Here is an 853564-nt window from a genome sequence, read left to right on the forward strand (position 1 = left end):
TCGTTTCCCGTGTTTCGTCGGTGAACAAAGGATACGGAAATCGCGCAAAGCGGAGCATTAGTCGAATCCCGAGAGAAGCAAGAAACGCGTGTCGAACGATACCAAAGTACAAGCGTACCTACAGCGTCTGGGAGCAGTCAGAGAAGGAAAGAAACTGGCGAAACTCGGTTCAAAGCTGTTAAGAACATTACGAAGGTGTGTCCTCGACGGGCGTAGACAAGCATAAAAGGGTATCCAAGAACGCTTATTATCGCGTTTAGAGCGAAACGCGAAAACGAGCAGCGTACCGTGGAACAAAACGAAGGCTATGGAGCCTAGGAGAAAAAGAGACCGAGAGGAAAGACAGAGCGCGTTTCGTGTCGCGACGTTTAGAGATACTCGGGTTAAATCCTTTCGGAGCGAGAGCCAAGGGACCCCGAGATGGAGCTTTACAGCGGCAGCGGAGAGGAGAGGAGAGGAGGAGAAGAAAGAAAACAGGTGAGCGAGTTAAATCGAAAGGGAAGGAGAGGAAGAGAACGAGCAGCGACCAAAGCGGTAAGAGCAAGTTGGCCCAGTGCGATGCAGCTCGGACAATAGTTGGCCGTCGTGGAGGGCTTGGTCAGGGGAAACTCGAGCAAGACAGAGAGAACAGGGAGAACCGAGTGAAAGAGAGACAAGAGTTTGCCGAGAGGGAGATCAGCATAGGGGAACCCTCTCCCAGAGGCTGAAATACTAAAGCGAGCTTAAGTGCGTTGCCATAGGGACCAGCTGAAGTCGAGGGGCGAGAGAACGCGGCGGATGGGAGTTGCGGTGTGCGCGAAAGAAGACCGCGTCAGAAGGTTCCCGTGTACGCAGCGCCGTTTCCGAAACGCGCTAAAGCCCCGTTCGCGAGCGGTCCACGTCGAGACGCATCATCTCGGTAATTTCGAAAAGTGGACGAGCATTTGGCCAGACCGCTTTGGACCGACAAGCCGAAGCGAGAGAAGACGAAACGCGCGAGATTAAATCCGTTCCGCGATACTCGCATTCCGTCTAATATTTCAAGGCTTCTGCTCTGGCCGCGTTGGCCTTCTCCTTTCGTTTAACCGAAATTCAACGCGAATTCGAAGAAACGTTCGCTGCTCGTATACTCTTGCCGGTAGACAACGCGACTGTTGCTCGACTTATTATTTGCAGCGCAGCCCGTCGCGCGTCCGTAACAATACTTCGTAAGTCCGTAATTTGCATCTCGTTGCAGACGTATTTCGTGTCGTTCGTGTATCAGCTCGCCGCACCGCGCCACGCCGCGCCGTACCGGCACGGTCGTTAAACGAGTTTCCTCTTTCCTCGTCTCTCCTTTTCTCTTCGTAGCTCGAGAACGCTGCTACAGCATTCCTTTTTCCGTTCCGCGAACGTTCCGAGAATTCCTCTCGGTAGTTGACGCTGCAGTCGCGCGAGAAAAATAAAAATTTCATTATTCCTTCCACGATTTAGTCGATCATAATTGCAAGGGACGTTTCGTTCAGCTGGAAACGGAAGAGAGAAGCGTTCGGCGCGATGCGACGCATCGAAGAAGGCAATTCGCGAGTTCGGAGAACGCGAGCTCGAGAGCGCGTACGGAACGCGTCGACGACGCATTATGGCGCTTGCATGCGCCACTCTTTTTAGAATTTCGCTCTTGAACCGTATTTATACGCTTTCAGCTCGAGAACGGCTTTCGAACAAAGATCGGCGAGTCGCTCGAACGAACGACGATATTTTTAGCCTCGCTATTTCCCGGCCAGTTTCGTCGGTTCTTTTAGGGGAGCTCTGCGGGAGCTTGAAAAGGGGTGAGGGTTAGCTTTTTTCTCTCTCGCTCCCGAGTCGATGGTTTTATTCAAGTGTGATCCCGCGTTCATTTTTATTTTTCTCTTCTTTCTTTGGCCAACGATCGTTTTCACCGTATGCAGCCCCCCCTCGCGCGCGATTCAGACGCACGCTTTTACGCTGGTCCCTTTTTCCGCAAGCCGTGTCTCGTTCCGCCCTCTAAAGAGCGGAAGTTCAGAGTACACGGAGAACAGAGAAATACCAGGCTAGAAGATTGTCGGACGGAAACTAGGCAAGCTCGGCCAGCTGCAATACCGCGATACACAAACTTATTGGTGAAACTCGCGAAACTTCCGCGAGGCTCCCGGAATTTCAAGATGGAGAATATCCGCATAGCGGATTAGCTCCGAGAATGCTGGCGCGAGATCGAAAAACCGGGACGGGCCGCGGCGCGACGAGAGATACAAAGCGAAGTACCGTGAGGGCGACGAGAGATCGGTAACACGGGAAAACGAACGGTCCAGCGAACGTTTTATGCTCGAACGCGAACGTATCGTCGATCGGATCACTCCGGCGCTATTCAAACGCTCGCGAATCGTGCCTATTCGTAATTGGCGCGACAAAATTCTCGACTCCGTTTCCCGCGCTATTCTGATTCTACGTGTAAATGGCAGCAGTTAATTAGGTCGACCATCTGACGATTCGATGCGACAAAATTTTAGCTCGGTCGCGATAATAGGTATATTAATTATAAACGTCGCACCGACGTTAATTATTCAGTCAGGAAGCGTTACGATATTATACGCGTCCTCCGAAAGTTCGCGTAAACCTGGCCATTCTCATGGAAAGAACGTATACTTTTTAACGCCATAATCTTGCCGGACCACGACGCGGACATTGCATTCTCCCACTCGCCTCTTCGGGATCAACGTATTCGCAGAGGAAAGACCGTTGAAATTTTTACCGACCTTTTCTCCTCCGATTAAATTTCCTCTCCGGACACCGGGAACACCGTAATATTCCCCTCCGTCTCTTTACCGTTCGCGCTGCGTCGATAGTTCGTTTCTGTTTTGCCGTATTGCGACACGAAACTTTTTGTCTTCTTTTCCGTCTCTCGCCCTCGGCCTATTAATCTTTTTCCATTTTCTTCCCTTCTCCCGTGTCAAGTTCAAGGTTGTACGAACTTCGTCGAACAAATACGCGCCGTGACGTTTGGCGGGAGGAACGCGCGTCGGATAGAAATGTACGTCAAAGAGGAAAAACGCTGTCGGGACAGAGCGACAACGGATCGAGCGAATCGGTAAATAAACAAGAACCGATTGATATTCAAGTCGGTTCTGATTAAATGGAAAATTCGTCGAGACGAGAAAAAGCCGTGAAATATAAGCTGAACGCGAATCGATTCCATTGCTCGTAATAGCGAATAAACGAGCGTTGTAAGCCGCGCGTTTGCTAATATAGAAAAGAACGAGAATGGGAGAAAAAAGTAATACGGAAATACGAATGTCGCGGGCGTTGTGCACGCGGCGTGGCAGCAGGCTACGGCAAAATAATGACCGCTTACAAGAGGTATTGGTTCGCGAACGCGCTGCCTCTTTTCTCTCCGGAAAGGTATCGCGCGCGTTTTACGGGTTTCGTTTCAACATTAGCCGATTCGTTCGATGAAAATTTTACACTCGAATCGCGGAGGAAGAAGAAGAAGCAGAGAAAACTTACGGCAAACGGACACAGCAGGTATCGCGTACGCTCGTTCGATGAAGCGATAAAATCCGCGCGAACACGCGAAAATTAGATACGGTTTTTTCCAGCAGCTTAGCTCGGTAGTTGCTCGAGAGAGGTCGTAAACGTTAACGAGTCGCTGGCTATCGGTCAAAGTTTTCGCTGAAAATTCGTAAAATCGAATGCGCGCTGTCCCGTTAACCGTTGTAATTAGGTTACGCGATTTGAACCGATTTTCTGGGGCGTCGTTAGGATGGCGCGTAAAAAGACGGGTAACTTTCTTTCCTTTCCTCTCCTTTCATTCGTCACACGGCATACGCGTCGAGAGATACTCGTCTACGTGCACGTTCCGCCCGATAAACCTACCTAAAGCACACTCGTATTGAAAGCGGAGCATCCGCGAGACGAGACCACGGAGAATCGGCATCGTGTGTCATATTTTCCGGAACATTTTCAAGAGACGTCGCGTTTTTCAAGGATCTCGAATTAGAAAAGCTGATTCTATCCAGCGATGAAATCATCGCCAGCTCGTATCTCGCGCTACTGCCGCTTTAGCCGAGAGCCTCGCTCGTTGCTCGTTTGGCGCAACGAGACTCGAAACGACGCCCAGACGCGCTACGAACGCGACAACGTTTTTCGTATAAACTCGTCGTTACTCTGAACGAGATAGGACCAAACGACTGACCAACGCGCGAAACGCGTATTCGGTGCGCGAAAACGGCAAAGGCGTATCTAGAGCAGCCAGGAACGTTTTCCTCGAATTTTCTTCATTTCGATTCCTCGAGATCGAGTTGAAGAAACGCAAAATCCCGAAAGAGCGGTTCGAAGGAAGAGCGACTGGGATGTGATTTTGATTTCTCGAGAATTTTCTTGACCACCCTTTATAGTCGCGACACACGGTGCAACGTGCAACTATGTAGCCGAACACCCACACAGGCGAAGATAAGCGAGGAAACGAGGAAAGCCAGAGCATGCGCTCGGCTATCGCAAATGTACGAGACTTCGGTTCTCGCTTTAGTCGAACCCCGGTTACGGCAGGGGTAGAACGCGCTCCATCGACCATCCGACAACGTGCTCGCCACAGGACAAAGGGTGTTTCGCGACCGAACAACGATCTCGACATGACTTTTCGATCCGAACGCGATGTTCTTTATTCGCGGTAGTTTACGTCGCGGACAACTCGCGACTACCCTCCTTTTTATTCGATAGTCTCGGCTCGAAGCGTCGAGTACACGGCGAAAGGGAAAAACAGACACGGTTTTCTCGTTTGTTCGCGACGTCGCTCGAAAATCGATACCCTATTCGATAATCGTGACATCGGTGCCAGCAACGGTATCGTCAGCTGGTAACAGTGGTAGTGTCGTTAGTGGTGTTAGTGGTGGTGCGGGTGGTAGTGATACAGTGTGTTAGTGGCATTGGCAACGGTAGTGGCGGCACGTGAACGCTTGGTTAACGCGTTACGACGATGCGATAAATCGTCCGCTATCCCTTCGAACCTACCGAACAACTTTTCCGTCGAGCATTCGAGACCAGGTGAGCCAAAAAAAACTATTAACCACGGTAATCCTATATTATTTTCGATTCGATTCCTAATCGGTTTTCCCGAGAAATAATTTCTCGCCCGAAAATACTTGCGGTCGATCACAGAAGTATTAGCGGAGAAACGTAATCCAGCGATACGATCGAGCGCGTACGATCGCTGCGGCTCGTTAGAGTTCGAAAACTCTTAACAACCTTTTGTTGTCTATATAAACTGGAAAATGCGAGAGGTAAATTTTCGTACAACGCCAATATCGATCGCTATTAAGACTAGGATAAGCGACTGTTTGTTAAATCCATTTAATCTGCTTAAGACGAGCAAGAAACGAGGAAACGATGCCGGTAATTAGCGACGATTAATATTGGAAGGACAAGACGTATTCGTACATTAAAATTTGCAAATGAATCCTATTTTTCACCGCGCGCCGGAAAAACAAGCGTCTGCCGCAGAGATTTCAGGCTGGCAATTAACCGGGATGCAACGATGGATATTGGTTATTTGTACGATGCTGTCAGTATTCCCCGCTCGAGGAACGGCTTAATGACTTGGTATTTTGCCGTTACATTTATGAGACCGACTTAACAAATTACAGCTCTACGTTATTTTTAGCGCGTACGTGATTTTCAGGATTATGTTCACCTTCGAATATTTATACGTAGAATCTGTATGCCAGTTTCGGCTCTCATTCGGTCATCGACGATACCGTGAACGTTCAACCGTTCGATGTTCGGTCGTTACGCGAGATAAGTAAAGGACCGATGTTAATTAGGGTTCCGTTCTCCTGTGATGTACCGATATAGTTTCGTAGTCGTAATCGTAGTCGCAGTCGCAATCGCAGTTGCAGCCGGAAGAGATACGACACGATAATTCTCTCTGCCGCCTTCGTCTTATTTATCCGTTGGATTACGAGACAATTTCCAGAACATCGAGATTATCCAAGGTTTTTTTCCCGAACCGCAAAAGCCTTTTATCGGTCAAGCCGTGACTACCGATCGAAAGGATCTCTGTCGCAGGCACGGTAATAATCGGGGCGATATTTCATTAGGGGTTCGGCTGTTTCGAAACGATTATCCGAGCGAAATTCTCTGCGAGCGACCCAGCCAAAGTTTCATCCGCGGCATAACGCATTCGCGCGCCTGATATCTACGACCTTCGAGGCCATTAATCTCGCGCATCGACGATAACCTACGCGATGATCGCGAAAGCGACAAACACGCGGATCGGTATTACGCTCGTTTCGCCGAGTGGAATTACGAGGGGACTCTTTTCGATCGCGTGTCGAAGAGTGCGAGCAGAGGAGCCGATAGGAAGCGAGGAGAGAAAGGAAATTTCATCGGTCGCGTTGGCGCGACAACGTCGGTAGCAAGAGGCCGACATTAATCTCATCGACGAGATGCCGAGGGTGGTTATGGCCGGTGGATCGACTCGGTACTCGGTGTCCCTCGGGCGCGGTGGACCACGTTGGTTCGCGCGCTCTACCACGATGAGCCATAGAGGGTAACTGGTGGAAACGTTTCGCGTTGCCGGAGGGAGAGAACGAGCGAGAGAGAGACGAGGACGATGGTCGACACGCTGCTCGCTGCTATAGCATTCTCGCGTACGAGCGCGTATGTTCGTCGCGCGAAACCGGCTTGCTCGATGCAGGAGCAGGCGACGACAAACAGTTTCAGGAATGCGTGCCGTGTGTTTCGAGCGCGCTGATATGATTTAGGAATCGCTTCCTACGCTATCCTCTCCGTACGACAACCGCTCCGCGGCGCTCGAATTCAGCCGGGCTGACCAACGCTACGCCATACTACTGCCGTTGTGGGATTTGCGTGCAACGCCGCTAAATGTTTCTCGCTCCTCCGAAACGCTGCTTCGCTGCCACCGTCCAAGATTTACCGAGCTCGCGTGACCTTTCGGCCGCGAAATTAGGCCGATTCATCATAGGCTGGCTGAATGCTTACGCAGGAATGCCGTCGACCTCTATTCATCGTTCTCTGATCGACGACAGACACACGTACACGCGTACACGCACACCATTCACGTCTCACCGCATCACGCTCCATCGTTCCACCCACCCGTTTCTCGCAAGGTCCATCGATCGATCTTTCCACCCTGTATCGATCAGTCGAGTACCGCTATTCGACGCCATACCGAACGATTCCGAGTCGGTTCGTGGCAATTTGTAAGAGGTTCGTTCGAATCTTTCTCGTCGAATATTACTTTCCAACGATTCCGTCGCCGCGGGCATGTTTAAATTATAAATATGCAAAGGTACGAAGTCGAGCCGTCTTTCGTAATTGGTCCATGCTAATTACGCAACGTATAAACTCGACTGTGCTCGTATAATTGCATGCACCAACCACCGGGATCCAGATGATTCTCCGTCGCGTTTTTCGTTTGTTTTAAAACTTTCTCCGATGGTCGTTAGCGATTTTATTAACGCGTTCCTCGCCCTCGTGGTTGGCTCGTATCCGCGAACAGGACGATGTCTCTTCTTCGAAACTTCGAAGCCGACGGTCGAGCAACGGCGCGTCGGTTCGCTAACGACAACATTTTCCGCTCGTTCTAAAACAATCGACGAGATAAAAATCAACCGAGCGTTTGTCCGTGTACAACGAGTAACTTGTTCCTTTGAGGTCCGCGAGCGCGCGCTTTGCTGCCGACTGCGGACGAGTGTCGTCGTTTGCTTTCGCTTTTCTTCTGGCAAGTGCTCCGACACCGTGAAATCTTCTTTGCCCGTGCATTTCGCGTTACCATCGCCTTCCTTTCACCCTTTTCTCCTGGATCGGAGCGTAACTCGGTTCCCTCTTCCGTTTCTTCTTTACTCTTTGCTCTTTGCTCTTCGACCTTCCTCGCTTTAACGCTCGGTGAATTTTTCAACGTGCAGTTGGCTGGTCGAGTACGAGTCGGTTGGATTCTCTCTCCGGGGATGCACGAACAACCTCGCTGCTTCTACGCTGTACGCTCCACACGCTCCCTACGGTTTGCGGAAACGTTTCCTTTGCCACCAACAGTTTCGATCGCTCTTTTCTCCCGATGCTGCGTTCGCGGCACTGTCATTTTGCCTTATGTACGAATCGACGATAATCTTTCGTGGTTATTTAACGAGGAAACTTGCTTTCCCGCGCGACGATCCTCCACCGGTCCGCGATATTATTTCCGTCACGTTCGACTCGGAGTCAACCTTCTCCGATATAGGATTCGATGTTTCGTCGGTTTCGTGAATAGACTCGGAATCGAAGTATCCCGGAAGAGCAACTCTAACACCTCGCGGTGAGACCCAATCTCTCGAACTCGCTAACGACCAGCCACGACTGTAAAATGTCCGCAAGATGCCGGTTCGCTTATTTCGTGGATTAATGTTAAACTTGCCAATAATTGATCGGAAACGTATCGTGAATCGCAAGGACCATAAGCCCTAAAGCGGATAATGGGGTAAAAGATCGTAGACGCGGTGTATATGGTTTTGATCAAGCTGCAACTGACGTTTAATTCCGGCGCTTTAGCCGGTGGAAATTCGCGCAGAATTTAGTCGGACGTAAGGAGAAATTTGCAGAAGACGATATTTACATCGTTAGGAGCAAACGTTTAAACAGCCTCTTTGAGCTCCATCGAATTTCTCGTGCTTCTCCGCGTCGATTGCTCGCGCTATCGATTATTCCTAGTCTCGATGAATCTTTTGAAACGAAACTCTGACTTAACTCTCGTCTCGTTCGAGTCGATTCGGAGCGACGCGAACATCGTGGCTCGATAAATGTAGGCGTTTGTAAACACGGGAAATCTACAAACTGGTTCGCCGTTAGGAACTCCTACGACTATCGTTACTGTCCACGAATGAATATGTAATAGCCAGAAACAGTACGTGCAGCAGTCGAGTGGCCGCTTTCGCGCCTTGTTTTCGCCCGAAGTCGTCCTGCGGAAACCTACGTCGATACGAGCACGTTTCTTGCGTCGAATATTTTTAAAAAAACACGCGACGTTGCAAGTTACCAAGAGGCGCATAAAGAACCAGTCACCGGCGTAAAGAGCTCGTGCGCTAGATCGAGCACGAATAACCGAGAATCGAGCGGGAAACGACCGGAGCAATCGGATGGACGAATAAATATGTAGGTGGTTAGATAAACGGGTAGCTAAGGGTGTATCTGGACAAGAACGATCTCGCGAGAAAGGGGACGAAGGCAGAGACGAAAGACCGACAGAAACCCTCGAGTCTCCTTTGCGGCCCTTCGCGTACGATGCGCCAGTCAGGGCAGCATTGTTTGAGTTATCACAATGGCGGAACAAAACCTCAACCGGAGGATCGAACTTCGCCAAAGCCCGACTCCCCGCCGTCGCGACGCTCTTTTCCCCTCGGTGAGCCAAACTCCGTCTTCGCACGGTCCGCGAACAACGAAACTACCCCTCGAAACGCGGCGTGCACCGCTTTGTGTCGCTTCGCGCGTCTTACAATTCTTCGTACGCTTATGCTCGCCCCAATTTCGAGAGCAAACAGGAATTCGTTAGTGGCCGATAAATTGTCGCGATATCGCTGGGAAAGAAAATAGACGGACGAGAGTACGCGGTGGTACGAAGTGTACAAGTTCGAAACTGAATTAGAATAATCAAAGTTCGCGAAACCGAACGTCGAACGATTGTCGGAGAACCACGGCTTTGCGGTATCTCCTCGTCGAATCCTGAAATCGATGCGATTCCGAGATTACGTTCCTGTATACTTCGAAAGCCACTTGGACTTGACTGATAGCGAACCGAGTTCTCGCGGTTTTAGGGCCTTGTTTCGAATCGACAATAGGCGGAAAGCTCCTTCCATTCGTTCCGCAGCGAAACTCTCAGCCGTCGGTTAATACCGTCGAATCTTGGAACAAAGTTATCGTTCGGAGAAGGATTTAAACCGAACTGTACGCCATTTATATCGCGGCTGGCGCATAATGCCTTTCTGTTTTCAACCCGTACGGTTTCGAGTACAAAAACACGGCTCGAAAACAAGGTGAATGACCGCATCGTTTGCAGGCAACGCGGAAAAAGCGTTACTGCTGGTTGGTATACGCAAAATCTGGCTGATAACGTGGGAATCGATGGTTCGTGTTCTCGCGGTACATAGACCAGGAGATACGAAAGCAGGGGATCGCGCAGAACCGTCGAACAAAAGAGGTAGAAAGACGGTAGACGAGCGGGTGATGCCGATAAAATAGAGTCGTCGGTTAGGTTTGGTCGAAAACGCGTCGGTCCCGCGTTCGAATCTCCTCGTAAATCTCTCGAGCGTCCGCCGCGGAGAAAGAATATTTTTTCACGGTTACCGCTTTCATTGGCACCAAAGAGAAACGCTTATCCAACCGTAACGAACGCTCAAACGCGGTTCGACTCACCGTCTAGGCAAGCTTCGCGGCTGAACGTTGATTAAATTAATCAACGTCGATTCTCCGAGCATTCGCGTACGTGCCCGTGATATTCGAAATTCCGCTGGAAACGTTTCTCGGACAAAACAAGAAATACAATTTGCGTCCTTTCCGAAAAATTTCAAACGCGATATCACGGCTACGAAGTACGTTCGTTAGAAAAATCATTTTCGCGCGAGAGGTAGACTCGGATAACGATGGCGGTTATTTCGATTCGCGACGCTGTATCCGGTTGGCCAAAGCGGCTTCGCAACTCATGGGTGCACCGATTCTACTTCTCGGTGATCGTACCGAATTACGCGATCCGCCGCGCCAGAAATTTAGCCCCCGTTCACCCCCGCCCACATCGTTTCCTTTGATCGGAACAAAAACTCGCACCGCGGCAGATATTAAACGTCGCGCGGACCGTGGCCCCGATGATGCAGAGATATCGCGAAAGTTTCGCGCTAGTCCCGATTAATTCGAGCGATTATACGGCGTTAAATTGCAATGCGGTGTATAATGCCGGCCGTTCTCGTCGACCGTATAATACGTTAAGTCTGGTCAACGAGTTCGACGGTGCGAACGAACACGTTTCCCACTCGTACACCAAATGTCACCGGGAACGCCACTGTTGGAATCGCGTAACATTGTACCAACGATTCTCGTTTTCGCCTCCCTCGTCCCTCCCCTAGCCGATGCTTCTTCCTTCTCCCGTCATTATTCTCTCTCCCTCTCTCCGCCACCCCCCTATCGTTCCCGGCACGAACAGTCGGCCAGAGTGCCGCGTGCACGGTTAACGCCATTTCCCGACTCTTTTCCTGTTGGCCGGCTTCGTCGGCCACGATACGAGATAGCGTTTCGAACGCGTCGCGACGCGAAAAATCGTTTTCGACCAAGAGACGAGCAAACACGAGACCGAAAGCGATAAATTGATAGCGGCGCGTCCACGATTTCGACCCGAGTTCCGAGAGCTTCGACTCGACGCGGGGGAGGCGTATCTTGGCTGAAAAAAAAAAACTGTCGGAATATTATTATACTGCATCACAGTCACCGGCAAGTAGCGAAGAAAAATGTTTTGCATCTGCGGGTGACTGGGGTGCGACGTAAGCGATGGTCGCGCAAATTTTCTTGGCGGCAACCGCTCGCTATCGCGTCTTCCAGCGCGAAGGGTGACGCGCGGTTTTCTTATCGGCCGCACGAGAAACTAGACAGTCGACCGGCACCGTTGATAGCCGCCAAGCGGAAAAACGGAATCGCTATTTCACGAATTATATTTTCGTGCCTGCCTCGCGTTGCTCTACCGCAAAAACTTTAGCGACGAGCGAAATTCTGGCGCGGAACCAAGAAAAATTAGACTCGCGCGTTCAGCCGTGCGATAACGCGATCGTAATTAGAATGGGGCGCGATAAGAGCGGTCTCCGTACGCTTTAGAAAGAAGGCTGATACAGGGAAATACGACGAAAAGTCGGTAAAATATTGCTGGTAGTTTTCGAGGGTACGGGATCGACAATGGCAGCGGCGTCGTTGAAATTCGGTCGAGCGTTATTCGAGAGCTTTGACGGACGCGCGGCAAAATAGACGCGGAATAACGCGTGCAGGCCCAGCAGGCGAGGGATTCACGGCTGTTCGTCTAGGATAAGGTCCGCTCCATTACCATCCTCTAAATCACGCCGGTAACGTTTTTGGGACGGTCGTAACTCGAGGCTCCGATGTTTTTGGCTTCATTAGTAGCCGTCTCCCGGCTTGATGTGGTACACGGAAAAGGGTCCTGAGAGCGTGAGAGAGGAACCGACGGGGCCAACGGGCAGACGAGAGAGCAAGGGCAGAAGGAGAAGAGGCCGAGAAGAGAGAAGTCGTTGGCGCGGGAGAGCAAAGTAGACGAGTAGACCAGTAGACGCGGTGGCAAAGCGTCGCCGTCGGAGCAAAGGAGAGAACACGAGGCTTGGCTGTAGCAGAGGATACCGACAGTGGCTGCGATTAATATTCCCCGGTTCTAGCAGGAGTTCCGTCGTATCTTCGTCCTGCGGCAACCTTCTCTCCCGTGCCCGTACGTTTGCACTTTGAGTCGCAGCCGCAATCCCCTAGCTTCCGAGTCACTGCTGGCTGGCCTTTTCCAGATCCGCATTACACTCGATAGCGTCTCTTGCTCTCGACTTTGAACAAAGAGAAACGACCAGCGATGCGTCCCTTGCCACTTTAAACCTACGTACGCCTGTTCCCGTTGTCGCGTTATACCCATTCCGATCGATAGGTCCCTCGAGGACGCGCGTTATCCAAACGTCGCGTGTTCCACGGTTAACCGCGTTAAAAAACCGCACCACCGGATCTCCGAATCGTCCAGCCGTTTCGACCGACGAGTCCAACGAAACGTCTTCGCCGCGCGACGCGTCCTCCTTCCCGGAACAGCTTTTGGTTCAAATTTTCTCGAGCGTGCGCCGGGAAAAGCGGTAGGTCGCAACGCTAAAGAGGACGACGAGTCGACCGAGAACGAAGAGACGTAACCGGGGACGTCGGTAGACTTTACGGTGCTACGCTCGTCAAAGAAGCAAACTGGTTGGGAATGCGACTAGCGAGATAAAAGGGAGGGAGAGAGAGAGAAAGCGAGCGGATGACGTCTGAAACGTTAAATTCCATAAAACGAAAGAAAAAATGATGTACCTTGATCGGATTTGATGTTTGCCAACGTAAAAGCGGACAAGATTGCAGAGAATTTGGGAACAGCGAAGAGAGAGAAAGAGAGAATAGAGTGTGGTGACTAAACTAAGCTAGCCTAGAGAGAGTTGTTAGTGAACGCGTATTCCCTAGATTCGAGCAGGCTGGCTCGTGTTTCCATTTTCCGATAGCTAATTACCGTGAATACGCGAGTGCAGCTATTGGTAACGCCGTACGCTATCGCGAATACGCGCGATACGCTTATCCAGGATGGTTCGATACGCGTCAGAGACGCGGAACGTTTGGTCGGCCATTCTGTGACCGAATCTCGATGATACGTCGCGCGAAATCAAAGGGGACAAAAATGAATCTTGTATCGCGGTCGAGATCGTTTTCGAGGCGCGTGCTCGACGTAATCGTTGCACGCTAGTCCGACCCGCGCACGTCGGCCATAGTTAACGACTTAATGCGGCAACTCGGTAATCTAATTTCAAAATAGCGTCTTAAGGTACGAATTAACAATTTGGCGTAACAAGGTGTACGACGCTATTTCGGAGCGAAATGCTTCGACGCACGAGCGATTACGGCGGTTACGAGCAATTAAAGTCGATTGTACGACGCGAATAGCGAGCAACTTTTCGACTTAATCGTCCGCCGCCGATCCGATACGTAATTATTGTTGATTGGACACGGTGTACGCGTAAAATATGCACGAATAATCGCGGTGAACGCGACGACAGGGTAACACGAGTGTGCAGCGAGAAAGGTCGCTGGGAAGGATAACCAGTCGATACGCGCGTCACTTTCAAAGCAGTTTTCCAAAATAATCGACGCGCGGGAAATCGCTGAAGGCATTGAAACGGCACGATTGTGAACGGCGCTTAACCTGGCGCGTTATCGACACGCTTGGGAATTGGAACTGCTAGGACAGCTGCTGCTAAAGTATGCATGAACGGGGACTGTTTTGTATCCGTATACTTGGTGTGCAACTATTCCTCGTACACGTTGTTCCTCGTTGATCGAATCGTTACATTTGTCGTATTCTACGGTTATGCCGTGCTCGATTAAGCCTGGTTGGAACCGTGCTTTCGGCGATCCTTTCTCGCGCTTTTACCTTTGTTCCCGCAGTCACGAAGAAACGATTTCGAGTCCGCAGGGAACTTTCGTCGTCGTAAAGTAACCGTTCAAGTGGCTACGTTCGTAATCGTTTCGCGATAAGTCGATGAACCGAAAAGATAACTTTCTTACGGAACTGTCGTTTCTGCGCGAAACCGCTTTAATTCGCGTCGACGGAACTCGGGTCAAAAGAGAAATTACGCGGACAAAATTTTTAACACGCTCGTTCCGACGAAACAAAGGAACTACGTACGAAGAAATCCCGCGAAGCAATTTTCCTACGACTCGGTTCTTTAAAGCGGCAAAAATTGTGAACGCTGCTGCCTAAAGAGAACGAGAGATTGTTTTATGCGGGCGAAAAAGGCGAACGTACGATTAGCTTTTCGATCGTTTTCCTCGTACAAAGAGGTCTCCTCGAGGATCGCGCGTGCGGTCGTATCGATTTCATCGCGGAGGCTTTCCGCTTTTGGCACGGCCAACTTCCGTTTCGTCGCGGCTACGAGTTTCCTGTCGCGTCGCTGTTAGAAGTCCTCGACTTCTCCCAACTGGCCGTTCCTTCCTAACCCCGTCCGGCCGTCTTTCCAGCAAGGAGCTAACCTTTAATGTACGAGTCGTGTTCGAACCGAAACCTGTTTGGCGTAGTTACGAGTCGTACGAGCAGCTTTGTCCGATACCGCTTCTCCGGAGACAGTTCGCGCGTACGCGACTGCCAGGGATCACCGACCCTACCTGTCTCGACCTCCTCCGCCAACTTCCACGATTCGATTCGATTTCGTCCGTGATACTCGCAACGCGTCGCGAACGTGTTCGATTTTATGAAGATAATTGTGTTTCGGAACATCACGGACGCGCTACCATCGTATTCGATAAAATATTCTCCGACCACCTGTTCCGAGTTTCCTTCTTCTTCCTCTTTCGTTTTACTCCGTCCTTCGTTTCCTCGGATGTTCGTTTCGCCTCGTTCAATCCGAACCGCGTTCGCGAATTTGTTACCGACGAAACGAACCTAGGCGTCGCGCTCGTTGCGATCGCACGACGCTCTTCCGTATTTCGCTGCATTTACGATGCGTCGCGCGTCGTGTCGCTGCACCGTTCGCGTAAATAATGCACGCTCAGATTTCGGACGAGTGGCTGGCCGAATTGCAGCGTCAATTTTATCGCGGAGTTGATCGGCGAGGTTCTCTCGGCGAATTCGTCGCTATTTCCGTTCGCCGGCAGCGTTAAAAAGATTTTTCCCCGGAAACAAAAGCGTTCGAACGACCGCACGGCCAATAATTGCTACAGTTTTGCAACGACGATTTATCGCGCACGTTTCGTACCGGCGGTTCCAAGGATTCAGCAAAATCTACGCGCGTTCGGTCAGATAGCGAGGAATGTACTGCCGGAAGGAAGAAAGAAAAACGAGGAAGAGTTATTACGGGCGAAACTTTATCTGTTATTCCTGTACTTTCCTGCCGAGTGAACAGACGAGCGACGATACGTCGTTGTGATAAACAGTCGGCGGTAGTTGAAGCTGCAGTTTACCGGCAGTTAGATACACGTATACCCAGAGTGAATCGTCGCAGACCCTCTCGAAGCTTAGCTCGCCGTTTTATTTTCATCCAGTGCCAATTCTGACGGCGATCGAAATCGTCGTCTCGGGGATTAAGCGCATCCGGAGAACGCGCGTCAACGTGGAAGCTAAGCATCGCTTAACAATCGCGTTCGTTTCCGGCACGCTAATCAAGCGTCAGGATTAACCCGGTTAAATCGTATCGTCGATCGCTACCTCGTCGACGATCTTTAACGATTATTAACCACTAGATATTAGTCGGTAAAGGAAAAGAGGCGAGAACACCGGCAGGGAATATTAAAACAAGGTATTAGTAAGCGTCACACCGTCCACTCCTGTATTTACCATCGACTCGAAGAAAAAACAGCTTGTAAATTGGTAGCTCTTCGGAACGGGCCGTGCATTAAAGCGAATACGTATTCGTTTGTCGCGTTCTGTCATAGGAACGGGGCGAGAGGGGAAGCCGCATTAAAATTTATGCACGCCGCAATGCATTCGTTCAGCGGGCTTTCGGCATCGGGTAGAACCAGAACGAGGTTTCGTTATTGAAAATATTCCAGTCGTGTTTTAGCGATTCTTTGGAAAAAGGGACGGTCGGTGCTCGCCGATAGCCGGCAACGGTGCCACCGATTCGTAATGCCCGTTTTAAAATATTAAAATTACTTCGGTACGTAGGCACCGTTAGCGTTTCTTCCCGTTCGTCGTAGATGTGTCGACGCATCGAATCGCGAGCTACTTCGATGCAAATCGAATTCCTTCCAACAGTTCATTCGGTTGCAACGAATCGGAAGCTGCGAATCTCGAGCGCGCCGAAAGGCTTTCAACCGAGATGGACTCTCGAGCGAACGGTCGCGCATTGTATTTTCCAAGAATATCGACGACAGAGATAAAAATTTGCACGTGTTTCGCGAAGCTGCGGTTCTCTCCTACGTTTAATCGATTTACTCGTTTCCTCCATTTATCGTCGAACGAATATAACTTTTAGCTCGGACCCGTGTACGTACGCGCACATAGCCGATGTAACGGGACAAGCTTACGACTCGGGGGATCGGGGAGAAAACCGTAAAGGCAAGCTATAGAAAAAAGGAAGAATAGAAGAGGCTAGCAAGAAACGAATCGAGTATCGAAACGAGGCGAGGGTAGGTCATTGCGCGGTCTAAGCCGGGAAACGCCAAGAGGAAAGAAGCTATGGTATTATATCGAGAATATTTCACGGCGACTCCATCGACTACCATACCCGTCTCCTTCTATTGTTACGCTCCTGCGAGTTTCCCGATACTTGGCATTATATTAAATTATTATAGCGTATACGGGTCGGCGCTTCTCCTCGTCGTAGCTGAACGACCACGTAATGCCGTCGCACGATCCACGCAAAGTCTGTGAAACGTTGCTTTCCGAAACTTGCAAATCGATAAGCGCGAATCGTTTATCCTGGTTCGTCGCGAGCGACCGTCACTCCCGCCTATTCGCGCGATTATCGAGATCGGATAAATTAACCGTTTTTCCTCGACTCTCTCGAACCGATAGTTCGCTTCGAAATTAAAGCAACTCCCCGGACAATCGAATCTCGAAACGTTAACGGCTAAGGACAACAGGCGCAAGAACGCGCCAGGACACCGGTGAAATTTAATCTTGGTTTTTGCCAGAAACGGCGAAACGCTTTAATCGACAGGAAAGATCGCGTTTACCGGCCTGGCTCGTCGGCAAGGTAAGTACGTTAATTCGGGCCGATTATCATCCCTATGGCTGGACAATAATTAAGCGAGTCCAGGTCGGTCGTTGAAGTACCGCGGTTTTGCTCGCATGCCAACCTAAATTCACGGGATGTATTTACGCCCGCATACTCGCGTGCACGTCTTTGGATCGTTTCACCGACCACCTTCCGTCGCGAATTCACTGCATGTACCTTGAAATTTTAATAACCTCGTCGACGTTGCACCGACTACTCTCGCTCCGACGAAACGTTAAAAAAGGTCATCGGAACAGAGCGGGGATTCTTCGCGATTCTAATTACGTGCTTAGTAGCTCGTTCAAGGCGGCACGAAATAAGACGATTCGGGGAAATCGCATCGTGGAACCGCTCGCGAATCGCCTGTTTCATATTCATAGGACCGATGCCTCGTTAATTGGACAGCGTACAACGGCGATCAGGTTTTTCGGTCAAAGATATCCAACAAGTTTCCCCGGCACGATTCGATTTGCCTCGTTTCTTTTCCGAGGCACTGTCCGAGCGGTAAAGTTCAAAAAGACGAGAGGGCAACGTCGACAGCGACCCCCGTCGAGTTGTAAGAAGCGCGACGGCACTAGAAAATTTTCCTCGATAATCTCGACGAACCGTGAAGCTCGTTTCCGAGCGTCGAGAATCGATAATCGGTGAGAGTATTTTCTCTTTAACGGCAACGAGTGCTACTCGAGGGAGAGACTTTACTTTTTAGCTTCGCCAACCTTCGTACTCTATCGAGAAAAGAGTGCGAAAGATGTTATTGGCTTCGTGGGAAAAGCGCTCTTCGCGGATCTCGTTGAACGAATGATAACGATCGTTTCGACGAGAGAGAAAGGCTCGTTGAGAAAAATTGCGATCCGATTAAGTCCGACGAAACAAAACAGAAACGACGAATAAATTTCGAGAAGGTTACTTCCGCCGCCGGAAATTGATCGAGATCGTCGGTGACGTCTCGTAAGGATCGATCGGAAGGAGAAAAGTAAAGGGTAAAATCGCGATCTAAACGATTACGAGGTCGAAAACGCGCCTAACCACCGAAGAAGGATATCGTAGGCCGGACTACGTTGGATCGATGACACGGTCGACGGTCGAGCAACGAAGGCGGCCGGATGATCCGGGCGATTCATCTTCGGTGCACGGTTTAGTATCGACCAGTCGTCGTTAATCCGACGGAACATCGTCGCCCCGAAGCCTGTAACCTCGATCGATCGAATTCGAAGCGACGATAGAGCGCGGTCGTGTACGCGTAGTCCGCGTACCGTATCGCGGTAAGAGGTACGGTTTGAAATTCAAACGTTAAGCCAAAGAGAAACGCGTTGGCAAAGGAAGACTCGACACGCCGTAAGAGAAGGAACGGGTAGGCGACGGTGTCGGGGGACGGTCTAATGTTACCGCATCCAGCAGCGCCGCGATTTCTCACCCTTATCTTATCTGCCAGCCGACGCTTTTCTCTCGGTTCCCTCGCTCCTTCTACCGACGCTCAGCGCCGCGTCGTTCCTCGATTCTCCGCGTCCACGCGGGGCCACCCTTCGTGCCTCGATCGCTCGTGACCAAGACGAGAAGCTTTTTATCCCCGTCAATTTTCCCCGAGGACGAGCGTTAACTCCCACTCCCGTTATTTCTCTCGACTTAAATTCGCTCGTCGAGCTTTTAATTCCACGGATTGACGTGAAATTTCGAGCGAACGGACCTATCTAGACGACTGCTTTCCCGTCTCTGTCGTTCGTCCAGTTCGGACCGAGCTCCTAAGCCGGCACCCTGTCTCTCTTTTCGCGCGACCGCCCCGAGCAAACCGAGCGAACGGACCAAACGAAGTAAACGGAGCGAACGGACCGAGCGGAGCTTGAAAATCTGCCGGATCGATCGGCACCGTTCGCGACTCGTCGGAATTATAGCTATCGATCGAACGGGACGAAAACGACCATCGCGACGATCAGGAAACTCCGTACATCCGTACTATGCTTTTCTATCTTTCCTTCCGTAGCGTCGCGTCGTGTCCGCTCTTCGACGGCGATATCCTATCTCCCTTCTTTCCTTCGACGATTTCGCGGAACGAACGACCGTCTCGTTTCCGTTGTCCATGAAACTACCCCCGTCTCGGTGTATCGCATGGCGTAAAGTCGCCTCGTACCGCGCTTTATCGCGTCGTGTCGCGCTATCGCCCACCCTCCGTCCTCTGTTTTCTTTCCCCTTCTTTTTCCCCCGATTAAAACACGCCTAATGCCGAAAATTAACGAAGGTCTCGGACAATCGTTGATTTTAATCCCAACGAACTCGGCAACACCTGTCCGTTAAAAGGGACAGATCGCGCTGAAATTCGAAACAGCGAATTAAATATTTGTCGGTACGAAACGGCGAACGTCAAATTGCAAAGAGGAGACGGAACAAACAATCGCTAGTGCGCCGAATCAATTGGCTCCGAAGCTTTTTGATTCGATCAATTCACCGAACACGTTGCCTGTTTCGAATCCTGCGTTCCCTCTTTGTAGCCACGATACCTATACTTTGGCATGCCGCTATTCAACGCGAAGCGGCGATTTATCAATTTCAACGTATCGTCGATACCCGGTTCTACGCAACCGGGTGTTTGTCGATTAAAACAAAGAAAAAACGAACAAAAGAGAGAGAGAGAAAAAAAGAAAAACACAGGCGTTAATATCGACGAATGCTCTCCGCGCGTCGCTTCTTCCCGTTGACGTTCGCGACTAGGAAACGCGACGGGGAAACACGGCAAACGTGATCGCGCAATTATACGTTCGATCGAGCAAACGGTGAGCACGATTTACGGGCGACGCGACGAATAGCTTCGGATATCTGTCCCTAGCCATTGCTCGCGCTATCGCGCTGTTTAAAATGCCCGATGCGATCTGCGCTAGACGCGGAGTTTCGTGTCGCGGAGTCGAAAACACGCGATTTCGCCGCGAGATTGCCTTTCTAATCGCAGAATTCGAGCGTGCGAGTTCTCGGTATTGCCGCGGGCAGTCCCGTTTTTAACGCGAGATTTACTGGAACGTCGTCGATCGATCGCATCGGTTCGACGTTCTCGGTTTCGCGGAAGAAGACGCGCTGTCGTAGCGTCGCGTACGCGTCGTATACTTCCTTTCTTTTTTTTCTGCTGACGACGCTCCGCGGTCGAGAGCTTGTCTCGAGCGAGTAATAGACCCGCGAGGAAACGGCTGAAGGAGAACAACGGCTGCGAGAAGTGGATTTTGTAGACATATAGAATTTATCAAATTGTCGCGTACCCGCCGCGGTGACGAACCGTCTATTTTCCCAGCAGATTTTCTGCCACCGAATTCGGGTCGTTGGCTCTCTCGTCCGTTCGCTCGTCCTTCGTTATTATTGGCCGTCGTCGAGGACGTCTTCGAGAACGAGGCGTCGTTTTGTTTCGTCGTTTCGTGTCTACGGATGCTCGCAGCGTAGCAACGCGCGTTGTTCGGACGATTCGTTTGTAGAGGGGAAGCGCATGCGAAAATCACGATCGAGGACGTACGTTTGCCTCGTTCGTTGTCGTCGTTGTCGTTTGTTCGCGTTCCCGTATATTCTCGTCCGTGATCGTACGTGAGTCAAAATACGCGCACGGAAGCTCGAGAACGGCCTCTGTTGTGTGTACACGCGTTTCCACGTTCCCACCCTCGCAACCGCCCCCGCGCCCGCCGCCTCCTTCTCCTCCTATTTACCTACCCCACTCTTATACCGTCGCCTCGTTTACCCTTTTCGTAAATCGTGACTCGTGACTGGCCAATCCTCGCTCGTCCCTCGATCAATTTTTCCTCTGTTCTTTGCTCTTTCCCTCTCGCCTCCTTCCGCCCCCCTCGCTTCTTCTTTTATCGCCGGAAGAATACTCGACTCTGGTCGAACGTCGATAGGATTAAATTCAAGAGCCGAACCTCGTCGATTCTACGTCGTATCCTGACGAATCGCGCCGATTGGAACGCGCGATATCCGCCCGTGATAAATTCGATCCGAATGAATACGCGAGCCCGTTTACTCGACGGCATTTCGTTATACGGTCGTTCATTTTTAATATCTCGTTTCGACAAACACCGTCCCGCGTAATTGACGTTGGTTAAAGAGCGAGAAACCGAAGAACCCTGCTCCCGATTCGTTTCTCGCGTCGTTGACCGCCGCTTCGTCCTTCAGTTTTTGCTTTTGCTCCTCTTATTGATTTCTTTCCGCGTCGTCCAGTCTCGCTTTCCGTTCCACCATGATCGTCCCGCGGTACTTTTTTCCACTTTTTTTATTCTTCTACTAGCACTGCCAAGAAGAAACAGCGTTCGCGGAGACGGTCTCCTCCTGGGAACCGGCTCCGACGAAACACCGGCGAAATTCGCGGAATGATTAAAACATGTTCCCGAGAAGGAGTTCCTTCCTTCCGGTTGCTCCGCTAAAACGCGTTTGCAATTACATTCGTCCGTGTCGAGAAGCCGAGTACGGAAGGAATGTGCGGGAAAAATTGGAAAGAGAAGAAGGAAACGAAGGCAAAGAGTGGAAAGAGAGTGATTTCGGCATCCGGTGCTTTCGAAATAGAGGGTAAGAGGAGCAAAGCTTAGCGCAATGGCGCGTACGTGATCTGAAAATGAAGCCTAGCACGGAGCGAACGACGTCGCGTGGAATCGGTAGTCTCGGCGCAGCAGCGTCGGAGGAACCGTTCGCGAGGATGAAAGCGACGCGAGTAGCTTCGATCCGCCGCGGAAAACGACGTCGTCGAATCTTCGCCACCTATCTCGAGGAGAAGGCATCGTTTCCGGTTTTCGACAAAAAGAGACCACCCTCGAACGATGTTTCTCCTCTCGATTTTTCCAACCGTATCTTTGGTCCTTCCTCGTTTTTTCTCGTTCCGCAGCCGCGATTCGAGGCGCATCTTTTCCGTCTCTCGACCGCTCTCTCCGCGCCCCGCTCCCGTCGAATCGCTCGAACGATCGATTTTCTCGTTGGCCGAAGAACGGATATCGCGGAATGCAAAACGAATCGCGGATCTTACGATCGTTCTTATGACACCTCGGCCGTATTTCTCGCTCGGCAACCCTTAAGGGGAAAGTCCGCCTTTCGTAGACGAGTTCCCGACCAAAGTTTTACGGGCCAAGTTAGAATCTTGACGAAGAAGAGAAGAGCCGAGAGGACAAGGAGCAGGAAACGCGCGGTTCAGAGGGAAAGATTTGGTGGGCGCGGCCCATAACTTTGCTCGTAAATTCGATATTCAAAACAGGAAGCGAACGATGCTCTTATATACTACGCCTTCGCCGCGCCGCCATCGGACCGCTCGCGTGATTATTCAGGACGGAACAACTCGGTGAAAATTTGTCGATTAACGATCCGTGCGGTCTCCGGTGGCGTGCTCCGAGCATTTTCGCCGTTTCTTCTCTTAATTTTCTCCTTGATTTTTCGACGCTCGTCGCCGCGCCTCGATTCCGTGCGCGTCGACGCGTAACGTAACGGCGGGCCACGGCACGGCAATATCGCGCGGGTGCGACACGATTTATCGTCCATAGGTGCGCGCAACGGCGACCGTACGCGTTCGTTTCGTAGTTACCGCGGAAAATTTCATTTCGTATTTCGAAGAATTAAAATTCAAACGATCGACCGATCGACTTTATTTGCATACGGCTGCTATTTATTAACCGAGTCGCGGACCCGGTCAACCTTTACGATTTTCCCTCCAGCAGATATTGTTCCGTTTTTGCACGGTTCCGTGGATTTCCGCGAGCGCAGCGTTACGGACTCGCATTATGAAAATTTAATGCCGAGGAAGCTTAATTTTTCACCGGTAGCAACATCATTTCACGAAGGGACACGGTTTTTTGTTCGACTCCGATACCCCAGAAGAATGTATTTTCGAAGCTTTATAAATGCAAAAACAATGGTCTCTCGTTTATTATTTATAACCCTGGCTTGGCACGATTCCAACGGCAGTCGCTGCGCCAATTTTTTGATCAACGAAATTGGTACACGCTCGTTTCCGTGCAAATTCGATAAAGCCTACGTTCGCGAGAAATCCGACGAGGCCCGAGACGGATAGCTTAGCTCGCTTCGTTTTATTGCCAGTCGAACGTTGCTTTACGATTCTCCGTCGGATAGACGAACGAACAACGCGCTAAGCTATCCTTTCTTTCCGACGAATATGAGAGCAGCGTCGATGAACGTCCAGGTATCGATCCTGTCGTCGAGGGGCAGCGAACGCGTACGGATGCTAAACCGTAAAACGTCGCGCGCGAAAAAAGTGACGCGATTAAGCTACGAAATTCCGGTCCGTTGCGGTTCTTGCGGTGTTTCGACGGAAACCAGTTCCACCGGCCTGATTACGTTCCCGACGATTCGTTTCTTTCGCTGCCTCGTCCGCGGGATTGGCCCGTTCGCGGCGCTAATTTCGTCCACGGTTAAACGCTGACGATAAACGAATTACTGGCTGGCGTGGCGTCGTCCCGCGAAAGACGAGCACTCTGAGAGAGAGCGAGAGAGAGAGTAGAGCGCCGCTTAAACGATCGAGAAGAAAATGAAACGAGAAGACGACCAGCGTGGAACGGAACGAAATAGTAAAGGGGAAGCGGTAGGAGCGGAAGCGAGCAAAAGAGCGCGATTGACAAGCGAAAGGGGACGGAGGAACAAGGGGTAGAGGAGTCGTTCAATTAGAGGACTCGAGCTGGCACGATCGAATGCGAGAATTCAATTTCTTCGGTCTTTCAATCATTTCGAGAGCACCGGCTCTCTTTCTCGCTCTCGCGCCGCCTCTCTTTCTTCCGTTCGTTTTTACCTCGTTCCGTATTCCCTTCTCGATCCTAGCTTATCACTCGCTTCGTTATCTTCTCGCGTTTGCTTGTTCTTCGGCACAGCTTACTCGGGACTCGGAGCAGCTTAATACGCGGAAAAATAAATTTAAAAAATAATCTCTCTCTTTCTATTCCCTTCGCGGCGGCTAGCTCGGTTTCCATTCTCGATTCACCGCGAATTCAAGGATTTTCTAAATCCTTGCTGTACGCTCGCGCGAGATTTTTACATTTTTCCCAACGCGTTACCCTTAACGGACAGGAATTAGGTAGGCGCGACGCGAGCATTTTTCCCACGGAATCTTTTTCCTCGTCGATCGCGCCTTCCACTCGAATCACTGATCGCCAGCCCGCGAACGAGCATTAAATTTTACCTTTCCCCGCGGTGCAATTTCATTTTTCTATCCGTGAAACGTATAAGATGAAGAAGAAGAAGAAGTAGAAGAAATTCTCGTTTCGCTCTCGCGAACGATGCTCTCCTCTCTCGACGGCACTTCTTTACGCCCGCTTTGGCCGAGACGCTTTGGCAAACGCATTAAAATCCTCTCGTTTCGAAACTGCTTTGATCTCGATGACGGTACAGCGTACGCTCGCGCACATCCCATCTAACCGTAAGAACATTTTCGACCGAAGGAATCAAAGAGAAACCGTCAAGATACTAACCACCGATGATGAAATTTCAAAGCGTTTTCTCCGCCTCCTTTTCCCCGGCTCCTCGTTCATATTTTTTTCCTTCGCGGTTGTTTTAAGCCGCGGCAAATACACAAGTATCATAATCAAATTACTCCGACGTTATTGCTACGGTTCGTCGGATCGATAAGTCGGGGCGATTTACGCGGTCCGGCTCGTTCTCTCTCGGCGTACGATCGAAGTTATACGCCGAGGAACGGAAACGGTTATCCTCGGCATCGCTATCGCCATCGTTGCGCGGCTGACAGTGACGAAGAGACACGGGAAAAGCGACGCGACGCCGAATGGAGAGAAAAGTACGAGGCAAACGTGCGAATAGTTTTCTGGAGAAGGTTTCGAGCGGTGGCTAGCAAATCGCGCGGCTGTAAAGAGAGGCGCGGTAAGATAAAGAGAGAGGCGAAACGAGCGAAAGGGCAGAGAAAGAGATACGGAGAAAGCGGGTGCACACTATTTCCACGTAGCTACAACCCACTCATCAATCATCAGAGTTTAGAGTCGGACACGTAATTTCCGGGACGTGGGGATTCGTTCGACGTGCGCGTCCGTTCGACCGCCGCTCCGATTGGCTGTACCTACCTAACAGGGCCATCCGATTGGCTGCTCCTCCGCGTCCATATGATTTATGTGCCCTAGCGCGTTCGTTAATATGCCCGGTGATCGTTTCGTACGAACCGACCAGTCCAACGGTCAGCTAGCCACCCAGCGAGACAGTTGAACTGCGACGTGAGTTATAATCGACGATAGCTTCCCTGTATTCCCTCGATCACCGGCTATTCTCCTTCGATCCCTGATCGTTCAATGCCGTTCCTAGATACCGTAAACTGTTGGACCTGGTTGGATCGCGAAATCTATTCCACGATCGTTAATCCCGTATACAACGCGTCGCTTCCCTTTCCGAGACGAACCTTTCGGCTCGCGATCGATTTCTAACCACGGTAATCTCGCTAAATGTCGGTTCACGGATTAGACGGACGATCGACGAATCTTTCCGCGTTTCAAGATTCCTCGCTGACCATCGTTCGTTACCGTGCAAATGCTTTCTCGAATCGACGTTCTATCGGAACTGGAAATCACGTAAACGCCGGATGAACGCGACTCGTACGAGATGGACAATTTTTGAACGACGATCGGCGAATCGATCGGTCGCTTTGTGAATTTTTCCCCGGGCATTTGGAACGTTGTGATCCATTAATGCGAAATCGAGCAACGTCGGGGAGATCTCGTGAATGCGGAGAATGCGGGAGACGAAGCGGATACTTTGATCCGAAAAGCACGCGCGGTCCGATTTCCGTTTTTGGCAAACGATTAAACTAAACGACATCGGATTCCGACGAGAAGGATTAGTCGACTACGGGGAACAGCGTTAGTCACCGTCTAATTGTTCGTAACGAAATAACGTTAACCGAACGAGCTGGATTATTTACGACCACGAGAGTAATTATGTCCTCCGTTTGGAATAAAATCACGAGTAACGAGGCTAATGACCGCGATTTACCGGGATTTCAGCTAGCGATTATCGGACACGTTGAAAGGAAAGAAGAGAAACGTTCTCGGCATACCTTCGTCTCGCGGACACTGACGAATGCCGTAAAACGTAAAAACAAAAGGGGAATTGTTAACGACGAGGCACAGTTAGCGAAGAAACAACTGTCGTTCCGAGCTAGACAAATTCGTGGAGACGTTTGTTGGCCAAAATGTAAAGAGACGAGGGTAAAAGGTAAGGTGCAGAAACGCGAATCGAGGCTCGGTTACGACTAGATCTCCCTCGTTACGGCGCAAAATGATTATTCACCCTCTTACGCTCCGTCTTGACACCGGTGCTCCGGTACGTGCCTCGTCTGACGTTGAACGAACGTTTCCACTTAAAGACGGGACCGGCTTTATCGTGCGTCCCGAGTAGAACGCTCGTCCAGCCGGGATTATCGCTCGATTCCTCAGACCCGATGCCGTCGTCTGCGCCGTTAGTAGCTCCCGAGGAAAATTAAATACTGGCCAGAACCGAAAACGATTCTCGCTCGCTAAGAACAGCGAAGCTCTTAATGCAGTGTCGGCGGGAAATATTTATGGGGCACGAGGCGCAACGCAGTAATTTCATTAAAAAGTCTCGAAAAGTTTGTTCTCGTGAAAGGCGAAGAAAAAGGGAAAGCGTCACGAAATATCCACGTACGACTCGAGTAAAGTCTCTCCGACGATACAACGGAACAAGCCAGAAACTTTACTTCGAGTCTACGCCGCACCGTAGGTAGATTCCGGGGCTCGTGGGATTTCACCTTTATTATTTATTACGTAGCCTTTCCACCGAACAAACGTCCTAGTCTTCCTCGTGTTTCCGTCCACTCCGGCATTCTCTTCTCTCTACGAGACTTTTCTACGATCTACCCACGAAATAACTCTAATTAACTCGTCGATTCCTTTATTTACGCGCGACGATTAAAGCGACCCCAGCGACGTTTCCCCGGCTGGTCGTATATTCCGTTTGATCGATGTACGCCACGATAAGCCACCTGTTAAGACATCCGGGGAAACGGTGACGTTCGCTGCAACTGGCAAGCAAGAAAGGCTCGTGTGTTCGCGACGATAATCCTGTACACGAAACAAGAGGCTGTTAGAGACGTTGCGCGAGCTATAACCCCATCGTCGAGGACTCGACGTGCTCGCTTCTCTCTGTGTCGCGTCTCCGACGAAACTACGCTGTTCGATATCCTTCCGCTTCGGCGTAATTCCACGGAAATTCGGTCGCGATACGCCATCGTAATCGGCCGAGGAAAGTATCCGAGAAAGCGATAATTGGCGTTATCGGGTCGTAGAGCAAATTGTTTTACGAGCAACGAAATCGTGTAGGTAAGGGTGAAACGACGTCCGAGTTGGAAGCTGGCTTTTTTCGCGGAAATACTATCGCGATCGACCGCCAATAAATCTAACGAACAAAGAGTGACGTACGGCGCAATAAGAAAAGTTTCAAAGGCGAGTTTAATCAAAATCTATAGTTTATCGCGGACGGGGAGTTTTGCCGATTCATGCCGGGGTAAAGGAGGCGACGGAACGAGTAGATCCAGAGCGGCTGCGAAGGATATCCTTTCCATTCGACGCTGTTTACTTTCCTAGGAAAATGGTGACGCTTAAGAAAATCCCAGTTTTCGCGATACCCGCTTTTAATGCTTTCTCAGCCACCCGCTTTTTCTAGCGTATCTCGGATGCTCAAAAATATACGGATACCGAGGCGGTTACCTCGAGAGCACCGATAAACTTTCAAAGCGCGCTACTTTATCGTTTCGTCTCATTACCGGAACAACGAAGGAGATTGCGTTTCGCTAACTAAGCTGGACGCTAGAAAGAGGAGCAAAGACAGCAGAGGAGAAAAAACGTTTTCGCCTTGGCGCCACGGAACCTGCAAAAGTTTCTCCTCCCACGTTCTCGCCCGACGACAAGACGAATAGAGGGAGCGGTAACATCGGAAAACGTATACATCGGTAAAAACTTTGCTGGCTACTTTTCCCATTTTCGGATGAATCTTTCGCGCCATTGCCATCCACGGTTTCGTCCACTTTTTTCCATATTTCTTTCCTTTCTCTCCTCCTTTTTTTTTTACCTTGAAGCAACGTTCTATTCGACGGTGGTAAAAGCGCGGCTAGTAATTGATTTTCCGACCGAACGTTTCGTTCGAAATGAATCGCGTTCGTGTAATGGCAGCTGATTTATGGGACATCGCGACGATCTATAGAAGGATAGATCACGTAGACATGCTCGTTGGAAGGTGAACGGCCTCGTGTATGGAAGACGCGGACCACGTCCAAGGAAGTCGGAACGTCGCGCCGGTATGGATTAGCGGTCACGGAAGGATCGAACCTGTTTGTCGTGGTTGGCCACCGAAAATCCCGTCAACTCGGAGGTCGACCCTCGTTTCGACGATGACACGTCCAATCTTTCGCATCTTTAACGAAAGCTTAAAGCTTTTCCGACGGAAGGGATCGGTAACGAGGTCGTACGAAGAAAATTTCCTCGGGAATTGAAAAAGAAAAAATAATATCTCGTTCTCGTCGAACGGTCGCGTTACAACGTTCCACTAATCAAAGAACAAAGCAGGCCATCATAATTTACGTTATCCACGAAACGAGATGAGCTTTAATTCGCGAAAGCGAGTTCCGAGGATTACGCCGGTGTGGCGTGCTGGTAGCAGTTAGCGTGACTTCCGGCGGAGGCGCTGAGCCCCGGAAACCAATCGTAGTCTCCGTCAGACCGAATCATCCGCGCTTCTGCGGTCAAGCGATCTCGTAGCGGTTCAGCCACCGCGCCGTTAACGTTCACCGGTAGCGGTCTGACGACGCGAAAGGGTAGGTATAACGTTTCTCGCTTGGCTTTTAACGTAGGAAGCGACGCGGTTACGCGAACGAAATCGATCGCGCCGGAAAAGAGGAAGACCGCGATTCGATTAAGTCTCGAGAGAAACTTGGCATCGATTCCAACGGAATCCAACGTATTCGCTGACGCGAGTCTTTTTAGCGAGCATTCTGTGCTCGTCCAGACACCGGGGAAACGCAGCGCAAGATTTGCATTCTTCTTCGTCGAGTAACGATAAGAACGCGAACGATATCTTTGCGGTATCCGAACTCGCGTGGAGAAACAACGGGGTATGTGTCTCGAAATCAAGAAAAACGGAGGGGACGAAGACGAGAGAACGGATTATCGGGTCTGTTTGCCCGGAAGGCCGTCATCGAGTATCGATATTTGCAATTTCACGAACCTAGGCTGCGGCTTGCTGCAAAAATCAATGAACCAATAACCGAGGTTGATGCTCGTTTAGTTACTAGCTGCATGCATGTACGCGGTGTCGCGAATGCATGTGCACGTATTTCAGTTTGTGCTTCTCGTTAATCCCGCCGCTCGAAAACCTCTTTCCGGACCAGCAACTTGGAAAGAGATAGTTACAAAGGAAAAGCCGTCATTGAAAAAATTGCATTTGTTTTCGTGGTTTTTACGATAAGCCCGGGAAACCCTGGCGAACGACTTTGTCGACCCATTTACGACTCGTCGATCGAACGATAGAGAATCGTGCGTCGTTTCGCGGAGAAATTCGCGCGATTCCGAAAACGTCTGGACGAGCGATTAATTTTAATAACGACGCGAATCAACAGCGGACCAACCGTGGAGAAAATTATGGAACGGAAGATAAAAGTGAATAGAATCGCGAATTGGATTTTTAACGTAGCTCCGTCACGAGGCGATAAGCGGTTTTCTTTTTTTTATTCAGTGACCGGAGCGCCGTTGAAAGTACGGAGATTAAAATTCAAAGGGTTCCGACGCTCGAAATCGCTTAAAATTTACAAAGTTCCACGCTGACCTGAACTTTTAAACGATGGATACTCCGAAGGAAGGTGGCGAAGTGGATTCGAGTGGCCGCGATAACGTCCGACTGGAACTCGAAGCGGTGGTTAAGCCCGAATCGCTGAAACGAGTTCGAAGGTCTGTTAAAATGAGAAAATTGAGAACTCGTCGAACGAACGCGAAATCGTTCGCGGATAAAATTTTATCAAACGCGAAACTTTGATTGGTTTTTCATGAAAATAACCAGCAGAGAGGTGCCGCGACGGTCAAGTTAAATAGATTCCACCCCCCTCTCCGGCGAGAAAAATGAAACGCGAAAAGTAGGTAAAAGCTAATACGAGACCGCTACGTTTCTAGCATTGTTCGTCTCTTCAGGTTGATGAACGTTCGCCCGGAAAAGACGGGTTGCTAAAGTTCTTCTTCGCCCACTCGAGAAAAAACTCCGTCCTCTCTCGATTTGCTTTCGGTCCGAGAAACCAATTTTCCGCGAGCCTTCGCGGCGAAAAAAGACAGCGAGGGTGCCCAAGAAAAACAACGAATCCCTAAGACGTAAAACGCGTCGAAGGTCGAATCCGCTACTTCGCGCCGAAGCTTCTTAATTCGAGATTCGTCGAACTCGATGAAAATTGCCTCGTTGTAATCTCGCTCGAAGAAGAAAAATTGGAGGGTAAACGCTGGGAATAACATCGTGTAATGCGCTCGCTGATAAAAGCTACGTGCCCGTTATTAAGTTAAGATTCAGCGAGCGAAAAGGAACATTGGAAAACGTAACAAGTTTTTTCTCGATACGAGCCAACGTATAAATTCCTCGTAACGTCGAGTCGATCGTTTCGTATCCGTTACGCGCACGGTTGCATCGTTTTATTCTTCCAGACAGAAAAAGTCTGTCAGCGGTAATCGTTTAACGAGCAGAACGCGGACGTTTCAACGTTGGCCCACAAAATCATTTTCGTGCCGAGTTTACGTATTGTCGATACGTTCGCTGGCGGATCGTGCTACCCTTTTTTCAGCGTTTCTTTCTCGTCGATGCATTCGCATTCCGTTTTCATTTCGGCATCCGATATCTGGTCGTTGCCCCGTTTTCCATGGATTTCGGGCCGCGCCCAACCTCGACGTTCTAGTCTCCTCCTTTCCGCCGCGTCGCACCGCGCCGCGGATTCACGCTATCGGTCTTTCCACGCGAACACGACCGATCGTTTTTCAGACTTTTCGCTCGAACGACGCAACAAGCGAAAAAGAGAGGACCCTCGGAAGGAGGACATCTAATCGAGGGAGCGACGATTAGTTGAGCGCGAAATTAATCGATATCGCGCAAAGATCGAAGGAGAAGTAAAAGAGTTCATTAAGGGGAAGAAAAAGAGTCGGCCGAATAAACGGCATTAACGAGCTGGCAGGTATTCGCTTCACCTACCGAAATTCCATAAAAAAAACACGAGAATTCGTAGCTACTTTTCAGCTAGAGTAACGGCGCGAGGGAAGTCTGGGAGGAGAGGGAAAAAGCAGCCGTGGCGCTGCTTGGCACCGGAATTCCGGCGGAATTCGCAAAGAAATTCGCGCTCGCGGCTTCTGCTCGCTCGTTTGTCTCGAAAGCGTGCACGCGGGCCAGCCATAAGGAGGGCCGTAATTCAGGCGACATTCCGCGTTAAAGGTGTCGCGCCGACTTTCTTCTCTTTTTCGTAGCTCGTTCCGTTCCCGGACCGTTCTCCATTCGATCGCGGATAAAAACGACAAGGAGGAGAAAACCGACAGGGAACGGAAAGGAGGATCTTCCAATAATTGGGGACACGGAATTTCCGTAGCTGCAAATTACCGGAAACTTTGTCCCAGCCAAAAGTTTAATCGCGTTCAAACGTCGAACGACTAGGCGATAGTTATCGAGATAATTTATTCTTCTAATTGGACTGTTCGTCTCGGATCGCGAGGGAGATTCGACGAAAGTACGCTAACCGAATGGCGGATCACCGCTGAAAAGGTAGCGTCCTATTGTTCCGAACGCGAGCTAACCGAGTTCGGTCATCGATGCGGTCGGTACAGGTTCGAACGTTTCAACTAATAAATTACTGTCGAGTCGCTTCTCCTCCAAGGAAAACTCGAAACAGCGTAGCCACCGCGAAGCAAAACATTCTATCGAGATATAAAACGACGCTCGTTAACGAGCCCTTTGAGCCGTTAAACCGAATATGAGCACGGTGACTAACGTTCGCTAATTACGACATGGTAACGAGACAACTTTGTAAGTTAAACTTTCGAAAACGTTGCCGACTCTTCGTGGAAAGAGTCTAAATTCGTTACCGTTTAGTCGATTTTCGATCTCCCGCGGCAAAGGGGAGAGACACAGGAAAGGGTTGGTAGGAAAAGAGGAAAGAAAAGAGGAGGGAAACGCGACTGGCATCGGTGGGTTAACGCGTTGCTGCCAGGAATTCCATTAGACGTTTCGACCGAATTCCGAACGTTAGAAAGCTCCGGGAAGAAAATAGGAAAAGATGAAACACGGAAAAAGTCTCGCAAGACACGGGATAGAGGAGAAGCAAAGTTCCGCGAGCGGTAGGTACATAACGTAAAAATTTAAGACTATTAGGTTAGCCATATCTGCTACCTTAACAATGCTGACACAGGTATTTAGCCTCGGGCTCGAACGTATCTTTTCTCTGGTACGCGAAGCTCGTCGAGAAAAAGGAACAAAGAAGACGGGGAGCGGCACGAAGAAGAAGACGGAGAGTCGCGAGCACTCGAGGATGCTGAAGCGGAAGAACTGGAAGAAACGGCGCACGGAAAAATAAGAATTTCAAATCTAATTTTCCGAGGCATATTTAATAGGGCGCTAGGCATCCTTCCACCTTTTCCGCCAGCGTCGCCCGACACGACTGCTTCTTTCACGATCCTCGGCTCGAGCTCTGTTCCAACCCCCCTATTTCATCGCTTCGTCGTCGTCGCCACCGAGAAAACGAATAATCGAAGAATGCGTTGAAATTACACCGAAAAAGTACGAATGGAAGGATTTGCGCGAGATTTATCGCGTCTTATTATACGATCGCGACGCATCTAATAACTCGTCGCAATATCGAATCGTAATATCGGACAACTCGCGTCTCTTCTCTTCCCGATGAATAATCTCGACAACGAGGAACCGGAGAGCAGATATTAACATTACAAATTGGTAAAATTACTCGGAGAGAAGAGAAGACGGTTTCCATGGCGCCGATATCCGATCGAAACGAATTCTACGTAATCGAAAAATCGTTAATCGAGCGTAAAGAGCATGCGAGCGTCGCTTTTGCCGCGCGGGAGAAAAATCCTAGCGATTTTCCTCTCGGAGATTCGTTACCCGTTCCCATTAGCCCCGATTCCCCGGCTCGAGACTTGAATCAATTTCGTGGAACAGTAGGTCACAGATGCCACCAATTACGTTCTGCCAATGGCCCGCCATCTTTTTCTATCTCTGTCCGTCGTGTTCAGGAAGCGGGCTAAATGATTTTTCTCCTTAGAGGAGTCGAAACGAGGCGAGACCGGTCGAGCGAAGGAAAGCAATTCGACGACTTTAGCCCAATAATTGTCGTGAGAGGTTTGCGAGTATATTACGACCGAGTACTCGACCGTTTCGCTCGCCTCTTTTTACTTGCTCCGCCGTTACCGCTAATAATTTATCGACCGGATAAATCCGATAGGATACAGTTCGGTGCAACGCATACTAGCGTTAACGGAAAAAAGAGTTTCGCGGTGTGTTGCCAGCGGTGCAACCGGCTTTTTTCGAGCAACGATATCGAAAGCGAACCGTGTACACCGATTCAAACGTCTCTTGCGGTTAATCGAGCGTTATTTGCCGAGACAACACACCGGTCTGGCGCATCAACGAGACCGAGACAAAAGTTTGGTCATTAGTCTTCCGAGTTGTCGCGCGACTAACGAACTTATACCCTTATTCCTTGGAGCTATTAATATCGGTAGACGTCGGATGTTGGCTCTTCTTGTCATTAATTATACTACGTTCGACTAGTCTTTCTAAATACCTGTTCTTCCCCCTATGCTGGACTCGCAACACGCACGGGCAACACCGATCGACATCGATCATCTCGAATCGATCGCCGCGAAAAAGTTACGCCGATTACACCGTCGATCGGTGTCTCTCCCGATTTCGAAGGCTCGCGGCAAACGATATATCGTGGAAACGCTTCGCGATAGTTTTCGCTGGAAGTTTTCCAAACCGGTCGTCGAGTAGGCCGAACAGGGCAACCGCGATTACCTTGAAACCCTCTTTTTCTTCTGGATCCACGGTGCGAAAAAATATAGGACGAGCGATAAATTTTCTTGGCCCAAACCGTGGTCATTAACCGGACTTGAAAAATTATTGCAGCGTCAGCAACCCGTACGGCAAAACCACCGAATTAAAATGCTGCCAAGTAAACGCTTTCCTTCATCCTTTTATCGTCTTCGTTAATCGAGTCAACCGGTGTACGCGTTCTCGCTAGATTTATACGTTTTCAATCTTCTCCGCAATTTCGAGCGTTCAAATTTTCAACCCGTAAACTCCATTTCGAATCTCTCGCTCGGAGTTTCTCAAAGTTGAACTCGTTGTTCGCAATTTCCATTATATTTGTATCGAAGTAACTTTTTCGTTGAAAGTTTTAAGCGAAAATGTTTTCACCCTCTTTTTTCGCTTTCTTCCCTTCCTGACGTGTCCCGCTCGCATACTATCGGTTCTTTCGATCCGTTCTTGTTTCCCGTCGCGACGCGCACAAGTAGATTCCCGATCGCACCGAAACGTCGAAATTTTAAGAATACTTGAAAACTCCTGAGAGCGTTTCGCGTCGCGGCTGAAAACACCACGCACAAAAGCGTCGTATAAAAATCTCTGCCGTTGTCACGGGTTACGTTCGAAATTCGAAAACGAATCGGTATTCCCTCGACGCTCCGTTTACGACAACGATAACGGTCGCGATCGCTTCTCGATGCGGCCGAATTTGTTTCTCGCGCCGCGAACGGGTAAAAGTACAGTTTTGGGAGCCGAGCGCAAAGGACGTCGCGGTTTTCCCCGAAGGAACGAGACAGTCAAAGGAACACGGAGGAATCTCGATCCTTCTACGGCAAACTCTCGAAGCGATACCTGTGAGAATTCCACGCAACAAAGCTGGCTCGAGATACAGAGGAGCGGTGCCGAGACAGGTGGATGCGCAACGGTGCACCGAAAACGCCAACGGTATCGGAGACATTACCTGCCTCTCCGAACTGCTTCCAGACACCGGCGGTTCGAACAAGGAACGGAAAAGGATTAGGTTTCTCGGAGAGTACCGAACAGTCTGATTTCGCGTACTCGGTTGGCTGCGCGAAACAGCCTGCGACGAGACTCGAATTTACGCGATAGGTTTCGTTGCGCGATTAAACGAAAAAGGAGAAAACTTATGAAACTTGAGAAATTCCAAAGGGTTCGCAATAACCGAATGTTCCCCTATTGGCGAGAAATGCAATATCTCGGGTACACGCGGCCGATAATACCGTTACAGCAGCCTCTCTGTTACGACGACGATAATTGCACGCAACGAGGGTAGGTATGTGATTATCGTTCGACGTTGCATGCGCGTGGATATATTCAGAAAGGAGCCAACTGCTAATATGAACCGCGACGAATCCTCCGATCGGTACAGATAATTGGGATGATTACGGTAACTAACGTAACGTAACGCGAAGGGAGGTCGATGGATATCGAGCAGAGTAATCTATGAAAAGCGATTTAAGAGTCGTACGAAACCGCGTACACGAAAGCATCGATATTCGTAAAAAGTCAACGCGTTTCGATTGCACGTGCAGAGATTCGTGAGCGAAATAATAAAAAGGAACGTTTGATTTATCGGGATGTATGGTAGAGAAATATTTTGCGTTTTATAATAAATCATCGGGGGAACCGCGCGTAACCCGTACACGCGATATAAACGGTAGCGTATCGTTTCACGATTTCGATGCGTAGCGGTCTTCGTTTCAGCCGATGCTCTAAACTACGATTAAACTTTTCTCCTCCGGATGGAACGGGGGAAAGAAAAATCGATCGCCCCGACACGGCGAAACTTGGAATAGAAAAGTTTGATCGAGCAAATTACGCCGGAGAAACTAATTTGTCGAATATACCAAAAGTTTCTGCGAGTCCCCGGAGGATGTGACTCGAAACTGGAGAGCAACGGGAACGCGGATATTTATCGCGATACGATAACGATTTCGTTCGGTTAACAATTACGTAGGAATTTGTTGGTGCTCGATTCGCTGAAAGTCTCGAGATCGGTTACTTCCGATGTTGTCTACCGTTCGCCGTCTCTCCAACGACTCTTAACGCGAGAGGAACACTCTGTGGCACGCCTCCGGACATACCGGAGACTTGTTCGTGCCAAGGTTGCGGAAAAGATAAAATTCACCCTCTCGTTCTTATCCGCCTCTTTCTGCTTCCGGTTTTTCCCTCTCGTTCCTAAGCTTCTTCTCGTTTCTTTGCCCCGACATCGCCTCGATGATTACTCTTGTCCTACTCGTGGCAGGATCCTCGGTTTTTGTCAATTAGATACGTCGCGGACGAATATTCGATTCGTTCGAATAATTTCCTTCGGAGAAACGTCGGGAACATTAACCCACTTTTCCGCGTTTGAAAATCGACTAGCTTGCGACCTACTGGCGGAGCTTGTTCGAGCGCGAAGACAAAATGCATTTATTGAGACCAGGAATCGAAAATCTCTCGGGAATTGGTACGGATTTCATATCTTTGCTGCCGTCCGATCTGCCGGAACATTTTCCGCAACCAATCTTCTCGTAAAGAGACCCTTCGAACCGTTTCCCTCGTAAAGAACGAACCAAGGGTGAAAAATAATAGGAACGAGTCCGATAGAGTCGTAACTGCTTTTGACTTATAGCGACGGCGTAGCGTACGTAACGTTCGACTGGCAAGGTCTCGGTCTCGGCCTTTTATATACCGGCGAACAAATTTTTGATATCTCCTCGAGTTAAAATATCGGAATTGCGTGGAGCGATTCGATTTCGTAGAAAATGGAATTATTTCGATTTTCCCTGTAGCAGCGTAGACGGCAAAAGTGGCGCCGAAATACCATCCAATTTAACGTAATCTCGGAAACTGGCTCTGGTCGTTGGGGAAAAAGATGAGCGAGCACGGAACCATCGGTAGCTGATTTATTTCCATGAGCGGACGTCGGAAGACGGCGGCAAGAAAGGGTGAAGAAAATAAAGCAAGCATCTATGAGAGACGGGCAAAAAAACAGAGTCGGGAGAGCCGGAAGAGCAAGGAAGAAAAGAGGCGAGATACTTGAAGAAATCGTGCTAGGAACACACAGAGTTCCCGTCTTGTTTCGGTGCATGGCCAGCACTCGAAGAAGCGACGACACCGGAGGAAAAATAAAAGCCATCTCCTCGGGCCAGGTCATCTTTCCTTCTTCTCAACTCCCGGCATCTCTTTCCGTTGCCTTTTACCCGACCCGTTTCGAGCCTATTTATTCTTCACGGTTCGCTGTCGCTCTTTTTGGAAATTACTCGAAAGGAAACTCGTTTTTCCTCGCCGACGGCCGACGCTAAGCGGACGATTATTAATTTCGATGGTTCGCGCGTAACGAAAAGACCGTCTGAACGTTCGAGAGACTACGTAGCTAACTGGAAAACGGCGGACGAGGAGAACGCGTAATTTCGATTACTCCGCGTCAGAGAATATCAAACGGAGTTCAACGGCGTGCAACAGAGCCGTAGAAAGTTATATCGGGTTCGACCAAAACTTTCATCGGATATTCTATATTTCAGCCAACGTTGTTCGGATATCAAAGTACGGTAACCAAGCCATTATTACCGGCAAACGAAAGTTCGGTTAAACCGTGATAAGTTAAACACGATTTACCGTAACCCCACCTCCAATTTAACGAGATCGAGCACACTCGACGGAAAGGTACAGCGAAACGTTCTTGAGAATCGTAAACGGCGGCACGGGAATTTCGGTAACAGTGTACTAGCGCGGTTTACGCCGGGAACGAACGATATCGCGCGGCGTGCACGAGGCGTTACGCTAAAACGACGCGAAAGCAAAATCGAGTAACACGACGGACGCGTATCGTTTTCGTTTGACGAATAGTTTTGATCCGGGCGTATCAATCCGCGCGATAGAAAATGTAGGGAAACGTTTTAAAAATCGACGCGAACAAAAGAGACGAACGATCGAACGAACGATACGTAACTGTTTACGAGTTAGAAGTATCGGCACACACGAAAAGATGATTCAGGTCGAGCAAAGAGAAAAAGAGAAAACGATGAAAAGAAGAAACGAGAGGCGAGCGACCAATGGGGATTCGAGTAAAAGTAGCACGGCTACGAATTGCTCTAGATAAAAGTGATCGAGACCGTAGGAGCGATTGCAATATAAAATCTTGGTGGGATTCAAACCATATGGTATTCCGAGCTTTCGTAGTACGTACGTCCATCGGTGTACGTACCCTTCCGTTTCCGTATCGACCTACCTACATTTTATCGGCTTTCTTTTACCGACAATTCTCCGCGTGAAACCGCGAAACGCCATTCTTTCCTCCTTTCTGCCGTTTCTTTTCGTAATTCTCGATAGCGTTTCAAGATGAAAAGCGTTCTGCATACTCGAGCATCGAAAGTAAACGCGCTTTTCGACCCAGTCGTTAACATTGTTCGCGATTCGTGGGATTTCCGATTGAACGCGAGCTCAAAGCATCGTCGCCTCGTTTGATTCGATGGCTGTTAATTTACCGCGAGCAACGCTCTTCTTAGTTCGTCGAGTGCGGGATATCTACAGCGGAGAGCGCAGAGAAGAGATAGGGTATATAAGCGATACACCGTAGCAAGAATAACCGAGGAGGAGGTTCAAGTAGCATCGCGAGCTAAATTCTAAAGCGGTTGCTGCGCGTGCACCGGGGCTCACCCATTATGCCGGCTTTGTTCCGTCAGACTCGAACAGAGGCTGGTATTCCCGGCGATTTCCTATGGGATCTTCGATACCCCTTCATTTTCCGCGTCTGGCTCTTCCTATATCCGAGCTAGCTCGGCCTTTGCCTAGACAAATAACCGCTCCTCTCCGCGTTCTCTTTCTTCTTTCTTCTCCGGAGAGTCAAAAAATATCCTTCTATTAAGTAAATTCTGCTAATTTATTTTTCGAGGTTATAGCGCGAAGCATCGCGTGAAACCGATCCCGATGGAACGCCAAGTTTTTCCAAGTAACAACGGGATTCCGAGAAGGAGATCGAAACGCGGTTTGACCGGTCGTTTGCCCGAACGCGAATCGAAGCGAGAGCAACGTCGATACGAGGTACTTTGTCAGACTTTCTGGTCGCTGAAGAACCGACCTTACCTATACAATACTTGCCGACGGTCAAAGGCCATACTCGCGGATTCAAAGCATTGCTTCTGCTTCTCCGACCTACCGACTTTGTGCGTCTCGCTGCAAAATCGGGAAAGTACGCGAAAGAAAAAGACTATTTTCAATAACCGAGCGCATCGCTAAGCCCGTTAAAAGAAGTTCTTCATAGAAATCTATTGTGTACCGCGGCACCGAGAGTCACGTTCGAAAAATAATTGATCGAAACGACGTTATAAACCGAGTTATATATCGATCGAGGGCGTTAAGACAAAGCGAGAAGTGTCGAGGGTGGGCCATAGATCCTCCGGGAAGAAAGACGTAAGAGGAAGGCGCAGAGAAAACGTAACGTCAAATTGCGGCGCAGCTGAGAAAATTGCGTTTCGTCGATAATATCGGGGCGAGTTGATAACGGAGCGGTAGTGCGGGGTAAACGAACCCCTCCGCGTCTACGTTCTCGTCCCGTGGTAGCGGCGGCACGACTGTCTCGCGTACACGTGTACGCTGATGTATGCGCCGACGTGCAAGCCTGCTTTGCATTTTTACGCTACACGTAGAACGAACCGGTATAAAGCGATCTCTTCGTTCCGTGCGCGTACAAGCGTACAGGCGCACAAGCGTGATGTGTAGGGTACGCGCGCGCTGTAACGCGGTTGGTCGCGTGTTTCACGAGAATCGAGGAAAATATCTACGCGAGGCCAATGGAATTTCCCTCGTAGCCAGCCAACCATGTTTTACCGTCAATACTCCGAGCACATTTATCAGTAGACGATACTTATTTTCGACGGGACACGTGACGACGGATACTCGCGTTAAACGTGCTACGTACGAACACCGAGCTGACCGAGCGTCGTCGAATAATCGATACGCACGGATTTACCCGTACACCGTTTTTCGAGATACGCGCCTTTTTACGGCCGGGTACACCGCGTCGAAACTCTCGCGATATTTCGCTCGCCTCTTAATTAACCGTTCAACGATTTCTGCGTTCGAAGCTGAACTTTTAAATTTCACCGACGACGTCGACGACGACGAATCAATGCCCGTAGTCGGAATAATGCGGTTGCGGAATTGTTAGCGAGGGAAAAACCTGAAAATTTCTAATTCGCGGTCCAGTTACGTTTTTTTACTATTTACTCTTGCAGGCTGTTCGTGTCCGCTTTTATGCGCCGATTCTGCGGCTTCTATTTTTTTTCTTCATTTTGTCATTCCCTTTTCCCAACTGCACCTTGTTGCGGTGGATATTCTGGCAAGCTCCCCTCGCATCCCTCGAACAAAACCCCAGTTCCGTTCTCGTACCGTACCGAATGCGCTAGCTCGGCGCAACACCCCGCAATTCCCTGCATCCTCGTCGCGTTTCCGGTATACCTCCGTTTCTGCTTCTACCACCGCCGCGCCTCCGACTCTGTCTCTGCCTCTAACGCATTGCCTCTGTGCGTTCGCTCTTGCCTAGACTTCCTAGGACCCTCGCGACGCTCGTGCTTTTGTTTCGAATTAACATTAGGAGGTTTCCGCGTCAGAGAATTTATACCGACCTACGAATAAGCTGTGTCGGTTTGCGGCGACGCGACCGCGACCTAACGTTTCGAAACGGCAAATTTCTGCCGACAAACTATTTCGGTTTTCGAAATCAAAAATTCAACAAAAGACGGGAAACAATGGCCAGACCATTTCGTTGAAATCTGTTTTTCCACGATCTAACCGACTCGTCGCGCATCGTTTACGTCCGCGTACGGATCCGTGAACCTTTTCACGCGTTCGTTACAACGAACATCGTGCGCGGATCGCTATTTATCAACGGAATCAAAACACACGGACGCAAGGTATTCGACGTTCGAAGCGAAAAATTCATATTACCAAAAATGTAACGCGAATGAATTTACGACTATCCATAAATCCTCGCTTATACCGAATTATACTCGGCGTCTTTCATTACCGCTCGTACGAAGATGAATCGTCCAACAAAAACAACATTGACGCGCGTTAGCGCTGACAAATAATTCGGATAATCTTTTGATATTACCCCCGTTTAATTTATCTCGATTCACCTTGGCCCGACCCAGAGAGAAAGACAAAAAGTAGATAACGTCGTGGAAAATTTTGTCATCGTACCCGACACCCTCAGAATGGCCGTCGTATCAGTGTCTTCCCCTTTTATTCTCGAGTCGCTGTAGGCTACTCGTTTCCCACTGTACTATTCTTTCGAGACACCGTAAAGCAAGCATAACCTGGCCTAAATACGCTGGCTCCTCTACCGATGTCGCGATTCGAAACTCGCCAAATTATCGCTTCTTTTTTTATCTTTATCCGTTAAGCGAAACGAATTGCCACCGTTGTAACGACCAAAGCATCGAACAAAAAAAAAGAGAAAAGAAAAGGAGATGACCGCAACGTATGGATCGTTCCCGATACTATTTTGTTACTCCCTTTGTCGCGATACGTGGCCCATAATCCAAAAGCACGAAATATCGAGGCGAATCTGGAAACGTCACTGGGATAGTCAAACGAGCTTTTCGGCGGATCGTAAAGCTATACGCGATCGCGAATGCGGTAGGATATTTGCAGAGTCCAAAGTTCGACATCTGACTCGACGCATTAATAAACGTACGGCGCGATATCCTTTAATCGAATTAAATCCGAATTAGATATTCTATAAATACACAATTAACGAATTAAGTTTTATTCTGGTTCGTCGATCAAAGCTATTCCAAACAGTCGAGCGAATCAAAGGTTGCAGCTTATCGCGATTTCATCGATATTTTCTACATTGTCGTATAATTAGAACACCGTAACAAGCCGCGAACAATATTCGACAAATTCGAGTATTTGTAACGAAATTACAGCAAAGACTTTACCTACGTTAATGGAAGCGAGGTCGGCTTCCTAAATCGACGTCCGAAATCGTTTGCACTGTTCGATTCACGCATCGTCGAACTTTAATTCGGTATTTCGAAGCGCAATTTTCCAAGCCACTCTTCGATGACGCGTTCGGAGTGTGCGAGCTTTTACTAGCGCAAGCACGGTTTGGCTGTCCTCTTGAGCGCGCGGTCGAACGAACGATAACGTTTATCCGACTAATTGCAAGGATTTACGGGAAAGTTAGCACTCGGTCGTTTTTCGAACGCGCGTGGACGCGAGAGCGAGTGGTTGTGCTTGACCGGCGATTTCTTGATCGTGAACCGATCGTCTCCTCGGAACGAGCGAGCATAAAATAGAAAATTGCGAAGGGGAAAACGGAAGAATTTTATCTCGGTTTACCGAAAGACAAGCGACCGATGCTCGAACGAGAGGAAGAGAGGAAAATGCGAAGAGGCAAGGAAGGGAGGATGGCAATATCGTCTAGGAGGATCCCGATTTTGTACGGTGACGCGGCACCGTAGGCAGGCAATCTCGAAAGCTGCTTCGCGTTGACGAGAACCTCGTCGTCCGGTTCATCGGCCACAAAGGATCGAATCTTCCTCTTGCGCGAGATCAGAGATCGTAGTCGAAGAAGGAGAGGCGAAAGAAGGGGAAACTTTCTCGCAGAACACGACCGATAACCGTTCGATACCGTAATCGTCTCGCCTCTTCGATGCATACGCGTTTGTCGGAAAGGGAACGTTAAACGGTTGACAGTCTTGGTCAGATTAAATAGGTAAGAAAAAAGCCATGGTTCCGAGATTAGACGTGGGATCCACGTAATAGCAGAACGAGAACGTTTTATACATAGTTGAAGTTTATGAATAATGAAATGCGAGAAAAGGGCGTAAAGTGTAGGAGGTGCGGTGAAACGCGGCGTGGCGAGGCGCGGTCGAGAAGGCCAACAGTCATAATCGCAGCTTAGAATGCATGGAATAATTGCGCGCGTGCATTGCACCGTAGGCGGCTTAAATGCTGCGGCAATCGTAAAATATAATTTCTTCGAGCCGGCTTATTACGCCAGGCTGTCCTCCCCGTTCCGCCGCCGCGTCTCATCCTTTTTTTAACGCTGCATTCGCCATTAGGTAGTTCGCGTGATGGCGAAACGGCCAATATCGCTCGCGAAATAGCAAAAGAGAAAAAGGGCGAGCGCTAACGTCATCGAGAAAAGTGGGTGTGGCGAGCGTTTTGCGTACCGCAAAATGCGCTGATAGACAGCTCTTCCTCTTTCGAATACTTTCAATTAAACGGAGAACGCGTATTCGGCTCGAGTCGAGAGCGTTTAAACGACGGTTCGTATTCGAGGGTACGTTACGATGGCCCTGACAATTTGCCAATTCCTCCGAGTGAGTTTGTTGACCCAGCAGAACTACCGTCTTACCGAAACGGACTAGAAAAAGGAACGTTGGCTTTACTTGGCAAATTTTATCAGTTTCGCGATTTCTTGGCATAGGTCCAGCCATGACTCCCGAAACGAGACAGTACCGCTTATTTTTCTCGGCTATCGGGACCAGAGGACGTTCATCCAGGATCTTACTTGCGTTTTTGCGATTCGATTCTTCGGAACTGGGTCTACGTATACAACGACACAACGGAAATCTACGAATACGGAAATTTCGGAACTGGACAATTTAACGTGATCAACAGTGTCAACCAAGAAACGAATGCCAAACACGGCGTCGTTGTTCCGTCCAACTTTCGTGATCGCGCGAGTAAACTCGAACTTCCGTCCGAATTTTAATAGTACACGCTGTAGCGGTGCGACCGATCGACCAAAGAATCGAGAGCTTTCGAAAAAACTGTTAGAGATTTTCGTGGAAGGCAAACGGAAAATATCCCTGACGTGGCGGACAAATTGTGAGCGAATTCGAATTCGGCAGCGCGTTCGAGGGTTGAAGGGAGATCTATTTGCGGATACTTTGGGAGAAAGAAAGAAAGAGAAACGGTGAACGGAAGCGATGGGTGGGTTAACACGGTAACAAAGTCCAAAATGTTTTTCCTCCGTTGGACCGTCGAGTGTTCAATATCTATGCTAATCCGGTCTACCGCTTCTTCGGTGCACCGTGCACGCTACCACACTTTTCAGCGTCACTCGTATTCCTTATAGTTTCCTCTTCTTGCTTTACGTTTCGCTCTTCCCCCGTGAGCCATGGCTTTTGTCTCTGCATAGTTAAGCAAACAACGAGTCGAAAAGCGATTTCCCGAGTAAGGAATCGATGGTTGAACCGAGAGGTCAAGAGGTTTGCGACTCGACGGAGTCGCGATGAAAATACTTTTACGAACGACGAATTGTCTGATCGCACGTAAGTACGCGACGATCGTTGCTGGCTCCTGTGCGGTTCGCCTTCGTTAAACATCGGCCGCTATTACGATATAATCACGCGTGGATAATTCCACCGAGAAACCCTTTCGGAAGTTTAATATCAATTTCGGCATCCTGTTAACGAAATTTCTCGAGTGTTAGCGAAAACGGCAACACGTTATACCTTAGTATTTACAGTATCGACCAGGCTTTCTTTTCTACGTAAACGTTTACTTTTCACCAACGTATGTTATTACACGGCTTGCTCAAACACTCCTATATTTATGTTATGTATCACGGAATTACGACTCGTGTATCTCCGGAAAACCGAACTCGATCAAATCTTTCGACTTAAAAGCGAGCGCTCTGCCGATCGCGGACGAACAAAGAACCGAATTTTTGTCGCGAAACTTGGACGGTCGATGATAGGATGTTCGTAAGCTAAAAAACAAACGATCGAAGTCGAACGCGATATAGATCGGTCGCGTTCGAACGTTTCAATGTTTGCGCTCACCATCGACCGGATTTCGGTATTCTCTATATCCCGGTTCCATGCCAGCTGCCTCACCTATCGGCCCCCTTATACAGAGCTGCATTAGTTCTAATCTAATCTTCGATTCAGCGTTTCCGTTATTATTGTCAGCGGTACAATGGAAGGCTGATTAAAGCCTTGCTCTTGATGTTCGCTTTCGAAATTGGTGCGAATCGCGCGCAACGCCAGACACGAATGGAATATCGCGAGAAAGGTAATGGAAAGAAACAATGGAAAGAAGCGTATCGATGATCGTGAACCAGCGATCGAACGAGTCTCGATCCTTGATTTCTATCCGACCGATTTTCCACGAGCTTCCAAAACGCGTCGAATCGCGCGCGCTTCGAATTACGTACGGATGGATATCCGTACGTAATCGCAAAGTGGAAATGCGCCCTCCGCGCGGCGTCTCTTTCTATCCTTTTGGGCAGGCCGCGAGAGAGCGCGTTGCCGATCGTTAGCGCGGATGGTCCGCAAATCATTAACGCGATTACGCGTTGTAGCACGAACGCGTGTAAAATTTAGCGCACGCTCTCGAGCGAACAGAGAAACGCCAAAACGGGGAACAAGATGGACGGAATAAACGGTAACGAGATTTTTTTTATCCGATCACGGCGGACGAGTCGATGTCGAAAACGCTGAGAGAGGCTCCGAATTGAAAAAGCAATCGCGGACTTCCTTCCGAAAGGGGGTTGATCGATAACAACGTTTCTTCCCTTTGTCCGATTTTCCTTGCGCCTTCTCAATTTCTGCCGCTACGGACGTTTAATAGAATTTGATCGATATCGTGGAAAGCTATCGAAATGGCTAATTAAATTGCAAGGTATACGATATCGTTTGTTAACGCGGGTAACGAACGGAATCGTTACTTTACAACTCTCGTACAGGCCGCTAATCAATTATCGACTGTCAGTGGCGATATAATTATCTGCTGTCACGAAGCACCGAAATCGTTGGTAAACGTAATATCGATTGCTAAAACAGGACGCAAGAGTGCATAAAGTTGCGTTAATTATCGGGAAATCGCGTACCGACGTGCGTCGCGCGTATCGTAGCCAGCTACCCGTATACATATACACGGAGAAGAATCGAGATTCTCGAGAAAATTGAACGATCCACTTTACGTATAAGCGAGAATCTCGTTTCGAAGTAATTCCGCTCGCTGGCAGTCCGATTAACGTTTTAATCCGATTTCCAAAGTTTACTCAAACTCGCGTAGGATCGTCGCGAAGAAAAGCTCGAGATTCGGTAATACGACAGAAATTTTCCGACGAGAGGTCTGGATTTCCGCCTTTCCGGCAAGTCTCGGTCTTACTGTCGCGGCTAATTAATCCGCTAAATTAGTAGGTCGGAGAACGAGCGTTCGGTGGAGCGTAGAGAGACCACGAGAGGAGGGGAGCGCCGAAAAGGCCGCGTCACCCGCCTCTGTTGCTCTCTGCGATTCGAACCGAAGCTGATACGAGCCTGACGAGGGTTGTTGTCGCGGTAGTCGTTCGCGCCGCACCCCCCTCTACAATATACCCCCTTACGAAATCGTTTGTGTTCGCGAATCTCGTCAAAACGTTTAACCAAATAAATGCGCGCTTCTCCAACCGCGTTTCGTTTTGCTTTCGGTACACGAAGCGCTGCCCTTTGCCTGGCTGACTCGAACGCAATAATACCTTGTAATGGAACAACGTTGTTGTGTCGCTTCTGCACACGGTTCCGGGGAACGCGCGACGGAAGCTGCCCGCGTCATACCAACGGAGCTAGAACGTGCACGGCTCCGGATGAAGGAGATACGCGGTGTCTCTAAGCAGTATATACCCTGAGCTTAGGCTTGTTTAACCCCGATTTCGTAGCACTGTACGTGCCGTGACGTCACCTGCGTTCAACACCCTCGCGTGGTCATCGATCTGCCACCACCACCCCTTACACCCTCGGACGATGAAGGCGTAACACGAGCCACCGAGCATTTATTCCGACCGAGCACCGGAATGGATACGCTGCACGCTCTTTCCTCTTTCTGTCCGCTTCTCGGCTTTCCTTCCGCTTTGCCCGGTCGCGATGTCGTTCGGATTTCGTTCCGATTACGCGCGATACTCTCAAGGATCGTCACCCTTTAACGCACTAACCGCACGCTATTTTATTACGTATTTTCGCCAGTAGCCTACTGCTTTATATTAACGACAACGCTTCGTCGGTGAAATTCTACTGTCGTCCCGCGATCAGACACCGATGCGTTTCGTTCGAAACAATGAATTGGTTAACGAAAGAAAAAAGAGAGAAACGTTTTTCACCGACGATCTCGGACAACATCTCGATTCCCTCGGGTACTTCGTTGAAAAGACTACTCGCAGTTTCGCGCGAAACTTTCTTCTTTCGTTTCTGTCTCGAAACTTGGCCGAACTCGTGGAACAACGTTACACAAACTGCTCGGAAAAAGTTTGACCTCTCGATCGCGCGTGGCTGCGGATAAACACACACGGACGCGTTTACTTTGAATCCGCTGGTAAGTTCGCCGACAACGCACACGTTATCGACGACTTCTTTCGAGCATACAGAAAATAAATATCGAACATCTTCGATTTCAATTACGGTTTGTATACAACATTTTCGCGTGCGTTATTTTACGCCAATATCTCCGATTTCAGCAGCAAACGAACCTGATTTGCGCGAGTGGCACGGTTCTTTCATTCGATCGCTGTATCGATCCCGAGTTACGAATTCGATTTTTTAAACTCGATTTCGACGAAGGAAGAACTCGGAAGACGACGTAAGTAGGAGCGTGTCTACGCGTCGCAAACAAATTGAAGAATACTTTAGAACGTTTGAAACAGCAACAATGCTGGAAATTAGCTCAGAAGCAATTACTTCGCGTACACGCGTAAATCCCTTCCGATATGATTACTAGAACGGAATAACGGCCATTTCAAGATGGAGTTGCCTCGAGCAGTGTTCAGATACAAATCTTCCGACAGGCAATAGGACTCGCCACACACTGTGCATACAGTGCACAGCACACAACATGCAGTATATAGCATACGTTACGGAACGTGTAACACATGGTAGCGCGTTCGAAACACACGCAGCTACTTATGATATGTCTGATACGGCTGATACGCGTGCGTTTGATAGCTCGAGAAAATGGAGCAAAATCGTTCGTAAAAGGTACGAATCGAGCAAACGAGAGGGAAAAACCAAAGGTGGAAACGAATCGAGTAAAACGGCTCTAGAAGAGTTTCAAGAACCGTTTCAGATTAAGAATCGCGACGGTAACTCGTTCGTAATCGCATCCGAGCTTCTACGATCGATTTACGTCAAACTCTCACTAACGTTCCGTGCCTTAGCCAAAGATTTATCCCGTGGGAAATCAGTTAGTTTCCTTGGTTCGAACGAAATTCGTGGCGATCGAGGAAGGCAAGACGGCCCTCCCGAACGGCACGAATAATCGGTCACCGAACCGTTAAGGTTGATAGCCGATAGTCTACCGAATTTATATGTGCGCTTTCTCTGAATCTGTACCGAACGAGCGTCTAATTAATAACGAACAAAACGCGTGTCAAAGTTGCTCAAACATTGTATAAATTTTGATCGTAAAAACTGGGTCATTAATTGCCTAGTGCGGATGACATCTACCAAGATGGCGACGGTAAATTCAAACTGCCGCCATCTTGGTAGACGCCAATCGTACTGAGCAATTAATGATCTTTCACGATCGATTAGACTTTTGGACAATTTAAGTCTGACGTGTTTCGTTCTATCGTTATAGTAGAACTATAGAATTATTTAACGTCTTACCTTGGAAACGAAGCTCATGTGTTCGGATGCTGCGTACTGGATCGACGTAGAAGTTGACAGCCAGAAAACCTCGATCAGACTGGCGGTCCATTATCGAGTTCTTATAAAGAACTAATTTTCTAACAGTTTATCAGCAAAATTTTGCTGTTGCTTCTTCTCAGTTTGGGGACCCGTATTCCCGCCAATTTTGAGACAGAAGATTGATATAACGAGTGTCGCACGAATGCGATTCTTTTTAAATATAATTCAGGTAGAACGCACCAGAAACAAACGTCTGAAAGCTTTCGCTGCACTGCCGGGTGCGGTAAAAAAGTTTGTAAAGTAATCAGAAACATGAAAAGAGACTGCTACGCTACACACACATTTATACAAGTTTGAAACTCCGCCTCTGTAACTTCGCTACCCTTCTGTTATATCGTAGTCGTCGACTGAGAACGAAAACGCATCTACGAGCTTTAAAGTTTTTGAAATTATTCTCACGGTTTCTACAAATTATTGATCTAGGTTACTTTCGAGACCAAGTAGCGCTCCCAGTTTGTCATATACTGTTCTTAATCGTTTAATGGTCCATTTCTAGCGCATAAAACTGTCGAAAATCGACGTACCAACCGCAGAGAAACATTTTCGAAGAATAAATACAGACAAGAAAAGAACCAAGGGAGCGAAGAAGGTAGCAAGGTAGCGTCTAGAAATTATTGACGCTAATTAAACAAGGTATGCGAGACTGAAATCGAAGCAGTAAGTCGCCAAAGTTCGTTCGAGAGTTCGTTAAGGAAGTTATGCGCTTTCGTATGGCAGCGGATAACCAAACTTACGTAACGACTCTTAACGCGATGGTCTTCGTATACGGGATGTAAAGTTCCAGACTTGAGAAATACATATTCCACGATGCTCACAATTTGTTGCACGAAACATCCGACATGCGTCATAAACTTAGACACGCGGCTTTCATTAAAATTTCCCGTCCTACTTTGAGTTTTCTCCACGACACGAAATGTAATATACTTTTCCGTGGAATGTTCCAACGAAACGGTTAAATGTTTATGAGAAAATTGAAAATTGTAGCGTTCCATCTGAAGAGAAGAACGTTTGATGGCTCATCTTTGGCTAAGTTACAATGACTATCCAGCCAGAAGAACATTTAGCAAGAGTATTTATTGCGATGGCACTACTTTCGTTCTACTAGTAATATTACATCATTAGTAATGAGCTGGTGAAGTGAAAATATAATATGAATTAATGATTAGGAAAAGAACCATACGTTACCTAAACATATTTAATAACGTTTAAAATTTAATTATATTCTTTCTATTATATTCGTTCCTACATTATCGTAAGAATTATTAAATTTTAGATGAATAATGCATTTTAAAGTTAAAAACGTACTAGGATATTTGTAAAAGTATACTAAAACACATCGACCACCATACTCTAAAACATGTGGAGTACGTACTAATATACGTAGAGACACATGTGGGATCACACCATAAAACAGGCTTTACATATAATACATCGAGGAACGCGTGTCCAATCACATAGGCAAACACACTGACATATACGTGTACCATGCGTCTAGTCTGATCACATGGAGAATCGTACTAGAAAATGCAATAATACACCTCCACGTGGATGCGCATTAACACACTAAATACACATACAAACATTCAAATTAGTAATTGGTACTGATACGTGATTAACGTGAATAGAAACGAATTCCTCGACTGTAGAGGAAAGATTGATTATATTTGACCAAAAACGTGTTTAAAATTGAATCATGAAAAAGCAATATCCTTAGTTAAGCATTTCTTTTTGTAATGAGCAAATGAAAATTTTTAATTCCCTATGTGTTATTTAAAATAAGGAAGGAAGTTTAATTCTTACCAGCAAGAGCGCTGTGATGCAGTGTCGGTATCAGTTGGTACAACAGGATGCGATACACGAATGATAAGAAAGCTTCAGCGTTCACTGCTAAAAATAGGTAAATAATATTTTTCCTTTAGAAAGATTTGTTAAACTGTACATTCACTATAAACGAATATAAATTTAGTATTACTTTTACATAATTATTATTAGTAGTCCCTCTTGAATTTTCACACTGCGAATCGTTCAAATCGTACAAGTGGCGCCATCATTTAGTCAGACACCTAAAACATCCAATCGAATGAATAGAAAACTCACAATAATCGATACTTTCCAAGCAGTATTTTTTATTTAAACTGATAACAATTTAGAGTCCGATATTATTGAAATTAATAATAATAGTTTTACTACTGAATAATTTGTGCTTCGTACATTAACTATTATCAACTTCAACGAAGTCGTGAACCAACTGTCGCTACCTGCAAGCTAAACTCGAAACTACTGCAACAGGGTACATTTCACAGCAGTCGGTGAAATGGTGCACTATATATGGAAATGGTTTTCCGAGTGTGTAGTGGTGTCATCTGGGAACGAAAATTTCAAGTTTCCGCTTTTACCAACTCATTGAAATTTATTGATTTCAACACTCTTCTTTATTAATTTCAATTTAATTATTTAATAAGATTATAGTACAATATTCTGAGAATCATACGAGTCAATTTTTACCTAGTTTGTTCTTTTCGCTGCTGCATATTCATAGTTATGTATAATTGAAGATTCTAAATTCAGGGTTTGTTAATTTATATTTCCTTCGTAATCAATTTACATGATATTTTTATAATCAGATATTCTTGACAGCGTTCTCTGGTAACCTATACAAAAATAAAACTTGTTAATATTTTGTGATTAATGATTCACTAGTGTAGATATGTAAGATAAATTTTCTACAATCTTATCAACTTATGATTACTTCCTATTCATTTTGTGAATAGCTACATGCGATATACTGAGTTATATATTTTTTTTAAAATACTACTGTGACTTATACAAACCTATGTTCATTTGCTGCAGAAGATTGCACTGCTTGTTACAACATAGATTGGACCAACTTGCGTTATATATACTTTCATTTTATGCAGAATTATAATATAATGAACAATTTATTCCAGAAGACACTTTGTGATCACTTATATGCTACTTGTCAATAGATTATTAATGACTTTTAATGAAAGAATTCTGTTCAATATAACGTCAAAGTAACCAAGGTACGAGTCTTGCTAAAGTCTCATTTCGTGCAACAGATGGCGCAATTTACGTGTGACGTCATCATGAATCAAACGACACGTTTCAATTGCGTTTGGCAGAAGCTTCTCAAATTTTGTTCAAGTAATTATTCAGAATTTTTGTATTTGCTTCCTGATTTACATAGATACACATATCTAATAACTTAAAAAATATAAGTGTGAAAGTATTTTGAGGTGTACTTTGTAAACAAGAGGTGTTGTATATTGCATTTTACTTCACGTTAATACTCAACTATGTTTGTAAATTGGCGCCAATTCAGAGTACGAACATTAAAACAATATGGCCGTGCTGTACCAACATCGCTATGGTAAGGTTCTTTTTAATTTTCTAATAATTGCGGTTTATTCAATATATTTTACACAAAATTTGTTGACAATGTGTACAAACGAGATTTTTATACTATACATGTTACAATATTGCGTAAAACATTTTTAAATACATAAACAGTCTTGATGTTTGTACGGTATTCATAATGTGCAGCATTCGTGCGTGAAAAATTTGTTTTTCAAACATATAATTTCATATTTTAATGTTTAGTAATGTGAATTTTGTGTCTTTTATTTCCAATATATACAATACTTTTGTTATACATTAAATACCTGGCTCCAATCGGTAACTCGTTGCGTAATTGTGAGAATTTACAACTTTGACCAGAAATTTCAACAATTCCTTAACTAATTAGGTTGAATAACATTAATTCAATAATATCTGATGTTGTAATTCTGCCAAACAGTGAATAAGATTTGAAAAAAAGGGAAATTTCATTTCACGTGTATAGCTGGTCATGTTTGTAAATTCGCGCCAGATTCCAAGCGAGGACGTTAAACCAATATGGCCGCGCAGTACCAACACCGCTATGGCGACGTTCTCGTCAGTTTCCTAATTGTTGCCTTTTTTATATATTTTACACAAGTTCTTTTAAGAGCAGTGGGTGAAAAGTAGATACAGTGTACGCTTATTTAAGATGTAACTGTAGAGATGAGGCGTTAATACTCGATTGTTCGGCGTAGCAAGGATAATTGTGGTAAGTGTTTTGCTGTTCCGTATATAATCGTTTCTCCTACCTTGTCATGGTCGTCTCCAAACAAGGGGCCAATCAATTTGTTTACATCGTGCGTCGAATTGGCTTTAAACCGAGGTTAGGACGTTGAACTTTGTAATAGGTGACTGTAATCGTACAGTAATGATATAGATTATATAAAACGTGCGAAGATAAGCATGCGTCGCATGTCAATTAAACGCGTCAGTGAATATAACCTCTCGCGTCTCATAACACTGTCGCTTACATTTCCGTAAAATTTTCTAGTTTACATTCTCTCGCTCGTTTTCAGTCAGATTTCTTTCCACTTATTTGCCGTCGTTTTCATTCGGTTTCTAATATTTATCTTTCGTTTTCGCACACTTTTTTGTTTCCTGAGTCAACTAAAAGAAAAGTATCGATTTTTTAATGCTCCTAAACAGTCGTATTATTTTTCATCGAACGCATTGAGAATCATATTGCGATATCCGATGATTGTATCACATATTTATTTGAAAAATTATTCTCTTTTTTTTACGTTCACGTTGTTTACTTTTTAACAATCATAGTCAAATCACTAATGCCGAATTAAATTATATTTTTATTTGAATTAATATTTCTATTCATTAGGCTTTTTCAATAGTATACACAATGTAAACTTCGTTCAATTCTTTCTTTATTTTTTATGTACTTTTTGTATAATCGCGATTTATTTTTCGTGTCTTGTTTTTGTTATTCAGACTAACGGGACAGATGATTATTTTGAGAAAACTAATCTTACTTTTATTTGCTTTCAGGTTGAATTCAGAAAGGATCGAATCGGGAGAAGGCAGGTGTGTACCGACAGAGCCATCCCAAGAGGGAATGCGCCAAAACATTCAAACATTTACCGCAGACGAACGTATGTTTATTTTCATTTTCCTTCATTTACTTTTACTTTCGTGTTCAGTAACATATTTTTACGAAACGCAAACATTTGAAGTACACACGATTTCGTCACAAATCTTACGAATTATTTATCCGGAAACATAAATTGTTAGTAGAATTAGAGTGATCTATATTTTGTAATATCGATCGGTGCGACGCAGCGTTAGCGATAAGAACGTCATCGGTACAGATAAAATGAAATTTATTGCATTGCATCAATTCTATATTAACTCTATGATAAAATATCAATTATTCGTTAAAGTCATTACCGACGATAAGCTCTTTTAAGTCTTGCGTTTCGTACGTGGTTACTGAATTACGTTAACGGGTTTTCACGTAAAATGTCGACAGTGCGTCTTTATAACGCAGTGCATATAAATATTTTTTTATTTTAACCGAAAGAAATTCTTCATATCTAACGTTTAACTGTTCAAAGAGGAAGGAAATTTTCCAAATCTTCTGCTTAATTGCACTTGATTTAATTCGAATACTGTCGAGATTTTACTAAAGTTATCGTATCGTTATGACCGCTTATAGGTTTATTTTATTTCACTTAATTTTACTCGTTTCACATGTTTTTGTGAGATAAACACTTTATGCGTAAAATCCACAGCTTAGTTGTTTCGCGAATCGACTTTGATCGTGCATGCGTGTCGAATTCTGAATAGATATTAGCAATCAGTGAATGCACAATATTGATATCTACTGTACGTCGATATTTTGAAAATATCCACAGTTTTTAAGCGCAACTATGTTTGTGTATTTGTTCGGAGAGCACTTCTATTGATATTCTTTTCGATACTTTTGATCTTTCGGTACCCATTGAATTTTCGTTTGCTCTTTGCACACGTCACAGCTTTTTTTCGTCCGTGATTTATCACCACCGAATAGTGCACATTTCCCCGATATTAATAACGTGAACGAATTTATGTTATCCATAGGCTGGTGGTTCTCGAACAAAGCGATTCTCGCATAAGTTTACTCGCAATTTCGTAATGTCATTATAAAGCGTTTGATATTCCGAATCGATCTTGATTGTAACGCGAAGCGTAGCTATTTGGAGAAATGTGGAAAAATATATTTGATACCATCTTTAACGACCGTTAAACCCTTTTGATTATCGCGTGACACGCGAGAGAAGGTAAGTCCGCTGGAAACACCTGCACAGGTGCGTTACCGACTTCGAGTCGCATTACCGACCGCTGCGGATAAAATCGCCTCCTTATCAACGGTAAATTCGAATCTGGTCCTAACAGAATCTTGCGAGAACGGGTTCGCGTTATACCGTCCGTTGCTCTCTTCTCCTTGAGCATCGTTGTTATCTACAGCGGAATTATCTGTAGAAAAAGAAACGCAGGGTGAGAAAGATAATTGTAATGGTCGAGAGTAGTAAACACGATGGAGGAATAACGACGTACCTGTTATTTCGTTGCTCGAACCAAATGGTAACGTGTGTGCAAAGGTTGTTTTGCGTACTCGTCCAGTAAAGCAGGGTGGAACGTTTGAAAGTAGGTATGTAATTTGCGTAACGTGTTTGAGCGTAATCAAACGAAGGGGAGTGAACGAGGTACCTGAAAACAGAAGCGAGACCATTACTCCTATCGATTAGTTGCACTTTCTACGTAGTACGTACAGAGTTTGTGTAAAGTTAACGCACGAACGGTTTCTAACGTATCGAGCAGAAGGTTACGCTTACTTTACGTGTAGGGGTAGAATAAGAGCAAGGTGGAAAAGCGGGAATCAAAGCCAAGCTTTGTGACTCGTGCTTGGTTCGTGTTAGCCTACACGCGAGCAAACTTCCGATCACGCGCACTCGTGTATTATTTTTAATCACTCGATATCTTAGCTAAACGACCGTGCGAGTTTCGAGCGAATGCACCGACGACGGTTTGGCCAGTATTCCCTTAGTTCTCTCGATCTTCGTACCGCGATAATTATATCCTTATCGTAGCAATATTCCGAACGTTCTTATCGTTGTTGGAATTGGTCCGTAATGCGATAAAGATGAAGCAACGGTAGAGAAGGAAAAACGGGACAGTAAAGTTAACTGACCGCAAAAGCGACGGTAAGCTTTTTTATTGCCCTCCCCTTTTTCGTGGGGACCCATTCGTTCATTAGTCTCGGAGCTGTCCAACGCGTTCACTGGCCTTCCCTTAGTTTCCCTCCACTCTTTCTTCGTCTATCTTTTCTTCTCCGCTACGACTGATATTCTATAAAGTACCGAGCTGTATTTTGTTTTATGAAACGACGCAGTAATTTGATTTCGCCGGGGGAAAATACTTGGCGCGTAATCAAATCGCGAAGAAGCTTCCATATTAAGGTCAAGTTATAAAGATCCACGTTATGGAACTCGAACGATACGGTTACAGGCTACAGGTAACACCGAGTTCGTTAAAAACGTCGTTACCGATGCTAAGATTTACCGTCACGAGTCATAACGAAGAGAGCTAGCGAACGAAGCGGTGGTAAAAGAAAAGTTTCAGAAAATAAATCAGTGTTTGGAGAGGGTGTGGAAATAGCGACGCGTTGAGTGTAGTGGTTTAATGACTTTAATGACCCTGCGATTACGTCGACCACAGTCACGGCGGGTTAACAGGCGATAAACAAAACCTAGATACGACTATGGCGGTTACATGCGACGCCGTGTTCTCCTCAAAGGATCGCGTATAAACCCTAATTTTTCTTCTCGTTATACCTTTATATTTTCTTTCGTACGGTATCGAGTGGAATGCCGCGCTGAGAAAAATGGTTTTCGCGTTAGAACGATTATGAGGGACAGGCCATCTTATACAGCTCGCGAATCGTTGTATCTCTCGTAGTCTAATATATGCCCCAAGGCGGCAGTTCTCACTGCTAGTTGTATGCATTTAATTACGTAATGTCAAGTACACGTAGTAGCTAAATAAACGTGCGTGGGAGGAGGTGGAAGTTGAGAGTAGCAGGAAGACGAGGCAAGGAATAAAGAGAGGGGGGTCTGTGCTCGTAGATCTTTTAGGGAAACGCCAGGAGATCCGAAGTACGTACGCTCGCGAATTGCGGTAGAGGGTGAACCGAGCTATGGTGTAACTACTGCCCGAGGCTGATGCTTCAGTGCCGGCTTCGGGTCTCGGTTTGCCAAGTAATCCCACTCACTTACCTACCTCGGCTCCATCGTTTTCATCCCCTTTTGCCCCTCACCTTGCTTTCTTTCTTCCTTTCTTTCTTTCATCTAGTATTCCTTCTTGTCTACTTTCCTTCCTTCCTTCCTTCCTTCCTGCCACCCTCCCTCTCTCTCGCCCTTTCATTCTTTTAACGGGCTTTTCAGGCTCTGATCTTTCTTGTTCCGCGTTCATTTCGTTTCCTTCCGTGGATTCAACGCGGCTCTTTCTTACGGGCTTACGTGTTAATTAATTAAGAACGCCCGCGGGTTAAAGTGATTTCGGGATGACGAGATAAAATATTCGACAAAGTTTTGCCGAGTTTCGAATCGAGTTCGTTGTGGAGGATTTTCAAGTACCGCTCTTGATATCGTCCACACCCCTTGTTCCTTTTATCTGTTTTTTGCCGTTTCCAAGTGGTAGTTCCACACGACGTGTCAACAAAGGAGCGCGCATGAAAGAAAGTAGAATCCGCTACCGACAAAACCAACTGACACCTGATTTCATTACTGTCACTTAAAGCGTAAGCCAAGCTTAAACCCTGCTCCGCGCGATCCTGCGCTTTTCCGTATTAAAGTTAAGCCAGCGAAAACCTGGCAAACCAAAGGGTATGAACAGCAGGACCGCGTATATAACCGGTTAAATATATATTTTAAAATCGGACGAAATTCTGGCAAATTCCATATTTATTTGCATTTGTATTTTTATTTTTATCCCGGCCGGGAGAGCCACTTTTTTCCATTTTTCATCGTTACAATACATCGTACAGTTAAATTTCACAAATTACTGGTGAACCCGCGAACGGTATAGGAGAATTTTTTCCAACAAAGTTTATTTGATAAATGTTTACATCAAAATTCTTCGCGTTAGGCTATAACATATTCATTGGGAAAATGCTGCGATTGCGCATGAATTATGACGAATAAAAAAGTTAGTATGAAAAGTTGTACTCGGTTCGCGCGTTCGTACACGACACGCGTGCTCTATCGTGCTTCAACGCGCGAAAATTTCGTCTGATTTACGTTGAATGCTGTTGCGCGCTAATATTCACGATACAAGGTAAATTATACGCGTACGTTACCAACCCGTTACGCGTGCTTTTGCCTCGCCCTTAAATACACCCCGGAATCCTTTTGGCAATATAATTACTCGGAATATTTAAAGTTATCGATTTTCCAAAGCGACACCGTCGTCGCTTCTTGTCCAACGGCTATTCATATTCCGTCCGCTCGATTCCGAGAGAAAGTCTGAAATATTGTCGGAATTCGAGCACCGATAGGTCCTGAAAGATTTTGAATCATGGACCGATCGATTACTCCGAACATTGCCTCCGCTGTCCAGCGAGTGAACAATGGACATTAGCTCTGATTAGGACATGCAACTGACACCGTGTACGTAACCTGCTCTGTATTCCTGGAGGGCACAGAAGGTAGTACGTTCATGGTGATCCAAGGACCTGCTTCCATAATAGTATTAGTACAACGGCAGTGCTCACGGTAGAACGCCCAGGGACCATGCAATCATTGGCACGCGAGAGTGCGCCCTGTTACTGCCGGTGATAAGGACTACAATCGAACCACCGACCGACCACCGACTGCTGGACGCTTTCCACTCTTAAATCGGTTACCTGGCGATCGACGATTGCGACCACCGCGTGGACAAGAAGAGAGCATCCTTCGAGGTTGCCACGAAAACGAATTTAGTCGAACCGATCGGAATTTTCGTATCGTGGCAAATTGACAGCGCTCGAAGGTAACGGTCGGTAAGGCGATGGCGCTGAAACACGTAGAATCGAAGTTGATACGATTTTCAGAAGTCTAGTAGTTTTATTTCCTACGTCCGCGCTCCGTTTCTCTCGAAAAACGATGGTCTTAGTTTGGTCGTGGCCGAAGCAATTTGTGTTCCGTGAAACGGGCTACGAATCAGAGAATGTTCCGTAACGTTGCTTTGGCAATTTTTCGACGTTGTCTGACGATGTTCGACGTTGCACGATCGATCGATCGGCAACCGGCGATTATCGACGGATCCCGTCGTTCCAAGTATCGTCGAGACCCGTGCGCGAACCCACATATATAGTTATTTATGGCTACGAGGACGTACGTATTCCAGGCGGGTATAAAGGCGCGCTGGTAAATTTCAAGGCTCACCTCTGAAACGTACCCAGTACACGTATGAAAGTGCAATAAAGAAAAGTGGCGTTCGTGCTTGGCTGAAACACACCGCCGTACCACCACTCCACCGCGTATACTCCTTGACAATTTATTTTCGATCAAGGTGGCCGTTGCTGATTAGCGCGACGATGCCAGCTTTGTTCGACGATTAACGACATTTTATCCAATTCCACCCATTCCGTGTACCCTTCTCGTTCCGATAATCGTACATTCGAATCCGGATAAGATTTAAAGAGCCATTCTCTTCGACGTACGAGACGGACCAGCCATACGTAACGCTTTTCATTAAACTTTAAACACCGGCTTCCTACGGAGAAGAAATCTTCCCGTTATTTACACAGGCTTTGTACTATTTTTAAACTTCATTGAACTTTTTAGCGAAATCAGTCGCCAGACTTTACGTCCTTTTCCTCCTGTGAACATTCAATTTTGCCATTCAGATTTTTTCCAATTGCCGGAGCGCGAACAAAGAATACCCCTTTGGGATAAAATCCGATTTTATTTTTACTTAATTATACCGTGGCACGGATTCGTTAACAAACGAGTTAGATATTAGTATCGTTTCATCATTTTCCCGAGATAATTCTGTATCGGATGTTTAATTCCAGCCGTACGGTTTCGGCTTTTATTTTCACGTAATTATACGGGTGGAGCGGACTTTCCGATGCTTCGTAGCACCAGGTATCGTTCGTGTTGCACTCGTTCGATAATAAAACCGCCCGTTAGGGATACTTTTTTCTCGAGAGGAAGTACATACTTTACGCTCTTTACTTCAGCACGAAAGAACGGAATTCTTCGGAGAGGTTTCTTCCTTCTACCGTTCTTAGAGAGTATCGCGGAAACCTTACTACGGACTTGGTTCATGAGATGTCCTGCATTAAAGATGGTGTCGAGTTATTTGCTCCACTTTTGGCTCTCACGTTCCCTTTTTCTTCTTTTCTTCTTTTCCACGGGCACATTTTTCCTTGTATATCGTCGCTCTCGAAAAATATTTTTCCCAATGTGACCGTACACGGTTTTCTCTCTTGCTACGAGTCGCTCGATTTTACGCGCTTATTAGTAAAGTACGCGGTAACTCGATGTAGGAAAGTTCAGTTTGTATCGATTGAACGGAGAGAAAGAACGAAAAGCATTGTCCGAGGGGCGTTGATTGGCGTCTAATCGTGAAACGGGTCGGAGAAGCTTCGAAGCTCGCGCTAAACTCGTAGGAGGTACCGGTGGCCATTAGATACTGCTGGGGCGGGAGGATTAAAGGCTCTTCTTTCAAATTTCACGCCAGTCAACCGTACGCCAGGATAATCCGGAGCGGTGTGTATTCGCGACGCGCGTATAAAATAAAGATCCGTCGCTGTCGAGCTCCTTTCTCGTTTCCCGCTTAATAACGCTTAATAAACGGCAACCGATGTCAGTCGTGCGTTTTCCCCTTTTCCGTTTCGTTCACCCTTACTTCTTGCTCCTCTACTTTTATACGGCCAATGAAACGGATTAAGCTCTTTACGCCTGTGTCCGTGATAAAGTAGACATCGAACGAGGAAAAGAAGAAAAGCACGAGAAAGTTCGGTGTTTTATTTACAAGTTCTCGCGCGATCGATATCGGATTTCCGGCATCGAACAATTAAGTCTACCCCAGGTATATGTAATTCGGATACATAAATCGCTGGTAAAAGTAAGAAATATTTTATACGGTAAATATCGCGAGGGAATTGATTTTCCCTTTCGCGTAAACCACATTACGTTAATTACTTTAATTAATTATGATCATACTGCGAGAGTAGAAATGTAACGAAATCGATTCACCCGTAACTACCTCCTGTAACTTTCGACTTCCAAACTTCTCGAACGATGGAAGTTCCTCTTTTAGTTCCGTTCGAGAAGTAGCAGCCGCCATTTGCTCCGACAGACTTTACTCGACGATTAATTAACGATTAATTAACGTCGTGAAAAGGAACTGTAGATGCTCGAACGATACCAAACAAAGATGATTCTTTAATGCAAAGATATTACCTTCTGCCACTTATCATCCGTTTCAGCATCGATTTTATCAATTTTTCCGTGCACGAGTCGCTGCTAACGGAAACGCTTCAAAATACCAAATCACCGTTCTATGTTTTCTGAGCTTCCGTTTCACTTTTCCTTTTTCTGTTATTTTAAGTCTATCCACGGATACGGTACTTTATGCGGTTCCTTCCGTTATCAGATGGTTGCTGCAACGAACGAACGGTTTATCGATTAATTGGCTCTTCTCGCACGCTATAGCGTGAAAGCGTACAATTTGCTTCCAGGACGATGTAATTACCGCTTATTTTGAGAAGCTTCGATACGCTAGGGAACCATTCCTTGTTAAATTTATTAAGCGTGTAATCTTTCCAGGAAGATATTTGACAACAAACCAAAGTACCAGGTGTTTCGTGTATGATCAAACTGCGAGCCGTCGGTACGACCAATTATACCGAACCTCTAATAATTTAACCACGCGTCGTTGCCCTGCCCAGATTTAGTCGCGATAATACTATAGCGTTCGACCTCTCTTCTATGCAACCGAGTCGGTAGTACGGAGGGTGTCCGGTTGCTACCGGTCACCGATCCCGAGGGACATTTTATGCTAACGTTATGGCTTACTAATAATAACCTACCGCCGCATTTTAGGCACGCTAATAATCATACGCGCCAGCTGACCTGCACGAAACTGCGGGACACGTAACATCTTTTTTCGACGCGTAACTCTTCGGGCTCGCCTAATGAAAAATTGTAATTATACCGATATCGCCTGCTTCGTAATCGTTTCTTTTACCGCGAATAACGTTTAGCCTCGATCGCGTTGAAAGGCCTTGTCCGGTTCGATAACGTTCGTGTTGCTCTTTAAATGCGTTTTCGGATTAATCAATTTGCCTCGATCAACGAACAGTAGGACCTGTGAATACTCCGTCGACATTGGCGAGCTTAGCGATAGTCCTTTAGTAAGCGTCCATTCGATTAATCAGTGTCTCCTTTGGTCGATAATACACAATCGAGGAGATTAAAGTGATCCTCGAAATCGGCCGGTATTCTACGAAATACGTGTTCCTATTTCGATGCAACGATCATTAATCAGCGACTTTATTAAATCGATTGCTCGTTTCGGTTGTACTCGTTTTCGACGAGCATACGTTTCACTGTATCTCCTGTAAACTCCAGTCAAATTTGTCTAGTTTCCTATGTTTTCTTTTCCCTTCTCCTCTCTTTGTTCGAACAAGTACACCTGGCTGAAGTTTGGTAGGGTTCTGTTGCGGCTTTATATTTTCCTCCGTTCAGGCGTGACGTCATCACCGAAATACGTGAACCGCTTTACAAATGATACGACAACATGTAAAACCATGGAAACCGTAGCTTCAACGAGCGTAAGGAAAACTACCCTACTAAGCCGCGCAACGAAGGGATTTCATTTCGAAAGGAAGCATCCGAGGGGAGAGATTTACCCTGTTACGAATAAATTTTTCCACTCGAAGGAAATGTACGTTTACCCTTTGCATTATTCGCTGAAAGAATCAGCGCGCTGTCGGTGAGTCGACGAAAGAAATTGTTCCACGGAGTATAATGTTCGCGATGGCAGATAACGGGATGATCGAAGTTGCAGAAGAGCTCGTCGATAGGCAAGATAGATCGCGTCTGTTCCCTGGGCCGTGGCGCGAGATCAATCGAACGAACGTGCTTAGAGCCGTGACTAGATTGTACGTTGGTTGACGAGCAGGCGAACCGGGGGGTGGAAAAAGCCAAGAAAATGGATGAGTTTTAATATCGCGAGCTTGGCGAAACTAGAAAGTCATAGTTGGACGGGAAATCGCAGACTCGCTAAGCCTTACAGATTGTGGGTTCGAGACTCGGCCGAGTAAATCATTGCATCCCGTGTCCGCCAGTTCGTACTTTGAACCATACTAGGACGCAGCTGCCACGTTACTCGGTCGGATCATCCCGAGGGATTAGCGATACTTCAATAAACTCTACTACCTTCGCCACCATCCACCTGCCGCGCGTAACCGAGGAGCAAGATCGAAGGAAACTCCTTCTCTTTCGTTCGTTCTCTACGCAAATTGTTTCTAGTATGGGACCGTGTCGTATCGATTCCAAAATAATTTCAACCGATTACGATAACGATTCGCTGCGAATACAAGAATTCTACGATTGTATCTCATCGGCGGAAAAGAAAGGAGGAGTAGTAAAAGCCGTGCGTTTTGCAAACGAGCTTAATATTCGGCATGACACGTTTGACAAGAGAATAACGAGAACAGGAGGCAGCAGGAAAAGGCGGTAGCGTACGCTAGAAAGCGGCGTTAGTTTTCTGTATTCCATGGATTTATCGCGATTCCTTATTCGATCCGCGATCTCCATTCTCCTCGTTTCCGCTCGCCAACTTTCTTAAAGTTCCATCTGTTTTATGGTTCTAAAGTAGCTTATTCGCGGTTTGTCTCCTTTCCATGATTTTCTGCGGAGCTCTCCGCAAACGAATTCATCTTCTCTATTTCGTCGCGAAAGTCGCAAGGAAAATAAAAACAGTTTCTCTTTTATCACACTTACTAGCCAACCATTTCTTGCTCGCGTTTCGAAGATTTTTGTAGGAACACGCCGCGCCGACTAACTCTTCAACGATGCCTTGATTTATACCTTCGAATAGCGGTATTATCTCCGCTTGTTCGTCTCGCGGTAAATTTTCCATCTCGTTTGGGAACTGCTGAGATTTAACGTGACCGAGCAGGGGATTTAACAAAATTAACGTGCGCTACAAATTAAATTAAAAGCGAGACAATGTTCCATCTACGAGCAAGAAATTAAATCGTTTCAGGTACATTTTGGTTAATAAATAGAAAATGAACGATATAATCGTTCTTTGGAAACGACTACGAGACGACAAAGTTCGCGCAGTGTTTTATCGATTTTTCCTGTTATCTCGCAAACGGTGGCTGAATACCAACGTACACTGCCGTTTTAACAAAGTCAAATTAGGATCCTGGGAATTTGGAAACAGAGAGCAGATACTTGCTCAAAGCCAGGTAGGTATTTGACCTACAGGCGGGTACGATCAACAGAACCCGCAGTTTACATAGGTGTGTAACATTAGCCGAGTCTGAGTAAATATGCATGCTCGCAACACACCTGATCGAGTTACTCTATGAAGTCTACGACCAGGACAGTACGCGAACGAATTGCCAAACGGTCGAAACAACGGCGTAACGAATCTTTTCGTTAACGCGATTTTTTCCAAGCTCCTCCTCGAGACTAGTCTCGGCCGAAGTTCGCGTTTCGCCTGTACAGAAACAGCGCCACTTGACGTTGAATTGTTACGTACGCTTGGTAAACACAAGGTCGTTATCAACACTAAGAACCAAGTCTCGTTAACCATTCCTAACAGGCGAATACGTAGCATCCTAGCATTGGATTTGATGCCTTGTTCGAGAATCTCTATTACCTACGTGACGTCTGGAGACATTTGCTAACCCGCGCGATACACAGTCAGATAACACGCGAACGAGAGGTACTGCTGGAAGGACTGGCGGAAGGACGTCGAAGGCAATGCCACCAAATGTTTCGCAACGTACACCGACTTACGTGTGTACGAATTTAGTGCGCGCATACACGGTTAGCAACTTCCGTCGTTCGCGATTTCTACCAGTACATCATCTACGGTTTCGCCTTTCCCCTTGTCTTTGTATCGTCGTGTCTCGTCGCATCGCGCCGAATCTCGAACGCGTCTTTTCCTCCTTCTCTTCCTTCTGCGTCACGCTGTTTATTAATTCACCTACTCGTTCTTGTCGTTAGTGCCTTGGATAATAGATATACATATGCACGAAATTAATGCAACAAAGGTTCATTAGAGACAATTATGTCAAGATGAACAATGCAATTTGATGCCGCGACAAAACGACGTTTAGTCGATTAATTGAACGTCCTTTTTTCATTAAGTTTAGTACGAGCATATCGGACAATGATATATATTTAAAGTGTCTATTTCGTGTGCCCGCTCGAACTCTTGGCCTACTTGTCAAGTATTAAATCTCATTTCTTCCAGAAATTTACTGGATATAAATGTCGCGGTAGCACTGACACTCGGGACATTATTGATTCTTGCTTCTACGATATTGTCTCTTCCAAATTGTTTTTCGGCGATGGAAGCACGTGGCGTTTAGCGAGAGTCTGGAAACGCACGCGTATAAACTAGGGCAGTTTATTAGGCGTCCTGCTGCGGCCTCTATTAGTCTTCTCTATCTAGCTCATTAACGAAGGTGTGCGCGTGTACATCGATGCACGAACTCCTGACCTAATCCATATCTAGGTATAGGTCGTGTTACGTGCAAACGTTTCTGACCAGAATTCCCCGTAATTCGTTGCGAGTTTGAGGTGTAGTCGATAGTGCGACGAAAGGTTAAGCGATAACGCGATGCTGGAAATTACGCTCGGTACGAGGGAAAATTAGGAACATCGGCTCTATAATTTTGGTTAGAGACGGCGTAGACCGTAGGGAATTCGTAAAGGCGAGTTCATCCTTAAGTCATGACGCTTTCGTCGCGTTAGATTCCCCGGCGCGTTTTCGGAGCAACTTCCGTTGTCTCGCTCGCGAGCAGGAATCGAGAGGAAGATCGAGGTCGTCACACTCGTACTCCTTCGAGGCAGCTTTTTCTTCGCGGCTCTTTCCCTACGATCTCCTGTCTGTATCGTGTTCCATAGCGGTACGTGCCGTGTCACAGGCACATATCCGATCGATGTATTTATACCCGTTTCTCGGCGGATAAGGCGAGCGCGCAAAAAGAAAGCTCTATCTTTGGAACCGGGTCAGCGCGGGTCACAGGACCGAATTACCGGACATCGTCTTGTCGTCCGTTAATTCGGAGTCGACCCAATATTTAATGTCTCTGCGACCGATATAGATTTTTCGTGCGCTCGCGTAAACGTTGGCGCGTTTCGTCGACGTGTTTTCTTTCGGCGAAGAACAAGTTAAGCGCGGAATAAAATCTTGCAGAAGCATGGCTCGGCTAATGGTTCCGTAGTAGTTTGGAGGAAAGCAATGGAAGCTGCGGAAGTATGTTTTTCTTTTATTTCCGTTACGGCGCGGTGACAGTGCAGCCGAGTACAGCGGCAAAATAGCCGCCTCCGGCAATCGTACGATAAGCACTAGTCCATTCTCCCTTCTCTTATTTCTCCCCTTTCCACTATTTTTCGCTTTCCTTCTGCCGTGTTCGTTTTGCTCGGCCGCAAACGGAAAATCGAAGAGAGCTGCTGCTTTCTTTCTGAAAGCGCAGAATAGTTCGAACAATAACGATTCGAGCATTTGTTCCGTTCTCTTCTGTTCCCGTGACAATCGTTGACTGCGGGTTTTGCCAATCGTAAACCGGTGTTGCGTCGAAATACCGTTAAGAACATCGTCGCGACGCGAGGAATCGTTTGCCGTGCTTACGATCGTCCGCGATAACGCGCACTTCCCTACACGCCGTTAGAATAGCTTCGATCAATCGTGTATTCGGTGAAACGGTACGACGTCCTTCCCGTCGAGGCAAAGATATCGACGACGTGCATAGGCGATTCCGCGAACGAGTTATCGTTTAATTTCAACCCGTGGAAAATATAGAATATAGAAGAACTCGGGGATTGCGAAGGAGCTTCGAGTGGCTTTCGTACACTTAAATTTTCTAGGTGGTAAGACTTTATGGCAACAGGCGTCATAAAATGGATACAAAGAGGGTATATTGCCTCGGGTATGAGACCCGGGAAGCCAGCACGGAGACGTGAATCTGCATATGGAACGCGCATTAAGTAGTTTCTTCGGCGTTTAATTTAATACCGTGGCCACAATAGACGAGACTGTGAGACGACGAAACGCTCGACGCCTCGCTTGTATGAACGGAGCTTTATGCGTCTTGCAGTTTCAGCATCTATTCGCGTTCGCCGAACGATCCTCGTGGCAGTGCCACGGACTATTACGATGCGCGATACTTCCCCGATAGCAGCCCAGATTCTGGTTATACGGAGACAACGTTGATTTCCAAGTTAATACGGTGCGACGCCGAAATCACCGCCGCTTACGCTTTATCGTCGATTTCGTTCGGTTGCTCGCGTCGAACGTCGTCGATCCGACCGTGAGTTTTATCGATCGAAAATTTCTTCGGCCCGGCTAATAGAAAGCACGCGAAACCCTTCGAAACGGGACGAAGAGGAATCGATGCTCGAGTTTCTTCTTGTTATTCCTTCGCCTCGATTTCTTCTTATCGTTCGGTCCCTCGCGATCGAAAGAGCTCTATTATTTTTATCTTCGTTTCAGTTACCTTTCTAACGTTTGTACGCGTAATCGGTACGTTCATCTGTTCCCAGTCTTTTTCTTTCCTTACCTTTTCCGCGTCGTTCCGAGTCGGGTCGAGCGGCAAATTCGAATCGATCGGACCGAGATTATCGTCCGTCGAGCAACCGTTCGGATACTTGCCAATTTACAGAGGTTAGCTCTCCGATTTGACCGCAACTTTTCTTGGAAAGTCAGCGCGGGGACGACGAATGCTCGTAAGATGGGGGTTAGTCGGTCGTCGAGAGAAGGAAGCGCGTGCGATTGCGAGGAGAGCGAAAAGCTGTCGACGTACGTAACCAAGGTGGCATTTGTTCGAAGACACGTCGGGAAAAGAGCGAGGGGTGTAAAAAGGAGAGGAGAAACAAAAACGAGAGAAAAAGCGAGCGTGCGAGGACGAAGGAAAAAAGAAGAAACAGTTGGCAGACAGAAGGTAGCAGAGAGCAGGCTAGCTTCATTTCTTCGTAACTCGGCGCGACAGTCGAGAGAAAAATTGGTTCTAGCCTCGGTTGGGTCAGGAAGATGCGAAGGATTCGAGCAAAAGGATGCTGTGTCTGGGATACGAAGGGTTGGCTACCACCCTCTAATATCTTATGATTTACCGTTGGATGCAACGACGAAACTTAAACGACTGCGTTATAAGACGTTACAAGCCGATATCGTTGCGAAATTAAATTTTCCTCGGTGGTTCTTCGACTCGTTTTTAGATCGTATTTTTGCCCGCTTTTACCTACTTCTCCCGTTTGCATTTCCCCGCGTTTCGTTTCGGACGTATCCGAGTCTTCGTAAATTACTAGCAACGTGCGTTTCGTTGAAAATTTGTTAGGTTGGACGTTAACTAAACGGCTAGAACGAGCCGACTGCATTGGTTCTCGTAGACCGAAGAGGAGGAGGTTTGAAAAAAAAACAGCCACGAAAAAAAGAACCGGGTGGGGCCGTTTGTCAGTTGGTGCACCTCCATTAGGGGTGAAAAATCGAGTAGCAGCTCGGTCATAAACAAACAAAATTATACGAGCTGACGGGCTTTCGACTTGCTCGGAGTTCACGCGTGTTACGCGTCTCTTTCCGTGTACTTTCGTTTTTGCATTCTACTGTACTCGCGTTAATTCCTTTACTTGATAGCCAATTGTCAGGTATTTGTGGACTATCACCGATATTTTTAAATTATAAATTTCTCAGTAATCGATAACAACCACTTATTCATGCAATTCACTTTATAATGTATGCGACAATCTCTTTACGTCTACCGTTTTAATAGTCGATTTCATCTGTCAAATATTTGAAATTTCTTTCCTTGCTGTTCAGATTGTAATTTAATATTGTTCTTTAAGAAAGGTATAAAATATTCGTTGTATCAGACAAATTGCGAGATGTATGCGATAAAGAATGGATTCTGGAGCGTAAAGTCGTGCAAGTATTAAACGAAACGGTATCGATAACGTCTCAAACGAGAAGGTTTCTAAGTTTTCGTAGCAGATTGCATCTGCGATTCGTAAACAAACGCTTGGTTTTTCGTTTACGCGCGCGCGGGAGTTTGTCGGTGCTTGAGCGGTTAAGCCAGTCCGCTAATTAACATCGCATTTCGTATAATCATGATTTGTCGTTGAACGAGTATAAAATCAGCAACTACGTAATTTATACGTTTTACCTGGTTTACGGAATCGTGGTCCGTCGATTCCGAATGGAAATACGAAACTCCATCGTAATTTGATCGAAACTACTTACGCTAATAAACCGTAGCAGGTACGTTGAATTTACTGGCCTTTCCATTTCGCTGGAAATTCTCTATCGAACACGCGTAAAAATTTCCATGCAAATAGATCGACGTTATCTACCCTCCTCCTGTAGTACTCGATGTTACATCCCAAGGCGGTCATTTGTACGTCCCATGCTGGCTCTTTGACGGACTTGGCGATCACGATACCGATGTTGGAATCGAACTTCCGAATAGACTCTCTCGCGCAGATTAACGCGTTCTAAGCAGCTTCGAGTAGATAACTTTCCGTACGAACTTGTAAAAACGTCGATTCGAAACAATCGGTGAGATGATCGAACATTTCCGAAATTCCGTGGAATCGAAAGTACGGCTCGTTTCATCGTTTACGTTTCATTTTGATTTTCTCGTTCGATCGATCAGTTTGTAGGGAAATTTATGTGGTAGTAAACGCAAACGAGAATAGATGAGGCCGCCAAGCTTGCATTTCAGTTTTCATGCGCGTGAAACGTCGGTGTATGGGTAACAGTATTATCAGGATATACCTCCAGCGACGGAATATAAACGGACGTACGTCGGGAGAATAATAAAGAAGGAAAGAGAGACAAGCGCGATTGACAAGTACCGAAAGTTATCGAAAATAATCCTGGAAGGAAATTTCAGCGGGAATCGTACGACATAAGCGGTTGGGTCCTACCGTAGGCAATCAAAAAAGGATCGTATAACCTTCGACGTTCGAGATTCCGGAGAATCACGGTCCCTTTCGTAGACTTTAACTTACGGCTTAGATAGGAAAGGTGGTCGGTGCTAGACACCGGGATTGATCGCGGCTATGAGCACGTGATTTATCTTTCTCGCTGTTTCTCTTTATCCGTTCGTTCCGCGCTTCCACTTTTCCAAAGTGCTGGAGGATTTTCAATTTTTTAAATCGGACCGATAGCTGCTCGGAGAAAGATCGACGTACTATGGAGAATCGGTTGAAAATTTTTAGCAATTACCCGAGTCTAACGCGTATAAGTTAGCTACCGTGCAACAGGCAGTCGTGACACACATAAATCCCAACTAGGCGGCAAAGTGGCACACACCTGACTTCCGGACCGACACGTCGGCTTCTCGATAGAGGCTCCGGTGAAAGAAGTTGGCCGGAAGCGGGACGGGGTGACTTTTAGGGACGCGGAGGAACGCGTAACTCGAGATACTGTCTTGATAAATCATACGTCGTCGGTGAGGATCAAGCCGCGATTACTCCGGCAAAATATTGTCCTTTGTTATCTAATGCTGTGTAGAGGCAATCAGGCGGTGGGAAAAGTAGGATGATAAGGGGGAAGAGGGATAACGTGGTCGGAGAACATTTTTGTAGATTTTTCGAGCTCCGAAAGTATTGGCCGACGATCGCGGGTAGTCTTCGTCACGAAATCGTCAAAACTTTCCATCTTGTACGTTGGCAAAGTGTTGACCGATCTGCTCTCGTTTCTCTCGTGGCCTCTTTGCTCCTCGATGGACTATACTTGGCCCGTAGCTTCCGGTTCGATGTAACTTATATTTAATTACTGTCGGTAATATATTAGATTTAAAGAGTTTTCTCGTAAAATATCGCAACATTAAGAAAACCTCGACGCTTCCACCGCGAGCAGGCGACCGAAGAAAATGATTTAGCTTTCATGAATTCTTTAAGGCTACCGGTACGAGCAGAAAGTCTCCAAGTTACAGTCACTCGTATTCCGGACCCTCCTCTCTTTTCTTCTCATTTTTCCTTTTTCCCTTTTTTTCCTCCACCTTTATCATTTCCTCGACAGAGGCTTACAGCGATGGTCTCTTAAATTCACGCGATCATTTCTACCCTCGGCGGGTACGTTTTTCTTCTGCTTTCATCGAGTAATTAATAAAGCTCGTGGAATTTATCGTAACTTTCTTTACGCGATATTTCGCGAGTCGACGAGCGCAAAGACGCGCGAAATGAATAGTTCGACGACCCGTCCGATGGTTAATTAGGTCGTTCGAAAAAAAAAAATGGAAAAATTGTCGTTTCGAGGTTGTCGCGATACGCGTACATAAATCGATGGACTCGCGTATAGGGGTACGCGATTGAAAAAATGAAACGGGTCGAAGGGTGAAGGGCCGTTCAGAGAAGCTCGCGTCGTTGCTGCGATAAATGCAGCCACGATTACTCGGATCTTATTTGTCGCGTGTACCGGTCTGGATTTCAGTGTTCCGCGAAAAAAAAAAGAAAAGTTACGGAACGAGTTCGATAAATGCACGGAAGGGAACTGTTTTCCCTCGATGCGATCGTTCAATGCTTCTTTCTTGCGTCGGTACTTCACGATTTCGTTGAATTCATTGAAACGGAGTCAATGGTCGAAATAGCGAGCTCTTTCGTTTCACGCGGGTATAGGTGGCCAGAAAAAGAAAAGTGGCCTGGTAGTTGGAAGCTTTTCACTGTAAGTGAAATTTTCATGAATGCGTTTATCGTTGCGACGCGGGTATAACCGAGTCTCGAACAGACGTCGGATGAAAAGGTTTTGAAAACGCTGTATCTTCGTCGAAAGACCGGTTGATATTTGTTGCGTCGATTGAAATCGCGAGCAATACGCGTGCTTTTTATCCTATTCCTATCCGCGGAAAATTTCCACTCGACTTTAATTCGTTTTCCACGGGAACCGTGGAGCGTGAAAATAAAACAAGGGAGGTACGCGGAACCGTAGCAGAGAGTAGAAGAGCGTGACACCTCGTACGATATCTCGGTGATGTACACGAAACGGCACTTAAATCCCGGATCACCGACCATGTGGGTTAAGCGAATCTACACAGGCGACCGTACGCTCGGATGGTCGGAACTGGGGAAAAAAAACTTAATAAAAGCCTTTGATTCGACGCAAGAAGGACGCGTGAAATATTATCCGAATCGATTATTTTGTTCGACTCGCGCTAGGAAAATTAATCGGCAGACCGTTCGGTTCGCGTAAAACCAGCCACGTTTCACGGGCGGAAAACGAGAAAGAACAGTTCCGTCGAGCGAACCGACAACTTCTGACGGAGAATGGCAGATTTCGCTCCTACCGATAACAATAGGCATGCTGACGCGTGTTTCGCTCGTGTAAGAATTTAATTGCAACGTCTTTCGTTCGTTGTTATTCTTGGTTAACGACCACGTCGATACCGCATAATGAGATCCTCCGTTATTCTTTCGCGCAACAGCGATCCCGCTTTACGTTCAACGTTATCCTAGTTTCTCCTCTGTTTTATCCCGCGTTTCTTTTTTACGCTCTTACCTATCGAGAGAAAGGTACGATCTTCCCAACGAATTGTTCCCTTCTCCGAAAGATCGTCGTTACAAGAGCGAAATCGTTTCCATCGAACGGGCGGGATCGTAAGCGAAGACTCGTTTCGCGTCGGTTTCTGGCAAATTTTGATCGAGGAATAGCTCGACGGTTGTTCGGTCGGTCAGTGTTCGATGAAAAATGCAGAATCGACGTACGTAGGATATCGTTCGATGGAACAATTCCATTAGAGTTTTCGCCTGGGATCGGCTGACACGGGATGCGGGCTGGGACGGAGATCGAACGAGAGAAATAAAACAAGGACGAAAGAGTAAACGAGAAAGGAAGGACAGAGGATAGATGGACAAGTTTGAAGAGCGCGAGAAAGAGGACGAATGGATGGAAACGGGTTAACCATTTTTTTCTCTTCGCGGATTAAAAAGCTTCGATCAGTTAAATCGCGTAATGACGTTTCAGAGGAAACGACGTTTTAAAAGCTGTATACACTTTTCCGAAGCATCCTTAACCGACGAAATTTGTTTATCCGTTAAACATGATACACCGTGGCAACGTTGTGGCATAATGGGTTAACGACCGGTTGGCGCGTACACGGGAAAGCTTATTGTTTATGCTATGAATAGTTCATTCGTTATCGTTGTTGGTTGCTGCCTGGCAACTTCCATTGGCAACCTATCTTTCGGTGAAGCGTCGCGTCAAAGCGCCGGAATAAACGTCGTTTAACGATCTATAAAAATGCATGCTCATAAGATGATTTCGTTTGGCCTTTGGAAAAAGAGAAAAAGAATACGTTATTCGATGGAACGAAAATTGTTTGATTTCCGTTAAACGAAACGCGTAACGGAGGATCATCGTTCGAAAAAGCTTTGATCGATCTTGCGGCATGCGCGAAAAGTGCACGCCGGAGAAATACATAAATAAAGCGACCTGAAAGCACGAGGTTGGATTGAAATTTTTTTACTCCAAGTAATGGAAATACATGAAAAAATAAAAATGTTTCTCGGGAACTCTGTGAAGAGGATAGAAACGTTTTACCGATAATCTCGGCTAAACGGTAACGTTCTATGATTCACGAAAAATTGATGCATCGATAGCGGGGAACATTGTTTTCCGAAGCCGAAGAGGCAGAGTCGAGTAAACCGGTGTAATTTAAAAGAATGCTCCCAAACAGAAACGTTATCCTTGTCAGGGATATACGCGGTTGATCTTCCTCGACGCAGATTCTTCCTTAATACCCGATTTTCCTTCGTAGCCTCGACATTTTTAAAATTTCCACGAGTTCCGTCGCGTTCCATCGAGTTCTCGGATAGAAGAATAGTTACGAGCGGAAACGGATTCAGACGTTGGGTCGACGTCTCGAGGCGAGCCGGAAGGAAGAAAGGATAGGAAAAGAAGCGAAGGTAAGGATAAGGTAAGGGAAAGAAGGATCGAGTGAAAGGACGAAGAAGGATGTCTGCGACGAACGAGCGTGCGTTGTAGCGAAGAGGAAACAGCCGGCAGAGTCGTTCTAGTCGTCGTTGTCTGGATTTTCGAGACCCTACTGGTGGATACGAGGGGCCTTCAAAAACTTTTAATTAATACGGATGACGAGTACACAAAGCCTCGACCGAGCAAAGAATTTCAAAACAAAGGATAGAGAAGAGTATTGTTGTCGAGTCTTGTTACGAGTGACACGTCGAGACGAGAGAACGAGCGGGCGAAGCGGGTCGGAACGGAGCGGAGCGGTGCGCGCGAGATAGGAAGAGAGGTGCGAGAAAAGAGGCGACCGGGAGGGGAGCAAAGATAAAAAGCGTAAGCAGAAAGGAAACGAGGAGTAACGCGTAAAAACGGGGAAAGAGCTTCCATTTCAGCATCATCCACTTCCCTTTACTTCCACTTGTGTGTTTCGTCCTTTTCACAACGGAAGGAAACGCGTAAACAAGAGAAATCTTCTACGCGCGCTTGCCATTTTAGCCGGCTTTCATACGCCGCGTTTCCGTACTCTTTCGCCGAGTTTTTCGCGAACGAAACGCGATCGTTGGCCATTCATCGAACGGCCGTTCGTTAAATCAACTAACTCCGGCCCGACATTGTAGCTTTATCCATCAAGTAATCGTTGATTTTACGAAAACACAGAAATTAAATACATATTCAACTCGACCGTTTGTAAACATTTTCTTGTTTCGCGTTTGGAAATTTAAAATATCGTTTCAATCGATTGACGCGATAGCAGGGACGAAAACCATAGAAACCATTAATGGATATGGAAAAGTAATATTCCAAAAATCGTCGCTACTATCAATTGTGACATTTTTTCGGTCGTTAAAAATCGTATCGAGTCGGTGATTCGATATTTTTATTTAGCACGGGTACGAGATAACGGAAGGAAAGGAGAAAGAAAAAATATGAATTAGAAATAACGGAACGCGCGGAAATAGCGTGGAAGTTTACAGCGTAGAATAAGCGAGCGTGTTTCGACCCGTATATCGTGTTTGTTTGAACTTTTGCCAAACCGGCAAACTTTTAAATCGACTATCTTTGAGACTGACGCTCTGGCTTTTAATTAGTCTTCGCCATGGTTACGGGGAACCGTCCGACCACGCTGAAATTTTCATTCCTTTGCTCTCGACTCGAAACTATAACGATCGACATAATTATGCTTAATTGAACGGACAGAAAATCGAAGGAAACGACTACCGCCCGTCCGTTATCTTATCGTTATTTCTCCCGGCGTGGCTGTAAGATCATCGCTATTATCGTCCGTATAATTGCTCCGCGAGTCATGTTCGAAAAAAGAAAAAGAAAAGTATTTAATCGAGGCCGGATGGTCGAAAAGTTTTCGTTTCCGGCGAGGAGCGCGGTGTCGAGATCGGGAGCAAAAGGTTGGCAGAGGTTCGGTACACCGCGACCGATCCGATTAATGTTGCATCGTACGATCGTTTGCGTACGCATCGATCTCCGTCTGACGGTAAACGGAAAGCCAAATGAACGAGGAAACGACGGAAGGGTTGGGAGAGCCGAGGGATTCCAGTTCGTTTGTTTGTACTCGTAGATGAAATCGTTTACGTGTGTACGTTGGTGCGTTTAATGTAACGCGCGTTGCAGTTGGTGCGGTGTTTGAAATCTCACGTAGATCCGAGTATGAACAGGGGATACACGAACGCGGAAATGAATTAAAAGCTTCAACTCCGAAATGAATTAAAAGCTTTCGTTGATGCGTTACGTTGCTGCTCTCCGGTGAAATAAGAAGGGGAACCGGAGTTGGAAATAAAAATACCTACTTTTATCGTCTATCGAGACCGACCGAATCGGGACGAACGCGACCGAAGGATACACCGTTAATTTTTAAGCGAAACGGCGACGTTCGCTACGCTGGAGATTGTCGGTGTACGACAAGATCTCCTAGCATCGAAAGAAAATCTCGAGCCAGAGGCGGATTTAATACCTCCTCGTTTCGTCGTTCCTGCAAAGTATCCATTTCCTTTCTGTCAGCGGTATGCGATGTAGTAATAAAAATTTACATACGCGGAAGTCAGGAATTTTCTCGTACGAATGCACACCGTTCTTTCTTATCCCGAGAAGCTTCAATCGCGTTTCGATCACGATGCTCCGATATCGTCGTCTCCGATTTGTTTCGAAATCCGTCAGACTGAGAAGCGTCTGAAGGAAAAGACGAGACAGATACGGTCAAGACGATCGAACTTTATCGTATCGATCGGTGTACAAGCGTTATTCGTTTATCGCGCTTTGCGAGCAACGATCTATGTACGCTTGATTCGTTCCTAACAACTCTCTCTTCCGCTATGTTTTGCCCCCCCGGCTCGTGCAAACAAATCCACAGAGAGCGAAAGCTACGGGGAAAGAAGAAGAAGCGTGTTTCCTTCGTTTGAAAAGTATGAAAAGTTCGGACTACTTCGGTTCGTTTCGATTCGCCTCGGTCTGGCTCGCGACGATGGCATGGCTCGGTCCCTTTGCCACTGACAATTGGATTCTCCGCGCTACTCTCGTCGAGTTACAGATTTTTCCTTTCCGCGAAAATTTCCTTACGGAGTCGCCTTTGACAAGAGATATCCCCTCCTTCCGCGTCTCTCGTTCCGTCTCTGTCTTTGGTTTCTCTCGGTTCGTTTTCTCACCCTACGGGTTCTCGGTGTCGAGGTGCGCGGCGTTTCTAAGTACCGACGCTGGAAGAAGGTTCGTTACCGGCCATCCTCCCGTTTTCTTGCTTTTCACCGCTCCGCGAAATCAGCTTTTCTTTGAATCACCGTCGCGCGTAGAAGCATCGCGAGCGTACCTAACGCCTTGGATCTCTCGCGACGTTTTCCTCCTTTATTTAACGTTTCCCTGGTGTCCCTTTCCCTTTGCCGTCATAGGTGACGGCCGCCGATAACCGATGCTCGACGAATCGCAATTAAGATCCTCGAACGTAATTGGCTTGGATCGGAAAGGCGATACGCGCCTCTCCGGTTACTAGTTGCCGATTCAATTAGAGGGTATTCCGCCAATTAAATCTACTTCATCGGATGATATAACGACACGCTGACTTATATAAAGAAGTCTTTCCTTTCGAAGACTCGGGGAGGAAGAAACGATTCCGTGCTCGAGCGACTCTTGATTTTTAACTGGTTCCGTGATCAAGGCCATTAAAGACGAAAGCGCGCTAGGGTCAGAAGGAGGTAAAGAACGCTGTACGAGGGAGTCGAATTTTTCCCGCTTTCATACTCGTTTCTCGCGTCTACGTGCTTGATTACTGTAAATTTACTGCGTTATAAAACGCGAACGCTCGAAACGTTATCAAGAGCAGTGCGATTTCGCCGCGCAAATAAATTCTCTTTAATCGTTGTCAGTCGGCGATTTGATCGCGCAACAATCGGCAGTCGACGAGTCCCGAAAGCTTCCACTCGAAATTCAAACGCGGATCGAGCAATTGATCCCGTTGCTTATTCCTTGTTACGTATTCGAGTTATATCGCCGTCGAGTTGCGCCCACTCGATGGGGAGTAATTCGTTGCCGAATGAAACCTTTGAACTGTATAAAAAAATGATTCGTGGCTGCGTTTTAATCGAGAGTCGAGGTTTAACGAATCGTTGAAAGGTAAAAAATATATTTAACTTTGCGTGGAATCGCGCTAATTGAAACGCGAGCGTGATTCATTGTAAAAGACTGACGCGTACCTACCTACCTACCGACTCGATGGAGCGTGCTGGGTATTTTTTTTCCGTTTTCTTCCTCTTTTTTCCATTTTTACTCGAAGCGCATGGTTCACCGCGTCGCAGGCCGAGGCATTCGAGGAACGGTCGCGCGCCGGAGATTTCGGGGCAAACGTTGTTGTATCGATTTCCGACCAAAATAATTAGCCAAATTCGTTTAATAAATCAGCACGGTAGTTACATACCCGAATAGTACGCGATACCGATTCACTTTTACCACGAGCCTAGAATACACCACGTGCCCTGTGCATTATACATCAACGTGACGATCAACTAATTATCAAACGAGAGCCAAATCGCGTCAACGTTAATCGTGGAAACGTTGTCGAGTCGATGGACTACGCAGAACGAATTCGATGTACAATTTATAAACGCAATACTACCGTTCGATCGGTCGAATAACTCTATCGCGATTCGCTCGTTTTTTTTTTTAAATTTACGCGTTTCGAACGGTCGGTCAACTCCTCGCTCGTTCGGTCTTTCTCGACGCGAGCGTGCCGACGTTTCGGTCGTCAAAAGTAAAAGGGAAAACGACCGGGGAGAGAACGAAAACGGAAAACAAAGCGACAGAAGGATAGAAACATTTCCGTGAGTTATTTTCCGCTGGGTGGCGCCAAGAAATGTTTATTCATAAGTTAGTAGAACGTGCGCGATGTACGATTGTCCCGCGACGTTTTACATGACCGTCTCTGCCGGAACCCGCGCTCCTCTCCTGTCCGGCCGTTTGCTCTTTTTAACGTTTTTTTCTCCGTTTTTCGCGTGCTTACAATTGCACGATCGCGTCGACGCTCGTACAAAAGTTTGAAGAATTTCAACGACTACGAGCGACGAAAATTTCCACGATATCGCGAGAACGCCGGACTGTTTGCATTTCCGTTGGCAATCGCGACGTAATAACGCGTTTCGAACAGTCTCCCGGTGCCGAGCCAAGGCAGGACCGAGAACTACGTTAATCCGGATTATAAATTCGTAATTCCAGTTAAGCGGATCAGAGCGTTGCGTCCCGTGGTGGAAAAAATAAACACGGAAAATCTATGGTAAACGTTATCGGATGACGCGCGTAAATATCAGTAACGCCTTTCGGTTGCGCTTCTCGCCAACGCACAGCGTTCTGTATGGGGAACAAAGCTTCGCCTCTATAAACGCGTATTTCTGTAACGGTCGCTCGTAAAACGGAACCGTGGTCAGCGGTCGAGTTTCATTACACAGGGTGGAGGCACGGTGTGACGTTACGCGGTCGCTCGGTTCGACGTTAGACCCCCGGACACTTTGTTACGATCGTTCGCCGTTCACCGTTCGTTGAGCGTTTCTTAAGCTCGCTGGCCTATTTTCTCGCTTTAATTTAATAAGTCTTCGACCGCGTCCCAAAGCACCGCCATTCTTCCCGGTTATTTTTATTCCGACTGTCGTCTTTTGTTCCCGAACAAAAAAAGGACTAGCAGATTTTAAAACGAAACAATAAAACGAAACGTCGGCTGAGATACCGAAGGATTTATTATCGGTCACGGTGTACTAGCTACGATATTAAATTAAGTTACGCACACCTTGGAATATTTTATTATCACCGGGTGCAAAGGAACTCCTTAGATACGGCGTCTCGTCTCGTTTCATCTTCTCTGCCCATCTTTTCCCGTTTCTTCGCGACGACTCCGTTGTCCCCTCGCACGAACTTGGACTGTTTATATTTTTTCTACGAGACGTCGTTCGTTTCAACCCCGGATTCGTAAAGGAAGGCAGCTTTGTCCGCGTTCGCGATAACGAATCGACGCGTTTTCCTTCGCTCGTTTCATTTCCGAACGCGGCCGGAGAATCGAGTTATCGCGTTAACGCTTCTAACCAGATCGCTAATGTACCGGTTATCGCTAAAAGTCGTAACATCGAATCGTTCGACCGAAGTAGACTACCTATCGCCGCGGGGCTCGTTAATTTAATTAGTTCGATTGTCCGTTCCCGTCGTTACGATAATTTCTTTTCCGTCCTCTCCACGGCGACGTCGCGTCGTAACCGACAGTGGAGCGAGTGGCGGTCCCGAACATACTAAAAAATTAGCGATTCCGATAATCGGGGACGAAAGTAATTTCGCCGCGCGTTATATTCGTCTTTGCTCGGAAAACGAGTTACGCGGTTCGTTTGGCACGTTCGCAAATGCGCGTTCGATATTGCAGCAGGGAATCGGTGTGTACTTCGTTAGACGAAGAAAGCGAGCGCAACGAGGGTGTCGACGGTTGGTTTTAAAGGGGTGAAATGGTATAGATGTCTGAACGGGGACGAGGTTATTCCCTCGCAAACAAAGCAGATTACTTTGACGGTAACGTCGTAAATATCGATGAATTAGCTGGAACGATCGATAGCGCGCTCTCGCCGTGGTCGTACGTACGGTTCCAATTGGATCGCGTTTACAAGAAACGAATTTGTATCGGCCGCTCGGATCGCGCGCAACGTTTCGCGAAAGTAAAAACTTTGTCGGTAGTTTTTTCGCGGGAGGTTTTAATAATAAAGGAGAAGATGTAACGGAAAGAAAAAGAAAGTATTCGAAAGTATACACGGTGGGCCACTTACCCGCTCGAGAAGAGTACCATGTTGACGGCGATACTTTCTTCGTCCGGTGGAAGCTCGCCGTACTCCCAGGGGTCTTCCACGTTCCGTAGTTGAACGACGAAGGGTCCGAGTTTCACGTCGAAGTAGGAAAAAGAAAAAAACTGGTAGCGAGCTTTAGGTCGGACGGGCCAGGAGCGCAAGCGTCGAAGATCGCGTCGCGAGACGGACGTGTAGTTTTTTTTTGTGGTCGCGAGTTGCCCGCACGCCGCGTCGCGCGTTTTCGTCCTCGACGATTAGGACGCGTACCCTTAGGATCGTCTCGTGCAACGGCATCCTCGTGATCGGCACGAGCACCGGTATCCCTGGGAGTACCACGCGGACAAACATCGAGCTAGAAACTGCGATGCGTCGCGTCGGCCAGAGCACGGCGGCGACTCACCCCGGACATCCTCGCGCGCGGCGAACGCATGCGTCGCGTTTAAACCACCGCTGAAACCACCCTCTCTGTACAGCTCCTCTCCGTTTCCCTCTTCTTTTTTTCCTATCCGTTGTTTCCCATCTTTCCCGTGTTTCCCTTTCGTTTTTAACATTCTTTTCGAACGAGCTTTCCGCCATCGGTTCTTCCTGCGAGTCGACAAAAATTAACCGTGCTTTCGCGCCCGTTTTTTAACCGTACGCGCCGGCAAAAGGGAACTTTCGACTCGACGAATTCTCTTAAACGTCGTTTCCCCTTTTCGTTCGGTCGTTTTCTTTTTTCGTTAATCGTCGGAATATTCAAAACGGTGTAAAATGTTGGCTGGCGCGAATTCGTAGGCGTTCCGTGCTCGTATCGCGATACCAGAGGGGATAACGCGCTTGCGCGTAGTATCAAGGTAGGTCGCGGGGGGTATCGTCGAGGGGTATGGGGATGAGTCAGTCAAGCCGCAGCGCGCGTTCAGAATACTACCCTTAACGCGACCTCATACTACTCTCGGTTATTTTGCAATTTAACCTTGGGTTTGCCGTAAGATTCGCACGTGTCCCTCCTCCTCGGTTCTCGTTATCCGTTTCCGTTCGACCGGCCCGAATTCTCCGAGTGTCACCCGCGTTCAAGAGGAATACGTCGAAGAGGGTGATTCGTTCGCGAAACGCGCGACTTGGCTTTTACTCGGCAAACGGAGCTGATTAAGTAACGAGTAAACAACGGACAACGCGCGATCCCCTTAGTCCAGTTCTCCCTTAGGATTCTCGAAACACGTACACGTCGTAGAGGGAGAGAGAGGGGTCAAGAATACGAGCGGAACGAACGCTCGGTGAAACAGGTGCAATCGTCTGGGTGTACGATAAGAACGAAAGCAAGAAGAACGCGCGAAACGAGAAACTTCATAATTGTTTAAAACCTATCAAAGTTTGACGCTTTAAACGTTGAAAGTTGGAAGCATTCCGTACCTCGCGAGCCGACTTTTAAAAGTCAGCGGTATCGTTTGAAATCTCTTTAGAAAATCATCCAGTGCACGTCGACGCGAATTGCTCCTTTAGCGAAAACACGCGAATACAAGGAGGAGGAGGAGGAGGAGAGAACGCGGGGAAACAGGAGAATTCTAACGATATAAGATGGAAAGGAGCGTAAGAAGCGGAGGGCCGAGGGAAAAGGAAGAACGGATATCGAAGTCGATCGGTCTGGAAATGTAACCCAAGTCCACGGAAGTCGTGTAGACGTTTCCGGATACGGGGCGAACATCTCGCGCGGTAAGCCTCGACGGAAGAGCTTCTGGAAGGTAACGGAGAAGAGAGAAAAATATGGAATGGTCGTGGAATCATCGAAAGAAAGAATCGTCGTAATCGTTCGGAGATTACCGAGCAGAGAATGTTGAAGAAATTCGGGTAAACATCGGGAGAGCGAAAAGAAGAGAGCGTTTCCCGTTTACTCGTTTACGTACTAAGAGATGCCTTATTAGCGGCGGTCGTTAAGAATCGTCGTAAAAGCGACGAGAATAGAATTCGCCGTACATCAAAGAGGTCGAGGAAAGGTGACGGAGGGCGGAAAAGAAGTGCGTCGGTCCCCGGGGAAATACGTCGAGAGGCCACTTTTTGGAAACGAGCTCGACGACGTCCTCTTTGAGATCGAACTTTTCACGATCGTAAAGGAAACAAGAAGAATGCATCGTACCAAAGGGAGGATGTGAATAGCCGAACGAACGAGCGAGCGGGCGAACGAACGATTCTGTTGTGTAGTAGTTAACGATGTTCGTGAAAAACTTGACGCCTTTTTCGTTTACCGTTCGCGAGCGTACTCGCGAGATTCGCGTTTCGACCTAGGTTAGGGAATAAGCGGGTCGGTGGTAAATGGCGTGTGTCGATATTTACCTTCAGTTTCCGCTAAATAAGCATTTCCGTTTTCGTTGTTTGTGCTTGTCCATTATCTTCCGAGGACACGTCGTTAGAGGATATTTTCTTGTGCGCTACGCGAGGATTTTCTGCTAATTGGCGAGCGTTAACGATCCGCTTGGTCGTTGCCACGATCCTCGTTAATCGCGCTGTTCGAGAACCAATCGCGTATATATTTTTATTCGTGTTTCGTTGACCGACGCGCGACTCGTAGTCGCGGTCGTCGGTCTTCGTATCGACGCAAGCTGTGGATTCGACGCATCGTCTTCGTTTGGACGAAGAAGACCGCTGTCCGCCCTGCCCAGTGAAGGTGGTATGTTATGACGAAGGTGATTTGTTTTTTCATAGGTGGAACGCTGCAACGGTGGTATTGAGTGTGCAGTGATCACGGGTGACCGAGGAAAGGCGGGAAAGAGGGTGGTCAATATGACTCCTATCTTCCTCGTTCTGTTGGTGGCTATCGACCCGATTATCGCGCAGAATAGCGGTGAGTAGTCGACCAGAGAAATCCACTCTTTTCAGAGACTTTCGCGGACATTGGTGTTGTGATTCTGAACAATCTGGTGCTTACTTTTACGATAAGACATTGGTGCTCGACACTGAACAGTAATCGGACATTTTATACGCTTACAAAGTTTCGTCGGCGAAACGCGCTTCGACGAATCGAGTCGGTTCCTTCTTTCGATCGGTATACGTAATTTTATTCGACGACTCGACTGGTCGATGCGCCGCGTTACGCGAAACGAACTGTCTCGACGCGCGAAGAAAGCGTCGAATTATACCGCGACCGTTTCGTGGAACAACGCTGGACAAAGTGAAACGCTGGTGCAACGTGCTTTTGTTCCAAGTTCGAAAGCTCGAACGTCAACGACTGTTTAGCGTGAAACGGGCAAATTTGTAAATGAACACGGCACGAATAACGAGGGTAGACGTACGCAAAGCAACGAGAGGATAGTTGCGCGACTGAAACTCCCCGGAGCTGGTTGCGTTTAAAAAGGTCCGGTGTCCCGCGAAGCAGCGAATAATAACGCGCGCTTTGAGCTCGACTACGGTCGATGAACGGGAACTCTCGCGAATGTTTTCTATGCGTTTAGTTTTAGTTTTATCGGCGCACCATTAGTCGAGTTTGCTGGCGTTAGTTACGCGTCGAATCGTTTAGACCGTCGTCGTTGGCGGTTCTCGGGAAACCGCGTGGACTGCAACGATTCGAGAGTGGAGGCTGGATCTATGGACTCTTAAGACTGCTTCGTCGACCGACGGACGAGGGAAACGCCTCGTGGGCCTAATCCGTCCGGTGAACATTTCGCTCGAGTACCGCGATCGTACCCTTCCCATCGACCACGAATCGATGACGAATCGCGCGCGACCACTGACTCGAGTTGCATGGTAATCACGATCATTACACGGTAATCCGTCGCGTCGCGTCGCTTCGATACTCGCTAATTCAGCCGAGCTTTACGCTGACTCGAAAACGACGATGACGCGTCCCCCGTATTTCGGCCAATTAATTATTGTCACGATCTCTGATCCGGGGGCTCGACTTGGCGGACGCCGGACGACCCATGGATCCCGTTTTCCGAAAGCCCCGATCATCGATAACGCCTACACGACCAATTAACGCTAATATTCCAACTAGGAACAGGGAATAGAAAATCGTCTGCTAATTTTTGCCAAATGTCGCGCCACCGCGAACGCGCTCGAACGGACAGTCCCGGCGGGAATAGAACGACTTTAGGTACGTTATACGATGCGAACTTCGAAACCAATCATTTTTCCCAACGGAATTCACCGTTTGAATTCAATGGCTCCGTTTGCCACGATTTCGACCATTCGACCCGGAGTATCGGCTTGCAGCGAGAGGGAAATTCGCGTTACCGGTCTTGCTTTTCGCTAGCTTTTTAATTTAACCGCTTTGGCTCGATCGATAACGAGCTCTCGTCCATCGAATCGGCCACTTTCGAACACCGTCGATCGCGGTCAAAGATGTCGCCGTTAAAGAGGAAAACGATCGAACGGGAAAAACTGAGAGGACGGAAACCGTCGAGGAAATCTCGAAGGGGGAACGAGCTCGAAATCCATAGTTAACGCCGTCTGTCCCGACCGCGTCTCGGAAAAGAAAAATAACCGAACTCGAAGATTTCCTCGGAGGTTCGTGCGCTGTCGCGTGTTCTCGAAAAATCATTCCAACGAGGGCGAACGAAAACTTTGCTCGTCACGAGGAGCAAACTGTTCGGTACCGATCGAGAAATCTTTGGTCATTTCCCGTTACGAGAGCGATCGTTCGCGAATCGTATTATTCCACGGGATTCGTTAAAAATCTCGGTTTTTCGGTGGGAGGAATGCTTTTAAAACGTCCACGCACGAAATTCCTTCGACCGAGCGTGCGTTTCGGCGATGCCAATCCGCTTTAGAATCATTGACCTTTTTTTCAACGTGACAGTCGACGTAGCAACGGTCTTTTCGTTTTTTGGATTCAGCGAGGTCGCGCGTTATTTATCGTCACGGCAAACGCGATAATTTACATTCCGTCCAGTCGCGTTACGTTCCTGAACCGTCAGCCGTACGATCCCGTGTTGTTTTTATCCGTAATTGACAGAACAGACGTTTCTGAAAGAGAGAGAAACGGTCAAAGCTGAACGCGCGCGACACGGTTAGAAAGTGACGCGTCACTGTTCAACAAAAAGCACACCGTAACTAACGATACGCGACAGCCATAGGCAGTACCAATTGTTGCCATTCTTTGCCACGTAATTTTTCAATTTCGTTTCGAGTTTCGTTTCGTTCGTAGTAAATTTAATTGAATCGTTAGCGAATTTCCAACCGCCTCTAATACCTCGATAATTGGAGCGTGGTCGGAGACGAGGGGAGTGGTGGATGATAAGAGGGTGGTAGGAAGGAAGCGGTTCGTTAGAAGCGTTTCAGCTTTCGATTCTCGGAGTTTTGGCAGCTTTTAGTTGGTGGATTCATGAATCGCGAAGGCGCACACCGGTATTAACGATAAGGCTAAATTTATCGAGGTTAAAAGAGGTAAACGCGTAGGGCGGCGTAACCTCGCAGTCGACGGTGTGTACGGGGTTAAACGAGGCGGTAAAAAGCGACGGAACGAGGGAATCGCGATCAGGATCGCGCGCGTATTCTCGCGACCGCGGTGCTTCTCGCGGAAAAAGCTCGGATCGACGACGCGACGCCGTGTACGTTAGGGGGTGGTATGTATAAGCGTATAGGTGCACCGGTACCTCGACGCGGTTCGCGTTCGCAGGGTCGGGGGAGATATAGTAAAAAAGTTAGTCGAGCTATTTTATGGGATCCCTCGACGGGTGGTCTCTCGCGATCCTCGGTAGGGCGGTAAGGCGGGCAGGGTAGCTTGCAACCGGCAACATCCCTCGTCTTTCAGCGCATCCTCCACCGTTTCGTTCTTGCTTGCTTCCTGTCCACCCCCTCGCGCAGGCTTTTACGGTATCGAACGAGTGTCGTCGGGATAAGCTCGAGCTTGGCCTAGACTCGCAGCAGGTATCGCGCTGAACGCTGCCAACCGATGCGATGGAGAGCCAGCCATCTAGCCAGCCAGCCAGCCAGCCCCCGGAAAGGGGGGAAGCTGGCTTAGCCGCAACATTCTCGGGTTTACACCCCCGTCGTGAACTTCCCTGCGGATCTAGGATTAGCCGTGGTAGGCGGCAAAGGTTCGTTCAGGAGTTAAACTGATTTTCTCGCGGCAACGAACGCGAGACGCGTGCACGCAGGGTTTTTGCGGCTTCGTCGAACGTCACGACTCTCGTTCGACCATCGCCGATCTTTCGCCGAGCGTATTCGTAATCGTTTTCCTTCTTTTTCGACGAATCTTACTCGGGACGGACACGAGAGAATCGTTACGCGACACCGATAACGTTCCCACCTATCAAGACGTTGATATCCTCCTGAATGTATCCGATCTTTCTCTCGCTTCCATTTTTTGTTTCCCTTTTTTCCCTGCCGTTCTACCACTTTGTTCGGAACGCAATTTATGGGGTGTCGAAGTGCAGTTCGCTGTTCCCGTCCAGGTTCAAAGTGTCATCAGACATGGCGCTCGCGCACCGCGAAACCGATGTAATTGACATATATATATATATATATTCGAGCGGGGGAAAAAGAGGTCGTTTCGAACGAACGGAGGAAATGGTTCGTGGTTTTGCTCGATCGTCGATCTCTCGTCGCTGTTCCAAGATTCCCGAACGAATTTATAAATCGGCTGAATTTAACCGTTACTCGTCCATCGTTTGCTCCGTATCTTGGTAAATAAAAACGCGACGTGTCGCTATATTTTACAAAGGAGTTGTTATCACGGGTTGTCGTAGCGTAGCGGCTATCAAATGAGCGGCTATTGAATGAATATTAAAACGTAAATGCATTACATTGCATATGCATGATCCTTCCCCTTGTTTCACCAGCACGAAACTACAATATCGTTGGACGCACTTTTCTCGCTTCGTCTTGTCGAAAACGACGTTCCAGCGTGAAACATTATTTTCGATCACCTTTACCGATCGCTAAACTCGCTCGGCGAAACGAAAGCGAAAATGTACGATACAATCGTACTCTCGAGCAAATATTTCTCGACGTCTTTCCCTGTTCGAGTTGCAAAATTAGCGCGCGACGCGTCGTCGAGGAGGCGCGCTAATCAAAGGATAATAGTATTGACGGAACAAATTTACAGTCCACTTATGCCGTTCTCTCGGTCGGAAAGCGCAAAATTCTGTCGTTGGAAATTACAACTAATCCGTAGACGGAAACTCGCGTACGTCCCTCGCGACATTTTGATTTATTAAACGTACGGCGTGATTGTTCGTTTCGTTGTTAGTTCTGGCAGAGTTATTTTATTACGCGTCTACTTAGGCGCAAGTAGGACGATTTAACGAGCGAGAAAAAGAAAAGCGGAAAAGCGACGCAAACGGTCGGGGAAAAACATTTCGGCCACGCAATTTCTCGCAGGGGAATAAATTTATCTTAAATAATTAAATTTTGTGGATGTTACGGAATATACGGTCTGCTAGCGGACACCGGTGCGGTGCGCGGTACGGTTTCGCGTGGCCGCGGCAAAGTTTCGCTTTTATACACCGGCGAAGATAAAACGCGACTTTCGTTTCTAAGCTAACTGCGCTCCCAGTATATTATCGGACGAATTTATATCGCCGCTTGGAACGGATGGCCTCCAAAGCGTGCGGAACATTCTTGAAATTTCGAATATTAAATTTATGATGGATCGCTGCCTTTCGCGAGGGTCTGCCATTTTCCGAGGGTAGAACACCGAGGGAAAAGAAGCTGATCCCGCGAGAGATGCGCGGAGGAGACGGAAGTCGGAAAATAAAGAGACCGAGGTAACGTTGTCGCCGAGCAAGATTAACGTTTCGTCGTTGCACCGTTTCTCTTTCTAAACTCTTTCGAGCGATCGGTTAGCGTTTCGAACTCGCTACCGATTAGAATTTCAGCGACGAACGACGTGTCACGTTCGTCTCGGAGGTTTGCTTCGATTTCTCGTTAACGACCGCGCGATCGGAGCAGCTTCGTATCGCGTCTTGTACTTTAAATCGGTCCATTAACTGCTCGTACGATTACGCTCGGTTACTTATCGATTACCGTTATAATGGCGTTCGCGAACGAACGGTCGAAGACGGAAACGCACGTAGCTTTCGCTACGACTCTCGCATTGGTATGGACGACGAGAGAACGCGCGTTCCCCTTCCACCAAGTAATACCGTAATTCGCGATAACTGCCATAATAACCGTACCTTCTTACTCGAATAATGTCGCGGTATTTCTCTACAAAAATCCGACCGCTTTGCTTCCGTTCACCCGTCTACGCACCGGTAACTCGAGCTCTTCGCTGTCCAAGAATTTTCAGCCTTTCCTCGAGAGAGAGAGAGAGCGATGGTGACGAGAGATTAGAAATTCGTTCAAGATTTTCCGTCTTTGCGTTTCGTTCGTCGATACGGCGAACGACGACGACGACGATAGTCCGGGGAGCGACTTAAAACGCGAAGCGAGTTTCGCGATAAGGGAATCGTTACTGCGATGAACTCGCGATCGCGAGTGCGACTCGCGTGTTCCCGTGCCTGCGAAACGTCTATGCGATTGTAACGAACGGCTCGAGATAGCTTTTGAAAAGACCACGACTTCGAACTTGGAGGATGTCGTTCGCGTTTGCATAAAATGAGAGTCTCGATCGTCTTACCGGCAGCCAGTCGCTTCCTTTTCTTACCTTCTACTACTTTCCCTCGGTTTCTCCACTCGAGAAGATGTCGGTGCAGCTACAGGGTCGATGCTTTCCTCGGCAATGGATTTCCGAAGGCCCCGGGCGTGCTCGTGCGTGTTCCACCTACATTTTCAATTTTACGTCGCGTCTATTTTTCGCGCCGCTTCTTCTTCTTCTTCGCTCGACGCATCTTTCCTCTCTACTCTTGTTCGCTGCGGGACTGGCAACTTGTTCGTATAGCTTCTTGAACGTTGTACGTCGTGGTTGCTAACGCGTAGCGATTGCTTCGAAAAGTTTACTCGCTAGGCCGATAGTCGGTCGCGGTAAACTTTACCTTTCTCGAGCTTCGGGTAGCTAACGCGGAACAGCCGGGAAATAGAATCGACGACGTCTGCGAGGGCGCTGTCTCGGAATTTTATCGGCGAGGTTTCTTCGGGCGAACGTTTCTTTTTTCTTCGCTCGGTTTTTCACCGAGAGAAACCTTCTCGCGACCGGACGGATCAATAACGCCTTTGCGTTCTTTTCCCCCGTTCGCAAGATTAATAAATCCATTTCCGGTACTCTTTCGTATCGTCCGCGCAAAAAGGCAGCCGCTTTTCTGCCGGCGAAACTCGAATTCCGATGGAAAGTTTACAACGGGCCGATTCACGATGCCAGGGGCACACGGCGTTTCCTCTCTCTGGCTTCTTCGAAGCGAAAATGTACGGCGAATCGATCGAGAGCAATCTTTGGAGAGGAATCGAAGCCGAAGGACCAACGACGAGGGTACATTAAACCGTAAGGGTAGCTAGCGATTTACACCTGATGCACCTTGACCGAGCCACCCGGCGAAGCTCGCGCGTTACTCGCTCGCCTATATTTTTACGATCGATCGTTCGAGGTAGTTCACCGCTTCCATTCCCGTACGTGGCGGCAAATGTCCTTTGCAAAATTTATACTCCGGCCCTTTCCGCTACTTGGCGGAACAATGTAGTTCCCGGAACGCGGTTAATGGCGGGTTATCGTAACTTAGAAATCGCTCGAAACATTCAGAAGCCGGTTCGAGTTTTTCAACTTTCCGCGAAGTTCAAGTTTCGGCCGAAAGAACCGTTGTTCCTTTACCACGGATTAATTCCACAAAAGACAATAAAGTTTCATTTAAATTACACGCCGCAGCGTGGTTCGCGTGCTCGAGACTCGCCGACGAATGAAATTTAAGCGCGATATACGAAAAAGAGAGCAGAATCGTGTTTCGCCTTCAAATCTATTCGTTTCAGTCGCAACCACGCTGCCGTTTTTAAAAGATTTTCCTCGTGTGCTTTATGAAAAAAATAACGTGAAAAATGGAAGACCAAAACGGGCTAGAGAAAAAATTGCAAGCCATAAAGAATCGACGGAGGAAAGCGCGCTGAATACCCTTAGCGAACCCTTGCCTGACGAGGTAACGAGACCGAATCTGCTCTTTTTCTTTTTCTCTTTTTGTTTCTTTAAGTATCTCTTTACCTAACCGTACAAATATTGCTAGAATCCGTTTTTAAATGCTCCGACCGTACGCTCCGAGAGCCCCCTTATTCCCGACGCATCGACGTTACGATTTCATTTGAAACCTAGTTTCCTTCGTCTTCGTTCGAGAGCGGCTCGTTTCGGAAACCGCCACGGAATCCGTACTTTTTGTGTTTTCAAATTCTTGCGGAAGTTACTCGTAAAATCGTCTTATCCGCGAGTTGTTCGCGAAGAAACTTACCAAAGGAAAATTACGTCCCTGCTTGCACGCGGTTGACCCCTAAGGTTCGCTCCCCCTTTCCGTTTCCCTCCACCCTTAACACCGCTTTCGTTCGAGGAATCTTCGCGTTCTTATCTTAACAGCCCATCTACGTTGTCTCGGGTACGTTTTGCGCTTTTCTCCTTTCTTGTTTCCGGCCTGGATTTCGCTCGCTCTTTCCCTCGGCCACCGGGGCAACTTTATCGTGGACTTTAACCGCGGGCTCTCCTCCCGACTGCGAGAACTGCAAATCGTAGGGTGCTATTTCTACTTGCTCGACGATAAAAGAACTTCCCCTTCTGTGTTTATCCCGCTATTTCCTCCGTGTCTACCTCTGTCATTGATTCGAACCACTTAATCGGCCATCGAAGCCGTTAGCCCCGAGCCGTTTGCGCGGACGCGATCGTTATCGTATTCCGGAGGGGTCATCGAAGCTTCGTTTCGATAATTGGAAAGGAAATTTTGATCGCCCTTTTTTCTTCCCTTCCTCGAACATCCATCCGAATCGTAACGAGTTCTCCGCGTACAGAAGACTTCTCCGTAGAAAACTTCTTCATATTTTTCTTTTGCGTTTCGATTCGAGTCGCCTCGATCTTTCCCGCTTTTCGAAAGTCGCGTTTTCGGCGACGCAGTCGAGAATTTCGTCAAGTGGAAACTCGACGAATTAAATGCCAAGTTGGCTCCCTAGCGCGACACTCGGTCCAACGTTTTCGCGTACGCCGGGGATCCGGAACGTCAACGGAAACGTCGCCGACGAGTCACGTACCCAAACTAATTGCAGTTTTGTAAAGGAGAGCGAAATTTCCTCGTAATCCGTACCGCTCGCTTACGACCAAAATCGAATTGCCCGTTTCCAAGATTGCGAGCAAACTTTTGCTTCGTCGAGCGAATCTATAGAATGAAAAATTGCACGCGAATCGATCGAATGTCGCGTCGGTTGACGTTCTTCCTTCGGAAGTCTTGGAGGTTACGGTTCGTTTGCGCCGAGCAAACGAATTCAAACTTGTTCGATCTTGTAAACTCGTTTTTAAAGATCGAAACTCGAATCCATCGATCCAGGCGAAATTTACACGTCGACGATCTTGGAAATCACCGTGTTTAGAAAATTCACGCAAGACAGAAATATTAACCCTTTGCACTCGAAGATAATTTGACTGTTTGCAAACAGCAATATTAAAACTTAATTAAAAAGTTAAATCTTGAGGTTTACTAATAATTTCCAGTATTGTTTGTTTCACTATGCTATACATCACACGTGTCATGTTATAGAATCAGTTAAAAAATGCCTATTTAAAATTATTGTATTGAATATAATGGTGACTGCGAGTCACCTCTCGAGCGCAAAGGGTTAAATACATTGGGAAGACATTTTTTATTTTATTAAAATAGAACCGTGATAAGGTTCATTTTATTAAAATAGAAGCATGATAAGGGAATTTTAGTAATGTCATTTGTGTTAAAAGTCTATTATATGTCCGGTCGTACGCGAGACCGGTCGTTAATCGGAAAAGAGATGATCGACGTTTAAGCGCGTGTATACCACCCTTCGTGGGCAATCTTGTCCCGAGGAGAATCTTTGCAACTTTAATTACTTCGTTTAACGCAAACGATATCCAATTTTACGACAAGATTCAGAAATTACGCGAAAAGACCCGTCGAACCGTTCGAGTTTCGTAGGTAATCCGATTTGATCGCGAAGTGGGTAATTGGAAAGATCAGTCCGCCAACAACGAGATTCGTGGCCATTATCCGTGATACTCTGGTCAAGCGATAATTGTAATGGCATGCAAACCGAGCCGCTGCCTTTGGCTTAAGTTGGTAAATTGCGGTTTCTGTTTCCTTACCCTTTACAACTCCGTCGACCGACTTTACCGCAAGTACAAGTACACGCGCGGAGCACATAATTGGTCTTCCAAGGAGCGGTTAACGCGCGTTTTAGCGAGACAGAGTAGCTCGCAGAGGCTATTGAGCGAATCGTCGAACATCTTAGCGATCGAGTTCGTTAATTTGTCAAAGAACGAAACGTTGGGTAGCCATCGGAGAGTTGCGTCGCGACGCTCTCCCGAACAAAAGACGTAAAACCCCGGCGTTTAATTGGAGAAACGTGACGGAGGATAACGACCAACCGGTCGACGGGAAGAAAAAATCCTTCTTCGACTCGTTCGACGATTGCGCTCGAACGAAAGTTCCCGTAAATGATCGTCGCCGAGATTTCTCGTGGCCCGGAATATCCGATTGTACCGGAACGGCTGCCGTTTACGCCATAATACCGGTCGATTAGTCAACGAAGATTGGAAAGCGACTTTTCGCGGAGAGAAAAGAAGATCCCGTAGATTTCATCGGGAACGATGTTGGAACAGGTTACGAAACGGAAGGAGGAGAGAACCGGGGAAAAGGTTGGGGGATGGAAGGGACCGAGAGAAGGGAGGAAAGGGTAGCTTTTACGCGTTTTATCCCTCGTGGCGTGCGTTGCGAAACCCTCCGCTCATGATAAACGATCAACCGGAATCCGGCCAGTCTCTCGCTTCTCTTCCCTCGCGGACCAATCTCGCGGAGGGATTCTCTTGACGAGGGATGCTCGCGAGGCGCAGATTAAAATATAGATTTTATTGTTTTCCGGGTGTGTCGCACGCGGTCACCTACGATTTATACGGCCGTTACTCACGCGAGCCGTTCCCCCGAATCACATATGTATAATAATTCATCCTCGATGCGCGTTTTATGAGATTTTCTATTAGATGCGACGGCTCGACGTCGATAGCAAATTGCTGGCGGATGGTCGATCCGATCCAGTTCGATCCGATTCAATTCGATTCTATTCGATTCCACTCGTCTCTGTGCGGTGTCGAGCCTGCAGCGTTAGATTCGCACAGCAGTAATGACAGAGGTACCGTAAATTCCGGGGATAACGCGTTTCTAAAAACGAGGACGATAGATATTTGTCCATCCAGGTTTATACGAACCGTAACGAGCGAATGCTTGTTCGAAACGCTTTATCGTCGAAAAGTTGATCGACGCCGGCTTTTCTTTCCCAGGATGTCTGCTTTTAAGCACGACCGGCTAAACGGTACGATACGGTGTGGCATGCGACGGGTTATTTCGCTTAGCGGATGCCTCTATTCTCGTTGCTTGATTCTCTAGTTTTCTTTCGTTTAGCCGTCGTTGCGCGCTACCAGGTCCCGTCGTCTCTTTACCCGTTTAGTCGTTGTTTCTTGCTTGCTCCGTCGACTAGCTCCCGGTGCAGGCAATCCAACCGACGCTTTATGAGAAAACGTTGAAGAGCTCCTTCGCTGGCGGACGTGCCTCCTGGCTGTTATTACAACGGAAACCGCAGCAGCCATAGCCTCCGTCGCGATTAGAAAGGATGGTAAGCCGCTCGGAAGCGGCATGAGAAATTACGCCAATTTATGCGCCGGTATCCCTTCTCGTCTACTTTTCTCGAAGAAAAGTCGAGCACCGATTCGACGGTATCCACCGATGCTCCGCTTGCCAGCTATTACTCGCTTCGGCAATCTTCCAAAGACGTCTTTTATACATTTTACTTTCGTCCTTGTTCGTGTCGATACCGCTTTCTAATCTCGTTTCAAGTTCTGGCGGGATATCGCGTTCCTCGTCGCAGGCACAACGACGGGGAAGCAAACGATCGGGATACTGTTCGGTCTTCCGTTCGAACAGCAAAGTGGATTAGTCGCGCAGCACGAAGAAGTCGAAACGATCGCGACGCGCGATTTCCTCCGGCGAGGTTGGGAAAAACTTTTTGACCGCTCGCCACGGCGAAAGCTTCGACCGTGCACCGTAACGAGGATCGAGAAACTACGACGGATCGGTCTTCCTGGCAATTACCCTAAGAGGATTACGCGTCTATTACCGCTACAGAGGTCTACGTACGTACGAGCGTAGGCGCGTTTCGTGCACGCAACCGTAATTTCGGAACACGGAGAAAGTACGAGGTGGCATTGCCATCTCGTCGTTACCGACTAGAGTCGCTTTTTAAGCGGATTTTCCTTCGTTTCGCCGGCTCCGTTTTTCGTTTGTCCACGGTACGTCTTCTTTCCACAGCGAACCTCTCGCGTTCGATCGCTCGTCGTTAATAAACTTGTTACTTCTTTGTGGATTTTATCGTCTTCGTCCCCTTTATCGACCGAGAATTATTAACCCCGACGTCAAAATTTCCAAACCGGTATTGTCTGCGACGAAAAGCGGTGTAGATTCTAAATCCAGCCGGCGAACCCGCAACGACCTCGAAAACCTAACAACTCTCTTAACCACCGAGAGAACTGTTATTAATTATTGTCTACTTTAGGGGATTGGAGGTTGCCTCGGTTTCCCCGCGGCGTCTGATAAATGTCGGAACAGACGGATACGGCTTCCCGGTTTCTCGCTCAAAGAGTGTTAGCTGCGCGCAGTTGCCAACCAATAAACGACTTGAACCGTCTAGTCTTCGCGAAAGAACGCTTCCCTGCCGAAAGATTCTTGAGTTCGAATCGACTAATTTTTCCGGATTTGTTTTGTCGGGAAAGCAGCAACCAAAACGGTAAAACTTCGAATTTCTTCCGGCACGCCGTAACGATAACGGGTGCGAATCGGTAATTTTTGCTCGTTGAACGAAGCACTAATTGCTCGCTATTTAGAGACAATTCTCGTGCTTCGGAACGGTTCGGAAAGTCTGACCGTGTAGCGGTTTCGTGGATGTAAATGGTCAGAATATTTCGGAAGGGAAGGTTGCAGCAGGGATTGGCAGAGACGAGGGTGAATCGCCGTTGTTGCTAGTAGTATTTGTAAACTAGCTTTTGATAGCGTTACGAAACGGCGTGGCGGAGCGGTTGAAAGTTCTCCGTAGCCTTCTTCCTGCTCCTCTTGCTTTTTCGTTTCTTGCCTCTTCTCCGCTTCCTAGTTCTTTTACTTTTACTCTCGTCTCGCTCGTTTTTTGTTCCAAGTCGGCTTTACCTTCGCGCACGAATTCAAGGAAATTCGCCCTCGAGTCTGACCAACGAGAAAATAACTGACGCTTCGTAAGTCTGTTGCGAAATATCCAACGCCGTCGTTCTTGCCTCCTTTGGCTACCTCTAGCTCTTTTCTCGCCACGATTGCACCTTTCCTTTTTTTCTCTCCGCCTTTCTTTTCCTCTCATTCTTTTCATTTTTCTCGTTTTTTCGTTAAAAGCAACACTACCGTTTCTTTATTTCCGTTACAGTCGAACGATAAAAGTTTGCTCGTTCGCGTTTACGGATGAACCACTTTCGTCGGTACGCGAAATCACCGTAATCGCGGCGAAACTCGTGTGCGAACTCTCGGAACACGTCGCGAACGGACGAAAATCTCGCGACGTTTCTACTCGAACCGGTTTGATTCTTTCTCTAACGATCGCGAGACTTTCTTCTCTGCGAACGAGGTATGCGGGTCGAGCCAACAGTTGGCATTAAAGCTCGCGTGTCACGCGCAAACGGATAGCTGGAAAATGTTCTGGAATCTGGCAAGCTCTTCCCATATGTAAATCCATAGCTGTCTCTAGATTTCGAGCTACCCTTTTCCTCTTTTAACCTTTACGTTCGCCTCCCGCTGCTGCTCGTTGTTCCGGCGTCTCTGTCCCTCGTCGGACGAGGGGAGGTACGTGCGCCCTGTTCACCCGGTTTCTCTTTATCCAACGAAACGAGCAAGCGGCGACCACGCGCACGCTATTTGGCGATCGTCCAATCGGATAAAACCCCGGTAACCGTGTGCGAGTTGAACGGCCATACGTGTGTCGCGTCCACGGGCGTGAAACGCTTATTAGCGTCACGAGACTGACGATACCGAAAATCGTGGCGTGCAGTAGTCGTGACGGTATTCTCGGTATTTGCTTTGGTCTTTCGAGACGGCTCAATTATGCGAGTCGATCGGTGCTCGTACGGCCTCGACCGGGCTATTTAAAGTTGCACGACGTAACGTAACGCGAGATAAATCGTCGTAGGTGCCGCGCGCGTTTGCTCGCGATTCGGTTACTCGGTTGGGTTGCCGCCGAGTCGCCGTTGGCTCGCCGTTAGCTTCTCTGGAAAAGCGCTTAGCTCCATGGTAGAAGTTGTTTGCCGAAATCCGGATACGCGAGATTCGCAGCGACGTCGAAGTCGCAAGAGGGTCTTGCGCTCTGTTTGCAAAGGCAAAGGTTGATGCACGGGAGTGGTTGGAATTTACTGGAGGTTCCAGAGCGAGCGGATGTTGCCGCTTCGTAACCACGGCTGACACTCGAGAATGCCTTGAAATACTAGTCTTCCAGTTCCTTGTCACTCTCTTCGTAGCATCTTTCTCCGCTCCCTTCTGTTCCTCCTGTCGTCCCCTTCGGTTTCAAGGGATTTCCACGTTTCCATGCTTTCCCACAGACGTATCAATTTTAAACGAACGTGTCCAATTTTACCAACGGACCGAGCTCACCTACGACCTGCGCGAAGAATTTGATCGGCGAGCAATTTTAGTCGCTAGAACCGATCGAAATCGGGACGAAACGGTTTCCAATTTTACCGCGATCGATTCCGCTAACCTAAATCTCGGGACGGCAGCGGACCGTATTAAGAGGCTATTTCGGAACCGAAGAAAGTTCCGAGCCGGGGGTATATAAAAGAGTAACAGGAAAATGGTACGCCGGCAAGTACGCTAATATCCGGTTGCTTTATTCACCGACTAGCCTTCGCCGTTAGAAGATACGTCGGGCGAATGGGGTGAGAGACGCGAGATCGAGTCGAACGATGTAATGGAGTTCCAACGCATCCTTTCAACGGACTGCTTGTATCGGAACGGAGACGCGTGCATCGAACGGAGGAAAAAAGCGAGACGTGTTCTATAAATCGCGAGGAACGGCGACGCGAAAGAGGAATAAAGAGGCGAGGAAGGAGACGAGTTCGCGTCGTTTTTCCTTAACTCGGTCTTCTTCATCGACGCGTTCCTCGATCGAACGTTGACTATAAAATCGCTCGTAAACACGCGCGTTACGGCGATCCTCGCGAAATAGGATGAGGCGGATAACGCGTACGGCCTCGACGCCGACGTCGCGAGGGTATACGTATTCGTCGCTAGACAGCCAACGAGAGAAACGTTCGGTTAAGTCGGTATCGCTCCGCCTCCGAGAGCCAACAGATTGCTTTTTCCTCTCGAAACTTGCCGGCAGTTCCAACTATTCTTGCCGAAGTAACTCCGGGATAATCTCGAAACCGCGACGCGGTCTTGGAAACTCGTATAATCGGATAAAAACGAAAACCCGAATTAATCCGGTAGCTCCGAGGCCGTAGCCGTACATCTACGTGCACGACCGGTTCGTGGCCGAGTTCAACTTGCGAGCGGAAGTGGCGTCACATATCCGGCTTCTACGAACCAAGTTCGCCTTCCATCTACCGTGCAGCTCGTTACGTTCGCCCGTCCCTTTTCGACCCTTCCATCTTCCGTCTACGCGGTGCTTTGACCCTCGTTCGTCCATCCAGCCGCGTCGCGTTCACCGTTGCGCTCCAATCTCCTCAACGCGGTTGTTAACCGCGGAATTCGGATTTCGATATGCTTCGCGTTCACGCTAAACGACCAAGTACTCCTTCGCGAAAGATTCGAGGTAGATCAGGAGGTAGTTTCACTGTTGATTGGGCGTGTTCTGAGATTCGCGATGGGGTCGAAAGTCGAGGTAAATTGCGCAGCACCTGTCCAAACAGAGTTCGCTCGAGCGACTCGACTCGTGGGACAACGAACGCTTCGGCCAGCAGTGGTGAAACCGTAGATTGGTTCGACGATGCGAACTCTGGCCAAACCGCATCGAAATAATGCATCTCGTTTCACCGTAACAATTATATGCGTACCGATCTCGCAGCCAGAGCTGTTACAGGCGCGTACCGTCGAAAATCAGCGAAGCATTTCGCGCCGTAATTAGCGCAAGCCGGGTGAAAATTGAACGGAATCGAAAATTCGGACCAGGCTATCGGTAACGGAAACGTTTCCCGACCTGTATCCAGTAGGAAGCGATTAGCCGGGAGAAGAGAAGGGTCGGAACAAGACGGCAGGCGTACAATCGAACGACCCTGCTAAACGGTGAACGCGTGCACGCGCTTACCCGCCACCGAAGAGGGAAGCCAACTGCTTTTGTGGCATAGAATATTAGTCCATTAATGCCGGGCATTATGTTCGCCGACCGAGTTGCGGCCGACAATACGTCAACGCTTTGACTCCGCTACAATACGGCAATAATCGAGCTTCCTCCTACTCTCCGTCTTTGCGAGCACTCTCGGCTCTGCCGCATGAGCGAAGGTACGCGCGCACGCACCGCTTACCAAGAACGAGCGATAGAAGCCGCAAATAGCGACGTTCGTTCGCCGTTTGCTAGCGGTTCGTCGGGAACGATTCGCGACAAATATATTCGCGCGCCACCGACTCGAGTTTCGATTCCTATCCTCATCCGGTCCGTACGCCCCGGTGCGCTCCGTTATCGGATCCCTCTAATCCGCTTAATATTTCGCTCTCGAATTAATTCCTCGCGAGTTCCTTTGGTCTCGCTCAGTTTTTCCGGCCGATCCCGCGAAGACGAAGGCGAAGACACCGGTAATGGCGGCTAAGGTGGGAGTCGATAGGCGAGATGGTTGGCAGCGGCGATGGTGGCGACGACGATGGGCGAAGACGAGGGTGCGAGCAACCGAGAGAACCACCCTCATAAATATTCACGATGAAATCTACCCCTCGATAATAACGGACTCCGAAATATACGTGCGAACCTCGGTATCTGATAGGAGAAGCAAAGGCGAGACCGAATCGACGCCCGAAACCTTGAGGGTGTGCTAAGTACCGCTGGCTAGAAACTTTTCGTCTTTCGATTCGATTCGATCGTCCGTCAAGACGCAAGATTTCCAAGCGTCTGATCGTTGGATAAGGAACAAGGTATCTCGCTCTTGACAGTATTTTCCGAGGTCTGTTCGATTAAGCGGCTCGAGTATCGAGTTTGCGTGGTCCCCGCACGCCCTGTCTCTTTCCTCCGGCTCTCTCCGAGATATTTGCGTTTCACCTTCTCGTCGATACTTGCCTCTCGGTTACTTCCGCTCGGATTTCTTCCTTTATTTCATCCCGGTTTCTCTTTTTCTGTTTTCCTTCTTTTCTCCTTTTCTCGAGGAACGACGCTACTCTCCGACGTTTGGCAGCGGCTGGAACAGAGGAAAATTCTCGACGTATCCAGCCGGCAAATCGGAGGCTGGCTTTCGTCAAAGTTAAGTCTACGGGAGAAAATCGAGGTTGCACTTATAAATAACGTAAGAACAGAGGACGACCGAGGAAGCCTCGATCCCTTCCAGGGGGTTCGCTTTCATGCTGTCGCCTTTGTGCTCGTCATCCTGATTCGATTCCTTGGTTCTCTCGTAGGAAACGGACCGCGGATAAAAATCGCCTTTGAAGGGATATCGGAGAAAACGTTACCGTTGCTTGGGCTACGCCGACGTTGAGCCGATCCTTCACGGTACTCGAACGTACATTCGGGATTACGTTTTACGATGAAATTCCTCGAGGTAAGGTTCTCGTGCATCGACGGTTGCGGCTGTTCGGCAACCGTAAAGAAGAAACGGAACGAGAATAGGGAACCTTTTAAATTAGATACTTATATTCGATCGCGACGCGCTTTCTTTGTTTAACACCGGCGGAGTCTTTTCAACCACGCCTCGTCCGTTTCGAGATTCAACTTTGCTCGCCCCACTTCTGTCTGGTCACCGCGTCCAAATGAGATTTTCCACTTTTCGAGCCAGCCGTTCTCCTCTCCTCTGGAACGGCTCGGAGAAATCTCGTCGGAACGCGGTCGAGCGTCCGTCCAAAAATGACTCTCGAAACTGTTCGATATTCTATAAATTTTTACTCGCGCTACGATCCCGTCCAGATGTTCCGTGGAGACGTTTTAGCTAGCGCAACGTTCTCCGTAAAGGAGCTTGGTTATTGGATACACCGGCCAAAACCTATCGCGTATATTGGAAGGAAATTTCGCGAGACGAACGCGAGCAAATCCGTCGTCGCGATACGTTGCGCATCCGATGATGCGAGAAACTAGGTAGAAACGGAAAACGGACAAAAGAAAGCAGGAGCGTGGCAAAGGTAAAAAGAGCCAGGGTCACGAATGGAGAACGAGCGGAATGAAAACGAACGAGGTACGCGCGAGACACGAAACCCGAGCACAACGAACCGGATGATTATATAGAAAATGTTGCCTGGTTTCGAGGTGTTTCAGCCCTCGGGCTTTTCTCGTTCCGTTCCGTCCCGTTCCGTTTGTTTCGCCTCGACGTACGTTGCGACTCGACTACCGAAGTTTCTCGACTTTGTCGATTGTTTACTACTTTTTCAACGACTTTTACCAACCTCGAGATGGTTTTTTAACGACGACTCATCGACTATGTCGGTTTAGCCAACTGTCGACGGAAAAAAAAAACCCAAACCTCGATTGCGGACCACTCGCACGGTTACTTTGCTAAACTTTCAGATTTACACGATTCCGAACTGCTGTTCAGACTGAAGTGCGCGACGGAAAAAACGATCCGGAATCTGTCGATCGAGAAAATATTTTGAGAGCTAAGAACCCTCGAGTGAATTTCACCGCTTCGACGAGACGCGATATCGAGCCGATTCGTTCGTGATTTCCATGTAATCTGGAATTCGAGCAAAAACGGGTCGATTCGAGAAGAGAATGACTGCCGAGCAGCCACGAGGCGTCTTCGCGGTTCGCGTACATGCATGTGCCCCGGTTCGAGCGAAAAACGGTATTCCCGTGGTTGGGTTCGACAAAACGCGAAACAGACGACGTTTCGCGGTGGTTCTTGCAGTCCCACCTTTCCAAAGTTGGTCGCATTACCGGTTTCCGACGAAACCGCCGACCATCGCGTACTTGCGGTACGCTTCTTCGCGGGACGTGCTCTCGATATCTCGAGAATCAGTAGTTCCAGTCAGTATTTCTTCCCACCGAACCGGATAAATTTACCTTTATCGTCGACTCGCAGCTCGAGTCCGTCGCGTTGTTCGAGAACTGGGCGAGAGAAGACGAGTGGATCGAAGAACGGCAAATAAGATACGTCCTCGCGTTATTTAACGGAAATTATTCGAACGTTAAACGCGTTCCATCCGGCAAAGGGGGCGAAACTTGAACCGTTTGCGTTTCATTTTTGTTATTTTTTTTTCGCTCGTCGATCGATCTCCGTAACCGCGGAACCGTAAACACCGTCTGCGACGGAAACTTTAAACGGCTGATTAATTTAACGGTGGAACTGGAACGAAAAATCGAACGTCAGTGTTCTAGGTGATTTTAACGCGCGACTTTGTTCGCGATTCGTCGTCGTTGTCGAACGAGCGGACACGAAGGGGATAATTCGCTGGCGGAATGGTTGCGTTTGATCGGTTCGCGACACCCATCTTCCCGGTCCAGATATCGCGTTTAGGTGTCCGTCTCGAATGAATGGCGCGCTCCACGTTTTCTCGCGGAGATAGGTACAGAGTCGTTCGTTGCTCAAGGGATGTTACACACGAATAGGGGTACGAATGTACGGGGACCGATGTTCATTTCATGGGCCGTCAGCTCGTATCAGTCCAATGGCGCAGAGTGTGATTTTTCCCAGGGAATTTCGGTCTGTTTAATAGAGATCCTATATCCGATACAGCTCGGTAGTTTCGTTGCTTCGCCTCCGTCTCTTTCTTTCGGCTTCGTCGTTACTCTGCTCGTTTATCCTTCGACTTTCCTTTCCGTTCTCTCTTTCTCTTTAACCGATCGATTACGAGCAACGGCAAATCAGAAACACTGACCGAAGCTAATAGGTATCGATGGACGCGTATCGCCCATCACCGACAGAGAGTTATTAGGTATAGTCATTATGGCGGAAAATAGTGTGGTTTTTCGCGCGTTCGCTTCGGTCAACGCTAGAGGAGCGTTTTCATCCGTGATTCCAACGACGATAACAGGCTTCGAACCGTGACGAGTTAAACGATCGATCGTGCAGTCTGCGAAGTCAAGGTGTTCGATGAACTTGACTGACCAAACCCTCGCCTCGTTCCTCCGGGACTGCGCCTCAATTATTTCGTGTCCGGCGTTTCGCGGATATTCGAGGCCATTGTCGCGAAACGCCTGATGGTAGCGCAGAGCTATTGTTTTCGCGACAGACCCGTGATATCGCCATAATTAACTGGTTCCCCGTCCATCGAACAACGCACGTTGCGCGTCGAGTGCGCTCGGTGTGTCGCGATTTACCTACTTACCATGGTTACTGTTCCAACGAGATATCGTTGGACAAAACCTCGATCATGAATCGCCCGAAAAAAACTATTTACAAAGGACCAGCAAAAATTCGCAAAGTTTCATCGACGTCTGTTCTCGTAATAAACTCGTCGTCACGGAAATAGATCTTTTTATGATACAGAGGTTGCGCGAAATAAACTTCGAGAGAAAGAGGAAAGAATCGAACGACGGAAATGACGTGGCTGAAATTAGCGTGCGAAATTAGCTTTCGCGAGATCACGGTGTACAATTGGAAGAGTTATCGAGTATTAAAACTCGTTAAATGTTACATCGGCGGCTTTTCGATCTCGGCGACAATCTTCTTCGCACTCCTTTGTTCGTTTCTGTTCAATGTCTCGGCCCCCCTAACGACGGCAAACCGACTCGCGTTTTACTCGTATTGCGCGATCAAATTGACGAGTTGTTCTCCGCAATCACGATCCCGCGATTCTCGGGAACGGTGTGCTTTAGCCGCACGCTATTTCTTACCGTGACGTTCGCTATTCAAACAGAATGTAGCGCGTTTTTTCGTGCTCGCTTCGTTTCGCGGACGTTACCCGCTTCGATTTCCGTCGGACTCGTTTTCCCTGGATAAAGCTTAACCGCTCGTGTTCGACGTCGAACCGAGAAAGATCGAGCGTCGAGAGCGACGTATAGAAGCAAGCAAGTTTTTCAGGCTACGGAGACAAACTTTTCGTTTCTCGAATAAAAGCCGGTGGAAATCTTTGAGCCGCTTGAGAGAAATAAAAGTAAGCGAGCGCGTAAAAACAGCGAAACGAGCCGTAAAACGACTTATACTCCACGGACGACTGTACACTCGTCCCCTGCACCGTGTTGTTTGCGCTTTAGTAGCGACGTTTTACGTCGGGTCAGCACACGCGTATCAACGCGCGTATCTTCTCTTTGTGAGCCCGAGATACACGACACGACGTCGAGTTCCTCTGTTTTCGCAGATAAAACCACGACTATACGTTCGATCGGTTTCCGCTCGTCTATCGAGACTCTCGGACGTTCCGCTCGCGCTCGGAAACCACGAACGACACGGGGTCAAAGGAGAGGCACGGGAAAGCGGTCGAGGGTGAGAGAGAGAACGCAAGAACAGAAGGAGGAAGTTTTCATAGCCGCGAGGTAGTCGGTGTCACCTAACAGAGTCGCATTACAATAATTGAATTGCATAGGAGGCGCGCGCGGGTCTTCTCGGCTTCAAAGAACGTTAGAAAATAGGTAGAGAAGGAAGCGAACGAGGAGAGTCAGGTTGCGGGGAAGCGGAGGAGATGGCTTCCGGAAAAGGGGCGGGTCTCCGTCACGCGGTTCGGTCGGCTGCGGGTGGTTAAAAGAGGCGAAAGGGGGAGGAAAGGGTGCAGCAGAAGGTTTGAAACAGAGGGCTGTTCAAGAAGGGGTGTCTGAGAAAATCAATAGACACGTTCGTACGTCGCGTGCAGTTAAGTGACTAAGAAATTAATATCTCGATGAGGTCGAGCCGGGGCTGCTCGACGACCCGAGCGTAGCTCGCTCGAAAAAAGCGGGCTAAAACGCGGCTGTAACGACCGGCGTCGCTCGAAGAAGACGCGTCCCACCGTCAGCCACCTTTTTATCCGCTTCAAGGTTAATAGATGCGTCCCTGCGCGAATCGGCTCCGACGTTACTTCGAGAGAAGTTCCGCGGGAAAAGGAGCGCGGCGAATTCGTGGCAAGCCGAGGGGACGCGAAAGGATCTCCCGGCTCTCTTGGATCTCTAGGCTCTCGTGGAATTCGAGTCTCGAGCGAAACGCGTCGCAGCGGCAATTCACTGGCAATCAACCGCGCGTGTTTTGTGGTCGTCGAGGGACAGCTTCCAAACACGGCCGTTACGCTCGACGTTGTCATAGAAGAATTATAAGTCCTGTGGCGCGGTACGTCGCGTCGTTCGTAGCGCGAAAACGCGCGGCGAAAGACGAATGCGCGGTTTACGCTCGCGGAACGATTTTAAAAAATCCGCGTCGCTAGCGGACAATTTATCGGCGATTTAAAGGGCGACCCGCGTAAACTCGATAGTCTCGTATGAAAATGATTAAAAGAGAAGTTGCGCGGCGATCGTGTCGCGTACCTCCCTCGTTCGAAACCGATTCCTCCCCTGGCCAGGGGTTGGACAATTTAATTAACGCGCATCGTTGATTTTCAGTCGAAACTCGATCGTTGCGTAGCTGTCGCGAGGCTGCGATGCGACCACTGTACTCCGCATCGTCCGATACACGGGATAATCGAGCAAGTATCCGTTGATCTGTGACGGCCGACCGGTAAACGATAAACGCGAAGCCAGACGCGCGCCCCCGAGCTATTCAAAGCAAGATGATCGTCGATAATTGCGTGGTCGAGCACAGCCGCGCGATCAATTATATCGCGTAAAAATGAACGACCGACAAAAGGAAACCGATGCTGTTGGTTAGATGGTCGCGTTTCAATTAATAACGTTTCACGCGCGGGACAGCAACGAGCTTTTTATACCCGGCGTTCGAATCGAGCGAGAATTTCCGTGGAAAGCTAATACGGGCCGTTTGTCTATGTACCGGACGATCGAGAAGAAAGCAGCCAGAGGCCGCGCGACGCTTCGACGTTGACGCGAAGAATGAAGACAGCGTACGAGGCGGAGCGAATGAAACGGATCCGTGAGATGTGACTGGCACATTGTCGAAGAACTTTTAATATCTTTCGTTACGTTTCCGATACGGTACGTCCGTCGAGGACAACCGACTCGCAGCTTCCGCGCTACTTCTTTTCTCCTCTCCGGCTTTTCTTCCATTTTCTCGGTTTCCCGTGCCCCGGACGTCGCAGCCTCGCCCAGGGGACACGAGCATCTCGTAGTTCCGTTCGTCTGGTAGATTCGATTTTTCAAACTGCCTCCGTCGCGTCGCATCGAGTCGCATCGAGTCGAGCCAGGACGAAACACGCCGCGATAGATCCTTTCCGGTCGAGACAGCAACGATGGTAGGAGAATTATTCGCGGTCTGGAAGCGACGCTACCTACTCGACCGCTGAACGTGTTTCGCGTTCGTCGATCGAACGGTACGGCTAATTAATTGATTCATCGATATACCTGCCGGGAGAGTTTCTGCCTCCGAGTGATTAATTGGACTGCTTCGTTGCACGAATTTCGTTGCGCGACGGAGATCGACTTCGCTCGATGATTAATCGTTCGAGATCCGCGACAGATATACGAACGGAATGTCGTTTGTCGCTCGAGCGAGTATACGCGAACCGAGGAAACCAAATTTCTTCCGGAACGCATCTTCGTTGTATTCCTTTTCGATCTTTCTGGATCGTTTTCGACGCGGATTGAGAGACGTCAAAGGACTAGCTGTTCATGGAGGTTAGGAGGAATACGACGAAGAGGGTCGCAATCGCCGGTTCTCGCAGCTTTATTCACGAAGCGTAGCTTGCGAGCTACCGTATAAATGACAGCATTATGCCCCTATCCGACGCGTTCCTCGCAGCTATTGGTGACCGCAAAGGGGACGAGTCGGTAGTTGCGCTTCAGCTTTCAATATTTCAAACACTTATCGCGAACCGGTCCACGCCGTACCAGCGTTTCGGCGGGGAAACGGAAGAGGTTGTCGGCGAAGGTTCCGCGGCAAACTCGCAGATGCTAACGGGGAATCGACCGTGTCCCCTCTCCGCTCTCGCTCGGTATAATAGTCGCATTTATATCATCTCCGCCCGCCACGGTTTTGACTTTATAATTTAACGTGGAAACCCTCGACCGCGCCCGTGCTTCGCCCACCCTCTCCGCCGGCGAAAGGGTTGCTCGTACCAGCAGCCACCTGCACGGTCCCCACGCGTTAGCGATGAATTATGCCGAAAGCATTCGATTTTTGTTTCTTCGGGAACCTGTGTGGCTCGAATCGATCCCTCCTAATCGACGCAACGGTCCCGCGTACGTGCGTCGCTTACTCGCGGCCGGATTTCTCCCGATAAGACGATAGCGTCTTTCGCTTTCTATCGAGTTCTTAACTTTCCGTTCGATTCTCGTTTCGTGTTCCAAATAGTAGCGTAATATCAGCGGCGATAAATCGGAAAAGGTAAAGCAGTCGTATAAATTGGAGAAGCGTGGTATCGCGTTTTAAACCGTGGATTACGCCACCGGGGAAACCGGTGAAATCTTTCGACTCGTGGCTTTTCGTCGAGAAAGCGGTATTCGAATTAACCGTACGGCAATTTTCGTGTAACGTCCTTCCCGTCGCTGGTTTCGCTTCGACGACAGCTACGACCAACGAAAGAAAACGTAGGTAGTAAGCGTAGGAGGTAGCGGGAGCGACGTAACGCGAGACGGCTCGTCATGCGAACGCCACTCGCTCGTCTTACGTCAGTGCCAGTTTTCAAAACGTCGAGTCGACGCGACGCGAGCGAAGAAGCGGCCGGAGTTTATGACGAAGAATTCCTTCGTGACTGGATCGTTCCGCGAAGGAATGCGATCGAGATTCACGGAGGATCCGAGTAAATTTCCCATTTTCGCGCGTATTTTCTTCTCCGATGATCAACGATCACGCGCTCCTCCCTTCTGTTCTCGGGTGCACGGATTTTCCTCCTCCTCCTCGTAGGTCGCGTACGTATTTACATATTGAGACGCGCGTACAAACTCGTCAGAGAGACGCGCGATAGACTGCATGAAATCTTTGCATCCATTATAGGAAGCGGAGCAGAGGAGGACGCGCGTGGATCCATTTCGCGTAGAGCAAAGCCACGTACGTGGCAACGTGCATCCGTAGATAAGGTACACCGTTAGAATAGATCGGGACCTTGCCGGTCCCAACAGACCGCATCACAGTGCATTACAGACCAGGATGCGAGTCTGATAGTTTGCTTTGCGTGTACTGCACCGCGACGCTATCCTCTTCTCGATACTCGACAACGTTGCCAAGCGCCGCCGGCATCGGCATCCATCTTCCAACGACGAATGTTCTTGCCACGAGACACCGTCGTCTTTGCGCTGGCTACGATCGTCGGGCAATCGAGTACACCGAGTACGGTCGAGACGAGAGCGAATCTCCCCGAAAGCATCTGTATCGTTTAGAGGTAGCTGGAAGTCTCGGTATTTTCGAACGGCTGGAAAGGAAACGTGCGTCGTTCGCTCGGCATCTCGTGGGGCAAATCTCGGTCGTTCCCTGTGCGCCAACCCCGCTCAGCTAAAGGGTTAATTCACATTTATATCCGTTGGACTGACCCGGGGATATTATTGGGGAGGGAAGGCGATATTTTCTCGGTACCTCTTAAATCCTACGGTGAATCCCTCGTCCATTAGCTCTTGCGTTTTCGTCGCGAGACGCCTGGAGACCGGGGAAACGTATAGCCCGAGTTTAATTCGAACCCCGGCTCGTACGTTCTCGCGCGGATCTTTACGACGCGGGTCGAAGATCACCGTACCGTAACGTACCGTGGCGTGCCATGCTATGCCGTGCCGTTCGGCCCTTTCTTTTCAGCCGCTTTTCGTAAAAACGACTCGATGGAAATTCGCGGCCAAGAAACCCGATTCGCGATCTCGCGTTACGGAACGCCGAAGGTCTGCCATCGAGAGAGTAGCCATCTTCTCCTCGTCTCTCCTTTACCGTTGCTCGCTACCATTCCCTGGGCGAGTTTGGCTCGTGGCCAAAGTCGCCGCACCCTCGAGGACTGTTCCAGATACCTTCCTCTTCTTCTCTTCGCAGCTCGATCTTCGTTCCGCGACCGGGAGTAAAATCGTAACATCGACCGCGATATTTACGGTCATTTTTACGAGAGCCTCGCGTCGCTGATTATGATTGCCGCGGTTTCGGTTGTCTCCGACAGATTCCGTCTTGGCGCGAAATTGCGACGCGAGTTTGGCATACTTGCTGGCTTTATGGCGGATCGAACCGTAGGTAGGAAATTCTTTTCGCTGGTCGTACGGAATCTTGAGCTATTTCGCAGCCACGAAACACCTACAGAGTCCGACCGTGCCTTTTACCCCCGTGAATGCACCGACCGAGGAGGTCAATAGAGACTACCTCCTACCATCGGCTGTTTCCACCTCCATGCTCGCGTTGGCATGCAACTGGAATTCATGGAAACATTCGCACCGCTCCGCGAGAAACTGGCCTCGTTTCTTTCTTCGCGATAAGCGTATCGTACGCGTCGAGTCGAGTCGGGTCGACTTTCGGTCCGCGACCCGGCTGCGCGTCGCCCTCCTTCGATCGCGTCCAACCGCCGTTCCAAAGAAAAATTCTCCTCGTTCTTAACGTCGAACTTACCTTACCGCCGGAGATTCTTTCTCCGTCTTTCTCTTTCCGTTCGCACCCGGGTCGCAAGTTTACGTGGCAGCGAACGGAACAAAGCGGTCCGTGGTTCGGTCGACAACGCCGACCGGACCTTGCTCGCAAAACGCTTAGTCGTTCGATGTTATCGTTAAGCCGGACTTTTTGCCGCACCAATTCGTCCCGGGGTGGTCCTGTTTTCTAAGCAATTTCATTAAGCGCGATCGAACGGCTAGCTCTATTATATAATGTAGCCCCATCGGAAGGGGTAGCAATCTTACTAATGGCTGCTGGTCCCGCGCGCAGGTGAACGCAAACACGCGCGCGTACGCGTGCACGTAAACGCGATACGTAACCGTAAGGGTGTGGTGAGCAAGGAACACAGAAGGCTGTCATTCGACGCGTTTCCGGGCAACACTCGCGTGTGGTGTAATCCCTCGCAAACGAAACTATCAAAACGAACTGTTCGTTAAGTAGCGCCGACGCGGAACAACGTCGATAAACGTTCCTTTTACGAGATAAGGGCACGAAACGAGGAGCAGGTGTCGGAGAATCGTACCGTGGGGCGCGTAATTGGTCCGGCGAAGTCGTCGCGAGGAAAATACGTGGGAAACTCTGGAAGAAAACGTTCGAGCTCCGACTATTTTACGCAGTTTCTCGATTCCGCTAACCGGTTCGATCTACGCGGCGTCTCCCGACTTTCGGCCGTGTGTAAACTTGCCGGTGAATAGAACCGAGAAGAGAGTAGGAAACGTTAATATGGAATTTAATAATTTTCGTCTCGAGGCTGGAACGCAGGGAGTAGCTGGTTCGCGGGGAGAACGGAGGGCAACGGAGGTGAAAGGTGGCCGCCCGTTCGGTACGCCAAAGGTAGAAACAATCGTCGTATTGTAAGCGTCGCAATCCAGAGTTTCTCGGGACAATGGCGTACCCTAACACGTATCTAGTGTTGCTCGACTACCCCATTCCTCGTCTAGCTTCCTGCTCGGATGAACAATGAGAAGAGCGCGCGTACTCGCTCGCATACCGTGTCTCGCGCGAGTTGGACTTTGTAAACGACTTCCCTCGTGTCCCCGCCAAGTTTTTCCGCGTTTCTCCATTCCGAAAGTCAAACGTCGACGATCGATCTCGTTTGCTCTTTGGCGGCGAGGTGTTTAAACGCCGGGGGAAAAAATGGACCAAAAAGAGAGCGAGAAGAAACGATCTCCGTTGCTCGATACCCCGACGAAACGCCGGGGATCAAACTTTTTTCCGACAACGGAGTTGAAATCGCTGCCGGATGAGAAAATAGCGCGAGAGAATGGTCAGAGAGGGGTTGGGAAGAGGCAACGAAAGAGCGTCGGTGGGTTAGGACGCGATCGAGTCGATATCCAATATCGGAACGATGCGCGGCGAAACGATTTTTCAAAAAGTTTTCGCCGAACGACGCCGTGTTTCGAGTTGGAAGTTGCAGTCGATGGAAACGAAGGTCGACGGGCGCAGCGCGTCCCGACTCCGAAGAAACTCGTCGAGGAAGGAGGAGGTAGGCCGAATCGAGCCAATACGGTAGGGTATAAATCTCGGACGTCGATTCGATTAGACGGACATAATTTACGCGCGGTCGACTAAAGCGTGCGTCCCGTGAGTCGTGTGTTGTGCGCTCGCACGATCTGTCGTCTCGAAGCTGGCCAAACGAGTCGTTTCGTTCTTTTCGTCCAATCTACCGCGCGTTCCGAGAAAACAATTGCCTATCGAGTATAAATCTGTACCGACTGTTCGTCTTTGCGCCCTCTCGCTCGTACATCGGCGCAGCCCCTGCAACCCTTAAATCCTTGGATCGCGATACCAGCGAGGAACTCTTTATTTCGTTGATCACGTGCCAATCCGGCGTCTCGTACTTTTTATTTTCCTTGGCTCGTTTATCGATTCTTGATTCGTTTCACGAAATTCTCGTTCCTCTCGGAAGGCAAAAAATCTGCAAGATTTTGAAGCTCGAACAGAGTGGTGGAAGAGCAAATGGGGGAAGGTTCGGAGATGGGACTTCGGAGAAAGGTAGCTGCGAATCCGCTAGCGAAAATTCGAGTGGAAAGTTTGTCGCGGTGTGACAGTGGCTGGCGACGCCCGACACAATAGCTTGTTACGGGACAATGGTCGAAGTGGGGTAAATTCGGCCGAATTTAATTATGAGACGCCTTGGGGTGGCACCGGCCGACTCGTACTCGGAACACCGTGTCGACTAAAGTCTGGGGTGCCGTGGAAAGGGACGGTTGGCTGGCTAGCTAGCTAGCTGGTACGCGTACCCTCGGGAGAAATTGAATACGAGCTAATTTTGTTCGCGATACAGCCACCGATTCTCTCTTTTTTCTACCGTTTCTCTTCCTCCCTCCCGCACCCTTTCGTTCTCGTCCGTACAAACGAATCTCTTTCTTTTACCTTTTCCGTTAATCTGCGCTTCGAAAAACCGCCCGACAATTATATTCCGCCGTGTGCCTCCCTGGTCGCCCGACCCCCAGTCCACTCGCTTCTCTTTCCGTCGCGTTCCTTTTGCTCCTATCGGACCGCTTTCATAAATATTCGATGTTCGACACAGTCCTCGACAACCGGTAAACTTTCGCCCTCGTATCGAGGATTTCACGCCCCTTAAAGCCGGCTAAGGCCGGCCTCGATATCTTCTTCGCGACGAGTCGCGTGGGTAACTCGCGCCTCGAAAAGGTTATCCAGCGAGTTGCTTTTCACCGTTCACCGGTTTAACCGCACCGCTGGAAAACGATAAACTGCGAGCGCGGCGAAGACACGAACTAGAAGTAAGTAAACAAATAAGCAAGAAAGGAAGGAAGGAAGGAAGGAGGTAAGGAAGAGAGGAGGAAGGAAGGAAGGATGGATGGATGGGGCGTAGGTTTTGTAGCGGCAACGGCAGATGCCGAGACGAACCGGAGCTTCGCAAACTCGACTTCGAGTCGCTCTATTATAGTTGCCAAGTCTGCAGTAATCATGTTGGATATTTTAATAAGAGGGAACAGCAAGGAGAAACTGGATCCCTCGTCCTGCGTCTTCTTCTCCGCGTCCCTTTCGTTGTCCTTTTCCCTCTCTACCTAGAACCTACACGCTGGCGATCCTTCTCGCCCAGCTTCCGTCTTCCATTTACATTTATATCGCGACGTCGACGCTGATCCTGTTACGGTGTCTACGCGTGTATCTCGCGACGCTGAAGATCTTACAACTGGAAATGGAAATTCGTATTCTTTCGAAATCCTGTTTACTCGACGACGACGACAACGAGGACGAATCCCTCTTCTTCGTTCGTGTTCTTAACCGCCGATTAAGCTCTTTCCCTTTGTTCCGCGAAATCCGACGACGATGGCAGCGAGGGCGAACGCGACACCCCCCCGTAATTTCTCGTAATTCGCTCGGGTCGAGGATTTTTCCGGCAAAAGACGCAGTCGGTTTTTCTGAGGAACGCGCACAGGGATCTCGACGGATCGCGAGACGATCGTCGGAGAGAAAGCTCTTTTCCTGTCGAAGGAAACTCTCGGTCGGCCGGGGGGGTCGGCCAAGTGAAGAGGAGGGGAAGGAAAGGGAAAAGAATCGTTCGTCCCGCATCCCGGCCGGGATTAAAGACGCGCGAGCAGTTTTCCATTTGTAAGAAAGTACTCTTCCGGAATTCCCAGCGGAGACGAGCAGCGTCGTCGTTCTTCTCCGGTTCCTCCTCATTGTCTGGAAAAACGAGGACGCGCGCGGGTGTTAAAGCGCGTTCGATGCTAACGCGAATTTATCATCGTGAATTATGACGTCGATGTTGAGAATACAGAATGAGTAACGTTAATGCCGTACCGTTTCGCTTCCGCTCGTAAATTAAAGTGGATCGTGGAAAAAGAAAAAGGAGGACCGTCCGGACGAGGGGAAAGAGATTTTAATAATTCCAATATTCACGGGCTACGATAACGAAGTCGATTTTTTAGATTCTTCTTACTCCACCAATTTCCATTTTACCCTCGTCGAAATTTCACCGGCACCGCAACCGGCTAATTCTTGTCAAGATTTTTTCCGCGTAATTATCCGCGTTAGCCCCGTTACGATTTACGGTTCGGGAGTTTAAGATTCGCGGACACGCCGGTTCGATGAATTCCCGAGCAAACTTTTGCCCGCAGTTATCGTTTGATTAGCGGCTATCGATTTTTCAGCGTCGTCCGGTAATCGAAAGTTACGACACGGTCTTTCTTTCGGAGCGCGATCCTTCTTTACCGCTTTCTCCGAAACCCGGTTAGATCGAGAGCTCGGAAATCGAACTGGAACACGGATTAACGTAATCTACGTTCGAGGACGTTCAACCGGACACGCTGTATCGATGCACCGTCTACTCTATTTCAAAGGATTAGCCAATGATACTTGTCGTGTCCCGTATTTCTGACAGGCGTAATTTAAAGTCGACGTCCCGTTTCGTCTCGTTTCGTCGCGTCGTATTTCGCGATACTTGCCGTAATGGACAAACACAGCGGCGCCTACGTACACGATAACGAGAAGCGCCGCTGGTAATCACCGGTCAAAGCGCGTACGAACACGAAGAGATTAAATATGAAGAGAGGGCTCGCGCCTTCGCGAGTCACGCTACCGTGTTACGATAGCCGGAAGGGAATCTATTCGGTTGACAGCCGCCGGCTAATATCGAGCACGGATACCCACGATCCCAGTACCGTGTCCGTTCGGACGCGGAAGGCGGAAGGAAAGGAAAATTTCCGACTGTCCTTCGTAGCGCCTTCCAGTCATCTGGCCGGAGCATTTGGATCGACGTCGCCGGATCCGGCGATTTACGAGTTAATTAATGGTTGCTCGATTACCGATCCCAGTTTTCGGCCGCATCCTCCTCCCGGCTCGCGTGATTAACGAGAGTCAACGATTCCGGCGTCGTCCGCAGAAGTCGCCTCGGCGAGATTCGCTTTTCTTTCGACGTCGACCGACGCTCGGCCAAAGAACCGGTCGATACTCTCTGGCTTCTGGCGTTCTCGGACCTGCGTCGGAAACACGGGGCTTCCCCGTGCTTTGCCGGCCCTACGAATCGGTGCCGATCGGTATACGCCAACGTGTGGATTAATTGCTTTTCTCGCGCCCGCGATCTTAACGAGAAGCCGAAGCGGCCGCTTCACGCCGCGGTATATCGGCAACGTGGGTGCAAAGGGCCGCGATACCGGAACGGTAAAAACCTTATCTCTCGGTGGCGCAACTTGCCGTTGGCTGGACGGTGATTAATAGCTTTCCTCGATCGCGAATCGTACGAAGAAGAGGCGGTATCGCGGGAGGCCAGCGGGCGAAAGGGGATGTAAAAGCTGCTCGTCGAAGCTGCCCTTAGAGGAGAAGTCCCCTGCCGGAAAATTAGTACGTACACGGGACAAAGTTGGCCGACGTTCGCGAGATATTAATCGAGAATTCGTGTGGTCGTTAAGCGGAACCGTGTGCCGGGCGCGTCTTCTATCGACGCGCGATTCTAGCAGCGGTGGATCGGTTACGTTCTCCGTTCCGAGAATGGAACGCGAGGAGCGGACGAGCTCCGGTGGGGCGGCCGCTCGCGAAACCGATTCTCTCTCCGTATCCCCTCGGGACATTGGCTGATTTCCGCCGGTAATTCTGGACCCGTGGATTCGCATCCGCGTTGCCGTTTCGTTAGGCAAAGGAGGAAAACCGAAATCGAGCCGAATCGATAGAGCGAGCGGAACGGGAGAAACCTGGGAGGATAGAAAATCGTCTGGGACGGCTAAGAGAGAAGAAGGGACGATGCCGGGAACAGCGAGAGCCCGGCGTGCAATTGGAAGGATAACTAATGGACGTTTTACGACGTCAATTATACACCGTCGTAAAATATGAATAATTGCCCGAGATTATGGGCGCGTAGAAAATTCCTGCGAGTTTCGGCGCGCGAATCGTAAAAAAGGCGAAATCTCCGACCGCGTAACGGAAGTCTTTTCGCGAATTTTGCACCGGGCACGCCACGATCGCGCGGATAACGCGACGGTTGCCATCGGACATTCTACGGATGCGTGAAACGCCAAGAAATTATGCCGGTTCGGCAACGATCGAATCCCGTCCCCGACCCGAACGCGTCCGCGAATATTTCGGATTCTGGAGTACTCGCGAGGATGCCGCCGCCCTGTATCGATGGACCGCGCCCTTGCGTTTACGTGGCCAAGCTTCGAGAGCTTCGTAAGAGAAAATTCGTCCGAGGATTTGCCTCTGAAACAACCCCGCAGCTGACACTCTCGACGAATGACCCGGAAGGAACGATACGATACTTCCCGCGGGTTCTCGTTTAACTTTACCAACGGTACTTGCACGCACGCGTTGATTTTAACAACCGGCTGCTCCTGATTTCCCGCAATTTCCATTCACCGAGCGCACGAGGGCGGACGCTTCGACCGCCATATGCGCAACTCGAGCACGGTCTGTCTCGATTCCGTCCGTCTCGCTTCGGCTTCTCCGTTGTCCATCGTCGTCCTCCCACGTTCGTGACCATTTTGCCCAACCGAGGGCAATTCTCGACCGTTCGAACTTCCTCTAGTAACGTCTCACAAACGGAGCGAGTGACCAGAAATGCGTCGTAAAATCCTTCTTTCTGAAAACGAACTGATTTTCGCGCGATATCGAACGTTGTCTCGATATACGAGTTCGAGTTCTATCAGCGAGTTACGAGGGAAGCCCACCCGGTCAGCGGGCATCGTCGATTTACGGTATCGTTGGTTGGATTCGGTCGGTCCGCGGATTCCACGAGGGAGAAATAAGTCGGACCGTAAATTTATCGGGTAATTAGCGACGACGTTCGATGCTGCGCAGAAACCCAGGCAAGCGTTTCTCGAGCGAGACAGGACGTCGTCGCGGAAGAGTCGACGCGTAATTTAATCGCGCTATACGGTTCCGTGTCCTGTGTTTGCTACGGCGAAGCGTGCTCGATGTCATTAATATCGACCTCCGGCTTTTCCGCTCCGGTTACGTTCTTGCTGCCGCCGAACGTCGCTCGTTACGCGATGGAATCGTAAATCGACGCGTTACGAGCATCGGTTGCTCGTTCGACGTTCATTTCCATCGAACCTTCTCTCGAAACAGCGTCTTTCAATAATGTCACTTTTCGCGCACCGAAAAACGCCTGCTCGAGAGAGAGAGAGAGAGAGAGAGACAGAGAGTCTCGAGAAGAGAGAGAGAACGATACGAGGTTGGAAAATCAAGTTTCAAAGCGGACGCTGAAATTGACTCGGGTCGAAATTTGGTGCAAAACCGGCCGGCCCGGAATGTCTAATTTCGGGCGTTAAATTAAGGGATTTCCAGGGCATCGTGTGCTCGGAAGGGGTAACGGACCTAACACACCCACGGCTCGTTCGTTTCTCTGTCGTGTATCGAACTTGCGCGCTTTGCATTTCGCCGCAAGAAACACTACCCATTCTCTCGGATGCTAACAAAACGTCTGGACCCAGCTGCGTCGCTCGGTGTATTTTAATCGTGGCAAGTTTAGCCGATGCGTGGGATCGCATAATCGAATTTCGAGTACGTCTAATCCGTGGATTCGTATGCCAGGCTGTGTCAGGGTAGTAGGGTGACTAGCGCGTCGGAAGCGACGAAAGAACGAGCGCGATCTTTCTGGAGCTTTTTATTCGACCGTTGTATCGCGCTAGTTCTTTGCACCCGCTTCTGTCTCGGCCGCGGGGTTTTATGATCTTTTAATGGAGACCGGATTTAACGGCGACCGTAATCACCAGCCTCGAGTAAGATCGTTGCTCGGCTTTCGCGCGTTCCACGCGGAAGCCCCTTAAACGAGTTCCCTTTTCAGATTGTTCCGTTTTTCGCCGCGTTTTCCTCGATCCCGACCGCGCTCGTGCGGTCGTCGTGCTCTCGATCTTGGTCGCTCGTTTTCTTCGGCCGTTGGACGACGGGGCGGTAATTACCGACGGCAGAGAGGGGAAACGGTCCGTTCGCGATGTTCGCTTCGCAATAACGTTTTCAATGTTCGTTGCGAGAGGAAACGGCGAACGACGGTAACGACGAAAACCGGATCAATCGTGCAGCGGCTCGACAAACCGTGGTTTTATTTTAACGAGCGACCGCAGCCCGCAACAGAGCGATCGGCGGTTTCGACGTTATACGGTGCTCCGTTGGCGCGTCATTGAAGCGGGATTACGTCAATCTGCGCTCACAAAGTTCGTCAGGGAGGGTGGATGGAGGCGAAAGCGATCGTTCGTGGTGCTGGCAGCTCGTACAAATTGGGGATTAAACGACGACGGTGAGGCGCGAAAAGCAAATTTTCGATACCAACGAGTTTTGGTTTTCGTCGGCATCGACCGAACAAATAATCGATCGAGCATCGTTCCGGCCGAACGAGCCCCACGGTCGAGGACACGGTTCTTCTTCGCGTTTCGCGCCAGACACCGACGGGCCAACGTTATCGCTTCCTTCCTTCCGATTCGTATCTCGGTGAACACGAGCGTTCCGGCGTGAACGACGAACAGACTGGAACAGGCGTCTCGAGAAGACGAACGCGAGAACGAGGACGAGACGGAAAACATTTTGGTTTCTCGGCAGGGTGGTTATTTACCGCGACAATTTATCCGACAAATTGCATCGGACCGGGTTGCGACTCGACGGATTCGTGACCCGTATCTGGAATTCCAGAGGTCTTCGAATCGTCTCGTTCGTGGCTCGTCCTGGTGGTTCGATTCGATTAGAGTCGATCTCGCGGTGTAAACACGCCGATAGGGTAGGGTACACAGAGACGTATTTGCTATTAAATTCGATCACGATTCCGGTAGCTGGCCGGGGTGGCAGACGAGGAGGCGCGGCGCCGCGCGCCGGTACGCTCGATTAATGATCCGGAAAAACGATAATTCGTCTTGAAGGCATCGGAGAGGCCGTTCCAAAGGATCGTCTCCTCGTTCGTTCCATCGACGGTGTCGAGAGAGTCTGAGAGAAGCTTACACGGATGGTCGCGTAAATCTCTTTCTCCGAATTTCGATGCGGAACGTGAAACTTGAGATTAATTTACCAACGAGAGCGTGAGCAGCGGGACGGGAGCAGTAAACGCAGCCATAAAATTTAGGAGTTGGACAAACGAACGCGCGGAGGGCTCTGCTAAACTCTACGACTTCATTGGTTACTCTTCCTACACCGGAGGGTAAACGTTCCTTTCGCTTCGTCGATTCGACCGAGACCTGCCACCGGGATTAGGATATTTTCTCTTTTCTGTTTTTTTACAAACATTAACTATGCGTTAGCCATCGAGCTTTTTTCCTTCTTCGTTTCCGATCCTTCGGTCGTGACCGTCCCTGGAATTTTCCCCTTTGACGTAGGTTGAAACCGGATCGAAAGTCAGCTTTGCACGAGAGATATCGTCGCGACGAGAGTTCGCGCGCTCGATAACTCGGCGAATGGCGGACGTTAGGTAGCTGGGTGTAACTCGATGATAGCGTGGAATTACACTCGGTTACGTTTACGTGACTCGGTTGCGGTCCCGCGACACGCATACGCCCTCCGAAGTATTCCCCGCGACGATTATCGTTCGCCCGTAATTGATCGTAACGCGTGGATAAATGCCGGAACGGCTCGATTCCCGGATCGAGAGACTCGCCTATCCGACAAGGGTTCAATTAATCCGGGGCTTTTTCGCGTAAGAACGTGGAGCAGGAAGGGGACCGAGAGGAGCGGAACGGAAGAGGATAGGAGGTCGTATCTAAATCCGGGCAAGGCCGCAAGGGATGCAGGTTGGACGAAAGGGGTCGAGACGCGTGATACGCGCTCTTGTATAGGGGCGACGTACGAGTAGGTCGGTTCGAATGGGAAGAGCTGCAGGTACAGTGGGCGGCGAGTGGGATGCTGGAGCATATGGTTAAACCGTAATGGTGGAGGTGATATATTTAAACCCGGCAAAGTTTGGTGCTTGGCCGTGCGAGGGGGTCGGTGGCGAGGTGTCGGGCGTGCCTCGCATAAGTTTACATTATCTTACCATCAGATAGAAACTATAACGGCTCAAGCTCTCGCGGACCGAGCCAAGAGCTCGAGAGAATTCCTCGTTCGAGGAGAGCCATCCCTGTTTCTCGCGTTTGCCCCTTTCGCCCCTGTGCTCCGAAATTCGGCATCTAGTTATCGGCGACACGAGACGATCGTTCGTCGCGCGATCGATCGAGCGGGCAGCTTTCGTGACGCGACGCGTAACTTTCAATTACGCGTGTAACCGAGTAAAGTAAAAGCTTTCCGGTTAACGAAACGTCCGTTAATTTCCTCGTAAAGATTATTAGCCGTTGAAACGAGGTGTATCGCGTGAAAAGCGAACGTCGAGAGGGACGAAAGAAGCGCGTTTATTCGCGTAGAAAAAGGTACGCGTTATCTGCGATGGGATCGTAACTTTCTCGAGGAACGAAGGTGACTTTTTTTTGTTCGACCAGCGACGCACGCACGCGAGCCATCACGCGTCCATAACGTAATTAGCGTGTCGCGTACGATCCGACGAAGCGCGGCTCGATCTCGTTACCGTTCGCCTTCGTCGAACAGCGACCGCTCGTTACCGGGTAGAACCGTCTGACCGCGTTATCGTGCTTCCTTCGAGGCCGCGGTAAAAATTTAAGAACGCTCGAGACTCACTCGAAGCCTGGTTCGATTAAACCGAGAAGAGATTACCCCGAGTCGAGAATCGAATCGAGAGACCCCTCAGCCAACAATCGTCTCGAAAGTTGGTGGTAAGCCAAACAGTTTCTCGTTCTTTCGTTCCTCTGTTCTTCCCCTCTCTCCCGTTTTCCGCGCTTTCTTTGTTCTCCCGATCATCGCGTTCCTTCCGTTCGCGTTCCGCACACTGTCTCTTGTTCTCTCGTTATAAAATACTCGATTAATTCGAACTCCATAAGAGGATCAGTGGATAATTAATACAATAAAAATAGACGTTGCTATAACAATAGAGCGAACTTGGACGAAATATGGTAAGAAGCTTAGCGGAACCGTTGTTCCGTTTCTCTCCTTCTCGTCTTTCGGCGCGTACAATTTCGTTTCTGTTCCATCGCGGCTAAACTCGGCCCTTCGTTTCGCCCGCTCGTCGAGTCACGATCGCGTTCGTCGGCCACCGGAATCAACGTCGACCGGAGAAGCTGTCACGTAAGGAACGAACGCGACCGAACGACCGTGTTCAAGGGTATATTTTCCTAACACGCAATTGCGTAATTACGTGCTTCGCCTCGTTAGGTGTATTACTCCGACCGTACTAAACCCTTAATCAGATCCAAACGAACGTCGTAGTTGTTTACCGACCAGATCCCTACCTTTGGATTCCCCCGATAAGAGCTTTGTCGGGCCGACGATCTCGTCGTTTAGGAACTCCGAGAAATTTCAAACTGTCCTTCGTGGAAAGCGTGTAAACTCGCGTCTCGTCGCGTCGGTCGCGCGCGTTCTCGTGACGCGTCGAACAAAGGGCTCAGAAATTGCCGGTTTCGCGAAACGTGACAGGAAGTTGCCCCGAGAGATTTCCAAGGTTCGCGACGTCGGAAACGAGAAAGAATCGTGTCGGAGGTGCGGAAAGTGTAAAGTATACTCTCTCTCCGGTGCGAGTGCAAAGTCCGGCGAGACGGCGCGATAGGTCGGAATCCCCTAAATCGTCTACACGACCTACCGAGATATTACCGTGGTACACGCTGGAAGAGGTTGCTCGGTATAAATTGCATCGTGTGGTCGACGAAGCGCGGTCGAAATTGGGGAAATTAAGTTCACCGAGTATAGAGCGAGCCAGGCTATACTGCCGCCACCGATGCACACAAAGAGAGACCGCACTGGCATGTGGTTCGGTGTAACCTCGATGTCGATACACTCGGGTCAGAGCGTCGAGAAAGCAACGGCGTCGGTCGAGAGATTCGAACGCGCGTTCGCGCTCGACGCTACGGAAAACGCTACTCTTCGCCGACAGATTTTCTTCGCGAGTAACGCGTCGCGCTTCGATCACCCGATACGAGAATACGCGCGGCGAATTGGACGGGGAACAATGGATAGTCTCGAAACGCGATCGTTCGCTGGCTGCTGGTACCTTGCCAATTTTTCGCAGGCGCTTTTTTATCTCGCGGACGCGAAACCGACACCGTAGATATTAGAACGAAGCAACGTCGTCGTTACCGGCGATATTATTTGTTTCTTTTTTCTCCTTGCTTTTTCGACGCTTCTCCGGTCTGGACGCTATCCAGTTTGCGGAGCACGATCGTGACTTGGTTCCGGAAGAAAGCTAACGTCCCCTGAACCGGTTCCAATCGACCAATGAATGGTATTCTAACTAGCAAATCGTTAACGGCACGCGCGCTCGTGGCAACGCGTTATGAATCGTTTAATTTCGTTCTATTCTTGGCGCAAACGTTCGACGATCTCGATTTTCATACGAATTCGCGTCGACCGAGGGGTGTTCGAAGCACCCTTCCGTATGGTCCAGGATCCCGTCATTCCAAATTCCTCGCGGCTAGTCGCGTTAAATTTTGCGTCGTCTACGTGTGGCGGTGCTCCCCGAAAAACCCTCGTCGAATTTTTTGCGGGGACCCTGGCTGTTCGAGATGCGAAAGAACCCGAAGCCGGGCAAATTATCCCGCGTGACACCGGCAAAATTCCATTTCAACCTCCTTCCTCCTCGCGACAGATGTCTATCCGAGTACCCGATGTGTTTATTCAAATTATTCCGAGAAAAAGGACGATCTCGTGGTAGGCGAGCGACGGGATAACGAAACAAAGAAGAGAATTCTCTTTTTGCGAACGGTTTGTTCCGCGAGCGAATCGCGGGTCAGTAGGTGGGTTAGCTGACGCGGGGAAAGCCAGAGAAAAGCCGGAGGTAAGATCGCGTAGCTCGAGGCCTCCTCGATAAAAAACAGCTCGACGATAAGAGATCCGACTAAACGGCTCGGAAGACGGAGACGAGAGCGAGAGAGAGAGAGGAGTAACGCAACGGGTGGAGAATCGGTGCATCTCTCGACGTCGAGGACGCCAACGCGACCTGACAGGAATGGAAACGACAACGGCGCCGTTGGGCACGGCTAGTCGGAAGAATCGGGCATAATTTCTCGGTGACAGGTTGGCGTCGGCTTTTCAACCTTTATAATATCTTCAACGCCCTGGTCGCAGTTTCTGCCGTTCCTCCTTCCGTCGTCGCTTGCCTCTCTTACCCTGTCCTTCGAGGTTGCTCCCCTTCTCGAGGTTAGTCTCCTCCCTCTTTCGCCGGCTTCTCTATCCGTCTCCTCGTCTCTCGGTTTCACCCTCGGAGCGCCTTTGCTCCCGGGAATACATTTCCATGCATTTTCCTGGGTGGCTTCTCCTGGTCTTCCGCTCGCCCTTGTCTCGGTTTCGACCCCCCGTCGGCGTGGCTCGGCAATCCCTTTCTCTCGTCCTTTCTCGCGCTTTAATTACCAACTTTTCCGTGTTTCCCAGGAATTCGCGCTCGCTTCCTCGCCTCCTTCGCGTCGATGCTTTCTTTCGTACGTTCCCCGCAACGCCTTCTCTCTGTTTACGCTCGCGAACAAATTTTCCGCGATCGCGCGACCAACAATCCCTTCGAAACGAAACGCTTTGTCACCTTTCGGAATCCATTCAGGATTCTCGTTCGATTCGAGATAACTTTTTGGCGGCGGATAGCCGAAATAATACGGTTCGAGTCTTTCTAGCGCATCTCGAAGGAATTCCAGAATTTACCTTCGACGCAAACACGTTGGGAACGGTCGACTCGTCGTTGAGGCGATTAAAAGTTTTCCCCGGTTTAACAATCCGCCCGCTGGAATCTGGAAACCGCTCGGTACCGATCTTTTTTTTCTCTCCACTTTCTAACCCTTTATCCGTTTCGGTGTCGTTGCTCTCGTTATTTCCTTCTTCGAACTGTTTCCACGGTCGCTGTCTCCTCTCGGGCATCGGTGGTAACGGGCGGTACGTGAGTCCCACAGACGCGTTCTCCGCACGGAGTATCTGGCCTTATCGGAAATCTAGGAACGCGTGGAGAAAGCGATAACATCGTCTATGCTCGTTCGAGTCGAAGCGGAAGGAAAATGTGTGGGAAGTCGGTGGATTCGTAAAACGTAGAGTTTCGCGGAGAAACTCCGTTTCCAGACGTATCTCGCGCTCGTTTATTCGAGCGTGGACGCACGATATTCCTCGAGTAGTCTCTGGCTAATTCCCAACGAGATTATCGAAGACGCATCACCGCGATTCCGCGTCCGGATACAAATTGGTCCCCTGTAACCGAGGCGGCGGTGTGTGGCGTGGTGTGGCGTGGCATGGCGTGGCGCGGCTCGAATGGAAGCTGGAGGAACGCGCATGCATACAGCGCCGGTACGTATAGCGAGGACGGTACAGGTGCGACGGGTCGGGGCGGTGAGGAAATTGCAGGCTTCCCGGTCCCCCAGGTGCTCTTCGTCATCATAAAGCCTACACCACCGGCATTGTACTTGTATTAAAGCCAGCCTCGAACACGACCCTGCGACTCGCCCCTCCCGACCTGTCGCACCGATCTCGCGTTCCTCGTGCCGCCGCCTCCTCCTCCTCGCTCCTCTTCCTCCTGTTTCTCCTGTTCCTGGTTTTCCTGGTGTTCCCGGTGTTCCTGGTGTTTCTCGTGTTCCGCTCGGTCTGCTCGCTCGTCCACCCTTGCTGCCAGCCGGCTATGTATCGTCGACCGGTCGACCATTTCTCGAGACCGCAGCCAGCCCTGCATGCGCCGCGTTCCCTGGCCACCGCCGCGACCAGTCACCACATTTAATAATCGGTATTTATGGGAAAAACTTGCCAGACTCTCTCTCTCTCTCCCTCTCTCTCTCTCTCTCTCCGCGCCACCGTGTCCACGATGTTACTACCGTTGTCGCATCCAAATCTACGACCTTACCCGCTTTATCTACTTTCTGCCGAGCCCCGGAACAATAACTTCAAATCCGCCTGTTTTCCGATTCGTTCGTGCATTTGTCCGTACGTTCGTACGTACGTTCGAGCCCTTGCAACAAACGGAAATTCGACCGCGTTGTCGGAATATTAAGTTCATAAATTTTTCCAGTGAACGATCCTCGATACTGCGGGCCGTGCCGTGCCGCGTCGTCGTTGTTTGCACGTCTCGAGCACGCTCGCGTTTTTATTTCGTGACGCGTTTACCCGTGTGCTGACACGAGCCGGTCGAGAACAGGCGGTTCGATCTTGAAAAGATTCTTGACTCGAAGCGGGGGCAAAGCACTCTCGAGGCAAATCGATACGCGCGAAATACGCCGCGACCGTCGTTTGTCAAGGCGGACGCGAGCGGTAACCGGTCAGGCACGCGAACCGCATCGACTTCCAAGATACTTGGCCTCCGTCAACCCGTTAATAACAATTACGCGGCGAATCGCTCGAACGATTCGCTCGGGGAACCATCGATTCTCTCGGCGACCGTTACCGAGATTTTCTCAAAGTAATTATTTTCAAAGGATTAGTCGCTAATGCGGCGAAACACTTGGGCCGAGATAAGCTTCGTCGAGTTCCCAAAGAAAATAAAGGCTGATCCTGCCGCACGGTGGCTTACTTTCCGCAAAAACAACGTCGCCATCGTCCCGTCGGAATGCCAAGGATCGCGGCCCTCTCGAAATAACTTTTCTACCGTTTTCGGAAGAAACCGCCGCTCGACGGCAATTAACGATGGGCCTCTTCTTCGAGGATTATCGCGTCCGAATGAAATTCCTTGAAGGGATTCGCGGTCGAAAATTCTTTTTCCGACGTTGGTCGATAAGAGGTGTTGACGCGGGCAACGAGCACCGGGCACGAAACGGAAACGCGAAACATAATAATAGAGTCGGCGCATCTCCCGCTAGTCTACCAATATAAACTTCTCGTTCCTGTCCGTCCGTTCAGACTGAATTACCTGTCCCTGTCCCGGAGGAGTCTACGCCCTGGCATCCAACAACAAAGTTTGCACGGCCAAGTGAAGCTTAATTAAAAGCTACGATGACACTCGAGGGCCACTCGGTTCCGAGGGACCAACGATTCGTTTCTCTGGGTATCGAGAACGCGAGGGAAGTACCTAATCGTTTACCGTTTACCTTCGCGCGAGGATAAAGCTGCACGCTCGACCGCTCTCTTCTATCCCTTCCATTTCGAGATCTTTGCCGCGTCCGATCCGCCACGTACCAATCTACGCGGAGGCAGTTTCCTCGTGCCCCGCTAACGAACGAATTCTCTTTCGACTTAACCGAGTGCTTTTATCGAGAACGTGTCCGGCTTATCCGTCGAGGGTGGTTTTTTTCGGGCTGTTTGAAAAATGCGAGCGTCGCGTGGCTCGTGCGTGTTCGCGAAACACGCCTACTTCCCTTAATAATTTCAACCCCTCTCGAAATTACCGCGGAGTTCTCGACGAGACGGAATATCGAGAGAGCTGCAGCGAACCCGATCCTCTCGAAAAACGAGCGCGAAAATATTTACCGTAAAAGGTATTTTTCGACTCGTCGAGAAGATTCGTATCTGGTCGGTCGGGTTGTTTGCACGAGTTCCAGTGTCGCTTTATCTCGACCGGGAGATAGCGGTGGCTCCGAAGCCATTCTCTTCCGGCGCGCTCTAATATTTCGGTTTCCGCGTTCTTCTTTGCCAGAGCGGAATCTTTGCGATCTGGCGAAAAGCGTGTCGGTTAGCGATCGAGAACGGAGGCTGGTTGGACGTCGTTGACGGCTCGTGAATCACGGAGATCGCATCGCGTAGCCTCGCGAGTTCGAAGTAAATTGTTCGGAAAGCTGAGTCGCGTTTGAATTTCCAACGAAAGCTTTACGACTATTTCTCCGTTGGGGCTCATTCGTACCGAATTGAGCGTATAACTGACGGCGACCGTTCTTGAAGCGTAATATATATATATATGTGTGTATGTGTATGTGTAGATATATAAAAATAGGAGGTCGAAGAACGCAGAGGACGTGGGGGGAATTGGTTGGTCGGTGCCAGCTGCAAAACTGCGAAACTGCGTATTTGCGTTCTGGAAAAATACATCCTGTCGACGGTTATTCGAACGTTTACCCTGAATCTCGTTGATATCGACTTGGAAATCTCGTTGTTTATTATCGGTAATTTTCGAACGATCCCGTACATCGCGCACGATCCGCTTCGAGAAGCGTTTTTTCGATTCGCGACTCCGATTTATTTGGCCTTCCGTCGATTTCGCGCTTCGTCTCCGAAGCTTTCCGGGCAGAACTTTCGACGATGATTTCCCGGGGCTACGAGAGAGGACGAAGGGAAAGAGGAGCGAAAGCGGGTAGAAGAGGCGTCGTACTTGACAGGGAGTACCAATTATTTCGTTTGACCTAGGTGGTCAGCCGGACCAATACTCCGGGACAAATTGTCAATTTATGCTTTCTCGTTATTACGCTGTCCTGATCATAGCGCGCGGCTCACCGCGAAACCGATCGAAACGCACACGCGTCCTCGTCAAACGCGTTTTCCGAGATGCACGGAGAAGCGTGCGGTCCCGGCGTTTGCGTGGTTTTTCTCTCTCTCTGGCTCTCGACAATAATGTTAATATCGTGTTCCTTTGGACGTCGAAAATCATGGAGTTTTGGCGAAAAATCGCGAGGAGCTAAGCGACGCGTACGCTCGTAAAAATAAAGCGTAAGATCAACCGCTGACTCTATCGCGAAAGTAGGAAGGAGAGAATATTGCCGAGTGGGCGATTTAAATCATAAAATTCGAGTAAAAATCCGAAAGAGTTTTTGCAGCTGCAGTCGAAGTTGCAACGGCAGTCGCGAGGGGATGCCTAACAGCGACTACCGACTCCTGCCCGCGTCTCGCTTACCCCTACCTTTCTCGCGGATTTCTTTTTCCCCGATTCAGCTCGTTTGGTCCTCTTTCCGTACCGCTTATGTTTCTCTTTCACCGTGCACTCGGAACATTACCCGGCCGTAGAATGGGCCGAGAAAATCGTAAAAGGGAATTACTCGAACGATTCAACCTATTCCAGCTCGTGCCGCTCCGCTTCTCGTATCCGTATACTCGGCCGTACGCGCGATATTTCCTTCGAACCGTTTTACGTCGACTCGTCCTCGCGATTTTCCGATAATCTCTACCACCGGCAAACTTTTTACCGAGTCTTCCTATCCGACCGGTTCTTCCGATTTTTCCTCCAACGAGAATCTCTCCGAAGGTATCTCGCGGGCTCTCTCGAACCGTGGCTCGTTTATCAATTATTTTCCTTCCTTATCTTGGCAGCCGGTGGGTAAACCGGGTGGCTCGCTTTGATTCCTTTTAATCGCGGAATCATCGTTCGATGTTTCCTGGACGCGAATCGCCGACGGACGAATTCTCGCTGAAATTTCCCATTAATTTTCAACCGTTTCGAAGCGAGACGAATTCGAGTCGATCGGTCTGGAGCGGTTCGAGTATTCTCGTAGACGAGAACGAAAGGTTATTCACGGCGAGATCGCGCGACGGAACCGGGAGCGATAATATTTCATTCGCGGGACTAGAATATCATTTTTCAATAGCGCAGCTTAGTCAAGAGTTATATCGAGCGGGGCTATATCTTCTGAACGTTGCCCTTCGTTTTTCCTCCATTTCTCATTCCGTCTGCTCTTTTCCCTTTCTTTTTTCCCCCTGTTCCTTTTGTTGCCGAGTTTGACCGGGTAGAACGCGCTCGCGCGCACACGCCATCAGTCGCGTTCGCGTGTGACCGCGTGTACACGAAAACGGTCCAAAACCGAGGGAAGGGTGCGTCGCGCGCACTAAATTTCCCATGTAAATTAGATGGCGGGATACGCACAAAATATAAATTCGAAAAACCCCGACGAATATTTATGTCCATAACCCGAAGACCCTTTAAAATCCTTTTGCCTATCTCGTCTCGTTCCCGTTTGTCTTCGTTCCTCACCATCCGAAACGTACATTGTAGGAATAGCTTTCGGACCTTATCGTACGTTTCGGGAATCGTTCGAGGCACCGATAACGGTTCAAGAGGAAAATCCTGCGATTCGTATTAGGTAACGATTCCCTTTCGCGAAGAAAGCGATTGTTTCGTCGACGGGTCCGAACAAAGTTGCTCGTACGTCAACATCGAGCCACGCAGCGCGTCATAGAAACGGAGCTCTAATTATTGCGGTATAACCGTTGCGGCGTAGTCGCTTTAATCGCATGCTTCCTATCATCCGAAACGAGTTTCTCGGAGCTATCACGCGAAGTCTCGAGGTCTTTAACGCGTCGCGAGCGTTAACTGACTGACCGAAGCCAGTTTGCCAGCCAGACTAAAATTACTGCCTCGTATTTCTGCTATCCGCATCGTACTCTGTCGCCTCTAGGCAAAATCTTTTTTCGTCGACGAAAAGGTACCGCGCGATGCGTATCTTATCTCGTTACGATAAACGGTCGGTCGAAAGAATTCGTACACCGGTCGTTTTATCGCGACAGTTCGCTGCCTGCGGGCACTTTTCGCCATGACGGAAATTGCGATCGAACCGGCTCGCATAAAGGTACGTTAATTAACGAGGACTCGTCGGGTCGTGAAACACGATCGATGACGTGGCATTGGCAGTTCGACTACCATCCGAGAGTATTAAAAGGCTTAACGAACGTGCCATTTGCCAAAGATGTTCTAACCACGCGAGAAGACGAGTCGATCAGCCCCCTAGCAGTTAGCCACCGATTTTCTCTTTATCGCGCCACGTAGCAGTCGTGTTCTATGCGAGTGGTCGCGCGGGGGACTCGGTGCGAAGGAGTGGTTTCCACCGACCCCATCCGCTCTTCTTCCTTCTCCTGGCCCTCGACAGCTCGAACGAGCTTTGGCCAAGAGCCAGCGCATTCATTCCAGAAACTAGCCCCCGATCTAAGGGGCCAATTATTTAATCAATTCCACCCTCTTAGCGGTCCGGTAATAGACCACATAGGCTATTCGGTCTACGGAACTGCCGACGACGACAGTGCCGGCGTCGACAATTGAAACCTCGCTTCTTCCTCTTCTCGTCCGACGGACTTTGTTTCCGCGACGACTCGATTCCGATCGTTTCGTGTGCCATTACACGATCTCTTCTCGGACATGCCGTGATTTTTATTTAGTCGACGACGAAGAATCGTACGAAACGTATAAAAATGTCGGTACGGGGGGAGTTAGGAATTCGTGGTCGCTCGGTGTCTCGGTCGGCCACTACGCCAATATCGTAGATCACCGACCCAATGAGAAAGCCATCCTCCCGACCGCGTCCACCCACGAGCGAACAACCGAACGTCCAAACGCTCGAACGTTAAACGTGATTTCGTACTCGCACCCGTGATTCCACGAAATTAATTCGGTTCGAAGCCAACCGTCGATTCGTCTCCTTTCCCGCTGTCCCGTCGCGTCCTTTATTTTCCCCGTTCAACTTTAATCGCGTTTGTTTCGCGACTCCCCGCGAACCAGAGTCTCGATACGCGGAAGATTTTTCTCGTTTTTCCTCGGACGTTTACGCTTAGCTTCCCGATTAATTTACTCCGGATATCTAGGAGGAAGGAGGCACGGTTTAACGCGTTGACGTTTCGACGAAGAAAAGGGAGGGCACCGCCGCCAAACGACCAGTAATAAAAGCTACCCGCTGCGCTCTTCTTTTTTCCACCGAGTTCGCGCCGATCGATCCCTCGCGTTTTCCGTACTTTTATTTACGCTTTACTCTGGAGCGTCGTTAATTATTGGCTCGAATACCCCGACGGATCATAACGTATCCGCGTTCGCGTAGCCATTTTCTCGTGAATTATTCCGTATCGTTGAAAACGACCATGCTCTCGACCCGCGTCGAGGCGCGTCCAAGCGAATCCTTTTTCACCGCCCTGATCGCAAACACGTATCGCGTTTATTTCGAGTAGATCCGCATCGATTTTCGCCTCGATGCTCGACTTGATCGCGCGCGGTCTTTAGCCGACCGGTGGTCGATCGAGTGCGAGCGTATCGAAGAAAAAATGACGGGCAAAGGGAAAAATGGCCGATGACCGACGGTTCGTCGGTGTCAAATTCGATATCGATACGAGCGTGCATCGGTGGCTCGCGATGAAATATAAATAGGGGTGAGCGTACGAGTGTCGACAAACGAAACGGAACGGAACGAAACGAAACGAATCGGTGTTCGCGCGGTATAGTCGTCGCGCGGGGTCATTTGCTCTCGTGAAAGTAGCCCTCGTCCACGATCGCGATACAAATCTCTCCCTCTCGCTCGCCCTCTCCGCTTGTACGGCGTGCTCCTCGTATTATAGCCGACGGTATATGGGTCAGTTATACGCGGATGGCCAGTTACGATACCAACGTGCTCGCTAGGTAATGACGTTGATACACGACGGTCCTATTTAAATATCCGCGAGCGATCGCTTCGGCGTTTATTTCGACGTTTCTCTACGACGACGACGACGTACTTGGAACGATCGACGGACACCGATCGAAATACCTGTTCGCGATGGCTAAAATATGAACCTTTTATTGCTGTTCTCCATGGCGTTTCCACAACTTGTTACAGTGATGGAACTTTCTTTAAGGAAAGATATATTGGATACTAGAAAGAGGTGCTTTTTTGCCCTGTTAGAAAGTTAAGAACGTCAAGTTGCGGAGACGTTCATGTGGCGTTTTTGGGTTTGACAGAATAGCCATAAATGTCGAACTAATTATATTCCGAGGAACAATACCGTGACACAAAATCGGCAAATAACCCCCGCGGTCCGTCGAGCTCTAGAAATTTTTCAAACGCGCGGAGACTGGTTGCTCGCGAAGAATAATGTCGACGGTGCACGGCTCCGATCCGAGAGTTATCGAGGAGCTGCCGTATCTCGAGCGAAGAAAAAAAAATCGGTGAAACGGTTAACTAATAGGTCGACGTCAGGAGAGAAAGATCGGAACGGTTAAGGGTGTTCCGCGTACGCCACGAAAACACTGGTAGCTGCTCGGAGATAGAGCATGAACCCCGCCTAGCGTCCATTATGCGGCGAGTTATCGACGCGGACGATTCTTTCCCGCGGTCACTTTACGACTTACCGGATCGCGTCGAGCCGCGTTTCCGCATTCGAGATCGCGCAATTAGCGATTCGTACGTTTCAACGCGGTAAAAGACAGAAAACGAAGGAGAGAAGCTTAAAGAATACAAAGAGTCGCGCACAAAGAGACGAATAATACATATTTAATGCGAAAACATCGCGTGCTCGAGGCGACCGCCGCGGCAGTCCTAGTCTTTCCAGCGTTTGGACAGGGGGAGCGCGTGCTAGAGGTAAACGCGTACGCAATTTCCTCGCTGTTTCGCGCTCTTTCGAAAGCTTTCGCGATCCTTGACTGGGTCATCGCCTCGGGAACGGCTCTCCTCTTTCCACCCATCTTTCCGCGCGTTTACCTCGTAGCTTTAAGCAAGCGTTTCTACCTTTTGCGACCACATCGAAGCGCGAATTATCATCGACTTTTGATCGCGGTACTCGAGACTTTGTCGCGGACTTTTCTGGGCCCACGGAGCGTTTCCGTGACCGTACGAGACCCGACTCAACGAGCTTCTTTCAGGAAACATCAGCGACTCCCAGTACATCACATACATGACAAGTAAGTACGACCGCGCATGCTGTCCGAGTGTAGATCGAAGGCTCGAAGAGGAGAAAAAAAGAGGGCAGAGCGGATTCCAAGATGGAAAAGAGAAAAAGGAAAGAAAGGGAAAGGAAGAAGTTAAAAAAAAAAGTGGAAAGGAAAAGACGTCTGGAACGTGACTCGAGAAGAGTTTCTTTCGCGTGCCTAGTTTCGAGGGCCTCGTTAGGGTCGCGGAAAACCGCCGTAAATCGGTCTGTTTTCGAGGGTAGGTACTCAATTTCGCTTGGATGACCGTAACCGATCTAAATTTCAAATCCACTAATGTGTATTTTTGCAGCGAGCCCGGGGCTCTTATCGGGAGTTCTCCGCACGCTTTGAATTTCAAATTCCGCGCGCGCAACCCGTGTCGAGCGTAGCACGGACCAACTTTCGAATGTTTCTGCTCGCTTATACGCTGTCATTTGTTTCTCCCTCTTTCGCGTGGCGGCCACCGATCTACGATATCTAGCGCATTTTATTTATGGCGGCACCGACTACGTATCGGAATTGATTCCATGATTTATTCGCGAACCGTCCTTCGAGCGACCAGTCGATATCGTCGCCGAACCGAGGTTGCATCGCGAAATCGAATTTCGAGCTGGCCAGCTTTTTTTCTTTCGAATCGCGTTTCCAGCTACGTACAGCCTCCCCCGCGGTGGCCTTTTAACGAGAAATAGGCGATAAATTTTGGCCTATCGACTTGGCTACCGAGTTATTCTTGGGGCGAGGCGGGCGAGACGTAACGGACGAAGGTAACGCATTAAGGTCACGAAAACTGTCTCCTCGCGTAATTTGTACGACGAGAAGATACTCGCCCGGGCTGGATGGGGAGCGAACAAGGGTCCACCGCGACCCTCGAGTCCGTCACTCTCTAACGACGGTATAACTTGGACTTTATCTTTGCGTAATTTTCCTCGGTACATCTTGGCGCGGTTTTTACGGGACTTCTTAACGCGCGAGAGGACTCGGGCGTCGGCTAATTGCGCGCGCGACCGTACGACCGACGATTGCGAAAGTTCCTCGGAACGAGAGCAAGAAAGTCGCGCCGCCGCGAGCGGCTCTAATTGAAGGACAATTAACCGCGTTAAAACGCCGAGAGCTGATTAGCCTGATGGCGGCGCGTCACCTGCCGTCGCCTTTCTAATCTATGTTACCGCCTCCCGTTCGTTTCGTACCGCGATTGCGACGAATAGACCTCCGGGACAAGAGGACTCGATGCGGTAAAAGTAAATTCGACGAATTTAATTTTCCGAGAATCGCGAGCGGAGTAAAAAGATCGCAAAGCACCGAACGTACTAAAGTTTCGCGTTCTTCTCCGTTTCGTAAAAGCTCTTTAAATGGGTCTGAAAGCACTATTAGCGTTAAAAGCCAGTTACGAGCAGCTGCGCCGGCTGACTCGCATTCGAGCAGACTTGGCCGGGCCGGCTAAAAACGAGATACGAAACCGTTCTCCGGATATATGCCGCTCGCCGCGGATACGCGTTACGGTGGCCTCGTCGGCGGTCCGTATCTCGAAATTAAAATTTCAAAACCGCGCGAATCAACGGGGGGATGAGTCTCTTGGTTGGCGGAGAATTCGCCGGATCGGCGGTGGTCGGCGTCGTTTCGGTTTCTTTTCGTAACGGATACCGCAACGCGTCGTTCCGCAGTCGTCGAAGCGAAACGCTCGCACGAACGGTCGTCGGTTAGTCGGTTGGTTAGTCGGTCGAATTTACACAGCCGGGATAGAAGTTGGCGATACCGAGCCAGGGAGGGCGCAACGTGCACGGAGTCAGGGGTGAAGCTACTTATTTAGAATATTGCCGGCATGCATTTGCATAAATTTAGTGCAGGTCCTGCGGGCGTGCTCGGTCGCGTCGCGCACCGTCTCGACGCCCGGCGTTATATACACCCGTGGAGACCCTGTTAGGAGCGGGAGATAGACGCCAACCCCGTGACTCCGCCCGTGACCCCGACGGGCTATCGTATCGCTCGCGTACGAACGCTCGCTTTCGTGTCGCGACTTATCGCGAAATCGACGGAGATCGGGTCGCGTTTGCGGATTTGCGAGCCAGAGCCCGGGCTATGCATCCATATTCAAATTGAATTATCCGCGCTACCAGACGCGTTGATTCGAAATCGTTCGACGGCTCGATTTCGCCGAAACAGTCAGCCGCTATACTCGCTGCGGTGTTCGTCGAAGGTAGCGCGCGTTCTCGCCCATTGTCCCCGAAGCCGCGCAGACTTTCTCGACTAATGGAAATTCTCGCCGAGAAGTTGGTTAAACGCGATCGCTTTGCATACGTATCGAAGCCGTGCTATTCCGTGGGATGCATCCGTGTACACGTCCACGCCCTCTTCCTTTTGCCCGCTCGCGTAAGCGCATACAAATGCTCGTATAGGCTCGTGTTCGCTCGCGACCACAGCCCGGTTTCGACGCAGCTGCGACGCATCCCCTCGTGATATACTTTGAACGCGTCGCGAACAGGAATTCCAAAGTTGCGAATCGGTATTCCGGCCATCTCCCTGGCCGTTGAAACGAACTCGTCGTCGATTAGAGGTACGGCGGATCGATTGGCCAAACACGATTATGGCTGAAACGTTGTCGCGGCGAATCGCGTCGCCCGGCAATTTTCGCGATCGACGAAGCAAAGTGGAAGGAAACGCGAAACGGCTCGATATCGAATAGAAAAGGAACGATTGGCCGCCTTTTTGCTCTTCCCGTCTTGTCGTCGAGGGAATCATTTTTTTCCTTCCTTTGTCAGCGAAGATCGTCGGTTTTGCGTTACTTATCTCGTCAAAGAAACGCGAGGTGCGGATAATCCGCGTCCAACAAATCGCGACTGTCCCGGGAGACGTCGGTCGTTCTTTTTAGAACCGTAACTTTATCGCGGAAAAAGGAACCGTCGCATCGCGTCTCGGAAGGGAAAAAGTAGCGACTACTTCGAGAGCGAGCGAGAGAGCGCGAGCGAAGGGGGTTGGTGTTTGCGCCCGGTAGAGCTCCCGTAGAAATAGTAGAATAAAGCCATCGGGGTCAGACGCGTCGAGCGACGAGGACAAAGTTACCGAGCAACGAACGCTTTAATTCCAAAGAAATAAATTGCAATTTTTCCAGCTGCGCGAAATCGTCGTGGTCGCGCGAGCCCGCCTATCTCGCGTTCGCGTTAAAAATCCCGGAATTCAATTAAACGCGGTCACGAACAACAGATCCGAATTGAAATCTTGAAATCTCATATTCGACCGTATCCGGCGCCGGCCATCGAGGCTGATCTCTGCCGACTATTCGTTTCCGGGAATTTCGCGAGTTTTTACCATCGCGGGAAACCGTCTTCCCGAATTTTTCGCGCGCATTCGACCACCGTTTCGTTTTTTTTTCCGGAGCCGCGAGACATCGATCGAAAATTCGTTGACCCGCGCGAAAAGGAGCAGGTCATCTATTTCCAGCCGAATCCGGTCATGCTAAAAATCGTGATCCCCGTCGGTCCGATATTTATATCCCTCAATTATACGGCATATTCTGTCTTATTTCGCGACAACTTTTCGTCTCGGAAAATCACGAATCGAGAGAGGCGAACGATCGCGACCGGGTGGCGAGCTATAACACTCAAACGCCAATGACGGTTCTTCGGTATATAAATTCAATTTCACGGTTCACCGAAGGACGGCGGAAAATTTTCATTATTTAATCCGCGCGAACGGGGGATTCTATTTCCCATTGTTGGCGCATTGTGCCCGTACAAACGAGTAGAAAACGCGGCGAATCTTTCGGAACGCGAGCCGGCTGCTTCCTCGTCGATACGCGAATGTCACGGTGGGAGAACTAAAACCCATTTAAATTAATATTTGCCCTGTTCCTCGATCGTGGAGTCTCTCGATCCGACCGATCGACCTCCGATCTCGATACACGCTAAAACGATCCGCGCAATTATTTACCATAATCCTCACGGTTTCTCCTTTTCCCCGCGAGTCGATTGAAATTTATCGCGCGTAGGCCGAAGCAACGCGTTCGCGATCGATGTCCGACCAAAATGGCATCCGCGCCGCGCCCGATTCGCGATTTCCACCTGCACACGCTTTGATCGGTGGAAAGTTTGCCGAACGAGTCCCGCAATCTCGAAAATGTTGACCGTGCGATTCGGCCCTTCTCGATTTCAACCTTCGACCGGCATTTCACCGTCGAAAAGTTTGCGGCGTATCGGCAGTTTGCGGACAGTTTTTGCCGCGCGCTTTACGATCCGAACAAAAGTTTGGAATTAAATAGCAGACCGGATCGATTCGAGCGAAAAATCTGTACGGCACCGCGTTCTCCTCGCAGGGCAAGTAGAACGTCGCGAAGACCGATGCAGCCCGATCGATTCCGTAATACGTTCGGCAGTAGGTAACGCGTAATTTTATTCAAATCTCATGCAGATTGCTCCGTTATCGGCTACTTTTTCAATTACGTCGCGGCAGGCTATAAAGCGTAATAGAGGCGAGCTCGCCGCGGGCGAAACTTTTTCTCCGGTTTTGCCCGCTCGACTTCGCTTCGCCTCCGCTCACCGAGTCTACGCCAAACCGGTATAAAGTTTAAGTATGAGATACGACCTGGTCCGTTTTTATACGGACCACGATCGCCGATCCTTCGTTATTACGAACTTTCGGGGAAAATAACCGTCCGATCTTTATCCTAATTTTGCATGCGCTCGATTCGCGTAACGAGCGACCCGCGAGCATCCGAGAAGGATCTTCGAAAACGGTCCGCCATTCGTTTCTCGGTGAAGCCGAGTCCCGACGTGCCTCGAGTATCGCGATCTAATTTTCTCCGGCGTTTATTCTTTGCGTACGTTCGTTGACGCGGTTGCTCTTTCGTTTCCCGTTCTTGGTAAGCGGAGAACGCGTTGGCACGCGCCCGAAATTTTTTCTTTTCTAAACGTTCGCCGCGAGATATTAATGCCATTAACGAGGTCGCGGTAAAACCCTCGCGCAATTTCTTCCACGTAGCTCCGAGAATTACCGAAACGCTTTACCTTCCTCGAATTAAGTCGACCTAATCTTGCAAACTCCCTCCCGTGGTTTTTCTTTTTTTCTGATCGCGTTTCAAACTGTGCGCTGTCCGATTGCGCGAGATCGGATGAAAAGCGAGCGGATAACGCAGCGTAGCGTGACTGTAATTCGCGAATCGCGCGTTTCCGAACTTCGAATTGATCCGTCGATATCGGTCTTGGTCAAAAGGAAGAACAAAAAGGCAGAAGCCGGGCGGCCGTTGATCGGAGACACCCTTTCAACGCTGAAATCGGGTATTTCAATCGGATGAGCGTGACACAGCAGGTGCTTTCGATGTAGTTCACTCTAAATAAACGTACACGCGAAAAGTGTTTTGAAGCGACGCGAAAGAATTTCATGAAATTCGTTTCACTCTCGATGACGGGTCGTTATCCCGTTTCAATCAGCATCCGTTTCGTTTGAAATATTTAAAAATCCATCCATCGTCGCGTGTGCCGCGAGCAGCTCCGATTAATGCACCAGTTACGAACTATTTCGGTATGATAATCGTCGCGCGTCCAGCCACAATGCGACCCCACCGGATAGCAATAATCTCGAACGAGCGATTCGATCAAAAATTATCGACGGTTCGCCGATGGAATAATATTTACCTTAAATTGCGTTCCACCGTTCCCGTGCTTCGCAGTTTTCGTGCACGGCCGATAGATTAGCGGGTTCGTCCCCGTTCGAATTTTCGACCGTTCTCTCTTCGCTCTCCCTCCGCTCGTTCGGGTATTCGCTTTGCGGGTTAATCTTCCGTTTTGCGATCGAGCGACGATTATTTTTTTTTACCCCGCGGCGGAGGACCGTGAAGATAAATTGATTCGCGCCGAAAGTCTTCCTTTCCCCGATTCCACGACGATGGAATTTGTTTTCGACTGGAAATTCGGCACCGCTTTAAGAAGCGAAAGAGCAGAATGGTTTCCGGCGGGATCGCCGGTCCATGGAAGAGTGGCCATAAACGATCCGTGCGATCTCAAACTTTCGAGACCAATTTAATACTTGGCCGGTAGTCTCGCTCCAAATAGCACGACTCTTGGTCCGGTCCTTTTGTTTCCGGTAGAACGGTGTTGCTATAGCTGGGATGGACCAGAAGAAACTACCTCGACAAAGGATCGCGCTGCCTCTATCCATCTTGGAACCACTATCTCTGCCAGCGGGTAAAAGCGCCAGCTCGGAATCTTCGCGTTAACTAGTCCGTCGTGTCTATTTTTTTCGATTCCAACTAAATCCGAGCTGGTACGAACCAGTTTCGCGATCTGAAACGACGTCCACGTGTTCGATTGACCACTGTCTCTAATACACTTAGAGCAACTTTCCAATATTTACGACGGTGGTTATCGGAAAAGGTGAACGCGAGTCTAATCCAAGGTTTGCTTCCATTTTGTGTTCGCAGGTCCACCGACGATCCTGGTGAGGCCACAATCGCAGCAGGTGAAGGCTGGCGGAATAGCGAGTTTCTACTGCACGGCAGAGGGAGCACCACCGCCTCAGATTCACTGGAGGAAGAACGGAAAGAGAGTTTCCCGTAAGTTTTTGCTCCTCGCCTTTTCATTTTACCGTACCCTCGGTTTCGAAACTTTTCACCGGCCATCTTTGCCTGCGCGCATCCCTCTTTCGTGCAACGCGAACGACGGAGATGGAAATCGTACCGAAATTACCGCTACTTTTCGACTTTCCTCTCGTTTTAGTCTTCGTTTCCGGTTCTACTTACTCGATTACGCCGCGTTTTCGTTCCCTCCCGTTTCGTTCGGTTTCCTTTCGTCCCGGTCGCTTTTTCACCCGCTCCTTTCTTCGCAACTAAATTTCTCGTTGCTCCGAGCCGGAAGTGCCGGCTGTTGCCGCTAGCACCGGGGACTCGGTCCGGTTTCGAGAGTTACCGAAACTAGCTAGATTGCCAACACTCCGGGCTTGTTCGCGATACTTGCCAAAGTAGTCGTAGCAATTCTCTTTGCCTCTCTCTCCGTTTCTCCTCTTGTATTCCGAGAAGATTCAGTGATCGTTGCTGATTCTCGTCGAGTTCGCGTGTTGGTTGGGTATCCGATTTTTGAGAAGTCCTATCGCGTGAATTTCGGCGTTAATCGAGTCGATGGGCGAGCTCGAATCACGGCCGGCCGCGAGTTCGTCCACTCGGAATCGAAATCTATTCGGAGGGAGAGCGTACGACGCGGTGGCCCGATTAACCGTTCGAAGGTTTCAGCGCGGCGAAAAATCGCGCCGGTTAACGCCGAGCGGTCGCGCGTTGTCCTCGTTGCGATTGTCTCCGATTTGGAGCCGGTTCGCAACGCCGGAACTCGTTAATCCAGCGAAACGGCGATAACGACGCGACAAAGTTCGCGAGAGCCGCGATACCGAAGTTTGGCCAGTATAGATTCCTTTTTATCGGATTCCCTCGACACCCGAAGCTCGTAGTTCTCTCGAGTCGTGGAATACGGGAACACCCGTCGATCGTTCTTTCCGACGTCTATCTTCTGGCCCTCTCTCGCGATTTTATTTTTCCACCTGCCCCTCAATCTTTCGTGTTATGCCGCAGAGACGCAGTCACGGTACCTGGTGCATAACTATGAAAACGGAGCTTTACTACGGATCGAACCTGTCAAGTCGATTCGCGACAACACCCTGTACGAGTGTGTGGCCGAGAATGGAGTCGGCGACGCCGTGTCGGCCGAGGCGCAGCTGAAAGTCTACGAAGGTATGTACCAAACGTTTCAAGAATTTATCTCGATCTCGACGTTATCGTCCGATAGCTATTAGCGCTATCGAGCGAAACGGCATAGACGAAATTTAATATTTAACGATAGTAAGTAGCTGCCGCGACAGCTGCTACCTCGCGTAACGAACGTCGTAGATCGGCCGAAAGCGGGCGGAGTTTGCGCCGCGGATAACCGATTCGAGAGACGACAGGGAAAAACGGCTCCTGTCGCCGCCTCGGAGTCAAAGGAAAAAAGAAACGATCGAAAAATCCGCGAACGACGCGGCAGGATAACGAGCTAAATTTTGTTGAAATTAAACGAAGCCTTTCTTCTTTCGCGCTCCGATCCGGCAGAGCGATCTCTTTTTCTCTTTCTATTTATACGGAAGAGCGAACAGCTTAATGGCGCCCAGTTCGGCGACCAGGCGGAAGGCGACGTAATAGAAGAAAGGAAAGAAAAAAAAATGAAGAAGAAACGACCGCCCGTGCACTCGGAAAGCTTACCCTTTTCCGGGAAGAATCTCTTAAACTTCCGCGAAACGCCTTAATTGGCTTGGCCAGCTTTTTAATTCGATTCCAACTTTGCCTCACGGATATTTTTGCTCGCAATTTCTCGTATTCTTCCTCCACAAAAAGAGAAAGAACCTTCCATTTTGAAGCTTCTCGTTCGCCTCTTCTCTCTCTCCGGCTTTTCCTCTTCGTGTTCCTCGTTCGCTCGGCATCGCAACCGCTCCTGTTTGCATCGTTGCAGTTCGACGCACGAAATTCATCGGGATTTCCTTCTTTTACCTCCCGGTTGTTCGTTCTTTTTCCCCCCCGAGCCCCGATTGCCGACTATCTCGTGTCAGTGGCGTTGCCATCCGGCGCCATCCAGTTCCTCGTAAATCACGGATATTCGCTCTCGAATCTCTGAAATTCGCCCGTGATTTCAATTTATTTGTTATAATGTTGATTCAGTCAGGTGATCGGTTTCCCACAGGTGCAATAATACGCGTTTCCCAGCCGTCGGGCAAATTTCTTCGTCCTCTTCTCCTACCCTCGTTCGTTCGCCACTTTCCCTCCTCGTAGACGGACGATTTCGTTTCTTTCTCGTCTCCCAGGATCGCGCGATCTCCTGAAAATAATTAACGCCTCGAGACTCGTGATTCGCGTATCGATTTTTCATCGACCAATAATCCTCGGAACGGCAGGATTTTTCCGCTTACGCGTCGTTTCCGAGGAAAATTCTACTTGGAGCGGTGGGAGACGATCTTGTCGAGTGGACAAAAGTTCCTTAATTAAACGCGGGTCCAACTTTTCGACGTATGGGTCTGCTCGCTCCGATATAAATCCAAGTTTCGCTAACGAAGGGTATCCACAAAAGCCGGTACGGTTATCCCGAAAGGGATAAGCGACAAACTAAATCGAGAAGCTCGCAAACGAAGCATTTTTTTTTCTCCTCCTCCTCGAGAAGTCGCGCGCGATTAATCACCGAGCCGTGCAGTACCGCGCGAAGAACCAGCGTTTTTTCACGGGCTTTTTCAGTTGCCTCGCCCGCGCCAGATCCACGGCCGTGTTTTTGTTTTTGTTCGCGAAACCTACTCGCGCCGAGCGAAGAGTTTAAAAGTTGAACGAATTTTTCTCCACCGGTCGGATAAGCGGAGCATTTAATTCGAGCGGTTGAAAAATACGCGTCTGGAGAGTCTCGGACTCGGTGGTGGTAGCGTAGGCAGCCACGAGTATAGTTGCTTTAGGAAATAGAGTCGGCGGCTTAATGGGCCCGCTCGAATATTTCGCCGTCCGGCCGAACGTTAGCCATACGCGTCTCGTTATCGAACGCATCGCCGCGATAAATACCTGCGAGCTCGTAACGAGCCTGCATTCGGCTAATGCGATTACTTGAAGCATGTAATGATGCAATAACGTAACAACGTAACATCGGTAAATGCGGTTAAAATTACACGGTGGAGCGGCGAAACAATCGATAACTATGGCGGTCAAGAGTGAACGAGAACGAGTACGCGACACACACGATCCACAGAAATCTTTCGCGCGAACTTTCGGAGGACGAGCGTTCGCGATAAAGACCACGCTTCTCGAGACGGCTGCCTCGTACGTGCTTCGTAAGTTCGTTGCGTTCGAGAAATCGTTTTCGCGGCTGGAAATATCCGGGGGAATCCAGTATTTTCGCGGGTAGTATCGTAAAACTTTACGCCAGAAAGTACAGGATACCGTGGACGGTAAAGATTTCCTTGAACGAAGATAGCATCGGTGCTCCGGCGGTTTGCGTCGAGCACGGACGAGATCAGATAACGATATCGGTACCTCGTTGGAATACTAATTTCCTTGTTCGCGAGGATATTCGGCGTGGGAGTTGTCCACCGGGAGAAAAATCTTCCGATCCGTTATCGCGAGCGGTTTGTTCGAGAGAGTCCCGTTTCAGTTTGATAATCGACGTTCTTTACCGTCCAACGAGACGAACGCCATTATCGGAAATCTCGTTAGTTTGCCGGTTCGCAGAGACGGGGATCGTCAAAACGGGACGTTGGAAAGAGTTTCCGACCGTCGTATCGAATAAATTTTGAATCGGAAGTTGTCCCTTTCGCGGAGCGCATCGTTTCGTCGGATGCGACGTCGCGTCGGTCTCTCCTCTCCTGCATAAAGGGCATATAGTCCTTACCGTAGCATTAGCCTAATTTCGAGTCCCGCAGCAGGCGGAAATTAAATTTGCAGCAGAGCTAAGTGGCATCTTCGGTTCCCGTTGCCTCGCACGGCGAACTACCTACTTCGAGTTACGCCCAACATCGAAACGGCAAAACTTTGTTGCCGAGTCTGCCGTTCGTGAAATTCCCACGAAATAATTCTTTCGACCCCGGCCGTTTTTCGAGCGTACGGCCAAACGAAAAATTCCAGAAGCTATTTCGAGGACGACTCGTTCCGCGAGCGTCGTATCGAGTGCTCGATTAACGAGTCCGAACGTGCTTTTTCCTTCCACGGACTTACCTCCTCGAATCGTCCGCGACTTTCTTCTCGAACTAGCGATGAAAAGAAAGCGGGACTCCCCCTTTTCCCGTCTATCCTCCAAGGAGATCGAACGCGAAACTTTGCTCGAGTCAAAGGTTTTAACGCGAAGCTCGACCAAAGCTGCGCGGAAAAACGAATCTTTGAAAGTCCGACGAGGGGGCGGACCGCGTCTTCGGAACTCGATCTCGTTCGGAGCTTCTCGAGTGGTCTCGAGAAGGACGATCGAACGTTCCGCTTCGCGATTCTAATTAGCGTTTAACGTTTCGAAGCATTGCGACGGCGGCCGCGGTGGCCACGGAACAGGGAAATTCTTTGAAGGCCGAGGAGAAGCAACGGAGAAGCCCGGAGGCGCGGAACGGTCAATATTTACTCCCTTCGAGGGAAAAAGGAAGAGAATCAACGGGATTTGCGCTTCCAGCAAGAGACTCTTTTGTCGTTTGCCGGGCCTGTTCTCTTTTCCACACCGGTTGCTTCGTTTGTCCTCGTGGATTTCTTTGTTCCCGTCTTCTTAAACGGATAAGGAAAGTGTTTGCTAGGCTACGATTCGTTTCGCGCTTTCTGTCACGATCGAGTTCGAAAACGAGCCGGTATCGCACTTTGTCGAGAAATTTTCCGACCACCAAACGGCCGTATCCGTGCGGGATCGATATTAATTCTTCCGATCGTTCCACCCTCGATGAACTCCTCGATGGCCTTGCCGCATCGGAGCACCCTACCGAATCCGACCATCTTTCGAAATTTCTGCCGGTGATCGACCTCGAGCTTAATTTCGTCGGCAAGATCGAAATAACGAGAAGCGAGCAGCTCGTTCGGAATAGACGTTGAAAATCCCGAAGGAGAAGATAATGGATAAAAAAGGAGAACGTCGAGAGACCGAGAGGATTAACGAAACGCGCAAAAGGGAAAAACAGCGACGTACCACGAATCTATTCTCGTGTCTCTGTAGTTACGTATTACGTATCCTATTACGCCTAGCAACGCGTATAATCTCTCGAGAAGCCGCGATCAAACGTTGATCCAGAATGAGAAAACGGAGTCGAAAGTTTGACGGCGAACCCTTTTCTCGTCGACTCGAAACGGGGGAGAGAAAGACTCTAAATCAACTTCCTACCGAGCGGGACTAACAACTGGAAGGGGACCGCGTTCCCTTTGTTCGAGCGTCTATCGTCTCCGCAGGCTGTATCGAGACTCTCGAGTGCGGGGAATTTAATTCGGCCGAAAAACCGTCGTCTTAATTGCCAATTAATTGGCACATAAATTAGCTGCGAATTTTCGCCCGCGACTCGCGCGGCTCTCCGGTTTCGTGACGCTTCCGTCGACCGCAGTTTTTTCCTTCATTTTTCCCAGGTAAAACCGTCGTCCCGACGCGACGCGGAGATAAGACCGTCGCCAAACTATTTCAGCAATCAAACTTTCGCGCTGACCCGTTAAAAGTTTGCCAGCCCGGGGCAACCGTGATCCCCTTTCCAACTCTCTGTCTTTTCGACGATCACGGTACTAACCGCGGTATCGTTCGCGAAGGGAACGATTTTGTCCGGTATTTCGATTCCGAGCAACCTGTGGCTTCGACGGAAAGAACGCGACGAAACGATTCGTCCGATCGCCGAGAACAGCTACCATAAACGGTGTTTACGGTACTCGAAGCTGGACGGGTCACGATATCGCGATTTCGTGCGGTCGCCGAACGATCGAAGCGGAGAAATCGTTCGACGGTGATCCGAGCTATTCGATAATAGAAAACGATAAAGGAGAGAAAAGCGGAGCTGACCGAGGAAACCGGGGAACAGATAGGTAGACGTCTCGGGTCGGACAAATCGAACCTTTTCAGAGTTATCGCGGAATAATACGGCATTTAACAATGGACGCTTGGTCCCCTTGGGTGAACGCTAGGATCGCGCGGATATACAGGATGAAAATGGGGTAAAACCGGGTAGTCGGAAAAATGAAAAGGAAGCTGGAAACCTGGTCGAAGGTAAGGGGGTCGCTTTCGTTGCAAAGCCTTCCACCCTTTCAGAAACTGGCCTGCCGCGGCACGCGCGAGTCCCACGTTTTCACGCCGATGATATTCAAGCCGTCATTTTCTCTATTCAGAGTACCGACCCTCCACGCCCTTCTCTGGACGAAGAATCGTATTCCGCAACCGCCGTCGAGCGGTTTCACGATCGTGCGCTTCCGAACCGCGCGATCTCGTCGAATTTCTGCATCGGAATTTTGGTTTCGCGTTCTCGCGATGAAAATCCTCGAACGCGCGGTTAACTTGTCTGGAATCGAAGATTAAAGTGTCTTTGAACCGTGACTCGACTAAAGAGGTTCGCCTCGCGGAATTCTAACGAGCTTCTTCCTTTCTTCTTTCTTCCCGGTGAATCGTTTGTATTTCCAGGTTATGAAAAGCACGTGAGCAGCCTCGCTCGGCTGCGGATCGATCGACGTCGGCTTTTTTCACAGACGACAAACTTTTTTCGAGTTTCCCGAGCGAACAAAGCTGCGTGGAATCGCGCGAAGAATCGAAATAAACGGAAAGCTTAGGGGAATTAGGGTGATAAAAGCGCGCGATCGAAGACGCGGCAGCGACGTTCCGAGGCGAGCAAGGAAACGGAAAACCGACAAAGAGAAACTTTGTTTCCGGAAGAGGCGATTCGTCTCGCCGGCATCGCCCACCAGACGGAAGCGTATATCCCGCTTTTGCCGTTCTAATCTCTCTCTTTCTCTCTTTCTCGGCGAAAAGTGACGAGTTTTCGCGTCTCTCGAAAGGAAATCCCGAGACAAAGGCAAACGTCTTTCCGTTTTCCTCGTCTCTTTTTCTCCTTCGCTCTCGTGGCTGTCTCACGGCAAAGACGTCGCATTTGCTTCGAGTCCGAACACACGCGTACCATCAACAGGTCCGAGTGTACGAGTAATATGAAATTCTCTCGACAAAAGGTCAGGGCTCTGAATAGTGGCGGACGGATGCGCACGATTCCTCCGTTCTATCCGAGGACAAAGGAACCAGCCGTTATCTCGACGTTCTCGTACGCGGTGAGCTACTTCGATCCCGACGAAACATTCATTTTTTTTCCGGGGAATCGAGCCCGAAAAACCGCGCGCGAATAAATTGCCGCGAAAACCTTTAACGGACCTCCGGAATCGTGAATCGATTAATAATCGATATTTTGATTGGAGGTGCAACCGAATTTAATCCGCGCGTGCCGTTTTTGCGCTCGTTTCTCTGTCACGGCGTTCGTCCGTGATTATAATTCGCGGTATCCATGTAAATTAATGACAACGACGAGGTATCGCGCGTCGAGCCGTTGAAATTGTACGTGTCGAATGCCATTTCTAATTTATATATGTTATATATATAGGAAAATATGCGCGATATACGTGTACATGTAGCGTGTAGCATGGGTGGTGTAGGTGTACGCGCGTGTAAGTCGGGGAATACTTGCGCGCGTACAGAGTCGACGCGCAACGCAAACAAATCCGAATCCATCGACCGGAATCGAAGAGGTCTAGACCGGTCGGTATCGTCGCGATGCCGAGCGACGAGCGTTAATTTCGAAATTAATTAAATCGAACCGTCCTCCGTGTACAGATGAACTTTTTCGCGATACGTTTGCCTACCAGTTAACGTTCGACGAGAGTAACGGGACCGCGCACGATTCGATATTCGAAACGTTTCGGGCGAAAGCTTCCATCCAGACAGCGCATCGAGCGTGTTCGCCGGACAGAATCACGATCGCGCGTAAACTTAATCGAATTCGTAGCGAGCCGACGCGGCGACGTCGACTACCGCGGTATCGTCGAAACTTTCGGATAATATCCCGATTTTGTCCGAGCGATAATAAGCGATTTAAAAACATCGAGGCTCGCGCTAACCGAACGAGCTCGAGACAATTCCATTAAAAACGACGATCGGAAGGAAGAGGGTAACCGGCGTGCTAGATGGAGGGACGGGAAAGGGTACGAGTGCCGCGAGATTGCGGCAGACGACGAAAAAAGAGGAAGGAAATTCGAGCGGGACTAATTCGTTGGGCGCGCGTTTCGTCATGCTCGCCAACTCGATTTACCTCGTAGATTGAATCGCGCGGACCTAAAAAGAACGAATACTAATTTCTTTAGAGACGATTCGAGAGATTCGTCAAGAGAAATCTTTCGCTTCCTTCTCCGCCCTGAACCTCTAGCATCTACCCCTGGAAAAGAACCGACGCGACGTTTCGTAACTTTCTCTCTTTCTCTTGTCTTCTTCGTTCCCTTCGACCCTGCGGAAGTACCTATCGAGCAATTTCTTTCTCCGCTACTCGCGCCCCTTTTGCCATCGAGGCTAGAAGCCGAGGGTCGAAATTGTTTCTTCTCTCCTACAATTACGAGTAACGGCACTCGAATCGTTCCTTCTTCTTATTTTTCATATTCTTCCTCTTCTCGGGGAGAAAAAAAAGAGACGATGCGAGACGTAAAGAGATGCCACTCGTATACTTACTCCGTAACGAGTATCGTAGATAGTCGTTAAGGAACTTTTCCCTCTCTTCGAACAAATAAATCTCGATGCTCGCGCCCAAATAACGATCTCGAATTCTAATTACTATTTATTCGTCGTAAATGCGCGGCTTTCTCGTTACCGTCGAATCAACAAACGTGCTTCAAAGATAGCCTGCTCGAGTAGCGGAACGACGTCGAATAAAGGTAACCACCGTGTGTTCTCGATTATTACGCAAATATTAGAGAAAAATTATTTCGATGCGGAAAAACGCCGCCGAGGTGCTTATTCCCACCTCTGTTTTCCGAGCGAACTCGACGGGAATCGGTTCTTTAACCGATTAATGGGCCGCTAAACGCGACGCCGACGCGAACGAGAAAACATGGCGGCGCACAAATGAAGAATAAACGCGTTTGTTCGACACCGAATCGAGGCAATATCCGCTCGGACAAAGAGATATATCGCGTTAAGTAGAGGGAAAGTTCGTACAAATGGAAACGGTCGTTCTCTTTTTCGCGTCGCGTCGGTCTTATTCCGCTACGAGAAACCGGACAGAAACCTTTCCTCTCTCGAGGGACTCCTCGAAGAATATAGAATTGTTCGCCCGAGCTTTCCGAGTTACGACGACGCGAAGGAGGAAAAGAAAAAGTTTCGAGGAGCCGCGGTTTGTTCTTCTTATTTCGGAATTTTTCTAGTTTCGCGCGTTTAAAAGCCCCGGTAAATTGCGCGAGTCGCGCGATGCTCGCCGCCTCGAGTGCGCTCTCGTCGCGTGGTCTTGAACAAACGCGAATAACGCGAGCCGAGGAAAACACCGGAGACGAATAAAAGGGGTGTGGTAAAGAAAAAAGATAGAACAGTATCGGATGGGATTGGACGGGGTGGGACGTTGAACGGGTTCGGGAGACAAACGTGCCGGAAACTCGAGACGGCCAAACTCGAGGGATCCAACGAAATTTCTCGGCTTGTTAGCGGAATAAAAAGCGGGACCGGTGATTTTCGGTGTTTTCGTTGTTCCCGGTGCCTTTATTCGCGACGATGCTGCGGCCGTTTCTCGGAACACCGAGGTAAATCCTAAGTACTGGCAGGTACACGTAGCTGCGCAAACGTGATTACGCCCCGACGACTGAAAATCGCAGGAAATGAAAGCGGCACGGGGAAGTCGGTGGTCGGGGAATGGGACGAGGGACAGAGGAAAAGTCTCGTAGGTATGTCGGCCACGGAAAACGTTCGCAATTTAAATCAAAGGTAAAGCGCAGCGTCGGAAACGGCTGCACAGCCGGCGGACGTTACACGGTAATAACGGCTATCAGTCAGTGAAATGACGCTCATCATATTTTCATTAGAATAATGGTCGAACGATGAAAGAGGCAGAACGGTGGCGTGGAAAACGAGAGCGGAGAAAAGAGAGAAAACGAACCGTGCGGAGGAACAGAGAACGCGAGACGAAAACGGAAGGTTCAAGGTGAGACGACTACGTCGAAAAAGCTGGAAAATAATCGTTTGGTATCCGGCACGTCCGGTGTTACGTCCGGAGAATACCAAACGTTTCTGTTTGTTTCGATAAGCTTTCGGCGGCGTTCAAAGTGGCTCGTTACGCGGATTCTCGGCTTCGTTTCGCGTCGTCCCAGAGAACAAGATTATCTCCGTTCCTCTCGACGGCTGCCAAAATCGTGACTCGGAAAGTTTGGAAGACGATCGAACGAGGCTTCCAAGGAAGTTCGAAACCGAAGCCCGAAGGAGCAAAACGAAACGAAACACCTCTCGAGTTTCCCTCGCGACCGCGGTGCTATCAGCGAGAAACGGACGCGGGAAGATTTAAGGCCGGGTCCGTGGCACCGGCTGCTCGCGAATATAAGTCGTCCGGTTAAAGGATGAGCTCGATCTTGGCAGGGTCGAGCGAGGGAGCTCCGATGGCGGGTCAGGCTACTTAATATGACCGATAGAAGCCTCGGCAAGCTATCAAAGTATACCGTGCGGCCCGAGGCTGGTCTCGAATGCTGGCTCAGCCATATTAGTTATCGTTTCGAAGCGGGTTCACCGACGGCTATTGGCCGGGACTCGTATCGTCTCTCGGTTATCAGGAAAAATCAAAGTAGAATGGTCGAAATCAAGGTTAGCTCGAAAGGTCCATTGAATTTTTACGAGCTCGTTCTCACCGTCGGATATCTCGAGCGCCGTCGTCCGACACCGATCCGGAATCTTTCGCCGAGATTGAAACGCATCCGAAACCCGGAAATATATCGTCGTCGAACGGAATTACTCGGAATGCTTGGTCGAGCTACGTCCGACGCGATTCGACTCGACGTCGACAGTTTTATTCGACGCTCGAGGGCAACGTCGTCGACCAAAGATCCCGAATTGCTGCGGAAATTCGGGGACTACGCGGCGTCGCGTCTCGCGCGTTTATATGCAACGAGAGTGGACCGGATTGCCGACCAGCGGGGAGTAATAAATAGTCGTTGGTCCGTAGAATCCGGGAGAAAATCGTCGTTGAATACGTTTCTCGTTCCATTTCCACCCGCAGCCGTTTCCCTGCGCTTTGATCCTTTCGCTGGTCCTACGGCTGTTTCTCGGACCGTGTCGGGATTTCTCTCGCACGGCCGAGACGGTTGCGAACCCGCGGATATACGGTTTTACGTATGCGAAGAAAACCGGGGGTAGAGGAAGAGAAAGAGAGAAAGATCGATACAAAGATATTGCCACTTGGAAATGTAATGCGGCCCGAGCAAATGCGCTTGACCCGGAAAAACTCGGGAACGCGTCGGAAGCTTGAAGAGCCTCGACAAAATCGAAAAGATGGAAAGTAGGGTTAAGATGGGGAAGGAGAGATTAGTTTCGATTAACCGAGGAAGCGAGCTAAAGTGCTTCTTGCTTCTCTCGAAAACCTCGAACCAACCGCTCCTCTTCTTTGTGATGAAAGCACGGATTTGGGGAACAAAAAATAACTTATGCCCGGTCTCGTTAACCGGTGACCCGTGACGTCCGCTGTTTCTCGCGACCTCTCGATGCTTTCCGCGTCGTAAGATCGAACAGGATTTCGTCCTCTTCGATCTCCGACCGCGCGATTCGACCAGCCGAAAACTGAAAATAAACCGAGCGAAGGTAAACGGAGAGAATTTCGTCCGACCAACGAAAATCCCAGGTGAGATCGCATTCGATATCTGTCTCTCCCGTTCTCCGTTCGTACACGGACGATTCTCTTCCCTTCGAGGCTGTTCCTAACACGGCTCTCAATCTAACTCACGTCCGCCCCCTTTTTCGTCGTTCTCGGCTCGCTCCGAATCACGCCGGCTATAAATCGGTTAATTATAATCCGGGAAGAAGTCTGGAACAGGGTAAACGGGAGCGGAAACGGCGGGGATCGGAGTTTGAACGATCGCGGCTCGCGACGTTAATTGGAGAACTCTGCGACTTCTAATTGGCTCTTCTTCTTCCCCGTCTTTTCCTCTCTTTGTTTCTTTTTCCTCGCTCCGGCGCGAGAAAGGTGAAAAAAACCGGAAGATTACGGTGCTCCGGCGCGAGAAGGGAAACGAGTCGATCGAGTCGCGCGCGGAAACGAGGTGAAAAGCAGGATTCTCGGGTCTCGGTGGCAAAGGGTGAAACGACGGTGGCGCTATCCGGCACGAAGGAAACGCGAACGGTCGCGCGAGCAACGGATACGGCGGTTCGTAGGACGTAGGACATAGGAAAACACGGACGGACGAGTTGAATGGGTATTCAGGAGAGCGGTAGGTGGGTCGCAGTCCGCGCTGCTGAATGCTACACGGTGGTTGCACAATGCCCGAAGCCGTGGCTTTCTACGATACCGTTGGAAATGGCCACGCGATAAATTCCTGCAACTTTTATCGAATAAGAGGGCTAACAGGCCGAGGGAATATTGTGAAAGTTCTGTCTGTACTCGTTGCGGACGACTACCGTCTGGAACTCGTGCTTCTCTGCCGCGTCGAAAACTCTCCCGCCCCGGTTGCTCGTCCGCTTTGTTCACCCTCCGCTTCCCTCCCTGCGCTACTTTCCGCCAGCCGACTTTCTTCCGTCGATGCTTATTCGCGCGTACATCGACCGATCGGTCGCCGCAACGAAAAATCCTCCGCCGAGACAAATTTATTTCCCCGGTCGCCGTGCTTCGAATTAGCGGCGCTGCTCACGCCGTCGACGTAAACCTTTTTTCACCGGTTCCGCCCGTGAAATCGGAACACGTCGTCGCGTTAAATCTCGTCCGCGAACTCGGAATAACGTAGCGAGCGGAGGGGGGTCCGGACTACCGATAAGGGAAGCTCGTTGGAAGTCGAGGAAGGATAGGGGGTGGCCGGAGAGAGAAGAGTTTCGGGAAAACGAAAGAATACGACGACCGACAAATACGAGATCGCTGGAGATCGAGGCATTTAAATAAGTAGCTCGAGTCGGAAGCAACCGACGTGGAAACGTTCTCGAAAACCGTTCGTAGCCCGCATCTTTCGGATGCGGGTAGTTCTCCGGCAATTATACTAATGGAGATTGGGTGGCTGCCGGAGGAGAATCGTAGGGAGCCGGAAGCGACCCGTGTGGGCCGAAGACGAGACGCGAGAAAGAAGCGAAAGAGAACGGCGGAGCAACGATAGGAACAAGAAAGGTCGGTATCTGGAAGAAGCTAGACGTTGCGAAGGAATAGATGGCAAGGAGGCGGAGGAGGGAAGAGCGTAACCGTGAAAACGTACGAAACAGTTGAAGGAAGAAAGAGGGAAGAAGTTTGTATGTCGAGTGAAAAGTGAGCAGCATTTGAAGAGGAAACCTTCTGGTTATCCGGAGAGAAAGGAATAGCGTAGCCAGACGAGCCGGGCGGACGGACCGACGCGACGGCTGGATGAACGGACGCAGATGGTAGCGGGTTCCCCTGTCGAAAATAAGAAAAGTAGTAATGAATGAGGCCTGGCTGTAGAACCAACGACGACGAGGGAGCAGTAGGATGGAACGGCGGGAGGGAGAAGAGCGGCTCTCGAGTACATAAGAAAAGCGGAACAGAGTTCTAAGAGTCGTACGGAACACCGGCAGGGCCAATGGAAGCTGCCGAAAAGTGCTTTATACGCGAACTGCATTCAAACGGAAAAGTATATACGTTGCCCCGGTACCGACGTTGCACGGCTTCGTCTTCGCTTTGATCTCGCTCCCCCCATTTTCTGGACCTGGGACCAGCGATATCGTTGTCCACTAATATCGAGAAGGAACGTCGAGAGGGCTTAAAAGCGACGTCGCCGAACACGTTCGATTTCCAAATCGGAGGGCTCGCAACGTCATTCGGAGCGGGACGGGGCGGGGCACGTGGGGAACGAATTAATTTATCACCGTTACCGGTGTCGGTTCGACGAAACAACGAGCAGGAGGAGCAGCTCGGGTTTTCGACGGCCAACACGGCCACGGTGCGTTCGACTATTAACCGAGGTTACCATCGATCGCGACCACCGCCGCTACGAGACGTCTGCGAATTCGATCGCTCGTATCCGAGCCAAATTTCTGTAATCGAAGCGAACGATCGCGGCTCGTTTTATACCCTGCTCGAAGTCGAGCGCTCGATGATGCGATGTAACGTCGCGGATACCGACCACGGTTCGAGTAAATATTTGAGCGCTAATCGAACTATCCGTAATCGCGTATAACCTATGCCAGCTGCTAAACGGTTACACTCGATTACGGTAAATCATAATGGAGACGTCGTTACCGTCGTTGCGTCGCGTTTTCGCGCTGTTATCGGACGCGTTTCGAACGCGTACACTGTTAACGAGCCGAAACAATCTCCGCCAGTTCGCGTGAATCGAATCTGTCTCACCGGATGCACCACCGTGTTCGGCGCCGAAAACTTCCTCGATTTGTCGTACGAAGCGCGAAGAACGAAAAATGCGAGGAAATCGATCCTCGATTTGGCCGGTTCGGCAATCGGTCGTAAATTGGACCGGATAATCGGTAAAACGGTTCGAGCAGAAGCATCCTCGAGCAACTCCGTTCGATTTCCCGTCGAATCGACGCGCGGTATCCGGACGGATATCGTAACGCGGATGTCTCGCCTCGCGAAATCGGATTTCCCGATGTTTTCGTTGGTCGCGGTGCCACTGTTTACCAAGCGCACGAACTACGCGGAACGTGATTAAAATTAGCGGAGAATTTTAATGGGCGGCCGCGACCGAAATCAATAGCGCGCGCGCGCACGGTCGCGCGAGCGGCCAGGCGGGAGGCTCCTCCGCGCTAGCGTTCGCTGCAATGATTTATAACGTAAGATTTCCGCGAATCTCGGCACGGTCTGTCCTCCTTTGTGCAAGTAATAGCACCGGTCGCAATTAAATTCGCTCGCGCGATATAGTACAGACACCGTGGAATCGGTGATAAAGCGAACTCGTCCTCCACCCCTCGTACGCCCGACTCTCTTACTCTTTGTGCCGCTACCAGAAGGATTACGCATCGGTACAAAGTCCGTGATATTCGGAGGGCACGATTCATTAATAACGCTGAACCGAGACTGCGGTCCTACGACGAGCGAGTAACAATAATTCGTAGTCGATGCTCGTTGAAATCCGGAGATATCGCGCAGGAACGTTTTGCCGATACATCGTTTCGAGAGGGCCGAACGTTTATCGAGAGGAAAAAAACTTTGTAGGATATCGCATTGGTATTCAACGGAAAGAAGAGGGCGATCGCGGTCGGAGGGTGGCCATGTCGTAAATAATAAAGAGGTCGAAGGAAGAAATCCGCGTTGTACTATCTTTTGACCGGGAAAAGGTGGCGAGAAGGCGGAAGAAAGGGCCTGGAGGGTAATCGGTTAGTCGCGACGAGGTTAGAAGGGAGAACGCGCCTTCTTCGAATGGAGTTTGGTCGAAGAGGCGGTTACAGGTAGCGCGTCGCCGTATAGATACGATCAGGCTCGCTCTTATATTTTATGCAGCAGTTTATAGAGATCTATCGGCCGTCTAGTGCGACGGCATAAGTCAAAACCTACTTTACCTAATGGCCTCCTAGTGACCTCCCTTCCTTCTTCCACCTGTCCGCCCGTCTACGACCACTAAAGTAAAGGCTGTTCGTGGAAGTTCGCATCCCTGCGAGAAGCTGCCCTTCCGACATCGACGTCGACATCGACACCGACACCGATACAAACACCATCTTCGCTCGCTACTTCGGCTTACGAGCAGCTCTCTTGCTCGTATACTCCATCAAAATTGCATTTCCAATTGCAGGCTTCCGCGTTCTGCCACTCGGGATATGTTCGTTCCCCTTCCTCTTCGTATTTTTCTGCATCCACTTTACGTATCCTCCAAAGATGCTCGTGCTTGTCTCTCGTAGCTCTCGCGTAGCTTCTCCCGTCTCGATCCGTTCGATTGTTCCGCAAAGCCGATACCGAATCAAACGAAAACCTTACCTAACCGCGCTTTTTACCCCGCCTTTTACGAACGAGCGAAATCGCGGTTTAAGCGTCGAATCAAACCCCGGCGATTCTTCGAACGCTGCGACGCGCGCGAATAGCTCTTCGGAGCCAAATCTAGATCGAGCTGTTAGGATTTCGAATAGACTCTTCCGTGATCCTCTAGTAACGAGTCGGCATTTTTCTTTTATCCGAGACTCGGTTACGTTGTTCGAGGGAGAGCTTTCGCGTGTCCTGCCATCGAGCGTAAACAGTAAACAGAGTCTCGCGGGGACATGGAGGAGCATTATTCGCGATGCGATCGCATCCGCGTGCGTTCGGGCCGAATCCGTGTGTTTGTGCACGCGCACTTAAATATATCCGTATGGTCGACAAACACGCGTATATTTACTCTAGGGTACACCGGATGGAAAGGGAAGGTTGTACGCGACGCGGCCGGGAATCGGATGGAGGAAGACAGAGCACGCGGTGACACGGGGCTAACTTGGCGAAACAACGTGCCGTGGAACCAAACAGAGTTCTCGCGTACACCAGCCCACGTCCGTCCGTCTGTGCGGATCACGCGCGTACACCCGACATAATTGCACTGTCACGATTAATAATTAGGCGCGCAATTGGGCGTCAACTGAAATCTGTACGCGTACCGGTGATTCGATTTATCGAACCGGCATGCTGGCCGACGCGGCACGTCGCGCCGTTTCGACCATCGATCGCGACGTCGAACACCGCGCAAGGAATCCCACCGTTTCCGGAAGATGGCCTCTTTCCGCCGGGGAACGTCGTGGATCGCGTGAAATTTTTCAGGCAATCGGCCAAGTTGCCGTGCCGGCGCAATTAACGGACTCGTTATTGGCCGAGATAAACGACGCAGATAGAGGGTCCAGGCGGCAGGGGTCGTAAGCGCGGTTCCATCGTCAGATTTACCTCCGGCCTGTGCCTTCGTGCCGAGTTCACCGATTTAGTCTTGAATAATTTGCTAATCTGATTAGTAGCATCGGATGAAAATTACAGATAGCTGCAGAGTTTCGCGTCGGTTCATCTAATTACCCTAGGAGCGCGGTGCTCCGCTCGCCGAGTTGCTCGCTCGAACGGATCGTTTAAATTCGCCGTAATAAAGCGATCCGATCCGTAAATTCAGCGCGATAAACCGTATCAAGAGATTCTTTCGCCTAGGAGATCTGGTCGCGAGAAAGGCTCGAAACTAAGAACGCGCGCGGGGCGTACAAGTTACCGCGCTGCCAACTCGAAAGAAGAACTGTCGGATAGCGAGAGAGAAACTCGAGCGTGTATCGCATCTCGTGTTCTCTCTGCTAGCTTCCGACGGGTAGCGAGTTTCCAACAAAGGTGTCGCGTTTCAATTTTGATAAAGTCCTCGCTACCTGTCCCCGGAGGGAACTCGCGACGCTCTCGAAATTTCACGAAACGCGCGTATCCGTCGTATTCGAGAACGTCTCGTGCAGCATCGCGACGAGGACGCGCGCGTGCTCGACCACGCTCGTCGACTTTGTAAGAGAGTAGCCTCCGGAGCGTCGTCGCGCAGCGGTCGGCCATCAAACCACCCTTCCCCGACCCTTCCGTGACTCCTCTTTTTCCCCTGGACATTTTCCGCTTTCCTCCCGTTTCTCGTTTCCCCATTTGTCCTCCCTCGGTGTTATTTTTCCTGGTCCGATGTACCGGCTCGTTTCCCCCTATCTCTGGACAATACCAGTGTCGTGTCCTTTTTTCGGAACTCGTATCGTTTTACCGGCGTTCGAGCTCGAGCTCCGCGATCCAACAACACCGCGAATCGTTTCTCGAGAGATCCTCCGTGGTCGAACGCTTGTTCGCGGCAGCGATGGGAACGGAAACGTCGTTTCCGTATGCGAAACGAGCAGGAAAGCGAGAAAAGAAGCGACCCAACAAGTTGCGCGATTGCGGAAGGGCGTGCTCTCTTTCTCTCTCTCTTTCTCTCGCGACGACAAACTACGTGCTGAAACTTTGGAATTTTATGTATGGCGTTTCGCCGTCAAAGTATGCCAACTCCGTCGGTCCCTTCCGCGAAGAAATAGTTTCATCTTCCTGTAAACTTTCCCCTCGGTCCAATGGACTTCGGTTCTCCGTATATAGCCTGGCCCGACGCGGTGCCTCTATTCTCGCAACGAAGAAGCATCAGTCGAGCGTATCCTCCCGCCTACCTTCTTTCTCGCGAAAGAAACTTTGTCGTCGAGAAACTCCATCGAATATTTTCCTTGCTTACACGCGATCATCGGTTCTTCCCCTCCGTCTTGCGGCACACTGCACACCTACACTCCACCGATTGAAAACTTGGACGAATCGATCGCTGCTGGATACGGGCCCCTGTAATCCGGCTGTTTTAGATCGGCGAATTAACGCGATAACGGAATCGCTTTCCAACAAATTGAACGAGTTACGAGGAAATTGATTCGCGCGTAGTCTGACCGAAACTCGACGGAACTTTTACGAGGCGCGTGAACGGCCCTTACCGTCGGCGTTAAAGCAAAGCCAAAGCTGTTTCCGCTTAATCAAACGTAATCCTTCTTCGTGCACACGGACCGTTGAACCGTGCGCGGAGACTGTACTCTGATGCGCGCTACTTCCGCGAGCGCGAAAGGGATTCGGTAATGATAGTCGTCGGTTGTTTCGTTTTCGCACTCGTTCGGAGGCTCGTCAAAGCTCAAGCGGCGTAGTCTAAAACCGAATCCTCCGGTAAAAAAGATTAGCCGTGGAAGAGATTTCGCCGGTATCCCTTCGAGAAAACGCAATTACAAAGCGCAGTCGCGTTCCGATATCGGCAGTGTACGGGGCCGGGCCAATTACCGAACAGAATAGAACGTACGTTTACGCGTTCGTATCTGATTATTCGATTATCGATATCGGAAGCGTTCCGCTTCGAACAGTCCGTTTTCCAACGCGTTGGACTCGAATCCGACGAGAGATTTAATTGCGGGGGAAAAAGGAAAACAAGGCGGGGATCGCGTATCGCGTGGACTCTTGCTTTCCACCGGAAAAATTTCCCCGAGGGCAAAGACGATGGAAAACGACGATGAAAATTCAATTGCTGGTCACGATCGCGATCACCACCGAGAGCGAACGGTAATACGAAGATCCACCGATCGAGAGAAAATCACGACAAACCGATTTTTTCCCAGCTCCTTTGTCCCCCACGGCTTTCTGCTCCCTGGTCGCAGCCACTTTTTCGCTCTCTTTCTTCGGATTCGTTCTCTTTATTTTCGAATAACTGGCGTAGAAGCGGTGGTATTATTGGTTTATCCGTTTCCCTTGAAACTTCTATAGAAGGGCGCACACGCGGAAAAGGAGACGAAGGAGGGAACGGACGGTCCTCGTGGTCGTTCCCACTGAATCGTATCTCGAGTCGATATCGAGCTTATATCGTAATTCAGTTTCCCGCCCAGGAGCTCCGATATTATTTTCGATATCTCGGATGTGCGAGCGAGAAATAAAGAGAGAAGACGGTATAAATGGAAAGGACGATGGACGTCGACGAGCTTTCGTCCGAGTCTTACTTCTGGAGCGATTCCAACCTTGTTCGTTCCAGCCTTCCGACCAACCGAACCAACCAACTACTTTTTTTACCACCCTATCCCGATTTTCCATCGTCTTCTCCTCCTCCTCCTCTTCTTTCTCCGGTTCTTCGCGGCCTTTCTTGGAGAACTCTTAACGTCCGCCACCGGACCAGAAGTAGCTCGGAAAGTTTCATCCCTGGTCGGCTTCCCTTTCGATTGGTTTCGCCCGTGGAGAAGATGTCGGCGGGCAAGGAAAACCGCTGGCAAGGGGAAAAACATGGGAGAGCGGAACGAGAGCATGATTTATCGTAGGCCGAGATCGGACGATCTTAAACCCGTGGAGAGAAGGGAAGAATAGATCGGAGATTAAAATCACGGCACCGCGTACGTATGTACGTATCGTTGTACGCGCGCGTGGCCGCATACATCGAACAAAAGGTAAATCATTAGGATCTCGTTTGCCGAACAGCGGGGAGAATGGGAAATGGGATTTATCGGAGTTTCCCCTGGCCTCGAATTTCATTGATCCGAATTATACAAAATAGTAATGTAATTTAATTATCCGGCGAGCAACGATGCATTATAATGCAATCAAAGGATGAAGAGTTTCGGCATTAACGGTTTCAACCTCGTAAATCTTTCAACCATGGCACCGTGATATTACTGGTACATTATTAATATATAATTCCCAAGGTGTAACGAAACTTTATTTCCGGCCGATATTCAAACCGAACTTTTTCCTGCTCCGGTAACGATGATGGACCAACACGACGCTGGTAAAACGGAAAATTATTCAAACGTTTCGAAATTCGCGCACGATCCAATCGCAATTTCTCGTTCGAACGTTGTTGTCCGCGTTACAAATTTTTCGAATCACTAGCCGGAAGATGGGAAAAGATATTTGCGTTGCACCGACAAACATTGTTACGTGTCGGGGAGAGAGCGAACGTCGATCTCGCGGTACAGCGTCGATACGTGCATTCTGTATTTAATCTAAAGCAAACACGCCACGGGTGCCGGGCGAATCCGCGCAAATTATTTTGTACGCACTCGGTCGCGATTAAAAATTGCATTTCTCTCCGGTGTGTAATCCCAGCCCAGCCAACTCCATTATTCTAATGGAAAAATCATTCGTGGCACTGCACAGGTGCACCGTAGACGAAATTCTCGCAGTTCTTTTGTTCGGGAACAGGAGTCCGGAGATAACGTAACCTTTCGAAGTCGCGAACCTGCAATTAACGGGCTCGCTCGTATTATCAACGAACACGGTCGACGAAATTTCAAGAAAGCGTCGTCGCGACAGAAGGGAAAAAGCAATCGTCGTCGGACGTCGTAATTCTTTCCCGTGGTGGTGTTCCATGCCGCGCCGTTACCACCACGACTCGACTTCCGTTTCGTTTCGCTCGCTATTACCGATCGCGGTAATAGCTTTCGTAATCGGAAATTTCTCCGCGCCGTACTAGAACAACGACTTCCGCGCGTGTTCCGACCACGAATCGAACGAGGAGAGAGCTCCGAGCGGAATCGAATAGGAACCCGCGGGATTACTTTGCCGGTCGCTCGCCGTTCTCCTCGAGCAGACGTCCGGCCGTTAAGTGGTTCGATATCGATACAACTCTCGGTAGAGAGTCGCGTCCGGATGAGCGCGGAGAATCGTCCAACGAACGCGACTAACGAGAGACGGCAAACGAAATATGCGTCGAGCGTTTTTACGCGAGGGGGAAAAAAGAGGAGACGGGAAAACGTTTGTTCGCGAGTCTAATTAACTACGGTCAGACTTATCTCGACTAACGCGCGACTCTGCCTCCGTGATTTGGCGCGGGTTATATTCTGGCTGGTTTTACGACGCGGCTCTCTTACCCGAGCCTCCTGTTCTCGTTATTTATGATTACCAGCTTTTACCCGCACGCTTCCCCTTTCTTCCTCGGACTTCTTTCGCCGAAAGGACCACACGATTATAACGCAGAATTTTCATTTAAAACCGATACGATTATGAGTCGCAACTGGAGCGTAAAGTCCCGGTAACTACCTCGGATTCGAACTTACTTTCCTGCCGGAAAGGCGGTAATAATTGGACCGGTAATTAAGCAGAGCTAGCTTAAGGGGGCAATACCTTCGGACAGATGAAAATAAGCTGTTTGTGAATTTTTCTTTATAGGACACCTTTGTTTTGCATTTTCGAAGTTTTAGGTATAATTTATTATAACTATGTTACAGAATATTTTTTGTTTTGCAAAATATTTCAAAATGACGGAATTATGACAGTTGTTACAAGATGTTACACTAACATTTTATAGAAAAAAAAAATGTAATTTTTTAAGATTCTAAAGGTATTGTATGGTTTGATGATGAATGTATGTATAGTTTGGCAACCACTGTGAAATTGTGTGTATGACTGCAATTGCGCACGATGGTTAATGAAAGAACGGCGTGAAATGTTGTGTGAAGTGGTTGCTAGTGTTTTGAAAAAGTGATGTTCAGTCAGTTTAGAAACGGAGATTATAAGACGTTTTACGATTTCATTTAATAGTTCAATACGTTATTGTGTCAATTGTTGTGTTCTCTTAAATAAAACTATTCGTACAGTATTGCCCCGCTAAAAACATTGAATTGTTAAACGATCCGATACCTCGGCAACGGTCTGACGCTTTAATCGCGCGTTTCCGCAGTCCTTTTGCCGACCAAAGTCGACGACGTATCAAGGAAATTTCATTCTCGTCGCGCGCACTTTTGATCTCGCAACCGGAAAACGATAACGGAACAGGAAATAAAAAAGTAATCCGTTTGGATTCGTGGCCGACGAGGATAGAAGCGTTTCGCGTCCTAATAAAAGAGAAGAAACGAAAGGGGACTGCAACGGGCCGGGGAATGGCGCCGTGCTTTTTCGAGGCGCTTATTGCCGTGAAATAATCAACCGTTTCGAGAATCGAGTACAGATTCCGACGAGTTTTTCTCGTTGGAAAAGTTTGCATCGCTGGCAGCTCGTGATCCGCGAGGCTAACGAGGGAAGAATTGCCTTCGCGTTCGCGCAAGGAAAAGAGAAAAACCAACCGGACGTGGATACGAAAGGGAGGAAAACTTTGATCTTACGATATTACGTTCTCGAGGCAGAGACTCGTTCCCGAGCGCAATATCAGAGTCCAGGGAGGACGACAAAGCCGTCGCGATGCTCTCGAGATCCACCGAAATCGTGTATCGTACCGGCAAACGATTTCGAAACGTCTCGAAACCGCCGCTTTTAATGCTCCTGCTCGACGAACCTTCGACGTAACGCATAAATCGCCGGAACGCTTTTTCGCTTCGCATCGCATCGCGACGCCCTCGGCTATTCGACCAAGTATTACTTTCCGGTCAAAGTAGAGATGCGTACGGGTTTCCGAACTTGTCTATAACCGATTTTCGTTCAAACACGAACAAAAACGATCCGTCGCTTCTCGGTCTCTTTTCCGGCGAATAAAGCTGCGCGGAAAATGTGCAGGAAACGTACCGGTAAAGCGGAATCCCAGCGTTTACTTAATTAAAAGTAATCCATTACAGAGGTATCGCCAACGAGACCGTACTCTGAGAGCTTCGTTTCGCGCGAACGCACGCGTTCCCGAATACAAATCTTCTCCTTCGATCGATCCGTAATCTAGCTAGTTAACCGGTCGTTACTACTCTCTGTTCATCCCGGCCAAATCGACTCCGAATTCGATCCTAAATTCGATAAATAAAGCTCGATAATAACGCGCATCTGATTAACGCGTGCAACCTATATGGCGAATTAACGTATCAAACAGTAACGAAAACAAATTGGACGCGTTTTAATCCGATTCGACCGATGTGATTACGAACGTAATCGAATGAACTGGTAACGCAACAAAGCCGATCGACGAGGAATATCGAAACGGAAGGGCACGACGGACGATTTTCAGCGGGTAGTTCTTTGTCGCGCGTTTACGAAATTACGGACTCGCGATTTCGAGACAGCTATTCGGTCGCGTAATCTGCGAAAGTGCCGACGTTGGTTGGAATTTTCCGACAAGAGGAGCAGACCGCGAAGAAACAAAGCGCGAGCGTGAGAGGGAGAGAGAGAGGGAAAGGGTCTCTAGAACGCGGCGGAGAATGTGAACGGAGGAAGGAGGCAGGAAACGATGGTACCGGTAATTATTTTCCTTTCCTGGCCGTAACCGCTCAACCCGCGAGGTAACGGTGTTCGAGGACTGTGCTTTTCGCGGATTAATTAAATCGTTCGCGGAACGTTCGTCGAACAAATAGCTGTTCGTTCGGAGAGACGAAACCGCAAACGGAAAACGGCAAAATAGAAAACAAATTCGACCGAGAAGAAGTTTCTTCTCTTTTTCCTTCGTCTTTTTGCTCGATGAAACTCCGCGGAAAGATTCCAAGGATTTTCTTTCATAGCGAACGAATCGCTACATTTGCCATCGATATCGGTAAGACTCGGGTTTTCTTTTAGACGTGCCCGACCGAAGATCGAAGGAAGCTCAATTTTTCGCGTGAACAATGGAGGACAAAAGGGGGCGGTTGAATTAGAAGCTAAACCAAAGTAATTAAAGCGAGAGCGCCATTGAATAGTTAGGATACGCGGTTGGAAAAGGTGCGGTAAGATTTTTTGCCGGTAACGCATTAGCTGATTGACGTTGCGGGTGTAAACGATCGACGTTGCGGAACTCGCTCGCCTAATCCTCGTCCGATTCTCTTTTGCGGGACGGGTGTCGTTCGGAGATCGCGTTGCGGTCGAATTACGTTAGCGACCGCGAGAAACGGCAAAGTTGGCCGTATTCGAAGGGGGCAGCGTTTGCAAAACAGCAATCGGAGATCCTTGGGATAACGGTGACAACGAGGAAACCGTCTCTAAACCGGCAGCACCACGGAATGCGCGTACCAACGAACCAGAATGAGAACGAGCCAGACGGAGAAGCGGAGAGAGAGACACGGAGAGGACACGTACCGGAAACGAGTACGCGAGCGTTCTGAGAAATCGCTAATGGAGATTGTACCTCTATCCAGTAACTCCTCGCTGAAATCCTCTGGGACATAACTGCTCGCAAGATTCCTATTTCCGGAAACAACCGAGGCATCGTCTGCGTCGGAGTAATTCGAAAACGCGCTTCTAAATAAAAGCGGTCGCGCGTATTCGAAACCGTAATTTCGAAGCCCGGCACGGCCGAGATAACGAAAAATCGATAAAGTGTTTCGAGCTGCCACTGTGCTTCGACGATTATTACCTTGTTATCCGAGCCTCTATTTGCGCCGCTATCTATATTCGCGCGCGTGGCCGTAAACTAATTAGAAATTTTCAAACTGCTTTCGACGGAACGTCGCGTAACGTCGCGACAACGCGAAAGAGCGTTCTTCGATTCGTTAACGGAGAATTATCGAGGCTTTGCCGCGTACTCGCGCGGAACCTGCTCGCCAGATACGTCAGACCCACCGAGCAACATATCCGAACACTAATACGCTTCCTGCATCTCGCTATACTCTTTCGCGAGTTACGCCCACATCGAACGCCAACGATCTACTATTCCACGCGCGTGCCTAGAAACGATACACTTTCGAAACGCGACCGTGCGTTTGTCCCGGCACGAGGTCGTAGAAATTCGATCGAGCCCTCGCTTAACGAGCAAACGATTCTCCGGCTAGGCCGACGGAAAAAGTTTGCGAAACGTAATTTCGAGGGACGCCGATGAACGACGGAAGAAACGTTCGCATTTGTCATATTCGAAAGAATCATCCGTACGCTGTTTCCGGTTCCCTCCTGTTGAGTGTTTTCTAACTCAATAGCAGTAACGGAATTCTTAGCCTACACGATTTTCGCCAGGCGCGTCAGTCAGAGCTGCGTAATTATTATTGCAGCATTAAAGGAAATAAAGAATGTTGAAGTGTTAGGTGTAATTTGGATTTAGCAGTCTTAAATTATGCAAATTAGTATCAAAACTCAATCTTTCTGCAAATATGATTCAGTTTCGTCACATTTGAACTGCAACGTGCGTCACGAGTCTGACTCTTTATAAGGGGTTAAAATTCCTTACAGCAGAAATGGAGTCAAGCGAAGTCCTCGCTGGTTGGACCGGGTTCCGACTCTTGCAGTGGCCGAGCTATGATCTCTCAACACCTGCCGATATAAGCGAAAGCTAAGGAGCGGCATCAGGCCGAAAATGCTCTAAATGACAATAAACTGTTTCTTCGACGCACGCCACATGCCTTCCTCTGAGAGACCGTATCGAATGTACGAGGATCGGCGATAATAACGCAATAGGTCGATTCGCGACGATTCGGTTGTTGGCCCGGAGCGTACTCTCGCGCAAACTTGCGCGCTCGCGTACGCTTCGATAGGATGACGCGAGTGTTTGCGCGTTCCCTGGAACGATGGTCGGTCGCGTGTGTGCGCGAGTACCTGGCCACGGGTGGGTAGGTAGTCGAGGTCTTGGATCGATCGGCCATTCGTATGGTAATGTAAGCAACTACCGGACCGAGCTGCTTGCCAGAGTCGAAGACCCTGTCCGTTAACCAGCGACGGTACGATGTCGAAGAGGAAAGGGAGGCAATCCGGGAACTCTGTGCTCGTTGTCCGGTGTGCGCGGTGCGGGGCTACGGGAGGATTGTAACGTCACGGAGGAGACGAGAGGAGAGACGTACGCGGAATGGAGATAGCGGGATCTCGCTCGAACGATATCCACGGTTCGTCGATCGCCAACGAGTGGATTACCGATGACGGAGTCAGGAAACCGAACGATATGATCTATGGTAGCCCGTCCAGTTCGTTTCGATCCGCCTAAATCGAATCGAATCGAAACCTTACGATCCACGCGGAAGCGTATCGATTCCCCGCGTAACGCGGGGCGCGTTTACGAGCAGAAGTTTCGGGACGCGTAGCTTGCGACGGAAGCCGCAAGACGGTATCGGAAGCGAGTGCGCCGCGAGCGCATTGGCCGGTTTGACGAAGCGGTATCTCGAACGTTGCAAAATAGGCGAACGGCAGTCTTGAAACGCGATCATTGGAAGCGAATACTGCGGGAAGCAACACCGAGGCTGGAACAAAGTTATCGCGGCAAAGTGCACGGTAACGCAGTTATCCTTCGCAAACCGCTCTGCCTCTTGTCCCACGCTCTCTCTATCGACCCTCTTGTTCCGTCTTTCGGAACCTGACCCGTAACGACCACGCTTCTCTCTCCTTCCTTCTGTCTCTCTCTCGAATTCGATAGGTCTCGCGGATACCGAGGATTGATCGACCGCCCGCTCGACAATGGACCATCCCTCCCTCCGTTTCTTTCTTTGCCACCGTGTCACGGAAAATATTTACAAACCGTTTCGTCCACCGATGGTCCATCGCTCTCGGTTCGAGCGCTTCGAGAGCGAAAGCGAAATCCAAATCGAGAAAACGAAGCGTACTGCGGACATTCACCGCGAGTCTCCACGAAAGATTCATGAGCTAGATGGCTTCTTAATTTAACTTTCCGATTCGTCCTCCTAAAGCGCGCTATCGAAAACCCCTATCGATCTGCTCGCCTTCCGTTCCGCTAAATGACTATTATTTTTCGCGAGTGCGAGCGCGTTAAAAATTCCACGACGAACGGACGAGATTAGAAAATCTGGTAATTAAGCGTCTGCCGGAATAGGGCGAAGACGCGAAAAGTACGCGCGTATTTCTACCCTGACTAGCGAAAACTTTGTCACTTAGGAAGTTTGCCCGCTATCAAGATCCGCGACGGTTACCGGCACATTAATTACGTTCGTCCGTAGAAGCAGTCATTCTTAATCGCTACGACCACGAGATCCGAGAGTTTAGAATTTACGCCGTCAGGGAGAAAATCGGTTTTCCGAGCCCCGGAACGTTCGAAGGCACTCGATGCGGCGAGGATCTTGTCCCCCGTTGTCGCGCGTCGATCAACGCCGGGGAGCGAACGATAGGAAAAATCGGCTAGGAAGAGCGGAAACGGGAGAAGAGGTGAATTTTCGCGAACAATCTCTAGCAATTTCGGTGCGAAATCAGATTACGCGCCGCTTCGCCCGCTCGTAAACTGGATACGTAAAATTAATTATCGAGGCGCGGAGAAGCCGCCAGTACCGCCATAGACAGGGCGAAAGAGGGCGAAAGAGGAGGAAATCGGTGGCAGGAACGGAGACACGGCGATGTCGTCTCGAACAGAGACGAGAGGAGCGAAGCACCGCGCAGAATGCGGAACGCTGACAAAACGGATGGAAATTATACCGGCTGACGGCTCGCGCCGAGTCTTCTTGACGCGTCGCGGACGAATTTTACCGGTCAACCTTTAATCGGACTAATCACGCGTACGTTGATCGTCGACCGATTCTCCCTCTTTCGAAAATCCCGGGATTCGTGACGCGACCTTCTTCGCTCTCGCGATTATCCGCGTCCCCGTTTCGAGGCGATACATCCAATTACCGCGCTCTTCTCGACACCGAGAACTCGCGGAAATCCCGAAAATCCGAAAATTGGAAACGTACTCGGGATTTCAGCCTCGAACGTCGGGACGGTTGCTGTTCGGTGATTTTGCAAAATTACATCCACTCGTTTCCACGAATCAGCCGCCTACGTCGGATCGATATCTTCCGTCGGTTTCGGCCTTCGAGCGTGCAACGACGCGCGTCGCTGATTCTACGCGCGCCGTTCTGTGCGATAACCCCTTTGTAAACTCGGCTTCGCCGGTACACGGAAAAACCGATACGCATCTTGTTCCCCGTCCGATGGGCATATTTATCGCGACGTTGTTGCTGCTCGCTGGTTCTCGCTGGAACGTCGCCGAAACCGAAGAACCGCCCGCGTTATTTTATAACGATGCGCGCCACCCGTTGATCTCGTCGACGTTCGAACAAAGAAATTGTCGTATGCGCGGAATAAATTGTTGCCGGATTTTCGGATTTATCCGGCCGATCGAACGGCAAAGTAGTAAACACCGTTTATGGACACGCAGCCAATATAACGCGTCGTAGCTCTCCCGTTGGGGGATATAATCTAAAATTCGTTCGTGGCACAATTTCAACATCGGACCGCGATCGATATTAAAGTCCATTAAACCGGTAACCCGCGCTCTAACGGGTTTCAGTCGCCGTGTCTGACCCATACGCGGGTTGTTCCACTCGACGGCCCCGCTCAAGCGGTGGTATTAAGTAGTAATCTCCAGGCATGATCGGGCTACGTTCTACCGTTCGATAAAACCGACTAGAAAAAACGATCGAAAGGTAGACAAACGCGACGGGGGCTGTTTCGCGCTACTTTTACTCGTTACCTCGAACTAAAATTATCCCGTCTTCCGAATTAGACAAATGAGACGGGGAGAGAGGCATGATTTTCGATGTTCGTGTCTGGACAACGGCGCGGGCAATTTTAGCGGAGTGTCGGGCAAGCAGAGGTATTAAGCAGTAATTCCCAGGCAAGAGTAGAGGCCAGAAGCGAATTAAAAGAGAAGAGGGGTTGGCCGTCAGTTCCGCCAATCGCTTTGAAAGGATCGCGTAACGATCGTTGCGGTTAAAACGCGATCGACGGCGATTCGCTTTTGTCCCTGTTATTCGATACGTCTCGATCTTTCGCCTTCGCTGGTTTATCTGGCCTTGGATTTCGAAGCATGGTTTCGTAAGGAGGAAAGGCGAGAAATCATCGGACGAGCTCGAATTTTCCCATTGTCGTCGACGCGATACCCTTTTCACGGTCTTTCGATTCGCTCCACTTTTTCTCGTGGCTTTTTTCTCGTTCCTCCGCCTCCGTCCTTACAGCGACACAAAAGCCTTCGAAAAATATGTCAGGTCGAACAAAACGAGGCAATAGCGACGAGAGGAACCAGACTCCGTGGCGGCAACGCCAGGCGAAAAGGGTCGAAGAAGGAGTGGCTGGCTGGCTGGTTGGCCTGCGGAGGTCACGGGAGGGTAGAAAGAAAGATGGAATCCTCGACCGGCCATTTTCTACGATCCGCGAGGACGGACATCCGGGTGTAGGAAGTACAAATAAACATCCCTTTTCCCTTCGCAACAACCACGTAACGGCGTTACCCGCTTTCTTCCAGTGTTCGCGACTACTTGCCGGCAACCTACGGGCTTACGTTCAACCACTTCGACCAGCCGTTTTCCCCTCGTACGGCTGTCCCCCTTTCTTTTCCTTCGACCGTTTTCTTCCCGTCTTCTCGCCCGGCTTCCGCATCCTCGTTTTACCCGTACCGGACGGCCACCCGCCTCCTCCCCGAAGTCGTTTTCCTTCTTACCGGCTCGTTAAGGGTAGGCGGACCTCGGAGAGCGTCGCGTCGACATCGAATCGAGAATGAAATTGCGGCAGTCGGGATACCTTCCTCTTTTTATTACCGTTTCGCCGCGTCCATCGAGAAATATACTCGAACACGAAGATCCCTTCTCCGGCAAAATATTTTTCTACGAAAACGCGTCGCGCCCGAAAGCGGAGTCGATAGTACGCGTGAAAACAAATCGAAAATGTCCGGTGACGCGAGCATCGACAAACACGGCTCGTCGTACCCTACTCTGGAAAATAGCCTCTCCTCGATACACGACCGCGCGCTTTAATTCGCGCCGAGTCGTCTCTAAGCTTCGGTCGGTGTACGGCCACGAGAAAGCAACGACAGCACGATTTTCATGAATAATAAAAAGGACCAAGTGCTCGACGAGAGACGCCTCTCGTTCCTATCCTCTGCCCTCTCAGCCGCCTCGCGATCTGTCTATCGTTTGCCCGAGAGGGAACAATGTTTTTTCATTCTGCTCAAAATATGCTAGCCTCAGGCTCCCGACGTTGCTCCGTATCCGCGAGAATCCCTCCTCGTTTCTCGAGACCTCGTCGATTTTTCAAGATTCGAAGCCGCTTTTTCACGCTCCTTTCTTTTTCGCTCGACCTCGTCGACCGTTAATTCGTAGTCGTTCCTCGATCGGTCAAGGGAAGCACGTGGATCGGACGCGATGCGTACGTCGCCGTCGTCTCGAGTCAAGAAGAGATGGGTCCATTTTATCCCCTTCTTTTCCCGCATACTTTTTCCCCGCATCGTGGTAGGTTTTTTTCCCGCAACTCCTACCTCTTCCCTGACGCGTCTTAGACATTAGCTGGCATTCTCTGGCACATCCCCTTCTTTCGCCTTCTCATACCCTTTTCCTACCGGCAAGCCGAAGCTCCGAGCAAGCTTTTGTTGAGCTTTTGATGGAGAGATTCCGCGCTTTGCCACGCTTGTCTGGAGCTCTCTCCTTCCTCTTCGCGGCACCACCGGCGACGTTCTGGCCCCAATTTCTCACGATCGAAAACCCCTCGCAGCTATTCGCGGGCGAGTTTTCCGTATTAAAACGAAAGGAAAGGAACGCGTTCGCCAACGGCTCCGTATCGTCTGTGTACGATACGCGATCCTTTTGCCGCGAAACGGTGTGTCTGGCGGAAAAAAAGCGCGTGTAATAATGGAACGCGCGATCGATCGCCGTCGCGAGGAACGTCGTTTCGCGATGTTCGAGACCTGGTTCGGCCCCGGCCGTATTCGGCAGCAATTTTAGAGACCGTCCCGTGCAACCGAGCCATTCATTCGCTCGCGGGACAATTTTTGTTTCCGTTAAACGAAACGCTTGGAACGGTCGAATGTGGCGAGCGGGGTCGCTCGCGAAAAGAAGGGACGGGAAAATAAAACCGTTTTCTGGGAGCTGGCTGCTTATGAATTACTTAAGAATACGAGCGCGCCGCTGAATCGACGTATTTACGGCCGCGCTACCTCCTTCCCTTCCGGCAAGTTTTTCTGAAAGCCGTGGGGGAAAATGCTTTCGCCTGGCTTTCCCCAAAGTGCCCGCGTTCTTTCTTCCGCCACGCTACGCGAAAACTTTCAACGCGAGAACGCTAGAGAAGCTTTCTCTTCCGAGAATTTATCGAATCTCGCGATAAGGTGGGTAGGATTAAAGGGGTAACGAACAATGCCCTGCGCGCGATCGAAGGTCGATCCCGAGAGGAAGAATGACTCGGCCCTTTAAACCGCGCGTTATTACGACGAAGCAACGAGCTCGGTCAACGAGAGGAAACCTCGAGAGTCCGTCGGCCCGGACGAGAAACCTATCACCCGTAAATTTCATTAGCGCCTCTATCTCGTCCGTCGTTCGCCCGACAACCGCCGCGTGTACTTCGTTTTTTCAAAGTTCGTTGTTCCACGATTTCGTTGCGTTCGAGCCTGGATCGATCCCGAATCGAGACACTCGATAACGAGGCGAATTCGTCGAGCGAAATACCGGGGCGTAATCGACGTCGTAGCAATTTCTTTCGTCCCGTATCGCGAAAGAAGAGATTCGTTCACGAGAGGAAAATCCGTCCAAGACGAGCGAATCGACTCGCAACGAACGCGCTGCAGCTTCGTTCCATTCCGAGGTAAATTCACCGAGAAATACCGGATGTCCATTAGCCGGGCGAGTCCGTTTCAGGTCACGATCGCCAAAACTGAACTCTCTCTCGTTCGTCTACGCGTTCCCCGCTCGTACACACACGCACGCGCGCACACACCGACACACGGTAACACGCACGCTCGCACACCGCGTTGCGCCACTATTCCGACAATTTCGCCGTAAACCTCGATGCGACTATCCCGTTTGGCATTTTCTCTAATGCACCGGATTAATTAGCTAATGGACCAACGAATATTTACATTTATTTTGCAAACATCTCGCATACGCCGGCAAATTCCCGATAACAGGAGCACGCGTTTCGACGGGTAATATCGATCGGATTTTTTCCATAAGTCGCGAACCCACTTCATCGACCTGTAACCATGAGCCGATCGTTATTACCGATTCGACGAAACGGACTCGATTTGGCACGGATCAGCGGGCCCGATCGATTTCCCGGCCAAGGTGGGACGTTTCACCGAGACCTCGGCGAGTAAGCACGCCGAGCGATCGCTTTCTCGATTATCCGCCTCTAATAACCGATCCTGACGACGCGTCGAGCCCACATCGATGATTTGCCTGCTTCTCGGGTTTGTCGCGTTATCTGACTGCTGCTCCAGCCGTTTCGCCTCTCGATCAGGGAAATTATTGCGACCGAACGCGCCTTCTCTTCTCGTCCGCTCTCCCCTCGGTTCGAGCACTACGAACACCACGAATACCTCGAGCCACGATGAAAATTTACGTTCCGACCGCGTCGTTGCAAACAGTCGAATCGATCGTAGGAAAACAACCGATTCTATGGAAAATGCGGTAGAGCCGTCGACAAATTCGCGTATAATTGCCGGTCGATCGAGCGAGCGATAGGCAAACACCGTTGCTATACCGCGGCTCCCCTAATGAAACTTTTTATCGTTCCACCCTTTCATCGAATTATCGAACATCCACGTACGAGATTTTGCACTTTAATCGCCGTCGTTGCCGTTTGCCTGCCCCTCCATTTACTCTTGTCGTCGACAACGATCCTCTTTGGCTTTTCGCGCCTATTCGTCGATTCTCGTAATCGCCCAAACTTATTTCTCACCATCGCGGAGTTACACGGAGAAAGTATCACGAAGGAAATGTAGGAACAAACACCGGCGTTATCCGAGCTTGTTTGCAGATCGTTATACTGACCAACTTCCGACTCCACGAATTTTCCTGCTCCCGGGAGATTCTAGGAGTTTGCGCGCGACTAAGACGGAGGAAGTCGATTTTCCCGGAATTCTCAGAAGATTAAACGTAACGATGATTAGCCGGGTAGAGAGAATCGTCTTGGTTTTTCTTTATTCGGAATGACGCGTGTTAACCGAGTAGTGACGCGTTTCAGGGATGGAAAGTTTTGAATAGGCATCGTATCGGGCGGTGGGTGACCGCGTATGCCGGTCGAGGAACGGAAAAGCGGCGTCTTATCCTCGTTTTATTTTTGCAGCTCGAAAGTATGCCGATCGGATTGCGACGTGACGCAAGTAATAGCCGTTTCGTTCGAATCGATTGCTCTCCGGTATAATAATACCCAGTCCGTTCTACTCTCTCGTAACTCGAGGAGAAACAGGAGGCTGGCGATGCCGAACTCCTCCTCGAAGCGTCGGTTAAATAATTGATCGATGGAAATGCTTCGTACGAGAACACCGCGTCTCTGAAAAACGAACGCGATTCAATTGGAAAAAACATTGGTAAACTTTGAGTTTCCGATCGATCAGCCGCCTCTGTTCTCTTTCGTTCCTCCGCGTTCCTCCTCGCTGCTTCCTCGTCCGCCGGTACTCTTCTTTTTTCCCCGGTTACGCTGTATAGATGTTGCATCGATAAGTTTCCGCGGGCGCTTTATATTCGCGATATCGTCGTAATCGGTTGAATAAATTCAATAAATTCTGCCGTAAATCGTTTCCATCGGCCGTTCATAAAGGCACGGGCTTCTCGATTAATTGATAAGAAGCCATCGACGCTCGAAACGAAGGTTGAAAGCTTCGGTGCTCTTTCTTTTTCCGTTGTTATCGGCATCCTCTTCCGGTCTTCTTGTTTCCTCTTTCGTCAAGATATCTCGATGTTTTCCTCTTTTCTTTGATTATCTTTAGTCCATTCGACTCGCGCCATGTTGCCTCGATGAATGCGAGAAGAGGCTCGGTTTTCCTCCCCGACTCGAGCGTAGCGCGCTCGTAATTAATTACCAGATCAAAAGACAATTTAGGGATGACCCCTTTCCGTCGTCCTACTCCCTGTAACGCGTCTTCTTTCGTTCGAGCGAGAGAGAGACGAGTTTGGTCTTTAGAGCCTAATCCTGTAGAGCCGACACTCGAAACCGAGCCAAGCCACTCGATGCGGGGCTTCGTTAAGACGAGTTGCCTCGATTCGTTCTCAAGGAGGGGCACACACAGAGCGCTGCCGGGGCTGAGAGGAAGAACGGTAGCTCGAATATTACGAGACCAGCCCTCTCCTCTCCGAGCGCGCGATATACGGTATTACACCACCTGCTGCTGCCTAGCATCGTACGTTATTCAAGCTCGTCGCGATCGAATCGTGTCTGCTTCTTTACTCGTTCCTTCTTTCGTTTCCTCTTGAAACAACCGAATGTCCCTACGATATTTCCCTGCTTCGGTCGTACGCGTCAATTAAAACTCCGGCAAAGTTCGAGACAGAGGAAAAGGGAAGCGAGTTTAATCATTTTCCGCGGATGCAACGAAAATTGGACCGGCGATTCCGCGGCCTCCCGCAACGAGAGCAAACTTTCAAAGAAGGAGCAGAAATTTGTAGCGCGAACGCGCGGAAGCAATTTTTATTCCCGTCTTCTATAACTTTAATTTCTCGATTTCTCGATTCCGTTTCGTTTGCAGCGGTTTCCACCCCTTTGAACGTCGGAATTTAAGAAAAACTCATCCCCCGAGACTCGTCCGGGCAAGTTCGCCGCGGCGCAAAGGCAAATACTTTCTTGCCCAGGTAGCGTCGCGGCGAGAGCCGTTTGCGGACCGGCTCTTTTTACCCGTCGCGTCGCGCCTTTCTCTCCGAATTTAATTTTCCGATTTCGCCGTCGTTTTCGTTTTCTAGCGATTTACCGCGCTCTCGGCGTGTCCTTCGCTCGAACGAGCTCTTTTTTCGCGAGGCCAGCCAATTTTCCGCAGATCGATTTCCCCTGAAACGACGCGAGGCACACGTACGCGCCGTCTACGTATCGTATACTTGGACCCATTTACATGCCGCTGTACGCGAGCGATACACAAGCGCAGCCGGTATATTCGAGGGCGCCTCGAAAGCACCAGCGAGCTGCCGCATCGTCGCTGCGCTTGAATTATGAAACCGCGTTTGCACGGGACTTTTACGGGGAATTTTAACCGGTATAGTTTATTGGCTCGCTTCTTATCGAGCTTCCGTTTCTCGAGCGCTCGGCACCGACGGCAACGAATTATTTCGTCGTCGATCGGCCACAAATTTTACTTAACGTCCGATTTTTGGCCGCGGGAAGCGATTCTTAATCGATCCTGCCAGTCATGGTTTTTCATGAAAGCGTAATAGATGCAGGAATACGGCCAACGAAGCGGTCGTTATTTCCTCGCCGATCTCATTCGATTCGATGATTCTGAAATTCTCGTCGAACGTCTGCTTATCGTAACCTTCCGAGCCACGATTCTATTTTGACGCGATATTTCAGCGAGTCTAGCCCGAATTCTCGAATTCGGAAGATCGACCACGCGATCGTTTCACGGTTCGCTCGAAGCGACAGCAGAGTTTTTTAGCCCCGTTTCGGCACGAATTCGAAACGTCGAAAGACGTCTTTCATCTAGCCGCTAAAGCAACGATCACCTGTTGCTTAATAGCGCGACACCGTCTCGCTAAGATTACGATTTATTCGCGGCTGTCCGTTCGTCGCGCGTCGTCGAGCAAAATAACGCGGAGCTGAACAAACGTTTCAGCTACTCTACCTTCGAGCTTTCGGTAGTTTATTCTTTCGAGGAAATCCATTGTTCTCTGCTTCCGCCTGGTCGCTACAAATCGTCTTTTCGTAAAAGGGATAGAGATCGTCGCGGGACCGTCTTCTCGCATCCCGTACAATTTGCGAGGGCTGCAATTTTAAAACAGCGAGTTCCAAAGGAGCAAAAAGCTGACAGGAAAATGTATTAGACGAACGGAGCGAGAGAAGAAACGGAAACAAAGAGTGTTGCCTTCGACTCCGGCGTAGGTAAAGTTTAAAAAGTCCACGGAGAGACTTTGAAACGATAACGCGTTCTCTCGCTCCGTCGTTCGTTCGTTGTTCATCGCGATGATCTCTGTTGTCTTTGATGGATCGTGGCAAAGCAAACAAACGAGACTTTTTATTCCGGCAAAGTCCAAAGTAGTACAGGTCGGGGACAGGAAATTGCGACGAAGCGAGAGGAGGTAGTTGAACGAATCGACAGGGACAATGGCGTTATCGAAAAGAGATTCTGGTTGCCGCGTGGATTCCGTCATTCAGCGGGAACAGGAGCGAAAGCGAGGGTAAAAGAGAATGGGGTAAGCGAACCGGTCCAAGGACGATTCGAGGGGCGGGAAAGACTGCGGGCGATCTCTATTGTCGTTGGCCGTGAACGCTCACGGTCGCCGATATAATTGGTGCCGCCCTGCCGGATAACTCGAACGATAACGAGGACAAAAGAACCGACGCCGGAGAAGAAAACAATGGAAGAAGGAAGATCCGCTGAAAGTACCGGGGAAGAACGAGAAGGAGCAATCTCTTCGGTCCGCGATGACACGGCGATCGTCGCGTCGCCTCGCGTCGCCTGGCGTCGCGACGTCGGCTGAGTCTGACAGAATTCAACGGGGTTTCCGGCTTGTTCGCGTCCACGATCGGAACACCTTGGCCGAGCAAACTACCAACGCGATTGTCGCGTTAATCCGGCTCGTTAACGGAGGGGAAAATCGAACCGTCTATCCGCTCGAGCGGACGACGACCTCTCGAAGACGTTCCTTACCCAACAGGTTTCTTCATCGCTCTTTTAATAGGCGAGAATTACAAAAGATTTACAAACCGTAATCGCACTTTCTTCGGCAACTTTCACCCAGTTCGCGGTCCTCGAATTCGAGACCCTCGTACAGTCGAGGACGTCGTATGCACGGAAACATCGTAAGATAGACGGAGGAATATGCTTTTTAATTATCGCGGACGTCGAAGATCATCCAACTTAACGATGACTGCGTTCGATTCAGACGAAGGGTAGAACGGATTTTTAATTAATTTCGTGTGACCCGATTATCGGTAGATTTTTAATTAAACTAAAAATAGAAGGAAAAAAATGATCGTAGTTAGTTCGAAGCGTGTAAGCCCCATTGAAATGGAACCAGGACTACGCGTAGTTGTTCGAAACTTGGAGTGCAACATCCTCGAACTTAAATTTAACTAGCAGCTCACCCTCAGGATTAACGCGGTATCGTCGTAATTACGCGAAGCACGGGGCCAATGTGGGTTGCTTGCTTTGCTTCGCGTGCGCCGCGAAACGAGTCGAATTAATCTCGTCATCGACCAACGATGTCGCCTCGCTCGCGACTCGATATTCTCGATTTCCTCGGGAAACAAGGTGCCGAAAAAGCGCGATAATGCTTCCGGAGAAAGGGAATTCCCTGCGAAACGAGTTAAACGAATCCGAACACGTCCGGGAATAGTAATTTCCAAGGCATCGACCGTTTTGTTCCTGCTTTTCCGTCCGTCTCAGAAATCTCTTTCTCCCGCTCTGGAAACCGCTTTACGAACTTTTTCCGCTGTATCGAATTCCGATTCCAGCCACGGACACTCGAACACTCCGGGTATCCGGTCGCATCCACCAGCGGTCGCGGTATCGTCTCTTCGAGCCCTTCTCGAGATGGAATATTCGCGCGCGTACAATGGCTTTTCCTAACTTTCGGTCTCTTGGGACTGACCGCGGGATTCCAGCGTTTGTTCCACCTTCTCGCACTTTCTTACACCGTTGCGTCTGTTCGGAGTTGCTCGGAATTACCTTAATATTTACGAGTATTCTATCTGTTAGATTTATTTAACAGAAACTGAGTGTTTCCTTCTACAAAAATTATCGGGTCGTAAACTTTCACAAACGTTGAAGAGGATGCAGATGTTTATTTTAACTGTAGGACTCACAGTGTCTATAGACTCGTGACGAATTCTCCTTCGACGACTTTTCTTTTTCTCAAGGTTCTTGACCAGTAAAAACGTGCCTTTCAGAGTTTTACAATTTAAGTTAGTTTCTTTTAAATTCAGTATTATTTCATTTCACCGCCTATTTCCTATAAAGATAAGTCTTAATAAATTATATGTCGCGGAGATGCCACATTAACCGATCGTTTTGTTTCAGCCGAGAAACTACCGAGCGGTTTCCCGCTGATATCTCAAGCACCGACGACGAAGGTGGTCGAAATGGGTCACAACGCGGTGCTGATTTGCACGGCCGTTGGCTCGCCGCCTCCCATCATATCCTGGGTCAGGGACATGCTGCCCATCGACACGACCAATGCCCGGTACACCGTTCTGGACACCGGTAAGTACCCGAAAGTGGAATTTTATTACGCGACAGAGACGAATCCGGAAGATCGAGCGGAAGAGAAATACGGACGTTGGATGGATCGAAGACGTTTGGAAGCGCGCGTTGGTGTGCGCGAGCAGCGTGAAACTCGGTGGCGCGTGTCATATCTCGTCGAGTGCCAGAGTGCGTAAGTCACTGTCAACTGGCGGTAGCGTTGATCGAGTGGTCACGCGATATGGGAGCATCCAGCGCATCCATCTAGTTTGCCGAGAGCGCACCTGCTCTGTTCCGCTCGCGAACCGCGCCTCTGCAAAGTCCGTATCGTCGACGTTTTCGATCAAACTGTCAAAAGTCCCAGACTTGGCGGCGAAATCGAACGAACGGGCCATTACCGGTCCCGGAGAGCGAGGATCGAACGGAGATCAACGTAATACGAGATAATCGCGCCTTCGGAACAAAAGCGACAACGAGTTAACGAGAAACCGCGATTCACGAATACAATTCGCGATAACTGGCGCGAACGAACGAGCGGACGAGTCAACGAGCAATTTCTATATAGCGAGGTTGTCGAGCTAACGCACGACGTAACCTATTATCATTATTTTTCCGTAGCGCCTAGACCACCCTACGTATTAACCCGTGTACACCTACACCCGCGAGCGTAACCCGTTCGCTTTGTTTTTATCGCAATAGCGGTATCATTATCGAGCGACACGTCACGTAATACCGGCGTGCACTCGACCGACTATCTTTACGACGAGCGGCGCAGTTTGCCGCGACGTGAAAAGTATACGTTAGATGCAGGAAAGGCTGCCGCGTACACGCTAGCGCAGCACGCGTTCCGCTCGTATCCGTCCTCCTGTTTCGATTCCGCGCGCGATCCACCCAGTTCGTTTCGAGCATATAGGACGAGCGATCGTCGCGTAAGCTCGCGTGCTTATCGAGGAATTTCTCGACGCTCGGACCGCCGACTTTGTAAGACGCGAACGTAGAAACGCGATTCGCGACACGACGCGAAAATACAGAGGTCGAAGGGAGGAATGACAAGCTCGAAACGGAATTCCGCCTCCCGGTCGCATCAGTCACTACGCTCCTTCCCGCAACGCTGCTCGCGTGTCTTCGCTCAGCCAGTTCCAGCGGGACACCCTCGATATCGCGTTATGGAGCGTTACGTGGCTTAATGCGTCGCGAAAGGCGCTGGATAAAAGGGCGATACCGTTGTGAATTTTCGAGAAAATGGAGATCGCGAAAAGACTCCGGAAAAACGGTCACGCACGATAATCCTGTTCGTGGAAGCTTTTTCGAAAAAATTCTAAAGGATCCCAAATGTAATTCGTGCGCGCCCTTGTCCGCGACTATTGGGTTAACGTTGAAATTTCAACGGCGAGGAAGCTTGCGTTAGAAGTCTGTCGGTCGGAGCTATTGTTTGAATTCATTTACGAGAGTAGCTACGCTGGCCAGTTTACGCGAGCGATATCAAAGCGCAGCTGGCCGTTATGGAGCACCGTTGAAAACTCGCGAGCGTCGCGACAGGGCCGGCGCTCTTGTTAAATTACGCGAAAGCTCATCCAGAATCGAAGAAGAGGTTCGCCAGAGGAAACGTTCGAAGATTGCTCGTGTTACGGACTCTCGACGCTCTGTACGGACGAACAAACGCGAACGAGTCGAGAGCCAGGGTTGGCTTTTGCAGCGGGAAAGAGAGGGAAAGACAGGGACACGCAGAATGTAATTCCGAAATTCTTTGCGGCGAAAGCGGACAGCGTAGAACGCGTTACGCTCGGACAATACGGTCGCGGATCTCCATTTCCGTTTATCGCGCAAACGAGACAAATTAATTAAAGTTAGCCCGGACAGGTAGCAGCGTCGCTCGCGTATTAAAATAACGACCGCTTTGGTGAACGGCGAGCACTTTACGATAATTGAAGAGAATTAAACTCGCGCGCATTCTCTGCCACCCGAGATAAACCAATTTAACGTTTCATTTAAGCTTTGTCGATGTTCGCGGAAAGATCGCGCGCGACCAAAACACGTATCGAACATGGCAGTTACGTCGCCGGAGAAGAAGGCGTCGAGGGTAAAAACGAGAGCCTGGCCAGAGCTTAACGCATCGAGAATCGTTAAATTATATTTTCCAGCGCTCGGCCGTAAAAGCGCGGAGGGCAAGGCGAAGTAAAAGCGCGGTAGGGCAGTTAACGCTTCGTCAACGCTCGTAAAATTTCTAGCATTAAAGCTGCGAGGCTTGATGAGCAAGGTTGGAAGTTTGAAACAAGCATCGAGCTTGTGCCACGCTCGATGCTCGTAACACCTGCCCTGGGATTCTCACCCTCGTACTTTCGACCGGCCTCTTTCTTCCTTACGTTTTGCCCGTTTCCCTTAATTGCGGCATAATATTCCGATCGTTTCGCAACTCGTGTAATTGTCCGTTACGAGTAAAAGAGATCGTCGTCGCGTTATTTACGATTTCGCGAAAGGAACGAAGGGCGATCAGATGCGCGAGAAAGTTACGAAATTCTTGCTGGATTCTAAACTGTAGTCGGTTCCGGCGACCAACCAGCGTCTCCTTTTCCAACGCGTTTCTCGGTCGACGGACCTTTTCGAGACCAACAAACCCGGCAGCTCCGCCTCGGCCGGGCCGCCACCAGGGCCATTAGACCACCCTTTCCCCGTGATAGTTGACTTACGACGCCGTCGCACCGCACCGGTTATACGGACGGGGATCGAGTAACTTACCTTATACCCGGTTATGTACTCACCTTCCCTCGTGCTCTCCCGACCAGACACGAGCGCCAAGAAAGAGTGGAAATTGCGTGGAAGAAAGAGGGGACGCGTACCGTTCGATCCGCCGATAAATTCCAGATCCCGTCTCGAGGTTCGCGTGGATTCCGTCCAGACGCTTTAATTCTGACTCGCGCGGGAAACGTGCTCGTTATCGCGCATCGGGAAAATAAAAAGTCTCTCGAATCGACGAGAAACGCTTTTCGTGCCCGCATAATCTTTTCTATTCTCTTCCCTTTGAGCATCGAACCCTAAACGAAGCTTTGCCAGGAAGAAAGTTTGGAGAAATCGCAGCTATCGAAACGCGTCGAGATCGATCGACGCGGCGATCGTTCGTTCGTAAACGTATTCCCTTTATGTTTGTATTCTGACCGAATGGAGCGCGCTAAACGTTGGAAAAGCGTCGTAACCCAGACCATTACCACGCTCGCCCCTTCCGTTTTCCGTTCCGCCTCGATCAACCCGCGGCGCTCTCTTGCAAATATTTTCCGATAATTATAATTAACCTTTTTACGTGGTCGATACGCGCTGCCGCGGTAAAGTATAATTATCAGTGCAATTAAAAGGTTGGCAAATATCGTGCCGAAACTCCTGCCTTTCTTCTCGGCTGAGAAGGAGGGACGACGAATCTCTGGATAAACATATTTTCGAATCGAACGGTGCTCGATCGTCTTTCGAAGTCGTCGGCTATCCGTTTTGATACGTTCGCTGCAGGAGAAGATCCGAACGGAGCCTTCGGGGGAAACGACCGACGCGACGCGCGGCATGGCGGCTACGAATAAAGTAACAACCCCTCCGCGTACCGTGTTTGCGAACGTTTCTCCCCGCCAATATTAAATACAAGAATAGATATTTCAATATTGGAGGGTAAACAGAGGTAAATAGTTCCGACGTTTCCGACGCGTTGCTCCTACCTCGCGTCGATGCCTAGAATCGAGGAGGAACAAGATATTCGAAACGCTCCGCGTTGTACGAAACCGATTCGCGGATAACCGTTTCTTGCTCGTCCAGCAACGTTGGAAATGGAAGCCATTGTCTCGTTTCGAAACCGTTTTTGTTTGTCGAAACAAGGCGAGTACGAACCGGAAATTCGTCCGCAAATATTCGTCGAGCGGGATTTTTCGAGGAAAAGTTTACCCACGAACCTGTACAGAAACCATGTCAGGTATCGAACCAGATCCAACGAACGCGTAATCGTTGGTTAGAGGGAGGCTGGGTCGTGGGAAAGCTTTCGCCGAAGCGTCTGCGACGCAGCAAAATTCAAAGGAGAGCGGGCAAATCCCGTGGAACGGTACAACGAAATATTCGCGGAACGAATACGCGATAGATTCTCATCTTTATTCAATTTCCCCGTTCTTTACACGATGAAAGCCCTTTCGTGCGCGGCGACGTTATCGCGACGTAAACCCGGATAGATCGCGTACGCCACTCGAACGTCATCGAGCTCGGCGTCACCGGGCGAACGAATGGTGGCCCGCTTATTCGTGCATACGAGCGTTTCTTTTCTGGCGTGCCGCGAAGCCGGGTTCAAATTTACGAATCGCGCGTGGCGAACGATCGAAGAAATCGCTCCGAAGCGTAGGATGAGCAACGATTTCCGGGCTACCCTCCTCGCCGGCGATCAAAGTTTTCCGCGACGGCGCTAACAACCCGTGCACGTGACTGGATGGGATAACAATACGAGCACGCGTTCCTTCCTGGTCAGCTTACTGGAAATTGTAGATGAGGCTCGATTATGTATTCCGATCGTTCGCGATATCAAACTGCCTGGCTTCTCGCTGGTGATGGAGTGTTTTCTGCCCCCGATCCTCCCCTGCCGGCCGACGTCGCCAACCCCGTTTGCTCTCTTTCTCCGTCAGCCCTCGTTGCTCTCGTCGCGAAAGTCACGTTCGCAACGAAACCCTATAAATCCATACGAGAGTGCTCTGGACTCGTAGGAAAACGTTTAAGCCGGAGCCGGGGGAAAAAGTTGTCGGCGATTCGATCGGTTTTGCACCGAGAGAGAGAAAGAGAGTAGCCTAAGAAATTACGCTTCAGACGTCTCCGCTAGACGAACGAGTGGCCATTAATTATCTCGGTTAATTATCATCGATGAAACGTCATCGCCGAAAGGATAGAAAACAAACCCGTTGATCCGTTCTGTTTACTTTGCGAGCGGAACTCGGTAACGATAGAAAGCCGAGTCGAAAGGGATGAGAAAGCGTAGCGGGGTAACGAGAGGAGGCGGAACGAACGGAGGCGGACGTCCAAAGGGGCTGAATTATACCGAAGGAGCGACGTCTACGAAGATAATCACACGCCTCGTAACAGCCAGTTCATCATCGTGGTATCGCGGCAAGGGGCTTGATGCATCGTGGAAATCGTGCACGAACCGGCCAGACCGAACTGAAAGCGGAACAGACGATGGGAGCTCCTTTGTAAAGGAGACTTTCAAACGGATTCTCCTCCTCTTTCCATTGAATCTTCTCCGCTCCGAGGCTTCCTCGGTTTGCTACCGACTCAATTAGCGCCTCGGAAAAATCGTATCGTGCCACGGAGTCCTACCCCCGAAATAACGCGTTTCTTTCTTTCGTTACAGGAGCGTTGCAGATCACCGGATCCGACGTGCACGATCAAGGAAAGTACGAGTGCGTGGCGAACAATTCCGTAGGAACAGAGTACTCGAAATCGGCTATGCTATACGTGAAAGGTGAGTCGATCGTCGGTAGACCACCGTCCCGACGTTAAAGTCCGGAAAATCCGTTTGAACCCATCCGCTGGAAAAACTTTGCGCGACTCGGGACCGTGGCCCCGTAAACTCGGTCGTTTTCCTGTTTTCTAATTAAAAGTAATGCCACGTAATTAAAGCGTAATTAAACCGAGCTGACGGCACAAAGGATTCGCGCGCTTGGAATCGCGTCGCGAATATTATGCCGAGACAGTGCCGTTCCTCGCGGTGTTCTCTTCGCCGACGAAATTCGAGCGTCACGGGGCGACCTACAATCGCGAACAAACATTTTCGTTTTCGAAGTACGTAGCTGACGAGACGTTCCTTTCCCATAGTTCGTCGTGTCCCGCCGAGTTTCTCGATACGCCCGCCCGCGTTGAACGAGGTGACGCTGGGAGCGTCTTTGAGCTTGAACTGCGTGGCCGTCGGTTCACCGATGCCGTTCGTCAAATGGAGAAAAGACCCGGCCACCGACCTGACGCCCGACGACAAACTGCCCGTCGGTAAAAACGTGCTGGTGCTGTCGGACATTCAGGAATCAGCCAACTACACGTGCACGGCCGCCAGCAACCTCGGAGTGATAGAGGCCACGTCGGTGGTGAAAGTTCAATGTTCGTATCGAGATAGGAGATACGAGATCGCATTAGCGGGTTATCGCGTACCGCGTAACGCGAAACGATCGATCACCGGTCAGCTCGTGTTCCGAGGACGCGATGGTACGCGAAACACGACTGTTTCCATGTAACGACATACTTAGTTTCCACGAGTAAACGGGAACAGCGCTTTCGCGTACGGATCGACGTCTCTCGTCTTTCGATTATTCGGTGATTTTTTCTTCGTATTCTGTTTAAGACCGACTAATGATAAATTTCAGCTCTGCCGAGTGCTCCGGAGAACGTTCAGGTGTCCGATATCACCGCCACTTCGGTGAAGCTCACGTGGTCTTACAAGGGTGCAGACGAGCTGCAGTATTACGTGATTCAACACAAACCGAAACACGTGGAACAAGCGTACGCCGAAATATCGGGCATCACCACGATGTACTACCACGTCCGGAGTCTCAGCCCGTACACGGAGTACGAGTTCTACGTGATAGCCGTGAACGCCATTGGGCGTGGTCCCCCGAGTGCCCCGGTGACCGTCACCACTGGCGAGACGAGTCAGTATTCATTTTCCTAGCCGTCATCTTCTTGTCCGTACGAACGTTTATGCCTCGCTAAAATTCCCGCGCGTCTCGTCGACGCAACCGTAACAACGACCGGCAATCTCGAGAGCTCGGTTGTCCCGTCGAGACGCGCGCGAAATTCATCGCCACGATCATCCGTTCCGTTCGATTCGATTCGGACGTCCGTCTCACTTTTTTGCGACGGCGCGCCTTTTAGAACGAGTCGCTGTCGATCATATGCGTTTTGCCGAAATTTTCACGCGTACGGAACACGAACCTGATTAGTCTGGCGAGCGCGATTACCAATTTTTTGCACGTAGATAATCTTTTTTACACCACGAAGGAGAAAGAAATTTTGACACGGTTTTTGAGGGAAATTGTACTTTTTTTCCATGCTGTCCGCCGTGGACGCACGATTTGATTCATGTAAGTGACAAGACATTTTTTTCACCCATCACCAATCCCCCTTTCTGTGTGTCGCACCATGCGTTGACGTTTTTGTCGGACCGTGTTCGTCGCGTCGCGCTTCGACGTCTCGTTTCGCTCTGCATTTTTACCCGTGCCTTTTCCTGACCCTCTTCCGTTCCTTCTCTATCCGGCCCCCTTTCTCTTCCTCCACACGTCTCTCCGTCTCTCTTTTTCGACGAGAGAAAACTCGGTACGCGGAGAGACAGCACGCGAAATTGCACCTTTCCTCGATAAAGTAGCGCACTCTTCGCACCTCGTGAAAATACGAAGTAGCCGTAAACCGCTCGGCGCCGCTCGTATTTTCACTGTGCATTGTACGTTCATTATATCGCTTAATCGATAATGATCATTGAAAATAATCGTTCATCCTTTTTTTTTTCTAATAGCGGAATCGACAAATGGAGGTGCCAGTAAGTTCAATCATTATACTACAAAAGAGTGCCGTAGCAGCGTTACTCGTCTTTCTCTTCTTTTTTTCTTCGAACCCTGTTTGGTTGTTTGTTCGATCGTTTTGTTTCCTTGGTGCTGTTGTTTTCTTTTCCTTTTCCTGTCTTTGGTTTCTTTACTTATCGTTCTCTCCTTTATTTCCGTTGTTCCTCTGTTAATTCTTTCGGCGTTGGTCACGCAGCGCACGCACGCATTCGTCGTTGGTCGCACGCGCACTGCATCGACGCGTTCGCGACAAGTACAATTTGTAGCTAATCGATCACGACCCGATACACCTTTCATTTTCCGTTTCTTTGTGTTTGTCTTTTTAGTCCGTTACACCGTAGTCACAATTCCACGGACCATCCACGGTAGAGAACGATACGATTATTCGTACCTTCCGGTTTCCTTTTATATTTATTTTTTTTCTCGACCTGGAGCTCGCGTGTTGGGTTGTTGCGGTGTTTTCCCGGGGTTCGCTCGTACTATTCTGTCCAGTGACTAACTAGAACGGTTCGTCCGTGCAGCGGCGCGTTTCGAAGAATATCCAAAGTAATTTCTCCGTTGTAGAACCTGGTACTGCACCACGGAAGGTCCAAGCCCGACCACTGAGTTCCAGCACGATGGTTATACAGTGGGACGAGCCAGAAACTCCCAACGGACAAGTGACGGTCAGTAAAAGGCGAATTTCTCGAATCGCGTATTTCCGTTCGCTTCGTTTCCTTCGGACGATATAACGGCGTCGGTTACAGGGCTACAAAGTGTATTACACGATCGACCCCAGTCAACAAATGGCATCTTGGCAGTACCAGATGGTGGATAATAGTCAGCTGACCACTATATCGGACCTGACGCCGCACACGATCTACACGATTCGAGTGCAGGCGTTGACGAGCGTCGGTCCCGGTCCGTTGAGCTTGCCGGTGCAGATAAAGACGCAACAAGGGGTACCGAGTCAACCGGAAATGTTGACCGCCGTTGATATCGGTGAGACCAAAGTAACGCTCCAATGGAGTAAACCCGCTCATAGCGCGGAGAACATCCTGAACTATGAGCTATACTGGAACGATACGTACGCACAGGTAAGAGACTCGCCGCGTTCGTCTGTCGAGGCTTCTGACCTTCGATCGATTGCAGGAGAAGCATCATCGCAAGATACCCGTCACGGAGAACTACACGCTGACCAACCTCTACCCGAACACCCTCTACTACGTGTGGCTGGCCGCGAAGAATCAACGGGGCGAAGGAGCAACGACCATACCGTATCCGGTTCGCACGAAACAGTACGGTAAGCAAAAGACCAAAGAACCAGACGAAAAAGTCGAAAAGAAGAGAGCGTGAGTTGCAGCGAGGACAGTGCCGTGGGAAGATTCGCGATCGTAGGATCAGCAGCCGAATCCGTTGGAAGGAATTCCAACGCGGAATCGCGTTGACGACCGCGAATCGTCCTGGCACAGCAGGTAGGAGACGTTGTGTAGCGCTAGACGCTCCCGCAAGTAGCGTAAGCTATCCTGATACGCGACACGCGTACCGAACATTTACCTTTTTCAAAGAGGGTCAAGATATTCGCATCGTGGATTCACTGAATCGAGCTATGCGAGAGTAGGGTGGGCGGACGGGCGGGCGGACGGGGAGGAAAGACGGAAGATAGAGAGTATCGTTGAACCGTGAAGTGTGGGAGAGTGAGAATGATTGCATGCGTTGCAAATAAGAAAGCCGTTTTTGGATGCCACTTTATATATATCTATATACATACATATATATATATATACGTACATATCATACATATAAATTGCACTAAGCACTGCATCGATATATGTGTGCATTTTGGGCACCTCTTTTCATTCTCGATAACGTATGGTTTACGTCCGTTCTTCAGTTTTTTCGTTGTCTCTGATTTCCTTGAGAGCTACGACGTTAACTCGGCGCTAGGCGCGCGAGTTAACCGGTCGTGCGTACAAAAATGTTTCTAATCACGTACTTTTTCGACTGTTCAAGGATCGACTTGTCAGTTTTTCCTTGAGTAATTTTCGCCTCTTCGAACCCCAGATCCATCGAACGACCACTGATAATTTTTTTTAGTTCCTCTCGTCGGTCGGCCACGAACGCGGTCCGATTTCGAAATCCGTCGGAAGATCGCCGACGATTTCGACCGCTAACGATACGGCACGCGGCGCGCTTCGACGAGATCGAAGTTTTTATCGCGATCGTTCGACGACCGACGAGATTTCCCAAAACCACGTTTTCGTTTTTCTTTTTCCCCCTCCTATAACTGAGTGTTATACAGTACCCGGGGCTCCGCCTCGCAATGTAAGCGGACAAGCGATCAGCCCGACCTCCATATTGGTAACGTGGGAACCTCCGCCTGCCGATCGATCGAACGGAAGGATCGCGTACTACAAGCTGCAAGTCGTCGAGAGCGGACGCTCCGACTCGGAGGCGAAGATTATCAAACTGAATGACACGCGTTTCGTATTGGACGAACTGAAAAAATGGACCGAGTATCGAATCTGGGTATCGGCCGGGACCAGCGTAGGTGACGGACCTCCGAGTTATCCTATCTCGGTCAGAACTCACGAAGACGGTATGTATCACTAACGTTCGCTTAACCGTACTCTTACGTTTACTTCGAGTTGTCGAAGAATGCCGCTCCAAGTACCGTGCGATACCTTCTCGACGATTCTTCCTTCTCCATGCGTTTAATCTTCGTGCGTCGTATTTAAGTAAAATCAAAATCGAAAGGAAGATAAGCTCGGAAGTTGGAGCGCCACGCTTCGCGTCCAAACATACTCTTGCGAAGACGATGTATCGCGACAGAGTTGGTCACGCAAGAGCCAAAAATATAAAAGCCCGCCAAAAATCAGTCCAAAGATGTTCGCGCGATTCCAGTGCGGGTTGCGATGACACGCCCTTCGTTGTCTCGAGCCGGTGACGTTCGGTCTGTTCTTCGATCATCTACACACGTACGTGCATTAAATGTATTTTCGATTTCAGATTCCGCTAACGTCTCTCTACGAACCTGTCTCTTTCCATCCGTGACACTTACACTCGGCATCCATCTTTCTAGACGATATTCCGTTTCGCTCGTTTCCATCCAAGCCCCCGTTTCGTTATCTTTTCGTCGACAGTCTTTTCCTTTCGTTCTTTTTATCTTCTTTCTTTTTTCAGTTCTCGTTACGTTACATTATCGTTGCATCATTATCGTATTTCCATTCGATTCCATTACGATTGTATTATATTACATTGTATAAATATTGTACAGCGCAAAAAGCTTTTCCCGCTCTGCGAACCACTTTTGCGTTTCTCTGCGACGCTTTCGAGAAACGAACTATCGAGTGTCATCGTTGTCTACGACCAACGCGATTCGTTTTTTTACATTTTTTACATTTTTTTGATTATTGCCAATTTTCCACGGCCGAATTTTTCTTGCGCGAACATAAGTTTTGAACGCGCTCAACCGAGTTTTTCCTGTTTTTTTTTTTTTTTCAAGCTGGTCCACCGTTCTCCTTTGTAACGCTTTACTGGAACACCCCCCGATCATCCCATTTTTTTCGGACGGGACGCGGCAGCTACGCGACGAAATGCAAAATAATGTTGGCCGTACTTTTTTTGGCTGGCGAGATTTTATATTTTTGGAATTTTTGCGACAACGATTCTCCGTGAGTTACTACGACGTAACTCCGCACACCCCCTTCAAGGCCCTGAAAATTCTCCCCCGATCTACCCCATTCGTTGGAGCGGCCCAAACATTTTTTCCAGATGGTGCACGCAGCCACGGATTTTTCAGAAGCTGATAACCGATTTTTGAACTCAGCTATACGTGACGAATAAAAAAGAATTAATGCAAAAAAAATTACAGTAAAACGAGAAACGTATTTTCTTACCGTTTTTACAGGGCCTAATCGCAACTCACCCTTTGTTCGTTGCCGTTGGTTTTTTTATTCCCAGCCCCACTTTTGAAAAAAACTTGGCTACTCATTTTAACACGTTAACTAATACTTAATTATACTCATTCACGTGTTTTTGTCTTTCCTTAAAGCATTTGCAGGAGGATGATCCAGGTTTTGAACAGCTAGTTTTTAAGATCTACTCGCACTAACGTAATACATCGGCTGTCTAATGATATGTACTCATTACACTCAATGTTCTTTCTGATGATTACCGTGGTCACGTCAGTAAAGATGTTTCGTTTCTCTCTTTAGTTCGTTGACTCATTATTGCCACGTGTTACGAAAAATAGAGAGGCCAAGCTGACCGTCTTGAACGCGTTCACGACATTATTTTCATCGTTTCGGAAAATTGGGAAACGTTAACGAACAATTACGCACGGGGTCGAGCGAGTTTATCCGTTCGATAAAAATAACGTCCGTGAACGAGAACGGCAGCTTGCCGATGAAACGCTTACGTATATATATAAAAAAAAAAGAAAACAAGCGTATGTATCACACACACACGTACACGAAAATACACCATACAAAATCTCTCTCTCTCTCTCTATCTCTATCTCTATCTATCTATCTCTCTCTCTATACATATATATATGTATATTTAATATAATGCACCATTTTCGCTATATACATATATATTTCAGATGCAATATATATGTGTATATACATATATATATATTTCTATATCTCTGATATATAAGGCTCTTCTGTCTTTAGTTAAGATTTAGTTCTACCTATTGTTTGCACATGTTTAGAGCATGCCTTCGTTTGTTTAACGATTCCTCGATTTCACCAGAAATTCCGTCCCACGAGTTATTCCGACCCGAATACAATCCCGACAACTTCACGAACGATCCATCCTTCGCATCCACGTCGAAACGTTCTATCCGCAACCCTGAAAAAGATACCGTCGAGCTACGTCGAGTCTGCCCATTACCCACGATCGCAATCAACTATCCTATGAATGGCATGCCGATGCATGAAGAGATTTTGCTTTTGGTTTCGAATCTGTCCCGTCCGTTTCCCGTTTGGTACCGCACGCTCGGTACCTCACCCTTCCCAGCATGGTAAACACGTTTTTTGGCCCTCTCGTCCCCAATTATCAACCCCCATTTCGCCCTAGAGGGAGATCTCTACGATCGGTATCTCTCCGTCGTCGATGTAGGACGCGTCGTACGGCAGAATCGAATCGAAAGAAAAAGGAGAACAAACACGTAGCTGAATCGTAGTCTACGACGTCTCTTTTGTCTTGGGAAATAATCAAAGACCTTGGTTGGACGCGAAATCGGAATCATTTGTTGCGAGAAGTATTGTGGAAGCGTCGTTGTCGCAGGAAAAGTCGTACGAACGCGTCTCTAACGACGTTCCCTCGAACCTTTTGCACTCGGTATCCACGGAACGGCCAGGATCCTCTTTCGTTTCACCGAAGCCCCCAACTCCTAGTTCCTCCCACGCATTGTCCCGTTTACGAACCGACCGATCCAGAGCCGTCCGTCCACCCCCTAAGAGCAGACTCGGCAAAGCGAAGCGGAACGATAAAAAGCACTGCTGAAAGCACCCTGCCGTGTAAGCTCGCACATTGTCAAGCACAAAAGTTCACCGCCGTATATACGTATTATACGTCCACCACGTTCGTTATTGTCATTGTCGCCGCTGGAGTACCACTATATATCATGTACTATAATTAGACTTCGAACCTATCATCGATACCTAGTGTTCGCATCGTTGTTAATGTGTGCACGGGCACAAAAGTAAGATTTTTCATATACGGTCACCGTGTTTTGATCTCGCACCCATCACGCACGCATGTCGAGTCGGGGGCGCGCGCTCACGAGACGGTGGCGAAGATCGATCGAGAAGTAAGATAACCGAGCGACGACAACGTAAAAGGCGACTTTTACGTAACCGCGCTCCCGTGTCGCGCGTGTGCTCCCGACTGAACGCGCACCCGATTCAACGAGTCGTTCGTTCGTTCATTCGTTCGCATTTAACAGCACCGTAATATATTTCGCACCGTAATTTGTACATTCACCCGTCTAAAATATCAATCGCCATAGTCGACGCGATATATCGTGCCGAGCACCAGCACTGAGAGCACCCTTCTGAAGCAAAAGCACCCGCACCCCCACTATCGATTGTCGTGCAGTCTTTGAACCTCGCGTCTTCTCGAGACGATCGCGAATCCCGACGCCTCGTCGTTCGTTTAAACGGCACCGTTCGAGATGATCCGCGCGTCGGTTTCGCGATCGTCGCGAGTCGATGCATGCGTGAATGCGAGAGCGAGTGCGTAAAAGAGTACGGGATGCGAGAGTAAACGTCAACGGTCGCGTGGGAGCAGAAGAGAAATCGCGGTAGCAAAGAGATCGATGCCGGAGGAATCGAAGCGCATATCTCGCGAGCGAACGTCGATCGAGCGTCGTATTCCTCCATGGCGCGGCGCGGAACGGCGAGACGTAGTACCCGTGCCGCGAACCAAGGGAAACCGATCCGCGAAACCGATTTTACTTGGAAACATTTGAATACCAATATCCATGCAATCTTCTTCGTTACCTTGCTACGTTTGTTCGAGAGCCACGACGAGTCCGTGGTCATAAGCAAACAAGCGTGTTCGATGCGGAGAATCGACGACGACGAGGGAGTTTTTCGTCACGTCCCAAAGGAAACGTTTCGGGCGAGATTCTTCTTTTTCGCGCGCAAACGTTTCTTCCGTGACGTCCTCGATCAAAAGCGTCTCTTTCTCTCCGCTCGATACGACCGATCCTGAGTACGGGATTTCGTTAATTCTTTACACTAGCTAAGCTCGTTGGAATGATACCACCACACCAGTCCTTCTCTACTATATTATCTATACGTGCACCCTTTGCTCTCTGCATGCGAGTCACCGACCTATTTTTCCATCTTCTGCCTCTCTGTAAGTTTACCATCGTATCTTTGATATTAAACTATTTTATTCGATATGTACGATACGTTCTTTACATCTCTATCTCTATCTCTTTATATATATTTATATATATATATATATATATTATGTATTATTGCGTACGTATATTACATTTTTATGTCGTGTATTGATATTTTTACGTCTTCTAGGTTACCAGAAAATACCGCTCTGTATGTGTATGTCATTTTTACGTTTGTATCTTAATCTGTCAGAAAATTTGCGGTTTCGTATCGTTTAACGTACCTGTGATAATAGAGTATCGAAAAAGGATCAACGTACCTTTTCGTTTCTTTGTTTTGTTCCTCCTCCCTCTGAGAAACCCCGTGACCCTAACGAACGCATGCTTCTCCCCTTTTTGATCTCCTTTGCTCCGATCCGTTAGCACCACGGATAAAATCAACAGTCGAGAAACCGAACGGGAAATCCGATTAGTTCGCGCGCTGTATACTTTCGAGACCGACCGATTCGAAAACGACGCGCTTCGGTTCACGGTCGTATCCACGTGCGTATTTTGCGAAGAATTTTGTGATTTTTTGCATGGATGAATGCGCGGATGGATGCTGCTGGTAAAACAAAAGGGAACAAAAGAAGGACGGAAATATTTTTGACCGGGCTCGGGATTCCTCCTTCTCTCTCTCTCTCTCTCTCTCTCTGAGATAATCTCCACCATCACCGTTACAACCACCACCACCACCACCACCACCGTGAAATATAAAAAAATAATGATTATTTTTTTCATCGAGCTAACGTTTTTTGCGGGTGACTTTTTGGAGTTGCAAAAACAGAACAATTTTTCCACGAATATGTTCCTCGCTCGCATATCCTTATCAATTTATTCGTGAATTTTTTCCGTACGAACAACGCGGACAGACCAGGTTTCACGATCTCTCCTCTCTCGCTTCCTCTCTGTCCTTCCCCGGGTCCCATTCTCTTTGAATACACACGTAGTTTTACAACGAGATCCTGTCGGTTTTCACGCGTCCCGAACCACACGATACACCGATCCTCTCTCGTTACTTGTTATGGTTTCTCCTTCCTATAGCTTTCTTTTCGGTAGACACTTTATCATAGGTCTTCCCTCTCGATGCCTCGTGCCGCGACGAGGGAAACGACGGAATGTTTCGTTTCTTTCTTCCGTTCGTTCATTCTTCTTTTAATCTCTACCCTGTTTTTTGTCTGTCTGTCTCTCTTTCTTTGCGTTGCGTCCCCGTCGGTGGCGAGTTCCGTTTTTCTCGGTCAAGGAAATAGTCGCAAGAGTCGCGCGAAAAGAAACGAAAGGTCTTTCTCTCGGCGGCAGGGGGCAGGTGGACACGAGCCTTTAGTTATTTCATATTTGGAGTAGTGATTGCGCATGCCAGATAAAAGAAAAGAAAAAGATATTCTCACATCTCCCGCCTCTCTGCGACCAACTGCAACCGAGGAGCAAGCGATATTTTGTTCGATTTAACGATCGATTCGAATCGAGAATTTTCACCACCGACATTTTTCGTCAGAGCGGCAAAAAAAAAAGAAAATAGAAAGAGAAAAAAGAATAAAGAGAAAAGAAAAAAAATATCTGCGGATAGAGCAGAAAAGGGTACGATTGGAATCGAGCGCGTGGGAGGGAGGGAACGAAGAAACGAGCGAGTGCGCGTGTGCGTGTTTCACCAGCGAAACGGACGAAAATTATTATCACACGCCACCCCAACCCGACACCCCCCTATCGTTCTTTTTTTGTCTAAGTCAAAGCATAAAGAATAGCTGTAAAAGAGGCCATGTTGACGTTGATGATAATCAGTAGTATGCTACCCACTGATATGCCTAAATATTATTAAATATTTAATGATTCAATATTCAATATACGTGAGAAGTTGACACGAATTTTTACGAGTTTTTTTTTTCCCACTTTTTTGGCGACTTTTGGGGCGCAGCTGAAAAAAGTGAGTATCCCTTAGCTCGTTTCGAGTTGTGCCATGAATTTTCTTCCTACTTGATCGTTTTCTATATATGTATATATATATATATTAACAGACATAAATATATATATGTACATATACTTTTTTTCTATTTTCCGTCTCTTTTTTCGCATATCGTTTTGTTTTTTCTAACTGCGAGAGACCATTTTGGAAATGTCATTTTTTTACCATCTTTTTGTTGCTGCAAACGGAAGAGCAGAAACGTAAATCGAAATGAAAATCGTTTACGCGCAACAAAACGCTGCGACTACGCGCTCGCCAACTTTTTGTTTTTTTTTCCGCTGCATACCGATCTTATCGTGGCCGTAATTGATGCGTTAATTGCGCGCTAGAGGATGGGAGGAAAAATTTGATCCAGGGTGGGGATGAAACTTTTTCTTCGCGGTACAGCAGTCGCGCGTTTGTTTGGCTTTTCCTTTGCCGGTACCTTTTCCCCTGCAACGCATTTTTATTTTCTGCCAGACTACGTAGAGGCTACAGTGATTGTTTCGATTGCGTGCGAAATTAGAGAAGTACGTAGACACCGCTAAAGTTTTCTTTGGTTTTGTTTTTTATTTGTTTTTTTTTTTTTTTTGTTGTCGATCACGATCGTTGTTTCGTTCTTGTTTTTCTGTGTAATGCCGATGACATTTCCGGTGCCGGATACTGGACCGTCCATGAGAGATAGTACACAGCATCGTCTATCCTATATCGTCTATCGCCGATGAAAATGTGCGCGAGACAGAAACGTTGTGCCGAGAAGCAAACACGGTTTGTGAAAAATAAAAAGAACTAAAAAAAAAAAAACAAGCGGAAAAATAGAAAAATCGAGAAAAATAGAAATACGTTGAAAACTCGTCGAAACGTACACGAAAAAAAAAGAAACAAGGGAGACAATGTAGCAACGTTCGCGAGAAATTATATCGAAGCGGCTTATCGATGTGGGTAACTGTAAATACACGAGATACATTTTGTTACCCTTGCACGTTTTAACGAAAAACACGAATGCACGATTCTGTTGGCACAGTTTTCATCCACACCCAGCACCAATGATCGTAGATCGCCGCACACGTTGTACGCATATGATACGTGCGTGTAAAACTGGCTTCGTTTTGTCATGGACTCTCCAATATTGCCGTCTATATAGCATTATCGTCCAACGTAACCGCGCCGGCGATCACGTGTTTATTCGCGCGATTCGTATATTCGCGTCCTCGAACCGAATGCAAAATAAAAAAGAAAAAAAAAAACATACATTATTGGTATTCAAATGGAGGATTATCGTACCGTAAGGACGTAGAGCATGAGGTACCGCGTACCTCGTAACGTTGTTTGTACGTTGTTTTGTCCGTGTGCGATTGGTGGCATGTATATTTTCTCCGTTACTTTTTCTTTACTCTCTCGTTCCTCTTCCACGTTTGCGTTCTTTATTTCTCATTTTTCATTTCTCGTTTTTCATTTATATCGCTCGCAAGTATTTAATCGCAGACGCTTTGATTTTTCGTACTTTTCGCCACGACGAACGGGATAAACCGAACGCGTCTAATCTCATCGATTAAACGTCACCGACGAAATCGTCGACGTTTCTCTTTTCGCTTAATCCACGTTGATTTATATCGATGTATCGTAGCGAAAAGTACATACCGTTGAGTCGCTTCGCGTCAGACTATGCTTACGACGGACAACGCTCGACGAATTACCGGTATACCCGTTTTTCGTTTCGTTCAGTTCTCGTTTAAACTTTCGCGTTTATTTTGCAGGGATTACTCGTTACTCTATTATTTCATCGTTATTCCCACCTTTTCCCTTTCACGCGTGTGACTGCGATTACGTGTAGGTGAATGCGCGATTGGATGTGTGACGGACCGTCGTGCGTAAGGAGCATCGATTAACCGTGCGTTGCGTTCCAGTTCCGGGAGATCCTCAGGACGTGAAAGCAAGACCGATCAATTCGACCGCGATACACGTCGAATGGAAACCGCCGAAATCGAAAGAACAGAACGGCGTGATAAGAGGTTATCACATACACGTGCAAGAAGTGAGAGAAGAGGTGAGTGGTTGCTTAAAATAGAGGAGCTGGAAGCTGACCCTCGCGAATCTACCTTTAGGGAAAGGATCTACTGAACGAGCCGATACGACGCGACGTGCACGATGACGGCGTGCTAGAAATGAACATCACCGGTTTGCAACCGGACACTCGATACTCGGTGCAGGTAGCGGCACTCACGAGAAAAGGAGACGGCGATCGTTCGACGCCGGTTCACGTTCGTACGCCCGGCGGTGTTCCGAACAGACCTCAGGTTAACGTAAAGTACGTTCTTCTCTTCCGAACGCTCCTGAGTCGATCACGAGAAACTTGTCCTTTTCAGAGTTTTGTCCAGAGAGCCGGTCGAGCTGGAGCTCGATTGGGAGCAACCTACGCAAACCTACGGCGACCTGTTGGGTTACAGAATCAGGTACGGAATCAAGAATCAGACGCTGAAAGAGGAATTCATCGAAGGGACTCGGGTACACACCTATAAAATCACCGACTTGGGTGAGTACTTGCATAATCTATCACGTTAATTTTGATTTAAAATTAATCGGTCGGCTGGTCTCGCGTTCTCAGAGGAGAGAGGCGTGGATTACGAGTTTAGGGTCGCAGGACAGAACGCGATCGGTTTCGGTCAGGAGACGGTGCGCTATTGGTTCAGTCCCGAAGGAGAGCCGACCGGTCCTCCGACGAACCTGTCCTACACCTTCCAAACTCCCGACACCGTGTGCGTCACGTGGGACAAGCCTTTGCGGCAGCACAGAAACGGACAAATAATCGGTTACGACGTGCAGTTCAATAAGAAGAACGATCATTCGACGACCATCGACCGAAACACGACCAAGACCAGGGCGGTCTTCACGAATTTGGAAGAGAATACGGAGTACGTGTTCCACGTAAGGGCGCACACGTCGAGGGGCAGCGGTCCGTACTCGGAGAAAATTACGATAATAACGGAGAAGGATATCGGTCGAGCACCGCTGTCCGTGAAAGCGGTGGCCACGTCGGAAACGAGCGTGGAGGTCTGGTGGGAACCGGTGCCTAATCGCGGTAAGATCCTCGGCTACCAAATCTTCTACACCACCACGGCCGTCGAGGATCTCGACGAATGGAAGCAGAAGTCCGTCGGACTCACCGAGTCGGCGGATCTGGTGAATTTGGAAAAGTTTACTCAGTACGCGATCACGGTGGCCGCCAGGTACAAGACCACCCTGGGCAGGCTCAGCGAAAAGGTGACGGTCAAAGTGAAACCGGAAGACGTGCCGTTGAATCTCAGGGCACCCGACTCGTCCACCCATTCGATGACACTGTCTTGGACACCGCCTATCAAGCTGAACCCCATGAACTACAAAGTGTCGTTCGACGCCGTCAAGGAGTTCGTCGACTCGCAAGGTATCACGCAAACGCAGATCGTGCCTCGTAGACAGATGCTGCTGGATCCGTCCGTGACGACCGTCACCGTGAACGAGCTACAGCCCTTCACGACGTACAACGTGAACGTCAGCGCTGTGCCACGCGACGGTCAGTACAGGCCGCCTGCGAAAATTACGGTCACCACGCAGATGGCGGCGCCGAAACCGATGGTCAAGCCAGATTTTTACGGGGTGGTCAACGGCGAGGAGATTCAGGTGATTCTGCCGCAAGCTTCCGAGGAGTACGGCCCGATCTCGCACTATTACCTGATTGTCGTGCCTGAAGACAAATCCACGGCTGATAAGCAACCGGACGAGCTGACGGAGGACATGATCGCGGACAAAGGAGCTAAACAGGAGAGGGACAACGCGCCTTACATCGCTGCCAAATTCCCGCACAGGGACATCCCGTACACGTTTCATCTGGGAAGCGGAGACATCTACGAGGGTTACGAGAATCGTAAACTGGAGAAAAATAAGCGGTATAGAATATTTGTTCGCGCCGTGGTCGACACGCCGAGAAAGGTAAAGATAAATTATTAAACGCTCGGAATATCGATCGACGATAAAAAAAGATATTACTGATCTAATCTTGTCGTTTAATGTTATTATTGATGGGGGTATTAATAATCGAATAGCTGGTAATTCGACGTTATCGTAATCCGCTAAAAAGAATTTTTATTTTGATGTCGCCTTTCTTTTCGGACGCTTTATTTTTATATTCGCGCATGTTTGTATTTACGTTCGTAATGGAATTAAGTCCCGGAACGAGTGAATAAATAAACGTTTTTCGTTCGATCGCAGCATCTGTACACCTCTTCACCCTTCTCCGAGTACTTGTCGCTCGACATGAGGGAAGTGCCACCTGGCGAACCACCCAGACGTCCTAATCCCAACACCCCGGTCGATGGAAATCCAGAGGTGTCCGTTAAAACCAGCGGCCAAGAGCCGGGAATGGTTTGGGTGGTTGGTCCGATAATAGCGGCGCTGATGGTCAGCGTATTTCTCGTACTCCTGTTTGTCATTAAAAAGTAAGTATCGCCGCTTTACCGTGGCGGGACTTGGATCGAACTCGATACGGAATAACATACTGTTTCATTATGAAAACGATCAGACCGCGTCACCGACGAAATTATTTACGCTTCGCCGAAGCTTCTTTACTTAGCGGCCGTTCGTCCAAGCGAAATTATTCAGTACAACGAAAATAATATCGTGATCGTACGTTTCGAATTAGTTCCCGAAATACGTGGCTTTAAAGCCTAAAGAGGGATGATGAATGGCGATGAAATTCTCAGAAATAACGTGTCCTACATTTTTTTCTTGGGAGCGCGTACGCGCGATAAAAGTATAAAAAAAAACGAAAGCTGAGTCAGCAGCTGACCAGCGCGCACGTTTTTCCTAGCTCGGGATAGGTCAGTACCGTGTGCGACTGCGAGGTTCGATCGTGCAAACGGAGACAACTATATTAAAGTATTTCAAGTCGTGTTTCGCTTCGAGCGAGCATATCTTGCTAATGGAAAGTCGTATCGACGAAAACCCGTTTTAAGAAACAAGCTTTCGTGCTTCTAACGACGTTAATCTCCGTTAAATCGCCAAATTTTTCTACGCTCGAAACTATGCAAATTGATTCGGATCGAGTAAAATGATCAAAGTCCCGCATTTTTCGTGAAAGCATATTTCTTACGTACGATAATTGTCACAGGCGAAGACAACCGTGCAAAGCACCGGATCAAGCAGCCGTAACCCGACCGTTGATGGCAGCCGACATTAGCTCGAATCACGCGCCGTCCGATCCCGTCGAGATGCGTCGTTTGAATTTCCAAACACCGGGCATGGTATCTCATCCACCGATTCCTATTAGCGAGCTAGGAAATCACATCGAGCGTCTGAAAGCGAACGACAATCTAAAATTCAGTCAAGAGTACGAATCGATAGAACCCGGCCAACAGTTCACTTGGGACCACTCGAACATGGAAGTGAACGCGTCGAAGAATCGTTACGCGAACGTGATCGCCTACGATCATTCCAGAGTGATTTTGCAAACGATCGACGGCATATCGGGCACAGACTACATAAACGCGAACTACTGCGACGGTTATAGGAAACAGAACGCGTACGTGGCCACTCAAGGACCGCTGCAAGAGACGTTCGGCGACTTCTGGCGAATGTGTTGGGAGCTGAGATCCAGCACGATCGTGATGATGACGAAACTAGAGGAAAGGACGAGGATCAAATGCGATCAGTATTGGCCGAGCAGAGGATCCGAGACGTACGGTTTGATGACCGTGACGATCACCGACGTTCAAGAATTGGCAACCTACTGTATCCGAACGTTCCAGATATCTCGAGCAGGTTATTCGGAGAGACGCGAAATCAAGCAGTTACAGTTCACGGCTTGGCCGGATCACGGTGTACCCGAGCATCCTGCCCCGTTCTTGCAGTTCCTACGTAGAGTCAGATCGTTGAATCCACCCGAGAGCGGGCCGTTGATCGTGCACTGTAGCGCAGGTGTCGGTAGAACCGGCTGCTTCATCGTCATCGATTCGATGCTCGAGAGGATCAAACACGAGAAAATGATCGACATATACGGCCACGTGACTTGTCTGCGCGCTCAAAGGAACTACATGGTACAAACCGAGGATCAATACATATTCATTCACGACGCCCTTTACGAGGCGGTGATTTGCGGTAACACGGAAGTGCCTGCCAGAAATTTACACTCCCACATCCAGAAGCTGATGCAGCCAGAGCTCGACAATATCACTGGCATGGAACTGGAGTTTAAGAAACTATCCAACATCAAGGTGGACTCGTCGCGATTCATATCGGCGAATCTGCCTTGCAACAAGCACAAAAACCGACTGGTACACATTCTGCCGTACGAGTGTACCAGAGTATGCCTGCAACCTCAGCGAAACATCGAAGGATCCGACTACATAAACGCTAGTCTGATCGACGGTTATCGGTATCGCGGCGCTTACATAGCCACTCAAGGTCCCCTGTGCGACACCACCGACGATTTTTGGCGTATGCTCTGGGAACACAACTCCACGATCGTGGTCATGCTGACGAAACTCAAGGAAATGGGCAGGGAGAAGTGTCATCAGTATTGGCCGTCCGACAGGTCGATTCGATATCAGTGTTTCGTAGTCGATCCGATCGCGGAGTACAACATGCCCCAGTACATCCTGCGAGAGTTTAAAGTGACGGACGCTCGGGACGGAGCGAGCCGCACGGTCAGACAGTTCCAGTTCATCGACTGGCCGGAACAGGGTGTCCCGAAATCCGGCGACGGGTTCATCGATTTTATCGGACAAGTGCACAAAACGAAGGAACAATTCGGTCAGGATGGCCCGATAACCGTACACTGTAGCGCGGGCGTTGGTAGGACGGGTGTCTTCATCACGCTCAGCATCGTGCTGGAACGTATGCAGTACGAAGGAGTGGTCGACATCTTCCAAACGGTTAGAATATTGCGAACGCAACGCCCAGCCATGGTTCAAACCGAGGTATACGTCGATTTTTCTTTCGTCGCTGTTAAGAGAACGAGTAGTAACCGTTTACTTTTTCAGGACCAGTATCAGTTTTGCTATCGTGCCAGTTTGGAATACCTGGGTTCTTTCGATCATTACGCCAACTGACAACCCGACACTCACGAGGACAGAGACTCGACCAGGGACAGAAGAGATCGACAGAGAAACGACAGAGACGTCGGGGAACGAGCAAAAGTACGACGCGTCTAGTACGACGCGGACAAAAAATCGTGTAAGTTTGTAAGTATGTAGTCTACGCCACGGGCATAACGCGTACCACTCGTGGCCATACCTTTCGAGGACGAAGGCGATAGAGAGCCGATTACAGCGTAGTTAAACCAAGTGTATCGTTAGTCAATGGTGTCGCGACAATCGCGAGATACGCGGAAGACTTCTGTATCGAGAACCGCGTACAATGTGCGCGTTCCACTCAATTGTATTCAAAAATTACCCCGAACGAACGAACCGGGACAAGACTGCCGTTTAGAACCATTTACGGCTCAGAATCGTAGAAACAATCATATCTCTGTAGGAATATTCTTTATCGAAACTTCTTTTACGGTTTAAAGCAAAAACGATTAAAAAAAAAACATAGAAAAAACGAGAGAAGAAAAACGCAGAATCTACGAACAAAAAAAATTGAGGAACCGCAACTTGGACGTTTTCCAACCGACAATGAATTTGATCGAATAGGATCGAACGGAGGCTGATCTACCATTCGACGAGTAGATACCTCGAGTAATTAGGTTCGATCGTCGAAACATATCCAACTCGATCGTTCGAAGACTCGCGAAAATCGATCTTGCTTAGATAATTTAAACGTAAGGGAACGACTGACAAGGATCATCGTTTCGAGCGTGCCTCGCGTTTTTTCTTGCGGCACAAAAATGCGTGAATAAAGTTCAAACACGTGTTCTCCTATTCGTCGAAGATAAGTGCTTCCATGTTTGTGGGAAAGCTGTAACGTCCGAGAACGAGCAAATATGCGAAATACGCTTCGTCAGAAACATCATCGATCGAGTACGCGTTCGAAAAGTACTTATGTACGTCGTCGTTGCGAGTAAGAATATCGAGGACAGAAGAGTTGCGAGAGTCTCGGTAATAAACGTCGAGAATGCAGCAGAAAGACGTAAAGGACAGTCGTAAAAACTGATCAGTTTTCTGAACCGAACGGGGAAGAAAAATTCCATGGCAGCTCTTGATCCGTAAGACAAACAGGTGTCTTAAAATTGATAGAAAAAGTCAACTACGTTTTTTCCACATATCATTTTTCTTTATCGATGTTTGATCCGTTGGGTCTCCAAACTGGTCACTTTCTGCCATTGTCACTTTCGCTCGGTGACAAGAAAATTACCATACTGCCAAATCGACAATTATTCATGATGAACCCATTACGCACGATAGGAATCTTCTCATTACCTACTGTAATTTTAAGTAGACCTTAAGCGATCGTTCTAAGGATTAGAGTGTCTAAGCGATGCCATTAGAAAGAGAAGAAGAAACTGATCGAATGAAAGAAGAGTGAAAGGAAACGGTGCCTATACTCGATTAAAACGCACGAAAGAGTTGCGCAGGTTTCTATGAGAATTAATTTAACTAGAAGCACTGTATGTTGGATTCGCGTACTGTTCCCCCGAGCCCTGGATACCCTCGTGTACAAAGTTCCATCGCAGGCTTCTACCTCGACTACTTTTACGATTTTCCCAGATGACTCGGCTAACAATTTGCCACCAACTTGGATCATTCCTGACTCGGTTAATATCGTCAGACTGAGTTGCCTCGTGTTCGAGGCGTGTTACGCTTCTTCGTAGTACAATTTATCGAAAAACAAACCGGAGAATTCTGGAATCCACGAATATCTGTTTCCCCCAGCATCGAAACGCCGAATCAATGTCAAAAGAGGAAAAGAAAAAAAAAGGGATCGCGGTGATAACATCGCGATCGATCGTGCGCAAACGTATATCCTTTTTGATAACTTTCGACGCGTATCACTTGCGATTCAAAGAGTTATAAAGTTCGTAGTCTATTCAAGACAATAAACTCGTATTCTCGTTTATATAGGTATATACGTCTTCTCTATTTCAAAATGTCCACTGTTCATTACGATAGAACATAAAATTCTACCGATAAACTATGTAAGTATAATGTAACGAACGTGTTCGCCTACGACTCAGTCGATTTTTTGACATTGTTTCGGCATGGATCGTGGTCCGTTTTAGCATTCGAAAAGAAATCAGTATTATTCTTCTAGATTCGATCTTGAAATTATTCCAAACCAAGCATTCGACGCTTCTTTCGGTTGAAAGCGGTTCGAGGGTCAGGAATTGTGACTAAAACTGTACATAAATGCACCGTCTGTCATAAACAACATAGATATAAATATGAATATATATATATATATACATAAACAAAATGATATATATATTATATATATATATATAAATATTATAAATAATACAAATGAAGAGAGTACGCATTTAAAGAAAGAAAAAAAAGAAACAAAGCTGTGGATATTTTCCAGACTGTCAAGATCGATATATTTGTTTGTTTCCCGAAAAAGCAGGGTGTTATGTATTTGTAAGGTTTTTGTTTCGATGCTTTTCATGGTTTTTTATTTTATTTTCGACGCATCTTTTGATACTGTTTTTTAACATCTTTGTACATTATTCTTTTTTACGCAAACTTTTATTGCGTACCTATTTTTTTACACGAGATTTACATCGAATATTATGTGAATAATATATTAGTTCAGGAACATGCATTTATTCGTATCTCGTATCTCTTTATTTCACGTTGTAAGACTGAAGGCCATTGCGTCTAATGTACTCCCGTGCGTGTATCTTCGGTACTTGTCAAAGTACTTAAATGGCTCGGTCGTCGTTGTTACGAAAAATAGACTACTTAATCTTTGCATCTCTACATTGTCTCGAACATCGCGACATTTGTTTCCATTGAAACATAGCGTTCATACCCAATGTGCATTTCGATCTTTTTCATGACATTTCTCGATGATTTTCGCTTGTAAATACATTCCCGATATCCTCACCGAACCATTCTTCGTAGTGAAATTGGCCTTTGGTACAAACACGAAACGATTAGCTTATTCAACGTTTAATTTTCGTGCTAACTCGTCCAACTGAAGTGTACAGTATTTTGTTTCTACATCGTCTTAGCGTATAAGTTACCTTTCGATATCGTCATGGAACGTAAATTCTAGCGCAGCTACTCCGGCAGCGGAATGCTCTTTTGTAATCAGCGATTGTGAAGTTGCAAAACAAATTTCTTTGATAAAACTTTGTTACTACTGAAGAGTACAATCGGTATATAGAAGTTTAACGAAAGTCGACTCGTTCTGCAAGATATCAGACTGTTGTGTTTGCTACGAACTCTTTTTTAACGTATCTACATCTAGTTTCCACAGTTTCGATTCAAAGACGACCCGTGTGCAAAATTTCGACAGTATTCGTAACAAAGGAACGGGATGAATTATAAATATCATGGCACAATAATTTTTGAAATGTTCAAAATTACTCTATCGTTCAATTTTTAAGCGGTATACTTTGTAAGGTTTGACAAAGCAAACAGAAAAAAAATATATACACGTACACACACACAAACACATACATTCATATAAAATTCTGCACAAAGTGCAGTTTTGCCAATACGGTCGACAACTTCGCGTTCAAAGTTCCAGACTAAAAATACAATATTATGGAAAACGAAAAGTTAAATGATTGTATAAAACATATTACTAGTTGTATAAGTTGGTAGCGTTAAATTGTATTCGATGAATTTACTGATACAAGGAAGTCCACGATATTCATATATTTATAAGGTACCGATCGTAATGTTATTACGTTTCTTTTGTATCATTCCAAAAGTTTTGTGTACGTTGTACTTTAGCTGCGTGTCTATCGTTAGTGTTTACAATTTTTTTACATCCCAAAATGTATAGCAATATATGTGGTTTGTTGTATTCTTCTTCTTGAAAAGCATACAACTCGCGTTTTCGGAGCAGTATTTAATAACATTAACAATGCATAATCGGCCATGAATGCTCCGTGCAATACCACGACGAGTTTGTTACCCTATCGTAAGATCGTTTCGAGTTGACTCGCTCGACTAAGACTGCGAGCAATTGCAGTCATTAATCCTCAGAAAAATATGAATTAAAGACACGAAGAATAAGTCAAATACTAAATAATCGTTGAAAAAATGGGAAATTATTTTGTGATACTTTCTTGCCAGAAAGAATACAACAGGCTGAAGTGAATATAATAAATGCAATGTTACTAATTAACACCTATACAAATTAAATATTGTGTAATAGAAAGTCTGTTGACGAGGAGAAATAATGTGTACATTATGTATTGCCTTATGGCATTAATAAACTAATAACTAACGTACATTCCCATTTTTCCATTGTCTTCTATTTTGGGAGATCATCTAAAACAAACACCAAATGATTTTAGTAGCAACTTTATTATATCGTTTCATCGATACATATAATAATATTCGTTAATACGTATGCACAAGTCGTAATGTTCCAATGTGGATCTCCTTATGGTAACACCGCAATTAAATAATATCACGTTAAAAAAGTTTTAACTTATATCATATTGGCTGGTTGACTTGGATTATTTGTTGGTGGACTCCTGGTCATCATAGATGCAACCTGCAATAATGACTTTCATAGCCAACGTTCACGAACGCTTACAATAACAAGACTCCTTCAATGAATCTACCTTTTGTATGACTTGTCTTCTTAAGAAATCCCCTGTTGCTGCTGAAACATTTTGTTCCTTTCCCATTTTACATTTTATGTATCCGTACAAATTTGCACCATTCAGAACAATCGCGATGCACACCAACAGAAGCCATTTAATCTTTAAGCCAAAGAGGGCTATTATAAAAAATATGGACCACAACATTGGACACAGAATCAACGCTGTCCAAAATATACAAGCTTCTTGGGAGTTGATGCGATTCTGTTGATTACCCTGGAACACAGGGTACATAGTAGATCTTGCATTTTATGGTGTAAGAATGGTAAGATAATAAATTCCTGCATGCATAATTATAACATTGAGCGGAAACAGTGAGAGGCACATGACACAACATAAATGATAAAAAGTAACTACTGGTAATCAACCAAAGTAAGAAAAAAGTTTCAAGATAATTGTCATGAATTGCCTTTTTACAATAAATAGTTTGTACAATAATATTCAAGAACAAACCTTTCTGGATTCAAATACCCAATGACTTTTTCCATTGTCATCTACGTAATTCCACCATCTGAGACCAACCATCAACCTTCCAGTAATATTTTTTACCGTCCAAAAGTCCATTGACAAGAGTAACACAATAGTTACGAAACTAGCTATAAAACTATTTGAAAACAATCCACAAAACATGTAGACTATTACAGCTGCTACTCGGAAGGCTAAGTGAAATGCAGTGACATATGGATGCCTACAAAAGTAGAAAGCGTTATCCAAACTGAAGGATGCTTAATTAAACATTACGGTTTATAAAGTTGTACATACTTAAGCTTATTGCTGTTTTGATTCGTCTCATCCTCTTCTACAAAAGCTATTGTATCGTCATCCATTAGTAAAGGAACCTAGAAATGACAGATATTAATTAGATAGTAACAACTAACATCACAACTTTGTGTACAACGACGATGCTAACCAAAAAGATAAAATTCTTTGTGTTTTAGTAAAAGATCATGTGCATTAAAATTTAGCAACATTGTATTGTGTATATTTAATGAACTTTTATGCGTACGATCGACTCAGTTAATATGTGTTAACTTTAACTAATATACATACTGGAATTTATAATCAACTGTCATAGACAATTGCGATATTATAACAAAATAATATCAATTTTTCATACGCTAAAAACTATTTCCTTATAACGTTCTAGAAGAAACTAGAATTTAATTGATATCACAAAAAAGCATTTTGACGTCCATGTATGTACACAAATCGAATGGGCTAAAACCTTACACTTACCGACGCAGACGCCATGTTGTCATGTTTGCCGAGATTTCGTCGATATTAGCGCCACGTAATAGCTCAAAAAGCGCGAAACATACGTCACTAAATTTTAAATTAAAGTAGTACAACAAGAGTACAAGATACGCTCTAATTTTTAAATTTTTTAACAATTGAACAGTTTCGATGTCATTTTGATCATTCAAATTTCGCCGCGCGACCGAAAGTCGCTTCCAGATTGGTAAATCGAGTCATGAATTCTATTGGCTGAACGTTGAAAATTATATTCTATGTAACACGCCACACTTGCCGAAGTGAAGCAACCCCGTTCGGTAAAGTGATACGAGACGCTAGTTCGTGCTCACATAAACATTTTACGTATCTCCCTCAGAATTCATGATTCGCAAACGTGGGGATAAACTGGTTGAAGAACGAATGTGCGCGTGTGCTGGTAGTAACAAAACAGTAGTAGCAGCACTGTCATTCGCTGGTGTTAATAACTGTGACAATGAAGGTGGTGGTGGTAGTGGTTGAGATAAGTGCGGGGGACTGAATGCACATCAGCGAATGTTGTGTCTCACGAAACAGTTTCTCATGGTACACGTTGCAGAGGATATGCGATATAGTTTGAGGTGCCAAAGGTTGTACGATTGACACGATGTTAAAGGATTATTCGCCGATTACGCAGGCGCTTTTCGGAACGCTATTTACGTGGGGTCTCACTGCAGCGGGTGCCGCACTTGTCATCGTAATTCAAGGAAACCAAGTAAGTTTATTCAGCTTTTTCGTCTTTTCATGACTGAATAACGTCCTTGAATCGCCCAAATTTTACATTTATCGCTCCGTGAACAAACAGAAGTATGTTTAATTTTAACGTAGCTTTCTTTCCGGAGCACATTCTAACCTTAACCGAAATACTCCCTTTGCGCGGGAAGTGCCCAATTTTTAAAAATCGTAGCAATTCTATTCACAAAATGATGTACATCGCAATGAAATTTATGCGTTATTTTTATTTGTTATATTAATATTTTGTGTATCGTTATACATTTTTCATTTTCTATTACGAATTAATTTTAATCATAATTAATCTTACGATCAAATCGTAAGGGCCGACACGCTTTTTATTCTCGGTTAAAATTTAAAAATAGCAACATTATGTGAGGTAAGTTCGGTGTTTACAGGTTGTACCAAAAATTAATGTACAATTATAATTCGAACCGGTTCAAGGTTTATCTCGCATATCATTATAATCTACATCCACGTCACCTGACAGTCTACGCTCTTAGTTTATCTTTCGGCTACGTTAATTGAACAGCAAAGATTCGCGATCAAAGGTCGTAAAATCTTGATTTCAACTTGTTGAGGTTTCTTTTGTTTCCGTATGATTTATTTCGGTGTTTTTTCCTCGATCAATGACGCGTTCTAAAAGCGGGCAGAAAACAAAATATAGAAACGATCTGACTGGATGAAATCGATTTTGTTACAGCGCAAACTGTTGGATGTCAGCCTAGGATTCGCGGCAGGCGTAATGGTTGCGGCAAGTTACTGGTCCCTATTGGCACCTGCCATCGAAATGGCGTCAAAGAGCAACATTTATGGAGCAGAAGGCGAATACGCGTTCGTACCGGTTGGAGTTGGATTTCTCGTAGGCGCGGCTTTCGTTTACGGGACGGACGCGTTGATATCTTCCCTCGGCATTCAGTCCCCCAATGTGCTTTTAGCTATGCAATCAGTCGGTACGAAACAAAGACGCAAGATCCTTGCAAAACTAAAGAGTGATGAGGACTTAGACGATTATGATCCGTATAACGACGTACAAAAAACCGGTGGAAAAATGTATACACAAATTGAGTCGACCACCATAGATGGTATCTTACTTTTTACTTGTAACATCCGATTCTCTCTGTAGGCTTGGAAAATGGGATCAGTTCACGTTATACGTGTATACTATGTCTCTACTCGTAGATATATGTCAATGTACTCGCCCTCTTCGCTTTTTTCATACGAAACGATAAGCTTCAGAAATAAGCAATCCTCTTTGTAAGTTGCTTGTTTTTGGAAAACATCGTTTCTCCTCTCATCAATTTTGTCCAGTTTCGTGTCATCGTTATCGTTCACGTTTGTTGAAGTTAATTGCTTTGCATCTGGAAAAATGTAAGATACGGCGGCGTTCGCATGTAAACGTTTCAAAAACAACAGACGAAACATGCGCAATCAGTGAAACACGAATCACGTTGTCAGCGTAATACAATTATAGTATAATATATAACTGTACGATACACATGCTGAACAAAAATTCGACGACTTGACAAAACTGATCTTATTAATCCTGCCTGCGAATCTAAGGTGCGAAAAAATACATTGGACCAAACAATTTACGAAAGCTTTACAAAAGCTTTGAGATTGCTTTATCGCAAGAATATCGAAAAGAGAAAAAGATCGCTTTTGATTGTAACAAGCTTCCTTCATTTACGTATTAACCATAGCGGAAAATATTGTCGTGTTACAGTATCAAAGTATCAATATCATTTTAGGTTTTTACGAACAGAATAGCAGACGACGTCAAATAGCAAGGATAAACACACCGGCAGAACCAGGAGAAGTTGGAGCGGTCTACGAAGACCCTAACAACGAATGTAAAAACAACCAATGGAGAAGAGTATTGTTGTTGGTGGTTGCTATTACGGTATGTAAATTGATAGTTTAAAACTTCTCGTTATTTCGTCGACGATATACTTGACGTTGCATGAAAATCTTGCTTTTACAACGAATTAGGTGCACAATATTCCAGAGGGGCTCGCAGTTGGAGTGGGATTCGCGGCGGTAGGCAGCAGCGCGTCGGCAACTTTTGAAAATGCCAGGTAAGAGAAACATTGACATTGGAACTACGTATATCTTTGCATAAATAACGATACGAATAATAAACGTATTATCGGAGAAATGCTAATCGCACGTAAAACAAAAGAAAATTGTTAGGAAAGATACGTCGAGAATAGAATTTTAATAGCAGATGCGCTATGTATACTATGTGAATATGCTGTAAGGTTATTTCGATCAAACTTAAATACGTGCAATCTAAAGTTGTTCGCTTAGATCAATCGTGCCTATCAAATTCATTATAGATCCCCATGCGTTAAACGGTTAAACCGATCGTTTCGAATACTGCGAGAAATTATGCGTGTAGAAGAAATATTTCTTCGTCGATATCTCCGTTATTCTACTTAAAATAAGGAGATACATAAACGAAAAGGAAAACACGAATTACCGACGGTTGCGTATGAATAAAAATATCGCAGGTAAGTTGATCGAACTGCCGGGAGATGGCAGCATCGGCGGATTTCAAGAGGCGCAATTTATGAGCGCGTGATAGGAGGTCCCCATGAATGAGTTCTATGGTGGTCGGTGCGAGTGCCAGCCGCAGGCGAAGTTTATTGGCAGCGGTGTGTGCCCGCGGCGAGGGGAAGGGCACGTGTGGCCCTGGAATTCAACGAGCCCTAGGCGCCGCGCATTCCATTCCAGCTTGCCGTTGTCCGCCGCTCTTTCCTTCTCTTTTCTTTTCATCTCTTCTCTTCTCTTTTCTTCTGGAAACTTGCCCCGAACTCGGTCTCCTTACGCCTTTAACTTTAGAGCACGGAGATGCCTACGATGACGCGTACATCGTGTGACGTTGTTTTCATTTTTACTAAAGTCGAGCGAATAACGTAAACCTTATTTATAGAAAATGTCAACGATAATCGCTCGTTCCCGTATCTCGGACCTTCCTCTTGTTCTCTTCTCTTTTTTCCACGATACCCTGTCCGTGCTATTTAATCTCGCTCCGTCGCAATCTTTTCCACTGAAATTCATTAAGAATGTTCACTTGTAGCAACAGCGAAATTTCTTTATAAACAGTGGAGAAAAGGTCATTATCGTTATCGTGTAACCGGTCGTCCGCGAATAGCTCGTTTTATCGTGGATCATGAACGCACTCCGTCTTTGTATTTTCCGCGATCGATCGGCATAAAAACGAGCGAAAGAAACGATGTTAGATTTCTCGATACAGAACGCGTCAAGCTCGAATTCCAAAGCATTCGTCGCTCCGCTAAGACGTCCCAGAGCGAAGATTACCAGCGTTGGAAGCCCATTAAGAATCCGAAGAACGAGTGGATCGTGTCGGCGTTTTCCTTTCTATCGCGTGATGTAATTAAGAAATACACCGATCCGATCGATAGCCTCGAAAAGTAAGAATATTTCAGCAAGAAAAAATCATCGCAGATCGAAGGAAACGATCGAGCATGGGTGCAAGGATCCGTGTAAACCGTCTCTGTTATTTTGTTCATTCTCATATTCCAGAGAGAGTCCGATAAGGGAACGACGTAAAAGCGGTATCTCGCGCAAGTTTCCCGGTTATGAATGAAACGTTGGCTCGGTCCGAAAGATGACCCCGGCCGATATATCGGAGCCGTGCGTATCGCCACGCAGCAGTTCGTGCTATGCGTACATCGTTATCGATGCGCGTGTTTCTTCAGGCCGTTTATCGTCGACCAGAGACAACTTGGCCTGTAAAATAATTCTCCGAGCGATTAACGCCCCGACTTTTCTTCGTTATACGACCGTACGGACAGTGCGAAATACCGACGAAATACCGCCACCTAGGAGGGAAGAGATAGAGAAGAAAACGTTCGAACGGGAACAGATCGAGAGCGAAGAGGTCGCGTAGAGAAGTTGAATCGATTCGCGATAAAGAAGCAAACGGCGAAGAAGCTCGTTCCTCCGAAGTAACGCGACCGACCTGTTTCGAGGAGCGAGGAGCAACAAACGCGCGTCCTCGTTCGGAAAATCACTCAGCCTTCAGCATTTATCGACCCAGCATGCCCTTTTGTAGTCCAACTCGTTCGTAACGAGCGACATTCCGTTCTCACGACGATCGCGCGATCGCTTGAACCCTTACGTATTTTCAAAGTTCGGCCAACTAATTTTTCCGAACGGAAAATGAATTTTTCTACCGTTCGACTCCATCCTTTCCTCGGAAAGATAATCGAGTTCCGGTCGAGGCGGTCAAAAGATCATGAATGAAAGGTTTCGTAGTTTATACGGTAGACCGTCGTCTCGACTGTGTCGGATCGTAGTCGACGAAGAAGGGACAAGAAATAGAGCGAGAAAAGGAGAAAAGTATGCACAGGTTGGTTGGTAGGACGATGGAAAGGTGGGCAGCCGATAGGAACGACGATATTTGCGCTCGTAAAACGCTCAAGGAGATCTGGTACTGACTCACCTTTCGAGCGCGGATTTTTCGCGGAATCTGGATTGCTCTTTTTTCCCCTCGTTTGAATTTCGACCTATGTTACTCCGCCACGAAAATGGTTCCCGCAAAAAATCGATCGTTTGTTCGCGATCGACGTTCGTTGATAATCAGGTTGTACGGTCGGGAAACGCGAGGGGATTCGTTGAGAGAGAAGTGTCGCGATAGAGGAAACGGGGAATGAAGAAGGCGAATGGAAAGGAGAGCGAGAAAGAGGTCGCGTAAAAACAGAGGAACTACGGAGTGGCGGGTCGGCGTGGCACGTAGATGAGGTGGTGCTATGTTAAACATGGCGCCGGACAAAGCTGCCGACGAAACCACCTCATTTCAGTACTATCCTCCTGTCTGTCTTATTATATACCAACCGACCGGCCGACCAGTATTCACCGCACCACGGCCCCTCTCTGTCCTCCCGTTTCTACTCTTTTCTTTTTGCTCGACCGCTCTCTTCTCCGCCTTTTACCCTTCCTCTGCTTCTAACTCGGAACGTTCTTTTTCGACTTCGACTCTGGCTACCTTTGCCTCCGTCTCTGTTCGTTTACCTTCTAGCCGTTCTAGCGTCGTTTACCACCTATGAGAGGCCGCGACATCGAGCCTAGGAGGGCAAAATCGCGACGCGTGCCGATCGTTCGATTTTCGGCCACGAGACGTTACGGTCGATACACCGCTTCTACGGTTTTCGTAATCGTTGCACTTTGTACCCGGTGCTTATCGCACGCGGAAAGCCAGTACCGACGTGCGTTAATAGCAACGGAAGTCGGTTACGATATACCGCTTCCCGCTTAGCCTCGGTGAACAGCGTTGTAAGTGCACGTGCGCCGCGATAGGTACGAACGAACCTTCTTCGCGACAGAGTGGCTTTTGTCGTAGACGAAATTCCCCTGGAATTTAGATCATGGCCCGTCTCACGCTCTTACACGCTCGGCTCAGATTATCTTTACGAAGCACGGTTGCTCGCCGAGCGGCCGAAGATTCTCGTCTAGCCGATTACCACGTACGTTCGTTGAAGCGCCATTGTTCGCGAACGAAGGATTCCGAGAACCTGACTCGCGAGACGTTCTCTAAGCTAGCGACGCGCCGATACCTTTTCTCGGCTCGTGTTTCGCGCTCGCGGCTTTGCCCGTTCTATTCCGACTGGTTCCGCTCGGGAAGCTTCGAACGATCACCGATCGACGTAATTTCCGGAAAAGCGGCCCGGACAGAAGGATCGACGAGCGCGTTTGTCATCGTGGCTCGCTTCGGCACTTTACTCTCTCGATCGTTTTCTCCGTCTTCCTTGGTCTCGGTTAATTCGTTTCTCTTTCTCTGGCATCGGCCGATGCACCGGCGTGCACGGTGCAGCGACTTCGCAATGCTCGGAATGCAGCGGCATTACGCATGCGCGCCGCGTACCTTACTCGGAACAGACGAACAGCCGGATCCGTTATGTCCCTTGACGACGACCTCGGGATCGCTCGCGCAGACTATTCGACAAACTAGCGTCTTTTTGCGAATCAAACTCGCCCGTCCACGATGCTCCCGCGACGTACGCTCGAGCCGTTTCTTTGCGCCCCGCCCGTAACACGCCACGGACACCTGCTTTCGGAATCTTGTTCGCTTCGGCCAACCACCTTACCTCGCCTTGGAACGATCGGGAGCATCGTTCCGCGTCCAACTAATTGAAACGAAACTCCGTCGGAGCGAACGGAAAAAGAATCGAGGAATAGCTTCCGCGAAAAGTATGCGTTTTGACCGATTTCGAGGACCCTAGCCGAAATAAAGGAAACGGAGGTGTAGGACGGGGTTGATCTTGGACTTATGATTTTACGGTGTTAGACCGTGGCCGGTGGCCTCGGGACTCCGAGTCGAGAAGAGCCGGAGAGCTCGCCTTGGCGTTGGTGGAATGCGGGACGGGCAAATCGCGGTCGGCCCGCTTGCGCCTCGTTCCCATGCATTCCTTACTCCCTCTCTCGTTTCCCCTCGCTCTCTCATCTTTGCGCCCCCTTCTTCATCCCCCCCTCTGTCTCTCTTTCTCTTTATCTTTCTCTTTCACGCATACACACACACACATACAGAGTCTCGCGCGCTCCTTCGCTTCCTTTCCCCCAGCCTTTCTATCCCCTTTTTGTCTTGCTCGCTCCTTGCTTTTCTCACACGGACACGTTTGTACGTACGCTTCTTTCTCTGTTTAACGCGTTCGATGCACGAACATACGCGTGTTCCTTTTCTCTTTCCGCGCTTCCCTCTCCGGCAAATCCTTCGTCTATCTCTATCCGTATCTTTCAGGTTCACCAATCGTCCCCCCGAAACTTTCTTCGTCATTCTTTCGGGACCGCGCTTCGATTTTCTTCGACGGGACCACGCGTTTCCTTTCGATTACGAACTGATCGAGTATTGCCGCCGGTTGACACGGTAGTTGGCTCGCGGTAGTATCGATACCGAACGCGCGGGAAATCGAAACGACCTTTCCGGTTTTCTTCCGCGATCGCCCGAGGTCGTCGCAAGTTGGACATCGACGTCGTAGAGAAGTTGAATAACAGCTGTCGGATATTTCTACGGTCAAAGATCTCGGGGAAAAGTAATTTACGATCCTTTCGGTCGTTGCACGACCACGGCGGAGAGGATAGGTGTTGCCACGTAAGGACAACCGCGGCCTTATGGAATGCAAAATGGCGACTGTGATGCGTTCAACGAAGCCATTCGTCCGCCATATTGGTACACACCGGCAAACCGTGCTGTTACGTTCGATGGTTGGCCAAGTTGGACGCTATTCGCGTACGCGAGCCTAATTTCCTTATATTCGTCAACGAATGAAATTCTTAGGCATGCGCGTATATAACGGTGTACGCTTCTGCCGAGACTTTGACTCGCGCCAACACCAAACTCGTGCTACTTTTTTTTCGTCTCTTTTTTTTTTATAGATACCAACCAGTTTGGTGAGATCTCTTTTTCTTTCGCCAAGCGAGATCCACTGTTTTCGACTCTCGAGACAGCGCGACGCCCTCGCGCGCAATTCCTCGGGCGATGGATCGATTTCTAATTTAAAAGGCAAACCTTTGGATCGCCGTTCCGTTTTCGAACGCGTCGTTCTTACACGTGCTATACCGTCAACAGGATCACCTCGTTTAACGAACGACCATACGCCCGTAAATTAAACAACGCTCGCGAAAACATAAAAAAACTTATGAATGGACGTTGGTTCAAGGTTTCCCTCTCTCTTTCAGGAATCACGTAGAAGCGGTGCTGGTAACTGGTCGAGTCGCGATAAACGCTTTCTAATCTAGAAACGAGCGGCAACTCGAGAAGAAAGGAGAAGATAACGGCTAATGGCCTCTTCAAACATTACTTTGGCACACGTGCGTCAATCGGGTTAATCGTTCGTAAACTGTTAATTTTATTATCAACGTCGAACGTGAACTAACAAGAGCTAACACAAGGTTCGGAAGTCGAAAGCTTTCTAAATCGATAGATGTTTCGTGGATAGCTGGCTTCGAACCTTTCCGCGAGGCAATTTTTCTTTCTTCCAAATATCGAGCGTTTTCAGTAAGATCGGAAACTAGTCGACGGTTATTGGAAACGTCGAAAAGACGTTCGTCGGAGCGTAGGTGTCGATAGGAACCAGGAACAGACGCGACGCGTGGAAATCAGAAGGAAGTGCTCGAGGAGGAAAAGAAACCGTAGAAACGCTTGGAACGAGCATCAGAAGAGAAGAGAGAAGGGGCGAGAGGACGGAGAGAGGAAGAGAGAAAAGAAGACGAAGCCAGGGTGGTAGAAGGAGACGATCGTTCTTGGAAGTCGGGTGACCTCCCCTGGTGCAACCGGCGAACAGCCGGATCCGGCGGGTTAACTGTACAACCACTTATGTACGTCGATGCCGTAGGAACGCGACGACGATGCCGTCCCATGAAATAACGCGCTACGCGCCGCGGCATGACATACCATACCATACCATACCATGTGCTCAGCCTGTACGAGAGAGCGCGGTCTATACCGGTGATCCTGCATCGGAAGGAGGAGCTTGGATCGCGTCATTCATTCACCTGCTCGGCCACCTCGCCGGTCTATGCCAGCCGACCTAACTACTAAACTAATCTGTCGTTTCTCGGAAATTTTAAACGATCGGATTCCGAAACACGAGATATCTCTCTACCTGTTTTCCATTTACCCCCCGTGTTCTCCGCGCGATTCCCTTCGTTCGTCTTTTCCCGTTGAGTTTCTTTCGCGTCCGATTATCCTTAACTTCTCAATCAAATTCCACCTATGCGAGTCCCGTGAGTTCTACGAACGCCGGCTCTTCGACCGAGACCTCGTTCGCCGCATTCCATCGATCCGTATGTTTTGCCCCGTTCCTTTATTTCACCGGCTGTCCAATCTCATCTATCCGGTGCCGTTCGTTCGAATAACCCGTGTCTTCCAGACGCGAATCGATGCCACCGTTTCCTCGCGTTCGATCCGATTTCGACCCGGGTCGCCTACTGGTATCGCGATCGACGTTCCAGCGCGAATTCCACGGTCAACTCGGTCGGCATTATTTCTTTCGCCGGTAGATATTGTTCGTTTCGAGCGAATCGTTCGATTTAAAAGCCTCGAAAGGCCACGAAGCGGCAATACGGTATGCCGGTGTTTGCGCCTTCTCGTCTGCGGGCGAACGTTACGCGTATACGCGTACACAGGATCGTGTTGGTTCATTCACCTGCTACGTAGCTCGCTCTGCCGCGTTCCCTCTTACTCCTCTCCTTATCTTCTTTCGTTCGATCCGTCTGACTTTGTTCGTTATGCTCCACGGTATCGATCGTTGGCTCGTACATCACCGTTATCGATCCGGAGACGCACGGGGAACGTGCAGACAAGTAGTTCGTTAGAAATTCAAAAGCGTTTCGTTAAACGAACGAATCGATCGGTTTCCACGATACGTTCAAATTTCACGCCGCTTCACGAGATCGACGCGATTCGTGGAACGGCCAGGAACCGAGATTATTAGCTTAGCAGCGAGCGCGCGTTTAGAACGAGCGACCAAGGTAGCTCGCGGCTCGAGCAGCTGGAAAAATCTAGAGAATGTCGAAGCCGTCGACCAGTTTCAAGAACCCACCGACCAGGGGAGAGTGTGCGAGTTGGCTCGTGCAGAGCCACCTTGTCTCTTCGGTTTTATTTTTATCGCTCGATCGCGATACACCTTTTCCTTTCTCGTTTCTCGCTAAAACTTTGTTCCTCGATCGACCAACTTCCACAGCGTTTTTCTAACTTTGTACGCCATTCTGTTTCAGGAATCTCGCGATCGGCATCGGTATACAAAATTTCCCCGAAGGACTGGCGGTGTCTCTGCCTCTTCGATCGGCCGGCATCAGCACCTTGAAGAGTTTCTGGTACGGTCAGCTCTCGGGGATGGTGGAACCTCTCGCCGGCGTCCTTGGCGCGGCCGGAGTGACGCTCGCCGAACCTATGCTGCCTTACGCGCTCGCCTTCGCAGCCGGTGCAATGATCTACGTGGTGATCGACGACATCGTCCCAGAAGCGCATCAAAGGTTAGATAGAGCGTTCGACGATTTACCGAGAGACAAAAGAATTCAGAAACGATTTCGGTAGACGCTTATCGACGGTAGCGCGCCATCGGCAAAACGGACGCAACGAATTTCTTTCCCAGGCCCGGCCACCTAGCCGAAGGCGCATTGTCATTATAATTGGCTCCTTTTGTATTTCGCGTGCGATCTAACCGCCCTGCCCGGATACCCGAGAGTACCGTGCATACGTGCACGCGTTATTCCTGAGATACCGGAGCTCGGTCCGCTCCCTCGGGAACCCGGTGCCTGGAAAACACAAAAGTGAAAACGTATTACCCCTCTACGGTTGCTCGAAGAAACTGTCGCGCCTTTTTTTTCAAAAGGGGGTTCGCCTTCCGCTTTGGCGACGCGATTAAGTTTCCTGGGAATGCACGCGCGCGTCTCGCTGCACGATTGTCGGCGTTTCACGGGGAATCCCGTTCGTTCTGAAATTTCGTGGCGACCAGACGGACGATAATGGCTAATAAAAATACAAATTTCTGAGCCACACCGAAAGGAGGTATTTACCGCGCGGATATGATTGATGTGGTAGAACGCCCACCGAAACACAACGGCGCATTTCACCGGCCGTTAAAATTGATGGCCGTGTATAATTTACGAAATCAACAAGCCGTGACGTGCAATATCGGGTACGAGCGTGTGTGCTTTGTGTGTGCTTAATCCCTGCTTATACCACGAAAACCCTTTTATTTCTTGCCATCCTGCTATTCTTCGCCGCTGCGTTACCACCTCCGTACCTGGACCATCTTCGATTTTCGATCGCGGTTTCGAACTATTCCCGCCAAGAGTTGTCTCTCCTCGATCCTCTCGATCGTCCACGATCGTCGTTCTCGATAAATCGACACCTCGTCTCCTGACCGAATTTCACCGCGAGCATAGGACTCTTTAAACAATGCGTTTTTCTTGCTTTCTGATTACAGCGGAAACAGTAAACTCGCCAGCTGGGCCGCCATCGTCGGGTTCCTGATAATGATGTCTCTGGACGTTGGATTAGGGTAAAGCATTGGTCGCGCACGAAATTAGAGCATTCGCGATAGAGACGGGACTCGTTCCTCTCTAGAACCGTATTTCCTTCGAGTATTTCGCGAGAACGTCACTCGTCAGATTCCCAGATCGTTCCTTCTCGCGTTCTCGTTAATTAGGTAATTCTGTAGTTTCGCTGTTATTAGAGTTTAGTTAGAGCGTCACGCGTAGAGTCAATCGCGAACGTTCGCAGCGTCGAAAACATCGCTTCCGTTAATCTAGTCTCTGTCGACGCGATTCCAAAATCGATCGGCCGACTCGTCGAAAGGACGTTTCCCGCAGATGTCCTTCTCGATCGACGTTAAGTCGCGACGTCTTCGAACGATTGGAGGCGATAGAAATTTATACCGGAAACCGTAGTGAAATCGACGAAAAGCTTGCGACACGTTTGTTAATGTTGCTCGAGAAGGCCAACGCGAAGAATCGGTGCGGTTCCCTGTCGCGTTGCGCAACATTCTCCGTATACCATTTTCTTTTAAATGAGCTTTCTCACGGACAGGAACGTCGCAATCTCGATGCGCGTTTCGCACGACCCGTCCTTTTCAAAAACATGTTCGCGTATCGATGCATTTTCAGTTGAACTGCCATCTTGCCGCATTTCGTTTATTTATTTAAACCCCGGCGAAACGCGCGTCGAACGTTCTGTTCTCGATCCTGAACGGATCGCGAGATAACGGAATACATTGTCCTCCAAATGTGCGCGTAGATATAAGACGCGCGAAAGAACTAAAGGTACTTACTTTGAATCGCGAAGAAACGATCAATGTTTTTTACGATCTCGATTTAAACGAGAACCAACACTGTTGGTCAGACTGTCAACCCGGTATATCGTGTTGGCGCTTCGCGATCGAAGCGGTTCGAACGCGCTTTTTCTAGATACATATTTTCTAATTACGTAATCTCGATCCCTAAATAAGTATTCTCTTACCTATTGCCACCGTTTCAACGACCTCCGAAACGAACGGAGAAGGGAAAGGTTTTCCAAGTCGATTGCCTTACGAGGAAACCTTCCTCCGTTGATTCTAATTAATTGTGTATACAGAAAGCAATAAAAGCACAGTACGAATGAAACATTGAAATTCCGAATTCCATGTACCGCAGGTATGGCTCTCGCAAGGAGGTAAGTCATTGGATCTACGACCGATACGGCAAAAATGCGACGCGCACCGACGGAAGGTTAGTTCGGTAATTCAGCGTTGTCCGCTCGGCGCAAGTTTCGGTGAAACGAGCGTGCGGTATCGGCGCGGTCGACGCAGTCCCTCGTCTCGCGTCTCGCGAAAGTTGCATAACCCAAAGAGAGTCGAGGCATGAATGGAGCCGAGCGACAGAGACGGCCGTAGACCGTCGCTCGGTTTCCCGGTGCAACGAATCGACACGAATCTCTGGTGGGGATACCGACCGAGAGGGACGCATCGGTATTCAAGAAAGGGAATCACGGAAAGAGCGAACCGGAGCGAGAAAAAGAACCGTGCTTCGTACAGAAATGACGCAGTCATCGACGGGCTAGTCGCGCGAGAAAGAGAGAGAGAGGGACGTGGGTGGGAGAACATCGACTTGCTCGCTCTTAGAGAGAGGTTCTCTGTCGGAGAAAAATATAACCGAATGCTCCGATCGCGCAAAACACAGAGTATAGAGGAAAATCGTTGAAAGGCCCGAAGGAGAGAGAGGGGAAGGATAAATGCAGACGCTAAACGGGTAGAATGGAAGCGACGGAAAAGCGTGCTGGGAAGAAAGGAGAGGGGGAGGAAGGTGGAAGAAAAACGAAGGGTAAAAAAGAGAAAAGGATGATAGAGCGGAGGTACGTCGGTGGTCGCGAGTAGTGCGGTAATCGGCTGCTAAAGTTAAAGGGCTGATCACGTGGTGCGTCAGTCGTGGTGGTTGTGCGCACGGTCGGTCGAGTGAAAGAGGAAGGGGCCTACGGCGTGGACGAGGGGACAGGGGGCAGTGCGTTGCATCGGAAAGCCGGAGCACCGGTGCTGCACCCGTCAGCAGTCTTACGATGCACTTTGCCCTGCGCGTCTCCGATGCGGTGGCGCACGTGCAACGCGACGCGACGCCACGACGGACGACCGCTCGCGATGACGCGCCGCACGAATCGAGCGTAAATTAACCTGTGCTCGCGACCATCGGTGCCGATACTCGCTCGCTACCGGAAACCTACGCTTCCCGTTGCCGTGATTCTCGCGATGCGCACCGATTCCAAATCGTTCGCGACTCGTAACGCATGCGTGCTCCTTCCTTTACCTGCCGCGTGACGGCGACCACGGGTTTCGCAGTTGTTCCGCATTTTGGTTTTGGTTCGTCGACCTTTCGCGCATTGTCCCCGTCGAGCGTCGCCGATTGAAATTTGCTCCTCGACCACCGTCTCGCAAATATTTCCGCACTCGCGAGTCCCGTTGTCTCTCGCCACCCCTGTCGCGTGCAACGCGTGCTATTACGTAACAGTTACCACATTGTATCCTCCGGGACAACGCGTGTTCTTTCCGGTCTCGCGTTCTTCCGCCGACGTTTCACGCAGTCTTCGACAGCTTTTTTACGTAGGTGGTTCACCGCAACTTCTCTTCTTCCGGCGGTTTTCCGTGAACGTTTTAATCGTCGCGACATCGCGATCGACCTTTTGACTCCACGGCCCTCCCACCAGTTCCATGTGCCAACGAACCTTCGACCAAAAGTAATCGTCGACCTTCGACTAGTGGGTGGAAGTCTTAGAGATCGAGTCGATCGCTCGGTTATTTTAAGAACGATCCTGTGCGAAACGTTATCGTCCGAATTTTGGAAATTCGCCGAGTTAACGTGATCCACGATGCGAGATCCATGGGTACCTATTACCACCTTCGCAGGAAACGTTTCGCGTGAGTACAATCTACGACGTTTTATTCCCTGCTCGTCGTTAAACAAGGGTCGACTCGAGCCACCGACTTAATTTTTCAAAGGTTTTCCGTACAGGAGCAAAGAAAGAGTGGATCAATTTTAGGCTTTCTTCTCCGGTTACGCGCATAGCTCCGCACGACTCCGTAAACCCGTATTTCGCAGATAATGAGGCACGAGTCTGGGTGAGACGGTTTACCGGAATCGCGAGGAGCGCGAACGGAAAACGATTCGTCGTCGAAACGAAGGAGCGGCCGTCTCGTGGAACGACGAGATAGCCTAGTTGGCACGCAGGACCGTTTTACGGTGGCATATAGGAGCGTATGTGCCGTAGGTGTACGCCAACAAAAGCGTGTGGGTTTATATATAGAAATAGCAGCGTCGGAACAACACCGGAAGCGAAGGAGTTCCGCCCAAGCTCGAAGGGTCACCGCACTTTGAAAATCGAGATCCAAGATCGCGAGTATCGCTGCTCGTCCAATTTTCGTCCGCGTCATTTCCGTCCCTTGTCGTCTCCGATTCGTCGACCGCGCGTTTCGACGAAAAGGGCAAAGAGATCGCGCGAGAGAAAATTCGAAAATTCCTACTTAGACGCGGTAGCTCGAGCGGAAACGAGATAGACGTTCCGGTTAGAGTTTTAAGGCGTTTACAGCGCAGCGCGGAGCGTTTCCCTCGTTAACGCGTGCAAACGTTTCCTCGCTAAACTCGTGCGAGTTTATGAATGAAACCACTACCGAGCGCAATTTCTACGCGACGCCAGTAGTACTCGCGTTTACTCGCTCGTTCCACGTAGGAAGGAAGTCGCGGGCGAGCTAGTATTGTCCCTCGCATCAACGTTGAACCCCAACCGGGACTAGTCAATTAGCCGGGGCAATATTTTTACGGCAGGATGCTGCATTCAAGGAAGTGTAACCGCGTCTGCGGGCCATCTATAGGGTGCTTTTAATCGCGTCGATGTCTAATGTATTATTCATCGTTTAATGAGATACTTTCGAGTCGGCCTCGCAAAAACGCTCGATCCTTTTGCAATCGCGCGTATTTCGGTTTCCCCTTGTTCCCGAGACGACGGGCCGAGATACTTATTTATCGGGATTCGGTCGAGACGGAGCGCGTTCCAAGTAAGCCGAAACAGTGTCGCGAGGGGCTGCGTCCGATCGAATTCTAGGCCGTCGACTGGCGACGCTATTTCTAAACTCGTTTCTATTTTCTATTTGCATGCGCCACCGTCCCCACGACAATTTTATACGTCTGCGATATTTCGAGGAGTCGGCTGGTTACCCCGCCGGCGAGTTCTTCGCTATCCAGAAAAGATGCCAGCCAGCGCAACCTCGTCTCGCCTCGCCTCTGCTCGCGTACCGATTCGATCCGCCAACGGACCGATCGAGATCGACTGCGTTTCGCAGTGAACGGACGTAATGGACGCTCGGCTCGCCAGTTTCCGCCACTGGCTCAAACCGTAATCGTACTCGATCGAGCAATTAGTACATAGTATGGAGCGGCCATTAAGCACTGGCATTCTTCACGTGAACGTCACGCGGCCGCTGCACGCCTGTGTTTGTAACCATTCTAATTGTAATCGCTTCCACCTCTCGCGCGCGTATGCCTACGAACGCGATACCGCGCGACCGATCCGTGCTGACTTGCCACGGATTTCTTCTTTTTCGAACCCTATCGAAATCGCTGTCTCCATAATGCATGAGATCTTTACGGTCAGCGCCGAATTCTTTGCCTCGACATTGACTTTACGCAAATCGCGCCGGTTTCTTCGAACGCGCCGATTCTCTCTTCAAATCGCGAGGAGAACGCGACTCGACGAATCCTTCGTAGGAACGCCGCGAGAGACACGCTCGAAGAACGCCGATTCCGGTAAGGGATTTTTATCGGTCGCGCGTCACGCGCCGCCTAGAACAACGAAATAGAGACAAAGTCTAAGACCAGGAACGAAAGAGTCAGCCATTTTATGAAACGGCACAGCTGCCTCGTATCGTTGCCATGAGAGCGCGCCACGTTCAGAGCTTTTGGCGAAAACTCGGACTACGAGTTCGCGATGGTCTTTCCACGTTTTCCGTCGACGTCGCTCGTATTGGTTTCGTTTAAAAAACGGAGCCAGAATTCGAGCGTCCCGATGCAAAATTCGAAGGAGGTTCCGCGCGTATCTCGTCGCGTCGGTCGCTTTTGCGCGACAATTTTTCCGTCGCCCGCGATTCGTCTTTCTCCTTCTCTCCCCGTTACCCTCTCCTCGTGCGTTCTCCGTCCTCTTCTCTCTCTCCGATCCGCGCGTTCGTTCGTTTTCCGTAGTTTCCGTTTCCTTTTTCCGTTTTTATTCGGAACGTTTCGGGAGAAGTTTCGACCGTCGTCGACTAGAACGGGTTTCGAGCCGCGTATTCGATCCACTTACGTTCGATAATGCTCCATCTTTTCAGTCCGTAATTTCCGTGTTTTCCGACCTCGTGGCTTCCCCTTCCCACGGTAGCCGCGCACGCTTCACTATGTCGCGAAGGTGGTAGATGGAGAAAAAGAGAAGTCGGTATAGGAGGAGACGAAGGGCGAAACAGAGAGGGAGATGTCGCGGTACGGGAAGAAGGAAGGATAAACGGAGCGAGAAAGAGTGGTAGGAACGGTGCGAGAGACGGGTGGGAGCGGTTACGGCGGGATCGGCACCGGGGGAAGAGGGGAGAAAGAGAGAGATAGAACAGGGAATCCACGAGCGATCGGCTGCCCTACTCAGTCCTCGTCCGTCTACCAGTCGGTCGTTTACGGTGCGACTTTGACAGTTCGCGACCTTACGTCACTCGAGTTTCGAACGGCTCGTGCCACCGCAGTGTTTCTGGTGTGTCTGCTCTTTGCTTCGATCGTGCATCGCTTCCTGCGTATTCCTCCTCGGCCCGTCGTTTCCCCGTTTATTAAAAGCCAACAAATCACCGACTTGCAAAAGGTACGTCCAGATCGACGATTCTTTCGATCGTCTCGTGCGTCAGTTCCGGTGACGCGTCCAGGAAACGTTCGACTTCTGACGAAATAAAAACACGCGACTAAACTCGAGAAACTTGCCGTGTCGCAGCGAAAAGTACTCGTTTGCGATGTAATCGTTCGAGACGCCTTTACGTGCTCGCGCAGTACGTCTCGATCCGTGGCCACGTGCCCGATCAGTATCGTGCCACCAAAATCGTATTCTCGTTTCGTTGTTCGATCGAAACGATTTTCGATCGAACGGTAATTCTCGTCCGTGAATAACGAGGTGAACGTACTCGCGCGAAATTTACGCTAAACGCGTACGTTCGCACGTGCCGGACCGTGCACGCGTGTACGTTCGTACGTGAGTACGCGCGTACGATCGTTTGATGTTGGCAAATGGCGCAAGCAAATCCGCGTATTATTAAATAGATAACGACCATAAATTTGGCCAAGTTACATAAAGGCGCAAAAGCGCGCGTTAAGGTCCACCGTTCTATTTATGTGTCGGCGACCGGCGTTCTAGAACCGTGGTTCTCACTCGCGTTGCTCGCGATAAAAAAGAAATTTGTTCGATTTTCATCAGCGATTTGATCCTCGCCGGATATGTGCCGCTTGAAAATGCTATCCGTTTCGCGATCGCGAGGAGCCCGATAATTGGCCGTGGAAGAAAAAGCACGATCGGCCGAGAAAAAGTATAGCGAACAGCAGCGCGATAAACGCGTCGATCGAGCGCCAGTGCGCTAGGGAGGAAGTCATCGAGAACGCTGTCCTTGTTTATCGTTGCCCGTATGTCTATTTGCCTTTTATCAATTCTAGGAGCGATAATTTCTTTTGTAAATTGCGAGACCGCAGGCCAAATGCGTGGACGTTTTTTTCCGCCTAGTCGAAACACCGATCTCGTGGTCGATCGAAGGATCTCTCTCCACCTTGGTCGTCGCGTCGTAGAAATTTTTCCGTGGCGCCTAGACGTTATCATTGGCGCAACTCCAAGCAGCTACGAGCTTCGTCTATTTTCGTTGATTCCGTTCTTTGCGGAATGACACACGGACTGCATTCGCTATCGGCGTTTTCACCCCGTTAAACCTCCCAGACTTTCCCTTCGTTCGATCGTTTTTTATCAAACGTAGAAACGCAGCTGGCTCCGTAACGCGTCGCATGCAACAGGTATCTAGTTTGACGTCACGGTTACAGAACGTCGCGTCGCGTTGCGAGAAGCCTCGAATTGGAGAGAAAAGAGACGATAGCGTACGAGAGTGGGAGCAACGATGATTCCGGTAGTGGTGGTGGAAGTTTCAGTCGATCGACGACGACGGTGACTGCGTCGGTGACGGCGACGTCGGTAACGGCGACAGTGGCGGAGGTGGCGGCGGTAGCAGTGGCGGCGGAAGGGTCGCGGAATCATGCATACGTACACGTACAAGGCGGTCGCGCATGACTTTGGCCATGCACGTCTCTTTCCTCTCCGACCTCCTGTCGCTCTCTCTTTCTCTCTCGCTCTTTTCCCTCTCCTTCCTTTTATCTTCGTTCGTTCGGTCTCTCTTTCTTCCGTCCTCCTTTCGTCCGTTTCTCGCGCCGCATCGACAAAGAGAACCAGAGAAGCTCGGTTGTGTCACCGCGGCACTCTATTACGCGACTATTATTCAACCTCGCGGAAATACGCGGTAAAAACGACCTGCGGAACTTTTTCGTTTCCCACGCAATTTTTCCTTCGCACCGAGCGATCCAAAATTTTCGAGGAACGAAAGGGTCGTGAAAGAGGTACGTTCGTCGCGTTTATAATCGGTTGTACTATTCTCCTCACGACGCGTACAACGAAATGGGGAACAGTATCTGCCAGGTGTAACGGGGTGCCGGTAGGGAGGGTCGCTGCCACTATGGGAATTCTAATTAGAGATAATGACGTCATTAAGGTCTGAGCCACGACGAGACGAGACGGTCTGCTGCGCTTACTGTACATACTCTCTATTCCGAGTAGGTATGTATCGGTGCCTCGTACGCGCGAAACGCGCTTTGTTCGTGTCTGCGTGTTCTGTCGTGCCGATGTACGCTTCTCTCGTGCGAATGCACTCTAAACCCTGGAGGAGAAACGGCGCTTCTATCGTTCGATAGAAAAGACGAATTTCAGCCGAAGGAACGAGCAGGAAGATTTAAACCGACGCGTTTTATCGAACGGAAGACGTCGGCAGGATACCGGCCGAGCGTCAATAATGTTTCAGCTTTATTGAAACGCACGGCAACCTATCGTCTTCATTCATTCGGTTCCGTTCGTTATCGAGTAACCGTAACGTTAAATTTATTTCTTATCTGCGCTATACGGTTTACTCCGGCTTAATGAATAAGAATAAGAATATTAAGAGTGATACGGGGCGGTGATTTATGCTTATTTTTTCGGCTCACCGTTAAGTAACGAGTAGTTTCGGTTCAGAGTCCAGCGCGATAGCGTTTCAGTGGCGAACGAGAAATCCAGCAGCGCGTGACCGATCTTCGAAAGCGTTGTCTCGAATTACCGAGAATCCCGTTTTTCCCGAATTCTTCGGGAAACCGCGGGAAACTCGATTTCGCGCAAACACTCTGCGTCTCTCGAACACTTCGAAGAGACCTAACGATCCTAATCTTTCCGATCGTTGAACCGCTCTAGCACAGATTAAGATTCCCCGAAGACAACCGGATGGGTAGAAAAGTCGCGATCGGTCGCCGCTAAACAAGACCTTATACGGCGCAAGTGTCCCCCTGGCTCGTCGCCCGTCGCATTCCTCGACTTCCTTCCGAAACGAGCTCTTTCAACGACAATTACAGCGAACGGTTAAGTTTCTTCTCTGCACCTTCCGTCCTCGAACACCCGCGGTTCTCGTTCCGAGCGACGTTCGAAAGAAACGGAGTTCCGTCGCGGAAACGAGTCAGCGCCGTCGTTTGAGAACCGCTGACGCGCCTAGACGCTGCTCTCGGCACCGACACCGCGATTGGCTCTTTAAACTTTAAAAGCCAACGCGCTGCCCGCGAAACTATCGACGACCGGACAGGGCTGTCATCGATCTAGAAGACCCCCACCTCGATCGGGTCGCTTTCAAATTTCATCCCCTCTTTCGCGGACTTTTCGATCGCGAAACTTCTCCGCGGAAATCGTTTGCCGAAAATCGCGAAAGTCGAGGGCCGACGCCTCGCTGCCATACGGTTATGCAAAACAATTATCGTGGAATGCGGTCAGCTGTTCCGAGACGCGCGTTGACGTCATACGGTTAACGCGTGCGCGAATTCTTGCGGGCTCCTACGCACGTGCGTCGCGACTACGTGACCCTGCGAAACTTTGCCCTCCGCGGCAATTTTTCTCTTTCGCGGCTTTCGTTCTCTTTCCCTCCGATTCGTCGGTTAATTAGAGAAACGTTTCTCGCTTCCGTTTTCCGCTTGCGTAACGCTTGCGTTTCGAGACACGCCTCGTCCTTGAAAGTTTTACACGTGCCGGAATTATACCGGCTGTGAATTCGTTCGGTGTAAACAGTCGACTAGCATTCTTGTTTTATCGCGTCGGCGTCGATCTCGTTCGGCGATCCACGCGATTTTCACCGATAAGCGTTCGACAGACGATCGGAACGGATTCGTAGCGTTCGTAGTACTCGAACAGACGTTCATTAATTGTTGCTCAAACAACGTATCGTTCGCTGTACAAATATTTTATCGTCACACAGCACAGGCGCCTGCCGTCTTCGGCGATCGAAGTCGCTCCATCTAGGACGGATCGATTTGCGAACGTCAACCGTGGGAACGGTCCACCGCGAAAAACTGGATTTCGTACGCGTTAATCTTGCAAAGTGGAACAGGGACAAAGAGAGAGGAAAGAAAAAAAGATCCGCGAACGAATAGCAAGTAGGTCGTTGATCGTTTGTCGATCGTCTCGATAGTAGCAGTACCGATCGGCGATGGGTCTTTAAAAAATTAGCAAGCTTCAGCCTGCGCGCGTGGGTTCGTTCAACTTTGGCTGTCTGAACCGGTCTCGCGCGCGCACGCGGCAAGAATATTTCTCCCTCTTCTTCGCTGTACGTTCCTCTCTCTTTCTTCTAGCTCTTCTTCTTATTCCCTCTCCTTCTATCCGCACGTAGAGAGAATGTGCCATCCAAGTGACTCACCGTTCCCACCTCCCTTTTTTCAATTTTATTTTTATTTATTTTTATCATTTCTGATAGATCGAACCTCTCCATTTTCCGCCCTAGAAAGTGTCGTGTTCTCACGTGTTCGATGGAAAATTTCTGCTAGTAATTACCTTCGTAAGCGACACGGTGGTCGTAACGGTGCGATATCGTTGAGATACGAACTGAAAAATACGGTTCCCACAGGTGGTCGAGCTCGTACGATCTTGTCGCGACAGAAGCTTCTTGCCGATATCGAACCGATACATTTTGAACCCGCGATCGACAAAGTCCTATTGGACCACGCTGGTCGCAGACGTATCTAGACGGGCGCGATATAGCCGCGTGTGACGCGCATGGCACAGCGTGGGAACTCCTTCGGTGCTCAGCGGTTCTCAATTTTGGGACACCGTCTAACGATCGGAAGAAACCGCGAATCAGTGGCGGCCGAACAACGGATACGAGTCGACCGGACGTTTCGTACTTTATTCGTCGAGTTTTTGCCGCGTTTTACAAGCGCCTTAACGCCGGTTTTTATAGCCCGTTCACAATGCTCCATCGCGTTTTTACAGACATCCTTTATCTAAGCGGTAGTATCGGATGTGTGGGTATTTTACATACGGGTCGTTATATAATGGACGTTCGCAGACTCTTCTAAATCGTACATCCGATGCATCGTTGCGCGTTCCGCGTTGGTCCACTTCCGTTGTTTCTCTCCTTTTCTTCTGCTTGTTCGACGTGACGCATGCACCGTAACGCGAACTCGAAAGTACGTGGCTATGCACGCGCGTCGGCTGCCGGTTTAATCGCAGCGAACGGAATTTTCGATCGATTTGTTCGTTCGCGGCATTTTGCAAGAGCGAACAAACGATCGCGTTTATTTATGCCGTTGCAGCGGCGCGTACGCGCATACGCGTATCTCCGTGGACGGTGCGCGTGTCTCCGCGTATCACGTCCTGTGCATAGATCGTTCCCTCTTTCTCTTGCCATTCAGAAACCCGCCATGAATGAACCGCAAGCTCTTCGTTCGCTCCGTAGTAAATACTTTTTCCCACACGTTTGCCGCAACAATGGCAACGGCGTTCAAGGTTCGGGGGTAAAAAACATCGACCACTCGTCTGTTCTTTTTTTTTTTAAGTCCTCTTTTTCCCTTCCTCTTTGTTCGTCGTTATAAAATTCCCTCCCCAACGAGACAAAGAAATCGCGAAAATTTTGAGGAAAGACGAGTCTGTAACAGGGAATCATTTAAGGGTTAACGAACTCCGGTTTCCTCGATAGCGTAACATTCGTGGGTAAATGCTTGACGAGTGTTCGCTGAAACGTTAACGAGACGCCCAATCCTCTCGTTTATCGAGGATCCGTTAGTTGAACGTGCGAACGTTCGACGCGATATTCGTTATTGATCGTTACGATATAATTACTCGAGTAATCACAGTTAGATATTTTCGAAAAAGCGATACGTTCCTTATTAAGGTGCCGGGAGGTTCCTCCTACCAAAGGCATCCTCACTCCGTGGCCAGATCCTTAAGGAACAACGTCCCTATTCCTCTAAATCTTGCTTAGACTCTCAGCATTGCAATAACAAACTTTCTGCCTTTTCTACGGTCTCACAAACTGACAAAACACACAGCCCATCCGATGACCACGCGGCTCCAAGTCAATAGCCATCGTCTGTCGCCTCACTTGGACTTTCATAAACAACCTTTAGACGCAGTCTATCCCTATCATAAATCGTTGAAAGGCAAAATAGCACAGGCTAATTGTCGACCCTCGAAAATACGTTGACGAGAGCAACGTCTCATCCAGCTCGTTTTATTTGAACCGTTTCGTGATTCGCAGAACACTCGTTAACGCTAGGCGTAGATATCGCGAAACTAGCTGATAAAAGATTTGCGTCATGGTATCACCTGCGTGAAGCAAATGGTCGATCGCGTAAATACCTGGGCGCGTGCTGCTACACGATCGTATTCAGAGAAAATCAGTCGTTGTCGAATCGACACGCATCGTCGTAAAAGGAGGCGATGAAAAGCGGCACGCGCGCAACAGGTTCTTTCAGGATTCGTACGCAGTCGAATAGAATCGCGGTTTCGATTGACGCGTAACGATTTCGTGACCGTCATTTCTGGTACCGGTATTCGATCCACGCGCGCGAGACACGCGATGCCGATGTACTTCGATTCCGAATCGTGTCGGTTTTTCTCGAGGAATGTTCGACATTCGAGGCGTCGAAATCGATCGCCACGCGAATCCGCCCACTCGTCGCAACTCGATCGAGTTCGATTTACGACGCGCGATAAACCTTCGAAAGTCGCTCTTTCCTCCGTAACGAATCTCCGTTGGAACTCGAGGTCGAAGAACGGCGCTTCCTCTTTGCGACGTCTTCGTTTCTCCCTTCGCGACGCGTCCCTGTAGAGGGAACGGCCAGAGAGAGAACGTTCGACAGAGTACGAGCGACAGAGAAAAAGAGAGCGAGCGAGCCGATTCAGTAATGAATGGATTAAACAGCCTGACGTCACAGGATGGATTATATAAACGGTGGTGCGCGTGACATCGGACGTAGGAAGGAAGTTGGCTTCCTTTCGTACCTAGAAGGTATTCGTATGTACGTTCGCACAATACGCGTATGCATAGGCGCGCGCGTTCGCGAACGATTTCGTTGCCGAGGGATCGTTCATTTAAAAGCGGACGAGCTTGGTTAGAATCCCGATGGCCGCCCCTTTTAAAGCTTCCCTTCGACGATCTGCCCTCCGGAGTCCCCTCCAGAACAACCGATCGCTTTTTACCTGCGCGTACGCGCGCTCCACAGTCGGCGTTTTCTCGCGGTCGCGAGTCGATCGTCGCGGGCAAAGGTGGCCGAATCGTTTAAAACGAGTGCGCGCGTGCCAGAAACGCGTCGTCTTCCGAGAAGCCGTATCGGACACGTCTGCCGGTATATATTTGAATCTCTCCGCATCTAGTTGACCGGTGTGCAAGCGCGTGGTTGAACGACAACGCGACCCAGTTCCCTCGCTGAAGCTCGCGAGCGGAAAGGTCCGAGCACGTGTTCGCGGCTCGTTTTTCCGCGAGGTCCTGCTCGTCGGTTATTAACGCCGTAGTCTGGGAGCTGTCTGCGGGTCGACGTCCGACGCGCAGAAATAGAAGCGCCGCGACGCTCGCTACATTCCGTCACCTACGATCGCTACTGACCATCCCCGACGTCGTCGTCGATGACCGCTGTCCCGTTTCGAGCGGTCACGCGTGCCGTTTTAACTCCCCTGGTTTCTTTCTACAACAGGAGTTTTTCCACGTTTCGGTTCTCGGGGTTGGTTAACGGTTATCCTCCTAAATCGAGGGGCAGGTGCGTAGTCCGGTTTACGAGGGAAAAGGGCAGCTGCTCGTCTTAGACGTTCTCGAAGGAAGGGGAACGAAAGAAGACGAAGTAGAAAGAAGGGATAGCTGGTCCGCTGCTAAGGTAAACGATATAATGGGGACATAACAGTGGGTCCTTTTCAGAGGCAGATGTCCTGCTCGAGACACGTGCCTATCCCCCTTTGTCAGCCCTTCCCTTTGGCCCCACTTCTTTCTCGATCAAAGAGAAGGAGCGCGAACGGAAAAGTCCTTAAGGGACTCCTGCAGCCTGCGCTCCCTTCCTCCTTCGCCTCTTTCCCTGTCTGAGCTTCCGTTTTTTCGTCCTTCCTTTCTTCGTCTCGCTTATTTTCGAGAAAACGACAGGGAAGGGCGTACCAGCTGCTCTCGTTAGAGCGAATCGCGACGATTCCTATTGTGCTCGCGAAACTCGTCGAACGAGATCGAGGAACGAGCTCGAAATTTCCGTAAGGGATGTTTTGTCCGAAGGCCGGTTTCGCGAAAGTCTCGATCGAGAGCTCGCGCTTTAAAATACCTACCAAAATCACGCTTCTCGATCTGTTCGCTGTCACGCGCGCGTTCCTCGCCTGTGAGAGAGTCGCTGCGCCGTGCGACTTTTTCAGTCGCTTTGGTCCCACGCTGAGGCTACGCGTCTACATCCTATGTACGCTCGCGCGAACGTTCGCGTAGAAATACACCTGCTTTTGTATCCCCGAACGAGTCGATCGAACCGTCGACGATCGGCAACGTCTGGCAAAAACGGAACGCCGCCGTTGCCGACGAATCCGTGCCAAGGTCTCGCTTTCCGTTTTATTCTCGGATCTGGCTCCTTCTCTACCACTTTTCCGTGTTTCCTCGGATCGAAGTCGTCGACGCGAAATCCGATAAGATCGTCGCGTAAAACGGACGCTACAATCTTCGCAATGTGGTAATTCGTCTTGTCTCGTATCGTTCTATTATCGAACAGCTGCGGGAATATTTGCCGGCGGTGGAGGTCGATCACGGCGCTATCGTGAATTTTCCCACGTGGAACGATCTAAGCGAAGAGCTGCTGGAGCAGCTTAGTTAACGCGATAAACGATCCGAGCCGATTCAAGGTGACACCGGATAAATCGAGTTAGGAACGAAAACGAAACGAGAAAACATCGGCCACCGTACGGCAATCGAAGCTAATCCATTATGAAGCGGCTCTTCTGTATATCGTAACGCGCGAAGATCGACAATGACATAACGCACACCGCGCCAACGGTTCTCCATTATTCATCGGGATTATCGATGAATTATCATATTATAATGGCGACAGCGTCGGTATTCGTAACCTTGAAACGGTGACTCCTCGTTACGTTGCCTTCGAACCGGCAGAAACGATATTCCTTCAGACGACTAGATTCCCGAGATCGGCTACTATCGTGATTCGTCTCGAAACACGGTTCTACTCGAGTACATCGATTCCTTGGACCGTGCAGTTTGTTCGAAGGAAAAGGGATTTAACCCCTTGCATTTTGACGAGTCTGACTCGTACCTCGGTCGAAATCAATTTTACTCAAATTTTTAATACGCTTCAATTTGGAGTTCAAGTCCAATTATAATTTGCATAGTCGATTACATTATAACATACTGATATAACATTTCAAATTCTTTTGTCTGTGTTAATATTGTAGCTGTAATTAGTCCGGTCTAACTGACGCACTTGATAAATAAGTGCAAGGGGTTATTTCTTTTCTGTTTCACTGTATGTCCCATGTTGGGTGTAGATTTGGTTAAGAAATATTTGTTTGAATTTATTGAACAGGAGTCACTTTGCAAAAGGGTAGGTTATTAAGCTTGATAGTAGAGATTCAATTAAAAAATATTTATCTGAATTTATTGAACAAGAGTCACTTTGCAAAGGGGTGGGTTATTATGCTTGATAGTGTAGATTTGTTTAAAAAATATTTATCTGAATTTATTCAACAAGAGTCACTTTGCAAAGGGGTAGGTTATTATGCTTGATAGTGTAGATTTGTTTAAAAAATATTTATCTGAATTTATTGAACAGGAGTCACTTTGCAAAGGGTTAGGTTATTAAGCTTGATAGTGTAGATTCAGATAAAAAATATTTATCTGAATTTATTGAACAAGAGTCACTTTGCAAAGGGAAAGGTTATTATGCTTGATAGTGTAGATTTGTTTAAAAAATATTTATCTGAATTTATTGATCAGGAGTCACTTTGCAAAGGGATAGATTATTAAGCTTGATAGTGTAGATTTGTTTAAAAAATATTTATCTGAATTTATTGATCAGGAGTCACTTTGCAAAGGAATAGATTATTAAGCTTGATAGTGTAGATTTGTTTAAAAAATATTTATTTGAATGTATTGAACAGGAGTCACTTTGCAAAGGGGTAGGTTATTATACTCCATAGTGTAGATTCAATTAGTAGATTAGTAGATTGTAGATTGTTGTGTGAAAAAAAATTCCCAAATATCAGGTTATTTTCATGTGTCTAAAGGTATTGCCCCCCTTAAGTCGCGATGCTGACAACGCGTTACTAGTAGTAGGTCGGTGTAGTTGTCCGGCCGTCTCCCACGGCAGGGCCGCGCGTCGACCGCATTCCACTTGCAGACCCTTTCCACCGCTGCCATGCCACCCAACGGTGATCGACCCTAATCGCCAAATTCGATCTCGAAACCGCGCGAAACTTTTCTACGAACGAAATTTCGAAGCTTATCGAAGATAAAGTAATAGGTGGCGAAGGAACGCGAGGAGTAGCGGGCTGTTTAGAGCTACCAAAGAGCAGAAAAAAGAAGAGAAGAGAGGAAGAAGAAAAGAACGAGAAGGTGGAGGTGGCTGATCAGGAGGCGAGGAGGCAAGAGTAAAGTCGGAGACTGGACTCGTATCTGCATTCCATTCCCACTGGCCGCGTAGGTCCTTGTATAGGTGGTCGTCCTCTTCCTCCTCCTCTGCTTCTACTTCTACTCCTTCTTCTTCGGGAGTCTTCGTCGCTCTACCTTCCGATCCGATGGAAACGTTTCGATTTTCCTCCGTGGACCTACCGGTTTTCGAACCCGGGGAAAAGCTTTTTTAACTCGATTCGAAAAATGCCGTTTCTCTCTGCTCCTACTTTTTCGCGAGTCCCTACTCCTACGGCTGGCTTCTCCTCTCGGACCGTTGCTCTCGATAGCTTCGATTTCGTCTTCGACTTCTCTCCTCGTTCCTGTTCGGTTGCCAACCGGATCGTCCCGCGAGAAGATCGCCGATCTAAGAAGCACGCTTCTCCGCTAGCTCGTGGAACACGCGAGGCGAAAACGCGGAGCTAGAATTTCGAGCGGAGGCTAGAAACGTCACGCGTCGACTCGGCGGACAAATATAAACCCGACGCGTTATTCTAGAGCCGTGATCTTCTTAATTAGAGCAATTAGCCGATCCCAGAATAGAAAGATGACGAATGGCGTCCTCTTTCGCGACGTTTCCACCGTGTCGTTTCCGTTTCGTAAAACTGTTTTGGGCCGAGACTTTTAAGCGAGCAACGAACTCGAAAGCGGAAGAGATATTCGGTTTACTCTTTGCGAATTTGGTCGAACGATCGTAGATCCGGCTAGAAGGCCAGCGTCCTATTTTCGCTCAGCTCGCGACCAGTCACGAGCCACGAGAAAGAATAGAAAGAATGTTGGTTGGGTCCCGTGACACTTTTCAAAGTTGCGGTTCTTTCGTACGCGTATTATTCACGGCGCGCCACCGCTTCTCTCTTCCTCTCCGCCGTTCTCGTAATATGTATTTCTCTCCACTCTTTCTGTCCGTCTCGCTCGCGCGTTCACTGTCCGCTCTCTCTCGCTCAATTACTCACTCGGCCGGTATGTCGAGGGAGAAGCGAATTCCAAGAGTGGCAGCCTTGTCAAGGTGTTTCTCGCGATCGGTCTTGCATGGAAATCCGTCTTTCCTGTCGTTGCTTTTGCGCGTGATCGGCTTCGAGATCGTCTCCGAATGCCGCTTCTTTTCCTAAGAGAAACGCTACCAAATTATATAACTCTACATTCTCGGTAACTAAAAATTTCAAGTCCTCCAAAATTCGTAAGATACCGGAATTCGATTCGCGAGGAGCTTCCGATTTCTCCAGGCACGATTAGGCGTTACGTAGGTGTTGTGCATGTGTCTCCACATCCTTGCACGAAATTCTCTGGAGGGGTCTGTCACGCGTACAAATAGCTGACCTCGCTTCGTCGCCTCTATCAATGGCTCGACGCTGGTCTGAATGACTTTTACGCCTCTTCCTCTTACTACGCTCTGCGAGATAGCCTTCGCTCGCTTTCTTCCACGGCTTCGTTCCTTTTTAGTCTCGCGAGGAATTTCGACATCGACGTAATTAGAATTAAACTTTCCTATGCAACATACAGCAAATGGTATTAGAACAACAAAGTGATAGTTCGTTTAAAAAATTTATCAAAGTTTGCGCCTGTGGACTGGTCACGCCTTACGTGGGAAACGCCTCAACCATGTTCAAGTTTGTCGACAGTCGGTAACGCAGTTACCGACAGTACAACAGTAGGTACGTTACCGACCGCGTCGGTAACTCGGAGCGCTAAGTTACCGACAGTCGAGTACCAACGGAGGCGCACTCTGCAGGCACCAATGAGAAGCTACGCTATTCGGTCGGTAAATTAATTCGGCGCGTTTTGATTCAAAAAGTTATCTCTTAAAAGGCCTTCGTCAAACGTTCCGCTAATCCTCGCTCGTTAATTTTTACGACGACACGAGACGTTAATTAGATAACGCTAGTGACTCGCTTCTCGGAAGGATTGAACGTAATCGTCGTAATTCGCTTGATCGTTACGCTATCGAAGTCTTTTATTTTTAATTTCTCGACGAGACTTCGAGCGGAACAGTGGTCCGTTGAGGACGCGAATTTGCTCTCGTCAAGGATTCCGTCGTGTCACGATGTTCGACATCGCTAGGTTCCCCGCTTCCATGGAATCGGCACGGGGTCGCAGGGTCGACTGGTATCTTTATCAGGGCTTCGCGTAACCGTCAGCGCCTTATCGACCGCCCGATAGCGCACGTGCAAAATAATATACGTCAACGGATCCTCACGTTCGGATTAATAGCGTTCGGATCCGCGAAAATACTCGCCGTGATTCTTGTCCACGGACTCGTGACTTCTCCGTCATCTTGGCCTCGTTATTAATGGACCGCGTTATCGCGTTCCTCGACAATGAAAACGGTATCGGAATGAAAAATAACGAGTTCTTTAATTAGCATCGAACGATTAGAATCAGATCGAATATCGGGGAATTCAGCCTCCGAAATCCTGGCAGACTGCTCGTTTATTTTTGGACGTTCGCAACAGAGACCCCTTAACTCGATTCCCCTTGCTCGAGATTCGACAAAGAGGAAGCCAAGCCTTTGTCCGGTAGATTCCCAAATCGTCGTTTCGACCAGGAAGATACAGGTAACCGAGACGAAACTGGTTTTCACAATGATTTGGCAGATAGATTTGATTCTGAGATCATTGTGAAAGCTGATTTTGTTTAGAAATCATCGAGGAAGAAGGACGAAGCCCGATTCTGGAACGATGGAAACTATCGATCAACTGGCACGCGATTTTCCGTTCACCGTCCCGGTATAATTGTTGACGGATAAATAAACGGAGCGTACAAAGAGGCCTCTGTTTCAGCGGTGCGCTCCACGGCGCGCGCCTCAAAATTTATGATTCGAGATCCAACGAGAAAAAGGATTCGCGAAACATTGCTGGATGCGTCCAAATAAGATAGTAAACACTGTGGACTCGTCCCCAACAAACATACTAATCGAAACGATTTCTATTCCTTTCTGAGGACCCGTCCTGAGTCACTGTTCCTTCACCACCGTCCCTATCTCCAACAATAGTATACATAAACCTCGAAATATCGAAAAATGTTCAGAAAGAGTGTAGCACTTAGTCGACTCAATAAAGCTGATCGAGTTTTCTTAACCCCTTACACTATTTTAACGAGTCTGACTCGTGGCGCACTTATATTTCGGCTATGACCAATTTTACTCGAATTTTGAATACGACTGCGTGAAACCAAATTAACGTTTCAAGTTTCTGTGTCTGTTTTCATGTTATGGCTGGAATTAGTCAGTTCCGACGCGCTTGACAAAAACATCACAGTGCAAGGGGTTAAAATAAAGCGTGTTGTTCTCGCGGGATCCAACAGTATTGATCGATATCGACGTTTCGTTGGATTATTCGACAATCGAGTATTGAGGAAAGGAAAAATGCACCAGGCATCGAGTTGGTCCTCCTCGAGAAAACGGACGCTGGTCGCCCGCCAATTAAGCATCTAGAGCGCGAACGAGCGATACGCTTTTTGCTGGAATTTCCGGTAACGATTTATCAAACGGGAAAGATGGTATCGGAGGAGCAGCGGCAAGAAACAGCACGGCTCGTAGAGGAGTCGAAGCGAACAAGAGAAAGAAGAAGCAGAAGTAAAAACCGAAGAAGCAGAAGAGGCAAAAGAAGAAGAGTAGAAAAGATGACTAGCATCGAGATCTCGCGCGAACCCAGAACGCGCAACTATGCACGCTCGAGCGCTATCGAGTGTCAAACGAACCGAACGTAAGAAAAACCAAACGGCAGCCACGAATCTTTGAGGGAACGCAGCCGGACGAAAGGGAGAAACTTTAGACTTTAGTCGTCTACAACGGACCCTCGTCGAGGATCACTTCTGACCCTCTCCACGCGAACCTCTAGTTCCTCTTCAATCGAGTTTTCTCTCGGAAGCCACGTTCCACGAAGCCTTTCGTTTGCTTACAGTTCGAAACCTGAATTAATTTCTGAAAAGCGGGATCCAATGAGTGTCGTCCGTTGGCAAATTGCGCGACGGAGCCGGCTACGCGTTATTTTGACAGGACTGGTGGAATTTATCGAGGCGACAGTTTCAGCTATTAGACGAAACACGTCGTTCGCGTTTTACGATCGATCCGGTGACCCGCAGCGCGTGCCTTGTAAGATCGTTTTTCTTCGTACCCTCAAGCACCTCGAGAAATTTTCGGAGATCGTTAAACCCGTACGTAAACAATTAAAAAGCGCTAGGAAACTGCCAGGTCGAATCGTGTTTCTTTCGTTATCGAACCTCTTCTCGTAAAAACGTCTGACCGATTTTCTGGAAAACTCGTAAATCTAACCCTCTCGACCCTTCCACTCGCGCGTGAACTTTTCACGGTCGTGTCAAGGGTTACTAAATCTCTCCGCTTGTGTTTTGTTTTCGTAGAGTCTGACGCGGGAAAAGTTTGAAGTAAACCTTGCCATCTGACACGGGAAAAGTTTGAACGAATCTTGGCCTCCAACGCGGGAAAAGTTTGAACGAAGATTCGCAGGAGAAAAAAGGTTTGTTTGGTAGGGAGATGCACGTGCGTACGCGGCTCGGCTCGGCACACGCTCCAGCTCGGTCTCGTTCTTTCGTAGCGCGGATGTGCGCACCATCGCACACGCGATTCGCTCAACTTGTCCGAGACCGCTATCTCCCTCTTTTTCTCTGCTCTTCCGTCAGCGCGTCGTTGATCCTTTTCTTCGTCCCGCGAGCTACGGGCCGAGCTTTTATCGAACTCAGGGCTGCATTCAAGATTACTATTGCTCGAGCTTCAACACTCGAGCTCATCACTCGACAAAACTAATACTTCTGTTTAGAAAAATAAAATACTGTAGGAAAAATTGTGGGCTATTGCATGTACTTTATTTGTATATTTATTAACGCTAAACCTACCGGCATATAATGTGTACTGAATTTGAAATTAGGAATAAATAAACGACGAAACATAAATAGTACTTTTATTCTTTATCTTGATGAAAATCAATGCTGATTTCAAGGAATGTACTTTTAAAAAATGGGTATCTTATAATAAAAAACTTGTGGACCGGTTTGGTAGTTTTAGTATTAAAAAGAAATTATATGTATAATTTATTATTTATTTATCATTGCAAGTACAATCATTTATTAGGAGCAAAAGCCCTTATTTTACATTAATAAATTTTCAATTATTGTCACTAGAAAAAAAATTACTCCCCTGGACCATCACACGAATAAAAGATTCATCTCGAAAAAATTTGGCCAACGCCATCTTGCGGTTAGCGTTCGGAATCTACTCCTGGTAGCAGGATAACAGAAAGGTAAAGGAGGTATCCGGAGCAGTAGGTCTCCCGCGCAGCTGCGCGCATGCGCGAGAGGTGGGGCGACGCCACCTTTCCAACATGGCGGCACGTCACTGCTACAAACGACACCGGTATACAATAATTAATTTCTCGTTTTTGGAATACAATTTGTGCACTTTTATGATCAAAGAATGATCAGTGGTTCCTTATCTATAATCTCGTACCAAATTTGTCAACATTTTCAGCAAATATAATTAATTATTTAATTTATTCTTGTTTAATATTTTATAGTACATTCTCGTACAAGATCTTCATAATTTTTGCACTAGAAAATTGCAGAGGCATGTAATTATATTTGACGATCATAAAAGTGTGTATATTATTTGCAGGTAATTAGTAATTAGGCATTTTGCATAGTAGGTATTTATTTATTGATGCGACGCCATTATGGAAAAGGTGTGGTCAATGCGCATGCGTGTAGCTCTTACTGCGCATGCGCGCAGCCATTACTGTGCATGCGCGGACCAGTTACCGCGCAGGCGTACCCTCCTCGACGCGCATGCGCACTATACCTACTTTTATCGAATACCTCCTTTACTTTTCTGCGCTCCTGTTACCAGGAGTAGCGGCGAAACGCCCACCGCTAGATGGCGCTGATCCCATTTTCTCGATCGGGGTGTCTTACCACCATAGCATTTCTGCGCATGCGTACAAGCGCGCAACAGATCTGATTCGATACATCTTGCACTTCTGAGAGTCCCAAAACATTGCTGTATCGAATATTAATTATCAAACAGCTTCCAAATAAATTGTAATTGATTGAGAGGAACGATAATTTGTAAAGTAGTAGTAAAGATCTGATTCAATACATCTTGCACTTCTGAGAGCCTCAAAACACTGCTGTATCGAATATTAATTATCGAACGGATTCTAAAGAAATTATAATTGATTGAGAGGAACGATAATTTGTAAAGTAGTAGTAAATTTCTAAAAATAATTCGGCAAAAGTATGAATAATAAAAGGTAGAAAAAAATAAAATTGTGCCGATAGTAGGATCTACTGAAACATGATTGCGGCCCTGATTGGACCCGAATCGCCGCTAACCACATGTGTAAGCGAGGAAAAAGTCCCGACTCCTTTCCTCTCTACCTCTTTCCGTTCGCTCCGCTCTCTTCCCTCCCTCAGGCTCGCGACCAACACGAGCGCGGGTGGTCAGCCTCCGAGCCGCTCGGAATCGATTCGATCGAATCGTTCGACGATAACCGGTGCTTTTTCCGCCAAGCATTCGCAAAAGCTCCTCTGTTAGTTTTCCTCGAGATCGGTCTCCGACTAAAGGTGGTCGTTGCGTTGGTCGATCGGGGTGGTATCGATGCAGTTGCTAATTACAATAATAACCGAGGACATCGTAATCGGATTCGCAATTAGTCTCAGTCGGCAGTAGGCGAGCAGAGGGACCGGTTTATCTCTCCGTTATCGCGATTCTTTTTTTATCCGACAACTTTCGATAGACTGAAATCCTTCCGTTCGAAACGAACCCGCGAAACCGAAGAAACGTTATCTCCCTTTGCCCTTGACGTAACAGAATAGACACAGACGTTTCAACTTGAACGATTCTCTCCGTCCGCCAGACCCCGGTATCTTAATCGTCGTTCGATAACGAGGGGTTATTCCCAGTTGGTGAACCACGTTCGAGAGTCTCAGAAGAGTGCTCGACGCAGAACCCTCGAGTTACACGTCGATCCTTCGTCACCGACTAACGGACTCGACGTAATCGAAACAGAGATTCGAGGTGTGACACAAAAAAAACGAGGCTAGTTCAATAAATCATTGTATCTTCAGAATCAGTTCTCCGTGATATTACCACCTTCAAAGTAGTCCCCTTCTACATTCGCACACTTCTACATTCTGCTGCTGGTAACAATTCTGGAACGAGGTTTTTGGAAGCCCTTAGAGAGATTCTCCGTTTCTGAACCTCTTCGAGTGAGCTGAAATGGGTTCCCTTTAAGCAAAATTTAACTTTAGGAAATAAAAAGTCGCGTGGAGCCAAATCAGGTGAGTAAGGAGGATGCCCTATCACCCCTTCTCACCCTCGCTAATCGCACCGACCGTGATCTCAATTTTTCCCCGCTTTCCAAGGATGCAAACTAATTATAGAAGTCGGCTATTATCGCGAAGGGTTGCGAATCGCAAAAAGAACGGAGACCTTGAAAGGTGGAGCGAAAGAAGAGAAAGAAGGAGAACGTGCGGCGTCGCGACCTATCTACGATCGTTGTACGCAGACCAGCGTCGAATTGAAGACGAAAAACGTACAAACAGAAGGATTCTTTCCGAGAAGTTACCCGTTGCCTCGTATCGCGAATCACTCTCTGCCAAATGCCAATTATCTTTGCTCGCCGCTCTGGCAATTAACAGGCATCAGGGAAACGTATCGCCGAGACGCTCCGGTTTCGTCGAAAGACTTTACGCTTGGAAAACTCGATCGTTTTTGCTATTGATTCGCTGGCGATCAAAACCTTCAAGTTTTGATTTTTATGATTCTCACGCCGTTAATGTCAGTCGCGATAAATTTTGACGGTTTCAATTGTGGCTTGTTAGGAAGTTATGGAGCGGTGGAAAGTCGGGTTTATCGAGTAAAAACAAGCGGTGCGGGTCTCAGTCTTTGTTCGGTCTTCGAAGCGAGAGCGTCTTTGTCGCAGAGTTTTCTTTCGTTCCGAGTTTTGTGCTTGCAAATTATTTCACTTGCAGATTATTTAGCTTGAGAAATATTTTCCTTGTAAGCTTTTTACCTTGCAAATTATTTACCTTGCGAAATATTTTCCTTGCAAGCTTTTTACCTTGCAAATTATTTACCTTGCGAAATATTTTCCTTGCAAGCTTTTTACCTTGCAAAATATTTTCCTTGTGAGCTTTTTACCTTGCAAACTATTTACCTTTTAAATTTTTTACCTTGCCAATTATTTCCTTCTGTCATATTGACTTTGGAATTTTATCCTTCTTTTTCTCTTCACGAATTTCGGTATAGTTTCGAAACCTTGGATTGTCAGATCGAAAATCATCTTGCTGACTGATAAGTTCGCTAAATTTATCAAAGCGAAAAGAGGCATTGAACCGAGTTCAATGACCAGGAAGTTCGGAAATACTGTGACATCTCTGAGTAACGGGAAGCCGTCTCGATAATTCGTTATTAATTTTAACCACTTTAATAATTTTACAGTACAGTAAATTAATTTAATTCGGTAGTCGTTTTTATTGGTCCTTTGTTCTTGAGTTATAAAACATTTCTTTTTTGATTTTGAAGTTTTTATTGATGGGTCGAAACTGCCATCTGTGAGTGGGCGCTCGAACTAATCGGAGCGTCTTTAAGGGACTGAAGATACATGAAGCTTTGTTTAATAATTAATTAAAATTAAGAAGTATGAAATTGTAATACCTTAAATTGGTTGTTGCTATGGTGTTTAATTATTGAGACACAACGCCATTTATTAAAAATAGATTCGCAATCTTCAGTCGATAACTGCAGACAGAACTGGCGCCAGTGTTTGAATCTCTTGAATGATTTTAATTTCGAATCATAATTAATACTTATCTATTGGCAATATTTTAAAAGAAAAATATATTTCCATGCATTCAACATTGAACATCCCTGTATCTTTAACATTTACAATTCAAATAATGTTAGTTAAAAGAGAATAGCATAAATTAAAAATAGGATAACAAGAAGAATCAAAAGTAGAATAATATAAGAAAAATTAAAAATAGGATAAAATAAATTGTAACTCACTGCATCAATCTAAAAATAATTAAATATATAGAACTCTCTAAATGTAAATTCTTCAAACTGTAGATGTAAAGTAAGAATACAATTGTGTAATGGAAATAATATCACTGTCACAAATATTAATGCAACTAGTCGCGAATGAAAATTTTGTATCTGAGTAACACAGTGGGGAAGGTAGATAGCATTCGACCTTTAATACATCAGTCTTTGTTTGACGTTCGAGGAGAGAGGAGCTTCTGCCCGTGGCTCCACGTTTATTCTTCTACCACCGTATCTCTACCTGTTGCTATCACATTTCCCGAGTCCGTAAGTCTCCACGTTGCATAATTTTCATGATTTAGTTGATGTTGCCTTTCATTTTCTTCTCTCATGCAATTCAGTAATGTTCAGTAACATTCATTAATATTTCCAATTTATAATTTTGCTTTATGTTTTTATGAATTTTCTTTATAACCCGCAGGGGATTAAATCAGCTTCAAATAAAAAAAAATATATATTTGTCAGAATAATGGTAGTGTATTTTACAATGAGTAATTACTTTCAAATTTTATTTCTTTCGATAACAAAGAACATTATTACCAAATATATCTCCATTGCATGTTGAACATCATTTTTAACATACACATATTATTTTATGCTTAGATGAAAAAGAGATTGTTTCTACTAAATTATTGAAGTGATTTGAATTAAATGTTCCAGGTTTGTCTCAAGAATTCTTCACAATACATTTGATGGACCAGATTCAAAGAAGGATCCGAAACAAAATCCAATACAGAACGCAATTATAATCGAAGTCGAAAATTTGAGACGAGATAAGTTAAAAACGACGCAGCTGTCCATCAGTCTTTCATAAGCCTTCGACGAAACAAGACCGCGGCATGCTGCGCGTACTTTTCTTCGAGGCAATCAAGATTACGGTAAGCATTTACAGACTTTATGATCATACGCTAACGGCTTTTTACGGATTATTACGTTAGTTCATTAACAATTTTCTACTTTGTTGGATTACAGAGTTGAAGGAGCTTCATTGGAGGACCTGCGACGTGGATCTCGCATCGACTTTGGCAAATGGACGTCAAGAAAATAATTAATAAGTTGTTGCGTATATATTTTTATTGTATTTAAGTATTGTAAGTTTAGTATTGTAAGATGTATTGTTATTTAAGTATTGTAAGATGCGTATACATTAATAATTATGTAAGAATATTGTAAGAAAAACCTTGTACTTGTATATTATTGAGTTTCAATAAACGTAAGTTAAAGGAATTTACTGTTTGTTCATTTAAAAACCCCACCCACGATCCCACGAAAAAAAAAATTGCATAAAACACTTGCGTTACCTCCTCGCTACTTATATTCTCCGGATACAAAATTTCAAAGTCTGCAACTTGCGTATCGTAAATTTATTTCGATGATTCTTGGAAATGACGTCATCAAAATTCCAAGAATTGGGACTTGTGCCACCTCCTCAGGTATCATGTTCTCCTGATACCAAATTCCAAAATTGGCAACTTGGATATAGCAAATTTAGAATTCTTAAAAATGACGTCATAAAAATTCCATGAATTGGAACTTGTGCCACCTCCTCAAGTATCATGTTCTCCTGATACCAAATTCCAAAATTGGCAACTTGGATCTGGCAAATTTAGAATTCTTGGAAATGACGTCATCGAAATTCCAAGAATTGGGACTTGTGCCACCTCCTCAAGTATCATATTCTCCTGATACCAAAATCCAAAATTGGCAACTTGGATCTGGCAAATTTAGAATTCTTAGAAATGACGTCATCAAAATTCCAAGAATTGGGATTGTGCCACCTCCTCAAGTATCATGTTCTCCTGATACCAAATTCCAAAATTGGCAACTTGGATCTGGCGAATTTAGAATTCTTGGAAATGACGTCATCGAAATTCCAAGAATTGGGGCTTGTGCCACCTCCTCAAGTATCATGTTCTCCTGATACCAAAATCCAAAATTGGCAACTTGGATCTGGCAAATTTAGAATTCTTAGAAATGACGTCATCAAAATTCCAAGAATTGGGATTGTGCCACCTCCTCAAGTATCATGTTCTCCTGATACCAAATTCCAAAATTGGCAACTTGGATCTGGCGAATTTAGAATTCTTGGAAATGACGTCATCAAAATTCCAAGAATAGGGACTTGTGCCACCTCCTCAAGTATTATGCTCTCCTGATACCAAATTCCAAAATTGGCAACTTGGATCTGGCAAATTTGGAATTCTTAGAAATGACGTCATCAAAATTCCAAGAATTGGGACTTGTGCCACCTCCTCAAGTATTATGTTCTCCTGATACCAAATTCCAAAATTGGCAACTTGGATCTGGCAAATTTAGAATTCTTAGAAATGACGTCATCAAAATTCCAAGAATTGGGATTGTGCCACCTCCTCAAGTATTATGCTCTCCTGATACCAAATTCCAAAATTGGCAACTTGGATCTGGCAAATTTAGAATTCTTAGAAATGACGTCATCAAAATTCCAAGAATTGGGATTGTGCCACCTCCTCAAGTATTATGCTCTCCTGATACCAAATTCCAAAATTGGCAACTTGGATCTAGCAAATTTAGAATCGTTGGAAATGACGTCATCAAAGTTTCAATATGTGCCACCTCCTCAAGTATTATGTTCTCCTGATACCAAATTCTAGAATCGGGAATCTGGATTTCTCGACTTGATTTCGATAATTCTTGGAAATGACGTCATAGAAATTCTAAGAAGTAGCATTCGTGCCACCTCCTCCCATGTTATGTTCTCCTGATACCTCGTTCGAAACAGCAAAAATCCGAAAAATAAGAACAAGAAACCATGTGTGCTACCTCCTCCCAAGTTATGTTCTCCTGATACCTCGTTCGAAAAACGAAAAAATTCGAAAAATAAGAACAAGAGACCATGTGTGCCACCTCCTCGCATATTATGTTCTCCTGATACCACGTTCGAAATAGCAAAAATCCGAAAAATAAGAACAAGAAACCATGTGTGCCACCTTCTCGCATGTTATATTCTCCTGATACTTAATACTAAATTCGAGAATCTCGATTCGGAGAACCTTCATGCCACCTCCTCTCACTTATGTTCTCCTGATACAAAATTTTATTTTCTACATTTCTCTTTTTACAGAAGGAATTCTTGTAAATTCTTAAAATTTTAAATAAACGACATTCCGAAAGTGGCATGTAGGTCTTCAGGATTTGGTAATGAAAGGGTGAATAAATAAAAAATACACAATTTCTCTTTTCTTTCGTTTTTTTATTATAAAAACACTTCTTTATACATTTTGTTAAAAATCTACAATGTGTACATACATGTATTTATACAAAAATTATGATACAATAGTTATTATTACAGTAACACGATAAACTTATAATGTATTTCTTAACTTACATTTTGATAAAACGCAACTTACATAAATTACTTAAATTATTGCAAAATTTACAATAAATAAATATTGTCTATTACAACAGTTGTCTAATCGTTTTTGTAATTGTTTATCGTAATAGACAACTATTGACAATAATTATTTATTGCGAATTTCGTGTACTTAGACTTAAGGAACAGTTTAATGTAACCGGAAATTAATTATTCTTGCAATTGTTTATTGTAATAGTTCTCCATTACAATAAACTGTTCCTTAAATACATCGAACAAAAATATGTACATACATTGCACTAAATTATAACTTCAAACTACAACGCAGTCACAAAGTTTGATGTTCATCAAAATCGCAGAGGGGTCTATTTTTTACAAAACTCCGAAGATCGTTTCTCTGTAGAATCCCAGCACTTCCATACAGGTCTGTAACACAAAAAGAGCTATTAACGTAACCACGCATCAAAGAACATCACACCATACTGATCTCAGAACACGCAGTACTCGTTTACTTACCATAAATTTATACCACGATCACAGAATGTTCCACATTCCACGAAGAATCAAACTCACTCTCAACAAAAAAGAAACTTGAAGATCATTTTCAAATCGAATGCAATCGAATCTAGCATACAAGATAAACTACAGATACCCAACACAAAACTATCAGGCCCGTTTATCGGTCCGTCGCATAATTACCATGGTAACGCTTCGATAAAACGCTACTCGTGTTTGATTTATAATTCAGACTTCTGATCGAGTATGGGTATGCAGCCTTGGTAAAATTCACACGTGGCCAGCTCCGCATTGTGTACCAATCGATTAGATTTCTCTCCCTGTTCTCCGACAAATCGGAGAATCCTTATCGATATACGAAAGGGGCCTAATCGGGCGCTAATTGGGGCCCAGATTTCTCGGAATTCCGATAAAGATTGGAACAATTTGATTCTGAGAACGCGACGAGTGATTCTGGAAGAGTAGCGATATTCGGGAAGATATTCGGGAAGAGTAGCGATATTTGGGAGGAGCAGTGACATTCGGGACTGGTCTCCGATGAATGGATAGCGAGAAAAATGTAATCGAGCGATAATAGTAGACATCGGGACAGCTGCGTAAGGATTTACGACCCTTTGTGCCCCGTGTCTCCCGCCCGAATAATGCTCGAACTGTCGAAATTTATCGAACCCTTCCCCAAATATTTACATCGTACACGAATCTAGCGTGCTCCGTTTTTCAAATATTTCCCGACGATCGCTTCCTGCTTTCGCGAGAGTTCCAAGACCCATATATTTATGAATTCCGAGATTAAAAGCGTGCCGGTGATTAACGCGATGCGGAGCGGAGAGGAAATTAATTATATCGCGAGCCCCGATAATTTATAACTGAATGCTGCTTTGTCCACAAATTCGGACCACTCAAGGAGACATTTTTTTTCTCCAAACGGTTCGCGGAAGGATGTTAGAAGCGATAATAGGTGTACACGAAATATGTCAGATAAAGATGCTTTCTCAATGAAATCTATTGTGGAGTCTTCCGGGGTCAAGGAATCGTTTCAAGGAATTTTTCGAGATTCCTTCCTACTCGAAATCGCCCTCTATCGAGAACTCTCGACGCTGAAGAACGAAAACAGCTGCGATAGGTTCGCGACGCTGACTCTCGTCAACTTTTTCTTTTCGTTCGCTTTTTCTTTCTTTTTTTTTACCGATGACGCCATCGGTTATTTCTAGATGGAACGCTGGAGATGTTTGTCCACGGATTTTGCGTCTAGTTTTCGAAAAACGAGCGCGTGGATCTTTAATCTCGAGAGACGCGGATAAGTGGCGTAAAAGTCGCGACGCATTCCCACGTTCCTTGTTGGGCGAGCGATAAGAGTGTTTGCGCTCGGAAACGGTCCATTCGACCCGCGGTCCTATTCCTATGTTCGCCATTGTCGAGCTTTTCAAAAACCGCGGATTTCGATCATTGTGCGATTTTGAAACTGATGGATCGACTCGTCGTTCGAACTCGTTTGTTCACCGCTGTCGAGTGTTTTAATAACTGCGGATTTCGGTCAACATCCGATCTCGAAACCTTTGGAGCGACTCGTAGCGCGTGCGCGTTTGTCGTTCACCGCCGTCGAGTATTAATTAATAATACAGTATAATCGAAACCTATAAAATTCTATAAACCTCGAAATTCTATAAAATCGACCGTCGTACTTACCGTCGATGTCCGACGGGTGTCCAATATGGAGGTTGGATGGACGAAGAAAAACTGTGAACTTTCTTTAGTAACGCTTCGTTTATTCCTACAAACTTAGTATACATAGCCGTCTGAACGCCTACGGCAATTTTTACAGGCGCAATAAATATCTAACAATAAGTACAAAAGCACGAGCGTCGCTTGTACGCTGGTGCTCCGACGCGCCTTGAATGTTAATAGTACTAGTAATAATAATGGTAATGATAATGATATAGTAACGATAATAAAGAAGTAAAATATAGATCACGATCTCCGAGAAAACATTTCTCCCAGCAGGAAGACTCTCGCGAGATTTGAAGAGGCGCGACGAACTGGTCAGTTTATAATTGCATTTATACGCGCGTTACACGTTGGACATGGTGCCTCGGTTTGTTTAGCTTGAAATTCTGCGCCTCGGAATGGCCAGCTGTCATGGAATGATGTCATGGAGTAAGATCGCGAGCGGAACATATCGCTCCGTTCTCGATGCATCGATCGAGACTCGATACCGTTTGATCTCGGCCGGCAGCGATTACGGAGCAGAACCCTGGTTCTACATGTAGTGAGGCCAGCTTTCGATGCCAGGTACGTAACGTTGGTACTGCGCGTACGACGAGGACACGTGAGGATGGCTCATCTGCGTGGTCGCGTGCGAGTAGTGCGGATTGTGGGACGAGGAGATGTACTGCATGGAGGGAAGAGGTGGCTGCAGTTCGTGGTAGCGAACTATCTCCTGGGCTGGCCTGTCTTCCCATGATGCCTCCGCGATCTGCTCGGAACAATGTCGTTTCGTTGGCCTCTCGATCTCCTCGTCGTATCTGTAACATACGATGAACAGTCTTTTCTTGCGTTTGGATTTTGGTCTGAATGTGTGTGAGAATATATGTACAAGATTATAAATATATATTTAAATGTATGAGAATATATGTACAAGTTTATAAGAATGTATTTAAGTGTATGAGAATATATGTACAAGATTATAAATATATATTTAAATGTATGAGAATATATGTACAAGTTTATAAGAATATATTTAAGTGTATGAGAATATATGTACAAGTTTATAAGAATATATTTAAATGTATGAGAATATATGTACAAGATTATAAATATATATTTAAATGTATGAGAATATATGTACAAGTTTATAAGAATATATTTAAGTGTATGAGAATATATGTACAAATTTATAAGAATATATTTAAGTGTATGAGAATATATGTACAAGTTTATAAGAATATATTTAAGTGAATGAGAATATATGTACAAGTTTATAAGAATATATTTAAGTGTATGAGAATATATGTACAAGTTTATAAGAATGTATTTAAGTGTATGAGAATATATGTACAAATTTATAAGAATATATTTAAGTGTATGAGAATATATGTACAAGTTTATAAGAATATATTTAAGTGTATGAGAATATATTTACAAGTTTATAAGAATATATTTACAAGTGCATAAGAATATACTTAAGTGTAAAAAATATATTTACAAGTATATAAGAATATATTTAAGTGTATGAAAATATATTTGCAAGCATCTAAGAACATATTTACAGGTGTCAGGATGATAACAGTGAAATGGACTGAATGAGCAAATGTGGCAAAATATGAATTTATAAAAAACAAGAACTACAATTTTGAATGTGAGATTGATCCTGACAAAGTAAAGATTGTATAGACAAAACTATTAAGAATAAACTGTATGATATTAATCAAATCTTATTATTATCTTCATCCATAAAATTATTCAGTGACGCTGAACACAGGTCTGCAAAGAATTAGCCTTTCTACCTACAATTCTATATTCAGACCTAACTAACAATTGCGACAACATTGAAGCAACTAAAGAAAATGAATTGCAATAAAAATACGAGTCTGCTTTATCAACACGAGTCTGCATACCAACATGTCATGAGTGTGACACAGTTTGCATACCAAGTGTAACGAGTATAACGATATTGCAAGGGGTTGTAGTAGAGATATTGCAGTTACCTGTTGAATATCCACTGTGAAGCGCCAGTGGAGGGCGGCACGTGCATGGAAGCCACCTGAGGTCTTAGATACTGGTCCAGCTCGTTGCTCTCAACTTCACACTCCTGAAGAGTCAAAGGAATATTCATTCCAACCCCTCCCAAGGACCCAAGACCGTTCAATTGACCCTCTTCAATCGGCAGGGTCTCATTAACCTCGATATACCGAAAATCGACGTTGGGTTGTTGATGCTGTTGCTGCTGATGCGGAGACCCGCAAGACCCAATCGCGAGGTCCTGCTGCTGATGTTGTTGCTGCGGATACACGCCGTTGCTCTGCTGCGGTTGATGATTGGCCTGAGCGCAAACAAATCGCCTCAGGTGAAAGGCCTCGAACGCGGTTTAATCGTTTTCGGCGAAACGAGCGACAATTACCTGATTCGCGTAGCGCTGACCACGGGGAGTCGTGGGAGGAGTCGGCGGAGAGAGTCCGTGGTTCGGAGTGGTCGGAGGAGACAAGCTGATCCCGCTTTGCGGCGAGTTCGGCCCTTGCGCACCCCTCGGGCTGGCGTCCTCCTGCTTGAGGGACCTGGACACGAAGTTGGCGCTGCTCTGGTTCCTCGAGGGCGAAGTATCTCTGCCCGCCGGGCCGTTCTGCTTTCGCCGTCGGGGCTGATACTTGTAGTCCGGATGCTCTCGCTTGTGGATTACGCGAAGACGGTCCGCCTCCTCGATGAACGGTTTCTTGTCGCTGTCCGACAACAATCTGCGGATGCGGAATGCCCTTGTAGGAATCAGAGAGGCTCGATGGAGGTTCACACGCGTGAAACAACCGGCGTGGCGTTTTCATCGGAGTATTTAACGGCGATACACTCGACCAGTCGAAGTCGGGAGGTCTGGTTAGTGTTTCTCCGCGTTGGAGAGTCTTAAGGGCGCAGCCCGTTCACGCACACATCGTGCGTGCGAGCCGCACCGGTACGGTTCTCTTTTTCGACTCGGTATATAAATACATACGCGTCTCTCGTCCCCTGTTAGCCTTTAATTCCTCGTGTTTATGTTCCCACTGGGCTCGTAAAATCCCAAGACCGATAAGCTTTTCCGGTGTTGGCCGCGAGATCTCCTCTCCACGATTCCGGTAATAATTCTATTCTCCGTCTCCCTTATCGTTTCGCGTCGCTTTCCTTTTTGCCAGGCCAACGAACGAAATCGCCGTCGAGAATTTCGAACGCCTCGTTCCCGCAGTCGAAGGCAACGTCGAGAACGAGAGTCGAAGAAAGAGAGGGAGCCCATCTGGTCAATGGACTTTGAACGTTTTTTCGAACGGTAGGGACGATTGCGGACCGCAGCTTCGTTCCCTTTTTCCTCGCCAGATGCAACGCAGGGTCAGCTAATTCACGCGAGTACCGTCGGTGCGCGAAATCTACCGGTCTTATCGAGCCGCCGGAAAGAAACGTGGAAGTCGGAGACTTCCGTCGGATAACGCGCATTTACCTGTTCGTCACGAGCGTTATTTGCACGAACGCCGACGGGAGACGACGAGAGACGAAGGGGCAAGCAGGTTCGGAAAAATTCACCTGACGAGGACAAGGCGTTTATTGTGATCCTCGGGGAGGCCCTTTATCCGAGGGAACCGGCCGGCAGCTGTTAGCACGCGCCAACGATGAACCGGGGATATACATACTTACGTATCTCTCGTTTTCGTCGACAAACATCGCGTCTAATATCCGAACGATACCTTTCGAGCCGGAAGAAAGAGGACAAGATTTATTTCCAATCTTACACCTGGTTCCTGGCAGATATCGCCGATATCTACGCCTCGCGATTACTTTTTTTGCCGCAAATGATCCGAGAATTATTCTATAATAGTTTCGACTGGTTTGTTCCGAGGAAGATTGCGCGCCGACGGAAACGGTCTTTCGGTAGCGCTAATATCCGACAGTCGATAGGTGCTAAATAATTACCGCTTTAACCCTTTGTACTTGCAAGCTGACTTCGGTTTAATAAATTCAGATAAATATTTTTTAAATGAATCTACACTATCAAGCTTAATAACCTACCCCTTCGCAAAGTGACTCCTGTTCAATAAATTCAGATAAATATTTTTTAAACAAATCTACACTATCAAGATTAATAACCTACCCCTTTGCAAAGTGACTCCTGTTCAATAATTCAGATAAATATTTTTTCAACAAAGCTATACTATCAAGCTTAATAACCAACCCCTTTGCAAAGTGACTCCTGTTCAATAAATTCAGATAAATATTTTTTAACTGAATCTACACTATCAAGCTTAATAACCTACCCCTGTGCAAAGTGACTCCTGTTCAATAAATTCAGATAAATATTTTTTAAATGAATCTACACTATCAAGATTAATAACCTACCCCTTTGCAAAGTGACTCCTCTTCAATAAATTCAAATAAATATTTTTTAACTGAATCTACACTATCAAGCTTAATAACCTACCCCTGTGCAAAGTGACTCCTGTTCAATAAATTCAGATAAATATTTTTTAAACAAATCTACACTATCAAGCTTAATAATATAACCCTTTGCAAAGTGACTCCTGTTCAGTAACCCCTTATTTATCAAGTACGTCAGTCAGAACTGACTAATTGCAGCTAGAATATTAACACAGACAAAAGAATTCGAAATGTTATGTCAGTATGTTATTATGTAATCGACTATGCTAATTATAATTGGACTTGAACTTCAAATTAAAGCGTACTAAAAATTCGAGTAAAATTGATCACGGCCGAAGTACGAGTCAGACTCGTCGAAATGCAAGGGGATAAATTCAGATAAATATTTTTTAACAAAATCTACACCGAGCATTGGACATACAGCGAACCAGAAGAAAAATAAAGAGTTGTTGAAATGTTTCAATCAGAAATTTTGAAGTTGCCCTCACAAGAGAAATACCCGAAGGAGTAAAGAGTTGAACAAAGGGTTAAAAGTGTAATTTTCCTCAGGTTTGAAGTAACGGTTGCAATAGTGGAAAGCCGAAACAAAGTTGCGGTTCGTGTGGAGACACGGCGCGAGTCTATTTTGACGTTACCGGCAATCGCGCGAGGCTATCGAGGATCGGGATCGCGATCGAGCGGTATCGTAAAATGATTCACGGCGGGGTGCTGCTCGATGCGGCGTTCCGTTCTGTGATCCTCGCTCGCGGCACCCACCGGGGCACCTCGTTAAAGTCCCAATGTAGAATATCGTTCTCGAAACGTACATCTCGAATTCTCTTTATCTCGCGACACTTAGATTTTCACGGTGACAGGCGAACGTAACGGCGAGAAATAAAGGCTACGCGGTTGTCAACCGAGGTCGGTCGTACCACGTGCAGTCTCGGCGCCACGTGGTTAAAACGTGTTCGATTTCCGTGCGTACACATGCACGAGTATCGTACTGGTGTGCGTGTAAATACGCGTCGCGTAAAAAAGACTGCTCGCGAAATCGCCTGTAAAAATAGAACGGGCAAACAAGTGGTCGCGTGGACGGTCCCAGCTGGAGGCTCGAAATCGACGGGGGTAAGATCAAGATATCGATCACTCACCGCCATATTTTCCCCAAAGTCTTGGACAGCTCGGCGTTGTGGAGTTGAGGATGCTGTTCGGCCAATATCCGTCGGGCAGCCTGAGCCCACACCATAAACGCGTTCATCGGCCTTTTAACGTGCGCCGCTCTTTTGTCGCCGGAACCCCTGCAATTCGAGGACATTATCTTCATTGGAAACGATTGTTCGCAGCGAAGGGAAATCGGAGAAAAAATCGGTTTGAAGAGATCGAATGACTCGCGGAAGAAAATAACCAGATATCGTATCGAGTTATCCGCGCGTAGAACTACCCCTGGGTCATCCGGCGGCACGCTTAAAACCGACCTTAAAATAACACTGGCGCTGCCAACGAGTGACGAGCAGGAATGGACGTATCCCTTTCTTTCTTAGAAGATGACTTCATAAAACCGTTGCCACGTCCAGACCGGGAATCGACGTGACTGACGTGGCTGACGCGATTGCCGTACGAGCCTCCTCGTGATGTTTTCTTTCTGGGATTAATCGATCCTCGCTGAAGGACCTCGTGGCACCGTGAACCGAGTGGAAGCTCCAGGCTTCCGACTTCGAATAAAAGAATTCGAGAAAAACCCGCCGTATTTCGGCCTCTTTGAAATAAGAGGGGCGTTAAATCCGTGTGTAAACCAACGGTGAGGAGCCGTTGGTAATTAGCGCGGGCTCACTAACAACGGTTTTCACGGCAGTCGCGAGTCACTCCGCTATGCGGTTTACCTAGATACGCAAAAAATCTCCGAGTCTTTACACCTCGTTTAGACGGTCCAACAGCGTAGGCGTGGCTGCGTCCGACGGATGCTCTTTGTATTTCGATTCTCTCGATCGCTACCTTCGATGATAAAAGAAATCCGTCGTTCAAACACAACGGTCAGGGTGTATTCTCATGGATTTCATGGGAATTAAAAGCAGTCGATTTTATCGGGCCGTCGGAAATAAACATCGTACCCTTTAGCTACCCCGAGATAACCCCGCATAATTGAGGGTTAGCGATAAGCGACGCATCGATGCTCCAACCGTTTTCGACAACCATCCGGAAATTACGGAGGAATTTCCTTTTGTCCCGGAATCGCGAATTGCGTCACGTTCTTGGAGCGTGATTTTATCGAATCGTAACGATATGGCGCAACCGCCATTAATTCGTCCCCTTCTTCGCGCACGAAAAAAACCGCGTTCCTATCGCTCGTCCTTTGCGATCTCCGTTTCTCACGAGATACAGAAGCCGAGATCGGACATTAATTAGCTAATTTGCGTTAATTGGCAACCGAGGACATTTTTCCACGAGTCGTCGTTTCCCAAGCCGAGGAAACGAGTGCGTCATAATTAAGTTAGCGTTACGTATTTTTAAAGCTCCGTTCTCTCCCTTCCACGCTTCAGGGCCGTACTCACGGTGCAACATGTGCATTTCAAGCTTTTAGAAACCGATTTTGACTAAAGTGTATTATGTAAAGTATACTTTAACCCTTTGCACTTCTCAATTTCTTTTACCTGCCGACTCCTTAATTTACAAAAAATGTATCAAGATAGGGGTTCTCGGTAAAATGTATTGCAACAGTGCGAAGTATGTGACGAATACATTTTTCATTTATTATAAATAGTAGATAAATAAAAATGTATATATTTAACCAATCTATTTATCTGAATTATTTATAAGATCCAAGAGAAATGTGATGTCGAGAGTGCAAAGGGTTAACGTGAGTTCTAAAATAAATTATAAAAAGATACTTTGCTGTTGAAGCCGTGAATTAGGAGACTGAGGAGAGCACATACTGCTGATATTTCAGAGTTCTCGATACTTATCCGATACCGAAAGAATGATGTGCTTAACAAACATTAATTTTGTGGATTGGAAAATCTAAAGTTTGATGATCTTGTCATTAGCAAATTGGTAGAATCTGTACTGGAAAATTAAGATTTAAGGAAACATACAAGTCTACCGATCTGTACAGGAAAATTTTAATAATCGGCTCTGTCTCTCCCTTCTCTCTTTTTCCCTTTCCCATCTAAAACGTGCAAGTCCGTAAAGCGCAACCCCGCCGAAAGAAAGGAAAGTATTGAACGGGAAACTCACTTGGTAGCAACAGGTACCACGGTCCAGTCGTATCCCCGAAGAGCCTTGGTGACCGCCGCGCTGATCCTCTCGCCTCCGTTCACGCCTATCGCCTTGCCGTTGTTACCGTTATTATTATTATTATTGATAGCGTTACTCGCTCCAGCGCCACAGGTACCGTCGTTGCTCGAAATCGAAGCGGATGCTTCCCCCATGACGTCGTTCATCGTTTCGTTTAGCTCCGGTCACGAGGAAAATCCCGGGAACAGTAGGGGAATCGAAGGATTTATCGGGCGTTCGGAGGACGCACGCTTTACCGAGTTCATCGACTAATTGGAATGACCATTTTATCGTGATAGCACGTCATTTCCGTTTCGGTGCGGATCCGCTCGAACCGCGGGCCGCGTCTCCGCGCGACTTACTTTCTCTCGCCTTCTTTTCTCGCGTTCCCCGCGATTCTCCGTTATCGACGCGCACGTTTGTCACGTTTAATTAATTTTGCACTCGATTACGAGCAGCGGGAAATGCATGTTGATCCGTCGGCAACGCGTTGAGGTCTCGGTCTCTATCTTCGGACTTCTTCTTTTTTCTTCGTGACTCAACCGCTACGGCAGTTCTAATCTGCGCTCCTCTTTGTGCATCGACCCGTTTTGCTCTGTTTTCCTTCGTTTCCACTATCGGACGCTCTCGATGCCACCACCGACGTTCCAGAACAGGCGAATAAACGGATTTCTTTCTCACCTCGAAAGTTTGCGGTTCACCCCTCCGATCACCACCGTCGTTTACCACCGATTTTCCTCCTCGATGCTTCTGAGCGACGACTCTTTCGAAGTACTCACTGAGAACCCGTTCGGAAAGCGAGATCGGTATCGGTAGAGGAAACGTTAATCACTGTACGAAGCTTGCGCACGCGACGTTCTTATCTTGGCCGCACGAAAACACCTCGTTTTCCAGCAAAGTCTAAAGGCTCGCGCGCGAGAGGCCGGTGCCGAGGATTTCTAGTTGCTCGCGCGATCGGCGCTCGAGTGAGGTGGTTGCATCGCCTCAGGGCAGTTTCCACCGATCGCTCCGACGCAGCGGCTGCTAGTTGGGGGCGGGGCGACGCCGAAGAGCTGGTAACACTTGTTGCTTCGCGATCGTGCCCACCGTCGATGCCACGAGATACGAGGGGAAAGGGACTACCGACTCCGCTCGCATCAAGCGCCTCGACCCTCGAGGAAAATTTTAAGACTTCTACGAACGCGAGACTCGATCGCGAATTCAATGAAATTCACAAGTTCGATCAAAGTCGTTCAAAATATCGAGATTGTTCGCAGAAAGAGCGAAATGATTTTTCGATCCGCTCCTAATTCGATTTCTTTTCTAGCCGCGGTTATCAGAACCCCTTCCCGTGTGCTCGAAAGTCGTTTGAGCTCGGGAGTCTCTATGGCTACGCGACGTATCCTCCTGGAACAAGACCAATCGGGTTTCTTCTCGCTCCACCTATCTCTCCTTTCCCTTCTCCGTCCCTTTCTCTCGTTCTCTCTCGCTCTCCCTCGCTCTCTGTCGGTCGTCGTCTCCCTGTCCCTGTCCGTCCTGCTCGCCCTATCTTCCTTCCTCCCACGCAGGAGCGCCGATTGGTCGGTCAGTCGCTGGCAATAACAACGTCACAAGGAGGAGCGTGCAATTTTCCTGGCGACGCACCAAGTTCGTTCGCGTCGATGGTTGCACTCGTCCACGAGATCCCGAAGTGGACGGAGGTCGCCGTTCGCTCTCGAGTGCTCGAGGAACGTTTGTTTGACAGTTCGTTCGTTCGAGCAGGGCGACGCGCGATACGCGTTCACGACTGGCGCGGTACGCGATGACATCGTGCCGGCTCGATGACGTTGCACAACGTAGTCTAGCTGGTATCACCGTTGGGGGTCCGAGAATTGCGGTGCTCGCCACCCGGGGGGCTGCGTGTGTCCGGTACTCGATGGCTCTCCACTGCTCTCTTCCTTTCCCTTCACCTAACCCTTCGGTCCCTGACCAGCGAGTATCCTTTCAAGTGTCCGACAGAGCTCCGACGCAGGACCCCCGGGAATTGGTGAAATCATTATTTCGTATCTGTCACTCCGTCTCTTTTACCTTTCCACGCGTAAGCGACCCCTTGCCTAAACAAAGATGGAACATGTGTCGAAAGTATTTCGATGGTCAGTTTCCCCAGAAAAGGATTCGGAGTCCTTGTTCGCGGAAGTCGAACATAAGCACGCGCGCGCTACCGGCCCTGAAACCAATTCGTATACCGAGAACGAACGCACATATTGGCGCCACGTGCGCTCCGGGATGTTTATCCCAGGAAGAGCAAAATTCCGGCTTGGTGAAATCAATATTATTGTTCGCGGTCGGCTAAATTTGAATCGCGATTCGGTTGCAGAGCGCGCGTGTTCGGCAAACAACGAATCGGGAACGCAACAATGTTCGAGGGTGCAGCGGAAATCGAAACGGAGAATTAAATAGGTGTTTGTCGCGAGTTCACGGATTAACGCGTTCTCGAGGCCGAAAAGGGACAGCGAACCCTTCGCGATAGACTCGCGTCGCGATAAAAACGTAGCGATCCGTAATCCGTCCAAGTGTCTCGAGCGTTTCCGAGAGGCTGAGTGCGCGTTTACGCGCCACCAGCACGTTAATCCCGTAAAGTGCGAGCAAGATGCCTCCTTTGATCTCTCACAAAAGCCGCCACACGGCATTGACCGTGGTTTATATATGCTCATGTATGGACCACTGTCTTTGCTAGCTCACTCATTCATTAAATTCGTTGTATAATTAGGCTCGACAGAAAGACGGAGACTGTCAACCCATGATTCGTGTGCAGTCGCGCGACGTAGACATAAAAAGGAGCACTTCTCTGCTTCTCTTTCTCCTCATCCTTGTTGGACTATTTTTCCGCTAGGTACGTTTTACTTCTCTCGTTACCCTTTCCATATCGGTCACGTTAAAAAATCTCGTTACCGATCGAACGGTATCTAGCATTCGATATTTGTGAAATGCACGTAATTAGGGTAATGTTGATTCAACGATAATACCCCTCGGAAACGAGTGTTTCGAGTGCCTCGATAAGCCGATGCGTTTGTAACGGAACGTGGGAAAGGCTTTTTCGAGAATCCCTCGCGCGAAAAAGGACAAACGTGCCAAGGATACCCGGTAGAACGAGCCAAGACGAGAATAAGAACGGAAAAGGGACAAGATCCTAGATACCCCCCACCAAACGCAGAGGTGGTCCACGGAACCGCCTCCGCGATCTACCATCCAACATTCGGTGCGTGTGCCAGACGCGTGCTCGCTGTTTCTGCCTCTTTCGTGGACCAACCTGCGTGCTTGGTCTCCGAACGAACCATCGCGGACTCCACCGGTCCGCGTCCCCGTGTTTCTTCTCTAGTCAGTCAGCCATCGGAGTTTCCTCGATCCGCGCGTTGGAGAAGCCTGGCTCGAGATCAAGATCGAGATTTCTTGTGAATTGTTTGCTGGGAGTGTCGAGTGTGGACGTACTCTTTGCGTTATCGAGAACTATACGCTGAGAATCTTGATAAGACAACCTGGCAAGCTTTGTTTCTTAACGTTCGGTCGGTGAATCTGTCATCAAAAGGAACCGAGATGGAAGCTCGTGCCATACCGTCGCCAACGGAAACGGAAGCTGGACCATCGAGCAGCGAGCAATGCAGTTCCAGCAACTCGTTGGAGGACGCAGTGGGCAAACTACTTCAAGGTTTGCTTCTCGTGAAATTCGATAGAGCTATTGTCCGTCCCCGCTTTTACGAATCGTTACTGCCTCGCGTTCCTCGTTTACGAAGAGGACAGTTTAATTGGCGTCGAAAGTCGGTTTCGGTGGCTGCTTTCGCAGATTTATCCCCGCGATACCCCGGGGAGGGGAACGAGACGGGAAGGAAGATGAACGGTAGGCAACAGAGGCGGGGAAAGAGGAATCTAGGACCGCGGAAAGACGATTTCGAGGAAGATTTGAGTGGCAGGTGCTGCGAACAGAGCGAAACCGCTGAACGTTTGCCACCGACGCTAATTATGTTAGTACGAAATTAAATCCGAGACATCGGCTCGCGCGACCGTACCTACCGAAAAGTGGGGACCGAAGAGTAACGGGAGCTTAGCATGATTTACGAGGCCGTCCCGTTGAATTTTCGTACTTCAAACCGTTTCGGTAGTGAAAAATTTTCCTTCGAATATCCGATCGTTCGGAGACTTTTACGAAAGTGGACGCGAATGCAATTTCACGGTGAAATCGAATTCGTTTCCGTCGCTCATCGACCACAAAAGCTGTCGATGCGTTCAACGAGGTTCTTTCGTTAACGAGACTATCCAATGCTAACGAGCAGATTTGTCCGGAAATTAATGTAGCAAGAGTCGACGACAGATCGGCATTGACGACCGCAACGCGCCCAAACACACCGGTTCATTCAGCGGGTTACAACCCCTTATTGTGAACTGCACTCTGTCTCGCTATCTCTCTCTCTTTATGCATCTTCCTCATCGTTTGCATTTCGGAAACGTATGAAATTTTTCCATTAACTGTTCCTTACCTCTTATATTCCTTTACCGTGCGATTAAACTTAGTGTTTGATCTCGATACTTGTTATACGTGTGAAGAACACATAAGCATTTTTCGCGCGAAACTTTTTCTATTCCCGTCGTAGGGTGCAAACCCTTCCGCGTTTCCATGGAAAATATTCTGCTTTGGTATCGAAGACGCGGAGGATCCAAGGGACGTTAAAAGAGCCGACAGAGAGACCGCATCGGTGAACCGTATCCCTATGGTAATTAGCTGAACCTACGAACCTACGGTCTCTCCTCTACGTTCCTGGTGACGTACCACGTGCTTCTTCCCTTTAACTTCTTTCTTTTTTTCTTCTTCCTTTTCTGTTTCTTTCTCTTCTCATAGATCGTTAACGTAATCGGTAACAAATTCCTTCTATTAACCCTTTGCGCTCGAAGGGTGACTCTCAGTCACCATTTTATTTAATACAATAATATGAAATAAGCATTTTTTAACTGATTCTGTAATATGACGCGTGTGACGTATAAACATAGAGAAACAAACAATTATTAGTAGAAAAATAATAACCTCAAGAGAATTCAAGTTTTAAAGTTACTGTTTGCGAACAGTCAAATTACGTTCAAGCGCAAAGGGTTAATTTCATACAGTTTATTAGAACCGCACAATTTTTATCAGGGGACATTTATAATTTTTATAAGGCGTTTTAAACTCTCTTGAAACGCGGTCGACGGGGATACAGGTGTCGTCTTATCTACCGCCTCCTTTACAGTCCAATTCTAAGATACGCGACGCATCCGGTGACGCTGTATTTCCCTTTGATATCTAACGCTGTCTAACGTTTAAAATCAACGTAGCTTACGTAGAGACCGCGAATAAATAATGAAACTTTGTTCGATCAGGTTACGACTGGACGTTGCTTCCGGTCACTTCTCGCGCAGGAGGCCGAAGGAGCGCTCACGTGAAACGTCCTATGAACGCGTTCATGGTGTGGGCCCAGGCCGCAAGACGCAGATTAGCCGATCAGTACCCTCAACTTCACAATGCCGAATTATCGAAGACGCTCGGAAAATTGTGGAGGTATGAAATTTCTTATCGTTCGATCGTCGGGAAACTAACGGACGCCGATGTAACAGAATTCTGAGCGACGGTGAGAAGCAACCGTTCATAGAAGAAGCCGAGAGACTAAGAAACGCGCACAAGAAACAACACCCGCATTACAAGGTGACTGTCATCTGTGCTCTATGCAGGTATAGAGTTTCGTGCACGGCTGAGACTTTAAATTATGAGTAACAATTGCAGTACCAACCGCGCCGACGGAAACCGAAAACCGACGATCAAATGGGCATCGCGATGCACCGGACTGCTCTATCCTCTGGGGCGTCCCTTGAATCTACCAACTCCTCGGATTGCACGTATCCGCGTTTGTACCCGCCGGATGCCGGTATAAAAACGTACGACAGATCGAGCTACGACGGTAAAACCAGCTACGATCTCTCCAGGTCCTCCTGGTCGAACGACTCGACCAAATACCCGATGGATCACGCGATGGATAAACCGTACGACGGGGCGAGGTACGAGGCGAACATGGCGAAAAGCTACGTGGACGCGAAGTGTTACGAGAGCGTCAAGTATCACGACGTGTCCGCCGTGCCGAAGTATCACGAGGCGATTCCAAAATACTCGGAATTGCCGGCTAAACCTTACGATTTGCCAAAGTACCCGGACAGCTTGAAATACGCGGCTGACGTTACGAATCCGACGAAATCGTACGCGTGTCTACACAGCCAATATTATACCGCGCCGTGCACGGAAGGATACGCTGTACACGAGGAGAACGATTATCAAACGCAGGCGGTTTCGAGTCACTCGTTTTATCCGTACATTTCCGCGTCCATGACGCAACCGCCCTACTACATGGGACCCAGGTAAAATTTTTTTGATCGGAATTCGATAGGAGAAGGAATGCTAAGAATCGGAGCTTTTCTGGAAACGAAGAATAGTTTGGTAGAGACCGTTTTTCTTTTCTCTTTCTGTGGTTATATTTATTTTTCGATAAACAATTTGATGATCGAATAAATACATTAACGAATAAATAATCTATGAAGTACTTTGATCAACAAAGACATCGTTTTAAACTACGAGCGTTTAGTAATTTACTTGCAGTTAATTACATGTTAACGCGTTACGAATGAATCATCAGATCTTTTCCTTTATATAATACGATTCTCGATAAAAATTCAAAAAGGAATAAATAAAAGGCGCTAAAAACAACGCTACTTTGAATCACCACTGTCGTACCAGACGAACCCTACGAATTACTCAGAAAAATACAATTAAACTATCTTATTACAACAGCTAATAAATTCGCTAACAAAAGAATAGAAAAGGAAGAGACATTCAGCATTAGGGAACATTTCATTCTGTTTAAACATCGCGATTCATTACAGCAGCTAATTCTTGTATTTGATCTCTATTCGCATGCATGAACGCTTTCGCGGACCACACCATGTCGGCCAATACTTCGTCGCTTTTCTCATCCATGGCGATATCATCCGACAGATGTGGATTGAATCTATAGTATGGCACTCCGATCATGGAACACCAATTTCGAGCGCGATCGACGATCCTTCCATCGCTTCCAGTTGCCTGATCCACCAGCAGTTCCGCGAGAACCGATATTCCCATGGCAAATTTCGCGGTGCCCCATAAACTCTCTGGTAGGAAAATATCTATGTCTTTCAACTGACTAGTCGGAGGCATACCAGTGCCTAGAGAAACTACCAGAGACAGAGGAACCGCTTCCGATTCGCGACCAGACGCCTTCAACGCGAGATTGTATTCGTGAATTTCGGTAATGGCATCCAACGTTGGATTATTGGCTATCAATCCACCGTCGAGGAATTTTCCAAAGGATCGGAAGTACGTGGGAGCTGCACCAGTAGCCCGTGCAGCGTGCCAAACTAATTGTTCGTTAGGCGGCAAGGGTGTGACGGAGGTCGAGCTCGCTGGAATTTGCAAGAGTGTACTCGGAGCGTCGTAGTTGCGGAACAAGTAAAGATCAACTGGCTTTTTATCAGCCAGCACTCCGGTAATCATTATCTTTGGTTTCTTAATATCAGACATGACCGTGTCAGCTCCTAAACTGTCCTTCAACACCTTCTCCAAACCATCGCTGTTATACGGTCGATTTCCAACGAACGCTTCCTCCTTGATTCGAAAGTAGAGAGCTTGACATTCGCGCAGAGACTTGCCTAATGCTAAACCGAGAGCTAGGATTCCACCGGTCGAAGTGCCTGCAATCCAGTCGAAGCATTCGATGATAGGTTTCCCGAGTATTGATTCGATTTCCAGCAAAGTTTGTACGAGAACTAAGCCGCGGATACCTCCTCCATCTAAACAGAGCAATCGACCACCTTTGATCTTTTTGTTTCCTTGCGTTGCCATTTTGTCCATTCCGGAAACGTGGAGCATTTGATCTAAGACTGTTCGTGGAACAACCTTCGGTGCTTGTTGCGGAGCGATACCGTCGAAGGTTTCGCCATGCTTGCATCCCAAACTGCAGTCGGTCATTTCCGGTGGACAACGTTGAGCACCGACAGCGTTCAAAGTGTATAGGATCTTTTGGCCTTCGTTGGAGTCGATGTTCACTCGATGCCGTGGGGTTTCAGACTTCCAATTCCTTGCGTCGATGTCTGCTCCGAAACATATCAAGCTTTGAACGATGGCCAGCGTGCCTTCCGAAACTGCTAAATGCAGAGGTGTGTTGCCATCCTTGTCGACAATGTTCACGGAAGCCATATGACTCAAAAGGGCCACCACACACGATAAACGCTTTCTCATCGCCATAATGTGTAATGCTGTTCGGCCGTCGAAGTTCAAGGAATCTATGTCGCAATTGCTCTCGATCAGAGCATTGATCACCTCCCTGCTTAGTGACCAATGTAACGGTGTGCCACCAAACTTCATATCTTCGGCGTGCAGCACATTCGGTTTACTGTGGAGAAAGTCACCCACGTAACTGGGACTAGAAGGTTGACCTTCTGACGCAGAAATATTCACGTCCGCTCCGATCAATAGAAGAGCTTTAACGCACTCGGGCTTATTATTTAGACATGCAACATGCAATGGTGTATGACCATTGCTGTTTCGGCTGTTTAGACTATTTGGAAGATCTCCTCCGAGTGCTAGAATTATTTCTTTGGTAGACGTTGCTGCAAAATGGTAGACGGTGTTTGCATTGTTATCCAAGTGTTCTAGGGAACTTTTAGCTTCTATCAGCATTTGTACGGTACGCAAATTATTAGTTTGCACTGCTACTTGCAAGGGAGACTGTCCTGTATCTATATCCCCACTGTTCAATTGGCTGTTCACAGCAGTGTGGGCAAATGCACCATAAAGGGCAAAGTGAGCTGCCAAGTGTGCCAATGTCCAAGTAGGATGTTCAACCAAAGTATCGCATAATTTTTGTATCTTATTCACATTACACATCTGTATAAATAAATTAAAATTAATTCTAATATCTCTATGAATTAAAAAGTAACCTAATAAATAATTTAGCTGATAGAATAAATATTAATTACCTCACGACAAATCTGAACTAGTACTGGAACCTTGTCTTTATATACAATGAAGTGTCCTTCCACCTGTGCTTTGTCCTCAGACCGATATAAACTATGGATAATAATGGATTTTTTAATTATTCGCTATATAGTATAGAAATGACGTATATGTATTAAATCACATACCTATACGCTTGATGTAACGTTTCTGTACAAGGTCTGTGAAGAACGATCTCAAATTTCTCATTATTTCGATCTCCTGGAGCGTAAAGTACAATGCCATCTTCTCGACACAAAATATGTCGATTACTGTAATTTTCAGGTTTAACTTCTTGAACAATGTTTGGTGGTACATCCGAAAAGACGTAATTTCGAAGAACGTTACTAGCGATTGTTCCAAGCCACGTCATTTTTTAAAATTTAGGTTATAGGCAGAAACGGCGATCGTGCTTTTCAACGGACTACAAACTAGTTCCGATGACTCGATGAATTACGTACATCCCGGTAAATGTTGTTATGACATATCATCGACATCACAAAAAATAAACGCAGCCATCCTTCCTCATTCTTCGAAGAAAGGGAACGAAACGCAAGAGTGGTATTACCAGTCCTCCTGCTTTTGCGTAAACAAACGTTTTGTAACAGTATTACCAACATAACGTAACATGTCAGTAGTCACGCGTCGAATCGCTCTGCTTACGTTTTCATTATTTTTGTACGTACATGTAATTACATATATGTCTGTATTATAGAATAGTTAAATGCACTTAATCTGATAAACTATGATGTAACAAAGCCCTCGTATGTTTTGGGTACAGTATGACAACGAAATTTAAATTCGTGTTGGGATAGGATTGCAAACACATCATTACTGTCAAGTCGCTAACACGCGCAATGCCTTTATTTTCAAACAAGTTTTCCCCAAAAAAGACGCCTACTAGAAAGGCAGGAATTTTCTTAGCAAATAAAGATTTTAGCCCGAAACGGGTCGAGAAGGAACTTGGACCGAACGTTGGACCCATACGATTAAAATTAGGAGATCAGGAAACTGTTTTCGAATCAGGTGTATGGATTCCGGGTAAAATACATAACTTTACTGTATTGATTCTTATTCAATTCGGATCACATATATGAAACTTGTATTATTTCAGAATCTGGCAAGATTGGAGGGACATACAAGGAAAATGAAAAGCTAAAGAAAGAAGTGAAAAGATTAGAAGAAGAAAACAACCTATTAAAACTAAAATTTGAAGTACTTTTGGATATGGTTATTATTATTACTCAAATTTTTATATGTTTAGAAAACTCTTAATTATATTAGAATGTACTTCTTAGGTTAATATTACCTGTTTCAGTTAACCCAATCTACTGCAGAGTTTAATTCACAGAAGGAAGAACTAGGTAGATTAAAAAGAAATTTATCATATAACAAAAACAGTGATTCCTGACACAATTTATTATCTTAATTAATGTATTAATTTCTCCATAAGTCAGTCATAAAATATGACATTTTGTGTGTTTAATCAATCTGAATCCTCTTATTTGGAGCAGTATTAATGTGCATGTGTATGCAACTCAATTCATTCTTGTACAATTTATAATGTTAATACAAAATATATTTTAAAATTTACAAATTCTCTTTTGTTAATCCATTACATTTTCTGGACAAGTTTTTCTTGTGTGCCCTAAAGATAAATTTTCATACTCTAAGACATGTACCATCAATTTTCAGTATGTAATATTGTATAAATAAATTACCTTCTACTCCACAAATTCCGCATTTTCTCTTACCGCCACCAGGGCGACTCTGCTTTTTCGTGTTTTCTCGTTTCTCGCCTTTCCATTTAGTCGTTTTCCTACTGTTGCCACTAAATGTATTATTAAAGTTCTCATTATTTTCATCCATCCATTGAAAGAAATTACAAGAATCATTCATTCCTTTAGGACACGAATAAAACAAACGTCCTTTGTTAGGACCTTCTTTCTGCACAGTGCGCCTGCAATACGTATAAAGTATGTATCGTATGTTCAAAGTCTTAGGAACGTCATAAAAACATTTGCTTACTGCACTGCCGGTTGATTACAATGACATTTAACATCACCCCCCGATATTCTACTTGGTCCAGCCGTAATACTTTGGTTTAATCTCGCACTAAAATCGTTGCTTGCGACGTTTTGAGTTTGATTAGTATCATCCGATTCCCAAAGAAAGAAATCACACTCAGCACCTCGACGTGCGCATTTATAAAATACTCTTCCTAAAAGATACCATGAAGCAGTAGTAATATCGAATAGTACACGTACATAAAAAGGAAGAAGAAAGGAGAAAGATTCAAATGACTAAAAACAAAGAAAGGAGAAGAAAAGTAAAAAATAAGAAACATCTATACCCTGATTAGGCCCTTCCTTTCTTACGGTTAATTTCATCGCAGTTTCATTACATTTACACACAATAACGGAATCATCATCGATATGACCCCATGTTCTGGTCGATTCATTACTCAGTACTGTTGTACCAACGGTCGGCGGATTGGAATTATTGGTGCTATCGTACGTATTATTCTTCGCAGTAGATTGGTTCTTAGCTCTTGTATTACCTTTCGATCTGCTTGTCGTACTACGGTTACTACTTTGATTTCGAACGAGCCCTATAGACGTATTATTTTGAAATAAATTTGTTTTATTTCCAGCACCTCGAGAATGTCCAGTTTCGTTGTATCTTACGACGGTCGAATTTGAAACGACTGATGATCTTGACTCCTCGGACATAGTGTAGTAACCGCTTTCGTTTCTCTGGGAAATAGCTTTAACACTCTCATTTTTAATATTCAGTGCTTCATTAAACATAGGATCACAACCACCTATGCAGGTTGTGTAAGAGGTACCATAAAGTGGAAAAGCATTTCTGGATAATTTAAACTTTAATTTGTGCCTATTTCCTGAGCACTGAAATAATAAAATTTTTAATTTCAAATTACGCGCATAAAGTAACTAATAATATATAATATATATTATGTTTACTTGTGAACAAATTTCATCTAGAACTTCAACAGACTCAACGTTCTGTGGGAACCAAACCGTATTATTACATGTTGGAAAGTTTATACAGCCAATAAACTTGCCAGAGTCTTGCTTTTTCTCTTTAAGAATCATATCAAGACCACATTTAGGACACTTAAAGATAGTAGTATCTTGTGGTGGATTACTCATTTGTATATCTTGTGCTTCAACCGGTCGTTCATCAAGATAATCAGCTAAGGCACTATCGATTAAATTCGCCCGTTCCATTGCTACTTTAAACACTTCACGATACGTATTTATTTGAGTTTCTAATACAGCCGCTGGACTCTTTTGGCCTTCGCATACCCTAGGTAGAGAAACACAGAATTGATTTAAATATTCGAAGAATTCTTACAATGTAGATGATAAGTCATCAACGTACAATTTAAGATCTTTTTCTAAACCAGCTCTCAATTTCGGTTTCGACATTTCAAATCCCATACTATCATAACCCATTACTAGTCCAATTCCAAGTTTCCCAGGTATCAAATGTTTCCCATCCATCAGACCTACATATTGACGCGATTTTATCGTATCTATATGTTCAGCATGAGTGGCATCAGTACCGATGCCATATTTATCCATTAAACTAATTAAATCAGCTTCGGTCAACAACTGCGGCGGGGATGTTTCTTCTTGTATCATATCTATACTAGTTGGTCTAAAAACTTGTCCTTCTTGATACGCGTAAATTTCCTTATCGCTCCATTTCTCATAAATATATACATTTAAATAATTTTTTTCGATAATTTGAAGGCCGTTAGCAACGAACTTTTCTCCGGCTATGTCAATCTCTACCACTGTTTCTCGGCCGATGGCATTGTCCGATAAACAAGCCAAAAAGTGTCGAACAACAAATTCATAAACTTTAGCTTCATCACCTGTGATTAAATAATTCATTATGCCTAATTTCAAAGACCGTCAATAATACAAATTGAAAAATCAAAATAATTGCATTCATACCTTGTAAATTATCTGCACATTTTGTTGGATGTATAGGAGGATGTGCCTGATCACTTTTTTTTCCTTGTCTAGGATGCAATCCTTTCTCTAATAATTGTTGTGCAAAGTTTCCCCAAAGTGGATTATTTACTTGCTGATTTACAAAAGGAACTAAATTTAACTCTTTTGGAAATATATTTGTTTCTGTACGCGGATAACTGATAAAACCTTGAGTATATAATTTTTCTGCAATTTTCATAGTCTGTTTTGCAGTTAACCTAAGCTTTCGAGAACCTTGTTTCTCCAGTTCCTAGATTTATTTAATTTAATAAATTATATCATACTTTCGTTATTTAACTTATCATTATGTTACTTACAACTGTGTCCAATGGTACAGGTCTCCATTTACTGGTAGGCTTACTTGTTACCTTTTGTACAGTGGCATTAGGCTGTTCAAGACACATGTCCAAGAAAACTTCACAAGGCAATTTTTCAAATAATCTTCCTCTTGCCCACCTGAAGTCCACACTAATATTGTCACGGGTATCTTTTACACTGATTTTCCAATATGGCTCTGGTTTGAATCTTTCTACTGCTAAATATCTTTCGACTACAAAACCTAGTGTAGGAAACTGGCAACTGCCATAACTGATCAACATATCAGACAGAGTTCTAGGAAATACTTTTTGAAGTCTCAGTGTCTGAAATCTTGTAAATGCAGCCCCTACAAATATTAGTTATCTTGAATTATCTATTTACTCAGCATTAACTGAAGCAATAATATTAATTACCTATCCTTAAATCTAATTGCATTCGCACATCAACAGCATCATTAACTGCTTTGTTTGGCTCGCATAGATTCTGGAGAGCTCTATTTATAGATGCTTGTGTAATTTCAGAAAATTTTGCTCTATAAAAAGTTATATATTTACAATTTAGTAAAATAATATGCTATCATGTATTAAGAATTTATTTTACCACCTATATACAGAAATATTAGGTTTAACTGCTTGACAGACTTGAATGATTTCAAAACCTATGTTTTCTCCTTCACGATCACAATCTGTCCAAATAATTAATGCATTGCACTTTTTCACTTCTCTTTCTAAAGTCTCTTTGATCTTCAAAGAAGTTTGCTCTATGCATTGTTTTGTTACAGGTGCATCAAATAAACTTAACGGATGACAACTTTGCCATTTTCGATATGCACTAACAAACTGAAAATCCAACAAATGACCTGATACAGAAGTCATAATCATATCACAATTCTGATTCCACACTTGTGATTTGAATTCATAAATTTTATTATACGGAGACAGCCCTTCTCTCTGTAGAATAAAAGATAGGATTAGGCAATATCTCTAAGTAAAATCTTGTATATTTTATTAGTAAGAATTCCCAAGTTACCCGTTTACTAGTACCACGGGATAAATAGCCAGCGATGTTTTTCGCAGCATCATTTTTTTCCGCAACATTCAGAACTTTCATTACCTCAACGGAACTGTTGAATCTTGCGAAAAATAAACAATATTGTTGTAATTTACACAAATTCACCTTTGCAATATCACTTCCTTTTGTAAAACAATTAATGTAATAAAGATAATGCAACATAATTGATTCCTGATCCTGAAAGGTTGTAAACAATTTATATGTAAATTAAATATTGTCACAAACTAAACTAAAATTAGTTATATCTTTAATATATGTATATACTTTAAAATCATTATAATGTTTAATGAGTACAATTCATATTATTTTAAACTTCTTTATCATATTCTACATATTATCTGTAAAAAAAACAGTTAACTTTTAGTCACTTTCAATTACCACCGTTGACATAACTTGGCACTTTCAATCATGTCGAGCAACATGTGAAATCTAGTGATATAATGATTTCTATGGAATACAAATTATAGATGATTCAATAATCATTGATGATTATATGTTGTTTATTTAAAATGCGGTTTATTAACAGATTGGATCTATTTTTATAATTTAACATTGTTATAATGAATGTTTTTAACGAGTACCAGTAACATTTTTGTTGCAAACGTTGCATGTTTGTTGTTACAAGAAAGAAAGAGCTAGAAGTAGCAGTAGACATTTTCAGAATTTTGCACAATAACTTTAGATTTGATACGTCTTTGTCAAGGCATGCGTAAGTTATTAGCGTAGTGGTTTAAATAATACACGTAATCCATGGAGTGAGTTTACATTTTGCGAAGAAAGTGCTGAATACATTAAATACTTGATGTTCGATAATATTTTCACCGTATATAATCTCTTATTTTGTTCTCTCTCTTGGCAACAATCGTTGCAGATCAACGTGGTTTACAACATTTCTTACATTTTATCCAAAGTCGAATCGTTTAAAATTTTATTAAAACATCGTTGATCTTAGTTGAATCGTTCGACTTCGTATGTAGCAACATATCACTGACCAGTTTTGTAACTTTATGAAACTCCATCATTGTATAAACAAATATGTTAAATTTACAATGCGTTATTTTATTATTTTTGTTCCAGTGACGTTGTTTTAATCAGTTGTTTCAAAAGAAGCCAAACATGACGGAGGACATGTTAGGTGCAGATATCTGTAGGGTCTGTCGCTCTGAAGGCCTTGCAGATAGACCTCTGTTTCATCCTTGTATTTGCACAGGCAGTATTAAATGGATACATCAGGAATGTTTAATACAATGGATGCGTTATTCACGTAAAGAATATTGTGAACTTTGTGGATATCGTTTTTCGTTTACCCCAATTTATAGTCCAGACATGCCACGTCGTGTACCATTGAAAGATGTGATTGGTGGATTAATTTCTAGCATCGTAAGAGCAGTAAAATATTGGTTACATTATACTTTGGTCGCAATTGCTTGGCTTGGTATTGTTCCATTGACTGCATGTAGGACTTACAGAGCTTTGTTCAGTGGTCCTCTTGATCTAGTTAGGGCAAGTATTTTCACTTAAGAATATTAAATATTCAAGTAACATAATGCTTAATAAACTACAACAAAATATATAATGCATTTATATTTCTGTTTACAGATAATGTCATTGCCAATGGACATTTTGTCTACAGAAAATATATCTTCAGACGTGTTTCACGGATGTTTTGTAGTCACCTGCACTCTGTTTGCATTTATTGGTATTGTATGGTTACGAGAACAAATTTTACATGCTGGAGGTCCTGATTGGCTTGAAAGGGATAATGTACAATTGCCCCCTGTTGATAATCCACCACCTCATGTAGAAGTTCCTGCACAACAACATCAAGAACAAAGAGCTCTTCGACAACAAGAGATACAAGACAATAACAATGTTCCACCTTTTGTTGATGACCCACCAATTCTGCCCAATCACTCAAATAATGATAATTTGAGAAATGTAGAAGGGCAAAGAGCAGAGGAAATTGATTTGTCTAATAATCAAAGAATAGGTGATGGGGAGGGAATTGGTGGTAGAGACGTTGAACAGCACATAGCCGATAGAAGCGGTGCTGAACAACAAGTAGAACAACCTCATAGAGATATGGAAGCTAGAAACGTGGAACAACCAGTACCACCTAGAGACGAATTGGCTGCAGACGCTGAGCAAGCAAATGTGGGAGGTGGTGAAGGATGGAGAGATCAAGTTCAAGGTCAAGCACAAGGAGAAGCAGAAGAAGCAAACTGGATTCCATTGGAGTGGGACAGACCAGCAGAAGAATTGACTTGGGAACGTCTTTTAGGTCTAGACGGATCCCTCCTTTTTCTGGAACATGTATTTTGGGTTGTTTCGCTAAATACTCTATTTATTATGGTATTTATCGTAATATTTTAGTGCACACAAGATACGAAACAATTAATTTTATTCGTGTCGCTGTAATTTAGAACGTCATGTTTTTCTATTCTAGGTGTTTGCTTTCTGCCCGTATCACATCGGTAGTTTTGCCATAACGGGTCTGGGATTACAAGAGTACGCGGCTGCATCACACTTCGAAGGATTAGTTACTACGTTATGTGGTTATTGTGTCATTGGAGTCTGTTTGGTAGTTCTTCATACGCTGGCTGCCCTTTTAGGGTTCCAACGCTCTCAGCGTATATTGGGTTTATGTTACGTCATCGTAAAAGTTTCTCTGCTAAGCGTCGTCGAGATTGGTGTACTTCCTTTGGTTTGCGGCTGGTGGTTAGACATTTGTTCGTTAGCAATGTTCGACGCCACGCTTAGAGACAGGGAATCTTCATTTAGGCTAGCCCCTGGTACCTCAATGTTCATACATTGGCTGGTAGGAATGATTTATATATACTATGTTGCTTCGTTTATTTTGCTGTTACGAGAAGTGTTGCGGCCAGGAGTGTTATGGTTTTTAAGAAATCTGAACGATCCAGATTTTTCTCCTATCCAAGAAATGATTCATCTTCCAATTTTAAGACACGTAAGAAGACTTGTGACATCCGCGGTTATATTTGGAACCGCTATTTTATTAATGCTATGGTTACCAGTGAAACTTTTAAGATGGGCTTGGCCAGGATTTCTACCATACACAGTAACTGTTCAAAGCGAAGCTCAGGTAATAAAATATAACAATAATTATTCTTTATCAATTTATCAACTCTTCTGTTACCGATCACTTTACTTTCAAATCAGGTCAGCGAATTATCATTAGAACTGCTACTACTTCAAGTCATTCTTCCCGCACTACTGGAACAATCGCATACGCGAACATGGTTGAAAGCTTTGATAAGAGGCTGGTGCCGAGTGGTAGCCTGGATATTAGATATTCAGTCGTATCTTTTACGAGACCAGACCGAAGATCCGGACCCAGCAGTAATCGAAGAACCTCAACATCCAGATTTAGGTGCCGCACATCAAGCATTATCGCAACGAGAAGCACCTAAAGGATTTCAACCGTATACCAGACCACGGTGGTTCCCTGCTCGGCTAGTTGGTCTTTTATTTTGCGTTTGCATTTCTCTTGTCATTGCTAGCTTAATCGCAATGACTCTTCCTGTTTGGCTTGGACGTAGAGTTATGGCCTTATGGATGGTCGGAGCTCCGGCTCCGTCTCCGCCGGTCTTACCACCTACTTTAAGTGGATCTGGTAAGTTGGTCATCTTCATTATAGTCGACTTTATATTTTTGTCCATCTTTGAATAACATTGTTTTTTTCCCGTAACTTTTTAGAAACTAACGAAGCAACAGTTGCTCTATCTGGACGAGTACATGAGGTGTACACTGTGGCATGTGGAACGTATGTATGTTGGGCCGCTGCAAGAGGATTAGCTTTAGCATATTTCTGGTTACCTCGTGGTCGAAGAGCTGTTCTAGACAGAGTAAAACATTGGGCAATCATAGGAGTCAAAGCATCGGTAGCATTTTTCCTACTTGTTGGCCTAATACCGCTTTTGTTTGGTCTCCTTCTTGAATTAGTCGTTGTAGTACCTTTACGCGTACCATTAGAACAAAATCCCATTTTGTTTATCTGGCAAGATTGGGCCTTGGGTGTTTTATATACGAAGATAGCAACCGCTATTACCATGATGGGGCCAGACTGGAGGATCCGTCTTGCGATTGAACGAGCATACAATGATGGTATTAGGGAAATAGATTTAAAATTTATTGTAACGGAATTAGCAGCGCCGGTAATATGTTGTTTTGGTCTTGCTTTGGCTGTTCCCTATGCCGTAGCTTACGGAATTATACCGCTTCTGATCACAAATTTACAAACGCAAATACTTATCGCTAGACATTTATATCCTTTCCTTTTACTAGTAAGTTTGGTGTGTATTGTTATCTATTTCCAAATCCGACAATTCAAAAAACTTTATGAACACATAAAGAACGATAAATATCTCGTTGGGAAAAGACTCGTAAATTACGAACATCGAAATAAATCTCAATCGCAACAACAGCCACAAGCATCAAGCTAACGCCCTAGGTATAATTATTTCTTAACGGTGATGTGAAATTAACGAAAAATTCTTTGATGTACATTCTCGCGCTTAATTATAACAAGCGTTAACTTATGTTAATTATACTTTAATACTTTCTATTATAATTTATTGATGTAAGCGATACTAAATAAATTAAAAAGACTGTTATTCGATGTATCGCTTTTGCGTTTGATACATTGCTGAATGCTGATATTTTTTTATTCGAATTAACGAAGATACATTGCTTGAAGATACACAACAATCAACATCTTGTGCGGTAACGAATAGATACGATTTCAAGAAATCTAAGATCAAAGTTGTTATTTCTTTTACTACTGATTGAATAAATCATTTTTTGAGTAGATTGTGAGTAAATGAATATTTGATCTTTCAAGATAACGCGTACAAAATTTAATCGAAGTTGCATCACGCGTTTAGAGTCATTATGAAAGTAAAACTACGTTTTAACTGAAAATTTGTTAGTTACGAAATAACATAGACATATTTTACTGTACAACATTAACGTTTAACATAGACTTGTATGAAATTAAAGAGAAAAATTTATACTCTGATCATAATAAAATCAAGTCGTATTTCTAACTCCTCTAATGTGATAAATTTCAACAATTTCGGCTAATTATTTCCTATAAAATTAGACTATACTTTATGCGTGGTATACATAATTTTATGTACAAAGTTAGATACAAGTAAGCATTATTTATTTGTATACGTACTAATTGTTTAGAAACGAACGAAAATAGCCGACTATAAACATGTAAAGACATTTCCGCGATGTACATTAAAACACATGTGAAATAAAGAATATCCTTGAGAAGAAATCAAATTTATTTCTTTACTGTTTTAAAATAAGCATTTTTTCCAAAATATATTTTTACAAAATAATTTCATCTTTTTATCTAATCATGATCCAATTGCTTTAAAATCACCACTTAAAGTTCAACATAATATCATATTAGCAATTATTAGCAAAAGAATGTATATAGTTCAAAATATCAATCACATGCAAATGTCGTATAAACAATATGTTCACAATGATTATTTCAAAAGATATTTCGCAACATAAATTATTATGGTTCTATTTCTTGATTCGGTGGTAAAATGGTACCGATTAATTGAAATAAGTCGGGGTGTTTTTCAACCCGTAAATATAATAAAGTAAAAATATTTATTACCTGAAAATGGTAGGCAAATTAATATTTTCTTATTACTTTGTCTATGTTATATTTACAACGTCGATAATACATTTTTATATTACCTGAGTAAAAGACGTTTGTTTCCAAGAAACACGTATCGTTGAAACTGAACACTCTGAAGAGTATTCTATATCCATCAAGTCCTTTAATTTTGAAAGAAAAATCCTTAATTTTATACCAACGTGACACAGTATAACGTCTATAAAATTCTCTGTTACACTTAACACGATGCCCATAGTAACGATAGGACCGTTTAAGTCAATTAAATACGTAAAGTACAATTCATTACTTCGTTCTTGAGCCATTTTTGCGTTGTACTTTTTTAAATTACAATTTGCCGCTATTCTATTACGATAAAAACACAAACATTAAAGGTACAATATTTTTATACCAATCGGTTTATCTCATTTTCTTCTTAATAATCGACTTACTCTTTACACAATTTTTCTGACCATGTTTCGGGCAACGTTATGTTCTGCATAGTCCAATAAAGTAAACGATGTACTACGCAATCTGAATATCGTCTAATTGGAGAAGTGAAATGTGTATAAAGGGATACGTTCAAAGCATAATGCTTCAAGTCCTCCTCACTCTTAACTGTTGATGAACATTTATAGGTTGCACGCTGTAGAAAGTAGACATCATTAGAACCAATAAAAAGGAGAAAGGAAGATCATAAAAATGAAGGAAATAATCGTACAGCCATAGCTTTAGAACAAAGATTGTTGATGACCATCATTCTGTATTTCATCGTTGTTTTAATCTCGTTATTTTCAGACTCTAACTCTTCCTCGTATCGTTTAATACTGGCGTGTAAAGAAGCAGATGATTCGATATCTAAATGAATTCCAAATTTTTCCAGAATGTCTTTGGTCGTATTGAGAATATATTGTGAGGGTTCTCTATGATTACGCAACAAAGCGGTATCAGGAATAGTATCGTACAAATAAGTAGCAACCGTCATATTAGCTAACAACATAAATTCTTCTATAAGTCTAAAACATATGTACGTATGAATAGATATGTAATGGAAATTAAATTATTTATACATGTTCAAAATATCGACTTCAAAATATAAATACCTGTTACTATCTTTAAGTTCTTCTATACTGTATGATATTGGTAAACGCGTAATTGGATCAAGTGTAACATGTAATTTTGGTTGATCTATTCGCAGCGCTCCATTTTTAAATCTTTTATCACGCATCTGAATAGCTAAACTATGCAAAATATTTACTTTCGTCGATAAGTCTTTAAGATTAAAATTTCCCTTCACCCTTAGAAACTTGCGAGGCCAATTCTTTTTTGGATTTTCTATGAATTCCTGTGCGTGCCGATAAGCCATTTGGCAACAGGACCTTATTACTGTTTTAGCGAAACGATGACTGACAATTTCGGCATTTTGTGTCATTTCCCAAATGACAGAAAAGGCCAATTTATCTTGGCCTGGCAACAGCGAACATACTTCGCATAGTTGCTTAGGTAACATATGATATACATTGTCCGTCATGTAAATAGTCGTTGCCCGTTTTGAAATTTGAATATCTAACGGCGACAAGAAGTCTAGATAATGAGTAACGTCCGCTATATGTACACCGATCTGTAATTTAAGAAATACACGACATAACATAAACTGAATATGCATATGCAATTATTGGATAAAAAATAGTTTCTTTTAATATTGAAAAATTGCCTCATAATTTTTATTTTCTAAAATTTTGCAAGAAACTGCATCGTCTAAGTCAACTGCTGTATCAGGATCAATTGTAAACACACATTCATCTCTCCAGTCTTCTCTATTTTTTATGTCATTTTCTGTTAAAGAATAATCACTGTTAGGGAGTCCTTTCATCAGAATAGGGCTGTAAGGTGTTACATCTAAATCATGTTCGAGTAATATTGCATTCGACTCGGCTTCTATATCACCCATACTTCCGACTATTTTTTCAATTTTCCTGTAAACAATATAATATCTTAACGATCTCTATAATCTATCGATTTCATAGATCGATAAATTATTGGCATACCCATATGCAAATTGAGGCATTATCCAATTAACTAAAACAGCTAGGTACAATGTATCATCACAACCATCTACATGCGAGGTAAACCGCTGCACCGATTCCTGATGTATTTTAAGCAACGGAACTCGTTGGTCTCTTGGATAAAAAAATACCGACGAATCACGTCGTTTTAAGTAGCCAATTGCTTTCCTTGGATGTATCTTTTCTCTTATACAAACAACAATGCCTGTTTTCTGTATTTCTCCCCGATGCATTTGCCATTTTTCTGTAGGATGTATACGGACTACAACAAAATCACCGTCCAAAGCACGATTTCTGTCCCTTATACCGATAATCAATAGATCACGTTCACCATTACAAGATAAAAAAGCATGTTTGTTGTATCTAGAGTTAATACGTATGTATCCTTCTACATATTGAGCATCTGCAGAATTTTGAGGTTTTAAAAATTGATCAATTTTGTCTATAGGAATATATTTTGGAAATGTCTGTTTTTCTTTTATGGGTTTAGATTTTTTAACTTCAATTTCATCCTCCTCAATTATGTCAGAAGAAACAATATTTTTGCTTTTCTTTTTATTTTGTTTTTTACAAACATTCTGCATTTTCTAAAAAAATTAAATATACTTAAATTATTCATACTTAATACAAGATTAGAAAAATATAACTCCAATACCTTTTCAGAAATTTGTTTTGTGACATTCCGACAATTATCTTTATTATTTATTGCCTTTTGTCGCAGTTTAGAACACTGAGGTATTGCTTCGTTTTGGTTGCAACTAACTTTATGAGCAACTTTTATAGGAAGTACTGGTTGGTGCGCACCACCAGAATTTGAAGAAGTTGACTCTTTTGACATGATTTCAATCTTTTACGTATAACCACTTGTTTAAATATACATGAAAATTAATCATGAAAAATATGATTAACATAACCATTAATATCACATAATAATACGTTATTTAAATATAATATAAAAATACATACGGTGATGTTGATTTATGTACATGAAGAAGTAAGTAAAAAGTACGGTTTAATAACAACCTTGTTACAGCATGTACTATTATCATTGATAAGATTCCAATTATTAAAAAGTGACATATTGCATTTAATCACCAGCGGACTATAAACCTAATAAAAATATAATCCCGACTTAACAAAGGTAATAACATCACCTTTCATTCGACGTCATGTTGATTTTTGAATTAATTTTAATCATCTATATAAATTTTACGATTTTAAAACGACGCAAACTAAAACTCATCTACCAATTTTGAATCTTAATTGTGAAGTTTAGTAGCTTGTGAAGTCATTAGAAGTGTCACGTTTGTTATTAATATCCAGTTAAAAATGGACAAATTTAAAAGGAGCAGATGTAAAGTTAGATATATCTCCGATAAGTTGTTTATAAGTAAAATAAACAGCGACAATGGCAACACAGTAAATTCGTAATGTAACCCAACCGTGCCGAGTCACGTAGGTATATTTGATCATAAACGTTGGCAGAATTTGATTCGAGTTCGATCACGTGCGTGGGGAGATTTTCTAGTTGGCAAGTATGTATGTGAGACGATTGGACTAGTTGGGAAGTAGGGTGGTGAGAGGTGTAGGTGGAAGAGCGTCGCGACGGGCAGCGGTGGAAAAGTGAGGTTGTTTCGATCGGTGGTAAAGTAACAGGATCGTTCACGCAGTCCGAAGAAAGAGTGTAGTCCGAGAGGAGCAGAAGGGTCGAAGGTGGAACATAGAAAAAGAGAATAAATCGAGTACTTAAACCGTGCACGTTATTAAAAGATTTTGAAGATTTTAGACCCAGAATAGAGCGACTGCAACGAAAATGTTTCACGTGAAAAAACTAACAAGATCGTCGATCGCCTTGAAGCAAGTGCCGAGCAATGACATCGTTCATAATACTTTGATTCGTATCCTACCGGCGTTTCAAGCACGCGGCTATGCCGACCATCAAATACCCGAACGACTGAAGAATATTCCTGATGATCCAAACCCAAAATTTTTCGACATGGTCGAATATTTCTTTCACCGTGCTTGTCAGATCGTAGAAGATAAATTGGTCGAGGATATTGGCAAACGTTCGAGGATGAGCGTGGAAGAAAGGAAGAAAAAGGTGAAGGGTATCTTGATGCTCATGGAACCATGTGATCATATTCTCGAAATCTGTTTTCCCTTGAGACGCGATTCAGGCGATTACGAGATGATCACTGGCTATCGCGCACAGCATTCAACCCATCGAACGCCGTGCAAAGGAGGTAAAATGAATTTGACCATCACTTGTATTCGAATCTTTCAAGTTATCCTTCAAATCATTTATGATCGCGCCTTCGCAAACTATTTTTTTTCTCTCACAATGGTAACTTAAACGTTGCGTGCATTTAAATTTTAATATGTATTAGCGTATACGGTCAGTGTTGCCATAAAATAATACTTTTTCGATGTTATGTAGATTACCTATCTCTACTTAAATTTATATCGGATACGCACATCAATTACGTCATCGACGACGACACGTAGCGTAGCGAGTTAAAAAGAGTTTCAGATCCTTCGGATCTACTCAGAAAAGTTTCAGTTTGATCCTGTATAATATTTCCATTTAATTTTTTCAAATTCGCTACAGTTGATTAGTTACTTTTATGTATTCATTGTACCACCTACCATCAGGCTCGTAACACGAGACAATTTTACGGCTTCGTATGTTGTAACGCGGTTTTAACCTCGATTCTGGAGGACAGCTCAAAAATGCGCCTAATACTACTGGATACATAACGATCATTTTAAAACGATTCTCTACGCTCTATATTATCTTTCAATTACATACACTTGCTAAAATATTTAAAAACTCATTTAAAAACAAGTTTTGTTTACTGCATGCGATTGGTTCATAAACCGGTAGTTATGATAAGTTGCTAACATTTACATTTTCTTCTAACTGATACGTTTGAATACGTTCCCGACATATTACTCACGAGTATCATGTTACGTTGATTAAGCACTGGCATATATTTATGTTGTGACGTACGATATCAATTAAAATTTTTTAAGCGATACTCTGTATCATATAACACGAAGCACAAAATTCATGGTAAATAGATAACTAAATAAAGAGAGTAGATATATATGTAAATTTTTTCGATCTTGACTTTGCAGTCACGTGCGGCTCCTCGACGATAATATCGATAGTTGTGAAGTGTTTTCATAGTCGATGCTTATCGATTAAACGATGTAATACTCTTGTCTTATCTGTACGACTATTTAGGGTTAAGTTGACCGCACGTGTTGCGAAATTAGAAGTAATTATACGAAAAGGTTGTCTTTCTTGTAGTTAAAAGAAGCCAGCGACATTGCTCATTGCTAGTGATGCCAAGCTGTCTACTCGTTTTCTTCTTCCCTGCCAAATATTAGCTAACTACCTTGATTCGTAATTTAATTTAAGCGCTTGGCAATCACGTATATCGTGCCAATGTCATGAATGACAACTCGAAAGGTCAATGCTCTCGTGGAAGCAACATTCGATTTTAAAATGCATTTATCGCCTACAGATTTCAGGACAGTAATTTACTTGCAACAGCACATCTCACGCGCTAAAAATATTTCTGTTGCGTAAACGTTAGGCAAATACATCGATCGGGTATAGCTTCCAGATGTTATTTAAAAAAGTCATTAACGAGGTTACTCGGTCACTAAGGACACTAAGAATAAGAAGCGGACAAAGAGAAGCCATCATGTAACTGTTTCCGAACCGCGGTGTCTATTTGCATAACGTTCGTTGCTCTGATTGTCCTTCAATTTGCAACTTCTCTTTCGCTTTTTCATTCGAGATCGAAATAGTAATTTCTTACGTACATCTACACGTACACGGACATTTCAGAGTTACCGCGTGTTAAAAGCGTCCACACGTGATGTTGTTTTCGCGGACAAAAATTCGTTATGTAATTTGTTTAAAGAAATCACCGGGTTATTTTGAGCTATAGAATTTTGCGAAACATTGTCTCTTGTTTATCGTTCGAAATCGATCACGGGTTTTGACGATATTAATCGGATAAACTTGATTTGTAACTAATTATAGTTGACTAATTCACGCTTTCCGTATTTTACATCCCGTATCAAACGAGACCGTATCGATTGCGAAATTACCCAATGTAAACAAAATCTTATCGGTTACTTACCGTTACTTCATCGACTCGACACGTTATCACCAGACGGAACAAATCTCTCTGAAAATTTCATCGTTGCGGAATCCGAGATATTGCACTGTACTTATCGTTCCTTTTTTTTTAGGTATCCGTTTTTCGATGGACGTTTCGCGCGACGAAGTGAAGGCCCTGTCTGCGTTAATGACTTTCAAGTGTGCCTGCGTGGACGTTCCCTTCGGAGGGGCGAAGGCTGGTATCAAGATTAATCCGAAACTCTACTCCGAACATGAACTTGAAAAAATTACTAGGAGGTTCACTTTGGAACTCGCGAAGAAAGGATTTATTGGTGAGGACGTCGAACAGTATTGAGAACTGTTTCTTTGTAAATCAATATACAAAAGCTTTGAATTTTTATAGGACCGGGTCTCGACGTCCCTGCCCCCGACATGGGAACCGGAGAACGTGAAATGTCTTGGATCGCGGACACTTACGCAAAGACTATAGGCCACTTAGACATCAACGCTCACGCCTGTGTTACTGGAAAGCCCATCAATCAAGGTGGAATTCACGGTCGTATATCTGCAACCGGTCGTGGTGTATTTCACGGATTGGAAAACTTTATCAATGAAGCTAACTATATGAGCATGATCGGTGAGAAATTGATAGCGAATAAGAAATGTTCTAAGAAATAAATTTACAATTATTAATTGCAAATAGGTACAACGCCTGGTTGGGGTGGCAAGACGTTCATCGTGCAAGGTTTCGGTAATGTCGGTCTCCATTCAATGCGTTATCTGCACCGTGCCGGTGCCACTTGCATAGGTGTAATCGAACACGACGGTGCTATCACTAATCCGGAAGGCATTGACCCGAAGGTAAGCTCCGTGAAAAGGAGAAAATGCCTTTATCGTAAAGAATTTAATTAGATTTTTGTCCGCAGCAACTGGAAGATTATCGCATAGAGAATGGTACTATCGTTGGTTTCCCTGGTGCTGAGCCGTACGAAGGTGAAGGTCTTATGTTCGAGGAATGTGACATATTTATACCCGCCGCGGTTGAGCAAGTCATTACCAAAGAAAATGCTGGTCGCATTAAGGTGAAGAACGTTCTTCCGATTTCTATTTTGATACTAATTTTTATATACTGAACGAGACGTTTCTGTTTAGGCTAAAATCATTGCTGAAGCTGCCAATGGACCAACTACGCCTGCTGCCGATAAGATTTTGATTGATAGAAATATCTTGGTTATACCAGATTTGTACATGAACGCCGGTGGTGTTACAGTTTCCTTCTTCGAGTGGTTGAAGAATCTCAACCATGTGTCTTATGGTCGTCTTACTTTTAAATACGAGAGAGAATCCAACTATCATCTGTTAGGTAGTTATAGGCACATTTTTATTAAGATTCTGATACAACGAACACGTGCAATATATCTCAATTTCTTGTAGAATCCGTACAGGAATCGTTAGAACGTAGGTTTGGCCGAGTTGGTGGTCGAATTCCCGTTACTCCTTCCGAGGCGTTCCAGAAGCGTATCTCTGGTGCTTCCGAGAAAGATATCGTCCATTCCGGTCTAGATTACACGATGGAAAGATCTGCCAGGGTACCGTTTTCTTTGACTTCATTTCACTCGGTTTTATTCCGCTTACCTTCATAATTTTCAATGTTCTTTTGCAGGCAATCATGAAAACCGCTATGAAATACAACCTTGGTTTGGATCTGAGGACAGCTGCCTACGTTAACTCGATTGAAAAGATATTTACCACTTACTCCGAAGCAGGTCTTGCGTTCTAAACGCAAAGTATTCAATTATGCAAAGCAGGTCGCATTGATCGAGATCAGTAACGGAAACGGTAACGAGACAACTGTAAAAAGTTGTAAGACAGTATTTCGAAAACTGCTCACGATTTATTTTCCTCGGCTAATACTGTCCAGTCCCATAGCGACAAAGACCAAAACTAGCTGTGGAAATACTTCGTGCGCATCGATCGTCGTGTGCTAGGTTTTTCGAACGCATCGTAATAATTTGCCTAATCAACTCCCTTGCGTAGGTACACTATACCTGTGTGCCCCTGTAAGCGTATACACTGCACATACATACATAAGACGTTGAAATCGAACCGAATTCCAAGTACAAAGAGGATGTAACATTCGAAAGACGAAACATTCGCTTGCTCCTCTGTGAATAGAACAGTTACCCGAACTCAAGCTCGGACAGTAACGGCACGCCAGTGCATTTTTGTATTTCACTTTTTACATCTGATGTATCTGGATATTAGGGTTTACTCAAGAGTTGTTTAAACGCTGAACGTTCTTAATCATAAGGTTTCAATTACACGGATATTATGTTTCGCTGTTATTCCATATGCCTGAAGAACAGTTTACAGTTATTTATAATAAGGATTTGTTTTTACGATTGAAATACGCGATCGAAAAACGCGATGTATCATACGATGATATTGTTATAAGTTTCAAGAGTATGTCAATAAACGTATGCTCTTAATTAATCAATTAAATTTCTTTTAACCTTCTCCTTAAATTCTCTTTCGCCGACTTTTAGTTACATATTTTCTTTCGAATCGATATTTCGTATGACACATGAGAGTGGCATGTCATGAGTAAGTGTCTCATTACAAACAAGCATGAGGCAAACATTTATCCAAATTTGTGTCAAGCGTATTTACTAAATATAACAACGAGTCAGGGCGAGTTTAATATTGCGTTTATAGATAGAACGTACAATGACTGAATATTTTAGTCATCGTTACGCAACGGGTATACCTGCGTGAAGTCAAAATTTCTTAATGCGAAACTTTGCGTGAATCAACGGCAAAAACGCGTTACTATTCTTTTACGAAAATTCTGTTCAGATTAAAATCGTCGAATGCATTTCGATTCTTTTGGAGTGTATTTGCCGTCGGCTTTGATTCAGAAAAAATGAGCCATCAGGTCTGATCGGTTGGCCGACTATGTATTTTCCTATACTACTAGTTAGGGCGGCGGCCGTCCTCGTATAAAGCGTCACGGCATCGCGACGCTCCCTTCATTCGTCTAAGTAGTTCTTTCAACAGCGCTCAACAATTGACGCAAGGTGAATACGTGTTTTTTTGTTAATCCACGTTTTTCGCATTCTTCGCGCTTACATTCAAATACTGCACCGCAAAACCGACACCCTTTTTCTTTCGATTACCTGAGAAATCTGATTATTAATCAAATATAGTTTAATGTATAATGTACAAATGTTTATTGGGTGCTTGATAAACATGCGTTTGATTGAATATGCGTGACAACAATTTTCTGATGAAAGGCGGGAAAGATCGCATCGACATTTTGAATTAGCGCGTGGCGAAATTCAAATGAGTGCAATCGAACATCGTTTAAAAGGGGTTGAACTGATAAATTATCTAGCACCAAAAGATATTTTGTTAGAATTAATTTAAGTTTCAAAGTAAAATTTAAGTTTAAAACATTCCACCGCTATTGTGGATTTTGCGTTACATTTGTACAAAATAAACCTTAAAATTTTATTTCATTCAGGTGGCGAGATTCGACTCCCGTGTCAAACCCATTGACATGTCCATTCCTATGGCAAGCATAAGCAATGGAAACGGATCAACGGTACAGATCAACACGCGACCCGATGACATACAGAATCGCATAATCGGCTGTGAGTAATAATTTACGATTTTATGTATTAAATACCGCTGGCATTTGAGTTGAAGTAGCTTATAGCTTAAGCATACACGTATGTCATTATATCAAATTCGGCAAGAGCACCACGTGTAACAAACTCAACGAGCCGCTTACGCTGCATAAAATATTACTCGAGTGTAAAGAAGGTCAGATATGTCTGTACACACTAGTTGCCACAAGGTGAGCTTTGCAAGAACGTTGAAGGTCGTCAATTATTCTATGATATTTCGCACATTTACGGACCTTGGGAAATAATCGTGCATCGATTTCTGCGTATACGAATTATGCAGTTTAATTCTCCAGCCAACGATTCTTCGTACAGAAACAACAAATTAGACGTCACTTTCCAACAGTGACAACCCATATATTAGTCTAGCGAACTTGAGTTGTTTGGCATTAAACTTGCGCGAATACAATGGAGTATAAACACGCAGTTATTTTTATCGTCGAATCGATAGAAATATCTCGAGGAAATATCAAATACATACGTGCATTTGTATAATTGGAATGAAATTGGAAAAATAACAGTCCTTTGGCAAAGTCCATCTTCAGTCTCGAACAGATCAGCTGTCCGAGAAAACAAATAATCGATGATGGGGCAAGGAACAACGAGATGGAACGAAAAGGAAAACTGGCCGTTGAAAGCAAGAAATGTTGGTGGGTGTACACGTATCGCGCATGCTGGTCCGATTAAAGGGAGAACGTATGCGCGTATACACAGAAACACCAAGGAAAATACGGGAGGAAAGGAGAGAAAGAAAACGGGATATGGTTAAACGGGACCAGGATAGGAGACTCGTAGCGAACCGTGTGACGCGAATAACGCTCACCCTACCCCGTTTTTCTCCCGAGTAAAACCACCATCACTGCCACCAGTTTGCCGCCACCCTTTCAGAGTTCAGAGACACTTTGAGAGAATCGTGCGGCTATCACGCCCGACTGGCGTATCGAGTCCAATAATTGCTTCGAGATGACGGATGGTAAGCTTTACACTTAATCGGTCGACGAAATCTACGACACAGATTTACAGTCGAGAAGCTCCTGCCTAACGAAAATTCTGGACATGTTTGCGACGATCCATGAAGCTTCTGATCTATCTCTCAAGTGAATACACGCTATATCGATCCGCGAGAATAAGCCATTTGTAAAATTAATGGTCAAACAGACAATTTCCCTCCAAATATCTCCCATCGATCTATCTAGATCTGTATAACTTGTACACAAGTTTTTCTAGCATTTTTCTTTATGTTTCAGCGGATGATCACTCGCACAATGAGAAAAACACCTGTGGAAATATTCTGGTGGGGCTATCGTGGCTCATCGTGGTCCTCACGATGCCATTTTCCCTATTTATCTGTTTCAAGGTAAGAACTATTTCAAAATTTTTTTGTAAAGAACCTTTAAACTAATCTCTATCGACTCTGAAAGACAATTACGCCCACGTTTCATAAGGTAATTGTTTCAGGTGGTGCAGGAATACGAGAGAGCTGTAATATTCCGTTTGGGGCGGCTTCTGTCCGGAGGCGCCAAAGGACCCGGTAAAATAATTAATGAAACTGCAATTATGACTTTTAATCAGCTAATTGGAAAGTGTATTTCTAGGAATCTTTTTTATACTGCCCTGCGTGGATAATTATGCTCGCGTTGATCTACGAACGAGAACTTATGATGTTCCGCCTCAGGAGGTAAGCGTAACAGCGAAAATAAAAGAAGAAAAATATGTTGTGTCAAGTATAAACTTGTAACTTTGTACCAACTACAAACTTGTATCAGTATAAACTTGTAAATTTATATCAGGTACTGACAAAAGACAGCGTAACAGTATCAGTAGACGCGGTGGTCTACTATCGAGTAAACAACGCAACAATTTCGATCGCGAACGTGGAAAATGTTCATCACAGTACCAGATTGTTGGCTCAAACTACGCTTCGAAACACCATGGGAACCAGACCGCTTCATGAAATTCTCAGCGAGCGTGAAACGATCTCCGGAAACATGCAGGTAAGCTTCGATCGTTGTTTCAAGACTTGACAACTACGACGTTTCAATGAAATTGTTTATCGAACAGGTCGCTTTGGACGAAGCTACAGACACGTGGGGAATAAAAGTGGAGCGAGTAGAAATGTGAGTGTGCGCAAGTAAAATGTATACAATCGATTTATCCTTTCTACATGGTTTGTTTTTACAGCAAGGATGTACGATTACCGGTTCAATTGCAGAGAGCGATGGCTGCGGAAGCGGAAGCTGCTCGCGAAGCTCGCGCAAAGGTTCGTTTCAAAAGATTCGGTTAAAATAAAAAATATACAAAATTAATACAAGACTATAATAATTGTAAGTGACGTAAAATAATTACTCTGTGTTTACATAGGTAATAGCTGCTGAGGGTGAACAGAAAGCTAGTCGCGCGCTGAGAGAAGCCTCTGAGGTCATCGGGGACTCTCCCGCTGCGTTACAACTTCGTTATCTACAGGTACGTTCTTTTGACAAAATCTTTTCGTTCGAAACTATATCTAAATTATTTTCAGACTCTCAACACTATTTCGGCGGAGAAAAATTCGACGATCGTGTTCCCGCTGCCCATAGACTTATTAACGTACTTTATCCAAGCGGGTGGCGCGAAAGATTCTTAATCTCGATACATATCCTGTTGTTTGAAGTCACAAGATTAAATTGCAGCACATTGGAATCATTCAACCATCAAAAAATGAGTAACGTCAAAAGTATTAATACGATGTCACCTTTCATCGAACCTTTGAACTCGATATTTGTTAGTTTTTTCTTGTACAATCATAAAAGACGTCAATCGAAAATAAGGAAAAATATGATGAATTTTTTTGTTTACTTATCGAATGAGATTGTTCGACTTCGACGAATAGGAAAATATTGCACCGTTATCGCACACTGGTTGACTGACTGACCAATTTTATACGACACAATATGTAACTATACATATACTTTTTAAACTTTCACTGGTATTTTTATAACTTATTTACTTGTTTATTTTAATTGTACCGCTCATTCAGGTACTGTAGCATGCGAAGATTTTTAATACATAATAATAATATAATGACGATAACAATATTATTAATAACAGTAATAATAGGAACAATAGCGACGAAAGGCAAAGGAAAAAAACATTGATCTGATTGTATTTATCGTTGGTGTTTCTATCTGTAATATCGACATTGTATAGATTGTACATATGTACAACGCGAGCTCAATCATAGCCTACTATTTATTATACACGGAACTGTTAAACGACCAATGAAAAAATGCACATGTAGCTTTATTCCTGTATTTCAAGATTTTTCAACGGCCTGAAATCTAGATTCGGTCTAACATCGGAATTTCAACCTGCTAGAAATCGAGTTCCGTAAAACATTTCTCTGGAAACAAATATTGACACAAGACTATAATAATTGTAAGTAAAATGGAGGAGATAGGATTTGGAACTGTTAATCGAATATTTACGAGATAGAATCTGATTATAAAACTGGTTTGATTGAAGACATATTCACTTCCGCATGCACGCGTTGTATTCGTTTTTATTTTCGCCTTAAAATTATTATGACGAAGAATGCGAGAACGTAAATCGATCGAAACATTCTTTGTAAAAAATCGAGCAATAGCATTTATTAAAGGTAAACCTACCTCTGTTGAATAACGTGATTATCTTTGTATTTGTAATTTCGTGTTACCTAATTCTAACGTATTTATTGTATTTTCCTGATATACACGGATGCTTGTGAATTAATAAAGTATGGATGTATTTTCAAACGTGTCTCGTTATTTCAATTTTGTGGTACACGGTTGTTGAACGTAGTTCAAACAGAATCCTCTGTTTCCAACATCGTTTGGAGCTTCGATGCTGTCCGTGTGAAAAATTAATCTAAACGGTTTCACTGTGCCTAAGAAACGAATATAAATTATACGCGATACTGATGCATATTGCCGCGGAACGCACTTTAACTCCAAGTTATACAGTTATATAAAATAGTTATTCCCAGTACTACTATATAGTTACTATTAAAAAAGATAAAATAAACAGAATAACTCACTGATGACGGAAGAGGCGTTCAAATTTTGATTCTCCGCGTTGAATGTTCCGCCGCAAAATCGGTCAACGCACGCCATCATGGAAGTCGGCAATCTGCCCGTGTTGAACGCACATGGAATCGTCAGCCAATCGGTTTGGCAGGCTGCTCCTGTCATAGACGCTATCTGCATGGCCTGCGTATTCCCCGTCAGCGTAAATGCACTACTCCTCATCTGAGTCGCTGGGACACCGCTCGCCATCATGACTTGACCTTATTAAACACACACAAAATACAATGCATGCTTATGGTGAAACGTATAATAAAATTTATCTTAACTTCTTTATTTACATATTACCATCAGAGCAGGCCATGTATTGAATTCCGCAAAAGTTCCGCTCCATCCTGATGCAAATACTGTAGTCCTGATTCGATAACTGCAGTCCGTTCATGGAGTCGTAGTTGAACGATTTTATTTGACCAGAGATCCCGGTGAAGTATTGTAGGCATCCTTCCTCGGCTCTGTATATCGTGTTGCAGCGAATTTGGGACACTCGTACCTTCCAAGACCGAGCGAAAGAGTTGCCGCTTGTGACGAATGTTAGGATGACGGGATTCGTCTGTCCGAGACCGGCGTCGATGTATACTGTTTTACAGAAAATATTTTTTTATTAAAACAAGCGCTATAATTTTTTATTCAAAGGTACTTACTATGATTTCCAGCATTGGTTCCGCATATGGTGGGTATTGGATTAGCTCCAGAAACGATGAACTGATCGTAGATGCATTGGTGGTTTGTCATCTCCGGGCCTCTTATGTTAAACTGCTCGAAGTCTAATCTGAAAAATATAGTATCGATTTGTAGTTTATAGTGTCTAGTGTGAAACGTAGTAGCTTACCTAAACTGACACACAGCTGGATGCGATTTGATCAGAGTCAACTGACAAGACTGAGTGCCATCAAAAGACGAGGGATAATTTGGATTGACGAAATAGGTATTATTGCTGCCCGTCGTCTCTCCACAAGATACAGTTACTAATACAAATAGACTATTACGTAAATGTAACGATAAAAAAAAATAAAGAAAAATTTACCAATGCAACAAATTCCATAACCGTTCGCGCAAATTCCAGTGGATGCACCTCCGCGTTGCGAGCATTCCGACGCTGCCAGACACGTGCCATTTTCACCATTCGTCCCAACGCAGACGTTATTGTCGAACTTGACCAAAGTGAACAGCGGAAAAACTAAATGTACAATGTTTTAAGTCATGTACGCTGAGAAGAATAAATTCTGCTTACGTCGTTTCTCTCTTGTGGTTGCAGCATTCTGAAAGTTGGATAACTCCGATTTATGTGATGTTTCGTTCGAGCGACGATTAGCTTGCCAAAAATGCCGATATCTTCTTAAAGAATTCCATGCATCGACGTCGTTGTACAGTACGATGCAATTTAATAAAAATATAACGATAATACGTCTAAACATCATCGAATCTTGTCTTTCGTAGGAAGAAAATTTTTGAAAATAACGCGGAGTTCGATCGTAGAGCTACGCGATCTCCTCACGGCAGCAGTCGCGTGTTGACTTTGAGAGCGGCTCGGAGGATAATATACCTAAGATCTAATTGTTTACACGGTCTATGAATCGCCGTATCGCTTCGAGCCGAGGGTTGATTTGCGTGTTAAGAAAGGGAGAGCCGAGAAATTTAAGCAGCGATAACAATCTCGTGTCCATTGTGTTTATCCTTCGAGTCGAGATAATTTCACTTTCGACTGTAATTAAAGAAAGCTGGACAGTGGATAATTCTCTGTACTAAACTCACTTAGAAAAGTAAAATTACTTATCCTTCGGGGATCTTTCGACGGGACAATTCGTTTAAAAACTCGTCTTTTTCTCTTTCAATTGTCTTATTACGCAACATTTCGGTAAATACGTGTGTAGAAATGCTTCGAGAAAGCAAACTTTCTACGTTATTTTCTAAAATCTTTGCTACCACGGTCTGTAAGTTCCAAGGTACGCGCGACAAATGGGACAATGATGGTCGATAGTTTTGCAAGAGTTCATACAATACGGAATCATACAACACGGCCAGCATCTGTAAATAGAAAAGTTAAAGATACTCGGGTGAATAAAGTGTAAAGCTATAAGAAAATCTCTGTACCCGCACAAGAAAAGTGCGATAGCGGTGATATGAGTACTTATCGACTGCCGAGCTTCTATAGTAGTAACGATAATTGAGGTGCACCGTGAGCATATCATAGTCATAGGTCTTGGTGACCATACTCTATTCTGATTCGCTAAAAAGAAAACCATCTCATGAATATATCTTGACACGCAATCACATATAACTATTTTTAAACATATACCATTACGCGAAAACAGATTATCCATGGAATATGTAGCGAGATAAATTTCTTGGGCCTGTGCGTAACTAGGAGGTGGTATCGGAGCCATGAAGGAAGATCGATTCCCGGTTCGAAAAGGTCTCCAATTGCGTGTTGCTCTTCTATGGTGTGCATATGTAGCAGAATAAGCAGGAGGTGCATCGCTAATGCGAGGATGGGTATCTGGCTATCGCGTAAATCTTCATCTTACGATTTGCATATTCAAACAAAAATTATGATAACGCGTAAAACTCGATACTTCATTATCAACGGTGCATCTTAAGCAATTGTTTAATGATTCCATGACATTCCGAGATCGACGATTTGTCCTGCGCCTAAACGTGTTGTTTCTTGTCGAATCCACATTCAGTAATGGCAACGATGTCACAGCCTCATTGCCTTAGATAAAAAATGTGAATGTTGACGTTAAAACAGATTACATGTATCAAGAAAAAAACGAGCATACCATTCTGATTAACTGTAGTTATCAATGTGCTACATGTATCGGCCGATGAACTGCCATAATCAGTTACGGTTAAAATTTCGTTATTAAACTCGGGCTTGCTCGGTGAAAACGGAGTAGTAATTTCAAGAACAGCATCTTCCAATATTCTCCCTCTCAAATGCAACGATTGATATGACGAGTTTGTTCGTGTTGCTAACTCGCGGGTAATTGTCATCGATGGTTTAAACAATGTCGGTTTGAAAATTCATTAAACTTTCCGTACCGATGCGATCGATTCTCAGTCGAAATTATTTGCAAAATACCTGATTTTGAATAAACATACACGAAAATGATTTTGTGTTTTCACCGTGCTCTTTCATTTCATCTGCAGACTTTCGATCATTATGCATCGGTGACGTCGTGGAGTCGATAAACTGCTTATCTGGCGATGCTTGTATCAAAGTAAATCTAATCAAGGTTAAAGAAGTTTGCGTAGCAATCGTAGTTGAAAATTCTGCAACCTCTTTCAAATCGCTATTAGTAGATGACATGGTAAATGGCTTGTAACTATCTGAAAAGCGTTTAATACAACGAAAAAATATAGGTAGAAAAATAATATATTTGCTTTATTTTTTTACAAACAATAAAGATACCTAATTCAACTGATTTAGATTCTTCTAACTCTGTCGAATTATCTACGCCTTCCGCATTCTGGCTAGAAGGACCTTCATCTCCGTTCGAATACATAACTGATCGATGATTTCCAATCTGTTTACTGATCATTAAAAGCTTTACGATGTCCTACAATATTTCGATACGACATAAAAATAGGTTAGAAAAATTATAGTGTATGAAATATTTGGAGGACTGAGTAATTTTATAAGGCTGTACTTATTTACACTAGTATTCTAATTTATTTTGTTTCTGTATTATAAACTGCGTTGAAATCAATGTTGTGTACAGTTTTACAGTAATACACTTTTTCAATTAAACATTTTGAACATGATGAGGATAATTTAAACCTAGCGCTGCTCGACGCACTTAAAGATGGCTCTCGACATTGACGATTCGTGCTCTGAATCTATGGGAACGAAGCAGTAAAAGTTTCCAGGCAGTCACAAACTGTAGAGAAATAATGAAAATACAGTTAGTTAATGGAAAATTCGTTCGACGACACTGTTAATTTCGATTCGATTGTGAATTACTTTGCAGCCGCGTCGAGTAAACTCGAAGTTCCGTGATCGCGAGTAATCGCAGCGGCAGCTACGGAAAAATTGTGGCGCTGCGTTGAGCCTGCGCTGACGCCATTGTGTATGCGAGAGGCGAGAACAGCCGAAATGGAGGAAAGTCAAACATCGGAAAGTGTCGCCGTGCTACCGGACATGTCCGAACCGTTGACGAGCGAGACCGAGGAGGCGTCTGCCCTAACGACCGAGCACGAGGCGCATCCCGTCGCTGTGACGGCGAGCGTCACTCCAGTACCGGGTGTTCCTGGTGTTCCAGGAGTTGGTGTACCGGTTTCTTTACCCGTTGGTTCTATCATCGGTGTAGCGAACTCAACCAACGGCACGACCTTCAACGTCATCACCTCAGATCAACTACAGGTATTTTGAAACTAAAATTTCCGATGCATCAACTTTCGTCTCTTTAATATTTTTTGTACGGAATAATTTTATCGAGAATCGGTATTCTCATTAAAGAATTGCTACGAAGTTCAATTGAAATTTTACTTTTTGCGTGTATGTACAAGTCCCAGTAAACATGTATAAGCACATAATGTACATACGATTAACTGCGCCTGCCCGCGCATTCTAATACAATAGCACGTGTTTCTATTGTGAATTAATATTTTATGCATGTACAGTCATTCACACATATTAAATGTTGTATGATTACCTAATGCAGATTAAATGTAATCATAAAAAGCAGTTCAGTTAAATAATTCTTCTTTTTCAGTTACCAGGATCGGGACAGTTTAAACAAATGCTATGTGTTGATAATGGTTTCATATGTGAACCACGTCATGATAAGGATTCAGATCCATTACGTTGGAATGGAGAACTAAAAGCAACACACATAGTAATTCAAAATAGTACAGAGGAACCTGAATCTGAACAAATACATGTTTCAACCGCTAATACACAACCAATATGCAGTTGGTCAGAATCTGCCAATTTAGCAGTATTACCAGTTAGGTGTAAAAATACAAATGCAGAGCTGCATAAAAGTCGATTTGGGTCTGGTGGAAGAGGAAGATGTATTAAACTTGGACAAGATTGGTACACACCAAGTGAATTCGAAGCTCTTTGTGGTAGAGCATCAAGTAAAGATTGGAAACGTAGTATTCGATTTGGTGGAAGAAGTTTACAGACATTAATTGATGAACAAATTTTAAAGCCACATGCTACCTCGTGCACGTGTGCCGCATGTTGCGATGACGACAGTGCAGTTAGTACACAATATATTACTCCATAAATGGTTCTTTTTGTGTGAATTGTATTGCAATTTCTTTTACTCCTGTATTTTAGACTGGTCCCGTCAGATTATTTACACCTTATAAACGTAGAAGAAGAGCCAGAGATACCTCCGACGGAGAAACGCCGTCACGAAAACTTAAAAGTGATAACTCCCGCGATGGTAGTAACAATGACGAAAGTGATAGCGAAGTCGTGATACCTGATAAAGAAGTATGGCCTCAGTTTGTTTCAACGGACGGTTTGGTTGTACAACAACCGCACGATCAAGATACCGTTGTCCAAAGCGTACATCAAACTGAAAATGGACAAAACGACGATATATTTAAAAAACTCGACGAGATGTCCAGTAAAATGCTAAAGTTAGCTTATGAATTTAGGCGTACCTTAGAAGAAGCTAAGGAAGTAAGTAGACAACAACGAAGAGAACAAGCACTAGTTGCCCAATTAGGAGGTAGAGGAGATGTTATTGAAACTGTTGGATTACAACCAGCTTCGGATACTCATAATAAAAAGGTAATTAATAAAAGCCGATGACGTTACGAATTAATACTCAAATGTGTTAAAATATCGTATCTCAAATAACATTCCTTTTTTACTGTTCATCTATTTTTAGTGTGCCAACTGTAATAGAGAAGCATTTGCGGAATGTTCTTTATGTAGACGAACGCCGTATTGTTCTACATTTTGTCAACGTAAGGATTGGGCAGGTCATCAAGTGGAGTGTGTTAGAGGTGCTGCTGAAACTGTAATGCTTATAGTAGAAAGTAGTGGTGGAGATACTAGTACTCTTGCAACCACGGCCGGGGACCAATAGCTAGTGTTTCTTACACCCATTCACCAAAGGAATATAGAAGCTGAACAAACTAACATAGGATGTTCAACGTTGAAAGAAAAGACGAAAACTTAAGAGAAACTCGTTTATTGACAAAAAGGTCAAAAAGTTCTGTATATATGGTAGTAAATATTTTGTATGTACATATATTAATTATAACGATCAAGTGTATAAGTTTACACGACAGTTGACATTTTTTAAAATCACGAAACCGTATAAAATATTAAAGAAAATTAATAAACCAAATAAGTATAGAAGTAAAAGATAATGCACGCACGCATGCATATGTAAAAGGTGTGTATTATGCATGCGCGCGCGCTGTGTGGGTGTGAGTGTGTGTATATATAATGCGTGAATACATACATTTATTGTATTCCACATGATAAAATATACTTCTATGAATCATTTTTTTACTTGTAAAGCTCCAAACAACTGACCAAAGGAGGTAATTACGCTTCTATGGAAGTTATTTGCATATAATACTATTTCATCCTTCTTTTTTGTTTATAGTTATCATTTTGCAATATTTGTCCAACAGTTTTTTTTTCTTTCCTTTTTTATAAAAACATGATGAACGCAAAAAGAATGTTATTTTGATTTATATTTTATAAATGCATTACACTATACATTTACAACTCATTTTGCATGATACATAATCACAGTGACCTGTACGTTTCCATTGTCATAACATTTTTTCACTTCAAATAGTAGTAAAATTGTTAAAATTAATTTATAAATTTGTATACATAGTATACAAAAACGTTGAATCGATGAAGAATATAAATGGTAACCGTGATATTTAATCGAAGTTGTATTATTTATCTAGTGTTTTTAATATATATATATATATGTATATTTTTTTCATTAAAAATATTAAAGATTTTTTATTCAATTTTATACAATATTATTATTATGCCACAATACAGCGAATATATTAAATAAAATATGTTTACATTACATCCAAAGTGGCAAAAGAATGATAAACGTCATTTATAACTGTTATATGCACTTTGTATATAAATAAACCTATAAAGTATCTGAAACGTGTTTCAAATTTTTCCAAATAATTAATCTACAAATAATCTACATCTAATAATTTCCATAATGTTTTAATCTATATAAAAAGGCACTGAACGATCTATTTGAAATACTTAAATAACCACTACTTGGTGAGAAATTAATGGTTTCCGGCATCGTTAAGTTTGTTTGAAATGATGGATAGTTTGAAAAAATTGTAAATGATGGTAAATGCATCATTTTGAATGCATTATGCTTTTTATTTGAAGCCATTGCTAATATTTCAGAATAAGGATTAAACTTTAAACTAGTAATTGACGTTACGAGATTTAAAACAATTTTTAAAGGAACAGGAATTCGGTCTTGTAAAACCGTTTTAGTTTCGTATAAATTAACTACACCTTCTCTACTACCTGTTGCCAAGAACTGACCACTCGGGGACACCGCAATGGACTCGCAAGTTAGACATCCGTCATCTATGGCCCGATGGATACACTCGCGACTGTTTAGATCCCAAATGTACATTTCACTACCGTCTATAGTTGATTAAACAAAAATAAAAAAAAATCATTTAAATTTAAATGGTATGTAAAATCAAGCAGACAGAAGTATTAATAAAATACAGCTTACCACCATGTGTAATAAGAGTTTTGTTGTCTGGAGTGAAAACTACCGCCCTACATTTGGTGTTCATTTTCAAGGTACTTACAAGTTCTTTGGACGAACTTGTTAATAAATAAATTTCGCCTGATCGTCCACAAACTGCTAATAATTTCCCATCAGGAGACACTTCGCATTTCTATTTATTTATTTAACAATTTTATTATTTAAGAATGAAGATTGCTCACTATGAAAATTATTGAACCAATAACACAAACCTGCATATTAGTCATTCCATGTGGAAGCAGTATTTTGTATGTTTTTCCACTAATTAAATTGTAAGAATGAGAATATGGATAGTATTGGGAGCCAATTAAAATTTCTGTACCCTCTTGCAAAAATTTTGCAGTACTAATTGGAAACTTTTTATATTGCATTGTGGCTAGTTTATTATTTTCAATGCCATCTATCTACAAGTAATTGTATTCTCAAAATATTTCTGTGCCAATATATAAGTGTAATCAGCCTTTTGAAACTTACTTGAAAAAGAGACAAAATCCCAGATGAACCAGCAACTAAGGCAACTGTGGAAGTTGGATGAAACTCAACAGAAGATACAATGGGTCCTTCTGTATGTGTTTGCTTATTGATTGCAGTTAATGTTTTTATATCTATTATATCTTTTGGCAAGTTTTTTACTTTGGGTTTTTCTAAATAGCAACTATGCTAAAAAAATTATCATATTTATGTATCTTATCTAAACAAATTGTTAAAAAGTATTTAGTACCTTTAATATTTCATCATCCAAATCATCAGATTCTTTGTCTACTCTCTTAAGTTCAGCCCACTTTGGAGTACCAACAAGTTGTGTATATTTATGCTGTAAATAATCTTTATATAACTTTCCAGGTGCATCAGTATTAATTTTCTGATCTTTTAATTTTGCAGCATCTTTTACTCTATCAAAGAACATAATTATTTTAAATAATTTGACATACATCATTTGATAGCAGTATATCTTTTTACTATCAACTACTGTTTTCTTGTTAAAAATGTTATACATACAAGCAAGTGGCATCATCTTCATCAACCCATGCCACTTCTTTGGAATGTTTTTTAGAACCATCAATGTTTTCAATTTCGGTAACATTAGTTTTATTTTCAATTGATTCTTCATCGCTTTCCAAATTATTTATAATGTCACTGGTGTCGCCAAACACGATTTTTTCTAACCTGTACAAAAGTAACACCATGTTATTTGTGAACAAATTTTAAACATTTTTTACATTTTCATTATACCTGGCCTCTTCATTTGGATCGTATTCATTTCTTCGAGTTTTCTTCAAAGGTGCTTTAAACTTTTGTGTATAAAGTGTTTTCGAAAACTTAGGTTTCCCTTTGCGTATTTTATTTGTAGGTTTAGCTTCATGATCACGTTTTAACTTGTTTTTTCTTCTCATGATTGTTTTACTAACATTCACCGATTATTTAATACAATAATTAACACATTAAGATATTAATCCTCAACGTATTTTTCATATGTTGTTTTATAACAATTTCTACGTACATGCGGTTTCGTTTCTTTCCTAGCTGTACCTGACTTAAAAATACAAAACACCATTTTACCTATACAAATGTAACTCAACAAACACACGTACAGATAATTCAGAATAAAAATTAATATTAAATTACAAAAAAAGTAAGAAGATACTAATAAATATAAAATACAAAATTTTATAAATTATTGATTAACTGTTATCATGTTATGATAACATCAATGTCACCGTTTAAATCATACTAAAATTACTAGATGGCGTTTATGTTACTATTTCAATAAATACGCATCTCTATATAATCAAAATTTGAAAAATATACATTTATTTGGAAATTATTAAATTAATTAGTTTACAATAACATGACCTTCTTTCTGAGTACTATATAAATCAACTATAAAATTTTGATTATCAAAGTATATAAACTTTGAGAGGGAAATTCATGCAATTGGGAGAGTAATTTAATTTCAAATTATAAATAAGCGCTAAACACTGGTTAACGCATAGAATATTAGTATATGCTCACATTCATGGCATTTCAAAACCATATATATATGTACCATAGTATATATATATATGTGTGTATAGATAAATACCTATCTTATATTGCGATAGTAAATCAGAAGTTATCAGTGATTTGAAAATATTCAGAATTAAAATTGATAAAGTAGTGATTTATATCTTGTTGCATTTTAAAGATATACGTATATATGTGTGTAATTTTCTCAAATACAAGAAACACAAACATTAATTTAAATAGATCATACACAAACGTTTTCTGAGTGATATATTTTAATATATCGTTAAATAATACACATAATTAGAATTTACGTATATCGAGATAAATAATGTTTTAACCCTCTTCGACCTGAGATGATAAAGAAGATTTGGTGTCACTCTCAGAGGATAAATGTTCGAACGCGAACAGGGAAGCGCATCTCGGTTGATATTGCTCAACCGCTTCCAGAAGACTATCCGGATATCCAGGAGAATAATATCTAATACAAAAATTTGTGTATATTAAGCATTTAAATCGAATTGTCATCGTAGTAAACTTATACTAGAAAAAAAATATTTCAACAACAACTTAAACATTGAACGGTGATTGTTAAGCAATTTAAAAATATCCTGATAATCGTATCGTTTGTTCACTGATATCGTATCGATATGGATACGATAATACAAGACAGTGTTTTGATTGCATCAAAACGTAAAATTATTGATCTATTAAAGTCTGAATTTATATTTTTCCAATGTAATCAGCTGTGACAACATGGCGATCACGCCGTAGATTACTTGCCCGATTTAAATTAAGACACGCGATCTAGAAACAGAACTGCAGTTATTTGTATTCGCTGCTCGTGTAAACGACTCTGAGAAGACTGGACTTTTTCATTAACAAAACGTCACATTTCCGGATTTCTCCAGTAAGTAATCTCTACTAAGGTTATATCAAAAGCAACTAGTGTTTTTTATAATTATTTATTCTTATTGTTATTATCATTATTATCATCATAATCATCATTAGCTGTGCACATGTATTTATGTACATGTACTGTCCAGTAGCTATCATCTAATGACTTTAACGAATAAAATCTTTTAGTTTCTAGGCAAAGAAAGAAACAAGTCAAAGAATCATAATAAACAAATTTAACAAGAATAAGGTACAGTGGTCAAATCCAGAAACGAAAGCTACAACTATTATCCATTATTAGTGCAATTAGTATAGTAACAATGATGCACTCATTTATATTTAACTATAAAAATATTGAAATGAAATAGAAATTAAAAGTAACCTGACAATTTCTTCTGGAAAACAACAGTTGATAATTTGTATATATTCCAAAAGCATTGATCCAGGTTCAGCCTGAATTTCTTGTACTTTCTTTAAACCGCCAGATGTTACAAATAGTCTTCTTGCTCTTGCATCGTGAGGCAAAATCTATGTAATAAAAAGAAGTGATTAGAAAAATCAGTTTATAACACACCGTAGTTTAATGCTCTTATTATTTATGTACATAAGTAAGTGGTAAGATTAGTGTCACTAGTAATCAGTTTGTGTAGTACATTTCTAAAAATAAGATCTCTGAAACATGACCTACACATTCTTTCAACATACTTAATCAGAAATAGAGTGTGTATTGTTTCTTTTAATATTTTAAGCACAGGCTCAAAATTGTTGTAATACGTTTTATCTTATGATTAATATGGGAATTACGCAATTTATAAACAATACTATGTTCGAACGATAACGTTTAAACGATCGATAAGAACTGATTACTGATAATTATTAAATTTTTAAAATTCGTGTAAGTCATTTTTTTCTTTTTTATTACTACTTTTCCGGTTTTAATGTTATACTACAAACATTGTAAACACGTAACACATTATGACTGATGCCAAATCTGTCCAGGTTTCCTATTTTTTCGTCGCTAAAAATATCTCGTTTTCGAAAACAAAATTCCAGAACGAAGTTACGAGAGAATGTGTTCGTCGTAAACATGTTAATTTAGTTAAGACTCTTTTATTGTCCAACACGAATTATTTTATAACAATATTATAATAATGAGAGACAACATTTTTTCAGTCAGGTCTATGTGGCACTAAAGACTGGCCGCTAAAGGGATAGAAGAAGACTCAAGACCATTTTCCTTATTATCAGAATTGTTCTTTAATTGTAATTGCCTGCTCTTTTATTACAAACCATAAGTTTTTACTTATACTTAATCTAAAACAGTTTGCATATATTAAAAGTTGAAAGAATTTTTGACGCATTTTTAAATAATTTATTAAAAATATAGTGAAAATACGTTATTCGTAGACGTGCGTAAAAAAATTTGAAAAAGAAAATATAATAAGCGCAGTTCTAAATACAACGAGATTTTATTAAAATAGTTGGAAATGTATTTCGAAGAAATATAACCGAAGTATAAATCAAGATTACCGATTACCGATTACCAAGAAACTTCTAACATTGCAATTAAAAGATAACGAGACAGCTGCCTTAAAATTCAAACAAGTAATGTTACAAGTAAGTAAAGGGAGATGACATCATTGTACACAGCAGTCAAATTGTACCATATATTAGATGCTGTTTGTAAGACTCCTAGCAAATATGTCTGATATCAGAAAGGTAGAAACCTGTAACTTATAAGCAGTAAATTTGTCGCAAAAACGTGCAGTATAATCAGAGAAGTTTCATGGACTATACGAGCAAGAAACTTCGTACAAGTTTTTTAACGAACATCGTGAAATAATTTATAAATTATTGTAAAGCGCGATAGACGTTTGCTTCACATCAGAAAGAAAAGTGGAAAACTAGTAATAGACATGGTAAACAACCAACATTGTGTTATTATAAATTCGGGAGAGACCAACAACTATCACCAACCGGTCTCTGCGAAACCCTCTGTTGTATCTGTATCGAGTATCGATTCTGATGTGAGCGACAGAAGGGATGTGCGTGAAGAGCTTTATGCTGGAATATTCAGAAGACACAGGAAAACTATACTTGTCCTAGGCAGTTTTCTCAAGATGTTAAGGGTGAATAGAAATATGAACAATTATGCTAGTATTAAACCTAATGATGATAATGATGAGTAAAATAATCATTTTGTTGCATGGATAAAGTAGCAGACCAACTTTAATCTACTTCAATGAAACACTGATTTTATTGCTTTATCAAAAAATTACATGTAATTTGAGTATGATAAATGAAATTCCAATATCTTGTTGATTTTGTTTAATGAAAGATTTTGTACATACTTAATAATGATTATACTTGAAAAAAGCTTATCTTACATGAGACACTATCTTGGTACATGGTTATCTTTTGCAACAGTCATATATTAGGTTCAAGTTTGTTTGCTACAATGACTATATAGATTATTACTAAGAATATGATACGGATGTATCATATGTGCTTTTTTAACATTATTTACTGATAAAAAAACGTTCATATTTCTTTTATGGTGATACAATGAAAAAAATGACATATTATTATAGAATGTTTAAAAATTACAGCACAAATCCTTAAGAAGCAAGACCTTCTACTCAAACAATGTTAATATAAAAAAAAATTTATATTATATATTGTTTTGTCGTTATAGTTTTATCATTCTATATAGAAAAATATATCGTTCAAATTTTTAATTAGTGTTACAAGGATAATTATTTGAATACTTTTGTAAAAGTTTTTATTTAATTGTGGCTATTTATATTTTTGCAATAACTTCAGCAGTATACCATAACTTTTTTTTCTCATTTTTCAGAGATGCTTGGACAGATTGCATGTTCTGAACCGAGTATATGCCTTAATTGCTTTACAATTCGAAATTGCGCTGCAACAAAAATTTTGGTGAAACCATGAGATTTCAGTTTCTAGTCTGGTTCAATCTGTTTCAGTTTGTTCATTTATAATTGCAGAATACATTTCTTTATGATAACAAACTATTTCTCTTTGTCTTTTTAGCTTTTTATCAAAATGTTTGAATAAACAAGATTTATAATATTACTCTGTAACTAAAAGAGTAATTACTGCCAATCATATTTAACATTTCTTTACTCATGTTTGTACGTGTATTAAATAATGATATAGTTCGAGTGAAAAAATAAATGCTAATTCATTTTTTCGGAGTGGAATAATATTTTTTTATTAACAAGGCTACAGTTCATGAATTTAATATCTATTGTAATTTAAAGCAAATAATACTAAGATTTTTTTACATTTATAACATTAGCGCAAATATCAAATTACTGCCTTATTAACAAATAGTTTCATAAATGAAATTTTCATTTGTTAGTATTTAATGTACGTTCGTATCTAAATAATTTTCAGTTATCTGCAAAATTTATACTTGCTAGTTTCTGTACATCAAATACTGCCAATACAAGATACATCATGATAAAACCATAATCACATAACGATTCGATCGTCCTCACATTTTAGCCGAACCATTTATTGTCGTAAGACTGAGAAATGTGCTTTTCCAGGGCATCATATGTGCCATAGTAATTATTAGATAATCATAAAAAAAAAAAGAAAAAGTAATTCGGATCTTTTAACGCTATTATGGATTTTTGCACTTCCTATCGATTTATTATTAAACAAATACAAGGATGTACAGCATATCGAGAATATTACTTTTAAATAAAAGTATGTAATGTTTGATATCTACGTTAACTAATGTCAAATTAAAATTTGTGCCGTTTTAAAAATGTTGAAAAAATGCATACAAAAAAGTTGAATAACAAAAATTTTAAGATTAAATTATATAAGTATTGAATATACCACTGTACCAGAGTAATATCATAGAATCTTAACAGTTAAAGTAGTTTTTACGTGATAAAAAAAGAACATTCATCTTATAAGATTGCTTGACCAATTTTTCAGTAGAGCGATATTAGATAGCTTAATAAGTTCGTACATACTTGTATACATGAATATAGTTCGTAATGCAACTATGTTTAAATATGAAATCACAAATGTACAATAATTTCATGCAACAATACTTAGTATTGCATAGAAAAATTTTTATTATAATATTGGTTTTGTATAAATTATTTTAATAATGTATGCGATAAACAATAAAACAAAAATATTTCATTTATTGTAATGCCTATGTTATAATTTATAAGCTCTAAGAGCAACTTGTAAGGAATATGTATAAAGTAAAGAATCATATGCAAATAAAATGCCATTGCAACTCTTACCTTACTGAATTGTCCAAGAATACATTTTAAAATATTTGGAGGTGCATCCTCTAATAAAGGCTCCAAAGATTCTATGTACATACATCGCTGTAATACTTGTTTTAATGTTGTATTACATTTTGCTTTAAGGTCCTCTGGACTATTTGGATCATTATAAAGCTGAAAATTAACTGCAAACTAATAACAACGTTCAGATATAAATAATGTAATATGAAATTTATATGCACCTGTAATAATTTTGGAAAAACGTTTGCAATTGCAACTGCTTTTGCGTGTTCTGATGTATGTTTCCCAATTTGTCCAATTGCCCATGTAGTAACAGCAAGTAAATGATTATCGTCTTCGTTATGTAATATCGTAGATAAATGAACAATTGCCTGCAATGAATGTATTTTATTAAAACATAATTAAAAGAAGATAATAAAATGATATATACTTGAGATCCTATAACTGCAACAGCTAACTGATCTGAATGTCCAGCAATGTATCCAATCGCCATTACTGCTGATAATCTGGCCGTTAATTTTGAAGCAGCAATTAATTCAACGAGTGCCCCGATGCCACCATTATTTACGATAAGTTGAGCCATCTAAACGAGAATATAATTGTAAAATAAAATAAATGATGTTAAGTAAAAGTTAAAGAATGATCAAATTTATTTTACTTCTAATGTATGTTTGCAAATTTCCCTAGTTAGCATTACTGCAGCATTAACAACACATTCATCAGGATGTGCCATGTGTACTAAAATATCAGGTAAAATTTCAGCTTCTATAACTGATTCTGCCAGTTGTACAGAGTGTTTTGCTATACTGCTTAAGGCTGAAAGAACTTGATGCTGGATATATTATTAACAGCTGAATTATTATATTATGAAATCATCTGACATGATAGTTCATTTCACCTTTAATTTATTATCAGGATTAGACAATGCTTTCACAAGAAAAGGAATTGCTCCTGCATCAACTACAGTTTCTGCAAGATCACTATTATGTTTGCTTATATCGAATAGAGCAGATGCACTGATTTGTTTCAGGTATAATTCTGGTTCTTGCAAACATAAAACCAAAAGAGGTACAGCTCCTGCAACAATGTTATAAAAGTTTTAGAACAAAATCAATTACAAATCTCAAGTAATAACTTTTGGAATACCTGCATCAACAACAGCTTCTGTTAAATTCTTATTATGTCTAGCAATATATCCTACTGTCCAAGCTGCAGCCTCCTTGACTCCAGAATCAAAATCTTCTAAACAAAGTATAATAACTTCCAATGCATTATTTTGAATTACTATAGATGCTAATTCAGGAGAATGTTTAGCAACTGATCGTACAACAAATAAAGCTGCTTTTTTATAAAATTTCTGAAACAAATAAACTTGAATATTTTCACAGTTGCTTTTTGTTTTCATCCATATAATTTCTGTTAAAATGCACATTGCATTCTACTAAAGTTTTTCTATAATTAAAATGCTTACATCCATACATTTTGTTTATCGATGTTCTTTAATAACTGAGGTAAAATATCTTTTCTTATAATAGCTTGCGCCAGTCTGTGACTATTATTTGCAAGTTTTCCTAAAGCAACAGCTGCCATGTGTTGAATTGACGGTACATGATCTGTCAACAAGGGACATAGCAGATCCAAAGCTCCAGCAGCTTCTAAACATTGTACGTTGTTTGGTTTTGAAGCAAAATCAGCAACAGATTGAACAAATGATAAACGAGCTTTTTGATACCGATCAAACACTATAAAGGCACAATGATAATTAACATATTTATAGGTAGATTTAATTAAAGGATGGAATTAAAAGATACAAATTTTTACACGATCCGTTATAATAAAAGATCGTTAAATATTTTTTTGATAACAAAGTATTACTATTATCGTTAAAAAACATACCTTGTATAATTAAACGCGCTGCCATTTTTTATTTATTATGAGAATTTAAATGTTATACAGTATAGTATTAATACCTATAACGGCTTCTTTTCTTTTCTCTTTGTCTTTTCTTTTTTCTTTTTGTGTCGACAACTTCAGAAACGTGCCTCATGTTTAAAAAGAAACTACCGCCCTCCCGCTGCGTGCTGTTTACTTGTCCACCGACTTCACGAGTAAAAAAGTAAACAGGTGTCGTGTTTACCTCGAATGCATAAAACTAAATAAAATATAAAACCTTAAAAGTTAGGAAATATAATATGTATATAGAAGTATAATTACACATATATACAAACATATCAAGGGATAAAAAGTTGTTAAAAAGAATATTCTCTGTATCGTAATTTTTTGTGCGGGAAAATGACCGAAGATTTATTGATTAAAGAAAAAGGGTTTCGACAGCTCAATGAAGAACTTGAACAGAAAGCACATAATTTAATGGAAAAAATAGATTATGCTATAAATACTTATAATAATGAATATTCAGCGTGTTATCCAAAAACGCACTCGAATTTCGTAGAAGAAAATATAACAGCACAAACAGAAAATAATGCTCAAATTTGTATTAAACGCAATTCGTCTTTACCATACATTTTTAGACAGCTATCGCCTCCAACATCGTAAGTAATGACTGAAAATAACTGTTTATTAATATTAAATATCTATAATGTTATTAGTATCTTATTTTTTCTTTAATATTTTTAGTTTTTTTTTTTAATTTGCTTTAATGTAAATTGAAATATATTTTTCAATATTATTGGTACACAACAGAAAAGTAGAAACACAGAAGGAAATTGTGAATGAAGCTTCAACGAAAAGAAGCTTGGCAAATAAAACAGTTATTAATTTATTTAAAAGTAAAATAGATATATTACAAAATGAACTACAGACAATACAAACTGAATACAAAAAGAAGGTAGCTAGAATTTACATAGGCATGAAAGTAGTCATTTATCTAATGCATAAAATATTATTTTAGTGTGAGATCTGTAAAAATTTGGAGTCTGAAAAAAACAAACTTGAGGTGAAACTACAGAATGAAGTGGAATCATTAAAAGAGACAGTTACAAAGCTGGAATGTGCTAATAAAGAGTTACAATGCCAATATCAAACAATAAATGCAGAGAATTTAATGATGAAAAAAGTATAAATTATTATTGATGGTAAATTGATAAGTCTTTGTATGTATTTATAAAGTATGTTTTCAACAGGACTTGGATAAACTTGAGAAAGAATTAAAAGTATCAAATCAACGTGGCAGTAATTATAATACAAGATTAAATAGATCATTGGAAATAAATGAGAAGCTTAAAAGTGCTCTTAGGTGTTCTCAAGCAGAAGAAAAGGTAATATATTATGAATTATGTTTAGCATGATTGAAATAATTTGTGATGTTTAGATTTTCATGCAATTTGATGCCTGTTTAGGAACTTAGAAATCAAATTAGAAAATTGCAAGATGATAAAAGACTGACCATTAACAATTTGGGAAAACAACTTTCAGAATTAGTACAAGTATTAAAAAAACAAATGTTAATTATAGACAATTTAAAGAAACAAAATGTAAGTGGTTATTTTACCTGTTCATATAAAATATCAAGAAAATTATTTTATCTACTTATTTTTATATTTATATATAACCAAGGCATGCTTAATAACAATTGGACAATTAAAATTCACAAAAGAAGATTTTTCAAGATTATTGGATCAGAAACTTCAATGCATATGATAAATTGTATATAAAACGTTTATTGAATGACTACTACAATTTATACATTGCAAAACTGGAATAATTTCATTTCATAGCCACACATTTTGTACAACTCTATATTACAGACTGTATTTTCTAATGATATTCTTCGCAAAAACCTTTTATCCTATACATTACCTGTCAGATATTTAAAAAAAATGTTAAGGTTTGTATTTTCTAACTCAAGACTTGGTGAATTCTAAACAATTTAATTTAAGAAGTACTTTAATACCTTGAATTTGAAGTAAACAAATTTTGTATTGTATTATAATCATAGCAGTTATTTATTTATTCTATGCACAGTTGTGATAACATTCAAATGATGAAGATCTGCAATACCTCTTAAAGCGAAATACAAAAAAGTATAAATAGTGTTACCATGGAAATCATATTTTTTTATGAAATGTTATTACTATTGCATATGACGTTTACAAAAACGGTATGACATACAATTTTGAGAAAACGCGTAACTGATTTCCATTGTAACTAGCTTGAATTGGATATTTTTAACGATTAGCTAAATTTTTATTTACATGAAAGTCCTATTTTGTGCATAAGAAAGAAAATTAATAACGACGAACTTCGATTATTATGTACAAAAATTTAGAACATGTTGCTCCGTAATCGATATTCTGCGAGACACTCGTTTCGATTTTATGTGTATAATATATAATCACATATCTAAGAGACAATGCCATCTTAACAAAATACACTGAAATTTGAAACTTTTGAAGATTTCATAAAATATCAATAAGATGTTCTAAATCAAATACAGCATAGAATTTAGAAATTTTAATTTATATTTTAATCATATGTTATACTTTAAACAAAGTGTTCTGTGTAATTTCTATTTATATAAGTAAACTAATAATTTAAAAAATATTAATTTTAAGTTAATTAAATAATGTCAGACATTAAAAATAAAAAGCAAGTAAAAACGATACGCGTATTGGTACTCTTGACCAAACGTTATTTGCACAACCTTTCAACAATTAGTTTACCTTTTCAATGCTTGAGTTTGTAAGATTTTATCGAATGAAATTATAAAATTATTATATTTTTATTTAATAACATACATTAAGTTAATAGTTTTTTTTTTGTTTATAATCAAATATGAATACATTACTCACTCCTGAAAGTTTATTATAATTTACCCCACATCTTCCATTATCCTTCTGTTTTTGATTATATATAATAATTATCAATTTGAAATTTTCAGTTGTTTTACACATTGAATGTTGTGGTTCATTCTTATACGTATGTATACAGTAAGATTTACCATCATTTGTAACACTGATGGTATTTATTCAACAACAATTACTTTATTTTTAATGTTAAAAGTTCTGTTTGTGCTTTCACTTAAAGTCACTTTGTAGTACACATTTTCAAATCACTTTATATTGCACTTTGAATATCAAATTCATATTAATTTCTATAAAGTATAAATTCGAAGAAAATATTTAAATAATTAGTTGAAATTTTGATACATTTTTGTCATTGACAAGACTCTGAACGTTGCTCTTTTTCTCTAGAAGAAAAATCAACTTTTCATTCAAGCTCTAGATATAGTATATACAACATGTATTCTAAATTTATTAATCTTATTGAATCTTTATATAATAAGTCATGAATTGTTTTTTCATTATTCTTATTATTACTATAAATTATTTATGAAAATAATAATAATATGCTTTTTCAAATTCTGTTAGCTATTACAAAAGTTTACTTTAAATTGAGAGTTAAAAATAACTTGATCTTTACATTACCAAGACAGCATCTTTTCTTTTACAATTCACTGGTATAAAATTTTTGTTTTGTTCTAAATACGCTTAATATTTCTTATTCATGACTGCCGCATTAAAATGCATTACCATCTACGTGCTTACATAAATTTATGTACTTTGTATTACGCTATAATACACATAGGTGGTCAAATTATATTTTGTTTTTTATTTTACAGTCTCAGAAAGTCATACACGAACGGTTTGACTTCATGTTATTAGAAGAAAAAAAAGAGCTCAGCTTTTTATCTTATCAATCAATGTGTAACTTAAACATACTTCAATCATCTTTTAATAAGTTTAACAATATTCGTAGGATGTTTTATCATTCTATTCTTATCACAATTAGCTTTATATCTTCTCCATTTTATTAAACAATTTATAACTTCAAGAATGCAATTTTTATTGTTCTCTATAACGTTTTGAATTTAAAAAATTAAGTTCGTGCATTTTTCATTTCATAACACGATATCGTATAAAAATTCAATGATATTTCAATTTCCGTCGAAGGCGTCACAGACAGTAACACACCTAGCAGCTTGACTATGAAATGATTTTATTAACATATTATAAAATCAAGACTCTAAATGCGACCAGAGGGACAACATGGTACAAGGGCATCCATGTACAAGGAAAATGTACGAGATTCAAAGTACGAGACTTAAATAAATATTGTGACAGCATGGTAGCAATGATATTGAAGAGTCATCTTTCGTTCGTGTATATGGTTGCTGCTGTATCGTTGTCCTAGATCAACTTGATCATGCCAGGTAGCTATAAGTGTCCTTTTGACCCTCTGTGCGCTCCAGATATTCTTTCTCAATTAAAATATCTATACATTTCTGAAAGAGTAGAATCATCTTATGTTAAGGTGAAATCCTTCTTACAAAAATTGATTTCCAAACATTTTGGGTCATCGATATCATGTCATGATATACTGATATAGTAAAAAATACACGTAGTCAATTAATAAATTTTTTAAATACGTACAAAAAAATTTCCTGGAAGTATAGAGTATTATAAAGAAATTGTTATTCAAGATGACTACTTACCTTAATAACATGTACTCTTGGTTTAAACCTAGAGCTTAATTGATTCAATACTTCAGCGACCAGTTGCTGATGTTTCAATACCTTCCGCATTTTCATAATCCTAACAATTGCTGCCTGAATCAGAAGTTTTCTATCTTCTTCTATATGTTTATGTGTCGTTTCTTGTTCGACCTTCAGTTCCGTTTTCATTGGTATGTTAATATTTACTCTCAACTTTTTGCTAGCAGAAGAATATCGATATGTAATAATTCATATAACAATTATCGCGTGTATGATTAAATAAATATACATACTTTTTATATCCTGCAAAAAGTTCCACCGTCGATAGCGGTGTCAATTCGCTTTCGTCGTCCGTAGCTGCTGTTAATAGCTTAGCTTTCAACAGTATTTGAATAACCTGCGATATTAAAAATATTTGTAATGACGTTTAGATTTGTTATTTCATTCTCAATGTTTCTATGCTACCTGAAGCAGAAAATCCATTTTTATTTGTGTAGCATCGTGTAATTGTTGTATCGTCCATAATGTAGAACCATTATATTGTAACAAAACAGCCATTTGAAAAGTGGACGCTTGCAACGTATATCTGCAAATATACGATGATCTTTTACTGATAACTGATAAAAAACATTCCTGATTTGCGACTTATTAAATTTATCTTTTGTCACCTGTTTTTGAAACAATTTGTATGTAATTCTCCTTTGGACATATTGTATAACCAATTTAACTTTCTTCCACTATGTTGTGAACTATAGAAAGTGGTGAATCTATGTACAGATCTTTCTAGCTGTAATATACAAAATATTGCATTGTACTAATCCGTATTTATGAATATAAAGTAAATAAATCCATAACCCAGGTTACCTCTGTTGGCAATGAAAAAGTAAACGATTGTTGAAACGGCCACGAACCAGAAGATAACACTTGTATACTGAAATCTATATCCAGTGGTTCAGCAGAGTTTGTCAAATGTCTTCTGAATTGTTCATTTAGGTCCTTAGACACTCCAATATCCTGTGAACAGACTGCTACAATTATAATGTTATATAATTTTTACCGATATCGTTAGACACTGTACAAATATTTGCTTCTAGAAAAAATATACTAAATTTAATAAAATATATCGAACGCAATTAATACGTAATGATTGCGAAAAGTTTTACAGTCTAATACAGTACCTGGAACATTCGTTGTAGCTTCGAAGTATATTCAAAACCACAAGTCTGTTTCAATTTAGAAATCATAGAAGCTTCTGCATCATCACTGGCAGACATGTGTTGTACCAATCGTTTTGCTAACATTTTGCTATAGAACTTTTGGAATACATCTTTGTCTTCGATATATTTGAACACTACCATCTGTAATGAAAATATAGTATTATTTGATTAAAGTGTCTTTGTTCTTTCTTTCTTGATTGAAATAATTTCTACTCACAACTTGATTGAGTGTATCCTCAAGTTCTGCTTCTTCTGGATTTTTACTACTTTTTTTCAATAATAGATCACAATATTTTGCAAGTAATTCTGGTGACTTACTGCTGCTATTTGCTGCTCTAGTTACAGAATTACTATTAATAAATCTTCCACAAGCCTTATCAAGAGCTGCCACAAAGCCACTGTCGTTATTAAATGCAACAAGTACTAGAGCATTGTATTTTTTATGAACTTCCAAAATTGTGTTTACATAGACCTTTGGATCCTACATGGAAGTGCATTTAAAATGTTACTAATTCAACAACGATTTATTATAGATGCAGTAAAGTAATAAAACAAGTACATTAGCTGCAGAATCGCCGCACTTATCGATAGCTGCAAATCCTTGATTAGCTATATGGCCTTCTAAAAGATTCCGTAATTCCCCAAGACCATTTGATATTCTTGCACCTAGTTGATACATTCGACCCAAATCCGTATTTTTGTCAGCATCCAACAGATTTTGAAATTCAGAATGAAAGATATCTAAATGTTTCTCAATTAACACTCTCTCGCACGTTTTTGCCAATCTTTCGTGCGTTGTTTGGTGCAAATACAGTTGTACCCGTTTTTGCTCTTCCAGTAACCTTTGCTCTGCCTGTAATACAATAGTTTTCGCAAACAATTTCTTCAAAGGTACAGTATATTTCTAAAATGTTATTTAAAACCTTTTTCATATACTCTGTTACTGGATTTTGTCTGAGGAACTCTGAACTTTCTCGAGTGTAAAATCTTTCTGTATCCTCAAGGAAGACATTTTCGAACGAATTTTCGTAGACAGTAAGATTTTGTCCTTTAGCACCAGGGTCCTCTTCATTTAAACCCAATTCTACATAACAATTAATTACACCACTGACTAAACGCGTGTTTATTGTTTCCCCGTTGCGTTCTCGTTCAATCAACTTAAGCACTGCATTTGTGACCTGAAATATACAAAATATACAAAAACATTGAATTCATATTTTCTATTTAACTTCTTACTTCTTATATAATTCAGATTCGATTTAAATTACATACTTGTCTATTTAGGTGCTTGAACAAATTATCTCGCCACGTAACTAAGGCTAACTGATAAATTTCATAAATTCCTTTACGTCCCTCTTCACATTCTCTACGTACCCAGTGACGATTTAAATAAGCGCATACACCATTTAATACTTTACTACTAAATTGATATTCCTCCCATTGTCTCGTATAGAATTGCAATACATCTTCATCCATCAAATCAGTTCCATGCTAAAAAAATAATATTAAGTCATTATATTGGTTATTAATGTCTGACTATTTCCTTATATGATAATTACCTTTAATAAACTAATAAGATAATTTCTAAGAAATTCACGTAAACGTTTGTATAACTCCAAACCAACTAACTGTGCACCTCCTTGAGAAATTTGTCCTTTTTTACTTTTGATCGATGTTCTAGTTAACTGCTGATGAACACTCGTGCAATAATTATATACATGTCTAACAAATTATATAATGTAGTAAGGAAATTACTAGATTATCATCAATTATCTTACAGATAATCAGTCTTTTCTTGTATAAACATTACAAAGGATACGTGTACAAATCGATATATCTTGGTTTAGACATGCATTGCCTGTTATAGACTTGCTCAATACCCTCACGTAGATCTCCCCAGATTTGATCTAAATCTATTTGTTTAAGGCCAGGTGGGCCTCCTTGATGACTCCCAGACCCTCCACTGCCTCTATGCCCTGACATTCTATTTCTATGTGCTTGTCGAGTGAGCGTCACTGTTTCTACTTTCTACCGTAATTTCTGCACAGAAAACATAAACAAAATTTGTATCAAGTACTGAAGAAAATTAAAATACATTGAACAAGAGATTGGGCAATAAAAACAAAACTGAAATGATAAGTGGCATTGTCTCACAATCTTGTACAAAAATACAATGTTATTTAATTACGAATAATTTATGGTTTGGACAACAACTAAAAGAAAAAAAGCAATAAATTCAGTGAATTATCACACTTGATGATTATAATAAATTATTAATTATGTAAAAAAATGAACGTTACAACTATTTATCAAGAAACATATTTGTGGTTGCTGAAAATCTGTGTAAAATTATAAATAATGATATACGAAACCTGAGTGGGTCTAGAAAAAACGGTAAAGAAAACGATCGTGTATTTAACCAAATAAAGATGTTGGTGAAAAAAAATCATTCGATTAAAAAAGGTTAGTCGGTAATTGGAAGGTCCATACCGATGTAGTTACATCAGGATGCACATCGTTAGCAGTAGTAGCTTGAATCTTTCGTCGGGAAACTTCAGAACATCAGAAATCTTCGTGCTATAACACTATCATCCGTCACTACTGAAGATCCACAAAGAGCAATTGATAGAAATAACACCATTGTAACCATTCGCCACGAGAGAAAAGTTTTTTTCGTTGGTAAAATGAGGAAAGTATCGTGATACAGAAAGCGCGCACTCACCTGTCGACGTTCACCACCGCATAACAGGCAGGGTTGGACAAGGTAATTCTCGTGAAAACGTGGTAGCCACCTTTAAGAATTACTAGTAGTTCCCTTTACATGCGTTCTAACGAGAAATTTCAACTGCCTTTGCTCGTTACTCGTGTGCTCTACACGATGACAAGCACAGCAAACCGCAAAACCTAAAAAGTTATACCTCTGTGCCAAAAACTGACTACAGTTGCAATCTGCTACTTTACTTCTGACAGGTTAGGTGTCAGTAGTACCAACGCGAAACTTTGCGTCAACAATTTCGCAAGTTTCTCATTTCACAATTAATATTTTTAATCGATTTTAAATTTTATCCAATTCCTTTCACGATTCTGTCATCATCGCGTTATTATTTTGATTTCGAAAACGCTATTTCTCAATGATTACTGAGAAGTATAGTGTTTTTATCTTTATACACGGACTCACTGATTATGAATTGTACGAAAATTTTGATTACATATTCGTAACAATTTTAATCGTATACGTGTACGTGTGCGTAGATAGATACATAGATTACAGCCTATTGTCGACAGTAAAAAATAAAAATGTATTCACTACAGCTATTAAGTTTTAAAAGATAATATAATAGCACGAGATACATATAACTGTAATATAAGGATATAGTAGTAACTTAGTTTATAAAGAAACATATTTTCTTTATCTTTTTTAATTTACCCGCGAAAGACTTATAACGATTGCTTATAAAAAGGTAAAATTATTATGAATTATAATATAACCATGAAATTTTTATTTTAACCAATTCATTGCAATACTAACATGTTGCCATAAATAAAAAATGTTATTATCATAAAAGGTAAACATACACAAAACTTAACAGTAACAAAGGACTACATTTTGGTGTTACAATGGAAATGCTTCATGAAAAGTAAAGTAGAATAATGTTGGAATGGGTTATTTATTGCCATAATAAGCTGAAATACAAAATTGTACATGTAATATTTTCTTATTATAATATTAAAGCTATTATTTCATTTAAAAATACTTTAAAGAAACTTACTTTAAAATTGATAATTTAGGCATGCCGGGATCAGCACCTTTTCGAAATCCTGCAAAATAAGTTGATTATTTTTGTGAACATTATTTTATTTTTACGCGGTAAAATAATCGTAGATATACTATATATTGGTATATTGGTAATTATTTAAATACAACTCCTAAAAATAATTAAATGGATTTGAATCTAACCTAAAAATAACACAGCGGGAATGAATCCCCAGTGGAATACTACTTTGGTCACTTCTAGGACAATGGCAATTTTTTGTTTCGTACTTGGACTTAATGCCATTTTTATAAAATTATTCAGCGTAAATTGTTAAAATAAATATCTTGCGTTAATGTTTTACATGCGATTGCCTGAAACGTCGAATATCGAACTTCGACCGTAATTGAAGGAAACAACGTTTTCCTAACCTTTTCCAATGGTGTTTTCTGCTTGAGCTAGATGAACTTCGCGATGAATTGATGAACGATTAGCTCCCTCTTGTGGCTGTAATTGAAAACACGTTTCGCTTATTGCGAACGAAGCTTTTAATTTTTATAGCAATAATTTCTTGTCACAGACTATCTAACATTTCGTAGTTCGTGGTTAGTTGATGACAGATCGATTGTCACATATAGTAGGGCTGTTTCGTTTATATACAGATCTTTATTTTCTTCAATGGTAATTTATTATTTTATCGCTTTTATTTTCTTTGTACCAACAGGACTTAGGTATACTACGTGTAAAAGATTTTTTATTTTGTTACAGAGTTCGTCGGGTTATTGCAATTGGGGTATATGCAACTCGCAGGAGTATTGTTGCGGTGACAATGTTTGCTGCAAAGAATCAAATTTCGTTTCGAACGCTTTATTCCTAACGTATGTTCAATATTTCGCTAATGCAAATGGTAATGATAAATACTGACAAAACCTCGTATCAACAGGGCTATCATTTTCTGGATCATAGTCGTTATATGCTGCTGTGTTTATATCTATTGTAATTCTCGGCGAATTTATGGAGTTTTTTTGAAAAGATATTTTAAAATTAGCTATAATTTAATGTCTACACCAGAAGAAAACGATACAGGAGTTTGCAATAAGCCAGGAAACGGCAATAAAGAATTATGTTCTGTAAATGTAGAAAACAAAGACTTGTCCGTATTAGACATTGTTTACGCATAAGTAAGTGTCTTGACTCATTGTCATCAATGTAATCGTTCTACTATTATAACATTTTAAAGTGTCACTCACGCGAAGGAGGTTACAAAATCGGAAATGTAGCTACGGGAAGGGCGGGATATTCGAAAAAAGAAATATATTTAATGTATTAATGTATAATTAATAATGTATTAATATATTACTGGAAACTATGTACGTTTTAACTTTTTTATCCATGAGAAATAAATATTTCTGATAAATAAATACTGCGCAGCATAGTGTGTACTCACGATTCGCAAGCGTGGCGCTACAGCGCTGCAATAGAGCGCTGTCGGTTCGAATTCAGTTCGTTCATGTTGGTAACTCTGTTCCCAATGACGTCACAGTAAAGTTCCGAAATTGAAATCAATAAGTGGTGTGCAATGTTGTGTGCACATGACAGTTGGAACAAAATGGTGATTATGTCAAAACATCCTGATAGAGTATATCGTTTTTGTTTGCCAGGAACGACAGCGTGAATGTTTATCGCAGAAGATGGCTCGGAACGCGAAGAAAAAGTTGGCGATATTCGCTGGAACATCAAAGTGTTTGATATATGTACGTGAGTGACTTTTTGTACGTTTATTCTTCTCGTCGTTCGTTGCAAAATATAAATCGACGAGTCAACCTTTGTTTATTTTAAAATCGAACCTCGATTTCGTTCAGTTACGAGTAGGTACTAGCCTCGATCGTTCGAGTTTCGTTTTTCTTTTATTCTATTTTTCCATTTTGTTTTTTGCGCGCGTTTATCGCGCGTTTGAAGCCTCCCGGTCCGCGATTCGAAATCAGTTGATTTTAGAACCGTTTTCGATATTCAATGATAATTACGTTAAGCTTATAACGGATCATAAAGGGTTAATGTATTCATAGATTCGCTAATGACTTAAAACGGTAACTTCTTTTAGGCAGAAGCAAAATATTGTGCCTCTGAAATCCCTGGAGAAGTAAAATACTATGAGTGAGTTTCATCCACTTAAATATGTTTATTTCGTAAGGAGAAGATACGTGTTATATGTATAGCTGTTTCACCGTTAAAATAGTAAATTATACGGAACACGATTTCGCGTTATGTACGTACGTATGCACATACACACGCGTGTCTACGATGGGTTGATTTTAGGTGTTCCAGAACCGAATATTGTTGCGGTATCGGCTGCTGCGTATCGCCCGGGTTGCATTTTCATCATTTATGGTATTATTGGTACGTACATTTCTTCGTTACGTTCGATTGCAAAAGCAAAAATTCTAGCATCGTTTATTGCAGGATATTAGTTATAATAATGTTCCTGGTGTGCTCCGGTGGTGGTTGGTGGTATCGATATTGGTTACAAGGTAGATACCGAGCAGCCGCGTCAGCCATTCCGGCCAGAACTTCCACTCCGCGTGGGCAAAATCCTCTTCGAGGACCTACTTGTCAGGGACAGAGAGCTCGTATCACGTACAACTCAGCGCGGAACACCGTGTTGTTACATCGTATGTGGAAAGGCGAGTGGCGTATCGTCCGATTAAAATTCTAATTACGACGTTATATACGTATATTTTATAAATAGCTTTTTAGCGAAGTAGGTCGAAACATTATATATTTTTGATTCTATGGAACTATGTAACTAAGTGTTCGTTTACCGTAGGTCCCCAAAGGAACGGAGCGGTGCCTGTTTACAACGGAAATGCGACGACGTCGTCGACGAATTATCAGAACGTGAACGTCGTGTTGAACGATGCAAACTGTCCATACTACCAATTATACGGTCCACCTCCAAGCTACGAAACTGTGATAGCCCAAACACGTGGTAAGATATCTACTAATCCAGCTTGTTCGCCGGATTCTACGAACACGCAGACGAACACGCAGACAAACGTGCAGTCGCCGAGCGTCGCGACGAACTCAAGCCTGCCACGGTGTTTCTCTTACGCTTGTAACTCTTCCGCAAGATTGAATAACTCGTTGGAGCCAGACGTGCAGTATCGTCACGGTAGTGCCGTGCTCGACAATTCTCGACAGCTCGAGAATCCCGAAGGCGTTCCTTTCGCGCGATTTCCGCAATATTGCCTCGGAACGGACGGACCGCTTAGGCAGAATGCGTGTGTTCCTTTCTCCTATCAGGAACGGCCGCCGGTCTTCGAGGATAGTTTCGATCGAATTTATCAAGGAAGTTCCACCAATTACGTTCCGTATTCCACGGATAAATCGTCCGACACTTCCGATCCTGAGAATCAGAATTACGAGCCGAACGCGAAAAAATACGCCACCGTGAATGTCGATTGTCCGGCTGGTAGTAGCAAAGACATTTGGAAAGGCGTTTGGAAAACGAGCGATCGTTCTATTTTCAAGGTATACTCGCGGCCGACTAGCAATAAATCGGAAAGAGGCCCGAGCGAAAAGGAACAGAGTCGGGGACAGACGCGCGAAAGTAGGTCCGAAACGGAGGCAAGTTTTTCATCGGCGTTCAATACCGAATATTCGAATCGTACGAACGACTCGAAATCGACCGTGAATTCACCGGAAGACTTTGAGTCGGAATTCACCAAGAGCGATCGCGTGTACGGTGGTTCGTTGAAAGCGATAGGTAAAAATATTGATAAAGAATATTCCGCTGAAAACGCTTTGTCGAAAATATTGCCCCGTTCCTGCGACGGGCTCATCAATACCGAGCCGACGACGGCGAACGTCGGTGCGAGCCGTCGTAACGCGACCTCTTCGGAAGGTTTATCTGCGGTTAATGTTAGTCCAAATTCTTTCCAATCGAATCCATCCAATAATGTGATATTAGCGCGTTTCGACGCGAACGCCTCGTCCTCCTCGACCAACAACGTCGAGAACGAGACTAGCCGTTCGCGTCTCGTTAACACTGGTACAAGTACAAATTCTGATCTTGAAAGTAAACATAGATTAGACAGATCGAAATCGTTGGACTGAACACTGAAAACACTTTATTATTATTATTATCTTTGTCATCATCATCATCATCCGTATACATAGCGCTTATTCTCGTAAACCTTAACCAATTTATGCGTATCTCGCGTACGACTCGCGCGTTCAAGTCGTACACGTTAGTCGAAAAATGTAAAGATTTGTTCTGCCAGATTTGCACCGGCGATTATGAAATAAACGCGGTATTATTTTTTTAACGATTCTTCGAAGCCGTACGCGACGATTTCACGGTATAAAAGAAATCGTTTAATTAAGAAACAAAGAGGAAAACGTTAAACGTTGGACGCTCGTTGATCCCGTTTTCCGATTTACTGCCCTCGAGACATGCCCTTTTTTCCAGAGACGCTCTTATATTTTTACGATTCGAAAAATGCTTGTTTGTCTCGATAATTGATATACGAAATCAGTCTGGTATTCGATGCGATACCTTTTTGTTCGCATTTGAAGAAGGGGCCCATGGGATCACTTAACGTCAACATCGTTCAATTTGTCCCCGTTACTCATCGATTACAGGGCAATTTATTATCTACCGTTAATCGACAGGTATTGGCGCAGCCAAACGAGCCGTAAATTCGTATTTTTGTACGCGTCAGCGTTTAGAGAAAATTATTTTCTATTCTAATTTTTTTAGCACGTTCGACGAATGCGTTGTTCATTATAGTTCAGTCTCGTTTAGTTTCGCTCAATTCCGTGCTACGAAACGGGCTCGAAGCGATTCCAGTTACGCACAAAAGCGTTCTCCGACGCTGTACTTGATCGTCCTATATTGATATTGGTATGCCAATAATAACTCGTTAGCGCACCTTTTTCTAATCTTTGCACCTCGTCGAATCACACTTTACGAATCACGTAACTTTTCAATATAAATCTAATTAACAAGTTTAACCGATAGGTGAAATTTTACCGATTGTCTCGTGCGTCGTATTTTCTATAACGAGAGTGTCACAACGCCACACCGAAGTGTTCGATGACACTGAACCGCGGTTTTCTCTTTCAAACAAGAATCGTTGCTTTTCAGTTCGATCGAACATCTTAAACGTTTTATCGATTTCTTAATGTGCATGTTTACGCAACTTGCGATATCTGAGGGTTAAATCCTCTTCGAACTGCGATGACCCTATGCGTGTTGTTAACTTTAAGGTGTACGAGTGACGAGAGGTGGTCTGGTCTATTCTAGTCTACTCTAGTCTAGTCTGGTGTGGTTTGTGTCCTACGATTTCGAAGCGAGAGAGAAAGGAATAAGATGTGGATGAGAAATGAAGTATTTTAATTGTATGGTAAGAATACTCGAGGAATAAAGCTCAGCGAGGAGAGAGTGCCGAAAAATTGAGTCCGAATATGATACGTAATTTTAATGGATTGATGATGACAGCTTCTATTTGTAGATATTTCTTTTTTCTTTCATTTTCTTTTTTTTAGGAAGTATTCTTTTCACGTTGTACATAAGAAGGATCGATTTCATTCGTGTTAAAAGGAGCTATAACGGGAAAAGTAAATGGAAACGATAATGGAAACGGAAAAGAAGATGAATCGAATTTCATGCGGATACGTTTCAATAACACGAATGCAATCGTTGAGGAGAAGTGACGCGTAAGTTTTGAAGAAAATTTTTCGATTGTAACAGCGGTCCAAAGAAACAGCGTACGTGCCAATAAACGAGCCCGTTAAGCGAAGTATAACATCGAGTAGAACGGGATAATCGATCTCGCGAAAGCAAGAAACTCGATCTCACAGCCAAGGTATTAGTTTAAAAACGGAAACGAAATTATACATTACGTGCAATACACAGAAACACATACAACATACACGTGCGTACAGTTGCATAAATATAAACATAGATAGAATTATATTTATATACTTATGCACGTGTACACGTATGCGCGTGCATACCTACATACATAAAAACACATAAGTATGTAAGTATGTACTTACAATAAGCAACACGTAAAATTATTTTTTCTAACCGATCCAAGTGGACGACGAGGCCGTTTTAATTGTCCACCCGAATAAAAAAATGTTAAGGTCGTAACAAGTATCGTTCCGAATCACGGGGTCTTCTACAGATTCAGGAAACACTATATTTTATGTGCGTGCGTAATCTGCGTATTATATAGCTTTAACGATATAACTAGTTCGAACGATCCTCCCACCGTAACGTGCAATCATATTCGTATTAATATATTACAAGATATACCTATATTGTACCTCACGCGAAAAGTCGTCTTTCTGAAATAAAGACAAAAGTATTTATTCAGGTAACCGTGTACGATCTAATAAAGGAGCGAAAGGTCGATCGTTTTTTACTCGTAATTAATCGGGTTTCGAGCGTAAACGCGATCATTTTTGCCGGATCGTTTACTCGACCCGAAACCTTGTTTCTCTCGACCTTGCGTTTATCTCCTCTCTACGCTTAACGTCTCGCTGTCTCTTTGCGTGTGACGTCAACGATCGCTCGTATCTTCGTAGACAATTTTCGTTGACTTCTTTTTCCAGTCGTTTCGCGGCCGAATTCGTTTCCAAAAGGTTACCGTCGCGCGGTAACTGTTCGATCGAAGCTGGAAAGAGGCGAGCGAAGAAAAGGAGAAACGAGGGACGGGCGGAAGATAAGAGGGAAAACAATGCGTCGGTAGGTATTATCGGATACATAGATGGATAAATAGATAGATAGGATAATCGTGTACGATAGAAGGTTGCCAACGCGAAGCAAGCGTAAACCGTAGGAGGCAGGTGCACCACTGTCGGAGGAAATCAATACCAGGAGAGGACCGGTAGTAGAGGGGTTGAGAGGCGCGTCGAAGCATCCCCATGAGAGACACAGTCACGAAAAGCTAGGAATACCGATATAGAGGCTGGAGAGCGGATAAAAAGGCTGGAAAACATCGTAGCCTCGGCGGCGAACGGTTTCGGGGAAAACTCCTCCGTTTCTCTCGACCGTTCGCGATTTCCCTCGACGCCATTCACCGAAATCGTATCGACATCCGACCTGCTCTCGGTACAGTGAACCGACGATTCGAGTGACGAGTGATTAGCCGTCCGCGTCGGGTAAGATGTCGGTGAAGGTGAGTGCGCGATAAAACACCGCTCAATTTCCGTGAAACGTACGGAAATAGACGTATGGTGTCTTTCGAAATGCGTCTTTCCGCGAACCGCGTACTTGCGTTACGTAACGAACCTTGACGGAATTAGCGATCGTGGCAAGTGGTCGCATTGGGAATGCAAAATATTTGCCCCGTTAGGCAAATACCTCTGATACCGTTTCGATCGGTGTCAGAGTCCTTTTATTTTCCGGTCGATTTGTACAATTCGAGCGTGCAGGAACTCAGGACGCGTTTTACCCTTCGTGTCTCGTTTATCCTTACGGGAGACGAAAGTACGACAAAAGGCATTTTAATTGTACGAACGGCGCCACAAGTGTCCGTTTCCTGTTAGTACGTACACCGTCGAAACGGCCAAGTCGTACGCGTGCGCGTGCTTGCGCCAGATCCTCGTTGCACGCGTGCACGCGTCGCGTGCAGGCGGCTGCAGTTCCCGCACGAGCCTCGTTCGCGTTATCACCGCGCTCCAAAATCGACTTTCCACCGAAAATCCACTGCGGACCCGCGAATGCGCGAACGTTTCCGCTTTTGCGTTTATCTCGTCCGGGCGTTATCGAAGCACCGACGTCAAACGCTCTCGTGGTTCTTTTGCCCGTACAGTGATTTCACGAACCACCGGCACAAATAAACGTTGGTCGCCGCGAATCGCGTCGAGCGTTTCGCGCGCGAGTCTATCTGACGCGCACCAGGGAGGAGCTCGAAATTCCCATACGGCCGGAACGACCACTCGGGAGTACGTATTTTTAGTTTCTAAAACGTGACCCGACAGCGATTTCGCTAACCAATTTTCCAACGTCGACGCTTTGTTCGAGACCAAGTTTTCTACCCTCTTCCGCGAACTTGCTAGGTACTCCTTAACCCGTGTAATCGCCATGCGACATGACGTCCCGTTAATGGAAAAATTTGCGATTTATCAATTACGTTATCTCGCGTGCTGGCCATTGCGCAACGAACGTTTATCCGAAACGGTGGCTAGTGGAGACTGCAGCGTTCGCCGCGTGCTGTTCGATGGCACGCGTCGTAGCCGGCAACGCTAATCACCGCTCTTTCTTTCCGTAGATGATGATGTACAAACAGGCGGAGTTCGAGGACGAGGACAGTAGCATCGGTTCCGTGGCTCTGAATAGCGACGGGATCAGCACCTCTGCGACGCACATCAGATACCGCTCGGTAAGTTCCACGTGTTGGAAATAACATTTGTGGGCGTACCATGTGGAGCGGAAACACGCGGCGTCTTTTTTCCGTGTCCTCAATGTTGAATTTCGTGACAGGGAACTTCGTTGTGGAGAGCGAGGAGCGCGCTGGAGAAGTGTCTCTTCATTGTGTGCGCCGGCTTGCTGTTGATGATTGTGATGCTGTCGATAGTGATCGGCAGCGAGAACGGGTGGAACGAGAAGCAGATACTTCGGGTGACTTCGCACGAGGAAGGTGAGGTTCGCTAGGAAAGTTAGAGATCGTTTCGGCGATTGAATTCTCTTCTTTTATCTGGACGTCGATCTTTCCCTCGTCAGATGGTACACACTGTTTGACCGAGCATTGCGTAACCGTGGCTGCATCCATCATAAACGGTATAGATCGCACGGCCGATCCCTGCCACGATTTTTACGAGTACGCGTGCGGTGGTTGGATCAAGAGAAATCCTATACCTGACGGGAACAGCATGTGGGGAACGTTCGGCAAGCTCGAGCAAGAAAACCAGCTGGTGGTGAAGAACGTTCTTGGTAATCCTCTGAACCTTTCGATCGATTCAATATATTCTTTTTCTTATCGTTTTCTTTCTACAGAGAAACCGTTCAGCGAGATGATTTCTAAAGCGGAGAAGAAAGCGAAGTACTATTTTCTGTCGTGCATGGACGCCAACGATACGATCGAAGCACGCGGTGCGAAGCCGATGTTGGATCTGTTAGATACCGTTGGCGGCTGGAACATCTCCGGGAAATTCAATCTTAGCGCCTGGTCGTTGCAAAACAGTATGCACATCCTGCAAAACGTCTACAACATGGACGGTTTGTTTACGTGGGCGGTGAACGAAGACGATCGAAATAGCACCAGACACATTATACAAGTTAGTAGCCGCGTTACCGTTTATCATACAGCTTGTTCCGAAACATGTGCTAGGTGGCAGACACTAAATCATTGTCTCGCTTTCTCGTTTTGTTTATTATCTTTTTCTTTCCAGATCGATCAGGGAGGTCTAACGTTGCCGACCGCGGACAATTACTTGAACGTGACGGAGCACGGTAACGTGCTGGTTGCCTATTTGGAGTACATGACAAAGGTAGGCCGGAAACGGGATACGAACCGCACGATGTCTCTCGTCGCCGGTGAATCGCGTACAGGTAACTCGTACACGTTTACAGATCGGCGTGCTGCTAGGTGGTGAGGAGAATTCGACGAGAAAACAGATGCAGCGAGTGATCGAGTTCGAGACCAAGCTAGCCGAGATCACGACGCCCATGGAAGACCGCAGAGACGAGGAGAAGCTTTACAATTTAATGTCGTTGAACGATCTTCAACGTAAAGCGCCTTTCGTGAGTAACGGCGTTTCGTTCGACGTTCGGTGTTTGGCGTTCAACGTTCGACATTCGACGTTCAGCGTTCGACCCTTGATCTTTACCACGATGATCATGCTTCGCCTACTTTTAGATGTCCTGGGTGGACTATTTTCAAAACGCGACCCGTCTCGTCAATAAGAAGATCAACGGAAAGGCGATGATCGTGAATTTTGCTCCGGAGTATTTCGTTAAATTGTCCAAGCTCGTTTTGGAATACAACAAGACCGACGAAGGGAAAATGTAAGTTTAGCGCTCGCATGATATTTGGATACAATTTTTAAAACTCTTATATTTCAGAGTATTGAACAACTACCTAGTTTGGCAGACGGTCAGGTCTCTGACGGCCTACCTGTCCAAACCGTTCCGCGACGCGTACAAAGGTCTCCGGAAGGCTTTGATAGGCTCTGAAGGTCGCGAAGAACAATGGCGATACTGTGTCAGCGACACGAACAACGCGATGGGTTTCGCGATCGGTGCGATGTTCGTCAGAGAAGTGTTCCGTGGCAAAAGCAAACCCATGGTTAATCGATACTCATAATTGTCTTGTATCTAACTCTAACTATAAGCAACGTACACGCGTTAGATAGCAAGCGTAACATCAACCCTCGATTCTAGGCGGAGGAGATGATCGATCAGGTCCGCGAAGCGTTCACTAAGAATCTCAAGAACCTCGATTGGATGGACGCTGAAACTAGGAAAGCCGCCGAAGAGAAAGCGAACGCTATCACCGACATGATAGGCTTCCCCGACTTTATACTGAACCCGGCCGAGTTAGACGAGCGTTACAGAGACTTGTTGATCAGACAGAACGAATACTTCGAGAACAACGTGCGAGTAAACAAGTACAACTTGCGAAAGAATTTGGAGAAGCTCGATCAACCCGTAAACAAGACCACGTGGATCATGACACCGCCCACGGTCAACGCTTATTACAGGCCTACCAAGAACCAAATGGTTTTCCCGGCCGGTATTTTACAGAGTCCCTTCTACGACATGGCGAATCCCAACAGCTTGAATTTCGGCGGAATAGGAGTGGTCATGGGCCACGAGTTGACTCACGCGTTCGACGATCAAGGTATTTATACTTCCTGGGTATTCGACTTAAATTACGTGTCTTTTCCTTGCCTCGATTAAATAATCATTTCCGCTTCGCAGGCAGAGAATACGACTTACACGGAAACTTGAATCAGTGGTGGAACAATGACACGATCGAGAGGTTTAAAAATAGAACCGAGTGTTTCGTGGAACAGTATAACAACTTTGAGATACATGGCCGACGCGTAAACGGACGGCAGACTTTGGGTCAGTTGAATCAACGGTGGACATTTATTTATTCGATGATTTATGTCTCGGTCCATTAATTGAGTTGTTTTGCAGGAGAAAACATTGCGGACAACGGAGGTCTTAAAGCGGCGTATCACGCCTATCTTGCAACCACGAAAAGCTACAAAGATGAGCTGCTGTTACCCGGTCTCGGTTTCACTCATCGTCAACTTTTCTTTCTGAATTTCGCCCAGGTAATCTTTCCGACGACACTGTTAGGAAGTGTCGTTGTTATTAGACTGTTTGAAACATTTGTTCTTTTGTCCAACCAGGTATGGTGTTCCGCAGTGACATCCGAAGCGATAGCTCTCCAGATCGAGAAAGATTCTCATTGTCCACCAAAGTATAGGGTAATAGGCCCGCTTTCGAACCTACCTGAGTTTGCTCCAGAATTTCGCTGCCCGAAAGGCTCGCGAATGAACCCGGTTCATAAGTGCGAGGTATGGTAACGCGCCGTTTCTTTCATCCGTTTCCGGCGTAACGTTCCGTTTAATTCGATCGTCGATACTGCGAATCGGTCGTCGCGAACACTTTTCAACGCGCTTCCATTTATCCGAGCCAGGACCTCACACACATACATTTTTCTCTTTCCCTTCGGCGTTTATATTTAGTGTCGAATATACCGTTACGTGTCACATTTAACCGCGTCATCGATTCCGTTTCTACCGGACAGTTTTATCCGACACACGGCGTCAACTTTTGCGGAGGTGTGACGTATCGAATTCGCTCTTCGTACGTTTGCCGGACAAACGTCAGAGGCCCGTCGTTTCGTGAGCTCCGGCTCGGATACGAAACGTTTACCAACGAGTTGAGCTTCTTTGAGCTTTCGAACGATGCGACGAGCTATGTTGCGCGATTTAGAAACGCGTCAGGACCATTCTGCGAGTCGTTACTCGTCTTATACGGTTTCTCTAACTCGCATTACGAAGCGTTTCCCACGACATGACACGACACGACACTCGAAACGTTCCGTTTCACTTGATTTATAGTGATTATCAGAGACAGTTCGCGCGTCCGTTCATCGAACTCGACCGACCCGAACCGACCCGACCGATCGACCGACCGACTATATCGCAAGCGAAAGCGTGATTTTATTGCGCGAACAGCCATTTTTCACTTTTATACGTGGAATCAGTATTATTCGGTCTATCCGTGTATACGCAGTAGAATGTATCGATCGTGTTTAGCCGTCTAGTTACCTTTCTAAAAGGTAGACGAAGGAGAAGCAAACGAGATACAGAAAGAATCCGTTAGAGACGAGGATTTGACGCGTGGATGTACCGCATAGATGTTCCATTTGCTTTCTTTATCCTTCGTTTGTACACGCGAAAAAAAACAAGGGAAAGAATCGTCGACGATCTCGATGAGCCTAAGAGATTGTAAGCGGCCGGAAAACTGTAGCGTTAAATCGTAAGAAGTTTAGTTTTATAAAGAAACCGCGCGCTAGTTTCGGCGGTACGATGCGTTTAACGTTACGAATTGTTCGGGTAAATATTTTTCAACGTGCTGGTAAGCGTATATTTTGTGTCGCGAAGCTCGTCAACCGAGCTGGAAAGCTTCTTTTATGGGCTAGAAAGTATGTCAACGATCCTACATCATGTATTAGATATTAACTGAATTGTCGTATAATTTAAGGAGTTATTTTGTACAGATAGGTAGCGATTCTTCGCGCTTATGTACCGTCGGGGAGGCGAGATTACGGTGAAAATTTTATCCAAGTCTTATCGAGATGAAAGTTAGTTGGTGCAATTTAGCTCATTCTTCGATGTAAGTACAACTTAATCGATACGGTGTTCGTTAACGGCGTACCATCTCTGTTCTGGGTTGTTCGTCGAACAATCGGTCGATCAGATTCCTTACGACCCTCCATTGCGAACTGCTGGAGACAAGAACAAGAATTTGGTGCGTCGAACGCGCGTTCAAATGCGACATCGCACATTTCGAGCAGATAGACTCGATGTCAATAATGATCGTGCTGTTTATAGGACGCGCGTTTCAATCAAATAAAGAAACGATAAAAACGACAGCCACATCTTCCATCTTCCTTTCCTATCTCAGCTACGATTTTCAGCTACGATTCAACCGCGAAACGTCCACATTTTCAGACATTCTGAAAATTATGGAATCTTTAAAATTCCCTCGGCGAGATATTTGCGCATTCGGGACTCTAAGTATCAGCGTTGCAAGCACGTTAACGATTACGTTGTTGTTTCTTTTTCAAAGATTCGTTCAGCGGTATTATTATACCGTACAATATAGATTCGAAGATTATTTGGTAAAGAATAGGTCGTTTAATCGGAATGTCGCGTATTATCATCGTGGAACGAGCATAAAATATCGTTCCTCGCGCAGAAACGGAACAAGTTATAATATTAATTAAGAGGGCGAGCACTGGGAGATGGTCGTAATTGGCGTACCAAGAGCGCGATAACCGGAGGTGACGGAATAAATGACCGTGGCTGCGAGTAGTGCGTGAGCCTGTCCATTCGTCAGGGTTTAGCTGGCTGTTCAACCGGTCGATGGTCCCGCTTTTCGTTATATCGTTCTGCATTTTCGGCGAAGAAACGCCTTTATTACGGTGCACGCACCGGAGCCCACTATTTTCTTTTCCCTTTCGCCATTCCCTTTTCCCCCACGGTACTATACTTATCCCTGTCTAGACGAATGAATCATACGAGTATTTTGACCGGGCCGCGCGTGGGTGGTACACGGAAAATTGGTCAGATTCCTCGTACGGTCTACGACGTAGACGTTAACGAGCGTTCCCTGTTTCGACGTCTGTCGCGAATCGACGATATTTCTTCTTTTCCTACTCGTTACATCCACTCAGACTCAAGGTAAGTAGACACCGTTACACAATTACCCGATCGAGCATCAATTTTAAAAGCTTCCTTTTAAAACTAAATACCTAATCGATGATTTCACCTCCTTGCACTGTGATGTTTTTGTCAAGTGCGTCAGTCAGAACTGACTAATTTCAACATGAAAACAGACACAGAAACTTGAAATGTTATGTGAATTTGGTATCATACATTTTGGACTTGAACTGCAAATTGAAATGTATTCAAAGTTCGAGTAAAATTGATCACAGCCGAAGTACGAGTGCGTGAAACTTGTCGAAATAGTGTAAAGGGTTAAGAAATATTTTGTAATTAGATGAATGTTAATCGTGAAGGCACAGACTGGTTCCACGACCCAGGGGGCACAAAAAAGTTGAAAGATGACCATGAAACGCCGAGCGATTGAACAGGATACCAGAAGAGAAAAAAATCGGAAAAAAAATACATGGATCCTTTTTCTCGAAAGTACTGGCTGTCGCTGGTGGCGCGGAACAAAATGGCTCTCGACCATCGATGACTGATGCCCTGCAACGCGTGGGGCAACACGTGAACCATCGTTCAACACCCTCGCACAGTTGGGCGGTCCAGTTTCACCGATTTTGAGTCTTTTCTTATTTTTTTTAACCACACGCGATCGTTAACGATCTGCTACAAACTTATGAATTATAACAATAAGCTGCTTTAACGCTGGAACTACCAAAATAACTGGTTTCAGATTTCCCATTTTATATTACAAAATTTTATTGTATATTACAATATTTTATTTTATGGAATTGTATGCCATATTTTGTTGAGGTAAAAAGCTTAATGGTTTAGTATTTATTTATTTTTTCTTCGATAAACGAGCATTTGATGTCGGTAGTTCTAGTGTTAATTTATTCTTACAATATTGGAATTGTCTGCAAAATGAAATTGAGCAGCAACGAAAGATTTTGAGCAGCTCGATTGTGACCGAAAAATATTGTTTTGCAAGCATTAATCTTTGCGAAGCTATCACTTGCGTACGCGATGACTTTAGTTTTATCGGCATTGTTCTTTCGCAAAAACGCGCAGGAAGTTTTTCGGAATTCAAACTATCGAGAATCTCGGTCGAGAATCGCGACTTCCTCCGTCGATTAAAATGTATACGCGGTACGGAAATAACCGATTTCACTGTTTCGTAATGCGAAGCCGTGCATCTCCGTCAAGGATTTGAATCGTTTTGAAAGTCGATTTGTATTTTAAGTATTGCGAAAAAAGAATGACCGATACCCTATCTCGACCATCGGCTCCTTGCAAATCTCTCGGTTCCGGTTTCCTTGCCTCTCTTTCCGTTTTATTTTTATTTGCAACCTCTGGTTCGCTATCCGGCTGATCGAAGCGAATAAAAATTCGATCGATTCGCATGCACGAAAGTTCTCGCGTCGAATTTTAAATCGCTCATTTTAAAACGCGATTCTCTCCGGGGAGACCTTGACGTTCCACGCGTACGTTTTCGATTTCGCGATCCGTGGAAGGCGATTTCGCTTTTTAGCAAACTGCTGACCGACATGTTCGTGAATTTGTGATTCGATCGCTCGAACTCGATCCATTCGATCGACGTAAATGTCGACGAAAAACGATATCGTGGGAGTTTGGAGAATAAGCGTAGAACAGAATAGGCGTAGGAGAAGAAAGGGCGGAACGAAAGACGAGGGAGAAAAGGGTAACGAAGAGAAGTAGGGTAAATTAGGAGGGCGCAAGGACGGGAGATGATCGTCGGAGTATGGCGGTGATGGACGATGGTTCGAGGGGTCGAAGGGTAGGCGAGGGGAGGGATGAACCGCGAAGAGGGGAATGTTAGGTTGCGGTGGCAGCGGGGCAGCAAGAACAGGGCGGCGGAAGAGGCAAAACTGACAGCGAAGAGGGCGACGAGCCGATAAAGAAGAAAGAGAAGGTGGAAGAGACGACGAAGGAGGAAGAAGCGGAGGCGGTGGCGACAGGTAGCGGTTGCGGTTGCGGTTACGACGTCGGTGACAGTAGCTGTGGCGATGCTGGAGGCGACGAAGAAGGTGAAAGAATCGGTAAAGGTGGCGGTGGTGAAAGAGACAGAGACGGCGAAGTTGGGATCTAGTTGGCAACGGGTGCAAGCGAGCATAGAGTATACATATGTATACGTAAGTACGCGATCGGCCCCTACACACGAATCCGTAAGATACCTACGGGAGAGAAAAGACGGAGAGAGACGTTAAACGTGCGCGAGAGAAACGGGGAAGAAAGAGAAAGAAGGAAGGAGGGGAGAGAGAGAGAGAGGGAGAGAGCGAGAGAAGAACCGAGTAGAAGGAGAGAAGAAGAGAAGGAGGCCTCCGCGTCGACATATATGCGGCGAGAACGCGCGCCTCCTGACTCAGTGCTTGACAAGCCAGCAAGCTCTTAGGATCCATCGAGTTTTAACGGCACAGCCTGTTTCACCAGCTGCCTGCCACTGCCACGCGCGTAACGCTTCTTCTTTTCTGTGTCGTTCTCTTCCTTCGCGCAAGTCTCTATAATTTCTCTCGATCGTTCAATGACCGATCGCACCGATCGAATCGCTAGATTTCGTGAACCTTCGCTAGGGTAGACACGGTCTATCCGGATACCAGAAGGAACAATAACGAACGAAGAAGGAGGCGCGATAGAATCTATTGAATCGGTAAGATTTCGAGGAGGTTCTCTTCGGGGATTTTTTCCATGATAGGTTTAAGAAGGCGTCGCATCGGCAAACGGTGACGTATCGTTGGCGCGTACGCGTTTGAAGTTCGCGCTGGAGCACGAGGATCCGTCGAGGACCACCCCTTTCGATCTCGAAAAGAGGATCGCGGCCGACGGCCGACCCATCGATCCTTCGGTGCAATGTGATTTTTAAAGGTATCCTGGTGCATCGAGTGCGCGGCGAATCCTTCGGTGATCGTTGTACGCGGACGGTGAAAACGGAAGTAAAGTAAAGAAAACGAAGGGTAACAAAACGGAAGAAAAGGAAAGGACAAGCGTAGAGGAAGGTAACGGTAGAGTCGGTTATCGTTAGAGATCGCGAGAAAGGGAAAAGAAGGGAAGAAAAGGGCCGCGAGGCAGCGGGTTCGTAGGCACGAAACGGCTAAGAGAAGAAAACGAAACTGGATCGCGTAGATCGCGATCGTTGCCGGGGCTGTTTGCCTTGCGTCCGCGATGTATCGGTTGACGGAAGCGACGAGGAGCGGCGCGTCGTCCGTCGAAAGAATTTTCTCGAAACGGGGCCCGTAAGACAGCGCGAAATCAAAAGGATAACGTGGCCGGATAAATCACGGAAGAAGAAACACTCGTCGCGGAAGCGGATAGCGGAAAAGGAGGAGAAGTTGGAGCCGAAGAAAACGAAAAAGGTGGAGGAGAACGAGGTGAAAGTGGAGACGAGGCCGGAAAGGGAGGAGGCGGAGGAGGCGGAGGGGAAGGAGGAAAACGAAAACAACAACAACGACGACGACGACGACGCCGACAACGACGACGACGACGACGACGACGACGACGACGATCACGACGAGGTGGCGGAGGCGGAGGAGGAGGAGGAGGAGGAGGTGGAGGAGGTGGAAGTGGAAGAAGAAGAAGAAAAAGAAGAGGAGGAAGAAGAAGACGAAGTGCAGGAACAAGGAGCAGAACGAAGAGAAGAGGTAAAGGAGAAGGATAAGGAAAGAGTTAAGGAAGTGGAAGTGGAAGAGGAAGAGGAAAAGGAAGAGGAGGTAAAGGTGGAGGTGGAGGTGGGGGCGGTGGTGGTGGGGGTGGTGGGGGTGGTGGTGTTGGTGGTGGTGGAGGTGGTGGTAGTGGCGGTGGCGGTGGTGGTGGCGGTGGCGGTGGCGGTGGCGGTGACGGTGGCGGTGGTGGTAACGGTGGCGGAGGTGGAGGAAAAAGAAGAGGAAGTAAAAGCAAGCGAAGCGTACGAATTTCTAATCCGTGCGAGATAAAAAAAAAATCGAACGAGTACAAGTGGAAGTAGAAGAAGAAGGAGAGGCAAAGGTGGAAGCGAAAGAAGAGGACGGAGGCAAAATAGGCGCGACCTTCGCAGCGAGGAAACGAACGGAGAAAAAATTGGCAAGGCGTAAGAACCATGAAGTCGAGTATCTGATAGTTGGTTCGGCGAGGAAGGCCCATCGTAACTGATCCGACTAAAGGGTGACCTTGAGCAAGATGGTCAGGAGGGCGCTACTACTATTCTCGCTGTTCCTTCTCGGTGCCTTCGATGCTCCCGGCATCGAGAGAGCCCGCGTCAGATATCTGGTGATGGCCGGTAACACCTGTAACACTTGCAGGATGCACGAGGAGATCAGAGCACTCAGCCTCGAAGCCATCAAAGAACAGATACTGAACAAGCTTGGCTTGAAACAAGCACCGAATATGACGGGCAGAGCTTTGCCGAGAATTCCACCGATTTCCAAGCTGATGGACATGTACGGGATGCAGGCCGATCAACCGCAGCCCCTCGAGCCCGGTATCACCCACCACGAGGAGATCGACGAATACGCTGCCAAGACGGAGAGCGTATTTGCTCTGGCGCAACCTCGTAAGTTTTCGATAATTACCCTTTACTCTCTCTCTCTCTCTCTCTCTCTCTCTCTCTCTTTCTCTCTCTTTCTCATACACGCTCTCTCACATTCCCCTTCTCCCTCTTTCTCTTTCTAGCAAGCGTTTTCGCGCCGGATCGAAAATTAGTTGGCAGGAGACGCGACCGCGTCGATTTTCCCGCGATGTCGCGTTTGTATCGCGTCGTCGCGGCAACGAAATACCTCTTCCGAGTCGCGAGCGCGTTTACGAATAACGATCGTCCCGACGATAAAACCTCTTACGTTGCAGCTGCCGTGTTTTTCCTTGGCAACGCCAACCGAATTAACCTTTACCACCCGTGCAAGCTCGACATGCTCGTTACACCGCAGTTTGCAACATTGTCGTTTCAATTGATACGCACTCGGTTGCAAACGAACGTACGATTAAATTGAAACGATAATTATATAACGCGTTCGTGACTTTGTCTCCATCGACGGCAGTTAACCGACGAGACCGATAACAAGGTTTCGCTCGACGTACGAAGGAAGAATCTCGATCGTAGCAAATTCGTACCTTTTCGTCGGGGGCCGAAAGGTATTTCAGGCTTCCTGCGGGCATCGATTTGAAATTCGATCTTGCCTTCAGGCTTCGACTAGTTAGTCGCGAAGCAACGATAATGGCCCTTATTATCGGATCACCTAGCGTCTCGAGAGCGTAATTGCTCCGTGCAACAGGGCACCGTTCTCGAAAAACTTCGATCGAATCGTTTCGGAATCGCAAAAACGCAACTATTTTGCACTCGGTTACAGGAATCTGCATCAGCCAAAGAAGCTAAAATGTTGTTAGCCAGGAGTTACGATCTCGGGGCTATTTTATCTTCGACGCTTTCAACGTAAACGACCCCGTAATAGTCACGTTGCGCCGGTAACCCGTGTTTAAGTCATCTCGGATCCGAACAAAATGAAGGGCTCGTTACCGAGGAAAATCAACTATCCGATAGAACCGATCGAACCCGGTAATTTCGCAAATAACCTTACATTTAATATTCCGTTTATCTACGAGCATCGTTTGACAAGCCTCGCGACAGATTCTTTCATCGAACGGCCGATCGCGTGATCGACGATACTTATCGACGCTTTATTACTCTCGCGGTATCCGCGTAATTATAGGGGGCACTCGTTAAATTTCTCTATAGAAATCGTTATCAGTTAAGGAGCCATTTTTCGTTAGCGGACGATCTTCCACGGAAATTTCTCCTTTCGTTTCGCGTTACGGTATTCTTAACCTCTTCCCGTGCTTTGAGTATCACTCGTGACGCATTTACACCTCAAATCTTACTCAAACTTTGAATACTCGACTTTGAAATTTAGGTTCAACCATAAGTTGCATTATCAAGGATCTGAATATAAAATACTCAGAAAATTTTCTTTGTTCGTTTTAATGTTACAGCCCTGAATAGTCTTGGCTGATAAATAAATGGGAAGGGGTTAATTCTCGAGTTTAAACCACAATTCGATGAAGCATACCTATAAGTCGATTCGACGCTCGATTTATAACACCCGAGATAACGACGGCTAAAAGCGACTAAGTTTCGAAAGTTAAGTTATCGCGAAGATTAGCGGACAAGTTCAGTGCAAAAATAAATAACCGATATAAGTATATTCTATTGTAAGGTAAGGAAGCTACAATTTCTACCAAGGGAACCACGAATATAGTAGAGGGTTATCGCCTAGGGCGACCTATATCGCCCAACGTCTGAAGTTGCAGGATCATCTCTGGTATTCGCTCGTGCAATCTTTTTCGTCTTTCTTTCCTCTTCTCCTTCACCTACCACCACTCCCCTTCTCTTCCTATGCTTCGAATTCCCCGTTCGCTTCTTTTTCTGCTTCGGACCACATTCCTTCTCTTTCACCCAGTTTTCTTTCTTTGCATTTCCGCGCCGATTCTCTTTCATTTTTGCAATTACACTTTTTTTCCATATTCATTTTCTTTTTTATTAGGTTAGATATTGAGAATTTCATTTTTCTGATACATTTGTATATTTCATTTTTCTGATACATGTATTATATTTCATTTTTCTGATACATTTGTATATTTAATTTTTCTGATACATCTGCATATTTAATTATTCTGATACATGTATTACATTGAATTTTTCTGATACATTTGTATATTTAATTTTTCTGATACATGTATTATATTCAATTTTTCTGATACATTTGTATATTTAATTTTTCTGATACTTTTGTATTATATTTAATTTTTCTGATACATCTGTATGTTTAATTTTTCTGATACATATGTATATTCAATTTTTCTGATACATGTATTACATTGAATTTTTCTGATACATTTGTATGAATGAAAGGGGCTATGGGCTCGGAGGTGCATCTCGCAAGAAATAATCGGAGTTGCTGACGGCGGTTTCGTATTTTTGCGCGGAATTTCGAATGACGAGGTTACGATTCGTCACGTTCGTACGAATTTCCAGCGGTACTTGGGAACGGTGAACCAGGCTGCTCCGTTGGTAAGGTCACGGTCGGTGTATAGCCTAGGTCAGGCCCATCGCTCGTTATCGCGTTAAACTCGATGGTCCGCCGAAACCGTTTTCGGTCTATCACGCGTTTCTCCGAACCGTTTATGCGGAAATAATCGTCAAGTCCTCTCACGATCGTTCCCGAAATACCGAGGCTATTTGAATGGTGTCCACATTTTACCGATGTTACCGAAGCGTCGCATTCCTGTATATTTTGCTATTCCGATCGGCAACGTCACTAAGAATGTGTCGTGTAATTTCGCGCGATAATAACTCACACGAGGTGTTTCTATCTTTAAACGTCTATCTCGGTGACATTAATTTCGATCGGTATACTCGAACACGGATCTATTAGTCGTCGTATAATAACAGCAGGGACGGTGGAACTGCGGTCAGCATCGGAGACAGGCGCCATACTATCAGTGATTCTCAATTCGCTCGAACGGAGGACCCTTCTGTTATCTATTTCGTCTGTTTATCGGTTAGCATCTCGTTTATCGCGTGGAGCGGATCGGAGTTCAGGTAACAGATTCGCGACGAGGTGCTACGATGCGAAACTGCGAGCGTATATTTCGTACTTGATCGAGGATCTAGTTCGATACGCGAGCGGTATCATCGAATCGATCGGGCGGTATCGTCGATCCGGAGAACCAGTTTGTCGTGTTCCCGGCTCTCTCGCAGGCTCGCAGGTATTAACGCGCGGCGAATATCGGTGTTACGTTGCAACGCTATTGCTGCTCGCGTTTAAGGACTACTAGGGTTACATAACAATTCGATGGGTATTATCTCGTTGGTTAGACGCGTGCTTACAATATTAGATCGGCGCCAAACGGTGTCGCGTTACCGCTACCTTACGCGGATTCTCATTTCATCTCGCAACGGGAACCCTCGTTTCGTTACCGAATCTTCGATATCGGAAGCGTCCGAACGGTCGCGGTTTCTTCGCTCCCCTTTTCGATTCGCGTTGTACGATACTTGTTTCTTTACAGGGTGGGGAGAGAGAGAGAACGATCGATGAAACGAGAGAAGAGGCGTTTCCGCGCGTTCCTTCTATCCCCTGTCCTAGCGGTGTTTGAAAAGGGGTGCCCGAACGCACGCGATACTTTAGCCAGGTACGCTAGGGCCTTTTCGACGAGCGAAAGAAAGGAAGGAAGGAAGCAAGGGAAGTTAAGATTACGGGGCGAGAGTCGGGGATTCGTAAGGCGAGGGAGGTTGAGAGTATGGAAGAGAGGGAAGGCGCGTGACCCAAATGCGAATTTTATCGAGTTACGCCGTTATGCTGTCGAAGTGCAGTCGCAATTGCAAGGCGGCTTCGTCACGCGATGCAAATTACTCGGGGGCGGCAGTTTTTACGTCCGGTTTTACCGTGAACGCGGTCCCTTCGGCCCGATCTCGGCACCCCTTTCGCTTACCGGAAACGCGATAACTCCTCGCAGATACGTGACGAATTTTCCCGGTTATCGTCGATCGTAGATCCTCGATCGCGTCATATTCGGTGTCGTAACGATCGTGTCGTTCGTGTGCCGCGCGGAAACCGCGGTTTCGTTCATTTTACTGGCTGTTGGCAACCACTCGGATCCGAACGTTCACGCGAAACGAACCGCACGAAACGAACCGACGATCGTTCGATGCGTCACGGGAATCACGCGAGCCCATGCGATTCTCGCTTTCTACGAATGCTTTTTTTTTATTCATTTTACACGGAGAGAAACCGCAAAAATAAAACGAGATTCTCGTTCGGAGATCAACCCCTATACACAATACAGTTTACCCTCTCTTTTTCATACTTTACATTTCATTTACTACTTTGTCTATGAGTCTTTTACTATCCGAGTTCTTACAGAGGTGCACATCGTTAAAACCATCTACATGGCTTGATGACTATGATTTTGTGTAGTTATCAAAAGTTTAGAGTTTATTTAGGAAATTTCTTGAAAATTCGATTTAATTCAAGGCTGGTATCGTTCATTACATCAAACCATCTATATATCTTGATAACCATGATTTTTTTTAGTTATCAAATTTAGCTTTGACTTTATTCATAAAATTTCTTGAAACTTCAATTAAATGCAAGGCACGATATTTGAACAGCGTAAGAGAACATAACATTGTGTACAAATTCGAGGTACATTTTTAATCACAAGATAAATTCGCAGAAAAGGCAATAAGGTTATAGAATTACTCTAAAAAAAAGAACAAATGTTGCTGATTCTGTTATTGCTTATTGTTATAGAGTATGTGCGTATCAATATTAGAAGTTATGTGAAAGATGAAAATTGCGGATAACGTAGTGTTTACTTTGTCGTGCACTTTTGAACTTGAGCGTCGGAACCATCTTAAATTTCTAGCAGACAAGTTTGATCGCATCGAGCACCGAGCCGTCGCTAGACGATTCGTCGCGCGATATTTTTAAACGTCGTCGCCCTTAGGACGACGGCTGACCGTGCCGAAGAGCGAAAGAACCGAACGATAGCGGTGAAAAGTGCATCGAGGATAGGCGCGCGCGACGAGGGGAACGGAGGTCGTGCGGTATCAATTATTTCTTCGTTTATTTATAGGCAGGGCCACGACACCGCGGTATCACCGTTGTTTTCCATCATTTCCACTCGTTCGATTCGCTTTCCCTTTCTCGTATTTCATGGCGAATTCGCAAAAGTCTCCCAAGAAAATTCCTGTCGCCGTCGGTGTTCTTTTTCGAATTCTCGAACACGTGTACCAGGTACCCCTGTACGAAAGCGTCTAAGGCGTAAGAAAACGTTTTGGTAGTATAGTCGAGCAATGCGAGTGACCTCCGTTCGCTAAAACTATATTTATCTCAAGCTTCGAAGCACGGTGTACTTGGTGCTTTAGCTTTGTTGTCTCTCCTCCTCTTTCCCCGTCGCCGTGTCTCCCTCTCTCTGTTTCGTACCGCGTATTTTCTTTCTCTTTTTTCTTTCTCGCATCCTTTCGCCTCTTTCTTCCTCCGCCGCTGCTCGCTCTACGCGTTTATTCGCGTCCGTTAGGAGCGGTAAAATTCGCGCGCGCGTTACGTCGCTTCTCGAGCCGATCAAAGTCTCCGGACAAGGGTATCGTTGTCCCGACTCGTTTCCCTCCGAATTCCACCACTTTTGCCCCTCTTTTTGCCGGGAATCGGTGATTCCCTGGGCGCGGCGTTAAACGTAGTTTTAATCTCGTTTGCGCCAGACGGCCGGTAGTCGGGTCTGGACGAAAATAAAATTGCCATCCTTCTGTCTGGCCACTCTTTCCATCCACCGCTTTTCGACGCGCCTGACTCATCGTCCCTAAACGACAAAGAAGAACCGCCGGTGAAAACGAGAGTAAAACGCCGTTTTCTCCCTCTGATCATCCTCGCGATTAACCCCTTGCACTATCATTTATTTGTTAGCTGCGTCAGTCAAAACTGTCTAACTTCAGCTACAATATTAACCGTCTAACTACAGCCATATGTTAACTAAACCTACCGGAATTAATTCGAAACTGAAAATGAAGTTAAAAATAAATAAACAACCGATGAAACATAAATTAGTACACATTTATTCTTTATCTTGAAAATCAATTCTGATTTCAAGAAATGTAACTTTAACAAAATATGTAGCTTATAATAAGAAACTTGTGGTGCAGTCATTTGACAGTTTTAGTGTTAAAACAGACAAAAGAATTGAAATGTTATGTCAATATCTTATTATTCAATCGTTGACTATGCGAATTATAATTGGACTCCAAATTGAAGCGTATTAACCCCTTGTACTATTACTTATTTGTCAGGTGCGTCAGTCAGAACTGTCCAATTAAACTATAACATTAAAATAGACAAAAAAATTGAAATTTTATTTTAACATGTTATTATTCAATCGTTGATGCAAATTGACTTGAACTGCAAATTGAAGCGTATTAAAAATTTGAGTAAAATAGATCAGGGTTGAGGTACGAGTCAGACTCGTCAAAATATAGCAAGGGGTTAAACCCGTGTCGAAACAGATTGTTGGATAGCGAATTGCAGCGAATCGATTAAAATCCGATCGGGAAGATATGGTAAATTAAGTTCGAAGTCCTCGGAGAAAGACGCGGATGTCAGGAGGTGGTTGCGTGGCAGAGAGAAAGGCAAACGGGACGCGATATTCCGAACGGCAATTACCGGCGATAAATCGATTTAAAGAGGGGCTTGGCTGGGTGGACGGATTACCGGCAACGGTAATTGCTCGACTCCGTGACAGAGCGTGAAACGTGGAAATCCGATGGGACGCGAAGAGAATAGAAAATGCGGATCGAAAATAGAGGCGACCGCCAGAGGAAGGGGAATTACCGATAAGCAATTATCTCGGGATGTCGCCGGAAATTAGACGTACGCGCGACGCGGTGCATGACAGTGACAGCGATAATGATACCGATAACGATAACGATGCTGCTACTCGAACGAACGATCTCCCGCCGCGTCGGCCGTAATAATTAAACGAGTCTTCCCCGTAACATCGCGCACGGCAATTAGCCGCCGTTACGGTGCAACGACGATGTCATCTTTGAGGGTTCCAATCTGAGAATTACCATTTTCGGGAAAACTACCGCGACGAAAAAGGGAAGCTAACTCGAATACGACGAGTCCGGGTTAGAAGACAGCGTATCGAGAAGGTCACCGATTGATCGTCCAGAGAAAAACGTAGTCGGACGTAACGGTACGATTTAAGGTTACTTTACCCTTCATGGAAGCGGTCTCGACGAGCGATGACCCGAATAGAGTCGCGGCTAACGTTCCCCGCATAAACTCGTCCCACCTTTTTTTTCTCTTTTCCGCGTATCACGGTTTCCGTTGCATCGACGACTAACGTCTTTCGCGGAACACCGACGCCGCGGTGTTCCCGGGGCAAATGGACGCACGTGCGCGCTCGCAAAGGTCTTCGTACTTGTCAGCGGCAAGAAACTCGCGGTTACTTCTCCGGTTGTTCTTGATTTATTGACAATCTCCTCGATCACGGAACCTTGTTCGGTATCGATCGTCCCATCCGTCATCGTTTCTTCTCCATCATTTTTCAACGAATCCTCCGCTTTCCAGATCAGAGGCTAAGGCACTCGAAGGGCAGCCTGGACGTGCTTTACTTTAAATTCTCCGACAAAGTGGTGCAGCACCGCGTCACCAGGGCGGAGTTGTCTCTGTGGATATGGGGCACGGAGGACGGCTCCGAGGACGCGGACGAACCGGTGGAGGACGCGGAGAGCGCCGAGGACGAGGGTCCCGTCACGATCACCTTGCAGAGGATCGTTCGCGGCGGCACCGAAACCGGAGGACCCTCCCTGGGACCACCCTTGACCACCAAACATCCTCGACCCATCGGTCGCAAAGGTAACTGGGTAACGATCGAGCTCAGGAGAATGGTGGCCGAGTGGTTCAAACACCCGAGAGACAATCTGGGGGTGGCGCTCAAGATATCCGGACCCGGTGGCAATCATCGTAGAAACTCGAAACTGGTCGAGACTAACCCTGCGGCCGAGTACGCGCCGTACCTAGAAGTACAGACGCAAGAACTCGACTCGAGAAGGGGCGCCAGGATCAAGAGGAACGTAGGACTCAATTGCGACGAGGCCAGCCAAGAGACCAGGTGCTGTCGCTACAAGCTCACTGTGGACTTTGAGAAGTTTGGATGGGATTGGATCATCGCACCCAAGAAGTAAGTTCCTTTATTTTCTTTGTTTCTTCAAATGAAACTTCATGAAACACGACCTAACGACAGTTCGCTGTGACCAACTATATTGCTTTAGTCTATCATAGTATTGTTAGCGTCCTCCAGGGTTGATTTTGAAATATCTTTATTTCTTGAAATGAAGCTTCATGAAAAGTATCTAATGCACGACCTAAGATCTAAGAGTTCAGACAGACAGATTGCTGTGACCAACTATATTGCTTTAGTCCATCATAGTATTGTTAGCGTCCTCCAGGGTTGATCTTGAAATATCTTTGTTTCTTGAAACGAAACTTCATGAAAACTAATGCACGAAGATCTAAGACCAACTTTGCTTTAGTCCATCATCCTCCATCTTCCATTTAGCATCCTCCATCTTGTATGAAATTTCGTGTGAGTTTTGTCTAACGACGAAGGTAAACGCGTTGCGATTTTGTACCCCAGGTACGACGCCAATTACTGTTCGGGCGATTGTCCGATGGCCTTTCTGCCAGCGTATCCAAACACCCACATCGTCAGCCTGGCGGAGCCACCGAACAACTCTGGTCCATGCTGCGCCCCGAGGAAACTGTCGGAGATCACGATGCTGTACTTCGACAACGAGTATCAGATCGTCTTCTCGCGGTTGCCGGGCATGGTCGTCGAGAGATGCGGATGCTCATAGTCCACCTTTCGGTTCGAGAATAGCGACGCCGAGGAAGACACCGAAGAAGCCGAGGAAGGAGCTATCTTCGATCGTGCTTTTCTTTCTATCGTTTTCCTTATTTTTTTAAGAGCGCTGCTCGATCGGTGTCGTTGCGCGATCCTCGACGGTTCGATGGACTAAACAGTGCCTTGTTTCGGGTGTCTCGAGTGTGCGAACTTGCATTCACCGGCACAACGGTCGGCAACGACGCGAAAGGACAATGATCGGAAGTTTGGAGCGTCCATTCTTCCGCCTAGTAATATTAGCAAGACATTTTGAAAGTCTATAGGTCCATGATAAGGCGGATAGTTCCTAGAGTCACGGTATTATTATTAAGACGTCGATGCGTTTGCACCTGATCTATGAGAACGACCGCGAAACAACCTATTTTTTATATGGGAACCTATCGCATCGAGTTTCTCGGATACCGTTTTCGACAATCGATCTTTTACCGAGTTAGAATTTTTACGAGTCGCGCGAAACCGAAGCAAACGTTTTATCGCGATGTTCCCTCGCGCATTCGACGCGAGAATACGAAACGATTTTGGTAGTCGTTGCTGATCGGTGGAAACGCGTTGGCTACGAGATCTCGGTGTACAGTGAATCGTTATTTTTTTTCTTTTCTTCCCCTTCCCGTCTTTGCGCTCCATTTCCGTTTTTTCTCGACGATAGTACGCGAGTACTTTATCTCTGTCTTTTAAGGATTTTAGGACAGCGAGGCTCCGTGTAAATACCAAGCTTTCCAACCGATCTTCGCGAATCTCCACCGAGAGAATCGCGAGGATTTCACTTGTAAAACGCGTATCTTTAAGTGTATCGAATCGGCGATTAGCATCGCAAAATATTACCCGAAGGTGTCACCGTCCGATACGTTCGGACTAACATTTTTCACGCGAAAGTACTCTTTAGAAAGAATAAGGTTGTTCTCCAGCCGCGATTCGGTAAATTATGGTAGTGTCGTTGTGATATCTAGCTGCTTGGCTCTGTGTAACGCCGATCGGATGAGCATACCATTGTTTATAAGCTTTCCGAGTCTCTCTCTCTCTCTCTTCGTACGTGTTGAGAATCTATCGTAACCTTTATGGAGACGCAAACGTCTTTTTATTCCTTTTCCTCGCAAAATTTCACGATCCGAAAGCGATGTTTTCGTTTGAAAATCTCGTGAAAATTTGTACGTCCTTTCCTTCCGTTTGTTTTTTCAACGTACCTATAATTAAAAAACACAAAAAAAAAATAACGAAATTGTGTACTTCCAGTATCCAAGGGCGGCGAATATTGCATACTTATACGTACATATACGTACACGTATACGCTAGCGCGCGAGTGGCGCGCACGTGCGCATACACATGCATGCATCCACACACACAAACACACATACACATACACACGTACGGGCGCGCGCATAAAACGTGTACTTCCTAGGTAGAGAGTATTCATAGGATATTTATTCGCTGAAATAAATGGTTTTTTCGATGAATGGTGTGTCGATTTATTCCTTCGTAGAATTTTCGTTTATGTTTATTAGCGCACGGATATTTTAATCGGTCTCGATTAACGTTTAATCGAATGTTTCCTTTCTTCTCTGCTGCTCGCGATTAATCACGGTAAGAGTCACGCCGGCCATTCACCGCGATAAACTTTCGGCCCACGAGACGATTATTGTTTCGCTCATTTTCGGTAAGTTTAACTTTCCAGAATTTCGCAAGCAAGCAGAATCACCAAATTCACCAAATATTCGAACAATCGGTTTTTTGTGTCCACGCTTTTATCTCGGGTCAGAGCTCGAGTATGACCGATTATTTGTTGCGAATTTTTAACGTTTCCTCGAAACAGTTGCAAAGGTGCCTTATTCGCGTGCTTTCGGACATCTACGGTTTGTACACAGATCATTTTCCTTTCATTTTAACCCTTCGAGGTGACTCACCATTATATTTAACCCTTTGCACTGCTATGTCGAATGTGGCTCGACATTGGATCTCATAAATAATTCAGATAAATATCGAACGTGTATATTATCGTTTATATACTACTTGTAATAAAAGAAAAATATAGTTGTTACATACTCCACCCTGTTGCAATACATTTTATTGGGAACCCCTTTCTTGATCTATTTAGTAAATTAAGGAAGAAATTGTGGAGTGCAAAGGGTTAATACAATAATTTTAAATAAGCATTTTTAACTGATTCTATAACATGACACGCGTGATAAACATAGCGAAATAAACAAGTGGAAATTATTAGTACAGAAATAACCTCAAGAAAATTCATTTAACTTTTTAAAGTTGCTGTTTGTAAACAGTCAAATTACCTTCGAGTGCAAAGGGTTATCGTAATTAACAAGCCTGCTCCGAATCATCGCAAGGACGCAACTCGTATTTTCGAGGTAATGCATCGATAAATTTTGTCGACGAATCCGAAGCTGAGTTTCGCGCTAACCGCGCGAACGACAGGGAATGGCCTTCAGCGCGCGCGTGCTGCCACAGAAAATAAACGCCGACGTAACTATGTAGGTATGTAAGTAAATTGTTCGTAAAAGTTGATAACAACCGAGGGAAATTGCAACGCAATTTACGTATCGATGACTCCAATCGTTTACCTTTCGCTTAGGACGCTCAAGACATTTTATTGCCAATTCTTAACCTCTGACATTCGACTTCAAGAATCGGAAAACTTGGAGAAAACTAATTGCTAGGAAAGAGTTTATGTAGCTTATATAGTTTATATAGTGCTTTATAAAGGATAATTATTAGGATCTTATTAGGATCATAGTCGCCAAGGGATATGGTGACGTTGGTGTCAAGGGCAAGGTTTTACACGTCTCAGAATTGCTTGAATCTTTGTATAATTTTACAATTTACCTCTTCGGTCATTTTCCTGATTTTTCCTGTATGTTAAAAATTTAAATGTGAATGGCAAGAGTAGGCCATATGTAATTTATCAGAGTGCTTTCCTGGTTGCTAGGGAAAGTTTGGGGCTAAAGGATGAATACTCAAGGGCTATGGTGACGTTGGTGTCAAGGGCAAAGTTTTGCCAAAGAGGTATTCTTTTGCTGACTGTGGTAACACGTCTCAGAATTGCTAAAATCTTTGTATAATTTTACAATTTACCTTTTCGGTCATTTTCCTGATTTTTCCTGTATGTTAAAAATTTAAATGTGAATGGCAAGAGTAGGCCATATGTAATTTATCAGAGTGCTTTCCTGGTTGCTAGGGAAAGTTTGGGGCTAAAGGATAATGTCGTCAAGGGCCATGACGTTGTCCTGACAGTCAAGGTTTAGCCGAAGAGACATTGCGTTTAACGCATCACGGAATAGACAGACTAAATCTAATAATTTTCCTGATTTTCCTATATTAGACAAATTGTAAGGAGCGTTTCCGCGGTCAAAGAGAACGAGATCTCTCTCGAGAAAGTAACCGCGTGCCTTTTTTATCTTCTTTTTATTATTACCACGCTCGCTGACCCAATATAGAAGGAGCTTTCTTCGTACGAGTTATTAGCGCGAAACGTAACAAACAATATCGGTTGAGAAACGATCGTAATTTTCCGTCGACTAAACGGTGGCGCAGATTCGTGTATCTCCAAATATTGTTTCCTACGCTTCTATCTTTCGCCCGGTTTATCCATTGCGCTACGTGTTTGAAAGCGGTATCGGCCGCTTTGTTTCGTGGGCCACGTTATCGGTGTTTACCGAAAAACGAACAACAACATCCTGGCTTTTCCCGATTTCTTATTTTATTTGTGAAAGAGGCGATCGGCTCTGCATTGGTCCCCGAGAACAAAGCGAGATATGCATGTTCGTAACGCGATCTTGGATGCACAAGTGGACAAGTCAACCAGTTGACTTTACGGCAGTCAACTGTTTCGCCAGACGTGCCAATTCTCGTTTTATTGTTTTTCTTCGCTGCCGCCGCCGCCGAGCACTCGTCCTTGCCGACGGTCGGGTTACTGCTCCCCTTTCGCCGAAACGGAAACAAGAAAATACCGTCGACGCGACGGCAACCAATGCTTAAAACTAAACGTTTCGATTGCGTATCTATTCCGGTCAACATCGCGACAGATTCGATCTATCGGCTTTGACCGAGAAAGAATTCGATCGGACGAAAAGATGATATAATCGCCGAGGTGGCGACGGCAGATTGCTTTCAAGACGCGATCATGCTAATCGGAGTCGAAGTCGTGCATTCGGACGGTGGCAAAGAGGCTTTGATGCCAGTTGCCTGGCCATCAAGCCGAGTAGACGGCATGTACAGTCGTGAACAAATCTGGCTTCCCTGGGGGAAATAATATCGCAATCAGGGGGACGTCCTTCATTTTTATTTCACTCGAATATTCAGTTATCTTGAAAATTTCTACACGTAGGAATTTCAGATATTTTGGACTTGGTGGTTTATGTATTTTGGACTCTAGCAATTTTACGGTCAATTTTGTTCTGTTTCATTATATTCAATTTTGTTCAATTTCGTTATATTCAATTTTGTTCAATTTCTTTACATTCAGTTTTGTTCAATTTCATTACATTCGATTTTTCATTTTTATGTCGTTGGAGTTTGTGGATCTTCAAGTTTGGGACATGAGATTTTCTGAACGTAGATATTTGTGGACCTTGAGATTTTAGGATCTAGAGATACAGTATAGAAATTTAGGAACCTAATCAGAATTTTTGAAGTCACAGAAATTAATTTGTAAGTTTATAAATTAAAAAATTGACAGAGTTCGAAGAAGTCTACATTAGTGTTTGTATATCTTCGAGTTTGGGATGTCAGAATTTTTAAGCACAGACATTTGATGACATCAGTACTTGGATGTCAAGATAGTCTAAAAATTTATAAATCTAATTCGAGGATAGAGGATTAGAATTTTTTGAAGCCTCAGAAATTAATGAGTACAAAAAAAAATTTGTAAATTCACAAATTAAAAAATTGCCAAAGTTTGAAGAACACTACGTTGGAATTTATCTTCAAGTTTGGGATGTCAGACTTTTTAAGCACAGATATTTGAAGACTTCAGATTCGTATCTCTAGATAGTCGAAAAATGAAGAAACCTAATTTGAGGCTGAGAATTCTGAAGTCAGAGAAATTTGTATAGAAAAAAATTTGTGAATTAAAAGATCGACAAAGTTCGAAGAAGCCTCCGTTGCACTCGAGTGTACCGGACGAGACCGTGTGTTAATAATTTCGCGCTCGGAACAAGCGGCGATTGTCTTTGAGGGTAGCGTTCGCGTTTAGATCGTTAATTTCGAGGAAGCGTCGTTACAAGATCGTTTCATTTTCGTTGGGCTACCCCGATGATGATAAACGATTTCACCTTATCAATTTTTGACGCGAATAACGTTGAAGTGGTAATTACATGCCAATGGCAGTTGCCTACTTACGTTTTACGATTCGTTTAATGACTTAAGAAACCGCGTTATTAAATTTGCATTTTAAGAGAGTTGAAAGGCGACGTAATCGATAAAAGATAGAAGGAGGATGAAGACCATGCCAAAGTCGAAGTTGGAATAAAGGCTTTAAAGTTTAAAGTCGAAGCAAACTCCGAAGGAACGCGATACGCGATACGCGATACGTATTCGGAGAAGGATACTCGAGGTTCTGGCAGGAGAAGCTTGGGGTTCGTTGTTCTAGAGTCTCGGATGAAGTGGGGCCTTCTCTTCAGCGTCAGGGTACGTCAACCTTGCGACTTTTCGCTAAGGGTTGAAGCACCGAAGGAGCGCAGCATCGCGCGACGCGAGGGATGCGTCCCAACGATAAAAGGGGATGTTTCTCAACCACGAACGAAAAAGTTCGAATTCTATTTTCTCGAAGGAGAAAATGCACTTGAATTACGCCACGTATTTCTAGCGCTCTTAGCTCCGCGCGAAATTTCTGTTTCGCACCTCGGACTCGATCGATCGGTCAATCGAAGCTCCGTGGAGTGCGAAGAAACGAGTCCTCGCGATCCATCTCGATCGATAGAAAGTGGAGTAGCGTTCTCGATTTGCTGGCGTTTCGCGAGCTTGTACGAAAGCGACGAAGCGCATTCGACGGCACCGGAACGAGTCGAGTCGACTCGATTCGAGTCTCGAGACGAGGCGAAGCGAAGGTAAAACGAGTCGAAGCGAGTCGGGTCGAGACGAGGCGAGGCGTAGCGGGGCGAGGCGAGGCGGGGCGAAGCGAGGCGAAGCGGGGTAAGCGCAATCCTTACGGTCCTCGATGGAGAAAGCCGAGTGACACTCGACTACGATCGAGATCGTCTGAAAATTCTAACGTCGTTTCGATGGAACAATAGAGGGACCTCCGAGCACTCGATAAATAGTCACATATCCGTGCGAGATACCGGCATCCCTTTCGACGCGAGTCCCTCAGCAGCCTTTTAATCTCGGTATACACGGGCCAAGAGAGAGGAGGCGCAGTGGCTGGCTACTTTATACTCGGAGGCTACCTGGCTGCCTGAAAGGGGAGGTATTACGGGGTTACTAAAGTGTTGTATGGCCTCCCCAAGCCCCATAAGGATAGCCCTCAGGCACGCACCCCCGTTATCGTATGCGTATGCAGTTTTTTCGCTGGTTCGTGCGTGGGACTCGCAGCCCTTATATGTGCAGTGAAGGTGAAGGGGGCATCGGGTAACACGGGCAGGCAGCCACCCAAACGACCGAAACCCGAATGTCGCCCGGGATCGTTCCGATATTCCTCTATACTCTAGGCCTTATTCGAAGGCACTCCTCTTTCTTATTTTCTTACTTGTTACCTCCTATTCGAACCTCCGTTCGCGTATTACTGCAGAGTCGACCGTTTCCGATACCGCGGACGCCCTCCGAGGCTGCTTTGCTTATTACCCTCTTCGATATCTTTTCTTTTCGTTACATTTCATTGCGTTTTTTATATTTATTACTATATTTTATATATTATCGTATATGTTATACTATATATTTATGTTTTATTTATGATATTTGTGATATATTTTTGTTGATCGCTTGTCGCGAAGCTTTGTCTTTGTTGCGAAGCTTTGCGGGGCTTCTTTCGAAAATGCAGGTAAACTCGACAATTTTTAAGTTCCTCCTTCAAATTTCTCAACTCTTTCATTCTTAGATTATTGGATTCTGGAATTTCTTCACCCTCAAATTTTATAAATTATCAAATTCCAAAATTCTTTATTTCCAAGTTGTTACACTACTTATTACACTGGTTTAATATAGCGTATAATGCAATTAACTGATAGAAGAGAAAAAATAGATGCAATACTCTACAGAATACAACAAATATCTAAGTGAGAATTGAACAAAGAGGAAGTAGAAATTTTACTTTATATCATTATGAGAAATCTTGTTTCGAAATTTAAAGTTCATTATGATACTTTTTCCTTAAAGGACTGCATACATGGCTTGAGCCTTACACTTCAGGGAATTTATTAAAAAAGACAGTGATCAGTTTAATCCACAGTTTCATTTGTTATAATTGGTCGAAAATGTAGGATGCAAAGACAATATTTTATTACAAAATTTTCATCGAGATAGGAACGTTGTTCAAGCTTGAAAAAGACGCGTCAGTGAGGGTGCACTAAACTGCAAAATTTTGTATTGAAAATATTTTTATGAATAATACTCTATGATTAATATAATGTTACACTGACGTCGTCCGATTTTAGTAATTATGTCAGATGTGTTATTAAGTATCTAATAAAACAGCAGAACAATATTTCACAGAATTTTTCTATTTAACCAAAATGCGTACAATAAATAAAACAGAAAAAGGAATGAAAATTTGAGAGTTTCGCGAAATGCAGCCTTAGCAATTGTAATTCCTGCGACATTGTAACCGTTTTAATGTGCCGTGGCGATTCGAGGGAACCCCGGTGGATCAAAGTTTAATCGGACAAGAAGGAAACGTCGACGCGTGACGGACCGATATCGATCAATCGTGCAGCGCGTGCACGGTAAAAAAGGCAGGAGGATACGAAAGGCTTTCGTGCAGCTCGGAATCCCGTTTTTTCGTCTCGAAGGGGTGCATAAATCGTGGAGTGCCGAATATTCCTCGTTATTTCTCGTTTTCTCCCTAGCCCGAGTCGTAACCAGCCCCGTCCGGCTCGACGCAGACCAACTTGCCTATTTATGCCGCGAAATTCCCGGAAGCAGAAGACGGATAGCATCGAAAGAGGAGTACCTATAATTTTCCCCCGATTCGTGATCGTCGACGCCGCCGACGCCGACTGCACGCACATCCGCGTTCGATCAAACTGTCCCGAACTTATTCCTTTTTCGAGCGCGTTCTTTCCACACGATAGCGTCTGGACAGCAAATACGATCGGCAGTTCTAGGAAGATAATATTTGCCTCGCTTGCGATCAACGGTCGAGACGACGGCCAGACAAGACAATGATAGATCAATCTAATTCGCATGCTCCCAGACGCGCGTCACGAACCAGCTCGCGACTCGTCTCGATCGCGTCTTCGTCTCGTCTCGTTCTCCCCACTCGATTCTCGTCTATAGCTGTGTCACCGTTGTGGCCGTGATCTTTCTCGATTCAACGATAAACAACCCACGTTAAAACGTCTGATCAACAAGATCGAAAAATCGTCCCGCGAAACTTCTGCGAATCTCTGACCATCGACCGATTGTGATCCTTCAGGATCGCCTCGACGTTCGATAAGGCAGAAACCCCGGTTTCGTCGTGGATAAAGCAGGCTGCATTTGCTTTCGAGGCTGAATCGATCGCACCCCTTTGCGCACGCGATAATAAAACGGCTCGCAATTAGAGGCGACGGTCGATAGAGTTAGCGCTCCACGTTTTCGGAGCACGGTCACCTTCGAAATTTGCCGCCGTTTTGCGGTAGGTAAGAAGTCGACGAAAGAAACGAGACTAAAAGAAGCGATCCAGGTTGAGACCGCGGAACCTGTAACCACCCAAGAAGGCGGTTCCCCCTTTCTATCTGGTCGTATAACGAACATTGCTTCTCCTTTTTCGTTTCTCTCTTTTCGATCCTGTATTCAAGGTTACCGATGTCGGTGCGGGGCCGAGTCAGAGGAGCCTTTTACACCCGGGTTAGCTCGTTAAGTCTTAGTTTAAACGACCTCGGAGGAATAGATTTCGCTGGGTTCGATTACGAGCGTTTGACTAACCTCGATGCGTAAGAAGGAGCAGATAACAGAGGGGTGGAGCGCCGGTACGTGTGTGCGTGCGAGACGCAGAGAAGAGAAAGAAGCCGAGGAAAGATTTTAGGAAAGATTACGACAAGGAAACGAAAGATTCTAGAAGAAAGTAAGGAAAGGAGATAGAAACCTTGGCTCGTAATAGGAGAAAAGACCGGCGCCTCTCGCAGCATCACCACGTGGCATGAGGCCAACTACCGTCTACTGATCAATATGCTTACAGCTACCTCGCTTCTCTTTCTATCTTTCTTTTCATCTCTTCCGCTGCTTTTCTACACCGTTCACCGCGAACCGCAAAAGTTATAGGCGCTATCGACGCGACGATTATTACGATTATTTTCCGAGATCGAACAAACAGAAATCCAAACTTCTAAGCCACGAGATTCTAATCCCGAGGCAGGAAATAGTGTACCACGTGATGCACGCTACCACGCGTGAACCACGTGGTTACCGTTCTTGCCACCCTCCGCTGCAGGTTTCGAAAAGGAAGGAAAAAGGGAAACAACCCCCTGGGCTCCTAGACACGGGGGAAACAACCCCCTTGGCTCCTAGACACGGAGACTTTGGTGTCGACGAAATACATTTTCTTTGTACTTATAAGATGAATTTTTGCTGTAGATCTCGTGGAACACGTGGTCGAAGGTTATCCTGAAAGGGAAGAGGCTCCGAGTAGAGGCGTATCGAGAAAAGGCACGGAGCAAGTTGGAGACGTACAGGGGCCCGGCGGTTGTATAAAGTTATCGGGGAGTTTAGCCGGTTGTTGCGGTATCTATATCGTGGTGGGTGGGTGGATAGCGTTTCGTCGGTCGGTGGTGGTGTTGGCGGCGATGGTAGCGAGTGACGGCGGTGGTTACGGTGGCGATAGTGGTGGTGGTTGTACTACTGGTGGTGCTGGTGCTGGTGCTGCTGCTGCTGCTGCTGCTGCTGCTGCTGGCGGTGATGGTACGGCGGTGGTGGTATCGGTATTGGTAGTGGTGGTGGATGCCCCTCAGTGTCCGGCGCGCCTCCGACAAGCGTGCTTCGGTCGTAATAGGGATCCTTTGGCGTTTCGTCGTCGTCGCGGATGATATCGACGAGCCGAACGAGAGAAAAGAAGAAAGGACGGCGAGGACACGCGGATATTTGCGCGGAGAATTTGCCCGTTACGAGATACGTCCTGAGAACCGTGTCGCGACTGATAGATCGAAAAGGATGCACGCGAGTAGATCGATAGTTCCGCAATGGCTGGTGCACGTCGACGACTCGTGACGGGGATCACGGTAAATTGCTAAACGGTCGAACGGTGTTGGTAAGCCGACCCTTTGCGAGCACACCGTTTTCACGCCGAACTGGAAGATCCATCCTACGTCGAGGGACGGATCGCTTCGGCTCGAATGCCCCTTGTCGCTCGTGTAGCCGTGCCAGGCTTTTAAATGGTGCATCACTCCGAGGATCTTAGTCGTAGTGAAATATTAGGTACGCGTAGAAAGTGTCCAAGGAAGTCGAGGAGACCCTAGTTGTTTGTTTGGAGACCGATCGGAGTAACTTGACCGATCGCAATATTAGAAACGGAAGATCGATAATCTGCGATCGAAGATAAGGGATAGTTTGGATCCAGAAACGAGCGGAAGAAGGAGGAAGACCCGAAGAAGAAGAAGAAGAAGAATAGAGAGGAAAGAAGAGGTAGAAGAAGAGGAAGAAGAGGAGGGAAGAGGCCCGTACGCGTAAGCGGTTAAAACGAAAACGCGAATGGCCGAGAACGCGAATAGGGTGTACCCGGTTACGGCGGTCCATCTTGCGGGTGAGATCGATCCTGATACAGCGGCACCGGGTAGTTGGTAATGGGGGGTTTAGGCGAGAATGCCTTTTCCCTGTCGTGGTCGTGGTCGTCGTCGTCGTCATCGCCGTCGTTACTCGTCTGTCCGATCTTTAGCCTGTCAACGGATTCCCGTCGCCGTAATCGTTTGTCCCAGTACCGCCGCCGGCCAGAGGCCAGGATCCCCGTCAAAAACGCCGACCATCGCGTTTTCTTCGATCGTAGGAATAGCGTCGAGCTCGCAGGGATCGGGCTGTTTCTCCGGTCGAACGAGGCCATCGGTAGAATTAGAAACGAGCCTGATCGGATCGGCCGATCGAGAGAAACGGAAGATACACCGGTCGAAGAGGAGCATCGGGAAAGAGGAAAAGAGAACAAAGGAAGGAGGAGGTGGTGGTGGGGGTGGAGGAGGTGACTCGCCGCCGAGATGCACCAGGTGCCGTACGGAGCTGGACTTAGCTCGAACGCGGGTCAAAACGAGAGGCTCTGGAAGAAGACGCACGAGCGTCGCGCGTGTCGTCGTGCCGCCGCCGCCACCGCCACCGCCGCCGATAGAATCGTCGCTACGTCCTTCGACAGCCCGATCGAGACTCCGATCGAAACACGGATCGAAGCCAGGATCGAGACTCGGATCGATGATCCGATCGATGCGGCTCGATCCTGTCGAGTACAACCCTCTCGACTGGCTTCCCCCCCTCGTATCCTTTCCAGATACAGAGGATCCATCGTACCTTCGAACGTGTTTCTCATAGGATTGGCGCTCTGCTGTTTAACCCTGTCGCCGGTACAACCGCGACAAAATCATCATCATCATCATACATGTCCCGGTTGTCCGCACCAGCAGCAACAGCAACAGCATATTCACGACACGCATCGGGGCGGTGGTTCCAAGGATGCCGCCGCGCCCACCCCGGACGATCTCAGACTCGAGGCGATCAAGCATCAGATACTCACGAAACTCGGTCTGAGAACGCGGCCGGACGTAAACAGAACGTTGGCCACGGTGCCTAGGCACTTGGCTCTCGAGACGCTTTACAGAGCCGAAGCACAGTCTTCTTCCCGTTATCCGTCCGACGGATCGTCCGACGACCATGACACCGTCTACTCGCAGGAGTTTCTCTACGGCGGCGACGAGTATTCCTACAGAAATCTCGACCAGCGGCCGGACGGCTCCAAAGGCAATTCCAGGCTAGGCTCTTCTTACCAGGTCTACGGGGACAGCCACGACTCGCAGGAGGAGATCGACGATTTCTACGCGAGGACCTCGGAGATCATCACCTTCGCCGAACCCGGTAAGCCTTCTCTTCTTTTCTTCGATTCCTTCCTTCGAATTCCCTCATGTTCGACGTACGAGCGTAACGCCGATTAAATGGAACGATTTCGCGGTGGAAACTTTGTTGCATCGAAAAAAGAAATGATAATTTGCAATTATGCGCGCGCGTGCATGTGCGTATGTATACGAGAACGAGATAGAAAAGAGAGGAAGAGTAAGGTGTAGGTAGGGTAACGTCACGAATGACACCTTGGTTCGCGTGCATGCGTGGCCACACGCCTGAAGCCACGTGGCTCGCGGACACGGGTGTCACGCCACAGCGGTCTATAGTTCGTTCCGTAGTTCACCAACTCCGAGTTTAACGATAAGAGGGTAACAGAGCTAGTCAGCGGTGGAGAATGAGCAACAACGTTGGCGACCGTTTACCACGCTACTTCGCCACGATTTAATCGACGCGAGATTCCGTCATATCCACATGTCCCTTTCGATCTTTCATCGATTCACCTTCGAACGTTCTCATCGATCGACGTTGGATGGATTTACTCGATCTCCCATGGATTTTTCCCTTAGCGTTCCAATTTTTGGTCATCTCTTTCGTTAGCCAATCCGCGGGGATCGATGCGCGCGAAAGCAGACCATTCCAGGAGAAATATCGCTCTCGAGGTTGCGTCGCGTCGCTGGACCGGCGAATATTTCGCGCACGATTCGTATTGGTCGGCTTTTCTGATAGCGTTGTACCAGAAACCGCATCGTAACGCGGAACGCGTGATACTTGGACGTTAATGTCGCCCTCACTATAGATAGTCGGTGAACACGTCATTCTTTTTGAAGAAACTAAAGAAACTATGAACTACCATCGTCTCTCCGATATCGATTCTCCCGGTTGCAGGGAGTACTACCATTTCGTTCCATGCTTTTCCCTCTTTTTCGTTAATACGACGCTACCAACTTTTAATCGCCGTCCGGCGAGCGGACGTGGACTTCGATACACGTTGTTCGCACGCGTCGATCGAATCTTACTAAACCACAAGATTCTTTGTCAAAATTCAGCTAATCGTGAATTAACAATGGCCAAAGTTTAGTCGAATGGTTGAAGACAAAAATGAAAAGTATTATATTCGGAAAAGTCTTAGAAGAACGATAACTCAGACTTGCAGTTCGGTTGCGCTCGTTTCTACTACGAAAACGTCGCAATGCGCGAGATTAAACCGCAGGAATAAAACGTTGTTCCTTTCTCTTGGTTAAAATAATGTTCATCCATGAAATCAAACATTGAAATTTGCCAAAACTTCTATCGAAAAACCTCCGAAAAATTAAGAACCTCAGAAAAGTTAAGAACCTCAGAAGAATTAAGAACGTCAGAAGACTTAAGAAAAAGAAAGAAAGGATTTGTTAGAACAGCGTTGCCATTCTACGTCCATTTCCTAGTCGCACTTGGTAATCAAGTGTCAGAAAACAGCTTTGTCATTGCCGCCAGTTTTCTTCGTTTTCCGGCTTCCTTTTTCAAACCGTTCGTCCCTTTCATACCCTTCCATATCTCCCGGTCCATTCTATCGGCATCACCGATGCTGTAAGTCTGCAGCCATAATTTTGGCGGTTTATTGTGCTTCGAGTTTTTCATATACGAGAGGAAACCATTACTCCTGACAGGGAATTGCACGGCGTAGTCGCGCCTGGAAACGGACGACCAACTTGCTCGTCCGCATGGATGGCTGCCCCACGCAACGCGCTCTGCCAACAATCATTTGCCCTGGCAAATTAGATGTATCCACCCTCTCTTCCCTTCTCCGTTTATTTTACCGTTTTACTACGTTTCTCACCTGACGGTGTAACAAATACTTTTCGAATCGGTTTTATTGGTATTCGAGAGCTTGCAGTCGGGCTTTGCTTCCGAACATTAATACGTTCGAGTCAACGTGAGAACGTATAGTCGTTCGTTTCGTTTTAGCGATTTTTCCGATCAGAATTAGTTTTTCGAATTAGGCACACTGCATGTCAGCCATTTCGTTTTACGAACGTTCAAGCGAGGGTGTCTTGAGACATTACATAAGGCAAGTCACCCCTGTATCTCGATCGTTTCGATACTTTTGCACGCGCATTTTTCATTCGGATGCCTTTCAAGCTTATACGCTGCTGCTTTCCGGTGAACATTCGCGTTTGATCTTAGTCCTCACGTTTTATAATCGGAACGTTTATTTAAAGAAGGCTCGTTCGGTACCAGAGATCGCACAATTAACGGGGGACAATTATAACGAAGTTTGATAAGAATCGAAACTAATTGCAAATTAAGAACTTGTAAAGCTAATTTTTTTAGCCAAGACTCGCAGTTGAAATTGATTCTTCTGTTTACCAATCTCCTAAACGCTCCTTTCGATGAAGTAACGTCGATACGTAATTGCGAGCGCATTAAACGACACCCTCGGTAATCCGTTCCAAATCCATTACGAGCCGTGTTCAGGGACGTTTCCTTGACCTTGAATAGTAGGATTTATCGAGTAGTTAACGCAGTCTGAATTCTCTTCTCAACATCGCTTCTCAAAGAACATCCTGTAGATTCCCGAGTGGACGTATCGAAGATCGAAGGGTTTCGGAGGGATGTCGCCATCGCGTTCGCGTGCGCGAATAGTCTCGAGACGATACTCCAAAGTCTTGGAAGGTCACGACATCGAGACTGACGAACCAGGACGACGACTAGTTGCGGATAGTTTGAAACGGGACAGGGTCGAACTCCTTGGACACTCGAACAATCTCGTTGAATCGATCGACGCGTGTCCTCGACTAATTTCACAAACGACCAGCCTCCTTTCTTCTTATTCTTTCGGTTACGTCCTTGATATCTAGCTCCTAATGACTGGATAACATTTATCTGCTTAACACCCTATATTTCTACGTTTATGTACGATTATATGACGTTCATGTACATTTATATTAGTAATTAAGAGAAAGGTTCAAGTGCTGCTTGCGGGTTGGTTCAAAGGTTGAACCTTGCCGTACAATTTATTTGCCAGATGAGGCAAAACTATTCATTAATGAGGCAATCAAAACTATTTATTAATACGATGTTACATAGTATTGAAGGAAATAAAGAAAATTAAAATGTTGTTAGTATTTTATGTTTAGCAATGTTTAGGTTCAATTATAATATGCATATAATGTATGACTATGTGTATATTATAGTTGGACCTAAATACACAAATAATTAAAATTAAAATGTTGTGAGTATTTTATGTTTAGCCATGTGTATTCATGTCCAACTTAGTATGCATATAATGAATGACTATATGTATATTATAGTTGGACCTAAATACACAAATAATGAAAATTAAAATGTTGTGAGTATTTTATGTTTAGCCATGTGTATTTATGTCCAACTTAGTATACATATAATGTATGACTATATATTATAGTTGGACCTAAATCTGAAGTTGAAGAGTATTGCAAATTTCAACAGGGTTTGTCATGTTTGAACTGTTAGCGCGTCACGACTGAGACTCCTCAAAGTATGGCAAGGTAACGTTGAGGTTGATACATCCTCATTAAATAAATGATTAGAAACGTTAGGAACTAGGATCCTTTACACCTAGGATCCTCAACGTCCGACGCCGGGTAGTGAAAGCTTCAAGTCTCTCATAAGATATACAGCATGTCATATATTACTAATGTCCATATCACATACATTACAACCCCCATAATTAAAAATTGTCGAAACCTGTGAGTGATAGAAACGCTAGATAAGATGTTGAAGTAAGATTTAATTCTGAAAGGCGTGGTTACGCACAGAACTCCGATGTCGCGTATTTCGCGAGCACCGAGATTTAGCAGCAGTTCCGTTCCACGAGACCCGCACGGGTAACTCGTGTAGCAGCGAAAGACGATTGCACAGAAGACATAAAAGGGAGAATACTCCGTTGTTCTCTCCGTGACCCGCTATCCGACAAAAGGTCGATGCTAAGATCGGGAGACTAAAGGAAGAAGAAGAAACAGAAGAAGCAAGGGAATAGAAGACGGTGTGACGGGACGCGATGGCGCGATAGGCAAGGGGCAAAGGGTAAGGGGACGGGAAATTGGGATGAGGGAGAATAGGGTGGGAATATCGGAGCAATGAGCAGAGAGGCTGACGGGATGTTCGGAGAGTGGGATAGAACGGTTCGAGATGCGTTGGAGTGGGACACAGGGTCGAACTCATGGACGAACGAGCCGACGGATAGGACGGCTGGCGCCTCTAGTCAGATCGATGCACGTGGCTCCAGCGGGGCGCCGCTCTTCGTACATCTCCTGCTACACCCCCTCTCTTATTCTCTCTTGACTTTCTTCGTCCTGCCATGCTCCGCTTTACGAGAGAATTCTACGCTACATATACTTTTTCTTCTACCTGTTTCTTCTTCGCGAATTATTTTTTTTATCGTTCTATTCACGGTTCGCTTACTAGACAAATTACGAACCATCGTTTTTCACCCGAAACTCGATAATTGGGCCCTTCGGAAACGCCCAGACGACGGTGGCGTCGCGGCTTTCACGGAGTCGAGTCATCCTCAAATTTTGCGGAAAAATCAGATTTTCGGGAAGACTGGTTGCACGTGATTCGAATCGTAGCCCGTGTATCGCGGGTAGCGAGCGACCACGTGGCGGTAAATCTGGATCAGGGTTACCGGCGAGTTATATCTGACCCTCTTATTTGACTGACCGTATTACGGTCACTCGCCCCGGCTCTATAAGGTACGGCGATACACGTACACCTATCCTACGTACCTATAACACCGGAGCGTGCGCGGACGCTCTACTGTTCCGAGTAACACGTCAGTATGATCGCGTACGGTGTAGATCCGCGTAATTATGCTCGCGCCAGAGTTGGGATACTTGGTAACGATCGAATAAACCTTATCGTTTTAACTCGAATCCAAATCCAGTGTTTTTAATTGCTTCGAAGGTTTCATTTACTCGAAGCTATTTCGGAGATTTATTATACGTATCTTGATCCGCGATAACGTTGATTAACTCGGTTTACTTCTCCCTCGATATCGAAAAACGTGGGAAATTCTATCTTGAGGATGTATGGAATATTTGGTGGGTTTAGGTAAGCAAAAAGGTACACCTCCGGTCAGTTCGATCCAGACGGAATTGGCAATATCGGTGCCTTTTCGCAGACCTCGCCATCGTGAATCATCGTTGCAAGAATATCTTTGTCTCTTTCTTTTTCTCGCTTCCGCCTTCTTTTCGCGTTCCTCCCGTTTTTTCTTTTTCCTCTTTTGCTTTCCATCGCCATCTTTTCTACATTTATTCCTTTTGCCTTTGCTCGTCCGTAGCGATTCGGTTTTCCTCAGCGTTACTATACCGCGCGACGTCTTAAATGGACGACTTGGCGACGAAGGGACCCCTCTTTTCTTTGGTGGCGCGCTCCCGCACCAAATTTACGGCCACATTCTCCCGCGATCGCGCTAACCTCGTTTACGAGCAGTCGTGCAGCTACGAAAGAAAGATAGAGAGAGTAAAGAGGAGCGAAAAAGGAACGAATCCTGTAAAGCGATACTACGTGATCCTCGATCATCCTTCGGGCACCCTTTCGTCCAATTACGTCCTTTAATTCCCTCTAACTTTCAAAATCAACGGCAGAGCTTCGATAATTCATGACACTGTATTTTGTTTTCCTTAATTTCTGTTACCAACTTTGGATCTTACGAAGAAGTTGAAGGGAGTCTGTGACAATTTATGTATTTACATGATATTTTTTTGTGAGGTACAAAATTTTTGCTCAAATAAAAAATTCGCTCTGATGATCGAATTGGTGTGTTATGAATTATTGAACCCCTAATAGCCATGCTATTAATATACATAATATAATAAACTAACGTATAATATATATAATATATAACCTAACCACATATGTATACATTATTTGTCACACACTCTGTATTTTTGCAATTTCAACCCCTTTCGTAAAATCCAGAGTTGATGATAAAAATTGAGGAACGCCTGTGAGATACAAAATCTTTGCTGAAATACAAGACACATTTGCTACATAATATATATATTATAATTAGTAAATATATATATAAGCAATCTGAATTATCTATAAGAACGAAGAGTATCGACATAGTGCACCCCTTTCGTAAATTCCAAAGTTGGTAATAAAACTTGAGGAACGCCTGTGAGATACAAAATCTTTGTTGAAATGCATTTGCTACATAATATACATTATAAATAGTAAATAATAAGCAATCTAAATTATCTATAAGAACGAAGAGTATCGACATAGCGCACCCCTTTCGTAAATTCCAAAGTTGGTAATAAAAATTGAGGAACGCCTGTGAGATACAAAATCTTTGTTGAAATGCATTTGCTACATAATATACATTATAAATAGTAAATAATAAGCAATCTAAATTATCTATAAGAACGAAGAGTATCGACATAGCGCACCCCCTTCGTAAATTCCAGAGTTGGTAATAAAATTTGAGGAACGTCTGTGAGATACAAAATCTTAGCTGAAATGCATTTGCTACATAATATACATTATAAATAGTAAATAATAAGCGATCTGAATTATAAGAACGAAGATGCACCCCTATGCACCTGTTCACCTGGCGAATTCCGAAGGCGACCAACATAAAAATTAAGTACTAAAGATGCGATAGCGACGCGAGAAAATGGGAATGTAGATTCAGAGTGGTGTCGCATTGCGGCGCAGGGGCAAAAGTACCCGATGTACCGACCTCGAAAAGTACGACACACGATTCACTCGAAACTCGAGCGAGGCCGAACGAAAGTCGAACGACGCCCCTCCAGATTCATCGGCTGTCCAGCTAGCGACAAATTTCTTTGCCCATACTTCGTCGAAACAATGGGAATTGTCGACGAGTAAATAACGCCGCATGGGCCGACTCTGTGGAACGAGCAACAGATTAATCCAACGTATGCTAAGTATGACCGTCCAATTTCGGGGAAATCGTTCCTTCATACGGGGTCAAAGAGCGCGTTACTGCATATCTAAACGACTACCGAATATTTCCTAACAATTTTGATCTTATCGGAGACTATAAACGAAAATTCTCTTTCCGGAAAAAAGAGCAAAAAACTGTTCACTGTTCAAATTCACAATTTGAATTTTAGCATTTGGCGAATACTGTATAAGGTTAGGTTAATAGTTCCACTTCGAATTTAATGAAGTTAATCAATATTGTTCAAGTTAGGGCGTTTCGTTTTTTTTATTATTCATGCACAATTGCATTAGTAGCTAGGTTATTATCGACCAGGGTGTGAAACATACCACAATGCATTTTTACGTTATTTCGTGCAATCTTATCTGATATATTATTTACATTTACAATAATTACCTGGATAATAATTTCTTGCGACTTCATGTATTATTTATATTTACCCAGAATCAGTGAAAAGGAATTCAGAGAATTACATGTGGTAATTGAACTTCCTATACCTTCTGAATATTTCAAACATCCCTTCTTTCGTGACACTCGAGTTTCCTGTAAAATCTTTAGCTTAAAAATTTCCTATCTAATCTTTAGCTTCAAAATTTCCTATAAAATCTTTAGCTTCGAAATTTCCTATAAAATCTTTAGCTTAAAAATTTCCTGTAAAATCTTTATCTTCAGAATTTCCAGTAAAATCTTTAGCTTAAAAATGTCCTATCTAATCTTTAGCTTCAAAATTTCCTATAAAATCTTTAGCTTCGAAATTTCCTATAAAATCTTTAGCTTAAAAATTTCCTATCTAATCTTTAGCTTCGAAATTTCCTATAAAATCTTTAGCTTAAAAATGTCCTATCTAATCTTTAACTTCGAAATTTCCTATAAAATGTTTAGCTTCACAATTTCCTGTCTAATGTCCAGCAAAATCCAGTAATAAATATAAACTCGAAAGACCACGCGGTGAAACAAGTACCACCATGAGCAAGTATCACCGCAGGGTGTAAATCATAACGAACGTGTTAATTGGAAAGTTCTAAAAAGCGAGAAGCAACTCGTTATGTCGTTGCAATACAAGCAGAAATCTCGGTGGCTCTTATTGAAACAAGGCGACCGAGACGTCCCGGAGTCTCGTGGCAGCTCTCCTAATCCGCGAGCCAAAACCTCGTTCGTCGCGATACGTGACAGACGATATTGATCACGCGATAAAAACTTCCGTTCCATTTGTTCCGGCCAACGCGATTTTGTATTAATGACGGGGGGACGAAGACAAACAGGGGAGACAAGGTAAAGTGAATAGGTGCGAAGACGGAATCTTTGGTATAAGGGGAGAGAAAGATACGTAGATAGAAGAAGAGGTAGATGGAAAGAGAGGTGATGGACAGAGAGATAGATGAGAGAGAAGGATGAAAAAGCAAGGAGGGTGTAAGGACAAAAGCGACACGTTCGCGCGGGCATATCTTTACACGCGTGTATATCGGTCCATACTTAAGAGGTTAAGCGCGTGCAACCAACAGGCCGGTATCTCTGGTTAAGTTCGTGGCGCTCTTTCATAGAGGGCTGAAGTTACGGCGGGTGTGGATGTCGTTGGCTCTCGTAACAGAGTCTTCGACCGTGGCCGTATCGAGTCGATGTCTGTGTCGGTAGTGCTCGCAGACTGGTTGCGCAAGGGTAGAAAAGAGACGAGTAAGCGAGGGTGGATCGCAAAGGGGAGAAAGAAAGGAGAGGGACAGAGAAGAAAAGGGACACGAACGGAATGGAACGGAACGAAACGAAACGGAACGAAAGGAGCAAAGCGACGAAAGAGACGGCGAGAACACGGGCTGCGGGGAAGAGAAGGTGGAAGGCAGACGGGCGGCAGACAACCCGTGCTTATCCCCGCCCCTCCAATGACTCCCGGTTCGTGACTCACCAAACCGTTAAGGGATGAAGCCGCCCTGCTTTCACTCAACGTACGCACACGATCGCAGATATTTGCAGATCCATGCGCGTCAACCTACTCACACTACGACGCCCTGCTCGATAGCGACGCGTCTCTTGTTACGCCTTTCCTCTATCAAGCTGGATTTCCACCCTTTTACACTATCCCTCTTCTTCACAAATTTTATTATTCCACTATTACCAAATTTTTACATCTTACAAATTCCTCTATAGCTCTAGTTGAACAATGTGCAGTATGGTCCTCTTATTAGTGCAATCATGTATCACACCTTTTTGTTCCCAACTTGGTCGCACTGTTTGTACACGTGTTCTACTAGTCTCCCTAATAGTCTTAATCCCTTGCAGTATTTTGACCAGCTAGACTCGTCACGCACTTACGACAAATCTTGCTTGAATATTTAATATATTTCAATTTGAAGTCCAATTATAATTTGTATAATCAAAGACCGTTGAATACAAAATCGTCGCAACATTTTGACTTTTTTAAATGATTTTAATACTATTGCAGTTAATAGTTACTTCTGACTGACGCACCTGACAAACTAATCATAAGGGTTAAAATACTAAGACTAATTAATTATCGTAACCTACTCGACGCCCTGTTCGATAGCGACGCGTCTCCACAGCTCCACATGCGTCGAACAATGTGGACTCTGCACTCCACGCAACCGAGTGTCCTCAACACCTTTCCGTTCCCAACTTGGTCGCACCATTTGTACTAAAAGTCTAATCCCTACTAGAAAATACTAAGATTAGTCATTGATTAACTCCTTGCACTATGACTTATTTGTCAAGTGCGTCAGTCAGGACTAATTACAGCTACATTATTAAAACAGGCCAAAAATATTGAATTGTTATGTCAATATTATTCGATCGTTAACTATGCAAATTATAATTGAACTCCAAGCGTAGTAAGTTCTAAGTTTTGAATAAAATTGATGACAGCTGAGGTACGAGTGCGTCAGACTCAAAATAGTGCAAGGGGTTAATATTATCATAAGATGGAAATCAAGCGTAGAATCCTTGTAATTCATCCTCTTTGCAGGAAGAACGTTGAACGGCCAACCACTGCTGGAGTTCCCGATGTCCAGCGGCGAGCCCGCGTTGGAGCCCCTGAAAATCAAGAGGGCAACTCTGTGGGCGCGAGTGGAGTTCAAACACGCCCATCACTACCAGCACCGCCGTCAAGGCGAAAACCAAAGAAACGTAACACTGTGGGTGTTCAGGGTTCGCTGCGGCAACATGACGCACTTGCGTGGAAAGGTAAACCCTGATCCTCGTTGCTATCGAACAGAGTAAAGGAATTTTCTCGCTTTTATCCGATTTATATAAATTTAATCGCATTAAAACGTACCGCGATCTTAAGCCGCCTTACCGATAATTTGTCCAATATTACCGGCTACGGTTGTCGGGTTTCAGCCGATCGGGAAGCTTCGAATACCGTCGAGCAAAAAGAGAAACACAAGGGGGGAATTTACGATATGTCGCTTTCGTAGGAGCTCGGCCAACATCTGGAAATGGTCACGTCACTAGGAGTGAACGTCGGTCAATTGGGCTGGTTAAAGTTCGACGTGACCGGGGTTACGAGCAGCTGGTACGCGACGAACGAGGGATCCAAAGACAAGTTGACGTTGCTCGTCGATTGCACCGGATGCGGCTCAAGAGTTCACGTCTCGACGTTCGACGGTCACTCGCCGCACGTCATCGAGTCCTCCTTTGACGCCAAAGGTAAATATTCAAATTTGTTTCGACTGTTAGCGAGTTCCCAACGTTTCGCCAGCATTGGAGCTTCATCAAAGGATACACTGATATAGTGTCAATACTTGTCTGACGCTGAATTAAATTAGCTTAGGTTAGATCCTTCTTTGACGCAAAAGGTAAATATTCAAATTCATTGCTGCTTCGTGTGTTAGCGAGTTCCCAACGTTTGTAAGCGAGTTCCTAACGTTTCACCAGCATTGGAGCTTCATCAAGAGATACACTGATACAGTGTCAACAGCAATACCTGTCTGACGCTGAATTAAATTAGGTTATGTTAGATCGTTCTTTGACGCAAAAGGTAAATATTCAAATTCATTGCTGCTTCGTGTGTTAGCGAGTTCCTAACATTTCGCCAGCATTGGAGCTTCATCAAGGGATACAGTGTGAACAGTAATACCTGTCTAACGCCGGAAAGTCTCGAGTCTCTCATTCAAATTCATTATTCGCTAACTCCAGATACGAGTTTAGTGTTAGATCGAGTTTAGGGTATCATGTACTCGATGTTGCAGGTACTCAAGACCCGGACCGACCGTTTCTAGTGGTCCGCACGGATCCAGCGGCCGTGAAGCGAGTGAGGAGACGAGCGGTCGAATGCAGCGGCGCGATCAAAGGCCAGTGTTGCAAGCAGAGATTCTACGTGAACTTCTCTCAGCTGGGTTGGGACGACTGGATAATAGCTCCTCAAGGGTAAGATCCAAAGTATAAAAAAAGAGCGTCGGACGTTCGCCGATCGGTGTCCGTAGGCCGTAGACTGCGTACAGTCAGTCGTAAGGTATCTCGTGAAATCGGAGTGTCGCTTACAAGTGCAACGGCCCTAAACCCTTAACTCGCAAGCAATTATCGTAGTCATCTAAGGCTTATCGAACAAAGAATCGAATCGCGTGTTTCGATTGTATAACGATCGTTAGATTAACGCGAACGCACTTTACTTGCAGGTATTACGCAAACTACTGCAGAGGAGACTGCGCCGCAGGCCACAGAACGCCGGACACGTTCCTCAATTATTACACCCACGTGATCGAGGAATACCGGAAGATGGATCGACTGGCCGGTATGCAACCGTGTTGCGCTCCGCTCAAGTTCTCGCCGATGTCGCTGATCTATTACGGCCCCGATTCCAACATCATCAAGAGGGATCTGCCAAAGATGGTGGTGGACGAGTGCGGTTGTCCCTAAGTGTTCCTCGGTGCTCGACACTCGGTGCGTTCGACCACCGATTCGCGTTATTATACCTGTGTACATTTTGCTCCACGTTCAGAAAATCGAACGCTCGACACGTCCCCAGACTCCAAACGTGGAGAAACGCGTATCGGAAACGGCTTCGAATCGCCTCAACCAACGACCCTTCGCGATCACCCTTCAAGCACCACGGCTCGAGTTACGCGATTTTCGGCAGACGATCCGGTTTCCTTTAGGGTTCGTACTGGTATTACGGAGATATACGGTCAGAGTCCGTTTGAAAAGCGATCCGTGTGTTCTCGAATCAGGTCCAAAAGCAATTTTCTACGTTACAACGGATTCTCGATCGCCGGCAATCCGATTACGATGAAACGAAACGACGCGACACGACGCGACACGACGTGACCGGACGCGACACCGCAGTAGGGACAATCGACGAAGTAACGATCATTGGACGACAGCTTGATCGATCGTTGGTTTCAGACTACGTTTCCGATCGCGGAGCTCAATTTTCGTCCGTTTTATATCGATGGATGAAAATTTTGCGACGCTCGAGCGCGGTAAATTAAGATATTAACCAAAATTCTTACTAAGAGCTTAACCTTTTCTTATTAGCTGCGACGAGAAAGAGGAAAGTAGAACGTATGAAAGTAAAAGAGACTATATATATATAAAAATATATATATATATATATAAATAGAAATATATATATATACTATGTATACATAAACCGACGTATATGTATGGTACGTGTACTTAAATATACATACGTATGCATACGTATACGCGTATACAAACGCGCGAGCATGAACGGACGTGCGAGGTGATTCAGCCGAGTAGAAATACTTTAAATATGGTCGTAAGGTTAACTCGTAAACGATATAACTCAATCCGATTGCCTTGTTTTTTATGCGAAACGTATGAAAGTATCGACTAATGATTTAGCGAGCTAAAGAACAAAAAACTAAGAGTACTATTAAATATACATACGTATATGTATACCGTACGTACGCATAAGTATATGAATATAAATACAAATGCAAATACAAATACAAATACAAATACAAATACAAATATAAATATATAAATATATAAATATAAATATACGCGTAAGGGCGGGCGCATTGAACGCAGCAGGGACGGGCGGGTGGGAATAAAGGGGGCAAAGAAAAGAGGGTGGGTCAGGGTGGGACACGGGGTGTATTCAAGAGTTCAAAAAAGCCAAGGGAAAGATTATCGTTTACGGAGTAAATGATGGCGAGTTTTCACCTTCTGCAAATTCAGAAAATCAACGACCGAACGTCGATAAACTCGCGACAGCTAATTTCGCGAAATCCGTAAACTCATAGGCAATAATTAATAAAATACGCAAAAGACAATACGCGGTTCGTCGATGATCTGTCCAACGGATATTCTCCCGCTTTTTTATATATACACTTTTCAAATTCTTATCGTCGATAAAAATTCTTCGATGTATTTTTCAGATAACCATTTTAATTCCACCGTCCATCTATAAAAAGAAAATAAGAAAAAAAATATACAAGTATCACGCGTGTTTCCCACCGTCGCTACCACGTATATTTTAAGAACGTTTCGAAAGTAACTTCTTTAAACGCAAACTGAGCACACTCGCGTTTACGTACAGTGTTAGTCGACAAGCGTTAAACGAGAAATCAAAATACATTTACTCTTTCGAACGTTAACGAAGAAAGAGGATAATTCGAGACGCGCGATACGAGCAGAGCGCGAGAGCGACGATATAAGTTGCGAATAACGAACAATACAAAATGACAATAATTAATCGAAGGTCTTAAAAAATGTCTCGAGAATCGAGACGGGTGATTCTTTTATATACGTATAAGCTAGCATATACGCGTTCACGCGTTTTCTCTCCCGATTCGTTAATTGAAAATCAAATTCTTTTCGTTTTACGGACAAAGTCCACAGCTTTTCGAAGACCTCACGGTTTAAAATGGTAGGCGACTATTCGAAAAAAAAAACACGTGATAATTCCGTAATTCCGTATTACCGTGGGACAGTTCGCTAAACCCACGCAGCCTTATTAGGCCTTATTAAAGTATTATCGCATCACTATTAAACTTAACCATTAAAGTAACGGTAAGGCTTAAGGTACTCGAACGAATATACGAAAAAAGTGACGGCGAAAATTGGACGTAGAAAAGTTGATTTCTCAGACAGAAATTTATTTGGAAGATAAGTCCAACGTTTCGTCGTTCATTTAGCCAAAAAAATGAATTGCGTCCAAGGTAATGTTAAAAGTTTAAACAATCGTATTCTAGTATCGTTAAGGAAATTTTCTCCTTGTTCCTTTTTATCTCTTCTTCCGCAACCTTACTCTATTGTCCCTTTTTACGACGACTATCGTTACATTACTATTACTAATATTAATATTTACTGTTACTACCATTGCTGCTATGACCACTACTAGTACTACTTCTACTTCTAATACTATTACTATTACTGCTGCTGCTACTACCGCTATTACTACTTCTAATACTATTACCACTTTTACTACTACTATGCATTTTTATTAAAGATGCTGTTTCTAATATTATAATAACGATAAAAAGAATAAGAATAAGAATTGTTATTAATACTATCACCAATATTGTTATTATTACTACTACTATCGCTACTGCTGCTACCGCTTTAGTACCACCGTCATTAATAATAAAACAAGATAATAATATTAATAATCGTATTCTTACTACTAAGACTGCTACTACTAACACAACCACTTTTATTCTTACACTTGCTACTTCTAACTATTTTTATATTATATAGTAATAACGTTAAAATTAATATTAAACTGCCTCTGCTTTTATAGCTATTATAGTACTACTATTAACAGTACTATCACCTCAAATGACTCATCGTCATTGCTCCTTCATTTTTCTATTAACACGTGAAACCAAAATGGCGGACGACGACGATGATCAATTGCAAATGGCTACTACTACCACTACTACTACGATCACAACAATAATAGTAGTAATTGTAAGGGTAACGGTCATAGTACTATCACTAACCTCTTCTGCCTCATCGCCATCATTCCTTCATTTTTCTATTAACACATGGTGGATGACGACGATGAATTGCAAATGGTTACCTATTACTAATAGTGCTACTACTACAATCACAATAGTAGTAATTGTAAGGGTAACGGTAATAGTAAACCCCCTTCTGCCTCATCGTCATCGTTCCTTCATTTTTCTATTAACACATGAAACCAAAATGGCGGACGACGACGATGATCAATTGCAAATGGCTACTACTACCACTACTACTACAATCACAACAATAATAGTAGTAATTGTAAGGGTAACGGTCATAGTACTATCACTAACCTCTTCTGCCTCATCGTTGTCATTCCTTCATTTTTCTATTAACACATGGTGGATGACGACGATGAATTGCAAATGGCTACCTATTACTAATAGTGCTACTACTACCACTACTACATCAGGATAGTAGTAATGGTAAGAGTAACAGTAATAGTGATAGTAATAATTATAAGAAATCGACGCGTACCGTTTCAAAGTTTTAGGGGACAGTTCAGCGAGGGAAGAAGAAAGCTTGTAATCGTCTAGTAGCGAACTTGTATATATGTATATGCGCCTTCGTTTAGTATCTAAGTACGTGTATCATGAAGATGAAACTTCATCTCAAGGATTCTCCAAATATTGGAACTTCTCCCTCTCTCTGTGCACATATTTGCAGCGCAGATTAAAGTGCCTTATGACAGTTTACTCGTACTGTAAAGCAATATCCAAGACGGTAAGATTGCAGAAGAACCGAACGAAAGGCAGGAACAGACAGCAGAGGGAGGTTGGCAGAGAGAGGGAGGCTTTGGATTTACAACTGAGATTGCATCAAACTAGAAGTTGAAGAGAAACTAGAAGAGGAAAGATTAGAATGAAGTAAGTATTTTTGAATTCCTTTCCCAAAGATTCGAAAGGAGATGAATCGGTATTCGTTGTGTATGCGCGTACTGCGAGACTGAACGATTTCGCAGAAATTCTTAGCGGAGAGATAGGCACGTAGATAGAACGTTGACCCTCGAGCGGAATTGAATATGCCGTCGAAAATTTATTCGGAGATTTAGAAACGTAGATCGACTTGGCGGACTTATTCTGTGAAGATAAGGTCGTTCGAGGGTTAAGTGAGAGGACGATGAAACGGAGAACGCGTCGATCAAGATCTGTTGAAGCTCGCGCGATCGCGAATCGTTTCGCTAATTCCTTAGATATCTCGAGTTCTACCTTTCTCTTGTACATAAGCCGCGAAACGTTCAAAATCGAATTCCTTTGTAATTAACACGACTAAGCGTTAAACTAAGCGTTAAGCGTAAGCGAGCGTACATCTGTAATTATTCCTACGATGAACGTGCTTTAGCCAATGTCGGAGCGTGTGTTACCGATTTATGCGCATTATTATTATTGTTAATGATATACAATTGTATTTACTTTTATAAAATAATATCGAACATTGTAATTAAAATTCTATACCGAAACTACTGTGTATCCAGACGAGAGACGAATAAATAAAACGATCAGAACGATTCGCGACAAACAATCGATTCAATCGATCAACGAGACATTCCGGTCCTAGATCGTGGTGGTCCTAGTGATCGGTCCTAGTGGTGGTTCTTCGGAGAAACGATCGATCATGGGAGGTTAATTATGGCAAGTTAGGACGAGGATTAAATTACAGCGTCCTGTCTATCGATAGAAGACTGTTCGATCATCTGTGTTTGATCATCGGTCGCGTTTCGATCGACTTAGTCATTCATTCACTGTCGCAGCTCATCTATTTTACATTGGTTTCCTTTACGGATAACATCATCGTTTTTGTTGCCAGAATATATTTATAACCAGGTAAGTATATGTAAAGTACAGCTAAGTATTCAAAAATTATATATACAGGGTGTTTCGGAGGGTAGCTGACGTGATTTTTAATAAAATTTCCCTTTACAGAAATGAGATTTGAAGCTTCGTTTTCGAATTATTAAGAAAAACGCGAACCAATCAGAACGCGAGGACTGCGCATGCGGAGACGCGGAGCGACGCTTCGAACCTAGCTGCGCGCGCAACTGTGTTTTTCTTAATAATTCGAAAACGATGCTTCAAATACCATTTTTGCAAAGGGAAATCTTATTCAGAATCATGTCAGTTACCTTCTATTACAGGGTTCTACACTAGTTAGGTATAGAAGTTACAAAATTGAGCGTCGGTATGAAACCCTTTACGAACCGTAAATGATACTATCCGCCGGTACGGAAGTAATCCTTCGTACATGATATCTTCAAGTTTTTTATATCCATATCCATCTATACTACAATGTATATATATATATGTATTCCAATTATTAATATGTCAATTATTTATTTATCAAATTTTTTCATTTCAAAAATTTTCTCTCGGGTCGCCAAAATCAATTTGCACACACATCTCCTTTTCCAAAACTTGTTCGATATTAGTACATGATTCCAAAGTTAATTACTCTTGCACTCCGATGTAATTTAATGCATATCATAATAGATTAAATCTATTAAATCAGTGTTAAAATAATTATACAACTTTGTTATTGAATAGAAAAATGTACAACATACCTCTTCATATATTCTATTATCCTGCTGCCAGGAGAAGTTTTCAAACCATTCGTACAGTCGCGCCTTACCGCTGTACATGTCCACTGCGCATCCCTTCTGCGCAGAAACTTGTGCCACCTCCTCGCATATTCTGCTATCCTGCTACCAGGAGTCGATTCCGGAATAGTCGCTGTCGGCCATTTTGACGCAGATCTACTGCGCATTTTTTTCGCGCAGATCTACTACGCATCCCTACAGCGCAGATCCACTGCGCATCTCTTCTGCGCAGATATTCGTGCCACCTCTTTGCATATTCTGTTATCCTGCTACCAAGAGTCGGTTCTGGATTAGTCGCTGGCGGCCATTTTGACGCAGATCCACCGCGCATCCTTGCAGCGCAGATCTACTGCGCATCCTCTTCGCGCAGATATTCGTGCCACCTCTTTGCATAGTCTGTTATCCTGCTACCAGGAGTAGATTTCGGAATATTGAATTGTGTCGGCCATATTGACGCAGAGTTACTGTGCATCTTTCCGCCCAGGACTACTACACATACTTCTGCGCAGAAATTCGTGCCACCTGTTTGCATATTCTACTATCCTGCTACCAGGAGTAATTTTCAGGTTAGTAAATCCGTTATTTATTTCCCCCACTACTCCGACATTGTTGGAAGTCCTCCACAACTGTTTTATTATCCTGTTACCGACAGAGTAGTTTCAGGAAGTGAAATCGCTATGCTTAGACTGTTTAATAAAAGCAATTGTTATACGACAAAATAATGAAATGTAGAGATATAGCATTAGAAACTTCCAGGGACTTCATATTTATATAATTAATCAAAAAAGCACAATTTTTAATTGCAATAAATGTGTAATTAATTAAAATGTATTCATGATACACCTCCTTGCACATTCTACTATTTTGTTGCCAAGAGCAGTTTTTGGAATCAAGATTCCGTAGGTATTTGTTTGTTTACGATTATATTTTACGGCTCTGAAATCTATTCTTGGTAGTGGAATAGCAGAATGTGCAAGGTGGTGGCACGTTTATGTACCCAGTGCATGAATGGTAGATAATAAAGTGAGAGGGAATCTTAAACGTTTTGTGGTTTCGAAATCTGCTCCTGGTAGCAGGATAATAGAATATGAAAGGAAGTATAAGGAAAATGTATAAGGAATTGAAAAAACAAGACTTGCATAATATTATCAGTTTATTAAATTAAATAATGCTTCCTCTTACTGTTGTACAGTGATTAGCACATTTTAATAAAAAATTTGAAGTTGAAAAAGTTGGTATAATTAAAAAGACGGATTCGTTATAAAAACGGCACATTAAATTAGCATACAAATAAATTCTTAAAATAAAGTCAAAGCAAATGATTCTTTAAACACAATTCAACATCACAAATTCTACAAATATACAAATATAGGCATTGATTACAAAGAAAAAACCTGAAAAATTGAAGAAACAGTGGATAAAAGGATTTTAGGAATGTGATGCTTAATAATTACAGATAAATAAATTTGCTGCACAAAGTGGTAACGTGAAAGCATTAAAACTTACATTTTTTGATTCAAGAATCTCTTATTCATCAAATATACATCAAATGGTGCATTATGTATTAGGGAGTCGCTTGAGTAACAACATAAATGAACTATTTGATTTTACTTTACTCCTTTTAAAAAAATCAACACTCATGATTCTCTGATAGATATATTCCTTTCTTGTTTCAACTTATTACATATCTTAAACTACATAGAGAAACGTTTTGTACTTATAATAATGTTACACAGTAAACACACTAAAACAATAAAAATTAGATCTTAGGTGTGTACCTCGAAATTTAAAATACCTTACCTCTTTTCATAACATTGCGATTTTGAAGTTACAGGGCAGATTTTTCTATCTAATTAACTCCATTATGAGCAAAATTAAATCATTTCAATTTTTCAATTTCTAAGTGTCCCAATAGTTTTTCCATAATTACTCATCTTTTGCAATGGATCTCCAATTGAAAAAATATTTCAAATAAGACATGAATTCTACAAATTAAAAGCATTTAAAATAAAGTTTAGTAGCAAAAAAAGTGAAATCAATAAACATACTTGCAATTATACAAATGCAAGTGAAATATTTAATATGCTTTAGGGACTCCTCTAATATCATGTATCATATACATTTTGAAAAGAACCTATAAATCATAGATATGTGCTATAACAGTGCCATGCTTTAAACAATGACATGGTTCTATTAATCTTCATGATCCTACCAAACATTTCCAGTGCATATTTCTTTCCATGCTTTAGATAATTTATCTTAATGAAGTTACTACTGTAACAGGTCAATCGTATTACTATTTTGTATTATACATACGATGAATATTTACCAATGTATGCAAGTATTGAAACTGTACTTACGCTCATTGCCAATTAGCACTGGATACTTTGTATATTAAATTTAATATATTTTAACTTTTCAATTCAGATTATTCAACGATTTGATTTGGCTTGTTTAAAAACTGCCAACCTTTCCTTTCTTGAATTTTTTTTTAATACTTTGCTTACAATATAATTTCTTTCCTGCAACAATGTAACAAATTTAAATATATTCAAACAATAATATTTGAGTATAGTGAAACAGATTCTGTACATAAATTTACTATTTACTAAAAACAATCAAATTAGGGTTTACAGTTTTGAATTTTGTTCACGATCTCATAACTAAACTACATGATTTTTATCCTATGTTCAAAATAATCTTTATATTTCTGCCCCAATTACTGTCTCATACTTCAAAATCGCGCTTCATTTATTTTTTTATAATATCGTGAAAAATAATATGTACGTTCTGTAAGATGATTGCTCGCATTACCAAAATCCCGAATTAAACGAAAAACCGTCATCTTTGATTCATCGATTTTCTTTTTATTCGGTTTAATTTTGAAACATGATGACGATAAGGTTAGGATCACTCTAGGCGTCTTTTAACGATGATCATCATCGTCGCACGTTGATGTAATTCGTTGCAATGTTACAGAAGATGTTTTATTACCGTGAAAACCCTTTGATAATATTGCATCGTTATTTCTCGTGGACGCTCAAATACGCCTGGACTGATTCAATCCCAAAATGGTACATTCTGTACCAATAATATATAAAACATGAGAACGTGATTGCCTGGTTTGAATTACGAAGAATGAACGTGATACGCATTGTCGCAGATTATATAATAATTTACCATATTTATAGTTGACCCAGGCCCGGTGAGATTGTTCACTCTCCATTATTTTCTAGACCAGCAATGGGCAGATTAAGTGCCCGAAGTGCTCACGGGCACGGCTCTGCAATGGATTCAATATTTTCAGATTCTAGAATTTTCAAATTTTCAAATTTTCAATCCTTTAAAATTTTCAGCTTACAAACTCTCGAGCGTTGAAATTTGTTCGCATTTACACACTTCCAAATATTGAAATTTAGAAACTTAGAAAATTGGTAATTTGAAAATTTGGAAATTTGAAAATCAAGAAATATAAAAATCAGTTGGCAATAAATAAGAGTTGCCCATCACAGTTCTAGACAGCGATCAATGATGATAAAGATTAAAACGAATCAGCGGCATTCTATTCTCACTTCTATGGTAATCACTGTCTGGAGAAGTTTCGAGGATCAACGATACCTTGTTCCAATCAGCTTTACGATGTTTCTCTTTATTATTATATCTGCGGTTACGTGTCGCACGGTATGTTCGATAAAATCGAATTTCGGTTGAAAATTCGGGAATTCATTCAGCGCTTGTTTACCTCATTATTCACGATAAGAATACGTATATACAATTAATCAGAATAATTGGTTTGTCAGTCGTTATTGAGCAGGACGTTATACTGATCCGACATTGTACTATAATTAACGAACAAAATGAACGAGAACGAGCAAACGCAACATTAGCATTAAACGACGTTTAAAATAAGCATAACGTTGTTTTCATTTTTTTGTTCTGCGCACGCGCGATAGTTACACACGATAATCTTTCGATTTTTAATATCATGCACGCCTTATCCCATTTCAACTAAGAGCTTACGATCGAAACATCGAACTAACGACGAATCGATGGCGATTAACAACCAAACGGTAAAACAGAAACGCCAAAGGATTCGTTCGATAACTTATCCTATGATCCTTCATCGAAAGGAAATCTATAGTTTGTGCTTGTACAAATACTCGCGAGAAACAAACAGTTTGCATGCAAGAAACGAAAGAAACGAACGATGTGACCCTTAATGGATCCACTAATATAAAATATAGATACACCCGCACGATGGAAGATTTTTCTTTCTTTTCGATACATCGTATGAAGCGGGTTCACGCAACCTAACCGACAACTAAACGAGCACGCACGGAGAAATTAAATTGTTTCCTTCGCTTTCTTCCCATTTTTTTTCTAACTTCATACATATATGTATATCTCCGTATTTGAGCTGGGTTTACACTCTCGCGAAATTCACGCGAATTAACCTGCCAATAAAAATTTCACGTCTGCACAGGCGCAACACGTTTGAGCTCCGCGCATGTGCACTCGACCCTCCACCGTTTTCGCGCGACACCTTTAAAATTTAGAACCTTATTTAGCACTTTAAATTGAGTATGTAAACGGGATTCAATTCGTTCGAGATAATTTGCACGCGCAGATTGATTGACGCAAATCGTGCGAGCTCGTAAATCCAGCTTTCACTTGCAATACATATTTTTTTTCTTTTATCAAGGGTATCGACACACTTGCAATACACTTGTTCGGAAATAAAATTTCCATGCTTCGTTTGGTAAATCGTTCTCTCTCGATCCGCTTGTTCAGTCCATTTTTTAATATTTTTTTTCTTTTTTTCTTTTTTTTTCCGTTCCACCTATATATTTCACATTGAACAATATCCTCAGTCTCGACTGGTCAATGAGCAATACTTTAGGAGATCCCGATTTTAAAACGAGGTCTCGCGATAAAAGGGAGGGTAACGTAAATTCTCGTCTCGTGTTTATATCACTACCGCTCGCTCGATATTAATTAATAATCTAAACTCGTACGTCTCGTGATAATGCGATTTCTCTTAATATCGACTAATTGTCCCCTCGAGAATGTCACCTCCGTTTCTCTTTTTATCTATATTATCACGAGTCAACGTTAATCGCCACGATAAAGGAACGCTTAACGCTGACTCGTCCTCTTTTTTGTTTCTTTTTTTTTTTAACTCTGTTAGACTGAGGATCTTTTTTTATACACAGGAATCATTGTTTCATTTAACGATTTACTTGTCAATTATATTAAGTATATTATTTATAAATTTATTCGCACGTAGTTCTGTTTAACAGGCCGTGGCTATACAGGGCCCACTACATTGATTTTTTATCCTGTGGCACGCGGTCTTCCGAATATGTTACAGGTGTGTACGCATGTGTACGTGTATGTGTGTGTTTAATGTACGTGTACTCGCAGTTAAGACTTAAAACCCTTATACCGTTTTCGTTTTCGCTTTTTCGCATGTTACGTACATGTATATATTATAAATTCCGACACTACTTCCTACCGTACCGAGCGTTGTTATTTCGTTGCGCTTTCCTTGGTCTTTTTAATTATATATATATGGTCATCGAACTTCAGGCATGGATTATCGAGTACTTCCTGATACACTCTGTTCTTTTGTTAATCATTAACACGTTGATTGCCACGAAATCGAAATGACTTCTCTAGGGAAAACGAGCTCCCACAAAATTTGGAAACTTGAAAATTTAGAAATTCAGAAATTTGGAAATCCAAAAATCTTTTTAAGAATTTGAAAAATTTAGCTAGTCGAAAATGTTCGGATTTAGAAATTTTCAAGTTTACATATTTCGGAAACAAATGATGCGAGATTCCCTACAGTAGCTCTTGGTTGAATAACCTACGTTGCACCCGAGTGTATCACACGCTGTAACAAGACTTGAGAATACCCCTGTCTTATTTTTATTTGAGCTTTCCTTTCTCTATATTATAATATTAAAAATTGCTTCCAGCGTGTCTTTGGTTCGATATTCAATTCATAGCTCATTTATGATCCTCGTCGCAATCAATGTGTTAAACCTTGTATGAACAACCAGACTTAATTTCTTGTTTCCTGAACCGCTTCAGATCTTCATTCTTTTGACATTTTCAAGTACAGAATTTATACAAAACATTTGACACATTAGATTATCTGGTTGCTTATACAAGGATTAAACAAGCGTACGCAGCACAAAACGATGTTCCCTGTATCGTAATTCTCATATACACACATACAATTAAATCAGTAAGTTAGAAAATAAGTCTCATTTTGATAATTAAAACTTCATGAACCGAGAGCTAAAATCTAACAATTTAAAATTTTCAAAGAATCAATTTTCAAATGTTGATAAAACACAAGTTATGTTTAAACACATCATTGTCAAATGTAACAAACTGTAACAATTCAAGTCTGAAGCTTCTAAAGATAATCTACGGTACAGAGAACAAACGCTTCGTCGGGATTCGAGTCGCGCGCAAACAAATGCAGTACTTTCTCAAAAGTTGACTGTACCTCATTGACAGATGGTCTATTTCAAATAAGTACCCATTCGAACAGGTCTCATGTACATTTTTTCTGCTGTACAAGCAATAAAATGCATGTTCGATACTCGCAAAACCTTGTCAGAGCTAGATCTAAGATTTTCTTGGAACGATGGTCAACTTCTAACAGTCGTACAGTCAACTTTGAAGAAGCTACCGCATCACCCGTATTTCTGTTCTATTTCTGCGACTCCACGTTCTCCCCGCTCTGGAACAAATACGTGGACCAGTATCCGAGATTGAATATGATGAACGTGGCAGGGAAAGCGATACGCGACACGTAATCAATTCGCGCAGTACCCTTAGCTCTACAATTGAACCATTTGCATGGTAGAAGACCCGAACAGCATTTCTCGATACGTGGAAGCGACAGTCGTCGAAAACGGTTGAAGTCTTGCGGTGGTATCGTTTGTACAGTGACCGCCGGTGGCGATGGGGTCGCTCTGCGAGACGTGGTAGGAGATGGCGAGGGTGAGGGCGAGGGTGACGGTGAGGACCTCGCAGGGCTTCTGCAATAGTGTCGCGAGCTTCTCGTGGAGTATCGGCCGCTACTCTCGGCGTTGTGCAACGAAGAGAACGAGGACGACCTCGGCTGCGAGAGTCGCACGTGGTAACGTTGATGCTGATGCCGTTGCGAAGGTAACGATTGATGCTGCGGCGGCGGCGGTGGCGGTTGCTGCTGCGGCGGATGTTGCTGTATGGTTTGTTGCGTGTTACCGTGATGTTGATGATGCTGGTAATAGTGATGATGCTGGCGAAAATGATATTGTTGACAACGTGGACGCGTATGATGAGGTTTCTTGTGAATATGATCGGAATGGCCGCGAGCCACGTTCCTTGATGATCCGAGCGCTTCCTCGTCGACGTTTACTCGTCCTCCTCTTCCTTCCGAAACAGGTACGTGGACCAGTACGCGAGGTTGAATATAGCGAATACGATGGGAAAGAAGATCCGTGAGATGACGTCGATGCGCTTGGACCTCGTCGGGAACTTGGACAGCCACGACCTGCAGCAGTTTTTTTTTCGTGGTTGCATATGTAATTCGCAGTGCTGCATCCTATCCACCGACATGGTATCCTCCGGTTGGCGGACCAGAGGTTTCTGAAAAAATGCCGACGACGTCGGGTCATTAGTTACCGTTTGATTATCTTCCTTTATTCCTTCCTTTTTAATTTCGTTTCTTCTCAACGCTTTCAGTCACAACTACAGTTACAGTACCGAATACTTGTTTCACAAGCATACTTGTTTCATAAATTATGGAAAGAAACTTATGGTATATTCGGTACAGTTACTGTACTTGTACAGTGAATTTAAATTTCCTTTCTTTTGCAAGCCACCGTTTGTGAATCGAATACATGATCAACAAGAAAAAAAACAATTAACACGTAAAGCTGACTGCGGTGCAATTTCTTTGATAGTGTTGAATTTCGATCTCGATTGAACTTACACGTGCATGCTTTGATCTTTGCAAAGTTTACAGAACGTCAAGAAGAGGAGATCGATGCAAATTCGTGAGGGAAGTATCTTTGAAGGATCTGCTCTTTTACGTTTAGCCTCTGACACGATACAGCGAGGTAAAGGTCTTTTGAAATTCTCAAAGTTCTGACGTTTCAAAGTACCAAAAGTTTGATGTACCTCGCTGTATCCTGACTAGGTATCAAGTCATTCGATAAGTAAAGTGATTACAAATCCTACAATTCCCGTGTACTACAATTTTTTCGTTACTTATAGAACGACGTGATATAAAAATTCATGCAACGATGATAGTGGCGATATTAAGGTACGCGCACATCCAGCTTTGATCAACGATAATTTAAAAAGCTGATTCTTGTTAGGATGTCAGGTAGTGGTATCAGATACTTGAAAGCCTAACGAATATTCGACGAGCCACTAATTACAAAACGCTTGGAAAATTCGTTCCTTTTTTTGGGTACAAAATAATCGTTGTGTACAATAGTTCACGTTACCTACGTAGCATTATAAGGAATAGAATAATATTATGCAACTTTCATTACCAACGGATAAATCGCATACATAGTTACAGGTAATCTAGTCAGAGTTTGCTTTACCGAACGCTGAAAGTCGTATTACCGAATGTAAAAGTAAATTAGATATAAAATACTGGACTTGAAATGAATTATTTACCTGTAGAGAATGTTGAAGTGGTCCATCATATCCGGTCTAGCAGTTTACAATAATAAAAATAAAATAATAGAATGAATGTACGTTATGGTTTCTAGGTTCAAAATGTTTCAATGATTTAAATATTTCAACTATTTCTTTTCAATAAAAAAAATAGGAAAATTCACGTTTAAACTATTTGCTGATGAATTAGCTTGGAAATTAATTTCATTTAACGCTTCTCGTCCAACTGTCGACAATTGCAAACGTAGCTTTTATCACTGACCAAAGATGAATGTTGTCAGGAAATTTCTTTCTTACTCTCTGTCCTTATTACACCATAGAAAAATCAGAATCATTTGCAAGAGGTTGTGTGAGGTGGAGATTCCATCATCTAACAAGGGATACAAAACAAATACACGATGAAAACAAAATTACTGGACCAAGGAATTCGAATAAAAATGTAGGAAACACAAGTTAACTGTAGACCGATAAACTGCGATCGAATTTCAAATTAACACACTGTTGTACATCAAAGGTGTAGGTCTTTTTCATTTTTAACATTGAATACCGGAGGTGCAACACACTTACAGTCCAGTGAAATTAGCAAAAGCAAGTTTCGTACAAAAATTTAATTCTGTAATCTACAGAACTTTATCATATAAACATGTGGTCATATTTTTTTCTTAGAATAAACTGTTCTGAATTTATTTACATTATTTATATTAAATTATGTATTTGTTAAATGAAGGTAGTAAATTAAGCTGTTTACCAAGTCCCATACTAATTCTATTAAGATTGAAGCTTCCTTTCACTTATATACAATAAAGTTTCTCAAATTAATTTCTGTACGAATAACTGCTAATTCGACTGGACTATATAAAAAATAACGGAAATGGACGGACACTAGCGCGATCAAAAACGAAACAGAGATACAGAGAGGAGACTGGGAGAGAAGTGTGAACATTAATTAAGCGTTAGGACATAGTTAGAGCGAAATTCCGATGTCTGCGAATATCGTTGGATACTGACCATAGCGAAATTCGACGAATTATCTGGTTCGATTTGATCGGACGATGGATCGATCGACGACGATTGCTCCGTTTCAGACGGTGGATATTTTTTCTCCATATTATCGCTGTGCATATCGCTACGCGACGCATAATTTACTAGGGCGAATTCGAGGAGAGCGCCGAACACGAAAGTCAAGCACACGCCTGTCCAAACGTCGATAGCCTTTGTATAAGACACTGGCGGCAGTGAGGCATTTATTCCTGACGTCTGCGTAGCCATCGTCAACAGAGTTGTCACACCTGCATTTTTAAGAACATGTTAACCAATTTTACTAGTACAAATCTTATACATTATACATAGTTATAGCAACCATTAGAAAAGACCATACATTTATCTCATTTTAACAGAACATGTTAACTATACAATTTTACTAGGACTACTACAAGTCTTTCATACATTATACACAGCTGTTATACAAAAGACAATATATTCATCTCATTTTATTGACTCTTTAGAATCAAGCCACACTTTCAGCTAGGTATAAAAGTATTGTATACCAGTGTTTTCATGTTATCAGTTTTTTGCAATGGTGCTTTTATACCTCCCCATTTTCCATATAAGTATACTTAGGAATTCTAAAAAGAATTTCAAAATTCTAGAAGCTCAGAAAGAGCCTAGAACCTCTTGTCCTCGCAAAAGACTTCTATCCAGCTTAATAACTTGAATGTTACCTAATGAGACTCGAGCTGGAACGGCACTCTGATCCAGCCAGAACGAAACCCAGGAAACAATGACAAGCATGCAGCAGGGGATGTAAATTTGAATAAGGTAGTAACTGAATTCTCTCTTGAAGAGCAAGTCGACTTTGAGACAGCTGTATTCTCCTGCAAACATTAATTTCTCGTTAATTCTCTTTGTATCAATAACATGTTATCGTAAGCTGTGTTACACGAACCGGTGTTCGTTTTGCTGTTGCAATAGTCGGTGAGAAACTTCTCCAACGTGAATCGAGGCAGGTGTAAATTTTTAACAACTTGTACAGGATCTCCCTCTTTCCATATGAAAACTAAATCGTCGGTGGTCCAACCATCTGGAAGAAGTTAGGTTATATTAAATTAGGTTAGGTTTAGGTTAGGTAGGTTTAGGTTAGCTTAGGTTAGGTTAGGCTATTAATTTCTGAAATTATCAAATGATAAATACTCACAACTTGCCATGCGCAGAGAACAAGTTTGCCGATCCAAGGGGTATAATTTTAAATTCATCGGGCACGATAACGTTAATGATATCCTGCAAAAGGTGGATATTAGGAATTTTTGTGATTAAATATTTGTTTGAAGGTACTCACCGTATACTGTATAGAACGGAACCATGTGGGAAAATACGAATGTACACGTTCGGCATAATAATATTGTGAAAATGACCCTCCTTCTCGTTTGAAAAGAACAAATCTGGCATCCAAACGCGACTCGCATCCGTTAACGTTAAATATTTCAGACGACCTGTAAAATATTATAGAATATTGTAATATATTATCAAATATTATAAAATATTATATAGCGCGGGTATACAATAAAATACGCACCTCCAAAATCATCAAAACGTAGCCGTTCATCCAGCCATTGTTCCCGGAACGTTAACTGTACAGAGTATTCCTGCGGATAAAGAAAGGGGAGGATTTAACCCAGTGAATTTTAAGAAGTGAACAAAAGTTGCAAAACGCTCGAAATGATTTTTATTTCGAAATTTCTAATATGGCATGTGAAGGGTCGTCGATGGATCTTGTGCACGGAAATTTCAAATCCGACGTCAGAAAATATTCCCTATGAATCTTTAACGAAAAAAAATTTTCTTAAAATCATATTACACGTTAATTCATGGACCTTATCTATTTTGATAGCTAGGCTTACTCGGTTAGTTTGATTACGCTTATCACCAGATTCGTTGGCAAGATTCGAACAAATTCTTACATTCGAACAAATTTTTTTTTAACGTCAGATGTGAAATTTTTTTCTAATCATGAAATCTACCAGAATTGACAGGGTAAATGAAATGCGGTTGGAAGAAAACAAATTTGCATTCTTAATATTTTGATATACTAAATGGGTCTAAACCTGGAAGGTTCAGGAACTGTGTTCTAGAAAATTTTTATCATGTCACTCTTTTGTGATCATGTTTCAATTTATTTACTGACCTGGTTAACGTTGTAACTAAACACTGTTTTGTAGTAAATCAGATAATTTATAATGACGGGATTGAACCTGAGGATATAGGAATTTATGAATACACGTAATGTTTTGTTTTTACAATGTATCAGATAAATCAAAAAAAAGAAAAGCAAGAATTTTATTACTCGACCCCGAGCATATATGCATTCGTTAAATGAAATATTACCAAAGTGTTCAAAGTGAATATTTAACGAAGTAAAAGAACAAACGAAACAAAATGCCAGGCTCGACACAAAGTGAAAATATCTCAAAGGAAAAACGTAGGGCCGAATGAGAACGGTAAGCTGCATCAATAAACGTGAACGAGGTCAGTAATTGCGTAACACAGTCACTTTAAAGTCTGCAAGCAATTTTTTCTTTCGGTTATAATACGGAGCTCGACAGAGCGCGTATTAGCCAATTTTTTGGTTAACGGAAATTTCCCTGACAGGGGAAAAAAAGGAAACTAAAAGTTCGCTAGAAAAAAGGTTAATTTCTGGATCTATACTTAATTAACGAATCTTATCCTAGATCCTTTTGAACGTACTAAAAAGATACGTTTTTGAATCCTTTAACGCTCGTGAAGCTTCGGAAAACTCCGATCAAGTTCGTTCGAGTTCGTCTTTCGCTGTTCGAACCACGTGACGCTCTAACAAGAATCTATCCGTCTTGAACACTGACGAGTTCTTTCTTTCTTGAGATAAAAAAAAGTCCGCGAAGATCGAGGTGGAAAAAAAAAAGGAAAAAAAAAGATCAGCCTTGGAAGTCGTTTTGGAGGTCGTAGGTAGTAAAGAGCACTTCTGCGACGACTAAAGGTCGCGGTGAATAATTTTTGTTCTTATTCTGACCATAGAGCGTTAAAGAATCAAGGCCGTGCGGATATCTTGCTGGAATGAAAACGTCTCGGTTGCAAAGAATGAGCTGAGAATATCGTAAGAAACACGGCAAACGAACAAACGGACAATGATGTTCAAGTATAGTTGTATCACATCGCGTGAAGCAATACATAAGAGAGACATGCAGACGAAGCAACATCGATGCTAACTACTACGTCTTTTCTACCATTGGGTTTCGACTACTTCAAAAACTACTCTACTGATTAATATATACAGTGATTCACATATTCGTTCATTAATTTATGATGTATTCATTCATTTATGATGAATTCGTTAATTTAGTTTTAGTTTCAATTTGTTGAATTTGTGGTTTTAGGATTTATAGCACTTTGAGCGCTCTTAGTAGTTGATTCATATTTTTCAGGTATTTTTCTAAGTGTTTGATATGTGGGATTAGCTGATAATACAGGGTGTGCAACTAGTAGGTCCTTCAAATGACGGAATTTTGAATAAAATTTCCCTTCGCAAAATTGAAATCTGAAGCGTCGTTTTTGAATTATTAAGGAAAAAGCGCGGAACAACTGCGCATGCGCAGACGCGGGAGCGGCAGCTTCGAACATGGCGGCTGCGCGCGCAACTCTCGCATTCCGATAGATTCGTTTTTTCTTAATAATTCAAAAACGAAGCTTCGAATCCCATTTTTGCGAAGGGAAATATTGTTCAGAATCACCTCAGCTACCATTTCAGAGACCTACTCGTTGTGAAACCCTGTACAAACACTTTTGATAGCAAGATAAGAGCATTAACGAACTGATAGCACTTAATATTTGATATCAAACTATTGATACCACACGTATTAATATTCACGTGTAGCTTGAAACTGAACAAGTTTCCTTAAATAGATTTTTGTAACTTACTTCAGATGTCCAGCACTAGATATAGGATCACAAATTAACACAGGAACAACCATTAATATACCCGACTTCAAAATAAAAAATAAATTAGTGCATTATACATAGGAATCTTAAAATATTATTTTCTATAAAAATTTGTTAACAGAACTACAACAGTATAAACACTAACATAGTATTTTTTTAACCTTCCTTCCTACAAAAATATAAAAAAAAAATTGTACACGTGTATTCATATGTGCCTTTATATTAAATTTAATTTGAAAAAACCATATCTGCAACTGAGAAATAAATTTGGAAAAATGAAGTGTCTAATAATGAAAACAATTTTATTCTTGAATGTGGTTGTTCCAGTGATAAATTCAATAAATACAGATTCAATAAGACCGAACAAATACGTGAATTAATGTATACAAGAATAAATACGTATATGTATGTACATTGCAGTGGACAACGCATGCATCTTGGCTCACAGTTTCATCTTTCCCAGCTGGATTTGTCCACACATCGACGTCGTCCTGTTTCTTTTCTACTTGGAAGGGGAAGTTAAAGGCAAGTGCTTCCAAACTTTTTAATTATTTCGTTTTACAGAAGCGTCATCTTCGATGACGTTAGAGATCCTGGCAGCGGATCCAAGTTAAAAATTCACCTATCAGTTCCGATTTTCAAATCTATTTGCTCGTCTGATAAGTTAGAGCTTTCATAAAGATCGGGTAATTCGAAAAAAGTGTTCAGGGCATTCCATAAGACAGGAAATTTTTTGAACAAAATGTAGAATCTCATGGAACCCCTCACTGGGTCATTCTAGACCCTCAATTTCTCATAAATAGAAATATTTTCTCTAAAATAAAATTTTGCTAACGGGTCAAAAATGTCCCAGCTTCCCAAAAGATTTCCCTGCCATTTTCGTCTCAAATAAAAATAAAAAAATTGATAACCAATAGTCAGATGTTAGCACTAGAAGAACAATTTTCGGTGTTTAATTATAAACGTGGCTCCTCGGTAAAAGGATTTCTTATCATATTTGACTTGGTAGATTGTCTGTGCTCCTTCAGAGTTCATCGTTCAACAGCTTCTCTATTATAAAAATGTAAACGCGCGATGATACGAAGGTTCTCGTTCATAAAACGACGCTTAATTATTCAAGATTCTTGATCGATTTCGTGTCATGAAAGTGGTATCTCGTACGTTCATTCAATTCATTCACTTTCGCTTTCATGAATACATTACACGCAAACAGTAGGAGTCAGCTAATAATCCGACTCTCGGTCTTCCGACTTTAACCCTTTGTACGCCTGTTCGCGTGAAAACGCATCACGTAATTAAAGTTAATATCAAATTTCAGGATAAGGCAAAGGGTATATATTAGCATTTCTAGGATGTAACACCTATTTTTATACGTCGCTTAATTCGCGAAATGGTTAAAGCTTAAGTTCGCAACAGGTGTTGCAATTGGACAAAGTATCGAAGAGCTTCAATTTTCTAAATAGCAGATTATCGCTATCATAGACTGGATCGCTAGCTTAAGTAAATGAGTGTATGCGTGTAAATGATCGTAAAAAAAATAAAAAGATGAAGATTAGAAGCAAAGGAGGATCGTCCCATAAACGAACGATACATACCGTGTCGTCCATTCAAACGTCGAATACGAAATGTTCCTGCATGGAAAAAGTGATTGTTTTTCTGTATCATCAAGCTTACGACTGCCTAAATGCATGATTTTCCTTTGAATCGCTCTTAATATCTTCTTTTAACTCTTTACAAAATTCGGCGGCTCTTTTGCCTTACGAGTTTCGACCTCTGCTTATAATTATAACTTACTTATAACTTGGACAATATAACTTATATACTTGTACAATTGTACTTGTACAATTATAATTTATATACAGTTAGTATACGACAGTAATTTATACAACCGTAGTTCGTTACAATAGAAAATGTACAAAAGAGTATACTTTGATATACAGGTTATTAAAAATGAAGTCGTAAGGCAACGAGAACATATTCTTTGAAGGACCTCCACTACTGGAATTGGCCTGTTATGATCGATGATATAATCGTTAATCGATGATTAAGCTCCTTTGACTCGTTAAATGTGATTAATGAGCAAACACACAAATAGAAAAGATTTGGACGTTGAGAGACTGAGGTGAAGGTAGTGATGGGTTCGAAATTGTTCAAATAGTTCCGAGTCTTCGATAAGTAGTGATGGGTTCGAACTTGTACAAATAGTTCCGAGTCTTCAATAGGTAGCGATGGGCTCGAAATTGATCAAATACGAGTCTTCAAGATTTTAACAATTAATATAAAGTCTCAAACAAAATATAGTCTAAAGAAATATTTTCAAATGCTTCGCTAATTCTTGATATTAGTAGAAAACCCATCACTATAGAGACAACACATAAACATGCTTAGAAGAAAAATATTGAAAGAACAATTAATTCCACTGTCGGAGAAAAGATCTCATGCTGAGACACGTATCAGAGAAGCAAGGGCGAAAGATTGAATCGCGTGTACAAAAGAGCACCGTCTTGACACGCGATGAGCTTGATTTTATCATCATCACCTTTACACTCAACGTGTTTGCGATGTTCTTGATGGCAAGCCATTTCGCCAACGATCTTATCGAGCTTTTCCTTTCGGAGTCGAAAGTCACATAACGTATTGCTAAAATTCATGAACTCGAGTTCATTTGCTCGAGATATTACGATGTGGAGACATGTAGGAGACTTTAAAACTTTAATCCGTTCTTCTCACGAATTTGAAATGCGGATTTGGGAATTTTTTACTTTGATCATTTGTGAAGGTGGTGCAACTCTTGTCATTTTCTGGAAGCCTGTGCAACTTCTGTCATTTTGAATAGCTTATATTTTTCTTGAAAGCTAACATTGTACCAGAACTTGTCCCCCCTAGAAAAATGATTACTAACAGTAATCCTAAATCCAAGATATTTTTCAGTATCACTAAATATTCATTTTCTAGTGGTTTAAGAAAAAAATTAACGTAGATGATAGAATCTGTGAATTATGACATGATTTATGATAAGATACCATTGAAGAGCGGAAATAAAATTCGAAAATCAGCGAATATAAAAAATGTCAAATTCCAAAACAAGAAATTCCATTCTGACAACTAAGTTCATTCCACTCTCCAATAATCACGTGACCATTGGTTATCAATTTCCATTTACTATTCCAGTAAGAATTGTTCGAACAATTCGCGAGAAAATGGGAAATATCACGAGCATCACTAGAGCTGGAAGCTAGAGATCGTTTGAAACTTTGAACGGCTTGCAACTTGCTGAATCTTGGAAAAAACCGACAGATGAATCCAAGTGTTCCTCAACGATTGCTCTCTGTCCAGCCTCTAGTAATCACACAGAAAACGAGCAATTAAAAACGAACAAACAAAAAGCCTGAACGATGAGGGAATTTTTGGAGTTTCGACTTTCGACTTCGATGGATCTTAAGGAGAAGCGTGAGAGGAATTGGAAGGATTCTCTTTCGATTTTAAAGCGAACGGGTATATGCTAGGATGTTTAAGGAAACCTCGGGTCAATTTTTTTATTTTTTCGAGTCATGAAATCAAGAAAAGAGACTTAGCAAAATTCGAAATGTTATAATTCTGTAAGATTTTTATTCGATTTATGAAGAATTGTCAGAAATTTTGTCTCTCCTGTATTTTCTTAAAATTTTCTTAATACCTTGGGTCTCGGTAAAATTGACCCGAGGTGAAAAAAAATGAAATTTCGTCAATCGATCGGGTGAAAACAATACACTCTGCTGAAGCAAACTCGTTCGATTATGCACGGACAAAGAACACTGCAGAAAAACACCGAGAAACACCACGCAATCGCACACAGACATTCAGTGTTATCAATCTCCGATATCAGTCTTTTCGTGTGAGTTATCGTCACGATCGAATCGAAGAAGAAAAAAAGAAAAGAAAGGAAACGGAACAGAAGAGCCAATGTCGAGTAAGAAAGCCACGGGTCGAGTCTGTAAATGGCGTTGTTTATCCGCTTTCTTTGTTTGTTCTTTTCGCAGAGAGAAAAATTAAAAGTGACTTCAAGGCACGATGGTTGCATTACGTACAAGAAAAATCGCTCTGTTTTCGCGTACACTCGGATGCAACATCGACTTTTGTTAAGACGAAGATTAGGTTAGGCTAGATTAGGTCTAACTTGTTATAAATTAGGCTCTATCCCCTACAACCCTAAATATTTCAAATTAAAAATTATCTAAAGTCTGCACGAATTATCTTCAGATTTTCCCTGGAAGCTTCTTAGAAATTCCTAGGAAATTTTTCTAGATTCCTCGAATTCCCTTACAAAATCTCCCTAGATACTCCTCAGATAATTTCACAGACACCACATTAAAATTTCTTCAGAAAATCTCTCTGATATTTCCTTAAAAATTTCCAACACTGCAATTCTCATGGTTCTAAAAAAATTCCCTAGAGTATCCCTAATATCCCAAATATCCTAAATATCCCTAATATCTCTAATACCCCTAATATCCCTAAAATCCCTAAAATCCCTAATATCCCCAATATCCCCAATAATCATAATATCCCTAAAAACTCTGAGAACTCCCCTATGGTCTCCCCAGAGTACCCTAACTTTAAAACTTAAAAATTCAGAATTTTCCTAAAAATTTCTCCAAAGTAAGGTTACCAACTTCTCCCTCAATATCCCTAGATGAGACTTCTTAACTAAAAAAGTATACGTTGCACTCGAGTGTACACCGCGCTCGGTACACATTCGGATACAATGCCTTTCTAGACAGTTTCAAACAGTTCAAAAACTTTCTATCTGGCTAGAATGGACCGCCATTACACGTAGTTACGTATTCAGACCTAATTTCTAAGTCAGAAGCAAGTCTTTATGCGCAACGAATCGTTAAGTCGCATATCAGATGAATGATTTCGAGTACAAAGGAAGCCTGATACGAAAGTATCGTGAAATTACTTTTGATACGTCAACTTGAAGTTCGACGAAAATAGCCGCCGTTGGTATTCCTGATAGAAAATGGGTTGCCAATTATAACGAACATCGATTTCGGACGACGTCATTTCATGACGCAAACGTCGTGAATTTTAGAAATTCACCTCCAGTTTTCAAGTATTACGAATTTCCGCTGATTTCTATGCTCGTGATCTTGAAATTGCTCTCAATTCGTGGAGAAAGATATTTTGGAACTGTCTGAATTTTGATACATTGCATCCAAGCGTGTGACGAGTTTAGTAGAGGTATTAAGTATGAAACTTGACATCGAAACATTCTAATTTGGTGAATTAGTGATTCGATCACTAATCGATCAGTGACTGAGCGATTCAGAAAGAACAAATGGTTCGATCTTCTTATGAGACAACTCTCCATGTATCACTATGGCAAAGTAGGTATTAAGAACTCTCCATCGTCCACCATATGCAAACCACCCACCCACAAACCATCCACAATCTGCAACCCACGTCTCTAAATTTGGACAACCTGGAACAACTTGTCTCCAAAAGCTTCCAAGACACAATCCATCCAGTTACTTCAGGTTTCGAATTAGTCCAAAAATATCAAAAGTGTACACTGTTCAAAATGAGTGAAAGACTTGAAAGTTCACGTTCCATTAGTCAAGTTTCATACTTAATGAGCAATAGAGTGACAGATAGATAGATAGAGAAATAGAAAGACATATGCCGATCACGTATAATAGAATGATACAACATGACAGTCAACGACATCGAGAAAAAAAATCAACGAGGTGCGACTGATAGCACATCCACTGTTTAGCACGCGACTGATGATCATTTTGTATGTATCGGGAAGCGTTTACATACTTATATACAGTGTGTTCGATTAATCGAAAAGAAAAGAGATTCGGGAATAAGATCGGGAACTTCTGGAGTAATAATGATACATTGCAACCCAAAGAAATCAGAATGGCGGTGTTTCGAATGCTGAGGGGTATCGTGAATTTATAATTGAACAAAATTAACTGTTTTTAATGACAGTGGTGTATTTACGGTAAAACTAGTTTGAATTGTTTTCTACCTGCATGGATTTATTAACTAAAGGTTACGCGACAGATGCGAGGTTCATTTATTAAGATGTCATTTATAATATAATATTGAACGTAATATTTCGGATGCTATATCTGAATAGGTGAACTTTAAATTATTTCGTGGAAAATTGGCCTAAAAATCCATCGTCGGTTTATAAATCCATCATCAGTTATGATGAGGTAATTTTTGCTAGAATATTTTATCGTAGCATCGTCCTAATTTGTTTGAGTTACAATGTACCGTGTATCTACTCCGGAATTAGCCCGACCCGGGTTAGATAGCATCCGTTAATGGGATAATAAATAATCCTTATTGAACGCGGGTCGAAAATTTAACATTGCACGCAGGACTCGGTGTTGACTCGGTTTTGTGCCTCGATTTGTTCTCGACAAAATATTTGGGGAGCGTCGAATTCAAAATTAAAGCACCTTAATCCTTCGAACGGCGGTAGAACAGTGACGATAGACAATGGATTATGCAGATAAGTCGAGAGTTCTAAAAATCGAGAATTTAAACCAATGTTCATTTTTCGACCCACATCACAGCACTATCCATTCCGAATTCTTCTTTCGCTTTTCTCTCAAAACACCCTGTATATATGTATATGTATATAGATATATATATATACACACACACACGCGTAATACAAATACAAGTACAGACAAGTGCAAGTCTTACGGCATCATATACACGTGACGTTAATAGATATACACAATGTGTGGATAATACAGATTGTATAGGCCTTGTTCATGATTACTTATTATTGCACTCACCATGTAATAATCATCTATTTTGCTGATAGAGCGGAGAAAGATGTTGACCTTCACTATTGTCGGCCCATCTAACACGTCGACCGGAACAGAACAAAACAAATCGATTAATTAAATCCAGTCACCGTGTGCCGAGATTTACATGGTTTTTTTTCTTTTTTTAATAAATAATTTTTCGTTTCTGCTCGCTTGTTTGATATTTCAATTTTCTGATTCAAACTGTGAAAGGGAATCGTGAGTTGGGAACCTTTTGGAAATCTTTTTCCGCAAAAGTATCAACGAATTTTCCTCTTCCTACTCTTATCTTTCTTTCGTCGGTTTCTCCTTTCAATCGTGATAATTTTACCGCGATTTTCCCGTGCATTTTACCTGTTTGCCATGGGGGTTTGGAAGTGGGACGATATGGGATCCTATACGTATGAACTGTTGTTCGTTTCAACGACATTCACTGTTAAATGATTATTTTATAGAATTTTTTAATGTTTCACTTTCATGATAATTTTAATGATCGAGATTGCAGAGTAGACTTGTTATATTGCCACTTCGGACTTTCAATATTAGTGGCAACGCGTTATATCGCCACGCGTTGAATTACAGTGCGTTAAATTATCTCGCGTTATATCGCCGCGCGATGAATTACAGTGCGTCAAAGTATCTCGCGTTATATCGCCACGCGTAGAATTACGACGCGTTCAATTACCTCGCGTTATATTACCACGCGTTGAATTACAGTGCGTCAAAGTATCTCGCGTTATATCGCCACGCGATGAATTACAAAGCGTTCAATTACCTCGCATTATATCGCCACGCGTTGAATTACGACGCGTTCAATTACCTCGCGTTATATCGCCACGTGTTGTATTGCAACGCGTTAAATTATCTCGCGTTATATTGCCACGCGTTAAATTATGTCGCGTTATATTGCCACGCGTTAAATTATCTCGCGTTATATCGCCGCGCGATGAATTACAGTGCGTCAAAGTATCTCGCGTTATATCGCCACGCGTAGAATTACGACGCGTTCAATTACCTCGCGTTATATTGCCACGCGTTGAATTACAGTGCGTCAAAGTATCTCGCGTTATATCGCCACGCGATGAATTACAAAGCGTTCAATTACCTCGCATTATATCGCCACGCGTTGAATTACGACGCGTTCAATTACCTCGCGTTATATCGCCACTAATTATATCGCCACGTGTTGTATTGCAACGCGTTAAATTATCTCGCGTTATATTGCCACGCGTTAAGTTGTCTCGCGTTATATCGCCACGCGTCGTACTACGATGCGTTAAATTGCCTCACGTTATATCGCAATGCGTGGTATCTCTACAAATTGTACCACCACGCGTTGAATTAAATCTAACACCTCTATCCGTGGCAATATAAAGAGAGTCTACTGTGCCAAAAGATTCGTAATAAATAATTTGACCGTAATATTCAATTCAATTATAAATTCCAGTAAAAAGATAACATCGTTGAAAGGAATATTAAAGACTTATGAGGATGGAATGATGCGGAAGTATCGAGGTGATTTCTAACATTCAAACTGAATTTCTCTGGACACAATCAATCTCGATATAAAAGCAATCGAATCGCAAAGTGGACGTCAATCAATGTCGATTATCATACTGAAGGGTGATACACATAAAATTAAACACAAAGAATGTTCAATTTTATTGAGTCGATACCTTTCAACGTTATTAAAACTCCAAACTATTTTTATATGTCAGTGAATATTGTTTGAATATTTATGTTTAACTTTTTTTTCAAATTACTGCGTTCAGATAAAATTATAACTAGGACTTTACATGTACCACCCCATGTTCGATTTTCCAACGATTTTCCTCAAATTTCTGCAGCCTTATAATCCAATATCATTTAATGAACGTAAAGAAAAATCGTAGAAAGTCATTCGATGATTGAGTATTTTATCAGAGTAAGATGACAAAATGAAAACTGTCAAAATAAAGTTTAATTATTCGATAGAACAAATTATCCGAAAAACTCGTTAGGGAAATGGTTAAACAGTTTCCATGGAAAAGTGTTTCGATAAAATTAAATACGAGGTGTCAGTGGTGACCCTCGTCGAACACATTTCGCCCTGGTTATTGCCCTAGATCGCGATAAAAAACTTGCATTTGCCGCAATCGAGACAAGAAATCAAGAATCGCGAGAAATGGCAAGCATTGCACGAAATCTCGAGACGGTTTACCGAGAAACAGCAGATCTTGATCTTAATGGAGCGCTTTTCTCCTGTGCTTGGTCGGGTAATCGATAAAGCGGGAACGTTGTGCAATTACTCGAGTCAGAGAGGATGATTTAGTAATTTGCGGGAAAGAAAAAAGATACTCGGAGCTCATACAACAGAGATATTTAATTAAGATAAGTGCGATGCCGGATAATTGTGATGAATTTCATGAAACACCCTGTACTGAATTAACCACTGATTCCCTGATTGCTTTCAAGATTCTGTGACTCGAAAGTCGGAGGAAAGAAAAATGTAATATGTCGACGATGAGTATTAACCCCCGAATGGCGGATATTTATTTCTGTATTTGTAGATTAGCATCCGTCGTTGGAGGATTAACAGAATGTTAAGAATGAGATGAAAATGATTCACTTCATTTTTTAAGCAGCTTCCAGACATTGATAGCGGATAATTCTTGCTTCAACCCTTAGAAAGACCCTGCAACCTAAGATCCCTAAAACCTAGTAGCATCATCGTTTCCAAAGTTGGAACCTGATCCGATAAAAATTTAAAGATATGGTCTTTCTAGGGTTAAAAAAGACAAAACATTCAAAAGAAATCCACTTAGAACTTCAGCTCAAGAAATCTAATAGAAATCTCTGTATAAAAATTCAAGGCAGAATTGTTTTACGTAGTGATATAATACACTTTGGATATTAATATCAAATTGGTATAAAATGATAGTTAAAGTTTATTTATGTAGATACTTGGGTCAGTATATTTTAATTATGAGTTTTCTCCTTCTGCTTTTTATTGTAAATCGATTAGGATTGCTAAATTAACCCTCTTCAAATTGTACACACATTTGTACAACATGCTATTCATGCCCTGCTCTTTTAATCCCTTACAGCATTTTTTTTTTATAATTCAAAAGATACCTTGCTGCTGTGTCACAGCAGATGACATAATTCTACATTTTTACTAGCTTATTTAGTGATAATGGACGTTTCGATGAATACATTAACTGTCATGGTTAAATATTTGTAATTGACTTACAAACTTTGTTATTAAGCTTAGGATTTTAATTACTCGTCGATCACTATAAATCAATATATAAATATACATGTGTATATTAATATACAGGGTGTTTAATAACTAGTGTAGGTCTCTGAAATGGTGGCTAACTGATTCTGAATAAGATTTCCCTTTGCAAAATTGAGATCTGAAGCTTCGTTTTTGAATTATTAAGAAAAAAGCGCGGACCTATCAGAGCATGATTGCGCATGCGCAGACGCGAGAGCGGCAGCTTCGAACATGGCGGCTGCGCGCGCAGCTCTCGAGCTCCGATAGATTCGTTTTTTTTTTAATAATTCAAAAACGATGCTTCAATTCCCATTTTCGCAAAGGGAAATCTTATTCAGAATCATCTCCCCCTCATTTCTAGGACCTATTAGCTGTGAGACACCTTGTATTTATCATCGTTAACTACAAAATCGTTTCAGAATAATTTTGGTCGAAGTAATTCGGTACTAAATCTCAATTAAAATTAACCCATTATTCAAGAGTTAAAATTTATGCAAAATTCACGGGTCACCCATGATCTAAACAAGTGCAGATCCTAAACTGCAAACGAGATTCGTATAAAAAGTTGTCGCCAAAGAAACTAGAAAAAAAGGAAATAGAAACTAACGGAACTACACAGAGAAATTGAGAAAGACATGCGAGAAATAAAAAAAGAATCACTCACCGAGCTGAATGGATCTCGCAGTTCGAACGAGAATATTCTCTGGTACAAATGGCTTAAGCACGTAGAAGACGAAATTCGAGCAAAAACTACAAGTATATCTGTCGACACAATTACGATTATTGGGAAAAAGGTGTTCGATCTAATCGTAACTGTAAATCGAAATTAAAAAGCGATGTAAGCCATATAGTCTTGTAATACCAAGTACGTAGTGTAGATCAGTTATGTAAAATAAAATGTTGCTAACAAACTTTAAATCTAATATATACAAGTTCCTATGGAAACCCTGAAGAGAACCATTATTGCTAATTTTGTGGATTCTTTGGAAATCTATGTATGCAAGATTCAGAAAGAAAGATATAAATATTTGTCGAGTGATTTTATTAGTTTCTCAAAAATAGGTGATCAACCTTGGACGACAGGTCTGAGGGATATTTGAAACAATTTTAAAGCTGTATATTGTTTAAAGATAATCTGATAATGTTTATATTTGAAGATTTTTCATAGGATGTTTAAAAATCTTGATCTTAAGAATCTTTGACTCCATCGTTCCAGGGTTAAATTCTACTAATCTCAAAAGGAAGGTACACTCGAAAGATACTTAAAAGATCTCCAAAACAAATTTAATTTCTCAAACACCCAGAATTTTCCTCAGAAGCCCATTCGAGTGTACCTTCAACTTACCCTCCCGCATTCATAAAGTAAAAGAGAACCATAAATCAGAATACTATGATCGTAACGCAGCAGCATGGAAGAAATAAGTATCGAATAAAGAGTCAATTTCTATGCGATAAGGGATTAAAATAGTAAATTAGCGGACGAGTACTGTAAATAGAATGACGTGTGCGATAACAAAGGAGGAATAAAACGAACAATATCTGAACACTTGTACTTTGCGTGTAGATACGTGTGTGGTCGTGTGTGGTTCAGCCACCAGGCGTCAGCCTGAACGTGACAAAATGTACGATTAAAAAATATACGTCAAAGTCCATTAAATATCATCTACGACACAATAGCGTGAGCGACAGTATGGTGTTATTTTATCGTTACGAGCAGCACGATTCGATATGATTTTATCTTCTGAGGCATTTGTACATTTTAGAGCTTTAAGTGACTTTCTAAATTTATGAGCACATTAACTGATTTAGGTAACTTCATTTAATTTATTTTAATTTAATTTAAATTACTTGAATTTACTTTAATTTACTTTAGTTTCATTTCATTTCATTTTGTTTCACTTCATTTTATTTGTTTCAACAATTTCTTACACTTTGACTGCTTAATAAAATTTGTTATACTAAAATTCAACTTCTTGAGCTTAAATTTAATTTATATTAGCTTGAAGTGAAAAATGAGTCCTTAGTAATAAAGTCTCTTGGTCTTAAAAATAAATTTTAATAAAAATTGTCGTCCAATAAAAATTCATTTTCGTGCTGTTCGTAAATGTCGAAAGTATCTCTGAGGCATAACATATGCTTAAATAGAACATACGTGGAATTGAAAAAAAGTTATGATAGTGGGCCTTAAATACGCACGAGAGCCTGTTACAAAAGGGGAAAGAACAACACAAAGAGGTAAAGAGAAAATTTGTGTAACGGTGTGTCCGAGTGTGCTTCCCTTCGTTATACAAATTTATCGTGACTACTCATCAATATATCAAACACGTGTTATACATTTAAATATCACATATAGTTTACTAGCTACTCGTTTTCTTTGCTAATACTCGCTATGACTAGTTTCAGCGCTATCGACACTTCGAATCTTGGAAGTTCTTTCGTGAAAATAGCAGTAGCCTATTAATTATTATATTAGTAGTCATTTAGACTAAGTCCAAAATTTGTCTAACGTATCAACGTGTGCAGAAATTGAAAAAAAAATCAAGTTCACCAAATTAAAAATTAGACTAAAATCGTTCAAAATAAAAAATTAGAATCTCCCGAAACTTCAAATTAAAAATTAGAGTTAAAGAGAATTTCCAAGCTTCCAAATTAAAAACCTCCCTCTTTCAAATTAAAAACAAAATAATTTTTTTTTGCAACCCGAATTGAAAGTAAAGAGGTGAAATATTGAGAAGAAACTCGTTAAACTTTAGACAAATTTTTCCATAAACTTTCGTATAAAGTGCAAAGTGTTCTCAGTTAAAAGATACTAATCGTGCGAGTATCGGAGACGTTACTCTGTCGATTTTTGATCTCCCCAGTGGACGTTTTACTATGGCTAAAAAATAGATACTCGATCTGTATTCGAATAATACATACAGATTGTACAATGAAACACTTATACAAAGTGTGGTGGGTGTTGTTAGGCGTGTGTTTGTGATTTCGGGGCATTTGGAGTTTTTTTTTTAACTTACCATAGTAACGTCATCTATTTTTGAGATACTTCGAACAAATATGTTGACGCGGACAACCGCGGGCCCATCTAACATAGCAAACAGAATAAATAAAATTAATCAATCGTTGAGTAACATGAAACGTATCGTGTAATGAAAAAAAAAGGGAATACAAAAAAAATTTAAATAAATCACTTCTCGACGGTAATGAAATTTTTGGTGTTTTTATTGTTTCTTCGGTGGACGCACTTGTTAAGCTTCACGTTCTCTTCTTTTGGCTGATACAAACGGAAATGTTTATAAAATGTGATGAGATAGTCATAAATGAAGATTTATAAGATTATGTGAAGTTGAGACGGTGGTATGATATTGGAGATGAGCAAGATTTTTAAATTTTTGTATCACGTTCGTGAAGGTAGAAATTTTCAAATTTTCAAATTGAAGGTAAAAGTTTACAAATTTCCATGTTGAGGGATTTCAACATTTCTAAGGGCTGAAATTTCCAAATTTCCACAGTCACGAATTTCCAAATTTTTCAAGGTGGAAATTTCCAAATTTCCAAATTTATCAAGGTAGAAATTTGCAAATTTCCACACTCACAAGTTTTCAAATTTATCAAGATAGAAATTTGCAAATTACCACACTCACAAGTTTCCAAATTTATCAAGGTAGAAATTTGCAAATTTTCACACTCACAAATTTCCAAATTTATCAAGGTAGAAATTTACAAACATACAAATTTATCAAGGTAGAAATTTACAAATTTCTACACTCACAAATTTCCATATTTCTCAATGCAGAAATTGCCAAATTTCCAAATTTTCCTGTGCAGCGTTTTCCAATTTTTAATTTTGCTAATTTGGTAATTTGTAAATTTATTAATTTGGAGATTTGGTAATTTTGTAATTTTGTAATTTAGAAATTGGTTAACTTGTTGACTTGTTAACTTATCAACTTGTCAACTTGTTCACTTGTCAACTTGTCAACTTGCCAACTTGTCAACATGTCAACATGTCAACTTGTCAACTTGTCAACTTGTCAACTTGTCAACTCGTTATTTTGTTAATTTGATAATTTTTATAACTCTGATAATTTTAATAATTTTAATAATTTGATAATTTGACAATTTAGTAACTTCATACCTAAATCCACAAACCCAAAAATTTCAAAACTTGTATCCACACGTTTCCAAATGTCCAAAATCACATCCCAAATATTCAAATCCTCCAAACTCAATAAATACAAAATTTCAAAAAAGCATAATTTGCGTTTACAAACGCAATTGCCCATCACCAGTCTATTTAACAGCCCTCCAAAGATGAATGCACCGTTCGACAAGTTAGAATTCAATCCATTCAATTAGTTATCCATGCTACTTTCGCGAAGTTTCACTCCTTTCAGGTCCATTTGAAATGACGTGGAAGGAATGGTGCGTTGAAACTTTTTCATGGAAGAAAGAATCCTTTCGAACTTGTTCGCTTGTATAATCAATGCAAATGTGCCATAACGCAGCCATCAATTGGACAATCGAGTTTTATGAAGCTTATTTCTAACTGGCTGAACGGGAGATCCAAGTTTCTATAACTCTTGATCTTTGCGATTCTTATGTTCATTCGCACCTGATAGAGGCACTGTAAAATACTTTCATATTCACTGTTAACTTTTTATAGTCTTGTTGAAATATTTGCTGGACTTATTTTGAGGAGGAGAATATTGATTTGATGGACGTATAATATTAATCTTGTGGACGTCAATGAATATACTTGTATTCATATTACAGACAAATACGAAGGTCTTTGAGAAGTATGTTTTAAAATAAACATGTATATGACACGAAATAAGAAAGAGTATTAAACTCAACATGTACCTAAAAGTCTAAGATGTTAAGACACTTCGTCACAAAAAGCATCGTGCACCGAGCTGTAGAAATAGTATCATTTTATCCTACATGTCTAATTGTTAACTTCATACATTTGATTAATTAATTTGATTGCCTAAGTTCATTATTAGACACACATTGTACTGTACGAAACTGTGTGACTATTAGTAGTGTTCATAGTACTATTTCTTTATTAATATTTGTAGTGTTGTACTATTTTATAGTATTCATACTATTTATTCATAGTATTATTCATTCTCGTAAAGAAAATTTTTAAATCGAAACGAGGTAACAATTAAGGACAAGAAGGAAAAAATTGTCGCAATTCAGAAGGTCTTTTAAAGTCCTCTAAAATCTTGCATCTTAGCAAAGTGTTCATAAAAGTCGATTTTAGTGTTCAAAAGTATTTCCTATAATTTGACAGTAAAATCGTTGTCTAAACGAGCCAGGCGTATCGTCCTGAGCCATACAGAGTGTCTGCGTAACATTCCGCCCTACATGAACCAGGACAAGACGTCAGACACGTTAACGCTGTTGTCCCAATAACTCATGTACAGAAGCAAACCCCAGATAGATCAAAACCGGGATTAAGGAACTTTTAATTCTTTATTTCATTCGTGAAATTCGCGGAGAGTTAGAAGAAAGAAACGGGTAGCCACACGGGGGCTAATCTACTTAAACGTTGAACAGGAGCTTCGGAAACGACGGTAAGTAGCTTAAGTTACTCGTGAAATCGTTTGAATCATAAGCTTTTTATATGGGATCAAAGTGAACGATTTGCAAGGACGTAGTTTGGGGAACTTCGAAATGTTCGACTGTTAAACGATGTTTTCAATATTTTTGCTTTGTTATAAATGGTTTATGACTAAGGAATTAAAAAGCTGAAACTTCTTTTGAGGGTTGTAATTAAGTAAGCTTACGATTTTAATTACTCGTTGATCATTGTGAATTAATATATCAAAATACATGTGTATATCAATATACAGGGTATTTCACAGTTAGTGTAGGTTTCTGAAGTGGTAGCTGACGAAATTCTGAATAAGATTTCCCTTTGCAAAATTAAGATCTGAAGCTTCGTTTTTGAATTATTAAGGAAAAACGCGGACCAATCAGAGGGCGATTGCGCATGCGCAGACGCGAGAGCGGCAGCTTCGAACATGGCGGCTGCGCGCGCATCTCTCGCGCTCCGATAGATCCGTGTTTTTCTTTAATAATTCAAAAACGAAGCTTCACACGTCATTTTTGCAAAGGAATATCTTATTCAGAATCACGTCAGCTATTTCAGGGACCTACATTATTTATTAAACACCCTATACTTCAGATATATTCTTGATACATTAACCATGAAGTAGACTTGGTCCACAAATTAGTTTGAAAGATATTTTACACAATTATCAAACATCTTTTAAACACCTTACAGTACAAGTACCTCGACATGAATGATTGTATACAAAATATATTGTATTCAATAGATTGTATTAAAAAATATATAACGTTTCAGAAAATTTGATCACATGTTCACCTAAAGTGTTACATGTTTCTTAATGTAACTTTAAAGACACTTTTTGATATAATTAATAATTCGAAAGCAATAGTAGTTCGCGATAAACCCGCGTGGAGAATACTTGAACGATCCTCTTCTTGTCAGCTGCACGATTCGTGAAATGCATGCAGAGAAAACAACCAGAGCCACCCTGGTGGCACGCCTCAAGTAGAACGATCAAAAATCGTGACTATTGTCATCTCAACTCATCAACGTGTCATATTTTTCTTTGAAACCTTACACACGTGTATACTTTTGTACACATACGTGTATACATTCATAGATGTATACTTTTCATTCATATTGTACTGGACCTTTGATACAGTCTTAAAATGAAAGAGAAACCTTGAAGAATTTTGCATCTGACTATAAGTTTGACTCATAAGTTTGTACAAGATATATGATATAGTAGAAATTTTTTTCCATTGTAAACTTAGTAAGTTTATTCAAAGTTAATTAATTAAAATTCTATTTATTCAAGGAGTCTAATTAATTCAAATTCTATTTATTGAAAGTATGTAAAAGAGATCGAATGTCCAGCACGATAATACACGAAAATATAAGAAACCCCCGTTCCTTTAAAATAGCAAACGTACTAAATCATCAAGCACTAGAGAAACTACCAAATCGGGGATGAAATCGAAGCCTATGAGAATCGAGCGTCAATAATCCTCTTTTGTTTCTTTCGTTGGTATATTTCCCCCCGCCCCTCATTATCACCTTTTTCAACCTGAATTGTCTTTAGTCCTCCTTCATTTTTCTCCCCTTCCCAATTCGTTCTCTTCGTCCCTCTGCAACGTCTGTGCTTCCTATGTAGGCGTATAGAAACTGTGTATGTACATAGGTGAAGAACATAGAAGCTAGAAATGCCACATGCCTGTAATCTATTTGCTAGAATGCTAGTTATCGTGTTGTCGTGTGTGAGACTGGACAATCTAAATTAAGGGGAGAGTCAATGTAATACGTGGATGAAACAAAAATCTGGTAGATGAATATTGTAGACCAATCAATTTTTCTGTTCTTCATTTTTGAGGTAAGGCTACGGCGGGGTCTATGAATCGCGTCGTAGTGTTCCAGATCTTAGGATTTCGTGACGAAAGTCGTACATGTTTGATTATAAAGGGAGAATGAATTATAGAACGTGAGAAGATTGCCTTTCTATGCGGTACCAGTGCTGAGCTTTTAGGAATATAACAGATTATTATAGATTTCTATAAACCTATGTTATTGCATTTGTAGATACTCATATCTCAAGTTTATGTGTACCAAATTTTTATTATTTTGAATCCCTAGGTAATGTATTCCTATGTTGCAGACTTCTATGTTCACATATCTATGTTTAGATCCCATATTATTATGTTCTGAATCCACATATCCTACATCTCTATATCCCAAATCCACATATTCCAACTCCCACATATCTCAAATTCCACATACTCTAATTCCCGCATATTCTAATTTCCACATATCCAAATTTTCACATATTCCAATTCCCACATATTCCAATTCCCACATATCCCAATTTCCACATATGCCAATTCCCACATATCCTAAATTCCCCCATATCCCAAATTCCACATATGCCAATTCCCACATATCCCAAATTCCACATACTCTAATTCCCACATATTCTAATTTCCACATATCCCAATTTTCACATATTCCAATTCCCACATATCCCAATTTCCACATATGCCAATTCCCACATATCCCAAATTCCACATATGCCAATTCCCACATATCCCAAATTCCACATACTCTAATTCCCACATATTCTAATTTCCACATATCCCAATTTCCACATATGCCAATTCCCACATATCCCAATTTCCACATATCCCAAATCCCTATATCCCAAATCCACATATCCTAAATTCCACATACCCCGAATCCACATATCCCAAATTCCACCTACCCCAAATTCCACCTACCCCAAATCCCCATACCCGAAATTTTCACCACCTTATCACCCTGCACTCCTCATTACCCCCTAATCCAACGATAAGTGCATGTGAACACACAGACACATGACAGGATAATATACAAGGAACTCATCTTACATGAAAGCTCTAAAAAGGATTTCATGAACAGCACTATTTTGAACTACTACCACTACAACTACTTGTAAAAAGAAATAATAAAAACAATGGTCACTTTGTCTCTAAGAAATGGCACCCATAAGCGATACAAATATTCGGAATTTAACAAAAGATTCGTCGACAATCCTCTCACTCTTTCTTTTACCATAAGCGAGGAATGAGTCGTGGAAGATGGGGACTTCTTAAGCAGTTCGTTGAAATTTCAAAGTACTACTTTATACTACTGTTACGACATTCTGGTCACGGAAATCCCAATTGAGTCTGGTATCACTGACGAGTTGTGTTGATACAATATATATCAGGTGGTCAAATAACGAGCGGCCGATTTCGAGTTGTAGCTTTCGACGCGAGTCGATGACATGAAGATTGGTCAAATTAAAGATTGAAGTGGAAACTTTTTTTTTTGTTAAAAAATACTCTTTTATCGTTTATTAATAGGTATGAGATAAACATTATACTAATCACAGTGCAGGATTCTAATTTCTATAGCATTCGGAGATTAAAAATTTAGGTTGTAATTTTTGTTTAATTTCATCGGATCGCGTCGAATGTGTTAATATCAAAAAGGACAATTCGATACTCAACGACCTGATAAATACAACGAACGTGACGGAGAAAAAGGGACAAGATGCTAGCCTGCTGCCATTGCTGTTGCCGTTCTCGTATCGGGTGCTCAGGCCATTTTCTTACCGAGGCTCTAAAAAACCTACTATGGCGCCTACTTTAAATCTTGCAAGCAACAGAAAAAACAAGGAAACAGTACCGGCCAAGAGAGAAATGGCATTGCACCGCGTTAAAGATTGGTTTTGATTGGTTTTAATTGTATACTTACCATCTTGATGTCACTAATTGTCGCGATGCTTCGCACAAACAGGTTTACCCGGACAATGGCCGGCCCATCTAAGGGCAAAAACAATAGAGGCCCTTTTTAGTCAGTCAAACTTTGTCTTACAATACTCTACTGGAATAGTAATGTTTTTTTTTCTCTTTTATCGCTTCTCTCGAGCTATTACCTAAAGCTAGACCAGTGGCCGTTTGGGGATTGTTCGGGACAAAACGGGGGTGGTTGGATTCTTTTTCAAAATTGGGCATTATAAATAAAATCACTGAGTTTCTGGTGCATTATTGCACGTGGAAGTCTAGTTATTTTATTTACAATCTCTGCCCAAAATCGCTAAAGCAAGATGAAGCTTTAATGTGTCCGAATTCCACTGCTAAATCGATATTAAATAATGGAAAGCGTGAACCTGGACTAAAGTGAGTTATAAATTACTTGGAAAGGTGAATAATCGACGAGCTCTGTGCTACGTTATCGGTGTCTCTTTACGGGTTATATTTGGACAGACAACACACAAGTGAACACACATGGATCCGACCTGGTTTGCCACAAACTGGATTTGATTCTTTGGATGTGCTCTCGGAAGACGATGTTTCAAACGTTACGCGGTGTGTGTAGGTCTGGCACAACGAGAAAAGAAAAATGGTCTAAAAGCAAACTCGAAAGCTACAGGCAAAGTGCTGTGACCAAAGGGTTCAAGAGACCTGAAGAGACGTGGCAATCGGGTTTCAACGTCGATAAACACATAATATTTTCTTGTTAATTACGTGGACGAGTAGTGTTTCCCTTTTCTTCTCGTTTGTTCTTCCGACTCGACATTCTTCTACTACAACAATTTTAGGTATAAAATTCCGCAGATTAAAATTACACTGTGCTCTCCTTATATTGCCAGAAGTTTAGACCTCGTGCACGACGTATCTTCGTACGAAGATACACGAAGATCATCGAAGACGTCCACACATTGTACGAAGATGCACGAAGATCGACGAAACTCGAAACTATAGAAACTCCCATAGAAAAATATTAAATTTCGCAAACAAAAATACTGAAATACGAAACAGGCAATATAAGGAAAGTCTGCTGTAATTTTGTGTACCTAAAGTATCAAAAAGTCTATTAATTCGATCGCAGTAAGACTTAATTGGCAAAAAGAAAAAAAGAAAGGAAAGAAAAGAAAAAAAGTTTCGATTCTCATAGCGGAAGGCATCTGGTTTACGTTTCTAATCAGGAATGCCTCTGCAGTGGTAAATTAGTGTGACCCAAAAAAAATTAATGTACAAACACGTTCCCTGTTAGCTAAGAGAAAGAGCAACTGCTGAGAATGCTTGGTGTCACGAACAACATAGAGCTGCAGGCGGTACAAAGTCGACTGTAATTATCGATGATATACGTATACTTTTTTTTCCTCCCTCTCTGACCTATCAAACAATAGAAAAAAGAATTCGTGGTCCAATTTTTTTTTTTTTTACCGGGCCGTTCAATGCCATCGTACCAATCTTCTTTCTGCATCGCGCAGAACAGACAGGTGAATCACAAATGATCTCAAAGTGATTGAACGTTCGCTTTCATTCGATGTGATCTCGTTTGTTCATTTTCTACGGAATTTCAAATCGTCCGCGATAGGCTTAATTAACGTTTCGACAAAGGACGCCGGCGGACTTTAATTTCGATTAGAAAATTGCTAGTCAAGTACGAACAACGCGAACACTATGTTGATATTACAGTTTTGGTACAAGATGTTCTTTGATAATTTTACATAAACAGAGATTTTTCATAATCTTAAATAAAAAGATTAATAGTTTGCATTATGAAATTGTAAAAAATATAGGCAAACTATAGGACAGTTTAATACTGAAATTTACTGTAAGTAGTATAGGTCGTGTATAAGTCAGACACGTCCTTTGATAATCTTAAATAAAAACAATAATAGTTTGCATTATGAAATTGTAAAAAATATAAGCAAACTATAAGACAGTTTAATGTTAAAAATATCTGTAAGTAGTATAGGTGATGTATAAGTCAGTCACGTTTCTTTATAATCTTAAATAAACAGTAATAATTTGCATAGCAATTATAGTTTGAACTAAAATAAGTATTATTAATAATATTATAAAAAATAAGCAAACTAAAACACAGAGTTTAATATTGAAATTAACTGTAAGTAGTATAGGTCACCTATAAGTCAGACGTGCTTTAAAAATCTTAAATAAACAGTAATAATTTGCATTGCAATTATATGTAGTTTGAACTAAAATAAGTATGATTAATAATACTATAAAAAATAAGTAAATCATAAGACAGTCTAATATTGAAATTAACTGTAAGTAGTATAGGTCACCTATAAGTCAGCCCCCACAATAAAAGAACAAAATTAATAAATTTTCTTAAGTTCAAATAGTAACAGAATTGTAGTAACAGAGAACAAGAAAAATTTTGCAAAAATATCCTCAAGTGGTACAAGTACGTTATGAGTCAGACTAAATATAAAAAAACTAAATCTTAAGCAGCAATGAACACGAGTCGTATACTAAAAATAAGCAAAATACACCGTTAAGACTTCGAGAATGCTCACAAAAAATCTACCTAATAAAACAAACGATGCACTAATATCGCACGCGTTCATAGAAAGACACACAAACTCGACGTAAAATTGTTCCATGTTTCGGTCAACGATTCCGAACTATCCGATAATCGTTCTACCAACTAGTTCTTTTTGTAGCTTTATCTACACGACTATTACGAAGCAACAAATAAACAAAATAAAAGAACATTTTCCGATCGAACTGGCATCCTCTTTTTCCTCGGCAAGGTAGCATCATCCCCCTCTTACCTCGATATCCCCTCTTTCCAACCCTTGCATCTTCCAGAAAACACTTTATACGCAGTCTTTTTGCAATGACCGATATTAACTATCATTCTACTCTTCTCCCTTTCAAGCGGAAGCTCATGCTGCGACGCGGTGGTTAATCATTTTTAATCGTGTCGAAATCAGACTTCAAACTCGTGAAAATTTGCTTGAATAAAAATTCTGTCGAACGTTCGAATTTTAGAAGCTCGAGGAAATTTGATATTGTCTCGAAACCCGAGTAAAAAGAAGAAATAAAATCGCGTTAAAAATACCTTGAGAACTCGAAAATGGACGTTAAAATAGTTTTGACCAGTTCGAAGTTTGATCTTGAGAGATTGCGAATGATTCTAAAATCGTCTATAAAAAAAATGTAAAGAAACTGATTAACGCGTAAAGAATTTCATCCTCCTCGAAAGATAATTTCCATCGTGTCTACAGAAGCGTTCAAGAGATCTTGAAACGACCTAGATACAAGTCATCGTCTCTTGAAATATTGTTCGGAAATTTCAACCAGCGGCAGCGAAGAAAAATCGAAGCAATATCGCAAAAGAAGAGGAACCGAGACATCCTTGTCTCGTGAAGAGATATCGTTCGATTTAAACGATCGGTATCTGTCGCGAAAATATTCGGCAAATTTCGCCGACAAATTAATTCGAACACCTGTCCGCTCCACGAAACAAAGTGTTCTACGTTGTTTTTGCCAACGTACGTCACATCGAAACGTGCCAGATATCAATTGTCTTGAATCAGCACGCATTCTCGTCTCGGATCCGCTGCAAATGCCTGAAATTTAGCGGCACTTTGCCAATCGACCGAATACCTTCTTTCGCGCGTTTCCGAGATTTAACCCTTCTTCGGATTTCTATATTTAATTTCTGCAAAATAGGCGACATGTTTCAATTTCTATTTCATACATTAACACTAAACCTACCTGTATAATGTGTATTTAATTTGAAATTAAAAATTAAGTTTTTAAACATTTTTAAAAGTGAAGTTTTTGAATATTTTTAAAAGTGAAGTTTTTGAACATTTTCAACAATGAAGTTTTTAAAAAATAAATAAACAAACGACGAAACATTTAGTACACACATTTATTCTTTATCTTGATGAAAATCTATTCTGATTTCAAGGAATGTATTTTAACAAAATGTGTACCTTATAATATTATAAGAAACTCGTGCAACAGTTATTTGAACACTTTGGTAGTTTTAGTGTTAATGATTTGGATTCAGAAATTTACAAATTGTCCAACTTCCTCTAAGATTAAAAAACCAACCCTTAAATCCTTAAATTACCAACTTAAGTTCACAAGTGCCAGAATTCCTAGATTCTTAACTTCTCACATTCTCAAAACTACATCCACAAACCCCATAACCCTAATTTCTATATTTCTAATAATTCCCTGTTCCAAATTAATTAATTTATAAATCCCTGAATTCTTAAATATATAAATTATTCTAATTTATATATCCTTAAATTCCCAAACTTTCAACTAAATCATCAAATTCCCAAACTTACCAGAAATTAATTTTAACTACCATAAAATTTAAATCCACTCCAAAGAAGGGTCAAACTTCCCCCGATTGATCCGTGTTTTCCATCGACAGTAAAAAAGGCAACACCACGTCAATAGCTTAATCGTCGCAATAAAGTGGTGTGATTTTCAGTCGATTTCAAAGGATTGCGAGAATCGATTCATATTCGATTCCCGATATCGGGAGATCTTGTTTAAAACAATTATCCGTACGAACGTATCTGGTGTATTTAAATAAATCTCCAGATCAATCGACCAATAGTTAAATGATTCCGAGTGTAAATGTTTCGGTCGGATAAGACTCGACGAATTTCGAGTAACGGTGAGACGCGTTGGTAATAATTGGTCGATTTGGTAAGGAAGGCTGGAAGGAATAATGGACGTAAGAAGAATATTGGTATATTCACCTGTTGCATTCTCTCCGCTGGGCCGGATACGGGCGTCGTATCGTCCTGGTCCTAAAATGTTGTCCAACACTTGCTTCTCCTTTTCCCGGAAGTTGGTCGGCGGTTTCATCGCCGATACGCATCTGAAAGCAAACGACACCTTACTGAAAAATCGTTCCTTTCAAAATTAAACTTTCAAACTTAAAGATTAAAACATGTCTTAATTATAAAAAATTAAAATTAATTATAAATGAACGTACCTTGATGGATGTAGCAAGACTGTTAGTAACACCAATAACTTCAATACTCCAGGCCACATTGCGGCAGCCTGTAACGCAAAATGAAACGAACGGTTATAAAATGGCGGATAAAAATAGTTAAGCAAGGAAGAAATTTCGGGTAATGTATTCTGAGATCTCGTTGTCCGACAACGCGCGGACGTGTACTACTTGCCAATCGTCTGACCACAGGCTGACCTACTCTACTGTGGAACATAACCGGCCACAAAATTAAATCTGCTTTTATCGATTAATTATTTCTGTATCGCGCAAGCATCCTCGCGAAAAATCCCGTTCGAATTAATTTTGAACGAAAATTAATTCCCCTGGCCGATCGAAGATTATCTCGAAAAAAAAGAAAGAATAAAATGATATCGGAGCTCGGAACGATAATATGGTTCTTTATCGTTCAAAGGGTTAAATGAAAATTGCGCTTCTAATGAACGCGCGAACGATTGCTAATTGGATAGCCGGATTCGATTTCTTTGATTCCGTGTAAATTAGAACGCGCGTTCGATTACCAGTGATCGATCGACGCCGCGATTCGTCCAACACAATTACCTCGATTGATAATTAACCGATGCAAGAGGCATCCAAGAGAGGATAAACCTTTCGAACGGCCGTGTTAAAGTGTCCCCCTCGATACAACACCAAACAAAACAACCAAATATATCCAATTAAGATACAAATGCTTCTTCGACAATTAGAATAACGGATACACGATTAAGCATACCGTGTGACGCTTTAAACGCATAGCCTATAAGCTTTGACACTGTAAGTAGACGCTACGGATTGTGGGATCCTCGACAGTAATCGATATATCGACGGTCGATTGTTTGTATCGCTACGCATTATACCACGCGAATCAAGTATCATCATAAAAACCAGTTTACATTATTTTAAAAAATTGATATCTAATTTATAAAATCACATTTACTAACCTCTAACAGGAATACAGCTGACAAATGATTTAATTTGAATTTACACGATAAAAATATTGTATAAATGATAAATGTATATTTGCCAAACTTATCTGTCAGTCAACGAACGGATAAGTAGAACGTTCGATCGAACGGCACGATACCGTGCGTTCCATTTAATTACTGGAGATGTTAAAAGAGACAACAGGATGCGAAAGGCAAATGATTGTCGCGAACGGATAATCGTACGAATTAGGTCAGCATCGTTTTCTATACATACGTCTCTATGTATACATATACGGACGCGTGTATACGCGACGAGAAACGTGTTTGTCTTCGTTGTTTCTCGTGAACGCTTAAATTCCTTTATCAAACAAATCCTGGATATACGAAAGCGTTTTTAAGTAATTGCTTTTTCCCTCCCGCACGTAAACGCGTCCATCTGGTGTTAATTTTAATCAAGCAGAGTACGATGAGAGTTCGATCATGCAGTTCGATGGTAAAACAGACCGTTTCCCCGTGAAGCTGTCGAAAAGACGCGATGGAAAAAGAGAACAAACAGCCATCTGTTTCGTTTGTATGAAAATCCTGACATCGTGCTTGCAAATTATTTCGCGCCCATCGAAAAATTCGATGAGTACGTTATGCTTGAAGAGAGTAAATAAATTAGTTGCAATTTACGACGGTGGAGAAAAGCTGACGGTTTGCAACAACTAGGTAAGCAACATTCGTGTCGAACTCACGGGATCCATAGCTGTGTTACGCACGATCCCCACCACCAAGCTCCATCTCATTTCGCTACTCTATCCTCTGCATCCCCGTTTTTCTTTAACGTTCGATCTGTTGATTTCCATCCGAACATTTTGCTCGTACAGATCTCGATGATTTTACTATCGATTATTGTTCGATTCTAGCCTAGATCCTGCTTTTATCTTCAACAGAAGCTACTCGAAATTTTCACTTTTCTCGCTGATCTAAGAGAAACCAGATTTACATTGGTAAGGTGGTTACACGAAAAGGATAGCCTCTCCTAAATTAAATTTTCGTAGCTACACCGATGTAAACCTACTCTAACCGCATCGAATTCAAGCGTTAAAGTATCGGCTATTTAAATCACGATTAAAATGCATTTCGATTTCGAATGTGTACAATGTTTCAAGGATTTGATACGTGGGTGGTGGCTCAACCATCGACGTACGTTAACTACTCGATGCCATTTGAAATAGTTGTTGAACGTAGACTAAGAGAAGCGATTGGAAAATAAAAATAATATGTTTCGTTACCTGGAGAAGCTAATAATCCTAGGCGATGAGGGTTCCGTGATGTAGTGATACTGGCATGGCGCTCTCCGGTACGACACTGGAACTGTACTCGACTCGTGAAGTGTCCTACCTCGGAAGATTCGTCTCCTGGACTGCCACCGTTCAGAAAGTCACATACACTCACACCTACTACCTGGTTGCTGGCACGCTATTGATCCTGGCCCAGACACCCGCCGACCCACGCAGACGCTTAGCGTTGCCGCGTCGCTTTAGCAACATGACGTCATTCCACTTCCCGAACCCTATACCACACGACGACGAACCACTCCGTGCATCGTCGTCCTTTTCTTCCCTCTTTTCGTACAGGCTACCACTACTGGCGCCACCAACATTTGCTTAAAAGCGAATTGTACATTCAGGTGCAATGTAGACTTCCTTCGGATAAGCGCCATAGTAAGAGTAACCCCCCACCACTTGTCTTTTACGTTGTGAGATCATACATACATACATAAACTACGAATTTTCAAATTTCTAATTTTTTAATCTTTACATCTACAAATTTACGAACTGTCAATTTTTCATTTTTAAATACCTAAATATCAAATTCCTAAACTCACAAATTCGAAAAATCAAATTTGAAAATTTATCAATCAAAAATCAAAGAATACTAGGATCCTCTTCTTTAAGTTGGTTTTTTTCTAAAGCCATTTTCTAACTACAATTATATTTTATAAACTCTTTCGAATTTTGACTGTATTAAATCATCTGAGGAATCAATTTTTTTTATTGTGATTCAAGTTTGATTTTCCGTTTATTCATTTCCCTTGCTAATAAATTCACAACGGTTTCCCTATATGATATCACGACGTGTGAAAGAAACAACAAATTTTTATATTTTCCATTTTTGTCATTATTATTAATACATGATTAGATCTTATATATTATACATATTTTATATAAGATGTTAATGGACACTATTAACAACTAGTCTGACAATATTACTTTACTGAACCAAAGAAACATTTCTTTGCAAGTTCACTTTAATATAAACGCTATTATCAAATAGGAGAACAATTAAAAAAAGAATAGAATATATTACAAGAAACCCTTCATTCCTACCCTATTTTCAGGTGTTTCACGTTTTATGCCTGTACCTTCATTTACTCGTTTCATAGTTATTAAAGGCCTCAGCAAAAACTCTTCTAATGTTCTCTGAAAACAAAATACATCATGTCATTTAAAAATACATAAAACATACATTTTTATATAATCTTAATGTAACTTACCTCTCCCTCAACTCGTTGTTGTCGTTTGAGTTTCTCTATCAAAGCCAATATCTGTTCTTCTTCAGGTGAGTTACATTCCCGTAATTTTTCTTGAAGTGTGAATAACTGTAACAGAAACAAGAAAAATTACTTGAAACTAATAATTTTATGACGAAAATAAAAAAGCAGATAAAAGGATTAATTTACAAAGAATCATACACAAATTTCACTACAAACAAACTTCAGTACTAACATACACCAAGATTTGCAATAAAAAAGAATTGTTTTCATACCACATCTGCGTAGTAACCATATTTATGAGGGACCAATACTTCTTGTTCTGTTGAATACTTCAGTAAAGGGATTACTGATAAAAATTTCCCTAAATGTGCATATGCCAGAACTTTTAGACACCTAATAGACATAGCATTATTTCTGTTTACAACAGATAACATTTCTAGTGCCTCCTCAGGTGAATTGTGTTTAATTGCCAAATATGCTACCATCGAAGTTGCTCTTGCTGATGGTATCCTGATTCTGCAATGCTCTCTCCACCGTTCAATTGCGTACTGTGCTGATTCTGGGGTGTTCTATTAAAATAATTACAAATATAATTAATACAATGATTAACACATAATTACTCCAACAATATAAATAACCATTACCTCTTTCATACATGCAGCATACAGCATAATAGAATTGCTTAAAATAAATTCTGTACCCTTTTTATTTGCCATTTGCTCAATTACTTCTTTTAATTCAGTATACATCTGGTGTTTAAATAGTAAACACACTAAAACTCTAATTGCTGACTGATATGCAAAAGTATCGCCTACTTCGGGATTATTGAACATAGATAATGCAAACTTTGGTTCATTCAAGTAATAACACATTCTCATTACCACTGTACCAAAGACATATGAAGAAATTGGCTTCTCTGCCTTCAACTTAAGATATTTCACTAACATATCAGATACTAATTGCATGTCTGTATCATTTGACTGAGCTAAATGTATCATTGCTTTCAGATCTTCTGTAAAGATCATTCCGTCTTCATTCTGACAAATTTCTTTCATTTTAGCACGGAAAGTATCTTCTATTGATATGAACTGATTACGATAGAGAAATCTTGTGTTCTCGTATGATGTTATACCTAAATCTCGTTCCGTGTACAAAGACCGAAGGCCAACTACAAATTAAAAAGTATACACTAACTAATATAATCATGTATTCTTCAAATATCATTCAACATTAAATATTATTCATAAATGCCTGTTATAAAATGATACGTAAATATCGTTATGTACATGTGAATTACATTGAATATATTCGGTATAATTTCAGGTTAAAAGAATTACATACCAGTTAAAAAATTAGATTTAGAGAACACAGCTTTTGTCAAGCCAAGATTTAACTTAAAAAGTCCTCTCAAACCAACTGCCATGATTTTATAATTAAATACACGTTGTTGTTAATATAAATTATCTATTTTCGCTTCTAACGATGCGGTACAAGCCCTACACTTCTTCCGGCTCGAACGTGAAAGAACTATGCAACCTATACAGGAAGTGAACAGAAATTCTGTCACGTGATTTCCGAATTATTAGACAACGTTGATAAATATAAGTACTATATAAAATTTGATCAATACTTTCCTATTACTTTATACAGCTTCCAAATTAAAAAAAAAAATAAATCCATCTTATCACATTCATTTAAGAAATAATGCTTAAATTTATCAGTTACTAAAATAATTTCAAAAAAGGTGGTCCGCAGCTTCGGGATTTCGGAAAATTAGTTTTAAAACTTTGAAAATTCGGAACTCTTTTTAATTTTCAAGCTTTTATAATTTAAAATTTTGAAATGTCGAAGTTTTTAAATTTTAGGACTTTAGCAAAGTTTGAAAAATTTAGATTTTTATTTGACAACATATTCTACATCATACTCATAATATTCGTTAGATAAAAGAAATACATATATTCCTACTTACTTATATACTTTATTATCGTTACGACGTGCATTGTACATAATTTACAAATACTTTTCCTGTAATTACAACAAATTTTTGTTAGGAGTCAATTTTATGAAACATTAATTTAATTTACATTCTACATTATTTATATATTACACTTATTTACTATGTTATACATTGTTTTTGTACTTAGAATTTACTTTCATTTACTTTTTATATTTTACATTAATTACAGTTTCTATTAATTCTATAAGCTATTTAACAAAATTATATGTAATAGTAGTAATTTCTAGTCATAAATTAGTAACTAAATCGAACATTAGTAATTATTTTAACGTGTTCTCTGATTTATGCAATCGTTTCTCACTTTTCTTTTTCACTTGATACTTATTCGAAAGGACCACATTACGTAAAGTTGAATGAAGAAATCTCTTATTAATACATTCCTTTGGTTTTATCCATCCACTAGGACCCATTATTTCGGCTCTTTTTGCTCCAAGTTTTGCTTCTTCCAATAATGCTTCGACTGCAAGTCTAAGCATTTTAATATATTGATTAAAAATAAGGCAACACTATAAGTCCATTTTAACATTCTACATTGCTGCATATTATAAATTGTTTACTACTTATAAGAATTTGTAAAAGAAGAATATAATGAACTCACCTATTTAAAGTTTCATCATCCATTATATTCGTAATTATATTATCTACGCTTTTGCAACAATTATGTCTTTGATAAAGGAAATTAGAAACAAATAATAAATACAGCCATATATGTATTGTGTATTATCCACTAATGTTAATGTTACTTACGAAATAAAAGAAAAATAATTAGCAATAACTTAAATTTTATATACATACATTCATTCTAATAGAAACAATAAATATGTATCAAATTGAGGTTAACTTGACGTCATAAGTTCAAGCGTCTGCTCTTGCGTACTTTCGCGCGTGAACTTTATGATTTTAATTTCTTACTTTTACTTCTAATCAAAAACTATATAATTTACATTAATTGTAAATACACATCTGAAGGTATACATGTATATGTATTTAAAGATTTAAAAAAATAAAAAATTGAAATACTTGTATTTTGAGTACTAACGGAAATGTAAACAGCGGTATTATTTATAATTAACTTATATATAACTCTTTAAAAGAAATTTATTTTAAATTTGATTTTGTTAGCAGTTTGGAAAAGACTTTATTTTATATTAATAATGGGAGATCCAGAGTTGATAGCATTGAAGAATTTAAGAAAGGAACTTCTTATAAAGGCTTGTAACTTACTTGAAAAGTTAAAGAAGCAAGAGACTGGTTACAAGGATTTTGTTGTGATAGAGTTGTATCTCAATCTGTAGTGTATTCTAATATCAAACTATAAATAACACAATATGTTTATAATCTTTAATTTTATTACAGGGAACCAGATGCCATGAAGGAAAATAATGTAAAAAAAAAAGTAGAACACAATGAGCATAAAGCTTGTGAAATTTCTAGAAAAGTTTCCAATTTAACATTTGAAAATATAGATAGAAAATGGTTAAAGGATAATTCTTATAATTACACAGCCTTAGTAGCAACAAACTGTTTAAAATTTCATGTTGCATTATTAGTAACACTAGAGGTTTGCATATATACAGTTAGATACACAATAAATGTACGTAAAATAATGAAGTACCTGCCATTGTTTAATTTTATTTCAGGAAGAAGAAAAATTTGAAATTTGTGGTATAACATGTAATTATATTGACATTAGTAAATGTTATACATTAGAAATTGATCCATGGATTCAAACGATATCTGAGTTGAAGAATTTTTCGCTTCTAACATCTGGTATCCTATAAATCTATATTTGTTATGCATAATAAAATTAAAATGTAATATTACATAATTTAATTTTAGTAATGGTACACTATAGTGAACAAAGTACATTCAGAAAGATGGTTATAAATAATTTGAAAAATGCAAAATACATAAGTGATGAACCATGTACATATAATAATGGTGGAATTTTGATATATGTTCAGTCACCTGAAAATGATGAACTAAAATATTTAAAGATTCAGTGGTCAGTAGTATTTGTAGAAGAAGTCTGGAAAATAGAACATTATTTTGTTATAAATGCTCTAGAAGCAGGTAATAAATATAACCATAGAAGATGAATTGTTAAATGGTATAAAGTTATAATATCAATTACTTTTAGGTCATACCTTTGCAAAAGAAAAAGTGGAATTACTAAAAGCGCTTTGTAAACCAAAGCACACACAACAGAATCTCATTAATCTATGGGAAAGATTATGTTCTGCTGTTAATTTATATGAAGGTAGAGACGAAAATCAAACGAATATTATTTCTAAATAATTTGTATAAATGTATATTCATTATTATAAAAAATTATAATAAATATGTTTTGGATATATTTGTACTATTTTATTTTTAGTACTACATGTGTACCAGTAAAAGTACATAGTTTTAGCGATTAGACTAACATTGTTGCACAAAGTATTAATGTATGTATGTATATTAATTTATTAATCTAATATAAAATATTTGTGCTTACACTACGAAATGTTATCAGACTTTGTAATATCATAGGTTATGTTTAGAATAATAGAATCAGTCGAATTATACTCCTACATGATATTATTCCTCTAAAACATTAATATTAAATGATATTTCATGACTTTTACAAATTTTATAATTCATTATTTTACCAGCACCTATATGTACGCAGTTAAGAAACTGCAAACTACAACTCCCCAGTGGCGCAATTGGTTAGCGCACGGTACTTATAAGACAGTAATCGAGTGAGCAATGCCGGGGTTGTGAGTTCGAGCCTCACCTGGGGAAGTTTTTTTTTTTCACCTTTACGCTTCAAAAATATATTGATACTTATACCAATTGAAACATATATTCTAAAAAATTTGCGAAATGAATGAAAATTGATAATCACATACATGTTAGAAATTATACTATACATCTACTTTACAATACATTTTAAAAGAAACTTCTTTTCTATCAGCAGAATATAGATATTGTATATGCTTTACAATCATGTATTAATATAACACAGAATCAGTTGATTATTTTGTTTTTACATTTTGTACAAATTTTATTTAAATGCATACATTCTCTACAAACTAGTAGTTAAATATAAATAAAATTGTCTATACAGGTTAGCCTTCAGATTCTGCTACTGCATTTTTGATCATATCAGATTCTGCAGATGCTTTCCTTCGATTTCTCCATGCTTGAAGATAAGTAGTTGGATGTATTGGAAAGAATCCGGCAATTCCTAATAATCGAGCTAATGGTCTTGATACTTCTGCTCCCATTCCCACCCAATATTGTATACGTTCAAGATTCAAAGCAGTTATTCTTTCGTTATATTTATTTGGAAGAGGATCATAACTACCCAACTGTTCTATTGGAGGCTTATGCTGCCCATGTTTTACCTAAAAATGAGTTTAATTATGTTTACATATATTGCAATGTAATTGAAAATCAATATATTTAACTTAATCTTTAAAAATATTGGTAATAGGGTTTTGTAAAAAATATTTACATAGACTTACATTCATAACAACAATGTGGTAAAATGGTCTATTAGCACACCCGTAACGAACAAATCGTATACACTTAGGAAAACGTGTATGAATACCAGTCCCAGATGCAGGATGCAACGGTAATCGAGGCATTTTGTTTAAATATCTTGAAATTAATATAAATAATTATTTTCTTTTCGTAAGCTCCAGTTATACTACATTAAACTGAAAACGCTGAAACGATTGACATATTGAAAATCATATGAATTACACTATTATTAATTACCTTCGTATAAGCAACTAAAGTAAAAACATCGCATCTATTTCATTATTTTTTTATTCCACTATTATAAATTACAACATAAATTATTTAATCTGTATAGGTTGGAAACTCCTCGCGTGCATTAGCACTTGCGCCATCTACTGACAATCTGCGCTTCGTTTCATTTCTTCTCGTGAAATGAGAAGAGGTAATAATATAAGAAACACATAAAATAAAAAATCACCAGATATGGAAGTTCAGTGTTATGATTGTTGCAAGGGCATCTGCATTTTACTCTCAAATACGAAGTATGTAGCCAATCAGATGCAACATGTGCAGAATGAACGAAAACTCGTCATTCGACAATAATATTCTTTCATGAGTTGAACTATATACGAATATATACGTCTTCTAATATTTTCGAACTGATTTATTTGGTTAAGATGATCGTTTTTTTACACAATTATTTATTGAAAAGGGTTTTCCGAATATTAAATTTGTTGTAGTTGTTTTTACAATAATTTAAAATATAAATATCAAAACAGGACGTGAGGCAGCAGTTCATAGCGTATACATAAAGTGAAACGCATCCCTAAAAAGGTTTTGACAGTTCATGGTTACGGACGTTTGTGAAGTTTGGTTAAATTAAAGAATTTTAATAAAACGGGCATGGAAAATACTTCAAATAAGGTATTACATTTCATCCTTAAGTAAAAAAAAATCGTGGGCGTTAACTTAATCAAATGAATTTATAGGAAGAACAAAACCAGGATGATTCAGATTCTGAAATACATGAAGTAGAACCAAGGCTGAAATATGTTAGGATGCGAAATGCTTTGGAGCATATATTGCAAAATGATGCAGCCAGTTGCATTGCAGTGCATCCCAAGGTGTGAAATATAATTACCTAATATTTGCACAAATTTTTTGGTGAAGCTGATTCAATGCTTTCACACTATGGAGGTTAAGCCACTTTCTTTAGATATATAATAACAGTTTTAGTACTTCCCAAGTATATATAATTGAAATCAGGAATTTGATTGTGTTCAATAAATTGCTTATATTACAGTATTTAATATTATAGCAATTAAATTTTGGTTTAGTTTCTATGTTTAGGCTCTCATTGGGGCATGATACACCTTTTAGACCATCAAGGAAATAATATTGAGTCTAAAAGTCTACAAGCACATACAGTTGCTGTCAATCAGATTTCTATAGATTATAATGGAGATTTCATTGCATCTTGCAGTGATGATGGAAAAGTTTTTATATATGGTCTTTATAGTACTGAAAACAACCATAATATAAATATGGGTAGATTAGTTAAAAGTGTAGCTATAGATCCAAATTATTATAAAAGTGGTAGTGGAAGAAGATTTATTACAGGTAAGTTATTTTGATGTATATATTCTTGAATCTGTTCAAAGATTAAATTAATTATGTTCAATTAATATCATTGCTTTTAGGAGACGATAAATTGGCTTTGTATGAAAAAACTTTTTTGTCCAGAATGAAAGTAACTGTATTATGTGAAGCAGAAGGTGGAGTACGATCAGTGGCATGGATTGGACATTTTGTAGCTTGGGCATCTGATACTGGTGTTAGGGTTTATGATTTAAATGCTAGATGTTCCCTAGGTCTCATTAAATGGTCTAGGTCTGCTGAGTGAGTAAAAGAATAGTACTTAAAATTTATGTAAAATGTTAGAAGCTTTCAAGAGTGGAATAATCCTTAATTAGATAATTCTATTTTAGTGCATTACCAGAACATTACCGGTGTAATCTTCGATGGTCAGATGATAGAACATTATTAATTGGTTGGGTTGATATAGTACGTATCTGTCAAATTAGAAAACGATCAATACAAGAGATGGTTAATAGAGATTTACCAGAATACGTAGTAGATCCAGGTATAAATTTTGCTTGTAATCAAATATTTATTAATAAATTTGTCTAAAAAAGGTAGGAATATGATAAATAATAATGTTTTAATTTTAGTTTCAACGTTCCAAGTGGATTTTTACATTTCTGGTATTGCTCCTTTAGAAAATCAATTAGTATTATTAGGCTGTTTGAAGGAATTAGATGAAAATGGAAAGAGTCAACGACCAACGTTACACGTTGTTGAACCAAAATATCAGGATTTTTCTGTTGTTTGTGCAAGTTCTCTTACACTTCGTGGCTACAAGGAATATAGTTGTAATGATTATCATTTAGACTGTTTGAAAGAAGAAAACAGGTATTTTATTTATACTAACTAATTTTATTATATTAATTCAAAATGGTCTTATTTCTGTATATTTGTATTTAGGTTTTTTATTGTAAGTCCAAAGGATATTGTTGTAGCTAGTTTATATGACGTTGATGACAGAATTGAATGGCTCTTAAGTCATGGAAAATTTGAACAAGCATTAGAAGCAGTAACAATAAATGATGGACAAGATTGTAAAAAATACACTTTAGTTAACGTCGGCCGTGTATATTTAGATCATTTACTAGCTTGTGGAAAATATGATGAAGCAGGGAAATTGTGTTTGAAAATTTTAGGAAAGGATAAAAAATTGTGGGAAGAAGAAGTTAATATTATTCTTTAAACTAACTAAAAAATGATGTTCGATCCTAGTTCGAATTATTATATGGTTTCGTTACAGGTATATAAATTTGCAAGAGTTCATCAATTACGATCAATTTCATCTTATCTTCCAAGAGGTGATGTGACGTTGGATCCGTTAATTTACGAAATGGTTTTGTACGAATATTTGAAAATGGATCCTGACGGATTTCTTCAACTAGTCAAAGAATGGCCCCCCAAATTATATAAAGTTACAGCTGTTGTGAATGGAGTTCTAGAGCACCTTTTACTCCATAATCAACGGCAAAACGTGCTTTTAGAAGCTTTAGCCATTTTATATATTCACGATGGAAAATACGATAAAGCATTGGCTATGTATTTAAAGCTAAGACACAAAGATGTGTTTCAGCTTATTCAAAAATATCAATTGTACAATACTGTTTACGACATGATAGAAGGTTTAATGGACTTAGATGCAGAACGTGCTATACAATTTTTTTTAGAGAAAGACAACGTGCCATCTGATATCGTTGTACAAAAGTTGCAGCATAATCATCGGTATTTATATTTGGTAAGATATAACAAATTCCCGAAAATAAATGCGATAATTCATGTTTTTAAATAATTATGCTTGAAAAATTATTTGCATCAGTATTTAGATGCATTGGATAAAAAGAATACGAAAGATTCAAAAGGCAAATATCATGGATTACTAGTCCGACTATATGCTGATTACTCTCGAGATAAATTATTACCACTTTTACGTCGTTCCGATAACTATCCAATTCAACAAGCGTTAGATATTTGCAGTCAGCGACAATTTTATCCGGAAATGGTATATTTGCTTGGTAGAATTGGAAATACTTCTGAAGCTTTAGCACTTATGACGAGAGAATTAAATGATATAGAAAGTGCGATCGCATTCTGTCAAGAACACGATGATGAAGAATTGTGGACCGATTTGATTAATTATTCTTTAGATAAGCCCAGTAAGTAGTAAAAACTATATGTACATTTAGAATCATACTGAATTAAACTACTCTTTATCAGAGGCCATCACATTTCTTCTTCAAAAAATTGGTACATACGTCGATCCTAGACTTATGGTACAAAAGATAAACCCAACTTTAGAAATTCCTGGATTGAAGAAAGCTTTAGTTAAAATGATGTGTGATTATAATCTTCAAGTTTCAGTACAAGAAGGTTGCAAAAAAATTTTATCTATCGATTATTTTAATTTACACGAAAGATTGGTTAAGTGCCATACAAAAGGAATATTTATAGATGGTTGGTACGAAAACCTTATAAATGAAAATACTATAAAGTTGTATTTGTGACATTCTACCTCTTGATTATATACTTTGTTTTATTAGATGATCAAATGTGTGGAGCTTGCCATAGGAAAATAATTGTAAGAGGTATCTAATAAAGTAACATAAATATATTTAAATTTAATACTAGCTTTATTTTGATTATGCTATTTGTTATAGAACCGAGGAATTTAGTCGTATTTTATTGTAAACATTCATTTCACGAAGATTGTTTACCCAACTTGGAAGTAGTGGTATGTAATTTAGTCACAAATAATATAAAAAATATATTATATTTTTAACATATTTTAATTTTATTTTTTAGGAAAATTGTGTTATATGTAACTCGCAAAAGGATATATCATTGAGTAACAAATGATACAGGTAAAATTTAAAATAGTCATTAAATATTTGTGAAAATCTTATTCATTTCTATATCTGCATTTCAACGTTTTAATTTTTGTAATATTTGATCAATGGCAGAGCATTTTGTACATATATTAAATGTTCTAAGACATCCAGGACATTTGGGATAAGTCTAAAATTTTAAGTAATATGAATTACAATATAAAGTTTTAACATAAATATTAATAAAATCATACTTGATAACTGTCGCAGATATTTATAGTAGTTTTACAGCGACCACAAGTTTCTTTTTGTTCTGGCAGAGTATCATCAATATTTTGTTCCTTTGTACTTATTTTATTTAGTGCATCATCTATTTCTTCTACATGAATTATACTGTTATTCGAACTTTGTGCGAAGTCATCTGAGTTCTAAAATTAATATTCATTTTAATTATTAATTTACTTTAGATTTAAAAAATACTTACTGTCGCTTCGTGGTATTCTCCTATAGATTCAGAAGAAGATTTTTCTATCACATTGCAATGTATGAAAAATCCACAAATGTTACATACAGTAGTACTTGATTTTTTTTCCACCAGCTGTGATTGTACACAAATGTCATTTTTCTTAAATGTACTGGTCTCCCAAGTTTTAGGATTTTTAGAAAATGCTTTGAAATGTTGAATCGTGAAGTCTATCACATTTTTAGGCTTTACTGTGGAGACCAGTAAAATTTAAAAAATATTAATGTACTGTTGTAAAATAGAAATACATTTAAATACATAATGTGACCTGTCTAAGAAGAATCGATACAATGTTATTCCAGTTGTAAAACTGATTACCAACTAGCAATGTTTCAACATAATCTGCTATTAGTTGTTTTACTTCTGGATGATCAACTAGATAATCCCTTTGTTCCGCAATTTTGGAAAACTATGAATAATATAAATTTTTATCTCAACAAATTACTGTGTAACGAAAATATTTGATACTGCACTTTACTTTCTTATCTAGATATTTAGAAAACATTTCAATATCTTCTGTCCAACGATCTCTTAATGGTGCCTCTACTTTTATTGTTTTCTGTGGAATCTTTGGATCAGCTAATGGATTAATTTTCAAGACATATGGAACATTCAACCAATTATGCCGAATTATTCGACCTTTTGGTGTTAAATAAGTTTTTATAGAATACTCAGTTCCGTCTTGTTTGCATATTTTACGTTCAATCGTGTAAATGTCTAAAAAATGACCATCTATGACCGTTTGTTCTGCGGGTGTACATATCTGTTGAAAAATATTTGATTATTTACATTCGTTAATATTACTTTACATGTCCTTACATAATTAGACATTGCAATATCTCCTTCTATGGTAATGCTTTCAAAAGATAATATTCCTTCATAATTTATAAGTGCCAAATAACGCATAAGTAGTACATTGACTCCTTCGCTTATTAGTCTATCAGTGGAAGCAAAGGTTAAATTTCTAGTTTCTGTAGACTTATCACAAGGACAAATGCGTGTCAGTTTCATGTAATAGTTATTGTCTTCAATACCTATAAAAACCGCTTTTTCGTGCAGTCCATTGTCATAAACAAATCTGTAATTACTTAACATTAGTATTATTTCCACAAATTTAAACGTGTGTACAACCATGAACTAACTCTGTCCTTTTTTCTTCCAGGCAATGGAATTTTGATGTTGCTGAGCTAATAACTTTTGACCCACCGAAATGACCATCAATAGACATAGAAGATTGCACATGTATTAAAAATTCACGAGCCTGAGGCCCAATGGTTTCTACTAGAATACAATAACCGCCTATTGGCTTTGTATCTATTTCAGGTTCATTTTTTAAACAGATTATCAATGTCTCTCGAAAACATAAAGCTGCTCGTTTCACATCGTCTGAAGTACAAAAAGAAACGGGAATTTACGATATGTATCATATTTTTTTTAAAGAAAAATCCACTGTTAAACAGTGAGAAATATAAAGGCAGGCAATAGTGCTACATTCCAAATACACCTGATTTCATTAGCGACGAATAAATTTACGTATTTGTATATTATATATTTTTCTATATTAGATTTTATTGCGCGTCATTTCTGTGGATATTTTGTTTGTTTTATTTATACAATATCTTTATTCGTTGTTAAAGAAATTTAGTTGAAACAAATTATGAGGATAAGATGTTAAATGAATATTTTTTATCTAAGAAATTTTTATCAATTTTTATTATCGTTGAATCATTGTTTTATTTGAAACTAACCAATTTTGAATACATAACTTGCTGTACATATTAATTCATACATTAAAACTTTGGGTTAAAATTATTATAAAATAAAAGAATTAGTACTTATGTGCAATGAACCCTTGTCAGTTGAAGAATTTTGTTATAAATTTACATGTTAGTATGTACAGTAAGACCTTCATAGAATTACTGAATACCAAATATTCTGTATTTTGTACAACCACGTGCCATTATTGTATAAAACAATTTTAGTATGTTTTGTAGTACATAAGATATTTTTATCAGTACACAAATTCATTCATAATATTACAATTACACCTGGGGACTTTCACCTAGGATTCCATGTAAATATTGCTCCTAAGTTACAGCATAAAATAACAACATGTAAAATATAATTAATATATAAATTTTTCACGACTCTGTACGTTTGATAAGTCTTAGGGTTTTCTTCGTGGTAATGCTTACGATTAAAATATGTTTTGTCTATACCAGTGAAGATTATTTGACATACTTTTTTCAGATCAAAAATAACGAATAGATTACCTATTAAAAATCCAGGGATCCACTTTTGAACATCAAGCAATTTACAGAAAATTTCTTTTTCTTTTGACATCACAGCTAATTTCTGTAATTCAACAAAGAGAAGTTAGCTTCTTTGCAAAGTTATTTATATAAAATGCAATCGTATTAATATTATCCATGTATTATTAGTAGCGAAATGACGAGACGATTAGATATTCATGTCTGTGAGTTACCAAAAACATCAGATAGTAATTTACCAAAATTGCCGCCAAATGCAAAATTTTATTCTCATTGGAGGCGGAATTTTCAAAAGCTTTTTCTTGTGTCCGTAAAACATCCGTTAACACGAAACTTTTTACGTAGTTATGCAGCGATTGCTTTTGAAAAAAGAAAGCACGGCCGTTCTTCGTTTTGGTGGGTAATTCATCCCTGTAGTGATCTAAGGTAATCTTCCTTCACCAATAAATTGGTGCCAAATAAAAAAAGATCATACACATTTAAAGTTCTACATATTTGTCTTGTATTTAGGTATTATTGGGATCTTTTAATGACATTCGTTTTCATGTACACCTTCATATCGATACCGTACATAGTAGCCTTTCATAGAGTGGCTAAAAGTGCTGATACAGAAAGTTGGAATCCTGTATATCCTGCATATGTTATTTGTATAGTTGATATATTCTTGAATTTTCTAACTGGATTCAGTTCACCAGATGGACATGAAATCTTTTTGGATCCATTTTTGATAACGCGGTAATTTATTAATTTCCTTTTCTACAATTATTTTTAATATCAACATTATTCATTTTTTATACAGAAATTACATGAAGGGATATTTTTTCATTGATTTTGTGTCTTCAATTCCATACACATGGTTTCATGAATATCGTCTACTACCTCCAGGTCCTAATCCTAATTCCATCTTATTAATCCCTGAACTTTTACCTCTTCTGAAGATTTTTCGTATTTATACGTTACGTTTTTATATTGGCCAAATAATTGCAGTAAGGAAAACATCAAAAAATTTTTGAAAATATGTATAGAAAAGTAAGGGAATCTTTTCTTCTAGAGTTTCACAGTTTCTCATGCTCAAGAAAAGACTATTTGGCTAGTACTCTTGACAATGTTTTCTTTCCACTGGTGTAGCTGCATAAGTCATATGTTTCCGTTTCTTATTGCATACATATATGAAGAAACCATAGAGGTACTTATTCTTGTTCAGTTTTATCATTTGAAATAAAATACAATGTGATGAATATTTTAGGATTCAGGAATGTATTTCTATACTACCGGATTATATAAGAAATCTGATTCTGATATTTATTTAATATATTTTCATATTGGAATAAGTAATTTTTTTGGATCTAGTTTCGTCGAATTCGACTCATTAGGATCACCTGATATAGTGATACGTTGTATATTGCTACTATTTGGAAAAGCATATACAATTTATTTAATGGGTAATTCTTTTGCTGTCAATTTTCTTGCATTCTTTAGGAGCCATTATTTCGAATTGCCTCTTATGTTACAGTCATAGTATTGCAATTGGTCGAATCAGCTGTAGAACCAGAGTTAAAATATCAAAGAATTATGCATCAGGTGAAGGAATATATTCATGAGAAGAAGTTACCGGATAATCTCAAGCGTAAACTGATCGACTATTACGTGTTTCGCTTCCAAGGGAGCTTTTTTAAAGAACATGCAATATCCAGCACTTTATCAAGTTAACACCTATATATATATCAAAAATTTTTTATAAACTATTTTTGTATATTTGTATCATTTCTTATCTATCTGTTTAGATCATTTAAACCAAGAAATCATAATACATAGTAGTCGTGGACTGTTAGATACAGCTACTATTTTACATTATTTACCGCGTAATGTTATTGGAAGTTTGATGGGTAAGGCATTCGAGAAAAAATGTTTTGATGATTTCCTTTTATAGCTAGAAACGTTTCTAGGAATTCTAACTCCGGTTATTTATCTCAATGAAGATGTTATTTATAAATGTGAAACTGAAGGTGATTGTATGTATTTTGTAGTTAGCGGTACTGTTGCTCTTCTTACATTTGACGGACAAGAAGTATGTTAATATAAATAAATCAATAAATTTTTCTCGACATCGAAAAAGATAAATGTATCTTATTTTTTCGAGGTATGTCATGAGAAAGATGGAGGCTACTTTGGTGAAGCTGCTTTAATTTTTCCGGACCGGAAAAGATTAGTATCTGTAATTGCTCTGGAAATATGCGAATTGTTATGTTTGACTCGTCGTGATTTTAAACGTATGTTTTCTTTGACATCAACTTTTTATAAACGATTAGAAAAAGTTGCTAAGGAAAGGTATGAGCAAATTACTCAGTTGAGTCATAGTGAAGAGCAACCCGTTGTGACAAAATCAGGTGCTGATGAAATTTTAACAGGGACTGAAAGTAATCGATATAAACGTCTTGAATCTCCCATTAATAATGAAAATGTTAATCCAAATAATAATAAAGCAAATTGAAATTGTAGCGTTTTGTAAAGTTTTATAAGATTTGACTGTTTTACATAATCATGATTCAGATCCACCTATCATTATGATTCTGTGCATGCGATTTACCAGCTGTTTCCGGCTTTACAAATTTCGCAGATTCAAATCAGGATTGTGTAATATGTATAGAATTAAATATTTATATTAATTTATATAATCTCAAATAATTAGTCGAATTGTTTCATAAAATATTGTTTATTATATTTTCAAGTTTAAACTTTTCAAGTTTAAGCGTAACACTAATAGGTTAAGTCTATAGATTTGACGTGACTGACTATACACGTGATACTGACACGTGTTTCGTTCTTTTGTTTTTTAAAAAATTAATACTATAATTCATCGTATTGTAGTTTCTAACAATATGATTCATTGTCCTTTATACAGAATACAAAACGACATGGTTGAATTAAAGTGGGAAGAAAAATATGTACTCATTACCAGAAATTTGGCTGAATGGCTTGGTGATGAAAAACTCAAAAGTATTTTAAAACAACGGGACCTTAAGCTCTATTGGGGTACTGCTACAACTGGTAAACCACATATTGGTTACTTTACACCTATGTCCAAAATAGCAGACTTCTTGAGAGCTGGAACAGAGGTTACAATATTGTTTGCTGATCTACATGCATATTTGGATAATATGAAAGCACCTTGGGAACTTCTGGAGCTTCGTACTCAATACTATGAGGCAGTTATTAAAGCAATGCTTAAATCTATAGATGTACCTTTGGATAAATTGAAGTTTGTTAAAGGAACAGATTATCAATTATCTAAGTAAGTAATTAGCTGTAAATACAGAAATAATTGCAGACATATATTCTATATATACTTTTTTTTTAGAGAGTATACGTTAGATGTGTATCGCTTAAGCTCTGTAGTTACTGAGCATGATGCTAAGAAAGCAGGTGCTGAGGTAGTTAAACAAGTTGCAAATCCTTTGCTTTCTGGACTTATGTATCCAGGATTACAAGCTTTGGATGAGCAATACCTTCAAGTTGATGCTCAGTTTGGTGGTGTAGATCAAAGAAAGATATTTACTTTTTCTGAAAAATATTTACCAATGCTTGGATATGAAAAACGTATTCATTTAATGAATCCAATGAGTATGTATACAGTATAGAAATATTGGATGTAAAACATATCCTTTAAAAGCAAAATTATCTAATGCAAAATATTGTTTTAGTTCCTGGATTAGCAGGATCAAAAATGTCTTCATCCGAAGAAGATTCTAAGATTGATCTTTTGGACAATGCTGCTGCAGTTAAAAAAAAATTAAAAAAAGCTTTTTGTGAACCTGGTAATGTTACAGACAATGGAGTTCTTTCATTTGTTAAATATGTAGTATATCCACTGCTAAAGGAAGGAAGATGTTTTAATATACAAAGAGCTGCTGAATTTGGTATGTTTATACTGGATTCATCTTATTATATAATTTTAGTAACAAAAATGACATATTTCCAGGTGGAGATATATCATTTCATAACTATGATGATTTAGAAAATGCATTTGCTAAGGAAGAAATACATCCTGGGGATCTGAAAAGTGCAGTTGAAGCTTATATTAATGTACTATTGGATCCAATTAGGAAAGAGTTTGAAGATCCAAAACTAAAAACTTTAGCCAACAAAGCATATCCTCCACAAAAACCAAGTAATGCCTGATATACAAGATAACAAAATTACATATGTCACAATTTCAAATAACAATGTAAAATTTGTGTTAAATATTTAGAAGTTGTGGAGGAATTAACACCAGCTAGATTAGACATCAGGGTTGGAAAAATAGTTGAAGTATCTAAACATCCTGATGCTGATTCACTTTATGTAGAGAAAATAGATGTCGGAGATGCGACTGGGCCTCGTACAATAGTCAGTGGACTTGTGAATTATGTACCATTAGAAGAAATGAAAGACAGAATGGTAGTTATACTTGCAAACTTGAAACCGGCAACGCTCAGAGGTGTTCAATCTCATGGAATGGTTTTATGTGCATCAGTGTATGTTTCAATTATTTTTTAATTACATCGTACAATTTTTATCAATTACATAATTACTATTCAAATAGAGATGAACCTACCCGTCGAGTTGAACCTTTAAGACCTCCTCCAGATAGTAAACCAGGTGATAAAGTAGTTGTGGACGGATATGAAGACGGAACATCAGATGATATATTAAATCCAAAAAAGAAAGTGTGGGAAAAATTACAGGTATGTTTGTTACATTTTATATGACAAAATAAGAACAACCCATAATTTATTACAACTTTTCATACAGGTTGATCTTGTAGTAAATGGTAGTGGAGAAGCATCTTGGTGTGGTAATCTCTTACTTACTGCAGCTGGTGGTAAAATTGTTGCTGACACTCTTAAGAACGTGGCAATTAAATAATATGCTTTAGGTATTTAGCTGTTCCACTAATTTTATTCTTTACTGTATAAAATTATATCAAATCTTGATGGAATCGAGAAATGCTTAATATTTAAAACTGCCATTTCTTTTTTATTTAATTATTAGCATTACAATTTTGTATTTTTGAAATATGAATGTACGACACAAAAATAGATAGAAAACGCATTTACAAAAAGTTTTATGATTGAGAAGATATTCATCCTGCTTTTAGTAATTTATAACATAGTGTTCATTAAATCGTAGTTATAATACCAATTTAAACTGAATTAGAATTTATAAATTTGTTTTTACAATAGTTGATGAAATATGTGGTATTACGTTTCTTGCATTATTGTTCACTTGTAAACAAGGTGATCGTCGTCTTAAACATTGAAAATTTTCTGGTTCTAACTGTGAAACACTATATCTGATATTTGATGCTTCTTTTTACAAATAAGCCAGGATGTAGCGGGGCACAATGTTAATCCCTTTGTCAATGAACTACTGCTACAACCATACAACAAAGGATTTATTGCTGCATTAAACAGCACCAGGTATTTACTAACATATCTGTAACAGGAATTATTTTAGTAGGATTGTGTGTCGCCCTTTAAAAAATGTTTGGATCTCGTTAATACTTGATAATATCAACTTCTCGTCAGTTTTCTGGAACAATTGAAGATAATCGCAGGTCGTAATTGATTGCACTAAAATTAAAAACAGTATACTGGAAGTTTAGCAATAATTAGAAGAGTTTAATTTATGTGCAGCAGATGATACATTGGCATTAAGAGCAAGTCTGTTTGCTTAGCTCTTTACGGAAATTTAAAATACAAATTATTGGTTTTAAATAATTGTTAAATTCTAGAAAAAGTGTTTCATTTTTTATGAATAATGATAATAAATTTGAATTATCTAAATAGAATTTTAATATTTAGTTACATTTGATCTAATTGTAGAAGTGTACATACGAGCACACGTACATTCTGTGCAGTAAATTACGTGCGATCTTCTTTCTTTTATAAATTTTGTCTCGTTTCTCAACAGGTATATGAATTTGGCACATTAAAGTAAAAATATTTTTACACTCATTCTGTTATACTCTATTATAATTTGTACTTGATAAATTACTTTCTAATCAGTCATATTCTGAATAATCCAAATAAATACTATTTTTTATTTAATTATTAAACAGTAAAGTGTAGTCTTTCTATTTTGCATGAGAAATATAATAAAGATATGACTTCTAGATTAAGTATGCGAATTACATATTAATGTTAATAGCAACAATTATCGATAATTAGAATTATCGATTTTTTTACAGAATGGTTAGCACTGCATTGATGCTTACATCTACATTGTTTTATTATAATTTGTAATCATTACCAGAACTTAAATTATTACTAAAAGTAATCTTTGTTTCTCATTAGAATTTTTTTTTGTTATACGTAAAATAAAATATTAAACAAGACATTAGGAAAGGTTTGAATGACCAAAAATTACAACATAGTTGTAATCAACAACACAACTCAATTGTTAAAACAATTTATGGAATTAAATATGATAGGTTGTTTACTTCAATATATTAAACAAACACGATAAAACTAGTCTTTCATAATACAATTACTATTCGTACGTAACATTACCTATCCACACATTGCCAATGAGGATATACAAAATTTATCATACGTTATTTACAAACACTATCATTTCTAGTCACAGCAGTTCTTATCAGAATATTATTTTTCCGTAAAAACTAAAATTTCTTACTATTCAATGCATGAATAGAAATGTTGCTGATAGTCTTTGAACACTACGTAAAATAGAAGCCTATTTGCCATTTTTTTTGCCGCTTGGGTGAACAATGTTGAAATACAATTTATAACAAACATCTGACTAGCTTTTATAGTCTCATTCTGTATCGTCAGCTTCTGAAGATTGTGCAACGGGTAAAGGTGATGGTATAACTAACTCATCGTCTTCAACTTCTTCTTCCGCGAGTAAGAACTCTTCTCCCTCATGAATTTCTTCTTCTCTTGCTGGTTCTGGTGGTGTCAACACATCTTGACCGTGTTGTTTCAAGTGGTCTTTTAACGCGAATGCTCTACCATACGATGCACCGCATATGTAACAGCTGAACTTCAAATTGTTGTCTTTTTTATGAGTTTGTATATGAGCACGTGCAGCATACAAAGAAGCAAATGGTCGGGAACATTCGGTGCAACGGAACGGTTTAGTATGACTGTTCTTGTGTCCCGCAAGTTGAACACGTGTTTTAAACGTTTTTGGACAATATGGACATGTATAAGCACGTTCTTCTCCATGTGTAAGCAAGTGATGATTATAAACGGAAGAAGCTTTAAATCTTTTACCACAATGTTGACATCCATATGGTCTTACGCCAGTATGAGTTCTCATATGCAATGTTAAACAATAAGAGACGCGGAACGTTTTACCGCAAACCTGTTATGCAAAATGATTTCTTAATAAAAGCTAGATCTCTATAATTTTAATAATATTTTTGTTATATTTACTTCGCAGGCATGTGGTTTTTCTCCGGTGTGGATACGCTCGTGTTTCACTTTCTCGTGAGGTCTTGTAAATCTTCGACCACAGTGTTGACATTGATACGGTTTTTGATTTTCGGTAGGTTCGGTTGTTGTAGTTTCTACTGCAGGTGGTGTCGGTGAATGTGGCTGACTAAGTTCCGTGTGTACTGCGGCATGCATTGCTAAACTATCAGCAGAATCAAATTTTCTATTGCAAACTGTACAAGTTACAGAATCACCAGAGTGCAATGCCATGTGTGCTTCTTTATACGATTCTGCTAATGTTTTACCTGTACATAAGAAATATAAATTATTGAAGTATAAATTAATAAAATGAAATGAATATTTAACGAAGATAAATAAAATAGTACCACACTCCGGACACGTAAATGTTGCACTAGCTGTTCCTTCGGGTGCATCGACATGTCTTGCTCTGACGGGAGCATGCATTCGAGAATGTAAACGCAAACTTTTATGCGAACAAAATTCTGTACCACAAGTTTCACAAATAAAGGTTTTTTGATTTGGATCAGGTTCACCTTCATGTACCTTTGCGTGTAATTGTAGTGCTTTAGGCGTTGCAAACGTTTGATCACAACTATCACAACGATTATTGCCATGGAGACACGCATGGACTCGAAAGTTTCCTAATTTAGAGAATTGTTGAAGGCACTGATTACATCTGTACATTCTTACTGGAGTGGCTTCCAATCTCTTTTCACGTACCTATAAAAAATAATTTCGAATTAGGCTGACTTATTATAATTTTTGAGAAGTAGTTCTTCATACTTTTACTCCTTCCACATTGGAAAAAAATTTTTCAATCATAGGTGCCTTAGCAGATTGATTCGATGTTTGAGCTGGAGTTCTATCCCAGAACCTTTCTATTTGTACTACTTTTCTTGTATATAATCTTCCTTCACTGTCCACACACTCCTCAGTACGAAGCGTATTCATACTTTGTCTCTGCCGAGTATTTGTCACGCTTCCTGAATCTGAAGGTAAGGTACTAGCTGCAGGTACTGTTGGTATATCATCTAATTGATCAGCTATTTCAAGTAGTACTTCTTGTCCATCATGAAACTGTTTTATGTGTTCCACAACAGAATTAAAACTCATGTCACAACTAGTGCAACTATAAACTGCTTCTGGTTCAATCTGAAAAGTTAAATATATTGTTATAGCATCTCTGTATTTATTACAATTTTAGTTATACTTAGAATTAAATAATTCTCTTTGTCTATACCTCACAAAGCTCTTGTTTAACATGTAGTAATCCATCCTCATCTAGTTCACCTACATCATTTATATGATCCATATTTATCAGAGCTTCAGTATCTCCATCAAGTAGTTCAGAGCCATCAGGTAAAATAGTAATCATATTTTTGTTTTTGCCTTTATCATCTGTTTTTGAAGCAGAAATTGTCACTAGTTGATCCTGGGATAAAGACTTTTCTTTCACTTCCTTAGTAGCAGTTGTAATAGGAACTTTTTCCGTCATCTTAAACTCCAAAGAATTTTGCTCCATTTCTACCTCTTCAGTTTCCATTTTTTCTACGACTTTGATCTCTCCTGATATTTTTGTTAGAAGTAATGGTCAAATAAATAGAATTAATATATGGTAAGTTAGAATTTCTACACACCATTTTCATCAACTTGTATAGTTTGAGGTCCACCAACTATCATGATTCCACTATCATTTACTGTTGCCAAGAAGCTTTGATCTATTCCTTCAACATTTGTATCCTAAAATTAAAATTATTAAGCAAGAACTAAAATAAATGTAAGTAGATACATTTTTATTGGTGCCAACCATTAGCACCTCTGTGTCCGGTTCAGATTCATGCTGAATCTCTCGTTCGGGTTCATGCTTAGTGTCACACATCTCATCCAGTTCAGTGTTCTGTCCACACCGATCCAAATGCTGAATAAGTGCCATTACCGAGTCGGATCGCTGCGAACAACCAGGACAGTATAGGTTGTCCGTCATGCTTAATAAATGGTACTTTAACGACTGTGGATTATTAAACGTTTCGCCACAGCACATTGGGCAAACGAGGTTCAACGATCCCATATTTTTGATTTTGACGCTGACCTCGTAAAGGGTCTTTGATGACCTTAAATTGACTCTATATTCTAATATTAACCTAACTTAAATTTATTATGTTCACCTACGCAAGTATTAATTCAAAAACCGAACCGGCTTCCCGACAAGAACCTAACCTGACGATGAATTACAAAAATCAGTAAAAAGGTCTAAATGCGTCCAGACATGGAACAATGTCATATTGTTACTTTCGAAGAGTCGAGTATTTTTAAAGAACGTTTGCTTATTCGTAACTGATTACGTTACACAAAATTAAACAGCACCTTCTTGTAATAACTGCAATAACAAAACTCATTAGAGACGAACTTCAGCGCAAACAAATGCCGCACACAACAATCATGAAGTTAGGGATGTGATAAGTGAATCGCGAAGTCGGCCATTACATGCGAGTTTTGCTATATAACTATCGAAGTCATATTCGAAATGTATAATTTACTACTTGACAATTATTTTATCACGATACTAATCAGTACAATCTTATCTTACCTTGTTTTATGAGCACATTAAATTATCTTGAATTAAAATGTGTCTACCGATACGCTTGGCAGCAGTTGAAAACAAATTAGATGCTCAATTGACAAAAGGCGCGCGTTATGTTCAGATTTTTGTTTGAACAAACTTCATAACAGATAATTAGATACATTTAACTGAAGTATGTTCAGATACAGATTAATTTTTATTATTAGATCAATTATTAAAGTTGTATCAATTTGATTATTTAATAAATGTAAAGAATATAGAAAGTAACGTAATAAAAGAATTTGAAAAATATAAGTAGGGGATGATTGAAAGGAATGATTTTTCAAATAATAATATATAATATATTACTTATTTGTCAACATATATTTACATTGTCTTAATTGCCTTAATTAACAGTTACCACAAATATTATCACGCAACTTAATAGTTTTGTAATACCATAAGTCATTTCATACCATGCTTTTGTACATGGGAAGCAATAGTTACTTCTAATGCTTTAATCAGCATGTTCATGTTGGGCATTGCTTTCACGCCACGTATTCTGAACTAGTTCCACAAATTGTTGCCACCATCTACTCTGTGAGGTAAAGTACAAAGCACACGCAGCAATGAAGACCCATGAAAGGACTAGACAGTAGTCAGTTTCATTAGAAGGTACACTAGAAACAGGTCCAAGAAAATCCATCGATGTAACATATAATGATCCATTCGGTTTTAAATTAGTTGCTTGAATTATAAATCTTGCAAAAAATTCTAACGTGTAGACAGTGTGATTAAATTTTACTACAGGCTTTCCATTGTGAACAAGCATTAACGTAGGAACTCCAACAATTCCATATTGAGCATTGAAGCTAAAACAACAAAGTGCATAAAACTATGTTGTTTAAATTAATAATCTAAGTAATAATTTAAGAATTATGTGGCATTACTTTTGATATTTTATAGCATCAATTGCTACTGCTTTGATATGTGGGAATGAACGTGGTAGCGCATTAAAGTGTGGTGCAGCTTGACTACTGAATATACACCATCTTGCATAAAATAATACTATAACGCATGTTCCTGGTAACATTCTACCTTCTTTATCGTTTCTGCTTCTGTTTGATGGTCCAGGTTCTAAGATTAATAATTTCATTAGCCTGGTAGCATTGACAATCTGCAATAATAAATGTTTGTAACTAGTTTTTTACAGTTCATGAATTAATTATCAAAATATTTGAACATCTTACTTCTACAGGTCCATAGACTGTATCTGTCAAGCAATTAACTTTAGTTACATTAGAGGTAGAATTATTTGTCGTAACATTTAATTCGATAGTTTTATTCTCTTCTTCCAGCTTTCCTTCTGGTAAATCAAGTTCAGGCCCTGGTTCCGAATTTTTGAAAGGAATTGCTTGTATCACTTCACATTCATCCATTCGTCCAAGGACATTTATCATTTGAACTGAATAAATGAAAAATGATTCATTTTCATGTCTCATTATCGAAATACAAAAAATATTAATGCCTCACCTAAAATTATGATAAATAAACACAAATTCCTTCTAGAAGCATACATTTTATGTGTATAACCTAAAAATATGTGTTCAGGTTTCCGTCCGAAATTTTGGAATAAGCGTATTAAATTCACAAGTAATTTAAACGATTTTGCGTAAACGCACGATATTTAACGAACAGTCATAGTTAAAAAGTAGTTTCCAGCATGACGCCTGTGACAAACAAATTTAAGCATTATTTTTATTTTCATTCTCTATATAAATATGTATTGAAGAAACAAGATTCACTGTAATTCACTGTAATCGATTGTTTGAGGTCGCGTCGATCGCGTATCTCGCAAATCGATTTATCCTTTCAACCGTCAATTTAATCGCAATTACTTTCCAATGGAGTGAAGAATATTTCAAGTGAAACAACTTTGCCAATTTTCTTCCTATTTTATTGTTAATATCAATTTAAAACGCTTGGGAGAAAAAGAGTTACATCTATCTCGGAGTCATACCCAATAACATAGTGTGATATTACGATTAACGACTTTTTGCAGTTATCATCAAGAACAACAGGATCTTTTCTATCAAAAAAATCTGTTTCGTTTAATAATGTAATTAACAATTTCTATATTAGTATATATTGATACTTTCCTCAACTTATGCCGTTATAAAAATGATTACAGTAAAGTCAGAAGATTATGCAGATTTTTTTAAGCGATGCTGCGTAAACTTATCTACAAGATCTCGAGATCATTGTTACCGATTCATTTGCGAATTATGAAATATTTAATTTATAGCGTAGATCTCACGTGATGTTGCGATTAAGCTTAGTACTTTTGAGTGAATTCCACGTATCGCCGGAAGAAGAAGGAAAGGAAGACTTCAGAGTAGGAGTCACCGCGCGTATCCAGCCACTTTCATTGTTATTCGATCTGCCTTACACCAAAGGTGCAACCTAAGTACTCTCATCTTTAGAAGAATCAACAGTTTCCATATTGACTTTTCCATCTTCTGGAAAATTTGTAGTCGTATCTTTTGTCTTTAGTAAGTACAAAAAAAAATCACAATTTCTTATCCTCACCACGTATTCATGATAGAAGCGCTTTCGATTTACCGCTAGAAAATAAAAACTGTACATCTTTATTTATGTATACAGTAGATTATCGTCATGTTAATGTATTAGATTGAACACTTTTTTTTTTTCTTTATGCACTATATAACGTGTGACGAATATAATGTATTAATGCAATGCACGGCAATTTAACGCTCAGTACTCAATAAAATATTTACGATGGCATTCGGCGATCTTTAAGCACCTGCTTAGAGGGGGAGTAGTGGGGGAGCGTCACTAGTGTGCGAGTCCATATAAAACTGGCAATATAACGAAAGTCTACTGTACTCTACTGTCTAAATAATTTTAATTATACAATTATGGCTTTAAGCTCATCACATTAATATAAAGTAGAGTAGCAGTTTGCATTACTACTTTCACTTTTTTAAATGTAATAGCTTGTTTATTTTTTTTTCTAATTGCAGCTAAAAAGAGGTACGATTTCTAATAGTCGCGTGGGTCATCCGGTATATAGTAAATGCGTTAATCTCAGCGTGGAAAGATCGAGAAAAGAGAGATTTATATTCGAAAGAGATAAGAGAAATACAATAATTCTGTTGGGAAAAATTGCAAAATCGACATCGTGGTAGCGAGTTAACGGAGCGCGAAAGCAGCAGATGAAATCAACATTGAGTCGCGCATTAGCATACAAAAATAGTGGAGTTGGCCTTATTCGTTTGTTACGACCGAGATTCATACGTTCTACTGAAACAATAAGATTTCGTGTCAGACGTTGTAAAAAAAAAACGTTGCGTGTATCTGAATGGAACATTATGGTACACGTATGTACCTACAACGGCGTTCCAGTATCGACCAATTAGGAAATTGAGAAACTTACATTGCATCTCCCGCTGGGAAATCGTATTGTTTTTCTCATTGTAACGTTGTCCATTTGTTACAGCATTCAAGAACAAAATTTCTTCGAGAAAAAAACAATTGATTTGCTGAGTAAAAACTATCGCTCCCACACAAAGTTATGTATGATCGATAAATATAACTTATATAAGGAAAAGAATTGAATAGTTCCCAAAGATAAGAATAGGAAGTTTGTTGAATCGAGAAATAACAATAGAGGCAGGTAGCTCGAGTTGAACAAACTGTCCGAATTATGCTTCCCGGTTTTCACCCGATTGTCGCTGAAACAGAGACGGAAGGAAGACGTATTCATGCTCTGTTTCAGCGGTTCGAATTCGCTGAGTTTCTACAGGATATACCTGTGGCGATATTTTAATGTTACCATCACGCGTGCACGTATGCGGTTTCTTGCATTCTGCAAATCTTGAAAGTGTCATTGCAACTGTGTTCATAACTGAAACATAAGGACCAATGACTTAGCTACCTCTTTTCTATAAACGCGTTAAAAGTTTGAGATTCGAGAGGTCATTCTTCCATTGCAGTTCCATTGAATTAATTTTATTTTCAATTAATAAGAAGAGAATGCCAATTACTTCTTGATTTATCTAATTAATTTTAATCAAATTATATACCGCTTTTTAATCATTGTTTCTATTGACTTACCTTTTAATTATTGGTGCAGATGATGACCTTCCAACTACCAATAATTTTGTTGCTGGCGTTTTCGTGGATCATTCCTGCTCGCACAACCATTGGCGATTGGGAAGCTTGTGGCGGAAGATTAGAGCGTGCTCTGGATACACTTCACAAAGATTCTAGCAGAAGAAACAGACTGAAAGAAGAGGAGGCTGATTTGTTTTATCAACAAGAACTTCGTTCTGCTCCACTCGAGATGTCAGTTTCCCGGATTACCGTTAAAGTAATGTTTATTGCATGAATTCTATGAAAAACCAAACTTTAGGAGGACATGTTTCGTTAAAGATGGGTTCATTCACACACTAATTTTTGTTCGATTTCATTTCAGTTGCCACAAGGCGCCAGAGATGTTGGGAATCAATGGGCACGGGTAGAAAAATGTGTTTACGAGCCCAACAACAATTCTCTTCAAACTCGAGTGATGTTCAACGACTTATCTGTCACTGGTTTGGTATCATTGATGCCACGGGATCATCAGCCACCGATATTAGCGGAATCTTGTAGAATGACTCTGAGATTAAGACGCGCAGGGGTTGATTTCTTGACCAGCCCGATTGCTCGTGGCAGAGGGCAAATGCGTATTCGAACCGAATCTAGCTTTCTGGAACCAAGATTCGCCTCCATTTACGCTTACGGTTGTCATCCTACGCGTTTAGACAAACAGATCAAAAGGCAGGATAAGTGGCCTCCGCTCCATCCACCTCGAGATGAGGTACATGCGCAATGATATTCTTTTTTCTTAGTAATTTAAGTATACCTTGAGATGTCTGAAATAGGAAATAGATTGTAATGTAACAAAATATCTTCCACAGTACACGCTGCTGCCTGTAACACATGGGGACGAGTATGAGGCAGCAGAACCACGGCAATTGATAGGTGTTTCAAAGGAAGTGGATGTCGTCATCCCAAACGAAACTCGTCAGTCTCGCTTCCTTAGTTCACCCGTTGCAAAACTAGGTATCTGGAGAAAGAACGTTTGGCTCACTAAGCCTTCGTCGCAGGAAAGGGAAGCCCTCGCAGAGTCCAGCGTTCTGAAAAATGCTCCCTTGAGCATTCTTCGGTTTCCAGGATCTTTCGAAAGTAGTCAGGAAGCTAGCGATCGTTCCATAAGAATCTTAAGATCGGTGGAGACGATTGCCTCTCACGATTTTGCAAGTTCGTTGACCAAGAGGCCTACGGACAACGAAAGTGGCAATTGCACCGCACGAGCGAATAACTTAAATAACGTAACCGAGATATCTTTGAAGAATTTAAACGATAGCGAGACAAAGTCGAACTTTAAGAGAGAGAACACGTATCCATTTACGCGAAACGATGATCCAAAAGAAACCAGACACGTGTACGTCGATGAAGCATTGGATAATATCTTTCCGGTCGATATAGAAAATGATAGCAGAAGTTGGCAGTCTAAAGAACACATTGCCAGAGAAATGGAAGATGTATTTCTTCGCGGTGCCAGCCAAGCTTTGACCAGATATATCGAGAAACAATTACATCCCGCCATTAAGGAAACATTGATGATTTCTATGGGATATACCATTAGTTACGGATAACACACTTGTCTTTTTACACTTGTTAGCAATTTTTAGGAGCGTGATTTTAATTCTAGCACATGATAAAGAAACCGAGGAAATCTAAGGACAATTAGAGTTACAATTTTGTCATTGATGTCTAGTCTTATCCTAATAAAATTGGAATTAAAATTTATTTGGACATTCATGGAACAATGTAATTTAAACTGCGTATTGTACCAGTATACCTCTTCACATATTCTACTATCCTGCTACCAGGAGTATTCTCCGGAAGCGCCGACTCATACAATCCATCCCCACCACACTAACCTGGGTATTGATTGATCATTTAAAACTGTGGGCGACGAATCTTATGGTCATTCCACCTCGTCTACTTATCGCGCATACTACACTGCAGACCCTAGCTACTCATCACGGTAGAATAACAAGATAGACCAGCAGGAAAATATTATTTACAATGCATGTAACATAATTGTAAAAATACTGTGTAAATCTTGTATTAATCAATAAAATATTTCTTATTTTTCAAACATTCGCTTTGTATATTTTATTGCAACCTTAAACATTTAATTCCCAAATCCATTCCAAACATTCCTGGAAATGACGTCACAAAAATACCGAGAAATAGCATTCATGCCACCTCCTCAAAACTTATGTTCTCCTGATACAAATTCTAAAAATCGGTCGGTGGATTTTCAAAAATCCCGCCCGGGAATTCTTGGAATTTGACGTCACGAAAATTCCAGGAAGTGGCACGAATACCTCCTCACAACTTATGTTCTCCTAATACAAATTCTCAAAATCGGTCGGTGGATTTTCAAAAATCCCGCCCGGGAATTCTTGGAATTTGACGTCATCAAAATTCCAGGAAGTGGCACGAATACCTCCTCACAACTTATGTTCTCCTGATACAAATTCTCAAAATCGGTGGAATTTCAAAAATCCCGCCCGAGAATTCTTGGAATTTGACGTCATCAAAATTCCAAGAAGTGGCACGAATACCTCCTCACAACTTATGTTCTCCTGATACAAATTCTGAAAATCGGTCGGTGGATTTTCAAAAATCCCGCCCGGGAATTCTTGGAATTTGACGTCACGAAAATTCCAGGAAGTGGCACGAATACCTCCTCACAACTTATGTTCTCCTGATACAAATTCTGAAAATCGGTCGGTGGATTTTCAAAAATCCCGCCCGGGAATTCTTGGAATTTGACGTCACGAAAATTCCAGGAAGTGGCACGAATACCTCCTCACAACTTATGTTCTCCTGATACAAATTCTCAAAATCGGTGGAATTTCAAAAATCCCGCCCGAGAATTCTTGGAATTTGACGTCATCAAAATTCCAAGAAGTGGCACGAATACCTCCTCACAACTTATGTTCTCCTGATACAAATTCTGAAAATCGGTCGGTGGATTTTCAAAAATCCCGCCCGGGAATTCTTGGAATTTGACGTCACGAAAATTCCAGGAAGTGGCACGAATACCTCCTCACAACTTATGTTCTCCTGATACAAATTCTGAAAATCGGTCGGTGGATTTTCAAAAATCCCGCCCGGGAATTCTTGGAATTTGACGTCACGAAAATTCCAGGAAGTGGCACGAATACCTCCTCACAACTTATGTTCTCCTAATACAAATTCTGAAAATCGGTCGGTGGATTTTCAAAAATCCCGCCCGGGAATTCTTGGAAATTGACGTCATCAAAATTCCAAGAAGTGGCACGAATACCTCCTCACAACTTATGTTCTCCTAATACAAATTCTCAAAATCGGTCGGTGGATTTTCAAAAATCCCGCCCGGGAATTCTTGGAATTTGACGTCATCAAAATTCCAGGAAGTGGCACGAATACCTCCTCACAACTTATGTTCTCCTAATACAAATTCTGAAAATCGGTCGGTGGATTTTCAAAAATCCCGCCCGGGAATTCTTGGAAATTGACGTCATCAAAATTCCAAGAAGTGGCACGAATACCTCCTCACAACTTATGTTCTCCTGATACAAATTCTGAAAATCGGTCGGTGGATTTTCAAAAATCCCGCCCGGGAATTCTTGGAAATTGACGTCATCAAAATTCCAAGAAGTGGCACGAATACCTCCTCGCATCTTATGTTCTCCTGATACAAATTTTCAAAAATCGCCCCTCAGAAATTCTTGGAAACGACGTCATCAAAATTCCAAGAAGTGGCACGAAGGATACCTCCTCATAACTTATGTTCTCCTAATACAAATTTTCAAAAATCGCCCCTCAGAAATTCTTGGAAATGACGTTAGCAAAATTCTAAGAAGTGGCACGAAGGATACCTCCTGATAACTCATGTTCTCCTGATACCAAATCGGTAATCCGATTTTTACAAATTTACCTCGGCAATTTTTGGAAATGATGCCATAAAAATTCCGAAAAAAGCATTCATGTCACCTCTTCGGAACTCATGTTCTCCTGATACCAAATTTCAAACTCGAATTTTCGCATCTACATGCCACCTTCTTGAATGTTATGTTCACCTGGTACACAATTCCACATTTGGAAATCTCGTATATTATGTCTCTAATTATTCTTCAGTTATAAATGTTCATAAATTGTATTCCGAAAATGAATAACAAATTTCTCTTCTATGTTAGTATTGTTATTTATTTTGCCTATTCGCGACCATATTGAGTAAGCAATCACGTGATGGTGTTATTGCGCATACGCGAGCCATATTGGTTGGGGGTACGCACGCCAGGTCTACTGCGCATGCGCGACGCCATGCTAGATGGGCGGAGCCCCTCCTCTCTGACTACGCAGGTGGCTCCACCTCCTGTTGGGTGGGCGGAGCCACTCCTCTCTGGCAACGCGGGGAGCTCCGCCTCCTGTTGGGTGGGCGGAGCTGCTAGTCTACAACTGTTTACCTGCCCCTTAGCGGGCAACCCACTATTCCGTATACCTCTTCTGCTTTTCTGTGATCTTTCTATCAGGCTGTGTTTCGAAATACCAACCGTGAGATGGCGCTGGTAGCGTAATTAACAACTATGTGATAATAGTTATACTATTCTACTAAAATTGTTTTCGGCTTGATAGCCAATAAGAAATATATGTCCAATTGTGTCGGAGAATAATGTTAATCGCTATTAGGATGTGAGGATACTGAGGAATAAGGATAAATAACGATACAATTATTTAAACCTTTGAAATAAAATTTATTCAATAAATTTGATTGATACAGCCATAATTACATTTCTGCGTATCGTAATACACGTACTGATGCAATTTAACAATGTACGTTCTTAATTACTAAGTTTGTAGTATATATTTTGTACAATTATTCAACTAAAATTAATGTTGTTATTCATAAGATGTGGTGAACTGTTTTTGCTTATGGCAATGTATATTGAAGACTCGTTGCACTGAATGTAAATAAGTTGCAAACTGTAACAAAAAAGATATTATACGTGATTAAAATGTACAAGATATAATTATTTGTACGTGAATATAAATGATCGTAAAATAATTACCAAGATCAATTTTTGCGGCTTCTCCTAGTGATTTTGACGAAGATGTAGTGTCAGTCTTTCTGTTAGTGTTGCTTGTCGTGCTTTGTAAATATTGTTCACATTTTGCGTCCTTTATTGGCGGCTTACAGCACTGTAAAGGAAACGATTGTGGAAATTAAAATTATATTGACAACGTTAATTTAATAAGAAATCATGGCAGATGATGATTTTGATGGCGACGAGTAAGAAATTTATTTGAACAATCTTAAATATTGAACTATTTTAGGTTAACTTTTGTTAGACTCCTGAATTTTTAAACAATATAAAATAATTGATAATCAAACTACTATATATTTACACTGATAATGTTGTTTTAACACTTTTCTATATTTAACATGACCTAATATAATTGATTGCAATTATTTAAGAGTTGCGGATGACTTTGATGATGTTGATGACGATGATAACATTGAATTAGAACCTCAGGAAGAAGATGGTGAAAATATAGAGTTAATAGCAGCCGGGGAAGCCACAGGTGGAGTACAAAGATCAAAAAGAATTACAACGAGGTATATGACAAAGTAGGTATTGATTAACATAGACTTTTATACAATGATTTTTCTCCAATCTTCATTAATGTAAATATTTTACTTTTTAGATATGAAAGGGCAAGGGTGTTAGGAACGAGAGCATTACAAATAGCTATGTGTGCTCCTGTAATGGTGGAATTAGAAGGAGAAACAGATCCATTACAAATTGCAATGAAAGAACTTAAACAGAGAAAAATTCCAATTGTTATTAGGCGTTATTTACCTGATAACAGTTATGAAGATTGGGGAATTGATGAATTGATTATAATAGATCATTAAATAGCTATTTATTTTGTAAACTTGACACATAGGTTTAAGATAATTTAAGTACACAAATTTATTGAGCCAATAACATTTTGTAAGATGTGTTTGTACAGAAGCAAAATAATAAACATTGTTTAAACAGAATTAAATTATGTACTCAATTTTAATACATCTTTGAAACCAAAATATTAAAGGCATGTACATAAAAACATGTATATGATACAATAGTGCAAAAATATATATATATATATATATATATATATATATACACACGTATAATATTATCTTTAGCTACGTGAATTACTAGAGGTTAGAAAATATCGAATTAAATACTTCCAAGACTCAGGTATCTAAAACGTTCATAAAAATATATAACATGTTTACATATGTATTACGTAAGTCAATAAAACGAGTATATTAATCGCGTTATCTCAAAATTAAATTTTTTTGAATTATAATAAGAACGATTTTGAAATGTTGCAAATAGAAACCAGTGTAATGTTTTCTTAATTGTGATCATTTTTATATCTACACTAACTTAAAACGAAGAATGAAAGCTATATTATGTTCTAATTTATAGAAAGAAAATGACGTGGTAAGTATTTAACACTGCGTAATACAACTTGGTAACCTGAAAGGTTAACTTGACAATTCTTATGAACGTTTAATTTATATAGGAATCCTTTAAAGAAAAATCATCTGACATTGAGACCAACACCAGCATCACCTCTGTTATCTCATACAGAGGATAGAGAGCTTGATGTTGCGGTTCAAAAACTTATTTAGTATGTAATTGTTATCTATCTTATGCAAAATGTTTCTAAAAAGAATTTGTATATACAGTAATTATTATATTTTTCCAATTGATCATTATTTAAGTGTTGAAGACACAATCAGAAAGCTAACTAAAGAGATGAAGAGGTACATAGAGGCTGTAGTAAATTTGGATCGGGCAGATCAAAGATTAACGCTAAATTTAACAACCTGTGGCTTGGCACACCTTAGTAATGAATTTAGGAAAGTGGTGGAAGATTATCATTCGGTTACAACACAGGTACATTTATAAGAATATTTTCTATTAACTTTAAGCACAATGAGAATTGTTATATTCATAACAGATTGGGAAAACTGTGCAAGATATGGCAGCGCTTTGTCAGAAAACTTTTATAGAGCCCTTAAAAAAATTACGAGACGAGTTTGTTCTAATCGCTGCAGCAATAGCAAAACGAGAAGAGTTGGTTACTACTTGGAAATACTCTTATAATCGGGTTAAAAAGTTACAAGAGAAAAAAGACAGAACTGCTAGTCATATTGCAAAATTGGAGAGAGAGCGTAGAACAGAAGAAGCAGCTGCCAAGGACTTGAAGACTGTACATGCTCAATTACTCATAGAACTACCCTTGTTTTTAGAAAAGAGACTAGAATATATCAAGCCTAGTGTACACGCTTTGATCATGATACAGTTAGATTACTATGGAAATACGACACGGCTATTTACACATTTAATGCCAGTTCCAAATGCTTCAGAATCGCCCTCTAGTGCTATGATACCTGAAGATGAATATCAACGAGCAATGTCCAATCATATGAATAGAATAAGAGCTCTTACCATCGTTAAAGATCATTGAAGGTCGTGAGAATCGTTAACAGCAAATAATTCAATATGATGATAATGTAAGGTTCAGATGTTACGGAGGAGTGGGTACGAATGTATTTATCACATGGCAGTATTTACACTGATATTGTAAAAGTATAAGTAAGTTTAAGATGGAATCATTCCATGATTTCGTTTCCATTGGGCACCAGAACGACGATTATGATTAGCCCCTGTTGACTTATGGGCATTCTTCTGTTGTCTATTGTACAAGACATCCTTATCTTGCCCTTTACCTTTTGGTTTACCTATATATAATACAAACATATTTTATTTTTTATATTAAAAAAAAAAAAAAAAAAACAAAATGCAACTTGCAACATTATACACTGCATAGAATACGCGAATGCCGCATACAAATTAAAACAACTTACCAGTTACATTGAATGCGTGTTTTCCACCTCGCATTGCTTGCCTTCGTTGTTCGGCTTTAGCTCGTACTTCTTCTGGATTTTGTATAAAATCATCTTTTCCATTTTCCATTGTCACCTCTTCATCCTCTGACTCTGATTCTTCTATAGTTTCCACCTTCTTTTTTCCAAGAAGTACCTAAAATTATTGCTTATTGTAAAAATAACTAACAACTTTTTAGTAATAAATGTATTGATATTTATAAATACTAACTCTTGGTGTAGTAAAAGGTCTTGAGTCTATTTCAATGGAATCATCTTGCGCATTGCCACGTATGTCACGATTGTCGTACGTATCATCATACTCATCGTCGTATTCGTCTAAGGCAAGGCTGTAACTGTACATGTTTTGTATTAGTTGAAACAATGTAATAAATGTTATCCAACATGATTATTATTTACAAATAAATATATCTCCATTACACGGAAACACTTACTTTCTAATAATGTACTCCTTTGGTACTTCAACAACTTCAGATATTTTAACATGAACATTATCACCATCATCATAATCATAGTTATCATACACACGAAGATCTTTGATTTCAGAAGCAAGATCATTGTTAACCGTAGTGTCCTAAAAAGAAGATACAAATTTGTATTTATTTTGTTTAAAATATTCTAATTTATCTTTGTAATAATCGAAATCTATTTACATCGTAAATTGAATTAGGCATGGGAGGTGTTAAATCTTTCCATTCCTTTAACTTGGAGGGTAATGAGTCTTCTAATACGGCATTTATCACAGATGCAGTATCATAATTGTAATAGTCTAAACACATCTGTAAAGGATATTCAATGTATTTTTGTACTGCAAGTGTTAATTATTTGTAATGTACTGGAATCGTTACCTCGATGAAACGTTCATCTAGATCACACAAGATATCCTTAACTTCAGAAACTAGAGTTACTATTTGAATAGAATCTTTTTTCATCGACACTCGTTTCTCATTTGATGAATTTGTATTAGCAGATGTTATTGCTTGTTTCGAAACACCGCTAGGTCCAGCTACTGCTTCCTATAAAAAGTAAATAAGTAAATATTATATGGAAATAGCATTTATTTGTATTCTTTAACTTACGTTTACACTATTTGAAAAAGTAACAGATGAAGTAGCTGATTTTCCAATAACTACATTGACAGAGTTTAATGTATATTTGTACATTTCATCACTAAATATTTGTTAAGTAAAGAAAAGATGTATGCTTGTATTCATTGTTAAATCTACCATATTAGAAAAGGATACAATTCAGGATAAATAGTTGATAACGTTTCTAAATCTACTTGAACGGGATAAAATCGATCGTAATCTGTAATGAATTCTTTTTCACTAATGGCATCATTTAGAAGAATACAATAGTCATCCACTCGTTTATGTACCTCTGTTTCCGTAATTGTATTTCTATACATAATTTTATAATTACGTTTATATGTTTTTGTTTAATTAAAATATGTAATAAACTTTTTATTAACTGAAACATTTTTCTACTTACACATTTTCTTGTATGTCCAATATAGGTTCATATATAATAACCCGATACAGATTTATTAGTTCAATCCTTGTTACATCCAAACGAAGTTTCAATTCCACATATTTTGGCATATTCTCCTCATTATATGCTAGTTTATCCATTGTTTTATACATTTCAGGTATTGTGCTCCCATACATTGAAACAATTCTAATTATTGTTAAACAGTTAGAAATAAATACAAAAATAATGTATGAAAGCAGGTCAATAAGAATATAAATAATTTCTTACTTATTCATAAAATCCTTTTTGTGAAATATACCCACTGCAGGAGGGTAATTTTTTAGAAATACAGTAACCGTTGATGATATATCTAGCACATATAATGTCAAATCTTCTAAATTAAACAAGGTAAGTTTTGGAGGATGTGTATTCCTTTTTGACAATGAAACTGCTTCATTGTTATACTCGATGGAAGAGTTACCAAATTTCCTTTCAACATTTTCAAGAGCCTAAACTGACAATATTCATATTTAGTTTTATTTTTACAAAATATTAATTAGTTTATATATACAATATGTCACCTCAATAAAACAAGGAACAGCTTTTTGAAGATCATTATTGTACCGTGGTTCTAATGTAAATAAACAATTTAAAATTTTTCTAATTACTTTATCATTTTCTCTGCCATAAAGTTGACAGAGATCTAAGATAATCGGTACAGTAAATATGTAGTTCTCATACAATAAATTTCCAAGAAATGGACAGCTCATATATTCCTCATGACTTTGCTTATTTGTCACGAGCCTTGCAAAAATCATAAGAACATAACAATGTAGTGTTTCTAACAGTTTCAACATTTCAGGATAATTTGGGAAATTTTCTAAAGCATAAAATGGTGGAGCTTCTTGTAAAAAAGATACCAATGAATTCATGACTGATGTATTGTACACAATGTTTGACCAGAATCTAAACAAAATATATAATAATGATATATAATGAATATAAATATGGACAAAGACGTAAACTTATTAATTATATATACTTGTAGAAAGGAAGACTAAGTAACCATTTCAAGTCATTAATAATATAATTGACAACATTTATCCAATGTTCTTTAGCTCCCACAATCTCAGACCCATCATCATCGTATATAATCGGAGCTTCATAATGTAAAAAGTAACGGTCACTTGCCCATCTTTTACTCTGAAAAATTAGTAAAGAAGGAAAATGAATTATAATTTTACTATAAAAAGAAAATGTAATCGAAAAATATGAAAGTCTTCTATTATTAAAGACTGATGTTATATTAACTATTATTTTCGGAAAATTATTACTGTCTGTAAACATACCAAAGCATTAACAGTTTCAGTCGTTCCTCCGATTTGTATTTTTAATTTTAAATCCTCTAATGGTAGAAGATCAGGATTCTATTAACAAATGAAACTGTTACATGATATAATGATGACATTTAACCTAATACTATTCAGTAATTAATTTTACAGATAGGAATTATATGCAAATAAGAGGGAGTAAGTTACCTTGTACGGTTCCATGTTCGCATGTAATTCATTTTCCGTCATAAATAATTTGAAACGTTGTTTAACAATTGACGATGCAATAAGGTAACTATTAACCAATAACACACACGCGGTAAGTGCGATTGTCTTTTCACTGACTAACCTATTACAACAAGTAACTCCTACATCGGGTAATCCCAGGGAAAAACGTGACAATTTTAACAAGGAATTGGCAGTACTGTCATAAATTTTGACACTTATCTGACAGTTTTCAGAACATCTAATTTTGAAGGTTATGTTGCCGAAATTCTTATGACAGTTGCTGTAAATGTCTTTGTATGCATAGCGTGTTAAACTTGAAAGTCTTACGATATTGTTCGCAATGACCGATGATGTAAAATTGTTTGTGAGACCAAAAGTCAGATTTTACCAAACTGACACTAACGAATCGGCAGCGGGAGAATCAAAACGTACGATAGATCAGAAAAATATTGGGCAATCGAATAAACCGAGGATTATCAGTATCGTAACACTTGATAAACCCGTTAAATTAGTAAAATCTAATAAATCATGTAATAATAAAGAAGATAAGAATTTAAAAACTTTTGATAGCACACGCAAGAATGACTCGTTAACCGTATGTTCTAACGCACCTCCTCTTTATACGCTTGATGAAAATCCTATAGAAATAGAGAATCAGAAACCTTTAAGTGACAATACAAATATTAAAAACATCAAAGCAAATTCTAAAGATATTAAACCAAAAATTTCTAACAAACGTTCACACAATAATGTAGTACCTTCTTCAGTATCTTTAGTTGAACAAGATAAAAATTTGAATAAAACTGTGAAGTCTCAAAATTTTGTTAAAACTAATGCTTCAAGAAGTTATGTAAAAAGTAAGAAAGGAAAAGAAAATGAAACGTTGGATGATAAAGGAAATAATTACTTGACTAAAAAATTTTCAGACTTAGAAATTACAGCTCATAAAACTAAATCTTGTTCTAGTAGAACTACTTCAAAAAAAGCAAATGCTACGAGTAAAACATTAGCTGCATCCAAAAGAAATTTAAGTACAAAGTCTAATGTTATGCCATGTCACAAATACCTTAAAGCTGCATCCAAAGTAAAAAGCTCTCCTGTCAAGAAGACTGTGATCCGTGATGTGGATGGTCCCAAAATAAAACCTTACATTGGTCCAGGAGTATTGCGTAAAAAGAATGATGATTTGAAAACTCCAGAAACTGATGAAAGAACTTTTATGAAACCAAGTACTTCTGGAGAAAAATTGGCAAAACCAGAATACAATTCAATCATGTGTACAATTAATAAATTAAATGAAATGAAAAAGCAAAAAATTACAACTGATATTGAACATTTGCCAGTTTGGTGCAAACATTTCATAAATGGAAAGGTATTGAAAAGAAACTGTTTTCATGTGTTGTCACAAAATACAATGTTATATTCTTTTTCAGATTTCTACTGCTTTGGATTTTCCTCTTGATGAAGCTGTTTATAAAAATTTAGTAGATCTGTCCATAGATGAAAGTCAGTTGCCATGTAGATTAATTCGTAGTAAAGATCCAGAACCACGACAAAAAGATGCTGTGCCAATACTTTCTGACTTTTTTATACCTGTATCTACAGAAGAATATTGCACTTCTGTTTCTAGAAAGCCACGAACTCCAGAAACAACTGAAATTTGGAATGCTTTTAGAGTAAGTGATAAGATATTTGAATGGAAACATATTTTGGATCATGTATAATGGTTGTGAGCTTTATTATGTATAAGTTGTTTATTACTTAATATTTGGAAAACACTTACTTTGGTAGATGTATCTTTTTTTGTAAAATGCGATTTATAATAATACTTGTTAAATAAATTATTTACCAGATATTTTGTTTACGTTTATATAAAGATTTGAAATATGATATAAATCAATATATACAAAAAAGGAAAAAAAATTAAAAAAAAGAAAACGCGTTTCATTAACGCTTTACATTATAAATTCTGTAAAGTACGAAATGTGGGATCACCATAAAATGTACATGTAAAATGAAGAAATAATTTACAATTCACAATTTTAAGCTAACGAATAAATTTTGTATCGTTCTGAAAGAATACGCTGATCAAAGCTGAACTGAATTTTTTAAATTAATTTACAATTATCTGCGTATAGTAATAATGTTTATGATGTTCTTTTTACAAGGCTCGACAATTCGTGATCTTCTGTAACAACGTATAATTCACTTACTACTTATCTGTGGACTTAATAACTGAAATGGCTGAATATAATTCACTTTATCTAGCAAAAGGATTTAAATTTTTGTTATAATCATCATCATCGTCCTTAAATGTGTCATCATCATTTTCATCTTTGTCTTCGAAAAATGGATTCTTCGATTCATCGTAGTCATCATTTTCGAATGGATTCGATGGCGTGATAGGTGTTTTTGGCGGTATGAAAGATTTTTGTATCGGTGATGATTTCGGCGTTGTATTATTTAAAATACGCGCCTCTCTTATAGGCACTGGCGAAGCTTTTCTTGAATTTACTCGAGGAGTAGATATACCGCTACCTGTGCCAGAAATGTTTGCTTCTAACGACGAAGAGTAAAGATCCGACTTTGGGTAAGCACGCAAACGATCGTCTAATGCTGCAGAAATAATTCCGTGGAAACGATGGGTTTCAATTAAAACAAATTTTTGTTTAATAAAGTTGCCTTTACCTAGTGACGTATTTTTTCCCTCTGTTAATCTAATTCTGGCCTCTGCTCCTGGTCCGTAATTTAATTTAGATTCTTCGAATTTCATCGATGCTGCAGACAACGATTTATCGGCATCAGTGATCACCATTAATTTCTTGAAGACACCTCGTCCAAAATAATCGGCTACTAAAGAAAATGGATCTTCCGCTCGGTCAAGAAGACTGTGAAATGTTTCATGAAGATCTCTGGATTGTTCTTGTGCTCTAATAATGTCTAATAACTTCTTATTATTTGGCAAGCAAGCAGGGCATTCGTTCTCATTTTCCGAAAAACTTTGGAAGCAGCTAACATGACAAAACAATGATACGATAAAATATTTTGTTATAACATATTTATGTCTAACATGATATATAATGTCAGCTTACTGTTGATGATACGAATGTTGACACATGAAGTGTACTGATGGTAATTCTAACTGATCACGACATGCGCTGCAACGTGATCCTTGAAATATGATCGTGTTATTTTTAATCGATTCTATTTGTTCTCGTATTTTTTGAGTATCTGCTCGATATTTATCGGTTAATTCTATGTCTGCCTGTGTCTGTTCATGCTCCTGTCGCAGCACACTATTTAAATAAGTCCTCACGTCTCCCAGAGTACAAGAAAGCGAAGTTGAAATTGCATCAATTACCATTAGTGGCGATAGAAGTCTCTCTTGTGCTATGAATGTATTTTTCCTTCATGAGACAATGTGTAACAAAAATAAAGAGTAAATTAGATTGAATTTGAAGTATACCTATGTAGCCTAATATATCTGCAAGAAGTTTCGTTGGCGCATCTTTGTTTCTCGCGACACTCCATAATGCTTGCACCCATAAATTTGGATCTTGATGACCAAATCGTTTACAAGTAGCCAAAACTTGCTCACTGTCACCTTCCCGTAAATGAAATCGTAATATTTCCTGATACCTATTGACAATATAATATAAAACATAAAACTTAGGAATATAATAATGGTGGTATAAATCTATTCTACATACAATTTACTTTCTTCGTATAGAAAGATTAAACCACGTCTGAAGTTATGCTGATGACATAAAATTAATATCTGGTCTCTATCGTAACACGCCTCCGAACTTTGCAACAATCGAATAATTTTCTGTTCATATTGCACTTTAGTTACATTGTTATCTAAGGCTGACCATACATGAAGATAATGTTCCACCAATGTGTTATATACTAGAGTACTCCATCTATGCATAAACACATTTAAGTTATAGAATACAAATCATTCATGTATATTTCTTTTGAATATTTGTACTAACACACTAACTTGGTATCTGTTTTTACCAGATGTTCTAAGAACTCTACCAGACGTTCTGAATTGTTTAAAAACAGATGGATAAAATCTTCTGGATTAGCTTTATCAAAATATTGGTCCACGGTACCATCTAACATTTCCTGAATTACGCAAATTCATATTAATTTCATTGCGACTAATGCATTATTTCTATATCTATTGATTAATGATTATCCAACTTTACCTGATCAACGAGCGGCTTGTTGGAAGGTCTATACTTGGTACATAATGTTTTTAAAAATTGTGTAGATTCATTTGGCACATTTTCTATGAGTATATTACCATATTTTTTCATGTTAGATTCCGCCTAAGAAAGTAATTAAAATTAATCTCGTACAACGAACTGCAAAATATACACATACCTCTTCGAACTCTAAAGTTGCCATGTATTCTAATGCTTTTTTATATTCATGTTTATCTTCTATTTGAATACGAAGATACCATTCGTGACGATTGTGTTTTTGTGCTAGAAGTAAGGCATCTTCCGGTGATGCTTGGCGACAAACTTTTATCGCAATTTCGACGTCAAAGTCGACCTCTCTGTCTTTCGTCTAAAATGATCAATTAAAAAGATACAGATATATTCATGATCTATTTATTACCAAGAAATTAAATCAAAGATTATTTACCATGATGAATTCCTTCAATTTATCTGTCTGATTCAATTTTGTATAACAGTTTAATAATAAAGTGGTATGATCTTCCGTTGCTTGTCCGTTTTTATGTAAAGCTTGCAAATAAGTGGTTAAATTATCGATATGCTGAGAATCTAAGAATTTTCTGATTACATAAGATGGTTCCAATTTGCCAATAGTTTTTATATATTGTTCTATCGCTCCATTATGATCTCCTTTTGAGTACAAATGATCGCCGTATTGTCGAAATATATCGACAAGACCTTCAGCGTCGTATTGCTGATTTTTAGCTATTCTGAAAATAGTACAATATTAAGCAACAATTCAATAACAATTTTGGATGTGTACAACTATTATTTACCTTATAGACACATCGTATAAATTCTTTTTAAAAAGTAACGCTAATTTTGATTGCAAGTCTTTTTCATCCAGGTGGTACAGTTTACTGTCGCCACTGAGTATAAAAAAACCTCCCCATTCTGATAACACTGCTTGCACGGATAACATTGGCGCAGAGAAAACGGTGAATTTATTCTGGATATCCAGCACCGTGATTATGTGTTTATCTACTCCTGGAGGTATTGGTTCTATAGTACTATAAATAAACAAATTTTAAAAACGTATTCTTAATAGGAAAAATTTCTATGTACAAAGTTATTGCCTTGGTTTTGCAGAAATAGTGGTTGCCGTTCTCGTATCATCAGGATCTTCTTTTGCTATGATAACTAAGTAACTTCTAAACCATTCTAGCATTATTTTTTCACCTCCTACAGCATAACAAGGGCCTTTACCATCTGGTGTATAACAATAAATTGCCTAAAATAATACAAATTTATTAACAGATATGCATTTAGTCTGTATGTCACCATGAAATCTCATTATGATTATTACTTTATGATGGCCAATCATGAAGTGACTGTCTTGCACAGAGTCTGCAAGGACACTACACTTTTTAGCACATCCCATCATGGTATCTAGGGTCGATTTAAATTCTTTATCCTTAACAGTAACATTATAAAGAAAAACACTGCTTGGTGTGGCAACAAACAAATGAGTTTGTTTGCTCGTGGATCTTATTGCTAAGCCAGTGATTGAAAGATTTGTATCTTTCAGCACTTTTATTTTATTTTTTCTTTCTCTGGTCAAATCACCTCTAAAAATCAAACGTTACATATCACAAATTTGCGATAATAGTCAAAAAATAATTATTAATTAATTTCTACCTACCTATAAAGCATAATTGAGCCATCTCCAAAACCAATGGCCATTAAATTAAGACTAGTATGTACGCACAATGTGGTTGCAGGAACAGCTCTGTAGCTAGGTATAGCTCTACTTATTCTGACACATGTTGGATTTCCTTGTTTATCTGGTTTAGCCAAATTCCAGACTTTTATCGTAGGATTACAACCCAGCTCATCCTCCTAAATAAATACATTAGCCAAAAATAACAAATAGTTTGGAAACAAAAGCTCATAAAAAATTTAAAATACCACTAACACCAATGGTAAACAGGAACGTGGAATGTTGAACTTGTTGAGCTAAGGTTAACGTGATTTCGTAAGCTCGAAAAGTGGTAATGTTGTAAGTCCTGCTCACTAAATGCACATTGCCTGTATTATCACCGAAAACTAAATTGCCATTTCCGCTCGTAGCTGCTGTGACTTGAGCATCCTAACAAACAAAATATGTGCGATTTATATCGAACACAAAACTTAACCTACAACGTCATTCTAGAAAGTAACAGATTCAAATTGAAAACAACTCACTCCAAGTGCCTTAGCAATTTCTCCGCCATCGACTTCTTTCTTGAGATCGAAAAAATTAAAACGTCTCCACTGAAAATTAAATATTCTTTACTGTCAGCATGTGGAAAGCAAGGTTAGGGAAGACCAACAAAGAACGCTATACGAAACAACGCGTTAAAACGTTAAACTGACCTGGTGAAATGTCATCGCGTACTATGACTAATTATGTACACATTTGCAAGAAGTATTATTAACGACGTAGACTAACAGCAAGCTCGACCTCTTTTGACAGTTATCTGACAACGGGATTAAACAGCCGTACGGTCGCCATTTTTTTTTCACTCACACACGATCAGCTGATTCTGACATGTCTCGCGTTATGCGCATGCGCGATACAATAAATCACGTCTTCCTATTATACCGACAGTATTCGAGAGTACAAGTTTCGCGCGCTTCTACAAAGATGTCGCTGTAAAATAATTCCGATTACTACGCCATCTGTCGAGTAACTAAAATTCAATATTTTAGCGCGCTTTGCTGTTATCTGAAAATAGATCGAAAGGCAAATATAAAAAGTATCTAGCATAAATGTACAAAAAGAAACGAAATATTATAACGTCAAATACGAAACTAAAATGTAATTTGGAAAACAATTGAAACAAAAATATTGGTGAGGATTTACGAAATACTCTGCGAGCACAGAATGCCAAGGCAGTGTTCATGGATAATGCAAAGATGTTTAGATATAATCGCGATAAAATTGATACACTTCGTTACTTCTTTGCATATCGACTGCGATGGCTTTCTGGTCGTCGTTCTCGATTAGTAAGACGTAAGTTTTGTTATATTTGTTAAAAAGGACGAACAGTTAATGTCGACGAGGGGGCGGGATCTGTTTTACAAGGTCGGTCTGTGCGCGATACGCAAGGAATCAAGAAGAAATGGTCACGAGAAGTTCTGAAAGTCGATTATAAATACACAAGATTCGTTCCAATATTTGCGATGTTAGTTTCAATCGAGAACCAAGAACGATACGTTATTTCTACGAACTATCGTTTTCCGTTCTCGATCGGTATTCGTAGAGAAAATCGTCTCTAAAGGAACTTTGCGAAAGAACCTGGCTCCTGTGCGAATTTCGATTGTTTCACGAGGAACACGAGCTTTTCCTTCCATTGTTTCTTTTCGACTTCTCTTTTTGTACCTTTTTTGTGCCTTTTCTGATGCCCACGTTTGAAAGAAAATGAAAAACGCACGTTTCTATCGTTTCGTTGTATCCACGAATTAACACGTTCAGTGGTTTTCTTGCCCTTCTGAGCACATTATTAAACTGATGCTACAAAATTTTCAATTCATTTTCTGTTTTCAATAATTCGTAGAACGAAAGAAGTCTACAGCGATATATTCCTCGATGTTCAACGAACTCGTTAAAGCGAATAAAAAATGTTTATTGCAGCAAATTCATTGGTCGCAGTCTACGTTATTAATAATATTCCTTCTCTTAATAATTTTTATTGAACTCTCTTCCATCTTCTGAAGTTTACCACTGTAAGACGTTATAAATATCCCATTGAAAAGGCTTTGCCCAAATTTTGAAAGTTGCACGATAGACTCTCGTGTCGTTAGAGATCGCGTAACGCATAGCGATGACAACGCGCGGAGATCTAACGCATGGAAATTGAGCGCGTAGAAATTCGACAGACGAAAATACACCGTATACCGATAGAACGCGTGGGTTCTGTGCGCTATAATGGCGAGGGAGCGCCATTAACGTGCGTGAAAGTCTGTGCGAAGGTGATAATACATCGAGACTCTGCCATACGCTGCGACGATGTGCCCTATTCTTTTGCAATAATTTCGAAATTGTTCACATGGCTTGAAACTTTCTCGATTGTCCAAAGACTGAAATTGAATTTTTGGCAAGGACGCCCTATTCATAACATTTTACAGCAGTATCACAGATTCATCGTTTCCTGTATTCTGTTTGAAAAATCTGTCCGATGCGGTGTTCTCGATTGGCAAGGGATTAGGAAACACGATTTTCATCAACATTCTTTCACCAGTTTATTCAATGGGTTTCGGGCGAGGGACGATCGGTTAGCGCGAAAAATGTGATCTTTCTTTTTTCATATTTTTCTTTTTACAGACGTAGCACGTCGGTACTTACTCTAGAAACTATTTTAAACTGCGTGTACATGTGTGTTATGTGTGTGTGTGTGTGTGCTTCTTAAAATCGTTCTCGAATATACACGTCGTGAAAACGATGATACTTCATTTCTACTGTCGCTCGGTTATCTCTTTCTCTCTCGTTCTCTCTCACTCTCTCGCTCATCGTTTGTTTCTTATCAAACATTTAATTCATATATATAATATATCTATATCATATATCTATATATATACTTTACAAACAGGAAACGATTAGACGCTAGGGCATCGCGATTGGCCCGAAAAAAAAGATGTTCGCCGAGTATTCCTTTTTCAATCGAGAATGGACTGGACAGAGGACATGCATCTTCTTCCGAGAAATATCGTATCTTTTTGGATTTCGTCCTCGTAAAGAAGCTTCTGCGCGACAGAAGCGCGTCTCAATGTTCGAAAAGGGATACTCGGGACGATGCGCGCGGCTTAAGGATGCACTTTTTTGTAAAATACAGTAATGTCCGGCGCGCTTTTTCTACCATAAGTATCATATATATATATAATATATTTATCCGTTTTAGAGATTTGTTATTCTTCGTATTTGCAGCGAGTGTTCTCCGTCTTCTATTTTGTTCTTCGTAAATTTTATACAATAAAATATCACAGTTCTGTTCGTACCACGCAATATAATTAATTAGATTTACCTTAACACGTTGTCTACGTCTCTTGCAAACCTTTCATCCTCTTTCATCTATTCGCACTCGGTCGTTATTTTTTCTTCTTTTCTTATTTCACTCTCTTCGTTTAAGTATGCATTCATGCTCATTCTCGGTTCGTGCGAGATAAAATCGGAAAATTGTCAAATAAAAAATAAGAACAATTATTTGTAGGAAATATTACTTATATTGTACATAACAATTTTACAATATTAACTGTTCGATCAAAGGCAAAGAAGAAAAGAACAAACCAACTTTCTACATTCGTCACTTGATACTAGCCTTTCTAGTAATTAACGGTTATCTCAAAAAAAACAGAATAGGATAGAATGATCTTGGCGATGAAAACGAACTTCAAGCCTTTGCAAATAAAAGCAGTCCGATCTCGAAGCTTCATTGCGATTAAGTTCTTTCGAACAGTGATTTATGTATTTTTCAAAGGACTCGTACTTTTAATCTGCCTTTATTTCGTTGCCAGATTTAATTTCCCAAAGGAACTGATTACAAGCGAGGAGCGACAGGATCTGTTCGTTACAAAAAGTTCTCAACCGATAAAATTTCTTGAAAAATAAAACAGAAAATTTGGCTACGCTGTCTAATCAAATTCCATTTTTATTCTATCTACATTAGAACTAAAACATAATATAATATTCGAAAATCGAGTACGTTTCACAGCATCGCAATTAGGATTTTTATAAAAGTATTATAATGGCATAAAAAGGATTTAACTTCCAAAGAGAAATTTCAAAGTTCCTCGCTAATTCAACGCTCTATTAAAACAAAAGGAATCAACGAAGAATTAACGCTTACCACCTGACACTTTCCACACAGGTGTGCCGCAGCCGCCAACGATTTAACATTGTTTTACATTCACGGTGGTTTCCACCGTTAACCACAAAAACCCCCATGTGACTCGCGAAACGTGCAAAAAGCAAACTACCGCAACAAGATAATGCAAAAACGAATTCCTTTCTCTATCAATCTCAAACGCAACAAGCTTAACTCACCAATGGCGAGGTCGAATCTTTGCTGACTCAACCTATGACTCTAAATAATAGTCTCAATTTTATGAATGTTATAATTTCCATCTCGTTGATGAAAAATTTCGATCTTTAATCGGTCGACCATCGCCATTCGAGAGTTAAGGAACTTATATTTTCGAGAACAACGGATCTATTACACCCCTTGCAAGCATTTTCAATTTCTTTTCATTGAAAACATAATGGACGGCATGTTTCTGCAATTGTCGGCGTTAAACACAAAAAAGAAGAGAGAAAAAATATAACGAACGCACGAGACAATGAAACGATAACACGTCGTAGAAGACAAAGGGGGAAAGGATTTTCGAGGAAGATCCTACACTACTGATTGCACAAACATTTTCCATTACAATTAAATGTAGATTCGTATAATTTTAATACAAGAAAGAGACGAAGATTAACAACTTATCGAACGGTCCTTTTAAAGAACCCTTTCCCCATTTTCTCTTGTAAATTCCCGACAAGGAGCAATGATTTTTTTCCAAGAGAAGGGAAAGAGTACAAGTTCGTAGAAAATGAGGGATTCCTTCATGACTCACCTTCGACTTTAAGGAAGATTAAGGAGACGGTGTTTCGATGGGGGTGGAGGGTAGGAATTGAACGCAAATCAGCGTCCCTCAAGGATGACGTGACACAAACAAAAAACCTTCAGCCTGTCCAGTACACAATCTTTTTCGTCCAGAACATTTCTTTTAACGTGACAGTTTATTAAACGAAATTCATAATTATAATAATAATAATAATAATATTAATAATAATATTAATAATAATAATATCAATAATAATAATAATATTAATAATAATAATAAAATAATAATAATAATAATAATAATAATAAAATAATAATCAATGGAAACTAAAGGATAGACAGAAAAAAGATCACAATTAAAGCGCGGGGGTATCAGACGTTGTAAAATCACCCATACACCCCCAAAAAAAACAAAATCTTCGACTCTCGTCCTGTACTCTCCCGTGTTCATATTTCGAAGTCAAAACGAAAGAAAAAGAAAAAGAAAGATGGATCACTAATCAAGAGTCTTCGTATCTTTTTTCTCTTTTTCTTTGTTCGTTTTATATGATCAATGTTTCGCCGGAAACATCGTTTGCGTGAACGTACGCTTCTTCGATCCTCGACGCATCCCCGTTTCTGTCAAATTAAACGATAATACGCGCTATTATGATAAGTCGTTGACATCGTTGATTAAAAAAAGGGGGTTAACGTCGAGGAGAAGAAAACACGAGAGTCTGAATGCGAGTGAAATTCTTCCACACCGACGCGTTGACTGCCACGGTGATAACTGTTAATAACAATTACTAAGGATACAGTCGTTTCATTTCTTTTTAATGTGACGCTTTCAAAATTTGTTTAACCCCCTCGACGAGTGAACATTTTCCTTCGTGTAAGTTTTGAGATAATTTTAAAAATCAAGAACAGCGCAAAAGACAATTTGTAGATTTTACCAATAGGTCGAAAGGGTTAAATATTTGTTAAAGTTAACCCTCGTACGGCAGGGCGGGTCTCTGCTGACCCACTCGGAGATAAAATTTAATATTAAGTTCTTTGAACGTTATGTACGAAATTATCTTAGAAACATCGATTGTTAATTTTAGGTGTGGGTTAACTTGGCCTCTGCCGATCGAGGGTTAATTCATTAAATCGGACAAGTCTTCGAATCTTTATTGAAGTCTTGTATTACACAAGAGAAAGGGAAAAAGGGAAAATGACTTACCCTTCATCGAAGAATCACCCCATGACAGTCAACGCGTGGATTCAACCCTCTCTCGTTCTCTTTTGTCTTCATCCACGCGTACCTTTCACTCGTCGTTTCTTTCTTCGTCTTTCACTCTCGCATCCATTCGTTCTATTCTTCGTCTTAGTAACAAACTAATAGTTTTAAACAACTTGAGCACAGGTAAAGCACCGACGTGTCGCGTCTCGCTAACTTCATTATTTTTCCAAGCATCTCGATGTGTGTCGCGTATATGTGTGTATGTGTGTGTCTGTGTGTGTGTGTCGGAAGGAATAGTCGAGGGAACAAGAAAAAAAAATATGAAACGAAAAAGTAAAACACGGTTGTTCTCGGCGAAACGAAAAGGAAAATTGTTGTTTTTTTTCGCGAGAAATTGAGCTTGCGAAACGTGACACACACGCGGCGCCGTAACAAGAAATTATCTACACAGTACACGCGTTCATCTCTCTTTTCTTCCCTTTTTTTCCTTTTTACCTAAATCGTTTCCGGCGTTTTACGTACGCCACGAATTTCTTCTATGCACCTATATATTTCCTCTGAACCGTTCGATCGATCTCGACGATCAAGAACAAGAACGAAACGGAAGAAGCGGAAAAAAAAATAAAGGAAAATCAGTGGTGGCAGATCGAGGAAGATCGTCGAGATTGATTGTCGGCTAGGCATCGAAAACGGAAACGCGTTCTTAAAGAAACGGACAAATTATCGTAAATATAACTTTGGGCAACGATTGCTTACTTCATTTCTCCTCTTCGTTATCTCTTTCTCTCTCTTTGTCTTCTCTCAAACACGCACGTATTTCCACGCTTCTTTCGCTGTTTCTCGTTTAGACAAGGTACTTAGAATATCTTCAGTAAAGTCTATATCCGTTCTCTCTTTCTTCCTTACGCACCTACCGTACATCGATTAATTAATCAAACAGCTAGATCACCGTGATCACCTCAAAAAGTAGACATTTTTCTACCAAAACTAGAAATTATTAATTAAATTAAAAGACGAACAATAGGAACGATCATATACTTCGAATTTACTTCATAAATTGTTTCGCTAGTCATTTTGTTAGATCGCAATAATTTGTACGTACATGTTTCGAAGAAATTATTGAAATATACGTATACCGCATTGTTCAAATTTTCTTTCATAAAAAATCTTCATTTTTTATTGCTTCAAAATACAATACTTTCTGAACTGATCAAGATAATCATATCCTTTGATCGATTAATCGAACCGATCAATCAATTAATAATAATAATAATATATATAATATTTATTTATTCATTTATTTATATATATATATTTATATATTTATATATTTATATAATAACTATATACAAGGAGGTTCTCCATACCGTCCTCTCTCTCTCTCTCACTCTCTCTCTCTTTCTCTCCTATCCTCTTTTCTCCTGTGCGCCTTGTGTTCAACCCTCTCTTTATCCCTGATTCCTCTTTAATTTTCTATTATCTCCGTTACTTTCGCGTTTATTATTTCGTGGCACTGTCGTCGATATACCCTAAAATCTCTTTCACGCGATTTGTGCCCTCACGTTTAAATCCGTGTGTCAACGTGTGTCTGTGTCTGTATCTGTGTCCATGTAATTCGTATTTAAAAGGTGCGTACGATGCTTAGATCCCTCATCCACTTTGCTTCCATACTTTTGGCACACATACCAACGACCACACTCGTTCACGTGCATACCGTACATACATTCTCTTCGTTAATTATCCCGTTGCGAACGAAACGTCCACTCGACCCAGAAAGGTATGCCCAACCACCCCGTTCCAACTGTTTCGGGCTGGTTGAACCACCCCCCTTGGAAAATAGGTGTACCTTACGACACGATTTCTCCTGGCTTTGCTATTCTCTCTTACGAACAGTGCTCCTGGAAGGCAGGAATATAAGAACGAAATTGCCAAGCGGTCCCATCGATTTTTCGACTCTCTTCTTTTCGGGGGTTGTCCGCTCGAAGGGTAAGCATCGATTCTGTGGATCTCTCCACGCGATCCAATGGGCCGCCAACGACTCGCTAACGATTTCCACGAAACGCGCTTTGTTCGATCAAATATTTCATCCTTTAGATCGTACATGTTCGCGTTACGAACAACGTTCCGATCTGATACGTACCACCCATGTGGTACAACGTTTCATGGAAATTCAATCTTTTAAACAAATGCGGTGATAAAAGGATTAGTTCAGAAAAGTTTCCAAATCTTAGGGATAACACACGCGAATTAACACGCTGACTGCTATGGATTCGTCGATGAACACCGATTCGAATCTGACGTAAATTAAAAAACGAACAGAAAGATCTAAGATCGTGAATTAACTAATTATATACAATTTCAATGTTGTACTGCACGAGCCCGTTTTACATGCGGCAGTCAAAGTGTTAACAGCGCTTTTATTTGTTTAATCAGAAGATTTGAAATGCATCAAAAATATCCTCCTTTATTATTCGGGCCGAGCACCGAAAGGGTTCAAGAATATTCTACAATAATTTCTTATCATTTAACGTTCACATTCACCCGGTGAATGAAACCTATCTATGGTAGTATTGCCGAAGAGAAGATGAAGAGAACAAATCGCTTCGATTTAAAAACCGAAGAAGCCTTTGATCGAGCATGATTCTTTCGGAAATCATAAACTTCAAGCCTCTCCTTCAAACCTTGAACAACCCCAAGCGTAAACGAGTTTAACACTTTGACTACTAACTTTTGATCGATAAAAAGAATGTGATTTATCGTATAAAGAAATTTCAAGCACTATATTTGTAATCAGATAAATGGTAGTCAACGTGTTAAAAATATAAATGTCATCTAGAAAAAATTACAAACAAACAACGAAGCGGTACACACGGATCGAAGGATCAGCGATACCGATGGGACCAGCGTGGATCAAGAACCCAAAAGGCAAACAGAGAAGGTAGATCAGAGTCGTGGAAAAAAAGGCAATCGATACTATTAATAAACCTAAAGAGATCCGAGACCGGGAGAAGCGCGAAAGGACGAAGAAAGCTTGGAACTTTATGGAACCTTCGAAAGTAGTTTAGGGAACGTTTAGCTAACAATCGATAACGCGGTGCCAGGGTTCTCCTCTTCTTTTGTCGGTGACTATTTGCTTTGGCAAGTCGAACAAGTCGTCCGAGAAACACAGTTTTATTCGATAATCGTTCTAGCAGGTTACTTTCTAAGCAACTTCGAAACGTGAAAGTTAATCAGCTAAGAAGTAAAACGATTGGTTACATCGAGGTTGACCGGTGATCGGGATCGATCCTGCCGATTCACGGCGAACCGATATAAGGAGAAGTCCCGATCGATACGGATACCGTATCGAACGGACTTTCTAATATTTCGCTCTTCATGCATGGATGCCCGGTAGCATTAAAACGATTTAAAAGCCCGGCCTGATTTGCATTTGACCAGCAAACGGGGATCTGCAGGCGCCTCGATCGTTCTTGAGATCGATCATCGGGAAACGAGCGTATTCGTCGTGTTCGACTCGCGGTCGATGGATCGTCGAGACGGTGACCGTTTTTTTCCTACATTACGAACAACTTGTCAATGTAGCAAAATCTTTCTTTTTCCGAACGTTAGCTCCGTCTCGAAGGTCCGAAACGACCCGCTTGTCCAGCATTCGAGGGTTAATAATGGAAAAGAGAAATTTAAAAAGCAAACGATCGTATATCCCTAATAAAAGCGTTAACGACTCCGCGATGTAACTTTCACGTTTAACGGTACACCGGCTAGAAAATGATCGAAACGGCGTCGAAGCAAAAGAAAGGGTATTCCGGAACAGCAGGAGGCAATTAATCAGCACCTAGCACCGCGGCTAATCGAACAGGAACGATTTAGAATCACTCGTGATCGGATGCGTGCACACACCGTAAAATAGGTTCTAAATGGTCGTGCAAGATCTACACGATAGTCGAAAGGAAGGTCGAAGGGTAGCTCGGATCGGTAAGGTCGATCGACGCGCTACCCTTCGAGTCGAAGGGAGAAAATCGACGGAGAGGATCGAGTCGTCGAACGGGACGATCGAAAGGGAAGGGACACTATCGCAAGAAACAAAAACGAAGAAGAAGAAGAAGAAGAAGAAGTAGAAGAAGAAACCGAGGAGAAATAGCGGTTTGTTCCTAATCTTCGAGACCAGCCGGAGTTACTGTTTCTCCTTGAGTCCGCCGAGAAGAGCGTGGCTCTCCATCGTCGCGCTGAGATTGCTCAGATTGCTGAGATTGCCCAGGTTGCCCAGATTTCCCAGGTTGCCCAGATTCGGTTGGTGCGCGTAGTTCCTGATCTGGTGCAGACTGATCAGCTGGTTCGGGAACGAGGTGGCGTTCTGATTGGTGGTGGTGCCGGACGTGACACCGGACGAGGAGGAGGCCGGCGAGGACTTCTGCGTCGAGTTGAAGGCTTCGTAGAGGTACGGCCTGGAGGCTGGATGATGGCTGGTCGGATAATGCAGGTGGTTCAACGGGTTGAGCGGATGCTGCATGGAGGAGATCGAGTTTATCGAGATCGAGGAGATCGGCGTGAACGCCGAGCTGCTGTTCGGATGATGATTCGGCGCGCCCGGTTGAGGCGTTTGTTGCCTCGAGTCGTTCTCTATGGACTCGCCGCGATGCCCGTGACCGGGTAACAGCATCTCCGGGTTCTGGTTCTGATGGTAGTCGGTGTGATGATGAGGCAATCGCTCGTGCAGGTCGCTGATCACCGAGTCCGGACTGACTTTCGGCCAATAGTGATCCTGATGATGGGCGGTCATCGCGTGTATCGACGGCCTGAGTCCGGTACCGATGATAGGTGGTCTCTTGTCCGTTCTCTCCGCGTGTTTCTGCATGTGCTTGGCCAGGTAGGTTTCCTGGGTGTAACTCTTGCCGCAGTACTGGCAGATGTGCGTCTTAAGGTGCTTCGACTCCTTGTGCTTCGGTATGTGCTCGAGCAGGCTGGGCTCGTCGGAGAAGCACTTGTAGCAGGAGTTACACTTGTACGGCTTGTCGGTCTGGTGGCACCGGGAGTGGCTCTGTAGGTTGCTCAGCTGGCTGAACGCCTTCGTGCAACCTGGATGCCGGCACTTGTACGGTTTGTCGCCGGTGTGCGTGCGGATGTGCTGCTGTAGGTGGCTCAGTTGGGTGAACTTCCGTTGGCAAATCTCGCAGCGGTACGGCTTGATGCCCAGGTGGATCCTGGTGTGCTGCGACAGGTACGAGGAGTTCGCGAACGCCTTCGAGCACTGGGTGCACTTGTACGGCTTCGCCTCGCGCATATGGATCTGCGTGTGGAGCTGCAGGTCCGCCTTGCTACCGAAGATCTGTAATCAATCGACGACTCTCGTAAGTTATACAGAAAGGATTCTACGCGATAAAGATATACATATATAGACAATAAATTTGAATATGGGTATTGGCTGGGAGTCTCGAATTACCGGCTTTGGGAACGACCTAGGTTAAACTCGAAACGGGTACTACGAATCGACGAAAGACTCGTAAGTACCGATAAACTGGGTGCGGTAATTAAATAATCTTACAATTAGATCGTTAAAATACCGCGCGATGCACCGTTTGGACCGGTTCGATTTCGCTCCCGTTTCCCTCCGATCTTTCGATTTCATCTAGACCTTACCCGTCTCTCCCTCTGGTGGCACATTAGCCGACCACTCGCGGTAAGTATATTTATAAATAAATAAATGTAAACGAGGACTGGCGGTAGCCAGAGCGTACGTGTAAAGCGGGGAGAGGATGACCTTGTCTATCATGGCCTAGCCTGCAGGCATACCTGACTGACTGGCTTTAGCTACCGCATAGAGATCTCCTTCTCTCTTCCCTCTTCCTCTCTTAATTCCTCCTTTCCATGTCTTTTTTTTTATTTCGTTTCTTTTCCTCTCTCTCTCGCTCGCTCTTTTCGTCGTTCGCCTTCTCCGTTACTCTTTGCCCCTTTTTGTTCGTTGCTCGCGGTGTCTCGGTTCTCTTTGTACGGTAGTTCGTTCGTCGGTAGCCTTAAATATCTCTTTTTCCCCTTATTTTTTCCTTCGTTTTCTCTCGTGTTCTGCTTGGTCGTTCGTGGAAAAGAAGATGGCAACGTTGAGCCGAGAGGATGGCTCATTACCGCTTTTGCTCGCCACGATTTCTGCAACGGTATCAATATTGACTCGACAGGTGTTCTAATTTGTCCGATCTAATTGATACCACCCTCCACGAGGAGAAAAAAAGTGGTCGTGTTTCTGGCGTGGAAACAAAGTTGTGCTGACTTCCGGTGATTCCACGAATCCACCTCGATCAACGGCTATAATTTCACCATCAATGGACCGGTTCAAGACTGAATCCTCATTAGGCCGCAGCCACTTTCGAGCACGAGTAACAGCTTGAAAATATCTCCGGAGTTCAATTTTAATCCTTTCTATATACCTAGAGCCTTCGAAAACTCGGTGCTCGCGTTTGACAGCACGTTGTTATCCTAATCAGTGTCGTGTAATAGTCGACTCGTTAGCGATGAATCATCGAGCGTCGAGGCGATACCGCTCTAAATTCTCGGCACTTCGTGCACACCCAGTTTCCTACACCCTGAAATTTTCTTGCATCGAATTCCAAATGAGCCGAATCTCTGCAGCGCCCCGAAATCTCGGCCCTTTAAATTCCGAGTGCCTCGAATTCTCGTAATCGAATCTGCGACGCGTTGCAAAGTAGAATGGTTAATTAACAGCATCGTTGATCTTCGAGTTTGTTTGTTCCAACGTTCGACCTCGAAAACCAGAGTTGAAAAGCAACAAGTAATTCACCGGGGTCACGAGATTCCGTCCTGAAATTACGAGGATGCGTGTTCCGAGTTCTTGGAAAGACGAAACGATCGGGGATGAGAGGATATCGCACCAGGACGACGCGAAGAGGAATCGTAGAAACTATCCTAGACACGCGAGGAACGATGGCAAAATACGATCGGTTTCCTGGCTGATCGCGGATTGCTCGTGATTGTTACGTAAAACGACAGATTCCATTCTCGGATAGCACCGTGCCACGCCCCAGGAATACAAGAATGATTATACGACCTTCGAAGGATAATCGATTTCTATATCAGTGTCGATGCTCTCGTATTTTACACGTAGATCGCGATATCGATACGCGCTGCTTTCTATCATTCATAATTTCATTCAGACATCTCGCGCGAGTGTATCGAATTAGATAAATACAATCTCTTGTAATACAGATGACTAGATGCTCTGGAAATTAAAGCGCCGCTCGTATTCGCGCTGAGAAGAGAATATTTAATAAATGTAGTAGGCAGGATCGATTGTAAGTATGATTCAGAAGTGTCCTCGATCACCGGAAGTCAACTAGAATACCCGGCAAGTCGAGCGAGAAACATCAAGGCACGATCGATTTCGATTCTAGAAAACGAACGGAGCAAATCAATCACGATTCGATTTCTACTTTATATATTCGAAAAATAAACATAAATGACTATTGAAAAATACATTCATCTGTTTAACTGAAGTTTTAATTAAGTCTTTCATTTATGAAACGTAAACGGTAACAGTTAAAGTAGCAATCGGAATAATAAGACATGGAAGGAGTTATTAGGAATGTTCCAAATTTTTGACAATCCACAAACTGGAATTCTGAGCGCTCTCAACGTCGAATTTCCCCAATCTCTTTTGAAACTCATTTTCGCGTGTCAAATAAAAGGCCGGAATAAGATCGAAACGATGCTCGGGACCCACCGGAGGCCACAAATAAGAAAAAAGATTGTTGAGCGAGTATCCCGTTAGTTGTTCTCGCGGTTCTCGCGGGATCTTCTTTAATTCTCTGTTGGCTAGTTTCGACCTCGACAAGTAACGTCTGGCCGATCCTTTTACTCGTGATTTATTCGGCGATCGTTGTTGCGTGCGTCTTCAACAGCTGACTCGCCACGTCCTTTAACGGTCTGGGACCAGTGTATTTTTCTTTTTTATTTCCTCCTTTCGAAACGCGTCCTTGCCGGTGTCAAGTTCGCGCGTCGGGGCCCACGTAACGCGATCGTTCTTTCTGTTCGTGTGGTGTTTCGCCTCTCTCTTTTCGGGGTCTGACCAGCGACGATTAATCGACGGGATTAAAACCTCGTTCGGATCAGTCGAGTTACTTGAGAATTCAAGTTCGAGTTCATACGAGTCGAGCAACTTCGAAGACGTTTCGTAGGTAACGACCCGTTTCGGAATGGAAAAAATCTCGCGTGATTCGATGACATAAAAGTATCACAAAATGCCGTTTACGGTGCGGCAGATTGAAGCTTAAAGTTTGTACAAGGCGATTATATAAAGAACCCAGCGATATTTTTAATATAAAATGGCTGGTTAGTCGTTGAGATAGACAACTGCTAATTTGTGAACCGACTGATGCGCTTCGTGGTGGCAACCGAGATTCAGCCACTATGTAATCAAACTGTTTATGAAATACTTACGTAGCCATTTTCTTAAGTTTCAATTTGATATATCGCGTAGGCTATCTCGGTTTCATGTCATCAAATGAAAACGCGAGCAAAGTCCCTCGTTCACTATTTTCCAAGTTATCTAAAAATTATCCTTTCAAATAAGGAAAGGAATCAATAATTTAATCTCCAACAGAATAATTTAACGATTGTACGTGGCTTTTTTTAGAACGAGTAAACGTTACAGAAGATTGATTCGAACGAAAATGACAAATCGATGCTACCGCGTTTCGAGGATAGTCACGCAGCCAATGACAACTCTTACGGATGAAGATGTTGGAAGAAAAAACTGTTTAATTTATGCGTAAATAAAATTGCCGAACAGGCGCACCTTGCACGAAATATTTCCTCGCGAATTATTACGTCGACGAGCGATTAGTACAGCCCAAGGATATTCTTCTAAATAATCCCGATTGATGTTTCGATGCAAATTTTACTGCGTCAGTGGTCACGAATTGACACTTTTAATTGATAAGGACAATTTATACGTAACCACGAAAAGCATCGGCTTAGAAATTTCAACTTGGAGTTGTTCGCGCTTTCAATTCTCAACGTTTGGAATTCTCAGCGCTCCGGATTTTGGATGTTTAGAATTTTCGGTGCTTCGAGGTCTTCAAGTTTCGGACTCCCAAGCTTTGAAATTTCAGGGTTCCGAATTTTGGGCGGTTAGAATTTTCGGTGCTTCGAGTTCTTCAAGTTCCGAATTCCCACGCATGGAAATCTCAGCGTTCAAATTTTGGACATTTAGAATTTTCGGTGCTTCGAGTTCTTAAAGTTCCGAATTCCCACGCTTGGAAATCTCAGCGTTCAAATTTTGGACGCTTAGAATTTTCGGTGCTTCGAGTTCTTGAACTTCCGAATTCCCAAGCTTTGAAATTTCAGGGTTCCGAATTTTGGACGCTTAGAATTTTCAGTGCGTCGAGTTCTTAAAGTTCCGAATTCCCAAAGCTTTGAAATCTCAGCGTTCCAAATTTTGGACCTTTAGAATTTTCAGTGCTTCGAGTTCTCAAAGTTCCAAATTCCCAAAGCTGTGAAATCTCAGCGTCCAAATCTTGGACTTTAGAATTTTCGGTGCTTGGAGTTCTCAAAGTTCCAAATTCCCAAAGCTGTGAAATCTCAGCGTCCAAATCTTGGACGTTTAGAATTTTCGGTGCTTCGAGTTCTCAAAGTTTCAAATTCCCAAAGCTGTGAAATCTCAGCGTCCAAATCTTGGACGTTTAGAATTTTCGGTGCTTGGAGTTCTCAAAGTTCCAAATTCCCAAAGCTGTGAAATCTCAGCGTCCAAATCTTGGACGTTTAGAATTTTCGGTGCTTCGAGTTCTCAAAGTTCCAAATTCCCAAAGCTGTGAAATCTCAGCGTCCAAATCTTGGACGTTTAGAATTTTCGGTGCTTCGAGTTCTTAAAGTTCCAAATCTTGGACGTTTCGGTGCTTCGAAAGTTCCGAATTTCCAAAGCTCCGAATTAAATTTCTCGCAGGCATCGAAAAGGGAAATTGTGGGACGATAGCCAAGAAGGTAATGAAGAATCAAAAATGGTAAATTCCGAAATCGCGCAGCTATGCGAGAAATTAACACTTCTTTAATTGCGAAACGGTCGTGCGGGACTTCGTGGCCTCGAGGCTACTTGGACTTGGTGTGTTACTTCAGTAATTCTCTGATTAATCGACCGCGATTTGCTCGCACGACGCTTAAGGAACCGAGAAAATCACGTTCTCGGTAATTTCTCGGCATAACGTTGCTCTTGATGACTGTTAGGGAGCTTGATCGATCGACTCTGGAAAGTAGAAATTCTTTTTCTTCTTCTTCCTCTTCAAGTTATTCCATTCGGGACGAAGTTCACTGGCAACCGTTGATGCATGGATTCAGAGTTTGGCAAAACGAGCACGGAATAATTGGGAAGAAACCGGTCGACTCGTTTAATCTCTGCTTCAATTTCTTGATACTCGACGAGCTGCGGTTAATTAAATCCCTCTTTTATCAATCGTCTTGTAAAATCATTATTTCGAGTGTTAATAAACTTTTCTTATTTATTACGCGCTGAAATCTTGCCACTCGATAAGGATGGGAATTGTAACTCTGTATAATATACGAGTCAACAATGTTAATAAAGATCAATATTCGAGAATGTTAGTTACTCATGAATAATGCATGGGACTAAACATAGTCCGACTGATAACGCTACCAAAAATTCCATTTTTATTGACTGCAACGATGGCGTACAAATGTTTTTGGCAGGAAAATATTTGCTCAAAAATTTAGAGAAGCCCAACATCGAAAAGTTTGAAAAAATATTCTCGATTTGGAGCCGAGAATGTTTCCAGACGTTCGTGTTCGAGTTTAATATCGGAATCAAAAGGTCACCAAAATTCCTGCAATCTGTGTCATGCATTAATGGCCAATCGTTTCGAATGACATAAAAAACACTGCAATCTGCACAGCTTAATATTTGATTTTTGCGAAAGATGAATTATTTACGATGCCAGTTTCGCTAATTAGCCGACTAGTCGTTAACAAATTTACTGTACAAAAAGTTGCATAAAAACACGTTAATCTGGTTAATGTTCCGTGGTAAGTATTTAATCAAAGATGTAGGAGTGACAGATTCGTAATTTTGATTAATAAACTTCAGAATATTTCAATTTCTCGATTCTTAATAAGCTTTAGAGAAGGATGTGGAGTATTCTTCGTTTAAAAATTGTTACATTTCCGGGGTGAAGTTCGAGTTAGGGTTAGATCCAAGTTAGGCAACCAAAGTGGACACGGGGCAGCTTCCCCCACTTTTTCCACAGGACAAAATCTCGCATCTCGAATCGTTCGAGTCGATGATCGACCGCGTCTGCGTCCGGTCGTAGCCTACGCGCGTAGCCTCGGGCCAGGACTCGTAAATTCAATTTAAATATTCGACCTTAATGACGGTACGCGTCAGACACGAAAGAGCATTCGGTAGTCGTCAGGGTCGTGGCACGAAGCACTTAAAAAGAAAAAAAAAGAAACGAAAAAATCAAATTTCCGTGACTGATTCGCGTTTCGAGCCTTTAGCTAAAGATGTACATAGGGTGTTCAAAAACGACAAAAGCTGTTCGAATTAACGCCTCGGCGACCGGACTCGCAACCAGATTCGCGGTAGACCATGTAATCTGACGGAAAATGTTGCAGTTCGAGTGTTGGAAGATTTTTTTAACGGCGCGAAACGAGTGACCGGTTTTGGATTGAAAAATAATATAAATACAAATTGATAGTATTCCCGATGCGAAATAAACACTTTATCGCATGTCGCTCGAACGAGTTTTAGATCTAACGTTAAAGGTAAAAAAACGATGAATATTTATTCGATCGCTAGATGTATACGATCATCGAGGTATTCTAAAAATACAAGCAATTATTGCTGTATTAACATCGTCTGATAGACTGAAACAATCAACTTCTTGCGTTCGGTGCGGTTGTTTTTCTGACCGGTACGGAGGCGGTTCGTTTCCCGCCCAGACGTTTCTGCGGTTTTAATTAGTAATAAACGGGATACCTGTGAAAGCACGAAATTGTTTATTGCGATTAAACAGAAGAAGAAGAGAAGGGGAGACGCGTTGAAGAGATTCACGCGAGAGGAATAAAACGGTGAAATTGATTCGATGAGATTGCGTTACGGGTTAATCGGAATCGATCGGCAATTCGCTCTCTATCGCGATTATTTGCTCGTATTTTGGAAAATTAAACGCAGACTCGGGAGATCGAGTCATCACCTCCTACCTTCCGTTTTAATATGGCTGTAATTTTGAATTTATTGTGCTCATTTTTCTCTCGTCATTTTATCTTTCCATAACAGCTATGGACAGATCAAGTGCCCCGATCAACAGCTTACGATATGAGCTGCACTGAGGGGCAAGGAGGTGCAAGATGCATTCAGGGGCACCGACATTTCGGATCTTCGTAATTATAAATTTTGGAACTTACGTATTTAGGAATTTGCAAAATTTGGAAGCTTTACGATTTATCTTATCGGGGAAAAAATTGATAATTCCTGAGGTTTTGAAAAAGAAAGAAAACGGTAAAGAAAGAATCACGGTTCGAGAGACCGACAAATATTTTCTCTTCGTGGAACCTGAGTTTTACGTCAACTTAGGAGAATGACGGATGGCTGTGTGAGTCCCCATGGTCGATGGGGGCCCATGTAGGCGCCTCGAAGAGCACGTAAGTGCCTTTTCGAATTTCTCGAGGATTGTTCGACCAACGAGATGCGTATCCCGGTAATCTGTCGATTCTTCGTGAGCAGGAAACATTCGGCAACTTCTCTGGGCCCTTTTCATTCGACTCACCCCTCGTATATAACATTTTTTCGGGCTGCGATCATGAAAGCCGGAAATTTGTCCGTGAAACCGGTGAAAAATATGATCGATCGAGTATCGACCTTTCTATCCAAAATTTTCTTCTCTGTACGATTTTGTGATCTCTTATATGCACACGCGAATGTTAAGAGAATGTTAATGTCGCATTGAAATTGTGAAACATAATTAATGTCTACTTTGAGAAATTTATTTCTAGCAAAAAACGAGAACTTGTAATCCTGCAATAAACGATAGAAAGAATTAACGAATATTTACCCCGATTTCTTGAGCATCTACAGTAGAATCGTAAAATGGTTTATTTGAAATTATCCATTTAATGAGACGACAATGTAGGATTTTTATTGTGAAAAATTGCCGAACTGAAAAGTGCACTTCGATTCGTGGAACAAGAAGCAGATACGAACAATTTAATGTTTCTGTCGTGTATCTTCTCGTTTAGAAATGGGCTTCCAACAAACAATCGATTGAAACAAGTGAATTGTTCCTCGGAAAGTAGACACTGCTTCAATTTAGGAATAAAGAAACAACGGAAGTCTACCTTCTTTTCTTTCACCGAGACTTCTGCTTCCCTTTGTTTCCTTCTTCTTGAATGAACATAATCGTTTAAATAAACTGTTTTTTAAACGGAGCTCCAGAATACCAACAAATAATATGCTAAATACAATATCAGTTACCTTTTGTTTCCGTTTTGATATTTTATCGTGATTCAGAGTATCGAATCTTTTATCTTTCAATTATTTCTACTTTTCTCGGATAAATGCAATTTGTCTAGGAAGAGAAACGACCTCGCAACGTATAGTCATTTTCCCCGTAGCAATTAACGCGTTAAGGGATGAAAGTTGATTCGAGCCGATAACTATCGTTCGAAAAAGAAAGAGCGTTTCCGATTCGGGCCATGTACACGGGGAAACGTCGATGCAATTATCGCGTGGCCCGCGACGTGACACGAAAATTTCTATCAACAGGTTGTCACGGGGCTGGACGTGGTTTTCAAACGGGGGTAGAATCGCTTTCATCGTCCCCATTGCCCGTGCTTCCATGGAACTTGATGCGTGCCAGATCGTATTATTCGTTAAATAACTTTATTCATTCGTTCGCTACTCGTTTACAGATTCGGAAAAATGATTTTCCAAACCAGACAGGTCGATGATCAATTACAGGCGTAACAAAAATTTCTGTCTAGGGTGGGAGAAATTTGAAACCGAGAAACTTGATTCGAAAAATGAATTTGCACCGAATGGACGAGTGAAAGAACAAAGTATCGAGCAGCGAATGAAAGTGCGCCCCTTCGTTCGCGGTTTCCATAGCAAATCGCGATTGTTTCGAGAAAATATTTATCCGTACTAAAGGGAGAGACTGACTAAGCGGATTCTTGCGGCTAGAACCACGATTTACCAGAGCGGTATTGTGCAAGCCTCGTGTCTCGGTTGACAGGTTTTCAAACCATCGCGCTCTAGTCATTACCAGTTGTTAACGTTTCTCGAACGTCGTGGTAATGATACACGACGGGATTCTATGCGAAACTGAAATCGAAACGGGTTCTCGAACGCCGTACGAGGAAGGGAGAACGAGAGCTCCGCGGTTAATTATTCCTGGAATTATTAATTATCCCTTTGTGAGAGCCGAACGACGTCGCGATGCGAGAATCAGCCATTCAAGGAAAATCGAAGCATGTAACGATCGGATATTTTTTCAACGTATCTTCTTCCGGCTTCGAACAATTCTTTAATCGGCGTAACTACGCTAAATCGTACGAATTAAATAATCATTAGGATCAAGTACGAATAATTTAGGGTCTAATTATAGAAGAATCGGTTCGAAAAATCAACACACGCGATACCACTGTTATGATAATCTCTTTGGGATGTTCATCATCGAACGAGATATTATTCAATGCTCGAGCAGGCAACAAGGGCTACTTGATTTTCCATACGATTTATGTGAATACGATTGTGTCCCAGGAAAAATGCCTCTTTCCCATTCTCCTCGGTCCAACCCCTTGCCGAGCGTCATCTGGGACTCATTGGGGCCCCACGTGTACGGAAAACGCTGAAAGGGTGTCCCTCTCTTTTCGTCCACGGAGGGAGAACAGTCTAGTCTAGTGTAAATAGAGATCGTACCGTGATTCTGCGGTGACGCTTTGTGGGCCTTTCGTCGGGACGCTTTATCGTTTTGGATGATCGTACAAGCAGTAACAATTCGAGATCGCCTTCGACCAAATTCCCCATTCGATGGGGGTAATAAATACTAGCCCCGTCTTCAATTTTATCACTGCCTCGTTTATTTATTCGTTCTTAAACAGAGCGGTTCTCGTCCGATCTCTCCTTTAAATTAAAAAATTTCCGATGGATTAAAGCCTTTCATTACAGAATTCGAATGTTCATCCTCGAACGATTATAAACTCGTAAAGCTTCTTATCGGCTCATCTCGGTGTTCACCGTGTCGTCGTTTATGCAAAATGATCAACATTGTCATTGGTTGCTGGTAATTTTAATGAAACTTGTACGCTAATCGATAACGAAAATGATCTTACTCGTTGTTTCCTTTTTACTTGTCTTGTCTTTCGGTGTTTGCCGTCGCGGTCGACGTCGTTATCATTAGCATCATAATCGTCATCGTGTGCCATTAAAGAAAAGAACCAGTTTCAAGAGCTCGAGGGTCCCTCTTGGCGTCTCGCGAGAAATTGCGTGCGAAACGTGTTCGCCATTCAACTTTGCCAATCATCGTGTTGCGTCATTTTTCTGGCGTTAAGCTGTTTCGTAGATTGACCTTTGCGTTCGATCGATCCCTCTCCTCGGTGTCGCTATATTTCTCTACAATAGGGTTAATTAGCCTGTACCACCCCTTAACGAATAAAATTTCCTCGAGCTTCGACGACACGGAATTCGAGTATTTCGACGATATAAAACTGGAAGAGCATCGAGTCTTTGCCTCGAAGGTAGCACACGGCAGCTGGTAGGTGCCTGGAAGAGGATCCAGCTGATTCTTTATCTCCCCAATTATACAATCCTCTTTCTAATTGGCCGTCCATTCGACCACCCTAAAGAAAAGCGAAACCTGACCTGGCGAATTCCTTTTCACGCCATTGGACGACTTCTGTTCGATTCCGGGCTTCCTCCCTACCGACACGAAATAAACGCCTCCTCCTATTTATCTTACGTGATCCGCTAATTTGTTGATCCAAGGATTTCTATTCCTTTCGCGAAATTTTCGAACGAGATAAAAGCCGGTCGAACGATCACCGGCTGGTTTTGAGGTTTGCCAAAGTGCAACGTGAACGATAGTTTAAAGAGAAGGGAAGTAGAAGAAGAGAAACGAACGGGAACAGGAGAGAAACAGGGATCGAAAAGAATTTTTCTTCGGTGTTTCCATGGAACGGGCTCTCGTCGTAGCTGGAATGCCATCGACTGCAACAATTACCAGTCGTAAACGAAGCCTCTCTCGGGCAGTTATCCTGGTCAAGATTGAAATATGAACGAGCCACTTTTTTCACTTTTCTTTCTTTGCCCAACAATCAGTCAGTGGACGAGCCTGCGATCTTAACTTATAAACCTTAATTTAATTTTTATGAATCTTATTTCCGATTTCGCAATTACAATTATCCTGAATCCTCTAGTATCTTAGACAGGAGAATTTTCTAATAAATAACTTCGTATCTCGAGAAGATGATCCGAGCGAATTACCGAACGTTTACAGTTAAAATTACCGCGACAGAAGGATTCCGATTGTCGTCGGATTTCTTAATTAACCGTAAACGTTTGATCATAAAACATAGGATGTCTACTTTCTTGTCGCCCGCAGTCGTACTCGTTGCAAACGGATCAACAGTTTATGGCAAAAACGGAGCAGAACGAAAAAAAAGTGGCAAACGGGGCTCGAAGTAGTGGCACCTCAATAAATTTTCACTCGTTAAAACCTCAATTACGAGCGGTCGTTTTTGCCAGGAGCGGAGGAGCCTCTTCGAAAAAAGCAGCACGAGACAGACTCGAGAAAAACAAAGGGTGCAAGAACACGCCGTCTACAAGAAGCAGGACGATTATTCTCGAGGAACCACTTCTAGCACACTTTTTACCATTTTACCGCTAGACGAGACTGTGCATTTTACGCTTTTTTTAATTATCGGTGAAAATCTTTGGAAATTGACCGAAAGAATCGTAAGAGTTCGACAAGAATCGATCTCTTCGAGGAAACGAGAATTCTCGATATTCGGACGACGCGAAACAATAAAAAATTGAAATAACATAAAATATTCGTCGAAAAGTTTCGAAAACTATTCAGAAAACTTGATTCTCGAATTCCTAAACGATTGTTCGAAACAGGAACGACTCCGAAGCGAAACAGAAGCAAAGAGAGAAAGAATGATAGAAAGGGAAGAAACATGCAAATTCTCTTTTACAAAGATCGTCGCGGAGCCAAACGAAGTTCGCAGGAAGTGAAGCGGAATCGCGTCGTACTCGGTTCTCGTTTCCTCATATTCATTAAAATGGAAAATATTGTTGGCGGGAAATGCACAGTTTTCCCTTTCCTACGTTCCTCTTTCTTTCCTTTTTTTCCACGCTCGTGACAGCTATTACACAACGATGATGCAATCGCGAGGATTCTAAAGATCGGAATAAAGGCTAAAATATTCTTCCCTTATTATTCTAACGTAACAGACGGTCGAACGAAGGGATAGATTCGAATAAAATGGTAGACATTCATTCGATCCGGATTCTTCTATTCCCTGGACCATCGTTTCGCTCAATTTTTCACTTACTTTTTCCCATTTTCTCTTCCTCCGCCACCATTCATCACGAGTGACATTTTAATTGCTGTTTCATTGCTCATCTTCAGAAGACTGTCTTTTTTCTACAGCATCATTCAAAAATAGTGCCGCGAAATTTACAAAGCATGCTCCGCTCTAAATTACGCATTTGGCCACAAAATTAATGATCGAATACATCATTCAGTTTAAACGTTCCGCTCTTGTTAAATTATTACACGATGTTACGTTAGTTTCATTTAAAATGTTGAATACGAGATGAAAAAGCAATGTTCAAGATACTCTTTATACGAGAATGATGATCCGCTGTAATTTGCTTTAATTAGAGTTAGGGTGCCTTTTACAGACTGTAAGTTACACCGCAGTTCGTACAGAAAAATACTGTCGTTTGAAACGACATCGGGGCACAAACGCACTCGTACATCCAGCAGAAAGAGAACGTGTTCACCCTGGTTGCTTCTCTTAATTATTTCCATGATTTTCATGCCTCTTCAAACCGTACCACGATAATTAATGTTTTCCTTTCGGGAACCAACAAACCGTTCGCAACAATTAAAACATTACTGTCCTTCGTGCGCTTGAACCTCGTTAATGTTTCGCCTTTATACCGGTAATGTTCCACCGAAACTATTTTCGAGACTTTTTAGTCAGATACCGATAATTAATGCCAGATGTCAGAATCACTCCGGTAATTTCCATTTCTAATTTCCGAAATTTCCAGCCTCAAGATTTACAATTTTCACCACTGCAGCATCTTTCCGTGGTTCAATTTTAATTCTTTTCATATACGGATTCTTTAGATCACCATTTCACCGAGGCACTCCAAAATTCGTAAACCATCGATCAAAACTATCAGCATTCGAGAAAGATGAGTAAATCCCCCTCCAGGAGAATGGATTATACAAAAAACTACCCTCTGACGAAGTGGACACCTCCGAACGTACCTGGCCATCTTCACTCTCCATTAACCGGCCAAGACATGTTCTCTTCGAGAAGCACTTTCACTTCGCGTTATCGAAGAACTTTCTTCGTGAACGCGAGGGGGCGAACACAGACGACAAAATGAAGCAGGGTGTCGAGAGAGCCAGTTCAATCAGGAGGTAGCCTCACTCGATGGAAGGGAGGGATGATGGGTGGTGGTGCGTTACAACCCCCGTGTGCAAAGTAGGGATCCACCTCTTCGAGTTTGCATCGACGCACGAGGATAGGGGGAGATCAGGGGGTTGGTCGTTTCTATCGGGGTGGTTATCCCTTGGTTATGCTAACGTCGATGCCGATTTGGTCCTAGGGGAAGATTTTTTTCCTCCTTTTTATCGTTTCCTTTTTTTTTCTTCTCTCGTCCAGCTAGGACATACTTCAATGGCGGTCGCGTGCGTGTGCACCACCCCATGGAAGGGGAGGAAAGACCATCTGCGCTTTCGAAAGGATACTTCTAACGGTTTCAGCGCGATTATTCGCCAAAATTTTGGCCATTTTCGAGCAATATCGACGGGGCGGTTCAAGAGATGACGAAGACGATTTATTTTTGGCCGATGATTTTACTTGGTGAAAGAATAATTAGGGACGATTTCTTCTTTTTTTTTAGGATACTTCGCGCCAAGATGTAGCGATACGACACGCGGAAATAAAGGATGACGAGCAACTAAGGAAGAAGTTGAAACGGTTTCTGGAAAAAGGGAGAAGCGAGCAAAATGAGACGAGTCTCGACGCTTTTTAAAACGAAGGGAGAGAAGAGAATTGTTTAACGAAAGAACTCGATGGAATCGAACGCGACGGCAGGTGAACGGCACGTGCGTAAATGGTGAAAGGAGATCGCGAGGAACGGGACAAAAAGGAATGAAAAGCACGAGGATACAGAACGCGAGGCAGAGAGAAGGGGACGGAAATTCAGTGAAAAAAGAGGAAAAACCTGTCGAGAATCGCGTTAGACAGATTGAAACAGGAGGAGTAAATTCGTGCGAATATTCCTACTGTTCTATCGAAAGGGGTGGGTAAACGTGCAAGACTGGAGAAAATCGTGCTTTCGGGGAAAAGAGAAAATGTAAGTGCAAAGAATACCTGATGAAAATAGAAATTGGTATCTTCCGTGTTGGCGATTTTTAATTATCCGGTTTGGAAACTGGATCCCTCAAATATTATCTTACGACAGGGTAAATTATCATTGGTAATGATTTGAATTTAGAAACAGATACATTATCCAATTTAAATTAAACAAAATACAAGTATAATAAACATGATACGTTCAAAGATTTTTAACAAGAGTCAAAAGGTAAAAAAGAGCTCAAAGGACCAAATTTCCACCATCTTCAAGAATCACCGCAAAGGCAAAAAGCCAGAAAATGTCCAAAGCCAAGTCAAAAAACCAAAAGGTAAAAAAACGGATCCGTACCACACCGCAGAGATAAAGTTGCATAAGAATGATGGCAAAGGACTTGTACATTCTGTCAGGATTTTTAGGGCGATAGAATGGTAAAAAAGGAAGTACATAGACAGAGGGTGAAACGAAAGGGTGGTGAGGGCGTGAAGAAGAAGAAGAAGAGAATGACGCAGGATGAGGATGCTGATGAGAACAGCGGTACTAACGATACCTTAATGAAAGCCAAGGCAAAGGACCGCCTCGAGTTTCGTCAGAGGGCCGGATTCTTTTACATCGTTACACCCTGTGTACAGGGTGTTTCGAAAGTAAGTAGCCTGGTTATACAGGGTGTCGGAAAAGTTCCAGTACTTTTGGAGAGCCACACGTTGTATCGCCACGTGTTAGGTCTCTACGCGCTGCATCGCTGTACATTAAATTACTATGCATCGTTCCGTCACGCGTTGCATTACCACGCGTAAAAAGTGTCCTTGTCATACAGAAATAAATATTGAAAAAATATGGCGCTTTTTCAACAGGTTAAGGTTATAAGATCTCTCGGGGGTATATGATTTTTTTCGCATTTCGGAAAAATTTCATGTTCCGACGGTCAAGGAACTTTTTCCATTTGCTCGGCACAGATTGAATAACTTTTGGACTTCTTTCATGGCTTTTTTTTGCCTCGCTCAACACCGAACGATATCGCGCTACGACAAACTCTAGAATTAATGGTGTCTTTCCGTGCTTGCTGCTTTCCTTCTCCTGTCTGTTCCTATCCTTCTCCATTGATCTTAATAATTCGTATTACACATGATCGAAGATTATAACTCGCGATTACGAGACTGGAAAATTAATCGAACGCCGCAAATGTCGGCTCGTTTAAATATTTATTGTCAGACGTAATTATGGATAGATCAATTAATATTTTAATTATTTCTCTGCTGGAACTCAAAGGCAAGATTTGTGAATGTTTTCAAAATTTTAGTAAAAATTTCATTCGTAATGGAATATTCATTGTGGTTTGACTTGTAGTGAGACGAATAAATTTTATGCACTCCTGATCAAAATTATGTTTTGAATGCAACCGTATAAAAAAAAGAATTTTAAATTAAACTTTTTTATTTTGAGGAACGGCTTACAGACCGAAACACCTTGGAATTATTTTCAGATACTGTTTATCTTTAATAAGTCCAAGACAATGTTCCACGAATTTCAGAAACTAATGCATTCGTAATAAAAAGAGCGAGAAAAAAATTAATTCTGCAAGATCAAAAAATCGTAAATCATTAAGAATGTTCGAGCAAAGTTCGAGCTTGTGAAAAGATCAAAGATCGTAGGATGTTGGATTTATTTATTTATAGCCGCTAAATTTATGAAGCAATTATTCCGTCTTCTCCTTTGCGTCATTTTGTTCGTCTTTATTCTTTACCATAAAGTTTTCGTAATCCTATTATCTTCTATCCTCGAAATCGAACTTGAGACGGAACAACTCAATCAATTCGAAATCCTTGCAGTGCCATTATGCCTCTTCGAAATTAAAATATCCGAAAGAGTCTGACAATAAATAATTTTAATTTATTTAACGCGTTATCGTTTAAATTTTACCGAAAAAACCTGCTTAATGTTAATCGAAACGATTGAAAAAATTGTTGGACAAAAGATCGACGGTAAAACTATTCTGATCCAATTAACATTAAAAACGAAAGAATTTGTATAAATAGAACGAGTTCGGTTTTGTAATACTGGATCTGTTAATCTATTTGATGACCCTCGGAGTCTAATTTTTAATAATTCATGGTGAATATTAATTACCCTTTAACGTACAAAAGAATGTATACTATTTACATAACTAAAGAAATAAGAAAACGAGTGCAGATATCTATCTGCGCAAGGCAACGGGAATGGAAAAAATCTCGCTATTTAATGGCCCGTGAAACGAATAGAAGATCAGCCAATTTCAATATTATAATAAGCGAATTTCAATTACTGAATGAAATTCAAGAAACACTCAAGAAAAAAGGCAACTCTTTAAATTGCATCGATCGATTCAGCTTAAAGGACGTCGTTCTTAATATTCAAGCTTTCGATGACAAATAAGAAGCATTTCCTAAAATTTATCTCCCGTTACATATTCATTCTCTCTTTCTCCACTATTTTGGAACACGAGATTCAAGCTGAAGGACTTTTTAACAGGTCAAGTTTCGGAATCTTGGTCCCGGTGACGCACAAATAGAATTACTCGCCAGACGACCAGAAGAATACCACCCCCGTTGCTTTCTACCGTCGTCGACACCCTCGTCCCATGCCGAAGACGTTCCAAATTCACCCGCTGTTTCAAATAACAGGGACAGTGGCCGAGATTCTCGAGGGCGGAGGAAATGCTAGCTTAAAAACAGGAAATTGGAGGAAAATTGTTACGAAGTAGGACTTTGATTCGAGGCTCCACTATTTTGGGGGATTACCGAATAACTTTATTATTAATCCACTGGTGTTATATCGCAACGGGTAGTTAACGACAAATTTTTCTAATTGCCTTCCGTGACGATATATCACGTAGAGGTATTGGTAATAAATAAGTATAATAAAAATGGAAAAAGATTGGACAAATAAAGAACGCGACGACGATAGAGAAAAGAAAGACGATCGAGATTCGATTGTATCGTTTATTTCTAGGATCCCCGATTATTTTTCTTGCGTGTCCCGGTGCCTTTATTGTGACAGAATTTTATTGTCGTCCACTTCTGGAAAATTGCGCTCCATGAATGCGCCTTTAAGACGGGGTCAGTGGATCGTCTGATCCTTCGGGATCCCTTATGCGAGATCCTTCGTGAGAAGATGGCGAGGAGTCGACGCGACATCGTACACCGACAATATTTTCTTTCTTGCATTCAATTCGACGCGTTTGAAATAAGACGACGGAGATTTTTCAAAGACTCTTTAACGAGATCGATGGATAACGCCCGACGAATTTAAGAGGACAATCGGATGTTCGAAGGTTTCTCCCGGTTCGAGTAATATCGAGAGTCGAATGAGATCCGTTTGGGCGGGAAATATCGAGGCAGACGGGAGTCGAGACGCGTTGCGCCGTCGGTGCGCGAGTGCAAAGAGGATTCGAGTCGAATTCAAAAGTTGCAACTCGATTTCGGATCGAAAGTTCCGTAACGAGAAGGAAGTGCATCTGTCCCTCAAGGCGAAAGAGTTTCATCGCGAACAGCATTCGAGAAAAGTAGCGAAGAGCGTTCTAATGAAATTTTGCAGTCGACCGCAAGATTGAATTTTCAATCCATTTTCGGAGAAACGAAAGACCAGGGAGAAGCTTCGATTGTTCGATTCCTTCTAACCAGTCTTCGCGTTTTTTTCAATTTCTCATCTCGTTTCGTGCGGAGTTTAATCGTCTCCTGTTTTCGGAGACACGAGGATATTTAAGAAGACCCGAGTTATGTTAAACAATTTCAACGTACCTCTCCTCTACTTTGAATAGTAAATGTTTGATGTTAGACATTTCGGCTCGATGCAACATCCGTTAGAATCTCGACGAGAGTACGTCATTGGCTTCGACGTGTTCTGGGAAACACGTGTTTAAGTTATGGACACTGTTCAAAGAAGACTGGCACAACTTTCGACTAGACAAAAACTATATCGCAGTTGGGACCTTCGACCGGTCAAAACCATAAAGTACTTCAAAAAATAAAACCGAACCAAATTGTTCTCCTCTGACCTCATTGTTACAACCTTATCATTAAAATTTCATAGCATTCCAACCACAATATTGCATTGAAATTTGAATAAAAAATATGTTAGATTAAATTAAAAAATGCCATCGTGGTAATAACGCGATTTAAATGAAACAGGTAAGTTTGAATCTGTTAGCTGTTACTTTTTAACGTAAACACAAACGTTTGACCGCGAACTAGCAATAAGACGTTTCCATCGGATTGGGTTCCCGCAAAATATGCGCCAGTACGAGAACTTGTTTAATCACATATTATCGTTTGCATTAAAAATGCGATCAGCGAATTAACGGAAAAAGTACAACGTAACTAAATTTCTACGAAACTCATAAAATTTGCGATATCGACTTGTCCAAGTTGAAATACAATTTCTAGTATTTGTAATTAGTAGAATTAAGCTTGAGATTTTTTAATTATCCAAGTCGTCATAAATTGTTCGAATTTGAGCGCACATTGCAAGCGTTAAATAGTGGGACTATGTCTAATTACGGGTACCGAAGGGTTAAAAGAGCGCGTAAAGAATAAAAATAAGAAGGAGACGAAGAGTAATCTTAAGGGTAGGTCCAACACGAGAGGGTTAACCTTGAAAGAAAGGAAATATGGTCCTTGTTACCTTCTCGTCTTCGTGCGGGGTGGGCGGTGTGGGTGGTGTGTACATGCGGGGCGCGTAGTCTCCGATCGAGGAAGCGCCACCGGTGGAGGAACCTTGGCTTCTCGGCGGGCTTAGATCGGGAATGGCCGCGTGATAATCCTGCAACCCGGTTGGTATCATCCCTGTGGGTACCACGGGGCGATACTCCATCGCTCGCACCTCCATCACGGTGTTTCCGTTCGGGTATCACCCGTACACCTCTCGGTGTACGTTTGCGACAAGGCCGTGATGTTAGCAGCCTCGTGGTGTTCTCGCTTGTCTTCGCGGTCGTCGTCGTGACGATAAATGTTCCTTGGCTCGCAATCCTTTCGCGAGGATCAATCGTGTCGACCTTGAGCCTTCAATCTTCCAGACTCAACTGCGACCTTGTCGCTCCAACTCGATTTCTGTTCTCATAATCCACAAAGAAACACTTTCGGCTTCGAACACCGCACTGACGTGTCTCTCTTTTTGTCCGAAAAACACTCTGTCATTTAAAAAACTGTCACTTTGTCCGAACAAGTGTCTCATTGGCAACGCACGATTTTTGTTGTTCTTCCTTCCTTGTCACTGTTTACGTCGACGACGAAAATTCCTTCGTCTTCTCGTACGAGGAACCACGAGTTCGAGTGTTCGTACACGGACGGTTGTACGGTTTTTAACAAGACTTTAACAGCTCGATCGTGCATCGGTTTAGGAGGCGAAAATCGCTGATAGCGGTCGTTGTTTGGAGGACGAGTCTCGGGCACGCTCGACGGATAGGTTCCGGTAGCTCAGGGTGATGTTCACCCCTTGGCTACTTTTTGCCGACTGAATGTTTTGCGCCGCCGTAGCGGCCCTCGGAGCGGCTGGAGCGGCTGGAGCGTGTACTACCCCCACCCCTCTGAACCGACAGAAACCGAAGTACTCTCCGTCACTCTCTCCGTCTCTCTCTCTCCGCCGCTCCACGCGCTCTCTCTCTCTGACTAGAGTCTTTTCTTACTCGCTCTACACGCTCGATCCCCCACTACCGAGCACTCGTTTCTCTCTTTTTCTTTGCTCTGACTAGCTATTACGAAAAAGAGAGATAGAGGGAAATGAGAGGAGAGGGAGAGGATCAAAAAGAGAGAGACATTCGACTAGACGCGTATACACTACGGCTCAAAAGTATCTCATCGTTTATAGCGTTTCGGAGGCTGAGCAAATTTTTCTTAAAATTAACTTTAACTCATCGTTTTGATCAATTATCGAGGAATCCAAGAAATCTCGACATCTCTTCGTTTCGAATTTATAAACCTAAGCGATCGAAAAGTGCATTCGATACCTCGTACTATAGTTACGACTCTAATTATATTTGAAATTAAAATGAAAGTCATCCGCGTGGAACGATAGGAACTTATCGTCGTTTGGCAGATACAAGAAGGAATTATAATAAAAGTTGAGAATTAATGTTTCAATGAAACGTCAATTAAAAAGAGAAAAGGGAATTTATATAATTCGATGTATGATCGTATACTTTTGAGCGTTAGTGTAGAAGAGGGGCGAAGGGAGGGATAATTAAGCGGGTATATCGCGTTCACCGTATGCTCTACTCTCTCTCTCTTTCTTTCTCTCGTTTTTCTGTCCGATTACTCGAGTATCACCGTCTCTGTCGATACTCCCCTCCTGCTCTACTAGCCGCCTCTTTTACCCTCGCCTCGAGACGGAGCGTCTATTTTGTCCGGGTGCAGGGTTCTTCTGTTGCTGCTTGAAAATCTGCTCCTTCTTTTTCTTTTTTTCGACGCGTATGTGCACACAGACCCGGTGAAAGGATTTCGTGCTGACGATATCGTCTCCCCTGCCCCCGTACCCCTCCCGTTTTTTGGCTTTCGTTGCCTCCGTTAGACGACGTTGATTAGGTCGATAGCTGCTCTCGCGAGGAAACCTTTTTCCTTCCATTTTCTTTAAATTACGAAATTTAATCCTTTATTCTTTTCGGTAACTCCTCTAGCTAGGGGTGTAAAGGGCTTTCCAAAGGGGTAGAGACCGTGAAATGGTGGGCAGAGGTCCTGCTTTCAGACGTCGAAGGACGATAATAGAGAGTTCGAGTCAATATTGACTCTTCGCGGTTAAATTGATATCGCTTAAATAAAGAGGCTGGGAAGGGTTAAAGGGGGTTAATTAAGCAACCGCGACGGCTGCTCTTCCTCCCTTTTGGCACTTTACGACGGTATAGTTTGCTTTATTCCAACAAAGTTTGCCAGGGTCAGAGTTATATCATAGCGCGCCGTATGGCCACGCGTTAACGTTAACCGTCTTTCGTTTCACCGAAAGAAGCGACAAATTTTTTTAAATCGCATCGAAAAAGATCGTCTATCGTTTCGAGACTGGTTAACGTTTACTGGTCCGATCAATCGTTATCGACCATAAAGATCGACTGGTTTCTTTGATCGATCGTCATAAATTTCGATCTGTTTTATTCAAATTCCTGATTGCACAACAACAACAACGACACGGCTAAATACGGACCGATGACGAATGTTACTAGCTTGCGTCTTGTTTCGTAGATCCACAGCCTTTTGTTTCTCTCCCGTTCTCAATGGGTCTGTCGGTTTTTAGACGTCTCAACATGTTCTCGTCGCGTCTAAGTTTTTCCAGTGTGCAATTCACTGGCTCGTTTACGAGATTTTTCGATGCCACGAGGATCTAACGAGAGTCATGCTCGTCTCTCGCGTTCCACGGATTTTTCGCAATTTTTCTCGGTATCCAGACATAATGTAAAAGGCGGTTATAATACGATCGTAAAAGGGGCGATTTTTCTCAAAAGTTCGATCGAACACACGAAATGTTCAATAAGTCTTACGATCTCTGTCGCTCCGTTATCTCACAGACGAGCAGGAATTATCTAGACGCCTTCGCGAGCAAATTGCGAAACGAAAACGAGGAAAAAAACGATTCCTCGAACGTCGATGAGATTCTCGATGACCTACCGCAATTAATTTCAAAAAATATCGCTTCGTTCTTGAATATTTAATTCCGCAGCCGCTGACGTAGCCCGACAGACGTCCACTAAATTCTATATCAAAATTTCTTCTTCTTATTCTTGATTTTTAGACTCTGACCTCGTCTCTGGATATCAACGTAGAACGCAAGCTTTCGTATCGTTATATTCCACGGCGTTACGACATGTTTTTATTGGTTCGATCATCGATCTATAATCGATTTTCTCCGTAAAATTTCGAATTTTTCTCAAGGTTCCAGCTTCCTTCGAGCGAACAGCTTCGAATAGTTGTGCAACCGGTCCACAGGAACGCTCGAAACCGTAGACAATTCGAATTTCCTCGTGTATCCGTGCCAGGGATGAAAACGCATCGTCACAGAAGCCTGCCTTCTGTTCTCTTCGACACCTTAGGATCCATCCGGCTGCAAAATGACGCACCGTTTCTCTTCGATCTAGCTTTCTTCTAATCTTGACGTATTTCGATCGGGCACGTCATTCTTCCAGTTTCGTTGATCCAACGAATAACGATGAAAAGAGCGCAAATTTTGGAAGTGCTAATGAATTCACCTTTATCTCTGCATCTTCGAATATCGATCTTAGTAAAATTTGTTTTTCCTCACATTCTTCGATAATGAGAATTTTGAGTCAGGTCAAAATTATACAATGTCGGAGCTGATTAAAAAGTTAATTGATATTCATCGACGAATGCTTCTATAATTTTTTCCCCTTTTCGGCAAAAAAAGATAGATATACAGGTTCGACTTTTTTCGAACCGAGCAACAGGGATGATCCTAGCGCCATCAAGAAAAACTATGCACCACACATCCCCGTTTTTTCTTCTCTCGTAGCGCATCTCCTTTTTTTCTATTCTTTCTGCTAAACGCACAGCGACGACTCAATTCGTCTTTCTCTCTATCTGCGGTTGACCGACTTTTTTGCAATGTTCTGTCCCGTTGTTGCTTCTCCAACCCCAGCGTAACATTCCTTTTTTCGTTCTTCCTGTTTCGCAAAGGGAGGTCAAGCCATCGAAGGGAGACCACTGGACGTTCCCGTCTCCCCGTAGGGAGATCGAAATCGTTCGACGTAGACTCCCGCGTCGATGGATGTTTGATTTTTCCCCGTGGATTCGTTCCTTTTCGGTTCTTTTTTTCGCCGGGACTCCTCTGTTTACGATTGGACCACGACGAACGACATCTGGCGCAATTTCCATAGATTAATCTAACCGTGGATCGATTTCATTCGCTTCCACCCTCTGAACGAGCTCGACTTAAGTGGAAACTCGATTCCGGCGTTAAACACCTGCGTTTCCGTGTTTTGCCCTCTTTATTTTTTCGATTGTAATTCACTGGCGAGTATCGTGAAAGCTGATTCGTGTATCAGAGTGTTCATTTATTTTATTTATTAGTCGTAACCAGTTAATTCCGTATTATTTCGCATAATATCAAATTTTCCTCTTTTTATAAGTCGCGAGCGATCATCTTCGACGGGAATTTCGAAGCGATTCAAAATTCGTCGAAAACTCGGAAAGATCTCGCATCGACAGTCTTCGAAGCCGCTTTCACGAGGCGATAATTATCTGGGCATTCGTGCGAGCGAACGGTGACGAATCGCGAGCGAGAGGATCGAGCGATTTTCGGGAACAGAGCTCTCCCGTGGAGCCGAGCGGAATGGAATCGCGCACGGCTGCCATATGTCCGCGTTTTCGCTCCGAGTCCTCTTCCTCCTCCTCTTTGCGACGATTGTTCCGACGTGTCGTCGCGAGAAAGCTTCGACGAAATCCCTGCTCGATCGGCGATAGGATAGACGCGGTGAAAAAAGCGGCAAACACGGCCAACGGGTGGAAGAAAATGAACGAAAGAGCGAGTAAAGCCTCGCGCAGATAGAAATCTGAGGGGTCCGCCGCGACCCGGCACCTTGGCACGTTTTATTACGATTAGAAGCAACCAAGCGTGGCTGGTGTACGGCCATTCCATCCGCCTAACCTCACTTCCAATACCGAAGACCAGCGGAGCGTGGATCGCGGCCGTTTTGTCGTCGAAAGTCCGAGCTGATCGCCGACACGGATTGTCTCCGAGCCCGTCTCTTCGACGAGCTGCCCCGTCACGAGATGCGTGTACGTGTTCCGGAATAATGATCGGTGAAATCAGCGAGGTGGCGAACTGGCCGCTAAGCTGGCCGCCATTGCTTTTTGCCGCGCCACGGTGGCGCTCGTGCGTGAGAAATCGACAATACCCCATGATATCCGGAGGAAACGTACGGTCTCGCGGTTTTCTCGATAACTCTTGCTACCGATATTCTACGCTCTCTGAACCGTGCTGATTCTGCCGCGTTCAGCGTCGATTCACCTACAACTCCGCGGAAACTTTCCTCGATCTATTCCTATTTTAGAAATCTTACAGATCCTCTTACATCGCTAATCGAATATTTGAAATTGTCGAAATCGGATAGTGTCTGTTCGATGCTACCGGTCACCGACAAAGTATCCCCGGTTTCTCCCTCCCCACCAAAAAACCGGATTTTTCGTACACCCTTCGCATCTGTACCCTGATCTGCATATGGTCCAGGCTCGCATCCCCTTCTCGTCAAGCTTTTTCTCCTCTTTTTTTCTTGCTCCTTCTCGACGAGATCACGGTTTGGTCTTTAACTCGGCGAAGCTGGCCTCAACTTTTGTCCGTGAGGGACAAGCCGGCTCGAGAATCGGGGAACGTGGTGGGGTAGCGATCGTAGAAGGGACACAGAAAGACCGCCCTAATTTTCAACCGTCCGATCTTGGCTGTACTTAAAAGTCGTTTGAATGACAATGATCATCGGGGATCCCCGAAGGGACCTCAAGACGATTTTCCACTTCCACGACGCGCATACGAAAATCTCTATTTTTCTTTTTTTCTCTCTGCTCGTCACAGGGCACCCCTTTTTTTATTCCTCCGGTTCTCCGCTCGACATCGATCGATCAAACGGGGGCTGAAAACGCTTGTCCCTGCAACCCGATATGCAAATATTTTCACGGCGACTCCACTTAACCGCGGAGATTAATGATAGCCGCGGAAAAAGAGAGTGGAAACGCGGCTCGATTCCCGTTAGACGCGAGTTCGTCACGCTGACAAACCAAGGGGAGACTTAATTTGCGATTTTTTTTACCGGCACCCCGTGGGAGCAGTTCAAGGTTTAGCAAACGTTTCCAACGACGAACAAGATCTATTCGACGATTAACATTTTAGGTACGATCAAGTATCGCGGCGAGCATCGATTACCGGACCGCGAATGTCCATGCATGCACGATGTCTCGAGGTCTGCGAGGTAACGAGAGGTTCGCTGCATGAATCACGTATACGCGTACGAAAGTTCCAAGGTTACAAAATTGCCAAATTCCTGAAATTATCCGTAATTACGCTTAATGGGTAAAATTTGCGATCGATCGAGGTGGACACCTCCTTGAACGTGGCACTCTCGATTTCGAGTAGTTCACCTACTTATTCTTAGTTTGTCGTTGGTGCATTGCTCAATACCGGGTGTCACGAATTCGAAAGGAGCCGGTCCTGGCCACGCTTTGACGCGCGTCCCTAATTCGGCCGGGCGTGGGGGCTGTATTCGAGCAAAAGACCTCGGAAAAAAAGGAAGAAGCAGACCGAACGCGTTGTCGTTGCGAGTATTTCGTGACGAAGGCTGTCAAGCCGTGACCGTGTCTCATGCACGACCAACGATTCTTTCCTTTTTCTCGAATAGAACCTCGTCCAGGTCGTTTCTCGATGAATTTCGACCGACTTTTTGGATCAAATCGAGTCTTCTTTTATCGTACAGAAATTTAACAGCAAAGATTTCTTCGGTTAATATATTACATTATCTAATGGAACAACGAGAGAGTAAATACAAGCTTCCGACAGCGAGGAGCAAGTTTAAGAGCTTCGTCTTTAAGAGAAAGGGTAAACCATCGTATAAACTGGTACAAGGAAGCTCTCGAAAGCGACAACCCCTTCCGCTGTTAGAAATTCCAAGCATCTCCTTTGAAATTTCGATCCTATCTCATAAAACAGAGGATCGAACGCTGCTCGATTTTCTCGATACCCGATAAAAAGTTCCGCTACAAAAATTCGGAACTCCTTAACCAAGGATCCCTTTGCACCCTTAAGAACGTGTACTCTATTTACGTACCTCTCGTCCGTAGTTTTTCTGCGTGGGATTTCACCCGACATTACCGAGGATAATTAAGGAACAATTCGCTTAAGAGACAATAAATCAACCCCCTCCGTATTACGAAACAAACCCTCGAAAGATCAGAAACTCGTTATTATCATCTTGTTATAATTTCACGCTCCGAAAACGCGCGCTTCCGTTTAAAAATGAAATCCCCTTAGCGCGTGCCACGTTTGCCGTTCGTTCGTCTTATCCCTCGCGATGGGTACAATTACGCGACAGCTATGGACCCAAAGGACCCAAAATAAAACTTTACCGTCGCTCGTCGTCGAGAGAAAGGGGTGAAAAGGCGAGGATAGTCGAATCCTGGCTTATAAACAGGATAATCCGTTCGCGCGTCCAACGGGGCCCCATAATGCCTCTTTTCACCGGCCAGGAAAAGGATTAAAAAAAAAAACAGGAGAAAGAAGCCAGATCGTAAAGTGAAAACTCGTGTCATAAAACCGAGCGCAACCCTTTCGTAAGTCCCAGTCAACCCTTTCGACTCGACCGTCTTTTTTCACCAGATTTTTTCTTCGCAAATATTAACAACTCTCGAATTTTTTGCTCCGTTACGAAAGACAGAATGTTTCGACAAGAGACATCGTTTCTCCACTGTGCGCGTCGTTCGAGTCGACAGTTATGGCGTGTTACGGCGTGCTGGAAGAAGGGAAGCACGGATATGCTTGATTTTCGGGAATCTCCGACTTTCGCAAAAAATCCTGGCTGCCTCGTTCGTTGGACCCTTTTCGTAATGACTGGTCGAAACACGGGGAGAAGGAGGAAAAAAATTCTTGTCGAGAGGGTAATTTGTCGTATGCCGTTACGAATAATATTTGGACACACCAGACCATGGAACGGTGGGATGGGGTTCCGCAGATTTCTTCCACGATTGCGTTTCAACCCTTCGAGAAACGTAATTTCGTGCAGCAATACGTATTACTATTTTTATCAGAATATTTGACAAATAAATAAACGAGTCATCATTGAATCTCTAATCGAAACCCCATCGATCACATCAAAGAAATATAAAGATTTGAAGAATAGAAAAAAGCAGCGCGTGCCAATTCACGACACAAATGTATTCATCAAGATCCTCGACAAAAAAATAACCTAATGCACCCTGCAGGGTCAGTAACGGTTTCTGTGAGTCAACCGAAAACTGACCATTTTTTTCTCCATTCAAAAACGTTCGATCACGAGGAGATGGTCGACGAGATCCAACGGTAGCTGTGAGAAAAGTTGAAAATTTCGCGTCCCTACCGGCAAAGAAACACGGTAGAACATTATCTCAATACCCTATAAAAGATGGGAGGACCAGGAGGGGTGGTGTTTCAAGTTTTTGGGGAAAAATCCCTTCCTACGTTCAGGAAGTCGCTTAACTCGGGACATATGCACGACCTCTGGACAAGGTCAACCCGAACGAGTGCCCTCTCGAGGAACACCTTAGACGCGGGGTCAGTCGAGGTCATGGGAACCCATGGGGGTCCGATATGACGGACCCTCCACCTTGGACGAGTGACGGAATGACGGGGCGTTTTCTCTCGACGTCACCGATGGCCAGGTGACCGAGAAACCATGGTGCTGCTTCATCCCTTAGAATTGCGGTGGTTAGGGAAATTAGCTATTGAGTGGACTTTGTTGCGATCATGATCGTTCGGAATTTATTAATATTTTTAAACGATGTTTTTAATTAATACCAACTTGTACTGCAATAAGATTCTTATTTATTTGGATGAAGATTATGTTTTTTATTAAAATTTTCAAAGTTAAAAGATTTCGCCTTTAATCTTCTACTTAGAAATGTCACGGAGGATTTAATATTTAAATGACGGATAAAGTTGTTAGTGTATGCAAGCATCTATTATGATGAAAATTAATCAGAAAGTGATCCATCATCGACAAGTGTCCCAGTTTCGCCGCCTTTCTTCGATGTATAAAGAAAGGGTTGAAAGGGAACCAGTTGTCGAACCCATTGATAGTACCCTATATTTATCGATCGATTTGCCTAACTTCGTACCTTTCTTTGGCTTCCTTCACACGGCTTTTTATCGAGGGGTACTGTCAGCCCTTTCACGACGATTCAACACGCTTTTTGATGCCTCGTTGATTCTCGGAAAGGAGGCACAATTCACGGTTTCCAATTAACAGCTGATATGTATTACTTCCTAACTAACTGACGAAATTCTGTTCATATCGTATATGTTCATATAGTATTTTTTAAGAATATGTAAATGAGCACTGAAAAATTTATTCATAAAATTTTAATCATTAAATTACCGACTTTGTACGTAAAAAATGAATGGTCAATATTTTTTATCCACCCTCGATTAATCGTCGGAAAAAGCACTTCACTTTTTCGACGAGCACCCCCCACCTCGAATTTCAAATCCGCTTGCAAACACCGAAGTCGGTTCACCCTAAGAACCAGGGGTAACCAACAGACCAAGAAACACGGAAAGAGGGGTGCACTTTTACGAAATCGATCGGCAGAATAACGAGACGCGATCAATCGATGGCTTTGAACCCCTTTCTTTCTTTTTTTTCTACCTTTGCGGCGCGAAGAAAACGCGTCCTTACAATAGAGGTTACCGATCGATCGAAAGAGGGGGATGCACCTGCGACCGTGAGCCACCCTTAATATTTTGATAGCTCAATACCGTCGACAATGCTATCGTGGTGAATCTGTACACAGGCACGGGCCAAACGGAACCCCTTTTTTTCTTCGATCGTGGTTCAATACCCAAATTGGTTCGGTCGACAATGGTCGTGGGCCCGCAACCCCTTTTCACCCCTCCACGAGGGGCACACGCGACGCGGTGCCGAAGGTGTTACAGAACCAGGAAATATCAAAAGGAGTGACGTAGGTCGGGATCTCGATCGGCGTCGATTCCTTTTGTCGTCGATTCTTTGTTCAGGGGGTGAAAAAAGGCGAGGTCGGGGGTGAAAACACGCGGTAGACGCTATTTCTAGTGGGGTGTCAAGTGTTTCGGGGGTGGATCGATAAAGAATAATGGTACGCGTGCATCGGATTACGAACGCAAACGATCCCATTACCGATAAATCGTTAACCACGTAATATTAACCCCTGAACGGCTGCGTCAGTCTTGATTCAGGTCCACGGATATCCAAAGAAATAGTATGAAATTTTGCGAACGGGGGTGGAACCGAATTGACAATTAAATTGAGTCAGCAAATGGATGACGTAGCTTCGGAACAGGTTCCCGAAAGTCTCTTGAATCTTCAAGAAGGACCAAATGACCCGTGCGCGTTCCAGTTAGTAAACAAACAAGCAAACAAACACGAAGAAGGCGGACACCGAGAAGAGAACAACATGTGGACCTACGGCTCGTTTGATCTTGGTCACTCGGAGTTTCGGGGGTGGACCAAATTGGGAACCGTGTTTTGGGACTGACCCAAACACGGTCCCTAGACGACTTCGAAGCAAGTGCATCGTTTTCCTTGACCTGTTCTCTCCCTTCTTTTTCTCTTTCGCTCTGCGAAAATCCTGCCTCCTTCTCCCTGAACCTTTTCTCGATTTTGTCTCGGTCGTTTGGTCAGTGTCCCAACAATCAAACTGACCACCGAATTGAGATCTTGTTGAAACGAGAGGTAAGGACAGCGTTTCGAGAAAGGGAGAATTGATTTTCTACCAGATTACAAACTACAATTAATTAAAGACTGGAGAAATAACAGTAATTGAATGAAAATAATAAAAATTAAATAAATTTTTGAATAGCAAGAGCAGAGCCTTCGAAAAGGAAAAGGAAATTAAATTAGAATTCTATAGGGCCTCAAATTGAAAATTAATATTCTGAGGTTTGTTTCAACTTAATTTACTCGAAAAACTTATGTAAAAAACATTTTATTTCTTGACTATCTGAATGAAAACCAACCCCCATTAGTCACCCGATATTACTGTAACATAATATTGATGGCGTTACGTGTAGCACGGTTGCAAAATTCATTTTCGCTTCTGTTTATTTTTTTCTTTGTCAAACACGGAAAATCGTGACCAAAGCGTTTTTTCCCCCTGCATAACGCGCCCTTTAACGTTCATTAAATTCGACAAAATACAAAGGCGCGTTGATAATTCCGATTAAAAAATGGCGGGAAATGAAATTAAGTGAAATTTTGATTCAAAGCGAAACGTGAAAATCTGAGAGATTAATCTGTGCGCGCGTCATCGTGCCTGCTCAATTTCGAAGGGTGGTGGTCGTTGTTTAAAGAGGCCAGCTTTGGAAACAGATCCAAGTATACACCGACGCGAAATGCAGATGTTTGCAAAAGGGATTTCGCGAAGAGGCTGGTTGCCGGTGTGCAAGCTGAAAATGGAGCTTGAATCGAGGGTAAGAGGGGGTGGAATCGTCCAAGTATCCCCGTAACGAGATTATCCAACGAAAGGGAAGTTGTTCGCACCGCAGCTTTCACTGGAATTTTTCTTTTCTTTATCTTCCAAGTGGAATCAAACTATTCCGACGATTCTTTTATGCTTTCCCTCTTATCATTATTAATTTACAATTTGAACATAGGATTTTTCTTTGTTAGAAAGTGTTTGGATTTTTGTACTTTGCGATCGATTAATATTCGGTAAGCAGGGTGAGATCAAAACAACTGCAGCTTTATGGAAGAACCTTAAAGGGACCACGTGCGAGGGAAGCTGGCAAAGACTCGGAAGTATGAAAGGGAATAATAAAAAGCAGGAAAAATAGAAAAACGGTCGACGTTTACGCGGCATTAGGATTATTCAAACCCCGGTGAAATGTTCTGAATGTTTCTTGACACGGATCGTCCATGAAAGTCGGCGTGCATCGACAGTGCCGCATCTCTCGAGTCAATGCCCCTTTACCCTCCATTCGTAGCTGAATCTTTTAAATTCTTTGTCACGGAATCGATTACGAATCGAGGGGACGCTTGAATACTTTTTCAAAAAATTATGTAATGATTCTATCGACTGAGCGTCGTAAAAGACCAACTAACATCGATATCTGCACGTGTTACAATTAGCACTGTTCAAAAAGAAAAGTTGCATTTGAAGAATTAGTTACAAGTTTCTCGTAGAGGATTTAAAGATAAAGTGAAAAATAATGAAAAGTGTAGCCTTTACTCGGGGAGACGATTTCCGTTCGGTCGTCCCTGAACGAGGGAGGGGGGTGGCAGAAAAGTGGAAAGATCCCGATTCATCTCGAATCAAGGAATACGGCTCGAGTCGACTTCCCATTGTGTGGCCGGGCACGAAAACATCTGTAATCCGTTTAGCCGTGCAAATTTCCCATTGACGCGTCTCTAGACCCTCCTGTCAAAAATCTACGAAGCCGTTTCCACCCCTCGATCTTCCGACGAATGCATAATAGGCCGCGAAAACTGTCGTGTCTGCGGAAAAGCGGATTTTCCTGGAACGATCGCGACCGAATCGCGTTTTCATTGCGTGAAAACACAACGTTCAACGGTCCACAAACCTATCCCAATTTATCTTTCTCCGATACTTTCAAATTCTAAGATCCGTTATTCGAGTAATTTGCTCCGGTCAAGTACCCTTCTAAAAATAACGAGTGCCGATTAATCCACCGTTAAGCGAGAAGGTCTCCTACATCGTTATTTGCGAGTCGAGAGGAAAGCTGGTCTTTCGAGGAAGTTTAATTTAATAATCAAATGGAAAATTCGAGTCTGGAACGATGAAGATTCGCGAGGTGTAATTTCCCTTTGAAGAAAAGGAGGAACGTGTTGGGATAGTCGGAAGGGGTTGAAAGGGAGATTCTACGGTTGCGTGAAGCGGAAAAGATTTCCAAAACGAGCTTCGAGTCAGCTTTTTCCTCTCTCCGTTCTTGGAAAGCAAACAAGCAAAACGGGATTTCACGAAGCTGATTAACCGTGCTGCACGTGGTCAGACAGAATGAATTAAAATAAAATTTAATCAGGATGAAATACGCGTGTTAATTGTGCTTCCGCGTAAAAGGAGCCCGATAATAACACCCGTAATTTTCATGATCTATTAAGATAATCCTCTCGAAATATTTACACGCTTGAACCGTTGCCGCGCGGTCGTGAAATAATTTTTTAATACCTCGAATAATATTGAAACGAAAAGCAAGGTGTTATTAATTGCTCCGGTACAAATTACTTAAGCAAACAGAACTCAACAATTTATGTAACAAAATTCGTATCAACGATCGAAGAACATGGACAAAAGAATGGTGGCAGCACCCATGGAGGAAATCTAATCGCCGTAGGACCACGTGAAAATCTAACCACCATAGAAGGTCCATTGTAACGTGGAGAGGCGGTTAGGCAAATTTTCAATGAACATTTTTTTTCCTCCCTCCCTGTCCATCCCTCGACACGAAGAAGAAGGAGAATGAAAAAAAAAGTTCGAACGTTGCCGGACGTTGGGCAGGGCCCAATAACGGACAAAGGGGTCCGAATCGAGGCCGGACCGATACAAGGGGTGGAAAATAAGGAGACACGGGGTAGAAAGAAAAAAAAAAGTGTAGAGAACGACAAAGTACCATGTGGCGCGTGGAAGGAAGCTGCGAGCAGTTTTTTTTTAGATCGATCCAGGAAAGGTGGAGGAAAACAAAAAAAAGATGGGGAGAGAAAAAAATTTGAGGAACCCGGAAGGGGAAGACTCCCCTGGATTTCCGAATTTCCGACAAAATCCATAAGTTACGGGATAAAAAAAATGCAGGCTGCGCGTGCCCCTCGTTTCGGTTTAAAGAAGACCAAATTTTGTTTCGGTTGCACGCGCACAACGCGATGCACCCCTCTTTCCTGCTCGTTTCTGCCAAAAAATTACTACGTTATTTGCGAGGTTAAGGGTGCACGCGACCGCGGCACAAAAGGGGTGGCGTGTGCCGGCGAGAAAATAAAAAACTGCGGTGAAATTTTGCGGACGAATTCCTTTGGAAACCCTGCCCCGTTCATTGCAGAGAAAATTGATTCATCGATTGGTTTCCACGGGTGTAATTAAGTACTGGTTCGAGCAAATTAATTATTTGTTCGATTTACGGTAGCAATTTAATACAAATCGGATTCGATCTTTAGTTACTCACCGCCCATAGGCTAATTGCATTCGTTCGAGCATAGATCTCGGAAAAATTATTGCGATTACTTGCTTCCGTTTTATTTAACTTGCCAGACGGTAAATGACATAAATTCCTCGAAAGTTAGTCGAATAGAATTATATTTGAATAAACGAGCTGGTGTTCCAGTTGCAACCCTTTGACTGGTCGTTCGAGAAGGGACTTCCCTAGAAAAATGATCCCAGGCAGGATTGATTTAGCGAGCTAATGACGAACCGAGCCAGCCTCCCACACGAATCAGGAGGGCTCCGATGCTGCTCCGCTCCCAAAGGTATTTTTTTACCTGACCGCCCGAAGGGGCCCGCCGACATCTGGTCAGATTTTGTTTCACAAAAAAGTCCAGTAGGCCCTTATCAAACACGAACCAAACTCTCGGCAGGGCGAGACGCGTCTGTGGGAACCGTTTCGTGGCTTTCCCCATACGTCCTCTTCGTTGCTTTCTTCGACGCGTACAATCATTTTCCGATTATTTCGCGTCCGTTCAATTCATTTGATTTAGTAGACTAAAACGTTCTTCTCGCGTTAGAAAGCCCAGAAGAGGTCAAACGGTTATTTTCATGAAACGTTTCAGCAGACGCGTCAATCTCGATATATTTTAAGGACGATAAAATTTGATTTGCATTACCTAAAAGTGGCCATCCGCGAAACACGAAAGACGTATCAGGAGACGTTCGAAAGTGTCAGCGACACTGCCGGTTACTTAAACTGTCACCGTATCTTCGTCAACCGTTTATCAACTTATTATCAATAATTCACAAGTCCTCCACCCACGCAAGATGAATATATAAATAAGAAAAATCCATGGCGATTAAAACTGTTCATCCTTCGAAGTCTTTCTCGAACTTTCTCGAGTTAATGTTTCTCGCGAAGCACGAGTGAAATTACAAGCGTTAAAAAAAAGAAAGAAAATCAGAAGATGCGAAGGACGCAACTTGGAGGTTGCAACTTTGTCGAAGAAAAAGAGACAAGCTCAATTTCAACTTCGTCCTTTCTTCTGGAACATCTTCCACGGAAGTTTAATTAAATTCGCCGGCGAAAGTGCTCGAAGATCAAAAAGGGAAACCTTAAGAATATTTAACCGCGCTCGCGAGCGATAGATTTATAGGATAGAGACGTAAAAAAGGAATCGCCTGACCCGGGTCAAATACGCGATAACAGGCTGTTAGAAGGAAGAAGAGACGGTAAACGAGACGGAAAATCGAAAAAAGATGCGAGCGCACGGAGGATCGAAGTGGAACGAAGAGCAGAAGCCGGAACAAGAGACAATGGGCGAAGCACGATGCATGTTGAACATGTAGGAAGACATCGTTGCTCCTTCCAGACGCAGGGACAGGTGGCAGACTGGGCCTTCGTGGCCCAGAACGAGACAGATCCGGTTCCCGTTTGGTTGGACGAAGAAAGTAAATAGCAGAGGGCATGGGAACCTGACTTTCGGGGGCAGCATCCCTAGGAAGTGAGCAAGGGAGCCTGCATCCCTCCTTCTCCGCGCCGAGCCTGTGTCCCCCTTCGCGAAGGGAGAGAAAATGAGAAATAGAGGGGATCGAACGATACGAAGAAACGAGCCTCGAACGTGCACTTAACACGCGTACCGTCGCTCTTTCGGGCTTTCCTGTCTCGACACGGCGAATCGTTTCGACTAATCGGACCACTCGATAGCGATCATGTTCGACGATCAACTTTTCCTGCTGGATCGTTCAGAGGCGTGAAACGATCGATCGAAGCTTCTGCTCGTCTTTTTATGGGATCTCTCGGCCGAGGCGAGTGGTCGGTAATTTATTCCGAGAATTGTTGTACGACCGTATGCATGGATTTTTAATTTATGGGACATTTTACTCGCGCGTTTATCAATGATTTTAACAGGTGCTTGAAAACAGAATTTATTAAAAAGCGAGATTACTTTTAGAATTTTCCAACGAATTAAGACGAGCAATTAAAGTGTCAACTTGAATAGAAGCAACTATTAAATGAAGCCATTACGTTTGCCTATTAATTCCGAGCCACCTCGGTCTATCATCGATTAAATCATACAGAATCTATAAAAAATAACCGCATCATCGATTTTACTGCATTTCGAGATACACGATAGGACACGGGCGTCGAAACCTGTTTCTAAAGTCATCCATAGAGACAGCGATAAAATTTCTTCCGTCTATGGATCATCATTAACCGCGGATCGAGTTATCTTCCGTTTGAAATTGTCTTTGCTCTAATCGTGGTCTATGATACCCGTAAGAAGCTATTAAAGGGGAAACGTATTTACACGAACGGCGAAAATAAAACGTGTCTAGTAGCCTCGTATTAATCTCGAATTTTGTTCAGAGAATGTCGCGCACTTTTAATAAATCTACGCTCGGGCATTAAAAACTTTTACGAGCCACTCGTTCGCTGCCCTCCCCACCCCTTGCAAACGACGTAACCGATATTTTGTATTCGAGAAAGACTAATTACAACTAGTTCTCGGTAATAATTAACGTAAACCCGCGGTCGTAAACTTAAATGGGCCAGAGCGGCTCCCTAATTAATTCCGCAACGTCGTCCCGAGCCGCGGAAAGGAGCTTCATTAAGGACTGGTGAATTTCAGTCCGATGGCTTGTATACGAGATTGAAAAAAAAATAAAATAAGAAAAGGGGGAGAAATATGCAAGCTTGTCACGGCAATTTTCGGAATTTTCCTCCTTCGTAGATAACGCTTCGCGTCTCGTTCGGCGTCGACACTCGTTTTGTTTTATTAACGAGCTTGGATTTTATTAGTCCCTGGTTATGGGATACGATTTCGAACGATTTCTTTTTGTTTCGTAACGCGGAAAATATCCGTGGACGGAATATCCTCGGTGTCGGAGAAATATACAGAGTCGCGTGGCAGTTTTCGGCATGGGTCTCTCTCGGCTGTGTTAATGTACCGGGTGAACAAGTGGAAAAGAGAAGAAAAGGAAGACGAAAGGCGGCTACAGGTTCGGTAGCCACGTAAACGGGGCAAGGGGAGCCAATGGAGTGGTAGAACGAGAGGAAAGAGAATAAATAAGAAGTGGTGCTCGCGGAGGCTTCCGATCGTAAATCTGTGGCTGGGCCTCATCACGGCTCTTCAATATTCTCTCTTCTCTCGACACGATCTTTCTCTTCAACGCGTCCACTCTCCTCTATTATTATTCATTTTTCTCAACCTTTACCATCTTTCTTTCCGATTTTTACGCATCGAATATCTTTATCTTCCTCGTGGCTCAACAACCACTCGTTTCTTTGCCATTACCTACCGTAAGCGACTCAAAATTACTTGTCCCTTTTGCTTCTTCTTTTACCTTATCTTCCCTTCTACTTTCCACGTTCGTCGGATTCTTCCTACCCTCGTGTTTTCGTTCGTATCGCTCATCTTCCGTTGCGCGTTTTTTTCTTGCGACTAACGAAAATGGGGCCCACCGGTAGCCGATTCCCTCGGAAATTGAGTAGCTATAAAATTAATTATCCTTCGTACTTTATCGCCCTATGCACCTCTCCCGCCCCTACATCTCGGAAGCCTACGCTCACGCGAAGGCGCCGGAAGGATTCGATGTTCAGAAACAGGATACAAAGGACGAGCTACTAATCGTTTTCTGGAGAATCAATTTTTGATAGCTTCCTGATCGAACCTGATTCTTCAACGAACGGATTCCCGTAAGATTCACGACTCCTTTTTCCGAATTACCCGATTTCGTAGTAACTACAGCAATTTCTACAGCAAGCATATCTTTTAAAATCTCTTTCGAGTACTAGAACCCTCTTCGAAAGAACTTTTCTAATTTTCACCTCCGTATCTCCCCTCTCGAAAATTCTATTTCAACTTCGATTCGTTCCCACGTAGACCCGATGAATCTCCAGTCGAAAACAAAAAGCGACTTCCTGCGTCTACCCCTCGTCCTATTTTAAGACGTCAAGTGTCATCCCTCGAGTGGTTCGAATCCTTGGAATGAGAACCGCTGTTCGTCTCGGGCTCTACCGTGATAATGCGTGACAATTCGAATTTACTTGCAATTACCTATGGCCGGATGATCACGTGATCCTTGGAAAAACGATTAAAACCGTTTCCTATCGTCGGTCGGTCTCTGTCTCGAGGATAGACTCTGTGGAGAGCTTGTTCCTCGAACGGAGTACACGTATTGCTCGGTCGAGCGTAACTAGTTGACTCGATTCATCGTTCCTCTTTATTTTCTGTCTCCTTTTCACGCGTGCGTGTCCGTGCGCGATACACACACGCGCATACGAGCGCGCGCGCGTACCTCTTTCACCTGTCCGCTTCTACGTTTCGTCATTTCATCGGCCATGGTTTGTGACGGAAGTAGCAATCGTTGCACTCTCGACACGCTCTCCTCTCTCTTCCCTTTTCTCTGGCTGTTGTTTGACGGATTCATTCATTTTTAGCTTTGTTTTTACGAATTTTTTCTCCGCTTTCCCGGACATTCTGACCACGACTGCATATTGCCAATTTTTGAACGAACTACTTCGCTCCTGCTTTCCTCTGTTCTACGTCACTCGGCCTGTTCACTAATTAATGAAAGAGCACCGGCTGTAACACGAATTTCGAATGTACAGACGACACACAGATGGATCGCTTCTTTTTACAGTTCTTCCCCCCGCGCTTCGGTATTTTCCGACCGCGTGTATTCCTTCTCTTCTTTTTTATCAAGGTTTTTTATTCGTGGAAGTCTCTGCCCCGCAGCTTTTTCTTGTTATCCTGTCCCGGTACCAAAGGACGAGTTCCTTTTGGGTTGCTCGTTTTTCACGGGGTCGCGTGCTCGCTTCTTTCGATGGATTTTCCAGCTTTGGTTGTTTATGGCTGCAGTCGCCATTTGGCCATACTATTTATACCCTTTCGATCAACGACCGCTTATGCACGAAAAAGATCGTTAAACTTTCCCCGCCGTATCGGATAGTTGGCTCCGCGATCGTGAGCCAGCGGTCCGTAAAAATACATCGAGAAACGTGTTCGAAAAGGACACGATCGTTGGCAGTACGAATCACGGTCGATCGTGAAATCTCGAAGCGTGGATCGTCCCTTTCCGCTCCGCGGCGAGTGCGTTCACACCGAATCGAGAAAGCTATCGTGCTCCTCGATCCCGGGCCCATTCACGCAACACAGAAAGAAGCTTTTTCTCGCAAGACGATAGAGAACGGACAGACGGACGGTTACATAACTCCTAACAGAGGCGAAGAGCGGGACAGAGAGAAGAGGGCATTGTGGGCCCGCAATGTACATAAGGTGGAGGGGCCAGATCGGACTTAGAAATTTAGTACATGGAGGTAAATGGGGTATCATGTTCAGTCTAAGGCTTAAGGACTTTTGTTTGGCGTGGGAGGCTAGCTGCTGCACTGGCCGCTGGGACCCCACCTGACCCCTCGAAACCGTCAAGAAGAGGGCCACAACCTGATCCATTCAATCGCGGCGAGCTTTTCGTTTTCATTCGATTTCGTGTTTCGTCGCTCGCCGGGGCTCGTTTCATCGAATTTTCACGCTGAATGAAACGGCAGCTGGCCCAGATTCGTTTAATTTTTTTATCAACTCGATCATAAGATTCATTAGACTCGATCATAATTATACGACATTTTTACTAGTCGAATCGAGTTTATCCACGTAATCGACAAAGTTCGATTTCCGAGAAGAAAAAATGTTTCAAAGTGGACTCATTTTCCAAAACAAGCCGCTCAGAGTATACACGGTAAGATCGTCGGTCACGCAACGAGGAAACACGGGCAACAAAAGAAGCCCAGAAAGGATTACCCGGTAGAGGGTCCCATTTTTGTGGAGCACGCCTCGCGGCAGAGAGACTCGATTAAAATTAGATCTAACCCGATGTTTTTGGGACGGTAGGGACCAATTCTTCTTTCTTTCTCCTTCTCTCCCTACGAAACGGCCTGAAAAAAAAGAACGCGACGGAAAAAATGACGGGCCTTTCGCTACCGTGGTGCGTGATCAGGTGAGTCCCTTCCATTTTGTTCGTGTAGCGGCATCGTCAATTGGCGATACTAATAATTTATCTTCCTTTTGCTCCAACTTTTTCTTTGCTTAGCTAACGGTACTGCCCTATCGATTATCGGGATACACTCTCGTTATCTATTCCTTTGTTTCGGACGGGGTATCGATAGTTGACATCGGAAGATTTATTTACTAAGAACTACCAGATCTTTGTTTCGACTGTTAGTCGAAAATTTAAAAAATGACGTGACCGAATAAAACTCGATACGTTGCGTCTTCTTTATCGTGTTCGCGATTTGTCATTGTTCCGCGAGAGACATCCAGGACGAATGGATATCAAGGAATATTCAAATTCTCTATGATAGATAGAAATGGTACAATTTTTCAAATTACACGTCTGCTCAGTCGAACGCGTTCGATGTTTCTCCGCTCGAGGCTTTAATACCACGTTTTATTCCCGTTCAAAGTGCTAGTCACTCGGACGTAGCGATGCGTTTTCTTGCAATCGATGTTTCTTTTTCTCTTATCAACTTGATACACCTTTACTTAGTTGCAGGTATCGGTCAATAAGTTTGCTGAACCGCGTTTCGAGGCTATTTATTTTACCGTCGCGTTTCACGATCATCCGAATCGAGCGTATTCCGTGCTCCGTCGACTTATCTAAATTTTAGGCATAAACTTTCTGTCGTATAAATTAAGAGAACACGACTTCTGGAGGAACTGTGGACGTATTAAACAAGTCGAAAATATCGTATAAATTTTATGATCGCGATAGGGAATTTCTAAGATGATGGAAGGGAATCGTCCAAGATCAAGCAACGATTCCAGGGATCGTCGATCGAAGAAGAAGAAGGAGAAGAAGAAGAAGAAGAAGGAGAAGGAGGATGAGGCAGGATGCTGTGCTCGTCACGGTACACTAGCCCCCGGACTTGAATGTTAGGGCCCCCCGGGCACGGAGGTGCATAGCTTCATTCAGCAGCCAGCCACTCTTTTATTTTCCTCTTTCCTCCTTCTCTCCTTATTTCTTCTCGTTCCCTGCCCCTCATTCTGGACGATCGAGTAGCTCCTGGAAGGACGTTCGAAGGGAACCACGTCGAGGAGATTACGGTGTTACAGAGTGACAGTCGGCTCGATTAGAGACCCCTGTTGATGCTGAAATATCCCACTCGAATCTTTCCTTTCTACGTTCATGAAAATGACGTTCTCTACCATTTTTCGCGAGGATTGTTAACTCGACTTTGGGAATTCGAGTACGCGCAGTAAATTACAGATGTTAACGATATCGATTTGGACGATGAAATTAACAACGATACTCTTTTTGGCCCATGAATTTCATCCGATCCTTCGTTCACTTTTTGCCCTTCTTTTTGATCCACGTTTCTTCTGTTCGTTTTCTTTCGTTGCAGGCCATCATCATCGATCGATCGATCTCTGAAACCGAGCTGCGAACCGCGCCTCGCTGGAAAACCGCAACGCGGATCTAGTTAACCGCGCCGCGGAAATTATTCGCGGAATAATATCAGCTACGGCTTCCAATCCTGACTCTATTCTTCATCCTTCCAATTCTCCAGGGTAAATGCGTTTCCTAGCCGGAAAATAAATAATACCGCGAGTTTCCCTCTCCCGACAGATTTTTACCCGTTCGGTTGTTTATTTCGCGTACACGGTGTTAAATAATTAACGCGATATAGTTTCGAGAAGTTTAACGCTATCGAGAATTTTATATCGTTAAATTAACCATGGCGGGTACGTCGAAGAAACGCGCGCGGTCGATTCGCGGAAGTACCGTTTTACAATTTTATGCGAAATACCCGGGAGCGAGGGACGCGGTAAAAGAAAATAAAAATTCGATTACCTTAATCGATCTCAAACAATTAACACCCAATACCTTGGATGAAAGAGATTCTCGACGGACCCAGCAAGTTCGTCTTGAATGCTTCTTTCGATACCCTTAATTCGATACTAGTCACGGATCGATTCAATGGTTGTCGGCGTCGATAATTGAGGAAGCGGCGGCAAGATTAGCGAGCCAAAGGGCCTCGGAAGAAAGTGCAGCTGCTTCGTTATTATGATTTTCTTCATTAAATGCCGATCAAGCAACGCTTTAATGGCTTTCTGAGCCTTATCAGCCGTGGCAATAAGACGACCCCTTTACATGCGTACGCGTTTCCCCAACAGTGGAACGAACACTCGCTTATTTCAATATTACATTGTAATAAATAGTGCACGGACTGGTGCCCGATTAAGTCGACGAAAATTACGAAGAGACGGAAAGTCGGTTCGCAAATTACACGGATCTTGCCAACTTTTCATCGATTTTACATGGAAAAAGAAGCATAGAGCAGAGTATTAGAAAGCACCGGCGAATCGTTATTGAAGGGGTTGTTTCGTTCTATGGGAACTTGGAAGCGATAAGAGGGTGGCAGAGTCTTTCGAAAATCGTTTCCGATTAAAAATTCACGATATTGTGGGAGCACGCAGTTGTCTGCGAAGCTTGCCGAGAAGATTTCGTTAAATATCTATACTGTTACGAAACGCGTGCACGCGTTATATTTTACGTGTCCGGATTTTGATGTCTATACTTTTAGACTTCTTCCTATTTGCATACATTTTTTATACTCCGCGATGACTAAGTCTCTAGATTTTCATGACTTTAGGTCTCCGAATAGGCCTACGAACCGAGAAAAGCACAGGTTCGGTGTTCGCGTGTAAAAAAGAAGAGACTTCGCAAACAGGCTTTCAGCCAGGTTGTTACGGCAGGTAACGGAAGGGTTGAGAGGCGATTTTCGAAAATTGAACTGTCGCCAATGGCTTCCGGGCGCATTTATGACCGGATTTTACGGGTACATCCATCCGAGCAACGATTCTCTAACCCTTTTCGAGACTGTTTGCTGACTTAAAAAACTCTTCTAATCCTTTAACTGCCTGCTCGACGAAGCGCTTAAGCTCATTGCCCTTTCTAACGCGCCTAAATACACTGACAGATCTACTGCGAAGTTTGCAAAATTTCGGAAATTACCAGAGAAAAACGAGGAAAAACTAGCGAGAGAGAACAGAGAGGAAAGAAAAGCGAGAAGCGGAGATCGAAGGACAGCATACCATGAGACGGATCGTTAAAATTTAATGATATTCACCGAACGTTTATAGAATAGGACATATTATCATAGACCGGAGGCCAGCGAAGCACATCGCGACATACACACGTTGCTCGTTTCCGTTGAAAAACAGTAATTATTGCGTGCTATTAAGCGTAATGAATGTCGATCTACTCGCGAGATCGGACGGATTTCGCCAAGACTCGCGTAACGCGATTACAAGCGTTTTATGAACGATACCGCATCGATAATCGGTCGCGAGTATGATTCAGTCCCAGTTTCTCTCGATAGCGACGGTAAGAAATAGCGAAACGACGGAAACAGGTGTACAAATTATCCAGATATCGAGCCTTGTTTTTACGCTCATTGTTCGATCGATTGTACACGTGCTACCTGATTTATCGATCGCTATCGGTTGATCGCAGTCGCGGCTCCGATATCGGATCCATGAAATTTCGACACTTTCGGCTGACGAATTAGTTCTCGTTATTTGACCGCGTGTGTTATATAAAAATATTGGTAATCTCCGGTTAAACGTAAGTTGGAAAATAATCCGAGCTTTTTCGATCCGATAATCCTCGACTCCGTGGTGGATTACAAGATGTAAACGGCTAGTCCTCGTCGTAAACGAGCCGTGTGACAGACTCGATTTCGAAAAGAAACAGTCGACGGTAGCCTATTTCCCTACCTGGTGGAGACCCTTCAGCGAAAGACATCGTCGACTTTCGAGCGGGAACGCTCGGGAAGGGGTCGAGATAGAAATAAAATCGATACGCGACTGGATGAGAGATATGTACGAACAGAAAGCACGAAGAGAAATGATTTTTGTATTAAAGGAGAAGTCTAAGGAATCGGATGGAAGGGGGCGGAATATATTTCTGCAGATTGTCGTGGAAACGTGTTCGCGTAGAAGCGATAGAAAAGAGACGTGATTTGATTTGAATTTAGAAGAGAATTGAGAGATTTGTGCGACGCTCTTGATGTTTTCTTCTTTCGTCGAGCTATTGTAACGCGGCCCGAAGATACATCGTGGCATTTTGCAGTCGAAATTGTTTCCCGTTTGCGCGAAAGAGGGGAAAAAAACCTCGCGATGCATCGAATTCCGTATATCGCGGAGATTACGCGTGCAGGAAGGGTGCAAGAGCCGAAGACGAGAAAAGAGAGAGAAATTAGAAGGAGAATACCGAAGGGGTGCCCCCTCTTTCTACGGTGTAATACACCAGGAGCGGAGAAAAGTGGTCGCCAGCTGAATGGCCGGTGTTTTACAACAGTGGCGAGAATAACCCTCGTGGCTTTGTTGAATCGTGGCCTCGCCAATCTACCTGCGGTAAAATCATCCACTACTGTGCGTACCGGGGTTCGTGGTGGGGTCTTAGCAACACCGTAAAGGGTTAAAACACCATAAAACGAGCCATTATCGGCTTGGAAAGGCCGGCGATAGGCAGAATCTTAATTGCGCCCTATACACCACATTGTTCCCTCTTTCTTTCACGGATTTGCGTATTTTCTTTTTTTCTTCGGGTCTAATTGTCTTCTCCTGACCACACGTTTTTTACGCCCGAAACAACGATATTTTTAGACTTTCTTTCTTCGCGAATTTTTCGAAGAATCGTTTACCGTTTACTCATTCGATACACAGAAACACTAGTCACGATCAATTCTTATCTAAAGTAGAAGTATTTGTAGTCACTTACCTGAGGACACATTTTGCACTGGTACTTTCTCGGAGGATGAGAATGTGGTCCAGCCAGGTGAGGGTTCAGGTGAGACGGATGAGAGGGTTTCACGGTCAAAGGTTGAGGGACCACCAGCAAACTCGCAGGTGGACTTCCGCTACTCGATCCACCAGCACCACGGTATTGATCATCGCCTGAAATCATACAGCAAAGATTAACAATCACTTTGTTCGCGAGCCTCTGAATTTCTTACTCGTATCGATTCACGCCGCGCGACGTCGGTTCATTGTTTTAACCAAAATTTCTTAAACGCCAGAGGTTAATAACAAAGATAAAAATTCGGTAGTAAAAAGTGCAGCGATTGCGGATCAGGTTAGAAAGTGAACACGACAGGAACTGTTTTAATTCGTTGGATAGTGATCAAGAAGCGTTGCAAAATAGGAGAAATTTCGTTACCGTTTACCGAGACGATTAAGGTGGGATAATCTGTCAATTAAACGATATTGAAATTCGCGAAGGGAGAAAAATGGATCAACGCGAACGGTGCACAACAAACGGATAGAATAATTCAAGGAATTCTACCTGCGTTTACCGTGATAAGTGATCTCGAATAAAAAGGTAATAACTAGGGAATATTATACCGGAGCCACGGAAATAAATATTGTTACAGAAACGCCGGTAATATCCCGAGCCGTTTTTTGTAGCGAGTTACAAAAGTGGTACTTTACTTTCATTTACAAGTAATCTCAGATAAGTCATTAATCGTTCGCGAACGATAATTTCAAATCCAGCTGAGATCGCTGATAAGAGAATACGAAAAAGAATGAAACAATTTACGATGCTTGTTTTTCCCACTTAATAGGCAATATTTCCGTAAGCTCTGCTAATTGAAAATTGAAATAACTGTCGAACGATTACTCATTGTAATTCGAGATAGAAAGAAACGTACACTCCGGTGCAACTTTTTTCCCCGAGAAAGAGTTTATCAAATTTTCAAAATGACAGATTGGAAAATTTGAAAAATTTTCTACCGGCGCGATCGAAATTATCGAGATAAACGTCGACGGATAATTAATGGAAGGTATTGGCTCGATATGAAGAATTGCGAGAGAAAGAGGCAGCGGATCGACTGACGCAACAACGACAAGGGGCAAGGATCCTAGCAGGTTGCAAGGACGAGTGATCCTGCATCGCGAGTAGCTGTCATTAAAGGCAAGTTCTCAATATCGAGATCGAGCCACCGTAACTTAACGTACAGGTGCATCTGTTCGATGTGTGAGTGAATGTTCCGAGGCGAGATCGATCGAGTATTTTTTCTACCAACCTTTCTTGCTCTTAATTTCTATTTGCAAATAAGACAAGTATTTTTCTGCTCGACGCTGAATGCCGTATTAGAGCACGATTCGATATATTACGACCTCGTAATTCGAAAAAGGGATAAAACGGATAGTTTTTTGCGCAGTTTCGAAGAATCGCTAAGTAAACTTTAGACCGTGATCGAAGATCGCGAGCGTTAATCGCGAGGAACATTGTTTTCTATAAAGTACTGGATGCTTGTCATCCTTGAAACTAGCATCTTCCGAGAGAAAAAAAAGAAAGAAGGAGAGACGATTGAAAAGTGCAAAGTAATTTGGTCGTCGATCGAGCTCGCTGCAGTAATTGAATCTTATTTTTAAGCATCCTCGGTGGCTCGCAAGGTCCATCGGTTTTTCTTTTATTGGCAGGAAACGGATCAGATACGTAATTCATTACAACATCCTCCATTTAATGCGTCTAATGCTTCCGTTCGTTCTTCCATCTGAAATTTATTTTTGCACGCGGAAATATGATCGAGCAGAGGCGAACCGAGACAGCGATAAAGTCACGATAATCAAAGTCTGATCTTGGTTAGCTCATGGCGTGCGAAACACCGGCATTTTTTGGTAAATTGAAAACACCTTGACGTACTCTTTCGCTCCGAACAACTTTGTCGATTAAAGCATCGTACCATGGTCAGTCGTTTGCGAGCTGATGAGTCTCGTTGATGAGCTTTCTTAGATCTACCCAATCCTAAATGCGATTTTGATGTTAATTGCTATGAACGAGGCCTCGACGAAAGGAGAAATATCATTGTCCGAGTGGAACTTGTCCGATTTAATATATTGCCTTAATTTGGATTATCGGATGGATGTAATTTTCGAAAAATTTTGAAATCGTGTGGCCGAGGTGCTTAAATCTTGCCAGGCAAACATTATTAACGCGTTACGTGTTTTATTCCCGGGTTAAATCGTTTCGGATTGTTGTACGCGTTATATCACATTCCTCGAATTCTACCGTGTTCCTCTGATCATCGTTTCGATAGAATAATCGAAGATTAACATTAATCTTTTCCATTGTCCCTTTCTCGAATCGTGCCGATTTAACGATAAACAACTTCTTGTCCCCAAATCGAAAAAAACTTTTTACGTCCGTATGCAACGTGACCGCGTTAAAAAGAATACTAAAGTAGACAACGCATGCGGCATCGAGCAGGAAAAGTAATTAATCATACGTTGCTGAACGTGGTCATACGTACGTACGCGTATCGTTCAAACTTTAACAAATCATGGATCGATGTTTGCGAGCGTCTTTTTTCTCCGCTTTATCGGATATTATTTACGTCTAATTGATCGGTAAACTCGTATAATTGCTCGTACGTATGCGAACGCGAGACTTTAACCCTTGATTGGAGAATCACGAGGACCTGTCTCTCTCTCTTTTAATGTCGCTTATAAACATTCGCGCGAATTTGCATCGCGTCTCATTTTATAAATGACACATTTTGCAAATGAACCGATTCTAAGACCTTCCCCTCTCTTTCTGTAAACTTCCACTTTGTTCGCTTCTACGGATTCCGCTTGCTCGTTTTTACGTTCTACCATCTATGTACTTTATCGGATTTCGATAAACAGCGAATGTTCGTTTGTAATTTCACGAAATAAGCTGTATACTAAAATTATCGAGCAGCGATAAACGGTAGAATCGATGGAGAATTCCGAAGGCGGGATTTTATACGAATGGAAGAAAATGTCTCGTAGATACGCCAGTTTCTTTATAATTAGCGGTAATAATTAATCGGTCGTTTTCTTATCCTTCTATCGTGCGTAATCGACTTCTCGAACGAAGAGTGGGGAAAAGAGAACATATAAAATGCCACCTACAACAAAATATCAATCTTCTCGTGCTCGTCGTATCGTAGAACTTGTTCCGATCCCGCGAACCGATATTCGTTCTAATCGCCCGGTGCACGATCGAACGAAATATTTGTCAGAAAACAAGTTCGACGGTCAATCGCTACGATATAATCGTTCGATCAGCTGCTGGATGCAAGTTTACCGGAAAATAGAGGATTAAGGTGAGCAAAATGGCATGTCAGAGCGTATAATTAATTATTTAAACGACGCCATGTATAACCGAAGTCGATTCACGTTCGCTGTTACCTTCGATTCTGAACTGTCGTCAAATCGGTCAGAGCGTAACGAGTCGCGACCACGTAACCGTTCTCCTCGCGGCACAATTAATTGATCTTTCTAGCGCGCTTGAACTCGATAATTATCATTTGCATACGCGATCTCGTGCACCGGGGTCCTGATCGTCATTCTCGGCTCCGTTGACGCCGCACGGGGACAGAAGCAGGTTTTCCTTCGGTCGGCAATTAGCACACGCAATTTCGCAATACCGCGGAAAACACCGACCAATGCGTCCATTTTCTGCGTAGTTTCGTTCGAAATATTTTTCTATTTATAAATCATTACATTATTCGATTTCGACATTATTTTTTCTCCGACGAACGAAGCATCGGTGCAAATGGACCAAGGGACGCGAGTGCGAGAAAAATTTAAATAAATAGACAACGCGGCGAGGAGGCTCCCTTTTGCGGAACTTGGAGCAGCGGGAAACGCGGCTAATAGTCGTGGGAGCGTGGCAATTGTCTCCATTGTGACACATGTTTATAATTGTTTACCAGCTGCGTCGAAACGAGCCGGAATTCGACGAGGCTGCCTCTTTCGTCGGGGAATTTCAATCGTTTACTCTCGCGAGCCAACAATCCCTTTCTTTCGAAGCGTCTCCGATCGAGGCGCACCTTGCATTCGTACCGACGGCGAAAATAACGTGGACCCAATTTCCGAACGAGCAGCGAAAATCGAGAAACTGTCGATCGGGGAAGCCGATGGAAAGATGAAAAAAAGACGAAAGTCAAAGCAAGGGTAAAAGGTTCGAGACCGATAAAGAAACTGTTATCTCGTTTCTACGATTCTCATTCGTCGCATTAAGATCTCTGTCGTAACCAACAGCGAACAACACGACACCGTGGCCTGTGCTTAGTGCTTGTCTCCTCGAGTCTCATGAATATTCGATCTGTTCGTCGTCGACAGCGATCCTGACGTCATCGAGTCGGAAGGATCAAGGATCCTGCCTTTGCACGCTTTCAATCTGTTTCGCTGTATCACGGTGCATCGTGCACTTTTCATTTTTACCAATCTAATCTTCGCGTAATTTCAATGTTCATTTTAATTTGCTTCGAGTCCACTTGGCTCGGCTAAAAAACGACCGGATTATCTTAACCCTTTTTACGTTTATAAATACACGCGCATACATAATTAAGTTTGAAGTGAATCGTGCGTGTACAGAGCGTTTCAACGTGTCTGCTATCGTTTCTTCCCGCTCCGTCGCGTGCTTTGACTCTCGAAATTTTCTCAGGTTTATCCAATATACGAAAATCTTTTAGCAGCATCGTTTCTAAGAAATAATTCGTTACGAACGAACCGAGTTACGAAGAGTCCGTAAGTGCATCGAAAACGAAGTCATTAGATCTCCAAGTGGCAGATTTCTCAATTTTCTTTTTAAAACAGTCTATAGAGAGTGTGCTATTCAAAACGCGTAACAGAATAAAACAAAATATGCAAAGCGCGAAAGATAAAAGATGTTTATTGAACAACTCGAGAGGGAACAAATATTCTCTGCGAATGTAGATTTGCATAGTAACCTGGATGTAAGAATGGAGCAAAGTGTAAATCGGTAGTCATTTTTTTTCTACGAAACCGAAGCGTTCAAGGTGTAGTTCAATAGCTGCTAATTCTTTTTTTCTCGCCAAGCTCACGATTTTAGAGGATGTAACAATTTTTCCGTCGATACGATCTTCGTAATACGTGTTACGTAATTGAAATCCCTCTTGTTCTGCGACATCGGTGATCGATGCAGCGGGTTTTAAGCAAAGACGATTTAGATTACGATAAATTATTTCGAAAACGAGAGAATTTTTGATATCTGAGTTTTTTCCTAATCGTAAAATACAGATTAGAGGAAAGAAGGATAAAAAAGAAGAATGTTGAACAACAGAAGGATCAACAAGGCGTCTCGTTATCTGAGAGGACATTTTGGTCGATGAGCCGACGCCTGGGGCCAGCATTGTCCGAAAGATCGCGAGACGGAACGGAATTAAAATCAGATGCGCCTTTGGCAAGGTCGTTATGTCATCGAGCAACTATTAAGCCGCTAATTTTCAAGGGGATCCGCATACGAGAGCCGGTCTCGTCGCAATCGACCAGATTCTTTCAAAAATATTTTTCCTTTCAAAAAACTCGAACATAGTCCAAAGAGGGGACTTTTTTGGAATTTCCAGAGTTTTTCGTCAGTCAGTTCCTTAATTGCTTTCAACTGTTCTTATTCCCCCAAAATCTATGCCATTCTATATTAACTTACTATACAAATAGGTAACGTAAATTGTCTAAAAACTATCGATCACCAATGCCTCTTAAAGTACCAGTAAACTCCGTGAAAAAGAGATCCAAGTGTTTCGAGGAGAAAAAAAGGAGAGATTTTTTGCAGGACGAAGTCACTGGTTGGATAAAGGGACAAGTTTCTTTTTGTCGACGCAGCCACGCCGTCTGGTAATCGTCTGGCATCGCCGATCAAGTATCTCAGGTGTTTTTACGGTATTTCACCGTCGCTATTTTCCCTTCTCCTTCGGCCATAGTTTCAGTTTGATAGCTTTCTCGGAGATTTTACCACCCTGACGGGCACAAAGTTTTACGAGGTCGTTGCTGGATTTTATATCACGACGTCCGTGGTAGTTCGTCGATGAGCAACGACTCGATTCAAGCGTTGCTTTACGGAAACATAGCCCGTGAAAACGAGCCCTTTACCCTGCCTGCGACCTCCTCGATTTTCCTACAACCTCGACGACGACCGAGCGACAGTTTTCGCCGACGTTTCCCCGAGGTTTACCTCGTTACGATCTCTCGGAAGAATCGTTCGACACGAGCATCGTTTCTCGCATTACAAATTTCTCTTGATGGAATATGAAAACGTTGAACTTTTCTCGATATCGCTACCGAATAGAATAATACTCCAAGTAGGTCGGTAGAGCGCGATAAAGGAAAGAAACGAGCGAGATGCAACGTTAAAAAAGGAGCAACGTGCAACGATACACGATAGATCGAACGGTCTGCTTAACATATTCATCATTCCCACTTGAAAACAGCGTGTTAACCACCTGTGGCGACACAAAGAACACCGTGTCGAGAAAATCATGCCGACAAGAGACTCGTACAGGGACAAGCAAACAACAGAAGAGATCCACGGCATAGGTGAAAGTCGTTATCTGTTACATTAACGAGCAACGAGGCGTCATGGGATCACAGACAGTCCGATGGGAGTCGTTTCGTAGCATGGAATTACCATGGCGGAGCTGATTCGGTCATTAGAGACGACCATTTGCCGCGATTACGTTTCGAAAACGGAAGTCGTGACGAAATCGTGACTCGAAACAACTGTGCCGTGAGTTTCGCTTCTTCGTGCGCTACCAACAATTTTATCTCTCGTTTCTGCTTATTTTTTATCTTAATCTTACGCGCGATTATGCTAAGTTCGATAGCGCTAGACGTTTCTCTCGTGTTCCGAAATTTGTCGGAAATATAATTGTAGTTGTTACTTTTTATGGGCCTAATAGGAAGATCGGTTTAATTGCCTGTATTTCTCGTGGAATAAGTTAGCCCTTTTATCCCGTGAATGATCGCGGTACTTGATTGCAAATTATCTGCTGGATAAAAATCGCATTATGCAATGAAAAAATGAAAAGCAGAAAATAAGCAACAAGTTGCACGCGAATTAGATAATGACTCAATTTCTCGTTAACTCTGAGACCGTCATTATCCTCGGCTCGCGTGTCTCGAAATCGAATTCGGGGAACACTTTCGTTCTGGGCCCTAAAATTAGCTCGAAACGTTTGCGTAAAACGTCCCTCACGACTAATCCTTAATGTACGGATCGCATGACGTCGAAATTTCGAGCCATGACGCGTCGTTCGTTGTCCGAAAAATCGGTCCCCGAATATGATACCGTGGAAGACGCGGACCGCGCATAAATAACGAGAAATCGAATAAATGCATAGAGCAATAAATACTCGGTTGAATAATCGCTGGATGTTTTGTAGGATTTCTTTCCGCTTATCGGGTGAATCGGTACACGGGAGCACGTCAGACTCGGCCGAGAAGCTGGAGAGGAAAGCGTTCGCGTCTCGTAAATGGCCGATCTACACGACACGTCGCGCGTGTCATTGACAGTGAAAAACATTTATGGAAACGTGCTTCACCTTTTACGAGTGAAGCCACCGATTACTTAATCCCTTCGGGGAGAACACTAAGGGGGAAAAAATCACGGGCTGAATGGCCTGGGTCAATGCCAGCGTTCTTTCTTTGCTTAGGGAAACGCTGGATCGATCGTTTCAGTTCTCGTTTCTATCGAACCCCCTCTCTCTCTCGAAAAGTAATCCTATTACGAATTAACCTGATCAACGATAATAATTGTCATCGGCGGAATAAACCTGGTCGATCGATAAATCAAATCGGCGAAAATTTCTAGAGTCTCCCGAACTCGGTCTCGTCCTTATTCGGTGTTACAAACGAGAAGAACGAAAAAAAGAAAGTGTGCGGTAGACGGAGATCCTTGAACCTGACCCACTTCCCGGAGGAAACAGAGGTTTTCGAAGAAGGTTGCTCATGAATAGAGGGTCACGAAAACTCGAACACGGAAGAAGGAAGTCGCGAGCGAAGAAGGACCAAGGGAACGTCCGCTAACAGGTGAAAAATAAAAAGGACTTGACGCAGGGACACAACGGAATGATAAATTCTCGTTCACGCGTGTTTTTTTGCCCGACCTCAAACCTGCCTACTTCAACGTTTCGATCCTAATCGACGATCTTACGTCACGGATGCAAAATCACAACCGGTTTCGAACACCGAACAGAGAAGCTTTACGAACTGTTTACACACGGCGTGCGTCAGCTCCTGGCCCGTCTTTTCTGCCCATTTTTTTTTCTTTTATCCTGCACCGGTCAAAAAGGTCTGTCTGTTCGTTGTATTATTTCGCGATAAATTCTCTTTCGCGCCGATGAAATCACCTTCCGGATCTGCGCCCGTCCGGCACCGTCAATCGCGAATCCGCCAGACGAATCGATAGTCGGTCTTTTCATATTTTTTAAATTTTGCAAATCTTTCGCCTTGGTCTTTGATTTATCATAATATCATAGATTAACACGGAATCGCTGAAATTCCGAAATGTTCTTCGCGTTTCGTAACGATTAAATCGTAAAGGTGCATAATGTTTTTCTTAGTCAGATTTATAAAAAGAACATTGCACGTCTGTGACTAGCATTTCGGCATCTATTTATAAGAGCTGTTTAAACATTGAGATGGTTCTTTTTAAATGTAAACCCGAAAAGAGCGAGAATAAATAAAGAAAGAAAAGGAACATATTTGAGTTAATAGAATTACTGAACATTTAAAGTTCGAAAATTTCTCAATTAGCCAGCGTTATTTGAAAGGCTCGATCCATAGAAATATTCGGGAGGCCACAGCAAACAGCAACCCCCGGTTCTCGCACCCTCGAATCGAAACGAAACACAATTCATCGAAAATTGAAAAAAAAGTCTACGTCGTATTGTCCAGCAGCGTCGTACGGTTCTGTTATTTCAATATCTGCGAATGGCCGCGCTATCGAACATTAAGTGCCAATATTTGCACGCTGCTTGGCCGAACGTTTGCTCGATGGCCGAACGTTTTTGGGGAAAGGTCGAGTGAGGTGCATAATTACGACATTTTAGTCATCGACGTTCCGCGATTAAGTAACACGGAAATGTATCGCGAACGCAGGTTTGATTAAAAAAAATCAGCAAAGTCGCGTAACGAGTACGAGGTTAAAAAGAAATAAATCGACGGGTTGACTCGAATTGAAGTAGTCGGACGATATCGAGAATAGAATGCAAAGTAGATAACTCACCCTTCTGCAGCTGGCTGTGGTCCGCGTTCATTTTCGCCTGCAACAGAAAGTGCTGCGCTTCACTAAGTAGAATTAGCACAGGGACCGTGAAAATTCCGGCCATTCTGTTGAAATATGTGCAAGCGGTTGGCTCACCTCGTAACCTTGTTTCGCACCCCGTCCACCGCCCCAGTAGTCGCTCTCCTTGTCGTGGGGATTGCATTGCTGTAACATACAGAATGGGGTACCGTTACTCTCAAAATCTATATTTTAATCTGCTTAAAGTTACTCGCCTTTTATACATTTTCTACGCGTACAGTGAATTATTTGTTTCGTTCAAAAAAAACAACGATCGAATTTTCGTACATTGCGGAGTTCTCTTGACCGCGATACTACGTCGTAAAAGGTACGATACTACGTTGTAAATGATGAGAAAAGGCGGGCGAAATTAATCGATTTCCAAAAAACAATAGGGAGGTAAATAAATAATTGATTTAGCATTATACAGCGAGGGTTGTAGGTGAGAAGCAAACGGTTGGCGAGGTGATGGAGTGTGATACGTCGGAAAGCAGTGGAGGGTTGGGGGTGGTTGAGAGGGGTCGAGGATGGCGACGGGGGTGAAAAGCATCGTCTATAGTCTAGACACAACACAGACGAGGGTGGTTGAGGCCTGGCCTACGACCTTGGGCATCACTCGGCCTTCAACGGAGATAAACAATCCACCCCTCGATCCTTGCTTTTCCTACACATTTTGTTACGTGCGGGAGGTAGAAAAATTTCGTGACCACGATACAGAACTCTCCGAGATTTTTTTCATGGCATCGATGTCGTAAAAATAAGAATTTAGAATATTGATCAACCTTTGTCGGACGAATACAACGTTATAAAAACTTTGCTAAGTCCACATCAACCGTGTGGAAATTGTAAAAAGAAAATTTCTGAAATTCTACAAAATTTGTTCCCTATAAATCGTTCGTCGTCTCGCTAATTGCCCGGAGAAAATTCATCACAGTCCTCGACCATATTCCCATAACGCGAAACGTGTCCACCCTCGATCCTGAACGGCCCGGGATGGTTTAAACAGCGACTCGAATATATGTGTGTCAGAGCCACAGGACGCCGAGAATGTTAGGGACATTAAGGGATGACCTCGTTTCCCTTCTCATGACCTCGTAAACCGCAGACGACCCCATGCCTCCCTCCGTCGTACCAAGGACCTTGTGTGTGGTCGCGTATTTTTCTTCGAGGATTCGTAACCTGCGTCGTAGAAAAGCCCGAAACGATCCAATTTTTTGCGCGTTAAATCGTTACGCGTAGTAATTAACGTTTTATACGTTTCATAACTTTAGCGATTCGGATAACGAAATATCTGGAAGTTTACTTTTATAAAGGATCGATAAGGCGAAGTAGTTTGATGGGGTCGAATTTTACGTTCGAGTAAAATCGAGGATGGTAGAATGAAGCTGGAAAGTGGGTTAAGGGACACCATAAGGCGTCGAAAGGGCGATGCTTTGGTTCGTTCGCTCTACAGGTGGCTCGTGAAACGATTCGATTCTTGTGAGAAAGTCCGAGACCGCGAAGGGATATGCATTTTTGGAGCGAGGATGGTCAACGTGCCCTACGACGACGAAGAAAACCCCTTACCCTCTTCCGAACGCCGGAGAAAATCCCTTCGGATATTGCGACGCGACTCCACGATGTTTTTATTGAAACAAAATCTTCACCGTGGTATTTTCTTTATCCCGTTTTCGCTTCGCGATCCGAAGATATTCGATGCTGTTTAACAAGAAAGAGACGAACTTATCTTACTACCGTTTTCTTTCTTTCTATCAAAATAAAATTTCTATCTTCCGTACCAAAGATAGCGAAATTATTCTCCTTCTAAGAAAGAAATTAATCGAACTTCTTTATTTTTATAGGAAAATTTATTTTTACACGGAGAAGTAAGTGGTCATGGAATCAGGGGTGAGAAAGTTTGTGAGAGAAAAAGCCTTGAGTATTTCCAAGCACCGCCGGAAGTTAGCACTATGATCTATTTCTATTTTAAAATCGGAAACCAGGAGAGACAGCAAGGTGGAGGATCTCGCGCAGGGGAAGGAATCGTTCTCGAACAGGAAGAGATCGGATCATCCCTTAAATCTACTTCGTCTGCTGGCAGATGGTATCGAGATCGGTCACGTGACACTTAAAATTGGATCCCCTAATGAGACGAACGAATAATTGAAGAGCTTCGATCCCAGGATGATGCCTGGAGACCGTCCTAATGTCATCCTTTGACATTTCTATGACATTTCCTGCAAGGGTTGTCTGTTCCCTCCCCTTCTCGTCTCTCCTTCTAATTTTAATAGGTCGATAGACAAAAGCCGACCGTTCTTCTTCCTTCGCGTTTCGTATAAATAATAAATTTTTGCCGATATCGAGAATTAGTTAAAATAGTTGAAATTGTATATTCTTTCGTTGGTGGAAGCGAAACGGCATTTAAGGCGAAGACAATCAATTAACCCTGTTTTACTGATCGGAACACCTGCATCTAGCGTGCACCCTCGGTGGACACGAAACAGCCCTTCAAAAATCCAACTCGATAATTTCCATCGAGCCGGAAACTCGACGGGGTGGTTCGAGCCGATCCAGCCCTTACGCCCAAGCGAAACGGGGTGGAAGAGGGACGGAGGATGGAAATAGGCGAAAAGGAGGGAAAAAATGGAAATACGTGCTCCACGATCCCCGGATTGGTAATCCAACCTACCACGAGCAGCTCGAAGGGAAGATAAAGAAGGTAAAAAAAAAATACATTTTAGCTCGCATCCAGGCGCTGCAGCCAACCCCCTCGCAACTACCCTTCGTTCTCATCCCTCTCTCTGTTCCGTACACGTTGGTAGTAGGTGGTCGGGCCGATAGTCGAGAGAACGTCCCGATAGCAAAAGAACGCCGACGCCCGGCGTCGGAGGGTGGCCGGGGAAAAAAATCACAAGGATAGAGAGAAGGGTGAGTGAGAAGAGGCAGGGTGGTGGCGATGGTGGTGGTGGCGGTGGTGGTGGTCGGAGAAGAGAGACAGAATACGATCGAAGAAGAGCAAGAAAGGCGTACGAAAAAGAAGAGAAAAGAGACAGAGAAGGAGGGCGCTCCGGGCGTACTGGGCTACGGGGGTGTAGCAGGGGGTGAAACGACCGTCCGAGGGGTGGTAGGAGGGAAAAAAGATGTAAAAAAATCGAGGAGCCGAGGAAACGGGAGGAAAAAATCGGCCAGTCTCAGGGAAGGAGAAACGTGGATGGGGAACGAGGGGTGGAAAGATAGAAACGGGGGTGGTTGCGAGGATCGAATCAGCGGAAACTTCTGAAAGTATAGCGTGACGTACGCCAAGACGCGCATCGAGAAGAGTAGCTAATTGAAAAGACTCAAATTTTCATCCTCCGTTCATCCTCGCGATTAAATACGATTAACAGTCAACAGATACGCGAATCGCTTCGATTTCATTTTTCGATTAATTTTCGAATACCTATTATCGGATTTTGCTCGATGACCCACAAAACGTCCGGCGAATTTTTCGCTCCGACTCCTTAATTCCCGCGATCGCAATTATATATGTTTTAATTTATAATCAAATTCTATCGCGTTTCTCTCTGTATTTCACAACCGACTTGTTACAGTACTTATAAATGTGCAAGAGATAAGGAAAACTAATTTGAATGTACGGCAGAAAATTGATATGTTGCTTTAAAGATATACGAATGCATAGGTGATTAAAGCAGATCAATTGAAACGTTACATTTTATGAATTTCTTTTTATCGGAATATGAATTACATACATATTAATCAAGGTACTATATTCATTATAAAACCAAAGCTTATAGTATAGGACCATTTTAAAAAACCTTCGAATAAAATCAAGACGAGAAACATAATATGGAGCAGTTGAGACGGGCCATCCTTTACTAGCACGACTCTCATAAACCCTTACCATTCGAAGAATATCATCGCGCGCTTGCTAGCCAATGTCGAATAAATTATATAAATTTTAACGCGTAACAAAATTGCTAATTTGTACGAGTTAATTGTTCATCAGGAAACGTACGTAAAAGCGTTAGAAAAATTGCTTTAGCAAGCACTGCAGTTAATCGGAGCGATAAAAATTAATCCCTTTTCGCATTCCCAAATTCAGTTCCATAAATTCTTTCCTACAACCGTTGTTTAATTCGAGTAGCTGTCTACGAAATTTACAAAGCTTGACGAGATAATTTTTTGAAACGATTACATCGACGCGTAAAGTATGTCTAATTCGAAAATGCAGTCGCGTTTTAAGGGGTGGAAGAGTAATCGGCAATTAACCGAAAAATGATTTCCAGCAGAAATTCGAGGTGGAATCGAACGATTCGGAAAGAAGAGTAATCTCACGCGTCCACGGTGTCCGGCCGGAGATACTCGAGAGGGACGAAGAAGACACAGAGGGGTTTGGAAAGGGTCGAGTAACAGGGGAGGTGGTGGAAGAGTCGCAAAAAGAAGAGACGGTTGCAGGGGGGTTGGACGAAGAAAGGAGGAAGACGAACGCGGCGAGAACCGAACGAAGACAGAGAGAAACGCTAGGAAAGTGGGTGGTCGTGGGAGAAAGGGAGAAAAAAAAGTCGAGGGTGAAAAGAGAAAGAAAGAAAGAGCCCACACCGTGCACATGCGTGACCGTCCGTTCGCGTACGAGGCGGCGTGTATTGATCAGCCAAAGAGCGCCACGACGCCGGGCGTCCTTTCTGCGAGCCTTGCTTTTTTCGGCACGACGGCCGATGGTGGAGGAGCTAGATGCTGGCGGACGAAGAGGGGTGAGATTCGTCGTGGAACGCGTCGCCTACGGCCAACGGGGGAGAACGGGCTTGCTACAACGACTCGCGACCTAACCCAACCGGATACCACCTTGTGACGTCACCCTACCTTTCATTATCTACCATTATTTGCCACCCTCTTTCTTGCTCTTCTCGATACCCTCCCCTTCTGTTTTCTTTCTGTTCTCTGCTTTTTCTCCACCGAGAGTAGCCGCGGTTTCTTCCAGTCGAATTTTCTTACCGATGGCAATTCGATCGGGGTTAAGGGGTTACGAGGGACAAATACTCGCGTTAAAGTTGCAAGGATAAAGACGAAACTAATGATTCTCGATTTAGAGGTTTGTTTTATAAATCACATTTTATTAGAATTACGATGACCACCGTTGAAAAGGATCAGTCGGTGAAAAGGCCGTTTCGAGCAGAGAAAATAAGAACAAAAAAGTGATAGATGGACCATAACTCCGTGAACCCTTATCAAAGCACCCTTATTGTCCTTTTACCTGTCATAAATTATGTTTGATTCTCGAATTATTTGTACGTGGGCCACATGTTTTTCGTCGAGGCCAATTAAGTCCAAGATATCCATCGATAAAATTTCGCAAAAAGAATGTGCGGTAATCGGTTTAACGAAATTATTACAATCGTCACGGCGAGGACGATTTAAAACAGCCGGCAGTAAGAAAAAGAAAAATCTTGGAAGGAATATTTTCCCTGCTAAATACCGGAAATTACGTTCCATAGAGAACGAGCTATTTCCTTTAATTTTCTCCACCCCGTACTTTTCCTTCCCCGTCTTGTGATTTTTATTGTTTCACCGCGAAACCAAAGAGAAGTGGACCGTGAAAGCGCACGAAAAAGAGAAAACTTTCAAAGTTTCTTCGCGAGAGCTGCTTCGCAGATTTAATTTCGTTAAAGACTCGCCAAGAAAAAGAATATGATAACCACCACCTTTTCTCCTATTTCCGCTATCTTTTTATTTACTTATATATTTATTCATTCATTTCCCCTCCTTCCTCCGCCGCTACAACGTTTCCTTCGTTAACGCCAAGTAAATGGTTAATCCCGCGTTTCTACCCGCTGCTGGGATTAAATGGAAACAGTTTAATCTACGATACTTAATTGTTCACCGTGCACCATGCAAACTGCTGCTTTTATTTCCAACAATTCAACACGCGTTATCCTTTTTCAAACGATTCTTCGATCAATTTGCGAATTAACACTTTCGATAAGTCAATTTACAGTTAATCTCTCTGTATATTTTAGATTATTTAATGTTCCTACCAATAGTTGGAGAGTTACAAACGCGGATTCGATTCAGGATAGAAACACAAAGGAAAATTGTAATCACCCCTTAAAAGTTGATGACTCGTGTTTTCTCAGGGACCGAACAAGAGCTTTAGATTTTTATTCGAATTTTTCTTATTCAGGTTGATCCACGTCACGATTCAACGTGCATCGATCGGGACCGATGCTTCGAATCGCCAAAGTAGGCTACGTCGTTCAATTCCTGTCAATCTTTCACGGTTAGCGCCGCCATCTTCAACAACCCTTTCCACCCTCGAGAACGTTATCAAACTTTCAAAAAGATTTTCATAATGGTATCTCGTGGTCAATGCTCATAAAGGATCATCTATTACGTTCGATTCCTTTCAGTTGTCTCTCCTAACAATCGGGGGATGTTTTCCACTTACAAAGAAGTATAAATGTTACGTCGACAACTCCATATTTTTTCTAAGATAACTCTTACGATTTCATATTATTTTCTACGTTGATAAATGAATTCTTAGCGTCCTCGTTGTCACGCAAGCGAGTAGTCATAAATTTAACCCTTAGTTACACGAGCTCCTCCGTATCAGTGCTACATAAGGAAAGTTGAAATATTAAAGAATTGCCGGTGAAAAAAGAGGCGATCTATTTATAAAGAACCTCAAGCTCCGTTTTCACACCAGCAGCATCGCTCTGGTCTTGCCGCATCTCGCCAGCTGATGGGTCGATTCGATGTTTGGAGAGGACTACTTAATTCTTAATGCCTCTGAAGAGCCTCCTCTTCTGTTTAACTTGTTTAGAGAAGAAGCAAAACCGGACGAAGCGTTTCAGAATCCTCCTTGGATCTCTGAGCCACTAGCAGCGAACGCTAACTCGATATTAATTCGATAGCGTTATTATTTTCTTGTTATTTCTACAGCAAATAGACGAGCCTCGTTAAGTCGACGATTCAACGCGATAATTATTTAGCAAGAAAATACGAATGGAAGAATTTTGGAGCATTAACGGTGCTTCGGTGAAAAGCTTTCTGGGCGCCAGTGTGAACGCGACGTTAGAAAACCGACCCAAAAACCTGATCTGCTTGGTCGTCATTTTAACGAGTTATAGTCGAGGCAGCCCCAGCACTAATGACACAAGTCAGAGGCGACGATCCGGTGGGTCTCGACGGACCATCGATTCTCGGAAAGAGACGAGATCGAACACAACGAACAGGCATCGCGTCGGATTTCCTTGACAAAACTGAAACTGCGATCGACGAGGCACCGTCTTCGACATTGGCTCGGTTCAAGGGACCTGATAAATTGCTGCCAGCTGGCAAAACTATACTTCTTCAAGGGTTACGTCAGGGTACACGTGGCTACGAACGAACGGGTACGGGACCTGTCCCACAACTCTGCTCAACGCACCTTTTGCTCTTCTGCTTCGAACTTCGAAGCCGCGCTACCGGTTTTCCCGATCGACCATGAAATTTATCTGGCGTTGAACCATCGGATAGCTTTATTAAACACGCGTATACATGACAAGTGCAATTTTGTATCACTTCAACAAACGAGTAGTAAACCCACGCCTATTCTGAACTTCACCGCTGCGCAGAGGTTAAAAATGATTCCCAAGATTTTATCTGAAAAAATACGAGCGAATTTAAGTACGCGGTTTCATCCCCTTCCACGTACGCAGGGGTAGTTAAGAAGAGAAGATTGATAGAACGGCGTCGTGCTTGCCAGAAGAATGAATCAAACAAATGGCACACGAGGAATAATAGAAACTATGAATAATCGAGGCAGTAAATAATCGAACTCCTTTCACGGAATAAACCACGATACCAAACATCGAAACATTCAATCTTCATCTATCCGATTAACCTCCCTGGACGAGACACTTTGACGTACGAAAATTTTTAGAAAGACTTACCCGTGTAATATATTGCGACGTATAAGTAACCTTCGAAGTCGAGAAACTTTGTATAACAAAGATATCTCTTCGAGTATCGAGTCGCGTTTATAGAATCCTTTACTTTAAAGTCTATCCGAATGTTCGAGGTTCAGAAACGCGCTGCTAAGAAAACTCTGTACTCGAATGCATAAATCTTTAATCGTCCCATTAATCAGAGAGCTTAACACCATACCGAAAAGATCAATCAATATTATCAGCATCTTTTTTACCGTAACACGCATCAATCTTAATATTTCAATCAGAGTAGTGGATGAATCATTAACGAACAAAGGCTCCATTAATTCCCGTACATCGAACAGTCGACTAATAATAAATTTTCGCTGTATAAAATGTTAACAATTTTCACGCGGGGGTGATCGAAATTTTGTTGGAGAAAGAGAAGGAAGCACGGGTTCAATGGATTATCTCCGTTCCGAAGACCTTAACACTCCTCCCATTTCGTTCGGGGCTATCTAAGAACACACATGTGTTCCCACAGGGTGTCAGGGCCGTATCGCTTTCGTGACTTTTTAATTTTTTCGTCGCGTCGGCTAGGCCTAGAAACTGGACGAAAGAGCGACGAGAAGAGAGAGGAATGAGCGAAGGGTGACGTACGGGACACATGTGGTCTGTGTCACGTTAACCTACCCCCCTCTGGCCGCGTCGCACACTCGAAACACGAAGGGCAACCAACAGGGTGGGAGACAGGGAGTGATAAAATTCAACAGTTGGCCCCGAATTGGCGGTTCTTCTCCCTTGTCGCCTCGGTTTCTCTCGTTTTGGGCTGCTGTTGGCCCGATAACCGAGCGTCTGGAATTTACGTGACTTCTGACCCCTCTGCACCCTTCTCCCTTTCCTTCTTCCTTTTTTCTCAAACATTCTGGTCAGTGAACCGACGAAACGATCTTCGAACTTGTCGCGTTCGAACGTGAAAACACATTTTCCTCGAGAGGGGCTCCACGAGAGTTTCAACCCCCTGTAGACAAACATATTATTCACGCGTCCTAAGCGAACTGTTTTATTTATATTCGAGAAATGCACCGTTTTATCGAAAGAATTACGAATTTAATTAATTGATGTCATCGGAATAAAATAATCCATAGAAACCGTGTGCATTCAGAGCGTCCCGTTTCAGAAACAACCCTCGGACTCGACCCTTAAGAAACACGAACCACTTTGAAAAGGCTTAAATAAAATTGCTAAGATAATCGCAGGTGGCCGGAGCGCTCAAGAAAGCAGGTTGGCTGACCCAGATGACGAAAAAGAAAGAGGGTGCAGCAGAGAGGTGGGGATCTGACCCAGACGAGTTTTTCCACCAGTTTCCCGGGGATTTCCTATTTTTCCCGGTCGTAACGTCGGGTGGCGGGTGGGTCGAGTCTGCAGACAATTCGCAGTAAAATTTTTACAGCCAACTCCAACCCCTCTGCGACAGGGGTTGCCATAGAGGGATGGAAGGGGTACTTGAGACACGCGGAATGGCCGCGGTCTGTTCGCGGAAACCCATAAACCTATACGTCTGCCCTCCAATCTCCTCTGGCTTCGCTGTTTCGCCGGCCTGGAAAATATTTTACGTCGTCCCGACGTTTATCTGCGATCAGAACTTTATCTTTATTTCCGCGTTGGGATTGATTCGAGGCTGGGTTATTAGAGTCTGAACGCGAGCTTTTACGAGCGTCTCGTCTGTCTGGAGCTTGCTCCACTTCTTTCGCTCCCTTCTTTGCCCTTTAAAAACAACAACTTTCACCCTTTTCCTACGAACTTTACGTTTCGCCCTTACCTTTCGTTTCGCTTTCGGAATTGTTACGTAAACACGATCCGACTCTCGAGCATTTTTTGCCGAAATTAATTTAACTCTTATTTCGATAGATAGTTTTCTGGGACCATTACTTTGGCCAATTATAAATAGCTCAAAAATATAATAGACGCGATATGATACTCATGATATTGCTCATGAATAAAATGCAAAGGTAGAATAGCAATTTTAAATGATAATTATGGTAAATTAATTATCTGATAGGTGCTTAGGTGCTTTGAAATCCCGAGCTAGTAGTAGAACATTTTCACGATTCGTTTCGAGTCCAGAAGAAAAAGATATCTGATTATAATTAAAGCATCAGAGATACTAATGAGTGTGACTACGATATCGCGTTACACGATGGTCCACGGTCCATCGGAGAAACTGTCCCGCTTCATTTAGGAAAAGGGCCACACATAGTTCGATTTACGGTTGCGTCGAAAAAGAAATGGTCCGGTAACAAGAGAAGAATGTGATAATTATTAAAAATGGATTCTGTACATATTTTCTCGTGCATTAAAACGGTAATCTAATCTTTTAGTCACGTTTGCCTGCATCGATGGAAAAATATTCGACCGTTGACGGATAAAAGGGAAGAAAAATGTACGTTAAAGAAGACTCGAACTTCGTGTTACACATTTTCTAAGTATTCAGCCTGACCCGATGTTCCCGTAAATCAGTTCACAGTTCATTAGGAAGGCTCTAAGCCACTAGAAAAACTCTCGAACCCTCTCCGGCGTAAAAAAAAGAGACCCGAATTCCCATTCACTCGTATAAATATCGTTGAAGAATAATAAACAGCGATAAGGGAACGGGCGATGGTTAAACACCTGTTTCGAGTAAAGAAATTTTCACTGGGGAATTCGTGAGATTCCTCGATTGAAGGCCTGGTAACTTTGAATACTCGCGCGTCCGTGGTTATTACCGAAACAGAAGCCAGATCCTAAAACATCCTCCATAACCCAAAACGATGTTAAAGGATGCACGGCTCGAACACGAGAAGCGGTTCGCAAACAAAACGTTCATTTATATCACTTCCAAGTGGCAGGCGAGCCGGTATAAAAATGTCGAACGGAACGAGCGGTGTTTCAAAGGGAACAACACATGGTTCCACTCGTCCGTCGGCTTCTTTTCGCCGTAGCCATTAAATCGACTCGTACGGAGCCGCGACGACGGTAACGACACGCCCGTGTGTGTCCTATACATTATTTAATGCAACCGGTACACGCGTTTTGCGACTAAAATATTGCCGACGAATATCGAAAGTAAAAAGCAGTCTTCTCGTCCGCCGGAGAGATGGCATTACGAAAAAGGAAAATAAGAGATAACGAGAGGTTAACCTCGAATGGATTGAAGCGGCACGAGTTAACTGGGCATTGTCCACGCGCGTAATTCTATCGTTCACGCGTGCGATTGCTCTCCCACGCGTTCTGCGACTGGTGTATGCGATCAAGTAAACACACCCACGCCGAAGAGGAGGGGTATCCTCGTGGAGAGTGTGTCACCACCACGTGTTGCGAACCGTGCCAGACCAAGTGAGAAACACTGGCCATCGCGACTCGGATGAATGGATCGAAACGAGTTATCCGGATGGAGGGTTGAATGATCTCGTCGATACGGCAACTACGAGGGAGTTATTCAATCGTCGAATCTTGTTACGATTGATATCGACGCGTTACGTGTCAAACTTATCATTTAAAAATGATACCACTTCGTCGCTACTGTAAAATGCACATATCCTAGGTCAATTTAAAGTTTAAACACCGCGGAAAATAAATATATAAAGACACTATCGACACTCGTAGAATGAATCGAATAATTCATCGTCGAAAATTGCATACCGCTAATGGACAGTATTAATACGTAAATTTTGCATCAAAAATATCGACGAATCGTTACGTATTTATATTTGACAAGGTTTAAATCGATACGTTACAAGCGTTCTTTCCGTTCAATTTTTTTCTCCGAACTTTTAAACCGATACGGTATACTTGCGAAATCGTGTTTCAATGTTGCAATTAATTACAAAACGCTACGCTGTAACTTCGTCTCCGTCCTATTCTACTTAAAATTAAAACCAAGGCAAGTTCCTGAATTTGATTCAACTCGTTTACGACGCGGACCACCGATCGAATTACAATTTACACTCGCCCACAGAGAAAATAGAATAAAATTGCAGGGTAGGGTAAACGCGTAAAAAATAAAGAACGAGTGTCAGTTGTGTAAAAAAAGAAAAGAAGGCAGGAGAACAAGTGGCGAAACGCGTACAAGAGTGGGCTGGTAAGGCTACGAAGTGAAATTTCCAAGATCCAAAAGCGCGGGAGACCGAGTTTAAACGTAATTCGCGCAATTAAGCCAGCTGTTGGTCTCGCTAAAACCGAGCCTATTTTGCAGCCCATTCATCTCTGGCTGGCTCCGTCGCAGGATCTTAGATTCACGATCGAAATCATAGGGTAAAACGTAGTAATTACGAGGTTGTTCAAAGGGAATCCGTGGCTCGTTTAAATTTTTCGAGCGCACGGGGATGAAAATCCGCGCGTCGAGTGCGCGGAAAAATTGCTAAGGGTGTAATTTTCGTTTACATCGAGCGTGCACATACACGCGTGTCTACGTACGTGGGTCGTGGAGAAAAAAATATTACAAAAAAAAAAGATGGAAGAGGGAAAGAAAATGAAAAACGTCGGAAAAAAAGTGAGACAGGAGGTTTGCAATTAACGTTAAAAGCTCCATGGACACTTGAAAACTCTCCTTCTCTCTGTCCCTCTCGTATATCGCGCAACTTGTGGGCACACTCTGTTTGACGGTTTTGAAAAAAAGGCCCACGTGACTACTCCCTTTAGGTCCAACTTTCCGTTTGACCGAGTTTTCCGGCTTGTATAATCTCAAGGGCGAAACTTCTCGAGTTTCGTTTCCCTGTGTACCGTCAGCGCAGCCCTTTCAGGCCCTATTTTCAACCGAGGCTCGTTACAGCGAACATCGTCGAGCAACGAGCGCGGCTGTTTCGTAATTAATTTAGAGAGATTATTAAAATCGTTGGCCGACACCGGGGAAAGCCGTTGCCCGGAGAAGGGAGGCTGAAAAAAAAACTACTTGTCTTCGGTCATGAGCATCGCTTCTAATTACTCATATTCGAAATCTCTACCTTCAGCGTAAAGCTCTGACCGCTCGGTTCCGTATTAATGAAGTTGACGGAGGCTAAGTAATTAGTTTCGAAAATTGCTCCGTAAATAGAGAAGATTCGTCGCCTTACAGGGGAAAGAAACTTTTGCGAGGACACCAACCATTTTCGGATCGAAAGGTCGGCCGAGTAAAATTTCGTCTCCGAACGGGTTAACCCTCTTTCAAAAAAGAAAAAATTGGGAAAATTATAAAAAATTATGGCAAAAACGGGCAAACGTTTTTTAAATATTAATGCCGTAATTCCGTGTAATGCGATTGGTCGAAAATGATGGCTCTTAAAAATTGACGAGAAAATAAAAATCACGTTCGATTCTGACATCGTCCTACGTAAGGGAAGAAACGTGCACGTTTGAGTGCTCGGGGGTGAAATGAAATTCCCATTTTCGAAAGAGGAAAAAATAAGGCGAAGGAAGGAGAACGTGCTCGATCGATCGTGCAGCCGTTCCTGATATCGTCTTCAATGGAAACACGGTCGGAAAGGAATCGGGAAAAATGCATTGAAATGAAATTCTTCAAGGGTTGGCCACCCTTTACGCTGTCTACGAATATTCAACCCTTTACCCTATATTTTACAATCGTTCTTCCCAATTAAAAGTCAACGAAACCTGCTTGTTACTTTTTCGTTGAATTTTAATTAATTTCGCGAACCAGCTTGACGTTGAATCGCTATTTCTCGATCGCGTTTAATTTTAATTTCCCACTTTTCGCGAGTTATCCGCGATATCTACGTTCAAACATATTTTACAAATAATATTCAGATTCTTCGTCTTTCCGTGTAACGTGTACAGAAACTGTTTGAGTAAGTCGGAGATCTTCTAATTGCTGTGTTTTCGAGTGCACTCGTACCGATTTGTTCGTTTAGTATTAACACGTTACTCGTTAATTACTCTTCAGAGAATTTTACAAAATTCAGTCTTCGAAGTTCGAACCAATTAGTTTTCTTTACTCAAGAGTCGCAATTAATACCTCCATCGACTTCGATGTACACTCGGTCGAATGAATATCTACTATTAAATTTCGCTCGAAACGAAGTACTAAAAACTGGAGAGAAGTTTTGAATCTCGAATTTTAATTTCATTGTTTTCTCCCGTGAATTACAACGCGAAGTTGTTTCGAATCGATCGAGAGGAAACGTTCCTAAAAATCGACACGAGGCAGTGGAATTTCTGGAGATTCCCTTTAAATCGTAATCCGATGGAAATGTCCCGAGACGTCTGGGGAGAAACTCCTCGAAGGGTCGAATACCCCTTCGATGTTACGACCCTTTCCGCAAAGTGAGGTAGGGAATGGGAACCCTTTAGCCCACTTTCGAAGGTCAATGGGGCGCAGGTTAAGGAACCGCGAAGGATTCATTCACTATGAATTTCCTCTCTTCGACGAAACCGTGCACCCCGTTTCGTTTTCTTTCCTTTTATTATCTAGCTATTACTGCCGCAGAATTTTTCATATCGTAGGAAATCAAACGATTCGTTGGAAAAATAACTTTTAATTAATTTCTATGCGGAATATTATGAACTTTCGTTCCGGCAAAACGTTCGATTTTTCGACCAATTTTCCCATCAGGGTTTATCTCGTTCCGAGAGCATTAGTCGAACAAATATGCCCGAAAATTACAATTATTTTTTAACTTCCGTTTCGTAAATCTGTGGAAAAGCGCACAGCGTTACCTGTTTGTATTCTGGATAATTTATAAAGGTGTCGAATGAATTTGTTTTAGCAGGAATCCGTGGAGGGTTAGAATGGAAAAAGAAAGGGATTAAGGTATTCTTCCTGTATAATCCATTTTCCGATAAAGACACCGTGCCTCCGAGTGGAATTCCTTGAAGGGTCGAGCACCCCTACGACGTTACGACCCTCCACTGTTCGCGTTGGGGTTGAAAGCAACCTTTTGCCCTACTTTTCAAGGTTCGAGATGCGCTGCTTGAGGGATGGTTATGGCTTTGTTAAAGAGGATCGTAATTCCGCTGTTATCGCCAACGCAACCAGTTCGATAAAACGTTTCAAATTGATTCGACGATTTATTTACCCTCGCGTAAAACAACAGCCGTGAATAAAACACCGTCCGACTTATAATGGAATGATAAATTTGCACCGTTTTATCGCTATTCGATTACCGGTCGTTAGACAGATTTTTCAAATTAAATTAAGGCCCGTAGTTTTTCACTTTTCGCGTGCCACGTCGTCTCGTAAATATTATGTTCAACAAAGGGCGAGGAGAAGTAATAAAAATAACGCGAGATTTGTACAACGACGATGTTGTAAATATTATTCCGCCGTAACTGCGGGCAAAGCAAATATTGGAAAGAAATTTTTATGCTCTCGTTTGATTTTCGACAGGATATTAAAGAGAAAAAAAATATGTTTGATTACAATGTATACACGAATCGGTGTATGTACGATATTCCGCTGTTGTTCGTTCGAGCGGAGCGCGGCTTTTGCCAAAAATTTTCCGATTATCCACACGCGAAATTTAATTCTCGGTCAAAATGTTTAACGTTAAACAATGATTTTCCATTATTCCCGTACGAAAAAATTAACGATACCAAACAAAAGGTTATATTTAGCGAGCGGTAACAAAAGTTCATTAAAAATCCAACAATTCTTTCCTAATCGATTACGCATCATTCGTACATTGTTCCAAAGGAAAAAGACAAAAAATATTCCAAGAAAACTTCCAACGATTTAAAAAGTTACCTCTCGCAAAAACCATCCTCAAATGTTTCAATTTGTATCGTAACCACCCTCCACCGCACCAGACCCTCGATTTTCATCGAACGGACCCGGCATCCCATTCCTACCAACCGCGTTTATTTCACCCTCGCGAGGGCCAAACACCCCCGCGGAATCCGACAGCGAAGCAACCCTTGGCTCGGAACCCTTTGGCCCAGTTTTTCAAGGTCCACGATGCGCAGGTTAAGGAATTCACGTTTCCAGACACCGCGAGAGGGATGAGAAGCTCCCTTCCCGCCCCTGCTAGGGGGTGAGTAGGTCAAACTTTACGATCCTGCCGTCTAGACGTCGTTGCGCTCCGTGCACGGCAGTAAAACCGTTTTAAGGGGTTGTTTTACCAGCGCACTCAGCGCGAGACCTGTTCGAAAGGGGTGGCTCTGCCTCCCCTGCAGACGCCTCCTTTATTTCCTGCCTGGTAGATCCTGTGCATCGAGACGAGCCGATGTACGACAGGAGACGGGGCAAGAAGGGGAGGCGGAGACGTAAAACGAGGAATCGTCTGCGAGAATCTTATCCATCCCTTGGCTTCGCCCTCCGGAACGTGATCGGAGAAATACGAGTAGCCGAAGCGCTTTCTAACCACCGAATTATCGTAGACTCATCGTTATTGTTGCGATTATTGCGTTTATCATTTGCCGAATAGAGGGTGAACCACCTACTAGAGCTTAATGCGGCGTTTCTCGATCGAATCGCGTGGAGAATTTTGATGTTTTAGCGTTCTTCTATTATGGTACTTTTCGTTATAGTGAACTACCTATGGAATATAAAAGAAGCGGCATAAATCCACGAGACCATTTGTGTTCCTAATTTACAGGAACGAGAGGAAAGCAAAGTATCTTAAGAGGATTCTTCCTGAATCGGGAAGGAACACTTGGCACCAACGAGCTCTCGGTGATACGAGAAAGCAACAAAAATAACCTCTTAAACGAGAGACGCTACATCCTCGTTTGTACACGATTCCTCTATCGATTTTACCAATAATTACATAGAATTAACCGAGCTACGTTTTCAAAACTTTCTAGAATGTAAAAGGTGAAACGAAGGCAGATCGATATGCTTTTAAAATATCGCGTCTTCGATAAGGGACAATGATTTTCGTACAACCATGAATAATTTTTTGACTATTTCCGCTCGATCTGATCCGACGAGAATACAAAAGTTAATCCAGCCAGCAAATACGTATTATAAAAGATCGAATCGTTCGAGGGCCGAGCAAAAACGAGCAGCGAAAGTGCATCTCTAGCCCCCAAAGTCAAAACGGAGAAGCGGAGAGAACAGAAGGGGAGATGAAGCACAGAGGGCCAGTTGTTTCATGAAATTCTCACAAAGAGCTGGCCCTTCGAGAGGGCCCTCGAGAGAATCTGCTGGCTTTCGAGTGCGACACGTCGATTCGAGCCTTCTAATGCTCGCGATGACGTCTTTGCGATACGGGGCCATCGACGTTTTCAAGTAGCCCTCTCCGCGTCCTTCCACGAAAGACCCCTCGAACCTTGAAACCCTCTCCTCGCATAATGGCTCGTTATGTTGCATGTAAATACGATGTTTCTCGAGTGTAAATTGCACCGCGAAACGATCTTTCGGATCGTCAAGGGTTCAAAAAAAGTGTAAAGATAAAGCACGCGGTATCTTCTGCTTTAATTCCTCCCCTTGTTTCCTTCTTTCTTTTCTTTTTTTGCTACGGGGAAATTGATAACGAATTTTTTCGGAGCACGAACTTTTATCCCACCTTTTTTCTGTGTCGCTGTGCGATAGATTTTACAACGAGAGGAATTACCGCGTGTAACGATACGGCGCGTGGAAATACAGCGCACGCAAGTACGGCGCATGAAAATTCAACGCTCGGTGATCTAAGAATGACCCCGGAGAATAATAGTTAGGCCAAAGTCCAAGAAACGGGAGAACAAAAGAAAAAGGAAACGGAGGTTGTCGAGGTGGATTTGGTAACAAGAAGATCGCGTGTTTCGTTGGACGAAACGATCCTGGTAACGGGAAAAGGGAACGATCCGCTGCTTGGGTCGTCGATGTTCACGGTGTTGGTCAGTCGGAACGGCACAGATATATTTTTATAAAATTATTCGAGGCCCGAGGCGAATCTCTATCTCGCCGGTGGTTTGATGAAAACAGGAAAAAGGGAGAAAAAGGGCGGCACTCGCGGAAATAGGGAAAAAACTGGGCGAAGGGTAAGGGAAGAGAGGTTGGGGAAGAGAAAGAGAGAGAAAAAAAAAGAAAAACTGGCCACTGGGATCGATATTGAACCCCTCCCTCTTGCCTCTTCCTTCCTTCTGCTTCTCTGGAAAAAAGAACGAAGGTGTAAAAAGGAAGAAACAGAGAGACGAGCCTTTGAGAAACGACACTGGCTGCTGATAAAAAGCAAGATTTTCAATATGCTCAGGAAATATTGGACCACGTTTAAAATCGTCCTTTCAGGAGATTCTTTGCTTGTGTACATTCTTTGGAAACGATCAAGAAAATAAAAATCGATCAATCAGAGTGTTACACTCGTGATAATTTTTACATCGCAATTTCGACCAGTGAATTTGCCCGTGTGAAAATGATTTCGAAATAAAGTGTAACTATCGAAAGAAGAAAAAGAAGAGAGAAAAAGAGAGAAAGTAGACGGGAATGCGGTGTAAATAAAGAGAGGGTGTCGCAAAAAAAGAAAGAGAAAAGAGTCACCGTGAAATTGCAAGAAAATTCGTGTCGTATTCTTTTTTTGTTGCTTCATCGGTGACCGATGAGCAGAGCCAGCACGCTAGATCGAGAAATATAACTTCTTTCGGTGGTGGCACGAGAGTGGTACGAGCCAGGGGGTGGTCGGGTTGGCCATGGGGGTGGCGAACAGAAAGAACGAACGAAAGAAAGAAAGAACTCCTGGAAATGACGCTCGTACGGACGTTGAAAAAAAAGGATGGAGAAATATCAGGATCGATATTCGACCCGGAAAAAGGAGCAGCGCTGCTCGCGAGAGGCGGGTAGGAGAGGGCGAGGGCGGAAGAGAAAAGTGAGAAAAAGGAAGCGGCGTGCAGCCAGAGAACCCAGGGCTGCACTTTGAAGGAACGTTCTACAATGGCGAGGCGTTCTCTTTCCTAATATTTACAAAAACTAACCGGTGCAACTTTTCAGATTAATAAGCGCTGTCCTCTTCTTTTTCTCTTTCGCGCGGTGTCTTAAAGAGGGATGTTCGTTACGACTGCTGCAATTAAGTATTCGTTTGGACTTCGAATTACTCGGTTTCGTGGAGCGGAGCAAAGTATTTTCGAAAATAATTTCCTATCGGGAAATCGGACGTTTCCGTGCACACATAAGTTTGCTTCGTTTGAAATCCGTTATAAAGGGAAACAGAAAGATAATAATAAAATAACAGCCACAGAAATTACGTCCATCGCGATAAGAAAAAAAAAAACAGTAATCTCCATAAGTTTCACCGCGTTCGAAACTGTATTTTCCACGATAATGAAAGCATAAGAGAATCAGAGAAAAATAAAAACTTGTTAGATTAGTCGTTAAAAAACTACTAGGCGATTATCGATCCCGTAATAGGGACAGTTTCGCGATGCAGGTAGAGAGTTGATCCACCTGGTTCCTCGCGAACATCACCGACCCTCTAATATCGATTCGATGATCCTCGATCGATCATCGCTCAACGAGACACCTTTTCTTCTCATGCAAATAACGAACGCGATGATTCGCAGAAGCAGATGCATTCTTTTATTAAATAGATCGATCGGGGTCGTGAACCTTGATTTCTTTCGGAGAAAATGAGCGATCATGGGACCACGAGTTGCAACGCGACGATGGACGTATTAATCTTCGTTGATCTCTCGCTTCTCGGGTCGGTTAAGTGCTCCAAATATTCTGACATCTATGTCGAGAGATTTATCATGGACGTAAAGAGAAGCAGGCGATGGAAAAGAGGCGGATTAAAGGATTACGTATCTTTTCTTTCTATTTAGTTAATTCCTCGTTGCGTAACGAGGACATCCTTTAATTTGCGTTATATTTCGTTAGATTTGCTATGCCGAAGGGACATTCAGGATGTCAGCATGGTGTTCTAGAGAGAACTAGAAGAGGTCCTATCGAGTTACGCCAATGTTCTTGAATCAATTATGCAACCGTTTTACCACGCATCTTCTTTCGTTCGTTCTCTCCCTTCTGGTTTAATCCATAAAGTCCGGCAACCGGTAACTATGACCCCTCGAGGTTCATTCTGCCGCTAAATTGCAGCTTCCTTCTTTTTTCTTCTGACGCTCTTTTTTCGAGATATCGATCTTCGTCACTCGTTTCTCGCGATCGTTTTTTTCCTTGCTCCTATCCTGTTGATCGCTTCATGCCCGTTTTGTTCTTCCAGTTCGTGGTTGGGATAACGTTATTTTTCTGGTGCACCGACGGATTATGATGGTTCACGGGGAATTACAGTGTTGTTCGCGCGAATAAAGGTTAATTTATTCTACGTTTAGATTGATTTTTCTCGAATCCGTCGACACCTACAGATATTACTTATTTTGACCTTTCAATCTTCGTTAACTTCCTTTACAGTTTGCCTTTATGGTAATATAAAGCACGTTATTTGCAGAATCTTCTGATATTAAACCGGCGCACGGTGATTAAATTAAGAAATGTGACTCTGGAGAATGGACATTTTCAAAGGTTCAGCATTCCGCTTTCAAAAACAAAGTGGAAAACCAAGTGATATGCTTAATAGAATAATGGAATACACGTATTTCTTTTTAGGAGTTCGTGAATAAACAATTCCGCGATAAAACATCCGATGCCGAACTTCTTCAATTATTCCGCTTCCTTGATTGAACCAAACTAAAAATAAAACCTACAATTTTAGGTCTTCGGTAAACTAATTAAATATGAAACTTATGATTCTGCGAAGCTTCTCGCGTCGGATCCTTTCAACTCCGTTTAACTCCTCTATTTTAATACGAAATTTTTAGCTTTCTTTCGAAATTTTGGAAAATTAACGTCAACCTTTTCGAGGAAGTACGCTCGAACTTCATAATATTCCATAAGTCCTCGCGTTTTCAATTTTCTTCCCCCGATATTTCCGCCTCGGTATCCGAAACTTCCGAATGTTTCATTTCGTATCGAATCCACGAATTTTCCAAGATCCCATAAGTTCGCTCGTTCGATCGTAAGAAAATCTCGATGAAATTAATAAGCAAGAAGAGGTTGTCGAGGGAACAGCTGTGTCTCGATCCAAGCAGCTTCGGAAGCCCGTTCTCTCGCGAACCACTTTCTCGAATATTTAATTACCGGTAAATAACCCGAGGATATCTTGCCCTCCCTTTTATTCCCCTTTGTACACCGTTTCCGATCTTCAATATCGCGCGACAGATGGAAGAAATTGTCCACCCTCTCTCTTTCTCTGGAGATCCATCAAATATCAGAAAGATGGCTGCAACATTGGTAGCTAAGGTTCTTTAAAGGCCAGTCCGTCTCTCTGCTTCAGTTTCCTTCCATTTCCCGTCTTGCCCCCCTTTGCGCCGGGGGTCAAATATCGATTCTGATATTTCCACCGGCGTTCTATCTTTTTTCGTTTCTTTCTCCACCTTCCGACTCCCTGTTTTTTCCGCACCGAAACGGAAAAAGAGGAACAATTCGCGAGCGAAGAAAGCGCGGACTGATTATGCAAACACGTTTGTGTCAAAGCGCGTAAAGTCTCGTGTGCTATAAAAATTATTTTTCGTCAACGAAACGATCGGTTTTCAATTAACGAGTCGTTCGCTTCTTTTCCTTTTTCCGTAGGAAATACCGCTTCTTGATCGCTCTTTCTCCCTTCTCATTTCCATCTAAACGAGCGATTGATAATTACTCCGTTATTCCTGTTTGTTGTTTAATTGTTCCAGTGGTTACAGAGGCATTCTCCTCGAGATAATTGCTTGTTCTTTAATTACTCGAAACCTGTTAATATCTCCTCCATGTTTGATTCGCTTTTTCAGCCATTAATTATCTAAATAAAAGTTAACGCAGTGGAAATTTCTTACTCTTCCGAAGGAAAAAACGGAACAATGTTTCCTAATTTTCTTTTCATTTTTTCGACAACTTTCTTCCGAGGAGATTGTCAAAAAAGAATCTCCCTGTAAAGTCGAAGGAAAAATTCTTCGGCAAAATTGAAAAAAGATCTTCATTAATTCCTCCCGAGTATTTCATTAAACTGTCTCGCATTTCTTCGGCAAACTTCTCGCAAACTTTTTCACCGAATTCCTTCGCGTTCCCAGTTTCTTCCAAACTTCTCGAACCCACGACAAATTTCTTCATCGTGTCCCTCAAAAATTTCGAGACAACATCCAGTTTGTTCCTCGCAAACTGTGTAAGTGCTTTTAACAATAAAAAAAAAAAGAATCTTATCAAATCTTCGAGCATTCGTTTGCTCCCAAAAAAAGGTGAAAAAAAAAGAAAAGAAACAATTTTCTTTACAATTTTCTTTTACTTTGTCGTTCCTTCTTTCTTGAACTCCATTCTGGAACGTCGAATCCAATATTTACAATTTTCTATCTCTCTTCTGTTCCAAGGTAGAAATTTGAAGGAGCGCGAGAGAGAAACTCGTGGTACGTACATACACGTGCGTTCGGTACGTCGATTCGATCGTCTTGCAACGGAGAAAGAAAAAGAAAAAGGGTACACTGGAAATCCCTTTTACTAGTCGAACTTTCAGGATTTTCCTTGCGCCGAACTTGTCGAAAGTACTGGCTGGAACTTTTGTAAATCTCAATTGTGACGCGCGAAAGTAGTTGAAAGTTTAATCGCCTAACTTTTCACGGCCTCTTTTTCCAGCAGTTTGAATTTTTCCACCAGTTTCGCAACTAATCGTATCGCCGTCGTTACTGTTTCAAATTTCAATTAAAACGCTGCAACTTTTTCCTTTAATCTCTTCGAGCTCGTAATATCAACGTTAATCGCGGATTCTACCGGCGCGCGTTATATCGCCAGCCATTGTACCACGTGTTCTATCGCCACGCTCCGCGTAACCATACGTTAGATCCTTGACGTTAATTTGCGCACTCTTCGCGTTTAACTCCATTTTTCTTTTCTATTCTATTTCGAAAGATTTCTTTTTTAACCCAGTTTTATTTGGTTTCGTTACGAGCAGGAATGCAGGTTCGTCGAGTCACAGATTGAACAGATTTCGTTTTTTCTCTCCGCTGTCTGAAGGGGAATGGGTCTCTACGTTGGAGAAAAAAGGCGAAAAAAAATGTGGGAGACACCGGCCCCCTCGATTGATTCAACGAAACGCCACGGCGTCTGCTACTCGTCATTAAAAAACACGTGGCCGTCTAAAACACTGAACCTACTGTTTCTCCACGACACGCATTTCTACGCGCCACTTTAACGAGCTGACAACACGGAATGCATTAATTAGAATCTCTCCTCCGTCTTCTTGGTCACGGCTGCTCGACGACGCGGGCAAATTGCTTTGGTATATCAGGAAATGCTCGATTTAGAAATTACTTTGACCATCAGCCACTTTACCAACATTTTTCTCGATATACTTGTTTCTACAGAAGCCATCTCCATCGCCTCGGAAGAACGTCTCCCAAAACCCAATTCCTTTCCATCGATGCAAAAATCCCGGTTGTCTTAGCTTCGCTATGGAAACTCTCCGAAGGAGTTCATATCCGTGGCTCGAAAATAACTTGTTCGAGCCATTCGGTAGATCCAGAAAATCTACCTGTTCGCTTTCGCTTTCGAAAAATTCAGCAAAACAGCATCGCTGATGTATCGACCCGAATAACCCCGTGGTCGATTCGTTTCCCTCCGGAGGAACTCCCTTCGTATCCGGAAGAGTCGAGGTAGCATGGAAAATTCCTCGCGACACCGTAACCCGTCCCGTAAACCGGGTAATTATGATCGATGGCGGGCCTCTCGAAAAGATTCGTCCGAGTCACGTTCTACGAGATCGTCGTCTACGCGGTTCCCATATCACCGATGCAGAAATTCAAATTCCTCGTCATTAATAAAAATTAAAGAGACATCACGGTAGAGGAGCGGCTGGTTGCGGCCCGCCTCAGGGCCAGTCAACCTTTATCTTACCTGGGCCACAATAGCGTGAGACTATGGGCCCTTTGTACTCCACTTTCACCGTCATCTGCATACGCACCCCTTGCCGTCACCCCTCGCGAGGACACGATCTTTTTTTTTCCTCCACCCAGGGACACGTAATCTCCGGAAGAGCGCGTCGTTTCTGTCTTCTTCTCATGGGTGCTAATTTTTTTCGCCGCTAACGGCGTCTCTTCGGGATTCTTGGTCACGTCTTCGGGGTTAACGGTTGTTCTACGATGTTACTTTTTTTCTCCCGCTGATCTTTGCTTCTCCGTTACTGATCGTGGATGAAAACTTTTTTCTTCGACCGTTACTTAACCTCTTCGGGTACAATCTTTTTAGAGTTGAAAAAACTGACGATAATTGAATAAAAAGAATTCCAAAAATCGATCCAGAGAAGATGGATATAATAATTTCTTTTCGAAGAAGATTTCACGCCGATCGAAGTTGGCGAAATTTCACACCTTTCGGTTTCTCTATCGACACCCCTTTAGGGAAACAACCCCCCACGAACAGAAGGCCAAGCAGAAACAATGAAGCCCCTTTTTTGGCGACGTTGTCACAACATTTGGGCCCGGGACAGAGTTATGGCCCTTTTCCACCCTGTTCTCGTCCTTCCATCCTTTCGTCGAAGCTCTGTTCGTCCAAGTGGAACGATTTCTCACTGATTTCCTTCGGTTTCTTTTTCCTAGAGAGATGAGAAACGGCGCAGGTTGCGTTTCCACCTCGACGAGCCACGAATCGTTTTCGGCGATCGATTATTCTTCGACTACTCGTATTTTGTCCTCGATCTCTTTTACTTTTTCGATATAATGTTGGCTCGCAATCGATGAGCGCTCGAGATTGCGCCGAAGATTCTTCTTAGAGCTATTTGAAGAATCAATGATTATGGAAATCTCTTCTTCCATATTCTCCACGATATAAGCTGATTTTATCCGAAAAGAAAAGACATACTTCCTTTAAAACCAGTCACGAGCTATAATTCATTTTCTTCGAACGTTCCATTTCCACCGACAACGAAAGAAATATCTTTTTAAAAAACAATCGACTCGTCGACGCAGACAACCCTCAATTAAGTTTCGTCTACCGACGTCGTCTATCATTCCCGAAACACTGGCAAGGGTTGAACCTCGTAGCCCGTATGCAGATCGTTCGATTGTCTTCGCATCCTCGTCCTTTTTCTCCTGCTCGATCATCCCCCCACCCTTATCTTCGTAACCTAGCCCATCCCGTGAGAATCTTCTAAGCATTTGCATGCCGCGGATTATTTAAATCGTCTCCTCATTGTTCCGGTTCCTTGTTTTTTCCTCGAGACCTCTCTAAGAGTCCCATGGCGTGGGTCCTGCGGGCACCATGTGTTAGACAAAAAAGAACCGGCTGATCCTCGTTCGGGGCTCACGGAATCGTCTTCCGTGATGGTGCAGCTCTTCAACTCACCCTAGAGGTATCCTCTGAACGGTCATTCGAATTCGGGAATCAGATTCGTAGCACCTTGCTACTTGTTCGTTTGTAACTTCTTTTCAGAGGGGTGCTTCTGATTGCTGCGATTGTTGGGACGCTTTTTGCAACGGTTTTTTTTTCACATTTTTTTCTAAACCAACTTTTATTCTTCCGAGGATATATTATAATTTTTGTTATAAAAAGTGATCTTTTATGTGAAGAAGAGTCTGACCCAAAGTGCATGATACATACAGCAAGGATGTTGCTAACAGAAAGATTGAATATTGCACTTGACGAAAGGATTAATACGAAAGTACATATAATTCTACATTCGATAGAATAAAAGAGGAAGAGAAGTTATATTTCCAAAAAGTAGTTCAAGGCCGTTCCGTTGAACATCATCGACCTCGAACAAGGGGGTTAAAAAGGAAGAACCGGCTGTACCCCTGTAAACACGTTTTCGGATGTTGTAATCTGTCGCCGGTTTTGCCCAGCGGGTGGTCAACCCTTTTTCATGCTTCCTTTTCTTTTTTACGCCTGCCCGACCTTAATCCCTTAAAACGCTTAGAGCAGCTCTTTAGGGTAATTTCGAGGGGAGAGGATGGCGAAGGTGAAGATGCAAAACACCTTGGAAAACACCGACCCGAGGCGACTAACTGGAATCCCGTACCGCGTGAGATTCCTGCGAGAGACTACCCCCATGAAGATTATGCAAAGGAAGATGCTCTTCCACCCCTTTGCCTTCGATTCCGTCCCTGCCGTGCCACATTGCCAGGCACGAAAATTAAAATAATGGCTGTTGCATACCCCTGCTGCCAATTTCTAACCCCTACTCTCTGTCTCTCGTTTCCTCGATCGCCCCTTCCGCGCCTCGACTTTTTTGCTGCTTTTTTTCCTTCGAAACCGGGATGCAAATCGTGCAACGGCATTTTTGTCTCTGCCCAACGTGAGATTCGAAAGAAAGGGGAAAAAAATGGAGAAAAAATCGACGCGATTCGTAAGGGTGAAAGCGTGTCATTGTTACGCGCGTTACGGGGGCAAGCGAGAAGGGTGGTTCTTTCTTCTGTTCCTCGATCTGGATCGGCTAATGAATTTTCGCCTAACGTATCGCGGCTCCAAAGGGGTGGTCGATTTTTTCCGCGACTTTTTTCTACCTCTCTTCCCGCTTCGAATTTCTTCTCGTTCAAAGGACGCTCTAACGGTTGTTTCGATTTCATACGCGTGTTTTTTTCGAGCTTATCCGTGACGAGTCAGCGCCGTTAATTTTCGTTCACTGCATGCATACAAGTTCTTATTGTCACTGTGTTTTCTTTCGACGCCTTGTCGCATTTAACCAGAGATTGTTTAACGCGATTATAAAGGTGAAAGCATGAAATTACGATCCGCGTTTCGATTCACTTTTTTTGCGCGAACATTATGTTTACAGGACCCATTCAATAAATTTACTATTGCAATTTTTTCGACACAGTTTACATTCAATTCGAAATAATTTGCGGATCAATTATCGAAAGAAAAAATGTTCAAAGTACTAAGAGAACGAGAAGCACACAGTACCGTTGTATGGTCAAAAAGAATGTTCACCCTCGAGAGATCTTTGCGCATTGAAATCAACCCCCATCCCACCACTCGTTCCAATTGGTGTCTCTGCCTTGGTGAGCATTTTTTTCGCGCTTCCGTCTGTTTGTTTTTTTCTCCCATCTCTGGGCGGAGCGAGGAGTATGCAAAACGATCTTCAACCCTTTCCAGCATCCCTCCACTAGTCTTCTGTCTTCTCATTTTTTTTACATCAGGGTCTACCTCATTGTCTTCTCTCGCGTCCTTTTTTTTCTCTTCCCTGTTCTACCGCTTCTAATCCAACCTCGTCGAAATTATGCAGGATTCGGTGATAGAGGGGTGCGGAAAACAAAATTAAAACGGGGGTAACCCGTTCACCAATGGAATAAGAAAAAAAGGAGAGCCTTTTTTTTCGCGAGTTTCTGATACTCGCGTGGCCTAACGGCGTCTTCCGGATGATTTTAATGCTCGTCGTTTCTCATTCGGTCCCATTTTTTTAGCGTCTTTCGTCCGTTGAAGAAACGTTGGTTTGGTAGCGGGCTCTTTTTTTACGACTTATGTCTTAACGTGCTTTTTAGCAGTTAAAAGTTAGCTAACCGTAACGTACAGTGAATTGTATCGTTGCATTCAACTTTCAAAACTTGTATTTGCTTTGGTAAGAATATCATTTGGAAATAAAAAAGATATTATTAAATATTAAATGTTTTCCTAGCTTTTGAACCAACCCGTACATTTTCGAGCAACAGTGTTGATTATCGAACCGATCACCGCCCGTCTCAGAATTTATAAAAATATCCGAAGAAAATCGCGGTATCTGGAAGTTCAAGCTAATAACACATTTATATACGAGCGAATCGGATCTGCGACCACTCCCGATGTAACAAACCGAAGACGATAACGAGTTACCGAAACGTTTCTACCCAGTTTCCAGTTAGTCTCGAATGAAGATGTCCGGACGTGGATAATTTTACCACGGTTATCGAACGTAAAAGTAGCCAACGCAAGAAACGAGCCGCCACGGTTATCGTCGTAAAAGTTTCGCGACGAGGAGCGGCTTAAACGCCGGTCTCTTTGTCGCCAATTAACCAACCCCTTCTCTTCCTTTCCTCCGCGACCGTGGAATACTCGTAATACGTCCCGTATAAAATTAATCCTCGAATTATTCCATCGTAGCGACCAAGTTGCAACAGTTTTCTGGGAAAGTTTGCCTTCCGTTTAGCGAGAGAGACTCGAATATTAATATCGAAGAAGCAAATTCTAAATTACTGCGAATTAGCACGTCGGTGCTAAGAGACCGCGGGGATATAATTTTTTCGAAATTTCGTAACGTTATAAAAGATCGAGTATTCGCTAATAATTATGTAGATTTAAATCGATTACGATACGCGATCAGGTGGATGCCGGTAGAATAAGATAGAGAAACAATAGGTACTCACATCACTGGAGAGGCCGTTGTTCCAGGGGTAGGGTGGTTGAGGAGGTGACTGTTGCTGATGATGAACACCCCCCACACTCGTAGCGGAATGTGGGTTGTGGATGTGTTCAGCCATCACGCTAACCCAGTGGGCCAATCCACCACCTCCGGTGGCCGTTGGGCCCGTGCTTCCGGTTCCGGTGCCAGCCGTACCTCCACCTCCGCCTCCTCCTCCACCTCCGCCACCACCTCCGCCACCCTCTTCGCCGCCTTCGGACCATGCGAAGGAAGCCTTCTGTAAAACAGAAACGCGACCATGTTATATTACGAAATTAACTAAAATCACAAGCACCCCTTAGTGCTTAGCTAGTTTTACAAAATAAAAAAATGTAAGTTCAAGTCACCTAATATCTCGTCTATTATTTTTCGAATTGTTTAGATCGTGTAAAAGAGGTTGATCGATTCGATTCGAAAGAAAATCTATAGGCATAATTATGCAGTCTCATCGATTACTCGCGATGGCACGATAAGAAATTCGTGGGTCGTATAGGGGGAGAAGAGAAACGTCGGATAAATGGCGAATCAATACTCGTCGTCGCTGCTCTTTATCAAAACAGAAAATAGAAACAGCCGAAATATAGAGCACTCGCTGCCTCTGTCTTTCGTCTAAGATGTGTGACAACCGACTAATAAAGACCACGTTTACAGTTAATTAAAAATTCCGTCGAATAACCGAGCGACCGTCTCGCGAATAATCGGACGTTATTAAGGCGATTTATAACGCGCTTGTTGGATGAAATAATTGTTCTTGATCGAGGGAATAAAAGGATTTGATTTCTCGTTTGACGAGCGTTTAATTGACTTACAGATATTTGATCGATACGCGAGCGAAAGCGATTTGTACCGAGATGGTTGCCGGGGTCAATTTTTTTCAATTTCATCGAGGAGAGAATCTATTTCAATTTGCGCCAATTCTTGTCTACCGATATGGCCAATAATTTTTAACAACCATAATTTCAATCAGAAGCTCGCATTGTCATACTCTAACGAGAATAAACTTTTACGTTCTCATTTTCATTGAATCTTCGGGCTTCAAATTGGTACGCGTATCTTTTTCTGAAATCGTGTCATCTTTGCATAGGTTTTTCAGTTTTCGTAAGAGTCGATAATAAATTGTTGCAAATAGGACCGTAATAAATCGAGGAAAACACCTGTTCCCCGAAGGAAATGCCAGGAAAATTTCCAGCTCGCGTTTCCGACGTTCTCGTGACTGGTAATTAACGAGCTAGCGTATTCGGCTGTTAATTGATCGCGCAGCACGCATCGTGAGAAAGCTCGTTAGAAATCGCAGCCTGGTTCCTCAAAGGACCATTCCCCAGGGTCTCCAAAGGGCTGTTATTTCTCGAACCAAGGGGGATGATGCGTTTCATTATTACCTCTCGCACTTAATTACACGTTCTAGAACACGATTCGTGTACCGCGTGTCGACGTTCCCTCTTTCCACCTCTGCTTTCTTCGATTCGACAAAAGCTCGGTCATTCGACTTGTTCGTCAGTTACACGCTACAAGGGGATCGGTTTTGTTCGCTGCGGAAACTTTTAACTCGCGATTGTATCGCAGCATTCAAGATGGAAGACGCTTTCGTTCGAAAATTAATTGAACGGAGGACATCAAAGGATCAAGGTTTGTAAAATCACCTATCGTGGAATTAAGACGAATGTTAGCGAATACTTCGCGATATTAAATTGGCGAACTTTTAAAACGTCGCATAGGGTAGCCGCGTTTTAAAACAGAAAATGGGAACGGAAAGAATATTTGCCATATTTTTCTGAAAGGAAAAAAGAACAGAGATCCTTGAAAGCATAATTGGTGCTGCGTTTCAGCGAGACGTTTCGGCGTCGTTCGGAGGGAAAAAGGAAAAGCTGTGGGAAAGTGCGTCTATTTGGGTCAAGAGTTGTCGCGGAATCAACCGAACCGAGCCAAAACCGCGAACGTGCCAAGAAAAGTTGCCTCGTGGCGATAACTCGGTCAGAAAAGCAAAAGGAAGCAACAGGAAGCTCGAGGCTTATAGTAAGCGCGTTCGTTTCGACAAATTAATAAATTAAGCCGCGGAAAAGTTCGCCAGGGAAAGTCGTTTCAGGAACAACTTTTTAATCGTGGCTCGTTTCTTTACCGTCCTGTCCGCAACAAACAAGGATAAGATAATAATAAATTGAAAATTTTAATTGGACACGGTTCGAGACATTTCACTTAATCCTATCCGAAACTGTATAAAAATCTTCATAAATAATAGATGAGCCTTTACGAGTTGTCGACTGCTTTGTTGATAACAGTTTCAATTTCTACGTTACATAAAAAGTTTTGCCACTTTGCAGTCGAACGTTCCCATATGAAATTTTCGTCGTCGAAGCTTGCGTCACGATAATAAATAAATCATACAGTTAACTTACGATTTAACGCATGTTCCAGAAAGCGAACGCTTTGTTTATAGGAAAGAAATGAACGGGGAAGAAAACAACAATGGCGAAGCAAAATCAACGGAACAAGGAACAAAGTAGTTCGAAAGTCGAAGACTCGATTCGTCGACAAAACAAGAAGTAATTGTCAAGCAAACGGGATTTTCTTCTCGCCCGTCGAAAATCTCTCCGCTGTGTCCGCAGCCATCCCCTTTTCTCCCTCGTTTTCCACGACCATTACACGAAAACTCGTGCCACCTAAGTATCCACTAACTTTTTAACTGACAATTCACGAGAAACGTTCGCGTCTCACGTTCCAACTTCAAAATCGTTTTTTCCTCCATCAAGCGCTTCTGATTTTTCCTAAACTACCGATCTCGTAATTCGTAGACGACACATAATATCTTTTTAAACCGTCTCGTTCGTTCGCGTGGAAAAATACTTTGGCGAGTAGGGGTGGAAATTCGTGAATCTGTTTTCTGCTTCTTCGAGGGAAGCTTGGGGGAGTTTGCTAGAGGATAGGTCAGTGAAGACGTATCTTTTTGAGATTATTGATCTCGATGTTCTATACCGGGTCGTTTTTCCTTGTTATCGCAGGTCCGCTGTTGCGAATGATCGGTGGGCGAGCAACGTCAATTACGGGACAACTGAACGCGGGACTTTCGAACCTCGGAATTTTTAGATCCGAGGACTGTGGGTGTTTGGAATTTTACAACTCGAAGAATTTGGAATTTTGTAACGCACGAAAACACCGAAAAGAAAAATGGTGCGACAAGGTAAAATTCCACGGCGTCTCGAGGTCGATTCGATTGTGTAATCGCGGCAGATCGAAAACAAAATTGGAAGGAGATCGAAAAGCAAATTCATAGAAATCGCGCGAAGAACAGACGGTCTGACCTCGTCGTGATCCTCGCGATGCAGAGCCAAGTTCCTGGGGAAGGCTGGCACGCTGCTGACGGTCAATCCTTTGAGATCCTTCAGCTCCTTGAGGGCGCCCAACGCGTTCAGATTATCCTTTAGATTGGCCAGATTAAAATTAATCCCCTGCTCCTTGAAGTTCAGATGCCTGTTGAGCACCGTCTTGCCGAGCGCGCTTGCCAGCAGGCTGTTGTACAACTCGTTTCTCAGGATGAACTTTTGCTCGGCGGTGCCCTCGTCCTTGCTCGAGATATCGTTCGAGGAGTCCGAGTCAACCTCGACCGACGAATTCGACGCGACACTCATCGTGGACATTTTTTCACTCGATCTCCACCGATAAAAAATATCAATCTTCCGCGAGCGATCTTTCTTCAGGCTCGATCGAGCGATTGCGGCGACTTATTAAAATACCTGTACATGTGCTCCTTGCGTGTGTATAGGAATATATAATTAAATACGCTTTCCAAGTGTGTATATATAATATAGATTGTATATAGATATAGATTTGCTCTTCTTCGCTTAATCGGCTAACTTATTTAGTCGTAGAGGTTAAAAATCACCGCCTGTCGCGGTCCAAAGATTGCTTGAATAGAGCGGGGGCCGCGTGGCAGCTCCCACAGGTTTCTACAACGTACGTTCGTTATTTTATATTTAATAGAAAAGAAAAGCTGCGTCGACGATCAGTACGATCGGGCTCGATCGACTCGCTTTAAACTCGCGCCACTTCCTAAATTCGTTTTCGCGCGTATGTGTTTTATTGCCTGACGGAAGTGGACAAGACGCAGGGAACACGCAACGGTGTCCCGAAGGAAGCTCGATCCCGATCCCGTATCCTCGTCGAACGTCTCTCTCTCTACCTGTGTACTTCTACTTAGCTTCTATCAACGTCTTATCAATATATTATCAGTGGTCGGCCGTGAACAGGCCGGCGAGACGAGGCATCAGCAGGAAAAAACATTGCACCGTGGCGTTTAGGAACTTTTGCGCGCGCAGCTCATTACGCATGGCCGCGGTCTTTCTAATTGGCTGGCTAATTAGCGCGGGAGGGTGTCACCGGTGCCGCGGACACGAGGTTCTCCGGCGTGCGTGCCACGCGTTTTCACCCTCGCGCTCTCTCTCTTCTCTCGTTCGGCCCCCGGTTGGACGCGCCGGGAACAACGAAAAAATCTCTTCTCTATCTTTTAGTCGATTCTCCCTTCTTTCTTATGTCCTACTTTGTTAGGCGAGTTTCACGTGAAAAATAGGAACTTTGGTTGATCGTTTCTTGCCCTCCGTTTCCTACCCTCTCATCTCTCGTTCTCTTTCGCTCTTTCTTTCGTTCCGTTTCCCTCCTCATCGGCGTGCAACGTGACACCCGAGCCTGTCCAGTCACCCCTTTATTAGGACTTCACCCTCGACACTTCCGCGTACAAGATATCCTCCTCCGCCTGGTCGGACTCGTCCGTCGCCAGGCAGCAGAAGAGGCAGAGCGGTGAGAAGAAGAAGAAGTAGAGAAAGAAGAGGAAGAAGAAACGTATAGAGGAACATCCTCCTGTTCTCGTTGCATCGAGGAACATCCTTCCTTAGGCATCCATCGAATCCGCGTCCGTCGCGGGCACGTCTTCTTTCGCGGACCTTTCGATCGTCCAGGAGGCCCGATGGCCTCCCCTCTTCATCTCCGAGGACGGTGGGGGCTCGTGGAACGCGATTGGTCGACGAAGGGCCCGGCTACCAGCGAACGCGGCCGAACGAGCGCGACCAGGCCCGAACCGACGGGCCTCACGGCCGCTCGTGCGTTTCCGCGCGATCCCGTGTCTCTGATCGCGCGATGGTGGGGGCAAGCGACCGGTTAGTCTTCGGCGAAACGTCGTCGAGTACAATTAACCGGCGTGGTTCGTTAGGGTGGCGACGTTCGAAAGGCTCTCGTGTCACACGGTGTCCTCTCTTAGACGCGTCACGCGACCACGGACATTCCCGAGCACCGAATTTCTTCCGCTCACGGAAACCGCGTCGCGGCTCGAGAAGGGGGTTTGTCTCCCGAATCCCAGTTTCTTATGTGAGCGCGACCGCGCGACTGGTTGATGCAGTCCGCGGCGGAGCATAAGGAAGCGGAAGCTCGCTGTTCCTTCTCTCTCCGTCGATCCTTCTCCGTTGCTCCGCTTTCTACCGCCCTCTCCGTCCTTTTCCTTTCCTCCGGATCCTCCTTGTCGCGCCGCCGGCCAAGGAAAGGCGCGCACGCTTCGCCGCGGCTGCCGGCGTCGTCGACGTCGTCGTCGTCGCCGTCGTCGTGGTGCCCTCCGTCTTTTCCTTCCTTTTTCGCCTTTCTCTCTCGCTCTCTCGCCTTGCTCTCCTTCTCCCTCTTTCCAATCTTTTCACCGTTCGTCTCCGTTCGCCGCGTAGCTCTTGCTCTCTCGCGCCTAAGTGTATCTGTCTCTCCCGCCACGAGCCCGTGGGAAGGGGGTGGTTCGCTGGAGGTAAGGAGAAGACCCGAAGGAAGAAAGAAAACGAGCGACGGAGAGGGAATCGTTGCACAGACGAGAAAAGGTAGCGAGAAACCGAGAAAGGGGTGGGAGAGAGGAGACCGAGAAACTCCGATGTGGAGGTGGAGGAGGAACGAACAAAAAGAAGGAAGAGCGGCGGTGGCGGCGGCGGCGGCGGCGGGGGTTGCAGGACGACGTATCCCGCGAAGAAACAGATAAATATAGATATTTTTCCTTTGGCTGTCCAGCCGAACAGACGAGGCTGGAACGGAGGAAGGGTATACTCGCGGGTGGTAGTGGGTTGGCCACGAGGGGTGCAAGCATCGAATAGAGAGGGGAAAGGGGCTTGCTCGTTTCCCGCCCTCCAGACCGAATTGGAAAAATGGAAATAATAAGAGTCACCTCCTGGAGGGTTGCATGGCGGGCTGCACGAACGGTCGAAGGGGTTGTAGGGGGTGCCGAGCGGAGAGTAGGTGGTAGAACGGGACGAGGGCGATAGGGGGTTGTGCGCAGTGCAGCATGCGCCTAGGACGACGAGGAAACACACGTCGTGCTCGCGAGCGTTCGTGTGCGGGACACACGTGTGCGAGCCGGCAAGAAAGTGGGGCTGGGGGTGGAAGATCGAGGAGAACGGGGCTCGCGTGATGCGAGGGGGAATATACCTTGACGAGCACGTCGAAACCAACATGGCCACCACTTCGAGAGACTCGTACATTCCGTACATAAATTAACCCTCGAGCGGAACTCCGCGCCCCGTCCGATTCTTTGTTTCGCTCTAATAAAGTATCTGTGTCACGATGGAATTCGATTGCCGCGTTCATCTCTTTGATGTCGCAGCTCCTTTAATCCTGCCTCTCCTTTCAATTACCCTTTTGCGATCGTTCGTCGACGGACAATTTTCAAAAGAAGAATCGATGCCGAGAATCTTTCGACCCTTCCTTCCGCCGCTGTCGCCTGCTTTAACAGTTTCTCTCGGCTTTTACCATTATTCGCGTCGTTTACCGTATTATCCTAATCAAATATTTCTTCTCTTATAACGCTGCGACGAGAACGACGTAACTCGACGTATTATTTTCCTCGTTTAGAAATAATTACGTAACAATCAAAGTCCCGTGGCAACAAGTGTCGAACTAACGCTAAAAAAGAATTTTTACTCGGTCGCAAAGTTCCTGCGAAGCAGTTTGTTCGAATTTTCGCGACGGTGATCGAATCGGTGCGCTCTTCCTCCGCGTTGAAGATGATTGTTTGTTTGTTTGTTTGTTTGTTCGAAGACATGTTTTATCGAAGTCGGTAACGAGAAGCAGTTTAAGGCGATGGCCTCTGATAATGGAGGCTGGCTGGGCCGCATTCGTCTCGAATGTAAAAGTAATACGGTCTGGCAGGACGGAAATCATCGCTTCTCCTCGAACGCGATTTAAGTGACAAATGGCATCGTTGCGAGACGAGCACAGAACGGATGCGTTTCCGTGCTGCAACTTTTCCAACGAATTGAAAATTTCTCTTGTTTTCCGGAGAATCCGATGTGGCTTTGGTGGCAAACGAATGGAACGAATTTTTGAACAATTCGATTCTAGAACTTTCGTTTCGAGTAGAACTCTCCTCGAAAGAACTTTCCTCGATCGATTTCGAACGTCTAATCGGTAGCTCTTGAAACTTCTTTGGTTTTCAATTCTTCTAATCGAAACGAACTGGTTCTCTGGGATTCGAAATCAGTCGAATCCACTTGTTACGTGGCTATAGATCACTCGACAAAGCCCAGATGAATCAGGCTCTAATATATGTACCGTACGCAAACCCAAAGCTCGTTCTTCCATACATGCGACACCGTACACAATCCGAGGAGGCTGGCAAATAACAGATGGGTCACACGAGCAGGTAACACCGTTCTTCTCGAGTGGTATCAGCTTTTGAGGTTAGCTCGAATCGCACGCACACAGCGACGCAGGAGAAAGAACGTGACTCTGCCACAGTTCCAGAGATGCTGTTTCACGTGGTTGCATAAAAGTCCAACGGGAATCGGGGATGAAAAGCAGAGAGGGGGATAGAGAGTCGCCTGCTACCTCTAATATCCTCTAACGGTGCATCCCCAATTACCATTGTGCCATTCACATGCAGATAGCTTCACACTTGGCATTCCACCCTTTTTTACCATTTCTTCTATTTCCCTCGAGTAGCCCGATGGGAGCACGACCCTGTCTTTTCATCCGGTCCGTGGCCGTTTCCACTCTTTCACCGCGATTATTTGTGTTTTGGTTTGTCGGGGTGGAGCGGAAGAGGTGGAGTTGCTCGATGTTCGCTTTACACAATTACCCGTATCGAGAACTCGAGAACTCCTTTCCTCTTCCTAGCTTCCTTCTACCAATGGGTGTTTTACCGTTAACCGCGCGACAAGTCACATTCCCCGGAATCTGCACGTGATTTCCGGCATTTCTTGCTCGTTGGTTCCCACGCGATAACTGTTTTCTTATTTCTGGACATCGCGCACCAAATTCGCGGATAAAGTTCGCGAAGAACAGAACGGTAGATACAGCGATTCCTCGCGGCGAAAACATCGAGGATCGCGAACAAAAGAATCCCTGAAATACAAAAAGGTGTCGGAAGACAAGAGGGTGGAGGGGTAATCATCCCTGGGATCACTGGCAACGAGCCACGCGGATATCGTCGAGAACGAAGCGGAGGTGGACCGATAAGACGCAAAACTGGTGAATAGCGGTACGGGAGCAGGGCTCTGGTAAGCCGGGGTGCGAGGTGAAAATTAAAGAAGCGCTAAGTCGGTCGCTAAACTGAAGAACCACTTGTTGAGCAGCTTGTGGCGGTGGCACGTTGGTTACACGGAGCTTGGAGGGGTTGGAAAGCACCGACAGACGTCGGGGTGGCAGGGGTGGAACGGTTGACGGGGACGGTAGGGTGCGGATATGCAGATGAGGGGTAGCCACCCCGTCTAACTAACTTCTAACTTTCGCGTAAAGGCCAACGGGGATATTCCGCTCGTGTCATAACGACTATTCGAATCTTACAGAAAGATTCAATTTTTTCCTTCTCAAACTACTCAGACTTTAAACACGTCGGTCGCGAATCTCTTAACTTTAAGAAGAGATACCGTGTCAATTTGTTCCTTAGAAGGGTTAACTTCTACTTGAAATTATTTTAAAACCCTCTTCGCTGCAGGCAAGAAAATAAGAAAAAAATAAAAATTCCATAGAATTCGAGATTCTGTAGGGACTCCGTTGAACGCGTTCCAAAGGACCGCGGCTGCACCGATCGCTACCAAAGAACAATTTGACTTATCATCTTTCCATCCCTTGGCGGGCAACGCAAAGGGGTACGAGTTTAAGAAAAAAGGTAGAAAACCACGAAACAACGGAGACCGGCAGTGCTTCTCCCTTCCACGACGTTTTTCTTGGTGCTTCGTTGCCGAAAAAAAAGGCAAAGGAAAGGACGCCTGGCGCCGGGACGTCGGCGACGACGAGTCTCGACCCAGATATCCCGTCGTCGTCGTCGTCGACGACGTCGTCTCCTTCGTGGCTCCAGCTTTTCTTATTTCTCCCTTTTGCCCATCCCCGCGAGCACACCCACCACCTACCCCATTGGGGTAGGTTTTTCCACCCCAATGCTACCCCCGTCGCGTATATACACCACAATGGATGCCTCGCTACCACCTTCCACCCTCGCTGCGTGCACACGTCCAAAACTGTGTGCAGAATTTGTCCGCGTGAACGGGAGGATGGGGTTAATTTTTTTTATTTTTTTTACCAAATCACTAAGGATTGGGAGCTCATCAGTAACTACAAATTTTACTCTCTGAAGTCTTATTACCATAACGGTCATTAAACATACAGCTTCACTTATAAATATCGTATTTCAATTATATTTCAAGTATAAAACTTTTGCGAATTAATTTTTGCTAAACTAACAGCGTTAAGCTAATGTACAGTACCTATTGGTTCGGCAACTTTTAACTTTGAAATTATCAACTACGATGCTGTTCATTTTTAAGAATAAAAGGAGAGTCCCTTCCGAGTTGAACTTTGCAAGTACAACAATTTCTGTTCTAACTTTTCAGAATGTGTTTACGGACACGCGAATAAACGAGGTAAAAAATAGAATGAAGTTTCTCAACGTTTCTTACGTTTCCTGTGAGCCGTGCAACCCTTCGAAGATTTTTCTTGCGTGGCCCAATTCGATCTCATTGGTTACCGCATCTCCGTACCACCTCTCCGATTGAAACGAAAAACCTCTGCAATACTTTTTCCGCCCCTTTGTCGGTCTTCGACCCCGTGAATTCGCGGTTTTCAAACGTTACTCGACTCTTAGAACCGAATACTAACTCGATTAAAATTATACCGCCGAGCAAGTAATTCTTTTAACAAATAAATTTTTAGAAAACATATTAAAATTTAATCTCGGCACCTAACCGCTAGTTAGCCAAATTGCTGACGATCGTTAAAATTGAAATTTCAACCCGCATAAAGCAATGTAACGTAGTAAATATTCGTTACGCAAGGGTTTTATAGACAAAAACGACATTATACGGAAACGTTTATGCTCTGAAAACAATGCAATCATCAGGAACGGCATATAAAACTTGCAATATTTCGCTGGAAGAATATCGTGTGCTCGATTCGCGTTTCATGGCCGTTCTATGGACGAAGCTTCAAGTCGGGACACGGCGCAGTTGCGTGTGCATGGTTGCACACGTGTGCCACGCATAAAATAATAAATTAAGTCGAACGATATGATCAGGTCGGGCCACCATTGGTCGTCGTCGAGAGAGGGCCTCCTTTATTATTTCTCTTTTTTTATCGCCCTGTACGAATCTCTCCGCTGGCAGCCATAGGGGCTGAGCATTCCGGCCATCTTGAATTGCAAATAAGTGTTGGATCGGAAATAATGAAATGAAACGGAGAAAAAAGGCTCATCTTGAAAGTTATACCGCCTTTTCCCTTCTCGGATTAAACAAAAACAGAAACAGCTGAGGCGTTATCTGCGCGAAACTCAACGTGTCTAATAACAATAAAGAAACTTTATAGATTTCACCGCTAAATCGAAATGATACATGGCTCTAGGTTGAAAGAAAAAACGGAAAGAAAAACCGTAATCATCGTACTTTTCATTAAAAATCAATTCGAACGTGTCCAATAATAATTCTCGATGATTTAGGATGGAATAAAAGAAGAAAAATTTAAACGTAGATTGGCGTATACTCTTTTCTTCGAGCAGAAAGAGATAAAGCCATAAAAATCAATTGTCGGGCTGGCAAAAAGCGAGAGCAGTTAAGATGTAATCAAAGCACGCTAAATTACACGCGAGCCTACCTCCAGTCAATCAAACACAGATCCTTCTATTAGATAACAGTTTACATGGCCGAAAATAAAGAGGCTTGCTCGTTCTTTAACCTCCCATATGCAATCATTTAACTTTCAGGTAATAAATCAAATTTTTCTTGTAAAATTGAAACTCCTTTCCTCACCTTTTTTACTGGACATCATAAAGCAACGAAACGGATATTGTGACTCAATCGTGTTTCGTGATTCGTGAGTACAGATATCCACGAAAATATTTCGTCGTACATTCTCGCAAATATAAAAAGCGGAGAATTTGGACCGCGAAACGGAATAGAGATTTAAATAGAAAATTAAAATTGAAATTCCATCGGCAAAGTTGTTTGAACGAAACGCAAGTGTGTTTCGTGACGTAAGAGCCGGCAATTTACAAAATTAAGTTTGCAGTGAAAGGAAACGAGGGATTGTAAAACGTGCAAGAAGACGATCGATGGAATCCAATGTTTTGAACGGAAGACACAGGAATAGAGTGGATTGCTTCTCGACGTTGTGTCTCAATAAACGTCTTTATTGCAAAACCGAAACGCACGGGAATCTTCATCCCCGTAATTCGACTTAATCTGCGCAATAAACTATCTTTCGTTAAAGTAAAAGCCGCTTCGTAATTAATTTCAAAAGTTTCCAGTAATCGTCCAAATCGAGAATGCCTCTTTGATATATAGTATCGTTAAATACGTATTAACGAGAATAAAAAAGAACGTATTATTTATTACAAGCGAAACGAATATATCAAGTAGCTATACATCGAACGTTCGATTTCGAAACGCGTGCATTGACGATACCGAACCATAAATTGTTACATTACTCGCTGTGCACTCAACAGGTTACTCGAAAACTAATTGTCACGCTGTTACTAATTTTCAAAAATAACAAGATCCAGTGTGTTCACTGGAAAGAAAATCTGTCAAAAATCGATCGAAAGGAACTCGATTATTCGAGACAACAAAAGTAACCCCTAGCACTTACAATTATCGAGGAACGATAAGGGAGAAAGAAAATAAAATGGAGCGATAAATCACGAGCTTAATCTTCCGAGCAAATCGATCGTCTCGATCGAAGATTAAAATAAAATGAAAGTTTACGAAGTGGTTAGTAAAGAATCAGCTGAAAAATCCGATGATCGAGTCGAAAGAGGGGGTCGCCAGTGTCCTGGATTTCAGCGGCGGGACAAAAATGCGTCTACAGCGTGCAAGGTAAATTGTTCAAGGGTCGGGGTGTCCTTAAGCTAAAGTAAAAGGTTGTCTGGGGCGGCGTCTAGCCGTGTCTATCGATTATCCTCCATCTTCGTCTGTCTCGCCCGATCTTACCACCCCTTTGCACGAACCCCACCACCGAAACTACCCTCGTACACCTCTGCCACCCTCTCTTTCCCTCTCCTTTCTCTTCCATCCCCGTATTTTCGATCCGACATCGTCTCACCCCTTCGGCTCCTGACCTGTCGCAAGTAACCCACGCATTTACGCACAGGATTCCTTGCAACAACCCCGTCGAACATCGAGGAGATCGAAATCTGGGCTGGCCGACGACCACGCGGGGCGAACCGTAAATCATCTCCGTCGTCTTTCAGAGGTCGACGATGTTTGTTGCGATTTCACCCGTCGAATCTTTGCTCCAGACTCTGACGTACGAGGGTGAAAAGGGATGAAAGACCAACTTTCTTTGTAAATACCACATTTAACTCCGTATTTTGATCCGATGAGTGGGCCGAGTTTGCTTGGAACGATATTTTCCACGATATAAAAATAGGACAAATTGTAACTTCGATTACCGCGCGACAAATATAACAACGATATGATTTTGCACTTGGCTCCGAGACACGTACAGCTCTTAAAGTTAAGTCGCGTAGAAGCTGGAAATCTCACGGGGCAGCTTTCGCTCTGAATATTTGATTCTTTCGAGACTAATTTCCCCAGTTTGTTAGGGGACGATTGTCCCTTACAATTAATACGTCGAGTGCTAATTTGCTTCGTGAATTACACGATAAGTAACCCGCAAACATTTCTCGACTCTCTATCGTTCTAAAATCGAACAAAATTTTCTCTCAGAAAACAAAATTTCGTGGATAATATTTCTCGACTGTCTTCGCAATCTTCAAGACCTGACAAAAAATCTATCAAAACATGTCTCTGAAAAAATGTCAAACGGTCGACCTTAAAATTCTCCAACAAACATACAAAGATGTAAACACGAAAACAGATGACAGCATCAGCTGACTGAACGGCACAGCGAGACAACCTCGATAAACCACCCCCAAAATAAAACGCACTTGAGCCACGACCAGCTATGTCGAAGTTCGATGATATTGTGTGTGTGTGTGTGTGACGGACAGGTCGTGACCTAGGCCGTCTTGAAGGGCAGACATTTTTTAATCGATAACCTGGCCCCGCTCCTCGTCCACCGACACCCTCCAAGGTGTACAGAGGGTGAGGTGGTGATCCCTGGCTAAAGAGCAGTAGTACGAGAGGGGGTTGATAGGGGGGTGAAACAGCCCGGGAGAGAATCGTGAAGGCGTATAGACGTAACTGTATGTATTTCACCACCCCCTCGCGGCAGCAGCCTAAATAAAGGCCCACCCTTAAAGCGGACCGGCTCGAAAACATTGTTAAAGGGGATGGAGCGTCGAAACTGGACTGGATTGTCACTTGACTGAGGGTGTTTGAACTTCGTATTAATCATCAACCCTTAGGCGACGAGCAACAGACGTGGCGGCAATTTCAATCTAATTTTACACCGCGTTTCATTTTTCTTTTCTAAATTTTTCTTTTCGTATAGATAGCTATTTTTGAATAGACGCAAATGTTGCGTTAATTTTGTAGATCCTGTATTTATACAAAATTGCATATTTCTTATTTAACCAACTAGCGTAAGCAAGCAGTGATTAATCCTAAATAAATATTACTAACGAAATAATTTAATACGAAACTACAGAAAGATACTTCGTAAGATCATTATAAATTTAATTGGGAAAATTACGACACGATGATGAACGTTTTTGTATCAACCCTGAAGGATCGTATATCGCGCCGACGAGGGAAAAAAAGAAAGAAAACGAAGAGAAAAAAATGCATCGATAGAGGGTGGGAGACGAAGAGCAAGAGATGGAATATCCAGCGAACGAAACGTCACAATATTGTTTTTCCATTCTTCTTGCTGGCGACGATGGCGAGACAAGGTGGCAGCGATGTTTTCAGAAAAAATACGCCACCCCTGTCCATGGCTGCCGATCTGTATTTTTTCTCCGATCTCTTCTCTTTTTCTCGCCGTGCTTTTTGCTTGCAAATTTCGAAAGAAAAACAGCAGCCAGAAATGAAATTAAGTTTGCCTTTCGTTCCTCTTGTTTCGAAAACTGAATTTCGGCGTCGCACACATTGATTTTTCGTCAAATTCTTTACGCGCTATTACCAGAACTTTGTGTTTCGTTTTAAGGGTTAAAAATATACATGCTATAAGGCTTTATAAATTTCTAGATATATCCCTGAATCTATGTTTCTATAAAATGTCTATGTATCTGTCGTAAAAGTTATAAGTGGATTGCAGTTTCTGGTAGGGACTGTCGGCTCATCGAATCGAATGAACAAAGAGGGTGCAAAGGTTCGATCGTTCCATGAAAGTCGTTTCCATCGTGATCGACGAAATAATTCATGAAACGAAGTCAGCCACGCAACTGTGTATCTACCCTTGCAGGTTTTATCATTGTTTCTTTTTCCTATATTCCAATTGTTATTCCCTGTCGTCTAAAAAACTTTCTTTCGTTCTAACAAAAATAGGAGAAAAAATATCTAATTTCATTTTCTCGAGAAAATGAAAAGCACCTATGTTTCGTTAGTGTAAATTTTATTGATAGTTTTATTCATGGGACGACAGTCACCTGTTGCATAAACAGAGCAACGCGAATGCAACTGCATTCGAGCCGTTGCATTGATTAAACGCTCGTCTCTATTTTGTTTTTTCTCCTTTCGCGTGGCACTCTACCAAATTTTCTCTTTGAACGAAAATATTTTGCGCGGCTCGATGCACCATTTAACTATCGTAGCTTGTTTTCAAATACGAGAGATGCATAATGCAATACGCGATGCAATTTCATGTAACGACATAATTTATTTCTTGGGCTGGAAGGTAATTATTGCTAACTAGATAAATACCGTGCTAGTTAAATCGATAATAGAAGTGGCAAAATGTGTTAATTTTGCAATTTAAAATTTATTTAATGCAATCAATTTTATCGAGCGCGATGATTGCACTCTACTACTCGTTTCCATGGAATTGAAACAAAAAATTGGTTAGATAAGCTATTCAAATGAGACCAAGTGCGAGAGAGAAGAATATTATTATCTTCTGAACGAAGAAAACAAATATATAGCTCCTCGAGTACATGTATAACTTAATACAGCAATAACGATACAAAAATCATAAAAATGCAAATTGTAACCCGTTAGTCTCGATTCACAAATGTGTGGTCATAAATTTGAAGTATTTTGAACGTAAATTTTGCTAAAAGAAAATGTTCAGTCAAGAATATTGAAGTTTCTTTCAGAATCTGCGACATCTAATTCAAAATTGCATCAATGGGAAAATTCGTGTATGCCGTTCATGATAATCGACTGTGTTATCATGACTGGTTGCTCGCAGGGTTCACGAGTATCCTTCAACCCCTATTCTAGGGGTTGGTAATAGCAGCGCTCGCCTCCCTGCATTATCCACCGTGGATAAGGGTGGTAAACCGTTCACAGTCTTAAGGGTGCAACCGTGCTCTTCTACATCGCATGGTGGTAATTTTCGGAACGCCTTGACAAAATATTTTGTGGGAAATTCGTGACGTTATCGGTAAGTTTTCGACCGATCGAGTACATACCTTTTCTACAAGTTCATGCAAAAAATATAACAAACATATTAAATCTTAAATCTGAAATAAATTTCGAACACGAGCAAATAAATATGGCGACATAAATAATAATTTTTACATCTCAAATTAATTCCCACAAAAATCAATAAGACGAAAGATAAAACTTATCAAAATTTTAATAATTCACGAATTCGATTAAAACTTTGTTAAGTATATGTTACAAGTCTTGCTAAAAGTTTTGCAATTTTGAGATAAAGAAATGTCCAAAGTAAAGGCATTTTCCCACAGAATATATACATGAATGAATAGAAAAGAAAACTGTCGACGATTATGGTGTCAAGTGTTTGCAAATCATTCGACGATTTTCCTAGCGGTACACGAGAAGAGTGTATATCTTAGTGGCTGGTTACATCACAGCATTTGTATACAATCCAGCGTGTAACCAATCTTGCAACCTTTGTTCCGAAAGCATACGTTGACCCCGAATTTAATCAGGCGTCCTGTTTTCTCCACGATTGCGGTAACCAACGTTTACCAATCTCCGCTTCTACACCTGGCTATCAGCAACGTTGCGACATCGCTGATAAAAATTATTCGAAAAAAATATATAGAAATGCTACTCGAGGAATTATACGACGAAACGACGCAGAAACGTGTTGCAAAAAATATTAGATATTTTATGCCTGAGAAAATTATAATTTTTATCAAATTCTGAGAACATAGCCAACAGAATTGAACAATTTTTATTCATTAGTCTGTATGCATTTTTAAAGCACGGAGCGAAATCTACAAGTTAAACGCTGTATAAAAGCCCTTTGAATCCCCACGGTCTTTATTTCAGAGTCCTTTCAAACACTCGACTCTCCTGCCGACATCAAACAAGTGGCAACTCTTTCAAACGATCTCGAGCTCTCTAACCCCGTTGAAAATCTTCACCGCGCGATCAGGAGGCACTCGAATCGAGTGCCACTTCAGGAAGAAACAACACCGCACCTGACTGACGATCACCGGTTAACCGCTTCCGATCTTCCATATACGCGTATTTGCATTTTTAACGAGCAGGATTATCGGTCGAGAGTTAATTAACGATCCTCGACTCGTAATCCGATCGAAATTTGTTGCAAGCAGAAATTACCGAGCCCTTTTGTAAAACGCGATTCGCGTACTATGCGATAAATAACCGAAGTAACGACGTAAAAATGTAGGTAACAAAGTCACGAATACACGAGACAGAGCATCAACGCGTTAATTCGAATAGAGAAAAAATCCACTCCTGTTATTAGCATGACCGTAACCAGCCGAATGAGACAGCTTCTTCGTTCCTAAGTCATTCGAGTTGCTAAAAAGTACACGGCAGGGCTAATTATCGCGCTTAAAAATTCCCCCCGCGCGAAATCGTTCCAATAATGGTCAGCTGAAACGTGTCATTAGCAATGCAACTTCTCGATCTTCGATCGAGATCGCTTATCGTGCGACGTAAATCACGACTCGCTTCTTTACCCCTCCTCATCGTACTACGTGGGGGTAATTAACGCCTGGATCTGTACGTCGTCTGGAGAGTATTTCGAGATCAATCAGCTGCTCGCTTATTACCTCGACCTTTTTTTCCGGCCTCCTCTATTCTAGCGAATTCACGTAATGGATCGTTAAAGACAGGTACGACGGTGCATTAAGTGCAATTTTGCTACTATGTAGTGGTCGCACGGTTGCACGTGGTCATTAAGCACGGTCTCTACAAGGAGACCGAGAGAGGGCAGGAAACTGGCCTAAGGGGTTACCACCGGACGGTTCAATGCCGAATACTTAATTGATTGCTCGCTTTCAACCTCACGAATTTACAAATTTCAACGTTTTACGATATCGAACTATATCTGGTTCGAAATATCTCTCGAATCCCGCATCGACTGCGGTCGATCAAATTCTGCCTTTCGGTTTTATAACTTAGTATCGGAATCAAGGCCACGGAACACGTCACATAAATTAAGTATTCAGTCTCGTCTGATTAATGATTCTTTTCCTCTAGAATTTGTAAATAATTACCGCCGTAAATGTCGTGTATGTCACGTAATTTCACTATCGCCGATTAAATTCAGATCCAAATTATGCCAATGTTAAATCACTCGAATAATAAGCCCAAACTGTTCGATTTTTTTCCACGCTATTACGGTCAAAACCTCCCAGTACGAAGAAATTTACAAATCAACACGATAAAAATAACCTAACTGTAGTTAAGGTAGCTTTACTATGAGCCGTCTAATAATATCCAGGATGATTAGATCAAGATCCGCAGAAAAAGATGGAAACGTTACAATTTTTTGCCAGCAGATCATTCGCTGATCCGTGGACGATCATTATGATCGAGCTGCAACATCGAGCCTCGAGTGGTAGATAGCAATAAATGTCGTGGTACGAGGATGTGAAAATAAACGACGACACGTCAATAACAGCGATGGAAGACGAGCAATTTGCGTGTGCACGATCGAGCATGCGATTTCGACGTGGACGCGACACCTCGACGATCATTTTACAAAAAAGAGGATCGACCAAACGACTGGTAGGTTAATCACTCGTTCTCCGACCGCAAAGAAAATAGATCGTTGAAAATGATCGAAGGTTCGAATGCTCGAATCATTCTGCTTCTTGTCGAAATGCTTCTCGGTACTTCGCATCTTTCCAAGCAATTTTTCATCGATTAAAACTTCAGACGTATCTGGACCAACGAGTCTATTTTAACACGATCGAAGCGAACAGCAAAATTGAATACTTAGAAATCAATAGAACAGACATCTCTATAATGGGTTAATCTGGAAATTAGCTAAATATTGCTTGCAAAGAAGGAGGACAAAAGGCGAGAGATAGAAATATTTGAATAAATTGAATAAATACGGAAAGAAGATAAAAAAGATATCCAGGGAGGCGTTCATCGTACGATTTTCGCAGCGTGCACGCGTCTTTAAGTCGCGCCGAGTTCCGGTTTCCGGAAGAAGTGTCTCCTTTCTGTCCGCTCCCACCCACGCCTCCTTTGGAATCCTTTTCCAGGAATTCCCCTGGATGGAAACGCGTTCAGTGTCCCCCGAAGCACGCGGCCAAAGATTTAGGGGAGAATCCTTGGATTAATGGCATCCCCGAGGCATAAACGATCGTGGCTTTTCCCTTCGAATTTCGCGATCGCGCATCGAACAGCTGATACGCGTTATTCGGGAATCGGGACAATCAAGGCAAGTCCGTATCGAAAGAGCGGCGAAGGTAAAAGAAAATCCATAAACGCGATATCGTCGGCAAACACCCCGAAGATCAACCCCAAAATTCGGCCGACAAAAGCCGTGAACCCAGCAACGGAAGACGCTGGGTTTGTGTGTCGGTCAAACGCAGCCGTCCACCCGCTGTCCTGGCGGGAAAATATTTTCTGTTTTTACGCGAGGGCCCTCCTTCTTCGCGAGCGTCCCCGTTAAAGACGCGAGGGAGAAGGAGAGGGTTTCGAACGTTCGAAGAGGCTGATGCCGACGCTCAAAATTCCGCGGCGGTGCCTTTTGTCCCCGCGATGCCTCGCCTTCTCCCTTTTTGCCACGGTTAGACGAGCATCGAAGAGAAGAGAGGAGAACGGTCGGTCTGCCCTTTCTTCTTCGTCTTCTCTGCTTGGACCTTTGCTTCGTCCACTGGTACCCGCCAGAAGCCAGCGAGATGACGAGGAAGAAGAGCAACTCGACGCACAAGGACCCCGAGAAAATATTCTTCTTCTCGCCGTCCTCCTCTCTCCTTCATCGACGATCGACCTGCAGCACGCGTGTGGATTCGCCTTGAAATCTGGATCCGGGCATCAATCTCTCGTCAAACCTCTCGACTAGTCGTAGAAATGCCGACACAATGCTCCTTCATCGACCAATTGCTCTCTTTCTCTCTCTTTCCTCGCGTTTAGAAGGTTTCCGTTGCCCCTGGTATTTCGTCCCTCGGATCATTTCTGCTGATATTTTCTAGCTTCTGGCTAACCACTTCTCCGTTGCTCTGTCCGCTGCATTCTCCGAAGGTTTCGCTCGATGCCGTACACCTTTCGAGAATCTCGCTCGAGTTTCCTTTTCAGCCATATTATTCGAAGGAGCGTGTTTAGAGCGACGGCGATCGCGAAAGAGAATTGCGGAATCGCGATAACGTTACGTAAAATCGTAAAGGTAAACGGAACAGGAAATGGAGGGCAAAGCAAACACCGCCGTCGACGAAAGGATAATGAGCCGGTCGAACGAGAATCGGGCCTGATTCTTGGGTCAGCACGAAACCTTTTCACGCCCGAAAATTATAACGGCGCTTCCGCCACGCGCGATTTCGTATTACTGTCGGTGAGAACGAGAAACAAATAACCATCTTATATACTTCGGGTGATTACAAAATTTTACAAACATTTAACCATACTCGAAATTACAACAACCTATTCAATTGTAAATTTCTTATTTCAGATTAGAAAAATCATAGCACAAAATATTCGATCACTGGAAAGATTACGAGGAAGATATAGTTCGAGAGAAAAAATATATTTATTCTACAGAAGTTACGAAAGAGCAAGGTCTCCACGAAATGCCTGAAATTTCTGTAAACACCCTATAGATACTTGTGTGTGTAGGTACGTATGTGTGTGCACACGCAATAATTGCGAGCATCGAGGCGAATCGGACGAGCTCGAGGATATTAGGCCGCAATTTTCGTCGAATGGAAGAGGGCCCTCGCTGGTCGTCACAGCTTTTTCATAAATCACCTTCACGCCACTCCACTACTGTCTGAATTTCGACTGATTTCCTGGCTCCCGATGATCAGATAAAATATAATAATAATTGCTTTCCTGGAAACGTATCATCCTTGTCTCGCTAATAACGCGAAAACTCTGCGACCTGCCGTTGCAATCAATTCTCGACTACCATTTGCTCCAACAATGCTACAAATTATACGAAAAACTCTTCGGTAATAAATTAATCGTAAATCGAGAAGAGAATGAGTTCCAAGATTCGAAGAAAGAAGTGGAAATAGTAAAAGTTCCATTCGATAATGGAACCGATGACGGAACGAGGCAGCTGTGTGTCATCGTACCTGCCCGATTGCAATTTATCGGCTACCGCTTCAAAGTGCAAGATCAAATTCGCTTTCGCACTTTGGAGCTCAATAATTCGTTTGCATCATCCAGCCGCTATATCTGCGGCTTATCGACAAATTCGAGACACGATCTATTCTCTGCTCGTTTCGAAGATCCAACAAGTTTTGGAAAGTTAAAATTTCTTTCTTGGCGACTTAAAAGTAACACGCGTGCCTCGGCATGCAAATTTTACAATGTACCTATTACGTTATCCGAGAACGGAAAAAATTGCAACGTCAGAAACGGCTCGCGAGTAAAGGAAAAGTTCCGCGTGCGAAGTTTCCAATTACTCGGTATTAGCTGACATTTTCCTACGGTTTTTATCTGGCGCAACGTTCGAAAAATTGCTTTATCGATCGGGAAAGGAACCAAGTACATTCCCCCAACAAACGAAAGTTTCGTAAGGAACTAATAGCTCTCGGTGAAGCACAGAGACGCGTGTTTCCGTGTGCGTACGTTCGTACGAACGGTCGTGTAACTCGGCGGGCTAATGATGATGACACTCTTATTTCTCGGGGAGGACGCGGGTCATTTTTCAAAGGATAGCCAGCGAGAGAAAGAGAGCTACCGCAGCTTCGAGTACGAGGTGGAGAAGCAACGGGCAAACAAGAAGAAGAATAAGAAGAAGAAGAAGAGGTTTCTCTCCGCACGCAGAAGCTAATGTCCGGAACGACTTCTAAACCATTAGACGAGAGAGAAGGAGGGACAAGGATTGCCCCTTTTCCTCTCCGTGTCTCTTCGAGATGACCGAACGAAGAGCCAGAGAGAATCGAGAAGCGTGGAAATCGGCGGAGGAGGAGCTGGATGAAGATGAAGGGCAGACTTGATCGAAGAAACGAATAGAAAGACAGACTAGAAGAGCGTGTACGTAGCAATTGTGGAAGATGAAGAAGCGAGCCGAGAAAGGTGGAACTAACGACGATCTTGAAAAGTTTAACCCTCTATTACCTGAATTTTCTGTGTTTGCGAAAACGAATGATAAAGTACCCTCGAGTCTACTTTACGTTTACGTTATTTGCTGTAACGCTAAAAAGGAGCCGTCACGTTGCTCGGATCGTCCTACTTAAATCCGTCAGAATCCGGATCGTTCTACTTAAAAAAAAGAACAAGTCTTATATCGCTCCGAGATAACTTTTTCCCCTACATCTTTTTTTTCATGAGGGGATTGCACCATTTTTTTCGTCTCGTCAATGAATACGCTCGATAAGGTTGTTTCGTCTAAAAAGACCGGCCACGAGGAACGGATCACGACGAACGATAACGTTCGATAACGGATAGGAGGCCTGTCCCTCTCTCTGTCCGGTCAGAGTTTAAGTAACCCGTCTTCCGATTAATTATTCACCATACGTAGCCGTTTAATTCGATTCCCCGGTCTACCGTGGTCCAAGCGGTTCGTAAACATTGTCAATTATTTAAATAACTAGCGCGTGCATGCTCGCCTCCATTCTAATTCGACCTGTCTTCCTACACTTTACGACTTTCCTATTTGTTTTTCGCTTCCTACCCGTTTCGTCTCTCGTATTTCCGACGTTTCGTTAATTTCGCACAGAAGGAAATTAAGAGAAACCTCGGCCATTACGAAGATGTCCCGACAGTCGAATCACGTTTAATTAATTTACCGATTGATTAAGAATTAGCCGAAACAATGAACTGGTTCTACGATTCACTCGAGAGGTATTCCAACGACTCGTGCTCGGTAATTTGGGATGAGCCGATAGAAATCATTTGTGGGCGAAGATAAAAAATCGAATTATTCAAAGGGGACAGCAATTAAAGGCGCAATAAAGGACAGAATTCGATCGGGAATGAAAGAGAAATGGAAAGTTAGTGTGCGAAGCTTGCATAATCCTTGATCCACCTGTCCTATTGTTATAAATTCCGCAGTAGGGTTAACAATGTGTTGTACCAGCAGCAAAAATGAAAACGTAGCCAGCGTGAAAGTCTTTTTCGAGCGCAGCTGCATCAACTCCGCGAGGGTATAGCCATAATAAATCTCCATTAGCTGCCGAAATTCGGCGTACGTGCGTTTTGCCCAATTACCGTGGCCTCTCTTCTCTTTCCTTCTCGTCCTTCCTCCTTTATTCCCGTAAACTGTACACGATTTTATCGGCCGCCTAATTGAATCGTCCGCTGGAAAACACCGGGAGCAAATAAAACGACCGGCCTATTTCGTTCCAGCACCGTCGCGCGCCTACCTAACCGCCTCTTTCGATCTTTAACCAAATCCTCGAGTAATTAGCAACCTACCAATATCCATGTTAACGTGACACCGGAATCTCTCAAATCTTTTCCTTCTAATATGATCCATCGAGTTCTTACTTCATTATGGAATCAAAGTCGAGTGTGGATCGACATCACATTCCTCTCTTTTAATTTATTTACTACTTGTAATGAGTAAAAAATTAATTTCTAGCATAAATAGACAAGTAGGAAATAAGAATATGAGGAGAGTGAAGGTTGGAAGGAGTCGAGCATGGAAAGATTAACACTTGGAATTGAATTTCCAGATTCGAATGTTCCCGCAAGAAGAATCGTCAGGCTAGGGAGAGCAGCGTTACGTCTTAAGACGGAAGTGCAGGGCAGAATCGCAGGGACAAGATAGATGTGCGTGACTTCCGGCCGCGACAGGGGGTGGCGTCTAAGGGACGGCCACCCTCGCCGTGCACCGAGGGTGCGCAGTTTTGCAGAATATAATTACACGGCTTTCGTGTCGGAAAACGAGCCGACACCGAGCGACGGTAAGAAAGAACGTGCAAACGCGGAATTTATTCGTGGCCAACGAATAAAACGACCCTGTCGGCGCAGAACGGACCATCCGGATAAACCCGATAACGTACTTAGAATACGGAATTAAACTTCGTTAAATATACAAACAGGAGTAGAGACACGACAAAAAGCTAAGGAGAGACTTCTGATAAAGTCGAGGAATTATTACTTAATGCGAGGAGTCCCTTTTTGCCGAACCCTTGCTTGAATTATTGATATGTTTACCGTGGGAAAATTGTGTTGAGATTCTGCGAACCAATAACGAAGTCTTCGCGAAACGAATAAAAATAAAATACTTTGAAGCTATCCTCGATTGAACCTTTTTCGAAATCGGTGCCTTACCTACTCGATTTCTCGCTGTTCGAGAAATAAAATTAGGATAAAGCAATTTTCTGAAATAAACAGGTAAGTTTTCGTTCGGTAGTTGCATCTCCGCTGGCCGGTACATTAAATCGAGGTGACGGTAGAGGGACTAACGGAGGTGTGGTTCTGTTAATTCCGTTTCATACCCCTAATTAAAGCACAAAAAAGCTCGAGGGCGTGGTGCATATGGGTGCAGCCTTACCTTCCAACGGGGTAAGGACCTGGAACAATGGCCACGACAACGTCTGGTCATCGTGATTCTCCATCGAATTTCGAATCTACGTTCCAATTCTACCGCAAATACCGCGATTAACCGTTGATCGAATCGACAGAAAAAAAAAGAATCGACAATTCGAAAGAACATTATATATTTTCCTCCAAAAACATCCCACGAGATTTCTATTTTAACCCATCGTATGCTTACATGTTTAACCAAAGATACGATCTAAAAGGAACTTATTAAGAAAAAGCGGATAATTTAATAATTCCAGGTGTGAAATCATCGACTTCCTGCTAAATGTAAGAAAAGTTAAGAAAATAACGAGTTTGCCAGAAAGAAATCTACCTGATAACAGTGATAATGACGACAGTCGATAAACAACCTTCGCCTGGATGATTACATAGTTGTAATAATAATATTAATAACAGTTAGGTATTTACTTCTAGCGTGGAATGCTTGGTCAATTACCTCCGTTCAGGGAAAAACGCGTCTCTCCAGTATTGGTAATCGAACCTATCAATATTCAGTTATCCGTATCGGTGAATATTGCCGGCGTCGATGCAGTGTCGCGTGAAAATCTTTACAATCGCAAATACGTAAAAAATTTGGTATTCAATTAAAACAAAATACAGCGTGTGTCTCTCTGTGAGAAATATCAGAATATTTCGAGCATCGATAATAATTAATCGTGCACGGTTAACCGGAAGGATTCGAGCTACCAATAAATTGATGATCGATCGTGTTTATGCTCGGAGGATGCTCGCTCACCTGTTGCATTTTCCACGGTCTCTTAAACAACGATCGATAGCTCGAGTTACCACCGATTTATCGTAAATTAATTATTTTACGACCGAGTGAAAACTTTCCAGCCCAATAGTCGGATATAATTATTTGTCAACCGCGCTCACAGTTTTGAAACTCTACTGCGCTATAGATTACGTTATGTACACATAAGATCTGTGAGTCAGTGTTACAAGGCAACGTGTTAATAACAACATCTAGAAACCGAACATCGAAGGAATACTCGATGACTCGAACTCGTTAATCCGATGAATAATCAACAGGCAAATTAAAATGCATCGAAGTAAATGCAGTGAGTCCTTGCGAGTTGTACGCTCCAACTATTTTTATCGGTCACGGAGCAAAAGCTGGAATTTTACTAAAACTACACAGATAATTTGACCGATCAGTTTTCTTCCACTCCAATCGCGTTTTCATGAGACACTTTGACCGAGATACGCTTGGTCCCTCCAACGGAAATATTGCAAATGCGTTCATACGTATTCCAAGATTATTAACACCGCCATCTATCTTTTCTAAACAACGCGACCAAAAAAGTTCCGTAACAAAGTTTCACGCGATATAAAAGACTCGATAATCGAAAGGACCTTTTTCTTCCAACGTTATCTATGATCCCCCAAGGAATACGCAAACATGCATCGTCAGATTCACAATCGGTTCGCGATCAAATGGTGCAATATTTCGTAATTAACCGTCTGTACCCTGCGATTACACGAACTCGAATAAGTGCATACTAACTCGTGTTTCGCGAAGGCTTTTCACGCGACCGATTCGTCGCGAGTAAAAACGCGAAATAACGTTTTTCTATCCTCGCGTGACCACGCAACCGCACTTCGTTACAAATTAACATTCAACAGTGAAATCTTATTAACACGTTCGCACTCTACTTTCATAGCTTTTACTTCGACAGCTATACACTGTGATTACAAAATAAGTCTAGTTTTCTTATCCTGACAGAGTACCCTAAATTACGTTTCAAATAAAATCTGCGCTAAGCTGTTCGGACGTTTCGTCTTAAAATTACGAATAACCTCTGAGTCTGGTACTCTTCAACCGTGTTTAATTTTACTCGAATTTTGAATGCCCTTCAATTTGGAGTTCAAGTCCAATTATTTGTGCTGACTAACGCACCTAAATCACAGGGCAAGGGGTTAAAAGTACATGCTTGTTCCAGCGCAAAAACTTAGAGGATATAAAATATGTCACCGAAATGAATGAGACGAGCAACATCCCATTATTTGCGCAACGCTTCTCGCGTGTCTTTGCGAAATTTTACCAGCGGATAAACAAACTCACGTGACGCGGGATTAGAGTAAGAAAAAGTGCGAATCGTAAGCCGGATTTTTATTGCAGGAAATACGTGGGACCGTGACCTCTGAGATTGAGTAAAAAGCGATCTCGGCACGCGTGGCTGTTCGCGAACCAGCGGAAAACGACCCATAGGCTTGTATCGTTCGCGATGAACTCTCGGAGAGGTTCGAACACCGCAATCGTTTTGCGTAATCCGTCTCGGCAAAAACGATAAACAAATAGAATTTCGAGTAAACACAGTCATTCGTATCTGTCGATCGTCTGGCCGGAAGACTAGCTATTTTTTTCATTCCCTTTTAGACAAATTCTGTCGTACGACACATTTAAATTTCTGGGCACGAATTAGATCCTTGAAACGAATGAAATTTCTGGATGGAAAACTGAACCTCGAACGGTGGTAGGATCAATAACGAGCCCGTGACTATGAAACGTATGCAACGATGTATCGATTCGGAATTTCTAAATGTACATGCTTGAAATATGAAATTCATAAAATGGAAAGATGGAATTTTGAACTCGATTTAAAATTAAGAGGAGAACGAATGTGTTCGATAACAACGAAGAGAAATCAGAATGGGTGAAATAAATGATTTTTTCATGCTCAAACGCGTTTAAGGCCAGAAACATCGGTATCTTTCCCACAAGTAAAAGGTCCTTATCGAATCCGTCTGCCGTTATCACGACTGATCTCCGAACTCTGACCTAAGCCCTTAAAGGAAACTGCCGTTGCAATATATCTCCGGGTATCTGCCTCTACATCTGTCCTCGAACTAAATCTGCTGTTCGACAAGAAAGGTTCATTCATATAAATCCTACCGAGCACGAGAAATACTCGATTTCTAGCAGAAGAGAGGAGAGAAATAAAATTTTGCTTCCACGAAGGAAACGTAACGTCTCCTGCGATCAGAACTAGTTGATTGAAGGAAAAAATGGAAAGAAGTTGCAATAACAAACGAAAGAGAGTTAAATCATAGGTTTTCGGTATCAGGAGGAGGAGAAAACAAATGGAGGCGTCGTTAAAAGCAAAATGCTCGTTCAATTTTCGAGCAGAGGAACGGATCGTCGTTTCGTCAGCGTAAAGTGTAGCTGCTAGCTAAAACGATGAAAGTACCGAGAGACCATTTACGTCTTACTCGGCCACCTTCCGCTTCTTCTTCGTTTACTTCTTCATCACCTTCATCATCTACCGACTCCACTCGTGGACTCGCCTTTTTTGCGCCACGGTAAAGCAGTAAAACGCATTTCGAGCGAGCAGAAAAAAACGAAAACGGAAAACGAACATCGAGAGCGCGCTCGAGCATCGTCCAAAAGCAATGAGTGGTTAAACGCGAAAATTATAATAAAGCCACCGTTCGAAACCGGCTCTAACAATTACCTGGGAAACTCGAACATGTTACCCTTCGTTTGTCCTTTCGATCATCTTATTTTAACGCCGTCTCTTCGCGCGACTTTACTTACGATAAATAAAGCGGGAATCTAACACGCGGTAATTTAGCGCGGCGCAATTTCGCCAAGCAAAATACCGGATAAAAATGCGATACGATCTTTCCGGAGGAATCGAAAAATTCGCCAGATTTTTCCAACATAAGGAATAACATCGAACAAGATCACGGGTGGTTTGGATCGATCTCGATCGATCGATCGTCATGCCGGTGGTCTCCGCTTTCGTCTCCGCGGCTTATTTTCTGCTCGAACGAGTCGCAACGCGTTGAAAGCACGTTTCGGTCGGCGGACAGCGAAAAACGGTGAAAAAGGAATCGGGCGAAATTGCACGCGGAAGAGGAGCCGATGTGCCTGGCCTCGATAGGGCCTTCAACCTGACCTTCCTCTAATTTCCCGGCCGTAGAAAGCTCGATTAATTTCGAACGGTGGCCGGAAAGCCGGTTTCTTCGATTAGCCACGGAAAGAAATAACGCTCGGCCTCGTGGCTGACCGCAGGAGAGACACCAACTTCTCGGAAGCGGATCGTTGTAGATCTACAATCTGCGATAATTATTTACAGCCCGGCCGCTCCAATTCCGTCCTGGCCGACGAATAATTTGCGTGACCGAAACTAACCTCCAGGAAAACGTTACGAAGACGAAATTATAATTACTCGATACTGGATCTCGATAGCCGTTCATTGACATTATTAAACGCGGGGAAAAAAAGCAAAGTTAATTGCGACACAACAAATCGTTCGCGAAGAATAAGCGACAAAGAAGTTGCGAGAGAACGAACAGATCGAATAAGAAAAGTGTCGATCGTCGAACGAGAGAACAAAATAACCGCGACGAACGCGAAAAGTGGCAAGGTGTTGCGGCTTCGACGCGATCTGATCCGCTTTCGAGAAAAGAAAAGGATTCAGGAAAAGGAGAAAAGAGAAGAGAAGATCGGTGCACGCGCCTGTGGCGAACGTGATGATTGGCTCCCGAAAGCAGAAGAGTCGGACATTAGGCTCGGTCCTCCAGGTGTGCAGATCGGGCCAGATAAAGCTCGCTGCTCGATTAACCTTTCGCGTGAGAAGAAAAATAACGCGTTCCTCCCGAAATTGCCGCTTCTTCGATCGCATTTACCGAATAAAACTGTTGCATACCGACGTGCCTCTAACTGGTAACGATCTTTAAATATCCTCCTGAGTAATCGACGAGGATTCGATCGACAAATTTCTATCGAGGAAAAAGAGAAGAAAGCGAGCGTGAACGACGATCGATGGACGCGGTTATTAATGAAACGGCGCGTTGCAAATTAAACAGATCCCCCTTTCGGATCGTTGAAAATTGAAATCTCAGGTGGCCAATTAAAAGCAAAAAAATCGGTTCGGAAACCGGTGGATTATTAAGGCACGCAACGGTGGTGAAGTTCACGTCCTCGGTGAGTCCATCAGCGGCCTAGGCTCCTGGTTCTTCTTCTTTTATTGCGTATGCTTCGTGTCGAACTCGATTATAATAGTGGCGTGGCCCCTAAATGGCCTCGTGTTGAACAGCCCTCAAGTATTTCCAATATCCTGCAGGGAGATTCATCTTCCTCGGACTCTTACTCTTCTTCTTCTTCTCTCTCCTCCGTCTTCTTCTTCTTCTCCTTCCTCTTCGTCTTCTTCTTCTTCGCGGTTGCCTCTTGCCAAAGGTTCATTCATGCCTCCTGGTGGCGAGGACCTCATTACCCGCGGTGAATGGATTCCTCTTTCGTCTTCGTCCCTTCGATTTCTCGCTCCTGCTTCGATGCTCGACCGCTCGCGCGATCTGGCTCCTCTCGATTTTCTCAAAAACTTGCCGTCTCACGGAAGCCCGCACCTTTAGTGGCCTTTCGATCGTGATTTACCTTCCAACGAGCCCGCTAAATTGTTTCTCCAACAGCAGCCTCGTCACTATTTCGGAAATTGTTTTCGATTCGTTCTTTTACCGCAACACGCACTCGGGAACTTGGGTCAAACACGTTGCAAAATAACGATCGGAGTCTCGACCCTAAATACGTAATCGATGTCGGAACGATGTAACGTTCGAAATTTGAAAAAGAAATAAAATTCGAAGAAAGGAATTCTCTCGGGAAATCTGCGAATTCTGACGTCTCTAACGATTCCTCTAACGAGCCAACGTCCAAACGTTCCCAAAGTTCTCGGCGATCGTCCGATCACCGAAAAAGGGGGACCGGCGAAAGAAAAAAGGAGCGTAGCGTATCGTTCGTGGTGCCAGCTAGTCTGGCAGCTATTTTTTTGCGTCATTTCTCGACGTCATCGGCAGATCCACCCCGAAAACCGCAGCCAGAGAATTCGTGTCGTGTCTCTTCTCCTTCGGGATCGTCGACGGTGGAGCCACCCTTCGTTCGCGTCACAGGAATCACACTGACAGCCTCTGATTAATACAATCCTTAATACCGTCTCTGTCTGACGGCAAGGGGTGGATCCGCTTGTACGCGCCAGGACCAAATCGAATGAGAAAACGCGTTTCGGGAGCGCGAGACTGATGTACGATCTCTTCCTTTCGCGATCGCGCGGCATTCTTTGCATTCGCTATCTCCTGGACTTTTCGGAACGCGTAAATCATCCTCGAGATCTCTGACGAATCGTTTTTTAACTCTCCACTGTCTTTTAATCAATTCTTTCGGCGCGTCGTTAAGCTTAGTTACCTCGTTTCTTCGAACCCGAACTTCTGCCCAATCATTTGTTTCTCTTTTTACCAGAACGCAGTATATTACAACGCGCGGCGATCTAACGAGTGGAAATTTAACGCGTGCTCGCGCGTGAAAATTTATCGCCTCGAAATCTAGCGTACGGAAAATCTGGTTCGTAAAAAAGTTAACGTCGAGATCGTATTAGAAAATTGTAAAAGACAACTTCGGTGCAAAAACTATTCCATTTTTTTGCTTTTTAGAGTCAACGCGAACTATTGAGAATTTCGTGGCTGGGCCACGGAGTTAACACGCATCTTAAAACTGTTCTTCGATAATCGTTTGACCTTTAGCACTGATGATTCACGGCTGGGATGGATGATCGTACATATATAGAGGTTCGCTATATGTTGTTTCGATTATTTTCCAGTTATCTACCGCGACAAAAAACAAGTGCAATTTGTCTTCGTAATTGAGCGCGGAATGAACAATTAATAGGGGAAAATTATATCTCAACGACACGAACATTGTACCACGCTGTAACGATCCGTTTGTCCTAAGAAATAATCAACCACGTGGAACAAGATCTGTTACGTTTTTCCCCGTTGTTCATTTTTTCAGCCCGCTTATCGTTGGAAACGGTCATTCATCCGCCTCGATATGAAAAGCGGAACGCGAAGATAAATGTCGTTGAAAATACCGAAAAATTAGTAGATCGTTTGGAAGGAAAAACTCCTACACGATTGAAGATGGAAAAAAATGAACGCAATATTTAAACGTCCGAATTTTGACTTGTCTTCGATTAAACATTCAGACGTAAAATCGCTTGGTGTGTTCGACTGCTATCGTGGGAATAGCTGATAGCCTTGGCTCTCAACACGTCGAATAAATTATTCGAGCAAGTATCTTTATCGTTAAAGAAAAAACATTCTTCTGACGCAATACTCGTATGAAGTTTATCAGGAAATCGGATTCATTTTTCTTGAAAATTCGTCCGAAAGAAATCTCTCTCCAAATTTCATTCGCAGAAGAATGGCTCGTTTTCCGATCGAACCGTTAACCCAATTTCCCGAAACACGTAGTGTAACTCTAACCCGGAAAGCTAAAAAAGGAGTTCGTGTCCGAGTCATGGTAGGAAAAAATGAGGGTGCACGGTAGCCGATGCCGAAGATCGAGAATCGTGTGCTGGTCATTCCACGGATCCATCGGCATCGGGTTTGTAGCATCTCGATTCGAGTCAGCTATCGCATTATGGGTAAGAACGGAAAGAGAGGGAACGAAGGGGACCAGCCACGAAGACAACGACAAGCACCACGCATCCTCGTAGTAGAAGAAGAGGAAGCGACAACGGCACGATAGAAGAGGAGGAAGAAGAGGAAGAAGCAGAAGGAGAAGGGGGTGGTTAGCCAAAGGGGGTCCATGGCATTAGTATAGCACGCCGGAATAATTGGGTACAGTCTGGCCGGCTACCGTACGTAACGTCGGCTCCTTTCAAGCCAACGAAGAAGGAGAGACTGCGCCTCGTCCTCCTTCTTTCATCCTCGCTCATCCTCCTGACTGGAAGCTGCGAGCCGGCAAAAAGATCAGCTCGACTCTCGAAAAAGAGAGCAGAAGAAGCGGGACTACTGGGACGAGCGAACGTACGAGAAAGGAGGAAGGAACAAGTTGGAAGATGATCGGAGAGAGAGCAAGCTCGGTGATTCTTGCGATGGAAACAGGAGCAAAAGAGCAGGGCGCTGGCACCGCAACGGCAGCCACCGAGAGAACAGATGAACAAAAGCAACGAGAAAAGATCGGCGAGTTAGAACAAAAGCAACGAGACCGGCGCAAAACAACTGACGAGTTCGAGAACGGGGAGAGTCATAACTGTCTCGATGGCCAGTGGCGCGGATGTCCTGCGAATACGAGTTCGACTCCTAGCGCTTCTCTTCTCTTTCCTCTTCTGCTCCTTCTGCCCTCGTCCGAGCCAAAGAGCGGCGTTAACTCGCTTTCGTACACCGCCACCCTTCTTCCTCTTCTTTTTCTTCTTTCCTGTACACGTTTGCCCCTTTCACGGATTTCCTCCTTCGTCATGGAAACTGAACCACCCTCTTTTTCCTTTCTTCACGCGTGACTTTGTATTTTATATCTTTCTAAGATTACTTTCACCCGTCGTTGTTCAATAATTTTCTCTTCGCGATTACGTTCGAGTCATACGTAGGCGTTATAGATCAAGGTTACTCTTCGCGTTCTACAGATTTTGTAGACGTTTGGCGTGGAAACGAGAGTCTCGCTGTCTTCCTCCCGGGTATATTTTTCTCTCTTATCCTTGCCTCGGTTGTGTTTGATTCGACGAACTCCGCTGCGCGTCCGCCGGAAACGTCCGTGGAATTTCATCCGTTCTGGGCCACTGCACGCCTCGCCGGAGGATTCTTTCTCCAGGACGGCCATAAATGGCCGCGTGTGGCGCGCAACGACTAATAACTTTTACTTAACTTCCGATCCGTTCGACGAAAACTGAATCCGTTCCCTTAAACGCGACTCTTCCTGTTCGTCGATGCATTCGATTTACGGAACTTTCGAAGCGTCGATTACGACTCGTTTCGATAACTTTGCTCTACCGTGAACGATTTCTTAACGAAGAGAAGCCCGGGTTTGAAGAAAGATAAACTCATAATTATTCCTGGTCGATTAGCACCGTATTCAGGGTACAATCGTCGAAGAATCTCATGGTAATCCTATGAAACAATCCCACAGCGTTTTACTCTCTAATCCCAGGAGGATAAACTTACGCTAATTGATCGCTTACGACTCCGTGAAAAATTCCAAGCTCGCAACGACCGAATGAAATTTTCCCGAATGCTCGAGCTGCAAAACGCCAATTCTTATTTCGCCTAGCGGAATAATAGGTTTCCCGAGCGTAATCGGCCAGAAAGATTGCTCGCTTAAAAGGCGAATAGAGTCGTCATCTTCGTAAAAACCGTATTCACACGGAGCAATGACGTTGTTTCTTCCATCTACGGTCCTAACAGTAATTCCTCTTTTTCATTCGGAGCCGACGCGTTCCTTCTTTTTCCCAGCAAACAGCGACATTTCTATCGTCATATGAGAACCTTTTCACCGGGGAACGCACAAATTGTTCTTTGTCAAAAAACACGAAAATCCCAACGAAATTCGGTGGCTCGTTACACCGACCACTCGAGAGATTCCGCAATAAAATTGAAACAACTCATCTCTGATGAAGCAATTAGCTCGAAACGATTAACGGTATAAAATGATATCTGCGCGTTCCCTTTTTTACTTTTTAACTTCCTAGCGATCGGAATCAAGGAGCCTCGAGATCAGCTCGTTGCTACGCCTTTGCATTTTAAATAGCTTGTTTTATGCGAGCCGAAATGAACTGGAAAAAATCAGCAGAGCCCTTTCTTAATGGAGTCGTAACTTTTGGGACGCTGCTGCATCCGCTGCCCTTAAATGCCCTCAACATCCTCGACAGAGAACGCTATTTTCTCCACCGAGTTTGTTCAATGTCCGTTTGTTTGCTGTTCCGATGAGAAATATCTATCCGATTTTATTACGTTCTCCCTTCGAAATTTTGCAGTATTGTTTGCTTCGTACATTACGAGACTGTAAACCACTGTCCACAAATTTCGACTTTTGTTTGAAAATTCTGTGGAACCTCGAAGCAACAGGTGTTTCGTAATTCAACTATGGTGCACTACAGTAATTGTCGAAATTAAATTTGGACTTGAGTATACGGAATTTCCAAAACTTTGAAATGAAAATTTTGTCAATCTTACTGCGCGTTAATTAACGATATCGAGTAATCGAAAACAGTAAGCAAAAGCAAAAGTTTCGTTCAAAAGCCAATAAATTAAGTTCCTAATTAATTTCTGTTATTTTATCGAGTGATAATTTGAAAAAAGCATTTTGTTACAAAATCAACGTCTTAATCTTTATGATGTTCTTTTATTTTATCTCAAAAACAAAAAACATTAGATCACCTTAAAGATTGTAAGAAGGAAGAGAAAAAATTTGAAAAAGGAATTTAGATGTATTTTATATAAAAATTGATCTGATATTCAGAGTCGAAGATCGACGATAAGTGAAGTATCGAAGCAAGGAATCTACTGGTCGTAAAGGAGAGTACAGCTTGGAATCAGTTTGCATAATCGCGCGGCAACTAACGCCACGCCACGGGAGAAGCCAGAACTGTTTTGACGTTGTCGAGCAAAACTTCGATGGTACAAGCATGCCTTTCTCGTCTTCTCTTTCATTCTTTCTCTCTTCTCGTCTCTTTCGCTCTTTCTCGAAACCTGAACCACGTGGAGTACACTGAAGCGACGCGAGTCTACGTTTTTAGCCCAGTCGAGAGCCGATCCTCGAACCACGTGCTTTTGACGTTTCTACGCTTTCTCGCGTAAATCTCAAATATGCATTACTTTTTTTCTTCCTAATAATTCCTCGAGTCGCAATCATTTTACAAACACAGATCTTTTTACGACCTTGCAATCAAATTTGTTATCAAGATAAACCCAATTTTTTCATTTGGAAAGCAAGAAAAATTATTGAGAATTTGAAAACGCTAACATACAGAGAAAGAAACTAGAAGACAGAAAGGTGCCAAGAGCGTAATTAGATATAAGACAAGTTAATTTTTTCTTTACCTAACAGACAAGTTCTTAATTGGTGTCCAAGTTTCTCTGATAATTGTGACAGAAGAAATTGTTAACACCGAATCCGGTGAAACATTCCAAAGGGAATTAATAAAGATCGTACATTGTATTGTGCAGTAAGGTAAAGCCGATTTAAAAGCGAATTTATTTCGACGCTAACGAGTCTCCCAAAGAAACGTACCTCGAGAATATAAAGGAATTGGCAGAAATTGACGCATAAATCAAAGGAAACAGAATGAATAGTGGAAAAGGAGATGAAACGGTAGAATAAAGGTAGAACGAAAAGAAAGATAAGAGAGAGCGGTGTCTTCGTTTACAAGGAGTAGCGCATGCTCGCTTATCAACGGGATATCGGATCTGCGAAATCTCGTATTCTTATCTGAAATCTTAACAACTTCTCGTATGGAGCAGAAGCTCGCGAGCCAGGTAGCTGGTCTGTTTTACCTGGACAACGGGATGGTAAGTTGGCTGGCATCGTGTTCCTATATACATGTAGATAAAGCCACGAGATGCCACGGGCAAGATTACGCCCGAGGGAGCACGTTGACACTTAACAGGACCCAATTAAAGCCATTACACGATTAATTATCTAATTAATTAATACTTGAACCTGAAACGGCGTACGATCGCCGAATTAAACTTCTTCTCTACCGGAGGCTAAATAGACCGTGTCAAAATCTTTGCGTACGTCACCGATAAATTTCCACCACGGTTCTGGATAATTAACGACCTGCTGTTTAATTGAGTTACGTGCTGCGGTCTACCTTGTCGACCGTAATCCGTTAGAAGACGAATCTACACTAGTTTGTCTACACTCCAATTCTTAATCCTCTATTCTATTAAATACATTTCTAAATTTCTAGACTTTTTTGTATCCATACACTCTCATATCTCTACACACCCAGTTCCCTACATCCTCAGATCTCTAATATTCCATCTCCCACCCTTACAACCCTACGCTCCTATATCTCGCTACATTCCGATGTCTTTAAATTCCTACGCTAATCCCAACATTTACGTATACCTACTCCCCTAAATCCTCATATCCCTAGACCAATTTAATTTCTAATTAATCCCCAACTCAGTTACTAGTTCCATATCATCCATATTAAATTTCCGCCGCATTTCCCTCGGTTCTTTTTTCGTAGACAACTCATCAATCGTCCTCGTTACCGTATCTATTCCATAACTCGTTTGCATTCACCAGCCCCGTAAGCCCACGCGTCGTCCAGTTAATTATTCGACAAACGTTTCTCGTACGGCTGGCAATCCGCAATTACACCGCGATACGAGCAACGGAGAGAAAGAGAAGAGGATCGCCGTGCAAACATGTGCCTCTGATGTTTATTCATGCTCCTCTTTTGCTCTCTACCCTCCACCCATTGTAAGAGGCTCTCGAGATCCCACGATGTATCACGCGTGTAACTTATACCTCGACCACGGTGTCGACAGCTTTTCATTCGCGGCCGTGAGACAGGGATCGCGAGGGTGTTCTATTGTACACCGTTTCCTCAAGGTTGAAATTATCCACGAATCAAGGAACGTTTTGATAATTACAAAGCGAGGATGGATTTCAATTGAAAGTATCCTCGTCATGCGATTGTCTATCATGGGGAAATCTCTGCTCAATCCTATGTTAATTAACTGTTGACTGGACAATGAATATTGCGCACAGTTTAATTACACGCAATTCACAATACCTCCTCTTTCCTTTTTTGTGATTATTTTATTATTACGCGTCGAACTTCTGGTATTAAAAGTATCGCAAAATAAAACTTCGTTAATATTCCTGCTACAAAATGACGCTTCGTTGCAATAAAATCAAGCAGTTCAGATTGACTGTTTACTTCGACCAGGAAGCATGTTTCGTAAAACTTTCATGTGACCATTTTTGTAAATGCTTAAGAATTGAAATATATGAAAGGGGTTTAAAAAATAGTTTCTACGGCCCTGTTGTGTTTCACGCATCTGTCGGACTGTCAACGACCCCGGTAAACCGACAACGACGACTTTGCTGCCATTCTTCTCGCGTTTCCGTCCATCAATCCTAGACTCGGCGTCGACGGAGGAATGCACGCAGAATATCGCCTCTCCTCATCTCACCCACGACCATGCCGGTCTCTACGACGTGTGTTTCTTTTTCGTAATAACGAACCCGCCAAGTTCGCGACTAACCCAGGCCCGCAGCGGTACGTGTTTCTTTCTCATTCGATCCAATTAAAAGTTTGCACGAGACTGCCGTACGCGACGACCAGATAAGGGAAACACGCCTGCGAACTCTTTCTGACGCGATATTTATTACCTTTCCTACGATATTTCATACTTTTGCGACTATTAGTCACGGCTGCCACCGTCGGATTACAAAAAATTATTTTTTAATTCTACATCGATATTATGAAATTTATTTTACTAAATTTTATGTTGTCTAACAGTAAGAGACTAATTTTGTCTGAGAAATAGTAGGTTGTACTTTTCCGCCACAATGGCGAACGAAGGAGAAATTTTATTTAAATGAGAATTAGGGAAAGTTATATAAAGTTCAGTAATTTTCTGCTGCTCCAAATAACGTTTTGATTTCGATCCTGGAGTCTGATTACGAACGGTCTTATACCACTGCTTACCGTATCCACTGGCTGACTAAATTCCTGTTAGAACGAAATTCTTGCACGCTATTAGATACGGCCCATTATTGTTTCCACGAATGGTAATAAATTATAAACAAGGGTAACGCGCTTTGGGCACAACGACTGCAAATGCAAAGCGAATTTCTATTCCTCGTATGTACATCGATTCGTGGAAAACGTTTTCTATTTCCAGAATGGAGTTATCGAATTTACATTCGCACGATGAATCTTTCTTCTAATTAAACCCTTCGCTCGTGCTGCATTAATTTAAGTCGTTCTTTCATGGAACGATGAATGATTTTCCTTCGAGTAAAAAATCAACGAGGAACAGGAATTAAAATCTATAAATGGAGCTACCGAAGGGTTATTAGACTTACAGCGATTTCTTTCGAGGCGATAATTGATGCCTCTGCAGTTCTTACCGGTTTGTTAGATCGATCAATGAACGATTTATACTTCTCGAGTCGTAGTTATCTCAAAAATTGAAAACTTCCTTACGACAGGTCGTAATTAAAACTTGTCCTCAACAAGTGTCGCTATCGCGTTCGTGATCACGTACGTTACCCACAATTCATATTATAGCAATATCATGAGCTACCGAACTAAGGTCATAAATTACTGTCCTCGATAAGTGACTAATCACGCAAGACTATGTTCGGTCGAAAGCGTCAGCTCCGAAAACTAGCGTAATCCCTATCGCGTGTAAATATCAGCGAGCACCCTGTTCCAACCCTGTCTTGCGTCGTTGCAGCTTCTTCGTCCGAAAGAATCCTGTCCGTTCTCCCCTCGCGAGCATCAGCCACGCAGGATATACCGGGAGCCAGGGTATTTCGTTGTCGTGTGTTCGCGTGCAAGAGGCAGTAACCCTGAAGGTAAGGCGAAATGCCACCTGGCAGCTTTTTGCCGGGCTGCACGCGAGATGCGATATCGTTTTTGCCCCGATGGTCGAAGCGGAGGAGCTACGTTTGCCCCTCTGGGTAACTCTCTTCTCTCGTCTCGACCCCACTTCCGGTCTGGCTTCGTTCACCCAGGTTCGAGGACCAATGGAAGCGATGCACCACGCCTCCCCCACCTACGCGCACCTGTGTCACGCCCACCAATCCGAGTACTTGCTACCTGGTGAACCCGTGATAAACCGACAGAGAGGAGAGGGAAAGTCGAGCTAAGAGAGGAAGAAAGACGTCCTCCAGTAGACGATGCGCACGCTCCAACCGAGCTATCCTCCTCTTTTCCGTCTTCGAACTTTCCTCTTCTCTCTCCGCTATCTCTCTTCTAACCCTCTCCGCCGTGTCTTCTTCCTCTCCCCCTTTTACACCCTTCTCCGTATCAATCTTTGAACCGGGAGACATCGACCGTTTGCATTTTCGATTACCGATCGATCGCCGACTTCTCTTCTTCTTCTTCATCGCGGATCGAGTGGTCTAAATACCGACTACTAGAAGTATACGGTCACGTTAGGGGCTTCACCCTAGCGGGAACACTATGAAACTATCATTTGGGAAGAAACGACGTCGAGGAAAGCGGAACGTGTAATTTCGTTTTTTTCCGCGCTCAACTTATGTAATCAATTCCAGCGAGCAATGACTAGCTTTAAGCTTCTCTGATCAAGTAGTCCCAAGCGCTACATCTAATTTCATAGATTATCATCATCGCTTACTCTATATTCCTTCTTTTGGATCAATGAAGGCCTTCCGGGGTAGTGGAGTATTTCTTTCTAAACGAGTCGTTTAACAAACGCGTCGACAAATGCCAGATAATTTTATCCACAGACGCTGATGGATTCCCGTGGGAAATGAATCTACTGAACCAAATAAAAAAAAGTCAAGCCTTGAACTTGAAGAGAGCCTATACGAGGGAGGAGCATGCGTCACGAGGCATCACGGCCATTTTTGCGACAGACTTCGCAAAAAGACCCTTCAACCCACCAAATTTGGAAAGCAGACCGTGTCCAAGAGCGACCTTTTACGGGCCCTGGCCACCAATGGCCGCCTTCAACTTGAAAATCGAACAGCTTGCTAGCGTTCGATTCGTGTTTTAACGCCTATCGTCTCTGATCATTTATCGCGAAAAAGCGTGGAGAAAACCGTGTCAATTTTCACGAGATTTTCCCTATAAAGATTCACCGAACGATCGGTGTCCCGCATCTCGAAAAAATTCGCCCAAAGAAAAGCGAGGAAGCGAATCCTGAAAAACAGGGCTCGCGACAAGAAAAGGAGGCAAAGGAACAATTTAACCGTACGTTCGAAGTTCGCAGGATTTACGGGAAGCGAATTTTCACGAGGGAAACGGAATCCTCTTCCGCGTGCCTGTAGCTTCGCGGTAATACGATGTTTTTCTTACAATTAGCTAAACGAGCCGACGTTCCCCGTTCTCGTCTAAGCAGCCGACCAACGGAGCTTTTCCAAGCGGAAAAATCAACACGGCCAGTTAATTTCATTCAGATTTATGAGAATTAATGAACTTGCCTCGATCCCCTAATTTCCTTTCGCGGCAACGCGATCCGCACAGTCCCACGAGTTTTCTACCTTTTACGAAAGGTCATCGACATTACTGACCTCTTCTTACGCTCTTCCGAGCAGATTCGTACGAGCCTTCGTCGATGAGACGAATCAAATTTCCAAATTCATGGCAGGAAGAAGCGAGTTTGATAAATGAAGTCTCTCGAGATTTTCGAGAAAGCGGCAAAGAAGAGGAGAGTAACAAGACCGAAAACGGAATAAAGGGGACGAAAGTTGGAAGAAAAAACGACAACTAATGTCGAGCTTTCCGCTTCGTGCTACCACGAACGATCGCACTTACTTTTGCCGAGCGGAAAAGTGGTGAGACAGGACGAAGGGGAAATTGGTTGCACGTTGCACTTTCAGAGACACTTTTTGTCGGTCCGTCCGAGCGAGGAGCCAATGAAGTTCTCTTTCGTTCGGTCTTTACGCTGTTTCTCATCTTTCTAAAACCTCCTCCGATTAATCCCTCGACTAGTCGTATTAAACGATCTAATTCGTTTGCAGTGTCACGACAGAAACTAGTAGAATTCGTAGAAAATTAAGGGAACGATCGAGTACATTTTTGATATCGATAACCGACGGTTAGCATACGAGCATACGAATCGTTTTTTGATCCGAGATCACGTTAACGATTAGCGATGAGCCGGGGGCAATTAGTCACGGCTTTACAACCCCGCTGTGCACGCGTTACACACCGTAATTATTCTCATAATCTGCTGTCATCGTGTTTTCCCGGTAATCGTTCGCGTTAAATTCATCTCCGTAGCGAAGAGCCACCAGCCATGGAAGCGAACCAGCCGAAAGAAACAGAAGCACCCGTCGCGGGATATATAATATACATAATTAAAAAGAGGGTAACTAGCGTGGCAATTACACGTTACAACCGGTCTACGGGAATTCATCTCGTCGCGGCGTTTATTCAATTACGAATTCATGCACCGTGAACTCCGAGCATCATACAAATCCTACCATTCTCCTTCCACGCATTCAACTTTTTTATAAATATCAAAACATTTCGCTTTCAACAAACATATTTCATATGTTTCAGGGAAGGCTCAGAAAAGCTTAAGGAAATTTTTTAAAGGGTAGCTTAAGAGAATGTAGACAAACAGTACAGAACTATTAGAACGCGTAGAAGGAGTTTAAAAGAATCGTCAGATAAAATGGTTGAGTTATTTCGAAGTTATAAAGCGGCGAGGAGAATGCATAAAAGCGGGTGTAAAAGAGAATTAAATGTTGTGAGAAAAAATATTTTTAAGCGATAAAGAAGCGTGGAAAGCAAACAAGCATTGAACATGCAATTAAGAGATGACTCGGTGCGAAAGCCTGATAGAAAACGAGGATTTAATGAACGCGGCTGTTGAAAGGGAAAAGAAAGTTTGTTTTGCTAAAACGAGCGGTAGGATGCACGAAAGACGAAATGCATTTCATAATCGTTAATTGAAACGCCGCGGCACGGTTTAACCTAGTTTTAGCCTCGATTTCCTAATTTCCCTTAGTACGGTGATTTCGCGAAACGTTTTGTAAAAGGACTCGATTTGTATACGTAAAACGAGCGCTATTGCATTACCTTTCTACGATTACGTCCGACGTCTAATCATTTCGTTATCGGAAGATGCTTAATAGAAGATCGATAGATAAATCTCGCGGCTAAGAAATCACCATTAAATCCTTTTTTATCGGGGGCAGTAAAAAAAGGAAAAAACGAGAACGCCAAGCACGAGTACAACATTGTCTCCGTTTTTGTAACATCTCCGAGGTTTCCTGCATCGGGTAAAAAACGGACTTTACATCAACCTGCCGCCTTTTTTCTCCAGGCACGTTAATTGAAACGTTGTTCGATCACACGTACGATCGAGAAAAAAAACGCACATTCACATACACGATCGTAACCGAGAACTTCTGGAAAGAAAATCGCCAATGAAAACTGGCTTATTTTAATGTACGTATGAAAAACCGTTAATTCGATACAAGTTTGTATCGTGTATAATTATAATTATGTAGCCGACAAAAAGCCGAGGAAACTTCCACGGAGAAATACGGAAAAAATTATTTAAATCTCGAGAGTTGCTGATTAACTGGCTGCTATGATTTGTATATAATTAATGAACGTGCCAAGCGTTCGTTCTAACGAATGCAACAACGTTGAGTTAATACGCGGAGCAGCGTGAAGATCATCGGTAACGCACGGATATAGCGTAGCTCTAACAGGCGACAACGCGTGGAAATTGTACACGTAGGGTTGTAACGCGTGGCGATACGATACTTAAATTCCAATGTCTCAGTGGTCAGTGGTGTGCGTAAAAGTCCACGTAAAAATGTAAATAGTGTCTACTGTAATTACAACGTGTCACGTTAGAAACATTCCCGAAAGAGTGAAGTAGCAAAGCGAAATGTATGCGAAGTAATTATAGTTTTAATTCGACATCGATCATGTGAAACGATTCGAGGACCGATAAGTTCCGGAACAACAGACGCGTTAACGGAGTAAAATGATAGTTAAAGTAAAAATGAAGGAGTGCAAGAAGCCTTGTAAGATTAAGGCAGGCAACGAAACCATGGATACGATCAATTATATACATCGGTTGATCAAGTATCTGGTTTACGATCGACACCTCGATCTTGATCATCGGCTAGTGGCCGCAATCTTGACAATGTTACGTTTAATTATCGCTGTTAACAGTTAACGATCGTGTTAGACCGCCATTAACGCCTTGACTAATTATCATTTTGTGCCGGTAGAAAAATGATCAAGCTTCCTTAACGAACGGAATCTATTCCACGATATCATTCGTCACGCAAACCTCGATGTTTTTGCTCTCGAATCGAATCGCCTAGCCAACTAGACGCGGTATAATTAAAACCCAACTTCTCTCCGATATTTGATACAATTTTTTCTACCACTCCTCTCGTGTAATACATAACATAATTCCTCGTATAAACTGTCTGTGTTAAAAGAAAAAAAGCTAATGAAATATTATCAACTGTTACTTAATGCTACAGAATGATACTAAAGAAATCTTTAGTTCTGCGTACGGAGATCGCGAGAGAAATTACTAAGAAACCAGTAAATTAACTTTTAAGTGCAGGAACGTATCATTGCACACATATTTAATTACAATCTCATTGAAACGAAATTACTTTCATTTACTCTCTCGCAACTTTTCATCGACTAAATTTTTCTATCGGTTTTTCTCTATTAAATTCTCGAACAGCGATCGCTGCCGAATACGAAAACTCTGAATCAACACCTCGAGCGTAATATAAGCGCTATAAATCAACAACTAATACGGCTATAATAAATCTCCTTGCAATTCATTAGGATACGACGTAACGTAATTAAAGCGAATAAACGTTCAAGGTGTTAACAGGAGATCGAAGCTCGCCGATTGTCCAAAGCGTGTAAAAAAAGGGAATAATCGCGCTAGATCAGCCGCATATCCCATTCTCCCGTTTCCAATCAATTTCCACGATTCTCGGTACACCGTTACACCGTGTATCGGCAAAAAATCGAGAAAAAATACACGGTCCGCTTTCTAGTTGGCCGCGTTTCGAAAACCGTTCCATGTAGCCTCGTATGCACAACTCCGACCAAGAGAAAGAGAAAGAGCATCGTTTTTTATCAACAAATCATTTTCACAGGTTGACACGCCGGATTATCTTCTTGTCGGTCGAGCTGGTTCGATCGTTTTTCCCAAGCCGTAGCAATATCGAAAAAAAAAACCAGTAAAAATTCATCGAATCTAGCGAATAGACGAAGCGATTAATTAGAAACGAGCTCGCGAATCGACGACACCAAAGATCGAACCAGCTGAGCCGTGAAGAATATAACGCTCGCAACTTCTTTTCGACCGGCTTCTTTTCCCGAGCCTTTCGAAGAATCGTTCGCTGAAAATGAAGGAATTTGCGAGAGCAAGGTGGCTAGGTAATTGATAGACCGTCCACAGACTCTTTTTCTTCGGGATTCCTTTGTTTTGTGGTTTCGTAACGGAGCAGGCTGTTGCAGCCTTTTACATTCGCTAACTTTTGTTCGCGAGTAAAAGGCAGATCTGTACGGCTCTTTTCGGGATAAAAAGCTCCTATAAATCGAAGCTCTACGAATCGAAAGGTGTACCTTAAAACATTCAGCTTGAAATTGCTCGAATTTTGTACGATCGGTTGTGTCAGATTTTCATAAAACGTTTTTCAACTTAAGAATCTTTACTCGAAACGATTCAAAGTTTGCAACCTAGACCAGATAAAGAGTCTTTCGGGATTTGAAATGGAAATCGACTAGGAACCGCCCTTGTCTCTAGAAAGAAGTTCAAGCTCAGTTCTCACGATCTTTCAGAAAATACGACGGGTCGTTCAACTCGGTTTCTTTTATCCGCGTGTCGCGCGCCGGAAAAAACGCACCGGCGACTCGCGTCCACTCTTTTTACCGTTCGCGAATTATCGTGACAGCCGAGACAATAATGGCATTATACGTCTTCGAAGACGAAGATTAATATCGGGATTATCGCCACGGCACCGTTCAATCTGATACTCTGAATGTTAATCACCGGACATTCATCGCGTTCAGCCGCGATTTCCGCGTGTTATTTGCATCATTCCGTGGCAATGAACGATCGCGTTTCATGCAATTAATCTGCGATTCGTGACTGAAACGCTATTGGACGATAATCCGACGTTCCATCGTTTTCCCATATTTTTATTAAGAATTTTTTCCAGCGAAACCGATCATTAGATTCTTTGAGCTCGGCGATGAAGTAAAGATAACCGTTTTCTTTCGCACGCGCAGCTTTTCATTTTTCTATTTCCGTTTTCGCTCGTCAACGTCTTTAATTCCTGCAACCGCATTCTCGGCGAAAATGCCGCTGAATTCAATTACGGAGAAGCAATAAGCTGCTCAGTCGAGGAACTTCGATAAATTCTACCGGACAACCTATTTTCAAAGCTCTAAATAATTCAGTTAGATATATTCCGACGATAACGAGTGTCCTAAATCAGTAGTCCGACAACAACACGCAAAAAGCGATCCTTTCAATTTTAAACAGTCATTTGCTGCCTTCCCAGATATTAATATCGGATAAAAGTAATAATAAGTGATTTTCCGCCAAGAAAATTTCTAATATCCTGTATGTTATCGAAATATATCTAATCAGAATTAAAAACAGCCATGGTATTTAAAGCCGATAAAATAACGCAAACGTCAGCGATGATTTTCCACGTTAACGCTCGATAAAATGAAAAATACCGATCGATTATTGCGAGAGACTTTCCAATTTTTTTCCCGTAAAAATGTATCCCGTTGCCCTTCGTTTATCTGCAATTGTCTAAGCACTTTGGTATGAGAATTCTCTACCGAGAAACGAAGTTACGTTCGCGAATAACGAGAAAAATGAAACGCGAATACCGTCGCGATTCGCAATACGGTCGCCCAACGCATCGAGTAATCGCCGAGCCTTCTGTTTATAAGCGAAGCTTTCGAACGGCGATCCAAAACAGAAACACGGAACGGAATTCAGCGTGTTTTCGAGGGAGCTGCTCTTAAGGTGAAATAAGGCGAATAAACAAAACGTGCCTACGAATCGACTTGTTTTTCTCGAATTGTGCAAAATAATATCGCGACGTTTAGGAAAATTTGCATAATGTCTCTTTCGTTAATTAAAAGCTGTAAATTAATTGGCATAAATGTATCGATGCATCGGACACTCAAGTTTTTTTCTATAATTAAGTAACAATAGGAAGTGTAAAAAGCATAAATGTACGCGTATCTTCTTTGGGCCGCTAAAAACCCAGGTCCAAAAGTGTGGCTGGTAAAAACCGTGCACACGAGTTAACCCGTGGAACAAGAAAGCCGAAAAAAAGTAGCATTTCATTCAGAGACCTACTATTACGTGATAAGCATCAATTATTTGCAATTTTGCTTTCTTGCCACCGGGTTTCTTGTCTGCAAATAGTCAACCCTTCGAGCATTCAATTGAAAAATTATATAACTAATCGTTCGAGATATTCAATTAAATTATCGTTCGACCGTAATCGTTCGTTTTAAAACTTTCCTTTTTTGTCACACCGAAAATTGATATTTATGCTGCTTAACGATCGAAAATTCTTTGCGTAAGAATTTCGAGCGAGCAGGGTATGAAAAAAGGCACGTTGCAAACAATCGGTCTATGTATTTGGAAATGAAGTTATACTTCTATCATTGCAAGACTGTTTACGAACAGTCAGACCCCGATTTTCCAAGAAATCGACAACATAAACATTAGGATTGTCTCCATTTTGAAAGCTTGTGTGCCGAAAAACATAGTAAATATTTTTAGTCGTTTCAATTACATAATTTAGTGCTCCTTTTGCATTGCAAAGTTAACAATTGAACAGCAATAAAAATTGAGGACAAATTTTAACTACAAGCGCTGAAGTGTTAATTTATTACTTTTTTAAATTTTTTGACAAACGATTCATTTAACGAAATACTTTGAACGTCAGATTATTTTTAAATAATTAAAAACCGAAAGAAAAAAATATTAATTAAATTTATTATTACATGGAAATTTTGCCATGAGAAGCTAATAATATTTTGGAAAATTCACACATGCAATTATAAAGCATAGAAAACAATTTAGAATTTTTATGTTTACCTGAAGGATTCATGCAAGAAAGAGATAAAATATGAAATATTAGATCCTGCATTTTGTAATTAATTACTCTGGTCACGTCGCATCTGGCTGACGTATAAGTTCCATAAGCATCTATCATCTATGTTAATACAAGCGATAGTAATTAATCACAAATAATATTGTTATACGCATAAAGCTTAGTTCCACTAGAAGTCTACATGCTAGGAGCACTAAATTTATTGGAAATAACATTACGGTCTGAGAAAATATGCAAAGACTCTCAAGTAGAATACAAATGCAGTAGATTATACCCGAACTTTTAGCCCGTAGTAAGTAGATTAGTCTTACTCCCAATGCACGCAAATTCGACGTAAAAAGTATATTATAATTTAGACAAATTTTATTACGGATTCGAATATTGAATTTGCCAAAATATTATTTTTGTTCACTCGATTATTTTAAAAGAAATATAATAATACCCGTGAAGAGAGTAATATAAAAAATATACTAAAACATGCTTAGTTTAACGGGTTAAAAAACAAAGTGTAGAATAAAGCATGTTTGGCAGACGCGTGACGCCATGCTCGAAGGTTCGACGAAGGCAGATTTAAAGAAACGAAAGAAAGGCATAAAATGATGACTTACCTTACTCTGCACATAGTCGAGGGCCAGCATGCAATCCGAATATCCGCTCTCGGTTTTGATGGTGGTTCCTCCTTGTCCTGGGCCGGTGGAGCAGAACCCGGAACCAACGACACCGACGGGTCCTCCTAGGCCTGCCGCCGCCGCCGCCGCGACGCTGTCCCGGTACCACGGATACATATTTCACTAGATCACCTCTAAAGTCACTCGTATTTCCAATCACCGTGTATTATCGTCCAAGAGAATTTTCCCGTCACCGTAGAACAGTCCCGAGGCGCCACGGTTCCCTATTACGTCACTAGAGACTTCGCACCGACCCTGTTTTCGTTCCTTTTCCTATTCAACGTTAACGATGCCGTCGTACACGAACGCGAGGACGCCGCGCGAGAAATTCACCGAGTCCCGATTATCGATAGTTTACCGTTCGCGCGCATCTCGTCGTTCGTTACGGGTCGAACGCTAACCTCGAAAAGAACGTAATCGCGACACATACGTTCGAGACGATGCTAACACCGGCACGAAGACGTACGAACTAGAGGTAAGAACCCGAGCTTCATGTAAACAGGCCGTGTCCGTTACACAGACAACGTCAAGGGTGAGCACCAGCGGCGGCTCGTGTTTTCGTTACCCGTCCCTCGCGCTCTTTCTCGCTCTCTTTCTCGCGTACGCGATTCGCGACCTTCGATCGCGTCCCTTTGTCGCGTACAAACGCGATCGGTTCGTTGACGTTAAAAATTACACCGTTTACGCGGGTTCTGACTAGATTTATACTACTCGCTGTCTGATCTGTCACTGTCCCTTACCTACTACGTAACTACGCACTTCTCGAAATCGTATTTCGAACGAACGTTAGGTATTGCACACGACCGACGCGTCACCGCGGTATTGCACTTTTTTAAACTACACTTATCTATTGCAGGAGAGTTCAGGGTGTCCCCGTGACCGGCTCCGTCCACCGTTGTCCTTCGTTCGTCACTGTCATCGCACCGTCGTCACTCGTTTACAGGATATTTCGTTCCATAATTCTACCGGCTTACAACTGACGTCACGAACACCTCCGAAAGGACACGAGTCGACCAACGACGCCGTGGCGTCATGATACGAGCAATTGGAAGCGTCTATTCGTTTTCCTGCTCACAGAATACAGGTGAAAATCCTCGTTATTTTCTTTGTGCTTCACTGTCGAGGAGATTCGAACGCCAAAAGGGAGGATGGTACCGCGACCGCCGCCATCTTAGCGGAAACGTGAAGTGGCGGGAAAGTGTTCCATCGGAAAAGCGTCCAATAGTTTTTTCACTGATTTCCAGTCGCGATCGATCTCGATTCACCGCACTTTTCGTTGCTCGTGTACCGTGGTATCTTTCTGGAATACGGAGATCGTCCTTGTTCGTTTTTTTTGCGACTAACGGGTGTGGAAAAAACAGAATCGGCGGGGCCCGGAAATCGTGAACCGTGGACCGCGGACGCGGGTGCAGCACTGACGCGGGAGTCGCGATTCGAACAACCGTTCGGCCGTGCTCGGCCACGTTCGGCCGCCGTCGGCTCTGCCTCTCGCGATACACCGCGACTCGCTCGTGCGGCGATGGTGACGGTGGGGGTAACGAGCCCGTACAGTGGGATCCATCGAGAAAGGTAGGGAGGCGGGCGTGTTTTCTCTCTCTTATTATTCTCTTCTCTTTCCTAATGTCTCCTTCCTTCTCTTTTTTCTCTATCAAATATATTTTCCGAAATTTTGCAAACCTTTTTTGTTCGTGCAAAAATAATGTTATGTATTTGTACGTAGCACAAAGTGCACAAAAATTAATACGAATTATAGTTTGTCACGCCTTTCAATGATCATTACTTTAACTATTTACCAACCCTTCGTTGCACAATTGTTTCAATTTTTAAACATTACAAAAAAAACACCCTAACCACAGGCCATTCATAAATGTACGATCTAATTAATTATTTCATTTACAGAAACGAAAACGCGAGCTGACAACAGATAAATATGCGAGAAGGCGCCAGGACATGATATATCGTTTAAACGACAGTAACGAAAAGACAACACGACGAAAGACGGGATGGAGTGTTGAATGGTGAACGCCATTCTAAACCCTGACCTTCACAACTTAATTTTACGCTGGGACACGCGTCAAGGAATAGGTTGGAAAAGGTCACGAGCATCGCGAGACATCATGCAAAAAGCCGCCCCTGAAACGGTCCACGAATTCCTGGGGAATTTCTTCGTGGTAAAGGGAAAAACGATCCCTAGGATAAAAAGTCACCCCAACGAGACGAGGGGTCGGTGAACGCGTACACAGAAGTATCTCCCGAATCGATCTCCCCTTATTTGTCTCCTGTTTGTCATTCATCAAATTATGCACGATCAGACACCTTCTCCGACAACAATGTCCTCTTTCTAACATCTTTTAATTACTTTCGAGCTCGAGCTTTAAGCGTCGCACGATTCTTCGCTGACAAAAAGATGCTTAACAGGAAGCGACGTCGTCCACCCCTATGGCGTGGTCCAGAAAAGAGCCATAACCACAAATCTTATCCCCGAGGGAAGCGGACCAAAACGGGGGTTGATGGTCATGGTTGCAAGATCGCTGAACGCAAGATGTTCCACTTTCTTCGTAGGTCAGTTCTCATGCAAATTCAAAGATCGACGACGATAATATTTGGAAGTTGAACAGCGAGATTTTCTTGCAGAGTGTGAGCTGAGAAAAATCGTCCAGTATAAATGCGCGAGTACGAAGGATGCGACACAAGAATCTAATGATTAACAGTTGACTCGTTGTAGCGTTTGCTAATGATTGACAGGAAGGTGGATGAAATGTTGTAACGAGCTTGAAGTGAAATATTTTGCGTGACGTTAATATCACCGGCACGCGGGTTACATCATGTCTGGGTAAATTAATCTCGCGAGAAATTGCAACATAATATGCACATGATGCAAACGGAACACAGTCCGCATCTTCTCTGGTTTATTACTAAATTCGAACCCTTTGAAATCCTGATAAATCAAATTACTTAACCTTCCACGTTAAATCCTGCAGACTGTACAATTAATCCTTAAAACGTAGAAAAATTCCGGACAAATTAAAGGTAAACCATCCATTACCCGGACAAAACATCGAGAAACGCAATCGAATTACTCGGCTGCAACGATTCTCTGGATAAAATGGTTTCAACGCGAAATACGTCGACCTTGAGGATGATAAATTAAAGCTAGATGATTGAATTCGTGCGAAGAAACAAAGCGTTAACCCGAAGAAATTCAAAGAAATCGCGCAGTTTGAAGAATTCCCTCGACAAAGCGGTTAAAGACGGGATACATCGACCTTGAGGTCTTCGTTCACCCTCGATTCACCCCGTCTTCCTGGTTTCTTTCGTTCCATGGAATGGACCTAGGAGAAGCTCGGTCGTGACCGACCCCCGCGGTATGCTCCAAAAACAAGCTATAACCACAAATCTTATCGCCAAGCCGAGGGGGGACGAAGTGGAAGAAAGGCGCTAGAAGGGGGTGACCGGGGTTAGGTTCGAAGGGGAGAGTTTGTCCCACCTTCTGAGCTACCTAACAAGTAGCCTGTAAGAAGAGCCGTTTCGCCCGGTGATTCGTGCTCGTAGAGCTGCCGGCGGCGTCGTAGCTGGCCAAAGGAAAAACTGCGACACGGTTTTTCGGCCAACGAGAGAGACTCCCTCGAAGTTCAAGGCCATCCTCGAAGAAAGGAGAGGGGCGGTTTTTTGTTTACGCTTCTGGCTCAGCTACGAGAACGACCGACAGACCGACAGACCCGGCTGCCACATAGTCTAGCCCCTCTGTCTTACACCAGACAGACCATTTTTTCGACACCTGTTCTTTTTTCGTGTGTATCGTTGACCCCGTACGATGTTTTACGACTATTACGAGACGGGAAGATTCTTCCGGGATCTTCCAGATGCACCGGGGAGTTTCGAACCAGAAGCTGTTTCGAAGAATCGACGCGGGAAGCTCCAAAGAATTTCGTCCGACCTGGCTCTCATCTTCGACGAGATTTACCGAAAATGGTAAGTTTCCTTCCGTTTACAATTTCTGCATTGGTCTAATGGCAACTGGGGAGGTTTCACAGAATTTAAGCTATCAGCATTGCAAGATCGGTTATTATTTACTGCTTAGATCAGTCGGTAGTAGAGCAACATTTATACATATAAGGGTAAAAACCAACTTTTCCTCCACTCGCTACATTTAATGAATATCTCGCAAATCTGGTACAAATTTGCGAACGTTTCTCTAAATTGTTGAAACCTCTGGCCCTCGGTCTTAATCATTTTCTTACCCGCTCGCAATCATCCCTTAATAAACTTAATAAAACCAAAAAGAGACGTAACAAACGAGACTTCAGTAACAGATTCGCATTCTTCCCACGAATTCCAGATGGAAAAAATTGGCCGGAAAGGCTAGAAAGCATCGCATCGATCGTGCAAGAGCTGGACCAGGATAGCGGCCATCTTCCAAGCGCCGGTTTTCACCGACCAATCGACCGGACGAGCCGGGCGAAATTTGAAAAATCCCGGCACGAATCGTCCGAATGGTGCTCGTTGGTCGGCCATGTTGCCAGGAACGAAGGCAGAGAGGAAGGGGACAAAGGAGGCGGCCGGGCAAGTAACAAGAAATCTTGAAACAGAGCAAAAGGGTGGAGACGGAGATTAATGAGAAACGAATCTGGACGAGAGAAAGAGAGACGAGAAGAACCGGACGAGTACCGAAGATCGAAGCAGCCTTCGAACCTGATCCTCCAAAAGGACTCGCCATCTTGGAAGGGAAATAGACGACCTCCTGCCTACCATTGACTCAGGTCAGGGTTAGACTACGTTCAACTTTTCCTGCCAAGGATTCTTTGACACCTTGCCTATTGCTCGCTGAAACGGGTAAGTACCCTTACATTATAATTTAATGGTCCTTGCTAGAAACTGCAAGGATTACTTCATATTTATCACGGTTTCCTTACTTTGATTAACTCGTGATCGAATAGATATCATGGAATTTTGTTTAACAGTAGTAAAGTACTTTGAGCTTTACCTATTTGTACATTGAATAGATAAATTACTTTTAGCTTACTGATAATGAAAATCACGGTACAAATACTTTGTTAATATTCTAAATACTGTATCATTCGCATTAAAATTTACTAAGACAATATATTCTTGCACCTACCAAGGGTTGTTCTAGGCAATTAATTAAATTTATTAAAACATAATATCAATTACTACGTTATTTTCCGTATTTATTTCGTGTTAATATCATTTGAACCGAGAACAAGCACACCCTCGAATTTTTTCCGCACCCCCGAAGCTACGTACCGTTGATAACGCTGATTTGCAGCACCGTTGTTACGAGTCTCATGCATAATTAATTAAATGGATATGCAATTTCGATTGCAAGCGCTACCGTTGAGACCGGTACACACCCCATTCTTCTCGGAGGGTTGGGTTGCTCATTTAGAAAATGAAATTGCACGAGAGGGCGTGCACCCACTCCGGGGAACATGCGCACCTCGTTACATCATCCCTCTAGGTATCTCGGAGGTCCACAGCTTCCATTCTCCTCTTCTGTGTGTCGTCGGAGGAAAATGGAGGTGGTCTTTTTTGCTACCACTGTTGCTGCACTCCGACGTACCCATCGTTTTAAAACTTACCAGGGGATGAATTTTGTTTATGACCGTTCCCATTAAACTACGCTCTCGAATATGAAGTCTGGAACGGGAGAAATGAAAGTTGGAGTGTTATGCTCTCCTTTAGGTGCTAAACGATCTCGTCCGACACATTTGTCACTTCTCTTTTGCGAGAGACTTCGACGTTTCGATGATCCAATGCGCTATTACAAAAAACAGCTAATATCCGATAGATTAACGTCATTGGCTCTCATTTACGATGCTCCGACACTTTTTTAGATAGTTACAAGATATCTAATCCTTTTATTATTCAGGGCAATCACTGTAAGATGTTCCGTACGTTTTGTTAGTGTCAATGTATCTCTTTTCTTCTACTTTTTAACATTTCAGAGGTATGTCATTATGAGCCTAAATTAATGTTTAACTGGTCCAAGCTCATGGAATCTTCCCCTATAATTTCAATACGAAAATCGCGCAGTACGGCGTTAAAATTCCAGCATCGTTGCTCAAACGCATTAAACACCTTCTGTCTTGCAAAGTAAAAAAAAGAAAAAAGGCAAGAAAGTCGCGTTAAAACCGCGCAATTCTTCTCCAACGCGAAAAGCCGCGAGATATCGCGTTTCAGGGGGTGTCTGACGCGTTGCGATCTCGAGAGGAAAACCGTCGCGAGAAAAACGTGGCCATAGATTCGGTGCTCGTTGGAAGGATTCGTTTTTGTCGCGGTCTCGCGGTGTCGCTCGCGAGAGGATCCTTCGCAGATGGTACGAGGACCAGAGGACTCGTGATTAATTAAAACTCGTTTCCGTGGCTTTCGTGCCTCGAACTCTCCGTACGCGCGCAACGAGGGGGGTGTTGCGAGCGGTAAACTTACGCCTTGGCCCACGACAGGGTGGCCGCACCCCCTCGAAGAAGGGGTTGGTCCTTCGGAGGAAATGCTCCCTTGCAAGGTCTGCCGAACGAAAAGCGGCCATGCGCACCTCACTGCCATCATGAAAACCTTTCCCCTTCTACCTGGGGGTGAAGGGAGGGTCTATGCTACCCGGAGCAACCGCAACCGTGCAACTGCAACCCGACCTCGGGGTGTAACTGCATCCGATATTGGGTTAGTTCCGGAGAACGATGCAGATTTTTCAAGCTGATTAACCACGATGCGATCGCCAGAATAAATGTAGAGTTAAGCTGAACGATAATCGTTATCTATTTTAGAACCGTAGAAACTCTCGGATACAAGGGAGGCTATCTTTGGGCGAATCTTAGGTTTTTAGATGGTATAACAGAATCGAATTTCTGTCCGTTTTTAAGCGAATAAATCACGGTTTCGAGAAATGAAATTAAACGTGTTACGCATATGTTTCTAATACTGTTAATGGGGACGATAGTGAGGTCGGTCTATGGCGATCGGTTAGTTTTTAAGTTGCTTCTGCGAAGACTTTATTTTATATTCTCATAGCAACCTTGTAAGCAACTCCGCCATTATTGCACAGAAAAGCGTAGCTTTCTTGTCGATTACTTTATAAGCGTAAATCAAGTTACCTACGAGAACCCGCGACTACTAATTAATTTTGATGGCGCAAATTCACGTGTTTTGTCACGTAACGATGCGGTTAAAATTACGTATACAAGTATTCACCGGCAACGAAATGAAACGCGAAACAGCAAGAAAGCGGTCAGAATTCCAAGAATCATGTCGAAAGAAATGTACTGGCGATCCAAAGAGAAACGTCTCGTCAAACGATAGTATATTTACTATAATCTCGATCGAGAAGAAGAGGAATCACGAAAATAGAAGAAAGACGCAAAGCGCGTGTCTATCAAAGAGAAAAAAAGGAAAGCGCTAGCGATATTCAACGATATACAACGTCTCGACGGTAGCTAGCGAAGAACCCGAAGAAGGAGAAGGAAGGAACAGCACCGGTGGTAAAGCCGGAGCGAGAGGGGAAAGCAGGCACGGAGGAGGAACGAGCAGTCTCCCACGAGCGAGTAGTAGGAACGAGGACAGCCACGATAGAAGAGAGAGGCAGAATAAAAGGGTTGAAAGGATAGAGAAGGAGAGAAGCGACTAGAGAGGACCGACCGCGAAGAGGTCGATGAGGAAGGCAGCCTCGGTCGGCGCACTCAGAGGCGTAACCGACAGTTTCGTCTGGATTGGTCGAGAACGGAGCAGCCTGGTTTCCACCCATCGCAGGCGCAAGTCTGAAAAAATGCTGATCCCCTCCAGGAGGTGGAAAGCGAGCCGAGGAAGCGGCTACGAAGGTGGACAAAAGAGGAAAGGCACGAAAAGGAGGCAGACAGGAGTCTGCTTTGGGTCTCCAGAGGCCAGATAGAGCACCGTTCCGAGGAACAACCCCGCCCGAGGGTTGACTTGCAGCTCCCTCCAGCCCTCGATAGCCGCCATCGCCGTCTTCCTGTACCCTGTACCCTCTCCTCTTGCCCCTCTCGAACTTCGCAGGGTTACTGAATCCCGCTTGTTCTCGTCCTTTTTTCCTGACACGCTTCTGCTTCCAGGGTTTCATCGTTTCTGAAGGAGCTTGAATGTTTCAAAAGGGGTTGGGTGTGGGTATAGGGGGTTGAAGGGGGAGAGGCAGGTCCGGTTCGCGAGTTTTTGGCGCACATTTTGGAGCGGACGCTCTGGAGAGGCCGTTTTTGTCACAGCCTTCGAATGCCTGGATATGAAGAGGACTGCCACATGGATGCTGTTTTGAATTCTGATGGCTAATTGACTGGTTAATGGAGATACGTGATTGCCGCGAAAAGTAGACGATCGAGAATCGAGTATCGCCATTAAAAACCTTCGATCCAGAAATTAGTTTTGTGGACGTTACGAATTACGCTGTCGTCGAATTCATTATTCGATCGTATTTAATTCGCAACACGCAGCGATATAATTATTGTTATTTCATATTTGGTAGTTCATTTCGATACATTTATCCGAATCTTGATCTTTCGCGAACATTTCATCGAATAAGTCAGCGAACACGTAGCGGGTCACCGAGGATTCCTCAAAATTACATCAACAGACACGATCGTATCAGAGCGACTTCTTTCTCGCGTTTGATCGATGGTTTTGTGCTCGAAGTAACATAGTTGCGAAGGCAAAAGACGAGCCACCGAAGCATCTGTGGTCATCTCTGCCTAAAACGCATCCAATGTTTTTTCCACCCTCTCCACCTTCTTTAGAATACTTCTCTCGTTTGGGATTACTTAAAAGCCTGTCTCGACGCGATTCCTTTCAGAATTTTAGTTCCAATTCCAGTTGCCGCAAAAGGACGAGGAATGCGCGAGGGCAAAGTCAATGTCTACCTGGAGACAACCGCTCGGAACCGCGTGCGGCATCCTAATTTTATTTCGGACCGTTTTCAGCTCATTTCGTCTCCCTTCAAGCGTGCGAATGCTCGTTAAGTGTCTCCGCTTAATTTCAACGTCAAATTTGTTTCACTGCTGGACATCTTCCAAACTGTTCCCATTAAAATTAGCCATTCAATCGTTTATATGAAACAGCGTCGTATATCGAATAGTCTAAAGTTTAGAAATTCGAAACATTCTGGTAAAATTGAATTATAAAAAATAGTCGGGGGATCTAGGGATATGGCGATTGAATTTCCAGCTGCAAAGGGTTAACCAACTAGTATACAGAAAATAGAAGTTGAAAAGGTTCGTTGACTAAGAAAACTGTTTGACTATCGTTACGGCGATCTCCAGTTTCCTTGCACCCTTCCTTACTGCCATATACATCGGTGCTAATTACAGCACAACGATTCGACGAGTAGATTTTCCATAGAGGGAAATGGAATTTTCCTGGCGCGTAGAGTTCAAAGTCGTCGGCTTTCCTGGAGGCCGGAAAGACGATAGAAGTCAATGGACTCAGGGTCGAGAAGAATAGCTACCGTTCACGGTGTCCGACAGAGAATATCACGGATCGATCGATAAATCTTTGATTCGTTTGTTCGATATCCACTTTTAAATGCTACGCTATTCTAGAAAGTTTCTAGAAATCGCAAAAAATTACATTGTTATATCTCGCGGTACTCTGGTCGACAAAGTTGAGTTTCACGTAGGAATCGGATAATTTGTTCTCTTTTGTATATCGCGAAGACAATAAGCCTTCGCAAAACATCAGTTAAATTATTTATTTGTTTTTCGAAAGAAGTTACAGGTTTCTTTTGGCGGAAGTTTGAAACTCTTGCATTCTAATAATTTTCTACATAAACTTTGCTTTCTAACTGCTCGTAAAGAATAATTCGATTCATCTTCTTGTGATTAATAATTTTTCTACATCCATCTAGAGTATTTGTAAGATGTTTAACTCTTTGGACCTTTTGTGTTAAGAACAGCGAATTCATGAGAAGCAAGGGTAATGGAGGGTACATTTTACCTGAATTATTCGAAGAATGCACGATAACAGTGATAACTCGATTAACGATCGCCTCGAGGAGGAGAAAAATCGCGAGTCATTGGAAAAGGGGAATCCCTGGACCAAGAACGAAGGGACAGGAAGAAGGGCAACGCGAGATTACACGGCACAATCCGTAAACTAGCGAACTTAGGCCTCGTTCTAATTGCGAATATGACTATGCTTAATTTCCCCCTTCGTCGCTGCACGCGGAATTAACGTCACCAGATAGAATGATCGTTCTTTCCTCTAATATCTTCCGCTCCACGAAAAGTTTTCTTTAAGAACGAAGAATACAAATCCATAAGTTAACATTTTGAAATACTCTAGAAATTGTACCGTACGACTGTAGCTTTCCTTTCGAGGAAGGATGATCGAATTCCTTCATCGTCAGCGTGAAAATTCGATTTCTAACGTCCACAACCTTGGGTTTCGAGGACAAAAAAGGAGAAGAGATGCCTCCTACGCTTCGAGCGAAGCTAAAAGCGAAAAAAACCAATGGCCAACTTTAGATCTGCGGCTCGTGCATCGACTGCTACCGTTAAGTGTTACTGACACCTTTCTATTGAAACACCTTTCAGATTCACTCGTAAACGTCAGTTCACCCGGGGAAAACTATAAAACAAGTATGAAATTTCAACGCTACCGTCAGCTCGTTTCTTCTGGTCGTAGATGCAAGATTTGAACCTGTAGTTTCTATTTTTAACGCTAAGGCTTTCCAATACGAATATACAATATTTTATACGTTTTCTTCGAGTACAGGATGCTTCAAGGAGGACGAGTAACCTGAAAAGTTTCTACATTCAATAACAAAGTCATTGTGAATATATTTGTGAATTTTTAAACTTTAAAATGATATAAAGTGGCACTTTCGTAACTCGACGTACACGCGACGCAGAATAAACGCGTTCCATTTAAACACAAATGAATATTTCCTCGAAAGAATCTAATTACCCGTACATTTGTCGATCGTCCCGCAGCAACACACCCCCGACACAAGTACGCATCTATCACGGGTGTAGAATCTCGCGTACACAAACACGGAGAAATATCCATGCAAGACATAATATGCCGAACTCCCTCGGACGCAATTATCCCATTTAAATTAAGCCGCATAATTGGACGGGAGTCTATTCACACTCGTAAAGTAGCCGTGCGAGAGCTTTTACAGCCGTGAATGAATTTAAGAAGAGGCTCGAAAAGAGGGGAAAAGAGGGTTGCTTATGGCGGAGGGAGGTTTGTGGTTGATTCCCTCGGGTTGAAAGGATACTGCTACTGTTCGCTCCGCTACCGAAACGATTTCGTCTTTTCTCTTTTCTCTCTTCCTTCACGGGCTGCATTTTTTTTCTTACCTTCCCTTGATGTCTCTGTCTTTTGTTTTGTCCCAGCCTCCGCGCCAGTAGACAGCTTCTGGGTTACGTAGAACGGTTTACGATCGTCCAGGCATTTGCTCGTTGGATTCTTCGGCTGCTTCGTTTTCGTTCTGTTTCGTTTCGAATGATATAGAAATTTTGTCGGAGAAATTAGCTGAAAGATATTTCATTTATTCAAGTTCATCTTTATCCTTCCAGATCCTTAGATCTTTATCTACATCTTTAGACTAGATTCGTTCTTCGGTTATAATTGTAGCGTTAGCCGCGGAAGCGAAAGAGAAGATTCTCATGCAAATTGTATCGGTGCTCGGCGCGAAAGTAATCTTCTATCGAGTGAGTTAAGAGCGACTTACCCTCGGGATCAGGGAACAGGATAATTTCCTTGTTTCTCCAAACGACCGTCTGATTTTCCATTCTCTTTTTAAAAGCTTCCATTAATCCGTGGACAACGAACGAGCCACCTTCTCGTTAATACCGTCTTTCTAGCGACTAATTACTTTTCCTGGCAATTATGACGCGACGACTAATTGTATTTGCCGGCAAAAGAATGATAAGAACACATGTTCTTAAATAAGCAGGCTAGATATTTTTACCGAGGAACATTTGATAATCGAATTCGCGCTCGATGGAGGCAATCGGGAATTAACTCGATGGAATTCGAGGATAATCAGGAGCAACGAAGGAATGTATCGATCTGTTGGTCTAGCAGGGGTTCGAGGATCTTTAAAGATCCACGGCATTCCGAAGAGGAACGTTTCGGCGATAGCAAAAGGGTTCCTGGAAAGTCCTGAAAAAGGATTCGCGTTCCAACGAACGGTGGTCCTCGATATCTCGATCTTCGCAGGACTCGTAACTATTATTTGTTCATCTTTTTATTTAAAATTTTCAAACATTCGAGCATGATCTGCTTCTTGTCAGCTTTACAACTGACAGAGGAGAAATCGGACGAATAGGAAACGATGACTAGGATCTTGGATCGATGATTTGGATCATGAAGCAACGATCATCCAGGCAACAGCAATTAGCCTGTTAATGCAATCAGTAAATTGGCGCCAATGTCGCGGTCGACTGCTTTCCCACAAAGTTTCAAGCAGAAGATCGGCCCAATTACGCGTTAGAGTGATAATTGGTGAATTTATAGTCGGCTCTGTCTCGGTCGTCGGTCGACAGCGATCTCCTCCATTGGCCCGGGGACGAGGAATTAATTGTCTAATTATCGTTAATACTGGCCCTCTTCAACAACCTCCTTCTCCCTCACCTTCCAACTCAATTTCTCGATCGAACACCGTTTTACGAACCCATCCGTCACCATCTGACCACGCTCGCGTGTAGTTGAAACGATGCATAATGGCTAATAGCCAACGTTATCAATTAATTTAATTGAAGTACACTTACCCAGTTTAGCGAGGGAAATTAGTTTCTATTTAACGCGTTATAATACATTATAATTGCGCACTCGTCTAACGAAGTCGAACGATTAAAAAAACAAGAGTCTTAATAAAAACAAGTCGAAAGAAAAAGAACGGGCTGGATAGACGCGCCAGAAAGACGGTCCAAAGAGGACGAAAGTTTTTCGTCGCGTGCCACGGGGTCCACCGACGGGACGACTGTCGATCAACGATATATTAAAAAAGCAAGAAGCAAAAGGTCCTAGAATCGGCTTACATATTGATACGGAGGACCCCTTCGTAAAATCAGGAATCACAAAAGGATTCGAAGCTGAGACCGTCTATCTTTACTCCCGTGCTCGCTCTAAGGGCATTCTCTCGCTGTCGAGAATCGACTATTAATTCACGATAGGTGAAATTAGAAATGGTAATTGACGTTAAAGAGGAGGAACGAGCACGAGGGTGATTAGTTTTTGTCCGGCAGCCAACTCCGCTAGCACTCGACTCGAATTAGTTCCTCGCTGCATGAACGTCCGTAGAAACGAAGGTGGACCCACGCGGTGGTTGGAAAGAGAGGAAAAAAGAGAGAGAGTGAGAAGTGGCGAGGAGAAGGGTGAAACAAGTGGGAGGGAGCGGTCTCTGGGAACATCACAAAGCACCCGGGCAAACCACGTCTCCTGCTCGCTCTGCCTTTTGCTTTATTTCACTTCGTTTTTAATTCCTCCCAATTCCACTGTCAAGAACCCAGCCGCCGACACGAAAAACCAAGGGAGAGACTCCTCTTTCTATTCTTTCTCTTTCGCTACCCTCGACTTTTGGTTAACCCTCGGAGACACGAAAATCCCACCGATAAGAATTATTAGCAGGTCCGATTAAATCACGCGATTTTTCGGCAAAATTACACGCGACAGTAATTGTCGCAAAAGTTGTAGACGAAATTATCGCGAGCGTTTAAAACATTTGGAGAAAGATCGTTGATGGTGGTGGGACATTTCGAGTCGAAGCAAAAATGAATGAAGTCCGACCGAGACCGAGTGCTGCCTGCTTGTCCCGAGCAGCATGTAGAAGCTTTGCTAATGTCATTATAATGGCCCGTCAAGACATCCGACCATTTGTCTCGAAATTGCCGAAAAATAAAGGATCCTAAAGTATCTCGGGTTTCGTGCCCTCCTGCGGGAAACAGGATTCACGACTTTCTGGCGAACAATCTTTCACGGTCTGTGCCGAATTTATGCGAACTGAATTTCGTACGAACGTTATCGAAGCACCGTGCAGTTTTCGAAGGATTTTTGTACTATGCGACTTGCTTAAAAATTTGCTGGTTTAAAATTTCGCGACGTTTCCGAGTAAAACGAGAGGAAAGGAGCTAGCAGCGGGTCGGGAGGCAGAATTAGGGAATCCGTGGAGCGAGAGAAGGTAGCAGGGAACAGCTGTCGGCAACCCCAGCTGTCCCCTTCGATCGTTTATTGGGCCATCTCTTGACGGGGTGGCGAAAAAGTTCGCCGGGTCCCAGAGCCGATATCGTTTGCGTCGTCTCTTTCCGGCCGTGCAGCTTCGTGGAACGACGTTTCCGATTCGCGTCGCCGCGGATTTTTTGTAATTAATCCCCGGCGCGTCGCGACGGCAACACGAGGCGGTGGAGGGCGACGGAGGGCGACGAATAAGAGCGAAAGAAAAGCACGACCAAAGGTGGACAAAAATGAGGAACAGACGAAGAGAGAGAAGAAGAAAGCGTAGAAGGAGTCGGTAGCAGGGATAGAGGGAGGGAAGAATGAACACGAAACGAAAGGGAATAAAAGTGAGGGGAGAGAGCAAGAGAAAGGACAAGAAGGAAGAAGAAAAGAGGAAGAACGGAGAGACCAGTCTGGCGCGGTGTATCCGGTTTTTGCTGGCGTCAGATGACAGTCGCTTATTTACCGGGGCCCGCGGCCATCTTGCTGCGATCTGACTTAAGGAGGAGGCCCCGAACACGCAGGAGATCGAAATGAAAAAACAAAAAGAAGAAGAAAAGGAAGAAACGATCGAGAATCGAGAGGCGACGGACGTGGTCTCAGCTCGAATTAATCGATCGGTTATCAACGTCCACAGGATTCGTGGAATGGAAGAAATATGGCAGCCGTTCTGGGCCCGCAAAAGAGACACGGCTATGTATGATTTTCTTATTGTTGCGTTACCTTTCCTCCTGGTTAACGACGGTGTCTCGTTTTATAAGTTTAACCTGCCCTTCGTTTTTCTTCTTTATTTTAATACACGTTGCCGCTGCACCAGCTATCTTGCTTTTCTTATTCGATTCATCTTTACGAGATGAATTTCATTTTCGCGAATTTACTCCGCTTCGATTCTCCGGACGATTCGTGACGAAGGAGCACGGTTTAGGAGCTCGGTTGCGTAATTACCTGCATTTTCCCCCGTTAATTATTCGCGAGAACAGAAATTAATTATGCCATCGTGTGGCTCGAGAAACGAAGGAATTCCAGGTAACGGGTAAGCCACGTCCAACGAGCAAATGCAAAAGCTACCGATCCACCGTGGATAATGGAGCACGCTTTAATTACCGCTAATTAACATGTTCCTGCCTGATCGGAGTCGGCACCGTTTATACCCAACCACTCGAGAATCGAGACCTTTGAACACTCCATCGTTCTCCCATTACAGCCTCCTCCTTTTACGATAACATCGGTGATGAAGCATGTTAAGATCCTTCTTAAATTTTATATACAATATAGAAAATTCCAAAATTCGACACGCTTTACTTACGTCGATGATACTTCAAAAATAATTTATAGCTTTTAAAGAAATTTCCTTAAAAATTTTCAAAGAGAAACTTTACCAAATATTAATTCCACCGTTTAGTTATATTAGAAATGATACTCGATACGCTGTCTCGGATCGTGTGCAGCGTTCAAAGACACGCCAGGGAATCTTCCTAATAGAAAAGAGGGTGAGTAACAAAGACACCCCCGAGAGGAACGGAGAGATTCGCGATACGTCCGTGCTACAAATGAAACACTCTTCCCACCACCCACGCAAACATCTCCTTCCTTTCATTTGTCATCTCAGCTTTGCGTTTGACTCGCCAGTTTCTCTCCCCGTTGTCTGTCGCGTCGCGATAGTTTTGTCCCTGACTAAAATCATATCGCAAAATCGTTCAACCGTGTCTCGAAATCCTCGTGGAAATTCCTGCTACGTCCTGGATTTTCCTTCTGAATTCTTACCAACGATCGACAACGAATGACCTTGGCTACGAGGATCACGAGGAGGTACAACGAGGGTCCAGGAAACGGTCAACACTTGTTTGGCAGACACCCCTTTCTTTAGACACCCTCCTCTCGCGAGTCTTGTCTTTCACTCGCCGCTGTTTTCTTTCCTGAGCGTGAAACTTTTTTGTTGAACCTTGTTGAATTGAAGTCTGTTTTTCTGCGCCGGAGATCGGAGTCCTATCGACGATTGGTGCGATCTTTGATCAGAAACAAATGATTTACGATCGATTTAAAAGTTTGCTTTAATCGCGAGAAAGAATTTTTGGAGCTTTTTAGATCGAAAGGGAAAGAAGGTGTAAAAGACGGTATCGTGTGTGTGTTTGAATGGTTGCACGTTAATTAGTTGCCGAGAAGTTTTCGGGCAAGGCTGGAAGAGTTCGTCTGGTTTCTAGGTGGTCCCAAATTCTCGAGTCATCATTGCCTCATTTACTTTTGTGAAACAATCTTGCCGGCAGTTCAATGGGTCTAACTACATTAAACTTGCCACTGGGTAATTAAACTTCCTTGTAAATCCTTGCCATGCCGGATAGATTTAATTAATTAACATCTACCCTATTTTGATATCCAAACAGCGATTGTTCCCTCGTAACACTGGTATAAAATCGTGAAGAATTTGAAAAACGTAGAAGGGAGAAAAAATGGAGGGAAACAGGAAATTCAGAGAAGCTGCGATGGATTATTAGGGTGCGCCAGATTTCCTGGGCTAAGTCCCTTCCTTTTTTTACTTATTTTCTTTCTAATCCTTACAAATGCCACGGCAATCAAGCTTTTTCCCTAATTCGTATTACGAAGGACCCGCATGCGAGTTCTAATCTTGACGGAACGCACCACCGTTCCTTCGCGGCTATTTGTTGAAACACCTGTGCTTCATAAACAATCCCGAGGGTCACTGTAAAATCCTTGCTCTCGGTCCACATCTGAAAAAGCCTAGAAAGAAACCGTATACTTTTTGCCGTAAATAAAGCAGTATTTTTATTATAAAATTAAAAGAAACGCATAACGAGTATTGGAACACCGATTTCGTTTGATCAGGGAATATATTGATCGAAAGTAAGACGAAGGAATATTCGTATGCACGATCAGCACTGTCGTGTCCTGTTTATTTTCTTACTTTCTACGACGAACAGTAAATTATTCCTATATGATTCCTAGATCGTTCGAACACACCTAATAACCATTATCTACGCAACGATAGCGACACGTAGTTGCAGTTAACTATATCCGGAAATTGAGACGGAAAAACGTTAGATGGAGGCGATAATTAAAGTACGCGAAAGCACCCTTTTTTGTCACAATGTATACAGGCGTTAAAAATACAGCGTACGTATTAATCCTCGAATAGCAGAGTCGAGGCAATCGTGACTTTCGTACACGACCGAGCTCGATAGGATCCTCTGGAGAAAACGATTCCTTATCCAACATTCGTCTCATTTTTCTCTAGGGAAACTTATGTTGCTCTATATCGTAAGCGACAAAATTATTTGGGAAGCTCGCTTTAAATTTAACAGATGATTGCCAATTAAAACGAAGCTTTAAATTACCGATTTGATCGACAAACAACCGTCTCCTCTATTCGAGGGTTATTTAATTCCCAACTGGAGAAAAATCATTCTGAAAATTGTTTTACAATTATAATTCTCTCGGCATTTCGGAACATAAAAAAGTATGTACAAATGTTTTACTTGGCTACTAAAAACTTAAAAAATTCAGGATGGTTCGTGGAAATGATCGAAGTTACATATTTTTGTTTACAATTCAAGAGGCGCTGAGATCTCGCACGAACTTCACGCAATCATAATTTCCGAAATCAAACAGTGTCTCGTTAAAGGATGCAAAGGGAGATATTTCGACCCAGTATCACGAGTAATTATCGTTATAATTATCGATATCAAAGGTGCGATTCGTCGTTTATCTACTACTGCGATAAGGCATCTTTTGATTTTGATTTCCAAAAGTTTGTCTACGATATTATGATTCGTGGGTAAAAAGATTCGCGTCTCTAATAGATCTAACAACAATACACGTTTCTATCATTCTAAACAAGGAAAAGAAGAAAAACAAATCACATTCCTTGATCATTTTCGCAACCATCTCGCCAAACACTTTCACCATTACATTATTACTTGATTCTCGTTAGAGAACAGAATATGGAACACTAATCGATCGATCGATGATTACAAAAAGCGATATCGAATCGTCTTTGGATTTATTATGCACCGCATTTCGCTCGCAGTGCCTTTCGTTTTCGTTTCTCTCTTTTTTTTATCGTTTACCCTAATCTGTGCGTGAAATATTAATAATAGTAGTACTTGATATTAATAATAATAGTAACAATATGAAAACAATTAATTCTCGATATTTTCCCTCGGATATTTCCTCGAAGACGAACGCGCGATTAGCATTTCGTTAATTGTATATCTGTATACATTATCGTACAGACTATATCTATATATCATATAATATATGATAACTCGTGTACAAAAATATTTTATGTTAAATCGACTATTGTTATTGAAACGTCTCGCCAATAATGCAATTTGTCTATCCCCTGATCGTTGCTGAGGCAGATCAGCTCGGTACCAATTCCGTTCCTGGAACAATTAAACGTACGGTTAATTAGCGACGATGAGCGACAGGAGCAGGAAACTAGGAAAGGAAATTTCTGGCTGTGCACTTTTCTGCAAGCATAGTGTCAGTGAAACGATTACAGCAGGATATGGAGAATAAGAAAACTGATGCAGTAGTTCTAAAATAAATTTAAACAGAAAATTAATATATTTTTGATCGTTCCTTTCGTCGCATTTACGCGTGACGTTCGTGGCAAAAAAAAGAGACAATAGTTTCGTTATCGTAACTTTTCTCTCCTCTAAGAAGAGACCTTCTTTCGGCAAAGAAGCTAACTTTCAGAATAATCCCGTGTGCGTTTGTGTGAATCAAAGCGGTGGCATCCATGGAATCGAATGAAACGCGATTCGCGGTTCACTGACTTTTCCGAAATGTTTTTCCGGCCGAGAAACAGGAAATGACCAGGACTCCATTCTTTCGTCGGACTGTTCTTTTGTTCCTCGACCGCGAAATCCTTTCTCGCGATGCTCGCCGAGTGTCGAAGGGGAAAAAAGCTCGATCAGAGACTGTTTTGTCCGCGAGGCCACGGATTCCCGCAAAACAATCGCTGTAGCTCATTTTTTAAAAATCCGAGCAATACAAGTTTCTTCTATCGAATGTGATAAGCATTCTTTTTTCTATTCAACTCTAAGAAGTAATTAATAGTTGGTGAAATACAAAAAGAGAAAAAGAGAATGATGTACCAAAAAATGGATTTGAGTTTCGGTACACTATCAAAATACTTTTTTGACTGGACGTCATGCAGAGTGAGAAAGGAAGTTTGAACGTACAGGCGTAAAAGTTTCTTCTATTTTCTCCCTCCCCAGTTTTTTGCTATTAGCTAAGTATACCGCCTCTGGCTTATGTTAAGCTTCGGCAATTATTTGTCATAGTCAGCTAAGACGAGACCGGAGACAAAAGCGCGAAGGGAAAATGGGGATGAGAGCCCTCAGGATAAGACGTTCCCATCAATTTCGCTAGGATCGTTTCTCGTTTCTACATTTCCGTTTCCCAGCTTGACCTTCATCTTATCCGCGATTCGATTAATCGCGATAAAATAAGTTATCAACTTATAAGCGTACTACTGGTGTACTGATACGATGATTTTGTTTCTTGAAGTCGAAAGTATAACGTTAAAAAATCGACAGTCTAACTTTAAAATGAAAGGATCAGAAATCTCCGTTCAACCAGAGAAGTATCAGCGAGAAAACGCAACGAAGCCATTGGATAGCTCGTGAAAATGCTCGAGGCCCGTTTGAAACGACATAATAATCAGCCGGCAACGAAAGATTGCGAGGAACACTCGCTCCACCGACCACGGAGAGGAACACCTCTTTTCTACCTAACTTATACTTATTATTGCATTATCTCCTTTGTCCTAGAACGACTCCAAGACTCGGGGAGGGAAGGAAAAATATAACAAGAAAACGTAAAGTAAGGAAAGGTAGCGTAACAAGTTGAAATAAAATTACTGAAAAAAGAAACCGCTGAAGGACTCCCATATTTTAATATATTTATCTCGCAAAAAATGTTTTGGATTTTCTATGCACTCGGGTCATGTCTCGTGTTTCATGTCTCTGCGAACAGGTGCATCCTCTACTATCCTCCTCTCCTTATTCCCGCGTCTTCTTTGCGTTCTTGCGACGCTTAAGCACGCGGCCAACGATCAAGATAATGTCTTCATCTCTCGCTTTCCGCGAGCAGTAGATTGCTCGCGCCGCGGATCCTGCTTCTTATCTGTACCGTGCTTTTTCGCGATAATAGCGCGTGTAATTCTAACGGTTAACAAAAAGAACCTTTTATTTCTCCAAAGAGGAAGAAATTAATACGGCTTCTCTTCCAAAGGGTTTCCCCAGTCCGAACGATTATCTACAAATTTGTTGCTCTCCTTCGGAAATGTCGAAATACACCGTAAACTGGATTTGACAGCTTCGGAGGCAATTGGAAAGTAATAAACGTTGCTAATTTTGGGTACAACCACCGTTTCTGACATGTTGGCCTCGCGGAAGGGGTGGGCTGTTTCTCATGAATGCGCCGCGGAGTTTCGTGAGCTCCTTAATGAACCGAGTTCGCGAAAACCATTAATAACCGAAAGCCAAGAGTCCGGAAAGAGAGAAGACTGTGGCAGGAATAGGGACGAAAGCTTTCCGACCCCTGGGGAACATCCAGAAGCGTTCGCGGAAAATACTTTTATTCGAAGAAAAAAGATCTAAATTTGACAATGTGTTATTTTGCGTAACAAACCTGACTCGTTCGAGAATCTAAGATCAGAATCGTCTGTGATAAAATAACGAAACAAAGGATGGGTACAATAACAGCAACAAACGGAAGGGATGAGAAGTTCGAAAAGAAGAAATCAGAGTAAGGAGGAAGTGGTCGAAGGGGGTGTCTGGCAGTCCTAATGCGACGTATCAATATACGTGGGTGCCAGTGATGGGCCAATATCGCATAAGTGGCCCGATTCACCGTCATTTGTTACGTTTTGTTCGGTCTAAGTAATTTAAGAGTCACCCTTTGCTTGCCACCCTCTTCAACCACGGTAAAGGACACCGGGGTAGGGGTCGTAGAAGGAGAATCTCCTCGAAGCAGCAGAGAGAAAGAGGGTGGTCGTACTTTGCCTCCATTCTTCGGTAAATCGAGGCATATTTGTCAGATTTTTGTTCGAGAACAAAACCTCGACGACCTTTCCTCGAAGAAAAGGGGTGGGGGGTTGGTTTGGACCGTCGACGAGGGTTTGGGAGTTAAGTGGATTGGTTTCGTCGGAGATCGGCGCGAACGTCTGAACGCGTTCAACTTAATTCGAACCATCCTGCCAGCTACTTGATTTCACGACTTCCGGACCTCGAAAGGGGAAGCCTGTCTTCCGTTTCAATGGCTGCTATTCTTTCACGATCGAATCGCGAAAGATCTTTGCCCTCCAGAAATCGCTTATTTAACCCTATCTGTACGATTGCCTTCGTTGGAAACTTTCGTACATCGATCTCGTAGCATTTGAGAAAGTCAGCAAATTGCAAATTAGGTAATTAAAGAAAATAATATGACGGAGGAAACACATTGAGAAATATATAATTTTCACTCACCCTTGAAACCCTTTTCCGGGCAACTAGATTCGGGGTTGTTCGCGTCCGCCGTCACGTCTGCCTCGTTTTCAATTGGCGTATCGATCTGAAATCAAATAAACACCCTTATTCATACATATTCATCCGACCTGTTATTATTTTAAACGTTCTTAGTTTACACGAACTTGTTTTTCGAGTAAACGAAGACTGATTCGGATACGAGTAACTGTTTCTATGCACGATATGAACCGAAATCTTCAAATTTATTATACTTTGAAAGCACTTTCGTGAAAGGGGGAAGAAGGGACGAAAAGCGACGATGGATTTTAGTGATGCACATAAAGGACACGTGTGAACAGCTGCCGACGTTCGTACGAGCGTCTTCCCACGCGTCTTCGTGGATCACACGTGGGATCCCAAAGTGTTCCACATGGAACACGAGCCACGTGGATCACGATTCGTTCATTTTGTCCAGGAAACTGTCCTACGTACCAAACGTTTGCAAAACGAATCATTTATTTGCTTTTCGAGCTGCGCGACACTCATCGCTTCGATTTTATTAAGCTTTAGAGGAACAAAAAGTATGAAACTATTTCACAAGGTATCGCAAATTAATACCCACGATATGTCAAACTGAAGCTAAGGATTGAATGAAAGTGATTAAAGAAAATTTGGATTTCAAAATATACGGAGCCTGATTCGACGAGAAAAAAGTAACGACTGAGTTTCGCGTAGGTGTAATTATGCTTCTGGAACCCCTTTTTCCCACAGAACTAAATATAGCAAGTGTCATCCGATGGTCTGGACACACATGTCCCGTGTAGTCACATCTGGTCGCTGTTTCCTGCTAGCCGTCGCATCTTCTGCAATATGATTTATTTTCCAGAGAACGAATCCCACAGATTCATCCGCGCGTTAGACCAAACACAGTCAGTGACCAAAACTAAAAGAAACATTAGGTACATGCCCTCGCAGATGAGTCTTCGAACTTCTAACCGGAGTAAAAAATCTCAGTGAGTTATCGAGAGATAACCTTCTGCTTCTCCAAACAAAATAAAACACTTCTCGATTCTCTGAATACAAGGAACAAAAGTTTTGAGTCAGAAGAAAATCGTTCGACGAGTCATCTTCTACTTCAAGGATCAGTAGATGATTCCCCGAATCTCCGAACAGACGAGTCGTAGAACGTTCCACATGTTAATCATCGAATAATAATAGTTAGATAGGTTAAGAAATTATGGTTGAACGTTCCCAGTTTCGTCAAACGCACGAAATGTTGAAAAATGATGAAGCAACAAGTTGTAAACGTATCCAGAGGGTAGCTCTTTCTAAGAAAGCAACAAGGAACATCCCAGAAGCTACAAGATCGAGGTCACCAACATCAGGAATGCACGGTGCACCGCGAATTCCCCGAAGTTTCTTTCCTCCTTTCTTTCTTTCATCTCCGAAACATTATTCTCGAGCCTAACAGCGGGCCCGTCCCAGCCCCGATGATGAGAACGGAGGAACGACGAGGTAAGAGGGGCCAGGTAAACAGCGTCTACGAGAGGCCAGTTTTGAAATGCTCGGCAATATAGTGAGTTCGTTACGAGGCTCGCCCCGACGTGGTATGGCTCATAATTGTAGAGTTGCCTTTCGAGAAACACACCTTCGGGCACCCAGTTGCTCTCGACTGACACCTATTGTCCACTGGAAAATCCTCCGATACTTTCGAACATCGATACATTTTCTATTCGATCTAACTTTCGCGCTTTGAAATCTGTAATCGATAAAACGAAGATAGATCTATCGAGTGATCGCGCTAAAGAATTAAATTCGAAGAGTGTACGGTAGCTCGTGGACGAAGAAGGAAAAATTGAACACCGATGAACGGTCAAAATATTTCCTGGCCGAGGATGAAAATTATTAGCCACAGAATGTCTTAATTCTCGGCGGTGGAACGAAGACTCGCGGTGCTCGGCTTTTAACATAAATTCTTTTTTCTTTGACGCGGGGATGCAACTTGTAAATGGTGCAACGCGAAGTGCACTCCGGTGCATAATGCAGCCGAGGCGTCGAATGGCGCTTAAGCGGTGTTTCAACCCTTGGTAAACGATTTTCTCGAGAAATTTTGTTATTTCCCAACGCTATTATTTCAGCGAATCGTGTTCGTAGGGTTCTTAAATGTATTTTTTACTTCGTTTCGAGGATACAAATATCTGCATCGATTATTCGATCCAGAGTGCCGTTCCAACATTTCTTGTTTTTGTTCAGAAATGATCAAGTGTTACAGAGTAGTGATACTCCACAATTTCCCTGTAGTTGTACGCTTTTCATCAAGAATGCGTGTCTTAAGTTATTCCCAGGCTGTCTTGAGTTATTTATCTCTCCAAGGGGTGAATCTTACCCCTTCCTCTGACCGCGTCTTAATACGAACCGCGGAGAATATAAACTCACTGCTATTCCTAGTATACATTCCTTTGAAAATTACACTAACCGTATCGATTAATACATAGCTGCTCAAATAATATTCATCGTTACAAGTAGTATGCAATTGTTTTTACTATCATAGCAAAGGATTTAAATCTTCGGTGCTCCTTCACACAATCCAAACGCAGATTTCCATGAACAAATTATACAGAATGAATATAACATCGAAATAATCGAAAGAAAAAAGACGAAGCTGAAGCTGATGAAGCTGTTACGAGTTCGGAGTCAGTTTACAGGAAAGCCGAGTAAAACATTCGAGCGAAAGAGAGCGGAAAGCAGCAACGGGAAGACTTAATACAAAGGAAGTTACGTGGTGGAAGACCGCACGGTGTATAAATTCAAAGTAGATTAATATTATCCCCGTGGCTGTCGCGGCGGCAAACTTATGGCGCTAATTCGGCCGACGAATTATTACTCGGCGCTGCTTCCAGTCAGCCCCACCGTGTGTTTTGCCAAAAGCCCACGGAGGGAGGGGTGTCCTGTCGTTAATAGAAGTCGTACGTGCTCTACAGGACACGGGAGAGACGTGTCCTTGGATATTAGAACTCCCTTGATCCCAAATTCCAAACGTGTACCGCGATTAACCGAACAATTTCATATTCTATAATCTTCGATAACGGTAATAACAATTCTCGTCCGAAATAAAACAGTTCGCTCCAAACATTTAATTTTCGACATCGGTTCGTCCGCGTCGAGTCGGGTCGTTCGATAAAAATGAATTCGCATTGTCATTCTAATCTCGAGGCTACAGGGACGAAGATGCCCGAAAGGTCTTTTAAGGAAATTAAGGACGGAGAGACCCTGTATTGTCTCTCGTCTCGCGATAACTACGAGAAGAGAAGCGTAGACAACAGCTGTTTAGCATCCCCGATGAAAAAGTCAGCCCAGTAATTATTCAAATTATTTTGAAGAAGGGCCACGGTTTTCTCGGCTCGGCCACAGAGGCGGATGTCTTTATACTCCCCTATCCGGGTCTACCGGGTGTGAAGGAAGTGCACAGTGATCCTCTCATTGGTCTCCAAACGACCGACGAGAAAAAAGAAGCACAACAGCCACTTTGTGCGAGGCTCGCTCTGCTTTAACCCTCGAAAGCCGGATACAGGGGCATTCCAGACGCTTTAAAATCTAATATTAAATTAATATTTATCGATCGATCGAGCAACGTTTACTTGGTAAAATAGTACAATGAAATTCTGTTCTCCATTGTGAAGATATGCGAGAAAGGGTTATCACGTGGAAGAAACGAATCAAAGCGTTCGTAATAAATGGAAGAAAAAACAAAAGACAGGGGTGAAAGAAAGAGAAGAAAAAAGGGAAAGAGAAGCCACGAAGGTAGAGATTAGACGAAGGAGAAGGTTTTTAGACGACACCGAGATCGTGTTGTGTGCGAAGTGACTGATGAGTTTTCCGCTCGATTGGAGAACGGGTGAAGCCAACACTCGCTCATTTTTCTGTCTTCGTCGATCTCCAGACATTCACTAACGTTCGACCTAAATCTCGAGCAACTTTGATAAATTCCTAACTGCGATGCCGTCTTTTATATTTAGAAATCCTATTTGCAGATTCATTATATCGCAAAACGTAAACGTCGATTGTCATAAACTCGATGAGAAAAAGCACATAGTTCTGATTGCTCGGCAACGCGTTAAAAATATCTCGCGTTCGCGAGGTAATCAATTTAGAGAAAAGAAGCGACGCGACGATTCAACTCGTACGACTGGTACCGTGGCCTAAAGATGAGAAGATCGAGGCGAGCATGTCGAGGATCGAGACACCGGGGACTCAGAAAGGAGGCACTTTAGACACGTCGCCTATCAAGAGCCGAACCATGCTTCCGGCAAAACACAAAGGCTGCCTTCATACCAGCCACCGTCCTCCTCGTCGTCATCTTTGACGACGACCAAGTAATCGAGCCTGGCCGCACCGACTCCGCTCGCTCTTTCGAACGCCGACGAGCAACTTGTTATCATCGCGTTAAACACCACGTGTCCCTTCCAGGCTTGCTAAACTATTCCCCTCGTTTCTATAGTCTCATTGCAAATTGATCGTTTCAATTTCTTGCATTCATTGATTCAAAAGCTATCGGAATATGGTACGATCAAACTTGCAAGAACGATTAAAAGTTAAATAAATCAAGGAATATGGAAACGAGTAGAATGGTCTCAAGTTCGTCGACAAAGCGATTAGAGCGATAAACCGACTACTCGCGACAATTCAACACCCTTTGCACCCCGAAATCGAGGGCGAGGGAAACATCCTGGCAAATTGCGAGCCGTAAAAGATCGCGACCGATTCAAGTTCCGAGGAGGGTCGACGAACAAAGGCAACTTGGGAAAAGGGTAAGCGGTACAACGAAACTAAACAATGTTCGTAATTAAAACAAACACACTGTCACTATACTCGATGTTTCGCAAAAACCACGCGTTAAATCTTTTCTTCTTAATTTTATTTATTTATCCTCGATCGAAAAATAATGAAATAGCCTCGATAGAGAAGCTTGACGTAAAAAAATGAAAAACAAAAAAAGTAAAAGATAAACGTGGAAAGAGAAGGAAGACAGAGAGGTGAAAGAATAAAAGGAGAGGCAGAGGATATCAGGGTGAGAAGCAACCCTCGAGGAAACACGCAGATAGTCAGCGGTCTTAGCGTGTCGCTTAGCACCCTATCTGCCGGGATCTTCTCCGGGATTCGACCCCTCTTCAACCCCCTGCCCCTCAGGGGCTGCGTTTGTCGTGAGCATTACTCACTTTCTAGACGCCTACTTGCGAACCCCATCGTCGCAGCCGTCCCCGAGGCTCACTGACTACATTAGGGAACAAATCTTCCAGAGGTTGGCCCGGCTAGGATATTCGACGATGCGAAGGGGGTGGTCGCGATGTCACCCTTGCACTGGACCAACACTTTCCTCGAGCAGGACGCGTGTACGTGCGTGGACGAGAGAAACCGATAGGCGTGAATCCTTCCCTTAGATTTATGGGCCTCGCACTCGCGACCAGCTTTCGCTGATACTAACGGGGCTTTTACCTTCTGATGACAGATTTCCCTCCCCGATTTCGCCAAAATTTTATACAATTTTATACTGCGGGAATATTTGTAACAGACTGTTTATCGATCAGCGAGCGTTTGAATTCCATTCTACACGGTAGAATGTTTGAACTTGAACCGTAACCAGGGGGTTAAGGATTATTATACATTATACGTTTCAGTTTGTAGCTGTTGAGGTACCGTTTTCTTAACGACGAAACGAGCGTTCTCTATTCCAGTTGGCAACTAAATTTTACAAGCATCGACTGACCAGTCTGTCGTGAACGATTCTTGAAAGCATCGTAAATTTCTGCTTAGAAACAGCTCTTCCTGGTTGTTCGTTAAAACATAAATGCTCCTCGTGAATTGTATCGTCATTCATTACTGAAAACACGAAACACGACGATAGATTTTATGCTTCTGGAAATTATTTTGCATACAAGTTCGAGAGGATACCGAATGATTTGTATATCGGAATCTGGAAGGAATGCATAGGAAAATAACGATTCCAGCATTAATTTACTACCATGAGAATACAGTTCGTCTTGACAGCATATTTAAAGGATGCGTTAGATTTAAGAATGGGATAAAATCTTGAAATAATCTATAAGAGATTAACGAGATCCACGTGTCTGGTATTATCGGCACGCACCCAAGACCACTTGTTCGAAGAGAGCAACCTGTAGAGGCTGGCATACCGCACCGCTCGCACAAACGCGTACGAGAAACGAGGCAGCAGGAATTCAGGGTTAGCTTCTCGGCCAAATATAGATCGGAGTGTATGTGGGAACACGTGTACGCGACCATAAATATCTCCTTTACGTTTCGTCAGTGCAATAAGAGCGAACCGAGACCGAGCTACAGATGCGCCATGCATAATTGGACGTCAGCATTAACCCACTGACAGTGGAATTAATATTTTTCCCTTTTTCCTTCCTCCGACCAGAAAGATGCAACATCTCGTTCACCAACAATCTTATTTCGCTATCCCCACAGAATTAAAGGAATCGAGAAATGACCGCAAAATGTCCATGTTTTCTTTAGATTCGAAAAACGCTTCCACTTGGCAATTAATGGGTAATCCATCGAATTATCCGACACTCCCCGTGGAAGATATCCGCGCAAGAAAACCGTGGACGCAAGGATTCTTCTTCCACTGCAAAGATCTGGACTTTCGAACAGAGTAGACCTATCCTTTCGCGCAACTAATTCTACTATCTCAGTTTTCGATAAAAAGTAATTCAATTTTGCACGATGAACGTTTCAACGAATCGAGTCCTTGGTTCGAATACATGATCGCAACGAAGAAAAAGATACAAGATTAATCGTTGAAATCTCTGAATACAGCAAAGGTATTCACGGCGCAATTGGAATTATAGTAATTACGAAGCTCGCGAGAATCGCGGCCATTATCGATTACTCTTCTGCTAATTACGATTCTCCGAGTGAATTAAAATCTTGATAATTACAGCGTTCGTGAAAATCGAGCCGTTATTAATTGACCACTTTCGTTACCGCTACGTCGGGACATTGTAGTCGAGACCCTATGGTTTTCTTTTTGTTTCTGTTTTTTTTTTTCATCGGAACACCGGTAGCCGGAGATCGGTAGCCGGAACACCGTAATTATTATCCTTAATTGTCGAGCCTTTCGAGGATAAGATCGAAGAAAGGGTTCCGAAGGAGAAAGAGGTCCTTTCGAAGGTTGATCCTCCTGTCTGACACGGCTCCTTCTCTGTCGGCCAATCACCTGATCCTGCTTCCTTGACTCCTGGACCCTCTCAGAAATAAATCAATTAAGCCGATGCAGGCTTAAAAGGCATCGTCATCATCATTTGAGTCTGGTTCACGGTGAACATAATCGAACGGGAAAGGCGGTAAGATGGAAAGAGGAAATCTTTCGAGATGTATCGATGTATCGAGCTACGGTGGCTGTATCTCGTCTCGATTAGATCGTCTGAACATCCAGAAAAATCATCGGTATAATGGTTCTGTTAATATTTCGTATCGATGGCTGACGTGCTCTCTGTACGGATGATACGTAGTCCAAGATCTTTGCCCCGATACCTTTTAACCGAGATGACAGGGAAAGGAAATTTCAAACTGTATTGAACAGGCAAGCGTGAGGTAACCTGCTTTCGCTTTAATGTAATCGTGACGTGACGTTTAGATTTTTAGTTTTTCCCCTGATTTATACTTGCGAGATTACCGCTTTGAAAACGAGTGGATCAGTTAGAAAAACCTCGTTACCAAATGCACAAATTTTTAATAAAGAATACGACATTGTATCCCCCCATCGTCAATAACAGCCTATATTTCTGAAATAACAGAAAAATCAAACCGCTATTCTCCCCCTAGAAGCTGGCATAAAAAAGAGAGAGGGTGTAGCCCCCGTCCAAAATTCGGTTCACCATGAATTTTTCGATCGGCCAATTCCCAGCTGCGTCCAATATGAGATTCGTCCCCGGCATACGAGATTTCCTTTTTTTCTTTTTCGTCTGTTCCTCCAACGAACGGACGCGCAACCCCCTGGCCCCGATTTTTTGCCCGCCTCGTTTCGGTTGCTCGCGATTCTCGCCTTCTAGCCTAGCCTAAGTTAATATTAATGGGGATATTTATGGGCACGGGTCAACGGTGGTCACCGCTGCCAGAGTACCACTGATAAAAGGAAAATCTGAAAATGCCATGATTTATGGGACCACCTCCCCGACACCCAGTCTTCTTTCTACGCGGTATCGAACTTCCCTTAAACGCTGAATAAGTTATGTGAAGGGTGCTGCATTCTTACTTCCATCCATATATATGTTTCCTCTTGCTCTATTTATCTCTGGGTCATTTGGAACAGTTCCTCGCCGAATCGTGCGAGAAATCGACGATCAAACGGCGATTCGACTTCGTTAATCGATTATGTACCGAACGATTACTCAGTGTTTCGTGGTTGGACGCGAATTCGTATGCTCTGTCATTCGGAATTTTTCAGCGACATCCAGAAATATGTGAAATTTAACGAGACGGAATAATCATGTAAGTATGCGAACTCGAAACGACTCTGAAGCAATTCGTGCAACAATTACGTCGGAATACAGAGAAATTCCTGCAGTTGGTGCGATAACGAAAAACAAGCACAATTTGTTTTACAACGCAAAGTAAAGAAGGTCGTTGAATAATCGCTGCTGGCAAAGTGTGTTTTCCCGTAAATTGGGCGACGCTTAAGATCGTCGCTGGTAGAACGGTTTATGGTAATTTTATTGATTTCAAAGCACGACTTATCGCCTGTTATTGGCCGTATCCCGAACCCATTGAACTCGAGCGCAACGCCGCGGGCCAGAAGAATGAAATTCTCGAACGAGAGACGCTGCGAAACGACGTGGAATTTCGTTCGCGGAATTCCAGCGTGTTTCGAGACCCTCCGGGACCATTTTCTACTATTACCGTTCACTAAACGGACCATCGTAATGGCCACTTAATTAGACGTTGACAGCCGTGGATATCCTGACGGATATTTCATTTAAATTTACAGTTTCTCTTCGTCCATACAGTAGTTCGAATCCTACTAGTTGATTTTATTGCAAAATTGATCGCTATCCCGAACATCCTTCGGAAGCTTTGTTTTCGTGAAAGAAACCGTTTCAACTCATAGAAGCATAGTCGTTCGTCTTAGGATATCGATCAGGCTAGCGGAATGGTATCCAATAGCTCGTATATTGAACGATCAACAACGGTAGCGGAGCTGAACAGAGCTACCGATTCAGAATCCTGGAGCACACAATGACTGGGATGACTTGCCGCGAAACGTCTTTCGATACATTAAATACCGCCTCGTCATCGTTCGTGCAATAATTCAAGGTCGCGATTACAAAGTCAATACATGTTACCATTTATCCACACCTCGAGATCTCGATTTTCTCCCACCTTTATTTTCTCCTCTCCTCGAATCATGATCGATATTTCGCGCGATCGCAAGTTCCTTGCTTTTTTTCTACCACTTCTTATTCGTTCGATGTTTTGCTTCCATCGTTTCAGCTCTGATTTTCATCCGCTGCAACTACGTTTCTATTCATTAACGCCTTCCTTAGATATATTAATAGCCGCTCCGGTTTCAAATAATGAGTGAAACCGTGGTAAATCGTGAAGCGAGTATAGAACGCGTATCATACAGTTTGCTATAAACGTTACTATTTATTTAAAATGAAATAAATTTCCTTGCAGAAAACGAGAAGTCCAGATATGAGGCAATCCTCTGTAAAGGGTTAAATTAATCGACTAGAAATATAAGGAGAGCAACAGAGTTGGTTACGAAGTCGGTCTAGCTCGTTTCCTCCTTCCACTCATTTTTCCCCATTTTTTTGCGATTCCTCCTCACTGTGTGCCCTCTCTTCATGGCTGATCGACCGGAGTCTTTAGAGTCGGTCGGTCGGGTCTCCAACGGGCGGCAGCCGCGTTTGATGTCGTGTGACGAATGTCCGTGTTGGACGCGCTCCTCTCTTTCTCTCTTCTTCTTCCCTGTTTCCTCTCTTTACGGACATTTCTCTCTTCTTTCCGCGTCTTTTCTCTCCGTTCGACTCCCTCAGGATTCTTCCCTTTCATTCGAACGTTCTTTTTATTCTCTGCTCTCTATTCCGCATCGTCTAATTCAGCTCCCCTTTCTCTACTTCGTTTCATCTTTGATCTCGTTCTCTAATGTTATCCGTTCTCTCGTTCTTTTTTTTCTTCGTGATTTGATTGATTTAATTGGACGATCGATCGCGGCTTCGATCCCTTCGCTGAAATTCGATGAATTTCTCAGGCGATGGATCGCTAATTTAATCGAGTATACGCTGAATCTTGATCCGTTTCTCCGAGCCGATTCATCGGTAATTCGATTGAAAATTCTTCGTTCGAAATTTTCCTCGCAGAGGGAAGAAGATCTTGACCGATTCTTCGTTGACGCATAAACAGATTAATTAGCTGCGACCGAATCGGATACAATTACATTCGTATACCAATTTTACGAGAGAAGATTTCGCGAAACAATCCCGTGTCCGAGGAGCTTCTTGCCAAGGGATTGGTCCACGGTTATCCGCATAACTGCGAACAATTATCTCTCGGTTACGGATTTTTCGCTCGCGTTACAGCCACGATAGCGTGCTGTCGACCGTTAAAAAGCAGCTAGACGCTCCTTAAAAGGATTTATCACTGTCGTTACATCGACCGTCAGGGCCGATAGGTTGTTCGAACTGGCCGTTTGCTATAATTACACTCATCCCTGGTTAAGAAAATTTACCAACCTTCTTTTTACCAACGGCTTCACAAAAATCGCTCGAAAACTTTTCGATTTCTATTCGAATCCTATCGGGATCGTTAACGATTACGTTCGAGTTTTCCTTCGACTCCTCGTCTCGTTAACTTTCACTGTTCATTAGCCTGCCTTTCAAAGATGACTTTACAAACTGTCGAACCGTGACGATGGATCTGAAACGAGAATCCAGAAGTTGTCGCTCACATTTTCGCCCCTTCATTTTTCCTACCGACTAAAAGACACCTTCTTCTTCTTCTTCTTCCTCTTCTTCTTTCGAAGTTTAAATTTAAACCGCGAAACAAATACGTGCATTTCTTTCGACTAGAAAGGTTGTTGCGGCTTGGAACGGTCCGCTGCTTCGGAAACTTCTTTTCCTTCATTATTTTGCTCCGTTAGCAAGATTTTCGTATCCAGTTCCTCGTTTGTTCGCTGCGCGCTGAACTAATTTCACGCTGGAACACTATGTTAGATTTCTTTTTACTCGGTTGCACAAGTTCAGGTAAATGAGTGCTCAAAATCCTACTTTAACCAGCGACTTAGAGATCCAGAATCCGATTAGAGTTCGTACTTTTAACGCCGATAATTTGGAAATTAATGAAGCATTTGTTTTGCGGAAAGAGTTAAAAGTTTTAAGTCGGGAGCCGAATGATAGCGCATCAGGGCACAAGTGCTTCGGTAAAAATCAGTGAATTGTAAGAAAGGAATGCGAAGGAATGCGGGAATTATTCGGGCGGTCTCGCGTCCCAAACGGACGGGTAGAATTTTTCTTTCGAGCGGCGGCTAAGGCGGCGGCGACAGCTTTTAACACGACAAAAACCAGACACGTTCGTTGAATTTTTGACTGAATCTTCGATCCTCTGTCTACGGTACCAATCAATATACTTCGATGCAGTTTTTTTTTCGAGACTTTTCAAAGTTTTCGGACGAGAAACTTGCAGAAGGGTTTGTTATCGGTCAATTCGGTAGATACGGATTTTTACACGGCGAATTTCGGAGGCGTCGAGGTAATCTTCCTTCGTGTTAAGAGGCCAATTAACGCTTCTAATCTCGGAAGGCGAAGTTCTCCGCTAATCCTGAGACGAAATCGGTGGTCTTGCCGTTATCTTGGACCATTGCCTACGTTACTTATCCATTGTCTCGGGTTTTAGGGAAACGGTGGCTAGATCTTAAATCTAAATTGCCCGTGTTTGTCACTGTCCGCTAACAAACGTATCGTTTTCATAATAATTAAGAAATACCTACCATCTTCGACTCAAAAGTCTATCTTTTAAACCGACACTCTAGCCGATTATTCTACGGTGTATTTTAGTAGACAATAATTTCTGGACAAGTGTTATCGCATCGTTAACAAGTAGAATAAAGAAACATCGAGATGAATCGATTTATTTGCAAAGTTTTCCACGGAATTTGTACGGCAAGTCGGGATTAGGATGTTTGAAATCCGGACGCTAATGCGCTAATCTACCGTTCTAGCCGAGAAAAAGTAAGTCCACAATGAAAAAGCTGAAATTGATCGTAGTCTGTCCGTGGCGAATGTAGCTGACTAAGCCACTAGTTATGCCCGGTTCTACACGGTTTGCCTAGCACTACCTATTTATCCAACTTGTCGAACACGCCCTGCTTCCTACCTCTCTTTCTCCATCGCTTCTTTCCAATTACACGTTAAGGTAGATTTACCTTAATCTTTAAAAATCTGACTAAGATCGATGGTGTAACGATTAGTTTCAACAGCGATAACTGATTCCGGATAATAAAATGTAAGATAAATTCGCGATAATTTGTTAACCGGTCGGTATCGCCGTGCGTTTTATCGGAACGCGTTCGATCGCCTCGCGTTGAAACCCTACGCGTCGTATCGTCGATCGCCGCGCGATATAACGCGTATCAATCAAGTCCTCTACGAAGGGAGCTCCATTTATATTGTCAATTCCGAGAATTCCCCGCTCCTACAGCTCCATCCGTGGCGATATAGCGAGAGTGTGGCGCATTTTATTGCTCGAAATCCATCATACGAAGTTCAGGAAGATTCGACGAGGCTCGAGTAGATGGGACAAATAACAATGGCCGTAAATTGAATGAAGGAAGCAGTTGGTCGCGTTTCGGCTTCCTCTCTGGTCTTCTTGCCAGCGAAACGCGGCCTTCCTGAACCTCTTGAACAATCCTGAGGGCTCTTGTTCGAATGCTTTCGCGCAAGGAATGCGATGCCGCGAATAACACGACGAAATGGACTATGGTGTGTCTTATTAACGAGAGCACCGTACCCGTTAACCGAACCAATTGCCGTTAATTGCGATCGAATTTCATGGATAAAGGAAACCGATCCGGGCAAAACATGTGACAAGGCTGCGATGCTTGCTCGTTCGGCTTCTTTCCGCGTATCGAAGTTAACGAGCCACGCGCGAGATTTTCATACACGTACTAGCGCTCGATCGATCGATTCACAACGTGACGACTTACCTTCAATGTGAGGAGAGCACCGGGGAATATACCAAGGGCGGCAAGACTTTGACTGTGATCGGTAAGTTCGTGTTCGCCCAGCATCAGATGCTGATCGTACGGACCAGCACCGCAAATCTGCATCATCTGAATGAAAAAATAGAAAATACAATGGGTCATAATTCTTGACAGGGTTACGATGCATTTATCTTGCTTGGGATTTTCGAATCGTAACGTTTGCGCATTAAAATATCCAATTTATCGAGGGAGTTACGAATTCCCGGAAGGCAGAAAATTCCAAGCACCGTATTCTCCCTTCTCCAGGCATTGAACTCGAAGACGTACCGCGAACAAGGATAAGAAACCGAAGGAAAGGACCTCGTCTCGAACTCGGGAATCGCGGAGCATGCGTACACTCTCGGTAATTGCTTAATTTGTGGAAGCCGCCGTCGAGAACGGTTCCTCGTGCACGGGACCAGCTTTCTTCCCCGTTCCCGGTGTAAATGTGCACCTCCCGTTTCTGTTTTACGAGCGAGTAACCGGCAACGAAGAAGGAAGATGCGCACACACGGAACACTCCGTTTAACCTAACCCAGACTCTGCCACTCGCCAGCGTAGGTAGATTCGGGTACTCCTTCGGTTAAAAACTAGCGCTCGTGTCATTTTCCCTGAACAAGCATGGTGTATTCAACTTTTCAGAAGCTCCAACTTTCTTCGCGACGAACAAAAGAAACGTTCGAAGAGAAAAAAAGGAACAGAACCTGGTGACACCACTTGGAATGTGATAGAAAGTAATATTTACAAGCGTCAATCGGCGTTACGATGATTACGTAAAACCGACGCTCACGGGCTATTGTCCCGATTTGCTTGCTTGCTCGCGACTTGTCCGCATTCGACCATGAAATTCGCAATATTTTTGCAACCCGACAAAAAGTGACGAACTGTGATTTTTATGAAACTTTGCTACACGAACAGCGGTACCCTTCAATCGAAACACTTTCGAACCTTCTAATCTCTGTCTGTTTAAACTTCTCGGTTAAAGGAACAACGATCCATCGATCCTTCGTTATTGGAAAAACGTCGGAGAACCGTTCTCGAACTGGCACGAGATGCGCCGGTTTAAATTTAAGAGTTTTACTACTGTCGGCTGCCTATTATTGCGGTGAAGCTACGGCAATTTCGTGTTCTGTCCTTTTTTTGCGTCGCTTCTTCCGGGTTGCGAACAGCGACGAACAAAAATTCATCGTTCCGTCGTTTCGTTCGTATTATACAATCAGATATGTACAAATTCTAATTCTCCGTACTGTCCCGAAATTCTGTAAACGTCGAATTTAGCACGGAATCCTAGCGTAAAAGCGAACGAAATCAAAGTCCTATGATTACAGTTCACACTCTCCCAGCAAAACCAATACGATAATACCTTCAATTTTCCTGCGAACCATAGCACGACTAAATTACACGAAAACTTTCGACAAAAAGAAGGAGAAAAAAAAGGTAAAAAATAAAAGGAGAGAAGAGCAAACGTTATGAAAGGGCCAGAAGAGTAGAGCGAAGTGGAAGTGGAGAAGTCGGAGGCCTGTTATTAGCGCGAGGTTTATGCTCTTTCGAGTTTTTGCCGGTGGCCCCGAAGAGAAAACGAGAAGGCAGAAAAGAGATGGCCACAACCTCTCGCAATATAAATACGTTTAATAGTTTAAGCACACCGGCAAGCCTGGGTCATATGCTAACCAGCCATAACTACGGCTTTACTACTTTCGTCCATCGAGAACGAAGCTAAACCCTCGTGTCCGATTTTAGATGACCAACCTTTTCTCCACGCTACCAACGACCCAGCCACCGTCGTAAAACGGTCCTGCGTAATTTCTTTCAATTATCCTGTGATCACTGTCATTGTCAGCAACTACGATCGATCCAGAAACGCGTTAAAAACAAGAGCGAAGAGTTTCTTTGACGCTTCGCGGTCTTACATAGTTCACGATCATTTTCATTCCAAGGATCGTTTACGGTGAAAGTCTACAGTGGACACTCACCCTAAGTTTTAGATCCTTCAGCGTGATCTCGGAAGAAACTTTCAGTTCATGGGATCCCTTCAGGTTCCTCCTGGTTCTCGATGGCCTCGCATTTTCAATTTTCGGTCTCTTCGCAGCTACCTGTATTAGCATAACGATCTAGCTTTAAAAGTTACTCAAATTTGTGACAAGAGTTTCAGACTCTGTTACAACGATAAAAGCAGGTGGCATAGGGAACAGCCCGTGAAAACGTAATGACGATTATTATAGGGAAACGAACGGAATGGGACCAATCTCCTTATCGACCGACATCAATCTAAACCGGAGGACCGGTTTCTGAACACCCGATGACTCAACATGTTGGTCCATTAATGAAAATCATCGTCGTTCGGTCTAAACATTGGGTAATTCATTGATTCTCACCTCGGGTTCGTTCTCAGTCTTCGAGTCTTCTGTTTCCTCCACACATTTTATGTAAATTGTCGCTCTGTCGTACTTTAAGCTCTCCAGACGTTCCTGTTCCACCCTCGCGAGCATACATGCTGCGCAGAGATCTGAAAAAAATTGAAAGAGTTTTATAACTTCTTTTTAAAGTGTAAGGAAATTTTCAAGTTCGTCGCTTAATGAATCGCGAAAGCAAGCACTCGAGAGGTTCTAAGCAGAAAAGGGTTAAACACCGTGGTGGGCAATTTGAAGATTCCTTTAACACCCTTCCGAAAAGCAACCCTTAATATTCGTACGGGTGAGATTACATCGACAGCGCTTCGGGCGTCGAAGCTGGAAAGTCAGAGCGAAACGTTAAGGGTAAGAGTGTGGCAAGAGGGTGCAGGGTGGGCATTTTGACGACGACGCCGTGCTCTCGTTGCTGGCTCTTATCCCGTGTATAATAGATTGCTTACGGCCGGCGAGATTAATACAGTAATTAATAATATACGGTGACCAGAGGCGGCGTAAGAAGCGGCCATTGTTGCTGGCCGGACAGCGCAAAAACCAGGCCCGGAGAACAGCTCCTATCCGAGCGGCTTTCAGGAGCGTTACGTCATGTTCAGACAGTTTTCCGCTAAAGGGAGCCGCTAACCCCGTAGGAACGCTGTGACCCCGAATGAATTCGAATGTCCACCACCGGTATCCCCTTCCATCCTGATCTGACGGCCCTAATTACCGAAACTACAACCTAGTATCGCCTTGTTCCACAGGAACATCGCGCAAGAACACCGTTTTGCCTGCAGCTGATTTACTTGCTCTCTAACCTGGCTACGAACTCATCAATTTCAACTTCTGCGAGAACGGTGACGGATTTTGATGCTTACGAACGATTAAATCTATGTCCGAGATTAAACGACGATAATAATTGGAGAAATTTGTAAAATAGATAACCATTCGCAGGAACGAGGAGGGGATAGTTACACGGAATGAATTCAAATGTCCACCCTTGGAGCAGCAATTACAGAACGGTGCATGAGGGCATACGATAGGATCGTTCGCTATCGAGTTTAATCGGAAATACGAGGAACGTGGGTTAATCAGGGACGCGTAGGGTTGACTGAGAATCGTCGCAACCACCCTTGCACCCCTTTTCAAAGTCTTTTAACCCTCTCGTTGCGCCGGTGTAAATCACCCTTTTCGTATCAATCGATTCCTTTAACCGGGACTTGTCTGTCTCCGTAATCCCTTGCATTACGTAATATCCAGTCACTCTCCTGTCACGCGGAAATTTCAGTTTCGAAGATTTACGAAACGTAAAACAAAAGGAAGCGACGGTTAAATAGAATATCGTTCGCGAAGCGAAGAAACTGCGAGCGGAGAAGATTCGAGCAGCGTCTCTCGCAAACAGCAAAGTGGGTTTTATTGGCTAATAATACACAATAGGCTCTACCAGTTGAGCCAATAGAGCCGAACAGTGGTTCGGATTTTCTCGCGTATTTCCCTAAAGTGCCATCCGAGGGCAGTCAAACCATAAACGGTCGTCGAAAGGGGACAAAAACTTGGACAAGATCGACTGGAGAAGTTTCCTTGCCTCGGTGAGCTCCGGTTCCTTTGGATTTTATCGCGTGCATGGAAACGGCCCGTATCGAAATCCCCGATGGGACAACGAATCGAACTTTTCTTAGACTTCCAGACACGATTTTCCCCGTGTAATTTCCTCCGTCTCCGCGCGAAATCTACTCGCGAATAACTCCTTTCTTCTTTTGAAAAAAGAATCACGCGTATGGTGGTTGTTAGAGTAAAGTTAGGCGTTCGATCAACATCGAAACGACGTTAAGAGTAGGAGAGACTCCGCGATACGATATTAAAAGATCTGGACGACTTTCATTCATAACTTCGAATTCATCCCGTGAATGAAAGATTGATGTGTCTCGACCCCTCGATCGCGAACAGTCACCCTCGAATATGCCTCGAATTCTTTCGCGTTTAAGGTTGTGGCCAGAATACAGAGCAAATTAAATACTTTTAACGCAAAGAATAACTGAGATTAAGTACCAAAATCACGAACGTACAGATCATCAAAGTGTTAATAGCCTAGGAATTTTAGTGTAAAACAAGGAGGTAAAAAGCTGACGCATCGAGAGGCAGAAAGGAACGGTGTTTCGAGCGACAACGGGAACAGAGAAGGAAATTAGCGAATTCAAGGAACGCGGTTTCGCGTTTTAGACGGCTCTAACGATGCCCGCCGAAGAAGGAGAAGATCGTCACCGTAACGATTTCGCTAACGAACGTCTTCGAGCGCCACAACAAAGTCGAAATATAATCCTCTTACAGTAGAGGAGTTGGAAGCTGGCTGCGAGCGTAATCGGGGCTTATAAGCGGGCATTACACGCGGCTTTCCGGATCCGCAAGCGGGACCGCGCGTTTCAAGGAAATCGAAAGGTAACCTCCCTCTAATGGATTCTCGATCGACCAGTTAATTAAACGACGCTCGCAGTTTCTAGTTTCTTCGACTCGTCGTTTCTTAAATACCTTCGGCCCGAAGAGGATCGGTTGTTAAAAATCGATTAAAAATAACATCGTAAAAACAAAGATAGGCGTATCACGATTTCACTAGGTTCTCCCAGGAGAGAAGACAAAACCTGGACAACGATTCGAATCCAGCGATCTGAACGATTAGGCTTATGGATTAACGAAGGCTCTGTGCTGTCAGTGTCGTAGGACACCCCCGTGGCTGACACCGTTGTCAGAAGTAGAGGGAGAAAGGCTCTAAGTGAGCTTTATCCTCGTTTTATCTTGTTTTCCAACCACCCCTCGATTCTCGTCTACCAAACGAGGAGAGCAGAGGACGAGCATCGGTCATCTAGGCGCTCCATTTAATCCTGTTGGAAAAGAACCCCCCGCTGCGTGGAGACAAGTGGGGGATATCCTGCAGGATAAGAGGAGGACCAAGATGAAGGTTGAGCCAGAAACCCGACGGGATGTCGCTAATTCGACCCTACGAAACTTGACCTGCTCACGACTTTTCTAGTCCACTTCCACTTTAATTTACGACATTATTTTCTGCGCTACGCCAACTGATGAATCCTTTTAATCGTCCGTGGTTAATACTATCATCTATCTGCGGATGCGTTACGCTGTAATATTCCAGAGAATAGGGGTACAGAAACTCGGATATCGATTTAACAATTTGACAGGTGATCAGATCGTAGAAAAAGTGGCTAGATCTCGAAAGTTTTTGAAACGGAAGCGACAAATCTCCTCGTATAACCCGTTCTCCGCGATCGAAGATAAAGTCGAGCAAAGGGAAATCCATTTTCCGAAACGTCTACCGATTCGAGGGAACAAGTCGTAAAGTCGTGTTCATTGGTCGGCGAATGCATATATTAAGACGTGTCCGGCGCACTTGTCGCAGTGGAGGGGAAGGTTAACAAATGTCCCTCGTGAAGCGTTTGACCCCTGGTAAGTTGAACCAACCCCCTTCCCCTCTGGTTGACTAAATCTCGAGTCTGGAAAGGCGGACAACCCCTCGAGGCTCAGCATTTATGGAAGGACCGGTGCAGCAGAGTCGACCGCATAGCCACCGTAGGAAACTAATCAGCAAATTCGTGTTCTAAATCTAAATCGCCGTCCGAATATTAATTCGAGACCTCTCCGTCTCTGTTCCAAAAGGACGATCCCTTTTCTATGCTGCGAGCAAACCGGTACGACCCCATCCTTTCCAATCTCTATCGTTTCTCTAGGTTTTGCGATACACACATAAGCAACGGTGCTGGAACTATGAACAACCAGTGTGATTTGTGATACCAGTTGACACCTAAGGGATATTTACGACCGTCTTTCAGGGAATCGAAACAGAACACGATAGTGGAATGGCGTTTGCTATGGGAGCGCTTTTAATTGCATTGAAAGTTAATGATTCGCTAAGAAACACGACTGGACGTACGCTGAACTTTGCAAGATCAATATTACGTGGAATTCGAATCGTCGCAATTTCACAATTTTTCCACTTCCTTCTAATTTAGAGTTAAAAAGTATATGGAAACAAAAAAATAGATTTTTTGTGCTAGAACATAGGAATACGTTTTCCCATGTTATCAGAGTAACTCCCTGGCTAATTTTTCAGTCAAAGATCATCCCTCGCGTGTCGTTCGAAAGAGGATTCTCATTCGAGACGAGGAAGCCAGAACAAACAGACAATTTAGCTCGTTTTAAGGACACCCACTGTCCAAGCACCGTGTGCTCGAACAAAAGCGAAGCAAGGGACCTCTAGGTTGGTTAGCAAAAAATCGGGGGTTGCTTTCGGTGACTGATACGGCCCTGACTAACGAGCCTCCGGCCGGACGATCGTTCCACTCTTAAAGCCTCGAAGGGTGCTCCTTTCTCCTTCTCGCAACCAAGTCCTTTCCCCAGTTTCTTTCTTCGTCGTTCGCGAAGGCACATTAGCCACCGTCCAACCTCGTATCAATCACTCGACACAACCCTGGGTCGTGGCTGGCTCGTTCGTCGGCCTTGGTTGACAGAACCGGAGGTGACGCGATTGAATACCACCCTCCGGGCATATAGCCGGCCCACCGGCACGATGACGACGCTGCTCCTGGAAAACCGGGGAAGGAAACGTTTCTCGTGCGACTGCACCCGGTTAATGGCCGACAGCCAGAAGACGATCGGTGGCTAACGAGCCAGCAGTTTCGTACGCTTTGCTTGACCACATAGACACTTGGACCTTGCAATCGATAATCTCGTATCGATCGACTTTTTTTTCGCGAGATCGTTGCCGAACCGTGTGGCGCTTTGAGTTCATCGACAGATTCTGGAGAGGCGAAATAAAAATCCAACGTTACCAAGATTTTCGTTGAAACTCGTACCGAATCGAAGAAGCACGATCAATCGAACATGTAGATCGAATGGCACGAATTTTAAGCCTAAACGACATCTCCATCTGGGCGATCCACGATCCGGCCAGTGGATGTCCCGAGACGGAGACGCCGGCTATTCGATCCGAGCTTTGCAATTCAAATGACCTGGACAACGATCCTCGACGAGGCAGAACCTTGACAAATGTCGTGAAGAAAAAAAAAGCCGCGCCATCCGCGATCGAGAGACGGACAAGACAATGGGATGTTTAGAGGACTCGGGATCTCTCGAACGCGAGACACGCCGGTACATTGAGCGCAACGAAGGAGAACCTGGTGGAACATCGGTCCGCAAGATCCCCCTGGTGCTACCTTCAGGACCCAATTTGCCTGCCAACACGACGACAAGGATCAGTCGTTCGACAAAGTGGTCTTGCGCGTGGCCGATTCACCGGCTACGTAAATCTGATCGGACTTTTCGGGATTTCAATTGATGCCACAAACGCGAGATGGACCAATCGATAAGACGATGTTCCTTCGCATTAATACACCGGCACGAAACTTTCTACTCTTCTTTTATGCACAAATCGATTCCGTAATATAGAATTAATTCGTCTAATGATCGAATACAAATTACCTGCTTCTCTCGAAAAGACTTCTCGCGATTCGTAACGTGGAACGATCGAGGAGGATCAAGGGTGAGAAACTTTTAGAACCCTATTTGGGCCGGTACCACCTACTCGTCTCCCCACGGTTCGCTTTTTCTGTCGGTTAATTTTCAGGATACTTCTTAATTATAATGAGACACTTTGGGCTCTGGCAGAGAAGCGAACCGAGGAGCAGCAACGGAACAAACAAGGGTGGAGTATTTATGTAAATCGACGGCTAATGTCTTCTGGCATTATTCCTCGGGTTAGATTCAGACAGAGGGAGACTGGGAAAGTGCACGGAAACGATGTACACTTTTCAAGCACACTCTCGCGAGAGAATTATATCCTGAAATTCGTCCTTAAATAACAATTCAAGATAAATAACAAAGTATCCAGGAAACGTGTTCTTTACGGACAAAACCAAAGAAAGGCATTTAGCTCAACATCTTTATTATACCGTCACGAACTAACACGGAATCGGGCGAATTAATCGAATGGCGCGAGTAAAAATCCGGTTAAATCGAACAGAGTCGAAACGTAGTACAGGTTCCTATCTCGATTGAGTCACAAATAAATCTTGATCGTATTGAGAGATCCAGTTGAAACGGAGAAAAAGGAAAAATCTCAGCCAACCGTGAGATTGTGTACGCCGATAATTAGATCGAGCACGTAGGTACACAGGAGGAAAAAGAAAGAGATAGACACACGAGGGGAAGCCGATGGTAACGATCCGCCTAGGGACGATCGTTTACATAATGACCCCCCTGAAATCGTACGAAAATTAATTGCCGATAAGATCGAACGGTCCCAGGATGGAATAAAGAGAAAGCCGTTAATTGCGCGATCCGTCTTCGGTTTGCAGTCTACCAGGAAATTGATACGCCTATCATGCCACATGTGCAACGATAACCGTCGCGTTATAATCGTTTCAATTTAACGTCCACGATTCGTTATATCTTCGCTTTTTCTTCGCGATTTACGAATCATGAAAATCCCTTTCGTCGTAACAGCACCGATACGTTTAATTAGTCGACGAGTTGAAATAAGATACTTGCGATTGAAAGGGGTGAGAGCGTGAACTGTACTCACTTGGATGTAGTTGAAAATCGGAATCGACCCTCCTGATGCTGATCGTGTGATCGACGTCGTAAAATTGCGTCAATCTCGACCATTCCTCGGCTGTCACTATGGTGTATCTGCAACGAAACGAAATATTATTTTTATAATTTTACCAGTGATTTTCTTCGAGCATTAAACTTGAAATTTTCATCGATACGTTTCGACGGTAAATATCAAAAAAGAATCAGCGTGTCCATCCACCGGAGAATATCCGACTCTGTTTGTTGTTTGTTTTCGAACGATCCCATTATTTCGCGTTCGACATATTTCCGATGGTCTTGGATCAATTATATTTACTTAACAATCGTCCAGTGATAATGAAACGCACACAGAGGCTTTGGAATAGGATCGAGCAATGGGCGTGTTCGCAAGGTGGAATTCGCGATTTTCCGACAACGGTGTAGAATCCGTGATGGTTTTTGTCCCGTCTCCCTTAATTATACCGCAAATTAGAAATTTCTTGCCGCGCACCGGCTCCAGCTTTTTGCCCTGCAATTGTTCGCCCGATCCTGGCATGGTTCCTGAAGCTCGTGCACCACGCCGGAATCTCGCATCGCTATGATCGATAACGCTTTGAAAAATCTCCGTTGAATACACACGGGAATCGTGAAATTTCTCACTTAATTATCTTCCAAGTAGAACTGTGCTCCTACGCGAAAGAAAAGTACCGTCCTCTTCGTCGAAGCGTATCCGACGATTCGACAGAAAATATTTATTTTATTTTCTTTACTTTAATAATCTACAAAAAGCGACGTGATCTACTAAGATTTCTTCGTCAGCTGTATTTACCGATACCCTTTCAAACTCGATAGTCACGAAATAAATATCTTGAAAGTAGTAGACCGGCGGTCGTTAAATGAATCAATTGGAAATTATCGCGTGGAGGATAATAAAAATTAGCGGAGGATACGGAGCCGCCGATGTGGGCAGAAAATTTATGGAGGCGCGTTTCGAAGCACGAGCCAAACCCGGTCCAGCCCCGTTGATACGGATACGATGATGACTCGACCGATAATTAGTTGCGCGACATTAATTTCGATTCAGCGCAATATGCCGCGCGGTCTCATTTGAATTTTCACGAGGCAAAAACCAAGCGGACGAGCTTGTCGTCTCTCCTCGTGTATTTGCCTAACGCCCGAATAATGGTGGATGCATCGAGAAGAGCTGGAGAAAAAGGGATGGAATTAGAGAAATTCTGGTGACGAGAAAAAAGCTTCGAACGAGACACGACATTCCGGTCTACAGCTATTGAACCTAATCGCTACTTACAGTCCCTCTATTTCGAGGTCATTAATAATATTCGATATTCGCTACATTCAATTTACGATCACAATCGTTTCTTTCCACCCTGGAAAGATTCGTTCGAAAGCTAAGGGTTGCAAAATACGGACTTATTCACTGAAAAACAATAATCAAAGGCTCCGAATCACTGCGAGGAAATGAAAAATTGAAGATCGACGGTAAAAATGACTTTTTAACGGTCTCGACATGGTCGAGGGTGAAGCAGACGAACGACTTAAACCATGGACTATCTTAGGCAGATAGTGGACAATGGTTTAGCATAATGGTCAGAGAGGGTGGATTGCCACGGTGGCCCCGAGGGCGTGCTGGTGACATTTTCGTGTATCCATCACGTCACGCAAGCTCCGAGGACGGGAAAAGGAAGAAAGCATTGCCAGAAGAACACGCGTTTTCTCTTTGTAATACGCTTTCAAAAAAATGATACGTCTCAGGAAGCTAAGAAGGAAACAGATTACACCGAGTGTCCATTTCGTGTGAAACAAAGAGGATAATACAAATTACTTACAGGTCACTGGTGATAGTAGGCGAATACAAGAATCCTTTGTGTGGTTCGCAGAGGAGGACGCTATTCCGGATACCTGCCGGTGGTGTTTTCGAAAATACTTCGGCGTACCTGAAACAAAACGATGGAAACTATTTACTAAGAAATCAAGATATTATTTAACATACAGAAAGATGTCAACATTTTCTAGAATATTCAATACGTCGATACAGATTAAAAATGATTTTTTATGATACACTGTCAGCCAGTTAATCGTTTCGAATAATGCAACCTCGCCCGTGACACGTCTTTCGGGTCGTGGACCAGAAAGACGACGAGGAGGACGCTTCCTTCGGGACATTCCGGGGTGTGGGGATGGAGATGTGTCGAGGGATTGGGGTTGTGCATCATTTTTCAAATACCACGAGGGGGCGGACGGTTTTTGCCGTCTCCCTACCCGTCCACCATTCAGATAATGCTCTTAAAGACAGATATCTCTCGCGAAACGCCAGGTACGCGATCGCACAGAAACTTGAACGGAAAATCTGTTTGAATTTTCCAAATGGTACCTTCGCGAACAAATAATTTTTCATGCCAACATCGCTTCGGCTATAGCTTAAAACTTCTTATCTTATATAATAGAGAAAATAGCGATACTTAAGCGTTTCTTCTAAGGAACCGATTCTCAAGATTTAGATGCGATTTAAAACTCTTAAAAATCGTGTGATAAATAAAACAGAGAAAGATAGATACGGTAAAAAATATAAGTACGAAGCAGAAAGCGTTCGCAAACCGCGAGGACATCGAGGAAGAGCAAATATCAGCGACGGAGGTTTTAAAAAATGTCTCCCAACCGGATACCCTCGAGCAGGTTTTCCAGAAGCGAATATGCGTATTAATTATGAGCCTTGTTCAAACAGTCGAACAGAGTTAGGTGGAAAGGGACGGGAGGAGAAAATTGGTCACCCTTATTACAGTCGAACCAGAGAGGACATTCTCTTTCTCCTTGTCGTACGTTCTCTCTTTCTGTGTCCTCTCTCTTCCTTCTTTTTTTTTTTATTTCTCATTCGAGGCTTTTGTTTAACTTCTGTCGCGGAATTTTTCCGGCCCGCGGCGGATTATTGCTCCCAGGAGATAGGAGGAGGAAAACAGGAGCCGAGGACCGCTATGCAAGGGGGTAGTTGCGAGACAGGAAAGGGTCACTCGTAACGTCCGAGGAAATCGTTTGGAAATACCTCGATAATTCGCTTCGGAACCACGATTACCTTCCCCAACGATTATATCCTCCGTTTGTGTATTTTAGCCAATTCTATCTTTCCGTACGCCCCTATACTCCAAATTTTTATCAGCACACTTGCTGACGTTTTAAATAAAATAAAATCAACTCAACAGATCGGTGAACGCCGAGCTATAGAGCGATCGAGATTTATTTATAGAAATCGTCGCCGTAAAAGAAAAGCATTCGTCATTAAAGGAAAAGCGATTTACCGTGTCGCGATGGGCGAGGGTAAATACGATCGAGTGAACGATATTGAAATCGTTCTGTGTCGTTGCACAATGTCCAAAGAACATCCTCGGAGATGTTTTCTTCTAGAAGACACGCAACTATGAGGTATCCGCTTGTTGATTAAAGTCTTCCAGCGTTGTCTCCGAGATCGTTCGTGCATAGAACAGGATATTACGCACCGGTACTGAGTAATGATATCTCGACCACAGTGATCATACAAACCGCAATCATTACAAGGATATCCGAGACGTATCGACGTTTCGTCTGGTATGCGAATCTTCCAATGTTTCATTTGCTTTTTCCAATATCTACTTAGCCGAACCAGTCAAAATATAAAAAGAGCTACATACTTTTACGATTTTGCAGAAAAGTTTACAACGGTGCAAACCTCGGCTGTAATGTAACAAAATCGAAAACGAATACAGTTGTACTTAGGAGTTAGCGAGGCAATTTTTTCATTAACGAAAGTGACACGTTTCGAAGAAGAATCGCCTCCATCCCTGACATAGGTTTGAACGTGGGTTCGATATTAGCTGGAGCAAACCGCTTTCGACGAGGACGATTATTCGACCAAAACAGGGGTGAATCGTTTCACTCGCGAACACACCGATAACCTTCTTCTCCCTATCTTTTCTTTCACTTTTGTTCGACAATCGTCCACGTGCCAAAAGCGCTTTTTCCCCTTCTATCTCTCGTTATTTTCCACGATAACTTTAAACATAGTATCAACGATCAGAACAGTAAATTAGGGAAGCATTTCATGGTAGGAGAAAAAAGAGCTTTTGATTCAACGCTTAATCGAAAAGAAAGCTCGAGAAATAAAATCGGTCCACTATCGTAAAACGTCAGAGACCGATTGCAAGAAATTGATTCTAATTTCAGAAGAATCTTGTTCGCTGGTGCTACGTCAAACTTTCTCAGCTCGCCAGGCGCTTCTTCGACGATCCTCTCGCGGATCCTCATCGTCCTCGGCTTCTTTTTCCTTTTCCGTTTCGAACTGATCCCTTCCCCTTCGTTCGCGAGTCCTTCCTCTCCTTTCTATCTTGTCCCGTTCCCTGTCCATTGATTGGGCGCTCGTATACACCGATTTCTTGTCGGTTCTCCTTTTCAGCAGAAATAAATCTTGTGTTTTCGCGTATAAGCGGCCTTTTAATATCACCGGGCTTGATTTACCGCCGCGAGACCGACCGTGCGTCGTCTACGCGTAAGAGAGGCCAAGCCGAGCCAACCTCCTCCTCTCACGACCGTGCCTTCCCATTTGACATTTGTCTTCCGGCCGAGGAAGAAGGGAACACACGACTGTCCCCAGGTTTTCCCTGATTTACCGCTCTTCTCGACGGTATTTGACTAAACGCTCCCGGTCGCGCTGCACCCGTGCCTCAAGATCGATCCCGATAGTGGACTGAAAATTATGGCTACGTAATTGTTCGACAAAATCGCGTCTAATAGACGAACAAGACTACGCGTCTCTAACCAACCATAAACAAACTTCCCCGCAAACGCGAAACACTCTTTTCCATGGATCTCTTTAAAAACAAAGAAAAAGAAAAAAAGGAAAAAGAAGGAGGTTCATCGAAACCACTGGCTCCCGCTGTAATAACACGATAATAATTTATAACATAACAATCGAGCCACCGTGGTGTGGCCAGCAGGAAAGATGCTTGTACGTGGTGCAAGATGCATCCTCTCGCCGGTTATACAGCTCGTCCAGGAGCTCGGGTGCATCGAAGCGTTGCGATCATTACGAAGAGGGGGCCACGAAGATGTACGTGTTCGTGGTAAAAGGTCCAGCGGTGTCCAGAACCGGTGAAAAAGGAACGCCAAAAGTCCACGCGGACAGAGACGGGAGAAGGAAAGACGAAGAAGAAGAAAAAACACAATGTTGCGCTCGGTATCCGCGGGACATTGAGGAAATAAGAAGAGAAAAGAAGACAACGGGGGCACACGAGATGATGATGCGTATAGCTCGTCTTCTGGTTCGCGGATGGACGAAGCAGTTCCATCAACGAGAGCGAATTTAAAGCGATCACAGTTCTCGGGTCCCTTCGTAAATGGAGGTGTAAGGATAAACTGTAAATCATCCGGCTCGTTATCCGAGCCGACGCGATCACGCTTTGCTTTCTATTATTTTCTTCGGCCGCCTTTAACGTGCCGTGGATTCCACACCGATGCTCTGCATCTCTTTTGCAGCTTGGCTAAAATTAACTTTTCATCCATAAATACGACCCTTCACATTTTCGAAATTTTTATAGAAACTAAAGATGTTAAAAAGAAAGCGAATCGAGATCAAGTTCGAGCCTCGAAACGTTAATTCGATCAATTTCATCGCGCGTTTCGCGTTCGATCGTGCACGTACACTCGGGTCCTTCGAACCAGGTCTGCTTTTCAGCTTCGTTGATTTCACTGAATCTCGTCAAGGTAAAACCGTTTAACGAAGGTCGTAAGCGTTGCCTCGAAATCGCCTCTATCTCGAGGTCTCGGCGAAAGGTTGCGTTGTTCGCTCTATTTGAATGCTTTTTGCGGCTAACTCGTGATTAATTGATCACGATCGAACGTGACTCGATCGAATGAACGATTTCCTGGCCAGTCCAATTCGCGTCGACCTCGAGAACGGGGTCGAAAATCTCGCTGGACGAATGGAATTCGTGGTTCTTCCGACTGGAACAGAAAGAAGATTCTCTCGCCAATAACTCCAGGAATGTGGGTTGACTGCAACTCGGCCGATTATTGCTTACTTGTACCGTTAACGAAGACTCGTTACACGCGAACTTTGTAAATACCTGTTGGCAGGAAGAAAGACGAAGATCGCTTTTTTTTCCGCCAGCGAACGCGCCACGAACTTCCTTGGAATGCCTGTACACCGAATAATTGCGCCATATTGTCTTTATTCGATCATCGACGATTCTGAACGACGGAAAGGACTCTCCAGGATTCTCGAGGAATTTATTACTCCGCTAATCGATTCGATTCCGTTCGCGTTAAAAAGAGAATATAAATCCCGTTCGAAACCGGATAGCGCGAAGGCTGATTGAAAAGTGTCGAAACATCGACGAAATTATGTCGTTCAATCGGTGGAAAGATGATTGGCAGGTACAGTACCTATGAGGACTAAACAACGGGCACCTTATCTCGGATCGATCGTAACGAAGAATGGAAAAACGTAAACCGCACCGGGGAAACGTGCTTCATTTCGTAATTTCCTGAAGAGCAACGAGCACAGCCAAGCATAGGTAGATGGAAAGACGAAGACAAGGCTGAATCGTTGTCAGCGAACGGAAGCCGGTGGGATACGCGCTAGAATAACGAAAGCTAATTATGCGTTCGAGTCGAAAAAGATGGAGGATAAAAGGAAGAGAGTGGGGAGCGAATCGAGGCAAAAACCGTCGATAATCGACATCCTGCCGCAGTCCGTCGGTCAACTACGCTACTTGGCCGGCGTAAATTTAGTCCCCGGCCCTCTTTTCCCTCGGCCCGCAGAGAACAATATCTCGCGCGACCAAGAAGTCCCCCTGAGCAAACAAGAAGATCGGCCGCAGCCTTTTGCCTGCGGGTAAAAACCGATTCCGTGGACGATCACGGTATGCAGCCACCCTTGGACAGCGATCCCGAAGGCGGAAAGCCGTGGATCGCATCAAAATGGGACCCGATACCTTCCATCTGACAACAGCTACACATTTTACGATAAATACCGTCCCTCATCTTTCGCGATTCTTTGTAACTTCGCGTGTTTCCATTCGACACGGGGCGAACAGCTTCGATTATCTAAGGTTTCGCGTTCCTTTCAACGCGTTCGCTTCGAATCTCGGATGATCGAACTTCTGCTTTCCAGATATCTCGTCACCGTATAAGATAACTTGAATCGCGAAAAAATTCTCGATTCATCGATCCGTATCCGAGTGCCATGAATCACCAGACTTCCATTTCCATTTTCTCCGAACGATTTTCCAGCGTAAACGGCTGAAAGAAACAATCGGTTAAAAATGAAAGACGAAAGACAAAGAACGAGTTGGAAAGGAAAAAATGACGGTAGAAGGAAGGAACGACAGGAAAGGTAGGAAAATATCGATGCAGCCGAGCTGTTTCACGAAACGAGGCTGCGGCGAGAGGCCGACAGGAGAACTGGCGAATCGTTGCACCGGCTGCCGAGCGTTTTTGCTCGATTTCTCAAAACCGATCGAGCGTTCCCGATCAGGGGAGCAACACGCGTAGCTTGCACGCCAGGCGTGACCATCGGCTACCGCGATACACCACGAAAAACGTTCACCGCCCGCCATGCTCAGTCGCTCACGTCTATTTACATTGGCACCGTTGCGGAGAACCATCGACCCTGCTCGAACGTGCCTTCCATCCGCGACAATGAAAATCTTCGATTAGATCTAAACGATACGGTCCTTCGCTTTGCATAAATCCAGATCCAGATGGATAAACCATTCGTTGCATCCAATTTATATCAAAAACTTGAATGTTCAATATTTTCAAAATAATCTTGTTAAATATTATGAAACATTTCAAATACTTATTCCGAGGAACAATTTCACAAGAGGTCTGAAAAGAACAGTTAAAACTCCTATTGAAATTCTTGACGCGAACCACATCCACGTAAAGACGTTTTGTCCTTCTCGTTAAATCCTGCCAGTGGCAAACCTGGAAAAGCTAATGAACGTGAGCCGAGATCTCTTTCTCTCGCCATATTTCTATTCTTCCTACCCGTTACATTGAAATTTTCCAAAGAACCAGGAATATGCACACGGATATATGTATATGTATGCGAAAGGAAGAGGACACGAAGCAAAGCGGAAAGCGCAAGAAGAAGAAGCAGAAGAAGAAGAAGGAGAAGAAGAGAAGAGGCAGGCGTTCAGCTCGCTTTGCCCGAGCACTGATGATAGTTTTTGCTCGGCAAGATTTTTTGCTTCCACCCCCGTAGCCACCCCCAAGGGTGGATGATATATGACCGCCCCCGAGACACTGGCCACCCCCGGCGGGAAAAGCTAAAAGAGAAAAAGAGATAGAGCTACGGAGATACATCCTGATTCCGGAAGAATTCCTTATCTACAGGCGCGTGCATTTCTGTTTCGAAAGACACCGCTGCTCGATCGTTATCCAATTTCAATAATTTACTCGATCGTTAATAGTAACTCTAGATATATCGCTTCTAAAAGAAATCTCAATTCCTTAGGATGTTTCGCTAATTCGCGAGAGACTCGCCCCCGTTGATCGGCCACCCTCGAGGAAATTTAACAGGGTGTCTCCGAAGCTCGTTTCCACGGATGAAATATCGACGTTCCCGTTTCGAAATTCGTTTATATAGTTCCATAAACTGCTGTCTCGTTCAATATTGGCTAAGGGTGGTATTTTCGACTATCGGGTTAAGCGACATCGTTCCAACTGGAAATGTCCATGTTTTCGAACGATCAGTTTAATCGAAACATTCGGTGGAAAGAAAAAGATACGGAAAGCATCGAGTGGTTCGAAGAGGGGTCGACTTCGACTGTGCGAGTTCTTGCACAAGGCCTCTCGCAATGAATCAACTTATTTAAGGGTAGTTGGATTTCGCGAGTCGATGCACGACTACGAACTACCCCACCAATCCCCTGTGTCCCTCCTACCTCCGACACAGCACGCCTCGTAGAATGATTTATAGTTTTCCTTCCGTGGTCCACCCATCCACCTACCACCCTGTAGTCGCGTGCAAACGGCACCCCTCTGCCAAATGTACGCAAAATAGTCGGAATTTGTTCACCACCACCCCTGCGATCGAGTTTAAATTCTATCCTATAGAGCAACAGACACTCCGTTATACTATAAAGTACCATTCCCGATTAAAACTCTTTAAAGCGAACATTTATAAATTGATATTTCGATATTGTTCGATAATACGAAGAAGGGGGCGGAGAAAAAATAGCGAAACGAAGGTGAATGATTGATGGAAGTGTAGTGCACAGTTGGCACCGGTGTTCGATCGGTTTTGCATTCATGGGCGTGGAAACTTCACGGCTTTTTTATTCCCGTGCCGCGTATTTGCAGAGCTGTCATGGAGGAGTTCCGAAAACGAAGTGAATCTTTATGGCTTTGGTCACGAACACTTTTCGCCTTCTTCGAATTTTAACGCTCGCGTATACCCCGGACACACGATTACTCGACGCGAAGCGAACTATCGCGTGACTATTCGACGCGTGGCGATCTAACGCGTGGCGATACAACGCGTAACCGTGGCACGCATGCAGATCCACCGTGTAGCTATTACATGCGTAGTGATTTAACGCGTAGCGATACGACGAAAGAAGCGAAGAAATAACGTGTCGAATAAAAGATAGAAAGAGGTGGAGTAGCGTCAAGAATAATTAGTCATTTATGAGGCCGTAAGTGGGGCCACAAATCGGTCCCTCTCAAAGGGACGAGGACGCAAAGGGACGACGGTCGGCGTTATCTCAAAATTATTAATCATATCGTAACGCGTCGCACCTCGATGGGGAAAGAGAGACGACCATGGAAAGGGAGAAAGAGGCAACGGCTCCATAGACTTATCTGACACCTTAATCAATTCCAAGTTATTAATTACGAAGGCAGCCCTTCGCGCTAGCTCTCGGCTCCTCCATCAAGCACGCGGCACACGTTTCAGAAAGCCACCGAGAGCATTGTCTGCGGCTTACAATGCAGTGTCAACAAGATCGAAGCCACGCTCTCTCGGCCAACAGGGTCATTAATAATTATTAAACTGCGAATGCTCGTGCGAGTACATGCTTTTTTTATCATTTCGCCAATAGACACGTTTCAGATTTAACGCGTTCGTTCTTAACTCTTTCATAATCTGGGACGAAAACGCGCTCGTGCCGCGTTTTAAAGAGCAATTAATTCGCCTGAACGAGATTTTCCATAATCTTTGTTTATTTAACTTTCGTTGCGATGATGGAAATTCGGGTTAAGAAGACGAGATGTCGTTTCGTTGCAACGATCCGAAGAAACTTCTCCGCAACGATGGAAACCATTCTCAGCGTGTCCAGGGGAGCAATAAAAAAGGTAGCTTCTTTCGATAGAAGTTGAGCGATCGTCTATGCAAATACCTAATCCTTTCGCAGATCCATCCAGGTGACGTTGACGGATTGGTGCAGGACTTTGTTCGCAGGCAGCTTGAACAGATTGCAATCCACGACACCATTTGTTTCCTCCCCTTGAAGGCGCGAAAATGTTCCTGCCTTCGAGTCGAGACCGATTAACGGCTACACTTTAATAGCTAATGAAGAGAATGAAAACTGGATGACAGTCTGTTTGTGCGATTAAAAAAAAGAAAAACCTCGAACGAGATCTGGCAAGAAGAAAATTATATTCTATTTCACTTTTATTCGTATTAATATTAATTACGTGGATTTTCGACCTCTTCTCTACTCAGAAAAGGAATTTGAAACTGTTCTATAAATTCTCACGAACGAAAAAGATGAATGAAACTCGATAATCGCTGCGACGAGAAAAAAGGGGTCCGCAAAATTAATCACCCAGAGGCACGAGCAAAGACAATGCCACTTGTTCGGAAAAATATTTTCCACCTTTCCCTACCTCGGTCAAGGGTGAAGTTTCTACAATGAAATAGGATCAACACGTTTATATAACGAATGTTCCGCGAAAGCGAAATCTTCTCTTGACCTTCTTGCTATCGGAATAAACTAGAAATAAATTATTTATTACGGTTTTAACGATCGCCTCAAGATACAACGTGGAGCAAAAGGGTTAAATACTTAACAGAGGAGAATTGTCCAAAACCTAATGACCACTTGTTTCAGGTTTTCACACCCCTTTGGTCCACAGCGAAATCAAGCGTGACATGACACACGCTGTAATCCGCGCAAAGGGTTGATCCCAGTTTAGCCGGCTGTCCGTAAACCGTGGAACCCGCTCGACTTAAGCCCCAGCAAATTTGAATCCGTCAATCTTGAGCATCCAAGAGGAAGCATATAATCAGCCTGCGTATCCGTCCGGGTATTAAAAGCTTTTTTTCGTTGCACCAGTGTTGGAAAGATTTAACTTCAATTCCGAGGTAGGTTTAATTCGACTTGATACGGAAAAACTAACAAAGTAATCTAATCGTGTCTCTTTAATTTCTTGGAAAAGTTATAATAAAGTATTTTTACAATATATTTAAGTTCCCTTTTTTTTTTAGGATGTACAGAGTGACTTTTCTCTAAAGGCGATAAATCATTCGAAGGTGAGTAAAAGTTCTCGATCTTCGTTCGAGTGGGCAATTAAGCGACCGAAGACGCGAGTCCAAGTCGAGAAACGATGTCGAAGGAAAACGGGGTCGAAGAGGGATAGGAGAAGACGAAATTGCGGCGCGACCGATGAGCCTCGAATAAGGCGAAACGGTATTAAGACGGCGGGGATGCTTTCCTCGAGGCTGATGTATCATTTGCCGGCGGGTCGTTAAGCGGTTTCAATTAGTTTTCCACGTTGCTCCTGGCCCACCATCCACGTGAGGATGGGGCAGGCTAGCGCAGCCCTTAATCGCGCAGTCCAGTTTTTTCTCATAATTAGGAAAAGCTCGTTAATGCGCCCCTACGTCTCTCCCTCTCCTTTTCCATTTCTCTTCCAGCTTTCTCGCTTACTTACCCTTCTATCCTCGCCAATATCTAGGATTTTCAGTTTTTTCTTTAACTTCAATGGAGTAAAATTCGATAGCACGATATTTCCTTCGGTATTAATTAAACAAATTAGCGTGAAATAGAGTAATTTATGGGAAGAGGAATAATAATATTGTGATATTAGCTCCGGTATAAATATCGGTATATTGCGTGAAGTAACAATTAGAGCCATCTAGCGTTACATTATTGCTTCAAGGAAATCCATACTTATCCGGAAAGAATTATCCTAGCCACGATATAACAAGGTCGTAAATCCTTGTCAAGCCACACCTTCTGTTTTAAGATTTCATTCCAATACATTGTGTAAGGCTTTTCCTTTCACAGCTCCTTGTATTTCCGAAATCGACATTCAGATTTCTGGCATCTTGGCTTCTCAAGATTTTACGACCTCGCTATATCGCACTGGAGATTATATAAATTTCACTCACCGAATGAAGGATCTCCAACTGTCCAAGAAGCTTTTCTCCACGATGTAAAATACTTTTTCTGGATCTTCGCACTTCAATATCTCGCTTCTGTTTCTGCCATGATACAAATCGTTCAGCTCGTCCTTCTGTTGCTTCGCTTTTATCTTGTCATCCTTCTTTGCCTTCTGTGCATTCTCCATTTTTTCCTATTATCGAATAACGTTAAGCATGTAATAAGTGAGTACCTTCTTGTTTTAATCTGTATAGTTTAACGTACCTCGCATATGGAACACGACGAAGAACCAATAGAGTACTCCTTAGACTCTGGAAAATATTTTCTGAGAATCATCCAAGCTTCCCGAGGTACTACTTTCCTAGAAGAGTCCGGTGTTTTCAGCGAATTATGTTCGCAAAGTAAATCTTCGTTAAAATAAATTATGATTTCGTGTTCTTCGCCGTCTCCTGCTTCCTTCAATCTATCGTTTTCTTTGCTTGTACTTTTACTGACTTGTGGACCGTTCCGATTCTGGCACTCCTCTTTTTCTATTTCTTGTTCCATGCTGTCCATAAATTTTTCCATTGCAAGTCTTCGCCAGGATTTTAACGAATCAGCACCCACTATGTAACTGGTATCGATCCTGTAACCGTACAGAATTTATATTTATCTCTTACATATCGCAATATACTTGCTGCTACAACGAAATAGATACTTACGACTCCTTAAAGTTGCGTATAAGTTCGCTAACTTCTTTGTAATCGCGTTCAAGCGACATTTTAAAACGGAGCAACTTGTATCTTCGTTTTACACATACTTCGCACAGAGAAGTTTCGTCTAGTCGCGGTCCTCCTCGATATTTATCGTACAACAAATTTGCAGCTGACACTGGCATACATTTAGCACGGTTCACTTTCAAGGGATCCAATCGATGATGCGAACACATTAAGGTAGAATTGTCGATTGGCGGTACCCCATCGATGGACGAGTGTCCATTGAGCCACTTTGATAACCAGTCGCTTGGAATCCACTGATACTTCTCCCAGGAAACCGCGTTAGAAATAATATTATACACATCTATGACCAGTTGCCTCTTTAAGTTTTGATCTTCGATTTCTTTTAGCTGAATAAAATGAAACATTACATGTAATACTTTGCAGTCAGCATGTTGTATATCAAGTTTAACTCGTATACGTACCTTTTCTTGCTGAATAGCCAGTAGACTTAACTCGTACTTCACATTTTCTTGTCTCACCAAATCGCGTAACGTAGAACTCACTTCCCAACTCTCAAACTCCATCTGCGAAATAGTTTAAAGCGTTAGAAGTGTGAGCGAAGCGGTAAAGCAAGCAGAACATACCTCTTCATAGAAATCACGTTCACCGCAACTCATAGCTCTATGTGCAGCACCATTTAATCGCTTGTAGTCTATCCTCCTGCCTCGTGTAAAAGATTTCTTTGTCTGTGCTTCGTGTTGGTCTTCTTTGTTATCAGATTCGTAATGTTTGCCATTTAGTTCGTCGAGTGTACAGTTTACTCTCGCAGGCATTATCTGATCCTTCTCAGTGAATGCTTCTGAAATTACATCTTCCATTTTGTTTTCTTCGTCAGACTTCAGTACTTGTTCAGAGCTATTCGATTCGGAGCTAGAAGTTGGTTCATCTTTACGTTTTCCTTCGTCTGTAGTGTCGTTATTACTGTTAGCTTCCACTTCCACTTTCTTCCTACTCCTTTTGGTATTTGCCCTCCATTCGGAAGTGACCCTTTTGTAAACCAACATGTAGGCGGTATTGGAAGAAAGAAAACCTTTTGGTATACGTCCCCGTTTTATAACTTTTGCGTTATCTGTAACATACAACGTTTCATCGTATAATTTATCGAAGAAAAATTTATAAACGGGTACTGTAACATTCTGTCTCACCGTTGACGCCATCCTCGATTCTCTTATTCTGCATTTTTTCAACTTTATCGTCGCTAAACTGGTACCATTCTCCGTTAGAATTACATATATTTGCGATGTAGTGACCCGAATGCGCCGACGGACCTTTATGACTCAAAACCGCGACTAGGCTGTACAAATGAGTTTGTGGTGGACACCGTACGTGTTCAGACATATCGAGATCTTCCGGAAATTGTATAAAAGAATTCAGCTTCCTTTTCTGTCCAGAATCCCTATTATAGAAAACAATCCACGGTGCTAATATAAAAACTAATAGATAATAAGGGTGCAACAAGGAAAAGGAAACTAAACATTATACCTATGAAACACAAAACGCATCAATTGTATGTTCAATGTTTCCGGAAGAGATTCCAAACGTATGAATCGACGAGCATCCTTCTTATCGTTGCATGTAACGCAATGATACTGATTCGGACCAGTCAGTTGTTCCACAGACAAGTATTTCTCTATCGCTTCTTTCAATGTGGCTGCTAGCTGCAGATCCAATTCGTAGAATGTAGTAGACGTTGGGTATTCGGTACCGCATTTCGAGCAGCTGCATCAAACACAAACATTGCGGTTATTCGGACAGAATTAATTTCTCTCGGTCAGATCAGTTGATCGCACCAGTCATCGCAGCGAGCAACGTGTCCTACCATGTTCTCATCGTCAAGATCATCAGCATCATCATCGTTTAGGACAATTCTCATTTGTTTTCCACTTCAGAAAACCCACCAATTGATATAGCTGTATTTTCCTTGAGTCAGCCTCTGCAGCATCTGCTTCAGTTCTGCGTTTTGCTGCAATTTCCCTTCGATATGGCAGAGAAGTAGCTTGGAGAATTCCTGTGCATCCTGCTGAGTTCTAGTATCCAAAGACAACGCAATGGCAAGACTCATTGGATCGAGTAGACGTTGATTTCCGAATTGCATCATTGCAAATATGTATTGCAACTGTCCAACCGCCGTCACAGGATGGTATGGTCCTCCTGTTGACCTAGCTTGAGCCAATGCTTCCTTTTCCTCTGGATCTTCTGTGATGTTCCATTTGTATATTATCCTTCTACGAAATCAAATTCACTTCTGTAAATATGCTTATGCATAAATTGAGTTTGAAACAAATATTAATAATGTCATTGAATATATACCTCATGTCTTCATTGTGAAACCACATTTGAATTAAACTGTTAACATAACATGTAGCACCTAGATTTTTTAAACCAACATATTGCGTAGGATCTCGTAATTCTGATAAAGAACTTTCCAAGGATACTACTTCTGCTGGTTGTGATTTTATATATTTTTCTTCCCCCAGTCCAGTTAGACACTGAGGATTATTTGTACAATTACGTCTGAAAGTAATACATACATTTTAGAATATCAGGTTGATAATATTAAAACATCTGTTTTGAATTTGTATGAAACTTACTTGCAATTTTTACATGCTTTTAAACCTATTCTATAAGCACTTTCCAAATGTATCCTTCCAATTTGCTCCAATTCCACATTCTCCATCCAAACCCATGCCAATTTATCTAAATCAGTCTTTTTCGTTGGTGGCATTTCTACCTGGAACATTTAACAATAATAATATTTATTCCACTTCATCCTTGCAATCAAGAAGGAAAATTTGATTTATGATAATCATAACATAATAAATGCTGACGCTTTCTGTCTTCTTATCATAAGAGCAAAATCGAAATCCAAAAACTAAGTCTAAAGTAGCAATATAATACCATAATACTATATTAATTTCTGTGATTTATTTTCTTATTTCCTTTTTTTAAGATTATAATTTCTAGTTTAAAAATCCATAACCTTTCTCTCATTATATTTTATATTAACTATATTAAATAAACAAGTAACAATAAAACACTTTGAAATACAATATGTATTTTATTTTGATTACCATTATCATGTTTTTCTAAAACTTTATTTAAAAATTATATTAAATATACAAGCGACATTCCTACAACTGACTACTACATGTTTTATTTCGCGCCATGAGAAAGTCACAACTCAATCGCGAAATAAAAATGAGACGAAAGTGGCACATTGAAGAATCGATTTCAGTACAATTTTATGATCGATAATAACGATATAATAATAAACTCGAGTGATACATCAGTTAATAACAATTATCTAATAATCAAAACGGTTCGAATAATTGAAAAATCGAAGGTTGTATACTTACACGAAACTATCGTTCGTTCCCGACGTTGAGGTTATCGAAAACGCCGCAGTAAACGTTGCAACGTTCTATTCTTTTCCTATACCATTATTCGAAGGTAAAGGAACCTTATCACGTTTGCGAATTACACTGAACACGAATTTTTATCAATACTTTTTGTAAAGAGGTAAAAAAGTATTATCAAAACACTCTAACCGCTTGATGTACACTGATCGCCATATGCAATCGGCTTTAACCCAAAGCGCGCATCAAATCAATCGTTAAATAAGTTTTTAAGTTTATTAAAATCCCTTATTTGTTGAATATTTCATAATAACGTTTATTAAAATGGAAGGATAATTTTTTTGTAAAAAGTGTAAAATATACTTTATTATTAATGTATGCCTGCACAAGAAATAGTTTTTTGTATTATTTAGTCTGTTAACATGCAAAAACTTACTAAAAATATTAATTTTTTCAGGAAACACTTTGTGCATATTTTTATAATTCAGTATATACATGTATCATGAAGATGTCTGAAGACAAAATAGGTAGTTATTCCTCATAGAAACAGAAGGATAGAAAATAATGAATAATCAGTAAAAACCACTAATTTTAATTTCAGTTTGCAGTGATATTCTTTTGGAATTTTTAGAAGTAGCATTCAATCACATTTTGTTCTTCAGAAATTTATATCCCAAGGAAATTTTTACAAAGAAAAAGATATATAGTATCACGGTATACGTATCAGAGCATCCAGAACTTAATGAGTATCTAAAAAATGTTCTAAGTGCAATAAGAGAATTGATAAGAGAAAATGATAGCAGCATTAAAGCAATCAATCTTGTATTTTATAACAAAAATAAGCAACCAATCGAGAAGTTCATTTTTGACCTAGTTAAGCTCCAAACAAATAGCACAGAGTACATATTTTAATTAAGCTAGTTATTAACAAAAATAAGAGACTATAATTCTGGTATAATTCTGTCCTTTTTTTGCAGGAAAGATCCGTATTACTTGAGAACAGAAGAAGCACTCAGAACAATTTGTTTGAAACTTTCCATGTGCGAGGCATATTTAAAACCATTACCAGAGGACTCAACTTTTTCCATCGAAATACAAACATATGAAACTGCACATGTAGCTTTAAATGAAAATCCTCGTTGTGAAGACTTTCCTTGGATTATTAATGAAGCTGCTTTGGAAATGACGGACAAAACTTTACTTCCATTGAAAACTATTAATACGGATTGCTTACATCTACAGATGTATGTTTTGGAAAATCAGAATTGTAAAATCGAAAATTGATTTTAATTAAAAAGCTGCTGTGTTCAACACATCTGAATAAAATTCTGAATTTTTTACAAATAAAACCATAAACTGAAAGTAGGAGTGCAGTTCTTGCATTTCTTTAATCGTCAGATTGAGGTAAGCATTTATTGCTTTTTCACTCAGTGTGGTGGATTATTAAACACATTATCTCATTTTTTTAGTTAATAATAATCTTATATTTATTGTGTTACAGGATTTGGGAAGTATTTCATCCAATGAATCTAACCAATCTTGCAACACAACCAAGTGACTTAATGGAAAAATTAACAACAAAAATTCCTCATAAATTTAATATATTATATTTTTAAATATTGTATTAGATCATGCATTTCCAATATATTTACAATTTGTATATAATAAAACAAATAAATAAATGTTAAATAAAAGGAATATATATATATATATATATATATAATAATTGTAATTTTTTTATAAAGTAAAGCATTTTCAAGTGTTGACGATGTTCAGAAATTATTCTCCTGGTACGACTACTAACATTATTGTAATAAGTAGTGAAAGGCCCCTATATCTACTAGTGGAACTATCCACACAGTGTCATTTAACAGTAGACCGCTGAACTATGATGAACTCGTGCAACATACCGACCGAATTCTGTCGGTAATTAATTAATTACACTTCAGTGGTAATATACCATCACCGCTGATGGTAGCGCTACCTAGCAGTGATACATAGAACTTTAATTAAATGTCGTTCACATTAGGCTATTTTGACCGGTACTTGCCTAATCTGAAAGCCCCTTTAGGTAGGGTCGCCGCAGCGCCATCTAGTGGTGGTACTCGGAACTATAACGGCGAAATTGCTATTGTATTTCCACGCGCCACCGCTAGATGGCGCTGTGACGGACCTACATAAAGGGGTGTTCAGATTAGGCAACTGCCAGTCAAAATAGCCTAATATGAACGTCATTTAATTAAAGTTCCACCTACCGCCGCTAGATGGCGCTGCGTCATAAGGGCCGTTCAGATTAGGCAACTACTAGTCAAAATAGCCTAATATGAACGTCATTTAATTAAAGTTCCGTGTACCGCCGCTAGATGGCGCTGCGGCATAAGGGGCCGTTCAGATTAGGCAAGTTCGTGCCAAAATAGCCTAATGTGAACGATATTTAATACAGAGGAAGAAGGCAATCGTCCGATTTATGTACTCGTCACATTTTCTTCCATAACTTACAGTTTTCTTCAACTTTTTAGAAGCAAATTAATTGCTACATTATTTTTATTCTCACAACAGATTTTTATGAGCTTTTTACAAGATCCTGTACTACAGCGCACACTAATATGTACATATTATTATGTTAATTGCGTCCTAGAATTAAGTGTTAATAATGTATCTATGTATTAATAAAAAATGTATATTAAGTTATTTGATGTACAAAAGCGATTGAAAATAAATATGAATAAAAACATATATTTGCGTATTTACTTATTTACAAATCCCATCATTCCGATCCCCAGAAATTGTCCAAAATTGAAAAAATAAAAAATAAAAAACAAAATTTTGAGAGTTGTACCAGGAGAACATGTATTATGAGGAGGTATTCTTTGTACTTCATGGAATTTTTATAACTTTATTTCAAGAATTTTCGGGGCGCGATTATTGAAATTTCATCAATTTTGAAAATTTGTATCAGGAGAACATAAGTTATGAGGAGGTATTCGTGCTACTTCTTGGAATTTTCGTGACGTCAAATTCCAAGAATTCCCGGGCGGGATTTTTCAAATTCCGCGGACCAATTTTGGAAATTTGTATCAGGAGAACATAAGTTGTGAGGAGGTATTTGTGCCACTTCCTGGAATTCTGATGACGTCAAATTCCAAGAATTCCCGGGCGGGATTTTTGAAAGTCCGCCGACCGATTTTGGAAATTTGTATCAGGAGAACATGAGTTGCGAGGAAGTATTCGTGCCACTTCCTGGAATTTTTGTGACGTCAAATTCCAAGAATTCCCGGGCGGGATTTTTGAAAATCCACCGACCGATTTTGGAAATTTGTATCAGGAGAACATAAGTTGCGAGGAGGTATTCGTGCCACTTCCTAGAATTTAGATGACGTCAAATTCCAAGAATTCCCGGGAGGGATTTTTCAAATTCCACCGACCGATTTTGGAAATTTGTATCAGGAGAACATAAGTTGTAAGGAGGTATTCGTGCCACTTCCTGGAATTCTGATGACGTCAAATTCCAAGAATTCCCGGGCGGGATTTCTGAAAGTCCGCCGACCGATTTTGGAAATTTGTATCAGGAGAACATAAGTTGTGAGGAGGTATTCGTGCCACTTCCTAGAATTTTGATGACGTCAAATTCCAAGAATTCCCGAGTGAAATTTTTCAAATTCCACCGACCGATTTTGAAAATTTGTATCAGGAGAACATAAATTGCGAGGAGGTATTCGTGCCACTTCCTAGAATTTTGATGACGTCAAATTCCAAGAATTCCCGAGCGAAATTTTTCAAATTCCACCGACCGATTTTGAAAATTTGTATCAGGAGAACATAAATTGCGAGGAGGTATTCGTGCTACTTCTAGGAATTTTGGTGACGTCAAATTCCTGGAATTCTCATGTTCTCTTGATACAAATTCTCTCTTTTAAATATGTAAATTTTTATTCTACTGGGTTTTTTGGGTAAGAATAAATACACAATGGTTGTTGATAAATTTTTCTTTATTTTCACCACTTTTCATACAGTGCATAACTTAATTAAACTCATTGTTTAATCACTTAATTACTAATTTGTGGAATGCCCGTGCTATGCAGGAGGAATTAATCACTGGACCTTGACCCCTTTTTTTTTTTTTTTTTTAACGTGGGGGAAATCTTCGAAAGATACCCCGCGCCCCTGGGGGAGGGCACGGGGTTATGCCGGATTCTTACCGGCTAAAACCCCCACGGTGGTCCTTTCCCGACGCGTGAGGGGGCCCCAGGAACTCTAGAAGAACACGACTGGGGCCCCCGCGTCATTGAACATCATCCCGGGGGAGGCCGGAAGGGCCACCCCCATAATACCAAACTAATCTTTACGGCGGTGCCCGGACCACCGAGGCACCGCCGTCCCCCCTGGGGCAGTGTGCAAGGCGTCCTGGGCCCCCACCCAGGACGCCACTGCGCCTGAACCTTGACCCCCTGCGCAGCCTTAAACCGTAAAAGACAGGCATGAGCAGCAAATTTTTACAAAGAAAGTAATCAAAGAAAAAGTAGACGAAGCACCGACAATGATGACGTAATTAGTTTTTACATATTCCTTAAAAAGTGTTCCTTAATAAGAGTTTTATTGTACTATCATTATAAGAGTACAGACATAATATTTTTCTGCCTTGTTTTCGAACATGCATACGTCTCAGCGTAGCTCATGGACATGTTTCTGCGTTAAAATATGATAGTACAATAATTACAACATAATAGTACAACTGTTATCATCTATTGGTCAATAACGGTACTAGCGCCATCTTGCGATTGGTGTTACGGAACTGCTCCTGATAGGAGGATCACAGAACATCAGAAGAGGTATACGCAGCGGGCCTCCTGATAAGCTCTGCGCATGACCAATCGAAGCAAACTCGCTCCGCCCACTCAATAGAGAGCGTGCGTAGTCGAAGAAGAGTGGCTCCGCCTATCCAGCATGGCCTTCTTCCTCCGGTCGGTATAATGGTTACCATCTGCAAAAAGAAGTAGCATTGAGAACTCGAGGAATTTATCGAGGGTAATTGGAAGGTAAGTTTAAAGTGATATCGGTAAATTATCGACATGTTGACACTCGAGTGTCCTGATGGTAAATGATCGATCTCGTCGATAAATACCCACTTATTAAACTTTGACCAAACTCTGTTAGATGGCGCGGTAACCCGTATTAGAACGATTTATATATTTTTATATGTAACGAATCTCCAAGTTAATTAATACTTTCACAACGTACAAAAGTTGAATATTATTACTTTCCAAAATGTATTACCATCTTTTAGATCGAAAAATTTGATATTTTATGTACCTGTACAGAAACAGTATAGGTGGCGGTGTCTAGCGGCGGGCTTTAGCACTGACAGAATAAAGCTCGCCGCTAGATGGTAATAGTGGTTATTTTTTTTAGAGATAGCGCGCGTAAATATAAATTTTGGAGAATGTATTAAAGCGAGATTTCTCGAATACTTTTTATTCATTATTTTACAGTAAATTGTTATTTAGTTTTTGTTACAAAGTGACCAGTTTGCTCTTAAAAGTAAGTGTTTGTCAAAGTAAAACACGAAGTGATAATAAAAAATTATCTATGTGTTCGCCAGAATGAAATTACAAGAAATTACAAGAAATGAGATTTGTCAAAATGTACGAAATCAGTTCAGTAAATGAAATGTATTTGAGCTTATCAGTGTCTATAAAGACCCATACTTTTTTAAAAGACATTAGTCCACCGAACAAACAAACGACTACGTTCGGAGAAGTCGGAGATGCCGACTGAACGTAGTCGTTCGATTACCGCGGCTTAAAACCGTACGCTAAGTGATATATTCGAGAGTTATCGTTGCGCACGAAAAAGAGGGGAAGGGTTCGTGAAAATTCCCGGGCTAACTCGATCGAGAAGATTATTGCAAAAGAAGAAAAGAATGTTTCGGCTTACCTAACGTGCAGGATTACTCTTCGCTTGGGCGTTCTCCGATTCCGTAATGGAGCGAAAGTAAAGGCGAGGCTTACGTTCGCTATGACGGCCGAGCAATTATCGTTCCACCTGTGCTGCTGGTTGGATTTCATCTCCCGAAACACGTTCTGGTTTCAAGGCCAAGGACACAGGCGAGTAGTAGAGGGAGGTCAGTGTTCGGCGACGTCGATCTTCCTCTCTGCCTCGTCAGCATACCTTCTGCATCTATTGACACGAAACTTTAGAAAAAAAGGTGAAAAGAAATCGTGATCAACGTCCATCGAACCATCGGCGACACGTAAAACCGATCCAAGACATCCGATAGACATTAAATTGTTCGATAGGACGTTGACGAGAAAATTAACTGAATTATTTGTGAAGAGAGCTGTAATCTCGTTAATTGAAAGATTGTATGCATATCAAATTTTTGATAAATGCAGCAAGAGTTAGGTAATCGAGAAAGTCGTAATCGACGATCTGACAATAAACGAGACGATACGAATTTTCAAGGAAACGGAAGAGGAAGCAAATAAAAATATCCGAACAAGTGGTTTAAAACGACTAGCGCGAAGAAAATTATCCACTTGATAGGTTGCTGCATCTCCCGGCGTATTTGTTTACCGCCGCAGTTGGCTTTAATTAAGCTGGATATTTCTGTCGATTCCCTTTGCTTCGTTTAAGTTCATTGTCACTCGCGTACTTGGCTTTTGTTATCGCAGAAAAATGATATTTCGAAAGAAGAGGCAATAAACGTTAAGTGGTGTGAATCATACAGGAAGTTACGCGCGTCGTAACAAATTAATCTCCCAGCGCATATGCGCCTAAGAAAAGAGATGATTTAAGGGATGATTAATGTATCGATCATTTTAATCCGGTTTAATTTAATGTGTCACACGCTGATCCTCCAAGAGACACCGACGATCAGCTGGAATCTTCGATCCAAGGTCTGTGCGACTAAACGAAAGAAAATCCGTTTCTACCACTTCCGCTTCATTGTATTTGCAGATATTTTCTTTGCAATACATCGTTGCAATCCCATTCTATTCCTGTCGCTTAAAATACGACGGATCACGGTACAACGCGAGATTTATTCAATTTTAAATCCTCCGACGTCGAAGAGTCAACTTTAACCATTGCGAGATAGATTTCGACTAACAGATTTTGACGGAACCAAATAGTTTTATAGGACAGAATTTCTATGAGATTGTTCGATTTAATTGCGACAAGATCAACAATAATTATCTAAAGATACAAGTTCTTCGTACATCGTATTGTTTCCGAAACACTCAAGCGATAAGAATTAACTTCGACATGTTTGTCAAAAAATAAACGAAATTTTCCCAAGTGTCTCGCGAAATCTGTTCGATCTAATTCATCGATTTGTCTACGCACGATCGATAAAACAAATCGTTAACTTATCTAAAGGATTAATGGTATCGAGTTCCATCAAAAAGGTTCTTATCTTTCTCAGTTTCTTTTCTTGTTTGGACGGCCAGTTCGATCGGCGGAATCGTCAACCTCCCACGCATTTCGAGCGGTCGTCTCGTTCGCGAGACGCTCGGACGAACAGATCGCGTTACGCAATCGATTCCTTTATCTGTCGGAATTCACCGACCTCATATACGATTTCGCGCGATCTCGCGCCGCCAGAAACGGAATATCGCGACGCGGCCGCGGATGTGAATGGTCCTCGCGACGATCGTCAACGAAGAAAGCCGCATCTGTAACCGCAGCGAATAAAACCGGACCTGCATTCGGTGGATAACGAGTCTACGAGTGGCTGTTACATCGACTGTAACCGAGTGTCGTTCATCGTAGACGAGGTTGCTTACGAAGGGCCAATTATCGTTCCAGACTTAGACGCAAGGTTAGACAGTTGGAGAAGTGCTACTCGAATTCGATCTTGGGAAGAGTCGAAAGCTAGAAGAGGATCGCAAATGACAAGAATTTCGAAGCATCTTGACCAGACAACTGGAAAATTAGAGAACTCGAACACCTTACTAGACTCGAAAGCTGAGAGAAGAGTCCTTAAATTTTTGGAGAGATTCAGCATCGAAATGTTATCGTTTAGAAATTTAGGACCGGTTTAAAGAAAACGTTGAAAAATAGTTTCTTGGATTCGAGGGTTCCTGCGAAAATTTTGTTACGATCGAAATGAATGGCAACTTTCAGGCAGGCTCGAAAGACCGAGTTTAAAAGTTTTCTTCTCGAACACATGGTGAGATGAATATATGGGAGATAGAGGAATGCGAGAACAAAGGTTGCTGCGAGTTGAAAAAGGTTCCTTGCTCGTTGTTGAAAAAAATCTTGCTCGTTTTCTTCGGGGACGTTTGGTTGATGAGCTTTTTTCTGGGCATGTGGGAAATTATGGAACGAACTTGGGAACTCGAGTAGAAGAAGGGACACCGAGTGTATCCTAAGCTCCCCTAATAGGCATTTATAAGTCTTGTATCTCTGTGATATCGCGCTTCGTAAAACTTCTCGTCGAAGAAGAGCAGAGAAGGAAATAATATACTCGTTAGTTCGTAAAGCGCGAGTCGAGTGAGCAAGAAAGAACGATAAAAATGAGTATCGTGAACGGAGTAAATAATTCGAATGGACACGTGGATGGACATTCGGAGAACAAGGTAAACTCTTATCGATATATTTTCCGTCAAGTTCGATATAATAAAGAAACGATTCTTTATCGACTTTCCCTCGATTTAAGCGAATTTCTATGTAACTGATTAGTTTTTCCGGTAAACGCAGCTTGCACTAATTTATCGGTTATCGGATCTTAATTATGGTTTAAGGTCGCGTTCGAAACATTTCTAACAATTTGACAAAATTAACACGATAGCAACGTTGTTTCGACTCGCCGCTGTTCGTTTTCAAAATACCACGAAAATGTATTATAATGCTTTTTCAGTCGCTTCGCGGCAATTCGAAACGTCGAAACAAAGTAGAGGTCGAACATTATCGTAACTCGGTTACGTAAATTAATTTATAATCTTGGAGAAGCGATAAAGTAACTCGAGAACGAAGTGTCTTTTCGATAATCGACTGTCACAAATTGATTATTTTTCTATTTGTTGCCGGTCTTCAGATGGAACCAAACACCGAGGAGGAAAAAAGACGAGAAAAAAGAGGGGTCTTGTATCAGGTAATATTATCTCATTAACAATCATAAGTCGCTCCAATTCGTTTACCAAAGTTTTATCGATTACGCAGTAGCGACAGATTCTGAGTCACGATTTGCAAATCTGTTTTGCACCAACAATTATCGCGCGTTGTAAATTGCGTTTATCTCCGCCGAACTCGAATAACAGAATCTGTAGACATACAGTAAGAAATAGAATTAAAATCTTCTGACTAGGCGGAGATAACTGATAGATAATTAACCGATAATAGTTCGGATCTTTTATCAGAATTGCGAACGAACATTGAAACTTGACGATCAAAATACTTTGCATCGAAACGAAAGTATTTCTATCACGAAACTGCATCGCTGCACGTTGTATTATCACGAGATAGATCGTCACGCGACCGAGTCGTTTAGAAGAAAAATCTGTACGATTTGAATTTCATAATTTTCCAACATCAGCATTGCAAAACGTACGGTTCAAAAGATTATATTTTTTAATCGTGTAAGCAAATGTTTGGAAGGATATTTAAAGAGGTCTCTCTCCTTTCGTAACTGCAGCGAAAAAGTCTGATAACGTTATTTTTATGGAAACCAGATAAGTGCTCGAGTACTACGAGAACGTTAATCCCTGGTAGCTATCTGTTTTTTACGGCGTACCGAAACTGATTTTTGCGAGACTTACGTTGATCTAATAATGAAACGAGAGATAGTTCGTTATCGATGTCTCGAAAGGGTTTGTGCACAGGTTACACTATTCGCGAATGAACTCATTGATGCAGAGAAAGGGAAAGCTAAACAGTAAGTAAAGGAAAGAAATACGGGTCCAGGATCGACGTCGAACACCTTGTACCACATAATCGGAATATTTTCGTGTCCGTCGAAGAATTCAATGAATCTTAGGAAAATGGCATATTTCAAGCTTGCGTGAGACTTTACTAAGATCGTGTTACTAGCATTGGCGTCATTCGATGAGAAACGCGAAGGAACGAGAAAGAGGATCCTGTTGTATTGACTTACGTAAAAAATTCCAATCGTTGGCCTCTTATCTGCGCAATAAATTATAGGAGACGTTCAACAACCGTCACGGACGATTAAATATTTTTATTATTTTTCTCTCGACAATAAGTAGCCGCAACAAATATCGCGAGAAAAAAATTGTTTGATCGACAGGTTTCAGTGGTTGACGATATCGATTCGTGCATTAGTTTAATGGAAGCGCGATAACGTTCCATTAAACGTCCGACACTTTGCCTACCATCGGTTTACGAAGAATCAAAGGGAAGGTGAGCCTCTTTCAACAAAGCGAAGAGGAGTTATTGACCAGTTTCTTTTTTTATCCGAATGATCGGGTCGCATAACGCGGACGGAGAACGGTAAATTATGAATGTCGGTACGCACAAGCTTATTAGAAAGATTTGCGTAACCTGGAATACCATGATATTATCGAACGATTAACGTTGCTTTACGTAAACCTCGTGTGGCGACACTTCAAGGCTTAATTTAATTATTACCTGAGCGTATTGCTCGTCTTCCAAACCTTCGGCCCAAACCGGTTTCGATATTGGTCACTTGAGAACAGGGTGGTTTAAAAGAAAAAAAGAATCTCCCCAATCGAATCGCTCTTAGTTCATTTCGATGTTCTATCCCGTCGTATTTATCCGATTATTATTCATGAACGTTATTAAAGATCTATCGCTAACTCGTCAGAATATATTTTTTTCCTCTTACGTATTCCGAAGATAAACCATTTCGTGTAAGTTGTGCAAAAAATACTGATAAAAAGTAGCGCTATATATTTACGTTAAACGATTATCGCCACTACGTCCTGCAATTGTTGTAACGTCGGAATAATGCTATATTTATCAGCGCGTAATTCGTAATTACTCCGTCGACGAGTTCGATTAGTCTTTCAAAGTCGGTGAGACCTGTTCATGCTAATTAGACTTTATAATCGAGATAATTATGGATTTAAAAGCAACTAACAGCAATCACGAAGACACAAAACTTTATGTAACATGGAAATTTTTCGATATTAACATGCGCGTGCATACGAAAAAAAGCGGTAAGGTCGAAAACGAATTAATAATGGTACTGAGACGCAGGCGTAGCCGTGAAACTATCTTAAACAATCACGGCAAAACGTATCACGGTGACAAATGTCAACGATGCGTAATCCTTATCTCAACACGTTAAACAACGTTCAATGAATTAACGTTGAAGTAAAAATATTAACACCGTATAGCGACAGGTATACAAAATATTTATAGAAGAATTTGCTTTCAGATAATTATGTCCTTGTGCGCTAATTCCTCCGTGCTGGGTCCATCTATGGCCTTCGGTTACAGCGCGGTAGCGCTAGGACCACTGATGTCGGATACCAGCGAGGTGAAGATCGACAAGGTTCAAGCGAATTGGATAGGTCAGTGTGAATTTTCAAGCGTTTCCAGAAAAGTACAATTAGTAAAAATTACCTTGAAGCAGCATCGCCACTGACGATCCAATTAATCCACAGCCACCGCCACGGCACTGGGTATTCCATTTGGTTGCATACTCTCCAGTTACACCATGAGATGCGGAAGAAAGCTGAGCCTTCTGATAACGTCCGTCCTATCCATCGTTGGCTGGATCGTCATCTACATGTCCGGCTCGTATAAACAAATCCTCGTTGGCAGAATAATTTCCGGACTCGCAACTGGCTCAGCTTCTGTACCTGCCACTGTTTATAGCGCAGAAGTTGCTTCTCCGAAGTGGAGAGCGACGATGGTCACGTGGACTAGCATCGCTATTGCCATCGGAGTTTTAATAGTATACATTTTTGGTTACGCATTCAAGGTGAGACCTAATTTATCGTTTCTTTCGAGTCTCAATGATCATTTTCAAACATACAACTTCTGACACGATTTCGTGATAGTATCGTGAAACGACACTTATCATAGATTTGAAGATTCAGTCATTTTCTATCTAACAATATCGGTAATCTTTATGCAATCATCGTTACCGACTTCCATCTATAAATAGATATGTCGTAAGTGGCGCGTTATAATACCTGTCTGCCATCGAATCTTGTCGAAAGAGTCTGAACAGAGTGACCGAACACGCGCAGTACACATATAATGAAACCATGAATCCACACAAGCTTCGAAGTGAAAAATCTGACGATCTTTCTTTCCCAAAGGACAACTGGCGAATGGTGGCTTTGATGTGCGCCCTGTTTCCCCTGGTCTCGGCCGTGTTAACCTTGGCGATCGTCCCAGAAACCCCGATCTGGTTACGAGACAGAGGTCGTCTAGACGAGGCTCTGCAGGTGTTGAAAAAGTTTCACGGTGTGCCAAAGGACGAGTCGCCCCCGGCCCACGTGTACGAACAGCTGAGACAACGTCCACAAAAGAAGAAGCAGAATCTCTTGAAACATCTGTTAAAACGAAACGCCATGGTACCGTTCGCCATCATGGTGTCTTACTTCTTCTTCCAACAATTCTCCGGGATCTTCGTGGTGGTTTATTACGCCGTCGACATCATAGAGAACGCCGGGATCACCTTGGATCCGTACCTAGGAGCGGTCTTGATAGGCCTCACCAGGTTCGTCGGAAGCGTACTGGTGGCTTGCCTGTCGGGAAGATTCGGCAGGCGAATTCCGTCGATCGCCTCTGGTGCTGGAATGACCGTCTTCATGGGCGTACTGTCCGTTTATCTGCTCATCGACAGCACGGGGTACGCCATGAAGGATGGAGGGGTCGTGCCTGTCATTTGCGTGCTCATGTACATTTTCTCGAGCACCTTGGGTTTTCTGGTAGTACCGTTCGCCATGGTGGGCGAAGTTTATCCGTCGAAGGTTAAGGAAGTACTGACGGGACTCACCACGTGTATCGGATACATCTTCAGTTCCGTCATGGTGAAAACTTATCCGGACATGGAGGTCGCATTGGGCAGATACGGAGTCTTCATGTTTTTCACGATTCTGTCGTTCCTCGGTACCTTGTTCGTTTTCTTCTTCCTGCCCGAGACAAAGGGAAAAACGTTGGCCGAAATTGTGGACATGTTTTCAAAAAACGGAAAAGCCGCCGATCGGTCGGAGAGAGAGAAGATGATGGTCCTTAAAGACGCATCGGCGGCTGTGTAAAAATCCGATATTTCTTGGACCGATATTAATTGATACGAACATTTTCTTTTACGTCGATAGACAGTTGTCGACGATAAGCCTCGAACGGCAGCTGGGTCAATCTTGGCGCAGATGCACCTTCGTGGCAGTTCGTGTGTCTAAAAATGAAAATGAATCGAAGCATTAATCTACGCATTGGCTCGACAAGGATTTGAGTCTATCGCTCGAGAGTTGCGAGATCGAAATAAGCTTATCTTTTAGAGCGTTATACTTATCGTTCGAGGAATAGAAAAGAATAGGCGAGACGAAGAAAGTTAGTGCGAACCAGAGGATATTAGATGCGATACATTGGTCGAGTGAAATATGAAAAGGCTCTTTCCAGCGAGCATCGCCTACTCCTGAAAACGAGAAAAATCGTTGTTAGAAGGAGAAAAAAATTCGATAAAAGAGATTGCGAAGGAGGAGACTCGAGTATCAACTAGTCTAAAAACAAGTGAAAAGTAAAAATACCAAGTTGTGCAAGAAATACCTGCCGTTTGTGTTCATTTACTTTTGTATCTTTTAAGAATAATCTACTAATTTGTCCTAGAATAACGTACAACTATACCTGACAATATTTTTCTATAGCTAACGAACACATTAATTGTTAAACAGCGTAATCTTATATATATATATATATATATATATATATATATATATATTGTTGTTATTCGAAGCTAACTATAATTATTTATAAATAAATTTTGTAACCACGGTCGAAGAGTGGTCGATTAAACATTTTGGTGCGGTAATCTAATTCGTAAATCATTTCTCGTCCTTGCATTATATCGAATCGTGCCAACAAACTTTATAAATGCAGAATTATTTTTCTTCCATTATTTGCACGTCTGTGTCAATATAGATACGAGCTAATCCTATTTGATAATAAATCAGACGCGCGATAAGAATGTCACGAGCGATTGTCATTCTTACTCGAGTAGTACTAATATTTTTTTATCGCAAAAAATAGGATCCTCTTAAGCTCCTCATAGAGTCTACTTTATCTCATAGAAATAATTTTCCTAGACCTCAAGTTCCAATTAAGCCTTGGAATGTTAGAATCTTTTCTACTTATGCCGCCATTTTGTAGGGAAGTTTATTTTGCTGGACATCGTACAAGACTTACACAGCAAAATTTCAAAAACTTTTCAAATTTTTGTCCACCTTTCCTGCGTATTTCGTGGAACGTTCTTGGCGCGTGCCGTCGTTGCTTACTAATCAAAATCATTCGCACGCGACCCGTGTCTTCGTTTACTGTAACGTGTTCGATTAACTATAAACCGATGATTAGAATTTTCGAATGCTAGGAGGGAAAAGAAAAGAAAATAGGTGAACAATAAAACTGAATCGAATGAAAATTTCACTGTTCGCTTTTATTATTAAAATCTTAAATAATAAATTAACAAATGTCGTAACAATCAGGATAATTAAATAACAAACACAAAATAACATACGGATGTAAGAAGCATGAAACGAGGGATGGAGAATGTGATGATAAAAGGGGTAGGATGACGTCTCTAGCTACATATAATAATGACGATAATAATAGTAAGCCATAATAATAATAATAATAATAATAATAACATAATAATAATAATAATAATAATAATAATAATAATAATAATAAGAATCGATGCTCGATAGCAGAAATAAATTATTAACCGCGAGCATTTGTCCCGCGAGAAATAAACTTCTCTCTTTGAGAAAAGCTATTCAGTCGTGTAATAATTGAATATTACAAGTATAATTATTGATTCTCTCGTCTTACTCCAACTCGTTCGTTCTCTACCATTTCCCATCCCATATAGAACAATCACGTAACGCCACCGCGAACAATTATTTTTTTCTAAAACGACGATGGCGAGGGTGGATCTTTAGGAATTTTTTTTCTAGCGAAACAAAAGGTTTTGAAGATAGAATAACGAAGGAAAGGAAGGAAGAAAGCAGGAGAACGAGAGAAGGAACAATATAAGAAGAAAACAAGAAATCGAAGGAGAGGAGAAAGAAAGAAACGTGCCGTGGATTACGCCGAGAAACGAGATTAACAAGTTAATAAGTTGTACGCTTCGGTGCGACGCAAACTTTTCGTTAACACTTTCGATCGATCGAACGATCGAAATATTATTTACGAGTCGAAACATTGATCCAATATCGTAAACAAATTTCACTGCTAATCTTCCGTTCGGATAACGAAAGAGATAACAAGTAGAACCGTGACGAGACCAGGCCGATCCTGAACCGTACTCGAAAACGCTACTAATTTCGTATAAAACTCAAACAATATCGACTCGTCACGATTCTTACGATAAACGCGCGTGTGCACCGAAATTCGCTCGACCGGAATCGATGTCCTTTGAACTCGATATAATACTAAAGTTTCCCGATTCCAGAACGGCGAATAATATTGGATCAATATCGGCACCGACATTGGTCGAGTATTCGAAATACCGCGAACGATACATGTCGAAAGCTGCGCGCGCATTTAGCCGATCGCGGAAACGGTATCGCGAGTCGCTTCGTTCTCGAAAATTTTCTTTCTTTATCTCGCGATCGAACAACCGATCGAACAACGAACGAACGAAAATCGTCTCGACCCATATCGTCTAGGCTTGCCGCTCACGTTCTCGTGTCTCGTCTTTCGAACGAGTACATTATCGGATGACAGTCGGTACGTGATCGTTGGATCAACAGAAAATTCGTGGGACTCGGCGATTTCCGATCCCTGGATCTCGATAGGAACCGTGAATCACCGTGCTCGATTCGTCACGTTCCTTCGGAATCGATCGATTACGAGAAAAAAAAGATAGAAACGTTAAAATCGCGTCGATAAACATAGGATCGGTTTCGAAGGAACTATCGTCGTATTTGTTCGTTCCTGGAAAACTACACCTTTTTTTCTCCACTTAGATCGCGTAATTCGTGTAACGAAGAGTAACTTAGCCTCGTAGCTTATTTCTAACGAAAGGAAATCTATTGAAACTTTTCTTTCGAATTCGACTCCGATAAAAGGACCGACGATCATTCGATAAAACGACGCCTCTTCTATTTTACGTACCTTAGCTATATCCGTAGTCGATAAAGAAGTAAGAAGATGAACGGCAAGACTCGATTTACCTAATAAAAGCGTTCAGCTAAAAAACAACAGTAGTGCTCTCTGGCAGCATCTGACCGTAGTGTCAGTCCCTCTTCGATTCAGTCCAAGTTTTCTCTCCTGATTACGCGGCTGATCGTCTTCGATATGCTTGAAGGGTGCGGGTTGCGGGGCTCGAGGGATGCAGGGGGGAGAATAGTCGTCGCGGTTCGACGGACGATCAACAATTAGCTAGCTTAAGCGTCTAGTAATGTCAGTAAAGCTCTCGTTGCCGTGGAAGCGTCGAATCCTCGTAGCACCGTGACATTCGACCTTCTGTAAAGCTTGTTTTTTTTTTATCTTCCTCGCTAATTACGTGAGAACCTCTCCGTTCGGCCGATTTCGCGTACGCGAAACCGCGAACATCCTCGGCCAAATCGAAACCTTTCTGTCCAAGAGTCTGCCTATTTGCCGGTGAACTTTCGCTTTCCGAAGCTTTCGTCGAGAAGCGATCGGACTCGTCGAGACGGCCCTTCCTTTTCTTTTTAGGCCAATCTTCGACACCGCTCATGGCCCTACCGTCTCTCGAATCGGAACTTGAAGGTCATCTCGGGCATGGCCAGATTACCGATCGGGATCGTGTAATCCTCCTTCTCCACCGGTACTATCGTGAAGTTCTTCAGCAACGTGGCCAAGATCGAGAAACTCAAATACTGGACCAGTTTGTAGCCCATGCACGACCTTCGACCACCACCGAACGGCAAGAAGTGTTCCGGTTTCAACAGTCTGCCGTTCTGGACGAATCTGTCGGGCATGAATTCTTCCGGCGACGTCCACAATTCGCTCGACATGTTCAGGTCGTAGTTGTTCAGGAACAGGAAGGTGTCCTTTTTGATTCTGTAACCTGCAGAACGATATTCCTCGGTAAGACTGTGGGACGGTATCGGAATCGACGATAAAGGACACGCGACGACAACTTACCAGCGATGGAGCTATCCTGATTGGCCACGTGCGGAACGATAGGGCTGGCGATCAGTCTAACGGTCTCGAGGATGATAGCTTCCACGTAAGGCAAGGATCCTCTGTTCTCCAGGCCGACATAGTGGCCCGTGGTGCCGATAGCGTCGATTTCCGCCTGCGCGACTTTCTGAACACGCGGTTTGGTGGCGAGGAAGCCGAGAACCTTCACCAGAAGATTCCCGATGGCAGTGTGTCCTCCGACGATATCCTCCATCACGAACAACGCCGTGTTCCAGGACATTTGTGGCTCCGCGTCCGTCTTCACGTGGTTGATCAGACAGTCCATGTAATTGTTTTCGGGTATCAAGCCGTTCCATGTGTTCAATTTTTCAGAGATGATGTTGTCGATGACGAATTTTCGGATCTCGTGGCTCCAGTGCGCCATTCTTGCCATGTTTCTGTGGTGCAGAGGCATCAAGAACGGTAGGAAATCGGCGGCGTATCCTTGGTTCACCTCGAAGAACACGCGATCGAAGTTGTCGACCATGTTACGGAAACCGACGTGTCCAAAGCGGAAGTTCTTCGAGCATAGATAAGTGAGGAAAATGTTGGCGCAACAGTGGAGGATCAACGGTTTCGCGTGCACGTCCGTCTTGGACAGAGAGTCCAGATGGTCGACCAGGAACTTCATCTCGTCGCTGATTATACCGTTCAGCTCGTTATAGCGAGTGGAGAAGGCTCGAGGGAACGTGTACGCTCGCAGCATTTCTCTTCGCGTCTTCTGAACCTCGGACCAGTTGCAGAACGCCAGAGCTGCAACATTCGATAGAAAAATCGTCCTTTTAATATTGATCAACGTGTCGCAAACACCATTCCGAACAACAGGAAAGAAGATTCGATGTCAAAATTCCGCTGGAGAGAATAGCCGATTTTCGTAATTTATTTATTTAAATGTAAAACGGTTCAACAGGTGACAGGAACAAATCGACAAAAGGAAATCGACGTAGAGATTCAACGATTTTCATTGATGCCACAGTCAAGGTAAAGGAAAGATCGACGCGTTAAACTTGACCTTCCAACGGCATTTCTTGACGCAAGAACGCGAACGCGATTTCGAAACATCGTTGTCAGGCGAAAAGGAAAAATTCGTCGACGCGCGTTCTTTCTCCTCTCCCTTTCCGTTGTCGTGTCCTTCTCTCTCTCTCTATCTTTCACCGGTTCTCCTTCCACGTAGCTCTTTCTCTGATCGCACACGCGGAAATACAAGCCGGCTCGCGCGTACTCGGCAGAAAATCGATTCATCGAGGCGCGCGCGAGCCTGCGGCTCGATTTGAAATCGAAGCGGTCGCCAGCAGACCCAGAACAGGAAGTGACCTGGTTTCTTGCGCCTTTGCAGGATACCACGCTTCGACTCGGTTGCAAACGAATCCAGGATTTTTCGCTCGAATCTCGGCCAAAAGGATTTCGTCCTTTCGCTACTATTTTCTTTTGCGAGCAAACTGTACGAAATAGAAAAGTTAACGAGCTACTTCGTGGATGAGAATTACCAGCGATAGACATCCGAAAAAAGAATAATCCAAGTTTCTCCAAATTTTCCTTTCCATTACGGTTTACGGTTTACGCGACTGATCGTAAGAAGAGCAGATACCCTTAAAAAATAGATTTTTCGTGCACCGTAGGAATATCGTCGTTTCTAAGTGGTTTCGGTAGGAAAGAGGCGGAAGAGGAGAAAGAGAGAAGGAAAATCGCGCTGACTCGGCTATCGGAAACGCCTCAGGTGGATCAGCCTTGATCCTGTTTGCCGGCTGGTGAGCCAGGAACGCGTGAAAGTGGTACCGTGACCTTTCCGGTGTTGCACTTGGTACCGCTTCGGCGTTGACCTTAGCACGAGTTTCGGTATTCTCTGGCCTCGCGAAAGCACGAGCCACGCGAAAAATAAACGCGGGTCATGATTGTGCTCACGTGTCGCGCACGATCGGCAAGGTCGTTAGCATGTGGAACGAGTTTTTAGCAACCGTGACAAGGCGTCGACGAATTCGATTTTCGCATTGACTCGCGTTCTATCCGACCGATTCGTTTTCCGAGCAGACTCCGCGGCCTGCCGCGACGCCGAGCCGCGAGTTCGGTAGAAAGGAAACGGGGTACGGTTGCGTGTGTTGTGGATTTAAATTCGTTAATCGCGTGCTCGAAGGTTCCAGACGAGGATTCGTCGCGTTACGTAAGCTCGATTAATTCCGAACGAACCATGGACCGATTAGTTTGCACGGCAAACGGGTTGTCCCGACTGGACGTCTAATTATTTGCCGCGTAAATTAATCGCTTCGTTTTTCGACCGTTCGTTAAATTCGATCGTGAGATTGTCTAGGTTGGTCCAACGAACATTCGAAGTTTCGGTCGTTGAATACCGACAGTTCGAATCGACGAAAGACGCAAGGAAAACGAGTCGGAAAAGAAAGTTTCTTACAATTTTCTTTGTTCCCGCCGAAGAGCAGATGATATCTGACGAAGTTGGGCCTGGAATCGAAGTGGTGTCCTTTGGTGATCAGCACTTCTCTGATGTTCTCCAAACCGTTCACGACCACACAGGGCATGGAGCCCATCCTGAGCTTGATCACCTGGCAGTCGTATTCCTTAACGAGGTCACCGAAAACTTTGTATGGCACGTTGTACCGTCCCAGGATATGAAGGGAGCCCAAAATCGGCCATGGTTTCGGTCCAGGCGGTTCCGGCAATAATTGACTATCGTCGTCGAGAATAGAAACCTGCTTGGAGGTTTTCTTGGAGCTCAGATAATCCAAGAGGATCAGAGCTAATGCCAGTAAAGTGACGGCGAGCAGGAAGCACGTGGTGGCTGTCAAGGGGATCATCTTCGGCGTTGTTTCTCGTCGGCGCACTCACAACGTTCGGACACAAGTGGACACAAATGATCGTGTACGCGGTATCCCGACCTACGGTAGTCCGTGTCGCGGGGAGCGAGAAAAAGCGTTAGCGAGAAAAGAGGCGCGTACCGATCGTTTTCGATCGATTTTCGACGCGTGCTCTTCGAATAGGAAGCTCGCTCGAAAATACGATCACTTTCTCCCGGCGGGTTCGTGTGTCGAAGAAATGGCAGCAAGCGCGGTGTAGCTGGTGATCGGGCGACGCGAACGACTCTAAACCCTGTGTTGTCGGTGTTGCTGTGTCGCGATCTCGTGAACGAAAAAGATGTGTCGTGTATCTGTGTCGGTAGATCGGTTCGTTGGTCCGTCTGTGAACGGTCTGCCGATCTGGCTCGGTCTGTGGGGATAGGATGGTTGGCCGGCTATCTTATATAGCGGCGTAATGTAGTCAGCACATTTGCGTCGCCTGTGCGCCTCAACCCCATACATATGGATTCGTTGCGACGAGGGCAGAAGAGGGAGGAGGTGGTGCTCTCTGTCGCTCGTTCTCCGTGGTAAGTGTATACAACCGGGTGTGTTGCTGGTGGCTCGGTTGCTGGTCCCCGGCGTTGGTGTTGACGGTGTTGTTGCTGGTGGTGCCGGTGCCGGTTGCCGTTGGTGCTGGTGTTGCTGGTGCTGCTACTGTTGGTAGGGAGACGAATTTCAAGAAAGCACCGAGAGAACCAACTCGCGTCCAGCAGCGTGTGGAACGGGAGAGCCCGCAGAAGAAGAAGAAGAAGGGCTGGAAAGGTGGAGGGAGCGGACGGAAGGATGATAGAAGGTATGGAAAGGAGGAAGGAGGGAGTGACGGAAAGGTGAAGGGGCTGGAGAAGCACGGGGATCGCCACGTTCAACAGAGTTACACACGGACGAGGTACGGGGAGGAGGTTGGCCGAGCACGAAGCACCAAGCGAGAGTGGGGTCCAAGTAGGGCCCAAGCCGAGCCAGACTGGGCAACGAAGGGACGCTTCTTGCCCTTGACTTCTCTGCTTAAGGTGCCATCGGGTTTTCTGGCAGCAAGGTGGTGAGAGCCTCCAGTCCAACGAGCACCTCGTGAGACCGGCTACGCCAGCCTCCCGTCCAGACCGCGCTTTATTCCGTTCTTATTTCGATGTACGAGACGTTCAGCGATTCGGACGGCTGTCGCGGTTACGCCATTGCGCTCGGAATGGCCCTTTCGAACAGCCACCCGAAAATCCGCCGTTTTCAGCTGGGACCGACGCTCGCCCCGCGCTCTCTTCTCTCTTTTTCGCCTCGTATATAACGCGGGACCCTTTAACGACCAACGCGAAAAACCTCCTTACCACGGAATTTGCCCGACCGGAAAACACCGCTGAGCTTTCGCCTTCGATTTCTTCCACGATCGATCCTTTGCAATATCTTCTCCTCCGTTTATCGTGCTTTTCGAATAAAAACTTTTCGCGTCCGTCGAGCATCCGGTGAAACGTAATAAAAAATACCTTTCGAAAGTTTTGCTTTCGTTCTCTTTCGTAGTGACGCGTGAATCGGACACATTGCGTACGTACGCGGATTTCGCGTTATCGCCGGACACTTTTCTGCTACTTTCGATCGTGAAAATCAATCGCTTTTTAATCGGAAATCTTCTTCTGCAGAAAACTGAATGTAGGTTACACAACCAACGCCGTTCGTTGTTTTTTTCGCGTGATGCAACAACGGAATCGAAATCAAAACTGTAAATGACATTCGTCACGTTACTACTATACGTACACTTGTCGCGTATCTTCTTTCTTTCTTTCGGAAAAAAATAATGCAAAGCTCTCTTGTCGAATCGAAGAGAATTTCGGAGGGAACATTTTCGCGATCGACAATTCGTTTCGATAAATCGTAACGGTGTACCGTAGTTCCAGTGGAAAATTATAGCGTCTGTGTGTCTGTTAAAAATTAGACTGATTTGCAATGAGCGAGGATATCGGATTCAATCGCCAGCCGGCTGAATCGATCAGCTGAATTATTGCAAACGCGTGTACACCTCGTTACAATGTCTACGAATCGAATTTCGCATAAGAACATTTAGACATTTCATTATATAAACAACTTTTTCGCTTTTGCAATATGTCTTCTAGTTCGATTCGTGAACCGATTGTCCTTTGCATTTAATAAATTTAATTTTTATTCGTTTTAGATTTAAGGATAATTAAATTTATGTTTGATTTGGCAATTGCCACTTTGTGATTATATTTGCGCTTTTCATATGCTTTCAACAGTTCTCGGTTACGCGATAAGCATCGAAGTCGATTCGATAAGCTGGAACGGTAAAAATTAGCCCGTATAGAATAAGCAATCGTTTGGTGACATCGATAAAAATAACACGACAGTGTGTCGATCCCTTCGAGAAAAACAATTCGTGAAAATACGCGTTGTTCGTGCGTCAACGTTGTACGCGACGATCATAGTAGGTCAGTTCGGTAGAATCGAAGCGAAGTCGGACGTAATTACTTTCGACGTCGAATCTACCCGGTCCACTTTACGGCTCGAGAAGAATGTTCGAAGCAACATGTACATGCGTAAGCTTTTCTCCAATAAAATTACAGCAAAAGAATGAAAATAATTCGATGGGAAATATCCGAAGACTGTGGATGCAAGAATAGCTTAAAAGAAGAAGAAAAAAAAGAAACGAGAAACGAGAGAGCAGAATCGAGCGTCTTTGGTATCCCTGAATGAGGAGTTAGCCCTGAAAGCTCGGATAAGAGAAGAAGGACATCGCGTTATCGGTGACGATGAGGAAGCACGCGACGAAGAGTACACTTCGGATTCGTTTGAATCGATGAATAAAACATGAGCAAAGCTAGTGGTGTGTTGGGTATATGTGTGACTTCTCCCACTCCTGGGACCGATTCTCCCCCACCCTTTTGTCACGGGACAACCTTTTTTTTTCCCCTCTCGGCCGCTGCGACAGTAGGAGATTGCTTCATCCGTATCGAGAGGTATTATCGAGCGTCGATTTCTGGGAAGCTAGCGGTACCGGCCTCTGGCCGCCAGCTCGAAATCAGCTTAGAGAGGAGGCGCATAACGGGAAAGCTCTCGTCTCCGTCGATTCTTCTGTACGAATCCAAGCTCGTATTTTTCTTTCTCCCTTTTTTTCATCGAGAACCGCGAAATTTTTCATTTCGCTTTCGATCGAACGTGCCAGACTTCTTCCCGCAAGCTTCGTCCGAGATCCTTCGTTCTATCACTTTCTTAATTCTCGATGACTAACGTTTCGGCCCGTGCAAATTTCATAATAATCCTCGCTACTCTTCTATCCATTGTCTAAACGGTTTCGATAATTATTCCGATTAAAATGTCCGATGCTGCCGAAGAAGACGCTTTTGTCGAAGGTAATTTGGTACGAAGGATTTTAGGGAAAAAATGATACGTCGAAATTTTCAAACGATAATACGGACGAAAAGGAAGATGGTCCGAAATCGATGGACGTTGTTAGTTGCACGCGAAATCAAATTGCACGTCGGTTATTATTTATCGAAATACCTGAAGTCACGCAAGCGGTAAATACTCGAGAATAAATACCGAGATTCGTGAATGTCTGCGAGACATCTCGCGATACTTCTGTTTCAGACAAGTGGCCCAATTAAAACGAAATAACCTATCAAAGCAGCGAACAGGTAGCGGACTTTCATCGATGGTTCTCAGTCGTTTCTACAAACTGTTACCAAGTAACAACGTTACGATTATTCCTGAAATCAGATTATATTTATACAGGGGTTGTTTAAGATCGAAAGATCTTACGATATCGATCCATGTTTTGAACAGATCCTACGCTTTATCCTACAGAAAAAATTTTGACGGAAGATCGAAGGATTTCTCTCTGGTGGATGAATCGAAAGGGTAGGTTCGTAGAAAACGATCGTGTTTTCTCGCGATCCCGTCTCGATCTTGATCCTACACTTACGAAGCACCACCTTGGGCTCGCGGAATTTCAAGATCGCTGAGCGTCCGCGAAAAGCGAGTCGATGACGAGCAGAGGCGGGTCGAGAGGTGAGACGGATCGATTCGATTTGTTCGACGGTTATCGGGAACCGGCCAGACTCGACGAAGGTCCCGGTCTCGACCAAAATCAAGGCTCTGCTTCGTTTAAAGAACGAAACGATACCGGATGTCTTGGACTTTATCCTTACGCCTTGCAGCGCTAATAACAGCTTTTATTTTCGCTCGTAACAGTTTCTCGTACCCTTCCTCGTCAGAAATATCATCGAAAAAGATTCTGCTATTTGGATAATAGTAATGGACGCTAAGACAAACTGTTTCTAGAAAGATGTATCTTTTCTCTGTTGTTCGTATAGTTTGGCAAGAAGACGCAAGAAAGTATCGGGATCGATTGTTCTAGCGGGAAGAGTGAATTGGAAGAAAGTGAGAGAAGCAAGTTGGCTCGGTGACACACTTTTCTGACAGTCCACCGGTAACAATGTCCGGATCGCGACAACGTAATTCAATTTTTTTCCGTCGATCGAAAAGAAAGAAAATATGTATTTCTGATCAGCGGAAATGTCCACGCATGTTCGGAGGTAGGGAAACATTTGACCAAGAGGGGAACTCGTGTATTTATTTTTGGAAGATTTCGCCGATGGTACCACGGATGTTGCCACAGATAGATCGTCGTTATAAAAAGTCTGCTTGATATTCGTATTCGTTGACGCGAAGGTGAACAGTGACGAAAATCAAGGTTGCACGGATTAGCAACGAATAAAACCGTCCGACGACGGTCTTCTGCTTCGCGTTAGACTGTGAAGGTGCTCTCGTCCTTTTTTCAAGGTTCTTCGAACACTAAAAATTAATTTTACACCTTTCAAGCGCTTAGAAACTCCTTGTCAAGTTATAACCGGCTTCATGAATATTTATTTCGCAAAAGTTTCTAAGTATAGCTGAATTAACGTTAATAAAAAAAGTCAAACGCGTCCTGCCGATTTAAGAAATTTAACGCTTCGATGGCCAAATATTTCACAGAATTAATGGACCTTGTAAACGTATATTTCGTTTCGTAGCGAAGAACAAATAACCGATAGAATTACCTCTGGGAGCTTTCGAAGTGTGCGCTCAAAAATGACTGGTGTTCGGATTGGAATTGCTAACGCAAAAACGTAACGAATAGGCGATTCATTGATAGAAACCGAAACGAGTCGCGATAAACGAAGATTCTGGAATGACAGAGAGAAACCGAAAAGCTCAGGAATATTCCGCTGTCCTGGATAGAGGCTGGTTCCGGCTATGGGGTTACGAGTTATGTAAGAAATTATTGAAAATGTAACGGCCTGCCCCCCCTCGGTTGCTCTTTATCCCTTCTCTCCTGCATCGTGAAAGAGCTCGTCCCGGTGACGTTGATCTGCATGTAGCGGTCGTGCATTACGCTCTAACGGTCAGAGGCGATTCATACATAAGTGCATGCAGCTAGTCCACTTATTTGTTATAAGTACCCGTATATTTCAACGTGTTCTCGATTCTATCGATTTTTAACAACGCGATTCACCGGCAAAAATCTTACTTTCGTCTCGTTCAATGACGCGATCGGAATGACGTACGAACGGGAAAGAAATTCTTTAGCGCATTTTTTTTCCGAAGCTTTTCAAGCACGATTCCGAGCTATTAGAAAGCCTCGAAACTTTCCATAACAACACTGCGAAAGCTTCGAATCGCTTCTACAAACGTCCATTTCCGAAAGGTTAAACTTTATACTTTGGAGCAACTAGTAAGAGATTTGCAAGCAATTGTTAGAAAATGATTCGATGCAAGCGTATACATAACGTGGCTGAACGAACGGGAACAGAGGCTGATTAAACGGTGGAAAATTCTTGGCCGCTCGTAAAATTCGCGACGGATACGTTTACGAAGGCAGAATCGATCGTTACCGATTCCCTGGGACACGTCTTTATGCGAATCGATGAATCGTTACAGGTACGCGAGCCATGCTAATGTCGATCGAAGGTAAAAGTTTTTTCTGTCTCGCGACCGGGATACAGGAAGTCTTCCATGTTTCACGGCGCGTGGAATTGGGGCGTTGCATAAGACGGCGCCGAAGTTGTATCGACCGATCACGCTTGCACCGATAAATCGATCATCGAGATCTAACGAGGTTGCCGCGAGTACCACTCCCTTCAAATTACATTACGTCCCTGATGACGGATGAACAAGCTACTTAAGTTAAGTACCAGTGAAAATCACCGTACGCGATACAACGTAATTCTAATAATTCGGAACGCGATCGATCCCAGGCGGAAGAATCGAACGAGCGCATAAGATCGAGGTGGAGGAGCGAATCGTTTCGTTTCTTTGGTTCATAATGGACGAGATGCAAAGGTATTTGGTTCTAGAACAAAAATTAGCATCGTTCGTAACGGAGCCTCGAGTTTGCCTCGCCGCTCACAAGGAATCGGTAAAATTGAGAGCAAGAAAAAGTGACAACGGTAAAAAGTAGTCCATGCATCTTTTGCTTCAAGTGCATGCAACATCCCCACTTTACTACCGCATCGTCGACCAGTTTTAAGGATGCGATCCTGCTGATTCATCATACGATCGACACGCTTTAATATCGAACGATTTCAAACCAACTGGAATCGAAGTTATTTTTTCATTCTTACCTTTATCTCCTGTCTTTATTAGAAATCCGTCTTCTTGTTATTTTTCTATCGAGATGCGCTTGAAGAGCGAGTACCAACGAGTACTCGGTGTTTGGAAAATGAGCTTTAACAATAAACAGTAATGATAAACAATAAACAGTAGAATAAGTAGTTCGTTCCAAGTTTAATCAGACCGCGATATTTGCAAGATACATACGCAGAGAAACGACTTGAAAATAAATTTGTTCCAAGTATGTCGATAAAAAAAGTACGAGACCGTCGAGCATTATACATTTGTCGCATCGACGAGCGAATTAGAGCGATGTCAGGTGGAAGGAGAAAAGGGGGAAGCGAAGAGGGAGAGAGAGACAGAGAGAGCGAGAAAGGGCGAGAAAGAGAGCACGGAGGAGCTGGTGTTGCACCTGCGTCACCCACCACGTGGGGTACCACGGTACCCCGGCCCCGATTACGACACTCTTCCGTGTCGATTTATCTCGAAGCCGGCCGGCCGGCTATCCAACAGAGCGACAGAAACGACAAACCAAAGAGAAGAGCTTCGTAACCGGTTTTCAGGGCCTCGTTCGTTTGAATGTCGCGCCGTATAATTTCACCCGGGGACGAACTTTCGCGACGAGCATCCAATTACTCCCGGCCGCTCGATAAAAGGGAAATTAGCTTGGGTCAGTTTGGTACCATTCGAACAGCTTCTTCGTCGAAAATCGAAAGTACCAGCTCGCGTAACGAATACCGATTCTTTCCGTATCTAACGTTTCGTTGATTCGACCATCTTTCGGTATTAACGTGCGGTGCCGTGCATTGTACAATAGAAATAAAAAAAGAAATAAGATCTATGGATAAACGTAGGATGTCTCTCTGTTGAGCATCGTCGGAGGTAGGCAGCAGCGTTCTAATCACGCGGCACTCCGTGCCACGAGTTCGAACGACCACAGCGGCGAGACTTGGCTAAGAAATACGCGTTTCGTAAGCACCTTTCGTCGTTGAAAATTGAACGATCGCGTTAGGGTTATGGAATCGCGGTGCTTTCTAAGTCAGGCGGCTCTTTGACGGCAGCCGTGTTCACGTGGATTTGCGTCAAGGTAGGCGAGTCTGGCTCCGGAACCTAGGACAAGAAAGCAGTGCTCGTCTATCGACCAATCCGAGGTCACGACCAAGTACTTGGACTAAGCTAGTCGGCCGTTTACTATCCACCGGATCAACGAGAAGCGCTAGGAGATCCACTAGACCCGTTCAGGTTAGACTAGTCCCACCGGTAGCCAGTTCGAACGTCGAAACTCGTCGTGGTCTGTTCGGCTCGTTAACGATGAACTTTGATGTATATCGTATGAAACCCCGTTTCAAGGTAATCGTGGCCCTTTTTGTAAAACCAAGGCCGGGTAAAAATAGCGACCACTTAGCCGGCTTATGCGTCAAGATAAGTCAGCTACGCGTGTCGTAAGAACGATTTTCGAGGATAACACCGGCCGTCGATGTTTCGCTCGAAATCTCTATTTACCCGTCGAACGAGCGAGTCAAACGGTCCGGTGGAATCGAACTTTAGCAAGAGGGACTCTCGTGGACCAGAATCGAACCGGTCCAGGTCATTTGTCATTTTCACGCGCGAAGCTCCACCGAGCGTCGAATGAGTCCCGAGGACTCGAGGAACGAGGACCAAAAAACACTGACAGACTGGAAGGAACCGGAGAAAAAAGACGGAAACGATACAAATGTATTCGCTGGACGGCTACCCGCTGATTTTGATGCAGCGACGCTCGATTTGGATTTCAAATCGTTGGCCCGGGTGCATCTGCCTAACTTTCGGCGGTCTAGCCACTGCCCTCTTCCCGATCGCGCGCTGCATCCGACAAAATATGCAAAATAGCCTGACTCGGATTTCGATTTCGATTTCGATTTCGATTCGTCGAAACGTTTCCATTCGCGAATACCGCAAACGCGACGCATCGAACTTGCAAAATTCGTCAAACGCGTTTTACGAACGCTGTATCGTATAATACGCTCGTTTTTGGCTTCTTCTTTTTTCCTCGTTTTAACAAACTGCCAGATTCGCTATCGAACAGAAACGATTAACGGGCTTACCAATTTTTAGTCGCAGATTCTTTCGACAGGTACCGCAGAGCCATCGTGGAGTGCCACCTTCTGGAGGAAGGTCGATTCGCTTTCTCTCGAAAAATAATTTTAAATAAATTAACGTTTTTATCGAAAGCTTTCTAGTTCCGAGATAAATTTAGAACGATTTGAGAAAATGAGCGAAAAAATAGAAACGAAAGAAGGTAGGAAGCGACCTCGTTAAACCGATAACTGTTGTTCGGGTTTTTTCGCGAAAAAGCGAGTCTCGAACTCGTTCTTGACTCGATATAAACCTTCGCTGCTTAACCCGTATTCCAATTACATCTGGACGCGTAATCAGGCGAGTTGCAGTTGGACTGCATATCTCTTTGACAAAAATCACGGCACCCAGATACTACGGTTTAGCCGAGATCGAGTTAACTACGTGGCCGGAGCTATGCTATAATCACTACTGCCAACTCCGCAGAACATATACGCTGTGCCGATTAAATTATGCATTAGGTAAGTGTTACTCCGGAGAAAACTCAATTAAGCGTTCGCGTTCCGCTTTGCGATCACTTTTCCTTGAAGAAAGCGATTTCGTTTCTTTCCTTTCTTCCCCTTTTATTTTTTCTTTTTCTCCTTCGTGAACAAACGAAACGTTTCATCGACAAAATACCGAAGATGGTTTCTGCGTTTCGCTCAAGGATTGTTCGTATTAGAAAGATCGACTCGATCCCAACTCGAATACCTAGCAAAATCGAAGGACAAACGCGTTTCCTATGGAGATAGAAATCGTCGATATGCAACGAAATGTTGAACAGGCTGTCGAAAAGCGCGCACAGGAGCGCGTTGGTACGCCTACGATAGATCGATAGTGCGCGCGTATCAAAATGCACATAAATCCAGCCGTGATCCTGTTGCGCGGGCGGCTGACTCGGAATCGCAGGATCAAATCGTATCGTAGATATCCGGAAACGCACGAGCCTGTTTCGAATTTCAACCGATCGATCTGACCTGGCTTTGACCTGGTAAAAAGAGAAGAAACAAAGGAAAGCGGACGCGTGTGGACGATTTGATCGGGTGATCCTGTGGCTTACTTTCAAAGGATCTTTGCGATTCCGATTTCGCGCGGAGATTCTGGAATTCTCCGGTCACTCTGACACGTGGACTACTCAATTTTTCACCGTTTTACTTTCATTTCGAATCCTTCTCTTCACGAAAAATCTATCTTACTACAGATATCGCAGTTTTACTTTCCGATAATATACTCTTACAAATTGGAAATATTTTTTCCAAAGCCGACAGAAAAAGATGCGTTAGTTTTTTTCTCGAAAGAATGTACGAAGATCGGTGTTTTTCGAGCCGTTTCAAGTGTACGAGTTAAAAGTAACGAACGAAGGATAGCCGATCAGAGATTACGTTCGTACAGAACGGACGTCGATCGCCTTAAGGGGAAGAAGGACTTTTATTTTCCCTGTCGAGAGGGATTCTTGAAGCACTAGTGTGTTTAGAATGCTGGGGTATCTGCTAGCTAAATGCGCTGACTAGGAATCCGGTCTCTAAGCAGCATTGCTATTGCCTAGAGACGTACTAAAACCTGTAAGCGCAGGTACCAGCGCCTAGACCCTACGATAGTCTTACCACAGAGTCACCTATCGACTTCTTCTATTACTCGCACACGCGCGCACGCACATGCACGCAGAGACACAAACATATAGACGTTTCTAAGCAACCCATTCGTGATTGCAAGCGAAATCAACGCTTAGTTTCTCTATCGTGGATGATGGAAACTTGCTTGGACAGTAACAGGCAAAATCTCGTCGATGCTGACCGAAGGTACGCTTGACTATTACGTTTAATTATTGCAACCTTTAATTGCACAACGGCGACTATTAGGATAACCGCGATGCATCTTTTCATTATTAGTAGTAATTTGGGTGTTCGCCATTCGAGTATCTGCGAATAAGTTGTTGAAAATTCATTAGAGAAGCGAGCGAGGCGTGCACGTATCAGAGCCGAAAGTTAATTTTCCTAGAAGACATTCTCTAGAACGAAGAAGGAATCCTCTATTACGATTCGATGCACTCTGATTACCCGAACAGAGAGGGAAGGAAAGCGATGATGTAACGAATGACGTAGAAAACAAGGGGTCGAGGATCCTCTGAAAATGAGGTTCAACGAACCGCAACTAGTTCACTTCTTCCTACAAATGGTAAGGTATTCCTATGACGTCGATCACGTCGGACACGATGCATTTACCAAATCCTTCTCCATCTCGTTAACCTTTCTGATGACGTAGCTGGAGAACAAACGACGCGATAAAACGGGTCTCCATTAGTAATCGAACGATGCCAACAAGCATCTATGACCAAGAGTTCAACGGACTATCGATTTTGTTCGTGTACGAACTACGAATCATCTTTGTCCGGTCGATCAAAAACAAATCGTGATTAATACGAACCGCGTATAAAAACATCCTTCGGTCACCGATACCGAACAGCGTTTTCTAGAAATTACTTCGTAAATTATTCTTCCGGGTTACCAACATTTTTCCTTTCCGTCGTGGTAAATACCGTCGGCCAGCAACGGTGTTCGAGACGATTCTCGGAATCGATCGAAATAAATTCTTCCAGCCTACGATCACGAATTCGACGATATTTTAAGAAACAGCTGATCACTCTGTAAGAACGTGAACTCGTTAAAATGTTGGGGATTTCGTGAGAAACCGTAGAAGGAACACGTATTTAAGGTTTTTACGGGGCGTCGTCGAAAGCGGGATACTTTCGGCATGACGCGGATGTTTTGGAATCGTTCGACGACACCTTTCCGAGCGTGGGTGGGCGCGAATATTTTCACCAGGAACTTCTTCGTGTCCTGGGTGGATCGAAATGCCGATTGCGTCATTAGTGTAACAGAGATTCCTTCCAGGCACGATGAATCACTGCCGGGTTCCCTTTCTAGTCGACCGTACCTGGAATGTTTCACCACTTATCGGTTCGATTCAAACGGGAGAATCAACCACTTTTTGATACGAATAAATGAGGAATAATTACTTATAGCCACATATTCGTATAAGGTGTCATTTTGCTAGTTAAGCAACAGATATTTTTCTGTGAAGAAAAATCTAATCATAATTTCATCTACCTATCAGTGGCACGATTCGATAACCCATCAATTCCCAGTTACGAAATCGATCTCCTGAAAAGCGTACTTATACGATCATTTTGAACACTAGTTTTGGAACAGTCGGTTCGTTGAAAGGACACGAGCTCGTCAACGTTATCGGTGCAGCTTCTTTTTCGTCGAATACGAGATCGAAGCCGAACCCGCGAGAGCGCTTCCGGGGTAATGGCCGCCGGCCAATGGGAACGAGAATGCTGGCCTTGACATTCACCGGCTCCTGCACGAGCATCGGAGGAAACAAATTAACGACTACCCAGAACCTCTTGGTCCCGGATTATTTATGGGCCAGAGAACGTTGCCAGAGAACCGGCAGACCAATTTGCCCCGTACAATTGTTCGATGACAACTGATTCGACCAGTCGAATAAATCTTTCTTTTTTTTCTTTATTCGCGTATGGGACTCGAGACAAAAAATTTAGGAACAAGACTTCTACCCAAACTAACCGGTCAATACTTCCAGGAATTTTTATTACCCCTGTCCAGCCGGTCATTACGTTATGTAATAATTGCAAATCAAATGCTGAAATTTTTGAAATAATTCTTTTGGAACTGTCGAGAAATTTCTTAGTCGATTCGACAACGTCGAAGAGCGTTTATCGCTACGTTGCATCGAATCGTGGTATGCTATCACGCGTCGTATCAACGCGCGTTTCCACGAAATAAGAAAATATCCGGATTCATACTTGTGGCTCGTAAAAAGGTTTAATCAGAAGAAAGCTATAGAACGAAGCAGACGTTAACGATGTTTACGAAGCCAGAATTCGTTCCATATGTATACCATAAGATTCGTTTCCTTTTATACGATGCACGGTGTTCACCAAGGATGGTCCTTGGATGCAACAACGCATTTTCTCTCCATCCTTCTCTCTCACTTTGTATCCGTGCCAGAGGTATGCATGTTTAACACGAGAACGTACACGCCCATACGTTTTTGCGTGATAAGTGAATGAAACTGAGCGCAAAAAGAAACTAATGAGATGCGGGAGATGATGTTGGCCTTGACCGACCAGGAAGGAAGGGTAGGGATGAACGAGTCTCGATCGTCTGGGTCAAGTAGTACCTGAGAAACTTCCTTGCTCAAGTTTTACACGGAGATAAACACTGTGTAACATTTTGTTTAGCCAGCTACAATCTCCATTTACATGTCGGTTTCTTCTCTTTTCTTTTTCTCGTCGACGTTCCATCCTCCTCTAACTGTCGTTCTCTTTAAATTATAAACGCGCGAAATCTTTTCGCGAGATCGAAGACGAAAGTATCGGAGATCGTTGGTAGCCTGCGATCGATTCGAATTATATCGAGTGCAAAGTTACCATCGGATACGTGACGATAGTCACGAAGCTGGGAATTTTGTTTACGGTACGTCCATCGAGAATAGTCGATCGCGAAGTAGAAGCTGACGCGTGAACTTATTCGCCAAGAAAAAATGGGCGATCTGAACGCCTGGTACGGGCGTCGCGTCGTACGTTACAACACGCGGTTTTCACCACGCGTACAGATTATTTACGTCTAAGGGGTAAAGAACTGGGTCTCCGTGGCAGAATACGGGAGGTGAATCCGTAGACACTTTCGAAAACAACGCGTCAGAAAGATCAACGAGTGCACCGGTGACCGATTCGCGGAACGGAACGGTAATCCGGGCTGTCGTGTGTCGTTCTGATTCGCGAATCGAAACGTTTCGCGTACGTTTTTAACAGATACGTGTACCGAATATTCGCGCGATCGTGTTTTCCTCTTAGTCGTCGCACACTCGATTTCAAGCAGTTTCATAAACGATGACTAAGCAAAATCTAAGGTATCGAACCGACCTCGTTACGAGTGAAAAATAAATCTATTAGCTATATCGATATACGTTACGCGGAGTATGATATTTCTGCGCAAAAATATGTGACCGAGAAAAGCAATCTTTAACCGTTGTACGAAGGATGCAGGGTCATTCGGATCGAGACACGGACAAGGATTGATCGAAATCGTTCTGTCTTTGTTCCCTGCGCAGACGAAACGAAGAGAGATTCTATTAATTTTTCTCCTTAAGAAATAAACGAATCAAGAACAGGTTCCCGATCTAGCCACCAAGACCGATCTGCGATTTGGATCAACGAATTGGATCACACCATGATGGTCCCTTGTACCTAACCACGTCTACGTATGACCCATGCTGATCTTATTGGAATGGCTGCTTCGTCTATACCAAAATAATATCGATCGATATTTTTGTTATAAACTACGCAATAATTAGTTTGAAAAAATGTCCTCCATTTCGAAACTAACTGGAGGAACCGACTAAATATCGGAGAAAGGCTTTCAGATCGAACTTGTCGAGCGTTTCGCTGAGCAAACGATCGATAACATTGCGTTATTCTGATCGAACATAGTGGAACGGAAAAGTAGTAAAAGCCTGACGATCCTGAGTTCGTTGGACCCCAGGTCGATCTGACGTAATTTGCTTCCAGGTCATCCACGGGTGGATTTCCTCTCTGTTCATCGTGGCTGGTGTCGTCCGACGAACGTTTGTGTTGGTACGAATTTCACCGAAACCTGTTATGCCGCCGATGAAGACGGGTTTACGAATGCAGTGGCATCCTCACGATATCTGGGTGTCGTCGACTTTTGCTTCTTCCATTTGCATGCTGACACACATGACGTCCGCCCTCCTCTTCATTCTTCAAATCTTCTCTGTCAGCGTCGTTAACGCACGACTTAAATCTCTTTTCGAATTTTCTGGATTCGAGTTTCGTATCGTCGCGCGTTCTATTTACCTTGCACACGCGTTTTCAGCCTCGTTTTCGTGCACTCGAGGTTCTACGATACCAAATGCACGTACAGTTTGCTCGATCGGGACATTCTACTCTGCCCTACATCTACGAAAGCTTGCACGGTGTCCTTCACGCATGAGCGAAGACCTCTATTTTGTGGTAAGGACACGAAGAGAGAACGTGGGTGCGTTTCATTCGTGTCACGACATTCTACGCGAACGAAAACTTTCGAAACAATCCCGCTTTGTTCCTCTTTCGCCTGCTTCGGAGCGCTTCTTCGTCGTTGGACGTGTGCCGTGACGTGTCCGAACACGTGGATCGACGCGACGATCGTATCGATCACGTTTGATCAATTACTGTTACGTCAAATGACGTCATTCGCTACCAGCAACCCAAGAGAAACGTGGCGAGAAAGATCAAACCACGTGCACGATTGCTGCACCACATTTTTTTCGTTAAACTTGTCTCACGAACGATTGACCACTTCGCCGTTTAAATAAAACGACGGGTCTAATTAACTTTAGAAGCGGACTTTTATCCGAAATAAGAGCGTTACGAATACACGATAACATCTTACGTGCTTGCATTTCGGAACGATGGCTCGCAGGAAGTGGTCAAAGAATCAAAGGACGACACTGTATCCAATTCTTTTATCGTCGACCTGATTATGCTGGCCATCGTAGCCGAGCGACGTAAAAAAATAGTCATCCAAAAAAGCCTGATTCGATTCCAATCTATGCTGATTTTGTATTGAAGCATGATCTGGGGTCAATCCATGCATAATGAAATTTCGACTTGCATACGTATCTATGTGGTGAATATCGCATGCGATGTGGCATTCACATAGACAAAGCAGGTTCACGCGCATTTACCGAGGGACTTCGTAAAACGTATCGTTCTTTATTTTTTAATATTAACGTTCGAATTTTTATCCAAGCACCCTATGTCCCGAGAAAACTCGAAACAATTTCAAGTTGCACCCGGATCGTTACTGTTCGTTCCATTTCGCTTGAATTCAGAGCTATCCAACCATAACATCTCCTAGTCTCTAGCAAAGAGAACCGCATTCTTCTTGGCTTCGCATCGTAAGCAGAAAAGAGAATGCAGTTTTCTTTCTAGCAGCTGCATCGGAGCTACCTCGAGATTCCTCTTCCTTTTCTGTGCCGGTTGACCGGTTGGATGCATCCGAACGGTAGGGTCGATCCCGCGTCCTTGAATACGGAATGACCCTGTACCCTAAGAAGGGCAAGTGTTTACTTTGTAACAATCTCGGGACTCGGTCTCTCGGTCGGCCGCATTTTGATGCGTCTGCATTAGCCTTAATCGCTATATTATGAGTATCAGGTGGAACCCGATCAGATGAATTTCAAACGTTGAATGCCATGGTCGTTCCACGTTTCTTTCGCTTCTTTCTTCGTCAACTGGCCAATCAGATTTTCAACCACCGTCTGCCGTTCGTCTGTTCACGGACCCTTGACCTAGCCAGACACAGACATTCGAATGTCCGATGGACGACCATCCTCGTTTCGTAGCTACCGTCCGATCGTCCAACCGTATCTTGTCTCCTGATTCTTCTTTTTCGTCCTCTCATGCATAGAACGACGGTCGAGGGTGGTGCTACTGAAAAACCTAATCTGAAAATTGCCCGAGGGGATACCGAACCGTCCGTTCGTGAATGGCCCTTCACGATTTATAGTGTACCTTGTGCCTTTAGCTTCGTTAGCATGCAGAACGAAGATTCGTGGCTAGATAGACAAGATCAAAAAGACTAACGTTTTCGGGTGCTCGCTATTTGCGGCATATTAAACGGATACACCGTATAATTTGACGAGCAAACCAGATATCATCGATGCATTAGCATACTTTAGAGACTGGTAGCCAAATTCTAACGCATTCGTGTGCGTGAGTGTAAGTTCGTGTCCAGACACCTTTCGAACCGGTGCTGCAAGTGAGAAGCATTGAATTTTAACATCGATATAGGCTAATGTAGTTAGCATAATTAAATATGTTTTGCGGTATATTGGCTTTCACCACTGTTCCCTTCGAATTCCGACATTTACGTAAAATGTTTGGCATTACTCGCAATTAAGAAATTGAATCGAGAGAATCTAAGGATAATTAAAGTTCAGTTTAGTAGGTACGGTAAGAAAACATAAGAACATCGAGTGTCGCAACGGAACACTTGATTTTAAATGTATAAATTATTCAGTGATTAACCTAATAATCCAGTGAACCAGCGAATAGATAAGCTAGCAATATTACTGGATTAATAGAACGTGCCAGGTCGCGGTTTGTAAAGTGGGTCTCGGGGTCTCAGTTTAGCGCATAACCGAGCAATCTAAGTCGAGCCGTGCTGGCCACCACGTCACCGGAGAACGCGTTGCACCAGGTGAAAGTCTTAGCTCGTGGAAAATGTAGCAAGATTACAGGTGAACTCGAATTTGCCATGGAAACGACCGGATCGGTGACCACCTTTTTACCTCCGACGAACGTCTTAATTTCTGTACCGCCTTCGACCATTTCGCTTCGAATTATTTTCAGCTATCGAGTTAAATAAAAAATATGGTACATGGTTTTCTTCTTCTATACGATCGAAAGGTTAACCATTTCTAAACGCGTACAAATTCGTCAGCACGTTCTGGTTGCCAAGAGCTTGGTAACAACTGGACAAACTGCATATACGTGTTATACACGTGCGATGGCTGAATGCGATTTGCAATCGGGCTGAGAGTTTAGTAGGTGACTCGGATTGCCTGCAATTGGTATCAGCGCGTGGTGTGCTCCATTTAAAAGTCCTCGCATTTATGGCACACGTGGACTAATTTAAATTAGCTATCTATCCATCTATTCGGCTCTTTAAAGCTTCGCTGCTATCATTGTCTTCTTCGATTCGCTTCTGATCAAACATTTTCAGCCATATTTCGATTCTCAAAAACGCACCTACTTTCCAAGAAAAAGTGTAGGAAGACTACGACGTACGAGAGAAGATTTTTTATGTAGGTCAGACAATTCGCAAAATCAGCGAACGAGATGCGATTGAGAAAAAGAAAGAAGTAGAACGTGCATGGATTAGATCGGACACACAACGACGCGACACTTTCTCCTTCGATTCTGGATCGCGATCGATCGATTATTTACTTCCCGAGAAAGCCCCGTGTGTTCCAGGCGATCCATCACCGACGAAACTCCATGTCGTCGGTTAATTTTTGCTCGATCTACGATTTAACTACGTTACACTTTTCGAGCGATCTCTGTGGTCGCGTACGCCCGTAACATGTGGTAAACGCGTGGTGTACGTTACTTTCTCTTTCGTTTCACGATACTGCAACCCGATTGGTCGGATCGCGAAATCGATCATTTTTTCGTCGCTTCCGGAAAACCAGGAAAGCGCTGTCTGTTCCTTTTATGGATCGGTTTTCCTTTTGTAAAATCTTGTCGAACGTTTCTAAACGAATTGCAAACATTCACTTCCCCTACTACACTCGAATTTCAACATGGTTCACTTGTGATTTCAATTGCACCAGATATTCTGTCCTTTGAAAATCAACATAGATGTATATAGAGACTAATAAAATAATAAAGTGCCTCCTCCGCTAAATAAGTACACGATTAGAAAATGAAATCGTTTCAAGCAGCTCGCAAAGATTCTCTGAAATATCTTAAAAGTTGGCTAGATCGATCGATCGGAGAGCCGGTGGCTTGGACTTGATAATCCAGCGTTTAGCATGCAACCCTGAAGTAGTCAGGTATTTCTTCTAGGTCTACCGAATAGTTAATATGTATCTAGATATAGATATATGCTATTCCCGTAAAGGACACGAGCTAAAGCTGCTTCTACGTTCGCGTTTATTCGTGCACCCATTGCGCTGAGAGCACGTGGTTCGAGTACACACGTGCTGCCCGTAAGCTCAACTTTGCGCTGATTCTAAATTTATCGCTCGACAAGAGGCCAAAGTCAGTCATCCCGGTGTCTTCTTTCAAATGTTCGTAGTTTCGCGAAAAAATTGCACGCGATCGATTGGAGCACGTTTTTTGGGTTTGTGACGCGCGACAAAGCTGATCGATACCGCATTGCGCCCTGTGAACCGAAAAAAAAGAAACGATTCAGCAAATTGGCCAACAATTTTGCTGATAGATTCGTATGCGCGACTGAAGCATAACGAAAACGAACATTCTTTGTCAAAATATAGGAAAGTAAATAGTACTAGCTAACGATACTGGCACGAATAAAATTAACGCGTAAGACGCGACAAGTTGAAACGTCGTTCTACATAATTTCGCACGATAGCAACGAAGCTGAGTATCACATTTTTTCTGCAGTCGCAGGTGCTAAATGTTGCACGGTCCAGAACGATGAATTAGCGACGTAAATCTGCGCTCATAGATAACGTGATGCAACTTTGAAAAAGAACACGATGCGGAGTCGTTAACGTTACATCACTGAACTACCATGCACAACAATTCTTGAATGAAGAAATTGACTTTCAACGAATACAATATGTAATTTGTTCAGGTAGCAAAACTGAATTTATCACGATACATTTTCTACATTCCCTACATTATACAGATACTTTCCTAAATTCTATAATCGATAATTCGTTGCCTTCATAAATTATCGAAAACGATCGGTCGAAAATAGAGCGTGCAAGTTATGTCACCGATGACGTGATGAGATCGCGTTATGCGAAAAGCCTACATTTGCGTCTGCTTGAATGTGAGATAACTCGTTTGCGCTATATCGATTTGAATTTTCAGGTGAAAAAATCGTCCAGATGCGATGCGAAGATTTAAAGATCTGGGCCTCCGGCTGCTACAAAGACCATTTAAGATCGCAATCGATATCAACGTCCAACTAAACTGCAATTATTACAAATATGGATGTTCTCTATCGGATCAGATCGGTGCACGATTTGGGATACAAAATCGTGCTGTTTAAATTTGTATGCTGTGTCGTAACACTTTTTGTAAGGAAAAGCAGATTTCCAAGGACCGGACATCGAGTCGCACGTGGAGGCTGCATTTCGGCGTGTGGACTTCAAAAACTGACGGAACAACCTTCCGCGTGTCTTTTTCGACATTGAATCCTGATTGCTTTTATCGGGCTCGTACTTCGACGAACAAAACGGAGAAAGAAATGCGAATCCATGGAATCAAAACAAAATCTGTGTCGCAATTCACGAGGTACCCTGCACGCGTTGGGCGATGTCAGTGGAGCAAAAAAAAGTACCGCTATTCTTAAGGTTGCTGGTGTGATCCTTATCGATTCTCCTTCTGTATCGGTAATACCTCTTTTACGTCGAATTCGAGACTCGTTGGAAACCGTAACTTCTGGAAAATGGGAGCAACGTACCGTCTCTTGTCTACATATAGTAGAGTACACTTACGAAAAAGAACAAAACAGAAAAATGGGAACGTAAACAACGTGGTCGACCTAACGGTGGCCTAAAAATCTTCCTTCTCTAAGTAACGTCGTGTTTTAGACAGAAAAGTAGGAAAAAGCAGCGATTGTCGTACATCGATACGCGAAACTCGAAATTACGAATTCCCGAGAAACTGAACGAATCGCCTACGATCAAAGTGAAAACAGCAGCCGTGATAAGATCGGTACATTCGATCCGATCGAAATAAAGGTTTCGACGACTGGCAAAAAGTAGTCGGCCTTACTCCACGTACAGGTATGTTCAAAACCTTCTACGTACAAATTGTGGCTAATGCCGATATGGATATGAGATGTTCAAGGCCTTGTATCGGGAGTTAATCTCCGACAGCGTGATCTTATTAGAAAAATCGTGATCGGTGGCGCTCGATATTCGATCTTGGCTGAAAAAGATAAAATTGCATCCACGCGAAAAGGTAAAATTATAATAGAGCACGCCAGGAATAACGTTCGAGTATTCTTTCTTCTGGCGAACCTTCCATATTTAAATTCGAGCGAATCCTACTTCCTGGAACGTACGAAATCCTTTCTCGTGCAAACACGTGGATCACCGAAGAAAGAGAAATGTAAGAATTCGAAAGAGAGAGGCAAGGAGGTGCTGGTTGAAAGCAGAACGGGGCAAAACCACGAGAGACACGATGATTGTGACGGCGATGGTGGTGGTAAAAGGTGATCCACGTGGTTTGCAGATTTTTCTCTCGCGATCGACTTTCAAATCTGCCCGCCCCGATGAGCCGTGGAATTTCGTCGAGCCGTCGATTAGAATGCGAAACGGGACGTCGATTTATGATCGTTTCCGCGTCAACGTTTTAACTTTCCAAATTCGTTTACCAGGAACCATGGAAAGTACCCGATCGAATTACGAAATACGAGCCGTTCGCTATTTAACGCGTTCTTGCACTTTTCTCGTGGCCCGTTCGTTGTCCTCGCGTTGCTAATCGTTGTGCACAAACTTTTTCGGCGAGGTCACGCGTCCGCGTCGTAACCAACTTCGAGTAACCTAACTCGTCGTAACGACGAATTCTAAACTTCTTCCAATGATTCGTGCCACTCGACACTGCTTAGTTAGGTTTATAAACAGCTGGGGAAAGAGAAAACCGTTCTGAAGTCGATACGGAACGGTCAGTGATACTTTTTTTCATTTGCTGACTGCAGCAACGAGCACGATTTTTCGAAGTAAGAAAGGAGAGGACTTCCAGCGAATTCAGGTTTCGAATCGCGACCAATTAGTCATCGAATATTCCTTCTAGAATTCTTATTACTATCCAAATTAACTAGTGACTTAGATTCGCTATAAACTAGGGTAACGAAATAGGGGTGCTCCGAGTACGAAATAAGACTACTAGGAGCAATTTAGGAAGAGTCTAAAGAAAATCAAAATGTTTAAATTCGTGAAATTAGAATAGGACAAAGTGGAATGATAGGTGGAATAATAGATACAAGCATGATAATAATATGCGGGCTTCGTCTGAATAAAATGCAGAAATCCTTCTTTCTAAGGGCGAGGTCATCGCGACGGTCTTATCGTAACTCGCATAGTTATCCGTCAGTTTGGTGGGGGTCCACGAGGTACCGCAGGAAGTGAAAATGTTATTCAAATTTATGGAAAGCCGATGCAATTTATGGTTGACTATATCGCGGTGGAAGCAGTGGAAAATCTATAAGCAATAAACGAATCGGAAGTCTCGTGGACAAGCTGCAACACCGTCGCCTCTTTGTTCCCCATCAATTATTTATCAATTTTTCATCCATTTTCTTCCTGTCTTTCGTAAAAGCGTTCCGGCGTCAAGATTTTCCTGTCAAGAAATAGACTGGCTTCAATTTTTACAGTTTAGCAAGTTCGATATTCCGTTCCTGCTCCGTTACATGTTTTTACAAGCTTCGTAAAATTATTTGTCAATGAAAGTTTCGCATCCATAAAACATTCATTCTATTTTCAACGACCCGTTTGATTTTCCTCAACCTCGGCGCTCCTCGTAAAATTCATTCATGAATCGTTTTCATTGTTGACGAGAAAAGCTACAAATAATTTGACCTCGTTCATAGAACAGCGCACCGTTTCGATGAAAAATGATTCGAGCAACAGTTATAGATGCACAATAAATTCGAGCAGAAATTCTTCGTTTAAATATTCGTGCGTCGAACATTCAAACATTTCGAATTTGAACAATTCGAAATGTTCAAATATTCGAAATTCGAACGCTTCGAATCTGAATAATTTGAATATTCGAACATTTGAAATTCAAGCCCTCGGAATAATTGAAATATTTAAAATTCGGACGCTTCGAACTTGACCGTTTCGAATAAATCGAATTTTCGTAACAGCCCCAGTTTCGACACGAATCTACCCTTGGCCTATAAAATAGACGAATTTTATTTTCGGATGACACGTTGTCATAGGTCGTCTGATAGATTCATTATACTTGCTGATCGTTTCGGTTTCGAATCGTGATCCGACCACGTACCTACTGTACCCCCATACCTACATACGTAAGTACGTGGACGTTTGATAATTTATACCAAAATTGCGCCATGCCCTTAGGACGATGACTAGGTTACGTTGTCATAGGTCAGCTGGCGGTCGATTTTATACTTGCTAATTGCTTCTCTCTCTTTTCATTTACTTATTTCTTAATGTCTTACGTGTCCCTGCCACGAATCTTCCGACATAGTTATCTCGGTTACACGCTCCTTCGAATTTTCCGATTATGCGGGTATCGTAAAATTTCGTTGCATAAGCTCCAAGCGAAAGGGAACAACTTTGATCGTGCTACCCGGTGCTACCTTGTTGGAATTACTTAATTTTACGTTGCAAAATCAGAAACTCGAGGTAATCGGTGCTTTACGAACTGGCTAGTTCGCGTCTACCTATAATCTTCGTAATGGAAACTTTTCAGAGTTTTCACAATAAAGACTGTTTAAAATTTTACAGAAATCGTCCTGTCTTTACAATTAATAAACTAGGTATGAACATTATTTAACCGAACAAACGAGCAGACGGAATAATGTATAAATCGGCGATCAGCTGACAAAGAGATTACACTTTAAAATGGTCCGCTAGCTCATCCCAAAGATCGTGGTTCTTTAAATCGACGAATTTCGATGATCCAAAATCATCCGTTGACGGTCGATCGCGGATTCAAAGCGTATTCAAATACGATTCCACCTTCTTCGCCCTATCGGCGGGATCCTTAATTCTCAAGGAGAAGAGCCGTCCACCCACGGCTACTTTGCTTTTCGAGAAGAAAAAGGAACGAAAAGACAGCGTCAAATGGGACAGAAAGACACGATCGAGGGGGGGACAAAACTGTGGAAAAAAAAGGAAGCCGTCAATTACATAATGCATTCGAATCCGTGATCCATGCGAGCCGCACGATCGGACATCCGTCTCGATCTTGACGTGTTAGTACACAAAACGAGGGATCGTGTAGTGAGCGATGAGCGAACCTCGAGGTCATGGTCACACGATGTCTCGCGAACGCCACGTTTAATCGATCGTTCGATACGTTAACTGTACCGTTTTCTTAATTCTATGCATTCGCGAATCAAAATTTCGCAGATACAATCGCGTAAAAATATTTCAAAATACTACTTATAATACATCGAATTAAAGCTCATCGGATCCTCATTCATGTTCCGAGTATAAAATAAATCAAGCAATTTTACGACTTAGCGGTTTATTTCAACGAAGGAGGTAATTTTATATTAAGAATTGTGGGTAAATCGTTCGTGTTACTTTTAGCGATACTTTTCTATTTCCGAATCGTGTCAGATTCGACTTTGACGAACAGAAAGATGTGTCCAAAGAATCCTCCAAAGTAGTTGATTTTCGAAATCAAGGTTACGAGATATACATCGAAAAGTAAAGTTAACCACGGTTGAATATTTTCATCGAATCACCTTATGAAATTCTAATCTCCCCTCTAGCCTTTTAATCCTCTTCGGTCTCTCTCCCTCTCGTTCTGACACGCACACTTCAATAATTCAACAGCAGTTTCAAATGTCATATCATTTTTCCGTTATACACCGTGATCATTTTTCAGTTTCGAAGATTCACCTTGAACAAACGTTTCTCGGAGAGGTTCATTTTCCTTGGTTGTAAGTTTATTCCGTTTCCTCTCGTTTTCCATATAGTATATCCGGAACGTTGTATTAAGAACGGTATATCGGGAAAACGTGATTGAAAATTAGGCGTGAACTCTGTTTCGAATCGTGAGACAACGCTGTCGCCGAGGTTACGGTCACCAGTTTCCTCATGAAAGTTAACTAAATACGATACTGTTTTTCGAGACAGAAGAAAAGTTTTTACCCTTTTATTATTTGCATTCCTTTCGGTTCCACTTGTAGCAATGGAACTCAAATACCACTTTATCCGTAAGATTTTTTTGGAAGCCTTCTTCGAAGAAACGATTATTTTCCGAGATAATGTTATTTGTTCTAATGATCACGATACGCTTTTAGTTTGAAACGACGAACAAGGTGCGTTAGTTATAAAAAAAGAAAACGTTGCGCAATATCGATGCGCCAAAAAAAACCTGATATCACTCACGTTGTTGTCGCTAGGAACGAATTAGTGTCTTATTACGCGGCGTCGAGTACACGTGTAACTTCCTTGTAATGTTCTCGGTTTTCTGTGTCAGCAAGCATCAAACGTTTCAGAAATATTATCTACGATAAATAATGGTGCACCGTCATTAGCGATCATCGAAGCATAGTCACGCTATCTTCGAATGACCCTGGTCGCTTTTCCATCTAAATCCTTCGCTGAAACATTTCCACTTATTTTCGAGTAGTAATCGTTTGCCGATACTATATCGGAATCGAGAGAAACTAGTAAGAACGGAATAGAACAATAACGAGGCTGTATAGTTGTTTTACAGAAATGGCACCGAATAGATGTTACTGGTTCGATTGCATATAGTCTAATACCGAGCATCTAATTTCCACATTGTTTTAGATAGCGACGACGAACTGCGGAGAAAACTGCGCAGAAAGGAGCGTCTGCGAAAGAAAGAAAAAAAGTAGGAATGCCTCGAATATGGAGCTGTGGTGCAATTTCCCGTTTCCGCCGACCCTGTAGCGAGTTATCTACTTGCCTACGCAACAACGAAATCTCGTATGCGGTAATACGGTCGTAATTTATTTTAATTCCGGCCACCTGATATTCTGTATCGTCCTCCGATGAATAAAACAGGCGAACACGCCGCCATCAGGAGAAGCGCGATAGATTAATATTTGATTTTTTACCACCGTTCCGTATCGGATCCGTTCCATTACAATGTCTTCTTTATTCGGTGAAACATTTATGGAAATTGGTTTTTTAATCGCTTAACCGATTAAACGCGTTGCCTACATCGGAGAGAACGAAAATCACGACCAGTCGCTTGAAAATGAACGCGATCTGTCGTATACATTAAATGCCGAGATTTCGATCTCTCCATCGGGACTGAAACAGTTGTGTTCGATCGAGAAAATTACGCCCTGATCTTTCGTTGCACGACTTTCCTAATTTTTCAAAGAGAATCGATTTCGGAACGCTTCGAACTGCAATAACGGGTGGCGATCTAGCACGTGGTCCGACGACGCGTAACGATCCAACGCAACGTAATCGTTTTCTTTCTCTTCCGAGGAGAAGACACAGGTGATCGCAAATTGCTTCCAGAGTTGATTTTGTTTATAGGGTATCTTGGTTGATATCTATTCTTCGGTCAGCTCGTTTTGCTTTCGTTGTTGTCTAGATAACACTTGTTTTTCCACTCGGTTGCACCGACGATGATATTCGAGAATGAATGCTATCAACATAATTCAGCGGAAAAAAAGCTCAGTGTCGATTCGCAAGCGTCGCGACGAATCGGGATCGATGGAAACGGGAAATCGGTTGCTCGGCTTGGCCATTCGTGTAAACTCGAGTCTAGGCAAGCCTGTCAACGAGTCGACCTGCATTCTCCTTTTTTCCCTCAAGGCGATTCCCGGTCGTCTACTTGCCAAGACGCGTCTTTCTACGCAGCTACTAGTACACATTTCGTATTCTTCGTCTTTCGACCCCGATCATTGGAATTTTGCTTTTCGATTAACTTTCATTCTATATCTGACTTTCGTTGACGAGCCTACCATACTCTTCATCCCTAACGCAATTGCTTTCGATATGTACATTGAATCCATAAATCCATAGTTTCGAAACTTGAGAATCCCAGAATTTCATCTCGATAACTTTTAAATAAAATTTGAACATAACTTCAAGTCGAAGAACCGAGCGATCTGAAGTGCCGCCAGCATTCAGAGGCTATCGATCAAACGGAATCGAAGAGGCATGTGTTGCTATGAAGAGTTTTGTGTGTTTTCGAGGTTCCAATTCACGAATTTTAAGTAAACAAGAATTTTAAAAAGCATTGTACCGCGACTACGATAACGCTGCAAGAAAAATATCTTCGAGTACGATGCAAGAAAACGATGATTGTCAGTCTACTTTGATTGATAAGAAACATTCCATCGAAACGAGGCTCGACGTTCCAGAGAGTATCGACTTGGATGCTAAAAAATCGGTTAGAATCTCTTTGTTTAATAATCTTCGTTCTTGCGAACAGACAGGGGTAAGTTTTGAAGACGCGGTTAACGTTGTTAAGTTAAATACAATTTGTATTTAACAGATTTAATTTACATTCGTTGTTCACAATGATGCATCATTTTTCAAAGATGCCGGAAGATTCGTCGGCGGATTTCGAAGCTTTGAACAACCAACCTACAGAGCTTTACACAAAAGTGGAGGCAGATAAACAAAAAAATGAAGGTCCATCGTTGGACCAGCAAGCATCCACGACAGAATCGATACCGGAAGTGAATACCGAGGACGACTGGTTGTCGTATCTTGATTGCGACGCGATCTTCGACGTGACTTGCGAAAATTTGTCCTATTATAATTCGACTAAAGCTGAAAAAGATAGCGACAGCGATATGGACGACACGTTAACGTTCGATGACGCCGAAGATTGCGAAACTCTGGTCCGAGACGATAATTCGTCCAACAATTGTTGCAACAATTTGTGCTGCCAAAACGTGGACGATTTTGATCGATCGCCCGATAGAAGTCTTGTTTCTCCGAAGATTTCGACGATAGAGATCAAAATCGAACCTCAAACCGTGTCCGGCAAAGAGGATTCAAAAATCGTGAGCGCGGAAGGTAAAAATGATCAACAGGATGTTAACAACGATAACGGGACAATCGAGGAAAATAGCAACGAGAAAGATCAACAGGATATCGATGGAAATTTGTTGGAACAAGTGAACGAGGAGACAAAGAGTCTCGATAACGTAGAACGTGACGATAACGATAACACGACTGAAAAAGAAGAACAACGATCGGACAATTTTGATTTCTCGAGCGATTCTGACGAAGAGCACGAGAAGAAACTGATATATTCCTCTCCCAGTGTCAACATTTCCGCTTACTTTAAATTCAGAGACAACTTGAAGGATCCGAAGTTCGAAGCGGCTTTGAATAGATTGGATCCAAAAATTTCTCGCGATCGAGATGAATCTTTGGTGTTGGAAGAAGTCGAAGAAACGTCGACGGAAATCGAAACGAGTCAGAAAGAAGAAGCTTCGATAGATCCTGTACCAGAGACAGGATCGAAGCATGTGGAGCCAAGTTCTCCAGAAGAGTATCTAGAAAAATTGGCAGAGATCACGGAATCAAATTGTCCGAAAACCGAGGAACAAGTTCAAGAAAGACTGAAAAGAATCGCCGAAGGCAAAGCAGAAATAGAAAACAGGAAGAACGAGGCCTTAAAAGATCTATCGATGGAGTTCAACGAGGTTGAGAGACTCGTCGCAGAACAGAAAGCAGTCGAGACAAACGATTTGTCCTCCAATAATGAATTTCCTGAAGAGTCCGATAACGAATCCGAAGGAAGTTTAAAGCCTGGCGATATCGAAATGCCTTTGACGAAAGATCAGGTAGCCGAGAATTTCAAATTTAAAACAGAGGAAGACGAAAAACGTCGAACAGAAAAGTTACAAGAATGTTTAAGAGTTATTCCGATAGAGGATATGGAACCAGCAGAAGAAGCAGTCGAAGACGAAACCGACTCGAAGGCGAAACGTGAAGTGGTTCAAGGGAACAAGTCCGAAGAAACAATTGGGTCAGACATTTCTAACAATTTAGAAGAAACTTCGAGTACTATCGAGGAGTCGAAGGAAGCGGATAAAACGATGATCACTGGAATTGTCGAGGACATCATCTCCGAGACGGAAGATTCTTTATTTTGGCATTTTCTCAAGGACAGGGAAGAGAGGACGTACATCAAAGGAAAAGTGTACGAATTCGACGAGAAAAGACACGGTGTCAGGTAAAGTAGTGCGAGCATACAATACGTTCCAAAGCGTTGAAGCAAATGATTTGAAATTTCAGAATGACCGAGGATTACCTGAAGAAACAATGCAAGCTGCAAAAGCTCTATCAGACACCGCACTTGAATGACGTACTCTATCTGCATTACAAAGGTTAATATGTTCAGAAATAAAATGAACATTCCTATATCGTTTACCAGAAATTATAATCCTGTATTACATAAACTTTGCGCATACTCTTACATATAAGTAACGTAAAGTCGTAGGGAATTTATGAAGTATCTAACGAGCGTCTCGACGTTAGCAAAAATAATAAAAGGAGAAAAAATTAGAGGTTACATTTTTCAGGTTTCTCTTTCATCGAGAATCTAGAAAAGTACACGGGTTTGAAGTGTTTGTGGTTGCAGAACAACGGGATCCGCGAGATTGCCAATGTGGAAAATCAAAGCGAATTAAGGTGTCTGTACCTTCAGAACAATCTGATCGGCAAAATCGAGAATCTTGATTATCAGACGAAGCTCGACACCCTGAATCTCTCTCACAACACTATAAGGAGGATCGAGAATCTCGGTGAATCTCGTACTAGTCGATGTTGGTATCCTTGATGACCTTGACCTTGACGTGCCTCTGCTTTCAGATAGCCTCAAGTTCCTGAATACTCTAAACCTGTCGCACAACTACCTACAAGACACCGCTGACATTGAACATCTCCGATTGCTGGACAGTCTCTCGGTACTGGATATTTCTCACAACAGGATAGACACCGAGCAAGTTGTTAATGTGAGTCCGTTATGTTTCCTTAATCGTGTGCCTCGGGCGTATACAGCTCCGACGGTTGTTTCAGCCACTCGGAACGCTTCGGGTGTGATGTAATTTTCGTATTTTCACCACGGTGGAAGCACGTTTTGTAACAACGCGTTCCTTACGATTTTTACGACTAAGGAGTTCAATTTCACGTCTCGGAATGTTTCAACTTTATCATCTCCGATTTAGAGACGACTATGCCACGAAACTTATCGATGATTTCGAAAACAAATGAACGTAGAAACCAAGTAGAAAATTCGACAGATTCTAGGGGACATGAAGGAATTACGAGTAGTACGTCTGGTAGGCAATCCAGTTTTGAAGATGATCAAGCTGTATCGCAAGACCATGATCCTAAAATGCAAGAATCTGAGGTACCTCGACGACAGACCAGTGTTTCCGAAAGATCGCGCGTGCGCCGAAGCATGGTAAATTACAATTAATCTCTTTGAGCCTATTTGGAAGCGCGATAGGTTTTAATTAACGAAACTGTCGCGAAGACAGGATGCGAGGAGGGCCCGAGGAAGAAGCTGCTGAAAGGAAACGCTGGAACGACGCGGAGCAGAAGAAAATCAATGACAGCGTACAAGGTGTGTAAAAATCGAAAGGTGAAAAATACGAAACGATCGACTCTTGAATCGCGTTTTACCAGTTTCGACTTTAACACTAAAACTACCAAAACGGTCAAATGACCGCTCCACAACTTTCCAACTATAAGTTACACAATTTGTTAAGCTGTTCTTCTTGAAATCTGCGTTGATTTTCATCAAGATAGACAACTTCATTTTAATGCCAAATGAAGTACACGTTATACGCCGATAGGTTCAGTGTTAAGAACCGGCCATTTTGTACGAACATCGATGAAATACGGTCATGTAGTGACTTTCATCGAAGCTTATGCTTCGAATTGTTGGGACGCGAGTACCATTTTGGGGTACTTTTCGTCAAATCGTATCGGATGTTCGGTAGGCGAGCTTCTAATGGAATCCACTTACTTTAGCAATCTCGAAGAAGCGAACGAATGATTACCGAAATGGTTTGAAGAAGTAAAAAATAACCGGTAGACTAGTCAAAGCTTCGAGCATAGTATTTATTTCCGTCCATAATCGTTCGGAGTCGATGTTTGAAGCGTCTGCTTAGAAAATTGCAAACCGATCTAATCTGTTATCCGTTCAATCGATCGCTAATTACCTGCGGACCTGCGCCCGCCCTCGAAAGCCCTGATAAACAAAAGGAAGCTGTACAAACCGGTCGGGACGTCCGAAAAGGAGGCGGAGGATAAGAAGAAGACGAAGGAGGACGAAGAAGAAGTAGCTGCCACGAGCAAGCTCGTGTGCACGAGCAACGAACTGGTAAGAACTAGTTTTGTCAAGGTCTGGTACAGAATTCGTGCTTCGAATAATATCACCCATCGGTCCCATCCACTATTTGATCATTCACCACGCGATACCCCCCGTTGATGTTGTTCTTCTCGATCCAACGTTCAAGCTCCAGCTGGAGAGGAAGAAAAAGTCAGGTGTCTCATCCCCTTGCAGCTCCTCCGCGTCCTCGTCGGACGACGAGGAGGTGGAGAACGACGGAACCGTGCAAAAAGGAATCGAGAAAAGCGACGGAATCGGGCCAATGGCGGAGGAAGAAAGAAAAACCCCCGTCGACCAAACGGAGCTTGTATTGCCCTGGAAAACTCAGGTATTTACGCTACTTTTTTTCGAACGTTTCAAACCTCTTCCGATACGAACAAAATTCACTGCGACTCGGAGGGAATTTTCATATCTGTTAAATGTACAGTAAAGTATAGATCATCTCGTATTATTTAGAAATCGCAAAGTAGAGAGCCTACGGTATTAGTAGAAGATATAACAGAAGAGAAGGAGTACGTGGCAGGCGATGGAGAGAGGAAGAGGCTGGCCAAGGAAATTTTGGACGGGAGAAGAAGCATGGACGATCCACCGGGTGGTTATGCTTTGGAAAGAGAACTGGCCCATTACGAGAAACTTGTCCTGGAGACGAGCAACGAGACCGCAATTACTTGTAAGTACCGGTAGGGGGACCACGGCGATAGTAAATAATGTAGCAATGCCGAATACGATACGTGCAGACGTCGATTTAACCCTTCTTTGAGCCGCCTATTTCTTCTTATTCTTCGTTTCAGCTGCCGAGGAAAAAAAATCCTTTCAAAGTACCTCCGTTTCTTGCGATATTCTGGAATCGAAGAAAACCAAAAATAACGAGGAAGACGAACGTTTTTACCAGGATATCATGGACAATTACCGAAGAAAAGATGATGCACATCCTCTGAGCAGCCAACTAAGTAGCATCAGACAGGACATGAAGGGATTCTGTGCGGACATGGACAAGTTTGTCCAGGATAATAAAATCGTCTTGGAGAACGGCGACGTGAAAGGGTTCTGGGGTCAGAAGATGCGAAAAGAGCCGCACGAAAATAACGAACAAACAGACTCGGCCACCAAGGAAGAAAAAATTGAATGGTGGAACACGAAGGAAAGAAAATTAAAGGTTCAGGAAATCTTGAAGAAGCGAGAAGAAGAAACGAAGAAAAAACCAGAAGAAGAACAGAAGGTTACGAAGAAGATCGAAATCCTTGAAGCCGACGATAAAAAAATCACTAAAGAAAAGGAAGAAATAGAACTGTCGTCCTCCGATAGTGTCTACGATCTACTAAATTTAAAAACGTGTCAAAAAATTCTTTTAAAAGACGTGCAGACCTATCCCGAAAACGAGGACAGAATATTTGACGAACCTACGCAACAAGAAGATCCTTCTTCCGGTATCTTTAGCTCTCTGTTCAAAGAACTGAACAGCAAAAGTCGAGTGAATGCGGACTTAAGAAAATCGAAAGCAGGTAGCCATTGCGAATTGCCAGTCATAGAGGAATCGGAAGAAGTGAACGAAGACGCTCAACGTAAGAAGGTACCAAAGAAATTTGTTAAAAGAGAGGTTGACGACGCGTCGAGTAATTCGACCGATAACGAATCGGATGTCGATTCCATAGTAACCGTGATCGATCTTTACGATAAATCGACGAAAGGACCAAGTTCCGATCAAAAACAGAATTCCGACACTGTTACGAATACGACGGAAAAAAGTGAACGTAAAGTTTCGGAACAGAATACTCGGCGATCAAAGGTTGAAAGCTCGAATAAAAGTTCCCTGAAATCGTGTAAAAGGACTGGCGATAACGACTCCGACGATGTTGCTATAAAAAGGTCTCATTTAATCGAGGAAATTGATTCTGAAAAGGAAAAGATTGGTTACGACGTGGCTGAAAGATGTAGACGACACGTGATGAAAGAGGCGAAGGCTTTCATGAAAAAGAAATCACCTCTGATCGATCAGTACATAGAAGATTTTATAACCAACAGAAAACCTGGAGACTATTCTATACCTAGAAATTACGAGCAAATGGACTTTCTGGATTTGTCTTTTGTAAGGTCTGAACCTTCGAAAAAGTCTAACGAGACGAGGAAAGGCGTGAATCTTTATCAAGATTTTTGCGAACATTTGGATCGGTTGAACAACGACAGGAAACTTTTGATCGAGCCAGACTTCGCGAAAAGCAAGAAAATGGATCTCGAGGAAAAGAAAGGCGACGTTCTATCGTCAAGGGAGACCAAACAGTCGAAGAAGGAACAAACACAGCCATTGATCGAGGTGATTGAGAAAAATCCAAGAAATCTAAAGGACGTCGAACAGCCTGAAGAACGACCACCTGTTGACCCTGACGATCCTACGATGGACGCTGCGTTAAAAGACAAGATATTGAAGAGCATAAATGCTCCAAAAAGCGAGGAACAAATGGAGAGAGGGAAGAGGTCGGCTGAAAAATTGATGAAGGTGTCTAGGGAAGCTATGGCAAAAAGAAAATCGATGCTCGATCAATCGTCTAGCAGTTGCATTCAGCAATTAGTAATTTTAATTCGTTTCAATCGAATATTTCGTATAATTTTATGTTGCATTTTAATAACCCTACCTCTTCTTTTCAGGAATTCGACGAAAGCAGAATATACTTCAAAAATCTACTGAGCGAGAATTTTGCGAACATCGATCGGTCGGAAAAAATAGAAAATGTCGTGGAAAGTAACTCGGAAACTGAAGAACAAGCTACTGTAAATTCGAACGACAACCAAAAGGAAAGCGGAAAATCGAGAAAAAGTCTAGAATTGCAGGTCATTCAACAAAACTAAAGATACTTCGTACAAAAACTTTAAAGTTAGAAACTGATTGAATTATATTTAAATTTGTAATAGAACAAACAAGTGTTAACAAAAGATTAATGTTGTCAAAAGAACACGCGTGGATGAGTATCATAGGTTCCTTAAGTTAAGTTGCACCTCTGTATTCTTCTTCCTTGTATTCGAATAAACGTGTTAAAACCGAAGGGGTAAGGGCACATGGTATGCCCTGATCTGCTTTCAGAGTATTCGGTTGTAAAAATAATTCGCGAGATACTTGAAATTAAAAAGAAATTTCGCCTTTTAGACGAAAGATGGCAAAATAGAGTCGATAGTCTTCTACTACGTACACTTTATTTTTCATTTTCTTGTCCACACTCACATCAATTATATAATAATAGTAATGATGATGGCGGTGATCCGGTGAACCGTAATTAATAGTAAGAATAATTAATCCGTAATTATGCGTAATGACAATCGGCTGCTTGCAAACGAAACAACAGTCTCCGACGTTCTTACGTTCTCGTCGTTCCCGAGGACAAATCGGGCCACGAAAATCCACCCTTCGAATATCCCGTGTCCTCGCAAAAGCTTGGCAAAAAGCTCGTGATACTTTTATACGTATATATAGGATGATATCGGAATGGAATTTTTCTTCTCCCTTTTCTTTTATCGTAACGTTCTCGTCGAACCTTGTTTATTACACGTTCAACCGTTTTTTATATTTCCTTTCATCAAAGTTCGTCTCTTGTTTTCATTTTCTTCTATTATTTTTTTTCATTTCTATTCGACCATTTCCCTTTCCGTACGTTCAGCTCGTTTATTTTATATAATAATACACGCCAGACGAATGTCGTTCTCGCGTGTGCTCTTAAAAACTATCTTATACTGTTCTCTCTCTCTCTCTCTCTCGTTCTCTCTTTTTCTCTGGCTCATCGCAGGAAGTAAAGAAACGTACAGATACATTATACTTCACTGTTTCTATAATTATTACAATAATAGATTTATAAATTGTCCACTTTCCCTCTCCCATGCACACTAATTTCCCTGGCGTCCCTTTCACGCGACATCAAGCAAAACAAAAATCGAACATTCGCACACACGTTAGTCGCAGAGTTTTTCGTACACGATTATCACACGCTCACTCATTCGTTTGTTCCCTAATTTTAAGTTATCCTCTTGAACTATACCGACCATCGAGGAAATGGTCATCGACGATCAGAGTCGAATTAGAAATCGGCTATCAAAGGGAATGGATATCGTAAAGTTATTTTGAAATCGCCGACAATATTTTCATTGGTACATCATCGACAGACGTATCTACGTAGAAAATAAATTTTGAAAGCTGATCTTTCCGAGTGTTCTAAACATTGAACAGAATTGCACATAAATATAGTAAGTTACCCAAGGCAAATAACCGAATAGGAAATTACCACGTACAATGTAAATATAGATATATCGATGTAAAAACCGATGAATACAACGTAGTCGATAATGAAAGGATGAAAATATTGCTGGTGATTTCAGCATGAACTGGATATCGTTTCCATTCCAGCATCGATTCAAGGGATAAAAAAAAGACAGACAGAATCTCGTGATCGCCGATCAACACTTCCTTGGCCACATTTGTGTATACATACGTTTATCTCTTTGGATTTAAACCTTCGCTTATTATATCGTATCGTTATAGTGTCGGTTGCTCTGTTGCTTCCATCGCGGTTAATTAGTTTAATTGTTTAATGCATGACAGCCCTTACACGTTACGTTACAGAGAGAGAGTGTGTACCTTAACGACTAATGCTTGTAGTATTAAAAGGGGTTCAGGTTATCGAACAAAATCAAAAGAAAAATCTCAAAAGCTTGCCGCTATATTCTTCCTTTTCTATCTCATGCTCGATTTTATTCTCGCGATCCAGAAAGGTAAAATTAATCTGCTAACCGGAATTGTTCGAGTAAAATGAAACGATTCGCAAGAAGCAAGAGGTGCACCGAGCCTTTCGTCCAACACGTTCGTTGTGGACCGAGGGTGGTGCACGTATCGTAGCGTTAGCATTGCTCCGAATCGAGGATAGTTATTCGCTGCGCGAAAGAAATAAAATTGTCATCGACATTAACGGTTTCGAGTGACACGAATTCGAGTCGTACGCGTATCGCAAGATATTAACGCATCGTTTGTCGAACGATTAAAAGAAATAATATTAACCGAGTACAACGCGAATCCGCGTTTCGCGCAGATCGAAATCGATTAAAATTTAGTGACCACAATGAACGCGTCAACTCGTCTTACCGAGGACTATATTTTCAGACAAGTTTCACGCGTTTCTCCGGTTAACAGGTTAAAATGAAAAAGAAATATAAATAACAAAGTTTAGTCTATCAGGAACGCGAAAACTGTGTCGAATTTGCAATCATGTCTTTGGGAAGAAACGAATATCGGAAATCGATCGTCGGGTTGTGCTGGCAATAATGATTCGAACTCTGTTCGTTCGATCGCTTTTATCAGTCTTCTTTGATTCTAGTCCGAGAAAAATTAACGTCGATACCGTTGATTCTTCGCGTACTCTTGATCCCTGTTTTTTTTTTAGACGAGCGTGTTCGCGCGTTTTTATTGTGCAAAATTGTGTACGATTTTTCCCAAGTCGCCATTCTTCCGATTCCTAATCGCAACTTTCTCTCTTCGTGTTTCCTCTGGTGAACGTGTCTCGTCTTTGTACTACGATCCTTACTCTCTTTTTTTATGCTTTTTCTTTTTTTTTCTGTTTTCTTTTTTCTTTAAGGAGGATTGTCATCGTGCGTTGGTGTTATCGCGTGCGAAACATTCAACGAAATGTTCCGAAAAGAACTATAGTTTATCAAAACACGTAACGATAATATAAATGCTTCCCGAAAGATATGTCACGACATACTGTCGAATCACGCTCCAAATAGTAAATATACTTTTGCTAAATAGTAAATATATCTTTGTAAACAAAAAGGTAAAGATGCGTTCGAGAGCTTCCCGATGTGCAAACAGGTTATTAAAATAGAGCCATCATTGTTGCGGAAACATTTTAAAAAGAGTTTGTACTATGGTCCAAGGATGATCGAGAATCTGACAAATTTTACTACGATACTTTAAAATCGATGCTAAAAGCGACACGGATAAACTAATCGGAATGCACGAAACGAACGTTTCTATCTTTTACCTGGGAACTAACGGACAAATGAAAATAATACAGGAACATCGTGTGCGCAGGTGTTGCAATGATTTCACAGAATGATCAGCATGATTGCAAATTCGATCGAGTATGGGGGAAAAGTAAAGATCAGAGATTATTTCGCGGCTAAAAGTCGTCATAGACCCTCGAAAGAACATTCTTCCCACCGAATATTATCGATCACCGTAGAATCGATGAAAGACAGCTCAGATGACTTTCGATGAAGCTCGTCAGACGATTTCCAGAGAAAGGCAAATTTCGAAGATATCGTTTGCGTCGAGCGAAGCATTCAATATCGCAAAAATTTTAGAAATCTGCGTTTTCGCTAAAAATTCGTTTATAATTCAAATAAAACTACCCTTCCAAGAATCGAAGAACACGTTGTTCTCTCTGATAGACTCTCCATGTTCTTCGACCCTGTTTCGTGTCGCAATTATCTTGCGATTCGAAAATCGAAAGCAACCAATTGTTATTCCCTCAAGAGAGAAAGAGTCTAAAACGAAATTGTATAAAGTATATTTGTCGTAGAGCGCCTACGAGAACAGATACCGTGAACAATTATCATGAAAAACGTTATCTGGTAAACAGTGTTAAAATCTTAAGATAAACAATGTAAGACTATTCGCAACAGTATCGATAATAGAAACGGATCTTACTAATAGGACGCGTGAGCGATGCATATTTCCTGGCCTGTCGAATGCTTTTTCGCCTTCAAATTTAATATTCAGCCCTCGCTGACGAGGTTGTACGAGATCGTAGAAAAGTCGATTATATTCGATATTAAATTTGACGACGACGCACTTTCGTTTGACCATATCCATGAGAAACGCAAGAACCTCTAGTGGACGAGTTAACATCTTATCGATGGATAACGCTGTCCATAGTATGCGATTTCGTATTTAAAAGGAAGATGATTACCCGTTCATGGCAATGCAACCAAAGTTTAAATTACATTACACGCCGCGATAAACGGAAAAAACTGTAAAACGAATACAAATCGAAACAGAATAAATATATTTTACCAACAGAGTTTATAGGTACCATGAAAAAATGTATGAAATTGTAGAAAAGTTACGCAGGTTCCATCGATAGGATATTAATTATATCATCCATCTTGTATCGGGTGAAAATTTCAAGATATTTCCTCTGTGACTCTTTAGAATAGACAACGATCGATCGTGTATCATCGAAAATCATATTTCTTAAGAATTTCGTGATCCATTCTTCGAACACGAGTGTTCACGGATTTATGTACATCGTTTGTAATCGGCAAAATGCAACGTGTGTGTATACTTGTGTGCATGTATGTGTTTGGTGAATTAGAACGTTTGCGTGGTACGCGTGACAGAATCGAATAAAAAAAAGGAAGAAAGGAGAAAGAAAAAATTACAATTAAAAGAGGAATTTCGAGTGTTCGATGACTTCAGTCTCGCGTAGAAATCGCGCCGGCTTTCTATCGAACGCATTTTGGTCGATTCTACGCACGATTCTCCTTATTAAACGAGAAACGAGGTGTTTACAAAGGATACACACAGCTATGGCGACACCTAAAGTGTACACGAGAAACATTCATCAGGCGATATCTCCTGTTAACTGCAGAGTTCACTGAATAAACATACTACGTCGCACGTTCATTGTCTAACTCGATTAATGGGATAATTAATGGAGAGGGATTAGCGCGAATGCGTTTAGAGCACGTTCGATTATTAACCCTGGAATGACGCAGTTGGGTCACTTGTTTCAGCGGGGTGTTGCTTAGATCATCGAAAACTCAAATTTTTAAACGTACATTGCTAGAATAATATCTCTAAGTAAAATTGAAAGATTTAAAATTAAATTTAACACGATGAAAATACCGAGATATAAAAAATTACATTCGAAGCATAAAAACCTTGAAAACGAAAAGAAACTTAATTTAAAATTAGCTAAGACCCGGTTCCGCCGTTCGAGGGTTGAACATTAAACCATACGTCAGGTCGCGTTGACCCGCCTTCGTCGATCGAGAGTCAAAGAAGGCATCTTGCTCTCGAACCAACTTCTTTACGACGTCGTAAGATTTGTCCTTTCATACCGGATTCTCTTTTTTTATTCAAGTTCGTGGGAAGTATCCTGTCCGAAAGGATGTACCGGTGACAATGAAGACCGATGGAGACAAGGGTCTCTGTGTCCAGGAGAAATCTACGTCTTTTCCTTTGTTGTTTTTATCGGAGAAGGACAATAAGTTTTGTTTTGTTTTTTGAAGTAAGAGAATATTAATTATCGTTCCTTGGAGCTGGTGAGAAATCTACAACCCTTCTCGTCGTAACTGGAGAACAAGGATTGTTGTTTCTTCGAGTCCATGCGAAATCTATACCTTCTTCCTTGTTATTCGTAGAAGGAGAGTAAGGATTATTTCCCATTTAAATCCATGATAAAAGGTGTTTGTTGGGTTTTGGAGAAGAACAACATCGACTATCTTCCTTTCGTGTCCATGAGAAATCTACGCCATTTTTTTTTGTTTTGTTGCTGTTATTTGGAGAAGGATAACACGGTCTATCTTCCCTACGTTTTCTAAAGGACAATAAAAACGCGGGAATCGCGGATTTCGTGAAAGCAACGTTCACGAACGATGATACTCAAATGATAGCTAATCTAGCCGTCGATAATTTATTATTATTATTGTTGTTGTTGTTATTATTATCATTATATATATATCTGTATATGTATATATATATATTTTTCTTTTATATATAAAAAAGTGATGAAATCCTTGTAACTATCTATCATTTAACAACGAAGACGTACTTCTTTTCTGAGTTGTCTTTTGTAAGTTTCCGGATGAATGTACATACACATTTTCTCGAAGTTTTCGTCGTTCTGTTCTTCAGAGTTTTCCATTCTCGTTCTAGCGATTTCCATTTCGAGTGTTCGATTGTATAGAATACACGCGCGGATGTATTATCTATATCGTACTTTTATATTTGCTCGTAACTTAAAAGAGGCAGTATTCCTGATGGTTTTGCTCGTGATCCATCATCGAAAAAGATTTTACCAAAATGAGTCGCGTCGGCACGTCTTTCCTGTATTCTCTTCGTTTTCTTTTTCCTACGCCGTGCACGCGTTTCGCGTTGAAATAGGACCCAATAATATTTTCACGAGATCTTCTTCGTCAACGAGTACGCATCAAATAAACATACACGGGCCTCGGTGATAACGAAATCTTCAAATTTAGCGGTAAAAAATAACCAAAACTGCACCTTTCGTGTTTTTCCAAGTACTTTTATTCGTCTTATACTTTTACGATTTTTAGAAGAAAAAAAAATTAAAAATCGATACGTTACAACGGAATTGTTTAAAAAATCAGTTCCTGTACTCTTGTCCGCGGACAAAAGAATTATCGGAGAATAAAAGAAAGACAAGAAAATTAACGAAAAATAACAAAGTCCTCCAAGTTCCACATTTTTTTGTGGTCTTTCCTTGCGCGTGCCATTTACTATGACTAGAGACATAATAAATCGTTAATTTTGCATGCTATATTTCGTCGACAGTATGTATACGTATATATGTATATTTATATGTATATATATATATGTATATAATATATATTTTTTGTCATACTCGTACAAAGAATAAGAAACCATATTGTTTCGGTGGCTCGAGGCTTCGAAATACAAAAATGGAAAGCCGTCTTCGAGAAGCCACGAAATCGCGAAATATAAAAAGCGCAGATCCTCTGTTTCCTTTTTCCCAATTTTTTGTTTCTTTAACCCTTCTTCCTTCGTCTTGAATAACGTCCTAACGTTTTACGAGAAGGTAAATCTCTTGCCTAAATAATATTGCAGTAGACTTTTGCTATACTTTTTGCCACTTTCGGAAATTTTCCGTCAAAGTTACCGTACATGACAATATAACGAAAGTCTAATGTATAGTGTTTGTACTACGGTTAAATTTCAAGTTTGGTTCTAATTATAATTTGTGCAATTAAGGATTGTAAAATCCGATGTAAGTTGTTCGCAATCAATATAAGGCAAGAAGTTAAAGCTTTGTCTTGTAGAAAGAGATCATGAAAGATTTAACGATAAAATCGAAGGAAGATGGTTTTGTTTTTAAATTGGCGCAAAGAGATCATTTTTTTGTTTGTCTGCCTAACTGGTAAAAGATGTGGAGGCAAGTGTGATATAAGCGAGTGTAATAAAAAAAATTTGAATTGAAAAAGAAGAAAAATAAAAATAAAAATAAAGAATCGATGACAAACTTTCGTTTCTTGTTCATTCAGGTAAAACAACAAGGTCTTTTAGAAGGTTTCTCAGTTTACGTACTTGTTCTTGTAGGAAAACAACTGTTGCTTCACGCATTCCGGAAGCCACGCTTCTCGTTCATTCATTCGTTTCAAGTGCAGACTCGACAGTATTCAGAAACAATCCAATAAATATGCGTGAAATTTTCTTCAGGCCATCATAATGATCTCGCAACAGCTCTCTAATTATTCCGATATTATACACAACAACAACAGCAACAGCAACGGTGTCACTGAAAAAACAAAGAAGAATTTAATAGAAAAAAAGAAACGGAAAGACGTAAGCGTGGTAACCGGAAAGCGATAGGACCGTAATCCCGCGGTACTGAACAAGTGGATTCACCGTTATCTCCTTAGATACTTATATATTAAATATTAATAATTATAAATTACAATCATCATTAATAGTAATATTAAACATTATCATTAATATTATTACTTTAAATGCATACACAGTTTAAACACCTAACCTCTGTTTTCGACGAAAAGAGGAGCAATGTATAGGGGGAAGATGAAGAGAAACACAGGAAGTGACGGATGAAGATGAAGGACAGATTCTCGAAGGACAATAAAAAAAAGAACACGAAGTAACACGATGGATAACGTACAGATCATCTAGGAAAAAAAAGGAAAAGGGCGAGTGACGAGGATGAAAGAGAAAGAGAGAGTTTGGTCTCGCGGTCCGTAGCTTCGATCCGTGATTCTTTGGGTCCTATTTCAAAGGAACTTCTAAGACGACTTATCTCGTCGAGAACACTTGCATTCTTCGTACGTTCGAGGAGTGTTCGGTGCTGGACCGTTGTTAGAGAAAGACGTGGGACTCTGCTTTTGGCGAGAGTTAGGAGGAACTCTTCTCGGTCTCGCTGTTCTTTGATTTGTTTTTTATCTAGAGAGGAACTGGGAATAGAGGCTACAAACTAAACGATTACACGTTTACATTAAATAATTCCCTTCTTCCGTTTCGTACTTAAATGCTGGTCATTGAATTTGGGACTTGTTCGTGTTGTTGCCTTTGCTTCGTTAACTCTTATCGCTCGTTTCTTTTTATCTTTTCCTACAACGACGATCCTAATTTCGATGAAAGTTAACTTAAAAAGAGTATCATCAATTTGTTTGCCTTCTTCGGTAGGGTTTCTCGTTTTGATTGGCAAAATGTCCTTCCGCGCTTTCGAGACCTTACGTACATTCTTGCACTCTAACAATCTCCGTTTAGCTCGAACATTCACTCAACATCTCAAGGACAGAACCAAGAACGTAGAAAATGGCCTATATAGCAGTGATCTATACAAAATAAATAACGATAAATCTATATAAAAATTAAAGATATCAGTGCGAACGCGCCCGGTTATAGTCGCAAAAGACAATACGATATTCGCGCCAATTGTATCTTTATCCTTCACGCCTTTTTTCGAAACTAGTCTCCCTCTCGTTGGTAGAAGGGGATGCATGAAATTCGCGGCAAATTCGTGGAAATCGAAACGGAAAACAAACAATAGAAAATGAAAGAAAAACACGATAGAAGAAACGATGTTACTTGATACGTCGGGACTCGTGGGTAACCCATTATGTATTTAATGGCCTTTTGTTTGCGGTACACTTCGCGTTCCTGTGCAAATGTATGTATATGTAGTTTTCTCTATGTAATCGTATTTAATACACGTGCGTACGGTGTGCGTGTAGGTTTTTAATGCAATATGCGAGATTATCGTAACCTTGCCTGTTCGTCGACATATACACGATTCGTACAATAATACGTACTACATAATAGCTATTTCCATGATCGTGTTTGACTTTTGTGCCGTGCACGAGCGACCGTTTTCGTTCTTTCACCCGTTGTTGTGGTACATGCGCGACGCGCTACGTGCCGTGTAGAAGAACAAGAAAACGAGGAGGAAGAAAAAGAAGAATAAAAAGGAATAGATAGAAAAAGAAACACGTGTAAAATCAACCGCCGGAGCAGCCGTTTAATCGGCGCTTCATCGGCAGTGAACGCTCGGAACCTTCTTTGTTCGCAGGATACAACGCTTCCAATGACATCCGAGTTTCAACGCGTTTTTTCGTGGTCGATTCTGAACCTTCGAACTCGAGATCTTCGATGAGCTATCGATAGTTGTGCGACCGACAGCACGTGCTCGTCAAGTGATCCTTGAGACAAGGGGAGGAGAAAGAGGAAGTGCGTGTACGCGTGCACGAGGACCGGAGAGATTTTTGGCTTCGTCTCTGCCTTGGTGCTTCTCTCCGTTCTTTCTTTCGCCACGCTTCCTTTTCGCGTGTCGAGCAAACGATCTTAAACTCATGCTAGAAGCGCTGGTATTCGCGAGTAATTTTGTCGCCAACCTTGCCGCGACGCAAGGCTAAATCGACGCCGCGTCTTCGATAGTCCTTTTTACCACCACAACCCAAAACGTTCTTAAAGTCGCTGCTGCTGCTGCTGCTGTTACTTCCCAGGGTTATCTTGCTGTTCTTGCTCTGGTTGCTGCTGCTACCGATGTTGTTGCAATTATTTTCAGGTTGCCCAAACTTTCTGATCAAAGTCAACTTCGGCGAGGCTGAAGAGTAAGTAGCCTCCGTCGAGGATACGGACACGCCGACTTCGGTGGCTAAATGGTGGTACTTGATGCTTATACTGTATGCTGATTGGCTGCATTTGGTTCTTTGGAGGAACGTCTTGGGATGAACCCCAAGTTAGTTCCAAATACGAAGGAACGAGTCCCATGAACCCGTCGCTACCGCCATACCGTCTTCCGTCACTCCCAAGCAAGATACGCGATTATCGTGGCCAGCAAGAATTCCTGTAAATGACACACGAAACTCCTCCGTAAAATACTCCATGTTACTTCTCCTACTTTCAGCTTGTACGATTCAAAAAACAGCACTCTGAATCAATCTTCCCCACGAGATTACCAACAAATCCATGCGACGAAATGTTTTCAAAACCATGTGCGAACGTAACGAGAATTACCAAAAACCAAAGGTATAAAGAAATCAGAAAAAAAAACTAATGCCCGCGGAGAGAAGGCCTTAAAATAAAACTTCTCTTCTCTCCTGAAAAATGTGACTCCAAGAAACGTCTACGTACCAGCACGTTCAGCCCTCATAGAGTCCCATACGTTGCAGTTGAAATCGTCGTAACCGGCCAATAATAATCTGCCGCTCTTGCTGAACGCTACGCTGGTGATACCGCAAATAATATTGTCGTGACTGTACATCGCCAGCTCTTGGTCTGCCCTAATATCGAAGAGTCTGCACGTTGCGTCGTCCGAGCCCGTCGCAAAAGCGTATCCATTCGGGAAGAACTAAACAGTAAAAATAAAATGAGTACAACAGTCGAGTGCGATGAGTTCTGACCCATCTCCAAACTCAACAGAGAATATTTTAAGAAAACGATTGTGCTCTTACCGTGACAGCGTTTATATCGCTCTCATGACCAGGGAAGGTCTGCTTGCAGGTTCCTTCGCGAATATCCCACAACTTTGCGCTCGCATCGCATGCACCGGATACGAATGTGCGCGTGTCCGGTGCCAAGGATAGGGACATTACGTCGCCCGTGTGACCAATGAAGGAAGTACACTGTTGGCCAGTCTCTATATCCCACAGGGCACTGGTCAACAGTAAAATACACGGTACATTGTAACGTCCTGATACGCGCGCATTTGTAAACGAGATGCGATTACCGATTAAAGAAAGGGCGCCATAGGAACCAAGGATAAGGACAAGAAGGTGAGATATATTTTCATTCACGTCTAGCATTTTTCTAAATCGTAACAAGTTATAGTTTCAATTAGTACTCGAAAGGATCGAGTGTGCGGCCTGGAAGGAAGAAAAAAGAAAAGGTTAAATTAAACGATGCTTACCAAGTCATGTCCCCGGAACTGGTGACAATTTGGTTGTCGTCATAGAATCGACAGCACGACAAGTAACCAGTATGACCTGGTAGTTCTCTGCTAACTCTTACATTTCCTTCTCTAGTTTTCAGACTGTAGATGGAACAAATGTTGTCCAGGCCACCGCAGGCTACGTAACTACCTGATGGCGCGTACGCACAGGTCATCACCCATGAGGAGCGCAGAGGAATCGCGTGAACTTTATTGGTAGTGTAACTATCCCAAACGATCAGCTTTCCATCTTGCGACGCTGACACCAAGTTTCTATCGATCAAACGAAAGACGGACAGACTCGTTACTTGCTTATTTTTCTACGGTACATTTGGTAACATGTTTCTTGAGTATGTACCTTGAGTCACTGCCCCAATGCATCGCGTAAATCTTGGCCAAGTGACCGCGGAGCGTGCGTCTCGTGCGCATCTGTATCCGGCCAATGGCCTCCATGCCCGACGTGGCTTGAACCAACGTCGTGTCGCATGCTGCTTTCCTGGCATCCTGAGAAACAAAATTCAACATACGCATAAGATATCGAGTTTCGTTTCCCGCAAAAGAGAAAGAGCTAGTGTTTCAAGTTACTCGTTTGTCCTATTCGCGGGATAAAATAGAAAGCCGTATTTTCGTCGAACGTAATATCACGGAGGTGAAATTTTAAGGGGTTAACGAATTTCGCGTGAAAATTTCGCTCGAGCTCGTGAACCCCGTCTATGAAAGGTCAAGTGTCGCGTTCGAACGAAACAGCGAGACGAGGGGAATTTTAGAAATTACGGGAATTCGAGAAAAAAGAAACTTTTAATCCATCAGACATCGTTCGTAACCTTTCGAAATAAATTAAGCTTCAAATTAATCTTTTTTAAGTAGCATTTTGTAGTATCTGTTATTACTTATGAACGTTCAGGAAGAATAAAATATTACTCTTAGGCTCTGGGGGTCGCTGTTGGTATTGACAAGTATCTGATTTACAATCGTTTATGCCAAAATTGGTAATAAATGTTTCGGTTTAATAACCTAATGTTTCGAGAAAACATATGGAGGATCCAGGATATGTAAGTCCTTAGTGAAATTAAAAGTTGATAAAACAAACAGACCTACACGTGTAACGAGGATAAATTATTGAAACACTCGACGAGGGTATTTAAAAACGTTCATTCTATTTATCGCAACAACGACGTGTGTTACACAGTGCACGCCTGACGATGCGTGTAATTTCACGCACACACGAACGACAGAGAAAGAGAGAAACCGACAGCGAGAAGAAACAAGATAGGAAGCAAAAGAGAGACAGAGAGAAGAATGGTGGCGTATTGATCAGAGAGAAGCGACGGTTATGCCGCACCCTACCACCACCACACACACATACACACACCACACCACTACCACCCTTCGTTTCCACCACCATACACACAGTAGAATCCACCGATTGCCATCGACGAGGATTTTCCACCGACAAACAACTTCTAATTCGCGCCAACTCCTAACTACTCCGATCGACGAGAGATCGTCCAATGATTTTTCTGGCAATTCGTTTTATTACCAGCCGAATCGTTAGATTTTCGATGAATTTTACGAGCAGTACCGAGAAAGGGACGAAAAACGAAGCTACTCCGAAAATCGAACATTAAGGATCAACGGTGTTTGTCGCTTGGCCCAATTCTAAAAAGATTTGGACAAGATAAAGCAGGGACGATCTCTTTAATACTATTTTTAGAGGGATTCTCGCTGTCGTTGTATCGAATATCGACTTTTAAGGTTGGGGAAAAGAATTGAAGTTGATATAGCTGGGAATGTTTGAAAAACCTGTTCCATGTCAAAACGATACATCTTTATATTCTTTGTGAAAAAAAAATGTATTTTCAAAATTATAAATTTTTATTCTCTAAAAATGCACGATGGCAAACGTAGCTGAAAGGTATAAAATAAAATATTTTTCCTGTTTTTTGAGGAAGTACAAAAATATCAGATACATCGTCCGTCCTTCTCTTACAAAACATAACACGTTATCGATCAACAGATATCGACAAGATAGAAAAGTCGCCAAATAAAGAATAACAGAATGTATAATAAGCTTATTGTCTGCAATTTTATTACCACCTCCGCAACATCGGATATAGTAGAAAACGAAAAACAAAGAAAAAAATAAAAAAAATCGCTGACTCGTTAGAGAGAGAAAAGGGGTCGGTTGTTTAATGCCAAGTGGCACTTCGAGCCGAGTGACGCCCTAGACTTTTTTCTTTTCAGACAATGCACGCCGCTGTTGCATGTAGAACTGTTGCTTTGTCCTCGATGGTTCAGAGATTGTCGGTAAACAAAGAAAATGTACGAAGACGAGACTCGACTGTAGATTATTCTAACAACGGTTGCTCGAGTAACACCTAAAACTATAGGAAACGTTAAATTAACGCGAAACGGGTCGACGACTCAATGTCATCGTAACGCGTTATCGTGCACATGATTCTAGATAATTTACGCGGCAGGAAATTGTCGCGATAGAGAATCCTGTCCACCGACGATATCGAACAAACTGTGCCGAAGAAAACTTACATTTTATATTATATATCGATCGAGGCTATTATTTCGTTCAAGTATAACTAGAAGGGTTATTACACGCTACAGTAGTAGGTACAGAAATAGTTTAGAGAAATGATCAACTTACTCGAATGGCATTTTTCAAAGCGTCTGCCTCCTGACGAAGGGTTTCTAATTCGCTCATGATGCCTATTTTAGCGGCGTGCCGTGAACTCGGTGAAACGTTGAATAAACGAGAAGGAGGTGGTAGTCCACCCCTCGATGAAACCTAGAACGTGGTGTCCGAGGAATTGGTTAAATTCTATCTAATTTGTCCTTTCGGTCGAAGGCAGTCGGAGCCCAGTGTCACGCCGTCGATGCTTCTTTCGGTGAACGATGGAGCAGATCCTCGAGCTTCGCACCAGCAGGAACGGGAGGATAAGACGAAAGAAGAACGAGAAGAGGATGTCCGAATCTTCTTCTGCAGCGGGTACCACCAGTCTTTCCAAGTCTTTCTCTCTGATCTGTTGCTGTCACGGCTTCCGCTTCCGCCGCTACCACCGGAACCAGAGCCAGACCACCGCCGACTCTCCCGCCCCACGCGCCAGCTTCGACACCTCCTAACGAGACCGTTGCCACCCCTGTTAACAAAATTACCCAAAATTATTTCGTTATTTTTAATCTTCAACCCTTTCGTGCTTACAGCGGAACAACATCTGACACGTTTGTCTCTTCAGGGCGTGTATACACCTTTTCAGTAGCTGACCGTACATTATTCGGGGGCGTGGAAATACCTACGCATCGTTATGTCTAAACGTTTGCTCTTCGAAGGCGTATATGTACGATTTTGTAATTCGAGCGTCCACTCTTCGAGGACGTAAAAATATCAACACCCCTACGCCCGTCTATACGTCTATTCTTCGAGAGCGTGTATATCCGATCATCCAAAGAGTTAATCGTCAACGCGATAATTTTTCAAATCGGTGAGATCAGGGTAAAAATTTTAGAGGTTGCACGTATCATCTCTATTAACGCTTGTTTTCTACATCTCGCTGTTTTCTACGAACACCTGCGTCTGAGTAGAAACACATGCACGGTATATAATGTAACGTCTATTACATCTTTATTAATCTATTTTTACGCAAGCCTGTCACATTCGTTGACATATTTGTGTCACGGACAACGCGTTTCTTCGTTCGCGCGTCAACAAACCGTCATTAATCTTCCATCCACTGCTAGATAAGACGCGTACCGGTTTCAGTTTCTTTGAAAATTGCCTTATCAATTCTAGATTTGCCAATGTTTTATTAATTTCAAAAGAAAAAACGCGAACACGAATACCAGCTTGCGAATTTCGGAGTTAAAGCGTTATTTATGGCGATTATAAACGAGTCAAAAAAATGTCTGCCATACGGTGAACGGCAACTTGTAGTTCTATTCCGTGATTTCTAACCTAACGAGGCTTCTCTCTACAGGTTCGGCAGGTACTTCTTTTAGTAAGTTCATTTTTCAAGCTGCATCGGAATTTCGGTGGCAACGAGCGTCCTTCACCTCCAAAAGGTCTCGCAACCCGGGGAATCCGAGGGCTGTCGATCCAACGGAAGGTGTTCTCATTTTCCGGAACCAACTGTATCTCTCAGCGCATGAGCAAGCACCGCGATTTGCGGAGTGTAATACAAGGTGTCACACAAGCATGAATCACCGAAAAAGTGTAACAATATTTCAAAATGAAAGCAACGCGTATTTAAACTCTAGGTACTCGAACTTCGATCCTTTAACCCTAACTCCGCAAAACTATGCTAAGAGAACCAAGTCTCACAAACGACGAACCACTGTTAAATTTTTTGATAATACACGAACTTCTCGACACAAGTTACTTTCAATGAACACTACTAAATTTTTACGCTAATAATGTTAAAATTTGTAAGCAAAACCGACAAAGAATAGTATAAACAGTTCACACTTGCACAGCTTAAATAGCATTTTCTGACTGAGTAAAAAAGTTTGTCAAAAGATAGGCTATCAATACATTAATCCCCGAAGGGCAGAGTCATAAATTAATTAAACAGTATAAATATTGAAAAATAATTAAATTTAAACTCTGAATCATAAAGCGAACGAACGGGGATTCATCAGTACCATGAATTAAGTCTGACCTAATCGTACGTATCATATTTTAAAGTTATGGAAATTAAAAGCCGTAGCACATTCACCGGCACCGATTACGAATAAACTTGTTTCGAAAGAAGCTCGAAAGAGAACGAAATAGAGATAATTCTGTCTGCCGCTTACCCGGTCCGTCCACCTTCCACTCTTGTCAAAGCGTCATGAATCTCGAGCAAACATAACCTCTCCACGAGCAAGGTCCGTAGCGAGTACAGAGGGTAACGAGCTGCCTTCTTGAACCCGTGTTCCACCGCCAGATTGCGCGGTCGAGGAAACGCCAGCACAACCAGACGTTTTTCACGGAGAAAGCCGGAAGAAAAGCACTTTTCAAACGGCACGTACACGCACACGAGAACCGGTGAAATTTACGCACTGGTGCGGGCTCTTTTCCATGCCGTGTTCAGGGAACCGTGGAGAACCGACGACGAATCGATGAACGCTCGTCGTGGCTCGCCCCACTTGGCTCTCTTTTGCACCAACACCCTCTGCTACGTCTATCGTCTCTCTCTACCCTTCGTTATTCTACTACTTCTTCGTCCGTTACTCTCCACGCTCGACGAACTCGCGTATATACGCGTACACTGGTGCGCGCGCGCCACCACGAGACGATGTATCGGGTCAGGAAACACCTTCGGAATATGCGAACACCTTGAGACTTTACAGAGGACAAGGTGATCAGGAACACGGAAGAGAGTGTCGAGAATGGACAGAACCTTGGTTACGATTTCGAACCACACCCAGGGAGGACGTGGTTTCGAGAGAACACCGGCTAGGAGAGAAGAGAAGGGATGAAAGCGACGCTGGCGCCACGGCGCCCGCGTACCGGCTCGCTGCCGGCGTCCTCGCGAACCATTCTAGGGCTCGAACCCAAGAAATAGGGGAAAAATGCAACGTGCTATGATTTTCGCTGAAAATCTCCAACCTCGTTACACTATTTTGGCGACCGTTCAAAACAGAGTATAACAAGACACGACGATGTGGTCGAATCGTAACTCAGACCCTTAGAAACCGATATCAAGGGATATGCAACACTCGCAACATCGTACTTTCACTTCCAAAGAATTTATGACTTCGCTACATCATGGCTGCGATCACCGTTGCTTATTTTAATGATCTTGACATACTATAACCGTATTTGGTAATCATTAATGATTAGCGTTAATTATTTTCTTTCTATCGTCCATCGCTGTGTAGGGTTAATAAGGAGGGAGAAGCAATTAGGAACAGCTACTCCCATCGAAAACGTTTCAGCTGCCTACTCGCGCAACACGTAATGAATATTTTGATAGCACCGAGATAGGGTACAGTCGATACGATCGAAAATTGGATGTACCGGCTCGGTTTCGTTTCGTTTTGTCGGCTCGGAAAGTTCCCATCTAGTCGAGTCGGTAGATTATACGGAAATATCCGCAGGTTAGGTTAAGATTTAGTTAATCCAACACAGAACGTCTAACTGGATATCTATTTCTAGACTGACCCATTTCTATTGGACATTTTTACGTCCATGTCATGTTCGTCTTCGTTATTCGCATGTTACAGATAATATCAAACGTTATCTATAATTCGACGTATCAAAGGCAACTGTAGCACGTGAAGTGCTACAAAATTCTATTAAACTTCGCGAGAGTGGCACAAAGTATCGACCATAGGCGAAACGCTTAATAATTCTTAAGAAACGAAAACGTGTTGCAAATTTCAAACCTTAACGATCTTTCGAAATAACGTTATACCACGAGTTACGGCGTTCCTCGACTAAGATCGCGCGTTGTCGAGCGATGTATCATCGCTTTAATAAACCTCAATGATAATCGTTCAAAAGATCCGAAGAACACGCGATTAATGAAGTAGAACGTCTTCGTTAAACTCAACATAGAAAATCTGCTGACTCGACCGTGTTCGACCTACATCCCATTTATCAGTCTTATCAAGGGAGAATTCAGAGAAACGCTTCCCGGCATGCAGTATGATGCTCGATCGAATATGAAGCGCAATTACTTTCTACTTGTTGTCGCAACCACTTGGAAAAATAATAATTCAGCTGTCGGTAATCGATGGCAAAATCGATTTAAGCGCGAATCCGTTGCTCCCGTTATTTCAAAAGCGTTCAAGGACGGAAAGAGAGTTTGGACGCGCGTAACAGAAGACTCTTCTATCATTCGGGATCCCCTAGATCTTCCTACACGCGTTCCCGGATGCACGAATGGGAGCAACAGTTGAACCACGCGGGTCAACGTCCAATACGATCTCTCCCTCTCTCGCTCTCTGCCCATCTGCTGGCTGTATATAACCACGAGGCTGCCAAGTACCTCACACCAAGTGTGCACTTCGACCAAGTCCCTGGCTCGACCCAACGGTCTTTAGAATGCCGAGAAAGAATGGGAGATGCCGCGAAAGCTCTATCTAACATTCAACTCGTCTACGGTTGCCGGACGCTCGTTGCACCTGCCAACACTCCGTTCCGATCACCGGCCAGCTGCACTTTTCTCTGCAACCTGCTGTTTACTCTGTTCCTCGTGTTTCGATGCCATTTTTCTGCAAAACCGTTCGTCCACGGACGATCACGGAGTGTCTACTTGTTGATATTTCAACCCTTATCGCGCGTATGTCACCTTTCGCCCGATAAGACTCAACTATTTCCATCGTAGACATATGTCACGTGAATAGGAACAAGACCGAATAGATTGTAACGTACTCGTTAGCAGAGCCAACACGTTTTCGTGCGCCACAAATCGACAAATTTATTAATTGTACGCAATCATTTTTATCGAACTTTATGTTTGAAATCGATACGGTACGAGCGCTGCTTTGCGAAACTTTCGTGACAGTAAATCACGTCGAACTTCCTACTTCATGTTTCCACTCCATTTCGAAATGTTAACTTCGACATCGGAGCGTTTCGCTATAAATTTTCTGCGAATTTTACCGAGTTTTAGTAATTGCATTACCGACTCCTTACGCTGGATTTTCGCGGAAAGTTATTTCCGTACCGTCAACCTTTTGCTTTACAATTTCCCACATTCGCTTTTAACTTTTTAACGAAACGTTTATGGTCTACTTTCGCGTACGCCCGAGAGGTTTTCTCTTTTGCAAAGAAAAAGCCGGAATACCCTGTAGGTTACAGAGTAGATAAGAACACGTATTCCATTGTCCCCGAGATTGAGTTCGTTATACGGTGAACAGCGATGAAACGGATACTAACGACATTAATTATAAACAATTCTTAAATAAAGGGACTTCGTTAACCGCGTACAGGTCCCGTCTATAAAATGATATTGTGGTATTACAGCTGATGACTGCAATTCACATCGGCACGACCCAGTTTTCAAACGCGTACAATCGAGGAAGATCTGTTCGCGTTAAGCAGAAACGTGTCCTGTCTTTGCGCTACTAAGCAGCTCGTCAATTTGAAAAATGAGAGACACGAAACGCGAAATCGAGAGAACGCGTATGTTCTGTCGTTTGTCGGACACGATTTCGTCACGGGTTACATTGTTATGCATTCGGGAGGAAACACTTTACGCGCGAGTCGCCGACTTTTGGCACGGAATCTCTGAGAATAGTACCAGCACAAAGAACACGCCCGTTTAAAATAAACTGTGACGCAAACCGATCGATCTATCAATCAATCTGTAAACCGCATCGCGAACAAAAACACTTGTTCGTTTTGTCTCGGCGACGTTTCCCTTTAATAGCGTCCACAGACACCGACTGTCTTCTCTAATGCGACCGCTGTAACACCGCGTCAACGTTTAAACGTTTCGTCTACTTTTCCTCGTACATGTAAGTACATATATCCGGTGAAGTATAATCGTCGATATTTCCCTCCGAAAATAGAAAATCATTCGATTGCTGTAAACTCATGAACAATTCAGCGCCACGTTAATTTACCAACACCTTCTCAACCTCGACGGCACAGGTCGATTCTTCTTGTAACGTACAATTAGCGATAGCTACGAGTAACTCTCGAGTTGATCGAAATAGCGATGGATAGACCAAACCTGTCGCGAAACTCGTGGCTACAACTGGCGTGTATTTTCGAGTAACTTGAAAATGTAACGCGTGTCAATCCCATCGCTCTCGCGGTATTAGCATGGAAGGTGTAAAGCTTGGATCGACTCCAATAAAAAAGAAAAGAAATCACTCTTGAAGCTAGCAATCGTTCGTCTTCAGGATATCTTACTAGTAGGGGAGGAAGGGATATTAGTTGGAGGGGTTACCGGGTTCGATCGATGCTTTCTCTTAAAGAAAATACTGTTCTAAATCTGTGTGCGTGTATAGCGATCTCTACACACGAAACGTAAGCAAGTATACGCGTAGAGAAGAGATCGAGTCGATCCCTGGGGTTGAAACACGACCGCGGGGTAACGAGTTACCTAAAATTCGTACATTCTCCGTAGTTTATAGAGTACAGAACGATGAAACACTGGAAGGGAGGAACGAGTAGGGTTGAAGAAACTCGTCGCAAGATGGAAAGAGACGGGAGATAGGTTGCGGAGAAGTGACGGCAGGTGAATGACGTCAGAAGGCGTACCATGACGTCAGAAGGTAACCTGAATTTTGGACCACTGATATTCCGGATTTTTCCTATCTTATGACGAGCTTCATAAATATTTCATTTCGTTCGAAAGTCAAATCTACCGTACGCGCTGTCTTGTTATTTGACTTATCTCGTTATTGGCGCAGTGTGACGAAACACAAATTCGTTTAAAAATCAACGAAATAAATAACGAGTCCTTTCAAAAATGTTGACTCTATAAACAAATTCACAGGATGCGAAATAACGATGGTATCCTATTAGCGTAACACTACTACGAAAAAGAATTAGGAAGCGAGAAAATTGTTTACTTTGAGTGTTCAACGGCACAAACGGTACATCGGGTGTACGCAGAGACGTGTTAAGAAATTAAGCCGTAAATAGATGGTTTCGCTATTTTTACGAATCACAGTGACGTCAGAAGAAAGAAGGGAGAGAGGCAAGCATTCGAATGTTTGGATTATCTCAGAATCCAGAAGACTCGTGGACCGGTTTAAACGGAGCTAGATTCTTGCAAAGATCGGTGCTTTGCTAATCCTTTTATCATCGCGATATTATCAATTTCGCTTCTCTCGAAAGTACTTCAGAGTCGATAGACAAAATATTATCTCGATTAGAAGTGCTTCGCTATGAGAAATGTCAAGTAAGACGCACAAGATGCGTCGATTCATAACAAATCGACATCAACAACCCTTTTGCTGTTCGGTCGTTTTCTAGCGGCTCGTTCATCGAACCGGTAGAAAAAGAGACAAAGAGGGGAACGTGTAACAGGACGTGACCCCATAAGAGGAAGGGGAGGGTTGGAGGGTGACAGGAAGGAAGGAAGGAAGGGAACAACAGGGGTTTACCACTGCTACACGTCATTGGCATTACTTTCGTACTGGCTAAAGTACTCGACGACCTACTAACCGTCCTACGAAACACGATCATTAGACATCGTCCGAAAGACCCGTTCCATTATCGGAAACCGCACTCTTATCACTGCGATTGTCTTATTCTTTTCCTACTAGAAATGGACTTTCAAACGTTTTCTCTCGTTCAAACTGTGTCGATACGACTCGTGACAAAACACGTGGCGATATTTCGCGTGATAATTCGGTGGCCGACACTACAACGTGACATCTTCCAGATTGCCAATTAAAAAGGTACATCGAATACTTTTTAATAGGACATTCGTTAACTAATCACGTTTCGAGCGTACCAATCGATATCGTAACTCGAACGATTGAGATTTTATTCGGAGTAATTGGTCACAAACTCGGTGCGTACATGCATCGATATCGATTGTAAATGTTTACGTATCGTCATCGTTGATTTCGCGGTTTATCAGCTGGATCTGTGAGTCACTTGCAGCTCGAACGAAATCGATTTCTACTCAATGAAAAGAGCGCTGAGAACCGATAACAGATATTATCATAGTCGCGTCTCTCTCTTCCTAGCGAAACGTTGTCAATTGAGTAAAAGACACACCACTTGTGTCTTCTGGATTCCAACGACTTTATACTTCGAACCAATTAAAGACAATTAAGACAGCTGCTGTTGCTGCAATTGGTCAGCCAATAGAGAGACACCGACTATCGCGTACTCCAGCGTACATCTTTTTTTTTTTATACTTTAGTACACATTAGAAGCAACGAGTTAAATTTCATGCAGAAATTTTGTCTCTGTTTCCTGTGGAATTATCGAAACAATAATATTTTGCGTTCGGTTACGAGTGAAAATGTTTACATTTTCCTTTATCGCGCGGAACCGCGTCATACGAAAAATACTGAAACTGTTGAAAAGATAACAATGTTAATTTTGTACCGATATCGATTTTATCTGCAGCTTCAGACTAATTAGACAAACGATACGATCGAAAAATGCTAGATCTAGCGTTAGCACTGGAAATAAAACGTTTCCATGCTTAATATCGTAAGATTCAAGGTCGTCGAGTTATTGAGCTTTTCTTTATCGTCTATTTCTTCGATGTGATTCACTGGCAATATAAATAACGTAATGTAAACACATCACGCGTGAAAGTACAGCGAAATACTAAAGAAACCGAAGAAAAGTTTATCTAATCTTTGGTAAATCCTCTGTTAACGACTTATCGGTGAAAATGTGGATCTAAATGGACTCGACGCTGACCTCCGAGACAAGAATTAACCCTCGTTCACTGTTCAGGTTCAATTGACTCGGAATGGAAATCCAATATTTAATACTAATTTGTTCGTAAACCGTTCCGTTACTGTAAAATCTCTCGATATTTATCGAACCAACTCGAGGAATTAAAATATCGGTGGACGCTACTGATTAAAAAATTAAACGGTGCATAAAGGTTAATCGTTGTTCGACGATTTATCGGACGGCTAATGTTTAGCCTCGGGCAATAATTAGAAAAGCCGAACGGATGATGAAAGTGTCATATTTTCGGAGAACACGTGTACACCGACGTACAAAGGCAGCGTCGCGTGGTATTTTTATCCCATGTATTCGCGTTTTTGCAAAAACCTAGCCTCGTGTTCTCGATTACAATGCCGGTTGTACCGTAGCAAATTTTCAACGATGATTATGCAACCACCCTACTTTTTATCACTCTCGTGTCATCCGATCGGAATTCACGCCAACTAATGTGTACTTTAAACTTGAAACGTCAACATCGTCCATTTAAATCGACCAATTTTCGCGCCATACCTGTACCGCGTATCCGTGACGACATTAGACATAAAAAAGTCATTTTACTTAATTTTCTTCGGTACAAAGATACAGAATGGAAATCGTGACAATCGTTATCAGCGGAGCTCTCAAAACAAAGAATTAAAAGTACGAGATAAGATTCAAACGCGGCCGACGTACACGTTCATAATAAATACGAGACGCAGGCGTGCATTAATAGATAATGAAATACCGTGGCTCGTAATACTGCGTGAATTAGTGGTTATTGATCTCCTATGTAAATTTGCGGCAATCTCAGATATCCCTCGGCAAGCAAAAGCTTTTTTCTTCGACGTCAATAATCACGTAGCATATAACCCGTTAAGTTCCACGATCAACGACATTCGTTCCAGTACGCGTCGTGGAAATTCTTGAACGTGGAAAGTACGGTTTAACGTAGCAGGAAGAATGTCGTTATCGCGTGAACCGGCACTGACTCACGGTCGCCAAAGTCGACGATTCTAAATAGTATCGTTATAAATTCTAGTTTCCCATCGAAGGGGATTTTCAACGATTTAAAACGGCACGAAAGGAGACACGGTGGGAAAGGCAGTCGATATTAAAATAACCGCGATGACGGAACAGGAAAATTTGACAGTGTAGCCTAGGCGGCCGCCATATTGGCTACTCGTATCGAATCGAAGGGCTAGTCAGGGCCGTTCGTCGTAACGGCGTTCGAGGCACGAACGAATAACAGAATCGCGAATTATCGCGAAAAAAAAAATGTCGGTTGAGCGTACCTGGAGCTCCCTAACGGAGCTACGATCGTCGAAATTCCCGGCCTCTCGCGAACAGCTCCTCTCTCTCGCTCTCTCTCTCCCTCCTGCTGCGGCGGGCCTTTTTCCTAGCCTCGATTTCTCACATCGATGACTGTGCACTTTCCTTTTCACACCTCTGTCCCGAACAACGTCTCGACACGCCACGGAAGCACTGGACAATGACGCTCGAACGACCGGGACGAGTCTGTTCCACCACGAGAGTATTCCGCGACACTACCGTGACCGCCACTCAGTTTAAGGTTATAACCCGTCACTATTCGAATTTCGATCGACGAACGCGAACGCGAACTGTATCGACTATTCGAACTGGTTAAACGACTCGAACAATTGTTTTCATGAATACAAAAACTGTACGGAGCGAGCGGAGCTGCTGTTGCTGATACTGCTGCTGCTGCTGCTTCACGGCTCTGGCGGGCGGCAGGGCGGGGCTCCGTGCTTCGAGTCCCGTAGACCCCGTCGTACGTCCCGAACTCGCCGGTCGACGAAGACGCACGAATCGCTGACAGCGCCCTATTCGGCTACGATCGCCGGCCGCCATTTTCGAACGCGAACAGACGCCGTTCGCTTTTGGCGCCATCGACACACAGTTCGGCGAGTTGCACGAAAATACGAATCGCGGATACGTTTCGATCGATTTTTTCGGTAAAAAAGTGATCGCGAGTGCTTATTGTGTTACGGTGCACCTGTTTGCTGATAATCAACGTCGCTGCAGTATGCTGGACGCGTGTCACAGAAGGTTGCCGAACGACTGAAGTGATCGACAGTACGGTGAGTAACAACATTTTCTACATTTTCGTTCCTCTTTCGATCGTATTTACAATTCGAATCTATTTAGTCATTCTATTCCACGTGCATAACAATGTGCCGTTGTTAAACAATTATTTTTTCTCTGAACGTGTCATATTTTATCACGATATCGTACCGGGTTAAATATTCAATTGTGCCTTGTATTACCGTTTGACATAAATAGACTGTACCACAATTATCAGATGTTTGGATTAATTAACAGTTAAATATTCTGCGATTACGAATCGAATTGTACTTACGCATTCGAAAACGGAGGAAAACATTGTCGATAATATAGTACGACCATTTCGCCGACCGTAGTTTACTCATGAATCTGTAGTTCGATAATTGCGTCGTAGTCACGAGTTGTATTCAAAGATGGCCGACTGTTGAAACCAATATTATCGATACACGATATCTATGTTGCGTCGCATTTTTTCGAATACTCTTGAATAGAAACAGCACAAGTTGTTCTCATTTATTTAACATTATGTCGAAAAGGTAGAAAGAAATTGTCTTGTTAGGTACTTAGATGTGGGATGCATGGATATTAGGGAGTTGCACTTGCTCGAAATTGGAACGTTATTTGTAGACAGCGCACTGCGGTATTTGTAAACCGTTAATGAAGTCCATAATTTGTAAAATTGTAGCTGACACGTAAAACTGAGAACCGTTTGTCTCGACAAGTAATTTGTTCCGCGCATGTTCTTTGTTAAAACGCGATGGTTCGCAACGATTTATAATTAACCTCGTGTTCGAGCACGAATACAATGATAGAACTATAAAGACAATATGTTACGGAAACGTATTACCCGACAACGCGTGCTAATTAACACGTTCGCCATCGCGGGTATTATTTTTGGTCCACGTTTCAAATATAATAGTTACATATTATTAATAGAAGAAAATTGACTTTAATAATACAAGGTCGCAATTTAAAAATTAGTATGAACACGTTTTCGTAGACAATATGAACTAACCATGCTATGTCGATAAGATTCAAGTAACACGATACCGTATAACGATTCAAGGTATTTAAAATAAAAACTCGGCACAGAGCGGTATAATTGCCAGATCCTTTTCTACATAAATCCCATATTTAATAAATGGAAACTTTTAATCGAAGCGAACACTGTTCGCAGAAATTTTTTGATATAGTATTTGTACGTACGTACGTTTTCGAAGTATCAAGTTTCCGATCGCGATATAATCGCAAGTTGTCGAACAATAAAATCATCCATCGATATCGTCTTGACCACCGATCGATCGTCTTGACAGCAAAACTGCTGGAGCTAACTGGCGCAATAATCAGGAGCAATAATTCCTGGCCATTCTTTAGGAAGAATCCACATTATACAGGACTTCCTCTCTGTACATCCGACCGGATTCCATCGGAACGAGGACAACACGGTCGAGAAAGAGAGGCAGGACCTTATCAATATTATCACTGGCTGGCGAGAGGGGTACGATAGGGCGGCGTAATCGGGTGGCTGACGAGGTTGGTGGGGGTTAGGTAGGAACGACGCAGGCGCCGCGGACGACCCCTCTAACGTACCATCAGCGTCGTCTTCGTCGTCGTCGTCGCCGTGGTGGTCGTCGTCGTCGTGGTCGCCGTGGTCGTCGTCGTCGTCGTGGTCGCCGTGGTCGTCGTGGTCGTCGTCGTCGTCGTCGTCGCCGAGAGTGACGTCGGCCCGTTGCGCTTGCACCGTATTTTCAGTTCCGACTGAACGACGGCGACTAACGAAACCACGGGAAATCGCAGTCGAAAGAAAAAGAGGAAAAAAAGAAAAAAAAATCATTGCGAGCGTTCGTCGGCGTTTTGTTCGGCACGCGGCTTCGAGATGCCTCTTCGCCGGTAGACGCACCCGATTAAAAGGTGGGAGCACGCGGGAAAGCAACAGTGTTCGGAGAGCAACGGTGGCCGAGATACGGTGCCGGTGTTGAATGGAATTCCTTCGCGACAGAACGTTGCTTTGCACAGGATAACGCATCTAAGAACGTTGAAAGTACAGTGAGACGCGAGATAGTTTCGATTTTAGACCGCGCGAGGTGTGGTGGCTCGAGCAAACGCGTCATTTTTTCTTAGGATAACGTCGTTGGAAAATGTAAATCGCCCCTCGGGCAAAAGGAATAATCGGGAACAGTTGCTGGTGAACACAGTGTTTTCGTTGGACCGTGTCAGTGGCCGTCGCCAACAGGTTACTCTTTCTGATGAATAGTTACAGAAATATCGAAGCAATCGGCGGTAATTCGCAAGCGATCGTTTCGCGGAGAATGAAGAAGAAGTATAAAAACGTTGTCGTACCGTTGGCGAATATCGAGCTGAAATGCACAACCGTCTGACCCCCGCGAAGCAGGACATTCGATTCCGGGGTAGTGTGCGTTCCGATCTGTTATCGTGAACATTGAATCAATCGAACAACCAACACCAACAGCAACACTACCACCGTCACCACCACCACCACCACCACTACCACCACCAGCAAGCTTCGTTGCTTCGTACGAACGCAATCACGCAACCACGAATCCACCACGTGCCTTTCTCGTCGCGATCGACGTTTCCTCGTTCCTTTCCACGATTCTTCGGCGTTTCGTTTTCCTAGACAACCGCCATGACATCGCGTCTCCCTTTCCTCTCGACTGGCGATCTCGCAACCGCGAAACAGGTGTCAGGATGCGAGCTATCGGCCGATTCGTCGACGTTGTTGGATCATTGAACGCGCGAAAACGACAAGACGCACAGCACGCTCAGAACATTTCCAAGCTACCAAAGGCTTGCTGGAAATGTCCGCACAATGCGCTTCACCGAGACGTGCACCGTTCATTCCTCCGGATGTAGAGAAGCCTGACTTGGAGCCGACGAGGTCGAATCTTCGCCGGATTTCGCAGAGAGCGTCAACCGTCGAGAAGGTGTCACGATTCTGGCGAGAAACGTCGAGACAGCTTTCCGATTACCTCGAAAGCCCGAGATATCCGCAACGCGGCGTCCTTTCGTTATTTTAGAATCAATCGAAGGAGAACGGGTCTAGGTCTACGCTTTAAAGGGAACAGATCGTCGAGCAGAAAGTAGTCCTGTTGCACAAACGAAGATTAAACGACGAATTGTTTCGGGCAACGCGACGTTTTCCAGATTCCTGGCGTCCTGTTCTGGAATTCGTGGGAACGCCGCGAGGCGCTGGCTTGTATCCCACTATAAATAGATGTTTTCTCGAGTCGGATCGTACGTCTCGAGCTGGCCAACCATCGGAACGGAGAGGTACATAGGCGCAAGCGAGGATCGTTCCTCGTGACACGCACGTCGGACCGACAAGATCGACCTTCTCCTTGTCCTTGGATCAACGAAAGGATGAGCCCGCCTCTAGTCGTCGCGGTGCGCTCGGATTTTTAGATTTATCTAGGTAGAAGCTTGTACCGGGGTCCAAAGGAAGTCGAGCCAAGACATCCAGCCTTTCTTTCGAGGTGAAACGCGCCATCGACTCTGTCCACATTTCAATTTTCTATCGAGAAATCGAACGGAACAACGATCCTATCGCGAGAAACAGGCAATTCGGAAGGAAGTTCCTTTTCGATCGAGAAACTGTCGAGCTACCGGACATTTGGTTGGCTGGCCACCACCTTCTTACTTTGTTTACCAAATATCGTCTTTTGTACGTACGCGTGAAAAGGAACAACGTCGTTCGACTAGCAGCAACGAATCTTCTTCGTCTGTCTTCGTCTTTACCCCTGTACGCGACGACAAACCAGATTCAGGAACGAATATCGTGACGAACGTCGTCGATCATTTTTAGCTGGTGCTTCTCTTTGTCCTCGACGAATCATTATGCTCAACTCGTGCTGTGCTTTTTTCTATCGTGCTTGTACGCATGCTGCGAGTGTTTTTTCAGTGGTCTAGTGTTACGCGTTAATTGTTAAACGAGGCTTGACAAGCCTTCGATCGAACGACAACCACGTCTCGTCGGCCCAGGTACCTGGGAATATTCCTGAGATGCCTGTTAGACGAGGACACGTGGCGCCTAGGACAACGATTATCGAAACCATCATCAGGAAGTTTGACACTCACGGTGAGTTCGCGATCAAATCACCGCCCGTTCGAATCTAGAAAAGGTCGTCGATAATAAGATGTACGCGTTCAAATATCTATCACTACACCCTTTCCTTACATTTTAAAATTTAGACCCTTTCCTTTCGCTAATTGTTTAATTAGCGAAAATTTGAGATATCTACGTATCGGTTGCCATTATGGTAATCAACGCGTTAAACGTCGTTGTTTATTCCGCGTGCGAACGACAACGGTGATATATTAATCGAGGATTCATTTAAACGAAACGAAGTGGAGGAAACATAGAGTTGTAATTTCGTTTAATTAAATTTCTGGAGATAACCGAACTGGGTGTGCAATTACATTTTCATTTTCATTGTCAATGACGAATAGCGTTACAGCACGTTTGCTCTCTCTCTCTTTCGTCGATTAAACGGATTATGTTGAAGATAATGAAAACGAATGCCTCCTTGTCTCGTCATCTTATTCTCTAATTATGCGAGTGGAAAATTAAAAAGCAAGAAAAATGGGGTTAATTATATTCAATTCAAAGAAACGTTGTATCCTTTGATACCTCTTTTTTCATCGAGGCAATTAAAGTAAAAAATTATGTCATTTATGGTATTTAAAGTTTCGTCGTTTCGCTCCCTTCAAAATAGATTTCAATGTATCTTATCATTTATTGTGCGCGAATCAGATTATCGAGGCGTCTTAAATAACAAATCCAATAAAACGAAATTGATTTGGACCTACCTTAAAGTACGGTTCGCTCGTAATATTCCTGACAACCGCGGAAAGTTTAATGAAATTCTTTCGAGTGGCGCGACTTCCTTCCTGGCTGGAAGATTAAAATAAAGTTAACAGCCTCGAGGTTTGTCGTATCTGGTCGGTTCGATGTAATAATCGAAGTTTCGGAAAAAGTATCAGCCGGCATATGGAACGACGAGCAGGCATCGAGCCAGAAACTCCGTTTTCAATATTATTTAAAACATCTCGACGAAGGCGAGGCTTTGTGATAGGGGAGGAATCGGTTAAATGGAGGAAAGGGGTAGTTCTGTTTCACAATGGGACAATGCATGTCACTGGCAATATCGCTCGAGTCATGCCTGAAGTCCTTGCAAGAGAGGAGGACCCGAAGAGAAAACCGACAGGGCTCGAGGCTCGGATTGATCGCGGCGAAACGAAAAAGACCCCCGTTCGATTTCTCTTCAGGAAATTCCTATGTAAATTTTGTCGCTTCTTAATTCCAGACGAGGAACATTTTTCGTAATAAATTTTAAATGGTTCGATCAAGCGATTAGATCGTTTTCAAGTTATAGGGTGTTGGCGATAAGATTCCGACAAGCGTTAGCCAGCGAGAAAAAAAAGGAGAAATAAGTGGACGAGGCGTATCATTGCTCGTTGACAAAAGCTGCGGCTGTCGTACAGAAGGGCGCACGGTAATAGGCATTAACGCGATAAATTCTTGGGAAACCTTTGCAACGCCAATTTATATAATAAAAAATATGTATGCCAGCCCCTTCAGGGTGGGCTTTTGTCCCGGTGGCATTGCTGTCCGTCAAGCCTTGGCTTCTAATCTGACATTCTCTCTATAGCACGTGTATGTACATCCAGCCAGCGTTCGCTCGTTTCTTCTCCTTCTTCTTTTTCTTCTCCTTCGACTTCTTCTTTTATCTCTTTTCCCTTTCTGTACGCCCTTCTTCATCGTCCGAGTCATCCTTTCGATACTTTTCAGCTGTCCTCTTGTGTCCGTAATCGAATACGACGTCGGAGGGCAATCTGTTTCACACGCGGAAACACATCGGCGAATCGTTCGCGCACAGGCCTTGAAAAACCAACGTAATTCCTCGCGACGACCGTGTAATCGATGATGAAGCATCTATAACGCCCTAGGATTTCCTTCGCGAATAATAAACTAGCCATTCAGACGTTTCTTTGACAACGGTTCAGGTTTCTTTACCTTAGGGTGACTAATCTTTTTGCTTTAACTCGCGTTCGGAAATTGAGACGAAACTACGTATCCCGTTCATTGACAAGCGCGTTCAATCCCAACAATTAATTATTAAGAATAATTGTGCCGTTAATCATGTTCATGGGTGATATTCGTGTCAAGGACAGGTGGTACGTTAAACACACCCTGAATTGTGATCACGCGTACACAACACAGTCGAAAATGTGACATCAGGAACCTGGCACGGACTTTTCGTTTCCGTGTATGGAACTATTAAAAGTCGACAATTAGACTTGTGCTACTTTAAATTGTATTCCACGGTGGCAGGCGGGTTATAGTTGTTGTTGCTTTAGAAATTTCACCTTTATCCAACTTAGTACCTCGTTTCGCAACGATCTAACATTCGATGAAATTATCGAGGGAACGCAAAATTTTGTTAGATGTTTGTTGCCGATAAATTTCATAAATTTATTTTATGCCGTACGAAAAACATAAGTTATCGTAGCAATTTAGTTTGTATATACTACGGTAACGGAACACTTGAATCAGATAAACCATGTTTGAAGTTCGTGTTGAAATTTCTAATTACTCAAACTTTCTCCAGATATCAATCACGAAAGTGTTTTTTTTTACGGATACTTGGCAACGGTTCCAAAAGTTAAGTTCTGCAAAATTCGATAAGCTGAAAGGTTAGACATTTGTGTTTCCACGATGTCTTGCAGGAATTTAAATTATACGAGTTCCAGTAGCTCATCAATAATCACACTCGTTAATTATGTAAGATGTTCAAATTCTGCAGATACTGCAGATAATCGAATAAAAATTGTTCGCGAAGGCGAACCAGCAAAAGAGTCGAAACATCGGTAATTGCGAATTAATCGATCTCGTTATTTCTCTAATTTATTATATTAATAACTCGTGCTGGACTGGGAAGAGGGAAGTTTGTGCAATTCATTAAATTTGTTTTCGCTTTAAATACTGTTAACAAATGTCAATATTTTGGAGGTCCAATCGCGCTTTATCGTCAATATTTTCGACAATTTTGCATAACGTCTCGGCCACGTGCAAAATTTTCACCGTTTTTATTTTTATAATTGTTTTGAATTCCCCGCAAAAATTTCTTTCGTCGTAGAGCTGGAAGCCCGATGATAAATTTTCGTCGCATTTATCAACCACTCAATGATATTTGTCACTATCTTTCACCGGTCAAAACACTCGTTTATACTGTATCGAACAGATGATCGCGTAAAAAATTCATAAATTCCGTTCAGATCGTTGGTGATTCATCGAACGACGACGCATCAGGGACGACTAGATCGAGATCTCGTGGAAGCTTTTCTGACCCACTTTTCCCTTCGTTTCTTCACGAAAATCGTGCGGTCGCGGAGGAAACGAAGAAAAAAAAGCTTCGTTTACGTCACGTAGCTTTGACCGTCTTCCAACAGTTACCCCTGATACGTTATCGCGATTAGATTCAGAGACCAGGATCGCTTCCGATAATTCGAAGATCAGCGAACATCGCAGTGACAGTGGATTGGCTCGTCCGCGTTTCCGTTTCTTCCTTCTATTTTTTCTGTTCGTTGCGTTTACGAGCAACATACGTGTACATAATAACGAGGATACGTGCGGTGCCGCACGATAAATTCGTCCAGAAACTTTGGGTTCTTGCCAGGATAGATATTTAAAATTCTCCGCGGTCCTCCACGTTTTTTCTCTCCTGGGCGAGGAGAGAAGGTATCAACGCCTTGTAGCTTCTATAGACCTTAATGGAAGGGTTCATCAAGACCCAATCGATTGCTATAATTGTTCTCGAGTATATTCAGCGTCGGGACTATCTTGCAAACGATTAGAAATAATTTGATGGCATTGATTTTCATATCAGTCAGTGGCGTTGATTTCTTTTTTTCTTATCGCAACATTCGATATTTAATTCTCGAACGACAGAACTGAGACAATTGTGACCTAGACCTACGCCGACCAGGGTTCTACTGAACTTTGACACTCGAATTTTTATATCTCTCGTTAAAAGATTCACTCGAAGGAAACTGGAAAACTGTTATACGTCAGTTTTCATTGAGGCAGTGTTGACAAAATTTTGATTTTGCATTTCAAACTGTTTCTCTACGTAACATTTTCCTAATATACGAACATTTTTGTTTGGAAATTCGAGTCCGTCGTACAAAGTTAAATTTAAATTTAAGCTGAAAACAATTTAGTTGGAAGTTATTCGATTGCACAGTATTTCGAGTGAACGCTTTGAAAATGACTCGATCGAATGGATGATGGAATGTAGGAAATGCGAAGAAGAAGCGGCTAAAAATAACCCGAGAAAAGACGACAAACCGAGAACGTAGCAACAAAAAGATTCCTGCTTTTATTTTCACGTAACGCGTGTTCGCGCGCTACCTTTCTGTCGGATGGTTCTCGTTAACATTTAACGAAATGTACACCCTTTCTCGTTGTGCCTACGCAAACACCCCATCCCTTAACATAACTTGGACCTAATTAAACTCATCGTCTAGACTAAATATTTTTATAGCACGCGTCATTAAAGATTCTTTTATCGTACGAGAAAGTCGTGACACCGTCAAATCCTATAAGCAGAGTTATAAGTCAAAACAGAAAATATTGATTCTTTTTCCGTCCGAATCTGAACCGCTAAGTTAAATATAAGATTGCCTTTTTTCTAAAATGGTGCACTCTTGAAAAATAGTTGTAATAGTAAGACGGTGGCGCGCGTGACATCGTCCCTGAAAAATATGAACGTCAATTTCAGCGAAACGTCGAACGCATTTAGAGCGAGCGAATTTCGACCCATGACAGAATGACGTTTCGGATCTCTATATTTCATCGTTTGACCGTCTTTTGCCAGCCTTGATTTCAAGATTGTCCGTAAGCTACGAACGCGCGAGCAAAACGCGTGCTCGCGTATTTATTTCGTTTGGAAATACACGCTCGCCTATTTTTAACCGAGTTCGAAATATACAAGGGTGGTTCCGTGCACTTCCCTTCCCACTCTGGAGGAAAATCGTTCCGCGGTTCATATTTATCCGTACCATCGATAGATTTCTTCTCATGCTTTCGACTGTCGTTTGTTTCTTTGCCGAGGAATACGGAACTGCACGTGTTCGCAGCTTCGCGAGAATCGCGTAGGCACAGGATTATATCTACGAAAGAATCGAGACAATTTTTCGTTCTTTTTGCTCTTTGACAGGCATATTTTGCGAATCTTTTTTCTTCCTCTAGCACGTGACGCCTTTCCAACGGACTTATTGGTTGTTTGTTTTGTCCGATCATCCGTTTGAGAGGCAAAAAAGAGATCATTAATTTTCGAATGTTTCTCCTCGCCAACAGAAATATGCTGATGAATATTGCTGGGTTTGGGGTAAAAGTCAGAATTATTCTCTGTGCTATCGGACGTTGCATTAGAGCAGTACGATTGATTTTCGTTATATCGCTACGGATGGGGTTATGGAAATTGCCGATATCGGTAAAGGTCTACCCTTGTAGTGCTTCAAAATTTAATAATTTAGTAATCTAGTATCGCTTTGCATTTTTTAGCGCAATAAATTTACCGATATTATCTAACAACAGTTTACATTTTTATTCGTGTTTCACATATTTGCCAATAAATATAATGCTTATTCGGAGAGTATATATTTTACCCGAAACGTATTTAAGGAACGACAGTAAAGATACCGTGGAGACTCGCGGAACGATAAGAACGGTCATTTTTCATCGATTCACTTTCCACTCGCTTTTTCTTTCTTCGATGTTCTATCGCAGACGTTCATCATATCGTACGGGAATGTCCTTCCGTATCCGTTTCGATGAAAATCCTCTCCAGCATTTTCACAGCGGCGTCAACGCGATCGTGTCGCGTGCAAAATACGCGTCTACGACGCGTGGCATCTGTGATTTAACGTAGACCACATGCGTCGCTGAAATATCTTACGAAATTGAGTACTGGCCTAGGCACCATTCAAATTAGCGTTATAAATACGCGCGATATCGTGCTGGAAGGATTTCGTCCCGACATTCTTGTATTTCTCTGAAAATTATAATAGCCCGTTCAGTATTTAGGTTGGCGGCGACGCTTTTACACGAAGAAAATAACGAATTGCCGATTAGCAGACAGAACAGACGAGACAGACATTTGTTTCCCGAGAAAATCCACATTGCCGAAAAATATTCTAATGTCTAGAATGTAGCCGATGTTCTTATTTCGCATCGTTTATTCTATCGTGTCGTACAATCATGTATCAAATTGTCCTTTCAATCCTTGTCACGCAAATAAAATATACAAAATTTCTTTCTCGGCATTTTCCACTTATTACAAATACCTAGATCCCCGCCTCTTTATGCCCTCGGATTGCTAGTCTCCTAAGGACCTAGATTTCTAGATCCTTTCATCCTCGGAGATAGTCTCTCGATAAAAATGCATTCTCGCGGATTCGTCGCATAACTTATTCGGCGATTTAACGTTAAACCAAGCAGAACTAACATGCAATTTCATCGTACAATGACTTCTCTGTTTCGCTAGTAATTTTCGTACAAAAGTAAAGGCGAAAATTTCTATGAAAATGTGTCGGAAAAGTAATTATAGATAATTTAATTTCTAATATAAAGTGCCTACAAGGAATTCATTCTCGCTGACTCCTTGCTGGTAGACACGGCTTACTCAGCGATTTAATATTAACGCAAGTGGGACTAAAATGCAATTTCATCGTGCACCGACTTCTCCTTTATTTCGTCTTTTTCCACAAGTTTATTTAAAGCGTTTATGAAAGATAGTTATCGTGTCTGGTGTAAAGCGAGGCGCAATTTTCGTTCCCCGGGCTTGGTCCGGCCACGGAGTTTGTTATTTTTCATTTTCTCGATGCTCTGCAGCCGATTTACAGCTCTTTGAAGATCTTTCCTTTCGTTTTCACGGTGCTCTGCTCGATACATTCGCGACATGGCGTTCTCACAATCGTCCCGAGCGTTCATACTCACCTTCTGATGTTAAACGAGCCCGGCATTTCATCGAAGATGTCGGTCTGCTTGTTTTTCTCAGAACGCAGCTCCGCGATCGAAGAATAGCAAATCTTTGTATTCGATGAAAATAAACAATGCGCAAACTACAAATATCTATTCAATTATATTCTAACATCGAACACCAGGGGATCGCAATCTACAGTACAATAAATTTATCGTTCCTAAAAAAGTTTACATTTCGGTTAATAAATTTGAAATAATCTATTCTTTTAATTCTTTCGGCGAAGATGTCTGTCTCGAAATCGAACGGTGCAAATTTTTAAACTGCAGTAGACATTATAGTTTTCTATGTCACGGTGCATTAAACGTATCGTGGCATACTTATCGCAAAGAGCAATAGTGCATAATATTTTAGATTCTCAGAAGTTGCGTGAAACTTTCCGAAAGGAAGATTTAGGAGTCTAGGTAAACTGAAATTCGTGGAGCTGCCAAAATCTGCGTTTGCCGCGTTACACATTCTACTGAAAGATCGCATAAAAACGCGACGAAAGCTATGGGAGACGGCGCGACCAACGTGTCGATTATCCGATTACGTTACGATGCGTTGGTTGCCGCTGTACGTTGGTCAACGCGTTAATCTTAGCGGATCGAGTATTTTGCAGCAAATTTCATCGAATCGGTAGATCAATTTTGCACTTGTCACCTGATTTTGATTAATCCGAAATAACCGACTTGATCGATCGTTTCGAACGAAGGAATGACGCAGTTCCTCGAAATATTCCGATGCGTTGAGTTACGAGCCGTGGATCTTAAAACTGTCGTTCTTTCGTAGAACTTCTATTTTCTTCTGCGACACGAGGCACAAGTGCGTTCTTGGCACGGAAGACCCGCTGCTGTTGCATACTTGAACGTAGTCCTCGTGGACGCTGTTTTAAAGAAAATCGTGCATCAGCGAATGACTAACGTCATCGTGCGAGAAAAAGAAACTCGGAAGGAAAATTACCGAGCCATTCACTTCTTCGTACACGATACACGGTCTCATAATTCAACCAGTTGTTCCACTTTTCTGATCGCGAAGTAGTAGAACCAGACATTCGGCGGCGTTGACGTAAACAAGCATCGATGTTATCGCCCTTTCCTTCAAAATTTGCGCCGTCAAAAAAATGACAAACATCTTCTCGTAGTTTCACATCTACGAAATTACATTTTACAAAATGTACCGCTCAAAGGATTATGTCGACAGCTATAGTAAACGGTACGAAGTTATCAAACAACTCGATCCGTGTACTTTCGCGCCGTTTGCGAATTACAAAAGCGGTCAAAAGGTCTTGTAATTTCTTTTGATCAAACGTGTCAACCTCGTTCAAACGACGTAGCTAGTAATTCAACCAACCTCTTCGTTCTAAACACGATATCGACAGGTTGGAGGCGTTCCCTTTTTTCTTCATTTTTTCCAGCCCTCTCCCTTGCTCCCAGGTTTTATCGTGCGGCAGCCTCTTTCGACCTGGGTCACAGACGGATCACGGGCCAGTTCTATGTTTATATATAGGATGTTTAAATCGAACCGCGTGAGCGGATTTAACTTTAACACGACGACAAGGTCGCTCCAGCTTGTCACAACAGTGTCGTGGACTAGCGTGACTCCATCGTATTTTCGGGTTTTCGAGCAAGACGAATCGGCCACCGGTTTATCGTTCAAGGACGGGTCGAAAGATAAATCGAGAATCACCCCGTGGGATGTAAGTACCATGTGCAACGCGTAATCGTTCGGTCAACTCGATTAACCCGCCGTCGTGAGAATTTTCGGCGAAGCTGGAAATCGTGAATCGCGTAAAGAACGAACCGCGAATAGCGAACCTTTTTGTCCATTCGTAGAGTTCCAGAGACGACGGACCGTGGTCGGTTTAGCGGCTCGGAAAGATAAGAACTCGTCCGGTTCGGTATTCTGGAACAGCACGGATAGCGAAGCAGTTCTCGTGGCAAAGTGACATCCTTGGCAAAGGGCCCAGCCCTGCGAGCCTGTCACCGATGCGAACTCGGCAAAATCTATTTCTAGTTCGGCCGATAAACTCGGCTCGGGATGCGATTCGTAAAAAGAACCCCCTCGGTGTCTGGCCCATACCAATAGCTGCTCATCGTTCTCTCGCGCTACCTATTTGTTTCTTCTTTACGCTTTCATGTGCCGCGGCGCGTTCCGAATTAGCCCTTTAAAATCACGCTCCGCTGAAAATTTCTTTGATCGCGTTGCGAGCCGTTTGGGGAACGATGGTCTTCGGTCGTTGAACGACGAACACGAGGGATTTCGAGGGCCTCGTTAATTGTAACGGTACAAGTTTGCTACGCTTTCGCTATAAAACGCTTAGACCAATTTATGGTCCCTCTAGGATACAAAGGGTCGACACTTTGATTCTAATCATTTGCCGGCACATTATCGACGCGTTTGTCCACCGCACGGTGTCTATTATTCGTCGATTCGATTCATGGAGGATGAACGGTCGAACGTCGACAGAATCGAATACCCATTCGATTTCTGTTCCGTGTTCTGCTCTTTAAACGATTTGCCAATTGGTCACGTAACATTCGAGATAATTTGATCGGGCACGTTGTTGTCGTGTTGATCAACAATGGCCATTGGCCTGGGAGTTTAACAGCGCGAGTTCCTTCGTATTTTCAATTTCCTCTTCGTTAAACGCGATTGTCCTTCACAGAATGTTTAGGCATTAACGAAGACTGACGGAGAGGTAGGTATGGTAGGCACGGAACGCGATTCAATTCGATGTTGTCGTGGTTGACATTTCTCTCGAATTCTGGTACGACGTCGGTACTCTCGCGACGCCGCTCGAAAATTGTCGCCTTCGAAATTTGCGCGCCAGTAAGACTCGTCCAATGAAATGTCGGTCATTGTACACGTGTACCGAGTTTTCAGGCTCGTCGACGTTACAGGACGTGCACGTGTTACGTTCGCTTTCCTACTTTTCGCTTACAAACTATGCATATTTAATCGATTACTTTTTCCAAATAATCCTTATTACTCTAACATCTTCTTAGTAATCTTCGTACGAGCAGCGTTACAACGCTCGCGTGAAAGTAACTCGGATCGATATTTATTTTTATAAGAAAGGCTTGCAACATTGCAACCCTTGACAATAATGACGATCTTTTCACGCGAGCTTTCGGTTCGTTGAACATTCGAGAAGGGTTGAGAACACTCGGTAAATTTGCTTTTTTAACGATCCTCGTTACATTTGCATCGCTCCCGCTTACGATATGATCAACGTTTCGAATAATAGGTGTAGGTCTAAACATTTCGTCGCGAGGAGAAAGTGCATCGAAACTGACTACGGATCCGCAATTAAATCGATTATGGAGACAAAGGGCGTGTTAATTTCTCCGTGGCAAGGTGGACACGGTGTCTACTACGCACACGCGCGTTCGCGCTAATTTTAGCTCCGTGCGCGTAGATTTACGGGAAGAGGCATCCTTTGAGACGCGCGATGAAAAATGTCCAAAACCGTCGCCGACTTAGAAACGATCCGAATTAACCGAGGCTTTCGACGTCCGCCATAAACGAGCTTAATGGTCGGCACCAAAATATTTGATGGTGTGCAACACTCGTGCCAGATTTAGGACGAAGGTCGCAATGGGACAGCGAAATTTCGTGATTTCATCGTCCCTTTATTTCTATACCCCGCGTCTTTCCTTCTGTTTTTCGTTTCAGTGTCCATTCGTGACCATTCGAAAATGATAACCGCGATAAATTTGTCATCTCGCTCGTAAATGTTCGCGATAGAATGTTTTTTTCCTGTCATCCTCCTTTGTGATTCGTTCCTAACGCGTCTATTAATCGTGAAAGATCGACGACCTATAAATATTTGTATGTCCAGAGATCGCTCGTTCCCGCTTGTCTATCTCTGCCGCGTGTTCGACCAGAAAAGATAATGTCGGACAAAGTCGGAAAGCATGCCAACCACGCGCTCTAATGAGCCGATGAAAATTCACTGTAGTCGGGGTTTCTCGCTATTCTCTGTCCTTCCATACATTCCGAGCAATCTGAAATTTATTTTAGATGATCCGACTTGTCCCTGGTGCCGGTGGAACTTAGCGAGTTGTAAATAGTTTCGGTACATTATTTATTTCTGAGCGTCTCCCAATTAAACTTGGGCTCGCTGGAATGTACCTCGAATATAATTCAAGATCGCGAACATTTTAATTATAATAATAACTGCGATGAATCTGTTCGCAGATCGAAGTTTTTTAGTGGCCAACGCTCATCAAGGACTATGTCACATAATATATTGCTCGGACGGTTTTTGCCGGCTGACGGGCTTTTCGAGGGCGGAAGTGATGCAGAGACCAGCGATCTGCGAGTTCCTTCATGGGCCAATGACGTCGCCCCATGCGGTCGCAGCTCTTCGCGATGCTCTCGCCGCCGGCGTCGAAAAGCATTTCGAGATCCTTTACTACAGGAAAGACGGTGAGTCATGCAACTCTTCAATTTCTTAATGTCTAATTGCACCACGATATCCGGTATCCTGCGCTCCGCTGCTTTATGCGGCAATCCATAACTGGACATCGTATCGATTTTACTGCAATTTTTAGCCGCTTATTCGCGACAGACACCCAAGTCTGCCATTTATATCCCTTCGTGTAAAAGAATAAAAACCTAACCTTTTCATCTTTCTCCAGCGCTTTCTCTTAATTAAAAATCTACGTCGCATCCGACTGTAATTTTTAATTTTTTAATTAGACTCGCTATTTTTTAAAATCGTGAAAGAGATACTCTTTGAATTTATTTTTCGCCGATGAAACCGAACGTTATAAAAATGTCGGGGGTGTCGGTGAAAAATTTGGGCATTAACCGCAAGCTGGTGAGATTTCCGGAAGCCGAGGCGTCGCAGGAAGCGGAAGGTCGGACATCCTGGATTCCTATCCGGTGTGTCGACTAATCCCGTCTTGGCAAGACCTTATAGCTCTCCTAGGGACATTGTTTCTTGGATTTTCAAGAATAGGCTAAACGATTTGTACGCGTGCCAAGTGGCCTCTCAGAAACGTCCTGCTATTTTCTCAATGTTTCGTTGTCGTTTATTGTCATCGATGCAATAGATTCAATACCGTCAATTTATCATTCGAATGCGCAATAGTTATTTAGGAAACGCCGATGCGTGTTCGCGATATTCTGCTAAAATATAGACGGTTATGATTTATTTGAGAAAAAACAGGAATAATTTCACTGTTCTATTCACGTATCAGTCCACGCAAATATTTAGCTCTAAACTACGATACTACAATATATTTCTGTTCTCGAATTTGCGATATAGTATCCAGCTAACCACGAGCTTTCGGTACCTCGTATAGCTGCAAACTTTCCTTCAAAGTATTTTACATTGATTTAGAAAACCGGTCACTGCTATTAAACGTTTCCGTTGTTGCTTTAGTTCGAAACGGTCTTTACTCTCATTCTATACCACCCTTTATTACCCATTTCTTGTGTAAAGTTTATCATTTCAATAATTCCTTTCGCTCTAATATTCCCGCCAACGTGTCTGCAGTCGAACGACGAGATCGATAATGTCAATTTACACGAACCGAACTACAACTAATAATACTCGTCGTTTCTTAGATACCGTGTTCGCGAACTAGAATGGCGAAACGCGGGTCAAGGTCGGTAAATTTCAAAACTTTCGAACTAAACCGAACAATTTTCCGTTGGTTTTTGTAACCGATATTTCCACGAGTTCGGAAGCACATTCTCGACCACGCGAATTCGATTTTTCATCGACGTACTTCAGCGAGGATAACGATTTTTCTGGACACGAATCGCCGATACGTCTCTCCGGAGCTCGTAAGAACTGTTTCGTTATTTAGAGCGGGAAAATTGAATTTATTCTCGGGTCGATGGTTGGCTCGAACTCGATTTTGCCGTAGTGTCTGACCTTAGGCGCGGTGAGATCGATAGTAACTACTGTATAATTTATCATAGTCATAGCTCGAAGCCTACTGGCCCACCCGCGTAATCCCGGTTAGGTCCCTTTGCTGTCAGACTCGCACGAACGATACGAACCCCGGAAAATTTGCTTCTCGCGTTTGATTTTCCAACTCGAATAGAGAACCATCGATTTTTCGCCGTTTTTTTCATCTAACATTTTCATTTATTTTCTTCTGTACTTTCATTAGCTTCTTTGCGAGAATTTTTTGCCAGAAGTAATCGAGAAACCGACCCGAGAGCAAAATACACACGCGTGATGAGCTGCAAAAGAAATGAGAGAGCCGAAAGGTTGGAAATACAGCGTTACAAGTCGAAATGGCATTCGTTGTTTGTTCCTTGTTTCGCGAAGATGGTAATAAGTAATCGATAGAAAGCTCTCGTAAATCGATCCATAGTCCAGAAACGAGTACGTCCCTCTCGAAGAAACAAGCGCGTTCGAGTTCCCATCGAATTTCTACAGACGTTCTTTACGAACATTCCACTTATTTTTTTTTAATTGACACCAAAATGGAACTTTGTCGATGATAGGTTTGAAATGTCAGGCTTTTGTTACGCGGTTCCTTACGCTGCATAGTACGCATTGGCGTGAGTGTAAAGTTTCTCGATGCTGACCTTGGGACCTGCTGTGCAACCTTGAGGGATTCCGAGAGTATGGAAAATTAATCGATGAAGTGCGGAGTTTGAAACTATGACTCGCCGCGTGAACTGGACAACTTTAGTTATAGCGATGTTAGGTTAAAGGATCACTGGGAGCTTTTCCGGATTGACCTTTAAAAAATGGTAACGTCCATTTCGATTTCGGTCTCCGAATTCGGTATTTTCGACGATATCCTTACAGCGGCATCGACGTTGGGTAACTTTTGGTTGGTCAATCGAGTAGATCGAAAGTTGCTCGCGTAAACAGGGTTCCAATCGAGTGGAAACAACTTCTAAAGTTAATATTCGGTTTACCTCCGATATCAACTATGTTTGGCCGTGTAAAATCGTTGCTGACGGGCAACTAAGATTCGACATAACAACTTCGAGTCGAAAGAGGACACCTAAGTTAAATTGGAGTTGGAACAGATTATAGTTGCTGGATGAAAGTCGCGTTAACTGTTACTGATTAATAAAAACTTCTATACGAAGAAGTAGTGGTTTCTACCAATAGAAATCGTGGAGAGTATCGATATCGCCGTTGATCGGCAACATCGGCAGCTGTGGCCATTTCGCGAAGACCTCCTCGAGAGTGGTCTCTCACGTTGTTACGCAACCGTATATACGAGCACGAGGACGGTGTTTGAAACGGCCAAGAATAGCCCCGCTTGTGTTCCATCCCCTTCTCTTGTTGCTGAAACGCCCACCCTCCCCCTTCCGTCGATCGTACCCCTTTTCGAGTGTCCCCACCCAGGTGTGCCGTGTAGTCAATGACATCACGGAAAGGCGCTCGACTTCCCCTTCTTGCAACATCCGGCGCACCTTAGCTAGCGTCGACAGGTGACGTTGCACCAGATGCTTCCCTTTCCTATCTCTTTCTCTCTGCCTTTTAACTTCCTTCCCTCTTTGCTTCGTCTGTCGAGAAATTTCCGTTTATTTGTTTCTCAGAGTTTGTTCGAAATCGAGATGAAATAACGCTTTCATCGTTGTCACGGCAAATATTTTAACGCTTTAAAAAATCATTATCTTTTTCAAAGTTTTCTTACAACATCGTCCCTTTTCCTTGGAGAGATAGAAAGATTTAATAATTTAGTTGGAAAATTTCTTCGTTCAACGTTCCATTCAGTTTGCGGGTTCCTATCTAGAAAGCGTACGCGGGCAGTGACATCTCGATCGCGGTTCGGATCCACGTGACCGTTCCGTTGCCGAGCATTAGGCCGTCAGTTGGTAGCGACGACGTTGGGGAAGGCTGTCCTCCGAATTTCGAGCGGTCCGCTGTTCCCCGCGAGGCCGGCCAACCACAGTGCTAAGATACCGCCTAAGGTGCGAGCTTGCAGTCTCCGTAACGACAGCGAGCCAAGATTAGTGTTGCTCGTCCGCGTTCTCGACGCGTCTTCCTTTTTCCAATCTCTTATTTTATTTAGTGCGCCGGTGTACGCGCTGTAAATTATTAAACGCGAGTGACAGAGAAAATGCGCTCCTCGGAGATCGCCGCGACAAACATCGAAACTTGTAAATATCTGAATGTCAGGTTGGCAAGGGATTAAAAGAACCGTGGAAATATTAGTTTCTCGTGCACGTCGATTCTCGGGTCCCTTGGGGGAAACCGGGAAACGTGTCGTTGTTCGTCGTGAACATTGGAATCGATTTACGTGCAAAGGGACCCAGAGACAAGCGAGAGAAAAGCGAGATGAGCTGTGACGTGGAGAGCCCGGATGAACAACGCGAATGGATCCCCATGAAATTGTAGGTTAATTTTACTTGCTTTCGCGATTCCGTTCGCTCTCTCTCTCCTCCGCCTTGTTCTCGCACCGGGGCTTCGAAGTTGCCTCATTAAAGAACGCTATTACCTCGTGGGAACCAGGCTGAATTTTCATCCTAAAGTGTAGTGCACCACCTATGATTTTACGAGCGGTTTTATGAATTTCTCGTCGAGCTTTGTTACTTGATTAGCTTTTCTTTTTTTCTCGTCGTTTCGTGTTACGTGTTTCGTCGCTCGTTCTACCGTTGTTTGTTAGCAGTTGGAACACGTTCGACATCGTTCTTTTCAGGACTACAGATTGACGGTCCAAGAGACTCTATATTCTTTACACCTGCTTGTTAAAGACATTCCCCAAAGTGTTCCTAATTTCTTATTAATTGGAAACCGATTAACAAATTTTTGTTGCGGCATCGCTTATTGACCGATAGGCAATTAGTCATTGATCGTTAGCGATTTATCCGTAACTCGGTCGAAATAATAAAAATTGGCGTTGTTAAATTTAAAAGCGATTTACTGGGATGGATCATCCTTTCCAATTTTTAGGTCAACGATTAAATTTCCGTTTTTATTCTACGGAAGTATTTGAATTTGAACTTCAACCGACAGAACATTTAGTTTTTCTATTCAAATAAGAAACGCTTTAAAAAGCGGTTACAAAAGTAGTCGCGAAATAAGCAGAAGATTGCTCAAAGGGTAGAAAAGAGAAGGTCAGTCGAACCAAGCCCTTTTCGCGACAGAGGATAGTTTGTTTGCGGAAGGGGAAGGTCGAATTCACGGCAGTCCGTTCGATATAATCCAATCTTTGTTATTCGGAGGGAAAGAGGTGTAGGAATGCTGAAGATAAGAAACATTGTCGGGTGAAACGTCCACTTTTCACGATAGATTGGCCCGATAGCCATTCGAGATCGCAGACCTCGTGTGTGGAGGACCTTGAACGATCCCCTTCGGGTCTAAATACATTTCCTGTTCTACCTCTCGCGGAAGTATACGATCTCGTTTCATTTCCTCTTCCGGAATTTCACTCGGGATTAAACAGAATCTATCGATACACTGTATCTGTTCTTGTAGTTCTAATATTATCTGTACCCTCTTTTATAAAAATGAGAGCACTCGTCAGCTGAATAGTCGAGGACATTAATTACCATAAGAATCGATACTAAAAGGTCACCTTTTTTCCTGTTATTAATTATTAGATTACAAACAGTTTGCTGCAGCGGTCAAGGATGATCTCCTACAGTAATCGACTACGAAGATAACTCTCGAATCTTGACAAATAAAAGAATTCTCGCTCGAAGGTAAATCTCGAGTTCGTTGAATCGCGTCTCGTCGAAGGAACCTTGATACACGGTTTTTCAATAGCCGTTGTATTTTCAAGGTACCTTGACTTGGCAAAAATAGACGCGTTCTCTCTGTCCTCTCATCTTGTACGCGTCAGCTCGGTCGGTCAGATCATAGTTTCGCGTGATTAGGGTCATCCGTAGTAAACCAGGTGAACGCCTCCCTTTTCGTTGCTCCTTTGCGGACGTTTGACATTTTCCTGGGTCGGTCACGTGGCTGTTTTTGGCGAGTAGTAACATCGTCTACGACGACGACGACGACGACGACGACGAGGTTTCGCGAGTCACAAGCCTGAAAGCACAGTTTGGAAAGGGAACGAACCTGAGCGAGATAGGAACACCCGGAGAGACACGAACGAAGAGGAGCGGAAAAGAGAGAGTATGCTATTTCTGTGCACTGGTTGGCCTGCAGAACTCGTAGCCACGTCACAAGGGCATTGCACTCGGTGACGTCACGAGGGCACCGCGTCATCGACCAATTGGAGGGAGCCGTTAACCCATTAACCACTCTGCCTGTTCGTTCCACTGCGGTATCGTGACCTCCTCACTATCCACCAATCGTTTTGCCGGTTAAGCTATCCCAACATCTCGTCGAGGTGAAAATTACCAGGTGTGTCTTTGTCGTTGGCATCCGCTGTCTTTCGCTCTGTCGTGCCATACATACCTTTACTCTTCTTCTTGGAAATTCTTAACCCTTTCCTTCTGCGTACACGCCCTCAAAGAGTGCACCACCGAGTATGCTTTACATAGTTACGTGTCCGTACGTTCTCGAGCAATGGACGCTCGTATAGGGGGGGTGTAGATGCGAAGCAGCAGAAATATGGGGAGCGTAGTTATATCTGCGTCCTCGAACAACGAACGCTCTGCTATGGGGAGCGTAAATACGCAGTAGGACATAGGCATGGGGTGCGTAGTGGGTGTCTCTACACCTTTGAATAATGATCTTCGAGATTGGGGAACAAATTTATTTCGAACACGGTGGATGCTCGCGTATCGAATATGTGGACGGGGGTGACTTCCACGGCTGAGCAAACCGTTGCTTTAAAGCGATAAAAAATCGAAGCGTTTACTAATTATCCGGTGTTCGGGTTGATGGGCAACGAATACAAGGTCACCGCGCAAGCACGAGGTAGCCATTTCAGGAAGGGCCATGTGTAAATTGATGGAATTAGAGTGAACTGGATGTATTTTCGTACAAGAGGAGCACCTCTTTCTGGATGCTTATTTATAGAATCAACTTGGCTGAGCGATTTTAGAAATTCATTTGTCTATCCCGATAGAAATTTATTAGATTTTCACGTTCCATTTTCGAATTTACATCTTACGGTATCAATTGGCGGCGTCTCGGAAACGACGGTATTCTTTTATTCTGTTTCGTTAAAAAATACGTTTCGACACGATTCTTCGGCAGCGATCTAAAAATATGATAAAACGACCTTCGAGGTTTTGCCGCGGCACATACATCCTCCAACAAATCGCCGAGCGAAATTTTCTAAGGTGTCAGTGATTGGTTTCCTGGGAGAATGTGATAGACAGAATAGTTTTCTGTCGAAGAAAAGATGTGCTCGACGAAAGTTCGACACAGGATTGTCGACGCCGTAACATTTTATTCCGACGCTTATGTTGGTTATAATGCTCCATAGAATTCTGCACGTGTAGACGCCTATCGTGAGAACATTAGAAGTATCAACAGGAGTTTATTAGTGTCTGCGAGTCGACGTCTCGAAATAGATACGGACCATTGGACTCTGTCGAGGGCATAGTCATCGCAAAACTGTTACAGAGTCGACGGACTGTTACGTTAACGTTCGTCATAAAGCGTCGAAACGCTTCGACGAAGTTATCATTGACTTCGTGACTTGCATTCTAGCTTGCTCTATTGGCGGCTGAACTACTTTGGCCGGAGTAACTTCGAATATTTATGTTACGTCGATTATCTAGAAGACAATATTTTGCTTCTGGCAGTAATCGGCAGATAATTTCAGATTTTCGGACGCTGTTGCATGCATTCGCGTTTCCGTGAAATCCGGAGATTAGGGAGAAAGTCAACAGTCTCCAACAAGGATCGATCGTCGGTGTTTTCTCCGGTAGATGGATTATTAGTTGTTTTCTCGGAGGAAAGACGACGCAGCCCGTTGAAAGAGCATCGTCTGTATCCCTCCAACGTTCACCCTCCTTTTCTCGTCAAGGACGTTGCGTTGAATGCTCCTCAGGTACATTCAACCCTCGTTGCTTGCACATCCCTCCCCGCCTTTCAATCCTTCTCCTGTTCTTTTTTCGCTTTTTTCTTCGCTTTCCCAGTAGCCATCTCGAGTAGTCCAATATTCTTTCCTCGTTTTCCCAGTCGTCGTTGTACCGAAAGTTGTATACGAGAACGAGAGTCTAACGAGACCCAGGAATACTCGACCGAGACAAAGCAAGTGTTCTCAGCATTGACTGGGTAACGCCTGTTGGTCCTTCAAAGCACATTTTGCATTTCCATCAACAATGTCGTTCACGAGAAATGGTTTTCATGGATTTCTTGAATCAAGGTGGGGAGTTACGCTAGAAATACCAGCGATCGAAGCGTGAGGATTCTTTTAGCGGCTCGATGATCAACTTTTTGAAGCACATAATCGGTTTCGCGCGTTTATCTCGGGGCGTTTGCTTCGGTATCATTTTTAATCAACGCTATTTCTTCGCGTGTGCCTTCCATCCGTCCCTTTTGCCCTTCCATCGACTCGAAACTTGAAGCAAACAGACCCTACCGAAGTCGGAACGAAGCAAAGAGTGTTCTTCCCATTTCTCTGCTTAGTCTGCAGGTAGGGTGTCTTCTTTAATACGCGGCTTAACGTAAGTGTCATTAAACGGTGTACCATTTTTCTTCTATCTCCATGTTTATTTTCGTTCTTGACCACGGATCACTGATATCCATCGAGCAACCATTAACTGCTCGAAGAGTAAACGAACAGCCCGTTCCTGGATCGATGAAGTGGAAAACGATGTTTCCGATAATACTATTTATCAATTGAAGAGATTATGTGTCGATGACTTTTCTTGTTTACTTTACAAAGAGCATCATCCAATTGACATGCGTTCTGATACAATCTTTGATATCGCATAGGTCTCGAGGAAACATTCAACACGTGTTTCTTTTTTATCGACACGTATCTATGTCGGAGAGATTTTCAACTCCGTTTCGTTCGAATCGCGGTTCTGAAATTTGCAAACCTCTGCAAGCCGTGAGGTATATTAATTTCAAATCCTGTATCAAACGCGGCGTGCTAATTAAAGGGACAGCGCTTTAGCGAGAGTTTTCCAGCGGAAGGAATAGCCTTTTCGGACGAATTCCCGTGGCAAGTTAAGGTTTAATAGCACAGGCCGGTACCGGATCGCGTGAAAAACGGAGTCGGATGATAAAAAAAAGAACAATGTAGCTCGCGATGGCCGTTTCACCAATGTTTCTTCCTCGCATGCTCGCATTTCATTCGTACCTGACAAGCCAGCTGTGCGTGACCCGTCTGCGTGCGTAACACCACCGGGACAAAGAGAAAGAGAGAAAGAGAGGGCCGAGAAAAGAGAAACAGAGAAAGAAAGTAGCCAGTGGATCGATAGGATAGCTTTGCTGTGACGTTGCCGAAGAAACCACACGTATTGCAGATATTGGCTGCTATCGAGACAAGAGAGAACGAGGATGTTCTCGTAATTCATCGTTTTTTCTCCAAAAGGATTCCATTTTTTATGTGATCGATGATCGAGCTATCTGTAACCCTTAGAAGAAAAGATTAGAACAGGTCAACGTGCGACTTTGCTGGAAGAACGGTAACAGCGCCAAATTTTTATTTTTACGTTCTTTCTTTGCGGTCCAAGTACTTGAAAAGTCATTATTTATCAGTTCAACGTTGCAAGCGACACCGTAAAAATTTGGAAGTCCGTTACATTGCCACCGATTGTAGCGACGGAAAATGCTTGGAACCGATAACACATCGGGTAGATTAACGATCTGTTTCCTTCGATATGATAATGGTCTTAGCGAATTTGTATGTTCCACGACGGTGAGTCGCTGATGGCAATGTAACGAGAGCCTATTGCAGTTTACATATATTTTTCTTTCGAGAACAGCGAACATCCTAAAGTTCGAAACAGATTTTGTCACAAGTGCATTCGCATTCAGTCCGATGAAAGTTGTGTCGTCGTAGTTAATCGTGTTCTCGTGGTTATGGGCTTCCGTGACCTTGACGCTGGCCACAAACGACGGGAACAAGCTTTTCGAAGCGATCGACCGCACGATATTCATTCTCGTGACTAAAACGTGCGACGAATTTGGTTCTCCGTTTCGTTTCTTAAAAAGAAACGATCGCGCCGTGACATGAACGAGAAATTATGAATCGATTATCGCATAAAGATTCGTTTTGAACGAAGCTATAGTTAGTTCTAGGACTAATGTTTAACACCTTGACTGGCATAATGGTCACCTATAGACCATAACGAATTAAAAGATGAAAATAAAGAATGACCTAGATATTCTTAATAATTCGTGTCTGATCGTACGTATCGGTTTTCACTGTCAACGTATAAAGCGGTATCGTACTCCGATAGCTTTTTAGAACGCTTCAAAATATCGATTATTAGTATAAATTGAAGCGAATACAGAGAATTTGTACGATAGTGGAATCTGTTTATCGTTCGTCAGTTCGTATTTGTACGCCGGGCGGTCATGATCACGGCCGAATCGTTCCCAGTGTTTTCGTCCGGGTTCGGTCAGCCTCGATCGGAAATTTCTGGTTAATGTTCCGTGAGGCCTTTAAGGGTTACGATCAGATCGTGCCGTTATTGTATCGCGGCGATTGTATCGAAGCTTTATAGCACAGTGCTTTGTACGATGAATGCATTTAAAGCATTGTAAGTACCACGATTATGCAACGTACTTGTTCTACATGCAGTTAACGACGAATATTTTCAACATTCGCAATTTATCTCCTGCTAAGTACACGTGGAATAATTTGAACTCTTTATGGTTGACAACTTTTTAATAATATTAGAAGCTAATATTCTTAAGTGCGAGGAAAATTCTCATTTTATACTAAATTGAAAATTACCTTACGTATCCTTGATTTTCAAAGAGCCAATAACGTTTGAAAACTCCCTGAAGCTAGTCGAATTATTGCATTCATTAAACCTATCAAGTTTCCCGAAGTTTTCAAGAGTTTCAAGAATCTTAGACTCGAAACAAGTATCGAAGTGATTCGAAACTCTCCAGTGATTGGAATCGCTTGAAAATTTGCAAGATATAATATCGGATACCCTTTCAATAACCGCGCCGCGAGCTCTATACGTTTTATCGTATATTAATGGTATACTCGACGATGAAAACATTTTTCAAGTAATCTGGTATCGCATTGTCGAGTTATTCCGCTGAAAACAAGGATCTGTACCGGTGTCACGTGCCACGATAAGACCAATTCTTTCAGTCGTCACGAATCCGTAATGGAAGATTAACAAAGTGGCGCAATCGCGTTACCCCATTTAGCAATGTTACGCGGCTTCTGTAACAATCTTCGCTTTACGGCTGCATTACTTCTACACGATGCTGATCAAGACAAATATTTTAATCGAACGCAAACAAGATTTATTGCAAGTTCATCAGTTTTATCGTCGATTCTCAATCGTTTCGGTTACTGCAAATAATTTGCAAGTGTCTTTACAAGCGTTTACGAAATATATCTATTCGCTTAGAGTTCCTTTGGAAATCCGTAGTGTAATTCAAAGAAATGTTGCATATAGATAACAGATTACAATGTTCTTCGTTATCGAAAAAGAATTTATAGGAGAAATTCATTTCGAGGAGTAAGCTGATTACTAATCGGATTACTTTTCTGTCACAGGCACCAAATTTCTGTGCAGCGAGGTGATAGCGTTAATAAGGAGCGAGGTGGACGACATCTGCTTGCAAATCATAAACTTCGAGGATCTGAGCGCCCAACCACCCCCACAGCCTGCAATTCCGCCCCCAAGCCAGACCAACAACAGGCTCGTCACACGCTGTAAGTTTCAATTTTTTTTCTTCTCGTTCTCCCTTCCTGTTTCTCATTTGCCAGCCTTGCTCGCTCATTTTCCATGAATCCATGTAAATTTCACGTTCAATTTACGTTCGTGCAGCTCGTCGTTGCACAATGTTCTTTTCTCTCTCTCTCTCTCTTTCGAAACGTCGAAACGACCCCTTGAATCTTCGGTCGAAGATTTTCGGATCAAAAATGTGTCATATTAATTACTTCAGGACTTTTAATCCCGGTGAAAAATTTGTTATTAAAAATTAGGACCACTTTATTCGTTATCCGAAATTTTTGCACGTGGTCCTACTTAAATCAGCAAGCGCAGCAGTTGAGTTTTTATCAGGATTATTAATCTTGAAGGTGTCTACTGTTAACTCCAACAACGAAATGGTTTGGTTCTGTGCAGTGTGTTTGCAATTAATCGTACAGGGCTAGTTACACGGGACGAAAAGCACTTTCGATCCCTTGTACGTTTCTGTTTGTCCTATTTAATAACACAGACGTTTGTTCTATTGTACGTGTGTCGTGCGTGTGTGTTTTTTTTCTCTCGCTTTGCATTCGTTGTGCAACGCCGAGGACACTAGGTCACGTAGTTAAGTGTGAACGCGGGGTGTGTCTGTAGGAGCGTACTTGGAGCACGGCGTGACCTTCCTTGCCGCAGACTGACGTTAGAAAGGTGCTTGTAAAAATTACCACCGAGCCTCTTTTCCTTTTTTCCCCTTTTTTTCTGTCCGGTAGGATGCAATACACACCGGACGGATTCTTTTCATCCAGCTCCGGCTAATGAAATTCCATCGGAAGCGAGTCTCTCGCCTTCTCTTTCGCCCGCCGCTTGTCTGGCCGCGATTAAGAACCTAATTTCACTTGAAACCGATTATCTCGCTCGATTAAAGCGTCCAGCAGATTGATCGAGTGATGAGTTCAGACTAAGTAAATCGACGGAATTATTCTCGTAAGATTTCATTTCTGGTAACTGTCTTTTCATCTTTACAATCGAGAGACGCGCGATGAGAGGAAGAACAGTCGATTTCTACGTGTTTGTTTTTCGAAACAGTTCTTTCGTATAGAGCAGAATGTACTTCGTTATCGGTTTATTCGACGGTAATAGCAGTCCTTACAATTTTTTAATCCCTCTGTATTTAACGCGTTGACCTCCACGATATATTAGATAATTAACTTTTAATGTTTTTATAGCGTTAACGGCTGCGAAGGCCACTTGCCTACGCTTCAAATATAACATAATCGAATAATTAACACGTTGATTGCTATGTCACCCATATGTGGGTCACGTTTGAATTTCCATGGAATTCTATTACCTGCAGGAAATTCTTTGTGTTAGCTAATTGAAAATTTTCGTATTTTCATATTTAACAGCCAAAATATAATAGAATTTAATGAAAGTTTCAACAATGCTCTAAAACGAAGATTTAAGTAGTACGGTTTCGATGTCTTACTACACGCGTCCGCTTCTACTAGTGCAGGCAACGTATTAATGTTTTATGCCTAGCGTGTCTTAGCACATACGTCTGTATTTACTGTGGCGGTCGACGCGTTATCTTCTGCGGTCTGTTAAACATTTCTGATTATAAATTGTTTGCAAAAACGTTTATCGAACCATGATCGTATTGCAATAACCCTTGGTATCTGAAAGGATATAAATCGCTTTTTACAAGAGAAGAGATAGAACGTCGAGGGAAATACGGGCACTCTACTTTGCTAATTTTTTCCGTGGAAAGTGTGCTTCGAGTGCAGCCTCACGAGCACCCTTCGTATAATTAAATACGCTGGAACTAATTGAAATAATTATCTTGATAGCGGGAAGGTAAAACACCTCGTGAACGTATTTTAGTTACCACACGTTGGGAAAAATATCGAATCGATAGCGTTATGCTAATAAAAACAATTAGTGTACGCAAATATCTTTTTTTTCTCTATCTTCGTCAGCGGTGTCTATCGCTGAAATTCCAGAAAAAAAGAAGAAAAAAAAGTATAAGCGCTGAGCCTTGATAGTTCGCAAACAACATCGTATTTGCACGCTGTATAAATAGTGACACGGCGTGGAAGCACGTGTCGGTAAAGAATCAATTTGAAGTAAACGCCTTTGCGTTTTCCGAGCCACTAAATCTATCCACGAGGACACCCGAGCGCGGTGAAGACGAAACGCATGCTTAACGCGATATTCCATCGTGAAGTTTCGTGTCCTGTTTGCATATAGCTTCATGCGGATTTCAAGTTCCCGTAGCATCATTATGTTTTACCGCACTAATCGGTATACGACAGCTTCGTGGACATTCAGGGCCAGTTTCTCGACAATCTTGCTATTCAACACACAGGTTGGCAGCTTTAGTTGTAAGGATGATTGCTAGAATCAGAGATCGAGGTCAGATTTGACCGCATAATGAGTTCTCGTTAAATATATTTCACGCTATTCAATGTTGTATCTCGGTGTATTTATGTGTGGCATGTCTTATCAAGAATGCGATTTTTCCGTGAAATTTTCAGTCATTCCTTTTGAAATTTTAGAACAATGAATTGTGGCGCAGTGGAAATGGCCGAGTGTAGCGTGGTATATTCTATTAGAAATTTTTTTAAATAATTCCCACTCATTTTCTATATTCAGCACCTTTCTCTAGGGAAGGTTGATTAGTCGTAGCATACGTTACGCGTCGAATTATCGCGTGTCAAGTCGTACGCGTTGTATTGCTACGCTTCGTTTCGCGGCGTCCCGTATCACCACGCGTTGTATTACCAACGCGTCAGATTATCATACGCGAAATTATCATCGAATCCCTACGCCTCGTACCGCTTCGCATTATAGTAGTTCTCCCTACCTATACAAAAAATTTGACGATTCATAAAATTGAAATTCGTTCGAATTTAAAATAGTTATAGCAGTGCGTCGAAATAAATCGACGGTTGCACAGGCTCGATTACTAATTCGCTTAACGGTGTTTTACCTGTATTTCTAAATAGCCGCGCGTGTAGAAACAGCATACACGCAAAGAGGAAGAGCCGCGTGGTCACGTTTTATATCTGGAGTGTTCGCGAAAGTATTTTTAGAATGACGCCGCAGAACAGTCGCTGGACGTGTGTGGCGCGCCTAACAGTTAACCCTGACCCGGTAATAAATGTTATACCCCCGTATAGGAAGCTATAGACATCCCCTTTTCCCACCTGCCACTTGATAAATCCACCCTCAACCCTCGCGGACGAATCAGCCGATGCTTACAGTGGCCACTATGTCGGATCAATTATTAAAATGAACACGAAGCTGTCGTTGAACGATCCGGTAACGCGTTCGATTCCGATCTGTTTCGTTCGTCATCGAATATTTCGTGATTTCTATACAGCGAGCAGGACCTATCGCTGGTCGGCAAACAATTTTTAATTAAACTCGATCGTTTTGAATGGACAAGCCTTGGAGCTTCGATGGAAAACCTTGCTTCGATATTCATTTCGATGATTCTTCTCTTCTCGCTTTTGTGTCCTCTGCTTTTTATCGCGAATCCAATTTCCCTTGGTATACATGTTCTTGGTCCGTGATGTAGTCGGATGGGAAGAACTTCAACTTGGCATTTTTCAATTTTTTCTTCGATAATGCCAGCATCGTTTCTCGTTCTGGCCCCTACAATCTGAAACAGATATCGTATTTTTGTACACGAGGTTCAACGACTCGAATTTGGCTGAAAATCAAATAACTTTACGACGATCATACGCGTAAGGAGATCACCGAATCGTTGTGCCAACGATTCAATCGTGCATGTAACGATAAATAGAAAATTTCACCCCGTCTCTTTCATTCTTAACTCGCTCGACAAATCATTTACTCGGATCGAATACTTTCACCTTAGTTTTATACAATTTATCAACATCCATCGCTTGATTCGCTATTTTTCTGTACCCTTTTTCGAGCGAAATCGTCGTCCGTTTCTAGATACCGTGTTTGGCGCTTCATGATCCCATTTTACTTTGCTTCGTTGAAAGTTTGTTTAATCCAGTCGGTGGCTAACTTCGTATAAACTCACTCGAGTCCCTCCCTGTTCGTTGAGAAAAATATATTGCGCAAAGTAACACGTACAAAACTCCGCAGTGGAATATTGTACCGCGAAAAATATAATCTCGAGAGTACTGTAACTACTAAATTACTGAACAGTAGCGTACGTAAGTGAAAAGCTTCGGTTACTAAACCTTGGGATGGCGAAGTTACGGCGCTTCGATTAACTGAAATTTTTTAGTGGAAAAAGTAGTACGTCATCGATTGCAATATATATAGTTTATTGTATTATAAAATTCTAGAAACTAAAGCGGAGTCTTTGGCTTCGCCATTCGAGCGTTCATTTCTATAGCGATCGATGAGTATTGAAAATTTTCCTCGAAACACTTACAAGCTTTCTTCCTTATTTCGTACTTAAAATGTTGCTAGTTAAGTAATTGAACGCGCTTGGAGTGCAAAGCTTTTCAACTATAGGCATTGATACAAGGACCACGAAATTTTTCAAATAAAACGAAATTCTCGATTCGAAGTTGTAGCTAGCTCGCGAACGACGCGTTAGTTTTCGCAATATATATTTTCACCGGTGCGTAGTTGGCAGTTTTTACTAACAATCACTAATAAGATTCAATGACGTTGACTCGAGCAGTCGACAGGGCAAGGGCGTCCTTTCGTGCCGGTCTATCCAGGACTGGTGTCGTTGGTCCACCGAGGGTCAGGAATCGACCAAGAAACACGACCAACTTACCTCATCGACTTGCTGACGGGACCATCCTCGACGAGGACGCCTCCGAGAACTGGTGAGTCCTGGACTTTCCAATATATTCTGATAAACTCGCTTATATCTGTTCCGCAGTCCTCACTAGATTAGACCGAACAATCAAATTGTCTATCGTGGCACTTTTTTTCTCGTTTATCGCTAGCCGGAAATATCGAGAGAACCACGTAGTTTCCACGCTATAGTGCACCGTTATAGGCATGCTATATATTTGTATGTAATACATCACTCATGTAAATAGAATTCTACGAGTCATTTTACTCCAATGATCGAATACACACGTATTGTTCGGCGTTCCTTCGAATTCCGAAAGCTTTCGATACGACAATTTTCGAGTTGCTTCTGATGCGAAATGCGCTATGATCGGATATGTTATAATAATTGATAATGTTCGGCACGACTATTTCTTCCGTGCCAATCAGCGCGACTAAAAATACGATGTTGCATAAAGGACATTTCGTGTTCCATGAATCGAAGGTATCGATTGTAGAGCGATAAAACTTGCATTGAATTTTAATGTAATTCGTCTTGCCGGTGTAGTTGGCTGATTCCGAGGTTTTATTCTAGTTTTCAGCAGGTGAGGGGGGTTGCGCGATGATTTGTCGTACTGCGGTGTTGTACAGAAGCCAATTAAGAAACTGACGAAGCTGACCTAACTAAGTACACTCGGTTCGTTAATGATACACCGCATTGTTCTGCACGCGTATCTCGACCACGCTGTTGGCATTCTCGCAAACATCAAATGCTTTTTTCGATATCTTGTTAACCCGTGTCTCGATCTTCTTCTCTTAATCGATCCCGGGATAATCTATCCGGTAATTGGCGATAGAAATCTCCATTGGATTAAGCTGCTTTCTTCTATTCAATTTTTGTCGTCGTTCAAAACATTCGGTGGCTCGATCATTGTAAATTCCGAACGAAATAGGATTTCTTTTTGTTTTATTTGGTCGGGGATGATAGATTGGGTTTGCGCAGGTACTTCTACTTCCGAACGATCGGAAGTTCCAAATATAATAAAATGCATTCGCACGGTGCACACGACGCTTGCCAAAATACACACTTTTCGTCGCACAGGTTTTTGTTTTCTCAACGTGGGAAAAACACGGCAATCCATTCTAAACGATCGAAACCAGACGCGAGATCAAATATTGGCAGTCGCCCGAGTAAACAGTAGGTCCATTTGGTACCATCGAATTGATTAAGGGTTTCGTAAACAACCATCATACATAACTCCCTGGAATGAATGGATCATGAATCGAGGAACGTATTTCCTTCGTGCTATTTCCGAATAAACGACTCTTACGTACTTCCGTCCATGCACGATTTATTTATGCGACAAGCGAAATCCATGCATCTCTTTAATCAAACTAACTGTGTGCTGCAAAGAGAGTTGACAGTTGGTACTTGGAAAGCGATGCACCGAATGCTGCATGCCGTGACACCTGCGGTCAGTCTGAAAATAATTCGAAGACGTTCCTGGACGTTTGCGGACGAAATCGAGTTCCTCACGCGACAGGATCCCGATGACATAAACAAGCGGCTCCGGAACCGGGAAGCACATGGAACGACAGAGAGTAATATGGTCGGGATTACGACCTTGGATATTTCCCCTCTTCAAGGTGAACCCTGTCCGTTTGCTCTCGGCACGCAACGATCAATTATCGAAGGAACAAAGGTTCAGAGATCCCCTCGAAAAGTTAATCGTAACCCTTTTAATCTCCCATAAACCCGAAATCCTCTACTGACTTCGTCACGTTCTGTCGTGGAAGTTTCGTAAAAAAAATATGTCAAGTTTCGTGAACTGTATCCGTAGCAAAGGAGAGCCGTCTTTCTTCGAGTTAAATTCGGGGAGCCTTCGTGAATTATAAACTGGTTAATCAAAGAGCCAATAATCAATCCTGAGACTCGATTAAAGCTGTGGCTTACCGATGACAAAGAGGAATGTCCCGGTTTTAGCGTGCGCTTCAAGGTGAACCATGCCGAGCACGCAACGTCGCGGTATGGAGATTGAGAAACGACCAGGTGAACGCGACAAGGCTAGAAGGAACAGAAACGCATTTCCCTTCTCTCCTATCGACTTAGCTCGAGCTTTTACTTAGACGTCGGGCTTCTAACGAGACCCAGATCATCCATTTGCCTCTTAACCACCTTTCGAAGCTCCTCGCATTAAAATCGATAGCCGATAATATTTATCTCGCGACGGGCATCGTTCCGGAACGCTAACTATGCCAATTAATATTCCCTCGAAGAGAAGAAATTCTGATTCAACGTCCACCGAAGCATTTATCTTGTATTCTATTACGAAATAGAACGTTGGAAGGTCAAAATTTCGTGTACAATCTTCGTAACCAAAACTGTCACAAAGGAATTAAAACCTCTTAAACAGGACGCCTTTGAAAACCGATTTAAAAAGGGGTGCATGCAAGTCGTCTCTTTCAACGATCGTGAAAAGACAGGGGCGTCGCGTGAATAAACGTGCCTGTGAATGAACCAGTTAAGCAAGTACGAAAGAAAGAAAAAAAGGAGAAAAGAAAAAGCACTGAAGAGGATATGAATGAAAGTGTTCGAGCTCAAAGATTTTATCTCGGGTTAAGGAGCGTGCGTGACCATGATACGATTCGAAAGCTGCATTAAGCTCGAAGCAGAGTGTTGTCACACTTGCATGACGATTTCACACGGGTCTTTTCTCGACCAGAAATTGGACCAAATTTTTTCTGCTTCATTATGGCCCGACGTTCGGTGGACACGTAACGTTCTTCCTGAAAATAAATGAAGCTGAACTTGTTCGGAAACAATTCCAACGAAACGTAGCTTTAATTTTGCTCTTCCTACAAAAGAAAAAGAAAACGTTGCTCCAAATGAGACTGCAGTTGATAGATAATTCGGGTGTATCTGTAGTAGTTGGCTTCAGAGAATCGAAGTCCGGAACAGTTTCTGCCTTTCAGATTAGGGACAGTTTCTTCCGAGCTGCTTTTCCTACGACTTCCATGATTTCCAGGAAAGATATTAAAGAAATACAAGTTCGTTCCGTTGTTTCAGCAAATTTCGCTTCGACGGTCAGAATAGATTCTCGGGCGATAGGCCGCTGAGATAACAATTTAAACTACATTTTATATCATTGGGTACATTGTCTAACCATTTTTATTTCGCTACCGTAGCGCCATAAATATCTCGCTACCGTATCCTCTCTGATCCGTTGACGCGTCCTTTGTACGTCGATAGAGCAGATTGTGCGAGGGTTTGAACTTGCAAGGTAGGATCGAAACCGCGTTAAAAACTCGCTGGATTTATCGACGTTTTACGGCGTCCAGGCAACCCTGACATCGATTCCTCGTCGGGCAGCGTGTTGACAGAGTGATTTCGTAATACAAATAGATCCACATAATGGACTACAGCGATGTATTTTTTTCTCTCTTTCCTTCGACTCCTTTACCAACCAACCAGCCAACCACCGGCGTCACAGTTCCGGCCGCTCTCCTTTTTTCAAGCGGTGCAACTTCACCTTGCGGCGTTATTGCACGCTATTGTTGGGTGGGTTCAAGGAATTTACGTGTCTAAAAAGTGGTAAATTGCTGTCGCGCATTTGCATGATAAACTCGGTATGATTCATCGCCGCGAGTGCATCTTTTTTGGCAGCTGCCGTGACGCCCGTTTATTCGACGATGCTTTCTTCGCCGGAATTCGTTAATCGCCAATGTTGATCGATGCCGTGAAAAATGGGAGCGATTGAATATTTCGACGAGATGGCGCACGATCGACTAATTGGCGTGAAGTTTTAATTGGATGAAAATGCGCATGATCCCTGATCCTGTTATTTTTTTTCAAACGAGTTTGGCTTTAACGTTATTCTTCCGTTGCAATGGCTTCGCGAGCTCTTGAAAAATGAATTTTTTTTATTGCAATCGCAGCTACGATATGGATCAGTCTTTTTTACAAATGAAAAATATCCTTGACAAGGAATTTTACATACGTCCTCTTACCGTTAGAAACGAAAGGGTTATAAAGAAAGTGTTACACCGTGCAAAGAAGGTTAAACATTGGTCATACGATTTTGTCATCGTTGCTTAATCGCGGTTTACAAATGAAAATGGTTGACATTAAATATTCATACTTTTAATTAACCAGTGGAGGTGCGTTAGAAGAATACCTAATGAATTACAATTTCTTTACCGCGTTTCCATGCTCCACCCTTGCCCACCCTACTTTCGCACGCTAGTGCGTTCAATGAATTTCCATGGCTTTAAAACAAAATCCCGTTTGCATGCGCGTCGCCGTGGATATTTTCTGTAAAAGCACCCAATCCTTTACGACCTCTTAATTAACCACTTTGCTTCGGAATATCTCTAAGCTTTCTATCCTCGGATTAATTTTATTTTTCCGCTATTACGACAATTGCATATCGATTCGTTCGGCTCAACTCGGAGAGACCGTTCGAAATAATAATTTTTTGCTCATAAACGAAAGTGGAATCGAAGTCCAAGACCATTTGCATCGGATGCATCGATGAAATTGCTTTGACCTGGCAAAAATTCCATTTTGCAATTTCTTCTTAATCGCACACCGAACGAAACACTTTGTTCCTTCGAATTGGCGAGTGCGTGTTCACACGCGAAGGACTCTGAAAACAGAACTTGTAATGCGGCTCGATAGAAAACTGGAACGTTTCGTTCAGCGGCAAATTATTGTCGTTCTTATTCTACAATTTTGGGATAATTTGTCGTCGAAATCTCTGAGATCTATCTAATAGCAAAAGAGAGCTTCTAGTATAACGAGACGGTTCCAATAAAACCACATTAACAGTTGGAAATAAATGGAAAATTGAGCCTTTACTACGTCTCGCATACTGGTACGCACCATAAGTATTCGGAAAGGCTACAGTTCGTAGTGAAATCGCTTGGTAGAGTATAAAGAAAAATTTTCTACTTAACGCCTTGAATAAATCGTTCCGCGACTCGAGCTAAATCACGAGTAGCCTCCGTTCGACCCCTTAATGCATACAAACGGTCGTTCAGAGACGGACTGGCGCTACCCAGAAAGTAGAAAGGGGCTCGTCGAAGAGGGTTGATTTGTTTTTCCCTTGATATATGTACGTCGACGGACGTGCCGTTACGAGAGAGTCCCGAGCGGCGCGAGGAAATTCTCATTACGCGTTCGAAATGGTTGGAAATGTTCCAAACGAAACTATCCTGAACTTGTCCATCCCTCTTCCTACCCTAACAACGCTGATGCAAGCTCTTCTGTATCCTTTCGAACGGGGCTTGCAATCGCCGGTAGCGTATTTCCGAAGATTCTTTTGAAGCGAGAAATCGAATCGTCTTCTCACGATTTTCGGGCTTAGATCTGTCGCGAGGCAGTAGAACGCTGACGCGTTGTACGACTCCACTTCGATGTCTCGCATTCGGTACAATTTGAACTAGCGTCAATGGTACATTGTTAATTTAATTTATCGTTTATAATCAGAAATGTATAATAAATGGTAAAAGCCACTCGAAACCGGAAAATAAATTCTCACTGTCAAAGGAGTTAAAGTGTTTATATACGTGCTTTCTGGATGCACATACGAGCCATTGAAATCTCCGCAGACGAGCCGTCAGAGACATCAGATGTTTTTTGCGGAACAAGAACACCAGAATATCAAACAAGAACTCTCAGAAGCGTCCAACACCTTCAACTTCCTAAACTGTCCGCAGATGCTTGTTCGCGACAGCCTCGAGCTAATTGAACAGCAAACAAGTGTTACCGGTTACAGTTCCATGAAATAAAGTCCAGTTCGTTTACGTTAGAGTTCTGGTGGCACGTCGAGCACGTCGGTCACGTCTTTCTGCATCGCGTTGTGACTCGTCAGCTTCTGTATCGATTGCCAAGTCTGACCTAACACTGACATACTTCACTCGCCGTATCCGACCTCTGTTCTATATCGACCATTTGTCATAATCTCAAGATTTCTATGATTTATCACGGAACACTTTTGTTCTGGTAATTTTTCGGGATAGCGATGCCCGACGCCTCGACGGCTCGATGCCGCCTACACTGATTATCGTCTATGAAAATCCAGCTTCTTTGCATCGTCGATGATCACTGTTATTTTGATTGATCGTTTTAGTCAAACAAACTCCATTAATCAGTGTTATTATTTCTTGGAACTTCTCGTGAAACGGTTTTTGTTCAGATTTTTTGTCGCGACATCTTGAGTTCGAGGGAGACTCCAATAGTCCTTCGCCTTCTCGTTTCCCTCTAATGGAACTGCGTGTAGGGAATACAAGATACATTCGAAATATTGCGTGGAGAAACATCTAGATTACATTTTTTCTCCGGACATTTTCTTCGATCTTTTAAACTTTTCTCGAAGCCCTTGCAACTTTCGCACGGCGATATCGTATTTTTCCTGCCTCGAAAAAGTTTCGCTCGTTAAATTTTATATTATTTCTTGATGCATTAATCGTTTTATATATAAAGTCATTTAAAAATTGAAACGCTCAATTTTAGTCCATACACCGCTGCACAGGTTTGGTAAGTGTGGGTTACGATGCACCCAACCACCGATGTACGAGATTTAAGGAACGAGTCGGCCAGGAATGTTCTCTTTGGACTAATGGAACCGATTTCCTATATTTTTCAGCCCGCTAACATGTGGTTCACCTACAATGATGGAATCTTGGGGTCCTGGAAGGACTGGCACACCCCCGCCTGCTCTTCCAGCCCCGCCATCTGGAAGCAACAATGGTGGTGCAACGTCTGCAGCAACCGCAAACGTTGCACACCACAGCACTACTGCACCGATTGCCAGTCCCGAAGGGGTGAGCGACGTAAGTAGAAAAAAAGAACAAATAAATAAAATATCTATTAGAGTATTCGATGTCCTAGATCTCCTATTTATTCCCTCTGTGTCGATGGTTTCTCGTTATTTCACTGTTTCTGGAACTAAAGGGCTAAAAAGCGTAAGCAAAACGATTCTGAAACGCGTGCAGCACGAAACGCAGGGTTAGAGTACCATGCAAAGGTCAGCCTAATGGCATGTATCTAACTTGTACAATTGCAACACGTGTAAAGTTATTCTATCAGAGGGATGAACCAACCCTGACGCCTACTACTTCCACTAGTTTCAATTTCACGAGCAGTCGAGGGTTGGTCGAGTAATGGACGTTGGCCGAGCTATCGAGCCAAGCTAATAGAATCACCGGAACATATCCGGAATATTGTTCATTCTCATGAGAGTTGACCAATTTAGAAGACCGTCGGGGGCCTTCCTGATCATCGTTGACACCGTTTTCAGTCTCTTATTACAAACTTTCTTCCCGTTTTATCTATTTAAAGAAAAAGTTCGAGCAATAGGTTCAAAGAATCGGTCATTTCGGGTAAAAATACAGAGCGTGCAAGGGGTAGGAAATTGTTGTCGCGTTGTCCGAAGGACAAAATTATTTTTAAAAAGAAGAAAGGACGAGAAGACACGATATTATTTATAGGACGATTTAATGGCGGCTTCCATCTTTATCTTTTGCCATCATCGACGAGCCTTAGCCTTAAACCGTGCCCTCAACCCCGAAAGTAATTGCCCCTTCCATCCACACCGGGTTAAACTCAAGTTGGATCGCGTGCACTCGCTTGAAAACATGTCCGGTATCGATCGTGTGTCGCAGGAGTGTACGCGATGCAAACGATATTCCAGCAGTCGCCGTGTCACGTGAAACGGAAGTCCGAGTCAAGGGTAGCTCGGACTAAACGGAGAGCGCGATGGTCGGTTAAACGGAAGGTGGTCGTGGTTGGTTGCAGGTCTCGCAGAAGTCAGGAATCTGGGATGGGGCGAACTTCTCGTCGGGCGGAGGTGCGGAAGGACCATCTCGAAGCGTGTCGCACGCGGCGAGTTTGGACGCGATCTCGAGGAGGGCGGTGAAACCGGACGCGGCGAGGGCGCCGTGTCGCAGCCTCACCTGCAGCGTTTGTAAGTAGACCTCGTGTCGATCTTACCGACCCGATTCTTCGTTTCTTGCTATTTTTTTTTTCTCTTTTCCCCACCCATTTTTTTTCTCTGTCGTTTCCTCGGTATTTCGAGGGTTGCCATATCGGCTCGAGCTTCACGACGATACGTTCAGGTGTTCGCATCCGCAACCCTTACGTTCTCTGCGCAGACAGAACAACGATGCCATCCGTTTTCTTTTTATTTTATTTTCTTCTACGTTCCTGGAACGTTCGATAGATCGATCGAATTCGATCGGTATCGAGGCCTGAACGACGTGTCGAGTGCAGATATATGCGCGCTGCGGCGAAATTGCAATGAACGACGTTGAAGATAATACCGCCGCATGCGATGTTTCGTGTCGCGAATGTTGACAGATAGTGAGCGAGCGTGCTTCGCAGTTTGCCGGTCGAAGCCATCGTAGGGCCGGTTAACCGGTGATGTTCGTGATGGAAGATTCGAAAGAAGGATCCGTCATTTTTTCTTTCGATCGTTTTCGAATCTGATCGTCCTTTTTTACCTTTCGCGATTCAAGAATCAATCGCTTAAACGAAGCGAACGAACGAATCGAAGTTGTCTAGCAAATAAAAGTTTAATACCTAACATAAATGACTTTCGAACGACAAAGTTGCATGCATCGGAAAAAAATGATCGCAATTTGATTAAGATAAGAGACGATCAATTACATCGACTGTATTTTATTCTGTTTCTTATCGTACCGATCGTAATACGTTACAAACGATAACAGTTCGAATACGTTCCATAACGTATCGCTTCGCTATCTGTCAGCCGCGGAGAAAAGCTCGAAGAACGAAAGAACTCGTTTCGCGAGGCGATGTCTCGCGAAAACGGCGCGAGTTGGCGCCTGTTCGCTCCGAGCAACCCCTATTCGCTACCCCCGGAGTCTCGATAAACGTTTCAGGAAGAGTCGCGTTTCCGTTCCGTCGATCATTCTCTTTCAACCCTGTATCCAGACATACGTACGTAATCTCGCGTCGCATATATTATCCACGGTGACCCCTGCGTTAAATCAGGCCCGACCGTGACCCCTTTTGGATACGAAATACAAGTCCAAAAGTCAAACCATAGAAACGTATTTTAGTAGCGGGCCGAGGGAGCGAACACGTCACCCTCGAGCGACGGCCAGCGACAGTCGATAATCTCACGGAAGGTAAAACAGGACGGAGCAGCTTAAGTCTGCTTCATCCCCTACTTTGGTTTTTCTTTTAACCGACCGAGCGCCGCCCGAGTTTGCACCCCTTTTACAACTTACCAAGCGCTTGCGGCTTACTTTTTTTCCTTTTTTTTCTTGATATCAACTGCTTTCTCTCCAACAGATAACGTACCATTGTCGGATTCAGCTTTCATAGGCCTGTTTTCTTGTACTCCACCACAGCCACCATTTATACAGCGTAGTCCAGTAATTGTCCCTGTTATCGAGAAGGGTTGAATTCTTCTTGAAAAAATAAATTAAAATTATTGTATGACACCATGTTCGTATACAGGGTCGTTTTTGACATCTTTAACTTGTACAATTACGGATAAAATGTTCTTTTCTTAAAATTGTCACCTTCTTTATTGCAAACCATTCCTTTTGTACATATCTTGAAAAATTTTCAACTAAAATTTTTCTTCGAAGCGGAGTGATTGTACGAAGAAAGTTTTAATTAATTTTTTAAACGAGAATCAATCCTTCCCCGATTGTACGACGATTACTGGCACACCTTGTATAGTACTATTTTACTCGTTGACTCCACCCTGCGCATTCACGAGACTTCGAACGCGTCACTTGTACTCTAACAACCACTTTCCTCTCTCGATTTTTTTTCTTTTTCTTCGCTATTCTCTCGTGTCTTTCTACCGTACCATTTTACAAAACGAGCACCGTAGCATCGCTCGGTCAGCCATTTTGTGTTCCAGAATCCTGGAATTCGCTTCACCCTCTCCCCTCACGGTTGAAAGGAGGTTTCGGGTTTCGAATAATATCACGAGTACTAGTCGACGCGTGAGTCTTTTAGTTTGTAACTTGCGTGAAGTATCTGCAGGGATTTGAGGGTGAAGAATCTCGAGATATCTCGAAGCAAGGCTGATCGAAGCATGGGAGATCAATTTGTTAGTTACGCTTCTGTTTCTTCACGATGAAACAAAAATTGGCTGATGTACACGGCTTCTTCTCTATCTTCGGCTCACGAACTCGCTACTTCCGGTGGACTTCCATCCGAAATCCCCGGAAACGAATTTGAGAAGACAGAATGGAGCAGCAATCGTCACGATATCATTGTACAAATCATCATCGAAACGATATAACCCCACGTTCTTCCCTTTCTTTCCTTGATATATTATATACATACGTATACGAACATTATAAATATATTATATATACATACTACTACTTGAGCGTAGCAGTTACCGCATTCTCATCTCTATGAATAATTTACACGGTCTTTTACGAACATTTAAACGATCTTTCTTTCACAGGTATGCAGCTTCTAGTGCGAATTGACTAACCCGTTAACGACACACTGTTCTCTAACGCTTTTAGTTCAGAGATATAGGCTCGGTTGTTCCGTTGGTTGATTTTATTCTAACGCCACTCGTTCGTAGCCTTTACATTGGCCGCCATTTATTTTTTAATTTAGACCACACGTTGTCAGTAATGTTAAACCTTTTCTTCCGTCACTGGAACAGTCTTATCTTGTACAATATTATACACGTACACTCTCCAAACGTACAACTCGGTGCAAAGTAGGCTTCCTTTAGCTGTACAAGTAAGAACATGGAAAGGGACCTTCTTAATTTACTTTCGAAAAGGTGAATGCGAGAATACTTGGAGCGCGAAATTACAACAAAGACGAAAGCGAATGACAAAAGGCTCCTTTCTCTACTTCCGCCTCTAGGAAGTCTACATTGCACTTGGATCTACTTATCAGCGTGCTTCGTAATCGTACTGTATTTTACATTTAGACTTAGCGCGTGCGAGGTTGTTAATTAAAAGGGACTGTAAATTGGTATCTTACAAATTTCACTTCACACAACGATAACACGATAGACAAATTTTTGTTGTTTGTTGCTCCTCGAAAGCTTAGATCAAAAGAGTTTTGGCAAATTAATTTGTTGAATAGGTTGGTTGAATCGAGCCTGTATTTCACACGTATAGTTTCGTAATAATAATAGGATAATTATGATACTAAAAACGAACGACTATTTCTGCGAAAATTGACGCCAGTATTTGTGTTTCTAGCTACTAAACATTCGAAAATCTTTCCTGGCGTTGCGTCCGAAAGTGACTTGCAAAAATGGCGGACGTCCAAAGACAGGAAGTCGCCATCCCTCAGCCAGATGGGGCCCGACTCCATGAAACACAAAGTAAGTCTTTTTAATTATTCATATAAAATTACAACTCATCCTATGCATTTCCTTTAATTAATTTTCCAATTTCAAATATCCCATTGTTTGTTCCAGTTTTCCTTGCAGGACAACGGGTCCGCGAAATACTTTCAAGGTGCCATGCACACGTCGAACATGGGGGAAAAGGTTGCCCAGGTAAGCAATGTCTGTTAAACGTCGACGGAACCACGTATACGGTATACATATATTCGAAGCGGAAAACTTGGTCGGTTGCAGCGAAGTCGCGAGACTGCGAATTTATATGCAAATTACGAGCTTGTCTTCCGAGTCGCGTTCTCGGCTAGGAATTTTCGCGAAGACAAGGAACGTGATACTTTCGCGAGAAGATCTTAACTTCTAATAGAGTCACATCGCCAAAGTTCTTCCTCTGGAATAGTCTGAAGGATGTTACAAATTTCCTGGTTTTTTTTTTCGTCTTTTCTGAACTCGACACACGTGTCGATTTTTAATCAAGAAACTTTCGTATTTTTCTTTCTGTTTCCTTGCGAAACTTTTAACTAAATAAGTTGCTAATTGAAACTTAAGCTTCCCCCGTGAGTCTCCTTTTTATTAAAGCGGCGAGGCAGGTAGAAAAGTTTTAGAAAAATTTAAAGGCAATTCGTTTTCAAATTTAAAACATTTATCGCTTTGTGGACGTATACATTAATGTTTAGGAGTCTGACATATGTCATCTTATACTACTGAGACAGCAATAAATTCTAGTTTTCCTCCCAAGATTTTCCTTCGAAAAGAATTCCATGCTTTCAATTAGTATTTCCCTAGCTACAAATGATTTAATTAAAGCGACGCTATTGTCTGACTTATAACGATCTGTTCTACTGAACTTTCACTGTATGTATGCAGGCATGAATCAATTTAGCTGCGAATAAATAACCAATTAAAGACTTTGTTTGGAGAACAATTATTTTAAATAAAATACAAATTTGTAGGAAGAAAAATTAGATTATAAAAAATATTTTATTCGCGTTTATACCTTGTGGACTTCGAAAAAAGCGGATTACTTGTTTCGTACGAAACTGTTGGTATTGTTAGCAACCGTGTAGTAGAAGTAGGGTATTTACCATGATACCCTGTTGTAACACGGCCCTGACTGACGCCAATCAGTCTGCGCCGCAGTTTTGTGGGCGGGAATCTCCCGCAGCGTAAGATTTCTACAAACTCGACGAATTTATATTGTTGTTACGCTCGAAAGTGACATTTTAAGAATTTATATTTAAGCGGTATCGCAAATTTACTTTGCTTAAGAGGATCTCCGTGCAGCGCAAAAGGTCACGAATTTAATTGCCAGTCCGATATAGAAACATCGATACAGAAATTATCGTAGGAGAATACCAGAGTATAAAATAACAAAATTGTACATAAATGTCATGCGCGAATTGAAAGCTTTATTGTTCATTTATTGGTTTCTAATTAAAGATCTCAATCAAGTGTAAATATTGTAGAAGACGTCGAGTGTTCACCGCGGAATCAATATCTTATTTCGCGACGAGTTTTGCGAATAATTTATAACCCTTGGGTCACGTGAAGAGCACGAGAGTGCCGTTGACTCTCGAACAAGTGGAACAAAGATTTTCACAATGTTCTCGTCGGGGATCAAGTGTCGACTTATACTTTGCCACTCTCTTTTTGTCTCCCTCTCTTTTTCGTCATTGCTTTTCACCTCGCTCTAGAACGGATAGATGGATGGAGAAGCCACTCGATCGGTCTCGCTTAGGGACGCCGGTCTTTAAACAATTTCCTTGTTTGAAAAAGCTTCGATGCCTTTGCCAACACGCTTATCGACTTGTAGTGGGTCAAATGTCTCGAGCTTCTCAGCCTAGAAAGGGAGAAGCTTGTTGACACGCCTGTCACATGCTCGAAATCAATAATTTCCGCGTGACAATTCATACTTTCCTCGTAAGCTTCTTTATCGCTCTAAAATTTCCATTTCTGCTCCCGCTGTTTCGACACTGGTCGTTACCGAACATTCTTAACCATATTAATGCTTTTTTAACGCGTTATTTTTTACCTAAATCCTTCTTAATACTTTCTTTCTCGGTTACGTTAGATCTAACGTTTAAAAGGCCGACCATCAAGAGCTCTGAAGATTGAAAAATATTTAAACGGTCTGTTAGGTTTATTTTAAAAGCGTGCACGGGGCAAAATATATGACCGTAGGTAAGGTACTTTTAACCCTTCTGTACGAAACAACAATGAGAAAAGCGACTCGAGGAAGAGAATTTATCATCGATGAAAGGTCGTAAGAGCAGGGTCAATTTAGAAGGTGTTCCATCGTTGTTCTTCTAAGTACTATTATTACGCGATTCCCCAAGATTCCTCTTTTCTTTAAAGCCTTAAAAATGGCTTTCGTGATCTCGGCCGTCGCCTCGGAAGTCCTTCATACAATATCAGGATTTATCAAATAATACATCCTTAATGTAAAAATTTATCGTTCAACTCGGGTAAATCGCTGGACTATTAGTCATTCGTTGATCGCGTATCAAGAGTGTTGTTTATGCAAAATAATTACATTTTCCGAGGTTGAATAATTGAACGATTATTAAAGCGTACCGAAGGTAATTTTAGTAACCGCGTTTCAAAGTTTTATAGCGATTTGTTGATCGTCCGATCAATTTATCGCGAAATCGTTTATCGTTTATCGCGTTAATTTCTGGCCTTCCGTGAAAACGAAAGAAACATAAGACCGAATTGCATCGAAACTGTCAAAGTTTATTCCTCGTGGCGACATTCAATCGGCGAACCTCATCATCGTTACTAAAGCTATTTACGTCGAGCGAACTCGAAGCCGGCAATATCGATAACCGATACTGCACCTGTTTTTTCCAAGCCCGATCTCGAACAATGCTACGTCGCGGAAACTATTACGCTGAATTAAAGACACACACCTATTGTTGTCAGCGACAAAGAGAAATCCTGATCTTTAGAATCCCTTGGTAACCGCAGAAGATATTCCATTGTGCAAACCGTTTGTTCTCGAGCAAGATTATTTTCGAGCTACGCTCGAATTTCGACGGAAACTTCTCTTTAATGTTTCTCTACTTGAAAAAACTAATAGCGATTTCATCTTACAAAGGCGGAAGCGGTAAAAAGGAGGAAGACGTTCGGTGAACTTTCGCGAAAGAAGGAAAAGCGATTCTTGTCCCAACAGGAAATTAGAGGAAACTTGTTGAATCGAATCGGTGCTATTTGTAAGGTATTTGTCGATTTTTCATCAGAAACTGTTCTGTCGAACAGTTACAATTGCTTGGCAGATTGTCTTTCATCGAATTGGCAGAATAAGCGTTTCCACGACGTTTATGGAATTCATAATATGTAAGGCTCTTTCCTTTGCTCGTAATTCACTCCTTATTTTTACGATTACTGCGCTTTTCTTTCGCGAGATCGTTCCAACGTTTTTCTTAGAATTATGCTACCCGATTTAATTATTTTACAGACTTATTTCAAGAGAGGAATATTTATGCTTTAATAAAGGCCTATCGAGGCGTGTAACCAAGCGATCGGTTTGCTACGAGGCAAGCATCCCTTTGTACGTTTACTATCCCTGAACCATGAAACGCTTTCCCTCAAACTGTAAAAAAACAGCTTTCGGTCTAAAGTATTTTAGAAAAAGACGTCGGACGGAAGAGGAAGAACATCAATGTAAATGTCTGCAGAGTAGAAGAGATTAGAAACAAATATTCTTCGAACGAATCGTCTAAGTAACTCCGGATGTCTACTACATCCCTATAAAAAAGAGGAACGGACAAAAGCAGATACGAGCACAAGATGTCGAGGAGGGTCAGGTAATCTCGTTACCCGAAGCGAAGAAGAAAACGAGTAAACTCTTGTACCCGGGTGACAGATAGACACATCAATCGGTATAAAGAGAAACAGTAAAACGAGTTGTGGTTATCCAAAGAGAAATAAAAGGAAAAGCAATCAGCGAGTGCATATAGAACAAGATAAAATTGCGACACGGTATTGAAATGAAACACAAAGGAGAAAGAAGCGGAGAGTCGCGGTACGAACAATGGGTAAAAAGGAGAAATCCCGTCACTCTAGATTCAAAATGAAAAAGTATTAACCCCATACGGTTACGAAGCACAGTGTCAATAAACGAAAAAGAGGAAATAGACTGTCGTTGTATTGCATCGAACCGAGGCAGCGTAGAACAATTGGTGTTAGAAATATAATGCGTAAAAGACGAAATGGTAAGAAAACGCGATAGACGGAGGGAAACAAGATCTAGCGATAGGGACAACGAACGATACGGTGAGTCAAGTAACTCTGTTACCCTAAAGGGAGATGGGAAAGCGTTAATCAAGCTACAAAGGTAAAAGACAGACGTAGAAAGCGACAAGAAGCGAAACGAAGGAACGGAGAAACAGACTTTGGTTTAGCAGAGAAGGGAGCGAGCGTTAGAGGGGTGAGACAGGAAGGGGTGGGTGGCAAAGGCTTGCCGACAGAAGGCGCTACTATCAGTGTCGCAGTATCCCCCGTCCTGCCCGGCAGGTTACACCGTCGCCACTCCGTCCACATCGTCCCCAAAGGAACAGCGAGCACATGTAAACGGTGAATAAGAAACTGAAAAAGGTTGGAACGCGCGTTCGTTGTATCTCGAACAGGGCTAGCTCACGATAATACTCAGGTGATCGTTCGCGATATTTCTCTCGAAGGAACGATAAATTTCAATTTCGTATCGAGAAACACAGAAAAATGATTGAGTCAAGTGCAATGTAAAATCGTATCGTTCTCTTGTGGCTATTTTCGACTATAATCGATCGAAAGATCGTTCGGAAAGAACGTTCGGATCGTTGTTAGTGTCGTTACAGTTTGCCGATTATTGTCGGAGTTGAACAAACGTCGATTGGAAGCCTGGTTGGGATAGGTCGCGACCGACGAGGGGACGATCCTCGATCGATTCGTTCACGAGCGGAAAAGAAACGAGGGATGAGAGGTCGTAACGATGAAGGGAAACCCACCACCACGCTGGAAAATAGTGAACCAACGTGGTGAACGTGATATGTGAATGTGCATCCTACGTGTACCCAGGTGGAAACTCATCCATCCGAGGTTATCTTGATCAGGGTGTTTCAGGAAATCGCCCCTCTTTAATTGCGCACGTGTTCCTCGAAAGTCCTCTAGATGCTTGATTTCCATAATTGTCGGTATATCGTGGTGACGATTTTTCCGAATAAAACTCATTATGAAAAAATAATGCGAAGACGCGTTTAGTGTTGCTATCGAAAATTACTTTTCCAAGAATCAAGTTGAATTTAAATCGTTTTACCGTTCGTTGCCGCCCAAAACGTATTTTATTATCGACGAGATACGTTAATACTCGAATCAGGATGTCGTTATTTCCTTCGCTCTCTCAAGGGTAGGTTAAATGCGTGTTGTCGCTCGCATCTCCACGTGCTTGGAGCTTTCGCGTCGCGCGTAACGACTCTGAGTCGTAAAGGGTGTTGACAAATCTTTTGTTCACCCGTAAAAACGTTTGCCGACTTGGTCCACCCTTGTTTGCGGAGGTATTTCGAAGCGGACAAAGGAATGCGTCGAATTAGGCTTCTATGGTTGATAATAGGGATCAATAACGGTGTACATAGCTATAGAGAACCTTTGGATCGTTGGATGGTAAAATGACAAAGCGATTTACGAGGAATTTTATTAAACAAATATTATTATTGGTCGCTACGTTCTTCCTTTTTGATTCTTTGAAATTCGACAAATGTAAGTAGTACAACATCGAATGCAGTCAGCCCTATACTTACCCTCCTGATTTTCAGAAATATCGATACTTAAAAATTGAGAGCCTCTTTCGAAATCTCCGCAAACCTAATTGTAGCGATTTCACGCAAATTAGATTCACTATATATTCCGTAATTTCTGCTAGTCTAATCCCAGTAGTATAGCAGCGAATAATGTCAGACGTATCCTCTGGCGTCGAGAAATTTCGATACCAAAAAATCGTTCCGTTTATTTCTTTTCGCGTAATTCCAATGCAAATCCGATTCCAAGGAGGGTGATTCCATTCCTTTTACGATTTACCATCCCTGGCGAACAAGATTTTAAATGGCCGCGCCCTGAGTGGCCGGAAGGCAGAAATCTAGGACACGAACGAGATTTTCTTTCGTTTACTCCTAACGAAGAAATTAGAAGTAATCGTCGCGTTTCTTGATCATTTCGACAAGAAAGCAAGCGCAATACACCTTGCCGAGGGTGGGTTACACGATACACCGTGCCAAATGCGTCTCCCGTGGTAGGTCCACTTTCCTTTAGTCGACAAAATCAATGGCCTCCATTCGAATCGCGCGGGCCACCTGCCAAAATATTTCCTGACCCAGAAGACCCCTCGATAGTCGTAGCCAGATGCAACGCGAGTGGGTGAGGGAAATCAAAATGTTTCTAGACTTCTTTTGTGTCGTCTGTCCGCATTCGTCGACAACGGTAGCACGAGCAGGGTCTTACGTAAAGGAATTGTACCTGGATCGGTTGGCAGGATGTCGAATTTCATAGTAGCTACTCGATAGTGACACACGGTCCGTGCTGGTAGTCGGTTGAACGCGGAATCTGTCGATGATACATCGCCGTCGGGAAAAGCTTTTCCCTACGAACGAAATTAATCCGTTTTCCTCTTCGTTCTCCGATCTTTCTATTTCCGATGATTGATCGTGAATCGAGTATCTCGTTGTTTAACGCGTATGTCTTCGTCGGGAAGAATAGTTCGTTATCTGTCCTCTATAAACTGTCTGGTGTTTTTCTCGGTATTCATTTGCTTTACGAACCCTGTTGCACAGGACGATTAATTTAATTGTTCAGAGGTCAAGGTACTTTATTCGTGGAATTTAAGTGCGTGTCGAGTTGTAGATTTCCATTGGAAGGGATGCACGAGCAAACGGACAGGGTGAATTATAGTGAGTGGCACGAAATTGTATAAGGTCGGCACGAATTTCCGAAAAATCGATATCAAGCTGCATTATGGACTTCTCTCATGGGAACGTGCCGATCGAAGTTGAGTTTGTTTAAAAAATTTATTCCTCTATTCCTTCTTGCCGATTGATCATTTATACATAAGCAACTGTCTGGCACGGATTGACATTTCGAATCGAACGGATATCGTCGATGACCGTCGCATTAATTATCGAGTCGAGTCACTAGCCGTCTTTCCGTTCCCGCTCGATATCGTTTCATCAATTATTTTTTTAAAAATGATTTCTCCATTTTCGGTTGCTCATAGTGCTCGCAATGCTCGCGAGCAATGGTGATCGGTCGAGTTTCAGAAAACAACCGTTGCTTACAAACGCAATCGACGAAGGTCGTAGCCACGAAGTGATCAATGACTGACGTCCTTGCTCGTATTCCACGAGTAACCCTCAACTTACGTGCCAGCCGGCAGCTGCTTCGCACATGTGAACTCCCGCGATTCCAAGCCCCTACATTATTTCGTAGTTTAATCCTTCGCCAGTTACATTTTCAATCATAACATTACCGGAATTCGTCCTGTTAAAACAGTCATGACTAACGCGGTACGAACCGCGGCGCAAAAACAACAAGTTAACCTAACTCGTTGTGCATTCCAGTTAGGTGCTTACTCGATAAAGCAACGACGAACGAATAAAAGTTGAACACGTAACAGCTCCGTTGACACATTAGAGTTTATTAAAATATTCGAATGAATGGCCACTACCATTACAAGTACAGCATCGCGAATTGAAAACAATGGCTTTAGTCTGTAGTATCGAAAAGTAAGAACCCTGCTGAAAATAAGTGGAGGATCAATTACTCTAATGCATTTCTTTCTTCTCGAACTACAACTAAACATCGATACAACAAAGAATCCGAGTGAGAAACGCACGTTCGCGAGTGGTTCGAGCAAGAAAGGGTTAAAAGGCAGGTCCGAATCGCGCAGAATCGAGGTTTTTCGAGTCGCGAACCGCGTGTCGCTTACGCAACGGAACTCCGACGGCCGGCGTCGTTAACATTCGTCGCGGGAAATTCAACGCGTCGCGTCGCACGCGCGTTCCAGCCAGCTTCTACGTTTAAACCGGCTTCGATTTAATCGGTCATCATGTTTACCAGAAATGGACTCGCCGTTGAATCCGTAAACTGTTCAGTGTCGGTTGATTAATCGATAATCGACAGTGTTCTCTTTCGACGATAAAGCAATAAGCTTCGCGACACGATCAACTGCTCAACTCGACAATAATCGAGGATCAGATACCTCGCACACGTTCCTATTGGATCTCCAGATTCGTGCGGATATTCTGTGCCGGAAGATTATCCCTATGAGGACTCGTCAGAAGAAAAACAGTCAATTATTACGCAGTATTCGTAAAGAATCGAACGGTGATATAATAATTTAGTAATCGTTCTAGTATACAATTATCGAAGTTCACGAAAGAACAAGAGAGAATCGAAATACTCGCACGCAACAATTAAGAAAAAGTTAACGCTTCTCGTTTCGACAAAGTCACGATCTGTGGATGCCGAAATAAAGTTCCTTCGAATAATGTCTTCGCGAAGACATAAGTAACTGAACCGAATCCGTTAAAGAGCAACGAAGTTTAATCTATCGAAGTTGGATTTCGAGCATCATCGAAGCGGAAAAGGAAAAGAGAAGCCGGTCGGTGGTCCGGTTAATAAGAAAGCCGCCTGAATGCCCTAAATGAGCGATGACGACGAAAGGGTGACCGACAGTGATCAGGAGTGGTCCGATAAAGATTGCTGGGAAGAGGAGAGCGACAGGGGTGCCGAAGGCGAAGAAGCTGCTGATTCTTGTGAGCTGGCGCCCCACAGTGCGATGAGCGTGGGGGCTGGTAGGGTCGACTCCCCCAGCCCCCAGGACATCAGGCTCCTCCACGATCTCGTCGAGGACCTCGCCAAGGAGCAGGAGGAGAAGATTAGACCGCGTGCTGAACAGGTGAGCCATTCGACCGAAAAAACACTCTCTCTTCCTAATCTAACGATGTCTTTGTCCGTTCGATCGATTAATCTCGTCGAACCATCTTTACGTGGCGGGGAATCCGGTTTTCGCCTAATTTCCGTTTAACTCTTAACTTATGGATACGCTGTACGCCCTACATTTCGCTACTTGTATGTCATCGGCCATTTGGCGCGGTGCAACATATTTTCAGCAATATTTTCTGCGGCAGAAATTTGCCCTATAAAAGTTTCCTGACATTCTCTGTGCAATCAGTTTCGCGTGAAATGCTGGCAGGTCTCGAAAACGCCTCGTTAATTCCGCACCAAACTCACCGCGAAAGGAGTCCAAGAGAGTTTCTTCTTCTTCTTCTCCTGAAGTTGGGACTTCTTGCACTCGACGAGTGCATTCGATGTGTTACGTGCTGACACCGACTCGAGATCTTTCGTCGATTCAGCGAGTCGTGCAAGCACTCGAATCTGTCACGACTGGATGGCAGAAAATTTACTACGCGGTTAACGTTCTCGCGGACGAGTATCAAAAATTTGATCGAACTATTCGGAATGTACGCGATAAATAGATATTAGATCGAAAAGTGCCGTTTCTTGAATTTTCACGAATTATTCTGTAGGAAAGATGTGTAAGAACCGTGAATTTAGTTGACAAGCTAGCAGCAACAATTGTACGCTATTCAAGATGTGTAGTGACTGCGATACTAGGTCATCTATAAATAGTTGTCCTCTTTCATTATTTTTTCACAAAGGTGTAAAACATTTGAAATTCGTCACAGAGAAAAAAGTGAGTTTTCTCTGTTTTTTTCCCGAGAAAGACGAATTGGGTTAGTGTTTATCGATGTTGCCGGACTACCAGCGCCCTTACAAGGTCAAGCACGACTGGTCGACCTAGATAGTATGATTTATGCGTTTCAACGACGCCGTACATAGCATTGACAGGGCGAGCAGCATCGCGGTGACTTCATTTAATTGGTAGCAGATAATTTGCAATGGAGATAGAACGGAATAGCCCGTCGTTCCATTCTGAATCGGTGGAAAAAGCTCAAGTTGTTTTCTTCCGTTCGAATGCTCGACCTTGTTGAGGAGCTGGTCGTTACACTTTTCTCCTCAAGAATACTCGACAGCGATAAAAGAACATTGAACTATAATTACTTTAGACTCGACAAGATTTCACGGAATATGCAATGTGTCGCGCGATAGAATTTACCAAATTTTCTTCTAGTTCGCGGCTTTGAATAGATAGTTTTAGAGCAAGTATCGGTTAGGGAGCGAGTTGGTTCGATAAAGAAGCGGAAGTGGAGGCGTGAGTTGGCACATGAATTCGACGTTGCGTCCAGGACCCGAATCGTTTGTCAAAAAGTTGGACACCGAAGGGAACTGCGAACTACGACGGCAGATAGATTATTTATTGTTCGAAGTTTCCATTAATATGGATGCTTGCGCGTAAAAAAAAATGCCTGACGAAATAACTTAATTTCGAAGTTACAAAGGTGTACACGATATTAAAACTGAAAATTGAAACGCTTCGACGAAATTGGGGCAATTGACTTCGCTCGAAGTTTCTTCTTATTTCATTAATTTTCTCGACAACGTCGCCGGTAAAGCAAGGAAAAATCGAGAGTTTGAAAAGAGGCGATTCGAAACAAGCGGCTAACACGTTTCGCGTGGAAGTTTTCCGCAACAACGGGCGCGAAGTGCGGTATAAAGCCGGTGTATCGTGTCTGGATCATTTATCAAAAGGCAGTGTGGAAGAAACGCGAGAAAGAAGGGAAATGGTCACGATTACGGAGATTGATCGCGAAACGTTCGATCTTCCCGAGTTTCTTTCTGTATCTGTTAAGAATTATTGAAGAAGAAATAGACGAAAGCAGAGTGGATTATTTAAAACTTGAAATGCTTCTCAGGGAATATAACGACAAAGGGACGATAGAAAGAAAGAAAGAAACTGCGAAGAGAAAAGCATCGCTGAAAATTTGAAAGGCAAACAGCCAAAAGCTACGTCTTGAATCAACACAAACCTCCTCTTCTCTCTCGAGCGTTTCTCAAGCAAAACAAAAGTCCTCGTCCAATAAAAGCTGCAGGAATCTAAAGCTGCAACGATACAAAGTTTTTCGAGACCGTATCGTCGTGATCTCCGCGACTTTCTTCCAAAATAAAGAAATGTAGGCCATCCTCTGAAACTCCGTTGAAGGAAAAAGTCATCCCTTTAAGCGGCGAGAAAGACGACCGAACGGAAAGAAGGAAGAAAGGAAATATTGCGGAACAGAAGACTGCGGAATCCGGAATCGAGTGGCCACGCCGCTCTCGAGCGTGGACGAGCGCGTCAAGAAAGACAGTTTCGGCGGTACATTGACGGATTCGAGTATTCGAAGATCGAGATACTCGGAGATATTAGATTCGCAGCGCCGGCCAACCGATGACCCCGATATCAGTTGACGCGTTAAGGAATATTCTCTCTGCTTCTAGGTCTTTATTGAAATTTTCTATCGCATCAGCGATGTACGAAAAATTGGGACAGCGATTCCAACTTTTTTTCCGCATCAACTTTTCTCCGCATTTTATGGCTCCGAAGCTTGGTCGTAATGATCGATATATCGGGCACTTTTCGAGCCAATCGAACTACCATTCGCTTCCCGAAGAGGCTACACGACAATACCGAGATCAAAAATCGTGGATAACGATGCTGCAGTATCCGCAAACGTGCGCCAAAATCCGTTTCGATGTTCGATTGTCTCGACCATAAATAAGAAAAAACAACGCTCGATTGGTCTACCGCTTGTCTGCGAGATACGGTGCCAAAAACGCGATCGTAGATCATTTTCGAATCGACTCGAAAAACGAATTTAGGACAGGAGCGTCGGGAGGGAAGAGACTTCGAGACGCAGAAGTTGACGCGAAGAAGATGGAAAAAGGAAAAACGGAAAAGAAATATATTGTCTGTTTTATCGCGTCCTTCCCCCCGCGACGGCTGCAAAACCGTGCCAAAACGTAAACCTGTCCACGAGATACCTGGAACGTGCCCCAATCTACCACGGAGATAAACCCGAAGACAATGACAACAGAGGCGGTAACACGAGTAGAGTCTGAAATGGATTGCTTCTTTTGTTTGTATTATCCGCGATATCCGTGTTCGCGACTCGCGATAAAGGCGGTGCCGCGCGGAACATTTCCGAAGCGGCGAAAAATTGAATTCGAAAGGTGGACGAAAGTTAGGGAGCGTCGAGAGGTCGAGAGACGACGCGAAGACGGGAAGCTCGGATGAAAAAAAATAAAAGAGAAGAAGTCGAAGGAAGCTCGGATTGCGTAGCGCGCGACTGCACAATGTGCAGCCGAATGGCAGCGCTTTGGTCGCGCAGAATCTCCGGTCGGTCGCACAGGCGCAGAGCGTGGCGGATACGCTCGCGGCACTGCCGCGAATCAATAAGCGTAAGCACAGGTGGGTCGTCGTCGGTGGGTCGGCGTCGGTGTCGGCACGGCGCGCATCAGAAAACGACGAGGCTGACGACACACACGGATCGCCTCTCTCTCTGTTTCCCCGAGAGAGGAGAGCGGCGCACCATCGGACACGCACGCTGCAGCAGGACACCGAAGACCAGGGACACGACAGGAGGCTCGCACAGTGATGCTAGCGTGCTAGCGTGCGTGTGTGCGTGCGTGCGTGCGTGCGTGCCAGTTGAACGTGTTCGGATTTCGCGAGAAAGCGTGCAGGAGAGTCGAGAGGGCAGAAATGTCGGTCGCCGGAGGAACCCAGACGACCCGGAGCCATGGACGCGGCCGTCGTAACGCGTCCAATCTCCCCTAACCCTGTTCGGGAAACTCGTTACTCAGGATGAGACAGCCTGGCCGAGATTGTCCGGACGTTCGTTGAGTCTCGACGACAGGCGCGCGCGTTTCATTCGTCGATAACGGTGCATCGTCGACGAGGAGAGAAGGAAGAAGAGTCCGTTGCTCGTTGTTTATCGCTGGACACGCGAGATATGGACTCGCTCGGTATCGTTCCCGCGTCGTCCGTCCAGTCTGGCAGTCGGCACCAGGACCGAACGCTCTCTCCGGAGTAGTGAAGGATCGTCCAGGCCGAGATCCTCGTTCGAACGGAAGATGAGAGCGACACGAGCTCGAGGGATAACGATGCGCGTCGAACGGGACAAATGCGTGGCGGTGATGTACGAGATCGGTGCTGGCGAGAACGTGTTGTGATCCGTTTAGCTGGTGAACGCGGATGACGAACAGAGATCAGTGATCGAACGGTATCAGGGGATAAGGAAAGATCGATTTGTCGGTTCCTACGTGGAATTCGTTAGCCTTCGTCGCGGTGGAACGGGCCACGTTTCGAGTTTCGGTCTTTTCTTTTCCGAGACCACACAGCGTGTTTCTCGGAGGAAATTGGAACGCTCGCGCTACCTGGCATATCGAGCCCCGTAACGAAATGGAATCTTGTTCGTTCGCGAACGATTCCTCAGTATTAGCCTGTGCCAAATCCATCGAAGGCTTAACTCGCAGTGGATCCGTGTTTCGCGTGTCGCGTCAAAGAACATCACGCTCGTGGACGCTGTGAAGCTTCCGATCGTTTTTCAACGTTTTCGCGCGTCGCGAAAGGAATCGACGATCGACCAGCGACATTTGTGTGTCACGTTTTTTCCGCGTTGTGCGAGACAGCTTTCGCGAGAAGAAAAAGAAGAAAAGAATAGAGGAGAAGAGAGAGAGGGAAGAGAGGAAGGAAGAGAAAAGACGAGGGCACAAAGCCTCATTGTTTTTCCGAGTTTTTTTCCTTTTTACGATATCGTCCTTGCGCACTGCGCAATATTTCCCTGAAAGACGAGAGCGAGCTGAACCGGGAGAGCAGAGTGGGGAGAAAGACCGAGAAAGGGGAAGAGAAAGAGACGAACGAAGAGAGCAGGAGGGTTGAATGCTGCAACGGAGAAGGCTAGCCGTAGAGAGAGAAGGAAGTATAACAAAAAAGAAAAAAGCAACAAATAATAATCGTGATAGAGACTGACACTTGAGAAAGTCACATTTTTCCCATCTGAGACTGTCGTCGTGTTCCATCCATTATGTATTTACTAATTACTAATTAATTAATTATTGCCAACAGCGTATATCGAGAAATCCCCACGATCGAGGAACGAGGATAAACGGAGGGGCGAATTAAGAGTTAAGTTTAAGTCAACGACCCTTTTACATTTTATACGTATATCGACGTTTTCGAAAGAACTAACGAACGAAAGAAAGAAACAAAGATCGAACAGCTGGTCGACCTGTCCAATGATCAACGAGGCCAACGCGACGTTACCAGGAATCGAACAGAATTTTTACGCGACTCGAACGACACGCGGACGATCAACGATCGAGGAATCGTAATATTAGGAAGCGCGAAAAACGAGCAATCACCGCGCGAACGCGCACACCTTTCGCTATTCGAAAAACGCACTAAGTAACAAGCACAAATCAACGGATCCACGCGTGTTCGACGTGTTCGTGGATCTCCGTTCGACGATATCCCGCATAAACGTAGCGTATATATCGATTTAGAAGAGGGGATACAGGTAGCAGATTCGCCTGGTCAGCCCGATTCGCGACAAAGGAGGACCGTGCGTACACCCAACTGTCTTTCAAAAACGTTCGAAGTATTAGCCTAGAAACACTTTTTGTATCAACGAGCAACGTAGCGAAGAGGAAGCGAAAGAACGATCAAACGATCGCGAAGGAGGAGTTCCAAGTGTGAAATAAGGTCACCGTACACTCCGCCAAAATTCAGCTGTTCAAGGAAAAACTGTCCAAGTCCCAGCCTCCGGGATTGTCCTCGAGGGAAGAGCAGATAGCACTGAGATCGGTGAAAGGTCAATTGGAGGCGGTTAGCCGACCGACCAATCGTCTGCCGCCTCCGGTGGTGATAAGGAGGAAGCAGATACCGCCAAAGTCCGTGTCAGCCAAACAGCAAGACTCGAGTGTAGCGGAGTCTAGTGTCTCGGACGAGGGTGCTCGATCTATCAAGGAGGAATCGAACGACGCGAGGAACTCGTCCGAGTGCTCTCCGGGATCCGCGAAACATCAGGAATCGTCTTGGGCGCTGTTGGAGACCGAGAAGGGTCGGGCACAGCAGAAATCCCGACGAAAGTGGGGTTTCTTGGCCAAGTCTGCGTCCACCAACGGCACGGCGAGGGTGTTCACGGAGGCTGGCACAACCTCGACCAGTTCTTCCTCGTACGAGCGCGATTTACAGGCCGTCTCTCGTCTACCGGTCGAGAACGTATCGTCGGAACTCGCCAGGAAGGAGGCTCGAGCCTCCGGACCTCGTTTCGGAAGCAGAATCAGCGACAGTACCTCGTCGGACTTTCAAGAGGAGAGCGAGTTGTCTTCCGAGGAGAGGGACGCTCTGATCGAGGGAGTGAGGACCCCGTTGACGGTCTGCAGGAACCGATTGACCAAATTCGGAGCGAGAAGGAGGATAGTAGCCGCTTCGTCGTCGACCAAGGAACATCTGGTCGCTGGCGACCGTTTACTGGGACTCCGGGAGAACACGTTGTCCAGCTCGTCCACGGTCAAGTCACCGATCGAGGACATCGTCCACGACGATTTCCCGGCCAAGGACAATTTATCGGTCGATCCGTCGTCCACGAAAGCCTCTTCGGCGCCCACTACGTTATCGTTGGGTAGAAAGATCACTTCGTGGACGAAGGAAGGCAAGGATTTACTGGTGAAGTCGGTCTCATCGGCAAACACGCTCGCCCCGACGACGATGACCTGCATAAAGTCCCCTCGAGCGATGTCGGAGCATCTCTTGGGGCAACTGGAGGTCCCTGTGACACCCACTGTACTCGGTGCTCTGCGTGTCAAAGGGGGATCGCTGAAGGAGGGGGAAAGAAGCGAAAGGGTGACCGATGTGCCGCGACAGAGATGGAGCAGCGTCAGGGTCAAGGGTGGTAGTACCAAGAGTCTCTTGCTGGAGAACGGAGGGCCGCAAACCAAGCCACTGAAGGGTGCTCTCACGGCAGAGGTATTCTTAGTAGTTGATTAAGATGTTTACCGCATTAATTAAGGCTCGCTTGTCTTTGCCGTCTTATAAGTAGCTCGCACGATAGGACACACCCGGTCTTGAGATGCTTTCGGAAGGTTGACTACGCTCTCGGTCCTCGATCTACGATCGATTCGAAAAATTACGCCCGAAACCGGAAACGACCTTTAGACAAGAGTATCGTCTTCGATTTACCGATATAATTCCGACGAGCGAATCTCCTCGTGCGCCGAGCACTTAACAATTTTACGAGCCTGTTGTGCGTGAAATTTTCGAGTTCGCTTTCCGACCCTTACACGACGAACATCCGAGCGAATGGGTTAATTAGATTGGCCACGATCATCGAGTAACACTCGAACACCACTTCCTTTCTCGGATAATCAGCGACTGAACTGTTTATCGAATTAATTAAGCGTTCGCTGTTGTAGCGAGGAACATGATCGATGATTCATCGGTGGGAAGTTTTCGATTCGACAAAGCCTCTCTTTCCTCGCTTCGATAACGATGTAATCCGCTCACGGTTGCTTGCGAGTCCCACCCCCCGTCGACTCGCTACGATCTTCGAAAAGGCTTCGCTTTCACCCCTATCGATCACCTCGATTTCTACATCGTAACACGTAATAGTCGATTTTCGAGCCGTGTCTTTTCTCCCCTATTATCCGACGAGAGGAAATAACCGAATCTTGATCGAACCGTCGATCGAACATGATCGATCGGCTTTCGACGAAACGGTTGGCGAGTTTCGGTAGTTGATAGTTTCCGTTGTTTTCTCAGGCAACACCATCGACGACTTCATTCGACGCGTTATGTCGGTTATGGCGAAGAGGATAAATACGCGTTTCTATCGTGAACTCGACGGTGGTCTTATTCGCGCTATTTTCAGAACTCGTGCATGCATTCTGCTTCGGTACTATCCTTCGTGAAAACGTGAGACATTTTCCAACGAGCGTGCGGGAAAATTCTTTTTATTTTTGGTACGACCATCGTGCTTGATGAGACGGACTTTATCGAATCAGATTTCTACGCTCTTCGAAAACTGGACGGTGAATCTTTCTCGAGATACGTTTGTCGTGGATATTTTTCAACGCGACCATTACTAATATAAAGTAGTTTGGATTTCCATTTTTAGTCGCTCGATAAATTCGACAAAGTTCCCTGGAAGCTGAAGGATGTATTTTCAACCGTTTGTAAGCAGGATTTTTACAATAAAACACGAAAGGGCTCTAAAGCACCCTAAACACGAGGCAATATTTGTCGTCGCGAAACGATTCTATTATTCGTGTCGAGATCGATCGTATTCTAACTGGCACAAAGAACGTAAAGCGTTGAATAGACGCGTATTCAATACCCATTCAATTCTTTCCGATAATTACATGAGAAATTGTCGGTACAGAACCGGAGATCCCTTTCGGATGACAATAATCGTCTCAGAACGGTAATTTAATTGAACGTCAAAGACAGAGACGCGCCTTCTAAAGGCATAGTCGAATGATATTAATTAATCCGATACGCTCTTTTCTTCCGACACGACGATACTCGCCCACCTTAATACGCGCGAATTAATATGCTGAAAGCCTCCTCTATTGGATCGTTGCGAAACATTTGTGGCACTGAACAATCAAACTATCGATTTTCATCTATTTACTTACATATTTCACTGTCTACACGAACATTTGGCGGTTCAAATATTCGAGAATAACGATGTCCTCGATAATTCGATTTTAGAACACGACTAATACCGGTAATCGCATCGATAACGATAAGCATAAAATTCACGCGGATCTAAATAGGTGAGAAAACTTATTCAGCAGTTTATCGCAGTCGCGAACAAACGGAGACGTTGACTTGGTCTGTTTTCCAACGGTTGAAAATGAATGCTGCAAAATTCGATCCGCAGTCAGGGATACAATTAAGGGGCGCTCCTTCAGCGGTCGCCTGAAGGGTGTTCCGTTTTTTAATTAATTCGGTCTCACGCTTACCTGCTTACCTAGAAATAACGAGGCCGTTTCCTCGAGTGCCAGGCGCAACGTTTCTCCAGTCGATCGTTCCCTTTTTATTACTCTGGTCAGCCTGAAACTTCTGTAATTCGATTGAATGCCTCGTTCTTATTTCACGAAAAGCTAGCGCTACTCCGAATTTTCATTATGAACGAACGAATATCGAAAACTATCTCGAACGCGGTCAAGTAAGCGTAAAAATAATTATTCGAACGGCGTATATAGCACTCGACGCTTTTATAATAATTATTATACCTTCGAACTTTGTTGCAGTTGACTTATGAAAACTTTGATAAGATGAAATTTCATCGAGGATCAAAGTATACGGAATAAGTAAAACATTCCGAAGCGGAAAAGCAACTTTCGGAACTTAATTAATGTTTCATTTATGTACGTATCTCAGTTAATCGGTTAACTCGTTCGACTTGTAACTGCTCGAAACTAGGCTCGCCTGTTCAAGAAACCTTTAAAAAATTGATAAACGAACTAGCCGATGAGTTGGCATAGCGAATTCCACGAATCTTATGGCGTGTTTTTAGGTTAACGATCGCGGAGGGTGGTGATGGCGTATCAGTCGCGTTTCTGGAAAACTACTAGCAGAATCTTATTTGTGTACATGTCCGAGGTTTCTGTCTTTCATCTGAAAATTACTTATACACATAGCCGGGTCATATTTACGGGTTGGATGCCTGAAAATACATACGCGGAGTCGTTTCCGCCGGTTACTCGCTGGTAATTAGGTTTTACGGTGTTTCCCTTGGAATTTCAACGAGATACGTCCTATATTGCACGTGTACTTTACAGAACTTACGATAGGTCGGAAGAATGTTGGCTGTAAAATTTGGATCGTTAAACGAGTAACGCGGTAACAGTATATTTCAATTTGTATAATTTATGAGCGCAGTCGCGTGTCACGACGACCGGAGAAGTGGTGACAATTTGTTTAAACTAATTGCATCGACCTTCTCGCTTGAAAGCTTAGTCGTGCGATTGACGATGTGACGCACGCGCGACATGAAAGATTTTTTAGGCCAGGTCGCGGCTTATTTCGATGCGTCGATGAGCCTTGAGAATCAAATACACGCGTATCTCAAAGGAATCATTGCAAAAGAAAAAAATTATTGCATCCAGAAGTTATTAAAGCTAGCGTACACAAATTTCTTCCACATTTTACATTTTTCACGACGTACTCTTTTCGAAACGAGGAACATTTATTTTTACGCGTTGACTGCTCTCTCGGTAGGTGCTTGAAATTGTGGGAAACGGAGGTAATGAAAGATCGTGGAACTAAAAAAAGTCTCCCATTAAAAAGTTTATTTCGCATCTTCGTCTTACTTTCTTCGTGCGAATTTTTAAAAGCTACAAAATATTTTGCAATATTTTCGAATAAGAGAAGTATGATAAAGTGGCGTGAGCATGTGTGACTCTAAAAATCAATTTACAATGGTACGAGGATATTAGGGAACCTCTTTGGTTTCGAACGACATAAAATTTTTATGAAGTTGGATAACGAGGTGTCGCCGGTGACGTTGCTGACGTCGCATCGTCGGACAATAAAATCGTGCACGGCTTACAAAACACCCCACCCCTATTCAGCGTGACATCTAGTTTCGGCTTAGCGATCGAGTCAGATGTTTTCTGAAAGCATCTCCGTAGCGTTCGGCTCGTTGAAACGGGCCTTCTTCTCTTCTCTTTAGTTTTGACGCGCGTACGCGAGCGTACGGCCGCGAGATTATCCGAGCAGACCGAACCTCTGCCGAAATTAGATCATCGCCAACTGGAATTCACCTCGGTCTCCTCCGCTCCGTGAATCGCAACAATTTCTTCGTAACGCCAAGAAAATCCAGTTTTTTTCGACGTGTTCGTGCTCGAATCGAACGATCGGTAACAAAGAATCAAAGTTTCACCGAATTCGTGCGGTCCATCTTACTGGAATCCTTCGGAACGACGGACGAACGTTTGCAAATATTTATTCTTGTAACTTCTGTTGTTGCTTTGCTGCAAAAAGTTTGGTGATCTCGATTCGACGTTTGAACGTCATCTTCCTCCTACGCGTTCTGCTTTTAAGCAACTTAATTTCTGCCGTAAGGAAGTGGAAACATTCCCACAAGCACTGTGCTCACTTTCATCGAAAATTTTTACGTGTTCGATTTTAATAAATATTTCGGAGAAAATCACGCTTTGTTACTGTCGATAAAGATTCGAGATATTCTGTCGTCGCACAAGAACAAATTCACTCACCGCCATAAAAAGATTACCAACAAGCCACTCGTACACGGAATTTCATCGACGACCTATCGTTTGTTCCACGATTATCGAATTGGAGAGATTCCTCCGCAAACGATTCAGCATACCGCGTTCCTTTACGGATCCACCACTTTTCCGCGAGCCTTTTTAACGATGAATGACGCGGACTGTCAACCACAAACTGACAAGAAGATTGCCGGCTCTACACATCGCGATAGGGTTTCGGTCTAATTGGATTCGACATTGAAAGTACCATGGAGATAAGCCGGAAGATCTTGTAGTATCGATGAACCGATCTCGTCGCGAGCAAAAAAGTATCGGCGTCGAAGGTCAACCGAAGAAAAAGAATTACACACCTACGGATATTACCCAGACATCGGATGTGTTGTTTGCAAAGAATTATCTCGAGAAAGCTCTTGATCGAGTTATTTTCAATGGGTGAGTAACGATGTTGCTAACTCGGACTGTTTTCTGCGTTTCTGGCGATCGTTTGAGATAAAAACATTGGAAAGAGATTGTACATCGGAAGTGTTAGACAAAAAGAGGCACACCTCGATAGAAGTATTTGCAAGTAATAAGAAACGGTCCTGTTAACTTTTCTGGAGAACTGCGAGGCTTTTGTCTTCGAAACGATTGTTCCCGAAAAAATACTGAAAAGGAAGGATTAAACACCGACAGTGCTGGTCTCAATCGGAGCAGACACTTTGATGCAACTGTTTTCAAAAGATAAGCAACAGTGCTGCTATCTAGGAGGAATTTTTTTCTTTTGGAGCATCTTCTATCCTTGAGGCGTTCGCGTGCGAGGAAAGACCGATTGCATCATGGCGCGGGATAATCTATGAAATCCCTGGATAATTTGAACAGCGGAAGTATCGATCTTGGCGAAAAACGAGTAATCCTAGGAACAGTGTAATCGAGTCAGTCGCTAATTCCGAGTGATCCTTGTATCTTCGTGATCGCGATAAAACGTTGAACAGGAAGAATAGAAAGAAGAAGCGGAAGGTTAGAGGTGTTGTTGAAAAGTGCAAGAACGAAACAGGTGGTTTGCTGAACGTTGTTTATTTTCACTTTCAACTTTGAAATACACCGAGTGCTTGAACTGGCGGCGCCACGGTGAGACGCTCTCTCGTTCGCGTTTTGAGAATGACTGTGGAATTTTTTATGAAAGTCTCGGCAACCATGATGCGCTCGTACGTCATGAAAGGCAAGAAACAAATGTTCGGCTCAACCCTGTCGACGGTAATCGATGTTTGTATTCAATTTCTACCCTTGTATCTATATCTAATGTTGTATAAGCTAATTAAGTTCTTGTTATTAGTTGTAACTTAATTACTTCGAGGTTCTTTTCTTTCATTTTTTGGGGCGTTCACTCTCGTTGACCCATTAATAGGGAAACGAATTTTGAGACTGACACATAGCTACACATATGTATGTACATAAGTGCCTGAACCAAAAATACCACGTATATCCCTAGACGTATCTAGGCTTACGCGAAGCTTTCATTAAATCGACCTGTTATTTACAACGAATACCCCGAGAATTCAACTTTCACACTTTGACAGCAGTTTCCTTTCTGTTGGAGCTGGATTATACATCTGAATACGTGTTGCACAGTTGACACGACCTGATTCTAGTCTAACGCTAGCTACATGTCGATGAGAGTCTGATGAATCTTGAATTTCTTTCTAAAGAAACTCATTTCCGGTTGCACGCTGTTTTGTGTCATGCTTTTTTATCTTTACCAAGGGAAACGTGAATACTCGTGGTTTGTACTCATTTTTAGGGATGATTGTACAGGTTTCTCGTAGATTTTTGTGATTAAAACTATGCATTGTATGTCGGCGAACCGATTCAATCCTTCGACTTGCTGATCAAGAAAATTTTCATACTTTTAATTTAACGTGTTCGCGCTATTAAACCGTGGAAGAGTATGATTTATTATAGACTACAAGATATAGTTTGAAACTATGTCTTCTTTATCGATTAAAAAATAAAAGGATTATTGTCGTAGACTGGATTTACATTAGTCTGTCACAGCTTATACTACCGGTCGAGTAGATTCTCATTCGCGGAATCCTTGACGCCCACTAACAGCGCTCTCCACGTCGTCGTGTCATAAGGCGAACGAGCTCACCCTATATTGCCGATTCCAAGAACCGCTCTCCGACAGTTCCGTTCGATGTATTATAACGTGTAAGACACGCTGAAGCCCTAATTATTAAGGAAGCTACCGGTGAGTTTCTGGCTACACATTATAGTACACCTTGTATCGGAGCAGCAATCTATTCGATAATTCCGGGTCACGGAGTGATTTAACTAGCATCCTGGTAACATGCTGCACTTCGTCTCGATGTTGGCATTCGATTACGCTAGCCAACCTGTTAGTCAGCCTATGCAACTCTAATTGATTAGGAATTTCTCGCCGAGATCCCAGCTGCGCTCTAATTAGTAATTAAATTCGTGTGCCAAGTAGGATTAGCTTAGATTGCAACGAGTTCGTCTCATCTCTCAGTTTTGAGGTTGAAATTCATCCCGGAGCCAGGTTTTTCAGATACCGTCGAAGTTTTATTAGGAAAATCACCTCGTTCCGTTGAAACTCTAATTGATTAGAGGGTTCCTGCACAGCCGAGACAGCGGTTGGTGCATCCTCATTCTAATTAGCGATTCCTGTGCCAGATAACCTTGTTTAGATTGAAAACGGTCCATATTGGAGCAACCTTTTTTTATTTTACATATTACAGTCTATCATACAAGATGCATAGACATTTTAACTCGGTCAACCGGGGTAAGAGAACGTCGAGATGCATTTTGTTACAAATATCGTTACATTATCTTCGGTGTCGAGCTACTTTACTTACCATTAACCGATTCCAATCGATTCAACAAACTCTTAGGTTTCTCAGTTTGTGTAAATTCATGTCAATCTAGATATCCGACCCTTCGTGCGGTAGAAGTAGGACAACCAGACTACACCTAAATATAGTAGGGAAGTAGGATTAATCGATTTAAAGTCAGAATCGACTTGAACGGACTGTAACAATCTTCTAAATTGTTCCTGACGATTAGCTACTCCCAGGCACATTTAGTCTGTGACCCAATTGGTTCGTGCACAATCTCCCAAGAAATCTTAACGGGTACTCGCGAAATCTCCCCTTTCAAGAAACTTCTTCTCCGCCGAGAAATCAGCCAAATGCTTGCTTTTAGGGTAACGAATGTATCTATCATTTGTCAAATAGTTGCAACACAAAGCCGAGAACACGTTGCTTCTTAATACGAAATCCTTGATATCGCAGCACGCGACGACATTCGATTTCGGATAAAATCGATGTGGACATCTCGAGGAAAGACGTTTCTTGGAAATTCGTAGCTGTCGATTGTTTTCTCGGCTGGAACCTGGCAACGCATTAATTCCTAGCTTGTTAGAAATAACGAACATTGTTAAACGCTTGAACGCCGAAGGGTCGTTGAAACGAGGCTGCCAGGTCGCGACCTCACACGCACAAACACTATTACGGACTTACCTGACGGCGTAGGTGCATGAATAAAAGATAATCTCTATCAGGATTTACATTTTCCTCGGTCGTCCGTGACGAACGTCGAGTTTCTCTTACCCTATCGCACTCGTATTCGAGTCGTTGCTGCGAGGGTGGGCGAAATCGAGAAAGTCGATGAAACGTGTTCTGTCTGCGGGATATTGTGACATTTAGGTCTTTCTCTATAAATCCAGATAAACTACAAACTGCCTAGTCGGCGTCAAACTGTCGACCGTAACGGTGTCTCGAGTCGTCGGGCTTCTTGGAAACGATCGCATTTATAATTCCCGAACGACTTTTTTTCCAACGAGCTTCTATTTTCATGCAACGATGAGTTTTTCATGAAATATTGGAGAATTGCAGCTTTGTAACAGGCAGCCTTCGATATGTCTGACCACGCGTGTCTATTTCTACTGCGACAGTAGATAAAGTATGTCGAACTACGTACATGGTATACGCGAAAGTGAACGCGTTAATAAAGAAAGTAGACAATTACCGAAACTCGAAGCGCTTCTAAGCGAAAATAAATTCTTGTTAATTACGTCGATTAAAGTTTTAATCGAATCCGTGTATCAGAGGTCACGCATTCTCCTTGCGAGTCGAATCGTGGATTAAAATAAGACTCGGACTCTGTTTGTCGTAAAAGTTCGATCCAAACGCGTTCCGTGTTATTTAACGAGTTACCTGGATCGTCGTAAAAGTTGGCAGTTCGTTCACGTGGCTGTGGGTGCAACAGATCGGACACGATCTCTCGTCCGAGTAAACAAAGCGTCGCTGCGAATCGTGCATCAATATATTCCAAACAAACTCTGTTGAAACGGGATCAGCACGGAAAAACAAATGGAAACTAGCGCCATCGAGGTCGTTACGCGAGAAAAGGCTAGCGGGCCTCGTAGCAATTATTCGAATGCACGGAACGATTTGTTGTTCGAAAGACGGACTCTAAAGGAGACAGTATCAACCGAAGAAAGGTTAATCGAACGCGAAGTTTCGATCGGAAAGATGCACGGAACAGGGGGCTAATAATTGGCCCTGTAGGCGAGGTCGAGAAAGCAAGTAACAGCCAGCACGACTATTAAGGTAATAAGGCTAACCCTGCCTAAGGTTGGAAGCGTGGTCGGCGTAGGGTGTGACGACGGGGGTTGCCCTAACCTCCACGTTCACACGAACACGTGTACAGACGCGTACACACGTATACACGGTTCTTCTCCCTCGCTTCCATTCCTCCCCTTCGCCAGTTGAACACCGCCGCCACCCTTCGCGGTCCGCATTGCATCAGTGTGAGGCTAGCACTCGACCAGGACTCTTCCGGTTCTTCCTCGGCGGGTTGTAAACAACCGATACCCCGGTATTTGGGCCAACGTTCCGTCCAGCGGATCGATATCCCCGGTTCCTCGAGGCTTTCAACCGGAATCGACAGTCGTTTGGCCGCCGCTTTTCGCGTAATGTCGCGCTCGAGCCGTCGACGCTCGCAGTGATACGTGCACGGTTTCCTTTTTCGCCGAACAAACTTCCGTCTACGAACACGATGCTCGTGGATCAGACTCCTCGATGAGACTGTATATCTACGTTTGTTTATGTATGGATATGCCTATGTATATACCGGGGAGTGTACTGTTCCACCGGCCGGAAGTTATTGCTGAAATGCACGTGTACGAGGTGTGTGTCGGTGGAGAAGTATAATGTGCACGTGTGTCACTGGTGTTCTTACTTATGCCCGATCGGTACTCGTGCTTTCCTAGTAGAACAAAGACAGGATTAAATGGCAGAGAGTCCGATTAGCAACTCGAAACGCTACTGTGCCAGACAGGTTAGACATAGGCTCTAACATAGGCTTTCTATTTATTTTCTTTCCGAGAATTCGCAATTGGATCTTTATCGTACACACTTCAGACTATTCCTTTAACAGAATAAAGAAACGATAACGCATCGAACGTCCGGATAAATAGGAATCTAAGAAGAAGAGAAATCGTTGAACGTGTTCACTCCCTAAGCGAGGATGTATCTTGTGCCTACAGGTGCTGTCCCTTGGAAACGATATCCTCCCAGAGTACAAATTACAGTCACCTAGGATCGGCAGGTGGACCATATTACATTATTCACCGTTCAAGGCGGTCTGGGATTGGGTGATACTACTGCTCGTCATGTACACGGCCATATTCACCCCGTACATAGCCGCTTTCGAACTATCGGATCCAGATTACAACAGCAGGAAGAATAAAAAGTACAGTGACGATCCCATCGTCATCATAGACTTCATAGGTGAGATGGAAGTATAATCGATTACCGCTCGGATTCGGGAAAAATTTCTTACGTTCTCTTTTATTTTATCCTACATCGACGAGCATTCTGGGTTAGAAAATGGCAATGTAGGAGACGAAAGCTTCCTCCCTCGCTCGCTCTAATACTCGAACTTTACCGCGCAGTATGCCTACGTCTCCATTTTCCCTAGAGAAGAGAGAGACCCACCATTCGATACGGTATATGGGAATTAGCACGCGTTATGCTTAGCTCCGTGTCGATATTTTCCTTTGAGAAAATGGTCTCACCGCGCGCTATAATGCTCGGGAGTTATCGCGCGTTACGAAGCCTAACACGTTCACCGCGTTCTCACTATACTTTTGCTTTTTCAGTCGACGTCACTTTCATAGTGGACATCATCATAAATTTTCGCACGACTTTCGTGAATAGCAACGATGAAGTGGTGTCCCATCCTGCTAAGATAGCCGTCCATTACCTGAAGGGTTGGTTCATCATCGACCTGGTGGCTGCCATACCCTTCGACCTTTTTCTCGTTGGCTCGCACACTGACGAGGTAAGTTCCGTCGCACGCCTACACGTTTTCTGAGAATCTTCTTTCCAGGCTGAGTCTGATCACCGTTAAATCGTTTCCAATCGGTTATTTCGTAATATCTGTGCAGTACACGAAAAAAATTGCTAAGAACTTTCGCTTTCCGATTCCCCTTTACCGAAGCGAAGTAAGACACGATTCGTTATGTAATAATTCCGATCCGTAACGAAACGAATGAAATTTTTCCGATAAAATAGAACGTACAAGGAAATGGTTTAACGAACAATCAGATTTTTCAGCCGAGGTTTTCTAGAATGTCGATGTTAGCTCGTAAATATGATTAGGATGACATGCCGAGCCCAAGTTAAGTGCCCATAGGTGTGTCTTTACCGGATTGGTGCTTAGTTCGTTTTCCCTTTTTTCAACGTTTCTCGGTGTTGAATGATTTCTCTTTTTTTCTTTGTCGAAAGTTAGCCGACTCGACGTATTATTATTATTATTATTATTATTATTATTATTATTATTATTATTATTATTATTCTTATTATTATTATTATGATTATTATTCAATGTGCACACAATCTGTACGTACCGGCAGATGAGAAGGAACTTTGACGGACTCTCGTTGTCTGGAACGATTTTACACAAGTTTCACGAGTGGTACACGTACGTTTTATATGTCTATCGAACGAGTTAGAGTATATTTGTTCGACGTGCGAATATCGAGTCAGTAATTGGCATTCTTGTATAAGTTTCAAAATTGAAGAGCACCAACTTTTCTTTACCGGCAAATTTGTACCTGTACACACACGTATGCATACACACTCGATCTATATACATGTGTAAGTAAGTCTAGTCTTTCGCTGTGAAGATTTCTGCTCTGATTGTCGAAATGTTAGATTTTATTGTCAGTTCCTTGTCAAGATTCTCTTCTGTATTCTTTGCCCCGTGTCTTGTTTCTCTCTTAATTTCCATTTTTTTCTCAATCAATTATTATTACGTATAAATCATTTTCGTTGAAACGTTCTTATTTATTCCGACTCATGATTTTCGTGTTTCTTTGATCCTCCGTCGCGAGGATCGTTAGCATACGCCTTTTCTGCAAGATAATTTTCACTCTGTTTCGTTCTCGCGATGCTCGTCCGTAAGAAAGAACGTTCTCAATTGACCTGGCGCTGATAACAGATAAAAATGTGATCTGCTAGTAATCTGTGTGTGACCCCCTTTTCTTTCCTCTGTTCCTTGGCGTGAAAATTAGGGCAGCGTGATGTTAATTGAACGCTCAGGAAAAGTTTAGTTCACGATCACGATGCGTAAGTTGCGAGAATACGACGAGAAAGATCTCGGCAGGTGATTTAAAGGATTCCTCCCTTTTTTTTCTATCTATAACCGTCCCCCACCGAAAGAAACATTTTTTTACCCAGTTGTGTAAATTTAAGTCCTTTGTCGTCACGATGATTCTCTCCCAAAAAAAAAAAAAAATTAAATATCCCACGTTTTTTCGTTACATTATCCTTCTTTCCTTTTTTTGAAAGTTAACCAAAAAAATCACGAAATCATAAAGGAACAAATTTTAACCTCAGTTTAACGTTTTCGTAGCTCGGCTTGGACAAGGACGAGGTTAGTTGACACACATACACACCAAAAAGAAAATTACTCACAGGCTGACGTTTTCGTTTTTTTTCTTCGCTCTGTTTCTCTATTTCCCCTTTTTCTTTAATAAACTGCAGGTTTCGATTTTTACACACTAATGATTAAAAAAAATTTAACTCACCAAACGCAGCCACGAATTTTTTCTGTGTCTGTTTCTCTTTCTTTCTCCCTTCCTTTCTTTCGCGCACTCTCTCTATCTCTCTGTCTGTCTTTCTCTCTTTGTCTGTTTTTTAATTCCATATACAGTTTTTTAATTGCTTCAAGAACACGTCACACATTGCGAATATATATTTATATATATATACATATATTATGATTATATATCTCTGATGTTTTTTCTGCACAAACTTACTTTTCTTAATCGAAATGGTTTTTTTTATTCATTCTCTTGTTTCTCAATGTATTCCACTGTTGACATTTAAGAATTTTCATGCAATTTACATTCTCGCACAGCAGTGCGCTTCAAGTACACAATACATACACACTCGTACACGCGTAAGAAGAAAACTCGAACAACTGCAACCCCACCATTTGTCGAGGAAGTCGACGAGAAATTGATCGACGATTTCTATACGTTCGAAGCATAATTTTTTATATTTATTCTACCGCGATATTCGGATAAAACGAAGTAGTACGCGCGATGGTATTTATATTCGACGGATCATCTCGTGTTCGAAAGCATTTACGCTCGCTCCGAGTAGATCACGTAAGGTAAGGAAACGAGAACGTCGATCGATTTCCTCCTCTCCCTCCCACAACGTGTGAAATTTCTCGATGATGAACATTGAGGAAGCATCTGCATGTCTACAGTAAAGTATTTGCAAAGGATATACTGTGTAAATAGTGTTATTCGCGTGCGATATCCACTTGGTAAGAGAATCGAATTGCATCAGAGTATGATATACACCGTCGAGCATGGAAACCTTCTTCCGAGGAAAAATGCGATCTAAAAAAACGAGATCTCGTTGCTCTCTTCGATACTCGAGAGAACGACAGGATCTCCTCCTCTAGGAAATTCTGCGTTCTGTAATTTTCTGTAATTGCTGTAGTCTCCGAAATCGCCGTTTTCCGGAAAGGAATGCTCGGTAGTGTACCGTAGTCTTAACACTTTAACAGCCTAGTGTGTTAGTCGAAATTGGAACTGCAATATATTAAACGATAGAGACAGATGCGCTAAAAAGTCGAAGCGTCGAAGGTCGTCAAAGTGTTAAGAGACATTTTTTCCACGCAACCTTGTATCCCCGAGTATACAAGCATCTTTGTAAGATACATTCATCAAATGTATTAGTACGAATGGAGCAAAAAAACGAACGATGATTTTGAATAAGAATATTTTGTACGATACTATGTACTATATCTTAATTAGATAGTTAATAGTTTTAGATGGTTATTTTTAACAGAGATTGATTTACAGCGAAACGTACGATCCCTGAAATTTTTCGTTTTCAAACGTTTTTCTTTCTTTTTATATTCTCGTAGTCTTTTTATCGTTGCTCCTTCTTTTAAGTAGCGATGTAGAGATTCGTCGGATATTAATACTTGATAATGCAAGTAATTAGAAAATATTTTTCGTAGTTAGTCGATCGACGAGTATTCTATTTCTCGATGCTCGGTTAACCTATTTAACGAAACGTTAAACATTAAGGGTTTGGGGTTGCAGGATTATTCGCGCCAACTTTAGAATATTTCGAACAGTAGGAGCGTTAAACTCGTAAGAAATCGATCGTTCTCTTTCGTCGAAGAAAACATTTGAAAACGATTTTAGCGATTCGCGTTTCCCTAGCCAAACACTTACACGTACACAAGTATACGCACACGCAAAAATAAGATACACATAGAAACAGAACGACACGCGAGAGACGCGGAGGATCGCGTAGCGACACAACGAACGCACAACCCGAAAAAGAAACCGAAAGATTTAATCAACGGGATTTGTGTAACAATCGTATGTAAGCTTTTGGCGTTTTCCACTTTGGATTCTACGATAAGACTCTCTTTGTTGGTCCTGTTTTTACGTTGTCGAGCTTTCTTCCCGTATCTTTTGTATATTAATTACGCTTACGTTGCAAGCTGTATAAAAAGTACAACGCCTAATATCGATAATTAATTTGTGTACATATATTTACCATCGAACGAATTCTTTGCTCTCTGTTGTTCTCTAACAATATGTTTGATGATTTACGCTTCTAATACAAACCTCAGAACTCATTGTATCATATATTCTTTTCTCATACATATACTGTATATCTGGATACTTGTTTTCTACACGAACAGCGATCATGTGTGTTTTCTGTCGCTTGAACGCTTCGTCTTCATTCCACTTACGTATTGTTTATAATATTTGTCTTGTGTATAAAGAACGCGGGTTGCTAGATGATACGTACGCGCGAGATCATTTTGTATTTCTCGTATCGTTGAAAGAAGGCCCCGTTTAAGGTAGCAATTATTTGACCCGAATTATCTGGAGGGTAGCAAATACTCGTGACGTTCAAATGGAAGATACGATCGCGACAAACAAGAGGACAGAACATCGAGTATTTCGAGCTTCCAAGATCTTTCACGATGCACCGGTTCGCGTGTACATCGTAATAACGTTACTCTTACTATCAGCGGTGGTTATCAAACGTCCTCGGATATTCTTGGCAGTCCGAGGCCGGATAAAAGACGGCCAACTTTTTCTCTCATCTCTGGCCCGGCTCGATCCTTTCGAACCATCAATTTCTCTTCGTGAAAAGAATCTTCGAAAACGATCTGATCGTTCAAGCAAGAAGATGATAAGGCTTAAATGTATCACCGCATCTTCGATAATTCCGTTTTCATCGAAGCTAACGTATGTTTAAACGCAATGGAACGGGACCGTTTATCGGAATTGTCTTTAAAATTCTCTTCGGTAAGTTCGTTTGAATGAAAAATTTGTATCGTTCGATACGCGTGTAACTATCACCGAGCAACCCATCAGCAAAGTATCAAGTTCGAGATTATTCGTTAGCAAACAAATTAGCCGAATAATTCTGAGTTTGATCGGAGCATAGTCGATTCTGCATGATAAAAATCGTGATAAAGTGTCGTTTTGATCGTGAAACGCCTGGTGAAACACCACCCTGGTGTTCCCTTCGGAATGCCGGCTGTTCGCAATCGAACAACGCTATCGAATCTCGAACCTACGTTGCAGGTAAGAAATTGGAGAGAAGCATGAGTAATCACGTTTGTTGTTTGCAACGATTCTCAACCTACTACTCGTGAGTTGAATCTCGATCGAAGCAAAAGAGAAACAAAATCGTGAACTTCGAGTTATCCGATTTTTCGCTACGATTGTCGTTCTCGAATCGTCGGAGATTTCGTTGTTTTTAAATGTCGCTCTAAATATCGCGTACGAAGCTTCGTGGTTGACCTAAAAATGACCGGCGGCGTCTCGATCGATCGGGCTCGAGAACGACAGTCGCACATAACGACGATAAATCGGACTGTCAAACTGACTTTGGTATTTTAAAAAGCGATTACGTAGAGGACGAATAAATTATTCACGTTTCCTTTAATCGGTTTGATGTTCTCCACTGAATTATCGTACTTGCTCGAAACAGGTAGAGTTTAAACGAACTACCTTGCCGATTTCTAATGTTTCCTTCGATATTTGTCTCCAAAATGAACGAAATATCAGCTGGTAGTACTCCTTTGATCTAACGAATGCATACGGGGTCTGAAAAATAATTTAAAGTACTTTATTGTATCATTCCAGTATTTAATAATGCTTGTACATATCCGTAGCAACACGTATCCTTATTAAAAACAAATATGAATGATTGATGTCCAAACATTTGCACACCGATTTTTCTGTTCCTTCGAGTTCTACCAGCCTGCAGAGTATTTAATAAAGATCCCCCATATTTTCTTATGCACGAAACATCGAAAGTGGCACGTAGATCTGTAAATAGAATCGTCTGCTATCCTTTAACGTGTGAAAAGTTCTCTTTAGCTTCGATGGGAAAAATCGAAGAAAAAAAACGAGAGACTCGTAATTGCCGAGCGTAAGATCGACAAAGTGTGACGTGTTCTTTGCAGACGACCACCTTGATAGGACTTTTGAAGACGGCTCGTCTTCTGAGACTCGTCAGAGTAGCCAGGAAGATCGACAGGTACAGCGAATACGGAGCTGCGGTTTTGCTCCTTTTGATGGGCACTTTCGCTCTTATTGCTCACTGGATGGCGTGCATATGGTAAGCTATTATAAAAAGTATCGAGAAAAATGCATTCGTTAAGTAGCGGTTCTCGTAGATGTTAGAAGTCAAAGTTGTTAAGTCGATCTTAGGTCCCAGACACTTCTGTTAGGCTGTAGACGCGTTACCGCGACGTGTTCGAGAGGAGAATAAATTTCTAAGCAAGATTATTATTTGGTTTGGAAGGTATGCCATAGGAAACGCGGAGAGACCAACGTTGAAGAGTAAAGTCGGTTGGCTCGATATCTTGGCCAACGACACGCATCAGTTTTATTCACACAACAATACCGGAGGGCCGAGTAAAAAGGTGAATAAACTCGATACAATGGGAATTATTGCCTCCTCTTGTTCTGCCAGAAAAATCGAAGAACACTTCACTTTTCGGTGAACCTAACCCTTGTTTCCGTTTCAGAGCCGCTATATCACAGCACTGTATTTCACCTTTAGTAGTTTAACGTCGGTGGGCTTTGGAAACGTGGCTCCGAATACGGACGCCGAAAAGATATTTACTATAATCGTTATGCTAATCGGATGTAAGATTCTGTTAATTTTTCCGCTAATTATCGATCGGTTTCGTCGACGGATAGAGGGATTCCTGAACGTTCTTTCTCTTTTTTCCAGCTCTGATGTACGCCAGTATCTTTGGTAACGTCTCAGCGATCATTCAAAGGCTTTACAGCGGTACGGCGAGATATCACACGCAAATGCTTCGCGTTCGAGAATTCATAAGGTTCCATCAGATTCCTAACCCGCTTCGTCAACGATTGGAAGAATACTTTCAGCATGCTTGGACTTACACGAACGGAATCGATATGAACAGCGTTCTGAAAGGATTCCCCGAGTGCCTTCAGGCGGATATCTGTCTTCATTTGAACAGAAATCTTTTGAACAACTGTAGAGCCTTTGAGGGTGCCAGTCCAGGTTGTTTAAGGTACTCGAGTTTCTTCGAAGTCGATATAGTCGATACGCGTAATTAGAGAAATTTCATCGAACATCTTTCTGTTGTCAGGGCATTATCGTTAAAATTCAAAACCACGCACGCTCCACCCGGTGACACGTTGGTCCACCGGGGGGACGTGTTGACGTCCCTGTACTTCATATCGCGCGGCAGCATAGAGATATTAAAGAGCGACGTGGTGATGGCGATTCTGGGCAAGGACGACATATTCGGGGAGAATCCTTGCATATATCCAACCGTCGGCAAATCGTCCTGCAACGTTCGCGCTCTGACCTATTGTGATCTGCACAAGATACACAGGGACGATTTACTCGACGTCCTGGCACTCTACCCGGAGTTCTCCAATCACTTTAGCCAAAATCTCGAGATCACTTTCAATCTAAGAGACGTGCGTATCGTTCGAGCATCGCTTCGCGTATTAATCGCGATAGTAACTAATGGAGGATTTAACGATCGGTAGGAGGAACAGGCTGGTGTCGATCCAATATCAGCAAGGTTTCCTGTCAGCACTCCAACGGACGTCGAAGTCGACGCTAGGAGATTCGCTTTCCGTCCACCAAGATACCGTCGAGGACCGGGGGGTCCTGGCACCAATCTTATCCCTACTGGTCGACAAGACTCCTTACAGGGTGATCAGGAAGACTAGTGAGCATCTAGATCGATTAAAATGTCAACGCCGTGAAACGTTGGTATCTTCTTTGTATTATTGATACCGTTTATTTTGTTCGTTCAACAGCGACAAAGCGAGTGGTCATGGAATATTGGAATTTAGCACCGACAAAGCGGGCCAAGACGTGACACCGTTAAATTTAGAGTTCGACGAGCCGAAGCAAAGAAGTTCCACCTTGAACTCCATAACCGGTGAGACGAGAATCAAACGCGATTCGTCGATCGATCTTTACCTCCGTTTCTCCTTTAAAACGATACCTTCTTTTACCGATTACTCTCTTTCTCTGTCTCTTTTTCTCTTGTTTGCCTCTAATTAATGTCTGAGGAATGTATTGTTCTCTGCACGACATATAGAGCTCTTAATATTCGAGTAAGGACATTTACGGTTGGTTTTATTTAGAACCGAACGTGTTTGCGTATACACGGATAAGGAAGATCCTTATGATTCTGGAAGGTACTTTTGAATCATGCTTCGCAATACCCCGCCACATCGATGCTTGTCCATTTTACAGAATATTCGTAATTCGAGAGACATAGAATTATCTCGGAACGTTATGTACATATATACATACATATATAAAAAGCTCGGCTTGACCCTTGTTCCCCATTTGTTTCTCTTGTATTATATACTCGGCTCACAGTTCCGTGACATTTGGACCGTTTAACGTCCCCGAAGAGAACCGTAATCTGGGACCGATAAGCAACATTACTGCGAAAGAGAAAGGTAATCTCGAATGTCACAACGCAGAGTGCAGTAATTACAGTTTGCTCTAATTATGCGATAGAGTCCTAAAGTGTAAGCGGAGGGACAACCATTTACTTCCTTTTTTAACTCTAACGCTTTTTGCTCAAATTTCTGTCATTTATCGAGAATACGATTTTACAAACTTGTGAACTAATGAACTACCAATGCAATTGATTCTCGTTGTATCGCCTAACAACGCTCCTTTATACCACTGTGCAAAGCTTCAAACTTTAGATACCCGAGATCAAATTTTCTAAGGTCCTTGTAAAAGTGGCAATATAACGAAGAGTCCATTGTTATCAGTTTTTTATGAAAAAAAAAAATGATGGCACTCTCTCCGTTTCCAAATGTCGAATCTCAGAGTCATCTTGATTCAATAGACACTTGCTCGTGTTTCATAAAGATCTTCGTACATCCGTAGCCTTTTTTTTAAATCTCGTCTCCGTAGCGTAGTTCATATTTCATGAGCTTTATACTCGATCGACGTGTTTCCTTCTATTTCTCTCCGCTAAGAACAGAATCCCTTAATCCAATCGCCTCGATCAATAAAGTATAGCCTGTAACATCGTCAAGACAGCTTTCAGATAATAAATTATGCCGTCCGTATTTTAAGGAACGTTGCGCAGTCGTTGGTAAAGTAGTCGAGTTCGAGGCGTTTGGGTTAAGCGTGCGGCGTTTAAGCTTTGCGTTTGCATTTGACTCCCGAGTTCGTTAACACCTTGAAACCTGGTTGTTCAGGCATGCTAACCCATCTCAAGCGCAGCATACCGGACCTACGTCAACACAAGATCCATCTGCAACCGCTGACGAGTCACGATTACCTTGCCAAGCAGAGTAAGTATCCATTTGGCAAAGTAGACAGGCCAATCCTTTTCTATTTTATCATCATCGCCCTACTCTACTCGTTTAAACGAGAATCGTTTCGCTAAATAATCAGCTGGCGAGTATCGATACGCTCGATCGTCGACAACGTGTTCATTTCGTCCGTTGCGATATTTTCGATCTTTCTCTTTCTCTTTCTTTTTCTCTTTCTCTCGCTTTCCCCCTTTCTCCTCCTTGTCCCCTTTTTCTCGGAGATAAGAGGCACTTTTAGAGAGCGGCAAGGCTCGTCGCGGTACTATTCGCGGCTCGCTGTACTGATTCTGTGTGCCTGGGTTTATCCAGTGACCACCCCGTTGACGAAACCACCACGGAGAAGCTCCGCCGCCGGCGAAAGCTGCCTCAGTCAAAACGTGATACATCCAACCTCGACGACGTCCAGTCATACCACACCGTCGCCACCACAGCATCCACAGTCTCACGGTGGGTGGAATTGCATCATTCCTCGAATCTTGTTGCCAATTTTTATGGATGATCCCTGTTCCTTGTGTGTCAATCGCTTCTCTTCGAGACGCTCGGCTCGTTCGTTCGCGCTGTCGAGATTCTATTTCTTTACACGATTATTCGAAAACCAACGTTAGCCAACGATTTCCAAGTACTTTCGAGCGTATTGGGAGGGTCGTCTCTCGTCTTGTTTCTATTCTAGCTTCTTGGGAGTCCAACGAGATTTCCCAAGGTTGCCAAATGGTCGTGGAAAAAGGTTCGAATTAGCATCGCAAAGAGATTATCGAATCGCGGTGTTTTTCGTTTGAAAGTCGAGAAATTCATCGCCAAGGTTCATTCGTTCTCATCGTAGAAAAACATTTACAATCGCGACGTCGATCGGTTGTTATCTGCTCGTTACGATTTTCAGGTGATTTTCAAAGCGGACCAGGCCGGCCTATAGAGGAAATGAACGTCAGGATAGATCAACTGTCGCGACAGGTGTCCTCTCTGGAGCACTCGATGGGAGAGAACATCAGATTGATTCTGACGTTGCTTCAGCAGACGCTTAATTCGTCGAGGGAAAGTTCCAGCATCGAGATGATGCCCGGAACAGCGCCAGCCGGACCTGCCAAACAAAGTAGTAGAGCCCCGGCACTGGTCCAACGATCAGCCAGCGAACCACAACCCCCAACTGCTCCGCCTTCGAACAACGGAAACGGAAAGCTTCAGCCTAGCACGTCGCACGGTTTGTTTAGGTAACTGTTTCTTAATTTACCTGGTCAGTTAACAATTTTATCGATCAGACGATAACGCGTGAGAAAGATCGCGTTATGGAAGCTTTTAAAATGTCTGCAAGCAATATGATCGCTAATGCACCGAATAACATAGATCTAGGGTTTTCGAGTCACAAAAAAAATAGTAAATTCCAAAAGCCCAAGAAACAAGAATGTGAAAAAATATCTTTCTCGCGCGATATCGTGCAGCGTTAGTCTGTTAGTCGTAACAGACGTAACATGTGTCTTTTGTTTCCTCTTTTTCTCTGTGTATCTCTGTTTCTATCACTGTTTTTCTGTTTCTTTTTTGTTCTTTCTCCGTTTCTTTCTATCCAAATGAAATAATCGAGACAACCGTGCTGTTACATCATTCTCTATTTCTCTTTTTTTATCTCTCTGTGTCTCTGTTTCTCTCTCTCTCTCTGTCTCTCTCTCTGTGTGTCTGTGTACGTGTGTCTATACTTGTTTTCTTTTACTTTCTCAAGTAGAAAATGATTCTGTTTTTCCTAGGAAGTAATCGATGTTTTTATTCTTGGAAAGCTTTCTTTCGAAATCCCTGGATCAGTTGCATTTGATTTCGGCGTCTTTTATTTTGGAAAGGTTGGACAAGTTCCGAAGGTGACCATACTCTCTCATACTCTTCTTTGAAATCGTTTTGCGAGCAGTGTCGCGCAAGTAGAAACGAAACAGGATTAATATGTAAATTGTTATCGATTGTTACAAAGTCGTTGAGCCGCTAGAAATCGTAGCTAATTAATTTTTTATCTTTCCTGTATCGTAAATTGTCACTTTGATATCTCGTATCGTTATTGCCTCGCCCTGTTTCTCTGTTTCTCCGTGTTCAACGTCTTTTTTTCTTTATGTGCAATTTTTTTTCTGATCAAACATCGATAATTGACATCGACATTTACTCGAAAGTCGTTTTCAAACGATTTTGGAATGGTTCTTCTTACTTCTTCTTTTCTCTTTTGAAACACTAGCGTTAGATCCATTGCGAGCGATTATTACCCTTAAGTAACTGCTATTCCGAGTTTCCTTTTACCCTTTTTTTAGAATATTGATCCAGCATTTTTCACACTACGCGTGCGTAGATGATTTGATTTGTTTGTTTGCGACATTGGCACGTTTACGAAGCTTGGGGATGAACACGTGGCAAAACCACGACGTTTTATTTATCGATTCGTTTGTTTGTTTCATAACGATGCTTTTTAATTACACTATCGTTGAACGATTCGAATAGAAATTTCCAGGAACATCATTTTAGTTGACCGCGATTTTTCAGCACATTGGAATATACACGATTAAGCAATGCTTAGAATTAGCGTACATACATGTACAGTTTCATATATAATGTAAAAACTTATCGAACATTCAAACGCTATACAGACTCAATTAATAGCTTGTTAAACTTGTCAAAATTAAAGATAGAAGGGGAAAAGACAGTTTTCTCGTAAACTAACAATAACCGTAGAACTAGATAACAGTTTTTAATATTTCATTCGCTTCGATTGTAATTGACACGGCACTAAGATTACCCTTTACATACCTTAACTATACTTCCCTTCGTAGCTACTTGAAAATATCCCATCACGATGGAACGAGGTAAGAGATTCAATTAGTAGATGACTCCCGCGAGTATGATCCGCCACTTTGTAGGACATAAGTTTTCATTAGTGCACAAGCATACGTATTGTATTGCTAGTTTCGTTTAGAAAATTTCGGTATAGTCTCGATAGTTTTAATCGGTTCGGTAAGAATCGGTAGAATCTTGCTTTTGAAGCACAAAGTAAAAATTTGACTTGCCGCGCGATCTGTCGACAAAAAGGAAACTATCGAGATTCTACCATTTCCCATTTAGTCAACAAACTCAAGACTCGCGTGCCCTGTTGTGAACAAAACGAAAAGAACGAAACAACGAAACACGACGAACAAATCGAGAGAGTCGATCGTAGAGCAACCGATAATGTCGATGTCAGATCGTCGCGATTACGTAAGGAGCCCCGATCAGCCAGATTTGCGACACTGTTCCGGACACTTAGAGGAATTAGACGCCTACCGAATCCTCTTGTACATAATCACGTGCTTCAAGTATATTTCGCTGCTAGTCACAGCGGCATCGCAACGCCGCTGCTCCCTCTTCGGCAAACGATTTAATTCGATTTATTTCCATGTACAGCAGACCCCCGACGAGAGAGCCAACGTCAACGTCCTCGGGAACATCTCGTTTGACGGTGACGTCGGATACGTCCGCGTTAGCGACGGCCCTGCAAACGGCGTTGAACGGTAGAACGGCACCCACCAGGTCGCAAAGTCAACCCGTCGACCTGGCTGTACCACCGAACACGCAACAGGCGCACCTGCCACACGCCTGGCACAGTCAACCTGCTGCGTTCAGGAGAGGAGAGTTCAGGAGCGGGTAACGCGTTTACTTATTTATTCGCGATTAGTCAAATTTGCTCGCAACTCGAAACTGTACGTTGAAGCAAGGTACGCTTTTAATTAACAGGTACAGCTCGTTCAACAAGCGTTCTGAGCCAGAAGGAGACGATCCGTGGAGCTGCGTGGTGTCCGTGTCGGATCGAGGAGGCTCTCAACGTCCTCGAAGCAGCGAGTCTCGAAAAGAGCCGACGAATCATCGCGGTTCCAGCGATTTGGCGACGGCTCAACGTTCGGAGGGCAGACAGCCGGGACAGGATGGCACCGCGCAACCATCGACCGGACGACAGGAGTCCTCGAGACAAACCAGCGAGGATATATCCTGGGAGTTCACGATAAACGAGGCGCCGATCGCGAGATTAGAGTCTTTGGACGAGCTCGATCAGGATCACGGTAGTTAAGGCCAAGGTTAGCCACTTCCTTTTCATGCACTCTCGGCTCATTTGCGACTGAAACGCGATGCGTGTCGATGCGATCGAGTTTAACGATCATTCGGATGGCTGTGGACTCCTTCCGTTCCCTTTTTGAAGGATTTAACGAAGGTGGCGCCAGGATAGCAATCAAGGCTGACTGTTCAATTTTCTTCTAACGATTCCGCGATTTCTCTCTTTTTATCGCGTTCGCTGTTATCCTTTTTTCGCTTATTCGCTATCTTGCTTTTCTACTGATATTAAAACGAAGCGTTTAATATTTTTAGTAGAACTATCTGTTTCGAAACGTTCACGATTTTTCCACTCGTAAGAGGTATGCACCATCGTCGGGGCAACGATACAGTTCAATCTTATTACGATCTTCTACGAAAGTACTAACATTGGACAGCCTCCACATACTGCGTTACTAATTGTTTACCAAACTCGGTCACGATGAATTAGTAACTTCAGTATTCGGTTCAGTCACAGGATATTTTCGCGTCTTCGTATCATCGCGCGATGAAAGCATCTCGTGGAATCGTTAGAAGAATATCGATCGTCATGCGATCAGCAATATCGACGAGGTAGTACAAGACGTGTAAAGAGCGAAAAGACGAAAGAAAAGAAACGAGAATCGAAAGCACGAGCGGCGTTTCAGAATGTTGTACACATATACACAGGAACACATATATTATATATATATTATATATAATATCGTCGAAGTTTCTATTCGTATTGCTGCTATTTCCTTCGAGCGATTTTTTAATTAAATTAACAGATACATAAACACGCGTATACATTATCCTCTCGAGGCGATGCGAACGTTATCGAAAAAACTAATAAGAAGAGCGAAAGAACAGTGCGAGGAAGGAACGAATGAAAGAACAACGAGAGGAAATGAATTTTCGATTTAAAAAACGTTACAAATGAAAGTACAGGTTAACGATAGCAGGTCCGAACGAGGAAAAGAAAACGATTGAAACGGCTCGTGAAATGTTTCTCGAATTTCAAAGTCCTTCGCGTCACGGTGAACACGTAGCTATTTGAAATTTAAGAATATATCGACTGAAAGCACCTTCTTTTTTTAATGCTTATAGACGACGCGTTTAAATAAGACGAGGTACGATGCAAATCGAGATCGTATCGATGCGTTTATTGTACGCGAAACGTTTTGGGAGATATCATACACGTGTAGGGTTAACTAAATTAAGAAGGGCATTGTCGAAAGGCCGAGTCGGACGAGCCAAGATGAAACGTTTAATTAATTACGCCAGGGGAGTTAAAAAAGAAACAACACAATTCTGAGTGCCACCTACGAGTTAAAACTGCAATGTCCTTTATACAGACAACCAAAGAACAAAAACTAAGTAAATAAATAAATAAATAAATAAATGATTAACGAAAAAACGCGAGAAGCAAGTGAGACATGGAAAATTATTGCGGAGAGAATTTAGATAATTACTAATATTCTTACTACTATGATTATTATTATTATTATTGTTATTATTATTATTATTATCATTAATATTATTATTATTATTATATTATATTATTACATTATTATTGCCATAATGTAGGAAAGAAAGGTAAATAAGCGCGACGGAGAGGAGACGCAAAATTATAATACCGACAGTATAAAAAATAGATTCGAAAAAAGAAAAAACAAAAGAGGGAGTAACAATTGCCTGTGCAATAATGGTATATAAATATATATATATATACATATATGTGTGCGTGTGTACGTATATACATTCGCGCTTGTGTATGCGTAATACACGTTGTAAAGAAATTTTTTACAAGATATCTCGAATTTAATTCATTGCTCCTAAGCGTACGTTGGTTTCTCTTCCTCTCTTTTCGTTCTCAATCTCCCAACTTTGCTTTTCTCGCTCACTCTTTACTCACCCATCCAGTTGGCGATTCATTATGCAGTGATAAGGGTGAAACGAGACGATCGATAATCCTCGATAATCTCCGAATTCGTTCTTCACGACCGGTTATATATTCGGGTTATTTGTTAATTTTCGGTCTAAACGACTCGCAAACCGCCTGCAAGCTGCTCGTAAGCTGGCTCACAAACGGATCGTAAATAGCCCGCAGATTGTACACGAGCGAATCGCTAACTAATCGCCGATTATTCGCAAATATCGGACGCTGCGTAACACGTTCACCGTCGCGTTAATCGATCATTGGAATAATTAGGAAAGAAACGCGACAGCGCTTCTGGACGTCGCTAGACGCTTTTGTATTATATTATAAATACTTTCGATATATTATTATTCAAAATTAACGATCCCAATTAATATATGCCTAAGTTTTAACGGTATTAAACAGAAATAACAGATACGTATATATTTATTTTAAAGAGATCGTGGTAGAAACTAATTGCGGAAGACGAAGAAAAGCGTAAACCGAGGATGATCGATCAATCACTGATCTATTCGTTCGTTGCTCAGTACTTTAGACTGTAAATGAATACCGATACAATCGATGTAACGACTAAAACGACTCGTAGTTACATTGTAACGAAAGGAGCAGGCGACGCAGCGCTAACGAGAAACAGCTTTTTAATTAACAGATAGTGATTATCTTTGATTATTACTACCAGTAGTACACGCAGCACACGTGGATTTTCCGGCACTTAGAATACACGGCGAGACGGGATATTTGTTCTTTAAAACGGACATTCGACGCGATTCAAAGTAAAAAGAGGGCAACAGTGATCGGAATAATAATTTTCTTTCTTTCTTTCTTTCTAAGCTAAAGTTTCTTTAGATTTTTATCCGACACAGTTTTACGTATCGATTCGACGATCAGTGCACAAATATAGTTAATAGTCCAAGTAACTTAATATCGAAATATTTAAACGATCAATTAAATAATCTGTTTGAAATTTAGACACGTCTACACACGAACGTATTCAACGAATGTATTTCCGTAGTTTTTTAAAACCGCAACTTTTCTTTATCATGTATTCACTGCTGTTCTCAAAATTCAATGAACGACGAAGGAAACGTCCACCGCATGACTTTCGAGAGAATTTGATTGAAACGCGTCACGAATCACTCCGTACCGTTTTAACATCGAATTTTTGCAAAGAATTTTTTAGAAACGACGCGAAGTTGTGTAACCTTCGAAATTTTTCATCCGTACAATACGCGTGCAAAATGTACGATTCCGAACGAATTAATTAATGCGTTAACACCTTTGATATTTTAAGAAGAGCTTTAGTAAAGTGTCGTAAATACGATAAATTGATATTTTATTAATTTACGAATTAAGATAAAATGTCTTTCCGCCGTAAAAGAATGTCAAAACCGAGAGTTCTCGTCAATGTTCACGAATTTAAGGATATCCTTTCTACGAAGAAAATTTTTTGCTGTGCTCGTCGCACTAAAACTTTTGAAAGTTCGCCGATAAGAAAAAGTAACGCGTACAACACGGTTCTCGAACTTATGGTTACTTTTCGTTAATCAATTATTTCGATGGCGATTCCGAAAACTTTTCGAATGCACACTCGCAACTATAAATTAATAGAAAATATAACGTTGATCGAATTTGTCTCTCGCTTTTGAATTCTACCGCGGTCGACCAGCGAGACGGAGAGCGAAGAGAATGCGTGTACCGTTTGAGAAAGTGGACGGAGGTAACGTCGGGAAGGAAGAAAGAAAGAGAATGAGAAAATCCTATCCGCGGTAGATGAATTTACTCGCGTCTTTTTCCCAGATCATGCAATTTAAGATTATTCTGTATTCGCATACATACACGGCGTAATCTTGGATCGTATCGATTATTATAAAGGTGAGCGCACTGATTTGTAACACGTAACAAAGGAAACAAATTTGTTCGAGAGGAAAAACTAGGATGAATGACTGTGTATGAGAGAGTGAAAGAAAGGGGGTTGAAAGAGAGAAAGAGAATGCAAGAACGCGTGAACGACAAGACGATTTTTGTACCACCCCCTAAATCAATTCCTGCTCTTCACCGAGCACCATCCGATTAAAATAAAATTACACGAGTGTCTTTATTCTTAATCCCCCTCGACGAGACAGAATTTCAACGGTACAGGAATTATCGATGAACGAGAGCATTCGCTTGAAACGAAGATACCGCCTCGGTTTTTTTACAGCGTAGCTCGAATAAAAATGTTCGCATTCAACTAATCACTGTTCCACTTTATTCTATTTTATCGGTCATTCGACCTTTACGTTTTTATTTACCTTTTTCAGTGACCAGTCTCGAATAAAAGGTGCTTTCGACCTTACGCATCGACGATTTATTCTTATATTTCTTTCTCTATTAGTTTTCTTTCTTCCGGTACTTTCGCGAATAATTCGGTGATCGGTTAAAGGAATGCAGGGAACGGGAAAGGAAGGAAACTCTGACTAAACTTTCCTTCGCGATAGATTTATAGGATTTATTTCCGACAAATTGAAGTTTGTATTCGAACGTTCTAGATTTAACGTCTTTTCCATGTAATTCGACATTATTTATTATACGATATTAAGGTAGAACCGACTGTAGTATTCCGGTTATCATGGCGTTCAAACTCCTCTAAAGAACATAGATAATATCGTTATCCGTTTAACAGAAGCGTGACTTTGTCGCGCGGATTCATGCATTACTATTCTTTACACCCCGTTTCGTACGGTAGACTCTCGTTATATTGCCCGTTGAGAGACATAGGAGTAGAAATTTCTTAAAGTTGCTCTTGAATTCTACCGTAAAAGAAAAAAGAGACGAGCGAAGAAGATAAAGGGTGTGATTGGTGTTACGAACAGGAAGTGGTAGGGGTGTCGGTTGTTTCGTAAATGACTATGTCATACTGCGCATATAAGTTTTCGTATATTGCATAAAACTACGTTTGTTACGTATTTTCACTATGCCGACACGTATTCGTGTGCCTCACTACCCTCCTGCCACGTGTTATCTTACGATTTTACCTCATCCTCGCTGCACCGCGGGTGAAACTCACCCCGTCACGAAAATTTTCTGCGAGTCTCGATAGAAATTCGTTCGAACAAAGTGGAACGATGCAGTCGCATTAAACGCAATTGTCAAGTATTACCGATTGATCGAAGATCATGAAAGGAACGAGTGAATGAACTCTTACGTACGTGTATACGTTATTATACATATTATTTATTTGAAGAAAGAGAGCGAGAGAGAATGGAATTACTGTACGAAGAAAACATTTGTATCTTCTTTTCCCACCTAGTTGCTTACATTTGTATACGGCAAGAATATATTAAAAGATTACGTGAGTAGTTTTTTAAAACGATCCACAGAGTTTCCTTTCTCACGATGTCTCGCATTGCACTCTTTTCGTTTTCCTTTTTTCTGCCTATTCTTTCGTCCATCGATTTGCTTCGACGCTTTTCCACTTGCATACAATTTATAAGATCTTTTTTAACATAGACGATCCGTAGATTTCTTATCATTTCTTTTTGTAAATCTATACACGCGCCATAAAATAGACGTACGTAATATACACATTCTGTAATTTTTTATTTTTAATTGTGGACTAGTTTGTCGTAAAACGAGATCAATTAATGCACTACGATGCAACGAAAAAATAGTAAGGAGTACCTGGAGAGACGCCACGCCATCTATTAGAGAATAGCGGAAGCTACTTGGCAACGCTTCGGTTGCGTACTGGACTGTAGGTAAGTTATCTACATTTCGTTTAACGTTAAGGATCATTTACCGACATGTCGATATTTTACCAACCAATAAAAACATTGTTTTTTCTGCAATACAGGCTTCGAGAGGATCCCGTTCCAACAGGTCTACCACTTCTGCGTTGCAACCTGTATATTCCAACTACCATATCAACTACCGTATCAACTACCATGATAACGCAAACATTTAATATACATATATAAATATACTGCGTATTGCATTCTACATTGTAAAATATATTATACACATTATGTACTACATGTTAAGTAAAAACTAGCTCTAAACACATCATTATAAACTAATAATTATGTAAAAAATAATGTATTTTCATTATACTTACAATTTATATGTATTGCAAACATTGAATAAATGGAAAATAAAAGATATACCGACTATTTATTTTGCGAACCTTTAAAAAAGTCCTACAATCCTATCCTTATCCTATTCTGTTCCACATCAATCGTAAAGCGCATGCGCGACCCTACATTGGATAGACAGGTCCACGCCAGCTCCACTGCGCATGCGCGTAGCCATGTTGGATGGGCGGAGCCACACCTCTCCGACTGCGAAACGCTCCGCCTCCCACTCAGGGGGTGGAGCCACCCCTCCTTGAGCGCGCATGCGCGCAGCTCAGCGGGAAACTTGCCACGCGTACCTCCTACGCTATTATCTGACCGCGCTACCAGGAGTACTTCAAAAATCGTTCATCTTATTAAAATCATGTTCTCGTCATTTCAAATTTTAAAACCCGTAATCTCGATACGAAATACGTTCGTGCCACCTTATGTTCTCCTGATACAAATAAAAAATCGCGTCGAGGAATTCTTGGAATTTGACATCACGAAAATTCCAAGAAGTGGCACAAAAGATACCTCCTCATAACTTATGTTCTCCTGATACAAATTTCCGAAATCGGTCGGCGGACATTCAAAAATCCCGGCCGGGAATTCTTGGAATCTGACGTCACGAAAATTCCAAGAAGTGGCACGAATACCTCCTCACAACTTATGTTCTCCTGATACAATTTTTCAAAATTGGTCGGTGGAATTTGAAAAATCTTGCTCGGGAATTCTTGGAATTTGACGTCATCAAAATTCCAGGAAGTGGCACGAATACCTCCTCATAACTTATGTTCTCCTGATACAATTTTTCAAAATCGGTCGGTGGAATTTGTAAAATTTCGCTCAGGAATTCTTGGAATTTGACGTCATCAAAATTCCAAGAAATGGCACGAAGGATACCTCCTCACAACTTATGTTCTCCTGATACAATTTTTCAAAATCGGTCCGTGGAATTTGAAAAATCACGCCCGGGAATTCTTGGAATTTGACGTCACGAAAATTCCAGGAAGTGGCACGAATACCTCCTCACAACTTATGTTCTCCTGATACAATTTTTCAAAATCGGTCCGTGGAATTTGAAAAATTTCGCCCGGGAATTCTTGGAATTTTACGTCATTAAAATTCCAGGAAGTGGCACGAAAGATACCTCCTCACAACTTATGTTCTCCTGATACAAATTTTCAAAAATCGCCCCTGGGAATCCTTGGAATTTGACGTCATGAGAATTCCAAGAAGTGGCACGAATACCTCCTCATAACTTATGTTCTCCTGATACAAAATTCCCGGTTCGATAATTTTTTGTGCCACCTCCTTGCGTATTATTTTCTCCCGATACAAGATTTGGGATTTGATAAATTTTCGTGCCACCTCCTTACGTATTATGTTCTCCTGATACGAAGTTTAATATTCGAAGAATTCTGATACGATATTTTTTTTCGGATATTTTTTGGATTTTTAGATTCGCACAGTTTGAGTAGGATATTTTTGGGAGTGATGGATGGTATAAGGGTTTGTTAAATAAATAAACAGTAAATTCCTTTTATTTTTTATTTATTAAAACTTCTTGATAAATACAAATCATAAAATACAATAAATGCATATAAGATTTTATTTTTTCGATCGTTGCATCTTCACGTATGAGGATATTCGACTTGCATCACAGGTAGGTTGAATTGTTGCGTGGGACACGTGGCTGCAGTCTGTAACAGTATAAAAAAACAAATTATTTTTTATTAAACGAATAAAATACTCTTTCTAGAGTGTACAGTGATTATAGTAACATATAATACTTGCCTTCATCTTAATATGTCGTGGAGAAGCAACAGCAGCAAGCAGGAGCTCTCGAAGGTCCTCTCTCCGTCTGCGACTGATTCCTCCAGCGTCTTATGTGCGACTGTGTTCGATTCTGAAACAGAAATGGAGACAGAAATTGAAATTTTATGCCCTTTCGTATCTATCAATAGTTAATTACATCGTTGTAATTATTTGTTCAATTTTTTCTTCGTTGTCAATGATTAACAACGAAGTTGGTAAGTAGTTCTACGTTTTTCAGATAGATGATGCAAGTATTCAGTGTAAAGTAAATATTTGAGTACTTTTTACAATCGGTATAACTTCGCAAATAAATTACACTTAATATAAGTTGTATGTTCTTATGCGTATGGAAAGAGTATGGTTTTAATTTATTTCATTACTTTATTTTCGGCTCTAAATCCATTGATAATTATCGAAAGAGATATTAATGTAGCGCTCTTGATAGTTCGATCACTCGCTTATAGATGGCTATAGTGTTGCGTTTCCTGATCGATCGACACTTAGAATCGAGAATTTGAAATTAACTATTTTAACTTTTCTATTAAATCACTATCGATCGTGTTTGTTAAATATGAGCATTCCAGAGAATCAGAATATTCTTTCAAAACTTTATTTAATAATAATAGGCAGCAAAATACAATACTTTACATACGTAATACGACGATAATCATTTACAATATTTTTCAAACATCGAAGCTAAATGCTTACGGTCGAGCAAGCAATATTCTTCTAAGATCGTTAACGACAAAATTATAATCGCAGGATAGAACTATAAATTGTTTATTTTAATTTGTTGACGATATCGATTTATTTCTCCTTTGCTCGACGAAACAGTTCTCACACAGATTTTCAACTAAAATTAGAGTAATCGCAAACTTACGAGCTACGTGGGCTATTTACAATATTAAATACATTTTTTGGTCGTACTGTAAATCGTGGGACAACCGATCCTTGGAACGGAAAATCCGAACACTAAGGACGAACGTATATACATGCGCTACTTAATTAACTAACTACGATATTAATTACAACTATACAAAATACATGAATTTACAAGCGAGAAATATTCTCGATGCTTCGCGCACGACAGTCGCCCGCAAACTGCCTTCTATGTATACATCGAACAGTGATTGCCACTATATCCGTAATTTACGATTCATTGTTACGCGAACTATAAACACAATCACTGGATTCGTTTGTCTAAAACTCGAGAGGTTTTCATACTACGCTAATTTTCGTGCACGCACGGATTGTTCGTCGCTGAAATTTACAACTTAAACAATTATCGAATTTACTGGCATTTTATGTTCGTTCTTCGCCACTCGCTCTGGTACGTTTATTAACGTTCAGTAACGCGTATCACCGATACCAGCAAAAATTAAATTACCTAATTCAAGCAAAAACTTCGACTTGGTTAATTACAACCCGGTATTTTGCAATACGTTTAAAACATAACTATTATACATGATATACATCGCAAATGTAACTAACGTTCCTCGCGGCAATGTTAAACGATTGCTGCTGCCCTCAGTCTCGATTCGATCGTATACAACACACATTCAATAAATAACTATTCGTCGACCTATCTATCCGTCTTTCGTTTTACTACGTTTCAGCAGAAGCGCGCAATTCTATATGTACATTCGGACGGCTTCCGTTGACTTTATAATTACAGAAAAAGTAGGAGGAGTCTCCTTTGGAATTCGGGATAATCCGGAAAGGGTTTAGGAGCAAAATCTAGAGCTTAGGAAAGAAGTCCAAGACTCGGAGAAAACTTAGAGCCTACAGAGAACCTAGGGAAATCTAACTAGAGACGATCCTTTCGCGTCGCTTCCCGTAATCGAACTAGTAAGCCAAACCAGTGGCTTCCGTACTTTATTCGATAAACACGGAACAGGAAGGTAACAGCCGTTTCAGTACCAGGTGTAAAAGGGTTGATGAGGAGCCGGTCTAGGTGGTTGTTGGAAGCCCTGTGCACCGTAATGGCTAGCGAAAGCTTGGTGCGGATGAGCGGGATGAGCATGTTGTTGTTGCAAACTCGAAGGTGGACTCGGTAGACCTACCCTTCCTCCGCTAGAGATCGGAAGGTTCCACGAGGGCGAACTGTTACCCTGGCTGGCTTGCTGCTGTTGTTGCTGTTGCTGCTGCTGTTGCACTGGCGATACCGAGCTGATCGGTGGAAGGTCGGACGAGGTTAGCTGTTCCGACGATGGGTTCGAGTTACCGGAGTTGGGACCCATCATGGTCACCAACGAGTTAGGAGTCGGTGGAAGTTGATGACTGCCAGCCTGTTGGTAAGTCGACGACACGGGCGCCACCGGAGATACTTGGTGGCTCAAGTGGCTGCTGCTGGTCGACGAGGTTGCCGGCAGGAGCGAACTGGGGTATGTGACCGACGGTGGCAGACTGTAGCTAGGCGTGGAACCCACCGACGAGGGTAAACGAGACGAATCGGAAGCCAATTGATGCGACATCGTGGTGTGGTGCGAAGAGTACAACTCTGGAACTGTAAATTTAGTTGTTAGACGAGTGGAATTCGTTGAACGAAAAAGAAAAGATGGAAGCCGTGATACTTTACCTTGACTGGACGAGAAGGTGGTGTCTGGCAGAGTCTGTCCATGCGGATGAGGATGAGGATGAGCGGGTGGAACGGCAGTGGCGGCATGGGGATGCGGCGCGGTCGGTGGATGAAGAACGTAAGAAGCAGCGGGATAAGCTACGGAACCGACGTATCCGCCGGAACCGCTCGACGACAACTGTTTCCTCAATCTGGCTCTTCTGTTACTGAACCAGACTTGAATCCTAGCTTCCGTCAATTTGGTTCTTTGAGCCAGTTCTTCCCTGGTGTAGATGTCGGGATACTGCGTCCTTTCGAAAGCTCTCTCCAGCTCGTCCAACTGATGAGCAGTGAAGGTGGTTCGACTTCTTCGTTGTTTCCTTTTCAACGGAATGCCTGGCTCGCTCTCGCAATCGGAGCCTGAACTCGTTTTACCTGAAGACAGAAATAATCTACGATTAGACCTAACCGTGTCCCGCTGCGTACGATATAGAGTCGCGACGTAACGTCGTCGCGAGCTAGCAAAATTTCCTGCTCGTTTCACGGCGCGAATTTGGTAGAGAAGCAAAAGGTCGAAATAACCGGGTGCCATTTTGGGAATAAGGCAGACCAAATTACCGGGTCGTGTCTAATAGCTATTAATTCCCCGTGCACGTGTCACCTGCTCAAAGCCCGTCCAGGTGAATGCACGTCCCGGTTTATGGTTTGTTTTGCCGAGCGGGAGTTCAAAAGGAACCGCTCTCAGGCTCGTGTTCCGTTGATTATTTCACACTCGATTCGCGATCGACTCCTTTCTCACCACGTTCTCCTCCTCCTTGTTTCCTTTTCCTTTCCTCCTCTCCTCTGAGAAAGAGTAAATCATTTTGTTCACGCGCGTCGTTTTCTAATTTGTACGTTGTCGAAGGACAACGAACATAATGGAAACGGTAGCGTAGCGATAACGCGCAAGCGGGAAATTGTTCGAAGAATTAAACGGATCGCGAACGAGCGTAAACTCGGAAGAAAAGCGACCGATGACAGTCGGGAAATCTTTTATCTTCGACTGTTGTATCGACAACGAGTTTCGTCTCGATTATTCAGATTATATCGGAGCAACGATGTCAGAAGGCACGGTGGCAGAAGCGATTCGAAAACGGTTAAAACGGAGGAGCGCAGGAAGACGGACAGACGGACGGACAGACTCGCGCATTTTTAGATTATCGTAGATTCATCATCGCGGCCGCGAAAGCAGAGACGGATGACACGCGCTTGTAAAAAGAACGAGGCTGTTTCTTCCGGCGAAGGCCTCGCCGCGTCTTGAAATTGTCGACTGGCTTTACACGGGCCGCGACTAATCGGCCGACGACGCCTGACGCCGGGACGCCCCGCGTTGATGCCCATTCGACACGGACTCTATTCCCGGACGATCCGTTTCTTCCCGTACCCTCCTCGCATCGTTTCCTTTCCTTTCGCTTCTCTCCTCTTTCCTACGCGATTATTCCTTCTTCGTATATTTTATTTCCACCGGCAATTATCCAATCGTCGTTACTTGCTTTTCACCGACGCAATAGGTATATTTCCCGAGTAATAGGTTTTCGAAAAACCGAGATTCGCCGAGGGATCGCTTTCTTACGACCAGCAGAATGCGGCGCGTTCGCGAAATCGTGACAAAGATTATATCTTGCGCGAGGACTAAGCGATCGAGAGCGGTTCGTAATCACCAGAATTTCGAACCCTCCATTAGCCCCGAAAGGTGAGAAATTGCTAGGTTGCCGTTGGATACGATTTTACTATGTATCACAGAAGGCACGAATCAAAACAGAATTCGTATTCTTTCGAACGCGTATAATCTAATCTGTAATTTAATGTCCGAAATTGAGTTACCGAGGAGGAGTCGAAATCTACGTTCGACGATCGAACGCGATTTCGACGAGTTACGACAAATAGTAACGTTATTATCCTATTTCGGGTAAAGCATTAGCCCGACGAATAGTCTTTACAACTTTCTCACAGCGAAGTAACGCGTTGTTTTTGTGCCCTGCTCTTTTTGTTTTGAAAGGGCGTCCGACCATCAGGGCTGATCGACTTACAAGTCCACGAGCAGTTTCGTCTCGTTTCGCTCTTTTCATCTTCGCCGACCGACAGACACTTTCGAACGACCACACGATGGACCACCGACTCCTTCGTTCGCTTCCCCAGGGTGAAAACAACCCCTGAACACCGTGAGAAATCTCCGCGCTAATTGCTACCTCTCGTATTCTTCGATTTAACAAATCGTTACCGCGTCTCGACCGACCACTCGACTCGAAACGAAAAACTAGCCTTTCCGTTCGAAAATCCTGTCAAACGTAAAGTCCGTCGAAAACGATTAAGTCCGCGATAAAATGCAACGAAGGAAATTGAAGCATTCGAGCGAAAGAATATCGGTGTGTTGTTTCGTGTATCCCTCGATATTCTCGACACTAGCTATCGAAGTTTCGGACGTGCACGTGGGCATGTACCGGGCGGCAAGAAAATTACAGAGTTGGGTCGCTATGCAACCGGCTACCGAACGTTCGATCGCCGACGATCTCGCCGCGAAACCGGTCATTTCGAAGATCGAGAAACGCGAGACTGGTTAATGCGTAAGCATTTAATTTATTCATTCACCGTGTGCCGACAGATCCAGCACCGTTCCGATCCTTGGTGGTCTCTAACCGAGGCCAGATGATGAGGTGCCCGATAGGTCGATCTCGCGCTGGCAAATGCGCTCGCTATTAAACTTTCGACTTCGCAATTTTCCTATTTCTACGTTACGCTCGCGCGTTTTCCACTCCCTCCATTTGGGCGTGGTATAATAGAGGAGAAAAGGGTCGAGGAGCGTGCGTGATCGCGGAAGTGGGTCGGATAGCTTCTTTTTTTCCGAGGAAAGGTGCTCGGAGGAGGAGCAGGAAAACTGAATAGAATTTCTAATCTGGCGCGAACGTGTTCGTAACGTCGAGTCTTGCTCGCGGTGTGAAATTTTAATGTACGTTGCACGACGAAATCGGTATCCCTCTCCGCTCGTACCTTTTACTCGACAATTTGGGAATTTCGAAAGTTACTAGATAATCCGAGATTTTAAAAAACGTTGCGCAAACTTTCGATTTAATGAACCTTGAAACCGATACGAAAACGTATTGTACGCGTGTGGCACTTTCGAACGGGAAATAATTCCGCAAATAGAGCAGAAAGCATCCCGTATGGGGCTAGAACGCGAACGTTACGAAATAGCTGTTGCAACTTTGTTTTCGGAAAGTGGAGCAAAGTACGCGCGAACTAGTGATAAGGGAAAGGTAAAACGACTTTATCGAGGCAAGGAACGCTTTTTCGAATCTGCTGCGATAATTAAAGAGCCCCGGTAGGAAAGTTTCAACGACAGGCGCAAATTAACCGCGAATTACTTGCAAAGCTCCACTTTTGATCCCCTTCGTAATTTCCTACACAGTAATTTTCTCTACGGACGGAATATTACGTTGTTCCGGAAGCCGTTGCCTTAATGGCCACTTTTATCGCCGACACGTTCCTTTTCTCCTTTTATTTTGTTCGCATCGAAGAGGAAAAAATGTAGGAAACCGATGGATTTTTCAGCTACGTAGACTGAAAACGCAGCGTGAAAATTTTCTATGCCGTTGTACGCGCGCCGATAAAATCGTACGAAACGCGGCACGCGAGCTTTAACCGCGAGATCGTGCTCCACTTTGCTGACAAATTGCCGCTCCTACCAGATATCGCCCGGTAATTAAGCTATAAATTGAAACGTTCCGAGGAGTAGGCCAGGGAACGTAATACCGAGATTACGAAATTGAAATTTTCCACTTTTCATCGGGGACGAGCACTCGCGACGTTGCGCCGATTAAAATTGAGATATCTCTAGGTAGGACAAATTTAATCGGAAACTCGGAGTCGAAAATATTTATAGACACTCGGGGAATTATAGCCCGTTGCGGAGGAAGAAAATGAAGCGACGGCAAAAGAAAAAAGTAGCCGATTCAATTTCAAGAGAGTCTGCCGCGTAACGAGAGACTGCTGGAACCAAATTATCAAGCGATGTTGTTATAATCTAATTTTGCACAGTGGCGCTATTACGAGAATATTTGCGAGGAGCTAATTCACTGATTCAGGTGGATCATCAATCTTGGTCAGGCCGGCTGGGAAGACGCGCGGAGCACGATGCGTGTGCTCTCGATCAAAGGAGTTTTTGTCAAAGCGATATTAATATGCAATTTTGTCGGTTCGTAGGCAATTATCGTAATCTAATGTCGAAATCGAAATTGAGTAATTTATTAACGAAAACGTATAATACGCTTAAACAATCTTTAATAGCTTCTACTTGAACCGACGCGGGTTACTTCGATTGCTTAATAATTCGTAGGTTGTCATTGGAGTAAGTTTAAGAGAGAAAACTCACCGTCGCCGAGTTTCGCCTCGTCTTCCGGATCTCGTCCTCGGAGCAGCCTGGAAATCGCAGAAACGCTCGGAGCGCTGGTCCTGTCGCAAATTCCCTCCTTGATCAGTCTATCCCGAATTTCCCACGAGAAAATTCCCGGATTATCGCGCTTGTACTCTTCGATCCTGGCCTCGACCTCCGGCGTAGCCACTCTTGGCTTACTGCCGCCGATCACTCCTGGCCTGATGCTCCCGGTCTCTTGGTATCGATTCAAAATCTTCGACACGCATCCGTGCGACACCCTCAGTTGTCTAGCGAAACGAACGAACAGTGATTAAGTACCGGCTCGACGTCGCTTTCGATTCGGAGGAATACGCGTTATCGAGCAATTCATCGAGCTACTAAAATTTTCTTTTACCTTGAAATAACGCAAGGCCTAACTCCGGCTGCGGCCATCTCGACAATTTTCAATCGAATGTGATTCGGCAACGGCCGTCCATTTATAAAGACACCCCCGAGCTGATTGACGCGTCCCTGACCTGGTATCGATCCTAAATCTGCGACAAAAGTCGTGCAAGATTAATGCAGAGATGTTGAGAAGACATTGAAAATAATGTACGAATAGTTATAGAGATAAATGTAAAGAACAGAAAAGGAAAGAAATTTTTTTCTCACCGAGGAACCGTATTTCGCTGTTCGACGATAAAGTATAAAGTAATTCGATTACAAAATATCGTATCCTTGATCGATTTAAGGTAACTTTTCAGAAACTTTACGAAACTATCGTTTTTCCGTTCGTGATCAGTCAGGATTCGTCGAAGGTTGGATTGCAAAATCTCGAATCCTTTTGCGAGCGAGCGAGCGCGCTTGGAAACAAAAGGCAAAAATACAGTTACTCGATGTAGAATAAAGAGAAACCTGGATTTATCGTTCCACCTTCACCTCGACGTGTTTCCTGTGTGTCGAGGTGGAAACAGGACGAAAGAGGAGAGCGGAGGAAAAAAGAGAGGAAGAAAGAGAGTTACAGTAGGCAGGCACACAGTCCCATAAATAACGATAAGACTAATGAATCTTAAGGGTTTACAACGCACAACGCTGATAGCGTATAATTTGTCCGGTTCACCGTAATCATGCTCTATTACGATCGGAAAACAACTGTTTGACGACCGCTGTCTTTTTACTCCGATATTTAATCGCGTCGTTCGACGCGACGCGATGGGTCGCGAGGTTGCTCCAAATAATTTTATTACGCATCATTCGCGTTCGTTTTTGACTCAAATTTCGAAATGAAAGATCGAGCGAAATATTCAAGTCTGCAGTTAATCGTATGTAAAATTACGTTAACTGAATCGATCCACGATCAAAGGCGCAAAAACTGCTCGGTAGGTGTGACTCACATTTGTGACATAGTAACGAGAAGAAAAACGGAGTCTGATTGTCGATGCGAGACGATGCAAAAACAGAAAAGATTATTATTCTTATTGTTATTCTTTTAATATCTCGAGATCGCGCGATCTACTCGTTACTATAATTATCATCGACGAATGGCAAAGTCGAGTAAAAAAATGTTCACATGCATGAATGAGCATCAAGACCGTAATTACGTATTTTTTTTTCGCGACACTAATAATAACAACACGACCTTTATCGGTTTGATCGAGCGAAATACGCTTCGCACGAAATTGTTACAGCGTTCGCGCGCTCGCCGAGCAGAGAGTTGCCGAAATTCGAAAGCGATTAAATAGTTTAGCTATTCGGTCCTCGTATCGAATTATTACTCTTGAAATTCGTCGTCATTCGGATAATTAGAAAGTTTGAAATTTTTATGAAATTAATCAACGACGAATTACACGGATGAAAAAGCACGCAACTGCAGCACGGCTAATAAAATAAAACAAAGGAACAATTAAAAGGTAAATCGCGGGTAAACAGACGGTGAACGAAACGTTCGATTTTCTTCGCTTTCGATTTTTTCGCCCGGCTAGAAATTCGCCGGTTTTTCAACGCGAGCCGCGGCTCGCGGTTCTTCCAAGCGGAAAACTTGGCAAGAAATTGTTCGCTTAACATTGTTGCCGATTAAAGATCGTTTCCCACGATTAGATCTGTCGGATCAGCGAGATCGTATCACCTTGACGACAGATGAAGAAGAACGAACAAGAATCGACGCTCACGTAACCAACGAGAAAAGGAAAAAGCAGACGAAGGAAGTAAGAAAAATAGTCTAAACGTTGCTTTTGATTGCATAGAATCCTTGTCCGATTGCATAAGATAAGTCACGCACCACTTTTCACGGATGCAATTGTCGTAGTTAGAAAACAATTAGCAAAAATTAGCAAAACTAGTGGTAACTCGAGTGGCTCGAGGAAGAAAAGACGACCAGTTCTTCCGCTAATTTGATTCTACACTTCTGTGGCGTTTTATTTTTTGGCGATTCTGTTACAGTCGATTAAGTAATTGTTGAAATTTTCTTATTTGTTTGTACAGCGAAGGATCGTTATATCGGCAATCCCCGATGGAATACCGTGAGTTCGATTATCGCGCCTTGTATCGCGTACAAGGATCCATTACGCCCACGGTTCGCGAATCTATTATAAACGTTAACACCTATACCGCGATGGAAAAATTCTCTCTTGGACCTATCATGATTTTTGAACACTTTACAGACGTTAATAGTTGCAAAGAATCGAAGATGAATGTTTACGATTCGTTTTTATTATCGACGATTTGCATTGGAGTGGTCGTTGCAATTAATTTTCAATCAAGGAAGCGGCGCTTCCGAGAAATGAATTGTAAAGGAACGTTTGCTTTTACCTCGCACGGTGAGTTTCAGCATTGTATCAAACGAATTAACCATCACCGATGCCGAGTACAACCGCACAATTACGAAAACATATCCCACCGTTATTAATCTTCCAAGAATGTTTAATTACACGTTCCACGTGCGTTAAATGCGCCCATTTTGCATACGAAGTCGCACGTACGTTTCGGTGACTGATCATTCCGTGTAATTAAAAGCTTGCTCCTTCTGCGTAACGTCGGACAGTGACAAATGATCGTTTATCATGTGCGTAAACAACAAACAAGAACAAAGAACAACTTCAGCAATTAATTCTCGATTTTCATTAGAATTCTACTCGGTTTTATCTACGAGAAATTCAATGGTTCACACGGGAGTATTACGTTATTTAATACTCTTCCTTGAATTAACACTTGTTGCAACCGTAATCATTATCAACATACGGCTGCAACTTGTGTAATTCTTACGTTCTCTGCGCTAATCGATCGGTTATTTTTTCAACGAGAACCGTAAACTTTTTTTAACGCGATTAAAACAACGAGATTATCGTTGTCTTAATTAATAAGTCAACTTTTTCCTTTTTTCCTATGGGCGCAGGGAACTGCATAAGAAATTTATGAGGTCGTAAACGAGGGTCAGGATCGTTTTTCCGAAACTTTCGAGAGGAGCTCATCGAGTTCTCGGTAACGACGATTTGCCGTCCACGAAGGACGACAATGCCGAACAAGTTTAACGATTACACGCCCGATTTTCTATCTTTCTGTTATCAGCGAAAGAAAGAGAGATTTCTATAAATTTAGCGACACCAACTCTCTTTCCAACAATTACATTTGAAATTACCAAAAAGGTATAAGGTTTACTTCGAGAAATGTTTCGAAAGTTAACTGGAAGAATATTGTTCGGAAATGATCAGGCAACCCTTCAGATTTTTTCTTCATCGGGGAAAAAAAGTGACTGGAGGCGTGCAAAGTTGAAAAGCGAGGGCTTCGAGTACGTCAGACCGACGGCAAAGAACCTCGAAAAATATATTTCATTATTTATGACCGCCATTAATGGTAATGTTCCGGTCTTCACGGGTCAGGTAAGGTTATATATCAAAGCCCCGTTTAAGATCTAGCAGAAAATCCCGTCGGTTAAATCTGGAAGATTTTCTTGCCACCGGACCAGTTGTAAAACCGAACTCCTGAATGCCTCTTTACGAAACATTTCACGGTGCTAACTCTGGCTTCGTTTTGTCACGGTTCGTATTTGCAATTTAGCGAATACGGTATCGGAACAAGGACCGATCTAAGATTATTCGAATTAAATATAGAATTTCGCGATTTAATATTAGCCGAAAGAGACTGGTTGAAAGTTTAAAAGAGGTTTTAATCTCGATGCCAAATAAATAAGAGACATACCTTGAAAGGGGTATCCAGTGAAGCAGGGTCGCATCATCGAGAAGTTAGTGGTCACCGTCATTTCAGCGCGTCCGCGCCTCCAGTTTCTCTCTCACAAAACGCCACAAAAGCTCCGTCACAGCACTGTGTCTGCTCCGAAGGAAACAGCGTTTCACCAAAACGTTAATCACGAGAAGCGGCACTGTCCTCCAAGTCCACGATCGAGAAACTACGAACACGCGTATCCCACTCCTGCCCGGAGGATCACGAGATCGACGAAACTGTCACTATAGAGAACTGGTTCCACTGCGTCGATCAGGATCGCGATCCAACCTCTTCCAGATCCCCACCGTGTTGGCTGGTTTTTGGCCGGGATCCAGACACCTGTCTCCTTCGAAGCGCGAAGTCCTTCGACGACTGAGTTGGACCTCGACAGATCGGTTTCCTGATCCGGACTACCTTGCTCGACCACTCGCCACCAGGGTAACTAATGCTTGGCCACTCCCATCCTGACTTTGTCCAAGTCGAGAGGAAGGTAGGGGAAACAGATCTTCGTACGCTACCAGCCAGCTGGTCCCGGTCACCTACCGAGGACAACGTGCTCCGAGTCGCTTTCGTGCTACCTGTTTCTCGGCTACCTCGACCAATCCATGCTCCGAAAGGTTCACCTAGTCGCGCCCCTGAAGGCACGCCCAGCGGCGCACCGACGGAAACACACGGGAGACGCATGTCTGGAGACCATGCTGCCTGTGGGTGAATTGATACCCGCTTCGATACGATTCGCCACCACTGGAGGGGAATCGACCAAGATCGCTCGCAACTGGAGGGTGTTCATTCGACGAACGGTGCTTTTCAGGGGTGGCTCCGATTCGCCGCTACAGTTTTAGGCCGATCGTTTACGTTGCAATTTATTTTTCAATTAACCGAACAAAGTAATTTTCTTGCCAACACTTTTTTTCAACGATCACGGTTTTTTATTCTGCCAAATCATTTTTCGGTAAGCTGGATCGAATTATTTTTTCGAGCTGTGCTAGCACTCGGACCGATATCTTCTTTGTCGAGAGTTTTCGAAGGTACGATTTATACTTTCTTTTATATATTTCTCGATAAATTCTACCGGTTTAGTTCTGAACGCTCTTCGGGTTCGATGGCAAGAAGGAAAATGTATAGGTTCATTGCAAGAGTTGAGCCACGTATTAGAGCGGCAACGAATTAAGCAAGCGACGAGCACAAATAACGCGATCCGTTCTTTGTCTAAATTCCCTAATTGTGTCGGTTATTAACGCATGAGCAGAGATCACTGACTCCTAGCTTTCGCTTTTTAGGCTTACCATTTTTTCCGACAGAGGAAATGACGATGCTTCGTTCGAAACAGGACGTGACAGCTTGTACACACGGTGAAAAAACTAATTGATTGTTCAAGCAATACCTTTAGCAATAATGTTCGAGTAAAACAATCTAACCTCCGATAAATCGAGCACTTTACAAAACATAAACTCTACCTCCTAAAAGATATTCAGACGTGTACGGTATATTTTTCGTTCGAGACTTCTACAAAAATTACACCCACCTTGAGCAGTCTAACTGTCCGATAGTTAAAGTATTTTGGATTTCGAAGAGTGTATCGACCAAGCCGAAGCGACGATTCGTTCCACGGACAATCTCGTGATGAAAGCGTAGGAGAAGCCAGAAAAAAAAGGGCGATCTTCGTATTGTTCCAACAACGAGGAGAGTAGGCATGAGCCGCTGATGTCCCATCAATGTTTATTATCGTTCTGTTTGTTAGGACCGGTGCGTTCCGTAGCGCGAAAATGGCCAAACAGAAGGCTGTCGAAGAAGAGGGCACACAGTGCGGCGCGAGAGGTGGCGGAAAAGCGGAAGGAAACTGGCCAAGGACCACCCGGGGTCGCGTCCTGGCCAAAGTAATACGGCGTTACTTTTAACGGAGAGGAGCCTGACCGATGGTGTCCCGCGGCGAGGACAAAACAAACTCCCTAATGTCTTCATGCTACTCATCGCGGACCATCTTGCACGGGGATGACGAGGAGAGAACTCTGTTCAGCAGCCCTCGTCGTCCACTCTCGTAGCCAGTTGGTAGCTGCTTCGAGGATTACCGCGTACCGAACTGAGGCTGCTTCAAGGTCGCGACGAGATCGTCACGGTATCGTCGAGGAATATCGTCGTCGCTGATGGCCGAGCGTGAACGGAACAATTCAGGGGATGGATGAAGACGTAATTGATTTACGGGGATGCTTTTCTCCCTCTACCGTCCGGTTATTTCGGGATAAAGGACCCGATTCTCTGTTTGTTTTCAGGGTGTCGGTGGTGACAGGAGATGTCCTCTTCAACGCCTGTTTCTGCCCAGAGACGCGACGCGTTTTTGCCCAATCGACGAACAGATACGTTCGCTTATCGTTCACGATTCTAAGAGCACGTGTAATTTTATCGCGGTAATTGACCTAGTGGAAATGGACGCGAGTAGTCAGACCGAAATTCTAGATTAGACTTTTATTATTTTTCCAAATGCAGAAGCTACAAGAAATCAAGTACATCGTATTGCAATCGTCTATCGATCCTTCATCGTCGGTTATCTGGCGATCGGTACCAATTTATTATCGATAACTTCTAATTATCGCGTACTCGACACTATGTATCTCGCTACCAGCAATTTGAGCAAAAAAAACTGACGATGTAACCGATCCCGACATAATATCGAGTGCGAGAGAAAAGAAATTAAAAACACCACCCCCCTATTGACGCAAGTGTAAAACAGCGTAGAGAGATAGGTATCTGGGCTCTCATGGGGAGCCATGAAAGGGGGCGTGTAGTCAGGAACCCGCAAATAAATGCAAATTGCTTCAGAGCTCCGATCCGCCTACCTGACAACGAGCACAACAGCGTCGGGAACACCGTTACGCCGTAAATAATCCACCCTCTTCGAGCATCGAACCCCTTCCTACTCTTCTTCTTCGTCTTCTTCTTCTTCTTCGTGTGCTCGCTACGCTCTTCCATTCATCGCGAACAGCTCGATGTGTAAATAAGGGATCGTAAATATCCGGCAGGCTGTATAATGGATCCACATGAAGACGCGGTTTGATGCTAGAAGACCGTAAATCATCGGTTGCCGAGGTTCCAGGGAATCGAGCACCGACGACGATCTGAGAAACTGCGGTTTCAGGACTCTCGGTGTTTGCGGTCGACTCGTTCATTGTTCGTGGCTCTTATTGGCCATCATTTCGACCCCATCGTGTTACCGACTAGTAAAATATGGAAGAAATAAACGAAAGGGTCGAGAGAATCGATGGTGAATAGAAAAATTACAAAGATGGATTACACCGAAAGGGTTAACGTCGACGGGGTTAAATAGAAACGACGAAATGCAAATAGAACGTTTGCTAGTTAATTAATTAGGTAAAATTCCATTTCGTTAGGAAAATACGATGGAAGATAATCGAAGGAAGAATGTCAAAGCAGAGGCGAGTCGCTTCTTTGACCAAACCACTGGTCGCCATCGAAATTCTTTACGGAGCACAATGAGATCGATCTCGACACGAAGGGCCACGCAGCAGCTTCCAAAGGAGTTGATTTTTTGCCAACAAACAACCCGACTATCGGGGATTCTTTGTCGGTCCACAAGAAGGGATTTCAATGCGACTTTGACGAGGATGTTGACAGATTCACAACAGCAAGACCGTAGGGGGTTCTCGACTACACTGTCTTGTTGTTTGTCGGTAGTCGATTTGTGTAGCTTCGAGAATGAGAAAAAAACGAGTTTGACGTAGCCCCTTCGTTTCGTCCAAACTCTTAATTCAAAAAACATACTGAGACTCTTTTAATCGGTAAAGAGTCATCAAAAATATCGATTCGAAAATTTTCTTCGATCGCTTCGACGCTTCCGATGTCGTTAAACTTTGAATACGTTAACGAAGAGTGCAAAGTCGATCGAGCGCGAACAGCGCGAATCTTCGGGAAAGCGAAAGAAGCAATTTTGTTCTACTTCGTTGGCTCTTCGACAAGAAGCCTTCGACAGAAGAAGAAAAGGACGGTAACAGACAGACAAAATCGTGTCTCCCGTTCTCTGGCAAAAAAAGAAGATTAAGAAGTTGTTTCTTCGTTCGCGACAAGAGTCGTGACAACATCACAGCAGCAGCCCTTCTAGTTTTTTCCAAGTTCGGCTCCCGCCAGGATAGCTTCAAAGCAACCCCGTCAAGGATGTTGACGGCCAGTCAGCGGGATGTACCGTAAACCAGAAAACTTCCACCGTCTTAGCTGGAAAAGCTCCTGGAAGTTACGAGTCCGAGCCAGTAGGTAGTACCGACCGCGTTAAAGCCTAACTTTTGGCCACTTCTCGTCACGGGCCTACGCATTCGGGCCTCCTTTCATCGCTCAGTGGCGTAACAAAGATTGTTCTGCACAGCTATTATGAGCAAAGTCGATTTTCTCGACAAAATTCTACCATCCTTTTGTCGTTTATTCACCTGTCTAACCATTCTTTGCGATTCTCTTCGTTCCTCCTATACAAGATGTCGATAAAGAATTGAAAGAAAATTATGCAGAAACTAATTCTTTCTAATAAGTCTTGTTCTCGCTATCTTCCTTCGAGTATACAGACATGTGGACTATTATAAGTGAAGGAGTATCAGAGTCCGTCAGAGTGGACGCTTACGAAATCTCTATATTGGTGGTTCCACGAAGATTCTCTTCAGCGAAATCATAGAAGAGGCAAGGAAAAGAGGAAGGAAGGAAGTTGGTAAAATTTGTGTAGGTCGGTTCCAGGTCCGGTCGTAAATCTGACGCAGATCGAATCGGCTATTGTGCGACGATATTTCGCGCGAGGAAGGACGAAGGAAGGCATGATGGCTATACGAGGATGGCAGTAAACTCATCATCCCTGATATACGACTGGAGGATCGACTGATCGTTTGGCTCGAGATCCACGCCAGCTTTTAACGCGTTATTACTGCCTTATTACGAGCTGTTCGTCCTCGTCGACGATCGAGAACACCGACGATTTTCTGCAACCTCTCGTCCAGCTTCGAGAAACTTGGAATATTTTTATTTTCCTCGACCAATGGGTGCTAATATTCTCGCGTAAAATATACATCGAGAGATAAATAGTGCATGCGCCGTAACAATCGTAATTTGCACCCGACTTTTAAATATTTCACCACGCGATTATCAATTTTGCACAATTTCGTTTAGAGAAAGTTGCGTTTCTTGCGTATTCCGATTAAATTCGGAACTAGTTCGGAATGCTTATTGCATTAACAAAAAAAGGGGCGGAGTTTATTTATTTTATATTCGGCGATTTCACTTTGCGTAATTTACATCTTAAATGTAATTAACGATAAGCAACAAATCTCGCGGCACTTTGTCGCGGGCAAAACTTTCGAAACGCATCGATTTATCGGATTTGATTCGCATCCTTGATTCGGTGAAATCTTCTCACAACAGGTTGCTACCCAGACCCGAAAAATTGCCATAAATGATCGATCTTCCGGTTTTCGCATATCCACAGTCATGCAACCCGTTAATTGCGATTTCTACGATGGGTTTCTTGTTTCTCCCTTCTTTCGAGTTCGTCCTTTTCCTTTCGCGACTGTATTTACACTTTGTCGCAAAACAAATAACATGGTCCCCCTTCTGGAACGCGCAACTTGGACCGTTTTTACGATACTTTTCATCGATTTTTCAAAGTTTCACGAGAAAAGAATCGAAAAAGTCTGCTCCTTCGAGCAAAAAATTTTGGACAGAGACAAGAGGGGTGCTCTCGTTGCGAGCACGTGACGGGCATCCTGTCAGGACTGCTGTCCTTTAAAATGGGATAGCATCCTTCGCGTGTAGGTGGTAAAATCACGTCGTAAAGTCATCAACTCGTAAACTCATAAATATTCGTCATCATCGTTCATAATCCCCATTGTTACCGCTGAACTTGGCCCGGTACAGAGGTAAAAAAGGTGGCAGCCCTCTTCGAAAAGGCAGAAAAATCTGCGACAAGGAAAATGCCTCGAATCCATTTTCAACGGCAAGGGAAAAATCTTATTACGCTTTCGTTCTTCTACGTCTTAACCCCTTTTTTTGCGCACTTTACGATACCGATTTTTTCATCCTGCTTGACTCTTGCTTCACCCGTGAAACGCAACAGCTACTGCTACGAGTTTTTACAACTGTTTTTATTGCAGGAAGATCCTTTTCGAAGATAGTTTGAAAGGAAAATCACAAAGTTAACTGAGTCGAAAATTTCTAACGAGTCCTAAATATTCTTTGTTACGGTTACCTACTTTTTTCATATTTTATACTTTGCACGCTCGTATACTGCAACTAATGCAATAGTTAATAATTGCAACTTGGGCAGTATCGTAAGACCAAGGGAGTAAAGCAGAGTCAAATCGGAATTTATTACACGAGTAACCAAGGTGTTTTACTCTAACTTTCCGTATAGAATTGATATAATCTTTTTCTCCTCCTTTACAAACAGGATAACAATAGATAACGTGTGAATACCGTGTACAACTGGTTCCCTAGATTCACAAAGAACCTACTTACAAACAGCAACAAAAAATCCCTCTCCTTGCAACAAACGTAATCAACATCGTATCAATACGTGATCTTTCGTTTAATTCTTGTTGCTGCATCTCGTTATCACAGTCGGTGGATCGACGATCGGTCGAGTCTTGTTACTGTCGACGAGAATAATCGAGCGTGATCGAAAAGGGGGAAGCTCTCCGGAAAAGGAAGAAGCAATTTTCGTCGAAAGATCGAATTATCACGAGAAATCGACAGGTTGAGAAAAAGCTTCGATTCGCTATGAAGAAAATTCGCTCGCGATCCGAGACTTTTTGTCTTTGGTAATATTGCCGCGATCGCTGTAAATCGTTAATAGAATATAGTTGCTAGATGAATAGGCTGCTTCCGTGGTCCGTACCCGTTCTACCATACCGCTCCATGGACCTTTGCTTTCCGTGAAATCTACCGTCGTGAATTATCTGACATGGTTATACCTTCTACCTAACCGATTCGCAAAACCTCGTGAGAAAGATCCCTCTGATAGCGATAAGCTAAGCAGGCATGAAGTGACTGAATCGTTTCTTGCGGACCAAGGTTATTGATCTCGCGATCAAAGGAGACAGGTTTCTATAGATATTATGCACGAGCGCGTTTGCGCGATTAATTAGAAAAATATATAAAAATTCCAAAATTCTCTTTCATGTTCAGCGTGGAACGATCGTCCTCGACGTTTCGTATCTCTCTGCATCGACGCTGTTAATACGTCCTTGTCCTTATACCGCGTAATAGCAAGACTTACGTCACGAGAAAAGGTTTCGTTACTTCATCAATCTACCGGGTATACGCGCGTTCGCTAACGACGTTATTCTGCTTGTCGATGATCACCGATGCCGCTAACGATTAGCGAGATCGATCGTAGCCGCAATTTCGCGACGAATCGACGTAACGCGGCGATTATTCAGCGTCGCGATCGACGAGTTTCCAGCTGGAATGTGGATCAAAGTCAAGATGTCAGCAGGCGGTGGCCGGTGCTATCGCGACATCGATCAGCTATCATGATAGGAACTCACGGTGAGAAAGTAAAAAAAAAAAAATGTATGCAGATCGTGTTGACAGAGTAGAGAGGAACGCGCGTGATTAATTGGAGCCAAGATTAGGAATTTTCAAACAACGATACGGTACAACGTTGATTTTCCTGTGATAGGAATACCGAGACGCCTTCGAGAAAAATTGATAGGGGAATTTTATAATTACGATAAAATTAGTCGAATTAGCCGGAAACGAGATACAACGCCGGCCAATAACGCGATACAACGCCCGACGAAAAGAAAGAGCAGTCGATGACGATCGATCGAAAGGGTGCGATGGGCAGGCAGCGTTATAATTTCGTAGCCCTCGGAGGATCCTTTAACGCGCTCGCAAACGCGTGTACACGACACAACGAACGCGTCCATCATTTGCTGCATGTCGGTCCGCTCGGATGCATTTATCATGCGGCCGGCCGCCTGCCTCGATGCACACACCAGTTCCTCCTCTTCCATCCAGAGGCGAAAAACACCGCTCGTGTTCACCTGGCTACGCGTTTAAATGTGTGCGTGATGCGTGCGGTGAGTGTGGTGTGTGGTATGCGCGGCGTGCACGCAACACACCGGCAGGAAAACACGAGCCGGTTTCACGTGTGGGACTGGACAATGGCGGGTCGTCACGGTGAAACGCGCGCTCCGCTACCGTCTTACGCCTCGATCGACACCGCTTCGCGATTCCGCCAGAACCGCTCGCACTCTCGTCTTTCCGTCTCTGCGGTTTACGGAAAATTTCGTGATCGAAGAGGATCGAAGGATAAATATTTCTCAATTTTTCAGCGCGTTTCGAAAAACCCTAATTACTCTTCCCTCGAAAGGGCGATTTACATGCAATCTCGAGAGTGTGAATATCATAGTCGACGGCACGATTCATTGACTATTTCTGAACACTTACGGAGTCGAGGGAAAAAAAAGTCGTTTGCATATTTTTTCACTTAGGCGACTTCATCAACGACGGTCATTAAGCGATGCAATTTTATTGCCTGGCGGGAGACGTGTGCAACGCGACACGCGGCAAATCACAGTGTTTGAATTAATACCTAACCCATTCGTGCCACGATAGATCGATATCGCCTTCGAGAATAATTGATAGATAGTTAGAAACATCGTTCTGATTAATGACAACTCGACGTTTCTAGCATTCCGCAAAGACGAACTTCTCTTCGAAATGGAACTCTCGATATCTGTACACGCCTCGTACAGTTGCAAAAGTTGATAATGGTACAGATAAGATAATTCTACGACCGTTCGTAAAAAAAAGGTAGATTCTTTGTCCGCTTTGGAATACGCGATCAATATTTCAAAGCGCAGAATTCAGTCAACATTCCAATCAAAGTAGCCGCGAGTAGTCCTCGTCTCGCGGCCATTACGATCAGGAATTTGAAACACTGGCACGATAACATATGACATCCGGATCACAATGACGCCTCCCATCGCGGTACGCTGTTCATCATGTCGGGTCTCACCGCGGGTTACCACGGTAGCCACGACTTCATTCAAGAACGAGATCGAGGAATTCTTTTGAGCCGGCTAGGCTGCCTCGTCTGGATCTATCGGGCCTTAATAAGATCAAGAAAACCTGACGACTGGAGCGAGAAAGACGGCCAAGGTGTAATTTTGTACCAGCATTGTCCAACCAGACGATGGACCTTCCTTCGTGTTTTTTCCATCGCGTCGGCTAAACGACCCCGGCTTCTGTTTTCTGGAATCCTTTCGGCGGCCTCCTTGAAGATCTCCAGACGAGGTAGCCGAGAATATCGTATTTTATTTAGGTTCAACTGGACAGTAGTTGGCCGATTCGCGCAGCTACATCGATATCGAGAAACAAACACGATTTTGCGAAATACGCGGACGGAGAGAGAATTCGACGGCAAAAGCTGCGAAAGAGAATGAAAGAAAGAGAGAGGGAGGCGAGTACAGAGAGGGGTTGATTTTTCTCATTGGTCAAGGGCGTGGGACGCTGCGAGCCGTGTACGAGCCAAGAACGAGCCGGCTTCTTCAAGTTTTTACCGGCGACCGTAGTGACTCAGCGGCTATTTCTCATTACGAGACCGATATTTTTGTAAAATTGGATTTTCGTGTGAGAAAGCCCGCGACCCTGACTGCTCCTCCTCCTTCTCCGTCTCCGACTTCGACTCGACGACCATCTTGAAACACCACTCGATCATCCTTTTATCGCGCAATAAAGTTTCTCTAATAACTTAAACAAAACTAACGACCGCTTCTTTTTACTCGCTTCTAGTTCTAGTTTTCAGCAATTAGTAATCGATTTCGACCAACTAATTCATGCTGTCGAATTTAACCGTTGCAATTTGCTATCTTGTTAGGAGAAAACGCTTTAAAAACCAAGCTAATCGTTGCGTTTCAAGAATTGCAACATGACGTTCAGTTGCTCAAAAACGAGCTGACGCAACTTTTCTACACGAATCGTTCTCTCGTTTCTGTCAATTTCCTTCGTATTCGATGCATCGTAACGAGCTCCCTTTCTCGAAGAAGATACGCGACATTGATTATTAATGTACGTATTCCTACGGCTCCGTATCCATAGTCGAGTTCCGAGCGTTACAAAAGTTTCGATAGTTTGGCCGTGCGAAATGACGAAGCGTCTAAATTCGAGATTGAGCGGAACGGGGTTCCTTACAACCCGACACACTATTTTTTTTCTCTGCCTCCTTTCTTCTCCCTTTTCTTCGTTCCTCCTTTTTTTTTCGTTATCGACCGTACTAGAGGGGAGCATGCCGCGAAATTTCGCGATGCAAATGGCTTGTAACTGACCCACCGCAGTGTCGGACCAATTTAAGGGATCATTTCCCGGCTCGGCCATACTTCACATCAGACCGTTGCGACGAAGAGCGAGCCTCGTGATGAATTGGGGGACCACACACGCTACACACGATGCATGTGCATCATCCGGCTGCAATTTCGGATCGGTTGCTTGATTCACTTTCGTGCGGAACTTCGATACGCCGCGATGCTTTCCGCTTCTTCGAATGTCTTTCTAAATGTCGATCACGCTTGTCGAAAATGCGATACGAATTACACCGATAGTAACGATAATAATATTCGCGAAATCAAATAAAAAAATTCCCTTTAAAAGTTCGTCCGAAAAATAAGAGGATTTTACCGTTTTATAACGAAACGACGAGACGCGGAGCGACGAAAATCAGCTTGTCGCACGGGAGCTTAATCATGCGCGCCAATTAACGTTGGAATGATTAATTTTTGTAGCACGGTCGCTTCTTCGACACCCTCATGAGGTCGACTCGTCCACGCTCGATTTATGGGATTAGCCGCGGTTCGTACAACCGGGCGTATCCTGCAATTGAAAATTCTACCTTGTCACGAATATGACGAAGCCACGTGGGCGAACGATTCTGCCTGATCAGGCTTAATTCGGGAAACTTGTTGCTCGGATGCTGGCTTCGTGCAACATGCACTTCGTTTGTTTGCCGTCATTAACTGCAGATGCTCGAAAAAACAATTAAACTCCGAGCGGAAAGAGTTTAATTAACAGTTTTTCAAACGTTTCGCCGATACAACCTATTCGATAAGTAATCAAAATCTCCTCCCGATCGAATATCGGTGGAACCGATAATTTGTATGCCTTCGTTACCGCGTCAATTTTTTATTCGATATCTCGAGACCGGCATCTTTGATATCGCCGTCCAAAATGACGAATATAATTCGACGAATAGTCTTGTCGAAGAAAATACAAAGTCGAAACGTTAAGATTAAAACGAAATAATTTTCTACAGCGTAGAATGAAATTTGTAAAATGCGCTCTCGTTTGTTACACGTTTTTCGTTGGAATAACTCGAGGAACAAAATCACTGAAAATCAAACAGAAGAGCACGATCCACGGTCGGTGTACGTTGACCGTGACGAAAAAGCAACGAGAAATTCCAACGATCTAGCATGGTAACCATCCTCTCGGGTTGATTGCCCGTGCCAGACAATGATTCGACCAGGCAGGAACTGTAAATCGACCGACACGTACCCTGTTTCATAAGATCAACTAGGAGAATTGTCTTCCAACGTTCACGACCAGACGCCTTTTTTGTCCTATTGCAGAACTCGTGGGAATCGTGTCGATATCCGTTACGAACTCCATTTTGCCTATTTCTCAGGGTATCTATCGTTCAATGAACATCATACATAGTATCGCCTATCTTCGTTCGTATTTTGAAACCTCGAAGCAGTATTTCGGAAATCTGCTTGAAAAATTGTTGTACGAAAAAGTTTATGCCAAGTAGATCAAAGAAACAGAGTTCGATTTTACGAGGAACGTTCCCAAAGGGAATCGATCAATTTCTTTCGCGCCGTAATTGCTCGCTTTTTCCTCGCTTCCGCTATTTTACAGGCCGAACGAGTTTTATGCAAAAGGCAAAGAATGCTAAAGGCACGTGGAAGCATTCGAATGCACGGTAACGTCATCTCGTTCCTTGACGCATACCGATACGGCCCATTGAGCTCGCAACGAGCGCGCGCATGTAATGCACTCGCAAATGCACGTACACTTTGCTCAGAAATCCTCGGGATCCTTTGAAAAGAAACGTAATGTTGCGCGTGTAGCCGCAGTCGGCGACGTTTCATCACACGAGAGGAAAAAAATTGTATATTCTACAGCCTATGTTTCAATTTCGAGCAAAAATGTTGCAACCAAGTTAATCCCGGTGTCAATGTTTTTTAATTCCTTGTGTCGTAACACTCAAACTATTTTAGTGGCGAATTTAGACACCGAACGAGTTACGAAACAATTGGCAACGCGAATTGTTGCTACGTCGAGTAGAATTCGCGAAAGACGAAAATCATGATCGAATTTTGAAAGCACCCCTTCGGTGGTCTCTCGAAATTGTCAGAGTAACAAGCTCCCCTTGTTCGCGGCGTGTGTAAACAAGAAATCCCATTAGCTCGCGATCTCGATTTCACAGGGGTCACGGAGCTTTTCGAATTGCCTACGTGTGCGGGGGTGGAGACTGGAAGAACATAAGGGAGAAGGTGGCATTCGCAGCTCTCGTGTTACAAACGAAGCCGACACCCACCTGTGTCCGGCTCCCTCTGCTCTTTCCTCTTTTTTCATACCTGTCCCCCGCTCCCTCGACTTCCTTCTGCCACTTTTTTACGCTCTTTTTCTCGTTTCTCCGCTCCGACGCACTCGTAAGTACTTCTCGGAGCCAAATGCGAAAGTTGCGATCAAAATTTAATATTTCCTTCCTTGCAAGTTCCTATCGAACGTAATTCCGTATAATTCTGATGTCCGCAGCTTATTAACGAAACGTAATTAACGTCTCGAGGGCCGTGCAAAATTCCTACTTTCATTACTTCGTTTTACAATATCTCGAAGAAAAAGACTATTTCATGATCGACAAATTTTAATAAAACACAAAGGTCCCAAAAAAGTAATCTTCTCTAAACTCCGTAAACTGTGTATCCGAATAATTTAGTTATTTGTAAAAGATATCGGTAAAAGTTAGTGGATGGAAAAAAGTGTTGAGAGATCACGGTAATTAAAGTAAGTTTGCTCCGTCGAAGATTTTGTAGATCCGTTGGCCGAGTAGTTAGAGGAATATTGCACGGTTTTTGCCGGCTGCTGCAGCACAAGCATTATAAGACGAACGAACGCGATGCACCGACGGGTTAGGTTGGGCATTCGAGGGCGAGATTACTGATTTTGTACGCCCCGGGGTATTCATTCCTCTCTAATGTCTCGCTTCCTCGTCTGTTTACACTGGGCTTCTGTTGCTCCATCGCGGATGAAAGTGGAATAACGGAAGGAAAAAAGGAAACGCGTATTACACACGTGTTTGCTCGTTCGCTCGAGCTTCGCGCGCGGAGAAGAAAACCGTCTTATTTCCTGGGAATGCAACGGGTTTTCGCGTGTCATCCGTGAACGTTGATTCTCGACAGCAAAAGTGTAGGTACGCGTCGGACA

General features: G+C 43.3%; 50 protein-coding genes, 4 long non-coding RNA genes and 1 other non-coding gene across 149 annotated transcripts; 29 read left to right on the forward strand and 26 right to left on the reverse strand.

Moving 5' to 3' along the window:
* Window positions 1-51704: 51704 nt before the first annotated feature.
* On the reverse strand, window positions 51705-80966 carry LOC143265013 (uncharacterized). 2 transcript variants are annotated; one of them, XM_076534555.1, is made up of 4 exons: window positions 80512-80966; window positions 55589-55741; window positions 51973-55507; window positions 51705-51792 (listed from the first exon to the last, which is right to left on the reverse strand). In XM_076534555.1, exons 1-3 carry the CDS (start codon window positions 80529-80531, stop codon window positions 55504-55506), a joined length of 177 nt encoding a protein of 58 aa, XP_076390670.1. In that variant the 5' UTR covers window positions 80532-80966; the 3' UTR covers window positions 51705-51792; window positions 51973-55503. The 2 variants fall into 2 exon arrangements, with proteins under 2 accessions (XP_076390670.1, XP_076390669.1); XM_076534554.1 differs by lacking the exon at window positions 80512-80966 and adding an exon at window positions 56223-56371.
* Window positions 52444-204458, forward strand: Lar (tyrosine-protein phosphatase Lar). 10 transcript variants are annotated; one of them, XM_076534528.1, is made up of 22 exons: window positions 52453-52532; window positions 54041-54076; window positions 83206-83344; window positions 131724-131762; window positions 138181-138312; window positions 139318-139476; window positions 176545-176727; window positions 182066-182176; window positions 182530-182805; window positions 183069-183353; window positions 184214-184237; window positions 184824-184924; window positions 185006-185335; window positions 185391-185541; window positions 186541-186837; window positions 194986-195125; window positions 195184-195386; window positions 195445-195611; window positions 195684-197044; window positions 197324-197550; window positions 198222-200028; window positions 200092-204458. In XM_076534528.1, exons 1-22 carry the CDS (start codon window positions 52530-52532, stop codon window positions 200158-200160), a joined length of 6240 nt encoding a protein of 2079 aa, XP_076390643.1. In that variant the 5' UTR covers window positions 52453-52529; the 3' UTR covers window positions 200161-204458. The 10 variants fall into 10 exon arrangements, with proteins under 10 accessions (XP_012139451.2, XP_076390643.1, XP_076390649.1 ...); XM_076534532.1 differs by lacking the exon at window positions 52453-52532 and adding an exon at window positions 53111-53249; XM_076534534.1 differs by lacking the exon at window positions 186541-186837.
* A 57-nt stretch (window positions 204459-204515) lies between these two features.
* Window positions 204516-206231, reverse strand: LOC100877092 (putative Golgi apparatus membrane protein-like protein CG5021). 4 transcript variants are annotated; one of them, XM_012284049.2, is made up of 5 exons: window positions 206073-206231; window positions 205599-205675; window positions 205290-205524; window positions 204798-205040; window positions 204516-204727 (listed from the first exon to the last, which is right to left on the reverse strand). In XM_012284049.2, exons 1-5 carry the CDS (start codon window positions 206085-206087, stop codon window positions 204662-204664), a joined length of 636 nt encoding a protein of 211 aa, XP_012139439.1. In that variant the 5' UTR covers window positions 206088-206231; the 3' UTR covers window positions 204516-204661. The 4 variants fall into 4 exon arrangements, with proteins under 4 accessions (XP_012139439.1, XP_003702753.1, XP_012139440.1 ...); XM_003702705.3 differs by having other exon boundaries at window positions 204798-205052; XM_012284050.1 differs by lacking the exon at window positions 206073-206231 and adding an exon at window positions 205887-206066 and having other exon boundaries at window positions 204798-205052.
* A 213-nt stretch (window positions 206232-206444) lies between these two features.
* Window positions 206445-218966, forward strand: Zip48C (Zinc/iron regulated transporter-related protein 48C). 2 transcript variants are annotated; one of them, XM_003702704.3, is made up of 6 exons: window positions 206445-206820; window positions 207541-207922; window positions 208589-208740; window positions 208830-208915; window positions 216579-216836; window positions 217793-218966. In XM_003702704.3, the coding sequence occupies exons 1-6, from the start codon at window positions 206713-206715 to the stop codon at window positions 217869-217871; spliced, it is 1065 nt and encodes a 354-aa protein (XP_003702752.1). In that variant the 5' UTR covers window positions 206445-206712; the 3' UTR covers window positions 217872-218966. The 2 variants fall into 2 exon arrangements, with proteins under 2 accessions (XP_003702752.1, XP_012139442.1); XM_012284052.2 differs by having other exon boundaries at window positions 207541-207790.
* Window positions 218967-242896: 23930 nt separating this feature from the next.
* On the forward strand, window positions 242897-244320 carry LOC105662363 (uncharacterized). Its single transcript, XR_001095841.2, has 3 exons — window positions 242897-243377; window positions 243771-243988; window positions 244083-244320. It is a non-coding gene; the product is annotated as an uncharacterized LOC105662363 (long non-coding RNA).
* A 4400-nt stretch (window positions 244321-248720) lies between these two features.
* Window positions 248721-258125, reverse strand: LOC100875001 (transcription factor Sox-9-B). 3 transcript variants are annotated; one of them, XM_012284037.2, is made up of 5 exons: window positions 256291-258125; window positions 254211-254339; window positions 251093-251423; window positions 250680-251014; window positions 248721-249497 (listed from the first exon to the last, which is right to left on the reverse strand). In XM_012284037.2, exons 1-5 carry the CDS (start codon window positions 256494-256496, stop codon window positions 249233-249235), a joined length of 1266 nt encoding a protein of 421 aa, XP_012139427.2. In that variant the 5' UTR covers window positions 256497-258125; the 3' UTR covers window positions 248721-249232. The 3 variants fall into 3 exon arrangements, with proteins under 3 accessions (XP_012139427.2, XP_003702901.3, XP_012139428.2); XM_003702853.3 differs by having other exon boundaries at window positions 254211-254357; XM_012284038.2 differs by lacking the exon at window positions 254211-254339.
* Window positions 258126-258159: 34 nt separating this feature from the next.
* Window positions 258160-262890, forward strand: LOC100874890 (uncharacterized). Of its 4 annotated transcripts, none has more exons than XM_003702852.3 (5): window positions 258160-258926; window positions 259058-259993; window positions 261694-261871; window positions 261928-262015; window positions 262094-262890. In XM_003702852.3, the coding sequence occupies exons 2-5, from the start codon at window positions 259882-259884 to the stop codon at window positions 262721-262723; spliced, it is 1008 nt and encodes a 335-aa protein (XP_003702900.1). In that variant the 5' UTR covers window positions 258160-258926; window positions 259058-259881; the 3' UTR covers window positions 262724-262890. The 4 variants fall into 4 exon arrangements, with proteins under 4 accessions (XP_003702900.1, XP_076390416.1, XP_076390418.1 ...); XM_076534301.1 differs by having other exon boundaries at window positions 258160-258747; XM_076534303.1 differs by having other exon boundaries at window positions 258160-259180.
* Window positions 262809-265763, reverse strand: iPLA2-VIA (calcium-independent phospholipase A2 VIA). The gene is made up of 3 exons (XM_003702703.3): window positions 265540-265763; window positions 265375-265465; window positions 262809-265282 (listed from the first exon to the last, which is right to left on the reverse strand). Exons 1-3 carry the CDS (start codon window positions 265761-265763, stop codon window positions 263219-263221), a joined length of 2379 nt encoding a protein of 792 aa, XP_003702751.1. The 3' UTR covers window positions 262809-263218.
* Window positions 265764-266171: 408 nt separating this feature from the next.
* Top3alpha (topoisomerase 3-alpha) lies at window positions 266172-271226 on the reverse strand. The gene is made up of 12 exons (XM_076534291.1): window positions 271069-271226; window positions 270763-270981; window positions 270337-270683; window positions 270147-270265; window positions 269733-270079; window positions 269377-269665; window positions 268796-269294; window positions 268375-268720; window positions 267744-268299; window positions 267419-267611; window positions 267112-267350; window positions 266172-267038 (listed from the first exon to the last, which is right to left on the reverse strand). The coding sequence occupies exons 2-12, from the start codon at window positions 270964-270966 to the stop codon at window positions 266998-267000; spliced, it is 3180 nt and encodes a 1059-aa protein (XP_076390406.1). The 5' UTR covers window positions 270967-270981; window positions 271069-271226; the 3' UTR covers window positions 266172-266997.
* Cby (beta catenin antagonist chibby) lies at window positions 266248-266987 on the forward strand. The gene is made up of 3 exons (XM_003702702.3): window positions 266248-266431; window positions 266505-266620; window positions 266709-266987. Exons 1-3 carry the CDS (start codon window positions 266248-266250, stop codon window positions 266799-266801), a joined length of 393 nt encoding a protein of 130 aa, XP_003702750.1. The 3' UTR covers window positions 266802-266987.
* Window positions 271227-271359: 133 nt separating the features above from the next.
* Window positions 271360-275443, forward strand: MARCH6 (membrane-associated ring finger (C3HC4) 6). 3 transcript variants are annotated; one of them, XM_003702699.3, is made up of 6 exons: window positions 271360-271513; window positions 271882-272307; window positions 272404-273156; window positions 273251-273907; window positions 273985-274438; window positions 274522-275443. In XM_003702699.3, the coding sequence occupies exons 2-6, from the start codon at window positions 271921-271923 to the stop codon at window positions 275265-275267; spliced, it is 2997 nt and encodes a 998-aa protein (XP_003702747.1). In that variant the 5' UTR covers window positions 271360-271513; window positions 271882-271920; the 3' UTR covers window positions 275268-275443. The 3 variants fall into 3 exon arrangements, with proteins under 3 accessions (XP_003702747.1, XP_012139431.1, XP_012139430.1); XM_012284041.2 differs by lacking the exon at window positions 271360-271513 and adding an exon at window positions 271542-271559; XM_012284040.2 differs by lacking the exon at window positions 271360-271513 and adding an exon at window positions 271579-271773.
* A 655-nt stretch (window positions 275444-276098) lies between these two features.
* On the reverse strand, window positions 276099-279951 carry LOC143263950 (DIS3-like exonuclease 2). The gene is made up of 9 exons (XM_076534292.1): window positions 279496-279951; window positions 279185-279392; window positions 278512-279116; window positions 278178-278439; window positions 277567-278084; window positions 277185-277479; window positions 276916-277109; window positions 276547-276829; window positions 276099-276463 (listed from the first exon to the last, which is right to left on the reverse strand). Exons 2-9 carry the CDS (start codon window positions 279365-279367, stop codon window positions 276359-276361), a joined length of 2445 nt encoding a protein of 814 aa, XP_076390407.1. The 5' UTR covers window positions 279368-279392; window positions 279496-279951; the 3' UTR covers window positions 276099-276358.
* A 168-nt stretch (window positions 279952-280119) lies between these two features.
* On the forward strand, window positions 280120-285160 carry Gdh (glutamate dehydrogenase, mitochondrial). Its single transcript, XM_003702698.3, has 8 exons — window positions 280120-280772; window positions 282799-282999; window positions 283071-283304; window positions 283371-283528; window positions 283594-283749; window positions 283820-284030; window positions 284102-284256; window positions 284331-285160. The coding sequence occupies exons 1-8, from the start codon at window positions 280343-280345 to the stop codon at window positions 284445-284447; spliced, it is 1662 nt and encodes a 553-aa protein (XP_003702746.1). The 5' UTR covers window positions 280120-280342; the 3' UTR covers window positions 284448-285160.
* Window positions 285161-286197: 1037 nt separating this feature from the next.
* On the forward strand, window positions 286198-290123 carry LOC100884065 (band 7 protein AGAP004871). 2 transcript variants are annotated; one of them, XM_012284046.2, is made up of 9 exons: window positions 286198-286320; window positions 287601-287710; window positions 287812-287884; window positions 287949-288031; window positions 288144-288347; window positions 288415-288470; window positions 288535-288613; window positions 288715-288816; window positions 288872-290123. In XM_012284046.2, exons 1-9 carry the CDS (start codon window positions 286227-286229, stop codon window positions 288974-288976), a joined length of 906 nt encoding a protein of 301 aa, XP_012139436.1. In that variant the 5' UTR covers window positions 286198-286226; the 3' UTR covers window positions 288977-290123. The 2 variants fall into 2 exon arrangements, with proteins under 2 accessions (XP_012139436.1, XP_012139437.1); XM_012284047.2 differs by lacking the exon at window positions 286198-286320 and adding an exon at window positions 287188-287326.
* LOC100883843 (uncharacterized) lies at window positions 289475-292374 on the reverse strand. 3 transcript variants are annotated; one of them, XM_076534299.1, is made up of 8 exons: window positions 291994-292374; window positions 291682-291709; window positions 291475-291601; window positions 291280-291415; window positions 291092-291219; window positions 290739-291026; window positions 290405-290653; window positions 289475-290254 (listed from the first exon to the last, which is right to left on the reverse strand). In XM_076534299.1, exons 2-8 carry the CDS (start codon window positions 291706-291708, stop codon window positions 290133-290135), a joined length of 1077 nt encoding a protein of 358 aa, XP_076390414.1. In that variant the 5' UTR covers window position 291709; window positions 291994-292374; the 3' UTR covers window positions 289475-290132. The 3 variants fall into 3 exon arrangements, with proteins under 3 accessions (XP_076390414.1, XP_076390413.1, XP_076390415.1); XM_076534298.1 differs by lacking the exon at window positions 291994-292374 and having other exon boundaries at window positions 291475-291627; window positions 291682-291868; XM_076534300.1 differs by lacking the exon at window positions 291994-292374 and having other exon boundaries at window positions 291682-291818.
* Window positions 292375-294100: 1726 nt separating this feature from the next.
* Window positions 294101-299815, reverse strand: wcd (U3 small nucleolar RNA-associated protein 18 homolog wicked). Of its 2 annotated transcripts, XM_012284028.2 has the most exons (9): window positions 299703-299815; window positions 299435-299605; window positions 299201-299368; window positions 298923-299094; window positions 298676-298861; window positions 298414-298605; window positions 298166-298334; window positions 294415-298071; window positions 294101-294331 (listed from the first exon to the last, which is right to left on the reverse strand). In XM_012284028.2, exons 2-8 carry the CDS (start codon window positions 299593-299595, stop codon window positions 297608-297610), a joined length of 1512 nt encoding a protein of 503 aa, XP_012139418.2. In that variant the 5' UTR covers window positions 299596-299605; window positions 299703-299815; the 3' UTR covers window positions 294101-294331; window positions 294415-297607. The 2 variants fall into 2 exon arrangements, with proteins under 2 accessions (XP_012139418.2, XP_012139417.2); XM_012284027.2 differs by having other exon boundaries at window positions 299435-299786.
* Deaf1 (deformed epidermal autoregulatory factor 1) lies at window positions 294523-296926 on the forward strand. Its single transcript, XM_003702944.3, has 4 exons — window positions 294523-294813; window positions 295166-295657; window positions 295738-296199; window positions 296300-296926. Exons 1-4 carry the CDS (start codon window positions 294523-294525, stop codon window positions 296498-296500), a joined length of 1446 nt encoding a protein of 481 aa, XP_003702992.1. The 3' UTR covers window positions 296501-296926.
* Window positions 299816-300462: 647 nt separating the features above from the next.
* Window positions 300463-307499, reverse strand: LOC100883620 (uncharacterized). 3 transcript variants are annotated; one of them, XM_076534296.1, is made up of 10 exons: window positions 307377-307499; window positions 306886-307061; window positions 306553-306763; window positions 306305-306483; window positions 306065-306238; window positions 305837-305989; window positions 305628-305777; window positions 305401-305559; window positions 301485-301630; window positions 300463-300686 (listed from the first exon to the last, which is right to left on the reverse strand). In XM_076534296.1, exons 2-10 carry the CDS (start codon window positions 306994-306996, stop codon window positions 300542-300544), a joined length of 1428 nt encoding a protein of 475 aa, XP_076390411.1. In that variant the 5' UTR covers window positions 306997-307061; window positions 307377-307499; the 3' UTR covers window positions 300463-300541. The 3 variants fall into 3 exon arrangements, with proteins under 3 accessions (XP_076390411.1, XP_076390410.1, XP_076390412.1); XM_076534295.1 differs by having other exon boundaries at window positions 307303-307468; XM_076534297.1 differs by lacking the exon at window positions 307377-307499 and having other exon boundaries at window positions 306878-307015.
* Window positions 300672-305404, forward strand: LOC100875631 (uncharacterized). 3 transcript variants are annotated; one of them, XM_076534305.1, is made up of 4 exons: window positions 300672-301115; window positions 301292-301352; window positions 302276-303231; window positions 303960-305404. In XM_076534305.1, exons 3-4 carry the CDS (start codon window positions 303019-303021, stop codon window positions 304047-304049), a joined length of 303 nt encoding a protein of 100 aa, XP_076390420.1. In that variant the 5' UTR covers window positions 300672-301115; window positions 301292-301352; window positions 302276-303018; the 3' UTR covers window positions 304050-305404. The 3 variants fall into 3 exon arrangements, with proteins under 3 accessions (XP_076390420.1, XP_003702991.1, XP_076390419.1); XM_003702943.3 differs by lacking the exon at window positions 301292-301352; XM_076534304.1 differs by lacking the exons at window positions 300672-301115; window positions 301292-301352 and adding an exon at window positions 301571-301710.
* Window positions 307483-310190, forward strand: LOC100883507 (uncharacterized). 2 transcript variants are annotated; one of them, XM_012284030.2, is made up of 6 exons: window positions 307483-307958; window positions 308110-308254; window positions 308318-308482; window positions 308550-308684; window positions 308766-308900; window positions 308983-310190. In XM_012284030.2, the coding sequence occupies exons 1-6, from the start codon at window positions 307699-307701 to the stop codon at window positions 309064-309066; spliced, it is 924 nt and encodes a 307-aa protein (XP_012139420.2). In that variant the 5' UTR covers window positions 307483-307698; the 3' UTR covers window positions 309067-310190. The 2 variants fall into 2 exon arrangements, with proteins under 2 accessions (XP_012139420.2, XP_012139419.2); XM_012284029.2 differs by having other exon boundaries at window positions 308766-310190.
* A 1217-nt stretch (window positions 310191-311407) lies between these two features.
* Cul1 (cullin 1) lies at window positions 311408-316086 on the reverse strand. Its single transcript, XM_003702940.3, has 15 exons — window positions 315860-316086; window positions 315628-315738; window positions 314957-315177; window positions 314697-314859; window positions 314410-314628; window positions 314061-314315; window positions 313697-313990; window positions 313355-313618; window positions 313099-313278; window positions 312785-312934; window positions 312589-312707; window positions 312386-312506; window positions 312214-312317; window positions 311921-312140; window positions 311408-311710 (listed from the first exon to the last, which is right to left on the reverse strand). Exons 3-15 carry the CDS (start codon window positions 315118-315120, stop codon window positions 311630-311632), a joined length of 2334 nt encoding a protein of 777 aa, XP_003702988.1. The 5' UTR covers window positions 315121-315177; window positions 315628-315738; window positions 315860-316086; the 3' UTR covers window positions 311408-311629.
* Window positions 316087-316614: 528 nt separating this feature from the next.
* Window positions 316615-318421, reverse strand: Tom7 (translocase of outer membrane 7). Of its 2 annotated transcripts, XM_076534306.1 has the most exons (4): window positions 318264-318421; window positions 317321-317418; window positions 316908-316956; window positions 316615-316821 (listed from the first exon to the last, which is right to left on the reverse strand). In XM_076534306.1, the coding sequence occupies exons 1-4, from the start codon at window positions 318281-318283 to the stop codon at window positions 316806-316808; spliced, it is 183 nt and encodes a 60-aa protein (XP_076390421.1). In that variant the 5' UTR covers window positions 318284-318421; the 3' UTR covers window positions 316615-316805. The 2 variants fall into 2 exon arrangements, with proteins under 2 accessions (XP_076390421.1, XP_003702987.1); XM_003702939.3 differs by lacking the exon at window positions 318264-318421 and having other exon boundaries at window positions 316787-316821; window positions 317096-317339.
* LOC143264968 (uncharacterized) lies at window positions 317504-317948 on the forward strand. The gene is made up of 2 exons (XR_013038991.1): window positions 317504-317570; window positions 317658-317948. It is a non-coding gene; the product is annotated as an uncharacterized LOC143264968 (long non-coding RNA).
* Window positions 318422-318437: 16 nt separating the features above from the next.
* LOC100883396 (uncharacterized) lies at window positions 318438-323315 on the forward strand. Of its 3 annotated transcripts, none has more exons than XM_003702843.3 (5): window positions 318438-318643; window positions 318991-319043; window positions 319206-319286; window positions 319350-319570; window positions 319714-323315. In XM_003702843.3, exons 1-5 carry the CDS (start codon window positions 318581-318583, stop codon window positions 321000-321002), a joined length of 1707 nt encoding a protein of 568 aa, XP_003702891.1. In that variant the 5' UTR covers window positions 318438-318580; the 3' UTR covers window positions 321003-323315. The 3 variants fall into 3 exon arrangements, with proteins under 3 accessions (XP_003702891.1, XP_076390408.1, XP_076390409.1); XM_076534293.1 differs by having other exon boundaries at window positions 319350-319558; XM_076534294.1 differs by lacking the exon at window positions 318991-319043 and having other exon boundaries at window positions 318495-318643.
* On the forward strand, window positions 319737-330014 carry Nep3 (M13 family metallopeptidase neprilysin 3). Of its 4 annotated transcripts, none has more exons than XM_012284035.2 (13): window positions 319737-319875; window positions 325172-325282; window positions 325384-325540; window positions 325624-325833; window positions 325897-326177; window positions 326292-326390; window positions 326473-326643; window positions 326759-326907; window positions 326965-327187; window positions 327283-327742; window positions 327823-327969; window positions 328045-328184; window positions 328263-330014. In XM_012284035.2, the coding sequence occupies exons 2-13, from the start codon at window positions 325172-325174 to the stop codon at window positions 328437-328439; spliced, it is 2325 nt and encodes a 774-aa protein (XP_012139425.1). In that variant the 5' UTR covers window positions 319737-319875; the 3' UTR covers window positions 328440-330014. The 4 variants fall into 4 exon arrangements, with proteins under 4 accessions (XP_012139425.1, XP_012139423.2, XP_003702986.1 ...); XM_012284033.2 differs by lacking the exon at window positions 319737-319875 and adding an exon at window positions 323516-323643; XM_003702938.3 differs by lacking the exon at window positions 319737-319875 and adding an exon at window positions 323791-324076.
* A 4646-nt stretch (window positions 330015-334660) lies between these two features.
* Window positions 334661-345706, forward strand: LOC100883282 (growth/differentiation factor 8). The gene is made up of 3 exons (XM_012284026.2): window positions 334661-335355; window positions 342920-343532; window positions 343989-345706. Exons 1-3 carry the CDS (start codon window positions 334983-334985, stop codon window positions 344206-344208), a joined length of 1206 nt encoding a protein of 401 aa, XP_012139416.1. The 5' UTR covers window positions 334661-334982; the 3' UTR covers window positions 344209-345706.
* Window positions 345707-354162: 8456 nt separating this feature from the next.
* Window positions 354163-369355, forward strand: Actbeta (inhibin subunit beta). 2 transcript variants are annotated; one of them, XM_076535047.1, is made up of 5 exons: window positions 354311-356438; window positions 366326-366543; window positions 366777-367008; window positions 367551-367728; window positions 367977-369355. In XM_076535047.1, exons 1-5 carry the CDS (start codon window positions 355574-355576, stop codon window positions 368215-368217), a joined length of 1734 nt encoding a protein of 577 aa, XP_076391162.1. In that variant the 5' UTR covers window positions 354311-355573; the 3' UTR covers window positions 368218-369355. The 2 variants fall into 2 exon arrangements, with proteins under 2 accessions (XP_076391163.1, XP_076391162.1); XM_076535048.1 differs by lacking the exon at window positions 367551-367728 and having other exon boundaries at window positions 354163-356438; window positions 367977-368206.
* A 4892-nt stretch (window positions 369356-374247) lies between these two features.
* LOC100882951 (uncharacterized) lies at window positions 374248-419863 on the forward strand. Of its 7 annotated transcripts, none has more exons than XM_076534286.1 (6): window positions 374248-374454; window positions 387971-388075; window positions 418864-419068; window positions 419148-419277; window positions 419347-419580; window positions 419648-419863. In XM_076534286.1, exons 3-6 carry the CDS (start codon window positions 418877-418879, stop codon window positions 419803-419805), a joined length of 714 nt encoding a protein of 237 aa, XP_076390401.1. In that variant the 5' UTR covers window positions 374248-374454; window positions 387971-388075; window positions 418864-418876; the 3' UTR covers window positions 419806-419863. The 7 variants fall into 7 exon arrangements, with proteins under 7 accessions (XP_076390401.1, XP_076390397.1, XP_012139400.2 ...); XM_076534282.1 differs by lacking the exons at window positions 374248-374454; window positions 387971-388075 and adding exons at window positions 418337-418476; window positions 418630-418798; XM_012284010.2 differs by lacking the exons at window positions 374248-374454; window positions 387971-388075 and adding exons at window positions 418337-418476; window positions 418630-418783.
* GluClalpha (glycine receptor alpha 1) lies at window positions 381156-414652 on the reverse strand. Of its 9 annotated transcripts, none has more exons than XM_012284019.2 (12): window positions 414226-414652; window positions 412005-412072; window positions 411766-411887; window positions 394354-394421; window positions 385155-385224; window positions 384918-385071; window positions 384777-384859; window positions 384528-384662; window positions 384304-384456; window positions 383591-383871; window positions 382583-382618; window positions 381156-381538 (listed from the first exon to the last, which is right to left on the reverse strand). In XM_012284019.2, exons 2-12 carry the CDS (start codon window positions 412061-412063, stop codon window positions 381305-381307), a joined length of 1395 nt encoding a protein of 464 aa, XP_012139409.1. In that variant the 5' UTR covers window positions 412064-412072; window positions 414226-414652; the 3' UTR covers window positions 381156-381304. The 9 variants fall into 9 exon arrangements, with proteins under 9 accessions (XP_012139409.1, XP_012139407.1, XP_012139408.1 ...); XM_012284017.2 differs by lacking the exon at window positions 394354-394421 and adding an exon at window positions 400639-400706 and having other exon boundaries at window positions 414226-414650; XM_012284018.2 differs by lacking the exon at window positions 394354-394421 and adding an exon at window positions 406971-407038 and having other exon boundaries at window positions 414226-414643.
* On the reverse strand, window positions 415091-417031 carry LOC100883060 (pentatricopeptide repeat-containing protein 2, mitochondrial). Its single transcript, XM_003702840.3, has 5 exons — window positions 416832-417031; window positions 416135-416658; window positions 415763-416059; window positions 415491-415595; window positions 415091-415416 (listed from the first exon to the last, which is right to left on the reverse strand). Exons 1-5 carry the CDS (start codon window positions 416911-416913, stop codon window positions 415300-415302), a joined length of 1125 nt encoding a protein of 374 aa, XP_003702888.1. The 5' UTR covers window positions 416914-417031; the 3' UTR covers window positions 415091-415299.
* On the reverse strand, window positions 417449-418398 carry LOC100881386 (protein POLR1D). Of its 2 annotated transcripts, none has more exons than XM_012284009.2 (3): window positions 418303-418398; window positions 418106-418171; window positions 417449-417975 (listed from the first exon to the last, which is right to left on the reverse strand). In XM_012284009.2, exons 2-3 carry the CDS (start codon window positions 418126-418128, stop codon window positions 417768-417770), a joined length of 231 nt encoding a protein of 76 aa, XP_012139399.1. In that variant the 5' UTR covers window positions 418129-418171; window positions 418303-418398; the 3' UTR covers window positions 417449-417767. The 2 variants fall into 2 exon arrangements, with proteins under 2 accessions (XP_012139399.1, XP_003702957.1); XM_003702909.3 differs by having other exon boundaries at window positions 418255-418381.
* Window positions 419864-420200: 337 nt separating the features above from the next.
* Window positions 420201-420294, forward strand: TRNAI-UAU (transfer RNA isoleucine (anticodon UAU)). Its single transcript has 2 exons — window positions 420201-420238; window positions 420259-420294. It is a non-coding gene; the product is annotated as a tRNA-Ile (tRNA).
* A 233-nt stretch (window positions 420295-420527) lies between these two features.
* Window positions 420528-421425, reverse strand: mRpS16 (mitochondrial ribosomal protein S16). The gene is made up of 3 exons (XM_003702890.3): window positions 421276-421425; window positions 421020-421155; window positions 420528-420899 (listed from the first exon to the last, which is right to left on the reverse strand). The coding sequence occupies exons 2-3, from the start codon at window positions 421140-421142 to the stop codon at window positions 420621-420623; spliced, it is 402 nt and encodes a 133-aa protein (XP_003702938.2). The 5' UTR covers window positions 421143-421155; window positions 421276-421425; the 3' UTR covers window positions 420528-420620.
* Window positions 421426-421438: 13 nt separating this feature from the next.
* lt (vacuolar protein sorting-associated protein light) lies at window positions 421439-428219 on the forward strand. 8 transcript variants are annotated; one of them, XM_076534267.1, is made up of 15 exons: window positions 421439-421559; window positions 421797-421941; window positions 422007-422141; window positions 422355-422637; window positions 422718-422916; window positions 423006-423160; window positions 423249-423489; window positions 423562-423826; window positions 423902-424393; window positions 424475-424811; window positions 424873-425109; window positions 425196-425240; window positions 425313-425386; window positions 425458-425516; window positions 427166-428219. In XM_076534267.1, exons 2-14 carry the CDS (start codon window positions 421921-421923, stop codon window positions 425509-425511), a joined length of 2538 nt encoding a protein of 845 aa, XP_076390382.1. In that variant the 5' UTR covers window positions 421439-421559; window positions 421797-421920; the 3' UTR covers window positions 425512-425516; window positions 427166-428219. The 8 variants fall into 8 exon arrangements, 7 of the variants coding, with proteins under 7 accessions (XP_076390382.1, XP_012139384.1, XP_012139385.1 ...); XR_013038986.1 differs by lacking the exon at window positions 421439-421559 and having other exon boundaries at window positions 421574-421941; window positions 425196-425233; XM_076534266.1 differs by lacking the exon at window positions 421439-421559 and having other exon boundaries at window positions 421575-421941.
* LOC100882732 (ciliogenesis-associated TTC17-interacting protein) lies at window positions 424474-427275 on the reverse strand. Of its 2 annotated transcripts, none has more exons than XM_076534277.1 (7): window positions 427146-427275; window positions 426823-427081; window positions 426482-426766; window positions 426322-426412; window positions 425965-426194; window positions 425735-425908; window positions 424474-425670 (listed from the first exon to the last, which is right to left on the reverse strand). In XM_076534277.1, the coding sequence occupies exons 1-7, from the start codon at window positions 427229-427231 to the stop codon at window positions 425578-425580; spliced, it is 1218 nt and encodes a 405-aa protein (XP_076390392.1). In that variant the 5' UTR covers window positions 427232-427275; the 3' UTR covers window positions 424474-425577. The 2 variants fall into 2 exon arrangements, with proteins under 2 accessions (XP_076390392.1, XP_076390393.1); XM_076534278.1 differs by having other exon boundaries at window positions 425965-426078; window positions 426272-426412.
* Window positions 428220-429274: 1055 nt separating the features above from the next.
* Window positions 429275-433275, forward strand: TyrRS (Tyrosyl-tRNA synthetase). Its single transcript, XM_076534271.1, has 13 exons — window positions 429275-429459; window positions 429520-429715; window positions 429787-429978; window positions 430058-430159; window positions 430220-430341; window positions 430414-430601; window positions 431176-431565; window positions 431632-431894; window positions 431975-432190; window positions 432253-432441; window positions 432523-432787; window positions 432856-432997; window positions 433065-433275. Exons 1-13 carry the CDS (start codon window positions 429379-429381, stop codon window positions 433176-433178), a joined length of 2460 nt encoding a protein of 819 aa, XP_076390386.1. The 5' UTR covers window positions 429275-429378; the 3' UTR covers window positions 433179-433275.
* A 1432-nt stretch (window positions 433276-434707) lies between these two features.
* LOC100883952 (uncharacterized) lies at window positions 434708-438233 on the reverse strand. Its single transcript, XM_003702848.3, has 7 exons — window positions 437541-438233; window positions 437371-437473; window positions 436974-437299; window positions 436517-436885; window positions 436099-436453; window positions 435713-436017; window positions 434708-435641 (listed from the first exon to the last, which is right to left on the reverse strand). The coding sequence occupies exons 1-7, from the start codon at window positions 437799-437801 to the stop codon at window positions 435090-435092; spliced, it is 2271 nt and encodes a 756-aa protein (XP_003702896.1). The 5' UTR covers window positions 437802-438233; the 3' UTR covers window positions 434708-435089.
* A 423-nt stretch (window positions 438234-438656) lies between these two features.
* bug (thioredoxin domain-containing protein bug) lies at window positions 438657-440775 on the reverse strand. The gene is made up of 5 exons (XM_012284005.2): window positions 440636-440775; window positions 439827-440023; window positions 439544-439758; window positions 439244-439470; window positions 438657-439165 (listed from the first exon to the last, which is right to left on the reverse strand). The coding sequence occupies exons 2-5, from the start codon at window positions 439870-439872 to the stop codon at window positions 438811-438813; spliced, it is 843 nt and encodes a 280-aa protein (XP_012139395.1). The 5' UTR covers window positions 439873-440023; window positions 440636-440775; the 3' UTR covers window positions 438657-438810.
* Window positions 440709-444527, forward strand: LOC100882072 (uncharacterized). Of its 2 annotated transcripts, XM_076534276.1 has the most exons (5): window positions 440734-440845; window positions 441814-442291; window positions 442450-442686; window positions 442792-443175; window positions 443276-444527. In XM_076534276.1, exons 3-5 carry the CDS (start codon window positions 442450-442452, stop codon window positions 444014-444016), a joined length of 1362 nt encoding a protein of 453 aa, XP_076390391.1. In that variant the 5' UTR covers window positions 440734-440845; window positions 441814-442291; the 3' UTR covers window positions 444017-444527. The 2 variants fall into 2 exon arrangements, with proteins under 2 accessions (XP_003702879.1, XP_076390391.1); XM_003702831.3 differs by lacking the exon at window positions 441814-442291 and having other exon boundaries at window positions 440709-440845.
* Window positions 444528-447546: 3019 nt separating this feature from the next.
* On the reverse strand, window positions 447547-453534 carry LOC100882399 (activating signal cointegrator 1 complex subunit 2). 4 transcript variants are annotated; one of them, XM_012283986.2, is made up of 15 exons: window positions 453399-453534; window positions 453210-453287; window positions 452903-453063; window positions 452442-452826; window positions 452149-452369; window positions 451882-452067; window positions 451635-451790; window positions 451470-451560; window positions 451239-451406; window positions 451044-451169; window positions 450825-450964; window positions 450602-450725; window positions 450352-450526; window positions 450059-450225; window positions 447547-447620 (listed from the first exon to the last, which is right to left on the reverse strand). In XM_012283986.2, the coding sequence occupies exons 1-14, from the start codon at window positions 453438-453440 to the stop codon at window positions 450086-450088; spliced, it is 2193 nt and encodes a 730-aa protein (XP_012139376.1). In that variant the 5' UTR covers window positions 453441-453534; the 3' UTR covers window positions 447547-447620; window positions 450059-450085. The 4 variants fall into 4 exon arrangements, with proteins under 4 accessions (XP_012139376.1, XP_012139378.1, XP_012139375.1 ...); XM_012283988.2 differs by lacking the exon at window positions 447547-447620 and having other exon boundaries at window positions 450012-450225; window positions 452529-452826; XM_012283985.2 differs by lacking the exon at window positions 447547-447620 and having other exon boundaries at window positions 450012-450225.
* Window positions 447569-448472, forward strand: RpII18 (RNA polymerase II subunit RpII18). The gene is made up of 3 exons (XM_003702825.3): window positions 447569-447711; window positions 447898-448050; window positions 448128-448472. The coding sequence occupies exons 1-3, from the start codon at window positions 447683-447685 to the stop codon at window positions 448336-448338; spliced, it is 393 nt and encodes a 130-aa protein (XP_003702873.1). The 5' UTR covers window positions 447569-447682; the 3' UTR covers window positions 448339-448472.
* On the forward strand, window positions 448617-450285 carry LOC100880414 (bridging integrator 3 homolog). 2 transcript variants are annotated; one of them, XM_012283983.2, is made up of 5 exons: window positions 448617-448718; window positions 448811-448918; window positions 449001-449108; window positions 449203-449377; window positions 449442-450285. In XM_012283983.2, exons 2-5 carry the CDS (start codon window positions 448911-448913, stop codon window positions 449949-449951), a joined length of 801 nt encoding a protein of 266 aa, XP_012139373.1. In that variant the 5' UTR covers window positions 448617-448718; window positions 448811-448910; the 3' UTR covers window positions 449952-450285. The 2 variants fall into 2 exon arrangements, with proteins under 2 accessions (XP_012139373.1, XP_012139374.1); XM_012283984.2 differs by having other exon boundaries at window positions 448651-448669.
* A 225-nt stretch (window positions 453535-453759) lies between the features above and the next one.
* Window positions 453760-455274, forward strand: LOC100882288 (uncharacterized). Its single transcript, XM_012283991.2, has 2 exons — window positions 453760-454791; window positions 454853-455274. The coding sequence occupies exons 1-2, from the start codon at window positions 453760-453762 to the stop codon at window positions 455141-455143; spliced, it is 1323 nt and encodes a 440-aa protein (XP_012139381.1). The 3' UTR covers window positions 455144-455274.
* Window positions 454809-460187, reverse strand: Vps11 (vacuolar protein sorting 11). Of its 3 annotated transcripts, none has more exons than XM_076534265.1 (16): window positions 460025-460187; window positions 459854-459922; window positions 459585-459758; window positions 459312-459508; window positions 458976-459237; window positions 458746-458900; window positions 458446-458679; window positions 458079-458379; window positions 457812-458000; window positions 457634-457756; window positions 457423-457550; window positions 457130-457342; window positions 456886-457058; window positions 456512-456809; window positions 455633-456430; window positions 454809-455072 (listed from the first exon to the last, which is right to left on the reverse strand). In XM_076534265.1, the coding sequence occupies exons 1-15, from the start codon at window positions 460037-460039 to the stop codon at window positions 455680-455682; spliced, it is 3282 nt and encodes a 1093-aa protein (XP_076390380.1). In that variant the 5' UTR covers window positions 460040-460187; the 3' UTR covers window positions 454809-455072; window positions 455633-455679. The 3 variants fall into 3 exon arrangements, with proteins under 3 accessions (XP_076390380.1, XP_012139382.1, XP_003702880.1); XM_012283992.2 differs by having other exon boundaries at window positions 454809-456035; window positions 456108-456430; window positions 460025-460186; XM_003702832.3 differs by having other exon boundaries at window positions 454809-456430.
* A 4223-nt stretch (window positions 460188-464410) lies between these two features.
* LOC100877359 (zinc finger protein rotund) lies at window positions 464411-601304 on the reverse strand. Of its 2 annotated transcripts, none has more exons than XM_076534273.1 (6): window positions 599816-601304; window positions 552130-552402; window positions 524096-524164; window positions 523961-523997; window positions 514682-514857; window positions 464411-470777 (listed from the first exon to the last, which is right to left on the reverse strand). In XM_076534273.1, exons 1-6 carry the CDS (start codon window positions 599990-599992, stop codon window positions 469626-469628), a joined length of 1884 nt encoding a protein of 627 aa, XP_076390388.1. In that variant the 5' UTR covers window positions 599993-601304; the 3' UTR covers window positions 464411-469625. The 2 variants fall into 2 exon arrangements, with proteins under 2 accessions (XP_076390388.1, XP_076390387.1); XM_076534272.1 differs by having other exon boundaries at window positions 523961-524012.
* On the forward strand, window positions 600821-655370 carry LOC143264967 (uncharacterized). 2 transcript variants are annotated; one of them, XR_013038989.1, is made up of 6 exons: window positions 600821-600959; window positions 601775-602437; window positions 602510-603847; window positions 604215-604708; window positions 654855-655108; window positions 655232-655370. It is a non-coding gene; the product is annotated as an uncharacterized LOC143264967 (long non-coding RNA). The 2 variants fall into 2 exon arrangements; XR_013038988.1 differs by having other exon boundaries at window positions 601775-603847.
* On the reverse strand, window positions 616927-660384 carry LOC100881964 (ubiquitin carboxyl-terminal hydrolase 48). 5 transcript variants are annotated; one of them, XM_003702830.3, is made up of 18 exons: window positions 660244-660384; window positions 659479-659614; window positions 659198-659401; window positions 658786-659112; window positions 658370-658606; window positions 658033-658283; window positions 657472-657956; window positions 657310-657411; window positions 656831-657234; window positions 656394-656754; window positions 656138-656322; window positions 645597-645704; window positions 643760-643866; window positions 637162-637292; window positions 636760-636879; window positions 634751-634876; window positions 621547-621631; window positions 616927-618453 (listed from the first exon to the last, which is right to left on the reverse strand). In XM_003702830.3, exons 2-18 carry the CDS (start codon window positions 659610-659612, stop codon window positions 618431-618433), a joined length of 3390 nt encoding a protein of 1129 aa, XP_003702878.1. In that variant the 5' UTR covers window positions 659613-659614; window positions 660244-660384; the 3' UTR covers window positions 616927-618430. The 5 variants fall into 5 exon arrangements, with proteins under 5 accessions (XP_003702878.1, XP_012139368.1, XP_076390378.1 ...); XM_012283978.2 differs by having other exon boundaries at window positions 659479-659618; window positions 660244-660382; XM_076534263.1 differs by lacking the exon at window positions 660244-660384 and adding an exon at window positions 659959-660059 and having other exon boundaries at window positions 659479-659618.
* Window positions 660198-661941, forward strand: PolZ2 (DNA polymerase zeta subunit 2). 3 transcript variants are annotated; one of them, XM_003702829.3, is made up of 5 exons: window positions 660198-660337; window positions 660701-660770; window positions 660845-661142; window positions 661221-661647; window positions 661745-661941. In XM_003702829.3, exons 2-4 carry the CDS (start codon window positions 660746-660748, stop codon window positions 661525-661527), a joined length of 630 nt encoding a protein of 209 aa, XP_003702877.3. In that variant the 5' UTR covers window positions 660198-660337; window positions 660701-660745; the 3' UTR covers window positions 661528-661647; window positions 661745-661941. The 3 variants fall into 3 exon arrangements, with proteins under 3 accessions (XP_003702877.3, XP_076390404.1, XP_076390403.1); XM_076534289.1 differs by having other exon boundaries at window positions 660279-660406; XM_076534288.1 differs by lacking the exon at window positions 660198-660337 and adding an exon at window positions 660479-660618.
* Window positions 661942-664756: 2815 nt separating this feature from the next.
* LOC105662358 (uncharacterized) lies at window positions 664757-671931 on the reverse strand. Its single transcript, XR_001095833.2, has 3 exons — window positions 671791-671931; window positions 666178-666420; window positions 664757-665224 (listed from the first exon to the last, which is right to left on the reverse strand). It is a non-coding gene; the product is annotated as an uncharacterized LOC105662358 (long non-coding RNA).
* LOC100881746 (trehalose transporter 1-like protein) lies at window positions 667736-675445 on the forward strand. The gene is made up of 5 exons (XM_003702828.3): window positions 667736-668822; window positions 669281-669337; window positions 671603-671738; window positions 671832-672151; window positions 672495-675445. The coding sequence occupies exons 1-5, from the start codon at window positions 668760-668762 to the stop codon at window positions 673437-673439; spliced, it is 1521 nt and encodes a 506-aa protein (XP_003702876.2). The 5' UTR covers window positions 667736-668759; the 3' UTR covers window positions 673440-675445.
* LOC100883585 (cytochrome P450 307a1) lies at window positions 674810-703361 on the reverse strand. Its single transcript, XM_012283976.2, has 3 exons — window positions 679952-703361; window positions 677509-678300; window positions 674810-677431 (listed from the first exon to the last, which is right to left on the reverse strand). Exons 1-3 carry the CDS (start codon window positions 680352-680354, stop codon window positions 677103-677105), a joined length of 1524 nt encoding a protein of 507 aa, XP_012139366.2. The 5' UTR covers window positions 680355-703361; the 3' UTR covers window positions 674810-677102.
* Window positions 703362-703410: 49 nt separating this feature from the next.
* Window positions 703411-714007, forward strand: LOC100881639 (uncharacterized). Of its 2 annotated transcripts, none has more exons than XM_076534556.1 (12): window positions 703411-707004; window positions 707108-708759; window positions 708822-708913; window positions 709109-709330; window positions 709398-709540; window positions 709829-709992; window positions 710069-710154; window positions 710783-710916; window positions 711053-711253; window positions 711382-711595; window positions 711717-713491; window positions 713569-714007. In XM_076534556.1, exons 1-12 carry the CDS (start codon window positions 706852-706854, stop codon window positions 713767-713769), a joined length of 5037 nt encoding a protein of 1678 aa, XP_076390671.1. In that variant the 5' UTR covers window positions 703411-706851; the 3' UTR covers window positions 713770-714007. The 2 variants fall into 2 exon arrangements, with proteins under 2 accessions (XP_076390671.1, XP_076390672.1); XM_076534557.1 differs by having other exon boundaries at window positions 703411-706956.
* Window positions 714008-714092: 85 nt separating this feature from the next.
* Window positions 714093-738208, reverse strand: Gbeta13F (guanine nucleotide-binding protein subunit beta-1). Of its 2 annotated transcripts, none has more exons than XM_003702743.3 (7): window positions 737754-738208; window positions 727765-728257; window positions 725464-725609; window positions 725085-725378; window positions 724630-724831; window positions 724310-724526; window positions 714093-724022 (listed from the first exon to the last, which is right to left on the reverse strand). In XM_003702743.3, the coding sequence occupies exons 2-7, from the start codon at window positions 727819-727821 to the stop codon at window positions 723916-723918; spliced, it is 1023 nt and encodes a 340-aa protein (XP_003702791.1). In that variant the 5' UTR covers window positions 727822-728257; window positions 737754-738208; the 3' UTR covers window positions 714093-723915. The 2 variants fall into 2 exon arrangements, with proteins under 2 accessions (XP_003702791.1, XP_076390691.1); XM_076534576.1 differs by lacking the exon at window positions 737754-738208 and adding an exon at window positions 729909-730469.
* A 188-nt stretch (window positions 738209-738396) lies between these two features.
* On the forward strand, window positions 738397-826366 carry sei (potassium voltage-gated channel seizure). Of its 18 annotated transcripts, none has more exons than XM_076534571.1 (25): window positions 738397-738560; window positions 753789-754019; window positions 765131-765289; window positions 769915-770089; window positions 776687-776873; window positions 777838-778006; window positions 779124-779192; window positions 781263-781387; window positions 781484-781564; window positions 807150-807393; window positions 807765-807946; window positions 809522-809542; window positions 813635-813789; window positions 813976-814096; window positions 814202-814322; window positions 814411-814720; window positions 814799-815135; window positions 815208-815392; window positions 815484-815608; window positions 816900-816995; window positions 817326-817463; window positions 817894-818221; window positions 818780-818857; window positions 820416-820655; window positions 820746-826366. In XM_076534571.1, the coding sequence occupies exons 2-25, from the start codon at window positions 753890-753892 to the stop codon at window positions 821074-821076; spliced, it is 4107 nt and encodes a 1368-aa protein (XP_076390686.1). In that variant the 5' UTR covers window positions 738397-738560; window positions 753789-753889; the 3' UTR covers window positions 821077-826366. The 18 variants fall into 18 exon arrangements, with proteins under 18 accessions (XP_076390686.1, XP_076390684.1, XP_076390690.1 ...); XM_076534569.1 differs by having other exon boundaries at window positions 769946-770089; XM_076534558.1 differs by lacking the exon at window positions 738397-738560 and adding an exon at window positions 740155-742639.
* Window positions 826367-829517: 3151 nt separating this feature from the next.
* On the reverse strand, window positions 829518-844665 carry LOC100879562 (protein gooseberry). Its single transcript, XM_012283958.2, has 5 exons — window positions 840065-844665; window positions 836286-836424; window positions 835889-836178; window positions 831502-831915; window positions 829518-831429 (listed from the first exon to the last, which is right to left on the reverse strand). The coding sequence occupies exons 1-5, from the start codon at window positions 840123-840125 to the stop codon at window positions 830837-830839; spliced, it is 1497 nt and encodes a 498-aa protein (XP_012139348.2). The 5' UTR covers window positions 840126-844665; the 3' UTR covers window positions 829518-830836.
* Window positions 844666-853564: the final 8899 nt, after the last annotated feature.

The sequence above is a fragment of the Megachile rotundata genome, chromosome 8 (assembly GCF_050947335.1).
Source record: "Megachile rotundata isolate GNS110a chromosome 8, iyMegRotu1, whole genome shotgun sequence".
Classification (NCBI taxonomy): domain Eukaryota; kingdom Metazoa; phylum Arthropoda; class Insecta; order Hymenoptera; family Megachilidae; genus Megachile; species Megachile rotundata.

Bases quoted from the DNA above. Each gene is read 5' to 3' on its own strand.
- LOC100875631 (XM_076534305.1), top strand. From the start codon at position 303,019: ATGGTAAACAACCAACATTGTGTTATTATAAATTCGGGAGAGACCAAC. The intron at 303,232-303,959 runs GTGAATAGAAAT...CTCATTTTTCAG, and splicing joins GTTTTCTCAAGATGTTAAGG to AGATGCTTGGACAGATTGCA.
- sei (XM_076534558.1), top strand. From the start codon at position 742,564: ATGCCTGTTAGACGAGGACACGTGGCGCCTAGGACAACGATTATCGAA. The intron at 815,609-816,899 runs GTGAGACGAGAA...CTGGTTGTTCAG, and splicing joins CACCTTGAACTCCATAACCG to GCATGCTAACCCATCTCAAG. The intron at 816,996-817,325 runs GTAAGTATCCAT...GGGTTTATCCAG, and splicing joins CGATTACCTTGCCAAGCAGA to TGACCACCCCGTTGACGAAA.
- LOC100884065 (XM_012284046.2), top strand. From the start codon at position 286,227: ATGTCCATTCCTATGGCAAGCATAAGCAATGGAAACGGATCAACGGTA. The intron at 287,711-287,811 runs GTAAGAACTATT...TAATTGTTTCAG, and splicing joins CCCTATTTATCTGTTTCAAG to GTGGTGCAGGAATACGAGAG. The intron at 288,471-288,534 runs GTGAGTGTGCGC...TTGTTTTTACAG, and splicing joins AAAGTGGAGCGAGTAGAAAT to CAAGGATGTACGATTACCGG.
- LOC100883507 (XM_012284029.2), top strand. From the start codon at position 307,699: ATGACCGAAGATTTATTGATTAAAGAAAAAGGGTTTCGACAGCTCAAT. The intron at 307,959-308,109 runs GTAAGTAATGAC...GGTACACAACAG, and splicing joins CAGCTATCGCCTCCAACATC to AAAAGTAGAAACACAGAAGG. The intron at 308,483-308,549 runs GTATAAATTATT...TGTTTTCAACAG, and splicing joins AGAATTTAATGATGAAAAAA to GACTTGGATAAACTTGAGAA.
- Cul1 (XM_003702940.3), bottom strand. From the start codon at position 315,120: ATGTCAGGGCATAGAGGCAGTGGAGGGTCTGGGAGTCATCAAGGAGGC. The intron at 313,991-314,060 runs GTTTTAAATAAC...ATTGTATTACAG, and splicing joins TAACAGAGTATATGAAAAAG to GCAGAGCAAAGGTTACTGGA. The intron at 313,279-313,354 runs GTGAGTAGAAAT...TTTTCATTACAG, and splicing joins AGGATACACTCAATCAAGTT to ATGGTAGTGTTCAAATATAT.
- PolZ2 (XM_003702829.3), top strand. From the start codon at position 660,746: ATGAAGATGTCTGAAGACAAAATAG. The intron at 660,771-660,844 runs GTAGTTATTCCT...TTTTAATTTCAG, and splicing joins GATGTCTGAAGACAAAATAG to TTTGCAGTGATATTCTTTTG. The intron at 661,143-661,220 runs GTACATATTTTA...CTTTTTTTGCAG, and splicing joins CTCCAAACAAATAGCACAGA to GAAAGATCCGTATTACTTGA.
- Vps11 (XM_076534265.1), bottom strand. The intron at 458,901-458,975 runs GTAATAATCATA...GTATTATTTTAG, and splicing joins TCATGATTGGCCATCATAAA to GCAATTTATTGTTATACACC. The intron at 458,001-458,078 runs GTAAATAATCTT...TGATCATTTTAG, and splicing joins AATTGAAGGAATTCATCATG to ACGAAAGACAGAGAGGTCGA.
- Tom7 (XM_076534306.1), bottom strand. From the start codon at position 318,283: ATGGATAAAAAAGTTAAAAC. The intron at 317,419-318,263 runs GTACATAGTTTC...GTTCGCAATAAG, and splicing joins ATGGATAAAAAAGTTAAAAC to CGAAACGTGTTTTCAATTAC. The intron at 316,957-317,320 runs GTTAGGAAAACG...CTTATTTTGCAG, and splicing joins AGAAAACACCATTGGAAAAG to GATTTCGAAAAGGTGCTGAT.
- LOC100882951 (XM_076534282.1), top strand. From the start codon at position 418,662: ATGGGAGATCCAGAGTTGATAGCATTGAAGAATTTAAGAAAGGAACTT. The intron at 419,069-419,147 runs GTTTGCATATAT...ATTTTATTTCAG, and splicing joins CATTATTAGTAACACTAGAG to GAAGAAGAAAAATTTGAAAT. The intron at 419,581-419,647 runs GTAATAAATATA...AATTACTTTTAG, and splicing joins TATAAATGCTCTAGAAGCAG to GTCATACCTTTGCAAAAGAA.
- Zip48C (XM_003702704.3), top strand. From the start codon at position 206,713: ATGTTAAAGGATTATTCGCCGATTACGCAGGCGCTTTTCGGAACGCTA. The intron at 208,916-216,578 runs GTAAGAGAAACA...ATTCTGTTTCAG, and splicing joins GCAACTTTTGAAAATGCCAG to GAATCTCGCGATCGGCATCG. The intron at 216,837-217,792 runs GTTAGATAGAGC...TTCTGATTACAG, and splicing joins GTCCCAGAAGCGCATCAAAG to CGGAAACAGTAAACTCGCCA.
- LOC143263950 (XM_076534292.1), bottom strand. From the start codon at position 279,367: ATGTCAAAAGAGTCAACTTCTTCAAATTCTGGTGGTGCGCACCAACCA. The intron at 277,480-277,566 runs GTATTTATATTT...CATATGTTTTAG, and splicing joins GAACTTAAAGATAGTAACAG to ACTTATAGAAGAATTTATGT. The intron at 276,830-276,915 runs GTAAGTCGATTA...TTATCGTAATAG, and splicing joins TCAGAAAAATTGTGTAAAGA to AATAGCGGCAAATTGTAATT.
- LOC100882399 (XM_012283986.2), bottom strand. From the start codon at position 453,440: ATGACGGAAAATGAATTACATGCGAACATGGAACCGTACAAG. The intron at 451,407-451,469 runs GTAAGTTAAAGA...TACTTTTTATAG, and splicing joins CTTTTTCAAATAGTGTAAAC to GAAGCAGTAGCTGGACCTAG. The intron at 450,226-450,351 runs GTAAGTTGTTTT...TATTATATATAG, and splicing joins ACACGCATTCAATGTAACTG to GTAAACCAAAAGGTAAAGGG.
- iPLA2-VIA (XM_003702703.3), bottom strand. From the start codon at position 265,763: ATGACGTGGCTTGGAACAATCGCTAGTAACGTTCTTCGAAATTACGTC. The intron at 265,466-265,539 runs GTATGTGATTTA...TATTATCCATAG, and splicing joins ACGTTACATCAAGCGTATAG to TTTATATCGGTCTGAGGACA. The intron at 265,283-265,374 runs GTAATTAATATT...TTATTTATACAG, and splicing joins TAGTTCAGATTTGTCGTGAG to ATGTGTAATGTGAATAAGAT.
- LOC100881639 (XM_076534556.1), top strand. From the start codon at position 706,852: ATGCAAGAAAACGATGATTGTCAGTCTACTTTGATTGATAAGAAACAT. The intron at 708,760-708,821 runs GTAAAGTAGTGC...TTGAAATTTCAG, and splicing joins GAGAAAAGACACGGTGTCAG to AATGACCGAGGATTACCTGA. The intron at 710,155-710,782 runs GTGTGTAAAAAT...CGCCCTCGAAAG, and splicing joins AATCAATGACAGCGTACAAG to CCCTGATAAACAAAAGGAAG.
- GluClalpha (XM_012284019.2), bottom strand. From the start codon at position 412,063: ATGTGGCCTGGAGTATTGAAGTTATTGGTGTTACTAACAGTCTTGCTA. The intron at 384,860-384,917 runs GTGAGTACCTTC...CACCTTTTGCAG, and splicing joins TCCGTTCTATACAGTATACG to GATATCATTAACGTTATCGT. The intron at 381,539-382,582 runs GTAAATAATTCA...GCATTTTTTCAG, and splicing joins CACTTCAACATTCTCTACAG to AAACCTCTGGTCCGCCAACC.
- lt (XM_076534267.1), top strand. From the start codon at position 421,921: ATGGAAAATACTTCAAATAAG. The intron at 421,942-422,006 runs GTATTACATTTC...ATGAATTTATAG, and splicing joins TGGAAAATACTTCAAATAAG to GAAGAACAAAACCAGGATGA. The intron at 423,161-423,248 runs GTATAAATTTTG...TTTTAATTTTAG, and splicing joins AGAATACGTAGTAGATCCAG to TTTCAACGTTCCAAGTGGAT.
- LOC100882072 (XM_003702831.3), top strand. From the start codon at position 442,450: ATGATGACCTTCCAACTACCAATAATTTTGTTGCTGGCGTTTTCGTGG. The intron at 442,687-442,791 runs GTAATGTTTATT...ATTTCATTTCAG, and splicing joins TTTCCCGGATTACCGTTAAA to TTGCCACAAGGCGCCAGAGA. The intron at 443,176-443,275 runs GTACATGCGCAA...TATCTTCCACAG, and splicing joins TCCATCCACCTCGAGATGAG to TACACGCTGCTGCCTGTAAC.
- MARCH6 (XM_003702699.3), top strand. From the start codon at position 271,921: ATGACGGAGGACATGTTAGGTGCAGATATCTGTAGGGTCTGTCGCTCT. The intron at 273,157-273,250 runs GTATTTATCGTA...TTTCTATTCTAG, and splicing joins TAAATACTCTATTTATTATG to GTGTTTGCTTTCTGCCCGTA. The intron at 273,908-273,984 runs GTAATAAAATAT...CTTTCAAATCAG, and splicing joins CTGTTCAAAGCGAAGCTCAG to GTCAGCGAATTATCATTAGA.
- LOC100883282 (XM_012284026.2), top strand. From the start codon at position 334,983: ATGGTCAGGAGGGCGCTACTACTATTCTCGCTGTTCCTTCTCGGTGCC. The intron at 335,356-342,919 runs GTAAGTTTTCGA...TCCGCTTTCCAG, and splicing joins ATTTGCTCTGGCGCAACCTC to ATCAGAGGCTAAGGCACTCG. The intron at 343,533-343,988 runs GTAAGTTCCTTT...TTTGTACCCCAG, and splicing joins TGGATCATCGCACCCAAGAA to GTACGACGCCAATTACTGTT.
- Deaf1 (XM_003702944.3), top strand. From the start codon at position 294,523: ATGCGAGAGGCGAGAACAGCCGAAATGGAGGAAAGTCAAACATCGGAA. The intron at 295,658-295,737 runs GTTAGTACACAA...CCTGTATTTTAG, and splicing joins GTTGCGATGACGACAGTGCA to ACTGGTCCCGTCAGATTATT. The intron at 296,200-296,299 runs GTAATTAATAAA...ATCTATTTTTAG, and splicing joins CGGATACTCATAATAAAAAG to TGTGCCAACTGTAATAGAGA.
- LOC100883620 (XM_076534295.1), bottom strand. From the start codon at position 307,327: ATGGCAGCGCGTTTAATTATACAAG. The intron at 306,239-306,304 runs GTGAAATGAACT...TAATATATCCAG, and splicing joins ATCCTGATAATAAATTAAAG to CATCAAGTTCTTTCAGCCTT. The intron at 305,778-305,836 runs GTATATATCATT...CATTCATTGCAG, and splicing joins TTGCAGTTATAGGATCTCAA to GCAATTGTTCATTTATCTAC.
- Gdh (XM_003702698.3), top strand. From the start codon at position 280,343: ATGTTTCACGTGAAAAAACTAACAAGATCGTCGATCGCCTTGAAGCAA. The intron at 280,773-282,798 runs GTAAAATGAATT...CTTTTTTTTTAG, and splicing joins TCGAACGCCGTGCAAAGGAG to GTATCCGTTTTTCGATGGAC. The intron at 284,031-284,101 runs GTAGTTATAGGC...AATTTCTTGTAG, and splicing joins ATCCAACTATCATCTGTTAG to AATCCGTACAGGAATCGTTA.
- Gbeta13F (XM_003702743.3), bottom strand. From the start codon at position 727,821: ATGAGCGAATTAGAAACCCTTCGTCAGGAGGCAGACGCTTTGAAAAAT. The intron at 724,527-724,629 runs GTAAGAGCACAA...TTTACTGTTTAG, and splicing joins GCGATATAAACGCTGTCACG to TTCTTCCCGAATGGATACGC. The intron at 724,023-724,309 runs GTACGTAGACGT...TGTCATTTACAG, and splicing joins TATGAGGGCTGAACGTGCTG to GAATTCTTGCTGGCCACGAT.
- LOC100883060 (XM_003702840.3), bottom strand. From the start codon at position 416,913: ATGGCAGTTGGTTTGAGAGGACTTTTTAAGTTAAATCTTGGCTTGACA. The intron at 416,060-416,134 runs GTAATGGTTATT...TTATTTTAATAG, and splicing joins ATGCTGCATGTATGAAAGAG to AACACCCCAGAATCAGCACA. The intron at 415,596-415,762 runs GTATGAAAACAA...TTTCTGTTACAG, and splicing joins ATGGTTACTACGCAGATGTG to TTATTCACACTTCAAGAAAA.
- Cby (XM_003702702.3), top strand. From the start codon at position 266,248: ATGCCTTTATTTTCAAACAAGTTTTCCCCAAAAAAGACGCCTACTAGA. The intron at 266,432-266,504 runs GTAAAATACATA...GTATTATTTCAG, and splicing joins ATCAGGTGTATGGATTCCGG to AATCTGGCAAGATTGGAGGG. The intron at 266,621-266,708 runs GTTATTATTATT...TACCTGTTTCAG, and splicing joins TTGAAGTACTTTTGGATATG to TTAACCCAATCTACTGCAGA.
- LOC100883843 (XM_076534298.1), bottom strand. From the start codon at position 291,868: ATGATGTTTAGACGTATTATCGTTATATTTTTATTAAATTGCATCGTA. The intron at 291,628-291,681 runs GTAAGCAGAATT...TTGTACATTTAG, and splicing joins AACCACAAGAGAGAAACGAC to TTTTTCCGCTGTTCACTTTG. The intron at 290,654-290,738 runs GTAATATGTAAA...GTGTTTAATAAG, and splicing joins ATACATGGCCTGCTCTGATG to GTCAAGTCATGATGGCGAGC.
- LOC100881746 (XM_003702828.3), top strand. From the start codon at position 668,760: ATGAGTATCGTGAACGGAGTAAATAATTCGAATGGACACGTGGATGGA. The intron at 668,823-669,280 runs GTAAACTCTTAT...GCCGGTCTTCAG, and splicing joins ATGGACATTCGGAGAACAAG to ATGGAACCAAACACCGAGGA. The intron at 671,739-671,831 runs GTCAGTGTGAAT...ATTAATCCACAG, and splicing joins GGTTCAAGCGAATTGGATAG to CCACCGCCACGGCACTGGGT.
- LOC100875001 (XM_003702853.3), bottom strand. From the start codon at position 256,496: ATGAACGACGTCATGGGGGAAGCATCCGCTTCGATTTCGAGCAACGAC. The intron at 251,015-251,092 runs GTAATTGTCGCT...GTTTGCGCTCAG, and splicing joins GTCAGCGCTACGCGAATCAG to GCCAATCATCAACCGCAGCA. The intron at 249,498-250,679 runs GTAACTGCAATA...CGTATGTTACAG, and splicing joins TCACAGTGGATATTCAACAG to ATACGACGAGGAGATCGAGA.
- Nep3 (XM_003702938.3), top strand. The intron at 325,283-325,383 runs GTAAGTTCCACG...ATTTCGTGACAG, and splicing joins CGCACATCAGATACCGCTCG to GGAACTTCGTTGTGGAGAGC. The intron at 327,970-328,044 runs GTCAGTTGAATC...GTTGTTTTGCAG, and splicing joins AAACGGACGGCAGACTTTGG to GAGAAAACATTGCGGACAAC.
- LOC100874890 (XM_003702852.3), top strand. From the start codon at position 259,882: ATGGAAGCTCGTGCCATACCGTCGCCAACGGAAACGGAAGCTGGACCA. The intron at 259,994-261,693 runs GTTTGCTTCTCG...TTGTTCGATCAG, and splicing joins AGTGGGCAAACTACTTCAAG to GTTACGACTGGACGTTGCTT. The intron at 261,872-261,927 runs GTATGAAATTTC...CCGATGTAACAG, and splicing joins ACGCTCGGAAAATTGTGGAG to AATTCTGAGCGACGGTGAGA.
- LOC100879562 (XM_012283958.2), bottom strand. From the start codon at position 840,125: ATGACGGTGACCACTAACTTCTCGATGATGCGACCCTGCTTCACTGGA. The intron at 836,425-840,064 runs GTATGTCTCTTA...CTTTTGTCGCAG, and splicing joins CACTGGATACCCCTTTCAAG to ATTTAGGATCGATACCAGGT. The intron at 831,430-831,501 runs GTAAAGTATCAC...CTAAATTTACAG, and splicing joins CACCTTCTCGTCCAGTCAAG to TTCCAGAGTTGTACTCTTCG.
- LOC100877092 (XM_003702705.3), bottom strand. The intron at 205,525-205,598 runs GTATGTACAACT...CTACTTTTGTAG, and splicing joins CAAAACAGCAATAAGCTTAA to GCATCCATATGTCACTGCAT. The intron at 205,053-205,289 runs GTTTGTTCTTGA...CCTGTGTTCCAG, and splicing joins GGGTATTTGAATCCAGAAAG to GGTAATCAACAGAATCGCAT.
- bug (XM_012284005.2), bottom strand. From the start codon at position 439,872: ATGTATGCTTCTAGAAGGAATTTGTGTTTATTTATCATAATTTTAG. The intron at 439,471-439,543 runs GTAAGATGTTCA...TTATTATTGCAG, and splicing joins CAGTCTATGGACCTGTAGAA to ATTGTCAATGCTACCAGGCT. The intron at 439,166-439,243 runs GTAATGCCACAT...TTGTTGTTTTAG, and splicing joins GATGCTATAAAATATCAAAA to CTTCAATGCTCAATATGGAA.
- LOC100881386 (XM_012284009.2), bottom strand. From the start codon at position 418,128: ATGGATGATGAAACTTTAAATAG. The intron at 417,976-418,105 runs GTGAGTTCATTA...TAAAATGCTTAG, and splicing joins GATGATGAAACTTTAAATAG to ACTTGCAGTCGAAGCATTAT.
- RpII18 (XM_003702825.3), top strand. From the start codon at position 447,683: ATGGCAGATGATGATTTTGATGGCGACGA. The intron at 447,712-447,897 runs GTAAGAAATTTA...CAATTATTTAAG, and splicing joins GATGATTTTGATGGCGACGA to AGTTGCGGATGACTTTGATG. The intron at 448,051-448,127 runs GTAGGTATTGAT...TTTACTTTTTAG, and splicing joins ACAACGAGGTATATGACAAA to ATATGAAAGGGCAAGGGTGT.
- LOC100880414 (XM_012283983.2), top strand. The intron at 449,109-449,202 runs GTATGTAATTGT...TCATTATTTAAG, and splicing joins GCGGTTCAAAAACTTATTTA to TGTTGAAGACACAATCAGAA. The intron at 449,378-449,441 runs GTACATTTATAA...TATTCATAACAG, and splicing joins ATCATTCGGTTACAACACAG to ATTGGGAAAACTGTGCAAGA.
- Top3alpha (XM_076534291.1), bottom strand. From the start codon at position 270,966: ATGTTGCATTATCTTTATTACATTAATTGTTTTACAAAAGGAAGTGAT. The intron at 269,295-269,376 runs GTATGAATGCAA...ATTTAATCACAG, and splicing joins ATGTGCAGATAATTTACAAG to GTGATGAAGCTAAAGTTTAT. The intron at 267,039-267,111 runs GTAATTTATTTA...ATTTATCTTTAG, and splicing joins CGGAATTTGTGGAGTAGAAG to GGCACACAAGAAAAACTTGT.
- LOC100882288 (XM_012283991.2), top strand. From the start codon at position 453,760: ATGACCGATGATGTAAAATTGTTTGTGAGACCAAAAGTCAGATTTTAC. The intron at 454,792-454,852 runs GTATTGAAAAGA...ATTCTTTTTCAG, and splicing joins AACATTTCATAAATGGAAAG to ATTTCTACTGCTTTGGATTT.
- wcd (XM_012284028.2), bottom strand. From the start codon at position 299,595: ATGAGAAGAAAAAACAAGTTAAAACGTGATCATGAAGCTAAACCTACA. The intron at 298,862-298,922 runs GTACTAAATACT...TAATTTTTTTAG, and splicing joins TGGATGATGAAATATTAAAG to CATAGTTGCTATTTAGAAAA. The intron at 298,335-298,413 runs GTTTGTGTTATT...ATAAATAAATAG, and splicing joins ATGGAATGACTAATATGCAG to AAATGCGAAGTGTCTCCTGA.
- TyrRS (XM_076534271.1), top strand. From the start codon at position 429,379: ATGTTTTCTTTCCACTGGTGTAGCTGCATAAGTCATATGTTTCCGTTT. The intron at 431,895-431,974 runs GTATGTATACAG...ATATTGTTTTAG, and splicing joins TCATTTAATGAATCCAATGA to TTCCTGGATTAGCAGGATCA. The intron at 432,998-433,064 runs GTATGTTTGTTA...CTTTTCATACAG, and splicing joins AAGTGTGGGAAAAATTACAG to GTTGATCTTGTAGTAAATGG.
- Actbeta (XM_076535047.1), top strand. From the start codon at position 355,574: ATGCACCAGGTGCCGTACGGAGCTGGACTTAGCTCGAACGCGGGTCAA. The intron at 367,009-367,550 runs GTAAATATTCAA...TCGATGTTGCAG, and splicing joins GTCCTCCTTTGACGCCAAAG to GTACTCAAGACCCGGACCGA. The intron at 367,729-367,976 runs GTAAGATCCAAA...CTTTACTTGCAG, and splicing joins TGGATAATAGCTCCTCAAGG to GTATTACGCAAACTACTGCA.
- LOC100883396 (XM_003702843.3), top strand. From the start codon at position 318,581: ATGGCTCGGAACGCGAAGAAAAAGTTGGCGATATTCGCTGGAACATCA. The intron at 318,644-318,990 runs GTACGTGAGTGA...AACTTCTTTTAG, and splicing joins CATCAAAGTGTTTGATATAT to GCAGAAGCAAAATATTGTGC. The intron at 319,571-319,713 runs GCGAGTGGCGTA...CGTTTACCGTAG, and splicing joins GTTACATCGTATGTGGAAAG to GTCCCCAAAGGAACGGAGCG.
- LOC143265013 (XM_076534554.1), bottom strand. From the start codon at position 56,277: ATGGGTCCCCACGAAAAAGGGGAGGGCAATAAAAAAGCTTACCGTCGC. The intron at 55,742-56,222 runs GTCAGTTAACTT...TTCTGTTTTCAG, and splicing joins AGCTTACCGTCGCTTTTGCG to GTACCTCGTTCACTCCCCTT. The intron at 55,508-55,588 runs GTACGTCGTTAT...CTTTTTCTACAG, and splicing joins TTCGAGCAACGAAATAACAG to ATAATTCCGCTGTAGATAAC.
- LOC100882732 (XM_076534277.1), bottom strand. From the start codon at position 427,231: ATGTCTATTGATGGTCATTTCGGTGGGTCAAAAGTTATTAGCTCAGCA. The intron at 426,413-426,481 runs GTAAAGTGCAGT...TATTATTCATAG, and splicing joins CTAAATATCTAGATAAGAAA to TTTTCCAAAATTGCGGAACA. The intron at 425,671-425,734 runs GTATGATTTTAT...TTAAAATTTTAG, and splicing joins ATATCTGCGACAGTTATCAA to ACTTATCCCAAATGTCCTGG.
- LOC100883952 (XM_003702848.3), bottom strand. From the start codon at position 437,801: ATGGGATCGTTGAACCTCGTTTGCCCAATGTGCTGTGGCGAAACGTTT. The intron at 436,886-436,973 runs GTATAGACAAAG...TTAACTTTTCAG, and splicing joins TTAAACAAGAGCTTTGTGAG to ATTGAACCAGAAGCAGTTTA. The intron at 436,018-436,098 runs GTACTATTTTAT...TCTTATGTACAG, and splicing joins ATTTACGTGTCCGGAGTGTG to GTAAAACATTAGCAGAATCG.
- LOC100883585 (XM_012283976.2), bottom strand. From the start codon at position 680,354: ATGATCCCCTTGACAGCCACCACGTGCTTCCTGCTCGCCGTCACTTTA. The intron at 678,301-679,951 runs GTAAGAAACTTT...CGAATGTTGCAG, and splicing joins CGGCGGGAACAAAGAAAATT to CTCTGGCGTTCTGCAACTGG. The intron at 677,432-677,508 runs GTAAGTTGTCGT...ATCGTTCTGCAG, and splicing joins TCAGGATAGCTCCATCGCTG to GTTACAGAATCAAAAAGGAC.
- mRpS16 (XM_003702890.3), bottom strand. From the start codon at position 421,142: ATGCCTCGATTACCGTTGCATCCTGCATCTGGGACTGGTATTCATACA. The intron at 420,900-421,019 runs GTAAGTCTATGT...ACTCATTTTTAG, and splicing joins ACCACATTGTTGTTATGAAT to GTAAAACATGGGCAGCATAA.
- LOC100881964 (XM_076534263.1), bottom strand. The intron at 656,755-656,830 runs GTAAGTATCTAT...GTACGGTTACAG, and splicing joins ATACGCAACTTTAAGGAGTC to GATCGATACCAGTTACATAG. The intron at 637,293-643,759 runs GTGAGTACAGTT...AATTTTTTTCAG, and splicing joins CGATTTTCAACTACATCCAA to ATCTCTGCGCAGCATGTATG.
- LOC100877359 (XM_076534272.1), bottom strand. From the start codon at position 599,992: ATGTATCCGTGGTACCGGGACAGCGTCGCGGCGGCGGCGGCGGCAGGC. The intron at 524,165-552,129 runs GTGAGTACCTAT...TGTATGTTACAG, and splicing joins ACAACGGCCTCTCCAGTGAT to CAATGCAATCCCCACGACAA. The intron at 524,013-524,095 runs GTGAGCCAACCG...AGTGAAGCGCAG, and splicing joins GTGCGAAACAAGGTTACGAG to CACTTTCTGTTGCAGGCGAA.
- Lar (XM_076534528.1), top strand. The intron at 183,354-184,213 runs GTCAGTATTCAT...TTTTTCTAATAG, and splicing joins CGTCACCACTGGCGAGACGA to CGGAATCGACAAATGGAGGT. The intron at 195,387-195,444 runs GTACGTTCTTCT...TGTCCTTTTCAG, and splicing joins AGACCTCAGGTTAACGTAAA to AGTTTTGTCCAGAGAGCCGG.